We start from the raw sequence: 943,072 nt of genomic DNA on the forward strand, positions 1-943,072 counted from the left end.
CATGATTGGCATATTTGTTTTACTGTTAAGTCCCTAGTAAAGTGCACTAGAGGTGCCTAGGGCCTGTAAATCAAATGTTACTAGTGGGCCTGCAGCACTGGTTGTGCCACCCACCTAAGTAACCCTGTAATCATGTCTCAGACCTGCCACTGCAGTGTCTGTGTGTGTATTTTTACACTGTAAATTCGACTTGGCAAGTGTACCCACTTGCCAGGCCTAAACCTTCCCTTTTCTTACATGTAAGGCACCCCTAAGGTAGGCCCTAGGTAGCCCCAAGGGCAGGGTGCAGTGTGTGGATAAGGTAGGACATATAGTAATGTGGTTTATATGTTCTGATAGTGAAATACTGCCAACTTTGTTTTTCACTGTTGCAAGGCCTGTCTCTCTCATAGGATAACATGGGGGCTACCTTTAAATATGATTAAAGTGCAGATTCCCCTAGAGAGTAGATGGACATGTGGAGTTTGGGGTCCCTGAACTCACAATTTAAAAATACATCTTTTAGTAAAGTTGATTTTAAGATTGTGTGTTTGAAAATGCCACTTTTAGAAAGTGAGCATTTTCTTGCTTAAACCATTCTGTGACTCTGCCTGTTTGTGGATTCCCTGTCTGGGTCAGTTTGACAGTTGGGCTCTTTGCACCTCTTTCTAGACAGTGACACAAAGGGAGCTGGGGTGTAACCTGCATTTCCTGATTAGCCATCTCTGCTAGGAGGGAGAGGTGGAGTTGTCACTCTCATCTGAAAGGACTGTGCCTGCCTCTGACAATGCAGACTCCAACCCCCTGGTGTGTGTCTGAGGCCTTGCCTTGGCAGGGCAGGATTTCACAAGTAGGTGTGAGTCCCCTTTGAAGAAAGGTGACTACAAAGACTAAAATGGGTATAAGAAGGGCACCCAAATCTACAGACTTTAGAGAAACACTTCTGGAACCAAGAGGAACCTCTGCCTGGAGAAGAGCTGATAGCTGAGGAAGAAGTGCTGCCCTGCCTGTGACTGTGCTTTGTGGAGCTTTCCTGCAGTGCTGCTTCTGCCAGAGTAAGAGGGCAAAGACTGGACTTTGTGTGCCTTCCATCTTGTGAAGAAATCTCCAAGGGCTTGCGTTAGAGCTTGCCTCCTGTTGTTTGAAGTCTCAGGGACAGCAAAGACTTCTCTCTGCCAGCACCTGGAGTCTCTGGAGAGACTCCTGCTTTGACAAGTGGTGCGCTATCCAGTCCCTGGGCCCTTGAAAGGAAAGCTGGTTGAAATCCAAGGAAACGACTTCGGACGACTCCGGACCGCCGCCGCTGCTGAATCCGGTAACGCCGCCTGCACCCGACTGCGTGACCCTCACTGGAACGCGACGCTCTTCGCAGGCCCGACGCCGCTGCAGCCCCACTGAAGTCCGCAACTCCGTGGAAGTCGCTGCACCACGTCGTGACCGACGCCGCTCGAAGTGCACGGATTCAACGTTTCGCACAGACGCCGTGATCCCCGACTTCGCGCATCGGCGTGTTTTCACTCTTCACCAAAGGTACTGTACTTGGGGGTCTACACGACTCCGTGTCCGGCGCCACTGGTGTCGGCTTGTTGGGAACAACTCCGTCACGATGCCGTGTTAACATCTCATCAAAGCATGTTTGTTTCTAAGCGCTATTTTTTTAGTTTAATCTCTAAAAATTCATAACTTGACTTGTGTATGTCGGAGTTTTGTCATTTTGCTCTTGTTTTGTTTAGATAAACATTTCCTATTTTTCTAAACCGGTGTTGTGTCATTTTGTAGTGTTTTCATTAAGTTACTGTGTGTGTTGGTACAAATACTTTACACCTAGCACTGTGAAGTTAAGCCTACTGCTCTGCCAAGCTACCAAGGGGGTAAGCAGGGGTTAGCTGAGGGTGATTCTCTTTTACCCTGACTAGAGTGAGTGTCCTTTCTTGAACAGGGGGAAACCTGACTGTCAACCAAAGACCCCATTTCTAACATTGGTGATCAGCGGTTGGGATTTGGACTTGTAGTTGTACTTGACATACAGTAATTAAGTGTACACTACTGTTTGAGTTCAGACCACTACGTGACCACATACTACTAGTCTTGTGATTTTTTTTTTTCTATTTGGACTGCTTTTGCTCTGCATTCAGGTTCTTTTTTTTTTCGCTGATCCTGTGATTGACTTTTCTGGAACTTCATTTTGGAACTTGTTTTCTGCATTTGGAACTTTGCACCCTTTTTAACCTTTCATCATGTCTCTACTTTGAGATGCATCATTTGGAGCTGACTTTGACCTTGAGGAATTGGAGAGTTATACCAAAGTTCAGTTGAAGCAGTTCTGTAAAAGTTTTGACTGTCCCATTAAGAGCTCATCTAGGAAGGAGGAGCTGCAAAAGGTGCTGAGGGCCTGGGTGACAGCCAAGAGCACTGAAGGGCACACAGAGGATGAGGGAGATGAGGAGGATGAGGAAGAGCGTTCAGTACACAATGGTATTGTGGGTGGGCCTGTTATGTCCAGGGAGAAGGTCTCCAGGGCAGGTAGCAGCGTCTCATCCAAGGGTCTGACTCCTGAGGAGTTACAGGACAGACAGGCAGAAAGGGAGTACCAATTGGAGCAGAGGAGGCTAGCCCTTGAGGAGAGGAAGTTAGCAATGGCTCATGAGCTTAGCTTGAGAGAGATGGATCATAGAAGCCAGTCTAGTAGAGATGGTGGCAGCAATCCTACAGTACAGCCTGAGAGAAGGGTACATATCCCAAAATACCTTGTGAGGGATTATAAGAGAGAGGATGATATCTACTTGTGGTTCAAGGGTTATGAGTCAACGCTCCACATGAACCTGGTCCCTGAAGCTCATTGGGGGGCAGCCCTGTGGAAGCATTTTGAGGCAGAGGGGAGGGACACACTGCCAGCCTTAGGGGATGCTCAGGATCTCACCTACACTGTCATGAAGGAGGCCTTACTCACCAGGTATGGTCTCACCCCTGAGCAGTACAAGGAGAAGTTTAGATCCTACAAGAGAAAGGAATCCCAAACATGGTTGGAATGTGTTGATTCTTTTTGCAGGTCACTGGATGGTTGGGTGAAGGGCAGTAAGGTAAACACGTATGAGGGGCTTTACAATTTAATTGCTTGGGAGCACTTGTACAGTTTATGTTTTCCAGAGCTGCGCCAGCACCTCATTGACAGCAAGCTGACTGACCCCAGGAAGCTTGCGCAGGAAGCGGACCACTGGGAGAGCACCAGGGTCCAAAAGAGGTATGAAGGAGACCACGCCAAGGGTGGGCAGGGTCCCTCTCAGAAGAAAGGGGGGGTAATTGCAAACAGGGGGAGTTATCTAAAGGGCCCCAAACTGATTCCCAGGGTAAGGATTCCCAACCCCCCAGTGAAAAGAAGCCATTGTTGTCCAAAGGGAAGCCAGTGGCAGGTGGTCCCCCACGTAAGTGCTATGCATGTGACCAGGTGGGTCATGTGAGGGGGGACCCCAAATGCCCCAAAAGTACACCGGCACCCACTGGTGCACCGTCCCAGGGTTTGGCCAGTGTAGCGCTTGGGGAGGAGTTGGTTTAAGGTGGGTGGGAACCAGCAGAAATGACCCTTGTCTCACTAGGGGACAGTGAGATGGTCCAGAGAAACCTAGTGCCTGATAACACTAAGAAGTACAGGAAATGGGTGACCATCAATGGACAGAGGATGGAGGCTCTGAGAGACACAGGAGCCAGTGTGACTACAGTGAGGAGTCACCTGGTGTCTGAAGAGCAGATTGATCCCCGGGTACTTCACCAAGTAGTTGCGGTAGACAACTCTGAGCGCCTCTGTGCGGGAGGAGGCGGAACCTGAGGGTGACGCCCCGGAACCTACAGGGGAGCTGGTGGCTGAACTGGGGGAGGTCCCTGAGCTGTCACAGTGGCAGCAGGAAGGGGGACCCACCAGGGAAGCATTCTGCACAGTGCAGAAGGAGTGCCCTACTCTTGAGGGACTGCAGCAGCAGGCTGCAGCCCAAGCGGCTGGCGAGGCGCCAGGTACTCACCTGATATATTGGGAGGATGGCCTCCTGTATAGGTTCCTGAGCCTGGGTCAGCTCGTATTCTGGTGGTACCCCAGTGCTTCAGGGCCTTCCTACTGGGCTTGGCTCATGATGTGCCTTTGGCAGGACATCTAGGGCAGGACAAGACCTATAAGAGGCTTGTCTCCCACTTTTACTGGCCCTTGAAGCACAAGCAGTCAGCTGCTTATTGTAGGTCTTGTCAGACTTGTCAGGCAAGTGGCAAGAGTAGGGGGAAATGCAAAGCTCCCCTCCAACCTTTACCTGTAGTCAGTACTCCCTTTGAAAGGGTAGGAATTGACATTGTGGGGCCTCTGGATCTTAAGACAGCCATGGGCAACAGGTTCATCCTGGTCTTGGTGGACCATGCCACACGGTACCCAGAAGCCATTCCTCTAAGGATGGTCACTGCCCCCGTGGTGGGACATGCCTTGATGGGAGTTTTTACCCACATGGGGTTCCCCAAGGAAGTGGTATCTGACAGAGGTACAAACTTCATATCTACTTATATGAAGTCTCTGTGGAAGGTGTGTGGGGTAACCTACAAGTTCACCACCCCTTACCACCCCCAAAGTAATGGTCTGGTTGAGAGATTCAACCATACCTTGAAAAGCATGATTCAGGGCCTGTCAGAGCCCTTGAGGCGTAAGTGGGACGTCCTCTTGCCATGCCTTCTGTTCGCTTACAGGGAGGTGCCTCAAAAGGGACTTGGCTTTAGCCCCTTTGAGCTCATCTATGGCCACCCTGTGAGGGGACCGCTCAGTCTGGTGAAGGAGGCTTTGGAGAAAGCTCCTAGTAAACCACCCCAGGATGTATTTAGCTATATGCTGGCACTAAGAAACCAGACTGCCCGCTTTAGGAGTCTCGCTCAGGAGAACCTGGAAGCAAGCCAGGACGATATGAAACGGTGGTACGACCAGAATGCCACTCTGGTTGAGTTTCAGCCTGGACAAAAAGTGTAGGTCATGGCACCAGTGGAGCCTAGGGCTCTCCAAGATAAGTGGACTGGGCCTTTTGAGGTGGTGGAAAGAAAGAGTGAGGTCACCTATCTGGTAGACTTGCAATCCCCCAGGAACCCTTTGAGGGTCCTACATGTCAACCGCCTCAAACCACACTTTGAGCGAACTGAGCTATCCATGCTCCTAGCGACAGATGACGGGGTGAAGAAAGAGAGTGAGCCTCTTCCTGACCTCCTGTCTGCAGGAGAGAAAGATGGGTCTGTGGAGGGAGTGATCCTCTCCCCCTCCCTGACTGAGGAACAGCAGAGGGACTGTCGCCACGTGTTGGGACAGTTCGCCTCGCTGTTTTCCCTGATCCCAGGACTCACACACCTGTGCACACATGATGTGGACACTGGGGACAGTACACCTGTTAAACATAAGGTTTACAGGGTGACTGACAGGGTCACAGCTTGCATTAAGGAGGAAGTCTCCAAAATGTTAACACTAGGGGTTAATGAGCACTCCAGCAGTCCTTGGGCCAGCCCAGTGGTCTTGGTCCCAAAGGCTGCTGCTCCTGGTGCCACTCCAGAGCCTAGTTTCTGTGTGGACTACCGGGGTCTCAATGCGGTCAGCAAGACTGACGCACACCCCATCCCCCGAGCTGATGAGCTCATTGATCGGTTAGGAGCTACCAAGTACCTCAGTACATTTGATTTAACATCTGGGTACTAGCAGATTGCCTTAACTGAGGACGCAAAGGAGAGGTCCGCATTCTCTACCCCAGATGGGCACTTCCACTTCAACATTATGCCCTTTGGGATGAAGAATGCCCCGGCCACCTTTCAGAGGTTGGTCAACCAGGTGTTGGCAGGACTGGATGAGTTCAGTGCCGCCTACCTGGATGACATTGCTGTGTTTAGTTCCACATGGGAGGAAAACCTGCAACACCTCTGGAGAGTGTTAGAGGCCCTGCAGAAGGCAGGTCTCAATATTAAGGCGAGCAAGTGCCAAATAGGGCAGAGTTCTGTGGTGTACTTAGGACACCAGGTGGGGAGTGGCCAGGTGGCACCCCTACAGCCTAAGATTGACACGATTCTGGCTTGGGAGCCTCCCAAGACCCAGACTGAAGTGAGAGCCTTTTTAGGTCTCACAGGATATTACCGGAGGTTTGTTAAGGGATATGGTACCATTGTTACCCCCTTAACTGAGTTGACTTCTAAGAAGCAACCCAAGAAAGTGATCTGGACAGAGGCTTGCCAGAACGCTTTTGATGCCCTGAAGGCTGCCATGTGCACAGCACCTGTGCTGCAGGCACCTGACTACTCCAAGGAGTCTGTTGTGCAAACAGACACCTCAGAGCATGGTATTGGAGCAGTACTCTCACAGCTTAATGAAGAGGGCCTAGATGAACCCGTAGCCTTCATTAGCAGGAGGTTACTACCCAGGGAACGTAGGTGGAGTGCCATAGAACGTGAAGTGTTTGCTGTGGTCTGGGCACTGAAGAAGCTGAGACCCTACTTGTTTGGGACTCACTTCCGAGTTCAGACCGACCACAGGCCCCTCAGATGGTTAATGCAGATGAGGGGTGAGAATTCAAAACTGTTGAGGTGGTCCATTTCCCTACAGGGGATGGACTTTAAGGTGGAACACCGTCCTGGTACAGAGCACGCCAATGCTGATGGTCTGTCCAGGTTCTTCCGCCTTAGTGATGAGAACTCCCATGAGGTTGGGTAGTTGCTCCCCACTTTTAGCTGGGGGGGACACGTGTTAGACTTTTCATCCTTGGTGTGGTCTCCCTTAACTTTTTGCCTCTGTTCCCCAGGTTGTTGATGTGTGCTGGACTCTGATTTTGATGTTTTTTATTACTCTGGGCACTTTACCACTGCTAACCAGTGCTAAAGTGCAAGTGCTCCTGTTTAAAATGTGTACGTAATTGGTTCTCCATGATTGGCATATTTCTTTTACTGTTAAGTCCCTAGTAAAGTGCACTAGAGGTGCCTAGGGCCTGTAAATCAAATGTTACTAGTGGGCCTGCAGCACTGGTTGTGCCACCCACATAAGTAACCCTGTAATCATGTCTCAGACCTGCCACTGCAGTGTCTGTGTGTGTATTTTTACACTGTAAATTCGACTTGGCAAGTGTACCCACTTGCCAGGCCTAAACCTTCCATTTTCTTACATGTAAGGCACCCCTAAGGTAGGCCCTAGGTAGCCCCAAGGGCAGGGTGAAGTGTGTGGATAAGGTACGACATATAGTAATGTGGTTTATATGTCCTGACAGTAAAATACTGCCAGCTTTTTTTTCACTGTTGCAAGGCCTGTCTCTCTCATAAGATAACATGGGGGCTACCTTTAAATATGATTAAAGTGTAGATTCCCCTAGAGAGTAGATGCACATGTGGAGTTTGGGGTCCCTGAACTCACAATTTAAAAATACATCTTTTAGTAAAGTTGATTTTAAGATTGTGCGTTTGAAAATGCCACTTTTAGAAAGTGAGCATTTTCTTGCTTAAACCATTCTGTGACTCTGCCTTGTTTGTGGATTCCTTGTCTGGGTCGGTTTGACAGTTGGGTTGTTTTTCACCTCGCACTAGACAGTGACAAAAAGGGAGCTGGTGTGTAATCTGCATTTCCTGATTAGCCATCTCTGCTAGGAAGGAGGGGTGGAGTGGTCACTCTCATCTGAAAGGACTGTGCCTGCCTCTGACAATGCAGACTCCAACCCTCTGGTGTGTGTCTGAGGCCTTGCCTGGGCAAGGCAGGATTTCACAAGTAGGTGTGAGTTCCCTTTGAAGAAAGGTGACTTCAAAGACTAAAATGGGTATAAGAAGGGCACCCAAAACTACAGACTTTAGAGAAACACTTGTGGAACCAAGAGGAACCTCTGCCTGGAGAAGAGCTATTGGCTGAGGAAGAAGTGCTGCCCTGCCTGTGACTGTGCTTTGTGGAGCTTTCCTGCAGTGCTGCTTCTGCCAGAGTAAGAGGGCAAAGATTGGACTTTGTGTGCCTTCCATCTTGTGAAGAAATCTCCAAGGGCTTGCGTTAGAGCTTGCCTCCTGTTGTTTGAAGTCTCAGGGACAGCAAAGACTTCTCTCTGCCAGCACCTGGAGTCTCTGGAGAGACTCCTGCCCCGACAAATGTTGCCCTATCCAGTCCCTGGGCCCTTGAAAGGAAAGCTGGTGGAAATCCAAGGAAATCGACTTCGGACGACTCCGGACCGACACCGCTGCTGAATCCGGTAACGCCGCCTGCACCCGACGCCGTGACCCTCGCTGGAACGTGACGCTCTTCGCAGGCCCGATGCCGCTGAAGTCCGCGACTCCGTGGAAGTCGCCGCACCAAGTCGTGACCGACGCCGCTCGAAGTGCACAGATTCAACGTTTCGCACAGACGCCGTGATCCCCGACTTCGCGCATCGGCTTGTTTTCACTCTTCACCAAAGGTACTGTACTTGGGGGTCTACACGACTCTGTGTCCGGCGCCGCTGGTGTCGGCTTGTTGGGAATGACTCCGTCATGATGCCGTGTTAACATCTCATCGAAGCAGTTTTGTTTCTAAGCGCTATTTTTTTAGTTTAATCTCTAAAAATTCATAACTTGAATTATGTATGTCGGATTTTTGTCGTTTTGGTCTTGTTTTGTTTAGATAAATATTTCCTATTTTTCTAAACTGGTGTTGTGTCATTTTGTAGCGTTTTCATTAAGTTACTGTGTGTGTTGGTACAAATACTTTACACCTAGCACTCTGAAGTTAAGCCTACTGCTCTGCCAAGCTACCAAGGGGGTAAGCAGGGGTTAGCTGAGGGTGATTCTCTTCGACCCTGACTAGAGTGAGGGTCTTTGCTTGAACAGGTGGTAACCTAACTATCAACCAAAGACCCCATTTCTAACACCTACCCTAAAGGACACAAACGCAAGCACTCACACACCCAACAGCCATCCATCTCACATCAGCATACTGCCCATGCACCAGCACCCAAATCCAGCTGACATACACCTCCTACAACTACTCCCTCAACCTCCACTCCCATCACTCCTCCCACCCCACCATCCCTAAGAAGCTTTTCCTTGCCTAACCTGACCTCTTCCAACCCACTCCCCCCATCCTGCTCATCAGAGCAGGGTTCCAACAACCCAACCCAGAACCTCATCCAAACAGTCCACTGGGACAGTGGTGGCACCATCTAGTCTGGTGGGAAGGATACCACACCTCCAGCCAAGAAGGGGAAGGGGTCTGCACCTCCAGCCAAGAAGGGGGAGCAGCCTGCACCTCCTGCTTTGAAGGGGAATAACCCCTCGACTCCTGCTGGAAGGCTAAGAATCACGTACAACCTGCCATGAAGGGTACAAAGCCATCAACCCTTGTCAGGAAGAGTAAGGATTCCACACCCTATGCCATGGAGAGGATGAAGCCCTCTACTCCACCGGAGTCTGTCAGGGTGACACCTCCACCACCACCAGCAGTCACAGGGCCCACACCACCAGCTGAGGAAGTGCAACCATCACCACCTACAGAGGCTGACCAGGAGGCACCTCCATCTGCCACCACACTGCAGCCATCACCACCTGCAGAGGCTGCCCAGGAGGCACCTCCATCTGCCACCACACTGCAGCCAGCACCACCAGCGGAAGCAATGTAGGTCACCCTCCAGGGGCTACTGTACGAGGGGCCCTCTCCAGAACCTGTGGGAAAGTCACCAACTCCAGAGACTGTGGCCTTGCACTCCCAAGGACAGAGAATTGGGCATGGAGCCCCCTCCAGAATCAGTGGGAAAGTTATCCACTCCAGAGACGGTGGCCTTGCACTCCCCTGGACAGGGAACTGGGCATGGAGCCCATCTAGAACCAGTGGGCTTGTTCCCAACTTCGTCTGAGGTGCCCTCCCGATCCCCCTGAGGTGCCTACCCATTTGCAAACTGATGCCCCTGCAGAGTTCTATCCGGATGAAATTAGAATTTGAGTTGGGCCTTTGACTGTGCCCCGTGGCCGTGTGGGCCCTTTGAACATTGGACTGGGCAGTGTCCCTTTTTGTACTTGTGTGCATATCTGTTTCACAGACAATTTGATTATTTATTAGCTGTTGATATTAATACATTCACCTTGGTACATTCCTGTTGTCCTTGTTTCGGGTGCAAATTGTTTTTTGTGTGCAGCTTTACATATGTATGGTGTGTGTTTGTCGGGTGTGTGTTGTGCATGTGTGTGTCACTCTCGTTTTCCTCCCTCCCTCCCTTGTGTGCTAGGCGGCTGTACTCACCGTTGTCGTCTTCGTCGGTGTTGGTGTTCCAGGTGGAGCGTAACATAGAAGTTCATCGGAAAAACTTAGAGTTCGGGTTCCATGGCGGCGTTGTTCTTCCCTGTGTCTCCGATGGTGAGTCTTTTCTCTTCAGTGATGTGTTTCCACCAGGCTTTTGATGGCATTGGTACCGCCCCAGAAAACGTGATGGATTGTAGGGTCTTAATATGGTGGGCGGTACTTTGTCTCCTATCTGGCTGTTGATGGTGGCCGCCTGTGTGTTTGGTATTCCGCCCTGGCGGATGGTGTGCTGCATTGACTGTCTATGGGAGTTATCACCTCCATGGTCATTATTTGGCGGTAATTATTACCACCACTTTATCCCTCTTCCCCAGGGTCATACTGAGAGCCTTAGGGGCATATTTATACTCCGTTTGCGCTGAATTTGCGTCGTTTTTTTCGACGCAAATTCGACGCAAAACTAACTCCATATTTATACTTTGGCGTTAGACGCGTCTAGCGCCAAAGTTCATGGAGTTAGCGTCATTTTTTGGCGTGAACACCTCCCTTGCGTTAATGAGATGCAAGGGAGGCGTTCCCGTCTTAAAAAATGACTCTGAGGCATGTGCGTGGTATTTATACTCCCAGGCAAAAATGACGCCCGGGAGTGGGCGGGGCAAAAAACCCCGCATTTGCGCCTCTTTTTAACGCCTGGGTCAGGGCAGGCGTTAAGGGACCTGTGGGCTCAGAATGAGCCCAGAGGTGCCCTCCCCTGCCCCCAGGGACACCCCCTGCCACCCTTGCCCACCCCAGGAGGACACCCAAGGATGGAGGGACCCACCCCAGGGACATTAAGGTAAGTTGGGGTAAGTATTTTTTTTTATTTATTTTTTTGGCATAGGGGGGCTTGATTTGTGCCCCCCTACATGCCACTATGCCCAATGACCATGCCCAGGGGACATAAGTCCCCTGGGCATGGCCATTGGGCAAGGGGGCATGACTCCTGTCTTTGCTAAGACAGGAGTCATGTTGATGGGGGATGGGCGTCGAATAAAAATGGCGCAAATCGGGTTAAGACGATTTTTTTGCCTCGACCTGACTTGCCCCATTTTTAGACGCCCATACGCCATTTTCCCCTACGCCGGCGCTGCCTGGTGTACGTGTTTTTTTTTCACGCACACCAGGCAGCGCCGGTCGGCTAACGCCGGCTAACGCCATTCATTAAATACGGCGCCCGCATGGCGCTTCAGAATGGCGCTAGCCGGCGCTAATTGTTTTGACGCTAAACTGCGTTAGCGCAGATTAGCGTCAAAAAGTATAAATACGGGCCTTAGTCTTTCATCTTTCGTCTTTCATTGCAACATAGGAGGTATGATGGAAAGTCGCTAAATGTTTGATACAAAATAAACTGCATAGATTCCCAAAGGTACTTTTAAAGGTTCTCACTGTGTCTACTCAGTATACTGCGCCCTCTGCAGTAGGCATGGAGCCACAATGATGGATTAAAGTAGCCCTTATTGAAACCACAACCTGACATTGAAATGACATACTGTTTAAGTGTCATATGCCCCATGCAAAAAGCATGTACTGCAGAATCTTAGTGAATGGGCATCCTATACGTGTATGGGTGATTATCCTGTTCTATTAACATAGGTACTAATACAAATGCAGTTTGTTTAGCATACATCTGCCTCCAGCATTCACTGAGTGAAGCTGTGATGTTCCTACCTTAATACTCAAACCCCAACCTAGCTAACCATTCAGAGGTAGCTAAACCAATACCTAATGTTTTGATAAGTTATGTGCTTATTGGTACAACCTGAAAAGGAGGGACTCCCTTTGCCTGATTTCAAACTAATGGCCTTATTTTTACTTTTTGGTGCAAAACTGCACTAAGGCAGTTTTGCCCCAAAAAGTTTTGCACCGGCTTGCACCATTTTTTAGCACCAGCTGGGCACCATATTTATGGAATGGTGCAAGCCGGTGCAAAGGGTAGGCTAGCTTAAAAAAAAATGACGTTAGGCAGTTTTAACCTAAAATAAATGATTCTGACCAGATTAGCATCATTTTTTGACGCTAAGGGGCATATTTATACTCTGTTTGCACTGAATTAGCGTCATTTTTTTTACTCTAATTCAGTGCAAAACTAACTCCATATTTATACTTTGGTGCTAGACCGGTCTAGCACCAAATTTATGGAGTTAAAGTCATTTTTTGGAAGTGGAAACCTACCTTGCCTTAATGAGATGCAAGGTAGGCGTTCCCGTGCAAAAAAATGACTCTATGGCCTTAACACCATATTTATACTCCCATGTAAAAATGGTGCAAGGGAGGGAGGAGGGGTCAAAAAATGGGATGGGGCAAAGCTTGCTTTGCCCCATTTTTTAAGACCTGGGTCAGGGCAGGTGTTAGGGGACCTGTGGCCCTATTTCCATGGTGGAACACCATGGAATAAGCCCAGAGGTGCCCTCCCTAGGCCCTAGGGGCACCCCCACCCACACTAGAGGGACTGCGAGGATGGGGGACCCCATCCCAGGTAAGTACAGGTAAGTGCATTTTATTTTTGAAAGTGCCATAGGGGGCCCTGAAATGGGCCCCCATACATGGCACAGGGTGCAATGGCCATGCCCAGGGGACCCCTGTCCTCTGTGCTGGCCACTGGGGTGGTGGGCATGACTCCTGCCTCTTCTAAGGCAGGAGTCATGTGGCATGGTAGGTTTAGCACCATAAAACGACGCTAATCTGGTTAGAGTCATATTTTTTTACTCTTACCTGCCTAAAGCCATTTTTTGGTGCTAAACCCTCTCCTTCTATACTGCCAGCCCCACCCGACTAAAGTCATTTTTTAAAACTCTAGCCTACCCTTTGCACCGGCTTGCACCATTCCATAAATATGGTGCCCGGCTGGTGCACAGAAATGGTGCAAGCCGGTGCTAAACTTTTTGGTGCAAAACTGAGTTAGTGCAGTTTTGCAGCAAAAAGTATAAATAAGGGCCAATATTTTGTAAGTTTCTGCCACTTTTGTGTCATAAAATGACATTAATGCGGTGCAAAAAAAGTTTAAATCAGGGCCTTGGTGCTAGATGGGTCTAGCACCAAAGTATAAATATGGAGTTAGTTTTGCACCGAATTAGAGTAAAAAAAATGACACTAATTCGGTGCAAACAGAGTATAAATATGCCGCAGAGTATAAATATGCCCCTAAATATGGCGTTAAGGCCATAGAGTCATTTTTTGCACGGGAACGCCTACCTTGCATCTCATTAAGGCAAAGTAGGTCTCCACTTTCAAAAAATGACTTTAACTCCATAAATTTGGTGCTAGAGGGGTCTAGCACCAAAGTATAAATATGGAGTTAGTTTTGCACCGAATTAGAGTAAAAAAAAAATGACACTAATTCGGTGCAAACAGAGTATAAATATGCCCCTATATGTTGTCTAACAGAACAGTTTGGGTGGGCCATGGGACAAGCAGGTGGCACTGGAACACAGCCATGGATGTTATCGCCTTTTATCACCCTTGCCTCGGGGCTAGTTCTACTAAGCACAACAAACTGAACAGTTTAAACTAACAAAACTTGACCCTCCACAAATCAGTGCCATCAGACAAAAAAAACATCTCAGGAAGAAAGTGTGAGGGATACAGACTCAGAGCTCAACAGTTGTGAAATAGCATGCAATAATGATTATTCATTCCAGAGCTTATCTTTATTAAAGTGAAGCACTTTTTTATACCAAAACTAAATACTACACAAAAGAATATGCCTGCAGCCACCGTGTTCCCCAACATATATGACAGGGAAAATAGGCACAAATGTATGAAGCTCAGAATAATCACATTAGTGCAGCCTCACTATGATTAGAGTAAGCAAACATCTGTGTTGGACCTTTAATGCCCCCTTCACTGGCAACCGTCACCATAGCTTTTCCTAAAGCCAACAGAGCCCCAGAGTCTGAGGAACATAAGATCATGGGGGGAGAATAAACTGAGCTGAACATAGCCTGACACTGGAGTGAGGGTGTGATAGCCCCACCTTAAATCGATTTTTGTGCAGAAGCACTGTGCAGATCACTACTGATCAGCAGGTGAAGCTGCAGGCTCACCTGCTGAATAGGCCTAAAAGCAAAGGTCCCTCTCCCAAACACATGAAGAGCCCACCCTTTGGTACTGATGATTCTTCAGTCTTCGGTGATCCTCTACTCGCCGGCAGAGTCAGCAGAGGATGTTAGGTGTTGGGTGCTGTCTTTTAGGTAATGCTCTTTTGTTCTTTCCTTCTACCTTGATTGCAGTAGTACCCTGGCTGTTGTTTGGGTAATAAGTGGGAGGCATGGAGACATACTCCCGCACTTTAATCAGCTTCTGCATTGCTCTTTCTTAGGTACAGCATGCCAGTGGTTATTTTCCAGATGTTGCGGCTCTGCCTCGATGATTACATTTCCAAAACAAAGGAGACAACTATCTTCTCATACCCTCCATCAAGCCAAATAGGGGTGCTAAGAAAGAGACAATCAGTAAAATGATACTAATAATAGGTAACTGCTATATAATGAGCACTATCTCAATAATAAATAATAATAATAATAGAAATAATAATAATAATAGGACTTTTAAAACGCAATAGTTAAGTCAAAGAAATGTCCCAGCTCTGCATAGTAAGAAATTCCCAGGAGAGTTAACGAAAGACTAGACAGCAAACAGCCTAGCTTAAAAGCCATGTTTTCGGATGTTTCAGATGTTTCCATCTTCCCAAACCTTACAGTGAGATAATAAACTCAATGTTCCAGAATGCCAGCAGTACAATTGGGTAGGCTATCAATGAGTCTTCATGTTGTGCCATGTCAGTGGTGATCGAAAATTGATTCAATTGACATCACAGCCACAGAGTTAAATTTAATGTGGAATCGCACCACCAGTCACCATTTACAAACCCAGTGCACATAGCGGTCACTCTGGCATGTTAGTGCAAGGTCCAGACTCATCATGGTGATGAGGAGGGTAAATTACACTCTTCAAGGGCATAAAAATGGCCTATCCTGTACTACAGAGCTCAAAAACTGGTATGGTGCCAATATTTTGATGATTATGTCCTGATACATGGACCAATGTTTTAAGAAAGCCCATTTGCTCTATCCCTCCAGACCACAGAGGCATACTGTGCGTCTTTAGAAGCTTTCACACAGCCTACGCCACAGCAAGTGTGTATTATTGAGGTGTCAGTGGGCACCAAAAAAATCACGATACCTGTGAAAACTACAGTTGAGGTACTGACAGCAGAGTGTACTTCTGTAAAATGCTCCCCACCCAACACTATCTCAATTTCAACAGTAAGTAGGAGGGTTTGCAGATTGATGAACTAGGAAAACCTATCCAAGCAGGCGGCTTTGAAACATCATCTGATGCCTGAAAATGGGGGCCCTGTACAAAAAGGACCAGTTCTTCATAATTTTGGAAGCATAAATTCACTTTTGTGTCCAACCATCACAGATTTTACTGTTTTCAAGACTTACAATGGTGGCAAACAGACCTAGCCAGATTTCATTTTTAAACCAGTGCATTCCAACACAGAGAACAAAAACTTGCAGTTTGTAGAAGGATTTATTGCAATATTCATGCAATTTAGGGCAGAAAACGAATTTTCCATTAAAGATAAATGGAATGCTTTTTTTCCCCAAACTATGACTAAAGTGGAGTGGAAAAGCCCATATCAATGTTATTAAGATTTCTAGCAGTTCCAGATTGAAATGAGTATAATTGAATGTCTTACACAGGACTCATCTGTGCACCATAGTCTTAAAACCTCCAGCCTGGGAAGCTGACAGTAGCCCAAAATGTAATGGTGAAGCTATTGATTTTTTCTACTGGGTTGCCTGGTAATTGTGGAATGGTGGGAAGCGGTCAAGCATAAATTGAAAGGAGTGGAGAGCCAGATTACAATGGTGATCCCAATAAATATTTACTAGGCATGGTTCCTTTATCTAGGGTGATTAAAAATGGTTTGCACTTGGTATTTGCTAGAGATGTTCTCATGAGTCAATAATCAAATATGTAAAACAATGATTGGTAAATGCCACTTAAAACAGTTAGGGGCTGAGTTCAGTTATCCTCTCTGTGAGAATTACATGAACTCGCAAATTACAAGGGAATTCACTTAGAAGATAGAGAAGGCAAGACATCTGTCTGAACTGGAGGAACTTTCTGACAATAGAGAATCAGACGGCTCCACTGAATGACATGTTAGCCTCTCTTCTGTCTCAAGACCACTGACTTTTTCACCCAATTCAGGGCAGGCTTTCCAACACTATTTGTACCGCTAAATGACAGCCATGAAACCTCAAAACTCAACAAAGAAACATTAAGATTTCACCTTTCCAATAGGCCCACTCTGGCAATGTGGATAACTGTGGCATTTGGACATCTGGCTTTGATGCAAGCCAGGGAAACCTACCTAACCCAGATAGTCCTGCAAACTAGACACCAATAAGAGGCTGAGGCCATTTGACTTGGATAGAATCATCTAGCAATTCTTCACAGACAGAAAGCGTGAGTAACTTGGAATTTCTTTGGACATTGTTTTGGCATGTGGGCTGGCAGTGAGGAGGTACGCCCCCATTCCTTCTCACATGTATAGTAATATTGCCTGGTGCCTGGGGGTGAGGTCTGATGCTAAAACTGACCTGCACTCCAGCCCATTACTTTTCTCACTTTTTTCTGGTAGTCTGGTTTCCCCAGTGATGAGCAGATTAGGGTGTTTACCACCTAATGTTCATCTCAGGGTGATCACAAAGCCAACCAGACCATAAGGGAAGGTGAGAAACAGAATGTAGTGCAGTATATTCCTATCCTGGCACGGCACTGCATCACAAAACCCCAGGCACCAGCCAGTCTTTCAGCCACCCGAGAGAGGATTGCTGCGGAAATGGGGAAGCCTTAGGCCCAAATGGGTAGAATGACTAGGATTAGATTATGGGCTGATGCCAGGGCATGCAGCCCTAACCACAATTTATTGTTTTATGCCTAATCCATAGAGGTTAGTGAAGTTTTTTGCTCATATGGTTAAAGCAAATGGGGGATATCCTCCTAAACTGCCCTAGATAGTAAGGAAGGATGATGGGGCTTTCATGGTGGGCCTCTCCTACCCCATTCTTTTTCGTAAATCCTGGTGTCAAGTGTGTGTTATGTTGGGAGGGTAAATTGGGATTAAATCTGACAATCTGACCCCTTAGATGGGCAGAAAGAATGTTTGGGCAAATAGGAACGAGCACGGCCTGAGGCCTGTTTGTGGTGACATAATCCTAAATGTCTGGTGGATTTCTGCCCTCTGAGGAAGACATATTAGAGGTAAACCCCTAGTCTGCCACCCATGGGTGGCAGAAAGTCTGTTGGGGCCATTAAAAGGCACTGGCATGAAAGCAGATGCCAAAACAACTTGCTTGTTAAACACAATCCCTGTTGTCTAGTGGGCTTTCTGCCATTCTGAAAAAGGACTGATTAGGACCAAACCCCCGATCGTCCCATGGGAGGCAGAAAGACTGTAAGGACCAGGTAGTTGGGACATGGACCAAAGCATGGGATGCCTCCAGCACATTCTTTGTTTTTTTTATGATCCTTGGTGTCTTGTTGTTTTTCTGCTCACCGTGGATGGCAGTTAGTGCGTAAATCCCTTCAATCTGCCCTAAGGGCAGAAAGACTGCTGGCAATGTTAGAGGGTGAAGGCACAGCTTGATGACAAGGCAGCCCAATTCTATTTTGGTAAATTTAATCTTGGGTGTCTAGGAGATTTTCTGCCCATCAGGAGGGCAGGCTGGGGGAAACCTTCCCCCAGTCTGTCCTGAGGGGGCTATAAAGAATGTTGGGGTTGTGAGAGGTTATAGGCACTGCCTGATGCAGGCTGGGCTGCCTCTAAACCATTCTTTTTTATAATGAAAAATGTTAGTTCTTAGTGGGTTGTCTGACCCCCAATGGAGGCAGAAATACTGTGGGTGGGGATGAGGGCAAAACTAGGCCGATTGCAAGCCTCTAATATGCCTTCAGGGTGGGAAAAAAGACTGCTGGGCCCTTTAGGGGTGGTGATCATGTCCAATGCCAGTGTATTTGCCCCTCCCCCATTTTTTTAAAAAAATGACCTTCTGTCAACTCCTAGGGGCAGAAATATTTTTGAGTCTTTTGTGAGAGGGCTAAGGCCTGATGCCCGGGTGGGCGGTCCCTATTCCATTTTTTTTTTAAATCTGTTTTTTCTAATGGGCTTACTGTCCCCTCAGAGATGGAAGATTGAAGTAAATTCCCCAGTCTGACCCCTTGGTGGGTAGAAAGATTGTTGGGGCCTTTAGGTGTGGGGGCACAGCTTGTTGTCAGGATGGGTAGCCCACCTCGTTCTTATATAAAAAAAAAAACAATAATATCCCAAGGTTTAGTGGGCACTCTGCCCCCTCTCAGGGCAGATTGAAGGTGAACCCCCAACTGACTGCCAACACAGGCAGAAGCACTAGTTGCCTTATGGGGATGAGGGGAGCAACTGGTCATGCTTGAATGCCACTCACCCCACATTTTGCTGTCCGTAGTGTCTAGATGGTAGATTCCTCCATTCAAGTCCAAGATAGATTTATAGGGCACAAATTATTACCCCGGGGGGGGGGGTATCCAGGCACTGGGGGTCATGGCTACCAGCTGGTTAGGTTATTCCTCAAAGAGCCATGCCTTAGGTTTTCCCCTGAATTTGATGATGGTGGGAGTGGTCCGTAGGTGGGTGGGTAGGTAGTTCCAGTTCTTTGCGGTGATGTAGGAGGAAGTGCAGCCTCCACTTTGGGAGCAACAGATTTTCGGGATTTGGGTGACAGCGAGGTTAAATGATCTGAGCTCTCTTGTGGGCTGGTAGAAGGAGAGTCTGTGGTTTATGAGGTTGGGTCTAATGTTGTGGAGAACCTTGAAGGTAATGGGGAGGACCTTGAACTTGCATGTCTTGTGTACAGGCGACCACTGTAGGCACTTGAGGTTTGGGTGATGTGGGTTGTTCCGGGTAGATCCAGCACAAGTCTTGCTGCTGCCATCTGGATTGTCTGGAATTTGTGGAAAATCCCAGGCATGGGGTTTTTCCGTAGCTCAGTCTGCTGGTGACGGTGGCCTGGGTTACTGCTTTTCTGGTTTCGGTGGGGATCCATTCGGAAATATTACGAAGCATGCAGAGTTGATGGAAGTAGGATGACGCTGCACTGTTTACTTGTTTTCTGAAAGTGAGCTTGTTGTCCATGATGAAGCCAAGATTTCTGGATTGTTCTGTAGGATTGGGGGTTGTCTGAGAGCTGAGGGCCACCATTAGTCATTCCAGGGGGAGGAGTTGTTCCCAAAGATGATGAATTCTGTTTTATATGTGTTTAGTTTCAGACAGTTGTCTCTCATCCAGTCGGCTATGTGGCACATGACTTTACTGACATTTTCTCTGGGGGAGGTGAGGTCTCCAGCTGAGGTGTGTCCTTCGGCTAGGAAGAGGATGTGCTGCTTGTTGTCAGCGTATGAGATGATGTTGTGTCCGTGGGAGCGTAAGATCTCTCCCAGTAGTGTCACGTAGGTGTTGAACAAGGTGGAGCTGAGGGAGGAGCCCTGGGTGTCTCCAGATATGAAGTCCTTGGGTTCTGAAGGAAAAGGAGGGAGGCAGACTTTCTGGGTGTGTCCTGTGATGGAAGTGAGGATCCATTTGAGGATGTTGCTTCTTATCCCGATGTGGTGGGGACTGGAAATTAGGGTGTCGAGGCAGATGGTATCGAATGCAGCTGAGAGGTCAAGTAGGATCAGTGCCACCTTCTCTCCTCAGTCTAGGAGGGATCTGTTGTCGCGGTGATGAGGTGGTGTCTGTGCTGTAGTTGGTGCGGAAGCCATATTGTGAGGTATCAAGTAAGTTGTATGTTTTCAGGTTTTCAGAGAGTTGCTTGTTGATGGCTTTTTCCAGTATTTTAGCTAGGAAAGGGAGCAGCGAGATCAGTAAATATATTTTTTTTTATTGAATAGAGTTTGCCATCAATTTTTTTTTACTAGTTGCTTGAATTTAGCTTGTTTCCAAATTTGGAGATTGTGGCTGTTCTGCAGGATGTGTTGATGATGGGAGTGAGGTTGTGGCTGATTTCCTTCTGGCCCATGTTGAAGATGTGGTGGGGCAGGGGTTGTTGCATGAACCAGAGTGGGTTGATCTTATGAAGTACACTGTTTCCTGGGTGGATAGGGACATCCAATCCGTGATCAGGTTGCTGTGAGGTCGTCCTTCTGGGGTGAGTAGGTGTTAATGCTGGTGGGTTGGTGAGGAAAATTGCTGTGGATTGCTGTGATCTTGTTGTGGAAGTATTCGGCCAGTGAGTCGCAGAGGGTCTGTAACAGTTGAAAGAAGTTTTCAGGGGCTGCTGGGCAAGAGAACTTGAGCTGCTTTCCTCGATGCAGTTGAGGATGGCAATCTTCTTTGTTTCTTTGATGGGGAGATGGTATTTTTCTGAACTTTTTGGGAGGTTCAGCAGTCTGTTTGGTCTTGGCACCACCGTCTTTCTAGTTGCTTGCAGTTTCTTTTGAGTGTGCGGAGCTCAGGGGTGAACCATTTCACCGGTTTACTGGATCTTCTTGAGTTGGAGCTCCTGATGGGGTCAGCTTCGTTGGCGCAGTTGAGGAGCCAGTCAGATAGTTTGTTGGTGTCTTGCTCCACGTTGTCTGAAAGCATGGGTCTGTTAGAGTGAAGGGCGTTGCTCCATTGAGCTTCTACAATTTTCTTCCATCTGCAGAGAGGAGTGTTGGTGGGGTGGTTGGGGACTCAGGTCTGTAAGCTATAGTGAAATGTACCAGGTGGTGGTCAGTCCATGTGAGTTCAGAGCTGCATGGTAATTTTACTTTGTTGCTGGCTGAAAAGTTGGGGCCGAGGAGGTGTTCAGCTGTCTGGGTAGGACTGGTGACCAGTCGTCTGAGTCCTAACTTGCTGAGGCTGTCCAGGAGGTTGGTGGAGTTGTGGTTGAGTGGATCGTCCAGCTGAAAATTGAGATCTCCTAGGAATAGGTATTCTGTTGAGTCAATGGCCAGAAAGGCAATGAAGTTTGCGATGTCTATGCAGAAACTAGGGCAGGGTTCTTGGGATCTGTATGCAAAGGTCCTGTTGACAGTGGTACTGGTGTCTATTCTGATGAGAAAGTTGAGCTCTTCCATGAGGTGGGATGTTTTGTCTACGAAAGTGGTGCATGAGAGGCTGTCCTTGTGCATGATTTCAATGTCTTCTCTGTGCCTGTTTTGAAAGGTCTTTGTGAATCATTTTGTATTCTTCTAGGGTGGCACAGGTGATGCTTGGGGCTGATGAGGGTGTGAGCCATGTCTCAGTGATAAGCATTAGGTCTGGGTTGAGGGTGGGTAGGTTGTCCCATATCACTGCGGTGTGTTTGCAGAGGGATCTTTCATTGATCAGTATGCAGTGCAGATGTTTCACCAGATTGGCGGGTGTTGGTGATGGGCTGGTGGGGTCTTCGTGGAGCAGTTAAAGCAGCATCTGTGACAAGTGAAGGGTCCAGTCGTGTTACAGAGGGGTGGTGCAGCAGTTGTTGCCTTTTGTTTCTGAGATCCAGGTCCCGCCGTTGAGCAGCAGAGTAGCGGGTCGAAGGACAGCCAGGGTTCCTGGCACTGGGCACGGTCCAGGTGTGGATGGGCATGGACATGGACGGGATTGCCTTGGGTGCACCTTCGGCGTGTCAGCAGCATACCCGCTGCGTGCACCCGCTCCGCACTCTTGTGCAACTACCACCATTAAGTAGATATTGGGGAGGACGGGACGCAGTAGGGGGGTGGTCGACAGAAGTTGGAATCAAAACAGTGGGAAAAGTAGGCAGGGCCGGGGGCATGACGAGTGAGAGCACAAAACGACAGCAGCAGAACAAACAAAGGGCAATGCAGACAAGACAAGACAAACAGCATATTCACAGAAGGCAAAGCAGTCACGACAAAGAGCTGACAAAAAGAAGGCAATTCAGTTGAGACAGAAAAACAGAGGACAGTGCAGTCACAACAGAAAACTGAGGGCAGTACAAGATGAAACAGACTGTGGGGTTGAAAGAGGACAGTACGGGCAAGACAGGCAGCGGACCAACGGAGGGCAATGCAGGCAGTACAAAGAAGGAGAAAGTGCGGAGTGCAGAGTGCTTGGCAGGGGACAGCAGGGGAGCAAGTTTCAGGATCTACTCAGTGGTCCCCTTGCTACATCAGTCCCTGAACAAACATTCACTTGGGAGATGAACTGATAGAAAGTATTTTACTTTAATTTTGGAACTAATCATATCAGGGCTCAATGCACGCTGAACATCATTCAGAACCGAAAACGATAGCCTTGGGCAGCCGGGGAAGATCTTTTCCAGTAGCCAAGCTAAAATAATAAAAAGAGATTCCTTCTGCAAGCACTAAAGGTATTTCATTCTTGCAGTGGGAGTGGGAGATGTATATATCCCCCATTCTGGAGAGGTAGCATGGATGATGTAAAGTGCTCATCCTCCACACTGCGGATGTCAAGAAGCAATTAGAGACAGCCTTCAGCAACACCCACATCTTGATCTTCCTCTTCACAAACTTTTGATGAGCAGTAAGTGTGTGACTACACTGAAAAAGAGGTTGCTTTGTACACATTTTTGAGAGGTAAAACTTATGATCAATATAGTAGGCCTGACTTCTTTATTGTGATGAGCTAATGAGTAAAGTCTGATCTATTTGTTATGAAATGTTACTACAAAGGCAGTAGGCAAACATATTTATTGTGAAAAGCCTTTGTTAAATGCAATAGGCCTTTAAATGTAGACAAATGTTTCATTACATGGAATTTCACAGATTATCTGTTAGACAAGGGATGCGTATTAATTATCCTGTGGGAAAGTCATCTTTTTAGCCATGTTCTCCCCAATTGTTTGTGACTGATACCAGTGGTAACTGATGATGACTGTGCCCTGGGATCTGCTAAACAGGCCTGGGGCCAGTGCTCTTATTCAAAAAGTACATGTTAATTAGGTTTAATACAATTGGCAATGACAGACCCCTGTAAGTCCCTTGTATATAATAAGGCAAGGGGGATACAAACTACCTTTAAGTCCCTACTATATAATAGGGCAGGGAGGTTTAGAGGCCCATTAGATTTCCTGCACTGGAACATGCACTACTGTGCTGCCTACTGTCACTTTTAAAGGTAGCCCGGCTTTGTGGACTGTCTTTAAAAGTTAAATTTATGCAAATTGGACTTTGGAATAAAATACGTCACTCCTAAGGTCTCCTGTGGTGCCCTGTGGTAAAGTACCATGTAACTATAAGTAGGGACATTATAAAATATGTTTTATATGCCCTGGTGAGGGGCAATTTGCCCATTATGTTTTTCCCCAGTGCAGATATCTAGATCCATAGGCTAACATTGGAATGTTATTTAAGTATAAACATTTCTAGGAAGTCATTCAAGGACTCAAAAGTTTAGTAATGATAAATCCAACAATTTACCACTGTTGAATTTGCATAACTATTGCAGAAAATAAGTTATAAGACTTTTTTGTGAGCTAAACTTCAGCCTTCTAGCAGGTCCCTTCTGATTGGTCAGCCTTAACAGGATTCGCCTGGCTATTTTAATGAGGTGATAAGTGGCCTGCATTGAGCAGAGGTTTTCTGGTGGAGAGAGTTCTGCAGCTGCAGAGCACAGTCCAGGAATGGAGCTGGGCGAATGAAATTGGGCTTCAAAGAGAACAGGAAAGAAATGAATGCTAGGCAGGCCTACACCCTTCACCCTGTACCCACCAGACAGATGGCAGACCTAAGAATGGAATTTACAGACGGTCTGGAGGGAGAGTGTTAGTGGAAATGAGCCACACCAGTAGGTTGGATTATCCAGGTCCTACTCTGCTGTACAGAAATACAACATCTTGGATTGTTAAAGCGATGTGCTCTGTGGGACAAGAATTTGCCACACTTTGGTGGAAGCTGTCATGCTTTGGGGTGGCACCCTGCAATTCATTGGACAGGGGTACCCACCTGCTTATCCCCCAGACTATTGAATAAATATGTGAGAGCTGCATAGCAACTCAGATCTGGTTCCTGAAACCACAAGGAGAAGAACCACCCCTGCTGGAACCCTGGTCTGCACCCAAAGGACTGCTTCCTGAAGGACTACTCCTGCTGAATACAGGGAACTATAGCCCTGAGGTCTTTATCTTGCTTCTAAAAGATTAAGGAGTGGACTCCCTGAAAGCAGCAGGTTAGCAGAGCTTCCCTGAACCATATCCACAAACAGTGTCCAGTGTGGAGTGTGTCAAGTGGACTTTTAAGTATTTGGCCAGGTGCATTTTGGGAATTGCCGTCCAAACTTCCAAGTACCATCTTGGAACTTCTAGACCATTGTGTTTTGGACACTTGGAACCCTTAAGTGGAACTTCAGGAAGACGTTCAAGAAGTTTGGAGAAGTCTGGAGCAACGTTTGGAAAAGGCTCCATAAGGTGACTGACCCATCAATGAGAGTAAAGCCTCTGCCGCTGAACTGCGACCTGGCCTGAAATCAGGTTTGTCCCGCTGAAGCTCCGGATCTTTTCCTTGTCAACAAGACTTCCAGAACATCACCGGAGAGCCACGGAAAAGCAAGCCTATGACTTTGCTTTGGTGGATTCCGGCCTAATGAGGAGCCCCGCCCAACAACAAGAGAAAAAGTTCCAGAAAAGAAACTAAGTCAGAAGGTAAAATTTTGACAGAGGGCTCCCGCTTAATGTATCCTAGCAGGGCTCTGTCAATGTTGGCCTCAAATTGTGACTTGGTCCTTGTCTAGCGTGACCAAATGTCCTTGGTTGGTGCAATTGGCTTTTAAGCACTTGAAAGCACGTTTTGATTTAATCTTATAAAAATTCATATCTCTGGCTCACTATATTGCATTTCTGTTGTTTTGGTGTTATTTTAAAGATGAAAATATTTTCTTATTTTTGTAAATTTTTGTGCGATTTTTATTGTGTATTGTGTCTTGCTTATCTACTGTATTGTTATATTTAAATACTTTACATACCTTTCTCCTAAGTTAAGCCTTCCTACTCATTGCCAGCTACAAGCGGTTGAGCCAGGAGCTAAAGTATTGAGACCTTGACTGGACCTTATGTTGGGGTGGTGGCCTTATTGCTAGTGGTAGGTATATACTCATACCTATTAATAATCCAGACTCCAACATGTCCTTTCTAACATACCCCTGGAGTTGATGATTTGCACTATGATTATCCTTGTTACCATTGTATACCATTTTGCCAACTGGAATTGTACATACCCTTGTCATTTTATGACTTTATGCTTAATGGATACCCAGTGGCAAATGGTATAATAAGTTTAGCAGGTGTGAGTTGATTATGGTGTTAAATCCTGGAATGACCTTCCACACCACATCAGGACATCCCAGTCCTTTCTTGAATTCTGCAAGAAACAGAAGAACTGGCTACTCATCTTGGAGCCTAATCAGCCTACTCACCTACCCAATGCCTTGATACCCCTCGGTGATAAGCATGCTGTACAAATCTACATAACATAACCTAATGATACTTGTGTACATACTCGTAGATACCTTGTGGCAAAGAGTATGTTCGATACCATAGGTGTGAGTTGATTATGATATCAACCCAAAGGCCTTGTTGGGTAATTGGGACATTTTACTGTAATAAAGTGGTTTATTCATTGAGAGGAGTGAGAGCGACATTCAAATAATAAACACAGTCATTATCAGTATGAACCACAAAAGTTATGAAAATAAATCTGTGCTTAACTCTCTAGTAGCTTGGCACAAAAGCAGAGACAATGTGTAAAATATTTATTCAGTACTCTCACAGGTCACATTAGACCAGTCAAGGGTTTAGGGTGACCGCAATGGAGCATGGGTCAAATGCAGGGACCAGGTTTGTCCTGGTGGAAAGTTTACCTTCTCACTTGGTCCAGTTCCATGTGAGGAGCCTCAGTCCAAGTTTCACATTGATGAGGGGTCTAAAGGATTGTTTTTGTCATGAAGAGTTGGTCATGGGATAGAGCTTCATGCTGGTAGGAAACATAGGGCAGTTATCATTGCTGTGAAGAGCACTGTGTGGGTGAAGTTCGAAGCTCGTTGCCAGGAAAGTCACATTGGCAGTCAGATGCGGGTCCTGAGTTGGCCTCAACAAAACTTGCTCACATTTGTGAGGAGCCCAGCAACTGGCTTTTTTGACACAAAGAGCCTGAACCTTTGTATTTTTTCACCTGAAATCCATTTTTTGCTGTTTTTAGGCTGGGAGAGTACACTCTTTCACCTGCCGTGGGTCCAGAACTAGAATCCTGGAGGCACCTCTTTAGGGTAAGGACTCACTCCAGTAAAGGCAAACAGCAAAGACCAGGCAGATGTAGTTGGTGATGGTCAGCAGGGTAGCTGCAGGAAAGGCCTCTAAAAGCTTGTTGTGTCCCAGTAGCTCAAAAGGAGTTCAGTTAACTAACCCTTGGAGATACCTTTGGGGTCCTGGGTTCAAGGTAAGCAAGTCCTTCAACTCCAGACAACAGGGTAGTCCTTCTTCCGAGCCTCCGCAGGTTCAGGAGTGTCCTGATAAGGGGCTCTGAGGGTGTCACTTTCATACCCAGTGTCAGCCTACATGTGGGGGTCATTCCCTTTGTCTAACCCTAAGATGATCCTGACCAGGTCCTCTCGTTTCCCTGGTTTTGACTTAAATATGTCTAGGGGGACAAAGGTAGGCAGACCAAGGCCTGAGCTGCATTTGCCAGTGACAGAGTAGGCATCTTCAGAAGTCAGGAAGGGGGTAGGCACAGCCCTGAGGCTACCCTTTCAACTTCAGGAAGGGCTGAGTACAACCCCCCAGTCCATCCTGCTCAGATGAGGACCTTCCTTCCTCACACCCAAGTCCCTTTTGTCTCCTGTCTGGGAGGAATTAACATCACACCACAAGAAAGCCATTAACAGTCATGTGACCCTAAACATTGGCAGAAACGCACGTTTTGCTTAGGCATAAAAATTCCAACTTTCCAAATGCTGCATTTTCAGAATAATAACTTAAAATCCAACTTTACTTTTAACGAGGATTTTAAATTAAAATTCATATGAGTGGAAGAAGTATTTGTCTATCTGCTCCCAAACCAAAGTTCTCACTTATGAAGTGTAATAGGATAGTTCAATATTAGTCAATGAGAGCGCCAGCCTTGCCAAATTGAAACATAACTTTGGATTTTTTTTTACTGATAGATAGGACATGTAAACCTTTAGTACACATGCCCTACTTTTTAAGTACAAAGCTCACTGCCCTTTGACCCTTTAGGGACTACCTCAGGGATGACTCATAAGTATTAAAGATTAAGCTTTAGGCCTGGCAAAAGGTTTACTTTGCCAGATCAAAATGACACTTTAAAGATGAAAGCTGCAGTGGCAGAGACAGGTTTTACAGTGCCACTTTAGTGGGAGGCACAATCAATGAGTGCTACAGCCCAATTGTAGCATTTAAGCTACGGGCCATGAGCACATGTAGTACAATTTACTAGGGAGTCATGAGTAAATAAATTGTGCCTATTAGGTGTATGCATATGCTACCCTGTTTGGAAGATAGAACACAAGCACTTTATTAATGGTTAGCATGAATAAAGTGTGCAGAGTCATAATGCCAGAAAAATGAGATCAGCAAAAAACACATGGATAGTGAAGGCAAACATCTTGGAGAATACCATGCAAAAGATGGGCATTTCCAACAGTTATGTCATATGCCATGGATGTGATTTGCTTAGTATGAAGCATTACAATAAAAGCAGTAGCCTTGACATATTTGCTCTGGAAAGCCAAATGGCCTTCAAAAGTGGGTTGCCATTTAACTACGTAAAGCCTTTTGACTGGAATTTTGATATATGAAAGCTCACAGATTAACATGGTAGGCAACAGTTTGGGCATAGGTTACCCGCTCTGACAAATCCTGGGAGTAGAAACTTTGCACTGCCTGAATCCTTGTTAGGCCCCCCTCAGGGGTCTGTATGCTGTTTTAGCACATCTAATTGTGTCCATATTTGTACATAGTATGAATGTATGCCTGCTGGGTTCCTTATGGCAAAGCTATATTCTATACAGTAGGGTTGAGTTGGTTATAGATCAAAGGACATATTTATAAAAGTTTTGCATTTCCCTTGTGTCACTCAAGGTAGCGCAAAGGTGACAGAAAACATAGAATATATTTACCAAGCAATGTAAATTCACCTTGCTTGGCCCTGAATGCCTTTGTGAATCTGGAATAACGCAAGGCGGTGCAAGTCACTGTCTTTTGTTACTCTGCCATAGGGAGGCCTTCCATGGGTGGAGTGTGTGTATTATTCCTATGCATCCACCCATGGATTCTGCCACATTCCTTGATTTACCTAGACTGGTAAACATGGGATATGTCAAAATGCTATGCCTTCTTTACTTGTCCTCGTTTTTTCCTCTTACTACGTGTGCTGCATTCTACAATACACGTAGAAAGAGGAAAAAGCCTCAAAGTATTATTTCTGTGCAGGAAGGTATCTCTTCCTGCACAAAATCTATCCTGCCTACCATGGTGCAAGGGTGTCTGCATTAGCCCCAGGCAGTCAAAAGTGAACTAGTGCATGGAAAGAGTATGATTGTGGCATATCTTGATAGATATAGTGCAATCCTGCCCTCTCCCTTTCAAGCAGCCCAGCAAGTTGTCTTGGTACGTTATGTTGCTTGACCAAATAATAAATATATCTCCAAGTCTATAGTCTTTATTGGTTCATTTGGGAAAAGATATGTAAGATGTCATATATCCAGTTAGCTTAAAAGTTTGATACTAAGCACTTCTTGGAATTTTGTGGTCTGTAAAATGTTTAAGTTTATTTGAGTAAAATAGTGTCAGTGTAACATTTCTGTCAAATGTTTGAAGTTTGTCATAAATTAGCTTTGTGCTTTCCAAAATCTATGTGTAATTTCATGCTGGTATGGGTTCAAGAAGCCTCAGAGAGGCATTTGTTTGCAATACAATAGAAGCAAGCCCTCCTATTCACAGTTTACCCCACATTTTCGAACATGGTAAAAAACCCTACCTCTTGACGCAAAGCAGTATATCATTCATAGGTTTATAGGATCAAATACAGGATTTACTTCCTACCCATAATCAATGAGAAGCTATATAGAAGTGAGTGTGAGCTCCCAGAGCTATATTACTTATAAATTTACCTGGATGGTTCTGTGGCCACAAAAAGACAAGAGCCAAAGAACGGACTGATATACATTAAACACCAGAAAAAGGAAATAGCATTCAACTCTTAAATAATATATCACAATAGTATGTAATATGCAACACATGATACCATCCATCACTGAAGAAAACCAGGTGGAGTTCTCATGGCAGGCCTCACTGCCACCTCTAATTAGTCTTTAAAACCCATAGGTCTCTTGATAATGCTTAATGGAACTTTATCACCCCATTAATAACCAAGCCCGTTCTACCCATTGCCTTACATCAAAGAATGACTCATTGGCATTGACAATATTCACATAATACTGTGAAATGGGGTAAGTGTATTCTCTCTGCAGAGAGTGTCATTGACATCTCACGGCATGATGAATTATGCATAAAACCTTTAGTCAATGGTGATATTCTCCTCCAAATCTAGGACATGGTAGATACAGGCGATTCAAACTAGTCATAACCTTATTATCTTAATTTGCTTCCCTTTTGTTAACTGGATTCACAATTGCAATGCACTTTCCAATGTATGTGCTTCATTTATGAGCATGATTTTTCCCTGCTAAATATATTCGCCCTTTTCTCATGGGTTACACTTTCAGAGACAAGGTGGCCACCTCATACCAATTCATCACAGACATTTTTTCGAGTCCTGAACTTTTCACATTTAAATCATAGCTTTTGGATGTGTCAGTCTAACTAGTTCAATGGAAGTACACCAAGACTAATACATAAAGATTGCATTAGGCTGACACACAAAAGCCCAGGAATGACTATGGGGGTGATTCTAACCCCGGCGGTCTTAGACCGCCGGGGCCAAGGTCGGCGGGAGCACCGCCGACAGACCGGCGGTGCCCCGCAGGGCATTCTGACCGCGGCGCTTTGGCCGCGGTCAGTGCAGGAAAACCGGCGGTCTCCCGCCGGTTTTCCGCTGCCCGTTGGAATCCTCCAAGGCGGCGCAGCTTGCTGCGCCGCCGAGGGGATTCCGACCCCCCCTACCGCCATCCAGTTCCCGGCGGTCCGCCCGCCGGGAACCGGATGGCGGTAGGGGGGGTCGCGGGGCCCCTGGGGGCCCCTGCAGTGCCCATGCCACTGGCATGGGCACTGCAGGGGCCCCCGTAAGAGGGCCCCTAAATGTATTTCACTGTCTGCTGCGCAGACAGTGAAATACGCGACGGGTGCAACTGCACCCGTCGCACAGCTTCCACTCCGCCGGCTCGATTCCGAGCCGGCTTCATCGTGGAAGCCTCTTTCCCGCTGGGCTGGTGGGCGGCCTGAAGGCGGCCGCCCGCCAGCCCAGCGGGAATGTCAGAATTACCGCCGCGGTCTTTCGACCGCGGAACGGTAACCTGACGGCGGGACTTTGGCGGGCGGCCTCCGCCGCCCGCCAAGGTCAGGATGAGGGCCTATGTGTCCATGATGACACTGAGTTACGTGTTCAACCCATGAGTAGGCTCCATATTGTGAGGAGCCTGGAATTTGTTGTTGGTGATTTTCTGGAGGGTCATAACAGTTTCCATGATGGAGTGTAATCTGTGGACATTTTTACCAGGTTATTCATAGTTCCCAATCAGTTAGTGAATGACACAATGCAGTTTCAATCTTACTAACTGGAAAAATAGCATTTCTTCTCGTTTTCCTAGCTCACATTCCTCTAAATGGTACGTGAAGATACCTGTGCTATGAAAAATCCTGCGTCAATGCACGATTTATGCTTAATTCGGATTCTGAACAACCATCATTTTGAATTTACCACAGCTTGAAGAATGATGCAGTGGGGTGTTCTTTGAGATTTTAAAAAAAAGTTAAATTTGACCCCAGACTCCTTTTAAACATCTTTTCCAGATTATTCACCTTAGAGGGCAAGCAACCCAGATATTAATGACTGTGTACTAATATTTGACGGAAGAGGTATTTTTGCTCTAATAGAAATTGTTCAAACCATAGCCGCTGAAAACGTCGAGTCTACTGCTAGTTGAATTATTTTACAAACTAGCTTTAAATTTTCCTCACTTTTGTGGTCCTGTACCTCCACAGATTTTTTTGATTTCAACAACTCCTCTTTAATCATCCAAGGTTACCAGTGAAAAACACATTTCTAATGATGTACTATAAATGTTTTACTATTATCTTCGTATTGTTAGATTAGCAATCTAATGCATGTTTTGTCATCTGGTCTGCTATCTTTCTGTTTATAACTATTTGAGCTCTTTGTTTGTTTCCAGTCAGTGAAATTTGATTAAGGAATTCCAACAGAGTTGTCTCTCTGATCTGTTCTTTTTTTTTAAATTGTGTTCACTTTCCACCTCAAAATATTTCATGCTCCCATAGCTTGATAGAGGAGGGGAGCATGTCAAAGCGTGGGCCAAGCTCAAGCTTGAAGCAGGGCTCTGGCTCAGCTTGAGGGGTCATTGAAACTTTAGAGACCTATATTATCAAAATCCATTAGAGGGTTATGGAGATATAGAATTTTCAAGAAGTAAATAACTTTAGCATCAACCGCAAACCAGCACTGGTAAACAAAAAACGTCAGAAAAGTTTGGAAAAGTGAGTTTGGCAACTCTTGCTCAAGTTGGGTAATCAAGTTTGTCAGGACAGAGGTCCAGGGGGTCAGAGAGGTTACTATGGACAGTTACCTGGCCACCAGAGTATTTTGAGAGCAAGATCCAAACTTTACAGGATGAATACCATAGAGAATAATGGAGTGGACTTGATGCTGGGGGATGCTGGCTCAAAGATGCTTATGGATGCTCCGGATGTTGTGTGGTCCATAGTGGTGAAGTCGGGTTCAGTCCTTTGTCCAACGGTTAATGAGAGCGACTCTGTCCACAGATATCAGGGTCCCAAAAAGTCAATTTTGCTGTGTTCCAAGTGCTAGAGATGCAGACCTTGCACTTTTGCAACACAGCAGTCAAAGTGCAAATCTTTGGTGGAGGCTGGTTTCCCTATTGGGTGATGAATCCAGTCACAACCAACACTCACACATCCAGCAGACGTGGGTGCACCTTTTGCTATCTCTAAATTGTCCTTTGGGGTGCCCGGGGACCGGTAGAGGCAAAACATCTGCAGTGGGTACCATGAATGCAACTTGGGCTCCTTCAGCTTTAATGTCCCCAGTGCTGTTCTGGGGCACCAGCCAACTGACCTTGGAGTCTCTGCTTCAGACTGGGGATGGGGATCAGCGTTTCCCCAAGCTAGGCACACAGAACAGGGTCCAAATTCCCCTAGCCCATAGTTCAGCAGGTGCAGTCACTTCTGCATCACAGCCACTATTTGTGCGCTTCCAATGGGTGACAAGGGGTCTCATTCTTGTCCTCTTTCCAGATCCAGTGAGTACTGACTGTCAACATGCCAGGTGTGGCATATTTATGCCAGGAAAGTGCCATCAGTGGACCATGTGATCACTAGCCCATGGGCTAATGAGTCTCCTCCTACCTAGTGATGAATTACCTGTGATGTGTGGCATCTTGCTGTCCCAGAATGACACATTCCTACCCTTTTCAAGATGGCACGACTCTGCCTCGGTCATGAGGAGCAAGATATCCCACCCTAGAGCTGTAGCGACCTGAAGACAACACTCCCATAGTAAAACTAGTTGGGGATGAGTATCCCCTCTCTGGGCATGTCTACAGGGACAAAAGGCATCCTGCTCAGGGGTGTTGGGCCAGGTGGCCTATCAAAGTCAGCTTCCCATTTGAAGTATGTCTCCAGGCTAATCCCCCAAATGTTCATCCTGGCAGAGGAGGTGACAATTTCGAAGTGTTGCTGTCATGACATAGTTAAGTATATTTATCTCATCTAACAAAATACAGCTCCCTGCCGTAGGGCTCAAAAGGCCTTCCTTAGTGGTGCACGGATAACATGTTACGGGGCAGGGTGGTTGTGCCATTGGTTTAAATGGCAAAGTTAAACTGACAGTGTAAAAACTGACCTTCCTGTCTGCAGTGACAGGCTGGCAGCCATTGTGTGTCTTGTTATATGAAGGGTGGCACAAAAAGTGCTGCAGCCCTGAGTGGACACTCTGCCTTACATGTCCGGGGTACCCTGAACACCATATATTGAGGACTTACAAGTAAGTCAGGTGTTGCCAATTGGGTGCATCCAATTGGACATATACTTTGCATGGCAGCATAACACTGACACTGAGGTCTGGTTAGCAGCCCTCGATCCACTCTCCGAGTGGAAAAACCAGCAGCATCAGTCCACAAATGTGGGGACAAACATGAAAAAAGAGGTATTTTCTTACATGGTCTCCTCTAGAAGAAAGGTGAAGAGCAACTTACCCCATTTCCTCGTGGCCCTCATCATATAAGTGGAAGAACCTGGAAAGGCCATCTGCATTGGCATGGTCAGTCCCAGGTTTGTGTTCCACTGTAAATCCCATTTCCGGTAGGGAAATGGACTACCTCAACAGTTAGGAATTTGCTCCTTTCATCGGCATTAACCATCTGAGAGGTCTGTGGATAGTTTAAACTTTGAAGTGAGCCCCAATCATGGAGAGTCTTAGCTTTGGCAGGGACTAAACCACAGCAAAGGCATCCCTCTCAATGCTGCTCCAATGCTGCTGTCTGTGAAGAGGTTGCCTTTTATTAAAGGCAGTAGGTTGATTCTGACCCTGGCCATTTAACTGTGACAGAACTGCCCCAATCCTATGCTGTGAAGCAGCAATCTAGTCAATAAACTTTTTGGTGAAGTCAGGTGCCTTTAAGACAGGCGCTAAGCAGAGAGCTTCCTTTAGGTTATCAAACACCTTTTGACCGGAGTCAGTCCTTATGATCTTCCTTGGCCATTTCTTTGAGGTTAGTTCTGTTAATGGTGCCACTAAGGTACAATTGTCTTTCACAAAGCTCCTGTAGTATCCAGTCAGGCTTAAGAAGGGTCTGACTCTGGTCTGTGATTTTGAAGCTTCCCAAGCCATTATTGCCTGGATCCTGTGCTGGAGATGCTGTACCTCACCACCACAAACTTGGTGGCCCAGGTACCCTGTAGAGCCCTGCCCTATTTGTAACTTTCTCGCCTTGATAATCAGACCTGCCCATACAAGGGATTGGAGCACTTTCCCAAGGTAGGCCAGATGATCCTCCTAGGTGGAACTGAATACAGCAATATCATCAAGATATACTGCACTGAAATGTTCCAGGCCTGAAGGAACTCTGTTAAACAACCTCTAGAAGGTAGCACATGCATTTTCCATCCCAAAGGGCATCACTCTGAACTGGAAGTGGGCTAATGGGGTTGAAGAGGCAGACTTTTACTTAGCTCCTGGTGTGAGGGCTATCTGCCAATAACCTGAAGTCATATCAAAGGTACTTTAATATTTTGCTACCACCAACCTGTCTATTAACTCACCAGGCCTTGGTAAGGGGTTAGCATCAGTCTTAGTGACTGCATTTAGTCCTCAATAGTCCACACAAAACCTTAGCTTGGGTTTACCCCCTTTAGGATTAGATTTGGGCACCAGAATGACTTAGCTTACCCAAGGACTAATGGAGGGCTCAATCATCCCTAACTCTAACATTTTAACAACTGCTTTTATGCTAGCCTTGACATGGTCTGATGGTCTGTAAATTTTACTTCTGTCAGGTAAATTGTCACCTGTCACCAAATCATGGACTCACCATGTTGTCAGACCTGGTGTCAAAGAAAAAAACAATCCAAAGAACTGCCTAAGTAAACTAACACAATTCTGCTGTTGCTGATCTGTCAAAGTTGTAGAGAGGATCACTCCTTTCACTCACCCATCAATGGCAATGGTGGACACCAGGTCTGAGAGAGGGTCACTTTCCTCTTCTTCACCCTCATCTCTCATTATGACCATTGTCATGTCTGCTCTGTCATGATGCAGTTTCAGCCTGTTCACATGAATCACCCTATGAGGGTTCCTTGGGCTACCCAAATAGGCCAAGTATGTGACATCTCCCTTCTTTACCAAGATAGGATAAGGCCCAGTCCTTTTCTCTTGGAATGCTCTGGCTGCTACAGGCTCCAACACCCAAACCAATTGCCCACGGTGGTACTCAACCATGGCAGCCTAATGGTTATGCCAGTGCTTGACAAGCTCCTGTATGGCATCCAAGTTCTTGGTTGTTTTTGTTTGATGTACTCAGCCATCCTGTAGTGAAGGCCTAGTACACAATCTAGGATGTCCTGCCTGGGGTCCATGAGCGGACCTTCACGTACCAAACTTAAAGGACCCCCTGACACGGTGTCCAAACAGCAGTTTAAATGGGCTTTAACCTACTCCTTTCTGAGGAACCTCCACAAAGGCAAATAGTAGGCATGCAAGAAGAATATCCCATCTCCTCCTATATTTCTAAGCTAAACCCATAATTATGCCTTTCAAGGTCTTATTAAACCTTTCAACAAAACAATTTCCTAGTGGGTGGTATAGCAGGGTGAACTAGTGAGTCACCCCACAGCCATCCAACATTGCTTTCAGATAGGCAAAAATAAAATTGGTGCCTTTATCTTAGATGACCTCCTTAGAGAAGAGCAACCTGGTAAAACTCCAGCTACAGCAGGAGTAGTAGAAGTCCTAAGGTTTTAGACTTGACATCTTTAGGGTGGTCTTCTCCCAAGCTTATTGCTTGCTTTGCCTCATGTTTGATAATTGTTTTGGATTGGCATTAGGACTCCATGCACTTTACCACTGCTAACCAGTGCTAAAGTGCATGTGCTCACTCCATTAAAAACATGGTAGATTTGTGTATCTACAACTGGCATATTTAATTTACTTGTAAGTCCCTAGTACAGTGCACTATATGGGCCTAGGGCCTGTAAATTAAATGATACTAGTAGGCCTGCAGCACTCAATGTGCCACCCATTTACGTAGCCCTTTAAACATGTCTCAGGCTTGCCACTGCAGAGCCAGTGTGTGCATTTTGACTGCCATGCTGATTTGGTATTTAAAACCACTTGCCAAGCCTTAAACTTCCCTTTTATTACACATAAGACATCCATAAGGTAGGTGCTATGTAGCCCAAAGGGCAGGATGCTGTGTACTTAAAAGGCAGTTTATACTTTGTTTTACATGTTGCATAGTGAAAAACTCCAAAAATTGATTTTCACTTCTGTGAGGCCTACCCCTCTCATAGAACAGCATTGGGGATTTCTTAATACATTTATTGATTGCAATTTCTGTTCAAGAAGGAGTAGGACAGTCATATTTGGTACCTATGGACTTGTAATAATACATCCTCCTTAATGGTGAAGTTGGACTTATGATTACAACTTTAAAATGGCACTTTTAGAAAATGGGCATTTTTCTGCTCCTAAACCCTGTGCTCCTGCTGCCTAATTCCAATACACATCTGGGTTGATTGACAGTTGGGCCTTGTGCATTCCTTCTATGCAGTCACACACAAAGGGAGCTGAGGTGTATATGGTTGTGCCTGTCCCCACACAAAGAACTACATAACCCCTGGTACTGTGTCTAGAGCTAGGGCAGGAGGGGAGGACTTTTGTGTGCTTCAATGCCCCTCTTTGGCATCACCCCCACTTCAAAGGCAATACTGGGTATAAGAACTGGACTTCTGACGCTACCAAATCAGTACACTACTGGACCTGAGAATACTTTGCCAGAAAGAAGGACCGCTGTGCTACTGAAAGGACTTTCACTCTGCTGGTCTTTGCTGGACTTCTGTTTTGCTGTGCCTGCCCTGCAGCCTGCTGTCTTTCTTTCCTAGGAGTGAGAAGGACTAGACCTGCATTTTGTCTTCCCCAGAACCAAGTGATTTCAAGTGCTTGCCTCCTGTTCTGGAAGTCTTAGGGCCATCAAAGACTTCCTAAACTCTGCCTGAGCTGCTGGACTCTGCCCACTGTGAGTCCTGCTCTGCCAAGAGATGCCAATTCAGTCCTGGGCCTTGGGGGTAGACTCTGCAGCTGTTTTTTTTCAAAAATTGATGCATCAAGGCCGTTGTGCCACTCAGAACTGACTCAGCGACCTTCGATGCAGACGCAGTTCTGAATCAATGATGACACAGGACCCAACTGTGAGGTTTGATGACAATGCAACGCCAAGTAGAAGACATCGATGCGCAGTTCGACGATGACACATCTCTTGCATTGAAAGGGGGTTGATGCTGATGCAGAACCCCACTGCAAGGCTCAACGACAACACAACCACTCTGTTCAAAGAACTTTGTCAGCAGACCCTGCGTCGGTCATATACTCGGCCTCCCCTCAATCATGGCCGGCCTGAACTTTGGATTAACCTCAGTCTAGTCTGACCTCAAGTCACCCTTTAGTGCTATTGACTTTTAAGCACTACATTGCAGTTTATTCCTCAAAAATTCATACCTTGAGTTCTACTTATTCAATTTGTATTGCTTTGGTCATCTTTTACTCTGGTAAATATTCTCTATTTTTCTAAACTTGTGTGGAGTCTTTTTCTGGTGTCTTTCACTGTTTTAAGTGTTGCACAAATACTTTACACTTTGCCTCTTAACAGAGGCCTGACTGCTCTGTGTCAAGCTACAAGAAGGTAAGCACAGGTTAATCTAGAGAGTGTAGCTGACTAAATCCTTAGTAAGATTGCTGTACCTACTGGGACAGGGTGCATACCTCTAGATGCCAACTCGACACCCCATTTCTAAAAATAAAGGGGGATGACTTCTGGATTTCTAGTGGCATTGCCCACTATCACTAGAATAAACCTATGTCCTGAGGCAGAAGGTGGATTCAGGGGACCAACATAGTCAATCCCAACCCTCTCAAAGGGAACCCCCAACAAAGGTACTGGTATCAGGGTGGCCTTTGGCTGCACCTGCCTTCCCACTGGCCTAGCAGGTCACACAGGAGCGACAGAACTCCTCCACTTTCACTAACATCTGGGGCTGGTAGACTTGGCCTGTCCAGGTTTTAGTCTGTCCCAGATGTCATGCCAAGGGGATGTCATGGGCTAGGTTAAGGATGAATTCTCTGTACTATTTGAGGACCACATCTCTCCTGCTTGCCCCTTGTTTGGGTTTCCTTGCCTCACTGTACAGGAATCCCTCCTCTCACTACACCCTATGGGTCCAACTGACATCTCCATTCTCCTGTTTGACAGCTGTCTCAGGCCCTCAAGAGTGGGACAGGTATTTTGACCCTGGCTCAAATCCTCACTGGAGGGACCACCTGCTCATTAAGTACCTGCAAGTCAGGTAATACCTTCAAGGCAGCACCCTCCTCCTCAGATACCAGGCCATCCCCTCAGTGTTGGGCTCCTTCTGGCCGTGTGGACTTTTTGTAAAAACCTTCCTAGGCTTCCTGCCCTTCCTCTTGTTACTAGGAACTGGGTCTAATATTTCAGAATCCACAGTCCCTTCCTTAATGCTTTCTGTGGTGTAGTGGAAACAAAAACCTACTCAGGGAAACCCAGCATTGCTGCATGAAACTTTCTCTCCACCCCAACCAGGCAGAAGTTTCAAGGTCATTGCCCAGCAGACTCTCCACTGGAATGGCAAGAGACACAGCTTCATTCTTAGGGCCAGCAACCCCTCCTCACTTAAAGTCTACCACAGCTATGGGATGTGACTTTGTAACATTGTCAGAGTTAACTATTTCATGCACCTCATCTGTTAAGATATGGATTGGGGAAACCAACTTGGCCGTCACCATGGTTGTGCTGGAACCTGTATCCCTCAAGGCCTGAACTTCCATCTCAATGATTTTTGGCCACTGCCTGTACTTTACCGTGCTGACAGACCAGTGGGTCAAAGGTTCAATTACCTCACCACCCAGGGACACTAATTTGGCTTCAGCATACCGCAGCAATCCCCAGGGACAACTTCAACCCCATCCCTACACTGGCAATACGACTGGGAGGGTCATCAATGGGTGACTTTTTGGTGTGTTCTGTAACACTAAATTAAAGAAAAGGAGCGACCAGGAGATTAATGGTCCAGTGTACAGCCTCCCAATAATAGCAATCATAAGAGGTAAAGGGGTACACTGTTCCAAAATGAGGAAGAAATTCCAGGAGACCTAATCCTACAGGAGCAAGAACCCTCATGCATCACAGTAGATGACTAGCTTCATCATCGGAAACGCTCCTCGCCAGGCCGGCACTGCAAAGCCTGACGGGCTCCCCGAAGGGGGCTCTTGACCGTGTTGCTCCTATAGTAGCTAGTGAAATCAGGTCATATAGATGGGATACCCTATTCCAGGCACCTGAGCAATATGGAGAGAAGAAGGAAAGAATACAATTGGTTATCCATCTTGAAAACACATATTCTGTAGCACCCCTCTTGTGCCTTGGCAGTTTATAGTCAAAGCACACCCCAGCCTTTGAAGGGTCACAATCGTTTCCCTGATACTCCCTCCCCTTACTTAAAGTCACTCTGCCCCCCCCCCCCCCCAGTCTTCTGTTAAGGACTCTTTGGGCTTCTCTGACTTTTTAAACTTCCCCCCATCTTTCCCCTGGAGGGGGGCTATCTTCTCTGCTTATGCTCACCACCAGAGGACTTCTTGGATACCCTAGTGAATACTTACTCATCAGCTATCTTCTCCAGGTCTCTAGGGCTAGATAACTTAGAGTCTACCAGATGCTGGTGTAACTTCTCTGAGGAACAATTTATCATAAATGTGTTCTTTGTCCATGCTGCAGCGTCACGGAATCCTAGCTATTATCTTTACTCAATAGTGGATTCTGCGCTAGAGGTCAATGGATCGAAGCGACATAGGTTTGAGGGGATGTCATCAATGTGAAATGTAAGCATCAGCAATTATCGGCATAATCAAAGATATTAAACCGCAAACAATAACTGCACCAGTTTATTAAGAAGAATTATAGAATGTATTTCCAAGATTAACAACACTTGTTACAAAAATAACTCTCAAATACAAATGATAAACATATAGAATTAATAGTGGTTGATTAGAGCGTCTTATATAGCTAAGTTTTAATCAAAACAACCAGACAAATAATCTACAAAAGAAATACACTTATTAATAATACCAGAACTGGCAATAATGACAAAGTAAACATTAGTACAACACTCAAAAGATGTCAATGTAAATCATGAGCATTCTAAGTTAATACCCTCACTAACCACAAATTAGCATTAACATGTTGGGCTTTGTGTAAAAAGAATTTAGAAACACAAATTTAGGAAAACTCTTTAACTCAGGTTGTTATAAAAAAATATTATTAATATGCAGCAATCAAATTATCAGTTGCAGCTGGTACCTGGAAAGCAAAAGAGACACATATAACATTACAATGACATACGTTACCAAACTGATAGCAACAAGCAGTCTACTTCAGCAAGGAGACACCATCAGATATGTCCTCAGAAGAATTGAGCCCAACAACAGCTAAACCCACACTGCCAATATGACTCAAACCATCAGCAGGAAATCTAACGACTTCGATCTACAATCTACACTCTACCTCATGGAATATGAATCTGTATCTGCCTCTAGAAAATCCTACCCAGATTGTTATACTAATCTTTAAAAAACTTATGATTGGTCAGTTCATGGAGTGGTTACGTTTCAGCCAATAGAAATTTTAATCGATAACCTAAAATACGACAACATTACACTAACTAAAGTATTTTCTCAACAGTAACTTTCTCTTCCTTCTCATGGGTAGCTCCATTGTTCCATCTAATTTAAACTTCTCTTCTTAGGAAGAAACTTTTACTCTTGTAACATTCACTTCCATCCTCGAGGAAGAAACCACATATTAGTAACATTCTCAAACAGTAGAACATTCAACTTATGCATTGCTCAGTTAAAACATGGCATTGTAAGACATAATGCAGCAACCCACTAGGGGTAGCTGCGGACACATCTACTAAAGCATTGAATACACTTTTATGTAAGCATTGAATTATGGAAAACAACCACAATATTTAGTTCAAATTTTGCTCAATTAGGAACAGAAATAAACTGCGGAGACTATTATTTCTAATATCACCCGTTTTACAGGTTAATTGGTTATACATTTAGTATTCCAAAATCATTAATAAACATGTTAGAAAATTCACACTCTCACAATCCCTCCTCTGATGACTATTTATGTCATAACATCAATCCATAATAATTTATTTCTATTCTACAGGAGTTAGTAAACATGTCAAATTATTCCGGTGAGCGAATGCAGTACCAGATGTTAAAATAGGATCAATGAAATCTCTCATAATAACTATGTTATTATCTTTGGCTATTCTATTTAAATAACCTATGATAGGTACAAATGATAATACCATGTCATAATTTGAGTAAAAATACTGGATATATTTTTGATTATAGAAAAGAGTTAATAAAAGACTGCAGCTTATAGCGTACGTAACAGGTAAACTATGGGAAGTAGTTCCTTCTTCCACTGAAGTCGGAATCTGTGTACACACATAAAAATATTTTGCGTCCATCACCTCAACATACTCATGCAATAAGCAATAGAAAACATTACAAGAAAGCTCTTTCTTTTCATGTAAGTATTTAACATCTATTCTGAATGTATCTCTTGTTAGTGATCTATCAGTTATATCTAAAGAACTATCAATCTTCATAGTCTGGTTGGCTCCATTCATCTCATAAACAGTCACCCCTACAACTGGCAATCCAATACTCAAAACTTTACAACAACTACTTCTACTGTTTTGGTTATGTAAATTCCTCAGATTTTCCATAGTCTACCTTTTTTTTTTTAAAAACAAACATTTTCCAAAATCTTCAAAATTCAAAACAAACAAATAATCAAAATCCCTCCTAAATGTTTTTTTTTTCAAAAATGCATTTACTCAGGACAGTCTCCTTGACAATTTCAGTATAGCAGCATGTCAAATCCAGTTATTCATTTGCCAACTCCAGTAAGTAATAATGTCTCTCTTAAGCACCGTTTTCATATAATTTTCCAAAATCTTTTCCCAATGTCTTTTCCCGCAATCTTCATGTGCCAAAGTAAACATTTTCAATATCTCTGTCAAAACAATAGCTCAATAATTCTTCTTGCAGGTCATTCGTAATTTCAATACACCCATTCTGGCCCTGCATATCCCTTCCTTGCAACTCTTTTCCTTTTCAGTCTTCTGCTACTGTCACCTTCTTCTCCAATAGTATTTTCTCCTTCATGCAATTCATTTTCCTCTTGAATTGGTGGAACTACATTAATCCTTCCACTCTTTGAACTTTTCTCTTGTCAATTGTCTTCTTTCAATGTCTTTTTCATCAACAATTTTCTCAAGAATGAGTCTTCACTTGCCTTTGAACCGTTTTCTTCTAACATTCCCGCAAATGGTTCAGGAAGATTATAATCCACTCAGGCAGGACTACCCTCCATTCCTTTCCCAAAGGGGTCTGTCCATTCTTCAGTTTGGTATGTCAAACCACGTGCTTCTAAGGACACCCTCCTCTGAGCAGATCTTCTTTCAGTCTGTTTTTTCTGATCACTCTCATTTGAGGACACTCTCCTTCGGTCAGAATCAATCTTTTCACTTTCTTCATGGACTGACTCTTCTACTCCTTTTACAGATTGATCAACTTCTTCTGTATTTGTTTCATGTTATAGAAGTAGGCACATCTCTGTCACTTTCGATGATCAGTTCACTTTCGTTCTCTTTGCTCCCAATGTTGTCAACTGTTGGTAATCTCAACAGTCCTTCTTCTCTTTCTGTTGGATCATGCACTTTTCTCGTGTGGCTTGCATGCACCCAATTCGGCCAACTGGCACACTTTACAGCTGTCGTGAGCACGATTTGATAAGGATCCTTCTGCCGTGGTTTCAGGCAAGACTTTCTCACCTGCTTCCGTATGAGCACCTTGTCACCAGCTTTCAAGCTGTGGCCTTGACCTTGTGTTTGTTGTACTGTTGTTGCTTCCACCTGATGAGAAAAAGACTGAACCACATCAGCTAGGCTTTTGCAATAATCTAGCACCATATCATCTTTAATATTCACAAGTGCATTTGCAGGTATTGCTGGCGATCTCATTGCTCTCCCCATCAAAATCTTGTGTGGAGACAACCAAGTCTTCTTATCAGGAGTATTTCTCAATGACGTTAGCATTAATGGCAAAGCATCTGGCCATTTTCAATTTGTCGATACACATACTTTTGCCAATCGTCATTTTCATGTTCCATTCATTTGCTCTACCAGTCCTGAAGCTTCTGGGCGATAACTACAATGTAGTCTCTGTTGAATGTTTCATGCTGAAAAAAGTAATTTTATCACTTCATTATTGAAGTGAGTTCTCCTATCTGATTCTATAGAAAATGGGAAACCAAAACGTGGAATTAGTTCTCGCAAAAGTAACTTAGCTACTGAAAGACTGTCATTTCTCCTTGTTGAATATGCCTCAATCCATTGACTGAAAATGCACACAATCACCAATACGGATTTCAAACCAGCACACGCAGGCATCGCAATAAAATCCATTTGCATTCTACTGAATGGACCTCCCGCCATATCTATATGTCCCATGTTGACAAATATTCCTTTGCCAACATTCATCTCGGTCAAATTACGCACCTATGTCAAACCAGTTCAGCCACTTGCCTGAATTTCGGATTGTACCAAAATTGTTTAAAAATTCTGATCATCGTATCCCTCCCTATGTGTGTCTGACCATGATAGTATCAAGCCTTTTGTGTCAACAAACTGTTTGGTAAGACTACTTTTCCCTCTACTGTCATCCAAATTTTGTTTTCTCTTTGAATGCAATGATGTTTTATCCAATCCCTACGCTTTTCTTTTGGAAGATTTGTTCTGAATAGCCTTTACCTCCTCTAATGCCTCAACAATCTGCATTGTAAAATTTGCGAACACCTCATCATTTACAAACAATAACTCCCAATTTCCTCTGAATGAAATTCCATTCAGAGCACAAGCTTTTGCAACCTGGTCTGCATAAGCATTTCCCAATGTTACATAATCTTGTCCTCTCTGCATTTAGCCACTGCAATTTTCTTTGTTTTCTGTACATCTTGTAACAAATCATGTATCCTTTCTCCATTTCTCACAGGTGAACCTGATGAAGTTAGGAACCCCCTCTGTGACCAAATTTGCCCAAAATCATGTACGATACCAAATTCATACTGACTATCAGTGTAGATCATTACTTTCATCTGGTCTAATAATAGGCATGCTCTAGTAAGAGCCACCTATTCTGCAACTTGTGCAGAAATTACTCTTTAAGCCATGAAGTTGCTAGTATGCCATTAACTGTACACACTGCATATCCTGCTTTTAAGGCACCTTTGTTGTCTCTTAAACAAGAACCATGGACAAAGAGAATTTGATCATTGTCTTCCAAACAAGTGTCTTTAATGTAATCTCTTGGTTTGATGCATAGTTCTGTCACCTCCAAACAATCATGTTCAATGTCATCTATTTTATTTGGATCTTCTCCCTCATTTGACAACAATGTTACTGTGTTAAGCACTGTGCACCTTTTGATTGTTACATATGGTGCTCAAGAATCACTGTCTCATATCGTGTCATTCTTGTATTTGTCAGAAATTGTGTTTTTGACCTGGTCAATAGAGTTTCTATTGAATGAGGTACGGTCACTGTCAGAGGATAACTCATCACAATGTTTTCACTTTGAGTTGTACTCTGCTCAACTGCTGCAACAGCTCGTAAGCATCCTGGTAAGGCTGCTGCAACATTATCCAAAGTAGCTGAAAATATGCTACTGGACTATTGACACCACCATATGTTTGTGTCAAGACAGACAAAGAACATCCATCTTGCTCATGACAAAACAACAAGAAAAGTTTTGGGTACCCAGGCATACCTAAAGCTGGAGCTTGACACAAACTATCTCTCAGTTTAGTAAATGCTCTCATGCATTCCTCATCCATCATGATGGGATCTGAAACATCCTTATGTGTCAATCTTTGCAGTGGTTTAGAAATAGCTGGAAACTTTTGAATCTACTTGCGACAATATCCTACCATTCCCAGAAACATCCTCAAATCTTTATGCAAACTCGTTATTTTCATTATTGTCGCTACTCTTTGTCTCAAAATTCTCCTTGATCCATTCTCAATCAAATGTCCCAAATATTTCACCTCTTGTTGACAATACTGCAGCTTAGTAGGAGATAACTTATGACATTGTCTCCTAAAAAGTTCAACAATGCAATGTTATCCTCTCTACAACCTTCCTTTGTCTTTGATGCAATCAACAAAACATCAATGTACTGCACTAATGTCGGTTGCTAAGGCATCACCAATGGCTCCAGGATCTTTTTCAAAATCTGATTGAAAATTGATGGGTATTCTCAAAACCCTTGATGAATTCTATGCCAGCAATAGACTCTTGTCAGGAACTTGAAACAAAAGAGGTATCTATTGTCCTCATGCAGAGGCACTGAAAAGAAAGCTTGGCACAAATCAATTACTGTGAACCATTCAGCGTCACATGCAATCTGGAGCATTATCACTGGTATATTTGGCACAATTGGACAACATTTCAACACAATGTCATTTATTTTCCTCAAATCCTGGACAAGACGAATTTTCCCATTCAGCTTTTTCATACCCATTATTGGTGAATTACACAGGCTGCTCATCACTCCTTTCAAAACTCCCTGTTCCAAAAACTGTTCTATCAAATGTCTTATCCCTTCAATGTCCTCATTTGTCATGGGATATTGTGCAGTCTGCAGAAACACTACATTCTCTTTCACTGTTACTTTGACTCCTTCGAATCCTTTAATCAAACCAATGTCTCTTCCTGATAAGTCCCAAACTTTTGACTTAACTCTTTCCTGTAAATTGATCGGCAGATCTTTCTTTTCAAAAACTGGAAGATAAATTAATTAAATCTACCAAATTGTTATCCTCATTTGCCTGCTCATTTTCATCTGGCTGGTCATTGAGATCTATCAAAGCAAATTCTCGAGACACCGTCCTCCTTTCGACATCAACTGATAAATCTTCTTCTCCATCACTGTTTGTCTCAATTTCAATCCCTTTCGTTGAACACAAAATTGAACAATTTATTTTTCACAGTAAGTCTCTTCCCAATAATGATATTGGACTAGAGTCACAAACAACAAAGCTATGGTAATCTCTAAAATTTCCAATTTTCACAAGAACTGGTTCTGTAAGAGTATTGACCAAATCATTATTTGCAACTCCTACTATTTGCACTGTATTTTCTGAAATAGGTATGTGTGGAACTTCTACAGTTCTTGCTGTCGAACATGTTGTATCAACCAGAAAATTAACCTCATGACCATGTACTTCACCTTTCACATAAGGACCTCTCTGATCCACTTCTAATGATGCAGCCATCATACACTCCTCCTCATCTGAACTATCCAATGGCCATTCAGCTTTTATTTTATCCTCACTGTCTAAACGAAACTGTTCAGCTGTTCTTACACTTTTGTTCTTACTCTGATTTGTGACCACTGGCGAAAGCATTGCTGATCCATAGGGCTAAGTATCATTTGAAGCTGTCTCGGTATGTGCATTTGCTGTACAGGCACCATCTGCACCTGTGGGTGCAATTTATTGTGTTTGTGGCATTTGTACCTGATGTACCTGATGTTGTACATTCTGTAGCTTCTGTATTGGCTGCAAAGGCTGGAAACCTTGCATATTATTCACATTGCTCTGGAAATTTTCTTTTTGCCCCCCCATCCTAGGTCCTCTCATGCTCTGATATGAATTAACAGCATTTGTCTGTTGTACAATTCCACCTTTATTTAACATCAGGCACTGTCTCTTCCAATGTCCAATTACTCCGCAAATATGACAAGGTAAAACCTTTTGCCTTTGCTGCTCATCCTGCATCACCACTGAACTCAAATCCACATTTTTATTAACTACTGGAAGCATCAATGCACCTCAACCTCTACCTCAACCTTGACTCGAGAACAAACCATTTGCCTGTGGCAGCTGTTGAAAATGTCCCTGTAATCCTGCCTGTGCAGCCTTGATCTGCATCAACATCCCTTCTATTTCAGCTTTTTCTGCTTCATCTCAATTTCATCACTACAGTATTTGGCATACTGCAACACCTCATCAATCGTTTTTGCTTGCCAGCAAATTAAATGATTCTTAATCATCTGATTTATTTCTGGTTTTAACCCTTCAACAAACCTGAACACCAAATGATTCATGCTCTCTTTCTCAATTATTTCCACACCACTGAATTGTTTGAACACCTTCAACAACTTTTCATAGCATGCATGAACCAATTCCTTTCCTTCCTGTGATGTTCTATCTATGCGTTGTCAATCAACATTTTTCGGCGAAACTCTCACTATCAGAAACTCAATGACCTTATAGAAATATTTCATTACTTCAGGAGATGGCGCACCTGTTTTCAAATCTCTTTGTAGTTCACTCGTTGGCCAATTAACACTCCGTTTGCATTCAATCTACAAATCTGCTGGAACAACAATATCGAAAAGTGTATTCAGATCTTCCCATAGACACTTCGCAAGTTTCACAAACCTGTTTGTTTGCTGATATCACTCCATTGGCTTCTCTCTCAACGTCGGGTAATCATTTGTGCAACTTAAAATATCATTTCTATTCCAAGGTACATGTATAAAATTCCCTCCTGGTGTTTTTCTCATTGGCAGCATTTTCACTGACTCTCCTGCTTGCGTCACATCATCTTTCTTTGGTCCTTCTCTTTTCTTGACCCATCTGCCTTCCCATGTATCTAATGCTCTTCAAACCTGTACTTTCTCAAGTAATTCTCTGAGATGTGTTCTCACCCCTGCAGATCTCATGTGTATAAAATCTTCTTCCTTCATGTTTAATATGTAGCTTAAAAGCAATGACAAATCAATGTCATGATCGTCTGCTACTACTTGTAACTGCTGGAAAACTCTCTCTGCTCTTCTAGTAATTATTTTACATAGATATCTCAATTGAGCTTTAGTATAGGACTCAAGTCTGTTCACACCCACGGTCCCTTCCAAGAGTTCATTTCCTTCCATGTTCAATTCACTCTGTTTATTGTTTCTTCCTTTTCTCTCTTGCGTTTTGAATTACTTAAACCTTCCAGTCATTTTGTTATTACTTGTGCAGACAAACCTTTCAAAGAAACTCCATTGGCTTGTGCACCTAAATCTCACTCTTGTCCTGAACTCGCGCATTGTTATGGAACCATTATTCTCTGTCCCTGACTATTATAGAATATAGTCCCAGAATTCTCAACAGGAGACAAATCTATTAAAGAATTGGTCTCATTCAAGCTTTGTCCTTGTCTAGGAATTGATTTTTCAAAACTCCATTCTGAATATTAATCAATGAACTCACTCCACTATTTGTCTACACAAGCATATAATGGAGTTACCGGACCCATCGTAATAGGTACAGTAAATGCATCTGAATTAGCTAAAGATCCAACCCTCTGCATCTATCCTGAACCCATGTTCTGCATTTCTGGAATCTGTATTTGAACAGGCTCTCTTATGTTCATTCCTTGCTGACCATTAGACAACACTAAATTAGTAGCCATCCTTACAATCTGAGCCTGTGGCTGTATTTCAGGAATGTTTATTTCGAACTGCTGTCTGTTGTTCAACAAATCATTGAAACTACTCTGCATCTGAACTCTTTCATTGTTCAGTATACCCCTTGATAATTCTAATGTGGATGGTGCAGTAGGAATCATATTACTAATTCAACTCCCATTTGATCCATTATCACTTCTCTGATTCGCATTTGGTGGAGATTAAGGTGGTCATTACAACCCTGGCGGACGGTGTTAAAGCGGCGGTAAGACCGCCAACAGGCCGGCGGTAAAAAAATTGGAATTATGACCGTGGCGGAAACCGCCAACAAACACAGCCACTTTAACACTCCGACCGCCACAGCTGTACAGACAAACAGCTTGGTGGTCACCGCCAACAGACAGGCGGAAGACAAAGTACCGTCCACAGTATCACAACTTACCAATCCTCCACCTTTTCCGGGGCGGATTCACCGTGGATAAAAACACGGTGGAAACAGGATTCTGAATTGAAAACACTCACCTCTACACACCCCACGAGGAACGAGGACACCATTGACCCGGAACTCCAAATTCTCCCTGCGATTGTCTTCCTGCTCCTCTACCAGGAGCACGACTGCCGGTGGCGAAGACCACGGTAGGTACTGCACCTACGACACAGGGGAGGGGGGAGGGAAAAAACAGGGACACACACACGCAACACCCCCACCCCCACCCCCACCCACTACAACACACACACTAATACAGCATGATACATCACAGTTACACCCCCCAATCCTCCCCGGAAGAATGCAAAGACAATAGAAGATGAGTGTAACCAATGTAATATATTAAAATCAAGTAGGCAAAAATAAATATATACACCACGTACAAAATATACACCTAGCATAGTAGTGCAGGTAGTGCTCCAATTAAGTCTGTGGAACACTGGGCCCACACGGTATGGGCGAGGCCCACACAAGATCCCCGACCATGACGGAGAGAACACTGCAGGGGCATCAGAGAGCAAGAAAACAGGCACCTCAGGGGGAGGGAAAGGGGGGGCACCTCAGCCGGTTGAGTGCACAACGCCAAATCCACGGGAGGGCCACATGCCCACCGTTCCATCCTGGGGAGTGCAAAGCCACAGTCTCTCAAGTCTCTACAGTGGGTGGGTTGTCCACTGTTCCATCTTGGGGAGTGCAAAGCCACGGAGCCCAGAGTGCTTCATCCTGCTAAGGACAGAGGTAGTGGATGGATCTCTCCACTGGGTCTGGAGGGGGCATGGTGCCCAGAGTGCTTCATTATGCCCGTGACGGACTCAGTAGCGTCAGTGCCCTTGGCGCTCATGGTCCAGCGTTGCTTGAGACGGCGGTGCCCTGTTCAGCGGTGCTAGAGATGGCGGTGCCCTGTTCAGCGGTGCTTGAGTCGGTGGTGCCCTGTTCAGCGGTGCTTGAGGCAGCGGTGCCCTGTTCAGCGGTGCTTGAGACAGCGGTGCCCTGTTCAGCGGTGCTTGAGACGGCGGTGCCCTGTTCAGCGGTGCTTGAGACGGCGGTGCCCTGTTCAGCGGTGCTTGAGGCGGAGGTGCCCTGTTCATCGGTGCTTGGAGCGGCGGTCTCCTATGCAGTGACTCAGCTGCTGGTGGTCCTTCATGGCCCAGCAGGGCTTTTGCTGGCGGTCCTTCATGGCCCAGTGGGGCTTGTGCTGGCGGTCCTTCATGGCCCAGTGGGGCTTGTGCTGGCGGTGGCCTCCTGGGCAGCTGGGCTGGTGCTGGCCTACTGGGCAGCGGGGATAATAGCAGTGAACTCCTAGGCAGCGGGGATAATGGTGGTGGCCTCCTGGGCAGCAGGGATGATGGCGGTCTTCTCCTCCGTGCTGCTCTTCCCAGACTTGCTGAGTTTCTTGTGCCCCTTCCCCACCTTGGAAGGTGTCGCAGCTGACTCCACACTCCCACCGGGACCCCTGGGAGCGGCTTTGGTGGCGGAGTCTTCCCCCTCTCCCGCCGGGCACCGGCCAACTTCTGATGCTTCACAGGTGGGGGACTGTCTGTGCTGTGGCTCCGTGCCACACTGGCTGCCCTGGTGGCCGGTGCACTCCAGATTCCGGTGACTAGAGGCGCCACTGGTCCCGGAGATGTTGTGGCTGAGGTGCTAGTTCGGGCCCTAGGAGACGGACGGGGTGGGGGTGGTGTGGGAAAGAGGTCAAGGTTGGACAGGAAAAGTTTTTGGGAGACATTGGGACGGGCAGCTGGAGGGGGTTTGGGAGTAGAGGAAGAGGTTGTGGTTGTAGAAGGTGTCCGTTTGCTGACTTTGGGTGAAGGTGCATGCGCTGGAGGCTGTTGTGAGGTGGATGGCTGTTGGGTGGGTGTGTGCCTGCGTTTGTGTATCTTGGGAGGGGGTGTCACAGACACACTGGGAGAGGACACAGGGGATGTGTGAATGGTTGTGGGGGTGGTGACTACACGTGAGCGGGGTGTGGTGGTGGGTGTGCTGGTGATGGTAGTAGTGGCTGTAGAGGTAGTGCATGCAGGTGTGAGTGTAGACGAGACTGGGAGGGAGGAGGGAGACGAGGAGGAGGGGGACACAGTGGAGGCAGTGGATGTTGGTGTGTCTGCATGTGTCTGATGCTTGTGTGAGTGCCTGTGGCATGTGTGGTGCTTATGTTTGCCTGAGCTTCCCTTGTGTGTTGACGAGTGTCCATGCTGGTCTGTAGGTCTGCTTGGGATAGGCTGGGGGACAGGGGATTGGGTCTGGGTGGAGGAAGGTGGAGGGGGGAGGCTAGACACAGGGACAATGGCTGCCATCAGTGCTGAGGCCAGAGTCTGAAAAGCTCGCTGAAGGGCCATCTGACCAGAATTAATGCCCTCCAGGAATGCATTGGTTTGTTGGAACTGCATTTCTACACCCTGGATGGCATTCAAAATGGTAGACTGCCCAACAGTGAGGGACCTGAGGAGGTCAATGGCCTCCTCACTGAGGGCAGCAGGGGTGACTGGGGCAGGGCCTGATGTGCCTGGGGCGAAGGGGATGCCCACCCTCCCGGGTGAACGGGCACAGGGCGAAGGCTGAGGGGCTGCTGGGAGGGGGGTGCTGGAAGGGGGGGTGGCGGCTGTACCTGTAGATGGTGGGGCACAGATGGACCAGCCACCACAAGGGAGCTCCCATCAGAGGACGAGTCCGTGTCACTGGTGTTAGCTCCTGTCCCCCCGTGGAGCGCCCATCGCCCTCCGTCCCACTGATGAAGTCTGATTCCATAGTGTGGCCCTCAATGGCCATGTGGGATGTAGCCCCCTCGTGCTCCGGTGCCACTGCTCCTCTGCCTGATGATGCTAATGCACACAAGAACAGGGAGACCACAAAAAGGGGGGGGAACAGAAGAAAGAGATGTTGAGTGCATGCATTACTGCTACCGTTGGCAGACACGACAGACACAGAAGCCCCCTGCACTACGCCGCGCTCTTGGCCTCCACAGTTCAATTCCTGGGAAATGGCCTTCTAGGCTATGGACGACATCTGCACACATGGATGACACAGGGGCATGGCTAGGTGTACTTGGCACTCTACAGAGGTGCAGTGGGGTACCACATGGCCTGCCTTATGGAGAGACCTTGCCTATGGAACTCGCCCTGGCCTAGGGAAACCCACAGCCCACCTCCCCCACCCAGACACCTCCACTGCGTGCAAAATCAGCAGAATGCGAGTGTACTCACCCCATTGTGGCTGCTGTGATGCCCTCAAGTGCCCATCCAACTCCGGGAACGCCACCGCCAGGATCCTGAACATCAGGGGGGTCATGGTGCGACGGGCACCCCTCCCACGTTGGGAGGCCATCCCCAGCTGAGCCTCCGCTGTCTTCTTGCTCCAGCGGCGAATGTCCTCCCATCTTTTCCGGCAGTAGGTGGTCCGTCTGTGGTAGACCCCCAGGGTCCGGACGTCCTTGGCGATGGCATTTTTTCTGGTGGGCGCTGACCTACATGATTTGTACAGGGGGAAGAGAAAGTTATTACCAACTGCACCGTCAAAGTGATTGGCCCCCATCCCTACCCTTGCCATGTGGCACATGCACTCACCTTTGTTTCATGCACGCCGCACTCTCCCCCATTCCTTCTTACATCCACCACTCTCCACACAGGTATAGCCCATACAGCATGCTCCCAGTGTACTTACCTGCTTGTCTGGAGGACCGTAGAGTAGAGTGTACTGGGGGAGGACACCATCCACGAGTTTCTCCAACTCCTCCGATGTGAAAGCAGGGGCCCTTTCCCCAGACACTCGAGCCATTGTCTCTTCCAGACCGAGGTCACAGCAGCACTTGCAGTATAGGTCCTCTCCTGTCGAAGATCAGGTATCAAGTGATTGAAGAGATAGAAAATGGCGGTCACGTCCGCGATGGTGCGTACCGTCAGCGCCGGCGTACATCGTCATTGGCTCCTGGGACCCATAGGGTCCAATGTTAACCAATGCAGCATTGCGCTGTGGTCTTCGACCGCCTGCCGTGACCGTGTACAAAGCCAGCGCAGTTACCTCACATCCCATTGTCCCACTTTACAGGCCAGGCAGCCGCCATTTCAGGAGCCCACCTGGCTACATTTTCAACTGTGTCACACATACCTAGGCCTAGACTCAACACACATACAGGCCACTTTTTAGATTATGAATGGTGTTCTGTGTAAGCTGTGGGTACGTACCTCTGAGTTGTTTGACTCTGTGCTCGCTGTTGTCCTTCATAGGCACCATCCGCTGGGACATGTGAGGAGATGGCGGCATCCTCCGGTGTACTGACCGTTGGTGGACATGTCGACAATGGAGGAAAGACATGTGATAATCACATACAGGCTTGACCGTGCCACAATCCAGGAACTGTGTACCCAGTTGGAGCCAGACCTGATGTCAGCTATCCGTCATCCCACAGGAATCCCCCCACAAGGGCAGGTGCTGTCAGTGCTCCATTTACTTGCAAGTGGGTCATTTCAAACAACAGTGGCCATAGCATCAGGGATGTCCCAGCCTATGTTTTCCAACATGTTGTCCAGAGTGTTGTCTGCCCTGCTGAAACACATGCAGAGCTACATCGTTTTCCCTCAGGTGGAGGATTTGCCTACAGTGAAAGGTGACTTCTATGCCCTGGGACATATCCCCAACATCATAGGTGCCATTGATGTGACACATGTGGCTTTGGTACCCCCCCACAGGAGTGAACAGGTGTACAGAAACCGGAAGAGTTATCATTCGATGAATGTACAGATGGTATGTTTGGCAGACCAGTACATCTCCCATGTGAATGCCATGTTCCCTGGCTCTGTGCATGATGCCTACATCCTGCGGAGTAGCAGCATCCCTTATGTGATGGGTCAACTCCAGAGGCACTGTGTGTGGCTATTAGGTGAGCACCTGGAAGCTAGTCAATGGGAATGGTTGTGTAGGTCTGGGGATATCCCTATAGGTTAGTGTGTGTCTAACAGTTGTCCCTCGCCATTTGCAGGTGACTCTGGTTACCCCAACCTGTCATGGCTACTGACCCCAGTGAGGAATCCCAGGACAAGGGCAGAGGAACGCTACAATGAGGCCTATGGGCGAACTAGGAGGGTGATCGGCCTCCTGAAGGACAGGTTCCGGTGCCTCCATATGACAGGTGAATCCCTATTTACTCACAATAGAAGGTGTGCCAGATCATCGTGGCCTGCTGTATGATTCACAACTTGGCTTTGCAACGACAGGTGCCTTTTCGGCAGGAGGATGGTCCAGGTGGCGGTGTTGTTGCAGCTGTGGAGTCTATGGACAGTGAAGACGAGGAAGCAGAGGAAAAAGACATGGACAACAGGGATTCAGTGATACAGCAATATTTCCAGTGAAACACAGGTAAGAATACAGAGCTTCCTACTTCATGTACTTAAACACTACTGCCTCTCTACTGTCTGTCGTTTTCACCCAGTGTATAGTCACTGAGTTGTTACTTTCCCTTACGATTTCACAGATCTGGGTCCCACAGTGTGTCATCTGCTTTGATTCCTCATGGACTAGAGCTGTGTGACATAGGTATGTTGACATTACAAATGAAAGAGCTTTTTGCAACAGTTATTGCTAATACACTATTCCCAAATCACAGACTGACTCCAGATTGTTTTGTGCTTTAACGGTGTTTATTTAAGTGCTCAATATTGGAGGGGGTTGTAAAATGGTGAGGGGTGATGGCGGAGGAATGTCCATGGCAGAGTCCAGTCTATTAGTCTCACAGGTGCATTGCCCAAATGGGCATAGGAAGTGGAGCTGGGGCATTATAAGGATGGACAGGGTGACAAAGTGGGACAGTAGGATGACAATCAGGGTGGTCTCATTTCTTGGTGGGGGCCTTGGCATCATTCTCTGTCTTATTCCTGGATCTCAGGGACTGTTTGCGAAGTGGTTTTACCTCTGCAGGGGGTGGGGTGCTGGTGTGGTGGTCCTGTGGTGGTGCCTCCTGTCCACTAGTGCCGGCGGAGGTGGTGGGCAGTTCATCGTCCCTGCTAGTGTCAGGGGGCCCTTGTTGTGCCACAGTGTCCCCCCGGTGTTGAGTACTTTCTTCAGCACCCCTACGATGGTGCCCAGGGTGGAATTGATAGTTATGAGTTCCTCCCTCAAGCCCATATACTTTTCCTCCTGCATGCGCTGGGTCTCCTGAAACTTGGCCAGTACCGTTGCCATTGTCTCCTGGGAGTGGTGGTAGGCTCCCATGATGGAGGAGAGGGCCTCGTGGAGAGTTGGTTCCCTAGGCCTGTCCGCCCCCTGTCACTCAGCAGCCCTCCCAGTTCCCCTGTGTTCCTGGGCCTCCGTCCCCTGGACCGTGTGCCCACTGCCACTGCCCCCAGGTCCCTGTTGTTGGGGTGGTGGGTTAGCATGGGTTCCCTGTAGTGGTGGACACACTGCTGATTGACGTGTCCTGGGGACAGAGGTATGGGCCAGCTGGGTGGGTGCTGTGCTGGTGTTTCCAGAGGGGGGTAGCTCTGTGATGGCCTGTGACTGGGTGTGGGGAACTGACTGTCCAGAGGTCGCCGATGGGCCGGGCTGGTCATCTAGATCCAGTTGGACAGAGGTGCTGTCATCACTGTGGGCCTCTTCTGTTGGTGGTGTGGACATGTGTGGACCCTCCTGTCCGGTGACATTGGGTAGGGGTCCTGCAGGGGTATAAAAGGATGTTTATTACATCTGTTTGTGCCATGGTGTGCAATGGGTGGGTGACCGTATACCCCAGTGCTTGCATTCCTGTGTGGGACCTTGTGTGATGATGGTTTAGGGGGGTGTATGGGTATATGCAGTGGCCATGCTTTAGTGATGTGTGTCCATGCGTTGTTGTTGCATGCAGGGCTTGGTGTTGGGATGGGTGGGTTGTGATTGTGGGACAGTTGTGAGGAGTTAGAGTGATGGGGGTGAGGGTGAGGTTGGGCTATGTGCTGGCATGCAGGTAGGGTGGGGGATGTAATAGTTAAGATTTGACTTACCAGAGTCCATTCTTCCACCTACTCCTGCGAGGCCCTCAGGATGCAGAATCGCCAAGGCCTGCTCCTCCCATGTTGTTAGTTGTGGGGGGTCCGCCGCCAGTCCGCTGAACCGCCAGGTAGTGTCTTGAGACCACGGAACCCATCTTCCCCCGTAGGTCGTTCCACCTCTTCCTGATGTCCTCCCGATTTCTTGGGTGCTGTCCCACTGCGTTGACCCTGTCCACTATTCTTCGCCATAGCTCCATCTTCCTTGCAATTGAGGTGTGCTGCACCTGTGCTCCGAATAGTTGTGGTTCTACCCAGACGATTTTCTCCGCCATGACCCTGAGCTTCTCCTATGAGAACCTGGGGTGACTTTGCCGTGCCATGGGGTGGTGTAGGTGACGTGTGGGGTGGTGTGTGGGGTGATAAGTGTGCTGATATCTAGTGGTGTGTAGTATGAGGTGCGTGGAAGTTCTGTGGGTGATGGTGTTATGTGCCTGTGGATGCTAGTATTGTTGATGGTGGTGTCTCTCTCTGGCCTTCGTTCATGAAATTTGGTCATAGGGGTTTGTGGGTGATGTGGGTGTGTGTTTTATATTGTATTGGGTGTGTGGGAGTGGTGTGTGTATGTGTATCAGGTGTGTGTATTTCGAATTGTCCAATGTAGCTGTGTTTTGGAGATGTGTGTGTATTTTGAGCGCTGCGGTGTGTCCCGCCAATGGAATACCGCGGTTGAAAGACCGCCGCGTGGATTTGTGTGTCGTGATAGTGTGGGCGTATTTCTGTTGGCGTGACAGTGTTGGTTTTGTTTTCGTCAGTTTATAACTGACCTTTGGTGTGGCGGACTTGTGTGGGTGTCTGAATTTTGGCAGATTCCGTGCTGTGGGTCATAATAGCTGTGGCGGGTTTCCGCGGCCGCAGCTGTGTGTTGGCGGTCTTCTGCACGACGGTAAGCGGCTTTTACCGCCAATGTTGTAATGAGGGCCTAAGTCTCTAAAATCTGAGAAACTATCTCATCTTCACCCATCTCATCGTCATCATTAAACATGACTCGTTTCAAGTCTTCAGTTTTTGTTCTTTAGTTTCTGTTAAACCCTTTTTCTTTTTCTTCCCATCTTTTGTTTCATCCTCATCCTCTTTTGCTCTTGCATGAAATAATCTAATCCCCTGCAATGTTTCTACTCTCCACCTTTTCTGCTCTTCATCCCATCTAGCTTCCGCTAACGTATTTTCCAATGTTAATGCCTGTTGCCTTCTGTCTACCAGCTCCCAAATCGCTAAAGCTTCATATTGTGCTGGCCTAACGTTCCATTTTCCAGAAAAGCCAAACAACCTTCTTTTCTTGTAATTTTAATCCAATGTTTCAACCAAAGACATGCTCCTGCTCCCTTCTCAAATACAATACTCTGGCAGACACACCTCTCCTTCAAGTGCCAGAATATACTCATCACCTCTCAGTGCGCTTCTCAAAACCTTGAAAAACTTCTTTTCAACTGAAACTTATTCAAACCTGATGTACAAAACAAAAATTATTTACAAACTTAATTAAACTAAGCAAATACCAATATTAAATTGAATGAAAAAAGAACAACCAGTCAAGAAAAGTGACTACGATCCTACAATTCTGTTCGACCCTCTCACCTTCCAATAGCATTTCTCTATTGTCGGACTGACTGACGAATCCGTGTGCGACCCTTCTCACTGATCAACCAATCCCAGCATGGCACCACTTACATCACATTAACACATACACCCCTCCTCAGCGCACTTGCTGAAACACTTATAATGCCTATCGTACCGATTCCTTTCACAACCCACTCCCAAAATCAACACAATAATAATTTGCGCGCTAACTTAAACCAAAAATAAGAAAACAAATTTGCTCATTTACTACAGGTAGAGTAATACAATCGCTTCAGAACCTTCTAAAGTAACCTTCAGCTTTCACCTACTCTTTTTCACAGTTCCCACAATCGTGAGTAAAATTCGACCTGCAAACTTTACTTCTCAACTAATCCTTGGACTGTCGTCCTAGTGCACTTAGTACTCACCAAGTTTTCAGTATAGTTCCAATCACACCAATTATCTCTCAAACTTGATTTACCAATCACACCGGATCAGTCTATTAGATGAACGAATTACAACATATACCAAGTGTCTCACTACACTTGTCAATATACTCTTGAGTCCCAGACCTCTCTCCTTAGCTCTGTCATCAACAACCACGTGGATAATTTCCTGCATTAAGCGCCACACTCAAATGAAAAACACCGCTTCCCTACTCGCATGCCTATAGGAGTAAGTCCACTCCATCTAAAATCTACTTGAGTATCTCCACTCCTTTGAACTCATACTCACCTCAGTCATCTGCAAATTAGCTCAAGCGATGCAAGCACAAATCACTTCACTCAATTCAACCAAACACCGCTAAGAACATACTCTTCAACCTAGAGGGTCTCCAAGAACCGGGGAAAGTCACTTAAGGCAACTAGCAACTTATCTAGTTAAATCCGTATAACATTTTAGAAATAAGAAAATCCAACAAATTTTATTTTCACAAAGAGAACCTTACATTAACCACATTATGACATCATCAAACAATGACGTAACCGTAATCTGCTACCAAAAGCTGCTGCAGCGCCACAGAATCCTAGCTATTATCTACACTGAATAGTGGATTCTGTGCTGGAGGTCAATGGATCGAAGCAACATAGGTTTTAGGGGATGTCATCAATGTGAAATGTAAGCATCAGCAATTATCGGAATAATCAAAGATATTAAACTGCAAACAATAACCGCACAAGTTTATTAAGAAGAATCATAAAATTTATTTCCCTAGATTAACAACACTGATTTTACAAAAATAACTCTCAAATACAAATGATAAACATATAGAATTAATAGTGGTTGATTAGAACTTCTTATGTATCTAAGTTTAATCAAAACTACCAGACAAATAATATACAAAAGAAATACACTAATTAATAATACCAGAAATGGTAATAATGACAAAGTAAACATTAGTACAACACTCAAAAGATGTAAATGTCAATCATGAGCATTCTAAGCTAATACCCTCACTAACTACAAATTAGCATTAACATGTTGGGCTTCATGTAAAAAGAATTTAGAAACACAAATTTAGGAAAACTCTTTAACTCAGGTTATTATTAAAAAAAAAAAATTAATATGCAGCAATCAAATTTTAAGTTGCAGCTGGTCTCTGAAAAGCAAAAGAGACACATATAAACATTACAATGACATACATTACCAAACTGATAGCAACAAGCCGTCTACTTCAGCAAGGGGACACCATCAGATATGTCTTCAAAAGAATCGAGCCCAACAAAAGCTAAACCCACACTGCCAATATGACTCAAACCATCAGCAGGAAATCTAACGACTTCAATCAACAATCTGCAATCTGCCTCATGGAATATTATTCTGCATCTGCCTCTAGAAAATCCTACCCAGGTTGTTATACTAATCTTTAAAAAGCTTATGATTGGTCAGTTCATGGGATGGTTATGCTTCAGCCTACAGAAATTTTAATCGATAACCTAAAATATGACAATATTACATTAACTAAAATATTTCTCAACATTAACTTTCCCTCTTCCGTCTCATCTGTAGCTCCATTGTTCCATCTCGTCTAAACTTCTCTTCTCAGGAAGAAACTTTTATTCTTGTAACATTCACTTCCTTCCTCAAGGAAGAAACCATGTATTAGTAACATTCTCAAACAATAGAACATTCAACGTATGCATTGCTCAGTTAAAACATGGCCTTGTAAGACATAATGCAGCAACCCACTAGGGGTAGCTGTGGACCCTTCTATTAAAGCATCTAATACACTTTTATGTAAGCATTGAACTATGGAAAATAACCACAACATTTAGTTCACATTTTGCTCAGTTAGGAGCAGAAATAAACTGTGGTGACCACTTTTCAAAAGTCACCAGTTATACACGTTAATTTGTGATACATTTAGTATACCAAAATCATTAATAAACATGTAAGAAAATTCACACTCTCAAAACCAGTACATTGTACAAGCCCCAACCATCCAGTAACTTAACAGAGGCATCTACAAACTCAACCTATTATTGTGTTGCTCCCTTTTGTGTATTCCTAAACTTTTGTCTATACTCTTCAGGGTTGAGATCAAAGAGCTCAATTGGTGCACTTTTCATGTGAGTGTAAGATTCTTCCATCTCATCCTCTAGTCTCTAGTGTCAGCAAAATATCTCTCCTTACAGCTGGAATGAGCTCCCATAGTAAGGACCCCTAGTGTTGTGCACCCCCTTTCTCATCCTAAGAGCTCTCTCATAGGATGCCAGCCATTTGTCCATGTCATCCCCCTCAGTATACATGGGCAAAATCTGTTCTGGCAATCTTGGATCATAGGTACCCTCAGTAGTTACCTCTGTCACTCTGTTGCTGCCACCATTCTTGTGGGTCCCAACCCCAGCCTGGTCCTCCTTTCTTCCAGGGTCAGTCCCTTCTCCTCTAAGGCCTGATACCTGTCCTGTAGCTCCTAGAGGCTAAGCTGGACCTCTTTGTCCTTAGCCCCCCTCACTGATGTGAAGCTCCTTTCTCTTTCAGTCAGGGAGTTATATATTGAACAAATATTAGGGACTACACTCTTAAGGTCTCCTTCTGTGAATGGGTCATTGTTATCCTCCTCATCCCCACTCCAGTCGTAGCTCACTGCGCACTGATGGGGTGGGGTTGTGTGGGGAGGAGGGGGAGTTACTATTAAGTAAAATAAAAAAACTTACCTGCCTTGCTGTAACCCTGCCCCTCCTTCTTGCTGGTCACTGGAGGCAGGTACAGCCTCCCAGCCAGCTCTGTGGCCAATCCTGATGCTGCTCAGAGCATTGTTAGGATTGGCTGGGAATGCAGAGCAAGGGCGCTCCCAGGCAGACTTGGAAGTTGTGCCTACTCTCTCCAGCCCGACAATACAGTGCTGGGCTGGAGAGAGCTCTGTGTGCCTATGTGTTTAGCCGGCCATCGCTGTGCACTCCCCCTCGGTGCTCGTCACAACCCGGGGCCCCACCCCTTTACAAGAAAACGATAATAAACACAGTTTATCATTTTCTTGTAAAGGTTTTGCAGTTGCTGCTGCTGGTGGGGAGGTCTGGGCGACATTCCTCTGCCGTAGCAGAGGAGCCACTGCTGCCCCACTCTCAGGAGTAATCTCATCCACCAGAAGGGACTGTGCTTTCCTTGCCTCCTCCCAAGCTTTGAGGGCTTTCTCCAGATCCTCCTTCTTGGCGGAAACCCTGGCTGGATTTTCCTCTCTTTGCACAAAGCCTTCAGGTCATTGATTTCAAACTAGGCATGGTGGCCAAGTCAATACCTTTGCCCTCCATCCTTGAAAACCTTTTAGTAGCAGGAAAAGGTTTTGCAACTCTTTTTACTTTTTTTCCTCTGAAGAAGCTGTCTTGAGCGACACAGTGTGGTCAAATCTTTGCCTCTTGGCTTGACACAATAACGCTTTCAGTCAGTTACCAATGTATTAGTTGTCTGGTATAGCTACACACAAGTTCTAGATCCCACCTCTAAGCACCAATGTCAAGATTTGCAGTGTACTGCATCAGTGGTTCCCAACCTGTGGCCCGGAGACCCCTGGGGGTCTGTGAAGCCTCCACGGGAGGCCCACGACTGCATAGAAAATTAAATAAAATTAACAGATTAGGTCCCCAACTTTCAGTAATGACCCATTGAGGAGTCCCTGGATTCCACTATTGATTCCGTGAAGGTCCCCGGGTTCCAGTAACAATAAAGTGGGGTTCCACAAAAGTCAAAAAAGTTCGGATCCACTGTACTACAGGGTACGGCTGGTAGCCCTACCCTGCAGTACACTCACAAATATCATGTTGGGTCCAGTCAGGCACGTTTACTCAATCTTAAGCTCACCCCTGAGTAGCTGTGGCTTCAAGCAGTAAGGCTTAGTAAAGGAATAATGTGTAAAGCATTTAACAAAAACAAGCAACAGAATAAAAAAATCACACTGCATGAAAGAAACAAGACACCGGGTTAGAAAAAAGATTAGATTTGTATGAATCTTTAGAGACCTTAACCATCAAAATCAACTGGAGGTTCCAGAGATACAGAATTTTAAAGGAATAAAAGGAACTTCATCATCAACTGCAAACAAGCACTGGTCAAAAAAAACTTTACATTTTTTTGTAATGGTTGGGATAATTAGCTCAGCAACTCCAGCCCTAGTTGGCAGCACTGAGGTCCAGGGGGCCAAAGAGGTTACTTTGGACAGTTACCTGGCTACAAGAGTGTTCACTGATGACACTGTGGCCAGGGTGGGGGCACGGCAGGAATGGTTCTAAGTTCATGTTTAAAAACTATGGGCCTCATTTACAAATAACTGGTGTATTGGAATCAATGTGTCAGTTTTCTTGCACCAGCCCTGGACCCACTAACGATGCCCTAGTTGCACTGTATTTATGTTACAGTGCTCCATTGCTCATGTTTCTACAGATGCATCAGAAATTCAGATGCATCTGTGGCGCTAAAACGAAGCATTGCTGGACTAGCATCACAACATTATTCTACTCCATCAGTTCGAGGGTGGAGTCCAATGTTAATTAGTCTAGCATCACTTTAACACCTGCGCTGAGCAGGGGTTAAAACATTGACGCTGTGAAGGTACAGAATGGAGAAGTGAAATCTTGTGGATTTTACTGCATCAGTTCTGCGTGGCTTTGAACAGGGAAACGCCTACCTTGCATGCATTATACTTGGTTCAGGTATAATGTGGTGCAGGGTTTTACAAACTGGCGCAATGGTCCCACTGTGCCAGTTTGCAAATGTGGCGCTGTGTATGGAACTGCTTGTGCTTCCACAGCGTAAAATAAAAGGGATGCTAGGCTTGTAAATGAGCCCCTATCACTTTTAATAAGTACTTCTCCGTGTAGTGCTGTAATGTGACACATTGATGTCAAAGCTTCCACGTATTAAAGAAATACACTTTTTTGAATTTTGAAGAAACTTTGGGCCTAGTTTAGATCTCAGCATAGGGGTTACTCTATTCCAACAGTGATGGATATCCAGTTGCTGACATCTAAATACCATAGAAAACAATGGTATTTAGATTTCAGTGGAAGGGATATCTATTACAGTTGTGATGGAGTAACCCCTCTATGAGATGGAAATCAGGCCCTTTATCTTTTCATCATATTTTAAGTGCTGCATGTTGTATAATTTAAACAGCAAACATTTTCTGGACTCTGCTCGAACATGGGCTGAAAAAGCCAAGCCAGACCCTTGGTTTTGCTCTAACTCGGCTCACACCGTTAATTTGTTGACTCACCCATCTCTATAGCTTGTGGCTCTGTAGGTAGTATGATATCCCAATCCAGTGATTGTTTCAGAATGTACTCCCTTACCTTGTTTTAATGCCTTTCTGCAAAATCATATCAAGTACCTGATATTCATCCCAGATTCTACCCTAAACTCCCATTCCAATAGACAGTGCTTTCTATAGGAAACTCTTGAGCCACACGATTTCTGTTTTACTTGCTGGTGTGCATGTTTCTTTAAAGCACCCTAATACACATGTTGTGCAAGTGTGCTATAGAAAAACATTAGATAAAGTTAATATATTGCTGGAATTGTCAACAACTATGATTGGGATAGCCAAATCAAATAAGGGCTGAGTGTGGGCATTCACAACTGTTGTTTGCCTATATTCTTAGTTCAATAGAAGGCAGAGCAGTGATGCAAAACAGAGAGGGGGACAGTGGACATGTGGGTCTTCCTGTGAGGTGTGAACTTTAAGATATATCTGTTAATAGCCTCATTGACCACAAGTTGATGGACCTTTAAGGATATTCTTTGCCCTTGTTGCTTGTTATGAACCTCTTCATTCAGCTGAAACCTTTATTTAGTGGATGGTCAATTAACAGCTGTAATTCCTTCACTGAAGGGCAATAATGATTAATTTAAGAACATATCAGTTTGTAATACAGTGCCCAAATTTCTCTCAAGCTGTCACCTTGTCATCAATGTTCTCTCTTTTCCATCGACTGCTACCCACCTTTTGAAAGAGGAAGACCAAGGGGGCATTAGTGCACAACAACTTGTCTTGTCTTGCACCCCTCGGGTCCCCCAAGCTGCCAGCATGCCAGAAGAGCAAGTGGTGCCAGTGGGTAAGAAGCATCTGCTGTCAACATTGATGTGGGCAGGGCCAGATCATTCTTGACTTGAATGTGGCTCTCCTCAGGCATCAATAAGGCAACAAAAAGGCCAGAGGGGAAGCTTGCTGCATCCTCAAGCACCCCACTTGACCCGTTCTACAAATGTGAGTCATTGACAGATGAACTGGAAAGAGTAGCCTGAGATAAATCTGGGGCTACTTTGTGTGATATTTTTTCTCTCTCTTAACAGCAATGAGCTCTGAATTGCTTACAATTAGCGTAAGAAGGCTTGGGATACAGGAGCACACAGTCCTTGACTCAGGTGTCATTCAGAGGGAAACTGAGAAGGAAGGGGAGTGACTGCTTGTTGCATCGGATCTTTCTGCCACTTTGGTGAAGTCTCCCAGGAGAAACAGGTCCTTTCTCACTACAGTCTGACACCTGCCCACGCATGCTTCTTTAGCTTGTAGACAACCTTTCTCCCCCGTCATAACTGTCAGTACAATGCTTGCTGAATTAGCTATCAGCTCTCTGCTACCCAATGCCTGAGGTGGAGAACTGTAGACTTAGTTGTCTTCCATGCAACACTGGGAGTCTCATCGAGATATAGAGTAACATGCAATTGGATAACTCATCAGAGGACTCGGCTGCCTACCCTAGATCATTCTGAATATTTCTTTTATTGTCTTATTTAGCTTGTTGTTTACCCTCATTGACCCGTGTAGCAGATCAGAGACTATATTTTACAGTGACCATGCCTCTCGTCTGCAGCAATTGTGGATACTGACTACTGCCGCACAAGACTACGTGTAAAGTACATTTAAAGTTGTCTAAAATTGTTTTTCCCTTGTTTTACCCTTTCAATACAAACATATACATATGCTCTTTCATTACACTACTATTAGCAGGGGCTACAACTGCTAGTCATCTGTGTGATTTTATTGAGTTGTAGCCTCGGAGAAACAATCTGAAATCATCAAGTCCTTGCCATGTAATGCTGGTTACACTATTGAAAGGTTTAGCACAGGAGTTACAATTATATCCGGTGAAAGTCATAAACTAAAAAAAAATCTATTGTTTTGTATACAATTTTACTCATCTTGCTTCAACCAAATTGATCTGCTATTGTACAAATAAACGTTTAAGCATTATGGGGGTCATTCCAATATTGGCGGGCGGCGGGCACCGCCCACCAAGCGGAAACCGCCAATTGGCCGTTCCGCGGTCAGAAAACCGCGGAGGCCATTCAGACTTTCCCGCTGGGCCGGCGGGCGCCCGCCAAGGGAGCACCCGCCGGCCCAGCGGGAAAGGCCCTGCAACACAGAAGCCGGCCGTTGCACCCGTCGCGATTTTCACTGTCTGCTAGGCAGACAGTGAAAATCATGCAGGGGCCCTATTAGGGGGCCCCTGCACTGCCCATGCCAGTGGCATGGGCAGTGCAGGGGCCCCCAGGGGCCCCACAACACCCGTTCCCGCCATCCTGTTCCTGGCGGTAAAAACCGCCAGGAACAGGCTGGCGGGAAGGGGGTCGGAATCTCTCTTGCAGCGCCGCCATGGAGGTTCAGCCCAGCCAGGGGAAATCCGGCGGGAAACCGCCGGATCCCCTTTTCTGACCGCGGCTTTACCGCCACGGTCAGAATGGGCAGGAAAGCACCGTCAGCCTGTTGGCGGTGCTTTCCGTCGGTCACGGCCCTGGCGGTTTTTACCACCAGGGTCGGAATGACCCCCTATGTCACTTTTATTCTACAACTATAGAGGAAATTCATTGCTTTCATCTGAAAAATGCCTATGAGGTTTGTTTTTTTCCCTTTAAACGGTGAAATACAGTTCAGTAGTTTCATAAAATAACTTTGCATAATGTAAACAGGGTTGTTTTTTAGACCTTATATTTATAAAGTACAGATATACACTGAGAATGTTGAAATATTGAATGGCAGTAACAAAAACAACTAGTTTTATATAGTATGTCATTTCTAAAACGCTACTATTCCCTGACTTATGGGTGCTCATTCTGTCAACCTCAAAAGGTTTAAATGCTAATCTAGCCCCCTGCCTGGATTCAAATCTGTGGTTTGCAAATCATGCCAGATGTGACTGGAGAGTGTTTTACATTGCAGAGCCATCTATCTAGCTATAAAAAATATTGCAACTGGCTTGTGGTAAAGAAAATCACCTTTTCAAAAATTAACTAACAAAACTCCCATTGTACTTTGTTACTACATAATTCATATAATTAATGTCTTATTTTACTCAGTCATGTCTTAGGACAAACTGTATCACTGAAATAAGAGCTGTGGGCCAAGGACTTAATATGGACCATGAGCTTCACTTTTTTTCTAGATGATCCATGAACTTTGATACTTCTATTCATTGTTTATGCAGTCTTGATTTTACATTCTCTGTTCTTTTTGTGAAATTTTAATATGCAACCTTAGGATGCTGATGCGGGTATGACACTACACTGTTAGTCTTTGTTGTGAAAACCCACTATGTAATCATTCTTGTGCCCTATTGGCTTGTACTTGATAATCTGCTGACAAACCTTGGTCCTCATCCCCACATTACCCTTACTCTATTTCTGATACCTTACAGGACACATTATCTAATGTTATTTACACCTTTATTTCTTTGTTTCTTCTTTTCTATGTCTACACTTTTGTCAGACATTTCCTTACTTCTCTTTTTTGATAGATTCACACAGCGTTTTGGACATACTGTGCAGTCCTCTTTTTCTATGGCCTTTTCACATAATACATTGGCATCTTTGATATTTTGCTTTCTTCTTTTTTCACTTTTCACCATCCTTTAATTTATGTTTCATTATATTTGTTTTTGTCCTTCTTTTGGTTTACTCCATCCGTTTTCTCACGTTTTGTATTATACCATGGTTACTACCAACCTTATACTCGTCAAACAACGTGTGTGGTACAATACATTATTGCTACAATTCTTTATGGTCTTTTTCTCCTACACTCCATTCCTTGTTCCTTTTTACTTTAGGTATTTTTGATGACTTATATATGTGTTAAACTTTTCTGCTACAACATACTTAATCTGCATCAGGTGTCCCACTATTATCTTCACAACACATGCTGCCCAATACCACATCCTTTCCATATACATTCCAAGATGACATGTGCCTTGTTCCGTGCCTCACTTCTGTCTCGTCACACCATCTCCATCTCTTTCCCATCTCTTTATTTACTACCTACAACACTTTTATAGCATTCATAATGGCAGTACTGGTTAGACTCTGCCACCTATCGCACAGTACTCTGGACTCTTGGTAAGTCCATTCAATTGAATTCTTGTCACTGGTTCTTTTGCTAATTTGGTGGAGAAATTCCTAACTTATTCTTACTCCATTTCCAGTATGGAGTGGGGAACTCATCACGGCTTCCCAGAGAATTTGTTTACTTTGACTGTGCCAGTGAGCTTTACTCCTCACTCTTTTTCTGATACTCATTTTTCTTTCCCCTTTTTTTCTTACTGCTCAATCGTGCTGGACATACAGCACTATTGAGAGTCTGTGTCTCTACAAATCAGCAACCTCAACAATACCTTGATATTGTGAAATCAACAACACCCTATTCCTGGCCTTTTTTTTTTTTTACTACTCATAAGTACCTTCTCTTGTTTTTTCATGGGGCCTTGAGACACTCCTTTTTTTATTATGTGACTCACCGGGGTGTTTGTGAACTACTTTTCACACTATGATTCTTTCTAATTCACAAATAATTATTCTGTGTATTACTTATGGTTTGTCTCATTTTTGAATTACACCACACATGTTGATGCAGTTGTTTTCAACTCATTGTTGAATATATGTTTTACCCAATGATTGATTGTAATATTGTTCTTGTAACCTTTAAAATGTCGTCATAGACAAAGCATGTGTGGGCTACCATTCCTTGATGGAATAAACATATGCTGCTCCTGCTACTGAACTTTTCATTTCCATTTATAAATTGGTCTCTCTTTGTGGAATTTACTGTTTAAAATACTGTTCTGTGCTCTAGGTGATTTGTGTATACATCACAGATTACTCCAGGGCTAGGGAAAAGGATATTATGTACGATTTCTATTTAGTCATTAAGAGGTAAAACTATTTTTTAAATCTGACAGGTGGTGCAGTTACTCGAAATCTCTCTGATACTGAAACAAGTCTGCATCTGCCCTGAACATTTGAAATTCATGCAAAAAATGTATTTTTAATATATATATATATAGACGAGATTCTACTAAGTGGAAGTTAAATTGGGGCATAAACCAATTTCCTGGGTTTGAATAGGTTTTGATGAATGCAAGGTAGAAGAATAATTCTCATGTTCACGTTATTCTTTTTATTTGGAAATCCTACTGTTGGAAGGATTGAAAAAAAAAATCGCTGCTTTATAAACCCAGCAAGGAAAGAAAATACCAATGTCAAACATTCACTAACATGCTCCATGATTTGACCAGTTCATTCACATAAGTGTATTGCAGGACATTTTCTACAAAGGCATCTCATTTAACACAGAAATGAGCAGGAAGCTCATTCTATAGAGTTCGACAGGCGGGATACTGCATCAAAAATTTGGCAGATGAAGTACTCACTTTCATATGAGCACATAATAACCTGTGGCACTTGTAATATGTGGATGAGAGAGTGCCACATTTTGACAGAGGAGCACATCAATCGAATTCTAAGTCAGGTCCTTTGTCTCTGTTGCCCAAGGTGATTTCCAGGACTCAGTTGTCTAGAAAATATTTCATTTTAAAGCATATGCAAACTCGCACTACAGAACATCACATAACATACATACGCTTTATGTTTTCAAAGGATATTGATACAGTGGGGTGAGTGTTGGTATACAAACTCCATTCTTGATGACTGTCAGCCAAGAGTATTGACTGTTTGGAATGAACGCAACTTGCAACACAACAAACATGACATTTCACGGCCTGTCTTTTAAAGTGATGGAAAGAATATGTACCAGAGATTAGTAGGCAAAATATGGTGGCAATAAAATGTAGTTAAGGTTCAAAATGTGTGCAGTAATGCCACCAAATCTCTGGCACTAGATTTCCCTTTACTTTGTATAATGGCTGTGCCTCACACTAATGGGTCACATTGCTTGTGTCACACGAAGAAGCTTTGAGCCTGGGCGTTTTCTCATATAGAAATGTTTTATGAATTCCCTTTTTGTGTCCTACTGTTACAAAGTGTTACGGAAATCGAATCGAATCATCCAATGGTTGTTCGCTGTGCATTAATTTTAATTTTAAAGTATTTTATATATATTTACAACAATTTCTTTAAGCAAAATACTCTGAACAGTATGCATTTTAATTTTTCTTTTTTATTTTAGAGATATATACAGTGACACTTTTCTAATATAAAGCTATTAAATGCAATTAAAAAAATAAGTCATTTAGCCCATAACACAGTACTATAAGTGTGCACAGGTTCTTCCATAACAAAGCAAGCAAACATGTGTTTTGCGATAAATGCAAACGATCTTTTTAGGGACTTGTAGAGGGCCTGGATAAAGATCGTGGCAACGGGATGAACAGACGAATGAAAGATTTAAAAAACATCTTTGCATAGACTGATAAGTACATAATTTCCTTGGGAACACATGTTGCAGACCATCACGTGTTGACAGAGAATTTAATGGTTAGTTACATAAGCCATAACATTCAAGTCAGTTTCTGATTAAAAAACATGTTTACCCAGGCATTATCTCAAGCAAATAACGATTCAAACTGAAAGATAAATTAAACTGAATTAAAGCAATTAGAGAAAGAGTTCATTTTAATTAAAGGATTCCATCTAAACGTAAAGGCACCGGAAATATGTTAAGAACAGTTCGTTATTTATGAAATGAAAAGGAGAAAATAGGCCCAAGAAATGTTAGTAAATAAATTACAGTAATTATTGTAAACAAAACTAATTACCACGGAAGATGTTGCTTCAAGTTCAGGTCTTTTTCTCCATTATAATCATGCTAGTAAATTAGAGCTTTTTAAAACTAGAATTAATTGAACACTTTTCAATTATGTGTTTTAGTCTAGGTAATCAATATTTCAATTGCCAGGCAGATGTGCAATAGTTGTATAATAAGTACTGAATTATGGTAAACATAAATTGAAACCAACTTCAAAAAGAATACAGCTTGATACTAACAAACCCTTATTTGACACCTGCAATTCAGAGTATAGTAAAAGTTTAATTTATTTTTTAATATATTTCGTTACTGCATTGTTCTCTTTATCAACGAATTAAGGGAAGCTCTTCTAAGGGCTGTAATTTTCTGGAGGGATGATATATGTGTGTCAACGTTTCCTAATTCAAAGGTGTTACGTCACGTCAGTTAATTATGATTCTAATACATACGATTTACAAGACATAAGTGGTTTGAGTATTATGATTCAATAATAATTTCATATATTAACGAAAAGCTCAATCTGTTGTATGGCTCACTTTTGTTTTGCCAGAAGTCATCAACTCCATTTTTTGAACATGACTCGTGGATGCCTATTATATATGTGAAGTCCATATTATTTGGCATTGTCCATTCTGAGGAAATGACAGTCATGAATGGCGACCACTGGGCAGCACAGGAGAAGTCAACGGGAGAACGATTTGGCTGGAGACTAAACTGGAACCACAACATCGAGATGAAAACGATAAAGGTATGAAGAAACATCATTCCTGAGTGATTCAGTAAGGAAATTAAGTAGGCAGAGTTCAGAATCCAGGTGGAGATAAATGCGTTTCTAAATATGTAATTTGATTTCACTGTTAAGTTGGGGATCCTGTTATCTATTATTTGAGACTAATTGCATGAAACATCAGGGGCTATAGATGGAGTTTTCTTCAACACATCATTGGTGGGAAATGCTAAATCTGACTCGAAGACACTTTTGAATAGTTCACCTTATTTTGGGATCCAATTAAGTATCATTTGGAGGACTATTAACAGAATTTACTAAATGTGCTTAAGGACATATTTGTGATGTCCATAAAGAGCAAACAATTGTCCTATGTCTTTTTACCTGTTCGAGAGATATCTTTGGACTTTACGTGTTCCATTTTTCAGAAATTGATGGGCATAATAAGGGCAATTGTGAATCTTTTTAAGTAAAGCATTAGGGCATCATGGGTTATTCTAAAGGGTCATCGGCTCCAATCAGGGTACATTCAAAGACCACATTAAAAAACACAATTTGGCTTAAAAGAACTGCTTTACCAACACCTAATGTGAATTTAGATTTTTGGTTTCAAAATAGGACCAGTTTTAAGCACAATCTGACTACATTTTGGAGCATTAGCAATGCATAACGATAATTAATTGTCACTTTGCGTGGACATGGTGATTAGTAGGAAGACTAATAGCAGACCTGCTTTGAATACCTGAGGAAAAGAAAGATATGTTAAATTGAAGGCCTGCTGGGGGCACCTGGAAGATAGCAATGGCTTTAATTTGGGGAACATTTAGGTTAGCATTGGGAATGTGTTCATTTTCTAAGAATGGACATTTGAATGCCCATCTAAACGAGTTTCACCTGCTACTATGTGGAAAGGTGTAGTATCCCAAGTAGGTACATATTGAGCACAAATTAATGACTTGTTCAAATTTACAAGTTGAAGATCACAGGGTGCAGAGGAAGCGCTGACCAGTTGAAACATATATGTTTATCACAGTTAGTTTAGGGAAAAGGAAGGGTAACATTTCTAAATTAAGGACTTAGGACGTAAGTACCAAATGCCCTAAGGCTTATCAGTAGTCTGCTTAACAAGCAGGCATTGTGGGCAAGTAGTCGTCTTTAAGATACCTCTGCAACAAAACTAAACATAAAATATTTTGTTTAATGGTCGAGCTTACTTCTGTTCACAGTTTCTTTTTTAAGACCCACAAAGCCACACATAAGGACAGCCTAGTAAAGTCAGCAGAAATGCATAAGGAACTATTTTAGTGTGCCCAAAGCTCCTTCTTCACAATAGATTAAAACTGCTTGGATAATCTTTTGTTGACATCTGAATTGCATATTTAGCCCCTGGAACTGTATTGTGAGTGGTTTCAGTGTCTTCAATGTGGTAGTGAAAATGCGTAATTCTGAACTGCAACCACAAAGATTAAATGATCTGATTCCACAGATCATATGTCATTGTTTGCCCAGAACTATAAAAACAAGATTGTCTTTGTGGATTGGGAACCAGAATAACCAGAATAACAATGTTACAAAATGAGTTGATGCATTGCTGAACGTGAGTTTGACGCAATTTTTGAAAGGTGTTCAATTGCACTATCAACCTTGATCGGCTGAAATAACTTGTGAGGGACCACAGAATTCATGCATTAAGAACCTTCCAGTGTTGGAACTGGAAAATGTTTACTCTGGGATCCTAACACTTTGTGGCAAAAAGAGGCAGAGATATTAGGAGTGCCATCAAGAGGGGTAGAGTCAATGACAGACAAACTAAGCCTTATTTGTGAAATAGGCAATGAGGAAAAATGTGACAGTAAAGCTGATCTGCTTTACCTAATTTTTGAGATACACCTGAATTTTAAGATTGTTGCCGACGTTCAGCGACTGTCAAAGATAGAGGCCTCCAATGTTGTGGTGACATTGGAAACTCTGGTACTATTCCTAGTATATGTGTCCTTCTCCTGTGCCACCTCCTCCTGGTCCTTATGTTCTTGGTCCTTTTCCTCAATCTCCTCGTATTCCATGTGGTCCTCCTCCAATTTATGGTCCTCCTCCTGATTCTGTTCCTCAACATCCTGACCTGATGGCTTCCTATGAGACTGGACCTGATCTGGTCCTCATGTTACAGTTTCTCCTATTCCTCATCATCGTCTCTATTATTACCCTATTGCTCATTTTCCTTATTTTGCTTCAGGACCTCCTTCTCTTCCTCCTACTCCTGGTATTCCCATCCTGGTCCAACTCTTCAACCTCATTGTCTTCTCCTCTTGGACCTACTCCTTGTTCAGGACCCCTCCTCATCCTCCTGGTTTTGGTTTGTCTCGTCGTACTCCTCCACCTTTTCAACCTCCACCTGGTCCTAGCCATACCCCTCAGCTTCCTGATCTTCCTCATCCTGGTCCTAATTTGGGTCCTGATCCTGAACTGGCCCTAAAGGTGTTCATGGTCCGGGTAAATCTTTTCATGACATTCTGTTCTTCATCACCTCCAGTGTCTATTATGTTCCAGGTCCTTCTAATCCCACTCCTGGCTCTCCTGTTCCTAGACCATTCTGTTCCTGCTGTTTCTGTTCCCAATTCTTGTGGCTCTTCTTGTCCTGATTTTTCTGGTCCCTGTTTTTCTACCCCCTCCAGTTGTGGTTCTCCTTGCGCTGTTCCTCCTAATCCAAGTCCTCCAGATCTTGGCCCTGACACTGCTCCTAGCTCTCCTAAACATGGTCCTGTCTTGCCCCCCTTGTTCATCTGGTCCTCCCAGTCCTAATCCTCCTATTGATGGTTTTCATGGTGTAAGTTCTACTAGTTCTAGTCCTTCTGGCCCAGATTCCACTAGTCTTCCTGGTCATGATCCTGATCCTCTTCATCCTCCTGGAATGGGAGACAATGCTGTAGGTAATTCGGGTCCTCTTTCCCTGTTCCTAATCCTCCTGGTCTTACGGACTTTGTCCTCTTGATGCTCCTAGTCCTTTTCTTCATAGTCTTTGCTCTGCTTGTCTCCTTGATTCTGGTCCTGTTTGTCGAAATCTCCCTGATTCTCCTGGAACCTCCTGCTGGTAATCCTTCTCTCTTCCACCAGATCAGACAGGTACTACCTGCAAGCAGTCGACTCAGATTTTTGATTATGCTTTGACAGCTGGGCTATGGAGGATTGACAAAAAGATCCTAGTAGGACCCTTCTTCACAACGTTTTTTTTTCTTTGTTGGTGCTCGACTCTGTTAGAACTGTAGTTAAGACATTTACTGCAGAAATATATGTGTAGCAAAAAAGTTTCTGGGCATACTAATATTACGTTTACTCCGGGTTTTGATACACTTGCTGAAGAGAGATGTCTTTGGTCACAGAAAAATAGAACCACTAGTGGCCCCTCCAAACTCACCCCTCCTTTCCTTTGCTGGTGTGAGCACTGAAAGGATCTTCTCACTGAAAACACCTAGGTTAGGCCATCTGCTATGGAAATATCCATATGCAACATGTTTCAGGATGTAAGTTGTGGCACATTAACCCTCCTGGTTAATGCAGTTGATGGAGAGATAAGCACCATATCAGGTCACAGATTTGAAGCATAAAAAAAAACACTAAGGGTTAATGTGTCTTCTTCAGAGTACGTTTCATGTAGCTCACAGATTTCTGTTTTACATAAGGTTACTCAGTGGATTTGTGGTCTTGTTGAAGAGATTGCTTTGTTACCTTAAAGTCACAAATTGCAATCCATGTAAAAGAGCTGAATGAATAACCTGAGCCTTTTCATTTAATTCATAGGAACTGTGTACTCTTCATGATATGCTTCAACATATCACAATGTAAACTGCAAGACCATTGTTTGAAACATTGATGGATTTAAACAAATCTTGTTAATGGTTGATAAAATGGCTCTAATTAGGTGGATATTACCAAATCCTTGTTATTAAGTGCCAAAAATCAGTTTGTATTGTGGGCTATATCAATGAAAATTGAGCGTGCTAATTAAAAAAAAAAAAAGATATATCTGGCATTCATACAGAAAATGCACAGACCATCATATATTTTACACATGCTGAGAATGGGATAGCCTAAAAAAGATTCAAATCATAGTTTATTTCAGAAACTTGGAACTGACATGCTGACAGTATGCTGGCTTCTCCTCATTGGCCAGGCATGAGGCTCAAACTGTGCTTCATATGGGCTCCTGCTGCTTCCACCCAGGACTTTTAAAAAGAAGATGATTGTCTATTTGCGTTTGATTCCCTCCCTCCCTCCTTTGAAGGTCACAAGGGACACAGACAGTGAATGTGTCCTGCTTCTGCTGTGTCCTGGTGTCATCATACTGCACGGGAAATTGATATGAAGATTTGCTGCGACTGGCCTAGAATCTGGCTCCAGGTCAAGAATAGCTGTCAAATCCAGAATCTGGCTGGATTCCCCTCTATTTCAGCACTGATTCCACAATAACTCTCCTGATGAGCCCTCCACACTGCTGTGACATAGACAGTGGGTGTTCTAAAGTAACTACTTGAATGTGATATATGTTTTGAAGATATATTTATCTGTGGTGACTGCATCATCATAAAATAATTTCTGGCCAGTGTTTTCAGGGAAGGGAGATGCACCAGAACCTCTATGCCACTATCACTTGTTCTTTGGGTCTGTACTCTATGTGTTAATTCAGTGTGATTCTTCTGGTACTGAATACCAAACCAGCAATTTCTCCTTTCTGTATGAGGCACTTTCCTGCTGGACCTTTTTCTACCACCTATGCCTCAAAATGGAAGCTAACATAGAAAGGAGAATTGTGGTACTCTATCCAGCACCAGCAGGTGTGATCCCATCACTGTCCTAGGATGCCAGCTGCTGGAGGGTTTTTAAACATCATACATAAGAGGCTCCAGAAAATTACAAGTTTTGTATTTTATGTGCTTCTTTCCTTTATATTTTACATCATATTTTGTCATTCTGATATTCTTCGACCTGCCATTTCAGCACATTTGCTCTGGCTCTGCAATGTTTTAACATGTTCACCAGGGGTATAATTGTACTTGGTACTGTAGTACACATATACTCTAGCTTCAGTGCTTTAACACTGTGGGTCACCATCCCATCAGTGATGAGTGACCCACCAGTAACAGCCAGCTTAAGAGGATTGCACATTATGGTCCTGCCACTATGTTGCAACCTACATGCGGTTTCTTCTCAGGCAAAACTTTAAACAGAGGTTCCTTAGTGTTTCATTACTTCAAGAACAATGACACCTAGCCTCCCAAATCTCTCATCCTTATATTGGTGTAGCAAGTGGCCAAACACTGTCTAACATCTTCAATGTCGGACATCCTGGTACATAAACTTAGAGGTGTCACCTTTTGCAAGCTTCAAGAGCTCAGCCATGGGGTATTTACCAATACAGATATTGTCTGTTACTCAAATATTCCAGGAACAGTAACCAACAAAATGCAAAAGTTAGTGCCCTTTTATGCGTCCCGAGATTGTGACTGCCAGTGCTCAGATCAATAACAAAAGAAACGTCCTTCTTTAGTTGACAGATCACTTCTTGGCATGTGTTTTTTTGGCTGCTGGCTTGCCACTGCCTCCACCTTTTCCTTCCGTCTTTGTGCTGCTTCCTGACTTTTCTCCAGCAGTTTCCTTTCCTCCCTTCTTTCCAGCTCCTTCTTTGTCTGCATTTCCCTTCCCTCCATCTTTCTTTTTGGCGCCTTCTTTATCCTCTTTTGCATCTTTGACATCTTTGCCCTCCTTTCCCTCTTTCTTGCCTTCTTTTTCTCCTTCCTTCTTCTTGGCACCCTTGGCCCCTTCTTTCTTGCCATCTGCTCCATCCACTTTCCCAGAGACCGTGGACACTTCCGTTTTCTTAGGTTCCGCTTTCTGTGCTGCAGAAATAAATAAGGCAAAAGTTAATCCACGCGATCCTCCGTGTTCGACATCTCAACTATTTGCTTTGGATTTTGGGTTAAAAAAGGTAACTATCGTCCTTGGGTAAAACCGGATTCAGTTTGGTAGAACGCTTCTGTATAATCGCTGAATATAAACATTTGACAATTAAAGAAGGAAATTTGATCATATTAGACGCACGCTATGTTCTTTGTTTCATTGTGTTACTCATTTAAAATGTACCTGCAAATCTGACATCTCTGCCGCTTTCTGTCTCCTAATTGCATTCTCATTTCAATTTCAAAACACTGCATGTGGCTGATAAACTGTTTCTGGGGAAAATGACATTTTTCCACTGTGCAGAAGCTCGAAGAGAGGATTGCTATTTATCAGACCAAAAAAAGTTTAATTGGATTTGTAAAACTATATTCACCAAACTGGCCCTTGAACAAACACCCAGGCTAAACTATACATTTTTATCGCAGACATTTATTGGTATTACACGGAGGAAGACTACCGAAACACCGTGAAATCATTCAATATATATTAATACTCTAATGCAGTGGTTCCCAACCTGTGGTTCGGGAACCCACAGGGGTAGTGACATTCCCAGGGGGTCCGCAGGCTTGGGCCTGGAGGAAATCACTTCTCCAGCTGGGGCCTCTGACAAACACCTCTATGTTTTTATATTTATTACTTCCTTTGTTCAGCAGTTTTAAAAGCACTGCAATGATACTTGTACAGCAAAAAATAAAAGCCTCAAGAGAACCCCAGTGATTAATGTACCTGCTGGAGAGGAATGAGAGTTTTGGGCAGTGGCAGTTTTGACTCAAAGGTAGCACAGATGGTTAATATGCCTGCTGCAAAGAATGTGTATCATGCAAATAACAGTACTTTATGTGCATTGCACAGTGGGTTACTGCTTTTGTATCAGAGTTTCTTTTTTTGTGTTCAAATCATGTTTATTGGTATATTGAGCGAACCCATCAGTTAATTAACATTGGGACTAGAGGATACACACTGTTAGGAATGTCTTGGGTAACTCAAATTATCCATATACAGACAGTATACCAGTTATCCATAGAAGGAACAGGGCTGCATGCGGTTGATTCCTACACACATATTATTCTAGATTGGCCAACCATTGATGATACTTGTTTTTGTACAAGTTAATGAAAATTATACATGAGGGGCTGTGTATCCGTCAGAGAACAGGGAATGAAGCAAACCTGGGAAAGGAAATCAGGAAGGAAGTGGTGGGGCAGTGGTAAGTATGAGTAAATAGCTATGACTAGCATGGTTGTGCTCCTGGGGTGTGAATGTACAAAAACAGTAGTAGAACCACTAGGTTTGTTTTACTTCTTTTTCCATAAAGTGGTCTAATGTTCGCCATATATTGTTTGAGGTCTTGTGATGATGTGGGGATGACTCGATTAGCGTATTCGCTCCTCTTAGGTATGTTACCCATGCCCACCATGTATGAGGGGAAATATGATTTAGAGATTTCCAGTCTCCTAATATAACTTTGATTGCAATGGATACAAGGAGATCTAGCAACGCCATGTCGTTCTCATCAAGATTGGGTATATCCAAGATACTCCAAGGGCATAATATAATTAGTGGGGAATTTAGGATTATTGAAGTCTGAAACAAGGAGTTGATTAGGTTTGAGATATATGACCAAAAGAGGGATCAATGAGGACATTGGAAAAACATATGCTCGTAGGATCCAGGTGGTGTTTCACAGTTCCAACATTTGTCACTGTCTCTGAGACCCATCTTGTACAGCCTAGACGGAGTCCAGTGAAGGAAGTGTAAGGCAAAAAAAATAGATTGGGTCAGCAAGGGGGCAACTCTATTTCAAAGAGTGTTTTTCCCTATATTAATCCAGTTCTCATCAGAGATCTTTATTAGGTCAAATCTCCCTAAATGTTTAGACCATTTAGAACAAAGAGATGATTTGTTTCATGAAGTGGGTGCTACAAGAGCTGTGTATATTTTGGAGCAAATATGTCCAGAGTAATGCCATAGTTTTAGTCACTGGCAGATGGTTGCATTTGTAGCTCAATCTAGTTTGGAGAGTTTAGCTTTTCATTTCAGAAAGCTATAAAAGTCCACTGGGGGGAGGTTGAATTTCGCAGCTAAAAAAGCAAAGGGTATAGATTCTCCATTGTCATCATATAGGTCCCGAACAATGTGGATGTTTTTTGAGCTCCATGAATGGTGTAATTCTTGTGTAGTGTCAAGTTTTATTCTGGGCTTGTGCCACAGCAAAGCCATTAAGAATCTAGGTAGTGAAGATTATGACAGTTTATCTAACTTTTTGATGGTGGTAGCGGTGTCAATAAATATCTCTTGCGATAGAAGGGGTCTGAACTTTTTCTTAGACAGGTATGCTGCGGTGAGAAGGGTGAACAAAAGGAATTCTCAATTTGAAGCCATCTAGGGTGGTCAGGCAGATTTTTAAGTAACCAATTAGCACCCTGTGATGCCAGGAAAGCCATTTGATATAATTTCCAGTTTGGTAGTCTGCAACCCCCTTCGTGAGTGTTTTTTCTTAAGGCCTTAAAGAAGATTCTGGCCCTTTTTTCCCTTCCGTAGAAAAGAGGACGTTAGCTTATCTATATTGTGAAAGAAGGAGTGGGAGAGTTGCATTGGTAGCATGGAGGTAGTGAAATTAATAATTGGGGTGACCATCATTTTCAGTGTTTGAATTCTTCCCCACCAGGGTATATGTTTGGGCGACCATGCATCTAATACGTTTTTGACCTTGTTAATAGTTTTACATGAATGTCTAAGTTGTGTTGGTTGCCAATTGAGCCTGAACTTCCTAAGTGTGCAGCAACGCAGAGTGAATTGATGGGGAATACCACAGCCTTTTCAGTCAGAGAAGTCTGATATTATATTGAGTAGCACCGGAACTTCATTCTCTATATCCACTAAGTGTGTAAGTATGCCACCAGCATATGCTGAGGTATTGTAAATGTTACTGCTGAATTTAAAGCATGAGATCCAAGGGGGTGAGTCAATTAGTAAGGGCAAGAGATCTATTGCTAAGAGGACTAATACATGGGATAATGGCAACCCTGTTTCGTGACCTGATGAAGATCAAATGTGGCAGAGAGTTCACCTTTAATCCGAATATTTGCTTTAGGGTTAGCATATAGGGCTATTATCATGTTGATAAAGGATAGCCAAAGTCATGTGCTTCTAGGATAGCATGTAAGAATGGCCAATATACCTTGTCGAAAGCCTTCTCTGTGTCAAGTGCAAATGCAGCAGCCGGCAGAGATTCAAGTTTTGCCTTATCTATGATGTGGCAGAAGGTATGGATGTTATCTCTTGCCATTTTCCCCTTCACAAAGAATGTTTGGGAATTATGTATGAGTTTGAGGATAAGAGATTTAATCCGTTGTGCAGGATTTTTGCAAATATTTTTGCTTCCATATTAAATTAAGTAAGGAAATGGACAATGGGTTTTTGGATGTGTGTGATCCTTGTCTTCTTTTGGGTAACTACAATCATAACTTCCGCCGCGGTTCCTGAAACCTTACAAAACAGCCTATTATATTTTTAAGATGATCGATCAGTGAGGTCTGAAACGTTTTGTATAAGGATATAGGGAATTGTTAGAAATGGGGTCTTTGGTAGGCAGTCAGGTTACCCCCTGTCCAAGCAACGACCCTTGCTCTAGTCAGGGCAAAGGAGAAACATACCAGGTTAACCCCCACTCTCCCTCTTGTTAGCTTGGCACAAGGAGGAGGGCTTATCCCAGAAGCAATGTGTAAAGTATTTGTACCAACACACACAGTAATAAAGTGGAAACACTACAAAATGGACACCAACCCAGTTTAGAATAACAGGCAATATTTATCTAAATCAAACAAGACCAAAACAACAAACATCCAACATACAGAAGTCAAAATATGAATTTTGAAAAGAATAAGAGTCTTACTCCATAGAAAACAATGGAAAAGTTGATTTTGCACAAAGTTCCTGGTTTGTGTCAAATAAAACTGCACGGGAGAGCGTGCGTCGGAAAAGTCAGTGATGCATTGATTCCTTACTCACAATTGACGCTTTGTGTAGTTTTCTTCTCCAGTGGGGTCAGCGATGCATCGATTTTCTCTCTCGCATTAGAGCGATGCGTCAAATTCTGGATGGGGCACCTCGGATCCACGCAGATAACAATAACTTCCAGGAACGATGCATGAGAAATCCAGTCATACGGTGTTAGAAAACCGAGCTGCGTGGAGTTTGCATCGTTATCAGCAGCCACACGTGGGTATTGCGTCGTTACTCAAGTCACTATATGTCACTCTGCCAGCCTTAATTGAGGTGGAGCATTGATTTCAGCTGCGAAGCCGGTGGCACGTCATTTATCAGCCCGGTTGTAGATGGTGGGTCGAAAATTTCCCTGCATGGCGTTCTGTGCGTGGATTTCAGTCCTTATTCTGCCTACTTCACCATTCAAGGGCACCACTTGGCAGGGCAGGAGTCTCTGCAGAGAGTCCAGGTGCTTGCAGAGGAAGTCTTTGATGGCCCTGAGACTTCAAAACAGGAGGCAAGCTCACTTCAAGCCCTTGGAGATTCTTCGCAAGCAGTAATGCACAACAAAGTCCAGTCTTTGTCCCCTTTCACAGGCAGAAGCAGCAACTGCAGGATAGACCACCAAAGCACAGTCGCAGGCAGGGGCAGCACTTCTCTTCAGCTCTTCTCCTTGGCAGAGGTTCCTCTTGGATCAGAAGTGATCTAAAGCCTGGGGCTTTGGGTCCACTACTTAAACCCCTTTCTGCCTTTGAAGTAGGCAAACTTCAAAGGAAAGTCTGTGTTGTTCACAAGATCCTGCCTTGCCCAGTCCAGGCCCCAGACACACACCAGGGGGTTGGAGACTGCACTTTGTGAGGCCAGGCACAGTCCACTCAGGGGTAAGCGACCACTAATCCCTCCACTCTAGCCCAGTTGGCTCATCAGGATATGCAGGCTACACCCCAGCTCCCTTTAGAGATTCACAAACAGCCCAACTGTCAAACTGACCCAGACAGGGAATCAACAAACAGGCAGAGTCACAAAATGGCTTAAGTAACAAAATGCTCACTTTCTAAAAGTGGCATTTTCAAACTAACAATCTAAAAAACAAATTCATTAAGAGATGTATTTTTAAGTAGTGAGTTCAGAGACCCTAAGCTCCAAATTTGTATCTGCTCTCAAAGGGAAATTGCACTTTAAGGATATTTAAAAGCCACCCCAATGTTAACCTATGAGAGAGAAAGAGAGGTCTGGCAACAGTGAAAAACTAATTTGGCAGTGTTTCACTGTTAGGAAATGTAAAAAACATGTCCCACCTTTAAAATACACTGCACTCTGCCCATGGGGCTACCTAGGGCCTGCCTTTTGGGGTGTCTTACATGCATAAAAAGGGAAGGTTTAAGCCTGGCAAGTGGGTACACTTGCCAAATCGAATTGGCAGGTTAAAACTGCACACACAGTCACTGCAGTGGCAAGTCTGAGCCATGTTTACAGGTCTACTAATGTTGGTGGCACAACTAGTGCTGCAGGCCCACTAGTAGCATTTGATTTACAGGCCCTTGGCACCTCTAGTGCATTTTACTATGGACCTACTAGTAAATCAGATATACCAATCATGGACAAGCCAATTACAGCTATACATTACATAGGAGCACTTGCACTTTAGCACTGATCAGCTGTGGTAAAGTGCCCAGAGTACCAAAAACAGCAAAAAACTGAATCCAGCACAAAGTCAAAACAAAAGAAGAAGAGGCAAAAAAGACAGGGTAGACCATGTCAAGGATGGCATATGAGATTTCATTAGAGTCAATGAGATTATGAGGGTTTTCCCTGTCTCAGTTAGTTTTTTAATAGGGAGATCCCGAAGAAATGCTTTGCATTCAGATTTCAGACATTGGGTTTTGGGGGTATAGAGATCAGCATAGAAGTTTCTAAAAACATCAAAAATCTCACAAGTTTTGCACTTTAGCACTCGTTTTGGGTGCTTTGATATGAGAAATATTATTAGATGTGTGTCTAAATTTGAGCGTGGCAGCCAGTGTTTTCCCAGCCCTATTTAGAAATAGAAGTCATTTTGATTTTTGAGTTTGAACCCATAGATATGTCCATTTACTAGTGATGGAGTTATATTTGTATTTCAGTTGTTTGATCTCATTCACGTTCTCTATATTTCTTGTTTGCCTGAAAGTAGATTCTTTAGTTTTAATTTCTGAGGCAATCTCTTGGAGAGATGTTTTGTTTTGATCTGATAATTATTATTGGACATACGTTTGATTATTTGTCCTCTCATTGCAAATTTAAATGCATCCCATAGTACTACTGGAGAGGAGACCAAGTGCCTGTTTTCTCTGAAGAAAAAGTTGAACTCCTTTTTGAGGTCCTCTATATCTTCAGGTTTATCAAGAAGTTTTGTATTCATGCGCCAGATTTTATTATTCATCTTAGTTCAAGCTATTAGGATGGACATGGAAACTGCAGCATGATTGGATACTAACATAGGGTGAAGTTCAGAAGATATGGTGTACTGAAGAAGAGAGTCAGAAGCTAAAAGGTAATCAGTATGCGAAAAACTAGAGTGCGAATAGAAGAACGTAAAGTAATTGCTGGTCAGATTGTGGATTGTCCACATGTCCTTGAGTCTGTGTGTTTGGCAAAGCTTGGTCATGTGTTAGTGAGATTTACGGTTCTAAACTGGAAAGCAGAATTGTGATCCAGGATATGATCCATTGAGAGATTAAAATCTCCACCAACAATCAGCTTGGAATTGGGTGGTATATCGGCTAGTATCTTATTTAGCCGAACCCAGAATTCATGATCATCAGCATTCGGTGCATAAATGCTCAATATGTATAGTTCTTGGCGGCCATTGGTTACCCTAGTGAATAGCCATCTCCCTCTATCGTCATGTTCTGATGAAATGACTATCAAACCTTAGCTCTTCAAGATGAGCGTGAGTGTCCCGTTTTTCTTCCCTGCCACTTCAGAGCATAGCACCTCGGTCACCAATACAACAGCGAGTAAGGCCCTGGTGTAGATGTTAATATTTAGGCAACAGGAATCAAGAATCAACATTTAACATAATGGAGAACATATTTATTTAGCAGTTTCTAGTGCTCGACAACGTGATCTTTAGGTTACACAAGCCGGAAAACTATAACGGTGCCCCTCCTAAAGATGTTTAGGCATACAACATCAACCTTATTGTTTTGACAGCAAAAATCTGATATAGTGGTAAGGACAATTTCATATATATTTAGAAAAGGGCATAACTAACAAAGTACTGGAGGGTCCAGTCTTCTGTCTGTAAATCCTAGAAGAACTTTTACCCAGAGTTGATGAAGTAACAAGTAAATAACTTTGGCTTAAGTTTTTAAGACATATCATTGTAGGGCAATTGTAGTAAACATATAAACGAAAGATAGCAACAGCAAAAGGCTATATCAGTAATTGCATGGTGTAGCCTTTCGAGAGATGGGTGGAGTATAGTCCGACGATGCTCTGTTGAAGGATTCAGCTTCCAGTCACGATTTGTTGTACAAAAACCTGGTTAGCTCCGCAGGAACCCAAAAAAAAAATAGTCTGACCTTTTTAGGTAATACTGAGCATGGATGGTCTGGTGAAGGTGAAAGAGATTCCCATCATAAGTCTCTTCCTTGAGGCTAGGAATCCTTTCGGACAGATCACAGTTTCTTTTGCATAGTCTTGAGAGATAGCTATTTTCCGAGTTTGCACATTACCACTTTAATTTTCCTCATCTCTATTAGGATTTGTTCTGTGTATTGTCTGAGCAACTTGAAAATCATAGCTCTCCGTGACGTTAGATTACTTGTTCGCTGTAGTAAGGTGCACATAGGTGATAGTCATTGTCCTTCCGTACTCAGTAGTCAGTAAGGGGGGGCGCATATGGATATTATATGAGCCAGTGTCCGCCTAAGTTATTCCTGCCCTCGGATCAGCCACGTGAGTGTACAGGATCCAGGTATAATAATTCTCACCTCTCGCTCGCATTCGCTTTGCTATTTGTCAAGCTGACATACCTTGTGGGTATCGTGTGCCGGATGACCTTCACAGTAATCGTGGAAAGGTGTATTCATCTTATGTTCTCCAACCTCCTTCACTCCATATCAGCATAACGCAGTGCGCGATGTGGGTCTGCCATCTTGGTTGTGATACGGGAATGCCGAACATATGACATATGACTTATAACCCACAACAAAGGCCCAACACTGGATGCTATAATAACTCAGAAAGAAACACGTACGATTGACAACATTCTCCCTGTCGACTGGTCAGATCATCACATTATTTTATTCCATCTCAACAAAGCATCCCAACACCCAACTTAGACGCAAAAATCTTTCCAATGGAAAATAAACATAAGACAAATTCTAATAGTAATCCTAAAAGAAAGAATTAGCTCACTTCCCCATCCTATAACCTCTCAACAATCGAAATCACCACCCACTACAACAACAGTATCCTCCATACTGGACCAAGTAGTCCCTATGAAACTGAAAAGGGTGAGAAACACACCCTCAAGAGCCTAGTTCAATAAAAATCTAAACACCAAAAGAAGGCAACTGAGAGCAGCTGAAAGACTTTGGAGATTGACCCATCCACAGCACACCATGAGCAACTCAGAAGAGAACGCAGAAACTACAAAAAAACACGTAACGAATGAAAAAAACACATTCTTCCGCAATGTGCTAGATAGAGCCAAAAACCGCCCAAAGGAGCATTTCAACATCATCAAAAAAACTTCCAAACCGCCCTGAATAAACCCTCTGGCCCCCAAAGAATGATGCAACAACTTTGCTAACTTCTTCAACGACAAAATCACAAAGATTGAGCTCTCCCTAGAAACTGACAATCTGCCAGCCACAGAGATTCTTTCTCCCAGAAAGGATAATAACCATCATCACTCAGTTTCCACGGACTCCCTACCATCTATCTCTCCACCAATAAACAACGGATATCATCTTATCCAAGAGCCTACGGCAACTCCCAGAGGCTGGAAGGCCTTCACCTCACTCTCGGAGGTGGACATCTCTGCTCTATCTGCTACATCCAAACCATCCTCTCACCTGGCAGACTCCCTCCCAACCTCCCTGGCAAAAAAACTCAACCGGGCTCTTACCCCCATCTGGACCAAGATCATCAACAGCTCCCTGCAGACCAGCGTGATACCAGACTGCCTCAAGCTCGGTCAAGTCACGCCAATGCTAAAAAAAACGGGAGCAGACCTGAATGACTTCAACACCTTCAGACCAGTCTCTTCCTTGTCAAAATTCTAGAGAGGTGTGTCTCTCTCAGCTAAACCAACACATAAACAACAACGACCTTCTGAACCCACTTCAATCTGGATTTCAAAAAGGATGCAGCACAGAAACAGTGATTCTAAACATAGTAGAGGACCTTCCTAAATCTCTAGATACCAACCGATGCTGCTTGCTCATTCTCCCAGACCTATCGGTGGCCTTTGATACGATCAACCACAAGCTTCTACTGGACTCCCTCCAAAAAAGGATTGGCGTAGAAGGAGTGGTCCTATGCTTGTTCTCATCTTTTCTACAGAACCGCTCTCAACATGACCTCTGACACAACTGCAATCACCAGAAATGTTCCGCAAAGCTCTGTCCTCTCGCCCACACTTTTCAACTTCTACATGGATCCCCTTACGGTCATTCTCAACCGAGCCAACATCCCCTTCCATCTGTATGCGGATGACACCCAACTTTACATGGAAATATCCTCAATAGAGGACGTACACTGACTAAATGCCACCCTCAAAGAAGTACAACTTTGGCTATCCTACAACAACCTAATATTCAACCAGGACAAGACTGAAATTCTTCTCATACCAAAAGCAAAGCAGCTCCACCAGATACAAGAATGGATAAAATCCATAGACGCTCTTAAATGCAATCTTACTCCAACAGACACTGTCAAGTCCCTAAGAATCACTCTGGGCGCCAACTTGACTATGAAGGATCATATAAAGAATAACGCGAAGAATGCTTTTTCTAACCTGAAACTGCTGAACAAAAACAAACCATTCCTACCGCCAGATGAGCTAAAAAATGCCACTCAAGCACTGGTGCTTTCTAGATTAGACTATGGGAATGCCGTCCTCACTGGCACGGCAAAAGTCCAGCTTGCACCCATGAGATCCACTCTCCATGCAGCGGCCAGAATGGTAACAGGAATAAAAATATATGACCACATCTCCCCTGCCCTGAAAGGACTATAGTGGCTCCCAATCAAAACTCGCTGCAACTTTAGAACCGCCTGTCTAACTCACAAAGCCCTGCACACTGGGAAACCAGCATACCTCACTGCTAAACTCAATATGGCAGGACAGACAAGAAAACTAAGAAGCTCAAACACATTTCTCCTCATCCCACCCAAAGCCCAAAAAGAAAAATCTGGACATGCTCCTTTACATGCAACGCCCCTAAAATCTAATCTGGAACCCATCCCAGTACACATCAGGTCAAACCCCTCCCTCCAGATCTTCCAGAAGCAGCTGAAGGAACTCCTCCTCAACCAACATCTTAGCTAGCGAGTCACCCATCACCCCAAGACCCATCCCCCTCTGCCGCGATTTCTCCACCTCACTCCTGCTTACACTCCAACTTGTATGTTTACGAGAAGCTATACTTGTATATAATTGATGTGTCTAATAACATGTACTGTTGTAAAGCGCTCCTATACCCTTGGGTCATTCCAGCACTATAGAAGGCTCTATTAATAAAAAATAAAAAAATAAAAAAATAAGTATGCACCAGAGCGGATCAGATTAAATCCTTGCCATTAGCGGAGTTGAAACACTAGCTTTTGTGGATCGGCGAATGTCTACTCCACCATTATTTCACTTGAACATGTGGTGGGCTTGCCGGAGCTCAAAGGAGAGACGCCGTCTTGCCTTGTGCCAAACCACACCCTTGTAACAGAGATTCTTTTGTTACTATGCAGTTCATAATTGTAATCTAGCACAGTGAGCTATGAACTGGAATTGAAGAGCTGCATGCAAGCTAGATAGCACGGATTAGAAAGTTGTTTTTTCCCAGTCTTTAATTTTCCTTATTCTGCTAAAACCGGTTTGCTAGTGTAGAAATACATTCTTATTATTAAAGTCAATGCTTACCACTGTATTGTGTGTTGAATCCTGAGTTTGTGCTTCTCCAGACCAAGCACTTAAAAAAAATGCCTAACAGTGTGGATGACATGTGAATCCTACACCTTGTAGCCCCATGCAAAATGATCTGACACCATACAGTGGTATGAGAGGTGTTATAAAACAAATGAATTACATGTGATAGAGAGGCTAAAGAGAGATGAGAGCCCCTCATGGTTTCCACACCACATATTTATGTGAAAAAGCTTTCTCAGATCTTAGGTACCTGAAAAATAAAAACAGAAATCACTCTGGAAATGTAGAATCTGACCTAAGAATTCACCTTTCCTAAATAAAACCAGACATTGACAAGTTAGTTGCTGAGGTGACAAGCAAGCCTTCCCAGTAAAATGTTTTGATTTTTGCATATTGTTTTCAATATAAAAAAATCATATCTTCAGAAGTTTGAGTATTTGTTTGGTGTGTACTTGTTATATTTTTTGTGACATACTGTTTTAAGGTTTGAAATATAAATCATACAAATAGCTTGGGGGTACCTGGCTTCCAGTAATGATTCAGTGGGGGTCTTCAGGAGTCAAAATGTTGGGAACCGCTGCTCTAATGTAATGTCAAGTACAAATGTTAAGATGAAGTCAAACATCCAAAAATTAAAAACTAAGAATCATGCAGCTTTTTTAACATATTTGCATTTGATAACATTAGTAATCAAGTGTGTTTCCAGGAGCGATCGACTGTGAAATTACATTCCAGTAATGGAGTAATGATTGCACGCTAGCAACACAGGAAAACCAGTCTGTGTCAAACATTACTTCATTTCAGCAAGTTGTTGCGTAGTTAGTGACTGCACATTTGGGTTCACACTACAGATTGCTGTGTGTGCATATTTTGCAAGCTGTCATGGGTGATTAATGTTAACAAAATAAGGTAAATTAACTGTGGAATGCCACCAGTTCATCGTCTACATCATTGGGGTTTCCAACCAACAGTTGTTTAGATTTTTTCACTGCAAAATTACAGTTAACAGCTGAGGGATGGTTCTAGCTCAAACTTGTAAAACTAGTTATATTCACCAATTCACACTACACACAAAGACAGGATCAATTGTATCTCTCGCTTATATATACAGTACTTGAATTGTAAAACAAATAAGTGCCAGGGCCCTTGACAAGCAGCTACTGTAGCGTGCACCAACTCATTGCCCCCACTAAAACGGCCAATGATAGTACTGTAACAACTAACCATTATACTCATACAAGTGTGACAATTCAGACTTTACACATACATTAAAAATTACTAATGCATGCCACTCAAGCTATTATTATGCATTTGGGTGGAAGGTATTAGTGATTTTAATGTATATTTAATAATTAAGCAACTGTTGTGCTTTTCACAAAATTATACAAACATTGCCACCATGTGGCAGGCTGTCATAAGAGCCGGTGTTAACAATAAAGAGCCGGTGCCATGCACTGGAAACCACCAGCTCAAATTAAGCTCAAATTAATCTTAAATTAAGCAATGCCTACTAATTTATTTACACAGTTTTCCTTTGGTTTTGATAGCAGGTTAATGCTACATATGTCTGAATTATAACAGTCTTGGTAAGTTACTGCTGGGATCGATCAGACATCCTTCATCTCAGAATCTTTACACACGTACGCGGTTAGAATATTTACCATTAACATTAACAACAAATCAACATGCTCCTGTTCAATTTGGGATGAAATCAAATGCAAAATTAAGAATGATTTTAAATTGTTCTGAGAACCACTGAGTCGTAAGCAGGAACATTTCAGACTCTGTGAGCATAAATGAAAATCAACCTTATTCCCTAATAAATTTGTGCAACAAGACTGGGATTAGTTGTAGTCCCACAAGAGAACCTACAAACATGGATGTTTTTTTCAATGCTTTTAGACATGGGGTGGCACAGGTCCCTTCGAGAAAGTAATTCTAGAGTATTGCCATTAAGGAGTTAGGAATCTGCCATCTGAGTAATACAGCAGGCACTAGAACGCAGCTGATAACAGCCTCATGCATGTATTATTTGTGTACAGGATGTCTAACCATGCATACAAAATATTCTCAGAGCACTTCCTGCCTGACTCTCCTCTCACTGTTCTCACACCGGTGCCATGTGTGCTGGTTTTTGTATTTGTGGACTAGATGGCCTTGCAAACACACACAGGGGTGTTAAAACATGCTGGACCTCTTAGGAATCTGTGAAACAAATACCTACTCTGGGAACCTGACAAAAGATCCACAAGCCCTTGCCAGGGGATTCAAAACTCAAGAAAGAATTTGTGTTCCTCAGAGGCTGCACTGGGGGCTGCAAACATTCCTTGGGACTAAGGGTTGTCCAAAATCTGCATAAGTTTCTTTTACATAATTACACACATTTCAGCATGCATTATGCACATTTATATGAAATAGAAAAGCAGTACTTAGCACAGTATTTTAACACAAAATGTATCCTTGCATCCATGTCAGATGCAAGAATGCATTTTGCATTAAAAAACTGTGAAAAAACACAAGTGCCATGAGCAACAGCAACTCATGTTTGGGTTAATCAAGTTGTTCTACTAATTAGGAATTTCAGGTAAACAGCATAATTAGAAATTTGTGAAATTATACAAGATTAAACTGGTTTAACAGGTATTTTGCCCAGGGTCAACTTTGAGTCCAACAGTACTGCAGCAAAAGTTGCATTATTTTTTAGATTACAATCTTTTGGAACACCCATCTGAAGGAAGCGGTCAGGAAATGCTTTGCCTCTGTCGTTTATCTGGCTGTGGGGTCCAAATCCAAGAGCCCTGTAGTGACAGCCACAACAGTTTTCTGCAAGTGGCTGCCCACCAATTAGATAGTATCAGATCCATGGACTGGCTTTAGGTTCACAGATCAGAAAAAGACGACGGGAGAAGAAAGTTCTGACATTGCAGCCAGATGTTATATTTTGGAGCTGAAAATCGTCCACCAATCAAGGTTCATTTAGCATCCATGAAAAAACTGGTTTTGATATCTCTAACTAACTGGCAAGTCACATTAATTTCAAGCACTGACGAAACAAGTTTTTAATGCCAATTTATTAAAGAACAAAAACCTACTAAACCGATTTATACCAATCCAAGTAAAGGTACTTCCTTGAATAAATATTTACTTTCATGCTATTTCTGGTGTAAACATGTAAATCCATTTTTTTAGAGGAGAGCAAAGGTTCATATAAGAGTAAAAATGTGAAAAATTACTTTTTCAATACTCCCTTTTTTAGCCCCACTTGCAAGGTCTTCACAAAACTTGCAGTGCTGAAACCAAACAGGATGATATAATATTTTGAAAGGTTTCATGCCAATTTGTTGAACAGCTTCACAGTCCATAAGAAAACAAAACAATACTTTTCAGAGAAAGATCAGACCAACACTAACTGCATGGACACTACTGATGTTGATACCTATGTGTGTGTATATATATATATATATATATATATATATATATATATATATATATATATATATATTCGACCTGGTGTCCTTGGTGTGGTTTCCCCCATCTTGTTTGCCTCTGCTTCCCATGTTTTGACTGTGTGCTGGACTCTGTTTTTGCTGTTTTTGGTACTGTGGCACTTTACCACTGCTGACCAGTGTTAAAGTGCAAGTGCTCCTATGTAAAGTGTATGTGTAATTGACTTTTCCATTGGCATATTTGATTTACTAGCAATTCCCTAGTAAAGTGCACTAGAGATGCCCAGGGTCTGTAAAATGCTACTAGTGGGCCTTCAGCACTGGTTGTGCCACCCACAAGGGTAGCCCTGTAAACGTGTCTCAGACCTCCCATTGCAGTGTCTGTGTGTGCAGTTTTAAACTGCCAATTCGACCTGGCAAGTGTACCCACTTGCCAGGCCCAAACCTTCCCTTTTTATACATGTAAAGAACCCCTATAAGGTAGGCCCTAGGTTGCCCCAGGGGCAGAGTGCAGTGTAAGTTAAAGGTGGGACATGTACTGATGTGTTTTACATTTACTAACAGTGAAATGCTGCCAAATTCAGTTTTCACTGTTGCAAGGCCTATCTCTCTCATAGGTTAACATGGGGGCTGCTTTTAAATAGCCTTAAAATGTACTTTCCCTTTGAGAGCAGATAGAAATGTGGAGGTTGGGGTCTCTGAACTCACAATTTAAAAATACATCTTTTAGTGAAGTTGGTTTTTAGATTGTTAGTTTGAAAATGCCACTTTTAGATAGTAGGCTTTTTCTTGCTTAAACCATTATGTGACTCCACCTGTTTGTGGATTCCCTGTCTGGGTCAGACTAACAGTTGGGCTGTTTGTGAATTTCCTATCGACAGTGATACAAAGGGAGTTGGGATGTAGCCTGCATACCCTGATGAGCCAACTGGCTAGAGTGGAGGGAGGAGTGGTCACTTACACCTGAATGGGCGGTGCCTGCCATAATACAATGCATTCTCCAGCCCTCTGGTGTGTGTCAGGGGCCTAGCCTGGGCAAGGCTGGATCTTGTAAACAATGGAGACTTTCCTTTGAAGATTGCCTACTTCAAAAGCAGAAAGGGGTATAAGTAGTGAACCCAAAACCCCAGGCTTTAGATTTCTTCTGGAACCAAGAGGAACCTCTGCCAAGGAGAAGAGCTGAAGAGCTGAGAAGTGCTGCCCCTGCCTGTGACTGTGCTTTGTTGGGGTATCCTGCAGGTGCTCCTTCTGCCTTTGAAAGGGGACAAAGACTGGACTTTGTTGTGCATTCCTGCTTGAGAAGAATTTCCAAGGACTTGAACTGAGCTTGCCTCCTGTTTTGAAGTCTCAGGGCCATCAAAGACTTCATCTGCCAGCACCTGGACTTTCTGCTGAGACTCCTGCCAAGTGGTGCTCTATCCAGACTAACAGTTGGGCTGTTTGTGAATTTCCTCTCGACAGTGATACAAAGGTAGTTGGGATGTAGCCTGCATACCCTGATGAGCCAACTGGCTAGAGTGGAGGGAGGAGTGGTCACTTACACCTGAATGGGTGGTGCCTGCCATAATACAATGCATTCTCCAGCCCTCTGGTGTGTGTCAGGGGCCTAGCCTGGGCAAGGCTGGATCTTGTAAACAATGGAGACTTTCCTTTGAAGATTGCCTACTTCAAAAGCAGAAAGGGGTATAAGTAGTGAACCCAAAACCCCAGGCTTTAGATTTCTTCTGGAACCAAGAGGAACCTCTGCCAAGGAGAAGAGCTGAAGAGCTGAGAAGTGCTGCCCCTGCCTGTGACTGTGCTTTGTTGGGGTATCCTGCAGTTGCTCCTTCTGCCTTTGAAAGGGGACAAAGACTTGACTTTGTTGTGCATTCCTGCTTGAGAAGAATTTCCAAGGACTTGAACTGAGCTTGCCTCCTGTTTTGAAGTCTCAGGGCCATCAAAGACTTCATCTGCCAGCACCTGGACTTTCTGCTGAGACTCCTGCCAAGTGGTGCTCTATCCAGTCCCTGGGCCCTTGAAAGGGGAAGTTGGCAGAACCAGGACTGAAATCAATGCACAGATCACTGTGCGTGGAAATTTTTGAAGCACCATCAGCAACACAGCTGAAAAAAGACACAACACCCGCTTCGCAGCTGAAATCGACGCTCCACCTGTATCGCAGCTGGGAGATTGACGCATCACAGCTGGAGAAACAACGCAACACCCCTTGTGGCTGCTGATAACAACGCAAACATGGTTTTCTAACACTGTGTGACCGGATTTTTCATGCATCGTCGCTGGGTGTCAAAGTCATCGTGAACCTGGGCGGATCTGAGGTGCCCTGCCAGGGAATCAACGCATCGCTCTTGTGGGAGAGAAAAACAATCCATTGCCAACCAGAGAAGAAATGACGTACGGCCTCACTTGCGAGTAAGGAATCGACGTATTGTTGTCTTTTCTGATGCACGCTCACCTGTGCGGCTTTATCTTTGACACAAACCAGGTGCTTTGTGTAAAATCAATGTTTCCATTGTTTTCTATGGAGTAAGATTCTTATTCTTTGGAAAAATCATATCTTGACTTGTGTATGTTGTATTTTTGTAGTTTTGGTCTTGTTTGATTTAGATAAGTATTGCCTATTTTTCAAAACTGGTGTGGTGTCTGTTTTCTAGTGTTTTCACTGTATTACACTATGTGTTGGTACAAATACTTTACACATTGCCTGTGAGATAAGCCTGACAGCTTTTGCTAAGCTACCAAGGGGGTGAGCAGGGGTTATCTTGAGTGTGCACCTTCATTGCCCTGACAAGAGTGAGGGTCAATGCTTGGACAGAGTGCAAACTGACTGCCAACCAGAGACCCCATTTCTAACTATACATATATATATATATATTTATATATATATATATATATATATATATATATATATATATATATACACACATATATATCTACATATATTTATTTAGAGATATAGATATACACACATATATATATCTACATATATTTAGAGATATAGATATACACACACACACACATATATATATATATATATGTATCAAAAACGAAGTTGTCCTCATGTGAAAGCGCACTCCCAACAAGTTATATAAACTGTGTACCTGTGTACATCTGTTCGTGGCATGAGACGCTGCAGATTCACATGCTGTGCATTATCGTGCCATCTAGTGTTGGGCTCGGAGTGTTACAAGTTGTTTTTCTTCGAAGAAGTCTTTTCGAGTCACGGGACAGAGTGACTCCTCCCTTTCGGCTCCATTGCGCATGGGCGTCGACTCCATCGTAGATTGTTTTCCCCGCAGAGGGCGAGGTAGGAGTTGTGAGTATACTAGAGGTGCCCATGCAATGGATAGTAATGTATGTATCTAATGTCTATTAAAATAATATTTCTTTACATATTTACAATTGTCATGCAACTAAAAACGGCTACAGGCTACCTGGGAGGTGGGAGGGCGCATGTGAATCTGCAGCGTCTCAAGCCACGAACAGATGTACACTGGGTAAGTGACATTTTCCGTTCGGTGGCATGTGTAGCTGCAGATACACATGCTGTGCATAGACTACTAAGCAGTTATCTCCCCAAAAAGTGGTGGTTTAGCCTGTAGGAGTTGAAGTTGTCTGAAATAATCTTCCTAATACAGCCTGTTCTACTGTGGCTTGTTGTGTTGCTAACACGTCTACACAGTAATGCTTAGTAAACGTATGTGGAGTAGAACAGGTGGTTGCCTTACAAATTTCTGTCATTGGTATATTCCCAAGAAAAGCCATTGTGGTGCCTTTCTTTCTAGTGGAATGTGTTCTTGGTGTAATAGGTAATTCTCTTTTTGCTTTAATGTAGCAAGTTTGAATACATTTAACAATCCATCTGGCAATGCCTTGTTTGGATTTGGGTTACCTGCATGAGGTTTTTGGAAAGCTACAAACAATTGTTTTGTTTTACAAAATTGTTTTGTTCTGTCAATGTAATACATTAGTGCTCTTTTTATGTCTGATGTATGCAAGGCCTTTCAGCTACTGAGTCTGGTTGTGGAAAGAAGACTGGGAGTTCCACAGTTTGGTTTAGATGGAATGGTGATATGACCTTTGTTAAGAATTTTGGATTTGTACGGAGAACCACTTTATGTTTATGTATTTGTATAAAGGGTTCTTGAATAGTAAATGCTTGTATTTCACTCACTCTTCTAAGTGATGTGATACCTATTAGAAAGGCTACTTTCCAAGTCAGATATTGAATTTGACATGAATGCATGGGTTCGAATGGTGGGCCCATGAGTTGTGTTAATACAATATTAAGGTTCCACGAAGGTACTGGTGGTGACCTTGGGGGTATGATTCTTTTTAGTCCTCCATAAATGCTTTAATGACTGGGAAGCTAAAAAGTGATGTATGTGTAATCTGCAGATAGGCAGATATGGCAGTGAGATGGATCTTAATGGGAGAGAATGCTAGATTAGATTTTTGTAAGTGTAATAAATAGCTTACAATGTCCTTTGTGGAGGCATGTGGTGTTGAATTTGATTAGTGTGGCAGTAGCAAACGAATCTCTTCCATTTGTTTGAATAACAATTTCTTGTTGTAGGTCTTCTGGCTTGTTTAATGACCTCCATACACTCTTGTGTAAGATATAAATGTCCGAATTCTAAGACTTCAGGAGCCAGATTACTAGCTTGAGCGATGCTGGATTTGGGTGTCTGATCTGTTGTTTGTGTTGTGTTCACAGATCTGGTTTGTTTGGTAGTTTGATGTGAGGTACTACTGATAAGTCCAACAGTGTGGTGTACCACGGTTGGCGAGCCCAGGTTGGTGCTATGAGTACTAGGTTGAGTTTGTTTTGACTTAGTTTGTTGACCAGATAAGGAATGAGTGGGAGAGGGGGAAAAGCGTAAGCAAATATCCCTGACCAACTGATCCATAGTGCATTGCCCTTGGACTGAGGGTTTGGGTACCTGGACGTGAAGTTTTAGCATTTTGCGTTTTCTTTTGTTGCAAATAGGTCTATATTTGGTGTTCCCCAGCGGTGGAAGTGATCCTGTAGGATCTGGGGATGTATTTCCCATTCATGAGTTTGCTGGTGATCTCGACTGAGATTATCGGCTAACTGATCCTGAATGCCTGGTATGTATTGTGCTATTAGGCGAATGTAGTTGTGAAATGCCCAATGCCAAATCTTTTGTGCTAAGAGACACAGTTGTGACGAGTGTGCCCCCCCTTGTTTGTTGAGATAGTACATTGTTGTCATGTTGTCTGTCTTGACAAGAATGTGTTTGTGGGCTACTAGTGGTTGAAATGCTTTTAATGCTAGAAAAACTGCTAGCAGTTCCAAGTGATTTATGTGAAGTTGTTTTTGTTGATTGTCCCATTGACCCTGTATGCTGTGATTGTTGAGGTGTGCTCCCCACCCCACCATGGAAGCATCTGTTGTGATAACAGCTTGAGGCACTGGGTCTTGGAATGGCCGCCCTTTGTTTAAATTTATAGGGTTCCACCATTGAAGCGAGGAGTGTGTTTGACGGTCTATCAACACAAGATCTTGAAGTTGACCCTGTGCTTGTGTCCATTGTTTTGCTAGGCACTGTTGTAAGGGCCGCATGTGTAATCTTGCATTTGGGACAATGGCTATGCATGAGGACATCATGCCTAGTAGTTTGATTACAAACCTTACTGTGTAGTGTTGGTTCGGTTGTATGCTTGATCTTACATTTTGGAACGATTGGACTCTTTGAGGACTTGGAGTGGCAATTGCCCTTTGTGTGTTGAGTGTTGCTCCCAAGTATTGTTGTATTTGGGATGGTTGCAGATGTGATTTCTGGTAATTTATAGAGAACCCCAGTTTGTGTAGAGTTTCTATGACTTATTGCGTGTGAAGAAGAAACTGTTGTTGAGTGTTGGTTTTTATTAGCCAGTCGTCTAAATATGGGAAAGCGTGCATGTGGTGTCTCCTTATGTGAGCGGCTACTACTGCTGCCATTTTGTGAATACCCTTGGGGCTGTTGTTATTCCAAACGGTAGCACTTTAAATTGATAGTGTATGCCGTGCATTACAAACCTTAAGTATTTTCTGTGAGAAGGATGGATGGGTATGTGTAAATACGCATCCTTGAGATCCAATGTTGTCATGTATTCCTCCTTTTTTAATAAGGGAACACCGTCTTGAAGTGTTACCATGTGGAAGTGGTCTGATTTGATGAAGAGATTCAGTGTTCTGAGATCTAAGATAGGTCTTAACGTTTTGTCCCTTTTTGGAATCTGGAAATACTGTGAGTAGACACCTGTTCCTTTTTGATGATTGGGTACGAGCTCTATTGCTTGTTTTTGTAGTAGTGCTTGGACCTCTATTTGTAATAGGTCTAAGTGTTGTTCGGACCGTTTGTGCATTTTGGGTGGCACATCTGGAGGGAATCTTGTGAATTCTATGCAGTAACCATGTTGGATAATGGATAGGACCCATGCGTCTGTGGTAATATGTGTCCAGTTTTGGTAGCATGTGGTTAGCCTCCCCCCGACTGGTGACAAGTGTTGGGGTGTTGTGACATTGAAGTCACTGCTTGGTCTGGCTTGGTTTGGTTGTTTGGAATTTTCCCCTTCTTCTTGGGAATTGTCCTCTATAGGAACCAAGAAACCCTCCCCTTTGGTATTGTGCCTGATAGGTGGGTCTGGTTTGAGAGGAGGAAGGCTCAGATGTTTGTTGCCGAAACCCTCCTCTGAATTGTGGTTTTCTAAAGGTGCCTCTGACTTGTGGGGAATAGAGCGCGCCCATGGCTTTGGCCATTTCTGTGACTTTTTTCATTTTTTCAATGGCTTTATCTACTTCCTGCCCAAACAACTGTTGTTGATTAAAAGGCATATTCAACACCGCTTGTTAAATCTCTGGCTTGAATCCAGAACTTCTCAGCCATGCGTGTCTGCGAATGGTAACAGCCGTGTTGACAGTCCGTGCTGCCGTGTCTGCCGAATCTATTGCGGATCTTATCTGGGTATTAGATATGGCCTGTCCCGCTTCCACTCCTTGCTGGGTACGTTTTTGGTGTTCCTTGGGCAAGTGCTGTATGATGTCTTGCATCTCGTCCCAGTGTGCCCTGTCGTAGCGTGCAAGTAGGGCTTGTGAATTTGCTATTCGCCATTGATTGGCTGCTTGTGATGCCACTCGCTTGCCCTCAGCATCAAATTTTCTACTTTCTTTGTCAGGTGGTGGAGCGTCTCCTGACGATTAAGAGTTTGCTCTTTTCCTTGCCGCCCCTACAACCACTGAGTCCGGTGTGAGTTGCTGTGTTATGAACACAGGATCTGTTGGGGGAGGTTTGTACTTTTTCTCAACTCTAGGCATGATAGCTCTTCCCTTTACAGTCTCCTGGAAGACCTGTTGCGCGTGCTTGAGCATGCCCGGGAGCATTGGAAGACTCTGATAGGAAGCATGGATGGATGCCAGAGTATTAAAAAGGAAGTCATCCTCCACTGGCTCTGTGTGCATTGCTACGTTGTGGAACGTAGTTGCCCTGGATAGTACCTGTGTATATGCAGTACTGTCTTCTGGTGGTGACGGCTTTGTTGGATAACAGTCTGGACTGTTATCCGATACTGGTGGATCATGTAAGTCCCAGCATTAGCGTCATCCTGTGTCATCCCAGTATGTGTGGGTGACTGCATTATAGGCGTTCCCACTACAATTGTGGTGAGTGAGGTGGGGACGGTTGTGGTGAGAACATCGGTTGTGGAGATTTGTCTCTAACCACTTTTGCCTTAGGTTGCATTTCTGTCTCATGAAATGCAAGTTTCCTTTTTGATTTGAGTGGAGGTAAAGTTTGTATCTTGCCAGTCTCTTTTTGAATGTGTAACCTCCGTTGTGTATGGTCAGGTTCTTCCATACCTAACTCTTGCTCAGATCAATGTCTTTCCTTGAGCTGGCTGGAAAGTCCTTGCTCTTCTGTAAAAGATCTTCTTTTCGGCTCCGAGGCCGCTTTTTTCGGAACCGAGGTTTCTGTTGTGACAGTCTTTTTCGGTTCCGAGGAGATTTTCCGTGGTTTGGTTGATTCGAACTCTCGGTGTCGAAATCGTTCAGTGCCGGATTCTCGACCGGAGTCGGAAGTCTTCGGCAATTCTTGGCCTTTTTCGGTGCCGATGTTTGGTCACCTTCCTTTCAGTGGGTTGAGCCATGGCCTGCTGGCGGTGGCGTCCCCATGGCCTTAAATGTTTTGGTGTGACCCTGAGTTTTGGACGGGGCAGGTTTACTCACGGTTCATTGCACCGTCGAGGGTCGTTTACCTTCGGATTCATCTGAGTCCGTCTCTCGGATTGAGATGCTTTCCTCCTCTTCGACGTCGAGCTGTTCTTTCGGTTTTGATGCCATTTGTAGTCTTTTTGCGTGTCGATCCCTCAAGGTCTTTTTCGATCGGAACGCTCGGCAAGCTTCGCAAGTATCCTTTCTGTGTTCGGGTGACAAACACAGATTACAGACCCGGTGCTGATCTGTATAAGCATACTTTGCGTGACACTTAGGACAGAAACGGAAGGGGGTCCGGTCCATTAGTCTGGGACAAAGGGTGTGGTCGGGCCGACCAGGCTTCGTTGAAGAGTGGAAGCCCCGAAGGGCCGCCAAAGCGGTCTTGATGTCGGTGCTGATTCACTAACACTAACCCGGTACCGAGCGATAACAATACCATCGAATTTTCGATACTTTAGCTAACTTTCCCGATTCGAAATACGGAGCGAAGAGGAACACGTCCGAACCCGATGGTGGAAAGAAAACAATCTAAGATGGAGTTGACGCCCATGCGCAATGCAGCCGAAAGGGAGGAGTCACTCTGTCCTGTGTCTCGAAAAGACTTCTTCGAAGAAAAACAACTTGTAACACTCCGAGCCCAACACTAGATGGCAGGATAATGCACAGCATGTGTATCTGCAGCTACACGTGCCACCGAACATATATGTATATATATTGACTGAAGTAACTATAAGGAGTAGTATCTCCTTTAACAAGTGTGCAAACATTGTGTGTAGTAGGGGCATAGCCACTTAACAAGCCTTACGTGTCTACATGAAGTGCGCTCTCCGTGAACAGTTGTGTATGTGTCTATGATATATCTCGGCTACTGTTAGCATATGTGCATATATTTTTCTTCCAATTTTAAATTATTGTTCGTGTTAAAAAATGACTAGTATTTGTAAAGTGCTGTGTTTAACATTTATCATAATAAATAACCCTTGACTTCAGCTCAAAATTATTACTATTATGTATATGCTTAGGCTTATGTTCTAAGTGTCTCCACTCCCTGTGGTGTTAAGATGGCTTAACACCACTGTATTTGTTGTTCACACAAACAGACAAATTTATTCACCTGAGGGCTTTGCAATGGATAACATGCACACTTCAGTGCTTTGCATGTGACATGGCACTCCCACAGGCATATTGCTTGGTACACTGGTCCAAGCTCCCAAGGTACACAGAGATGTCACCTCCTCCTCTCATCACATCACACAGTGGCTGTCCCTTTTCACCACGGGCATGTCTGCTACCTTATACTTTCTTATTCTCATTGTGTATGCTTATGGGTCCATGTGTAATAAACCTTGTTAATAGTGATTTATTAATGTTGAAAATGCAAGTGATCCACAAAGCTATGCGGATATTGCTGGTAGCCCTCAATTGATTTTGTGATCTACCTTGTTCCTCTTCCCTTCTTTCTCTTCCCATGGCTCTGCAACAGTTATTGATGCCAACCCGCCAATGTCATAATGTGTTGGCAAGTACTGCCAGACTATTGGCTGTACTTACTGCCACATTATCGCCAACTGCCGGGGTTGTAATGACCCCCTGAGTCTCTCTACTCTAATATCCCCCAAGAGGAGACTCTCAGGGTAGTTGAGGATATCCTATGTCAGCAGGAGTGGGTTTACAATACAACTAGGTCTTTTATATTGGGGCTGGCATGAATAGTTATGACAAAAAACGTATTTGAATTCAAAGGAAAGATCTACTTACAACCCCATGCAACATCTATGGGAAGCACTTTTGCACTGAGCCTGGCATCCCTGTACCTATCCGAATTTAAGAGGATGTTTATCTTTGGACAGGATCAGCTATAAGGTAATAATATCAGACTCTAGCACCAATGAATAGATGATGTCCTTCTTGTCTGGAGAAGGGATCGACAATCACTGGACCATTTAATTGTGTGGCTGAATGAAAGAAATCCACTTCTTTACTTCACATCAACTATTACAAAAGAGTCATTACCATTTCTTGACCTAGGAATAAGAGCTGATAAGGGAAATTTGTCCACAAGAGTGTACTGCAAACCAACAGATAGGAATAATCTCTCCTTTAAAAGTTTTTATCCCAAATCATTAAAGGAGAATTTGCCAAATGGACAATTATGGGGACTCTGAAGGAACTGTTCAGAATTAAGTGATTTTAAGGCTGAGTCACTGAAACTGGAACGGAAGCTGAAAAATCGAGATTAACCACAGAGAGTACTGCAGAAGGCTAAAAAAAAGCTGGGCTAAAAAAAAGCTAGGTTTTGTGATGAGAGGTACATCTGGAACAGAGGGTGAGACTAAAGACTTACAGACTTATCTGTGTTACAACATTCTGTACAGCTTCAGACTTTGTGAAAAAGATAATAACAAAAAACTGGCATATCCTAGGTTTTGTGACGAGAGGTACATCTGGAACAGAGGGTGAGACCAAAGGCTGACTGACTGATCTGTGTTACAAAATTCTGTACAGCTTCAGACTTTGTGAAGAAGATAATAACAAAAAACGGGCATATTCTCAATTCCAATAATTTGAATCTAGTGACACCTATGTTCTCCTTTAGGAGGGGCACTAGTCTCCGTGATTTGTTAGTACATAAAAGGCCCCGTGAACAAAGGCCAATTAACAAACAGATTAACAAACAGATTGTGGAACCTACCACCGGTGAGGAGCCATACAGTATGTGGTTCATGTATTGTCTGTCCATCTACAGAAGACACAAAGGCAGTGGATGTGGGAATAACTTAACCATGGGTTTAAATGAAACACACCAACTGCAACTCAGAAAATGTGATTTATTTGATCTCGTGTCCATGTAATATAGTCTACATTGGGATAACAACATGGAAAATCAAGAACAGAATCATGGAACATAGGAGTAACATTAAATGCAAAAAAAGCTACAACTAAGTAAACCTCTCACTACATAGAATTAGGCCACGGGGTGGAGGATGTGAAATGGACACTACTGGACAAGCCAACGGTCCCTGGCAAAGTAAGAGATGTTAAGGGATTCCTCTTTAAATGAGAACAGAGATGGGTCTATCAAATTCGTAGCCACAGAAGGGGATTGAACAATGAGTTACCATGGCATCAATTGAATATCTTATAAAGAAGGCCAGAGGATGCATATCTTGGTATTTGAAAATCCATTTTTGTTATAAGACAATCCTACCCTTGCAACCAATATAGACAGCAACAGAGATTGCAGGGATGGACAGAACTACCTTTGGATGACTGACTGGTATTGTTCACAGTAGAGGTGATGAAGGAGTCCTGATTTGGGACTCTCTAGTCACATTTAATTGATCAACATATGTGTATACTTGGTAGATATGGTTGGAAACACACCAGTTATTGATGCTTGTATATTTATATGTTGGTTCACCAGTTTGTCTTTTCAGGTATTTTTTCAATGTGTGTGTACTGACAAAGGACCATTGAGTCAGAGAAAACAAACATATCACAACAACAGGTGGGGGGTGAAGGCCATCAGCTTAAAAGGGCAGAGTGGAATAGTTGAAACATGTTGACATACTAGCAGATGGCAGGGGTGACTGGGAGATAATTCCCCAAAACACCACAGCAACAGCAGGTTTTAATCCTATCCAGGGGACCCATGAATAAAATTAGAAGCGGGCACCCACAAGATAGTTTTAATGTATATATGTGTTCTGCGTAATAGAGCCCTACGTTTAAGTCGTGTAATGTCTCTACTCCCTCCCTTTTGCTCCATCTTTGATGTTGGCTATTGCGGGAATGTTGAAGCAATAACCTGATGATGAAGCATACCATAATTAGTGGGTGTGGGCAATTTTTAAGAACCTAGCATTGTTCCTCACTTAGGCAGGTTGATGACGACTTGTATCTCCTCCTTATCCTTTTTTGTGTGTATGTATATATATATATATATATATATATATATATATATGCCATTAATTCAGTGGATGGGTGAGGAGGATGTGCCTTTCTCTACTCTTTTTTATGTGTATATTGAACGCAAGTGCCACCAGAAGAAATTTTCTTTCATTCAAGCTCCAAGTTCAGATTCCTTAATCTGAGGACTGAATGGTAAAAATGTTTTCAATTGTACTAAAAAATCTCCAAAAATAGGTTTGTTTCAGAACCAATGTGATTAGTTTTAACTCAAAGCTGATGGAAAATCCAAGCTGGTATTTAGAGAGCGAAGAAAATTGTAATTTGCCTTGGTTTCTAATAAAAAGAATTGCGAATAAACAGGGGGCGTGGCCACGGGCGTCAAGATGGCGGTCGCACTCTGAGAGTGCTCTGGACCCCTCCGTCATCCGCCAGGAAAGCCGAGACCTACAATATTTTGAGGCGCAACACGATATAGCCCAAAAGACCTTCCTCCTGTAGCCGAAGAGCCGAAGGAATTCTGAGGCAGTAAGCGGTCGCGGACTGCGTTCCATGAGCGCGGCTCTGCGAGGAGGAGGGGCGAGCTGACGGGTGCTCTGGAGAGAGCCGGAGAAGAGAGAACGACCGGGGCATGGGGACCCGTTCCCCCAGACGGTGCTGGGGTGAGTGGACCATCTGTGGGGCGGCCACAGAAACCGGCGGCAAAAAGGCGTGGCCTCGGCCCGGGATAGCTGGGGACGCTGGAGACCTGTTGGGGCCGGCCCGACTGATTGCATCCCGACCGGGACAGAATCTCAGAGTCACTGAAACGGGGCGGAGGGGGTTTGGGACCGTGGAGTGAGCCTTGCCTTGGTACTCGATGCCCCGCCCCCGACCTGGGCCGCGGCGGAGCTGGAGGCTGCTGGAGAACCAGGGCCCTGAGTGAGAGGGGCCCTGCGGCGTCTGGGGTGGCGGCCCAGGGTGGAGCGGCCCTGGCGCTTGCTGGTCACGAGCAAGGAGGGGAGTGATGTCGGGGGGGGCAGAAAGCCCCACGGGTCGCCTGGAGCTGTGGGCCCCTGTGGGGGAGCTGAGGACTGAGGTGCTGACCCTGTGCCAGTGGCCGGCCCCCGGTGGCCTCTAGGAGATCGAGGAGGAGGTCACCTGGGCCTGGGGCCGCGCCCTGGCCCTCCTGGGGAGTGTGGACGACCCGGTGGGCCGCAGAGGAGACGACTGTGCACCCATCCCTGGGACCCTCTGCCACATGAGGGAGCCAGCTTGAGAGAGCCACTGCGCGACCACCACAACCTCAATGAAGAGGTGGGGGGTACCCTACCGCGCCTTCCCCCCTGGGGACCCGGGGGACCCTAACACCTGAAGACAATAAACTCGGCCGCCGGGCGGCCTCCCCGGGGCCGGGGGGGCCTGCCACTGGTCCTATTGAAGAGACCCACGAAATCACGCTCACCAGCCGTGCACAGTGTGTCCCTCGCTGGGAGCAGCCACAATGCTAGAGTCGAGGCGCGCCCAAAACGGTCCTCTTGGGTTCAAGAGTTGCAGAGAAGCGCGAAGACACCCGGACGCACAATGGGGAAAGATAGAGCAGCCAGACAACCCCCGGCCTCGCAGCAGAAAATCGAGCAGTACACCATCTCCGCGGCCACACTCGGAAATGTCACTGCATCTCCAGGGGCCTCTGCGCCAGATGGAGTAAATACAATCATCCTAGCTATTCAAACTTCACAATTGGCAGTAGAATCCAAAATAGGCGAAGTCAGTGTAGATATGGGCCTCATCAGACAGGACCTCAGAAACACAGTGGGCTGCATAACAGAGGTTGAGACTCGAGTCTCACAAACAGAGAATGATCTTGCCGAACTTAAAACCAGGGTGGCCAAGTTGCAAACTCAGACCAGTGAGCTGTATCGACGGGCAGAGGACGCCGAAAACCGCTCCAGGAAAAACAATCTGCAGTTTGTGGGCTTCCCTGAGGGAGTGGAAGAGAACAGAGCGTCCGAATTCCTTGGATTAAATTCTGGATGCCTGACCAGATGCTATCACCCTGGTTCTCGATCAAATAAGCACATAGAGCGCTGGCCCACCGGCCTCCCCCTGGCGGTCCGAGGAGGCCAATGATCGCTCGCTCTATCAACTTCAAAGACCGGGAAAGGGTCCTTGGTGAAGCCAGGCGCTCAACTAACCTCCTCTGGGACAACCATAAAATCCTGGTGTTCCCTGACTATACCCGAGAGGTGCAGACCAAACGCCGGTCCTACGAGCGTGTTAAACAGAAACTTAGGGCCATGCAGCTCTCCTACATGCTCCTGTTTCTGGCGCGCCTAAAGGTCATCATGACTGGAAAGACCTACTTCTTCGACACTCCAGAGGAGGCATGGACCTGGCTGACTGAGGAGGTCCGAGACCCTGCCGGGGATCTGGGGAACCGGCATACGTGTCTGCAGAGGGCCGATCCCTCCCGCGGAGCGAGCAACGGAGGAGCCGACGACGCGCTAGGTCTAGGCGTGGATACCGAGACCGACCTTGTGAACTTAGCGAGCGAGAGCCGGAGAGGCGATGCAGAGACCTACTCGGTGGGGGCACTGGAAACCGCTCCAAGCTATAAAGACCAGACACAAGAAACCAAAAATGACAGACTGAGTCAGACCCCGACACTGGGTTGACAAGAACCATTAGTCTTGCTCCACGACACTGATCACTGCCCGCATAGGTTTGACTCCGACACGGCAAGTACGAGCTGAACACGTGCCGTGCAATAAGGTCCCAGTAACTATGAGATGTATCTTCGTAGACTTTCCAAGTATGTATTTCATAAGATCCGTTCATCAGGAGGGGTCCACCACTCCACCTCAAAGCGGGTTCTACTAGTTGTATAGGTTACAATGGGCACAAGGGCGACAGATGCTTCTTGGGTGGAAGTATGGGGTGGGGGGGATTTGGGGGGCACTACATTCACACTTCAGTTTCAGGTTAATGTTTCAGTAAGTTTCCTTTATTACAATGATTTCTCTTTTCCCCCTTTGCTCCACCATTTGAGACGATTGACCCGACATACCCGGAGAGAGGCCCGACACCAATACTTAATCACCATTCCCACGCACTGCTCTCACTGACCAAAATTCTTTCATGGAACGTAAACGGTCTCATAGACAAAATTAAACGATCAGCAGTATACAGCACACTACGCAGATACTCACCCTCTGTAATCCTGTTGCAAGAGACACACCTCCTAGGGACCAGATGCCCTATGCTAGCTAGAGGAGGCTACGACAAAGTCTACCACTCGGGCTTCACCAGAGGCTCCAGAGGAGTGGCTATTTTGCTTCACCGCTCACTACCCATGACGATCACGACTACACACGCCGACCCACAGGGCAGGTATATTGTGGTATCTGGGCTATTACAGGGAAGACCTCTTAATCTTATAAGCATATACGCCCCACCAGCGGTACTAGAGGCCTTCTTGACCTCCCTTGGTCGAACCATAGCTGATCTCTCCCAGGGCATCACATTAATAGGGGGCGACTTCAAGGCAGTACTAGATCTCGAGTTAGACATATCAGGCAATAGTACGACCAACCACTCGTCCAGAGCATCAGCACTTAGAGACTGGGCTGACGGCCTCGGCCTATGCAAAATATGGAGAACCTGGCACCCTAGAACCAGGCAGTACACACACACATTAGCTGCACATGGGACACACACCAGGATTGACCTCGTATTCTCCCCAGCACTAGACATTATTAACATAACTGGAGTCGAGATCCTTCAACACGGGGTTTCCGACCACGCACCAGTGCAAATGCGCCTCGGCAGCACCGACCCCACAGAGCCCATATCTCCCAAATAGCTGAACTAAAATCACAAGCAATGCTCCTAAAACGCAGACACCTTACCCCTCCCTCGGCCCAGGACTTGCGACAGCTCCTGAGAGTGCGCGAGGAGATCAAAACCCTCACCCTAGAATTCACCAAACATCTCTGGAGGATGTCAACTGCCCGAATATACGGATGGGGGGACAAGAATGGGAAACTCTTGCACTGGTTGGCTACACGGCCAATGGCCGGCAGAGTTATATCCGAAATTTTAGATGAGTCCGGAACCCTCGCCAAGACCCCTAAGGAAATCGCACAAAGTTTTGCGGCCTACTATGAGGGGCTGTATGAAGAGCGGCCCGACCCCAGATAGAGAGAGAGTCTCCACTTCTGGCTGAAGTCACCGTCCCAGTGTATCCCCGATGATGAAGGATATCCTCGACGAGCCTTTAACACTAGAGGAAGTAACGGCCGCAATTGCCACAATGGACCCAGGTAAGACCCCAGTCCGGACGGCTTCCCGGCGGAGCTATACAGGGGATGCAGTGACATACTAGAACAGCATCTCCTCAGCATGTACGAGGAAGCCAAGAATAATTGACACTTCCCCCCAGACATTGACCGAGCCACAATTGTAGTAATCCTTAAAACCCAGCCCCCATCAAGACACTGCTCAGAATACCGGCCCATCTCCCTTTTAAACATTGAAGTTAAAATACTCTCCTCAATCCTAGCAAACAGACTAAAACCCACCCTCACTTCACTAATTCACCCAGACCAGTGCGGTTTCATGCCCTCCCGGAGTACTAGACACTGCATTAGACGCCTGCACTTGGCCCTGGTGCATCGTAATGCCCTAGCGGGCTCATCCAAGGCTTTGCTACTCCTTGACTTTGAAAAGGCTTTTGACACTGTGGGCTGGTCATATCTACACCAGGTCCTACAGGGCAATGGGATAGGCCCCAGATTCCAGAGACTAGTAGGATTACTATACTCCAAACCAACGGCCAGAGTGCAGGTAAATGGAGTGGTGTCTGACCCGTTTCACATCGGACGTGGTACGCGCCAGGGTTGCCCCTTGTCCCCACTCCTCTTGGCCCTTGTAATTGAACCGCTAGCGAAACTGCCCAGAGAGGATCCCCTGATCGAGGGATGGTCCTGGCCTACTGGCTCAGAGGACCGCATAGCACTGTATGCCGATGACATCCTCCTATACGTTGCAAACCCAGCTGCAAGCAGCCCACGTATCCTGCAGATCCTAGATCTATTCTCGGAGGCCTCCGGCCTCACACTAAACCACCGCAAATCCCTGCTGGTCCCGCTCCACTCCACAAGAGATTGTGTTGACTGCCAACAAACCATCCCCATTCGCTGAAACAGCTTTAAATATCTGGGAATCTCCATTGCCCTCATACCGGAGTTGGCGTGGGAGCTCAATGTCACGTCACTCATAACCAAAGCCAAAGCCGACCCCCAACGTTGGCAAACCCTCCCTCTTAATTTGCTCAGGAGAATCGAGCTCTTTAATAAGACGGTCCTCCTCAGACTCCTCTACCTGCTGCAGAACTCCCCCTACCCAATTCCGAAGAGATGGTTTAAAAACCTCAACTCATCGATCCGCCAATTCTCATGGAACGGCACCCGTCCCCGACTGGCACTCACCACGTGCCAGCGAGATGTTTACGATGGAGGGCTGGGAATGTCCAACCTATACTACTACCACCTCATGGCACAACTGATTGTCATCAACAACTGGGTTGGAGGCGGCTGGTCGGAACCGGCATATCAACTTGAGCTCCACATGCTGAACTACTCTGGAGTATTTGATGCCCTCTATGGATGCCCAATCCCCCGATCCACTCCCGAGGTGACTAGGGTGACACTACTGGGATGGAGAGAGGCCCAGAAAACCACAGGATGGTGGGGGCGAATTACCCAACAGACCCCGCTGTGGCACAGTGCTCTTCTCGCCGAGGTTGCGGGACTGCAGGGGTTCCAGAAGTGGAACGATATTGGGATCTATACGCTGGGAGATGTCTGGGAGGGATCCCACATGAGATCCTTTGAGGATCTCCAAAATCTCTTTCTTGATGAGTAAAGTACAGTTTTATAAATACCTACCAATACGCCAGGCCTTAGCGACACACATGCAAGCTGATGAGCACATCCCAGAGCACTCCACCATAGAAGCGAAAAATAATAATGGGTAACCTCGGCAAGGGAGGAGTCTCGCAGATATACTGCTCGTTGGTATCCAATACATCCGGCCCTCTAGATAAGCTCCACCGCAGATGGGAGGGATGGGTGGGGGAAATCGAAGAGGGTGAATGGGAGGAGGACCTAATGGCACCCAGAGCTCTAACAATATCCGCTAAACTCTGTCTTATACAGGCCTTCTACCTGCACACCGCATATATGACTCCTAAGAGGTTACATGGAGTGGGCCTCCGCTCTGCAGCTGACTGCCCGAGGTGTTCCCAGCTAGAGACTGACTTCTACCACATAACATGGTCCTGCCCAGTCATAGAGGCATACTGGGGAGCAATCACACACCAGATCTCCAGAGCCTTACAGACCGACTTAACGCCAGACCCCCGCCCGTACCTATTAGGGGTAATGGGAGACACAGACCTAAGAAGAGCAGAACGGACCTTTATGGGAATAGCTTGCCTGGTAGCCAAAAGAGACATCATGACTAAATGAAAAACAGAAGCGGCACCATCCTTAAACAACTGGAGACAGGGAATGGACTGGTGCGCACAGCAAGAGAGGTTGGTTTACGAGGCCAGAGGCAACCCGAGTAAATACGATAAGATCAGGGGGCAATGGGAGGCCCTGGCAAATGACTAGAGTAAAACAATGTTTAACTTGCAGCAGCTGAAACACCCGCCCTGCAGCCGGACCTGTATCTGAACCGGCTCCAGGCCCTCACTCTTACACTAACCCGTGATCCCGAAACAGCTACACTTCTGTCATTGAGAGCTATGGATGCCAAAGGCTACACCAACAGTTAAACCGGGCCGATCAAACTCAATATCGATACTAAAACAATTTCAACACTCATAACACATCACTCTGCTTTCTTTGATTAGGAGCTTACACCCTACATAATTTTATTTTGCCATATTTTATTGTATTGTACTGTACAATATTGAAGTTCAATTGGTTGGCACCTGTATATGATGTCATATTTACTTACTTAAAGCAATAAAAATCTCTTTATACATTTTTTTTTTAAAAGAATTGCAAAGAAGTGCAATGAGCTGCCATTTTAATTTGTGTCAAGGAGGTGTTCAATGGGTGATCTATGGCTATTCCCAGGCATTCACTAATGTTTTTTGATTGAAAGACATATCTAAAAAGACTCGTAAATATAGATTTGCACTAAAAACCTACACATCTATGAAGGTAGCATAACGAGGAGAAATGTTTTTATTTCTCTTTGTTTTTTTCCTCATTGAATATGTGCGGCATTCAACAGCACCCTAACCAATAGGAAACTGCCTTACAGCATAGCTTTTGTGCCAAACCTGTCCTGAGCACCACACAGACATGACTGCAGCAAGTCTGGTACTGGTAGGAGAAGCCTGGCCTCCAAATAGAGCTTGAGTGTTCAGAGGGAGAGGGCTCTCCTTGAATAGTGTTGTACAAAGTGAGACTGTGCAATGTAGGGGCATGTCCTCCTCTGTGGATTGTGGATGGACATGTGGATTGTGCAAAACAGGTGGCCTAAGTACAAATGGTCGGATACAGGGTGAAGGCTTTGCACATTAGGGTCTTGGCCACCTAATGGTACTTGAGTATCTGCAGGGGGTTGACTTTCCATTAAGACTTCTGCACAAAGAAAAGGCTGTGCGTAGTAGGGGCTTGGTCACTTAATGGGGCTTGGGATTTTGGAGGGACTGAATTCCCCATGAGGAAATTTGTACAAAGTGAAGGCTGTGTGCGGGATGGGCTTGGCTCCCTGAGTCTCATTGATTGCATCCGGGAATTAAGCTTGCTCCCACCCAACAGGAGCATTTTTAAATCCCCTGCACGGTTGAAGCAAATATGTATTCTCTGTCTGTTCTGCTGCAGGCAGGAAAGGCATGTTAGGTGACAACCTGCGGGAGATTTAAAAATTATGCCTGGCAGGAGGGCTCCAAGGACACAGTCTTTGATTCAGTCCCAGGAAATAGGATAATTGGGCCTTAACAGGCTCAAGGAGGTAGGGGTTGTGGCCACTCTCCCTTTAAAAATGTACTTTGGCCCATGGGGATGGGGACCCTGGGGACATGTAGGGCTTGGAGAGCAGGGGGTCTGAGTCACCCCATTCCCTACAATTAAGTGTTTGGCCCTCGGGAATGGGGTCCCCTGGGCCCATTTGAGCTGAGGTAGGAATGTTGTGACAATTAATAGTTTGGTCATGGAGGATGGGGTTCCCGGGGTCCTTTTGGGCTCGGGGAAATGCTCCCCATGCTCTTCAATAAAGTATTTGACCCCATGTCACAGGTGACTCGTCGCTTACCAAATTTGTCTGTAGGATGGTGTTGCCGCTTGTAGGTCCTGCCTTGGCCAAGATATGGGCGACCCTTTTTGGTTGCCACGGTGCTGCTGACAAGGAAACGTCAAGGCAGTCCGTGCCCTCCAAAAGGAGTCCCTAAGGAAAAAACCCGAAGGGAAAAACCTCAAAGGCTGGAACTCCCTGGAAAAACAAAGGCACAAGGCAAAGGTAAGTTTTCAAAAACAAAAATGTAACTGGAAAGCCAGAAAAAGCAGAAAAAAGGCTGGAAAAACCAGAGCGTGATCACCACCAAAAGAAAGTGTTGCAGCGCAAGGAGATCAAGTGTCTAAGTCCTTATACATCCAAAAACAGGAAGTGACATGCAAGAAGGGAAAAGACACCATGTTAGTTTGGGAAAAACTACAGTATGAAAATATAAACGAAGTCACCATGTTAGATAGGGATCCTGATGCATTCAGGGAAGAGAAAGGCATCCTGGGGAAAAAAGAAGCAAAAACATGGCTCTACCCAAAAAGAGACAGACCATAAAAAGAAGAAAACAGAAGAGAAAAGAACAGAGACAAACAAAAAAACAGGCATGTGCCATAGTGGGGGAATGGGGCCATAACTAATTCCTAGGCCATGCCGTATCCCGAGCTCGCCAAGGCCTGATGTGAAACCTAGGGCCTCGTGCGAGGAAACACTGGGAAAAGGGGAAGCGGCACGCTCGGTGGCCTAAAAGATGAACCGCGGCCGCTGGCGTGTTCCGATTTGGTGCCTCGGGACACGCCGCGGTAGGCCACGCCGCAACACCCCAGGGGATTGGACCCACAGGGCTGTTTCAGGCTAAGCGAATAGAAGCACTGGCCCCCTCCCCTGTTTTTATAAGTTGGCCCCAGGGGTTGTGGCCCGAGGGCCCAAAATGGGCTCAGGGGAAGTGTCCCCCTGCCTAATTATAGTTTAAAAAAATGGAAGGCTACCATTTTCTTATTTTCTTTGCCATGATTCTGCAAGAGTCTCAAGGGCCCACAAGGGCTAGGAGAGCAGGGTAACCCTTCCCGGTGGCCTTAAGTATATTTTTAAAAAACATTTCCAGGACAGTAGACCAGGTCCCTGAGTCCTGTAAAGGCAGCCAGCAACATTGTTCTACAAGTTGCACACCACAATCAGACCGAATTTCCTGTGGGAGCAAATTTTCCTGAGAGAAATATAGCCCTTGGGTCATTCAGAATGCTCTACTTTTTAAAACTGGGTTCAAAGGACTCTCTCTAGAGTCCCACAAACTCAACCATTCAGATATACAAAAATGTTGTGCCTTAATTTCTCAAAAATTACAGAGCAGATTTGCACCAAATCACAAAAGTGTGCTTTCTGTACCCAAATCTAGCTTCCTGGCAAAATTTGGTGTCATTTTGTTCAGCAGTTTTTGCAAAAACTCTTCAGAAAATAACTGATGGAAAATGAATGGCGATATTGCATCCTGTGACCCCCCCTTTTTCTCTGTTCTTCCTTGACAATTCACCCTCAAATCTTTCGATGCATAAACCTGATAAATATTAGCACTTTATTGGAAAGTTTTGTGAAGATTCCTCAAACGGCGCAAAAGTTATTAGCAAAACAAAAAAGGTACTTCCTAAGGAAATGCTGACTTGACTATAACTACCCAGTGGCTACCATCACTGGGTACTAGAGATAAAAATAAGTTTAGAAATTTACAATTTTGTGCACTTTAAATTTGGTTTGTGTATATAGAGTAAATAAAGTTGTAAAAATTTAAAGGAAATGTGTAAATTATAAATGTAAGATATAACCATAACTTTAGAATTTGTGAAGTTTGGTTTGCATAGAAAGACTAAGGGGGTCATTCTGACCCCAGCCGGCGGCGGTATCCGCCCGCCTGGCTGGGGCCGCCAGAATACCGCTGCGCGGTCAAAAGACCGCCGCGGGTATTCTGGGTTTCCCGCTGGGCTGGCGGGCGACCGCCAAAAGGCCGCCCGCCAGCCCAGCGGGAAACACCCTTCCATGAGGATGCCGGCTCCGAATGGAGCCGGCGGAGTGGAAGGGGTGCGACGGGTGCAGTAGCACCCGTCGCGAATTTCAGTGTCAGCTAAGCAGACACTGAAATTCTAAGTGGGCCCCCAGGGGCCCCACGACACCCCTCACCGCCATCCTGTTCCTGGCGGTCAAAACCGCCAGGAACAGGATGGCGGTGAGGGGGTCGGAATCCCCCATGGCAGTGCAGCAAGCTGCGCCGCCATGGGGAATTCCTCAGGGCAGCGGAAAACCGGCGGGAGACCGCCGGTTTTCCGTGTCTGACCGCGGCCAGACCGCCGCGGTCAGAATGCCCTTAGGAGCACCGCCAGCCTGTTGGCGGTGCTCCCGCCGACCCCGGCCCTGGCGGTCAAGGACCGCCAGGGTCGGAATCAGCCCCTAAGTAACATTTTCCTAAGTATAACATTGTTAAAATATATAATATATAACACGTTTTATAACTATATTATAGTTAGGACCAAGTTTCAATAGAAAGGGCTTTAAATACAATGCTCACATGAGCTGCTGTCTTAAAAGTTTAGGGGTGATCTGTTGAGGGGGGGCAAAAAAAGGGGGATTTGCAACCCCTCCCAATCTTCAACCAGTAAGGGTTGGCAGCCATCTTGGGACTCGGTTCAGTTGAGTCAGAAAAAAAAGTAAAAAGAAAAGGGGCCACGGTACAGGCACCGTGATGCTTTAGCTCTGGTGGTGGGGTTCCAGAGGTAGCTCTTCAGAGATAAAAAGCATTTTTGACAATTTTCTCCCATGATTTGCGTCGGATCTGGTGAAAATTAAAAAAATATATACAAAGTGCAGGATTCTGCCCTTCTTCTTGTTGGAGCCCCCGGGTGGGCCAAAACCTGGGGGCATTGATTCAATGAAATGGGGGTGGCTGGTCCTCCTAGCCCTGGGACTGTCCCTACCCCAGAATGATGCATAATATATGTGCAGGGGGGGCGCGCAGCCCCCAACATCCCGGGGACCACCACCTCCCCGGGACAAAATTATTTGTCTGTGTGGGGGAGGCCTGTTGGCCTCCCCATTACCCTGAGGACCACCACCTCCCCGGAACGTACGTTACCCAGGGGGCCATGACCTTCCTGAAGCAATAATCAAAATGTGAAGGGGGTTTGTTTGAGACCCCTGCAGCCCAGGGACCACCATCTCCCCACGGCTAAGCTTGTAGGAGGGGATCTGCACGGCCCCACTCAAGGAGCAATTGATGGCCCTGGGGACGAAACCCCCCGGGCCGGGTCCTGCTTTGTCCTGGAGTGCCCACCCTCAGGACATAGCTGTTTGCTTTTGCTTGGTAGGAGCTGACTGCTTCGCCAAGCAATAGCAAACAAATCCACTTTCTGACAGAGGGACCTGTCAATTGGGTTCCGTTGTCAGAAAGCATTGCTCCAGGAGACACTGAGTTGCTACTTAAAGCTGCTCCTTGGTTCCTGGAGCAATGCCGACTCTTGCAGGAGGTAGGAGCCAGCTGGGACTGCAGGGGCCGGCTTGTGGCTCCCCCGCGGTCCCAGATAGCATGTAAAGGGCTTTAATTGGAGATCTTTAATGACAGGTAAAACCTATCTGTTCTGTATTAGGATTTCTACCTATAATCTGCAAATAACAAAAGGAACTCTGCGCCAAAAGAAGTACGCTGCTGACCTATTGATATTAAATGCACTTAGTGATCTGCATGGTACATGTTCTTTGAAGCAGGCATATTAACCCTCTCTGCTACCTTATGATGAATGAAAAGTTCTGCAAGACATAACTTCAATCTTTCTCCAGACCGAACATTAATCTCCAGAGCTATCTTGAAAGCCATAATATACTTGCACCCTCGCAATGCACTGCTAATTACCCAGATGTTACGGCACTCATGACAACTTCTATAACATTGTTAAAAATATAAATTAGACATTACCACTCAAATTATTGAAGAACAAACTGTACATGGATTGGGTGCGAGTTATAGTTACCTTAGGACACAAGTTATAGCTACTTGCGATAACTCTCACTATAACTGGTGAATTTCTATGGTTTGGTACATTTAAAATGTAAGTCCCTGTTACCTTTAGTGTTTTAAGTGAATTTCTATGTTTTTTTTAATTCTATTCCCTCACTATAGCGTCACTGTAACCTTTGGTTTTTGGAGTATGCAAATTTGTCTTTAGAATTAAAGGTACTTCAAAAGTATTAATCTACATTATTTTTACGTATGTCACCCCAAGGTCTACACTAGATGACCCGGGGTGGATGCTATGTAACTATAAGCAGGGGCATTATAAAATATGTTATATATGCCCTAGTGAGGGAACAACACTTTTTTGTTTTCCCCATTGTAGAACGTCAGCACCTTAGGCTATAATGGAAATATATTTCATAATTCTAAGTGTGGCAATGAAAACCCATACAAATATTATAAGTGGATTCAAGCAAATGGTAACGATAAATGCAACAATTTTTCATTAGTGAATTTATCAGAACATATACATAAAATAAGTCATGTGACTTTCTGTTCTGTAAGCCAAATTCCAGCCTGCCTGGGATCTCTCCTGATTGGTCATCCCTCACAGGATTATGCAGGTTGTATTGATGAGGTAATAAGTGGCCTGTTCTAAGCAGAGATTATCTGATGGGGGTTAGAAGGCAGATGGTGAATCAGGCAAGGAAGGGGGCTGGGTTAAGCAAGCTGAGGCTTCAAAAGGATACCAATCAGAAAGTAATGTAACCAGGCCTGCCCTCTCACTCCTGTACTCCAAAGATAGATGGTAGGCTTAACATAGGAATTTTCAGATATCCAGAGGAGGAGTTGACAGTAATGAGCTCCACATGGGGGTTGGTTTAGCTAGATCTTACTCCTCTAGAAAGAAATCCACCATCATGGAATGTGAAAGTGCAGTGCTTTATGGGACAAGTAAATGCCACACTTTGCGGAAGTTTTCATTTCTGTGGGTGGCGTCCTGCAGCCTATTGGACAGGAGTGCGCACAGACTGTCCCCCAAGATGATGGAATAAAGGGGGTTGATCTTCACTGGATTTCTGTTCTGCTGCCTAAAACCACAAGAAGAAGAAGGACTGCCCTGCTGAAACCCTGTTTTGCAACCCAGAGGCCTGTGCACTGAAGGACTGGCTGATGCACGCTGGAACCACAGCACAAAGGACTTTGCCTTGCTTCAGAATGGATTGAGGTGTAGACTCCCTGAAGCAATAGGTTAAAAGAGCTTCCCTGCAGTAACTTCCAAAAAAGTCCCCAGACTTGAATGTGTCCAGTTGACTTGCAAGGATTTGGTCAGGTGCACTGTGGGAATTGTAGTCCCAAAGTCCCAACAAGCAACTCAGAGGTTCTGAAACATTTAATTGGGATTGTGGACCACTTCCCTTCATCAAACTTCCACAAATGCCTTCAGCCTGGAGTGCATCCGGTGGACCTGCAAGGATTTGGCCATGTGCATTGTGGGAATTGTAGTCCCAAAATCCCAAGAAGCTACTCAGAGATTCTGGAATTTTGGATTGGGATTGTACAACACTTTCCTGCATCAAGAAACACTTTTGGAAGTAAGTGTGAAGTCTTACATTGCAGACAGCTCGAACTCTTGACTGTGTCCCAGTCCAGTGCAACCTTCCCTCTAAGTTCTATTCCATTCTAAGCGCTAATTACCTTTATTCTTTCAAAATTAATAGATCTGATTCCCTATGTTTGATTTTTGTCATTCTGGTGTCATTTTAAAGATACAATTAATATTATAAATCGGTGTGGGATTTTTATTGTGTGTTGTGTCTTACCTATTTACTATTAGTGTATTGAAATGCTTTACATACCTGTCTCCTGAGTTAAGTCTGACTGCTCATTGGTAAGCTACCAGGGTTTGAGCCAGGCACTACTTTTTGGGACCTTGACTGGGCACAACCCTTTGCTGACTAGGTAGTTATAGTTAGGACCAAGTTTCTATGGAAAGAGCGCTTTTTGTTTTGCTAATAACTTTGATGTCGCTTGATGAATCTTCACAAACTTTTGAAAGAAAATACGATGCTCACTTGACCTGCTGTCTGGAAAGTTTTGGAGTGATCCATTTGGTGGGGGGCAAGAAAAAGGGGGGTCCCAAAACACTTTTTCCCCATTTATTTTTCTATAGGAAAAAATTAACTGCAATATTGCCAAAACTACTGGATGTAATTATACCAAATTTGGCAAAAAGGTAGGTCCTGGTCCAGAAAGCCACCTTGTTTTGTGTTGGTTTAAATCTGTTCAGTAGTTTTGTGAAAAATTAAGAGGAAAATAAATGTGTATATATAGGTATGCAATGAATTTGTGACCCCTCCTGATCTCATGCTGAGATCTCATTGGCTGTCAACACTTCAACTAGGAAGTGTTGGCAGCCATCTTGGGACTCAGCAGCTGAGTCTCAGAAAAAATGCAACAAAAAAAAGAAAAGGGGCCAGGGTACAGACACCCTGACCCCTTAGCTCTGGTAGTGGGGTCCCAGAGGAACCCCCAAAGGCTAAAAAGCATTCATTGCGAGTCATGGTGGATATGGCAATTTTTTTTTTTAAACTGAGAGTTGGTTCCCACACTTCACCTTTTTTAAGCCCCCGGGTGGGCCAAGTCCTGAGAGCATTCTTTTACTGTAGTGTGGAGGGCTTCCTGGCCCCCGCACCCTCAGGGACTGTCACCTCCTTGATGCCAAGCTGTAATTATGTGTAGAGGGACAGCATGGCCGCCTGTGTCCGTGGGACCACCACCTCCCTGGGGCTAGGACCGTAAGCCTTGCTCACAGCCCTGGGGGCTGCCACCTCCCTGGGGCTTTAATAATTTACCATGCAGGGGGCCAGCCTGCCCCCTGCTGCCCTGGGGACCACCTCTCCCTGGGGATTTATGAGTTAAATAATGGGGACTGCCCACTTCCCAGGGCTTGCTTAATATTCAGTGCAGGGGGCTGCGTGGCCCCTCCCCTGCTTCCCCAGGGACCATCTCCCCAGGGAAAACATAAAAAAAAGTGAAGGGGGTCCTTTTTGGGGTCCTGTAGCCCCAGGGACCACCACCTCCCCAGGGCTATACTTTTTGAAGGAGCCAATGATGGCCTGGGGGACCGCCACACCCTCGGGACGGCTCTTGCTATGAGGTCACAAAGAGTGGGCAAAGAATGAGCAGAAGGACATATAAAGAGGACAAAGAACGAGCTGAAAGGCACAAACAGAGGACAAGAAACAATGCACAAACCGGCAGAGAAGCAGAAAAAGAAGGCAAGAAACGGGCAGAGATGGACAAACAAGGACCAAGTAGGAAGGCAGAAACAGAGGTAAAACTGTGCAGAGTTGGGTGGTTATAGGGGGTTGGGTGCAGAGCCCGGCCACAGGCCAGGCTCTGTGGTCAACCCTTGCTGCCACAGCCAAACGCTGTGCAGGGTAGGTTGGTTATCGGGGGTTGGCCAAAGGGCCTGGACACACCGTCACCTGGTTTATGACTTCAATGAAAGCTTGTTGTCAGTAATGAATCCAAGAGACTTTGCAGTAGTAGTGTACAAGGGAAAGCCTCCATAATTGTTACATGATAATTAGGAAAGGGCTGACCTTATTGGTTGCTTTGCGGGCTAGAAATATCAAATCTCATCATCAAAGGAGTTCGTGGATATCAGGTTGAAGATTGAGTCAAAACTGCCTTTGAAGAATTTGATTAGCCTTCTTAATAATCATAGCAACTGTTGGCTGTTTTTATTTTATATATCCAAAATCATTCAAAGTGCTGGTATTAATGAAACCAGAGATCTGCCAATGCTAGCACTCAGAGCTTTCTAGTTTCTATATGACTTTAAATGTTGTTGTTTTGTGGGAGATTGTGAACTGTTCCCGAATGCACCTTATTTAGCAGGGCTTTTATTGAGGTGAGGAGGGTGGCTGGGCTAATAAGATTCCGTGGATTAAAGCTGTGGGACAATGTTTAAGCCAGATAGGGCTATGCGGCCTCTCTTTTGGCCCTGTCGATCCCACTCCATCTCTAAACTGCATCTAAAAAGAGCATATTGGTACTTTGTAGATCAGCGGGTCTTGAGCCTCTTCATTATGGGAACCTTAACAGCTTCCTTTCTGGAGTTCAAAATGGAGTATTCTCTGGAATCCTTTCTGGATAAGGAGGAGCCACCTTTCGCCAGAACGTTGTACATTGTGTCACCTTGGAATTCTACACCTCTGTCCTTTCCTACTATATGGGGATGCACTACTCTGGTTCCATCAGCTGCTTGTCCTTTCTGCCCAGATGAGGTGGGTGAGCATGTTCTATTGTTTTAAGTACAGAAGAAGTGGATACTCCAGTTGTGCCGTAATCTGGGGATTGCGCATTACAAAGTTGTTCTTCGAGTTTTTAGGAGCGACACCAGGAGGTGCATTGTGTTTGCAGTTTCTAGGTTTTTATTGTGTATGTAGAGGCTTAATGGGGAAAAGATGGTAACAGGCTAATTCGAACTTTCTTAATGTTTTAATTTCTTTTACTTGTTTTCAATTGAATTAATATTTTCATGTGAGATGTAATATTTGTAGCTTTCGTGTTTTTTATGCTCTTTTACGGCCCTGTGCTGAAATAAAGATATTCTTGTCTTGACTGTATATTATATTTGGTCATGGAATGGAATGCAGGGAGCTAGAGAATCAAATACAGTCCTTCATTTGCAGACAATTACCCCTGTTAGAGTCCTACTCATAAAGTATTCTTTGGCTTCCAGCGCAATGTTCCTGCATTGTAGCTGCTTCACATTCCATATTCTGTACGCCCACTTATTCTCTATCTCTTTTCGCTTCTTATTTTTTCTGTAGTTAATGGGTCTCTTTCTTTCACCTCTGCACCACTCTCTGTCATTGTTTTTGGGTGCATGGATGCTGGTGCATGTGCAATGAAGCAGGTCAGCATTCACTTTGTACAGCACCAGCTTTGTTTCTCCTTCCAGCTAAGTTGATCAAAATGTCCACAGCTGTGGAAGAGTAGTGGGCTAAGAATGTGCCTTCTCTGCCACATATAAAGTCTGGTGCAGGAAATGGCAAGTCGGTAGCTGGCAGGCAGTTCTGGACACTACCTGTTTAGGCTGATCCCAGACTTTTTCATGTAGAGGGAGAAGAGATCTTTTGGGAGCCAGGCAAGTCGTAATATGCATAAAGGCTTTACATGCAGGCTGAAGACAAATGAAATCCACTCACCCCCTCATTAGGTGCTGCCAGCTGTGACTATTTGCAGTATAGTGCAACCTATGACTTAATTAGCATTACATAGAGGTCGGGTTATAAATAGGTCACAGCATTAATTAAAGCTCTATTCTTGTTTACAGCCACAACGCTCAGAGTTCCTCTTTTTATAATACAGACTCACTCAAACTTTAGTCTTAATAATACCTAGAGTACCCTATGGTTCCATGTTTGACAATACATTCAATTATAAATGTGCTCCTAATAAACACACTTGCTCTTGATAATGGGCAGAGTAACTGTAGCATGGCTTGAGAGTGTGGTCAGCTACACATTCTTCACAAAAGGAGGCCTGTCCTAACATAGCAGAGTGGTGTATGTTGCCGCTGACTTAGGGAGCTGGACATCTTTTATTCTGTAGCTAACGAACTCTGGCATCACCTATGGGGTCAATAGCTGACCAAATTAAGGTCGAGTTTTAGATATCCCCAGGTATACTATACTGTAGTGACATGTACTTGATGTAATTGGGTTACTTTTGCTAATACCACATTAACTCTTCCCCAGTCATGAGTAGATTAGGTGTTTTGACCTCAGGAATTGCCCTGATCTATAATAACATTTGTGTCAAGAAACATGTCAACCTTTATACACATTACCATATGAGCTGCATTGGATCATTACCGCCACATTCAGCCACTCATTGCTTTTAACCATAACAAAATAATCCACTTATTAAAACTCATTAGGGCATCTCTTAGCTATTTTGTAATTTAACTCACACCAATCTACACTCAGAACCCCCCATCGCCCACACTTCACATTGGGATCCTATGCTATAAAGACCTAAGACATATAGCTCCCTCGAGGGTCCGGCTGGGCATTGCAGCACCGCCCAACAAGGAGCTGCCCACCCAATGATGAAGAATGATACCCACCTGGGTATCTAAGGGCCCTTGCTTCTGAGCAATCTGATCCCCGATCTGGTTTCTCAGTTTCCACTCCTACCTCTCCCTTGTTTTTCCTGCCTGAGGAACTGCATACCCTTCCATTACATGGTCTCTCAGGGAGCGTTTATGCTAGACGTGTAAGAGCTTGTTATCCCTCCTTGTGTTTAGTTTGTCCAAACTAAACATAAACATAAGCTCACGCATCTCCTAGTTGGGTCTATAGACCTTACAACAACTTAGTCGGACTAGTTGACAGTAGTGACAATCGATGCCGGCAAGGCCTTTGATAGAGTCTGCTGGGGATATCTTTGGGAGATCTTGAAGGTGTTGGAGTTGTGCTGTAAATTTATTGAGGACTTCAAAATCTGTATGGGTCCGCCTCTGCCTGAATTTTACTTAACATGTATCCAACAAAAAAGTGTACCGTATTTAGAGGCACCAGGCAAGGCTGTCCCTTATCACCACTCCTCTTTGATATGTATTTGAAACCGTTGGCACAGTATCCTAGGTTGGACCAGCAGATAATTCCTTTTGTCTCCCAGGGATTTAGGAACAAGATAGCCTTGTACAATGATGATCTCATAGTCTATATGGCAGGTCAGGTCAAGGCTATCCACACACTGGAAGAGCTAATCGGGGAGTTAGAAGACTTCTCAGGGTATAGAATAAATAAGGCCAAATCTAACATCTGTTCAATACAGATTGTTGTTAAGACTGAGCTTAAATACATGGATATCACAATCCTTCATAGCTTAGGCACAATCCCGCTATATGAACTGGGAACAGTTGCTAAGGGTATTGACCAGCTATTGGCTAAATGGAGGAATTTGCCAATAACAATCTACGGGAACAACAATTTATTAAAAATGTCTATCCTTCCTAAGTTGACTTATCTTGTTAATGGCATCCCTCTCTCTTTCCCAATAAAACATTCAAGGGAGGATAACATACTTTATTTGGGCTTCTAATGCTGCTAGGCTCTTGTGGAAAAAGTTAAGGAAGAGGGGGTTAACGCTGCCCGATTTGAAGGTATACGGTGATTCCTTCCAATTGAAGGACTGTAGGGTGCTACTGACTTCCCCTGACACTTCAACTTGGGGGAGTGCAGCTGATGGCAATGATTAATAACCTTGGGGCAACAAGATTGCTTTATAAGTGTGAGACATCCACATTTTTTTAAAAGATCAGCTGAAAGTTTCATGGGCACCCCTCAGCCATTGGCTTAGATACAGATGCACATAGGACATCAATTTTTTCTCAAATTTCCCCCCCGCCATTTGGGACTCCCCGGGTATCCCAGAGTTCCTATTAGACAACTTAAGTCACCCTTTGAAAGAGGCAGATATTACTTTCTGGGATCAGCTTCCGACAGTTCAAGGACTGATCATTCGAGATGTGGCATGTAATGACTGGTGGGAAACTTTCTAGATCTAAATATCCAACTGGCCTCTTGGTACAATTTGGAGTGGCGGGATGTCGGGGGCTTCCAGGACTTTGAGTTGAAAGTGCAGGATCCACAGCCTCTGAAAAAAGCGGTGTCTATCTGGTGCTGGGAATGCCTTAACACTGAGGGGGGGGGGAGTTGAAGCCTGAGCACCAGTCCTAGGAGGATTTGATGCGGAGTCAGAGTTACAGTATATATGGCAAGTATCTTTGAAACTTCTATATAATATAGAAAAATCTGCGTCCTAAAAAGAAACCACTTCTACACCCTCCACAAGATTTACTGCACCCCTCAGAAGACTGTGAAGTTTGTTAAGAACCAGGTACCCTGCTGCAAAAGGTGAGGATGCCCCAATGCCAGTGATAAGCATGTTAGCATCCTGCTCCACCCTTGCTACATTTTTGGTCACTGTGAGTACTATCAGATCCAAGATTCATTCAAACAGATTAGAGGTAAGCCCTGTTCTTATATTATTTGGCCTTGATATGACAACACATAGCATTCTTCAACCAACTTAAAGGAGCCTACTATTCCTTTTGATTCTGCTTGCCAGGAGGGAGATTTGGGAGAAAAGCTAAGTCCTAATCTACCTATTCCGTAGACATGGCTGGCAGCTGTAAAACGTATATGCAAATTGGATGTGCGTGGGTTGGATAGCAGACAGACGGATGCTGTATGGTCCTGCCACATTTCCTGGGTTAAGTCTTACACATGAAATCATTAGGTCAAAGTACTGTCCAATGATTACATCACAGTAGCAAAAGTGGCATGGACTGTAGTAGCTTGCCACAGTCTTTCCTGGAAAATCTTACACATGAAGCAAAGGGCTTTCTCTTTACTTCTCCTTCTCATGGGCCCCTTAGGGCACTCTCCTAGGTGGAATGAGGACAAAAAAGTAATTTCATTAAGATTTATCCTACCCTGCACGTCATGACATATTCGGCAGTTGGACCAGCTTCATGCACTGACCTATACTTTGTATCTCACACCTGACTGAACCTGGTGTACATAATTTAAAGTGTCAGAAAATGCACACAAATTCTACATATTACAAGGATATTTTGATAAAACAAAATTCAAAGGGAAGGAACAATTAATATGTTTTATGTTTTCAATTACAAAATTTAACACAGAGAATAAGAATAATAGAGAAATGTAAGTGTATTTTTGATCTATATTTCTTTTCAAGGAATATTCTTTTAATTAAAAGACTTCCTTACCTGAGCAACTTCTGACAAAGAGAAATGTTGATCCACATCCATATCACACATCTCTTACCCGAAGTATGTTACAGATAAGTGTGAAGAAGCCATGGAAGGTGCTTGTAGCTATCTATAAACCTGTGAGTTTGCAGGTGTTCATAATGTATGCAAGCACTTTTAGGAACACCCTGTCAGTATTCCTTATGACTATGGAATTCTTGCAGAAATAATTTGATTGTGATTGACATCTTTGCTAATCAAATATGCCTGGCCAGTATATATAGAGAACCTTGGGCAGAGTAGTGTCTAGTAACCACCTCCAAATTATTGGTAAGCTTAATGAGTTCATGTGCCCGCCACAATGCACACCCTATGTAATTGTGTTTAAAAAATGTTCCAGCACTGTCTCATAAAATTACTGGGCAGGACTAGCAATTGAAAAACTAAGTGGTCTTTTGGCTAAATAAAGCATTGGGGGAAGCTAATAGTGAGTGTCAGTGGAACAGTATTATTGGAGTAAGGAGGGTACAGTGGGTGGGTCACAGTAAAAGAAGTCTCCCTGGTGACTGTGTGGAGGTAAACTTCAGAAATCCCCTGCAGGTAGTATGGATATTGAATGAGTGTGGCACCATGTAGGATAGGGATGTCAATATCCAGGCTGTACCGCTGGGATATTTCTAGCAGCCCTCCCAAGCCGAGGGTAGTCAGCCAGGGAAAACCAGTACATTTTTCATCCCTACCAAGAACTGTTATGGACCGTTGGGCACCTGTCTAGACAAAGTAGACTGACAAGGGGAGAGAGGCGGGTTCCTGACTCCGACCCACTTGGCCATCCTGACACAAATGGCTAATGCCGATATTGACGGGCATAATTGCAATTCCCTACACAATGGTGATGTGAGGGATGGTGTGGAGGGTAAAAGATCTGGGGAGAAAAAGTCTATCCTGCTGCACCATAAAATAAAGTGTGGGAGATCTGATACACAGGGACTAAACTCTATTGCACAGACTGTAGGGGGAGGTGGGTCCTCCACGCAGCACTGGCAGATGTTATTCTGGCATGTGGCCGGTATTGGGGAGAAATACCTCAACAATGATTGGCTTGCCCTGATTAAAAATAAGCAGGTAGTTTGCCTTCAGGAAACGTGGGCTAACAGAGCTATCCACATTAACAGGTTTCAATCATTTACAACCCTGGCAAAGTGAACGCCTATTGGGCTAAGTAGTGGGGACCTATTGACCTTGATTAATATCACCTCAGGCGCTAAAGTGATTAAACATAGAACTGACTCCCCATACTATCAATTAGTGATGCTACTGGTGAAGGGTAGTCCAATACTGCTACTTCTTAATTCTTATCATAATAATTTTTTGAGATCCAATGTTGAGATTTTACATGCCCTAGACAAGGCCATTGAGGAAATGGTATGTTGTATTGTGAAGGATTACATAATCATGTGGGGTGGGGATTTTAATGTTTCACTTTGTTCTGTGGGGGATGATAAGATATGTGGAATATTTTATGAAGATGATTGCAATTATTCTCACTTTACTCATAACCCTGTGCAGACCAGTTAAATAATCTCATGAGGACTTATTATTTAGTATTGACAAGCAATATCTTATTGAATCATATTCCCCCAGAGATTACCTTCACTACCTTCACTGGGAGGGGCATGGATCTGTTATTGATCATATTATTATGTCAAGGTCATGGATGTAAACACTGGGTGTTTTCAGGTAATCCCCAGTGGCTTCAGTGATCATAACACACTGGCCATAACAATTGAATATGGTCTTAAGAAGATAAATGTATAGAAAATGGGAGACCCTATTGAATATCACAGGCATAAAGGTGTGCTATGCAAATGGAAAAAAGTGGATAAAGAGGCTCCTTTAACCTCTGTAGTGGGATTTTTGAAGCCTGTTTAAATGCTGAGCCATCCCCAGCTCAGCTCCTGGGAGCTTTTGCAGATGTCTGCACAACTGTAAGGGTTTACTTAACTCTTCCAACTCAGTCTGATAGAATTAAACCAGAAAAGTGATTTGACAAAAAAAGTACACATGCCCATTCCAATTTTATACAAGAGTTAAAGGCCACTCCTAGGAATCCGACAGAAGTTATAAGATGAAGAGCTAAGTATAAGAAGGCAGTCTCAGCAAGGAAGAAGATGATCAGAGAGGAGGCATGAGAGAAGTTAGTTCCTGACTCAGCTGCAAATGATGGGGCTCAATTTTGGAAAGCAGTCAAAACTCCCTTTTTTAGCCCTCATGCAAACAAAGGTGTTGAGGTCTACATTCCAGAACAGAGTTGGATCATTCATTTTACAAGGATGTATGTATGTTATGTATGTATGTAATGTGGAAAAGTGTGAAAACACTGTTGTTAAAGGCTCTGATAATCCTGTTAGTGCGGAGCTGTATATACATTTGAGTGAGGGGATACTGGCAAATAGGTCTCATCCCCTATTAAGGCCCCTGGACCAGATGGTGTGCCAGCTGACCTCTTTAAGAATAATGTAGAACTATGGGTGACAATTTTGGTTAATGTTTTCAGAGCTGCGTTAAGCTCTGCACCCCCCCCCCATAATGGTCTAATGCCATCATTGTTCCAATTTTTAAAAAGGGGGACTGGAACAATCCTCCTTGATTGATGCCACTGCGAAGATTTTTGAGAGAATCCTTTTGGACCGCCTGGAAGCATGGGCTGTTGATAATAACATCATTTCAGAGTCACAGTATGCCTTCAGGAAGGCAGTGGGGACAGTTGATCAATGTTTGAATCTCCATCTGATTAGAGAAAAGTATGTTGGGGCAAAGTAAGGGTGTTTATATCTGGCATTTATGGAACTAGCTGCGGCATTTGACAACGTGGTCCGAAGTAAATTATGGGCAATGTTGATTAATAAAGGAGCAAATCCAAAGGTTGTATCTCTGCTGATGGAACTTCACAGTAATGTGGAAGCTAAGGTCACATTTGGGTAAGTGGGGAATGCACTAGCTCCTTCCAGGTCGGAAAAGAGGTTAGGCAGGGATGCGTTCTAGCACTCTTTCTGTTTACATTGCATATAGCTGGTGTAGAGGAATCTTTGATTGCTCCTATCATTGTTGGCAAACCACAACCAGTTTTAATGTATGCCGATGATTGTGTTCTTATGGCCAGAACGGAAAGGGGCCTTCAAAAATTGCTAAAAAGATTTGTAGAGTTCATGACTGTGTTGGGTCTGTCCACTAACAAAGCAAAATCTTATACTATGGTTTGTGGCTGTCCAAGAAGTAGAGTGTCTCAGTTTTATATTGAAGGTATGAACTGTGTGAAAACTTTAATGTATGTGGGGATCCCCTTTGATAATGAGTCTAAATGAAATCACCTCAGAGAAATCAAGAATACACAATATAATCAGGCAGTGGCAGCTTTGCATAAATTTATTACAAAACTGGGCTGTGCACCATTAAAACCCATTACAACTATCTATAAGGCAAGGCCTACATCAACTGCTAGATATGGAGCTGGGCTGTGGGGATATATGGGTGCAAAATCTTTGCAAATAAGTGAAAGCAAATGTTTGAGAAGCCTACTTTCTCTCCCTCCAATCGTACCCGCCATAATTCCACATGAAGAATTGGGACTTGCTTTTATGGAGGACTTGATCAAGTTGGCCCCTTTAGTTCTCTGGATGTCTGTTTGGATTAGACCAGAAGCAGCCTTTACTCAGTCATTGTTCATGGATTGTAAGAGATTGGATGAAGTACAGAGGTGTACGTGGGTTATGTGAATTAAAGATTCTCTGGTCTGCCTCAATTGATTAGAGCTGTTTCCCAAGCCTGAAACTATTGCCAAGCAGGATGTTATAGAAGTAAAAAATTAATTTTATGGAAAAATGGTTGCCGATAGAGAGAGGCGCGATCTGGGGAAAGGCATGGAGCAGCTTATCTCCCTCATGTACTGAATCTAAAATCAAACCCTATCTTTTCACTGTCCCACGGCACCACAGATTTTATTTGACAAGGTTTCGTCTGGGGTTGGCTCTTTTTTTAGTGGCTTATCCTCCATAGGTGCATTCCCACAGGGATTTAATACCTTGTCCATGTGACATGCGTCCGGAGCAATCACAAATACACATGTTTTTATTTTGTAAGTTATACAGAGAAAGTTTTTTTTTAATTCCAACTCTTAGGCTATTAAATATTAGGATGTACAATGAAGCTATCTTCTACCTGCAATTACTACAGTCAGATACAGTGTGCATGGTTATTTACCGTTTTATTGCAGTGGCAATAAAAGAAAGGAAAAGACATGGACCTAACTGTTAAACCCTTGACACACTGGCCAGTAATTTTCACAATCTACCACACTATATTTCTTTAAATATATTTGATTCAGTGACTATTTTAACAGCTATAATAATCGTTTTTAATGATTCTTAATTATTTGTAATTCTCTGATAATGTACTTATTGCTTTTAATTCATTGATATAATGTGTATGTATGCACTTCTATGGATACTTTAAAAAGATCTGAATAAAGATTTTTTGACTGACTAACTGACTGAGTTCATGTGCCTTCCCAACAGGTCTAACAATACCATAAGCAGAACTATACAAGTGCTGTGAGCTCCACAGCAGTAAATCCTATATTTATAGTATTGTAAATTTGTGAATGTTCACAAACTCATGTGCTTGTGCACATTCGCAAACTGAAATCTGATCCTTGCGAGAAAAGGTTTACCGCCGGCTAGCGCCATTCCAAGTTGCCGGCCGGGCATCTTATTTATGGAATGGCGCAATAAAGGATGGGCTAACGTCAGGGAAAATTACGTTAGCCAGGTGGGGGATGACACTAACCAGCCTAGCATAATTTCTTGACGCAAAACCTACCATACCACATGAGTCTTGTCTTATAAAAGACAGAAGTAATGCCCACCACCCCAATTGCCAGCACAGGGGACAAGGGTCCCTTGGGCATGGCCATTGTACCCAGTGCCATGTAGGGGGGCCATTTCAGGGCCCCCAATGGGACTTTTAAAAAAAATTAAAAAATACTTACCTCTACCTGGCGGTCCTTCTGGTGTGGAAGGGGGGTCCCTGGGGCATGGGGAGGGCATCTGTGGACTTATTCAATGGTGCACCACCAGGGAAATGGGCACACAGGTCCCTTAACACCTGCCCTGACCCAGGCGTTAAATAATGGTACTAAGCAAGCTCAGCGCCATTAGTTAGGCTCGCCTCCCTCCCGTGCACCATTTTTGCACGGGAGGATAAATAAGAGGCTAGGGCCTTGGAGTAATTTTTTGGATGGGAATGCCCACCCTGCATCTCATTAACGCAAGGTGGGTTCACCCATCCAAAAAGGACTTTAACTCCAATATTATGGCGTTTAATTAGTCTAGTGTCAAAATATAAATATGGAGTTAAGTTTGCGCTGAATTAGCATAAAACATTATGCTAATCAGCGCAGAGTATAAATCTGGGCCTTAATATTTACAATATATATGGTGCACATGTCTAGACATACCCATCCCACTGGAACCAAGCTATACTTGACTTATGAACCCAAATCATGGCGAAACTTGACTTGCTTTGCTTGTGGGCCTGTTTGAGGAGGACTTGGTCTGGCAGTTTGGGCTGGATTCATCATATTAAACCAGAGTCAAGACTGATTTGCATATGGCAGGGTCCAAAGTGAGGTAGCATTGTGTGAAAAATAAATATAGACTGGGGTGCAACCCTGAGTTAATACCATTGGCTGAGATGAAGTCATGCATCCCACCCTTCGCTTTTTTGTATACTTCAGTGCGACACACTAAAAGAATGGTATGGTCAGACGTGGGTCCTGTACACACTGTACCACTAGAGCCAAGCTATACTCAACATATGAGACCGAATAAGGGTGAAACTGGTCCTGGGTTGCATGTGCTTTGGTTCAGGGAGGACCTGGCACAGTAGCTCATGCTGCACTCTTCCTACTAGAGTAGGATAAAGACTGATTAGCATATGTCTGGGAGGAAGCTGAGGTGGAATGGTGTGAAAAATAATGATGGGCTGGGATGATCTCTCTCGTCCTGCACTGCTTACATTAATGGTGAAGTGTAGCACTCCCTTGCAGCAGAAGCATGCCTCATAATGTTATCACAGAATGCACCTTCCTTTGCATAAAACCTGATGGCTGGGCCTTGTAAGAGAGATCTCAAGCAGCACTACATTTACCTGAAGTTTCGCCCATTCTACTCTGGCTTGGTGAAATACATGGTTGTGCCTATGGTCTGGCAAGGCTATAATATGGTGAATACTGGCCAAGTAATGCTGGGAGAGACCAACCCAATTGATTCCAAATCTGGGACCATCCATTGAGACTTCTGCACCCTGATTGGCAGGAACATATCCCATTACAGTGCCTCTATGCAAATGGCCAAAAAGGAGATCATCATGTTGTTCAAGCCAGAAGAGCTGATTTCTTTACACAAACTGCACCAATCAGTGAGGAGAAGTGAGGCACAAGGGCCCTTCATCACCGCTTCCATTTAAAGACTGTTCCCTAGAGGGAGAACCTTCTGTTTTATTGCCTTGTACTTCTCAGGTTGGAGCAATTTGTAATAAGCACTTTGGCTGAGATTGATTTAAGCATTCCACTCCTCACGTTTTTGTAAACTTCAGTGGTAATTAATACTACAGCATAAATAGTTTTTAAAAAGTGCCTAATGAGTGCTTCTTATGAAAGGCCATGCTTCTTATGCAATTTGAAATTTTTAAGTTGAGCACCGACTCTTCCCAGAATTATTGTCTGTTGAAATACCAAACCTTTGATGACTGGACACTAAAAGAGTTGTATCGCTCTTTCACCTCAAAACTTGTGCATGTGCAACGCAAGCCCAAAATGCAATTTATGAAGCCATGCAAGGCCATTTTGCGGGACCCTGAGTGGCTTCATAAATCTGGAGTAAACCAGCGCAAATTGCTGTATTGTGTTACTCTGCCCCAGAGAGGCGTTCCATAGCTGCTGCGTGGGTGTTTCCATGCAGCCCCCAAGGATTCTGACGCATTCCCAGATTTACCAGAATTGGTAGATATAGGAATATGCCAAAATGCTATGCCTTCCCAGGTGAGGGGTAACAAAGAGAAATATGTTTATTTCTCCTTGTTACTTCCTCTTTCTATGTGTGCTGCACTCTGCGACACACAAAGAAAGAGGTAATGCCGCCAGGGGATTGTTTTTGTGCAGGAAGGTGCCCCTTCCAACACTAAAATAAACCTCCATACAAAGCAAAAGTTTGTTCTAAGCAGCTAAAATGGCCCCAGCACAAGGACAAAGAGAGGGATGTGCTGTATTATTTTAAATATGGTGCATTTCTGCCTTTCCCTATGACACAGCACAGCAAGGTGACTTATTGTGCTGTACTGCCTCACAACCTCATAAATATGTCCGTTTTTATTTTTGACTATGAAACGTTGGTGCAAATGTGAAACAACTTAAGCCTCCTGAACAAATATAACAGTTAAAGAAAGATAAATTTTTTAAAAATTCAGAATAATAGCAAATTTCGGGGTTTCATACTAATTGGTTGATCCCTGGAGATTAGGTTTTGTGGTAAATTCCTAAAAGATTTAAATGATGATAATAATAATAATAATAATAATAATAATAATAATAATAATAATAATGATACTAATAATAATAACAGTAATAACAATAATAATAATGCAGTTTCCATAACTACAGGTTCTGTCTCCATTACTTTAGCAGCTGTTTACACACTCATTGGACCTAATATCTTCTACTCCTGTAGGATCCATTATCTATCCCTAGGTGAACTCTTTAAACATACACTGAAGCTGGTTGAGTAAAGATTGTGCCTGTGCCACTCCTGGGTAGGCCTCCTCCCATCCTATACTACATCTGGATATATAATGCCATTTCTGTGTGTTCCTTATTGCTGCACATGTGCGGACTCCACTGGCATATGCAATGGTTGATCTTATAATGACAAATCTTCTGCCCCTCCTTGGTTGAACACCTCTGAGCATATACATGGCAGGTTGTATAATGCTCTTCCAATCCAATGCTTCTCTGAAACTGATGGGGAATTTCTCAGAGCATTCACTGAGACTGATAATGCCTATTTCTATGATTTGCTCCGTGACACTCCTAATTGGTCCTCGGATGATTTGTCGGCCTGCCTTAGTGCTTCCTCATCTTAACCCCTCCGCCCAGAGTTTCCCACTTGAGTATGAAGGTAAATTGAGGAGAGATTAAGGTAATCTTCCTATGACATCATTTGTATTTGTGCCTGCTAAGGTAAGAACCTGTGCCCTGTTTCCCCATATCCCTTCCTTCAATGTCCTCCTTCTGACACTCCCTTTCCATCTTCCTAATCCTACTATATATTTTCACAGGATTGGCCCTAGTATTACCCACTCCTTAGGGCTGCACTGACTCAGCCTTGTGTGGACTCCTCAAGCATACACTATGGCTGGTTGCACAGTTGGTACCGCCAACACTCCTACTTGTACAATTGTTACCTCTAATACTCTTGAGGGAAACCATGAGCGCATATTATGAAATTAAGACAGTGTCCTTCCTAATAGTTACTCATCTGAGTAGTCTCATCATGGCAATACCTATACTTGGTTGTAAAGTTACCTGTGTATGGACTAGATTTACAATGCCCTTCCTAGAGGTTGCTACTTGCCAACCCAAGGTGTTGTCCTCAGGCATATACAGTGGCTAATTACATAAAGATTGCTCCTCTGTCATTTTGTGTGCTATTCAGAGCACATACCACAAAGGGTCATAAAATGCCCTTCCTATTTGTTGCTCTTCTGCCGCTCCTGTGCCAATTCGTTAGAGCATATAGCATCACAAATGTATTATTTGCATTGCATCTAATAATGTTAAGCTATTTGTGGTTGTTGAAGATGACCATCATTTGTATGGTATTCCTCTGGATATTTTGCCTTCCCTACTTTCTCTGCTGAACCTGTTTTTGCTGGCAGTAGGACTCTATGCTCTTTACTTCTGGTAATCAGTGATCAAATGTTTGTACTTTCTCTTTTAAGACTGGTAACATTGGCATACACTGTATTGGCACATTTAATTTACTTATAAGTCCATAGTACATGGTTGTATGTGTGCATATGACCTGTGCATTAAATGGTACTAGTGGCCTGGAGTACTCATTGTGCCATCCATTAAAGTGGCGCTATAGAACATATCTCGGGCCTGCCAGTGCAGCCTGTGTGTGCCTGTGTAAAACTGTGATTTCGACCTGGCAAAAAAAAAAAAAAACATTTTGCCAGGCCTAAACCTCCCTTTTTAATACTTACAAGTCAACCCTAGGGTAGGCTTCAAAGTTTCATGGGGTAGGGTGCATGGTATTTAAAAAGTATGACATGTGCACTTAGGTTTTACATGTCCTGGCAGTGAACACCTCCAAAGTATTTTTCCACTGTGGCAAGGCCGCCTTTCCCATATAAACAAATGGGTTACATTATAAAAGCTTATACTGCATAACTTCAGTTTGGAAGTAGCTACAAAAATGATTTAAGGACTCATTCTAATAGGATTTTAAAATCCAACCTAATGGTCAATTCAGATTTTAAATTACTACTTAGAAAATGCCACTTTTTACAAAGTTGTAATTTTCCTGCCTTAGCGAACTGTGCCTTTCTGCCAGTGTCCGGGTCACCTGATTGTTAATGGCTCTCCTTTAGTATGATCGGTATTGCTCCCATACAGTGGACAAGGACTTGGGTTTGGAGAGATGTAGGCCTTTCTGACAGGCTTGCTGTAGAGGAGCTGTGAACCAGCCATAGCCAGGCTGAAGTCACACCCTGGGGAAAGGGAAGAATGGACCAGAACCAGTTTTAGAGTTAGACAAATGGTTGTTCCCCACTCACAAACTGTTATGAGCCCTGAAAGTGGTATTCCCAGAAACTGAAATCAGAACACTCTTGGACCTGGTAAAATTCGGAAGAAGGACTGCCATGCTGTCCAAAAAAGGAAGACTGGTCCAGCTTACCTTAAAACCAGGACCCCAGAAATGACTCCAATGATCAGTTGGCTGACCTCCAGTTTGAACAACAGAGTTACAATAATCTTACAACAGCCTTTAATCCTTTCCAGCTGACCAGTACCAACCGGATATGACCTGGTTGCTTCTTTGAGCCTCTGTGGGAGTGAGTCCTGACCCCAAGTGCTTTCCTCAAGGTTCTAAACCGATGTCTCGAATCAGAGTACACTTCTCTTTGCTTCCTGGAAGGTTCCATCTGATCTGATGCAGAGTCCCGCAGAGCCAAGCAGCTTGACACAGATCCTTGTGAAACCACGCCATGCAGATCCTGAGCAAAAGCTTCATGGAGTCTGATGCTGAGGATGCAGAGCCTCATAGAGCCTTGCCCTACAGACCCCGAATGAAAGCTTCAACGGATCCAAAGCAGAACGATGCTGAGCTTAATAGAACAGCACAGCTCCTACCCAAAAGATTAATAAGATCCGACACCAAGTGAGGCAGAGCCCAGCCATGCCCTGTCTCACAGTTCCTGACTGAAAGTTTCACTAAAACCAATGCCGAGTGACACAGGGATCCACAAAGCAACACCAGCAGACCTGGCACCAAAGGCAGAAGTTAAAATCCACAGCAAGATAAGCATGGTCCTGTATCAGGCCCATGCTCCTTTGTGGTGGCCTGAACTTGTGACTTTGCTCCATTTCAGTGTGACAAGATATCTGCAGTTGGCACTTTGCACCTCAGTGTTATTTTTATCTAAATCCTTAAAAACTCAAAGCTCCTGTTCTATTGATTGTATTTTTATTGTTTTGCTGTCATGTTTATTAAAATATTCTTAATTTTTCTAAAATGATTTGAAATGCTTTTGTGTTGTTTTCATTTCATTACTGTTTGAGTACTGCATAAATACTTTGCATGTTGCCTCTAAGTTAAGGCTGACTGCCTCGTGCCAAGCTACAAGGTTTGTGATTATTATTCTAAGTGGATCCTCTTCAGTTAACAATTAAGGTGGTCATTACGACCCTGGCGGTCAGAGACCGCCAGGTGTACTGTGGCGTCCGTACCGCCAACAGGCTGGCGGTACGGAGGCCCTTATTACGACCGCGGCGGTAGCAACGCCAGGAAGAGGCTGGCGGTAAGGGGTGTCCTGGGGCCCACTGGCATGGGCAGTGCGGGGGCCCCCTAACAGGTCCCCGGCCAGCTTTTCACTGTCTGCATAGCAGACAGTGAAAAGCGCGACGGGTGCAACTGCACCCGTCGCAAGGCCGCAACACCGCCGGCTCCATTAGGAGCCGGCTCCTATGTTGCGGCCTCATCCCCGCCGGCCCAGCGGGAATGTCATAATGGGGGCCGCGTGAGTGCGGCCGCATTGGCGGCCGCACGGCGGTTACCGCCTGGCGGGCGGCTCGTAATGACCCCCTAAATTCCTTACAGTGTTCAGTTTGTTTCAACTAATGAAGGCCAGCCTGGACCATGTAAAATTGCATTTTCCTGGGTAGTCTTCTCCAGTTCTCTTAGCAAGACAGCCATCACTGTTCTTCAGACAGCTGCTCAATAATATTCCATACCAGCCTCCAGACTCAAGACAGGCTCAGTAGGTTCATATTGCTTATTCCAACAGCAGACAAACTTTTTATGAAACATGTGAGTGATCAGTCAGTCATAAAATCTTTATTGGACTGAGGATAAGCCATATAACCACAGCAGTTCATACACATAATGCATAATACATTCTGATAAGTAGTTACAAACATCAGTGGAATATAAAAAACACATTAATCAGAGACAGGTAAATAATTGTCAGTTTCATAAGGTTTTCACATTTTCAAGGCTGAGCGGATGAAACTAATTACTGTGCTACAAATACTTTCCAAGTGAAGCTGATAAATTAGAAGCCTTGCCAATTTACACTCCCTGATATTCAAATCATTAAACAGAGGGACTAAAAACCATCTCTGAGGAAAACTGTACAAAGTGCAAAAAAGATTTAGTAAGGCCTTCTTTAGCCATTACATAACACAGGGCAATGCAAGGGCTTCAGTGGTTTTTACAATGCCATGCAAGGCCACTTTGTGTGGCTGTGCGTGGCTTAGTAAATCCAGAGTAACGCAAGGTAGCGAAAATCACTGCCTTGCATTACTCTGTGTTAGGAAGGCATTCTTTGGGGTGTGTATGGGTGTTCCCATGCATCTACCCAAGAATTTTGGCACATTCCCAGATTTACTAAGGGCAGTGAAACTAGGAATGCATCAAAATGCTATGCCACCCTAACAAAGACATAATAAAGATAAATATGTTTATTTCACCTCTTTATTTCCTTTTTCTAAATGTGTTGCATTGTGCAAAACACATAGAAAGAGGAAAATGCCACTGAGGATTGTTTTTGTACAGGAAGCTATCCCTTCCTAGACAAAAACAATCCTGCTTGTACCTTAGGTACCCTTCCACCATGGCGTAAGGGTGCCTTCATTAGCACTAAATGCGAAAAGAACAGATGCTGGACTGAATCCTGAACAAATCAAACATTCACTCCAAGTCACAGATCTGAGTTAAATTCACAGTTTATTTTGCCTGTCATGCCGTTCTAGTTTGCACCCAGACATATGCAAATCAGTCTTGATCCTGCTTCCCATGGGAACAGTCAATTCCGAATTGCTGGCCCTCACTGGACTGGAAATAAGCATCCTGGGACAGGTTTTTGGGTATCATCCCTTATAAGCCAGGCTAACTTAAGTCTGGTAGTACGAATTGTATATACATGCGAGCTAGATCTATGAAGTGATATAAATCCTAAGCGAGGAAATTAATTAATCACTCGAAGACACTTATTGTCTATTTTATTTTCAACATTGGTGGTCTGTTCTTTAAGGCTTTTCTCTATCAACAGTCTCCCCGTGTTAGTGAGTTCTGACAAGAATTATAGGAAAAACGTTCTATACAACTGGGTCACACCATTATTATATTTACATAAACACATAACATTAACAAATGAAACTATACGAAATTATGGAAAAAAGTTATTTGCACTGGAGTCTTTCTTTGTATATGCTGCTGCTCTTTTGGGCTAGCAGTCTGTTATAATGGAGGGAATGTCTTTTGGTATCATTTAGTAGGTTCTTATTCATCCTATGTATTTATGGTACCATCTATTTCCTTTCTAGTCCATGATTGTAAATTCCAAGGGCATTCCTCCGAAGCCTGTGTAATGGACGCGTTTCGGCCTATGTGGTTTATCTGGCTACTTCAGGACGTAACACTCAGTGCCTGTATCACAAATTAATAATGGTATCATTTGTCTATGGACATCACAATTTGGTATTTAATGAACCGCCATTGTTTAACTGTTCACCTTTGCATCTACACCGTGATTGTGTGTTCTCTCAAAAAGGTGATCGTAGTTTGATATTTAAATCACTCGTATTTGAAACCAATATATACCCGTGTGTGTGCACCATAAGTGCATCATTGGGATTTATCACATTTCATTTTGTGGTTATTTCATTAAAACATCTTAAAACATGCGTTATATAGGTGTACTGTCATGTTTTTGCTTGATTATTTTACTCTATTTTTTATTTTGATAGTGCTCTGTTATTCATGCGTATTAATGCGTATTAGCAACTGACCGTATCTTTAGAATCTGGATTTTTTAGGGTCCGGCACTGTAATCATAAAGAGTGCTGTTTAGAAGCATGCTTGCACGTTAACACATTTAATTGTAGGTCTGCACATTATCCTACTTACAGTGATTATAAGCTTGCTACAGGTATTTTGGAGACATGTTCATTGTAGTGGGCCATCCATCTTAAAAGGACAATGTCAATCATAAGGGAATTTGTCAAAGCGCAATTTATATGTATCTGTTTAAAGTAGGCTTCCCCTAAAGTGTATTCTTACTTTTATGCGGGTAGCGTATAGTCCAGAGTTCACCGTTTCGCGTTCTTTTGGGGGCACTGTAAAAATATTGGTGAGAGCTCGTTTAGAGCAATGCTGGATCTGTATCTCAGTGACATACACAAAGCTTTTTGTGCATTTAATGCACGCTCTCATTCTTGGTACCATACCTTTTTAGTAAATGCTGTCTGTTTGTTCCCGCTTGCGTGCCATGTATTCTTCCAGCGTGTGTGGCAGCGCGAGCGATTGTGGCATATAAATACTTCCCAGCTTTCACCGGAGAAGGACAGGAGAGTAAAAAGTAAGGAAGGACTAGGGAGGAGTAGGCCTACATGTTGCCATGCCGTGCGTGGTGGCCATCTTAAAGTGTATGTCCCATGTAATTATCTTCCTGTAAATGGATTGTGTTCTAAGGGTGTTTTCACAATTTCAAGGTAATTGCAGAGTTCTATACACAAGCGCACTTCTGAGTCAATAGAATCCGCTTTATTTGTTCATAAAAAAGATGTAAGTGCTTGTGAGCACTGTGCTTGATGTGTGCTACGGCTTATATGAGATAGTGGACTGCAGTGTATTGCTGTTGGGAGCTGGTGGTTATCGGACTCATTGTTGTTATCCCCTGATATGGTGTTGTCAAAAATATTGAAAGGATGCAGAATGTGTTTAGGAACTATGTGGATCAGTGGCCTCCGATGTGTTGCTGATGTAGACTGGTGTTTCTCCTGTTTCCCTAATGGATTCTTTATGTTTTTATCAGGGACCATAATTTGTCTAGATCATTCAAGCCACCTCTCGCAGTGTTATATTTTTCGATCATTCGAGCCTCCACTTTGCGTAAGATGGTGGAATAGTCTTTTCCTGTCTGTGGTTTTTCTGCTACACATAGCACTGACCACCTTAGCTCATCATCTTGGTGAGCCTTCTCTATATAATGTTCAACGAGTGGGGCAGTGGTTATTTTGCATTGGATTCTAGACATGTGTTGTAAAATACGTGTTTTTACTGGCTGTGTAGTTTGTCCAATGTATATCAATTTGCAAGGGCAGGTGATACAGTATATCACATTTTTGTATTGCAGTTGGAAAACTTGCGTTGTTGATGATTCTTACCGGTCAGTTCTATACTTTTTGTATTTTCTGTGTATTTGCATGCTATACAGCTGTTACATTTAAAATGCCCTATTAATGGGGGAAACCCTAGCATACCTCTTAGATCTTTCTTTTGTTTATCTGTTGTAAAAGCGGCATGTACTAAGGTGTCACGAATATTTATGCCCCTTTTGAAAGAAAAGAGGGGTTTCTGTAGGCCTAGTGGATGTAGTATCTTCCAGTGTTTTTCAATGATAGATCGAACTCGATTGGCCTTCAGGTTGTAGGTCAGGACACATGTCAATGGGATTGTTTTGTCTTTTTCTTTGGGAGTTAGTAGATGTTCTCTGGGAGTATACCAGGCTCTTTTGCATGGTTGCCTCACTACTTTTTTTGGGTAGCCTCTCCCTATCAAACTTGATGTTAAAAGATCTGCATTTTCAAAGTAATCTTTTTTGGTACAATTTCTGCGTTTTCTCAAAAATTGACCGTAGGGCAGATTCTCTTTTTAAATTACGGGGATGGTTGCTTGTGAAATGTAATAAGGTGATTCTGTCTGTCTCCTTTTTGTACAGATTAACATTGATTGTTTCTTCTTCAGAACCAATACATAAGTCTAAGAAATGTATCTTTATTGAGTTTGAAGAGATGGTGAATTTCAAATCTGGTGTGCGATTGTTAATCCAACTGTGGAATGCCGTGAGTGATTCTCTAGTGCCTGCCCATATCATTAATTTATTGTCTATGTAGCATAGCCATTTCTTTATATGTTCTCTAAATGGATTGCTATCAGGATAGATCCACTTGTTTTCAAAAAAATCAATTACTAGGTTGGCAATCTCTGGAGCAAAGCTGCATCCCATGGCAACTCCCTTTGTCTGTAGATACATTTCTCCATCAAATGTGAAGAAATTGCTTTTCAGGCATAGTGAGGCCAGTGTGATGGTAAAATTGGTAGGAACTTTTTGTGGTGCAGGTCTTTTTTTCTAAGTATATCTACATGATTTCTAATGCTTCGTTTTGGGGAATGTTGGTGTACAGTGCCTCAATATCCAATATAACTAGTATATGTGATTCTATATCGTAGGCACTTCCTTCTAATATATTTATCATGTGCATCAAATCTCTTACATAAGATTGCATATCCGATATCACTGGTTTAAAAAATGTGCCTATGTATTGTGCTGGGGGCTCAAGCACAGAGCTGCAGGCTGAGATAATGGGTCTGCCTGGGGGGTTAGTTATGTCTTTATGAATTTTGGGGAGGATGTAATAGAGCAGAGTGCGAAAAGCATCTTGATTTAAAAACTTGTGTTCTTTTTTGCAAATCCACCCTTCTCTGAGTGCCTCTTCTGTGGCTATTTTTATGACATTTTATATGTATATGGTTGGATCATTGTCAACTTAAGTCTGGTGGCAAAGCAAGCACAGGACTCATGACTGGACATACCCTTCCCACTAAGGGTGACAAATGCAAAAAGAACAGATGATGGATAGAATGCTTCACAAATCAAACATTCAGCCTCAATCACTAATCAGGGTTTAATCCATAATTGTTTGGTCACCAAACCACCCCAGTTTGGACCGAGCTTTATGCAAATCAGTTTTGACCCTGCTCCCCATGGGAACAGTCCAGCCTGAACTGCCAGACCAGGTTCTCCCTGTACTGGAAACAAGCATCCTGAGACCAGTTTTGAAGTATCACAGATCGGGATAACTGTTCCGGGGGGGCAGGGTCAAGACTGATTTGCATATGACTGGGTCAAAACTGGGGTGACATAGTGAGCAAAAAAGCAGTGGATTAAACCCAGATCTGCGACTGTGGGTGAATGTTTGATTTGTTCAGCATTCCGTCCATCATCTCTTCTTTTTGCATTGGTGCTTGGCATTACTTAGTACACCAGCACAGAGAGAGAGAGAGCAGGAATGAGTAATATCTTAGTAAATATGGCACTTTCCTGCTCTTTCCATTAGATGCAGCGCAGGAATTTGTCTTGCTGCATTGCATTGGGTCAAATGTTAGCAAATCTGGTCCTTAGTATTTTCATGTAATCTTTGTTTGTCCTCCTGGTGTGCATGGAACATATCATTCACTTAAAAATTGGTAGTGCCATCAGCGCATTCTGGGGTGATAACAGGAGGCGAGGTTCTTGTCTCCCTTCTTGATAATAGGGACTACAGTGGTGCCCATGGTGATGGTGTGAATGACAATGATCAACAATGGAGGCCAGATGGTTGTATTACATTTACAAACATAGACCGATTCTCCATATGGACCCACAGCCTTTCCAGATAGCCTAAAAAGCAGTACACCGCTTACTTCCCATAGCTGGATTGAGTTAGTGAAATGAGACCCCTCGATGTCGGCCGCAGATACATATAAAACTGACAGAACTGAGCTGAGAGGTTAAACACTTTTGAGAAGTGGTCCACCCAATTATCAGCAGGAATTAGGGTTTCTGGAGTCGACAGAGTATAATGGCTGAAATGGGAGGTGTTAATAGTCCTTTAGAAATCCCCAGCATCTTTACATTTGGCACTTGTTTCCAGCTCTTCCCAGGCTCTTGTTCTAATTTTTTCCCTACTTTTTTAATCTTATTATAATAATTCGACCTGAAATCCTTAATTTCGTCCATAGACCGTGGCACTTTTTTAAAGGCTGCTAAAAGCTTTTTACGCTCATTTGAACAAGCCTGGTTGAACCAACTGCTTCTCCATGTGTGCTGTTATTCTTCGCCGTTCGACTATAACAAATGGTGTCAGAAAAAGACTGAAAAGCACAAACGATTTCTGAGTGATATTTCTAACAATCTAGGCATGTCTCAAAGCAGCTCCTTTATTATCCAAGGGGTCTGTCAAAAACCTGGAAGGTTTAATTCTATCCTATCTCAGTCTCACTCATTGATTTTAGAGTGTTTAATCTGCACCTTCATTTCTGCTTACTTTTCACACCGATATGAATGGAGAGTGTGAATGGATTATGCCTCACCCAAGCATTTAGGATTTACAGACCGAAGTGCTAAAGGATGAGGTAAAAAGGATAAAATCGATGGCACTCCCTGATCCTTTTCAAGTAATTATTGGGGCTCAGATGTCTTCATGGAGGGTGTTGCCTTGAAAATAAAAGATTAAATTATATTTTATGATTACATTATTTAAGGATACTCCATATGGTTCATGTCTAAAAGGAGGCAAACCTACCCCACCCAAGTCAGTAAAACCAAAAATCCAGTAGCGGCTTACTTCGCTCGGGCGGGGTGGTGTGGGGGTGGTGGTGGGAATAAAATGTAATTACATTTCTTTTAACAAATAAATATAAACTCACCTGATCTGCCACGCAGCGCCATTCTTCTTTCTCCCATTCGTGCAGGCAAGCAGCCGCAGCATTGGCTAGGAGCGCCTAACCAGCGCTCCCAGCGTGTGCATGCTCTCCCCAGCCCAGCAACGAGAGCCTACTGCGCATGTGTGTTTGGCTGGCCTGAGACGGCCGGACAAACATACATGTGTACTGAGGGGAGTGCACAGTGCACTCCTCTAACTGCTCGTCACCCCCATGGCCCACGTCCCTTAACAAACGAAATGGTAATGAAACAGAGTTTATTAACTTTGTTTTTTTTAAAGGTTTTGCAGCTCCTGCTGCTGGCGGGGTGGGGGCGATGCTCCACCGCCGTAACGGAGGGCCTACCGCTGCACATATCTTTTTAATACACAGCCTGCAGTCCATAACATTAAAGTCTCCCACCCACAAGGTTAACGGGAGAGTTTAGAATTTCTTCAACTGTTTATTTTAATCCATTTCTAAAATGCCAATTACCTGCATGCAAGAATGGGAAAAAATGTTATGATAAAAATTAATTCAAATCATTTTTACTTTTTCCCCTGAATTTAGCAAAAACGTGATAATACGGTGAAGCATGTAATGACCTCATAGAAATGTCTTTGCGATTTTCAAACATTAAAACAGCTACAGCCAGCCCCATTGAACTCTGCATACGTTGGAATGTACAGCATGATTGAACATAGTAAAACAAATATTGGCACAGCCAATAGGTTTTGCCTATGGGAGATCTATTGACTTTGTCATGGCGCTTTTTTTCCTCTTTACTTTAAGGCATATTGCACAGCAGCACATGTGCAACATGTAAAAACATTGAAAAATCTTTGCTAATGCTTGTTTTTACTCACTGTGGCATGGAGATGTTTTACTATTGTCTCCCTTCCTCTACAGCTATTCGCAGGAAATTACAAACACATCCCAAAGACAAAAAATGGATAGTGCGAAATCAGTCAGTCATCAATAAACATCTTTGAGAGATGTCTCATTTGGTTGACAAAGTCACATTTAAAGTAGCCCTGCATATAAATATAACATTGTTTAAATACCCTGAAGATTTTGTTAGAGGATATTAATGAAAGTGCCAGTGCTCAATATTTGTTTGATCCCTAATTTTCTAGGTAAAATGATATAAATTATGAAATATTGGAAGAATTAACAGCCACAGCTGTCGACTTTTGTACTGAAAATGAGGCACAAGTCCTGGCACTGGCTCAACATCTTGTGATTCTGGGCACATCATTTAATATTCCCATGCCTAAAAAATGAATCTGACCAGGGGCAGCTCCTTTACAATGGTGAAGGATAGTTGTCCCCCTGGCTAAACCAGCAGCTGAAAAACTCAAACAATATTTCACTATTGTTTTATTTTTTCAGCTGGTGGCTCAGCTGAGCCAGTGTGTGAAGGGAGGGGCAGGGCTGGGCAGTGAGAGGGGGAGAGTGGAGGAGGAGTGTAATCTGTGCACTTAAGTGCGCATGTATGTTTGGTCTGCCATTTTAGGCCGGCCAAACTCACAGGCGCACATAGGTTTCTTCAAACCGGCTGTTTACACAGCCTTGTTAGAAAAACTGCACAGACTCCCAGGCAGTGTCTGAGCGGCAGAACAAGCTGCTCAGATCAATCCTGGCACTGCTCTTCTGGTAGGTTTAGTATGACAGCAGCACCAGGAGTGCATGGGGAGCCTTTGCTAGTGTCCCAGGAACTTCTGGGACACCAGAGAGAAGAGGAGCAATGTGGCAGGCGTCATCATTGACAAGGTACGTTTTTAAAAATATAAATATTATTCACCCTGTCCCCACCCCCTCTTACACTCCTCTCCTTTAGACTTCGGCGGCCACCGCTGAATCTGACCATGTGTAAATGTAACTGGTGCTCATGTAAAGCATTCCAGTGCCTTAAGTATATAAAAACGGCAACAAAAAAAATCCCCATCCTAGGCTTTAGGCTGGCTGAAATCAAGTAGACTATTTTCGCGCACATTATGAACTAACACACTTCCACTTAACTTTAAAGCATGTAAAAGGTGTTCATGTACCAACTAAAAAAAACGTAAAAACAGCAAGCAGTTGCCGTCGGCGAGGGGAGGCTGTCAGCATTACTCACTTTTACTGCTGTTTACGGAGCAAAGTAAATCTATATTGTCTTGGGTCAATGAGTCTGAACCGTCCCCTACAATCATAACGAGAACACTTCGGAAAATTCTTTATGTGCAAGTGTTTTATTTATATTTTGTTTTTATTTGGTTGGCTCAGTCAAGTTAGCTATACTCTTCTTTACATATCCCTCTTTTAAGGAAACCATGCGTGAATATATTATCTGCTTTTGCCGGCAATTAGACAACGTGAGTTAAACGCTAGACACCGATATTGGCTGTGATGAGCACCTCCCCTCTTTCTTCATCTCACAGTAACACCATGATATATTTCGCAGTCTTCTGCCACGTGATGTGGCCTATAACGTATAATGAATGAATGGTATGTGTGTGTGTGTAAAAACATACAAATACTGAACATTGTTTGCAGTACATGTTCATCAGTGTTTTTTTTTATTTTTATTTTTTATAATTAAATATTACCTTGACAATGAACAACGCATTATTTGCTGGTGCGTTATATTTTATGTTGTCATTCTTATATGAGATGAACAAACACGGAACCATTATAACTAAAATATACTTAAGCACTTGGGTTGCCAAACATTTATATACAATTAGCCTTAGATTAAACTAACAGTAAGGTATGCACTTAGTGCAGGGCATCATATCGAGCGGAAAGCGAATTGCAGTCTTTCATGACTGAGCATGGCCTACGAAAGATGAGTGTCTATGCTGAGCGTAATCATTCCTGTAAGATGAGTGTTGGAGTGTGCCTTTTAAAAGCACTATTAATACGAAAAGCTTGCAATATATTGTGTGATGAAGCTGCATAGAAAATGTGTTAACATAGAAAATAATGCACACATTGAAATGTGCCCACGGGGAGTGGCTACCAATGCATACGAAGACTAATGAAAAGGCTTATTAATTCTGAATTATTATGCAATAATGTTTGAATTTGTATTAGTATATCATAATTAGAGTTATGTGTTAAGAGTTTTGCTTCATTAAACCAGAGGGCCTTAGCTTAGCGAGAGTTTGGGCCTAGCTGCCTGGCCTCATATTGAATTGTATTTCTAACGTGTAATGTGCTGTTTTCCTGAAGGACACAAAGCTGTATTTTTCCAAGAGTTATGTGTGTGTAGCTGTAGTAAATTCATTCTCATGAGAACCGGCTTGCTCAAGGCGACATTCTTGCTAGATGCAACAGTGTAATTTGTAACAGGTGCAAGGTTAACCGTACTAGGAGAAGACTATGAAGACACAGACTGGAGCGCAAAGTGTAACATTCTCTACCTGACATTCCAACCGTTGAAGACATCAATAACATGGACCATTCCGCAACATGAGATCTGCAAATTGTGGAAAATTCTAGTAAGGTGCTTACCGAATTATTGGATAGAGATAATAATGCACCAAACTTCATCCAATGAGTAATTAGGGAATAGTTCGACAGTTTTCATTTAATGGCGTGACCCAAGAAGAAACCAGCTCACTTCACTCCAATTCTCTCAATTTTGCCATCTCCATTAGTCATTCCTATTGCCTTAGCATTTTCCTGAGTTTATTCTGAGTACTTTAAAACCATCTTCTACCCCATTCTTGTCTGATGCTAACTTCGCCTCCATCAGAGGGAAGTAGTCCGTTCCGTAGCTATGCTATTTTGAGACTTTGCCCCATCCTATTTCTGCTGATGGTGAATCGACTGAGGACGAAAACTGACGCTGTTTGCTGATCTGTTGGATTGGTAACTATCCAATGCAAATTGTAATTGTCTGTTTGCCTTTCCTTTCTAGGTACCAACTGCTATTTTGATAGAGGCCTTAGTTCAGATGTTTTCTAAATTTGTGTTCATTAAAAGGTTTTGAATGAAGCCAACATACTAATGCTAATTTGAGGTTAGTTAAGGCGTTCACTAATATCTTGTGCAAATAGACAAATGACTGAGTTCTTGCTTTGTTGATTCATGTACTAATGAGACTTTGCTAAGTTGATTCATATAAATGATGTGCCTAAATGCTGAATGAATATAGCTGATGCATTGATTGAGTCGCGCTTTGATTACTGATTGGATTGTTTTGGCGTGGTTTATTGCTAATGAGATTAACAGACGTGATATTAGATTGTAACAATAGGGAAATAAATATCTTAACTTTTGACTAAACTGGTGTGGTTCTTATTAAATGTTTATTGACTATTGATTGTTGATATTGATTGTTTATTGATCTATTAATTGGTGATGCCAAGAAAATATGTTGTACTGGGAAGTTCCCAAATGTGGTCCAAAGGTTTGTTGACCTAAACGCATCTCCTTGTAAGTTTACTTATCAAGGCTCTGACGCAGGTTTTGGTAGCAGAGGTAATAGTTTGGCCCTTTGGGGCCCCAGTACGAAAGCTCACGGTTTGATGGAGTTGATAGTGTGATAATTAACAATTTTGGTAGAGATTGATGGGGTTGGTCCTTTGAGGTCCTTAGGGTTTGGTGGTAGGCGAGGTGTACCGAATAAATTGGGTTTCGTGGATTTATATTTTTTCAATTATGCAAATTGGAAGGATGATGTGTCCCTAAGTCCCAAATGACTTTCCCGGAATCTCAGAGCTTGCTGAAGGTAGTTTGAGTATGTTCTTGGCATTCTAGTGACAGTGTGAATGAAGTAGGGTTTTGTGCATGCACAGCTTATGCATATCGCAGGTGAATTATGATGTTTGTGAGGATTTTAGGCCAGATGATGTTGTTTTAGTAGGTGTGGGCGTACTCAGCAGTATGAGAGTAGGGAAGTTGGCGGACCTCATGTGAGTGTGGTGCTTTGTGCTCAACAATTGTCCACGTGGTTGTTGATGATGTACGGATCCTGCGTGGTCTAAGACTCCGGAGTATATTAATAAGTGTATGAGAAACTTGGTTTATGTTGTAACTTGTGCAGTTTAATAGGTCGATAGTGAAGTCGACGAGTCGAGTATGAGTCAAAGTGAGTGAATGAAAACTTCAATGGAGATTTGGTGAGTTCTAAAGTGCACTAGAACAATAATCCATTGACAAGTCGAGAGTAAAATATGCGGTTCAAATTTTGCTTTTGAGTATGGGATCTGAGAAGAAGAGAGTAGCGGCCGAGGCTAAGCGAAGTCTCTGTAACGGTCTGAAGCGATTGTGTTATCATTTAGTAAACCGGCAAATTTTAGTTTATTTGGTTGGTGCTTGCAATATATTGCATTCATTTGTGTGAATCGTAAGTGGGAAGACAATCCGCAAGACTTTGTCAGCCGCAGTGTGTGTGAGTGTGACGTCATTGGAGCCGCGCTGTGATAGGTTGATTAGTGAGTGGGGTCGCGCACGGATTGGCAGCCGTCCGTGAGAGGTAATTGGTTGAGAAGGTAGGCGAAGAGAGTTCTGGGAATTAAAGTCACTTCCTGATTTGATTGTGAACAAAATAAAAGACGTAAAGATGAAATTGTCAAGGCTTTAAAGAGCCCTTTGAGGGGAAACTTATATATTACCACGAGTGTAGGAGTGGTTACACTGCCAGAGGGTACACCGGCTTACATTGTAATGGAAGAAAAGGGTGTCACGCCATGTCTTTGGTTAAAGCAATGTTGCAAAGCCACGCAGAAAGAGGGGTGCTTAGCGTTTCCTGAAAATGGAACGTTCAATCTGAGGGTTTTAGAAAATTTGCGGAGGGTGCTAAATGATCTGAAGCCGCCTCCGAGACCAGCACAGTTTGAGGTGTTAGCAATTTGGGAACTAATGACAATACGGCAACGGAAGTTTGAGAGGTGAATGAGGAAAGCAGAAAAGACACTAGCGGAGGATAGGTGGGATAGTGCAGAGAGAGTTAGGAGGAGAGAAACAATAGATGGAGTTAGGCTGTTTCCAGCGATAGCTCAAGAGGGTGAAGACAAAGGGAGGAAAGCTACTTGTAAGACTGACAAAAGTCCTTCCCAAGACAAAGAGGTTAGGAAGCCCAGGTCAGAGGTAGATGACTCAGATGATGATGAATTCCTTAATCAGTTACTTAATGATCGACGCATATGCGGTAGATGAAAATAGACCGAGTACCAGTGCATGTCCTGCAGGTTTGACACAAGAGAAGGTGACAATAAATCCGACACAGGTCAGTCCTGTCTCGACACAAGTCCCGGTGCAGAGTAGTTTTGGTGTGTCCACTGCCCAGGTTATGCAACCTCAGTTGCAACCACCACAGGTTCAGAAGTTTTACCCTGATGTACCCATTTTAGAGACTACCACTAATCTGATGGTGCCGACAGAGCCAGTATATGGGAGACCAAAGTTGATACAGACTGAGCCAACTCCACCTTTACTGCCCCAGGTACAGCTGCTAATGATTCCGAGATATACTTCGGTTGCAGGACCACAGTCAGACATGACACCAGTGATGAACCAGAATATGGGAGTTAGTCTTCCACAGGTTTTGGGAAACAGACAGACACCAGATGCCATATCTTTGCCTTTTACGGTTGGTCCACCAGTGACATTGTATGCACAGGCAAAGCCTAGTGTATGCGATCAAGGGGTAATGACACAAAATATGAAAAGGGGAGGGTTCGTAGGATGCTCCCAAGGAACGACTCCAGTGGAACCGACATTTTAAGGATCTAGGTCCCTGTTAGATTTCAGTCCGATTGGGGCTCCTCCAGAGGCCATGAGACAGACAGGTTTGAGACTGCTGACACCACAGATCTCGAGTGCGAATGTACCACAGACACCTTTAGTGCAGGCTGGGAATATCTCATTGCAAGGTCTAACAGCACAACAGCTGACCGATTGGTTAGACAAGCTTAATACTCCACAGACTGCTCCTGTAGCAGCAGGGAGAGTGGAAGGAGAGGAGTACCTGAACCTTGTGAGGTTGGGTATGGAAGCCAATGAACTTGTTGAAGGAAGCATGGGCGTGAACAGGCTAGAGTCATACACAGAAGCTGAATTGAGGTACTTGTGTCCAAAGATAACTAGAGAAGTGAGCACGGTGCACCAGAGGTTGGCAAATTTGGCAGACAAATATGGCGTAGATTTAGAAAATACCAAACATTTGAAGAGGAGTTACAGGTTAGATTTTGAACCAAAGGATTTCAAACACATGAGGTCTACTGGAATGAAGGCGCACCTCAAGGAGATACTGCAGAGTGCACATGTTTGGGGAGCCTTAGTAAAATGGGAAGGCAGATAGGCAAAGAAAAGAGACAAGAGGAAGAGTGATTGCATAGAGCAGTCAGCTAAAACATTACCGGATACAGGTACGGTAAAGATGTTACCAATGAGAGAGGCTGCCGGAGGGGTTCTCGTCCCTGTACCTTGGACTAGAGGGGATATTCTGTCATTTAGAAATGATTTCCCCAGGCTGAGGGAGAAACCAATAGAGTGGTATCAGCAGACGGATAGGTTTGTGAAACTTGCGATGTGTCTTTTGGAAGATCTGAATACTCTCTTTGAGATCATAGTTCCAGCCGATTTGTGGAATGAGTGCAAAAGGAGCGTAGATTGGCCGACTGAGGAACCAGCAAAGGACAGAAACACAGGGGCGCCATCTCTTGATGTGATGAAGTATTATTATAAGGTGATTGAGTTTCTGAAAATGAGAGTTTCGCTGAAGAATATTAATTGGCAAAGGATTGATCGAACGGCTCAGGAAGTCAAGGAGTCAATACATGCCTATTATGAAAGGTTGTTGAAGGCGTTTAAGCATTACAGCGGAACAGAGGTTACTGAGGCGAAGGACATGAATCATCTTGTGTTCAGATTCGTGGAAGGGCTGAGACCTGAGATTGGCCAGAAGATTAAGAATCATTTGATTTGCTGCAAGGCAAAGCTGATTGACGAGGTGTTGCAGCATGCAAAGTACTGCAGTGACGAGATTGAGTTGAAGCAGAGAAAGTTGAAGGAGAAAGCGATGGTGATGCAAATCAAGGTAGCGCAGACAGGGATGCAGGGAGGTTTTCTACAGCAGATGGTGCAGCAGCCGCAGGGAAATGGGATGTTTCAGGCGCAAGTGAGAGGTAGAGGTCGAGGAGGTTTTGTGAACCGTAGTCCAGACTTGAACACTATAGTAGTTCAAAACGATGCACAGGGAATGAAGAAGATGTTACCTTGTCATGCTTGCGGGGTCGTTGGACACTGGAAGCGGGAGTGCCCAATGATGGTGCAGGATGGTGCTATTCAACAAAGCAATGATGTCAGTTCATTCCAAAACATGAGAGGGCCAAGATTGAAAGATCCAAATCCAAATTTTCAGAATAATGTGAATCAAATGCAGGGTTTTCAATCTATGCAGCAGGTGCAGATGCCACTAATACAGCCAATACAGTTACAACAAGCGCAACAGCAGGTCCCAATGGTACCTAGACAGCAAATGCAAGTGCCTCTAGCCCCAATGGAACAGCAACAGGTGAGGCTTCCTCAGCAGGTCACAGGTCAAGGAGTGAGTCGGAATCACACCGTGCAACAGTACCCATTGCGTGGTGAGAATGGAATAAACGATGAATGGTCTGATGAGATTTCAGACGGTGAAGAGTGTAGGCTTGCAGCGTCCTTAGAGGTAGATCAGAGAGGACCCTATGTTCAGGGGAAGGTAATGGGTCACAAGGTTTCATTCTTGGTTGAAACAGGAGCTACACGCTCCACAGTCAGAAGCGCAGAGGTTCTGAAACTGCCCCTTTTGGAATGGACACTTACGGTAGTGGGAGTAGCAAACCAACTCCTGACTAACCCGATCACAGATCCGGTTCAGGTTGAACTTAGCACTTTCCAAGGATTGCACAGATTCGTGGTTTGCAATTCAAGTCCTGTATCTTTACTGGGAAGGGACTTATTGTGTAAGACGAGGTGTTCAATCACCTGTTCCAATGTGGGAATTGAGGCCCAGACAAACAGTGATGATGAAGGGGAGGAAGAGGGCTCAGAGCCTGAAACTGAGACAACAGATGAGGAATATCTTCTGATTAACTTCTTTCCGATGTTCAACGTGGCTGATCTCCCGGCAGACTTACAGGGAACAGTTCAAGAAAAAGTGTGGGACTTGACAGGGAAAGAAGTAGGGTTGTTAAAAGGAGTAGAGCCATTCAAAGTCAATGTGAAGCCTAATGCTGCGTTCCCCCAGCTACCGCAGTATCATATGGCACAAGATGTCCTTATAAAGGTTGCGCAAATCATTGCAGATTTTGTGAAACAGTGAGTCATGAAAGAGGTGCTGAGTAGTCCGTGTAATTCACCTATAATGGGGCTGAGAAAGCCTTGTGGGAAGGCTCGGTTTGTTCAAGATTTTAGGAAGTTAAATAATATAGTGGTGAAATGTTGCCCAGTGGTGCCAAATCCAGCTGTGATTATGTTTCAGATTCCATGCGATGCAGAATGGTTCACAGTAATTGATCTGCCCCAGGTGTTCTTTTCTGTGCCTATTCATGAGGACAGCCAATTTCTCTTCAGTTTTAAATTCTTGGACAAAGTCTACAGTTGGTGTTGAATTCCTCAAGAGTTTTCAGAATCACATTCCATATTCAATCAGATACTGAAGAAGAATTTGGAGTCATTGGAACTGCCTTTCCAATTGACTCTAGTGCAGTACATTGATGATTTATTGATCGCATCTAAAACAAGGGACGAGTGTAAGTACGATTTGATCACCTGGGAAAGAATGGGCACAAGGTGTCCCCAAAGTAATTGCAATATTGTCAGAAAGAGGTGAAGTATTTGGGTCATCAGATAGAGAAAGGGTTGAGGAAATTATCCAGAGAAAGAATAACTGCAGTGTTACAGATGAATCCCCCAACTACACAGAGAGATGTCAGGATGTTTCTAGGAATGGTGGGTTACTGTCGCCAGTGGATCCCAAATTTCTCAGTCATTTCCAAGCCATTGCAGAGGCTGACGGTCAAGGAGAATCAGGATGCCATAGTTTTGGGAGAGAAGGAAATGAGAGCATTCACTGAGTTAAGAGAGAGCATGTGTAGGGCTCCAGCTTTGGGTATGCCTGATTCCACAAAGTCTTTTGTTCTGTTTTGTCATGAACGTGATGCATGTTCTTTGTCTGTCCTGACACAGGTCCATGGAGGTGTAAACCGACCAGCAGCATATTTTTCAGCTACTTTGGACCTAGTTGCAGCAGCCTTACCGGGTTGTCTGCGTGCAGTAGCAGCAGATGGGCAAAGCCTCACACAGTGTGAAGACATAGTGTTGGGACATCCTCTAACAGTCATGGTCCCTCACTCAGTTGAGATCCTCCTAACTCGAACAAAAACGCAGCACATGACAAATGCAAGGTTGACAAAATATTAAATGATTATACTGGGGTCACCAAATGTAACGTTAAAGAGATGTTCAGTGATGAACCCAGCATCTTTGCTTCCAAGTGAAAATACAGAGGTTGAAAATATGGAAGATGTAGTACATGATTGTCTTGAGGTAACAGAAATGTGCACCAAACCAAGACCTGATATTAAAGATATCCAAATGGAGGAAAATGACCAAATTATCTTTGTCGATGGCTCATGTCTGAGAGACTTAGTAGGCGTGCTGAGAGCTGGATATGCTGTATGTACGATTTCTGGTATCCTGGAAGTATCCTGGCTTCAAGGGGTGTATTCCGCTCAGGTGGCTGAACTGGTAGCTCTTACCAGAGCTTGCCACATCTCTGCTCAGATGAGAGTGACTATCTATACCAATAGTCTGTATGGATTTGAAATTGTTCACGATTTTGGCAAACTATGGTCACAGAGGGGTTATTTGACCTCTTCTGGCTCGCCAGTGAAAAATGGTGAAAGAATTAAGGAGTTGTTGCATGCGATTCATTTACCTCATGAAATAGCCGTGGTGAAATGAAGTGCACACCTGAAGTCACAAGACTTTGTTTCAATGGGAAATGGATATGCGGATCAAGTCGCAAGGTTTTGCGCATTGAACTGTATATCGTTTAAGGATCAATGGGAATTGTTGCCTGAAAAAGAAAATGAGACATGTACAGGTTATGCATCGAGGGTGATTGACACGTTAGAAGAGATGAAATTGTTGCAGGGTCGTGCCAGCAAAGATGAGAACCGTTCTTGGGTTAGGATGCAATGCGTACAAAGACCAGATGATTTGTGGGTTTCAGACGAAGGGAAAATGGTCTTGCTGAATAGTCTCTTGTCACAATTTGCAAGGTTTTATCATGGCCAAGTACACATTGGGAGGGATGCCATGATCAGGTTGTTCAAGATTGACTGGTTTAACCTGAAGTCTAGAGAAGCTGCAGAGGTGATTTGCCATTGTTGTATCATCTGCCAACAGATGAACGCTGGGAAAGGGACAGTGGTGAATTTGAGCCCCATTGGGAGAGCTGGAGGTCCATTAAGCAGAATGCAATTGGATTTCATTGAGATGCCTGTGTGTGGAGGTTTGAGATATGGTGATTGTGTGTATCTTTAGTCATTGAATTGAAGCTTACCCTACATGTTGAAATGACAGTCTCACATTAGCGAAGTTGTTGCTTAGGGAATTGATACCATGTTCCGGTTTTCCGATCTCTTTAGAATTTGATAGGGAAAGTCCCTTCAACAATGAGGTGGTTAGGTTGCTGTGTGCAGCATTGAACATTGAGCAGAAGTTCCATTGTAGCTACCGCCCTGAAGCATCAGGACTAGTGGAACAGATGAATGGTTCCCTGAAATTGAGAATGGCGAAAATGTGTGCAGCCAAGAATTTGAAATGGTCCGACGCATTACCTTTAGTGTTAATTTCAATGAGAAATACACCTAACTAGAAGACGGGACTGTCTCCGCATGAGATTCTCATGGGTCGAGCTATGTGACTGCTCGCAGTGCCTGCAAATGCTCTTGTGAATATTACGGATGATATGGTGTTGGACTACTGGAAGGGTCTGGCTGATGTGGTCTGCTCTTTTTCTCACCAGGAGGAAGCTACCACCCTGCTACCGATTCATAATCCAGGACACAACCTGAAAGCTGGTGACTGGGTTGTCATCAAGAAACACGTAAGGAAGACGTGCTTGGAGCCACATTGGAAGGGACCTTACCAAGTGATACTAACGACTACCACTGCGGTGAAGTGTGCAGGAGTTCCAAACTGGATCCATGCCAGTCATACGAAAAAAGATAACGTGTCCAACTGATGAGGAAGTTGAGTTGTTGAAAGTACCAACAACAGACAAGGAAGTCTCAGGGCCGGAGAATGATCGAAGGGGAACTGAGACAGAAGGAGAACCCGTTGAGGACAGCTTGGTCACTCCAGTAAGAGACGAGAGAGAAGAGATCCAGAGGGGTGACGGTGAGCCTATCTCAGCTGGGGCAACAGGGGAGCCTAGTCAAGTAGAGGTTCTCCCAGAAGTAGACGATTATGAGAATGAGCCAGAGACCTTGACAGACCCAGAAGGCGAAGGAGTTGAGGCGGAACAGAGTCAGAGGGTCCAGACTCCTCCTGAGCAGATTGCAAGTCCATCGAGCGAAAATACCCTAGAACAAAGAGAGGAAGAAGGGTTGCCACAGGAAAGATCAAAGACTAAAGAGATACAGAAAGGAGACAAGTGGCCAGAGTTACAAGTGAAGAGGGGAGAAGTGGTTGTCGAAGATGCAATAGAGGAAGAAGTAGACACAACAAGGAGAGAAGATCTAAGTGAAGAAGAGCTGCAAGGTGATCGCAAATTGAAAAGGAAGAGAGTAGCAAATAGAAGGTGTGCAGGTCCTGAATGGGTGTATGCAACAACAGCTGAATGGCAACAGGAATTCTTGGTGTTCTGTTTTGAGTGAAAAATCCCAGGTCAATACTTTGGCACTTGAGTCTGGTGAAAGGATCTGAAAAGGATGTAAAGATTTGAGCTAAGATCGAACTTGATAAAAGAGACTGAGAAATTACCGGATGAGACTTTGAGAACCTGAGTTGACTTTTGAAAATCGATTTTGACAAGCTGCTAATGTGAAATGACAAGGGATCCTGGGAGTGAAATAGAAAGCTGTAAATAATCGCTGAAAGAAGATTTTGCTTGATTTGACTTTTGCTGCAGGAGAGAATTACTAACCATCCTCTGTTGTCGCTGTAATGAATTAGCTATCCTTCACTTTCTGATTCTTTACAGATCATGGCTAACATTAGGCAGGAGAATGTAGAGAGTAGGCAATGTAAATACTTGGGTGTTAGTTTAGGTAATGTGTGCGTGATATTCATTGGGGTTGTGATTGTGAGTATGACACTAATGGATAAGAGTGAGACTAACAATGCTACAGTTCCTGAGACGGGAAACATCCTGAACAACTAGGTCTAAGCCACTACTTGCCTGAACCACTACTGCTAAACAACTAAAAAGTCTCTACAACTAAGTACTGAACAACTACTGTCTGAACAACTACTGTGTCTGAATAACAATTGCCTGAACTAATTTTAAGGTAAGGTTTTCCTTTTGGTTTTTATGGTTTATTAGTTGTTTAGAATATATATATATATTAGTTGTTCAGGCAATTGTTATTCAGACACAGTAGTTGTTCAGACAGTAGTTGTTTAGTACTTAGTTGTAGAGACTTTTTAGTTGTTTAGCAGTAGTGGTTTAGGCTATAGTTGTTTAGGACCTAGTCGTTCTGTCACATATTCCCTGAGACTACCACTGCACTAACAGCTTGGGAGAGGTTTGAACTGGATGAGAGATATTTGCATGAGGGAACTAATGCAAAAGGGGAACTTTCTACTAACGTTTTCTATCGCTTGCTGAGTGAGTATGTTGAGACAATGGAAGCGAAGGATTGCTTTGTGTGCACACAGATTCCTGTTTCAGTACATGAGGGGGTTACCTATCATAGCTTGCCGTTAACTTATGGGATAAGTTGTAGTCTGCTACTAACAAGATTTTATAACCAGGAGGAGATCCAATATTTCTATTCAAATCATGATTTAGTGTTTTTGTATATACCTATAATAGAGGATTTGAGTGGTGTAGCTAGATACTATAGTATAAAGTTAGATAAAGGATTCTTTGAGCCGACATTGACAATTAGTACATCTTATGCACATCGCAATAATTTGACATGGTTGCTTACACCTGTAGAGAAAAGCTTTTTAGATCACACGGAGGATAGAAGGAGGGCATTAAGGGGTAAGTTAGAAAAAGGATTACAGCAGCAAGCTTTTGCTAGTGGTGAAAGTTATGGTGCAATTAGGGAGCAATGGAAGCTAGCTTTAGATGCATTACACATAGGGAAGCTTTGATTATCTAGACCAAAATCATATTATGACAATGTGTTCATGGGAATGAGTGAATGTAAGCATGTGTTTTTGTTTCAGCGTAAATGGAGGTTCATGTTAAATGGGCAGGATCCAGCTATCCCAGGGATCTATTACATATGTGGGCTTAATGCTTATTACCGTCTTCCGAAGGGATGGTATGGGACATGTTACTTGGGGATAGTTTTCCCAAAGATATAGCAATGTGACGATTTGAAAAGGTTTCCGAAATTGTCTGAACAACATGGTACTAGACAGAAGAGAGAAACTGCTGCTGGCGTAGTGGGAGACATATTTGGGGCGATAATTAATTCAGTGGGAGTTATCTTGAATTCCATAAAGATTCGAAAGTTGTCTACTATTGTGGATAACATGCTGACAAATTTTTCAGGAGCTATACTCCTAATGGATACTGAACTTGCTGCGGAGAGGGCGATGACTCTTCAAAACAGGCTTGCTTTAGACATTCTTTTAGCGACAAATGGCGGAGTTTGTAGGATGCTTAATGAGCGTCATTGTTGTGCATATATACCAGATAATAGCAATGAGATTAGAAGTATGCTTACTAACTTGACTAGGAATAGTACAGATTTGAAAGACCTGAAAGAACTTGGTGTTTGGGAAAAGGTTGGAAGGGGTTTTGCTTCAGTGGGGAATTGGCTTAGCAACATTTGGCATGGGATATTGTCTAAAATAATACAGGGGATATTGATTGTTATAGCTTGCCTATTTGGATTATGGGTGGCATGTAAAATTAGCAAAAGGATACAATTGAGTAATGCGAAAAATAATAAGAGGAGTGAAGAAAAAGAAAGGGAAAAATTGTTTAGGGAAAAATTAAAGAGGAAGCCAATAAGTGAAGAGATTGAAACGAAAGAGTTTTGACTAATGTAAAATTAGTGGGGGAGGTTTGGTGTGATGACAAGTGTCCTCGGAATAGGGAATGTTGGAGTGTGCCGTTTAAAAGTAATATTAATACGAAAAGCTTGCATTATATTGTGTGATGAAGCTGCATAGAAAATGTGTTTACATAGAAAATAATGCACACTTTGAAATGTGCCCACAGAGAGTGGCTACCAATGTATTCGAAGACTAATGAAAAGGCTTATTAATTTTGAATTATTATGCAATAATGTTTGATTTTTTATTAGTATATCATAATTAGAGTTATGTGTTAAGAGTTTTGCTTTATTAAACCAGAGGGCCTTAGCTTAGCGAGGGTTTGGGCCTAGCTGCCTGGCCTCATATTGAATTGTATTTTCTAACGTGTAATGTGCTGTTTTCCTGAAGGACACAAAGCTGTATTTTTCCAAGAGTTTTGTGTGTGTAGCCGTAGTAAATTCTTTCTCAAGAGAACTGGCTTGCTTAAGGAGACATTCTTGCTGGATGCAACAGTGTAATTTGTAACAGGTGCAAGGTTAACCATACTAGGAGAAAACAATGAAGACACTGACTGGAGCGTAAAATGTAACATTCACTACCTGACATTCCAACCGTTGAAGACATCAATAACATGGACCAATCCGCGACATGAGAACTGCAAATTGTGGAAAGTTCTAGTAAGGTGCTTACCGAATTATTGGATAGAGATAATAATGCACCAAACTTCATCCAATGAGTAATTAGGGAATAGTTAGACAGTTTTCATTTAACGGTGTGACCCAAGAAGAAACCAGCTCACTTCACTCCAATTCACTCCATTTCGCCATCTCCATTAGTCATTCCTATTGCCCTAGCCTTTTCCTGAGTTTATTCTGAGTACTTTAAAACCATCTTCTACCCCATTCTTGTCTGATGCTAACTTCGCCTCCATCAGAGGGAAGTAGTCCGTTCCGTAGCCATGCTATTTTGAGACTTTGCCCCATCCTATTTCTGCTGATGGTGAATCGACTGATGTCCTGAGGACGAAGACTGACGCTGTTTGCTGATCTGTTGGATTGGTAACTATCTGATGCAAATTGTAATTGTCTGTTTGCCTTTCCTTTCTAGGTACCAACTGCTATTTTGATAGAGGCCTTAGTTCAGATGTTTTCTAAATTCGTGTTCATTAAAAGATTTTGCATGAAGCCAAAACAGGCTAATGCTAATTTGAGGTTAGTTAAGGCGTTCACTAATATCTTGGGCAAATAGACAAATGACTGAGTTATTGCTTTGTTGATTCATGTACTAATGAGACTTTGCTAAGTTGATTCATATAAATGATGTGCCTAAATGCTGAATGAATATAGCTGATGCATTGATTAAGTTGCGCTTTGATTACTGATTGGATTATTTTGGAGTGGTTTATTGCTAATGAGATTAACAGACATGAAATTAGATTGTAACCAATAGGGAAATAAATATCTTAACTTTTGACTAAACTGGTGTGGTTCTTACTAAATGTTTATTGACTAGTGATTGTTAATATTGATTGTTTATTGATCTATTGATTGGTGATGCCAAGAAAATATTTCGTGCTGGGAAGTTCCCAAACGTGGTCCAAAGGTTTGTCGACCGAAACGTGTCTCCTTGTAAGTTTACTTATCAAGGCTCTGACGCGCTAACATGAGTGCATAAACGTTGGAAGCAAAAACGTGTCACATTCTGTATTTAACCGATTAGCAATCTCGAGAATTTCCCATTGGGCACAAATGTTTTTTTATTTTTTTTATATTTATTTATTGATTATCACATATTGCACATACAACAGAACAACAGAAACAAGCCCACGGAACAGGAATACAGGCTGTGAGGAAGTTCATCCCCACCCTGACTCGGTGACTCAGCCTATAAGGAATGGCACCAATATTACTCCGTGCGGGTACATCACATGTAAATCCCATAATGACGTCAGTGTTCACCAGCCTCCACAAATAGTACATATCAAGCACATAGTCCAGCCTCCAAACAACTGTAGGGCTATAAACCAACTGGAGAAAAACATATAGAAAGCGAGGAAACAGAAGGCAGGCAGAGAAAGTGCACAGAGGCGCCCAACCACTATCATCATCACACATTGCACATAGTGAGAGAAGGGCTGTGGGAAATAGAGTCACCTAGCACATGAGCATGCATGCAACCCTTGCACAGCCTCTCTCGAGGCCTCCAAGAAAGATCGCAGCGGAGCCCAGATATCCTCCGGAGTCAATTCCCAAAAGATCATTAGCTGGTCCTGACAAAAGGAGGCATCACGTAGCCAGTCGGACCCACAGGGGAGCCCCCCCGGCCCCAGCACATAGGAACCCTGCGCTTAGCCAACAGTAGAAGAAGGCCCACCAGCCTTCTATGTGGCTAGCAAACCTCGTCCACGCACCCAAGCAGAGCCATTTTGGGGGATAGAGGCAGCTCCAATCCAGTCATCTCGGCAATCATGTGCATAACCTCCACCCAGAAAGCATAAACCTCAGCACATTCCCAAGCAAGATGCAAGAAACCAGCATCAGGGGTGCGGCACCGCTCGCAGCAAGCATTCGCACGCAGACCGATAGAAGAGAGTCCACTGGGCGTATAATATATGCGGTGCAAAAAACATGAAATGTATCAGACGCCCACATCCGCCTCCCATCGAACCCTGGCAGACTCTCCAAGGTCACCCCGCTGCTCCTGCATGCAATTATCTATTTTAGTAATTAATTTGCGTGGTGACTGCGCACGGCACAGCACCTCCAGAGCCCAACACTCTGGCAGAGTCCCGGGAAGCCCAGGGAACCGAGCACGCAGCATAGCACATACACGCAGCACATACATCTGCTGCAGAGCAGTGGCGCATCCATCCCCAAGCGTATCCCCAGGGGAAATCAAACGGCCATCCACAAACCAGTCGCCCAATTCAGTCAAGCTAGAGTCCCGAAGAAAGTCACGCAACCCCGCATCACGAAACATCCGAACATCAGCAGCAGCAAGAACCGGCAACGAAGGGACAAAGGGTATACTAACTTCAGAGCAGCGCAACAGCGCCGTCCAGGCTTTAGCAGTGCACGTCACAGTGTCAATGCCCCGCGAAAGAGGCCGGGATGGACTGCCAAGAACACGAGCCAAGCCATCCGGCCACACTGCATCACTCTCAGACACCAGATGGGGCAAGTACCGAATTGGACGCAGCTAATAATATGCAAAGTGCGCCTGGGCGCAATGATAATAAAGCTCCAGATCCGGTGCAGCTAGGCCCCCCAACTCGATAGGTAGCGTCAGCTTCTCCCGAGCAATACGAGGGTGTCCGCCCGCCCAAACTAATCGGATCAGAGCAGAACGAAGACGCCTCAGAAAGCTCTTTGGAAGTATGAGCAGAAGGTTCACAAACAGATACAAAAATGTAGGTAGCACCACCATCTTCACAATAGCAATACGCCCAATCAGTGGGAGCAGTTGTGAGGTCCATGCCTCAAGCTTCTCCTCCAACCACGATATCGCTGTACCATAATTGGCCAGCCAGAGAGCCCCCACATCACAACTCACCCAAATTCCCAAATAACGAACCAGGCTTGTCACCCACACAATGGGGTACCGGGAAGGAAACTCTGCCGCACCCGAAGGCAGAGGCAACACCACTGACTTAGACCAATTAATCACAATCCCAGAAAAAGTGCCAAAATGCACAATCTCATCCAGCAAGACGTCTAGATTCCTACACGGATCATGTATGTACAGTGCAATATCATCAGCATACATAGATATCAGAATAGGCCGCTGCCGAAACGGCAGACCCCTATCATTATGATGCTGTCTCAACCACGCTGCAAGAGGCTCCATCGCTACAGCAAAAAGTAACGGGGACAGAGGGCACCCCTGATGAGTCCCACGGGCGGAAAAGAGGCCGAAACACTCCAGTTCAAACGTAGTCTAGCAGTGTGGGATTTCATACAGAAATCTGATCAGTTTCACTAATCGAGCACTCCTTCCCACTCGAGCGAGTAAACCAAACATGTAGTCCCATGCCAGAGAATCGAAAGCCTTGGTATCATCTAAAAACACCGCCGGCGCATTCTCATCAGTCTCCATCGAGCCAGTGACAGCAAAAAACGTTCGCAAATTGTGGGATGTGGATCTGCCCGGCACAAATCCAGACTGATCTGGCAGTACCAGCTTAGGAAGCAACGGCTGCAACCGCGCCGCAATAATTTTAGCCAAAATTTTAATGTCAATGTTAATCATAGAAAGCGGGCGATACAAATCACAGCAACACAAATCCTTACTCGGCTTGAGGATCGTGACAAGCAGGGTCTCACAAAGTGAGACAGGAAAAACCCCAGCCTCCAAGGACTCTGCATATACCTCCAGAAGATGAGGAGCAAGAATATCCAAGTATTCCTTCTAGAACGCAGGAGTTAAGCCATCTATTTGAGACTTATCGCTAGGCAGACTGCGAATCGTCGCAGCGACCTCCTCCACAGAGAATGGGGCATCGAAATACAAGCGGTGGGCGTCATCAAACCACAACAATGCAATCTCAGAGAAGTAAGCCTGTGCCTGTGCCGCAACAGCGTCCAGTCTGGTCGGTTCCGCATATAAATTCGTAAAAAATCTAGTAAAAACCTGCATAACTCCACTCGTCCCAGCCACACGTTCACCCCCCAGGGCCATCAATCTCAGTGACATAATTGCCAGCCCATGGCTTACACAGCATGCCTGCAAGCGTGCATCCAGCCCCCTCACCATAGCAACGCAACCAAGCAGTCCTCCCCAAAAAACAAACCTCTCGAAGAGAGGCCTCCTCATACAGGGACACAGCACTCCACAACTCAGCCAGCGCCTCGCCCGACCATTCCACCATTAAGCGCTGCTCCAGCTCCACAATCCTTCCCTCAAGACCTGCCAGCTCCCGGCGAAGTGCCTTCAACACCCCCATGCTGCTTCGAGAGGCACACACCACGTATAACCACCTTAAATGCCTCCCAGAAAGTGCCGGCCGAACTCACAGAGTCACAATTTTCAGCAAAGGACTGCACTATGGCCTTGCGGACCTCCTCATGGAATGCCGCATCCCAGAGGGCCACGCGTGGGTGCCGCCACAAGAACATGCGCTCCAGCTCACAGGGCACCTCCAGCACCAACTGAACTGGATAATGATCCAACAAAGTGTGAGGCATATGGTCCACGGATCGCATCCATAGCTCCACATCTCTTGTACCCAACCAACGATCGATGCAGGACCAGCTGCTATGGGTATAGTTAACACACGTACCCTCTCTAGCGGCTCCGTGCTTCACCCTCCACAAATCCACCAGAGCTCCCTCCTCCATCACCGGCATCAGAGCCCGTGCCGCTGTAACGTGCTGCACCCTGGCCACACTTTTGCAATCCATCCTCAGATCCAGAATCACGTTAAAGTCACCACCCCAGATCACTGCGCCAGTTCCCAACGACTCCAGCAGACGCCACAACTCCCAAAAAAGCTAAGGGTCATCAGTGTTAGGACCATAGACGGAAACAAGCTGACAAGCTCTGTCCAACAGCGTACCACTCAGTATAACATATCTGCCATTCGGATCAGCAACAATCTTCTGAGTGCGCCACTGCAACCCTTTACGCAGCAAAATCGCCACACCGCGGGCATAACTTGAAAATACCGAGCAGTGATATTCATGACCCAGCCGGCTTTCAGCCTACCCAGCATAGAAATTACCAAATGAGTCTCCTGCAACATACAAATATCAATTTAATGGCGTTTAACATACGCAGACATAAGACGTGCCTTCAACATTTCATTCAGCCCCCGCACATTCCAAGTCAAACAACGCACAATTGTCATGCTCCTCGTTCCTATCTCAGCCTCCTCACAAGCACCAGACACCTCCACAGTGCCCCAACCTGCCAGCCAGAAACAAACAAACAGACAGAGAGAGAGGTATAGAAGAATATAGAAAAAATAAAGCAGAACTGTGACAATCCCAACCCCCTCCCATGCAGCCCCCCCAATTGGGCCACAGCAGAAGCCCACCCCCCCCAAAACAACAAACCACCCCTTCATAACAAGAGAACGGTAATCAGGACACATCCAGAGGGGGATAGTCAGGCCTTGCATCCCACCATTCAATCAGGAGTGGGGGGAAAGGGCAAAAGGGCCAAACAACAAATCTATACAACAGAGCGACCCCAGGCATAGAAGTAGATCATTTAAACCCCCAGCAACACCAGTAAGCCGCTCCAGTCCCAGTATCTCACCAATTAGTCATTATCACTCAAGGCGGCCTGCTCAGATCTGGAACCCCCGGGCCGGCAACCTCCAACGGCTTAGGTACCCTTTTAGCGAATTTTGCTGCTAGCTTTGGGTCAGTAAAAAAACAGCAACTTCCCCTCATGTCGCACCCTCAGCTTAGCGGAATACAGCAAAGCAAATCTTACTCCAGCCTGACTTAACATGCGCTTGATCGGCAAAAAAGCATGCCGTGCTGCTTGCACACCAGGACTATAGTCCGGGAAAAGTTAAGTTCAAGGTTCTTGTACATCACCGGTCTCCACACCCGAGCCAACCGAATGATAGTGTCACTGTCACGATAGTTCAGCAGGTGGGCAATTATGGGACGCAGTGGAGTGCCAGGTGGGGGCCGATGACCCAAGGATCTGTGGCCCTCTCAACCACCAGCATTCGGGAGAGCTCACCAGCAAACATATCAGACAGCATGCCCTCCACAAATTCCTCCATACGACCCATGTCCGTAGTCTCCGGCAACCCAATTATGCGAATATTGTTTTGGGGCGATCGCGCTTCCAAGTCCTCATTCTTATTCCGGATCCCCTCCAGAACTCGCTCCATTTGTAGAAGTTGTTCTCTATCGCAGCAGCGGTGATCCTCCAGCTCCGATGCCCGCGACTTCAATAACTCAAATCTGGAATTATGATCATCCACCCGGGCCCTGATTCGATCCAACTGCTTGCTCGACCACATGATCCAGCTTTGCATTAATGCCTGCCAGGCAGCTCTTTAGTTCCAGAAACATGGCCTTCACAGAAGTATCGGTACTCCCCTCCTCGGCCCTGTCACAACCAGATAGAGAGGCAGTAGATCCACCTCTCTTCTTTCCACCATTAAAGCTAAGCTTGGCCTGTCTCTGCTCCGCCCTTGCCCATGATTCACGAGACTGTGGCCAACCAGCGCGATAACAAGCAGGAAAAAGTATGAAGCAGCCAGCCCCAGGTATCTTCACTCCAAAGAGCCTCCCCCAAACTCCGGGGGGTCCTCACAGCACAGTTCCAGCAGGCCGATATGGTCCTCCACCTAGTCACTCAGCCACACCCTGCAGGCCAACGCAGAAATCTTCAGTTGCCACCAGCAGTCACCGCAGGGGCCAACTCCGATGTCCAGCACCAGACCGAAACCTGGGTGCCCCAGCTCAGGACCAAGCCCGGCAGTGCCAGTCCAATCTCCACAGGCGCACCGGCGTTAATTGAGGCGAGGCCAGACAGGGCCTCACCCCACCAGCAAGCAGGCAACCCTCTCCGGGCTGATCTAGCTGGCGATGTCCCTCAGGCAGCCAAGGCCGGGTACCGGCTCAACGAGTGCACCATGTGGCAATCAGCCCACGCAGGCCACCCCTGGCCGGCCCCCAGCACTAAGCCTCCAACAAGCAGCCTGCAGAAGGGCCTCCTCACCTCCACCGCATCTGGGGCAATCAAAGGGTCCAGGGCCGGATCCCAGCTGAAGGTGCCCGGCGCACCAGGAGACCGGCCTCAGCCCATCCCGGCCAGCCAGCCCCCAGCGACAGTGCCAGCCCGCACACTCGGCGCCGCGCACCCCCACACCGGGGGGCCCGTCCAGGCCACGGTCCGACCCGACTGCCGAAGGCCTCAGCAGCAGGGGCTAAAATGCCCCCAGCTAATCACTCTCGCCTCCCGGCAGCAGCAGCGCCGCCCAGAGAGGGTGAAGAGAAGGGTGCTCTCCAGGAGTGGAAGCGCTCGCGCCTCCACATGCAGCCCCAGGGGCCTGCCGCCAAAAGAGAAGCGGCACCAGGGGCCCCGAAGGTCCGCGGCGCCAGCCCAGCGCCCGTTCAGTCGCCCATCTGTATAAATAAACGATGAAAGACCCTAAGCCCGGCAGAACCTCACTCCGTGATGGCCATCTTGCCGGCAGGCCACGCCACGCCCCCCTCATTGGGCACAAATGTTGATAGCAATAAGAATACAAAAGATTTTGCAGGTGAAACCTAATCCAAAAGGGGAGGAAACCATCGCACACATACAGACGGCCGTCTGTATTTTAGAGAGCAACCTGCCATTACACTCACTCAGAGGACGCCAACACAAACATTGGCACACTGCTGCCTGTGAACCCTGACATCGACTCAACATCTGGTGATACTCGGCAAATCACTTAACGCCCCCCAAAAAACAAAGTAAAAGTGTTCTTGTGTAATGTTAGGAGAGGATATGCAAAGCACTCAAATACATTTGGGAAGAGTTAGTGCTTTATAAACCTTGGGAAAAAAGTAACAAGAGGGAGGAGGGTAGGAAACAGAGGCAGCAAGAGGATCAAAACCAATACAGGATGTGGGGGGGATAGATTAAAAATAACGGAAGGCAGGAGTGGGTTTGAGAAAAAAAACATGCAAGTCAGTACAGCAAGAGCGGAAGTGAAAGCGGACAACGTGCAGACAGCATGCTGCCCAATCAGAAGCAGGTAAATTAGAATGACATTCGAATCAACAGATTGTAATCTCAGGTAAGTAACGGGTGGGTTCTATGCCCCTTTTAAAATTTTCATTTTAATACAAGAGATTTTGCAAGCACAGTGCAAACCCTGTGCAACTGAAACCTAAAAATGATTAGACTCTTCATTTAGCATCCCCTCACTCCTGACTATGTTGATAACTTCACTAAAGTCACACGGTCTACTATAGTGCTTTTTGAATCAATATGCAGCCTTATTCCTTAGTTTCATCCAGTCCTCCTTTTGGCCTTCCAGTCAGAAAAGCAGACTCCAGAACTATAATAAATGGGATATACACTCAGGAGGAAGTTGTAAGTGGTCAACTTCTTCTACTATCTCCTTCTGCCCAATCATTTGAAACCCATCTCTCCTTTGAGTGTTAGCTTTAGTTCAATGTTTGCTCTGTCAGTAGTTTTTGAGTCTGTATTTAGAAAACTTTTTTTACCAGTTTTAAGGTGAAAGGATCTGTTAACAGAACCTCTAATTTCAACAATAGATTTGTGAAATGACATTCTAAATTGTTCTCCAGGGCATTTCGATCATTTAATTTAATAGTGGTTGAACAGGATATGGACAGGCTCAGGAAATTGGGAATGACCAGTCAATTGAAATCAAATTTGGAAGTCAATAATATTCTGGAAGACAACGAGCCATGTATCCACCCCACCAGGGTACTAAAGCTATTCCAGCACCTTGATTGCTCTCGATCTGTCAGAGGCATTTGACACTTTTAAACATGCCATCCTCTAGGGCAAGTTCAAAAGGTGAGTGATGGTGATCAGGAACTAAACTGGCTGTGATCATTTTCATATGGATGTTTTCTGAGGAATCTTTTAGCTTCCATTAAGCAGGATTCCAAGCTCTTACTTTGAGAGTGCATCTGGGCTTCTCATTCTCCCCTTTTCTGTTCAAAGATACATTGTACATTCAACCAGACTCACTTTCTCCCAAAGCCTCTTCTTCTCTATGTATTTTGATGATACCCAAATCATCGACTGACAGGATGATATGGATTTCCATGGTGATCAGATGATACGCAGCATTAAGGAGGTGATAGTGTCCTGAATGTGTCAGTCATAGACAAGATCTCCTTATTCAAACAATACTATAAAATGTATTGATAGAATGCACAATTCAATAAATAAAGAAAGATATGGCATGCAAATATCAAGAATAAAGCTATATATTTAGTTACATACAACAAATGATAAAACAGTGGATGAGGTAAAATTGACTGAAGGTTAACTGATACCAAACAGAGAACATGACAGGGTGGATGCAGTCCAACCTGTAGTCTGTTTCTTGCTAGCCCATCTTGCCCATACTCCCTTTAGTAAAAATGTGTGTTTCGTCTATTACTGGTTCACAATTGGACTACAGTAATGCACTGCAACTGGGACTTCCACAAACCCTGAAAAAACATTTAAATCTATACAAACCTCTTTTACAAGAATTATGCAAAGCACACCTAAGTTGCATGATACATCCCTGCTACAAACTCTCACCTGGCTGCATTCTGTGGCAAGAATTCAGTTTAATATGCTGCGCTAATGCTGTTGCTATGTTTCTTAATCAATACACTAAGAAAAATGTCTAATGTGTGACTCCTGGCCAGCTGACCTGAATATGCTTCTATTGGTATGTTACTGTCACCAGAGACCACATAAATGTGAATTTTTCTGCTCTCATGCATAACCAATGGACTTTTTTCCTGCCTTCTACCCATAAAATCTATAACTGTCTTCCAGAAAAAGAAATTGTGGCTCTTCTTAATTATTTAGTTGAATTGTCTAGTTCTGTTGTGTCAACCACCATCATTTTTCACAGTGCCAGGATGCATGTTGGGGTGAGCTAGTACTTTAAGAGTATTTGGTTAAGATAACATTTCTATGGCATAGTTGAACAGTCCCTATTCCAATGAGTTGCTCCTCTGTGGTATGACCCTAATTGCTCGCCCTTGTAGTTTCTCTACTTAATTCTTGACCCCACAGTCTCTAACTGACCACAAGAAAAGGGCGAACAGGTTGAGGATGTTTTCCTGTATTGTCTTCACGTGCCGGGCCTACTAACATCTTGAATCTTCCAGGGCCAGAACCCCTCTCCTGGGTTACTCTTATTCCTGTCAAATGTGATCCTTGTCCGAGTCTCTTTTATGTTTTAAATCTAACTATTCAATCCACAGTATTCTACACCATACAACCCTCTCTTTGAGGGCAGTTTCACCAACTCATGTTGGTTGCAGCAATCCAGTAATTGTATAATGTCCATTTGATAGGGTTGGTTCTTGTTGCTCCTGGAGGAAATTCCCAAAGCATATACCATGGCTGATCATACAAGGCACGCACTTAAGGGTTGTTCCCTGCCAGACATGAGTGGTTTCCTCAAGTGTATTAAGGTTGCTCTTATAACAGTTTCAACTCCTGTCACTCCAAATTCAGTTAATCAAAACATAGTCCATAGTTAGTTGTACAATGGCATTTATTATGAGTTGCTTGGTACTTCTGCATGGACTCCTTAGTATATATTCAAGTTGATGGAAAATCAAACCTCCCACTAGTACCACCCTTCACTGTTAGGCAGATTGCTATAAACCTTATGCAATATGGTTATAAACTTTATGATAAAAATGATTGCTGGTTGGCATCGGAATGTGTGACTATAGGACTTGGCCCTCCCTGCAGGGCCAGCCCAAAACATATTTCCATCACTCCTCCTGTTTTCTGAACCATTTTTCGTTGGCTTTCTAAGACTTTGTGCACTTTTCCACTGCTAACCAGTGCTAAATTGCTTGTGCTCCCCGGTTTGTACATACAATAATTGGCTTAAACCTAGTTGGCACATTTAATTTACTTATAAGTCCCTAATAAAGAGGTATTGTATATACTTGGGCCTGGAAATTGAATGTTACAAGTGGACCTGCAGCACTGATTGTGCAGCCCAATTATGTAGCCCTTTGAAAACATGCTGAATGTCTGCCATTGCAGCCTGTGTGTAGTTTTAAACTGCCATTTCGACTTGGCAAAATAAATATTTTACCAAGCCTAAAACTCAATTTTTAAATCATATAATTCACCCCTAGGGTAGGCCCTGAGCAGCCAATAGGGCAGAGTATAGTGTATTTAAAAAAGATAGACATGTACTTTTAGGTTTTACATATCCTGGTAGTGAAAAACACTTAAATGATTTTCTAATGCAAGGCCTACCTCCCCCATAGGAGAAGACTGGGTTACCTTATTACATATAATAAATGGTAACTTTTGATTAGGACCAGGTAGGAAAGTCATGTTTGGTCTCTGAGAAATTCTAATTTAAAAACCCTCGTTAATGATAAAGTTAACTTTTAAGTAACAATTATAAAAAGTCACTTAGAAAAGTGGGGTTTTCTAGTCCTAACCATTTGGCACCTGCAGCCTTTTCCTGTGTCACAAGACTAGGTGTAGTTGACAGTTCATCTTTGTTTATTCCTAATCATAATAAAATCACAAACGTTGCTTGAACCTATGGATTCAATTTCTAATATACTAGTTATAGTACTCACTATAAATTGGTTCTATTGAAAAGATATTGGAGAAGACGCCTCATCTACAACTTATCATGGCATTCTTCATCATAGATATTTTTAACCCGCCAGAGTAGGTTAATACCACTCTGGCGGACACAACCACTTTGGCAGGGCTTGGATAGTTCTTTACCTGGCCTTAAGCAGTATGATTAAAAATACCTAGGGTAAACCCAGGAGACTACTTTTATTAGTGGGTGCCCTTGATATGATAAAAAATAATCTTATTTAGGAATTTCAGATAAAATACAATGGTGTATTAATCGTGAGAAGAGAAACGGGCCCACAAGAGCGAGGTCCACTGCAGGACAAGGCTGGGAGCACTGTATCTTCTCACAACCTGACCCCTGAAGAACTGGAGGTCAGGCACATTGAGAGAGAGCAAGGGCTGCAACCGGCAACACTAGCCTTTGAGGAGAAAAAGCTGGCCATTGAGCAAGCAGCCAGAACAAGGGCACTGGAGGAAAGAAAGTTGGCCCTGGAAGAATGGAAAATGTAATTAGCTCATATGGTGAACCCGAAGAACTGGACCTGAAAGCCTGAAGGGTCACAAAGTCCAGTGAAGATGGTGGAAGTGACACAGAGATGCCTAGAGGAGGTAAAGGATCTACATTCCCAACAGCTTTGTGGTATGACATTTGCAAGTTATTTGAATATTATTGTCACAGAGGAGGATTGGGGGGAGGGTAGTCTCTGGATGCATAGTCCCGTCAAAACGTGGGATACCTTAGTGATGGTAGATAAAGCTAGCAGGATACGGTATGCCCCATTAAAGAAGCCATTGTTGTCAACTTTGATCTAACTTCAGAAAAATACCACTTGACATCTAGGGAGATCCAAAAATTATTTCATGTGTCCTGGGTGGATTTCCTGAATTACTCCATTAGAGCACTAGAAGGTTGGGTGAAGGGCAGTAAAATTGGTGACTATGAGGGGCAGATATTCAATAATTGCTTTTCAGAGCTGTGTCAACACCTAATTGAGTCAAAGCTCACTGTAACCAGAGAGCTTGCAAACAAGGCTGAGTTTTGGGTTAGTAAAAGAGTTTCAAAGAAAGTACTTGAGGGAGACCACAAGAAAAGATGACAGGGTACCCACTCACAAAAGGAGGGTGGTAACAAGAAAAGCCAAAAGGAATTATTTAAAGGCCCTGAAAAGAGTAACCAGGAGAAGGAATCCAGGTACTTACCTGAGACGAAGAAGTGTTGTTTTAATAGAAAGAAGTATAAAGCTACTTCTGCCCCAAGTGCCATGAATGTTACCAGTATAGGCACCTTAAGGGAGATTGCATCTGTCCCAGCAGGAAGCAGCCCCCAATGGTGGGTGTACCCCAGGAAGAATCAGTGTAGTGCTTCGAGAAGTGGTTGCTCCAATTAGTTTTAGGGGGAGTGCAGAGGTTACCCTTGTGTTCCTGGGTGACATGGAGATGGTGTTGAATGATAACATGCCTGACAACACTAAAAGGTATGGGCAGCGGATCACCATCAACGGGCAGAGAGTGGAGGCGCTGAGAGACAAAGGAGCCAGTATGAGTAGTGTTAGGTGTCAGCTGGTGTCCTTTGAGCAGGTTGTCCCTGATGTATTGCACAATATAGTGGCAACAGACAACCAGGTGAGTCATTATCCAATGGCTCTAGTTCTCTTTGAATAGGGTTTCAGGTTCCTTGGAGGTAGCTGTGAGTTTGCCCATGACTGCTGACCATTAGGAAATGACGTAGAGGACACCATCTAAAAAGAGGTGCCACTATGGTCCCACTTGTAGATGCTGGGATTGACTCAGCGGGTGTGCTTGACCATACAGTCCATGGCAGCCCTTCAGGAGATTAGGAAGGACATGGAACTTGTAAAAGTGGCCCAGGGGTCTGCCAAAAAGAGAAAGGGCAAGGGATGACTGAAACCCTAACCAGCGTTTCTCACAACCTGTGGGTGATGCCCCAAAACCAACTGGGGAAGACACTGCTGCCCTGGAAAATTTACCTGAGTTAGATGGCTGGCTAACTGAAGGATTACATTCTAGGTAGAGTTTTGCAAGGTGCAGGGGGAGTGCTCTACTCTTGATAGCCTATGGCAGAAGGCCTGAAAGCCATGATCATGGGCCTATCATAGCCCTGGAGGTGTAAGTGGGATGTCCTCTTGACATGTCTGTTAATTGTATACAGGGAAGTGCTTAAGAAGGTAGTAGGATTCAGTACTTTTCACCTTGTGTGTGACCACTCCTTCTATGTATTCTTGTGACAGAGGGGTGAGAAATCCCCTAAAGACGTAGAAAGCCACATGTTATCCCTCAGAATGGTGATAAAGTGCTTCTGGAAAGAGGACACAGGTATCCTACAGGCTATGCAGGAAGCCATAAAATTCAAGTATGACCGGAAGGCCACTCTGGTGGAGTATCAGCCTAGCCAGATGAAGTGGGTGATGGAGGCTGTGGAGTCCCGGGCTTTGAAGGGCAAATAGACTGGGCCCTTTAAGGTGAAGAATCAAAGCGGAGGTCACCTCCATAGTGGACCTCAGGACATCTAAGACCCACTTAAGTGTCCTACATGTGAACCAAATCAAGCCTCATTTGAGAGGTCTGAAGCCAATGAGCCCTTAGTAACAGATGATTGTGAAAAGGAGGAGGGTGAATACCTCTCAGACATCCAGTCTTCCAATAGGTAGGATGGATCAGAGGAAGACATTGTCATCTCCCCAACGCTGACCGCAGAGCAACACAGGGACTGCAGCCACATGTTGGAGCAGTTCATTTTTTTATTCTTACTTATCCCAGGGATCACTGATTGGTGTACCCCTGACATAGACACAGTGGCTACATGCCTGTCAAGAATAAAATCTACAGGCTGCTGGCCAAAGTGAGAGTCAGCATCAAGGATGAGGTATCAACAATTGGATTTGGAGAGCTTTCCTGTTGTCACTGGTCCATTCCAGATGTACTGTTATCCAAGGCTGCTCACTGAACTGAAGTTCTATGTAGATTACAAAGACCCCAATTCAGTCACTAAGGGTCAGATGTAGCAAAACTCCAAATTGTGACTTGCATTTTGCGAGTCCCAGCGACTTGCAAATTGCAACTCGCAATTTGGAATGCAGAAAGGTGTCTCAGACACCTTCTGCGACTCGCTATGGGGTCACAAAGACCCACCTCATAAATATTAATGAGGTGGGTCGCAATTTGCGACCCCATAGCGAGTCTGGGCACTCACGAGGATGGTGGCCTGCTGGAGACAGCAGACCACCATGTCCGTGACTGCGTTTAAATAAAGCAGTCTTTTTTTTTCAAAGTGTAGCCCGTTTCCCTTCCCGTTTGCGACTGGGTTACCATCCACTTCAAGTGGATGGTAACTGCGATTCCATTTGCGAACGCTTTCGCGGTCGCAAATGGAATTGCATAGCATTGCGAGTCGCAAATAGGAAGGGAACACCCCTTCCTATTTGCGAGTCGGAAATGCATTTTGCGAGTCGGATCCAACTCGCAAAATGCATTTCTACATTCCCGTAAGGCTTTTGCGACTCGCAAACGCTTTGCTACATCTGGCCCTAAGACTGATACTTACCCTATCCCTGGAGCTGATAAATTAATTGATCGGTTAGGGGCAGTCAAGTTCTTCAGTATCTTTCACTTGACATCAGGGTATAAGCAGATTGCCCTGACTGAGACGTCCGGGGGAGGCTGGCATTGTCCACCCCAAAGGGCTTCTTTCATTTCAAACTGATGCCCTTTGGACTAAAGAATGCCCTTGTCACCTTTCAAATGTTGGTCAGCCAGCTCCTGGGTGGGCTAGTAGACTTCAGTGCCACCTACTTCTTTGACAGTGCTTGTTTTCAGCTTCAGCTGGAATGACCACTTGCACCACCTCTAGGAGGTACATCAGACCTTGCACTAGGCAGACATGAATATCAAGGTCTTGAAATGTCATATAAGGCAGGGTTTAGTAGTGTACTTGGGCCACCAAGTTGGAGAAGGCAAGGTGCAGCCCATTAAGTCTTGGGAACATCCAGCGACCTAGAACAAGGTGAGAGTTTTCTTAGGTCTCACTGGGTACTACAGGAGATTTGTTAATTATTATGGCACCATTGTTGCCCCTTAACTAGCTGACTTCTACAAAGCAGCCCAGAAAGTTTAAATGGAGAGAGGTATGGCAGAAGAATTTTGATACCCTGAAAGAGGCATGTGTACAGCAACAGTGCTCAACTTTTCCAAGTGTTTCCTAGCTCAGATGAATGTTTCACAGATTGTAGTTGGGTCTGCCTAATCAAAGCTAAATTATGTGCATTTCTACCAACCTGTAGTTGTCAGCAAGAGTGCACTTCCCAGGCAACAGATGTAGAGTACAATTGAGAAGGAAACCTTTGCAGTTCTCTCGGCACTGAAGAAGTTGAGGTGATACGTGTTTGGCACTCACTTCCAGGTTAAGACAGACAATAGACTCCTCACATGACTGATGCAAAGAAGGAGTGAGAATCCCAAACTATTGAGGTAGCCCATCTCCCTAAAGGGAATGTATTTTACAGCAGAATATTGCCCTGGAACAGACCACACAGGTGCTGATGGTCTTTGAAGGTTTTCCACCTTAGTGATGAGAACTCCCATGAGGGGAAGTAAGTTCCCCAGCTTTCCTCTGGAGGTAGATACATGGTGCTTGTGCTCTGATAAGATTGGCATATGCCTGATTGAAATAGTTAATTTACTTATACGTCCCTAGCATAAGGTATTATATTTACCCATGGCCTGTAAATGCAGCTAGCAGACTGCAGCACTCATTGCAGCACCCCATAAAGCAGTACTGTAAAGCATGCCTCTAGGTAAGCAACGGAAGCCTGGGTGTTCAGGTTTAAACTGCCATTTTCATCTGGCAATAATTAACCTTTTGCAAGGCCTACAACATCCTTTTTATGCTTATAAGTCACCCCTAAGGTTGGATATAAATACCCATAGGGCAGGTGCACGGTATTTAAAAAGTGGGGCATGTAAATGTAATGTTTTACATGCCCTATCAGTGATAAACTTCCAAAGTAATTTTTCACTGTGACAAGTCTGGCTCTCTATAGGAAAACAACTGGTTACACTATTACAACATATAGGGGTACTGCCAACAGGCTGGCGCTAAATACCGCCACATTATGAGAATGGTGGCTGCAGCCACTTTTCCACTCATACCGCCATGGCGGTATCAGCTGCCGGGCCGGAGATGTCAATCTCCAGCCCAGCGGCCAGCATAGTACAGTCGGCAGCATTTTGAGCATACAGGTGACAGGGAACTCCTTCCCTGTCACCGGTAGGTGTCTCTCGCACCCCCCAACACACACCTGACACCCCCACCCCCCCTTCATCCAAACTCCCCCTCACCCCATCTGATCCTCTCACTCCTAACTCCCCCTCACCCTATCCGATCCTCTCACTCCTCCCCACCCCCCATACACACACACCTGCAGACACGCATACACCCATTCACTCACACTGGCATACACCCATACTTCCAGACATGCTCACACACAATCACACTGACATGCAGACATGCACTCACTTCACCATTCTTACATGCATTCCATCACAAGCATACCCCCACGCAAACAACACAACACACACAGACACATTGACACTCACTCACACATTCATGCACACAACCAGGCACACACACACGCAACAACCCCCTACCCCTCTCCCCTGTCGGAAGCCTGACTTACCTTGTTCTAGGAGGGCTTCTGGCAGGGAACGGGAAGGGGGGCTGCTACTGCCAGCAGCACCCGCCACCAGAACACCGACAGGCCGTATCATAGGTCATGAAACCTCTGGCGGCGTTCAACTGGCGTGGCAGTGCTGATGGTAGCAGCGCCAGCTTACAACCGTCCACCAGTATGATCACTGCCGGATTTCCTCCCTTCTTGTGGCAGAAATGCAGCAGTTATCATAATATGGTGGATGGGTGGTAGCCATAGTGACGGTATTTTTTGCGGCCGTCACCGCGGCGGTAGGAGATTTTTACCACCAATTACAAAATGAGGACCATAGTGCTTAGTTTCAGTTTGGAAACAGCTAGCACAATGGTTCAAGGACTCATTTTCACAGTAATTGAAAATCGAACTTAATGGACAAATCAGATTTTATATTAGTATTTTGTAAATTTCCCTTTTAGAAAGTTAGAATTATCCTGCCTTTTCCTAAAGGGGTCTTTCTGCCAATGTCCAGTGTCACCTGACTCCTAATGGCTTTGCTCTGGTGACCTGTGGATTTCTCTCAGACACTGGATAAGGGACTTGGGTGTGGGTGGTGTTTTGCTCCTTGAGCAGAATGGCCTGGGGGATACGACCAGTCCATTTCTGAGCTTCAAATGATATCTATCCTGTTACTGGCAGATGTAGCTCACACCTACGCCTGACTACCTCTTTATCTTTTAAGTCATTTTGTCTCCAAACTGAGTGGGAGGAGAAAGCTGCCTCGAAACAGGTGTGGAGTGACCACAAGTGAGGACTGCTCATTATACATAGATACACCTTTGGGTGGGCAGAGTGAACTCTGATCAGGGAAGAATGGTTCTGCCATATAGGATTTAGGTACAGAGAGGCATTATTGGATAGGTTACAGTAAAAAACACAGGAAGTGTTGTAAAAGTGGGTAGGGTCACCACAGGAGATTTCCACCCCACTAATTATGGAGTGCGTTAATGAGATGCAGGGTGGGCGTTCCCATCCAAAAAATTACTCCAAGGCCCTAGCCTCTTATTTATCCTCCCATGCAAAAATGGTGCACGGGAGGGAGGTGAACCTAAATAATGGCGCTGAGCCTGCTTAGAGCCATTATTTAACGCCTGGGTCAGGGCAGGTGTCAGGGGACCTCTGGGCCAATTCCCTGGTGGTACACCATTGAATAGGTACACAGGTGCCCTCCCCAGGCCCCAGGGACCCCCTACCCACACCAGAAGGACTGCCAGGTAGAGGTAAGTATTTTTTTTAAAAGTCTCATTGGAGGCCCTGAAATGGGCCACCCCACATGGCACTGGGTGCAATGGCCATGCCCAGGGGACCCTTGTCCTCTGTGCAGGCCATTTGGGTGGTAGGCATGACTCCTGTCCTTTCCAAGACAGGAGTCATGTGGTATGGATGGTTTTGCATCAGAAAAAAAAAAACACTAGGCTGATTAGAGTCATTTTTTTAAACTCTAACCTGTCTAACGTCATTTTTTGTTGCAAAACCAACTTCTTCCATACCGCCAGCCCCACCCGGCTAACGTCATTTTTTTTTTAATGCTAGCCTACCCTTTGCACTGGCTTGCACCATTCCATAAATATGGTGCCTGGCTGGTGCCCAGAAATGGTGCAAGCCGGTGCTAAACCTTTTGGTGCAAAACTATGTTAGTGCAGTTTAGCACCAAAAAGTATAAATCAGGGCCTGAGATCACTGTAAAAGTCGCAGCCATCGCTGTTGAATCACTGTTTGGCCTCAACCTGCTGGTTAGCACTACTGAAGGAAATGTGACTTCCAGAAAGGTTTCTAAGCCTCAACCTTGAGAGCTTCATTGGGAGTGATGCTGAGCAGCAACCAATCAATGTTGATGCCTTCCTGAGCACAGGGTTCAGACTTTACCTGCTCAGATCTTTCCCGTCTTCAATGATGACCAAACCAGGAACCCACGCTTAAGTAACCTGCCCTCTTTGAGCCCTCTTTCAGATCCACCTTGCAGTTTGTCCCGCTGCCAACTTGTCAATGACCACTTTTTCTCCATAAAAGGTAAACTTGCCAAGAGATGAACCTGGTATCTGTATGTTCCCTGTGCTGCATTGCGGTCAGTCCTAAATTGTGACTTTTATTTGGTTTAGCGTGACCAGACAACTCCAGTTGGTGGATTGTGCTTTTGGGCACTATTTTAAAGTAAAACTTTAAAAATTCATATCTCCAGTTGTAATTATTATATTTTCATTTTCATGTCATCTTCTTTATTAAAATATTGTCTATTTTTAAAATATTCTCTATTTTTCTAAATTTGTTTGGGATGTTTCTTGTGTTGTGTTTTCATTTGTTTTGGTTGAGTACTGCTTAAGTACTTTCTGACTGCTTTTGTGACAAACAGACTGTTAAGCACAGGTTTATTTAGTGACCTTTGTGGTTCACCCTGACAAGAACTGTGATTATTACCTGAGGTAGGTTTCACCCCACAACAAATGCTCCAATTTATTTATTACACTTCGAGTTTGAGACTTGCCTAGTGCTACAAATTAAAATGTTATATAAAAAAATCATAATTGCAAATAATAGATAGCAGATCTGATCTTTGGGAAGCTATAGGGGAATCTAAGAGTCCTTTGAATTTCTTTAGATAAATTCCAAGAGTTGATTTTTAGAATGCCTTTTTCAGTAGGTCTGTCAGGAAGTTGCAAGATTAGATCATTCTGCTTCTTCTTAAGTCTTTAGATTGTTCCTTTGTTGGTGATTCTCCATATAGTTAAGCTAGTCATAGATTATGTTCTAGATATTTGATGCCGGAGGCTTCTGTAGCACAATCAGATGAGATCACCTCTGTTTCAGTAATGAATCATCTAATTCTGTCGAGTGGAACATGACTTCTTGTTGAAATCATTCATGTGAAGCCTAAAGTGCTGGCTGAAAATATATGGTAAACTTTGTTTTTTTCACCTATCAATGAAGATTGACAAGCGTGATGATGGTCAAAACATCCGGTGCAGATGCCCTTTTGCAATCTGGATGGGATTGGGTTTTGCTTGGCAGTGTAGACAGTATAGGACTCGGATGTGATTTTGCATGGTTATTAAGAAAGATTGCCAGCTATGGGATTCCACACCAGAGAAGCAGCCACTGTCAATGAATGCAAGAGAAAATGGGATTAGACCTATTGTGGATCATCATCAGCGTTATCTTCGGTATCCTTTCTATTTAGTGTCTAAATTGATTTCAATTTACTTTTGTTTTTGGAAGTTTAATATATTGAGTAGAACCAATATTTTGAATTGTCAGTGTTGCCAGAGACGGCCTCTTTGTAGGAATGATGTGAGGATTAGGCAGCTGACATTGTCTGTAAATGTGATGGAGGGAGGGTCAATGCTGACAGCGTTGTGGTGCTGGTTACTTCTTCCACCCACTCTTTTCATCTAAACTCCCCTTCACCTGCTAACAAGGTAAGTAAGATTGGGTATTGACCCCCTCCCATGTGATAATTGATTGCAGGCCGGCATCACACATGTGGAGACAGGCATAAATGTTACTTGAGCTCATTTGAGTTGAGTTTAAATATTTATATTTTCATATTATTATGCTTATTTTAATATTCCACAGTACTGCAGTGGGATAAATATTTTTTTTCACACTTGCTATTGAACAATTTGCCTGGGAAGGATATTCATGAATATTCACAGTAAATCATTTAAATATCGCAGGCCAGATGAAACACTCATTTAAATACATTTTGATTTAATTTGCAATCTACTTTACATCTCCTTTCTTTTAAAACATACCTTCCCATTAAAGTAAGTGGGTGTGTTTAAGAATCGCAATTTCAACAGATGGCAGTTATAAAAGAAAAGTTGGGGTGCAGCTGTCTCATACAATACTGCCAATAGACGTATCAATCATGTTTCCTAATCATCAATGTAAATATTTGGCACATTAAGCCTTCTATCCTATTATGAATGTGGAAGAATGTTCTGTCTCTGTGAGACATGGTGCTATGTCTGAGGAGTCCCAACCGGGCTGAGTATCATGTTTCCCTCCTTTATGAACCTTTTGCTGGGAGAAAAAGGTGATTCTGAGGCACCCAAAGGTGCATTACCAGAACTTTTGAGCTATGCTAGAGTTCACTACCACCAGCAATATAATCAGCCATTGAACAACTTTATGTCATAACTATGGCAAGAGAAGTAAAAGTGATAGTGAAAGGCACCCATGGACCTCTGGTAATGAACATTGAAGATGTGTGTTGTTTGATTGTTGGTTCAATGCATGCTTTCTGCTGCTTGATGGAGAAATCATGCTCAAATTGGTGGCTGTTAATCATGGTAGAAACAGCTGTATGAGTACACAGGTTCCCTCTGGTGTGTGAGCAACTGATGTTGTAGAACACATATTTTAGGCAGAGTATCTTTTGCAATGGATCTCTGGCACCAACCACAATCGATTGGTGCCATGAGAAGGGAAACATACAAAAGTGATTGTCCAGGAGTCCCACTTCATGAGCCAGGCCATCTCTATTTGGAGACTCGCTTTGCAACCTGAGTACAATAAAATGAGTCACCAGTAAGGGACTTGCTACCAGGATAAGAGAGGCACTAATTTTATTAGTGCTTGAGATCTTTTGATAATCCACAGTTGAGCATTCAGAAGTGGCTTTTGACACATCTGGACAATATCATTTGACTGTGTTCATTCCAAGGTGTGTTCTTAGCACAGCCTGTGTGTACAGTGAGTGCTCAGCCGGCCTTAGCAGCAACAGTCCTCTGAGAGCCCTTCTGCAGGTCCAGGATTGAACTGAAGTTCTGGTGTCTGAGATCCTACTTCCATACCCGGGTGCCCTTCTTCTGGAAAGTGGGAGAAGCTGATACACAATGGCTTTGAAGTGCATGGAATTTCCAAACTCTCGTGGCTCCGAGGTGGCTGCAGTGACAATGTAGAGGTGATAGATTATTCGTGTGAAGGCAGAACACTCCCTATTCTTTTGCAAGTGGAGCTATACTCAGTCCCACCTCCCCCACATCCAGCCAGCAGATGGCCCATTCAGGCACAGCTAACCCCTCTATTGTGTGACTGTTTGGGAGGAGTTCACAAAGAAAGTCAGTTACACCCAATCGCATGACCTAAGACAGGCTGCAGGCAATAAAGGGCTAAGGGCAGAAAAATGACAACTTTCTAAAAGTGACACTTTCAAAATTGTAATCGAAAACCTGACTTTGCCAATTGGCAATTACGGCTTATTATATGTAATAAGAAATCATCAATGTGATCCTTTGGGAGGGGTGGATCTCACAGCTGTGAAAAATACATTTAGGAGTTTTTCTCTACCAGGACATGCAAAACTAAAAAGGACAGATCCAGCCTTTCAATTACAAGGCACCCTGCCCCATGGGCTACCTATGGCCTACCTTAAGGGTGACTTATATTTTATAAAAGGGTAGTTTAGGGCTTAGCAAGGAGGTTTTATTGCAAAGTTTAGAACTGGCAGTTCTGGGACATGTTTTAAGATGCTACCTAAGTAGATGGCAAAGTAAGTGATGTAGGCCCACTGATAGCATTCAATTTACAGGTCCTAGATATATGGTATATCACTCTACAAGGAATTAAAGTAATTTAAATATGTCAGTTTGGTAAAAGCTAATTTAACCAAGTGTTAGGGGAGTAAACACAAGTGCCTTGGCATTAGTTAGCAGTGGTTATGTGCACAGAGTGCCTAGCTCAACAAAAATAATATCAGCAAAATGGAGGAGAGGCAAAGAGTTTGGGTGAAGACCACCCGAAGGCTGACAGGTCTAATAGTGCTACTGCAGTCTTTAAAACCACCTAGGAAATTGGATTGGCATGCAAGTCTCCCTTTTAAAAGTGTGCATGTCTGATTTATACGTGAGACATTTTGGAAGAAGGAGAAAGTATTAGAAATCCTGGCAGATGGGAAGTTGAGAAGGTAGAGGAACCAGTGAATGATTTTGACTATAGCTTCACAGAATAGAGAAGAGCGGGTTCAAATAAACACAGTTCTGAAGACTTGTACCAGAATAGGAAATTGATAAAACTAAAACAACCCTTCCAGATCCTTGGACCAGGTCTGACAACAGCGTCAAGATGGGACCTATGTAAAACACCAAAATGCATTTTCAGGAACGCTCATTCACCAACTTGAAGTTTTCATACAAGAGAGCTTTATTGTGTGCCATCATAAGAGAGAGACCACAACAGTGCCATGTCTCGGAAGATATTTTGCTGTCCAGCTCACTTGCACACAACTCAGCTCAGTGACTTTTCTTGCTGTGCTGAACTGCATGGCTTTTAGTACACCTAGCCAGTGTTCAGTTGGCTCATTTATAGACTCAAACTCACCTTGATGCACATTGCACTATGGGTGAATTCACCAAACCTGTGACTTTTTGCACTGTTCCCAACCAGATACTGTGACTTCTTCAATGCGCGACATCTAAGAAACAGAGCTTCAACCATTTATGAACCTTGGTCATGAGAAATTTGAGCTGTCGAGTCCAGGATTCAACTACACATCCACAGGAATAATCTCTAGGGTGGTCTGCTAAATGTAGAATTCCATCTAAAACACAGTTCAAGCGAGTTGATAAAACAGACTTACAATGAGGTACTGTTCGTTCTCCAGGGCTTTTCTTATTTGCCTTATTGATAGGCATTAAAACATTTGGTCCATTTCTTTAAAGGAACTTCTTTCCATTTTTAATTATGTGTTTTGAGTCGCTTCCAAAATGTCTTCTATCTCTTGTTATTGCCATTTCTATCTTTGTACTAAAACTTGATAACTCTCTTTAAATTATTTTTGTATTATCTGTATTGCTTTGTGGCTGAGCTGTGACATATATAACCCTAAATGATTTTCTCAAAGGAGTGGATTAAAGCCAGTTTCTCATTTTAAAAACGCAGGCTGGGGACAGCTTCTTAGCTGCAAAGCTATGTCTAACTGCCTTGGATCCTTACTGTCAAAGGATTACAGGAATATTAGTGGAATTTGAAACATGAACCACATTATAACATAGTATTAAGGGGGGTAACATTAGAGGTACAGGGGAGTGGGGAGTTCACCTGCTAATGGTATGTCAGTTTCCCTTTTGAGAACTGCTTCTGATGCAAGGGGTAGATGGGGTATTGCTCAGCTTGCGATATTCGATCAGAGATTTCTATCCTGCACTGTTTATGGGCCAAACATAGACAACCCCAAGATGTTGAACATGCTCTATCTCAAAATATTAGATTGGCCTGGTGAGATATTACTAATGGGAGACCATTAACTGTGAGATTAACTACACTATAGACAAAACTATTAATTACTAATTCTGCCTCTCTCGGTATAGTAAAAAAAAGTACATTTATCCTGGAACTTGATCGGTTGCATGGGGTCTGTGGATGCGTGAAGAGCATTATATCTATTAATCTCCACATTAACACTATTCAATGATAGACATGATGTTCATTAATAGGGACTCTCTGCAAAATGTGGAAATTAAGTTCTGCCTTAAGATCATGTATGATCGTAATCCCATATTACTGCTACTAAATGTTTCAGGGGTGGGGGGCGGCATTAGTTTTAATTTCCTCGCCATCGTCTCACCAATTCTGACTATTGTAAGGTCATGTGAAATGATCTCGCAGATTTTTTTAGTGTTAATACAGGCACAGCTTCTCTACTAGTGGTGTGGGATACAATGAAAGCTAATATTTGGGGTATTGCAGTGCAGTTTATTTTCAGCCAAAACCAGGATATAGAAAATAATGCCAGACAGCTTGGCCAGGTAATTGTACTATTGAAAAAATCTCATGTTTTAGCTATAAGTTCCTGGAGTCCTGGGTGAGCCCTTCCTGTTCAACTTATTAATAAGCAGCACCAACTGGGGCTAAATTTGAGGGAGAAGGTGGCTGCTAGCTATCTTAAAATTAGGGCTTCACAATAGGAATATGGGGAGCAAATCGGTCAAGTTCTGGCCCATCAAATTTCAGATACAAAAGCTAGGGGTCTGATCCAGCGCATCAAAGGCTGTGATGGATTGACTTACACCCTTCCCCAAGCTATTGCCGAGCAGTTTTCTTTTTTTTTTTTACCAGGAATTGTATAGCCAAACCCAAACTATGTGCCTTGATTAGTGAAATCTCAGTTGAGAGTACTTCAGACACATATTGCCACCGGGGAATTAGAAGTTGCTCTCATAGATCTGCCCTCGGGTAAGGCTGCAGTAGAGGATACAATCCCTTTGGGGTTTTATAAAACATTTAGGGATATCATAGGTCCACTGCTATTATGGGTCATACAGTGTATTGATGCAGAAGGAAACATGCTTGACACCTGGAATATGACTAATATCATGGTATTTGTGAAGAAGGATAACCCACCAGATGAGATGGGCTAGTTCCGAACCATCTCTCAGACTAATGCTAATGCAAATATATTTGCCAAGGTTTTGGCCCTCTTTTACTAGATGTAATATCTAAACAGCAACATGGTTTTATTCCAGGTAGAGACACTACTACCCATATCAGTACGGCAATTGTAGTCATTGACGTTTTGGAGAGAATGGGGAACAAGCTTGCCATGATCTTATTAGATGCAGAGAAGGCTTTTGACCGTGTGGTCTGGGGCTCTTTGTGGACTATGATGGGGGCCTTTGGGATTGACCACCAATTCAGTAAATGGGTACAGCCTTTGTATAGGTCCCCCCTGCTAAATTGGGCTATCCTTGGATTTCTTCATTTCCTTTTTAAGATCCAGTGGGGCACTCGCAGTGGTGTCCACTTCCCCTTTTGATTTGCACTCTATTTGGAGCTGTATGTACGATCAGTGCAGATGATTGTTGGGATTTGGCCTACGATATCTGGTGACTCTGAACTTAAGGTTAGTGCATATGCTGATGAAGTTGCTATATACTTTTCTAAACCATCAGGAGCTATAAAATGCATAGTCGATGTGGCTGAGAGACTCATTACGGTCTCTGGTATAAACTGAATGTTGCCAAAACTCCACTGCTGCTGAACTTTAAGCCGGCTACTCCACTTTCTGGGGTAGTAACCACCGCTACCTATTTGGGTATCAAAATAAGTGCAGAGGTTGATAATATTCTTCATTTAAATTATGAGCGCTTGCTTCAGTCTGTTATCTCTAAATTACAGCTTTGGAATAGGCATCCGATAAGCATTAACGACTGTTGTAGCATCATAAAAATGAATGACTGTCCCAAACTTCTATATTTGTCCCAGGCAATCCCACTTAGGGTCCTAAATGTGTTCTTCAAAAGATTGGAAGAGGTCATAAGTGTTTTATTTGTGTTTAAAAGTGGGCTAGGCATGCTATATGTTTATGAAAACTACTGTTCCGGCAGGGGGGATTACAGCTGCCTGATTTTCAGTTATATTTTTGTGCTGCATTTGCTGGCCGTTTGTGCTATTTGCTTACCAAAGAAGGACTGGATTCATATGGGTTAGGCTATCATTTGGCACCAGGGTCTAAATGCAGGCTTTTCTTACAGAATAGTAGACCCCAACTACTATAAGCTGGTAAGATTTAAGTTTGTTGGGGATATGGTAAACATTCGATGGGATAAATCTGTGCCAAATATTCTTTGCAGCTTATACGTGAGAATATCCCATTATGGGACAACCTGGCATTTCTAGGGATCTTTTTTCTTTTTTTAGAAGGTATATGTGTATTGATTGTTTTGACTTAAATAACACGTTTTTTTTAAAAGGGCATCATTGCTGACTTTGAGGAGGCCAGGAACCATAGAATAGTGTGGACTATAGAAATCTATAAAACAGATGATTGGGATCAGTGCAATTGGACCAAATAATTGCACCAGAAGTGTCTTTTGATAAACTTGCTGTAACCCTTTCAAATCCTGGGACCAACTGTATGAAGATCACCAATTTAGGGACCTGTGTGAAGCTTCAGTAATTTAAGCACATTTATTTACATTCTCATGAAAGCATCTTCACCAAAATAGGATTTTCCAACCATAGTTTTACCTGCTGCTGTAATGACTTTCAGACAAGAGTGTGGCATCTTCAAGATGGACCTTGAAATGAAGTCATCTGCCTTCAACATCACCTTGATGGTAAGCGCACCATGGTTCATGGTTTATCCTCTTCTGCTCCAGCCAAACATATACCCGGGCTTCGTCGAGGTTTAACTTCTCACAAAAGGGTAAGCCTACTGCTATTCACAAACTGCACTTCTAAAGTTACTGTAGTAAAAAGGAAACCAAAACAGTAGCAAATATACTCTAGTGGAGATTTGGAGTAAATATAGCACTTCATATGGCCATTCATAGATAATGCAACACACTTCCATAGACAATAATGGATGACCAGTGTTATTTACCCTCTTTTTGCATTGTGACCCATTCCTGCATCCACATTTACAGAATGCAGACATTCTTTTAAAGCAGCCCAAGACCCTTTAAGGGACAAGGGCTGCTTTCAAATAAAATGTTGTAGTCCACCAAGATGGCAATACTGAGGAGTTATTGGAGGCGCTGTTCTGTTTTTCACGTATACTTGAAGTGTAGAAACAGCATCACATGAGACCCCCTTGAGGCGCGTAGACCAATCATAGCTTACCTATTTAACTAACACAATGATGCACAGCCATGCAATAGGCCAGCAAGAGAGACCACTGGCAAAATCAAGGAATGACTATAACTTTATAAATGTATTGCCAGATTTTATGGCAGCTTAGCATGATTCCTGCCAAACATTTATAGGAAATAAAAATATCATTTTTAGAAAGAAATCAAGAGGGCCAATGGTTCTAAGTCTCACTCCTCTACCTAGCAAAACTTTAAAAGAATTATACATGGAAAGTCCCACTTCTTCACTGATACAGTGGAACTTCCGAATAGATCAAAAATCACATTAGAGAAGAAAAATGGACTGAATCTGCTCAGCATAGAGAAGAGAAGTCACAGGCCTTGCAAAGAATAACTGTAAGAACCAATACTTTTGTTTGTTTATATAAGGTAGCTGGATGTGACTTTTGGACTGGAGAGTAGGTCATTCTAGTCTGCTGCTAAATATGCAGGGCCTAGCTTCTGCGGTTGTGCCCACAACTGTATATAGGAGGTATGATTATCCATCATATGCTGATACTTATGAAACTGAAGCGTTCCTACTGTGAGAAATAACTTAATTATGCATTATACACTCCTTCTTTTCATTTGATGGTGGGGTGGAGATCAATGTGCCAGTCTGTGTATTACTCTTTGATTGTTCTATGGTTAGTTATGAGAAATGGTTTGGGTAAAAACGAATTATCCCTTCCTACTTCATTCCTACTCATATGCCAAGGACATCTGCTTAGGCGACAGAAAATCGCAACAGCAAACAATGCTATTATCCTGAAACAAACAAGGACTGCATAATTCATGGAAAGCCATGCCGGAGTTGGCCTATATAGCCTGGCATTAGGCAGATGTGGTGTATGACCTAATATAGTTTCAGAAATAATGATTGACACACATATTATGTAAAACTATTGTGATATCAATAATATTGTGGTCAGAATATATTTTTTAAGTAGCATATTGCTTTTAAAATATAATGAATCTACTATAGCATTTTAAGTATTTTGTTGTGTTTTATTACATTTTAAGTAATATTTTCTAGTTGTTTAATGCTATGAATGTGTTATTTGGTATGAATGTGTTATTTTGTTTAGTTGAGCTTTTTTATTTGGTAATATATTTATAGGATTGTTTTATTTTGCAGTTTTATTTATTGACTGGTGGTTGTTGGATTTGTAAGTGAATAGGGTGAGAGTTTTTTGATATCTAGATTTTTAATTGTTTAGAAATTGTTAATTTCATTATTAGTTATCTAAAATATTTTATTTTAAAATTATTTAGTAGATAATTAGAAAAAGTAATTTCTCTAACTGTTAATTGGTAAATCAACATGCTTTTGTAAATTGTTTTGTTGTTTTTATTAATTATTATATTGTTTTAGTGTTTTGCACTATTATTGTTGTCTAAATTAGTGAGTATTGTTATTTTTTGCTGATGTTAGTTTTACTTTTTTGTGGGTGTTGGATTTTTAGGGTAATAAGGTGGGAAGTGTTTGAAATCTATCCATTTTTGTAATGTTTTATTTGGTAAATACAATTTAATGTAATTACTGTTGCTTATGCTGAATGGGAAGTAGTAAATCTGGCTCTTTCAAATACAACACTTTATTTTATATTGTTATGCTTGGAGTGGCAATGGTAAATATGACCCCTTCAAAGTCTAAAACCTTTCCTACTGTTGCTCAGCTTGGAGCGGGAATAGTAAATATGACCTATTCACAGTCCAACCCTTTCCCTTCTCTTGCTCAGATAAGAGTGAAATAGTATGCCTGACCCCTCGAGAGTCCATCTAGTTTCCTACGGTTGTTTCCTTTGAGAGGGAATTCTAAATATGATCCTTCCAAGTCCAACACTTTCCCTACTGTTGCTCAGGTTAGAGAAGGAATAGTAAATCTGACCCTTCCACAGTCTAACACTTTTCCTATTGTTGTTGAGGTTGAGGTAGGAATAGGAAATCTTACCCCTCCACAATCCAACACTTTCCCTACTCCTGTTTACATTGGAGTGAGAATAGTAAATCTGATCCTTCAAACACTTTCCCTACTGTTAGTACTGGTAGTAAATTTAACTCCTTCAATCTTCAGCACTTTCTCTACTGTGGCTCAGTTTGGTATGAAAAGTGAATTCAACCCCAATGTCTATTTTTATGTGATTTGTTTTAAAAAATACAGCATACATTTTTGCAATTGTATTTTAAAAGTAATTCTAACTTATATTATTATTTTTATTATCTATTTTTACTGTTTTCTGAGTAATATTATTGTTAATAATAATGTGGTACATGTAATAATTGTATTGTATATCATGAATAACCTTTAGCATATTGTTTTTATTATTCTTTACTGTTATTATATATATATATATATATATTTGGTGTACTTAATAATTAATAATTGCATCTATTTACATATTATGTTCATTTTATTTGCATTTATTTTAAAAACATACATTTATGCTTGTAAGCTATACTTTTGTATAATTGTTTTAAAATATTTTTTTTAGTATAATGTTTTTAGTGGTTCATATATTTTCAAATTTTAAAATAATACCTGTTTTATAACTATATTTAGGCCTTCTTTATTTTTGTGCCAATATTTTGTATTACAATATCTTTTTTGGTGATATTCTGTCATACAATCAATCTACAGACGAAATTATGCTACTAGAAATACACCTTGAGCCCTGATGGTAGATGTAATTTAACATCAGATGAGGAAACTACAGATTTTCTTATGTCACATGTTTCACACTTCAGAAAGGTTGTATAGTGATATGTAAAATGCTAATTTTTAAGCTTCATGTTGCAGATATAGACATAAAGACTGCGTACTTGCTGGCGCAGAGGGCACTTCTAGATACACCTATCACTCATATAAAAACAGACAGTCCTAGAACTGATTCGCCCACATTCTTAAACACAATACCCAACATTTGGCGAAAGATCAATGTACCTAATAAAAAAGAGGAGACCTCAACCTAACCCTTGATCCACTACATAAACAGATCTAGCCATGTGATAATTGCCATGAGTACTGCTGCAAATGTTTCATAATATGGTGTTATTGGAGTCGAAGATGTTTGTAGTATCAGACATTGTGATGATAACAGATTCTTATACTACTCTTTAGTCCATGACTTGTTGTCACATGTGTAGTACTGGCTTCTTTCTCATAGCAAAGTCTCACAGGCTTCAAATGCCCCACAATGTATTAGAACATTCTCTGGTGATACTTGAAAATGCTGTTCCACATCAGGATCACCAGACATGAAAAAATGTGGAATCAGTGACTATGTATGCCACTGCCTGGGAAGGGTTGAGAGTTTGTATTTAGGGTGTGACTATTTCTAAACAGCTTAGGGTCCTGAGGGTCTTGTGGACTCAGGTGCAATGTCTGCAGAAAGACCTAGTGTGACATAAAAATTCCTGTAAATTTAAAAGATGCCAAATGTTTAGCTGAGAGTAGCTCCTATTATTTGCCTACTGATAGATCACTTTTTTTGTTTATCTGCGCTGATTTTTTTCAAACATTAAATCTTTGCATTAATAAAACAATAACACATAGACATGTTAACACTGTTTGTAAAATAATATGTTCATTCACGTTTAGATTGATCATAGCTAACATAGGCCTGTATTCTAAAATGGCTAACTTAGGTTGCTGTCTTGCTGCTGATCTGTGAACATTGTATTCCTAGGTGAAGTTGGAGTCTTAATTATTGAATGCAATGTTCTGCTTTATTCACCTTCTGAAGAGATGTTTTCTTTTCTTTGTGGTAATCATGGAATATTTTAATGATTAGAGCATTCACAAGACACCAGCAGAGTACAGGTTTATCTCTGAAAATTCATTTTGTTACACAAACTGTACGTTTGAAGGGCGCTGAGAGAAGCTGTATTGTGAGAGTCCTGAGAATCTTGCGGGTACATAATTGTATCATCGTGCTTTAATCATATTGAACCATCTCATGAGAACTATTTATAGGTGTAGCAAATATTAGAATTGTGTGTTTTAAGTTAGTGAACAGTAGATTATAGTTCAGACTGATTTTAAATGCAACTTAAAGCAGAGCACAGTAGGAAATTTAGAGTGCTATCTTAATGAGGAAACTCCCTTTCTTTGTCGTTCTTTTTAAGGCGACTCCATGCTGGTTTGTAATTTAACTTATGACTTTGCTTTGAGTTGAACTTAATATTATTTGATACATTCATAGTATGATTATTTGCTACTAATCTGATTTTGACATATGTAATCATTAAACTTTTAATAATTCTTTATTGTTTGAACATGTAATTGTTCTCTGTCTTTCTTGTGGAAGCTTATGTGCTTCACATTTACTGAATTTTTTGTTGTTGAAGAAGCTCAATGTGAACTTTGATCCATCCAATAGCCCTTTAGGGTCCCTGAAATTTGTACAAAGAAAAGCAGTAGCGTGCACTGGTCTACCAAAATCAGAGAGTAGCAGTCAGGTAAGATGTTGGCTTATCTACTCCCTAATGATAGAGTCTAGGGGTCTGGCAGTAATCAGAGACACTTTGGAGAGAGAGAGAGAGAGGTTATATATAACTCTAATAACCTTTGCTGCATTTTATGCAAACATTGGGGGTCATTACAACATTGGCGGTAAAAGCCGCTTACCGCCGTGCAGAAAACCGCCAACACACCGCCGCGGCCGCAGAATTCTGCCACAGCTATTACGACCCATATCTCGAAATCGACAAAATTCAGACACCCACACAAGTCCGCCTCTCCAAAGGTCAGTGATAAACTGTCGAAAAGAAAACCTCCACCGTCACGCCAACAGAAATACACCCATGCTATCACGACACACTAATCCATGCGGTGGTCTTTCAACCGCGGTATTCCATTGGCCGTACAAACCGCCGCGCTCAAAATACACACACATCTCCAAAACACCACCACATTGGACAATTCGAAATACACACACTTGATACACATGCACACACCACTCCCACACACCCAAAACAATATAACACACACACCCACATCACCCACAAACCCCTACGACCACCATTACAGAGAGAAGGCCAGAGAGAGACACCAGCATCAACAAACTAGCAGCCACAGGCACACAACACCATCACCCACACAACTTCCACGCACAAAACACCACACACCACTACATATCACCACACTTATCACCACACACACCACCCCACACATCACCTACACCACCCCATGTCACGGCAAAGACACCGCAGGTTCTCGGAGGAGGAGCTCAGAGTCATGGTGGAGGAAATCGTCCGGGTAGAGCCATAGCTATTCGGATCACAGGTACAGCACACCTCCATAGCTAGGAAGATAGAGCTATGGCGAAGAATAGTCGACAGCGTCAACGCAGTGGGACAGCACCCAAGAAATCGGGACGACATCAGGAAGAGGTGGAACGACCTACGGGGTAAGGTGCGTTCCGTGGTCTCAAGACACCACATCGCGGTACAGCGGACTGGCGGCGGACCCCCACCTCCGCCCCCACAACTAACAACATGGGAGGAGCAGGTCTTGGCGATTATGTATCCTGAGGGCCTCGCAGGAGTCGGTGGAGGAATGGACTCTGGTAAGTCAAATCTTAACTATCATATCCCCCACCCTACCTGCATGCTATCACAGACCCCCACTCTCGCCCCCTCCCCTATCACTCCAACTCCTCACAAATGTACTAATGACACAAACCACCCATCCCAAAACCAAGCCCTGCATGACAAAACAAAGCATGGACACCCATCACTAAAGCATGCCCACTGCACATACCCATAACACCCCACTCAGCCATCATCACACAAGCCCCCACACAGAAATGCTAGCACTGGGGTACACGGTCACCCACCCATTGCACACCATGACACACACAGATGCAATAATCATGCTTTTACACCCCTGCAGGACCACTACCCAACGTCACCAGACAGGAGGGTTCAGACATCTCCACCCCACCCACAGAAGAGGCCCACAGTGATGACAGCAGCTCTGGCCAACTGGATCCAGATGACCAGCCCGGACCATCGTGGGCCTCGGGACAGTCGATTCCCCTCACACAGGCACAGCCCACCACAGACCTTCCACCCTCTGGTAACACCAGCACAGCACCCACCCAGCGGGCCCATACCTCCGTCCCCAGGACACGTCAATCAGCTGTGTGTCCACCACTACAGGGAACCCAGGATAACCCACCACCCCAACAACAACAGGGACCTGGGGGCAGTGGTCGTGGGCACACGGTTCAGGGGACGGAGGCACAGGAACACAGGGGAACTGGGAAGGCTGCTGTGAGACAGGGGGCGGACAGGCCAAGGGAACCCACTCTCCACGAGGCCCTCTCCTCCATCATGGGAGCATAGCACCACTCCCAGGAGACGATGGCAATGGTCGCGGCCAAGTTTCAGGAGACCCAGTGCATGCAGGAGGAACAATATTTGGGCTTCAGGGAGGAACTCAGAACCATCAGCTCTGCCCTGGGCACCATCGTAGGGGTGCTGAAGGAAATACTTAACACCAGGAGGGACACTGTGGCACTACAAGGGGCCCCTGACACGAGCATGGACGTTGAACTGCCCACCACCTCCGCCGGCGCTAGTGGACAGGAGGCACCACCACAGGACCACCACACCAGCACCCCACCTCCAACAGACGGAAAACCACCCCGCAAGCGGTCCCTGAGATCCAGGAACAAGACAGAGCACGATGCCAAGACCCCGCCAAGAAATGAGACCACCCTGATTGTCATCCAACTGTCCCACTTTGTAACCCTGTCCATATTGGAACTGCCCCAGCTCCACTTCCTATGCCCATATGGGCAATGCACCTGTGAGACTAATAGAATGGACTCTGCCATTGACATTCCTCCACCATCCCCCCTCACCATTTTACAACCCCCCTCCAATATTTAGCACTTCAATAAACACCCGTGAAGCACAAAACAATCTGGAGTCAGTCTGTGATTTAGAAAATGTGTATTAGCAATGACAGTGACAAAATGCGTTTTCAAATGTAATGTCAACATACCTATGTCACACATCTCAAGTCCATGAGGAATCTAAGCAGATGACACACTTTGGAAGCCACACCTGTGAAACCGTAAGGGAAATGTACAACTCAGTGACCATATACTGGTTGAAATCGACAGACAGGATAGAGGTAGAAGTGTGAAAGTACTTGTAGTAGGTAGGAATGTTTTCTCACCTGTGTGTCACTGGAAATATTGCTGGATAACTGAGTCCCTGTTGTCAATGTCTTCTTCCTCTACTTCCTCCTCATCACTGTCCACAGGCTCCACAGCTGCCACAACACCGTCATCTGGACCATCCTCCTGCAGAAAAGGCACCTGTTGTTGCAAAGCCAAGTTGTGAAGCATACAGCAGGCCACGATGATCTGGCACACCTTCTTTGGGGAGTAGAATAGGGAACCACCTGTCATATGGAGGCACCTGAACCTGGCCTTCAGGAGGCCGAAGGTGCGTTCGATCACCCTCGTAGTCCGCCCATGGGCCTCATTGTAACGTTCCTCTGCCCTGGTCCTGGGATTCCTCACTGGGGTCAGTAGCCATGACAGGTTGGGGTAAACAGAGTCCCCTAATAGCCACATACGGTGCCTCTGGAGTTGACCCATCACATAAGGGATGCTGCTATTCCGCAGGATATAGCATTTACCTGGGAGATGTACTGGTCTGCCAAACATACCATCTGTACATTCATAGAATGATAACTCTTCCGGTTCCTGTACACCTGTTCACTCCTGTGGGGGGGACCAGAGCTACATGGGTCCCATCAATGGCACCTATGATGTTGGGGATATGTCCGAGGGCATAGAAGTCACCTTTAACTGTAGGCAAATCCTCCACCTGAGGGAAAAAGATGTAGCTCCGCATGTGTTTCAGAAGGGCAGACAACACTCTGGACAACACGTTGAAAAACATAGGCTGGGACATCCCTGATTCCATGGCCACTGTTGTTTGAAATGACCCACTTGCAAGGAAATGGAGCATTGATAGCACCTGCACTTGAGGAGGGATTCCTGTGGGATGGCGGATTGCTGACATCAGGTCAGGCTCCAACTAGATACACAGTTCCTGGATTGTGGCACGGTCAAACCTGTAGGTGAGGATCAAATGTCTTTCCTCCATTGTCGACAGGTCCACCAGCGGTCGGTACACCGGAGGATTCCGCCATCTCCTCACATGTCCCAGCGGACGGTGCCTAGGAAGGACACCAGCGACCACAGAGTCAAACAACTCAGAGGTATGTACCCACAGTCTACACAGAAAACAATTCATACACAAAATGTGTCTTGTATTTGTGTTGTGAGACAAGGACTAGGTCTGTGTGACACACTTGGTAATGAGGCCATGTGGGCCCCTGAAATGGAGGCTGCCTGACCTCTAAAGTGGGACAATGGGATGTGAGGTAACTGCGCTGGCGTTGTACACCGTCGCGGTAGGCGGTCGAAGACCGCGGCGCAATGCGGCATTGCTTAACATTGGACCCTATGGGTCCCAGGAGCCAATGACGATGTATGCCGACGGTGATGGTACGCATCACTGCGGACGTGACCGCCGCGGACGTGACCGCCATTTACTATCTGTTCAATCACTCTATACCTGATCTTCGACAGGAGAGGACCTACACTGCAAGTGCTGCTGTGACCTCGGTCTGGAAGAGACAATGGCTCGTGCGTCTGGGGAAAGGGCCCCTGCCTTCACTGCAGAGGAGTTGGAGAAGCTCGTGGATGGGGTCCTCCCCCAGTACACACTAATCTATGGTCCTCCAGACCAACAGGTAAGTACACAGGGAACACGTTGTGTGGGCTATGCCTGTGTGGAGAGGGCTGGTTGTAAGAATGAAGGGGGCACAGTTCTGCGTGCATGAAGGACTGTGATTGCATGTGCCATATGGCTAGGGTAGGGATGTGGGCCACTCACTTAGACGGTGCAGTTGGTAATGACTTCTCTTCTTCCCCTGTACATGTCATGTAGGTCAGCGCCCACCAGAAGAAGGATTTTTGGCGTGCCATCGCCAAGGATGGCGGGACCCTGGGGGTCCACCACAGACGGAGCACCCACTGCCGGAAAAGATGGGAGGACATTTGCCGCTGGAGCAAGAAGACAGCGGAGGCTCAGCTGGGGATGGCCTCCCAACGTGGGAGGGATGCCTGTCGAACCATGACCCCCCTGATGTTCAGGATCCTGGCGGTGGCCTACCCTGAGTTGGATGGGCGCTTGAGGGCATTACAGCAGACACAAGGGGGTGAGTACAACATCATTCAGCAGACTTTGCGCGCAGTGAAGGTGGCTGGGTGGGGGAGGAGGGCTGTGGGTTTCCCTAGGCCAGGGCGAGTTCCATAGGCTAGGCCCCTCCGTAATGCAGGCCATGTGGCACCCCACCCCACTTCTGTAGAGTGCCAAGTACAGGTATTCATGCCCCTGTGTCATCTATGTGTGCAGATGTCGACCATTGCCATGTAGGTCATATCCCAGGAATTGCATCTGTAGAGCCCAACAGCGCGACGTAGTGCAGGGGGCTGCTGTGTCTGTCTTGTCCGCCAACGGTAGCGGCAAGCCATGCACTCAACCTGTCTTTCTTCTGTCGGAGGGCGAGGGGAGCACAATGGCGGTCAAATGATAAGCAACCAGCGACACGGACTCGTCCTCCGATGGGAGCACCCTTGTGGTGGCGGCAAAATCTGTGCCCCCCACTTCTACAGGTACAGCTGACACCCCCCTACCAGCACCACCCTCCCAGCAGCCCCTCAGCATGTGTCCCGTGCCCGCTCACCCAGGAGGTTGGGCATCACCTTCGCCCCAGGCACCTCAGCCCCTGCCCCTGTCACCTCTGCTGCCCTCAGTGAGGAGGCCATTGACCTCCTCAGGTCCCTCACTGTTGGGCAGTCTACCATTTTGAATGCCATCCGGGGTGTAGAAAGGGAATTGCAACACACAAATGCATTCCTGGAGGGCATTCATTCTGGTCAGGCTGCCCTTCATTGAACCCTGCAAACTCTGACCTCAGCACTGATGACTGCCATTGTCCCTGTCTCTAGGCTCCCCCTCCAACTTCCTCCACCCAGACTCAATCCCCTGTACCCCAGCCTATCCCAAGCACACCATCAGACCAGCCTGCACACACCTCACCACACAAAGGAAGCTCAGGCAAACATAAGCATCACACATCCCACAGGCACTCACGCAAGCATCACACACATACAGACACACCAACATCCACTGCCTCCACTGTGTCCTCCTCCTCCTCGTCTCCCTCCTCCCTACCAGTCTCGTCTACACTCACACCTGCATGCACTACCATTACAGCCACTACGTCCCGCACAAGCACACCCACCACCACACCCCGCTCATGTGCACTCACCACCCCCACTACCATCTACACGTCCCCTGTGTCCTCTCCCAGTGTGTCTGTGACGCCCCCTCCCAATATACACAAACGCAGGCACACACCCACCCAACACTCATCCACCTCACGACAGCCTCCAGCGCATGCACCTGCACCCAAATCCACAAACATTACACCTCCTACAACCACCACCTCTTCCTCCACTCCAAACCCCCTCCATCTACCCGTCCCAGTGTCTCCCAAAAACTTTTCCTGGCCCCCCCTTAACCTATTTCCCACCACCCCCCTTCCAACTCATAGGTCCCGTACTAGCAACTCATCCAAAAAATCTCCGGGACCAGTGGTGCCTGTTGTTACAGGTATGTGGAGTGCACCGCCCACCAGGACAGCCAGTGTGGCACGGAGCCACAGCACAGCCAGTCCCCCCCTGTGAAGCACCAGAAGTTGGACAGTGCCCGGCGGGAGAGGGGGAAGACTCCAGCCAGCAAAGCCGCTCACAAGGGTCCCGGGGGGAATTTCGACTCAGCTGTGACTCCTCCCAAGGTGGGGAAGGGGCAGAAGAAATCTCCAAAGTCTGGGAGGTGCAGCACGGCGGAGAAGACCGCCATCATCCCCTCTGCCCAGGAGGCCACCGCCAGCCCCATCGTCACTGGCCCGGAGGCCACCGCCAGAGTCACTGCCCAGGAGGCCAGCCTCATCGTCACTGGCCAGGAGGCCACCACCAGAGTCACTGCCCAGGAGGCCGGCCCCATCGTCACTGGCCAGGAGGCCACCGCCAGAGTCACTGCCCAGGAGGCCAGCCCCATCGTCATTGGCCAGGAGGCAAACGCCAGCCACAGCCCAGCTGGCCAGGAGGGCCCCGCAAGCCACAGCCCAGCTGAACCATGAAGGACTGCCAGCCACAGCCCTGCTGGGCAATGAAGGACCGCCTTGGCAAGCCCCGCTGAACAGGCCAGGGACCGCTGAACAGAGCAAAGACCTCCATGGAATGCACCGCTGAACAGGTCTGACACTGGCAACGCAAGCACCGCTGAACAGGCCAGGGACCGCTGAACAGGGCAAAGTCTGCCATGGAATGCACTGCTGAACAGGTCTGACACTGGCAACGCAAGCACCGCTGAACAGGCCAGGGACCGCTGAACAGGGCAAAGACCGCCATGAAATGCACCGCTGAACAGGTTTGACACTGGCATCTCAAGCAGCGCTGCACAGGCCAGGGACCGCTGAACAGGGCAAAGACCGCCATGGAATGCACCGCTAGCCCATTTACGGCAGGGGCAGTAACGCAACTGGGACCGTCACGGGGTGTGTGATGCACTCTGGGCACCATTCCCCCTCCAGAACCTGTGGAGACTTGCATCCACTCCGTCTGTCCTTGGCAGGATGAAGCACTCTGGGCACAAAGCCCCCTCCAGAACCATTGGAGACTTGCATCCACTTCCTCAGCCCTTGGCAGGATGAAGCACTCTGGGCACAAAGCCCCCTCCAGAACCAGTGAAGACTTGCATCCACTTCCTCAGTCCTTGGCAGGATGAAGCACTCTGGGCACAAAGCCCCCTCCAGAACCAGTGGAGACTTGCATCCACTTCCTCAGTCCTTGACAGGATGAAGCACTCTGGGCACAAAGCCCCGTCCAGAACCAGTGGAGACTTGCATCCACTTGAGAGACTGTGGCTCTGCACTCCCCAGGATGGTACAGTGGGCAACCCACCCACTGCAGAGACTTAAGAGACTGTGGCTTTGCACTCCCCAGGATGGTACAGTGGGCAACCCACCCACTGCAGAGACTTGAGAGACTGTGGCTTTGCACTCCCCAGGATGGTACAGTGGGCAACCCACCCACTGCAGAGACTTGAGAGACTGTGGGTTTGCACTCCCCAGGATACATCAATGGGCATGGAGCCCCCTTGTGGATCTGGCGTGGTGCATTAATCCGGCTGAGGTGCCCCCCCTTCCCTTCCCCCTGAGGTGCCTCTTGTATTTCGATCTGATGCCCCTGCAGTGTTCTCTCCATTTAGATCGGGTATCCATGCATTTTGGGCCCATTGGTCCACGGACTATGAATGGTGCAATACCTGCACTACTAATCGTGGTGTATATTTTGTTTAATGTGATATATATATATATGTATATATTTGCTTACTGTATTTTGATATATTACAATGGTTCAACTCATTTCCTTTTGTCTTTGCATTCTTCCGGGGGGGGGGGGTTGTTATTGTAATGTATAGATATGCATTGGTGTGTGTGTTGTAGTGGGTGAGGGTCGGGGTGGGGGTTGGGATGTTGGTTGTGTGTGACCCTGTGTTTTTGCCTCCCCCTCCCCTATGTCGTAGGTGCAGTACTCACCGTGGTCTTCGCCGCCGGCGTTGCTGATCTTCGTATAGGAGCAGGAAGACTATCGCGGGGGGAGAATATGGAGTTCTGGCTCCATGGTGCCCTCGTTCCTCGTGAAGTGTGTAGAGGTGAGCGTTTTCCCTTTAAAATGGCTGTTTCCGGCGTGTTTTTATCCGCGGTGAATCCACCCCGGAAAAGGTGGCGGATTGGTAGGTTGTGATACTGTGGGTGGTACATTGCCCTCCGCCTGTCTGTTGCCGGTGACCGCCGTGCTGTTTGTCTGTACCGCCGCGGCAGTCGGAGTGTTAATGTGGCTGTCTTTGTTGGCAGTTTCCGCCATGGTCATAATACCAAAATTTTTACCGCCGGCCTGTTGGCGGTCTCACCGCCGCTTTAACACTGTCCGCCAGGGTTGTAATGACCACCATTGTCTCTAGACTGAAGTAGAGTACTGCACTGATTATTGTGTGTGAAGTTACCACAAAAACAGGAATCAAGGCTGCCTTTGAAAATTTAACTGAAGGTAAAGCAATAGTGGCTGACTGCCTTACAGCAGAATCTTTTAAAGCTTACAATTAACTCCTTGCCACACACCTGCAGAAGGTGTACAGTGAGGTATTATCAAACAGTAAGCTATTGTCAGTAACCAGAGAAGGGCTTATCATGGCATTGCACAAACCCAGTAGAGATGTCATGATGTGCATTATTACAGATTAACTGAGTCATGTCCCTCTTCAATGTTGATTATAAGATCTTTACTCCAGTGAGGACAACCATCTGATTCCGCTGTTGGAAGAAATTGTTTTGCCAGATCAAACTGGATTTATTCCAGGCAGGGCCACATCAATTGATTTGTGGAGAGCATGTGAAGTACTGAAACCCAAGCTTGAATCAATTTCAGTTCTTCATGATGCCAAGAAAGCTTTTGTTTCACTAAAATGACCATGGTTATTACCTACACTGCTCAGACGAGGATTGGGCGCCTGCACGCTCAGATTTATTTAGCTATTATATGCTAACCCTACAGCCAAAGTACAGATCAATAGGTCAGTACAGAAATCTTTTGATATTCATACAGGGACTAGACAGGGATGCCCCATCTCCCCTCTTTGCTTTTGATTGCTGTGGAACCCTTAACATGTCGGCTACATGAATATCACCATACATATAGAGGACTAACATTCATGAGAGGTCAACTCTTTCCCATTCTATGTGTGCAGATTAATTTCTTCTTTTTATTAAATATCCACTGGAGAACAATTTGAGTAGGCAGCTGTTCCAGTATTTCTGTAAATTAAGAAAAGTCGGAAATTGTTACGCTCACACTGGCTAATGTTCGGGTTCAACTGGAGTACCCAATGTGGTGGTGTTTATACAGTACTGAAAACTTGGTGATTAACATTCAAAGAGTCTTTAAGTTAGTGATCAGAGATAATGATGACCCTGTGGTTAAGAGGTTCAAGTAGATCAGTGGTTCACGCTGCTATTATCCAAAGTAGGAAAACTGCCTTGTTAAAATGGTTGGTTTTTAAGGGCACACAGCAGCAGATACATTGGGTAATACTGATGCTTCCACATAACAAGGGACGAGTTACTATTCTGAATCTGGAGGCATACTTCTACGACACCCAAACCCACCGTTATACGCGATAATATCACCTGTCTTTTCACTTGCCCCAGCTGATTGTTTAGAAAGAGTATGTGCTAGAAATCACATTGAATACAATACTAACCGCTTGGTTACAGAGCCTGGCTACATGTATGGAAACGCTGGCGATCACAAACTGCACCCGGCAAGACACGGACTAGTAAGACACACTCTGGTATATTCCCTGAAAATCATTTTCTTTCTTTGACTATTGTTAGACCTGACAGCCTTAGGGTGGTCACCCCTAACTTTTTGCCTGCCTCCTTCTACTTTTTAGATACTCATTTTGCTGTTTTTTTAGACTCTGCGCACTTTACCACTGCTAACCAGTGCTAAAGTGAAGATGCTCTCTCCCTTTAAACATGGTAACATTGGATCATACCCAATTTGACTATTTATTTTACTTATAAGTCCCTACAAGAGTGCACTATATGTGCCTAGGGCCTGTAGATTAAATGCTACTAGTGGGCCTGATTGTGACACCCACTTAAGTAGCCCCTTAACCTTGTCTCATGCCTGCCATTGCAAGGCCTGTGTGTGCAGTTTTCCTGCTAATTCGATTTGGCATTTAAAAGTACTTGCCAAGCCCTTTTTCTACACATAAGACACCCCTAAGTTATGCCCTAGGTAACCCATAGGGCAGGGAGCTGTGTAGGCAAAAGGCAGGACATGTACCTGTGTAGTTTACATGTACTAGTAGTGTAAAACTCCTAAATTCGTTTTTACACTGCTGTGAGGCCTGCTCCCTTTATAGGCTAACATTGGGGCTGCCCTCATACATTGTTTGAGTGGTAGCTGCTGATTTGAAAGAAGTAGGAAGGTCATAGTTAGTATGGCCAGAATGGTGATGCAACATCCTGCTGAATGGTGAAGTTGGATTTAATATTACTATTTTAGAAATGCCACTTTTAGAAAGTGAGCAATTCTGTGCCTTACAATCCACGTCTGGCTGGGTTTAGTTGACAGCTCCCTTGTGCATTCACTCAAACACAACCCAAACACAGGATATTCAGCCTCACTTGCATGCATCTGCATTTTGAATGGGTCTTCCTGGGCAGGGAGGGTGGCGGGCCTGACACTTGCATGTCAAAGGACAGAAGCCTGCCCTCACACAAGGGACTGCCACACCCCCTACTGGGAGCCTGGCAGGCAGGATTGAACTGAAAGCGGACCTTGTGCACTTCTAAGAAACTCTTTGAAGCCTACCCCACTTCAAAGACACATTTGGGTATTTAAACAGGGCCTCTGCCCATACCAACTCAGACACTTCCTGGAGAAGAAACTGGAACCAGAACCTGTTTCCTGCCAAAAAGAACTGCCTGGCTGCCCAAAGGACTCACCTGTCTGCTTTCTGTGAAGGACTGCTGCCTTGCTGTTGCCGTGCTGCCTTGCTGCTCTCTGGCTGTGGTGAAGATGTGCTCTTCAAGGCTTGGATAGAGCTTACCTTCTGTTCCCTGAAGTCTCAGGACCAAAAAGACTTCATCTCTACAAGAAGGACTCTTTGTGTGGTGAGGTTTGACGCATAGCCTGCCAGAAATGACACACAGCCTGTACCGCAGTGAAAGATTCACTGCACGCCGAACCAGAACGACACAGCCTGACTTCGCAACAAGAAGATCGACGCAGCGCCAGTGTAGCAACTGGAAATTCGACGCACGGCCCACCGGATCGACACACAGCTGAGCTAGGGCGACACAGCCCGACTTCCAGAAAGGAATCAACGCAGCACCTGCTGTGCGGTAGAAAATTCAACGCAATGCCTACCAAATCAACGCAGCTCCTGTGATTTCAGGAAATCCACGCATCATCCCTGGGGCGTCTGAAAACCCCGCAACCCAAAGAGGATCCATGATTGAGCGCCGGAAATCGACGCACAGCGGTTCCTGCGTGAAAACTAAACTACGCATCGCTGTGTGTGGCCTGAGAAATCAATGCACACCCCTTTGTTTCCTCGCATCTCCTCCTCTGCGGTTCTTTGCGGAGATTTTGCACGCGAACCAGGTACTTTGTGCTTGAAAGAGACTTTTGATTGCTTTTAAAAGACTTAAGACACTTTATATCACTTTTACAGTGACATCTCAACATTTTAATCGTTTTGACCTGCATTTAACCAGATAAATATTATATATTTTTCTAAACCCTGTGTGGTGTATTTTTGTGGTGCTATATGGTATTAGTGTATGATTTATTGCACAAATACTTTACACATTGCCTTCTAAGTTAAGCCTGACTGCTCAGTGCCAAGCTATCAGAGGGTGGGCACAGGATAATTTGAATTGTGTGTGACTTACCCTGACTAGAGTGAAGGTCCTTGCTTGGACATTGGGTAACCCGACTGCCAACCAAAGACCTAATTTCTAACAACAATGAAAAACATTGCTAAAAAAACAGCACAGTAAGTCATTTTCTTTGTTTTGCCTAAATATGCACCAATTTTGTTCAGCCTCTTTGATTATCTTCAAGGCCTGTTATCTCGGTGTCAAAAGGACAGATAAACACTGAGCTAAATGCAGATGACACAGGAAAACTAAAACTAGCAATTACCGCTGCACTTCTTTATTTTTCCCTGTGGATCCTGTTCTAATTTAGATGAGTAATCACATGGCAACGCTTTTGCTAATTACGGAATAATGACCTGCCCATAATTAGCCTTCAGAGAACATAATTTCCCGACAAGAGTCCACCGACCATATAAAAATATTGGTTGTATCTTATGAATGGCAGTAGTACATTTTTGCAGCCTTTCTATTGTGTCCTATTAAGTATGCACCACAGAGAAGAGATATTCGCTACCCATTATGAACCAAACAGATGCAGCATCCTCTGAAATCGCATTCTTATATAAATAAATAAAAACAAGCATTATTTTTGGAATGGTGATGATGACTCACTTATTTAGAGAGGTGAGTTATGCTAATATGGATGTTAAGTATTTCTAATGAAAACTTCGGATGTGATTATAATCCCAAAATAGTTTGAGTCAATTACAGACTATCATTTTACCCCATACAAGGACGAAGACATTGTTTGTATTAGGTATCAAGTAAAAGTATTTCAATTTGCGTATAAGGGTCAAATCTAATTAATTCATACCAGTTTCAGACCTCCTTGCTGAGGCTCAAATGAGGTTTTATTGCTGAATTGCAGCATTAAGGGATGTAAGAAAAAACAAAAACAAATAAAAACGGGTACATGATTTGCTGACAGAACTTAAAACATGGTGAAAGGAGTATTACTGCAAATCAGTAAATACAGAGCACAAATATGCAGAAACACGATTTCCGTGCATTTTCACCCACTATCCCATTATTAGGCGCAATTGATCACCTTCTTAATAGTGAAAACACTGAAAGATTTGCTGAGTTTTGCTTTTTGCACAGTAGTGTTAATGAGTAGATTTATGATTTTTCTTTTTCTTTTTGTTCTGACGAGAAAAAAACATGTTGTCAATCACACAAAATGGTTGCAAAATCATAGAAATATTGTCAGTAGCCATAGTTATATTAATACTAGGCTTAATAGAGAGTCTGAACTCTTCTGTCGAGCATGAGGCAACCAAGATTAAAATTAACCAAGCCTATTCAGATGAGCAACATAGATTTAATATGAAATTATTGCACAAAGGTGGATGGTTTTATAGGAAATATTTCAGGCAATGTTTTTATAAATTGTTAAATGAGTATTTGAATGTCAAGCGTGCTATATTTGTAGGTATTCGCCTGTGTCTATGGCAGCCGGTGAAACCTACCACCACCTGCCTTTTTTCTGTCTCCTCATCTGTAGTATAACCATGCATCTGGTTACTGTCAAGATCATTTTGAGTATTATTATTCAAGCTCTGATATGTCTTTGGGTGAGGTGCCTATGTTTAAGACTGTGAATCCAAATGCAGAGGTGAAGTGCACAGCGAACGTAGTTCATTATATACTACCTGTCACACAAATTAATGTTACTAACCCCACTAACGTTAGGGCTTCATGTAAATCGAATAGGACTGTGAAAGACTTTGTAGAAGAGTTGAATAGAAGGAGGACAAAAACTGGGAAGGGGGGAAAGAAAGGAGTAAGTTTTATTAAGAAAAAGACGAAGAAACAAAAATTAACTCAGAAATACCTCTGAAATGCGTCTGGATTTACAAACAAAAAACATGTGTGTGTAGTAAGACAGAAATATTGTGTGCAAAGACGAGAAAGGGTGGGTTAGGGTGATAGTGTAAACAATTTAAAGGTATGCCTGATCACATTTTGTCAGGGAGAGAACCTGTTGTTAGATGTGTATAGTATGTGTGCTGGAAGAATACTCATTTTCACCTTCCGCAAAATTTAGTAGGTACTTGTTAATTAGCTTTAGTGTTTACAAAAGTATATCATGTAGAAAACATGAATGATAAGAGAGTAATGGCCAAGAGCATTTAAATTGGACCCTCCTGTCCCTGGTGCAGGGGGCCCTCACACTGTCTACTCCCAACCTTTCGAGGAGGGCCCCATTCAGCCCAAGCCCATTGAGTATCTGTGACACATGGGAGACTCGGACCCACTCGTCATATTCTGGGGGAGGGGGGGGGGGTAATTTTGCATTATGCCACTGGTAGTGGCTCCTTAGAAAGCTAAGAGTAGTGCTTCACAAATAATAGGCAGTATAATTGGAGCTGTAATGCCTTCTGTAGGGATAGCTTTAGGTGATTGGAAGAAAAGAAAGCTGTCTACTTTGGTAGATTGTTTGGCTACTAACACAGCTTGTGTGTTAACCACAATAAATATGGAGCTTACAGCTGTAAATACTATGGTTTTGAAGCATAGGCTTCCTTTAGATATCTTATTAGCAAAAGAGGGCAGATTTTGATCCATGCTTCATATCCAGTGATGCTACATCTATGTGGCTGATACAAGTAATACAATTAACAAGTTAATAACTAGGATGACAGAAATTTCTCTTGAGGCAGGTGCCTGGGAAGCAATAATAGGGAAAGGATTTTCCAAGATTGGCAAGTGGTTAAGTGGTATTGGTGGAAAAATTCTGAAAACTATGTTAAGCCTTATACTAATAATTTTGATTGTGTGATATGCATTTTTCTTTTCATAAGAGTAATACAAATGTTCTCAAGAAAGGGTGAGTTGAATTGCAACTGAAAGAAGCATCTGTCAGCAACAAGAGAAAACCTATTGAGTATGAACTGGGTGACATCCAAGACAGGGTGTATTGTGAGCTTAAAGGGTTAGAAGAGTCTAAACGCAAGCTGTGAAAATCAACAACGTCCTTGTAATGGGAGAATTCAATTATTGAAAGTGCGGTTTCTGGTGATTTTAAGAATAACGTTTTTTTATATAATAAATGGTTAGGTTAATAATAGATGGACATGTAGAAATGTTAACATGCTTTGTCGAAGGATATGCTCATTTATGTTTAGACCGATTATAGCTAATGTAGGCCTGCATTCTAAAATTGCTTAGATGGATGCTATCTTGTTTTGTGATGTGAACATTTTGGCCCTGATTTATACTTTTTGACGCAAACCTGCGTTAGTGCAGATTTGCGTCAAAAAGTTTACCGCCGGCTAGAGCCATTCCTGGATGCCAGCCAGTTATCATATTTAAGGAATGGCACTACCTGGCGGTAAGGCCTGATTAGCGTCAAAATAAATGATGCTAACCGGGTGGGGGAGGCGTAGGGGAAACAGGATGTTGCGCGTCAAAGTATGGCGCCAGCCAGGTTAGAGTAAAAAAAATGACTCTTACCTGACTAGCTTAATTTCTTTGACACACAACTCCCATGGACATGACTCCTGTCTTATTAAAGACAGGAGTCATGCCCCCCATCCCAATGGCCATGCCCAGATGACTTATGTCGCCTGGGCATGGCCATTGGGCACAGTGCCATGTAGGGGGGGGGGGCACAAGTTAGCCCCCCATGGCACTGTGAAAGAAAAATAAAAAATACCTACCTGGACTTACCTGTGATGGGTCCCCCCATCCTTAGGTGCCCTCCAAGTGTGGGTGAGGGAGTCCCTGGGGGCAGGGAAGGGCCCCTGTGGGCTACTTCCTTGGTCTCTGACCATGGAAATGAGCCCACAGCTCCTCTAATGCCTGCCCTGACCCAGGCGTTAAATAATGGGGCTAAGCAAGCTCAGTGTCATTATTTAAGGCCCTCCTCCTCCTGTGCGTGATTTTTGCAAAGGAGGATAAATAAGGCGCAAAGGTTTTAGAGTCATTTTTGCCCGGGAACGCCTACCTTGCATCTCATTGATGCAAGGTAGTTTTCTGCAGGCAAAAAATTACGTTAACTCCAATATTTTGACACTAGATGGGTCTAGCGTCAAAATCTAAATATGGAGTTAAGTTTGGGTTGGATTTGCGTCAAAATAAATGACGCAAATCTGGTGCAAACAGAGTACAAATATACCCCTTTATTTCTAGGTGAAGCTGGAGTCCTAATAATCAAATACGTTTGGGTGCTTTCGTTCCCAAGTGAAGAAACGTTTTCTCTGTGATAATCAGGGAAATTTTCAATGATTAGCACATTCAGAAAGACACCTATAAAATAGAGAATGATCCCTGTATCGCTTTGTGTTATAGATAATGAAAGTTCGAAGCACACTGAGATAAGCTGTATTGTAAGAGTCCTGTGAACCTAGCAATAATTGTATCATTCATAACCCTAATTATACATTAACTATATACTCATTTTTTTAAAACATTGGGGGTCATTACAACCCTGGCGGAAGGTGTTAAAGCGGCGGTAAGACCGCCAAAAGGCTGGCGGTCTTTTTTGGGGAATTATGACCATGGCGGTTACCGCCATGGTCATCGGCCGCTTCTTCGTTCCGCCCGCTGGGCTGGAGACCTGGGTCTCCAGCCCGGCGGCCGTGACAAACCGCCGCCGGTATTTTGACCCGGCTTACCGCAGTGGATTTCCAGCGGTAGGAACCGCCATGAAAACCATGGCGGTAAGCACTATCAGTGCCAGGGAATTCCTTCCCTGGCACTGATAGGGGTCTCCCCCACCCGGACTCCCTCCCCTACACCCCCCACCACCCCTGCCACCCCAAAGGTGACAGGACCCCCTCCCCACCCGGACCCCCAACATCACATCACTCATTCACACACGACACACACGCAGGCACCACCAACACACATACACGCACACACACCGACACCCATGCCAACATCCACACACACAGTCAGACACGCACACCCACATTCAAACATACACGCACACATCCATACAGACATACCTACAGACATACGCGCACTCATTCCCAAAAGACGCACCACCCCCGCAAGCATACACGCACTCACAAACCCCTTCTACATACACCCATGCACACCCCCATGCACCCACACAACACCCCTCCAACCCCCTCCCCTGACGGACGATCGACTTACCTGTTCCGTCGATCCTCCGGGAAGGGACGGGAGCCATGGGGGCAGCTCCGCCGACACCACACCGCCAACAGAACACTGCCGCGCATAATCACAGGACGTGATTCGCTGGGCGGTGTTCTGTTGGCGTGGCGGTGGAGGTGGAGCAACCTCCACTTCCCCGCCGCCTGTCACTATGGCTGTTGGCGGCTCTCCGTCGGAACAACGACGTAGAGTTCCCAACAGTCATAATATGCCGAGCGGAAAACCACCACCACTGGCGGTCTTCAGCACGGCGGGCCCTCAGCGGTCTTGTGAAAAGATCGCCAAGGTTGTAATGACCCCCATTGTCTATTATGTTTTCCACTCTGGAACAATATTACTTTTTAAACTGTACCCAAGGTTTTTTATTCTCTTGTGAATCCATTCTAAACATAGTGCAGCACTCAGGACTACATCATTCCCAGTTATTACCTTTACAGTTCTGCGTCCTGGAGTAACCATCAACTTTTTCAAAATATACTTATCACTAGCTGAGGTTTCAAATATGTATGATTTGGTATAGGTTAAAGTAAGAGAGTACAACAATCACATAGTACTTAACTGAGATGAAAAAAGTATTAGGAGCTATTTTTATGAGTAATAACATGTGGACACAGGGGAATACCTGAAACATTGAAGTGAATTAGGGAATGGAGTCAGGAGAACTATGACAATCATTTATTAGAAAATGAGAAAATGGCGAACTCTAGGAAACAAAGGAACAAAACCTATTTTGCCATGCTAGCAAAATTAGGCTTATTATCAGGCTTAATAAAGAAGATTCAAAATATGCAGAAAATGGTCATTTCCAGTGGCCCATAATTGTATCCCGGAAGAATACTGCACCAGGCCATTCTAAGAATTCCAGTGAATTTAGGTCTGGAAGTACAAGATCCACAAACTCTAGAACAGATATTTCTGGTCCCGAAGACACCAGGCCCATACCTTTAGGCAGCACTGCAGGAGCTGTGGGCAGTGTCTGCTTTGGGTCACCAGTCATCCTCAAACTGAATCATGGGAGGAGTAGCAAACGTTCATCCCATATTCCCAGTGAGCTGTACTGCATTGCTTCAACCAACTACCTGTTGCTCCCACAACAAGTCCTCAGAATAGGCACCACTCACAACTTGTTTCGGCTCTAAACATTGATATTGTCTTAATCCATTCAATCCACAGACAACAGAAATGTCCATTGATAGAGTTACTGCAAATTTTAGCCAAAAAGTCAATTTCAAATGATGAGCCAATTGTGTATTAATTGCCAGAGTTTGTGGGGATTGAATGATGGGGTGATGAAATGGGAATAGAATGCACAAAGACATGCACTTTTCTAAGTCTGCAGCTACTAACCTAAAAGTTGAAAGTTATGTTAGAATTATTGTTACTGCAGTCTCAGAGGTGTATTTTTCTAATGTTTTATTAGGTATAATTGAGGAGTCGCATCTGTAGCTTTTTAGGGGCTAAACTGTTTTTAAATTCTTTAGTGATTATTTGGTGGCATATTGTTTTATTGGGCATATTCCACCTGGCAGACACCACATGGTTATTCAGCCATTCAATGCATTGATTCAATCATTATTTGAAGACTTTATTAAAGTTGCTGTTTTAGGTGAGAAATTGAGTTATGGCTGTGGCCTCGAAATCTTGGTCATGTGCTTGCAGCAGATGCAAATATAGGGGTAGTCACGGTGGAGTTCCATAGTGGATGCTCGCAGCAGGCATTCTGAATACACATTATTTCTGTGCCTATTTTGAATGACAGCCACAGGTTTCATTTGGGTATCAAGAAAGACAATTATAATGACATGAAATGTATACGTTGCTCCAGTGTGGTGACAGCGCAGTGCAAAGTGACAAAGTCAAAAAGGTGCATTGGTGCTATATACATATATATATATATGTGACTGGAATAAATTATAGTGTTGTCCTAGAATATCTGTCCTTGCAGGGTCATCATCAGGATGAAGAATATCTATGTGGAGACACTCGCGAGCGGGCAATAATGTTTCAAAAACAATTCAATCAATGATAAGCCAGGCCAGTGCCAATATTTACACTGCTAAAAAGACCTGGGTGTCGCATAACTGTGCCAAGAATTAAACAGCTGAGCTGCGCAGTGTGATGACCGTGCACTGATTAATCCTACAATAGGGTCAAAATGTCGACAAAACATATAATTGTGGACTGGTTACTAACTTGACCAAATGTGGATATGGATATCCAAAAGGATAGATATCCAAAAAAAACACTATAATGTATTTGTTTATGATTATTTCCTTCCACTAAACTCTCTCTATATATATAGTAAAGTACTGTTGAAGTCAAGGGCTACACTTCCCCCTTGGGGACTATTTGTGCCTGATATTGTGTATATTCAGGTCCCTGGGTTATGACTCATTCCCCCATTTTCCAGATAGACCTTTAGAAAGTTGGCATTTTTCTATTTTGGGCACTTTTGTGCCTGTAGCCTGGCCTGGGTCACATGACTGGGTGTAATTGAAATTCAGACTTTGTGAAATCCTCCCAGAAAGTCACACAATAGAGGGATTAGGTGTGCTTGATTGGGCCAGCTGTTGTCAGGATGAGTGGAGGCAGAGCTAAGCACAGACTCACTTGCAACTGATTAGCCTGTGCTCTGCCTCCACACAAAGGGCTTAACGACCTCACATTGTCACTGCAACTAGCTTGGAGCCACGGCAGGGGAGGAAGGAAATTCCATGCACTTCAAAGCCACTGTCTTGAGAAGCTTCACCCATCTTCCAGAACCAGGGCACCAGGGTATAAAAAAGGGACACCGACTCTTCAGTTCAATTCTGGACGTTTGGATACTCTGCCAAGGAGAATGACTGCTATGCTGCTGGAAGGACTACCACTCTGCTGGATTGCTTTTCTAAATGTCTGCTGCCCTGTTGGATTACTGTCCTGTTGTCCTGCTACCTTCTGCAGGGCTACAAGAACTGGACCTTCAACTGTCCCAGGACCTCCAGAGTGACTCACATGGGCTAGGTTGCTGGCCTTATTTCCAGAGCCAGAGGGACGCTAGAGGCTTCCTTCATCTCAAACCAACACCTGGACCCAGCCCAAATGAGCCCTGGTCCTCTGTTAGAAATGGGGTCTCTATATGACAGTGATTTGCACCCTGTCCAAGTAGGGGCCCTCATTCTAGTCGGGGCAAGAGAGTCACTCAACCAAGATAACCCCAGCTCACACCCTTGGCAGCTTGGCTCAAGCAGTCAGGCTTATCTCAGAGGCAATGTGTAAAGTATCTATATTCACACACACACACACACACACAAAGTAACACAGAGAAAACACTACAAATAGACTCCACAACAGTTTAGTAAAATTGTCAAAATTTATCTGAGTAAAACAAGACCAAAATGCCAAAAATCCGAAAAACACAAGTCAAGAAATCTCTTTTTAAACATTTAAGCTCTTCTCAATCCATAGGAATCAATAGTTGCATCTCTTTAGCACAAAGTACCTATGATGTATCAAAAACAAAGCCTATGTGGGCCACAGGGGGGGGTGATGCACTGGAAATGTAATACATCAGTTCCAGTTCCAAACTGCTCACGGGAGGTGATGGGTCGATTCTCTCCTCATAGGAAATGTTGTGTGTCTATTTCCAGACAAACAGCCTTGGTTCCTTACTGCGGTGTGGGGTTGATGAAAAATTGGTGCCCAGGGATGATGCGTAGGAAATCAAGACGCACTGTGTTGATGGGAATGCATTGATTTTGCAGTTGCAAGACAGACGCTGCATCTATTCTCCAATTGTAGAGCAGGCGCTGCATCAATTCTTCAGCAGTGAGACAAGTGCGGCGTCGATGCTTTCGGAGCAGTGCGCTGATGCATAGATTTTCTCCCTTGCATCACCATCTTGCACTTCCAAGGGCCCAGGGAGTGGAGTTTGCACCGCTTACCATGTTAGGACTCTCAGTAAAAGAGCCCAGGCACTGACAGATTAAGGGGCATATTTATACTCTGTTTGCGCCAGATGTGCTTAAAATATTTTGACGCACAATCGGCGCAAACCCTGCCCCATATTTATACTTTGACGTCCGACCCTGCGGGCGTCAAAATTCCACCATGTGCGTCATTTTTTGAAGGGGGAACCAGCCTTGCGTTAATTATATGCAAGGTAGGCGTTCCCTTCCAAAAAATGACTTTAAGGCCTGTGCCCCATATTTATACTCTGACGCCATTTTGACGCACAGGAGGGGGTGGGCCTTAAAAAACGACGCACAGCCTGATGGGCGCCGTTTTTTAACGCCTGGGTCAGGGCAGGCGTTAAGGGACCTGTGGGCTCGGAAGGAGCCCAGAGGTGCACTCCCCTGCTCCCAGGGACACCCCCTGCCACCCTTGCCCACCCCAGGAGGACACCCAAGGATGGAGGGACCCATCCCAGGGAAGTAAAGGTAAGTCAGGGTAAGTATTTTTTTCAGATTTTTTTTGTGGCATAGGGGGGCCTGATTTGGGCCCCCCTACATGCCACTATGCCCAATGACCATGCCCAGGGGACAGAAGTCCCCTGGGCATGGGCATTGGGCAAGGGGGCATGACTCCTGTCTTTGCTAAGACAGGAGTCATGTCAATGGAGGTTGGGCGTCAAAAAAAATTGCGCAAATCCGGTTTGAGGCCTGAATTTTGCCTCAGACCTGACTTGCCCCATTTTTTGATGCACAACCCCCATTTTCCCATACGCCGGCGTTGCCTGGTGTGAGTCTTTTTTTTTTACGCACACCAGTCCGCAGCGCCGGCTAACGTCATTCCATAAATAAGGCGCCCGCATGGCGCGTTGGAATGGCGTTAGCCGGCGGTAAAATTTATAAATATGGGCCTAAGTCCTTCATGTCCCTGCAACTTCTTAGCAGGTTATAAGCTCAGCCCAAGCCCTCAGAGAACCTCTGGAAGCAGGATGTAGAAAGTCAAGTCCAGTCCTTTCAGGACAGAAGCAGCAAGCAGCAGGCCAGAACAACAAAGCAACACGCAGAGTGGCAGTGCCTCCTTCAGCATCCACCTCTTCTTCCTGGTAGTATCTTTGTGTGACTGTCTGGAGTGAAAGTACAAACAGCCCAACTATCATCCTGACCCAGACGTGTATTCAGCAGAGAGGCAGAGGCCAGAATGGTGAAGCAAGAAAATGCCCACTTTCTAACAGTGGCATTTTCAAACTCACAGTTCCAAAACCATCTTCACCAAAAAATATATTTTTAAACTGTTAGTTCAGAGACCCCAAAACTCCATACCTCTATCTTTTCCCAATGGGAAATTATAATTAAAAGATATTTCAAGGCAATCCCCATGTTACCCTGAAAGAGAGATAGTCTTTGCAACAGTGAAAAACAAATAAAGCAGTATTTCACTATAAGGACTTGTAAAACACACCTTTACATGCCCTACCTTTTTAAATACCCTGTACCCTGCCCATGGGTCTACCTTGAGCCTACCTTAGGGGTACATACAGATACAAAAAGAGAAGGTTTGGGCCTGGCATGTGGGTGCAGAGTTTTAAACTGCATACAGAGACACTGTGATGGCAAGCCTGAGACATGTTTGCAGGGCTACTCATGTGGGTGACACAATCAGTGATGCAGGTTCACTAGTAGCATTTGGTTTACATGCCCTGGACACACCTGGTGCACTGTACCAGGGACTTACTAGTAAATCAAATATGCCAATCGTTGATAGACCCATCACACCTCCAATTTAGACAGGGAGCGCTTGCACTTTAGCAGTGATCAGCAATGGTCCTAAAGCCAGCAAAACCAAAATGCAGCACAAAATCAGAAACAGGAAGTCAGAGGCAAAAAGTTTGGTGATAACCTTGCAAAAGGGCCATTTCCAGCAGCCTCCAGGTGGTGCCTTGCAGTCCTGGGCCCTTGGACATAGTGCTAAAGGTGCCCTGATGGTCAAAATCCCAAACTGAAGACAAACACATTTTGGCCTAAACGTGTTCTGAGAACCAGGAGGAGACCCACACCAACCTGCTTACCTATCGGTCCGAGGTGCATCATCGGTCAAATTCACTTCACTGTTTCTCCCCCTAGGTTCTTCTCCACAGCAGCAAATTCTATTCAGTGGTCCTTTGCCAAAGGGGCATCCCGCCTCATGAAACTGTCTCCTGCTACAGCCCTCGCACTCATTACGCCGGAATTTATGACTTTCATTTCAGAGACTAAGGGCCTGACTTAGATATTGGCGGAGGGGTTACTCCATCACAACAGTGACGGATATCCTGTTCATCAAAATATAAATCCCATAGAATATAATGGGATTTATATGTCGGGACAAGATATCCATCAGCATTGTGATGGAGTAACGCCTCCACCAAACTGTAAATCAGGCAGTAGGTCTGAAAATAGAAATCTTCACCACGGCTTCAATCCAAGGTTATCCAATGAGGACGCTCCATTCTTGTACACCTCTGTCTTCCTTGCCATGCTGAACTGTACCTTCTTAGACAATTTTTCTTAGAACTTCCGAAGGTAAGTGCTGACTGGGTCCAATCCTCTTTGTGTGTCCGAACCGTGTTCCATTGCTGTCAGCCATAGTTTTTTACTTTGACCCAGTCTTGCGTGACTAGTTGTCTGTGACTGGAGCTTTGATTTTCTAGGTTCTAGTTCTCACTGAAAAATATAAACATTTGTATCTTTCATTCTATTGATTAGATTTGTGTTGTTTTGGTGTCATATAATATATTAACGTTTCTTCTATTTTTCTAAATTGGTTTGGGATGTGTCTTGTGTTGTATTTTCACTTTATTACTGTTTATGTGCTGCATAAATACTTTATACATTATCTCTAAGTTAAGCTTGACTGCTGTTTGTGCCAAGCTATCCAGGGATAAGTGCAGGGGTAATTTAGTGACTTTTTGCAAAAGATTATAGCTGTTGCTTGACCAGGGCTCACACCCCAGTCAACCAAAAACCTAATTCCTCACATAAGGTATACCCATAAGTGCTTGCTGATGGATTTTCTTCCACCTATTATGTAACTAGGTATTAATCATCTCTCTGTGAGGCAATAGATTGGTAGTCTGTCTGCTCCCAAGAGTCCTTGGCTTCTGCTTCCATCACATTTCAAGTCTCTTCCGAGGTCTGCATCAAAAACACTGTTTCAAAACCATTCACAAACTTGGTGATGTGATGACCACAGCAGGCCACCATCCCTGTGATTGTATGAAGTTGAGTGGGTTGCATTGTTCATCCTAGCATATTAATATTCATGAGATGTGTAAAATTGTAAACCAATTTGATTCAATATTTTGTGAACCAACCAATAAATACATAGGTCAGTTCCCAAAAAAATAGAATTTGCAAAATGGCAGTGCACACATTGCAACCACTTTTTGCGAATCCAATCTTAGTACATCTGGCTAGAAAGTGAATAAACCTTAAGTGGTGTACCTCATATGTAGGCTTGCCCACATTTTCAATGATAGGATTCAGATTATTTATGACAGTATTCACACTGATGGAGGTCAAGGATGTCCACTGCTAGTGGATACCAAGAACTGGGGGTGGGGCTGTAGAAGGAAACTACACATAAGTTCCTGCTTCCTATTATTGGACAGGAGATGGCCTCTTCATTGTGATTGATGAAATCTGGTTAATCTAATGCTGAATGATTTACACCTGTTCAAAAAGTTTTTGCAACCGTGATGAAACGTGCCTTAACATCATTACTCAATGCCTCATTTCATCTGCAGTTGTGGTTCTGTGCTGAATGAAGAGTATTATTGGTATAAAGAAAAAAATCTAACTTTCTGACTATTCACCATTTTGAAAAGAAGGCTTCAGACCTAGATTGATATGCAGAATGTGTGAATTACAATGAAAGTTACAGTGCGGGATGAGCTCAGGTTGGGGTTAGATGGAGGGCACCCTACAGGACTTTTTCTTTCTGCCACCTTTGATACAATGGTTCATTGCATTCTCCTCTACTATCTGGTGGAGATAGGTTTGCAAATTGCAGCCCTTCTATCCTTTAGGCTCTTAATTTCTGGAAGATTTCTAACCCTTTTTCTTCCACCTTATAAGTTTAAGCCATTTGCACATCTGGTGTTCTATGGTATTCATCCTGTTTCATTATACAACCTAACATAATGCATCCTTTGGCCAGGAATAGTAGATCAGAAGAGGTGGAATCATTTTTTAAAGATGATGATACCCGCTTATCAATGCTTTGACAGGTCTCACTAACAGCTTTAGCGTATCCTTCAATTGTGCCTGTTTGCCATCCAGTGTTGGATGGCTGTAGGTTCCTGACATTAAATCCATTTAAGATAAGTTTGATGTTCCAAAGCAAGGTAAATCTGTTGGAAGCCCTCTCTCAGATGTACAAGGTGGGGATTTCTCTCTGTGTCGATCTTGAGAACTTAGAGCCTTGGTTTCTACCAGAAGACAATATGACGGTTGGTACATATTGGGTAACTGTGTAATTTGGTTCAATAGTGTCAATGAGGAGTCATAGTGACATCCTAAACCATGAGGCCAAAGGCCAAATGGGTCGCAATTGTCAAAAGAACCTATTGAATGCAAAATAGGGCCACATTCTATATGGTATCTTTTCATATTATATGATTATTTTAGGGCAGTTACCTTGTAAAAGTGTTTTCTTTCAAAGTGCAGCTAACAATGGGTACTGGTTGGAATTCAAATGTTTAGACTTTTTTCTTACGTTTTTTGTACAAATTGCTAATAAAGCAATGCCCAATGGTGAGTGTCAGTGGTTTGGGGATATTCTGTGGCTGCAGTATTTAGCACATAATTATGAACTATTACAGTTACCACATACATTACAATATTTGCACAATATTTGCAGATTTCACTAAAAATGTTTTTTTCAAATGGATACCAATAATACTAACAGAGAATGGGTTGCATAATTTACATTTTTGTCGCACAATTTAGATAGCCATTCCACATAATTGGTCTTCTATGCCTCATAACCCTAGTAGGCATGACAATTTTAAAACTCTGCAGCTTTTTAGGTGCTGTCACTGTTGATTTGTTTGAGCAATATGGATTTAACACCCCCGCATTTTGTGCGATAAAAGCATCCACACATGCAAAATATATACTTCTTTGTTCTCCACTGTGGCATGGCAATTTTTGATTTTATGAACACACTTAGGGGCAACACAGTATTTCCCTAGGAACTGGGTACAGACAGTATCTCACTTAAAAATGCTCCTAGAGGAATTATTTAGATATAGTATGCATACATATGATATACTCTTCAATTAATGAATAAGACAATTTCGTACTGTTAAAATTAAATATATTACTCAATAGGATTTAGGATGCTTAAAAAAATGTACAACAATTCCAACGAATGTCCATTTAAAAAACAACAACACTGTACATAACCCCTCTAGATCAGTGGTTCCCAACCTGTGGTCCGGGGACCCCCGGGGGTCCGCGAAGCCTTCTCAGGGCGTCCGCGAGAGCCTAGAAAATTAAAAAATATGAACTAATATTGACAAATTAGGTCCTCAGCTTCCAGTAATGACTCAGGTGGGGGTCCCCGGATTCCCATGATGATTCAGTGGAGGTCCCTGGGTTCCATTAAGGTTAAAGTGGGGGTCCACAAAAATCAAAATGTTGGGAACCACTGCTCTAGATCATAAGATGGAATACCAACTGCAGATCCAGGAAGGGGTTATAACCTTCCTCAAGACACAGTTCTGCACAGTAATTGCCCGGTTTTCAGTCCCAGTTCAAGCAATATCATGGACTTTCAATTCAGCTTGTCAAATGAGAAGGTAATGTCAATGTTTCAGCCTGTAGTGGCAGTCAGAGGTCCGTCAGACCACCATCAGGACTCAGTGTTGTTAAATAATACAACAGGTTGCAAACATAGGCTCTGCAGCAATACAGAGGTAGGCATTCTTTGTATGGAACCCACCAAGGTTTTTAACTCCTAACAAAGTAATTCACTGTAAAATATTAGAGGGTAAAAGGAGTGATCAAAGTGTTCAAAGGAGATCTACTCGAGGAACGGTAGATGGTCTGGAAATTGAGAGATCTAGTATTATTTCTTCTTTATTTGTTTTTGGTAAGTGGGGTTTAGTAAGAAGAGAGAGACTGGTGGGTACTTGCAGGCCTGTAGTTAATTCCTCCTTATTGGTGTCAGGAACCTCTACCGAAATCCTATACCTTAAATTGCATAGTACCTACAGCTAATTCATTGAGCAACTTCTGGTTTAGAAGATATGGAAGACAATATTGACTCAGTTGTGCCAGTATTGTGAAGAGCCATACCTGTGGGGAAACAATCATTACATTTGATGTAATTGTTTCATTTATTTCTGGAACAATAAACGTTTTGCTCTGGTTTGAAAAGTGTGTCTTGAATATACTTACAGTGGTGTTAGTAGAGGAATAATCTTGAATCCGTTTGTGCACTTGGAGACAACCACATCTCATCTACTACTCAGATAAGGCTAGAAATAAAAGGTCACACTTTCCTTATAAATGTTAACTTTTTATCCTGTCTCCTGGAGTTCATAGTATGAGAAACCATTATTATTATTTTGTAAACTGCTTCTTTTTCTGAGACCGATAACCAGCGGCAAGACTCGCCCTTTGCTAGTCAGACTTATTCACAGATGAATTCAAATACTGGAAAAATCCAGTCCTAACAGTGAAATGAAAAGTAGGCTTTTTAGTAGCATTTACCAAGAAAATCAAATGATAGATTTGAAGGCTGGTTAGGCATAACCAGGAGAAATATTTGTATTTCTCCTTGTTTTTTCCATTTTCCATGTGTGATGCATTCTGCAGCACATATAGAAAGAGGAAAGCACCTGTATGGATTGTTTCAGTGGGGGAAGGAGCCCCTTCCTGCACAAAAACAATCCAGGCGACAAATCAGGCACTCTTTTACCGTGGTGCAAGGTTGTCTTTGTTGGCGCTAAGTTGCTAAACCACCTAATTCTCTTCACCATACACAGTCTACCTCAAGCTTCTACAGGTTTCCTCCCACTTGAGTTAGTGTTTGGAAGACAACCCTGATCCATTTTTGATATGGCTTTAGAGTAGTGAGTAGAGAGTGAAGAAAGAGCCCTACGTGAAATTTGTCATAAACATTAATAGCAGACTTCAAACTATAAGGCGGATGGTGGCAGAGCACCTTAAAGAGGCTCAAAATACCCAGGAAGAGCAGTATAACAGAGGAATATGTCTTTGTACCACTGAGTAAGGCTACAAGGCTGCAGTCCGCTTATCCACATGTGAGAATAACATGGTTGTGAAGTATCATCAGCCATATAAAGTTATTGAGAAGTTGGTAATTCTTAGGTACACCCTAGACAAACCCAAGGAAAACAACCAATCCCTATCTCTACTGTTTTGTGAAAAGCAAGGATATACACTTAAAAAATTAGGATGTCTGGAGAAGTTTTCTCTTCTTTACCTGGCCACACAACTTTAGTAGAGGATAGGAAAGAAACCCCCATCTCAAACAAAAATCTGAATAAGGCCTAATAGAATCCAAGAAGCCCTTTGAGGTGTAGTAAGAAAAGTGAATGAGACTGGACTAGCCTTGTGAATGATGTAATTCATTCTGCAGAAGATTTGGACTCTCCTCAGTTTAGTTGCAGGGCCTCATAGTACAGAACTCACTCTTTTGTCTGTTTCTGAATCATTTTGTAAAACTCTCGAATTAGGTGGAAAGGCCATGCTCATCCTTTCAGACTTGCAAGCAGCATTTGGAACTGTATCTCATACTATTTTACTAAAGTGTTTGAGCCATGTTGGAATTCAAAGGCAGGCCCTAACATAGTTATCATCATTTTTTACTGATTGGCCTCAATTTGGATGCCTCTACACTACTGGTTCCTGCAGGACTAGGGCTAATCTTCTATACGATAATTATCAGCAAAAATGTAGATGTCATCTTTCACTCAGACCTAACTAGATCAGTCTCCCGTTGTTTGTTCTTTTTGTAGTAGATGTGCAAAGTTTTACCTTTGCTTTCTATGGAACATTGTAAATTGGTAATACTGGCCTTAATCAAATCACTGGTAGAATGTGGTATTGCACTATACCTTGGTTCTCCTAACAAGTTTTGAGATTGACTTTAGCTTATGCAGAATGGAGCAGCTAATCTTCTGATGGGGATTGAAGTGCATCGTTGTATTTCTCAGCACTTTTGTACATTATTCATTCATTCGTCATAATTGATCCATTTAGGAATGATTGAACATTTCTGATTGTTTTGGTACACATATTAGGAAGGTATGCGCACTGCAACCCTTGTGGTTCTGGGCAGATTTGGAATGGGAAGTACGTAATGGATGTGAGGTGTTAAGGTGTGGTTAACAGAAAATATGATGTGATGCACAGTAATTTATTGTATGTTGAGGAATAAAGTAACTTTTCAACACTGCACCCATGTGGACATATTTCATATGTATGCTCCAGGGCTGGGGAAGACACTACAATATCCAATAAGGACACATGGATGGTTTGGTACTGATTTTAAATAGGTCAATGATAACCCTTCATTTGCTAACTGTCCTAAGCCTTGACTTGACAATCTTACAGAGCAACATGGGTCAACCAAATTTGTAACAACAATGAACTTGACAAAAAGAGTACTGGCAGGTGTCTTTATGAGACTAAGATGAACATAAAACTGCCTTTTCCACACCCTTTAAATTGTTTCAGTTTCAGGTCTTACACAGTGACATAACACATAATTATGGGGCTCCCATGCAGAATGGGATGATGGGCCTGAGTCACTCATCTATCACAGTTGTTCATCGGTCTTGGGCTTGATGTTGGACACCTAAAGGGTAGGGCCCACTAAAGGGTTGAGGACACCCCTGCACTATATGATTTGCAGGGGACTACATTACACCCATGTCTCATTTATACTTGTCTCATTGCAGCAAGTCAGTTTAGTAGTTAATATAACCAAATGGATCCTGGAAACTACCCAAGGTAAGTATCCAAGTTACATCATGGGTAATGGAACAATTCAGCACTAGATCCAAAAAAACAGAATTCTCCATCTAATTCCCTGTCCAAAAAAACAAAACATAAAGGTGCTGTCTGATGTGGAGTTTGCAGGATACTACAGATAGTTTATTCCACATTTTTCCACATTATCTGAGTATCTTAGGGATGTACTTATGAAATCGTCTCCAAACAAAGGGCCAGATTTACAAGGCCCTAGCACCACCACAGCGTCACTTTTTGTGACGCTCTGGTGGCAGTGTGCCATGTTTACAAGGTGGCATTAAGTCACTTTTTGTAGATTAACACCACCTTGTAAATACGACCCTTTCACACTCAGCACTTTGCATAAAAGGGGTGTGCAATGGGTATTGCTGTGGGCGTTCCACAGCAATACCCATTGCATTTTGACACTGTCCCATATTTACGTGAAATCATAAATCTGAGGCAGCGCCTAAATGTAATGCCACCCCAGGGGTGATGTGAGAATGGCACAACAAGGAGAAATGCTTTCATTTCTCCTCGTGTTTTGCTCTATGCCTGCAGTTTTCTCTTTCTATGTGTGCTGCATTCTGCTGCAAGCATAGAAAGAGCAAATCACCATAGAAGATTGTTTATGTTCAGGAAGGCTCCTTCCGCCCCAAAAAACAATCCCCCCTCAATGCACTACGGCGCAAGGGGGGGGCTGCTTTGTCACTCAGAAGCAGCTTTAGCACTGGTGCAGGGGGAAACACAAGGTTAAACCATATTATTGTATATACAGTGCAAAGCCTGCATTTTAGAAGTGACGCATCGTGGAGCTGCCAATTATGCACAGCAGCCACACTGCTCCATTTCTTGTAAATCTGGCCCATAGTGTCTTGTGGTGATGCACAAGAAACTGCTTTTCATACAATCCCTGTTAGCCTCTGGTGCAGTGTTAAGAAGCCCTGGTTTTAGTAGAACTTTAATATTGCATATTGATGCATATTTAGAATGGTTCTTGGGGTTCTACTGTTCCCAGAATTCAAAGGTGGCCCACAACAATTCTTTATATTAACCAGAATTTGGTATCTCATGAGATGGCATAAGTCACTAAGGAAAAGAATGCCTGGCAATTCATTGAACGCTTGAATCTCTCAGCCATTTTCAGCTGGGTAGATATTGATTAGTGGTTAATGATCATTCCTTATTGAAATGCTCATCCCAAAATAAGGACGGTAATCAACAAGAAATGTGTTGGGTTTTATCATTACAGCCTTTTTCATTTGCATTGATTCATCAACCAGATAGATTTATGAGTTTGGCAGATTTCCTATCACAAATACACTGCATAAGGGAATGCCTCTTTTTGATTGATCAGTCCAAGGTTTTTGGAGTGATGCTGGTGGTTTTTCGACTCTGGGAATCTACTATTTCCAGCTAACTAGAACTCAGTGCCAGTGTACTGACCTTACAAAGTATATTTTTGATAGGATTACAGCCAATGTGTATAACTTTTATTATCCATAAATCCCTAGTACCTGGCACCACCTGTAAATTAAAGTGTCACATAAAAACTGCAGCACCTACTGTGCCACTGTGGATGAGACAAGGTGAAGACGTGTCTCCCAGCCTGCTACTGCTGATTGACAGGTCAGTTCCGCTAACTCAACGATGCCCATTTACATTAATGGCAAAGCCTTAACCTCCGTCTTTAATATATATCTATGTCTCCCCTACTGCAGGCATGTTGAGCCCTAAGACAGGGTGCTGTATATTAAGGAGCAGGACATATATCCTAACAATAAAAAACCCAAATTGTTGTTTTTACTGCAAAACCATCAGTAATGCCATTGGAGAGTAGAGGGTTACATGTTGACAATTCAGGATGCTAACTTTTGAATTGGACTAGTTGATACTTCAAGGTATCAAAATGATAATTGCATTGAACTCAACTTGATGCCGAAGTTGAATTTAATGTCATTTTTAAAGAAATTTGCCACTCTGTTCCCCCCCCTGATCTTCACCTAAGTGTGAACAACTTCCTGAAGTATGAACAACAGAGGCCTACTATTGGTAGAGGTGTCATCTCTTCCTGGCAGGATCAACACAGGTTGTGAGCCCAAAAGCGGTGCTTCAAAGGGGATGCCACCATCGTAGGGCACATGATGAACACACATAAGAGGGGCTGCACTTTTGTTGAGCTAGGCGGCAGGGACATCAATTCACGATCTGCCAGGGGTAACAAAAATGACAATTCACAGCCTTTTGTCCTCCACTTTCACTCACACACACATACTTATACATACACACGTTTACACTGACATACATTCTGTCACATGAACACACTCCCACCCGCAAGCATACACACAATATACATTTAAAAGTATTTTTACTTGCCTCAGCTGGGATGGAAGGGCATATTTGTTCTTACCTCAGCTGCCATTGAATGGCATATTCCAGCTAATTGTGCACCATTTTATTATGCTGATAGTGCATAATATAAGTGCAATAAAAAATGACAGAAAACAACGAGAGTTGAGGCCGCACTGACATCCTTATGTATGAACTGCCACTGTGTTCCTGGCACTGAATGTGCCACCTCAGAGGCCAGAGGTCACAAAGGCAGTGCCAGGTGTCGCCAATGGTAAGCCAGGGTGTCGCACCTATGAACCCTGGCAACCCCTAAATGACGTTCATGGTAGACAAGTTGGCATTGCGACAGAGAGAAGAGACCAGTTTTCAAACCCCTTTTTCAGTGGGCATGTAGCCCTCAGGTAGCCACACCTCTAGGGTGGGTAATCAAGCACCATACACCGAGCGAGGGATTCTGCCATTTTGGAAGTGGGCAGAATAGTGCACTCTGAGATAGTTGGATGCTGCACATTGCAGGCAGTCATTATCGGGTGGGGAGGGCCCTAGTAGCCAATGCTAGTAACAGCTCCATCCCATGAGGGCACTTTCTGGGCATACATTTGGCTCCTAGCACTCAGATCACATCTGGACCAAAGAAGGTCTACCCTGCTGACCCCTTGACCTGGCAAGAGAGGCTGCACCAAAGACTGGACTGCACCTGCTGATCCTTGGGCTAGCAAAGAGAGAACTTTGTCTGTGGTCCCCTGCTCATGTTACTTGTAAATGCTTTACACCGGTTCTTTTTTTAAGCTTAACTGATTGAAGACACAGCCACTGAGGGCTGAGCTGAGGTTTATTAAATGAGCATGACTTGACCCAAGTCAATAATATTTGTGTATTCCATGGTGAGGTCGCAAAACCATACCACATAATAGACAACAGTTGCTCACAAATCTATGTTCCGCTACGGAATGTTAGGTCTAGGCTGGGTGTATGTGAACAAGCAAACTGTGCAGGAAACCAGCATTGAGCCATATGGCTATAAAGGAGTTACCCAGTATACAATACGTGAAGGATGAATCAGGGACATGCGTGGTTGGGAGGTACGCTTCTTTTCAGTGGAAAGAAGGTCAGCAGTGCCTAGATGATGATAACCACACTATTACTGCTAGTAAGTATCCACTGAAATTCACTAAATCTCAATGCTCTTTCAATAGTCTTCATACATTAGAGACTCTGGGTAGCAGCTAAAATTGGGACAAGTGGGAAATGTCAGCGCTCAGGGAATCAAGATGCACAAACATCATGACCGGTACTGTGCCATGGATGGAGGCAGGAAGGGAACTTCTGAAGAGATGGGGTGAGTGGATACTTTCAACCAAAGAAAGGGAAGGGAAAGGATTAGGATGCGCAGGGTATAGTTCTCAGCCAATCACAGAGCTTAATGGGAGAGGGAAAGTAGTCTATAGAATATGAAGGGAATCTTTACTTGAGGAAGGTTACACAAGCTGGAACTTTTAGGACCTGATGTTAATTCATTCTTAATTGTTTTAGGAACCTCAAGCAAACTTGTTTCTCCCAATTTGGTAATATATACAAATAAAGATACCAAGGTCGACTTAAGTAACAGCCCATATATGGAATAAAAGTGAGATGGAAAGCATATTTCATTGAGGACCTTCAGGTTTAGATATAAAAGAGAGGCTGCACAGACTGCTTAGTGATGCCAGTGTTGTGAAGACACATACCTCAAGAACCAAGAACTGACAGAATATGATTTAATTGGTAGTTTAATTTCAGGAGCAATAAAAATGTTACTCTTATTAAACAAAATCTGCATTGTGAATATTTACAGAAATATACAGCTATTTCCAGGTACTAGAACTACTTCCTTTTCTTTAGGAGTCCCCCACCTACATTGAACTTCTTGCTTGCAGTTTTTGTTGCGTTGGAGACTCTATGAGATGGCTTTTAATATGCCTTTGTTGATGATTATAACTGAATGCATGCAGTATACTGCAATTTAACAACACAAGCTGCATGGCATTTCCAGTTCAGTTGGACATAACTAAATCAATTGCATTAAGCAGAAATTGAATGTGTGTGTCATCTAGTTTGTTGAATTTCTGAGTCACTTCTAGCAGGCCATTTACATAGAGACTGAATAATGCTGTGCAAGTAGGAATTGTTGTTTTACTCAAGTGTTCATCTGCCCTCTCCTAATCATTTTCTTTGTTTTGTCCTAAGAACGTATGCAGATAAGGAGCTATACAGGTTTTCAATAAGGTGGACAAGGTGCAATTTGTTTCCAGACTTTTTCATTTGTTCCCAAAGTTATTCTCTTTAAACCTATTCAAACCCTTGGGAGATGTCTCGGAAAGTTGCATACAGGGATACTTTATTCCTCATAGCAAATTTAATGATCAGAAACTGGAAGATCAATTCCTGGTCCACACTTGAAAAGACCTACAGTAAATTCTCCTTTTACAAACAAAAGTACTTTTTTTTCCTCCAACAAAAATGTACTTTTTCAGTATAATTTGTTTAGAATTTTTAGCTTCCATGTATACGGCACCTTGAGGTCTATACAAATGCAGATCATTAATGTTGACATCCTCATACTGGGCTATCATTATGCTAATAATTTTAAAAAATGGAAAGAAACTTCCCGAATATGTCTTCTAGAGCTGGGGTCCATAACAGATTACTTGATGAATTCAGTATTACACTTCATACAGGCGCCTTTTCAGTTTTCAGAGTATCAAAGGGTACAAGTATACATTGTTGTATAAAAAAAATGATCACCTTCACTTTGCCCAAGTTTTGTCCTCTAAGAAGGTGCTGAGGTCTGTGGACAGGGTGATACTAACTTCCCCTTGAAATTGTGATATCACCTTCCAGAATGTTACCAAACAATATACCACCCAGCTTTCACACTGGATTGGGGATTGGATGTATAATTGAATGTGTTCTAAAGGAATCAATATTCAAAATGTTCTTAGAGTCCCCTTCAGCAGCTTCTTTCTAGAACGTTGCCATTCTCCCCCAAAATGTGTCAGTGTTTACTTGTCTTTCAAGTGTTTACGCATTAATCTGCCCTTCTTACCTGGTCTTGATTTGACACATCAGGGAGGGCCTTCAGGAGCCTTTTCTTCTAGCAGGCATATGTCTGATAAAAACATGTACTGAATAGGTGACCCATCACCTTTTGGGTGGAGGAGGAGGTGTTGGTAGACTTAATGTCTGCAGTCTGCATTTCTTTGACAATTTTGCCAACTATTCTAGGGTATTGTTAATTTTTGTAATTTATGGTATATGTCTAAATTGAGCTGTCATTATTGTGTAACCCAGTCATTAATAACAGTGTTGGTGACATTCTTAATTGGTATATGCTGCTTTTGGAAGGCAAGTGGGAAAAGGTGGTGTGGTCATTAGAAAGTGCTGTGTTGGCATTGCGGTTAGGTTGCCTGATACAGAGTAGGTTTTGGGGGTCAGACATTTTAATGTTTGGTTGATTGATTCAGAGAGTTACATGGCTGTCATTAAAATGTAAATTATTTCTTAGGTGTAATTGAAATATTCTCAGGGAGCATTTAATGGGGCTTTGGGGTAGGTTACTCCCAGTGATCCCATGGCTTTGGAAGCAGGGTGGATTGGTGGATTTTGAAGTATGCTAATGATAGGGTCTGGCCTTATTTAGCATTGTGTTTCTATTCCTTTTTTACCTTTATGTGGCATGAATGAGGAGTCTGCTTTGCTCCTCACTTGTTTTAAAGTATTTGTGAGTATGTAATGCTGTGGTTGTTGGCTAACTGCAGCTATTGCTGATCCTCTAAGTTGGCTTTCCTAATTGGTGATACTGTTTTTCACATATTCATGCATTTAATGACATAGCTTTGACACGTTAGTTATGCTAAACCTGCATTTCGATTTAACCGGTTCTGTGCCCAGGACGTAATGGTTACGTCCTGAGGCACAGTGCTGCTGTGCCCAGGACGTAACCATTACGTCCTGAAGGGGAACCCCTTCCCCTTCCACCCCAGACCCCCCCGTGACGTCAGCGCGCGAGCGCGCGCGCGCTGACAATCACAAAGCCTCCCCCATCGAGAAATGCTTTGCGGGAGGCCCGGAGAGGATTCAAAGGGAAGGAAATGTATTTCCTTCCCTTTGAAGTCTCTCCAAGCGTTTCAAAAGCCGGATTGCTTACAATCCGGCTTTTGAAACACCCACTAGACACCAGGGATTTTTTCTTTTTTAAATTGTCATAAGGGAGCGACCCCTTGGGCAAGGGTCGCTCCCAGGGGGGGCATTTTTTGAGAAGGCTTTTTCTGCCCCACTGGGGGCAGAGATCTGCCCCCAGCGGGGGGGCAGAAAGGGGGGCCCCGAGAGGGGCACCAGGGATTTTTTTTTTTTTTTTGTTTTTTAGGTGTGGGGAGCGACCCCTTAGGCAAGGGTCACTCCACTAGGCGGCAAATTATATTTAGGCCATTTCTGCCCCCCTTGGTGGCAGATTGGCCTATTTTGATGAGGCCAATCTGCCCCCAAGGGGGACAGAAACCACTAGACACCAGGGAGTTTTTTTTTTATGTGAATTTCACGCAAGGGGAGCGACCCCTTAGGCAAGGGTTGCTCCCCTGGGGGGGGGGGAATTATTTTAGACCATTTCTACTCCCCTGGGGGGTAGATCAGCCTATTTTGATTAGGCCGACCTGCCGCCAAGGGGGGCAGAAACCACTAGGCACCAGGGATTTTTTTATATTTTTTTTTTTACAGATGGGGAGCGTCCCCTTGGACAAGGGTCGCTCCCCCTGGAGGGGAAAATTGTATTTAGGCCAGATCGGTTGATTTTTGCTGCGCCAATCTGCCCCCAAGGGGGGCAGAAACCACTAGGCACTGGGGATTTTTTTTTTGGCACCAATGTCACGCAGGGGGAGCAACCCCGTAGGCAAGGGTCGCTCCCGGGGTGGGGTTGGTGGGGTGGGGGGGCAAATTGTTTTGATGCCATTTCTGCCCCCAGAATTCAAAGGATTCTGGGTAACAGAACCTGGTCAAAGCCCCACAAGTCACCCCATCTTGGATTCCCCTGGGTCTCTAGTTTTCAAAAATGCACAGGTTTGGTAGGGTTCCCTAGGTGCCGGCTGAGCTATAGGCCAAAATCTACAGGTAGGCACTTTGCAAAAAACACCTGTTTTCTTTATAAAAATGTGATGTGTCCACGTTGCGTTTTGGGGCATTTCCTGTCGCGGGCACTAGGTCTACCCACACAAGTGAGGTATCATTTTTATCAGGAGACTTGGGGTAACATAGATTAGCAAAACAGGTGTTATTGCCCCTTGTCTTTCTCTACATTTTTTTCCTTCCAAATATAAGAAAGTGTGTAAAAAAGACATCTATTTGAGAAATGCCCTGTAATTCACATGCTAGTATGGTCACCCCGGAATTCAGAGATGTGCAAATAACCACTGCTCCTCAACACCTTATCTTGTGCCCATTTTGGAAATACAAAGGCTTTCTTGATACCTATTTTTCACTCTTTATATTTCAGCAAATGAATTGCTGTATACCCGGTATAGAATGAAGACCCACTGCAGGGTGCAGCTCATTTATTGGCTCTGGGTACCTAGAGTTCTTGATGAATCTACAAGCCCTATATATCCCCGCACCCAGAAGGGTCCAGCAGACGTAACAGTATATTGCTTTCAAAAATCTGACACTGCAGGAAAAAGTTACAGAGTAAAATGTAGAGAAAAATTGCAGTTTTTTTCACCTCAATTTCAATTAAAAAAAATTCAGTTGTTATTTTCTGTAGGAAACCCTTGTAGGATCTACTCAAATGACCCCTTGCTGAATTCAGAATTTTGTCTACTTTTCGGAAATGTTTCGGTTTCTGGGATCCAGCATTGGTTTCATGCCCATTTCTGTCACTGACTGGAAGGAGGCTGAAAGCACAAAAAATCGTAAAAATGTGGTATGTCCCAGTAAAATGCCAAAATTGTTTTGAAAAATTGGGTTTTCTGATTCAAGTCTGCCTGTTCCTGAAAGCTGGGAAGCTGGTGATTTTAGCTCTGCAAACCCTTTGTTGATGCCGTTTTCAGGGGGAAAACCACAGGCCTTCTTCTGCAGCCCCTTTTTCCAATATTTTGGAAAAAAACGAAATTTTCACTGTATTATGGCACATTTCTTGGCCTCCTTCTGGGGAACTCACAAAGTCGGGGTACCTTTAGAATCCCTAGGATGTTGGAAAAAAAGGGCGCAAGTTTGGCATGGGTAGCTTATGTGAACAAAACGTTGTGAGGGCCTAAGCGCGAACTGCCCCAAATAGCCAAAAAAAGGCTCGGCACAGGAGGGGGAAAAGGCCTGGCAGCGAAGGGGTTAATTTATTTGCAGCTGTCAGTTATCCTACCATTATCAAAAACATGACAGCAATGCCTTTACACAGAGATACATGCCTGCTATGTTTAGGAACACATAATCCTTTTACTTTATGTTTTTCCTACTGCTTCTGATTTTGTTCTTTGCTGTAGCTGTTTCCAAAAGGTAAGCATATTTTTCTTTCAAACACTATTCTCACCTATCCAAGTTTAAGAGTAGACATAGCTCGTGACTCATATGCATCTAACATGAATGTACACTGTCTTGGGATAGTACATAGAGAGCATTCCCCAGAAACAGTGCGTTGACAAAATTAGGCAACACAAGATGAACTCTGCACTGTGAGTTACTGTATTATAAATTCATGTGGTCACAAAGTATAAAAACATTAAAACTTAAAGGTGGTCAACTTTAATGAGCATACATTATGATAAAGAGGATCTATAATAAACCTGCGTAAGAAGGGTTTGATGCTGAAATGGTAGTCTCTTCTTCTCAAATTTTAGGTGGTAATAAAGAAATAAATACTGAGCTGGGTAATAATAGCACCATATTTTAAAGTTCCTTAAAAAAACGGTTTGAGATTTGCTTTATATAAAAGTCAATATTATTAATATGGAGCAACAGTAACAACAACATTATTATTATTATTAGTAGTAGTAGTAGCAGTAGTATCTGTAGGAGTAATAATAACAACAAAAAACAATACAATTACTACTAATAATGCTTCTACTACTATACTGCTACTACTACTACTACTACTAATATTATTAAGAACAATAATAGTTGCTTTTTGCATATAATGGAGTTATCCCTGTCTTTAGGAAGCCAATACCTCTGTATAGCCAGACCACATCTTCAAACCTCTGACTCTGTCTTCCAGAGTCCTGAAGACCTTTGCTTCTTGCTTACCTATCCGTGCTGTTTTAGAATCCGTTGTATTTATCCTACTATTGAAGATGCCCACACCTAATCCCTCTACTTCATCTCAAGTTATTAGTGTTCAATTGAATTATCCTGTATATCTCCACACATAGCCTAATGAATCCTCTTTAATCCTGATGTTGTGAACTTCACTCCACATGCATGGATCACCTCCCCTCATGTATCTGATTTCATCATTAGTGCCCATCATAAATATATCTTCACTTTAGAAGTCCTTTCTGACCTTGCTGCACAGGCAGCATTGTCTGCCATCCCACCGTGTCTAGGTATACATGCACAGTACAACACTAATTCTATTTTTGTCTTTCTAATCTCACCAGAGTCTCTTAGCATTTCACACTCTCCCTCCTCAAATCTTCTTCTGTAGGCGTCCCTTAAGGCTTTGTCCTAAGCCCCCTATTCCTCACTCCCTTTGCTGGCATTTGTCATCCTTTATGTTCTCTTTACACTTTTATGCAAATGACACAAAAAACATCATTATTCTTCCTTACCAGCTTCTTCAATATTTGGACAAATCTCATACTGCCTGTTGGCCAGTCTAACATTGAATGGCTCCTTATTAACTCGCATTAAGCTCCTTTTAATTTTAGTTTAAATATCCACTATTGTGCTTCCAACCAACTACCATACTGATGACCATGATGTTGCCACAAACACTCCAACCCCACTCCATTCTACTAAGGATCTCTATGTGCTCCTCGACTCCAGCTTGGGGTGGCATTATGTATCACTTCTCCACTGCCACAGCCTAGGTTACCATTTCCTGAGCCCAAGAAGCATATGCCTTATCTCCATTTCAAACAGCTATCCTACTAAACCCCTTCTCTGTTTCTTTACTCCTCCAATCCTAATCTCATAAAAGTTAGTTACCTCTTTTAGATATCCACATTTCAGCACTCAATCAATATTATTTTATTATTCTGTCTTTTCCCGTGCTCATCTGATCCCAAATTTGCAATATAACCTATAACATCATGAAGGCCAGGGCGATTTTAAGCAATAAAACTTGTTTATTTTACATACTGTCTTCAACAAAATAATGGTATAGACTAATACAGGGAAATCACTGGACATGTTACTTCTAAATACTCAACATTCAAATGCCTGCCATTAATTCTGACACATCACCTCGCTATTTTCTGACGTTGTGTTTTTTTATGCTATCTTCAATAAGAGGAAAATAGCATGAGTTTATTGACAACACTTACATTTTAGTTAACACACAGGTTTGCTGATTGGAGAGTTGGAATTAAAAATAGAAATTGAAACAAAAAAAGGCAGTTGACAGTCACAGATAAAAATAAATAAAATTAAGACAAACAAAACCAAAAGTCCAAAGAGCATAAAGATTTTCAGGAGAACTTGGGGAAGAGAGGTAAAAGGTAAAGCAAGGAAAGGAGAAGATCCCTAAGTTCCTTGGAGAGCCATTTCATCTTCTTCTTTGACAACTGGTAGAGAGCTGACAGGTCTGGCTTGGAGGTGGCCAGAAAGAGACTGCAGATTTTCAGCCGAGCCTACAGAGTAGGGCCAGGAAAAGGTGAGTGAAAGCCAGGACATGCAAGGAAACATAGAGAGAGTTAAGAAGCCATCAGGAATCAGATGGATATGCATGCACAGTAGGAAAAAGAAACAAAGTTCTGGAGAGTCCCATGCATCCATGTTTTTATTCAAATACATCAATTGTCAAGGTTTATTTTGCATTTGTTCAACTTAGATAGATTCTCCGCTCGACCACAACACATTATCTTCAGTAAATTTCATTACTGCTCAGTGGTCTACAGCTCTTTTCAATTTGTATTGTGTATAAATCTAACAGTTGGAACGCAGTTAAACAAAAATGCAATCAAACACTATAACAATTTTATAGATCATTGATGTCCATCTCTTAACTGCTCAGTGGCCTTTTGCTCTTTTCTGCCAAAGCTGAAACCACTTACGACCTGATTTAGAGTTTGGTGGATGGGTTATCCTGTCACAAATGTGATGGATATCTTGTCCGCCATATTATGAGTCGATTATGTCCTGTGGAAATCATAATATGGCGGATGGGATATCAGTTTGTGACTGAGTAACCCATCCACCAAACTCTAAATCAGGCCCTTGGACACTGTTTAATTTCTAACATTTTGGATGAATAAACAACATATTTGTAACGGGTTGGAAATCCAACAATTAGCACTCAGTCTTACAAAAATGTAGTCGAACACATGAAAACTATTTTAGGGATCCTTGAGGTCCGTCTTGTGGCATGCAAATATAGTGAGGGGAGTCCTGGCACCTCCTATGTTGTAGTGCTAAGCCCTAGTAGCAAGCTCTATGTGAAAAGCATGAACACAATCTTAAATGTAGTTATTAGACATGGATTTCTTAGCTTGGTAAGCTCCAAACATGTTGCTTCATCTCGCCTGTTTGGCAAATTGGCTCGTGTTGCTTTGGTGCGCTTTGCCACTGCTAACCAGTGCTAGGTGATTCCGCTCCCTGCCCCAAAAATGGTAAAATTGGCCTACACCTAATTGGCACATTTAATGTACTTATCAATGAATCCCTTGTAAATGTTACTACATGTACTCAGGTCCTGTACACGAATACCTACTACTGGGCCTGTAGCACTCATGCTATCCACTAAAGTAGCCCTTTAAAAACATGTCTCAGGCCTACCACTGCAGCCAGTAGTGCAGTTTTAGACTGCCATTTCAAATTGGCAAAAATAAACCTTTTGCCAGGCCTAAACCTTCCTTTTTAATACTTATATAAGCCACCCCAAGGTAGGCCGATAACAATGGGTATACACTTAAATGGACTGCACATTTTAAATATTCCTTAACAGTAAATGGTTAAGACAAAGTCAGATTTTAAGTCACATTTCTGAAAAGACCACTTTTTTTTTAAAGTTGGCATTTTCCTTGTCCCAACCAACCGTGCCTTTCTGCCAGGGTTCTGAGTCACATGGCTATGCATGTCTCGCTACTAGGTCTGTGTGTTGCTTCCATACTATGAGGCAAAAGGGGCATGGCTGTGGACAGGATAGGTCATCCTGGCAGGATGGCTGGGAGAAGAGCTGTACCCTTCACAGGGCTATGCCTAAAGCACAAAAAAGGGAACCTGACACCAAGTCTGTCCTGCCTTTTTTCCACCCCAGACTGTTTGACCAGATGAAGGAGAAGAACTTTCTAGTACTAGGGTTAGTAGTAGGTCAGGGAATTCACCACACAAAGGCAAAGAAGGAAAGGGAAAAATCCTGAAGTATGGGCTCCTCACAAAGGTAAATGGGCCTGTTTGCACACAAACTGTGTCGCCCACGATAACCAACAATGCGAAGCTCTGGTGAGACCTTCTCTTCACGCTGACAGTGACCATCAGAGATGACTATGAACTTAAGACCTGTACTTCACGCTACAGCAACAACAGCCTGCTGCAACAGCCAACGCAATGCTCCAGGAACAACCGGATGTTCGTGCTACAGCAACAACCATTTGCAATGCTTAACCTGCACCCTGCAATGAAAGCCTCCTCCTTGTGGCCTCCTCCAATGCAAAGCAAACTTTTCATCCAAGGTTAGAGAAAGTAACTTTTCAGTAGGATTAACCTTGCCCCAGCGTACGACCAATGCTCCATCGAGGTTGGTCCTTTCTTATCACTTTCTCCCCATTAAGCAACCAGATGATCGCACATGGTACTTTATGTTTTTAGGCACTATTTTCACAGAAAATATTTAAATTGAATATCTCTGGTTGTACAGATTTTGGTAATTTGGGTATCTTTTTATTTATTAAAATTGACTCTAGTTTTCTAAATTGGTTTGAGATTTTTCTTATGTTGCTTGGTTCACTTTATTAGTGTTTGTATGCTCAAGCTACCGGGGAGTTAAGCACAGGTTAATTTTGTGACTTTTGTGGTTCAGCCTTACGAAGACTATGGTTGTTGCTTGAGTAGGGTTTCCACTCCTCTTATCCAGTAACCCAATTTCTTACAGTAATGTTAAACTGTGATTTGTCTAGTACTGTTTGTCTTAACCATTGTTCTTATCTTCAGAAAGCTTTCTTCCAGAAATACATAAAGAGATGGAAGGGCTAAAGGAGCTAGATTTACCACCAATATGCATAAGTCACTTCTGTATGTCTGTCTTTAAAAGTAATAAAATATGATTTCCAGGCACAAAGAAAATAATATGGTGAAGTTGCCTCTTGCTTAAATATCAGTGGCCTCGATCATGTTGAACCAAAATCTAAGATCTGCTTATGGGTTCAAACCAAAAATAACAGATTACAGAGCTATATAGATTTCAACCTACATTGCTACAAATAAATCAAATAGTTGTGGGTGTATAGATATAGAGCTCAGTTAAATAGGCATTGCTCTCCTTTGATAAGAAATATCACAAAAAGCATTATGGGTTAATTAATTAAGTCTAAATTGGACTCTGCCAATTCCATTTTGATTACGTGCACAAGCAAGGAACGAAACAGCCTGACTAAAATATGTGTAAAAAAGACAGCCACAAGACTTGCTGGTAAATGAAAGAGACTCAATTCCATCCCTACCAGGTTAAACATATTGCACGGGTCACTAAAGCTTAAGTGCATCACCTTTAAATCTGCATGTCTGCTTTTCAGTGGATGTAGAGTGTGAGCTCAGGCAACCTAAGAGATGTGGGACCTGATTTATAGTTTGGTGAGATTCTTGTCCTTTAACAGCGTGGCACAGAACATTGCATCCACCAACCTGACAGACTATTGCCCACCATATTGTGAGATGACTGCCAGCCTACATCAGCTCCTGTGAAGGCACGGACACGTTTTTGAGCATCTATCATGTTTCTTGAGGCTGCACACCAAACTTATTTGTTTTTCAAAAACAGACTCCAAAAGTGGGATGTTGATTGAAAAAACACAAAAGGCTAATACACCCACAGCCTGGAAGTTTTTCCAAGGGTGTGAAGTTTATTAATAAATATTTTCTGCTCAGGACTGTCAAGTTTTCTCTGGTAGCCCTAAACAGAAATAAAACACATCAGACTGTCTTCTCTAAGTAGGGCAAGCAGTCTGATGTTCTTACACCGATGGCTCCTACACCACAAAGCTGTTGGTGTAAGGTTTCCGATGGTGAAATCAGCGGAAGCACTTCCATCAGAAACTTGAAGGTCTGTCGGACTCAAAATAGAGAGGGCAAAGCAATGGTTTGACAGAAAGGGTACAGCACCACACTGTCCACTGAACTATACATTAGGCCTTTGGTTAGAAGCCTGTTTACGTTTTAGAAGGCCAGGCAGCATACATTAAGGTATACAGGATTCATGTTACATAATTAGGCTGAGGAAACCAGAAAGAAGGATCCTAAAGAAAGAGATTAATGTTTATTTAGTCCCTTTTTTATATTTTCAATTAAGACTGATTTTCTGGATCTTAGATGGGAGTGTGCAGGGAGTGTGCAAATAACATTTTTCATGAAATGTCTTATGATATTGTTTCCGGATATGCAGCGTACAGCTGAGAAAGTCATAGTACAGGTTACCATAATAATTGAAGAACGCAGAATAGTTGGAACTAATTTGGTGCCAAATACTCAATATAGTAGCTAATTGAGGAATAATTAGCTTCTTTGTTGAGATCAATTAAAACAGAGGAAAATCCAAGTTTAACATTTACTGATGAGGATGTGAACCAGATATTGTCTGGTCCACCCCTGCTGACTGACCTCAGTGTTGCACAAACCATAGCTCAAACAAAAGATTGGGAAACACTTACTGAACAAAAACGTAACAGAATCTGGACAATACTCTATTGAGCCATAATAACTGAGTATTTAAGATCTAGCTCTGCCCTCAGGTGATTACTTGATACAAACATTCCCTAAATCTCCCTGGACGGTGCTTCCTTTAAGAAGAACCGAGGACAAATTGGCTGCCATTGTACTACAGACTGGTTCGTATTAATTATCAAAACAGCAAAACACCTATTAGAAGCTGTTAGAAATAGGGTCTTTGATTGGCAGTCAGGTTACCCCCTGTCCAAGAAAGGACCCTCACTCTAGTCAGGGTAAAGGAGAATAACCCTCAGTTACCCCCCCCCCCAGCTCACCCCCTTTGGTAGCTTGGCACAAGCAGACAGGATTAACTCCAGAGTTCAGGTGTAAAGTATTTGTACCAACACACACAATAATTCAGTGAAAACAATACAAAATGACATAAAACAGGTTTAGAAGAATAGGGAATATTTATCTAAACAAAACAAGGCCAAAACTACAAAAATTCAACATATACAAGTCAAGATATTAACTTTAAAAGCAAAAGAGTCTTAAATCCTTTTGTAAACAGGTGAAACACTGTTAGCATTGAAAAGTACCTATGTAGCATCAAAATAACGTGCACAGATGAGTGTGCATCGAAAAAGGTAAGCAGTGCGTTGTTTCTTCTTCTCCGGTCAGGCTGGCATGCATTGTTTTTGCTCTCTGCAGGAGAGCGAAGCGTCGATCCGGGCAGCAGTCGGGTCGAGGCAGGCGTTGTGTCGTTTTTGCACGCCCAACAAGGTTTGCATCGAAAATCCAGCCGCACAGCCTCCGAAAAAACACGCAGCGTGGGTTGCGACCTGTCAGCCTCCGTCAGCAGTGTTGTGCATCGTTTCTCCAGCCGCTTGCGTCAATCTTCCAGACGCGCTGTGAGCGGAGCTTCAATTTCAGCTGCAAAGCTGGTGGCGCATCTTTTCTCAGCCGCGCTCAGGAGGTTGCGCCAAAAATGTCCACGCACACTGGTCTGTGCGTGTATTTTCCAGCTTGGTCTGCCAGCTTCAGCTGTCAAAGCTCAAGGAACTGGATAGGTACCACTTGGCAGGGCAGGAGTCTCAGCAGAGAGTCCAGGTGCTGGCAGGGGAAGTCTTTGACGGCCCTGAGACTTCAACAAAAGGAGGCAAGCTCAGGGCAAGCCCTTGGAGATTTCTTCACAAGCAGGAATGCACAACAAAGTCCAGTCTTTATCCCCTTTCACCAGGCAGAAGCAGCAACTGCAGGATAGCTCCACAAAGCACAGTCACAGGCAGGGCAGCACTTCTCCTCAGCTCTTCAGCTCTTCTCCAGGCAGAGGTTCCTCTTGATGTCCAGAAGTGATCTAAAGTCTGTGGTTTTGGGTGACCATCTTATACCCATTTTGGCCTTTGGAGTAGGCTTACTTCAAAGGAAAGTCTCTCTTGCTTGTGAAATCCTCCCTTGCCCAGGCCAGGCCCCAGACACATACCAGGGGGTTGGAGACTGCATTGTGTGAGGGAAGGCACAGCCCTTTTAGGTGTGAGTGGCCACTCCCCCCCCCACCTAGCACAGATGGCTCATCAGGATATGCAGGCTACACCCCAGCTCCCTTTGTGTCACTGACTAGAAAGAGGTGCAAAGAGCCCAACTGTCAAACTGACCCAGACAGGGAATCCACAAACAGGCAGAGTCACAGAATGGTTTAAGCAAGAAAATGCTCACTTTCTAAAAGTGGCATTTTCAAACACACAATCTTAAAATCAACTTTACTAAAAGAAGTATTTTTGAATTGTGAGCTCAGAGACCCCAAACTCCACATGTCTATCCGCTACCAACGGAAATTTACGCTTTTATCTTATTTAAAGGCAGCCCCCATGTTAACCTATGCAAGGGATAGGCCTTGCAACAGTGAAAAACGAATATGGCAGTATTTCACTGTTAGGACATATAAAACACATTAGTATATGTCCTACCTTAAACATACACTGCACCCTGCCCATGAGGCTGCCTAGGGCCTACCTTAGGGGTGTCTTACATGTAAGAAAAGGGAATATTTAGGCCTGGCAAGTGGGTACACTTGCCAAGTTGAATTGGCAGTTTGAAACTGCACACACAGACACTACAGTGGCAGGTCTGAGACAAGATTACAGGGCTACTATTGTGGGTGGCACAACCAGTGCTGCAGGCCCACTAGTAGCATTTGATTTACAGGCCCTGGGCACCTCTAGTGCACTGTGAAAGGGACTTACCAGTAAATCAAATATGCCAATCATGGATAAACCAATTACATACACATTTTGTATAGGAGCACTTGCACGTTAGCACTGGATAGCAGTGGTAAAGCACCCAGAATAACAAAAACAGCAAAAACAGAGTCCAGTACACATCAACAACCTGGGAAACAGAGGCGAGCAGTTAGGGGAGACCATGCCAAGGATGCCAAGTCTAACAGAAGCTATCCTGATTGAGATCCAGAGCTCAGGGAACCAACTGAGGCCACAGTCACAGCATATAAGAGGCTAAGCTAAATAAATAAGGAGATGACGGAATGCAAAGATTTGCTAATACAATCTAAAATAAAAAAAAATCTGAAAACTTAAAACATTTCTCCTTTGTGAAAACGTATCCCTACTCAGCACCAACTGATGTACCTCCAGCTAGTGAAAAACGCAACAAATCAACAAATACCAAATCAACAGATGACAAATCACCAGATTCAGATGGATTAAGTAGTGTTGAGGAAAATAGGGGTAGACAGAGAGGCAGAAAGAGGAATAGACCCTGGGCACCTCAGTGGCAGAGTTTTAACCCTTACCAAAATCCAGTCCCCAATTTCCTCCCACCCCCAAAACCACCACAGTTTTATGGATGTAATCCATTCCACGAGGGACCATCACCATGCTTACTCTCTAACCAAAGCTTTCCATTTTAGATAGGGGAGGGTTATCTGGAGGAAAGAAAGAGATACTCAATCAAATGGGAAGACGGTCACATCGGGCTGTACACACAAGGAGCATGCCCAGGGAAGTGCAGCCAGGGACAAGCAGGAACACAACCTAATGACTATGGATCTGACAGACACACAACTATGTGTATTGTATAATGGAATGGGATTTTTTCCAACTGCTCGACTTGATAAACTCCATCTTCATTATGAAGTGGCAGAATTCTTTAGGAAATTTAACTAAAAAGCCTTTTTGGGAAAACAGGTGACACAGAAAAAATAGGAGATACAGGTCTAAAAAACAAATCCGCATTTTGTCTCTGTTAACGCAAATATATTGATTGAAACTATTAATCAATGTTAATTTATTCTGAATAATGAAAAATTTAGAAAATGATTAACGTAGAAAAATAATGTGCACATTTGAAAACATGCCCTCAGAGAGTGGCCACTAAGATACACAAATTATATTTAAAAAATCTGTGAATTATTGAAAATGTATTGAAATAATGTAGTAGTGTGTCATATTAAGAGGTATAACTTATGTTCTGCTTTATATTGTAGAGCTAAACTTAGCCCAAGTCGTGGCCTAGCTTTGCCAGGTCTCATGCAGAAGTTGAATATTAACGTTCAATGTAAAGACGCTGATGTGCTGAACTAACCATGAACTGCTCAATGTTTAATAAAATCTGCTTAGCTAGAATCCTTTGCGTGAACCAACGGACAGGAGATGATGGAATCAAAATTGTATCGAACACTGTGTAAAGCATTCAGAGTGTACTTTCCCAGGACTCGAACAATGAAGACATTAACTAGAGGAGGAAGGTGCAACATTTTCGATACCTGACGAACCGGATGATGAGGAAATTGTAAAGTGAACCAATCAACTGCATGGGAACTGTGTAATGCTAGAACTCATAGATTTGAATTATAAGGATCATTGGTTAAGGTAAAATCGTGTGATTAATTGACCAATTAGGAATTAGGGGATAGTCTGGGTGACATTAATATAATAACGTCACCAAGGGAGAAAAACTTCAGATGGATGGGGATAGACGTTATGTGAGAGACCTTGTTCCGAAACTGATAAGATATTGGGGAGAATAGATTGAGATTCTGTTATTGGGCTCATACTCTCTAAGAGGAGAGCCTGATGCCATGCTGATCAATTGATGACCTGAAGACGAAGACTGACTTTCTTGCTGATCCATACCGTAGATAGGTAGCTATGACAATGTGACTGTATTACTTTTTGTGCATTTTCTTTCTAGGTACCGACTGCACTGTCTAATAGTTTTTCTCCTAGCTAGATGTTTTTCCGAATTCATGATTTAAATTGTTTTTGCATTAAGTCCCACATGCTGATGCTAATCTGGGCTAGATGAGGTTTTCTATTCTAAGGCGTTGACATATACAGGGACAAGTCATTGATGGACTGATTTGCTGAACTGTGCTACTCATGTTGATGTATTCACCTTTGATTCATATTTTGACTTATGCAAATTCTTTAGAATGTATTCTATCTCAAGTTCTGACTAGATTGTGTTAATGGTTGTTACTAATGAAGTAATCTTCATTTGATTTGAATACATTTTGAAATAATCTTATGACTTTGTATCTAATAGGGAATAAATTTGCTAAAACGCATTATTGAGTTGTGGTTCTTCATGACTGAAAAGTCATGATGTGATGTCATTAACTGCTGATTGATAATTAGCTTAATTGTTATTGATTTTGTGAATTGATGATTGAACGAAGGTTGGTTACACCATAGCTAGGATACTCCATGCGAATCAAAAGGTTCATCGACTTATACGCATCCCCTTATAAGTTTACTTATTAAGGACGAGGCGCGCTAACAGTTTTGGTAGCAGCTTGATGGTTAGTTTCCTTGGAGAAGTAGTAATGTGGTGACCGATGGTTATGGTGGTAGTTTGAGTTAATTTAGTTGTTCATCATTATTATTGTGATTTGGATTTTATTTTTCGTAATGGCAATTGTAGCAAGAATAATGTCCCCTTATGCCCAGAAATGACTTTCCCTGATCCAGGATCCTGCTAGTAAAGTTGGGTATGTTCTTGGCATTTTTGTGATAGTATGAATGTGGTAGGTTGCGCTTGCAAAAGCTTATGCAAATCACAGGTGAATTGTGATGTATGTGAGGGAAGTAGGGAGTCTGTGTACTCCAGGTAAAGTTTAGCAGGAGTGTGCGTACTCCGCAGTATGAGAGTAGGGAAGTCATCGAACTTCACATGTGTGTGGTGCTTTGTGCCCAGAAATTGTCCACGTGGCTGTTGATGATGTACGGACCCTGTGTGGTCTATGTCTCCGGAGTATAATGACAAGTGTAGGAGACACTTGGTTATATGTTGTAATCTGTCTGGTTTAGTAGGTTGATCGGGTGTGGCCAACAAGTCAGTGCGTAAGTTAAGTGGGTAAGAGAAACTTTTGACCGAGATTTGGCGAGTCCTATTTGCACCAGGACAGACCCATTGATCAGCTGAGAGTAAAATTTGCGGGTGGAACTTTGCTTGCGTATGTGGGAGACTGAGAAAGATGAATAGCTGCATGAGCGAAAAGGGCAATCAGTGAAAATCCGTAAGCTCTCTGAAGCGATTGTGTACCTTCCTGTAGTAAACCAGCAGGTTTGTTTTGGTTATTGAGTTTTGATTAGTGCTCACAATAATTTGCATTAGTTTTATGTGAATCAGAGTTTTAGGAGGACGAGCCGCAAGACTTTGTCAGCCGCAGTGAGTTAGTGTGACGTCATTTGAGCCGTTGATGACTGAGAGGAGTCGTGGGTGGATTGGCAGCCATCCATGAGCGACAATTGGTTGAGAGAGCAGGTGAAGGGAATCCTGGGAGTAAAAGTAATTTCCTGATTTGATTCGACCACACAAATGATAGAAGAGAGGACGTTTTTCAAAGTGCCATGAAGGGAGATACATACATTAAGGCAACAGTGGGGGAGCCTACCCCACCGGAAAATTCTCCGGCATATATTGTGATCGAGGAGCTAGGTGTTGCGCCATGTCTTTGGTTAAAGCAGTGGTGCGTGACAGAGAAACAGGGAGCTTTGGCGTTTCCAGACCATGGAACGTTTAATTTGAGAATTTTGGATCAGTTACGGATTATGGCCCTCATTCTGACCTTGGCGGGCGGCGGAGGCCGCCCGCCAAAGTCCCGCCGTCAGGTTACCGTTCCGCGGTCGAAAGACCGCGGCGGTAATTCTGACTTTCCCGCTGGGCTGGCGGGCGGTCGCCTTCAGACCGCCAGCCAGCCCAGCGGGAAAGAGGCTTCCACGATGAAGCCGGCTCGGAATCGAGCCGGCGGAGTGGAAGCTGTGCGACGGGTGCAGTTGCACCCGTCGCGTATTTCACTGTCTGCGCAGCAGACAGTGAAATACATGTAGGGGCCCTCTTACGGGGGCCCCTGCAATGCCCATGCCAGTGGCATGGGCACTGCAGGGGCCCCCAGGGGCCCCGCGACCCCCCCTACCGCCATCCGGATCTCGGCGGTCCGACCGCCGGGATCTGGATGGCGGTAGGGGGGGTCGGAATCCCCGCGGCGGTGCAGCAAGCTGCGCCGCCACGGAGGATTCAATGGGGCCGCGGTACACTGGCGGGACCCCGCCAGTGGTGCCGGTCCGACCGCGGCTTTACCGCCGCGGTCGGAATCCCCATTGGAGCACCGCCGGCCTGTCGGCGGTGCTCCCGCGGTCCTCCGCCCTGGCGGTCAAAGACCACCAGGGTCAGAATGACCACCTATGTGTACGAGACAAAGCCTCTTCCGAGACCAGCACAGTTTGAGGCATTAGCAGTTTGGGAGCTCATAGCAAGACAGCAGCAATAAATAACATTTCAGAGGAAAATAAGGAAGGTAGAGAAGTCCCTAGAAGAAGCAAGATGGGATTGGGAACAGAGGAGGTGGAGAACAGTGACATTGCAGGATGTTAAGTTGTTTCCTGCTACTACAGAGGAAGATGAGGCAGAAGAGAAAGAGGAGAATAGCAAAGGTGACAAGAGTTCGTCAGGGAGTAAAAAGAAGAAAAAAGCTTACATAGAAGAAGAAGATTCAGATATTGAGGATCTTATTACTCATGTGCTGAGGGACCGACCTCCACCATATGCGGTACATGAAGGGAGTACGAGTACTAGATTTCCTCCAACTGCCCTAGCCCCAGTGTCGGGGACAGCGGGACCAGTGCAGACAGATAATGGACAGGTACGAGGGGTAGTGCCGAGTACTCTCAATGCAGTGAATACTTTGGTAGTCCAAGCGCAGATTCATCCACCACCAGCACAGAGAATTTATCTTGAGATACCAATCCTTGAGACAACTTCGAACTTAGTGGTTCCTACGGAGCAAGTGGTTCTGAGGCTGATGTTAGTTCAGACCAAGCCTACTCCAATGTTGATGCCTCAGGCACAGCCACTGGGTTTGCCGAAGTTCACACCAATGACAGGGACACAGTCAAATGTGACTCCAGTAATGAATCAGAGCATGGGAGTAGCCCTTCCGCAAAATGTGGGTGTCAGAGCGACACCAGATGCAATATCGCTAACGATTACTGTTGGTCCAGCGGCACCATTGTTTGCACAGAAGAAGCCAATTACAGGAGAGCAGGACGAAATGTCTCAGAGCCTCATGATGAGGGGGTGAGAGAGCATGTGCAGGTAGTTTCATCTATGGGGCAGACCTTTGATGGATCTAGGCCATTAATGGACCTTAGTCCACTTGTTCCATTTCCAGATGCCGCAAATGGCCTGAGTGTGAGTCAGAGCTTGGAACTTTTGACACCTCAAACTCCAGGTGTTGTGGTACAACAGGTGCCATTGCCGAACACAAGTAATGTCTCATTACAGGGATTGACAGCGCAGCAGTTAAATGAGTGGTTAGATAGTCTGAATACTCCACGGAATGCATCCAAAGGTGAAGAGCAGATTGATTGTGTGAGGCTGGCTACAGAAATAACTGAACTAGTCGAGGGATCAATGGGAGTGAATAGGTTAGAATCCTATACTGAAGAAGAGCTGAGATGATTATGCCCAAGAATCACGAAAGAAGTGGGTAAGATACATCAGAGGTTGGCAGATTTGGCAGAAAAACATGACATATAAATTGGGAAAACAAAGCATCTGAAAAGGAGCTATAGGTTAGATTATGAAGCAAATGATTTTGAACACATGATATCAGCTGGGATGAAAGGGCATCTTGAAGAACTATTGCAGAGTGCTCAGATTTGGGGAGCATTAGAAAAGTGGTAAGGCAGATGGGCAAAGAAGAAGGATAAACGGAAATGAAATTCACAAGAAGGATCCGAAAGTGTACAAAAAGAAAAGGATCCGGTGAAAATGTTGCCAATGAGGGAAATTCCAGGAGGGCAGTTTTTTCATGTTCCTTGGCACAGGAGTGATATTCTATCATTCACAAATGATTATCCGAAGCTGAGGGAAAAAATGGTTGAATGGTACCAGCAGACAGATAGATTTGTGAAACTTTCAAAATGTCTGTGGGAAACCTTGAATGCTCTGTTGGAAATAGTGGTTCCTGCTGATTTTTGGGTTGAATGCAAGAGGGCAGTAGATTGGCCAACAAGTGAGCCAGAAAGGGACAGAGTTACAGGTGCACCATCGCCCGAAGTAATGAAACATTATTATAAGGTTATTGAGTTCCTGAAGATGAAAATTTTTCTAAAAATATTGATTTGCAGAGAATTGACAGGACAGTACAGGAAATAAAAGAGTCAATACATACATACTATGATAGATTGTTGAAAGCATTCAAGGAGTACAGTGGTAAGGAAGCGATCAAGCCGAAAGACATGTTACACTTTGTGTTCAGGTTTGTGGAAGCATTGAGACCTGAGATAGGTCAGATGATTAAGAGTCATTTGATTTGTTGGCAAGCAAAGCCGATTGATGAGGTGTTGCAGTATGCAAATACTGTAGTGATGAAATTGAGTTGAAGCAAAAAGTTGAAGGAGAAGGCGTTGGTGATGCAGATTAAGGCAGCTCAAACAGGGGTGCAGGGAGTTTCTGTGCAGCAGATACCGCAGCAACAGGGAACTGTTATATTCCAACCTCATGTGAGAGGTAGAGGACGTGGAATCAATATGAATCACGGAGCATATTTGAGTACTATAGTGGTTCAGAATGATGTGCAAGGGATAAAGTGGATGTTACAGTGCCATCTTTGCGGAAACGTGGAATACTGGAAGCACGAGTGTCCAATAATAGTGCAGGATGGTGGAGTTCAGCAAAGTGGTGATGTCAAGACATTGCAAACTTTGAAAGTCCCAAGAATGAGAGGACTTAATCCGATTTTCAGAATAACATGAATCAAGTGCATAATTTTCAACCTATGCAGCAGGTGCAAATGCCATGTGCACAGATGACACAGTTGAAACCAGTGCAGCAGCAGGTTCCTATGGTACCTAGACAGCAAATGCAGATATCTCAAGCCATGATAGAACAGCAACAGATGATGCTTACTCAGCAGGTCACAGGTCAGAGACAAGACAGAAGTAGTGACACAGTGCACCAATTCCCATTACATAGCGAGAATGAAATAAGTGGTGAGTGGATGTACAATACTGTGGATGAGAAGCCATGTAAGCTTGCAGCTTCATTGGAAGTAGATCAGCGAGGACCTTTTGTGAGAGGGAAAGCGATGGGTCATAGAGTCTCATTCCTAGTGGACACAGGAGCTACACACTCTACAGTGAGAAGTGCAGAAGTTCCGAACCTACCTCTCTTAGGAAGAACAGTTCAGGTTGTAGGGTTAGCGAATAAGCAGTTAATAAATCCGATCACCGATCAAGTACAGGTTGAGATTGGCAACTTCCAGGGATTACATACGTTTGTAGTCTGTGACTCGAGTCCAGTTTCCCTACTAGGAAGGGACTTATTGTGCAAGACCAACTGTTCGATTAATTGTTCAGCTGCTGGAATAGAGATCCAGATGAATAGTGATGATGAGGAAGAACAAACTCCAGAAATTGAGAATGAAATTACTAATGAAGAATACCGATAATGGGCCTGAAGAAACCTTGTGGGAAAGTGCTAATTGTACAGGATTTGCGAAAAGTGAATGACACAGTGGTTAAGTGTTGTCCTGTGGTGCCAAACACAGCAGTAATAATGTTTCAGATTCCATGCAAAGCAGAATGGTTCACAGTGGTTGATTTGTCACAAGCTTTCTTTTCTGTGCCTCTTTATGAGGATAGTCAGTTTCTCAAATTCCTAGGCAGAGTCTAGGCTTTCTCAAGGGTTCACGGAGTTACCGTCTCTGTTTAATTAGATTTTTTAAAAGAATTTGGAGTCTTTGGAACTACCGTACCAATCGACTCTGGTGCAGTACATTGACGACTTACTGATTGCATCCAAAACAAGCAACGAGTGTAAGCATGACTCGATTGCCCGGTTGAATCATTTGGGAAAATTTGGACTTAAGGAGTTACCTTCAAAATTGCAGTGTTATCAAAAAGTAGTGAAATATTTGGGAAACCAAATTGTGAAAGGGACTAAGAGGATTTCCAGAGAAAGGATTACAATGATATTGCAGAGAAGTTCCCCGACTTCACAGAGAGATGTCAGAAGGTTCCTGGGAATGGTAGGTTATTGTCACCAGTGGGTTCCAAATTTGGCTGAGATTGCCAAACCATTACAGCAGCTGAAACATAAGGATTTTACAGGTCCCATTACACTAGACCATGATCAGATGAAAGAGTTTACTGAGTTGAGAGAGAGTTTGTGCAGAGCTCCAGCATTTGGAATGGCTGACTACACAAAGCAATTCACATTGTTTTGTCATGAATGTGATGCTTGTTCTTTGTCTGTCTTGACACAGCTCCATGGAGGTGCTTATCGCCCAGTGCAGCAGCCTTACCGGGTTGTCGGTGTGCAGTTGCCGCAGTTGGTCAAAGCCTTTCACAATGCGAGGGAGTAGTGATGGGATACCCTCTGAGGGTAATGGTACCTCACTCAGTTGAGATTTTATTGACAAGGACGAAAACGCGGTATTTGACTGGTGCCAGACTAACAAGGTATGAAATGAGCATTTTAGAAGCTCAAAATGTAACATTGAAAAGATGTACAGTGCTGAACCCGGAAACATTACTTCCAAGTGATACTGTTGAAATCGAAAAGGAAGAGGACACTGAGCATGATTGGCTTGAAGTAACAGAGCTGTGCACAAAACCAAGACCTGATATCAGAGATATACGATTGGAAGAAAATGACCAAATTGTCTTTGTCGATGGTTCATGTCTCAGAAACGGTACAGGAACATTTAGAGCAGGATATGCCATGTCTACATTTACAAGTACATTAGAAGCATCTTGGCTTAGAGGTGTATATTCTGCACAAGTAGCAGAATTGGTAGCTCTTACTAGAGCTTGCCATGTATCTGCTAGACTGAAAGTCACTATCTAGACAGATAGCCAATATGGATTTGGAATTGTTCATGATTTTGGTCAATTGTGGTCGCAAAGAGGTTTTCTGACCTCTACTGGTTCACCAGTAAGAAATGGTGACAGAATAAAGGAATTGCTGTATGCGACACAGTTGCCTGAAGAAATTGCCGTGGTGAAATACAGTGCACATTTAAAGTCACAGGATTATGTATCACTGGGAAATGGATATGCGGATCAAGTCACAAGGTTTTGAGCATTGAACTGTATATCATTCAAGGATAAGTGGGAATTGATGTCTGAGGAAAACACTATATGCACAGGGTTTGCATTGAGGGTGATTGACACAGTGGAAGAATTGAAAACATTGCAGAGTAATGTCGACAGGGAGGAAAAGAAGTCTTGGTTAATGATGAAGTGCGTCCAAAGGCAGGATGAGCTGTGGGTATCAGAAGAGGGTCACATGGTTTGCCAAATAGTTTGCTGTCACAAATGGCCAGGTATTCCATGGGAAGGATGCCATGGTTCATTTGTTCAAAATTGACTGGTTTAATCCTAAGTTTAGGCAGGCAGCAGAAGCAGTATGCCACCGTTAAATCATTTGTCAACAACTAAATGTGGGAAAAGGGACAGTGGTGAATTTGAGCCACATTGGAAGAGCAGAGGGTCCATTCAGAAAAATGTAACTGGATTTCATTGCGATGCCTGCGTGCAGAGGTTTGAAGTACGTGTCGGTGATTGTGTGCATTTTTAATCACCGGATTGAAGCATAGCACGGAAGAAGGAATGATAGTCTCACAGTAGCGAAGTTGTTGCTTAGAGAGTTGATACCACGTTTCAGATTTCCGATCTCTTTAGAATCAGATAGAGGAATTCACTTCAATAACGAGGTGATCAAACATTTATATGCAGCACTAAACATTGTAGCTATTGCCCTGAAGCATCAGGACTAGTAGAACAGATGAATGGTAACCTTGAAATCAAGAATTGCTAAGATGTGTGCAGCTACGAATCTGAAATGGCCAGATGCATTGCATTTGGTGTTGATGTCAATGAGAAATACACCTGACAGGAGGACAGGGCTGTCTCCCAAACAAGATCCTCATGGGCAGAGCAATGGGATTACCAGCAGTTCCAGCCAATGCACTTGTGAATATTACAGATGATATGGTGTTGGACTACTGCAAGGGTCTGGCTCATGTAGTTCTCTCTTTCTCTCAGCAGGTGGAGGTCACTACCCTGCCACCAATACATGATCCAGGGCACAATCTGAGAGCCGGCGAATGGGTCGATGTCCCAAAACATGTTTGCAAGAAGTGTTTGGAGCCACATTGGAAAGGACCTTACCAGGTGGTTCTAACAACTAGGACAGCTGTGAAGTGTGCAGGACTCCTGAACTGGATTCACACGAGTCACACGAAGAATGTCCCACTGGATCATGAAGAAGCGTTGTTGAGAGCACCAACAATGGTGAAACAGGTTGCTGCACCTGAACTAGAAAAAGAACAAAGAAAGCCTAAATTTGAACAAGAACTTGTGGAAGATGGTTCTATCACTCCTGTAAGAGACGAAACTGAAGAATTACAGGAGGGTGCGGAAGAATCAATCTCAACTGATACAGCAGGAGATCCTCGCTCAGCAGGGGTTCTCCCAGAAGCAGATGGTGCAGAGAAACAAACAGAGCAAGTGATAGACCAAGTAAGGGAAAGAGTTGAGATGGATCAAAGTCAAAGTGATCTGACTCCTCCTGAGCCTGTTGCAGGTCCATCAAGAGAAAACACCATAGAGAAAGAGAAGAGTCCAATCCCGAAAAGAATATTGACAGAAGGATAAAGTAAAGGAGATAATTGGCCTGAATTGCCAGTAGAGAAAAGAAAAGGAAGGAGGAAGAAGTACATACTACAAGAAAAGAAGAATTGAGTGAAGGAGAACTAATTGGTGATCGAAAGTTGAAATGAAAGAGAATAGCAAGTCGACAATACGCAGGTCCTGAATGGGTGTATGCAACTACTAACAAATTGCAACACAAGTTTATATCTTTTTGTATTGATAGAGAGGTTCCGAGTCAGTATTTTTATATAACCTGACGGCGAACAAGGAGAAGAACTGTTGAACCAATAATTTGTGAAAAAGAGACTGTTGAAAATAAACTGAATAAACTGAAAGGGACATTGATAGCCTGATTTAACATTAAATACTGGCTGGGACAAGCTGCTAATCGATTTTGACAAAGAAAAGGGGTTCCTGGATGCGAGACTGAAATTGCGAGAGAACAATGTTTCTATTTTTGATTTTTGCTGCACTTTATAAGAGTTAGTTCTGCTTTCTGATTCTTTACAGATCATGGCTGGGTTGAATAATCAAGTTAGGAGTGCTAGGCAATGTAAATAAATGAGCTTTGGATTGGTGATTATGTGTGGGATCTTGTTTATAGTGGTGATTGTGGGAATGTCTGTTCTTGATGTGAAAGGAGCCAATCATACTTCTGCTTCTGGGACTACTACACTAACGGCTCTAGAGAAGTTTAAGTTAGATAAGAAATATTTGCAGAACTATACTAACGCTCTAGGAGAGCTTTCTTCTAATGTCTTCTATCGCTTGTTGAGTGAGTATGTTGAGACAATGGATGCAAGGGATTGTCTTGTGTGTACACAAATTACTTCGTCAGTAGAGAAAGGAGTTACGTACCACAGTTTTCCACTAACCTACAGAATAAGCTGTAGTCTGCTACTAACAAGGTTCTATGACCAAGTGTATATTCAGTATTTTTACTCTAATTATGATGTAGTGTTTTCGTTTATTTTCATTATTAAGTATTTGAGTAGAGTAGCTAAGGATCATGATATAGTATTGCTTAGAGGATTCTTTGAGCCTACGTTAACATTTGGAACTGCATATGCGCACAGACATAACCTTACATGCTTGCTTACACCTTTAAAGAAGAGCTTCATAGGGCAGGCCTGAGATAGGTTTGAAAGGCTACTTTAGTGGGTGGCGCAAGCAGCGCTGCAGGCCCACCAGTAGCATTTAATTTACAGGCCCTGGGTATAGGGAAACCACTTTACAAGGGACTTATAGGTAAATTAAATATGCCAATTAGGTATAAGCCAATCATACAAATTTTACAAGGGAGAGCACATGCACTTTAGCACTGGTTAGCAGTGGAAAAGTGCTCAGAGTCATAACATCAGCCAACAAGGTCAGAAAAATAAGGAGGCTAAAGGCAAAAAGTCTGGGGAATGGCCCTGTAAAAGGTCCAGATCCAACAATGCATTATTGAGTTGTGGTGCTTCATGACTGAAAAGTCCTGGTGTGATGTCATTAACTGCTGATTGATAATTAGCTTAATATTTATTGATTTTGTGAATTGATGATTGAAAGAACGTTGGTTACACTGTAGCTAGGATACTCCATGCAAATCAAAAGGTTAATCGACCTTTACACGTCCCCTTATAATTTTACTTATTAAGGACCAGGCGTGCTAACATCTCCGAGGTACAGCATTCCAGTCAAGGTCTTGACCTATGAACAGGCTGTTTTTAATAAGATAAGGACCCTAGAAGTTAAAACCACAGATGCGTTTCACAACATGACTAAGCAGGTGACAAAAGCCTTAAATGAATTAAAAAACCAATACTGAAATTGGCATTAAGCCAGCGGACAAAGGGGGAGGCATAGTTTTATGGACTATGAAAATTAGTGTAGATGACTTCTCCAGGCCCAGAAAAACTATAAGACCCTAGAGCTAATAATACATCACAATTGAATTTGGAGATAGAACAACTGATAGAGGGAGCTGAAAGTGATAAGCTCATACCAAAAAAAGGAGGAAAAGTTCCTGACGGTTGTATTGCCACACTGTTAAAAAAATGCTACGAATAGGACCCCTCTCTCTGGGCACCAGATAGTCTTGGGTATTGTTCCACTGTTTGAAACTTTATCCTCCTTCTGAGACTTTTTTCTAAAACCTTGTATACAAATTACACTACATATTTGAAGGACACCAATAAGTGTGATAGGAACTTACAATTTACGCACATAATGGACAGAAAATCAATAACATTCTTTGATGTGACTATATTTGCGGATATAGCCTGAGACTGTTAATTGAGCCCTAGTTCATATAGGGAGAATATCAGCTGTTGTGTGACAGCAGGCCAGTTTTACGTTGTACCCTACCCTCCTGGGCTGGCTTTACCCTTCCAACATCCTTGGCATGGCAGCATACCCCCATGCAACAGTTGTTGGTGTAGTGTAGTACTGTGCCCCAGGTTTCCTATGAACAGCCCATGCCCCTGTGCATGACCCTTTACCCATGCCACTCCCCGAATATCATGACTTACATGCATTGTGTAGTAGGTATGTCCACCCCCCTGCTTACAGTTCACATTTGTGCATTTTAATTCCCCATGCGACTTACCCTGCATCTGTGTTGTCTCCTGGTAGTCTGTGCTGTCCTGTCCTTGAATCCCTGTGACGATCTCCTCAGGGATGATGGCTACAACCATATCCTCCATGTGGTCCAGGGCCTCCTGCGGTGCTGGACTCCCACCTCCAGCCTGCAGTGCTGCCTTCCTGTTCCTGGCCATCTTTTCCTTGGTCCTGCGCTTGCAGTAATGCCAGCGTTGCTTGCACTCGACTGTTCTCCGTACTTCTGCCACACTGTTTATCTTGCCAACAATGTGTTGCCATATTGCCTCTCTCCTACTAATTGGCAATTTAGAGGTGACAAAAAGTTGGTGCTGGTGTTCCGTCACTTCTATTACCAGAATTTCCTGCTCCTCTGCACTGAAGCGACACTTTCTTTTCTTCTTCTCCCTCTCCTGGGTCTTGTGTGGGTCCTCCTGGCTGGTTCCTGGTCTGTTGTCATATTCCTGGGGTCTGTCCAAGCATCTGGGATCCATTTTGGCTCTCCTTAGCACATTTTGCAGTACTTGCGCCGCTTTTTGATGCTATTGCATCCAAAAAAGGTGCGTATCCGGTTTGCGACGTCGTAAATTGGCTCACAGAAATTTTCGCCATGTTAACGTAGACGTGACGCATTGGTTTGAGTAAAAAAAAATGACTCACACCTGTGGTTTGCGCCGCCGTGCATCAAAGTATTAATTTGACGCCCGAGCGGTGCAAATAAATGGGGTTAGTCGGCGGTAAATTTTTTGCACAAAACTGCATTGGCTTAGTTTTGCGTCAAAAAGTATAATATGGCCCTATAATTGTATTTTGTAACTTTGCGCTGCTTTTGCGTCAAATAATGAGGCAAATGCGGCGCTAAAAAAGTATAAATATGGGCCTAAGTGTCTATGATGCTATAGATAATACCGCTTAAAGTAGGTCAACAGGTCCAGCTGTTTTGAGTGTGTTTGCATGAAATGCATGTACTACATCCTCAACGCTAAATGCCAAGGTCACAGGGAAACTACGGCCCATATTTATACTTTTTTAGCGCCGCATTAGTGTCATTTTTTGACGCAATAGCTACGCAAACTTACAAAATACAGGCCTATATTTATACTTTTTTAGCACCGCATTTGTGTCATTTTTTTACGCAAAAGCAGCGCAAAATTACAAAATACAATTGTATTTTGTAATTTTGCGCCGTTTTTGAATCAAAGAGCTGCGCAAATGCAGCACTAAAAAAGTATAAATATGGGCCACAATTTTTTTCGAAGTTTGCTCAGCTTTTGCTTCAAAAAGCGACGCAAATGCAGCGTTAAAAAAGCATAAATACGGGCCTATATTTTTCAAAGAAACACGTGGTAGTACACTGCATGAACTGAGTAGGGTTAACACCCATGAAACTACACCTTTTTTATATGGCTAACATTTAATAGTTTTACATATATATGTATAACTTTGTCCTTTTACCTTAATCATTACAGGTGAAATCATGGGGAAGACTACTGTGTTAAATGTAAAGAAGATTGTATGTTACAGCATATTCTCATGAGAGCACAATTAATAGTACACATGTGTACAAGTGCTTGATAAGCACAATATAATAGGAATCTGTTAGTCCGCAGAAAGGTATTTGACCCATAATGACATCTATCAACATGGTTGAAACATGTAGACCAAGATGTGAGAGATTATAATGATCTCAATTCATATCTACTATGTTTAACCTTACCCAGGGATCCCATTTTGAATACTCCTTTCAGCATGGTTTCCATAAAGAAATTTTAAGAATCTCTATCCCTGAAAAAAACCAACCTTCTCCACTGTAACACAGAGGTTGTAGCACACCCAGCTGCACTAGGTGTCTTGGTTTTGAAACTTTGCAGACATGGAAAATGGATTTACAGAAACAAGTGACCAAGGAGTAATTAGGTCCTAAAGATGCTGGTACCAGCACTCATATTTGTTGGCCAGGATTTATTTTGTCATCATCCGACTTAGAACCAGTGCGTCTGTGATAAAGAAAAAAATCAGAAAGAAAGAGGAAGAGAAATATAGGAGAATAATGACAACAGTAGAAAGCAGAGATAGAAAGCACACACGAGTGATACATCCTCCTTGACCTTTCTGCAGCCTTCGACACTGTCGGTCACCACACCCTTCGCACACGCCTCTACAACGCTGGAATCTGCCACAGAGCCCTGGATTGGCTCACATCCTTCCTCTCTGGAAGAACCTGGAGAGTCTGCCTCCCTCCATTCTTGTCGAAAGCCACTAGGACCATATACGAGTCCCCCAGGGATCCTCACTCAGCCCAGCCCTCTTCTTTTTTTTTTTAAACCAGATTTTATTGATTTTATAAACAATTCAAAACACCTTACACTGTACTTCCTTCTTCACATCTCTCTGTATAACACATTAAACTTATTTATTTATTTGCGCGCTTAAACTGGTAGAGATTCATTTTTAGTAAACATTATTTATTTGATATCATCAAAATCCAACTCCCCCTCCCTATTCCCACCCTAACCCCTCGGTCTGGGTACTTATTTAATGATATTACATCAGCAACAGGAAAGCTGGAGACTTTCAATTAACTTAACTGAGTCTCTGGGGGTTATTTGTATGCGTAGGGGTCAACTGACTCTGTCCAAGGGAAGGCCATATTCTGCTTTTAAATGCTGAATGCTTTTGTGTGTTTGTATATGCAACTTGGACTTGGCTATGGAGTGTTGAGGGTGTGCTGTGTGGTTAGTTCGGTTCTTAGTGAATCCATGATTAATTCCCAGTTTTCAGATACTTCAGGAGGTCTGATCCCAGTTCTGGCTTCTTTTTGCAGCAGAGTGCCTTCGGCCGTAGCCCACTTAAGTAGCTCATTTTTCCAGTTTATTAGTTTAGGGCCCACCGGATTTTTCCAGTTGCTGGCTATGTCTCTTTTCGCCAAAGTTAGGGCTAAGTCTAGGAATCTGTCTGAGGCTTTATGTTTATTAGAATGTGTAAATGCGTGCAAGAGGCAGGTGTCAACTGAGCATGGCACAGTTCTACTTAGTATCTGGGATAATTTTTGGCAAATCTCAGACCAGTAAGATGTCAGTGTTTGGCATTCACAAAACATGTGATTGAATTCTGCATCTATTAACCTACATCTTGGACAACACTCTGTGGTTTTGCTGAAGTATTTGTTAATACGGGCGGGCGTTAGGTAGGCTTGATGTAGGACATAAAAATTAATCAGTTTAAATCTGGCATTCCGCGAAGCTTTAGGTAAGTTCTGTAGTATACGTTCCCATTCTGTTTCAGAGATGTCTCTGTTGAAGGTTTTTTCCCATTGTTGTTTCAGGTATGGAAGGGGGACTGTACTATCTGCTCTAATCAAAGCATATAAAGTAGAAATAACCCTAGTCTTGGGAATTGAGGATGCCAGGTACGTGCACATTTCCTGCGCTGCTGGTTCGGTATTTTCTGCTCGCCAGTGATTGCCTATACTAGCTTTTGTGGTCCCGTAAGTTAAAAAATGTTTCACTGGGATGTCATATTGTGCTCTAAGGGTCTCAAAAGATTTAAACTTATTGTTCTCAAATAATATGCCTACTGTAGTAACTCCGGCATCCAGCCAGTCTCTAAGCTCAAGTTCAGCCCTTTTCTGAGTTATTGCTTGCAGTGCACTGAGAGGAAGTTCCGCTGAGTAGGGACTTTTAGTTTTAGTTTTGTGTAAGTATGAGTTCCAACATTTAGGGGGTTATTCTAACTTTGGAGGAGGTGTTAATCCGTCCCAAAAGTGACGGAAAAGTGACGGATTTACCACCAGCCGTATTACGAGTCCATTATATCCTATGGAACTCGTAATACGGCTGGTGGTATATCCGTCACTTTACCGTCACTTTTGGGACGGATTAACACTCCTCCAAAGTTAGAATAACCCCCTTAGTGATTACTTTCACTTCTGGGCTGTCTTGCTTTCCTTCTTTTGTGGAGCCTAGCAGTATTTCAAACAGTCTTGCCTTCTGCGGCAAGGCGGTCTCTGCATCAGGTTGTAACACCAAGCTGTTAGAGATCCAAAGTTCCAGCCATTGTATTTGAGCCGCAATGTAATATGACTCAAAGTCTGGTGTTGCCAGTCCCCCATTTGACATCTGTCTCTGGAGCTTTGTTAGAGCCACTCTCTTCCTGCCGTTACCCCATATAAATGAGCTTACTGTTGAATTCAGATCCCTGAAGAAGGACTTAGGAATCCATATCGGAAGGGCCGCGAAATGGTATAACAGTCTCGGTAGCACTACCATTTTAAGAATCGTGATGCGGCCTATCACCGATAGAGGGAGTGTTTGCCAGAATGTCATGCAGGATTTTATGGAGCGGAAGGCGCCGCCTAAGTTTCCATCCAGAATGTCTCTGGTCTCACAATATATTTTTACCCCGAGATACGGGAGCCCATCAGGTATCCATCTAACCATTCCTAAATTCAGTGGGGGTTGATGATGTTTCACAAGAGGGAATAAACCCGTTTTGTCCCAGTTTACCTTAAGGCCTGAGTGTTTTTCGAAGTTGGATAGCATTATTTGCGCCACAGGGAGGTCCCTCTGTATATCACCTAAAAAGATCAGGAGGTCGTCTGCGTATAAGGCTATGAAGTGTCTTACGTTTCTGACCAGTATCCCAGGTCCTCCCTGTCCCGCCCTGGCTGCCGCAGCCAGAGGTTCCATTGCTAGTGCAAACAATAGGGGGGAGAGGGGGCAATCCTGTCTCGTCCCGCATTCCACCATGTACCTGGATGATATAATACGTCCAGTATGGACTCTAGCTGCGGGGTTAGTGTAAAGTAGTTTCACCCATGCAATATATTCAGGGCCAACTCCCATTTGGGCCATAACCTTATAAAGGAAGTCCCAATCCAGGCTATCGAAGGCTTTTTCAATGTCTACTGCCAAGATGCCTGTAGACTCAGTTGAGGGAGTTATTCCACTCATAACTGCGATGAGCCTGCGTATGTTTCCTGCTGTGTTATGGCCTGGGATGAAGCCTGCTTGGTCTGGGTGGATGAAAGAGGGCATCAGAGGGAGGAGTCTAGTTGCCAAGATTTTGCTGAGTATCTTATAATCGAGGTTCAGAATGGAGAGGGGCCTGTATGCCCCCATCCCAGTTGGGTCCTTGCCAGGCTTGAGCAGCGGGACTATAATGGCTTCCCTAGTAGTTTCAGGTAATAGGCCCTGATCCTTGGCGCACGTAAACATTTTTTCTAGTCGGGGTGCCAGTATTTCAGCAAAGGTTTTGTAAAATTCGGCCGGCAGTCCGTCAGTGCCAGGTGTTTTTCCTCTTGCCAGGTCTTTCACAGCCCCTTTGATCTCATCCAGTGTGATATTTTCTTCTAGTGCGTCAGTGGGTGTTGGTTCCCAGGGTTTTAAGTTTATTGTTAATAAGTATTGCTCAGATAGGTCCCTGTTTAGGTTGGACCTTTTTTGGTATAGTGATTCATAGAAAGCCAAAAACTGGGCGTTAATTTGTTCAGGGTTATGTATCTGGGTCCCATCTCTTGTGGTCAGGTTCATTATAGGGGGGATTTTTTCTGACTGCGATATTACCCAGGCAAGTAGTTTACTCACTTTATCTCTTTCGCTATGCACTCTTGCGAGATATTGCTTATGGTCGAAACATCTGAGGCGTTCGACACAATGTGCTACTTTTGATCTGTTTTCTTGTATTTGGGGTTGTAAATGTGGGTTTCCAGGCCTATTTTTCTCTGTTTCTCTCAGTATAGCCTCGGCTTTCTCGGTCTCTTCTAATAAAGTCCTACGAATTCCTACTGTTTTGGCAATACATCTCCCTCTTATTACTGCCTTAAAGGCGTCGCATTCTACCAGCCCGCTAGTCGTGGTGTTGTCATTTTCTTTGAAATAATGTGCTATGGCTTGACGAATATCATCTCGGAATGGGGGATCTTCTAGTGATTTGGGTCTAAGTCTCCATGTGGGTATACATGGGATGGGGGACCCCCACCCTAAGGATAGCAACTGGGGGTTATGGTCAGATATTGTACGAGACAAGTATTCTGTGTTTGATATAAGTGAGTGTATGTCTGGTGAGCACAAGAAGGAGTCTAATCTAACATGGAGCTCATGGAGAGCAGAGAAAAAGGAGTAGTCATTGGTATTAGGATGTAATTTACGCCAGATATCGATGAGGCCCCAATTTGCCTGCCAAGTGGTGAACTGTTGAGCTATTTTCACCAATGGAGAATGTGGTAGAGGAGGATGTGATCTATCTGTGCCGAGGTCACTTACACAGTTAAAATCGCCTCCCACTATTACCGGTGCTTGCAGGAACGCCGCTAGTGAGTTGGATAGTCGAGTGAAGAGTGAAGAAGTCACCCTGTCCTGTGTTGGGGGCGTATACATTAATTAGAGCCAGGTCTTTCCCCTGCAGTCTGCCTTTGATTGCTACGAATCTCCCTTCCGGGTCTATGAGACTATCTGTCAACTAAAAAGGGACCCCTGCTCGGATCCAAATCAGAGTGCCCCTCGAGTATGCTGAATAAGTAGTATAGAATGCCTGACCTCTCCATCGTTTTTGTAAGGCTTTGCCCTCTTTTGATGTTAAGTGAGTTTCCTGTAGCATAGCTATTTGAATACCCCTTCTCTGCAAATAAGATGATATCTTATATCTCTTGACTAAAGAGTGCATACCCCTGATGTTCCAGGTGATGATTTTAGTGTAGCTATAGGGGTGTTTTTGTTGTTCTACTGAGGGGTGGTTTCTGGTAGCCTAGTGTTATGATGAATTCCCTGGTGATCTCCTGTTCCCTGCTCCATTTTGCAATTTCTGTAGTGATTCTCGGACCGATATTAAACCCTAGAAAATTCCCCAGCATAATAACTACCCAGCTCCCCATCCCTAGGACAAAAGTCGAACCTCTCTCGCCCAAACTTGTGTGGAAAATGTTAACTGTCCAACAACGTGGGGGGTGCCTCAGATAGAAAACCAAAGCTCAGCAGGGCGATCTCTCCTCAGCCCGTAGGTGGAAGAAAGACTGAAGTTCAGTGGCTCCAGGGTTTCGATTATCGGGCGTCAGTAGGCCAGTCTCTTCTTGCAGACGTTTAGTTCAGTTTTAGAAGCTGTAGGTGTAATCCTGATTGTCACTTAGGTTTACATATATCATATCTCCTAGGAACTCTGTTTGTAAGTCAAGAATGTACTTCAGATTATGGTGTCTGACGTCCCTGGGGTTACATCCGGGCCCTTCTGGTTAGGCGTGAGTGACAGATCTGATTCATGTTCCGAGTCTGATTGGTTTGCGTCACTGTGTGTTTGCTTAGGTGAACTCTGTTCAGAACAGCTGAGGGACGCAGCTGCCTCCACTGCTTTTTGACGGTCGTTTAGAATCTCCAGAGGAGATGGGCTAGAGCGTCTTGTAGTTTTACTGCTGTTAGATTTTCCTTTAAGGTTTAGTTGGTGTTTTCCAGGGTTAAGTCTCTTCTCGTTGAGATGTTGCTTATCCATCCAGCTCCAGACCTCCGCCGAGTTAAAAAACTGTGAGCCTGTTGTGGTTATTATTCGGAGTTTGGCCGGGAATAGCATCCCATATTGGATCCCCAGATTTCTAAGTCTTTGTTTGGCCTCACTGAAAGAGGCCCTCTGCTTTAATACCTCTCAAGAGAAATCAGGGAAAATTCGAATCACTTGGTTGTCCAACAAACAGTCTCCCTTTTTCCTGCTTTGGGTGAGTAAATGGAAAACATTTCTGTCTTTATAGTGCAATAGTTTAGCTATTATCGGTCTCGCAGGAGCGCCCGGCGGGGGAGGACGTGCCGGGACTCTGTGTGCTCTCTCCACTGCAAAAAATTGGGATAGGCCTTCCTTCGCTATATTTTCTTTCAACCATTTTTCAAGGAAGTCAGCCATGTTGGTTCCTTCGACTTTCTCAGGTAGCCCCATGATTCTGATGTTATTTCGCCTTGATCTGTTTTCAGCATCTTCCGCTCTCTGCTCCAAATCTTTTATTCTTTTCTCCATTTGTCGCGATGTTTTGGAAGCACCTTGAAGCTCGGGCTCTAGTTCCCTCAGCTGTTTTTCTGTCAAGGTCACTCTTTCTGCTAGGCGCCGGTGATCGTCTCTGAGCACTGAGAAGTCTGATGCGAGAGAATCTATTCTCACCTCAAGAGAGGTTCTGGAGGCAGCGATAGCCTGTATTACATCTTGCAGGGTAGGTTCTTTTGGGGCTCCCTCCTCCACAGCGGAAAATTTCCTCACAACCTCTTGTTCTGGGGGTGTATTGTCTGATAGTTCCCTAGTATTATCGGCTTCTCGCCTTCTGCTTGGTTTGCCCATCTCTGGCGATGTGCGGCACTTTTGCTGGTGATCGCTTATTTTTAAGAGGATGCAGTTCTCTTGATTGTGTAAGGGCAGTATAGAGCCGAAGATAGTGTTTATCTGTTTTCCAGATGTTGCTGGATGGGCTCACCGGGGTCCAGCACCTGGAGGGAGGTGGCCTGTCTTTTATTGAGCCAAATGGCCTATATACAGACTGTTAAACTGGTCCGGCGAGTAATCTGTTGGACTTTCAGATTTGAGCTGTTTTTCATTAACGTATCAGATCTTAGGGGTCAAACGTGGAGCCGGACCGTATTTTTTAGTTACTCTGTAGTTCCTTTCTTTATTCGATCGCTAGTTGGCTTATCTATTAGGAAGGTCTGATTCGGAGATTGTTAGGCCGGAATCTTCCCAGCGGCCGTCTTTCAGCGTTCTAGCTTGGGGGGGGGGAGTCCCTCTGCTCCGGTTCCCCGGGAACCCCACATGGCAGGCCCGGGCAATCTCCCACGCCTTCCCTAGCGGCCTCACTCGAGGTGGGTTTCAGCCTTGTTTCGTCGGGCCCCCTCTCACCTTTGGTTTCTTTCTCGCTATTCAGGTTTCTGTCTTACAGTGCCCTGGGGCAGCTCCTCCCGGTGGGTTTATCACAGTCTACTGTGTCAGATGGTCGCACCTCCGTTCCCGATTTGACGCCAGGCCTCCTCACCTCCTCTCGTAGCGTCTCCGCTGTGCTGGGCCATCTCCTCCGACATCGCCCGGACTGTCTGTCTCTTTCTTCTCTCTGCTCGACTTGGATCGGCAAGGCTCGATCTAGGCCGCCGTGTTTCCCTCTGTCAGCCGAGGCGGCGCCCAAGGGTGCTCTCTTGACCGCCTAGGCACCGGAGTGCCCGGCAGCCGCCATCTTGTCGCCTCGAGCCTTCTTCCACTTTGCATCTAGCCCATTCGTGTCGGAGCACGAACCAGTGGTTTATGGGGTCAGAAGTGGAGCATCGTTAGCCCGGGGGGGCACCACGCATTCCGCTCCCTCTGTGTGGAATCTGGAGCCGAATTGAGTATTATAGCCCCGGGGATGAGGAGAGAAAGACGGGAGCCTCAGGAAGAAGCTGCTACCGCCATGGCGCCAAGCCACGCCCCACTCAGCCCAGCCCTCTTCAATGTCTACATGGCTCCGCTCGCCAATATCGCCGGATCCCACGGCCTCAACATCATCTCCTACGCAGAAGACACTCAGCTCATCCTCTCCCTCACGAAGGACTCCGCAACTGCTAAGAAAAACGTCCACACCGGACTTCACAGCATCGCCAACTGAATGAAAGAAAGCCGCCTCAAGCTGAACTCGGAGAAGATTGAGATCATCATCTTTGGCCCCAACAGATCAGCATGGGACGACTCCTGGTGGCCTGCCACCCTGGGGTCGGCTCCAAAGCCCATCACCCACATATGCAACCTCGGCTTCATACTGGACTCTTCGCTCTCCATGACCCAGCAATCTCATCCTCATGCTACAATACCCTTCGCATGCTCCGCAAGACCTTCAGATGGATCCCAGTGGAAACCACAAGAACGGTCACCCACGCCCTCGTCAGTAGCAGACTGGACTATGGCAACACCCTCTACGCAGGAACAACAGCCAAGCTCCAGAAGAAACTCCAGAGCATCCAGAAAGCCTCAGCACAACTCATCCTCAACCTCCCTCGCCACTACCACATATCAGCCCACCTCAGAGATCTCCACTGTCTCCCCGTCAACAAAAGGATTGTTCTCAAGCTCCTGATCCACGCTCACAAAGCACTCCACAACACCGGACCAGCCTACCTCAACAAGCGTCTCAACTTCCACATCACTACACACCAGCTCCGCTCTGCCAACCTCACCCTTGCAACCGTCCCCTGCATTCACAGTACCACATCAGGCGGCAGGTCTTTCTCCCACCTGGCCGCCAAAACCTGGAACTCCCTTCCTGTCAACCTATGTCTGTCCCAGGACCTCCTAACCTTCACGAAGCACCTCAAGACCTGGCTCTTCGAGCAGTAGCACCCTACCCTTCCCCTCCAGTGCCTTAAGACCCTTCCAGGTGAGTAGCGCGCTTAAAAAATCACTGATTGATTGATTGATTGAAGGAGACAGGAAGTGTAGGGTGGTACAAGAAAAAGATATGATGTGGAATCAAATCTAGACTGCTTTGTTATTCAGCAATCACAGCAACTGGCAGCATATGGCAGCCTTTGACATCACCATCAATGGGCTCCTATCAAATGCTTTGGGTCTCTGTAATTATTTCCATTTTTCTAATACATGGGCTCAAAAGGTTAAAACAATGCAAAAGCTTCAAATTGGACTATCTTGTGTCCGCATAGCTTATCGAATGCTGTGTTTTCCTTTAAAATGTGGTACCTGAACTTTTACAATAGAAAGAAGGAAAACAACATGTACCAAAATGTACACAAATATAGAGACAGCATAAACAGCGTTGTAAAAAAAATTTGAGTCCCCTCTTGCAAGTTATGCTGAAGGGGCCCCACACACTCACATCAGTAAGGGCCGAGGGGCCCCTTCCAGTATGGGTAAATCTGGGGGCCCACCAGCACCACTAGGGCCTCTGTTACTCCCCTGAGCATATACTATACCTGCCTGCAATTGGGCAACCTTGTATTTCTGTATATGGAGCTCATTAGTGGGATATAAAGGACATTATACAAGTTGTTTTTTATTATTAATAACATTATCATTTACAGTGAAATAATTTTGCCCTCTCTCAATTCATCATAATTTCAAGCTAATATCTAGCTAATAAATATTCACATTAAATGAAATATTTCTAAGACTTGATACCTACTGAAGAGAAAATGAAGAAGTTAGAAACCACGTTGACGTGTAAAGAAGGGTAGAAATTGCATCTGGCTTCTTTGCCCATCCTTAATTATCGATTCTTACATACTTCGCTTAAGCCTTCAGTTTTTAATAAAGAATGTTACTTTGTTACAGATCATCTCTCGTCCTGCGTTAGTCAATATCTTCCAGATCACTGCTGTTCCAACAAGAAAGCAGTTGAAACTCAGACTCTGTTCAAGTTATGACACCAACGGGCAAGCACATCTGTTCCACCTTTTTCAAAGGATACAGCTATTTTCTAAGGCAACATTCTTACAATAGTCAGATACCAGAAGAGGTATATTTCCCGTGTTCACAGAGCCGAGAACAATGTAGCTTGTTATCTACAGGGTCGAAAAAGGAAATGATAAAGAAGCAACAAAAACAGAAGCTGCAGTATCAGAAGAAATCAAATGTTCGCAAAAAACAATCAAATTGCATGTTCAAATCATCTATCATTATACTGAGGTTCTTAAAAAACATCAGTTGGGATTGGAATGACCCCTGCATGGAAGAAGGGAATGTAGTCCTGGCCTGAGTGGTTGACTGCATGTCTAACCGGTATCCCACCTTTTTGTTTGACGCCAGCATCATGCTAATCTAACATGCATACAGAGGTCCAGGCCTATTCCTGGTAATGGGAACCTCAGAACTTGTTCTGTGACCTGGAGGGGTGCACAAATAGTGGCCTCAAAGTCGACATTGGACTACTGCCCTTACTCCATCACATACAATAGCAGTATGTATAAGGTGTTTTGAGAATCTGTAGTATGACTAAACCTTTTTTTCTCTGTCACAAAGAGTGTGATCTACTCACCCCTCTTGGGCAAAATCTGCAGTTAAGTAAACCCCAGAACCAACTTTTCTCTGACATTTTGCGTGAATTTCAACTGTCTGAATGTGTAGAAAGTGTATAGTACATGTATGGTAACAGGACTCTCTGTGTGGTATGATTTTGAGTACAGGGGCCATTAGGATCCATTTTGTATTCCCTGGTTTAGAACGGCACAAGGTAGAGGATGAGAACAGCTTCCCCTGACAGTGGAAGTGTATTGTCTTCTTTCCTGTGGCTGTTTTTGAAATTCAAAAAAGAACTTGTTAGCAAAGAGCTGCTGATTAGTCTCAACATTGCAGCAACTGAGCACCAGTCTGCATCTGGCCTGGTACGTCACCAGAGCCAAAGATTACTGCTGCTCTGCAGGTCTGCCACATTAATGCTATCCATCAGTGCCTATTACAACACAAAGTTGCTGTTGTGGCCCCAATAGAATTGAAGTCACCACTGCTACGTGAGCTGCACCCATTGCACCACTAGAGCTGCAGTGCTATTCAGAAGATTAACTGCAATGACAACAAGATGATGAATGGAATGCTTCAATCAATCTCAGCCACAGGCAGTCGCTGGGGGCTGGGTACAGGGTTGCCTGTATTCCAGTTCAGGAAAACCTGGCCTGGCAGTTCAGGCTGGACTGCACCCATGAGGGGCAGGATCAAGGCTGAGATGTCTATGACTGGGTCCAAACTGAGATGGCATGGAGGGTGAAAAACAATAGATTGGGATGCAACCCAAGTGATCGCCAGTGGTTGAGATTAATTCAAGCATTTCATCAACAGTTTCGTTTTTTGATGCCATTCAGGAGATTAAAGTAGGGTTTAGCCTGAGACGAGAATCAGATACAGAATAGTATGCCACATGGACTTAAGACTTTTTGCCTGAGTGAAATTAAAGGAGTGTAAGACATTAAACTCATCTGCACCTCTAATCTTTAGGGTTACCAGAAGTATTCTGCACCAATGCCTATTTAATGCTTTTGACAGCAGGAGACCAGATATTAAAACTTTTAGAAACATTCTAGAGTAGAGAGAAGTACCTCCATGGGAATCCTCTAACTACTTGCCCTCACTACACTGAGTCAAGTGTGGAAACGATGTACTGGACGCAGTTTGTAATGTCATTGTAGGACACCAGAGGCAAATATCTTTAACCACAATGGCTGGACCATAGTATCACCTGTTTGTCCTGTCGTCCTCTGACAATATAATTTGGCAATTACAATCATTCATGCCATAACATATCTCTATTAACTACTGTAGTGAAGATGTGAACATTATATTTTCAGGAGATACCGCTAATCTGCAATCTAGCAATTTATTTTAGAGGACTTCGAAGGCCTCCTTTAGAGTTTGACAATGAGAGCACCACCATAGTTCGGGGAATTCCCTGTCCCATCAAACCCTTGGTTCCCTGCTGTATTTAGGGTTGGGGAATACTCAGATTTCACTGGTAGAGTCTGCACTGCCTCTCCCACCATAAACATCTGACATGACAGCCCATCTATCTAATGGCTATCATGGAATTGAGTGTAACATAATGGCCTTAGTGCCTGACTCTGGAGCTGGGGGAACCAGGAGCCATATTTACAAGAAAGTGGTGCAACACCAGCTATAAGCAGGCATTAAAAATTATGCTAAAAATGGAATAATGAAATCCTGTAGATTCCATTGCACCATTTGTAGTGACCCTCTAACAAGGGAACAGCCCCTCTGCATTCATCATGCATATATTATGCATGATGTGGCTCAAAGGATTTACAGGGTGGCGCAAACGTAGTTTGTGCCACATTGTAAATATGGCGCTATTTTAGTGGCCCTTTAGAGTCACATTTGCGGCAAAACGTTTGCTGCAAATGTGGCGCTAAAGGGTGCAAGGGCCTTGCAAATCTGGCCCAGGTTCGAGTCTCATCATTGGCTGAACATCCTGTGATTTTGGGCAAATCACTTAATTTCCTTGTGCCTGCAATTCAGTGCCTTGAGACCATCACAGGTGCTTTGCCACGCTTTACAAATCTTGCATTGTCATGTGATGGTGTGTTTATGACCGTCATTTGTTTTCTCTATGTAATACCACAATGAAAGGTCTGGAGATCCCCATTGGTGAAAAGCACAATGCCCCCTGTTAGAAATAGGTTCTTTATTTGGCAGAGGTATGAACCCCGTCCAAGAAGGGACCACCACTGTTGTCAGGGTAAGTCATATACACAATAAAAGATAATGGCCCTCATTCTGACCTTGGCGGTCGGCGGAGAGACGGCGGTCGGACCGCGAACAGACCGGCGGTATTAAAAATGGCATTCTGACCGCGGCGGTCACCGCCGCGACCGACCGCCACTTCCCCACTCCGACAGCCACGGCGGTCATGACCGACGGGCTGGAGTCTGCGCACTCCGGTCCGGCGGTCGACCCAAGACCGCCAACGGTATCATGACCCTGCTTACCGCCGCGGTTTCTGGCGGTCGGGAACCGCCATGCGAACCATGGCGGTAGGCACTATCGGGGCCAGGGAATTCCTTCCCTGGCACTGATAGGGGTCTCCCCCACCCCCCACTGCCCCCCCGAGTCCTCCCCCCACACCCTCCACCCCCCTGCCACCCCCCAGAGGTGGTACGAACCCCCTCCCCACCCCCACCCCGACATGCACATACATGCACCCCGACATGCACACACCCCCAACATGCACATATACACACCCCCTACACACACACATACACAACGGGGACACATACCCGCACACATACATGCCGACATGCGCACCCGCCGAACTACACACATTGCCCATAGGCACAGCAGCACTCCCCGCCCGCATGCACGCACTCACACACCCCCTCTACACACTCCCACGCACACCCCCATGCACGCACACTTCACACAACACCCCCCCACCCCCTCCCCTCACGGACGATCAACTTACCTTGTGCGTTGGTCCTCCGGGAGGTGACAGGAGCCATGGGGAGGTGACCGCCAACAGAAGACCGCCAACAGAAGACCGCCACACAGAAATGTGGGTCGTAATTCTGTGGGCGGTGTTCTGCTGGCGTGGCGGTGGAGGTTGACCAGTCTCCACTTTCCCGCCGACCGCCAGTGTGGCTGCTGGCGGTTTTCCGGCGGAACGCTCCCAGCGGTCAGAATGCGCACAGCGGCATACCGCCGGGGTCGCGGTCTTCACCGCGGCGGTAACTCGGCGGTCTTGCGAAAAGACCGCCAAGGTCAGAATGAGGGCCAATGTGTGCTCACCCTCTGTTAGGTTGGCAGAGAGGAGTCAGGCTTATCTAAAGAGGCAATGTATAAAGTATTTGTGCAACACACACACAACAACACAATGAAAACACCACAAAAAGTCTCCACCCAGGTATAGAAAAACAGACAATACTTTTCTAAATAAATCAAGACAAAAAGGACAAAAATCCAATAAGTAGAAGTTAAGATATGAAATTTAGCTGAATGAAAGAGTTATAGTGCTTAGAAACAAATATCACTTTTAGGGGTTACTTGAGGTCATGCTAGTCTAGGACAAAAACAGGAGTTCATGCCACCCGGGATGGAGCGCATGCCGACTATAGGATATACGCAGAGCCCACTGAGCAAAGTACCTTAAACCTGGTTGCAGTCACAAGATGCGTTGATTTCCCTCATGCTGGGTGGAGATGTGTCGATTCTGAAGGCAAAGCGCAAGTACTGCAAAGCATCAGTTACGAGGCCAATGCACCTGGGGCCAGATGTACGAAAAAAGCAATTTGCGACTTGCAAATTGCGAGTCCCTGCGACTCGCAATTTGCAACTCGCAAATTGCTATGCAGTACGGTGTCTCAGACACCGACTGCAACTCGCAATGGGGTCGCAATGACCCACCTCATGAATATTCATGAGGTGGGTCGCAAATTGCGGCCCCATTGCGAGTATAGGCACTTGCTAACATGGAGGCCTGCTGACGTCAGCAGGCCTCCATGTTAGCGACCTGCTTGTCAATAAAGCAGGTTTTTTTTTTTTTAAGTGTAGCCCGTTTTCCCTAAGGGAAAACGAGCTGCACTTTAAAAAAATCCGAAACCTTTAGTTTCGGTTTTTCAGGGCAGGGAGTGGTCCCTTGGACCACTCCCTGCCCTGAAAAATTAATATCTGGTCCAGTCACAAAGGGGAAGGGGTCCCATGGGGACCCCTTCCCGTTTGCGACTGGGTTACCATCCACTTCAAGTGGATGGTAACTGCGAGTCCATTTGCGGCCGCTTTCGCGGCCGCAAATGGAATTGCATACCAGTGCGAGTCGCTAATAGGAAGGGAACACCCCTTCCTATTAGCGAGTCTGAAATGCATTTTGCGAGTCGGATCCGACTCGCAAAATGCATTTCTGCATAGCAAACCCACGTTTGCGAGTCGCAAACGGCGATTTTCGCCGTTTGCGACTCGCAAACGGGTTGCTACATCTGGCCCCAGGTTTCTTCACGCAGTGAAGGAATGCATTAATTTTCCTTAGGGATTGGCGGTGTTGCAGTGGTTCCGATGTGATGTCACTGCACTGATTCCGAAGCCGATGCTCCTGGTTTCTCCACACAGTGAAGGGATGCGCTGGTCTTCCTTCAACAGTGGCGACAGTGCTGTGGTTCTGATGCAGCAATAATGCAATGGTGAATGGCTGGTTCTGAATGCGATGCACATGTTCTACTCCAGCAGTAGGGTCAATGTGTCAGTTGCCACTTCCAGCAGGAAGAAAATGCATCAACTTTTCTGGACAAGTATCTGGGTCCACTTCCAGTGAATCAGGAGCAGTGGTTGAGACTTTGCTATGCCTGAGTCTCTAGCAACAGGAGGCAAGCCAACAAGCCCTTGGAGATCATTTTGGAGTGAAAGGCAGAGTCCAGCTCTCTCTAAACCAGGTCAGAGAGCAGCAGGGCAGCACAGCAGAAAAGCTGTCCCTCCAGGTCAGAAGTCCAGCAGGGTGACCGGCCTTAATGCAGCACAGCAGTTCTTTTACAGAGTCTAGTTGTAGGTCCAGATGTCTCTGATTTAGTGGGGTCAGGGTCCCAGTACATATACCCAAATGTGCCTTTGAAGTGGGGGTGAGTTCAAAGAAGAATCCTTGAAGTGCACAAATGCCCTTTCTTCCTCAGCCCTGGCTCCAGGCTATCAGTAGGGGGTAATCAGCCCTTTGTGTGAGGACAGGAACTCCCTTACTAAGTGTTGTCCCCTCCCACACTTCCTGCCCAGGACAAGCCATCAGAATGCAGATGAGCTCTCAGATACACATAACCTTCCTGTGTTTGTGGCTGTCTCGACACACACAGGCTCCACAGCGGCAGGCCTTAAGCTTGAAGGGGCTACTTCAGTGGGTGGCACAATCAGTACTACAGGCCCACTAGTAACTAGCATTTCATTTATGGGCCCTGGGTATATGGTATACCATTTTACAAGGGACTCACTAGTAAATTAAATATGCCAATTGTGTTTACACCATTGTTACCATGTTTAGGGGAGAAGCACTTACACTTTAGCACTGGTTAGCAGTGGTAAAGTGCTCAGAGTCCTAAGGCTAACAAATTGGTTCAGCAACAATAGGAGGCAAGCAGGCAAAAAGTTTGGGGGAAGACCACCCCAAGGCTGAGAGGTCTGACACCTTCACATGATGGGAGAAAACTCATGTCATGACAGGGCGACTGAATTTTTTTCTTTGTTTTATCGAAATAAGCATCTTCTTTGTAGTATATTTCTGTACAATGGAAAAACTGCTGACTGCCCCACTTGGTGGCTGGGGCAGGGAGGCAGGAGAGATGGCCTCTGCCTTCCTGTCATACTTCCTGAAATACTCTTAATAAATCCTTTATTGACAGACGTTTATGAAAAACACATAAAACTAAACAGTCACTAATATATACAATATATTGATGTTCATTGATTTTCAGCAAATTCAGGTACTTAGTAAATCAAATCCATGGTTGGAAATTCAAATATTTGTCTTTAATTTTCAAAAATTAACATGCTTAATTACAGGTTGGTGGTAGTGTGACAAGACATTGGAAGACCCTACAATCATCTGAGCATTCACCATTTCATTTCAAATTTTACAATATTAAAAAAGCATGTGAAATCTTGAAATCCCAGGTGCTCATTGGAGCAACAGTACATTGGATGGGTTAACTTAATAAGAACGTCCCCTGTGCAGTGTTGTAGTTTGATCAGTAAGATTGGGGGGGGGGGCTCCAGATTTCCCAACAATTAGATTGGCATATAATGTTAACCGATTCTGTGCCGCGGACGTAATGGTTCTGTCCCGAGGCACAGTGCTCCTGTGCCCAGGACGTGACCATTATGTCCTGGCACCGGAGCTCAGAGGGAGCGCTAGTGGGCTTTCCCCCACCCCCTCCAGGGCAGGGCTGGAAGGGGAATCGCTTCCCCTTCCACTCCCGAACCCCCCACACCCACCCAGTGACGTCTGATGATGTCAGATGACGTCAGATCACGTGCTGACCTCATCAGAGGTCACCTCCCATCATTCTGAAAGCATGCCCCCCACACCCACCCAGTGACGTCTGATGACGTCAGATGACATCAGATCGCGTGCTGACCTCATCAGAGGTCACTTCCCATAACGCTGAAAGCATGCCCTCACTGCGACCTGGAAGAGAAATGCTAGGCATTTCTCTTCCACTCGGGAGGAGGGGGCAGGCAGAGACTTAAAAAGAAAGGAGAGGCTTTTCCTTTCGTTTGATGTCACTCTGAGCATTTCTGCAGCCCAATCGTAAAGCGGCTTGGGCAAGGATCCCTCCACCGGGGGCATTTTTGATAAGGCCATTTCTGCACCCCCCTGGGGGGGAGTTTGGCCTATATTGATTAGGCTGATCTGACCCCGGGGGGGGCAGAAGCCACTAGACACCAAGGATTTTTTTTTCCTAATGAAATTGGCATAAGGGGAGCGTTCCCCAGTGGGCAATTTGTTTATTAGGCCTTTTCTGTCCCCCCGGGGGCAGATCAGGCTATATTGATTAGTCCAATCTCCCTCCGGGGGGGGGGGGGAAGCCACTAGACATCAGGGATTATTTTTTTTCATGTTTGTTTTATTTTATGAGGGGAGCGGCCCCTTAGGCAGGGGTTGCTCCCAGGGGTCCAACATTGTATTAAGCCTTTTATGACACTCCTGGGGGCAGAACGGCCTATATTGATTAGGCTGATCTGCCAACTGGGGGCAGAAGCCACTAGACACCAGGGATTTTTTTTCTTATGAAATTAGCATAAGGGGAGTGACCCCTTTGGCAAGGGTCGCTACCCAGGGGGCACATTTTTAGGCTTTTTCTGCCCCTCTGGGAGCAGAAGCCACTAGACACCAGGGATTTTTTGTTGTTGTTTACATTGATAAGGGGAGCGACCCCTTAAGCAAGGGCCACTCCCCTGGGGGGTCAAATTTATTTTGGCCCATTTCTGCCCTCCTTGGGGGGTAGATAGGTTATTTTAATTAGCCCGAAACCACTAGGCACCAGATATATATATATATATATTTTTGTACACATGGGAGCGACCCCTTAGGCAATCTATTTTAGGCCATTTCTGCCTACCTTGGGGCAGATCAGCCTATTTTTCTTAGGCCAACCCACTAGACACAAGAGGTTTTTTTTTGTTCACCAATTTCACGCAAGGGGAGTGACCCCTTAGGCAAGGGTCGCACCCTGGGGGGCAAATTTATTTGAGGCCATATCTGCCCCCCTTGGGAGCAGATCAGCTTATTTTTCTAAAGCTCATCTGCCCCACAGGGGGCAAAAAAAAACACCAGACACCAGGGAAGATTTTGTTTAAAAAAAAGAGGGTGGGGCTATTGCCATACCCCCTTCATGAATAAATGGGGACAAAGTTATTCTGCCCACCAGTGGGAAGATGGGGCAATTACCCCAAATGCACTCCCGGGGGGGGGGGGGGGAAGAAAGCCTACTAGATGCCAGGGAATAAAAAAAATAAAACAAATAATGGGGTGGTGTTAGACCTGACAGCCTTAGGGTGGTCACCCCTAACGTTTTGTCTGCCTCCCTCCACTTTTTGGACACTGTTTTTGCTGGCTTTTAGACTCTGTGCACTTTACCACTGCTAACCAGTGCTAAAGTGCATATGCTCTCTCCCTTTAAACATGGTAACCTTGGATCATACCTGATTGGACTATTTAATTTACTTATAAGTCCCTAGTAAGGTGCACTATAGGTGCCTAGGGCCTGTAGATTAAATGCTACTAGTGGGCCTGCAGCACTGGTTGTGCCATCTACTTAAGTAGCCCCTTTACCTTGTCTCAGGCCTGCCATTGCAAGGCCTGTGTGTGCAGTTTCACTGTCACCTCGACTTGGCATTTAAAATTACTTGCCAAGCCTAAACCTCCCCTTTCTCCACATATAAGTCACCTCTAATGTGTGCCCTAGGTAACCCCTAGAGCAGGGTGCTGTGTGGGTGAAGGGCAGGACATGTACCTGTGTGGTTTACAGGTCCTGGTAGTGTAAAACTCCTAAATTCGTTTTTACACTACTGTGAGGCATGCTCCCTTCATAGGCTAACATTGGGGCTGCCCTCATACAGTATTGAAGTGGTAGCTGCTGATCTGAAGGGAGTAGGAAGGTCATATTTAGTATGGCCAGAAGGGTAATACCAAATCCTGCTGACTGGTGAAGTTGGATTTATTATTATTATTCTAGAAATGCCACTTTTAGAAAGTGAGCATTTCTTTGCACTATAATCTTTCTGTGCCTTACAATCCACGGCTGGCTGGGCTTAGTTGACAGCTCCTTGTGCATTCACTCAGACACACCCCAAACACAGGGTACTCAGCCTCACTTGCATACATCTGCATTTTGAATGGGTCTTCCTGGGCTGGGAGGGTGGAGGGCCTGGTCTCACACAAAGGATTGCCACACCCCCTACTGGGACCCTGGCAGACAGGATTGAACTGAAAGGGGACCTGGTGCACTTCTTAGCCACTCTTTGAAGTCTCCCCCACTTCAAAGGCACATTTCGGTATAAAACAGGGCCTCTGCCCTACCTCATCAGACACTTGCTGTAGAAGAAACCTGAACCAGAACCTGCATCCTGCCAAGAAGAACTGCCTGGCTGCCTAAAGGACTAACCTGACTGCTTTCTACAAAGGACTGCTGCCTTGCTGTTGCCCTGCTGCCTTGCTGAACTCTTGTCTGGCTGTAAAAGTGCTCTCCAAGGGCTTGGATAGAGCTTGCCTCCTGTTCCCTGATGTCTCAGGACCAAAAAGACTTCTCTTTTTCATTTGGACTCTTTGTGCGCCGAAAATTTCAACACACAGCTTGCTCCACGGCGAGAAAATCGCTGCACACCGACGCTGATCAATGCGACACCTTCGGGCGACCGGAACTTCGACACACGGCCTCGCAAGGACAACACCGCCCGACTTCCAGAGGAGAAATCGATACAACGCCTGCCGTGAGACCGAGAATTCCACGCACAGCCTCCCGGAACGACGCGCAGCCGGAAAACAAGCCGAAGAATCCACGCACAGACCCCAGGACATCTGGTAATCCCGCGACCCATAGAAAGAGACTGTCCGCACGCTGGAAAATTACATTTTGTCTACTTTTCAGAAATGTTTAGCTTTCCAGGATCCAGCATTGGTTTCACACCCATTTCTGTCACTAACTGGAAGGAGGCGAAAAAAGCACAAAAATGGGGTAAGTCCCAATAAAATGTCACAATAGTGCTGAAAATTTTGGTTTTCTGATTCAAGTCTGCCTGTTCCTGAAAGCTGGGAAGATGGTGATTTTAACACCACAAACCTTTTGTTGATGCCATTTTCAGGGGAAAAAACGCAAGCCTTTTTCTGCTGCCCTTTTTTCCCATTTTGTTTTTTAAACAAAACTTTTGTTGTATTTTGGATAATTTCTTGGTCTCCTTCAGGGGAACCCACAAACTCTGGGCACCTCTAGAATCCCTAGGATGTAAATTTGGTGTAGGTAGCTTATGTGGGCAAAAGTTTTGAGAGTGTAAGCGCGAACTGCCTCAAATAGCCAAAAAAAGGCTTGGCACAGAAGGGGAAAAGGCCTGGCAGCGAAGGGGTTAAAATACATTATACAACAAGCAGGGAGCACAACAGGGGCTTTAGGAACAGTGGAAAGGAAGGGGAATGTGGATTCGTAGGGGTAATAAATAAGTGAGAGAAGGCACATTATATTTTGAAATAACCACCATTTTGAAGCATTTCCAAACAGGAAGAGGGAGAGAGTGTGTGTGCGTGTTTTTGTCTTTGTGTTCCGTCAGACACCTCACTATACCCGACTGAAGGCACCTGTCCCGAAATATGTATCTCTTAATGCATGTGTTAGAGGCATGTAACTGCCCAAACACCTCCCAGAGGCTACGCCCTGCCTCTGGGACCTCACTGCTGCCAGCATGCTTTCTGTCCGGGATCGCCATGTAAAGGGCTGTGGAAAAGCTCTTTAACTTCTCCTTGCACAGGAGACTGGGGGGCCCACGGAGAGAGAGACTCGCTCTGGTCTCTCCGCGGGTCTTTTCGGGACAGCAGGAAGTGGCGCGGGTGCGCCAGGATTGGTGGACAGGTAAGTAGGGGTGGGTTTTTAGGGTTAGGTTAAAAGGGGGTGGAGGGGTGGGGTCGGCCTCTTTCCAGGCCGACCATAGAGGGAGAAAGGTGTTTTGGAGGCGCTTAGGACAGGGAAGCAGCGAGGCAAGTGATTTCTGGCAGGGCCCAGGCCAGGTCAGGGCGACGCGGCAGCGCGCAGACGGGGACCGGGTTGAATTCCCCTGGTTGGGTTTTTGAGGGTGGGGGAGGTGAGTGCTCCCTAGGGTGGACGCGCGGGGGCCGGGCAGGTGTGAGAGTGGGCGGCGGCCCGGAAAAAATGTCCGACACACGCGGACTCGGCCGCGCCCCCGGGGTGCGCCCAGCAGGCCCGGGGAGCACAGAGGCGTCCCCGGCCCCGGCGCAGACTCCGAGGATGTAAGCGCGCGGAGGCCTGCTTGGTAGAGCCGCGTTTTTCCAGCGCAGCATGCCGGAGCCGACTCGGCAGGTGGCCGCGAGGCGGCAGAGAGCACAGGGGATTGTAGTGCCCCCCCCCAGATTACACAATTGCCGGCACAGGCGCCGGAGGAGCCACACGCTTTTAAGCGCATAGTGGCAGGGTATAATCGGGCTAGGCCCCAAGGGCCCTATAGACTGCAGCGCCTGGGCGGGCCCTGCATATATATTTGTGGGGAATCAGGAAGACACCGGGGAGGGGGTAGACGCACAGGCAAAGGGGGTGTGCGGGCCCAATTTAAGATTTTAAGGGCCACAGCAGCAGGGGCCCGCATATAAAAAAAAAAAAAAAAGGTTTCTCAAATAGGGAGGCATCAAGTGCGGTGTATTTGGGGACATGGCTAACAGTCATGATGCGGAGGCTGTCAGGGCAGTGCTCCGGGTCCTGGGCGAAGCCGGACGGGCGGACTTGCTCAGGCCCAGGGTATTAGACCAGGCCTGGGTGGGCATGACACGTCCAACACGGTCCGCATCAAGCGGTGTAGCGGCGGCAATCGCAGCATGCGAATCACAGGATTTGGAGGGGGACAAAGACGAAGTCCCAGTGAGACAAGAACAGGCCCCAGAGGTGCGGCCAGAGACCCCTATCATGTTTAGCCCGCTAATGTTTGGAGGGGAGACTCAGGGCACACAGGACCCGGGCACAGGTGATGCAGGAATGGGCTGCGCAGGCCCGACAAGCGGGGGGCTTTCAGGCAGGGACGGGGATAGCATGGCAGGGCAAGCCCTTGGGCAACAAGGAGACGGGATCGAGCAGCCAGTGCCGGGGCCCAGTGGGATACAGACCCCATTGGACTTGTCATGTCTAGGACGTACTCTGAGCTTTTGGATGCACGGGCCTTACGCTTCGTGCTGTTTTTGATTAAGGAAGGGCTATCCCCGGCCACGATAGGTGGGAAGTTAGCAGGTGTCTCATTTTATGGGAAGCTTTTCTTTGGTACGGATCCGGCGTGTAATGATTTATTAGGAAAAATGTTGAAAGGATGGGGCAGGGTTAGGGCCGGGGCGGGTAGTAAGGCAAGAGAGCCCATTACTTTTGGGATACTGAAAGAACTGTTGCATGTTTTGCCAGTATGTTGCACGGATGAGCACAAAGTAGGACTGTTCAGGTTGTGCATGGACTGGATGTTTTTCGGGGCATTTAGGGTATCTGAATTGTTGGGCATAGGCAGGGAGTGCGGTATGAAGGAGAGGGAGGTCTGCATGCATCAGGGGAGGTTCGGCATATGGCTCAGGAAGTCCAAGACGGACCAGTTAGGAAAAGGGAAGTGGGTATGGTTGGAAGAAGGAGGTGACACACTAGCATGCCTAGTGAAAGAATGGATGATTTGCAAACAGAAGTGGGGAAGGGCTGGGGAAACTGGGGTGTTCGTGCATGCTTCAGGCAAGAAACTCACTAGCTATCAGTTGTTGCAGGTTTTGAGGATGGCTTTGGGTCGGACTGGTCGGCAAGCAGGGGATTTTGGAACGCATTCCTTTAGGATCGGGGCAGCAACAGCAGCAGCTCATTTAGGTTGGGACAGGGCTATGATTAAAGCAATAGGTAGATGGAAATCCAGATGCTGCGAGCTTTATGTTAGACCCTAACGAAACCCAGGTTGGGGGAGGGGGGTTTTAGATGTGTATCACAGTTGTTATAGTGTTTTTTCTTTGCAGGATGCGTGGCCGGACCGCGGAACGATAAGACAGTGACTTGGCTGGTCAGCCATTCATTCGTACATTGGGTGGCAAAATTCGCTGAAAAACAAATCTACGGCAGATCAATGGGACTGCCCAGCAGACACCACGAAGTGCGTTGGTGGGGAAAGAGCGGAATGAGGTGGGGGAGTTTACTCCCATTTATCACAGGGAACTTGCCGCAGTGGGGATGCCCGGATTTGTTGCTGATACACTTGGGGGAAAATGATTTGGTGAGGCAATCAGGGCTCACATTGATACAATTTATGCAGAAGGATTTGGAACTATTGAAGCGGAAACTGTGCGGGACATGTCTGGTATGGATGGAGTTTGTACCCAGACGGGTATGGAGAGGGGCAATCAATCACGGAGCCATTGAACGGGCTCGGAAAAAGTTGAATAGGGCAATGAGGGTATTTTGCTGGGCCCAAGGGATTAAGGTGCTGAGGCACGAGGATATTAAGGAACAAGAGGGGACATTGTTCAGGGATGATGGAGTGCACTTATCGCAATTGGGAAATGCGTATTATTTGATAGGTTTTAGGTTGATGCTAGAGAACTTATGGGTGCAGAATCTGTGGATCAGGGAATAATAAGGAAAATCAGTGCGGCAAACAGGGGTTTGCCGGGTGGGGCAGCAAAACGCCACATGGGTTTTCCTGGGTGGCAGGAAATGGGGGAGGGGGAGAGCCAGATGCGGGCTTGTCCCCCCCTTCCAAGGGGAAAAATGAGGTGAAGGATCATAATGGGGGGGTGGATTGTTTACAAACAAGGAGAGCATGAAAGGAATAGGGGAGTGTCTAGGGGAGGGGATTTGAAGAGAGCTATTGGAAGAGAAGGAAGGGCATAAGGAAGCTTTTAAGTTAAAGTTGGGCAAGAGGGATTTCATACAGTTCAAAGTTGTTGATGTTTATGTTAAATCCTGTCCTAAATAAATGACCTTTTACACTAGACATGAGTGTCAATGTATGTGTGTCCCGATGGGGGGGGCCCGCGGAGAGAGAGACTCGCTCTTGTCTCTCCGCGGGTCTTTTCGGGACAGCAGGAAGAGGCGCGGGTGCGCCAGGATTGGTGGACAGGTAAGTAGGGGTGGGTTTTTAGGATTAGGTTAAAAGGGGGTGGAGGGGTGGGGACGGCCTCTTTCCAGGCCGATCATAGAGGGAGAAAGGTGTTTTGACCACCCACCCGCCCTGTAGAGAAGGAAGGCAGCAGTGAAAGGGTTGTTAGGGGAAGGGCATGATTAAGTAGGCAGGGAAAGGTTTTGACGTCAGTTAGGACAGGTGCGGTTCACAAGGGTTGGCAGGAAATGGGGGAGGAGGAGAGCCAGATGCGGGCTTGTCCCCCCCTTCCAAGGGGAAAAATGAGGTGAAGGATCAGAATGGGGGGGTGGATTGTTTACAAACAAGGAGGGCATGAAAGGAATAGGGGAGTGTCTAGGGGAGGGGATTTGAAGAGAGCTATTGGAAGAGAAGGAAGGGCATAAGGAAGCTTTTAAGTTAAAGATGGGCAAGAGGGATTTCATACAGTTCAAAGTTGTTGATGTTTATGTTAAATCCTGTCCTAAATAAATGACCTTTTACACTAGACATGAGTGTCAATGTATGTGTGTCCCGAAGACAGCTCCCGGTGCCTAGAGGACACTGTTTGTGTAATACCTGGAAATTGATCTTCGCCTAAAGGATCTGCTTTCGGGGCAGTGCTCAATTTGTGCTTGTTGTTTCCGGTGCTGAGCACAGGCACTTATTTTTGAGGGAAGGTGCTTATTCTTCTGCCTCAAGCATTTGCTGCGAGCAGAAGACACATACGTGAAAGTCGGAGGAATGGAAAAACGTAAAAGCATCACCATGTGAGAAAGCAGAAAGCTGCTAGAGTGAGATGAAAGGCAGGGAGAGGCTGTACATAGATTGAAAAGGCCTGAGATGACTTCAGGATTACGCTGCCTCAGTATTCCGTGCTCGCAAATTTAGTTGCAGCAGCTGCTTTTTCAAGAGGAGCGCTGTGAGCACCAGCACGTTTTTATTTACAAATTAAGCACTGTTTCGGGGATCATATAAACGATGGCGAGCCCTCTATGCTTGGTTGCCCTGTCGCCACATGTTATTTTTCCCTCAGAGTAGTTTCCCTGTGTGCCCAGTCAGAACCAGGACAGGCTTGTTTAAATTTTAGGGCATAGCCGCAAGTGGGCTGTGCTGCCTTCACCACAACAACGGATTGTCGGCACGGTCAAAAAATATAAACGGGGCCCAAAGACATGAGCAAATTAAAATGGGCAGGACCTCAACAGAAAATGTAATGATAAAGATGTTACAATAGTAAAGGCATGTGAAATTTATTTTTGAGCGCTGCAAAATTAGTGTTTGGACCGTGTCTGGCCTCAGCAGGATCTACTGGAGCGAACATAAGCCTTAGCTATTCAAAAGATTTTTTTTAACAAGCAATGTGATAAAGCTTATTATGCAGGCTATCAGTGCTTTTACCCAGCTGGATACTACTAATCAAAAATTACCCTCTCTGTTTAAATGTGCATACATTTTATCAGACGTTTCTGGAATGAACGTTTAGAAAAATATATTCTTCACATAAACAGATTTACAAAAATATCTCTACATCACCTCATGCACTTTATGTTGTCAAAATCTCAGAAAAATTATACCATTGAATGTGTCCATTCAATGTTTCTCTGGGCCCCAATAACAAAAAAAAATGTTTTGTAGAGGAACGTTAAGATTAGGTGCACATATAGGTTAATGTCACTTTTGGTTTCTATGTGCCAGGTTTTTCTGACAGAAAATAACAATGCCGAGGAAAATATACCAGTAAGTTAAGAGTTTGGGCGCTTCTGTTGCTAGGTAAGAAGACCCCTAGAGTGATGGAAAGCTCAATCTACTAAGGTAGCCAGAACGGACTTTGCATCAAATACGAATGCCTACATCAAACGGGTGCAAGCAAAAGGGAAATGCATTAATTTATCCTAAAAAGAGTTACACATTGCACGAGTAGTGGGTTCCATTAGAAAATCCCAATGAAGCAAGCTTGACTGTCGAGCAGTGCAGCCTCGTTTGACCACCTTTGTATAGGATGACAGCATCAGCAGTCCAGTCTTTATATATAGTGTTGTATCATGCTTTTCTATTTGCAAAAAGCAGCAAATTCGGATGCTGCATGGGGTGAAAAATTAGTTTTTCTTGCAGGTGATTTCTGTGAAATTATAAATTTTATGTGACATACTCCTTGCCAGTTAGCATTGCATAGAAATGTGCAAGTGAGGTATGCATTTGGTCGCCTTTTCACAGTGGCGCACTTTTAGTGTTGCAGAAAAGTATCATTTTTTCATGTGGATGAATGTTTTTTGTAAATTTCCTGCTGCACCATTTTTTGCCATACAAGGAAAGCATGCACAGGGACATTCAGTAAATCTGGGCTCGAGTCCATGGGAGTCTTGAAAAGCACTTATCACCAGACCATACTAATTGTAAAAAATTATGTCAGTGCTCAATTTGTGCCTGTTGTTGCATGTGGAACCCACTGGCACTCATTTTTAGGGAGCACTTATTTCTCCTTATCAGACTTTGACCCACAGCAAGGGATGTAAAAACACACAGGGCCTGATTAGGACCTAGGCGGAAGGGATACCCCCTCACAAACGTGACGGATATCCCGCCCACATATTACAAGCTCCATTATATCCTATGGAACTTGTAAAACGGCGGGATGGATATCCGTCACGTTTGTGAGGGAGAATCCCATCTGCCAAGGTCGTAATCAGGCCCTACAAAGTTTAAAAATGGCAGAAGAGAAGTACTGTAAAATCATGACAAAGTAAAAAGCAGAAACCTGAAAGAGCGGGATAAATGGACAAGGAGTGCCTTGTAGTAGATTGAGGAGGCATGCTTGGTATTTAGCACTCTGATATTCAAAAGCGTTGGCCACAGCTTAGAGCAAAACGTTTGGCCCCCACACTTATTTTTGTTTTACAAATTAAGCACTGGATTACACTCACAATCTTGCAATAGACTCAAAGGAATACAATACCTCCAGGAATTTCCGTGAGCTCATTAAGCGGTGGCACAGTTTCAAGCTTGTCAGCATACTCCTTCCCTGCCTGCCTTTGTGCGTAGCGTGCCTCGATCTCTTTTTTGGTTCGCGGAATTCGGCACTTGAAGATGCAACATAATGTGATAACTGAAAAAAAAACAATCAATCACTGAGGGCACTTTCACACTGAGAGAGAGATTTAGAATTGGAGACAAATATATGAATGAGAAGGCAAAATGTTTAATATTCAAAGATGGGAGGACCAATCACAAAGGCATTTTGGAGAATGTAAAGCAGTGCTTCTATATAGCTAATTTACGTACTCTTACATGTCTTTGTAAAGTGGCCACACAGCTTCTAAAATGGGAATTAGATGAGTATATTCAGGGTATATTCATTTTTTTGTGTTTTTTTAAAATATTTTTATTGCATTTTCACATTAGATCCATTACCAATATTTAACATTTACAGTTTCAGGATATGGTAGATCTATTACACTATTATCACACAGATTAACAATAAAACTTAACTAAGGTCTCGTCATTATGCTGAAAGGGTTTTCAAATACAGGGGGTCATTCTGACCCTGGCGGCCGGTGGCCGCCAGGGCCACCGACCACGGGAGCACCGCCAACAGGCTGGCGGTGCTCCCACGAGCATTCTGACCGCGGCGGTTCAGCCGAGGTCAGAAGCGGCAAGTCGGCGGGCTCCCGCCGACTTACCGCTGCTCGGGGGAATCCTTCATGGCGGCGGAGCGCGCTCCGCCGCCATGAGGATTCTGACCCCCCCTACCGCCATCCTGTTCATGGCGGGAAAGCCGCCATGAACAGGATGGCGGTATGGGGGGTCGCGGGGCCCCTGGGGGCCCCTGCCGTGCCCATGCCAATGGCATGGGCACGGCAGGGGCCCCCGTAAGAGGGCCCCGCAAAGTATTTCAGTGTCTGCCTTGCAGACACTGAAATACGCGACGGGTGCCACTGCACCCGTCGCACCTTCCCACTCCGCCGGCTTGATTACGAGCCGGCATCCTCGTGGGAAGGGAGTTTTTCCCTGGGCTGGCGGGCGGTCTTTTGGAGACCGCCCGCCAGCCCAGGGAAAAACTCATAATACCCTCTGCGGTCTTCTGACCGCGGAGCGGTATAATGGGGGCGGAATTCTGGCGGGCGGCCTCCGCCGCCCGCCAGAATCAGAATCACCCCCACAGTTTCTAGATGATCACTTTTACCATGTGTATTTAATAGACTTGTGTGCCCCGGGTTGGTTATGTTCATTTATTGGGTTTTGTGGTTATTTGCTATAGTGGGGGAGACCCAGTTTAGTGGCAATTTCTGGTATCTGGGTTCCATTAACTTGTGTTCCTGTGTGGGGCCCTAGATCCAATAATCACTGTAGGTTACTTGTAGTGGAGGAGGTTGGAGTGGGGGCGTCCTCTGGCTATAGAATTTTACTTGTCAGGCCTACTCGAAGTATGGGGATCTGTTAGGTAAAATAATGTTTGTCTTAGGGTCGCTACATGTTCCGGTTCATGGTGGTTTCTCATCGCTTTTAGCTTCTAGTCTGCTTATTAAAGTTTCCCAGACCACACTACCAGTATGCTGTTGGCCCTCCCCGGCTGATTTCCACAGTACCATTAATTCTGCGCTAGCCCATCTCAGTGTCATGCTGTGCCAGGTTTTTAGATCTGGAGCAGTAGCCGATTTCCAGTTCATCGCTATCAGTCTTTTGTACATCACGTATGCTAGGTCTGTGAAGTTGTGTAGATGCTTATGTTTCTTATCTCTCTGTCTCAGACCCAGCAAGCAGGACTTAGGGTCTGCTGTGAGCACCAACCCCGTCAACTCCGATACCCTCTCAACTATCCCGCTCCATTCCCTGTGCACCTGGGCACATTCCCAAACCATGTGGTAAAACTGTGCCAGCGGGGCCTGACATCTTGGGCAGGTTGTGTCCGAGCTGGGGAGCATTTGTTTAATCTTGGCTGGTGAGAGATACGTTTGACATGTATAATTAAATTGCATGTAGTGAAATCTGGGGTTCCTCTATACCCCCTGTGTGTGGTGTAGAACGTTCGGCCATTCCTCTTGTGAGATTTGGGTTGGAAGAACATCGTTCCACCGTACCCGTGCATTTTCCAGGTTGGGTGTGGGGTATTTATTCAGAGTTTTGTATAGATTCGACAGGACCTTCGATTGGCTGTCGTATTGCAGCATGTGGTGCAGTGCTGGGGAGATCACTGGTTCTTGGTTCTCCCGCCAACCACATCTTCTTGATGGAGTGGCATATGGCATAGTATGTCATGAACTGCCCAGGATTTACTGAGGTGAGGTCCCGTATCGATTCAAAAGACATTAATTTCCCTTCTTCGAAGCAGTCACCTACCGCCTCTATGCCCGCCTCTGTCCAGGCCACTAACAAGCATTTTCTTTCTCCTCTTTCCCAGCCAGGGCTCACACCCAACTGACAAGAGGCGAGTAGGGGAGCGTGCTGCGGCCGTTTTGGATATATCTCTTCCAGCATGCATGCTCCACTAGCATAAGTGGTTTGTCGGTCGCCCCCTTCGGAGACCTGGTTGCCAGCCAAGCGACCAAGGGTGCGCCACGCAAACTCGTCAGTGCCCATGCCGATTCCGCAAACATGGGCCTATGCATCCAGCTCAGTATCCACTGTAGCTGTGCAGCCGCATAGTAGCGTTCAAAATTAGGGGCACCCAGACCGCCCGCAGTCACTGGGCGCTGCAGTGTAGTGAGTGCGACGCGTGCTCTGCCCCCGCCCATATAAGTTGCAACAAAGCTCCGTTCAGGTCTCAGAAGAAGCTCCTGGGGATCAAAAGCGGCAGTGCCGCAAAGTAGTATAGAAGCCTAGGTAATATCAGCATGTTTGCTATCACCACTCTCCCCATCGGTGATAGCGGTAGTTTACTCCAGAAACGTAACAACCCTTTTATGGAGGCCAGTGCTCTCCCCAAATTTCCATCTCTAAGGTCCTCTGGTCTGTGATATATTTACATCCCCAGGTATTTGAATGAGTCAAAGCACCATTTCAGGTGCCCAATCGGGATGTTTCTCTACTTGACAGTGGCCGTACGGACAAGGGGAACACGCACAATTTTTCCCAATTCACTACCAGTCCGGATATCTCTCCGAATTCGGTCAGGAGTGAAATTACTAATGGAATCGTCTCACTTCCCTTCCGCAAGTATATTAAGGCGTCATCTGCATATAAAGATATTATATGATTCGCCCCATTCCTGAGTATACCCCAGCTGTCCTCCATTATCCGCAGGCGGGTCGCCAATGGTTCCATTGCTATTGCGAATAGCAAGGGGGACAGGGGGCACCCCTGTCTGGTGCCTCTAGCAATCGGGATGCTGTCAGATACAACTCTCCCCGTTTTCACGCGTGCTTGTGGATTGGAGTACAGTGTCTGCACCCATTGTATATATTTAAGGCCGATTCCCATTTTCCGCATAGTGGCAAATAAGAAGTCCCACCCCAGCGTGTCAAATGCCTTCTCAATGTCCAGTGAAAGCACCATTTCCTCATGCGCCCCCGGTGGAGTGTCCCCAGCACTCCCAGCAATCTACGGATATTTAGAAAGGTATTGCGTTTGGGGATGAAGCCATTTTGGTTGTCATGTATCAAAGTGTGGATGACGGGTGCTAACCTATTACCCAATACTTTGCCCAGGATTTTACAGTCAGTGTTTAAGAGTGAGAGTGGCCTGTAGGATTTAACGTCCGTAGGGTCCCGCCCCTGCTTGGACAGGACCACTTTCATGCCTTCTCTTTGCATGGGGGGCAATGCCTAGTGGTTCCAGGCCTCCTCATATACTTTCAGCCGATGAGGCTTTAAATGATTTGAGTATTTCGCGTAGTATTCTAGTGGAAGGCCATCTATTCCCGGCGCCTTATTCTTGGGCATCTGTGCTAATGCTACGTTTAATTCCGCTACACTCAGTGGGGCCTCCAATTTCTCACCATCTTCCTGAGATAATTGTGCTAATTGAGATCCTGCAAGAAAGGATGTGAGCTCTGTAGGTGTACAGGCCGCTCGTTTGGCATAGAGGTTCATATAGTACTCCCTGAACTCCCCATTTATCTCTGTTTGCGTGGAGACCATCTCGCGGTTGTCTAGTTTTATAGCCCCTATCGAAGACTGCTGTCGGTCCCCCTTCAGGAGCCACGCCAGCAGCCTGCCTGACCTGTCTCCCTCCGACTGCTGCCGCATCAAATGATATTTGTGGTCGTGCCTACAGAGGCGAGAATCTGTTGCTTTATATTTTATACGCGCCTCTTTTAATGCGGTGTAGTGTGCCTCCTTCCTTGCCACCGCTGTTTCAGGTGCTCTCAATTCCTTTTCTAAGTTGCTAATCTCCGAGTGTAGAGTACGTCTAACCCCCCAAGTGGATGACATGCAGTACCCTCTGAATACCACCTTATGCGCCTCCCACTCTGCCACCCTTGAGCTCGCAGAGTCTGTGTTAATTTCCCAGTTCTGCCTCAGCGCCGTGTCCAGTCCCTCTGCGTATGCCTGATCTTGGAGTGCTTCTGGCTGTAAACGCCATGTAGGGATCACTGATCGAGTTCCACCCCATTTTAATATCATTCTGAGCGGTGAGTGGTCCGATAGTGTCTTATCCAGGTATTCTGTCCCGCTCGACAATGTGCATATATCAGCAGTACCCCAGATTATATCTATTCTAGTGTGTACTTTGTGGGGTATTGAGTAGAATGAGTATTCTCTCTGTCGGGGGTGTTGCATGCGCCATAAGTCATAAAGTCTCATATCTTCCACCCATATCTGCAGGGGGCTCTTAGCACTTCTGTTTGTTATACCTTTCCTGGGGGGGGTTGATCTGTCCAGTGCTACATTTGATAAGCTATTGAAATCGCCCCACCATATGGCCGGGGCTGCAAGGTTTACTAGTAGTGCCGGGGAGAGTGTCTCCAGAAAACCCGCCAGTGCGTTGTTGGGGGCGTAAATCCCTATGAACGTTAGGTGTCTCCCATCTAGCTGTCCCTCTACTATTACATATCTGCCCCCTGTGTCTAATTTATACAAGGTTCGGACAAACGGGACGCCGCCTGCTATCCATATCAGTACCCCCCTAGCGAATGCTGAGTAAGCTGTGCCTATTATCTGCCCGCCCCATTTCCCACGGATCTCCTGTAGCTCAGGTTCCAGTAAGTGTGTTTCTTGTAGGATAGCTATGTGAACCCTCTGACGTCTGAGACGGGTGTGCACTTGCGCTCTCTTGCCCAGCGTGCCCATGCCCCTCACATTCCACGTAACTATTTCATATTGGTGTGCATGTGCATTCTTATGTTGAGACATGTGTTGCTGTGTGGTGCACCTCCACCATGGACTTTCCGGATTGCGACTTCCTTCCGGGCTCCCCCCCATTTCGCTGGGTGTGTGTTTAAGACTGACATCCGCGGTAGTGTACCCTGTTCACTGAGTTGACCTATACCAAACCCCTTAACTCCCCACTCCCCTCCACCATTCTAACTATTTCCCTTAACCAACTACTAACACGCATTGGAACACCCCACACTCTACTATTTGGTGAGGTCTGTACCCGTACGAATACCTGTGGGGGAGCCATTTTAGGTGCCAGATGTTCCCCTTGTGTGGAGCTCACATCTTTCCTCAGACCTAGTCTGCGAGTATGTACATATGTAGGTGTGGGCACTCCCGATATGTTACCCCCCCAATCCGTTTGCCCACAGTTATTAATCAGCTAACACAGCAGTTAGGGATTAATCGTTCAAAAGATACTCTTTATAGCCAACATGGCTGGCAGTTCGATTCGTGCTGTGGTCCCTTCTGTACCCCAGCCGCTTGTTGCCCTATCAGGACTGAGGTAGCCGACTTGTTATTGCCATTCAAAGTTCATCTGCAGTTCTAGGGGTAACCTCCGGGCCCCTGAGCGCATCTGTAATCGTGGAGTCCGAGCTGGCCGATTCCGAGTCCGATCCCGTCAGGGGGCCCGACCTGAATGTCTCGAAAGAATTCTGCATTAGTAACGGGGTTTCTTTCAACACTTTTGCTCTTTCCTCCGCTGCCTGTCTCTCCGTGGGTTGACCCCTGGGGTGTCTCTTATTGCGCTTTCTCGATGTGGAGGTCAGCCATTCCTGTTCTTCATTCACTCCTTCGTTAGTCTGTGCTATGCCTTTAGCGTGCATCCAGGTCCAGGCGTCTTCGGGGGAGGTGAACATATGAGTGCGTTCTTCTGAGATTACCCTCAGTTTGGCAGGGAAAAGGAGAGCATATTTGATATTGTGTTCCAGGAGTCGTTGTTTAATTTTCACGTAGGAGTTCCGTTGTTTCTGTACTTCTTGAGTGAAGTCTGGGTAAGCATGGACCACTGAGCCCTCGTGTCGAAATGGGCCTTTGCTGCGGACTTGCTGCAGTATCAGGTCTCGGTCCCTATAATTTCGGAGTCTCGCTATTAATGGTCTGCGTGGTTGACCCGGTAATGGCGGTCTTCCCGGGACTCTGTGCACCCGTTCAATAGAGAAGAACTTCGAGGGGGACCCGCCCAGTACCTCTTTAATTAGCAACTGCTCTATGGATAGTTCCGAGCTCTGTTCTGGTGGGTGCTCAGGGAACCCCACGAAGCAAATAATATTGTGCCGGGATCTGCTTTCTGCTTCTTCGGCACGCCTCCATAGGATCTTCACCTCTGCGTCCAGGCGCTGAATTTGTTTCTGGTTGTCCGAGACCATAGGGCTCGTCTTGCTCAGGGTATCCTCCGTTGTTTTCACTCTCTCTGTCAAGTTCCGATGATCCACTCTGAGTAGGTTTAGATCTTGTGATACTGTGTCTATTTTGAGTTCTAGTGAGGATTTTGTGTCCATGATTGCTTGAAGCACTTTTTCGAATTGCATAGAGTGGGATTGGAGTGTGCTCTCCAGTGATTGCAAGGTTAGGATTTGCTGTTGGTCATTGGGCGCCGGGCCGGGCACAGTTCGTCCTTGATTTTTAGCTGACTTGGATTTCCCAGCCATTGTTTTTCCTTTTGAGTAACTCCCACAGCCAGGGGGCAGCTTAATTATGCGTTTCTAGAGCGACTGGGCGAGCCAAGAGCACCAGTTCTGCTTCCGATGTGTAATGTCTTGTTGAGGCCCCTATGGCCTGCTTGTGGGCCCTCTTTATCAGTTCTATCTGTGGGGACTTGTGCTGGATCGATTAGAGCAATTGGGGGGGTCTTGTTGCTTCTGGTTGGGTGCTCCGGTCTCGGGGTGCGTGTAGGTGCCCCCTCAGGGTGCCCACCCTGTGTAGAGCCCCCGGGGGGCGTCCAGGTGCCCGCGATAGTCCTCCACCAACACCACCCCGTGCATGTCTGCAGGCCCCCACCGACGTAGTGCAGGAAGGCCTGCAGGGGAAGCCAGTATTAACAAGGGCCATGGCGCTGGGGGGGTGGGGGGGGAGCCTCCTGGTTGATCTGCCCCCTCAGCTGTTTTTCACCAGTCCACGTTATTGCCCCCTCTTCTTCTTTTCCCCCACTGCCCCCGCACTTCTGGGGGGGTGGGAGAGGCAGTTGTTTCCTTGCTTTAAGCGGTGGGGGGGCTATCCCCGCTATGTTTGGGCGATGCACCCTTGGATCGGGTGAGCGCCTATGAGGCCTTGCTTTTTGTCCCCTTCGCAATCACTTTATGTCTTCTTCGCGTCCGGGCCGGCTCCGGCGCCTGGGCGCAGTGCCACCATTCCGCCGTGCCCCCTCGTTTATAATTCGCGGGGGATCCGCCCCGCTAAAGAGAGGTCCGCCGGCTCGTATCCTCTCGGATTGACAGGAGGGGGGACGCAGCAGCGAGGGGAAAAGCCGCACCAGTGCTTGGGCATCACTCCCTGAGGCCTCCCCCTTGCCAAGGGCCCCCAGCTCCTTACCTCCGCCCCCGCCGCTCTGGGGCACTCTGCTTTTCTTTCTCCAGGGGCTCAAGCCTCCGGGGCGCCGCCATTGCGCAGCCTCATGGCCACGCACTCGTCCCGACTCTCGCGCGTCCCCCGCTCCTATGCGGGCCCACTCAGTCTCGCGGTTCCGTGGACGACCCCAGGACCAGGCGCACTCCTCAGGGATTCGATCTCCCGGTCGGGAGCGCCCTACAGGATCATTTCCCCGGGTCCGAGTCGGAGCTCTTCACTTAGGCGTCCGACTCGGTCGCCATCTCGGCTCCTCCCATTCAGGGTATAGTCATATACAATTAAAACAAATAGAAAGGAGAGTACCCTTTTTGCACTATTAATAGGAAATTGGGTGGTTTGGGGGCAATAACAAAGGCATATAAAATCATGTAAAACGTACTTGTGTAGTACTATTTACTGCTCCATAAATGCTCCTGTAAATCGGCCCCAATATGTCCTTCATGTGTTTCCCCAAAAGACAGATGAGAAATTAGATGGATGCACAGATAAGAAACAATCCTACAGATAAACATCTCAAATCATTTAAACTTCAAAGTATCCATTGTAAAACATGTGAATGTTTCTAAAATATGTGAATTGTGAAATCTGTAAGTGGCAACTTTTTCTACTATGAATTTGATAAACATATACGAATGGACTGCAACAATTACATGCAAAATGCAAAAAATGTTTTCTACTTGCAATGACCTATTTATTGTACCATTCACACCACTTTCTCATTACTTGATGTACAACTATTCGGCGTTCATATTCTTATATATACTTTGAATTATTACATGGGTGTTTGTGACTGCTCCACAGATCAGGCCAGTCTGTATCATAAGGAACAGTAGCTATATTCTACTCCTAAATGTAATCTCATGAAATTTTCAAGTAATCATGTGAAATTTCATGAAAAGAAATTATGCATTTTTGCACATACCTTGTTATTACAGGTCAGTCTTTTGTGGAACAGGTAACATTGATTCCACTAAGGTAATTCGCAATAATTAGGATGAGATATTGTATTCGAAAATTCTAAGGGGAGTCATCAGCAAAGACCCAAAGAGAGAACAAGACAAAAAGCATCAGAGAAGATGACTGTAAACCAGAGCCTCACCTCCATGATCAGATTCATGTCAGCACATGCAGGCCACGCACATACGACTAAGCCAGATGAAACGAGCAGGCCTCTAACCTGTTTGTCTTTAAGACATACTAATTGACTATAATGAAAGCTCAATCTAAATTGATTAAAATGAAATAGTTAATTTTGCCGATGTTTCCAAGAAAACTGAGAATGATGTAGCTGGCCTCACCAAAGAAAACAGTTATGGTGTCTCATACTTGTTTCGAAGAAGCTATTTAAGTCACTGCAGAATTTCTTCAACACTAAACTAGAAAATGCCCGAGCATCAATTAGTACCACATATGCTAAAGTCTTCAAGTCAAAGGGCATGTTTTCACCGCCCTCCACTTTCTAGAATATTTTATTCGTCTATCTGCCAAGTTCAAGCTCTCCATGTTTTGGTTATGTTGAATCTGGATTGCCGCTTAATTCCTCCCCATCAAAGTACTACCATTTGCTCAGAATATTTTTGCTTCTCTTATAACACAGCTTTGGGACTTCTCATTAAAGTTGCCTTCTTCGTAGAAATAACCTATCACTATCCCTCTTCTGTAAAGTCCAAATCCAGTGCTAAGGGTTACTTAAAATGCCAAACATTCTTTTTTATCAGTTTTATATAATCAGCTGTGCCACGAAGGCTTCTTGCATTTAAAAGAGTACGACTGCAGGCCTGTGTCCCGTCCAGGAACATTGTCTGTCTTGGACAACCTGCACATGACTTTAGACACTAGTTGTTCTACATCCCTTGCCTTTTTGACCACTCGGGAACTCTTGACCTTTCAACACTGTTTCACCCCATCCTGCTAATACATCTAGCTGACGTGAGTGAAAAGCAGAGGCCTAGGGCCAGATTTATTTAGGCTTTCACCGTACAAAGACTCAAAAGCTGAAAACTCGAAAGTAGCCCTAAAGCAACACAAAGAAGGCCTATGCAATGATTTGCATTACTTTGTGTCTAGGGAGCATCCCATGGGAACTACGTGGGCATTCCCATGCAGCAACCTATGGTTTTTGACTGAAAAGGTAGACAAGGCTTGTGCAAAAATGTAAGCCTCCTCAGGCCAGGTGTAACATTTGAGAAGTTTTCCTTCCTCAAAACGTTTCTAAATTGTTTAGAAAGCTTGCCTTTTCTGCTTGGTCACCCTAGACTTTTTTCCTTTTGCTGTGCCCTATTTTTGCTGAGTCTAGGGCTCTATGCAGTTTGCCCCTAGTAACCAGGAGTGAAGCACCTGTGCTCCCCCTTCAAATATGTATCAATTGACTTATTACTGATTCAAACATTTAGCTTGCCTATAAGTCCCTAGTACATGGTGTAGAAAGTGCACCCAGAGGCTGGAAGTTAAACACCACTTGTGCACTGCAGCACCTATTGTGCCATCCACTATAGTGGCAGTGCCAACATATCAACAGGCCTACCTGTGTAGCTTGACCGCTGTAGTGTATAAAGGACCTGTTTGCACCATTCTCCACTTTCAAGAATCTTTTATCCATTTCTTTACTAAGTTCAAGCTTCCCAAACATGGTTATGTTGGAAGCCCCCTAATTCCTGCAGATAAAGTAATCAGAGTTGCTCAGAATATTTTTGACCCTGTTAGAGCCCAACTTTGAAGCTACTCATTCAGCTCTGTTACAGTTCTTCTTCCTGGAAACAAGCTATAAACATCACTCTTCTGTAGAGTCCAAATCCATTCCTAAGGTTTTCTGAAATCACCAAACAAATTCTCTTTTGCTTGTGTGGCCTGACTACTGTATTGTAAGACTTGCGGTGCAACCCTTTTTGACAGGTATAATATCCGCTAGTATGTCATCTCCATGTCGGCCTTGGTGCCCACAAGGCAGGGTGCATGATTTTTAAAAGGGAACTTGTTGAAAATTGCCTTATCCCTAAAGTAATTAGACCCTAAAATGTATTTTCCCCATGGCTAGCCTAGCTATCCTTTGAGTAACACCAGAGTACAGATTACTGTATCTTCGGAATCCGATCAGCCAGAATAATAAGTAAACAACAATTTTTAATAGTTATCAAAAATTCAATTTAATGGTGGAGTCAGATTTTAATGAATATCAACGAGAAGTAACTTTTAAAAAGTTACCTTTAACCCCTTTAAAGTTCCGGAAGATAATTTGCATTAACCCTCCATATGCTACCAATCTGTGCTCAGCCAAGGAAGAGGTGTGAGAGACGTTTCTCCAAGGAGCACACCATAGGGTGACCTGAAAGGGCAGAAATTACTTCATGGGCTCCGTAGAATATGTAGGGTGGGGACTGATGGGCATTCTGTTGACAGCACAGTGTCAAATCCTGTCTGATAGGTCTGTTGGATAAATGTAACACTTTGGTACACTTGAATGGGAGAGAATAGGATGTCAAGACAATTGTTGGGTTTCCCCTGTCTAGTTGGTGACGGACCTTACCTTTGTGCTACCATACTTCTTTCTCTGAGTTTGTTTATGGTACAGTGCCTACTTTAAACTCGATTTTAGCTTTAGCTACAGGAGGACACTAGTGATTATGATAGTGCACTCACCTACACTCTCACATCACTCAAAGCCTAAGTTTAACGTAACCAAAGGCTTTTCCCAACCTAAAAATTCTCTGTCAAATGACATTTTAGGGCTATGTGCAGTAAAGCAAGATGAATATCAAATTTGCCACCCTGCAACACTCTAGCATCTCTGAAACAACGACAGAGTCCCTTTGGGTTTTAGGACTTTAAAACCTTTTCATCCAAAAACCTCAGAAGCATGTGATGCAGAACTTAGAAGAACAAACCCATGGCACGTATCTCACTGGCAGGTCCATAGTGGTAGCTATAATTTCGGATTGTCTTCAAAAAAATAATAAGAACATTTTTGGATTATGACTTTGAAACTTTATTGAACTCTTTGACTTCAGACTTTCACCAAGACCAATCCACTTGGAAAGTCAGACCAGGGCTACATTGCAGTTGGCCTCAAATCGTGCCTAGGTCCCTGTCTACCCAGACCATTGACTATCATTGGTGCTTTGTGTTTTTTAGTGCTATTTTCACTTAAATGTTTAAAATTCATAACTTAGCTTTCCCCTTATTGGAATTTTGTCATTTTGTTCATTACATTTTTCTCTATTTTTCCAATTCAGTTTGGGATTTTCATTACTTGTTTTTTTGGCTTTATTACTTTTTTGGTACAGCAAAAATAATGTACACATTATCCTAAAGAAAGCTTGTATGCTCTGTGCCTTAGTCACCAGAGAGTTGAGCTCAGGTTAATTCAGGGGCTTTAACAGTTCACCCTGACAAGACTTGTGATAATTCATTGAGGTGGGCAGTCAGCTCCCCCAAATAATAATCCCATTTCTTACCCTTGGCATATGTGCTGTAATGTAAACCACACATACTAAGTTAGAAAATCTTTTAAAACTATGTTTAGGCATATAATTTTGTACTGAAGAGTACACTACTAATGCCAAACCTAGGCTATACATCATGCACACATCCTTCTGCTGCGGTTCACACGGTGTGCAAGGAACAAGGCAGCATATTATGCACCAGAGCAGGGGAGAGAGTTACAGTGCCACAGTGCTGGACCCATCCCCCATGTAAGGACATGCCCAAACATTGTACTTTTATTCTCCACTTTTAGCTGACTTTGTTTTTTCTGGCCTTACAACTCTGTTCACTTTACCACTGCTAACCAGTGCTAAAGTGTGTGGGTTGTCCCTTAAAACGTGGTTTACACTCAATTAGCATATTTAATTTACTTGCAAGACCCTAGTAAAGTGGCACTATATGTACCTAGGGCCCGACAAAAAAAAATTCTACTAGAGGACCTGCAGCACTGACTGTGCCACACACTTGAATAGCCCCTTAAACATGTTTCAGGCTTTCCACTGCAGTCTGTGTTTGTGTAGTTTTAAGCTGCTCTTTCAACCTAGCAAAATAAATCTTTTGCCAGGCCCAAACATTTCTATTTGATACATACAAGTCAACCATAGGGTATGCCCTTGACAGTCCAGAGGGCAGGGTGCAATATATTTGAAAGGTAGGTCATGTACTTTTAAGTTTGACAAGTCTTGGATGTCAAAAACTCTTAACTTCGTTTTTCACTACAACAAGGCCCACCTCCACCATAGGATAATATTGAAGACACCTCAGTACTTTTTATGTGTAATTTCCAAATGGGAATATGTAGCTAGTTCTAGTTTGGTGTCTCTAGAATCCTAATTTAAAATCCTAACTTATGGTGAAGTTACATTTTAAATAACAGTTGTGGAAAATCCACTTTTAGAAAGTTGGCATTTTCCTGCCATAGCCACTTAGTGCCTGTAGCCTGTTTCTGGTCACATGGCAGGGTGTAGCTGATAGGCATTATGTATTCCTCCTAGAAAGTCACACACAATAGGGAGCTTAGGTGTGGCTGGATGGGCCATCAGTGGCAGGATAGGAGAGAGTTGCTGGGTACAACCCCAACAGTTCACTTACACCTGAATAGGTTGTGTTATGCCTTCACACAAGGGGCTTCATATCCCTCTGTAGTTAGTCTGAAGCCAAGACAGGAAAGGCAGGATTCCTGGGCACTTCATAGGGAAACCTCTAGAAGCGTTTCCCTGCACTTCAAAGGCATGACTGGCTAAAATATTGGACTTCAGACACCAGCTCTTCAGTATACTTCTGGACCTGTTGATACTCTTCCAGGAAGAAGGACTGCTGTACTGTTGAAATGATTGCCAATCTACTGGACTGCTGCTCTGAAGGAACTGCTGCACTACCTTGCTGACCTGCTGTCTGCCACCCTCATGCCTGGGAAGAAGAACTGGACCTGCACCTTTATCTTGAACCCAGGACCCCAGAGTGACTCCAAGAGATGGTCTGCTAGACTCCTGATCTCAGCCTCAGGGACATAAAAGGTTCTCAACATCTTGTACTAGCCCCCGGACCCAGCTGCAGTGAGTTCCTGACCCCAAAGTGATGCCCTCAGGTCCTGGACCCTTTGTGTGGCTCAAGGGCACTGAAATCAAGCTTTTGGACTCTTCGCAGCTGCAAATGGTGCAATGGTGCAACCAAGACACCATCGCTCACAATGCAAATTAGTGTTGAACCTCTGGCACACTGATACTTCGCACTGCAGCATCACCCACTTGCGTGGATCACCAATGTGAAGCCTCAGCATCTCTCGCCCGCAGCACCGTCTGGCTCCCACAACGCTCTCCCTGCTCCTTGTGACCCTCGACAACATGAATGTGACTCTTGGCATGAAAATAAGAAGTTAAACTTCAGCAGATCTAACCTGGTGACTATATCTGAACCACACTCCATCATGTTAATCCTGAAAGTGTGACTTTGACCCAGTCCAGAGCAACTAGATACCCTGAGTCAACGCTTTGTGCTTTTTGACACCATTTTCACTAAATTCTTTAAAACTTCACATCTTTGGTTCTATGGATTCCATTTTTGTGGTTTTGTTCTTGTTTTATTTATTACATTGTGCTCTATTTTTCTAACTTGGTGTGGGATCCTTTTTGGGCGGTGTTTTCATTTTGTTACTGTTTGAAGTGTTGCACAAATACTTTCCACATTTCCTCTAAGTTAAGCCTGACTGCTCTGTTCCAAGCTACCAGAAGGTTGAGGACAGGTTAATTTGGTAAATGCTTGTGACTTACCCTGACAAGGATAGTAGTTGCTGCTTGACCAGGGCTCACACCCCAATCAACCAACAACTCAATTTCTTACAAATAACTTAGTAAATATGTAGCTGTTTTGTTCTCTTTCTTTTACGCAACAAAGTGCAGTAACTTTGGTTGCTGCACTGCGTTTCTGAATGCTGTGTAAATTTGCCCTTTTGAGTGCATAAACGCTTTTATTTGGGTCTCTTCTACATCTCTTTATCCCTATCTATTCACCATTACCTGTCTTCTTTGTGGCATTCCGAGCAGAACTCATCCGTTCACCCCACTTTAATTTATAGTTATGCCAACCTACCTGTACGTCCTCCCAAGCTGCTAAGCTTATCCTGTCTTATAACTTTGATTTTCCTACTAAGCAAAGAACTTATCTGACTAAACAAGGACACAACCTCCACCCACTCGTCATTTTAACAGTCCCTAATTTCCCCTATTAAGTGAATTAAGAAAACTTCAGTTAATCTTGTCACTGACTGCATAGGGAAGCTTGCACCTCGTCATACACTTAATGGCTGACACTGATGGGCCCTATTTCCACATCTAAGATACTGTTAGAGATCCAGGCAAGAACAATGTTAGATGAGGCTCTAGCCTTTCAACCACTGGTTACTAATCTTGCTGCTTCAAATTCCCTGTTTCTGAAGACACTATCAAAGATTTTTCCACTTCTCTCAATCAGTTGTCAAAAACTGGTGTTCATGTGGTTATTCCTTTCTGACTGGATTGACGGATTAACCTGAATTTAATGTATATTGGGGCTTATTTACAAGCCCATTGCACCACCCTAGCATCATGTTATTTTTGACGCTGTGGTTGTGCAAGCAGTCCCCTCCACTGCGCCACATTTACAAACTGGTGCAATGGGACCACTGCAACAGTTTGTAAAGCTGTTCATCACAGTATACCTGCACCAGGTATAATGTATGCAAGGTAGGCGTTCCCCTCTTAAAAGCCATACAGAACTGGTGCAGTAAAATCTACAAGATTTTACTGCGCCATTCTGCACCTTCACAGCATACATTTTTTAACGCCTGCCCAGAGCAGGCATTAAAGTGACACTGGGCTTTTTTACATTGGACCCTCTCATATTGCTTGAGTAGGGTCATTTTTTTCAGCTAGTCCAGCAATGCATCAGTTTAGCGCCACAGGTGCATCAGAATTTCTGGTTATTGTTATTATTGGTGCCCAGTCAACAAATGCATAATCTTTAAATGCATTTTCTTATGCCACAGGTCAATCCTCAAGATTGCCCAAAACAACCAAATACTTTATAGCCAAAGTAGCTTTCTGTTTTTTCACTAATATTTCATGCAACACAGGGTACCAAGCACAGTTGTTGCTTTCTATTGCTTGAAATGGAGAGAGCAGAAATGCACCATGTCTCGTAAGATATGGCATAAATATTGCTCCCTTCTGCTGTGTGCACATTGCCTGCTGCTTAGCAGCAATGCATATATGCTTGTGACATGCTGCAAGACTACCTCCATTAAAGGCAGGATTATTTTTGTGCAGGAGGGGATTCCTTCCTGCACAAAAACAATCCAAAGGGAAAATTCCCTCTTTGTATGTGTGATGCAGAATGCATTGTGCATAGAAAGAGCAAATAGCAAGGAGAAAAAAAGATTTTTCTCCTTTTTACACTATCCTTTGGCAGGCATACTAATTTGATGCAATTCTAAGTTTACAGTCCTTTGCTAATCTGGAATTGTGTCAAATCAATGGGTGGATGCAAATGAACGCCTATTCTCCACCAATGGAACCCTAACAGCTCGAAATGTAAGTAACGCAGCACAAGCTGCTACATTGCATTACATTTCTTTACAAACCCACGCAAAGCAGTGAAATTTGCCCCTGCCGTAGCTTTGTAAATCTTCCTGAAGCCTTTACAGTATCCTTGAATTTCCTCGCGGTTATATTTAAAACAATGAATAGTCTTAACAAAGAGTGGAATGGGGTCAGGAACTGTGTTTAGAAGCAAGGCTGGTACCATCAGTGAAAAATGAAGTAGGACAAGGATAAAAAGAGAGCAAATAGGGGTTGAGACTTTGTTTTGAACTAATATTTTTCATATGGGGAGTGGGATGCAAAGCAACGGTGCATTGGTTATTATGGTGATGAAAAGTGAACTCAGAGTAAGAGATTGAGGAAACAGCTGCACTCTGAAGGAGTATTAAATGGAAACTAACAAAAGGGTTCCTTTAAGTATGCCGCAGAATGATACAACTCATTAAGGCCATAGGCATGGACGAGGGGCTGGATGGACCAGGCACACCCATAATAAAGCTTGTACCTACCCCCCAAATACAAGTGACAGTAAGCTCATAGGTCAAAGTCTGGAGACGGCTTTAAAAACAAAAGAATATTTCATATTAAGACATGACTTCCTTCTCCTCTGAATATGTTAAGAATTCAGTTTAAATTAAAGACCTGCACTGCAATGTGAAGCAAATTTCAAACAATTTTCTTAATTTTCAAATGATAAGTGAAAATGCTCCTCAATGGTTGTAGGAAATCTGCCTTTTTTGAGAGGTCGCCTCAGATTGTTTTTCCTTTTGTTAGATCCTATACTTTTGCTGACTTTAGAACTCTGTGCATTTTACCCCTGCTAACCAATAGTAATCTGTTTGTGCACCCCTCTAAACATATTACTAATTATATAGTTAACTTATCTATAAGTCCCTAGTATGCAGTAAAATGCATATTCAGGGACTGGAAGTTAAATGTCAATAGTGAACAGCAGCACCTAATGAGCCATCCATAAAAGTAGAAGTGCAAACATGGCATCAGGCCTTCCCTATGTAGCCTGACTGTGGCAGTTTAAAACTGCAAACCAGTCTGACAAAATAATCCCATTTGACAAGTCAATACCTCCCTTTTGAATGTTAATAAGTCACCCTATGAAGGCTTTGTTGTCCACAAGGCAGGGTGCATGGTATTTAAAGGTAGGACTTTTAGAAATGTAAAGTTAACATGTCTTTACTGTGACTAATACCCAAAAGCCATTTTTCACTGTAGCAGACCTAGCTGTCCTATGTAGAAAATCTTTAACACTGAATCTCGAGAATAGGACTAGGTAGAAACATAATTAAACTATTATGTTTAATACCTATTAAAAATCTAAGTCAATGATGAAGTCAGATGAAGTCAGATTTGAAGTTCTTGGAGGCTAAAATTGCATTTGCCCACCCTCTTCTGCAAGCTAATAATTAACATTTGAGTAGGTGTGAAAGAAAGTGTGAAATGTTTCCAAGGAGCAGCCTCCCAGAATATATGATGTTGGGTTTGTGAGCACCTTTTTTTCACATTTTAGTGTTCTATCCACAAGTGTCAAAGCCTGATTGACAGGCCTAGGGGTTTACGCCTAACACTTTGGGGCCCAACAGAAAGGCAGAAGACTGGATGCCAAAATAATTCTTGTGTATCCACTATCTGGTTATTGGAAAACCCTATCTTTGTTCTACTAGAAATCTGTACTGGGCTTACTGTGGGTTAAGTGGCTACCCCAAACTAGTTTTTAGTGTCAGATGTGGGAGGACACTGGGATAGCCACAGTACACTCTCCGCTGAAGATCTCCGCCATCTTGAAAATGCCTAAAGTGAATAGGCTGGCCCTGGGAACTTTTACCCCTTTGGTTAGAGGTATGTCCAGGAGTCATATCTACCTACTATATAGTGGCAAGTATAAATGTGGCATCTTCAGGAATTCACTTCAGAATACTCCTGGACCAGAGACAGGTCAGAAGAGGACTGAACCTACTGTCTGAGACCTGAGAAGAGCCCTAAAAACTGGGCTTTCTCTCTCTTGTACCCAAGAGAAAAAGTGTGCTCCAGGGGTCATAAGACTGACTACCTGTTTATGCTACAGGGACTCAAAATGCTGTCAGAGGCCTTTTCCTGCAACATGGTTGGTATTTTTGATCTGTACTCCATCCAGTCAGCTTTATATCACATCAAGGTCCCAGTCTACCCCAACTACTGAATATCATTGGCACTTTGTGCTTCCTGCTGCTATTCCTACATAAAACGTTCAAGTTCCATATATCTGATTCCTCTTATTGTTTTGTTTTGCATTTTTTGTGCCATTTTGTGTATTAAATATTACTCTATTTCTTTTAGTTTGGGATTTTTATTATTTCCTCATTTCAACTTTATTACTATTTAAAACTGCATCAATACTTTACACATTTCCACTTTGTTGGAGCCACTGCAGGTCTGCATGAGTTTACAATGTTCTGAGTTCCAGAACTGGAGACATGCCCTCTAAAACCAATAGACAGAGTGTTGCTGAAGTGAAGCTATGCCCCAGAATTCTCTGGTGCCCCTGAAGCCCTGTGGAAACCTCACACTGAGGAAAAGGACATGCAGTGGGCTACTGCTCTTGTCGCCACTGGCACCAGCTCACTTCCCATTGCCAATTGAGAAGAGGATGCACAGGGAGCTCATCCACACCAGGAGCTCCTGCCACCAGCAGTGGTCCACAGTCCATTGCCAGCACCTGCCCACTGCCTTCCTTGCCACTGTCATGTCAATGCCCAGCCAATACCCTGCAGCCTGGCACCACCTCCCCTCAGATTAGGCTCAGCTGGGTAGAAGCTAAAGAGGTAGGAGCAGAACAGAGGTAGAAGCAGCAAGCCAAACCAAGGAGGCACAGCTGCACAGTAGACCAGCCTGGCACCCAGCGCACACCAAGCCGCAGAGGAAGAGTGAACCTTGGGCGTACTTGACCACTGGGCTCTGGTCTCTAGTAAGAGGGGACTGCTCTCTGGTGCTTTCAGTACTGGTAGCATTGGGATCAAGCCCAAGAAGCACAAGAAGCGGCCGGTCTAAACCTTCTCTGTCTCCCTCCCAGCCTCCCACTCTTCTTATGGCAAAAGAAGAACATTGTGGTCTGTAACTCTCACCTGCTACTGCCAAAAATGTTTATACTGTACCTTCACTCCCCTGTCCCTCAGTTGAACTGGAGCATAGTGGTGGGGGGGAGGGGGGGAGGATTAAAGCCAGAGTCATAAGGATGAGGAAAAAACACACATAAAGGAAAGGAGCAGCATCAAAACAATTTGAGTATATAGGAGCAATAGGAGGACCTTTTTCTCAATCACTTCTCTAGGCATCAGAATCAGAGGTAGACTTTTTTGTCACCACCTAACAGCCTTTGATTGAGCGGAAGCGGAAGTGGTTGGGCTTGCTCGTACACTGGAACTCTAGTTAAACTTTTGTTTTTACCTGTGATTTTGGGGCCTATTGGGGCAGCTTAGTATCTGGTTGTGCTTGTGCCAGTGGGTGATGAGACCTAAAAGCTCAGAAAGGTCACCACACCAGTGATGGTAGCCATGTGACAGCCAGTGGTGACATTGGTGACAATGACAAAGACAACTAGAAGCATGAGACAACATGGTAAACAACAGGGTTTTAAAACAAGGATCATTTGATATCTGCTTGCCTACAGATGGTGTCCTTGAAGTGATCGCTGGTCCTATGTTGAATGGGAGATGAGCATCTAAGGCAATCAGTGGTTGATGCAGAGGAAGCTATTACATATGCTCATGTGGCAAAAAGGTCCTTAACGGTCTCTGATGTTGAAAAGGTGCTCCTAAGAGAAGCAAGTAAAGGAGCAGGTGCACTCTTGTTCCATCAAACTATCCTCTTGCTTACGGGATAGTGTAACCTGTGTTAAATGGGGAGTCAGACTCAAGAGGTAGCCATGCTAAAGAAATGTAAGCAGTAAGAGGCTGCTAGCAGCTGCAACTTGAACCATCCAATTAATGTGTACGAACAAGCATTATCCCACCATCTGACATCTAGCGAACCGGATCACTAATTACTTTGTAAATATAGCAGTTGTCAACCATCAGTTGCATAGGGAATGTGGACGGTGTCCCCTGAATTGCTCACAAGCAAAGCACCCTGAGACGCAATGAGCTACCCCTCAATCCCTGGCAAAAGATCGTACAAAGGGCAAGCATAGCTAGAATTGACAGCAAGACTAGGCAGAATGCCCCCAGCAGTTCTACCTACCTCTTAAGTAGGAGTCAAATACTTGTATTGATGTTTATAGTGGTGGAGGAGGTCACCCCTCACTTTTCATTGAAAGTGCACTTGTCAAGAATCAAATAACAGTTGTTGCAGCAGTCTACAAGGATTATGAGGAATGGCAGCCTTGTGTCAGCAGGTCTAGTGCTTGCTAACTCATTAGACATGACTGAACGGCGTAGCTAGTGCTTGCACAGTGACACTTCTTCAATTCATAGGCCGGCTGCTGAAGCTTCTAGAGAGGAGCCTGATATTTCTTTTGAGCTGGGCAACGAAGTCCTTGGTCTGGCAGACACCTACCACAGCTCATAGGAGTATGATAACACATGTCTAAACAGTACCTAGAAATCAGGGACTTCATTAAATACCCCATATTGGCATAAGGATGATAAAGATATAAGGCACCTACCAGTGGAATTTCCCTCAACACAACAGATCCTTGCCATCATGCGCATTATGTGCAGTAATTTGGATTTCATGATGAACAATCTAGCTGTATACAGTCTAAACCTGGAAGAAAAAACAAAAATCCTTTGCGAAATGTCATCAAATATCCCAACCATTGACTCGCAGATGTTTGCTACAGAGAGTGCAGTAAAGTAAGTTCTCAGTAGTAACACCTTCCCAAATAAGATAGGAAATTGCTCGAAAAGGTCCCGAAAGTCACTATTTCTATACTGGATGATTGCAAAAAAATCAATAAGTGGAGGGGTGTGTTTAGTAGAAAATTCAAAACTAAATAGCTCTATCACAATTATCCAATTGATGAATCAAGCATCAGAAGAACCCACATTTCAGCATTAGCATCCTATGGTACAATAGATAGATAAACAATCCAAAGAGACTTTTGCAAAGTGTAGAACATCCAAAACATCAACTTGTTCTTTAGAAACTTTGAAAAGGAGGTGATCCTACAAACAACACTGGTATAAGATCTTCAAAAAGCCTCATAGGAAGAATCATAGAAGACTCAATCAAAATTAAATAGATCTCTAATCGTAAGGGACCTGCCACCCGTGGAGGAAACAATATCAAAGTCAGAAGAGACCTCTAGTCCAAAAGTGTGAGACGAAAAAGGCCTGGAATCAACTGAGAAAAGCATAAGTATGGAAAAACTACCACCAGGAATCTAAACTTTGAAGTGTGATACTTACTGTCAGGAGCACATTCATACAGATATTGCCTACTAGTGTAGGGCAGGCACCCAAGATTGTTGATCAGTCCTTACACCTCTCCCAGTGTCCACATGAACAGAATAACAACAAAGCTGATGGAAGAGGGTGGAAGGGTCCATCAATGCCAAGTAGCAAGGCTAGGTTTAATCAGCCGCTTGAAATTATGCTACTCTCCCCAATTTGACTGCTCAAGAATTCCATATGGCCTTCTCAGGATCTATCGCCAAAATCCCTGACAATGATGTAGACTGCCTAAAAACCAGGAGTGGCCCTCACCTCAACGCTCGTCCTTGTCAAGGTCAGTGTTCCCTGATCTCTACAACTGATGCACCTCTGACTGAGGAGGTACTCCATGGAGCTAGTGAACCTTATGTTGCCATGTTTAGATCAGCCTATTTTGGGCAACCACATGGTTCACAGCTAAAATTGTATGGGGGCTGTCACTTCATCCACAGTAACATCAAGGTTGGAAGTCCTACTCTCTGCCAGTAATACACATGGCATCATGCCTAGACCAGTCTCTGCTGGGCAAGTGTATGTGTTGCAGGCCTAAGGACTGGATGCCGAAATTGCAAGCAAATCATGTTCCAGACTGACCGTTGATTGGTCTGGAAACTTACACCAGGTCCAGGAGGGGATGGTCATAGAGGATTTGAAACTACTGCACCTGGGACCTGTGAGGCGTCCATCATCAGTGTGCATGCAACCAGTTATCATTTAATGTATACCAACTTAGCTGTCCCGGGGGCACCATGACAATCTAAACACATGTAAACTATTGAGAATCCTAAATTCTTTGCCAGGATTAAAGAGTGTGTCCTCCTACAAGTTAATGTGAGTTGTTTTTTGTTTGCCAAAGCCTAGGGACAAACGGGAAACTACCATACCATGGTGGGAAAAACAGTCTATGGCTGACTTAATTTTGAGCAATAATGCTACTCCTGCAAAATTGGTGTATATTGGTATGTGAGTTTCCACTTGTACTGCATCCATCAGTTTTCAAAACTGGTTATTGCTCTCCCATAAGCAAAACAGCATGAAGTGAGCTGCATGTCCTCTGTCCTTGCATCACCCCAAGGTCCTTCTGATTTTAATTTCAAGAACAATGTGTGCAGCCTGGAAATAAATGTACAGCCAATAACAGCAAGAATTAATGTCCACATCCCAGTGATGTGCAGAGACTAGTCAGAAGGAATTTCATGCTGCATGAGACCATCCTAAGCAAATTGGCTAGGTCCTCTTATTCATCCTTCCCAGGATCATCAACTTTTGCAACCTACCACCCATAGGAGCTAGCCGTCCCATGGCATCTGAGGCCCAAATAAAAGTTCTAATCTGGAACATTGCAGGATTAAAGCTAAATATAGAGCACAAGGGCTGGGTCGTATTTGTGAAATCAAAAAATCTATTGCTTCCAGGAGACCTGGGCAATGGACAACATCACACTGCATGGCTTCTTCTCATACAGCACAAGAGCCAAGAAGACATTCTGGGCCTAATTCACAAAGATAAACTTAGACCTGAAATCTAAGTTTAGACCTGAAAAATAACTTTAGACCTGAGGTCTAAGTTTAGACTTCAGGTCTAAATTTGAACTTTAGGTTTAAACTTCAGGTCTAACTTATACTTTAGGTCTAAAGTTAGACTTCAGGTTTAAAGTTAGGATATAGGTCTAACTTAGACTTCAGGTCTAAAGTTAGACTTCATGTCTAAACTTAGACTTCCGGTATGAAGTTAGACGTCAGGGCTAAACTTAGACTTCAGATATAAATTTAACTTTGTGAAAAGGCCCCTAGGAATGTATATTTTCTGACTGGTTCTCACTGGGTTTCCACAAACATCTTGATAAGCTAGGCACTCTCCATTGCAACTAAGGGTCTGATTTAGAGTTTGGCATAGGGGGTTACTCCATCAGAAACATGACTGATATCCTGTCCACCATATTACAATTCCATTATGTCCTATGGACATCATGATGTGGTGGACGGGAGATCTGTCACATTTGTGACGGAGTAACCTATCTGCCAAACTCTAAATCAGGCCATAAATAGCTCTAGCACAACTCAGTCTGCCAGGGGCAAGGCACCCCATCATTTTGGTGTGAGGGATTTTAGCACCAAACTGGATGTCACAATGGTTAATTTAGATGTTTTCTATAATTCCTGTCTCTGTAGCCTGGTTTATCCAGTCACTTTGCCAAATCTCAGTTCAAGGAGACAGGCTGTTTTCTTTTCTTTTATGCTCAACAACAACCTACATGCCCTAAACAGACCCCTGTCTTCAAATTCATACGCACATTATGCATTCTAATCTGGAGAACATGTAACCCTAGTAGATTATGGAAGCTTGCCAGCTGGTTGATGACCTTGAAGTGGAGCAAACAATCAAAAGTGATCACAAACAGCTGATATTGCATTTAAGGCTCTCAATTAGGGCATCTGCTATCCATATGTAGTTAAGGAGAGACATGGGGCACTAAATCTAACAACAAATAGAATTCTCTTTCTTGGCAGCACAGTAACTGGGTTAACCCTGGATATGGTCTAACTTTCCTTCACTAGCAAATCAAGAGCGAAGAATACTTGTAGATCTGAAATCTCCATGACCCAAAGGCAATTTCAAAGTTCGAAATCTTAATCAAACTATCCCAATGGATAAGTGCCTCAAAATCCATTTCATCTTACAACTTTACTGACAGAACTAACTTAATTCACATTGATTGGTATGATATGCAGTGCAGCAAGTTAAAACAGTCCCTATACATTACTCAAAAAATAAAACACCGCACTTCAGATGGTGAATTACGTCTAATAACTCTAAAGTAGAAGTACATGTGTCTTGTAAAATTAAAAAAGTCACCTCCATGTAAAGCGTGGCAGACACTTATAGAAGCACTGAGAAGCAAGAACTTCAGGCGTTTTGGGGAATTAGTCAGAAGTCAAAATTAACTCAAAGGGAAGGGAAAGAAATCTGGAAACCAGTATCTCACCCAACTCTTGGTTCAATTGCTTATTATCATTGTACAGCACTGCCAGCCATAGAACATATATTACTACGACAAGTGTACTGGTGAGCCCATGCCTGACAGACAATGAATCTTGCCTGGCGGAGACCATAAGGGGACCCAAACATGTAAATAGGGAATGATGCATCACATAATGAATTCACTAGAGTGGAGGCTCGGGCAGCAATTCTTAGTCAGCAGCAATACAAGGCTCCGGCTCTGATGGGGTACCAGCTGATATATTTTGATCCAACCTCACATTTTGGGAACCTATATATGTATCTACCAACAATGCAATTTGGTTACAGTTGATAGTTCCAGCCTCTTTGAAAACAGCCATTATTGGACGACTCCAAATAAATGATCGTGGAATGATCCCGACAAGTATCGACCAATCTCTTTTCTTGATGCAATTTGGAAGGTCTGCACGAAACGTCTACATACCCACTTGGATAGTTGGATTAGTGACAATGGGATCATCAGTGTCTCTCAAGCAGGCTTTAAAAAAGGCCAAGGCACAATATACCATGTCATGTGGTTGTACAACATTGTCCGAAATACACTACATCAAAAAGTCAAGGCTCTAAACAACATTTATCATCTTTAAAACGACCTTTGACAATATCAACAATGAGTTGTTTTGCAGACTCTGTCATCATTGGGTTGCCCTGAAAAACTGGTATTAGCAATCAAACTCTTCTATAGTCCCACTATGTCTTCATATAGATATGACCCAGAGCAGAAGTAACTGCCTGCTTTGACATGAACTCCAGGGTCAGGCAGGGTTGTGTCTTGGCCCCAGCCTTGTTTAAATCCTTCATTAACAATGTTGTAAGTATTGGAAGGCCCTAAATGTTGATGTGACAATATATGGGGGTCAGAAAATTACAATATTGCTAATTGATGAAGACGTTGAGTGTTTGTCATGTTCTGAAATCGCTATGCATAAACTCCTTAAGTTATTTGAGGATTATTGTAACACCAAGAAACTTTGAATCAACACCTAAAAAACAAAATATATGATCCTAAAGAGCAGTGCTAAACCTAGGAGCACTTTCAAAATATATTGAAGTCCTCTAGAGAGTGTGGATCATTATGACTAACTTGGGGTGAGATTTGACGCAACTTTGTCATGGTCCGCCCACTTACTAAAAAGTGAGGCCATGCTGAGGCAGTATGCCAGTGGAGTTCTCATTTGCCAAAAGTCATGGCCACAGATTATTAGGCCCTGTCCTTGAGGCATATTGAGCACAAGCAGTGGCAGAGGGGTCCTATGGGGCAGAGTTGTGGGGCTATAAAAAAGCCAAGGGACTGGCAGGAGCAGAGAACTGTTTTTATGTCAACTCCTTCATCTTGGCCCAGGGACTCCAATGGATGCATTGAGGCTTGAGCTGGGTCCCAAATCTGCCGAGAAACATGTAGCAGTATGACCCCTCCTGTATTGGATAAGAAGTTGCACAAAACCTGAGCTGAGGAACTATTTGGATGTCATGCAGGAACTCCGGCCTTAAGCCAAGTCAGCAAAATTACCCTGGATCAATCAATTGACCATCACACTGAACGCCTTGGGCTGCGCAGAATTTTGGTTCAAACCTGAGAGCCTGACAGCAGCAAGTGGGCAAAAGGTGAGGTAAAAGATCTGTGATTACAGTGTCAGTCATCTAAAAGGGGATATGGCAGCCAATTGTCAAGTCTTCAAACATTTTCCTAGCTTTGAACCACATTTGGAAACACACTATACCGAACTGAAAATGGCTCTATATATCAGATTTAGAATAGACTACCACATGGATTAACGCTGGCAGAAGCCCACCCACTTGCATTTGTGAGCTGGAGGGGGGGGTCTGTCATGAATTTTATGTTGATTAACTCTTTTACATTGAAGGCAAATATATCTTATCTCTGCCCTCTTTACTACTCACATAATTAGAAGTTGCAAGGATGGCTTGGTTCTATGTTTGCTCACACACTCTGAACAAATCTTCAACCAGTTTTCTTCTTATATTTATGTAGAGGGCAACTAGACCTCTAGCCGCCGCCAAAAGTAATAATGAAACAAGTCTTATTTTTATTGGCTATGTTGTTGCCTCGTTCAAGTTCTATCATGCAGTTGCTATTATTTTTATGTTTACATCGATTCTATGCAGTGGGCTATTCCTATAATGAGGATCCAGTCAACTTCTTTTACATCTTGGTTTGACCACTCCATCTACTAGCACTTGCACTTTACCAGCACTGAATTTCCTAAGCCCTAGTTCAATACATCATGTATTAGGTGTTTTTAATTAGGGGTAGCAAGCCAGCTACTTGGCACATTGGCCAGGTAGCCTTTTATGCCCTTGTGATATAAAGTAGCACTTTGTTACACAGCTGTATTTATAGATACAAGCACTTTATTACCCGGCTATATTTTTAAGTATGAGTGGATTATATGGAGGGGCTCTTTTAAACCTTTGTGTATGGGGATGCAGTTATTGTTATATATTATTTTATCCTTATGTCTGATCTCTGCTTTGTATATTGTATGGCCTTTTCTTTCAGGCTGAAATGAAAAAAGCAGATTCTGACTTAGGCCTATCTGTACTATAGGTACTAGTGAGTTGAGCTCCAATTAATTTAGTTACTTAAGGGTTCATCCTGACATGGCTTGTGATTCCATGAGGCGGGTAGCCACCCACAACATTAAATAATCACATTTGTTACAATGATCATCTACAAAAATGAGTGTGGTATGAGGGATGATCATAATGTTGAATGAGTAGCTAATATGCATGCATTGGTGAAATAAATATGTTACTTGTCAAGCTTCACTTTTTGGAGTGTTGCTCTTTCTCTTTCTCTGTCTTTCTCTCACTCTCTCTCTCTTTCTCTATAGGAAAGACAGATTTATTAAAACTTTCTACAATGGCAGGGCAACACAAAGAGATGCAACCTATGAGAAGGGGACATTGAGCTGGAAAGGTACCCTTGTCATGGCGCACATTGTGCTTTACGCCACTTTGCATCAATGGACCGCTGCATGGGTAGTAATTGGGGTTTACAGCGCAGTCACTCATGTATTTTGATGCAAAGTCTGATCTATTAAGATTACCAGTCGTGACTTTGTTTCAACAAATAACACCTCTTTGAAGCAGTCATAAGAGAAATGTTTTTATTTCTCTTAGTATTTCACATATTGCATGTGTGCAGCACTGGAGAGCACACATGCAATGATTGAGATGTTATAAAACTACATAGGCATGGGATTGTGTCCCGGAAGGGTATATTTTCAATACAAAACCAATGCTAGACATCACTTTTACACCATAGTGCAAAGGGCGGTGATTGGCAGTTGCCAGCCTGTTTCTGCGCCAGTGCAAGAGAAGAAAGCAGCAGCAGATCATTTAAGTAAGCATGGCTCTGTGCTGCTTCCTCCCCCAGGAGAAGCGTAGCACAGTTCAACTACCCTGGTTGCTGAGTTGAGTTGCGCTTAAGTCTAATAAATATGTCCCATTATTTTACTACTTTTTCAAGCTTTCCTTCTAAAAATATTTATCACCAGAACTATTCATCTTTATCTTCACCCACTGCTCGTTGATTCCCTAGAGCTTTGAATATTACTTAGGATGGAAAAAACGGTTTTTAAGCAAACGAAGACAGCACGTGCGACTCTTAGAGTGATACGCTGACACGTGGGTGGAGGCCTCACCCTGATGCCAAATAACTGACGCATGGGTACTAATACTGCCACAGGAGCAGTGCCACAGGAGCAATAACATCGCCACAGGAGCAATAACATTGACACAGGACCGGGACATGAGTAGAACAAAAAACGTAACTTGACACTAGGACACTAACAAGGCCACAACACCATAGAAGCAATAAAAACAGTCCATGGCACTAGGATGATGACACTGGGAAATCAGCACAGGCCCTAGGTAACTGGCAAGAGGGACACCCAAACAAGAGCACCAATACAAATATTAGAACAGTGACACTGGAGCATTGACATGGATCTCAATCACTAATGATGGGATGCTGGCATGGGGTAGTTTCAGAGGAACACTGACACTGTGGTGCCAGAACACAAGGATACTGATACTAGGACACAACACAAGTACAGAACCATAAGATAGGGACAATGACTGGGGGACAAGACGTTAGTTTATGGATTTGTGGATACCGCAGTAGGGCACTAACTATGGGTGGGCATCACTCACTTGATTCAGGGTAGCATAATCACATGGAAGTACCCCACAATTCCACAAGATTATGCTTGAATTACCTCAGAATAGTAATTCTTCATTTAGCCCTGTCACTTTGCACAAAAATGCTTCCTTGCATCCAAAATGGATGCAGTGATGCATTTCGCGCTAAGAAATATTGCTAAACGCAAAGGAACACAAATAGAGTGTTTAGATAGCCACTTGTGCTCAGTAAATGTGCTCTCGCAGTAGGAGTTTCCCTCCAAATTACTCAGTGATTCTGAGAAAGAGTAACGCAGACTTACTGGATTAACTCCGGCATAATTTAAATTCTGTCCAGTCTAGAGTTACCACAAAGACACTAGCATGGAGACTCTGACGCCATGATTTTGCCACTGGGAAATGGACTCTAGAACACTGACATAGGGGCACTAAGACAGACATGGCGATTTGGCATGGGGACTGTGAAATTGGGAAAAATACATGGGTCACAAGCATTGACACTAGCATGCTGACACACAGGCTAACACGGCTTCTAGAACACAGATATAAGGGCAATGCTTACGTGGGGATATTGTCTTGGAAACAGTAACATGGAATGCTCAGGGTGGGCTAAAACTGCGATGCTTAGAAGATGGCAAGGACCAGTGGCATTGGGAGATTGAACAGAGACACTTGGTTACTCACACTAAAGTGCTGTTGCTTGGACACAACACCAGGACAATGAAATGGCACAGGAGCACCAATACTAGTGCGCTGATTGTATGGACACAAAGCTGGTGAACTGCCCTGTGTTTGCTGGCATTGGTCACTGACACTGGGATATTAATACAAGGACACCGACATGGAGACAGGAACACTAACACAAGGGAACTGATTGAAGGGACATTTTACTAGGGTATTGGCTTGCGGGTGGTTGCTGTCATGGGTTACTGAAACAAGGACACTGACATGGAGAAACTGACATAGGGACAGAGACATTGATACTGATACTTGGACACTATTGTGGACATTGGGCACTGCATCACTGCCGAGGGCCAATGCCACAGTTACACTGTCTGGGTAGACAGACACTGGGACAAGAGACACTGTCATTGGCTTGTTACAATTCTCACACGGACAATGACACAAAAGAAATAACATGGTGATAGTTATGCTGGGAATTCTGACACAAGGGCATTGACATTAAGTGGTTAGAGAAAGGGGTCAATGAGCTTGATCTTGGAACACTGCAAGGGGAAAACAGAGGGAGATTGGCACATATGCCCTAAAACTGACATAGAGAGACTGACCCAGGAATACTGACAAGTGCACAAATAATAATGCTAATACACTGACACAAAGGCATCAGTATTGAGACATTTATTCAGTATGTGACAACACATGGAGATTAACACTCGGAAGTGATACAGCACCAGGTCCCAGCATAAGGGCACTGACACTGAGTTGTTGGCACTGGGGCACCAAAACCTACACAGCAAAGCTATCAGGAAAGACATATATAGGGGCACCAACACTTCTGCATGAATATTGATCAGGACACCGACAAAGGGATTCTGACCCTGGGATACTGAAACAAGGGCACTGATATGGAAATATTAACACAGGAAAAGAGGTATGTGCATTTAGAAGTTCATTGCTGCCACTCACTGGCACACAGTCCAAGATAAAGTGAGAAACTGACAATGGGACAGGTAATGATACATGGGGCACTAACCTTGTAATGGTAACACCTGGACAATGACACCGACTTTGAGATGAGCATACTAGCACTGGGAAACTAACACAGTAATGCACACAGGCAAATGATAAGGTGAACATGGAGACCCTTGCACTGTTACAGGGACTTTGGAATATGGACAATAATGTAGGGACACTGAAACATGGACATTGTGATTGACACAGGCACCTTTGTGGCCAAGAGTGCCTGCACTGTGGTCAGGATAGATCGTGAACAAGAAATGATACGTTCCTGCACCAACATTTTCCTTAGAAGTGTACTCCTCTTTGCATGCATGCTGCGAAATGCAGAAAACTTGCAAAGATGGAGTGATGAAGAGAAGTCTGGATATTTCTCCTCATTATTCCAGCCTCAGATAGGTGCACAGTTTTAGCACAAGTAAAGGTTTATGGGCTTTAGTAAATCTGTGTTTGCATCAAAATATATGAGTGGATGAATAGGAACGCTAGTGCTCACCCCATGTTACCCCACCCCCAAGATGCTTGGTAATGCAATGCAATACAAGGCACTGCTTTGCATTACTTTTTGCATAAAATCCCATGCTAGGTCACAGAAATGTTGATTTATTTGGCTTAGTGAACCCCGAGATACACTTTGCTTTGTGGCTGCACCAATTGACACAACCAAGACACAAAGGGCCTCATTACAAGTTGGTGGAGGGGGATTACTGCATCCCAAATGTGAAGGCTATCCTGTCTACCGTATTACAAGTTCTGTAGGATATAATGGAACTTGTAATACGGCAGACGGGATATCCGTCACATTTGTGATGAAGTAATCCCCTCTGCCAAACTCGTAATGAGGCCCAAAATGTTAGTGAATCTGGGCCACAGTGTCACTGTCATAGGTAGTGAAAGTTACTCACGGTCACTGTTACTGGAGCAAGACAAAGGAACACTAATGCACGGACATAACGACTATACATGTGAGATGGACGAGAAGACCATGAACCCATGGACCTTGAACATGAGAGCAAACAAGCTAATGGTCCCAAATAAACATTTATCTTAACAGCCCTTAGTGCCAACAGGGTAAAATGTTGGCAAACGCTATTCAGTAGCAGTACTTCCTAGTCAAGAGACAATAAGACAGCCTAGCAGCTGCAACTTATAGCGACTCCTCAATCCTGCAGAAAATAACTAGGATCCTGCCTCAGCCAATGCAAGTTCCCCGAATGTACCTCTACAGTTTGAGGCACCGTGAGAAGACTTCACAGCTTCTACTAGTTACAGTAAAACATGTCATTTCTAGAGGCTATGCATGCTGCACTCGAAGGAGAAGAGGGGCTCTTCTTTCTAGTATTGTTTGAGTTTTTTTCATTATTTGAATGGGCCGTCTACTGCCTGCCCTGTCAATATTGAAGCAGTGTGCAGTCAGCCACAGAAAGAGACAGAGTCAAGGACAGGGTCAGGATCTGGACACAAAATGTATTACTGTTGCTTGCTGTCAGTGACTTGGAGTCAAAACAGTGTATAGTTTGTTAAAAACACATATCAATGCAGGAGCTGAAGGTGTTCCTTGGGAGTCCATCACAGTGTTTCTGAATGCCAGGCTGTTAAATACAAGGATACCTGGTTTTGATTCCACTTAATTTCAGTCTTGCACCAGCCTACACTTGCTTTCTCTTTTTCTTACTCTCATAGGTTTCTTTACATCCCTGCTATCGCCCCTTTTCACTGTTTCCCTATCTTTCTCTTCTGCTTTTGGTACACGTTCCTCTCTTTTGGTCTACGTGAAAGTCTGATCATGAAAATGAAGTCTGGGTCACTAAAAATGAGTGCTTGTACCCGCAACCTCCAATCACCTTCACATATTAAGAACTAGGCCCAAGGTTGTGGATTAATGGATGGGTAGCTTCGTGGCTAGTTCTAGCTCCTTCTGACCTCTGGAAGCAGGTTTGTTGCAGCACTCTTCCTGAGCTGCACCCATACTTCCCAAATAATGTATGCCTACCTTACAGTCCTGCTGACTACTCTATTGAGGTATTTCTCGTGGGAGCCAGGTACAGTCAGCATAGTGTTGGCTGACTGTGAGACAATATCTTTGAAGCTTTAGGTATGTGTACTCATAGCTATTCCAATGCGTTTAGAATTATCTTTGTACCCTGTTCAACTATTATGAATGTTTTTAATTAAAATGTGCTTAGACATGCAGCATGTGACACACATTTCACCAACAATGGCTTGAGGAAATACACATTGCTATTTAAAATTGTATTTATATTCCATTACGTTTTCATCAATTTTATTGTCCAGAAATGTTTTCAAAATTTGACAGACATTTCCTGAAAAATTCCCAATGTTCTATTCTCACTGTACTTTAATGGCCCATTTTCCTTCTACTCATCACAAGAACCTGTTAAGGTAGAATGCCCAAGCCCTTGGAGACAATTCACAAGCAGAAATATACCTCAAAGTCCAGTCTTTGCCCTCTTCCAGGTAGAAGCAGCAACTGCAGGCCAACCCAGCAAAGCACAGTCACAGGTAAAGAGGCAGTGCTCCTCCTCCATCTCTTCAGCTCTTCTCCTTGACAGAGGTTCCTCTTGGTTCCAGAAGCAATCTGAAACTCTGGGGTTTTGGGTCCACTACTACCCTTTTCTGCCTGTGAAGTAGGCAAACTTCCAAGGAAAGTCTCTGTTGTTCACAAGATCCTGCCTTGCCCAGGCTTGGCCTCAGACACACACCAGGGAGTTGGAGACTGCATTATGTGAGGGCAGGCACAGCCCACTTAAGTGTCAGCTCCTCCCTCCACTCTAGCCCAGAGCACCAATCAGGATATGCACGCTACACCCCAGCTCCATTTGTGTCACTGTCTAGTGGATATTCAAAAATAGCCCAACTGTCAGTCTGATCCAGACAGGGAATACACAAGCAGGCAGAGTCACAGAATGGTTTAAGAAAGAAGATGCCCACTTTCCAAAAGTGGCATTTTCAAACTGACAATCTAAAAACCAACTTTACCAAAAGATGTATTTTTAAATTGTGAGTTCAAAGATCCCAAACTCCACATCTCTTTCTGCTCCCAAAGGGAAACTGAACTTAAAATATATTTAAAGGCAGCCCCCATGCTAACCTATGAAAGAGATAGGCCTTGCAACATAAAAAAAAATGAATTTGGCAGTATTTCACTGTCAGGACATGTAAAACACATAAGTACATGTCCCACCTATCACATACACTGCACTCTGCCTATGGGGCTAACTAGGGCCTGCCTTACGGGTGCCTTACATGTATAAAAAGGGAAGGTTTGGGCCTGGCAAGTGGGTACACTTGCCAGGTCGAATTGGCAGGTTAAAACTGCGCACACAGACCCTGCAGTGGCTGGTCTGAGCCATGTTTACAGGACTACTCATGTGGGTGGCACAATCAGTGCTGCAGGCCTACTAATAGCATTTGATTTACAGGCCCCGGGCACTTCTAGTACACTTTACTAAGAACTTACTAGCCAATCATGGAAAAGCCAATTACGTATACAACTCACACAGGGAGCCCATGCACTTTAGCACTGGTCAGCAGTGGTAAAGTGCCCAGGGTACCAAAACCAGCAAAAACAGAGTCCAGCACACAGTCAAAACACAGGAAGCAGTGGCAAAAAAGACAGGGGAGACTATGCCAAGGATGCCAGATCTAACACGTGTCCCCCCATGTTGAAAGTGCAGCAAACTACCCAACCTCATGGAAGTTCTCATCACTCAAGTGGAAGAATCTGGACAGACAATCAGCATTGGTGTGTTCAATACCAGGGCAGTGGTCTACCATAAAGTCCATTCCCTGTAGGGAGATAGACCAACATTTTCGGGTTTTCACCCATTATCTGCATTAACCATCTTAGGAACCTGTGGTCTGTCTGAACCCGGAAGTGAGTCCCAAACAAGTAGAGTCTTAACTTCTTCAGTGCCCAGACCACAGCAAAAGCTTCACACTCAATTGCACTCCACCTACATTCCCAGGAAAGTAACCTCCTACTAATGAAGGCTACAGGCTGGTCTAGGCCCTGTTCATTTAGCTGTGCAAGCACTGCTCCCACACCATGCTCTGAAGCATCAGTCTGCACGACAAACTCCTTGGAGAAGTCAAGCGCCGTCAGCATGGGTGCCATGCACATGGCTGACTTCAGGGCATCAAAAGCTGTCTGGCAAGCCTCAGTCCAGATCACCTTTTTGGATTGTTTTTTGGCGGTCAGCTCAGTCAAGAGAGCAACAATAGTGCCATACCCCCTGACAAACCTCGTATAGTATCCTGTGAGACCTAAAAAAGCTCTCACCTCAGTCTTGGGGGCTCCAAAGCCAGAATGGTGTCAATCTTGGGCTGTAGGGGTGCCACCTGGCCACTCCCCACCTTGTGTCCCAAGTACACCACAACAACCCGCCCTATTTGGCTCACTTTAATAGTGAGACCTGTCTTCTGCAGAGCCTTAAACACTTTGCAGAGGTGCTGCAAGTGTTCCTCTCAGCTGGAGCTGAACACAGCAGTGTCATCCAGGCAGGCTGCATTGAGGTCCTACAACCCAGCCAAAAGTTGGTTGACCAACCTCTGAAAGATGGCAGGGGCAATTTTCATCCCAAAGGGCATCACCCTGAACTGGTAGTGCCCATATGGGGTAAAAAATGCAGACCTCTCCTTGACCCCCTCAGTTAGGGCAATATGCCAGTACCCAGACGTTAGATCAAACGTGCTGAGAAACTTGGCAGTTCCCAACTGATCAGTGAGCTCATCAGCTCCTGGCACGGGGTGCGCATAAGTCTTCGTGACGGTATTGAGTCCATGGTAGTCTGCACAGAACCTGAACGGCACCGAGGGCAGCAGTCTTTAGGACCAAGACCACTGGACTAGCCCAAGGGCTACTGAGAGCACAATAACCTCTAATGATAACATGTTGGACACCTGATCCTTAATGCTAGCCCTGACCGTGTCAGTCACCCTGTAAATCTTGCATTTTACAGGTGGACTGTCCCCAGTGTCCAAATCATGTGTACACAAATGAGTGACCCCTGGGACCAAGGAACACAATGAGGCAAACTGTCCCAACGCCCGACGACAGTCCCTCTGTTGTTCTGGGGTCAGTGATGGGGAGAGGTTCACACCCTCCACAAACCCATCTTCTCCTAGGTAGACAGGACGTCTGGAAGATGCTCACTCTCCTCTCCAGCCCATCCTCTGTTGCTAGGAGCATTGTCAATTCAGACCTCTCAAAGTGAGTTTTGAAGCGGTTCACATGCAGGACCCTTAAAGGGTTCCTTGGAGTCTGCAAGTTCACTAGATAAGTGACCTCACTTTTGCACTCCACCGCCTCAGAAAGCCCAGTCCACTTGTTTTGGCAAGCATGAGGCTCCACTGGGGCCATGACCCACACTTTCTGGCCAGGCTGAAACTCAACCGGAATGGTGTTCTAGTCATACCAGCGTTTCATGTCCTCCTGGCTTGCTTCCAGATTCTCTTGAGCGAGCTTCCTGAAGCAGGATGTCTGGTCCCTAAAAGCCAGGATGTAGCTGAATACATCCTGGGGGGGCTTACTGGAAGCTTTCTACAACCCCCCCGATCACCAGACTCAGAGGTCCACGACAGGGTGGCCATACAACAATTCAAAGGGGCTAAAACCAAGTCCCTTTTGTGGCACATCCCTGTAGGCAAACAGAGGGCATGGCAAGAGGTAATGTCATGCCCAAATACGTATATGATGAAACAACTTCACCAAACTTTATCAGCTTGTACCCAGGTGAAGGTCTTGGTCTTCTTCCCAAATAACAAAATATGGATTTTTTTTCATTCACATAACACTTGCTAAAAACGTCAAGTGTTCTTTGTATAGGCACTTGTGTCAAATCAACAATTACCAAGTCATCTGCATATAGAAGACACAATACATATCCTCCCCTTATTTTTAGAGAGGAGGCACATGCCTGCCTCAGAGTAGTTGGAAGATCAGCAAGATATAAGGAAAATAAGGTTGGTGCAAGCACCTACCCTTGTATAAAACTGTTTTCTATTGGTATTTTCCTTGATAGAGACCCATTTGTATCCAATTCTACCACTGCTCAATTTTGCCTGTGGAGTTTTTTTAGAATTAACTTGAGGCAATATGCAATCCCCATGTTCCTTAATTTCATCTACAAAATCTTCATTTAACTAAATCAAAATCCTGGTTGGCTTCACCTCAGCATTTCAGCCTTCCCAGGGCAATAAGATGAATACCATTGAGTTGGGTAAGACTAAACATCTGTTATTCAGCTCTTATATACTACCTGGCTAACAGGAAACTTTAGAAATGTTTTGGTATTTATGATGAATGCATATTTTTTTGTAGAGCTTTCGTTTACCTGCATATCAATGTCCTTTTTGATTAATGGGAAAAACGTTCTTTAGAATTCGAGTCAAGTTTTATGCAATAACAAATGGTATGGAACTACACAACTTTAAGCAGAGGTCTTTCACCTGGCGATAACTTGTGACTTTTAAATGTGTTGCTCCGGGAGAAATGCATCTGAGGCCTTCCACTTGTCCTGTCGTAAACCCTGGTCAACAATAAAGTTATTTTCTGATCCTGTATATGACAGATATCCTCAGAGACCCCATTATGAATGTGTGTGCTTGCACGGCCTCCCCACTGGTTAGCTGGTCTCCAACTTTCCTAGGTGTCTGGAGCAGGCACACATGGTGTTAAAGACACAATAACTATTCATTCCGCACTCTAGCTAACCTAAACAATCAACAGACTTGCACAAATAGCTTATAACAGCTACCGCCAAGCACTGAACTTTTCCTTACAGACTGTCCCTTATGGTCCTCGGACACTGTTGCTGAGCTTCCATTCTTTTTAGCGAGATGTGTCCACCAGTGCAAGCTGGGAACACTCAGCCTAGGCCTGGAGACACTCAGGGATCACCTCCTTGAAGACGGGGCTCTATCCCATTTGAAACCTTATCCAAATGGTTTGGCCTTCACCCGGGACAATTTCTACTTCACAAGCACCTTACTCGAACATGTGCCTCAACCCAGTGGTGTAACAAAGGCCCCCGTAGCCCCCACAGTATGGGAGGATCCGAGCTCCAGGGGGCCCCCTCAACCCAGTACACTGGCCTGAGACCGCTTGAGTGATTCTGGAGAGGGGTTCCTTCCTTATGCTGGGCAGGCGCCCCCCTAAAGTTTTGTTATGCCACTGCCTCCACCTGGACCATAACAGACCAGGAACCTCTCTCTCATCCACTGGTGCTGGCATTATTTATCATAGGCTCAGGACGTAAACTAATATCTTGAATAGTGAGATCCATTCTGGTTTGGACTGCAGACCCATTAGCATCATTACGGTTAAAAACGGGAAACAGATATAGGCTATGCATTCATGAAAAAAGAGTGGAAGAAAGTACTGGCACAACCACAAAAAAAAAAAAAAAAACCAAATTCCAATACATACAACACAACACTAGGCATCATGCCTACCTGACTCCCAACATGGTGAGTAAAATATCCACAAATGCCGGTTCTAACTGTGCTCGCTATGCGTTCCCTGGGTTGTACTTAAAGCATATGCTGTTGGAGTACTTGTGAGCTGTCCCCTACTGGAACGACATCTGCACCGTATTGTCGAACACCACTGGTCAGGAAAGTTGAATACTTGAACTTAACAAAAGGCCTAAGTCCACTGAAGTCGTAATCAAATTTCATGACAAAACATTCCTACTAACTAAGCGCTCTATTACTGTTAGAAATGGGGTTTCTGGTTAGCTATGGTATGCGCCTAAGCCAGGCAGAACCCACCCACTCTAGTCAGGGCAATGGAGTTACACGTCCAAGATAATCCCTGCTCACCCCCTTGGTAGCTTGGCACAAGCAGTCAGATCTCACCCAGAGGCAATGTGTAAAGCGTTTGCACAACACACATGATGCAATCAATACACCACAAAGGAACACAACACCAAGTTATGTAAAAATAAACTGTATTGCACAAAACATAATTAGACCAAACACAACAGATCAGTAAAACCCTGCTACCTTAGCAGTTGTCAAAACAGTATGCAATAGTTACCCTGCAGAACCAGCAGTAGTCACATACAATACACCCCACCTGCGTCCTCTTGAAATTACTTCTGTAAGGATGAGGCTTCCTTCCCCCCTGCTGTGATGCTATTAATTGTGTTTGACCAATGAATTTGTGTTTCACCACTGTGCATATTAGTTGCTCAATGTTCACCAGTAGCACATTACATGTTGTATTCAGTTTAGCTGCCTATTGGCTTTGACATGACATTAGCCATTACATTCTATATTCAGTTTAGCTGCCTATTGGCTTTGACATGGCATTAGACATTACATGCTGTATTCAGTTTAGATGCCTATTGGCTTTGACATGGCATTAGCCATTACATTCTGTATTCAGTCTAGCTGCCTATTGGCTTTGACATGACATTAGACATTACATTTGATATTTAGGTTAGCTGCCTATTGGCTTTAACGTGGGGTTAGACATTGCAGTTGAGACATTGCAGATGAGCTGTGTTTTTCCAAGCTGTGTTTTTCCATAAGATGGACCAAGCTGTTTTCTTCACACCAGACCTTAGCTGATAAGAGCACGTAGATTTTGTGTTTACCTCGCAATCCAGTTTAAGAGCGAGGGAGCTCTGGAGAATTGGCCACTCTCCAAGGTTCTTTGGCTCTCACACTGACTTTGCTTTTAAGGATGACTCTGGGCTACAGAGAGGTAGATTGAATCTGCTTGACTTCAGACAGGAGCTAGACGTCAGTTGCCTGTCTCCCGTTTGGGTAGAAAATCTCTTTCTCGCAGTTGACCGGAGTCATCAACTTGCAGACCCCAGAAAGATGAAGCTGAATATAGGCCCTACCACCTTGTCCATACAGTGATGAATTTTGACTTTTATGCTTTGCTTTGAAGATATGCTATAATATAATCATATATATTTGCTGTGTACATTGCAACTGAGAAGTACTTTGATATATTTTGCTTTCATTGCTAGGACTACTTTTGAACGTGTGCTTCCTATCTACTAATTTCGTGTCTCAGGAACCTCGTGGTGGGGAATTAATAACAATAAATGTCTTCTTTAAACTCAGAAGTGCACTCCAGAGAGGTTCTGTAAGCTCGGTTATGAGATAAGAGGGAAAGCAGAACATTTTGTCGTTAGTCGTCAGTCTGGGAGTCAAATTGGAAATTGGAAGTGCACTATTTAAAAGTGTAATCGTTTTTTGTAGTTTAGAAAATTACAGAAGCATGGCAGACCATGTTTGAAAATGCATGTGAAGTTAAACTGCCTTATGGTGCTGTGAGAAACATGTTTTCTTGCTGTGATAAAGCATATTTAGAAAACGTGCCTTTTGAAAGAAATAATGTTCCTTTTGTTCTTGACAGAAGGGTTTGGATACTTTTATCTGCTTACAGAAAAATGCAGGAGAGATGTAGGCAGTTAGAACATGAAAATAAGAATTTACGTGAGCAAATTAGCCAGAACACATTAATGCAAGATAATGCTGAAATCTATCAAACTGATGTTTTAGAAGAATCTGGCTTTTCCCATTCCAGTAATGAAGGGGTTAAGACAGCTGTGAGCCAGTCTGAGCCTCCGTGTGAGCAGAGCACAGAACAAAACACCCTGCATTCCTTAACTGATAACACTGAGAACAGAGCTCAGAATGTTATTTACAGACTGCTTCTGCAAAGAAAAATGAATTATATGGCAGAAGTACCGTCGCAAAATGTGCAGTTACTGGCACAAGTAAAGCAAAAGATTTTAGAGTTTATTTCTATTTGCACTAAGCAAGAGACACCGAGTTTCATTAGCTTGTTTGATTTTTGGAAACAGTATAGCCCTCATCTGAGTGAAATCATAACACTTTGGTATAAAGTATCTAGGAAAAAATATAAGCAGCTGCGTGCTTTTAATTTGGCAAATGAAATAATTCAGACTTTAGGTTTCTGCGCAGTGCAAGAGGGAAACACTGATTTACATGTAAATAAGGAACAGGGTAGGACAAGAGTGCCCCTGGAACTTTGGAGTAGGAAACTTGAAATATCAAGCATGCAGTGGGTTGATGAGTTCACCTAATTCTCACAGTTTAGGACAGGCACAGGAGGCTAGTATCATGCACTGGATCTGGTACATGCAAGACAGGGCTAGAGTCACTGCAGCCCTACATGAACAGGTGTCACAAGCCCCTTTTCAGGATGTGGAGAGGTTGCAGGGAGTACCAGAGGTAAAAGAGTCACCAATGAAATTGAGTGCACCATTTTAATTCGTGTCCCCTGAGGATAAAAAGCATGTTTGCTTGACTAATGATTCATTGACTCAAAAGTTGTTTTCTAGCACAGGAGAAGGGACAGCATTGTACAATGTGTGTCAGACTTTAAAGCAAGAGCTGCTTGAGATGTGTCATTTTTACACTGATTCTTGGTTCATTGCCAATGGTTTAGCCGTTTGGTTTTCCACATGGCTTGTACCTAACTGGTTCAACTCCCTTTCAGATGTTAAAGAGAATAATTCAGAGTCTGAAGTGTCCACCCAGAATTTTGACTTAGTGGGGATGGCTAAGTGGGTGCACGAGAAATGTGGACAGGTGGAAGAAAAAAGCCACTTTCAGGTGGGCAGAGATTAGAGAGATGCACATTCCCCTAGATTTGATCAAAACTGTGGGTGTGCCTATTTGTCAGCACGCACAACATCATTCTGTCCCACAAACAGTAAAAGATCAGTTGGGGAGAGGAAAGTTACCAGGACAGATATGGCAAATTGATCAGGTTTTAGGGGGAGTGATTACTGCAGATTACCAAGGAGAAATCAGAATTATGCTGATAACTAGAAAATAATCTGATTAATTCATACAAATTGGAGAAAGAGTGGCCCAACTTGTCAAAAGTGCAGTGAATGGAGGTTTGGTAAAGAAGGAGTCTGCCCCAGCCCTTCTGACAGTGCAAGGAAAGGGAAGCTGTGGTGCAGTAGATAAAAACCTCAGTGCTGAGGTGTGGGTTGAATCCCCAAATGACCCTCCAGAACCTGCAGAAATCATAATAAAGGGCGCCAAAAACGTCCTGCTGATTATAAAACAGGGAAAGGAAGAGGAAGGGCACATTTCAGATGACAAATGTTATTTGCAAGAAAAGTCATACTTTTTTCTTTTGCAGATCCTACCACGTTTCGCCACTGACCATGAGTATGCTGTGTGGTCTCCCTTCGGGTGTGTGCGTGTGGGGTCGGGGAAGGGACCCAACCTGAACCTGATTGAGTAAAGTACAGACCCCATGGATCCATTTTGCGCGACTGGCGCCTTCAGTTCAAGTTCAACTTGTTTGCTTCCACTGGAACTAAGCAACCTTAACAGTTAACTGTCTGTGTTTTGTCGTGTGGAACTCTGACTTTCGCCAGCAAACCTTTCAGGTGGACCGTGCACCTTTACATGAGTGGAACTCATGCTACATCCAATTGCTATTTTAGAGACACTATTATCTCATTCAGAGTATATAAGTTTCAGTCTTTTCTGTCTAGATGTATCTGATGTGAAAGGTTATGAGATCAATATGTTAATCCACTTCCATTGCTTTACAGTGATTGCTTTTATCATTCAAATCTGATTTGCTTACAATCTTTTTTGTTGATATTAGTTGTTTTTGTTTTTGGTTTGAAATAAGAGGTATGTGAAACAAAAATTCATTGGTCATAGGGTGGAATGTGATGCTATTAATTGTGTTTGACCAATGACTTTGTGTTTCACCACTGCGCATATTAGTTGCTCAATGTTCACCAGTAGCACATTACATGCTGTATTCAGTTTAGCTGCCTACTGGCTTTGACATGGCATTAGCCATTACATTCTGTATTCAGTTTAGCTGCCTATTGGCTTTGACATGGCATTAGCCATTACATTCTGTATTCAGTCTAGCTGCCTATTGGCTTTGACATGACATTACATTTGATATTTAGGTTAGCTGCCTATTGGCTTTAACGTGGGGTTAGACATTGCAGTTGAGACATTACAGATGAGCTGTGTTTTTCCAAGCTGTGTTTTTCCACAAGATGGACCAAGCTGTTTTCTTCACACCAGACCTTAGCTGATAAGAGCACGCAGATTTTGTGTTTACCTCGCAATCCAGTCTGAGAGCGAGTGGGCGAGGGAGAATTGGCCACTCTCCAAGGTTCTTTGGCTCTCACACTGAGTTTGCTTTTAAGGATAACTCTGGGCTACAGAGAGGTAGATTGAATCTGCTTGACTTCAGACAGGAGCTAGACGTCAGTTGCCTGTCTCCCGTTTGGGTAGAAAATCTCTTTCTCTCAGTTGACCGAAGTCATCAACTTGCAGACCCCAGAAAGATAAAGCTGAATATAGCCCCTACCGCCTTGCCCATACGGTGATGAATTTTGACTTTTATGCTTTGCTTTGAAGTTATGCTATAATATATTCACATATATTTACTGTGTACATTGCAACTGAGAAGTACTTTGATATATTTTGCTTTCATTGCTGCAACTACTTTTGAACGTGTGCTTCCAATCTACTAATTTCGTCTCTCAGGAACCTCGTGGTGGGGAATTAATAACAATAAATGTCTTCTTTAAACTCAGAAGTGCATCCCAGAGAGGTTCTGTAAGCTCGGTTATGAGATAAGAGAGAAAGCAGAACACCTGCCCATCATCAGGACGACAGCAAAGGGCTCCCGTGAGGCAGGGAGCCTCCGATGAGGCTTCCTTCCCCGCCCGGCATGAGAACAATAGAAGAGCCCGCCCGGACCTGCAGCGGTGAAGCAGCACCAAAGCAGGTGCGTGCTTGTGCCCCGAGGGTGCTCCTTAGAGCGTGCTCTGCCCCAAGGGCATGGTAGGAGCGCCCACGCTCCTTTCCTTACTTTTAGTGGTGCCCCGGGTCCACTGGGGACAGCATGACTCCGGTGCACTTGTCAATTAAGCCAGGTTGCAAGGTGAGATCGGCAGAAATAATGCGCTTCCCAGAGCGTGCAACACCCACAACGAAAGCGCTCTCAAGGCGCTTATGCTACTTGTTGCAGAGCGCTCTCCAGGCACCCCATATAAGCACTGCAAAGCGCTATCCAGCCGCTATGTGGTGTAATGAAGCACTCCTTGTGCTTTAGGCAGTTGCAGGAGTCAGGGACCATGGCACCATGCCACTGGAGGACAAAGTTCAAAAGAAGCACAGGGCAGCATGGCCCAGCAGGAGGCCAGCACAGGGTGAATGCAGGTAGTTGGCAGTTCCTCCACATGACCAAGCAGGCCACAGGTCAGCACAGCAGCAGCAGTCCATGGCGGTTCCTGATGATTCCCTACAGCAGCATTCTGTGTCCAGTTCCAAATTGTCACACACCAATTGTGGTGAAAACTTCCCTGTACTTATACTCAGTCTTACAGTGTGTTAACAAAGAAGGGGAGAGGAAGTTCCAATCAGTTACTGCTGGTTCTGGGATTGCCCCCTCTCTCCTCCGGCACAGGCTCCAAACATCAGTTGGGGGTAAACAATCCTTTTGTGTCAGGCCAGAGCACAGCCTTTACAAATGCATGTGTGCCCCGCCTCTCCCTTCTCTCAGCCCAGGAAGACTGTTCAGCATGCCGATGCACCTCTGCGACACCTCCACGCTCCCTGTGTACAGGCTGTCTGAAAAGTATGCACAAGGCCCAACTGTCACTCTGCCCAGGCGTGGATTGGAGTAAAGCTGCAAAACTCTAGAGTCATAAGCACAGAGAAATGCTCACTTTCTAGAAGTAGCATTTCTGTAATAGTAATGGGAAATCCACTTACATCCATAAGCAGCATTTCTCACTACCATTAGAACCATACCAAACATTCCTACGCTCCCCCTCATAAATCAGACAATACCTTAGACATAAGGCGGGGCATTTCCAATGCAATCCTAGGAGAAGGCAGCACTCACAGCAGTGAAAAACCAAATAGGCTGTTTGTCACTACCAGGACAGGCCACGCTACTAGGCACATTTCCTGCCTTCTACGTAAATAGCACCCTGCCCGTAGGGCTAGCTAGGGCCTACTTTAGGGGTGATTTACATGTAGTAAAAGGTGAGCTCTGGGCCTAGCACATACATTTAGCTGCCAGGTCCCTGTGGCAGGTTTGAAAGGCTACTTCAGTGGGTGGCGCCAACAGCGCTGCAGGTCCACTAGTAGCAATGAATTTACAGGCCCTGGGTATAGAGATAGCATTGTACAAGGGACTTACAGGTAAATTAAATATGCCAATCATGTGTAAAAAAACATAGCACGTTTACAAGGGAGAGCACATACACCTTAGCACTGATTAGCAGTGGTAAAGTGCTTAGGGTCAGAAAAATTAGGAGGAGAAGGCAAAAAGTTTGGGAAATGACCCTGTAAAAAGGGCCCGGTCCAACAATTACTATGAAATGGAAAGTCTCATCATGGCCACCAGTGCCCCAATGGCACGCTACTGCTTTACTCCGAGGTACAGCAGAATCTACTTCTCTGGGGTCAGATGAAGCTAGAGGCTTACGGAAATACTCTGCTGCAGGTTTATGGAATGACTTGCTCTTCGCCTCTACAGAAAGTTTAAAGGATAATACTGTTAATGCTGAGTTAATAATGAATCTTATTGCTTAATTTTCACTAATTTTGAGTGTTGGATTTCCATAGAAAATGTATTAACTTAGAGAAAAATAATGCACACATTTGAAGGAGCGCCCACCAGAGTGGCCATCAATGTTCACTAACAGTACTTATAAATGGCTTATTAATATGAAATGTTGAGCTTATGTTTGCCTAATGTAATAATATGTCATATTAAGGGTTATGGATTATGTGTTAGCGTTATTCTTTGTAGGCCTTAACTTAGAGAGGTCTTGGCCTAGTTGCACGGTCTCATGTCAAGCTTCATTTCGTAGGAGTTTAATGAAATGGATGCTTAGAGAATTAAACTGTGATTTTACATTGTACTGACCATGTGCTCGTAGCTGAAGTTAGTTCTCATGAGAAAGTGCTTGCTAGAAGATGCTATACTTGCTAGTGAAACAATGTTTAATGTAATGTGTGTAAGACTGACTTTCTCAGGAGAAGACAATGGATGCACTGACTGGAGTATAAGCTGCAACAATATTGATACCTGATGAGGAGAAAAGGAGAAAAGGAGCCAATCATTGACATGTGAACCATATGCTAGTAAAATTGTAGATTTGAAGGTTTTGTTTAATTGGAATAAAAGTAAACATGCGATCTCCTGACCGATTAGGATGTGGGAAGTGATTTTAGTAAATCTAACTTAGCCGGCCTGCACCAAGAGGAGAGAGACCATTAACTATTTTTTTCCTACCGGTCCTGAGAGGCCATTCTGCGATATTCTTCTTAACTGTTTCGAGAGTTTACCTATATTCTTTCGAACTGGTTAGAAAGACTTTGCTTTTTCTGAACTTTGATGCTGAATACTGATGTATTGCTGACTGAACTGATGTCCTATTGACAAAAACTGTCACAGCTTGCTGAACCATATTGAGGTCAGATATACTGACATCATTGTTGACTGTTATGTCTAGTTGCCTTTATTTCTAGGTACCAACTGCTATTTTAATACATCCATAGTTAGTTGTTTTTCCAAAGTTGTCTGACTAAATTGTTTTGCATGAAGTTCAAGCATGATAATTCTAATCTGATGTAAAGGTTTTCACTGTTGAAGTTCACTACATGTTACAACAGTTGATGTCTTTTCTTTGCTGAATCTAAATGTACGTAATATCGTTTGTGCAGTTATTCTTTCTATTAATTTGTACTTTAACTTTAGAATGTGTAGTAGCCCAAGCTCTGATTAGATTGCGATTCTTTCGCCACTTTGGACAGCAGGTTTTGTTCCTGTATGTTTATCATTTGATCTTGAGACTAAGTTACTTGACATTAGCATTGTTAACATAGGGAAATAAACATTTTAACTTTGCATAAAGGTGTGGTTATTCATGGCCAAGAGGTCATGGTGTGTGGAAATTACTGACTCTCATTGATTATTGATGTAATTGATTGGGGGCGAGCTACTTTAGGTCTAGAGCTCGCCCCCCACGTCCGCAGCACCACCCAGCTCTCCCGTGCCCCTGACCCCCGCCCACGCTGCTGCTAGCGTGTTCGAAGCCCTGGTAAGCCTCACTTGACCCGTGTGCCGCTTTCGCCATCTTGTAAGTGTTTTTTGCTATTTTTCAGCGCCTTGCCTCCTTGCGCTTCTGCCCCCGTTGTGCCCCCTGATTGCTGTACCCCGATTGTATTTTGTGCCATTAGTGTATTTCTGAGACTGTTGTTCAAATTGTGCCCGACTTTTTTGTGCCTTGTTTTGTAGTTTTTCGCCCCTTGGGCGCTCCCCCTTGCAGTTCTCTCCCTGCTGCTGCCTCCCTGCGGCCCCACACCCCTTGCGCCCCCATTTGCCGCTCCCTCCCGCCGCCCGCCTACCAGCTGCTCCTCCCTCCCTTCTTAATGGCTGGCGCTGCGCGTTGCGAGTGAGCGACCTCCGACCTTCTTTAGGTCTAGAGCTCGCCCCCCACGTCCGCAGCACCACCCAGCTGTCTCGTGCCCCTGACCCCCGCCCACGCTGCTGCTAGCGTGTTCGAGGCCCTGGTAAGCCTCACTTGACCCGTGTGCCGCTTTCGCCGTCTTGTAAGTGTTTTTTGCTATTTTTCAGCACCTTGCCTCCTTGCGCTTCTGCCCCCGTTGTGCCCCCTGATTGCTGTACCCGATTGTATTTTGTGCCATTAGTGTATTTCTGTGACTGTTGTTCAAATTGTGCCCGACTTTTTTGTGCCTTGTTTTGTAGTTTTTCGCCCCTTGGGTGCTCCCCCTTGCAGTTCTCTCCCTGCAGCTGCCTCCCTGCGGCCCCGCCCCCCTCGCGCCCCCATTCGCCGCTCCCTCCCGCCTCCCAGCTGCTCCTCCCTCCCCGCTCCCCCTCCCTTCTTAATGGCTGGCGCTGCGCGTCCGCGCCGCTGGCGCGCCGGAGGCGCACCAGAGGCAAGCCCATCTGCGCCCGTCTGCGCCTGGACCGCGCCCAGCGCCACCCCCCCTGGTCCTCGCGCCCCCCGCACCCCATGCCTTCGTTACTCGGCCAGCGGACTCCTCGCCCTCAAACCTGGCCCCTCCACAGAGTGCTTCTGGGCCAGCCCGAAGCACACCAAAGGACCTTTTTCCTGCCACACCTGCAACTTCTCCTGCAACAGAACATCGAAACCAGCAACAACCAACACCAACCACCTGCACTGCATCCTCCTCAACACACGCTCCGCACGAAAACACGCCATAGAGCTCTGGGACCTGCTCGACACCACCGCCCCAGACGTGGCCTTCCTAACCGAAACCTGGTGGAACGACTCCTCGGCCCCTGACATCGCCATCGCCATCCCTGACGGATACAAGATCACCAGAAGAGATCGCACCAACGGAATCGGCAGAGGAATAGCCATCGCCCACAAATCTACCCTCAAGATCCACACCCACACGGACGACACCCTCAAATCAGCCGAACACCTCCACTTCCAGATTCACACGGACCCCAACACTACCCTCAGAGGAACTCTCATATACCGTCCTCCAGGACCAAGAGCCCCCTTCAGCGACACCGTCTCCGACCTCGCAAGCACCCACGCCCTCGCCTCTCCAGACTACATCCTCCTGGGAGATCTAAACTTCCACCTGGAGAACAACAACGACGCCAACACCGCATCACTGACCTCCAACCTCTCCAATCTCGGACTCCGTCAACTGGTCAACACTCCCACCCACATCGCCGGACACACCCTTGACCCACTCTTCACTTCAAGCAACCACATCTCATTCAGCCACACCTCCGAACTCCACTGGACCGACCATCACTGCGTACATTTCACCTTCAAGAAAAACACCGAACACCACCGTACCCCTCTACCACCACACCGCCGCTGGGGAAAAGTCACCGAAGATCAACTAGCCAGCACCCTCGCCAAAAACCCACCACCCGACCCAACCGACCCGGACTCCGCCGCCATCAACCTTCATCAATGGATCCTCAACTGCTCCAACATCCTAGCTCCTCTCAAGAGACCCACCACCAACCAAGAAAAGAAAAAACCAGCTTGGTTCACAGACGAAATGACCACCTCCAAACGCACCTGCCAGAAACTCAAGAAAAAATGGATCCTCGAGCGCACACCCGACAACCTTGCCACCCTCAAGGAAGCCAACCGTAAACACCACCAGCTGATCCGACTCACCAAACGCTCCCACTTCACAGAACGCCTCAACAACAATGCTCACGACTGCAAAGAACTCTTCTGCATCGTGAAGGAACTCTCCAACCCCAACGCCAATGTCAACGACGTCCCTGCCTCCCAGGAACTCTGCGACGATCTCTCCACCTTCTTCTACCAGAAAATCGCAGCCATCCACGACAGCTTCAACACCTCACCTCTGCCGGACCCCACCCCCAACAACTCCTCCCACGCCTACCGCATCACCACCTGGACTCAAGTAGACGACGCCGAAACCCAAAAGACCATGAACTCCATTCACTCACGATCTCCCACCGACCCCTGCCCTCATCACGTATTCAACAAAGCCGATGCCACCATCGCCCCCAAACTCCGCAAGATCATCAACCTCTCCTTCCACACGGCTACCTTCCTGGACAGCTGGAAACACGCAGAAATCCAACCCCTCCTCAAGAAACCTAAGGCTGACCTCAACGATCTCAAAAATTTCCGACCGATCTCCCTCCTCCCTTTCCCAGCGAAAGTCATCGAGAAGATCGTCAACGCACAACTCGCCCACTTCCTAGAAGACAACTCCATCCTAGACCCCTCTCAATCTGGTTTCAGACGAAACCACAGCACTGAGACTGCACTCCTCGCCGCCACAGATGACATCAGACAACAAATGGACAACGGCGAAACCTCAGCCCTGATCCTCTTAGACCTATCAGCCGCTTTCGATACAGTTTGCCACCGCACCCTACTAAACCACCTCCACGAAGCCGGCATCCAAGACAAAGCCCTCAATTGGATCTCATCCTTTCTCTCCGGCAGAACTCAGAGAGTCCGACTCTCACCCTTCCGCTCCAATGCCACCAACCTCATCTGTGGCGTCCCCCAGGGCTCCTCACTCAGCCCAACGCTGTTCAACGTCTACATGGCCCCCCTCGCACAACTGGCCCGCCAACACAACCTCAGCATCATCTCCTACGCCGACGACACCCAGCTCGTCCTCTCCCTGACCAAAGATCCTCTCACCGCCAAAACCAACCTCCACGAGGGACTGAAATCCATCGCCGAGTGGATGAGCAACAGCCGCCTGAAACTCAACTCCGACAAGACGGAAGTCCTCATCCTCGGGCGCACCCCCTCGGCCTGGAACGACTCTTGGTGGCCCACCGCCCTAGGCCCCCCACCCACCCCAGCCAGCCATGCACGAAACCTAGGCTTCATCCTCGACTCCGCTCTCACCATGTCCAAATAGGTCAACGCTGTCTCCTCTTCCTGTTTCAACACCCTCCGCATGCTCCGCAGGATCTTCAAGTGGATTCCAACAGGAACTAGAAAGACGGTGACCCAAGCCCTCGTCAGTAGCAAACTCGACTACGGCAACGCACTCTACACAGGCATCCCAACGAAAGACATCAAACGACTCCAACACATCCAGAACGCATCCGCCCGCCTTATCCTCGACGTACCCCGCCGGTGCCACATCTCCCCCCACCTGAAGAACCTCCACTGGCTCCCCGTGGACAAGAGGATCACCTTTAAACTCCTCACCCACGCACACAAGGCACTGCACAACACCGGACCCACCTACCTGAACTCCAGACTCAACTTCTACATTCCCTCACGTCAACTACGCTCTGCCAACCTTGCCCTCGCCATCGTCCCCCGAATCCAGCGCAAGACCTCTGGCGGCAGATCCTTCTCCTACCTCGCCGCCAAGACCTGGAACTCTCTCCCCACCTCACTACGCCAGACCCAGGACTTCCTCACCTTCAGGAGACTCCTCAAGACATGGCTCTTCGAACGATAGCAGCACCCCCCCCCCCAGCGCCTCGAAACCCTAACGGGTACATAGCGCGCTTTATAAATCTTTGATTGATTGATCAGAGGTTATTGATCTGTATTGATACCGGATATATGGTAGGAAAAACTCAAAGCATAGTCAAAAGGTCCATCGGCCTATGTGCGTCTCCCTTGTAGGTTTACTTAAGAAGGTCTGACACACTAACAATACGAGACCCAACGCGGTTGAAAGTACAACTTCTACTCTCACTACTAACAAATACATCTCTCACATTGATTGTAACATATGGATTTGAATTAATGCACTGCTACTTATCATGTTGCTACTACTGCTCTCTCATTACTCTTTGATTCCCTCATGTTTGCAAGCATAATAACTTACGCTCTGTCACTACCAGGCCTGTCTTCACTTTTACAATGTTAAGTTTATTTCTTTACTTATATACTGGCATACTCTACCTAGTTTAAGATATGTGATATATACTCTACTTTACATTAGATACCTTAAATGATTACAGCCTGAACCATCATGCATATCATACTGCAAATGGTCTCACTGTCTTAAAGAGTTACCAATAATTCACACTGCATGTGTCTTATGTTTATTGGAAATAAATAAATAATTTTTTTTTTTTAAGTTTGTGCTTGCAAAAAGCACAACTTTGCAAACCTTTTTATTCAATTTACTGTCAAAAGTTTATACATTTAATTCGGAATTTCTCAGCTTTATATCATGACCATCAAGCAGCACAGTTCAAAAACAATGATACCCGCTACTCACTGTTTCCAAACTGTGAGTAACACCTGCACTGACTCAAATAAATTCTGAGTTAAACGTATGCTCTATGGACAATGCAATCACAAAAACACAGCACTAAACTATGCTCTGAGCCAGTGCACATTTTTATGATACAGTCTCTGGCCTCAAAGAAGCAGGTGGTTATGGTACATAAATACGGAGAATTGGCATGCTAGATTGTTCTGCAGGTAGCTCAGTTTTTGGATAAACAAAAGCCCTTATTAGGAGTGGCCTAAATATGAGAAAATATAAAACATAAAGTATACGAGTGGCCCAGCAGTCCACGCAAACCATTCTTGGAACTGAAGTACACCATTTTTCATGTGCTTGTGCATATGTGATCAGGCAATATGCTGCCTCTCACAGTGCAAGACAGCTAATGGATTGAATGGGCTGACACATATCTCGATGTTGTATGGTGTATTACAGTACAATGGTAATGACAAGTGAAAAGGTTAATGGATGAGGAGGGCTGTATGCCTTAATAAAAACATATATGTTCTAATCTGCCCAGCCTGGCACCATGCAAATGAACACGCCACCCGGGGAGGTCTATAACAGACATCTTTATTCCTCAACATATGATCACACAATTCCCTCTGATTACATCATACCTGTTAATAACCACACCTTAACACCTCCAGCAAGTTACGTAATTCCTCTGTTGAGTACGCTCAGAACCGCAAGGGTCCTAGATCAATTAGTCTCACAACACTACATCTCCCCTTATGTTAAATAAAAAGTATAAACAACAGTCACATTACGGGGAAGATTTATGAAAAGTGGTGCTAGCACCCCTTAGCGCCCCTCTAACTCCACCATGGGGGCACCGTAACTATGATACGGTGCACCATGGCGGTAGTTAGGGAACTATCGTCAGAATTTTTGATGCTATTTCAGAGCTTTGCAGGATTAGCGTAAAAAATATTAACTCTAATCCTGCAAAGCCCATTGAGGCCCATCGTAAACAATGGTGTGCCTCCTTTTAACCCCTGCTCTGAGCAGGAGTTAAAAGTGCCAAAAAAAATGACGTGAAAAAATCTCTTAGATTTCTTTGCGCCATTTTTTCAGCCCCTCCTAATGGGGGAACACCCTCTTTGCATACATTATGCCTGGCACAGGCATAATGTAGTGCAAAGGGTTACAAAGTGGCGCAATGCATGCATCCCGCCACTTTGTAAATTTGACGCAGTGTTTTTGACCTTGTTGGCCACATTAGCCGAAGAAAACATGATGCTAATGTGGCACAAGGAGGCCCTAGGGGCCCTTAAATCTGCCCCTATATTTCTTCACTAAGCTGTTTAGGCACTCTCATTAGCCAGCCAGTTCCAGTGGTTTGAGGTGGCTGAGATGCACTCAGGTTGTGCACCGATGTCACAGGATCTGATGCCTGATCTGGTCTGTTAGGACGGATTGCCTCATTCAGAATTGCAGGAGCTGATAAACGTTGAGGCAGGTGCTTAAAGTGTGACGAGTCCTGTGTGATGGACTTTTTGGGATGATGCGTCATTACCATGGCCTTCATTATGACATTAGTGGTAAATCCTGCTTACCGCCACGCTGACGGCCGCCAACATACCGTCGCGGTGGCGGATATCCGTTCACCATATTATGACAAACACACCAATCCGACAGAATACAGCCACATACACAAATCCGCCTGCCCAAAGGTCAGTGCTAAAGTGGCAGGCCCAAAACCCATACCGTTACACCAACAAAACAACGCCCACCATATTGTGACCCCCGAATCACCACAGCGGACATTCAACTGGGGTAAACCATTGGCGGTACATACTGCCGCACTCAGAATGGACACCCACAAACAAAACAACACTACATTGGCCAACACGAAAAACACACACCTGACATTCGTACACACACCACATCCACACCACTATAAAAAACACATCCACATTACCTGCAACCCCTTACAAACAACAATTGCTGCCAGGAGACTGAGAAGAAGAGCACAGAGACATCTAGACACACACCACTTACACCCATACACCCCTCACGCACTCCACATTACACACCCCACCACATTACCCAACACTACCTCACCAACACACATCACACAACAGCCATGGCACCACAAATGCACCCCCGTTTCACTGAGGAGGAGTCAAGGGTCATGGTGGAGGAAATGGTCAGGGTAGAGCCACAGCTCTTTGGAGCAAGGGTACAGCAGATTTCCTTTGCAAGGAAGATGGAACTATGACAGAGAATCGTGGAGAGCGTCAATGCCTTGGGACAGCACCCAAGAACAAAGGATGACATCAGGAAGAGGTGGAACGACCTGCGGGGGAAGGTACATTCCATTGCAGCAAGACACCAGCTCCCCATACAGAGGACTGGCGGTGGGCCCCCTCCTCCTCCCCCACAGCTCACTGCACGGGAGGAGCAGGTACTGACAATACTGCATCCTGAGGGACTTGCTGGAGTTGCCAGAGGAATGGTAACTGATAAGTCAATATTTACTACCTATCACCCCCCCAATACCTGCATGCCATCTCACAACCACAGCCTCGCTCTCATCACTCCACTCCATTCCACACACTGCACCCACACATCTCACTAATCCCAATGCCAAGCCCTGCATGCCATACCAATGCACGGACACCCCTCCCTGCCCTGCATGGACACCCATCACTAAAGAATGCAAAGCATAGGGAAACTAACACTCCCACAACACAGCACCATACACAACCAAAAGCTGGCAGGGTAACATCAAGCATAGAGGGGAAGCTACGGAAGTACAAATGTCATACACTTGAAGCATAGTACATCATTTACATCGCCACAGGTACCCCAGCCAGTGTCAGTGGAGAGGAGGTGCCACCACTATCCAGTTCCCCAACAGAAAAGGCCCCCAGTGATAACAGTAACTCTGGACTTCAGGATCAGGAGGACCTACCTGGCCCATCAGGGACCACTGGACAGTCGGTCACCCAAGCCCACTCACAGACCACCCCAGAGCCTCCCCCATCAGCAGCCAACACCACAGCACACACCCAGCGTACCCACACCTCTGTCCCCAGGACATATCAATCAGCAGTGTGCCCACCTTTACGGGGGCCCCAGACCAGACCTCGCCCCAAAGACAATTGGGAACCTGGGGTCAGTGGCAGTGGACACACCGTTCAGGGGACAGAGGCACAGGCCAACAGAGACACTGGGGGGACTGCTGTGCACCAGGGAGAGGACAGGACCAGGGAACCAACTCTCCAGGAGGCACTCTCCGAGATCCTGGGAGCCTATTAACATTCTCAGGACACTAGGGGCCAGATCCTTGACAACGTGCATTAGAACAGGCAGCTGCAAGTGGGACAGTATCAGGAGATCAGGGAGGACTTGCAGGCCATTAACAACACCCTAATCTCCATAGCAGGGGTGCTAGCAGACATGGCCAACATCATGAGGGAGGCAACAGCACACCAGCGGGCCCCTACTACTAGCCAGTCATCGACCAGCCCTCCACTTCCGCTGCCGCTAGTGGGCAGGAGGCCACGCTACAGGACCAGAGGCCACCAGCACCCCTCTCTCTGCAGAAGGGGAACCTACCCGCAAACGTCCCCTGCAACACAGACAGAAGCCAGAGACACATGCCAAGACCACCACCAGGAAATTAGACTGTTCCGTTTGTCCCCCTTGTGTCCCACTCTGTCACCTTGTCCACCTTGATCTGCCATAGCTCCCCTTCCTATGTCCCCCCTTGGACACTGCACCTGTGCTAGAAACAGACTGGACCAATACCCTGGACTTTCCTCCATCATCACCCCATTCCATAGCACTTACCCCTCAATACCTTAGAACCACAATAAAAACCCTTGGGCAAACTACGACTACTGGTATTTCATGTATTGCAAATTTCTATTCATTGAAACAGCTACATCCATTACAAATGAACTGTACATAGTGAGAGCATAGAATGAATGACCTGTTGACGGCTGTTGTGATCACATCAGTACATTGTTGTCACATCACCAACATCTGTAAAATGACAACCCATAAGTAACAGTAAGTAGAGGAAAGTGGGTAATGCTAGCATGCCTATGCCACACAGAATACAACAATAGTCATCGAAATGTGAAGTTTCACTTCCTCACCTGTGTGTCATTGGAAGACGGATCACTAATGTTCTGTTGTCCACATTCTCATCCTCTTCCTCCTCATCCTCACTGTCCTCAGGGTCCACTGCTGCCACAGGGGCATCTCCAGTGTCCTCCTCCTGCAGAAAAGGTACATGGCTTCTGTGGGCATGTGGGCAACATGCAGCATGCCACTACTACAAGACTCTTGCCAGAACAATTGAGAACATTGGCTGTGACATTCCGGCTGCCAAGCCCACTGTCACTTGGAAAGAACCAGTTGCCAGGAAATGGAGCACTGATAGAACTTGCACAAGAGGGGGGATCCAGTGGGATGACGGATAGCTGATATCAGATGAGTCCCCATCTGGGCACACAGCTCTGTGATTGTGGCCTTGTCCAGTCTATAGGTGAGTATTATGTGCCTGTCCCCCAGGGTAAGTCTCCATCTCCTATTCATTTGCAGCAGTAGGTATCTAAGGGACACAAGAGTGAGTAGGCTGTCACAATTTGAACAACTATACCACAACAGTCCACATCGTGCAATCATGTTTTGGGACAGTAGAAATGTGCTTTTTATCTATCCTGTGACGCAGCAATTATCAATAGGCCTGTTCCCTACCCCCCCCAAAATGGCGACCGCCTGTCCTGTGTGGAGGGACAGGTGGAAATTAGGTCATTACGACGACATTGTGCACCGTGGTGGTAGGAGGTTGTGAACCGCAGTGCAGTTCTTCATTTGATAATATTGGGCCCTATGGGGATGTACGACTGCAGTGATAGTACACACCGCCACGGACGTGACTGACATTTTATTTCTCAATCCTCACTTGTTTCCTGACCTTCCACAGGCGAAGACCTACACTGCATATCCTGCTGTGACCTGTGTCTGGAACCTACCATGGCCCGTGTGACCGGGGAAAGGGCCCATGCCTTCACTTCTGAGGAGTTGGAACGACTAGTGGATGGGGTCCTACCCCAATACGGACTGCTGTATGGGCCTCCAGACTAGCAGGTGAGTACACATTGGGCTTGATGCATGTGGCATGAATGCATAGAGTTGTGTGTGAAGGCATCATGTAAGGGTGGGTGGGGGATGGGGGTTTTAATTATGGCAGTGTACATGTTGTGAGCTGGCCTATGTGTTTTGCAATGTTGATGGGATCGGGTATGGTGGGCCATGTGTGTGACAGGCTGGACTGTTTTTTTAATGGAGTTCTCCTGTGTGTATTACCTCTGCAGGTCAGTGCCTATCAAAAGAAGGGATTATGGTGTGCCATCGCCAAGGAAGTGCGGACCCTTGGGGTCTATGCTAAGGGGAGCACCCACTGTTGCAAACGGTGGAAGGGCCTGAGACGCTGGGCACGGAAGACCACAGAGGCGCAGCTGGGGATGGCCTCCCAATGAGGAAGGGGTGCCCATCGGACCGTGACCCCATGATGGCCCGCATACTGGCGGTGGCCTACCCTGAGCTGGATGGGCACTTTGGTCATCACACCAGCCATAAGGGGGTGAGTACAGTGGGTGTAGTTACAAATTATGGCTGGTGGGGTGGTATCCGGGTGGTGGTTGTGTGTTAGTGGGTGCCCCTAAAGCCAGGCAAGATATAGCAGTGTAGGTCTGCTGAAGGGTAAGGGATGCATGGCAAATACAGGTAACCTAGCTTGTAAGTATTCACCTCTAGGCAGGGCTGCGTGGGTTCCAGGTGTGCTGCAGTTGGTGGGGTGTGCTCCTACTCATGCCTTGGTGACTAGCCATATCACTGGTAGTGCAATGCATTGTGTGTAGGCCTGTTTCCTGTGTGTGAGGGTGCTGTGTACACCAATGGTGGTGTTGGTGCAGTCACTGACCCAGTGTATCCTTTGTCTCTCTCCCCCCTTTCTTGTTTTGTCATCATGTCCTTATGTGCATTAGCATCATCTGGTGGAGGAGCAGAGGCACCGGTGACAGAGGGAGCTGCATCCCACAGGACCCTGGAGTCAGAGTCTACCAACGCTGAGGGAACCAGTGGGATGGAGGGCGAGGGGAGCACCACAGCGGAAACTGAAGGGGAGAACACAGACTCAGATACCCCCTCCGATGGGAGCTCCCCGTACCAGCACTGCCCTCCCAGTAGACCCTTAGCGAGCTGTCCGTGCCCGCTCACCCAAGAGGGTGAGCATCTCTTTCGCCCCAGGCACCTCAGGCCCTGACCCAGTGAGCCCTGCTGCCCTGAGTGAGGAGGCTATTGTCCTCCTGAGATCAATCTCTGTAGGGCAGTCAACCATTGTGAATGCCATCCATGGGCTGGCATCCCAGATGCAGCAATGCAATACATTCTTGGAGGGCATTCATGGTGGTTTGGTGGCCCAACAGAGATCGATTCAGGCTCTGGTCTCCTCTCCAATGGCAGCCATTGTCGCTGTTTCTACCATCCCCCCTCCAACTCCCACTTCCCAATCCCATTCTCTTCAACCCCAACCCATCCCAAGCACACAAACAGATGAGCATGCACACAAGGTAACACCCAAGAGTGGCACAGCCAAACACAAGCACCACACTTTTACCCACAGGCACTCACAAAAAACACCATACTGTTGCAGACACAACAACATCCACAGCCTCCACTGTCTCCCCCTCCTCCTACACCTCCCTCCCAGTTACGTCCACACTCATACCTGCATGCACTACATGAAAATCCCCTCCAGCATCACCACACCAAGCAGAACACACACCTCACTGGCAGACACCTCCCCAACATCCATGCACACGTCCCCCGTGTCCTCTCCCACTGTGTCTGTCCCCCCTCCTAAAGGACACAAAAGCAGCACTCAGACACCCAACAGCCTTCCACCTCACATCAGCATCCAGCCCATGCACCTGCACCCAAATCTAGCAGACATACACCTTCGATAACCACTCCCTCATCCACTCCCATTACTCCTTCCTCCGCCTGCCCCAATGTCCCTAAATGGCTTTTCCTTGCCCAACTTGACATCTTCCCTACCCACCGTCCTGCATATATAGGCAGGGTACCAAGGACACAGCCCAGCACCTCAATCAAAAAGTCCACGGGGACAGTGGTAGCACCACCTACTCGTGGTGGTAAGGATACAAGACCTACTACACTGAAGTGGAAGGAGCCAGCACCATCAGGGATGAATGGGAAGAGTCCTGCACCAACTGTGAGGAAGGGGCCTGCACCAGCTGTGAGGAAGGAGAAGGAGCCAGCACCAGCTGTGAAGAAGGGAAAGGAGCCTGCACCACCAGGCAGAGAGGGGAAGCATTCCCGATCCATGAACAGGAGGAGAAGAGGCACTCTACACCAGCGGAAGCTGTCAGGCTAACACCGCCACCACCACCAGCTGTCACAGGGCCCCCACCGCCAGCTGTGGTTGTGCAGCCATCAGTGAGTCCAGGGACTTCCCAGGAGCCTCCCCCAACCACCACCACAATGCAGCCATCACTGAGTGCAGGGGCTGCCCAGGAGCCTCCCCCAACCACCAACATCATGGATCCATCACCGCCGGTGGACGCCATGTAGACCACCCTCCAGGGGCTACTGTGCAGGCTGACCCCTCCAGAACCAGTGGGCGTCACCCACTTGAGACTGTGGCCTTGCACTCCCCAGGACAAAGCAATGGGCATGTTGCCCCCTCCAGAACCAGTGGGAAAGCCATCCACTCCAGAGACTGTGGCCTTGCACTCCCCAGGACCGAGCAATGGGCATGTTGCCCCTCCAGAACCAGTGGGCAAGTCACTCACTCCATAGACTGTGGCCTTGCACTCCCCAGGACAAAGCAATGGGCATGGAACCCTCTGCAGAACCAGTGGCAAAGACACCCACTCCAGAGACTGTGGCCTTGCACTCCCCAGGACAAAGCAATGGGCATGTTAACCCCTCCAGAACCAGTGGGAAAGACACCCACTCCAAAGACTGTGGCCTTGCACTCCCCAGGACAAAGCAATGGGCACAGAGCCCCCTCCAGAACCAGTGGGAAAAACACCCACTCCAGAGACTGGGGCCTTGCACTCCCCAGGACAAAGCAATGGGCATGTTGCCTCCTCCAGAACCAGTGGGCAAGTCCCCCACTCCAGAGACTGTGGCCTTGCACTCCCCAGGACAAAGCAATGGGCATGGAGCCCCCTCCAGAACCAGAGGGCTTGTTCCTGCATCCAGCTGAGGTGCCCCCCTCTGCCCCTGAGGTGCCTGCCTATTTGCAAACTGATGCCCCTGCAGCGTTCTATCCGGATGTGCTCAGGATTCGAGTTGGGCATTACACTGTGACCTGTGGCCCCTTTGAACTTTGGACTGGGCAGTGTCCCTTTTTTGTACATGTGTGCATATCGGTTTCATTGCCAAATCAAATTATTCATTTTGATGTTGATTTGATTACAATCACTTTAGTCAATTCCTGTTGTCCTTGCATTATTCTGCCGATTTTCAGGGACAAATTATTTTTGTAGTGCAGCTGTTTGTGCGTATGGGGTGTGTGTGTCTGGTATGTGATGTGTGTGTGTGTGTGTCACTTTTGTTGTCCTCCCTCCCTTGTGCGCTAGGGCGCTGTACTCACAGTCGTCGTCTTCATCGGTGTTCCAGGTGGAGCATAACGTAGAAAATCATCGGAAAAACTTGCAGTTCGGATTTCATGGCAGTGTGGTTGTTCCCTGTGCCTCCAATGGTGAGTCCTTTCACTTCTGAGCTCTGTTTCCGCCAGGGTTTTGTTGGCTTTGGTACCGCCCCAGAAGAAGTGCCGGTTTCCTGTGTCAAAATATGGTGGGCGGTACTTTGTCTTCCGCCTGGCTGTTGCCAGCTACCGCCGTGGTGGCTGTTATTTCCGCCCTGGCTGATTGTGTGGTACATTGGCTGTCTATGGGAGATATCACTCCCATCGTCATAATTTGGCAGTAATTAATGCCAGCCTGTTGGCGGTACTACTGCCACTTTATCACCCACCGCCAGAATAGTAATGAGGGTCCATGTGACCTCTGTATGTCACAACCCTCACTGGATCTACAGCAAACGGAGTGTCTGTTTTCTGCTTTTGTTTTTGCTTGACCAAGACCCTGTCACCTTCAATGAACATTATTTCCTGAGCTTGTTGACATGAAGTGTTTGTGAAATGAACCTTAACAGCATTTAAGGACCGGTCCACTGTGGTAGTTTGGTTGGGATGGCTCTCCCAGATAGCAAGGTATCAGGACTCTCACCAGCTGTGGAGTGAGGTGTTGAACAATCATTACAGAGAGCTTGACTCTGAGCCTAGTTTAGCTCGACTCCCTTCAGCGACACATGCTGAATTAACCTTTTGAGGGTACCCATGAATCATTCCACAATGCCATTTGCTTGGGGCCACAGAGGTGTACTCTTTTGATGCATACATTTAGTTTGACTAGAAAATCTTTAAATTCTTTGCTATTGACAGATTTAAAAATGGAGGGGATTCCCCATGTTGCAATAATGTTATCCAGCCACTCCATGACCTTGTCATTGGTTGTTGATGGTAACTCCTCTCCTAAATGGAAGCATTAATACTCATCATTACCTACCATTAAATTATGTCAGTTTCCTGAAGGTCCAAACAAATCAACAGCAATTCTTTCCCAAGCTTGTTCACTAAGTTCAGCCATTGTCAATAGATGTTGCATCATTTTGGGGGAAAGACAGTTGCAAAGATGGCACTCTTCTAGTTCTCTCGCAACTCGCTCATCTAGGCGCAGGAACCACGCTCAGTCTCTTATGGTCTCTTTTGGTGGCTACAATACCACATCCCTCATGGGCTAGTTCAATGACTTGCTCTCTAAGGCTCGGTTATAAAAATCTTCGAGCCTTTCAATATAACACCTTCTTTGGTCACTGACAGTTCATCCTGTAAATGTTTTAATTTTTGAAGCATCCTCAGTAAAAGGTCGAGCACTCCTCTTCCATGATTGAGATGAAATAATGTCTTCGAGGATAAGCATGTTCTTATCAGCATTAGTAGCAGCAATAATCTGTTTAATGGATAAGGCTGCTGGTGTGTGGGATTTCACAATGAATTTAATGTACTCCTCAACCGTTTAGGATGTCCAACGGTGATGATGTATTAGTACTCGTGGAAAGTAATCAGCAGGGCTCTGATCTTTACCCAGCTTGTGTACAATTGGATAGTTGTATTCTTGATATCACAAACCTCACCTCTCAATGTGAAGAGGCATCTGGGGTTTCCAGTTTCCAAAGATAGTGAGCAGTCCTTGGTGGTCTGTAATGATAGTGTCGAGCCTGCAGGCTTGCTGATGCTTGACTGGGCACACATCTGTATGCGTGAGTAGTGCCCCTACTGACTGTGAACCAGTATGTACTCTGCCAATGCTTGTTCCTGCATAGTGTGCATTGGCCAGTGCATACTATTTATGATGCCTACATTGCCCATGTAGTGTGCATTCTCTCATGCTTATTTGTGACCAATTGTTTGTATAATATAGAGTGCCCGGCTTGTGTTTACTGTTTGCCCTTGACTTTGCTTGTGCTTTATTGAAAAGGCTGGGGGCTGGCTGGTCTCAGAGGTCTTGAGGGGTGTGGTCATAAGCAGTGGCTATTTGAACCACGCTCGTTCTAAAATGCACTGCTTGCTGTCTGGACACCCACCCAAAAGTAGAGGCACATGTCCCAGCTCCCATGATCCTGAAGTGCTGTTTTCACCTCTTCGAACTGCGGTGTCTCTCATCTGCTTTCCTCTCAGCTTCAACAGCACTGCATCTGTGAAGAAAAAGGAAGAACAAAGTCAGCAGTTTTAGTAGTGGTAACGCACCGTGCACGCACAAGCAATGATTTAACACTTACTTATTCAGTTGATGATACAACGATTGTGCTGAGAACTTTTCCTGACTACAGCATGTTTGTGTTGCCCGCATTATTCTTCTGTGTGTTATAACACAATCATTGTTGCCTGCACCTTGTTTATGTTTATAGCCCTAAATTTGGGAACACTACTCCAGTGAATTCTGTGTTCATAACAGTAACTAGTAGCCCAGTGGGCATAGCGCATTGAGTTGATAGACATTCAGTTCATAACTCTTGATGTACAAAGTTTGAAATATGATGTATGCCATGAACAAACAGGGTGTGTGAACGGCCCTGCCATATATTTATGTTATTTTAATGACATAGCACTGATGTAATATGTGTGACATAACACTGATCAGAACAAAACAATCTTTTGTGTGCTATTTAATACTAAAGTTCCTTACATTGCTATTTGGAGATACTATTGCAGTATACTTATTATGTACTTGTAACATGTATTGTAGCATGAGCTCCATCCTTGTGAACTAAACATCCACAATTAGGACACCAAAAAGGTCACATCTCTACTTCAACATAAGTAGGTGTTTAGAGCATAAGGGGCAGATTGAGTTAAGTTCTAAGCAGACACACAGAGGGAACATCAAAAACATGAAGGAGGATTAAGGCAGGTACTTATAGCTGTAATCGCTTATTCCTAGATATGCACAAACAGCACTAGTTAAGTTTTACTCTTATTACAGGAAGTCCCCAGCCATCGTCACCCACCTCTACGAGCACCTCAGCGACCACCATTGGATAGCCAGTGCAGAACCATCATCACTCTCTCTCATCCAGTCCCCTTTCTCCAGTGTGTCCCTGTACTAGTCACATAGAGGTCGTCAATAGGACTCAGGCGCTCAGGTGGAGTTAGGAACCAGCAGCCTGGGTCAACATTGTGTCTCAGTGGGATAAACAGGTCAGAGTTTGACAGATAGTGAAACATTTTCTGTATAGAAACACATGAAAATGTTTGCAGGCCTACAATAGAGTCAGACTCTTCCTCTCCAGCTGAAAAAAGGCAGATTCTGTGCCAGATATGCTTTGAATGGCATAGACCACAATATGTCTCCGAGCATTTGAATGACCATTATGTTGAGCAAGGATTGCACCCAGCCCCACCTGGCTCACATATACTGTGATCTCAGTATGTAACTTAAGGTAAAAATAGGCCATCTTGGTTGCATTCTTAATCGGATGGTTTATTCTTTTGAAGCTTTGATCACATTTAGTAGACCACTTAAAAGGACAGTTTGTTATGTCAATTCTCTAAATGGGGCACTCACTGTAACAAAGCCATGATGTACCATGAGCAACAGCTGGCCATGCCTAAGAAGGATGATGGCATGGTGACATCTTGTGGGGGGCAAGTAGCTGTCAGGGCTTGCACTTTGTCTGGGTTAGGAGTCATTTATTCATCAGAAAATATGTTCCCAAAGAATTTAAGTTTGGTCTTGTGAAACTCTCACTTTGATGCTATCAGAGTGAGACCTGCATCAGCAAGTAACTGGCACACTTGTGTAAGAGCCTTGAGATGCTCTTTTGCATTGCTCCAAATACCAGTATTTCATCACTGTAATTAAAAGTATGTGTGGCAGGTTGAATTACGTTACTCAACGTATAACATCCTGAAGTATTTTTGCAGCTGATGACACTCCAAAACTCAACCTTTTTTATCTGAACAAACCAACATGAGTCGAAAAAGTAGTGACAACCTGCAGTTCTCTTCCAAATCAAGTTGATGATGTCCCTTGTTCAGGTCAAGATGGGAGAGGAATTTAGCACAGTTCAGTTTCATAATTAAGTCATCTATGTGTGGACCAGGATGTCTTTCTCTTTCAATCGCTTTGTTGGCCTGGTGCATATCAACACAGATGTGCACTGCACTTCCACTGTCCTTTTTTGGCACCACCACAATGGGCGAAACCCAGGGTGTAGGGCTGGTCGAGTACCCAATCATGTCATGCTTCAAAATCATTTTTAGCTCATTCTCAATGGCTTCTTGCTAGTGAAAAGCAACTCTGAGGTGCCACTGGGCAACAGGGTGAATGTCTTCATTAGTGTGAAGTCACATTGTGATTGCTTTAAGTCTTCCTAAGCCATGAAACAACAATGGGAACTGACTCACAATTTCATGTTGAGTGTAGAGTTTGTAATTGAGAGATATCAGTCCCATGTCAGCAGCAGCGGCAAAACTGAGTAGGCATGCACTGGGCGAAGTTCCTTGAAGAACGTGAATTGGCATTTGCATCGACCCTGGTTTGTGTTGCATTGCTGCTGTGAATGAGCCTTGACTCTCTAACAGTTTAGAAGAAGCCCATGTTTATACCTTCATGTTTGACTGCTTAAGGCATTGCACAGGGATAGGCTATTGAACTTCTTGACTGGCAGGATGTTAGATTTGTTTGATGCTTTACCTTGTCTTTTGTTCTTCCTTGCAGGCAGCCTAACCAATATGCGTCTGTTGTTCCTTGGCTGATACCATCATCGCACATCCATCTTCTTCACTGGCACTTGATAATGACATCAAAGAACCTTTGTAGGATGAGCTCGATGAAGATCGACTTTGTCTGGTTTCTACTTGTTGTAACTGATGTCGTTTTTTGGCCTAGTGGGCATGGCGAGATGGCTTCTAGAACTATCTGGCATCCGTTTTCTCTTTTTCCTGTGATGTATTTGGTTTCTCTTTCACGTTGCAAGATTTTCTTCAGCACTCCTTTTACTCGATCCTCAGCAAGGTTCTTTAAGTACTTAATGATTTTCTTATTATCTACTTCTTCTAGGGCATCTATGAAGTCATTGAATGCCTTGATCCATGCAGCCCACCTGGCGCCAATATTCTGCTTATTGGCAGTGTTGAATGGTGGTGGTGGTTTCAGAAACACAGCTGCTTCGTACTTTGTGTTCTTTCCTATTAACTTTGAGAGCATATGCTGTTCAGACAACTGCAGCTGTTTATCTGGACCTGAAGCTTGTACAAGCACTTGCTGTGTGCTCACACCTGAGTCATCACGCCCGATCTGAGGTTTTAGATCGTCATCTTCTTTTTTGACTGTAGGTAACAGTTCCATTTCTCGCACTTGATCATTGCTGCATTTGCCTTTTTGCATCGTACCTGGTTGTGACTGCCTTTAGCATTTTGCTGTGTATTGCTGATGGCTCTGTGTTATGATGTGGCACAGAATATCTTCTTTTGGCCTTACCAGTAGGTTTTTGGTGGGCTTTCGATGATGCTTCTTTGTGTGGGTTATTTCTTCAATGGCCGTGTTTGGTCTAGAGTGGGGCTTTGACTCTACACAGAACAACTTCAAACTACTTCTCATCGAGTTGGGTGAATGTGGCACACACGCGCAGTTGATGTATTGCTGCAAACTCTCAGGGAGAGCAGTATTGTTTATTTAGGGCACGTATCCCCTCCTCATCACCAGGGGAAGTGTCCTTCCCAGCGTGGAAGCATGAAAATAAACATGCCACTCACAGAGCTTTATAGCAGATGTCTTTATTCCTAAGCATACAATCACACACTGCCTTCTGATTACATCATAGCCATTATTAACCACCTCCCAGCAAGTTCTGTAATTCTTCTGTTGAGTCGGCTCAGACCCGCAATGGTCCTAGCACACAGTTTCACAACACTACTACATGTATTTTAAATTTGAATTTTCATATAACTCCAGGTTTGTGAGATTACAGCTGCCTCTTGGCCAGATCTTCAAAGTTTTGCAAAGTAAATAACTTGTATTGCACAGTAATGAAATAGTTCAATCATTAACAGAAGCTCAGCTCCAATGTTTGTAATTCAAGGTGCCACTTGTGTCTCTTATCATCTGAGATGTTAGTAAATTTGACAAAAGTAGCTCAGAAAGTTGCCCAATTGGGTATCATTTGCTGCTGACATCTGTTGTGATCTGTAGGTAATGAGGTTCAACTCCATCAAGGCCACTCGGCGCACCATTTTTCTGCGGTTGTGCACTTTACCTTTACAATGGTCCATAGCAAACCCTAATCTTTACAGTATTTAGAAACAGCAGGTGTGTGGTGCAAAGCACTATGTAGAGAGTAAGATACTACTCAATGAAGTGATATTGCAACCCGATTTAGGTTACAATTTCCGAACTGGAGAAATCAAATCTGCCATTTTGATGCGAAGCTTAAGTATGCAGTGTGTGTCAAACATTAATTCTGGCACAAAACTGGAAATAATGTATGTTTTTTTATAATTAACAATAACTGTAGTAATATTAATAAGGTTACAATATACCCAGCTCACGCCGCAAGCTCTTTCTTGCATTTAACAAAACAATTTTCTTAGCCAACTGAACAGTACTCGTTCTGACGACCTATGCGTGAGGAAGTGACAATATTGTCCTTTCGGCTATCACATAATTGTAAGCTCCACAATGATCACTGCAGCAAATATTGTCCTGCTATTTTATCCTTACAGCCTATGACTCCTTTTAAATGAGTCAAAAATATTATTAATATTGCTCTAAGGGACAATAAGAATTTAAAAAGTCAATCCAATTCAGTGTGCCTCAATAAACCGAGATGTTCATTTATTGTAAAAGTATCCGGAGATTGCTAAAATCTTTTTTAAGTTCTGTGGTGCTTTAGATCCATATGGACCTCATCATTCTCTCCTCGGTTCCCAAGTGTTCATTGAAAAATTGCACCCGGCAGCTGCTTCTTGCTTGCATTCGAGTCAAGATATTGTTTAGTGGGAAGCTCGTTAAGCTCAAATTCTTTGATAGGTTCATTCCAAGATTGCTGACAGTTTGACATACTACAGGATCAATTGTACGGCTCTTCGCTTAAATATTGTAAGCTAAGCTACAAGAGTGTGCACTTTACAAGAATAAACAGTATGTCAAACTTTGCATGTACCCTGTCAAATTACTTTGAAAGCTTTCGGTTTTCTTCCACATAACAAGGCTTGGAAGGATACATTCTAACAATTATTTTTAGGTCCAAAGAGCGTATTGACAAGCTTTATTTGATTGGTGACCGCCACATTTCACGCCAGGCAACTTTTCAGCGCACAGAATCGTCCTGAAAAGGTGAACAATTCATCTGACGTTTCAAATTTGGTGATGGATTTGAACGCTGCATTTTGTTAGTCAAATTAAAGCAAAATTGAGTTGACGTTTAGTTTAAAGCATGACAGTTTAAAGCCTGCTACTTCTCACTATTGTCCGCCACTTTATCCAACCACTCCACTCATCTCATTCACTCTCATGCAGAATTGTTGACTTCCCTCATTCTTCCATACACATTATTTTCTAGAGCAACTTCCCCCTGTCTTTTCTGACATTACTAATATCAAAATGTTATGGCATTTCACCCTTTGAACCCTTTTTATCCCACCATTTGCTTCCCAAACACACATCCAAATTGTCCTCTAATTTCTTGCTCATTGATTTCCCCGTTTAACCCCCCCCCCCAACATTCAACACTCAATGCAGCCTTGTGCACTTATGTGTGTTGTGCATGATGGGTATTTGACATGGCGAAGTCATGAATGAGTGAGTACTTTCGCCAATACATTTTCTTGTGAATTATATCCTTCGGACCGAAGATGGCGGCCGGAGCGGACGCTTGAGAAAAGAGCTCCGCTCGCGGCCCTCCTTCTTGCCGAATATCCTGGTCCCTGGTTCCCGGTCGGCCATAAAATGCTGAGGCTACCCCCCCAGTGCCGGGGGCAGCCCTCAAGGACACAAAAGTAGCTGCGGATGGCCCCGTGATCAACTGCTGGATTCGAGGAAGCAAGACGCGCCTGGTGCTGTGGATCGGGAGGTGAGGCGGCCCTCCCGCGGCCGGCGAGACGTGGGCACGGCGGTCGGGTCGCCCCGTTCGGCTTCCCCGTGGGATCGCCGGGGGGGTCGAGGGCTGTTGGGCCTGGACTGCGGTGGGCCCTGGGAGCGGGCCTGCTGGCTGGGGCGCGGCCTAGGGGACGCCGCGGCTTCCGGTTCGGCCGCGCTCCATCGGAGCAACAAGAAACACGGGGGGCGCGCGGCAGTGAGCGAGCCCCCCCTGATATGGCTTAGCATCCCTACAGCTCCACGTGGCCCCCCTACCAAGAACTGGTAGCAGCGTCGTGCGGTGACGCGGCGGCGAGAGCACTGGGCGGTGTTTCCTTGCGGGGTCGGGCCTTGGACGTGTCGGCGCCGGGAACGGGCGTCTGGCTCGCCCTGGCACTCCGCCCTTGATCTGTGGAGGCGGCCGGCGGACGCGTGCCCGGGTGGAGTGGGGGCCCCGGCGTGCCTTTGGTGGAGTGTACCGGACCGGCTGAGGGGACCTTCGGCCTCTCCTCCCGTGCAGGGCACTGGGCCAGCGACAACGACCCTCAAGCACCAGCACCCAGCACAGAAGATAAAAAAGTAGGAAGCAGAGGCGGAGGAGCGGGAAAGAAAGGAAGAAGGAAAAAATTTACAAAAAATAAAATAAAAATACATAAATAAAAAAGAGAGGAGGAGCCAATAAAATCAGAATAAAGGAAAAAAAGAAATAAAAAAGAGAAAAAAAAAAAAAGAATGAAAAAAACAAAAACAGGAAGAAGATAAAGAAATTGAAGCAAGTAGATTGTGAGCGCTGGCACAGAATAAATTAAACGCACATAAAACAACCACGTTGGGTCACCAAAGTATCAAGCCACAAGCAAGTAAGTGAAAAACCCAACGCACCTGTACCAGGCCAGTGGCATTCAGCTCTCTGCCTTGCAACGAGGAGGGCCTCAGTCAACAAATTAACATACTAACTCCTAATATCCCTGAAAATAAGCAACCACGCCTGGACCACTGATAACGCTAAAATCACCCACTTTGACGTGCGTGGCTCTGCTTCGCCCCACCAGTACACATAGCTGATTTCATACGGCCTAATTCTCCCCGGTCGCATAGTGGTCACAATGGTCAAGCCTAAGCATTCCAAAACAGGGACTTCTGCGGAGGGAGAAACCCCCCCCTCCATGGGCCAACTGGACATGCAAAAGGCAACGCAACTTCAACTGAGCGAGACGCTACGCGCACACTCCCAGCAATTTGATAAAATTATGCAGGCAATTATGGAAACCAAAACTTCGCTAGAAGGGAAAATTGATGCCGCAGTGCTGGAGGTCTCCCTACTCCGAGCTGACCACCGCAAACTGTCTGACAGAGTGCATAATGCTGAACTGTCGCTAGAAACGGTTCACCCGGAAATGAAAGACATGAAAAGCAAATTCAAACAGATGGAAACTGAGTTGGCACAGCTACAACGCCGAGCTGAAGAAGCAGAGGGGCGCTCAAGACGTAACAATATCAGATTCATTGGCATCCCAGAACGATTGGAACTACCCAAAGCCGAGGATTTCTTAGAAAACTGGCTGAAAGAAATAATGAAAACTCAGGATGCCACAAAATCACCAATGATAGAGAGAGCCCACAGAATACCGGGCAGACCCCCTCGGCCTGGAGCGCCACCCCGACCCATGATAGCTAGATTTCTTAACCACAGAGACAGAGATTCTGTTCTTCAACACTTTAGATCTTCCAGTCAAATCAGCTTGGAAAATAATAACATATCTGCATACCCGGACTATACGCTGGAAGTACAACGTAGAAGAGCAACCTTTGTAAAGATCAAACAAATCTTGCGACAAAATAATATAACTTATTCTCTCATGTTCCCAGCCCGCCTGCGTATCACCATAGATGAGAAAACGCTCATATTCCCTACCCCAGAGGATGCATGGACTTGGATTCACGCCAAAGGTTTGATCAGCCCGCCAACGGAAAAGACAACAACTGAGGACTGGATAACACCCAGCTCCAGGAGGAAAAAAAAACAAAGCAAGACCACATTGCGCCCAACGAAATCGCAAATGGAATCAGAGCAAGCTCAAATATTAAGGGAAACTAGCTCCTTCACTCGACCACAATCCAAAACCCGAAGTGACACAGATGCTACAGACAGCGGATCCCCAGGAGGGGAATCAAGTGCATCCTCCTCCTTCCTACTGGCCGGCCCTGACCTTACACCGCGCGTTGCGGATGATCTCTAGACCTCGTGAGGGAATATGAACTGCGCCACAGACATGAGTCCGGCATTGGGACACGCGACCTCCCGCCCTTATGCGGCCTAGAGCGGTGCTTGGTGGTTTCTTTGGGATGGGATCTGGCCGCTAGCTTCCTTGACTGGGACTAACAGGGTAACCAAAGCGGTTGTACTTACAATTTGGACCGAGCAGGGACAAAATTATCCTGGAGACGGGTCGGTTCCCGCCCGGCTATACCAAAACCACGCTCTCCGACAACCAAGTCACTCCCGAATGGAACTTAACTTCGCAGTTTGCAGTTTAGGCACCAGTTGTGCCATTATGTTTATCTCCGGGCTTTACCCGAAATATCCTTTTGCCTATTATTTTTTTTGCTCTCATTTTTATTATTCTCTTTTGATAATGTTGTTTTGTAGGACTGGGGGGGCTGGCGGGCGGGCGCTGGTGGCGGAGGGGAGACGTGGGTGGGCGGCGCGCACTAGACTAACAGCAGTCTCTGGACGCGGCACGGGATCGACCCAACTGTAAAAAAAAATAGGTGTGCAACAACCTAACTTAACATGACAAAAAAGGAACCAACATATAATATAATGACGTGGAATGTTAAGGGTATGGCGGGCATAAGAAAGCGCAATAGGATACACGCGCACCTAAAGCGTCACAATATTCATATAGCCATTCTCCAAGAAACGCACATTACCCCTGTAGATATTCCCTGGTTGGAAAGAAAGTGGGGCGGGCAGGTCCACGGATCGGGAAATTCATCATAGGCAAGAGGGGTTTTGATATGGATAGCCCCGGGGGTCCCGTACACTGTGCGGCGCGGCGTTTTTGACATAGAGGGCAGATACATACATTTAACAGGCCACTTAGATGGGGAACCAGTAACACTGAACGGACTGTACGTCCCGAACGTCGGACAAAGTGAATTCCTACACAAAACAATCTCACACTTCTCAAACGACCTACCCTCTACATGTATCTGGGGCGGGGATATGAACTGCGTTCCACATATAGATACGGATAGATCACACCCCCCCATAGCAGCCTCCCAAGCAATCAAAAATTCGCAGATGCTGCGTCAATGGATGGTAGACCACCGTCTCATAGATACCTGGAGGCATATACACCCCCATGATCGCAAATACTCATACTACTCCCCAGTACACCTCCTCCACACTCGCATAGATCTTATCCTCATCTCCCAAGACATCACCCACAAGATCACTAGCGCTGATTACACCGCTAGGGTAATCTCAGATCACTCCCCTCTCATCGCTCATTTCAGATGGGGCAGCCCGCGCGCATGCATCCCAACTTGGCGCCTCCAGACCCGATTGCTACAAGACCCCCCTTTCCGAGATGAATTAGCCATACACATATCCTCTTACTTCATCCAAAACAAGGAGACAACGGGCTCTAGATCAACAGAATGGGACGCACATAAGGCGGTCATACGAGGAACATGCATCTCAGCAACAGTCGGCGCGCGTCAAACACTAGCACGTGAGCTTAGTAACTTAGAAAAGGAAGTACATTCTTTTGAGAAAGACTTCGCCAGGGGCGAGATTACACACACAGAACTAGCTGGAAAGCGCGCACAATGGTACGAAGCTGATAGACGACTAGGTCTGTTTGACCATCGACACTACATAGCTCGTAACCACGCAGAGGGTGACAGATCGGGTAAATTACTGTCATGGCTCATACACAATGGTGGCCGGAAATCCCCCATAGGAGCCATCCGATTAGAAACAGGACTAATAGTAAATGCACAGGCCGATATTAACCTAGCCTTTAAGGAGTATTACAGCACACTATACAAAGCTCCCGTCCCCCCACCCGAAACATCACTGAGCGAGTTTTTTACTGATATCGAGCTGAAACAACTAACGACCGCTCAGGTTGCAGACCTGGAAAGACCAATTGATATCAATGAGATACAGCAGGCCCTAAAACAATTGCCGCATGGCAAAGCACCAGGCAACGATGGACTGCCTATTGAATACTATAGCATGTTCCCGACTCAAACACTAACCCCATATCTAGAGATGCTGACGGAGGCGTTAGAGCGTGGACAATTACCAGACACATGCCGTGAAGCGCTGATAGCAGTGCTACCTAAGCCGGGGAGAGACCCATTGGATGTACGTTCATATAGACCACTATCACTACTGAACACAGACTGTAAGCTACTCGGTAAACTGCTAGCCAACCGTTTGCTCCCATGTATGCCGGACCTGATACATCACGACCAGGCTGGATTTATACCTGGCCGGAGCACATTTAGCAATATCCGAAACTTATTGCGCCTTATGGCGAACTCACGAACGGATGACTATGCTCAAGTGGCAGTATCACTGGACATAGAAAAAGCATTCGACACGCTGGGTTGGCCCTTCTTGATGGAGACGTTGCGCCGTATGGGCTTCGGTCGAACATTCATCAGATGGATAGAGGTACTCTACACTAACCCTTCTGCAAGAGTCAAAACGGGCGACACGATTTCGCAACCGTTTAAAATAGAGAGAGGAACCAGGCAGGGCTGCCCATTATCCCCGCTTTTATTCGCCCTCGCAATCGAACCCTTAGCAGCTCACCTACGAGCGGTAGCCCCTGCATGGGGCATCCGAGACGACCACACACACCGTATAGTGTCGCTATATGCAGACGATGCACTTATTTTCTTACGAGATCACCAAAAATCCCTACCTGAAGTGCTGAAGTTACTGCACAGGTTTGGCACGTTGGCCGGACTCAAGGTAAATTGGTCTAAGTCGTGCATATTCCCTATGTGTCCTGTCCCTGAAGCACACAGATTATCCTCCAACCCTGGCGAACTGAAATGGTGTTACACCACTTTCAAATACTTGGGTGTAAACATATATCACGACGCACGAGATCTCAGGGACGGCAACTTGGGGCAGGCGATTCGATCCATTAGAGGCTCCCTGCCCTTCTGGTGCTCACTCCCTCTATCACCATTGGGCAGAGTAGCCATAGCGAAGATGGTGATCCTGCCCCGATTGTTGTACTTCTTCATGGCCCTCCCACTGACTCTCCCAGCCTCTTTCTTTAAACCTCTGAATAGCCTATTAATAAATCTCATATGGGGCAACGGCAGACGCCGAGTGGCACTAACAAAATTATACCACCCACTAACAATGGGTGGAATGGGAGCGCCTAGATTCGAAATGTACTACGCAGCTTCCCAGTTACAATGGATCTCATCCTGGCTAAGCCGTCCAGACGGAGCTGAATCACAGATGATCCACTCGTCTTTGGGGAACAGGGGCTTAATACAATACTTGATGAATCGTGAATCCCCCAAACACCCACGCAACATACTACTGAAAATTGCGCACTGGATATGGGGCCACCATGTGATCATGAACAATAAAACACCACAATATTCCCCCAGGCTTCCATTTTTGGCCATCTCGAAAATAGCCAACATAGCAGCTAGAGTTGGCCTGAACAGTTGGTCAGAAAAGGGAATACGCACCATCGGCGACATCTATAGTGAAGGACGCCTCCTAACTTTCAATACACTAATTGATAAATATGAACTGGGGCGCGGAAGCTTTATAGCATATGGAGCTGTACGCCAGACACTAAGGTTTTGCTGGGGCAATGAAAACTCAGAACCAAATATCTCCCCTAGATTGCATGAGTTGCTAGGTAGCATAGAAGATTCAATAAATGTGTCAAGAGCATACATAATCTTAACTTCTTGCGCTGAAGATAAACAAGTACAATCAAAGAACAAGTGGGATGCAGTGCTAGCAGAGCCTCTACCACAACCCGCTTGGAATCAGGCGTTGACAATGACAAAAGAAGTATCACGCAACCCGCGTTTTCGCTATACCCAGTTTAATTATTTACATCAAACATATTTATCACCTCATCGAATAACCCGTATTTTCCCCTACTCAAAGCAAACATGCCCTAGATGCGCCACCCCCGAAGCCACCTTTTACCACATGACCTGGGAATGCCCCCCAATCCGGAAAGTATGGGAAGACATAATAGTACTGCTTGTTGATTGGACAGCTGTTGAAATGTCCCCCACCCCGGAGCTGTGTTTGCTGGGTGTAGGTCCAAGCCTTAAAAGACGGAAACAAACCCTAAGATGCATAGCGCTGGCACTGGTGCTGTACAGACGCCTCATAGCCATGCACTGGAAGGCACCAGTCGCGCCGAGCATTGAACAATGGCGATCGGAGCTGCGGCGTTGGGCCAGGGCCGAAGCCGACACACTGCAGCTCCTATCAACAAAGGGTGTTCTGGTCAAAGGTCTTGACACCTGGAACTCTTTCGTAGCAATAATAGAAAGAAAAGATGACGAACGCCCGCCCTGAACGATCCCCCCAACGAACATTAAAATCTGCATTTTATAGTCCTAAATAGCTGTAACCCCCCAGTGATAGCGCGCAACCACCCTTCATCAGGCTCGAATCAGAATGTCAAATAGAGGAAGGCGGACAGGAGCTGGGAGAGACAACATGAAATTGTATAACCTAACAGGCGGTAACCAACTAGCAATAACACCAGCACACAAAGGGACGCATGACCCAATGCTCGCGCGCGTGTCTTCCTTTCCTCCTCTGCCCCCGCTTCCTCCGTCTCGGGGGCCCCCCCCGGCCTTTATCCCCCCCCCACAGTATTTCCCCTCTTTCTCTTTCTTTCTTTTCTCTTTTCTCTTTTCTGTTTTTTTTTTTTTTTTTTCTTTCTTTCCAATGCAACAGGATGCTTTAATATGATGCCCAGTCAGGACTATTCCCCCCCCTGCTCCAGCCCGTGGCAACACGTTCTCTCTGGCAGTGGCGCGGAAGTGGGCGAAGTACAGCATAGCCCAGTCATGGTATATAAGCCGTCTAGGGTGATGTGATGAACGAACCTGTTGCAAATGTTATTCTTATTGACAGCTTTCACTTGTGTAATTTTGTTGTGTGATAATAAATAATAAAAACACATTTAAAAAAAAAAAAATCCTTCGGACCAAATATTTGGCATGAAGGTTCGGTTTTATGAATGTGCAGTAAGACAGTGTAACTGCATGTATGTTTGGTGTATTACGTTCTGACAAGCAGTAGCAGTAAATAGAAAACATCATTATCAAAAGAATTAGGTCGTGCCCTGCAAGCTTTTGAATAGTTATTTATTTTGATGCATTTATATATTTTATTACAAGGATTGGTCAAAATTTCTGAGTGAAAAGGTACCTTTTTGCTGATGTGGATAGGTGCAGAGTTTGGGCCCGGCTCTGCCGCCACCCAGGGTAACCTACTAAATCCAGCCATTTCCCAACACTAGGCAGCCAGGGGGGTCCAGGTTGGTGTGGCTTCCCCTTTCTTTTGCCACTCATAATACCCTTTAAACCCTAGCTTTGGCTAAAAAAAATCACTTTATATGGTTTTCACATAATCCTAGGTTTGATGTTTTCCTCTTCTTGGCACTAGATCTAGCCACACAAGTGGGGCACTGTTTTTTCAAGTGAAGTGTAGCAATGCTGGGTTGTAGTTATCTGTTTGTGGATTTGCAACAACAACACCCAACCAGTGCTTTCCAAACTTTGCCAATTGCTGAGGTTACATGTGCTGTCCTCATTGATGTCTGCAATGATGTCAGATGATGTGATGTGTGACGTCATGAGAAGCATACGGAGGAATATTATGTTATGAATTTTACAACTTACATGACTACTGCATTGTTATCGGTTTTAAGATTTGCTTTGCAACCATAATGTTACTATGTCTGTAGTTTCCTTATGACAATTTCTGGTATTTTTTATTAAAAACAACTTGTTATAATGAAAGGTAATCATAACTTACCTCTGACAAACATTTATTATTGATTATTGCGATACACAGCACCACAATCCCATCCCAATTAGATGAGTTCTGCATGGCAATTAAGTTTGAACAGTGTCCTCTAAACAGGGACTTGTCTACAGCCAGGCCCTGTGCTATCTGACAAAAACCAGCAGTGCACCATGTTGACAAGGAGCAGTGGGTTATGAGTGAAGGGTCTACCTTTTAGCCAAGAACTTTGCCTATATCTGTTCCACCTAAGCCAGCTGTACACATTGATTTGCCTGAGCTCAGTGACTGGTGGGTGCAGGTCCTGCAGTAAGCTATTCTGCCAAACTTAGGAGCTGTATTTAGAAAATGCATAGTGACATGTCACTTTGTGTTAAAAGGGAAATTAGAGCATTACATATCTGTTATTGTAACTTACTCTTAAGCTCAAATTGTATAACACTTCAGGCAATTATATGAGAACACAGACACAAAGAATGTGCTAGCTTATATTGACCATTGTTAGAGATTAGGTATCTACTTGGCAGAGGTATGCACCCTGTCTAAGTAGAGACCACAATCCTAAACAGGGTAAGTCAGATACACACTTTAAATTAACCTGCCCTCACCGTCTGGTTGCTTTGCACAAAGCAGGAAGGCTTATCGTAAGGGACAATTTGTAAAGTATTTGTGTAACACACACAAACAGAGTAACACAATGATGAAAACACCACAAAAAACTCAATTCAGGTTTAGAAAAAATAAATAATATTTATTCGAACAAAACAAGACCAAAATGACAAAAATCTTATCAGTAAAAGTTGAGATATTAATTTTTAAGGCTTAAATGTGAAATAGTGCTTGGAAGTTACCAGCGATCAAAAGGTTACCTGATGTCGCGAGGGATCAGTACAAATCCAAAGTTCAGGCTGACTCGATGGAAAGTAGGCGGACTACAGGTCCCAGACAGGTCCATCTAACAAAGTGCCTTGGATGGAGCTTTTTTGGATGTCGAGAATCTACTGTGTTGCCGTTGAGCCTCGCAAAGGGGAGGTCCAGCATAGTCAGCAAGCTCCGCTGAAGTCAATGCAATGCATGGTTGTTGAGCCTCTCCTAGCGTCGTTGGCAAGCAGCACAGGCTGTGCATCCGATGTCATTGAGCAGGCACTGTGCCGGCGTCAAAGGGCGATGCAGCACAATTTTACATGCACTCAAGGCAATATGTCGGTTTTTGCAGGAGTCATTTGCAGAACCCAAAACCTGAGGCCAAGGACTGGTCGAGGGATGCCTCAAGCAAGGTTAGGACTCACAGATCCCAGGGTCCATCAGCACTAGGAGAGTTGTGGGCAGTCTTTGATGTTCCTGAGCAGAAGACCAAGGGGCAAGCCAGCAAGCCTTTGGAGTCATTCTGGGTCAGCAGGATGGGTCCAGACTTTGTCCTCAGCATGGCATAGATTTGCAGACAGCAGGGCAGCACAACAAAGCAGAGAAGCAGTGTTTTTAGAACAGGCAATCCAGTCAGAGTGGCAATCCTTACAGCACAGCCATTTTTATTCAAGCAGAGTTCTTCCGAAGTCCAGTAGTGATCTGATTTGCGAGGGTCAGGGCCCCAGTACTTATATCCAAATGTGCCTATGAAGTGGTGGTGACTTCGGAGTAGCTCCTTGAAGTGCACTAGTCCCCCTCTCATCCGGGACTTAGCTCCAGACTATCCAGTAGGGGGTTTCCAGACCTTTGTGTTGGGACAGGCACTTCCCTATTGCAGTGAAAGTGTTATCTCCCCTCCACCCTTCTAGCCTTGGAAGGTTCATCAGAATACTGATGAATGCAGGTGAGTTGTTTGTCACACCCACCCTTCCTGTATTTGTGGCTGTCTAGAGGGAATGCACAAAGTGTAACTGCCCCCTAAACCAGATGTGTATTGGAGATGGGCTGCAAGGCACACAGTGCAGTAAGAGCAGAGAAATAACCACTTTCGAAAAATTGCATTTCTAAAACAGTAATATCAAATCCGATTTCACAAGTAAGCAGGATTTTTCATTAACATTCCAATGATATAAAACATGATTCATCTACTCCTTTCTACACAGGAATTACAGCGTAAGTACATTAAGGAAATCCCAATGCTGGCCTTTGAGAGGAGTAGACGTCACAGTAATGAAAAACGCCTTTGGGAGATTTTCATTACCAAGACATGTAAAACTTAAAAGTACATGTCTGGCCTTTAATATACATAGTACCCTGACCTATAGGCTACCTAGAGCCTACTTTAGGGGTGACATATGTAGTAAAAAGGGAGTTTAAGGCTTGGAAAGAGGTTTTAAGTGCCAAGTCAAAGTGACAGTGAAACTGCACACACAGGCTCAGCAATGACAGGCCTGAAGCATGTACTACAGGGCTACTTGAGTGGTTGGCACAGTCACTGCTGCCGGCCCTCTAGTAGCATTTAATTTACAAGCCCTTGGTATATGGTATACCACTTTACAAGGGACTTGAAGGTAAATTAAATATGCCAATTGCGTATACACCAATGTTACCAAGTTTTCCGGAAGAAGCACATTCACTTTAGCACTGGTCAGCAGTGGTAAAATGCTCCGAGTCCAGTGGCCAACAAAAAGATACAGCAAAAAGTTGAGGGTAAAAGGCAAAACATTTGGGGGACCCAGCAGAGGGGGCCATTTCCAACAATCATCATTGAAACATGAGGTTGCACTGGGTTACCACTGTTACTAATGGCATTATTATGACCTCCTCTTTCATTCAATGGGGTCAGCAACTGGAATTACAAGCTCTATCGACATTAGGAGATCCATGGTAAGGTATGATAAGACATAGCCACTCAACTGTATTATTTATGGCAACATGTTTAGTTTTAGGTCCTCTCAGGGGAGATGGAATACCTTGGTGTGGTACTACACATTCTAGCTTTTAAATCTAACCTACATTAAAATGATGTTAATCTCTTTTTTGCAAAATATTTCTAATAGGCCATGGACTCCAAATTTAGGCCATTGGTACGCATGGGGGGTTGGGTTCTAACATGATTTTTTGCAAAGTATGAATGCCTACAGATGGAAAGTATGTAATAATAAGTCATCACTCTTTGCCTTTTGTCTTATATTATTGTTTCAGCAACCATAGCCTGAAAAAAATGATGGCTTTCATATTTTTTTTAATATGCACACAAATTCATCAAAATAGGTGGCAAAAATAAATCTAATTCTACCAGATTGGATTTAATGCAATATATTTTAAAAAATAATCATGATAATCAATTGTTATAAAAACAATATAGTCCTTAAAAAATAGTAATAAAACTTCATTATATTCCTTAAATATTGGCATAGATTATATGCTTAATTTTCATTTACAATTTCAAATAATAATAGTTGTCACACCTTACATGGGCAATGTATGTCATGAGGAAACATAAACATAATTTTATCATTCACATTCAACCTTATCATCTTTTTATTCTGAACAGGTGTCATCATTCTCTGCGTCTGTTTGATGTTCACAGGCAGGAAGTCTGCACGTCAGTGCACCTGAGTTAGACAGCATACACATATTGGCAGTTTGCAGTTCCTAATGCAGTTCCAAGCTAGTAGAAATAAGCATGAGGTGCCCTCCATCCAGTCCACTACCAGTTGCTCTGCTCTCTCATACTTTTCTAACTTCCACCCTCTCCCAATTGGACTGGGTGTCTGTGTATTATTCAAAAGACATCTCTTGCTTATAGCGGCTTGATAATTTGCATGTTCGGCATGTTTCTTCAGACAGTTCCTTCAAGGTGGAAGTTAATGACTGTCTATCTTACCATTCCTTGCACAGAATAGGTAATATATGAAGTTTTTCACATGATGAACTGAAGATTTTGGTGCATACACCAAGCACAAGAATTGCTCTAATTTGTCCATTAGTTCTTCAGAGATATCCCATTCATGTTTGAGTGGCAAAATGTTTCCTTTGTATATCTGTCAGCAGACAGGAATTTGAATGCTTTTACTTTTCCTTTTATCGCAAATGTGCTTACTGTGTCACAGCCAGAAAACGTATGGAGACCTACCACAGCTCGACAAACATTTTCACTAAGAGTTTAAGCTATTTTCCAAATATCAAGGACTCACATGTGTTTTTTAGTACCACATTTCAGAAACAGTTTAGCCCTGATTACGTCATGGAATCCCAAAAACATAATATATATATCAGTGTCATCTGAGTTTATCATTACTGCCTCATAACCCTCATTTGCAGCGCGTGCAGCATGCAGCAACATACGACTATCTGCTTCATCATGTGTACTATGGAGTTTGGGCACTTCATGGTTCCCTTCAGATGTGATTTTGTAGCATTTGTCTTCATACTGGGTGAACAGTGTTTCATTCTCAAGTTTTACAAAATACTTTGGTTTCCTCCATTCCTTAACAAGAAATGAGATGAGAGATGTTTTATTCCTTACATGGCTTAGGAATTTTCTCCAATATCTGACAATCTGAGAAGGTGAGATGCTCTGCAACTGGTGCCCAAGTTCTTCTCCTCTGATTTTCTTTTCACTGTTCTTAATAGATGTCTCATTGTATGTATCAAACACAACATCAAATCTTTGACTCCTATTTCCTACCCGCAAAGCCATTGACAAGACAGACATAGCCACCTCACCAAAGTTTGATTTCTTTACTCTCTGAACAAGAACCATACCATCAATCAACATCGCTGAATTTCCAGGTATTTCCTCAGCTGGGGTGACGTTTTTCTCCAAGTATATTGCTAAAACAGCTGTGTTTGTCCTTTGTAACAGACCTTCTGGAGTTGCTAAAGCCCATAAGGGATGAGAGTGTACATCCGCCATTTGAAGATTCTGATTCTGTGCTGTTGCAATGACTCAACCAAATAGTGCATTGTCTGGTTTCACTGCCTTCTTCTTGGAAATGTTAGTGAAGATTTTTAGTTTGCTCATTTTCATTGGGTGTTGAAACTTCTTAATAAGTGGATTATTCTCAAGTTTGAAGTGTGTAAAGCACCTATTCCATGCACCTTCATTATCTCAGATACCATGGCCCTCATTTTAACCCTGGTGGTCTTTTGACCGCCAGGGTAAATGTGGCAGTATCACCACCAACAGGCTGCCGGTATATACCGTCACATTATGAGTGTGGCGGGTTGGCTGGAGCCACCCTGCCACACCACCACTCATACTGATATGGCGGTATGAACTGCCGGGCCAGAGATGTGCATCTCTGACCAGGCGGTCTACACATGACTGCCAGCGATATAATGAGCCAGCTTAGCACCATGGTTTTCGCGGTGGTACCACTGCCATGAAAACCATGGCGGTAGGGATACCGGTGACAGTGAATTCCTTCCCTGTCACCGGTAGAAGGCTCCCCCACCCCCCAGCAATCACCTAACCACCCCACCCATGTACCACGACTTCCATACATGCATTCACTAACAGCATTCACTCACACATGTTCACACTCATACTCACTGACATGCAGACATGCACTCACTGTAACATTCATACACGCATTCACTCAAATGCATACAACCACGCATACGCCACAACACTCACAGACGCACACACACTTGCAAACACACATTCATACACACACGTAGACACCACACACTCACACACAATACCCTCCACCCCCCTCCCCGGATGGATGCCCAACTTACCTTCTTCGAGGAAGTCATCCGGCAGGGAACGGGAAGGGAAGCTGCTACCGCCAGCAGCACCCCACCAGCAGGACACCGCCAGGCTATATGAATGGCCATAATACGGCTGGCAGCGTCCTTCTGGCATGGCGATGCACGTGCTAGCACCACCTAGACGCCTCACCCGCTAGCATGGCTACTGCCGGATTTCCACCCTAATTGTGGTGGGAATCCAGCAGTGTCCATACTATGGTGGACAGAAGACCGTCAGCACTGGCGGTCTTCTGGCGCCCATGGTATCGGCGGTCTTAGCAAAAGACCACTGATATCATGATGAGAGCCTATGTCTCAAGATGCCTTTTTTTGCCATGGAGAGACTAATAAGATCATGTGGCCCAATAAATGGGTTTATTCAGCTTTAGACCTGGCTAACAGCTCTAGTAACAGTATCTTCAACTTTTTCAATTTGTGACTTATGTAGTTCTGCATGAGTAAGATCTGATCTGTTGTTACAAACCATTTTGCTTGTCTGACCCAAAAAGGCACTTCTGTGTTCAGCCGTCGTATAATATCTTCTCACAGCACTCGCTTTGAGGTTGAACCTTGTTATACCACCTGGAGTCTGTGTGTCTTTGTTGACTGTTACCTCTATCGCTTGATCGACCGGAATTCATCCAAATAGATTAACATCTGACAGTTGAACTGAAAAGCATCAGTTGATGAAGTTGTGGTGTATCACTGGATGTTTCACTGCAAATAATATAATTTTGGCATAGTATACAGGAAGTTATCTAGCGTAATTAATCCTGTCATACACAAAGCACCAAGGTATTATAAAGCATATGGCGGTGAGATGTAAATGCCGATTTCCTTCTCAAACAGCACGCAGCAGAGCCAGCAAGTCATTTTCAACAATTTCCACATACAACATCCAAAATGCATTGTCATGAACAAGATGTTGCAGGAATAAATCCCAAAGCTGTTTTACTTCGGCAAAGGCAACATTCTGCAAGAGGTCATTTAATCTCTGTTGGCATAGGTCTTTTACAAAGTCATTAACATCCTCAATGAAGGAGTAGACTACCTGAATGTTCTCTTCATAATTCTTCTCCACCCAGGGGATAAATTCCAACCAAGCCAGTCTCAACATAGCTTCATACAGGCACTTGTGTACTTGAACTGCACGATTGTACAAACAAACTTCTAGTACTGATGATATTGATCCTTCTCCTATCATGTATGCTTCAATGCAAAGGTTGCGAGGGTCAGCCTCTTGAAAGTGTTTTCCAAGAATGGACATTACATTGCAAATGATGTGAAAGGTGCCCATTCAAAGAGTGATTCTGTCGTACGTTGCTTTATGCTTCCACACAATCTCAGTTCTTTTGTGTAGAGAGCTTGATGATATGACTACTGCAATTTTTGACAAATGCAGTGATTCCATTATCAGCTATCACTCTTTCAAAATTTCAGAAACAGTAGTTAACTCGGTTGCAGGGGATTTATTGGTGGGCAAGTAGGCAATGGATTCCTGTGATCCACTAACTAGGTCTCTAGTACAGATGTTAAATCCTGTCCAACTTGATGTTATCTGTGTAAGACTTGCTTCTTGTCTCATAACAACCCAAATTATGTTCTTATTTTTCACAAGCTTCAATTGGGAGACACATTCCGGCATGACTTCTCTGTTTTTCTTCAATGGATGAGGCCCAAATCGTTCACCAGAAACATACATGAACAATTCTTCAGCATTTGTGGTGGTCATTGTTCTTTTTTTTGTTTCTCAGTGCTCAGGAGAGGAGCTTTAAAGCTTTAAAAAGTTGTGGTCCAAACAGCTTGGGATGTACAGCTATACTCTTGACTCAATGAGATGTCCCATTAGCAGTAAGAGTCTCTTCCAGTCTATCAATGTTATCCTATGCTAAGTTAGTGAATACATGAGGCTAAATGTCAGCTGGAAGAACAAGTGCTCATTTAAGGTAGCAGCAAGTTCCTGAAGACACAAGGTGGCATCATTTACTTCCAGTTGTAAGTATGAAATCCCATGACCAAGTCTGTTTAGAGTGTGACTGATTTAAACTTTGCCTGTCAGCATTTTTACAGCGCATGGGAGCAACAATTGATTGGGTGTTTCTGCCAGCTATTTGTGACTGCATATATAATCTCCTGACTGAATGACTGCATAAGTAAGGTGACCCTTTTGGATGGCTTTGTGTTTTCTAGATCTCTAGTTAGAAGTCCTAATTGGAACTGTTTAAGGTAATCAGGCACTGTAAATGAATATTTATTAATGTCTGATGGATGATCTGGCCATGGTGTTGATGCCAAGTTTGTTTTAATCATTTTTCTTATGTGTGATGACGTTTGATCAATGATTTTATGCATGTTTGTTGCCTTAGTCTTTAGAACTGATAATTCTCTTTTCAAACTCTGGTTTTCTCTTACAACCTCCTGTAGCATGACATTATCAGGTTGGGCCAATAATTTTCCTTGGTTGTCTGAGAAAATGTGGAGGCTGTCACTGAACTCAGAATCCAATTTTCTTCTAACATGCTTTTTGGTTGATTTGTCTATTCCCGGTATTCGTCTTCATGTCCGCTCCGCTGGCAGAGTTAATGGAGTTCTCCACAGTTTGGCAAAAAATCCACTACCCTAGGCAGTGGAGAGGAGTTCACAGGCCTGGACTGGCCCAGAGTGTCTCTTCTATGTGCAAACATGGAGCACTGAGTCAGGACATTATTAACATATGAGGGGGATGACTGTTTACTTGGAAAAAAGCAAACTTGCAGGCAGAGCTTCACGGAAAAGAACCTGTCTCCCCAGACTCCTGGAACTTTCTCAGAGAGTCTGGGAGACAAGTTCTTTTCCATGGAGCTCTGCCTGAAAGTTTCCTTTTTTTACCTAGACCCCCGCCACATATGCAATAACGTCCAGGCCCAGTGCCAAGGAGTATTCAGAAAAAAAAGAAAACTTGCAGGCAGAGCTCCACGGAAAATAACCTGTCTCCCCAGACTCCCATAATTTTCTCAGAGAGTCTGGATAGACAGGTTCTTTCCATGGACCTCTGACAGCAAGTTTCCTTTTTTTACCTAGACCCCCGCCACATATGCAATAATGTCCAGGCCCAGTGCCAAGGAGTATTCGAAAAAAAAGAAAACTTGCAGGCAGAGCTCCACGGAAATGAATCTGTCTCCCCAGACTCCCAAAACTTTCTCAGAGAGTCTGGGGAGAAAGGTTCTTTCCATGGAGCTCTGACAGCAAGTTTCCTTTTTTTTCTGAGCATAGATCCCCCCGCTACATATAAAATAATGCCAGGCCCAGTGGAAACTGGGCCTGGACATTATTTGCATATGTGACGGGCGGAGAGTGTTGGAAAAAAAGGAAACTTGTCATCAGAGCTCCACGGAAAAGAACCTGTCTCAGGAAGTAGTGGAATGGGGTACAGTGCGGAGGCCAGCAGGGAAAGCGGAGATCAGGTGAGCATCAGCTGCTGAGTGTTAGTCCCTGACAAATATGTGTGTGGCTTCAGGGAGTGCCTAGTCCAGTGGGAAGCAAGGCTACAAACTTTGTGAAAATGTCAGACTGCTGGCACTGAGATGGTTTGCTGTTTGTTGCAAGTTCTGCGCCCTAAGGAAAGGGTGGTGTGAGGCTGTGTACAAGAGCAAAAGTTGCAAGTGCAAGGCTACTGAAAGACTGGAGTGGTGCTTGACCCTCCATAGCAAGTTCGTGAAGGAGGGCAGGTGAAAGGAAGTGTGCATGTTCTAGTGCCCAATCTCGGAAGCACTAAGCAGGGTATGGGGGGGCCGACCCTACTTAGCGCTTCTGAGATTGGTCACATAAATTTAAATTATCAGGCCAGACTGGCAGGTGGCACTATGCCGCATGCGTAACTCTGTGGAATTTCACAGAGTTTTTAACCAACTCTGCAGAATTCCACAGAGTAGAAACCATGTAATGAAATAGTTTGTCATATGCTTCATCTCTCATGTTTTTGTAGTGATCATCAGTTTGAATGCTAGATGCATGATCTTCCTTCTTTGCTTTAACCCTTATATAGTACCTATAAGAAAATGCATGATAATGGGCTTCTGCAGCCACTATGTCCCTACTACAAACTGCTAAGATCTTTGAATCACTATTAATGGTTGCACACTCTTAAAGCTTTATGTCAACTCTAAGATCCATGGCCTTGATTAATTTCTCATGCGTTGATGTTCCCATCGTAGCATTTTATCTTTCAACAAAATATATATTCTTCAGCATACACCTTTTACTTTAATGATGTTCTTCCATTTAAGCGTTTACTTGTGCACTCACTTGTTCCAGCATCATCACTGACACATACATCAGCTTTTTGCTTAATAGTCTGTAAATCTCTCTTCATAGTAAACAAGCTCCTGCACTTCCTGTGGTAAAATACTTGGGGAACTGTGTTGCTTTCCACATTTCTTGCAATGTCTAACAGGGGAATGTGATTCCTTACTTGAGCTGCCTCTAACAAAGTTTTCCATGATGAGTAGTCCAGCGAGAGTGTCAGCGGACCTCCATGGTGCACATTTGACCATACATTAGTTATACACTGGAAATCAGAGGGATAGGATGTGCTTGTATCAGTCTTCTTCATGATGCTGCATGGTCATTCACTACCAACTCTGGAAAAATAAATTAATTAAACAAAGTATACATTTTACTTGGTGTACTTAATATAATCATAATTACTATTATAATGATTACCAGTTTATAAAATCACTTTTACTGTAATTGTAGTTTGTAATAATAAAATTCACAATGCTACAAATTATGAAATAAATTCCATTTACATTAAGGTATCTTGGGAGTGGAGTGGTAACTCACAAAAGGCAAAGAGTTATGACTTGCTATCATATATTTCCCATCTCTAGTCATCCATACCTTGCCAATAAATCCAACTATAACCCATCCCCCCAAGTGTTACCAATAACATGGATGGCTTAAGGCCTATAAAGGTTAATTTTGGTGTTTAATGTTTGCACTACAGAGGGGGCCGTTACTGTTTATTTCTGTAACTATACTATTTCTTTCATTCAAAAGAGCATTATACCCTTGCTTAAGTGCTTTGTGGGAAGGGTGATGGTGTGAAAAAGAAATAAAATAACCTCAGCCTTGCATTAAAAGGATATTGTAAAGTGCATTTTGGTTCTAACTCATAACTAACACAAGGAAAGTTACCACTTACTATATTTTATGTGATAGTGGAGATCAAAAAGAGATGTCGATGCCATTAAATAAATTAGATTTTTCTGTTATATTTTTGTAAGTTATATTTTTGTATTGTTTTATAAAAATCATAGCTACCCCAAGATGTTTCTTCTCCCTGTAGCTTTTGCAGGCAAATTGCTTATAACAAACATTCCTTTCCAGTGGTGGTTAGTATCATTTGAAAGTGGTGGGGCGAAGCAGCAGGTCTCGAGTCTCATGGTTAAGGGCAGTCTCACCTGTCTGCCACACAAAAGGATAAACGTACTTTGTTGAAATAAATTAAAACAAACAAGTACTTACCAAAGGCAGAGTTCAGGAAAGACCCAGAGACGCAGTACGCAGGACCACCATCCACTGTTCCCAGAAACCATGGAGCCTCCAAGCCTGACTCAGAAGTGAAGAGCCAGCAAACCTAAGCAATTATGGAGCTGTTCTCATGCATTTTTAGCATGAGAGTAGGCCCATGATTGGCCTGAGCAGGCTAACATAGCACTCCTTTTCTGACTAGGAGTCTGTGCCCGCAGTCTACCCGACTGTTACATAGCTAATGTTGGTGTGTCTGAAGTGTGCATGTCAGGCTGGCCATCGCAAGACAGCCGGACAACTCAACATGCGCACTTGATGTTTAGGCAAGTCATTCTTCCTGCCAATCAGCAGCAGGAATGGTCACACCCCTTGAGAGAGACAATGCACTTCTAATGGTCACACCCATTGACTATTTAAAAAAAATGTATGTTTTCCACCTTAAAGGAAAAACAACACTTTTCATTTCTATATCATTTCTATATTTCTAGGTCTTCGATAGCATAATTCAACATGTCCTACAGGTTCAATGTTTGCCAGTCTGGCTGCTAAAATTCCTCAAAACTTTGTGATCTGTTTGTCGTGTAAATTACAGTGCAGCCAATCAGTGAGTTGTTTTCAAAAGAAAATCCGATTTTTTTTTTTTTACCTTTTACCCTAAATAACTCAGTTTGTTTTGAGAATACTAACGTGAATAAACGCAATGAGCATCTATGAAGCCTCCTCTTCATGTTCTCCGACAACAAGCACCATCTTAGCTGGCAAGCCTGGCAGCTGTTCGCAGCCTTCTTCCACTTCAGTTTCTTTGATTAGATTTAAATTGCACATTTCAATCAGCAGTTCTCGTTCATTTTTTGAAGTGTCATGTCATATTGTGACATGGAAGTTTTCTTTTTGATGGTTAGTGTCTCTTGCGTGCTTGAGATCAAAACTGCAAAATAATTTTGCGCCTCCCCACCCAGGAGCTCCATTAACCAGTTTAGCAGGCAAATTGGTAACATTGTACACTTAACGGAGAGTAAACGCTTAACCACGAGCTCCTCAGAGATACTGGCCGAAAATTCTCACATTGCCTTTCCTGTTTATTGACTTGAGCTGTGGGACGATTTCACTACCGGAACTGTTAAGGTTGTTGGTCTGTAGTGGTTTATAAGCACAGAGGCGCAGTTTTCAATGATGCAGCAGGCACAGTGGCGCTGGGGACTTGAGGCCAGAGGGGCCACTGAACCATGATTATTGTATTCCCTGTTCAAAAAGTGGCTAGGGGACCCATTTCCTTCCTTGCACAAAGGTCTGTGGTACACTAGCTTTGCCACTGAGCGCAAATAGAAGACAATGTGCATACGCAGCTCATAAAGAAGAACATAACCATTTATCGATTCTACCTGTATTGCTTCAAATGATTGCTACATTAATGTCCAAGCATGATGTACTGGCTGTTGATTTAAGTGTCATGTAGTAAATTCTTTATTTAGGATGCAATGTTTCGTGTTATGAGCAGGAAAAAGTTGAGCTAGTTGACAGTAGCATAAGGCACTATGTTGTGGGTATGTAAGTCAGAAAATTACTTCATGGGTCACCATGCTAAGGTCAGGCAAAAGCTCATCAAGCTCAACAGTAGGACTGAAGCCACTAGGTCTGTGAATTTTATTTGTTTGTCCTTAAAATAACCTAATTCTTTGTGAGGCGTTGTCCCTTAGTATCTACTGGCAATTAAACAAAAGGAGCACAATTGCACATGAACATCTCACATAATTGTACATTTGAATGACGTATTCTACAGCTATTAGATGCCTGACCATCAGGGCTTGACTGCCAGTGCTTACAGCTAAAGGTGGTTGTGGCTGTAAAGTTCCAACAGCAGCATATGGCTCTGCGCAACATATCACAATCAAAGGAGAAGCACAGGGGAACTTAGGTGCGGAAGCCAACTCAGATTTCGCCAAGCTTGAACTTCCCGTCCTTGCTCCACTATAGGGAATCCCTAGATTCTGAGTGGTGATTCTATTACTGGTTCAGATAAGTGAGAGTAGTAACTGACATACTCGTATACATTCATACTCATCCACTTTCACTTAATTGCTCATTCACTTTTGTGTGAGGAGCTTGCACTGCTGGTTACTCAGCCGCAACTATCCTTTGTTTTACTTCGTAACCATAACTGCACCTTAACTCACTTTACTCTTTTTTTGCAATGAATGTTTTGTTTTTTTGGTCCTATACCACGTACAAGTGTATACTAACTCAATGATCCATGCAAATTCACATGAAATTTGGCAAACCGTTAGAAATGTTTCTGTTGGTGTGGGTGCATATTATTCAAAGGAAAGGTCAAGAAATCTTTGTTACGCAAATAACTTTGATGCTTTATGATTGATCTGCATGAAACTGGTAGACGCATATCTTATTTATTTTACGCTTGATATACTGAGTTTAGCTGACCCTTAGGATATGGAGTTTCATGCAAATCCTCTACAGTGGAACATACCTGAGGAGAATGGAAAAGAGTTCATTTGGTAAGTAATTGCTGATTTGCCACAGATGGTCAGCCCCCAATGTGCATGGCCTTCAAATATAGTAGCATAGGTAATCCTTATGGTTTGGTGTGTTGCCTAGCTAGATATTTTATAAAATATTTGTTGAGGATTTGTGGACGCTGTTATAAGTGGTTTATGAAGCAAAGTTTGGTACAGCTGATTCAAAATTCCCAATGGGGACAAAAAGCTTTCTTGTCTACTAAGGGGATTCTATTTTCAAATATAGGTCTGCAGACAGTCTGCAAATCTGAGTTAGAGGACTGTCCACAGACTAATGGTCCAGATCTTTTAGCCCTTTCAATCCCTGTGACACATTATGGAAATGCTAAGGGTCAGATTGCAAAGCCTCTAGCACCTCCTTGCGCCACATTAAGCTCATTCTTTTATGGTAATGTGGCCCAACAAGGCCAAAATCGCTGTGCCAATTTTACAAAGTGGTGCAATGCATGCATTTTGCAACCCTTTGTGCTATGTTATACTTGCACCAGGCATGATGTATGCAAAGGGGGGGGGGGAGGTGCGGGGGTACACCCATTAGGGAGGGTGCAAAAATGGTGCAAAGACATTTAAGAGACTCCTTTACGTCATTTTTTTCTGCACTTGTAATGCCTGCTCAGAGCAGGTGTTAAAAGGAGGCACACCATTAATTACAATGGGCCCCAATGGGCTTTGCAGGATTAGCGTCAAAAAATGTTATGCTAATCCTGCAAAGCTCCAAACTAGCTCCAAAATATGTAGAGTCAAAAGTGTTGATGCGAGTTCCCCTAACTACCGCAGAGGTGCACTGTATCTAATATATGGCGCACGCATAGTGGCATTAGCGGGGCACCAAGGGGTGCAAGAAAAGTGGCGCTGCACTGGGTGCAGCACACTTTTCTTAAATCATGCCCAAAGTTAAAAAAAAAAAAAAGTTTTAATGTAGCAGTGGTGCATCACTGGTCATAGTTATGCCAAGTTTGCTATAATTCCATTCAGGGTTTTTTTTGTAGGGAAGTTATAAGATGAAAGCACACCGTATTACTACCATGAGTATGTTAGCCTCCGCACCCCTTCCTTTAAAAATATAGAAGCTGTACCTAATTGCATTTCAAACAAGGCACCGTGCAGTAGTCATCTTTATTTGTAAAATGAAATTAACTGCAATAAGCATTTTTTTTTATTAGAAGTAACACCTCTGTCAGTCCTTTACAACTCCAACTGACCATCACTAACCCATCCTCTACCAGCCAACTTATAACCCAACCAAACCTTGACTACTTCATACACTAACTACTGTACCCTGACGCCTTATTCCAAACAATCTATGCCCATCCCAGCTCACTACTAACCTCACCAGACTCCACCTGACCCATTCCTTAACTACCCTATGCTTCCCCAAACAACCATAACACCCAGGGACAATATAACCCTGCGCTCACTGACAAGTGTATTTTTAGGTGCTTGAAAATGTGGCCAATCCCTAACATCCCAATGTGACCCCTAATTCTTTCCTGTAGTATTTTCATGCGGTTGTGCTAAATGCTGGCTGCCTATGTGTGCACTAATACTGATGCTATTACATCAAACAGAATACTCTAGTCTCTGGATTATTCCTGGCCTTCCTGGCAGCTGACAACAATCCACAAGACCTGTCCAACCATGTTGCTCATCTGGAAATGCATCATGTGGCAACACCATCGGTATGCTGGTTGACATACATGTATCATGTTATGCCTAAGGTTCAGAAATTCAATGGAAATTATATGGTCATATAAAACAATTTCCACACAGTATTACAGTATAAAAATGTTCCCCTATTTCCCTAGGTGATACACAACAACATTTGGTTATGAGAAGAAGCTGAACATGAGTACCTAGCGTATTACACCTTGATGGAGCATCATGCATGTCCATACTATTTGTACCACAGGGTGTATAATATTAAACAGTGATGTTATGGAGAATGGCCAACTTCACCTCACCCTTAGCTGACCCTGCACAACTCAGTTGTGAAGTACCATACACTGTATGGTAATATGGTTTATCATGCACTTAGCTGGTTTAGTGGTTCAACCAATTCACAATATACTCTCTCTATTCACTAGACTGTTGTGCCATGGTTGTGCTAACATTCTGCCAGTAGGCTCCTCACCCACCACTTTAGGTCCTCAATCCTCTACTTCATTTTTGCTACTTCGGGTCAGTGGGGAAGGCCTTTGTATTAGAATTGTCTCTGATTTGTGACCAGGACCTTGTACTCAGCATGGGGTTAGGTCAGTAAGTGTCCCAATGCTTAATTTATGAAAGAATGAGTGCCGTGCCCAAAGCTCTGACCAGAATCCCATGTCTGTAGGAGTGCTGAATATTAAGGTTGCATAATCTTGAATCCACCTCATGCCTCTTTTTCTCCTCCTCTTCCTTTCCATTTTGTGTTTTTCCCTCTCTTGCTATTGGTAAATATTGGATGTGGAAAAATAACAGCTGGTCCCCAAAATGAGTGGTGGTGGGACCCGCTGGCAGCCACCAGCTCATATTAAGCACTGAAGTGCACTTGTTGCTGGGCTGTTCCTTTACAACGTCTCTTGCAAAAACTTCCAGCTACCTCTCTGAAAATGTACTTTTTCTGAGGCTTCAGAAGCCATGATGTGAAATCTTGAAGGTAAGGATTGTCACTTAACAGCCATAGAGCGGGGCTAACAGGGTATAGTCTTTACTGGACAAAATAGCTGCCTCATTGAAGCTCAGGTCAGAGGTTCTCAGGAACAGTGTATTAGTATTGTTTGCTTGCCTAGAAATTCAGTTGTAACCTTCATGGCTCATGGAGTATGAAAAGGCACCTAGGCCAATATTTATACTTTTTTTGCGCCACATTTGCATAATTTTTTGACACACAAGTGGCGCTAACTTACAAAATACGATTGTATTTTGTAAGTTTGCACCGCTTTTGCATCAAAAAGTGATGCAAATGCGGCGCAAAAAACAGTATAAATATGGGCCCTAGTGAGCTTTCTGAGGGCACATTTCTTGTAAAATATTTCTATGGCCACACCTTATATTGCTTGTTGTGGTAATTCCCCATATCGGAATACTGTCTATCAAATTAAGCAATACCAATATCAAAGAATACAAATCTAATGTGTTATTACTTGTGGCAGATGTATAATTGACATGCAGTGTGGTGTTAGCTTGTGTGGTAATTCTGAATTCAGTAATAGACCCACTCATAATCTGGGCCTATTTGGAGATTGAAATATGTGGAACCGGAAAAGAGCCAAAACGAGTTGCTCAGACCTGTAGATGAAAATGGTACTTGATATGAATTTGATCGTGTTGGACCTGGCCCTTTTTGCAAAGTCACCCCGGATTTTTGTCTTCTGTTGCTGAACCCGTTTTGGTATTAGGACTCTGTGCACTTTACGACTGCAAACCAGTGCTAAACATTGTAAAATTGGCATACACCTAAGTTGTACATTTTATTTACTTGTAATTCCATTTTAAATGGCACTATATGTAACAAGGACCTGTAAATTAAGTGCTACTACTGGGATGGCAGCACTTATTATGTCACTGACTAAAGTAACACTTTAAAGACATACCTCAGGTCTTCCACTACAGCCTGTGGTGCAGTTTTAGCTGCAATTTCGACCTGTCAAAATAAACCTTTTTTTAGCCTTAAACATTCCTTTTCATTAGAAATAAGTCACCTTAAAATAGTCCCTAGCGGCCTAGAAGGCAGGGTGTCTTGTATGTAAAATGTAGGACAATTGGGGTTAAGTTTTACATATTCTGGCAGTGAAAAACTCCTCTTTGTTTTTCACTGTTGAAAGGCTTATCTCTCACATCGACTAATACTGGGTTACCTTATTACATTTATTAAGTACTAACTTTAGATGACAATTAAATTGGAGATATGCTGTTTACACTCAAATGAATCGGAATTTAAAATTCTCTTCAATGGTGAATTTAGATTTTAAGTTACAGTTTTGAAAATCTTACTTTTAGAAAGTTTGCATTTTCTTGTCCCAACCAACTGTACCTTCTATCATTGTCCTGGGTCACATGACAGGGAATGGCTATGTTGTTGGAGTTTGTGTTTTTCTTCCTGAAGTGATGCAAATTGGATTTAGGTGTGGACAAGAAGGACCATCCTGGCAAAGGTGAGTGGGGAGGACCTGCACCCAGCCAACTTATACACAAAGGAACCTGGCACCAGTCCTGCTCTGCCTTTTGTCACCCTAGACAGTTTAAAGTCTTGAGCAAGGAAAGGGGAAAAACTTTCCAGAACCAATGTTGGGAGTACGGCAGGGACTCAACCCACACAAAGGCTGGCTAAAAGTAATTACAATGAACCTCCAGAGCCACTCATCAGACCACTAAACGGTGATTTCTGTTGCCGCCCTCTCTCATTTTGTAGATCCTTTCTCCTCCCTACATATGATCAACCCCTTTTTAAAATGGTGGCCCTTCTTATTCAACAAAAAAGAAGAAGGACTGAATGGCAGTCCATCTCATGGAAAGCATTGAAGGACTTCCCCAACATAAAGACAGCACTGCACCTCCAAATGGGCAGCCTTCCTTGAATGGTATTAAATCCTCCCACAACCATTTAAGGCCTGACTAGCTATCTCGAACACCTCTTCACATTGAACTAATGAATGACCCCATGCTGATTTCAACTGATTATCTTTAGAGGGCAATCATATTGGAAGGTTTTGGTTCTTTTACACAATACCTCTCAGAATCTATTTGTAAGAAGTGGGATCCTAGCATCAGCCCCCAATCATGCGGTTGACACCCACTGCCACAAGCTCCACCTTAGTGCCCCTTTCCAAATTCGGTACAAATGCTTTTAAGATTAAAGGCACTCCAAATGTTTCCAAACATGCAATGGAAAACTTGAAACACAGGACCTTAAGAGACCGAAACCCTCTTTACAGACCAATTCCACTGGCAATGTGAAGGTTCCCTTGAAACCTACCGCTTCTTCTTCACACAAACACTGACCTATGGATCAGATCCTTACACAGTTTTCTCCCATCCTCCTCTCTCCCCAGCATCCCCTTTTGATGCAAACTCAAATGCTACTCCCCTTTGGCCTCTTGGGCAGCTTCTCTATATCTATTCTGATCAATTGGAAGATCATGTTCCAAGCCAATGACACAATCCTGGTTACCATCAACTTAATCTATCACACCGTCCGGCCCTCCTACAATCCTCTATGTTCTCCCTCTCTTCCCACCCATTATACCCTATACCCACTCTTACCTCAGTCCACCCAGACCACTGCTCTCACCCCACACTGTCCCACAATCTGTTATGCCCCCCACAACCCTCTGCACACCACCTATCCCAGAGTCTGAACATCCCTCCCACAAACCATCTCCACAACACTCTTCTCCTACCTTCCACAAACCATTATCTCCCACTCTTTTTGCTATCGCCACCCCTCTTTCCTCACCACAGTCGGCCCACAAGTCTACACCCCCCTCCCTTCCTTTTTCACCTCCTGCCCCAATATCTCCAATCACCAGACATCAACAACCTGCACCTTCCCCCACTTACACCTTAACCCCGAAGAGTCCATCCCTGACAGTTCACCCCAATCCTCCCACAATTACTGAACATAATGGTCCCCTTCCAACAAGCTCCTTTCCTCCGCCTCACACCTTTCATGAAGAATGGACCTATTCACCTCAGCTTTATTCCAGCTTAGTGACTCTCTGTTTTCCAGCTACTCCTATCCTCATCACCCCCTGCAGACCCTCCCCCACACATTTCTAGCATACGCAGAGACAGCTGCCTACCCAGACCCAAATGAACACATTCTCCCCTTGATAATTCAGGCCTACTCCATCTCCTAAAGAGTTATGCAGGTTCAGATTCTGCTTTCCCTTCCTCCAATAGACTGCTTCCCCTTCCTCCTAAGTTCCCTAAAGGGCTGCCAGATTTCCACTATCTCTGACCACATTAAAGCTCAAGCACACCATCTCAGCTCACACCTATCCCCTCATAACTGATACTAATCCCAACTACCCTCCCAGATCACCCAGTCGAGAAAGACAACATCTTCTCCCTGATCTGCATGCTACACAATTGTCGCTCTGAAGTCAAACATTGTCTTGAGCTTTCAGACTCAGTCCTGACCCATAACCTTGACATCCTGATCCTCACAGAAATGTGGCTCAATATCTCATCTAACCATGCTCTTGACCTTGTTCTCCCTCCCAACTACTCCATTTTGCGGCGCAACTGGGAAGATAGACACGGTGGAGGTCTCACACTCATTCACCCAAACTCTCTGAGATGCTGAGCCCTCCCAACAACTCACTTTCACTCCTTCGCAAGCTTGTCGGTGGAACTATCCACATTCACTTCGTCTAACCTCAGGTTGAATGTGATTTACCATCCACCGGGTCAAAACAACACCTTCATTGAGGAATGCATTGATTTCTTAGCCTCCCAAATCATCAGCTCTGATAATATCTTCCTTGGTGACTTAAACATCCACTGAATAGATGTGGGAAATAGTGATGTGGACACTTTTGGGTCCTTTTTTAATGCCAAAAATCTCCAACCGCACTGCCAGAAACCTACACACCACAAAGGCACCATTCTGGATCTGATAATCTCCAATTCCCTCTACCTAAAGACATGCAACCCCACTGCAGTCGACTGGTTTGATCCCATGCAGATCCCATTCTCTCTAATTGGCTCTTACACCAAAACTTATGGGCAACCCAAGAATGAGAAAATATGGTTTAGGGACACATCCATCCTTGACAAAGAAGCCATGGCCATCGCTGCCCTTCCCACCATAAGTACAATCACATCCCATCTTGACATTAACGATACCACCAACAGGTTCAACTCCTGCATGGAATCCCTTATTGACAAATCCACACTAATAAAGTGCAAAAATGACGCAAAGGCGGCGCTAACTTTTCATAAATCAGGCCCTCAATCCTCAGAGCTACATTCTCCCATATTACAGCCTTCCTAAATTCCACAAAGAATAGATCAAAATGCCCGTTCGAGGTTATTACCCAGTCTACTAACCCCGCTTTCACTTTGGCTCCCAAACCATCCATGTCCCGTTGCAATGACTCCATAAATTTCTTTGATAAAAAAGTTAGAAACAGACATATATTGCTTCCCATCAACGACTTCCTAAAAAGGGTTGAATCTCTACTCTGCAAATCAATACAACAATGGTAATCTTTATCTCCAATCTCTGAGCAGGACCTACTATGTACTATCTCCAAAGTAAAACTGTCCAACCACCATGGATGCTATTCCAGGATCTATCAGCAAATCTCTTGCCACACATCTACTTCCCATGGGGACCACCTTGATCAATTCCTCTCTTAATAAGAGCCTCTTCCCTGAAAGACTAAAAAAGGGTCAAAATCACTCCGCTCTTAAAAAAACAAACTATTGATCCAGAGAACGTAAACAACTACCGCCCAGTCTCCACACCTCTAATTTTAGGCAAAGTCATTGAAAGCTGTGTAGCGTCCCAACTAGCCTCACACATCTAAACAAACAACCTCCTAGACACTCTCTAATCAGGTTTCCACCATAGTCACAGTACAGAAACTGTGATCCTACAAATAGTTGATGACTGCCTTAGAATCCTCGACTCTGGCAACTCCTGCCTCCTGGTCCTCCTAGATTTATCAACCGCATTTAACACTGTCAATCATCATGGCCTCCTTCATATTCTTGAACAACGCATGGGATGTGGAGGAACGGTCCTCGACTGGTTTTCATCTTACCTATCCAACCGTTCCCAAATTGTGAAACTGGGCAACTCATTCTCGAGACCTGTAAGCTTTCAACAAGGTGCCCCCAAGATTTGATCCTCTCCCCAACCCTCTTCAACCTCTACCTAGAACCACTACCCTCCACCCCCACCCACACCAGAGGGACAGCAGAGGATGGCAGACCCCATCCCAGGTATGTAAAGGTAAGAATTTAATTTTTATTTTAGGTGCCATAGGGGGCCCTGAAATGGGCCCCCCTACATGGCACTTAGTTCAATGACCCTGGTCCCCTGTGCTGGCCATTGGGGTGGTGGGCATGACTTCTGTCTTTCATAAGACAGGAGTCATGCAGTAAGGATGGTTTTGCATCAGAAAATGACTCTAGGCAGGTTAGAGTCATTTTATTTTATTTTACTCTAACCTGGCTAACGTCATTTTTTTGGTGCAAAACCACCTTCTTCTATACCGCCAGCCCGACCCGACTAACATCATTTTTTTACGCGTTTTGCAACACCCCCCCAAAGAAGAGAACGATACATGAATCAGTCCTTCTCTGGCAGCCCCACTAGAATCTGGAACTCTCTGCCTCGCTCACTCCGTCTAGCCATCTGCTTAGCTGCCTTCAAAAAGGACCTCACGCTCCTCCTATTTGATAGACTTCTTGGTTAATTCACCATCAACCAGACTTATTTATTTTCTCTAATGCATCCTGATCTGCTTCGTTAAACTGTTCATGTTCCCCGCCCTATTGTTTTTTAACTGTCTCCTGTGATAATTCCTGTATACTTACATTAATGCAAACATTCGAGTTCACTTAATAATAATGTAACCCAATGTAACTCAGTATTCTGTGGGTTGGAAAGCGCTCTGATGCCCTCGGGCCGTGTCCGCCCTATATAAAATTACAATTAAATTAATAAATACTTCTGGAACTGTTGAAGATTCAGAAGGACTGCTTTGCTGCCAGAAGGATTGCCCTGCTGCTTGAAGGACTGACTGACTGAAGAAGAATGATTGGATCTGTTTGTCCTGATCCCAAGCTACCCAGAGGTGCACAAAGAGTCAGTTGACTGACCATCTATGAGAGCTGCTGGGAAACAACAAGCTTTCAGAGGCCTCCAAGGCAAATGGCCAGCTTATAATTTGCACCTAGATCTACATGGATCTGCCTAGGCACTGCTAAAGACTGGCCTTTGCTAGAGCAAGTCCTGATCCCAAAACGGTGGCCCCAGGTCCTGGACACCTGGCTGCATATCTGAGAGCTCCTCTGCAAGCCTAAAGATGAAAATCCTGAATTTTGGGCTCTTTGCAACCATAAACATGTAATTTGTGACAAAATGATGACCTCCAACATGAAGCTACAGTAAGATCTGCTCTTCGCGCCGAATGACCATCCACACTGACCAGCAAGGCGAGACCTGCACTTGACTCTGACAGTGACCATCTGCGATGATCAACCAATGCAAGGCTCCAGTGATGACCCTTTCTTTGTGCTACAGCAATGACCATCTGTGACGCTCAAGCTGATCTTCACAAAAAAACTCTCCAACCCATGGCCACCTCTGATGCAAATGGAACTCTTTGTGCCAGACATCAGAAGGAACTAACCTGGTCGCTTTACCTGACCCGTGCTCCACTCCATTGCGGTCGGTTTGAACTTCTGATTTTTTTCGCTGGTTTAGTGTGACCAGATACTCATCAGTAGCACTTTCTGCTTTTTGGTATTATTTTTTACTAAAAGCTTTAAAATTCAGTATCTATGGCTCTCCTGTTGAAATTTTTGTCATTCTGGTATCATTATATTTAATAAAATGTACTCTATATCTCTAAATTGGTTAGGGATATTTCTTTTGTTGTGTTTTCACTTTATTACTGTTTGCGTGCCACATACATGCTTTACACATTGCCTCTAAATGAAGCCTGACTGTTTTTGTGCCAAGCTACCAGAGGGCTAAACACAAGTTAATTTACTGAGTAGTATGATTCACCCTGACAACGACTGTGGTTATTGCCTGATTGGAACCAACAACCCAACTTCTTACAGGTCATTTCCATTAAGATAATACCATATATTTCTACAATCCAAATGTTGAAATTAATTTAAGTCCAACAAAAGTATATTTTATTTCCTATGACTTGCCATTTAGTTTTTCACTTATAATATAAAAGTACAAGGCCCAAGGGTTAGATTTACTATTCCCACTCCAGCCAAAGCAACAGAACGGAAAAGGTTGACTTTGAGGGGTTACATTTACTTCTCCCCACTCCAGTCTAAGGAACACTTGGGAAAGAGCGGGACCTTGTAGGGGTTACATTTACTATATCCACTCCAGTCTAAGCAACAGCAGGGAAAAGGTTGGACCTTGGAGGGTTAATCTATTATTTTCACTCCACTGTGAGGGTTTAGATTTAGTATTTTCACTCCAGTTTAAGCAACAGTAGGGAAAGCATTCAATTGAAGATGATTTATATTTACACTTCCCTTTCCATTCTATCTTCATTCCATTCTAAGCAACAATAAGGAAAGGGTCAGACTTCAGAGGGGTTAGATTTACTATTCCCACTCCAATCTAAACAGTAATGAAAGTGTTGAACTTTGAAGGGCTTACAATCCAGTTTAATCAACATTAGGAGAAAACACTGGACTTTGGAGAGGTTACATTTATTATTCTCACTTCAGTGTAAGCAACAGTAAGTAAAGCCTTGAACTAGGAGAGGTTATAGTTACTATTCCTATTCCAGTCTAAGCAACAGTATAGAAAGAGTTGAACTTCAGAGAGGATACATTTACTCTTCCCACTCCACTCTAAGTAACAGCAGAGATAGTGTTGTACTTAGGAAGAATTAAATCTAACAATACACATTCAAATCATGCAGTACAATTATTTTAATACAACATAAAGTATGAATAATTATATTACATAGAAAAAGTGAATACTACATTAAGAAAAATAAAAACGAATTTAAAATATGAATTAAAAATGTGAAGAAACAAAAAATGCTGAATATAACATTGACTTACCTAGGTACAAAGAAATTACAATATTTTTAAATAAATAGAAACATTGAAATTAATATTGAAAAAATAAAATATTCCAAGAAAAATAATTCACACACATACTTTCAAAATCCCTTACAACTTAAATTATGAATCAAAAACTGCGCAATAGCTAACAAAAAGACAGCAGTATTATTAAACAAAAATATGAGAATCTTAATTGAGACAGGACTGATTGTGATCGAAACAGTTACTTTACAGAAAGTTTCAGTGAGAGATGGTCATGGTCCCCTGCAACGTTGTCTGCTCCTCTAGAAACTTGTACTCTAATTCCCAAATGAAAAGAAGTTGAAAGGGGATTCTCCTTTCTTTTATGAATAAGTTACCATTCCAAATTGGAAGCCGGTAATGTATCAATAGAAATCTGGCCACAAACCATCTGTACATAAAGTACCAAACTGATATTTGAAAGGAACACTTACAACACACACCTGCCTCATAGCAATTTGTAAACCATTTAAAAAACCCATTCTAAGAGCCAGTAAAACTATACCCACTCTTAAAATGAGTGTAGTACATAGGTAAAACCCAAAATATTTAGCAAGTAGTAGTGTTTGGGATTGTTAAAAAGTTTCTGCTATCTCGTCCATTATCATTTTTTTAATTGCGTGAACCAGACCCATCAGAACAGAAAAGTGTTTTACAAGAAGAATAAATGTATGCAAAGAACGGGCATAATGAAAAGCTAAAGCAGGGCACATACAAACAGCACAAATTGAGCATCCCATTACTAAATTAGTGTCATTTTTAAGAAAAGTGGCACTGCACACAGTGCAGCGCCACTTTTCTTGCATCTCTTAGCACCCCATAAAGCTACTATTACCACATGCTACAATGCTAGATACCAATATTTAAAATACGGCGCACCATGACGGTAGTCAGAGGACTAGCGTCAACATTTTTTATTCTAGTTTCGAGCTTTGCAGGATTAGCGTTAAAATTTTTTGACTCTAATCCTCCAAAACACCCAGAGTCCCATTGTAAACAATGGAAGCCTCCTTATAACGCCTGCTCTGAGCAGGCAATAAAAGTGCTGAAAAAAAAGGTGCAAGGAAATCTCTTCGATTTCCTTGCGCCATTTTTTGGACCCCCTAACAGGGGAACGTCCCCTTTGCATACATTATGCCTGGTGCAGGAATAATGTAACACAAACAGATACAAAGTGGCACAATGCATGCATTGTGCCACTTTGTTAATATGGTGCAACTTTTTGGGCCTTCTAATACCAGATTAGTGTAAAAAAATGATGCTACTGTGGCATTGGAATGGCACTAAGGACTCTTAAATATGCCCCTTAGTCACTGTAAATTAGTCAACAAGACATCCATTGCTGGGGAGAGGATAAGAGTGAGTTTTTTGGTAGCCATTCCTATTTGGAAGTGGTGCTTGAACAGAAGCATTTTGAGTTCTGTCTTGAAAGCGCTGCATGATGGGATTGTCCTAAAAGTGGGAAGTAGAGTTCCATCACCACAGAAAGATTTCTTTAGAGCTTTAGACATCTGAATGATGGTGCTTTTAGGGGGAGAGTGTTTGGGCTTGTGGATGAATGTGAGACATCTGAGATGATCAGTTTCCTCTCTGAATCACTCTCTGAGTAGTAAAGATGTGGGGGCATATTTATACTTTTTGGTGCAAAATTGCATTAACGCAGTTTTGCATCAAAAAGTTTTGCACCAGTTTGCACCATTCTTGAGCGCTAGCCAGGCACCATATTTATGAAATTGTGCAAGCTGGCGCAAAGGGTAGGCTAGCGTAAAATAAAATTATATTAGCCGGGTGGGGGTGGCAGTATGGGAGAAGGGGGTTTTGCACCAAAAAATAATGCTATGCAGGTTAGAGTAAAAAAAAAGACTCTAACCAGCCTAGCGTCATTTTCTGATGCAAAACCATCCATACCACATGACTCCTGTCTTAGAACAGACAGGAGTCATGCCCACCACCCCAGTGGCCAGCACATGGAACCAGGGCCCCCTGGGCATGGCCACTGCACCCAGTGCCATGTAAGGGGACCCATTTCAGGGCCCCCAATGGCATTTAAAAAACAAAACTTACCTGTACTTACCTATACTTACCTGGGATGGGGTCCCCCATCCTCCATCGTCCCTCTGTTGTGAGTAGGGGTGTCCTTGGGGCCTGTGGAGGGCACCTGTGGGCTTATTCCATGGTGTTCCACCATGGAAATAGGCCCACAGGTCCCCTAACGCCTGCCCTGAACCAGACTTTAAATAATGGTGAAAAGCAAGCTTTGCACCATTATTTGACCCCTCTTCCCCCCATACGTGATTTTAGCACAGGGGATAAATATGGCACTAAGGCCATAGAGTCATTTTTTGCACGGGAATGCCTACCTTGCATCTCATTGACGCAAGGTAGGTTTCCATGCTCCAAAAAATGATTTTAACTCCATAACTTTAGGCTAGACTGGTCTAGTGCCAAAGTACACATATGGAGTTAGTTTGCACCGAATTTGCGTAAAAAAATGATGGAAATCCAGCGCAAAACAAGTATAAATAATGAACTAGTTTTCCAATGGCTAAGAAGCTACTCTGCGGAAAAGCACTGATAGTGATTTAGTTAATCACAATGGCTACAATTAATAGCAATGCTTCTGTTACGTGTGATACAATTTGAAGGTAGTTAGTTATTCTAATGCAAAGTTTTTGACAATTTTGTGGCAGTTCCATGTTCCGGTGTTACTTTCATATTTTTAATGCAATAATCTGCTTAAGTCTATTATTAACATTTTAATTGATACTTATACTAGTTGCTATGGTGTTTTGTGATTCAGTTGGCAAGCCCCTTGTGCACATTTTCTCATGCCAATTATTTGTGAGGATAGATTTTGTTACACAGGAACAGTGATTATAACGAATGTACTCTGGAACAGCAGAAAAGTAATTGAACATCAGCCCACTGGAGGCACTGATAATTCACAAAGACATGTTCCCAGAGTCAATCAGGGGGTTAAAGAGGAGCAGCAGAAAAGCACCCCTTTGGAGGCACTGTTAAACAACTAAGATGTTGTGTATGACATTTACCCAGGAGCAACTTTGGAGAAATTCATTGAAGGCACTGTTAAACCACCAAGGAATTTTATATGTAGTCTTTCCAAGAGCTACAGAGAAGCAACACTTACTGATTGATAAATAACCACTGAGCTTTATGATGATATCATGGTCATGTTGCCCTCACTCATCACATGCCAGGGACGCTGGGAAGAAGCTGCGAGGGAGGACAGCGGCTTTTTTAATTTCACCTCATTCACCATATATCCTGAGACTGTTTGGGTTTCCGCACTGCAGACAGGCCTGTTGAGCACACCACCCCCCATTTTGACTGTCGATTTTGCGGATTTTACTGCTACTGTCTCCAGCCGTCACCACCATTGTACCCAGCTCACCTTTGGAGATGGGCAGGTACCGGTGTACGGCACAGGGTAGTGCAGTTAGGCAGTGGGTGTTGTACTGCCATCTTGAGGCTGTAGTTCCAGTCACAAGGGGCTTCCTAGACCAGTCATTGTGGCACAGTGCTTACTGTTGGCAGCAGACATGGACCAACTGAGTCCTTGGGATGCCACAGCACTATCAGGGAGTGGACCCATAGAGTATTTTTACAGAGATGATCTCAGTAGACCTAGTTTAAGTTAGTTTGACTATACCTTTTAATGACTGGATATATGTGGTAATAACTGGGCAAAGGAGGCTGTCACCTGAATGCCTGCCTAAAATTCAGTTCTTACCTGCTCTTGGGCTAGAGTTTTCTTTTATCCTTGGGATTCGTATACCAAAACTTTGTAGCGTGTCACCCACGATAGTGAAAATATAGGGAAAAGGAAGACTGAACCAGGGGCTGCAGGAAGGGACACAATATCCACCATTGGCTCCTTCTTGGTGTGTGCAGCTGGTCTTCTCTCCAGGGAGATTGAACTCCCTGAGAGACGCCTTTCCATGGAGGAACTAAGGACCATATTAATGGATTTTGAGGCAAGACAGGGTTAGCGCAGTCTTGCGTCTAAATCCATTGCGCCTGCTAGCGCCATTCCATAGCACCAGCTGGGCACCATATTAATGGAATGGCGCACGATGGCACAAAGGACAGGTTAGCATCTACAGAAAAGACACTAACCAGGGGGGATGGAGGGAGGGGAAAAGGCGTTAGTGGGCCAGGAATAACTCTAGGCTGGTTAGTGGCAATAAATATGCCGCTAACTAGCCTAGCGTCATTTTCTGACGTACAGAAAAGACAAGAGTCATAGCCACCAGACCAATGGCCAGCACAGGGGACCAGTGTTCCCTGGGTATGGCCGTCATACCCAGTGCCAGGCAGGGGGCCCCATGTAAGGGGCCCCCAATGGCACTGAAATTAAAATAAAAAATATACTTACCAATACTTACCCAGGATGGGATAACCCATCCTATGGCATCCTTCTGGTATGGTTGGGGGTTTTCCTGGGGCTTGGCACCTGTGGGCCCATTCCATAGTGTTTAGCCATGGAAATAGGTCCACAGGTCCCCAAACGCCTGGTCAGACCAGGCGTTAAATAATGGTGCTACGTAGGCTTAGCACCATTATTTGGGTCCGCCAACTCCATGTGCGTCATTTGTGCGCTGGAGTATAAATCAGGCGTTAGGGGGTTAGTGTCATATTGTGGACGGGAATGCCTACCTTGCATCTAATTAGCGCAAGGTGGTTTGCCGCATCCACAATATGGCGCTAAGCCCTTTATTTTGATGCTAGATGGGTCTAGCATCAAAATATAAACATGGAGTTAACTTTGCACTGTTTTAGCGACAAAATAAATGACGGTAAAATGGCACAAACCAAGTATAAATATGCACCTAAGGTTCCATCCACTTGCTTCAGTTTGCTTCAGTTAGCTTGACTGACCCCCGGGGGCCTAACAGCTTTAACAGCTCTATAGATGCACCCCACTCCCTCATTTCCTTGCCAAGGCTTGACAGTGCTTGCACACCCCATGCTCATACTTCATCTTGTACTGAGCCTCCAGCAAGAAAAGAAGAAGGTAGACCCCTTGCTCAAGAAGTTGACACAAGCATGTAACTGGATAAATCTAAGCAGGATAGCTCCCTGGCACTATTAACCCCTTCTCACCTTGACAAAATAAGTTGCAAGCTAGAATGTATGGTTAAAGCAGATATCAGTCCTCTGCATGACCGCCTTGAGTCCATAGAGGAAAAGTTGTGTAAATTACTTAGCATGGCCAAGCCTAGTCCTGTCCGGTTTCTACTACCACCATTCAGAAGCCCTGTACTCTGAGAAGCCTGACTTCATGCTTACATCTGACACAACCAACACACTCAACACTCCCACCCTCCACCAACTGTGATTCACAGGGAGAAGGGAGTTACCCCAGGTGGATTTCAGACGAATTGTACTCCACCATCTCAGGCTCCACCTCAGAAGTACACAATCCCATTCAGTTCCCCCTTTGAACCCTGTCTGCAATGCCATTGGGTGAAGCAGCAGAAATGGCCCAGGAGGTCTATCACTAGTACGGGGGTGGAAGCCAAATTGAAGTGAAAGGGGAACCTAGGAGGGGATGCTGAAGTGTTATACCTCCCCCCAGCAGTATGCCCACGTGTGGTAATTTTGGCGAATGGCCCCAGACTCAAGCTGATACAGGCCGAGTCCTTAGGCCAGTTGATTTTAAAAGTCCTTCACTGACTAACAACATTTAGTGGGCTCAAGCATCCCCTATATGAGCACATCTTGATGGGAAGGAGGGTGGTGTGGGTTGGTCCTTCCACTAAAGCACTACCCGGCCACTGCATACTGGTAAACTTCAATGATTTAAAGCTGGTCTTGGATCTTTTAAGGTCACACTCCCCCCTTCTTCCTTGTTGAGAGGCTCCCAGATATCTGCCCTCCCTTGGGATACTTTTACAAACCATATAATCCCCCCACACACTTTGTTTGCAGGAGGAGCTTATTTGGGGGGTCATATTGACTAGGTTAGCTCACAGAGTTCCAGTGGGGTGACACTTAGTAATACATATGCCCCACTGGAAGGCCTTAGGGAGTGCAACTGACTGATTACTCCTTCAAATTTGGGGGCACTTTCTGGCAAGGAGGGTTTACCAAGCCGTTGTTTGACCAATATTGAGGAAACTGTCAATAGCTTTGAGCCTACTAAGTTCTTAATCTGGAACATTGCAGGGCTGAGAAAGAAGCTAGGGGACTCTGACTGGATTGCATCAGTGGTTGGGTACCAGGTGATTTGCTTGCATGAAATTTGGGAGATTGATCCTTGTTATCTGGATGGGTTTAGCACATTTCACTCTCCTGCTGTTCCTTCATCAGCCAACAGAGCAAAAGGGGGTCTCCTCACACTCGCCGCAAACACTTTTTCTGAAGTGGTCATCAAGTTTATTGATGACTCCCCATACTTTCACTGCTTAGTCTGTGAAATGGCCAGGGACTGGGATCTGTTAATTATTAACTGTTATGATAATTGTTTTGATGGTCACTTCTCATAGGTGGCGGCTGAACTCAAGGCCTCCATAAATTCCATTGGAAAGGATATGTCGCGATTCTCAATGGTCTTACCCTCGTAGCGGAGAGGTGTAGGGGAACGGTCCTTGTTCCGACGGGTTCTGCTCTGGCCGAGGTAGGGGCGACCCCTTCCGGTAGCCACGGTGCTGTTTGGTATGAGCGAACCACTACAGTCCGTGCCCTCCAGAAGGAGTCCCAGAGGAAAAACCCCAGTAGGGTAAAAAACCTCCACAGGAACTCCCTGAAACGAAATGGAGGACACCAGGGTATTAGGACCGCAGTTCAGGAAGGCAGGAAAACAAGGCAAATCAGGAACAGACAGGATTCGCAGAAAGATATCAAATAGGAGCGTGACTATCACCAAGGAGTGTTGCAACGCAATGAACAGGCAGTTGGAATCCCCTTATATACCCCTGGACAGGAAACAGGAAGTAGAACACCGCCATCTTGGATTGGGGAAGAGATAACAATAGTGAATTAGATATGTGCGTAAGACAATGCATGCTGGGTAGAGAGGAAGTGGTCAGCATGCTGAGAGGAAAAGAGACAGGTATAAAGTTCCCCAAGTGTAAGGGTTCGGTTTGTTCTGATAACATCGGTAAGTGATTTGGCAGGTATTAGTCATGCAGGAAAAAATAGATGTTATGCGCAAACTGCGCTAAATGCGGCCATGCCTGAAACCCCCTTCGGGGTCTCAGGCTCTGCCGCTTCTGCCCTTATGGCAGAACTTGAAATAGGGCCAGCGGCGAGCGCTGCGACCCCTAGACTGGCTGCCTGGAGCCTCCATTGCTCTTGTCTGGGCCGCGGCAACCCCGCGACCCGGATGTCGCCCGCGGCGCCCACAACGACCCGAACGCCGGCCGCGGCGTTCTCCGGCACTTGCCGTGGCGCGGCAACCCGAGCCCGCGGCGCTCGCCGCGACATAACAGTATGCCCCCCCCGAGGCCCCAGGTTTGTGAGGGAAGAGCCGAAAAAAGCGGCGGAGCAACAGAGGAGCATGGACTGACGAGGCATCCTCCCAGGAGCACTCACTCAAAGGGTATCCCTTCCAATGAATAAGGTATTGGAGGCGCCCATGAAAAAAACGTGAGTCACAGATCTCCTGAACTTCGTACTCAGGCACATTGTCAACCAACAGAGGAGGGGGACAGGGCAACTGCCTATGAAAAAGATCAGGACGGTAAGGTTTCAATTGCGAGACATAGAATACAGGGTGGATCTTCCATGTCCGAGGTAGGCGAAGACGCATAGATACTGGGTTGATTTTCTTGAGAATGAGAAAGGGACCGTAAAAACGGGGTTTGAATTTGTTTTGGGGGAGTCGGAGAGGTAGGAATCTAGAGGAGAGCCAAACCTTATCATGGACCTAATATAGAGGAGCTGCACAGCGTCTCCTATCTGCCATCTTCTTCATACGGGACTTGGTGGACACAAGGTTGGAATGGATAATTCGCTGTATACCCCGTAGCTGTCGAACGAAAGAGGAGATGGCGGGAAGATTGGAGTTGTCCCTTAGGGGAGTTGGGAAGGCCCTGGGATGGAAACCATAAGAGCCATAGAAAGGAGAGTGTTTAGAGGCACTGTGTAAAGAGTTATTATAGGAGAATTCAGCAAGCGGTAAGTAAGGAGCCCAATTACTTTGTGTAGCGTTACAGAAGCTACGTAAGTACTGTTCGAGACCCTGATTGAATCGTTCCGTCTGCCCATTGGTTTGAGGGTGGAACCCGGATGATAAGGCTACCTGGATCCCCAAGATCTTGCAGAACTGATTCCAGAAACGGGAGATATATTGAGGACCCCTGTCCGATATAATAACTTGGGGTAGCCCATGTAGCCTGAATATTTCTTGAGTAAAGACCTGACTTAATTCCTTTGCCGTAGGTAACTTTCTCAAGGCTGTGAAGTGGGCCATCTTGGTGAAGGAGTCCACAGTTACCATTATGACGTGGTTTCCCATTGAGGAAGGTAAAGCGCACATAAAATCGGTGGATATGGTATGCCATGGGCCTGGGGGAACAGGTAATGGGCGGAGTAACCCCACAGGTCTGGTTCGGGGTGTCTTGGCTTGAGCACATGTAGGACAGGATAACGTCGGGACAGGGCATCCGCCAGAATGTTCTGAGAACCAGGGATGTAGGTGATATAGAAATCATATTGGCTGAAGAAGAAGGCCCATCGAGCTTGCCGGCTGTTTTGGCACTGGAAATTTCTTAAACACTGTAGATTTCTGTGATCAGTCCGGGCTTCGAAGGGCTCCTTGGATCCCATCAAAAAGTGTCTCCATTCGGTGCACGCGACCTTTAAGGCGAGTAATTCACGTTCTAGCACGGAATAGTTTCGCTCGGAATCAGATAGAATGTGTGATAGATAAAATACAGGGTGTTCTAGGTCATCATCGTCTTGCTTTTGTAGCAAGGCAGCCCCAATGGCTCTTTCTGAGGCGTCTGTGACAACAATGAATTGTTTGCTGGTGTCTGGGTGTCGAAGAATAGGGGCTTGAATAAAGGCTTTCTTTAAGTCCTGAAAAGCTGACTCAGCGCCTGGTGTCCAATAAAAACCTTTCTTTAGGTGTTCTTTTTTGAGGGTTTGGGTAATGAAGCTGGTTCTCTGGGCAAAGTCTGCTATGAACTGTCGGTAGAAGTTGGCTAGTCCCAGAAAACATTGAGTCTCCTTAATGGAAGAAGGAGATGGCCAATCCAATATTGCCTGTACTTTGTCTGGGTCCATGGCAACTCCGGTTTGGTCTATACAGTACCCCAAGTATTTTACTTCTATCTGATCAAACTCGCATTTTTCAGGCTTACAGAACAAATGATGTTGTCGGAGTCTCTCTAAGACTTGGCGAACGTGCATTGAATGTTCCTCTGGATGAACCGAATAAATTAGGATATCGTCAAGATACACTACCACTGTTTGTTGTAAAAGATCAGAAAAGATAGAATCCATGAATCTTTGAAAGATGGACGGGGCATTAGTGAGTCCGAAGGGCATTACTCTATATTCGTAGTGACCAAAAGGTGTTCTAAAGGCGGTCTTCCACTCATCACCTTCTCTGACTCTTAGTAGATGATAGGCTCCTCGGAGATCCAGCTTAGTGAATCTCTTGGCTCCTCTGACTGCTTCTAAGATGTCTTTGATGAGGGGTAACGGATACCGGTCTTTGATAGTGATCCTGTTTAACCCTCTGAAATCGATACAGGGACGCAGATCTTTGGTTTTCTTTGGTACAAAGAAAAGAGGAGCCCCGGCGGGTGAAGAGGAGGGAGTTATTAACCCACTTTGTAGATTCTCATCTAGTTACTCCTTCAAAATTTTTTTCTCTGGTTCGGTGAGGGAGTACATCCGCCCAAAAGGAACTACAGTGTCTGGCTCTAAAGAAATGGCACAGTCGTATTCTCTGTGGGGTGGCAATTCAGGTCTTTCTGGCTTCTGGAATACATCGATATAGTCCTGATACTGTCTGGGAACTCCCTGTAGGACATTAATGGATCCTTCCACCTGAGAAGGTGTTGTTGAGAGACTTTTTGGGGACCAATAGTCCCCGGCCGGATAGCAGTGGTGTTGACAAAAATGGGAGGATAACGAAATGGTTTTTGTTTCCCAGTTGATGTAAGGATTGTGCCGTGTAAGCCATGGAATTCCCAGGATCATGACATGGTGTGGTGATGAGATTAAGTCAAACGAGAGAATTTCCTGATGTTTACCGAACTGTAAACAGAAGGTAGGGGTGGTGTATTGTACAGGCCCAGAGGCCAAGAGCGACCCATCAACGGTATGTACCTGTTCTGGTATTTCTTTGGGTATTTGTGTTATCTGTCGTTCTTTGGCCCAGGTTTCATCTAAATAGAGGCCACTGGCTCCGCAGTCCAATAAAGCCAAAGTTCTTGCTTCGCGGCCATCAGTTAAATGGAGGGTAACTGGTAAGAGAAAAAGAGCAGTTCCTTCCTCCCTGGAAGAGCAAATAGAAGGTATATCACGATATCCCGTCCTCACCCTTCTTACTGGGGACGGGAGTTGGCGTTTCCCAAGGGCTTGGTTGGACGAATGGGGCAGGCGCGAATTAGGTGACCAGCTGCACCACAATATAGGCAAAGCCCCTTCCTTCGTCTATGTTCCCTTTCACTGGCGGATAGAGGTCCGCGAGCTGTATCAATCTGCATGGGCTCTTCCTCGGTATTCCCTTTGGATTCAGGGTGGACTTCTTCGGAGCGATGGGCGAAGGAACGAGATGGTACTGAGTGAGAAGGCAACCGACTCTTCTTTTTCTCCATTCTTCGTTCACTCAACCGATACTCTATCGTTAGTGCCTGGTCCATCAACCCTTTGAGGTTTTCTATCCTGGCAGAATGTACTAGTTCATCTTTGATGTCCTCTCTTAGACCTCTACGGAAGAGTGTCACCAAGGTACGTTCCACCCAGGTTGTTTCTGCAGCTAATTGTCTGAAACGGGTGATGTATTGTAATACATCTTGACTCCCTTGTTGGACTTCGCAAAGAGCCTCTTCTGCTGACGCCTCGAGTCCAGGGCGTTCAAACATCTGTTTAAAAGTAGTGATAAAGGTGGAATAATTAGATAGACAGGGATCGTTTCTGGTTACTAAAGGTGTGGCCCAGGCCAAGGCTGGTCCTGATAAGGCACTAATCAAATACCCCACCTTGGTCTTATCTTGTACAAATTGCGAGGGGCGAAAGGCAAAGTACACCGTTAAGGCATCCAGGAATTCTTTTAATGTGGTAGGATCCCTGGAAAATCGAGGTGTAGAGGCGGCTACTGCAGGGACATCTGTGGTCCTGGAGGCAAAGGCTTGTCGATAAACAGTATTCTCAGTACGTAGTTGCTGGAGTTCTTGAGCCTGTTGTTGTATCGTCGCCAGTAGGTCCTGGTTAGTAGGTTCCGTGCTTGCCACTGGGTTATCCATAGTTCCGGACTGCAACTGGAATTTTGGGCGTTGCAATCTGTCGCGATTCTCAATGGTCTTACCCTCGCAGCGGAGAGGTGTAGGGGAACGGTCCTTGTTCCGACGGGTTCTGCTCTGGCCGAGGTAGGGGCGACCCCTTCCGGTAGCCACGGTGCTGTTTGGTATGAGCGAACCACTACAGTCCGTGCCCTCCAGAAGGAGTCCCAGAGGAAAAACCCCAGTAGGGTAAAAAACCTCCACAGGAACTCCCTGAAACGAAAAGGAGGACACCAGGGTATTAGGACCGCAGTTCAGGAAGGCAGGAAAACAAGGCAAATCAGGAACAGACAGGATTCGCAGAAAGATATCAAATAGGAGCGTGACTATCACCAAGGAGTGTTGCAACGCAATGAACAGTCAGTTGGAATCCCCTTATATACCCCTGGACAGGAAACAGGAAACAGGAAGTAGAACACCGCCATCTTGGATTGGGGAAGAGATAACAATAGTGAATTAGATATGTGCGTAAGACAATGCATGCTGGGTAGAGAGGAAGTGGTCAGCATGCTGAGAGGAAAAGAGACAGGTATAAAGTTCCCAAAGTGTAAGGGTTCGGTTTGTTCTGATAACATCGGTAAGTGATTTGGCAGGTATTAGTCATGCAGGAAAAAATAGATGTTATGCGCAAACTGCGCTAAATGCGGCCATGCCTGAAACCCCCTTCGGGGTCTCAGGCTCTGCCGCTTCTGCCCTTACGGCAGAACTTGAAATAGGGCCAGCGGCGAGCGCCGCGACCCCTAGACTGGCTGCTTGGAGCCTCCATGGCTCTTGTCTGGGCCGCGGCAACCCCCGTGACCCGGACGTCGGCCGCGGCGCCCACAGCGACCCGAGCTCCGGCCGCGGCGTTCTCCGCGGTCCGGGCGCCGGCCGCGGCAAAATGCACTTGCCGCGGCGCGGCAACCCGAGCCCGCGGCAGCGCGCTTGCCGCGACATAACAGGATAAGCAAAAGTCTCTGAAGCTGCTATGGGTGGGTGGTTTCAATGCCCACCACTGCCCAAAAGTTAATAAACCAGTTTGTTGGCTACTAGACCATGAGGGGGACATTCTTGTACACTTTGAGCATAATGAGCATGGCAGTGCCCTTAATTCTCTCCTGGGGAAACTTGAACTTGTCATAGTAAATAAGGAGCTTGATTCTCTAGGCGGTCTTACCCCAACATTCATGGGTGTAGATTGCTCCACCACAATAAATTATGTCCTAGCTTCTGAGGCACTAGGGGCCTTAATAGTTGACTTCAAGATTACCTTTCTGGATTTCAGTGACCATGCAAAACTGTCCTGTAGGTTTTTATTGGAGGGGGCAGGAAAGCGTCATTCCAGGGTGGGTTTTAAACCTGCCTAGTGAAGAGAAATGGCTTCTTCATAGGATGGGACAAGGTAGAAAAAGGGAAGATTCTTCCTGACGTCCTTAAGCACAAACAGGCAGAGCTCCACGCATGCTTAGACCTACTTTAGGGAACCTACAGACCCCTCAACAGTCAGGCACATACAAGAATCACGGTGGGCCAATTAGTTTTCCACTATCTACTCAAGTGATGCAGAGCCCTCCGAAACCACTGGTATAACAGAGCAAGGTGGGGATGTTTCCCTTTAGTTTTTTGTGTATCGAAGGTTGAGAAGGCTCTGGGTGAATATAATAGTGTCAAAGCATCAGATCCTGATGAGGTTTCTGTGTATGTTTTTATAGACTCCCAGGCTCTATGGGCTCCCCTGCTCATGAACGTTTTTAACACTATTGCAAGGGTGGGTCCTCCAGCTTTGTGGAAAAAGTAAACCAGTGTCCCAATGTACAAAAAGGGTGATAAGTCGCTCCCAAAGAATTAAAGATCAATATCCTTACTCCACTTACCTGCTAAAGTAATGGGTCATATTTTCCTACATAGATTAGAGGACTGGGCAGTTGCCAACATTATCCTAGCTGACACCAAATATGATTTCAGGAAGAGACTGGGGACCATTGACCAATGCCTTAATCTGAGAATGTTTATGGGAAAGTACACCATCATCAAAAATGGTCCCATCTACCTGGCATTTATGGACCTCTTGGTGGCGCTCAATTGCATCTCACACTCTAAGCTCTAGGCACTCATGCTAGAGATGGGTATTGAGGTTGCTATTGTTAATTTCATTAGAGAGTTGTACTCTGAGGCAAGCACTTGTGTCTGTTATGGTAGAGAGGGTGAGAGCGCTTCCCTATTTAGGAATAAATGGGGATTAGGCAAGTGTGAATTCTCGCTCCCTTTCTTTTTTCCCTGTACATAAACAGAGTTGAATCTGCACTGGTGGGGAGAGCTGTAGATATTCCATAAATTGGAACATGTCCTCTTCCAATACTCCTTTATGCTGATGATGCTGTGTTAGTGTCAAGAATGGGGTAGGCACTGCAAGCCCTAATAGAGGACTATATCACTTTTATGCAAGAGTTAGATCTGCATGTTAATGAGAGTAAGACCTATACAATGAATTGTGGTAGGAAAAAAAAGAAGAGCCCTGTTTTTTATGTTAACAAATATATGGTGGACGATAACCCCATCTATCTCCTATTTGGGTGTCCTCTTTGATGCCAAATATTTGTGGAAACCAATGGTGTCCAACAGAGCGGCCATGTTAGCAAAGACAATCTTGGCTGTGCAAAAATTTAGGAAAGCAAAACCAAGGTTTGAAACCAGTGCAGGAGCCTACTGGCCATTTACTCTGCAAAGTCTGTGGTGATAGCCACATAAGGTGCCGGTATCTTGAGTATGGCTGCCACCAACCAGAATCATGTAGCTGAGAACGCTTTTATTAAAAGACTTTTGGCAGTTCCATGTAGTTGGTCCAATTCTGTGTGCCATGACAAGCTGGATACTGCCTATTTTACAGAAAAAAATCAAGCTAGCCCCCCTCTTGGTGTGGCACTCCATTTGGATGAGGAGTCAGCAACCTTAAACCAAGAAATCCTTGAGGGCTGTTTGAAATTAGATGCAGCTCTGGACATACCATGGATCTCATATGTTAAGCAGTCCTTGGAGGAAATAGGGCTCCCGGATTTATTTTCCTCACGCCAGTCTTGTCTGGCATGTCGTAAGTCAAAGCTGAAGCTGATGTTTCAGGCAACTGATGCAGCAAAGAGATGGGTGATTAACAAAAACAAAGCTGTAGATATCTCCTATAACTCACTTTCCTCGTACATAGGTCTGCAACCCTATTTGTCTACCAATCAGAATCGACATCATTGCTTTGTCCTCACCAGGTTCCATTTCAACTGGTTGCCTTTTATGTTGGGCTATGCCCAAAAGTGTCACCCTCTGAAAGATTTAGAAATTTGCCCATGTGATGGTACATCTGCCCAAATCACCTTGCACATCATGTTCTTCTGTCTGTTTTACACTATCCCTAGGACAAACTTATTGGTACTACTACTTAAAAGGTACAATTTTAGACAATGTAGACTGGTGCTGCAGTATTTGTTACAACTTGACGGTCCCTTGCTCTGTCTAAATGTCTACAAATACGAAGAGGTGCGCCACCATGGCAGGACTCCGGAAGGATTTGTATTACTGATTGTTCTCTTAATTAATAGGATATTAGATTTGTTTAGCACTTTGTTCTGCAAGCATTGGTTTTTAAGTGCAGAGTTTTCTGGTGTATTAACTAAGCGCAATTGTTTTTTTGTTTTTTGTGTTTTTTGTGTTTTTTAAAAACGTGAACTGTTTTGCATGTTGCATACAGTATGCTTCCTCTACTAAAGTTTTGATGCATTTTGTTAGTACGTCAACTTTATACCAGGGCTTTATGGATAGATTTTGATGGTATTCTTTACCGTTATTGTATTGGAAACCTCATAGCATTAAGATCTTATCCCAATTGTTCCCCTAACCCACAGAATCACCCCGGTAATTCTATTACGTACATCCTTGTCTGCCTAAGGCTGAGTTTAACCACTTTGCTTTGCTGCATTTCTGAAGTACTTCAGAGAAGACATTTGTATATCACGGTATGTCTACTGCCTCTAAGAGGCTTGCCTCGCAGGACCACACAATTGCACGTTACAGCTCAAGGATGAGCAGGTGGTGGTTCTGTTAAACCGCTAAAGAGTATTATAAAGGGCTGTGCGCACAAGGTCAGCCTGGTTCAAGTCTGAACCACTCCTACAGCACAAGGGAGACTGGAACACTCCTCTTATGTTCCCTAAGCCTGTACTGCCCCGAGACGTACTCATCATACTTCTCATTCTACCCCTATGAAAGCAGGAATCCTCAGGTCGCATTTACCACCCCTGAGAGCAGGTGGTAAATGGGAGCGCAAAAGGGCCCATTACACTGCATTGAATAGGGCATTTGGTTTGGCCCGGTAAAACCAGTTCTGCATGCAATCATCATCGCTGATGGAATAACTTGTATTAGCTGGATAAAAGTGTGGGGATTCTGACTGAATGAATAACTCCAGCAACCTAGTATCCCTGCACCTAAATGCATCCATTTGTAATCAGACTCTGTATTGGAAAAGAGTCAGGACAACTAAATGAAAACATAGAAAGAGATCTTCATGCACACTGAGCAATATAGTTCAAGGGCTATTCGGAAAGATTTTAGTAAATATATCATGCAACAATGAACACCTGCCTGTTTGCAAGGGTGTTCTGTTTGACAAGGGTGAGAATGGACAGGGGAAAACATGGACATCATTTAGGGGTCGCCAGGAATCGCAGCTGCGACCTCACACTTGCCCCTTGCGACCCTAGCACTTCATTTACGAACACAGGCCCCAGAGGCTGCGAAGTCACTGCCAGTAACACAGGGGGTACCTCGTTCCTATGGACATCAGTTGGGGCTCAAATCTCAGTTTGTTTGTAATTTTTTTATTAAGTTCATAGTGAATAACAATATATTATTCACTACTAGTGTCATAAAATATGAAGGACATTTAGCTGGGATATATCCCTCCGTGGAATAAAACGTTTTTAGGATTAAGATCTCTTTTATTGAGTTTAGAAATATATATAGCAAGTACAACATCTCCCACCTACAACCAACGGCCGGTGGGGCATTAATGATATGTAGGGGAAAGGAAATGAGTAACAGGAGGGGGTAATGCAGGGTAAAGCAACTTGTGACGACTGCACATGGCTTCCTAGCAGGACCAATTGAAAAAATACAGATGCAATATTTAGACTAAGTTGTGTGGTATTCATTCAGAGTCATTTGTCTGCTTTGAATGTGTGTCATTTTTGATCGAGCGTAATATGTTTAAGTACAGGGGGCATGTCAATTCCCTAAAATCATCTGAAAGATAACGCGTGCAGAGTCCCCAAGTCCTGTCAAATGGTTGCAGCGAGCCTGTGACTACTAATTACATTTTTCCCACTCCCAATGCGTCCCATAAGGTATGGAGCCAGTCTGCATGTGTGGGAATTTTGTCTGAGCCCCAACGGGATAGCAACAGTTGTTTTGCGGTACCAAGTGCCAGTGTAATGGCAAAACCTTTAATGGACCTGAGAGTGTATGTTTGTGGATTCTGGAGCCCCAGTAGAACGTAGGTGGGGAATCGTAGAATATTTGAGTCATAAATTTCACTTATAGCTTGCAAAACAGTACGCCAGAAGGAGGCAATTTTGGGACAATGCCATAGTATATGGGTGTGAGTACCTATCTGTCCGCACTGGAGCCAGCACTTGTTATCATTACCTGTCTTCCAACCAGCGATCCTTTCTGGGGTATAATACCAGAAATTAACTATTTTTAGAAAAAGTTCTTTAGTAGTCATGTTAAGCACTGTCCCGTGCGTGGTGCAAAACATCTCTCCTCTCTCTGACTGTGAGAGGGTGTTCACATTCTGTTTCCCTCCTACTCTGGGTAGGAGTGAAGGTGTGACCAAAAAAGTGTATATGTCTGAAATGAGTTGTTTGTCGGTTATACGTGTAAGCATACATCTCTCAAACAGGGTAAATTGCCTACTCACACGGGGGGATAGTGGGCGAGGACATCCAGTGGGGAACAGCCAGATACTGCCAATATGCCATAGTGGGAAGGCCATAACCCACTTGGAGCTGAGGAAAGTCCATAACTCCACTTGTGTCAAAGAGGTCGCCAACTCTTGTGCAACTGGATTCTTGCCATGCCAAGAAGTAGGGCTCAGTAAGCACAGGTGGAAAGTCTGGGTTTTCAATAATAAGAGTTTGTGGAGATATGGGGATGGACAGACCTTTTCATGTTTTCACCTTGTCGCAGATGCCCAGATTGGTTCCCAAAATGGGGGAGATGTGCAACCCGGGTGGAGGACACACCCTTAGTAGCCACAGTATTTTCCACATGTGCACTCCTGCCACTGGTTGATCAATAAAACACCAGTGCTTCTTGATGCTTGGGCGGGACCACTCTTTCATATAGTGAAGTTGGGCAGCTTGGTAATAGCTTAACAAGTGTGGGACTCCCAACCCTCCCTAGGTCTGTGGCAGGTAGACTTGCACCTTTGCCATTCTTGCTTTCTTTCCATCCATATGAACTCCAGATGAGACTTTGTAGTTTGTCCAGTAACTTAGGGAGAGGTTGCAATGGCAAGGTCTGCATTACGTATAGCGCCTTTGGCAGAAGTGTTATCTTGACTGGTGCCAAACAGCCCAGCCAAGAGAGGCCATACCCCCTTCACCTGGTCAGGTCCAAGCGGGCCTCTCTCAGAAGTGCATTGAGTGGTATATCTCTAGGCCCAGATATTTCATCCCTTGTGTGACCCAGGTAAAGAGCAGAGTGGCCTCCAGAAGGGATCTATCCGCATCAGGTACCGTTATGTTCAGAATAGATGATTTGTGCAGATTAGTTTTAAATCCATCGACTGCCCCAAAAGCCTCCAACTCCTCCATGACAGTAGGGAGCAAAATCTGTGACCTGGATAAGCAAAGCAGTACGTCATCTGCAAAAAGCACCAATTTTTGTGACCTGCCTCCCATTGATATACCAAATATATATATATATATACGGATGTTGCCGTATGCTTTCAGCAAATGGATCCAGATATAAGGCAAACAGTAAAGGTGACAGGGGGCAGCCCTTTCGTGTGCCCCTGGAAATTGGAAATTGCTTGGATAGAGAGCCATTCACCCTCACCTTAGCTTGGGGGGAAGTGTAATTGCATTGGATCCACACACAGAACTGTGGGCCCAATCCATATCAAATTAAGACTGCATGCAGAAATCGCCAGTGCACTCACTTGAACGCCTTCTCTCTGTCAATATAGTGAAGAAGAGCAGGCAACTGGGAGCTTTGGGTCTTATCCAGGAGGTGGCAGAATCGCTTAGTGTTATCGCTGCAGGTTATTTCGAGGATGATGGCGGTCTAATCTAGGTCCACTTGCTCTTGCATACATGGACCCAGCCTATTAGACAGAATGCTCACAAAGATGTTAGTATCAACATTGAGCAGAGGAATATGTCAATAAGAGGAACAAAGTTGGGGAATCTTTCCTAGGTTTGGGAATAACCTTAATTGTACCTAGTCGCATCGTGGGAGTGAGGGAGCCTGAGGCACTGAAGTCATTATATAACTGTGCCAGCACAGGAACCAATATTGTCCCAAATGTTTCATGAAATTCCGCTCCATAACCACCATGTTCTGCCACTTTACCCACCGAAGGTGCTGTGTGGTCAAGAGTACCTCAGTAGGGGTGATATCTTTATCTAGCTGGTTCAGAGAGACTGATTCCAAGTCAGTCTCTATAGCACCTGAGTCAAGCTCTTCTGCAGTATAGAGGTTAGCTTAGAATGATTCAAATTCTCTGAGTATCAAGGTCAGGGTGCCATCAGGCAGTCGTATATAATCCACTCTCTGTCGCACTGCCTAGGAACGGAGACGGTGAGCCAGAAAGCGTCCCACCTTGTTTCCTCCATCATAACACTTTGTTTTGTCCACAAAAGGATGTATTCCAACATTTCCATTTCCAACACTCTCAATTGTTTACAGGTTGCTGTAAGGTGTCTCCTTGTCGCCAAGGACCCCGTGAGTCTTTGTAGGCCCTCGAGGACCCTCAATTTGTCCTACATGTATACAGTTATTATGTCTAGTTGTGTTAAGGCACGGGGCGATAACAATTAACTGGCCCCTCTACTTTGAGAGTTTCCCACAGCAGGTTAAGGAAAGGTCACCAGTGTGTTATTTGTGGCCAAAAATAACTCTATTATATCTCTAATTTCAGTAAGGATATTGCCATAGGTAAGAACTTTAGTTTTAAGATGCCAGGAATTTGGACGAGGCCTAGGAGTGGAGAAGGTGAGGCTCAAGGTAATGGGTGAGTGGTCAGAGGGAGCAGCTACTCCAATCTCTGTATGCATCACTGCACTGGTAACGCGTGTTGATGTCAGGAAGAGGTCTATGCTTTTGTATGTTTTGTGGGCAGCAGAGGAAAAAGTATAATTTCTGTCTGTGGGATAGGTCTACCTCCCTCAACCATTCCTGAAAAGTTTGAGAAAAGGCCCCGGTCTCTCCAGGGTGCTGTATTGATCTATCCAACTGAGAGTCCAGGGCAATGTTAAGGTCGCCACCTACAATTATGTCAGCATCTGGTGTAGTAGGAATTTGTCCAATTGCAACCCTTAAGGAACCTTTCCTGTTGTTCATTAGGGCCATAATTGCATGCAACTGTGATTGTGCGTCCATGTATGTCAACTGGTAATGAAAGAAGCCTCCCTGAAATCTCAACTTGTGTGCCTATCACCCTCCCTGGGAAATTTGTGGCCACTAGTATTGCCACTCCAGCCCATCCCCCAGGTCCTATGGAGTGGTACTGAGGGTCATACCAGCATGATCTCCAACCCACCCAGAGCAGTTGTGTTTCTTGAATAAGGCATATGTCACTCTTGGCTTCCCAGAAAAGGGAAAGAAGGGCCAACCTCTTTACTGGAGCATTGAGGCCTCCAATGTTAATATTAAGTACGTTCACCATCATGTAGACATAGTGGGTTAGCTAGTGTGTCCCCTCGCATCCTGTTCGGGGGATTGGGGTCATTTCTAATAGCCTCCTGCAGACAGTGTCAGTGTGAGGTATTTGTCTAAAAAATAACAGTCAACCAAAATAGTTCCCGACCTGGCAACACAGATATAAATGTCTGGGGGAGTCCATTGTTGTGTACCACATTGGTGTTAGATCGTTGGTCATCGATAGGGGTGGAGCTCCGCTGCCACACTGTAATCATCAGTGGCCAACCACCCATCAGTGGTCATGGACAAGTAGTGCGATATTCAGGATTGCCACACTGGGGAAGCTCCATTAATGACCCATGTGTAGTGTAAGCAAGCGTGCCAGAGTGCTAATGGTCTGTGTCTGCTTCCAGTGCACTGTCCGGGTTCCACAAACTGTTGATCAGTGCAGCTCTCTCCTTGCTGCTTTCAACTTCTAAGGGCTTGAGTGGTTTTGCCTTTCGTTCCCAGCTTTTGTGGCAACATTCCACAGTGAAGGATAGCAGATCCTGTGACGTTTCTTGCAAATTAGGTTCTCCCAGATGTAGCGACATCTCAGGCAGAGATTGGGCTTCCTCCATTGTATGAACACTGTGTGTTTCATTATTCCAGGTGAACTGCAGACGAAAAGGGTGGCCCTATTTATAATGAATCCCATTCTCCTGGAGGAAATCCATCACGGGACGGAGGGAACAGCGACATTGTAATGTTAACGAGGAACGATCCTGGTATAGGTCCACTTTGAGACCTTCAAACTCCACTGTATTCAGATTGCGTTCTGCAGACAAGTGGGCTTCTCACTGTTTATAATAGAGGAGGCATGTGAGAATGTCCTGTGCTTAACCTGGAGAGTGGGCAGGTCTTCCGGCGCTGTGGGTATGATCAAATTTATGTCCTGATTCTTGAGCGTCGGGGCCATATGGCGGGAGAGGTGGATCACAAAGTCCTCAAGGTTCTCAGTGATCACCGGTAGTGGTACTCCTTTAATGAAGATATTGGAGCACCGCAATCTATTGTCCTGGTCCTCCTGATGGTATTGTAGTTCCTGATTACATCCTGCAGAGCGAGGATTTTGCGTCGGTGCTAGTCCACTTCCTCCTCCTGGACGTTGTGTGTTCCCTCCATCTTATCAACTCATTGTCCCAGATCCACAATGTCTCTTTTTGAAGTCTTTGACTTCTGTGGCTATTTCCTGTTTGAGGGTGGTGAAGTCTTCTCTAAGGACCCCGAAAAGTTGTTCAAGGAAAGATCTCATTATCGGGATAGTGTCCCTGTCCAGGCTCTCTGCGTTTTCAGTCGCACCAGTGTCTGCAGCTTAACCTTTAGGAGGGTCCATCTTCTTTGCTGAGGTGTTGACAAAGAGATCTTTAAGGAAGCCTTACTTTTTGTTGTGGCATTGCAAGGACATACTGTCTGGTTGAAGGACTCACTGATATTGGGGGAGTCTCAGATCACAGGTTGGCATCGGGCTGTTGTGCCAACCAGGGCTCACAACTTCACCTGCAGGACCTTCTTAGTTGGTCTGCCATGCTGGACTGTCAGCAATTGCAGGGGAGGGTCACAAGCAGGTGAGGGACCAGCCACGCCCCACAGGGTATCTCCGTGTCCTGTCGTGTGCGGGGGGTCAGTCCCAGTCTACATGCCTTGTGACTATGGCTTAGGGCCCTACATCTTGTCAGGCATCCACTATGCAGTTTGTGGGTCCCACAACAGGCCCAGCCATGGGCCAGCAATATATACTGGAGAGGCACCAGCCTATCCTAGAGACCCCACACTGGCAAGGGCCTCTTATAGGCAGCTCTGCCTGGTCACTGGGATTCAGGTAGTATTGCAGTGTTAGTTCTAGTTTGTATTCCTGAGGAGCACCAAAACTGTATTGTCCCCCCCACCGACTTCAAACTCTGATGTCACAGATAACGGAGGGATCTGTGGAGCTACATTGCCTCCGGCACCACTAACATATCCGCCTGACCTGTTCTGATGCAATGGCTCTGTAGGCTGGCGGGAGCCCTCCATCAGGTATGATGCAGCTCAGGTGCGGGGGAAAGCTGCTGGGGCTATGGACAGGCTCTCACTGCATGACCACCCGGTTTGGCTGCTAACTGCTCCCCTCACCAGCTTTGGGTGTCGCAGCCTCTACAGCACTTGTCCTCAGGGCCGGAGCCCTCTGGCTTTACACAGCTGCCCTCTTGAGAGCAGCGCAAGTGGTTCAGGCTGCCCATGTCTTTTCGCATTCACACCTGCTACCGGAATGCTATGATGCTGGTCTGATCCGCTCCCAGTCAAATGCCAATAGCGAGGCTCTAGGAAAGCCCTCCTACTTGGGGGCCATCCTGGCCATGCCCCTGTAAAAATGTTTTTAAATGGATCTTGTGTGCATGCAAGCAGGCGAGACTGTGTCTATGCAAGAGAGTGTGTGTATGTGTAATTGTGTGTGTATATATGTAAGCATGTTTGTGAGAGGAGTAAAAGTCAAATGGCACGTGATGTCACATCCGCTCCCCCTGGCCTTTGGGTGAATTGACGTTTATAGGAGAAATGTGGTGTTCTAGTAATCATAGCTGCAGTGAAGCTGTTATAGACTTGTTTACAAAAATCATTTTTTTTAGCTCTTTATGAAAACATAAGTGATTTTTGATATCTTACTTCTATGATTCTGAGGCTCTCAGGTGTCAGATGAGTCTTCTCCTGAGTTTTTAACACTTGGTACTGGATTATATAGACACCGTAGCACAATACCCCACCTTTCACAGAAGTGAATAAAGTGCAGTTGACTATATATTCGTTCCATAGTAACTGATGGTGTAGAATTACATTTACAGGATCACTAGGGATTGATAGTGTGGCTAATATTCTCCTTTTGGTGTTTCTACAACTGCCATTTCCATTGATATCAGATTTTGAAGCACTTTCATTGCTTCACTTGTGAAGGATTTGTATTCATCTCCTTTGAGGGTCCAGGACTGTGGTGATGTCAAATTCTATTTGGTTACCTGGATCATAAATCATAGGATGTCACTTTCTGTGATGTCTCGAGAGGAGCTGGGGGCATTTGCAGACACTAATTCTAGCCCTCTCATTTTGTTGAAGCGATTCTTGTTCAAGACTTTCTGAAAATATGAGGAAAAGATTACCCTGGAAACTTGAGATTAGTGAGTAGCGGCAATAAAATGATTGTGGTTGGTGATTTGGGTAGTTAATGTTGCTACTGTTACATTTTTGCACCATACGTACTAAAGGTAAACAGTTTTTTTAAGTGATAATGACTCAAGAGAGCGTGATAGAATTTCTCATTCACTAGAGACCTTATGTGCAAAGGTAGGGTCGTAAAGCAGCTAATGTTTATGCACACTGACTGCTTTGTGAACCCACACATATTTTGTTTCCCAACTTGTGTAGCAATCAATTGTGTCACAAAAAGTCAATTTGCAGGAAATTGCAAAACATCATAAATGCTGTTTTTTAAAGAAGTCCTCGTCTTTCTATTTAGACAAGGGTAAGTTACAGAAATGAAAGTTGGATTTTAATGCATGTCGTTTGTGGATGCATGCAGCGATCCGCTCAACTACGATCTGCTCTCCATCAGTGAAAGCAGCCACCATTCTGGGACTAATCCACTTTGAGAATGCCTCACTAACCCATTTCGGAAATCGGTAACTGATCAATCGTTGTGACACAGTTTTGTTACAAATCCATTATATACCCACTTTACTTTGTTTTTTTATGATTCAAAAGGCGTACTATGTGAATCAGAAATACACAATTGACTAGGAATGTGCCTTTTGTGCACTGTGACATATTTTTTGGTCGTCACCAATCCTTTAATTTTGCAAAATCATAGCTTTGAGATAAATAAATGTTTTGCTCACAACAACCTTATACTTAAACCTTGAACCAGTCCAAGTCCGAAATATACTGACTGTATTTAGTCTCTGGCATGTACTTTCAGAACACGTCTTGACTGTCTGTTTTGAAAAATATGCAGCTATTTAATAGATTTTATCTACTATCCATTGTTTCCTAAATTGAGATAGGTCAACCTTAATTGCACCAATGTTCAGCTGAGTAGACGGTGACCTCATAAGTTTAGCAACGTGACAAAAGTTCTTTAGATGCACGCGTTTCATTTGGGTTGTTTAGTAACACAGTTCATTCGGATGCTGTAAAAAACACTTGTGCCTCAAACATAAAGCCGTTATATCTAACCACCGCAATCTAGAAGAGACCAATTGTCCTGGGAGTAAAATTATAGAAAACTAGAGGAAGAGAAGCAAAAACTGAGAAGCAGTGTTCGACCAACTGATGGCCAGATTTAGCAAAGGATTGCAATGCCTTTGCATAATGTAAGGCGAACCAAGGGCAAAATAATCCTTAAATCGTATTTAGCCATCCACACAAGGCAATCTTGCATGGTCCTGAGTGGCCTGGTAAAACTGAAGTAATGCAAGTCAACGCAAGTCGTTACCTTTCGTTACTCTGCACCGGAAAGGCATTACTGGGTGGAGCATAGGTGTTCCATCCATGCTTTTTGGCACATTCACAGATTTACCAAAAAATTGGAACACCTGGGAATCGTTCAAATTTCTATGCCTTCCCGACACACGCACAAGAAGAAATATTTTTATTTCTTTTTGTTGTTTCCTCTTTCTGAGTATGCTGCGTTCAGCCAGCACACTTAGAAAGAGGAAAACGCCTCTAAGCATTATTTTTGTGCAGGAAGGCATCGCTTGATGCACAATAACAATCCTGCCTGCAATGCAGGCTCCCTTGCACTATAGTGGCGCTAGGCAACACACAGTGCTCCAACACAGGGATGTGACATATCTTGACAGATATGTTGCATTCCTGCCCTCTTCATTTCATGCAGCACAGCAAACCAACTTGCTTCTGTGTGCCGCGTCGAGGGGCTGGTGGTCTAATAATATTTGTGAATTTATGCAGCTCTATCAACAGCGTTGATCATCGATATATTTAGACTTCGCTTCACTCAGTCTCTCCTAGGCAAGAGAATGGAGAATGCAATAGGCTGACTACAAAGCAGAAGCAATAATCAGGTGTACTGACGACTAATGTGTTAATCAGGGATTTAAAGTTAGAAACCGAAGATATGCACAAATTCCAGGTATTTAAAAGTTAGAACAGTGCACGCGGTGGTGAGTTCCTTTATGAATGTGATAGGCACAGGATAGGCATAGATTACTTACTGATGGTGGAAGATGCTTAATTTTCAGAAAACCAAAACAACAAACAAGAAAATAATTATGACTTACTGACTCCCAGGACAAAGATGGAGAATACCCCAATCACCTGCCAGAGTCGCAGCCCCCAAAACACAACAGTTTCTGACGTAACAGGATCTGGTTTCTTTTTTGGAGTCTCCGTTGTTGCCTGTGAGACGGGAAAGACGGAAAAATAGTGTACACTAAGTGATACTGCTTGTTTTCACATCAGCATACAAAAGATTATCCATCTGAACTGATACTTGTGATACCTGCGATTTTCTTCGCATGCACTGGCACAGCATGACCTGTAAATGGCTTACTTTGATCATGTTTTCCTCTTTGTAGATTAAAACACCATGAAATAGATTCTGTGATACAACCCCAGAAAGCAAGGAGGGAAGCAAGCAATTAAGGAGACTAGCAAGTAAACAAGGCAGGGGTTGAAGGAAGGCTAATGAACCTTATTTACTAAGAGAGGTGCAGGTCTCTGTTACCCACAGCAAAAAGAAATCTCGTTTAGCACACATTTTACAGAGAAAATAAATCACAATTTATTCATGATTAAATAAATGCCAGAAAGCATCAATTAAGTTGTCTTAAATCATCTTTAATTATCAACAATCAATTCATTAAACTCATATAATCACCAATTTTTGCATGGGAACAATGAGTACAAATGTAAAGGTTGTACAAATCAAAGTGCTTTACGCACCTTAGCATACTGACCCTACGTTAAACTTTAGCCAATTGTGCACATAGTTGTATATTTACTAAGAATTCACACAAAGCAGGGCAGCTAAGAAAGATGCCTCACTGTGTTCAGTGAATGAGAGAGAGCTAATCAGTGCCATTTCTACTAAGATATGGTCCTCTTCAGTTTTCTACTTGTGTTAGTGCACGTGAGGAGGACTAGAGCCGACGCAGGTATCCTTGCACTGTGGTTCAAGGGTGCCTGCATTGAATTATTTTTGTGCAGGAATGAGAACTTTCCTGCACAGAAAACATCGTAAGAGGCAATTTCCTCTTGCTACGAATGATGTTTAAGGCATCACGCATGGAAAAAGGAAGCAACTGGGAGAAATAAATGTATTTCTCTGTGTCACACTGTGGTCGGGCAGACCATTTGGGCACAATCCAAGGTTAATGGATTTTAGTAAATCTGAAACAATATTAAATTCCATGTCAGATGTACTGGAAAGCCCGTACTTCACCCATGCTTCACTATTAAAAGTAAGTTGGCCCAACACAAAATGCATTGTGTTACATTTCCTTCACAGGCAGTGCAAATTACTTGCATGGCTTTGTAAATATTACTAAAGCTTTTGTTTTGCCTTTCACCTTGTGCGATGCAAGGGCAGCACAAAGGTTTAGCAAACCTGGGCCTCGCATTTTATCACTCACTTTTAAGGTTATTTAGGTATTTAATCATTTGCAAGAGCAGCATAACAAATCTGTCAGTATTGTCTCATATGAGGACTATATCAGTACATAGCATGATAATCAGTTATGGTAGACAACGCAAACTAGTGTTGTGATTGAGATGCTGAACAAAGACATCGTTTTGTGATGACTAGACAGTTGAACATAGAAACATTTAGATCAGTAAAAGAAAATAGTTGCACAATAGACTTATTTGCGGATTTGACACACTGTGTTTTTTTTGTTGTTCTTTTGCTCCAAAGACAGGAGATGGCATTTTGGGATAGTCCTGAACCAAGTGAGTGAGGGGCAGCGCTGGTCTCAGTGGCAGTTTGTTCCAGTGATGGAGGTCTCAAAGATAGGAATCTGATAGGTACCTGAAGGGTGCTCAAGGTGGCCTGGTGCTATCCGCAAGCTCTGACTGGTGCTCAATAAAGGTCTGGAGCTTGTGTAGCAGGTCAGCACCTTGGCCAGGAAGTCTGGGGGAATGCCGTTGTTAGAAATTTGGTCTCTAGTTGACAGAGGTATGCACCTTGTCCAAGAAAGGAGCACAATCCTAGTCAGGTTAAGTCAGAAACACAACCTAATTTAACCTGTGCTCACCCTCTGGTTGCTTGGCACAGAGCATACAGGCTTAATTTAAGAGGCAATGTGTAAAGTATTTGTCGAGCACTTAAATTACAGTACCACAGTAAAATACACCACCAAAAGGACTCCACAGAGACTATTTATCTGAGTAAAATAAGCCCAAAATGCCAAAATTCCTATCAGTAGATCCTGAGATACACAATTTTAAAGGTTTAGGTGAAAAAGGAGCATCAAAGCACAAAGCAACAACTGTGTGGATCTCGTTGCGCCTGACTGGAACAAAGTCTAGAGTTCAGGCTGACTGCTATAAAGTGCAGGCCAGATACAGGGACCCACTTAGGCCCGCTGAACACAGTACCTAAAATCCGGGTGCGCGGCCTGCGTGGAGTTGCTTTGCGAGGCTTTACAGTGGTTCCGGTGAGGAGCATGGAGGGCAGATAACCTTAGGCCCACTGGGGTGGTACCACTTGGCAGGGCAGACTCACAGATGACAGAGTCTAGGTGCAGGTGTAGGTTGGCTGGAAGTCTTGTGTGTCCCTAGAACTTCAGATAACAGGAGGCCAGTTAGCTGGCCATTGGAGTCATTCTACATTTTGGGTTGCAGAGATGCTGATCCATTCCTTCTCACTCCCCGGCAAGAACGTAGCAGGCACAGGTCAGCACAGCAAAGCAGTATTCCAGTAAAGTAGCAGTCCAGCAGAGTGGCAGTCCTTTCAGGAGCACAGCAATCCTTCCTGGAAGAGTATCCGCAGGCGCAGAAGTGTACTGAAATGGTGGTATCTGAGGTCTAGTATTTATATGTTGGTGCCCTGGTTCTAGAAGGTGGGAGAAGTTTCTAGAGGCATACCTTTGAAGTGCACAGATGCCCTGCCTCCCCGGTCCTGGCTCCAAGCTGGCTGGAGTGACAATGCAAGCTCATTAAGCCCTGTTGAGGGTGGACAGTACAAGCCTATTCAGGTATAAGTGAGGCAGTGTTAAGCTCCACCCCACCAACAATTCAGTTAATGCGCATTAAGGCCCATCAAGTCACACCTAGTCTCTCATTGTGTATGGCTGTCTAGAGGAAATTCACAAGGCCCAGCTGCCACCCACTCCAGAAATGTATTGGAGACAGGCAGCAGGCCCACAGGGCTAAGAGCAGAAAATGCCAACTTTTTAAAAGGGGCATTTTTTTTAAATTTTAATGATAAATTCAACTTTACCCTTTGAGAGGACTTACATTACAATTTCGTAGGTACTAATCGTGACAGATCCACCTCCTTCCAATCAGGAATTACACTTAATAAATGTACTAAGTAATCCCCAATATTATCCAATAAGATGGGTTGGCATCAGAGTAGTAAAAAAATAATTTGAGAGTTTTTCACTACTAGGACATGTAAAACTAAAAAGAATATGTCCTGCCTTTTGCTTACACATTATGGGCTACCTAGGTCCTAGCTTTGGGGTGTCTTATATGTAATAAAAGTTGAGCTTATGGCTTGGCAATGGGTTTCAAATGCCATGTCAACATGGCAGTAAAACCGCACATACAGGCTCTGCAGTGGCATGCCTGCAACATGTTTAAAGGGCTACTTAAGTGGTGGAACAATCAGTGCTACAGACCAAGTAGTGGCATTTAATTTACAGGACCTGGGCACTCATTGTGCACTTTACTGGAGACTTATATGTAAATTTAATATGCCAATTGAGGGTACACCAATGTTATCATTTTTAGGGGAATGGGCACATGCACTTTAACACTGGTTGGTAGTGGTAAAGTGCCCAGAGTCCTGAAGCCAACAAAAAACTATTTCAGCAAAAAGGGGAGGAGGAAGGCAAAATGTTTGGGGGTGACCCTGCAGAAAGGTAATTTCCAACAGCCATTGACCACTTTGAGTCTAATTGTCAACAATTTGTGTAAACGGTCCTATTTTTAACTCATCGCCGTCCAGCTTTGAGGCAAAACACAAGTAATGTGGACACTCCTCAGCAGGATGAATAAGGTTCAGAACCATTTCCAATGGGGAAAAGGAATACAGGTAGTACTGCATGAGCAGACTGTTTTCATAGTCCAATTGAGTAAGTAGTAGTAAATTAGTAGTGCCTTAGCAGAATGGAATGAGAGACATGTAAATATTTCTCTAATGTTTAGTACTTGATGCTATGATGTCATGGCAGTGGTGGTAGTAAACAGTTCCATGAGGTTTGAAAGGATGAAAAGTACAGTGAGATTCCTAGCCAAGAATGAGAAGCCTATCTGGGGGAAATAAAACAGAACTGAGGGGAGAGATGAGTACTGGTGAGTAAGGAATGTAAAGACCCCCAGTTTTGGAGGTGTTGAATATAAGAGGCATGAGAGACTTCCAGTGTCAAATATTAGTGAAGCAGTCAGATAAGTGTGATTTGAGGCAGAGAATCGGGGTGAGAAAAGGGCGTAGCCATCAATAGTGTAGCAGTTGTCCCAGAGCTCAGTGACCTGAAGGGCACAATGAACCCTAGTTATTGCAGTATATTGCTATATATTCTGCAGTTTGCAGGTTTATTTTACATGTCTGCAGTACAAATTTTGGAACCCCTTCTATGCCATTGAGCAGGATTAGGGAAGATATGTGTATTATCAAAGTAAAAGTTGAAAGAAAGCAGAAACAAGAGATGATGTCTCCAAGTGATTTGAACATACAGAATAACAGTGGTTCTTCTAGGACTCACCCTTGAGTGTCCTCAACTGGCAGAGCATAGGGGGGGTAGGAATATGGGATGATGTAGGATGTTGAGTGCTGCAAACAGGTCAAGAGAATTTAAAATAGAATATAAATGGCTGTTATTGGCAGAGAAAATGAAATCAGCAACATAGGAAAGATAATGGGTTCAGCTGAGGGAAGGGCACAAAAGCCTAAATATTAGAGGTTGAGCGGTGATGAGAATTAAGTAGGAGGCTGAATGGGCAGTGAATAAAGTAGGTGAAGTGTTCATAATACTAGTTATTTTAGAGGAATATGATGAGAAATCATTTATTTAGACAGACCAATTATGTGGTGGGATATTGAGTTATTGATTGTACATACAGGACGTTGTGGCTGAAGTCGTAGCGACAAGATGTCATTTTAAAAGTAGATATACTTGACTTTATATAAAGCTAGCAATAGCAGGTTGGATTAGTTGAAACATTTGTGAAGAAGTAGTTTCATCCTGAATGGTAGTGAGAGAAGGTTGGTGTGACCCTTGGTTTTGGATGAGGAAAAGCTTTGTGGGAGAGGAGGGAGGAAGGGGTAGATGTATAATTGGAGACAAAATCCCCATAGTAGAATGAGGGGGATGGATGATTTAGGTAGGTCAATGATGGTGCTGATGGTTGAAAAAAAGGCATGAGAGGCTCAGACCCTTGCAGCTCGAACCAACACTAAAGCAATCTTTGAGTAGACTTTTATGATTCTGCAGTGGTGCAGTACTCCTCCGCCGAAATAACTTTCTTCATCAGGCAGGCTGCAGAGACCCAAGTGCTGCTGGATTCAAATATGGCCAGCGCACTGAACAATGACTATCTTCTATAAGGAATGCTGTAAATAGCCTGGGATTTCGGGGTTTAGAAGTATGCAGCAGTCAGTGAAGCCTCACACTCAGCCCTTGTCAAAACCTTCCAGTAATATATAAATATTGCATTGTGCATGAAAATATTTTGGGTGTTTAATCACAAAAAGTGTGTAAGTTCTAGTAAATAAAAAACAAACAACAGATCATTTGATTTGTTGAGAGGATAATTTAACTGACTCACAATGTTAAAAGACTGAGTGAAAAAAGAAGAGTGTACTATGGCTTCAGACTCAGGTGCTTTAACTTGCTTATCTAATTGATGATATAACCAGCCCCATCATGCTGTATCAAGTCTTCAGGTTGGACATAAAGATGTAGGTGGTGGGTATGCACTATTAAGAGAAATCGTAAGAAGGGAATGAAGCGAGAATATGACTGTATCCTTGCCCTTATCCAGGAGGTAGACATACAGGCCCATATTTAGGAAAGGTTTGCGCCAACTTTGCATCATTTTTTTACGCAGAGGTGGCGCTAACTTAACTCTATATTTATATTTTGACGCTAGACTGGTCGAGCGTCAAAATATCAGAGTTAGCGTCCGTTTCTGGGAGCACAAATCCACCTTGCAGCGTATGCGACAATGATATGCAAGGTAGACGTTTCCTTCTAAAAAATGACTCTAGTCCTCCAGCGCCACATTTACCTCCCAATGCAAAAACGACACACACTAAGTAGGTGGACTCAAAAAATGATGCTAAGGTTGATTAGCGTCAAAAGTTAACGCATGTTCAGACCAGGCATTAAAGTGATGTTGGGCACAGTTCCATAGGGAAACACAGTGCAAACACCTTGGAGTCCACCATGGTGTCACTACTTTGGGCACATAGAGGCCCTCCTCAACCCCTAGCATCACCACCACCCACACCACAGGGACACTACAAATGGAGGGAGCCCATCCTCTGTAAGTATGCGTGCTTTTCTGTTGTGTGCCACAGGGGGCCTCTTACATGGGTCCCCCTTGCTGGCACTGGTTCTGTTGGGGGTGTCCTGGGGGCACCTGTCCCCAGTGTTGGACATTGTTGTTTTGGTACTGTCTCCTATCTATTCTTAGACAGGTGTCGTTATTTGGCTGCTTGTGTGACAAAAAAAATTATGCTAGACTGACTAGTGAAATAATTTTTGCAACTTATCAGTCTAGTGTCATTTTTGGCCCACTAGCGCCATTTTCTAGAACACCATCCATCACTGGCTAGCGTCATTTTCTATGACGCTAACTATTTCTTCGTGCCATCATGCATCATTTTTTAAATATGGCACATGGATGGTGCTAGGGAATGATGGTAGCTTGCGTTAAAAATATTGACCCACAATGGCAGCTGTGCATCGTTTTACATAAATATAGTCCATAGAATATGCCATACAAAGCAAATGTCCTTCTTTTATTAAATCTTGACCAAAGCCTGGGAAGGCATTATTTGCATTGAAAACTTGTCAATCCTATCTTGTATTGTGACAGCTACAAATGATTATGAACAGTGAAAGGATTTTCAGCAATCAAGGAAGGCTGAATTTTGCTAGATGGAGCATTCTCAGTACATTGGTAAAAGGTCATTTTCTGGAATCTTTTTGCTGTAATGTGCCCCCAATAACAGGGCCGGCACTGCGGAACCAAAAGCAGCCCAAGCAGAAATGCTTAAACCAGACCTTCTCCCTTGGTCTCCTCAAGCAAGCTCTCTCTTTCTATTCTCTCTTTCACTCCCTTCTCTCATCTCCCTCACTTATTGCTGTCTTTCTACCTTCGACCTCCCTCCCTCTTTTCTTGAAGCTTTGTCGTTGTGCTGCAATTAATCTTGGGGAGCTGGGGAGAGTGACAGAGGCACGAGGGGCGGTCCCTGGGCTTTCAAAACCACCCTCCAAGGGCTCAAGCTCACTGGGGAAATGCCTAGTGGAATAGAAGGCCTGCCTGGCCCTGCACAACAGGATATGGGGCCAGATGTATCAATAAAGTGCTTTGCAATATCCTAATAGCGACTCTTAGCCATTCACTATTAGGAAATCGCAAACTGCTATGTATGACAGTGTGTTTGACACTGTTAGCAATTCACAGTGGGTGGCAAATGGACCTGCTTCCTCAATATTCATGAGGCACGTCGCAATTTGTCATCCATTGTGAATGGCTACTATCACAGGGATAGTGGCGTGCTGGGGACAGCAGACCACCATGTCTGTGATTGCTTTTACATAAAGCAATCTTTTTTTGAATAATTAACAAATTATATTTGTAAAAATAGAAAAAACACTCAATGGGAGTCTAAAAAGAAGTCATGCATCTTAATATACTTTTGATTGATCATTGGGAATGTACAGTAGTCTAAAGAGAAAACATCAAACATGAGAATTGAGTTGAGAGAATGAAGCTTCCAGGAGTGGACCATTTGAACTGAAACTAATGCTCAAAGTACATTTTTCTATATACATGGTTTTTGCTGTATATTGATTGGTTCATTGGTGTGTAAAACTCATCCTGACTCAATGACAATGCAAGAACGCTTTTTTGCTTAGAGTGCCTTCCAGGAATTGTATCCATTCGATAATTTCTGGAAATGTCTTCACCCCAACAAAACCACATAGAATGGTTTAATTGACTCCATGGATCTTTTACTGCTTCAAAAACATATCCCTAGTTTGTACTTTCAGGAATTTGATAAAAATTATAAATAACTTGCCACAACCTCTACTGCTGCAATTTTGATGTGTGCACCGGTATCCCATGCAATGTATATGTACCTTAATTTTGTCACTTTTAATATCAGTGATATCACTGCTTTTAGGAATCTGGCCCACTTCCTAAGAGGAGAATGCAACTTTGATGCTCAACATGTGCGACAGAGTTTCAAGCTCTATGCCAGTGATGACGTCCAGTACTATGGAAGACTCAAAGATAGCGGTGCGAGGCTGAGCGTCAACAGATCTGCAGAGGAAGAGCTCTAACAGCCACATGAGTGAACACAGTATGAGGGATAGAGAGTGCTGAAAATCCTGAGATCCGTGCATCAGGCCGAAGGAAAATATGTGTGATCAAGGCTGACTTCATTGATTTTACTGGCTTACCTCGGGGACTCTGGAGACTTCTGTCTCTGCTGGAGTAGACGTGCTGCCACACCCTGTGGAGACTGTGTTGTAATAAAGGTGAGGCATGTAGATAGCTTTCACATATTTATTTAGTCCAAGCAAACATAGACCGCAGCTGTCGCGTCCTCCGGCACCTCCGCAGCCGCTCAACCGTCTTGCTGCGCTCGAGAGCCCCAGAGAACACGACCGCCAGCAGCACGCGATAACAAATCGGCCCGCCTTGTTGTGCCGTCGTGTGCACTCAGCATAAAGAACACAACATATTATCTCCCTCTTTTTTTTTTTTTTAAACAAAACTTCCACAACAGAGAAAAATTACATAACATTGAACCACCAAACAATCATGGCCATAAATTGACCACAACAAGTAGATTTTCTGCTAACAGCCATGAGTTTCCCTAAGTTTGAGCGGTAACCGTTTCACACTAACAGATCTTCTAAGTGTTTGGGGCACCACCAACTTTGTGTTTGACGCCAACCGTTCCTGATCCATTCTCTCTGACACAGACCTACTAAACCGTTTCATTCCACGCCCACTGTCGTCACTCACCTTCACTGCTTTACCCACATTCCACCATTGACCACCCTCAACCATGATGGCATTTCCACACACTCTCCTCACCGTCACAGGACTTCAAATAACAGGCTTCCCCTTTCCTCACAAAGGTCTGTAACTTGATGCACACCACATCACCTGGTTGATATGAGCGTTCTTTCGTAGAATTTTTCTGGTCATACCTAGCTTTCACCTTATCCTGATATTTTCCAGATATTTACCAGATACAATATTGGCTAACCAGGCCGGGAAAACTCTTGACGTACTACGCCTACCTTTCTAAAGTTCAAATGGAGAAATTTTTGTCGGAGAATGTGGAGTGGTACGGTAAAACCACAATATCAAATTCACAGCTTCTACCACATCCAATTTGCTCGCTTTAGCCCATTTGATGCATTCCACAACCACTCTGTTCATTCTCTCAACTAAACCATTCGTTTGGGGATGGTACAGAGAACTCTTCAAATGTTTCATGCCAGACTCTCCTAGAAAGAATTTCATCTCATTGCTCACAAACTGTACACCATTATCCGTGACTAAGAACTCCGGATATCCTTCCCTCCAAAAGATTTCTTTGGGGAACTGTATGGCAGAATAAGCCGTAGGCCTAGCGAAAAACCGCACTTCTGGCCACTTACTGAAATAATCCATCAGTACAAAGGCGTAGTGCATGTGACTAGGGAGTAAATTGAAGGGCCCAACCATATCGACCCCCACTTTAACCCAAGCCTTGTCCGGTAAAGGTATGGGTTGTAATGGTGGCTTTACAATCTTCAACCCTTTTTCGGCACCGTTACACACCACACATCCATCAACAGCTCTTTCCACATCTCTATCCATAGAAGGCCACCAATAGAGTGCCCTGATACATCTTTTTGTCATAGTGGCACCAAGATGCCCCTCATGCGCATGTTCCACCAATTTTGGTCTAACCTCAACAGGGGGTACGCACTTATCATTCCTCAACACGATACCATCCTCAATTGACAACTCATCAACCACCTTGGCATACGGTTGGACCTCGGTATTCAAATTCCTTTCCCTAGGCCAGCCGTTGACTATATACTGCTTAACCATGGACAGCACCTCGTCATTGCTTTCAGCCATCCTCCACACAGTCTCCGTGCACACCTTGGATTCATCAGCATCCACAGCCGCTATAAAACAATCCTCCACATCATCCTCCAAATCAACAGTGCTTTCATCATCAATAGGTAAACGAGATAGAAAATCAGCTGTGAAATTATCCTTTCCCGGAATGTATCTGACTTGAAAATCATACTGTACAATTTCGTGGTGAGACGTGCTATGCGGGGGGGTCGTATAGTTTATCTTGTCTCCATTCAAAATGTACGCCAATGGTTTATGATCAGTTTGAATAACATAGTTCCTTTCCCATATATAGCTTCTAAATTTCTCACTAGTCCAATAGCATGCTAGCAGCTCTTTTTCAATCACTGAGTAATTGAGTTCTGATTCACGTAATACTCTTGAGGCATAACTAATAACCTTCTCGTCCTTTCCCATACCTTGAGACAGTACTGCTCCCAACCCATACCTACTAGCATCAACTGTGATGGTGCACAATTGCCTGGGGTCATACGGACACAATGGTCTAGCATCCACCAACTCATGCTTGACATTTTCGAATGTAGCTTGACACTCACGGTCCCATATGAACAGTACTTTGTTCTTGAGCAAGTTTGACAAAACTTTCATTTTGCTAGCATAGTTGGAAATGAACCTAGAATAATATTCACACATGCCTACAAATGATCGCAACTCGTCTTTGTCCTTGGGATTAGGCAATTCCACAATGACCGTTACCAGGCCGGACCGAAGTGCAACCCCTTTCCCAGACACACAGTGACTCAAAAATTCTATCTCTTCCTTGTAGAACTCACATTTTTCTTTCTTTACACAGACGCCATAGAACTGAAAGATTTTAAAGACAGATCTGATTTTCTCATGATGATCTTCCAAACCCCTAGTATGGATCAAGACATCATCTTGGAAAACAAGAATGCCCTGTATTTCCCCCAACATTTTATGCATGATGCGTTGAAAAGCTGATGCCACGGAGGCCAACCCAAATGGCATCCTGCAAAACTGGAAAGTGCCAAAGGGGGAATTAAAGGCTGTATAATGGCACAAATCCTCATCCAACACCACCTGGTGATATGCCGATGCCAAATCTATTTTGGAAAACCACACAGAGCCTCCGAGCTCATCGAGCAGGTCGCTAATCTTACGTAAGGGATATGAGGAGGTCCCCGTTTCGTTTTCGGGCAACCACCAACGGAGAAAGCCACAAACTGGACTCAATAGGCTCAATTACACCATTATGTTGAAGCTTGTTCAATTCAGCTTTAAGATCATCCCTAAGACTAAACGGCACTGACCTGACCTTATGTCTCACCGGGATGGCCCTATCTTTCACCTTAATTTTGTGTTTAAATCCAGCAATCTTTCCCAAACCCTGTGCAAAAATACTAGGGATCTCCTCCTCAAATGGTGCCTTTGAATCTGAGTTCCCCACAACAAGGACTTGTTCTTTAGCACCGGGTTTTAACACCATCCCAAACAGCCCTTGGTGGTACCATCCTAAAATGTTCAGACCTGTATATGCCACGTAAATTTTACCAAAGATCTTGCGAACCTTGAACTCCAGACTGTCTTCTATGTAGCCTTCCAAGTCAATTTTCCTGCCCCCATAAGATACCGGTGATCTGTCGGGAGGCAATAACTTCCTCTCACCCTAAGTGTTATGGAAGAGATCCGATGTGATCATAGTAATACGTGCCCCAGAGTCCACTAATAACCTAAGCCACTTATCACCAACCCGAATATCTACCAGGGGACCTATGCACTGGTTATGCTCTTTGACCACCACAATCATATCCTGAAAGGCTTTTACAAAAGATTCCTCTTCATTCTCTTCTTCTTCCTCCACTACACTAGACACCTTAGCTTGCTTCTTAAACATGGATTGACAGACTTTAGCAAAGTGACCCACTTTACCACACTTCCTGCATACAGCGTTCTTTGCAGGACAGCTTTTGCCATCCTTAAAGTGAGGCATGTTCCCACATCTGAAACATATGTTAGAAGACCTAAAAAATGGGTTGTCATGTTTCTTCAGCTCGCCTTTCTTTACCGCACCGACTTTTGTAATGACAATAGCTCCCAAGTTGGTCTCAAAACCATCAAACCATTGCCTCCATGTGATGGGAGGGGCACCTGGAGTTTCCAAAAAAGGTGGTGGAGGATTAACAGACTACATTGTCTTGGCAAGCCAAGAGGCGGCAATAAAACCCAGAACTGTCCTCAGCGTCGTGCCGTCGCGTGCACTCAGCATAAAGAAGACAACAGACTGGCATTTGCTTTACTGTGCAGATAGGTTACAGACTCAGACCACCCCCTCTGACCTTTAGAGGGAGGGGTGCTGGCATGGCATAGAAAGGTCCTGCAGTGTGGGTAGCTCAGTTGACAACCAGGGCCCGTGCAGGGCTGTCGCGGGGGTCAACTTAATCATAGCTCTCTTACCAGATTCTTTTGCAGACTGTCTCAGAGACTCCTGCAGTAGTTGAATTTGACTCTCACATGCCTGCAGTAGCACAAAAGGCAATGGCTGATTGTCTTAAAGAGAGCAGTTGAGAATTGTGTTTATCCGGAGAGCCTCCCACTGATGAACTCATAAAGTATAAGGAGCCCCCACAAACAGCTGGATCAAGAGAAAGGAGGTGATAAGAGGTTTAAAAATGATAAATTACAGGGGAACTACAATGGGACTGAATTTACTCAACCAACTTAATATCTGATCTTGTCAAGTCGACGATCATTAAAAGGGTATGTGTGAAACAGATGTCTACTCTCAGCTCCCTTCAATCATGAGGCCCAGAACATTTAAGTGAGGTGGCCTGGCATGCTCGCCCTCCTCTATATGCGACCTGGACCCTCTTCAAAGGGAGGAGTACAAAAAAGACTGCTTTGCACCTAAAAGGTTTCATTTACAGTCATGTGGTGCTTCTAAAGATGTCAAAAAATGGACACAATGAGCCACCTTATTGAAATAGAATCATCTATATCAAGCCTCTCAGAGTCGGCGACACACAACATGAGGTTCGGCAACAGGAGAGTAAAATGAAGAACTTTCCTTTCAAGACAGGAGGCTTACAGAACGAGGTGTCCCGCAACAACCTCTGAGTTCTTGGGATCCCAGGGTGATATGAAGGGGAGGACCTTGGAGTTTATATTGGGAAACTTTAAACAGGCCCTTTCCCAATTTAATGATAGGAATGACTTAAAAGTGCAAATAGCATACTGATTTCCTTTTCGGAAGGTCCGCAATGAAAGAGAAAGTCAACAAGCATTGAATGATATGATTATACAGAGGGAATTACATCTTTCGGCAGCTCATATATCAGCAAGCATGCCCCTCGAAACTTTGAAATCTAGAGGTGTGGAGTTTTATATGAGGTCTAACATTAGCCACAAGACAGTTGACAGAAAATGGCAGCTTTGGCAGCTCATGCGATCTATTGAGAACGCTGGTGCTACCGTTTCTTGTTAGAACCTGCCAATTTCAAGATATATTGTCCAAGTCAATTATTTACTGCTAGGAGGCTGACAAAGACCAATAGTTACTACAGCAGTGGAATACAAGAAATATTTCAGATGATGACTAAACTTTGTTTTCAGTTTATATCAATAAGGATGTGAAATGGTTGGATAGCTGCGATGCTCCTAGGGTGGGGAGCCCTTCACGGATGACAATCTCCTGATCTCTAAATCAATAAAAGGTCTCCAGCAGCTTTTGGCTTATTTTAACACTTGTTGAAATGAGCAAGGGCTAGAACTCAATAGCTCAAACACAAAATGTATTATGTTTACTCCTGCAAAAAGTACAACAGAAAGTTGTATGTAAACGCAGACCTAATAGAGCAGTTTGCCAATAGTTTAGATTGGTCTTTGCAGGTTCATTAATCAAACTGACACTTTATTCCTCAAGATTGCTGAAGACCTTTAATAAAACCTGCTCTAAGAAAGCTGCCCTAGTATAGAGACTTTGCCAATTGCAATATCATAGAGTCTACAGAAAATAGATTTATTTGGCTCCTATTTCCCTCCCAAAGAGCATGCCATTGATTCTGCATTATTGTGATCTGCCATTCAGGAAAATATCCTGTGAAGGTGAGTGCAGGTCTTTACTTTATTGGCTTAGGATATGGATCGCAACTGTTTTAGGACCATACAGACAATCCCAAAGGATCTCTTGGCTCTGTCTGGTGCCCAGGATATGCCATGGTTTACGCTTGTGAGGTCTATGCTCAGGAAGCTGGGGATGAAAAAATTCTGGGCAGTACCAGAGGATTTTACTTCCATTTCTAAAATGGACATCAAATCAGCCTACTGGCAGACTGTTCATGAAGAAACTATGTGCAGTAGTAGGGGCACCCTGACTTTGGAGTTTGCAAATTTCAAAATGTCACCTTGCTATGACAGGTTGATTAATAGATTACCCCCTGAAAGATCTGACATCCTTCTGGTGGTCATTCCCCAACTTTTTGCCTGCCTGCCTTCCACCCTCCATTTTTGTGACCCTGTGTTTACTGGTTTTAGGACTCTGCACACTTTACCACTGCTGACCCGTGCTTAAACATGGTAACAATGGTTCCTACCCAATTGGCATATTTAATATACCTGTAAGTCCATAGTAAAGTGCACTACATGTGCCCAGGGCCTGTAAATGAAATGCTACTATTAGGCCTGCAGCAATGATTGTGCCACCTACATGAGTAGCCCCTGAACCATGTCTCAGGCTTGCCATTTCAAGGCCTGTGTGTGCAGTTTCACTGCCACTTCAACTTCGCATTTAAAAGCTTTAAACTCCCCTTTTTCTACATATAAGTCACCCCTAAGGTAGACCTTAGGAAACCCATAGGGCAGGGTGATATGTAAGTACAAGGCAGGACTTGTACTTATGTGTTTTACATGTCCTGACAGCAGAAAACTCACAAATCCATGTTCCACTACTGTGAGGCCTGCTCCTCTCATAGACTAGCATTAGAACTGCCCTCGTATATTTTTAAGTGGTAGATTCGGATCTGGAAGGAGCAGTCCTGTCACGTTTAGTATAGCCAAAATGGTAATTGAAACACCTGCATACTTGCAAACTTGGATTTAATATGGCTATTCCAGAAATGTCACTTTTAGAAAATGGGCATTTCTCTGCACTTCCTGCCATCTGTGCCTTACAGCCCTTTCTTCAATCCAGATCTGGTCTGTGCTGGTTGACAGTTCCCCTTGTGTATTCCACCCAGACAACCATAAACACAGGACACTCGGTCACATCTGCATTCATCTGCATACTGAATGGGTCTCCCTGGGCAGGAAGAGTGGAGGGGCTCTCTCTGACCCTTTAAAATCCAGTGGCCTGCCCTCACGCAATGGACTAATAACCCCACAGAGGGATCCTGGCAGACAGGACTGGGCTGAAAGGGGAACTTGTGCACTTCAAAACCACTCCTTGAAGTTTCCCCTACTTCAAAGGCATTTTTGTGTATATAATCTGGGTCTCTGGCCCCACCGAATCAAACACTCCTAGACATGCAATTCGACTCTGTCAGAAGCTCTGCTGTGCTGCCCAAAAAGCTCATCTGGACTGCTTTCCTGAAGGACTGCTTTACTGGTTGTAGCCCTGCTGCCAGCTTCTCCTGACTCTGCTGGAAGGACTCTGCCATCCTCCTAAAGTGCTCTCCAAGGGCTTGGATTAAGCTTTCATCCTTTTACTGAAGTCTCAAGGCCAACAAAGGCTCCACCTCATCAAAGAGATCCTGTGCATTGGAAAATAGACACAACGCTTGCAAAGTTCGATGCATCCCCTGCCCGATGGAGGCCGCGCCTGCCTCGTTTACCTAGAGCATCTGGATTTCTGCAGCATCGTCCCTTGGCATCAAAATAACCCCGCATCACAGTGAGGACCAAGGCTGCGCAATGGAAAATAGATGCATCATCTTGTAGCGTGAAAATAATCAACGCATCTCCTGGCAGCGTGCAAAGAAACGATGCATCAATCCTCCCATGCCTGAAAAATGCATGAATCACTTTATTTTTCAATGCTGCTCTTCCTCTGCGTCGTTATCTTTGAAGCACACCAGGTACTTTCTGATAAATTCAACACATTCACAGGTTTCTGTGAATTAAGACTATTTGCAACCTTTTAAAAGTGATAACTTTACTTATGTACATTGTATCTGGATCATTTTGATCTTATTTTATTCAGACAAATAATATCTATTTTTCGAAACCTGTGTGGTGTATTTTTGTGGTGTTTTCACCTTGTTACTGTATGAGTTATTGCATAAATACCTTACATATTGCCTTCTATGTTAAGCCTGCCGGTTCTGTGCCAAGCTACCAGAGGGTGAGCACAGGATAATTTGGGCTGTGTTGTGATTTACCCTGACTAGGATAGTGGTCCCTACTTGGACAAGGGTGTATACCTCTGCCAACTAGAGACCCAATTTCTAACACCCCCCCTTAAGCTTGAAAATTGTTTTTAAAATTTAGATATCAGGCTCTCCCTATTAGGGTTTTGTGTGCTAAGTGGGCCAATGTGAAATGTAAGAGCACTGAGTGTCTGGCGTGAAGAAGGCCACCTGAATCCATTTTGCATGTTTTATTTTTCTATCCAGTGTATGGTCCCCAAAGAAGAAAAGGGTTATTGCCCCTTTGTAGGGCTCTGGGTACAAGAAGCCACCTGGATGCCTTTATGATTTTAAGGACATACACTTCCAGGCTTGTGGTGTTCACTGTTGCGAGATAACTCCTGGCAGCCTGGATTTGGTGCTCTAAGTGTATCCATTCTTACAATGATATGGACCCCCAGTACAAGTAATAAGAGGGAGTATGGATATTTCTTTTCCTTCTTGATGCAACAAATACATATTGGAGATTCTGCATTTTTAACTGGGCTTTGACTCTTGTGTAATTTTAATTGATTGGTCTATGACTATTTTATTGTATTTGTCTTTTAACTTCTTTATGAATTGTGTACTTCTCACCATCCTATCCAAATGCCCTATCACTTTATATGACCATGGGTAAATATTGCAAGCCCTAAGGGGGGGCGCTTGAAGAAATATGGTAGTACTGGTACTTTTATTTTGGCCTGCGCCCATCAGCTATAGGACCTAACACAACACCTTGAATGTATTAAAACTATGTTATCACTATGTTAAAGTGTTTTTTATGAGCTCTTGAGGATTTTATGGAATAATATGGAATGGTGTTTGGTGCGAGTGAGATGGATACTGCAATATGTACGGAGTTGTGGGGTTTAAATGTGCAATATTTGATTTTAAGCTAACGCTTTTTGTATTTATACTTTTAGGATCAGTGTAAATGGAAATAAAGTTATGACTGAATAGATTATGACTAAAGAGAAAGGGAAATAAAGGATTGAGAAATCAGTAGTAGACTTTCTTTAGAGGTGTTGAGTTTGGGTAATATGATACTTCTTTTTTCCCTACCTTTTCTTCTCTTACTCTTTTTTTCTCTTCTTATTTGCCTTTACTGTTTTGATCTTCCACTCGGCATACTCATGGGAGGAGTCAATCTTACCCTTCTTATTATCAAGGGTAAATCAATAAGGTCTATACCCTAGGGATTATAATACAGGGTTGTGGTTTTAGGGAATGCAGCAATACAGTTTGGCCAGGTCTTGTGGTGTAAACTAAACGTAAACAAAACACAGGTTTTGAGTAATATAGTCTCAGAGAGTGTGAATACACACTTTGTGTCATCAGCTACCTACTTAGGGGCCCAAATTTCCACTTGTATGGAGGAGATTATCAAGTTAAGTTGTGGCACACTGTTCAAGAAATGCCTTGAGGTTATGAAAGAATGGGACAGACTCTGGGCATGATAGACCGATGTAATCATATTAAAATTATCATCCACCCTTGATATCTATAGTTTTAGGGCAAAACCACTCTTTCTCTATAAGACACATTTCAAGAGGGCTAAGGACAGCTGGCATGCCTTTTCCTATCTTCATCTCCTTCTTAATAACTGGGGACTGGAGCTTCAGTCCCCTGGCTGTATTTTCTATGCTGCTTTTACATCTTGTCTGTCCCTGGCTGTAGCTGGAAGGCAAGCAAACAGGAAGAATGGAACGTCGCCCCACTGGCTAAGCCAGCTGATGAAAAATAAAATGATAGTTTACTATTGTTAGACTTTTCATCCTTGGCGTGGTCTCCCTTAACTTTTTGCCTCTGTTTCCCAGGTTGTTGATGTGTGCTGGACTCTGATTTTGCTGTTTTTGTTACTCTGGGCACTTTATCACCGCTAACCAGTGCTAAAGTGCAAGTGCTCCTTTACAAAATGTGTATGTAATTGGCTTATCCATGATTGGATTATTTGATTTATTAGTAAGTCCCTGGTATAGTGCACTAGAGGTGCCCATGGACTGTAAATCGAATGCTACTAGTGGGCCTGCAGCACTGGTTGTGCCACCCACATAAGTAGCTCTGTAATCATGCCTCAGACCTGCCTTACAGTGTCTGTGTGTGCAGTTTTAACTGTAAATTCGACTTGGCAAGTGTACCCACTTGCCAGGCCTAAACCTTCCCTTTTCTTACATGTAAAGCAACCCTATGGTAGGCCCTAGGTAGCCCCAAGGGCAGGGTGCAGTGTATGGTTAAGGTAGGACATATAGTAATGTGTTTTATATGTCCTGACAGAGAAATATTGCCTAATTCGTTTTTCAAGGCCTTTCTTCTCATAGGTTAACCTGGAGGCTACCTTGAAATATGATTAAAGTGTAGATTCCCTTTGGGAGCGGATGGACATATGGAGTTTGGGGTCTCTGAGCTCAGAATTTAAAAATACATATTTTAGTAAAGTTGATTTTAAGATTGTGTGTTTGAAAATGCCACTTTTAGAAAGACAGTGACACAAAGGGATCTGAGGTGCAGTCTGAATTTTCTGCTGAGCCAAGTGTGCTAGGAGGGAGAAGTGGTCACTTACACCTGAAAAGGCTGTGCCTGTCCTCACACAATGCAGTCTCCAACCCCCTGGAGTGTGTCTGGGGACTTGCCTGGGGAAGGCAGGATTTCACATTCAAGAGAGACTTTGCTTTGAAGTAGGCCTACTTCAAAGGAGAAATTGGGTATAAGAAGGGCACCCAAAACCACAGACTTTAGAACACTTCTGGAAACCAAGAGGAACCTCTGCCTGGAGAAAAGCTGAAGAGCTGAGGAGGAAGAGCTGTCCTGTCTGTGACTGTGCTTTGTGGAGCTATGCTGAAGTTTCTGCTTCTGCCAGAGTAAGAGTGCCTTTCATCTTGTGGAGATCTCCAAGGGCTTGTTTTAGAGCTTGCCTCCTGTTGTTTGAAGTCTCAGGGACAGCAAAGACTTCTCTTTCCCAGCCCCTGGAATCTCTGGAGAGACTCCTACTCTGCCCTGTGGTGCCCATCCAGTTCCTGGGACCCTGAAAGAAGAAGCTGGCAGCGTAAAAGGAAGAAATCCACGCACAGAATGCCTTGCGGGGAAAGATCGATGCGACTCTGATCTGCGGCTGGGAAATTGACATGCTGCCGGCTTTGCGGCTGAAAAACGCTGCTCGCCTGCAACGCGACCAAAGAATCGACACACGGAGCTGGAGAAACAACGTGCAGCATCGCTGACGGAGGCTGGAAGATTGCAACCCGCGCTGCGTGGTTTTCGGATCATCGTGCAGCTGGATTTCTGACGCAAGTACAGCTGGGTGTGTAAAAACGATGCAAGGCCTGCCCGGACCCGAGAGTGCTGACCGGATCGACACATCGCTCTCCTGGGGAGAGAAGAAATGACGTGCCCCGACCCGAAGAAAGAAGAAACGACGCAAGGTCTCGTGAATGAAATCGACGCATCACAAGCCCTTTTTGATGCACACTCACCCGTGTGGGGTTATTTTTGATGCACCCAAGGTAAATTTTCACGCTAACAGTGTTAGTGTGTGTTTTAAACTACGTGAAGACTCTTTTTGCTTTTTAATTGATAACTTGACTTGTGTATTGTGGATTTTTGAAGTTCTGGTCTTGTTTTGTTTAGATAAATATTTCCTATTTTTCTAAACTGTGTTGTGTCATTCTGTAGGGTTTTCATTAAGTTACTGTGTGTATTGGTACAAATACTTTATACATAGCACTCTGAAGTTAAGCCTACTGCTCGTACCAAGCTACCAAGGGGGTAAGCAGGGGTGAGCTGAGGGTGATTCTCTTTTACCCTGACTAGAGTGAGGGTCCTTGCTTGGACAGGGGATAACCTGACTGCCAACCAAAGACCCCATTTCTAACAACTATTGTTTTATTTTTCAGCTGCTGGCTCAGCCAGCATGGTCAGGGAGGGGAAGGCTGGGCCGTGGGAGAGAGGAGAGGGGAGGGTGAGTGGAGTACACTTAAGTGCTCATGTGTGTTTGGCTGGCTGTCTTAGGCCGGGCAAACCCACATGCACACTTAGGTTTCTCCAACACGGCTGTATCTCCAACCCGGCTGTGTTGCACAGCCGGGTTGGAGAAACTGAACAGACTTCCATGCAGTATCTGAGTGGCAGACCAAGCCACTCAGCCCAATCTTGGCACTGCTCTCATGATAGGTTTAGCATGAAAGCAGCGCCAGGATTGCATGGGGAGCCTGTGCTGGTGTCCAAGGGACTGCTGGAACACCAGAGGAGCAGAGGAGTGAAGCGGCAGGCAGAGGAGTCAGGAACAATTATTATTATTTTTTTAATTATTATTATTATTTTCTATTTCACGCTACCCTGCCCCCTTCCCCCTCACCTCGCCCCGCCCCTTGATATTTGCAGCGGCCGCCGCAGCAAGCAAATAGTCTCTGGGTGATTTATACTTAGATAATCAGCATTACCAGTATGAAAATAATACCCTGTAAGGATTGATTGACTCTGCATACTTTAAACATACAATACCTTGGCAGTACATTATTAGACATGGCAGGCGATTAAAACGTGTTTTTACATTCTTCGAGTCAACACACACAATGGTATGATTTAATTCTAACTTACCGACATTTTCACATGATACATACGCACATAGTTGGTGTAATTCATCTTTAATGACTGTTGGTCAGTTATTTGGGACAGGGCCTTTCTAAGTTTCGAACTGATACATGGGAGCACATAGGGTTTGTACAGGTATGTCGTAGTGAGGTATTGCTTTCTTCGACTCTATATTCATGAATTTTATTTGGTTCATAGTGAGTTAATGGAATTTTTCATTATTATTCCGGGTTGAGGGAATTATACATATTTCAGGGTCATAATTCTGACCACTTAGCCAATCAGTCTACAAGAAATACGGGTTATAATATATGGGCTGATGACATGTTCCTTAGTTATCAATGGAGCTAATGGTCAATGGGTGCCATACCTATACCTATCTGGACATTATCCTGCCTACATCTCCCCAAGCCTGCATTCATGCCACACTGCTTTCAACCCATACCTATCCCTAACCATAACTTTCTCTGTGCTTCTCCAGGCATATTTCTCTTTGTCCGTATGTCTTCCACTGCCTAAATTCTTATTATATATGGTATAAAGGACAACCTGCGATACATTAAAATAGCGTTGCAATTCACTTAGGAGTTCTGTGACCAGATAAGGTCACAGAACTTCAAAGTAGGTCACAGAACTTCAAAGTGATTGATGTATCTTTTTAACGTGCAGCAGATCACATGTTATTCCTTATAATGCATTGTCACAATATCACCTTTCCCAAAACTTGAGCAGCTGTTTGGTGCCTTGGTCTATCACACAGAACAGTTGTGTTTGCAGACATAAAGAATTGAAGTTGAATATGCACTGTGAAATTAAAGATACCAAAAAGTAACTAGTGTTTTGTTAAACAATATTAGAGTCTGTTCATATCAAAAAAATACTGTAGCTCAGAATGTTTAGTTACATGCGTAGATTCTATCTTTTCTACAATGACTTAAAGCATGGAAGAAAGCATGTTGCCTTAAGTAGATCATTTCTTCTGACCACTGCTCATCATTTTCCAAAACAGATCAGAAAGAAGTCATTTCTACTTTTCTTTGTTTAAGCTGCAGCTCTAAGCTTTATGACCAGCATTTCACATTGGCTACTGGATTTAGCAAAATTACATTTCAAATCAACTATATTAAACGATTAGAGTATAGAAGAGAAGTCATGGACTGAAATAAGGAAATCCGAGATAGGCTCTAGTACATGGATTACATACAGGTTCCTATACGTTATCATCTAAAACAAGCATTTGCAATGCAATGGGTCTCGCATTTGCTCGACTTAGAGCTATTAGCATTGTAAATTCCTAACTAGACTTTTCTTGCCACATAAATTGAAAATGAAAAGCAAAACAGTTGACATAAGCAAGTCAAGTCAAAGCGCCACAGCTGCCATGAGCATGAGCGAGAGAGTTTTTGGCTCCCTGCGTGAATCATGGCTGGGATGAAAGACAAATCGCAACGGAGGAGGGGCCACCAAACACTGTAACAGGAGGAAGCGTGAGCTAGTGTGATGTCCAACAAAAATGTTCACTTACTGAAATCACCTGGGAGAGAACTCAGCACACAAACGAGGGACATTTCATAAAATACACCAATAAAAATGAAGCATTTGAAACAAGCACAGCAAAGAATGAATAGAAAGAGTGGTCGTGGTTAAAACCCCACAGAGAGATTACACAGGCCAGCGCTTGAGCGCTCGACCCTAAAAATGAGCTGGTTCCTTCAGAGTTTCATTTTTGGAAAGGGCTTTAAAAACGTGTTACTTTATTTGGACGGCCTATGGACAGGCGCATGCATGTTTAATGCCGCCAGTCCTAAATAGACCAGACGCACAGTCTTATTAGGTCAATTTGGCAGTGACATGAGTTATAGCAAGATTTTATTTTACTTAAAATGCGTAATAACTCAAGTACACTCGACATTAGGGTACATTGAACAAAACAAGGCAGAGGGATCAAACGTAACAATTAATATTCTTGTCTGCACATATCCAGAGACTATCGAATTAGTGGCTAAAACTTTGATAACACCGTCCTTCATCTGTTCCTCATAACTCCTTTATTTAAGACCTTGGTTCTAATTCCTTCTTGAATTCGTTTGACAGTTATACATTTATGCTTCTAAAATATCATTAAACCTAAATAAATGTTATGAACACTGACAGCTGTTGCAAGGCCTGTTGAATATGTATTTCATAGGAACGACATCTCTTTCAGTTTTTCAAATTCAGCGTTATGGGATGCTATTGCTCAATATCTTAGAGCACAGCGCCCCCGTGCGTACGCAGAAAATAGCACCACTCAGAGGGCGCGAATGAAAGTAGCCAGGTTCTCTACTGGACCGTGTATGCGGAAAATACACTCCTGGCGGGAAATTCAGTCTACCCTAGGCCCAAAAGTAATTTGATGTACTGAAAACAGAAAATAGCAAGGGTTAAGCTTTAGACTATTACTCCACAGCCAGGTGCATGAATAGGTAATCATAATATTATTTAAAGGCTAAGCAACATATTCTGTCAGAATAACATGACTCTTGCGCAATATGTATTAATTATTTAAAGAGATTCTGTGGTAGGTGTTGTATTTTATTGTGCAGTCACGTTTTTGCTTACCAGCCAAATTTAGGCTTTATAAGTACAACCATCTACGGACATACATTTCAAAACCACTGCGCATCGTGACGATTTACATTTAAAGAAACATGTAGTTAAAAATTACGTTATTAAAAAGTCTGAATAAATAAAGTTTAAGATAAGAAATGAGAGAAAATGGGAGAACGAACTGATGTTATCGCCCTAGTTAATTCATAACTCTCATGAAAAAACAGAGTTGTTTTTTATTAAACTAGAGGTTTAAAAGCCTTCCCAAACAGAGCAATATAAATTTCTATTGGAGGAACTCTGGAAAATTTTCCATCAAATCAGACGTGGGGCATCCTTTGAAAATTATTGTTTAAAGATCTGTTAGAAATGGAGTCTGTAGATGGCAGTGGGTTTGCACCCTGTCCAAGTAGGGATCCTCACTCTAGTCAAGATAAGGGAGATACCTGCTCAGATAACCCCTGCTAACCCCCTTAGTAGCTTGGCACGAGCAGCCAGGGTTATATCAGAAGCGATGTGTAGAGCATTTGAACATAACACACAGTAACACAGTGAAAACACTTCACAAGGACGCCACATCACTTATAGAAAAATTTCTATATTAGACGAGACCAATAAAAATCCACCATACAGTAATAGATATATGAATTCTGCAAGATGTACTCAAAAATACAGTTCCTTAAAGTCGATAGCTCCACCTGTGGCTATCACGGCGTCGTGATAACAAAACCAACAGTTCAGGCCGGCTGCGGCATTGCGGGCAAGCTATGGTGTCGGGAAGACCCGCAAACAGTACCCTGGATTTGCAGGGCATCGTGATCCTCGTAGTGAGCTCCGGAGAGTGGCATCGCTGGTGTTGCGGTGTCGGTTCCGGAGTTGGTGCAGGAGTCGTCAGACCCTTGAAGTCACACTCGTTGCAGATTGAACTCCGGGCTGATGAACTCAGGAGCGCTGACGTGAATGGCATCGGGGCATGCGGTGCGAAGTGGGACGGTGCGACATGAGGTGCTCACAGGTCACCGTGCAGGCAGCGACGTTGTTGTTGCTGAAGCGCTGTTGTCATTAGGCCCAAGCCAGCAGTGCGAGACGGGATCGTCCTTAGTGACCCTCATGAGCAGTGTCCACAGGCCACGGTGCAGGCAGGTATGCCTGGTGACGACACTGGAGTCGGTGGACCAGGGCTGCAGTGCGGGACAGGACGGTGCTTCGTGCACCTCACGAGAGGTGACCACAGGCCACGGTGCAGGCAGCGGCGCAGGTGTCAGCAGGAGCGACGTCTGGGATGCCCAGGCTGCGGTGTGAGCACGCGATGCCAGAGTGCGGGCCCACAATTCGAGGTGCGAGCAGCGGCTCAGTGAAGTTGTCCGATTATGGCGTAGGTGAGACCAGGGTCACAGTGCAAAGCGGGACAATGCTACTCAGCAGGTCACGGTGCAGGCCAGCGGCGTTGTTGATGGAGTCACAGTGGTTTTTCTCCATGAACAAATTTCAAAGCAAAGTTTCAAGTGTTTGCAAGATCCTTCCTTGTCCAGGCCAGGCCCCAGACATGCACGAGGGGGTCAGAGACTGCATTGTGTGAGGGCAGGCACAGTCCTTTCAAGTGTGAGTGACCACTTCTCCCCTCCCATCCAGCACAGATGGCTCATCGGGACATGCAGGTTACACCCCAGCCCCTTTTATGTCACTGTCTACAGGAGAGGTGTGAACATACCGACTGTCAAACTGACCCAGACGGGGAATCCACAAACAAGCAGAGTCAGAGAATGGATTAAGCAAGAAAATGCCTACTTTCTAAAAGTGGCATTTTCAAACTAATAATCTAAAAACCACTTTCACTAAAAGATGTATTTTTGAATTGCGAGTTAAGAGACCCCATATTTCAATCTGCTCCCAAAGGGAATCTGCGCTTTAAAGTTATTTAAAGGCAGCCCCCTTGTTAACCTATGAGAGAGATAGTCATTGCAACAGTGAAAACCGAATTTGGCAGTATTTCATTGTTAGGACATGTAAAACACACCAGTACATGTCCTACCTTAAACATAAACTGCACCCGGCCCATGGGGCTACCTATGGCCTACCTTAGGAATGCCTTACATGTATACAAAGGGAAGGTTTAGGCCTGACAAGCGGGTTCACTTGCCAAGTCAAATTGGCAGTTCAAAACTGCACACACAGACTCTGCAGTGGCAGGTCTGAGCCATGGTTACAGGGCTACTAATGTGGGTGGTACAACCAGTGCTGCAGGCCCATTAGTAGCATTTGATTTACAGGCCCTGGGCACCTCTAGTGCACTTTACTATGGACTTATCAGTAAATCAAATATGCCAATCATGGATAAACTAATCAACAGTACAATTTCTGTAGAAAGCACTTGAACTTTTGCACTGATTAGCAGAGGTAAAGTGCACAGAGACAATAAACTTGCAAAAACAGACCTGACAAAATAGGAGGAAGAAGGTAAAAAGTTTGGGGATCACCCTGCAAAAAGGGCTATTTCCAACAAGATCTAATTATCTTAACTGATAAACTGTCAGGCAAGGAATATATATGTGTCATATAAATGAAGCGCTACCGGATGTAAAGGTAAATCGTTCTGCTTCCTTGATTTGGAGATGACGAGCTGTGGGTGGTAGGAGGCTAAGCTAGACCACTGTGTAGGACATGCACGTGACAGTTATCTGAGTTATTGCTTTTAGGGGAAATCAATGTAGTTCCTTATGGACAGAGGTGACATGGCTGTTTTTGCTGTCGCAGTCACCTCCTAGGCTGCAGCAAGCAATATTTCCTTCAACAGTACCATAGAAGAGAAGGAGTTTCAGCAAGAGCACTGCACCCATGCCATCACTAGCCAAGGCTGGGAAGCAAAAGCAGCCCTGGCAAAATATTCAAACCATCCCCCCCTCACTCCTGTCACACTCATTCTCTCATTCCATCCATCTATTTTCTCTTTGCTTCTCTTCGATCTCTCTTGATATCTCTTGTCCTCTCTCGCTTTGCTTATTCCTCTCACTGTGTGTCTGCTACAATAAAGTGACAGAGGCCACAGCAACAGCCTTGGAGCCTAAAAACTGGCCCCCAAAAGCTCCAGCCCACTGGGGAAATGTAAGATGACATAAAAGGCCTGCCTGACAGTGGCCAAGGCCAGAAGCTGACCTAAAGTGTAAACAATGGCATGTGGTCAGAGCTGTGTGATGTAGCATAGAATAAATAACTGGGAGTTAGCTGATTATATAAATGGAGGTTCTGACAGTAACACTGCAAAGCAAAGTGACATGGATTGCACAGCACGATAACCTGTGTCAGATATAAACAGGGACAAACAATGAGCATGTGTCATGGTGAGCAAAACTGAATCTTTTTAGACGCACAACATATGTAACCTTCACAAAAGATTGCATATTATGCAAGTCAGCCTTGGACAATCATATGAGTGATGATTCTAACTGAGGAATTTACACACCTACAAAAGGCACTCAGGATAATGCTTAATCAGAAAATATGCCCCCTGCTATTAGTTTTGTGCAAGCGCTATGCTACTCGCTTCACTAATGACATCACTGGCATGTGTCTTTTTGTGATTGTAAGCATTGATTGTGCGACCCACTTAGGTAGCCCTTTAAACGTGTCTCAGGCCTGTCATTGAAGAGCCTGTGTGTGCAGTTTTAAATTGCAGTTTTGATCTGGCAAAATAAAACTGTTGGCAAGTCCAAACCTTCCTTTTTAATACATATGTCACCCCTAAGGTAGGCCCAGGACAGCCCAAAATGGAAGTTGAAATGTATTTGAAACGTTGGACATGTACTTTTAAGGTTTTCATGCCCTGGTAGTGAAAAACTCTTAGATTTATTTTTCATTACTGCAAGGCCTATCTTTCCCATAAGATAACATTGGTGTTGCCTTAGTACATAGTGTAATTTCCAAATGGGAAAAGATGATCAGTTCATGTTTGGTGTCTCTGGAATCCTATTTTACAATCCTAACTTATGATGAAGTCAGATTTTAAATTACATTTCTGAAAATGCCACTTTTAGAAAGTTGGCATTTTCTTGCCTTAGTCATTCGGTGCCTGCAACCTGTCTCTGGTCACGTGAATGGGTGTCGTTGGGCTTTGTGTAATCATCCTAGACAGCCACACACAATGGGAGCTTAGATGTGCCTGGATGGGCCATTACTGGCAGGATGGGAGGGAGAAGTCAGGTCCAGCCTCACACCTGAAAAGGTTCCTGTCTCCACATAAAGGGCTGCATACCCCCTGTAGTTAGTCTGGAGCCAGGTCATTTGTCCACTTCAGAGACATGCCTCTCAATGATTCTCCTCACTTCAAAGGCACAATTGTGTACTAAAGGAGGACCTCAGACACCACCACTTCAGTACATTTGTGGATACTCTGCCAGGAGCATGATTGCTGTGGTGCTTCAAGGACTACCACTCTGCTGAACTACTGCTCAAGGACTGCTGCCCTGTTTTTCTGACCTGCTGTCTGCTGTCCTCTTGCATGTATGGGAAGGACTGGACCTGCCCCTCTTGAGCACAGAAGCCAAAGTGACTCCAATATTTGGTTGGCTGACCTCATGATCAGGAAATGAGTGCACACTTTGTAATATCCGAAAAATCCCCGGATGATATACATTGTGTTGTTTTGGAAACCTTGACCAACACAATGTTCAGAAAAAACTTTTTGAAAAAGAACAATGTTGAATCTTCTTTTTGAAGGCATATATAATAACCTAAATGATGATAAACCCTGGGGCGACTTATACAGATGAGGTGTGTTTCCCAAGACAACTAGAATGGGAAGTTACAATGAGAAGGGTAGCCCCACACAGATAAATCTGGAGCAATACCAAAGGACGTTCTTCATATTCATGTGACTCAATCTACAGAAAATATTTTCTCTCCGCTGAGTATCTCTGTTCAGAGCTCAGAAATATGAATGATTACTGATTACTTAGACTACGCATGAGTTAATAATTGTTTCCTCTAGAGTAGTACCTTGAGTAATTTTGTTAGACAGAAAATCTTTTAAACATACTTGCACAAAGAGTGGACTGATAAGAGGATATCCCTTCAAACTTGGATTTTTGTCATCTCAGTCCATCCCTTGTATACGTATTACTCCGAGAGGAGACATATTCAGCTAACCCAGCTGGTCACTGGGAAATAATGCAATGTGATCATATAGGACAAAAATCAAAATCTGCTTCAAGAGTATCGATATAAACAGTACTATCCTTCACAGAAACATTACAATGATTTTCATAAATTATGAACACTGTCTTTTTTGTTAGCAATCATATCGCTAAATTCATTAGTTTTTAACATAAAGCAAAAATCTCATCTTAATCATACACTAAACATAAACCTTTCAAGATAGCAGCTCCAGGACCTTTCCTCTCGGGGTGGAAGTGCGACATCTGACAGACATCATAACGCTTCTGCATGTGCATCACACACTGTCTCCAGCCCACAGGAGACACAAATTAAAAGGAGAAAGTCTTCAAGCATTCCCTACATTTCGGAAGGTGGAAGATGGGTAGGCGCAGCAGTCTGGACTTCACCTCGGGCAGTCATTTCCGGCTCTAGGGAGGATTGATATACAACAAGGTAGGATGATGATATCCTGACAGCCTATTCAATTGCTCCCCCTGACACATATGACCTGGCAGTGGTCCTGTATCCACGAATACTAAAGTGCCTTCGGTTCCGAAAATTAGGGTGAGATAACCATAAAGAAAATTATTGGTGCATGTACAATTTCATCACTGAACACAAACAAGGTGTGAAAAATACAGTATCTTATTTACTTTCTGCATGATGCGCATGATTCCAAGTAATGCCTCCAAGCGCAATTTTGGCTATTTTCAAGAAAGACTTTCTGACTTAACATTCCAGCATATGTTGTCTGTCTTACACTTACATTTGTCTATATTTGTTTCCTTATTATTATTTTACTTGTTCATTAGTGATACATATTGAGTACACTTCTAAGCACGGGAAGAAAAACTTTGGAACAACAACTATTATTTTTTCTCTATTTATTCTTTCACTAGAGTGGGGTTTCACTTATTCTCAGAAGAGTGTAGGAATACCCACACTAGAGAAGATTAGGTAGCTTGTGCAAGGTCCTGATGAATGCCATAGATCCTTAGGGACTAGGAAGGCAAGATACATATTGACCAACTGTCAACAGCCACCAAGTGAAAATACAAGGAACAATATTATCCTATATATTCTCTGCTCTTTTTTAATCTTTAACATAGACTCGAGGAACAAATAAGCTAGCGCAGTAGGGTTCTATAGTTCATTTTAATCTGTGCCACTCCGCATCATTCTTCAAAGACAGTCTTCAGTGTCCATTACGCTATGGAGGCCTTCAAGTTGCACACCTTTAATCCGAGAGGGTAAAAAAAAATCTCCAGCAAAGATCCCCAGTGGGCATTGCAGGACCAGCCTAACGAGCAGCTGGGACCGATGATGGAGATGCCACCTTGGTTGGATGAGGTCTTGTGCTCCACATAGCTAAGACTTCCAGTTACCCACTTGGGTTTAGATGCCTAATATAGGGCCATATTTATACTTTTCAACGCAAAACTACGCCAACGCAGTTGTGCGTCGAAAAAGTTAACGCCGGCTAACGCCATTCTGAAGCGCCATGCGGGCCATGGGCCCTATGGGCATATTTGTACTCCGTTTGCGCCAGATTTGCGTCGTTTTTTTTAACGCAAATTAGACGCAAAACTAACTCCATATTTATACTCTGGCGTTAGACGCGTCTAGCGCCAAAGTCCATGGAGTTTGCGTCACTTTTTAGCGTGGACGCCTACTTTGCGTTAATGATATGCAAGGTAGGCGTTCCCGTCTAAAAAATTGACTCCGAGGCATGTGCGCCGTATTTACACTCCCGGGCAAAAATCACGCCCGGGAGTGGGCGGGTCAAAAAAAATGACGTCCAGCCGCTTTTGCGTCGTTTTTTAGCGCCTGGTCAGGGCAGGCGTTAAGGGACCTGTGGGCTCGGAAGGAGCCCAGAGGTGCCCTCCCATGCCCCAGGGACCCCCCCTGTCACCCTTGCCCACCCCAGGAGGACGCCTAAGGATGGAGGGACCCATCCCAGGGAACATAAGGTAAGTTCAGGTAAGTATATATATTTTTTTTTTGTGGCATAGGGGGGCCTGATTTGTGCCCCCCTACATGCCACTATGCCCAATGACCATGCCCAGGGGACAGAAGTCCCCTGGGCATGGCCATTGGGCAAGGGGGCATGACTCCTGTCTTTGCTAAGACAGGAGTCATTTCAATGGGGGTTGGGAGTCGATAAAAATGGCGCAAATCGGGTTGAGGCGATAATTTTGCCTCAGCCTGACTTGCCCCATTTTTTGGCGCTCAAGCTCCATATTCCCCTACGCCGGCGCTGCCTGGTGTACGTCATTTTTTTTCACGCACACCAGGCAGCGCCGCCGGCTAACGTCATTGTATAAATACGGCGCCCGCATGGCGCTTCAGAATGGTGTTAGCCGGCGTTAACTTTTTCGACGCACAACTGCGTTGGCGCAGTTGTGCGTCGAAAAGTATAAATATGGCCCATAGTATCTAGAATCTTTAGCGGAACAGTATACTTTTTTCAACATTGATATTACTTGGGAAATTATTTACTGGACTGGAATTTCCTAAGTCCTGTATATACTAACCCTGAATTTCCCTTTGTCCTTTCCGATTGAAGATATACCAGAGAATAACCAAGCCTTAAAAATTGACAGCCCACAATCATATATTTAGTAATGCAACATCTGTGTATATCAGATGCATAATAGAAATTGGAGAGGCAACAGTGATACTTAGAATAACACACTTCAATGCACTTAGTAAAGCTGAACAAAAAATTCCTTCGCAACTGAGAAAATTCTGTAAATGATAATGTCTGATAAATGAATGGCCTGAAGAGCAGGTCTTAGCTCTGCATATCTCATGCAAAGGTACACAACATATTTCTGCCCAAGAAGCAGAAACCCCCGAGTTGTTCTTCCCTGTACATGACCTAGTTCAGTCTTGTCCAGCTCTGTATATGCAAACAGTATAATTTCTTTTACCTATCTGGGCAAAGACAACTTTGATGCCCTATTACCAATGAATGAAAGGCCAAATATCACAAACAAACTCTTAGAATTCTTGTAACCTCTGAATTTGTTGAGATAAATGGACAAAGCATGTTTAAAATCGATATAATGCAAACACCTCTTTTCTTTAGATTTAGAATAAGAAAAGTAAATTGGTATGATATTTCCCTGAGAAACATGAAGTTTAGAATTCACTTTAAGTCAAAAAAGAAGAATCAGATTTCAAAACTATCACATCCTTGACCCCTTAGCTGCTGGGCCTCCCTCCCTGCCCCCTCCAAAGTGCAGAGCCCTTTTTATGGCTATTTGGGATAGTTTGTGCTTAGGACTTCATAACTTTATTTCCACGTAAGCTATCCATGCCAAATTTGTGTCCTTTTTTCCACATTCAAGGGATTCTAAAGGTACCCAGAGTTTGTGGGTTCCCTTGGAGGAGACTTAGAAATTAGCCAAAATAGAGATACAATTTCATTTTTTTCAGGAAAATTGGAAAAAGGGCTTCAGAAGAAAGCATGTGATTTTTCACCAGAAAATGGCAGTAGCAAAGGGTTTGCAGTGCTAGAATCACCATCTTCCCCGCTTTGAGAAACAGGCAGACTTGAATCAGAAAACCACATTTTTCAACACAATTTTGGCATTTTATTGGGACATGCCCCCTTTTTACTATTTTTTTGTGCTTTCAGCCTCCTTCCAGTTAGTGACAGAAATGGGTGTGAAACCAATTCTAGATCCCGGTCAGCTAAACATTTCTGTAAAGTAGCTAAAATTCTGAATTCAGCAAGGGGTCATTTGTGTAGATCCTTGAAGGTTTTTCTACAGAAAGTAACAGCTGAAATAAAATAAAAGACGTCTTTTTCACATACTGTTTTACTGTCTCCGACAGGAAATGCCCCAAAACAAAACTTGGACACATCACATTTTCCTAAAGAAAACTGACCTGTTTTTTACAAAGTACCTAGCTGTGGATTTTGGCCTCTAGCTCAGCCGGCACCTAGTGAAACCTTCCAAACCTGAGCATTTTTTAAAGCTAGACACCTAGGAGAATCCAGGATGGGGTGACTTGTGGGGCTCTCACCTGGTTTTGTTACCCAGAATCCTTTGCAAACCTCAAAATTTGGCAAAAAAATACTTTGCCCTCACATTTTGGTGCTGCAAAGTTCTGGAATCTGAGTGGAGCCACAAACGTCCTTCCACCCAGTCTTCCCACAATTCTCCCAATAAAAATGGTACCTCACTTGGGTGGGTAGGCCTAGTGCCCATGTCAGGAATGGATCACACAACGGTCAATGTAAGTCCTTGCATGAGGGCAACTGTTGACCCTGGGGTGGTCCATTCCTGACACAGGTACTAGGTATAGGCACTCAAGTGGGGTAGCGTTTTTATGAGGACAGGTGGGGAAACACTTGGTGGTAGGAATTTTGTGGATCCCAGCATATTCTTGTAGTTTGTGTGACAGAAATGCAAGAAAAAATGAGTTTTTATTCAACATTTCACCTTTGCAGGGTATCCTGGGCAAGAAGACTTTGGGGAATCCACACAAGCCACACCTTTGTATACTCAGCTGGGTGTCTAGTTTCCAGAAATGTCTGGTTTTGGTAGGTTTCCCTTTATGGCCGCCAAGCCTAGGACCAAAAACACAGGTGCCTGCCTTACATAACCAAGTTGTTTCGTGATAGGTAAATTTGATGTCTCCACAATACTATTTGTGTGGTGGAATTTGGGGCTGCACTAAATTGGGGAGCTCCCAAGAGAGTACTCTCTCTGTGCTTGCGGCCACATGCACCTGCTCTCTGGGTTGGGCTAACCCACTATTGTCCCGCTGCACAGACTGTGCTTGCAAAGGGACAGCAGGACGGTCCTCATCACCATCCTCAGAATCTCTGGAAGAGTAGTTGTCGGATTTGACTACTTCGACTGAGAAATCACTCCCAGAGTCTGTGCCATTGTCCTATACATCAGATGTTGTCTCAGTATCTGCTATCTCAGTCTCTGATGCTACATCAGAGCTGTCCTCTATAATCGGAGTTAGGGCTTGAGCAGCAGTCATCCAACGAGACACCATCTCTGCTACTGGCAACACTGTAGCTCTAAACCACTAACCTATGTAGACAGTCACAAAATTGCTGGTGGGTGTGTGTGTGTGTGATGTGTGCAACAATAAAGGCCACCTTACCTTTGCTACTTCCCTCAATCAGCACAGTCTCTCAAGACACCCATATAAACAAAAAAGACACACTATTACTTCACCTTCTCACATACCAATCGTCACAGTCAGGGGGTCAGCCCTGCTCACGAGCGACCCCCTATCAGTTTCGTTTTTAAAAAATATATATTTTTATTTTTTATTAATTTTAACCTCTGGGGCGCCCGATAGCACCTCCCCAGGGGTACACTGATATATTGTTTTGAAAATATGCCCCTAGGGTGTTGGGCTTACTGTTTTCAGAGAGAGATGACCCCCCCAAATGTAATCCCTGGTGTCTAATGGGGTTTGCTGGCCACTGGCGTCGACCACTGGTCGGCTCCCGCACCAGGGAGAGCGTGCACCCACATCTATGGGGTAAATGAACCTATTGAAAGGAGGACAACACAAAAATACAGAAAGCTCTCCTGTTTTTCTGTCTCAAGTAATGGCCACCAAAAATGCCACCTTATATTAAAAGTATTTCAAATCCAAAAAGACAGATCTTCAAAGGGAAATGATTGTAAACTCTTTAGAACCAAAGGAAGATTTCAAGGAGGCCAAGATGAACTAAGAGAAAACATCTGCTTCTTTAGATGAACAAGGAAATCACAAAAAAAGGTTTGACAGAGAACCAGTGAGATTTTGGAAACTGACAATTCTTTATGAAACCCATCAATTAGAAACTGAGGAATATCGGTAAGGAATCCAAGAAAGGTGAAAATTCATACAAAGAGCATGATCTGTGAAATATTTCCCAATGTATTTTGCAAGATTTTAAATTAGATGTGCTTTAGACCCCTGGATAGCGAAGCCTATCTTTAAAGAGAGACCCGTCTTCTGGAGGCTCACCCTCTCAACTGCAAAGCTGAGAGAGTGAGTTGGAGAGGAAAAAGGTATACAAATGAACAAGTCTGAGAAGTGGTGTGTAACTGAAATGTATGAGGTGGTGACTGGGAAACAATCTCTGCGAGGTAAGAATGGAACTACTACCAGAACGCCCACCCTCTCCCCCTGAAACTGGAATAACATTTTTGGAATTCCAGAAAATGGTGGAAAGGAGGACAACAAACCATTTCACCACTTTACTAGTGAGGTATCCACACTTCAGCCCCTGCTCCAGGAAACAAGAACAGAACCTTAGAAGATGAGTTGATTGTTATGAGATGCATTGAGATCCAAAACCAGAATTCTTAACCGCTTGCACATCTCCACAAAAACCCTCCATGAGAAACAGAATTTCTGGGATGGTGTGAACACCCTACTCAGATGACCCACTTTGGCATTGTCCAATCCATTAATGTGGGTTGCAGAAAATGACATAAGCTGAGACTCCACCCATCTGCTTATCATCACTGAAATCTTCTTCAATGACTTCTAGAGTGTGCTGCCCTGGTGATCCAGATACATCACTGTATTTTTTTATCTTGACAGTACATAGTGCTGATGGATTTGCTGATGGAAGTGGGGAAGAGCTTGATACATCACCATTCGTTTCCTCCAGTTTGATGATCTGGCCAACTCTCTGGGTAGCCACTTTGATTGCAACCTGAAAGTACCCAAAGTTGCTCCCCATCCCAAAGAACTGACATCCTTTGTCAACATTATTGTTGAATGCTGGTGCATGATCATTCCTGTGCTTAGGCAGTCCACAACTAAACATCAATGCAGTTGAGACCTGATCTGCAAAATCACTGGAACTAGTTCATTCAGATATTGACAACTCAGAGACCATGTCCATCATGAATCTTGCCTGGATGAATACAAGATCACTCAACAGGATCAACTGGCTCTTTGGGAGACTTATCTGAAAGCTATGATGACTCAGGGTCATCTTTGTGATTTTCACTCATCATACTCAGAAGGAGCATGCGACTACCAGTTATTGAGATACGGAGAGACCACCACTTTTGTAAACACCCTGAGTGCTGATTTTATACCGAATGGCAAAACCTTGAATTGCCAATAGTGCCCTTGAGAACAGAATCTGAAAAACGTTTAAAGTTCTTCTACCATTGATGTAAGGAAGTAAGCATCCATTAAGTCCAGGGTAACCATGAAATGATGTTATACCACCAATGATATTACCCTCTGGAGCGTCTCCATTTGTATTGAAATCCTCTTAATGAATCCATTCACCCACTTCAAATCAATCAAAATCCAGTCCCCTCATTAACCTTGGGCACCAGGAACCAAATGGAAAACACACCTTATCTTTTTTTCCTGCTGCCATCTGTAGGGTTAGGAAAAAGAAGAAATTTGTCTAGACATACTACCATCCTTGTTATGTTGTTTTCTAAATGAGAAGGTATGATTTATTTCCTTGAAAATTCTTTGTAGCTTGTCTTTCAGCTCTGGTTCAAAAGACAAACAACCCCAAAAGGCATTTGATAGCTGTGGAACTCTGGGCAGCATCTGTGTTTCATTATTTGAGGTATAAATTTCTATGACCTGCAATAGGAGCAGTACCTGTCATTGCATAAGCCTAGACTGAGTCAAAAGAAATGTCGGAGAAAAATTCTGCATGTTTCTCCAAATTTCCAGGAAATCCAAATATTCTTGACCGTCCTCAACTTTTTTGAGAAAATATTTAAAGTCTGATATAAAAGACTTCAAATTGTATGCTCTATAAACTCTTGCACAGAGGAATAGTTGTGCCCCAGTACAAAACTGCTTAAGGACAGCTTTTCCAGTGGGGTCTTTTAAAATATCCTCTTCTGCTTTTGAGGATATTTCCACCCAGAATCCATCCTGATAGTGTCAGGTAACTTGCCCTTCATTTTCTCCAAAGGATAGAGTCTGGCCTGAACTTTTGGAAGATTGATCTTCTCCGGGGCTTTCCAGTCATTCAAAATCAGTTTCATAATAAACTAACGCATTGGTAAGCGGCTTTCTTGAAATGGTCCAACACAGTTGCTTGGATATATCCAGGAGCGTCCAGTATGCCAACCCCCATATTTTGTTTAATATGGGTCAGCAATTGTAGCAACACTTCCTTAGAAATTTATTTCCCCCCTTGGACAAACGAGGGAGCTAAGTCATCACTGAACTGTTCATCAAAAACACCAGAGTATAATTTCTCTTGCAACCCACAGCCTTGGGCATCAGAATGTTGTTTCATCATTGCAGCTATAATATCTAGTACTATCCTTCTGATTGTCCCTTCATCAAAATCCTCTTCCCAATGTCTGGATCTTTTGGCAGGAGGAAAATGGAGAAATAGGACGTCAGGAAAGGGAAGATGGAGACATTAGAAATGTATCCCCTCTTGCTGGAGCGTTTCCCCATCAGGATGGGTGAACTTGAAACTCCAAATCCAATAAAACGTTTATTTTCCATACTTGCCAATAGAACCGAATCAGCTGGGAGACTCCCGATTTTTTAAGCCAGAAATGATTTTTTTGGGCTCTCTCCCACCTGACACTTCCTCTGCCTCAATAGAACTCAATAAAGGAACTACATTCTCCAAATTATGTTTTTTAATCTCCCACTTTTTTCTTCAAAAATTTTGGCATGTATGCTTTTCTTCCAATAAACAGCACAGAATTCATCCCAAGGAAATCACCTTGCTTTACATGCCCGAGATTCGGCACTAGCTGCAATGTGATATCAATAAATGTTCTCATATGTGCAGATCTGTCCTTAGTTTGTAAATAAAAACGTGCCGGTATGCAAAACTCTTTTCTGAAACACGCGTCTGCTGCAATTAAATGTGAGAGCACGGGATACTGAGGCAGCGTAATCCTGAAATCATCTCAGCCTCTTTAATCCTTTGACAGCCGCCTCCTGCCCCTTAAACTCATTGTTGCAGCTTTCTGCTTTCTCCCTTTGTGAAACTTTCGGTTTTTCTCTACCTCCGTCTTTCTCAAGACCCGGCCCCTCAAAAATAAGTTCCGGTGCCCCGCACCGGAAACAGCAAGCACAAATTAAGCACTGGCGCAGATGACTCTACAATCATGCCTACAGCAGTTCTCACATTTGTAGTCCAATTCTCTGCCAACAAAGAACCAGCTCTTTTTTGTCGATTGTGCAACAGACAGGGAGCACCTTCCACAATTCATTGCCAATTCGGTAAAACCTAAATTGTCATACGTATTTTCTTGGGCTCTTGACACTCCCAGAATGTTTCCGAGCTTTCCCCGCAGGGAGAAACATTCTGAGACAATGCAACAGGAGGGCGCGCTTCATCATTCCTCACACTTGTCCCAAGATAAGTATAAAACGGGAAGTGATTTAGGAATTCTGCCACTGTATAGAGCTTAGCTGAGGATGGGTGGGGTTCCTTAAGCATTACAGTTCTGTTTCTGCCTTTGAGGTGGGATTTACCTCATGTATTATGACTGAGACGAGGACAAGGGGTGGAAGCAATGGCTATTCAAAAATAAAAACTATATCAACATGATATAGAGAGGTACAGTTAACTAAACAACCAAACTAAACACCTTAAAAATACAATAGACAACATTAAAATGCATGAATGCAATTCATAATGTAAAACGTAAAAATGTATTAAAATGAAAAGTCTTAAAACGTATATTGGCGCGTCTATATTTAGCCTTTTTTTTAAAAACCAACTCTTCCTACAATTATCAGATACAGATACATGATAATGAACACTGGAATGGGGTTAGTAATTGAGAATATCAAGGCAGAGTGATCTAAATGCATAGAAAACGCTTATTACATCCTGACTGACCCGTGGCACCTTTAGAGACATCCCTTTCTCATGGACCGCCTACAAATACCAGTAGTTACTGTTCATAACTGTCGGAGGCACAAGTATAGTTTCGCCAGAAACATCTTTGCATTGCCTTGACTCGACTAACACAGTGCACCATGAACTGCAGTCATTCGCCATTATAGTCAGACCCGTTTGTCCAAAACGTAAATTATTATCTACCCCGCATATTGAGTCATCACATGGCAGTTGGTACATATTAGGAAAGAAAATGTCTACACTTTCTAAGAATGGGGCCTAGAAGCAGGCACAGCACGTATTTGGGGCCTGATGTACTTACCTATTTTGAGGTCGCTGTGATTTACAATATAGGTACATTTTCGACCTTAAAGTAGGTTTTTACTATGTACTAATCCCATTTACTGACTCATAAATCGGAATTGTACATGGATACCAAATTGAAATTTGTAGGCAATCAGTCATACAAATGTTCAATAGTTCACTACGATACGACGTTAGTTAGCTTAACTGAACAACACTTAGCCAGTCTCTCTAAGCACTTGCTGAAACCCCCAGCAACCCTTCTCCTAGGGCTAGACAAGCTGAGCTAGGGGGCCAGCACGGGCTAGAAGATAGGGCCTCAGGCTGCACCGGCCACTACCTTCCTCCCTCTATGTCACCTGTCGTTATCTGATTTCCGAGCACCAGACCTTTGGACCCCTAGCACCCATCCATCAACTGTGTCCAATTGCCATTTCTCATGCCCCCCTGGGATTAGTCACAAGATAGCCAACAGTAGCGGCAAACCAGCAGGGTGATTCGGGGCAGGAGAGGCAAGGCCAATATGGCAACTGATGAAAAGGCCACAACTGTGCTCAACCGCTTCCATTGCATATGATAAAAGTAAAGGGGAGGACTAGCCTCAATGTTCGTCAGTCCTTTTCTTTCAATTTGACCTTTTTCTGTGTTCTGCTGGACTGACACAGCTAAGAAAGGCATAAATTCATTACAAAGCCAAATCAGCAACAGGGAACTCAGAGATTGAAGAAATCCTTGTAATCTTGAGAAGAGGTGGACACTGGGGGACGGATTTACAAAGTTCAGTTTGCATTATTATCAACGCAGACCTGATGCAATGTCTAGGTTGGCATTTACAAACCAATGAAAACATGATTTTGTTTGTTTTGTAACCAAAAGTAAGGCAAGGCAGCACAATACACTACGTTGCATTACTTTATATTAAGGTTCCTTTGCAACCACCAACGGATGTTTACTCAAATTCTTGTTGTTGGGCTTGCCCCTCTCTGTAGGGTCACCCCCAAAGATTTGGTCTTCATCCCTCCTGTTTTCTGAACCACCTGAATTTGTTGGCCTGTAGGACGTTGTGCATTTTACTACTGCTAACCAGTGCTTAAGTGGTTGTGCTCACTTCCTAAAACATGGTACAATTGGCTCACACCTGATTAGCACATTTAGACCCAGATGTACAAGACTCTAGCGCATCAGTACTGATGCACCAGACTTCCTGCACCCCCCCCACCACCTAACGACACCATGGGTGCATATGGCGAACGTTAGGCCAGTATCGTCAACATTTTTTACACTATTGTGGCGCTTTGCTGCCCTATTGTAAAAAATGTTGACAATAGTGCAGCAAAGTGCAAGGAGGCCCATTGACTTCAATGGGTGCATCCTTTTAACGCCTGCTTTGAGCAGGCGTTAAAAATGAAACCAAAAATGTCAGAATGAAATCTTGTAGATTTCCTTGTGCCATTTGTGCAGGCCTCCTAAAACTAGAATGCCCCCCTTTGCATGCATTATGCCTGGCACAGGTATAATGTGGCACAAGGGGTAAAAAAATTGCACAATGCATGCATTGCACCACTTTGTAAATATAGCACAGCGATTTTTACGTCTTTGAGTCACATTAGCATAAAAAAAATAATGTGGTGCAAGAAGGCACTAGGCCCTAATAAATCTGTCCCCTTAATTTCCTTTCAGCTCTCTAACAAAGTAGTATATCATATGCCCAGGGCTGGCAAATAAGATGCTACTAATGGGCCCACAGCACTTATTGTGTCACCCACTCCAGTAGCCACTTAAGACATGCCTCAGGCCTGCCATTGCGGTCTGTATGTAGTTTTAAACAGCCAGTTGGACTTGGCACAATAAACTCCCTGCCAGGCCTAAAACTCCCTTAATACATATGTTACACCTTAGGTAGGCCCTTAACAGCAAATAGGGCAGTTAGGAAGTTTTGCATGTCCTGATAGTGAAAAACTCACAAATTCATTTGTCACTACTGTGAGGCCCACCTCTCTCATAGGATAAAATTGGGTTACCTTATTACATTTAATAAATGATAATGTTTGTTTGGGAGCAGGTAACAATATCATGTTTGGTGTTAAAGGGATTGTAATTTAAAATCCTCTTTAATGGTAAAGTCAGGTTTTAACCCACATTTTCTGAAAATGCCACTTTTAGGCGGTTGGAATGTTTTTGTCTTAAACATTTGATGCTACAGCCTGCTTCCTGGGTGACATGACTATGTGTAGTGACATTTGGCCTCTCTTTAGTCCTCCCGAAAAGTATCACAATAGAGGGACTATGTTAGCAGGATTGGCAATCCAAGCAGGGTGGAGCAATGCAAAGCCCCATTGCACTTCAAAGACACAGCCTCTGCTCACACACAAACAACTTCACACTCGCTCATTGTGACCGCAGACAGCCTGGGAAATTCAAGACACTCCTGTGGGGAAAATTCTAGAAGTTTCTTCAACTTCAAAGCTGGCATCAGGTATAAAACCAGGACTTTCAGACCAATTTTTCAGTTTACTTCTGGGTCTGCGAAGGGCCCCTCAAAGAATACCCTACTCTCTGAAGCCTGCTGTGTACTTTAAAGGATTGCCCTGCTGCACCAAGAGGGCTTTCCTGCTGCATGAAGCTTGTTGTGTGCTCTCAGTGGACTGCCCTGCAGCTTGACACCTGCTTTACAGCTTGAAACCAATACAGCTGGACTGATTCCAAGGGGTAGTTGGTGCTGGCCTCCTGATCAGAGTCTCAGAGACAGAAAAGGCTTCAACCATCTTGAACCCACCCTTGAACCCAGCCTTAGTGAGTCCTAATCCTCAAAGTGGTACACCTCCAGTTCTGATATCTTAAAAGTGGTGCTAAGAAGGCCCAGATAGCTCAAATCCAAAACCTGTTACTTAAAAACCTTTATGCCAAAAAGTGCTTTGAGAACTGAGAGATGACCACAAACTATCTGCTCGTCAATCTGCCCAAGGTGTATTACTGGTCAGCCTGACTTCACTGCAGTTCCTGCTATGTTCTTCTCCGCAGGATAAAATCCTCTTCAGCAGTTCCTCGCAGAGTGGGTATACGGCCTCATAGGGTCCTCATTGGCCACAGCCTACCGCTTTGTCCCGCTGGAGATTTTCCACTTCCATAAAGGAGACTAAGGGCCTGATTTAGATATTGGTGGAGGGGGTTACTCTGTCACAACGCCAAAATCTAAATCTCAAAGGATACAATGGGATTTAGATTTTGGCAGATGGGTTATTTATCACCGTTGTAACTTCTCTGCCAATGTCTAAATCAGGCCCTAAGTCAGAAAGTAGACATTTTCACTATACCTTCATACAGCCACTTTCCGACATTGAGTCTACTCCTTGGACTCTGCCAGCTGCCTTGCCTTGCTGAACTTTACCTTCTCAGACAAGTTTCTTACAAAATTCTTCTAAGTCTGAAGCTAAATGGAAACTGGACCCAATCCATTTTGTTTATCTGAACCGCATTCCATCATGCTCAGCTATCACTTTCAACTTTGTTATGGTCTCACATGACTAGATGTCTGTGGTTGGCACTTTGATCTTAGAGGTGTTATTTTTCACTTAAAACTTTTACAAATTCATAACTCCCATTCTACGGACTCAATTTTTGTAGATTAGGTGTCAAATGATGTATTACATGTTACACTATATTTCTAGATAATTTTAGATTTTTCTTGTGTTGTGTTTTTACTTTATTACTGTTTAGGTGCTGCCCAAAATACTTTACACATTGTCTCTAAGTGAAAACTGACTTATTTTGTGGCAAGCTGCCAGATGGTTAAGCACAGATTAATTTGGTGACTTTCGTGGTTCATCCTGACAAGGATTGTGGATGTTGCTTGAGTAGGCCCCCCCTCAACTATTAACCCAATTTCTCAAAACTATCTAGAAAGAGTTGTAGACAGGGATTTGTGCCAAAATCTATGCCTCCCCAAGGCAGACATAACAAGGAAAGATATTTTTGTTTTTCCTCTTTACACTTGTACTGCATTATGCAGGACACATGTAAAGAGGAAATTGCAGTAAAGCATAGTTTTGTGGAGGAGGAGTTCCTTCCTGCAGGAAAAACTATGCTAATCACAAAGCAGAGACCCTTGTACTATTTCACAAGTGTCCCTGCATTGGTGTATTTCTCCCAAAAAAGGCACCAGCACAGGGAAAGAGGATAGCTGCTCCACTTCTTAGTAGATATGGTACAGTTCTGTTCTCTTCCGTTTGCACAACTGAGAGCAGCAACTTTACTTGCTGCCCTATGTTTTCCATGAATTCTTTGTAAATCTGGCACTATGCCCACTCTAAGTTTGTGTGGTGTACAGTAGCTCTGTTATTAACATGCAGCTATATCTCTCTGTAGATGAGACCAAAAAATTTGCTCGATACTGGCTTTTGCCAACTGTTTCATTTTCCATCCAATCTGAAATGAAGTCCGTAGAAAGAATTTACAACTAATCCAAAAGCCATTATGAAACCTAATACAAATACAGTTGTTAAAAAAGCATACTTATGAAAAGGCCAACATGTACTACCATCTTTGCATCCTGACTAATAATCTTTACAAACAACCATCATGTAAAAAACAGAGACCCTAGTTTAGTGTCCAGCAGAAGTACTTGAAGTTTTCCAAGGGCAATTTTACCTCTCTTCCACTCCACTCCCCACTGACGCACTGTAGAGTTATAACTCTGGTTGTCATCAGTACTTAACTTGTGAAAGAATAGGTGTGTGGGTCTAAAGGTTTGCTTAGAAGCCTGTGGCCACTGCTATCAAAGGTCGATGTAGCAAATACAGTTGCTCCATAGTTTTGAATTTAACTCATACCTCTTTACATTTACCACAAGGCACTACCCTGCCTCTTTGTCTTATTCTTGAGGTTCCTTTTTATCCCTGCTTTCTCCTTTTATAATTTGTTTATGTCTTTCTCTTCTTCTTTCTTTACCACATTTGTATTTTCTTGTCTCTTACTCTGAATCAATTTTGGAAGAGATAAAGTAAGTTCCGGTACCCACATATGAGTGCCGGCAGGCTCTATGTGGAGCCACTGGCTCAAATTAAGCTCTGTTTATCATCAGATCAATGAGTCTCCATGTGTTAGAGTAAGATAATGTAACACTCCTTCCTGGATGTATCTGCTACAACAAAAACGGACAGAAGAACTAAAATACTAAAGTGTTGGAATGCTAACATGTCAAAGTACAGAAGTGCCAGTACCCTGTTCAAGTCAAAGGGCACTGTGAGCTTCTTTGGATACAATTATAGGAGATTAGATGAGTTTGAATAGAACTCTGAAATCATCTACAGGCTGACCAGTAATGCTCCAGTTCAGTATCTCAGTAGCAATGATGCTAGTTATTTTAACTCACCAACACGTAGCCAGTCTTTCACAGCACTTGTTGAACCCATGGCAACTTTCCTCTTAGGATTGGACCATTAGAGATGTGAGGCCAGCCTGGTTCATAAGATGAGGCCATACGCAAATCCATATGCCATCTGCTCCACTCCTTTTCTGCTCCTCAACTGATTTTCAAGCAACTGACTTTTTTCAGACACCCTCATAACTGTCCACCACCCATGCCAAATTTTCATCACTCTTGGCAACATGGACCAGCAACCTCTTCATGCAGCACCCCATGGCTTGGGTGTGGTCATCTTGTCCAATCTTCAAGGTTGTATAGCACTTCACTCACTTGTGCTGGTAAGTTTCTGTTTTTGTACCTCGTCGTCACTGCCTTTAGCGTTTGCCTGATGATGGGTCTGTGTTATGGTGCAGCGCAGTATCTCTTCTTTCAGTCTTACCAGTGGGTTTTGACAGGCTTTTCGAATATGTGATTCTCTGTAGGGCCTTCAACTTCTTTGATTGCTGTGTATGGGCTGGAGTAAGTCTACATTTGCCAAATGCAGACCACTTTGCATCAATTTGGGGTGCATGTGGCATGCACAATCGGTTTGCTGCACCTGTGCAAACTCTCAGGGAGAGCAGCTTTGTTTCTTCAGGGCACATATCCCCTACCCGTCACCAATCGTAGAGTCTGAATACACCACACATGGAGGTCTATAACAGACATCTTTATTCTTCAACATACCATCATGCTCTGCACGTGTTGTGTTATTATTTTTATAACCACTTCTTAACACCACATTACATGATTCCTGTCTAGAGAACACCCAGAACCGCAAGGGTCCTAGCCTGCATGATATCAAAGACACTACATATGGTTTTGTATTTCAAAAAATTGATAAATGCTTACCTCATGGTTCTCTGCTTCTAGTAATGGCTCAGTAAGGGTCCCCGGATTCTAATAATGATTCAGTGGAGATCCCCTGGTTCAACTAATGATTAAATGGGAGTCCACGGAAATCCGAAGGTTAAGATCCATTGGTTTAGACTGTTTTGTTTTGTTGGGTTCTGTTATGTTTTAGTTGTGTTATATTACATTCTGTATGGTATTATGCTGTGCTTGGTTGTTTACTTTAGATATGGCAACAAATGATGCAACACTTCCAGCCAAAAGCAGCACATGGTGTGGAAGTTCCTTTGAAAAGCAATCATTCACCACTCTCTATGATAGTAACATAGTGATCCAGCCCTTCAACTATTTAAAACATCAGACAGCCCAACACTGTGTCAAAGACTGTCTTAACTTAGCACTCCCAGTGTTCATTTTATGTGATACAGCCAATAATTTTACCCAAAAAAACAAGAAGCATGGCATTAATAGTTTCTCAACAAATTCAGTTCAGCATCTATTATGAGCAGAAAACAAAAATACTCACACTGGACCTATTAAGGCAAAGATGAGAACAGACAATGGTGTGTCTGAAGTGTGAAATTAAATGCCACAAGGAGACAAATTAATAGAAACTAGTATTGCAAGATTTCTAAGGTGAGGGCAGACACAAACAATGGAACCAGCAGAACCTATAGACCACAATATGAATGTCTTTTTAGAATCTGTCGAATAATACAATAGTAGTCATTCAAGAGCCCCTGATGTTTTCTCCAAAGTTTATCTATGTAGTGTTATCTTGCCTGGACCAGGCCTCATAGGCATCAGAGCACTGTGCAGTGTGTTGGATAGAATGTTGGAGAAAAATGATAATATTGAAAAATATATAAAGGGGAAGATATGAATACAGTGAATAACAAGACATTGACACACCCAGAGGCAAAACAAACTCCTCGTGCAAGATGGTGGTTAGTCTGCAATGGAGTAAAGCCAATTTTGAATTGAGACGTCAGAACAAAGATTTGTCATCCAGGGAATTAGAAAAGCATGAATCACAGGACGGCTGGTTCACTGGGTAAAGCTTGGTATAATGGATGACATGCAGGACAGTGTCGCATGAGCAGAATTCATGCAGTTGTCATTATAGCCTTTTAGTCCGCTTCTGAGGGCTATACCAGTTGTTAAAGTCCCTGACCCCGAGTTATAGGCAGGAGCAGCAGTCAGAAGTGCTATAAGGCTTCTAGAATAGTCTGCACACTACAGGTAGAATGTTCTAAATTAAAAAGGTAGAATCATAAGGACAAACATTGGAATTTTGGAGTAGAAGGCTTATACCAGCCATTGTATGCCTAAAGCTACTTCATTGTCTTTAATGGAGCTCTCAAGATACAGTGTTCTAATACACTGTATTGCTCTCATGTTTAGGAATGATTTCAGTTCAGAAGTAAAGATAATGAGAGTCAGAGTTTTCCAAATAAAAAGTGGTAGGAAATTGCAAAGTTTTGGGGAGGCTCTGGAGAAAGCCTGTATTTAGGGTCCTTTGTTTCTACGGCACAAACCAGAGAGGATCAAATTAAAAAAAATATGTGTACAGCTCTAAGGCCCTGCTTTATACTTTTTGGTGCAAAATTGCACTAACACAATTTTGCACCAAAAAGTTTAGCACCGGCTTGCACCATTTCTTTGCACCAGCCGGGCACCATATTTATGGAATGGTGCAAGCCAGTGCAAAGGGTAGGCTAGTGTAAAAAAAAATGACGTGAGTTGGGTGGGGCTGGCGGTATGGAAGAAGGGGGTTTTGCACCAGAAAATGATGTTAGGCAGGTTAGAGTAAAATAAATGACTTTAACCTGCCTAGAGTCATTTTCTGACGCAAAACCATCCATACCACATGACTCCTGTCTTAGGAAAGGCAGGAGTCATGCCAACCACCCCCAACGGCCAGCACAGGGGACCAGGGCCCCATAGGCATGGCCACTGCGCCCAGTGCCATGTAGGGGGACCCATTTCAGGGCACCCAATGGCACTTAAAAAAAATACTTACCTTTACTTACCTATACTTACCTGGGATGGGGTCCCCATACTCTGCTGTCCCTCTGGTGGGGGTGTGGGTGGGGCTGTCCACGGGGCCTGGGGAGGGCACCTGTGGGCTTATTCCATGGTGTTCCACCATGGAAATAGGCCCACAGGTCCCCTAACACCTGCCCTGACCCAGGCGTTAAAAAATGTTTTTTGATCCCTCCTCCATCCCATGCGTGATTTTAGCACGGGGGATAAATATGGTGCTAAGGCCATAAAGTCATTTTGTGCACAGGAACGCCTTCTTTGCATCTAATTGACGCAAAGTAGGTTTCCACATCCAAAAAATGACTTTAACTCCATAAATTTGGCACTAGACGGATCTAGCGCCAAAGTATAAATATGGAGTTAGTTTTGCACCGAAATTGTCTAAAAACTAAAATGATGCAAATTTGGTGCAAAATAAGTATAAAAATGCCCCTAAGTTTTAAAACAGGTAAAAAGTCAAGAGATAAGTAAAGCGAAAATGATAGTCTTTGCTCGTGGTTGACTTGGACCTAGGTGCAATTTGGGGCCAACCCTGACAGAGGGCAAATTGGATCCACCCAGTAGGTTTGTCCCAGCTGGAGATTTTACCTCAGGAATTAGTCTCTGAAATGGAAGTTGAAATCCTGCCGTGAGGCAAGATTGAAGGCTGTTTGTAAAAGATCCATAAGGTTGGTCAGCCCTTAGAGGACGTCTCACTGAAGCAGTTGGTTTGGTGGGGGAAGGCTCCGAGCAGGGAAATTAAAATTTCCTACCCAAAGAAGACTTCTCATTAAACAATCAAGATTTCTGGAAATAAGATTTAGGGTTTGATTTAGAGTTTGGCCGATGCATTATTCCATTATAAATGGGAAGGATATCCCATCTATTGTTTTACAAGTGCTTTATATCCAATGACACTTGTAATATGACATATGGGATCTCTATCACGTTTGTGATGATGTAATCCATCTGCCAAACTATAAATCTAGCCCTCAGTCTTCTTTACATAGCTCAGAATCCTTCAGTGAGACAAGGTTTCAGGCTGTCTCGAATGAGAGTTTTGACGAAGCCGGATACCTTCTTGTGGAAGGAGCAGAGAAATTGATTTCCTGCAGCAAAGAAGCTCTGAGTTACAGAAACCTGTTTCTTCAGCCCAGAGAATCTGTGCCTTGGGTAGACTGGCTTGGGTGGTTGTTCCCAGTCCTGCAGAGAGCTAGTGCCCCTTCGGTCACCTCACAAGTATCAAACAGCAGGGGCAGTCCCCCTTCTCTACTTCCACAAGTGCAGAAAGTGTTCTGGTGCCGTGGGGTGTCAAATTTATGCTTGGCACTAGCTAGTGGGTGGGGTGACTCCTGGCTCCTTCCTGACCAATGGGGTGAATAAAGCTCCGAAGGGCAACCCAACCCATGTTTGCAGCATTTTCTGTTTGTCATACTGTAAGCAATCCCATAGTAGACCTTACTCCAAAGATCAAAGCTGGGGAAACCCTTCTCCTCTTGTGCAGAGCCCATGTGCCTAGGTTAATATACAGTCCCTCCTCGGTGGTCACAAAAAAACGGTCTGGGAGTAGCTCTCCTCCCACTGGATGAGATGCCGGCCTGACTAGGAAGACAAAGGCTGATCCTCTCCAAGTGTCACCAGATATTTATTTGTGACCATGCAGGCCCAAGAAAGTTATTGACATCCCTGGTCTTCCTGCCAAGGGATGAAAAACACCTCCAAATGCTTTGGCCATTGTCCCTATTCTGGGAGCAGTTTTCAAACTTCATTATGGTTAAGCACCTGTTGGGCAGCTGCTGGGGAGCTAATATAAATTAGCCTCCAGCAGCTTGGGAGAGGGAAAAAACACTTTTTAAAAGTTATGCTTCCTAAATATTTATTACAAATTTGACTAGACCACAGAATCAAAATGGACAGGTACACAAACCCTAGCAATACCCTTCCCTAAAGAAGGACTCAGAAGTTTATAGGGAGGCTGGGCATGGTACTGAGCAGCACAGCAGGTTCACTGATTCCACTTCTGCCAGCCAGGCCCCAGTCAACTGATAGGGGTTATCATGGTGCAGTGACTTGCCAGTCCAGCAGTAAGGTGAGGGCACTACAGCTGGGGTGACTGGTATGAAATCAGGAGTGATGTGAAAATTGCTAATCATTGACCCTAATTATTTTATTGTATACTTTAAAAGTTGCCCCATATAGTGCTACATACTGCAATGAGGTGTCGAAGCACATTTGTGTACGTGTAGCACATTATTTGTGGAAGTGCATGGATTGAAGAGAATATGTCTGTCATGCAACCCATATTGGCAGTGTTCTGAGGTTATGCGTAAGAACCAGAGTTGTGCTCTTCTCGTGTTTTGTGGTTTCACCATGGCGTAAATTGAATTGAAAAGGACAGAGGCAAGGAATGCTTAAGGCATTAGATCTAGTGAATGGCTATACAAATCAAATCATAAATATTTATAAAGCGCGCTACTCACCCGTGCGGGTCTCAAGGCGCTAGGGGGAAGGGGTTACTGCTGCTCGAAGAGCCAGGTCTTGAGTAGTCTCCGGAAAGCGGAGTTGTCCTGGGTGGTCCTGAGGATGGTGGGGAGGGAGTTCCATGTCTTGGCCGCCAGGTAGGAGAAGGACCTCCCACCCGCCCAGGTGCGGCGGATGCGAGGGACGGCGGCGAGAGCGAGGTTGGCAGAGCGAAGAGGACGGGTGGGAGTGTAGAAGCTGAGGCGGCGGTTGAGGAGTTCGGGTCCCTTGTTGTGGAGGGCTCTGTGTGCGTGGGTGAGGAGTCGGAAGGTGATCCTTTGGTTGACGGGAAGCCAGTGCAGGTGTCTCAGGTGGGCGGAGATGTGGCTGTTGCGGGGTATGTTGAGGATGAGGCGGGCGGAGGCGGGCTATACAGCACTGAGTGAATTTAGTATAGTCTATGTGGGAAGTGTTTTGTTGTCGTGCATGTGTGGCTGAAACTCCTCAATGTCAGAAGTACTGAGATGCCCACATAGGAGCTGCAAAGAAGCAATGCACAGGAATAGATATTACACACCCAGACCAATGGAAGAAGATGTATAGCCAGATATAGTATATGCTATAAGGAGTCCAACCAGGAGCATACGAGAGCTGTGCATTTTCTGTAACCATCCAAACTAAGGCCCATATTTATACTTTTTTAGTGCCGCATTTGCGCCGCTTTTTGACGCAAAAATGGCGCAAACTTACAAAATACAATTGTATTTTGTAAATTTGCGCCGTTTTTGCATAAAAAAACAGCGCTAATGCAGCGCTAAAAAAGTATAAATATGGGCCTAAATGCCTAAAGGAGTCCATCCAGAAGGGGCAGAGAAGCAAACATTACACAACCAGGATAAAATGTGCTTAACAAGTCCAATGCAGAGCTGCAGAGAAGCAACTCATAGAGATGTACAATATGCACCCACCATCATGAAATTCTGAGGTATTCACTCTGGAACGGAAAGGGAGCAATCTACTGCAATGTGCATTATTAAACCGAGCATTGTTTGTTGTCTCAGGAGTCCAAAATGAAGCGGCAAAAGTGTAACATTGTGCTACCAAACACAGTGAATATCTGACCGGTCCACCCAGGAGAATTGTAACAACCCATAGGAATGGGTAAAATAAAGCTAGCCATAGTATATTCCTGAGACGTCCACCCAGGAGTGACAGAGGAGTAACCCATAGAAATGGTCATTTATCTAGCTGTACAGAAGTGGATGAGTACCAGCCTGCAGGAATGGGTATTATACAGCCAGGTACGCTAAATATAAGAGCATCCTCCTCAATTCCTGAATTCTGAAATAAGCTGAAGACCTAACTTTTTTAATAGTCCCACGAGGCCCTAGATTTGGCCAGACTCACACCTGCTCAGCGTCATGACACCCTCCTGGTTTCAGAGTGTGCTCTACTGTATGACATAATATAACTTTTGTTATACAGTCGACATGGCTCAGCAGAGGAGTATGTGACTTTGAGATTCACTGGGTGAAATATTTGAGTTTCCTCCCAGGGTGACAAGGTGCAAGCCCTAAGGAGTATCTGCTGCGACAAGTAGTATATGCTTTGAAAAAAGGAAACGTTTGTGGAGAAAACAATTTGGTTCAGATGAGAGATGGTAGTTTTGGCATGGAGGGACTGAACAGGATGCAGCATGCATTTGTTTGTCCACCCAGAAGCAGATGGCACAGCCCACTGGAGCAGGTGGTACTAAGAATGAAGAAGGGTGGGATGGTGACTATTCAATCAATCAGGATTTCAAAAGCGCACCAAATCAACTGATAGGGTATCCAGGCGCATGCCGGGGGCTGATTTGAACACCCAGGTCTTGCAGGCACTTTGAAATTCCAGAAGTGTGGTGATGGTCTAAAGCTGTGAGTGGAGGATGTTTCAATGATTTTGCTGCATTGTAGTAGAAACAGCATCCTCCACTTGTGCTTTAGTAGATGTGGGGAGTGTGGGTCACTGATAGGGAGTCAGAGCGTAAGTTCCTCGAAAGTTGATGGATGTTCAAGCAGTGGTTGATGTAGGTGGGTTCTTGATTGAGTAGGGCCTTGTGCGCATGGGTCAGCAGCTTGAATTGGCATTTTGTCTGTACGGGGAGCCAGTGAAGTTGCCTGAGGTAGTATGTGATGTGGGCTTGTTGGGGGAGGTTGAGGACGATTCTGGCTGTGGTGTTCTGTATGGTTTGGAGTCTCTGTAGGAGCTGTGCGGAGATTGTTATGAAGAGAGCATTGCCGTAATACAGTCGGCTGGTGATGAGGGCCTGTGTCATGGTGTCTTGTGTGCCAGGGAAGCCATTTGAAGATCTTACGTAGCAGGTGCAGAGTGAAGAAGCAGGCAAAGGAGATAGGATTGATCTGTGATTCCATGGTGAGTTTATTGTCAATTATGATTCAGAGGTTTTTGGCATGGTCTGAGGGTGTGAGTACGGGTCCTAGGTCTAATGACCTCCAGGAGTTGTTCCGTGGGATGCTGTTGTTTCAGAAGATCAGTACTTCCATCTTGTCCATGTTCAGTTTCAGGCAGTTCTTCATCCAGTTGGAAAAAACTTGTCATGCATTTGTGGGAGCTGGCCCTGGCGGTGGTAGGGTCATTGGTCAGTGAGAGGATGAGTTGATTGTCATCTGCAAAGGATATAATGTTGAGACCTTGAGATCTGATGATGTTGACCAGCGGGGTCATGTATGCTTTGAAGAGAGTGAGGCTGAGGGGTGAGCCCTGGAGGACACCTCAGATGATATCTTTGGGTTCAGAGGTGGAAGATGGTACGCTGATCTTCTGTGTTCTTCCTGTGAGGAAGAAGGTGATCCTTGTGAGCATCTCCCCTTGGATGCCGATGTGATGGAGATTTTTATCAGCGCATGGTGGGATACAGTGTCATAGGCTGCCAAGAGGTCGGGGAGAATCAGGGCTGTTGTTTCTCCTCTGTCGAGCAGGGTTCAGATATTGTCGGTGGCTACGATCAGGGTAGTCTTAGTGCTGTGATTGCTGCGGAAGCCGGATTAGTAGGCATTGAGTAGTTGATTCTGCTCCAGGTGTGCCATGAGTTGCATGTCGATAATCTTTTCTAGTGTCTTGGCTGGGAATGGGAGCAGGGAGATTAGCCCACAGTTTTGAGTATGCTGGATTCAGCAGAGGATCTTTTGAGAAGTGGTCTTTCTTCAGCATGTTTCCAAGCATCTGGAAATGTTGAAGAGGTGATTGAGTGAGTTCCTAGCCGATCCTTTGGTTTCCGAGGTTGAAAATGTGGTGCTGGCACGGGTCTGTTGGAGCTTCTGAGTGGATGGATTTCATGATGAAGGAGGTGTCATGGGTGAAGAGGAGGTTCCAGGTTGTCAGTCTGTGGTTTGTGTTGGTTGCAGTGAAGGCATGTTTGTCAAGGAAGTCCATGAATGTAGGTTGGGGTACAAAGTTTCTGTATATAGTTCTGCTCTTGTCATGAAAGGAGTCAGCAAGGTTGCCACACAGCTATTGTGAAGGTGTGATGTTGTTTTCGCTGACAGCTGAGTTGGAGAATTCCTTAACAAGGTTGAAAATGTCCTTCCTGTTGTTGACGCTGGATTCTATGCATACGGCTAGGGCTGTCTTCTTTGTTGTCCTCCGCAGGTGGTGGTAGAAGTTGAGGGAGGTCTTGAAGGCTGCCCAGTTGGAGGTGTCCTTGCTGGTGTGCCATCTCATCTCCAGCTGTTTGCTGTTACATTTCGCTGTCCTATGTTCTTGGGTGTACCAGCTGGACCGTTATCTTGTTCTATGGTAAAACGCTCTGACAACTCGGGGTAATGTCGGCGCTATATAAAAATGCATAAATAAATAAATAAATAAGAAACCTGAACAGGTTACAAACATGAAAGGGAGTGACAATAGAATGGAGTAAAAGAAAGGTATAAATTATACCAGGCCAAGGTTTCAGGCCCCAGACTATGCCTATGCCAGTCTGCCTGCACTAGAATGGGTACAGGACCAGGAGTGATAGTGAGGAGGGAAGCTGGTGAAATAAAAGTTCCTGCAGCCAAGCCAGGAGGGCTGAGGCAAGTAGTGGGTTTAAACAGTATTGCCCCCAAAAAAATCAGCCAACCGGTTTGGTTCCTCAAGAACTAGAGGGGTCACAGAAGCAGGTGTTTAAACAATACAACCATACACTGTGAGTAAGTGAATGTATGCACAGAAAGTCAAAGGAGACAGGGGCGAAGCTTCAGGTGGGTGTTTGGGGGTGTTATAGCCCCCCCTAATAAATGAATTTTCTTTTGAATAGTTGGGTACAGGTGCTTTCAGTCGGGTATTGTGAGATAACAGTTGGATCACAGCAGGTATTTTTACATAGACACAGAAAAAAACACGCAAACATTCTCTGTGAAAAGTCATCTGAAATATTGGTTATTTTACAGAATATTGTGTTTTCTCTCTTAGTACTCCTACCAAACTGCATTCCTCTCCCTATCCACTACCCCTTAGGCCCCATTCATGCACTCTGCTTGTGCAAGCGCAGGTGTTTTAATAAAAACATTTTTTTAATGAGAGTTCATGTACTATTAGTAACAAATTAGTGTAGAAAATGTAATAATGTAGAAAATGAACGCACACATTTGAAAATGTGATCAGGATGAGTGGCCGACAATGTTTGCGAAGTATACCTATTAATGGTTTATTAATTTGAAATGTTGATTATATGTTAGATTAATGTAGTAATATGTCATATTAAGAGTTATGCATCATGTATTAGCTTTATTATTTGTAGGCCTTAACTTAGCGGAGGTCTTGGCCTAGTTGCCCGGCCTCATATCAAGCTGTATTTTTTAACGTTTAATGAAATGGCTGTCTTAGAAAATTAAACTGTGATTTTCCATTGTACTGTTTAAAGGTGCTCGTAGCTAAAAGTCTTTCTCATGAGAACCGATTGCTAGAAGATGCTGTTCTTGCTAAATGTAACAATATGAGTGTAATGTGTGTGAAACTGACTTTCTCAGGAGGAGAACAATGGAGACATTGACTGGAGTATAAGCTGCAACAATAGTGTTACTTGACAAGCCGGATGATGAGAACATTACAAGAGAAGCCAATCAGCGACATGTGAACAGAGTACTGGTAGAATTCATAGATTTGAAGTTTTCGTTTTTTTTGGACATAGTATGAGCATGCAATCCCTTGACCAATAGGGATTTGGGAAGTAGTTTTAGGAAATCTAACTTAGCCGGACTCCACCGAGGGAAGACAGCCCATTTGCTCAATTTCTTAAAGGCCGAAGGATTGTTACTATCTTGATCGGCTTGACAAGAGGCGTGCTTAACTTTATTGATTAAAGACTTTGCATTTTCTGAACTTTGATGCTGAATCTTGATGCCTTGCTGACTGAACTGATGTCCTGCTGACAAAGACTATCTTAGCTTGCTGATCCAAATTAAGGAGAAGTGTATGAATTCTAAATGTGACTTGCAATGTATGTTTGTTTTTCTTTCTAGGTACCAACCGCACTGTTTTGATAGAGCCATAGCTAGATGTTTTCCAAATTTGAGTTTGATAAATTGTTTTGCATGAAGCCCAACATGCTGATGCTAATATGGTATTAGGTAAGGATTACTACTCTGCTAATAAGGAATAACCCCTAGTGCTTTTCTTTGCTGAATCCAAATGTATGTGATATCATTTGCGCAGCTGCTCCTATTATTAATTTGTACTGTAACCTTAGAATGTGTAGTAATTGAAGCTTTGATTAGATTGTGTTTCTTTCGCAGGTTTGGACAGCCAGTGTTGTTTCTGTATGCGTATCACTTGATTTTGAAATTATCTTACTGACATTAGCATTGTTAATATAGGGGAATAAATATTCTAACTGTTACTAAAGGTGTGGTTATTCATGACTGAAAGGTTATGGTGTGTGACAATTACTGACTCTATTGATTATTAATGTCATTCATTATTTATTGATTATTGATCTGCATGTACTGGAGTTATGGTGGGAACATTTTAACTGCAAGTCAAAAGATTCTTCGACCTATTTGCGTCTCCTTGTAAGTTTACTTATTAAGATCTGACACACTAACACTTGTCATATAATGTATTTAAGTCTTATATGTCAGCCTGATTGCCGGACAATCTGAAGCTCATACCCCTGCAATCTGCTGGGCAAGCTACGCTCCTGAGAAGGGGACAAGGGCTCACTTTCCGGCCCAACTAGAAAGTATCTCAGGCAAAGGGCGTGGAGCTGTCCAGGGATGCCCAGGGTAATATCCAAATAATGGCGTAACGTGACAATCCGGTGAGATAAGGCGCTTAACTGTTTGCGTGTTAATGTGTTTTAGTAAAAATTGGCCAACGGTATGCTGTTTCACCAGCTTACAGTTTTAATGAAGCACAAAGAACAAATCCGCGAGACCAATTCCTTTCTTCAAAGCGAAGTTAAACAAGAGTCGGTCTGCCACAAAAGGGCAGATTTGCACCTAAATAGACGTGACTCCATTGAATTTCGTTCGAGGATTTCTGTAGAGCTTGGACAGCCGTACACAATATCTTTGAGATTTTACAATGTTGAAAAATGTCACATTTAGACAGTGGCACTGTATTAAGAGAGCGCCAATATTCTGAACATTTGGGTGACACTGATGAAAGTTCGGAGCAGGAGCTGTTCAGTGGCAATTTGCATGCTCACAAGATGTAACGTTTCTATGGTGAAAATCGTAGATAAAATGGTTGCAAGGCCTGTGTGATATGCTGAAGACCGTGCAAAATGTTTCTTTGTGAAATTTAATGGTACGTTTGCTTAACTGACACGTCAAGAGCATAAGTAAGTGTGCATACAGATCTTTCCCAGCCTCCTTCCATCTGGCAGGAGGTGTTCTTGTTATTCCCTGTGTATTTGACACTCAGTGCCGTCTGGAATATCACTGAATTTAGTGTTTTTCTTCGATTGAGTCCAGGAACATATCACATTTTTCACATTTTAACAGGTTCTTATATTTCTAATAAATAAGCGGCAGAATATGCTGATTCCTAATGCTTTACACAGGATAATGTTATAACACTGCTGCGAGGTGCAGTTGGCGAATGTTATGTTACATTGTGAACCGTGTCAGACTCCTGGATTATTTGTTTCAAGATTAAAAAGTCAGTAGCTTTGACTGATGTATGATTAAAAAAAAATGTTTTGTTTTATGGAATACAGGGAAAGCTTTGCGCCATTCTTGGGGTCTATTACAAGTCGGCCCGGGTGGTATTCCCAGGGTAATACAGCCCAGATGATTCCGTGTGACCTGGTGCGGTAACACCGGGCATACCAGCTGGAAATGTTGATCACATCCACAGTAACTCCACGCGAATTTGCGTCAAATCGTGACCTGAAGCCATGCATAAGAGAGAGGAACATGCTTAGCCATGTGCACATAGCATGTTATTACTGTGAAAAAGAGGCTTGCCTAACAGGCCCATTCTTTGATAACAACGGACCCTGTGGAGTGCATTGGAGAAACTACCACCAAGCAAAGGAGTCATCCTCAAGCGTGCACCATGGGCTTTGCTGCTTATCCATGGACCACTCATCAGTCCACACAAAATATGAATCAGTGTGATGTAGGGGGTACTACATAGATCCCTTAACATACACACGATTAAAGGGCAATCCACGGGATACACAGAAGTTCATGCTTTAAAAAAGGAATTAAGGACAAGATCAGGTCCCTCCATTTGCCATGTGCATGATCAATGCTATCCAGGGACCGATTTCAGCTGGCTTTATGCCTGCTTCCAAGTTCCTACTTGGAGGCTGTGTACCATCTTCCACAAGTGCACACTGGAAAGTTTACTGGTTGCTATTAACCTCCTGTAGAAAAGGACCTACAGGGGCCAGGGCCTATCCTGTGGGCTCTAACGCAAGATGCCCCTATACTTGAGCCAGATGTTTGGCAATGTGCTGTGGGAGAGGGGCTTGTAGAACAGCCACAAAGAAGTAGAGCAAGGACATAACCATGGCAGAGCTGGAAGCATGATTGACAGTAAGGTGAAGGCACAAAGCTACAAAGAACACAAGGACCACTGGCAAAGTCAACAGGCCTCACATTTTGGCTTGCCAAAGCTTTTTCAAAATGCCAACATCAGCAAAACGTAAAAATATGTTTATTGCTGATGCTGAACAATAATAACATTTAAAAAAGTCCTTGAATCAAAATGTATACGTGTAAGCGTTGTCCCACATGCTCATATATGCATCATAATGATAAGGCAGCCCCAGCGTGATGACGTGTCCATGAGCATGCGTCACAACAGATGTACTTGCAAAAATCATGAATTGCATTCCTTTTTGTTTTTCAAATTTACCATTCCAAGAATTCAAACAGCCAACTTGGAGCAGTAAATTAAATAAATATGTGTAAAACTGCATTTAGGGAAAGGCTCAAAAGACAGGTAACATCAACCGGGCCCTCCAAAAAAGTAAATAAATAAATAAATACAACACTATGGGGGGGGAGGGAGCAATGGAGGTGTAGCAAGAAGGGGTGGGTGATGAATTCTGCTCCGTCGGCGGAGTTTGTGGAGTTTTGCCCACTTCGCGCTCTGCCCGTAGCACGAAGTTCTGAAAAACTCTGCAAAGTGACACAGAGCAGAGTTTTTTCTCCGTCCGGCTCGCCAACGTTGAGTTGGCAAGCATGAGAAATCGGTATGTTGGTGAGCGCAAGCGAGATTTCCAAATGTAGGTAGTTGCAGCAGCTCGCACCCGCCTGCATGGAGAAAGCTGCTGCTCATGTTGAGGAAGTTGCCTCTGAGTAGAAGATCTACTCGAGCGGCAGATAGAAGTTAGCACCCTCTGGCGCTCTGCGTGATGCCATTCACTCAGAATTTACATCGTGGGAGAAGCCCTTGCCACTGAAATTCAGCGTGAATAGCTGTTCCGTTGCTTGCAGAACTCCGTGCAGCACAGCAGAGTTTTGCAGAAGTCCACAAACTCTGCACAGGCCTAGTAGCAAGGTAGGGGGAAGCAAGTCAATGCCACTGGTAGGTGGAGTTGAACAGGGAGGTGTGGAGGAGCAATAGTGGAGATAACATTCTCGGAGTGGGACAGCAACTTTGAGTTCATGGCATGTAGATTATGTGAAAGGGAAAGCAGCACACATGGTAAAGAAGAAGAGAGCAATCACCATGCACTCTCATAAAATGCTATATCAAAAGAAAAAGTAGCTCCCTTAATAAAAGCAATAGAAGGATAAAAGTCAATTAGATAAAAGGATTGTAAAGAATCTGTGCTCCAAGTGAGGGACAAGAGCAAGAAGTGAAAGGAAAGCTAAGAAAGCAAAATAAATTGCCAAATAAACTGGCCAGTGATAAGCACCCTGCTGACCCAAAGCCCACTTCAAATATTGGGATTGTACACAAAAGGTCGGTCGTCAAGAGGCAGCTGAAGGGAGGTATAAAGTAGACGTGACGAAGCTCACCACTGCCCTCTGAAATGATCAGTCATGCTACGAATGCTTCAACTTTTAAAATTGAAAATGAGAGGACATTAATACACCCCAAAGCTGTCTTTACTGAGAATTTCCCCTATGTAAAAAATGGAAACTCTATATTTTAGACCAAATTGTTCAGACATTCAGAAGCTTTAAATACCGCTTTGCGTGCATAGTAGGGTATCACAAATGACATGTTTCAAATTATCCCTTTTAAGGAAATTCTGCCAATAACATGGGTCAGAGATCAACACAAATTAATATTTTCTGTAGATGGGAGTTGGGGTTCTTGTGTTCTTTGGTGGTGCATTTCAAAGCACACTGTGCTGGTAACGTTTGTCCCAATTTGATAGATAAATCATTCAAGGGATATGTGAGAAATTCAGTTATGTGAGAAATTCAGTGACCAGGGGCATAGCTATATAGGGAGTGGGAAGTGTGTGGGATATGACACCCCCAAATAAATGCATTCTTGGCTTGTTAGTTAGGTCCATAAGTCCTGAGTCAGGTCTGCTATGTCTGTTTTGTGTTTTTTCTTCCCATCCTGATTTCGGATTGGGAACTTAAATATATAGTGACCAGTTTACCCAAAAATATTTTCACGTATAGAAGTATTTCATCTATGGATGCCAAAAAACTACTTTTTAGAATTCTAAAACACTGGCAATAGTAGGCTTAGAAACCTGTAAATGTCTTATGTTTGCAGGCATACTACTGGCAAACAAACACCTAATAGGTGATGGGATGAATGCTTGCAGTCTAATCAATGGCAATCAATCAGGATACCATTTAAAAACATTGTTTTTCTGCCTGTGTTACTCTGGATAGAGGGCCTGATTACGAGTTTGGCAGTCCTCATATTGCCAAACTCATGGTAGCCATCCTACTGCCACAATCCTGGCGGTCCAACTGCCAGATTATGATCCTGGCAGTCGGATTGCCAGGAGGCTGCCACCACCGCAGGGATCAGGGATCTCGATGGGTTTGGGGCGGTGAAAGTCGTGGTCAGCCTCAGCAGTGCCAAATTTGGCACCGTCATGCTGATCTAGGCTTCCCTCCCTGGGGTCCCCGCAATGAAAAGGCTGGTGCAAAGGCAGAATTGGGGCCAGATGGGGGCCCCTGCACTGCCCACAACATGATCATGGGCAGTGCACGGGCCCCCCTTTCAGCACCCTCAGAATGCACACTGTCTGCTATGAGCGTGCTGTGTGTGACGGCATTGGCCTCGGCTCTCTGAGGAAACTGAGGCCAATGCCGTCACACTGTTTCCACCGGTCAGCCCAGTGGAAATATCATAATATGGCGTTTCCATCAGTCAGCCCTGTGGAAACATCATAATACGACGGTGGTGAGACTGTAGGCTTGATGGCCATTTCCCCACTGCTGAATTGGAGTTTGAGTGTTTCAACTGCCAAACTCATAAACAGCTCCTTTGTTTTTGGCAGAAACAGTAAAGGCAGTAAAGGAACTTTAAATACGCCACCCTGCCTTTACTCTGCCCACCAAATTTAGAGATGTTTGCCTTCCCTGTGGGCATCTCCATACTTTGGCAGGAACTGGTGTCTTGGCAGATCCTGATGATGTAGGGAATGGTTAAAGGATATCTCAATCAACCAGGAAGGCTGTCATTGAACATTTTCAAAGTTTCTTTATTTCAAAAACAATCTCCCTAATCAGGAGTTTGCTTTTGAAAAATAAACAAACTAATGACCCCACACCATGGGAGAGGTCTTCCATGGCTCCAATGGTGTGGGTCATTTGCCTTTATTTTTTACTGCCCCACACCACCTGGCAATAAAGGACAGTTTTAAAAAAGTCATATGACCATCCTTTCCAAACAGGGGGAAGGTTGTATTGTTGTGTAGCCATTTTAGCTATAGTTCCATGCACTTTATTTTACCACACTACGCCAGGCCCCTGTGTACTCTAACCTAGATATATTTTATTTGGCTTTATTTTGTTGTTACAATAACCACTTTTATGTTCTTGTTTTATTTTATGTTTATCTAACTGTTTTTGCCTAGGCCAGCAGTCTCTTCTCAAATAAGACATTCTTGCTCACTCTGTGCTTCTTCCAAGGCTAGAGCTCGGTACATTGCCTCTGAACGTGGTAGAAGTTTAGTCTCCAACTTTCGCAGACAAAGCACATCCTTACGTAGGGACATTTTCTCAGAACATCAGCTGTGTTGTTATAAAAACACTTCCTTGTCCCTTACACGTTAGAGGGAAATTTCAGCCAGAGAACCACGTTTGTATGCTGATTGTCGAATGCTTCGCTGCAGCTGTCTTGCAGACCACAGGCCTTTGCTCAGGTATGGGGGATGATGTCTTCCCAGAGTAACCTGAAGGGCAGAATTAGAGCTTAACATACTGTGCTCTATTCAAGCTTAGGTAACAGTTAGTCTACAGACTATAGTGACAATATGGTAGCGTTATTCTTATGCTTCACTCTCCTTGTCACAATTTTAATATTGTCATGTTGTGTCGTCCTGGTTATTGCAGCTCACGCTTTGCTATCTAAGATGCAGTTGTTTTATTAAAATCATTATTGAAACATATACTGCCTGTGTTTTTCATTGTATATATGAGACTAAATGTAACTGAGAGAAACGGATGAGACCTGAGTGACCACGGCTTCCCTGAGAAACCAATTATGTCATGCGTTCAGCTGCCCAGTCATCCCTGCCCTTGGGTGGAGATGAGGCACTGCTAGTTGGCCGGAGCAAAACCCGGACTGGAGCGACAGGCATCACCTGCAGTGGGTCAGACTCAGTCTCCCACACCGAGGGCGATTCTGCAGCTCAAAATCCAGTAGTCTCATTAGAATAATGAGAGCCTACGCGACATGGCGCCACCAACGTTTGGTCAGGGTCTAATTTTCGGGTCCTTCTGAGTATCTCTGTCTCATTATATACAACGATACCTCAATACTGTATATGGAGACGTCCATGGTACTGAGGATTTCCGCCCCAACTATGTAGGTTATTCTATCTAGGTGCTGGAGGTTGTTCAAGCTTTAACTCTAAAAGGAAGAACCCTATTTGTTGTGCCTTCCCATAACATATTTTCTATCTCGCATGGTGAATCCGCAGCAGGTAGCAATAGCAGTCAATATGAGACAACTTCTGACTACACATTTACTAGCAAATGGCCTAACGGCCCAGGGGGGTCCAGTCACATTTGTGGTGGATGCCCATCCAGCTTATAGAACAGAACTTTCCTATTCTTGGGTCACATTTCCAGCAGTTGATGGGAACACAAACACATTTCATCATTATACATTTGCAAACGTACCTGGACAATAAAGGGCATATGCATATTTAGAAATACCATTATCTTATCAAGAACATAATAATTGGCTTGATGGCGCCCTACCCCACACAATACTACCGGTAAGGTTAGGTCCTCTAAGTAATGATGGTCCTACCTGGTCTTTATTGGCCACCTATACACCACACCCTGCAGTAGCTGCTGTAGCAGTAGCTGAGGTTCGTCGCTTATGTACTGAATTAACAGCGACATATAGAAGATTAGTACAGTTTGTGATGCAAACATTAAATACAAACCCAGCACGTGCTGCGCGAGCACAACCACATGCAGTGACGCCAGGTATAAACCCAGCGACTGTACATTCGATCATGGGTAAAGTACCCGCCATGCGAGAGGAAACTCCGTTTTGGTTAGCACAAAAAATAAATGTGCTGAAAGCAGTATTTCCCCATACGGGACCTCAGGATAAACATAGAATTCTAACAAAGTGCTTGCCATTTGGGATGGTCCCTACAGTGGATAACTGTAATACCTGGGGCATGGTATTTGCCGCGCTCTATACAACTGCACACGGTACACCGACACTTGCCAATTTGCCGGAAGTGTTGAAGCAAATTCAAGATGAACACGGGCTGCCCCTGCCCCGGACTTGGGGATGCAACTAATGGGCAATTTTGCCACAGTATCCTCAATTATTTTAAGTAATCTTAAAGGGGAAGCAGTCGCACTAGCAGTGCGCATGCGGCTCCGTGACGTTCCTCAACAGGATCAGGAACGCGAGTTGCCCAAGATTATCGCAGGGACCTATTCTAGCATTGGTCGAGATAGTCTAGGGGCCAGAACAACTAAGCCAAAATTTCAGGGCAGATCTAGTAAAGATTTTTCAAGCAAGCTCCTGAGGGTAATAAGAAGCGCTGGGATAAAAAAACACAAACTCCTAAAAAAGAGAGGGGAGAATCACCGCGTACAGAGACCCCACAAAATAAATATAACCTCAGAAATAGAGATAATATAAAAACGCCTGATAGATATCAATATACTGATACACCCCAATCTTGTTCCTTTCAGGACTCATCGGAAAAACAAAATGAGAGAGGTGGGCGATCAGAGCGAAGAACAGAGTATGTGAAACCGAGACAGGAATCAAAACGCTCATCGGAGGTTTCTGTTAAAAAGGAAGAGAAACCTGACCAACGAAAATCCCAATTCAAAAAGAAAAAAGTGACAGTAGTCACAGTTCGACATGCCACTCAAGAAGAGGGTCCTCTTGAAGAACAGGAAGTGGGCACTAGCACTGCTAGACAGCGCAGCAGAGGTCACAATAGTTCGCCACAGTCTTCTAGAGCATCTGGAGGTGAAAGCAACTGATGACTTTCTACAAGTAGAAACTGCAGACATGCGTGTCTCCACGCCTGAATGGGTGTATAAAGTAACGCTACAGTTAGAAGGAGACATTGAGCACAAAATAGATAGAATCTTTTGTGATCGCGTAGTAAACATGTATGATGTTTTGTTGGTCGAACAGGATTGGCCACCTGAATTTGTCCGTACCTGCCCATATGGAGAAGATGTTATTAAACCTTCTTTCTCGCCCCTTGTTCCGGAGGAACTTGCTGAACCCTATGCCTTTGATTGGGCTTTGGCACAGGCACCTGCGCTATATCACAATCACGTAGGATGGGATAAGGAATCCCCCTACCATGTAATTCCTATTAAAAATCAACCCCACCCACAACCTCAGTATCCAATAAAACATGATGCTAAAGCACCTGTGAGGGAAATACTCGCACAACTAGAGTACCAGGGTATAATTGAACCCTGCGTCTCCCCAATGAATAATTCTTTATTCCCAGTGGCTAAACCAGACCATTCATACATAAAAGTCTTAGACTACAGACACTTAAACAGTCAGACATGCACATATGCTATACAAAACTCACATAGCACAGCACTGATGAACAATATAGTGTGTAAAAAATACAAAACAACACTGGACATTTCCAATGGTTTCTGCTGGCAGAATATAGCGCCTGAGAGTTGAGACTTCACAAGTTTCAGTGCACTAGGCTCCCAGAAACAATTCTGTAGTTTACCTTAGGGGTATTAGAACAGCCCAGGACTGTTCACAGCTCATGTCACTGCAATTTTGCCCGAGATCGACCCTGAAGCATTGTCTTATGTACATTATATTTATCTTACGGATGATGAATTATTACAACATTTAAGACTGGTAGCCCGCATTGTTGTTGGATTTGCTGAAGTTGGCTACAAATTAAACTATAAAAAAACAATAATTGCCTTGCTCAGCATCCTGTTCCTGGGATATGAGCTATCAAGTCAAGGAAAGAGCCTAGCGCCACACTTCTTAGAAAAATTTGCACAACTACAAACTCCAAACACGATAAAAAAACTCCAATCTCTATTGGGTTTTCTAAATCATGGCAGAACTTACATTCCAGATTATGCTTCATGCATAAAACCTTTATATGACTTGATACATCCTGATTTTTCAAGTAATTTTTGGACAATTGAACATGCACGCATTCTCAGAGATCTGCAGACAGACATGCTTGCAGCACAACATCTACAAACAAGGGACAACAAAACACATTTGGTCATCAGAGTAATTGCTGGTGCCATCGGTTTCACCTATGTGACATATAATGAGGGTGAGACAGTCCCGATTGCATACAAATCACACTTATACTCAGGAGCAGAACAATGCTTTTCTCCCACAGAGAAAATTCTCACTGCTGTACAGATGGCTGTCATTAAAAAAAGACCTCTTGCCCAGGGAAAACGCATAATTGTTGTTTCCCCAATACCAGCCCTACAGGCTGTCAGAAAAGCCAGCGTTCCAAACGTAAAAGCATTACATCCACGTTGGATACAATGGGCCATGTCTTTGACAGCCACTGATGTAGACTACATTTTTGACCCAAAATTACAAACTCAAGAATTTTTGCAGTATGAGCTAGAATACCCAGTTCCAGCAAACACACTACCTATCGAACAATATCATAGAGTCATGTACACCTATGGCTCTGCACAACCTGCAATTGGTACAAAGCAACAATATTCTGCTGCTTGCGCAGTCGTAAGTGGCTATATGGAGGACAATACATTTTGTCCCCTACATACATTCATGCAAACCCTAGGGGATTGCACAGCACAATTGGCAGAGCTAAAAGCTCTGTTGTTGGCACAGGAACATATACGGATCCTGCACAGCCATCGCTGATTGTTTGTGATTCGTACTATTGTGTCCAGTCCTTCAATGAATGCCTGCATTACTGGCGCCAGAATGGGTTCAGAGATTCTAAAGGCTACACCGTTAAACACAGGCTTCTGTGGGAGAAAGTAGCAGATCTAAAAGAAACGCTACCAAATGTCCATGTTGTACACACACTTGGACACAAGCGCGTTGGAATACACATTGCTGGGAATACACCGGCTGATGAAGCTGCAAAGTCAGCAGTAGCTGTGGCTGCTGTTGCCGCAGTAACTCATTTGAGTTCAAAACCGGACGCAGACATATGGGCTGCCATGAAAGCTAGGGTTGATGGTATGCCCTATCCAAAGGCATTTCCTGACAAATATTCCTACCGAATGGGAGGTATCCTGAACGCTGAAGTTAAGATACTAGGCGTAGGGTTGCTAGATATTCCCAACAGAGGTATAAGACCACAATTGATTAAAGCAGCGCATGAAGGGTGGCATCTGCCCATGCTGGTGTGGCGGCTACAATCTCAATCTTATAAGCCCGCTATTGGTGGCCAGGCCTCTACAAAGAGACCAAGCAGTATGTTCTTTGTTGTGACATCTGCCAACAAATTAAAGTTTCCACTGCCAAACGCCCGCCGCAGACACCCCTCTTGATTTCAAATAAACATTTACAATGTGTGTACTTGGACCATTGTGGTCCCCTAACACCAGACATTGCATACAAGTATGTTTTAGTCCTTGTTGATTCTTGCTCCAGATTTTTATGGGTGTGGCCACAATGCTCGGCTGGCGCTCGGACTGTTATTAAAGATTTGCGTGTCTTTATCGGTACAAATGCAGTTGCGGCTTTCCACTCGGACCAGGGCCCTGCTTTCACCTCAAGGGCATTCAGGGACGCCATGGCTTCGTTTGGGGTCCAGCTCCAGTACTTGTCTCCATTTCATCCTGAGGGAAATAGTGTTGTGGAGCGATTAAACCGTGATTTAAAGCAATCCTTAACAGCCAGAGTCTTAGGTACGGGTCGTAGTTGGCTTAATCACCTGTATGGAGTTCTGAGAGCACTTAACAATCTGCCTAGAAGGTCCCAGGGGGGTCGTACTTCATATGAGTGCCTTTTTGGAACTTTAATGTATGTTCCAGATCTTGATGGTCCTCACGTGGAAGTGTCAGAAACACTTTTTGACATGAATGACCATGTCACAGTCTTACAGGAATTACAACAGTTCCGTGATGACAGTTCTTCTGCCAGTACTGCCTCTGTAGGAATTAAGGATGTACCTGTAACATCTACCGGCTGGATTCCTAGAGTTGGGGATCTAGTACGTGAAAAGGTTGCTGTGAAAAAGGAATTTGGTCCTTCTTATCAGGCACCAGTCCCAGTCTTGGGGATACATGGTACCAGAACTGTAATTGTACCGCCGTTGGCAGGTGCCAAAGAAAATCGTTTTGTCCCCATCGACAATGTCAAACTACACCATGTGGCTGATCCTGCACAGCAGACCAAGAGGAACAACCAGTAGTTCCTGAATCCCTCTCACTACTGGTCAAGAAGTCCTTCTACAAGTTGTAAGCAGAAACACTGACACCTCTCCGAGCTTGGGGAGGGTGGAAAATGATCTTGCATTGGTTCCACTAACATCAAATAATACAGAAATAGTTGATCGATTCGATACAGCTTCAACACAAATGGATGGTGCTATTTATTATGTGCCACGGCGAGAAACACCAACTCCACCAACTAACACAGCTCCAGTTTTTGCACAAACTGCTTCTGGATATTTTGCTGACATCAATGACAACGTCTCAGACTCATTCGCTTCTTCAACACCTGAACTGTCAAAAATATGTAAGCTAATGAACTGCCTTAAAATAACATACGTTATTTTTCCATGGAACGATCTATGGCTTTCCTTGACTGTATTAGCTTTCCTACTTTGGATTGGTTTTGTCATCACTTTCTTTTTATTAATACATGGTCATTTTCTTCCTGAAAAATCAACAGTTGTATTGGTGGATGAGGTCCTGAAACCACATTTTTCATCACACAAGGTCCGGAGAGACTCGTCTGTTTTTTAACATTTCCGTGATAACAATTCCTGATGGGATTCTTTGGGATAAAGTAAAATTTGATATATATGGTCCCACGGAGGTTATTCAAATACCATATGTGTTCAAACTTTCCATGAATGATATAATAATACCAGGCATTGTTTCTGATGTTTGGGATGTGAAAACAGTTGATTCTATGATGACTGAACTGCAGTATTATACTGTATTTGAAAACGAAGATGTTTATCAATCTAAAGAAAATTACGGTGACATGTTTTGCTACAATTATTATGGGCACCATTTCATACATAGAGCAAGCAGCCCCAAAACTGTTTTTAATTGTACACAATGGGAACAAGGGAGTTCCAAAACGTATTCTGAAAAGTTTACATATTTTTCTGGGCAGGATGTTAAAAATGCTTAGTCGTTTTATTTTAAATTGCCACAACAAACAAGTTGTCTAGGCTTAGCAAAGATTAAAGAATTAAATACGGCGAGTATTCCTTCCCCTGAAAATTGTTATAAATGGCAAAAATATACAAATGCAACTGAAGATCAGCTCGATGATTGGGTCCAGAATGGTACAATTAATGTTTCACTGACACGTCCTGGCGGGTGGTTGTTGTGCCCATTACATACCAATGGGTGTCACTAACATTTTATCAACTCCTCAGGGGGCTTTAGAACAAATAGGCCAGACCATCGCTATATATCATCTTAACATGCAGGTATAGTTGCAACATGCAGTGTAGGGAAACTATGCCAGCAATGGCTAAGAACTTCCTCACTAGATACGGTTAGAGAACACCTCACTCTCCTGTCTAATAATACTGACTTACAGGATTTCCTGTTAGGCCCCATAAAACACAGCAGAAAGCGTTTCTTATATGAAGTATATAATGAAATTTGGAAGCTTTCCCAACAAGAAGCAGCTGCCTGGTTAAGGCAAATAGACCAGGAAAATCTAAAAAAGGCATTAGCTGTTGTGGTTAATGGGATTAATACCCTGTCCAACCGGATATACATCTTAAATAACATAGTCTCTGCTATAGACATTAGACAAACAGATATGTCTTCCTTACACCATGGACAGAGTCATCTACGGTCCATTATGCAGTTGGGTTGGACACTTCAAACACTGAAGGCGGGTCGTGTTCCCTGGCAACATGTCAGCACGAGGGAAATATTTTCTTCCTTTAATTTAACACGACAATAACAACTAATGGCTAAGAAAGAAGCGACCTATGTCATGCTAAACATTGAGAAATAAGAAAAGTTGCCTTTTACTGTGGCTGAAATACCATCTGCTGAGTGGCTAATACTCGGGGTCATTAATCTGCCTATTTCTACACTTCAATTCACCTCCTGTTTAAAACACATTCCGGTAGGCAGATAGGAAAGGCTGGGAGATAGTTACATTCATGAGGTGTGGGAGCTACCCTTCTTGTTCAAATGACTTAGTGGCATGAAAGAAGTCTTTCTTAGCGGTAGTGAATGCGAGACTTCAATCAGCTATTCAATGGTTTGTACACAGCTGTCCTTGCATGGGGTGTGTAACACGTCTGAAGCAAATTTAGATTTTTATCTGAAGGGAGTTCCGGTCCCTTTGATTAGACCTACGTTCCAGGTGCTTACAAATGGCAGCCATGTCCTCCTCAATGGTGAAGACTGTTGTGGGATGCGGGCCGGAATAGTTTATGTTGTTTCGGTCTCTAAGATCGTTACATGCTGCGGGAACGTACTTTTTCCCCCCACTAAGATAAAAGAGGTGGCTGACATTTGGCCTCATATTGCTAATTCGAATGTGAAATTTGACAAGTTGAGCAGACTCAAGGGTTTATTATTTCAAAAGCATGAGGCCCTTAAATCTAAACGCGAGAACTACGCACTTCAGGTGGCAAGGTCGTCAGCAGAGATACAGTCCCTTTGAAGTACAAACTTTCCGAGACACTTTAGTGAACTCGTGGGACGGATATTTAATGCGTCCAGTACAACTGGAATCGCAAACATTTTTAAGGCTGTTGGTTCTGGTTTCGTTCACACCTTCTCCTCCATATTCGGTTTAATACCTTCAGCCATTCATTCAATTTTCTCCAGTATTTTCGGGGGATTTCCAATAACGTTGGCTATAATTGTTGGCATTTTGCTGTTGCTATTTTTTGTGCACAATGGCTGTCCCGCCACAACAAGGAGGAATGAAAGCACTCCCATCAGTGCAGCTGTGTCGTGATCGCATTATGCAGTATTTTGGAGCAACACTCTCTGTCATTCAGACCAGTTTTGCATTGTGTGCAGCCTGTGTTTCGGTGCCTCTGGTGCTCTTTCGAATACGCACTGGAAGTTTGTCTTTCTACGTGGCGCTTGCTTTCATTGGACGCTGATCTGTTAATGTTCTCGCTGAGGGCTCATTACCAGACATGCGCGTTGAGGTTGCGTTTTCTACGGAAGCCACTTATGAGTTGCCCTTCCTGGAGGATGTGGCTCTTGACTCATCTTTAGGTACACTAGTCAGTCAGTCATAAATTCTTTATTGGGTCTCTGTGGACCATAAAAGAAATAAAACATACATTTCCATTACAGTCAGTATAAGATCATCTCATGGTCATCTATACATTAAAAGCAATATTAAGGACCCAAAGTGAGTCCTCATCTATCAAAAACTTATTTAAAATAAGGTTTATACTTCATAGTTAAAAATCCATTTAAAATGTACTTACATATGAGACATAATATTTCATAATTGCTTTGAAAAATTCCTCACCATTTCTACACCGAGACAAAACTATTTATCGATTAGTTATGCACAGATATAGATTATATATTACTAACATATTAATCAATTACGAAAACTCTAGCAACCTAAGTTTTCATATTGCTATCCTATCCAGACACTTTCTCTCAAAGATTATGGGGCATATTTATACTCTGTTTGCGCCGAATTTGCGTCGTTTTTTTAGACGCAAATTCGACGCAAAACCAACGCCAACTAACGCCATATTTATACTATGGCGTTAGACGCTTCGGGCGCCAAAGTGCCCGGAGTGTGCGTCATTTTTTAGCGTGAACCCCTTCCTTGCGTTAATGATATGCAAGGGAGGCGTTCCCGTCTTAAAAAATGACTCCCAGGCCTTTACGTGGTATTTATACTCCCGGGCAAAAGAGACGCCCAGGAGTGGGCGTGGCCAAAAACGGCGCATTTGCGCCGCTTTTTAACGCCTGGGTCAGGGATGGCGTTAAGGGACAAGTGGGCTCAAAATGAGCCCAGAGTGCCCTCCCCTGCCCCCAGGGACCCCCCCTGCCACCCTTGCCCACCCCAGGAGGACACCCAAGGACGGAGGGACCCATCCCATGGACATTAAGGTAAGTTCAGGTAAGTATTTTTTTATTTATTTTTTGTGGCATAGGGGAGGCTGATTTGTGCCCCCCTACATGCCACTATGCCCAATGACCATGCCCAGGGGACAGAAGTCCCCTGGGCATGGCCATTGGGCAAGGGGGCATGACTCCTATCTTTACAATGATAGGAGTCATGTTGATGGGGGATGGGCGTCGAAAAAATATGGCGCAAATCGGGTTTAGACGATTTTTTAGCGTCAACCCGACTTGCACCATTTTAAGACGCCCTAGCGCCATTTTCCCCCTACGCCGGCGCTGCCTGGTCTACGTGGTTTTTTGCCACGCACACCAGGCAGCGCCGGTCTGCTTGCGCCGGCTAACGCCATTCCATAAATACGGCGCCCGCATGGCGCTTCGGAATGGCGTTAGACGGCGCTAAATTTTTTGACGCTAAACTGCGTTAGCGCAGTTTAGCGTCAAAAAGTATAAATATGGGCCTATGGAACTTAAAAAGTTAACTAAAATACCACATATTTCAATAGAGGGTAACATCTGAAGATATAAATACGTGGGATGACATTGTCATATGTGAGAGGATCTTAAGAGAGGAATTAAAAAACTCTTTCTCTGTTTGTTATAAAGTTTACAAAAGAGAATCACATGTATTGTACTTTGTGTTGACGTTGAGTCACAGGGGCAGGCCCCTAATATTAGGCTCCAATCGTTCATAGTAGGAAAAGTTACCAAACGGTGAAACATGTCCAGCCTTAACCGAGTGAGAAGAAAGCGGTGTCTGAGTTTTACTACATGCATCAAATATGGTTGCATTCGATCTGTGGTCAAAATCAGTTGATTGGTCAGAACACTGCATTTTTTGGCCTCTACTAGCCACCTCACATCTTCTAAGTATTTCAAGGACAGGAACCTCAGCTCTTTTCTACCTAGGTCTCCAATAATTCTGGCTTAACATATTATTCTTTGTGTCCTATATTTTCAAAAATAATCCTGATATAGTTCAGCCATGGCAATTTTGAAGAATATGTTGAAGCAATTGAATCCCGTAAAACTGACCTGTTTAGGCCAGCGTGTTCTGAGGTTCAGATTTTCTGCCATAGCAGTATGGGCTGTATCTTTATTAAATCCACCAGATAAGAGGCCCCTAATTCTACGTGACTGACATATGATGAAGTGCCCTTTGGTGCCATTAATACATATCTCAAAAAGTCATTTTCCACAGTTTGAATCAAATTACAATTAGTATAACCCCATACTCCTGCACAATAGGTGACAGAAGGGATACATTTAGCTCTATATACTTTTAGCATGTTCTGTGGTGTAATTGTCCCTAAACGCTTAGAAAAATTCTTCAGGTCCATAGTTGTCTTAATAAACTGTAATTTCTTAATCTTTCCACAATTAACCCATGACTCTTCTTTATCAAACATTATTCCCAGATAGGAAAATGTTGCTGTACTATCAATCTTTCCACCTTGCATGGTAATATCACAAAACTTAATAGGTTTCCTGCCACATTTCATTATAAAGTTTTAGAACGATTAACCTTTAGGCCCAATTCTGTCATGTATGATACACAAGTTGTTAAAAGTCTTTGTAGGGCTATCGGGGTCCGAGTCATGAGAACAGCATCATCTGCATAGAGTAAAGACGGAATCGGGCGATGACCTATTTGCGGGAAATCTTTACATTTACTTGTTAGTTCTAATTCTAATTTATTTATATCTATTGAGAATAGAAAAGGTGCTAGTACGCAACCTTGGCGCACACCTCTATATATACCAAAAGGTCTAGTACATTCCCCTCCTATCACGTATCTCTACCTCGCCCTACTTCCTGAGTACAGTTCCTATATAAACTGGATTATGGTTGTTTTTTCCCCCAAATCGTTTAGGATTTTCCGTAGTTTATCATGGACTATACAGTTGAATGCTGAGGACAAATCTATGAAGGCCAAATACAGATTACCTTCTCTAATCTTTGTATACTTCCCAATTATAATACTTAGATTCAGTCCCTGTTCGACAGTGCCTATTCCTGAACGAAATCCATACTGTAATTCAGATAGGACGTTATTGTTTTCAGCCTACTCTTGTAATCTATTTAAAATGATTCTCCCAGCAATTTTAGCTAGTGAATCAAGTAATGAAATGGGTCTGTAACAGGCTGGGTTGAGACGGTCACCTTTTTTAAATATGGGGACAATAATAGAATCAAGCCATGATGGTAAAGGACCTAAATTACAACAGGCCCTCAACACCTGGGTCAATAGAGGGCCCCAAATTGTATGTTGGCCTTATATAGGTCTACCGGGACACCATCAGGGCCTGGAGCTTTTCCAGCTTTACTTGCATTAATGGCTTGTACTACTTCCTCTAATCCAAACTGAGGTGTTACAATCGTAAGTGAATTATTTTGAGTGGGGTCGCTAGCTAAAAGATCGGATAACTCTAGCTCAGAAGCCGGGCCGTACATCTCGGAAAAGTGGCGAAACCAATCCTCTTCTGCTATTGCAATCTCCATTCTGGGGTCTTGTCTGACCCCTGGAATAGGAGAATTAACTATTTTAGAGAACAGGATATTATCTTTCATAAGGCTAGCATAATATAGGGATTCCCAGGTTTCCTCCTTCAAACAAATTTTCCTTCCCCTAATGGCCTCCTTATATTCATGTCTTTGGATGCGTACCTCATTTGGGCATCTTGGTGTAGTACTTAACGCCTGTTTTAATTTTTTATGTGCTTTAGTACAATCCGAATCAAACCAGCTCGTTTTCTCCCATTGTCTCAACTTTCCTCTTTTATTAGTCAGAGCTTTTTTCGCACCTCTCAATATCGAAGAAAAGGCAGTAATACATTTAACTGGGTCTATGTCTTCAGTAAGACAGTCCAGGAAACTGGTATATGTTCACAGATTAACTGTTTCAGTAAAGCCTGTGGCTCTATTTGGGACCATCGCAATGAATACCCATTAAGCGAAGCCAATTCAATATCATTTACCAACACGTTATTTGCTTTCTGAGGCTGTGGGGTAGATGTTAATGAAATCTGTAGACTGTGGGGAAAATGATCACTTCTTGCTATATCATGAAGTGAGTATTCAGAAAGATAGTGTGCAAAATGAGTAGACATTAGCACATAGTCAATCACTGTATCTGCTCCCCTACCATTACATGTTGGACTAAACTGTGGATCGTCGAAGTAAATTTCATTTATAAAAGATAGATTAAATTTATACGCAAATAAGTTCATAGCATAACCTTGGGATTTATAAATAAAATGAGCCCTGGGGCCCATATCTTCCTCATCCGCATATCTTGGTAGAGGGTTCCTTACAGATGTGGATATTAAAATCACCACCCCATATAATAAAGCTTTCTCTCCTAGATTCTGTGCATACCTTTTCTAAATCCTCTCCCAACTGTGTTAAGATAGTGGTAACCTCTCCTGTAGGTATATTGTTATAAAAATTAATGACCACTAGTTGAATCACCTGGTCAAGGTCTCTTACGATCTCTTGATAATATACGTTGGAGATTTGCATCTTTAAATTTGTTAGGGTGAGCTTGTTTGAAATGTATGTGCATAAGCCCCTTTTAGGACGTCCATGTCCTGCAGATACTGCTGGAGTATGATATGTTTTATACCCGTTTATATGAATAGGATTCAGGAGCCAAGTTTCCTGTAGACATAAAAAAGGGAAATCTTCAATAAAGCCCATCCATTCCTTATTATTTAGCTTATTACTTAAGCCTGCCATGTTCCAGAAAAGTAAGGGGGTCATTCCAACCCTGGCGGTCAATGACCGCCGGGTTGGAGGACCGCGGGAGCACCGCCGACAGGCCGGCGGTGCTCCCAAGGGCATTCCGACCGCGGCGGTAAAGCCGCGGTCGGACCGGCAACACTGGCGGTCTCCCGCCAGTGTACCGCCGCCCTTTGGAATCCTCCAAGGCGGCGCCGAGGGGATTCCGACCCCCCCTACCGCCATCCAGTTCCCGGCGGTCCGCCCGCCGGGAACCAGATGGCGGTAGGGGGGGTCGCGGGGCCCCTGGGGGCCCCTGCAGTGCCCATGCCACTGGCATGGGCACTGCAGGGGCCCCCGTAAGAGGGCCCCTACAAGTATTTCACTGTCTGCTTGGCAGACAGTGAAATACGCGACGGGTGCAACAGCACCCGTCGCACCTTCCCACTCCGCCGGCTCGATTACGAGCCGGCATCCTCGTGGGAAGGGAGTTTTTCCCTGGGCTGGCGGGCGGTCTTTTGGCGACCGCCCGCCAGCCCAGGGAAAAACTTAGAATACCCTCCGCGGTCTTTCGACCGCGGAGCGGTATTTCGGAGGGGGGAAGTCTGGCGGGCGGCCTCTGCCGCCCGCCAGACTTGGAATGACCCCCTAAGACTATTTCTAATTTCTGTTGACTCTGATCCTGAGCATTATTCATGAACAGAGGGCATGGACCACTATGGGTAATAGGGGTTAGTATCCTCAATGAATCATCCTGCCTTATCTGACCCCCTTCCATGTTTGTTACTAATATCGTCTTGTTAGAAATTCCTGTCTTAGCCCTGCTGAGTCAGTCCAAGTCTTCAGGGGTCGACAGAACCTGGTCCCTGTTACGGGTGGAGATGGAATCTGAATTAGTTACATCTATAGAGTAGCTTAATCAGCCTGTGTTAAGGTTTTGCCCCACAGAACTTTGATAAAAATAACCAAAAGGTAATAATAAAATGCCCTGATGAGTAACATGCCTTGCCCCGAGTTCATGAATAACTCTCAATACTAATTCTGGGGATTTGAACGTAAGAACTACACAATCTCCGTCCAGCAATTTCTGGCTGGTGCCTATCCATTTAATTCTCCTCAACATTTTTATAATATCAAAGGGGAGCCCACCATACCAGGATCCAGATGAGTTCCATTCCAGTTGAGGGACTTATTTCTCAAACTTATCCATGTTCCCAATACTGGTTACCCAGGATAGGAACATTGGCCAGAATCACTACGTATGGTGTCACTTCTGGGAGGAGATGTAAAAATTCACTTGGTGCATAAAAAGATTCCAATATTGGCCATCGTGTATTCTCCTCCTCATTAGAATTTACAGCAGGCCAGGTCACCTTATCTGAGGACAGCTTTCTATTTAATATCTTTACCTGTGGTTGACTAGTGGTTACCACTTGTATTGGGGGTTGTGTGTTACACGTAGATTGATGTGAAACAGTAGAAGCTTTCCTAATATGAGTTTGGGCTTGTAGGTTACTCGTAGTATTTCGAATTGAGTGTGATGCAGTAGGCGCTTTTCTAGGAGGTTGTAATTCCCCAGGCTGTATGGATTTCATAAGGACTAAGTCTGCTTGAAGATTATTCTCTACCACTCTTAATCATTCTGAAAAAGAGTCCAGTGAGGTCTGGACCAATGATTTCAATTCATTTATTGCTTCATAAATATTAACAAGGAAATTTGACGTTGCTTCGGCTGTTTTTTTTGGAGTTTTCCTCTGGGTTACTTTTTTAGACGGCTGCTTTCCAGGCATATTTACTGGCTCATCCTTCTTTAAGTTGATAACAGAGGGATTTTCCACCCTTCCCATCATAGGTGAGGGTGGGGACACATCTTGAAATTATATTATGTCCGAATTCTTTTGAACGCAGCCATTTTTGACATTCTTCCTTTCCTGGTTTTCGCCCGCCTCTATACTAATGCCCCTTCCAGGATCACTAGGGTCAGCCCGTTTTTCTGAATTCCTTGACAAAAGTGGAATACAGTCACCAGATGTCAGCAGTTTCTCTTCAACGCTAAACATTTGCTTTTGTGCTAATCGGTAAGATTTATACGATACAGTTCCCCGTCTCACACGTCCCCTGTAAAGATGTTTATACTCGAGTCTTCCCCAAAATACTAACTGATTACTCCAGCTCTGAGTAAACAGTTTTCAATAAGAGCCCGTCACTGATGCTCACAGTGACCAATTTAGGAAGTATAAAACACTCTCATATCAAGGTCACATACCTTCCTTCAAAGTCCCATTAACCCATATAGTTGTTGTTAGGGAGGTGGCCCTGCCCAGACTCCTTCGGGCTACGACGGTCATGGACGTACCTGCCCCTGGCCTCCATGTTGATTCCTGGGACTTGAGGTCCCTTCCAGCAGCAGCACAAGCGTCCCGCGATGCGGGTGACTGGCGGCGCTTTTGAAGCACTCAAGCAAGTGTCTGGTCCCGCCCCCTGGCCTCCACGTTGATTCGTGGGATTTGCAGTCCCTTCCAGCGGCAGCGCAAGCATCCTGCGATGTGGGGGACCGGCGGCGCTTTTGAAGCGCTCAGGCAAGTGTCTGGTCCCGCCCCCTGGCCTCCACCTTCATTCCTGGGACTTGCAGTCCCTTCCAGCGGCAACACAAGTGTTTCGTACACTACAGAATGCCGCCTTGGCTGAGGCTATGGAACACGACTGCTCCTTGATCCTTCTTGGCGCTGCCTTTCCAACTTTAACATCTGCCGAAGTGGAAGATTTCCTGTCCTCTAGGGTCTCAGAATCGATTGGAACTTTTAAAAAATAACTTTGCCTTTTGAAATTCGGTCCTTTTATGCCACATGTTCACGTTTTAAATTGTCCCTTTATATGCCCACGTGTCCCTTTGACTTGTCATAATTGACGTTAATTTTTAAATGTATATCTTAGGTTGAGCTTTTAGTAGCAATGTTATATGTTATTAGGCTTTGAACCACCTTCAACCGACAAGGGGAGGGTGTTGTGTAGCCATTGTAGCTATAGCTCCATGCACGTTATTTTACCACACTTGGCCAGGCCGCTGTGCACTCTAACCTAGATATATTTATTTAGCTTTATTTTAATGTTACAATAGCCACTTTTACGGTCTTGTTTTATTTTCTGTTTATCTAACTGTTTTTGTCTAGGCCAGCACTCTGTTCTCAAACAAGACATTGTTGCTCACAGTGTTCTTCTTCCAAGGCTACAGCACGGTACATTGCCGGGGAACGTGGTAGAAGCTTAGTCTCCAACATTCGTAGAAAACACACATCCTTACGTAGAGACATTTTCTCAGAACATCAGCTGTGTTGTTATAAAACCACTTCCTTGTCCCTTGCACTTTAGAGTGAGATTCCAGCTAGAGAACCACGTCTGTATGCTGATTGTCGAATGCTTCGCTGCAGCTGTCTTGCAGACCACAGGCCTTTGCTCAGGTATGGGGGATGATATCTTCCCAGGGGAACCTGAAGGGCAGAATTAGAGCTTAACACGCTGTGCTCTATTATAGCTTAGGTAGGAGTTAGTCTACAGACTGCAGTGACAATATGGTAGCTTTATTCTTATGATTCACTCTCCTTGTCACAATTTTAATATTGTCATGTTGTGTCATCCTGGTTATGGCAGCTCACGCTTTGCTATCTAAGATCCAGTTGTTTTATTAAAATCATTATTGAAACATATACTGCCTCTGTTTGTCATTGTATATATGAGACTAAATGTAACAGAGAGAAACAGATGAGACCTGAGTGACCACGGCTTCCCTGAGGAACCAATTATGTCATGTGTTCGGCTGCCCAGTCATCCCTGCCCTTGGGTGGAGATGAGGCACTGCTAGTTGGCCGGAGCAAAACCCGGATTGGAGTGACAGGCGTCACCTGCAGTGGGTCAGACTCAGTCTCCCACACCATGCGCGATTCTGCCGCTCAAAATCCAGTAGTCTCATTAGAATAATGAGAACCTACGTGACAGTATGGCTTACCCCCAAAAGCGCCAAAGCCATCCAATCATCTTCTCCAAGCAGGGCAGGAGGTTTGATGGCTTTCCTCCAACAGCTCATACTCCGTTGGTCGTTGCAGGAAGTTTTACAATAACCAAGTAAATTTTACTCTGTCAACATAAACTTTGAAGGCCAGTCAACTCAGAATTTGGTGGGTGGACCGTAAGTTTGGTGAACAGGGGGTTCAGCCACTGTTGCAACAGAGTACGTGTCTGTGAAACTTACAATCAGCTCCTAAGACCCACCTACTGCAAATCAGTGCTGAACCTGCTTCTTATGGGAACAGGCCATAGCAAACCCTGGTCATTTCACCCTCCATCCCACTGCTTTTTTAGTTGTAAAATTTGAGATTCACATTCCTGAAGTGCACTGACTTGCCTTCGCTCTTGTCAGTGACAAGTTTTTCTAAAATCAATGCAAATTCCCTTTTTGCCCACAAAGTACCACCCTTTGCCAGTTGTCTTTATGACAAGAAGACCTACTATTCTGACCTCTGGTGGTTTCTTGTCTGTCCTGCTGAGCATTGTATACAAGATGCTTTTAGGAATGGGTGATTTATTAATGCATAAGCCTAACAGTTATATTAGATACCTGAAATAGGAGTGAGCCATAATTCCTGCTCCACAGACAGAGTTGGTGGAATTTTAGCCACTGTGCATTATGCTGGCAACGCAGAGTTCCAGCAAAATTCCACCAACCACTGCATGGTGGAATTTTTTCTTTCATGCAACTGGCCAACAGTAAGTTGGGAATTGCGAGTGAGAATGTGCATCCCGTAGTGTGATTTCCAGGTACTAGAGGTGGCAACCAATAAGATTTTCACACATCAAATGGTCACAGGTGGGCACGACTGTTCCTGGTGAGAAAGCTGCTGCTCGTGTTGAAAAGGTACTCAAGCAGCAGCAAAAGCAACTTGAGCAGCAGCACCCTCTGGCATGCCGTGTCGTGCCATTGACGCTGATTTTTCAATGCAAAAGGAGATCCTGTCACTAAAAATCAGCATGGGCTGGATGACAGTCCGATTTCTACCCATTTGAGGAACTCTAAGGAATCTCTCACACTTTTCATGTAACTCAGCAGAATTCCATGGAGGGAAACTGTGAGTTCTGCTCACCCCTAATGCAAAAGTGTCTGGAATAGTGGTTGTGCAGCTATTGATTTGGAATCTATGCATATGGAATCTCAACATCAAAGAGTGTATTTTCTACCAGACTGGGTAGAGTCTGCTTCATCATGGGGACTGTCTTTGAAATTCAACACTGGTTGAGAGGATGAGGCAGGGCAACAATGCAGCAGGGAGGCAAAATGTACTTATCCAACAACATCCTTAAACCTAACCACATTCCACATCATGGTCAGTTTCCAGAGTATCAAATGTACAGCTCATGGGTACTTTCCATTATGCCAAGATAACATATCATGTGCACATTTTTCCAGTTTTCTTTACCCCAGCGAGCACTGCATAGAGAATGTTTGTTTCTAATTAGTACACCATAGCCGATATCAGTTATACCAATATAGTCGATCACAGCCAGTTTCCATTCTGCCAATTTAGCACATTTTTGCCCCCATGATAACTTGGCCACAGCATGTAATATTTTGTGCTCTATGGGAGATGGCTGAGGGGAGGTCATGTGACTGTTTTTTACCAGTGGGTGTCAAGTGAGGTGAAGTAGCATGGCTGGGGAGTATAACCACCTGGGGCCATATACATTGTGCCCCGGAGACACAAAAGGGGTGGGTGCCCGCTTTGTACGCCCCACAGGGCAGAATGGTATTACAGAAGGGTCCGCAGATGTTTGTGCATCCCCTTCTGTAATACAGACATTGCTTGGGCACATGTTGCACCAGCGCTATCATCAGAGGGTGTTGCCTCATTTACAGGGGAGTGCGGCCACCATGTAAAGGAGGGAATTAGTTTGCCTCTGCTCCCATGCCATATTATGGATACAGGCACAGAGCCAAACATGCCTTCAGGAGGTGCACTAAAAGCGTGCCACAAAAAGGTGGTGTACTTTCAGTGTGCCTCCCAAAGGCAGTCCTCTGGAGGAGGAAAAGGTGGTCCCATAGACCCCCCCAGACATCTCCTTGCAGGCGGGTGCAGTCATTCACTGTACCCACCTCCAAGGGGCACTCCCTCTCCCATTGAAAGTGCAGCCAGGTTGCCACCTGCACTGTAAAATATGGAGCAGTTTTTAAACAGCTGCTCCATATTTCACTTGAATGCGCTGCCCCGACGGCAGTGTGAGTTTACACAGGTGGCAGTGCATTGTTTCTAATACAACACACTGTCCTTGTTTACACCTCACTCTTCTTTTGAAAGGTGGGCCATGGCGCAAACAGGGAAAGTGCACCCTTTTCACAATAAGGCCCCTGTTTGCTTCTGAGAAGCCAGCTTCATCTCAGAAGCTGACACAACTCAGTGTAGTGGGCTGATCATACAACTCACTACATCCTGGAAACAAATATGAGGAAAAGGTCTGGTGAGTTATGTGGTTGGCCTTTGCTAGCTACTGCTTAATAACACATATAAAACAGCAGCTGAACTTATCTACTCTGCCCCAAAATACCTTCCTATGTCCAAGTGCACTTGGGCAGCATGGGAGCTGTATTGCAGGAGAGTACTCAGAATACACGCAGAATCAAGAATCCCTAACAGAATCTGGACTGCAAAAGCCATGCAAGGAGATGTGAGAGGTAAGGACATATAAGAATGACAATCATGACTACTGCAATGAGAAATAAAACATCAAAAGCAATGAATTGCTTCCATTACAGACATGTGCAGATAGCATCAATAGGCAGCCATCATACAGTATATATAGCTCCTGTGGCCATCTTACAATGTTGTTCTCTTTGTCCCACAAAGGAAATTAACATAGCTGTGAATATAAATTAATCTCTTCAACTTTGCAAAACACATTCAGATGCTATTAATAATTGAGGCATGAACTGGTTTGCACAGCTCTGAGAATCTGTTTCTCTAAAAAAAGCTAAAACATCCCCACTCCAAGATGGCTACCGAAACCTGGAAATGAAGCATCCAATTACCATCTTAGTGAATACTTAGAACATTCAGCCAATCACAGGGGCTGGATAAGATGAATGTATATCATAAATATCAAAAAGATACAGGCCCTCATTCTGACCCTGGCGGTTTGTAACCGCCAGGGCAGAGGGCAGAGGAAGCACCGCCAACAGGCTGGCGGTGCTTCCGGGGCAATTCTGACCGCGGCGGTAAAGCCGTGGTCAGAAAAGGGGAACCGGTGGTTTCCCGCCGGTTTTCCCCTGCCCCAGGGAATCCTCCATGGCGGTGCTGCATGCAGCGCCGCCATGGGGATTCCGACCCCCTTCCCGCCAGCCTGTTCCTGGCGGTTTACACCGCCAGGAAGAGGCTGACAAGAACGGGTGTTGTGGGGCCCCTGGGGGCCCCTGCAGTGCCCATGCCACTGGCATGGGCACTGCAGGGGCCCCCTAACAGGGTCCCATTAAGATTTTCAGTGTCTGCAAAGCAGACACTGAAAATCGCAACGGGTGCCACTGCACCTGTCGCACCCTAGCATTCGGAGCCGGCTTCATCTTTGCTGGGGCTTTCCCGCTGGGCCGGCGGGCGATCTGCTTGAGATCGCCCGCCGGCCCAGCGGGAAAGTTATGATCACCGCTGCGGTCATTTGACCGCAGTGCGGTGTTTGGGCGGTTTCCGCCCACCGGGTGGCGCCCGCCGGGGTCGGAATGACTCCCACAGTCTCTGAATCTGAAGGGAGAATATTGTGGACACGTGCCTCTCTCCTCACTTCTGTAAGATTCATTTAATATTATATCCCCCAGTGAAACAAACAAAAAATTAAATATGGGAATGGAGAATGGTAGAATAAAATGGCAGCATTATATCTTACATTCTAGACAAAACTAACAATAGGACATTCATTCAAATATAAATAATTTCACAAAATCTATGAAATTATGTAGAATGCTGATATCAAAGTACCAGATTCAATAAAACACTTTGCGCTTATAGTAAGCAAGGGGATGCAATCATTAAGCCAATATATGGAGCTCATTTGGACTATGAAAATGTGCTATTCATGGGATTACCAAACAAATTATTGTCAGACTTTAAAAGAAATCTAGACGCTGTAGCAAGGGAAAATGTTAATGTCATGAGTAGAGCCCTTATCATTACAATCATAACATTCTTGCAACATCTATGTTTAAATTTTGAATGTATATTTTTGGACCCAACCCTCTCTGCAGGGTCAAACTGTTAACATTGTGTATCCTTGTGCGTAGCTGTGACCTTTTTTTTAGTCTTTTTGAACATTTTTTTCTGATGTATTGTCTTTTTTTCTGATTTATTGGCATAGTTGTCTCAGTAATTCGCATTGTGCCACTCGTTTGTGTTTTGTTTTAGCCTCTTAATCGTGCTTGTGTGCCCAGCGTCACACCTGCTGTTTCTTGTCATTTTATCCCGCTTTGTTACCAAGGCTGCCACTGCCACCCAGCGTCCCTCCTTCCCCAGGGCCTACTTAATGGAGGCTGCAGCACGCAGCGGGCACGTGCAGCAGGTAAGCTGCCAGTGCGCCAAAGGCATGGTCGTCTGCACCTGAACCGCGCCCAGCACCAGGAACCCTGGCTCTCCTACTACCCACAGATACAGATACTATGCCGCCGAACTACAGGACCTGGCTCCCAGGAAGCGAGACAACAACTGCTGCAGCATGTCTCCCTGGACCACGGTAGGACCTTTCACCTCCCACCAGTGCCACTTCACCTGCAACACCGAATTTTCACCACTGACCACTCATAGTGAGAAACAACTCCATTGCCTCCTACTCAGCGTAAGATCACTCTGCAAACAGGCAACAGAAGTCTGGGACACCATAACCACTCTCTAACCAAACTTGATTCTCATCACAAAAACCTGGCTCACCCCACATCAGCTCCCAACATCACCTGTGCAATCCAACAAGGCTACAAACTGATCCACAGAGACTGCCACAACAAACATGGAGGAGTAATCGCCATCATCCACAAGGACAGCCTCCTATTCAAACACCACTGAGAATGACTTGTCCCCCTCATGGAACTCCTTAACTTCCAAATCTGAACCAACGCCAAAACCACCATCAGAGGAACCATCATGTACAGACCCCCTGGGTCCCCATCCCATCTTCTACAAGACGATCGCCAAGTTCATCTCCCCCCTGGCCATTGACTCCAGACAGTACATCCTTCTGGGGAACCTCAATTTCCATCTCAAGGACCCCAAATACTGCAACTCCACCAACCTCTGGAACAACCTAAACAATATCAGTCTCAAACAACTGGCCATCAGCCCCACTCACAATGCAGGACACACCCTGGACCACATTTTCACTGCCAGGGACAGGATTACATTCTCCCACACAACAGAGTTAACCTGGAGCAACCACCACATTGTACACTTCCCCATAACAAGCACTCAGGAACCCTCCTCCACAACACCCATCCACCCTCACTGCAGGTAGGGAAAAATCATCAAGACCCAGTGGACCGCTGCCCTCAACACCAACAGACTCAACCCCACCGGCAGCATCGAGCAAGATGCCCGCAATTTCTCTGAATGGATCCTGAACTACGCCGAGGAACTCACCCCGACAAGAAATTCCAACACCAACAGACACAGCAAGCCCGCCGGCTGGTTAACACCCGAACTCCGCCTTCTGAAGAGAGAATACAAATGACTAGAAAGGCGTTGGCGCACTAGCAAAAATCAGATCGCGCCCCCTTCAAAGCTGCCCTCAACAAATATCATCACCACCTCAGGGAATTAAAAAAGGACACCCTGATCAATCACATCAAGAAGAGCACCAACTGCTCCAACGAGCTTTTCAGCATCATGAGAGAGTTCTCCTTTGCTGCAGCCACCGAGAACACAATCAAACCCTCCCAGGCCCTCTGCGACTCTCTGGCAGACTACTTCCATGACAAAATAGTAGCCCTCTACAGCAACTTTGACCCCCAAACCACCAGCAGTAACAACCTTCTAACTCTGACCAACGAAACTCACTGCCTCCTGATCACCAACCGGAAGCTGCTAATGACTCAAGAAACATCAGTCATCATGAGTGCAACCCACTCCGGATCCGCCAGTGACCCGTGCCCCCACTAGATCTTCAACCTGGAAAAGAAAGAGATCAGCAACGCCCTCACTCCCATCTTCAATGCCTCCATCATGATGGCTACCATTCCTGACACCTAGTGGCACGCAATAGTAAAACCACTCCTGAAAAAAATGTCCGACAACCCCAGTAAACTAAAGAACTACCTTTCCTTGTCAAAGTCCTAGAAAGAACCATCAACCAGCAGCTCTCCGAACACCTTGAGGAACATAATCTACTGATGCAATCGATGACATCAGAGTCCTCCTCGACCCCAGAAAAAAAGTAGTCCAAATCCTCCTTTACTTCTCAGCGGCCTTCAACACCGTATCCCACCAAACCCTCATAACCAGACTCCATCACCTTGGAATTTGGAGCAATGCCCTCAAATGGATCCACGCCTTCCTCATAGGACATACACAAAGAACCCACCTACCTCCTTTCACCTCAGAACCCAAGAACATCACCTGGAGCATTCCCCAGGGATCCTCTCTCACACCCACCCTTTTAAAAACCTACATAACACCACTGGCAGACATCGTCCATACCCATGGACTCAACATCATCTCATATGCAGATAACATGCAACTTATCCCCTCGCTCTCCGATGACCATGCCACCCCGAGATTCAACCTCTGCAATGCCATGAGCAACGTGGCTGAGTGAAGGAGAACCAACTGCTTGAAACTGACGAGACAGAAATGCTCATTTTTGGACACAGTGCATCCCCCCGGAATGACAACTGATGGCTCGATGCTCTAAGGAAAGCCCTGACCCCAATGGAACCATGCCCGGAACCTCGACATCATCATCAACAGCAAACTCATCTTCAAGCGACAGATAAATGAGGTTGCTGTCTCCTGCTTCCTCCGCAAGCTACAAAAGATTTTCAGATGGATCCCCGTCCACGCACGAAGAACGGTATCCCAAGCCCATTTTACCAGCAGACTTGATAACAGAAATGCACTCTACATCGGAGTCACCACCCAACTCCTCTACGGCCTCTAAACTATACAGAACTCTGCACCAAGACTCATCCTAGATCTTCCTAAATGCACCAGTATCCCCCCTCACCTCAGAAGCCTACACTGGTTGTCTGTGCATAAGAGATGCAAATTCAAGGTCCTGACTCTTGTCTTTAAAGTCCTCCACAACATCATACCCAAACACATTAACCACCCTCTGACCTTCCACCAACCCTCCAGAGAACTCCCTCACCCTCGCACACATCTCACGCATCCACCAGTGCTGCTGCAGAGGCCGTTCCTTATCCTACCTCACTGCCAAGGCTTGGAATGACCTCCCCATCCACCTTCAAACCACACACTCTCTCCCTGACTTCAGGAAGAATCTCAGAACCTGGCTATTCAACGAGAGGCCTCCAGTACACAGCGTCACCCCTTATCTCCTCAACAAATGCGGATTGATTGATTGATAAGTCACTAGTAAAGTGGCACTGTATATGCTCAGGATCTGCAATTAAATCTACTACTGGGACTGCAGCACTGATGGTCCCACTCACTTAAGTAGTCCTTTAAAACATGTATCAGGTCTGTCATTGCAGGGCCTGTCTGTGCAGTGTTAAACTGCCATTTTGACCAGGTAAAATAAACCTTTAGCCCACATTTATGCTAGGCCCTGGACAGCCAAGAGGGCAGGGTGCAATGTATTTAAAAAGTTGGACATGTACGTTTAAGTTTAACATTTCTTGGTAATGACAAACCCTTAAATTAGTTTTTCACAACTGTAAGGTCTATCTCTCCCATAGGATAACATTGAAGTTGCCTTATTACTTTTTGTAAGTGGAATTTCCAAATGGGAAGAGATAACCAGATCAGGTTTGGTGTCATTGAAAATGAGATGCAAATCCCTATTTAGTGTTGAAGTCGGGTTTTTAAACACAATTATAAAAATGCTACACTTAGAAACTTGGAATGTATTCACCTTTAGCCCTTTTGTGCATACAGCCTGGCTTGGGTCACATAAATGGGTATAACTGACACTTAGACATTGTGAATTCCTCCCAGACAGTCACACAATAGAGGGATTAGGTGAACCTGAGTGGGCCATCTGCTGGCGGTTGGTGGGGTGGAGCTGAGCACAGTCCTACTTACATCTAAGGAGTATGTGCTCTGTCTTCACACAAAGGGTGTAACGACCCTACATTGTCACTTCAGCCAGCTTGAGCCAGGGTAGGGGAGGAAAGAAATACAATGCATTTCTAAGCCACTGTCTAGAAGCTTTTCCCACCTTCCAGAACCAGCGCACCAGTGTATAAAAAAAGGACCTCAAGCACCAACTCTTCAGCACATTTCTGAACCTATGAATACTTCTGTACACTTCGGGACCTGAGCACATTCAGCCAGGAAGAAGGACTGCTGTGCTGCTACAAGGACAGTTACTCTGCTGAATGCTGCTCTAAAGCAACTATTGTCATGCTATGATGACCTGCTGCCCTCTTGCTTAGGAAAGAGGAACTGGACCTGCAACTTCATCTTGAACCCAGAACCACAGAGTGACTCAAAAGGGCTAGTCTGCTGGCCTTCTGATCTGAGCCTCAAGGAACTAAAAGGCTCCCCAACAGTTCCTGGATCCATATTCAACAAGTTCCTGAACCCCCAGGTGGTGCCTCTCAGGTCTTGGATCCTTGTTTGGCTCTCAAGCTCTTGCAATCAAGTTTTTGGGTTTCTCACGACCGCGAACAGGCCTGTTTGTACCAAAACTGTACAGCTCACTCCAAGAATCAGTGCGAGCCACCACTAGCCCATCTCTTTGTACAGGAAGCACTGATCACCCATGGAGTATGGCCACAGTGAAGCTTCAACCCTTCTGTCTGCCACACCTGGCCTGCTCTTCATATCATTCCAACCACCCCCCCAAGACACTCTCCTTGATCAAGGCAACCCTCTTCTATGAGAACTAGACTCTTGACACAAAACTTGAGAAGATAAAACTTCAGCAGGAATATTCAGGGACTGTAACCGACCCGCACTCCAACGGAATCAGCCTGAAATTTTGACTTTGACATGGTCAAACTAGAACTAGATAGTTGTAGTTAGTGTTTTATGGTTTTTACGTGCTATAATGAAGTTTATTCTTTAAAAATTCGTAACTCTGGTTTTACTGATTGAAGTTGTGCCATTTTGGTCTTGTTTTTAGTTATTGCAAAGAGCTCTATTTTTTTTAAGCTGGTGTGTGATTTTTTGTGTGGGGTTTTCATTGTTTTACTGTTTGAAATGTTGCAAAAATACTTTACACATTGCCTGTATTTTAAGCCTGACAGCTCTGTGGCAAGCTACTAAGGGGTTGAGCACATGTTAACTTTAGGTTTGATTGTACCTTACCTGGATAAGGATTGTGGTTGCTGCTTGACCAGGGCACACCCCACTCAACCAGTAACTCAATTTCTAACACTGGTGATCAACTGTGAGGACAGGACTTGTGTTTGTGCAGTGCCATACAGTGATTTGGTGTACACTACCATCCAATTCCTAAGACCAATTTGAGTTTTAAATGCTCCAAGATTGACCTTTTTTTTCTAAATGTATTCCTACTCTACCTCACTTTCTATGTCTGTGGCCCCACCCACAAGAATGGAGCTTGAGTTTGGCAAACTGGAGAGATACACTGTGGGTTAGCTGAACGAGCTTTGCAAGGAGAGGTGGTTCCCCGCCAAAAGGAGAACCAGGAAGGTAGAGCTCCAAAAGGGTTTGAAGGCATGAGTAGAGGCCCACCAGTCACCAATAGAGGGAGAGGATGGTGAAGAAGTATCAGAGCATGACCAGCAGGAGGATCTTGCAATGCAGCTTGTTGAGGAAGGGCGTAACCTACTCCCAGATTTGGAAAAGCCCTTCTTGTACAGGGAGCAGCATGTCTTCCAAGGGCCTGACCCCAGAGGAGTTGGAGGACACGAGGGAGGACAGAAAGCTCAAGTTAGAACTGGCCAGCTGGAGAGAGGGTAAAAGAAACTGGTCTAGGCTTAGAGGACCTTAGCCGACAAAAAGCTACAGCTGGAGCATGAAAAAAGCATGAGAGAGCTGGTGCAAACACCAAGAGCTGTGTAGTGGGAGATCACATAGACAAGTGGTTTGCTGCTCATAAAGTTGCACTCAGGGTATATAAGGTTCCAGAGGAGTGTTGGGGGATACCCTATGGGAACACATGCCCACAGTGGCATAGGACACACTCCTGACTCCAGAGGCAGAGGGTCAGAACAGATATGCCCCAAAAAGGCAAACCTTGTTGCTATGTTTTGGCTGACCCCTGAGAAGTATCATCAGAGATTCGGGACAAGCTGGATTTCTTAGATTATGCCTGCAAGGTACTGAAGGGCTGGGCAGGGGCAGGAAAGAGGATGATTTTACACAGCTGTACAACTTAATTTGAGGACGTACATGCTTAATGTCTGTGTTGGAAACTGGCACTCTCTGAAGGGTTAAACTAAAATTGTTGCCTTCCTCTTTTTCGGACCTTGTTTTTTTGGCTTTAGGACACAAAGGGACGTATTTATGGGCTGCTAGCACCAGAGGAGCATCACTTTTCGTGATGCTCCTGTGGCGCTAAGCACTGCTCCATATTTACAAGGTGCCATTAAGCCACTTTTTGTGGCTTAACGTCACCTTGTAAATATGGCCCCTTCCCAAGCAGCGCAGTGCGTGGAAGGGGCGTGCAATGGGTGTTGCTGTGGGCGTGCCACAGCAACACCTATTGCATTTTGACGCTGCCTCAGATTTATGAAATTTCGTAAACCTGAGGCAGCGCTAAAACCTAACACCACCCCCAAGGGTGACATCAGCAGGACGCAATGAGGAGCAGCACGCATAGAAAGAGAAAAATGCCAGAAATGATTGTTATGTGCGGGAAGGTGTCCCTTCCTGCACATAATCAATCATTTGAAAATGACGCTTTGGCACTTCTGTGGGTGCTGCACTGTGCAGCACACACAGAAGTGGCAAAGTGCCATTAGTGATTGTTTATGTGCGGGAAGGGACACCTTCCCGCACATAAACAATCACATCCCTCAATGCAGACATCCTTGCACGATGGTGCAAGGATGCCTGCGTTGGCGCTGGCAGCTAAATTTAGTGCCAGAGCAGGGGACAACACAGGGGTGCGCCGTATTCACTTAAATACGGTGCATCCCTGCATTTCTAAAGTGATGCAGTGCGGCGCTGCCAATTTTGGTGCAGCACAGCGGTGCGCCACTTTTCCATAAATCTGTCCCCGAGGGGCATATTTACATTTCTATGACACTAAGGTGGCATTAAGATGCCCATTTCCCCACGCCATATTTACAAAGTGGAGCATCGCATGCATTGTGCCACTGTGCAACCCCTTGTGCCACATTATGCCTGAACCAGACATAATGTATGCAAGTGGGGTTGTTCCCATACAGGGAGGCCTGAAAAAAAGGTGCAGTGAAATCTACAAGATTTCACTGTGACATTTTTTCAATCATTTTTAATGTCTGCTCAGGGCAGCGTTAAAGTGAGGCACCCATAATAATCTATGGCCCTGCCTGTCCTTTGCTGCACTAGCGCCAACATTCTTGCTGCTAGTGCAGCAAAAGGCCACAACAGTGTCAAACATGTTGAGGTCACGACCACCATGGTGTGCCTGATTGTACATACGGCGCAACCATGGTGTCATGGGGGGCAAAGGGGATGCGAGAAAAGTGCTGCATTGGGACCAATGCGCCACTTTCTCGTAAATATGCCCCTAACCTCTAAGCTGATCAGTGTTGAAGTGCATGTGCCTCTCCCCTAAACATGGTAACATTGGTGTATACACAATTGGCATATTTATTTTACTTGTAGGTCCTTTGTAAACTGGTATACCACATACCAAGGCCTGAAAATTAAATGCTACTGGTGGTCCTGAAGCACTGATTGTGCCATCCTCTTAAGTAGCCCTCTAAACGCGTCTCAGGCCTGAAACTGCAAAGCCTCTGTGTGCAGTTTGAATGGCCCTTCGACTTGGCATTTATAACCCCTTGCCAAGCCTTAAACCCCCCTCTTATTACATATAAGTCAGTCCTAAGGTAGGAACTATGTAGCCCATAGCACAGGGTGCTATGTAACTAAAAGGTAGGACATATACCATCAAGTTTGACATGTTGTGGATGTGAAGCACTCCCAAAGTTGTTTTTCACTACTATGAGGCATACCCCTTACATAGGTTAACATTTGGAATTCCTTAATACATTTTCAAACTGTAATTCCTGATTGAGAAGGAGTTGCTATGTCATGTGTCATATCATTCGAATGGTAATGATTAATCCTCTTTACTGGCAAAGTCGTATTTAATATTACTATTTTAGAAATGCCACTTTTAGAAAGTGGGCATTTATCTGCTCTTACAGCTCTGTGTGCCTACAGCCTGTTTCCAATATACGTCTGGGGTGGGTGGCAGCTACACTTTGTGCATTCCCTCTAGACAGCCACAAACACGGGAAAGTTAGGTGTGTCTGAGTGCTCATCTGCATTCATATGCATTCTGATGGCTCTTCCTGGGAGGGAAAGGCAGGAGGTTTTGACACTTACACCTGTATAGGCAGTGCCGGTCCCCACATAAAGGGCTGATTACCCCCTAATGATAGTCTGGAATCGGGGCTGAGGAACAAACGATACTTGTGCACTTCAAAACCCTTCTTTAAAGTCACTCCCCACTTCAACAGCACTTTTGGGTATAAGTACTGGATCTCCGACCCCACCATTTCAGACACTTCTGAACCTACAACTGGACTCTGTCAGTAGAACTGCTGTGGTGCTTAAAGGGCTCATCTGTGGGACTGCTGGACCTGGAAGACCTGCTTTTCTCATGTGTTGCCATGATGCCCGTTGGACTCTGATTGTGCTGATGGAAAGCTGAACTCTGCCTTCTACCTGAAGTGAGCTCCAATGGCTTTTTGACTTGCTTCCTGTTGCTTAAGACTCAGGGATATCAAAGTCTCTACCCCCTGCTCCTATGCCTGGTTCACTGGAAATGGAACCAGATAGCTGAATCACTGAAATCTATGCATCTCTTGTCTGGGTGCAGCAGAACTGGTGCATCCACCTGGTTATGGGAGTAGAATTGGCACATCACTGTAGGAGGCTGGCCTGGCTTATAGTGGGTACCTTGTGGTACTTACACCTTGTGCTAGGTCCAGTTATCCCTTATTAGTAGATTAGTAGGGTTCTAACAGCTTAGGTTGATAGAGGTATCTATAGCAGAGCAGCTTAGGCTGAACTAGGAGACGTGCAAAGCTCCTACTATACCACTTATATCACTTAGCACTATATCAACACAATGAACACAATACTCAGAGTTACTAAAAATAAAGGTACTTTATTTTAGTGACAAAATGCTAAAAGTATCTCAGAGGATATACTCCCTTAGGAGGTAAGTAATATACACAAAATATACTCACAAACCAAAATCAGGTAAGTAAAACACTTAGAAAAGTATTGCAAACACTGTAGAACACAATAGAATGCAATAGGAGACAATAGGCCTAGGGGAAACACAAACCATATACTCCAAAAGTGGAATGCGAACCACGAATGGACCCCAGGCCTAGTGTAGTGTGTAGAGGTTCACTGGGAGTGTAAGAAAACACTAAGGGTGTCCAAGATACCCCACCCCAAGACCCTGAAAAGTAGGAGTAAAGTTACCCTACTACCCCAGAAAAACAGTAAAGTCGAGATAGGGGATTCTGCAAAGACAACAACTGACTGAAAAACACTGAAGACTGATTCCTGGACCTGAGGACCTGCAAAGGAAGGGGACCAAGTCCAAGAGTCACGCAAATGTCCAGGGGGGGCAGGAGCCCACTAAACCCCAGATGAAGGTGCAAAAGGGCTGCCTCAGGGTGGAAGAAGCCAAGGATTCTGCAACAACGGAAGGTGCCAGGAACTTCTCCTTTGGTCAGAAGATATGCCACGGCATGCTGGAGGATGCAGAGTTATTTTCATGCAGAAAGACCACAAGCAAGCCTTGCTAGCTGCAAGATTCACGGTTGAGGATTTTGGGTGCTGCCGGGGCCCAGGAAGGACCAGGAGGTTGCCCTTTGGAGGAGGGGGCGCTCAGCAACAGAAAGAGCCCATGCAGAAGCAGGCAGCACCCGCAGAAGTAACTAAACAGGCATTCAGAAGATCTGAGCATGGCAGTCATCTCAGCACAACAACAGAGGGTCCCACGAAGTTGGAGTCCAACTCAGCGAGTTGGGAAATGCAGGACGGAGTGCTGGGTACCTGGGCTAGGCTGTGCACAAAGGAAGTCTTGCAAAAGTGCACAGCAGCCCTAGCAGCTGCAGTTCATGCAGTACACAGGATTACTGTCTGGCGTGGGGAGGCAAGGACTTACCTCCAACAAATTTGGACAGAAGGGCCACTGGACTGTCGGAGACACTTAGACCTAGCTCCTGTGTTCCAGGGACCACGCTCGTCAGGATGAGAGGGGACCCAGAGGACCGGTGATGCAGAAGTTTGGTGCTTGTATTGGCAGGGGGAAGATTCCGTCGACCCACAGGAGATTTCTGCTTGGCTTCCAGTGCAGGGTGAAGGCAGACAGCCCTCAGAGCATGCATACCCAGCAAACAGTCGAGAAAGCCAGCAGGATGAGGCACTACAATGCTGCTGGTAGTCTTCTTGCTACTTTGTTGCGGTTTTGCAGGCGTCCTGGAGCAGTCAGTGGTCGATTCTTGGCAGAAGTCAAAGAGGGAAGTGCAGAGGAACTCTGGTGAGCTCTTGCATTCGTTATCTGATGAGAAACCCACAGGAGAGACCCTAAATAGCCTTCAGAGGAGGATTGGCTACAGAGAGAGGTAAGCACCTATCAGGAGGGGTCTCTGACGTCACCTGCTGACACTGGCCACTCAGAGGTCTCCATTGTGCCCTCACACCTCTGCATCCAAGATGGTAGAGGTCTGGGACACACTGGGGGAGCTCTGGGAACCCCCCCTTGGGAGTTACTGGTCAGGGGAGTGGTCACTCCCCTTTCCTTTGTCCAGTTTCACGCCAGAGCAGGGCTGGGGGGATTCCTGAACCGATGTAGACTGGCTTATGCAAGGAGGGCACCATCTGTGCCCTTCAAAGCATTTCCAGAGGCAAGGAGAGGCTACTCCTCTCAGGCCCTTAACACCTATTTCCAAAGGCAGAGGGTGTAACACATCTCTCAGATGAAATCCTTTGTTCTGCCTTCCTGGGGCTGGGCTGCCCAGGCCACAGGCGGGCAGAAACTTGTCTGAGGATTGGCAGCAGTGGTAGCTGCAGAGAAAACCCCGGAGAGTTTGTTTGGCAGTACCCGGGCTCTGTGCTGGAGCCCCAGGGATGCATAGAATTGTCCGACCAATACCAGAATGGTATTGGGGTGACAATTCCATGATCCCAGACATGTTACATGGCCATGTTCGGAGTTCACACGTGTAGTGGTGTCCCCGCGCTCACAAAATCCTGGGAAATTGCCCTGAACAATGTGAGGGCACCTTGGCTAGTGCCAGGGTGCCCTCACACTAAGTAACTTTGCACCTAACCTTCACTAAGTGAGGGTTAGACATATAGGTGACTAATAAGTTACTTAAGTGCAGTGTAAAATGGCCATGAAATAACGTGGACGTTATTTCACTCAGGCTGCAGTGGCAGTCCTGTGTAAGAATTGTCTGAGCTCCCTATGGGTGGCAAGAGAAATGCTGCAGCTCATAGGGATCTCCTTGAGCCCCAATACCCTGGGTACCTAGGTACCATATACTAGGGAATTATTAGGGTGTTCCAGTGTGGCAATCAGAATTGGTAAAATTAGTCACTAGCCTGTAGTGACAATTTCAAAAGCAGAGAGAGCATAAACACTGGGGTTCTGGTTAGCAGAGCCTCAGTGATACAGTTAGGCACCACACAGGGAACACATACAGGGCACACTTTATGAGCAATGGGGTCCTGGCTAGCAGGATCCCAGTGACACAGGCAAAAACAAACATACATACAAGTAAAAATGGGGGTAACATGCCAGGCAAGATGGTACTTTCCTACAATCGCTCTCGGTACAACTGCATCGCATAGAGAGCCTCAGAACTGTGTATCGCCGGAGCAGCAGTCTACCAAAATCGACGTCTCCCTTAACTGCGAGGAGAAACCCAGTGCATCCCACTTGGGAACTGTTGGGAATGGCCTTTCTGCAGGGTCACCCCCAAACATTTTGCCTTCTTCCTTCTCTTTTTCTGACCTCATTTTTGCTGGCTTTAGGACTCTGCGCACTTTATCACTACTAAACAGTGCTAACGTGCATATGCTCTCTCCTTAAAACATGGTGACATTGGCTCATACCCATTTGGCTCACTTAATTTACTTGTAAGTCCCTAGTCAAGTGCACTACATGTACCCAGGGCCTTTAAATTAAATGCTACTAGTGGGCTGCAGCACTGGTTGTGCCACCCACATAATTAGCCCCCTAACCATGTCTCAGGCCTGCCTCTGCAGTGCCTGTGTGTGCAGTTTCACTGGCACTTCAACTTGGCATTTAAAAGTACTTTCCAAGCCTAAAACTCCCCTTTTTCTACATATGTCACCCCTAGGGTGTGCCCTGGGTAACCACTAGGGCAGGGTGCTGTGTAGGCAAAAAGCAGGACATGTACCTATGTAGTTTACATGTCCTGGTAGTGTAAAACTCCTAAATTCCTTTTTACACTGCTGTGAGGCCTGCTCCCTTTATAGGCTAACATTGGGGCTACCCTCATATACTGTTTGAGTGGTAGCTGCTGAACTGAAAGGACTAGGAAGGTCATATTTAGTATGGCCAGAATGGTGATACAAAATCCTGCTGACTGGTGAAGTTGGATTTAATATTACTATTTTAGAAATGCCACTTTAGAAAGTGAGCATTTCTCTGCACTTAAATCCTTCTGTGCCTTACAATACACTTCTAGCTGGGTTTAGTTGACAGCTCCCTTGTGCATTCACTCAGACACACCCCAAACACAGGATACTCAGCCTCACTTGCATACATCTGCATTTTGAATGAGTCTTCCTGGGCTGGGAGGGCGGAGGTCCTGACACTTGCATGTCATAGGACAGTAGCCTGCCCTCACACAAAGGACTGCCACACACCCTACTGGGACCCTGGCAGACAGGATTGAACGGAAAGGGGACCTTGTGCACTTCTAATCCACTCTTTGAGTTCTCCCCCACTTCAAAGGCACATTTGGGTATTTAAACAGGGCCTCTGCCCCTACCAACTTCTTGGGGTAGACACTCTACCTCACAGACACTTCCTGGAGAAGAGAACCTGAACCAGAACCTTCATCCTGCCAAGAAGAGCTGCTTGGCTGCCCAAAGGACTCACCTGTCTGCCTTCTGTGAAGGACTGCTGCCTTGCTGTTGCCCTGCTGCCTTGCTGCTCTCTGGCTGTGGTGAGAAGTGCTCTCCAAGGGCTTGGATAGAGCTTGCCTCCTGTTCCCTAAAGTCTCAGGACCAAAAAGACTTCATCTCTACAAGAAGGACTCCTTGTGTGACAGAAATCGGCACACAGCCTGCCAGAAATGCCGCACAGCCTGAACCACAGTGAAAAATTCACTGCACGCCGAGCCGGAACGACGCAGCCCGACTTCGCAACAAGAAGATCGATGCAGCGCCAGCCTAGTGACTGGAAATTCGACGCACGGCACACTGGATTGACTCACAGCTGAGCTGGAACGATGCAGTCCGACTTTCAGAGAGGAATCGATGCAGCGCCCGCTGTGCGGTAGAAATTTCCACGCAACGCCCACCGGATCGATGCAGCCCGTGTTACATCGTCCTGTCAGCGCCAGAAATCCACACATCATCCCCGGCCGGCCGAAAACCACGGAACCTGAAGAGGATCCACGACTGAGCGACGGAAATCGACACACAGCTGTCCCTGCATGAAAACTAAATGATGCATCGCCGTGGGCGGCCTGTGAAATCGACACACACCCCCTTTGTTTCCACTGTCACTTCCTCTGCGGTTCTTTGTGGAGATTTTGGATGCGAACCAGGTACTTTGTTCTTGAAAGAGACATTTATTGCTTTTTAAAGACTAAAGACACTTTATATCACTTTTACAGTGATATCTCAACATATACTTATTGCATTTTACTCATTTTGACCTGCATCTTATCAGACAAATATTATATATTTTTCTAAACACTGTGTGGTGTAATTTGTGGTGCTATATTGTGTTATTGCATGATTTATTGCACAAATACTTTTCATATTGCCTTCTAAGTTAAGCCTGACTGCTCAGTGTCAAGCTACCAGAGGGTGGACACAGGATCATTTGGATTGTGTGTGACTTACCCCATTTCTAACAGGAACCAAGAGATCTCAGCTCCAGCGCTTGTCTCTGGATCCAACGCAAAACCTTCACTGCATGGGACAGATCAACGCATCACCATCCCTGCGAGTGCCCGATCGACGCATCTCATCACACATCTCACTGTTGCCACCAGGAAAGGAACTTTGTTCACTGTGGCCTGCGTGGTTCCTGTGCACTATCATGTTCAGCCCAAACTTTGACTTTTTCTCGGTCCAGCGTGACATAAAGTAACCCCTGAACCGCTATTTGCTTCCAAGCACCATTTTTACACGTATTGTTTTTAAATTAATATCTCAACATCTACCAATTGGATATTTGTCATTTTGGTCTTGTTTTTTTTCTGAATATAATAATCTATTTTTCTAAACTGGTGTGGAGTCTCTTTGTTTTGTTTTCATGGTGTTACTGTGTGTCTGTGTGCGTGTGGGTGTGTGTTGCACAAACACTTTACACACTGCTGTGTGCAAAGCCTGAATGCTCAGGTTATCTTTTAGTGTGTATCTGACTTACCCTGACTAGGATTGTGGTTCCTGCTTGTACAGTGGGCAAACTCTCACAAACAGAAACCCAGTTTCTAACAATCTGTTTTACAGAGCTTTGCTAGCACCTTTTAGATAGCAAGCTGACTGACCCCAGGAAGCTTACTAAAGAGGTGGATCTCTAGGTCAGTAGCAGAGTGTCCAAAAAGGTACCTGGGACTGACCTCAAAAATGGTGGTTCAGGTTCCTCACAGCAGAGTGAGGGGGGTGGGATCAATAAAGACAGAGAAAAGTCTTACACTACTGGGACACAAAGGGTTCCCATGCCCCTTCTGAGAAAGAGGGAGGTTCTAGTGGGTGGTGGCCCAGGGTGCTCCACTTTGAGCCCCGCTGCTTTGATTGTTCTCAACTAGGACCCAAGCAGGGACAACAAACCGAGCTGATCTCTGCCAGCTGTAAGCCTGACCTGCCAAGTGGTGTCACTTCAGTCCTGGACCCCTGGAGGTAGATCTTCAGGTGCTGTTCCAGCAGTACCACTGCATCTCTGCCGTGGTGTGCATGCATAAAACTGGTGCATCACTTTCGGAACCAACACTGCAGCGTTTCCTTTGGCACAAGGCTCCTGCTTCCCCGTTGATGACCACCTCAATGATCATACTGAATGTTGCATCTCAGCCACTGCACAGGAATCAGTGCATTACCTTGACTTCCCTGCAGTCGGCTCCTGCACCCAAACTCCATTGTATCCCAGCTCGGACGTATCGCCACCGCTGGGTGGAGACGTACATTGCATCTACTCAACTGCATGGTTTGAGACCAGCACAACACTCCCTCACTAGGATTTAGGGTACTTTGGTTCAGCCAGCCCGGGCTCCATGGTGGTCGGTCTAAACTTGTGACTTTGTCCAGGTCTGGCTCAAACAGTTGCCACTTTTTGCTTCTAAATGCTTTTCTACAGTTTATTCTTTGAAAGTTCATACCTCAAGTTCTTCTTATTGGATGTTTGTCATTTTAGTCTTGTTTTGTTTATAAAATTAAGTTATATTTTGTCTAACCAGGTGTGGTATCTTTTTTTGTGGTGTTATCACTATTTTACTGTTTGAAGAGTAGCATAAATACTTTACACATTGCTTCTTAAGTTAAGCCTGACTGCTCTGTGCTTGGTGCCTCTGGGTCACCACCCCACCCCACTACAGGAACACCAGGGCCATGGGCGGCAAAAGTCCTGCTCATGGGCTGGAGTCACCCACACACCTGTACAGTGTACTGCTCTGGGGAGACTAGCCTTTCTACCATCATGGTATGACTAGGCCCAGTGGGCCTCAGAGCAGTGACTGGGTCTCCCACCCTCGGGGATCACCAGCTCACTCTCTGAGCCTATCCCCAAGGGAGATCATGTCATGGACTATGACTTGCCCAAGGGATTACTTGCCCCTAAGGCCACATGTGCCACCCCTGTAGATATCCCACCAGTGGGTGGTTTCTTTGAACAGACAGAGTCTGGCTACTTGTGTTCTAAGTGGGAGCACTCAAAGCAGCAGGGATAGAAATGGGGCACCGTGGCCCACTGCCCACCAAAACAACCAGCCAGTTTCTCAGAAGAAGATTAGGAACCCTTTTCTCGCCCCTTAGTCTGGGACTTGTCTTTAATTTTGCCATCTGCAGCCTGAATTCTCTCTCCTCTTTCCTCTCTGCCAGTTCCTCTGGGGAGAAGCTGCAGGAAGAGACACTGCTACCTGCCTTTGCAGGAATCTCCAAAACTTGGGTCATTTCTTCACCCTGTGCTACAGGTGGTTTCCCTGAAGGAGCACCTCAGGGCCATCCATATCCTCATCCCCTCCTGGGGTCACATCCAAAGCAGCACAAGCTTCTGCTCAGGCCTTCTGCGCCTTTTGCAGCTCCAACTTTGTGGTGGCTCTCTTTGCTGGAAGCTCTGCACCCTTGCAGAAGTACTTGAGCTGGGGCACAGTATAACCCTCCAGGTTGGCCAGCTCAAATATCATTTTTGCAGGTGAAGCTGTAGATCATCAAGTTAGAGGTATGATTTTAGGAAAAATAAAAAATGCCAATCAGGAAGAATTTAAAATTCGATATGGTCTTGGATGTGGATGGAAAGTGTACACCAAGTTACTGTATGGCACTGCACAATCACAAGTCCTATCCTCACCGCTGATCACCAGTGTTAGAAATTGGGTTTCTGATTGGCAGAGGTTTGCACCCTGCCCAAGCAAGAACCGCAATTCTGTGCTCACCCTCTAGTAGCTTGGCACAGAGCAGTCAGGCTTAATGTAAGAGGCAATGTGTAACACTTCAAACAGTAAACCAGTGAAAACTCCACACAAACATAATCAACATCAGGCTAGTAAAACAGAGTTTAATTTAATGAACAAAAGAAGACCAAAAACAACAAAAATCCAATAAATAAAATTTGAGATATGAGTTTTTAAAAGATTAAGGGGCTGATTTATAGTTTGGCAGATGGGTTATTCCATCACAGATGTGACTAATTTCCCTTACATCATATTACGATTCCCGTGGGATATAATGGGATGATAATAGGGCAGGCAGGATATTCATCATGTTTGTGAAGGAGTACCCCCATCTGCCAAACTCTAAATCAGGCCCTACATGTGCATGTAGCGCTTAGAAGCAAGAAGCACCTAATGGGATATCTGGTCGCACTGGACTAGGACAAAGTCAAGAGTTCAGGCCACCCACAATGGGGCACAGACTGCCTACCGGACCCACACAGGGCCCACTGAGCAACATTACCTTAATCCTTGTTGCAGCATGACATACATTGATGATCTCTACTCAGTTGTGGTATTGCACCCTAATTCTCCAAGCAGCTGCAGCAATGCATTGGTTCTAAGTGTGATGCACCAGTTCCGAGTGCAGGGCTTCCAAATGCAATGACCTGGGTCAGTCCATGCTGGAGGAGCAATGTGTTCATCTTCTTCAAGCAGTGGCAGCAATGCATTGGTTCCAAAGTGGTGGTTCTGGAGGCGCTGCAGCGGTTCTGTGTGCAATGTGCTGTTCTGGTCCCTACAGCAGCAGTGATGCATTGAACCTTATCTTGCAGCAGGCTATGAGTCAGTTCCAATCGGCTCAACAGCAGGTTCTGGCAGAAGCAACACTTTATACTCACTTAAGACGTCCCTGGACTGGGTTGGCACCACTTTGCAGAGCAAGACTTGCAGAAAAGTCCAGGTGCCGTTTGTAGATGGAAGGGAAGTCTTTGATGTCCTGGGACTTCAGAGCAGAAGGCAAGCAAGCAAGCCCTTGGCTCTGGGATGGTTTGATGCAGTTCTTGTCCTTCTCACTCCCAGGCAAGAAGGCAGCAGAGAGCGGGTTAGCACAGCAGAGTAGGAGCCAAGCAGAGTGACAGTCCTTTTACCAGCACAGCAGTCATTCTTCCTGGCAGAATGTCTTCAGTTCCAGAAGTGTACTGAAGTGGTGGTGTCTTAGATCCAGTACTTATACCCAGTTGTATCTTTTAGACTTCAAAGAGAGACCTTTGAAGTACACAAAGTCCCTGCTCTTCCTGCCCTGGACCCAGACTCACTACAGGGGTGTATGCAGCTCTTTATGTGTGGCAGGGCACGGCCCTTTTAGGTGTAAGTGTCAGCCCGTCATACCCACCCGGCCCGGAATGGTCTATCAGGATGATGCCGTATCAGTCACACCTATGCTTCCTTTGTGTGTGGCTGTCTAGAGGAAATGCACAAGCCCAGTTGTTATCCAGTCTAGACATGTATTGGAGAGAGGCAGTAGACACCAAATGGCTAAAGTAAGAAAATGCCAAGTTTCTAAAAGTGGCATTTTCAGGACCAAAATTTAAAATCCGATTTTACCATAAATTGTTATTTTAAATTGTGATTTCAGAGACACCAAACATGATAGACCAATCACTCCCAGATTGGGAATTACACTGATAAGACGTAATAAGTTCATCCCAATAATATCCTAAGGGAGAGATAGGCCTTTCAGTAGTGAAAAACACATTTTGGCCTACCACTACCAGGGCATGTAAAACTTAAAAGAACATGTCCTGTCATTTGAATACATTGCACCCTGCCCTGTAGGTCACATAGGGCGTAACTTAGGCGTGATTTATAAGTATAAAAAGGAAAGGTTTAGGCCTGGCAAGTGGTTTAACTTGAAAACAACTGGTGTGTCATCACAAATCGTCCCTAAGCCGTACAGCCATGCAGACATAAGTCATGAAAATCAACCAACAGGACTCCAGTTTTCATCCTAATAATCCAAAGTAATCCATATTTATTATATCATTCTTAAATTCACACAGACAACATGATTGCAAACTTTTGATGCTGAAGAAATGCCCATCCAGGCTTTTATCTCCTGCGTGTTGGAATTCACATTTCATCTCAGGTAACCATATAAACATTCACCCAATGCATTTCAGGCAGAAAGGCCTTTATCGGCGGTAACTGTAAAATATAAAAAGGAACCATCAACAACATTCAGCAATCTATTGAAACGTAAAAAACACATTCACCAAAGTGTGACATACAATCCATGCTTAACAATCACTACCAAATAATGCTACCTCTAATTACACCACAGAGTTCATGCTCAATATGAAAAAATACGTTTTAAAATAAAGAATGTTCATGCTCCGTGTATGTGCTGTTACTCCATAAATAACATATGCCCCGTACAAAACTAAACCACGTATAAATAATTTGTTAAAAAATCAAGTGTAAAGCAGACAATGAACTCACAGTGCTCCACTATATGAACTTTATCTCCAATCTCTCAGCGCTGAAGATGGCAGCGTGATTTTTCCGTGTAACCTTTGTAAAGCCAGCACATTTGTGCGCGAACTCAGCTAGGTATTGATAAGCTCATTTTGCGCACCCCAGTTGTGAAACATCTAACGGAGCATGTGATGCAGTTTAAAAAAAAACTTGTAACCATGAAAAACAAACCGTTGAATAAATATCAAAGAAATACATCAACCATAAAATTAAACCACGTCGTGTGCCCCATACTAAAACTTCAAAATACTGAAAAGTATACTGTGCAAAATAAAAATAAAAACTCCTCAACTGCACAATCCAAAACTAATTGTAACATTAATAAACATAACGAGTCAAACATAAAAATATAGTTATAATATTCACATAAATGTAGAAGAACACAAACAATGCTGTATGAGAAATAATTCAATACTATTTAATGATATAATGACGGCTCCCACTGATATATTAGATGCCGCACGGTATTTCTAAGTAGCCTCTGGAGTGTTATTTGATGCTTTTATTCGATCTTCAATGTAGGGTGCAAAGAATCTAAGGGACCGAAATGTATAATGTCAAAAAGTGATAGCAGGCCCACCTAGTTTAACACATAGACAACAATTAGCGAAATGATCAAGGCCAGAATTTTGTGGTGCAGGATCATTCGTGCTCTGCCCCAGTAGCACTGATAATGAATTTGAAATCAACTAGTACGTCCTCATCTGCCCTAAGCCGCAGAGCCATTCAGACACAACTTGTAAAAATCAACCAACAGGACTCCAGTTTTCATCCAAATAATCCAAAGTAATCCATCTTCATTCTATCATTCTAAAGTTCACACAAAGGCAACATGATTCAGAATTTTTAATGCGTCCATCCAAGCTTTTATCTCCTGCACATTGGAATTCACATTTCATCTCAGGTAACCATATAAACATTCAACCAATGTATTTCGGGCAGAAAGCCCTTCCCCAGGAATGCATTGAGTGAACGTTTATATGGTTATATGGACGTTCATGGTTGGTGTCTGAAAAACTGTAATTAAAAATCCTCTTGTGAAGTCGGGTTTTAAGCCACAATTGTGAAAATGCCACTTTTAGAAAGTTGGCATTTTCCTGCTCTAATGATTTGGTGCCTGCAGCCTGTTCATGGGTCCCATGACTGGGTGTAGTTGGTCATTTGACTTTGTTTACTCCTCCCAGATTGCCACACAATAGAGGGGTCGGCTCTGCCTTGATGGGCCATTACTGTCAGCTCCACTTGCAAAACAATGGGCTGTGCCCTGTTTTCACACAAAGGACTTTACTCTACTGCCTTGTTCATGTGGCCAGGCTGGAGCCAGGACAGGGGACACAAGAAACTGCAAGCACCTCAAAGGGAATTCTGTCGAAACTTCCCCTACTTCAAAGTAAGCATCCCATATAAAAGTAGAATTTTCAAACCCACTCTTCAGTTTACTTTCAGGATCTGCAGGAGGACTCTTAGGGGCCTGCCTGCTGCAGTTGTCTGCTGTGTACTTCACAAGACTGCTTTGTTGCACCAGGAGAGATTGCTTTGCAACCTGAGCCTGCCTCAAACCCTCAAAGTCCTGCCCATGCTGATTGAGCTTTGTTCCACGACGTGAACGTAGGACTACCAGAATGACTCTAAGGGCTAGTTGGATGGCCTCTTGATCAGACCCTCAGGGACAGAAAATATTCCCACCATCTTGATCCTGCACCTGGACCCAACCTGAGTGAGTCCCAACCCTCCAAGTTGTGCCTTCCAAGTCCTGGACCCTTGGAAGCGGTGCTAAAGGTACCACAATAGCCAAAATCAAAACATGGGACTATTCTGATAACCAAGAGGAGCCCAGAACCAACCTGCTTGTCTGTCTTCCCAAGGTGCACCGCTGATCAGCCTGACTTTGCTGCGGCTCCCACTACGTTCCTCTATGCAGCAGAAAATTCTGTATAGCTGTCCTTCTCAGAAGGGGTATCCGGACATATGAAGCCCTTTTCAAATACAGTGTTAGACCTGACAGCCTTAGGGTGGTCATCACCCAACTTTTTGCCTCTCTCCCTCCACGTTTCTGACACTGTTTTTGCTGGTTTTAGGACTCTGCGTACTTTATAACTGCTAACCAGTGCCAAAGTGCATATGCTCTCTCCCTTAAACATGGTAACATTGGTTCATCCCCAATTGGCAAAGTAAAGTGCACTACATGTGCTCAGGGCCTGTAAATTAAATATTACTAGTGGGCCTGCAGCACTGATTGTGCCACCCACATAAGTAGCCCCTTAACCATGACTCAGGCCTGCCATTGCAATGCCTGTGTGTGCAGTTTCACTACCACATCGACCTGGCATTTAAAAGTACTTGCCAAGACTTAAACTCCCCCTTTTCTACATATAGGTCACCCCTAAGGTAGGCCCTAGGAAACCCATAGGGCAGGGTGCTGTGTAGGTAAAAGGCATGACATGTATGTGTTTTATATCTTCTGGTAGTGAAAAACCCCTAAATTCGTTTTCCACTACTGTGAGGCCTGCTCCTTTCATAGACTAACATTGGGACTGCCCTCATATATTTTTTGAGGGGTACATTCTGATCTGAAAGGGGTAATCAGGTCATGTTTAGTATCACCAAAACGGAAATAGAAAATTCTGATTATTGGTGAGGTTTGATTTTATATTACTATTTTAGAAATGCCACTTTTAGAAAATGAGCTTTTCTCTGCACTTAAAACCATCTATGCCTTACAGCCTGTCTCCAATCAACATCTGGTCTGTGCTGGTTGATAGCCCCCTTGTGCATTTCACCCAGACAACCACAAACACCGGACACTCAGTCACACCTGCATTCATCTGCATATTAAATGGGTATTCCTGGGCTGGAAGGGTGGAGGGCCTGACACTTACATTTCAAAGGCCAGTGGCCTGCCCTCACACAATGTACTGCCAAACCCCCTACTGGGATCCTGGCAGCAGGACTTGGCTGAAAGGGGAACTTGTGCACTTCAAAACCACTCTTTGAAGTCTCCCCCACTTCAAATATATTTTTGGGTATATAAACTGGGTCCCTGACCCCACCAAATCAGACACTTTTGGACCTACACCTGCACCCAGTCAAGAGGACCTGCCTGGCTGCCCAAAGGACTCATCTGGACTGCTTTGCTGAGACGGACTGCTGCCCTGCTACCCTGCTGGCCTCTGACTATGCTGCAAATGACTCTGCCTTCCCCAAAAGTGTTCTCCAAGGGCTTGAATTGAGCTTGCCTCTTGTTTTCTGAAGTCTCAGGGCCAAAAAGACTTCATTCCTTCAGGAAACTCCTTGTGCGTCGAAAATCGACGCACCGCCTTCCAGAATCGACATGAAGCCTGCATTGTGACTGAGAAATTACCGCACAGCAGACCGGAACGACGCTGCCCAACTACTCGACCAGAAATTTGATGCAGTGCCTGCCTTGCAATGTAAAATTCAACGCATCGCATACCGGATCGATGCCAAGCCTGTGTCTTCTTCCAGCACATCAAGGACTTTCCCTGCATATTCCCTGGGCATCAAAAGATCCCTGCATCACAGTGAGAAACCAAGACTGCGTGCTGAAAAATGGAGCAAACCCCTTGCAGTGTAGAAAGAAACAAAGCATTGTTTGTGCCACGTCGGAAAATCCAATGCAACACCCTATTTTTCCACGCATCTCCTCCTGTGTGGCCCCCGTGCGTAATATTTTTTATCCTTACCATGTACTGTGTGTAACAAAGAGACAACTGTTCATTTCTAAGGATTAGGACTCTTTCAAACCTTTCAAAAAAATAATATTTCAACTTTTGCTTATAGGATCTTTGTAGTTTTTACTTTATTTTATTCAGATAAATATTATCTATTTTTCTAAACCTGTGTGGTGTATTTTTGTGATGTTTTCACTGTGTTACTGTATGATTTATTGCACAAACACCTTACACATTTCCTTCTAAGTTAAGCCTGACTCCTCAATGCCAAGCTACTAGAGGGTGGGCACAGGGTAGTTTGGACTGCGTGTGACTTACCCTGACTAGGATTTTGGTCCCTACTTGGATAAGGGTGTATACCTCTGCCAACTAGAGGCCCCATTTCTAACATACAGCCTCTTGTCTCATCCCGCTGCAGATTTTCAACTTCCAAAAATGTGGATATCTTCATTGTGACTTCATCCAGCAGCTTCCCAATGATGACACCTGCTTCTCAGATGCTGCCTGCAGCTTTGCCCCGCTGAACTTCTACCTTCTCAAGAGACATTTTGCTGACATTTCTTCCACATCTGAAGGTAGGCGTTGATAGGGCCCAATCTACTTTTTGTATTCGAATCATGCTCCATCTCAGTCCGCCATACTGTTTAACACGAACCAGATCTCACGTAACTATATATCTGTGGTTGGTGCTTTGATCTTTTTACCTTCAATTTAAAAAAATCATAATTTCAGTTCAACTGTTTGGATTTGTGTCATTTTGGGGGTCAAAAACGTTATCAAAATGTACTCTGTTTTTTTAAGTTGGTGTGGTATTTATCTTACGTTGTGCTCTCTCTTTATTACTATTTGTCTGCTGCATAAATACTTTACATCGCCTCAAAGGTAAGCCTGACTGCATTGTGCCAAGCTGCCAGATGGTTAAGCACAGGTTAATTTAGTGACCTTTATGGTTCACACTGACAAGGATTGTGGTTGACACCACAATCAATCAACAACCCAGTTACTCACAGTTTACAAATATATCTGCTGAAATGCCTTGGATTTAGCCAATGGCACAATTTATTATATTTTTTTCCATGTGTGAAACTGTGTAGGCTACAAAACTACCCAGTTTTGTGGTATTCTGCTCCACTGCCCACCATCCAGAAAGATTTACTCCTGCCATTGGCAGAAGTACATCTCCAATCAATTCCAGGGTGGAAATGAGTAAGAGAACAGTTTGAGAATACCATCATACTGTGGGGTTTGTGTGTATTCTCAAATTTGTCCGGACAACCAAGGCCCAGAATACGCATTCTCCACAACTTTATTGCAACATACTGACAGCATGGCATTGTAATATTATGCCTGGTAAAAATGACTTTTAAATGCAAAGTATCCTCTTGTGATTACTTTGAGCTTATCAATCCTGCAATTGAATTTGCCTGTGCAAGCCAGATTTACAGGCATAAATTGCTTTGCAAATTAGTCCAAAAGTGTTTCATATTCAGATTAACCTATATGGAATCCATTTAATAGTTGATTCCCCCAAAAAATGGCAAAATCCTGGAACATACAATTATTGTATTTTAAAAGATAAATAAAATATCACTGGCCAAGTTTGCTTCTAGTACCATGCATTATTTACATGAGGCTAGCTCAAGTTCTGGACATTGACATTTGGTGAAACATGTCTGGCTTTTGATGGACTTGTGTGCACTCATCCAATAACCTTACATTGAGAGTTTTTAAATGGCTAGGGACCTTGAGCTCTCCAAGAGCTCTCCTAGAACAATGTAGAAGTTTTGCACAACAGGTCCTTGAAAAAACTGCATTGACTACTCCTTAGATCTCATTCATAGATCTGTATTGAATGTATGGATTAAGACTTTAACTCTCTATAATCTTTTTCTGAGTTTATGTTTAAAAGATGGAGTTGGCTAGAAGTGACCACAAAGGTGGCTTGAGGAGTTTATTGACATAATGTAGAAGTGGGTAGCACTGGGATAGCTGTCAAAGACAGATAAATGCATAGTTCGCCACCTTCTGCATTCACCCTGCTTCAATTAGATAGAGAGAAAAATGGTGTTCCCAAATGTAGGAAAGTGGGTACACCAATGTGGTGTAGCCATTTGTCCTGCAATCAAGAAGATCATCTCCCTGCTCCTCATAGGAAAAGCACCAATTGAGCAATCAAATAAGTATGTCCTCATGACGTCATTCCCGTTAATGAACCTTTGGCCAGGGACCACAATTACAACCACAGCAGACTCTGTCAGAAATTTATGAATGTGAGTTTCTGAAGATGCGCCTCCAATTTGGGGGTTCATTTTCAGGAAAGTGGGGACCATCTCCAGGACAAACATCATAATTGAAAGAAGTTCTTCCATGTTGCCTGGCATTGCAGAACTTTCACCATGAATCCCATCTTCTCCCTCCCACACGCACACAGAAAACAGTGAATCCATTTTCGACACAGAAATATTGCAATGTTCCATGATTTTTAAGGTGTTCATGCCCTTCAAAACAAGCACAGACTTGTGGCTGTAAATATTCTTGTATAATAACAAGCTGATAAAACAGCATCTTCAGGGCTGATTCTTCAGATACAAATCAAAAGGTAAACAGTTCTAGGAACTTGTCCCAAGTTTGGCTGCACAGAAGATTATAGTTAATCAAAGGGGAGTGGGGCCACTATAACGTCTTTCCTATCCTGAAAAATCTTAATAGTTTTTAAAAGAATTCTCACCCACTGGAGGTTCCTCTCATGGCATGATTTATCTTCGAGTCCACATCTTAAGTACCTGCATGAATGTGGCCATCTCTTTTCACACCTTTAATTAGGCAATAACTATGAAAATTAGGTATTACATTCCAGTGGACAGTTGGTTTACTGGATCTGCTAACTTCCATGGTCCTGATGAAAGCCATAGGACCCATCAGGGGCTGAGATGGCTGAAACATGTTGACCATGATTTGTCAAAAGCCTGGGGTATCCTAGTTTTCCCCACTGAGCAACACATATGCTTTTAACCTTACCCTGGTACCAGTTGCCAATTAAAGAATCCTTTTCTGAGAGTACTGCTCCTTTTATTTTTTGGAGGTTGAGTCCATCCGGGCGCACTAGGTACTTTAAATGTGCACTCTATGATGAAGCAAGCCACGGAAACTCAAGTGCGTGAGAGTCTTTTTAAAATCTCTTAAGGTTTTTCTGAATAGGAAGGGCGTTGTAGTGGCACCACTCCCTTCTGATTAACTCTGTTATTTGGAAGTTGAGTGGTCTCACTCCTCTTACCTCGCACTTACCTTTATGGTTATTGTGTACAGAAGAATGAACAGTTGCAACTGGTGTCTGGGTTTCCTTTGCAGCAACACCTCACCACTCCACCCATAATGAATAGTCTAGCTGGTTTACTAGAGCCTGCTGGTTTACTAGACGGCGAGGGAGAGGAAGATATAGTTTCCCTTGGCTTGGATCTTCAGTACACTCCTTTTTGGGAAAGAACATCAAGCAGGTAACCAGGGACATTCTGCACATAACCTTGACCCCTTTGTCCTTGTGGTTCAGTAAGAGAATACTTTTTAGTCACGGTAAAAGCCTATCAGGTCTAATGGTTGGAGATAGTCTTTTAATGTTCCTTTATGTGGCATATTGGAATCCTTAAAAGCTAACAAGCATTCTTTACTGTTCAGATCAGGTCTCCCATTTTTAACAGGATAATTCATCTCAAAATGGAAATTACACTTCAGCAAAACAAGCCAAAGTTCTTACAGGATCCAATCTAAGTCTTAGTATAGTGTGACCTAGTGTGAAAGCAGTTCCCTAGTACCTTGCTGTAAAGTTCCCCAAAAAGAGGAAAACAAAAAGGTGATGGGTGAAATGCTTGATTTATTTTCAGCCACAGGTAAATACTTGGATTTGCATTACAATCCATTCATTGTTTGCCCACTGTGCCACTCTAGACTTGGTCCAGTCAAATGCATGTTAGCCTGGTCATGCTACAGTAGGAACAGTCAAGTCACAACTACCAGACCATGTTGCCTCCTCATGGGAACACAAGCAACCCCTGACTAGTTTCAGCCTATTTTGGCACACCAGGTGAGGGACAGCTTGACTAGAATGGTGCAGTGAGAATGGAATCCACACATGGGCATACCCACTGCACTTAGGGCAGCACACTGACTAAAACAAAATGGTCAATCCAGTCTTGGGTTGCTTGCATACCCATCTCAAGAACACTTGTGGCCATATTACAAATACAGCACCTTTTCCTTGTTTGTGCCGGGGGCACCGTTATGAATGTGCACCCTGCGCACACAAGGAGAGTGTGCCAGGTTAAACTGAATGCACTACCCCCAGGGCAGCCACGAACTTGTGAACTCATGTGCTGTGTTAAACTGAATGCACTACCCCCAGGGCAGCCACGAACTTGTGAACTCATGTGCTGTGTTAAACTGAATGCACTACCCCCAGGGCAGCCACGAACTTGTGAACTCATGTGCTGTGTTAAACTGAATGCACTACCCCCAGGGCAGCCGCAAACTCGTGCTGCTCTGGGGGCAGCACATGCAAGTGAAACACGGAGCGACTGTAAAGCTGTTTTTCATTGTGCTGGTGGCAACTTGCCTGCACTTTTAAGAGGGGTGCGATCCCCTTGCACACAGGTGCAGTGAGTGACTGCATGCCACCTTCATGGGCATGTCGGGGGTCCTTCAGACTCCCTTTGCCCCCTCCAGGAGACTGCCATCAGGGGGATCACTGACAGTGCACCACCTCTCTGTGGCCCACTGTCAGTGTGCCTCCTGAGAGTTTCTTTGCCTTTGGGCCCACGTCTATAATATGGTGCAGGTGCAGAGACAATGAGATTCCCTCATTTAAAATGGTGCCATGCCCCCATGTAAATGAGGGAATGCCCTGTGATAGCTCTGAAGCTATATATGCATCAGCACTATCTGTATTACAGAAGGGGCCACACAAGAGTCTGTGGCCCCTTCTGCAATAGCAAAGTACCCAGGGGCACGTAAAGTGGGCGCAAACACCTGTTGCGCCTTGGGGCACTTTGTGAAATACAGCCCTAGGAATCTTTCTACGTAAGGAAGACAAAGACTAAAGTGTGTATGGCATGATAGGCAAAAAGGATGGACTGGATTATGCACTGAATAATTACCAGGGGCTGAGATTAAAACAAGCATTCCACCCATCACCTCTTTGTTTTCCAAAGTTCTCCAAAACGGCAGCATTTAATTTTCTCCTCATTTTTGTCCAAAATCTGCCAAAAGGAATCTCATAACTGACTCTGTGGGATAAATGAAAAATCTCATCTTCCTGAGCATGCATGTTTCTAGTCCACGGGCAGCATACTAGGCCACTTTCCAATAAGGAAAGAAGAGTCATTAACCTACTGTAACACTCTCTAGTAAAAATAGATTGTAAATGTTAATTTAGAACTGTTACTTGCAAATATATGCATTCTTTGTACTTGCATGTAGAACAATCATTTTGTACTTACGATTAATACAGTGGTAGCTCGTCATAACCCTTTTATAAACATTTATAGCTGATTTATAGGTTGGCAAATCTAACATTTAATATATAAAAATGCTTTTAAATTCTTTATACGTACCACATCTAGCATGTGCTATTAAATGAATGTATTAAGCTCATGTTTTAGTTTTTACTCTGACTTGAGTTTAACTTTTGTGCAACTTGCTGAATCTGTGCACCCTTTACCGCTGACTTATTAAAGTTTCACACATGTCCTTTTAATTGCAAAATCATTCTTCAATTTTAGGAAAGTGCATGTGCTACTTAACACTCTCACCTGTGTCACAATACAAGTTGTCTAGAATCCAAAAATGGAAAAACAAAATCACAGAAAACAGTAAAGGATGGATACATCAAAGAGATGAGCATGATATACGTTGGAAATTGGATTACTGGTTGACTGGTGTGTGAGCCCTGGTCAAGCAGCAACCGCAATCATTTCAGGGTAAGGCACAAGCAAACACCAAATTAACTTGTACTCAACTTCTTGGTAGCTTGACCCAGAGCAATCAGGCTTAACTTAGAGGCAATATCTAAATTATGTGTGCAACACTTCAAGCAGTAGAACAGTGAAAACAACACACAAAAACATTTCACACCAGGTTAGAAAAATAGCGCTAGATATTACAGATAAAAAAGACCAAAACAACAAAAATCAAATCAGTAGAGCAGGAGTTATGAACTTTTAAAAAATAAACTGCAATATAGGGCATAAAAGCATAAAGTGCATTCTGGACCAAGTCAAAGCATGGGTTGGATACATTACCAAATTAGTCCTCTGAAGTTTTATCTTCGCAAGTAGAGTATTGAGGTTGGTCGGTGTGGCGTGAAGAGCAGGCCGGGCATCGTGGATGGGCAGGATGGAGCTTCATGGCGGTGGTCCTCCACGGGCAATCAATGCTAATTTAGGGTGTGTTGTGACTTACTCTGACTAGGATTGTGGTTTGTGCTTGATCAGGGTGCATACCTCTATCACCTAGAAACCTCATTTCTAACATTGGTGGCAGCTGTGGCATAGGGCTTGTGTTTGTGCAGTAGCATACAGTACCTTGATGTACATTACCATTCCACATCTAAGACAACACAAAAGGTGAACAGGCCCAGATGGACGGGTAGGGGAGGAAGGATTCACCCCTGACTCCTGTTCAGCCTCAGGATACAGATCCTGAGCTGAGTGACCAGTCTCAGGCTACCACCCCTGATTTGGTGTGAAGGAGAGTGGAGAAAAGGTGCCTAGAATCTGAGGCAATTGCCCCCCACAAGGCAAGGAGAAACCGCAGTGAGCAAAGGTCCTTTGATGGCCTGTGGCCTGAATGTTGACATTGACAGCTGCCAGTGGCCTCTGTTGGGTGTTGCCCTTATGGGAAGAGTTTTTCTTTGGGGTGGGGATAGAAGTCAGATCCAAGGGGAGGAACGGGCCACATCACCTTGATGGCCATGGTGGTATTGTTTGCATACCATGATGCATCTGTGAGCAAATTAGCGGTAGGTGCTGCACAGATGGGGCCCACAGGGAGGAGAATGGTATCCCATGGGTCAGTTAATTGGCCCAAGCGTGTGTAGACAGACAGATCCAAATGAATTCAGAGGGGCATATAACTGGCACAGGCAGTCAATGTTCTATCCCCTAAACAGGGAAGCTCATCAAAGTAATGATTAGCCCATGCTCCCCCTTGCTTTAGGCTGGATCTGGGTCATGTTGGACCTGTTCCTCACTGCAGAGTCACCCTCAAATGTTTTGACTTTTACCCTCCACTTTTTGCTGAATTTATCATTGTTGACCTTAGGACTCTGGGCAATTTATCACTGCTAACCAGTGTTCAAGTGCTTGTGTTCTCCAACTAAAACATGGTAATATTGGCTTACACCAAATTGGTATATTTAGTTTACTTATAACTCCCTAGTACAGTGGCACTACATGTGCCTAGGGCATGTAAATCAAATGCCACTAGTGGGCATGCAGCACTGATTGTGCCTCCCTCCTAAGTAGCACCTTAGTTAAACCTCTTGCCAGGCCTGAACCTTTCTTTCAGTTTGATATGTCACCCCTTTGGTAGGCCCTATGTGATCCACAGGGTAGGGTGCAATGTACTTAAGGCAGGACATGTACTTTTACGTTTTACATGCCCTGGTAGTGAAAAACTACCAAGGTCTTTTTCACTATTTCAAGGCCTATCTCTCCCATGGGATAGCATTGGGATTACCTTAAAACATTTTATAAGTGTAATTCCCAATCTGGGAAGGATCGGTTTGAAAAGTTTGGTGTCTCTGAACTCACAATTTAAAATCACAACTTATGGTGAAGTCAGATTTTATATTGCAGTTCTGAAAATGCCATTTTTTGGAATTGGCATTTGTCCATTTGGTGCTTACTGCCTATCTCCAATACACTTCTGGGGGTGGGGAGCAGCTCGGCTTGAGCATTTCCTGTAGACTACCACACACAAAGGAAACTTAGGTGTGACAAATAAGCAATCAACATTATGATGGGCCATTCTGGGCAGGGTCGGTGGGGGACTGACACACCTGAAAGGTCAGTGTCCTGCCACACACAAAGATGCAGATTCCCCTGTAGTGAGTCTGGAGACAAGGCATGAAGGGAAATGACTTTGTACAGTTTGAAGTCCTTTCTTTAAATTCTCCTGGGTATAAGTACTGGCTCACAGACACCACCGACTCAGTACACTTCTGGACCTTAGAACTTTCTGCCAGGAAAAGGGACTGTTGTGTTTCAAAAAGGACTGTCACTCTGCTGGACAACCTGCTGTGATGACCTGCTGCCTGCTGCCTCTTTGCCTGGGAGTGAAAAGGTCTAGACCTTCATTTCTCCATCCCAAACCAAAAAGACTCCAAGGGCTTGCTGGCATGCCTCCTCTTCTGAAGTCTACGGGACATCAAAGACTTCCCTTACATCTATAAACAGCACCTGGACTTTGCATGCAGCATGTCTTGCTCTGCAAGTGATTCCAACCCAGTCCAGGGCCCTTGGAAGTGAGTATAAAATGCTGCATCATCCAGAACGTGCACATTGTCGCTGTTGCGCCAATCGGAATCAATGCATCGCCTGCTGTGAGATTGGTTTCAACACCTCACTGCCGTTGCAGGGTCTGAATCCGCACATCCCAGTCGGAACCTCTGGATTGCCTCCAAAACCACTGCTTCGGAACCAATGCATCGACTCCACAGCGATGCAGAAGATAAACGCGTTTGCCCTCCAGCAGCGGAATGGCCCAACACATGACATTAGGAACTGCCACACTCTGAACCAGCGAACCACACTCGGAACTGACACATCTCCGATGTTATGTGGAGAATTCCAGTGCAACACCCCAATTGCGTGAGGATCATCAATGTCTCTCGTGCTGTGACAAGGATTACTCAGCCGGTCCTGCGTGGGTCCTGTAGCCAGCCTGTGCTCCGTCACGGCGGCCTGAACTCTTGACTTTGTCCTTGTCCAGTGAGACCAGATTTCTCATTAAGGTGCTTCTAGCTCCTAAGTGCTACTTGCACATTTAATCTTTGAAAATTCATATCTCAACTTCTATTTATTGGATTTTTGTTGTTTGGGTCTTGTTTTGTTAATGAAATTAAGCAATTTTTCTAATCTGGTGTGGATTACCTTTGTGTGGTGTTTTCACTGGTTTACTGATGAAAGTGTTGCACAAATACTTTACACATTGCCGCTTTAGTTAAGCCTTACTGCTTTGTGCCAAGCTACCAGAGGATTAACACAGGCTAACTTTGAGTGCGTATCTGACTTACCCTGATCAGGATAGTGGTTTCTGCTTGGACAGGGTGCATAACTCTGCCAATCAGAAACCTAGTTTCTAAAATGCATCCATAGCTCTGCTACCTTTCACAGAACGAGATATATATATATGTTAGGATTCCACAAATCGTTTGTGCAAATGTCTGGAAAAGTGTGCCAGTTCCAGATTTCCAGGCATACGTTTAGTGATGTTTCCCCCATGTATCCAGATATTTTTAAGTGAGAAAAAAACAGCAAGTGCAAATGTTTTTGCTTTTCCTTTTCCACTGGGAAAATGTTTTCCTTTTGGAAAACTTATTTTCCATGGATCCCCATCAATTTGGGAGGGGGGAGGGGGGGGGTTCTTTCCCTTCCTACTATGGAAAGCTATTTACTACGACCCTTGATAGGAGCAAACCTATTATTTATAGGAAAGAAAGGGCTTAAATAGGACTTTATGAAAACCCACAAACATACACGTTTGGGTCACCATCATCCAGTGTATACCCACCAAGAAATGTATATTCTTCCTCCAGCAGGGGAGATTTACTCAGAGGGAACTCTCGGGATGATAATAAGCATATACAAGTGCAAAACAAACCTTTGAGAATCGTATAGTTGATTTACATTCGTTAATAAAATTGTTTGGTGCCTCAAAACTACATGCACAAATTGCTTTATGAATTAGATGTAACATCTTAGGTGTTTACATATTTAAACAGAATTTCTACATTAGGTTGACGCGAATAAACAAAACAAGAAAAAAAAAATCAGAGGAGTGCACAAATATAGACCATGTCTTCCATCTAGTGGCCAAGTAAAAAATTAAAACGATGACAACGTAATAATTTCGATAGCATTATGATTTATGGTACCCGTGTATAAAATACATCTACCAAGGTTTGTTATTTACAGTTTGAAAAGGAAGTGCGTAATATCCCTTTATTTTAGCCACCGGCACTGAAAATTAACCGTGATCGGGAATGTAATGACCAGGAGTGTAACAACTTGACAATGTGTGCAGACTGACAAGAAACTCTAAGCGGTAGCACTCACTTCCCACTTTCCGCTTGGAGAACTTTAGGATTGTCAACAGACACTGAGATATATCAAGAGCATATTTTCTTCCTACAACTAGGTTTCCTCCTTATGCGTCGGCCGGAGCACAGGGTCGGACTGGGACAGAAAAGAGAACAGGCTATCAAAATAACGGTGGTCCCCATCAGAGAATCAAAAAGGTAAAAAGTGGTCCACATTTCCAAATCAGGCAGTTTAGAGTGACTATGAGTTGAGGAGTTATTCATAGCTCCTGATAAATAACGGCACCACGGGGTACATTATTTATCGTGTCCGAAAAGTAACACCTATTACGAGTTCCTGGGAAATAACACGTGGATGTTGGGGTTTAATCACCATATCCAAATGATATGATAAATACCGTATGTTTTCTGTAGAGTCCAGCTTGACTCATTCTAGTCTTTCTGCCAGCCACTCTGCTGAGGGCTGGTCTTACTTGTGTAACCTACACCCACCCAACACAGGCGTCACCAATCAGGTGACCCTGCCAATAAAAGGGGCCGGGCGCACGTGCCTGAGGCCAGTTCAGTACCACCCTACCACCGTGTCTGCGTCACATCATTAACCAGCATGAGGGCCTAGGGCCCCACTTTACATTGGCGACGAGTGGGATCTGCAACCCCACGTGGTTGCAGACATGAACCTAATCGGTGGAAGAAAGAGGAGAAGTGAGGCCGTGCAGTTCCAGCCCCATCGGTAGGAAAAAGGGGGTGAGTGCTGCTGATCAGCGCGTCCCGCAGCACTGCCAAAACAGCTGCGGGCGCCGAAAATAAAGCGCTACGAAGCGCGCTGGGCTGTTTTCCCCAGCCCAAGAAAACAAAATGCCCTGAGGCCGCCCCCGCCCCCAAGAAAATAAACGCGGTCCGCAGCGTGTCCCGTGCTGCTGCGGCCGCGCCCGCAGAAAAGAAAGAAAAGCATGGTGCGATCGAGCATCAAGACCGGGGTCTGTTTCCCCCCTTTTACTTTAAAAGTGGCGCTGTCGCGCGCCGTGAGAAGTTGCCAAAGTGGCCGGGCCGGTCGCCCCTTTTCATTTTAATAATGGTGCACGCGCGCACTGAAGAAAACGTGCCCAGGGCCGCCCCCACCTCGAAAATCCCGGCAAAACGGCCGCAGCCCGGAGAACTGCTGCGGCCACAACAAGTGACCCGCGATGGTGCTACCAGGCACCAGGAAAAAGAAATGAAAATGCCCAGGGGCTCCCCCCTCGTCCTGGCAGTAATTCAAGCATGAGGTGCAGACACGCACCAAAATAATTTAAAATAAGATGGTGCAGACACGCACCAGGTGCCCAGGGCCGCGCCCCCACCTCCCAGAAATGAATAAATAAGAGAGGTGCTCACACGCACCTACAGGAAAGAAAAAAACAATGCCCGGAGCCTCCCACCCCCCCTCACTGAAATGTGTGCCCTCTGCATGCCTCCTCAAACAAGGCTGTGCAGTTTTAGAAGAAGAAAGTGGACAGAAGAAAAAAAAAGAGGAAGAGAAAAGGGTGAGAAGAGAAAAGATAAATAAAAATTGAACTTACCTGCAGCCCCCACCAGCATGACGAAGTCCTCCCAGCAGCATGCCCTCCTCACCGGCATCTGTTGAAATAAACGAGGCCGGTAACAGGAAAGACTGTCTTGAAGCTAGAAAAAAAAAAGTGCACTACTGGCATCCAGTGGCCAGAGTTGGTATTGCACCCTATTTCTGTTTTAAAGGGAAAACAAGCTTGGATGAAGGCAAGTTTACAGCAGCACCTTCAGAAAGTGACTGCTACACACCAAAAATGCGCCCGTGGACAGAAACGGCGCATAAGATGGAAACAGCGAGGAAGAAGAAAGCGACGCGGGCGACGCTGGAAAAGGGAAGAAGAAGACTGCAGCTGTCCCAGTCAAGCTGCAACAGTGAGAAACGGACGCAAGTGCCACGTGAGGTACGAAGAGAGCGCGCATGGTCTGCGCAGCCCCTGGCGGCCGTCCACCGCCACCGCCGAAAGAACGCCACATGCCCGAGCAATGATGGACATCACCGCAGGACAAGAAAGGGACATGCCAGGCGTTGCCACAGGACGCCCAGAAAAAAAAAGAGACTGACATGTGCGCAGCGTGCACAGAGAGCTGTGCCAGAGAATGTGACGACATGGGTAAAGTCCGTGAAGATGGAGAGAGTACCCGAGAGCGTGACGTAACGCACGGGACAAGAGGCCATGTCAGCTGGCCGCACAGCGACGGAAGATGGCCACTGTTGGCCCATCAGTGAGCAGGTCATCTGAACTGACCGACCCTGCCAGAGCAGATGGCAGGAGTGAGCGCCGAAACAGCGCAGCCTCGAGGAGCAAGAGTGGCACCCTCGAGTGAAGAGAAGGAGGCAGAGAGCGGGGACCCTCCTGCCAGAGAGAGGTCCACCAAGAGGATCCGGGAACCGACCAGACCGGGAGAGGTCTGCCTGAAGAGCAGATCATGTCCTACCCACAGGACTCAGCCTGTGAGAGGCTGCGACTGAGCAAGATGCACCAGAGGAGGTGCAGTGATAGGTCCATGTGACGCAGCATGCGACCTGTGGCACAACGCCACATCGAGGACGAAGAGGAAGATGCACCAGCGAAGGTGCAGTGATAGGTCCGTGTGAAGCAGCATGCGACCCGTGGCACCACGCCATGTCGAGGACAAAGAGGAAGATGTACCAGCAGAGGTGCAGTGCAAGGTCCATGTGCCACAACATGTGACCTGTGGCACGACGCCACACCAAGGAGAAGAGAGAGTGGCACGATGCCAATAAGAAATGAGGAGAGGAGTGTGACAGACCGGTCACACCACAGATCAACTCCATCGCAGGTGTGAAAGTGGAAGGAAGTAGAGTGACACAACTGAGGACTCGTGCGAGCAGATGAGGAGGCACCCATCAATACAAGACAGTCACCGGAGTGAGCAGATGTCACTGAAGACAGCGATGCGGGTGGTCCCCCACGCTTCCCAGTACGACCGTCCTGTCACCGGCTGCTTGGCTGTGATGGCATCCCTGATGCCAACTGCACAGGCCACACAAGAACCGTCGTGGCCATTATGTCGATCAAGTGGTCCTTCCGCTGACGAAGCCGCCGCCACCTGTTTGATCTGCAAAAGGATGAAAAAAACATCATCATCATGATGAGGTGCATCACCCAATCATCGAAGGAGGAGCACAGCACCACCTGAGTGGAGACAGTCAGCAACAAGAACCGACACTGACAAGGCATGTCTGGCAACGTAGAAATTTATCATCTGAACACCTGCCATGAGCTCCGTGAACCAGACGCCTACCGGTGAGAGCAGACCAGATCATTTGGACCATCCACCCTTGGGGTTGCACAAGACTAGGACGTGGCCCTGTTGGGAGTTCAGAGAGACTCCTTTGGCGTGGCCGATGTTGGCCCGCACAGCCCACGCAGTCCCGCCGCAATCCAGGGACAAGGGCCTCCAACAAATTCCTGTGAGAGCCGAATATCACTGAGAGAGAATGCATCTGAGACAGCTCCACGTCAGGCATCCGGAAGCACGGAGGTCTCATATCGAGAGACTGGTCACCTGAAGACTTTGCACTATGGCCAGAGCACCTGAATCCGGATGGCTCGAGCAAGCGGACCCTGCATCAACAACCCTTGTGGCTCCATGCGAGACTAGGATGTGGTCCTGTAGGCTGTTCCTCTGAGACATCTTTGCTGGGCCTGAGATAGGCAAGCACAGCCACACAGTCCTGTGGAAGCCCGCGGAAGGGCCTCGAGGAGACTCCTGCTTGATGGAGGTCTGGCACGAGAGGGAAGACTGGTTGCTCTGCCGCTGGACTCCCAGGCGCCCCAGGCCATCACGTCATCTGCAGTCTCAGGAGGTAGACAATCTCCAGAGTCCGAATGCCGTCCAGAACTGTGTACAGTGGACTCCCCACTGCTCCAGATGCACCCGCATCAGAAACTGTAAATAGACTTTGACCACATGAGCCCAGGCAGGACCGGATTGACAATATCCAGCGAACTGTGAGGTCGTGAACAAGCGACTGAAGTATCCACACTGTGTTCGTGCCCAGCTGTACCTGGTTAAATTATGGACTCGTGCGGAGGTGTCCGGGTGCTCCCAGCTACACCATGTCCACTGCAATTCTACAGTCTGCCTTTTCGAGGCCGAGAGACTGATTGTGGTGCTTTGTTATTGTTTCTTTTACAGGTTGGACTTTTGTTTGGTTCCTCAATAAAGTTTGGGAGGGATGTAGAGTCCAGCTGGACTCATTCTAGTCTTTCTGCCAGCCACTCTGCTGAGGGCTGGTCTTACTTGTGTAACCTACGCCCACCCAACACAGGCGTCACCAGTCAGGTGACCCTGCCAATAAAAGGGGCCGGGCGCACGTGCCTGAGGCCAGTTCAGTACCACCCTACCACTGTGACTGCGTCCCATCATTAACCAGCATGAGGGCCTAGGGCCCCACTTTACATTTTCCTCTGCCTAATTTCGGCAAGTTTGCCCTGACAAAAATTAATGAAGGTTTAATTATTTAACGCATTTGATAAATATCGGTTGAGTTAAATAACTTTAAACGTGTAATTGCAACCCATGCGTACACAGGAGTTACGCATGGGTCAGAATATAGCGACGAACTCTTAATCAGGCCCTAGGTGTGTAAGTTTGTTGCAGTGTAAGGGAGACTACAAGATTTGTGCTCATGTTTGTGGGAATATCAGGGAAATAAATAGTGAAAAAAATGGCCCACAAGGCTATAAAACAGTCTCATAAACAGAAAAAAAATCGATCTGTCAGAACAGACATTCTGGCACTTTCCAGAGCAGGGTCTCACAGGGCTATACTGCCCGAACTATTTGGAGTGCTTTAGGTTCCTGCACCTAATACTTCTGGTAGCACACATACCAGACTTGATTTTACTGGGTGTGAAAACACACCAACTACAATCACCAGGCATGAGTGCAAAGAAGAGACCTGGAGAACAGAGAGTACTACCACCTCCATCCTCCCACACCAACAGGGGAGTATGCACCCCCACTGCTGCAACCCTGAAATGTACAGTGACCCTTTGTAGCCCCAAAAAGTCACATTTAACACATTCTCAAAGCAGGTGGTAAATGTGAGTGGGGGCTATATCAGTTTACCACCTGCTCAGAGTAGGTGACAAATGAAGCAAAACACTTCCGGCCAAGAGCGGCTTTAGCTCTGGTGGCGCCCGGTCCAACAGTCTTTTTTGGTGCCCCCATGTCCTCCTACTCCATGAACCCCCTCACTATCACTCTACCAACAGTTAACCTCATCTCTCCATAGCCTCTCTCTGACATACATTTCATTTTTTATATTGCTACTCATAGTTCACTCACTCTCAGTTCGTGAACTGGATGGTACACTTCTTTGCAGCAGGCACTTTAACCCTCCGTGCTACTTCATGATGTGTCAAAATTGCGACTACACAAAAATCTGATCTCTAACCAGTAGTTACATTAACAACCAGAGTTATCTTGACATTTTTATTGTTGCCTGAAAACTATTGGATACACAAAGAATTTCACATGTCTTTGAACCAATAGTAGGTTTTAAACTCAGCGCCCTCTCACCAAAGTTAGCACCAGGTGTGGCTCCAGAGGTCACACTACCCTAAAGGTCCTCTAGTACCCAGAATTGTGAAAATCCTGCGGAAAAGTGTCTAGAGATATGGCTGTTATTTCCTATTCAGGAGACTTTAACTCATAATACATGAACTTAGTGGTGGACATGCTGGCCAGAATTGGTACCTCTGACCCCAGTATCTCTATCCTTTAGTTCTGGTCATAATGAGGATTCTAATAATTGATAACGTAGGCCATGATTCTTCAGGTCAGAATTATCAAGAATTTGTGCACTGCAGACTCGCACAAAGTGATACAGAGTAATGCAAAGCCTTGTTAAAAAAATTCACTTTTCAGTGCAAAACGTTTTTTACCAGGAAAGATGACTTTAAAGTAGAGCAAATAGCACTTTGTGCTTCTTTGCACTACTTTGTGTCAACAGGGTATTGTTAGACAGCACAAGCACACCCCTTTGCACAATGTTGAACTGAAAGTGGTGGCTGCTACGGAACGGGGGTGGCGGGGTGGGGGGGTGAACAAAAAAAGAACATTCAATTGTCCTCTATCCTCTTCTCTTTCTGACTCCAGGCATCACTGAAAGAAAAATGAAACCCATATATGGTGCATGTCTGTCCTTTCGCCCTGCGCTGGCCCACAAATTGCTGCCTTGCAGGCACCCTTGCACCATGATGAAATGATGTCTGCACTGTTGGTAGGATTGTTTATGTGCAGGGAGAGACACCTTCCTACACAAAAACAATTCAGAGAGGCATTTTCCCTTTCTATCTGTACTGAAGAATGCAGCACAGATAGAAAGAGGAAACAACAAGGAGAAATAAATATATTTTACCTCATTGCACCTGTCCTGGGGAGGCGTACAGTTTTGACACATTCCCAGGTTTTAAGAATCTTGTAAATCTGAGAATGCATCAAGCCCATAGGTGTTGCTTGGGAACACCTCCTGCAACACTCATTGTACGCCTCCCTGATGCAGTGTAAGGCAACAGAGCAACTTGCGCTGTGTTGCCTTATATCATATCTACAAAGCCATGAAAAACCATGCAAAGTGGCTTTGCAGGCCTTATAGATATGGGTTTCCATTATGCGGTGCTGGTGCATTACAAAAAGTGGTATGCCGGTGGTGCACAGGGCTTGTAAATATGCCCCTTAGAATTTTTCAGAAGCAGGATGTCAGCAGTAATCATCTCATGCGTCAGGGTAGAGGTAATAATAATATGTGATCTCCTGATCCACAAGTCAAAGTTCCACTATTTCTTACAAGTCCCAAGACCGAAGGAGTTGAATTTAATAATTAATTTTTATATTTATTAATGTATTTATTTATTTATCATTGAGGTGCTCATGTTACGACTCTGCCGTCCCATCTCTAGGGGGTGCTGTAAATGGACTATCTGTAGCCTGGGAATCATCATTAACACTCATCCAGAGTCCCTTTCTAACTCCTGTTTGCTTCCCTTTTTGATGTGGCATACTATCAAAGAACTACATTTGCTCCCATGGACCACAGGTCCCATAATGCACTGCCTGGTAGTCAGTAAGACATGTAATCTTCTGTCCATTGCTTCCTATGGGAAAAGTCCAGTTGTTCCTTTATATTGGATTCTCTCCTCCAGGACTTTTGAGAGACTGAAACTGCACACACCTGTGACCTCTCTTGTGCAGCCTGGCCACGTTACTCAGCCCTGGACTTGCTGCTGCCTGGAACTGCTTATAAGCTGCCATTACTGAAGCTCCTTATCGTGCATTGGAGTTTGATTCCTTTGTGTACCACACCCCTTGTGGGATTGTGTTCCAGTCCTGTTCCTGTTCTGCTTCAGCCTGAACCTGCTCTCTGTTTCTCAGCCCTGTTCCTGCTTGTTTCAGCCAGAGTCTGCTCCCTGTTTCTCAACCCTGCTCCTGCTTGTCTCAGCCAGTGCCTTCTCCCTGTTTTCCAGTCTTGTTCCTGCCTTGTTTCAGCCTGAACCTGCTCTCTGTTTCCCAGTCCTGTTCCTAGCTGTTCAATCTCCCTGTATTCCAGTCCTGTTCTTGCTTGTTCCAGCCAGAGCCTGCTCTCTGTTTCCCAGTCCTGTTCCTGCTTGTTCCAGCCAGAGCCTGCTCCCTGTCTTTCCAGTCCTGTTCCTGCCTTTGCTTCAGCCTGAGCCTGTTCCCTGTTCCTGCCTTTGCCTCCTACTTTGTTCCTTCTGTTTCCGTTTCCTCTTGGGTTATCGTGCCTGGTTAGTGTACCATTAGTCCTCACCTGTGTATTAGTGTTTTCCTTTGTACTGAGGTCGGCTCCTTTGTCTAGTGTTGTACATAGTCTTTAGTGCCTAACAGCGACTGTGTGCTTTTACTTTTTTCCAGGAATTGCCACTTTGTTTCCAGCTGAACCCACAAGGGCGAGTCTTGTGTATGTAAGTACAATCCTTGTTTGTGCCCTAAGGGTCCAGAGACAGAATCACTTCTTCTGCCTCCTTTCTATGGGGCTTGCGGGGTGACTATCTTTAAGAGTAATCTGCATAGAGGCATTGACCTTCCCTGTTGCTGTGGGAAGTTCTGAGCCCTACCCTGTGTACAACGGAGGTGGGAACCCAGTGTGTTTGTCCATTAGTGATCTGTTCCCTGTTTGTTCACACTAAGGTTGGTCACCCTTCACTTTCGTGTCTTCTGTGCCTTACCATAGTTGTCCTTTCCCTGTGTATGCCTTTAGCTGCTCTTCTGCTCTGGTACACTACCTCCTTGGGAGGTATTCTGTGACCTTTAGGGATGTCCCTACCAGAGTCCTGTCTAGACCCACCCGAAACCATGACAGCTCATGGTTCTGAGTAACCACTTATAACCACTGTGAGGATGAGAATATTGACAGGCTTCTTTATGAGGAAAGAGAGGCTGAAAAGGAAAGATAAGTCATGGGGGAAGAGACACAAAAGAAAGAAGATACACAACAAACAGCTTTCATGGGTGCACTGCGTTCTCATCTCATTTCTTCATCACAGAAATCACAACCTATTTGTGGAGATACCTTCTGTAACTCAATAAAATAAAAGAATCTCATTTTGTCTCTTCTCTCCTCTTATGTACGAGGATGCCACTTGGCTGTTGAAGGCATCCCAAAAGATCAGTGTAGCTTACCTCACAATCATGTTTTTCATTGTAAGCTTTAGGAAGTCAATTGGGGGTCATTATGTGTCCTAGCCTTGTCCATCCCTGTGATGTGGTGCAGTCCCCGTCTTCCTCTGTGCTTTGACAGTGTACAGGCTGTGGAAAGCTTTCCTTTTCCTCAGTCAACAGTGAAGGTATGGTAGGCGTTGGGCTGGCCTGGAATGCTGCCACCACCATGGATCCCACATGGCTGTCCTCAGCAGGCATTTCTGATGTTCTATGTATAACTGCTCTGCTCTGTATGCTTATAACGGTATTTCTAGCCCTAATTGGAAATAACTCAGAATTTAGGAGCCAGCAATGGAGTTACTTACCATGCCACCATTTCTTCTAGGATTGGCTGGTATGGTTACCTTGCTCTCTGGGAAAGTCTCTGTGTTAGATGCTTTGGTTTTCAAAAGCATCTGGGATGTTTATGTAAATAAATTTAAAGGTTTGTCTCCTTGTTCTCGAGTAGGAGAGGCCCATAATCCTTGGATTCACACAAAGAACATTCCCAGAGGAAGGGTATCTATGACTTGGTAGGGAAGAACCTAATTGTTCCAGTGCCTCCTCAGATGAAGAGGCAAGGGAGTACATAGCTGTATTCCTTTTCAGAAGCACATGACTCCAGTGACATTGGTCTGATAATTGATCTAAAACTGATACACCTGTTTAAATGCAATCTACTTTAAGGTGTAGACTCTGCAACAGATCTTGCTTAGGAACTCACTGAGGGTATTTGTCTGGGCAACACTCATACAATGTCTGTCTACACAATGTGATTAAGTAGTCAACTAAATTCCCATTTCTTTGGCTTCCACTGGATACTCTAGTAGTTACTTGGATTATCTGTCCAATTTTGGCTTTTGTTGCAGTCCCATGGTTCCTTAAAGTTCAGCCCAGCATCTTTTCAAGTCCTGTGGTTCTGCCACTCAGGATTTTGAGACTTTAGTTCCAGTCTTGAATCTTTGGCTTCTCTTACATTGGTGGACTGTACTAGAGAATCTCTCAAGACAGGTTCCTCTCAGCCTCCCACGCCCTTTGTTTGCTTGCGTATATGCTAGTAATTGGGAATGTGGGGGAATCCTCGAGAAGACAGATCTGTTCAGGCTTAGTGGCCTCTCTCAGAGATTCATCATTGGCAGGTTCTTGCTGCAGTCCTTCTTGCCCCTAGATCTTTCATCGAGTTGAATTGGTGAAAGGTGGTCTTGAAGTGTCAGAACAATATGGTCAAGTCTTTAGTCATCAGGCACTCGGCATAGGTCACAGGTCTCTGGCACATCTAGCTTTTTAAATAGGGTGTCTGTTATTAATTGACACTATGGTGGTCATTCTGACCCTGGCGGTCTTTGACCGCCAGGGCGGAGGACCGCGGGAGCACCGCCGACAGGCCGGCGGTGCTCCAATGGGGATTCCGACCGCGGCGGTAAAGCCGCGGTCGGACCGGCACCACTGGCGGGCTCCCGCCAGTGTACCGCCGCCCCATTGAATCCTCCACGGCGGCGCAGCTTGCTGCACCGCCGCGGGGATTCCGACCCCCCCTACCGCCATCCAGATCCCGGCGGTCGGACCGCCGGGATCCGGATGGCGGTAGGGGGGGTCGCGGGGCCCCTGGGGGCCCCTGCAGTGCCCATGCCACTGGCATGGGCATTGCAGGGGCCCCCGTAAGAGGGCCCCTACATGTATTTCACTGTCTGCTGCGCAGACAGTGAAATACGCGACGGGTGCAACTGCACCCGTCGCACAGCTTCCACTCCGCCGGCTCGATTCCGAGCCGGCTTCATCGTGGAAGCCTCTTTCCCGCTGGGCTGGCGGGCGGTCTGAAGGCGACCGCCCGCCAGCCCAGCGGGAAAGTCAGAATTACCGCCGCGGTCTTTCGACCGCGGAACGGTAATCTGACGGCGGGACTTTGGCGGGCGGCCTCCGCCGCCCGCCAAGGTCAGAATGAGGGCCTCTGCATGGGATTCGGTCCCCTACTTAAGGTGGATCTCTTTGTAGACCCTTGTGTTCTTGTACCTGTCATACTTAATAGAGCACATGGCTGAAGGAATAAATGTCAGGGTCCCAATGACATCTCCTGCTCTGCAAGTATTCCACCCCTTCATATTCATTCCCAAGCGTCTGGCTTCCCTATGGGTGGTTCCTGTTTCTTAGATTGCCAGAAGCAGATCTAGAATGAGTGATTTCATTCCACTCATTTACATTGAGATGACTGATGATGTTCATTCTCTCAAAGTTGTGACTATGGGCCTGATTACAAGTTTCCCAGTTGGTCCACCAGACTGCTATGTTGGCGGTCCCAGAAAGACCACTGCACTGGCGGTCCCCATACAGACAGGACCACCATCTGCCATGCATAAAAAGCAGACTGCCATCATCGCAGCGGCGTGGATTTAGGTGGTCTGAAGTCCAGTGCCATCAACACTGTGGCCAGCCACCTATCCTATTACAAACACACAGTCACCGTGGCGGTCTCCTCACAGTGGTCAGCCAATGGCAGAGTATCAGCTCCCTAGATGTTTCCAAAACACTCAACTTCACACATACTCACGATTACAGTACATTGTACAGTCACAGTCATGACATCACAAGACATACTTACACAGTAGCTGTGGATGGGATCTTCTTGCAAGTCAGCTTTTTCCTCTTTACCACTGTCATCCTCACTTGGCATTTGATATATGGGATAGTCCTCTTGGATGTTGTGGAGTATGCACCATGCCATAGTGATCTGACACACTTTTCCGGGTGAGTAGATGAGGTCTCCACCAGTCCTGTCCAGACAGTGGAATCTGGCATGCAGGAGCCCAAAAGCCCACTCCTCAGCAACGTCAATAACCAAAGACAGTTCAGATATGCTGAGTCTCCTGTTAAGGAATTGGACAAAAATGCAACAATGAGTCACTGACTTCATGATTGTAGCACCTGACATTGCTCACACACAATCAGGACAGATGTGACCTACCAACCACCCAGGTCCTGTCTGGGGGCAGTTGTGACATCAGCTGGGGTATGGTGCTGTATGCATTATGAAGAAATCAAACAGACAACTTGCATGTTGATGGAATGGAAGTTCTTTCTGCTGCAATAGACCTGTTCAGTGGCCTACGGTGGCACCAAGCCAACATGTGTGCCAGCAATGTCCCCCTGCATGTGAGAGGTAGGGAAAACTATAGAAGTTAGCCTTCACATTGGCTAAATCCTCACATCGGGGAAACACTGGGCTGGTGTTTGGAGCTAGAGAAACAGGGCCTCCTGGTAGTTGCAGTCAGATAACTCTCTCTACTCCCCAACACTTACCAAATGTTTGGTATTACATATCCTAATGCAAGCGGCATTTAAGTTTGAGCATTAGGTTACATTTTGGGACATAGCATGAATCCTGGAAAGTGTATTTGGTATTGTGAGATGTACAGGCATCATTTGGACATATGACATGTGATAGGCTTTGTTAGCTGTGATGTTGGATACAATTCTACATATTGACATTGTTAAATCTCAGATACTCCGTGTATTGCATGTTGATGAGGTACATGAGCAAGACAGTGGCAAAAGCTGAGCTGTGAGCATGCATGACATTGCATTTTTGTGACAGTTTTTTGTGTTGGAACTTACCAGACTCCACTACCCCAGGTATTCCTGTCAAGCCCTCAGGATGCAGGATGGCAACACCTTCTCCTCCCAGGGAAAGAGTCTTAATGGGGCAGTAGGAGGGTCACCACCAGTCCAGTCTTCTTGGTCTCCAATTGTTGCCTGGAGACCAGGGAACAGACCTTGCCCCTGAGGTTGTTCCACCTCTTCATGATGTCCTCCGTTGTGCGTAGGGTTGAGCCTACAGCATTCACTCTGTTGACTATCCTGTCCCACATTTCCATTTTCCTACTGAGCGGAGTGTGCTGGACCTGGGCTCCAAACAAATGAAGCTTTACTCTAATGATTTCTTCCACCATGACTTTCAACTCCTCCTCTGAAAAACGTGGGTTTTTGAACCGTGACATCCCTAACAAATAAAGGGTTAACAGTGTCTAACTAAACAAGATAAGTAAATATGGGGAAAAATAGATGATGTGTGTGAAGGGTGTAAAGTGTGATGGTGGAAAAAAGGGCTGCCTTATAAAGAAAAACAAATGATAAGATGAGTGGTCTGTCTTGCAGTGGAAATGCAAAGGATTTTGGTCTGCGGAAAGGTGTGTTTTATAGTGTGCTTTGCAGGTGTGTTCACTTGGCCAACATGTGTCAGCTGTGTCGTTTTTTAACTCAGCCAATGTGCACTTGTCTGTTACTTAGGTGGACACGGACGTGGTGTTCGACTGCCATTGTCTGAGTACTGTGGGGAGACCCCCATGGCGACGGTGTGTCTCTAATAGGTTTGGTGGTTGTTTGCAGCACTGACATCACTGGAAATCAGACCACCTCGAAGCAAGCAGTTGCACCGCTGGAGGGCTGCCTATTTTGCTTGGCCGTCCTGTCTGTATAACTTGTAATACGGTGGTCTTGGGACCGCCGGCATTGGGGTATTTTTCGGTCTGGCGAGCTGACTGCCAAACTCGTAATCAGGCCTTTAGTCTGGTTCATATTATTTGGGATCTCCAACCAATGGAATCACATGTTTTGTTCTTTAAAAGACAAGCCTTTCACTGAAAACACTGACATTGACAAAGGCTCAAAGACATAGGGCCATATTTATACTCCGTTTGCGCCGAAATTGCGTAGTTTTTTTTTACGCAATTTCGACGCAAAACTAACGCCAACTAACGCCATATTTATACTATGGCGTTAGAGGCGAATAGCGCCAAAGTTCCCGGAATGTGCGTCATTTTTTAGCGTGAACCCCTTCCTTGCGTTAATGATATGCAAGGGAGGCGTTCCCGTCTAAAAAATGACTCCCAGGCCTTTACGTGGTATTTATACTCCCGGGCAAAAGAGACGCCCGGGAGTTGGCGTGGCTAAAAACGGCGCATTTGCGCCACTTTTTAACGCCTGCTCAGGGCAGGCGTTAAGGGGCCTGTGGGCTCAAAATGAGCCCACAGGTGCCCCCCCATGCCCCCAGGGACCCCCCCTGCCACCCTTGCCCACCCCAGGAGGACCCCCAAGGATGGAGGGACCCACCCCAGGGACATTCAGGTAAGTTCAGGTAAGTTTTATTTTTTATTTTTTATATTTTATTTTGGTGGCATAGGGGGGCCTTATTTGTGCCCCCCTACATGCCACTATGCCCAATGACCATGCCCAGGGGACAGAAGTCCCCTGGGCATGGCCATTGGGCAAGGGGGCATGACTCCTATCTTTACAATGATAGGAGTCATGTTGATGGGGGATGGGCGTCGTTAAAAAATGGCGCAAGTCGGGTTAAGACGATTTTTTCGACGTAACCTGACTTGCCCCATTTTAAGACGCCCATGCGCCATTTTCCCCCTACGCCGGCGCTGTCTGGTCTACGTGGTTTCTTCCCACGCAAACCAGGCAGCGCCGGTCTGATTGCGCCGTCTAACGCCATTCCATAAATACGGCGCCCGCATGGCGCTTCAGAATGGCGTTAGACGGCGCAAAACTTTTTGACGCTAAACTGCGTTAGCGCAGTTTAGCGTCAAAAAGTATAAATATGGGCCATAATGTTTCTGTTGTTTTGGTTAGGTTTAGTTCTTTAAATAAAGAACCTCCTGTACTCCATGAATGCCAGTCCATTTTGTGCTTTGAAGGGATCAAAAATAAATAAATATACACACACATATTTATACAGATAGATACACACACACACACACATATATATATGTATATATATGTATATATACATATATATATGTGTGTATGTCTCCTCCTTCTCCTTCCCGACTAGAGACCAGCGCCACCACCATGAAACCATCCAATGGCATAAATTGGGCTTTCGGCAACAATATATCATTTATTATTATTTTTAGCACAGCAAACTTGAAATCATTAACTGTGTCAATCAATGTGTCAATAAATATATATATGTGAGTAAAAATATATATATATTTTTATGTGCACACTTCCAGTTCCCTCATTCTACTGAAGGAATAACTGCACTCTAAGGTAGCTACAATCTTCTTTACTTTATTGAAACGCACAGCCATCTGGCAGTAAAACTGCCAGATGCGTTTCGGTCATCTGGACCTATTCCACGAGCATAGATTGTTTAGTTCCTCATTAGTGTTTATATAAAGTTTTCCATGCAATACCCACCAAAACAACACAGCCAACAATAAAATACACTTCTCATGTGAGGTTACATCACCTACTACATACATGATTATGATCCTTCTTTTTGAAACAGTAATATTTTAAATTGTTGGTTAAGATGTTACATCCTATCTGTTCGTTCCTGCCGTATCACTCAGCAAAACTATTACAATGCATTGTGGTACCTATAGTTGCAAACGTATTTCTTCTGTGTATATTGTCCATTCATGCAATCAATCTGTTATATGACCTCTCCATAATTGCCCATAAACAATATACGCCAGTATTTCAGAGAAGGCCATTGATATTCATGCCAGTTTGTATGCACTGATATCAGTTATACCATGATAACAAATCCTTGGCTCCAGTGGCCAAATAGTTGCATATAGTGTCTGTGTCACTACATATGATTGCCATCAAATAATTAGCTACATGCACTGGTCCCTAGTCCAATTAGTACTAAATGACATCATCAAATTCCGGGCCCTAGTGCCCATGTAGTTGAATATGATAAACCTCCCCGTACATGAGATTAATACTCCACTATAATTCAGTATCTTCATTTGCCAACTTTTGCTCCATTCATGACCGTACAAACTCTCACATATGAAACCAGGGCATAATGCTTACTGGTACCTCAAATACTGCTATCACTCAGAACATTCAAATGCCGAGTATATTAATTGACATGTTTGGATACCTATGAAACTCACAATATCCATTCTCCAAACTTAAATTGTGATCACCCCACACAAAGTAAGCAATGAAACCTCATAAAACATTCAATATAACAAGAAAGACACACATTCACGTGAAAGCAGAAGGTGATGTAACTTCCCTTAATTTACCTATACTAGATACATACAAATCTACCCCATAAAAAAATACAAATTTCATATCAGCTATTGGCTAAAGCAAACATGTAACAAAACAAATCCAACTTTATTTCAAATCAATGTCCTACAGGAAATGTACATATAATTCTTGGTCAGAGTTCAAACCAAGAAGGGTAAGTGTTCACATTTCCATTATATATCTGGACTTTCTCTATCAAAGTATTTCTTCCCTGTGCCCCCCGTTCCATTTTTGGTTCAAGGTCTATGGTATAGTACTTTAGTTGTTGCCACTGACTCGCATGTGCCACCTCCACATGTTTAGATACTTTACTGTTTATCTACAGTGACACTCCATTATACACCTAGGGAGGGAATTGACTTATAGTGTAGTTTCCCTTCTCCTTGACCTAGAGAGACCATTGACTCCTTGAACTAAAGTATAACCTGTGCATAAAAATCTAATTTGCCACTTCCAAAATGATAATTGTACATCTTGTGAGTCATTCAAAGTTTTTATGTTTTTTTCTGCCTAAACTCAGAATCAGAGCTCAGGCCTGTTGTCACCTTGCTGAGTCCAGTAAGTACATTGTCTCCAGCATCAGGAAGAACGGCCGCCCCCACACAAAGAGAACAATTAGTACTACTTCTCCTTGTTCCTGAGGAGGAAAACCGAGGATTAAATGCTCTATATCAATCACCCAGCTGTCACACTGCACCAGGGATGGGCCTGCCCAAGCCTACTGAACAAAGGAGAGTCCACAGACAACAGGAGCCAAGCCACTGGGGGCCACCTTTGAAATTCTACTGTGCATCTCCCTGGCAGTGATGTCAGTGATGGGTGGAGCTGAGACCCCAGGAGCTGATGTGACCAGTGGCTCCTTGATGACGTCATTTTAGAATGTCCCAACATGCTGTGCTGGAGGGTTGGGACGGGGGGGTGATATGGCACCGCAGGATTGGTCAGGGGTGCCTGTCTTCTGTAACCTTCCTCACCCTTTTATAAACTCTTGCACAAGGGGAAGACTCTCTGTGACCTGCGAACGTTTTACCAGCTTCACTACTGGATACTGGGCTGCCATGGAGAACTGGAAGGAGGAAACCTCTGACCCCCACTAAGGACCCAGGACTCTAGTTGACCGAGGACCAGTGGGTCTTCTTAAGGGCCAGTGAAGCTGGCCCCCCTTAATCCCCATGAGGACAAGTTAGGGGAAGCCCTGGACTTTTCTGGACCCACCAACAAAGCCCAAAGGAAAACTGTGCAGGGAAACCAGAGGACTACACCACCTTTGGAGGGGAGGAGGGTTGTTACAACTGCACCTGGTGGAAACAGCTTAAAAAAACAAAGGGTACTCACATTTTAAATGTACAAAATCATAGAAATTCAGCTATTATAGTTAGAGTTATTTCAAGTAACTATATCTCATGCCCTAAAGTAACTATAACTTTTGCCCTTGCAATGCACTGCTAATTACCCCGGTTATTACAGCACTCGTGACATCTTGACACTCAGCACTCATGACATCTTTTAGAACACCATTGATGTTACTCTAACATCTGCAGTAAAATTATTGATGAGATAACTGTTCATGGCAGGGACACAAGTTATACTTACCTTAGGGCATGACTTATAGTTAACAACTGTGGTCACTTCATTTGCTGTCTGGAAAGTTTCAGGGTGATCCGTCAAACAGGGGCCACGGAAAAGGGGGGTCCCAAAACGTGTTTTCTCCATTAATTTTTCCATGGGGATTTTGAACAGCGATAGACCCAAACCACTGGACGGATTTACACCACATTTAGCAGAAAGGTAGTGCCTGGTCCAGAAAGAGGCCTTTTTGTTATTTGGTGTAATTCCATTCAGTAGTTTTTGAGAAATAAAAAAAAAAAAAAATTGTATATATAGGGACGTGAAGGAATCTGGACCCCTCCTGATCCCGTGCTGAAACCTGACTGGCTGCCAACACTTCAACATGGAAGTGTTGGCATGTTGGCAGCCATATTTGGACTGCGCTTCAGCCGAGTCACAGAAAAAAGTTTAAAACTAAAGAAAAGGGGCCACAGTACGGACACCCTGACACTTTAGGTCTGGTGCTGGGGTCCCAAATGGACACTCCAGGGCTAAAATCATTTTTTATTTAAAATGTTGCCACCATTCACTGCAGATCTGCAGATCCAGTGAAAAAAAAAAAAAACAAGGCACGGTCTCCTGCGCTTCGTAATTCTGAAGCCCCCAAGTGGGCCAAGTCCAAGGGTTAATTTTCATTATTTTAATCGGGGGGGGTGGCACCCGGCCACCCCAGAGCCCTGAGAACCACCACCTCCCGGGGGGTTTTATTAATTGCAAGGGGGAGGGCACCTGGACCCCTGTTCTGCTTTCCCTCTTATCTCATATCCGAGCTTACAGAACCTCTCTGGAATGCACTTCTGAGTTTAAAGAAGACATTTAGGGCCTGATTCTAACTTTGGAGGACGGTGTTAAACCGTCCCAAAAGTGGCCGATTTACCACCTACCGTATTACGAGTCCATTATATCCTATGGAACTCGTAATACGGTAGGTGGTATATCCGCCACTTTTGGGACGGTTTAACACCGTCCTCCAAAGTTAGAATCAGGCCCTTATTGTTGTTAATTCTCCACCCACAAGTTCCTGAGAGACGAAATTAGTAGATTGGAAGCACACATTCAAAAGTAGTCGCAGCAATGAAAGTAAAATATATCAAAGTACTTCTCAGTTGCAATGTACACAGCAAATATAGGTGAAGACACTTATAGCATAACTTCAAAGCAAAGCATAAAAGTCAAAATTCATCACTGTATGGGCAAGGCGATAGGGCCTATACTCAGCTTCATCTTTCTGGGGTCTGCAAGTTGATGACTCCGGTCAACTGCGAGAAAGAGATTCTCTACCCAAACGGGATTGCTTCTAATCTACTAATTTCGTCTCTCAAGAACTTGTGGGTGGGGAATTAACAACAATAAGGGGGTCATTCCTAAGCCGCGGTCAGAAAAGGGAAACCAGCGGTTTCCCGCCGGTTTTCCCCTGCCCCAAAGAATCCTCCATGGCGGCGCTGCTCGCAGCACCGCCATGGGGATTCCGACCCCCTTCCCACCATCCTGGTCCTGGCGGTAAAAACCACCAGGAACAGGATGGCGGGAACGGGTGTCGTGGGGCCCCCTAACAGGGCCCCATAATGATTTTCAGTGTCTGCTTTGCAGACACAGAAAATCACGACGGGTGCCACTGCACCCGTCGCACCCCTTCGACTCCGCCGGCTCCATTCGGAGCCGGCTTCATCGTAGAAGGGGGTTTCCCGCTGGGCCGGCGGGCGGCCTTCTGCCGGTCGCCCGCCGGCCCAGCGGGAAAGCCAGAATGGCCACCGCAGTATTTTTACCGTGGTGCGGTCATTCGGCGGTTCCCGCTTGGCGGGCGGCGACCGCCGCCCGCCGAAGTAGGAATTACCCCCTAAATGTCTTCGTTAAACTCAGAAGTGCATTCCAGAGAGGTTCTGTAAGCTCGGTTATGAGATAAGAGGGAAGGCAGAACAACCCCCCAAACAGCCCTGGTGACTGCCTCCACCCTGGGGCTTTAAGGTAAATATATGCTGGGCGCATGACCTCCCTGCAGCCCCAGGGACTGCTACCTCCTAGGGGCTTTAAAATATATATAAAGGGTGCACAGCCCCCCTGCAGCCCCAGGGACCACGACCTCCCCAGGGCTTTGATTTAATTCTGTGTGGGGGCCCGCGGCCCCACTGCAAACCTGGGGACAACCACCACCTCCCCTGGATTCCAATCTAATTCTGTGGGGGGGGCACAAGACCCCCCCAGAGCCCCGGGGACCACCACCTCCCAAGGGCTTCAATTTAATTCTGTGTGGGGGGACCGTCCAGCCCCCCCTCGTAGCCCAGGGGACCACCACCTCTTCCCCGGGGCACCGATCTAATTCTTTGCAGGGAGCCCGCAGGTCCAGGGACCACCACCTCCCCAGGGCAAACAGTAAAATATAGAAGGGGAGTCCTCTGTCTCCTTACCTGCAAAGATGCAGGAAACTGCCCTCACAAAGAGGGAACAGATAGGGCGCTGCTTTAGCAGCTCTCTCTCTGTGACTGCTATGCTGCCAAATGCTGGCAGTGCTGGGGGGCACCCAGGTCACATGGCCGTGCCCTAGGGGATGGGCTCCCCGGGGCTGAGGTCATCCCTAGAGAGGGGGGGGGCACACAGCCTCCTCCCAAAAATAAAATAATTAGGCTGGCCCCCAGGGGATGGGTTCCCGGGTCAGAGATTGGCCTTAGGAGGGGGGTCATGTTGCCCCCCCTAAAAAATATATATATATTTAGGCTGGGCCCAGTGGAATGGTGGCCCTTGGGCCAAGATCAGCCTTGGGAATGGCCTCTCCCCAAACAAATACATTTTAGAAGGCTGGGCCCCGGGGGCCTGGGTTGGTCTAGGGAGTTGGGGGGCATGGAACCCTTCCTTAAAAAAATAAAGTAATGTTTAGGCAGGGGGATGGGGTCCCTGGGGCTGAGATCGCCCCCCCTCCTAAAAAAAATAATGTGTAGGCTGGGCCCTGGCTAATGGGGTCTCTGAGGCTGAAATTGGCCCTGGGGAGGGTGGTTACGAGGACTCCCTCCCCAAAAGAAATAAATAATATTAATAAGGCTGGGCGCCGGTGGATGTGGTTCCCTGGGGTGAAGATCGGCCTAGGGAGGGTGGCTGTGCAGCCCCCCACCCTCAAATAAATTAAATGTTTGGACCAGGCCCTGGGGGATTGGGTCCCCGGGGTCCAGATCATCCTGGGGAGCCTTACAGGGTTTGGTGGTATAAGGATCGAGCGCACGGACTGGCCCTGCACTCCTAATTACCCTGGAAATTATGGCACTCAAGACATCTTTGATAACATCATTGATTATATCAATGTAATATTTGCAGGAAAATTTCATAAATTTCAATTTACTTTTACTCACGTCCAAAAATTGTAAACTGATTTCTTTCAAATCATCTGTAGCTTCTTTTCGTGGATTGTGATGAAAATGAAGACTGTACCATATGAACTGATGTCTATCAGGAATTAGAAGAGATTTACTGTATCTGTGGTAAGGAGAGGTTTAGGTAGATCAGGTCAATGGCCTCATTAAACCAATCAAGATTTACCGAAGTAAAAATGACAAAAGAATGTTTTCAATCTCACACTGAGCAGGATGTTTCCTCAACTGATTATTTTCCTGTTTTCTAATGCGTCTTCCTTGATATATTAATAAATGAACGCGCTAAGCAGAACACATTCTTATTCCACCTATTTCACTATGTAGTTGACCTTGCTGTAAAAAATGCTGTCATATACTAAAATCATGAGTTCACAACGTGCATTACTCAATGTTTTCTTCTTTAAGAAGGAGAGAGAAGGCCTTCCAGTCATACTTATTTAGAATGCTAGCCCTTGATCAATGTTTTTTCGTATTTATGCGATGAACAAAACCAATCTCGTATCACACTAAATAAATTAATCAAAATAATTTTATCTTCATCACCTTCATTTTCGATTAATGTCCATATGGGGCAGCCTGCTGTCAGGTCTCAGGCTTACTGTGAGGCAAGGGACATGAAGTTATATACGTGGCCACAGCTGTTGAAGCAGCACAAGATTTGGTACACTCCCTATGCAAGTCACTTAATAGTGTAATACACCCGTATTGACTGTAAGAGAAACAGATCAGAAGTCTGGAGATTGTAGAGGATGAGCCTGTGGCACCCATGAATGTCAATTCGCCAAAATGCCAAGGGGCAGTGGAACTGAAATTACACACCATTTAACCTTTACTTTTACTCACACACATGCTTACACACACACACACACACTTCCATACATACACACACCCTCACATAAACAGAACCTCAACTGCAAGCACGTACACACCATACATTTAAAAGTATTTTTACTTATGTTAGATGCCCGTGAGGGTCGTATTCCAGCTAATTGTACTCCATTCTTAATTACACTAATAGTGAACTATATATAGTATAATAAAGCATTGACAGAAAACAAGGAAAATGGAGCTCCAACTGGCCTATGCTAGGACGAGCTGCCCCTGTGCTCCTGGTACTGATTTTAAGGATTGACTTATTTAAAGATAGACGTTAGCCGGCGCTGCGGGCTGGTCAGAGTAAAAAAAATTACTCAAACCAGGCAACGCCAGCGTGGGGTAAAATGAGGGATGTGCATCAAAAAATGGTGCAAGTCATGTTTGAGTCCAAAATCATGGCTCAAACCGGACTTGTTCCATTTTTTGACACACAACCCCCATTGAAATGACTCCTGTCTTAGCAAAGACAGGGGTCATGCCCCCTTGCCCAATGGCCATACCCAGGGGACTTCTGTCACAGCCCAATTTAGGCCCCCCTATGCCACTTTTAAAAAAATATAAAAAATTTACTTACCCCAACTTACCTGTACTTACCTGGGATCCATGGGTGTCCTCCGGGGGTGGGCGAGGGTGGCAGGGGGTGTCCCTGTGGGCAGGGAAGGGCACCTCTGGACTGCTTCCATGGTCTGAGACCATGGAAGTGGGCCCACATGTCCCTTAACGCCTGCCCTCACCCAGGCGTCAAAAAACATCGCACATCAGGCTGTGTGCCGTTTTTAAGGCCTGTCGCCTTCTGTGCATCAAAATGACGCGGGAGTATAAATAAGGCACACAAGCCTTAAAGTCATTTTTTGGATGGGAACGCCTACCTTGCCTGTCACTAATGCAAGGCGATTTCACGCATCCAGAAAATGACGCACACAAAGGGATTTTGACGTTCGCGGGGTCGGGCGTCATTGTATAAATATGGGGCAAGGTTTGCACTGGATGTGCATCAAAATTTTTGACGCACATTCGGCGCAATCAGAGTATAAATATGGGCCTTAGTATTTTGCTTCCCTACAGTGTGTAGCTCATCTTTACATTCTCACACCTTTGGTTTTTTCCACCACTTTCCGTTCCCTGTGTTCATAGTTAGTTACTGTGTCTGTGCTGTTGTGCCTTCCTTTGCTGTTTTCCTGCTTGCCTCTTAATTTACAGATCTCCAGTCTCTTGGATATTCTGGGTTGCATGTCTGGATCACTGTGGAATGTGGAGCTTGTTACAGCATACCTTTGCCTAGAGGGTGGTGAGTCAAATACCAATGTAAAATACTTTGTGTGCTTAAACTCTAAAGCTATTGTTCTGTTTGGGTAAAGTACCGTGGAGGCTGTATCCTGTAATCTATTTATCAGACTAGCGGAGCATTTAATGAGTGCCGAGACGGACTCCTGTGTTGTAAATCTGACACATGCAGTAACAATGCAGGTTTAACAGTGATGTTCTGGTCATAAAAGTTTAGACAATAGTGCGTGCAGAGTGAATATTCCAGTTGTTTCACTATCTCTCATGCAGATACCAGAGGTGCATATCTGTGCTGACAGAATACGTTTGTATGAGGTACTCCCTATGCAGATGAGATCAGTCTATCCTATGGTACAAGCAAACGCCAAAAAGAGAAGAAACAACTCATCGTGTCTGTCCATAAGCACCAGAAATAGGACTAGACTAAACTGGTCCTACTTTCTGGTGAGGCATTTGGTCATATAAAACGTTCCTATGTGTCCTTGCTGGGGCCTTGCGACTGATGGAGAGGCAAAACAACATGAGTAATGTAAAAGTCAGAGCTTTTGTGCTACTTATAAAATAGACACTGTGGACCTTCTGACAAGTGTGCCTGTAATCCTGATTTGGATTTCCTTTAACTGGAGTTACCGGCTCAATTAGAATTACAAGATACACACTAATTCAATAAATCTGGATCATTTCACACAAAGACTTTGGCAAAAATATATCAGAATCAGTTCGGAGGCAATTCTTTCAACATGTTATTCTCCAAATCCTCATGGTCTTAAGTATATTACCCCAACCTTATGCACACCCCTTCCACTAGAGTCGCAGTCGCCCTGTTTATTGATAAACCTGAGAAATGCTGTGTGGAAAACTCCCCGACCTGTGGTGGACCCTAGAGATGGAGTTAACTATAAAATCAAGCTCCACGTTAGCCAATAGGTTTGACGTTTGATGGTTCCTGTAAATAAATACACCACATATACGCACAAAATTGACATAAATAATTATAACGTAGCACTTCATAAACACTTCGCTGTTTTTAAGTTCTATAAAAAAAATAGCTGTTACTCTTACTTGTTTAACAGTACTCAATTTACCAACCTTGAAAGAATGGAAGGCAACGTGGGGCTTGTCAAGCTTCATCATTATTATATCTTTATTTGGGCAATACTTGCTATAAGAGCACACAAATAAATATACACATATACAGTAAAACATTTTCAAATCATCAGATCAATTTAAATCATACACAGGTTAAAATAAGGAAGAAGAGATCATTCCGATAGCAGTGTAGTTACTAAAGTGCAATCACAGTCAGTAATGGAAACCCAAACACATATAATCCATTATGAAATCACAATAGCCAGTAATTCATACAGAGCTTAGAGAAACAGGTAAGGCCAAGACTCCATTCTGGGGACTAGAATGTTTTGCCGAATCCGCCACATATTTAATAAAAAGAACGGGAGACATAAAAAACAAAACGTTGAGATGTATTGGTTCTTAACAATTTAATCGCTGCTTTATACTCCCTAATCCCCATATTGCTACAAATCAACAAAATCCACTTCCTCCTAGATACATGATAAATTGGGCAAAAGATAAAAACATTCTCAATAGATTCTATTGCCTCAGGACTGAAAAGGCAGAGCAAATCTGGCACTGAAGCGGAGTGCTGCCATTTAGCTGTAACTGTGCACAATGGCAGGGTCCCAAATCGAAATTTCATATACAGTGTCCTTGCCAACGGAAGCTCAGTCTCATCCAGATAGCCTTCCAGTGAAGAAACATCTTTAAACTCAAGGCAGGCTACAGTCAGAGAGACCGCCCTCACATTCCAACAGATCCCTGCACCCACATATCTCCGGTATATTCCCTTCAGCATGGTTTGGGGAATACGCGATCATGGTGAGGGACAGACCAGAGATTCTCACACCCAATTTCAATGGGATCCTAGCAACGCCAGGTAATTTCAGAATTTCCTCCAGGCCCATCCGATATGACAGCAATTCAGAAGATTCCCATATCCTCCTCCAATACATCAGTGGTCTGAGGCCAAGTTGTTGAATAGGGGATGTGTGACCGATCTCAGGCTGCAATGGAATGAGCGGGGTACTAGCTGGAGAACGAAGGAACCGGTTCTCTAATAATTCTAGCTCACCAACATTTTCCTTTCCCCAGAGTTCCCCACCATATAATGATATGCAAATTGTAGATTTGTAGCACCGTGAAAAATTCGGCAAAGTGTAGAGCCTCGTATAACCCCCGTTATACCCCCTGTGTATTGTTCCAGCCTGAGTCTACTCTTATGTATCTGCAGCGTCCAACTAAATTGTTCTGTAAGCATGAATCTATAGTATTCAAATGTGTGGAATCTCTCCAGGGTAATGGCATCAAGCACTGGATGGGGGCGAGCCGTCGGACAAGGATTAAAAACTGCATACTTGGTTTTAGAAAGGGTAATTTCTAGGCCTCTCTGCTTGCAGTAAACTCCAAATCGGTTTAAAAGATTTTGGATACCCATAGTTTCATAATTATTGATCTGCAATTCATTGTAATATTCAGTAGTGAGCACTTTAAACATTGAGACATCCTGAGAATAAACATATATAGAAACATATAGAAACAAAGCAACATATCTAGAGACAGCCACATGTTCATACAGACCAACACATCGAACAACTATGTACGGACACACAAAGACTAGTTGACAAACAGGCCTTCCCGAGCACAGACTTATTAAAGCCAGATTCGTAGACCTCCTGATATACAGTCACCCACAAACACAGGAGACACTCCCATAAGGAGATGAATGGCAACAGCTTGTTATGGTGCTAAATTGCAACAATATAACAGATAAAGACCTGATTAAATGCTTTATTGATCGATTAATACAGCAGGCAAAATCCTATTTTGCTTGAACCTCTCAAAATACTTCATACATTCTTGCAAACATACATACTAAGTTACATTTTTTTAATGATGGTTGCTTGACAAGCACTTTATGGTGCTTTACGTTGCTCAAAGAACTTGTCAAAGTACTAAGTGTTACATGGGAGAGGAAAGGAGGGCACAATAGAGAGGGACGGTGGAAGGAGTCCTACAAATGAATGATCTTTCAAAAATGAGACTGTAGTAAATAGTTAACTGTGTATGTCTGGTTGGCCAGGAGGAATGACAGGAAAATAGGCTCCAAAATGGAGACAGGTATTAATCAAGGCAGGAGTATAGCTATCAGTATTGTGGCAAGTGCAGTATGATAAGAGCCTATGGGAGTGCGGTGCCCAATGCACTCCAAATATAGCTTTTATACTACCAATCCTGGGAATTGGGGCCTATTCTTGCTTTCAATGGGGCTCAAGCCACCCATGATAAGTTGCTGAATCAAGGTAAGCAAACACTTCAGAAAATCTACATCTGACACAGAGCTAAAAAACTTGCCAAATTGTTAGGCATTATGACAAGCCCAGGAGAACCAGGCGCCTATGTCCACACTCTAACACAGAGGCTGGCACACACTACATCAAACACACCTACAATCCCCCACACAACATTTGTTTTGGCTCAGTGGAGATCATTATCTCTGATTGGCCATGCTGTCTAATGAGCTAACCCACTTAATGCTGCTGTCAAGAGCCTCATCAGACTACACCGGTGGTCATTTTAGGAGTGGACTGATGGAGCGAAAAACACAGCTCCATGTGTAGTTTAACTTGTTTTTTATTACAGCCTTGGAACCCTATGGTGCATGATGATTGGACACCTTGACTTGCAAGTTTGCCAAATTTGCACAGGAGTCTTTCTAACATTTTTAAACATTCTTAACAATTTATTTAAAAAAAAAAAATAATGAACAGAGTTAATCCCCTAGAACATCATTGTAGGGAAACATTGAGTAAATCATTCTGAGCACCTGACACTTTATCTAAACCTATTTGTATTATATGACGTAAAAATTATTGTCAAAGTTCACACATTCTATCATACTCAAGGGAATTAGTTTTATATATTACCACTCGAATATCAATAAAAAAAATGAAATGCACATGCAGCCTTCAACCAAAGCATTTTCCTAGGGGGTATTTCGTTTTAAAAGTATTTTCTGGTAATTTCGTTATACTGGCCTATTTGTATATCACACCTCACCCAGTAGTACTGCTGTGTTCATAATCTGCATCATTAGGAACCATGGATTTTGGGTAGCCATTACAGAAATATGATTTTACACTTTCACCACCTCTTGCCAACTACACCTGTAACCCATATGCTGAATATTAATGTCCCAACCCAGGACAAGGCTCTTTTTATAACCTCTCTATTTGGGCCCATCTGAGAATTAGTAATCTACCGCAAACGTAGCCTTCTTCGTAACTATCATTTTCCCGAGTTATCCCCCCCAAACAAAGCTCTATTAGGTTTGTCTGGTATCATGTCTGTGAAAAAGTGGGTTGTTGATTGAGTTGGGTGTTAACCCTGCTCAAGAAAAAGCCACAATCTTTTTCAAGGTGAACCACAAAATTCACTAAATTATCCTGTGCTTAACCCTCTCATTGCTTGGCACAGAAGCAGTCTGGCATAATTTATAGGAAATGTGTACACTATTCAAGCAGCACACAAATAGCAACAAAGGGAAAACAAAACACATGAAAAAATCAACACCAATTTAGAAAAATATAATACGTTTTAATACATTCGTGACACCAAAATGGCAAGTATTCAATCAGTAGAATAAAATTGAAGACAAAACCATTCGCCTAAAAGATCAAAGCACCAATCGCGGACTTTTAGTCTTGCAAAGTCATAAAAATATAGCCAACAATGATGGGTCAAGGGCCGGATGCAAGAAGTGGATTGGGCCCAGTGGGTGCTTACCTTTAAGCTTAGAAGAAATTTGGTGGAAAAATATTTGAGAAGGTAAAGTTCAGCAGGGCTGGCTGCAGGTGGTTTCTGAGGAGTAGGCACAGTCATCAGTGAGATTTTAGACAAAGTCAAAGTGAAGATTTCTATGTTTGGACTTAGTCTCTTTTTTGGATGTTGAAAGTTTTCAGTGGGATGAAGCTGGAAGCTTTAGCTGGCAAGGGCTTCAGAAGGCAGAATACCCCTTCTGCGAAGGACCTCGGCTGTGGAGAAGAATGCATCATGAGCTGCCACAAAGTCAGGCGAATAGAAATGCACCTTGGGTGGATCAACAAACAGATAGGTCCTGGTCTTCTCTTGGTTCTTACAGCACTTTTTAGCCACAAATCCTGAGTTTTGGATGTTGGCTATATGGGCACCGTTGGAGCCACTTTCAATGGTCCAGGACTGGGGGGGCTCCACTTGGAGGGCCAGGACTCCCTCATACTGGGTCCAGGGGCAGGTTCAAGATGGTTGGTGCCTTTTCTGTCCCTGAAGCTCTGATCAGGAGGCCAGCCAACTAGCCCTTGGAGTTACTCTGGTAGTCTGGGTTCAAGAAGCAACACAGAGGTCAAGAAGTAGGACAGGTCTCTGAGGGCTCAAGGCAGGCTTCAGGCAAAAGAGCAGACCTTCCAGATTAATCAAAACAAGCTTCTGAACTACATAGCAGGCCACTGCATCAGGCAGTCCTCTGAAAGTCCTTCCACAGGTCCAGAAAAGCAACTGAAGAATCACGCCCAGAGTCCTATTTTTATACCTGGTGCCTTCTTTGAAGTATGAGACATTTCTGGAGATTTTTGGAAGTGCTTGGAATTTCCTGCCTCCTCCAGGAACAATGAGGTAGTGTGAAGTCCTTTGTGTGAAGGTGGGACACAGACTATTGATTTGCAAGTGGGGCTGTGCCCAGGTCCATCCTCCCCCCCATTCTGGCAGTGATGGCCCATCCAGGCACACATAATCCCTCTATGGTGTGGCTATCTGGGAGGAAATCAAAGTCCAATTGCCAAATAAACCTAGTCATGTGACCCAGGAACAGGCTGCAGGTACAAAACAGCTAGGACAGGAAAATGCCAACTTCCTAACCATGGCATTTTCAAAATTGCCACTTAAAATCTGACTTTACCATTAAAGAGGATTTTAAATCACAATTTATCAGATACTAAACATGAATTTCCTACCTGCCTTCAATCTGCTTTCAATCAGACCTTAGCACTTTTTAAATGTAATAAAGCAATCTAATGTTATTCTATGGGAGAAGTAGGCCTAACAGTATTGAAAGACTAATTTCTGAGTTTTTCGCCATTAGGACATGAAAAAACCTATTAGTACATGCCCAACTAATTTATTACAATGCACGTTGCCCTATGGGCTATCCAGGGCCTACCTTGGAGGGTGTTTATAGGCAATAAAAGGGAAATTTAAGGCTTGGAAAAGGGTTAATTTGCCAAGTCGGATTTGCAGTTTAAAAAACTGCATTCAGACTGCAATGGCAAACTAGGTACATGTTTTAAGGGGCTACTTAAGTATTGGCATATGAGATGCAGAGGCAGTACTGATTTGCATAAGGCAGACCGTTGTTTGGAATGGCACAGTGGGTGAAAAATGATAGGTTGGAATACTAACCAAGCGATAGACAGTGGTCAGGCATTCCTCCCATCACCTTTTGTGTGACTGATGCACACCCTACATGATCAAGTGAATGCCCAGACATGGGTCTATTATTCACTAAGCCTTTTGTTTGTGTTTGCTATTGCACCCTACTCTTGGCCTTCTGTAAACAGTGCAGACTGGGCGACATCAGTGCCCAAATTGCTCAGGAATCACCCCAACTGAACTCTACCATGGCAGACTGTAAACAGCGCAAGCTGCTTACCAACTATATCTTCCTGATGGTCCTGTTATAGCACCCTTTGCCCCACAGGTTATTAACACACCATCTAGAAACCGTCACAGGACACCATTTTACCATTATAAAGTCTCTATCAATTACCTAAGCAAAAAAATCTCAATGCTGCAGAAGATAGGTAGTCAAAGCATGAAGAGTTCTGCTACATATAGCTGGCACCATGGAGGACTTTAATATGATCTTTACTGCTGATCACAACCATTTTAAATAACTATATACAAAAGTAGACATCTTGTAGCAATAATCACAAAGAGGATGAGGGAAATGCAGACTATCCAAGTTGATTTTATCCCTCTCCTAGTCATCTCTCCAGTTATATACCTTCTTCTCAGATCCACTAAACTTATCAAGTGGGTGTCCTAACTGTTCTGCACAGCACAGGAATAATGTGAAAATAGCAAGACTGTAAAGACTGTTTTCTGTAATTACCATAAACTCGGTACAGAATCTGCAAATTAAACTATAGCTGCCAGCTAATTACATTTTAAGTGTGCATATTTCTCACATATCCTCTTCCACTTCAATGTTAAGTACTGAGTCCGAAGACAATAGTAGACTACTATTGTAGATCTCAGACATGACACTAAAATGAGTCCCATATAGATTCAGAGGAAGTATAACATTTTTGTAACCAAGCACTCCCCCATGGTAAGGTGTGCTAATCATCAATTCAGTTCTGCCTAACCAAGCTGCCATCTGCAGATCTACCACAGCTACACTTACCTCTCACTCTTCCTCACTTGATCTATACTTAACTACCAACTTCCACCTCATTGACTCTCCAATAACCAGCCACTTGCTGCATTCAGTCTTACTTGCAACTGAGACCTAAACATTTCCTATTATGTTTCTCTATCATTTCTCCTATGCCTCATAACCTCCTACTCCTACTTCAGAGATCAAAACTAACTCCCTTCTCTGACCACTGGAGCCTCACCACATGCGCCAAGAGATATCTTCTTCTACCAAATTGAGACAAGATTGACAAATACAGCAAGATACACGTCAGAGACATTTCAAGACATGGGCAAATTGGGCTCTGGCCCTCAGCCCAATCCTTTCAGGAGGTCCCCTGATAAGGCCAGCTCTGTTTTGCAGACAGGCTTGCCCTGATTACCTTGAATAATTCTTAAACAGATTGTTTTAAATACTGTTTTCATTTAATTTGTTTTTAATATGGGTTTGTGTGAGTCTAATATACATTTTGCAGAGAAATTTTGTGTTTATATTTCATGCAACCTTAATTAAAAAAGGTTCATTTGAGATCAGAACAGGACCTCACACTTGAGAAATGGGAGAGTGCCACAGAGATTACTTGCACTAGTATTAGTGAGCTGCTACTGTGTTACAATATCAAAAACACATGCCACTATCCCTGAATATTAGATGTAAACACATTTAGAACTAAGACAAGTGGGTCTGTGCACTGTCAGTTACCTGTCCAAAGAGGGCATGAAAGAGATGAAAACGGATCATAAAATCAAAGCTGTTCCAAAGAGGGGGCCCACAAATCCTTAAGATGCCCCTGATACACCTTGGATGAAATCATTGCTATATTAGGAGACATCACATCAGGAAACTCAATGAAAATGTGATGCAACCTCCATGTCAAATCATTCCATACCAACCTTTTGAGCAATAGACCTCCAACAGATATGATCCGAAACAAAGGTGCTTAACAAATACTAGAAGAAACAACACTTTTTTGCACTTGACTCACCCCTTCCCAAACCTCAAACAACAAAAGAATGAAAAAAATTGGTTGAGTTCCACAACGAACTCGCCAAAGGCTTTGGCAAATAAATACCAGAGTTGTCACGGTTTCGGGCAGGTCTGATCAGGTCTTCAGTTGGGAGGCCCCTTGAGGTCACTGAATATCCTAAGGAGGCTACATATTCTACTGGGGCAGAAGAGCAGCTAAAGGCATACACGGAAAGGACAGCTATGGACAGGCACAGGAAAGTAAAAGCAGAGCAACCCTTGTGTGAACAAACAGGAAACAGATTACTAATGGACAAACACACTGGGGTTGTACACAGAGTAAGGGGCAGAACCTCCCACAGTGACAGGGAATGTCAATGCCTCTGTGCAGTTTGCTCTTACAGATAGTCACCCTGCCAGCCACCTAGAAAGGAGGCAGCAGAAGTGATTCTGTCTTTGGACCCTAGAGCACAAACAAGGATAGTACTTACATACATACTACAAGCTCTTGTGGGTCCAGCTGGAAACACAGTGGCAATTCCTGGAACAACAGCAATAGCACACTGTCACTGTTAGGCACGAAAGACAACGTATAACACTAGACAAGGATGGGGGCTGGAATTGCCTCCTGGAAACCAGGAGCCAACCCCAGTACAAAGGAGGACACTTATACACTGGTGAAGACTGATAGAACACTTACCCGACACAAATAACCAAGAAGAAACAGAAACAGAAGGGAACAAACTAAGAGGCAGGGGCAAGAACTGGGAACAGGCTCAGGCTGAAGTAAAGGCAGGACTAGGACTTGAAAACAGGGCACAAACTTCTGGGTGGAACAAACAGAGATAGGACTGGGAAACTGAGAGCAGGCTCTGGCTGGAACAGGCAAGGACAGGGCTGGAATACAGGGAGTAGGATTAAGCAGTAAACATGACTGGGAAACAGAGAGCAGGTTCAGGCTGAAACAAGGCAGGAGCGGAACAGAGAAACAGGGAGCAGGCTCTGGAAAAAAACAAATAAGTACAAGCCTAAGAGATAGGTAGCAGACTTTGGCTGGAACAATCAGGAGCAGGGCAGAGAAACAGGAAACAGGAAAAAGCTGGAACAGATCAGGAACAGTAGCAAAACTGGAACACCATCCGATAAGGGGTCTGTAACACAAAGGAATCGAACTCCCATGCACAACAGGGATCTTGAGGAAATGGCTGCTTATAAGCAGTTCCAAGTTGGGCTGCACAGGCGAGGTCTCAGGTGTGTGTAGTTTCAGACACTTGCAAGTCCTGGGGGAGGGGATTCGGTGAAAAGGAGCAACTGGACTTCTCCCATAGACAACAATGGGAAACAGAATCCAGGCTTTCCTGACTACCAGGCTGTGCATTATGGGATTTGCAGTCCCAAGAAGCAAATGTAGTACTACACAAGTGTACCATGGTGAAAAGAGAAACAAACAGGAGTCAGCAAGGGGCTCTAGATAAGTGTTTAAGGTGATTCCCAGGCTTCCGACAGTCCCCTTACAGCACCCCCTAGAGATGAGACGACAGAGTCGTAACAAGAGAGGGCATTCAATCGTCCTAAACGCATAAAAATTAACATCAAATGCGTAGTGCTAAATGTATATCTCCCCCTCTTCTTTCGATAACTATACTGCTTGCTATGTGTTGCGACCCAAAAAGAGCTAAGAACTTAACTGTGACCACTCATGCATAACATCAAAATACTTCATGAATAGATCCCACTTCAATACAATGTCCTTCCAACCAAATACTCCCTCACACCACTGTAGCATGCTAGGCATCCAAAACATATGAGTTTCGCCTCCTCGTCAGAGGTATGGAGAACTATAGAAATGCAATTGCAGTACAAATATAATATAGTACGAAATCTGACAAAGCTGCCTCTGTTTCTTGAAGGTATTCTGTCGCCATTGTAACAGTGCTAAGGCACCATATATTTGTATTTCTGATGTGACCATGTGAATTTTCTCTTTGGAAAAGTGTTTAACTGAAGAGTTTATACTTTTTAATGTTCCTCTTTAGCCTCTAGAGTCTAGACTAAGACCTTATTCTGCAGAAATTAAGTCATTAATTAAAATAGAATGAAAAGACTAATCGTTCACATGCTATAACTGGTCGTTGGCTATTCATAGACACGGATTCAATATTTCTCAGTACTAATGAAGGCTGAGAGTTATTCCACTTAACCTTAAACTCCTGTAGATGTGCTGCAACAATCCACAGGATACTAATTAGCTGTTTCCCTTTAAGCTTCCTGATTCCATTTTCTAAATGGGTCACATGTTCCTGTGGTTTGTTGTATCCTGAGACTACTGAGTGTGTAGTATATTACGTGCAATATACTTTTACACATCTCGTACAAACGTAAATTATTTTTGGCTATCAACCTCTTCCTTGTTGGGATGAAGTCTCAAGGACAAGGGTCTCACAGGAAATAGTGATAAGTACACATTCTCAGATTTCTGCTTGAGCGACTGTATTCAGCAGACACCTATCTCGCTTTTCATTTGTTGAGCCGTTCGTAAAAAGAAAGGAACGCCTAATGAATATTTATTTATATGATGGAATTACATTTCGAAATGCAGGTCGGGATTTTACCTTAATAAATAAGCATACAAGTTGGACTTTTGAAAGTCAGTTATCCTTTATAATTCATATAAGTATTTAATGCATCCAGAAATGAATGACATTTGTAAGCATGCCTTTTAAACTTCTAGATAGAATCTTAACTAATTGAGGTACTGATTCTCAAAAACAGGAAATGTACTTCTGAAGACTTACATCTGCCTAGCGTTTGGAATTATTACAGGAGAACGCTTAGGAAGCTAAAGAGTTCACCTTGCGACCCATAGCAAATCGCAAAAGGAAGGGGGCATGTGTGGGGCGTGTCCCCATAGTGATTTTCAACACAATGTATCAATGTTTTATGACCACAATTGCATTTCCAACCATTAATCCGATACTGACTAAAAACGAAGCAGAACATGTGTTGACTCCCAGCAAATGTTCATTTGATTAACAGTCACAGCAGAAAATGATGAGATTGTGAAGCAGTCAGTGTGTAGGAAACATTGAATGCTGTACGGACACACCTTAATACAGCATCCTGTAGATTTCTGTATCTAATTGTAAATCAGACAGTTGTGCACCACCAAAAGGCTGCATTTTGATTTGCTCCTAGCCAGTCGATATCCATTTAGGAGATTGTTGTCTACATCTTCAAATAACTCCAACGTTGATCTATTTCAGCAAGAAAACCACCTCAGCCACACAAGACCTTCCTTCAACAGCCACTCACGTGCTTGAATCCAAACCTTACTAAGATTTTGCATTAGGATTGCTGCACTTTTGTGGCACACCCCCAACGTAAAGTCTATCTTGGGATTTAGAAACTAGCCTGATTTACATGACGTTGTAAAAACAAGTGGCACTAGGCTGCACAAAGGCTTGTACAATACACCTTGCTTCAGGTAGGGGTTACATGGGTGGAGCATGGGTGTTCTTATGGATACTCCCATAGATTTTGTTGCAAACCCATTTTTACCAAATTATGTGCCTACCTGAAGCTGGTGTAATATCTTTATTTATCCTTGTTACTTCTTCTTTCCATATGTGCTGCGATTCCGCAGAACACATACAAAGAGGAATAAGCCACAAAGGATATTTTTTTTCAGGTAGTTACTGCTTCCTTCACAAAACTATCCTGACTACACTGTAGGCACCCTTGCGATATGACACAAGGGAGCCTTCGCTGACATTTGGAAGCCACATGGGAGCCAGCACTAGCAGAGAGCAAAACTGTGGCATATGTTTGAAATTATGGAGCATTTCTGTTCACTCTCTTTCACACAATTCAGGCAGTAACTTTCCTGGCTGCTCTGCGTTGTGTGAAATTTGCTGCTAGGTGTAGGGAATGTGCTTAAAACTGGAGACCAACATATCACATTTCTCCGGCTATTCATTTTATATATATTAAACATGAGCTCGGCTGACGAGGGAAACTTGTCACATAGAAATCAAATCTAAATGATACATTGTAATAGTTCTTTCCTAAAATGCAGATCATTGCATGAATGTAAGGAGAGAAACAAGCAACACATCATAACTGACATAAAAATTGAAAGCAAAACAAAAAAATAAATAGTCCCGTAAGGCATGGAAATTTCACAGATTAATGTAGTCTCTCAAATAACTTAGTTGTCTACGCTATCACCTACACTTCAGGCTCTTTTCTATCTTCACACTGAGTAGACACACTGTCACATCTACAAACAACATAACCACATTTTTCCTGATAAGAACCTGAACCTGGAGGATATACAACTACAACACAAAACTTGACTTGTATTCTCCCATAATTAGTTTCCACAGCGTTTTTAAACCCTTCAATCACCTTCAATCCACTTGCAAATGTCAATCACTTGTTACAACCAATAAGACCTTTCACTTTCTCTCAATCACCTAATCTGACTACGTTTTCCACCCTTCTCTTGTCAAATGATCTTTCTTCTGGCCTGCTTATTCTGTTTCTTTCATCCTCCAGTTACTTACACCATTGAATTTAACTACTTTGTCCCACCCACATCATCCACCACAGTGCAAGGAGCTCACGCTTTGAATACCTCAATCAGTTAGTTTCCTGTGGTTGAGTGAGGAGTCGTGCAAAATACTGTAATACACACCTGTAATATTTTCCAACAGTTTCAAATTTCTAGCTATAGCCAACTAGATGCTTTCCTTCAGTTTCCTATTCATTCTCTCCATGACCCTATTGGTTTCAGGATAGCAAATTGAGTTTTTCATTTGTTGGATCCCACGACTACTAATACTCCCCCAAAACACACCAACACAGTTAAGTGCCATTGTCAAATAACATGCTTTTGGGATAACCTTCCATTTTTAACACAACATAAAAACACTTAAGCCCATATTTATACTTTTTTACCGCCGCATTTGCGCCACTTTTTGACGCAAAAGCGGCGCAAACTTCCAAAATACAATTGTATTTTGGAAGTTTGCGCCGCTTTTGCGTCAAAACATGATGCAAATGCGGCGCTAAAGAAGTATAAATATGGGCCTTAATAACACTAGTAGAAGGAATATGCCATACACATGAGACATCCACCCATCCTGAATAAAGATAAATTAACAAAATTAGATGAGGCATCAAATCTTCTCTCCTCAAAGATCCCACTAAACTTATTGCCACTTCTAACCTGTGAATCTACATCTTTGTAGAGGTTTGCACACCGTGGGCAATTGTTCACCTTCAAAGTCCTGTCACAGTTATTACATTTTATGCAATATCTTGCTAGACGCTCAACATCCAAATCATGACCAGAACACCAAAAATGTTGACTTAATTTTTTCCTTTGTCTTAACTCATCCTCTATCCCCTTCATGAGTCAGGAGTAACAGCTTTTCATGGACTTCCTCAGGTGGAAATGGTCTTGTCCCTCCTAACAAAGTTCTTTTATTCCACTGGCAACTCAACTCTGAAAATCCTCCATGTTCTGTTTAAATTTGATGGATTTTCAGACTGATCTAATTCCAATACTTTGAAAATTACAGAATCTTTTTCCAATTCCAATATCTATTCCTCCTCAGCCACCACTCTCAAAATTACTTTGCAAGCATTAATTTGGTCTTCCACAAACTCTTCTGCTACAATTTGCTGAGACATTTTTCAAACCAGGTATATATTATACTGCATTGTACTTCAGACGAGCCTCATTACATCAACCCACTGTTCACCACGCATTCTTCCCTTAGCAGCTCAGAGCTTTAACCCCTCGTGTGCCCTGGACGCAACGGTTACATCCTGGGCAGCAGCCCTCAGGTGCCCAGGGCATAACTGTTACGTCCAAGTAGGGGCCCTCAGGGGAAGCTCTAGGGCTCCCCACGGGGCCTTGGACCCCCTCCCCTGGCTAGGGATGGAAGGGGAATCGTTTGCCCTTCCACCCCCACACCCCTCTGACCTACCTGTGGCATCTGATGACATCAGCGTGCAATCGCGCGCTAACCTCATCAGAGCCCTACCCCTCGGAGGAGAAATGCAAAAGCATTTTTCCTCTGATCATGTGGAGGAGGCGAGAGAGGCATGAAAGAAGAGGAAAGGCCTTTCCTCTCCTTTCATGTCTCACTCAGCATTTCGATCGGACAGCAGAAATACCACTAGACACCAGGGAATTTTTTTATTTTTATATTTACTAATAAGGGGAGCGGCCCCTTGGGCAATGGCCACTCCCCAAGGGGGCTAAATATGTGTAGGCCTTTTAATTATAATATGTTGATTTGCCCCCAGAGGGGGCAGAAACCCTGAAACACATGGGATCTTTTTTTTTTTGTGTCTGTTTCACGTGACGGGAGCGACCCTTTAGGCAAGGGTCGCTCCCCTGGTGGGGCAAATTTTTTTAGGCCATTTCCACCCTCCTCGGGGGCAGATCAGCCTATTTTTATTATGCCAATCTGCCCCCAAGGGGCCTGAGGATTTTTTTGTGCCACTTTCACCCAAGAGGAGCGACCAGTTAGGCAAGGGTCGATCCCCTGGGCTGGCACATTTATTTTAGGCCATTTCTGCTCTCCTTGGGGGCAGACACCTATTTCTATTAGGCCAATATGCCCATGGGGGCAGAAACCACTTAGGCACCAGGGGTGTGTGTTTTGTTTGGGGGGGAGCCCCATGGGCAAGGGTCGTTCCCCATGGGGGCACATTACTGTTGGCCATATCTGCCCCCCTTGGGGGCAGATCGGCCTATTTTTGGAAAACCCATCTGCCCCCAAGGGGGGCAGAAAGCCCACCAGAGACCAGGGAAGATTTTATTTTCAAAATAAGAGGGTGAGGGTATGTCCATACCACCCCCCAAATAAATGGGGCCAAAGTTGTTCTGCCCACCAGTGGGAAGATGGGGCAATTACACCAATCCACACCGAGGGGGGGGGGGGCAGAGAGTATACTAGATACCAGGGAAAAAAAATAGTGGGATGGAGGCTACCAACCAGTGTGGGCCTCGTTATGCCCCCACCCCAACTGAAGGTGGTAACAGTCTTTCATCTCTCCCCCGCACACTAAAACATCTTATCCCATGGCAAGCAAGAGGACATCTGATTATTTGGGGTATTGGTTTTACATTTGTGCCATGAGAGCTTGGCTAGCTCTCAAAATCATCCCATTTGGAATGGTGAGGGATGCACTTTTTGGACTTTGGGACGCTGCCATGTAGAAAAATTCACAAGACCTAGACACATCTGAAAACTAAACATCTGCATGATTCCAGGGTGGTGTCCTTCACATGCACCCTGCACCATTTTCTTACCCACAATGCCCTGCAAACCTCCAACTTTGCTGGGAATCACACATTTTTCCTAAATTTTTGTGATGGCACCTTCCGGAATCTGCAGGAATCCACAAAATTCCTACCACCCAGCATTGTCTCTTCTATACCGATGAAAATTCTGCCCCACTTGTCGGCCTAAAAATGTTTTTTTTTCAAACTGCCCTTTTGGACCCGCTTTGGTTCTCCCTCAATTTCGACATGTTTTTGGCTCTTCCCTGTCACTGGCACTTGGCCCACCTACAAAAGAGAGGTATAATTTTTACTGGGAGACTGAGGGGATCCTTGGGTGGTAGGACATTTGTCCCAGTGTAGTGATCCCACACAGAAATGTGTTTTTTTTTTTTTTTTTAAGCTAAATTTGAGGTTTGCTGAACATTCTGGGTAACAAAACACTGGGGGATCCAAGCAAGACTCCCTCAGGTGTCTAGTTTTCAGAAATGTCTGGATTTGGTAGGTTTCCCTGTATGGCTGCTGAGCCCAAGACCAAAAACACAGGTGCCCCCGCAAAAACAGGTAGTTTTGTATTTGATAATTTTGATGTGTCCAGATAGTGTTTTGGGAAATTTCCTTTCGCAGGCACTCGGCCTACCCACACAAATGAGGTACCTTTTTTATTGGGAGCCTTGGGATAATGCTGGGTGGAAGGAAATTTGTGGTTCCTCTCAGATTCCAGAACTTTCTGTCACTGAAATGAGAGGAAAAAGTGTTTTTGGGGCCAAATTTTGAGGTTTGCAAAGGATTCTGGGTAACAGAACCTGGCGAGAGTCCCACAAGTCACCCTATCTTGGATTTCCCCAGGTGTCTAGTTTTCACAAATGCACAGGTTTGGTATGTTTCCATGTGTGCCAGCTGAGCTAGAGGCCAACATCCACAGCTAGGCACTTTGCAAAAAACAGCTTTGTATTCTTTGGGAAAATGTGATGTGTCCACGTTGTGTTTTAGGACATTTCCTGTCGTGGGCACTAGGCCTACCCACACAATTGAGGTACCATTTTTATCAGGAGACTTGGGGGAATACTGGGTGAAATTAAATTTGTGGTTCCTCTTAGATTCCAGAACTTTCTTTCACTGAAATGTGAGGAAAAAGTGCTTTTTTGGCCAACTTTTGAGGTTTGCAAAGGATTCTGGGCAACAGAACATGGTGAGAGTCCCACAAGTCACCACATCCTGGATTCCCCTAGGTGTCTAGTTTTAGAAAATGCACAGGTTTGGTAGGTTTTCCTAGATGCCAGCTGAGCTAGAGATCAAAATCCACAGCTAGGCACTTTCCAAAAAACACATCCGTTTTCAATGTAAAAATGTGATGTGCCATGTTGTGTTTCCTTCTTTGGGCGTTAGGCCTACCCACACAAGTGAGGTACCATTTTTATCGGGAGACTTAGGGGAACACAGAATAGCAGAACAAGTGTTATTGTCCCTTGCCTTTCTCTACATTTTTTCCTTCCAAATGTAAGACAGTGTGTTAAAAAGACGTCTATTTGAGAAATTCTGTGTAATTCACATGCTAGTATGGGGTCCCCAGAATTCAGAGATGTGCAAATAACCACTGCTTCTCAACACCTTATTGTGTGCCTATTTTGGAAATAAAAAGGTTTGCTTGATACCTATTTTTCACTCTTTATATTTCACCAAATAAATTGCTGTTTACCCGGTCTAGAATGAAAACCCATTGCAAGGTGCAGCTCATTTATTGGCTCTGGATACCCAGAGTTGTTGATGAACCTACAAGCCCTATATATCCCCACAACCAGAAGAGTCCAGCAGACATAACGGTATATTGTTTTAAAAAATCTGACATCGCAGGAAAAAGTTACAGAGTAAAACCTGGAGAGAAAAGGCTGGTTTTTTTTTTTACCTCAATTTAAATATTAAATGTTTTAGCTGTTATTTTCTGTAGGAAACCCTTGTAGGATCTACACAAATGACCCCTTGCTGAATTCAGAATGTTGTCTACTTTTCAGAAATGTTTAGCTGTCTGAGATCCATCATTGTTTTCACACCCATTTCTGTCACTAACTGGAAGGAGGTTAAAAGCACAAAAATAATATAAATGGGGTATGTCCCAGTAAAATAACAAAATTGTGTTGAAAAGTGTGGCTTTCTGATTCAAGTCTGCTTGTCCCTGAAAGCTTGGAAGCTGGTGATTTTAGCACTGCAAACCATTTGTTAATGCCATTTTCAGGGAAAAAACCACAAGACTTCTTCTGCAGCCCCTTTTTTCCCATAAAAAATGTTTTTGGGTGTATTTTGGCTAATTTCTTGGTCTCCTTCAGGGAATCCCACAAACTCTGGGTACCTCTAGAATCTCGAGGATGTTGGGAAAAAATGACGCAAATTTGGCGTGGATAGCGTATGTGGACAGAAAGTTATCAGGGCCTAAGCGTGAACTGCTCCAAATAGCCAACAAAAAGGCCTGGCACCTGAGGGTGGAAAGGCCTAGCAGTGAAGGGGTTAAAAGAGAGCCAGGGTGTTCATTTTATCACATAAGGTGCTTGCGCTTAGAGATATGGAGCTGAAAAATACAACTTTAGGTTAGGGTGTTCAGATGTAATGGATTTGTCAGAACAGACCCCGGTTTTTGGACACATGTCAGAGTCCTAACAGTTTTCTCCAAATTATATACATGCCACAGTTTTAATAGGGGACTTAGGTGAGCCACAGCTCTGCCCTTGAAATGCTGCTCATACATCAGACCCTCTCTTGTGATGATGCTTGTTATAGTGCGTTCTAAACGCAGTATCCCCTTACCTAAAATAACTGCTCTGTTATCTCAGTTTCACCCGAAATAAGAGTTAACTCTTTGACTTGTTGACCATGCCCAATCAACCTACTAAATCAGACAGAATACAACATAAAACCAAGTGTCTCATACACTTTTCAATATACTCCAGAGTCTTAGACCACAAAGGGTCCGTACATCAACAACCACATGGACATTTTTCTTTTTAGTATAAAGCACCACACACATATGAATTTCGACGACTTCTCTACTCTCACACTGCGGAGTACACACACTCCTTCTACAACTTCATTTGAAGTACCCAAACTCCCTAAAACTGTCACAAACCCCACAATTCACCTGCGATTTGCATAAGCTGTGCAAGCGCAACCTACTTTATTCACACTGTCACTAGAACGCTGAGAACACCCTCAAACAACCATTAGCAGGATCCAGGATTCTGGGAAATTTATTTCTGGACTTAAGGGAACATTTTCTCTCCAATTAACATCATTGAAAAATAAAATCCAAATCTCAATAATAATTAACTCTCAAAAGACCCACTCCTCAAGCTACTACCATCTCTGGGAACACCTGTTACCCTGTACCGGATGTCTATGATAAGCTCTTAAGGAGAAAAACCATTGGCCTCTCTTACCGTCTCTGTTTGCCTATTATTCTATACTGGACGTCTATGGTAAGCTCTTAAGGAGACAAACCATCAGTCTGCTACCATCTCTGTTAGTGCGTCTGACCTTAATAAGTAAGCTTCCAAGGGGATGCGAATAGGTCGATGAACTTTTTGACTTGCAATTAAGATGTTCTTACCATAGTTCCAGTACATAGTCAATAACCAATACACAATGATCAATAGTAATTAGCAGTCAATAACAGCAATAATCAATGGAGTCAATAATTGTCAGGAACCATGGCCTTTCAGTCATGAATAACCACACCTTTTAATAAAGGTTAGAATATTTATTTCCCTATATTAACAATACTAAGGTCATGTAGATTAATCTCAAAATCAAATGAAACACTTACAGAAACAATACTGGCTGTCCAAAGTGGTGGAAGAAACGTAATCTAATCAAAGCTTGAACTACAACACATTCTAAGGTCATGGTGCAAATCAGTAACACAATCAACTGTGTCAAAGTAATTACATACATTAAGTTTAGCAGAGAAATTAATCAAGCATTAATCTCTATTAGCATGACTTCATAAGTGGGGATCCTTAACTAACACCAGATTAGCATCAGCATGTTGGGCTTCATGCAAACAGATTTAGTAACACAATTTGAAAAAAATATATAACTAAGGCTCTACCAAAACAATGCACTTGGTACCTAGAAAAAAACCCAAATATTCATAATATTCAACAGTCTTTTGCATTATACCTATCCTCAATGTGGATCAGCAAGCAGAGTCAGTCTTCATCCTCAGGACATCAGTCGATCAACAAGGCATCAGGATTCAGCATCAAAGTTCAGAAAACACAAAGGTGGTTATTCCAACTTTGGAGGAAGTGGTAATCCGTCCCAAAAGTGACGGTAAAGTGACGGATATACCACCAGCCGTATTACGAGTCCATTATATCCTATGGAACTCATAATACGGCTGGTGGTAAATCCATCACATTTGGGACGGATTACCACCTCCCCCAAAGTCTCTAAGCATTAAAGATTAGCACGTCTCTTGTCAATATGCACAAGAAAATAATAACCTTTCGGTGAGGAAGAAAATTAGCAATGGGTCTGTCTTCTCTCTGGCAATGTCGTTATATTAAAACTACTAAAACTACTTCCCAAATCCCTACTGGTCAGTTGATCGCATGTTCACACGTTGTCCAATAAAACTAAAACTCCAAATCTATGAATTCTACTATTACTCCATTCACATGTCATTGATTGGTTTGTCTTGCAATGTCCTCTACATCCGGTTTGTCAGGTAACAATATTGTTGCAGCTTCCGCTCCGGTCAGTATCTCCATTGTTCTCCTCCAGAGGAAGTCAGTCTCACATACATTACACATAAAATGTTACATTGATAAGAACAGCATCTTCTAGCAGTCGATTCTCGTGAGAAACAAGCCTTAGCTACGAGCACAGAATGCAAAATGGAAAATCACAATTTAACTCTCTAGGGCAGCCATTTTAGTAAAAGTTAAGAAATACAGTTTTAATATGAGGCCTGGCAAGTAGGCCAAGACACTCCCTAAGTTAGGACCCACAATTAATAAAGCTAAAGCAAATTGCATAACCCTTAATATGATGCACTACTACATTAATCTAACAAATGCTCAATATGTGGGATTATTAATTCATTGATTAGTACATTTCGTTAACATTGGTGGCCATTCTTCGTGATCATATTTTCAAATGCGTGCATTATTTTTCTACGTTATTTTATTTTCTACACAAATCGCTTATTCAGAATACAGAAACACTCATTAATACTTTTTATTAAAACACCTGCACTAGCAATTGTCCTCTTTGATTGCTACCAAAATGCTGTCTAATGTTATGAAATGGGTAGCACTATTAGTATAAATGTTGCAGTAATGTAAACTTGCCTCTAACTTTTGTGTTATTGCGGAGTTGTTCAAAGAGGGCTAGAAGTATAGTCCTACTTCAATGTTGGTGGGATGTCCAGGTTTTGTAAATCTGGTCACCCTTCTTTAGAATCATTAACTTTCTTCTGCAGATGTTTAAATATGTACATAAAAATGATTCTTATCCCTGTAAATTCCTGAAATAAATGAAAATCTAAGAACATTGCAATTCATTTATTAGTAATATATATTTAAAGTGTACTAAGTCTAGTGTAGCACAAGTCAGTTTTGTCTATATTTAAAACAGCAGCTTCATTGTTTTTTCGGATTTACAATGCCGCTTATTTTAAAAAAGGTATTAATTAAGTAATTTGAATGTAGTCATTTGTAACTGATAAAATGCAACACTTTTAACAGATAATGAATATACACATTAAAAGTGTTTCATCATTTCTTTATAATTAACTCAAAATTGACATGGTATTGAAGCCAGTAAATAAATATACAGGGAGATGCAACTGTTAACAAAATAGATAAGGGAAAACTACAAATAAAAATGAAATCCACAAACAGGAACTCTTATGAATGATCTTACTACCCGTAGAAAAGATAAATTAATTTTAAAGACATGATTAGTCTGCAACTAGTTTTCTGTAGCTCTATAGTTTTGCGAGAAGGTGGATTTTTACTTGGAGTGGACAGTAGTCTACCACAAGTAATAATATTCCTGTTAGGTCCAGTTAAATCCTATTAGGTCCAGTAAAGGCGATCCTGTTAGGTAATGTTAGGTCCTGTACAGATCATGTAAGGTTCAGTAAAGTTTTCAGTAATTTAACCGTGAGCTCAACACCTGGTAGCTATGGCTGAGAGTAGACACAGCTTAACTTAAAGAAAATGAGTAAATCATTTAGAAGTATTGTCGCGTGGCTCTCATTATCCTAATGAGACTACTGGATTTTGAGCAACAAGACCGTCCACAATGTGGGGGACTGCGTCTAATCCACGGTGAATGACACTTGTCACTCTAAATCCGGGTTTTGCTCCAGCTAACTAGCAGTGCCTTATCTCTCCCAAATGGAAGAGACAGTTGGGCAGCCGAGCGCATGACATCTTAGTACTTCTCAGGGAAGTCGTGGTCACTCAGGTCACAACCGGTTCTCTCATACACAGTACGGTCTCATATACAAATGACGAAGGCAGTTTAAGTTTTAAAGATTGGTTTAATGAAACAACTGCATTTTAGATAGCAAAGCATGAGCTGCAATAACCAGAACTATACAACATAGTAAGATTAAAATAGTAACGATGAGAGTGAAGCACAAGAATAAGGCTATCATAGTGCCGCTAGATTATTTTCTCTCTAAGTTACATTTCGAGCACAGCATGTAAAGCTCTGAGCCTGCCTTTCAGGTTCCCCCGGGAGGACATCAACCCTCATACCTGAGCAAAGGCCTGTAATCTGCATCAGCATCTGCAACGGGGCATTCAGCATCTAGTTGTAGGCCCCTGGCTGGAATCTCCCTCTTGACGTGTACTAGGACTAGGAAGTGTTTTATAACTAACACGCAGATGTTCTAAGAAAATGTCCCTATGTAAGGATGTGTATTTTCTACAAATACTGGAGACTAAACTTCTACCACGTTTACCGGCAATGTACCAGACTGTACCCTTGACTGAAGCACAGGGCGATCAAGAATGCATTATTTGAGAACACAGTGTGAACTAAGCTAAACAGTGTGATAGAAGTAATTAAAACAAGACCGTAAAAACTGGTTATTGTAAAATAACAGTGCGAAGCTGAATAAAATATATCTAGGGCAAAGTGCACAGCGGCCTAGTATGTTAAACTAACGTGCATGAAGCTATATTAAAAATGGCTACACTACAGTATCAAAACAGTTAAAAACTCAAAAAGACAATACAATAGAAAAATAGAAAATACTTTAATGAACAAAATGACACTAAACTGATGCAAATCCACGAAGTAGAATCGTTCTAAATGAAAATTGTACTAAAAGCATTACTTGCCAACAATGGTCATCTGGTTGCACTTGAATGAAAACAGGAAAGGTTTGGTGCCTACCACGATGGAGGGCAGGTCTGATATGAGGACCAGGTTGTTCAAGATCAAAGAGTTAATGTCAGGATTAAATGTTTTTGGGAGAAAATATGGTCATCAATGAGTCGCCAGCAAGGCAACCTGCCTGTTGGATTCAAGTTGGGGTTCAGAGATGATGCATGCTCCCAGTGCAAACATCGATGAAGGCAGGAAAGCTCCAAGTGAGTGAAGTCCAGCGTCCATGACCAGGAACCTGTCAACACCAATTGGCTTCAGCTCCACACCGCTCTCGGTAAAGACCTCAATGTTCAGTTTAGACACTTTTCTGGAAGTCTGATCTCCTTCAGCAACCCAGCAAGATGAACCCAGCTTGCAATTCACCGTTGACAGCTTTGGCTTGATGGTGTTCCCAGTCTTCAATCGGTTCCTCAGAGAAAAAGTTGGCAAAACGTTTCTGAGTCTTAGCCTTTTCAGTTTGAACAGGAGGAATACACTCTTACATGTATGTAAGTGTTCCAGAGCCTAAGGGAAACCATTTAGGGGTCAGGACTCATTCCAACAGAAGCCACCAAAAGCACCAGGGAAGGTGCAATTGAAATGGGTCAGCTGTGCTCTTCAAGAAAGTAGGCTCCTTGCGCCTTTTTATTCCCATGTAGTTTAACAGGAGATCAGCCAACTGCAGTTCACTTCTCAGGTTTTGGGTATAAGTGGAGCAGGTCCAACCCTTAGGGTTCTCCTCACAGGTTACAACATCAGGTGCAGTCTTTCTTCTGTCTTCCACAAGTCCAGCAGTGTTCTGAAGATGGCACTGGTGGTGAAACAGTTATACCCAGTGCCTGCCAGTGTGTGAGTGACTTTGATGGACTAAGCTGACTAAAAGCCTTACTGTTTCAAAAAGGTGGGGCACTGACATCTGCTTGTGAAACTTTTGATCTCCAAGTAGTCCACGCCTCGTCTGAAGTACAATTGCTTCTACGCACTCAATTGGCACAGCATTTTGGTGAGCTAGGACACTGTATTTTTTATGTTTTTAGTACCACCAAGTGTTTTTGGAGGCATTCAAATTTGGTGTTGCTCCTGGGTGCTGTATTGGTCTTATTTCAGATACTCAGCAATTGGTGCCCCACAACGACACCAAATGGAAATGGAACTTTCACACATCCTTCTGTGCCGTGAGCGCATGATATAGCATTTTGGAGTGTCCTTGTTATCTGAACTGAACGAGAATTGGTCTCTCTCCTTCCGGCCGATGTAGTTTCAGAGAGTACAGCATGTGTTTCGCGGTCTGTGATGCTCCTTTGAGTGTGCACTAGACGTATGTCTTGCCTTTGCCGTCTCATTGGCTGTGTTGTCCTGTGAGGATGCTCCCATTGCTGCAAGATGCCTGTTATAAGCAAGTATTACCAATGCTGGATAATACTTCAGTCCAGGCTTCCTAGAATCTGGAACCTCTTTGGAGGTTGCACTCCTGGCACTGTTGCTTTTGGTGTCTGCTAAAAGGACTGGTAATGACCATATTCATTCATTGGATCTTGCTGTTCTGGCCTCTGTTGATCTATTGCCTTCAGATGCAGTTCCTTTCTTGGTCCCCATGACACTCTGGAGATGAAAGTTGTGGACATTTCCAGGATGTTGTCCTTCAATTTGGATGCCTCTTAGACTCTTTAGTTGGCCTATTGGTTTTTTAAACGATATTTCTTTACTTTTTAATAGATTGTGAGATTTTAATTTGACTTTTCTTTATGACTTTATGCATTTGCTTATGCTGTTAGGTTGCTTATGTAAGATGCATTGTGTGTGTGTGTGTGTGTGTGTATACATTCATTGTCATTGCTTATTGTTTTATTTTGTAATATAGTCATCTCATCCAACCAAGGTGAGGGTGTTGGAGGGCTCACAGCTAGCCTCCATTTTGGATTTCTTTTTGACTGAGCATTTTCTTCTAAATGGTGGTTTGCACATGTTTTGCCTTGACATGAGAATGTGCTACACTTCACCTATGCCCTTAGCAATCAATGAACTTCTTAAACCTAAAGGTGTTTACACTGCCTGAGTGTCTACGACCCTTGCCTATTTAGTTTGTTTTACTATATTTAGCATCTAAAAGTATGTGGTGGAGTGATAGTCTGATGTCAAGAGAAGTGACCAAGGGTGGTCATCAGATATGGTGTTCCACCACTTGTCAAACTGAGATTCATTATTAGGTCTTTTATAAATATTGCCCCCCGGCGACCCTTTTATGGAGAGTGTTGAGAGAGTAGTAGGTATAAAGAGTGCTTAATGTTGCTAAGGAAGTTGTCTAAATCAATCAAAACGATGGTGTTATTTGGGCCATGTATGAGGCTACTTCCAGTATCTGTCTTCGTTTTGCTACTCAAATCTGATATTTTAAGGTTGAAGCTTGTTCTCTGCCTCTGGCTATAAGACTTGTTCTCTGTGGTCTTCGGGTTATGCCCCCTCAATGCCCCTTGGTGGAGTCTGTGGGGCAATAGGACTGAGAGCTTCAGTTTATTGCTCGATTTTGTCCATTATGAGGCTAGTATTTTTGTGTACTTCACATTGCTCACTTCGAACAGTTGGTTTGGCCACCGTTGTGTTCCCCATCTCAACTTCTATGCACGTGTTGGCAGGTGGGTTGGCCACTGTCTGCCTGTAAAATATTGAGTACATATTTATGGAAGGTCACTGTTTATAAAGATGTCTCTGAAGGTGTTGAATCTAAGTGCTTTAGAGGATGTATGAAGTTTCTTCTTTTAGTTTTTGGGTTAGCGATTTACTTACATCAGACGATGACATACCTGAACCCCAAGATGCAAGCAATAGTTGTTATGATCCATTGTCTACGATGTTTCCTTCATCTGTTGTGAGGCCACTCTGCTGACTACTTGTTTCTTGTACAGGCTCTGCATGTTTGGAATGCTCTCGGCAGCAGCAAAGGACATAACTTAATGAGTGGTAACCACTGTGTTTTCCTGCTCAGAGCTAGAAGCCTGGAGTGTTAGTGTTGAAATTGATTTCCTGCAGCCTGGTATCCCAGAATGTACAAAACGGGGTGATATGAAACTTCAATTTGGGCTAAGGTGGACCAATTTGGCCTTCTTTATAAAGGGTGAAATAGTCAAACATCACTCATATAAGCCAGCAAAATATAAAACTTTCAGAACCCTAATTTTATTTTCTTTGAGTATTTCAATGGAGCTTCATGTTGCCTCATGTGCCACTGCTCTCTATGAGCTCGATCAGAGTTGTGAGGAGTTCTATGCTGAGATTCTTGGCATCTGAAATTACTGATAACGGACAGAATCTTTGCATAAAATTCCTGTAAATATGAGTTATACCTACAGAAATGGGAAACAACTGTAAGCACCCACATTTATATAGTGGAATGTAGGCACAATGTATTCGTGATTCCTGGATTTTAATGCAGATGTTTACTATTTGCTCCAAGCAGGTAGTAAGTGACTGTAAAGACTCCTGTCTGGGGCTGGGAGGCCAGAGGGTTGAGAGGATGATGGGGGTAGGGGACAATGTTGCCTGACAGTAAGGAGCATTACATTCATCGTCCATGCCTCAAATGAAAGCAAGGCAGGGGGCAGGGAACGACTCAAGGCTGTAATGCAGCCTTTTCCCAAAGTGACTTCGTCAGTCAAACTTTTTGCCATTTAATATCGAGTTTGGGGTTACCATATCCAGATCACTCATAACTGTACAGGAACACTGGACAACTGATAATTATGTGTTGCAGGATTCCACACCGAAATCCCATTCTGCCCACCTTGTAAATGTGACAAAACATGCCATCGGTTGTTTGTTCATGAGGAACATAGACTTAAGGTTGGGTATGGTCAGGGGTCTGATAATTAATGCTTAGACTTGGGGATGGATATGTTGAAGAGTGATGTCCAAAGATGATCCTTAGGAGATGCATTCATGCTAGATTTTCAGGATACTGACATGAGTTAAAATTACATACATTTAATCTAAATGTTCAGGAGTCATCATAAAAGTTAGGTTTCGATCCATGCCACAGCCACTACTGTTTGACACACCCACACTTGACTGATAAAAGAAGGAGGCCAGTACCCTTATGGAGAGTGGCATTTTTTGATTTGTGGTGTTGTTATAGTTTAGGAAGTATTTTATGAACATATAATTTAATTTTGTTCTGTAGGTAGACAGGATAGATAGAATAGGTTTTCATCCTTATGATCCCTTTTGTATACCTTATGTATCTTCATGAAAAGTTGTCCAACAAGCTTGAGATGGGAAGATTTTCATCAAAATAGGCAAGAATTTCAGTATTAAGAACCTTGACAATCATGAAGTATACTTTAAATTTGGCCCTGCCTTTAAATAGTAGTTGGTGAAGTTTATTTTCTTTACGATGATTAAGCAAGAAGAACATTACCACTGTTGATGTAAAAGAGTAGGTAAGTGTTCGTGAATGTGGATATTGGTTCACGTTGAGGGGAAAATGCATATGATAATATACTAGGCAGCGTGATGCAGGAATTCAAGCTCAAAATCACCCTGGTAATTAAGAAAATACATGAGTTATGAAAAATAATATTTACACTTCCCATGAAAGACTCTTCCTGTACCAGCACCAATAACTGTCCACTCTTTATTGGGTACTATATAAAAGACTAATAACTTTTTCACAAACTAGAATGCACTTTTCATCAATTTTGTCTGTGACAGTGGATAGTATCCATGGTTTGTCCTTATTAGTATATGTAAATATATCTATTTTATGATGTTTCATAATAAATACATAGTTATAGTCATAGATTGCACTTAGCCCTATAAAATAATATCCTCACTTTCGGAGCCATGTTATTGCATAATGAATTTTCCTTTGCTAATTTTGCAAACTTAACACTAAATGTGGCATTTCAATGTAAATAATAGTGATTAGATCAGTAATTATGTATCTTGTGTCTATGTAGTGTGAATCTACCGGGAAGGGAGCAGAGCGCTGTACAAGGTCAAGGATAAAGGTGCAGAAAATTTGTGATTTTACTCTTAGCTGACTTCTGCAAGAAATGATAGGCTGTTATTGCATCCCAGTGTAGTGCTTTTTAAAGAGGTGTGCCTTAAGCTCTTTTCTAAATTGGGGCAGGACTGGGCCAGTCGTGATTGATATGGGGGTGGGTCTGTTCTTGTGTTTCTTTTTGTAGCACTTCTTTTTCTTCAGTCTGATGGTGTCCTGGGAACAGGGGTGCAGTCATCAATGAGAATGCAAGCTTGTCAGCCAGACCAGAGGTCCAAGGATGGCAGCTGTGATGACTCTGTAGGTGATGAATCTGATTGTGATAATGGTGAGGGGCTACAAGGGGGTGGGCACTGATGTTGCCATATTTGTTTAGGCTCCTGGTGAGGGATATAATGGCATGTAAGATAAACTTAAAAGGGAATACCATGCAGTAGTTATTGCCACCATCCAGATGTGGATGTGAGGGCTTGAACACAGTTCTGAAGTTTGTTTCTTGAAGGAAGGCTTTGACTTTCTTTAGCGGAGAGAACTGCTACCATACCTTGGTTTCCATGGAGGTATGTTTCTTGAGATTGGGGATGTAAAATCTGAGTAGCTCGTCATTTGGTGAGAATTGGTGTTCAAATCTGTCCAAATGTATGGTCTTGAGCCAGGTTAGGATTAGCTTTTGTCTGTTGTTTTTGACAAATAGGAGGAATGTTTGAGGCATTGGAAGTCTGGTGTAGAGGTGACTTTCAAACGTAATTGTGTGTCATCAATGTATTGAGGTTTTATGCTGTTGTGAGTAGGGAGCCAATGTCTCCATGCGAGGTTGAAGATGATGGGAGATAAGATTGAATCCTGGGGGACTCAACAGCTGCTAGGGCTCTTCTGAAGCCTTTAAGTGTCCCAATGAATTAACTGTGGTTGGTTGAAAAGGTATGAGAATAGCTAGCGAAGGTCTTTTCCAGTGAACCCTATTCACTTCAGACTACAGAGTGTAGATGAGTTTGAGGTGGTTGAGACATCCTTTAACATCAGGTGCCAAGAATCACATTTACTTGTGGACAGGGTCTGGGTATGTCCACTGAATACAAAAAAACAGTCAGATTTCTCATTTTCTACAACGAATATGTAAGAGACAAAATTACATGTAACAAATTTCAGAACTGATTTTTTGTGTATTTCTTTGTTACTCTGAAAACCACTACCTTGTGGGTTATCAAGTCCAGTTTAAGTAATGCTGAGTAATTTTGAAGCATGACAACACATTCTACAAAGACTATTTTTAATATGACAGGATGGGCATTTCCCTTGTGCCTTACCTACAGCACTTCGAACTCCAAAATAAAGATAAATAATACATTTAGAAAGGTAGAATGTATAGGCCTGAAATGCCACCCGCCAAAGCGAGTGTACACATTCAAATACACATCTTTTTGTTCAGCCAAACAGAAAATCTAGCAACCAGTCTTTACTTATAAAATCATCGTTGACTTCTCATCTCAGAGATTCATGTGTGCAATCATGCCATCCTACATTAAAATCTTAGCATAAAACATGTCAGTACATATTAGATACATTATGATTCACTCTTGCTAGGTAGAAAAGCTGCATTTCTTCCAGAGAGGTAAACAATACAGGGAGAGAGCTTTCTAAAAACATACACAGTACAGTATTATTTCCTAGCCTAACTCTACTCACCCCTTACTGATCACCTTTAGGTATATAGGAACCCTAATGTTAAGTTGTAATGACCTCTGCATAGGATACTAACTGTGGATAATGCTTCTGCACATGGCGATAGTTGTTGTTAACCAAACATCCCACAATTAATCAAGGATGTGAACGTATAATGGAATGAAGGGTAATTGTTGGACCTAGCCCTTTTTGCAGGGTTATCCCCAAACGTTTTGCCATCTTCCTCATATTTTTTCCAAACTGTTTTTGTTGGCTTTAGGAATCTGGGCACTTCACCACTACTAACCAGTACGAAAGTGGGGATACAGATGTGGAGTGTGGGATATCTGAACTCATAATTTAAAATACATCTGTTGGTGAAGTTGGTTTTAGCATTGTAAGTTTGAAAATACTACTTTTAGAAAGTAGGCATGTTTGTGCTTAAGATTCTATGCCTCTACCTGCCTGCTGAATACAAATCTGGGTCAGGATGACAGTTGGGCTGTTTGTGCATTCACTCTAGACAGTCACGCAAATGTAGCTGAGGTGTGCCTTGCATATCCTGATGGTCCATCACTAGGCTGATGGGTCTTCTCAATCTAGAGTGGTAGGAGGAGCTGACACTCAGCAGTCTTCAGTCCCCTGGATTGTTCCTGGGGCCAAGGCATTGAAAGGCAGGGTATGTGCACTATAAAGACTTCTCTTTAAAGTTTGCCTACTTCAAAGACAGAAATGGGTGTAAGTAGTGGAACCCTGACACCACGGAGTTAGAACACTTCTGGACAGAGGGCATTGTGCCACGAGGAAGAAGAGCTGAAAGCTGTAGGGTAGGAGGGACTGCAACTCTGCCTGTTGCTTTGTTGTGCTGGCCTGCTGTTCGCTGCTACTGTCCTGGGTATGAAAGGACTGGACTTTGCTTTCTACATCCTGCTTTCCAAAGTTCTCCAAGCACTTGAACTGAGCTTGCATCCTGTTAAGACACCTCAGGGCCATCAAAGACTTCAACTACCAGTATCTAGGCTCTGTTGCTGAGGGTCCTGACTTACCAAGTGGTTCCAAATCCAGTTTCTGGGCCCATGGAAGTGAGTTCTGGGGCAACCAAGAAAAAACTAAGCACATCGACTCCAGAGCGACTTTAGAACTGGCGCTGCTCTCTGACACTGTGCTGTTGCCTGCACCAGAGCCATGGTCCTCGCTGAGTGCAATTAACACGACCTGCAAAACTGGACCGACACCCCCGCAGTGGCTCCAAAGTCCTGCCACCATGTCAATCCCGAGTGTTGTGTCACCGACGTCTGTGACTCCTGACTCCAACTACAGCGCAACACTTGTAGAGCTGTGATGTGATTACGACACCTCAAAATCAACGCCTCACGGCTTGACCTGCTGAATTCATCGATACTGCCTTGTTGTACGGAACCAGTGCTTTGCCACCAACGACGCATCACCTCTCCTGTAATTGCAAGGAACCAATGCCTCACCTCCCCTGCCTAGCAGTAAGGAACCAACACCTCACCTCCCCTGTTGCAGTAAGGAACCAAAGCTGCACTGGCGCCAGTGACTCCTTACCTCCTCAACTCCATTCAATGTCTTTGTTTCCTCATCATTTTCCAAGGTACTGCACCTGGGGTCCATGTGTCTACTTGACTGGCCCTCACTCCCTCGCGAGTGACATCAAACTGTTGGGAATGACTCTGTCAAGCTGCTGTGATAGCTTCTATTGTGTTTCTAAGCACTGAACTAAGATTTAATCTTTGAAAATTTGCATCTTTACTTGTGTATGTTGGAGATTTGTCATTTTGGTCATGTTTTATTCAGATAGATATTGGATATTTCTCTAAACTGGTGTGGATTACTTTTGTGGTCTTTTCACTGTGTTTCTGTGTGTGTGTACAAATACTTTACACATTGCCTGAGATAAGCCTGACTGCTTGTGCCTAGCTACAAAGGGGGTGAGCAGCGGTTATCTTAGCTGTGAGGATCCCTCACCCTGAGAGTCCCTACTTGGACAGGGTGCAAGCCACTGCCAACTAGAATCCCCATTTCTAACATTGGTGATCAGTGGTGAGGATAGGACTTGGATTTCTACTTGACATACAGTGATTGGTGTACACCAGTGATTCTCAACCTTTTGACTTCTGTGGACCCCCACTTAATAATTATTGGAACCCGGGAACCACCACTGAATCATTATTAGAATCTGGGGACCCCCCCTACTGAGTCATTACTGAAAGCTGGGGAGCTAATCTGAAATATTATTTAATTTTCTTACCAGTTGCAGACTCCCTGAGGAGGCTTCGCGGACCCCCAGGGGTCCCCGGACCACAGGTTGGGAACCACTGGTGTACACTATTTCCATATCGCATACCATTACGAGACCACATACTGTTTTTCCTTTTGGATTTTTCTTTGCCTTCATGAAACTTTGCAACTCTTGAGTTTCTACCACAATCATGTCACAGTCTAGTGAACCATCAACTGTAGCTGCATATTTGGTGTTTGAGCAGGAGAGGTTGGGAATCTATGTGGTGCCTCAGCTCAATAAGTTATGCAGGAAGTTCAAGTGTTCTTTTAAAGGCCTCACTAGGAAGGAAGAGCTACAAAAAGGACTGAGAGCCTTGTTGGCAGCTAGGAAAGCTGGTGATCACACAGAGGATGAGAATGATGTTGTGGAGGAGGAGGAACAAAGTCTGCACCTGGGACAGCTGGAGGAACCAGCATTACCTGAGGGGTAGGGGCACTCTAAATAGAGAAAGAGCTCGCTCCAGAGCTAGCAGCAGTGTTTCCTCTCCAGGTCTGTCTCCAGAGGAGCTGGAGAACAAGAAGATAGCTAGGAAGGTCCAGTCAGAACTAGCCAAGCTCCAAAGTGAGGCATGGATAGAAAAACTTGCCATTGAGGAAAAAGAAATTATGTTAGCTCATGAGCTGAAATTGAGAGAGCTGAAGCGGAAAGCCAGGAGGGCTGAGCTCAGCTCAAATGGAGGCAGTAAAAGTATAATGTCCAGTAATGATGAAAAGGTCCACATACCCAGAGACTTGGTTTCTAAGGAGTGTGTGACATACATCAGTGGGCTCAGACATATGAGTTAGCTCCAGAGGTGAGCAGGGTCCCTGATGTGGCTTGGGGGACTGGCACTGGGATTCATATTCCTGGTAGTGGGAGGGACACTCTGCTGGCTCCAGAAGGGAGTGACAGAGATAGGTGTATCCCAAAGGAGGAAGCCTTGGTAGGGGAGTATGGAGTCACCCCGGAGGAGGGTAGGTTGAGTTTCAGGTACAGTCAGATAGTGTCTCACCAGATGGGGGATGATGGGGGTACTTTTTTAAGGCCCTGGATGGTTGGGTGAAGGGTATTATGGTTAACACATGTGAAGGGCTATACAATTTGATTGCGCGAGAGCATATGTTCAGTCACAGGTTTCCAGAGCTATGCCAACATCTGGTGTAGTGTGAGTTCTCTGACCCCAGGGAGCCTGCACTGGAGGCAGGCCTCTGAAGGATGGTTCAGGTGTTCTCCATCAGAGTGAGGGGAAAGGCTGCAGTACCACAGACAGGTCCCAGTGTAGTAGGGGGAGAAGGGTCCCACATCCTTTCCAAGAATAAGAGAAGGGATGGGAGTGGGCATAGGCCCTGGGGTGCCCTACCTCCGGCCCCAGTGCTTGGATTGCTCTCATAGAAGACCCAGGCAGGGGAACTTGGTCTGTACTAGGAGACCATCCACTGATGGGAGTCCCATAGTGTCAGGAGAACTTTGGAGCAGCTGTCACAAGCATTCCAAAAGTTCTGCTGCCTGGCAGTACCGTTCCACAGAGGGGGGGTGCAGAAGTCCAGATTGAGGGTGAGAGGGGAAGACAGTCCCCAGTGGCGATAACCATTGGGTCAGGGGTTGCCAGCTCTGAGGTCAAAACACCCCAGGAATGACCCTGGTAATGCCACTTTTGGCCTGGGAGGTCTTGGGGCCAGATGTTAAAAACTTTTTGCACGTCTCAAACAGCGAATTTCGCTGTTTGCGATGTGCAAAAAGCACATCACAATGGCCAATCCCCGTTTTGCGAGTCGGTAACCTGGTTACCGATTTGCAAAATGGGACTGCGAGTCGCAATTAGGAAGGGGTGTTCCCCTTCCTAATTGCGAGTCGCTGCGCAATGCTGTATTATTTTGTGACCGCGAACACGGTCGCAAAGCAATCGCAGTTACCACTAGTGTCACACTGGTGGTAACCCATTCACAAAAGGGAAGGGGTCCCCATGGGACCCCTTCCCCTTTATGAATGGCATGAAAAACATTTTTGCAGAGCAGGCAGTGGCCCTATGGACCACTGCCTGCTCTGAAAAAATGAAACAAAAACGTTTCATTTTTTAGTTTTGTAATGCATCTCGTTTTCCTTTAAGGAAAATGGGCTGCATTACAACAACAACAAAAACTGCTTTATTTAAAAGCAGTCACAGACATGGTGGTCTGCTGTCTCCAGCAGGCCACCATCCCTGTGAGTGCCGCCACTCGCAAAGGGGTCGCAAATTGCAACCCACCTCATTAATATTAATGAGGTGGGCCTTTGCGACCCCCTTGAGAGTCGCAGATGGTGTCAGGGACACCATCCTACTTTCTGAATTGCGACTTGCAAATTGCGAGTCGGTCTGACTCGCGATTTGCGAGTCGCAATTCAGAATTTTACTACATCTGGCCCTTGATGCTATCAGGTGGACAGGGATCTGGGAGACCTGCACCAGGCAGACTCTCACACAACACATGAGGAATGTGTTTCCCTTGAGAGGGTTGTACTCTTCTGGAAGTCCTGGCTTGCCAGGCACATGGTCTGCATAAAGATACAGCCCCCAGGTTGGGGGACCAGTTGCCTTATAGCACTCTTACACTGGAGGGAGAATTGTGTAGGATGATTGCCACAAGTGCCCTGACAGTTCGTGTTTCTGGGGATACCACTCCCAAAAAAACGTAATTCATAACAACTAAAACCCAACAACATGTGGGAATGAAGGCTATTAAGTGAAGTAAGTAAATAATAGACACATATTTGAAAGTAAACTTTCACCTGGACAGGTATCTTGGCACTATAAAACCTTGCCAGTTACTTATAGTGCAGTACCTGCCACTTCTGCCTCCCTGCACAAGGGGGATAAAGTAAATTAAAGGCCTACCTCCTATTTCGGACGAAAGAGGTTGTTAGGCTTCTCCAGAAATTCAAAAGACTCAGACTGGCTCAAAGGGAGACAGGAAGTGAGTTCCACAACTGCACTGCCATTGCTCGGAATGCTCTCCCTCCAGATCTTACTTTCTTGAATTTTGGAATGTCGACCAAGTTTGCAGAGGCAGATCATAGTTGTCTGTGTAGTCGTATCGTTCAAATACGTATATTTATTAGCACCCATCTCCCTAATCTCTTTGTACAATGGTACATATATATGCCCACTGTTTATGTCAACTTCTGGTCTCTGCTACTGACCTAGAGTGCAGGCAAATAACAGTAGTATGAGCTTCAAATCAGAATGACTGAATGAGTGAAGTTGATCATTCCATACAGGGCAACGAACTAAAGGCATAATTCACAATATAACAACTCAAATTCATAATGTAAATCTTTTGTACAAAGGGGGCAGTTTTGGAAATATTAAAACAAAAATCAAATTAAGAATTATAGTAGTAGCTTTAATTAATATTTTAAGCTTCATCCATTTTCTCTCATATCAGCCACATGGCAACTTGATTAAATACACAGGGCCTGATTCACAAATTGTACTTTGTAGTACTTTTGTAGTAATACAGCTATGCTGTAATAAAGTTTACTACAAAGAGCTATGCACAAATTGCACTTTTGTAACTTTACTACTTTTTGGTATTAACAAAACTGCATTTTTGTATTAACTCACACTTTGTAGTAAGTCCCTACCCCACTATTTGCTAAGGGAGAGTGTTGCAGTACCAGTGGTTGGCCATGTGTAGTGCTGAGCTTACTACAAAATTGTAAGTTACTACAAAAGTGTAAATTACTACAAAAGTGCAGTTTGTGAATACTGAAAAGTAGTTAACTTAGTCAAAATTGTAAAGTTGCTAAAAAATGTGTTACATTTGTGAATCAGGTCTATAACGTTTGTAGTTGAGAATTGCAGATGCTAGAGCTGCAGAAATGCCCACTAGACACCAGGGACTCTTTTTACTTTATTTTCTTTTATGTGCAGGGAGCAGCCCCTTAGGTAAAGGTCGCTCCCTGGGGGGCCAAATTGTGCTTAGGCCATTTCTGCCCCCCCTGGGTCAGATCAGCCTAATAAAATTAGGCCGATATGCTCCCGGGGGGGGGTAGAAGTGCCCACTAGACACCAGGGAATTTCGTTTTTTAAAAATTTACATGGGGGAGTGGCCCCTTGGGCAAGGGTCGCTCCCTAGGGGGCAAATAATTGTTAGGTCATTTCTGCCCCCCCGGGGGCAGATCAGCCTAAAATAATTAGGCCAATCTGCCCCCAGGGGGGAGCAGAAATGCCCATTAGACACCAGGGAATTTCTTTTTTCTTTTATGTGCAGGGAGCGACCCATTAGGCAAGGGTCGCTCCCTGGGGGCCAAATTGTGCTTAGGCCATTTCTGCCCCCCGAGGGCAGATCGGCCTAATATAATTAGGCCAATCTGCCCCCAGGGGTGGCCGAAATGCCCGCTAGACACCAGGGAATTTTGTTTTTTTTTAAATTTACATGAGGGGAGCGGCCCCTTGGGCTAGGGTCGCTCCCTAGGGGGGGCTAATAATTTTTAGGTCATTTCTGCCCCCCTGGGGGCAGAAGTGCCCACTAGACTCAAGGGATTTTTTTCTTTGTGTTTTCTAATACAGGGAGCGGCTCCTTGGGCAAGGGTCGATCCCTAGGAGGCCATATTATTTTTAGGCCATTTCTGCCCACCCCCCCGGAGGCAGATTGGCCTAATGTAATTAGGCCGATCTGCCTCCAGGGGGGGAACCTCTAGTCCCCAGGGATATATTTATATTTGTATTTACTTTATGTTTTTATGTATGGGGAGCGACCCCTTAGGCAAGGGTAGCTCCCCTGGGGGGGCAAATGGTATTTAGGCCATTTCTGCCCCCCTTGGGGGCAGATCAACCTATTTTTGTTAGGCCAATCTGCCCCCAAGGGGGGCAGAAACCACTAGACACCAGGGATTTGTGTGTGTGTATGTGTGTGTTTTGTCTGGGGGGGCAGGCCCTTGGCAAGGGTCGCTCCCCATGGGGACACATTACTGCTGGCCATATCTGCCCCTGTTGGGGGCAGATTGGCCTATTTTTGGAAGGCCGGGGCAGAAAGCTCACCAGAGACCAGGGAAGATTTTTTTTTCAAAATGAGAGGGTGGGGTTATGGCCATACCCCCACCCTAAATAAATGGGGCCAAAGTTGTTCTGTCCACCAATGGGCAGATGGGACAATTACCCCGATCCACACCCCGAGGGGGCAGAAAGTCTACTAGATGCCATGAAATAAAAAATAAAAAATTGTGGGGTGGTGACTACCAACCAGTATGTGCATGGTTATGCCCTCACCTGCACTGAAAGGGCTAACAGTTATTCAGGTCTCCCCCGCACACTAAAACATCTTATCTCATGGCAAGCAAGAGGACGTTTGATTTTTTTGGTTTTTGGTTTACATTTGGGCCATGAAAGCTTGGTAACTCTCAAAATCATCCCACTTGGAATGGTGAGAGCTGCACTCTTTTTTACTTTGGGACGCTGCCATGTAGAAAAATCCGCAAGACCTAGACACATCTGAAAACTAAACATCTACTTGATTCCAGGGTGGTGTGCTTCACATGGACCCCGCACCATTTCCTTACCCACAATGCCCTGTAAACCTGCAACTTTGCTGGAAAGCACACATTTTTCCCACATTTTTGTGATGGAACCTTCCGGAATCTGCAGGAATCCACAAAATTCCTACCACCCAGCATTGTCTCATCTATACCGATAAAATTTCTGCTGCACTTGTCAGCCTAAAAATGTTTTGTTTCAAATTGCCCTTTTGAACCCACTGTGGTTCCCCCTCAATTTCAACGTGTTTTTTGCTCTTCCCTGTCACAAACACTTGGCCCACCTACACAAGTGAGGTATAATTTTTACCGGGAGACTAAGGGGAACGTTGGGTGGTAGGAAATTTGTCCCGGTGTGGTGATCCCACACAGAAATGTGGCAAAAATTTGTTTTTTTAGCTAAACTTGAGGTTTGCTGAGGATTCTGGGTAACGGAACCAGGTGAGAGCCCCACAATTCACCCCATCTTGGATTCCCCTATGTCTCTAGTTTTCACAAATGCACAGGTTTGGTAGGTTTCCCTAGGTGGCGGCTGAGCTAGAGGCCAAAATCCACAGGTAGGCACTTTGCAAAAAACACCTCTGTTTTCTTTGAGAAAATGTGATGTGTCCACTTTGTGTTTTGGGGCATTTCCTGTCGCGGGCACTAGGCCTACCCACACAAGTGAGGTACCATTTTTATTGGGAGATTTGGGAGAACGCTGGGTGGAAGGAAATGTGTGGCTCCTCTCAGATTCCAGAACTTTCTGTCACTGAAATGTGAGGAAAAAGTGTTTTTTTAGCCACATTTTGAGGTTTGGAAAGGATTCTGGATAACAGAACCTGGTGAGAGCCCCTCGCGTCACCCCATCTTGGATTCCCCTAGGTCTCTAGTTTAAAAAAATGCACAGGTTTAGTAGGTTTCCCCAGGTGGCGGCTGTGCTAGAGGCCAAAATCCACAGGTAGGCACTTTGCAAAAAACACCTCTGTTTTCTTTGAGAAAATGTGATGTGTCCACTTTGTGTTTTGGGGCATTTCCTGTCGCGGCACTAGGCCTACCCACACAAGTGGGGTACCATTTGTATAGGGAGACTTGGAGGAATATAGAATAGCAAAACAAGTGTTATTGCCCCTTGTCTTTCTCTACATTTTTTCCTTCCAAATATAAGACAGTGTGTAAAAAAGACTTCTATTTGAGAAATGCCCTGTAATTCACATGCTAGTTTGGGCACCCCAGAATTCAGAGATGTGCAAATAACCACTGCTCGTCAACACCTTATCTTGTGCCCATTTTGGAAATACAAAGGTTTTCTTGGTACCTATTTTTGACTTTTTATATTTCAGCAAACTAATTGCTGTATACCCGGTATAGAATGAAAACCCACTGCAAGGTGCAGCTCATTTATTTGCTCTGGGTACCTAGGGTTCTTGATGAACCTACAAGCCCTATATATCCCCACAGCCAGAAGAGTCTATCAGACGTAACGGTATATTGCTTTAAAAAATCTGACATTGCAGGAAAACGTTACAGAGTAAAACATAGAGAAAATGACAGTTTTTTTACCTCAATTGCAATATTGTTTTAATTCAGTTGTTATTTTCTGTAGGAAACCCTTGTAGGATCTACAAAAATTACCCATTACTGAATTCAGGATTTTGTCTACTTTTCAGAAATGTTTAGGTTTCTGGGATCCAGCATTGGTTTCACACCCATTTCTGTCACTGACTGGAAGGAGGCTGAAAGCACAAAAAATCTTAAAAATGGGGTATGTCCCAGTAAAATGCCAAAATTGTGTTGAAAAAATGGGTTTTCTGATTCAAGTCTGCCTGTTCCTGAAAGCTTGGAAGCTAGTGATTTTAGCACTGTAAACCCTTTGTTGATGCCAATTTCAGAGAAAAAACCACAAGCCTTCTTCTGCAGCCCTTTTTTCCAATTTGTTTTAAAAAAACGAAATTTTACTGTATTTTGGCTAATTTCTTGGTCTCCTTCAGGGAAACACACAAAGTCTGGGTACCTCTAGAATCCCAAGGATGTTGGAAAAAAAAGAGGCAAATTTGACGTGGGTAGCTTATGTGGACAAAGAGTTATGAGGGCCTAAGCGCGCCCTGCCCCAAATAGCCAAAAAAAGGCCTGGCACCTGAGGGGGAAAAGGCCTGGCAGCGAAGGGGATAAGGAAAATGGGCTGCATTTTTTTTAAAAAAATGCTTTTTTTGGCAAAGCAATCACTGAAGCGTTGGCATGCTGACCTCAGCAGGCCACAATCCCTGTGATTTTTACCATTCACAAAGGGGTCGCAAATTGAGACTTTCCTCATGAATAATGATGAGGCAGTTCCTTTGCGGCCCATTTGCAATTGCAAACAGTGTGGTTGACACTATTGTACATTTTGTTTTGCAACTCGCAAAAAATGCAAATGGCAACTCCCAAAACAAAATGGTTGCACATCTAGCCCAAAGTGTGTACTAGAAGTGCTAATTTAAGAAACCATGTCCTGCATGAAGAAGATAAAGAGCCAATATGTGTGGAGGTGCATTCCGTTATAATCATACAGTAATTACGTTAGAATTATTACTTTACAATTTTTAAAATGCCTCATCAAAAGTAAATAATAGTGTGTTAATTACATGGTTCTTCATACAACAGTTTTGTCATTTTTTAGCAACTATTTCTACTCAATGTACTGCTTCTCATTTAAGAGCAGCCTTGTTCCCTCAATTACTCTCTCGTTTTCCCACACGGTGAAGCCCACAATGATTTTAGCCCACTTGACTACTGCCACGTCCGTCATAGATATTTCCCTCATCATTATGCGTATTTTTCCCACCTATTTCTAGCAGATTTGTATACCTGAAATGTGACTGATTTATTTTTCATTAAAAATTATTGTAATTATTCAAACAAAATGAACCATGTGATTGTGGGATCAGTCCCTCTCCAGCTCCATCTCTCTCCCTCTCTCACAAACACACATTTTCTCTCTCACACTCTCTGGTATCCTCCTTGGTTGTGTTTCATTAGTTGTTCTAAGTACAACAGTTTGCTATCTCTTGTTCAAGTCACACTTAAGAAAAGGATTATTAATGTATTATTAAATAACTAAAATTATAAAACCAATACCTCCTCTTTGACAGACACACCATCTGAAATTACCCAACCACTGAACACTTATCTACTAAATTAACTACAGGTGGATGTAACAACTCTTACATGCACAAGCCTCTCATATTGTTTATCAGACTCCATACCTTGTAAAATTAGGGCATCACTATTGAAACTCTCACGAGTCCCAAAAAACATCAAAATGCCTTTCTACAACAAACTCACTATGGATGTGCACATCAAGTGGCATTACTAGAGGGGGCCAGGTGGGGCTGGTGCCCACCTTCCCATGCCCGGCCACTGGGCGACAGGCGCAGTCGACACATTGCCTGTCAGTCTGAGAACAGTGATGTTGTTTCTGTTTACATTTCACATTTTACTTACACTTGCAGTGCTAGTGTGAAAAGGTGTTCGGTGTGTATTCTGATTTACTCTCCTGTGCTCCTAACTACTCTGCTTGGCACTCATTATGAGCAGTCACTGCAGTTGCTGGTCCCAGTGAAATTCTGAGATCAGTGGGTATGGTTTGTTTTACTCTGAGATTTTGGCTGCCTTTAGCAGCTATAATCTATGTATAAACCTCTCAAGCACTCACCTGTTTCCTCCACCTGCTGCCAGAGTCTAGCATTCAACTGTTTGTGTTCTGTTTCATTCCTTCATCGCCTAAGGGAAGTGTGTGGTGACTGATTTGTGATGTCACTGCATCACTGAGCACTCAATAGGGGGATGTTTATATGGTTCAATAGCTGGCAGGCCTGAATATTCACTGTCCTTGCTGTATTCCAATAAATCCTCATATGTATCAACGAGTCTGATGTGATATTTCTGCTTCAGCGTTATTGAGGGAGAGACAAACAGCATGACTTATTTGAGGTTTTTCTCTCAAGAATCACGGCCCCTCACTCCACACAAGGGTGAAGTACACTGCTTCATTTAAGCTGTTACCAAAGTCTTTAGTAGAAAAGTGTATGATTGTTACTTTTAGAGACACTCAACGGTAAAAATAATGTGTCACTTATGCATGTACTGTAGTTATTTCAGGATCTCAAAATTCAGTGGTCCTAATAGTGTTTGTGGTTGAGGTGGCAGATCATTTTCTCATAGTTCTAGTTGTCATGACTGCACTTAGCTATATCCGTCTCAGGTTTCCTCTTTTTGATTTGATGCATATTTTATATGAATGTGTGCGGAATGTAATTTGCTATTTATTACTATTGTTGTGTCGTGTAGGCTCTCATTATTCTAATGAAACTACTGGATTTGGGTGCCAGAATCACTTGTGCTGTGGGGGACTGAGTCTGAATCCACTACAGGTGACCTGCTCTTTGGTGGAGATGAGGCACTGCTAGTTAGCCAGAGCAAAACCCGGATTAGGCCGACAGGTGTCAGCCAGGCCTCAACCTTCCTTTTTAATATATATGACACCCCTTGGGTAGACCCCAAACAGCCCATAGGGCAGGGTGAAGTATATTTAAAAAGATGTACTTGTACTTTTCACTTTTACATGTCCTGGTAGTGAAAAACTCTTAATGAGTTTTTCACTACTGCAATGTCTGCCTCTCCCATAGGATAACATTGGGTTAACTGGTTATATTTAATACATGATAACTTTCAATAGAGAGTACATAGGAATATCAAGTTTAGTGTCTAAAGAATTGTAATTGTGAACCTATTTTAATGGAAAAAACTGAAGTCATATTTTAAATCACAATTCTGAAAATGCAACTTTTAGAAAGTTGGCATTTTCTTATTCCAACCATTTGGTGCCTGCAGCCTGTATCCTGGGTCACAGTACTAGGTATAGCTGGCATTTGGTCTTTCTGTATTCCTCCCAGACAATAAGACGAAGAGGGATAGGTGTTGGTAGGATGGGCCATCTCTGACTGGCACATCACAAAGGTTCTGCCTCAGCACACTCACAAGGGGTTTGACATTAGTATTTTGTGGCCCCAGGCAAGCTGGGGCCAGGACAGAGAGGCAGGAAATTTCAAATAATTCTGGAGTGGAAACCTCCAGAACCGTCTCCTACTTCAAAGTGGGCATCAGGTATAAATAATAAACTCAATCCTCAGTACGTCTCTGAACCTACGGAAGACTCCGAAGGACTGATGTGCTGCTCTGCAAGAAGGACTACCACTCTGTGGCCTTGTTGCTCTGCTGCCAAGTGAAAAGGACTAAACCTGCATCTTGATCTTAGGACCGCCTAAGTGATTCCAAGGACTGATTGGCTGGTTTCCTGATCAGAGCCTCAGTGAGAGAAAAGTCTTCAACCACCTTGAACAAAGCACGTGGACTCCACTTGTTGTGAGTCTCTCTCTCTAGGTGATGCCACACCAGTCCTGGACCCTTGGAAGCTCTACAAGCCTAGCTGTGGTCCTGGGAGCAGACCCAACACAGCACAATGCATCTCCACATAGCTGCTTTGGCACTTCTGTAGCTCCAGTCTTCCCCTACACAGGACTTTGCATCCCAGCCCACAGATTCCTTGGAACTGCTGCTGAGCGATGTGTCCCCAACACAGCACCTTGCACAGCAGCTAGCAGCCTCCTCTTTACCCGCTCTGCACAACACATCCTCAATGAAGGCCTTCATATCACAAACCCCTCGTCAATAGCATCCCAGGGCCCAATACAGGACTTCACATTGCAGCCCAGTAGCTTCTTTGGGACCACTGTTGCATGAGGCATCCTCTAACTCTGGACTTCACATCACAACCTCTCTTAGATGACATCATCGTCAATGATGCAGGACTCCACAGTGCAGTCCCACGGCTCCTCCTGAACTTCCACTGCATGACTCATCCTCGACGTGGGATCTTGCAACACTTTGCAAACAATTATTGAAGGCACTTTGTTCAGAGGGCCTAACTTGGTCCAAGTAGCGACCCGCACTCCATCGTGGTCGGCCTGAACTTGTGACTTTGTCCCAGTTCACTGCAACCAGATAACCACAGTTGGCGGTTTGCGCTTCTAGGCACTATTTTTACTTAAAATGTTTCAATTGCATATCTCTGGTTCTACTGATTGGATTTCTATTGTTTTGGTCTCAACTACTCTATTAAAAATTACGTGATATTTCTTCTTGGAATTTTTCATGTGTTGTGTTTTCAACTGCTGTATGAAGTGATGTACAAATGCTTTACATATTGTCTCTCAGTGAGGCCTGACTGCTTTGTGCAAAGGTTCCAGAGGGTTGAGTACAGGTTAATTTCATTACAGGTTTGTTTTTGACTTCACCCTGACAGGAACTGTGGTTTGTACTTCAATAGTACTTCACCCTTCTGAAATCATCTCCCAAATTCCAACAAAGATGAATGTTAAGATGTAATTAAATTTGCTGTTGCAAGCATAATTAGAACCAATTGAAGCATAGTTTCCTGTGTCAAACCTTTTTTCAAATATGCTAAAACAAAGGCATTTCACTTTTGGAAAGATGCCATTAGCATTTGGACTATGGCAAAAAGCAGCGCTGCAAATTAGATTTTAATATATATAGGTTTAAAATCTATATTCAGATTTTCAAATGGAAAAAGAGAGTGGCAACACACGTTTAGTGACATCTCAGGGCAAGGTATGTTAGGGATACTTCTGGTTTCCGTATTGACTAACCTATCTTTGGTCCCACCTATAAAAAGTGAAGCACATAGTCAAGGAAAAAGAATGTTGCCATTTGAGGGCTAAATAAATCCATGCGAGATTTTAATCCAATGGACATGAGCTACATTGACAAAAATACTGTGAGGAATTGATTATTAGTGCCTTAGTCTTTTAAGGTCCCTGTGTAAATACGTGTTTGCGCAGAGCTAGGAATTACAAGTGTTGCAGAGCTTACCACACCAGGGAATTACCAGGGTGATATAAAGTCCAGCTCTCATTTTGAATGACAACGCTGCAAAAATATAAGGTGGTTGGGGAAATACCAGGACTATCTAATTATGGTGCAGGAAGCACTAAAAAATGCAAATTATGTCTCACGTTTAGGGTATAATAAGTAACAGGTGCTAGACATCCCACCTGGTGAATTTCGAACTGCAGTATCAGATTTTCTCAGGTGCAATATGAGGTTCCTCTTTTGGGCGCTCATAATCAGGGCCTTACGGGGAACTATTTACATAGCCAGCGGTTTTCCTGGAAATTTGAGATGGATTCAGCTCTCAGGGACTCATGATGAACGAACCAGTTTTTCATGCTACAGAAGATGCAGTTGAATTCTGTTTCTTTACTAGGTGACTTTGATTAGTATGTGTCCTTTAGAATTGATTCTTGAAATATGAGAAGTTTTGGACCAAGAAACTTATTTAAACATGATGTAAGATAGATTTTAAAAAGTTCATACAGGGGCCCATTCCGTGTCAAGCAGTGTGATAATCTGGGGCACCGCTCTCCGTGATTTAAAGTTTACTTTGTGTGTTCCTGCTCCAGGCAAGACCAAGTAAGTTTCTGTGCACATATTTATGCTGTTGAAATAAAACAAAATGATATGCGTAAACAGACTAGGAAATGGGACAAACATGAAGTCTTAGACCCACTAATCCAGGTCCATCGTGATGCTCCTCTTTTAAGAAACGTTTCAGGGGATGGACAGAGAAGCCGCTGGCCCAGGGCTCCAGCCTTTCAGGGGGGGCCTCTTAGGCTTTGTTCTGCAGACAGCCTGGTCCTGATGACCTTGAATGATTCTGAAACAGATTGTCTAAAATACCGTTTTCCTTAATTATATGTTCTGTCTCAGGTAATATGTGGGAGTTTATTACAAACATTTTGCTGAAAAATATTGTGTTATGTTTTTCAACATCCATAAAAAAAAAAAAATTCAGAAAGAAACAGAGTCTCACTTATGAGAATTGGGAGGGCGTCACAAATATTATTACAATAATACTGATGAGCTGCTGCTGTATTACACTATTGAAAACATGTAGTACAACCCCTGAATCTTTGATGGAAACACATTTAGAATTTGGACCAGTGTGCTTCTGCACTGTCAGTGACCTTACCAAAGAGGGCATCACAGAGCCATAAATTAATCATAAATTAAAAGCTGTGCTGCCTTAGGTCTAGAGCTCACCCCCCACGTCCGCAGCACCAACCTGCTGTCTCCTGCCTCTGACCCCCACCCACGCTGCTGCTAGCGTGTTCGAGGCCCTCCTCCACCCGCAGGCATCCTCCTGCACCTCATCCCTGGTGTCTAGTGGGCTCTCGTAAGCTTCACTTGACCCGTGTGCCGCTTTTCGCCGTCCTGTAAGTTGTTTTTCTAATTTCAGCGCCTTGCCCCCTTGCGCTTCTGCCCCCGTTGTGCCCCTTCTGATTGTGCCGCTTTTCGCCGTCCTATAAGTGTTTTTTCCAACTTTCAGCACCTTGCCTCCTTGCGCTTCTGCCCCCCGTTGTGCCCCTCTGATTGCTGTACCCCGAGTGTAACTTGTGCCATTATTGTATTTTGGGCCTGTTTTTAATCTTGTTCCTTACTGTTTTGTGCCTTTTTCCCTGTTTTTTTCGCCCCTTGGGCGCTCCCCCTTGCTGATCTCCCCTTGCCGCTGCCTCCCTGCGGCCCCGCCCCCCCTCGCGCCCCCATTCGCCACTCCCTCCCGCCTCCCGCCTCCCAGCTGCTCCTCCCATCCCCCTCCCTTCTTAATGGCTGGCGCTGCGCTGCGCGTCACGAGTGAGCGACCTCTGACCTGCCTTAGGTCTAGAGCTCGCCCCCCACGTCCGCAACACCAACCTGCTGTCTCCTGCCTCTGACCCCCGCCCACGCTGCTGCTAGCGTGTTCGAGGCCCTCCTCCACCCGCAGGCATCCTCCTGCGCCTCATCCCTGGTGTCTAGTGGGCTCTCGTAAGCTTCACTTGACCCGTGTGCCGCTTTTCGCCGCCCTGTAAGTTGTTTTTCGGATTTTAGCGCCTTGCCCCCTTGCGCGTCTGCCCCTGTTGTGCCCCTTCTGATTGTGCCGCTTTTCGCCGTCCTATAAGTGTTTTTTCCAACTTTCAGCACCTTGCCTCCTTGCGCTTCTGCCCCCGTTGTGCCCCTGTGATTGCTGTACCCCGAGTGTAACTTGTGCAATTATTGTATTTTGTGCCTGTTTTTAATCTTGTTCCTTACTGTTTTGTGCCTTTTTCCCTGTTTTTTTCGCCCCTTGGGCGCTCCCCCTTGCTGATCTCCCCTTGCCGCTGCCTCCCTGCGGCCCCGCTCCCCTCGCGCCCCCATTCGCCGCTCCCACCCGCCTCCCGCCTCCCAGCTGCTCCTCCCTCCCCCCTCCCTTCTTAATGGCTGGCGCTGCACGTCGCAAGTGAGCAACCTCTGACCTGCCTTAGGTCTAGAGCTCCCCCCCCACGTCCGAAGCACGAACCTGCTGTCTCCTGCCTCTGACCCCCGCCCACGCTGCTGCTAGCGTGTTCGAGGCCCTCCTCCACCCGCAGGCATCCTCCTGCGCCTCATCCCTGGTGTCTAGTGGGCTCTTGTAAGCTTCACTTGACCCGTGTGCCGCTTTTCGCTGTCCTGTAAGTTGTTTTTCTAATTTCAGCGCCTTGCCCCCTTGCGCGTCTGCCCCCGTTGTGCCCCTTCTGATTGTGCCGCTTTTCGCCGTCCTATAAGTGTTTTTTCCAACTTTCAGCGCCTTGCCTCCTTGCGCTTCTGCCCCCATTGTGCCCCTCTGATTGCTGTACCCCGAGTGTAACTTGTGCCATTATTGTATTTTGTGCCTGTTTTTAATCTTGTTCCTTACTGTTTTGTGCCTTTTTCCCTGTTTTTTTCGCCCCTTGGGCGCTCCCCCTTGCTGATGTCCTCTTGCCGCTGCCTCCCTGCGGCCCGCCCCCCCTCGTGCCCCCATTCGCCCCTCCCTCCCGCCTCCCAGCTGCTCCTCCCTCCCCCCTCCCTTCTTAATGGCTGACGCTGTGCGTCGGGAGTGAGCGACCTCTGACCTGTCTTAGGTCTAGAGCTCCCCCCCCTCGTCCACAGCACCAACCTGCTGTCTCCTGCCTCTGACCCCCGCCCACGCTGCTGCTAGCGTGTTCGAGGCCCTCCTCCACCCGCAGGCATCCTCCTGCGCCTCATCCCTGGTGTCTAGTGGGCTCTTGTAAGCTTCACTTGACCCGTGTGCCGCTTTTCGCTGTCCTGTAAGTTGTTTTTCTAATTTCAGTGCCTTGCCCCCTTGCGCGTCTGCCCCCGTTGTGCCCCTTCTGATTGTGCCGCTTTTCGCCGTCCTATAAGTGTTTTTTCCAACTTTCAGCACCTTGCCTCCTTGCGCTTCTGCCCCCGTTGTGCCCCTCTGATTGCTGTACCCCGAGTGTAACTTGTGCCATTATTGTATTTTGTGCCTGTTTTTAATCTTGTTCCTTACTGTTTTGTGCCTTTTTCCCTGTTTTTTTCGCCCCTTGGGCGCTCCCCCTTGCTGATCTCCCCTTGCCGCTGCCTCCCTGCGGCCCCGCCCCCCTCGTGCCCCCTTTTGCCGCTCCCTCCCACCTCCCGCCTCCCAGCTGCTCCTCCCTCCCCCCTCCCTTCTTAATGGCTGGCGCTGCGCGGCCGCGCCGCTGGCACGATAGCGCGCCAGAGGCAAGCCTGTCTGCGCCCGTCGGCGCCTGGACCACACCCAGCGCTACCCCCCCTGGTCCCCACACCCTCCGCACCCCCTGCCTACGTTACTCGGCCAGCGAACTCCGCACCCTCAACCCTGGCCCCTCCACAGAGTGCTTCCTGGCCACCCCGAAGCACACCAAAGGACCTTTCTCCTGTTGCACCTGCAACTTCTCCTGCAACAGAACAACGAAGCCAGCAACAACCAACACCAACCACCTGCACTGCATCCTCCTCAACACACGCTCCGCACGAAAACACGCCATCGAGCTCTGGGACCTGCTCGACACCACTGCCCCAGACGTGGCCTTCCTGACCGAAACCTGGTGGAACGACTCCTCAGCCCCTGACATCGCCATCCCTGGCGGATACAAGATCACCAGAAGAGATCGCACCAACGGAATCGGCGGAGGAATAGGCATCGCCCACAAATCTTCCCTCAAGATCCTCACCCACACAGACGACACCTTCAAGTCAGCCGAACACCTCCACTTCCAGATTCACACGGACCCCAACACCACCCTCAGAGGAACCCTCATATACCGCATCACTGACCACCAACCTCTCCAACCTCGGACTCCGTCAACTGGTCAACACCCCCACCCACATCGCAGGACACACCCTTGACCCACTCTTCACTTCAAGCAACCACATCTCTTTCAGCCACACCTCCGAACTCCACTGGACCGACCATCACTGCGTACACTTCACCTTCAAGAAAAACACCGAACACCACTGCACACCTCTACCGCCTCACCGCCGCTGGAGAAAAGTCACCGAAGAACAACTAGCCAGCACCCTCGCTAAAAACCCACCACCCGACCCCACCGACCCGGACTCCGCCGCCATCAACCTCCATCAAAGGATCCTCAACTGCTCCAACATCCTAGCTCCACTCAAGAGACCCACCGCCAACCAAGATAAGAAAAAAACAGCCTGGTTCACAGACGAACTCACCACCTCCAAACGCACCTGCCAGAAACTCAAGAAAAAATGGATCCTCGAGCGTACACCCGACAACCTTGCCACCCTCGAGAAAGCCAACCGCAGACACCACCAACTGATCCGACTCGCCAAGCGCTCCCACTTCACAGAACGCCTCAACAACAACGCTAACGACTGCAAAGAACTCTTCTGCATCGTGAAGGAACTTTCCAACCCCAACACCAACGACGTCCCTCCTTCTCAGGAACTCTGCGACGAGCTCTCCACCTTCTTCTACCAGAAAATCGCAACCATCCACGACAGCTTCAACACCTCACCTCCGCCGGACCCCACCCCCAGCAACTCCTCCCACGCCTACCGCATCACCACCTGGACTCAAGTAGATGACGCCGAAACACGAAAAAACATGAACTCCATGTACTCAGGATCCCCCGCCGACCCCTGCCCACATCACGTGTTCAACAAAGCCGACGCCGCCATCGCCCCCAAACTCCGCAAGATCATCAACCTCTCCTTCGACACCGATACTTTCCCGGACAGCTGGAAGCACGCAGAAATCCAACCCCTCCTCAAGAAACCTAAGGCTGACCTCAACGATCTCAAAAACTTCCGTCCGATCTCCCTCCTCCCTTTCCCAGCGAAAGTCATCGAGAAGATCGTCAACGCACAACTCGCCCACTTCCTAGAAGACAACGCCATCCTAGACCCCTCTCAATCTGGTTTCAGACGAAACCACAGCACTGAGACCGCACTCCTCGCCGCCACAGATGACATCAGACAGCAAATGGACAACGGCAAAACCTCAGCCCTGATCCTCTTAGACCTATCAGCCGCTTTCGATACAGTCTGCCACCGCACCCTACTAAACCGCTTACACGAAGCCGGCATCCAGGACAAGGCCCTCAACTGGATCTCCTCCTTTCTCGCCGGCAGAACCCAGAGGGTCCGACTCTCACCTTTCCGCTCCAAAGCCACCAACCTCATCTGCGGCGTCCCCCAAGGCTCCTCACTCAGCCCAACGCTGTTCAACGTCTACATGGCCCCCCTCGCACAACTGGCCCGCCAACACAACCTCAGCATCATCTCCTACGCCGACGACACCCAACTCGTCCTCTTCCTGACCAAAGATCCTTTCACCACCAAAACCAACCTCCACGAGGGACTGAAATCCATCGCCAAGTGTATGAGCAACAGCCGCCTGAAACTCAACTCCGACAAAACGGAAGTCCTCATCCTCGGACGCACCCCCTCAGCCTGGAACGACTCCTGGTGGCCTACTGCCCTCGGCCCGCCACCCACTTCTGCCAGCCACGCCCGAAACCTGGGCTTCATCCTCGACTCCACTCTCACCATGTCTAAACAGGTCAACGCTGTCTCCTCTTCCTGTTTCAACACCCTCCGCATGCTTCGCAGGATTTTTAAGTGGATTCCAACAGGAACCAGAAAGACGGTGACCCAAGCCCTCGTCAGTAGCAGACTCGACTACGGCAACGCACTCTACACAGGCATCCCAACGAAAGACATCAAACGACTCCAAAGCATCCAGAACGCAGCCGCCCACCTGATCCTCGACGTACTCCACCGATGTCACATCTCCCCCCACCTGAAGAACCTCCACTGGCTCCCCGTGGAAAAGAGGATCACCTTCAAACTCCTCACCCACGCACACAAGGCACTCCACAACACCGGACCCATCTACCTGAACTCCAGACTCAACTTCTACGTTCCCTCACGTCAACTACGCTCTGCCAACCTCGCCCTCGCCCCCTGAATCCAGCGCAAGACCTCTGGCGGCAGATCCTTCTCCTACCTCGCCGGCAAGACCTGGAACTCTCTCCCCACCTCTCTTCGCCAGACCCAGGACCTCCTCACCTTCAGGAGACTCCTCAAGACATGGCTCTTCGAACGTTAGCAGCACCCCCCCCAGCGCCTCGAAACCCTATCGGGTACATAGTGCGCTTTATAAATCTTTTGATTGATTGATTGATTGAACAGGGGGACTCCAAAATAGGTTTGGTCCAGGGTCCCTGTTAGAAATGGGGTATTTGGTTGACAGTCAGGTTACCCCCTGTTCAAGCAACGACCCTTACTCTAGTCAGGGTAAAAGAGAATCACCCTCAGCTAACCCCTGCTTACCCCCTTGGTAGCTTGGCAGAGCAGTGGGTTTAACTTCAGAGTGCTAGGTATAAAGTATTTGTACCCACACACACAGTAACTTAATGAAAACACTACAAATGACACAACAACAGTTTAGAAAAATAGGAAATATTTATCTAAACAAAACAAGACCCAAACCACAAAAATCTGACATACACAAGTTAAGTTATGAATTTATAAAGATGAAACTCAAAAATAGCGCTTAGAAACACAAAATGCTTCCATGAGGTGTTAACACGGCGTCGTGACGGAGTCGTTCCCAACAACCAGACACCAGCGTCGCCGAACATGGAGTTGCGTAGACCCCCAAGTACAGTACCTTTGGTGAAGAGTGACAACAAGTCGATGCGCGAAGTCAGGGATTGCGAAGTCGTCCAAAGTCGATCTCCTTGGATTTCCACCAGCTTTCTTTTCAAGGGCCCAGGGACTGCATAGGGCACCATTTGTCAGAGCAGGAGTCTCTCCAGAGACTCCAGGTGCTGGCAGAGAGAAGTCTTTGCTGTCCCTGAGACTTCAAACAACAGGAGGCAATCTCTAAATCAAGCCCTTGGAGATTTCTTCAAAAGATCAAAGGCACACAAAGTCCATTCTTTGCCTTCTTACTCTGGCAGAAGCAGCAACTGCAGGATAGCTCCACAAAGCACAGTCACAGGCAGGGCAGCACTTCTCCTCAGCTCTTCAGCTCTTCTCCAGGCAGAGGTTCCTCTTGATGTCCAGAAGCGATATAAAGTCTGTGGTTTTGGGTGCCCTTCTGTGGAGAAGTGTGGCTCAATGGTTAGAGCGGCAGACCCTGAAGCAGAGATCTGGCTCAAGACCAGGGTTCAAGTCCCGCTTCGGCAGGTCTTGGGCTCAATTCTCCTTGACCAGATCATTCTCGCCTCGGTGCCTAATCTAATTCATGGGTCCCACTCTGCAACTCTGGGCAATAGCTTGCTTAATCCCCACAACGGCCCCAACAGTGCTTGGATGCCCGGCTTCACCCTGGGGGTGCTCAGGAGTGGGTGCCTCACAGGGAAAAGCCAGGAGGGGTTCCAGAGCAGTATGAGTACAGCGCCTTGAGACCCTAACGGGTGAGTAGTGAGCTATACAAGTGCTAATTTACATTTTTTTACATTTTTCTTATACCCAATTTCTCCTTTGAAGTAGGCCTACTTCAAAGTAAAGTCTCTTTTGAGTGTGAAATCCTGCCTCAGAGACTGCATTGTGTGAGGACAGGTGCAGCCGTTTAAGGTGTAAGTGACCACTCCTCCCCTCCCTCCTAGCACAGATGGCTCATCAGGAAATGCCGACTACACCCCAGCCCCTTTTGTGTCACTGTATAGTGTGAGGTGCAACCAGCCCAACTGTCAAACTGACCCAGACAGGGAATCCACAAACAGGCAGAGTCACAGAAATGGTATAAGCAAGAACATGCTCACTTTCTAAAAGTGGCATTTTCAAACGCACAATCTCAAAATCAACTTTACTGAAAGATGTATTTTTAAATTGTGAGCTTAGAGACCCCAAACTCCACATGTCCATCCGCTCCCAAAGCGAATCTACACTTTAATAAGATTTAAAGGTAGCCCTCATGTTAACCTATGAGAGGGACAGGCCTTGCAATAGTGAAAAACGAATTTAGCAATATTTCACTGTCAGGACATATAAAACACACTACTATATGTCCTACCTTAACCATGCACTGCACCCTGCCCTTGGGGCTACCTAGAGCCTACCTTAGGGGTGCCTTACATGTAAGAAAATTGAAGGTTTGTGCCTGGCAAGTGGGTACACTTGCCAAGTCGAATTTACAGTTAAAACTGCACACACAGACCCTGCAGTGGCAGGTCTGGGACTTGATTACAGAGCTACTTATGTGGGTGGCACAACCAGCGCTGCAGGCCCACTAGTAGCATTTGATTTACAGGCCCTGGCACCTCTAGTGCACTTTACTAGGGACTTGATAGTAAACCAAATATGCCAATCATGGATAAGCCAATTACATACACATTATGTAAAGGAGCACTTTCACTTTAGCACTAGTTAATTAACAGTGGTGAAGTGCCCAGAGTAACAAAAAACGCAAAATCAGAATCCAGCACACATCAACAACCTGGAATACAGAGGCAAAAAGTTAAGGGAGACCACGCCAAGGATGAACAGTCTAACACTCCCCCAAAATCCTTAAGATCTCTCTGCCCCTTTTTGTACTCCGTTAAATGGGAATGACAGGTAATAATGTTGATGCGATCCTGAATTTGTTTCTCTGGCCGTGAAATTTCCACATTTAATTACTGGCTGAGACTTGGACCCATACAATGGGAACATTTATAGATGCTGCTTTAAACAATATCTATATAAGCAGATGCGGACTGGCCTATAGGACAATCAGGCAATGCCCAAAGGGCTAGTATGACAGATCAATGTTCTTTAGTAGGTTTGGTTCGGTTTTATGTTCAGGTGGGCAGGTTTCTACTGTTATTAACACTTTTTGTATATAGGCCTCGCTAATGTGGACCACTATTATTTTGGTTCCTGGGCCTATTTTCGGTCTCAGTCTGACCCTCCATATAAGTGATCCATGAAAATTAGCAGCTTCTGACATTATGTGACTAAGTGCAAAATGTTCAAAGTATTAGCCCAATGACCATAAAATAAACGTCTCAGGAGATAGCCATGGGAACACAAGAGTAAATGAATTACAAATTACATTTTGCAGCAAGAGGAACACTAAAAGCAAAATGCACATTGTTTTGATGCAAGCAAATTAATTTAGAAAAGATTGAACTATGCATTAACTGTGTGGCTTAGATGAAAAACAGAAATCCCAGTAGAGTAATGTCATTGTGACCCTCTCAAATAGCGGCACCTGCTTCAGCTATTTGAAACTAAATGGATAAAATAAGATTTAGGAAAAAAACATTATTTGCAGCCTCTGATTTTCTTGTCCAGGATAGTATAAATACATGGTACGAAATGCTACTTTCTGAGAAACAGAATGCGCTTCTCTGAAGAAAATCGACTAATGTCAGTCTGCCAGGCATCCTAGAAATAATACACTCAGGAAATGTTGAAAATTGATTGCTAAATAACAATGTGAGATTTGTGGTAGTAACAATGCGAGTAAAACCACCTCGCCTCTCTATAACATACTTTGGACATTTAGGGGCTGATTTTGAGTAGCTCAGAGTTTTCCCACCCCAGAGAAAAATCCTGTTTACACAGATTTCAGGAAATTCTAAGTTATGTGGTATTTACCAGATGCAAAAAATACCTCACACATCACTACCTCCTCAACCCCTTTTCTCATCCCAATACTTACAAACATGAGGTGTCCCACCCCTACCCTGGCACCACGTGACATAGCCAGAGTAAATCACAATGCTCAGTGCAAAAAGTCCCCCCTCCCTGACATCCAAGGACCTCCTATTAAACTGGTGATAAAGAGGCATGGAGCCCACAAAATATCCTGGATGCCCCCTAGCAGAAAGAAAAACACAGGAAGTCAGGTTGTGATCTGGGAAGTAAACGGGGAGGGCGGGACGTAAGTATTGGTAGAGAAAAAGGGTATTTGGAGTATTGAAGATTACTGGTAAGCAATTGAATCAATAAATATCAGCAGATCAACCCTTCCAGAATTTAAAAGGGGAAAAGTGTGCAGTATTTACCGTAACATGCATATTTTTCAGTAAGTGACAAAATTCACAGGTTACCCAAAAATACAAGATATTCAATAATTATTGAATCTGATAAATTTTGAACTCTTCAGTGTCAGATTTTAATCAGATGCGATAATTGTAGAATCTGACTCCACCAATCCGAATTAGGTACTAAGGGCCTGCATACAAGTTCCTCCTAATTTTACGACACATGCATAAACTCCTGTTTACGCGTGGGTCGCAATTATAAATGTGAACGTATTTAACACATTTTATAATTATCAGATGCATTAAATAACTTGATCTTCAATGAATTTCAGAAGGTCAAACCCGCCATATCGTGCGGATTTTGTTTTGTTAAACACAGAATTCTGCATGTTATTCCCCATAAACTCATAATAGGTGTTATTTATTGCCCCTGATAAATAACATACCTTTGGTATCGTTATTTATCAGGGGCAATAAATAACCCCTTAGCTCATAATCAGGGCCTTAGGTTTTTATTTAGACTCATGTTATGATATAAAGCCAGCTGCAAATATGTTTTTTTGCTGTTATGAACCATAGCGCGCATTAGGAGCTGAGCACACCACTGGGGCGATAATGAATTGTTCTATAACAAAGTGAGGTATTACTAAACTCAGAATTACTGATACTAGGTGGAGTTGCAGTGAAGAATGCCTGAGTTGGAGTGGGTACTAACATGAAGAAAGTGTTCTTCCTGCACCATTTCCCAGTTTTTCTAATAACGACAACCTACTTTCTAGGGATATTTTCATCAGATTCTTGCAGATATGTGCTCCCTACTGTGTTTGTAAGCTCAGCACTACAATGTTTTACATAGTGACACTCATCAATGTTAACTCTGGAGTTAGGGGTAATAACCCATGCAAAATTTGCATACACAATCAGACTCAATAGTACAACACAACTGACAATACGACAATCCATATATTGCATATTTCTATCACAGTATACCCTCCTGAAAAGTTCCAATCACTAAATAAACGAAATCACATTGACCTATCTCAGGTAGCATACTATAACTAACCTTAAGAACCATACACTTGACTGCACAATACACACTACAAAATGACAGTACCTAATATCAGGTAAGTACAACATAACGTGATTCAAGGACCAGAGGCTAAATCACAGCAGTAGAACACTGAGAACTCAAGACCATCCACACACACTTATGCATGTGCACACGCATACTCATACTTACCAGCAGTCCTTGAGACTTCAGCTTGGACACACAGAGTATAAACTATTACATTGACAGCTTAATCTTGCAGGTAGTAACTATTCCTTTTGTTTTAAACTTCAAGTGTAGTCCCAAAGTATATGTGCATAACCTTGCAAGTCACTGGAGCAGGAATGCCTCTTTGCTAAGTATGTACCATGTGCTATGCAATGATTCCTGCTGGAAATGGCCCTTTATTGCAGGGTTATGCCCAAACTTTTTGCCTTTTTCCTCCTATATTTTCTGATTTGTTTTTGCTGGTTTACTCTCTCTGCGGACTTTACCACTGCTGATTAGTGCTAAAGTGCAAGTGCTCCCTGTGTAAATTGTATTGGTGATTGGTTTATCCATCATTAGCACATTTGATTTACAGCTAGGTCCCTAGTAAAGTGCAACAGAGGTGCCAGGGCCTGTAAATCAAATGCTACTAGTGGGCTTGCAGCACTGGTTGTGCCACCCACATAAGTAGCCGTGTAAACATGGCTCAGACCTGACACTGCAGTGTCTGTGTGTGCAGTTTTAAACTGCCAATTCGACTTGGCAAGTGTACCCAATTGCCAGGCCTAAACCTTCCCTTTTCTTAAATCTAAGGCACCCATAAGGCAGGTCCTAGGTAACCCAATGGGCAGGGTGCAGTGTATGTTTAAGGGAGGACATATACTAATGTGTTTTATATGCCCTAACAGTGAAATACTGCCAAATTCGGTTTTCACTGTGCAAGACCTCTCTCTCTCATAGGCTAACATGGGGGCTGCCTTTCAGTATTATTAACGTGCAGATTCCCTTTGGGAGCAGATAGAAATTTGGAGTTTAGGGTCTCTGAACTCACAATTTTAAAATACATCTTTTAGTAAATCTTATTTTTAGATTGTGTTTTTGAAAATGCCACTTTTAGAAAGTAGGAATTTTCTTGCTAAAACCATTCTGTGATTCTCCTTTCTGTGACCATTCTGTGACTCTGAATGTTTATGGATTCCTTGTCTGGGCCAGTTTGACAGTTGGGCTGTTTGCACGTCTCCTCTGGACAGTGACACAAAGGGAGCTAGAGTGTAGCCTGCGTATCCTGATGAGTCATCTGTGCTGGGAAGGAGGGGCGGAGTGGTCACTTACACCTGAATTGGTTTTGCCTGCCCTCACACAATGCAGTCTCCAACCCCCTGATGTGTGTCTGGGGCCTGGCCTGGGCAAGGCAGGATCTTACAAACAAGAGAAACTTTCCTTTTGAAGTTTGCCTACTTCAAAGGCAGAAAGGGGTATAAGTAGTGGATGCAAAACCCCTAAAAATTAGATTACTTCAAGAATACCTCTGGAACCAGGAGAAACCTCTGCCAAGGAGAAGAGATGGAGGAGGAGTATTTCCCCTTTGGCTATTACAGTGGGTTGGCCTGCAGAAGCTGCTTCTGCGTGAGAGAGGACAAAGATTGACTTATGTGTAACTTCCCACTGGTGAAGAATCACTAAGGGCTTGAACTGAGCTTGCCTATTGTTGTTGAAGTTTCAGGGACATTAAAGACTTCTCTCTGCCAGCACCTGGACGTTCTGCTGAGAGTCCTGCCCTGCCAAGTGGTGCCCTAACCTGTCTCTCGGCCATTGAAAGGTGGAGCTGGTGGAAAAGTACAGAAATCCATGCAAAGACCGTCGGGCGGGCAAACGTTTGACGCATCACCCGCAACGTGGCTGATAAATGACACACCTCTGGCCTTGCAGGTAAAATCGATACTCCACCTGCATCACAACTGGGAGATCAACGCAACACGGCTGGAGAAACGGTGAGCAACACTCACATCAGCTGCTGTTAACGATGCAAGACCCCACGCAGCGCGGTTTCTTGACACAGGGGGGGCCGGATTTCTACGCAACATCACCGGGTGCGGAACATCAATGCAATGCCTGCCCGGACCCGAGGTGCCCATCCGGGATCAACGCATTGCTCTCTTGCGAGAGAGAAAAAACAATGCACACCAACCCGACCAGAGAAAGAACTGCGCACGGTCTCGCTTGTGAGTGAGAAATCCAAGCATTGCTGGCGTTTTTTGATGCACGCTCACCCGTGCGGCCTTATTTTGCTGCTACCCAATTACTTTTGTGCAATAACAGCATTCTCACTGTTTTCTAAGGACTAAGGCCCTCATTCTGACCTTGGCGGGCGGCGGAGGCCGCCCGCCAAAGTCCCGCCGTCAGATTACCGTTCCGCGGTCGAAAGACCGCGGCGGTAATTCTGACTTTCCCGCTGGGCTGGCGGGCGGTCGCCTTCAGACCGCCCGCCAGCCCAGCGGGAAAGAGGCTTCCACGATGAAGCCGGCTCGGAATCGAGCCGGCGGAGTGGAAGCTGTGCGACGGGTGCAGTTGCACCCGTCGCGTATTTCACTGTCTGCGCAGCAGACAGTGAAATACATGTAGGGGCCCTCTTACGGGGGCCCCTGCAATGCCCATGCCAGTGGCATGGGCACTGCAGGGGCCCCCAGGGGCCCCGCGACCCCCCCTACCGCCATCCGGATCCCGGCGGTCGGACCGCCGGGATCTGGATGGCGGTAGGGGGGGTCGGAATCCCCGCGGCGGTGCAGCAAGCTGCGCCGCCGTGGAGGATTCAATGGGGCGGCGGTACACTGGCGGGAGCCCGCCAGTGGTGCCGGTCCGACCGCGGCTTTACCGCCGCGGTCGGAATCCCCATTGGAGCACCGCCGGCCTGTCGGCGGTGCTCCCGCGGTCCTCCGCCCTGGCGGTCAAAGACCGCCAGGGTCAGAATGACCACCTAAGACTCTTATTCCTTTTCAAAATTCATATCTTGACTTGTGTGTGTTGGATTTTTGTTGTTTTGGTATTGTTTGATTCAGATAAATATTACATATTTTTCTAAACTGCTGTGGTGTCCATTTTGTAGTGCTTTCACTGTATTACTGTGTGTGTTGGTACAAATACTTTACACATTGCTTCTGAAGTTAAGCCTGTCTGCTCGTGCCAAGCTACACAGGGGGTGAGAAGTTTTTAGCTGAGGGTGATTCTCCTTTACCCAGACTAGAGTGAGGGTCCTTGCTTGGTCAGGGGGGAACCTGACTGCCAACCAAAGATCCAATTTCTAACATATATGTATAGCCCCACCAGTATTCCATAACTCCCAATTGCTTCTACCCAGAGGGGGTGAGAAACGGCGACGGGCTATATAGCTGAAAAGGTGTTTGGTAACCGATCCTCATTACCAAAGGAAAACCCGCACTCCCAGATGCATCTTTAACAGGAAAGCTTTATTTTGCAACTTGCTTCACCCAGCAGGTCTTCCTCATGGCCATCACGCAAATCAGTAGTGCCCACCCTCCTTTGAAAACATTCCATAAACAATAGAAATTGTAGCAATACCTAACATTTCATATTTACATTGAGGTTTTTGTGTTCCATTTTCTTTATGAAACATTGTGCAACAAAAAACAATATATGTATGTATTCATAAATATTTAAATATTACCATATTGTCACAATTCATTTTTGTAAAGGAATATATGTTTTTAGTATATTCCAAAATGTCAGGACTAACTAGTAATTACATTATTTTTAGAAAATATGTAATTGAAGACAAGTGGTTAATTAATGTGAAATACTGTGCAAATGTATAATCGGCCTTATGTTACACAAAACAGCATTTAAGAAATGTCATGTTTATTTGTCTCACAAAGCCAAGTGGCTCCTCTTGCATCCATAACTATCAAATTCCTTTGAATGAGGTACAAAAACGATTTCAATGCCATAAGTGCCACTCCTGATACTGAATTGCCAAGATGAAAAACTACATGCAAATATTAAGAAATATCCTCAAAAAAATTAATTCTCATGATTTTATACAATTTCCTAGATATGAATGCCAAATATTCTATAAAACATATATATATATATATATATACATATACATACACTGAAAAAAACAAAGGTTACAGTGATGTTATAGTTAGGAAACAGAATTTTGAAAAACCTTAGAAATTCACTGAAAAACAGGGATGTTATAGTTAGCTTCTGAATTTACTCGTACAAAACCATAGAAATTCAGCAGTTATAGGTACCTCAGCTAACTATAACTGGAGCTCCCGTAATGCACTGCTTATGACCTCACACATTACATTTCTAAGGTTTTGTAGGAGTAAATTCAGAACCTAACTATAATGTCCATGTAACCCTCGGTTTTCTCAGTGAATATCTGAGTTTTTTTTTATTCTATATCCTAACTATAACATCCCTGTAACCTTTGTTTTTTTTTAGTGAATTTCGATGGTATTTTTAATGAATAGTAATTTGAATTACTATATGTTAGTTCAACCACCGCAGGCAACGGCCTCTGGCCGTGCGTGGCGGCGATTGGCCACAGGGGTCTGGCCAGAGGCCAACCACCTATAAGCACCCAGCCGTGCACTTCCTTCATCCATGTGTAGAGGAGGTTGCCCGCAAGACCTGGGCTTCAGCTAGAACCTGCTGCCAACACTCCCCAACCACTCAAACCCACTCCGTGCACAGCCCTTTCACTGTATTCTGCCGGAGTTAGCCACAGCTTCTCTGGGTGTGAGAACAGATGTGAGAGTGTGTATCTGGGGGTGAGAGCGGCTGTCAGATTGTCTTGGTGTGAGAGTGCGTACATCAGGGTTTTAGTGGGTGCGTCAGTCTGTGCGCGGGTCTCTGAGTGGCTGCATGAGGGTGTCAATTTGTCTGTGAGTGGGTGCGTGAGTGTCTGAGTGGGTCTGTGAGTGGGTGCATACGTTTCTAAGTGGGTGTGTGAGAAATTGATTGACAGAGAGAAAGAAAGTGAAAGAGAAAGAGTTTTTTTTAGGCTTTAATATCTCATATACTTAGAATGAGATATTTTTGTTAGATTTAGCAAAATAAATGTATCAAATATATTTTAAAATGTACATTTTGTTTAACTAAACAAAAAAAACGGAAAATGAGTCCAGCTAGACTTGAACCCCATAGCTCAGTGTGAAGGTTGCAGACCTTTACACTGAGTTATGGGGGGTTTCTATATTTTTTTAGCCCTTTGTGGGCTTTGCAGTGACAAAAATATATATTAAAAAAGTAGGGACCATGAATGGAGCCCTTAGGGGCTCTCCCATAGCCCTCCTTTTAAAAACTTTTTTTAGCATATTTAATTTTTATTATAAAGCCATTTATGGCCTATGTGGGACCGCAAGGGAGCCCTCAAGGCCTCCTTCTGTAGTCCCTACTTTTTTATTTTTTTATTATTTTTTAAACAATGCCCTTACGGGCTACCTGGCCCTGTGGGGGAAGCCTTAAGGCTTACCCGCAGTGCCAATGCTTCAGCAATCTCAGAGCTGCTTTGACAGCAGCTCCCTGCTTGCTGAAGCATTTCATCTCTGTCCTCTGCACATGTGCAGGGGACAGAGATTAAACTTTGGATTTTGACAGTGGGACCTGCTTTAAAGGTCCAGTGGCAAAACCCAAAGTGTTTGCTGTAGTTTGGCTGCAGCTGCAGCACTGCAGGCAAGACACAGCAAACAGCTATGTCCCGGGGATTGGCACCCCTGGGACATATCAGGAGCCAGCCCTGGGGATGGCGGTCCACAGGGCCATCAGAGGATCCTCATGGGGGGAGGGGGCCGCACGGCCCTCCCTTCAACTAGAGCTTAGCTCTTGGGGTGGTGGACCCCCTTTATTTCTTAAAGCATTTGCCCCAGGTGGTGGAGGTCCCTGGGGCAGTGGGAGGGCCACATGGCCCCCTGCTTTAGTTACAGGATCACGCTGGGGAGGTGGTGGTTCTTGAGGAAGCGGGAGGGGATCAGGAGGCCACCCACCACTTGTTTTTTTTTTTAAAAAAGCCCTCAGGACTTGGCCCATCACGGGGTATTATACTAACGAAGCATGGGAGCCCGCGCTTCGTTTTCTTTGTGATTTTACAAGTGGATTCACTGCATCAGAGCTAAGGGGTCACGGTGTTTGTACCCTAGACCTTTTGGTTTATTTTTTAATCTTTTTTGGTACTCGTCTAAAGCCGAGCCCCAAGATGGCTGACGACACTTCAACAGCTTCTCCTGTTGAAGTGTTATCGGCCAATCAGATCTCAGCACAAGATCTTTTGCGAATCCCTTGCATCCCTTGAAATACAAGTTTGTTTTCCCCTTAATTTATCAAAAACTACTGATCAGGTTTACACCAAAACAAAGAAATCACTCTTTCTGGACCAAGACCTCCCTTCCTGCCAAATTTGGTGTAGTTCTGTTCAGTAGTTTTTGCGCTATGGCTGTTCAAAATCCCTATGGAAAAATGAATGGGGAAAATTTATTTTGGGACCCCGGACGGATCACCCGAAACTTTCCAGACAGCAGCTGACTGAACTGGCAAATTTTTGGGAAGAGATTTGTGACGATTCGTCAAGCGGTGCCAAAGATATAGGCAAGTAAAAAACACTTTTTGTCTAGAAACGTAATCTTACCTATAACTACCTACCGGCGATTGCCACTAGGTAATACATATATATCCTAAAGATCCCCAAAAACGTCAGAATAACAAAGTCCATATTGACATATGAAAAAAAATATATATAAAGAAAAAGAAGAAGAAAGACGAAAAAGAAACATAAGCCCAGATCATTTTGTGGGAAACAGCAGCACTGTAAAGGATACAACAAGAAATGTAGCATTCTCAAGAACTATATTGAAAGAAGGGGGACCTATTGCCCAATGTGGACATGTAGTTCCTCATCGCAGTTCAAACTGCCAGTTTACAGGTCCAAAGTTTTTGCTCAGGGTTACCTGGCTAGTGCTATTGAAGGTAGATGTGCCAAATGCCAAGATACAGTAGTGGTGATTTTGCCTGATTCCTCTGTAACCCTAACCAGACAGACATATCTTTACCTACCTCTTACAGGTATTTTTGCATCACTGCCTTCTCTCTTACTTACTGTTGTTCCATCTGCCTCCTGCCTCATATACCTCCTCCTGCTTTCCTTTTTTTGGGGTCTTTCTCTCTTTTTCTCTGGTTCAAGGTTTGTTAAAAAAAAATTGTGGGAATCCAAATATGAGTGCTGGTGGGCATAGGTGCTAGAAGTAGGGGTGCTGGGGATGCTGCAGCACCACTAGAAAGCATCATGCTGGTGTTCAGAAGGTTAATAAGTGGTAAAGATGCCTTAAAATATAGTGTTTATCTTGTCTCTCATTTCCTAGGCATTCAAAGATAAATATCAGGCTACTTCTTCCGACAAGTTGCTGCTAATTCGGATATTGGAGAGTACTTTTATGTCTATGATTGCAAAGTGAGAGGATTTCATAAAAGTCGTGTAGCTGACAATCTGTGCTGGGGTACAGGCCATGAAATGAAAGTTTGTAGCATGTCAGTTTTTTCTAACACACAGAAACATTTAAATATAGGGAAATTAATTATACACATGGTTAAAATTATATCAGCAATTAGGAAAGCAAAAATTAAACACTTTTTGTAATTCTAAAGTGGGATGGAAACAAAGACTTTAATAGGATCAAAACAAATCAAGACACTACTTGGAGATGAGCAAATGATAAATATTCACTGAAACACTATTTTCACACATTATCTTTTTTGTTTTATAAAGTTTTACCAGTAAAACTGTATGTCTATGCAACTTTAGTGGACATTTCAACAGAAAATATGTCTGTAAATGACAGTGTGCTACGATACCAGTGTCCCAATATGCACCACCAACAACAAACCATAAACATAACACCCTCCTGCTGAATGGGCAAGGCATATTTGCTACACGTGGTTTTTGCATGATGCTTGGAAGGACTCTTCATATTCCCTATGGCTTCAGGAATATAACATTAATGGCAGCACCTCAACTCTAAAAATCATTCCAGCACCACTGCTGGTGCAGTTTTCCCGGTGGACATCACTGGCAATCACCGGCTCAAAGCTTTTCACAGGCCCTTATTACAAATTTGTTAGAACTGGTTGGCATATTTACCCTACATTGTAAATACTATTACCCCAAGGTGAGGTATTTACTACATGTGATCCATGAAAAAACTGATAGGGAACGTGGAGAAGATCAGAAAAGTTATTTACATTGGAATAGGAGCTGGAATGAGCAGATGAATAACAGATATATTGCAAGCATCATAAATCAAAAGCCGCCTGGTAGCTCCTCTACAATGAGAAAGAACAGGGGCCTCGTGTACAACGCAAAGGCTCTGAATTGCAAAATCTGACCCTATGTGACTGCAAAATAGCTTTTGAACATGTGCAAAGCCCAAAAATGTTTTTTAGTAAAACATTACTGAATCGCAGAATTGTTTTCTGAGTATGGAATGAATGGCATTTTGGAAGGCCCATTTTATAAAATCTCGAAAAGATTTCTCAAATGAAAGAGAAAAGCAGAAAGGCATTACCAATAGGGATGTGCAAATTCTTTTTATGCAAAGGAAGTCTAAACTAGGGCAAAATTGTTGGTCCACCAATAGGAGTTTCCTGAGATTACCACATTGACTCACTTTCATTTGACCTAGCAAACTGGCAAAAGTTTCTTGCTAATGTCAATATTTCCTCACAATTTCTAGTTGGCTATTGAAAATGTGTTTGTTTTTCGTGAGCTAGCTTAAAATCACTCAAGTATTTTTATATTGACAATGGCCATATTTCTTCCCAAAATAAGGGTGCAAAATTCCAATTTGTGTAAAAAGACGTACAAAAAACTTTGCAAATTACATGTGTTAATCCTATTATTAAGAGAAATTTCCGGAAGTTCAAAAAAGGAAACATATTTCAAATGTTAACACTGCTAATTATCTTTATGGTCACAGCAAACGTCTAGCAATATCAAGAAAAACAAATGTAACATGTAAATGGATAGGAGCCGAACACACTATCCTAATTAGCGACAAATTCCAGAACTACAGATCCAGAAATAGTGACAAACCACGACAATCCAAAAAAGAGGCAAAAAGTAGAACCTGTAAAATCTTTGAATAATTGTGCTTGTGCACATGACTCATTCTTAGTATAATCAAAACGCATAAAAACAAGATCCAGATAAAGAAGCACTGGTTTGATGACTGCAAATAAAAGAAAAATGTAATGTTGAGAATGAGGGCACGTATTGACTGTACTTCTATGCTACTCATCAGTTTCCTGGGGAATACTTATTTGTTAAAGTTAAAAAAAATGGAAGGTTTCACCTGGGAATTGGGAAGATGCAAAAAAGGCAAATGAGGCAAACACTGAAAAAGTTCTGAAGGTTAGGGGCCTTTGGTAAGAATGCAGCTGGAAGCTACATTATTCCAAAGGTGCCAGGTTGTATCTGGATTAACCACATCAGTGTCATCTTCTACAATGAATCAATAAAAAAGAAAAACCAAGACATAAGGCTACTATTGATATTGAATAAACAGTCTGGCAGTAAGATGCTGCACTGAGCCCAGTTATGCCGCTAACCATTACTCATGTGGAGGCAGAGACATTTTGAGGCTTGGGCAAAGTAGACTCTGGCCGAGTCCCTGAGCTTTTTAAGGGACCCCTTGATAGAAACAGCTCTGTTCTCCACACAGTCCTGCCCTGAGGACCTTGAATGATTCTTCGATATAGATTGTTTAAAATACCACTTTCTTTTAGTTAATTTATCACATAAGTGGTGTTTTACAGCCACCATGCGGAGAAATGTTGTGTTTATACTGTTCAGTACCATGCAACATCCATAATAAAAGTTCCTTTTAGACCGAAACAGGTCCTCACACATGAGAAATGGCAGTGGTTCACAGAGATTATTTGGGTATATTAGTGGGCTACACTATTGAAAACACACATCACTAAACCTGAATATTAAAAGGGAACACATTTAGAATTTGGGGCCTGATTTGAAATTCGTGAACGGGTTACTCCGTCACAGAGTTCACGGATATCCCATCTCTCATAATCTAAATCCCATGCAATATAATGGTATTTTGAAGGAGGGGATATCTGTCACCCTTGTGACGGAGACACCTGTCTGCCGAGTTTTAAGTCAGGCCCTTGGACAAGTTCATCTGTGCAGTGCCAGTGACCTAGCCAAGGAGGACATGAATAAACTAAAATAGGATCATAAATTAAAAGCAGTGCCAAACAGAAGCCCCCAAAATACGCAAGATGTCCTTCTGTGGAGGAGGAGGAGGCAATGATGGAGAGTTTCACAGAAATGACCATGATTGAAGGAATTGCATCTTTAAAATCAGAGGAAATCTGGAAGTGTCTTTGAAGAAAGACATAAACTGGTGGTTGTAAGCACTGTGTAGGACCATAACTGAAGAGGTAAATCAACTGGAATCCCAAGCATCATGAAAAAACAATCCTCGTGTTCAATTTTACAAGAGAAGCTCACTAAACTCATCCTACAGTCACAGTGCCATCAGTTGTATTGATACGGCTTTATGACCGCACAATTGAATAGAGTCTATAATTTGTCTACTAAATTGTTAATTTCAGTATTAGGAATACGTAAAGACTACTAGGATTAAGGTGGGTAGCTTGGCGGACTGTTCCCTGTGGCAGGTTTGTCTTAACATAGCATTTTATAGATACACCTTCTCCGCCCACTTCCCTAAATATAATGTAGCTAGCAAATTTAAAGTTTGCACAGCGCACCTTTTCTACTTCCTTGTGTGCAAAGGTGGTTGTTGACCTATTGTGAATCATACTATTCCAGAACCCGTGGTGAGTGGTTAGTCCAATGCTTTTGCTTATTGTTGGCCGCTGTCGGCGTGTTCACGCGGCCTTTGAATGAATGCTTTCCTTTGATTGGCATGACGGCTTCGAATGTACTTTTATTTCTTGTGATTTTATTTCATCGGCCGCTTTCTCTCTTCTCCCACTGTGATGAAAAAAAATATTACAGCAGATAGCTGAACGGATTAAACCACGTATCAAAAGTACTGTTGAAAATAGATAACATCCCTAGATCAAAAAAACAATTCCGAGAAGCAGGCGTAGCAGGGAAATGCGCACCGACACATTAAAAGCGGTCAGTCGAAAGAACACGAAAGCAACTCAGAGAGGAATGCTCAGATCTGCAATGGATTGGGAAAATAATTTCGAGCCACACAAATCCCAGTGTCAAACGGCAGCAGCCGCTTCATTAGGACTCTCTGGATGAGCAAAAAAAACCTGCGAATCACAGGTTGCAGGAGCCCAGCAGCAATAATGCAGACAGACGGAAGACCGAAAATAGGCCCTGCAATTAGGACCGATTATCCCCGCTGCCTCTCCTGCTGAGCAGATGTCTTTGAAAAATAAACAAGTTCCATTATTAATAGTTTCGAATTGGGAACACAAAGACCACAAGCTGTCATAGGAAACAGCTTTTAAAATATGCACAGCACCATGACAAAGGTGCCGAACACTCTAATAAGGCATACTATACAAAGACAAATAAATGTCAGCACAATCCACTTTAGACTTTTCATTTAATAAAACGTATGCCTTTCATTTAATAAATATACGTGCAAAATGGGATCGTTTCAAAATGGCATTCGCTTAGAGTGGGGGGGGGGGGGGGTGGTGCTGGGTGGGCGGCTGTTTTGGACTCCAATAATAAATCGGGTTGGAGTAACATCTCTGTTTGGCCGGCATCGATTTTTTACAGGCGACTCTCCCTAATTACAATTTAAACCTTCATTGGTGGTCATGAAGGATGTTATGCTTTTCTCTGAAGACCTGGAGATAAATTAACTATATTTCCAAGACTGGCAGGTTGGATATGGAAATGTAGCTAGACAACTCTTTGGGAGAGTCCAAGACAGTTTCATGCCGGGGAGGTGAGGGGGATTGTGTCAGTCTACAACTTGCTTGCCGGGTTGGGGGCAGTCGGCTGCTCCGTGATATCTAAGTATACGGTGTTCAGTGCCTTCTTCGCTACACTTTGTAGCGAATGCCCTCCTTGCAAGTTAGATGCTAGGGTTGTGATTGCTTCTAGGCTATCACCGGAACTTTCTGAATGACCAATGACCCGAGGTTTTCCTAACATCAGCAAAAATATCAAAACAACTTGTCTCGCATCAGCAAACACAATGGAGAGAGACTTACAATTGTGATGCCTGGCAAGGCCATCCTGATACAATTACATGTAGGGCTGGTTAAAAAAAAATAATTTGCAATGCAATAGGTCTCTCATTAGTTGAAGTTGGAGCTATTGGCGTTGTAAATTGATAACTGTACTTTTCTTGTCACATAAATTGGTCAAATTTGCCTGATAATTTGGTCTTTTTCTGCCACATAATTCCAGTGGCCCTGCAAAATAAAAGGTCCAGCTATGAGAAAGTGCAAAAGGACACGGAATGGTGAGAGGGATTAATATTTTGGGGTCCCCACTAACTTAGTGTGGGGGCCCAGAGATGATTTAGACAGAAAGAGCACGTTGTGCAAAGTAAAACTGCACCTGCTTAATGCTGCACCCTTCTGTACCAGTATTTACTGGCAATGGTAGTAACACCAAAAAGTTTTAAAAAAATACACAAATGGTGCTCAGTCCTGTTTTTTTGAATGTGCATTTTCCTTCATGTACAACCAGGAAACTACCTTGCCACAGAAACAGAAAATAAAAAGTAAAACAGTTGACATATGTGAGCTAATTCAAAGCTATGGGAAGCCGTTCATGTCAAAATGACAGCTCCCCATATTGGACACCTTCTAAAATGCATAGCGTGCTGCAAAATGAATATGACACACTCCAGAATGAATGTACTATGTGTCAGAATAATTATGAAACCTGGCAGATTGAATCTGAATTGAACCAAAACAAATATAAAACCTGGCAGAATGAATATGCTACTTATTGATTAACATGAATAACACACACACCTAATTGAATAAGAAATATACTGAAATATATATAAATCATACTGAAATTAATATGGACCTCACTGTAAACAATAAAGCAATCACTGAAACGAATACAATAGTCACCAAAAAGAATGGGGCATTTCTTGAAATGATTGACTTATGCCAAGAGAAATATGACATACATTGAAATTAATATAGCAGATTGAAAATAATATAAAGTATTGAAATGAATATATTATATTCTGAAAAGAAAACAATGCACATTGAATCTAATACAATGTACATTGAAATGAACATTAAACATGTTGCAATGAATCTGAATTGTTTTGAAATTAATATTACTGAAATGGCAATGAATATGAGACACACAGAAATGCCCATGATATAACTGAAAGTTAATATGGCTTGTGTTAAAATTATTGCAACCCCATTGAATTGAAGTTGACATGTCTTCAAATGAGTATGACCACAGCTGAAATTCACATGAGATTTGTTAAAATGAATATGGCACGCCTTGAAATTAATATGACACTTATTCAAACTAATGAGATACATATTCAAATTAATATGATATATGTTAAAATTGATAAGTTGCATCTTAAAATTAATATGACAAGTGTTAGGATGAATATGACATCCATTGAAATAAACTTAACATTGATTGAAAAGAATATAACACATGTTAAAATGAATATGACCTACGTTGAAATGAATATGACCTTCATTGAAATGAATTTGACATGTTTTAAAATGAATACGTGTCACGTTAAAATGTTCATGACATTTATCACAATGAATATGGCTTGCATTGAAAGTGATATGATATACATTGACATGATTACAATATATGTTGCAATGGATATGATTCATGTTAAAATTAAAATTGGGTTAATATGAATGAAGCATCCATTGAAAGAAATATGGCACATGCTAAGATGAATATGACATGCATTGAAACAAATATGAGCTCCACCGAAATGAATTAAACATGTCTTATACTGAATAAGACCAATGCTGAAATGAAAATGAAACTTGTCAAAATGAATATGTTGTGCTTTGAAATTGATATGATACACAGCAAAATAAATACTGCATATATTGAAGTTAATATGACCTATGTTGAAATGGATATGACCCTTGTTAAAATTATTATGACACGTGTTAAGGTGAATATGACATCCATTGAAATGAATGACATTCATAGAAAGGAATATGAACCACTTTGAAATTAATATGACACCTGATGAAATTAATATGGCCCACATTAAAAGTTATATGACATTCTGTAACATGAATATCACACTTTCTGAAATGAAAATGAAACTGTGAGATAAATGTAACATGCTTTGAAATGAATTAGGCAACTATTGAAATGAACACAAGCCATGTTTAAATGAATATGACTGCTGTTTAAATGAATATGGCTTGCTCTGAACTTATGTGGATTTGCTTTAAAATTAATATTACATATTGAAATTAATGTTACATATTCTCAAAGGGTCGCATTACGAGTTTGGCGGTTTGTGCACCACCACGGCGGCGGTGTGACCGCCATCTGCTTGGCAGTCATACCACAGTATTACGATGCTGGCAGTCCCTTAGGGAAAGACTGCCGGAGTCCCGCCAGCTCCACCAGGCAGTGCAGACCACCGCGGTGGCGAGGCAGGCCAAAAAAGGGTGACAGGGCCGGTGTTTCAGATGGAAATATGATGATGTTGCCTACCGCTAGAGTGACCGTGGCAGTCCAACCACCACATCCCAGCAGGTGGAAACGGAAAGCATAAAGGAGGCAACTCACCTGCAGGCAGTTTTACATGACCTGTGCCACCATGGAGCCCATCACACAAACGTCCTGCCGCAAGTGCTGCTCATCGATGGACCCACACAGCACCCACATTGCAACACAATGGAAGGTCAATGGGATGCACAATAGGTTGTAAAACGAATATCCAAAGCTCACAATGCAAACAATACTTGCATAATAGTGATGGCGACATCAGTAGCATTCATGGACACATTTCACTTTGCACATGCCCCTAAAATAGCATTTGCATGGGAACTGTCCCTCAATGTATCTCAGGGACAAGCAATATTTGAGCCAAGTGATATGCCTAGCTGCTGAATGTGTAAGTGCAAGTCAAGAAAGCACATACAACGGCAACAGCATGGTCCAGACATCTAGATGATGTACCTGTAAGGTACACACATCAAAGTGGACACATGGTCAGTCAAATCCAAAGGAAGCTACCACAATTTAACACCCTCCATGTGTGGACAAACAAAACTCTAGCTCCCGCACATGAGACAAAAGTACAATCTATATCAGGGGACAAATCTACACCATATATGCTGACATTGGCCAATACAAGATGAAATATTTACCTTAGCAAGCATAACACAATGCAATGACACCCCAATTGGATCAACACCCACAAATCCATACAGTGAACATCTACCCTTGTCTTGGGTGACCAACACTTCCCACAAATGCAGATATTAAAAACAACAGCAAATGTGGTGGGTGTGTCTGTGGGTGTTGTGGTGGTGTCTGGGGGTATGGTGACTGAGGTGTGTGGGGCTGTGGGTTGTGAGCTGTTGTAGGAGGCTGGCCTGGCTTGTAGTGGGTACCTTAGGTACTTACACCTTATACCAGGTCCAGTTATCCCTTATTAGTGAGATGTAGTAGTGTTCTAGCAGCTTAGGCTGATAGAAGTAGCTGTAGCAGAGCAGCTTAGGCTGAACTAGGAGACATGCAAAGCTCCTGCAATACCACTTATAGTTACACAGTAAGTATACACAATAAAAGACAACACTCAGTGTTACCAAAAATAAAAGTACTTTATTTTAGTGACACAAGACCAAAATTATCTTAGAGGCAATACTCCTTCTGGAGGTAAGTATTATACACAATATATACACTATACACCAACATCAGTTAAGTAAATAGTCATAGGATAGTGCAAACAAAAGAAAATACCATAGAATGCAATAGGAAGAAATAGGCCTTGGGGCAACACAAACCATATACATATATATAAGAAAGCGGAATGCGAATCACAAATTTCCCCCTAGGCAAGTGTAGTGTGTAGAGGGGCACTGGGAGTGTAAGATAACCATGAATGTTGGTAAAATACCCCACCCCAGAGCCCAGGAAAGTAGGAGTAAAGTACTGCAGGTTTCCATAGGACACACTAAAAGTAGTGAATAGAGTAATTGCAAGAACCAAGCAAGACTGCAAGCATCAAATGGTGGATTCCTGGACCTGAAGACCTGTAAAAAGAGGAGACCAAGTCCAGAAGTCGCAGAAGATTCCAGGAAGGACAGGAGCCCCTGCCAACCTAGAAGATGGTGCAAAAGAGGATTCTCTGGTTGGAAGAAGTCTGCAGAAGAGCACCAAAGAAGATGGCTGTGGGTTCCTGCATGATGCAAAGGATGTCCCACATGGAGATGTTGGATGCAGGTGAGTTGTAGCTCTGGATTAGTCCAACAAGCCTTGGTTCAAGCAATGTCGTTGATTGTGTCAAATTGGCACTGCCTGGACTCAGGAGGGACCTGGGGGGCTTAACTCAGACTGAGGAGGCAGAGGGGGCTCCCAGCACTGGAGGGAACCCATAGATGACCAGGCAGCACCCACAGAGGTCCCAAGACACGGGGACAAAGAAGGTGCAAATTCCGGTTGCTGAAGCACTACAAAAGAAGATCCCATGCCGCTGGAGAACAACTCAGCGAGTTCAGTGTCACAGGATAGAGTGCTGGGGACCTGGGGCAGGTTATGCATGAATGATTCTTGCACATAGTGCACAGAGGCCTCTGGACGTGAAGATGACGTGCTGCACAGGAGTACTGCCACAAATGGGGAAGGCAAGCTCTTACCTCCTCCAAATTTGGACGGCTGGACCTTAGGACAGTCTGTGTCAAAGGGGTCCACCACCTGTGTTCCAAGGAGCACACTCATCATCAAGAGAGGAGTCCCAGAGAACCTGTTGTCATCTTAGAAGGTGCCTGCTGGAGCTGAGAAGTGACTCTGTCACTCCACTGGAGATTTCTTTGGTCCTTCTGGTGCAGGGTGAAGACAGGGAGTCCCCAGAGTGTGCACACCATGGAAACTTTTGCAGTTGCTGGCTGGAACTGAAGTTGTAGAGTCGCAGTAGCCTTTCTGAATACTTTGTTGCAGTTACAGCGGTTCCTGGAGCAGTCTGCGGTTGGTCCGAGGGCAGAGAATGAAGCAGGAGTTGCAGAGGATTCCTGGTGGAAACTTTCAAGCCCAATCTGAAAAGGAACCCACAGGAGAGACCCTAAGTAGCCCTGAGAGGGGGATTGGCTACCTATTCAGGTATGCACCTATCAGGAGGGGTCTCTGACGTCACCTGTTGGCACTGGCCACTCAGAGATCTCCAGAGTGTCCCCACACCTTGGAAAACAAGATGACTAATGCAAGAGACACAATGCAGGACCTCTGGGCACCACCCCTGGAGTGGTGATTGTTAGGGGAGTGGTTACTCCCCTTCCCATTGTCCAGTTTTGCGCCAGAGCAGGGACATGGGGTCCCTGAACCGGTGTGGACTGGCTTATGCAAGGGTGGCTTATGCAAGGAGGGCACCATCTACCCCTCCAAAGCCTGTAACACCTATTTCCAAAGGAAGAGGGCGTAACACTCTCCTCCCAAAAGAAATGCTCTGTTCTGCCTTCCTGAGACTGGGCTTCTCAGACCCCAGGAGGGCAGAACCCTGTCTGTGAGGTGGCAGCAGGTGTAGCTGCAGTGCAAGCCTCAGAGAGCTGGTTTGGCAGTACTGGGGGTCCATGGTGGAGCCCACAGGATGCATGGGGTTGGCCCCCCAACACCAGATTTGGAATGGGGGGACAATTCCATGATCCTAGACACCTTACATGGCCATATTCGGAGTTACCGTTGTGAAGCTACATATAGGTATTGACCTATATGTAGTACACGTGTGTAATGGTGGCCCGCACTCACGAAGTCTGGGGATTTGACCCTGGACTGTGTGGGGGCACCATTGCTAGTGCAAGGGTGCACTCACACTTAGTAACTTTGCACCTAGCCTTCAGTAAATGAAGGTTAGACATATAGGTGACTTAGAAGTTACTAAAGTGCAGTGAAAATGGCTGTGAAATAGTGTGTGCACTATTTCATTCAGGCTGCAGTGGCAGTCCTGTGAAATGGTTTGTCTGAGCTCCTTATGGGTGGCAAAAGAAATGCTGCTGCCCATAAGGATCTCCTGGAACCCCAATGCCCTGGGTACCATATACTAGGGGCTTATAAGGGGGGGGGTCCAGTGTGCCAATTGGAATTGGCGTATGAAGTCACCAGCCTGCAGTGACAAATTTAAAAGCAGAGAGAGCATAAGCACTGAGGTTCTGGTTAGCAGAACTTCAGTGACACAGTTAAGCACTATACAGACACACACATTAGGCCATAAACTATGAGCACTGGGATCCTGACCAGCAGGATCCCAGTGAGACAGGCAAAAACATACTGACATACAGGTAAAAATGGGGGTAACATGCCAAAGAAGATTGTGTAGGAAAGTACAACCGCCCCCCCCCAAACGAGGGACAATAAGGCTAACCTTGCCCAGATAAGTACTCATTGTCTAAGTGGAAATATCTGGAGAGCCCATCTGCATTGGAGTGGGTACTCCCAGGTCTATGTTCCACTGTATAGTCCATCCCCTGCAGGGAAATGGACCACCTCAACAATTTAGGGTTTTCACCTTTCATTTGTTTAAGCCATAATAGAGGTTTGTGGTCTGTCTGAACAATGAAGTGAGTCCCAAACAAGTAGGGTCTCAGCTTCTTCAGTGCCCAGACCACAGCAAAGGCCTCCCTCTCTATGGCAGGCCAATGCTTGTCTCTAGGGATCAACCTTCTACTAATGAAAGCAACAGGTTGATCATGGGCCTCTGAGTTCAGTTGTGATAGTACATCCCCTACCCCTAATTCTGAAGCATCTGTTTAAACAACAAATGTTTGGGAGTAGTTTGGGCTCTTCAAGACAGGTGCAGGGCACATTGCCCGCTTAAGCTCCTCAAAAGCTTTCTGACAGCTAGCTTTCCACAATACCTTTTTAGGCATCTTTTTGCTGGTGAGGTCATTAAGAGGGGTTGCAATGGAGCCATAGTTCTTAATGAACCTCTTGTAATACCCAGTGAGACCTAAGAAGGCTCTGACCTGGGTCTGAGTAGTAGGGGGATCCAGTCCATAATGGTCTGACTCTTCCCCTGTAGTGGTGCAATCTGTTCTCCACCTACCAGGTGGCCCAGAAAAACCACTTTCACCTGCCCTGTCTGTCACTTTGAAACCTTGATAGTTAGGTCTGCCTTTTGCAGGGCCTCCAAACCTTTCCAGAGGTGGACCAGGTGATCATCCTAGGTGGAGCTAAAGACAGCAATATCATCCAAATATGCTGCACTAAAGCTTCCAAACCTTGGAGGACTGTATCCACCAGCCTCTGAAAAGTGGCAGGTGCATTTTTCAAACCAAAGGGCATAACTGTGAATTGATAATGACCTCCTATGGTAGAAAATGCAGTTTTTCCTTTATCATCTTCTGACATTTTGATCTGCCAATACCCTGCAGTCAAATCAAAAGAGCTTAGGTACTTGGCAGATGCCAGTGTATCTATTAGCTCATTTGGCCTGGGAATAGGGTGAGCATCTGTTTTGGTTCCTGTATTGAGACCCCTATAGTCCACACAAAATCGCATTTCTCTCTTTACGTCTTTGCTATGCGGTTTGGGGACAAGAACCACTGGGCTCGCCCAGGGCTATCAGAGGGCTCAATGACTCCCAGGTCTAACATTTTCTGAACTTCAGCTTTTATGCAATCTCTGACATGGTCAGGTTGCCTGTAAATTTTACTTTTGACAGATAAACTGTCTCATTGTCAATTGTATGTTCACAACAAGTAGTTGTACCAGGTGTGAGTGAGAAGAGTTCAGAAAACTGATCAAGGAGATTTTTACAGTCTTCCTTCTGCTTCAGTGTTGGAGAAGAGATCAGGGAGAGGGTCACTCTCTTCTTCCTGTACCTCATCTGTAGCCATGAGTAGGGTTAAGTCAGCCCTGTCATAGTAAGGCTTTAGGCGATTGACATAAAGCACTCTAAGGGGGCTTCTGGCAGTGCCCAGGTCCACCAGGTAGGTGACCTCACCCTTCTTTTCTACAATTAGATGGGGTCCACTCCATTTGTCCTGGAGTGCTCTTGGGGCCACAGGCTCCAATACCCACACCTTCTGTCCTGGGTGGTACTCTGTCAGGACAGCCTTCTGGTCAAACCATTGCTTTTGGAGCTCTTGGCTGGCCTGAAGGTGTTTGCTGCCCTTTTTCATGTACTCAACCATTCTACTTCTTAGGCCAAGTATGTAGTCCACAATGTCTTGTTTTGGAGTTTTTAAAGGTTGTTCCCAACCCTCTTTAACAAGAGCAAGGGGACCTTTAACAGGGTGACCAAAAAGGAGTTCAAAGGGGCTGTAGCCCACTCCTTTTTGAGGTACCTCCCTGTAGGCAAAAAGGAGGCATGGTAATAGGACATCTCATCTCCTTCTGAGTTTTTCAGAGAGTCCCATAATCATACCTTTGAGAGTTTTATTAAACCTCTCAACCAGTCCATTAGTTTGCGGATGATAAGGGTGGTGACCTTGTAGGTAACACCACACTGCTTCCACATTGCTTTTAGGTATACAGACATGAAGTTACTACCTCTGTCTGACACCACTTCCTTAGGGAAGCCCAACCTGGAAAATATTCCCAGGAGGGCCTTTGCCACTGCAGGAGCTGTATTGGTCATTAAGGGGATAACTTCTGGGTACCTTGTGGCATGGTCCACCACCAGAAGGATAAATCTATTGCCAGAAGCTGTTGGAGGGTCAAGGGGACAAACAATATCAACCCCTACCCTTTCAAAGGGTACCACAACCACTGGCAGTGGGATCAAGGGGACCTTTGGGGTGCCACCAGTCTTGCCACTGGCTTGGCAGGTGACACAGAAGCGACAAAACCCCTTTGTGTCTTCTGACATATGGGGCCAGTGAAAATGTGGAACAAATCTGTCCTATGTTTTACTCTGGCCTAAATGCTCAGCTAAAGGGATGTCATGAGCCCGAGATAGGAGGAATACCCTCTGAAGGGGGATTACCATTCTCCTGGTGGCACCAGGTTTAGGGTCCCTTGCTTCAGTATAAAGGAGATTATTCTCCCAATAAACTCTGTGTGTGTCAGTGACAAACCCATTTTGCTGCTTGAGAGCTTGCTGTCTTAGGCCCTCCAATGTGGGACAGGATTGCTGTGACAAACTCAGCTCTTCCCTGGTAGGCCCCCCTGCACCCAAAAGCTCAGCTGTATCAGCTTCCAGCTCCTCTGGTGTAGGTTCTGCACAGGGAGAGAATTCCTCTTCCTCAAAAGGGGAATCATCTGTGGAGGGAGGGGTAGTGGACAAGGGTTTGCCCTGCTTACCCCTAGTTTTTGGGAGCACGTGGTCCATTATTCCAGGATCCAAGTTTCCCTGTCCACTTTGCTTCTTGGCATGAGCCCTGGTAAGATCAAATATATGCCCAGGAATGCCCTGCATTGCTGCATGGGCCACCAAATCCACTTCAGCCCAAGCTGAAGTCTCCAAATCATTGCCTAGCAGACATTCTACAGGTAAATCAGTGGCTACAACAACTTTCTTTGGACCAGTAACCCCCCGAGTTGAGATTCACAACAGCCATGGGGTGGCTTACAGTGTTGCTATGGGAGGCTGTCACTTGGTACTGGTGACCAAGTAGGTGCTGCTCAGGGGCAACCAGTTTTTCCATCACCATGGTGACACTGGCACCTGTGTCCCTGTAGGCCTCAACCTGAACACCATTAATCAGGGGTAGCTGCTTGTACTTAACCAAATTAAGGGGACAAGCAACTAAAGTGGCTAGGTAAATGCCACCTTCAGAGAGTAAAACAGCCTCAGTGATCTCCCTAACTAGAACAACCCCAACTAAATTACCAATGGTGAGCCAGCTACACCCTTTGATTGGCTATTAGTAGTGTTTTTCCCAACACCACTGCTATTACTAGGGGCACTAGTGGTTGCAGTTGGGGTTGTGGTGGTGGGAGGTTTGGTGTTTCGTTTTGGACAATGACTGTCTGTTGCCCAATGGCCTTTGGCTTTACACATATAACACCAAGGATTCTTATCTTTGTGAGAAGAGGATTTGGATCTCCCCCCCACAGATGATTTTTGTGGGCCTGATGAAGAGAAGATTTTTTATCTTTGTCCCCCCCCTTGTCATGTGACTTACCATCCTTCTTCTTGCCATCCTTGTCACCGCCTGTACGAGGTTTTATGCTCACCCTTTCTCTGGCCCATTTGTCTGCCTTCTTTCCCAATTCTTAGGGAAAGGTCAGATCTGAGTCCACAAGATACTGATGTAACAAGTCAGACACCCAATTATTCAAAAATATGCTCTCTCAGAATCAAGTTATACAGGCTTTCATAGTCTGTCACCTTACTGCCATTTAACCAACCTTCTAGGGCCTTCACAGAACAGTCTACAAAGTCTGTCCAGTCGTATGATGACTCCTTTCTGGTTTTTCTGAACGTAAGTCTGTACTGATCAGTAGTTAAGCCCAGACCATCCAAGAGTGCATTTTTTCAGAATTTTATAGTTATCTGCATCATCCTCTCTGACAATAATAAGTCTGTCTCTCCCGTTGCCAGAGAAGGATAACCAGTCTACATGATGGACCCTCTGAACTTTACAAGCCCTCTCAAGTGCAGCAAACCACTTGTAGATGTCATCACCATCCTTGTAAGGAGGGACAACTTTGTGCAGATTTCTAGAGTCAAATGAAGGTTCCCTAACATTTTATTTTCTAAAACTGCTTCTGCCACCATGGGGAACTAACCCCAAATCCTGCCTCTCTTTCTCCATAGCCAGGGATTCCCTGTCTGAGGCCAACTGTTGCTGCATTAGCCTCAGTCTGGCCTCCTCTAACATCAGCTTTCTGAGTTCTCTATCTAGGTACTGGTTCTCAGGGTTAGAATTGTGGGATGCCTCTGAGACAGAGGTAACGTGAGAGTGTGCAGAGGTAGATCTATCTCCAACAGGGGCCACCCTAGTGACCTGGCCTCTAGGGGTGAAGGGAACACTACTTGTGTGTAAACCCTTCCCACTACCAGTTGTACTAAGTGACTTATTGACAGATAGGTCTGTGGAAGTACGGTCCCCAGGATTGCCAGTTTGCTCCTTCGAACCTTCCTGGTTGGAATCATCCTCTACCTCTTCCCCCGTCTGATCTGGACCAGTGCGGAGTCCCTGGTCATCTTGGAGGAGAAGATTTAAGAGGAATTCCTTATTGGGGTTCTTCCCAATCCCCAAACTTCTTTCAATACAGAGACCCCTCAAACTTTTAAAGTTAAGATTTTCATATGTTGTTTTCACAACTCTAGGGGTAGCATCTATAGAAGACATATTGAAAGAAAACAGTTTAGGAAAGGTGAGTACAAAAGTTATTAGAATAACAGAGCTGACTTTTTAGAGAAAAGAAGAACACTTTTCAGAACTTTGTAAAACCTTTTTCAAAGTTAAACAGAACTTTTAGAAAGTTAGAAAATTACTTCTAGGTACATATTAAATATGCTCTAAGTATTGGAGCAAGCTTTTCTTGTGAAAAGCACAGGTAACAAAGTGGTAAAGCAATTGAAAGTACTTATCCCACTGCTGTACTACCAATGTTGGAGGCTGGCCTGGTTTATAGTGGGTACATTGGGTACTTGCACCTTATACCAGGTCAATTATCCCTTATTAGTGAAGTAGTAGTGTTCTACCAGCTTAGGCTTATAGAGGTAGCTATAGCAGAGCAGCTTAGGCTGAACTAGGAGACATGCAAAGCTCATGCAATACCACTTATAGTTACACAGTACTTATACACAAGTAAAGACAATACTCAGTGTTACCAAAAATATCTTAGGGGCAATACTCCTTCTGGAGGTAAGTATTATACACAGTATATACACTAGACACCAAAATAAGGTAAGATATTAGACATAGGATAGTGCAAACAATAGGAAATGCTATAGAATGCAATAGGAGAAAATAGGTCTAGGGGCAACACAAACCATATACTAAGAAAGTGGAATGCGAATCACAAATTCCCCTCTAGAAAAGTGTAGTGTGTGCAGAATTGCTGGGGGACTAAGAATACAGTAAAGGTAAGTAAATTACCCCACCCCAGAGCCCAGAAAAGCAGAAGTAAAGTACTGCAAGTTTCCTTAGGACACACTGCACCTTGTGATATGGATTATTGCAGTAACCAACCAAGTCTGCAAACAACAACTGCTGGATTCCTCGACCTGAAGACCTGCAAGAGGCTAGGACCAAGTCCAGAAGTCGAAAGAAGTTCCAGGAAGGACAGGAGCCCCTGCCAACCCAGAAGAGGGTGCAAAAGAACAGTCCCCGGTTGGATGAAGACTGCAGGAATGCACCCTAGGAAGATGCCAGCGGGTTCCTGCATGATGCAAAGGATGTCCCACGACGTGAAGATGGATGCAGACGTGATTTCATGTCGAAAGTCACCAACAAGCCTTGGTTACGACAAATATGCATTTTGCTTCAAAATGGCGCTGGCTGGACCCAGGAGGGACCTAGGGGCTTCTCAGCACTTTAAAGAGCCCTTAGGATACCAGGCAGCACCGACGGAAGTCCGAGGACATGGGGACAAAGGAGGTGGAAAACGCAGTTGGTGCAGCACAAATCAGTGAGTTGAGCGTCGCAGGATGGAGTGCTGGAGACCTGGGCCAGGCTGTCTGTGCACAAAGGAAGTTTGCAAATAGTGCACAGAGGCCTCAGGAGGTGAAGAAGACTCAGTACACAAGGGTACCACCGATCTCAAGGAAGGCAAGGTCTTGTCTCCTCCAAATTGCATCAGCAGAACCTCAGGACAGCCTATGTCGATGGGGTCCGCCCTATGTGTCCTTAGGAGCACATTTGTCGTTGTGAAAGGAGTCCAAGGGTACCAGCCGTCGTCTTGGAAGGTGCCTGCAGGGGAGTGACTCCATCACCCCACTGGAGATTTCTTCGGTCCTTCTAGTGCAGGATGAAGAAAAGAAGTCCCCAGAGCGTGCACACCGTGGAAACTGTTGCAGTTGCTGGCTGGAGCTGAAGTTGCAGAAGAAAAGTATCCCTTGTGGATAGTTTGTTGCTTTTACAGTGGTTCCTGGAGAAGGCTGCGGTTGATCCGAGGTCAGAGGATGAAGTAGTAGTTTTAGAGGATTCCTGAAGGAAACTCTCAAGCAGAATCTGAAGAGAATCCACAGGAGAGACACTAAATAGCCCTGAGAGGGAGATTGCCTACCTTTTCAGGTAATGACCTATCAGGAGGGGTCTCTGACTTCACCTGCTGGCACTGGCTACTCAGAGTCCTCCAGAGTGCCCCCACACCTTACAAAGCAAGATGGCTGAAGTCTGGGACACACTGGAGGAGCTCTGGGCACCAACCCTGGGGTGATGATGGACAGGGGAGTGGTCAATCCCCTTTGTCCAGTTTCGTGCCAGAGCAGGGGACAAGGGGTCCCTGAGCTGGTGTGGACTGGCTTATGCAAAGAGGGCACCATCTGTGCCCTTCAAAGCATTTCCAGAGGCTGGGGAGGCTACTCCTCCCCAGCCTGTAACATCTTTTTCTAAAGGGAGGGGGTGTAACACCCTGCTCTCAGAGGAAATGCTTTGTTCTGCCTTCCTGGGACTGAGCTGCTCAGTCCCAAGGAGGGCAGAACCCTGTCTGTGAGGTGGCAGCAGCTGTAGCTGTAGTGCAAGCCTCAGATAGCTGGTTTGGCAGAACTGGGGGTCCATGCTGGAGCCCCCAGGATGCATGGAATTGGCTCCCCAATACCAAATTTGGAATGGGGGGACAATTCCATGATCTTAGACATGTTACATGGCCTTATTCGGAGTTACCATTGTGATGCTACATATAGGTATTGACCTATATGTAGTGCACGCGTGTAATGGCGTCCCCGCACTCACAAAGTCCCAGGAAATGTCCCTGAACTATGTGGGGGCACCTTTGCTAGTGCAAGGGTGCCCTCACACTTAGTAACATTGCACCTAACCTTCAGCAAGTGAAGGTTAGACATATAGGTGATTTATAAGTTACTTAAGTGCAGTGAAAATGGCTGTGAAATAGTGTGTGCACTATTTCACTCAGGCTGCAATGGCAGGCCTGTGCAAGGTGTTGTCTGAGCTACCTATGGGTGGTAAAAGAAATGCTGCTGCCCATATGGATCTCTGGGAACCCCAATGCCCTGGGTACCTAGGTTCCATATACTAGGGACTTATAAGGGGGCTCCAGTGTGCCAATTGAAATTGGTAAATGAAGTCACTAGCCTACAGTGAAAAAGTTAAAAGCAGAGAGAGCATAAGCACTGAGGTTCTGATTAGCAGAGCCTCAGTGACACAGTTAAGCACTATACAGACATACACATTAGGCCATAAGCTATGAGCACTGGTGTCCTGACCAGCAGGATCCCAGTGAGACAAGCAAAAACATACTGACATACAGGTAAAAATGGGGGTAACATGCCAAGGAAGATGGTACTTTCCTACAGCAGAATTTCATTATCAGGACATGTAAAATACCCTGGTATATGTCCTACCTTTAAAATACACTGCACCCTGCCCATGGGGCTGCCTTGTGCCTACCTTAGGGGTACCTTACATGTAGTAAAAGGGAAGGTATGGGCCTGGCAAGTGGGTGCACTTGCCAGGTTGAAATGGCAGTTTAAAACTGGACACCCAGACACTGCAGTAGCAGGTCTGAAACATGTTTACATGGCAACTCATGTGGGTGGCACAATCAGTGCTGTAGGCCCAATAGTTGCATTTGATTTACAGGTCCTGGGCACACATGTTGCACTATACTAGGGACTTACGGGTAAAACAACTATGCCAATCATGGATACACCAATCATCAGGTCAATTTAGACAGAGAGCACTTGCTCTTTAGCACTGGTCAGCAGTGGTAAAGTGCTCAGAATCCAAAAGCCGGTAAAAACTAAATGTAGCACATAGTCGAAAACATATATTTATTGTAGTTAATTAATTTGTGTTCATATCATATCCTTTCAGGATATCTAATATTAATTTCAATATGTATTGATAATTTTAAAGCAAATCAACATCGATTCAAGACAAGCCATATTTCAACAGTGAGGATTTTAATTTACACATGGCTTGTGTTCATTTCGATATGTGCTTTATTCATTTCAAAGCATGCTATATTTATCTCATATAGTTTCATATCCATTTCAATAAGTGTCATATTAATTTTAATGAATGTCATATTCATTTTGATATGGGTCATATCTACTTCATCAGATATCGTATTCATTTGAAAATGGTTCATAGAAATCTTAACATTTGTCATATTGCTTTAAATGAATGGCATATTCATGTCAGTGGATGTCATATTCATCTTAACACCTGTCATTATAATTTTAATATGGGTCATATCCATTTCAACATAGGTCAAATTAATTTCAATATATGCAATATTCATGTCGCTGTGTATCATATTGATTTCAAAGAATAACATTCATTTTGACAAGTTTCATTTTAATGTCAGCATGTGTCATATTCAGTTTAAGGCATGTTCAATTAATTTCACAAGGGCTCATATTCATTTCATGGCATATTCATCTTAGCATGTGTCATATTCCTTTCAATAGATGTCTCATTCATATTAACGCATGATATTGATTTTAACATGACTCATACCAATTGCAACACATATTATAATCATGTCAATGTGTATCATATTACTTTCAATGCAAACCATATTCATTTTTTTTATAAATGTAATGTTCATTGCACATTATATTCCTTTCTGAATAATGCATTTTAATTTCAGTACCTTATATTCATTTCAAGCTGTCATATTAATTCCAATGTGTGTCATATTCCTCTTGCCATATGTTAGTCATTTCAAGAAATGTCTCATTCTTTTTGACAAATATTGTATGTGTTTTAGTGATTGCTTCATTATTTACAGTGAGGGCCATATTTATTTCAGTAAGATTGATATATATTTCAGTATATCTCTTATTCAACTCCGAGTGTGCGTTATTCATAATAATCACTAAGTAGCATATTCACTTTGCCTGGTTTCATATTTGTTTTGGTTCAAGTCAGATTCACTCTGCCAGGTATCATATTTATTTTGACACATAGTACATTCATTCTGGTGTATGTCATATTCATTTTGCAACACGCTATGCATTCCATGAGGTGTCCTATATAGGGAGCTGTAATTTTGACATGAACGGCTTCCCATACAAAGCCCCACAGCCGCTATGAGCATTAAACACAAAAGAAAAAGGAAGTTTGCTCGCAGTCAAAGTTATCGACAAAAGTGCATTATCCATGTAACAGGGTCAGTCCGCAAGGCGGTAACAAAACTGTCCCAAGTAGTGACAAACGTAAAGCATTTACCAATGATAATAAAGAATTTTGGAAAGGCAAGCCCATGAACGAGAGATAGTGATGGGCGGGCGGTTGGCGTGGTTAAAAGCCCAGATACATAGCATCACATCGGAAAAGCAGAGCTTGCTCGCTGCTATGCCCGACCTAAAGAGTCAGGTTGAAAAACAGTGAAATTTGGCTATTTTCCGATTGACATGCAGAGAGACCTTGGGCTACAAAAAGTACAAATTCACACCTCTGGGAAAACAAGAGTGTCTGGGCGATTTCTGCCACTTCATATAGTTCACTACATCCAGCAAAACGTGATCCAGGTAGATCCGTGAACTACACAACCCAAATAAACTAAGCAGTTTGCAAAGGGATTACAGGTCCTTTTCTGTCTTTTTTTCATTTGTGAAAGACAGAAAGGATCAGGCAAATTGGATGAATCAACCCTGCAATCCGCTTCCAATTTCTACAGGATGGAAAAAAAATACACTGAGGTTTAATGACAAGGAATGCTTGCTTTGGGGAAATTCCCATTAATTAATCCTTATGTGTATTAATTTCACTAGCACTGTTGGAGATTCTAAGTATGTCATGGTCCCAGGGCTAAAAAAAGCCCCCTTTGGACCCAGATCACCTGATAAGTTTTATTTCACCTATACAACAGTCCATGGAGTCAAATTGGCACAAGTTTTGGCATCTAACTAGGTGAGTCAACATTTTCAATCTACTAGCTAGTCAGAATCATGTAGGACTAAAGTACCAAATATCATCTTCTGGCAGCAATAGTTGATCAATCCACAATACTTGATGGTGGAACAGGTGGAAAAGATGACATCCCTCGGCTCCTGCAGATGTCTGGGTGGTCTATGGCACACTCATTCTACCCTTTCAAGGGGTAAGCTTGGGGCGCGTGCCACCTCTTTCTGGAGCATAGTTAGTGCCTGTACTCCTTTCTGTAATAGGGCACAGTTAAAGAGTTAAAGTGTTTCCTCATTTGCATAGGGCATGTCCTACTTGAAGTCACACCTGTGCACATGTAGGCTCTATCTGCATCACAGAAAGAGTAGTGCAAGTGTCTCAGGACCCTTCCGTTATTCCAAAGTGTCCCAGGAACACAGATGTGGGTGCACACAGCAATCGTGCCCCAGAGGCACTTACTGTAATAAGTGCCTAGGTTGATTTCTTCACTCTCCCTACATTGACCTATAAAGAAAATCCTAGCACATATGAGTCCTTCATGGATGCTTGCAGTCTTCTGTGATGTTCAGCTGCTAGCATCACTAATCCACTCAATTGACATAAGGTTCTAAATGTATGCTGATGACACAAAAAGATTCCATGGTGGTCATTCCAACCTTGGCGGTAAAATCGGCTTACCGCTGTCAGAAGACCGCCAACATACCGCTGCGGCCGCGGTAAACCGCCACGGTCATTTTGACCCACAACAGGCAAACTGCCAATATACAGACATCCACAAAAGTCTGCCACACCAAAGGGAAGTGAGAAACTGGCGATGACCAAACCTCCACCGTCACGCCAACAGAAATACGCCCACACTATCACGACACACGAATCCACGCGGCGGTCTTTCAACCGCGGTATTCTATTGGCGGTACACACCGCTGAGCTCAAAATATACACACTCTTACAAAACACAGCCACATTGGACAATTCAAAATACACACACCTGATACACATACAAACAACACTCCCACACACCCATTACAATATAAAACACACACCCACATCACCCTCAAACCCCCACTCCTACAGAATCGGGACCACGCACAGAGAAATAGAGATCCGAGCACCCAGACGCGCATTTTACTTTCACCCAGCAATATTACCACGCACTTCACACAACACACCAATACACATCGCCACACTTAGTACCACACAATCCACCCCACACATCACCCACACCACCCCATGGCACCGCAAAGACACCCCAGGTTTTCCGAGAATTAACTCAGGGTCATGGTGGAGGAAATTGTACGGGTAGAGCCACAGCTCTTCGGGGCACAGGTGCAGCACACCACCATTGCCAGGAAGATGGAGCTATGGAGCAGAATAGTCGATAGGGTCAATGCTGTGGGACAGCACCCAAGAAATAGGGACGACATCAGGAAGTGGTGGAACGACCTACGGGGGAAGGTGCGTTCAATGGTATCCAGGCACAACATCGCGGTGCAGCGGACTGGCGGCGGACCCCCACCTCCTCCCCCAGAATTTACAACATGGGAGGAGCAGGTCTTGGCGATCCTGCATCCTGAGGGCCTTCCAGGAGTATCTGGAGGATTGGACTCTGGTAAGTCTCATCTTCACTACTTCATCCCCCCCACCCCACCAGCATGCCAACTAATACCCCCACCCTCCCCCTCACCCCCATCACACCTACTCCTTGCAAATGTCTCACTATCACAACCCACCCATCCCAACCCCAAGCCCTGCTTGCGACCACAAAGTATGGACACCCATCACCAAAGCATGCCCACTGCACATACCCATCCCCCGCAAACCACTGTTACAAAAGCCTCCACACAGGAATGCCAGCACTGGGGTACACGGGCACCCACCCATTGCACGCTATGGCACACACAGATGCAATAACTATACTTTTATACCCCTGCAGGACCCGAATGCCACGTCACCGCGCAGGAGGGTCCACAAATGTCCACTCCACCCCCAGAAGAGGCCCACAGTGAGGACAGCACCTCTGTCGACCTGGATCTAGATGACCAGCCCGGCCCATCGGGGACCTCGTGACAGTCGGTTCCCCTCAGACAGCCACAGGCCACAGCAGACCTTCCCCCCTCTGGGAACACCAGCACAGCACCCACCCAGCGGGCCCATCCCTCTGTCCCCAGGACACGTCAATCAGCGGTGTGTCCACCACTACAGGGCACCCAGGTTTACCCACCACCCCAACAACAACAGTGACCTGGGGGCAGTGGTAGTGGGCACACGGTCCAGGGGACAGATGCCCAGGAACACAGGGGAATTGGGAGGGCTGCTGTGCGACAGGGGGCGGACAGGCCAAGGGAACCCACTCTCCACAAGGCCCTCTCCTCCATCATGGGAGCCTACCATCATTCCCAGGACGATGGTGACGGTCCTGGCCAGGTTTCAGGAGATCCAGCTTCTGCAGGAGGAACAGTATTTGGGATTCAGGGAGGAACTACGAAACATCAGTTCAGCCCTGGGCACCATTGTAGGGGCTCTGAATCAGGTAGTCACCACATTGCGGGACACTGTGGCACAACAAAGGGCCCCTGACACTAGCATGGACCAAGAACTGCCTACCAGCTCTGCCGGCGCTAGTGGACAGGAGGCCCCGCCACAGGACCAACAGGCCACCAGCACCCCACCCCCAGCAGAAGGAGAAACACCCCGCAAGTGGGCCCTGAGATCCAGGAAGAAGACACAGTAAGATGCCAAGACCCCCGCCAGGAAAGGATACCTCCCTGATTGTCATCCCACTGTCCCACATTGTCACCCTGTCCATCCTTAAACTGCCCATGCTCCACTTTCCACAGGCATTTGGACAATGCACCTGTGATAATAATAGTCTGGACTCTGCCATGGACTATCCTCCACCATCACCCCTCACCGATTTGCAACCACCCACCAATATAGAGCACTGAAATAAACACAGTTATTGCACAAAACATTCAGGAGTCTGGCTGTGATTTTGTACAAATGTATTAGACATTACCGTGCCAAAATGCATATTTACATTGTGATGCCAACATACCACTGTCACACAGCTGTAGTCCATGGGGAAACAAAGCAGATGTCACGCAGTGGGGCCCACATCTCTGAAATCGGAAGGGAAAGTCACAACTCTGTTACCATACACTGGGGGAAAAGGACAGAAAGTAGAGACGTAGTAGTGGTTAAGTATATGTAATATGCCGGTGGTGATTCTTACCTGTGTGTCATTGAAAATACTGCTGTATTACTGTGTTCCTGTTGTCTATGTCGTCCTCTTCGGCTTCCTCGTCTTCACTCTCCACAGGCTCCACTGCTGCTACAATACCACCATCTGGACCATCCTCCTGCAGAAAAGGCACCTGGCGTCGCAAAGCCAGGTTGTGAAGCATACAGCAGGCCACGATGATCTGGCACACCTTCTTTGGTGAGTACAATAGGGATCCACCTGTCATATGGAGGCAGCGGAACCTGGCCTTCAGGAGGCCGAAGGTCCGCTCGATCACCCTCCTAGTTCGCCCATGGGCCTCATTGTACCGTTCCTCTGCCCTTGTCCTGGGATTCCTCACTGGGGTCAGTAGCCATGACAGGTTGGAGTAACCAGAGTCACCAATTAGCCACACACGGTGCCTCTGGAGTTGATCCATCACGTAAGGGATGCTGCTATTCCGCATGATGTACGCGTCATGCACTGAGCCAGGGAACTTGGCATTAACATGGGAGATGTACTGGTCTGCCAAACACACCATCTGTACATTCATCGAATGATAACTCTTCCGGTTTCTGTACACCTGTTCACTCCTGCTGGGGGGTACCAAAGCCACATGTGTCCCATCAATGGCACCTATGATGTTGGGGATATGTCCAAGGGCATAGAAATCACCCTTCACTGTAGGCAAATCCCCCACCTCAGGAAAAACGATGTAGCTCCGCATGTGTTTCAGCAGGGCAGACAACACTCTGGACAACACCTTGGAAAACATAGGCTAAGACATCCCTGATGATATGGCCACTGTTGTTTGAAAGGACCCACTTGCAAAGAAATGGAGTACTGACAGCACCTGCACTATAGAGGGGATCCCTGTGGGTTGGCGGATAGCTGACATCAGGTCTGGCTCCAACTGGGCACACAGTTCATGAAAAGTGGCTCGGTCAAGCCTGTATGTCAGTATGACATGTCTTTCCTCCATTGTCGACAGGTCCACCAGCGGCCTGTACACGGGAAGATTCCTCCATCTCCTCGCATGTCACAGCGGACGGTGCCTATGAAGGGCAACAGCGAGCACAGAGTCAATCAACCCACAGGTACGTAACCACAGCTTGCACATAACACGATTCCCAATGCATTGAATGGCTTGAATAAGTGTTGATGCAAGGCCTAGGTATGTGTGACGCAGTAGAAAGAAAGCCATGTGGGCCCCTGAAATGGCGGCTGCCTGACCTGTGAAGTGCGACAATGGGATGTGAGGTAAATGTGCTGGCGAGGCACACCGTGGCGGTAGGCGGTCGAAGACCGCGGCGCAAAGCAGCATTGGTTAACATTGAACCCTCTGGGTCTCAGGAGCCAATGACGATGTGCGCCGGCAGTCGCGGTACGCACCGCCGCGGTACGCACCGCCGCGGGCGTGACCGCCATTTTCTATCTGCTTAATCACTCGATACCTGATCTTCGACAGGAGAGGACCTACACAGCAAGTGCTGCTGTGACCTCGGTCTGGAAGAGACAATGGCTCATGCGACTGGGGAAAGGGCCCCTGCCTTCACTGCTCAGGAATTGGAGAAACTTGTGGATGGGGTCCTCCCCCAGTATGCACTACTCTACGGTCCTCCAGACCAACAGGTAAGTACACTGGGACCATGCTTTGTGGGCAATGCCTGTGTTGAGTGGGATGGATGAAAGATGGTGGGGAGGGGAGCGATTGAGGCATGCATCAAACGACGGATGAGAGCATGTGCCACATGGCAAGGGTAGGGATGGGGGGCCACTCACATTGAGCATGCAGAAGGTGATGACTATTTTTCTCCCCCTGTACATTTCACATAGGTCAGCGCCCACCAGAAGATCGATATTTGGCGTGCCATCGCCAAGGACATCCGGACCCTGGGAGTCCACCACAGACGGGGCACCCACTGCCGGAAGAGATGGGAGGACATCCGACGCTGGAGCAGGAAGATGGCGGAGGCTCAGCTGGGGATGGCCTCCCAACGTGGGAAGGGTGCCAGTCGGACTTTGACCCCCTGGATGTCCCGGATCCTGATGGTGGCCTACCCCGATTTGGATGGACGCATGAGGACATCACAGCAGACACAAGGGAGTGAGTACACTCTCATCCTGGTTACTTTGCACGCAGTGGAGGTGTCTGGGTGGGGGAGGAGGGCTGTGGGTATCCCTAGGCCAGGGCGATTTCTGTAGGCTAAGCCCCTCCATAAGGCATGGCCCTGTGCCCCCCCGCCCCCCACCTCTGTAGGGTGCCAAGTACAGCTAATCATGGCCCTGTGTCAAGCACCGCTGAACTGGCCCCTTCATCTCAAGCACCGCTGCACTGGGCACCGCCGTCTCAAACACCGCTGAACTGGGCACCGCCGTCTCAAGCACCGCAGAACTGGGCACCACCGTCTCAAGCACCGCTGAACTGGGCCCTTCATCTCAAGCACCGCTGAACTGGGCCCTTCATCTCAAGCACCGCTGCATTGGGCACCGCCGTCTCAAGCACCGCTGAACTGGGCACCGCCGTCTCAAGCACCGCTGAACTGGGCACCGCCGTCTCAAGCACCGCTGAACTGGGCCCTTCATCTCAAGCACCGCTGCACTGGGCACCGGCGTCTCAAGCACCGCTGCACTGGGCCCTTCATCTCAAGCACCGCTGCACTGGGCCCTTAATCTCAAGCACCGCTGCACTGGGCACTGCCGTCTCAAGCACCGCTGAACTGGGCACCACCGTCTCAAGCAACGCTGAACTGGGCCCTTCATCTCAAGCACCACTGCACTGGGCACCGCCGTCTTAAGCACCGCTGAATTGGGCACCGCCGTCTCAAGCACCGCTGCACTTGGCCCTTCATCTCAAGCACCGCTGAACTGGGCCCTTCATCTCAAGCACCGCTGCACTGGGCACCGCCGTCTCAAGCACCGCTGCCCCATGAGCGCCAGGGGTGGGCCGCATCTGTGTCGGGCAGGGCTGCACGAAGCACTCTGGGCATCAGGCCCCCTCCAGAACCAGTGGAGACTGTTATCCACTTGTGAGACTGTGGCTTTGCACTCTCCAGGATGGTCCAGTGGGCAAACCACCCACTGTAGAGACTTGTGAGACTGTGGCTTTGCACTCCCCCGGATGGTCCAGTGGGCAAACCACCCACTGCAGAGACTTGTGAGACTGTGGCTTTGCACTCCCCAGGATGGTCCAGTGGGCAAACCACCCACTGTAGAGACTTGTGAGACTGTGGCTTTGCACTCCCCAGGATGGTCCAGTGGGCAACCCACCCACTGTCTGGACTTGAGAGACTGTGGCTTTGCACTCCCCAGGATTGAACAGTGGCCATGGAGGCCCCTCGTGGACCTGGCGTCGTTCACTCATCTGGCTGAGGTGCCCCCCCTTCCCTTACACCTGAGGTGCCTGTAGTTTTGCTATCTGATGCCCCTGCAGTGTTCTCTCCGTTGGAGTCAGGTATCTTGTGTGGGCTTTGCCCATGTGATTTGGGCCCAGTGGTCCACGGACAATGCCTGCTACAATGCTCGGACTTGTACATTTATGTATATAAGAGTTTTTGATGTGTAGATATATTTTTAAGCCAGTAATACAATATATTCCAATGTTTAGAATCATTTCCTTTTGTATTTGCATTCTTCCGGGGGGTTTGGGAGGTGTCACTCTGATGTGTTGCTACGCATTGATGTGTGTGTTGTAGTGGGTGAGGGTGAGGGTGGGTGTGTCGCGTATGTGTGTACCCGTAATATTTTCCCCTCCCCCCTCCCCTGTGTCGTAGGTGCAGTACTCACCGTTGTCTTCTGCGCCGGCGTTCGTGCTCCTGGTAGAGGAGTAGGAACACTATCGCTGGGAGTATGTGGAGTTCGGGTTCCATGCTGACCTGATTCCTCGTGGGCTGTATGGAGGTGAGCGTTTTCCCTTCGAAATGGCTGTTTCCGCCGTGTTTTTATCGGCGGGGCTACCGCCCCGGAAAAGGTGGCGGATTGGTAGGTTGTGATACAGTGGGCGGTACATTGTCTCCCGCCTGTCTGTTGGCGGTGACCGCCGCGCTGTTTGTTTGTGCCGCCGTGGCGGGCGGTGTGGTAATGTGGCGGTCTCTGTTTGCGGTTTCCGCCAGGGTCGGAATTCAATTTATTTTCCCGCCAGCCTGTTTGCGGTTTGGCCGCAGGTTTAACACCGACTGCCAGGGTTGGAATGACCCCCAATGTCTAGAAAAAAACATATTGCTAGTTAAGGACTCCCCATACCAAATCTGATTATTGCCAGTTGGTGATACATAAAAAATAACGTCTTAAAATTAATGATAGGAAAAGCAGATTTTCATGTGTGAACGTGTTAGCATTTTTTAGGAGTCAATCAACTAGCCTGCATCACTTATAACTATACCACCACCACTAGACTCCTTATAAACGATTTGCTACAAAACTGACAACAAGCTTTCTAATACAAGTCAAACACATGCAACTGTTTCAACTCACTTATAAAACTAAAGCAAGTGAGGAAAGCATTTAATTTTACCCTTATTTCTGAAAAAGTGTTTATGCTTTCACTTGAGCAGAACTGGAATTATGCCATTTCTAGATTTTTCTAAAAACACAAAGGTCAATTTTCGAGACTCTCTGACATCAAAGAGGAATCACTCTGATGTTGTTGGGATGATAGGTTTATAGCATCTGTACACTTATACTACTAATTCTAAGAGCTAATCTAATTCTATCTAATTCTACCACATCAGAAAATAAAACCTATTTTGGATTCAGATATGGTACCTTCATACCAATATCTCTTATGTTCAGTACAGTCGAAGATCTGCTAATCTTGTTTTATTATGCCAGCTGCACTGGTAAGTCAGTGAGTGAACACTAAATGCTTACCTTCCTGGCAGCCTTCGATTGCGATAAGCAACTTAGGGCCAGATGTAGCAAAGGTTTTTACACATTCTGGGTCTATGGGAAAAAGTGTTCGTACATATGGCCCTTAATTCTATGTGGACTATAACAGTGTTGGTCGGCATGCAGACTGTGCGCTACCGTTCAATCTCTGTCCATGACTTTTATATATTAATTGCATTGTTAATAGAAACTCTTAGCACAAACCATTAATTAACCACTTGAAGGCTATGCTATCTGTTCTGGATAAATTCTTGAAAATGAGTGTGTGAGCTTTTGGCTACCAGTTATCATGACTAAACATGATAAGGAAGCAATCTGTTATTTTCCAATGGTTCCTGATTGACCAGTTTCTTGATAGAGTGTCTTTATGTCTTTACTCCCACTCTCGTCGATAACATTTCGACCCTAAGGGTAATTTATGGGTCATCATCAGGATGGAAATCATTTTTCTGAGTACTATTGATCCCAAATCATTTGTAGAGGATTGTCCAAGGAGATAAACCAGCACAGTCCTGGATTCAGGGAGTGCAGAAAAACAGTATTTGGTATTTCCAAGTTATGAAGACTTCAGGAAATCAGAGCTGCGTACACATAAATTCTAAACCAAACAGTGGTAATTAATCAATGATGTGGCTTAAGAGGTAGCGAATCCCCTTGGAAGAACACGAGAGATTGAATCTCTGTGGTGCAGACACCCTGAAAGAGAGATTCTGGCCCTTGTTACGGCTTTGACGGTCTTTTTGTAAGATCGCCGAAGCCGCTGCAGCCAAAAGAACGGGCATTCCCCATGGACAACATGTGACACTACTACCTGTGCTGTTGGGGATGGTCATATAGACAATGGAAGTCAGGTGGTCATAGGACTGCCGGACTTGTAATGAGGGTTCATGTATGCACCAGTATGACTACCTGCAAAATCACCATCAAAATAGCTTGAGGCCCTGACCTAAGGTCAACTTTAGTTAACTGGCTAAGTCCATTAATTATTTTACCATCAGGCACTGTCATGTAGCAAATGATGTACATAGCAACAAATGATACACATGCTGGCCATCCCTGGGTCCACCCCTGTGCCTGTGTCAATTTAGCTGCACTGCCACAATGCTGCATCTCTTGCATCATAGTGCAAGGATGGCTCTATTGAGGGGGAGATCATAGTTGTGTAGGAGGGAGCACCTTCGAGCACAGGCAGAAACTGAAATGGAAATCCGATAGGTCCATGTGTGCTGTGCAATGTAGCATACATACACATACATCAACACGAGGAGCAATCAAACCAAACAACAGCATAGTATCTTGGCAATGCCCTCCCCTGGGTGGTGTAAGGTTTCAGTACCACCCAGTGTATGTGAAACATGCAAGAAGGAGACAGGGGCATATTGCAATGTGTGTTGCTGTGGCTTGACCACTGCAACACCCATTGCAAGGCCCTACCATGCAAATGGATGCATAGGAAGGGTCCACAAGAACAAGATGGCGTCAAGCCACCAAAAGGATTTACATCAAACCTAGTAGGTTTCACGCAGCCAATTGCGACACCTGAGCTTCCCCTCATGTGGCACTCAGTTGGGGCAAAGGGCTGATAGACTGCAACCATGATGAACAGGAACAATGTTTGGGAAGTAAGATGACAATGAGCCTCCAATAGCAGGTCAGTGATGTGACATGTCAACTGCCACAACATTGAAAGTTTGATTTTACACCATCTCATTGCAGAGGATGATGGCTCTCCTGCTGATCTGCCTGTCCCAGAGTACCCCGATGAACTGGATGACTAGCTAACAACCATCAGCCAAGAGACCCTCCAAGAGGTCCTAGTATCTCTCCAGACACCACCTCCAGTCGCAAGGAGGACAAATGATGTAGCAGCCATCCCAGATGCCCCATCCAATACCCCAATAGTACAACCTGCCAGCACCGACACAGTTGAGACTCCGAACACCCAAGGACCAGCTTTGAGAGGACAGTGGTAGGAGTCCAGCGCAAACTGGCCAGGCAGGTGCAGGTGGGGATGGAGACTGTGACAGCCAGCCTAGAGGGAATGCGCACGTGCCTCATTACGGCCAATGAAAATACTGCAGCCACATGATGGAGTCCAGCAGTGTCTGAGGTGCATAGCTGCTGCCATGAGGGAGACGCCACAACAACTGCCCTCCCAAACTGGCAGCTGCGTGATTGAGATCAAGCTGCACTCCATGCACCGGGAAGTGGCCTCCCTCAGGGCAGACATGGCTGCCTACCACGGGGATGTTGCTGCTATCCTGAAAAATCAGCAGCTCCTCCTTGCTGCAGTGATGCCAAATGTTGTTCCACAAATGGCAGCTGCACATCGGAGGATGAAGATGTGGAACAGATCAGCTTCACTCCTAAGAGTTCCTGGTAGCACCAGCCCATGTCACATAGGCAGTGTTCTCCTTTGTCCTGTGCTTGAGATCATGCCAGTGTTAGTACAGTTGGGTATGTGCACTCTTCTCCCACACACTGTTGACCTGTCTGCTATGGACTGTCATTGTCTCTCACTTACCAATTGGTAATTGTTGTTCCTCTACACTTAATGACACTTCACCCAAGCATGTCCCATGACATGTCCCTCAACCCCGGACTTGTGTTTTGCCACAATTGTATGGATTTCACAAATTGGATCACTGACCTGGACATTGTAAATATCGCACTACAACGCTTGTAAACAAACACCTCCCACACAATCAGCTTGTCTTTGTGTATTGTGATCCATCTATTACACTTAGTAATTGTGATGTGTGTATCCATGTCATTGGTCACAGAATATCAGTACAAGAGTGCAGGACTCTGGTGGCACAAAGCTACACACAGGGTCCCTAACATGACAAATGTTTATGTAGGTGTCATCCCCTACAAGCAATTCACTGAGTATGTCACAAATGAAGAACACATGTATGCTTCACTCACTATATAAGGCAGGAATGGCTATAAAACAGTTCTAGGGCAGTATCGCGAGCTGGGAGTACCAGTAGAACACACTGATGTGATATAGAGGTACCTAACCTCATTAGTGATTGCTACCGGACAGTTTTGCAGGATAGACTTCCAATTTAGGCTGTTGTCGTATGTGCCACAGTTCCCGGGATTCCTAAAGAGGACCTCAGTACTGACAGCTGAAGTACCACACCTACCTGTCCAATACAAAGTAAACATAGTCATCTTGAGTGGTGGGTACACTCAATGGCAGGTGCATGGACAAGTAGATATGTTGTTGTTGCCAATGTGATAGCTCAGTAGTCAATAGTTGATGCACATGTCAAGAGACGTATTCAGAGGTAGGATGAAATCCCTAGGCCAACACACAATTGGGAAGACCCTGAGACACAAGCATATAACACAAAATGTATACTGTAGCAGTATGCACAAATGTTTATTAAAATTAAAACGAACCTAAAAACAAAAAAAACTACCCTATCCCAAACTAGCATATTCTAACTATACTTATCCAACAACTAAAGCTATCTACCCTATGCTAAACTTAACTTACACATTTAACACCACACTCTAAGCATTGGACCCCCACCCCCCTTAAGTTGAAGGACACATGCAGGACTACATATACTAATACTACACTTATACTAACTAAACCTAAACAAATATGTATTTGTTTGTATTTTTTTTGTTTATAATTGTTTTCTTTTTTCCATTTTTTATTAAAGAAAACACATAGATACCCCAACATGACCCCCACCCACCCACTAATTAACACATATTAACACATAATAAGTAAAACAAAATCTCCTGAATACACCTATCCTATATAACCTACATACATGCACTAACCTAACACTAACCCCCTAAATCCCACAATAAAATATATTAGAACATCAGAAAAGGAGGGGACAGAACTTGGAGGTGGCAGATCACATCAGAGTAAACGTTTTGCTGTCTTTCGTTTTTTTAATGTATTTCAACATCTTAGTATTAGCAGCTACCTCTTCCTCCAAGCTGTCCAAACGTTTTAGTACTAGGGATACGTCCCTCTGCAGATCCTGCAGCAAATGTGTTGCAATGGCAGCAGGTGGATTGGGCTGTTGCGCTGTTGCGCTGATGTGGTTACAGTTGCAGCCGATGTCATGGGTGTGGTGCCAGCGCTACCCCCTGCCCCGCTGATGAGCTAGGAGTCTGCTGAGCCTTCTTAGGCAGCGTGGGGGCCACTTATGGGAGTACCCGCCATTCCCCTATTGCCTTCTCTGCACGGAAGCAGCAAGCATTTATCTGAACCCAGACTCCACTGCCAGGATGTGGTGGTACCTCACTGTCCTCTTCTTAAAAGCACGCCGCTCATCATTGGTCATGTTGGCAGCTTTAAAATGAAGACAAGCAATTATCAGTGTATACATTGTGTGGAGTCTATACAGAATTAGTAGCTTACATTGCTACATCTAATGATACATGCACTCCAACTCACATACCAGAAAAGAAAATGGCCTTGATAAATGTAACGTCAATGCTGCCTTTGCATCATATTTTTTACACTAAAGTGACGCAAACCTACAAATTGAGCCAAAATTTAGGAAGTGTGCACCACTTTTGTATTAAAAAAAATAATGCACTAACTTTATATAGATCAGACTGAAACCTCCTCATCATCTGTGTCTATTTCCAACCATACATCACCAGTAACTTGGAGACGTCATTGGGATGATGAGATGCTGTTGGTAACCATAAGGGGTCAGAGTTGATAGGTACACATGCAAGCCTGATCAATATGACTGTCACCTACACTGTGAACATCACCTCTATTTACAAATTTGGTAATCCTCTTCCCCTGAGCCTAGTGGGGGATGGCTATGCTATCCATCATCTCAACTGTCCTGGTCATCCACCAAGGCCTGCCCACTCATACATGGAGTCAAGGAGTGTAACGTGTTAGGAGGGCTGCCAACTAGGAAGCTGGTATTCATAGGTGTGTCACATCTACATAATGTGTCCAGGTGTAGACACCCATCAATACCGGATCTGCCACTACTATTCCTTTCACACTCACTTCCATGCCAGCACACATTTGGCCTTGACCTGCATGCAAGCCAATTACATTCCACAAAAGTGAAACATACATGGAGTGCAAAAGACAGAGCACCCTGCTGAGGGTCAATTGCCAGCCCTGCCCTCCATCTTCATGACAATACAGGGTTGCACCAAATTAGGTTCAATATGGTGAATCCTTGTGTTATGAGAATCATGGAGTGCGCCACTGCCAATTTTCTCACAGCATTGCACTTTGTCATTTGTAGTCGCATATGGCCATAGATGTGGCTTGTCACCACCTTGTGTACACGATGCTGGCCATTGTGCACCACGAGTCTCACAAGACATGACCCTCTTGTGGTGCTTGGGGATCCTTAAAAGGGGCCATAATATCACCATCCAGCCTACTTTGATATCTGATCATTGGACATCTTATCACATCTGGCAATGAATTCAACACACATGACTCACTCACACTCAGACTACTTCATAAGACACACATTATCACACTAACTGGATACATCTAGGTCTTGAAAACGCACCACTTCACCAATTGTGTAGGGGGCTGGTCCACTTGTAAGACATGAATGGTAAACCATGCTTAGTGTCAAATAATAGTCACTGCGAGTGGACAACAAATTTCAGTGTGAAAAAGTTGAGAGGAGTGAGCTAGTCAAACTAGTGGAAATTAGTGCAACAGAAACATCACAACCACTCAAGTGAGTTTGAGCCTCACATCTGAACACCAGCACTGGGCCAGAGACTCCTGTAGTGCTACACCTGCAACATTCATATGTGGCATTGTCATGCAGCTGTCTGTGGGCACAACACCTCCATTGCCAAATGAGACTGTTTGATCATGTATTTTTCATTTGAGGGCCATGCTATGGTTGTAGCAGTGGCAGGACCATTGTCACACCCAAGGCATTTCTGCCTGCAAAAGATGTAAGTAACAACTATGTCATCATCATAGCTCATAGACACGCTACTACCATGGGGTTGTGTGGGTATTGCAAGGTGTTGGGGATTTGCATTACACACCATGCAATGAACAGAGTTAAATGTGTGTGCCATCACAAGACAGACACACTTAAGGATTTGCCAAGGCTATGGACTCATGAGCAGTTGCTTTGTCTATCTGCACATTGACTGCATAATGAAATGTATGTTTTGCAAATACTGGTTGGCCTGCCATTGTACACTATTGTAAATCCAGTGAGGGAGAAGTACATCCGCATAGACATAGCGTTCAACACAGACAACATTGCTCTGTGGTCAGAGGATGCATCTGGAGTTGTAGGTTAATGAGTGATGTGTAAGAGATGGAGCTGATGCAGTGCAGCCTCATACTGTCAGTGAGGAGCTGCAGGCCAGTGGAACAGACTCTGCACATGTGTGTGGCATGGGGGCGGTAGAGGCATTCTGTGACAGAACATGAACTGGTACATGGAACTTCCAGTAGTCTCTTCCCAATTCATGTTCAATCTCCCTTACCTGGCCATGCCCAGTGACACAAAGGTGCCAATAGGACAACCTTGGTGCAGCACCTGGGATTTGAGTAATGAAAAGTGAGCACTGCCTTTGCGTCATTTTCCAAGGCATATGAAACGCTAATTTACAAATAATGTGTTTGGGATTAATTATGTGCTGCTAATGCGCCACACAATGATGCACAGATGGTGCTACCCTCTCATAATACCGGCCCTATTGCTGCCCCACATGATGTGCGCCCCTTAGCACGCCCCTGACAACACCATGTTTGGGCCATCTATACAAAACGGCACAACATGGTATAAGGGGGAGTTGTGTAATAAAAATACGACACTACCCTGGTGCTTTGCAAGACTTATAACTCAGGTACTCAAGCTTGTCCTGCAAGGCACTCAGAGGTGCTTTGTGATAGAAATGCAGCTCAATTGAAAGTCATCAATGATCATGCATTGATTAATTCATGACTGATGTGGCTAAGATGTCTATTGGTATCAAATGCCCCATATTCATTGCCTCCTAAGGCGGGTAAACCCCCTTTGCTTACATATTGGCTGGGGCAGGGGTCATGTGCGTGAAAGTTGATAAAGTTGCGCTATGCATGCATTGCGCCTCTTTGTTGAAACAATCGAAGGAAAATATGGTAGGGCGGCGGTGCCCCGTCATTTCATACATGACACTGTGCCAGGGCACAGGTGACGCTATGGGCCCAGAAATGTGTGCCTTCATGATGGTTGTGCAAGACTCATGGGGCATCTGACCTGCATTGGTATCATAGTTGTACATGTGATCTCCAGGCCTGAACTGGCGCAGATACTCTTCATACTGGTTGCATACAACCTGTCCACAAGTATTGCATGCAGCACTCCAACTCATCTGCTACTGTCATTCAAGAGCAGTTAACAGCCAATAGTATACCAATGGGAGACTTACCAATACTTCCGCTGAGATCCTGCTCCCTGGCCACCATATCTGCCCAGCGATGCTTCAGCTGGTGCTCATTCCTGCCGGTCTTGTAAATGCACTTCAGGTGGTGGAGCACCTTGCCCCACCCCACCCGCCTGGCCTCAGTCCAGTAGCCAAGGATCACCCGGCCACCCATCTCAAGCATCATTGGCAGGTAGTGTGATGCCAGCCATACAAAAGCACCAAGTTCATCTGGTGACATTCTGGTCATCCTCCCCTATCCAAACATATTGACTGATGGTCAGAGTTGACCCCAAAAAGTAAGAATAAAAAACAAACGGAAATTTAACCCCACTAACTTATCCCATCTATCCCAAATAATTAACAATCTCGGCAGACACCCCATAGTACAAATACAAAACTGGACAAAAACTATACAAAACCACAACTACTGGGACAAAATGCACACAAAATTCAAAAGGACACAACACAAGGACACCACAAACTTCCAAACACAACCAAGACTCAACCACCAGCGCCAATACACAACCACACAGTCACAAAGACACAGACTGTAAAGAGAAAGTGAAACTACAACCACCTTACCATGCTTGTAGGCAGGATTTCCTATTACATCACTTCGTGTCCCCGTATATCACGTTTCAGTTATCAGTTATGCATGTTTCAATTTGACGCATTTGACATTTGCGCAGTTTTTTTAGACGCATAATGCACATGTATCGTTTACATTGACGCATGACGGTTATGCGTTGATTTCACAGATGGCTGCATTAAGAGGAGTGTGAACGTAGAATTCACGCTAAGGGACTATGTGTGTTTTCTCTGTGTTTGCAGACGTCTTAGACACATTTGTGTTATATTTTTTTACTCATTTCCTGATTGTGTGTTTTTTTGCATTGTTCTTAGCTGCACCCTGAGTCACCATACATATGACATGGGCGTGCTGCAATGTGACATATAGGGTATGGTCACATGCGGTAGTCCATGCAGCAATGTGGTAATGGTATGATTGGCCTGTTCCACCAATGTGTGTGTTACGGAATCAACAGCATGCACATTTTTGCACGTCATGCATATATCTGCATGTGTGACAACAGTGTATCCACATATGTTTGGCATTCAGTACAGTGCAATAGTTCTGAAATTTGATTGTGTATTGGTATGTGATGTGTGATATCATCCAGACCATACTATTTAAAACTGCCTACGCAAGTCAGGCATTGTTGATGATGGCCAAACTACTGCTACATAGGAAATGTGGCCCGACATCTGTCTCCGTATTTAGATTTGGAGTTTATGGAGAGCTGTGTGAAGACAGCATATTTGCCTGACATATGTACATCTTTGGTACATAATGTGTATGACACACTCTGCCTACATTCCACCCAGAATATGGTCAGATCACATAAATTGGATTTCACTCATTGCATTTACCAATGGTTGTTGTTTTTGTATGGTGGACCTGCAGCCCTAGCTGCATATGTTCTCATCCATACTAATGTGCATACCACAGACGTGTCTGTGCAATGAGTGAGGTCATGTTTACCCTGTGTCAAGGTTGTGCCCCATGGCAGAGGCAGGACAGATTACCATGGGTGGACTGCACAGGCTCAACTTCTTCCATTGGTTCATATCCCTCGGCAAATCATGATGACCATAGTTACCAATGATGTCCCTCCTTGTCACACATGTTCCATGCAGCCATTGCAACTCTGACACTGAGTTGTGACAGTGTTCAGTTTCAACATGACTTAATGTTTATTTTTCAACAGCCCCAACCTCAGGTGTGGGCCCCTTACATACATCCTATTGGGACATGATGTAGTTGGGTGTGATGAGCTATTGATTCACAAGTTGGCAATGTGAATGTACAAATATATTGTTTTCCTTGGACTGTGTCCTTCAGTTGTCACATACCAGTGGGAAGGCTGTAAGTGATGTGTGTGATGGTGGCAGTACAATGTAGCACATCACATATGATGTCACGACATCACTTATCAGATTAGTAACTGTTACATACTCCCTGAGGTTAGACTGACATTCCTATGGTATATGTAGTGGAGGCTGAATAGACCAAAACAGGATTGGTTGTATATGTGAAGTGTTTATATACAAGTTTCACATGGTGATTTCCGTGGCTCTTGTGTGTAAAAGTTGTCAACAATATGCTGTCTCCGACGTACCCTGTGTAATGCTGTTCCCCCTCCATATCGTCAGCACCATCCTCCTCCCCCTCCTCAGGCAGGTCAGCAACCTGGTCGTCCATTAGCACATTAATTTGCACACATACGTTGTGCAGGATGGCACATGTGAGGATAATTTTACACCCAATGGGTGGGGCATTAATGAGGCTGTCTCCTGTCAGGTCCAGGCATCTGAAGCTGGATTTCAGGATGCCAAATGTCCTTTCCACCACATTGCGTGTCTGACGGTGTCCCAGAGCACGCTCTTCTGCTGCATTTGTGTTTGTAAATGAGGTCATTATCCACAGCTGTATGATGTAACTCTGATCCGCTGCAAAGGTTAAAAGATGTTAGTTGTTGTTAAAGCTTGCAACAGGTTTAGTATGTAGCATGGCAGTTGTCAGTTGGAGTTGGTTGTGACTAAGATGTGTTTGTGGTATTGTGTGAGTTCCTGGCCTGGTGCTAAGTTTTACTAGCACTGTGTTGTTGGACATGGCAATCTTGGGAATTGGCTCAAGGACCTGGGACATATAATTTGGATTACTAACTGATGCTCAGTATGTATGTACCATGTGCTGTGTAGTGCATCTTTGTAGCAGTGTGCTATCACTAGAGGGGACATGACACATCCTTGCAACACAATGGAGTCAGATGTAATGACAACGTGGTAGCGCCCTACAAAGCCTGTACATTCCAGCCATTTTGACATGTGTCAGTACAAATGAAGTGCAACACCTAGGCCCATTTTATTGAGTGATAGTGCACAACATAGCTCCAAAATTGGCAGCGCTGTGCTGCATCATTTGCACTATGCAGGAATGCACCATGTGTAATATGTTACAAGGCAACCCTTTGTTGTCCCCTGCATTGGCGCATAATATGCAACATCGCACCAACACTGCAAACCTTGCACAAGGGTGCTTGGCTAGCTGCCCTGTGGAGGTAGATATATGTGCAAGAAGGCACATCTTTCTATAAATATACTATTTTCATGGGCAATTAGCTCTTTCTGTGTGTGCAGCAGTATGCAGCATGCATGGGTGGCACATTCATACGAGGTCAAATTACAGTCAATTTCCTTACTGCAACCTGCAAACACCACTCTTGGGGTGGTGTTTGATCTTGGCAATGCCTCATGTTTTAAGTGACACCTACATCAGAGTCAGCGTTATCATGCTATGTATCTTGTGGTGATACACCTACAGCAACACACATTGCTCGCCCCTTCCACGCAAAGTGCTGCGTGGGAGTGGCCCTATTTATTATGTGGCTTCAAATCACAAAAGAGTGGTCATCCGTCAACTTGTACATACATTGCAGGACATGACAATGGCACTAGGGGCTCTTACATATGTCCTTTAGTGATCTTGAGTGGCAGCTGATGTTTGTGCCAGCCATCAGATGTGCACAGGTGTGTTTCCCATTGTTTCTGGATGATCAACATTACTACCAGTGTCTCCCCTATCTTCCAATACATGAATCAGCATTTGTACTGTCAACACATGCACAGTGCAGGCTATGGTATGGGGCTCAGCTACTTTGTAAATGTGTCCCTTAGCACGGTGCATGTAAGGTCAGTGATGCCCTAAATACTCCTACAGGGTCCCACTATAGCATCCATGATCTGCACAATCTAACAGTGACTCTGCCCCATGGTGGGCCTTTTATTGTTTACGGTACAGACATGATGGTGTTGTGGGTCAGTAAGTGGTACATGTGAGGTGGCACTATAGTAGGTGTGGTGCCACTCCTCACAAATCTGGCATATGGCATTTGATGGCTGTTATATTGTATTCTTATGTGTGTGACCCAATGCATCAGGCAGGTTGCAAACTACAGGTAAGTCAGGTATGTGTTGATGAGATGTAGTTGGTATTGGCACCAGTTGTCTGGCATTGGATGTTTGTTCTTGCAGAGACTTGCACTGCATGATTTAAGGGGTCTGTGCCTATGAGGGACTTTCATTACATGAGCATGGTGTATGCCATTGACATTGCTGTGCTATTCTTTGGTTGGTGTGATGTGTGTGTGAAGTGTATGTAGTAGCCAACTATTGGGCAATTGTAGTGGTTTGCGGACATCTTCTGTTAGGAAAGGGTACATATCTCCACCTATCATTCACGTGGTGTGACTGTCAAGTTGTGGGTGTGTTACATACATGTGGATGTATGTGTTTGCGCTGTGCACTGATTGTGCTGTACTGCAGCATGCTGCATATGTATTGTTACCTGTACATCTGTGTACCACTGGCCATATGTTCCTGGAGTGGTGTATGCCTTGTGTGTCCTACAGGGTTGGTGAGCTGTGTGTATATTGCCAGGTTTGTTGAATTACCCACAAGTAGGCCATTGCCACATTGGCCATCCTGGAAGTGTTCATTGATCTGGCTGTGCCTGAATATGTAGGTGTAATGGACGCTACCAGGATACTTGGCTAAAATGTTTGTAAATAGTCCACAATGGTCCACTGTGGCCTGCACATATATGGAATGCATAGGCTTCTGGTTTCTGTATAAATGTTCTGTTGCTGCAGGTGGGACAAGTCGGACATGGGTACAGTGCATTGAACCCAGCACAAATGAGAAGCCAGCAAATTGGTAAAATGCCTGTTTTATCTCCTGCTCCATTTGCTGGGTGTTGAGGAAGCATATGTGGTGGGGAGTCAGAGAGATGATTGCATCTAACACTTTCGGCAGGAAGACCGAGAAAGACGGCTGTGCCACACCAGAAACCGGTGCACCCGTTATCTGGAATGATCCACTTGCCATCATATGCAGGACAGCAAGCATCTTTGTGACAAGTGGTATATTATGTAGTGTCTGCAGGCTGGCTGTGATCTGTGGCTCAATGTGGTGCAGCAGGCGTAGTATGGCTTGCCGGTTGAGTCGGTATGTCCTAATGAGGTCTTGTTCCCTGAGGCCAAGGAGGGTTGTCCTGTTCCTGAATATCCTCTCCTGCCTTCTGCATTGCCTTTGTGGGTGGCGTAGTGGTCGTTGTGGTTGCTTCAGTAGTAGTGGTGGTTGCTGTTGTGGTTGTTGTCCTCTGCTTTGTCTCCCGTGATGGAGCAGTAACACTTCCATCTTGTCCTGTGGGTTGCCAATGTTGCTTCTGTGTGTTTTCCTTAAGTAGTAGTGTGTGGGCCTCATTTTAACGCTTGGTCTGACCCAGGCATTAAAATTCAACGCAAATCAGTGTTAACGTAATTTTTGGGTCCGCCTCCCACATGTGTGTCATTTTTGCCCAGGGGATAAATATGGCGCTAGGGCTTAGAGTAATTGTTTGGACGGGGACTCCTACCTTGCATCTCATTGACGCAAGTTGGTTTCACGCATCCAGAAAATGAAGTTAACTCCAATATTTTGATGCTTGATGCTAGATGGGTCTAGAGTCAAAATATAAATATGGAGTTAAGTTTGCGCTGAATTAGCGTACAAAATGATGCTATTTCAGCGCAAACTCAGTATAAGTATGGGCCTAGATGTCTTAACTTAGCACCAGGACACCTTCAGGTAATCACATGCTATAAACTTCGAAATTATATTTATATGTGAGTTTTTGTTTGGATGACTTGAAAAAAAAAATCATTGTTATTGATTGTTTTTTGATGAATGAAGCAGAACATGAACTTTGTTGCTCTGTATTATGAATAAAAGACTGCACAAAGTAATAATGGGGCATGCACAAGAATGTAGAGGAACAGAAAATCTATGCTTACTTCAGGGAAATAAATCAGGAAAATTAGGGACTGGATTGGGTTACCTAAAAAGTGAGAAATATTAGCGGTAGGTAATGGGTAGGCTGCTTGTGAGGATGTAAAGACATGCAGCAACAGCAGTAATAGTTGACACACTGAAACAATAAAGCAGTGGGAGACAACAAAGGGGTGAGGGCATGAACTGATACACCCCAAGGCTGGAGGAGTTATCTCTACTACATACCTCAAATCTCAATATAAAATCAGATTCTGCTTCCCTAACTCACATCCACTTTTTACTCCACTCCATAGCAACACCAAGTTAAGACAGATGACAAGTGAGGCCGCAACACAGCTCTCAGAAGCTCCCGATCGAGGAGCAAGCCCAAAGCAAAGCACAGAGACACAGAAACAAATAATGGAAAAGAACAATCTACTACCGATAACCTTCTAGTCCATTAACCACACCTAAAAATCTAAATTGGGGTGACAGAGCTGGGATGGATGTAGGCAGAATGAATTAGAGACACACAAGGTTAGGCAACCGGGGACTTAGAGCACCAATCAACACGGGCAGTCTTGTAACCTGACTTCACAGCTCTATCAGTCAATGATGTGAGTCAATGTACTTCAGATGTGTTCATTACATTGAGACAGAATACAAATTGCCTACTTTCTGTTTATTACTTCCCTTGCCCCTCTTCAATTGGTCATTGTTTCAATAAACTTATTTCAAAATCAATACTGAATTGTGAGGAAACTGTGGTGGAGTTAGCTTTGAGAATAAGTGAAATTCGAACTAAAGGCCTAACACACAAACACTTTTACATTTTCCAGGGCCTGCATTGCATCCACTCCGCAGTGTGAGCTAATGCCACAATGCAACAATGCATATCACTGATAAACATTTGTCCTCTCATTATGATTAGGGAGCTAGATAACTCCATGTCACCGGGACACAATATTGTGTATCCTTTACCTCTCAGGTGAGTTAGTAACCCAGTGGAGCCAAACGAATCACCTCCCATCGAGAATGCACCAATGTGTTAGATTACATTGCAGGACTGAAACAATATACTACCACAGAGACACCAACCTCTGCTAATGGATGTCTGAAAGATGCAGCCAATTTGCTCTCTTCCCAGATGGATCACTTTTTCTGATGCACAGTGAAGCTACAGCTGGACAAGAACCTAGCCCCATGGCTTGTGTTTAAGCATGATTAAACTGAAAGCTGTTTTTCATGTCTGCCTCTGACAGCTGTAAATTTGTACTTCAAAAATGGTTACAGAGAGGGAGAGTGCACATTGCACGACTAATATTTAGCCTTCGTGTGTTTTTCATGGCTTTCAATTGGACAGTTAGGCTATACATCAAGGCCTTGGCGTTTTGTAGATGATTGCATTGTCCCACCAATGTGCTCATTAGGTTCGATGATTGAGCATCCAGTAGCCCTTTTGTTACTCTGCAGGAGAAGCTTGAAGCGTGGATTGTATTTAAGAACTAGTGTGTGATCTTGTAAGTATGTAATTGACTGACACAATGACATGTTTAAGTACGTATTCATGTTGTGTGTTTAGGTATTGCATGAGGTTTGGGTGCTTTAAAGTTATTAGAGCGATAGTGCTATTCACTAGTTGTTCTTGGTGTTTATTTGCTGTTAAGACAACTTGTTGCATTTACATATTTTTGTTGTTCAGAAAGGAAAGCCATTGGTGTGTGTAATTTTTCTTAAAGATGCAACTAAAATACTGTCATTTTGTGAAAATTACCTGCTTTGCAAAATCTTGCTATGTTTTTCTAGTATTTAGACAAAATATCGATTTGTAAGTATTAAGTTACAGAAATATCATAAAAAAATATATTGTGATACAAAAATATTGTGAAGCAGAAACATCGCTGTCAAGAATATCGATTTTTTAGGTAAGTAATATCGCTTTCAATAATATCTTTGCTGTTGGCATATCGTAGTGAAAAATATAGTTTTAGTCCATATAATAATTTTATGTGTTATTAGTGTTTGTATTCTTGTTAAAAATATTTTTAATTGTAGTTTGTATTTTTAAGTGATTTATTATTTTTAATTTAACTGCTAATAGTAATTTATAGTGTTGCAGTATATTGCTAGGATTGTAGGCATCTAGGGTGGAAAGTTAATTAAATTTAATTAATTAATAAGCATTTTTTTTAATTATTTTTATTTAAATGATTATTAATAATATAAATTATGTAATAATTATATTTTTAGTTATATATCCGGTGTGGGTCGCTGGGTTTATAAGGCAATAGGGTGTGAAGTTAATTATGTAATTACCAATTAGTTATTTTATTAATTTTTTAATTGATTATTAAATATGTTAATTGTGTTATACTTTATTTTAGTTATATTTTAAGAGTGGGCTGCTGGGTTTGTGGGGGTATAGTGTGGGAAGGTAATTAAGTATTTTATTGATAATTAGTAAATTTTTCAATACTCATGTAAATTGATTATTTATTTTTTACTTCTATATATAATTTTGTGTTAATTAATAATTAAAGAGTTTTACATTTCTTGTAAATTAATAGGCTTATTAAAATTTGTTATGTTTGAAGTTAAGTACTTTCCCTACTGCTGCACAGACTGGAGCGGGAACAGTAAATATTACCCTTTGAAGTGCAATGCTTTCCCTACTGTCTCACAGACAGGGGAGGCAATACTAAATTGAACCCCTGGGAGGTCCAACACTTTCCCTACTGCTGCACAGACTGGAGTTGGAATAGTAAATTGAATTTCTCCGAAGTCCAATGCTTTTCCTACTGTTGTACAACTGGAGTGATGATAGTACATTGTACCTCCCCACGGTCCACTGCTTTACCTACTGTTGTACAGACTGGAGTGGGAAGAGTAAATATAACCCATCCAAAGTCCAACGCTTTCCCTACTGTTGCACAGAGTGAAGTGGGGAATAGTAAATCTTGCCCCTCAGAAATCCAACACTTTTCCTACTGTTGCTCAGACTGGAGAGGGAATAGTATATTTTAGGAAAAATACAAAAAGATGATGGATGCAGTGCTGAAACGTTTCAAACACTCACACCATGTCACAGATCTGGGTTAAATCCATTGTTCTTTTGCTCACCATGCCACCCCAGTTTGGACCCATATGCAAATCAGTCTTGACCCTGCTGATGAGGGGTGATACCCTGAAACCAGTCCCAGGATTACAAATTAGAGCTACAAGAGTGCCTTTTGTAACTGTGCATTTCAACCTATCATGATCATATACTTTTTTTGGGGATGCATACACAATCGGAAAATGTATATTTACATGGTATAACAGGATTGACACTCGTAGCCCTAAATGGATGATATGTAATTATGAGGTGTGAAACAAGCATAATTGGCTGTGTCAAAGATTACTGTCTAACCCATATTTTACTATTTGGCATTATGGTTTTCTTTTATTTATCTTGTGACCTCATGAACATGTGATTAAATATGCTGCTCGCAATATGGAGAACATGATAATGACAAAGGCAGGTTTACTGCTGAAATGTGTCTTTCGTTTTGTCACCAATGCTGAAATTCAATGTAATGAAGTGCCACAAGTGCCTGCAATCCTTTCAAGATTGCGGAAGGAGTTTGTATATATATATATATATATATATATATATATATTAACAAAAAAGTGCTGCAACTGAATCAGACACCAAAAGGCTGCACAATATCCAAAGCTCGTGGAATGTAGAGAGTGAAGTTGAGGATAAAGATCACTCATATGTACATCGTCGGCTTCATTTTATTGAATAAGTTCATATAAAGGCAAAAAATAATGAAAAACATAGTGAATGAGTAAATAATGAGAACTTTCAAAAATAGTTCCTCAAAACAAAAATCTTAAAGGTGCCTACAACGAACAAGACAAACACACGCTGTCCCAGCCAAATGTCGACGCGTTTCGGCAACAACCTTCAACTGGACATTGGGAGACATTTTTACACCAGATTATATATATCCTATAGTCCTTCTTTGCTTTTCACATCATAGATAAGAAGAAGTGTGCAAAAGGGGACGGCCATTTTGTAACGTAACAGTCTTAGATTTAAAATCTCAATTTTTGTGCCCACTTACTTGGATAAAAGTCAAAGTTCCAAACATAGCAAGATTATATATTATATGGTTCCCTAAGATCTAATTAAAACATTTTCACCAGTAAATGATAAATGCATTTACAATTATTAATTGAAAATTCTATAGAAGAAAATATATATGTACATGTATACGCTACCCAGTAGCAGACACCACTAGATAGTTATAGTTATAACTTAGTTTCTATAGGAAAAGCAGTTTTTTACTTGGCTATATCTTTGGCGCTGCTTGACGAATTTCCAAAACAAATTGACAGTCATGTCAGCCCCGTCTGAAAAGTTTCTGGGTGATCTGTCAGCTGAGAAAAAGTGGTGGGGGTCCAAAATGGATTGTTCTCCATGTTAATTCCCACAGTAATTTTGAACAGCGATAGCGCCGAACCACTGGACAGAATTACACCAAATTTGGCAGAAAGGTAGTTCTTGTCCAGAAAGTGCCCTTTTTGTTATTTGGTCTAAATCTGTTAGGTAGCTTTCGAGAAATTAAAGAAAAACTAAATTTGTATATAGGGACATGAAGGCTCCTTGAACCCTCCCAATCTGGTAATGAGATCTGATTGGAGGCCAACACTTCAACAAGGAAGTGCTGGTAGCTATGTTGGGACTCAGCTTCAACTGAGTCCCAGAAACAAAAGTGAAAAAAAAGAAAAGGGGCGAGGGTATGGACACCCTTACCCCTTAACTCTTGCTCTGGGGTCCCAGAGGGACCCCCACTCCCCATACCCAGGCAAAAAAGTATTTTTTGAAAAATATCGGCACAAGTCGTGGTTCATCCACTGAAATTATTTTTTTAAAAGCCAAAAAAAAACAAGCACAGGCTCCTGTGCTTGACAATGTTGAGGCCCCTGGGTGGGCCAAGTCCCAGGGGCATTGACTTTTTAATGTGGGGGGTTGTCCATCCCCCCGCTGCCTCAGGGACAGCCTCCACTCTGAGGCACTAACGAAAAGTAATGCAGAGGGCAACCAGGCCCCCCTGCAGCCCCTGGGGACCACCACCTCCCTGAGGCACTGAAGTAAAACGAATGCAGGTAGGCCGCTCCCACACGCAACACCAGGCACTAATCTAAACTAATGTAGGGGGGCCCCTGCTCCCCCACCACGGCCCCTGGAGCTGCCACCTCCCCAGGGCACAAAACTAAAGCTAATGCAGGGGTGCCGCCTGCCACCTGCAGCCCCAAGAACCGCCACTTCTGTGGAGCACTAATAAAAAGTAATTTGAGGGGCTGCCCAGGTCCACCTGCAGCCCCAGGGACCGCTGCCTCCCTGAGGTTTATGTAAAAAGAAATAGGGGGTCTATCTCGGACCCCCAGGCCATGGGGATCATCACCTCCCAAGTGCTATTTTAGTTGGAAGGGAGCCATGCACACACCCAGAGCCGGCTTCTGCTGTGTCCCGGGGTGCCAACCCCAGGACATAGCTGTTTGCTGTGACTGTCAAACAGCTCTCACTTCATGCAAGCAGAGGAATTCTCTGTTTCCCTGACTACAGAGATGTAGGCAGGGAAACAGAGGAAACAATGCTCTCACAGAGAGGGAGCCAGCACCCAAAGGAGGTGCGGAGTTGGCTGGGACCACAGTGGTATTTAGGCTCCCCTGTGGTTCCCAACATTGTCACTGGGTGCCCCCAGGGGATGGGGCCCCCGGGGCCGAGATCACCCCTGGGGAGGGCCAGGCAACATTTACTGCAAAGTAACATTTGCAGTAAAATTATTTAGCAGAAAGCTGTGCATGGCAGGGACGCGAGATATAGTTATCTTAGGGCATGAGTAATAGCTACTTGAGATAACTCTAACTATAACTGATGAATTTCTATGGTTTGCTACATTTAAAATGTGAGCCTAAATATAACGTCCCTGTAACCTTTGTTTTTTTAAGTGAATATATATATATATATATGCATTTTCTAGTGCGAACTTAAAAACAGCTTAAGAAATGTAATAGGATGTACAATATATATTTTTAATAATGCTGTAATATTATCTATATGCATACATAAATATACACACATATATGTGTGTTTGTGTTCATATAAATATGTATCTATATATTGTTTTAAATATTATTTATATTAATGTTGTGTATCAACATATTTATTGTTTACTGTTTTAAAATACATATATATACATTAGTAACAATATTTTTGTATGTTTTGAATGATATTAGTGTAAAATGAAATTTTGCTTTCAATATTTTCTACTTACCAGTATAGGAAAACAATGATTTTGTAATTGATATTTTTGACACAACATTTTGGTTCTCAATAGTGTTGGTTCTGACATGTCAGACATTTGTATTTCTTTTATGTTTGTCACTTACAACACAAACTTTAACTTATGACTCTTTTTTTATAACACTTTTCTTTGGGGGACTTTAGCAGAAGACAGCTTTTGCAAAGTGTCAAAATCTCAAGTCACCACTACACACTACAACACACAGCCGACACAACATACAGTAATCATAAAGGGATTTTGCAACATCTCTCTTTAGAAAGTGTATTGTTTGATATTCCGTACCAACCATACCTGTGCTACCTATCTACCTCCATGGGCTTTTATCCATACATAGGCTTACTTCCCTATCAGCTTAACTCATCTGGTTAAGCTTTTGCCCCATGCTAATTTACTAATTCACTATCAACCAACTGCTCTCTCTCTCACACACATTTATGATGCAAAACCACAAAGTATTCTCCACTAGACCTTAAGCAAATGCCTTCTACTGATACTCAATAATATTGAGAATAACCATAATGATCTCACATGCGCCAACTATATGAAATTAATTGATGTTTTCACCAGGAATATAGCCCCAGCAAAATAAAAGACCCCAAAATGCACACTCAACAAACTAAGACACAATGAGTCCTTACACACATGCAAAAAGGAAACAGAAAGTTAGAAATACTATGGCAAAAAGATAAATTGGCGAGATTGAAATTCAAGATAAAGAAGGCTTGGAAGTTGTTCTAACTGGAAATCCAAAACACAAAAGATAGCCTGCTTTCAGGACCTATTCCATTATTCACTGAACCCATCATGCATCTTCTTGAACTATACTACAGAAAAATCTAAAGTCACTAATTGCACAATTCCCTCTCCTTCCATTCTGAAAGGCAAACATGTTCTTGCTTTAAAAAAATAAAAACTGTAGAAGTTAAAGTGGAAGCTCTGTTAAAGCTTTCCTTTCCCCACTCCTTATCACAAACACCCAACATATGGGAGTCATTCCAGAACTTCAATTCCAGTTAAAGACCTATTAAAAATAATTTGTGAAATACAACATACCAATTTTCAGAAATCTAAGCTCAGCCAAGACAATCAAGGAGACCTTAGTATATTTGCACCAATGTAGCTCACAATAATTAATTATTTGTTGACCCAAGGCTTTTTCCTCTGCGTTCTGAAATAGGGCTAGATTTCACCGAAATGTAAAAAACAAGCACCAAACCTGAAGTTTTAGACTTCAGACTCTTCAACAAACTCTCCTGGCCAGGAAACGTTATTGAGAAATGTGTTGAACTTCAACTAAAAAAACACTTCAGCAGTAATGACCTTCTCACCAAATCCAATTGGGATTCAGTGAAGGATACATCAGTGAAACAGCAACTTTGAAGAAACTACATGACATTTATCATATCCTTGATGAAGGTGAAGTCTGTCTTCAGGTCCTTTTTGATTTAGCAGCATCATTTGACTCAGTGGTCCTTAATCCTCCAGTGAAGACCCAATAACTTAGAATGTGTCTAAGGGGAGTGGTTCTAAGCTGGTTCCCCTCCTTCCTGAATGCCAGTCACAGCTTGCAAAACTGAGACACTTCACATCGGCAAAAGAAAGAATGACATGCAGAGTCCCACAAGTTTCCACACTGCACCCAATCCTATTTAATCTTTTTGTGGAACCACTTGAATTGCTCCTGAACTACACAGCAATTTAGCTTCACTTGTATGCAGACAACACCCAGCTTTACCTAAAACAATCCTCGCTTTACACATCATACAGAAACATTCCAATGCCACCCTACTACTGCGTATATAAACATATTTCAGCATAGGTTCTTGTCAGGGGCTTACGCAACCTGAAACTAAACCATCTAAAAACAGAACTCCTCCTTATTTCCTGCAAATCATCGCACATAATAGACTCAACTCTGCTCCTAGAGCTTTGTTTGAGGGGGCTCAATCTATCACACTAACTCAGTCAAACCTCTAGATTTCACGCTGGAATCTTCTCTCTCATTATCGGCACAAGTGAAGAAAATGGCCCAATCTGTCACACGCCATCTCCACCAACTTATCATTTCAAGAAATGAGACAGGCAATTTCATTCTATTACGTAGTCCATCATCAACACTGGCTCCACACAAAGCCATCTTCCACTGCAGAGAAAAACTCAATTTGGAGAAGAAAAGATTTCTCCATATTTGCACCTTCAAAGCTTTACAGTACCACATACCCTCCTATTTATCCAATCTCCTTACACTGTCAGGAGGTGTATGACAAAATTCAAATTCTCCTTAAACCTAGAAGCTCCCAAATTCAAATCCTAGTTAGCCCTGAAGCACACCTTCTCAGGTGGATTATCCAACTTCTGGAACTCAGTGCCACTAGACCTAAGAAGCAGTCATGAAATGTTGTCATTCTGGAAAGTATTCCTTTTCAAATCATACCTCAATGGAAAGTAATGTCTCTCTTGGGTATCCCTCATAGACATTCTCCCTCTTGGTCACCAACATATTCTGACTGGATATCCTCAACCACATTTTTTTTATTACCATTCTTCAGCTCTTCCACTTTGTTGTCAACCTGTTGCACTCTTTTCCTCCTCTCCTGGTCCCCCTAAACTCTCCTTGCACATGCCTGTGCTCATGGAAAACTGTTATGTTCTCTGTCCTGATGAAAACATACTATATAAAACTTCTAATAAATAAATATATAAATAATAAATGTACCATACCTGTCATTTCTAACATAAAGTATCTAGCTTATCATGCCTAGCTGCCAAACCTATGGCCATGGCATACTTAACTTGCCATAATGATCTATCTATCAATCCCACAATACCTACCTACCAGTCAAACCTACTATCATAATAATCTACTGTACCTAAATACCTACCTGTCTGCCTTTGATATTAAGGCAAGCTCTGAGGTGTTTGTTGATGGACAATGAGACAAATCGGTGTTTAACAGTAGCACTGATTACGGTTCTTGTCCTGAGGTTGCTGGGATTGTGAGGATTCTATTTAGACAAAATGATGTCTGTGAAAGGGGGAACTAGCCACATTTGATATCACCCATTACATATTGAGATCCAATATTGCATCATTGTGTAGTGTTATTGTTAGAAATGGGGTCTGTGGTTGGCAGTCAGTTTGCACTCTGTCAAAGCAGGGACCCTCACGCTAATCATGGTAAGGAAGTTACACTCCTCAGACAACCCCTGCTCACCTACTCAGTAGCTTGGCACAAGCAGTCAGGGTTATCTCAGAGGCAATGTGTAAAGTATTTGTACCAACACACACAGTAACACAGTGAAAGCACCACAAAGAAACTCAACACTAGTTTAGAAAAATAGCCAATATTTATCTGAGTAAAACAAGACCAAATCAACAAAGATCCAGCATACTCAAGCAAAGTTATGATTTTTTAAAGTAAAAAGAGTCTTAGTTCATAGAAATCAATGGATGTGTTGTTTTTGCACACAGTTCCTGGTTTGTGTAAAAAATAAAGCCAAACGGGAGAGTGTGCATCAGAATAGTAAGCGATGCGTCGATTCCTGACTCATAAGTGAGGCCGTGCGTTAATTCTGCTCCGGTCAGGTAGGTGATGCCTCATTTTTCTGTCCTGCAGAAGAGCAATGCGTGAATTTCTGGACTGGCAGCCTCAGGTCTATGCAGTTTCACTGTGGTTTTGACACCCAGGGATGATGCGTGTGAAATCCTGATGCACGGTGGTAAAGAGCTGCGTTGCATGGGTGATGCGTCAGTTTTGACAGCTGCCAGTGGGTGATGCGTCAGTTTTCCAGTCGCAATACAGGTGATGCATTTATTTTTCAGCTGTGAATCAAGTGCTGAATCAGTTTTCTCCCTTTTGGCGACGGTGCATGGATTTCAGCTTTGGTTCCACCAGCTTCTCCCTTCAAGAGCCCAGGGACTGGATTGGGTACCACTTGGCAGGGTAGGAGTCTCAGCAAGAGAGTCCAGGTGCTGGCAGAGGAAGTCTTCGATGGCCCTGAGACTTCATATTAGAGGGCAATCAAAGTCCAAGCCCTTGGAGGCACTTCACAAGCAGGAAAACACAGAAAAGTCCAGTCTTTGTCCTCTCTCATGTAGAAGCAGCAACTGCAGGCCAACCCAGCAAAGCACACTCATAGGCAAAGGGGCAGTACTCCTCCTTCAGCCCTTCTTCTTGGCAGAGGTTCCTCTTGATTCAGAAGTAATCTGAAAGTCTGGGGGTTTGGGTCTACTATGCATACCCATCTCTGCCTTTGAAGTAGGCAAACTTCAAACAAAAGTTTCTGTTGTTCACAAGATCCTGCCCTTCCCAGGCCTGGTCCCAGACACACTCCAGGGGGATGGAAACTGCATTGTATGAGGACAGGCACAGCCCTTTCAGGCGTGTCAGCTCCTCTCTCCCACTCTAGCCCAGGAGACTCATCAGGATATGCAGGACACTCCTCAGCTCCCTTTGGGTCACTGTCTAGAGGGAATTCACAAACAGCGCAACTGTTTGTCTGACCCAAACGTGGATTCCACAAGCAGGCAAAGGCACAGAATGGTTAAGCAAGAAAATGCCCACTTGCTAAAAGTGGCATTTTCAAACTGACAAACTAAAAACTAACTTTACCAAGAGGTGCATTTTTAAATTGTTAGTTCAGAGACCCCAAACTCCAGATCTCTATCTGCTCCCAATGAGAAACTGTACCTAAAATATATTTAAAGGCAATCCCCATGTTACCATGTGAGAGTGATGCACATTGCAACAGTGAAAACCGAATTTGGTAGTATTTCACTGTCAGGACATGTAAAAACACATCAGTATGTGTCCTATCTTTTATATACACTGCACCTTGCACATGGGACTACCTAGGGCCTACCTTAGGTGTAACTAACATGTAGTAAATGTTTGGGCCTGGAAAATGGGTACACTTGCCAGGTCGAATTGGCAGTGCAAGATTGCACACACAGTCACTGCAGTGGCAGGTCTTAACCATGTTTACAGGACTAATCATGTGGGTTGCACAATCAGTGCTGCAGGCCTACTAGTAACATTTGACTTACAGGCCATGTGCACCTCTAGTGCACTTTACTAGGGACTTACTAGTAAATCAAGTATGCCAAAAATGGAAAATCCAATTATACATACAGAGGCATATTTATACTTTTTGGTGCAAAGTGGCACTAATGAAGTTTTGCACCAAAATGTTTAGCACCAGCTTGCGCCATTCCTGAGCACCAACTGGGCGCCATGTTTATGGAATGGTGTAAGCCGGTGCAAAGAGGGGGCTAGCGTTAAAAAAATGGTGTTAACCGGGTGGGGGTGGCGGAATGGGAGAAGGGAGTTTTGCACCAAAAAATGACATTCGGCTGATTAGAGTAAAAAAAAATTACTCTAACCAGCCAAACATCATTTTCTGATGCAAAACCATCCATACTACATGACTTCTGCCTTAGAAAAGACAGGAGTCATACCCACCACACCAATGGCCAGCACAGGGGACTAGTGTCCTCTGGGCATGGCCAATGCACCCGGTGCCATGGAGGGGCCCACAAGTTGGGCCCCTGATGGCACTTTATTTTTAAAAACATTACTTACCTATACTTACCCTACTTACCTGGGATGGGGTCCCCCATCCTCAGGGGTCCCTCTGGTGTGGGTGGGGGTGTTCTCAGGGCTTGAGGAGGGCACCTCTGGACCCATTCCATGGTGTTTAACCATGGAAATGGGTCCACAGGTCCCTTAATGCCTAGTCTGAGCCAGGCGTTAAATAATGGTGCAATGCAGCTTTGCACTATTATTTAGCCCCTCCTCTCACCTGTGCGTCATTTTAGCATGCGGGGATAATTTTGGGGCTATGGGGTTAGCACTGTTTTTTAGATGGGAATGCCTACCTTGCATCTCATTGACGCAAGGTAGGTTCACACATCTAAAAAATGGTGCAAACTACAATATTTTGACATTAGACATGTCTAACGTCAAAATCTAAATATGGAGTTAGTTTTGCGCTGATTTTGCATTGAACAAAATGACGCAAATTCAGAGCAAATGGAGTATAAATAGTTTACACAGAGAGCACATGCACTTTAGCACTGGTCAGCAATGGTGAAGTGCCCAGAGTACCAAGACCAGCGAAAATGAAGTCCAGCACACAATTAAAAACACAGGAAGCAGAGGCAAAAAGAGAGGGGATCCCACACCAAGGATGCCGGGTCTAACAGTTATGTAGATAGAGGAAGTAAACGTGTAATATCTCCTTGCAGGAGCTGAATGAGAACCTTTGTGAAAATATGTTGACTATTCTTCACAAAGTGTGAACACTCAGAGAAAATCCTGAAATAAGGTTATCCACAACATTCAAAGTGAAAAATAGTAAATCTGCAAAAAGATGAGTGATTCCTAAGATCACCTTGCACTGTGCTACTGGAACCGTGCTATACCCAGCCGATAAGTCTTAATGAGAGCAAAACCAGTCCTGGGTTGCTTGTGTTCCGGTTCAGGGATGGGACCTGGCCTGGCATTTCATGCTGGGATGTTCCCACTGGAACAGTCTCAAGACTGATTTTCATATAGGTGGGCCCAAGATGAAGTGGCATGGTGTGCAAAATAATGATGAACTGGGATGTGGTCTGAGTAATTACCAGAGGCTGAGAATAATCCAATCATTCCATTCATCCCATTTTTGTATACTTGACTTAAGCACATAGACAGGAAAATCTACAACCGAGGTTTAGGAAAAAAGGTCCTTCTTTGATTTCTGTCAGTGACCAGCTGTCACTTAAAAAACTGTTAAAAAACTTTTGCTTAAAGAAAATGTGTATGTGACAAACAAACTTTACCAAGTGTATGATAAAATCCACACCCATACCTCAACCTCCAAACTACCAAACACTAACCATGCAGTGATCGGTTGTACAACTGGGTGCCTGATTCCATGAAGCCCAGTAGTGGAGACAGAATGAGGTGAGCTAATTGTGGCACAGGCAGCCTCTGAGCAGATTGAAGCTCCAGTTCCCCTTTCTCCCAAGCTGAAGTGATCCTTGACAGAAGAGGGAATGGGCCTTGTCACCTTCACACCCTTGGAATCTTCCAGAATCCTTATGATTACATTTCAGAATTTTCCAAGCACCTTATTGGGAAAGTATAGTCCCACGTATTCCTTTGCAGGTATTTTGCACAATCCCTGTCTATGGTATTACTCCTTTTCCGGGGTTGTCCGAAACACCCTTTCAGAAGGTTTTTAAAAAGGGATTGGTAACATTTCGATACTGGGAATTCCAGGGAAGGAGGGCAAGGAAAGGCAGCTATTAGTATCATCCAGCCATCATGTATTTCCTTGAATGGCTGCTAGGAGGGGCATGTGCATTATCATGTTGATGATTGTACCATCAGGATGATGCCTGCCATTGCCCCATCACTCTGCGATTATGGGCTGACCACCCCTATAATTAAGGAAAATCCCACCGCATCCAAGGTATGTATTACCCCCCACCCAGATACACACTGAAGTGTGATATCAAACCTGATATCAGCTAAGATACCATATAGTGTTCTATATGTACTATCAAACAAAATTGCTTCTTATCTATTAATAGAAGACTGTTGCAATGTGCAGCCTGTACACATGTACAGCTTGTTAAGCCTCTACTCTCTCCTACTTCTATCAAAAGGAGGACTTCCTCACAAATGAAAGCGGGTCTGTGACCTCAACTCACTTAATGTCAGTAACTAATAATATTAGTAGACATTAATGAATTAACTATCACACTAAGTCAGATACTGTTGGAAAACTGAGAGAAAAGCAGCAGTGTAACCCAAATCACGGTCACCTCAAATAGAAATCTAAATGAATACAATGAAGTTCAGCTTTGCCAGATCAGACAAAACACTGATATAAACGTATATAAAGGTGATTGAATCATTATCATAATTGGTACTTCCTGTACACAGTTGTGGAAAGCCATCTGTTTTTGGTGATAATTCAATTAACATATTTATTTTTACACCCTCGTAAATGCTACAATTTGTGTTCAACTTTAATTGCTTTTGGGGGGTCATAGGCTGATTTTCACTCACTGTTCTTTCTGCCAACAGAAGCCCCGCCCACTCCAGGACCTGCTTAATGCATGCTGCAGCGCAACCTTGCAGTGGATGCATGGAGCAGGTATGCTGCTGGGTCGCCACTGGCACACCAAAGGCAAGCCTGTCTGTGCCTGCCCTGTGTGGACCGTGCCCAGCATCACAACCCCTGGCCCTCCCTCCCCCTGAAGATACACCATCGCCAAGCTATACACTCAACCCCAGTTGCCGCAACAAACAGTGCCATTGTGCCAACCCACGCTCCACATTAGGACCTTTCACCTGCACCCACTGCCACTTCAACTGCCACATCACACACACCAGCCCACCATCAAGCCCCACCCCAAACACACTAGAGACACCACCTGATGAAAACACCAGCTTGCATGCACCCTTCTCAACATGCTCACTATGCAAGCATTCCACTGAATTATGGGACCTCATTGCCACCCTCGCACCAGCATCGTCTTCCTCACCGAGACCGCACTCAACCCCACATCCTCCCCAGACATTACCAGAGCGAATCGAGACAGATATGAAATCACTCACCAGGACCGCAACAGCAAGCCAGGAGGAGGAACAGCCATCATCCACAAAGAAACTATACAGTGCATCACCACCACCGACAACACCACCACACCTATGGAACATCTCAACTTCAAGCTCAGCACAGACGATGACAAAACAACCATCAGAGGCACCCTCGCATATCGACCCCCAAGTCCACACTCCAGCTTCTGTAATACCATCCCAGACTTCATTGCGCCCCTAGCCTTAGACTCTAAGGAGTACATCTTCCTCAGTGACCTAAATTTCTACATCCACGACCCCAACAACAACAACATTGCACGCCTCCTTGACTTTAAGAGCAGCCTCAGATTGACCCAGATCATCCGCGACCCTACACACAATGCAGGACACATGCTGGACCCCATTTTCACCTCCAGGAACTGCATCAAATACAGTCATGTTACAGAACTCACATGGACCGATCACTCTATCATCCACTTCAGCATCTCCAGCCCCGCACCACCACCCCCAAGGTGATCAGCACTCCCCACCGGAGGCCAGCAAATACAACATCACACCATCACAGGAGCCGTGTGACATCCTCAGCCACTTCTTCCACAACAGCATCACAATCGTATTCAGAAACTTAAAACCCCAACCAACTCCTACGGACTTCCTCAACAGATACACCACCACTGTAACTATCACAAACCAAACACTGACCACCTGGAACATCCTTTTCACCCAGGACTATGAAATCCATCCACTCAGGGGCTCCCACAGACTCATGGACGCACCACATCTTCAACCTTGGAAACCAAAGGATCAGACAGGAACTCACTACCCTGTTCAACACCTCCATCAGCACTGCAACATTTCCCAATGCATAGAAACATGCAAAAGTCAAAACACCACTCAAAAAACCCTCCCCTGACCCCAGTGAACCCAAAAACTACTGCCCAACCTCTCTGCTCCCATTCCCAGTGAAGGTACTGGAAAAGATAATCAACAAGCAACTCATGACATACCTGGAGCAGAACCAGCTACTCAACACCTTTCAATCTGGCTTGTGCAGCGATCACAGCAGTGAAACTGCCCTGATCGCAGCCACTGATGACATCTGAACCGTTCTCGACTGAGGAGAAACGGCAGGTTTGATCCTCCTCGACATCTCAGCAGCCTTCGACATCATATCCCACCACATGCTGATCGAAAGACTGTACCACATGGGCATCTAAGGGGACACACTCAGATGAGTTACAACCTTCCCCACTGGAAGAACCCAGGAGATCCATCTCCCAACTTTCACCTACAAACCCAGGGAGATCACATGTGGTGTCTCCGGGGGTTCTTGCCTCAGACCACACTGGCCAACATCATCAAACCCCACGGTCTCAACATAATTTCCTATCCACACAACACCCAACTCAACCTTTCACTCACCGACAACCTCTCTACCACCAGAACCAACTTCCCCAGATGCATGACAAGCTTCGATGACTGGATTAAGAACAACTGCCTGCAGCTGAACACAGACAAGACAAAGGTATTTATGTTTGGCAACAGCAGAAACACATGGAATGCCTCCTGTTAGCTATCAGACATAGGACTTGCCAGATACCTCAGAATCATCGACAACAAGCTCACCATGAAATCACAGATCAAATGCTGTCTCCTCCACCTGCTTCCTCACTTTGCGCATGCTATGTAATATCTTCAAGTGACTGCCCCTACACAAATGATGCACCGTGACACAGGCCTTCATCACTGCACATCTCCTACAGAGACTTCAGACCGGAGAGAACGCTGCATCCAGACTCATCCTCGGCCTTCCCAGAGGAACTGACTTAACATCCCACCTCAGGCAACTCTATTGCCTTCCTGTTCAGAAGAGATGCCAATTCAAGGCTCTACACAACCGAGGACCCAGGTACATAACCACTGCCTGAACTTCCAACAACAATCGAGAAGACTACATTCTGCCTCTCTTTCACTTGCTCATACTCCATGCATCTACAGAAGCAGGAGTGAAGGATCATCCTTTTCTCACATCGCAGCAAAAACCTGGAACAGCCTCCCCATGCATGGCCGAATCATCACCTCAGTTATGGAATTCTGAATGGTCCTCAAGACCTGGCTGCTCTAATAAGCCTAGGGGACCTGCAAGCAACTGGATACCCTATTGGATGATTAGACGTGCTTTAAAAATCATACTTGATTGATTGATTACCAATTTGGTGGATCATTCCCCCTCAGTGACAGACCCCTAGTAATGACTACTTCTTTAAGACTATATCGAAAATATTGAATTGGTACATAATGAGGTGAAGTCCCAGCCTCTTTGATGAAAAAAAAAAAAAAAAAAGGACCAATCATCATAATCTACAGGACCTCTAGCTGGCATAATTTTGCAGTGGCTTTAATTCCTAATAAAGGTGCCTATTTATTTATATGGTGGAACTCAAAAACTGCCTCCTACTATGGACGTTTATGATTTTAGACTATATTAGGATTTTTTTGTGACATTTCCTGATGATGTCATGAAACATTCTGATTTCCATCCGTTTCTAGGCAGTTTTTTAAATCTGTGTTTGAAAAGAGTGTTGGTTGTTGTTTGGTACTTTCTATAAACATGCAGTGGTGTTGTTTCTCCTCATAGGCATGAAGTGTTACAGAGAGGGTCGGAATAGACACCATTAGGCAAGAAGATAATTGCCACATTTAGAAGTGGTATCAAAAAGCAGAAACCATCATTGATAAGTATCAGTGGAGCCCATCAGTAAATATACTACATATGTCTACCTAAGAGGTTACTTGTCAAACTCCAGTGATGGGGTTAAGTGTTTCAGAAGTAAAAAATGGAAACCACCTAGGAGGAATATAAGCCCAATTCCTGAAGGGACCATGGCAAGTAAAGACCAAACCTGAGAAGACACACATGTACATACCTTTAAGCCTGGAGGGTTACAATTCCACAAGCATAATTATACCGAAAGTATGAGAGCTGTCCTCTCTTGATATGCACTAATGCCCTTTTGACATGCATGTTGTTGTAAAGCTTTGCAGATGGCATGTTTCCTCCATGTCCTATCTTAAGGAAGAACAATTGTGGTGGAGCTATGCATGAATTTCCATAGAATTTTGCGGATGGCGTTGCACAAAATCACAATGAGTTTTTCTATGTTATTTGTGTATGGTGCCACAATATGCAATTCTGGGCATTATAAAATAAAGCAAATAATAATGTTACACAAAAGAGACCAGGCTAAATTGACACTCAAGGCCTTAAATGAGCAACCCTTTAAGCCAGAAGTAATATTTAAATGGTGTGGCTGACACATAAAGGCTTCTACGGTACAGGTCCCTTCTATATTAAAAAAAGAATCTAACACTGGGCATGAAATTTGAACTTCCCAGTGAAAAAAGTATTCCATATCACTACAGGACTCTAGAAAAGTACAAGCATCAGCAATAAGACTCTTAACAGTCAAAGGTCCAGAATCGTAGAAAACTCTAAATTAGCAGTTCTTAGCCTTTTGACTTCTTTGGCCCTGGAATTCTGTGGACCCTCACTGAGCCACTACTGATGCAGGTGATCATAATCTAAGAAACTTCTATAATTTGAACCTCAAAACAATGTACAAAAATAAAGAAAGAAGTATACATCAAACAAATACACAACTTATAAAATATCGTATTTAATTTACAAACGAAAAACATAGAACAGAAAAAAAAATATTTAATACCGTACACTTGATATAGAGTGGGTGGAGTGAGGGCTTCATTTTGACGGACCAATAGAGATTTTCATTGGGGGAGCAATTTGAGCTCCATTGACGGAGAGCTGACAGCCCTCCTTACCCTACATACTGAGGGCAGACCGACAGTTAAGCGGACAGGTTACTGCAAAATGTATGCAATGAAGGACACTGTCTGCCAAACTTTAAGCTACCCCTCCCCCCCTTGATCATATTTCCACCTCCTGAGGACCAGGACAAGGTTGTGAGACTTTCCTAGGGGGGCCGCATCCATGGATCTTCTGGACTCCTGTCTGGCTGTGACTTTAAGTCATGTCCCCTGAAGGACTTTAGCTCCCAAAAAAGTGATTAAATCTGAACATAAAAACTTTGCATCGGGTGAGTCAGCCAATCTATCTATCCATAAAGACACCTCAACAGCTATGAAATCCAGCTTTGTCCCGCTTGGAGGCTTTGGCTCCAAAATTAACAGTTTCAGCTGGAACAAGACAATAAGATATCCACCTTCAAGGAAGCCTCATCGAACACAGCCATCAAACTTGCCCACTTAAATATTCCATGTCAGAGATGTCATTGTAAACTTTAAGTGAGATTTCTGAAGCCATGCAAGGCCACCTGGAGGGCTTCAGAAATCTGAAGTAATGTAATGCAGCACAAATCACTGTTACATTACTCTGTGCTAGGGAGGCATTTCCATGGGTTTTGTGTGGGTGTTCCCATGCAACATCCATGAATGTTGATGCATTCTCAGATTTAAAAGACATTCCAAACCTGGGAATGTGCCACAAAGATATGCCTCCCCAGGAGAGGTGTAATGAGGAGAAATATGTGTATTTCCCCTCGATTTTTCCTCTCTCTATGTGTGAGGCAGAAAGAGGAAAAAAGGGCCAAAAAGGCACCAGAACAGGGGGAAAAAGACACGAATGTGCTGCGTTGGATGAATACATACAGTGCATTCCTGCCCTTTCCCTGTGAAGCAGGGTAGGCCAGCAAGGTGACTTGATGTGCTGCCCTGCACCACCAAGCCCATAAATATGGGCCTAAGTTCCAAGGTAAACACTGTAACAAACTGACGTGCTTGGTATACTTGACTTTTTCTCCATCTCAGTCAACCTGAAGTTAGGCCTAGGTTTTGGTCAAACAGTAACTCTGGAGTTTTGGTTTACTTTTCTTGATACTTTTTCCCTTAACATATTCAAAATGCACATCTCTGGATACCTGTGACCGTTTTATTTTCTTGATGTTTTTAACTCATTATTTTTTTTTCTCTATTTTTCTAAGTATATTTGAGATTATAACTGTGCTGTGTCCTTTACTTTGAAGTTGATTATACTACCTGAAGTTAACATGCACTTATTTGGTGATTGCCTGCTGCCTATGGCATACCTTACAAGGGATGAGTGCAGAATCTCTCAGAATTGTGCGGATCAGAGATTCTCTCACATTTGTGTTTTGAACTAACATGAGTAGGTTATGAAGCTGATAATAACCACATTCCTGAAAATGGTTGCTTATATAGCCTTATAACTGTTGCTGAGGGCTATATCAGTTTTCAAAGGACCTGAACCCGATATGTAATGGGGAAAGTGTCTTTAACAACTGGTATAGTTTGAGGGAGAAGGGCTAAATGACATTCCAACCACTGAGGACAGGATGTTCTAAATTAAAGGCCCTCTCCTCGTCGCAGGCCATCGCCTTCGGCTCTGACCTTTAACTCAGGTTCAGGGCCTCTAACAACTGGTGTAGCCCCCAGCAGTGGGCTATAATTCTATGATATGTATTTCATATACAAGCAGAATGAGCATAAAATTGCCAGTAAGTTATATCATTCCTTTCTCAAACCAAACAATTGTGGTGCTGTAGTGCAAAATGTTTGTTATCAACTGAAGCTACTCAAAACCATTAAATATTTCATCTAAGCTACATAGATAAAATCAGTTGTTCATCCTTTAGTATGCAAAAGGATTGACTATATGAAATCCATACTTATAAGCATTTTCAAGTTGATATCCATCCACTTAAAGGATTTCTTGCATACAAATTCACATCTCGCTTCCCGCACTTTAAAAATATGATCATATTACACCATTGTTACAATTCAGAAATTGGCTTTTTTTAATTACAGATTTGCTTACAAATTGGCCCGAATAAAAAAACTCCCTGCCTACCTGGGTCTCTAGTGTCCCTTTAAATTTAAAATGTCCCCCTGGTGTTTTTGCTGTCGTTTTAAGTTTGCAACACTTTGAAATGCCTCTAATCATTTGGGACCTCCCAGCTGCAAATGTTTGCCCTCAGTGTCTCCACTTGTGTGAGGACTGAGAAGGAAAACTCGTGAGAAGGAAAGCTCTGGTCTGTCCGCCTGCAGTACCTTGGATGTAGCCGCACTCCCCTAAAACCACAGCTAGTGGTAGCTGATTGACAGTTTTTAGGGTGCCTGGATGCATACAAGGGAGTTGCCTGTTAGCCTCAACATTTATACAAAAGTTCAAAAGACTTGAGCAAATGAGGTCTCCAATATGTGTTTCTAATATTTTTCACATTTAATGCTGTGTACACAACATGCATCTACCACTGGTATAACCCTTTACAGACATGAGCATGTTGGAATTATGATAAAGAGCTTCGCAAATATTACCATTATGCCAGAGTAATGTTAGCCATAAGTGTTTACTAGTGTTTATCATAGTGTAAAAATTGTGACTGCAAGATGGAGAATGAATGCTGTCGAACAGCGATATACCACTTTCTCTTCTCGAGGTATCTTTTTTAGATAATCTGAGGGAATACATAGCATCCTGACAGAGAAACCATAATAGTGTTTCTTTGGAGCCACTTTGATAGAGTATCTTTGTATCTACTTCTCTTTGAGAAGGGAAACCTGAACCCATCCCAATTGGTCTGATGTTTGAAGTTACGGCGCACACTGGAAAGTGATTGGGCACTACTAAAGCGTCTACTATCAACCAAACATTGTGTAGGAAATGCTCCTAAGCCCACTTAATGTGTTCATGAATTTGGGCCTGCATGGGTCTGTGTTGCTGGGGGTGTATCCAAAGTGTGCAGTAGGTGCTCTGCCACTTCTTCTTAGACAAGACTAAGCAAGGGCCAATCTGAAGTACTCCTTCCTGGCTCTGCTTCATAATTTGCCAAGTCTGAAAGCCCTAGCTACTCTAATGAGCCCTGCTCTGATGTACCCTTCACATTGGATGGTTGCACAAAGCTGAAGAGTCAATCTCCATAGAACCAATGAGTCCCTTAAATCTCACACCAGCAGTAGAGATGAGGTGTACAACACACCCCTGCATGAACAGTGGTGACTTAGTAGTAAAGCACACCCCTCTTTCTATGAAGCTTTACTATATTACTATTTTAGCCTATTTTTTAGTGTTTGTCGTGCTGCCTTCAACTTGCTGTTTGAGTGGGTACCCAGTGAGCAAACCAACTAGCAGTACCCTGTGGCCTATGTGCTCCTGGGCTCGCTGTCTGCCTCATGCCTCCAAAGTTGTCATATGTGCACAAACTCAAAGACACAAACAGCTTTGCTTGGCAGGTATCACAGGCAATATTGACACCATTGAATGTTTTCTGGTGTGTTTAATAAATGCTGTTTAGGTGTTTCCATAAAATTAGATGACTGAAAATTCTTTAATATCGGAAAGATAAAAAGTGACCCATTTTGACAGAAAAGTTAAGATCCTTCTTTCTGAACAGCAATGCCCATATTTGTAAAATTTTGCGAGAATTTAATACCACATTCATACTACATTATAATGGTGCCTTGCCTTCTCGATTATAGGTGCATTCTGAGCATCATTCCCGATAGGTTTCCAAACAGAATTGTTCATGAAGATTAAAATCTACTTAGCCAGGAACCTGAATTACAGAACTGTATTGTGGTTTTACATTTGCACTGTTTGTGTCCAGAGCAATTCAAATTGAGATTTCCATTCTCATTATGGGATCACTGGCTCATTGTACCATGTTATATCCGATACTCTGTTCAGCATTGTGCTCCTACTTTCTACTCATTAAATCATGTCAATACTGTAAATATGTTGTATAAGAGTTGTTAGTAAATGTTTTCTGAAGATACAACTGTTTGCTGTACATTTATACTGTATAGTGGTAGTGCTGGGCAATGCCAAATTTTGGTTGCATCAGTATGTGTTACAGAAGTGATATAATAATGTAGTAGACAATGCATATATCATGTGCTTTAATAATACTGATGTAAAGTGGAGAATTTATATTGTATTACTAAAGGTGCATTCATAGTTGAGGATTATAAATTCATATATATAAGTGTTATAATGTTTGATTCTAACATGCTGAAATGTAGTACTCATGCACATTTATAAACGTGTACTCTGGTTATAGTATCATCTTGAAACTGCACACCATCATGTTTCATTTATAATTCTTGTTTCCATTAGTAATTGCAAGATGCACTTATAATCATGTATTTCGAATGTGCATTAAATGCCACTTTAAGTTAGTATTACCAAAGGTTGGAAATATTTGATTTCTTGTATTTAACCTTCAACGTTGAGTTTTGTTCATGTTGCAATATTCTTTCTTTGCAGATATGTCCATGTGACTCTACAGTTAATGAAATGTGTGTGTATTGAGGACAGTGGGGTAAGGGATTATACTTTGGCGAGGACAAAGGAGCGCTAACGAACTGAGAAGAAAGGACTCTTTTTTGGGCACCAAACATCAAGAAACATTCAAGGCTGTGCTGATGTTTTATTCGTGGGATGAGGATTTGAAGGGAGTAACCAATTACAACTGTGCAAGGAAGGTGAAAAGCTATAGGTGTGGATGAGGTAGCTTTGTCAAAGGTTCTATAGGTTGAATTGGTATGCACCTAGTTAGAGCAGGGCTGATTCCCTGGAGACTTGGAGAGGTACGGACTTCTCTACTCTTTATTCCTTTTTGTGGTTTTAGCCTATGCATTACCTCTCCATCAGAACTTCTACTGAGGTTTCTGTTATGCTAACACTTTCCTATATTTCCAGAGACTTAATTAGGATTTACCTATAGCTTAAATAAGGGTATTTAGGTTAACCTAGATTCACCAATGATTAGGCAAGAGTTCTGTGACATTTATATAGCTCGTCAGATTCTGTTACTTATCTTTAATATTGCCTCAACTGAAAATCTTGTAGGACGGAAAGGGAAAGAAGGCATATGATATGAGTGCGATCAGTCACAGTGATTCTAGTGATAGCCTTGTAGATGTATTATTATCAGAATGTCCACCTCTGCATTCAATGAGACCCAACTGGAGGACAGAGATAGCACTAAAGGTGGTAGGAATTTTGGATCAGCTACTGCCCCAATAAAGATTGATTCTGGTTCAGTGGGGGTTACTCCACCGAATGTCCCACATGAACCAATGGCAGAAGGTTCAGGAATGTGTGTTCCTTTTAACCCTACTATCTCAAAGACTGCTGATGCTTTTACTGTTCCAGTTACTATTGATGCTGTGGTCCTCATGTATAACTATTATGAAAAAAGGCAACAATGGTCTATAGTAATGCACATCCTGTTGTCTTCCAAACGTTTCAAAATGTAGGTGCTAATACGCTACAACACATCTGTTGCTCCAATGTGAGAAATCTAACCAGAAAAGAAATTCCTGCTCAGACTAATAACACAAAAAAAAAGTAGAGGAGCACTCTAGGTAAGGTCTATTAGTAATCAAAGGTCAGGAGCATATAGAATATACATAATTTACTGTCAATTTAATAGACATAAACACTATATAAAAAATACACTATTTGCAGGTAAATAGAGTCGCATCAATCCACACGAGATCAAGTTTTTTCACATTATTTTAGCATGATACATAGTCCTTGAAATAAATGTTAATTCATATCCATCAAGCTGTGGAAGTTGTGATCTGTATTGACGTTCTCAATCAAGTCAAAAGTTCAGTCGACACTTCGCCCATCCCTAATGAGAGACTTCTTCAAGGCAAAAGAAGTACCATGTACAAATTCTTCAAGGAAACCAATAATGGGTGAGGATCCTGACAACATCCTCCTCTAAGGTAAGTATTTTGTGGCAACTCCAAGTTACGAGGTGTATGAGTCTGAAAGCCTCCATATGAATGGTGAAAAAATATTTTTTAAATCAAAGAACAGGCGAAGAGTTGTATCTCAAATCAATAACAGTCAATAAGGTTAGACGTCCAAAATCCTATGTGGAAAAACGTGCTACCTGACAGATGTATTTTAGTGTAAAATTAAGAACCTTGATAAGCCTTCTGCTTATAACCTAAGCAAAGCGTGAATGTCCCTCGGCTTAGATGGTTCCTAGCAAATGTTCCTAGTTTTGCCACATAGGAGTTTGGAGACTTTCCAACTCATACACCTCATTTGCCTTGGAGCAGAAGTGTTCAGGCATCATTCACTAATGACTTTCCGAAGCTGAGGGGAAAGCCAGTAGAGTGGTACAGCAGGTTGAGCGATTTGTGAATATTTCACGAGTATTGTGGGTCGATTTGAATGATATGGTTGACATAGCGGTTCAGAGTGACTTATAGGCAGATTGTAAAATAGCCTCTAAATGGCCTGAGTCAGAACCACTGAGGAGCCTAGTGGTGAAAGGCCATTTGCCATAGGTGATGAAAAAGCATCAGCAGGTGAGGAAACACTTGAAGTAAAAGGTGTCGCCCAAAGATATTGATTGGACAAAAATTGACAGAGCAACTCAAGAACCTAAAGAGTCGATTCATGTTTATTATAACAGATTGTTGCAGGCATTCAAACAGTATAGTTGAATGGAGACACTTAAACCGAAGGATATGAGACATTTTGTGTCAATATTTGTGACAGGATTGAGACCTGAAATTAGCATGATGATTCTGCAATATTTGATTTGTTGGCATAACAAATCGGTTGATGAGACTTTGAAATTTGTGAAGTACTGCAGTGATGAAATAGAGATGAAATAGAAGCAATTGAAGAAGTTAATGGTTGTACAGATGAAGGTTGCTCAGGCAATTGGCCAGATCCTGCCTTTTGAGGGTAATGTTGGTACTATGCAAGGAGTGTATCAGCAGGGAACTACTACAAAGCAGCTTAGAGGTCAAGGTGTCCCAAGTGATCCCGGTACAGGGATGGATGTGGGTAGTCTGAAGAAGACAAAATATTGTCATTTTTGCAACATGTTGGGCATTAGATGAGGGAACGCTGCCTTAATCCAGGTAATCAACTCCAGAAGTCAGAGTTTGTCCCGCTCCAGAATAACAACCCTATACAGATGCAAGATGTGCAATGGCAGAGGGCCACATTTATAAGGTTTTGGCTCAGGGTTGCACTGCAAGGATTCTTACTACACTACCCTGCATCAAAAGAAAAGGGCAGGAATGCACCATATCTATGAAATATGGCACATTCCTGTCCATTCCCCCTGCCCTGGTATACAATAGCCTACCATGGCCCACACAGGCACCCTTTCACCATGATGCAAGGGTGTCTGCATTGTAGGGATGATTGTTTTTGTGCAAGAAGGGGAACCGTCCTGCACAAAACAATCAATGAAGGTTTTTTTCCTTTTTCTATGTGTGCACCAGAATGCAGCACACATAGAAAGAGGAAAAAAATGAGGAGAAATAAAGTTATTTCTCCATGTTGCACCTTCCTTACACCTCCCCGGGAGAGCTATAGGCTTTTGACTTATTCCCAGGTTTACAAAATCTTATAAATCTGGGGATGTGTCAAATTCCAAGGATGTTACACAGGAACACCCACCATAACACCGATTGCATGACTCCCTATCGCACTGTGAGGCAAAGGCAGCAAGTTGCTCTGCGTTGCCTCACTCCATAGCTACAAGGCCATGAAAAGCCATGCATGGTGTCTTTATGTGGCTTTGTAGATATGGCTCTGCAGTGTACGCCACCGGAGCATCAAAAAAGTGATGCTCCGGTGGAGCACGGGGACTTGTAAATAAGCCCCAGGGAGTGCAGAATTTTGATGTACTACAAGCTCCACTGATGAAGGTTCCACAACCCCGATGCCATAGCGAAATGCGAAGGGTCCCAGATTGAAATCTAATAAAGTTCAAAATGTGAATTTGAATGCATTCCTAGATAATAATCCCTTCCAACAGTATCCCATGTTTGAGACATCTGACAGCTATGGCTTCAATCAGTCAGCCTGACGGTGTCTGAGGGGGGAGAAAGATTACATACTTGGTGCAGGCTTGGAGGTGGACCAGAATGGTTCATTCATAGATGGTGAATGGTCACCCTGTTTCATTTTTGGTTGACACAGGTATTACCCATTCTACTCTGAGAACAGTGGAAGTCCCAAACCTACCCCTTCTTGGGAAAAATGATCCAAGTTCTAGGAGTTGCACATAAACAAATGACAACCCCATAAACAACAGAAGTGCCTGTGAAAATAGGGTCCTTTGAAAAGAATCAACTAATTTGTGGTGTGTGATTCTAGACCAATGAGTCTTTGGGAGAGAGATCTCAGTTGCAAGCTAAACTGAGTCATGTGTGCGCCGAAAGGTGTAGAAATGCAAACTCATGATGAGGACATCTCCTTTAAACTGGTAAATGATGGTTCTTACATTGCATTGTTTACCATATTGACCATGGATGACTTGACGCCAGACCTTAAAGATGCAGTCAGGTCTAAGGTTTGGGATTTTACAGGAAAAGATTTTGGATTGATCAAAGGTACTGAACCCATTTGAATCACAGTGAAGCCAACTGCTTAACATCTAAGAACACCCCAATATAATTTGATACCTGAAATGAATTCTGGGATTACTCCGGTACGTGACTCTATGATTCAACAAGGTAGTTTGAAAGAGATTATTGGAAGTCCATGCAACTCACCCATTATGGGCTTACAGAAGCCAACTGGGAAAGATCGCATCATTCAAGATTTGAGAAAAGTGAACGGCATTGTTTTTCCAGTTGTCCCATGGTACCAAAAACAGCTGTGATTTTGTTTCAGATTCCATGTGAGGCTGACTGGCTCACGGTTATTTATTTTGTGCCAGGCTCTCTTTTCTATACCCTTGCCTGAGGACAGTCAGTTCCTCTTCACATCTTGGTTTGGCAGTCATATTTTCACATGGTGCCAAGTCCCACAAGGATATACAGAGTCCCTCCATCTTCAACCAGATTCTAAGGAAGAATATGGAGTCCTTGGTCATGTCTTGCAATTCAGTATGGGTGCAATATTTCGGCGACCTACTGGTGGCTTTGAATACTAAAGAAGCCTATAAGCAAGATACTATTATGTTGTTGAACCACCTGGCTGAGAATGAACCTAAAGTGTCCCCAAATAAGTTGCAATACTGTCAGAAAGAGGTCAAATATATTGGACATCACATTAAACAGGAGCAAGGAAAGTGCCAGAAGAGAGGATTTAGGCAATTCTGAAAATAAATCTGCCAACTACCCAGAGAGACGTCAGCATCTTTTTGGGAATGGTGGGCTACTGTTGCCAGTGGATACTCGATTTTTATCTAGTGGCCAAGTCTTTGCAGAGGCTGACACACGAGGATGTGTCTGATCCAGTACCCTGGGATAATGATTGCTTGATTGTCTTCCTAGAGCTCAGAGAAAATTTCTGTTGTGGCCCAGCACTGGGAATCCCTGATTACAATAAGTCATTTGAACTTTTCTGCAGCAGAGGAAGGGCTGCACTCTCTCAGTACTTACAGAGATACATGGAAACAACAGAAGGCCGTTTGTCTATTTTTCTGCTACTCTTGATCCTGTAGCTTCTGCGGTGTCAGGTTACCTCAAAGTGGTGGTGGCTGTAAGTGTCAGCATGGAGAGATGTCAAAACATAGTGAATGGTCTTCCATTAACTGTTTATGTTCTGCATTCTGTGGTGTTACTGTTGACAAGGACTAGAACCCAACATTTGACAAGTAGCTGCCTTACTAAGTATGAACAAACCATAATAGCAGCTGAAAATATGATTGTCAAGCACTGTGCTGTTCTAAATCTTGCTACACTGTTGCCTATACCATACAATGAAAATTATGGTTTTGAAGTGGAGCATGACTGTCTTTATGTCACTGAACTATGCACCAAGTCAAGACCATATATACTAGATGAGCCACTACCTTAATCTGTTTCTGTGAAATTTGTGGATGGCTCGTGTTTACCAGACAATGGAAGAAGATTGAGAGCTGCCTATGCAGTCTGCACATCTTCAGGAGTTGTTGAAGCCTCCTGGTTTCAAGGAAAATGTACTGCACAAGTGGCTGAATTGATTGCTCTTACTAGAGTCTGCTGTTTTTTCAGATCAGCTGAAAGTTACGATTTTTACCCACAGTCAGTATGACATTGGTGCTGTGCATGACTTCAGGGGGATTTATGACATCTTCCAGCTTCCCCCATCCAGAATTGTGAAAAGTGAGGAATCTTCTTGAGGTATTATAGTTGCCTGAACAGGTTGCAGTGGTTGAGTGCCTTGCACACCATAGTCCAGATGATCATGTAGCTTTGGGAAATAGATAAGCTGACGAGATCGCAAAGTACTACTCATATCGTCTGTACCTTTAACATGACTATACAAGCAAGGGAATCGATGAGACTAATTACAACCTTTTGTTAATAACTGGAGACACATGGAAAGAGGTAAAGAGGATTCAGGAAGAGATATTAGAGGAAGAACAGTAGAGTTGGGTCAGAGCAGGTTGTGCAAAAAAGAGAATGATGGCATTTGGGTTTCAATGGATGGAAAATAGTTTACTCCCCCCAATTGCTAGGCATTTCCATAGTCCGGCTTATGTTGGTAGAGATGCCATGGTGCGATTGCTTAGGCAAACATGGTTTAACCCCAAGTTCAGAATGAGGCTGAAGTGTTGTATCAAAGATGTGTTGTGTGCCAGTAGAACAATATTGAATGAGAACTGCAGTAACACTAAGGCCCACATTTATACTTTTTAGTGCTGCATTTGCTCTGCTTTTTTATGCGAAAGCGGCGAAAATGAACAAAACACAAGTGTATTTTATAAGTTTGCGCTGCTTTAGCGTAAATAAATTACTCATATGTGGTGCTAAAAAAGTATAAATATGGGCCTAAGTCACATAGGAAGATCAGGGGGTGCTTTTACAGGATGCAGTTGGACTTTATCGAGACGCCTGGGTGGAACGGACTGAGATATGTCTTGGTGGTCATGTCCATCTTCCCGCGTTAGGTTGAAGCTTACCCGACCAGAAGAAAAGAAAGTCTCACTGTAGCGAAATTATTGTCAAGAGAACTGATTCCCAGGTTTGGGTTCCAGAATTCTCTAGATTGAGACCGAAGGACTCATTTTGATAATGTGGTCCTGAGATTGTTGTGCAAAGCATTGCAAGTGGAACAGAGACTACATTGCAGCTATAGACCTGAGACTTTGGGTCTTGTCAAACAAGTTAATGAGAAACTGAAATCCAGATTGTTGAAAATTTGTGGTTTAACATCTTTGAAATGGCCTGATGCGTTGCCCTTTGTCTTAATGAGACTTCACAGTGTACCTGGTCGGAAGGCAGGGCTGTCTCCTCATAAGATTATCATGACAGAGATATGAGATTGCATGCTACTATGCCTGTGAATGTACTTGTGAACATTACCAATGATATGATCCTTGATTACATCAGTTCAGAGCAGCCACATACCCTCCGCATCAGGAACAGAGCCATGACCTCAGTCCCGGTGACTGGGTCCTGGTGAAGAAACATGTAAGCTAAAAGGTATTTGGAGCCTTGTTGCCATGGACCATATCCAGTCATGTTGGTGACAACGACAGCTGTTAAATGTGAAAGTCTCCCTAACTGGATGTATGCTTCTGTATTCACAGAGTAGTGTGTTCCCTTGATGTGACAGCACCTGTCCCAGAAGTACCAGTGGTGACTGAGAGAGAGCGGGAGCAGGTTAATCAAGCTGTCAGGGATCATAGAGAGCCTGAAACAGCACATGCTTGGTCTAAGGGGGGGTCTGGAGAGATCCACAGTTGAATCTGAGTTGGAAGAGTCTTGTCCTGCAGTGGCAAATGAGTCAACTTCAGATTCAGACCCTGACAAAGGACCTAGTACTGTGAGAAAGCGAGAGCAAGCTGGAGACCATTGGCCCAGAAGGCAAGAAGGAGAAACAAAATGTACCCAAGGAGCGTATGCCTCAAACTGTTCCAGAGGCCCCCTTAAACTCACATTTTAGTGAAAGCGAAAATGAAGAATTGGCACTTGGGGGATCTAAAAGGACTACAGTGACCTGTGGAAGGTACTCTTCACCTGAATGGACATAATTTGTTGTAAATGATGGAGAGAAAAAGCTGTGGAAGTTTTGGGATAACACTGCAGATCCAACTGAACATCAGTGAACTGAACACAGTGCTTGAATCTACTTTGAGTTTTCTGTGCTGTTGGGTAGACTGCGAAATTTCACAATGGACGTGATTATTAGTGAATTTCAACTGTGCCTTATCTAGAGACTTTGCATTGACTTTGTTAGGGAATTAAGAAGGGTTCTACCTCCTGAGCCTGCAGAAGAAGAAGGGTTTGTTCTTTACAAGGACATGGAGTAGGACTAAGGAAGTCTCATAATGACCTTGCAAATGATTTCTTGGTACAGCACTTAGACTTTGTGTTGCTGCTTTGCACAAGTGAAACTTCAGTGAACCATTACTGCTCATGTCATTAAGAAAGGTCTGAATTTAGAGAAATTATGCAACTTGGAAACAATAACACTAGTAGACATGGGTGCATACTTACAGGAGTGTTTGTTGTAGCATTTACAGGAATAATTGCTTTGCTTATAGGATTGAGTTCACCTACACATACTAGTACAAAGGACATTAGTTTCATGAATGTTCCTAAGATCCGATTTCCTACTGATGATAGAATGCACTCACTAAATGAGAAACATTTGCTCGTAGACACTTCTTTACTTTCTGAGTATATTAACACTATGGATACAAGGGATTGCTACATTTCTACATCATTACCTGCAACAGTTTCACAAGGCATCACCTATCAACACATTCTTTTGACCTATGGAGTTTCTTCTGGTCTTTTATTGAGTATATTTTATAGGACAGCTTTCAGTATTATTTTTCAAAATGTGATTTAATTCTTTCAGAAGCTCCTTTGTTTAAACATTTGATTAAAAATACTTATTTCAAAGGTGCAGAAAAAGCAATTAAATATTTTGCATCTCTCTTGAAACTAGACAGTGCATATGCACACAGACATCATTTGACTTGGGACATGACAGAAGTAGATAAGACATATTTTAATCTAGTTGGAAGACAGAAGGAGGGATCTAGAGTCTAAGGGGGTCATTCCAACCTTGGCGGGCGGCTACCGCCATGCGGCCGCCAATGCGGCCCCCATTCTGACATTCCCGCTGGGCCGGCGGGAATGAGGCCGCAACACAGGAGCCGGCTCCGAATGGAGCCGGCGGTGTTGCGGCCGTGCGACGGGTGCAGTTGCACCCGTCTCGCTTTTCACTGTCTGCTAGGCAGACAGTGAAAAGCTGGCCGGGGCCCTGTTAGGGGGCCCCTGCACTGCCCATGCCAGTGGCATGGGCAGTGCAGGGGCCCCCAGGGGCCCCAGGACACCCCTTACCGCCAGCCTCTTCCTGGCGGTGAAAACGGCCAGAAAAAGGCTGGCGGTAAGGGGTCATAATCCCCAGGGCAGCGCTGCCCTGGCAGATTATGCCGCCGGGGCAGAAATGGTGGAAAACCGCCGGCCCCGGCGGTCCGACCGCGGCTTTACCGCCGCGGTCAGAATGGGTAAGAAAGCACCGCCAGCCTGTTGGCGGTGCTTTCAGTCATTATGGCCCTGGCAGTCTCGGACCGCCAGGGTCAGAATGACCCCCTAAGTCTGAAATGGATAAAGGTCTGAGGAGACAGCACAGGTGGAATAAAGAAGAAATTGAACCTCAAGTGAAGGAAAAACAGCAAGCATTCACTTTATATTTGCAGCATAAGGGAACGCTGTGCATACAAATTGACCAAAGTTATTTGGGTCCATTATTTATAGGAAAGAGTGAAAGTGAACACACTTTTGAGGTTAGGGGAAAGAGTGAATTATTTTTAGATGGAAAGGATCCTGTGAATACTGGAGTATGAATTATTTCTGGAAGGAAAGCTTATTTCAAATTGTCCAAGGGATGGTATGGTACATGTTTTTTAGGTATTATATTTATAAAGATTTAACATGTAGAACATTTTAATGATTCTGTATGGGAAATGAAACCTAGATAAAGGAGAGGTGTTAGTGCTGGAGAAGTGTTAGAAGATATTTTGTGTGCATTGATTCTGTCTATAGATGTGATTCTGAATGTTTTGAAAATGAGGAAGTTGTCTATAATAGCGGATAAACTGGTAACGAGTACGGCAAATTCCTTATTACTAGTGAATGCTGAGATAGCAGCAATAAGATTTTTGGTTTTCCAGAACAGAGTTGCTTTAGATCTTCTCCTCGTAAAGGAGGATGGAGTCTGCCAGATGCTAAAAGTTCAACAATGCTGTACTTACATCCCAGACAAAAGTAAGCATTTAGAGAAATGCATTTGGGACATTACTGTCTTTAAGACGTAATTGGAAGGGTTGGAAGCAACAGGTGCATGGGAAGCTACTGGAGATGGATTTGCTGCAGTAAGCAGATGGTTTGGAAACTTAGGAAACATAATTTTGGGGTTTGTTCTAAAACCGTTATTTTTTATTGCCATTTGTGCAATAGTTGTAGGTTTTAGAATTTTTCAGAGGATGAAAGCTAAACAGGCAGTGAAAAGAACGAGAGTGGGTTTGGAGCTGGAGAAGAATCAGTGTACTTATTATGATGACATGAACCATCTGGAGGAGTCTTGATAGAAATTGATGAAAACTACAAACTTTTGGTCAGTCTTATTATAGGATCTTATCATGATTGTGATGACTAAATTCATCATCAGAGGGAGATCGGAAATGATCTAATTTTGGTTAACCATTGTGTATTACAGAAATGACATAATAATGTAATGGACAATGCATATATTTTGGGCTTTAACATCACTAATGTAAAGTGGAGCACCTAAATCATATTACTGAGGGTGCATTCATAGTAGAGGATTACAAATACATTTTATGCATATTCTAATGTTTGAATTTAACATGCTGAAATGTAGTACTCATAGACATTTATATATGTGTACTCTGACTAAGGTAACATGATGAAACTGCATATAATCATATTTTCTTTATATTTCTTTTTTCCATTTATAATTGCAAGATGCACTTATAACCATGTATTTGGAATGCACATTAAATGCCCTATTAGGCTAGCATAATCAAAGTCCTGAAACATTTGGTTTCTTATGTTTAACCTTCAACGTGGAGTTTTACTCACATTGCAGGTGCATCCGTGCAAGTCTACAGTTAAACAAAGGCATGTGTGTGTATTGAAGATATTAGGGTAGGATAGTATATTTTGGTAAGGACAAAGGACTGCTAACAAACTGAGAAGAAAAGGCTCCTGTTTGCGTACCAAACATCAAGAAACATTCAAGGCTGTGCTGATGTTCGATTCGTGGGATGAGGATTTGAGAGGAGTTGCCAATTTCAACCGTGCAAGGAAGGTGGTACATGACTGGCAGGTATAGCATAGCTTTCTCAAAGGTCCTGTAGGTTTAATTGGTATTCTCCTAGTTAGAGGAGGGCAGATTTCCTGGAGACTAGAATGGGTACAGACCTCTCTACTCTTTACACCGTTGTGAGGCTTTATGCTATGGATCACCGTTCCTATCAGATCTTCTACTGTGATTTCTGTTATGCTGACACTTTCCATTAATTCCTGAGACTTAATTAGAAGTTTCCTATAACTTAATTTAGGACATTCAGATTAACTTAGATTCTTCAATGATTAGGCAAGAGGACTGCAACTTATATACAGATCATCAGATTCTATTTCAAATCGTTTGTATCGCCTCAACTGAAATTCTTGTATGCCTTATGCTTATGAGACAGGGTAGTTTATATAACCTATATTAACATGAAATGTGTATAAATTAATGTGTAATAATGCCGCATAGAAACTGTATTAATGTAATTTTACTAAAAAGTGCATTTGAAATGTGCCCAAGGGGAGTGGCCGCCAATGTATACGGGGAGTAATGAAACTGACTAATACTGTTGAAATTGATATGTTATGATATGGTTTTACACTAATAATAATAGGTATACGTAAAGGTTTTGCTAATAAATCATTAGGCCTTAGTTAGCATGAGTCGAGGCCTAGCTGCCTGACTCTCATATTAAATGTATTTTCTAACGTGCAGTGTGCTGACTTGCTAAAGGACATGAATTCTTGTTTTTTCCAAAAACTAGAAGCTGAATGTAACTGTAGTGTATCCGTTGTCATGAAATTCATCCTGCTTGTAGTAACATTTTATCTGAATGCAACAGTGTAGATTAATGCTATGTACAAGGTCGCCTAAACTGGTACGGACAATGGAGCCACTGACCGAAGATGTCCAAAGGACCTCAAGACGATGAAATCATACCAGACATTCCACGCACTAAAGACGTCAATCTTAAGCACCAATAGAATACGGGAGAACTGTTATGGGGTAACAAATTCGATGATCTAATTTGATTTTAATTGGTTAAAGATAGTGGGGTGCAACCCCTTGTCCAATCAGATTTTAGGGGAATGTACAACGAAAAGGGGATAAAAACCCTTGACACCAGGAAGTAAATCAGAACAGGAGGGGTAGGAGAGAGACTAGGGGAGATGCTGATTTGCTATGATCCAGACACTTTGTCACTTTGCTTAGTGACTTGATAGTTTTAGATTAGAACCATCCTTGTCCTTAGATTGCCCATTTACATTTTACCTCCTTATGAGGGAAGTGCCCCTTTTACCTGAGCCGAGTTCCTGACTGATGGCGAACCAACTGATGTCCTGAAGACGAAGACAGAACCTGAGTGCTGACCAAACTTGGAGGGTAGCTATATGACAATGAACTTGTGATTGTCTGTTTGCTTTTCCTTTCTAGGTACCAACTGCTTTTCTTTTGACAGGAACCATAGTTAGATGTTTTCCAAATTGGTGTAACTAAATTGTTTTGCATGAAGCCCAACATTCCAATGCTAATTCGAGGTTAGGTGAGGGGTTCACTGAACTGACGCAAATATACAAATGACTGAATCGATGCTTTGTTGAACAATGCGCTAATATACTCTGCTTAGAATAACCTATGCTGACGTTGTGTTATATTCTAATGTTTGTGATTCTTGCTTTGATGAATCTTATCAGAGTTGTCATATTGTGACTATGCTATTGTGCTTCTTGATTTTGAGATTAATAAACTTGCTAGTAGTATTGTAACCAATAGGGAATAAATATCACTAAAATTCATTCTAAATTGGTGTGGTTATTCATGACTGCAAGGTCATGGTGTTTCCGGAGTTTATTAAATGTCATTGACTAAAGTAAAGTGCAATGTTATAATAAATATTGATGACATTATTGACATATTGTTTGATATGTTAATTAGCTATCTCGCCTTAAGGTGTCTTCAAACAGGGTCAAAAGATTCATTGGGCTAAAACGGGTCCCAAAGTGAGTAAATTAATCATAAAGGGACGCGTTAACACTTATACAATTTAACCTCATTCAACAGTTTACTTCACCTTTGGTGGTAATGTATTTATACAACATGTTCTTGAGATTCCTTTACATCAGTTTGGCTCTAAATTTGTAATAAAGGTTAGAACTTTACCCTCGGCCTCCTGGATTTAATGTGTGACCAAATAGGTTACACTGTTAATAGGTTCAAAAAGTTGATTTTAAATCTCCTGTTCCTCCTAGCATCCTAAAAAGTTCAGTCAGAAGCAGAGAAATATATTTATGGGCCAGAGCATCATCATGCTGTACCTAACGTCACTCAAGCCTTGCGCATCTACCAATAACATCTGGGACCCTGAACTTTAACTTTTTGGACAGCATTTAGGCCCCTTCCAATTACCCTCTCCATGGGAATCGCAGCAGGACACCTTCTACATTGTACACTCAAACTACTTAAATATTCCAACACTAAAGATTCAAAAACTGAAAACATTCTCTCATTATTCTCTACCTCTGCTCTTTGAATCTGGATAATCTTTCTTACTCCCTAAACTCAAAATGCTGAGGATTTACATGCACTTTTCTTTGAAGTAAGTAACCTTCTGCATTCCCTAAGTCAAATCTCTTGCTATATATCCTCACCTATTGCCAGTTAATGAGCCACATATCTGAACGTACATCTTCATCCAATATCCAACCCATTTTTACATCTCCCACAATCATCCCTATATGTTTTAATTATATATGCTTTGTACGTAACTCCTTGCTTCATAACCTTGACTGTTATTGATTTCTCAAGCTGATATAAGTTAAAACGTACGACAGCGCTCCATTTCACTCAAGGGCCTAGTAGACACTTTATAAAACAACTAATAAACAAAACATAACATTGCTATGCAAAAGGAAACTATTTTGCCTAGGTTAAATCTTTCCAAACTTATTCACAGGCCCTGTGCAGTCTCTAAAATGTGATCCGCTCTGTGGTTTGGCTGGTCTTTCATAAGTTTTGAACTTCCAACACAGTCAAATTTGCTTTGAGATCTACTATGATTTTCCAACCCCCACTTTTTCCAATGGCCTCCAAGACAAACTGTACTTTCTTAGGCCAGTGTCCTTGGCAAAATGCACTGGCTAAATGAATAGCTCAGCCCTTCATATGCAATATCAATTGGCTTTACCAATACTTTTTATGTCTGTATACATACTGTCCTCAAAAGAATCGTGTAAGAAGCATTTGTTGGTGGTTATGGTCTATTTCTTAAAACTATAGCAAATCAATGTATTTCAAAACTCAGTATTTTGAGATACAGACACTCCATAAATGGGCAGACGGTCTGCCTAGTTCCGCTAAATAGCTCTCTGTGTTCTATAAGACTCTTAACTTATGAATTAGAAAAACATTACCAGGCTGAAGAGACGACCAGACTTTCAATTTTAATTGTGGCCCTAGCCAGCTCTTGATACTTGATAGTCTTATGCGTATGCGTGAAAAAAAGTGAATTTCTATTTTGCTTCTGCCCACCACAGCATACAGCATGGACCAATGGATCAGCCCAATTCATCCATTTGGCAATCTTGCAACGAAAGAAAACAGCATTTGCGCAGCAACCCGAGGAGTACACTTCGGCTCTGGTTCGTGTGTGAATGGGCTTGTAGACTTCTCCTTCATTTTTATGTTTTTTTATGTTTTCCAAATCGTTTGTACTGATTTTTATTATGTCTACAATAACATTTCAAAAACATAACCCTACATGCTCATCCAATGCACATATGTTGCCTTTCCCAATGCTTGATTCAAGTTAAGTGGAATCATTTGCCTCGGTTAATTAAGTGACTGAGACTGGTGTTTGAATAGGTATTCAAATTAAAACACCTTGTCTGGTTATTTGTTTAACTCCTAAATCTTTACATTTGTTTTAATGGCAGGATTCTTCTAAAGAACTTATAAAACTATTTTCCTTCTGTTTCCACAGAACACATCTTCGGAAGATTTGTACCATGGCTATCTTGTATGACCAAATTTTGGAGAAGTGACCATTGTTTGTTTTGAAAATAGTGGGTGTTTTCAGTTGTCTGATAATATTTAAGAAGATCTGAGCACGTAAACCCTCCATCCTTCACTGTCCTCCATAAAACTATCTGAAACATACTGGGGTAGTGTTATAGAAAGCCCTAAAGGAGTGCAGCAGGTGTGTCCACCCGTTTTCACTCCCCAGGGCACTTTTGTGTTACAGAGAAGCTGGAGATGCTTCCATAGCCTCTTGTGTAATACATAAAGTGCCAACACTAAATAAGTGCCAGTAGATTTCAAGGAGGTGTTCCTGCATTAGCACAGGGGTATGGATCAATGCAAATGAGGCAATAATTTCCCTTTTCATCTACTCCATATTACAGACGAAGATAGAAAGGCAAAGAGGTCATTAGGAGGAAGAGTGGATGTGTGCCACAGAGAGGTGCTGCACAGTCAGTGACACCCTTGAAAGGAGGAAGCAACGTTTTCAGGGACTCCATAAGCATCCTCCTTCAAGTGGATAAAGTGACTCACTGCACCTATATACAGGGGGTCTAGGTCACCGTTTGAAATGCAACATGCACAGTGAAAGTAGTACCAGTGACTTTTCAAGCAGTCGGTCCCATTGGTGTTGATATGGTGCACTATCCCAGTCTGCACACTGAGCAGGGTGGGCAGTGCACTATAATCATAATATAGCAGCAGGTTTCAATTATGTAGATAAAATGCAAAATCTCCCTCTATAATTCAGCAAATTTCTTCCGGCAGTTATGATGGGTAATGACTCAAAAAATAACATTACATTCGAAGTGAGTGATTAATCTAGGCAAATTGTAACTCAAATTGACCATTTTTGTAGCTCATCTCTGTATTGTAGAAGAGCCCATAATCACATCTGCTTTAAAGAGAACCAAATGACTTGCACCTTGATAGACCTGCCAGCCTTAGGGTGGTCATCCTCCGACTTTTTGCCTTCCACTTTTCTGACACTGTTTTTGCTGGTTTTAGGACTCTGCGCACTTTACCACTGCTAACCAGTGCTAAAGTGCATATGCTCTCTCCCTTCAAACATGGTAACCTTGGCTCATACCCAATTGGCATATTTAATTTACTTGTAAGTCCCTAGTAAAGTGCACTACATATGCCCAGGGCCTGTACATTAAATGCTACTACTGGGCCTGCAGCACGGATTGTGCCACCTACATAAGTTGCTCGATAACTATGTCTCAGGCCTGCCAATGCAAGGCCTATATGTGCGGTTTCACTGCCTCTTCGACTTGGCATTTAAAAGTACTTGCCAAGCATTAGACTCCCCCTTTTTCTACATATAAGTCAACCTTAAGGTAGGCCCTATGTAACCCATAGGGCAGGGTGCTATGTAGGTGAAAGGCAGGACATATACATGGGAATTTTATATGTTGTGGTAGTAGAAAACTCCTAAATTCGTTTTCCACTACTGTGAGGCCTTCTCCTTTCATAGGCTAGCATTAGGTCTGCCCTCATATACTGTATGAATGGTGGATGCTGATCAGAATGGGGTAAACAGGTCATGTTTAGTGTGGTCAGAATGATAATAGAAAATCCTACTTATTGGTGAGGTTGGACTTTATTTTACAATTTCTGAAATGCCCCATTTAGAAAGTGAGCATTTCTCTGCACTTAAAATCCATCTGTACCTTACAGCCTCTCTCCAATCAACGTCTGGGCTGGGCTGGCTGACGGCTCCCTTGTGCATTTGACCCAGACAACCACAAACACAGGATCCTCAGTAACACCTGCACTCATCTGCATACTGAATGGGTCTTTCTCTGCTGGAAGGGTGGAGGGCCTGACACTTACATTTCAAAGGCTAGTGGCCTGCCCTCACACAATGGACTGCCAACCCCCTACTGCAGTGGTTCCCAAACATTTTCGACCCACGGCTCCCTTGATCTATTGGCCACTGGCTGCGGCTCCCCATTATGTTACTTTTTGTTGGCGGGTGGGGGATGTAAGCCTGGCCTAGGGAGTACATCCATTTTTCTCCCTGAAAAGAATTGGGATGACGCCAATGAAGGTATTGTAATTCTATATATAACTGTAAAAAATAAAAATGTAACAGTAGTTTAATTACAGCATGCATAGGGTTTTTTAGTAAGGGGAAAATATTGGTTGACGGTAACCCTAGTAAAATGGGCAGGTCTCATTTTTATGTAGTTATAACATAACTGTTTAAATATTGTGAAATGTAGAATCCCTTTAGTTGTGTTTAACCACCAGAGGGCGCTCAAGGACAAAATTAAAAAAGAGCTGCTACAACTGAGTAGTTTTATTTTGTACGAACTGGCCCAAGGGCTATAAATAGCTCAGTAGTTCCCAAACTGTGTGCGGCGCCCCTGGCTAGTTTTGATGGCGCACCAGCGAGCCGCGGCGCACAGATTGGGAACCACTGCCCTACTGGGATGCTGGCAGACAGAACTGTACTGAAAGTGCACTGTACACTTCAAAACCACTCTTTGAAGTCTCTCCCACTTCAAAGGCATTTGGGGGTATATAAACTGAGTCTCTGACTCCATCAAGTCAGACACTTCTGGACCAGAACCTACAACCTGTCAAGAGGAGCTGCCTGGCTGCCCAAAGGACTCACCTGGAGTGCTTTGCTGTGAAGGACTGCTGCCTTGCTGTTGCTCTGTTGCCTTGCTGACCTCTCACTTGGTTCTTCAAGGGCTTGCATTGAGCTTGCCTCCTGTTTTCTGAAGTCTCAGGGCCAAAAAGACTTCATCTCTTCAAGGAAACTCCTTGTGCCCTGAAAATCGATGCACAGCCTGCCCTGCAACAAGTAAATTGACGCACAACCAGGCTGGAACAACGCAGCCCGACTTCCTGAGTGAAGTGCCTGCCGTGCGACAGAAAATTCAATGCACAGCCTATCAGATTGAAGCAATGCCTGTGACTTCGTCCCGCATGCCCAGGATTTCCACACATCGTCCCTGGGTGTCAAAAGGATCCCCCATTGCAGTGAGGACCCAAGACTGCCTGCCGAAAATCGATGCAAAGCCCCTTGCAGCATCTAAAGAAACAACACATTGTCTGTGCCGAGTTGGAAAATCCGATACACACCTTATTTTTCCACGCATCTCTTTCTCTACGGACTCCGTGCATTTAATTTTGACACAAATCAGGCCCTTTGTGCTAACAAGAGACAACTGTTGATTTTTAAGGTCTAAGACTCTTTCTAATCTTACAAAAATGATATTTCAACTTGTGCTTATTTAATCTTTCTTGTTTTGCCCTACATTTAACTGGATAAATATCATATATTTTTCTAAACCTGTGTGGTGTATTGTTGTGGTATTTCACTGTGTTATTGCATGACTTATTGCACAAAGACTTTACACATTGCCTTCTAAGTTAAGCCTTACTGCACAGTGCCAAGTTACCAGAGGGCAGGCACAGATAATTTGGAGTGTGTGTAACTTACCCTGACTAGGATTGTGGTCCCTATGTGGACAAAGGTGAATACCTCTGTCAACTAGAGACCCCATTTCTAGCACATCGCAAGTAATTAATATATTGTTCAATTCATTTGGCAATAAATGCCTGAATCAGGTTTACTGCATTAGCATGGACTGTTTTTTTTTTAATCTCCTTTTCGCCCTAATTATTTTTTTTAACAGTTACTGCTTGGATTTCTTGGTGTACTTTGGATAATTCTATAATTGCCATTACTGATTATTGTGTGAGAACAAGGTCACCATAAACGAAAAGATATCAATTTGTGATGTTGTCTCTCAAAAGTGATTTCCACAATCACTTCATTCTTTGTATTATGTTAAATTATTAGTTCAATTTCTTAGGCGAGGTGCACGGATAATAATGGGCATCATTGTATCTGTTCCTTTCCAAAGCAAGAGAGGTAAGACATTCAATAACTCAAATCCTGGATCTATAAAAATTATATTTAAGAAATAGCTATGATAAAGGTATTCTCCTAGCAAACCTCTTCCAATCACTTCAAAAAGCAACTCAACTATCCATGTTGAGTTCAAACAAATACCTACTCAGCATCGAGAGACATGTCGTTTGCTGGTGTTTTTATTTTCTTCACCCTATTTATTAGGTCGAGGACTTTCCTAGTACTGCTTCCATTTTCGGAGTGAAGCCTGTTCGATCAGGGTGAAATGAGATAGAGAGCAATGTGTCCTGTCTTATGGGGATTATCAGTATTAATACATATTATTCAGTGCAATGAGCTTTGTAGGAGGCATGCAAAATTGGCTCTTTGTTAGGCTTGTGATAACCAAAGGGGTCATTTAGACCAAATCGGGCAGTAGGCCATTCCTCCAGAGCAGAGGAGGGATGTACATTGTGTAGTGGTGTAAGGAACCTTAAGCCCCCCCACCCTACAAAGTACAAACGGATGGGGCCCTCCTGGACCGAGTCAGGAGCTTTCAGGCCAAGGGCCCCCAGAGTGTACTGTCCTATGAGGGGCCCTGGAGCTCGAGGTCCCCCGCTCTACATAGACTGTGGGGGCTAATATTATGCCGCTGCTCCAGTGCCCTGCTGGACATGCAGCCCACCATTTTTAGGACTACACCTACCTGCCAGAGATCTTTATGCTACTAGAGGAACCACTGCCATGGCGGCTCCTCTGAAGGCACTTAGGGCCTGATTACAACTTTGGAGGAAGGTGTTAATCCGTCCCAAATGTGACGGATATACCACCAGCCGTATTACGAGTCCATTATATCCTATGGAACTCGTAATACAGCTGGTGGTATATCCGTCACATTTGGGACGGATTAACACCTCCTCCAAAGTTGTAATCAGGCCCTTAATGTTTGCTGACAGGCTGCCATGTTCCATGCAGACACTCAGCAATCTTTTTTGTTTTACAAACATAAGCTCCCAAAGTGAGAGTCTGTGTTTGTCAAACAAATAAATAATGACCGTGACATCCTGGGAGTTTTCTCCAAGGGTGTGTGGGGCATTTTTTCTATTTGAGACCGCAAGGTGGAGCCAAACAAGAAAAAAGTAAATAAGAATGTATGCATTAAGGCGGATGGTCTGAGGTACTTATTTTGACAAACCAGAGTTCATTGAACCGTCAGTGTAAGGTTTCGACTGGTAGATCCCGTGGGGCTCCACTGGCGGAATCATGATGGGCCACCTGACTATAATTGAATTAAAAAAATGTTTTGTGAGTAACAGTAATAATTGTCTGACTAAAATGATCTTGAGGAAAGACATGAGTGAATCTTGCCCTTCAGGTAACTTGGCCACACCTTTGAAAACACCCACATAGGTGGCAGAGATATTTAGCTTGAATTTTGCTCTCAACCAGTTACCAGTACTGGCTCTGACTGGTTGCGGAAGTATGGTCCATGTAGTGCCCGGCCTTGCTGAGTAGCCAGCCATAAGAAAGCCCTAGATAGAGTGTGTTTCAGACGTGTAAGAGACAATCGCCAGGGTCTCAATCAAAACAGGCCTCCGCCCTATAGGGACATACTTGATGAGGCAAGAAATATAAAGCACGATGTTGTCTGTTGTGTGAGTGAGTTTGGAACCACGCTGAGTGTATTTATTCAGAAACACACTTCTTTTTTGCCTGTTTTTGATGGTTACACGCGTCTAAAAAAAAGACATCTGATTGATCATTAATGATTTCTGGGGTCAAAATATAGAACTTTCAACTTTTGTCCTTTGAGAGAAAATCCCATTCCGAGAACATTATGTTAGGTTACATTATGCTATGCTTTGATATGTTATGCTTTTCTACCGTATAAAATATGTATCATTTTATAGTACTGTATTTTTTTCTCTGTTTTGTGCAATGTGTTGATACATTAAGGTGTTACGCTTTCTGTCACCGGTGATGCCGCGTCTCACCCAGGCATCTCTCATTCCTAGAGCTCCCATTTCGCAACTCATTTTAGATGAACTCTTTATACCTGAACTGTACTCAAAAACAGCCTATTGGGGATACGTGGAATTTTTTACTTAAAAGAACATTCAGAATGCATAATGTCAAGTTATGGTTCCGAATGCAGACACAGAAAATGTTTTTACAATCCGATTAAAATGCAAACGTAAAACAATGACAGAAAGTGAACTCAATGTAACAAAGGACACATGAAAGAAAGAACTGTGGAAAATATATAAATTGCATACTCTCATCTGTTCCTGTGCGCTGCGAAGCGCACTCTGCTGCATGTCGCGCTTTACAAACATATTAAATTCAGTACCAAAAGGGTAAAGCAAATAAGCGGTTCGTCAGTTACACAATTATCATTAAGGGGCCTTGTGGTAGAAATTGTAAATTGGAAATCAATTTTCCTTTAGCTCCACAGAACGCTGAATCAAAGACCTAATAAATGCAAATACAGCCCAGATCGTTTGAACCTGAAACCATCAATGTCGGTAAAAAATGGGCTACATTTCTGAAAAAAAACTAGCACCTATCACCCCAAATATGTTCTCATAACGTCCGTGTGAATGCGGTATATCTTGCAAATACAAACTCACCCAACATCCCTTCAACAGGCTTTCCATATCTATTTCCATAGACTTAGATAAGAAATAAAATGTAATTGTTAGTCTGATAAATTCACATCATTCCCTCGCGTTCTTATGAATTAACTATGTACGAATCTTTTAAATGTGGGTATTTATTTTATACTTGTATTTTGCTAAAGTGCAATACGTTTCGACTAAGGGTCATTTCACGACCTTTCTTGTCAAACGAAAAGGAGTACGTGCCGCTGTATAAAGGGGCTACAACACATGGCCACTATCGTACTACAACTACCCGGAGCCGCTAAAGTAGGGGTGGAGGTCTCCCAACAGGAAGCTGAACTCTGTCTCCTCCACTTGGTGTCAATGTTAATAACAACACATTGGTTATACGTAGGGAAAAAGAGGGTGCTCTGTCCTGTCATCTACTGATGTCGAGTTTACTGAATAATCGTCTGTACCGGAAGTAACGGCGGCGGCAGGATGGGGTTTCTTACCTCTATGAGCTGAGCTAGCCCTGCCCTCAGGGAGAGGGAGAGCAGGACGATGGAACTCCTCGAAAGAGTACAGCGGTGGCGGGAGCTGGGGGGCCACGCCATCTTATTTCCTGTTGTCTCGCCTCCTCTACCTCTCCTGAGCGCGTGGACCAGGCTGGCCAGGTGATAAATGGCCAGCTAGCCGCTGACAGCTCCCTCGGACTCCTCCAGCATCCCTTCCCTCTCCGCTGCAGCCTGCCGCTCACAGCCCGGCAGTCACAGAGTCGGTGGCGAGCACAGGGGAATCATTAATTAATGACACTGGTGTCATTTACACTCGGTGCCGGGGAGCTGGTGGGTGGGATCATTAAGAGGGCTGCACAGAGATCTGTGACCAGGCGCGTCCCTCAGGAAGAGAAACCTATCGCAGTGTACCGTGGAAATGTTTTATTTCACCAGACAGGAGCAGCCTCTTCTGAGATGCCAGATGGGGTTGTTTCTGCAGCACCTGTGCAGGAATTTTTCCAAAATCTATCATCGCTTTAGAATCAATTTTTGTTACATCGTGCGTGTGGAACCCTCAATGCAATCAACAAACTGGTAAGATAGCTTGGGGCGGAAGGTTGTTACATCTGCTGTAAAGCTATGTCATATACTGAGCATCGTAAAGCGTTTCAAAAACGCTATATCCAGAGGTGCATGAAGGGAAGTTAAAAAGTTGGCAAATAATGGCGCAAATAGGTGTCAGACCTCAGTAATGTTAAAGTTTGGTCAGCCTTTGAATTGGGCTGAGGGTGGAAAAGTATGCAGACATAAAGGTAATACTATCAGAAAGTGAACCTCCTCATGTCATGTGCCTTCAGCACGTCTACGCCATGTTTCATGTACGGAGATTTAACGTGAGAGTGAGAGATTGAACAACAAAGTGGTTTCTTTCATAATAAACATCAGATGAATTGCTTTAAAAAAAGATTTTTCATGTTTTTTAACTAGTTTTTACACTTCAAAGCCACGTTTATTCTTTGTAGCATTGTACATTCAAGCCCATACGTATAAGAGGCTGCGCTGCCCTTTCGCCACCTGAGTGACACAGCAGCAGCGCAAACCTTTCAAGCATATATATGAGGGCACGCAAAGCCACTTTGCATGGCTTTGAATAGCCTCATATATATGGAGTGAGGCAAAGCAGCGCAAGTCGATGCGTTGCCTTACTCTGTGCTAGGGAGGTGTTCCATGAGCATTACAGTGAGTGTTCTCACACAGCACCTATGGATTTTGATGCTTCCCCAGAAATACAAGACCTTGTAAACCTGGGAATGTGCCAAAATCTTATGCCTACCCAGGGGAGGCGCTACGAGGAGAAATATCTTTATTTCTCCTCGTTTTGTCCACTTTCTATGTGTGCTGCATCCTCCACCGCACATAGAAAGAGTAAAAAGCCTCCCCAAATTGTTTTTGTGCAGGAAAGTGCCCCTTCCTGCACAAAAACAATCCTGCCTACAAGGGTGCCTGTGTTGGCATTTGCAAGCCCATTGTGCAGCAGCGCAGTGAAAAAGGACAGGAATGGCCCTTATGCTAAAGATATGGTGCATTTCTGCCCTTTCCTTTTGACACAGTGCAGTGCAGCAAGATGACTTGCTGTATTGCCCTGAACTAAATTCCCATAAATACGCCCCACTGAGCCAGTGGAGTTGATGCTTTCGTTCACATTTAGACCCACATTTATAGGCTTTTGGCACAAGGCAGCGCTGTAGTTTACCTTGCTGTACTGCTCTGGATCAAAGGGAAAGGGGAAGGAAAGCACCATATTTATGCAAAACAGTACATTCCTGTTCCTTCTAACTGCACTGGCACTGTTGTTGCAGCCTAGCACCAACATAGGCACCCTTGCACCATGGTGTAAGGGTGTCTGCATTGTTAGCAGGTTTGTTTTTGTTCAGGTAGGTGGCACCTTCCTGCACCCAAACAATCATGTGATGCTTTTAGCTCTTTCTATATGCACTTCAAAATGCAGCCCAAATCAAATCAAATCATTAGCATTTGTAAAGCGCGCTACTCACCCGTGCGGGTCTCAAGGCGCTAGGGGGGAAAGGGGGGGTTATCGCTGCTCGAACAGCCAAGTCTTTAGGAGTCTCCGGAAAGCGGAGTGGTCCTGGGTGGTCCTGAGGCTGGTGGGGAGGGAGTTCCAGGTCTTGGCCGCCAGGAAGGAGAAAGATCTCCCACCCGCCGTGGAGCGGCGGGTGCGAGGGACGGCAGCAAGTGCGAGGCCAGCGGAGCGGAGGGGGCGGGTGGGGACGTAGAAGCTGAGGCGTCTGTTGAGGTATTCCGGTCCCTTGTTGTGGAGGGCTTTGTGTGCGTGGGTGAGAAGACGGAAGGTGATCCTTTTGCTGACTGGGAGCCAATGCAGGTGTCTCAGGTGTGCGGAGATGTGGCTGTTGCGGGGTACGTCGAGGATGAGGCGGGCCGAGGCGTTTTGGATGCGTTGCAGGCGGTTTTGGAGTTTGGCGGTGGTCCCGGCATAGAGGGTGTTGCCGTAGTCCAGGCGACTCGTGACAAGGGCGTGGGTCACGGTTTTTCTGGTGTCGGCGGGGATCCAGCGGAAGATCTTGCGGAGCATGCGGAGAGTGAGGAAGCAGGCGGAGGACACGGCGTTGACTTGCTTGGTCATGGTGAGAAGAGGGTCCAAGATGAAGCCGAGGTTGCGGGCGTGGTCTGCGGGGGTCGGTGCGGTGCCGAGGGCCGTGGGCCACCAGGAGTCGTCCCAGGCGGACGGGGTGTTGCCGAGGATGAGGACTTCCGTTTTTTCAGAGTTCAGCTTTAGGCGGCTGAGCCTCATCCAATCTGCGACGTCCTTCATACCCTCTTGTAGGTTGGTCTTGGCGCTGGCGGGGTCCTTGGTGAGGGAGAGTACAAGTTGGGTGTCGTCGGCGTAGGAGGTGATGATGATGTCGTGCTTGCGTACGATGTCGGCGAGGGGGCTCATGTAGACATTGAAGAGTGTCGGGCTGAGCGATGAGCCTTGAGGTACGCCGCAGATGATCTTGGTGGGTTCTGAGCGAAACGGAGGGAGGTAAACTCTTTGGGAGCGGTTAGCGAGGAAGGAGGCGATCCAGTCCAGGGCCTGGCCTTGGATCCCGGTGGAGCGTAGGCGGGTGATTAGGGTGCGGTGACAGACGGTGTCAAAGGCAGCCGAGAGGTCGAGGAGAATGAGGGCGACTGTTTCACCGTTGTCCATCAGGGTTCTGATGTCGTCTGTGACTGAGATGAGGGCGGTTTCCGTGCTGTGGTTGGTTCGGAATCCGGTTTGTGAAGGGTCGAGCAGGTTGTTGTCTTCCAGGAAGGTGGTCAGCTGTTTGTTGACGGTCTTTTCTATTACCTTGGCTGGGAAAGGTAGAAGAGAGATGGGGCGGAAGTTTTTCAGGTCGCTTGGGTCAGCCGTAGGTTTCTTTAGTAGGGCGTTGACTTCAGCGTGCTTCCAGCATTCGGGGAAGGTAGCAGAAGAAAAAGAAGAGTTGATGACGGTCTGGAGGTGCGGGGCGATGATGTCGTCGGCTTTGTTAAAGATGAAGTGCGGGCAGGGGTCCGAAGGGGCGCCGGAGTGGATAGAGTTCATGATGGATTTGGTTTCTTCCGTGTTGATGTGGGTCCAGTTGTTGAGGGTGATGTCCGGGGAAGCGGGTTCAGTGGTGTATGGTTGGGTCTGGTGTCCGAAGCTGTCGTGGAGGTCGCTGATCTTGCGATGGAAGAAAGTGGCGAGGGATTCGCACAAATCCTGTGAGGGCGTGACGGCGTTGGCGCTGGCGCTGGGGTTGGAGAACTCTTTGACGATGCTGAAGAGTTCTCTGCTGTTGTGGCTGTTTTTGTCTAGTCTGTCGGTGAAAAAGTTCCTTTTGGCAGTGCGGATCAGGTGGTGGTGTTCGCGTGTAGCGTTCTTGAGGGCGGTCATGTTGTCAGCGGTGTGGTCCTTGCGCCAGGCCTTCTCAAGGGCACGACAAGTTTTCTTTGATTCTTTGAGGGTGTCAGAGAACCAGAGAGGTTTTTTGGTGTTGGTCTGTCGATGCGTGCGTTTGAGGGGAGCAAGGTTGTCAGCGCAGTTGGAGATCCAGTTTGTGAGGTTGAGAGCTGCGTCGTTGGGGTCGGTGGTGAGGGTGGGTTGGTTGGCGGCGAGAGCGGAGAAGAGTTGCTCTTCAGGGATCTTGTTCCACTGTCGACGAGGGATGGGTTGAGTGCGGAGGTGGGAGGTCTCGCGTCGGAATGTGAAGTGGACGCAGCTGTGGTCGGTCCAGTGCAGGGCAGAGGTGTGGCTGAAGAAGACGTGTTTGCTGGCGGAGAAGATAGGGTCGAGCGTGTGTCCGGCGATGTGGGTGGCGGTGTTCACCAGTTGTTTGAGGCCGAGGTTGGCGAGGTTGTCGAGCAGGGTGGTGGTGTTGGGGTCGTTGTTTTGTTCCAGATGGAAGTTGAGGTCGCCTAGGAGGATGTAGTCCGGTGAGGCGAGGGCGTGCGGGGAGATGAAGTCGGCGATGGCGTCGCTGAAAGAGGCGCGAGGTCCGGGAGGACGGTAGACGAGGGATCCTCTGAGGGTGGTCCTTGGGTCGGTGCGAATCTGAAAATGCAGGTGTTCAGCGGCGAGGGGGGGGTCTTCGGTGGAGGTGGTGACGCTGATGGAGTCTTTGAAGATGATGGCGACACCTCCTCCTACTTGGTTGGTGCGGTCTTTTCTGGAGATCTTGTAGCCTTCGGGGATGGCGGGTAGCGATGTCTGGAGCAGAGGAGGCGTTCATCCATGTCTCCGTGATGAAGGCGACGTCCGGGGCTGTGGAGTCCAGGAGGTCCCAAAGTTCAACGGCGTGCTTGTGGACGGAACGAGCGTTGACCAGGATGCACTTGAGGTGGTTGATGGCGCGTGGGCTTGTGCTCGTGGTAGTTGCGTGGTGGAAGATGCGTTTGCAGGAGTTGCAGGCGAAGGGTCCATGGGTGCGTTTGGGGTGAGCTAGGAAGCAGGTTTTGGAGCGCCCTGGGTTGAGGGCGTGGAGGGTGGTGGGGTCGTAGCGGATCAGCGGGGCTTGGGGGAGCTGGGGACCAGGGGTCGTGGCGCTGGGCGCGGGCCAGGCGCGGACGGGCGCAGACGGGCTTGCCTCTGGCGCGCCTCCGGCACGCCAGCGGCGTGCCCGCTGCGCGCGCCCGCTGCGCAGTCGCGCAGCGGCCGCCATAAGAGGTAGGAGGGGGGGGAGGGGTCAGCTGGGGGCGAATGGGAGCTGGGGGGCGGGAGCGTGCAGGAGGTCGCGGCGGGAAAGCGCGAGGGAGGGGGGGGGACAGGTAGAGTGAGAGGAGCTGGGGGAGGGGGTTTAGGGTGGAGGAGGGTGAGTGTTAGGAGGTTTGGAGATTAGGGAGAGAGATAGGAGTAGGGTTGTGAAGATAGGGGAGGGGGGGTTGTAGAGGTGGGTGAGGGAGAGAGGTAGAGTGAGAGGATAGGGAGATAGGTAGTAGAGGGGGTGGCGGGAGGGGGGGAGAGATAGAGAAATAGATAGAGAAAATAGATAGAGAAGTCGATAGATAGGGAAATAGATAGATAGACAGATAGGTAGGTAGGAGGAGGTGGAGAGTGGGGGAGTTAGATAGTGAGATAGGGAGCTAGAGAGATAGGAAGATAGGAGGAGTGAGGGAGGTAGATAGCGAACGGGTTAGCTAGGGGTGAGAGAGGGGGAGGCGAGTGAGGGAGGGGGATGAGGAAGGAGCAGGAGGGCAGGCTCGGGGGAAGAAGACGGAGGAGGTAGAAGAGCCGAAGACAGGAGAACAGAAGACAGGAGAACAGAAGACAGAAGAACAGAAGACAGAAGAGCAGAAGAGCAGAAGACAGAAGAACAGAAGACAGAAGCACAGAAGATCGGAAGAGCAGAAGAACAGAGAAGAACAGAGAAGAACAGAGAAGAACACAGAAGAACAGAGAAGAACAGAGAAGAACACAGAAGAACACAGAAGAACACAGAAGAACCGAGAAGAAGAACACAGAAGCACAGAGAAGAACAGAGAAGAAGAACACAGAAGACCGGAAGAACACAGAAGAACAGAAGGGAAGAACAGAAGAACAGAAGAACACAGAAGAAGATTGCAGAGGGGGAGCGAGGAGGAAGAGACAGAGAGGAGGAAAAGAAGCAGGAGCAGAAGAGAAGGTGAGTGGCGCGGGGCAGGGCGAGGGGCTGGGAGGAGGGGGGTACTTACAGTTAGGTGGGTCTCAGGAACACAGGAACTCGGGAACTTGGAGGAGCTGCAGCGGCAGGGGGAGCGACCTACCCTTGGGTCAAGGGTCGCTACCACTGTCGCGCAGCGGCCGCCATAAGAGGTAGGAGGGGGGGGGAGGGGTCAGCTGGGGGCGAATGGGAGCTGGGGGGCGGGGGCGTGCAGGAGGTCGCGGCGGGAAAGCGCGAGGGAGGGGGGGGGACAGGTAGAGTGAGAGGAGCTGGGGGAGGGGGTTTAGGGTGGAGGAGGGTGAGTGTTAGGAGGTTTGGAGATTAGGGAGAGAGATAGGAGTAGGGTTGTGAAGATAGGGGAGGGGGGGTTGTAGAGGTGGGTGAGGGAGAGAGGTAGAGTGAGAGGATAGGGAGATAGGTAGTAGAGGGGGTGGCGGGAGGGGGGGAGAGATAGAGAAATAGATAGAGAAAATAGATAGAGAAGTCGATAGATAGGGAAATAGATAGATAGACAGATAGGTAGGTAGGAGGAGGTGGAGAGTGGGGGAGTTAGATAGTGAGATAGGGAGCTAGAGAGATAGGAAGATAGGAGGAGTGAGGGAGGTAGATAGCGAACGGGTTAGCTAGGGGTGAGAGAGGGGGAGGCGAGTGAGGGAGGGGGATGAGGAAGGAGCAGGAGGGCAGGCTCGGGGGAAGAAGACGGAGGAGGTAGAAGAGCCGAAGACAGGAGAACAGAAGACAGGAGAACAGAAGACAGGAGAACAGAAGACAGAAGAACAGAAGACAGAAGAGCAGAAGACAGAAGAACAGAAGACAGAAGCACAGAAGATCGGAAGAGCAGAAGAACAGAGAAGAACACAGAAGAACAGAGAAGAACAGAGAAGAACAGAGAAGAACACAGAAGAACACAGAAGAACCGAGAAGAAGAACACAGAAGCACAGAGAAGAACAGAGAAGAAGAACACAGAAGACCGGAAGAACACAGAAGAACAGAAGGGAAGAACAGAAGAACAGAAGGGAAGAACAGAAGAACACAGAAGAAGATTGCAGAGGGGGAGCGAGGAGGAAGAGACAGAGAGGAGGAAAAGAAGCAGGAGCAGAAGAGAAGGTGAGTGGCGCGGGGCAGGGCGAGGGGCTGGGAGGAGGGGGGTACTTACAGTTAGGTGGGTCTCAGGAACACAGGAACTCGGGAACTTGGAGGAGCTGCAGCGGCAGGGGGAGCGACCTACCCTTGGGTCAAGGGTCGCTACCACTGTCGCGCAGCGGCCGCCATAAGAGGTAGGAGGGGGGGGGAGGGGTCAGCTGGGGGCGAATGGGAGCTGGGGGGCGGGGGCGTGCAGGAGGTCGCGGCGGGAAAGCGCGAGGGAGGGGGGGGACAGGTAGAGTGAGAGGAGCTGGGGGAGGGGGTTTAGGGTGGAGGAGGGTGAGTGTTAGGAGGTTTGGAGATTAGGGAGAGAGATAGGAGTAGGGTTGTGAAGATAGGGGAGGGGGGGTTGTAGAGGTGGGTGAGGGAGAGAGGTAGAGTGAGAGGATAGGGAGATAGGTAGTAGAGGGGGTGGCGGGAGGGGGGGAGAGATAGAGAAATAGATAGAGAAAATAGATAGAGAAGTCGATAGATAGGGAAATAGATAGATAGACAGATAGGTAGGTAGGAGGAGGTGGAGAGTGGGGGAGTTAGATAGTGAGATAGGGAGCTAGAGAGATAGGAAGATAGGAGGAGTGAGGGAGGTAGATAGCGAACGGGTTAGCTAGGGGTGAGAGAGGGGGAGGCGAGTGAGGGAGGGGGATGAGGAAGGAGCAGGAGGGCAGGCTCGGGGGAAGAAGACGGAGGAGGTAGAAGAGCCGAAGACAGGAGAACAGAAGACAGGAGAACAGAAGACAGAAGAACAGAAGACAGAAGAGCAGAAGACAGAAGAACAGAAGACAGAAGCACAGAAGATCGGAAGAGCAGAAGAACAGAGAAGAACAGAGAAGAACAGAGAAGAACACAGAAGAACAGAGAAGAACAGAGAAGAACACAGAAGAACACAGAAGAACACAGAAGAACCGAGAAGAAGAACACAGAAGCACAGAGAAGAACAGAGAAGAAGAACACAGAAGACCGGAAGAACACAGAAGAACAGAAGGGAAGAACAGAAGAACAGAAGGGAAGAACAGAAGAACACAGAAGAAGATTGCAGAGGGGGAGCGAGGAGGAAGAGACAGAGAGGAGGAAAAGAAGCAGGAGCAGAAGAGAAGGTGAGTGGCGCGGGGCAGGGCGAGGGGCTGGGAGGAGGGGGGTACTTACAGTTAGGTGGGTCTCAGGAACACAGGAACTCGGGAACTTGGAGGAGCTGCAGCGGCAGGGGGAGCGACCTACCCTTGGGTCAAGGGTCGCTACCACTGTCGCGCAGCGGCCGCCATAAGAGGTAGGAGGGGGGGGGAGGGGTCAGCTGGGGGCGAATGGGAGCTGGGGGGCGGGGGCGTGCAGGAGGTCGCGGCGGGAAAGCGCGAGGGAGGGGGGGGGACAGGTAGAGTGAGAGGAGCTGGGGGAGGGGGTTTAGGGTGGAGGAGGGTGAGTGTTAGGAGGTTTGGAGATTAGGGAGAGAGATAGGAGTAGGGTTGTGAAGATAGGGGAGGGGGGGTTGTAGAGGTGGGTGAGGGAGAGAGGTAGAGTGAGAGGATAGGGAGATAGGTAGTAGAGGGGGTGGCGGGAGGGGGGGAGAGATAGAGAAATAGATAGAGAAAATAGATAGAGAAGTCGATAGATAGGGAAATAGATAGATAGACAGATAGGTAGGTAGGAGGAGGTGGAGAGTGGGGGAGTTAGATAGTGAGATAGGGAGCTAGAGAGATAGGAAGATAGGAGGAGTGAGGGAGGTAGATAGCGAACGGGTTAGCTAGGGGTGAGAGAGGGGGAGGCGAGTGAGGGAGGGGGATGAGGAAGGAGCAGGAGGGCAGGCTCGGGGGAAGAAGACGGAGGAGGTAGAAGAGCCGAAGACAGGAGAACAGAAGACAGGAGAACAGAAGACAGAAGAACAGAAGACAGAAGAGCAGAAGACAGAAGCACAGAAGATCGGAAGAGCAGAAGAACAGAGAAGAACAGAGAAGAACACAGAAGAACAGAGAAGAACAGAGAAGAACACAGAAGAACACAGAAGAACACAGAAGAACACAGAAGAACACAGAAGAACCGAGAAGAAGAACACAGAAGCACAGAGAAGAACAGAGAAGAAGAACACAGAAGACCGGAAGAACACAGAAGAACAGAAGGGAAGAACAGAAGAACAGAAGGGAAGAACAGAAGAACACAGAAGAAGATTGCAGAGGGGGAGCGAGGAGGAAGAGACAGAGAGGAGGAAAAGAAGCAGGAGCAGAAGAGAAGGTGAGTGGCGCGGGGCAGGGCGAGGGGCTGGGAGGAGGGGGGTACTTACAGTTAGGTGGGTCTCAGGAACACAGGAACTCGGGAACTTGGAGGAGCTGCAGCGGCAGGGGGAGCGACCTACCCTTGGGTCAAGGGTCGCTACCACTGTCGCGCAGCGGCCGCCATAAGAGGTAGGAGGGGGGGGGAGGGGTCAGCTGGGGGCGAATGGGAGCTGGGGGGCGGGGGCGTGCAGGAGGTCGCGGCGGGAAAGCGCGAGGGAGGGGGGGGGACAGGTAGAGTGAGAGGAGCTGGGGGAGGGGGTTTAGGGTGGAGGAGGGTGAGTGTTAGGAGGTTTGGAGATTAGGGAGAGAGATAGGAGTAGGGTTGTGAAGATAGGGGAGGGGGGGTTGTAGAGGTGGGTGAGGGAGAGAGGTAGAGTGAGAGGATAGGGAGATAGGTAGTAGAGGGGGTGGCGGGAGGGGGGGAGAGATAGAGAAATAGATAGAGAAAATAGATAGAGAAGTCGATAGATAGGGAAATAGATAGATAGACAGATAGGTAGGTAGGAGGAGGTGGAGAGTGGGGGAGTTAGATAGTGAGATAGGGAGCTAGAGAGATAGGAAGATAGGAGGAGTGAGGGAGGTAGATAGCGAACGGGTTAGCTAGGGGTGAGAGAGGGGGAGGCGAGTGAGGGAGGGGGATGAGGAAGGAGCAGGAGGGCAGGCTCGGGGGAAGAAGACGGAGGAGGTAGAAGAGCCGAAGACAGGAGAACAGAAGACAGGAGAACAGAAGACAGAAGAACAGAAGACAGAAGAGCAGAAGACAGAAGAACAGAAGACAGAAGCACAGAAGATCGGAAGAGCAGAAGAACAGAGAAGAACAGAGAAGAACAGAGAAGAACACAGAAGAACAGAGAAGAACAGAGAAGAACAGAGAAGAACACAGAAGAACACAGAAGAACACAGAAGAACCGAGAAGAAGAACACAGAAGCACAGAGAAGAACAGAGAAGAAGAACACAGAAGACCGGAAGAACACAGAAGAACAGAAGGGAAGAACAGAAGAACAGAAGGGAAGAACAGAAGAACACAGAAGAAGATTGCAGAGGGGGAGCGAGGAGGAAGAGACAGAGAGGAGGAAAAGAAGCAGGAGCAGAAGAGAAGGTGAGTGGCGCGGGGCAGGGCGAGGGGCTGGGAGGAGGGGGGTACTTACAGTTAGGTGGGTCTCAGGAACACAGGAACTCGGGAACTTGGAGGAGCTGCAGCGGCAGGGGGAGCGACCTACCCTTGGGTCAAGGGTCGCTCATAGAAAGAGGAAAAATTTGCCCTGGGGAGGCATAAGGTTTGGCACAGCCCATGTTTACAAGCTCTTGTATATCTGGGGAAGTGTCAAAATCTATGGGTGTTGTGTGGGAACACCCATAGCAACAACCATGGAATGCCTTCCTTGGACAGAGTAAGGCAATGCAATGATTTGCACCACCCTGCTTTTATTCCATCTCTATGAGGCCATTCAAAGCCATGCAAAGTGGCTTTGAATGACCCCATAGATATAAGTTCAAAGTTTGTGCCACACTCACATCAGAAAAAGTGTCACAGCGGCATCATAAGGGGCTCAGAAATATGCCCTTAGTTCACATTTTTTGACTTAGGAGATCATATATACAAACGTGTCTGATATAAACTTAACGAGGTAAGTATGAATGTGCTTTTCTATTGATAAGTCGAGGAGCACTGAAGCAGACAGCCAGATTCATCAGAGCAGAACAGATAACCACTGTTATTCTCACCTGGAAAAGCCAAACCAACACGATCCAAAGTGGAATTAATCAAGCGTGGGACACAAGGGAAGTACAAAATGTGTCCGGAAAGAAAAGAGAAAATGATATAACACTGGCCCTTCATGCACCACTTTTTTTGTGTGACAAGATAGTAACATTTGTCCATGAGAAATCGATTCTCAGGTCTCCATCTTCATCAACGTTTGAGGTCCTTTTCTAGCCAAATTGTCCTGTTGGAGTGTGTATAGACACCACCTCCACATTAGAACTGATTTATCCCAGATATGTAGTGAAACCTGCCAGCTCCAGTATTTGGCAGGTACCCGAGACTCCTACCTTGTTTATGGTTCTGTTCTTACAGCATGTTTTCTAGATGTACATTTCTGATCATGTTCTTTTCTACTCAACAAGATGCTGCATGTAATGTTTTCAAAGAGTTTCTTTGTGAGTGAAAACATTAACGCCCCCCCCCCACATATGGTCCTTTTCACAGGTATCAATTTTTACGAATGCTGACACACATAACTAATCCCTGATATGACCATACTCGCTCTTCTCTTCCCGCTCTCTCCCTCAACCCCCCTTTCCAAAACCCATTGCTTCTTTTTGGGGTGTTACCTACCTGACTGCTGTTTCTAGATTTCATGTCATATGTACCTAGAACATTTTGATTTTACTAGATTGGTAAATTCTAATAGTAACATGTTCCAAAAAGAATATTGTGGATTGGGGGTCTTGTAATTGGTCATTATGCCATATACAGTGCTAAATTTGCAAAAACAAAATAAGTGCCAACGGATAAAGTTTTGCCTCTGCATTGTTTGCTATAAACCCAACTTCCATTCTCCACTTTCACATTTCCCTTTTTGTCTTTTTCTTCTCACACTCCCTTTTTCTATCAAACGTGACTCGCCTTCTTTTACCTCATTCTCCTACTGTAACTCTTCAGGTTTCCTTTCTCTTCTTTTGCGCTCTTTCCCAAATTTATCCCTATGCCCTTCTGTCTCACTCCCATATATCTCACATTTACAGTCTGGGGGACAAGCAGTGAAAACCACTTACCACCAGACCCAGACAATTTACAGTGGAGGAATTGTAAAAAGAAAGGGGGACTCAGATTGAAGAGGTAGAGAGGGAGCCAGTCAAAACAATCTGTCAGACATAAATGTGAGCCTGTGTTAAGAGTTATGAGTTAAGCACATGACAGGCCTTCAAATTAATCCTCTGCTCCATAGGCAGTCACCGAAGAGACCTCTGGAGATATGACCAGAGATATGCAGGTTCAGAAATGTAATTATATCATTATGAGGAGAGATGACTGTGTTAGTACTCTTCTATATATCCAGCGCGCTCAATGCCGTGGATTACCCCAGCTTTCATGCTTAGACTAGCCTCAATAGGAGAGGACCTGACTTTTAGCTGGTTCTGCTTCTTTCTCTCTGGTCAGAAGACCTTGGTAATGTTAGGCCCTGTTTCAACTGCACCCACCGTTAAGAAATGTGTGTTCTTATTTACATTTTTTCCAACCCTATTTTTTCATCATCCAGTGGTGGTAGGATGACCACCCATCTGTAATTTAGCCCTATAGTCCATTGTCCGTGATGAAAGGCTTAAGGGACAGCATTTGGCTGTAATTTTAGCCTTTCACTTAAAGGACAAAATGTAATTAGGAAAGATCAGTTTCCCCAGCTGGATTCAAAGGCATGGAGTCTCCTGTGCTCTGAGGGAGGGAGGGGCAGACAGATTAGAAACAGGCCTTCTTGCTAGGGTATCTCATTCCCTAATGAAATGCAAATGTGCCCAACTGGTAAATCTGCAAATGCAAAGGGTCTTGGAACCCTGTATTGACTTAAATCAAAGGAGTCATGTTAGACCTGACAGCCTTAGGGTGGTCACCCCTAACTTTTTGCTTGCATCCCTCCACTTTTTGGACACTGTTTTTGCTCGTTTTTAGACTCTGCACCCTTTACCACTGCTAACCAGTGCTAAAGTGCATATGCTCTCTCCCTTTAAACATGGTAACATTGGATCACACCAAATTGGACTATTTAATTTACTTATAAGTCCCTAGTAGAGTGCACTATATGTGCCCAGGGCCTGTAGATTAAATGCTACTAGTGGGCCTGCAGCACTTGTTGTGCCACCCACTTAAGTAGCCCCTCAACCTTGTCTCAGGCCTGCCATTACAAGGCCTGTGTGTGCAGTTTCACTTTCACTTCGACTTGGCATTTAAAAGTACTTGCCAAGCCTAAAACTCCCCATTTTCTACATATAAGTCACCCCTAAGGTAGGTGTGCCCTAGGTAACCCATAGAGCAGGGTGCTGTGTGGGTGAAAGGCAGGACATGTACATGTGTAGTTTACATGTCCTGGTAGTGTAAAACTCCTAAATTCGTTTTTACACTACTGTGAGGCCTGCTCCCTTCATAGGCTAACATTGAGGCTGCCCTCATGCATTGTTGAAGTGGCAGCTACTGATCTGAAAGGAGTAGGAAGGTCATATTTAGTACGGCCAGAATGGTATTACAAAATCCTGCTGACTGGTGAAGTTGGGTTTAATATTACTATTTTAGAAATGCCACTTTTAGAAAGTGAGCATTTCTCTGCACTTAAATCTTTCTGTACCTTACAAACCACGTCTGGCTGGGATTAGTTGACAGCTCCTTGTGCATTCACTCAGACACACCCCAAACACAGGGTACTCAGTCTCACTTGCATACATCTGCATTTTGAATGGGTCTTCCTGGGCTGGGAGGGTGGAGGCCCTGCACTCACACAAAGGACTGCCACACCCCCTACTGGGACCCTGGCAGACAGGATTGAACTGAAAGGGGACCTGGTGCACTTCTAAGCCACTCTTTGAAGTCTCCCCCACTTCAAAGGCATATTTGGGTATAAAAATAGGGCCTCTGCCCTACCACCTCAGACACTTCCTGGAGAAGAAACCTGAACCAGAACCTGCACCCTGACAAGAAGAACTACCTGGCTGCCTAGAGGACTCACCTGACTGCTTTCTACAGAGGACTGGTGCCTTGCTGTTGCCCTGCAGTCTGGCTGCTCCCTTGCTTTGCTGCAGAAGTGCTCTCCAAGGGCTTGGATAGAGCTTGACTCCTGTTCCCTGAAGTCTCAGGACCAAAAAGACTTCTCTCTTGCAACTGGACTCCTTGTGCGGTGAAATATTTGACGCACAGCTTGTTCCACGGTGAAAAACTCACCGCACGCCGACCCGGGATGACGATGCTCGACTTTGCCAGGAAAAGATCGAAGCGGCGCCTGCGGTGTGACCGGAACTTCGACGCTTGGCCCACCAGATCGACGCACAGCTGACCTGGAACCATGCCGCCCGACTCCCAAAGGGGACATCGACGCAGCGCCTGCTGTGAGGGAGAAATTTCCCTGCATCACGCACCGGAACGATGCAGAGCTTGCCAACAAGCCCAGGATTTCACGCACAGACCCCGGGGCGTCTGGAAACCCCACAACCTGAAGAGGAGGCCCGTCCGCACGCCGGAAATCGACGCAACGTCTTCCCAGCGTGGAAAGAACAACGCAAGTCCGTGTGCGAAGGGGCGAAACTGACGCACACTCCCCGTTTTCCACGCCTCTCCTCCTCTGTGGCCCTTTGCGGAGATTTTTCAATCAAACCAGGTACTTTGTGCTTGAAAGAGACTTTGTTTGCTTTTAAAAAGAATTAAGACACTTTATATCACTTTCCAGTGATATCTTTACATTTTCTTATTGCATCTTTTATCGTTTTGACCTGCAAATATCCAGAAAAATATTATATATTTTTCTAACACTGTATGGTGTATTTTTGTGGTGCTATATTGTGTTATTGTATGATTTATTGCACAAATACTTTACACATTGCCTTCTAAGTTAAGCCTGACTGCTCAGTGCAAAGCTACCAGAGGGTGGGCACAGGATAATTTGGATTGTGTGTGACTTACACTGACTAAAGTGAGGGTCCTTGCTTGGACAGGGGTAACCTGACTGCCAACCAAAGGCCCCATTTCTAACAAGTCACTTGAAGCTTTCTGATGGCAAAAATATTTTCTTTTAAAGAGGTACTGTAAGGGTGTTCCAAGGTGTTCAGTGGAGTTAGTGGTTTCAATAGACTGTTATAAAAAATGTTTGCACTAGGTATAATCTGTATATTATTGAAATTTGTATTTTAAAAGGACTTTTTTATTCAATCTAAATGTATTTGCGCATTTTGTAGCAGCCTACATTATTATGATGTGTGTAATGCATGTTTAAAATAAGGACTTACACATTCCCAGTTCTTTCAGGGACCTCAGTACCTCATAGAACTAACAAACATTGGCAAAGCCAATAGGTCTTGTCTACACAAGGGTTATTGGCTTTGCCAATGTGTTCTAGCTATGTTATACACCAGAGTAGCTGCTGTTCAGCATGGCTAAAAGTTAGTGGCATAGAGGAGAGTGTCGCAAAGTGTTGTAGAGTGGAATGGCAAAGAGTGTTGTAGAGTGGAGTGGCAGAGAGTGTCGTGTTTAGGAGTGCTATACTGTGGAGTCGCGTATAGTGGGCATATTTTGAAGTGGTATGCAGTGGAGTTGACTGCTGTAGAGTGCATTGGTGTAGAGTGTTTCAGAATATAGTGGTGTAGAGTGACGTGGAATTGAATGCAGCGGCATAGCATTCAGCAGCGTACAATGCAGTGTCATAGAATGCAGAACCATCGATAAGCATGGTGCACAGCAGAGTGTAGGGGTGCAGAGTGGAGTGGTGGAGAGTACAGTGGCATAGAGTAGGGTGGAGTACAATAGAGTGCCAGAGTGTGCTGTAGTGCAGAATGGTATATAGTGCAGTAGCATAGAGTGCAGCATAGACTCAAGTTGCATATGGTGCAGTGATGTACAATGGTGCAGAGTAGAATAGCATAGAGTGGTGCAGTGTGGAGTAGAGTGTAATTCTGTAGAGTGCAGTGGTGCTGAGTAGATGCAGTAGGGTACGATGCAGTTGTTTAGAGTGCATTGGCGTAGAGTGCAGTGGCTTAAGGTGCAGTGGCATAGAGTGGCATGGGGCAGAGTAGAGTGGTAAAGAGTGGAGTAGAGTGGCATATAATAGAGTGGCAGAGTGTACAGTAGTATAGAGTGGTGTAATGGCATAGAGTGCAGAGTAGACCCAAGTGGCATAGAGTGCAGTCAAGTAGAGTGGTGCAGAGTGGAGTAGTGTAGAGTGGTGCAGAGCAGAGTATAGTGCAGTAGAGTGCAGTGGCATAGAGTGGAGTGATGCAGAGTAAAGTAGCATAGAGTGCAGTGACATAGAGTGCAGTGTTGTATAGTGTATTGGCATAGAATGCAGTAATAAAGAATAGAGTGGTGTAGTGTACAGTGGCGGAGAGTGCAATGTTGCAGAGTAGAGTGTCAGTGCAGTCGTGTAGAGTACAGTAGAGTGGCATAGAGTACAGTGGTGCAAAGTAGAGTGCAGTGGCATATAGTGCAGTTGTTTAGAGTGCACTGACATGTAGTGCATTGAAGTAGAGTGCAGTGGTTTAGAGTGCAGTGAGGCAGAGTGGCGTGGAGTCCAGTGACATAGAGTAGATTGTTTCAGAGTAGAGTGCAGTGACATAGAGTGGAGAGGTGCAGGGTAGAGTGCAATGGCATAGAATGCATTGGCACAGAGTGCAGTGGCGTAAAGTAGATTGTTTCACAGTAGAGTGAAGTGACGTAGAGTGGAGAGGGGCAGGGTAGAGTGAAGTTGCATAGAGTGTCATAGAGTGTGATAGCATAGAGTAAAGTGATGTAGAGTGCCATGGCATAAAGTGCAGTGGTTCAAAGTAGATGAGAGTGACGTACAGTGTATTGATGTAGAGTGCAGGGGCATAGAGTTGAGTGTTACAGAGTAAAGTGCACTAACATAGAGTGCATTGGATTAGATGCGGAATAGAGTACCGTGTTGCAGAGTGGCGCAGAGTGGAGTTGTGCGTAGTAAATTGGTGTTGCCTAGACTGGTATAGCGTGCAGAGGCGCAGAGCGCAGTGGTGTAGAGAGGCGTAAAGTGCATTGGCATAGAGTAGAGTGGTACAGAGTAGAGTAGAGAGATGTAGTGTGAAGTAGCATAGAGTGCAGTGGCATAAAGTGAAGTGGTTCAGAGCAGAGAAGAGTGCAGTGTTCCACAATGCAGTGGCATGGAGTGGTGTAAAGTGGAGTGGTTCAGAGTAGGGTGCAGTTGTGTATGCATGGTGTGGTGACAACACACTTTTGTTTGAAATGACCATTGCACTTGCACAGACATACATCTTTTCAAATAAAATTATAAAGTGCTCATACAATGATGTGTGGAAGTTGCATCACCTAATGTAATGATTTGTTTTAATCATATAAAGGTATTTGTTTCCAGCGCAGTTCAGAATTAACAAAAATGTGCTTCATTTGAACTCCTAATTCTGATATATTCTGAAATCTTTGCACATTTCATTTAAATGTTGTCACGTGGTAGGAAAAAAAACTCTTTCTAGCCTCAGCAACCAGTAAGATTGCCACATAAATCCTCTCACTTTAAAGTCAGCATAAGAAAAGTAAACACTAAGGGGCATATTTATACTCCGTTTGCGCCGAATTTGCGTCGTTTTTTTAGACGCAAATTCGACGCAAAACTAACTCCATATTTATACTTTGGCGTTAGACGCGTCTAGCGCCAAAGTTCCTGGAATTAGCGTCATTTTTTTGCGTGAACACCTTCCTTGCGTTAATGATACGCAAGGTAGGCGTTCCCGTCTTAAAAAATGACTGCGATGCTATTGCGTCGTATTTATACTCCCGGGCAAAAATGACGCCCGGGAGTGGGCGGGTCTAAAAAACCCGCATTTGTGCCGGATTTTAGCACCTGGGTCAGGGCAGGCGTTAAGGGACCTGTGGGCTCAGAATGAGCCCAGAGGTGCCCTCCCCTGCCCCCAGGGACACCCCCTACCACCCTTGCCCACCCCAGGAGGACACCCAAGGATGGAGGGACCCACCCCAGGGAAATTAAGGTAAGTCCAGGTAAGTATTTTTTTTTTTTTTTTTTTGTGGCATAGGGGGGCCTGATTTGTGCCCCCCTACATGCCACTATGCCCAATGACCATGCCCAGGGGACAGAAGTCCCCTGGGCATGGCCATTGGGCAAGGGGGCATGACTCCTGTCTTTGCTAAGACAGGAGTCATTTCAATGGGGGATGGGCGTCGTTAAAAAATGGCGCAAATCGGGTTAAGACGTTTTGTTTGCCTCAGCCTGACTTGCCCCATTTTTAGACGCCCAAACGCCATTTTTCCCTACGCCGGCGCTGCCTGGTGTACGTGTTTTTTTTTCACGCACACCAGGCAGCGCCGGTCGGCTAACGCCATTCAATAAATACGGCGCCCGCATGGCGCTTCAGAATGGCGTTAGCCGGCGCTAATTTTTTTGGCGCAAAACTGCATTAGCGCAGTTTTGCGTCAAAAAGTATAAATATGGGCCTAAGTTCCCACCAAAGACAGAGCCTGACATTTGACCTTGTTCTCTGAATGCACAGAAAATGTGATGAGATAAGAACAAGGTTTACAGGCTTGTTTACAGAAAGGGAGCACTGAGAAAGATACTGTAAATAAGGTTTGGGCCAGGGAAGGGACAAACTCAAGCTGGATAGCCTAAAACAAATAAAGCCAGCAAATTGAAAGCAACAAAATGTGAGTTACAAACCACAAAGCCAATGGCAAGAAACGGGCAGAATAAATTGGCAAGGAAGCTGTATAAATGTACTTACAGTGACAGCCGTGGGATACTTTGTGTTAAAGTCCAGTATTTTAGTCCAGTCCATGTTGCAGAGGTTTGGCCATATCAGTCACCCAGGTAGTATGACGAGGAGACCTAGAGTGGCCTCCATGTTGCAAGAAATGTCTGTACACCCATCCTATCAGTTTGCCACCAGTCCCTATGGTGTAGAGCTTCTGGTACACTTCATGTAGGGTTAGTGCTAGGTGGCAGAAATGAAATAGGGAATTTAATGATTGTTTAAGGTGGTTGTAAGTAAGGAGTTGACCGGGGTGTAGATGGTAGTCTGCCACAAATGTTTGGAAATTTAGTAGCTCGCTGTCCAGAAACGAATCCCCCATTTTTACCTGCAGCATGCCACTGACGGAGTTGTTCTGAGCAGAGCCATCCTGTGCGAGTGGGACAGGCTAGCAAAGGTAGTGCAGGAGCATAGGATTTCTTTGTGTCAGTGAGTTTACATGTTCTAGCAAGGCAAGAGAAAGCTGTGCATGATAACCCCGGATGGTGTTCCGTAGAAGGGTCAGTAGGAAACAATGAGCAGTACAGTAAGCTCTCCTTAAGAGTCTTTACATTTAAATCCCATCTCATGCAGTGGGGAGGGCAGACAGCCAGCGAGCCACCAATTGGACCTGTGCAGCTAAATAATAGTGTTCTTAGTCCAGAAGGCCTAATCCACCTGCAGTTATGGGTAGCTTTAGAGTGGAAAGAGCTACCCGATGGTGCCCTAGCGACTAAATCAGATGTGTCACCTGTCTGAAGAAGGAATGAAGGGCGAGCAGGGGAAGGTTTGCAAAATAATAATATAATCGGGATAGCACACCATCTTCAGTAGTCTTATGTGGCCCACTACAGAGAGCAGAAAGCAAACTGGGCTCGGAGGAACCATGACGCTCTGCTGAGATTTCCATCCTGAAAATCAGTGGGGAAATGGAAGATATTAATCACTAGGTATCGAAAGGTAACTGGTTCCCAGTTCAAACTGAGGTCTAGTTGTATATAAAGGGGAAAACAGTAACATATGTTAAAGAAATACCAGTTACATTTTAAAATATGTTTTATGTTCTTACATGCTGTTTGTGCAATTTACATCCCAAATATTTTGAAGATTCTATGTGTATGTGACACTTAGGGATAGACCAGATAACTGGCTTGACTTTTGCTCAATTGTAAAACCATTTTAATACATGAACAGAGGGGGAATTGCCTTGCACAACCTTGCAAGGGGTCTGGCCCCTGCTCACCCATCACAAGCATGAACAGTGGACCATTGCACCAGAAGAGTTTGCCAGGGTGGGTTGGTTCTGTTGTTCAACTACCTGACAGTGCCTCTTCTGTTTCTCTGCTGTCTGCAGAGACAACTCCCCAGGTAAGCGATACCTTCCGAGAGTCTTAGTGAACCCATCTTGTCTGATTTTAGGAATTGTCCCACCTTGTTCTTCTCTTCTTTATTTCTCCAGTTCTTAGCAACAACCCTTTGAATCAGTTGCTGTGGATCTCCCATTTGATCTCGATTTCATCCTCCTCTTTTATTATCTTTGATTGGTAGTCTGGGCTTCCAGTTCTGAGATTAATGTAGAGTCCAGGAAATACACTCTAGTGCTGTGAGACTACAGACAAGTTGTGGGTATCTCACATCCTGACATTAGGTGTGAGATTGTCGCCCACACCATCTGCTCTGCCTCTTCAAATTCTTTTTAGGTTGAAAGTCCACTGTAGGTTGAGGTGAGCCAGATGTTTTTATTCAACCTGTTTAAACTAGCATAAGATTACTTACCTTAATGTTTCCCAAACTGTTGCCATGGGTTTTAAAATGATTAGAAACATAATCAAAATTTTGCTGTTGCTTTCTCTCCAAGAAACATTGGGTGGATTTGGATAGGGGTGATGCCCTTGATACAGCGTTGAAGGGCATTAATTTACTACCGAACAAGAAAGTAATGTGACACCTGAATGTAGCATAACAGGAGGCAATAACAAAAAGACCACAGTGAATAAATAGTGCTATGTTAAAAAGGAGTAAATAAATGCTCTGATAACGTAATGGGGTATGGCCTCTCTTGGATGTGTCTGTAAAACTGTCATTTGTTCTTGAGTTTTTGTCCTGAATTTTAACCCTTCATCCTGAATTTTGACCCTTTGTCCTCAATTTGTTACAGTCCTGTCCAGAATTTGCCTCAATGCCAAGTGGTCACCGAATGAGTGGGTATATCAGCCTTGTACAGATGAATTCCAGATAACAACCGATAATAATTAATCATGTACCCATTTTATCCTTGTACAATGATCAAATGACATTAGCAATTAGATGCAGTTAGGATGCTTCTGATGAAGATAGGAAAGTTGGAGATTGCATTATCCAGCACACAGGATAAACTATACAGCTCTTCCCTGAAATCGACTTTAGCATGGATTTTGAATCAATTTATCGCTCTAGCTTGTAAACGAAATTTTCCGGAGATCATCATAAACTCTTCCTATCTTCTGACCCATAAGTGTGATACCTAATAAGCAATATTTACAATTCAATTTCATGCATAAAGGAGATTATCTACTTCATTTTATGCTCATTAAGTACAGTTGATAACAGCTGCAGTAAAAGCCCTGTTAGATACTGCTAACACACTCTAACTAGGTGTCAACAAGAAATATTCACAAACATTTTAGGTAACCCTTAATGTTGGTGTGAAGTAGCATTGGAAAAAATGTTAATAGCACTAGTGAAATTCATAATATTCACAGTTATCATGCCATACAAAATTGCTTAAAACTTCGCATAACGTAATTTTGTGGAACTGCACATGAGAAGCTTTTATGTCACAGAAAATGTCTCCCCAAGCAGTATTCTTTACTAATGGTAGGCAGAGCTTGCAAAGTTTCACTCTCCAGAATTCTGTGGAGTTACATGAAAACACTGTGAGATTGTGTAGCATTCAGTAAACAGTTGGAAATTGGCACATTGCACTGCTTTGTTTGGATTTTTAACACTGGGATTTTGTTCCACACTGAAAAATCAGTGCGAATGGCACCACACGGCGTGCCAAAAGATGCTGCTGCTTGTGTTTATTTTGCTGCAGCTCAGGTAGATTTTCTACTCAAGTGGTAGCATTCTCATTGGGGACTGTCGTGACCTCCCACATTGGAAAAATTTCACCAGATGCCTTCCTAGTGCCCGCAACTCATGCAAGGGAAATCCATTTCTCTCAAGCACTTGTCAACTTAGCATTGGCGAGTGCAAGAGAGGAAAAACTCTGCACCGCAGCAATTAGCGGAATTTGACCAGAACTCCTCATTACAAGTGTAGCATGGAATGGCCACAATTCCTCTAGCTCCACCGGCACAGCGGAATTTATTGCCCACTCATATTTTTTACTTGAATCAGTCTCCAGCCTGGATCTCTCAAGACTTTTTTAGCCAAAGTGCGCACTTGTGTAAAATAAATCACACGAGTTACCAGTAAATCACATTTCACCTTAAAAGCATAATTTTCCAAAATCTTATGGCATTTAATGATATTTTGCAGGAAAAAAATATACAGTGTTGCCCACCCTTGGTATGAAGCTTGTCCAAGGGCTCTGAAGATGAGAAAGGATCTTGAATTCTGAAGAACAATTGGCACTGGCTTCTTCAAAGAACTCTTGTTCCCTGAAAACACAGGAGAATTGCAACCATGTAGCTGGCAAAAATGTGGTAAGTCAATGCTGTTAAGTTGCACAAGTCCTCCTTTGCCCTGAGATGGGCATTCATTTTTTTTTTTCAAAACTAGAAATAGCTACACATTTTGCATCACTTCCCACAGAATAAAAAATTGATGGTCGGGTATGACCTGACTTTGCATACCCCTTGTTCTGTGATGTTCAGATAAGGTCTATCTGACCCAGTGCTTTATTGTTACAACCCCATGAGAAGCAAGAGCTGTTTAACCTTCTTTTAAAGCTCTAGAACGCAGTACCTGAGACACCAGGGCCCAGATTTACACCTTTCATGGGTTTGCATCACACAAGTAACACAAGTCTGCTGAAAATGTTGTGGTGGAATTTACTTACCATAGCAAACCACGATAAGCTTTGAAAAGTTGCCTAAAGCAACAGAAAACAGAGCTATGCTCTATTTTGAAATACTTTGCATCAAGGGGGCTTATCATGGGTGGTACATGGGCATTCTTATGCAATTATGGGTTTAGGTGCAAACCCCTTTCTACTAACATTGGTAGACAGGGATTTGCACAAAAAATGCCTATGTGAGGCAGGCATCATAGTAAAGCAACTTTCAAAAGTCTCCCCATTTACTAACTTTGCATCTGTATTGCACCGTATAGATACACATACATATGCATACAGGGAAGGTAACTGTATAGTTTTTGTACTGGAAAGTTCCCCCTTACAGTATAACACAGATGCTTACAGAGCACACACATCCTTGCACTACATTGCAAGGGTGTCTACATTGGTGCATGACTTTCGGAAGTGCTCCAGCGCAGGGAGGAAGGAAAACATATCTTAGATGATTAGATGTTGTGCTGCTCTCCCTTTGATGCAACTCAGCACTGCAACTTTGGCTGCTCTGCTTTATTGCTTGAAAACCTATTAAATCTGCCATTAGATTTGAGTCCTCATTTGCAAAATTCAGTTTATGAAAATCATCAGCCTTATTCTGTTAAAGTTTTATTGCTGTTGGGAGCACCTGCTTGTACAATGTCTACAGCAAGGGCATTGAAAATGGAGGTTCTGGATGTTTTGCAGCCCCCCCTAAATAACATTGTAAGTTAACAGAAGGTGAATGATTAATAAAGAGGCCTTTACATTTGTTTTTATTGTGTGGCATTTATGGTGATGAGTTCTGATATAGAGATCACATGTCAAGAAATGGCTGCAGACCAACTGCTTCATATTTATTTAACATATACATATGTCAAATTTCCTTGATTGCAAAGTGAGTGAATTTGGTAATGTGAGCCAAGTGACATTCTTGCTGGGGTCCATGCAGTGTTAAAGAAAAGCCATTAGGATGTGAAATGTTTTTCAAACTAACAATACAATTGAAATTGATAAAATTATTTGTAACATATGTAAAGCAAACAAACATTTAGGAGCGTAAAAACGAATCAAGACACTTGTGTGATGTGCAAATGATAAATAAGCACGGTAATCCAGTTTACACATGTTATTGTTTGTGCATCAGAAAATACACATTTGGGCCCTCATTGCATCTTTGGCGGTATCCATGCAAGACTGCTGTGCAGAATACTGCCACCATACTGTCAGTGCTGGTGTTACAGTATTACGAGTCACAAAGTGAAAACTGCCCAAAAACACCCAGAAATGCAACACCACCAGGCTGACCGTCAGCGAAAGATTGACTGTACGACCACCAGCTGACACCATTCCGTCCACTCTATCACATGTCAGTTCCCTGCCCAGCGGTCCATGCGCGGCGGAACACGATTGGAGTTGCTCACCGCCGCAGTTCCAAAAGGTACCGCAAACAGTAGGCAACACCACATTGGACAATTTGAATGCCCCACACCTGAGACATATACACAAACCACACACACCTGCTCACGGCACTCTAAAACAGCCTCCCCCACACACCCACAGTCACTTGCGAATCCTAAGAACAGCAAACATAGCAATGACCCATTAACACAGATCCCATACACCACAAACATATTCACACTGCACACTGAGCACACACCACACAACTGCACGTTTTTCACTAGGCACAGACCACAATCACATATTAACACCACAACCCACATGCATCCCCAACCAAACACCTTCACCCCACCAAAATAGCACATCAAAAGCACCCACATTTCATTGACAATGAGTCGAGGACCATGGTAGCTGAAATCATCAGGGTAGAGCCACACCTTTTCGGAGCCCAGGTCCAGCAAACATCGATGGCAATGAAAACAGAGTTATGGCAGAGGATCGCTGACAGGGTCAACTCAATGGGCACACATCCACGCACAAGGGAGGACATCAGGAAGAGGTGGAATGACTTACGGGGGAATGTGCGTTCCATGGCGTCCAGGCACCAGATTGCCCTGAACAAGATGGCAGTGGGGCCCCACCTCTTCCCCTTGAACTAATGTCCTGGGAGGAGAAGGTCTTGGATATCATGCACCCTGAGGGCATGACTGGAATTATCGGAGGGATTGACAGTGGTAAGTCAACAACACCGCTCAGGCATCAGCCACTCCTGCCCAGCATGTGTCTCCACCAGCCATCACTCCCCAATCCACCCCATCCCACACCTCTGCAGCAGCCCCAAACACCTCACTCCCCTCCCCTGCATCCCACACACACCCCACTGCCACCGTCCCCACACAGTCACCCCCCAATGCATGGATACCAACCACGATGCCAAGCACCACAACTCCCACAATGCAACACTCCCTCCCACGTCAGAGGAACACAGTCCCACTTCACAGAGGAACACCTGCATGAAAAACCAAACCACATGCCACACCAACTGGCAGCCTTGACTGCGCTCCAACACAAGGCAGTGATAGCAATGTTATCCACTATCCCCAACCCCCAATGGCACATGGAAACAATGGCACAATCTGCATCCCCAAACAATGTCTGCATCACTGCAGCTGTTATTGCCATCACTGGGAAGCAAGTCAGGCTACATCATGCATCACATTATGTGGCCAACAAAGACGTATACAAAATTGAACTCACTCCATTTCCATCCACAGGTCCCGCTGCCACTGCTACCCACTAGCAGATGCCAGGGTCAGACAGCCCTCCCCAGGATGAAGGTCCAAGTGGATGTCCAGTCAGTGACGACTTGCCTGGTACATCAGGGACAACTGGTCAGTCCAAACCCAGCAGGCCCACACTGGACACACCGGACTCCCCCTCCCATGTGGCAGCCACACCTCAGCCAGCCTTTCCTCCCCAAAACAGTGACACAGTGATGGGTCGTCAATCAGAAATGTGCCCCACAATACAGGGGCCAGAGTCAAGGGCACACACTCAAGACAACAAAGGTCCAGGTGCTAATGGGAGTGGTCACACTGTGCCAGGGGCACAGGCATAGGGGGCCAGGGGTAGTGGGAGGGGACTTGTGCTCCAAGAGAAGATGCAGGCAACACAACAGACTGCCCAGGCTGCAGTCTCCCAAAGCCTGGGTGTATACCACCAAACCCAGGACATGATGGGCCAGACACACACAACCATGCAGGAGAACCAGAGGCTGCAGGGGGAATACCATCAGGAAACCATGCAGCAGTGGCAGGCCCTTAATGCCACCATGGCCACCATTGCAGGGGTGCTCAAGGAACTGACCAGCATCCTGCCTGAGTCCTCCACCCACCAGCAAACCCCTTCCGCTAGCCACATCCCAACAGAGCCCTCCACTACAGTGGCAGCTAGTGGAATAGAGGCCCTGCTTGAGGACCTGCAGACCACTAGCACCCCTCCCCCTGTAGCTGAAGGATCCCCATGCAAGTGAGGACGTCCAACCAGACATCCTGCAAGTTCAGACGCCAAGACCAACACCACCCCCAGGAAGTGACTCTCTCCTGAATATTCTCCCTTGTGTGCCACAGAGACACCTTGTTGACTGTTCACTGTCACCTCTTCGTTCTCCCATGGCCCTCTACACTGGACCCGGACTACACGAAGCTGGCCAGACTACTCTGAAGAGTTCATCCACCATAACCCCACCAATTCCCCTTGCATGTGTCAGTCACAAATAAACACTATTGAGCACAGCTACTGTCTGCATGCTTTATGCAAGATGTACCATTTACTGTAGCATTACATGTTTAACTGTCAACCCATTGCCCTGCCAAAGTTTGTGTTAGTGACAGAATGGGGAGTAATGTGCAGTATGGATGATAGAGCAGGCAGAGGCTGGCACGGGTCAAGGGAGGCAACAGGTGATGCAGGAACCAGAGTGCACCACACAAATGCCCTGCAAGTAGAACAAAACAGGAACAACATTTACTATAGGATTGAAAATGCCCACACAACACTCATGCACCACAATTACAAAGGCCCAAGGGTGAGTTGGCAAGTGTCAGCTTTGGCCATATGCCCATGTGAGACCCCCATTTCCGAGACAACCATCCCCAATGGTCCCTCCATCACAGCAGACAAACCTAAACATAAGGCATGTTCCAGAGCCTATGCAGTACTGTTGCACTGCCTCCCATTGCGTACTCTTAGGAGAGGTAGCAATATCGTTAACTCCACAATGTGTAGCACACATATGGCAGTTGAAGTTGCAGTAGAGGGTACAATGGAAAAGTACAAACATGTCACATGAGAAGCAACACAAAAGCAGGGAGACGATTGAACTGAAACCTGCACAGTAACAACACCACTGATGGTGAAATGTGACCTTCCCCCAAACTCATCCAGAGGCAGAGCTGAACCTAATTCCACCAGTGCTAACAGACATCAGGAGGTTCAATGCCACAAGGCAGTCAGGAGTACAGACGCAAAACATCCATCTGACACATACCTGTATCTCAGAGGAAGTATTGACATATCAACTCTGCTCTGGAGTCAGCTGCATCCGCATCATCTCCATTCTCTTCTCTCCCCATGTCCTCTTCATCAGCCACTGGTCCAGTTGCTACCTCCTCTGCATCCAGCAATTGGATGTGACGTATCAGGGCCAGATTGTGCAGCATGCAGGAGGCAACCACGATCTGGTACACTTTCTGTGGTTTGTAGAGTAGGGTACCTCCGGAGATGTGTAGACACTGGAATCTGGCCTTCAGTAGGCCAAATGCTCTTTCAGTCACACACCTTGTCCTACCGTGGGCCTCATTGAAACAGTTTTCAGCATCTGTAGTCGGATGCTTCAGAGGTGTCAGTAGCCAGGGAAGGTTGGGATAGCCAGAGTCACCTGTGTGCACAGAGGTAGGAACCATGACAAGACTGGGAGGGAGATAGGGCAGGGTGTGAAGAGAGTTGAGTGTACATGGGTCCCATACTATTGGCTACATACCGATAAGCCAGGACCAGTCCCTCTGTAGTGGTGCCATCATGTGTGGGACGTTGCTGTTCCGCAGAATGTAGTAATCATGCACAGAACCAGGGAACTTGACAGTCACTTGTGAGATACTTTGGTCAGCGAGACACTTAATCTGCACATTGATAGAACAGAAAGTTTTATGGTTCCTGAACAATTGTTCATTTCTCCTGGGTGGCACCAAGGCAATGAGTATGCTACCTATGCCCCCTAACACATGAGGGACATGTGCAAAATCATAGAAGGCACCTTTGACTAGTTAAATCAGCACGTTGGGGGAACCTGATGTAGCAGGGCAGACAATACATCCCTCAAAACGTTAGTGAACATCGGCTGTGACATCTCTGTTGCCAAGCCCACTGTCATCTGGAATGACCCTGTGGCAAGAAAGTGGAGGGACTGACAACACCTGTGCTGTAGGAGGGATGGCATTGGGATGACGGATGGCAGGCAACAGATCAGGCTCCAACTGGTTCACCAACTCCATGATGGTCTGACAGTTCAGGTGATACGTCTGAATGACGTATCGCTCTTCCAGGGAGGCAAGGTTGACTAGGGGCTGGTACACAGGAGCATATCTCATCCTCAACATTGCACCATATCTGGAAATAGGAGGAGGAGAAGTCAGAAAAAGCTGCATTGACTGTGAGGACACAGTAAAGTTGTGCAAAAAAACAATTTTCACCCATGACGCAGCTAACATTCATCCCCTATTCACAACTTACACGAAAATGGCATCCACCTTTTCTGCATGCACAGGACAGATGGACGTGACCTCATACCATCGGCATTAGACATCATGGAGGTAGGTAGTCGCAACCGCCGTTCAACTCCTCATCGGATAACATGGTCATCTATGGGATACTGGAGCCAATGGTGATTGCCGCCAGCGGTGACGGTGATGTCTGTGGCGTACATGGCTGCCATTTCATGTGGCAATGCTCACTTGACTCCTGACACTCCTGCACACAAAACCTCCACTCTGTGTGCTGCTGTGTTCTGACTCTGGTAGCCAAGATGCCACGTTCTGCATGTGATAGGGCCCCAGCCTTCTCCCAGGAGAAACTTGAGAAGCATGTAGATAGGGTCCTACCCCTGTAAGGACAGTTGTATGAGGCACCAGAGCAGCAGGTTAGTCTAATGTCACCGTCCTGTCTGATAGGGATGTGTATGTGGATGTGTGGCATTGGGATGTGGCAGATAGAGTGGATGCATGGAGATGGGTGAGGAGTCTGACCGTTAGTGATGTGTAGACATGTTAGTGTGCCCGTGAGATGTGTGAGATGTGTGCTGTTCACTGCTGCCCCATGACTCCACTGTACATGACTTTCTCCATCTGTGTCACCCATGCAGGTCAGCGCCCATCAGAAGAAGGGGATTTGGAGGGCCATCATCAAGCAAGTGCGGACCCTAGGGGTCAATGCCCGGTGGAGCACCCACTGCAGAAAGAGGTGGGAGTACCTTCGAAGCTGGGCCCGGAAGACCATGGCGGCCCAGCTGGGGGTGTTCTCCCAACGAGGGAGGGCTGCCCATCGGACCCTGACCCCTCTCATGGCCTGCATTTTGGCGGTGACCTACCTTGAGGTGGATGGGCGCTTGAGGGCAGCACAGCAGCTACAAGAGGGTAAGTACACACTCTCACCTTGTTAATGTGTTGCTTAGGTGCTTTTGGGTTGTGGACATGTGGGAAGCTGTAGCATAGGTACTAGGTAGATGCCTGTCTACTATGGGTCTCAGTCACCATGCCAGGATTGGTATCAGATGTGTGCCCATACCATGCAGTCAATGACTTATGAGGCAAGTACTTTCAATGTGTAATTTGTGAGGTCACTCTCAAATAAGTTTTGGTACCCAACTCCTGCCAACGTCATCAGTACACCTGAGGTGTCAGGGCATTGTCATCTGTGTTTTCCAACCACTGTGCCAGGCGAGATGAGTGAGTCCTCATTCTGCTGCCTTGTACTGTATGTGTAGTGAGGCAGAATGGGGCAAGATGTCAGTGTTATGGATGTCACTGGCTTAGTAGGCATGCTACCTACCCATGGAGGATTCAGTTGATTCCAGAGTGCAGGATTTGTTTCCCTAAACGGCCACGTGGAGTTGGCATGTACTTGGCATGTGTGACTCACATCAAGTATTTGGATACAATTGTACCACCATCAGCAGTACAGATCAGCATAGCTGTAGTTTCCCCATGGTGTCCCACTGGACAATGTATAGGTGAGGGCATGGCGTGGCATGGCAGCAGATGATGAGGTTGTTACCCTGTGTGACTGTTGTGCTGGCATTGACCCATTGCACCCTGTCTCTCTCTCCCACCCGTCTTCCCTCCCTCTCCTCTTCTGTCTTCCTGTGCATCAGCATCATCTAACTAAGAAGAAGGGGCACAGGTGAGTGGGGAAGCTGCAGCCCACCGGACCCAGGCGGCTGAATCCAGCGGAGCCGAGGGGACCAGTGGGTGGAGGGCAAGGGGAGTGCACGGATGAGACCGGATCGACCACACCATCTTCAGATTCCTTCTCTGATAGCAGCTCTCTGGCAGTGGTGGACCCATCTGGGACCACTCCAGTTACATCCTTGTCTGCCTACCCCTTTCCAGCACTGCCCTCCCTGTAGCTCCCCACCCAGTTGCCCGTGCCTGCTCACCCAGAAGGGTGGGCATCTCCTTCACAGCAGCACCACTGCCCCCACCCCAGTCAGCTATGCTGCCCTCAATGAGGAGGCCATTGACCTCCTGAGGTCCATTTCTGTGGGACAGTCAACCATTGTGAATGCCATCCAGGGACTGGCATAGCAGATGCAGCAGTCCAATGCATTCCTGGAAGGCATTCACGGTGCCTTGGCTGACATGTAGAGATTGTTTCAGGTTCTGGCCTGCTCATTGACAGCAGCCAGTGTCCCTGCTTCTCCCGTCCCCTCCAGGTACCTGTTCCCAATCCCACATCCTTCCCCCCTCACCCATTCAAGGCACATTTTCTGGCCCACAAGCATCCACATCAACAGACACAGTACACAAGGACAGACATAAGCACCACAAACACCACCACCAAAATGCACACACACAACATTCAGATGCAGACGTGACAACATCCCTACAATGACTTCCCTACCACCACCCCCTCACAGGCACTACACCACTCACACCTGCAGTCACCACCTTATCAGTCCCAGAACCTGCCACATTTGCACTCACTGCCACCGTCACCACAATATCAGACCTGCATACATGTACCTCATACACCACATGCGCACTCAGCATGACTGCAGCACACCCACAATGCCTGCAGACACCGCCACAACGTTCACTCACACATCCCCGCCTTCTCACTGCATCTCCTCCCCCAACTCCCACTACATTTAAATGCTCACAGTCACCCACCCAATAGTCAGGCAGTACACACATGGCGTCCAAGCACACACCTGGACCCAAATCACCTCCACGTACCGACCTTTCAACCACTCCCTCTACCTCCACTCCCACACTTGTCTGCTATGACCGTCCCCGTGCCCCTAAGAAACGTTTCCTATGTGAATTTTCCCTGTTTCCCAACAGTGAACTTGTCCCTGCCTCCCCAAGTGCCCTGTTACCCTTCCCACGCCTTTGCCTTCCAACTCCCAGTCCTCCCCTGGTCGTCGCCCTGCCCCTCCCCCACATAAGACTTCCACCCCCACCAAATCCACTGTAACCCCTCCCGAGCCTAGACCCAAACCCACTCCACCAAAATCAAAGTCTAAGCCCAAACCCCCCTTTCCAAGCCTAAGGACCCCCCCTCCAAATCCAAACTACAACCCCGCCCCCCGCCCCTAAGGTGCCTGAATAACTCATTGATGCCCCTTCCCAGTGGAGGCAAGCAGTTTGCAGTCATGAGTCAAGTTGGGCCCTCATTTTGTGCCCAGTGTGCAAGTGGCAAAATTGATTTAATGGACTGGGCCTTGGGCCACATTGTACATTGTTTCTTAAGTTGCTTTTTATGTTTTATATATATATATATATCTATAAACATATATATATAAATATATATACATATACACACACATATACATCAATGAACCGTTGGTGTAGATGGTTACAACCTTGTCCTGGCTTTCCTTCCCCATGTATGTGTGGTGTATATGCGATTGGGCATGTGAGTTTGTGTATGTGTGTGTGTGTTGGTATGGGTGTTTGTTTGCGTGTGTGTGTAGGCGTGGCTTGCCGTGCCATATGTGTGTGTTGTGTGTGTACTAATATGCTTCCCTCCAGTGTGTGCTACGTGGGTGTACTTTCGGTTGGTGTCTTCGTTGCCATTGCTCGTCCTGGAGTTCAATAGCCAGCAAGACTCTGGAAGACTTGCAATTAACGTGTCATGGTGCCTGCGCATGTGTGCCTGAAGGTGAGTGTTCCCTTTTGAGTGATTAGTTTCCGCCAGGCTTTTCGTGGCAGTGTGACCTCCCCGGAAATCCTGGAGGTGAGTAGCCACTTAATAGAGTAGTGGGAAACAGCCAACAGCCTCATCGCCGACCTGGATATGCCTGCCGCTGGTCGCGCTGTCTATCTGCCGTGGTGGTTCAGGCAGCGACTTGGCTGTGTTTTGTTTGTTCTATTCCCATGCTCATAATATAGCGGCCCCTTCCGACCAGGCCACGGGGGTGCGACCGCCACCTCCACTGTGATAGTCCACGGACCACCAGACTCGTAATGACCACCTTGGTTTGGTCATATATTTAGGACAATGTGAGCCAAAATTCACCACAAGACTGATACTACCATCTTACCATTCTCTGGCTGAGTGGGTGTAGCTCATTTGCAGTACGTGATGGATGCACTCCCACTCTGAAAAATTGTGACAGCACCACTGGTCTAAAGGGAATAATCAGTACTGTACGCTATATAAATGTTGTCCTAACATACACTTGGTTATTAGCAAAGGCTGGAATAGGTTGCCCGCCTCACTTCTTGGCGCTTGTTCAATGTAAAGATCATAGAGTTGTCTCAGTGTTGTCAAATTTCTAACTGCAATGCTCAAAACTGCGATCAGACAAACGTAATTAGAGTGTAATTAATTAGCGTGCAGCTGCATTGTGGTTTATTGGAATATTGTGCAGTAAACCGTAAAATTCTACTTTTTTGCCCTTTAATACATGCGTAAAGATAATTTTCAAACATTCAACATTTTCGTTGACAAACAATGTCACACCTTTTCCCACAAATCTGTACAGCAAGAGGTATTGTCTAGTTGCAATGTAACAACCTCTTTAGAGTATTACTAAGGATTTTGCAATCTAGTCTAAATAAGACCAAAAGTAGGCAAAACTGCATTCAAACTTTTACAAAGTTATGCATGAAATTGTGAGTAATAACACCCCATCAGGGATACGAGGATGATTTTATTGCAAGCCCCCCCTCCCATATTAAGCCATGTGATTTTACTGCATGTTCTAACTTTGTATTGGGTAAAATTGAATATGAAATAAATGGATGACCAACGTTCACATGGTGGCACAGTATGCATTTATTTAGAATGTGCTAGAACCTACCAATACCAAACGTTAAGGTCAACAATTGAATTGATGGAATTACCCCGGTTAACTGAAAGCGTAAATGAGTGTAATCAAGAAAGAGTGTTAGCAAAGACAAGAGACCTGACTTTAACAGACATGTAAGCATAAGCATTCAGAAATGCTGGTTACAACCGTTGAGAGTGCATCAAAGCAGTTTATCATATTAAAGTCTGCCCTAGGAAAGGATTGTTTTCTGTATAGAATGCATATGGGAGATTAAGAATGGCAGCAACAAACATGCAGATTATTGAGTGCACTTTCTAGATGTAAATTAGTCCCTCATGCATTCCAATGGAGGGGTTTCATGATGCACCAGATAGAAACTCGCATGAGGTAAGAGATCAATACTCATCAGGGTGGAGCCAATGGCAACTCTATATACATTTTAAGGAATAGGTAACAATACTTCTTGAAGGTATCTGCACTGTCAGGCATAAAGAACGCCTTATAATAATGTTCCAAGGTAAAAGTACCACAAGCAGCACTTTACAAAACTACACTTGATAGACCCATCAATGAACAACATAGACACAATAAATGTAATACGTAACACCTAAAGACAAATCACACATAGGTTAGTCCAACAAACTGCTGGGGCCCGTAAAATAGGATTCCACAAACCTTCACAAACCTTCACAGGTAACACAATAGACTAGTCAATCACTGGACAGGCCCTTGCTGTCACCTTTGTGAGGCGTGTCTCATCAGATAGTTAAAAAGTTGAAAAACCTCACCTCATCTTTGACTGCCTTCTCTACCAGGAACTTTGATATGTGGTGCTGGGGGGGGAGGTTGGGTTTTGGGGGGGGGGGTGAAAACATATTTAGGTAACATTTGCAATCCTTGTTAACCACAAACATTCACTGATTTCACCTGTGCTTTACCCTCTGGGAGCTTGGCACAAGTTGTCTTTGACTTAACTTGGAGTTAATGTGTAAAGTATTTATGCAGCACACAAACAGTCATAAGGTGAAAACACAGCACAATAAAAATGTCACACCAGCTTAGAAAAATAGAGGAGAATGTATTAAATTATTTGACACCAAAAAGACAAAAAATCCAATCAGTAGAACTAAAGATATGCAATTTAAAAAAAACTTTAGGTATATATAGCGGCTTACAGAACAAAGCGTCACTTGCAGTTGTCTGGTTGTGCGAGACCAAGTGAAAGTCACACGTTCAGGACAATTGTGGTAGAGCACAGACTGGGTACAATGACTAATTTAATACTGATGAAAAATGTAACTTCTAAAGTCCAGAGCATAGAGTCCAGTCTGCTGTGGAGGAGGCTGTGAGGAGCAAGGAGAGTATCCCAGATACATCGCTGTACCACGAAGAGCAGGCTGGGTGTCACAGACAATCGTCAGTGTAGAGCAAAGATCATGTCTGGCATCATGGACGTCATTGCTGGAGCTTTGCGTTGACGGTCACAGCCGGCTGGTGATGATGTAGCCCGAAGTGCAGATCTTGCATTGCCTGTCATCGCTGGCACTCGCTGTAATTCCAAGAATCAGGTTTACTGGAGGATCGCAGCAGCAGTCACGTGCAGACTAGCAAGGGATGGATGGATTTATGGATGGATGGATAAATGAATAAATAATCCTGCATATACAGAGCACGTTATCCATTTGCATCAAGCTACATTCAGAAAAGATCCATAGATGGCTATGTATGTAGTGATATAAAACCAATTATTTTATGAAATCTCTGAAGACTTTTCTGGTGCCGGATTAATCATTGCCAGTCACCTGAACAGGGATGGCACCAGGTGGAGGCAGCGTGGACAACTGCCCAGGGCCCTTCGCTCAACAAACAATTATGGGGACTCACACCAGTGTCTCCTCCAACCTGGGCATTGCACATATGCTGCAGCACTGCAAGACTCAGGGGAGGGGCACCGCTCTTCTGGGACTCAGGCAGAATAGGGGAAGTATCCTTTTCGAAGAACAAACAATGCTCAGTCTTCCAGCCCTTGATAAGCTGTGAAAGAGATGCTTGTCAGTATCTGGGAAGAGGTCGTTGCAGCACAGTAGGGGTCCTGCACCATGCAGGTTCAAGATCACCTTCAAATATTGAGATGCAAATATGGTTGGCACCTTTCCAAGAGAAACATACAGGCCATGTGTTGCTGTTTTAAGAGTCTACTAAGGCCGCGACATAAAGACATTTGTAAATATTCTATTCAAGCATGACTTTTCTGCCTTTGTGTACATTAATTATTAGTCAGAGATTGTTAACACACCTTTAGAACACATTTAAATGCATTTTATGTTTTTATTTCCTATTTGAAGTATATATAGATAAGGGCTACAAATAACAGATTTAGGTGCTTTTTTTTTTTTTTTTGTACTAGCCTGAACATTAAAATACCGGTGGTGCCAGTATTAAAATAGCCAGCTGGCAACCCTACATGCAAACAGCCTTGAATGGGTGAATGAAACACAATTGTTTCACTTTTACATAGCGCAAATTCAACCCAAAGGTATTGGAGCGCTTTACATGAGCAACGGTTACATTAAACAAGTTTGCATTCTTTTTTTAAGTAAAAGGAGATTAAGGTCCTAATTACAGGTTTGGTAGACAGGAACACTCATCCGCCAAATTCTCTACAGAGCCGGACCTATTATGACTTTCCCGCCGGGCTGATGGGTGGAAACCGAAACCCATCAGCTCTGCGGGAAAGTGGCAGCAGCATTGTCGCCGGCTTGTGTGCCTGCAGGGGGCACCAGCACCATCGTAATGCACACTGTCTGCACAGCAGACAGTCCACATTATAAGAGTGCTGTGCTCGGGGACCCCTGCACTGGCCATGTCACAGGCATTGGCAATGCAGGGACCCCTGTGTGGCCCCCTGTTTTTCGCCAGCCTTTTCATTGTAGTGAAACCACAATAAAAAGGCTAATGGAGAACCAGGTTGTAATCAGCAAGGCAGTCCGTGTGCACTGCTGCCATGGCTGATTGCAACCTGCACCCGGCGTCAGCCTGTCGGGATCACCGATCCCGGCGGAGATGGCGGTACCCTGGCAGCCAGATCACCAGGGTCGTAGTGTAGAGGTCGGACGGCCACAGCAGCGGCCGTCCACATCGTCACTGAGTCTGGTGGACTAGTGACCGCGGGACTCGTAATTAGACCCTAAGTGATTTTCCCAGAATCATAGGATGTAGAGATGATGCCTGGGCTGGAACTTGGTTCCCCAGTTTCGAAGTTGTCAGCTCTAGCTGTCATGCCACATCCTGGCCGGACAGATCAGAGCAGGCAGAAGCCTCTATAGGCTGAGCTTGTAATAAGCTCAAGGTTCCAATAGGACCTTCGAACTGAACCAGCGCTAGGAAATACGCCCTTGGTGTTTATTCCTAACATTAAGCCTGTTTCATAGTGCTGCCATGTTATCAGATCAATGAAGGAGGCACAAGGAGAGTATTATTTGCCCAGGGCTTGTTGAATGAGTAGACCCAGGACTGCAGTACAGTGCTAAATGGTGTAAAGGCTATATATTTACCACTGTACTCCATTTAGGTGACTATACCATGTGACTGGGCTCATCTCTCCTCCCAAGTAATATACAGTCCATTTTTAAAACCATGATGACTAGAAGTTTCCACATTGACTCAAAATACTCCCAATCTTGCAAAAAAAAACAGCAGCAGATCAGTAAGCATTGTTACTGGAATTGTGAGGCAAGGAAGGTCCAAATAATGCGCCAAAATTGAGAAAATTATACAGCAAGAAAAGGTAAATTATCCAGCGTAATGCCACCCGTTTTATGATAGTATTACTTCACTGTATTGTCATTTTAAGCTTGTTAACACTGCCTGGGTACTGGTGGCACCTCATTAGAACCAGTTTATCATCCAAATGTAGCAATAAGCAACAGAAAGGTGACCAGTAAAGCTTTGCAAAGGGTATTCAATTGCACATTTTGAATTTTTAGTACATTTTCAACTGCTTGAGCTAGAAACAACATATTTGTTGTTAAAATCTGCAGATTATGCAGAACATGATGGTTAATGAGGTAAATACGGTAAATCGATAACTATACGAAAACTGCTGTGGCCACTCAATCGCATTATTCCAGTGGCCCTGGCAAAAAGTTCAGAAAAGCGGTTGCTCAAGAGCACACAATTAGGTCAAATAGGCCAGGATTAACAAGCATTTGCAAATCCAAATAACTCTAGGCAGTGTGATAGCTATCAGCTTTGTCAGTGTCTTTTAGCAATGTTGTATAGCAGCATCATAGGCATGCCTTCACACACCGGAACAAAGGAAATGAGTGCAATCGTGAAACAAACCAATGAGAAAGCTATAGGCGGGTTGTAAGCTCCCTGGGTGTAAATAAAATGTCTCGAAAAGAGAGCATATGTGCTGTCTAGCAGAGACTAAAGTTGATGGACTTAAAAATGAATATATCCTTGTGTAATGCAGTGGTGCTCATGTTAAGAGCTCAGTTACCTTTGGGCCGAGTTTTTACTATGTAAAACAGCAAAAATCAAACAAGCCCAGTGGCACCAAAGGCCAGAAGCCCGAGGGATACATTCCATCTCAATTATAGGTGTTTTCACTGCTAAAGCAGGGGATAGGTGCACATGTTGTTGCTACTTGTATTGGGATCCTGCCCCTGTCCTTGTTACAATGCAGTGCTAAGAAGAGCAGATGGAACATGGCAAAGGGGACTCAGTGAAGTCCCAAAGTATCCACCTCCTATAGAAAAGAAAACTGCTAAATTGGTGGCAATGTACAGCTTTAATGATTGTGAAGTGAAAAGAATCAGACACTGGAGAGTACAAAAGGAGAAGGAGCCTAAATGCTTTTTTTTTACTTCACAATAAAAGGATCTGCCCCTCTCCCCTAGTGGAGAAGAGACCACTCTGCAGAAGTGGAGCATCCGCGATGACGATACACTAACATAAGCGCAGACAATTATTTTCCAATTAGCAGCCTGGTCCCTCTTGTGCGTCCCACCCATAGATGCTCTGCTGCAGTTAGAAGTCTTGTCCCGGTGAGCTTCTGAGAGATGTAGTTTCAGCTGGATGGTGTGCAGGGTTTGGAGCTGTTCAGCTTCCGGGCTCTGCATGGCTACATTTCCCAGACTACAGCGGACTGACAAGGAGGAGAGCAACACCTGCGGAGTGTGGTGTTAGAAGTGGGTGGCAGGTCCATGTGTAAAGCACTAACACTCTACAGTGAAAAGGGGAAACAGAGCAGGTTTCAATTGGGACAAACCTGTGCTTCTGAGGAAAGTAAGGGAAATGGTCTAGGTGTTGTAGAGCTGGAATGCTTGTGAAGGAGGGTGTAGCTTGGAAAGCTGGTGAGCTAGGATGACTGTGGAAATTATTCTTGATCTGCAAAGGGAACAGCTTGAGGCTAAGGGCCAGATGTATCAAGCTCCCGGTTTGCATTTCTTAATTAGCGAATTTTAAGAAATCACTATTTAAGAAATGCAAAAAGGGATGTGTGAAATTTGCGATTCGGTAATAGCGATTTCTTAAAATTCGCAATCGCTATTACCGAATCGCAATCAGAGAATGGGACTCCATTTATCCCTATGGGCCTGCAGGCCCATAGATGCGAATGGTTTTGCATTTCCCAATTTGCGAATTCCAGTTAGGAATTTGCAAATTAGGTAATGCAAACCCCAGGGTACTGATGCACCCCAAAAAAATATTTGCGGACATGTGAAGCACACATGTCCTAGGGGCATGTGTGCGCTACATTTCATTTTTCAAAATGCATCTATAATGCACATGCTTACCACCAAATTAGATTTGGTGGTAATTGCATTTCCTAAATGCCCAAATCGCATTTAGGAAATGCTTGATACATGTGCTTTGGAAATCGCAAATAGGAATTCCCTATTTGCGATTTCCTATTTAGAGAATCACAATTTGCGATACTCTATTTGGGGTTGCAATTTGAAGGAATCGCTATTTTTGCGATTCCTTAAAATTGCACAGCGAATGCCGTTCATACATCTGGAAAGGCATTTTTACATTCCCAAACGGCCGAATTTTGAAATTCGCAACGTTTGCAAAAGCAAAATTGCTTGATACATCTAGCCCTACATCTATAAAATTGGGTCTGCAGCGTTGGCATTGGTGTATGTGAGACAGACTGAAAACACAAACACTCACATAGAATGGTTTTACACAAATAAAAATGTAGCTACAAAAATGGGAGCAATGGATGGACACAAGTACTAGGTCCATGATCCAGGGAAAAGCCAAAGACAACGAGAAGACATGACACAGGCATGCCCTCACAAACCGGACCAAATGAAATGAGAATGCCTTGAGAACGAGGTATAAGACAGACCTGCCAGAGTTCTATCATGCGGTTTCCCCTTATATTTGAGCCACCTGGATTATGTCTGGTAAATTTAATAACATCTAAAAATACCATGTGATATTTCATGTTCTCTCTGCTTTGCGTAGTATATTAAGTACATCATGGAAAAGTGTAAAATGCATAGTTTTAGAGTTTTATGATCTTTTACATATACAGTAGTTATATGTTAGTTAAGAGATCTGGGGCCAGATGTATGAAGCATTTATCCGGATGCAAATGTCCTATCGGCCTCCAGCGACCTGCCTCATGAATATTACTAAGGCAGGTCTATTGTGACCAATTTTGGAATCGCAAACAGTGTTAAACACACTGTTTTACATCTCCGTTTAGAATTGCCTAATAGCGCATCACAAGAATTAGCTATTAGGAAATCGCATATCACTTTTTTGATACATCTGGCCCATAATTTCTTCTACTAAATACTTTAATGGATGAAATGTAAATCCCTGAGGTAACACTGACTGGCTTCCAGACCCTAAGAGGCCTGGGGTGGATTGTGGCATGGTAAAACCACCATACGGAAAGATTCCAGTGTTCTGGGAAATATATGGCAGTGTTTCCAGAACTAAATTGCCTCTAATGATATGGTAGAATGGAACATGGTTGTGATGTGGGAGGTGCTGAAAGTGGTATGAGAGCAATTTATAGTTGAAGCAGCTCACCTTAAGAAAATGAGAGAAGCGATGTTAGAGAAACTAAACTGTGAATTGTTTGAGCATGAGAAGCAGCATAAAAACATACTGTAACAAATATATTGCCAAGGGTGGTGATACTGAAGGGACAGATATGAGCCAGAGACAGACAGATAAGTACCTACTAGCACAAATATACATGTCATATGATGCTGATAATGAAGTGGCTAAGTTCCTTGCTAATGTACTTAGAAGGAAACAGGTGCACAACGTAATTACTAAACTAAAGTATGTAGATAGGATGGTTCATGGCAGGGAAAAGGTGAAAACTGATAGATTCAGGGTTTTCTACACTAAACTCTTCAAGAGGGACCATAATGATAACAAAAAATACCTACATGCCATTATAGTTCGTCTCTCCTATGACATACAGGAAATATGTAAGCGAACATGAATACACCTATAACTAAAGAGGAAATATTGAGGGTAAATGAGGGTCTGAAACAGGCCAGAACCTTTGATCCACAATTTCTTCTGATTGTACTGAAGGTGTTAAATAGGTGCACCAAGTCAAAATTGTACTTCAGCTATGAAGGAGGCTGCCATCTCCCTCATCCCGAAGATGGGTAGACCCGCAACCCACTGAGCATTGTGTGGGTAGATATCCTTATTATTTGCACCAAGATATTGACTACAATATTAATTACTAGACTGTAAAAGTTAATTCCCTATTAATACACCCAGACCAGGCAGACTTCAAAACTGACAAATAACCCAGCAATAACATGAAAAGAGCCTTCGGCCCCTTGGATGTGGGACGTTGGACTGTGTGAAGAATGTTGTTCTTTTCCCTTGATACCAAGAAAGTCCTCAGTCAAGTGGACTGAGCCTTCTTGAGAGTAGCTATTTCGTCAATGGTGTTTGGTAACCAGTGGATGAATTGTGATTTGGCCAAGTATCAAGCTCCTAACTCCCAGGTCAGAGTAAATAGCATCTTCTCAGATTGGTCAAGATCAGTAGGCGGGCTGTCAGAAATTGGCTTGCTGATAGAGGAGGTTGAATACCCTTCTCAAACAACAACCACAATCCTTGTCAGAGTGAACCACGTGAGTCACCGATTCCTGTGCCTAACCCTCTGGTAGATTGGCACAAAAGCATTCAGGCTTATCCTAGAGGCAATATGTAAAATATTTATGCAACTCACAAACAAGAGTAAAGTGAAAACACAACACAAGAAAAATCCCACACTTTTTTTTTTTTTATGAGTCAAATTTAATAAATTACTTGACACCAAAACAACACAAATCCAATCAGTAGAACCAAAGTATGCAGTTTTAAAGATTTGGGTGAAAATAGTGCCTAAAAACAGAAAGTGCCAACTGTGGTTATCTGATTACCCCTGACCGAGACAAAGTCACAAGTTCACGCTGACTACAATGGAGTGCAGGACGGATACAGGAACCAGGTTAGCCCTCCTGAAAAGGTTGCCTTATGAAAGTCCAGCATGAGTGGTCCAGTTTGTCTATGAGTAGCAGCAAGATCATTGCAGATGGTTGTTGCAGTAGCAAGAAGAGTATGTTGAGTGCCACAGACAGTTGTCACTGAAGCACAAAGATCCTGTCGGAGGTTGCAAAGATCCTGTCAGCTGTTGCTGGAGCTTCGTATTGGCAGTTACTGCAGGTTGTCGATACTGTGGTGTGAAGTGCAGATCTTGCTTTGTCAGTCGTCGCTGGCAGTCACTGTAGTGCTAAGAGGCAGGCCTACCAGACCAAGTACTAGCTATTGGCGAAGAAGTCAAAACTACAAGCTTCATCCTTTTCTCCCCAAGAGGAGAGCAGCTGATGTCAGCCAAGGGCCCTGGACCTGTGGAGGCACCTCTTGGAAGTCAAGAAATCACTTCAGAAGAGCCCAGGAGGGCTCCGAATTTCCCACCTACCAGAGGTGTTTGGCTTTAAAGTCAACTTGAGCTAGTTGGTCAGCCTTAATATCACACTGGGTAATGCAGCAGTAATTCCTCTCGGGGCCCACCTCGTTCCAGTGGTCTGCAGATTGCATTACATTTTTAGCCACGATCTTGGTACCTATTTGGGAGAGCACTGAAGTGGCTAACTCAAGGCTTCTCCAGAATGTGGTCAGGGAATGCCTATTTAATACTGGTTCTTCAAATGTTTGTGCTGTTCAAGAACCTCTCCATTTTTGTCCCTTGGAGAATGTGATAATTCCCTAGGCCTGAGGAGATGGGTCTTGTAGAGTTTAAAAGAAGGCGGGCACATAGTCCTGAGATATATCTTCCAATAAGGTCAGGTTAAAATCTTTGATCAAGTGAAGGAGGGTGTTAGTCTAGATAATGAGGAACATTTTCACTGCATTACAGATGTTCCACTAGGTAACGACTGTTTGTTAGGATGGATGGGAAAAGAAGAACTATGGTTTGGGAGAAGCCACTGGCCAGTCTGTTGTATTAGTCTTTTTTGGAAAATGGGGCTGGAGGCAAAAAGAGAAGCCACCAACTCAGATCTGGGAGTGTCCTGACTTAATCTTACTTGTCTGACTCTCTGAGGCAGAATACCATATGTACTATAAGAAAGGGAATATACAATCAGTAAAACAGTTGGTTCTGAGAAAATGGGGTTTAGTTGTCATACAATCAAGGCAAAGGGAAAGAAAGAATAAGAAGCTTGGTACATGTTTCACTTTTGTGAACAGGTCTATTAAAACCATATTGATTAGTGGTAGTGCTATTGAACTGGGATGAGAATAGGAGTGGCAAAGGAGAAGGAAAGGACTGCAGGTGTGATAATATTTATGTTTTTTTGTGTGTTTTTAATCTTCTTGGCGTATTGTTCTGAACGTGTAAATCACACCCTGGTTTATTTTTAGCAACCATTATTCTTCAAAGTACCTTGAAACCTGAGTTAAAATGCCCTGCTCTTCAAATGCTTCCTCATTTTTTCCCATTCTGGTTAAGAGATATAACTTGGTATTACTTTCCTCAATGTAATCTGCTGGGTTATCTTATGTTGTTGCATCTTTCTATTTTTGGGAGATTTTGAATCTGTTTTTACTCACAGTGAGTTATCAAACTCCCACATTATTATACACTGCTGTGTTAGCTCTATATACTGTATAGAGTCATGCTATATTTTTTATCTAGTTCATCATCAGTGATCTAGAGTGTTTAGCATACACCTTGCAGTGATAGGTCCTCTTACTCACTGGCCTCTGCATTCTCCATTCCCATACTGAGCATGACAGCAATGCCTCAGAACATTGGGTGCAGGAACACTGTGTTAGATATGACAAGGCAGGGTGGAGTCCAACCCCAGGACGCAACTCTGTCTGACTCGTAAAAAGGCCCACAGGGCCCAGAAAGAAACCTATAAACACACTTCACGCAATCAATTTGCTCTCACTAACTTCCAATATACTGTAAATGCAGGACCTATTCAGATATATTACTTTGGTAACGTCATCTGAATCATTCTATGTGCCCCTATGAACATATGGGTGTGTGTGCGTGGCAGGCCTTCAAGGGTCAGGGCACCAGAGTGCAGCCAGAGGCTGTCCGTTTTCTAGCACAGTTTCTCACCATCCATTGTATGTACAACCAGGCTACCATATGACAGCTTTTTGGGCAAACAGTGTGATGTGTAGAGGTGAGCATGTGGATCAATGCTTAATTTGAGCCCATGGTTGAAGCAGGGGCCCACCAGCACTAATTTGTGGGGACCAGCACTTATTTTCCCTCCACAGACTTTGATCCAGAGTAAGTGAGAGGAAAACAGAAAAAGAACGATGGAAAAACAGTGACAAAGGGATGAAAATTGACCTATAAAGGCAAGATAAAGAGCCATCGATTGTTTGGTGTTAGATTAAAGGGTCATGAGGTGGAGTCAAGAATGAATAGAATTTGGTATTCAGCACCACAACCTTCGATGGCAGTGGCTGCAACTTTCTAAGTAAAACTTTGGCACTTATTCTTTTACAAACCAAGCACTGGTGTGGAGTAGGGTGTTATGTCTTGTTGTCTTTTTAGTTGGTATGGCCCAGTGGGAGGGTAGGTATCAATTCTGAGTTTCTTGGTATAGATTCAGTAGTTGATTGCTACCTTCAAATTCAATATTTTTGAAGACTGATGAATATCTAGTCACTTGGCGTTCCCTTTTGAATGCTCCTAACAGGTACATTGTCCAGACTAGCACTGTCTTAGGAATCATAAACCAGAAAAGAGGATCAATTTGCTTGTTGGGGGGCGAGTGGGGGGTTGGTTGTTTTCCAATACACTGTCACGCTTACATCAGAATATATGTCAGGTCCCTCTTCTATTGCTTACGTCTTCATTTCCTACCTTCCATTAGGTATCAACTCTAGAGTAATAATTTCCTCGTGTTATCCAAGTCTTATGTGTTCATTGTCTTTTTGAGATTCGCAGATTCTGAGATAAAGTTGACATCCTATATATATCCCTAAAGCCTAATATAGGTAATAAATTAATATCTTTGCTGTTGCTTTATTATCTCTAGGACTTTAGCCAGTGTAAACATAACCATATCCTCTTCACAATTAGCTTGCAATGGTCACTAATTGATTTTGCGCGAAAGGATTTCAAGATTCATGACAAAGTCTTGAGATTCTCTGCCCTGAAATTAGAGTATTTATTAGGCCAGTGAAGATTTTATGTAGTTTTCTTTGTGGAAATTATGCAAAGCTCCCATAAAATGATGGAAAATTACATGAAATGACAATTCAGGAGGTTGCGCTATTTTTTTGCTAAATATATCCTCCTGTTCATTTTGGATGGGAGGGCACGTTTTGCGGTTAAAAAAATAGCACAAAATTACACACTGCATGAACAACAGCCACTTGTGGTCTGTGTGGTTTATTCCAATGCTCCTGCAATTAATATTTTTTGTACCCGAACGATATCTCAATTGTGCGACCTTGCATAATGACGTAATATTAGGTATTTCATGGAGCAAGCATAAAGCATACTATGGAAATTACCAGATCACACTGGCATAAATTAAATTTTGACAAACCTAGTAATTATGAGACTTACTCCTTGGAGCTCCTCTGTGTGGCTGATATTTTACCCAATATGGAAATAACCACTACTGAGCTGTTCATACAGCTGGATATTTAGATCGCTCATTTGCTACTGCCCATTTGTAAGCAACACCAGGAAAAGTATAGAAAGTGATACAGTCCTTCAACTAGGGTGATATTTTGTTTTTAATGAATTTATTAGTACATTTCTGCCATGTTGTCCTCTTGCTTTTCACATGATGCACAGGTTAATATGTTTTTGTCTATTTCATCAATACCATTGGGGCCAAACATTTCCTGGGAGCTAGGATTTAGTGTCCCAGATCCGGCACACGTGTTGCTCTGAAGTTATCAGTCCATAATCTAGTAATAGCTTCATACCTTAGAAGAAATCCTTTTCAATGACGCATTATGACAGCAGTCATAGAATTCATAATGTGCTGTGGTATAATGTCCCTAGAACAAATGTAGGGGCATATTTATGAGCCCCTTGCACCACAACGATGGTACAAACCTTGAAATCATATCTATGAGGCCACGCAAAGCCACTTTGCATGGTTTTGAATGGACTCATAGATATGGAGTAAGGCAAGGCAGCGCAAATCGCTGCGTTGCCTTACCCTACGCAAGGGAGGTGTTCCATGGGCGTTACAGTGGGTATTCCCATGTAATCCCATTTATTTTGATGCATTCCCAGATTTACAATACCTTGTAAACCTCAGGATGAGCCAAAACCTTACACCCTTCAAGGGGAGGCATAACAAGAAGAAATATCTTTATTTTGCAGCAGTCATAGAAAGAGGAAAAGGCCTCTCAGGATTGTTTTTGTGCAGTGAGGTGACCCTTTCTGCATTAAGCAATCCTGCATTCAACACAGACACCCTTGCACCATGGTGCAAAGGTTCCTGCATTGGTGCTAGTTTGCCCAAATGGTGCCAGCACAGTGGGAAAGGACAGGGATGCAATATATGCTGTAGATACAGCGCATTCCTGCCCTTTCCTTTTGACGCACAGCAAGGTGACTTGCTGCACTGCCCCTCGTCAAAAGCCCATAAATATGGGCCATAATTTGGTGAGTTAGTGTTGCTATAATGCAGTGTAGTGCAGTGGATTAGGGTCCTTAAGATACTACGGGGCTGATTTAATAAAAGTGGTGCTGCACCCACTGTGGCGTCACTTTTCTTGCACGCCTTATTGCCCCCCTACCACCAACATGTGTGTGCCGTATTTAAAATAAGGCGCACCATGGCACAGGGTAGAGGGCAGTAGCATCAGAATACCTGACGATACTGATGTACTGTGCAGGAGTAGCATAAAAATGTTGGCGCTACTCCTGCAGAGTACATAGTGGCCCACTGTATTCAATGGCCTGCTCTGAGCAAGTGTTCAAAGTGCCGAAAAAAACGGCACAAGGAAAACCAAAAGATTTCCTTCCACCATTTTTTAGCCCTCCCCCCCGAAAAAAACAGGGAATCGCCACACCTGCATACATCATGTCTGGTGCAGGCATAATGCAGCGCAAGGGTTTACAAAGTGCTGCGGCTTAATTTAGGCCCTATTTGTTTTTATCTCTCTGTATTGCAATTGGATAGTGTCACAATTATTCACTGCATAGGGGAAGGTTAGTGTCATTAGGATGCACTGTAGTGAAGTTGATTAGTGCATCTACGGTACATTGTTACATTCTGAACGAGCATCCCTACAATGGTGAGTTGGGCTACAGTTAGTAGTAAGTGCAATGTGCTGGGTTCGAGTTCATAGGATGCAGTGCAGGCTGATGCAGTGGTGTTCCTAGGATGCAGCGTAATGAGCCAGTGTCCCCAAGGTGCAATGCACTGCAACATCCAGTGATTTTAATTGCTTACAGTCACATGGGTTCAGTGCTGCGCGTTGGGTTACATCTCCTTGGATGCAGTGGCTCGTGAAGGGAACGTTTCTCCCAAGATGCAGACAGTGGTCACTAGTTTGCCCCACAGGGCAATATTACAGATGACACTCAAAGTAAATTCTGTGCGTGACTAAAATATTGAGAAGGTATATTCTAAAAGTTCAACATTTAGTCATACTACAGGTTCACGTCCCTAATGACGACTTATTCAAACCTTTTCCAGTCATTTGAATAAGACCCTTTTTACCACACGTCTTAATAAGGAAGAAAGAGAGAGTGCTTAAGTTCTCTTTAGCCGGGCCAAAAAAAATAGGCTAAAAATGGCAAGGATTTTAGGCACCTAAAAATCTCTTGTGTAGTTTGATTTCTTTCTTTACGTTCAAGCTCAGAGCTCAGACTTGGAGTTCACGTTTTATGCAGTGAGGATAATTTTACTGAGCGTTGTAGCAGAATTGAGGCTCACCGCAGATGGCTTAAGACTGCAGCATGGATCAGAAAATGCCTCCAGTGCCACCTTCATGCAAGACTGCCTGTGCCTAATGGCCGTCTTATTGATGTACTGTCTGCAACCTGTTTCAGTAGCACGACTTTGGACAATGTACCAAAATGCTAAACACCCGACCTGTTCGAAAAACTGATTATATTTCCCCAGAATACTGGATCTTTCTGCATATTTGTATCTCGTAAGAGCTTCAACCAAATGAATCCGAACACCCACCCTGAAAATAAATATTCTTTATTATAGATTTAAAGGCTCTGTTTATATGTTTTGTGTATTCGGATTGAGAAAAGAACATGGATAGACCAAGGGGGGCGCTTACTGCAACTTTTTTTTTACAAGAAATGAACCGAGTAAATGAAACACTTAATGTTATCATGTGATGAAATAAGATACATTTATTTTCACTTTCATATTATATAGTTAAATTATCTCATTTTCAGTACTGCAATATCAGGTCTGCTAAGACCATTCAAAATGGATTGATTGATTCTGACCCCTGCAAATTGCAGGCACCAGAAGAATTGATGAACAGCTTTGTTGGTTGCAGGTCCCACAGTCCTTATCTCCGCGACCACATTGGTAGCTAAAATCTTACGTCTTGAAGCCATTTCATTCTGGTTATTTTTTTCTGAAAATTATTTAATGAATCTGTCGAACAAACGATGAGATTGTCTTTGCTTTTAACAATCCACGCACATTTCAAATGTGTGGTACTATTTTTTAAAGTAATTTTCCTATTCTAACAACCAGCCTCTGAATTATTCGACATCAACAACATTTCATCTTCGGTACTGTTTGTCATGCATCACAACACTCAGTCAGCTTCTCTTTTTTGTTTTATTTCAAACCTACTTAATCAGTAATCCCGAGCCGCAGTCAACTCCTCCTTGTGGCATCTTGCACACATGAATCATTTTTCAAGACTGCAGACTATTATTTTAGGTGCAGAGAAGTTGTTATTGTCCGCATTTGTGAGAAAGACTATGTTAAAAACGCTTGCCTGAAGTATTTACAGTCTTCTCAGCGGAAACTTAGGCATTTAAACAGGAGTTGATAAACATCTCTTCACTACAATCATAAAATCGCCTTGGTAGTGGCTGGTGGCCTGAGTCTGGCAAGCATGTAGGACATTAACATAGGATGTGTGTACAGAGCTGCCCAAACCTCAACGCAACAAGAGCAAAACGGGTGTAGTGTTAGGGGCCCTAGGCTCTCATGCTACTAGAAGAAGTGACACAGACACATGGTTACTGTTCTGGTAACGGGCCTCGTGCGCCCGACCCTTTTTATTGGCAGGGTCACCTGATCAGTGACGCCTGTGTTGGATGGGTGTGGGGTGAGTGTGTAAAAGCAGCCCTCAGCCGGGTGTCTGGTGGAACACTAGAACCTGTCGAACAGGACACTACGGGGGTCATTCTGACCCTGGCGGTAATTACCGCCATGGCGGAGGTCGGCGGTAGCACCGCCAACAGGCTGGCGGTGCACCGCTGGGCATTCTGACCGCGGCGGTTCAGCCGCGGCCAGAAACGGAAAGTCGGCGGTGTACCGCCGACTTCCCGCTGCCCTTGAGAATCCTCCATGGCGGCGGAGCGCGCTCCGCCGCCATGGGGATTCTGACACCCCCTACCGCCATCCGGTTCCTGGCGGTTCTCCCGCCAGGAACAGGATGGCGGTAGGGGGTGCCGCGGGGCCCCTGGGGGCCCCTGCAGTGCCCATGCCAATGGCATGGGAACTGCAGGGGCCCCCGTAAGAGGGCCCCACGGAGAATTTCAGTGTCTGCTTTGCAGACACTGAAATTCGCGACGGGTGCAACTGCACCTGTCGCACCTTCCCACTCCGCCGGCTCCATTCTGAGCCGGCGTCCTCATGGGAAGGGTGTTTCCCGCTGGGCTGGCGGGCGGACTTTCGGCGGTCGCCCGCCGGCCCAGTGGGACAGCCAGAATGACCGCCGCGGTCTTTTGACCGCGGAGCGGTCTTTCGGCGGGAACCGTATGGCGGGCGGCGACCGCCGTCCGCCGCGGTCAGAATCACCCCCTACGTTTCTACCAAACTTTATTGAGGAACAAAACAAAGTCCAACCTGTAAAAGAAAACACAATAACTAAACACCACCATCAGTCTCTTGGTCTCGAAAAGGCAGGCCTCAGTATTGGAGTGGACAGGTGCAGCTGGGAGCACCCGGACACCTCCGCCCGAGTCCATGATTTAACCAGGTACAGCTGGGCATGAACACTGTGTGGAAGAAATCTGAACTCTGTGATAGTCACATGGTTGGTTCAGTGTCCACTCATGCACTGTGAGTCAGTCCTTTGGCATTCATGGCAAGGCCGTTGGTGTATACAGTTCACTTTATTCGAATTGGGTGCATCAGGAGCGTTGGTGGAGTTTGCTGCAAATATACTTCTTGAGACATCCTGGCTTCATGACAGCCAATCCCTCAAAGACTGACAACATCTGTGATGGTGTGAAGTCCTCCTCCGAAGCCTTGGCACATCCTGATACCTTGTCGGCAGAGGAGCTTCCAGACCGCCTCTCATTTGTGGATTCTTCACTCTGGAACTTCCTAGAGGCCATTGCCCCTGGATTGCAACGGGACTGCGTGGGCAGTGCGGACCAACGTAGGCCGTGTCAAAGGAGTCTCACTGAACTCCCAACAGGGCCAAGTCTCGTGCAACCCCAAGGGTGGATGTTTTGTAGTCGATGCACTTGCCAACATGGACCAGGTGCAGGTGGGCTCTCAGACGGTCTCAGTGCCATTGTCTCTCACGTTACCAGTAGGGTGTCTAGTTGTTGTCGTATTAATTCACTGAAGACAGTTGGAGTCTCTGTTGCACAGCCTTGCTCTCTCCTCAACTTCATCAGTAGGGCAATGTCAAGTCCCTCTCTAGCTCTTGGGGAGGCCCCTTGATTAGGCTGCCACAGAACTGCTTGTGGTCTACACTGGGGCTGCATGTGTGCCACGTCAGGGCAGCTGCAAGACCTCGGAGGAGCCACTTGTGCAATCACAGGGGTAGATGTGTCCAGGACACAACTCACTTTTGCCACTGAGAGCAGGATACAGGCAGGGTGAGCAGGTGGTCATTGGTTGACTGGTTCCTCAGAGCATCATAGCAACGGTGTAGGACTCCAGTCTGGTTGTTTAATTGCTCCTTTGATGGATACCGTGATGCACATGGCAATGATGGTGCTTGCCATTCGGAGACCTGGACGACAAGTGATTGATGCAAGAGTGAGGGTGACTTGAGGGACTTTGCCACAGCTAGTGCAGTCTTTCTTTTCCTCATGTGCACATGCTAGCAGTGATGCCCTCTGCTTCAAGCAGCCGGTGACAGGTGTCTTGGGCGGTCGCACTGTGCAGCGTGGGGCAAGTATGCAGTTCAAGCACGTGGGCACCTTACATTTGGTACTCCCGCTGAGTTGTCTCCAGTGGTGTCACTGTACCCCGGTGGCTGTCTTGTCTGTGGGTGCACTCTTCCCTTGTGGCATGAGTCCTCCATCTCTCCACCCTGTTGATCTTCCGCTCTTGTACTTCTGTGGTCGTCAGGTGTTGCAGTGACAGGTGTTGTCAAACAATCTCCTTTCTTCTCTTCCTTCTTCACGGCCTGGTGTCGTGCCATGCTCTCTTCTCCTTTGCTGTGGCATCTGGCCACTTATCTTCCTTTTGTGTGGACCTTTCTAAGGTCCTGTCCTGTCCAAGGGTCTTTTCAGTGTTGCAGTGGTGGCATTGTGCCACTCAGGGTGTGCGACTCTCCTCTTGCCTGTTATGAGTCACTGCCGACTCCGTCTTGAGGCAGTGTGTGGGTGGACACTCCTTGATCAGTCTCTGGCCCATTGAAGGGCAGTGATGGCGAGTCACTTCCTTTCGCGCCTTCTCTTCACTTGAGGGTGCAGTGCTTGCGCCTCAAGGCAGAGCCGTCTTGGCACTTGGTCCTGCTTGAGCCTGGGCGTGCTTTGCAGGGTTGTTTGTTTCTCTCGACCTGCTGTATGATGAGCCAACGGTGGCCATCTTGTGTTGCGGAAAGGCCAGCTGGCACGGCCTCATCTCCCAGGTGTTTGGTCACGCTCACGGGGGCTCTGTCCATCTTCTCGTGCTCCTGCCAGTGTTGTCAGATGTGGTGGTGCAATCCTCTGTGCATCTCTGACACTGCCTCTTTTCTTTCTGGGCATCCTTTGTTGACACCTGGCATGTCCCTCTCCTATGTTGCAGTGATGTCCATCACTGCTGCGGCATGTGGCGCTCTTTCCGTGTTGGCAGTGGCAGACGCCCACTAGAGGCTGCACAGGCTATGTACGCTCTCCTAGTACCTCACGTTACACTTGCGTCCATTTACTACTTTTGCAGCTTGGCTGGGGCAGCTGCAGTCTTCTCCGCTGTGCAGTGGTTGCACATGTTGCTTCCTCTTCTGCACCTTTTTTGTCTGTGGGCGCACTGCTTGTCTTGCACAGTCATTCTCTAGGGGTGCTGCTGTTAACTTGTCTTTGCAAATGCTTGTTTCCCCTTTTTAAAATAGGAAAAGGGTGCAGTACCTTTCTTTGAGGAAAAAGTATTTCCTCTTACAGGACCTCAATTGTCAAAAGAGATGCCAGTGAGGAGCCATGCTGCCTGGGAGCAGTTCGTCAGGCTGGTGGGGGCCTTTAAGTGCCGGTGTCTGGCGCTGCAGGTAATTGCAGTTTTCTTCTCTTTTTTTTTCAAGATATAGGCTTGTTGTGAAGAGGCACACTCAGTGTAGGCCGTTGGAGGCCTGCTTGGCATCTCTTGTGGCCTTTGGTGAGGGGGGCAGCCCTGGGCACTTTGCCTTTACTTCTGGTGCGTGGCAGCACCATTGCAGCTCCCTCATTGCGGACGCAGCAGCCTTCCCTTGCGCTGTGGGCCGTGTCACATCCTTCCGAGGCTGTTCCAGGAGTATTGCTTTGAGGCGGGGGCGGCCCTGGGTACTTCGCTTGTTCCTCTGTGTTTGGCAGCACAGTTGCACCACCTTACATGCGCCCGAAGCCATCCTGGCAGTGCTGCGGACGGTGCTAGCCTTCACTGGCGGTCGTCTACTTGTTGTGAGGGGGTCAGGGTACACATTATTAAAGGGGATGCTGGACCTTTTTACTTAAGCCCTGGTTGGGACCGCCACGCTTTTCTCTCATTCGCTCCCTTTTACATCCAAACCTTGCGATGCTCATGCTGCCTGTAAGCTCACCTCATCCCTGGTGGGGTGTTGGGCAGTGTTTTCAGCTGCGTCCTGCCTTTCAGGGGTAACGGCAGGCAGGGGCTGCCATTTTTCTTTTTGCTTGGATGGCAGGGCTTGCAACCCGGGCACCACACCGTCCTCTAGCGAGCAGGCACGGCACGGGCTCCACCTCAGATCCGCTGCAAATGGTATAGGTCGTTTCTGTTGGCTATGCCTCATCATCCCTTTTTCTGTCTGTGGACAGGCTCATGGCAGGCAGCTGCTGCAGGGGCAATGTACAGGGGGCTGACAGGCGTGGGCGCTGTGGTCATTTTCTCCATGAGGCATGACCGAGATGAAGCCTGCATATCCTTTGGATAGACCTCCTCATCGCCATTGTAGGGTTGGCAGCCCTAGGCCCTCATGCTACTAAATGAAGTGGCACAGACATATTTTTATTGTTCTGGTAACTGGCCTGGGGCACGTGCGCCCGGCCCTTTTTATTGGCAGGGTCACCTGACCGGTGATGCCTGTTTTGGATGGATGTGGGGTGTGTGTGTAAAGCTAGCCCTCAGCTGAGTGGCTGGTGGACCACTAGAACGTGTCCAGCAGGACACTACAACTGGCAAGCAGCGGAATAACATACTATGCTGCAATGGGGTGTGGCACATACTGACAGCATGGTGGTTCCCTATTCCACACTCTTAAATCAAGGGACCTATGTGACTGTTTATCCATTATCCACCAACTTTTGACTAAAGCAAAAGCCTATCCCCCTAGGCTCCTTGAATGAATGCATTCCTCAAATACACCGACTTCATGCTTGTGAGCAAACTAAAACACGTGACCAGTCTAGGGGCTCATGCCACACCATTGTCAACCATGTAACACTATAGGATGCACAACTGAACATCCATGTTTCTTCCAAATTATTCGGTTTTGTCCCGATTATGCTTTCTATGGCAAGTAGTTTATTGAAAATGCGTTCGATTAAGCTTCTAGGCAGTAATTGGTGAAAATTACACAAATGAGTCTAAAACATGTACCTCCAACACTGAAACATAACAATATTTATTTTTACTTTTTTAATGTACAACAGATTTCATTTGGAAAGCCAAGTGTAGCAAATTTCATGTTTTGTCAGTGGCAACAAAAAATGTTCTGCACCCAGAGGTTCCTGTTCAAGACTTGGGGACGGTTAGAAAACAGTGCTGGAGAAAATGTATGGGGCAATTTGAGAGGAGTCTTGAACACTTCTTGGCCATAAGTTTGGGAATCTTTTGATACATTGTTATATTCAGCATCCCCATAGCAATAACAAGCACAGGCAAAGTCAGAAGATCTCTACGATAAAACCTATTGGCCTTGGTAATGCCTAAAAGCAATACATTTATTCCCTTCATGTAAGGATAACTGTTAGAAATTGGGTCTCTAGTTGGCAGTGGTATGCATCCTGTCCAAGTAGGGACCACAATCCCAGTCAGAGTAAATCACAACATTATCCTGTGCTCACCCTCTCGTAGCTTGGCACAGAGCAGGCAGGCTTAACTTAGAAGGCAATGTGTAAAGTATTTCTGCAATAACGCATACAGTAACACAGTGAAAACACCACAAAAATACCCCACACAGGTTTAGACAAATAGATAATATTTATCTGAAAAAAGATAAGATAAAAACAACAAAAATTAAATATGCACAAGTTGAGATATCACTTTTTAAAAGTTTAAAAGATTTCCAATCCTTAAGAATCAGTGGTTGTATCCTTGTAACACAAAGTACCTGAGATGCATAAAAAAACAACACATGGGGGCCACAGAGGAGGAGATGTGTTGAAAAATAAGGCGATGTGTCAGATTTCTGGCGTGGCACGGACAGTGTGTCGTTTCTTTCCACGCTGCAAGGTGATGCATCGTTTTCTGGGAGCGCAGCCTTGGCTCCTCACTGAGATGCGGGGATATTTTGACACCCAGGGATGATGCGTTGAAAATCCTTGAAGCGCTGGTAGGAAGGAGCAGGTGCTGCATCGATCCTTTAAGCGATGCAGCAAATTTTCAGCCATGAGCCGGGCTCTGCGTCTATTTCTGCGGGCACTTCGTCGATTTTCTGACATTTGGGGATTTTCTTTTTCTTGGGTGAAGTCTTTGTGGTCCTGAGACTTCAAAACAGGAGGCAAGCTCAATCCAAGTCCTTGGAGAACACTTGTGGGGAATGCAGAGTCCTTTCAGCAAAGTCAGAGGCCAGCAGGCAGCAGGACAACAAGCAGGGCAGCAGTTCTTCTCAGCAAAGCAGTCCAGCTGAGTCCTTTGGGTAGCCAGTCAGTCCAGGTGTAGATCCAGAAGTGTCTGATTTGGTGGTATCAGAGACCCAGTATATATACACCAAAAAATGCTTTGAAGGGAGGGAAACTTCAAAGAGTGGTTTTGAAGTGCACAAGGTCAGCCTAGTCCTGTCTGCCAGGATTTCTGTGGGGGTGTTATCAGTCCTTTGTGTGAGGGCAGACCACTGGCCTTTGAAGTGTAAGAGAGAGCCCCTCCACCCTTTCTGCCCAATGAGACCCATTCGGTATGCAGATGAATGCATATGTGACTAAGTATCCTGTGTTTATGGCTGTCTGGGTGGAATGCACAAGGGGTGCTGTCTACCAGACGTGGATTGGAGTCAGGCTGTAAGTCACAGTGGCAGTAAGTGCAGAGAAATGCCCACTTTCTAAAAGTTATATTTCTAAAATAGTAATATTAAATTCAACTTCACCGGTAAGCATGATTTTATATTGTCATTCTGGCCATCCTAAACATGACATGGCTACTCCTTTCAGATCAGAATCTATCACTTAAAAGTATATGAGGGCAGTTCTAATGCCAGTCTATGAGAGGAGTAGGCCTAACAGTAGTGGAACACAAATTGTTGAGTTTTTCACTACCAGGACACGTAAGAAAGATAAGTACACGTCCTGCCTTTTACTTACATAGCACCCTGCCCTATGGATTACCTAGGGCCTACCATAGGGGAGACTTATACGTAGGAAAAGGGAAGAATACGGGTTGGCAAGTAGTTTTAAATGCCACGTGTCAGTGAAATCGCACATACAGGCATTGCAATTGCAGGCCTGAGACGTGGTTAAGGGGCTACTTATGTGGGAGGCACAATCAGTGCTGCAGACCCACTAGTAGCGTTTAATTTACAGTCCCCTGGCACATGTAGTGCAATTTACTAGGGACTTATAGGTAAATTAAATATGCCAATTGGGTAGGAACCAATGTTGTAGTGTTTAGAGGAGAGAGCACATGTACTTTAGCACTGGTCAGCAGTGGTAAAGTGCGTAGAGTCCTAAATCCAGCAAAACACGGTCAGAAAAATGGAGGGAGGGAGGCAGGCAAAAAGTTGGTGAATGACCACCCTAAGGCTGTCAGGTCTGACAATAACTGTGGGAGTAAATGTGATCCTTTTCGAAGAGGGATCTGTGACTCAGATCTAAACGTGTAATAAAAAGATGACTGGAGAAAGATCCTCTCCTCTTACCAATTTTTAGATCATTATTACATAAAACATCATGAAAGATTTTTAGCTTCTAAACGTAAATCTCAAAGCACAAATACAATCATGAGACAGTAGACTAGAAAAAACAACAGTTGAGCGTTCCATTCGATTTTCAACAAGGTTGTTTCTGCCTGACGTTGTAGTGGAGCTTCACACAAAAATAGTTATAATCAGATCATCAAAGTCTAGGCACTTTCAGATATCAGAGCTAGTGGTGCACATGATTGGATCCTATTTACTTGGAGCAGTAACCTATGCAAACCAGCCTAATTTGCAGTGCACAAGTTGTGAAAGGTGGTGTGGTCTGACAGTGTGGAGTTTAATCAGCTGGTCATTGCCACCTGTCTCGGACAGTGCCTGGTCAAGGCTCCTGTTTTTGCTTAGCCGGCTGCCAGCCTATAGTCCTGCTTAAGTGAGTGGCCATTCCAAAACCACAGAACACATTGCTTTCTGTACTTTCAGGATGGCTGCCACATTGCCTCATGGCATAGTGTCTTCATGTTGACAACCAACTAAAAGGTCTATTCTTTTAGAATGGCTGGTCTTTGATATGGGATTTATAAATGAAGGCATATTTCGAATGAATCCAGTATTGACAAAGCCAGAATGGAGTTGGATATAGGTGGCAGGGAAGGGAAAGATGAAGGCAAGTGTGCTGCAATGGTAAGGGGTGGGAGCAGAAAAGCAGCAGAGTGGCAGGCAAAAATGTAAAAAATTTAGCAAGACAGGAAAGTGTGAGGGAGCAATGGATGAGATGGTGGAAGCAATAAAGAGAGTGAGAGAGTGGCAGGGGAAATGAAGGGGAAGCACCACTCAGGAAAGAACGCAAGAAAACATATGAACCTCCATGTGGTGCTGAAAGAAGAAAAGGGTAGTTTCCTGAATACAAGCAACTTCAGCAGTAAATAGGCTACAAGTCAACACATCAGAACACTGTGAGACTAAACTGGCCCTGGGCAGGACAAACACATGAATAGTGAAGAAAACCATGGAAGCAAACAGAGACAACTGGAAAATAAAATAAAAAACATCCAATAAGGAGCAAGGGGCCAAATCTCATACCACTATCCTTGTATTTTATATACTAAAAACAATACAACTGTGTTGGAAATGTGCCCTTTATGCAAGGTCACCCCAAACCTTTTTTGCATTATGCCAAACCCTAACTTTGCTGGCTATAGAACTCTGTGTACTTTATCTTTGCTTAACAGTGGTAACGTTCTTGTCATCCTCGTTTCAGCATGGTTTAATTGGTATACTTCTGATTGGCACATTTAGTTAACTCATATGTCCCTAGCATATGGTACCAGTTGTACTCTGAGTCTGTAAATTAAATGTCACAAGTGTTTTCAGCACTCATTATGCCGCCCACTAAGGTGACAATGTAAACATGACTGCAGACCTGCAACTAGTAGACTGGCTGTTCAGGTTCAGAAATAACTCATTTTGACAGGTCCACGCCTCCCTTTTAAATATTTATAAGTCACTTCTAAGTAGGCGTTGTTACCCTAAGACAGGGTGCTTGGTATTTAATGGCAGAACATGTTAAAGTTTAATATGAGACATATCTTTACAGTTAAACATCCCTAAAAGGTATATCTATTTTCACTATAGCAGGGTTGTCTGTTCAACAAGAAAGCATTGAGATACATTTAAGTTTCATAATTGTAATCTCCACCTAGGAAACAACTATAAATTTAATATTTGGACTTTTTCAAGTATGTATTACAAGCCCAGTGCACCAGTGAAGTCAGATTTATAATAAACATTTTAGAAAGTTGTTTTTAAAAAGTTACCTTTCCGCTGCCTGAGGTCCCTGAGGATAAATCTACATTTTATTCTCCTACTTCTGACAGCCAGAAATTAGCATTTGAATAGGTGTGACTAAGGTATAAACTTTCTCCTAGAACAAAGTCAAAAGACTTGAGTGTGAGGAAGTGTTGTTGTTTCCTTTATAGGACAGATTCTGAGCTGGGCCTAAGGACTTGATACGCTCCTACGAGCCCTAACATGTCATAAGCAGACGTAGCTAACACACTGCCTACATCCTTCTTTTGTACACTCAGTCAGACTGGGCTCCATCACAGTCAGTGTCTTGTTGATTGTTGACTTCCGTGTTAGATCCTGCTGGAGTGTCAAGAACTGTTTGACAGGTCTGCTGGGTAAATATATAACATTTGAGGTGCATTTTGATGGAGGAAAACAGAATGCCAAAAAGTGTGTGTGTGTGTGTTTGTGTGTGTGTGTGTATATGTGTCTGTGTGTGTGTGTGTGTGTGTGCACTGCCTGGTTGTTGAAAGTTCAGCTTTGTTTTATCAGATGTCTGTCTCTGAGTTTGCTGGAGAAGAGGGACCGCTGAAAACTGGATTTTAGTTTTAGATGTCAGAGAACACTAGGATTAACATAGTACACTCCCCACAAAACCTGTCTGAGACCTCAAAGGAGCCTACGAGACAGAATCCAGTCTCCCTCTTGTACCCAGAACAAAGAAATGGACTCCAAAGAGTCCAAAGACTGACTGACATCCCATAATAAGCATTAGAGAAGCATGGACACAGTTAATATTTATAGTATGTTATGCATATTTTAAATGTGTATTAATATTATTATATGGCATTTAGAGCTCCTGAAATAACCCAATCCCTGGCATGAGTGTATTTATCTCTGCTGGTAGAGTGTGAGCATATAATTGTGGTTTAAAAAACTGATTCAGTGCATATTTTGAACTGTATTACTAATAGCTGTAATCCAAGAAATCTGACTGGGAGTTTATTCTGTACTTCATTGTAATATATTTGTTAAAATACCAATAAACAAAAGTGTTAAATAAAGCTACAGGCTCACAACAAGGTTTAAGAGGTATTTTCTTGCATCTGCCCAGCTCACTGGTGGCAGCTGGATCAGAGCTAGACCATCGTGTTGGCCTTTGGCTGCCACCCTGTGACTCTTTTGGGATTGGGACTTAGAGATCTAAAGTCGGAAGGTAGAATCTTTGATTTGGCCAAATCTGGTCATTGTGTCTGACCCACATTCAACAATGGTCAATATCAAATTGTGTCTACGTCCTGTTCTAATGCAACCGTTGACTATTATTGACCCTTTGTGCTTCTTGTCACTATTTCTACTTACAATTTTAAAATTTCATATCTCTGGTTCACTTTATTGGATTACTTCATTTTTATATGATTTTGTGTATTAAATTTTACTAAATTTTTCTAATTTATTTTGCAATTTTTATTGTTTTGCATTTCAACTTTATTACTGTTTTGTACTGCATAAATACTTGCCTGTAAGTTAAGCCTGTCTATTCTGTTGCATAGGTACCAGGGTAATTGAGCTCAGGTTAATTTAGAGACTTTGGGCCTCATTATGAGTTTTGCAGAGGGGATTACTCCATCACAAACGTGACAAATATCCTCTGTATTACAAGTTCCATAGGATATAATGGAACTTGTCAAATGGCGGACCGTACATCCATCACGTTTGTGATGGAGCAGTCCCCTCCGCCAAACTCGTAATGAGGCCCTTTACCTTGGCAAGGATTGTGATTATTACTTGAGGTGTGTACTTATGCTCCTCAGCTAATAAAACAATTTCTTACATTGGTGGCAGCAGTACTATCCAGGACTTGTGTTTTTAAGTACCACTCAGTGAATTAGGTTAAAATCAAGAATCTGTTTTGTAACCAAACAATAAAATAAATGTTTTATTTTTAAATTGACTTCAGATTTTTAATTGAACATTTTTTTTTTTTTTTTAGCATGTTATACGTACCTATCTATTTTGCATCTGTGATTTTTGAAAGAATGGAAGTGGATCTGAGCAGCATTGAGCGCATCAGCATGGGAGATCTGAGGAATCTGTGTAAGGAGAGAGGTCTGAAACTGGCAAAGAGGTCTAAGAAGTTGGAGTGCCAGATAGCCCTTAGAGCATGGGAAGAAGCCCTCCTGCTAGAGTCAACCACAGAGGAGCAACAGAATGAAAAGAGAATGATAGAGGAAGAGGGTGAAATCCCTACAGGGATACAGGATAGACAAACAGAGAGGGCTCTGAAGTTGCAACTGGCGATCCTTGACCAGGAGAAAAATAAGTTGCCTGCAGAGGGTAAACGTATACACTAAGTGATGGATGGAATGCTTTTATATAATATTTTTAATATGCATCTGAGTTCAGGCAGTAGTTGGACTCATTTAGTTTGTCTGGGACTGGTAGAAATACATGTCTTTTATATGTGATATTAAGTTAAGTACAATGTTAGGCATTTAGGGCCAGATGTACGAAAGGATTTTACCCAGTCTGTGTCTATGGGAAAAAGCTTTTGTACATATGGCCCTGAATTAGATCTGTTGCACGTAATATTTATTTGGTTTGTTTTGAAGTTGAGTTACTTAGAGTGTGGTGTCTTGATGTCTTTGGGTTTGTGTTTTACAGTGTTCACGGCCCACTCTGAGAGGAATGAATTTTCTGGTGGTATTCACTCCTGTCCTTCTTGCTTCCATGCTCCAGTAACAAAGGAGAACAGTTTTCTGCATGTGATAATCCCATATGCAGAATTTAACCTAAATATTTCATGCAGTAAATCTGCACGTCTGAAAACATTTATAATATTACATGAGAAAAAATGAATATGTACAAATTTTTAACTGAATTGAGCAGAATCGACACATAAAACCATGTAGTAATTTTGCCCCTCGAAACTCCTAATGGAGGTCTAATAGGTGATGAAGAGTGTACTGTCAAGTGGCGGTGGAGTGAGGCATGGCAGGTTGATGTAGGGTTAGGGCAGGCAGGCAGGTACAGGGATTTAGGGCAGTGTAGACATTACAGGGGCAAGTACTGGTGTTAGTGGGGTGGGGCTCTGAGTCAGACAGGGACAGTTTTTGGCAGTGGGAGCGACCCATGGCATGAGCCGGGAGATGATTGCCCTGCTGTGACAGTCCCTCGGTTGCCTTGAGTAAGTCCTCATTACCCACTTATGCAAATGACCACTGGGCATCTATTTTCTTCACACAGAACTATGTAAACTTCCCCACCACTGTCTTCAGAGGGCATTAACCATTGCTATGGTCCTGAGCATTAGACAATAATGCTTAAATAATGTCATTAAAATTGGTTGAATTTCCTGGAGGAAACTTGTCTGTACTGTTGTTTAATGTTAAACCCCATATGTCTTCAGCCTTTAAAGGAATACATTATTAGTGGTCCATGTATATTAACCAGGGGCGGCTCCTTCGCTATGGCTGAACATTTCTAATTGAAAGGGTAAGTCTGTCTGCTCTTTGAATATAGAAGAGTGTGTCTTACCATTCAAATGAATATTATCTGTTATGTAGATACTAATCAAATAAAGAATATATCAGCACCTGAATGGCAAATGACGCAGCTCTCGAGTTACAATAACAGAATGTGGAATGGATATTTTTAAACTTGATAGTTCCTCTTCCATGGTTAATATGGCATTATATGATATCTGTGCTTAAGCAAACAATTTGTTTCACGTCATGTAGCTGCACTGCTATAACTGTACATGTCGAAAATATAATTTAGGTCAAAGAAAGTTAGTGATGATTAAAGCTGCAGTGCTATATGGAAGTGTAAAATATCACAATTGTATATTTTCTCCACGTACTTGATCCGAGCATTCTTTGTTTTGAATCAATTCAATTTACACCAGGAATTTGCCACACTTGATAATGTACATCTCCAGATTTACCCATAGTATAAAACATTTGTCTTAGTGATCACTTTCATTTCTTTATTTATGGCAACATGAAAAGGCAACCCACATAGGTGAAGCATGAAACTGAAACTTAACAGAAGATATATTTTGATACTCTACGAAAGCAAAAGCAACCATATGGTGGAAGAAAATACATAAGAAGTGATTATTAATTCGACTACGGTATATTTACAAACTTGTTGCACTGATGATGTAGGGGACTGCAACACTTGGAAAAACTTTGAGAAGTAAGAATTCTCCAAAACCAGATGTTCGATCCATTGTTGAAAAATTTAAAGATTTTGAGATGGATGGGGTTACTGGTTCTTCACATAGAATGTTACAGAAACCTGCAGATCTTTGGAAGTCTTTGGGGTATTCATATACAGATTCCAAAATCTCAAAAGACCTAGGACCAGATACTCTAACGGGCATATTTAAGAGCCCCTAGTGCCACTGGAGCGTCATTTTACATGACACTCCAGTGGTGCTAAACTCTGGTCCATATTTGCAAGGAGGAGTAACACCACTTTTTGTGGCATTACGCTTCATTCTCAATATGAGCCACTCCAACGAAGTTTTCTGTGTCAGAAGGGTGTTGCTGTAAGCGTGCCACAGCAACACCTATTGCATTTTGACGCTGATTTCGTAAACCTGAGGCAGCACCAAAATCTAACGCCATCCCAGGCATGGCGTTGGCAAGGCACAACAAGGAGAAATACTTTTATTCCTCCTTGTTTTTTGCTTTTTTTATGCATGCTGCATTCTGCAGCATGCATAGAAAGAGCAAAATGCCAGAAATGATTATTCATGTGCGGGAAGGTGTCCCTTCCTGCACATAAACAATCCTTTCAATATGGCACTTTGGCACTTCTGTGTGTGCTGCATTCTGCAGCACACACAGAAGTGCCACATTGCAGCACACACAGAAGTGCCAAATCGTCATTAGCGATTCTTTACGTGCAGGAAGGAACACCTTCCCGCACATAAACAATCACACCCGTCAACGCAGACATCTTTGCACGATGGTGCAAGCATGCCTGTGTTGGTGCTGACAGCTAAATTTAGTGTCAGCGCAGGGGACAACACAGGGGTGTGCCATATTCAATTAAATATGGTGCATCCTGGCATTGTGAAAATGACTTGAGCACTGCGCTGGCACTATTGGCGCAGCGTCTGACTCCGTCAATTTCTTATATATACGGGCCTAAGAGTCTGAATAGTTGCAAGAGCTTCAATTTGGTGGTTTCATAATTTGAAGTGCCTTTTCTTATGTACAAATCGCATTTTTAGAAATGTGCGACTCCTAAGAAGGGATTCTGAATGGATATTAATTCATTATCTGGAAGGTGCCTGTAGTAGACATCCCTTCCAAATACCACATATGTATCTCATGTACCAATTGCTTCTGAGTGAAATCCGTTTGCAAAAAAATATTTTACTGATGCCTCAAATGAGGAGGTAAAGCATTCACAGATAGGGCATCCTCATTCCTCACTCCTCATCCTTACTTCTCATTACTACTTCTCATCTGTGCTTCTCATTCATCATCCCTACTTCTCATCCATCATACATCATCCTTACTTCTCATCTATTGTCCCTACTTCTCATCCATCACCCCTACTTCTCATCCATCATACCTCATCCCTACTTCTCATCTATCATCCCTACTTCTATTTCATCATCCCTACTTCTCATCCCTGCATCTCATCCCTGCTACTCATCCATCATCCCTACTTCTCATCCATCACACATCACCCCTTACGTCTCCTCCATCATCCCTGCTTCTCATCCATTTTACATCAGCCCTACTTCTCATCCATCATCCCTGCTTCTCTTCCATCATCCCTACTTCTCATCCATCATCCCTACTTCTCATCCATAATACAGCATCCGTACTTCTCATCCGTCATCCCTGCTTCTCGTCCATCATACATCATCCCTTCTTCTCATCCATCATCCCTTCTTCTCATCCATCATCCCTTCTTCTCTTCCATTATCCCTATTCCTCATCCATCATCCCTGCATCTCATCCTGCATCCCTGCTACCCATCCATCATACATCATCCCTTCTTCTCATCCATCATCCTTGCTTCTCTTCCATCCCTACTTCTCATCCCTCATCCCTGATTCTCATCTCTACTTCTCATCCATCATTCCTACTTCTCATGCCTCAGCCATCATCCCTACTACTCATCCATCATCCCTACTCCTCATTCCTCATCCCTCAGTCCTACCAACACATTTTCAGTTTTGTGAAACACAACTTCACGCTGACTGGCTAGCAACAGCCAATCAGAATTATGAGAGAGGCCTGCATTCTATTTCACTGAACAACATCCCTCTCATTGCATGTGCTGGGTGAAGACAGAGGAGTGGAAATGCAACTGTGGGTTTGTTTCCAGTGAATTCAATGCTGTACAACATTTCTTTTTATTTAACTAAGTAGTTTTCTGTTTACACAGGCCTCTGCAAAAAGCTCTGCTGGTTTGGGAAATACAAGGAGTCCATAGCTTGGGCCATAAATCAGCTCTTGGAGAAAGGGTTATAAAGTTAATCTACAGTTTATTGAAACTCTTTCTGGTTTCAGAAAAGAAACAAAATCCCAACTGTCAGAGATAAAAGAGCCTTAGATTTCAACATTTTATTAGTTACAAATACAAATGAAACCAGAAAAGGTTTGGATGAATTGGATTGCACTGTCACCAGAGTTGATTTTAAACATTTTATTTCTACATAGGGAACTGAAACCAGAAAGGTTTCTGGTTGAACTGTAGATGACCTGTATAACCCTTTCTCCAAGAGCTGATTTATGGCCCAAGCTGTGGGCTCCTTGTATTTCCCAAACAAGCACAGCTTTCTGCAGAGGCCTGAGGAAACAAAAAATACTTAGTTAAATAAAATAAAATATTGTGCAGCCTTGAATTCACTGGAAACAAACACACAGATGCATTTCCTCTCCTCCCTCTTCACCCACCAAGTGTAATGAGAATGCTGTTTTTCAATGAAATAGAATGCAGCTCTTTGGCATAACTCTGATTTGATGTTCCCAACCAATCAGTGTGAAGGTGTGTTTCCCAAAACTGAAAATGTGTTTGTATGACTGAGGGATGAGGAGTAGGAATGATGGATGAGGAGTGGGGATGATGGCTGAGGCATGAGAAGTAGGAATGAGGGAAGATGGATGAGAAGTAGGAATGATGGAAGAGAAGAGGGGATGATGGAAGAGAAGTAGGGATGATAATCAGGGATGAAGGATGAGGAGTAGGGATGATGGAAGGGATGATAGATGAGAAGTAGGGATGATGTATGATGGTTGAGAAATAGGGATGATGGAAGAGAAGCAGGGATGAAGGATGAGAAGTAGGGATGATGTATGATGGATGAAAAGCAGGGATGATGGATGAGAAGTAGGGATGGTGAAAGAGAAGTAGGGAAGATGGATGAGGAGTAGGGATGATGAATGAGAAGTAGGGACGATGTATGATGATGAGAAGCAGGGATGATGGAGAAGAAGTAGGGATGATGGATGAGAAGCAGGGATGGTGGGTGAGAAGTAGGGATGATGGAAGAGAAGCAGGGATGATGGATGAGAAGTAGCGATGATGTATGATGGATGAGAAGCAGGGATGACGAAGGAGAAGTAGGGATGATGTATGATGGATGAGAAGTAGGGTTGAGGAGGAGAAGCAGGGATGAGACGAAGGGATGAGAAGTAGGGATGATGAAAGAGAAGTAGGGATGATGGATGAGAAGTATGGATGATGTATGAGAATTAGGGAAGATGGAATAGAAGCAGGGATGATGGATGAGAAGTAGGGATGATGTTTGATGGATGAGAAGTAGGGATGAGGTGTGAGGAATGAGGATGTCCTAAAATGGATGCTGTACACATTCCCCTTGGGACCCCTTCCTCTCAGTAATAAAAAAATTGTTGAAGAATAGGTAGTGGTCTAGTGGGGATGGAAGTTAAAAAATGGTCCTTAGCAGGGAGATGCTCACCCCTGCTGGAACAATGCAGGGTTGGGACATAGGCTTGTCAGTGTAGCAGTCAAAATCTGGTCTAGTGTTCCTGCACCCAGGAAATCCAGGTGTGTGAGCGCTGGCTCACTTGTAATCAGGTCAAACAGAATTTCATATGGGAAATCCACTCCACATGACTAGTTATCAGTTCCCATATAAAGCTGGATCCCCTACATGGCATGATATAAAGTCCTACAATATACACCTCTATGAGCAACTATTACATTTAGATGTAGCAGCACCTTTAGGCACAAATTCACCTTGATACAACATCAGTAGCAGCAGAGAAATATTTAGGTGGACAAAAACATGTACCTAGCTGTGAAAACACATTTAGGTGCTGAATTACCCTTGGTAAAATACCAACAAGAGCTTAAAGACAATTTTGGTTGGAAAAATAACTTTTAGGTGCACAAACAGATTTAGGTGCAAATCAGCCTTAGTGTAAAGTCAGCAGAAACGGTGTAACACATTTAGGTTCCAAAGAAAAACAAACCCAATCACTGCTCCGAAAATGCTCAAACCATGCTAAAAGAAGGCCAAAGTAAAACAATCTTCCAGGAATATAAGGATAAAACAAGCCCATGTGTGACCAAAAGAAGTCCGAATCATTTGCACCCTCCATGAAAAGTTCAAAACAAGCTTGGGCCCTACCAAAAAGCACTATACCGACATTTTCTGATACTTTTCTTTCCAAACTGCTCCAACTGCTATGTAAGAGAATATTGTCTGCACAGTTCCTAACAAATAGCATAATTTCAATACAGAGACATGAAGGAGTAGTACAGCCAACTCGATCTTGCTTCCGCTGGGAGTATCTGTATAGGGAATCCATGAGCTTAGACATAAAATGTAAAGAGGGATTAAACACTTGAACACACATCAACATATAAAGCAGACAAGAAATGTTTTGGGCATTCAACACAAATGAAGTTTTTCATAGGCATGACTGAAGTCCCTGAGTCAAAGATTTGTTTTCGTAGCTCTGGATTGTTGAATGTGCTATTTTTCAGAAATCCACAGGAAGGAGAATTTGTTTGGGTGGGTTTTGTTTCAATTGCCGCTTGTGTGTTCTGTAGACACATCCTTTGTGTGGGGTGATGCTCCTCACAGCGAGGTAGTTTCCAGCCTGGAGCATCCACAACTGAGACACAAAGAGGTGTGAACTACTTACACGGACCTGGCTAACAACTGCCACAAACACAGCGATTAGGAAAGAAACAAAAGTCTGGTTTTACCTAAAATACCCTTCTCAGTCCAAACAACAGAGACAACAGCCCCAGAGACCTCCACCATTAACCAAGAGGCACACAGGAACACTAATCAGGACCCACTCTTAACACAAAGACCTCATATATTTACTCTAGGAGCCTTGTCTCCTATGCTCTAACCCCACAGTCTAGGTCTATTACATCTTGAATGATGATACACTTTCATTGTCTAGGAAAACAGCATTACTGCCATCTTGTGCATGGGAACTGGCAAGAGGCTTTCAAAAAGGAACCCACTAACGTACATCACTCTGCTTCGCTTAAATGTACAATGCTTATACTACAGTGGCCAAATACACAAACACACACAGTATACACTTGGGTGGGATTAGATGACAGGGTATAAAACTGACTGCACATTGGCGAGACAATCTCAGCAAGAGCCAAATTACTAATTTTTATGAGCAAGTGAAAAACCTTTAAATACAGCATAGAGAGGGAAGATCTTTAAATGAGACCTCTTCGTTTTCAGCTCCAACTCCTTTGTTTGGCATACAGGCCCTGTACAAAAGTTGAGATACTTCATGCTGTGTTTAAAAGGGCTACCCTAGCCTTTTGGTACAATGGGACTGGGCTTTCAATTTGAAATGATGAGTATACTCAGAATCACATTTAAGCTGTCTGCCCAAGATATGGAGCACTATGTATAATGTTGTTTCTTTCTACAGCTTACATCCTGAATTGCTTGCAATTTCAGAAAGCCTTCTCCCACTATACTCCTAAAATACTGCATGAAAAATTGACCGTGCCTTACTCCCTCTTGATTCCTCTGTTTATTTGTTTCAGAGTGACTATCTTCTTACAATCTATCCTCTGCATGCCTTCTATTTCTGACTATATTATCCTCTTAGTTTCATGCCTGTGTGCCTTAAGCTCTCTTATTGTAATTCTGTAATTGGCTGATACCTCATTTCATAGATCACATCGTCTCTTCTTTAAAATTCTATACCTCTACCCTAACATTACCTAATCTCGATCAGACTATTTCACTAGTCATTCATCTGAAGTCACCTGAAACCACATAGCTCCCACTAATGATCACACCTAACTGATATTAATATAATCTATCACAAAGTAACTGGAATAGATCCATGCAATCTTTTCAGGAGTACACATAACTAATTGCAATAATTACTTGGTTCCAGAGTAGCTTTCGGCTCATTGGTAAAGCACTTCAACACTTCATCAGGGGTAGTAAGTGCTATATAAATACAAAACAATATGTAAGAAAGAACTACATACTCAAATTATGATAGGGATGTATATGTAAATGCACTATAATGCTGTTATTTTACAATAAGTTTGTGTGCTTTGTTTTTTTGATTTAGCAGACTTTTGTGCATGATTAAATTCATGGAAAAAGAGCACTTGATGAATATTATAGGTCACTTGCATAATTTTTACATCAAATCTTAAGTAACCATTTAATACCCAAAATTTGCACTTTTAGGGCTGGTTGTATCAAGCTGACCGGGATGCATTTCTAAAATGGCGAATTTTAAGAAATCACCATTTTAGTAATGCATAATGGGATGTATGAAAACTGCAAGTCGGTAATAGCGATTTCTTAAAATTCACAAACGTAATTTGGAAGTTGCAAATACTGAATTGCAAAGAATAGCAAATCAGTATTTGCAAATCGCAAATTGCGAAAACGGCAAACCGGAACAGCCTGATGACATTACAACCAGGAAGTGAGTCAGGCCATGTTGTTACCTGAAGCCACACCCACAGGAACAGGCAGAGAGACACAGCTCAGCACCAGGGAGGCAGCCTTGTGAGCAGGGCAGGACCAAACAGGAACATGGCCACTGATGAGAATGTGAAGGAGAAAGGTGACAGGAAGCGTAAGCTCAAATTCAGTGAGCAGGAATTGGAGGTGCTCACTGAAGAGGTGGTCCAGAACCACAACAAACTTTTTTGGTAAGAACTCACTCCAGGTACCTGAAAGTGAGAAGAGGAAACTGTGGTCAGGCTTCTGGCCCAAAATATGCGCAGTGGCTGTTGCGCAGCGCTCCGTTGAGGAAATACGCAAGCGATGGTATGACTTGCATTCTCATGCCAAAGAGAGGATAGCGCTAATGGAGGCAAGGAGCACTGGAGGAGGACTACCCACCCACACACCATCCACACCAATGGAAGACATGGTGGAGTTGACACTGCTTCCTGAACTGTCAGTGGAGTCACTGACATTGACACCTCAGACACACCCAGCACCAGGAAAGGTAAGGGCAGTAATGATGTGTCTCCCCATATGTGCATGTACAAATGCCCCTTAGAAAATAGCTATTGGCACTATACAGTGTGATAAGTAGTCCATGCCACATCTTACATACAACACAACAATGACTTATGGAAGTGGTAGTCCACACCCCTAAAGTGCAAATACCACATAAATAGCAAGATAGTGGTAAGCAAAATACAGAAACAACACAAAAGACTCTTAGTGATACTATGCCAGTGTACATATAATACTATTGTTCAACTATTTTTGTAATAATCAAAAATGACATGCAGCACATTGTCGTTGTATGTGTTCCGGGCCGTGACGCAGCAGAAGGTGGAAATGTGGAGGATAGCGAAACACAGCCACAGTTCGACTCAAACACCAGTGAGTCCTTCATTAATCAATCAATCAGGAATTTGTAAAATGCACTTCTCACCTGTGAGGGTCTCAAAGAGGGGGGAAATGGAGGGGTGATGCTACTGCTCGAACAGCCAGGTCTTGAGAAGTTTCCTGAAGGTAAGGAGGTCTCTGGTCTGGAGCAGGTGGCTGGGAAGAGTGTTCCACGTTTTGGCGACGAGAATGATCTACCACCGGTTTTAATGCACCAACTAGATGCAATGCAAAGGTGCTCCCTCTCCCAGAGTATAACCTGGACTCTGATGAAATGCCGGATGAAGAAGCCACACTACACCCAGAGGCTAGAATCGCAGTAAGACTGCAGTCCCTTCTCCAGTGTCAGTCCACTCCCCTCAGGAGGTGTCACGAAGCAGGCTGACAGTGCACTGAGGAAGGTGAGGGCCCATCACTCTTTGGTGGCCTTGAAGCTTCCATGCTGAAAGTGCAGCGCCTGCAATGTAAACACATGAGGTCAATGCACAGGCAGTTGGTGTCAATCAATCATAACATGGGCGCAATGAACAGGCAGTTTGAGTCTCACAATGACAACATGGGAGTAATGCACAAGCAGTTAGAGTCTCTTAATGAAAACATGTGCAAGCTGCATGAGGGACAGCAAACAGCAGCAGAAAACACAAAGGAGATGACAAATGCCATTAGGGAACTCTGCACTGTGATTCCGCAGGAGCCTGTCAGCCATCGTAGGTGCCATCACCAATTGGTGGCAGGTTGGATGGGTTCTGCAGATCTGTCAAACGGCTCTCTACCTCAACTGCCCTTGATATCACGACGTGCTGTGGGCATACATGTGTAGATGGCACATTGTATTCGGGACGTTGCACAAGGATTGGAGCAAATAACCAATGCTTTGGAGACAATGCGGACAGCAAGGAGTGCTACAAACAGCGAACTGGCTGGTGGGGATAGTGAGGAGCTCTCTAGCCTCAGCAGTCTCACAGCCCCTGTGATGGATCCTAGGCATCACAGTACCAGACACAGTACTGTCTTTGAACCTGCTACAAGAGGTGCCACCCAGGCCACTGAGCACACAAGTGGAGTGTGTGGACGTAGGAAGTAATGATGAGGGGTACAGGGGACTAGCTTAACATGTAGCAAAACAGTTATACTATGATGCTAATAGTGTGACACTGTTACTCGCACCTTTTTGTGTATGGTGCATAGCTATGTCCTAATCACACATATATTAACTGAAGTCAAGGCAATAAATATGCTACCTACAGCAATATATATAATAGACGTGGTATTGTCATTACTTACATCAGAAATGGTTGTGCGTGATGTCAGCACGTCTTTGTCTGCCCTCTGCTGCATTGCTTCTGTCTACTGGGTGAAAGGGTGGCAAGGGATCACATCCTCATCTGAATCCAGCTCGGTTGGTTCCACAGGTATGCCCCTCGTTGTAGCAATGTTGTGCAACATAGCACATGTAGCCACGATTTTGCATGTTGTTTCAGGGATGTATTGTGGTGCACCACCACTCTTGTGTATGCATCTGAAGCGGCTCTTCAGCAGGCCAAAGGTCCTCTCTACAGCGCTGCGGGTTGTCCTGTGAGCAGCATTATACCTCCTTTCGGCTTGCTCAGATAGGGCGTCAGTATGAATGACCGCACTGCGTAGGCACTGTCTCCTGGAATGACAGGAGAGTTGTTATATGTGATGTCACATTTACATCAATGCGACATTGTCAACTATTACACTACCCTGTAGATATCCTTCGCCAAACTCCCCAGCTAGTAGTCTCGTGTAAATTCCACTGTGCCAAAAGATGTAGGAGTCATGTTTGCTACCTGGATATCTGGCCACAAGATCGGTTATAATGTTGGAGGCATTGCTAATTACTTAAATGTTCATGGAATGTGAATTTTTACGGTTCCGATAAACATATTCTGTGGGCGATGGCGGACTGATGGCATCTCTCCCATCGATGGTGCCTATTACATGTGGTAATCGGGCAATCTGGTAGAAATCGAATTTTGTCTGTAGTAATTCCTGTGGGGTGTTGGGGAATCTAATGTGCTGCTGAATTTTGCTCAGCATGGCATTGAGAAATGCATTGAAAAATCTTGAGAGAACACTGTGTGAGACCCCTCCAGCTGCTGCTATAACCCTTTGATAGCTTCCTGAGGGTAATAGGTGCAGGGAGCATAATACCTGCACATGGGTGGGTATACTATTGGTCCTGTGTGTGGTGCGGTGCAGTATGGGTTGTAGATCAGCTATCAGGTCAAGTATCATGGCTGAGCTTAACCTGTACTTCTCATATATTTCCTCCTCTGTCTGGTCAAAAAGGGAATGAGCCCTCTAAAAATGCGCTCCTGTCTCAAAGGAATGGCAGAAGCAGACAGACCTAAAGCAACCTAAACCAGAATCAGGCTAACTCAAAGCATACTCTTTGTGAATTTTTCCAAAAGAAAAATTATTTGGCTGTGCCAGACCAAAAGAACACCAACCACATCATACGCTCATAGATCATAGACAAAGGGAACCAAGAGCATGCAAATAGACCTAGGAAAAGGAACACAAATCACAAGATATAACATGTTGCTTTCTGAGAGATTCAAGCATGTTCATTGCTATCCTCTACCAAATGTAAGCTTTGACAGGACATCTCCATATCTCTTCTGCTCTACAGAGGCTATAGATGATAACTGGCTGATGTAAGAAAGCATGTCAAATGTACAAAGATGATATTCAGCTAATTGGTGGCTCGGGCAAGTCAGATCAGAACCAGACAGCTGAAATGGAATGTCCTGACAGGACAATTTAGCCTTTCCCAACCAATCTAACAAACACTCTTCCCATTCCCCAGTACAATGATCTAATACACTACACCAATTTCTGCAAATTCAATAACAACCTGTCCTTCAGAATTAGACTAATAAGCTCAACAAATCTAAGGCCATGATTTGGCCATGACAATTGACATGACGCTTTTTCGCTCTACTGAATATGGGAACCTCCTTGAACGAAAGCATAATTTGGGTAGGGCACAATATGCCAGCTCTGTGCTCAGCCTTCAATCTCCAGAGCATCCAAAACAAATCCTCTAAACTCTTTTTGAGCATACGACCCTCACAATTATGCTTACAATAATGCCAAACCTTCCCCTGGAGAAATACCTGGGCTTCCTTTAAAGTTATATCACTGAGCATTGCCCTAAATGTGCTCCTTGGCAAAGGCCATAACTACCTTCAGACAAGGATGAACAATTGCTGACATATCCAGTCTCCTACATGAGGGAACCAACAAGCACATCCTAATCATAAGGCATGTCACATTCTGCACTCCGCTGTATGTATTGGCCTGTGACCAGGATATCCTCAATTATCCAAATTCCAATTGTTGTTTATATGTGAATAATCATCTTAATCCAATTCTGTAGAAAAGAACAAGTTTCTTCAAAAGGTTTCTTGTTTCATGTAAAACAAACATATGATGTACGGAATGCTGAACAAATCAAACATTCACCCCCAGTCACAGATCTGGGTTTAATACATCATTTTCATTCTCACCACACCACCCCAGTTTGGACCCATCCATATGCAAATCATTCTTGATGCTGCTCCCCTTGGAACAGTCCAGCCCGAATTGTCAAACCAGGTCCTTCTTGGACCAGAATCAAGAATTCTGGCACAAGTTTCAGGGTTTCACCCCTCATCATCTAGGCTAGCTTAAATCCAGTGGCACAGTGAGCACAGGACCCACGTCTGTGCATACTCTTCGCACTTACAATGAAAAAAGCAAAAAGAACAGATAATGGATGGAATGCTGAACAAATCAAACATTCATCCCCAGTCGCAGATCTGGGTTTAATCTCATTTTGTTTTCTTTTTTGCTCACCACACTAGCCCAGTTTGGACCTAGCGGTATGAAAATCAGTCTTGACCTTGTTCCCCATGGGAACAGTCCAGCCCGATTTGCCAGGCTGGATCCTCTCTGGACCAGAAACAAGTACCCTGGGACTAGTTTCAGGATATCACCCCTCATCCGCCAGGCTAGCTTGAATCCAGTGGCCTATTGCCACTGGGCCCAAGTCTGGGCATACCCTTCCCACTTATGGCGATAATCCCCAGTCACAGATCTGGGTTTAATCCACCATTTTTGTTGCTTGCCATGCTATTCCAGTTTGGATCCAGCCATATGCAAATCATTCTTGACCCTGCTCCCAATAGGAACAGTCCAGCCCGAATTGCCAGGCCAGGTCCTCCCTGGATAGGAACCAAGCATCCTGGGACCAGTTTCGGGGTATCACCCCTCATCAACCAGACTAGCTTGAATCCTATGGCATAGTGAGCACAGGACCTATATCTGGGCACACCCTTCCAACTTACGGCGACAAATGCAAAAAGACAGATGATGGACGGAATGCAGAACAAATCAAACATTTACCTCCAGTCAGATCTGGGTTTAATCCATCATTTTTTTTTTGCTTGCCATGCCATTTTAGTTTGGACCCAGCCATTAGCAAATCAGACTTGATCCTGCTCCCCATGGCAACAGTTCAGCCTGAACTGCTAGGCCAGGTCCTCTTTGGACCACAAACAAGCATCCTGGTACCGGTTTCAGGGTGTCACCCCTCATCAGCCAGGCTAGCTTGAATCCAGTGGCATAGAAAGAATGAGACCCATGTCTGCACAACCCCCTTCCCACTTCAGGGACAAATGCAAAAAGAACAGATGATGGACAGATTCAAGCTAGCCTGGATGATGAAGAGTGATATTTCTGTATTTTTTGCTGGAAAATAACAGAGCCTGTGGTAAAAATCTTCACCTTCTGTAGTAGGTAATGTGAAAATATAAATCATTTTTCACAATTTGATGGTGAAAAATAATGAAACAAATCAGTTAAATCTCTCTTTGGCAATTATGCCTTACCCTCAGTAGTCATGCCTTTCCCTTCCTCATCTCACTGCCTCTTTGGCTTCCTCAACTTATGTTTCTCGAACTCCGCACTGGCCGTTCAAGTAAGTATTTCTTTGCCCTTGTCTCCTCCCTACATCCTAAAGATTAAACTATGGGATTTCAGGGCTTTCTCAACTCTTAATGCGGTTTTCAGGCTCCACCAACGTCCCAGTAGTCCCCTCTGCCTTTCATTAATTACTCTCTGATCTACGTCTGTAACCACTCCAATGCTTGCATTGTTTTTACTTGTCTCAGTGATCCCACGGGACTGTCCAAGACTAAAAATGGGGTTAGGTGAAACACTGAACACACATATGAGATATCCCAGCTATACCAGAAAATAGGATATAAATGTGTTCACAACAGGGCCCATCTCTAATTACGTGCCACATTCACAATATTCAACGTTTCACTTCGGAGAGAATATCTCACGCACATCCAAATCTGGCTTTACCACTCGTGGTTCCTGGTAGCTCAAACAAAAGGTGCATTTCCTCTCAGACTAGTCCCTGTTCTTCTGAACTAGCGATGCTATGATTGAATGTCAGTGCCGTGAATCCTTAAGTTGAGGCACATAAGTGTAAGCAAGAATTCACAAGACAGAAAGAGGAGCTTGAGAAATAACTGACTTAGTAGATAACAGATAAACTTGAAAAACTCTTTCTTTCCTGTACTTGAGATGGAATAATCTATCCTTGGAACAATCTCCAGGGACTTCCTAACTAAGGGATCACAGAGTTTTAAAGTCTGACACAATCTCTGCAGTAAGGCTAAAACAGAATTATAATGAAAGAGGAATGTCAAATGCCATTACTGAGTCCACTTCAACTGCTGCTGTTGCCTTTGTCCTTACAACTGTTTCAAAGCCAGCCCAGCATTATCAGAAAGAAAGTATTTTAGTCAGTTCTGCCTTACAGCATAAAGATTTGCGGCTGATCTGCAAACGGAAAGAAGCCGCAGCGTCAACTCCACTTGTTTCTCTACCTGTGCTTCTTGCTAACCCTGATGACACAGACTTTGCACCCACTTGTGAACCAGACAATAGTTTCAAGATCAGCCCATTTATCACTCCTCACGATACTAAAGCATTTCACTCAATAATCTGTTTTACATCTTCCTGAAATAAAGAACTCTGAGGCTGATATGATTTATATGTCTGACAGTGAGAAATATTTTCTTTCTAACCCTATACTCCATGACCTGCTGATAAGTACTGTGCTCGGTGTCGTCCATGCTGCTTGACATTGTGAGTCAGTGTAAGGGTTTCAGGAAAAGGCAATTAAAGAGATGCCAAAGATATCAACTGACATTGTTAGTTTATCTACAGATTCCCGAGACTTCAAATATGGCACTAGTAGGTTTCTTTAACAAGTCTATTTCTGCGATAGAAGTCTCCCAGTGCAGATTAAAGGAAGTACTCCGCACAGAGATGTTACTTTCAGGGGGTGACCTTGCGTTCTAGTTGCACATGCTAAAGAGCATACTTTGTTATGCTTTTACCAGCCAAGATTAATTCATGATAATTAACCCCTCTGGACTGGAAATATTTTCATTAGAACTATATATGTTCTTCTTGCATTTGCACCTGCAATTTCTGTTAAAAAAACAACTAATTAACTTTCGTAATCAAGAATCTAATAAACCAGGGAGGTGTGGCCAATCGCCAAACAAGATAGCCGCTTGTTATTGCAGCTCTCGACTCCCATCCACCTAATGCTCTATCATCCGTCTATTTATCCGTTCCCCGTGTCCCTCTGGCAACTCCATCTCATGTCGAAGACAGCAGAGATGCCGCAGGTGCCTTTGTAAGACCCAGGAGCCACCTTTAAGAAGTGGCCTGCTGCAACATACTGAGCGGTAGCCTTTTGTGAGCTGGTCATACGGTAAAGAGTGCATGGACGGGAAAACATCCTGAACAACTGGGTCTAAACCACTGCATGCCTGAACCTCTACTGCTAAACAACTAAACAGTCTCTACAACTAAGTACTGAACAACTACTGTCTAAACAACAATTGTGCCTGAATAACAATTGCCTGAACAACTAATTTTAAGGTAAGGTTTTCCTTTTGGTTTTTATGGTCTATTAGTTGTTTAGAATATATATATATATATATATATATATATATATATATATATATTAGTTGTTCAGGCAATTGTTATTCAGGCACAATAGTTGTTTAGACAGTAGTTGTTCAGTACTTAGTTGTAGAGACTTTTTAGTTGTTTAGAAGTAGTGGTTTAGGCTATAGTTGTTTAGGACCTAGTTGTTCTGTCACATATTCCACAAAAGGGAGTCCCATGACGCCAGAGGACAACTCAGAAGGTTGTGCACTGCAGGACGGAGTGCTGGGGACCCAGGCTTGGCTGCACACAAAGGAAATCCTAGAAGAGTGCACAGGAGCCGGAGCAGCTGCAAATCACGAGGTACACAGCTTTGCAGTGTAGCGTGGGGAGGCAAGGACTTACCTCCACCAAACTTAGACTGAAAAGTAACTGGACTGCGGGAGTCACTTGGACAGAGTTGCTGTGTTCCAGGGACCACACTCATCAGGATGAGAGGGGACCCAGAGGACCAGTGTTGCAGTCTGTTGGTGCCTGCGTTAGCAGGGGGAAGATTCCGTCGACCCACAGGAGATTTCTTAAGGAGCTTCTGATGCAAGGTGAAGGCAGGCTACCCCCAGAGCATGCACCACCTGGAAACTGTTGAGAAAGCCGGCAGGATTAGGCGCTACAATGTTGCTGGTAGTCATCTTGCTACTTTGTTGTGGTTTTGCAGGCGTCCTGGAGCAGTCAGCGGTCGATCCTTTGGTAGATGGAGATGCAGAGGAACTCTGGTGAGCTCTTGCATTCGTTATCTGAAGAATTCCCCAACACAAAGACCCTAAATAGCCAGAAAAGAAGGTTTGGCTACCAAGTTAGGAGGATTGGCTACCAAGAGAGGTAAGAGCCTATCAGAAGGAGCCTCTGACGTCACCTGCTGGCACTGGCCACTCAGAGCATTCCAGTGTGCCCCCAACACCTCTGGTTCCAAGATGGCAGAGGTCTGGGACACACTGGAGGAGCTCTGGGCACCTCCCCTGGGAGGTACTGGTCAGGGGAGTGGTCACTCCCCTTTCCTTAGTCCAGTTTCGCGCCAGAGCAGGGCTGGGGGATCCCTGAACCGGTGTAGACTGGCTTATGCAGAGATGGGCACCATCTCTTCCCTAGACCTTCACACCTATTTCCAAAGGGAGAGGGTGTAACACCCTCTCTCAGAGGAAATCCTTTGTTCTGCCTTCCTGGGCCAGCGCTGCCTGGACCCCAGGAGGGCAGAAACCTGTCTGAGGGGTTGGCAGCAGCAGCTGCAGTGGAGACCCCGGAAAAGCAGTTTGGCAGTACCCGGGTTCTGTGCTAGAGACCTGGGGGATCATGGAATTGTCCCCCAGGATACCAGAATGGTATTTGGGTGACAATTCCATGATCTTAGACATGTTACATGGCCATGTCCGGAGTTACCATTGTGGCGCTATACATAGGTAGTGACCTATGTATAGTGCACATGCGTAATGGTGTCCCCACACTCACAAAGTCTGGGGAATTTGCCCTGAACGATGTGGGGGCACCTTGGCTAGTGCCAGGGTGCCCACACCCTAAGTAACTTTGCACCCAACCTTCACCAGGTGGAGGTTAGACATATATGTGACTTATGAGTTACTTATGTGCAGTGGTAAATGGCTGTGAAATAACGTGGACTTTATTTCACTCAGGCTGCAATGGCAGGCCTGTGTAAGAATTGTCAGAACTCACTATGGGTGGCAAAAAGAAATGCTGCAGCCCATAGTGATCTCCTGGAACCCCAATACCCTGGGTACCTCAGTACCATATACTAGGGGATTATATGGGTGTACCAGTATGCCATACGAATTGGTAAATTTAGTCACTAGCCTGTTAGTGACAAATTTGGAAAGCAGAGAGGGCATAACCACTGAGGTTCTGGTTAGCAGAGCCTCAGTGAGACAGTTAGGCATCACACAGGGAATACTTACAGGGCACATTCTTATGAGCACTGGGGCCCTGCTGGCAGGGTCCAAGTGACACATAGACTAAAACAACATATATACAGTGAAATATGGGGGTAACATGCCAGGCAAGATGGTACTTTCCTACAAGACCAGCTGGGGGACAAGACCACACAATCAGTCCCATCTCCAAAGGTGTGAGCACAAACCCTCAGAATGCAGCAAAGACTCCGCCAGAGGGAGACAGGTGCAGGGATCACTGCTCCCACAGACCTCGCAAAGGAGAACACATCTGGCTCAAAGTGGGGACTGGCTCGATGGAACTGGGTGAACTTGAAGACCCAGACTTTTACAAAAACTCATCAACCACTCCAGCTAAACTCTGCAGTTTCGCCCTTGGAGATCTACCTTTTGGAAAGGCTCAAAAGGCTACGGACACCATTCTTTATTGATGGCATGAAGCAACACATAAGCTTTGTAATGGGGGTGGGTGGGTGGTTAGAGGGATTTTTCTTGGTCATCACAGTCTCCTATTGTTTAAACTATTAATTTGGGGTAACAGGCATTCGGCAATGTTCAAGGGTAAGGCAGTTCTGAGACCGCTGTGCAGGGAGGAGGGAAGGGGGGATTTAAGGGCACAGTTTGCCTTTTTCCATGTTGTGTTTTGTTGTTTTTGTTCACTTTAACCATACAGGCACTGTGTGCAACATTGACATTGAAACTATTTTACGTACACACCAAGGGGGTCATTACAACCTCAGCGGTCTTTTCGCAAGACCGCCGAGGTACCGCCGTGCTGAAGACCGCCAGTGGTGGCGGTCTTCCGCTCAGCGTATTATGACCGTTGGCAGCCTGCCGTCCTTGTTCCGACAGAGAGCCGCCAACAGCCATACTGGCGGGAGGCGGGGAAGCTGAGGTTTTACTCCACCTCCACCGCCACGCCAACAGAACACCGCCCAGCGAATCATGTCCTGTGCTTCACTGTGGCGGTGTTCTGTTGGCGGTGTGGTGTCGGTGGAGCTCCCCCCATGGCTCCCGTCCCCTCCCGGATGATCGTCGGACCAGGTAAGTCGATCGTCCGTGAGGGGAGGGAGTTGGGGGGGCATTGTGTGTTGTGTGCGTGCATGGGTGTGTGTGTGTGTGTATGTAGCGGGGGTGTGTGAGTGCGTGTATGTCTGTGGGTATGTCTGTATGGATGTGTGCGTGTATGTTTGAATGTGGGTGTGCGTGTATGACTGTGTGTGTGGATGCAGGCATGCATGTCGGTGTGTGTGCATGTAAGTATGTAGGTGGTGCCTGCGTGCATGCGTGTCGTGTGTGAGTGATGTGATGTTGGGGGTCGGGGTGGGGAGGGGGGCCCTGCCACCTTTGAGGAGTGGCAGGGGTAGTGGGGGGTGTAGGGGAGGGAGTAGGGGTGGGGGTGAGGGGTGGAGGAGACCCCTATCAGTGCCAGGGAAGGAATTCCCTGGCACTGATAGTGCTTACCGCCATGGTTTTCATGGCGGTTCAGACCGCTGGAAAACCACGGCGATAAGCCGGGTCAAAATACCACCGGCGGTATAGTGATGGGTGCCGGGCTGGAGATACAGGTCTCCAGCCTGGCGGGCGGAACGGAGAACCGGCGGATGACCATGGCGGTAACCGCCATGGTCATAATACGCTGGGGTAAGACCGCCAGCCTGTTGGCGGTCTTACCGCCGGTTCTCCGCCTTCCGCCAGGGTTGTAATGACCCCCCAAATCTCCTGGTACTTGACCAGGGGGAGAGAGAGAAGGGGATCCGAAGATTGAGAATACTTCAAGCCGATTCTTACTGATGAAAGACACACCTGACATATTGTCTATAAAAAATACTCTCCTGGAATGTGAATGGCCTTGGGGACAAAATTAAAACAGAGGTTGTTCTGCAACATATTAAGTGCCTGACTACTGACATAGTCCTCCTGCAGGAGATTGACATGAGGAGCACCACTTATTTCACCCTACATAGAATGGGTTATAAAATGGTTGCTCATGCTGGGTACACTACAGTCTCAACAGGGGTGGGTATCCTGATGCGAAAGGTGCTCCCACATATCATCCAGCATGTTTGAACATATACACATGGGAGATATGTGGGCCTCACTGGAAGTTGGGAGGATGTGACAATTATTAAAGCGACATCAAGGAACATGGAAACTAGAGGAGTACTCTGGGGGAGGTGAGTGGAGCATATCGCTCGGTTAAGGCCTCTTCTTTATTGGGTGAAGATTTGGACCACAGTGGAGTTTATGCCTTTTAGAAATGCTGTAGAAGAATTGCTGACAATAGATAGGAACATCACCTTTCCATGGTTTAGACATGTCCATACCTGGTTTCTGAGGCTGGGTCTTGGGAGGTTTTTGGTCCGATCCGAGATCCTGAAACCCATAAACTAAACAGTAACTGAAATCTTTATACTGGGAGTACATTCTAGCTAATCTTCATTAAAGCTGTACCCTAGGGAGAAGGTCAGCTCATTTCCTGTTTATCAAAGACAGGCCTTATTATGAGACTTTCCTAGATATCCCCCAACCACAGCTAGCTAAATCCTTGTACTTAAAGTTTCGATATGGCACCCTTGAGATCAAGGCTTTGACATCTTGGTGGAATACCGATACAGGTCCGACATGCGCTAAAAGTTGTACTGTCAAAGGGTGACAAAGATCCTGGAATCCACATCCCTGGAAGGCATACTGCTGTATGAATATATGCCCAGAAAAGCTACATCCCTAACATATGAAAAGCTGAGCAACAACATATTCAATGCCATCCTGGCTTTAAGGGAATGATGGGACTGGGACTTGGATGACCTTGAGGATGAAGAAGGGACTGAGGCCCTGGCATCCCCCAGAGAAATAGCAATCAGAACAGGGTTTCAATTGGTAAAACTTAAAATATTGCACAGTATCTCTTATGCTCAAAGCACAATTCTTAAGATGAGTAGAGCAGGTGACGAGAGATACAGATGGGGTTGTGGGCTTGTCCGCACATTTTGCCATATAATTTAGGACTGCCCGATACTAAAAACATTTTGGTTTTTGGTCAGAGGTGGTTAGATGCATGGATACCCTCTGCAGTAACACTACTGTTACCTCTGCAAAATGGCGTCTTCTGAATATATCAGTGGAAACTGATCTCAGCCATCTGGAACTCACATGGATAACAGTGGTACTGGGAGGTGCCAAGAAAAAAATTACAAGGAGGAGCGGAAAAGGTGCGGAAACTGGAAATATGGAAGAAAGATATGGACTGGTGCATGTTGTCTGAGAAGGTGGTATATGAGGGCCTCAGCTGTCCCCAGAACTGGACAAAAGTTTGGGGAAACTGGAATGAACCGAGGGGTACTATCTGTGATCAGCCCAACCCCACCAGAATCAAGGACTAGGAAACAGACCATTCAGTGCGGTATACATGATAGAATGTACTGGGGGCAAGAGCAGGGGAGAATTGGATGTTAGTGTGCATTGAAGAACGGTTGTATCTACTAAAATTGTCAATGTTTAATATGATCTTGTTTCTACACATTGTGCCGGACATGTCAATAAAAAGATTAATTAAAAAAATAATAACAATCTAATTATCCGGTTAATAGTTAAAACGATGATTTACTAATTTGATCTATTTATTATTTATTAAAAAACATAATAAATAATGAAGTTAGCAAATTTAAAAAATCTATGATTTACAAAAAATATATAAAATATATATTTAAAAAAAAAACACCATACTTCCCTACAAACCTGATAATAAACATATCATTTATATAGCAGAAAAATATCTTGAATTATAATATCACAGAAACAAATAGTAAACTAAAAGTAGCACAAATAGTAACGACACATAACTAAAAACGCTAATAGCTTATACCATTAAAAGAAATAAAACATAAATACATTAAAAACAATATTATATACAGCTATTTAAAATAATGTAAACATTATAGACGTATCTGCGTTATTCTGACCCACTATATTTTTGACATCATAATATGTTTGACACAGGAGTTGTGTCTAATTATATTTTTCTGACAGTATTTACATTGTACATTAGGACGGCATCTTCAGCCCCTCAACCCTACCAACCGACATTCCTTGTGGTGGGCCGCTTAAACGTCACACTTGTTTATGTTTTGAAAAAATGTCAGATATGTGCTATGATGTTGAGGCTGTTTCTTCCCTTTGAACCAGGGAGCGGTGCCGTGACGGTTGTGGGTGAGGAGTTAAAACCCTTTTCTAGCAATATGTTGGGGTGTGTTATTATGGGGGTGCACAGAACTTTTTATCCAGTGTTGATGTCACCTTATAGTGCACTTCTGTTATTGGAAATAATTTAAATACATCAGGCTCTTTGGCTTTTTTTGAGTTTACACATTAGATCAAGTCAATTTACCATATAATGAGAACACGCTTATGCTTTTTGATCCAACAACAATATAAAATATGAATTTTTGGAGACGTGCTTAAATAATAAGGTATTTAAGGAGACTCTTTAGGGGTTCTAAAGAAAAGAGTTGACACTAGGGTGTTGGAGCATTTAAATTGCAGATGCATGATGTCACTGGTTTGATTATTTTGATGAAAGTTAGCATGAGATTAGTTTGGTATTTTGTGTGGGGAGCACTTTGGTAGAACTTTATCTGGATTTTGCATGTTGTGTTTGCACCAATACTAAAGGAATCAGCACATTGGTCTCCTTCATGAGACCTTCACTTTTGTTTTAAATTGGGTTCCTTTGCTACATATATTTTTATATAAATTGGAGCATTTTGGTTCCTAATTTTTGTTATTTGTTTATAATCTGTAGCCCTGAAGAAGTCGTTCGGGAATGTTAAAAAAGGAAATTTCCCATGACGAAACACTTTTTGGCTGAAATTGTATCATCAGACCACAATTGTATGGCTGAAATTGTATCATCAGACCACAATTGTATTACTACGGGCTGAAATTGTTTCATCAGATCACAATTTTATTACTACGGATGGATTTCTAAGTGCTGTAAAACTTGAATTGTATATTTGGTTTAGTTTGGACAATTTAAACTTATATTAAAATTGATTGTGTGTTTTTCTAACAACTACTCTGAAGTTTTTCATTTGATAAGAGAGGTGCCACACATTGCTTTTCCTGTCTGTTTGTTTTTTTCAAACCTTAAGGGGTTGGGTGTTTCCCCTGTGCAGGCACCTTTCATTTCTTATTCTAATTTGCTCGATATAGGATCCTGAGCGCCCATCCAACCCTAACAATACACCCCAAATATTTAGGTACACTTCTGTGTATGTGTCTGAAACCACATATGTTTAATGTGTGGAATAGCTGGTGGCCTATTTCCATCACTATTGTTCACCATACTGCGTTCACCTTTGTTTAAATAACCCTGTGCAATTATTATGCCATTGACCACTAACACAGCGGACATTCTGGTAGTGGTATGGTCTCTTAGTGCTTTCCAAATACGGCTTTCATCCCATATGGTTCCATATTTAAATTCGGAGTATATAATCTGATTTAAAAGTGCGATGCGATGTTGTACGGAGTGTTTTGTGCTTTCCCTACCATGTACTGGTAAGCATGGAAGAAATGTCGAGGGAAGGCAAAGCACAAAATCAATATTGAATATTACATGATAAATCTGATGCTGATCTACAATGATAAATGTGGAACCATATGGAAAGTCAACATGCTTCAAATAGCACTCACGTGGTACAATTTCAAGAGTAAGTCCTGCTTATTTTGCATTGACTGTGGTATATGTAGTCCTAATTTTTTAACACATGAATTGCATGTCGGATCGCGCGGCTGCAAATAAAGACACCAAGAGCCGCTGCATCCGTGTCAAGTACTTTATTACTCCGTTCATTTACAACTCCCCGTTCGTGCCTTTTCACCTCCCTTTTATACCCTACCCCCTCCTGTCTTGGTGCGATCCATCTCGCACCGACAGCGGGGGTATTCGTCTGTCCACCACTTCCACCATTGCGTAGTGGTGCCGTCCAGTTCCTGTGACGACACTACATTGCACTCTGGAAAGTTTTTACAAATTAGATCTAGGGACTTGATCGCTCCGGTGGTTAATTTGTAAATAAAAACGTGCTGGTGCCCAAAGCCCTCTCCTTAAACACGTGGCTGCTGTTTTTAAATGTGCGACCACGGAATACCGAGGCAGCGTAGTTCTGAAGCCATCTCGGGCCTCTTTAATCCATTTACAGCCACTTCCTTCCCCTTCAGCTCACTCTGACAGTTTTCTGCTTTCTCCCTTTGTGATGCTTTTCAGTTTTTCTTTTCCTTCGCCCGCAGTAAATGCTTCAGGCAGAAGGATAAGTGCCAGTGGTCCGCAGGAGAGCCCTCAAAGTGTGCAGCATGTGGTTGTGAGGTTGTGTTCAGAGTAGGGGCCATTGTTTTGGACTTTTGGTTGGGCTTCCGATGAGCAGCACTAAATGGGGGTTAGGGGTTGGTTTGTTGTGCAATTGGAAATCAAAAATCGATGTTGCACAGCTCTCATGTTGCTCTATTATTACATTTATGGATAACTCATCCGGTCCATTTTTTTGTTCTTTTTTTTGTTTCTGATTGCTGTTTCGCGCAGTACTAAATATACAGTGGATTAAATGGATTAAGGTATAAACAGAATAAAAACTACCAGATTTCACAGAATAGTCTAGGCATGCATGAAACTGGAAAACTAGAATTCTCTGTGATGAGGTGTTCTCTACAGAGTACGTGCACTTTTACTCTTCTTCCCTCCCTCCTCTTAGGGTGTTTGATTGCCATTTTCTCATTGTCTTGAACTAGTTGCATTTAAATCTGCAAGCTTCGTGGCCCACGGTAACATATCTTATATCTATTAAAACACCCAACAGAACATGTAAAAAAATATTACCCAAAGCTTCTTAGACCGCCCACAACGAACTAAATCAACCTGCAAGTCACTCAAAGTAAGTCTATGGCCTTGCTAACATAGGATAGCATTTCTAAAAATAAATGTATACAACAAAAATACTTTGCTATCAATGTTTTCCCTTGTGCCATTTCACCATGAATTAACTAGATGGTGGGCATTCACCACTTCCTGTGAAAAAATGGGCCTGATTCAGAAAGGTAAATATGCATGTGCTGATTTACTTGTGTGTAGATCTACTTCTGCGCCTAGGTGTGAATTCACATTTTTATTTATTTTGTGGGGATTCACCCAGGTAAGAGTTTACACTCTATACAATTTGTCTCAGTGTGAGGATTTATTTTATTTTATGTCAGGAGAGTGAAAGGGAGTTTTTTCATATAATTATTACACTGGAAATCAGGCATTTTAGAACATTTTCTGGGTGTTGTCTTTACAATATACCAATTGGAATTCAATGATTAATACCAAGACATATCTTTAGTTCACATGAATATTTGAGTCTGATTTATTTATAAGCTGTTAATTCATTATTTAGATATGGCACATGACTTTAATGAGTAAAAGGATGACATGTCTTGATTTCACATAAATATATCAACATAAGTCTCATGCACCCTGAGGATTATGATCTATAAATGACATATTACCCAGTTATCAGTATTCAGCCTATTTGCATCTAAACATAGTTTCTGGGAATTACTTTGGATTGATCACATATTGCCTAAGTGGAAGTCAACTGGAATTCGATTTTGGTTTATGACATGAACATATTTGTTCCCAGTAGAAGGAGCATGTAATTATTATCAGTGATCTAATAATAAGGAGCTTAGTGTAATTAAAGAACATGAGTACTTTTTAATTGTATTTTGCCCAAATCCTGGGTATTTATTATATTTTGTTATCCATTGTTTAGCCCTAATTTGAAAGTTAATTGGAGTTGGGGGGGGTGATCTGGCCGCTCCTCAAGATGGCCGCTTGAAACTGGAGCTCTGCGGGACGGCTGGCCCGAAAGGCAGAGAGTGTCACTTGAGAGTGACGGGGGGCTGCGCACTAGCAACTGGAGCCGTTCAGGACCTCCAGACCGGAGGATGACATCACAGGGAAAGCCCTAAAGCAGCGGATCCTGCCCTACTGACGCTCGCAAGGGAGCGAGGCCTAGAGGGCTGGGTACAGTGACACCACTCCCTACGGGCCACACTTGCCCGCCCTTACTCAGCCTACGGGGCTCAAATGGCTCATAGCCGGCGAGGTTGACCTCGGACCTGGGGAAGAGCTGCCACAACATTGATGCTTTGCGCCCCCCCCTCAGCGATTGTAGCCCTTCACTGACACCTGTCTGAATGCCCAAAACACAGGACGATCATGTGATGGGCCTGGCAACGGACTTTAGCCTCACCCAAGGTCCTAAGCCCCTACCACTGCCACTTCCCCTGCCATTGGAAGAAACCTGAGGTTTAGATGAGAGCCAGGAAGCAAAGTGATTAGAAGTCAGGAGCACGTTCCACCAAGGCACCACCACAGCTCCAGGTTCCTGAAATCAGGCATCTTCGTTGCTGAAAGCCACAGACGTGGGGGGTTGATTGTGACACCATAGAATGGCAGCAACAAGCCCCTGCGAGACATGGACCACATTCTGGTAGGTGGGGGACGACGAAACCTACCCCAGGCCTCACAACCACCTACAGACGTTTCAACAGCAATTACAAAAATGTGGGAGGTGCGGTTGGGTTATTGGTGACCAGTTGAGAGATGCCCTCAGAAAAACCTCACAGCAAATCTGCCTGTAGACCCACGCTGTGGGAGACTGGCCTGGCTTATAGTGGGTACCTGATGGTACTTACTCCTTGTGCCAGGTCCAGTTATCCCTTATTAGTAGATTAGTAGTGTTCTAGCAGCTTAGGCTGATAGAGGTAGCTATAGAAGAGCAGCTTAGACTGAACTAGAAGACATACAAAGCTCCCACTATACCACTTATACCATATAGCACCATATCACAAGAAACACAATACTCAGAGTTACTAAAAATAAAGGTACTTTATTTTAGTGACAATATGCCAAAAATATCTCAGAGGATATACTCCCTTAGGAGGTAGGTAAAATTCACAAAATATACACACAAACCAAAATCAGGTAAGTAAAACACTTAGAAAAGTAGTGCAAACACTGTAGAACACAATAGAATGCAATAGGAGAAAATAGGTCTAGGGGCAACACAAACCATATACACAAAAGTGGAATGCGAACCACGAATGGACCCCAGGCCTAGTGTAGTGTGTAGAGGGTCGGGGAGTGTAAGAAGACACTAAGGGGGTCATTCCGACCCCGGCGGGCGGCGGGCGGAAACCTCCAAAAGACCGCACTGCGGTCAAATGACCGCGGGGGTCATTACAACCTTCCCGCTGGGCCGGCGGGCGATCTCCAAAAGATCGCCCGCCGGCCCAGCGGGAAAGCCCCTGCAAAGAGGAAGCCGGCTCCGAATGGAGCCGGCGGATTTGCAGGGGTGCGACGGGTGCAGTGGCACCTGTCGCGATTTTCAGTGTCTGCAAAGCAGACACTGAAAATCTTTGTGGGGCCCTGTTAGGGGGCCCCTGTACTGCCCATGCCAGTGGCATGGGCAGTGCAGGGGCCCCCAGGGGCCCCACGACACCCGTTCCCGCCAGCCTCTTCCTGGCGTTGTAAACCGCCAGGAACAGGCTGGCGGGAAGGGGGTCGGAATCCCCAAGCGGCGCTGCAAGCAGCGCCGCCATGGAGGATTCCCTGGGCCAGGGGAAAACCGGCGGGAAACCGCCGGTTCCCCTTTTCTGACCGCGGCTTTACCGCTGCGGTCAGAATGGCCCGGGATGCACCGCCAGCCTGTTGGCGGTGCTTCCTCTGCCCTCCACCCTGGCGGTTTGAAACCGCCAGGGTCGGAATGAGGGCCTAAGGGTTTCCAAGATACCCCAACCCAAGACCCTAAAAAGTAGGAGTAAAGTTACCCCACTACGCCAGAAAGACAGTAAAGTCGAGATAGGGGATTCTGCAAAGACTACAACTGACTGCAAAGCACTGAGCACGGATTCCTGGACCTGAGGACCTGCAAAGGAAGGGGACCAAGTCCAAGAGTCACGCAAGTGTCCAGGGGGGCAGGAGCCCACTAAACCCCAGATTTTAGGTGCAAAAGGGCTGCCTCTGGGTGGAAGAAGCCAAAGATTCTTCAACAATGGAAGGTGCCAGGAACTTCTCCTTTGGTCAGAAGATGTCCCACAGCGTGCTGGAGGATGCAGAGTTCTTTCAACACAGAAAGACCGCAAACAAGCCTTGCTAGCTGCAAGAGTTGCAATTGAAGGTTTTGGGTGCTGCCAGGGCCCAGGAAGGACCAGGAGGCTGCACCTTAGAGGAGGAGACAGAGGGGGCACTCAGCAATAGAGAGAGCCCACGCAGAAGCAGGCAGCACCCGCAGAAGTACCTGAACAGGCATTCAAGGAATCTGAGCACGGCGGTCATCTCAGCACAACAAAAGAGGGTCCCACGACGTCGGAGCTAGGCAGTGCACCAAGGAAGTCTTGCAAAAGTGTACAGAAGCCCGAGCAGCTGCAGTTCATGCAGTACACAGGATTACTGTCTGGCGTGGGGAGGCAAGGACTTACCTCCACCAAATTTGGACAGAAGGACCACTGGACTGTCGAGGTCACTTGCATCCAGCTCCTGTTTTCCAGGGACCACGCTCGTCAAGATGAGAGGGGACCCAGAGGACCGGTGATGCAGAAGTTTGGTGCCTGCATTATCAGGGGGAACGTCGACCCACAGGAGATTTCTTCTTGGCTTCCAGTGCAAGGTGAAGGCAGACAGCCCTCAGAACATGCACGACCAGGAAACAGTTGAGAAAGCCGGCAGGATTAGGCGCTACATTGTTGCTGGTAGTCTTCTTGCTACTTTGTTGTGGTTTTGCAGGCATCCTGGAGCAGTCAGCGGTCGATCCTTGGCAGAAGTCAAAGAGAGAAGTGCAGAGGAACTCTGCTGAGCTCTTACATTCGTTATCTGAAGAGGGACCCACAGGAGAGACCCTAAATAGCCCTCAGAGGAGGATTGACTATCTAACCAGGTAAGAGCCTATCAGGCGGGGTCTCTGACGTCACCTGCTGGCACTGGCCACTCAGAGGTCTCCATTGTGCCCTCACACCTCTGCATTAAAGATGGCAGAGGTCTGGGACACACTGGTGGAGCTCTGGGCACCACCCCTGGGGTGGTGATGGACAGGGGAGTGGTCACTCCCCTTTCCTTTGTCCAGTTTCATGCCAGAGCAGGGGCTGGGGGCTCCCTGAACCGGTGTAGACTGGTTTATGCAAGGAGGGCACCATCTGTGCCCTTGAAAGCATTCCCAGAGGCCAGGAGAGGCTACTCCTCTCAGGCCCTTAACACCTATTTCCAAAGGGAGAGGGTGTAATACCCTCTCTCAGAGGAAATCCTTTGTTCTGCCTTCCTGGGACTGGGCTGCCCAGGCCCCAGGGGGGCATAAACCTGTCTCAAGGTTGGCAGCAGCGGTAGCGGCAGAGAAAACCCCAGAGAGTTAGTTTGGCAGTATCAGGGTCCATGCTGGAGCCCCGTGGATGCATGGGATTGGCACCCCAATACCAGATTTGGCTTGGGGGGCCAATTCCATGATCTTAGACATGTTACATGGCCATGTTCGGAGTTACCATTGTGAAGCTACACATAGGTATTGACCTATATGTAGTTCATGCATGTAATGGTGACCCCGCACTCACAAAGTTCGGGGAAATTGCCCTGAACAATGTGGGGGCACCTTGGCTAGTGCAAGGGTGCCCTCACACTTAGTAACTTTGCACCTAACCTTCACTAAGTGATGGTTAGACATATAGGTGACTTATAAGTTACTTAAGTGCAGTGTAAAATGGCTGTGAAATAACGTGGACGTTATTTCACTCAGACTGCAGTGGCAGTCCTGTGTAAGAATTGTCTGAGCTCCCTATGGGTGGCAACAGAAATGCTGCAGCCCATTGGGACCTCCTGGAACCCCAATATCCTGGGTACCTAGGTACCATATACTAGTGAATTCTAAGGGTTTTCCAGTGTGCCAATCAGAATTGGTGAAAATGGTCACTAGCCTGCAGTGACAATTTTAAAAGCAGAGAGAGCATAAACACTGAGGTTCTGGTTAGCAGAGCCTCAGTGATACAGTTAGGAACCACACAGGGAACACATACAGTATAGGCCACACACTATGAGCACTGGGGTCCTGGCTAGCAGGGTCCCAGTGACACATATCAAACACACTGACAAAATAGGGTTTCCACTATGAGCACTGGGGTCCTGGCTAGCAGGATCCCAGTGAGACAGTAAAAACACCCTACATATACTCACAAACAGGCCAAAAGTGGGGGTAACAAGGCTAGAAAGAGGCTACCTTCCTACACACGCAACAACTTCTATTTTCTGAAGCGCTACAGCAGCCTTGTGCCATGGCTGCGGCAGGAGGACTGCCACTACCAGGCCACACCGTAGCCTCCTCTGGCACGACACAGGATCAAACTAGGGAGTGAATCCTGCAGGAAATAGCTGTGGGCCGCAGACTAAAGGGACTGGACACTAACATGTCTGCCCTAGAGGCTGAGACCAAATCCATACACCAGGACATTGCGGGATTCCAGAACAGAGTTCAGGGGCTAGAACAGCGAGTCACATGAGTGGAAGACTGCCTCAAAGTGTTGCCAGATAGCGGGCAGAAACTTCTCTTCTTGTGTAGTAAAGTGACAGACTTAGGGGATAGAAGTCGAAGAAACAATGCCCATTTTTTTCAGATTTCCGGAGCAATTGTGGGACACGAGTGTCGCAACATTTCTTCACCAGGCCCTTACCCAGATTACAGGACTCCCAATTGAAGTTACAACGAGCACACCGCATGGGCCCAAAGCGTCCCGAATCAGCGACAAGGCCCCATCCTATCATTGCCTGGTTCTTGCGACACAAACAGTTGCATCAGCTCCTTACTACAGCCCGCTCCCAAGGTCCATACCATTATGAAAGGCATGAGATACACATTATGGCAGACTTCTTCAAAGAGACTAATGATCGGTGCTAAGCATTCCTTTCTCTTTGTCCTCAGCTCTGCCAGCTAGACATAAAATACGACCTATTTGAACCCGCACGGAAGTGGATTAGCAGTCAGGGCAAATCAAGAGACTTTTTTGACCAGGAAGACCTACATCTTTTTTTGGACAATCTACTGACTCAACATATGGACACAGAATCGTTGGCAAGCCCAACACCTCCTACTGCAACTTCCCCGGGAGATCCACAGACACAACACACATGACTCTTATCACAAGGGAAGTGATCATGGAAAATCCTCACAACCTAAAGACGACAAGGATCAGGCTCTATTGGCAGTGGGTAATGTCACCCAGTCCCTAGATAGTGACAAATCCCATTTGCCACTGAAACCTGGCCCCCCCCTCCGACTGAGGCAGAAACTCTCCACTACAGACTTCCCCCCTGAATTTCCCCTCCACATCAAGGAAGTCGGCCTGTACCCTGGTACAACATCCCAGAAAACGGATAAGTACTAAGATGCATCTTCTAAGGGCCATAGACACCGCTTTCTATATTTTATATATTTTACATTTGATGTCTGACATTCCGAATCTGCAGAGATGCTTGAAACCTGTACTGCTTTTTCGCTGCTGGCATGCTAAGTTCATCCATATAGACATTTTGCTTGGGGGTGTGTAAATATAAGCATGGCCATAAAACACCTATATGCATACAAGACGTTCTCAGTACCTAAGCTGCTGTGGCCAAAGTATTTATCTACTAGATAGGCCCACCTAATCAAGACCTCTGTGGGTACTGCTCTAGAATCAGAGGGCACCCATATCTATCACTGTAGGTAATCTCTTTAAGAGCTATAGCTAAACATTTGAGGCAAACTCAACATTACATACCCCACTTGGAATTATAGACGTTTGCGAGGAAATGGCACACATGGTTGATATTTAGAGGTACCCTGCTGCGGGCAGCTTGCTTGTTGATCAAACCAGTGTTTGCCACTGCGATGAATAAAGTTTTATAAGGTTTTACAATGTTTACTGTTGTGCTTACTCCTATGTTACTCTTAACTCGTTCTCCCCTCCCTATCCTTATCAATTGGGCTCACATCACTCCCTCACCATCCACCTCTCCTGAAACACCAAATCCAGCCAACGTATACTTTTGGGGTGCCTCTCTTGCTGGGCTGAGCCAGCAGGGGGTGATGACTCCCCAAAGTTTGGACCCGCGTACTGCCGTTTTGAGCCCTAGGGGCTTGACTTTGACTAGTGTTGAACTCCCTACCCTTGCTTCCATCCCATTTTAGTAGCAAACCCCCCTTTTGTCCAGCTCTGTCCTCTTATACTCCCAGCCGCCTTTCAAAGCCGACATCCATTCAACTCTTCTGTGCTTCTACAGCCATCGGTCTTACAGTTACTACCTCGACCGAGGTCTGTAGGAATTCTCCCTAACACCCCTACCCCACCATAAACCCCCATCCATGCTCTTCGCTTCCTCTTCATATGCCTAACACTTCCCTACTTTTGAAAATTATGGGCCTCCACCACCCGCCATCCTCCGGCCGCAGCCCAGATGTGACTGTCCTCTCTACACCCCACACTACCCACCCACTCAAAGTTATGACATGGAATGTACATGGGCTCACCCATTACGTGGAGCGTAAAAAAGTGCTCTCCTATCTTCAGTTGAAATGTTTTGATGTAGTGCTTCTACAGAAGACACTCCTGGATGACTTTGAATCCCAAAACTTGTGGCATGACTGGGTGGGGAAGGTTATCCACAGTAGCTATCCGAACCCCTCACTATCGAAATCCAAGACTGTCAGAAAGTGTGGAGTGGTGCTTCTGATACGCAAAACTCTGCCAATTACTGTAGCCAGGACATAGTCAAACCCTGAGGGACGGTACACCTTTGCAAAGCTGAAAATAGGGGATAACTTGCTGTGCCTGGGGTCTGACTATGCCCCAACAGGCCTCAAACGTCTGTTCCTACTCCACCTTATCCGGCTTCTTATAGAGATCGGAGCATTATGCTATGTCATTGGGGTGACTGAAACCTAGCCCATGATGTTATTCTAGACAAGACAGGGCCCATTGACACTAGCATTAACTCAGACAGAGAACTGTTGAAGAACATAATCTCGGACCATGGCCTTGTTGACCACTGGAGGCTTACCCACCCTGCAGACAAGGAATACACCTTCTTCTCCCCTGTCCATGGTACCCAGTCGCACCTGGATTACTTCCTGGCCTCGCAGACTTTAGTATCCTCAGTATTAGAATTGCGGATACTGGAGACAGTGCTCTCGGACCATGCCCCAGTCCTGCTGACATTGAACCTTGGTCTCACCTCTCTGGGCCGAAAACCCTGGCATCCAGCTATACATAGCTACCAAACTCCGCAGGGTAAGACGCATCTCCAATCACGTCTCCTCCTATTTGCAAGATAACAAAGGCTCCATGTCCTCCCAGAGAGTTCTCTGGGCAGCAGCAAAGGCCACTATAAGGGAGTGAATGATGCAGGACTCAGCCCAGGTGAACAAACAAGCAGTGAGACACCAATGTGAACTTGAGGATCAGATCTCGTCTCTCATCCATCTCTACACAACGAGCCCCTCATTGCCCCCATGCCTACGACTAGAACAAGCACTTAATGACTTATATAAGACAATGTCAGAATATGCGCTACAACGGTTCAAGACCCGTCACTATGAACAGGGTGAAAAAGCTGGATCCCTACTGGCGGCCCAGCTCTGACAGATGGAGGAAGCACACACAATACCTGCCATTACCTCCTCTCACAGTGAGATTCTCACGAAACCTCAAGAAATAGTTAATTAATTCGCTGAATACAAACTATTATACACCCCAGAGTCAGTGGTCAGTATACAACAAATAGCAACTTTTTTGGAAGGAGTGCAGCTACAGAAGCTATCAGCTGACAGGGGGTGTTCTACTGGAAGTGGAGATTAGCAACGATGAGATAATAAAGCCAATGCCCACCCTCCCCTACCACAAATCCCCTGGGGAAGATGGATTCCTGTCAGAATTCTACAAGTGGGTGGGGGAGGGGGCAATCGACTCCCTCTACAGGGCTCTTCTAGAGGCTTGCTGTGAGGGATCCCTGGGATCAATCTCTAATAGAGCCGTGATAGTGGTGATACCCAAACCTGGGAGAGATCCTCTCCACTGTGGTAGCTACAGGCCGATATCTCTCTTGAATAGTGATGGTAAAATTTTAGGCAGTGTTCTAGTGACCCGCCTCCTCAAAGTTATACCCTTCCTGAGACACCATACACAAGTGGGGTTCGTTCTGGGGCGAACCTCCAGGAAACATCTATAGAATCCGACCCATGTGATTTGGGAAGCCAAGGACATGCCAGAGGAAGGCATTGCCCTCTCCTTCGATGCAGAAAAAGCATTAGATCACATTGAATGGAATTACTGGTTTACCACCCTGCAGACATTTGGGCTGGGTGACAATTCATAGCCAAGGTCCATCTTTTGTATGAGAAGCTGACTGCGCAAGTAAACTGTGGTGGCTACCTATCTGATCCCTTTTTGATATGCCAGGGAACAAGGCAAGGTTGCTGTCTTTCTCCCCTTCTATTTCTATTGGCTCTAGAACCACTTGCAGCCATGCTCCGACAGTCACACCTCCTTATGGGAATCCATGTCTCGGGGGGAGTCTAGAATCTACCTATATGCAGGTGATATTCTGCTAACAATAACAGACCTGAATCACTCCCTCCGAACCCTGCTGGAGATCATAGATGGATTTGCGCTCCTCCCAGGTTATCGGGTGAACTAGGACAATAATGAGGCACTAGCCCTCCCCAATATCACCACAAGGGTGGTCCACAGGTACGCCTTTCAATCGACAACCTTGCACCTGAAATACGTAGGTGTTCTTATTAACAGAGGACTCAACAGGATGGTAGTGGACAACCTGGATCCACTTCTCACAAGTATGTAACTAGAGTTTGCCAAATGGGCGCAATTACACCTTTCCCTCTGAGGCAGAGTGCTGGCAGTGCGTATGGTGACACTCCCACGCTATACCTATGTTCTGGGCATGCTACCAATACTGGTGCCTTTATCGACACTCCGCCTTGTAGATAAAGAGATCCGCAACTTTGTGTGGGGCACTTCCCGTCCTCAATTGGCCCCCGCTAAGCTTATGGCCCGTTGGGCCAATGGAGGCCGAGGACTCCCGTCAGTGGAACACTGTGCTCTAGCCTTAGATTTATCTCAACTGGCATTTCTGCTCCCTGCAATACCAGACCCACCACAGTGGGTCACTACCAAAAAATATCTGATGTCCCATCCAATGGGTATAGGCCTTACCCTGTTGTACAAGGAACAACCACCCCACACTCGACCAGCCAAACTCATGATTCAAGCCATGCAGACAGCCTGGCACAGGGCACACAAACTACTGGAGACACATTCTCACCTACACAAGTGCAACGTCTGTCTCCGCATCAGTGGTTCTGCCCGCAAATGGCCACTGTGGGATGTGGTTGGTATATCGACCCTTGACCAATTAATTACAGACGACGGATTCATAACCTTTGAGCCTCTTCTGGAGGAAGATGGTGTACCTCTCCATCAACAATGAGATACATGCAGCTAATGCACTGCCTCTGGCGGCTCCCGGGTCTCTGACATCCTCACCAGTGGCGTCCTATCTCACAACTTGGGGACAATTCAAATGGGTGATGTTGGGTCTTTATGGAGTCCTTCCTAACCATGCTTTGCCGAAACCCCTCCTAGACAGCCTACATACTAAGTGGCTTACCCACCAGCACATAGACACAGAGGAAGAGTAATGGATGGACCTCCTAGAGTCACTGGACAGAGAAGTAAGAGAAGCAAGGCTGAAATGTTGCCTATTTAAGACTACACGATCGGAACTGGACGCCAGTGAAGTTGCACAGGGAAGGACTGCTGCTGCATGTGAATTGGTGGAGATGTGCAGCTAACAGCTGTGATATAAAGCACATCATCTGTGAATGTCCCTCTGTTCAGTCCTTCTGGGTGGAAGTTGGAACCATACTGAGTACAACCCTGCACGTCCAGACAACCTTGGCACCCGCTCATTCTACACCATGACTCCGGAGACACTCCAGAGCTGCCACAGTCCCAATGCTGCATTCTACATACATCCCTTGGGACAGCCAAAACTTGCATTCTAAGACACTGAAGGTCTCCCACTCCTCTGACCCCAGAGGAATGGACTGTAGCAATGATACACACTGCAGCCCACAAGAGGGTCCTATATGCTCTTCAGGATCAGGTGACACTTTTCACACAGACCTGGTCGCCTTTCATCAGACAGCTCTTAAAGCAGGGACGGCCAGTTACCCTACTCCCTGCTACCTGTTAGATGATGGAGGCAGCGGTTATCCAGATTCAACTCTGGCCTCTACCTCTATCATTATCCTATCTACCCCACCTTACCCCTACCCGCTACAGACCACTGACTGCTATAGAGTTAGCCGCCCTTGAATGTACACAGGACCTGCTGCAGTTACAAGTTTCCCTTGGAAACAGTGGTCCCCATGTACTCACTGACTAACAAGGCATTCTTCTCACCTCTTGCCTCAGCAGGCTTCATCATCGCTTACACACCTAGGGCCAGATGTAGCAAAGAGTTTTTCCCATTCTGTGTCAATGGGAATCTGTGTTCGTACATATGGCCCCTAGTGCCTGTCCATGGGTCCCATTAGATATGATCCCAGTATAACGATTCTATGTCTCAATAGCAAATTACCCAAACCTAGGTTACATCCTATGATTAGAACACTCACTTTCCCTCCTCCTCATGCCCTATCAAGAGCTGCCTGTTGTCTACGGAGGGGGATTTGTGTTCTGAGTCTGAAGCCACGGACTCAGCTGCAGACACCCTGTAACCACAAATTTGGGTCTCGAGGTCTGTCTCACACTTCCCACTGCTGACTTCCCTTACCCAACCCCCACCACTCATTTTCTTCCTTTTTCTAAATCTCCTTTTGTGCAACGTAATATTTGTATTCCTATTGTCATTGTCTTCTACTGGGTGCCACTATGTAACTGTATTGTGATATAATGCTCACTCAATAAAAAATTACAACACAAAAATAAATTTAATTGGAGTTGTTATATTTTTTTTTCAGACGCAATGTCTCAGGACATGTAGCCCATGGACTTTATATATAAGCTATGATGATTTGTATAACATTGTTAATTATGACAATGTTTTTTCTACCCTCTTATGGAACAGTGAATATTTTCCTTTGTCATCTTATATTTTACTTATAAATGTGAAGTATCCTTGATGCAATATTTTTTACAATCTGCGTTGTGGCATGCACAGTCGATTTCTGATGTGTTAATCTTTGCTTTAGACTCCCTTCCAATGTGGCGCTTCTGATCACGGGGGGTGCTCACGGGGATAGAGTCTGCTGTTTATGTTGTTTTCAACACCACACTGATATACACCACTCTGTTGATACTTCCTGTGTGTGAGCAAGGCTGTTTTCCAGCAGAAACGCATAATGAGGAATAAACCTTGTTTACTTGGTCGTTTAGTGAGCACTTTCTTCAAGATCGCTTTTACAAAGACATCGATAACTGGGCTGAATAGCTCAGCCGGCAAATCGCTCCAACCCCCTCAGGTGCAGGCTCCTTTCTTGAGTGTGGTTCTGTGTGATATATATATACACATATATATATATATATATATATATGTATACATACATACACTTAGTGGCGGTCGCTACAAGGTAGTTATGGTTAGGGCCTAATTTCTATAGAAAAAGCATTTCTTTACTTGCCTATATGATTGGCACCAGTTGGTGAATCTTAAAAAAAAATTCCCAAAAATGTTGCCGCCCATGTGAACTGCTGTCTGGGAATTTTCGCGGTGATCCGTCAAACAGGGCTGAGAAAAAGGGGGGTTTCCCCATTCATTTTTTCACAGGGATTTGCACAGCGTTAGTGCCTGAACCACTGGACAGAATTACACCAAATTTGGCAGAAAAGTAGTTCTTGCTCCAGAAAGCGACCTTTTTGTTATTTATTATTTGGTGTAAATCCGTTCAGTAGTTTTTTAGTAATCAAAGAGAATTTTTTTTTTTTTTATAAATAGGGATTTGAAGGCTCTACAAACCCTTCCAATCTCATTCTGAGATGTGATTGGCTGGCAACACTTCAACAAGGAAGTTGTTGGCAGTCATGTTTGGACTCGGCTTCAGTCCCAGAAAAAAAGTTAAAAAAAATATGGCCAGAGTAAGGACACCTTGACCCATTAGCTCTGGTGATGGGGTCCCAGAGGGATCCCCCAGAGCAAAAAGCATTTAATTTCTTTTCATTTTTGGCGGACGTCGATGCAGATCCGTGGATACACCTGCGCTTGTTTCTCTGAAGCCATCAGGTGAGTCAGGTTCCAGGGGCATTGAACGTATCGCCTCCCCTCCCCAGGGCACAATATGTAAATTGATGCAGGGGGGATTGCCTGGCCCCCGCAGCCCCAGGGACTGCCATCTCCCCAGGGCATAATATGTAAACTGATGCGGTGTCAGGAATCTCCAAGGTGCCTCCTGCGTTATCTGTCAGCATCCCCAGGGATTAGGGTTAAATCATATCTCTGTTCTTGGTTAAACCTTCATGTTTCTAAGTAAACATAATGTGCTGTGTTACACAATTGGTTTTTATCAATGCTTGTTTTACCAATGCTTGTTTGCTAATGTGAGCAGGTGTGAACATGTGCTTCCAATTGGGTGTGGTGTAGACATGTACTTCTAATTGGGTGTGGTGACTCATCCACATGTGGAAACTCAACTGCTTTCCTGATTGGCTATAAATAGCAGAGAGAGTGAAGCATGCCTCCCTGTTTGGCTTTGTTTTGCTTCCTGATCTCAATATCTGATTTGGCAGTCCAGCCCCTGCTGTCATCCTCATATTCAGGACTTTTGAGGCAATTCTCTTGTTCGGTCCTGTACCAGCTGACACCAGGCATTCCTCCAGCACTCTGGAAAAGACTGCAGCTAACTGACTAGTATTCTCCAGGGAGTTTGTTCTTTGAGTGCAGTGCTTTCCTAGAACAGGTGGTGTATTTCAGACCTTGTGTTTTGGCAGAGTGCTTATCTTGAATAGACAAATGCATTTCAGAACATTCTACATTATTATTGTAGTTACTTGCCTAAATGTGCTTCAGGAAATCTGCTTGAGCTCAAGTACTACAAAAAGTGACAGTGCAATTTTAACCCCTACGATGCCTTGGACGAGGTCACCTCGTCCTGCACCCGGGAATGGGGGGAGCACTAGCGCTCCCCCCATGGGCTCATGGTCGTGGATGGAAGGGGAAGCCCTTCCCCTTCCACCCCGACACCCCGTGACGTCATCACGCGCTGACAATCACAGAGGGCCTCCTCCATCGCGCTGGAAGATAGAAAGTTTCGATCACGTGGAGGAGGCCAGAGAGGCTTCAAAGGGAAGGAAAGGAATTTCCTTCCCTTTGAAGTCTCTCTGAGCATTTCAAAAGCCGGATTGCAAGCAACCCGGCTTTTGAAACGCCCACTAGACAACAGGGATTTTTTATTTTTTTTTAGAAATTGGCATTAGGAAGCGACCCCTTGGGCAAGGGTCGCTCCCGGGGGGGGCATTTTTTTGGAAGGCCTTTTCTGCCCCCCCTTGGGGCAGATCGGCCTATTATTAGGCCTTTTCTGACCCCAGGAGGGCAGAAACCTCTAGGCACCAGGGATCATTATATTTCTCTTTTTTTTCTTTCTTTTTACAGGTGGGGAGCGACCCCTAAGGCAAGGGTCGCTCCCCTAGGGGGCAAATTATATTTAGGCCATTGGCCTATTTTTATGAGGCCAATCTGCCCCTAAGGGGGACAGAAACCACTAGACACCAGGGAGTTTTTTTTTTTTTACATGTATTACACGCAAGGGGAGCGACCCCTTAGGCAAGTGTCGCTTCCCTGGGGGGAACATTTATTTTAGGCCATTTCTGCCCCCCCGGGGGCAGATCAGCCTATTGTTATTAGGCCGATCTGCCCCCGGGGGGGCAGAAACCTCCAGGCGCCAGAGCGAATTATTTTGTGGGTTTTTTTGTTTGTTTTTTTTAGAGATGGGGAGCGACCCATTAGGCAAGGGTTGCTCCCCTGGGGGGCAAATTGTATTTAGACCATTTCTACCCCCCTTGGGGGCAGATCTGCCGATTTTAGGTCAATCTGCCCCCAAGGGGTGCAGAAACCACTAGGCACCGGAGATTTTTTTTTTGCGCCAATGTCACGCAAGGGGAGCGACCCCATAGGCAAGGGTCGCTCCCGGTGGGTGGGGGCACATTTATTTTAGGTCATTGGGGGCAGATCGGCCTATTGTTATTAGGCCGATCAGCCCCCAGGGGGGGCCGAAACCTCTAGGCGCTAGGGAACATTTATTTTTTGTTTGTTTGTTTTTTTAGAGATGGGGAGCGACCCATTAGGCAAGGGTCGCTCCCCTGGGGGGCAAATTGTATTTAGACCATTTCTGCCCCCCTTGGTGGCAGATCGGCCGATTTTAGGTCAATCTGCCCCAAGGGGGCAGAAACCACTAGGCACCGGGTACTTTTTTTTTGCACCAATGTCACGCAAGGGGAGCGACCCCGTAGGCAAGGGTCGCTCCCGGGGGAGGTAGGGGGGGAAATTCATTTTAGGCCATTTCTGCCCGCCGTATTGTTATTAGGCCGATCTGCCCCCGGGGGGCAGAAACCTCTAGGCGCCAGGAGTAATTTTTTTGGGTGTTTTTTATTTGTTTGTTTGTTTTTTTAGAGACGGGGAGCGACCCATTAGGCAAGGGTCGCTCCCCGCGGGGGCAAATTGTATTTAGACCATTTCTGCCCCCCTAGGGGGCAGATCGGCCAAAGGCACCGGAGATTTTTTTTTTTGAGCCAATGTCACGCAAGGGGAGCGACCCCGTAGGCAAGGGTCGCTCCCGGGGGAGTTGGGGGGTGGGGGGGCACATTTATTTTAGGCCATTGGGGCAGATCGGTCTATTGTTATTAGGCCGATCTGCCCCCGGGGGGGCTGAAACCTCTAGGCGCCAGTGCTAAATTTTTTGGGGAGTTTTTTTTTTGTTTGTTTGTTTTTTTAGAGGTGGGGAGCGACCCATTAGGCAAGGGTCGCTCCCCTGGGGGGCAAATTGTATTTAGACCATTTCTGCCCCCCTTGGTGGCAAATCGGCCGATTTTAGGTCAATCTGCCCCCAAGGTAGCAGAAACCACTAGGCACCGGGGAGTTTTTTTTGCGCCAATGTCACGCAGGGGGAGCGACCCCGTAAGCAAGAGTTGCTCGTGGGGGTTGGCGAGTGGGGGGGGCAAATTTATTTTAGGCCATTTCTGCCCCCCTTGGGGGCAGATTGGCCTATTTTTATTAGGCTGATCTGCCCCCGGGGGGGGCAGAAACCTCTAGGCGCCAGGGCTAAATTTTTGGGGGAGTTTTTTTTTTTTTTGTTTTGTTTTTTTTAGAGATGGGGAGCGATCCATTAGGCAAGGGTCGCTCCCCTGGGGGGCAAATTGTATTTAGACCATTTCTGCCCCCCTTGGTGGCAAATCGGCCGATTTTAGGTCAATCTGCCCCCAAGGGGGGGCAGAAACCACTAGGCACCGTGGATTTTTTTTTGCGCCAATGTCACGCAGGGGGAGCGACACCGTAGGCAGGGGGAGCGACACCGTAGGCAGGGGGAGCGACACCGTAGGCAGGGGGAGCGACACCGTAGGCAGGGGTCGCTCCTGGGGGGCTTTGAGGGGTGGGGGGGCAAATTTATTTTAGGCTATTTCTGCCCGGCCTATTGATATTAGGCCGATATGCCCTCGGGGGGCAGAAACCTCTACGCGCCAGGAGTAATTTTTTTTGGGTGTTTTTTATTTGTTTGTTTGCTTTTTTAGAGACGGGGAACGACCCATTAGGCAAGGGTTGCCCCCGGGGGGGGAGGGGTAATTGTATTTAGACCATTTCTGCCCCCCTTGGGGGCAGATCGGCCAATTTTAGGTCAATCTGCCCCCAATGGTGCAGAAACCACTAGACACCGGAGATAAAAAAAAATTGCGCCAATGGCACGCAAGGGGAGCGATCCCGTAGGCAAGGGTCGCTCCCGGGGGGGTTGGGGGACATATTTATTTTAGGACATTTCTGCCCCCTGTGTTTTTTTAGCCAAATGTTGAGGTTTGCAAAGGATTCTGGGCAACAGAAACTGGTCAGAGCCCCACAAGTCACCCCATCTTGGATTCCCCTAGGTCTCTAGTTTTAAAAAATGAACAGGTTTGGTAGGTTTCCCTAGTGCCGGCTGAGCTAGAGGCCAAAATCCACAGGTAGGCACTTTGTAAAAAACACCTCTGTTTTCTGTGAAAAAATGTGATGTGTCCACGTTTTGTTTTGGGCCATTTCATTTTGTGGGCGCTAGGCCCACCCACACAAGTGAGGTATAATTTTTATCAGGAGACCCTGGGGAAACGCTGGGTGGAAGGAAATTTGTGGCTCCTCTCAGATTCCAGAACTTTCTGTCACCGAACTGTGAGGAAAACGTGTTTTTTTACCCAAATTTTGAGGTTTGCAAAGGATTCTGGGTAACAGAACCTGGTGAGAGCCACACAAGTCACCCCATCTTGGATTCCCCTAGGTCTCTAGTTTTAAAAAATGCAAAGGTTTGGTAGGTTTCACTAGGTGCCGGCTGAGATAGAGGCAAAATCTACAGGTAGGCACTTTGCAAAAAACACCTCTGTTTTCTGTCAAAAAATGTGATGTGTCCACGTTGTGTTTTGGGGCATTTCCTGTTGCGGGCGCTAGGCCTACCCACACAAGTGATGTATGATTTTTATCGAGAGACTTGAGGGAACGCTGGGTGGAAGGAAATTTGTGGCTCCTCACAGATTCAAGAACTTTCTGTCACCGAAATATGAGGAAAACGTATTTTTTTAGCCAAATGTTGAGGTTTGCAAAGGATTCTGGGTAACAGAACCTGGTCAGAGCCCCACAAGTCACCCCATCTTGGATTCCCCTAGGTCTCTAGTTTTCAAAAATGCACAGGTTTGGTAGGTTTCCCTAGGTGCTGGCTGAGCTAGAGGCCAAAATCTACAGGTAGGCACATTGCAAAAAACACCTCTGTTTTCTGTCAAAAAATGTGATGTGTCCATGTTGTGTTTTGGGGCATTTCCTGTCGCGGGCGCTAGGCCCACCCACACAAGTGAGGTATCATTTTTATCGAGAGACTTGGGGGAACGCTGGGTGGAAGGAAATTTGTGGCTCCTCTCAGATTCCAGAACTTTCTGTCACCGAAATGTGAGGAAAAAGTGTTTCTTTTGCCAAATTTTGAGGTTTGCAAAGGATTCTGGGTAACAGAACCTGGTCAGAGCCCCACAAGCCACCCGATCTTGGATTCCCCTAGGTCTCTAGTTTAAAAAAATGCACAGGTTTGGTAGGTTTCCCTAGGTGCCGGCTGAGCTAGAGGCCAAAATCTACAGGTAGGCACTTTGCAAAAAACACCTCTGTTTTCTGTCAAAAAATGTGATGTGTCCATGTTGTGTTTTGGGGCATTTCCTGTCGCGGGCGCTAGGCCCACCCACACAAGTGAGGTATCATTTTTATCGAGAGACTTGGGGGAACGCTGGGTGGAAGGAAATTTGTGGCTCCTCTCAGATTCCAGAACTTTCTGTCACCGAAATGTGAGGAAAAAGTGTTTCTTTTGCCAAATTTTGAGGTTTGCAAAGGATTCTGGGTAACAGAACCTGGTCAGAGCCCCACAAGCCACCCGATCTTGGATTCCCCTAGGTCTCTAGTTTAAAAAAATGCACAGGTTTGGTAGGTTTCCCTAGGTGCCGGCTGAGCTAGAGGCCAAAATCTACAGGTAGGCACTTTGCAAAAAAACCTCTGTTTTCTGTAAAAAAATGTGATGTGTCCACGTTGTGTTTTGGGGCATTTCCTGTCACGGGCGCTAGGCCTACCCACACAATTGAGGTATCATTTTTATCGGGAGACTTGAGGGAATATAGAATAGCAAAACAAGTGTTATTGTCCCTTGTCTTTCTCTACATTTTTTGCTTCCAAATATAAGAGAGTGTATAAAAAAGGCGTCTATTTGAGAAATGCCCTGTAATTCACATGCTAGTATGGGCACCCCGGAATTCAGAGATGTGCAAATAACCACTGCTCCTCAACACCTTATCTTGTGCCCATTTTGGAAATACAAAGGTTTTCTTGATAGCTATTTTTCACTCTTTATATTTCAGCAAATGAATTGCTGTATACCCAGTATAGAATGAAAACCCACTGCGGGGTGCAGCTCATTTATTGGCTCTGGGTACCTTGGGTTCCTGATGAACCTACAAGCCCTATATATCCCCGCAACCAGAAGGGTCCAGCAGACGTAACAGTATATTATTTTCAAAAATCTGACATTGCAGGAAAAAGTTACAGAGTAAAACGTAGAGAAAAATTGCTGTTTTTTTACCTCAATTTCAATATTATTTTTTTTTTCAGTTTTTATTTTCTGTAGGAAACCCTTGTAGGATCTACACAAATTACCCCTTGCTGAATTCAGGATTTTGTCTACTTTTCAGAAATGTTTAGGTTACTGGGATCCAGCATTGGTTTCATACCCATTTCTGTCAATGACTGGAAGGAGGCTGAAAGCACAAAGAATCATACTAATGGGGTATGTCCCAGTAAAATGCCAACTTTGTGTTGAAAAATTGGGTTTTCTGATTCAAGTATGCCCATTCCTGAAAGCTGGAAAGCTGGTGATTTTAGCACCGCAAACCGTTTGTTGATGCCATTTTCAGGGAAAAACCACAAGCCTTCTTATGCAGCCCCTTTTTCCAATTTTTTTGAAAAAAATGAAATTTTCACTGTATTTTGGCTAATTTCTTGGCCTCCTTCAGGGGAACCCGCAAAGTCTGGGTACCTATAGAATCCCTAGGATGTTGGAAAAAAAGGACCCAAATTTGGCTTGGCTAGCTTATGTGGACAAAAAGTTATGAGGGCCTAAGCGCGAACTGCCCCAAATAGCCCAAAAAAAGGCCTGCCACAGGAGGGGGAAAAGGCCTGGCAGCGAAGGGGTTAGAAGAGCATTTACGTGACCTTTCTTTCTCTAATAGCATAACTCTTGGATTGAAATTGTGTCATTCATGCCTGTGTTTCAGATTTGAGGAATTTGCTTTTAAGGGGTTTTTCACACACACAGTGAAACCAAACCAAACAGTGCCATCCTAACTGTTTAAACCCAGAGTGGACATTTGTATTTCTTGGATTGTTTTTGTTCCTTTTAGTTTAACCCTATCCATGCAGTAAAGTTATACGTGATATAATTAATACCCTTGATTGTCTTTCGTGTGCATGATAAGTGCAACCACAGTTCTTAATTGTAGTGTGCAGTAGTGAATCCCTGTGAAGCCAGCCCTAGTGTCGCAGTTCTTATTGTTATGGTACTCAGTTTGGTTTTTTGGTAATGCAGTGTTAGTAATTGTGCCAACAGTTATTATTATCCAAGGAAAGTGTTGGAGCATCCTAGTGTTCTTCTACCGCTCCCGTGCCCATATCAGAAAGAGAGATCCAGTTTCAGGGAAGTTGAGTGCACTAACTCTACTATCACTCTGTCAACAACGATCTGCCCCCCGACGATGCAGGGTACCTGGCTGGACCGGCAAGACATGGCAGTGTTTTGTCTCTTTCTCTTCCACTCCCCCATTCCTTTTGGGACACCTGCTGGGGTTTCTGTGTCCACCAGGAAGGGCCGAGAGGTGATCCAGGAGGTCGGAGCATACCATTGACCCTGCAGACATCCTGCTTTTCAGGTGAGTGGTCCAGATTCGACATGCGGGGGCCGTCCAGCTCCCCGCAGCCCCAGAGACCACCACCACCCCAGGGCACAATATGTAAATGTATGCAGGAGGGCCGCTCTCTGTGACAGCAATGCTGACTCCCACAGGACGTGGGGAGCCAGCTGGGACTGCGGGGGCCATCAGGCTCCCACAATGGTCCCCAACAGTGTGACTAGGTGCCCTGGGGGGCACCCACGTCACATGGCAGGGCCATGTAGCTCCCCTCCCACCAAAAAAATTAATATTTTGGCCAAGCCCCGGGGTGGGGTCCCTGTGGCTGATAGCCTGGGGAGGGGGTAAAATCGTAATTCCCCAAAAAAACAAATATTTAGACTGTGTCCCAGGAGGATGGGGTCCTTGGGGAGAGATCAGCCTGGGGAGGGGGGCATGTAGCCCCTCTTGCCCCAAAAAATAAATTTCAGAAGGCCAGGCCCAGGGGGATGTGGTCCCAGGGGCTGGAATCAGCTGGAGGAGGGGGGCATGTGGATCTGGGGCCAACTACTGCTACACATGGCCAATGGCTGTGCGCAGTGTGGGGTTGAGTGGTTAGGGCTGTTCACCCCAGATACTGGCTGCACCAGGCCGTGTGACCAACCCTGTTGTGCACAGTCAAAGGCCATGGGCGGTACAGGGTTGGGTGGATATAAGGGTTGGTTGCAGAGTCCATCCACAGGCCAGGCAATGCAGCCAACTGGCACCTTGCACGGCCGAAAGGCTATGCGCAGTTGTTGTTGGATTAATATAAAGTAATGAAAGTGACTTTACATTTAAAAAACGTAGAAATTCACTGAAAAAAAACAAAGGTTACAGGGACATTATAGTTAGGAAATAGAATTTTAAAAAGCATAGAAATTCACTTGTTTTAGTTACAGTTATCTCAGGGAACTATAATTCGTACCCTATACGAATATAGGTAGCTATAACTTGTGCCCTCTCCATGCACTGTTAATTACCCCACAAATTACGACACTCATGACATCTTTGATAATATCAATGTAATATTTGAAGTGACATTTTGGAAAACTGTGCAATAACTTTGGCACCACTTGACAAATGTTCACGAAATTGTCAAAACCTATACTTTGATTGGTTCAGCTGCTGTGTTGAAAGTTTCAGGGTTATCTGTTTAATGGGGTCTAAGAACAACGGGGGGGTCCTAAAACACTTTCCCCCCATTTTATGTCAACAGGATTTTTCTATTTTTTTAACACAACTACTGCCGAACTGCTGAGCCGAATTATACCAAATTTGGCAGAAAGCTAGGTCTTGGTCCAGAGAGTTTGCTTTTGTGGTTTGATGTAAATTTCTTCAATAGTTTTGGGGAAATTAGAGTTTATAAAATGTAGATATATTATCAGGAAAACTAGCCAGTGATGTTAAGTTTTTCCCTTAGCAAAAACGATTCTCCTTTTCCTTGTACCCACCTTGGTTGCAGCGGCGTCCTCACTCCCGGTGGCTCTTGCAGAGGCTGTTCTTAGAACTAGCTTCTTCAGGTTTAACTGCCACTCAAGATGGTGGCCACAAATCCTTGTGAGGACAGCGCTCTAGTGTTTTTACCTTAGTCTTGTGCTGAAGCTTCCCTCCAGCTGTTTCTCTATGGGAGCCCTGCACTTCAATTGTCATCCTGAGGAGAATGAGCAGTGTTCCTGAGGTGCTTCGTTTCATAGAGAATTCTTCCAGTTTTGGATAATTAATTCTTTTTCTTGTTACGGTGTGCACACCAGCTACTTTTTCCCTTTTGAAGAAGCTGAATTTTTTCCTTCCAACAACTGGTTATCGGCTTTCTGAGGAGAATTTGTTTTGGCTTAACAGAACTTCAAGCAACTGCTGTAAGGAATCTTTTTTTAAGATTTCCAGACTTGCCAATATATATATGTACATATATATTAAAGAACTCTGCTTTGCAGACTTGTCAGTCTTAGAGACAAACTTCAGTGCTCAGACTAATTACTAGAGACTGTTATTGAGAAAACTGAACCTTGAGAAGGAGTTTCAATTTCCTGTAAAAGACATTAGTAGTTTGTATTTTTTGTGAGCTTTTGAACTGTTCTTCAGAAAACCTTGGAAACCTCTGTCTCCTGGAGATAAGAAGATATTAAGTTAACATTGTTCTCTTAGAGAGAGCCTAGTCTCTCAAAAGATCCAGGTTAGTAGAATGATAAAATTGGGTGAATGTTAATGGCTGAAGAGTTGAATGCACAGTAGGAATGTACTTATCTATGCTCTTATCACCCAAATGCAGGGCCTTCCTTTAAATAAATTCCCAATAAGAAGAAAGGTGCAGCTTTTCAGAGACACACACTGAATATCCTATCTTCGATTGGAAATCGCAGGCTGGAACTGGATCTGGAGGTGGTCTCTCTTTTTCTATTCCCATTCCCCTTTTCCCCTAGCAGATGCAGGGTTCAGATAATAATTTAAAGTGTGGGCATGCATTTGTTGGAGAGAGTTGGGTAAAAGGCATCTGCTCCTGTGGAAGTTTGATTTAATGGGTAATTTTCTGACATATATAGGGACGCTGATCCTCCACAGACCCACCTGTCTCCATGCTGATATCTGATTGGCTGCAGACACTTCAAGCAGGAAGTGTTTGCAGGCATCTTGGGACTTGGCTTCAGCAGAATTCAAAGAAAAGAGTTAAAAAAGGGGTCAGTGTTATGACACCTTGACCAGGTCTAAAAAGCATTTTTTTTTAAATGTCAGAAATATTCTGGATCTGGATCCATAGATTTTTCTGACCTTTTAAAAAAGGGGTTTCTTTTAATTAGCTCCAGGAAGGGCCAGGACCTGGGGGCGTTGGGGGCTTTCATAAAGGAGGGGGTGCACAGGCCCCCCTCCTAGGGCTTCCACTAGCCCCAGCCCCCCCAACCACCCCTGGGCGAACAGAATGAAAAATGCGGGGAGTAAGGCCCTCCGCAGGCCAGGAACTGTCACCGCCCCAGTGTTTTAGTCTAATACAATGTGGGGGGGCATGTGACCCCCCACGCAGCCCAGCAGCCCACCACCTCCCCAGGGCTTTAATCTAATACAGTGCAGGGGGGCTGGCCATCCCCCCCAGCAGTACCGGGGTCCACCACACCCCTGGGGCTTTAATTTAATACAGTGTGGAGTGCCATGTGTACCCCCCCACAGCCACCACCACCTCCCGGGGGCTTCAATCAAATACAATGCAGGGGGGCCATTAGGCACCTTCCTGAGGCTATTTTACATTGGAAGAGGGCCGCGTGCCTCCACTCGTGGAGCCAATTTGACAGCTTTTGCCAGGCCAGAACACACACTTCACTTTCTGCAAGTGAGAACTGTCAAACAGCTCTCAGTTGCAGAAAATGACGTTTTCTTCTGTTTCTTTGCACTCAAACATGCATGCAGGGAAACAGATGAAAACATTGCCCCTACAAGCAGGGAGCTGCAATTTAAAGCTGCTCCCTGCTTTTGGGAGTAATGCCAGATCCCACAGGATGCAGAGAGTTGGTTAGGTCCGCTGGGGCCATCAGGCTCCCCTGCAGTCATGCTAATCTCTCTCTCTCTGAGAGAGAGAGAGAGAGAGAGAGAGATTGTTATTGCAATGGTCTATCCGTACAATGACTTCAAAGAGTCAGACTAGCAAGATGTTTGGTAAGAATGTCATAGTTACATTTGGAGCAGAACAGAGTCCTTTCTGGCCTAATGGTCAAGGTCTTGCGCTACCACTCAGTAGGCTGAAGGTTAAAATCCTGGTATCGATTGGCAGTTTCTCTGTTTATTTTCTAGTGTTTTCACTGTTAAACATTCCTAGTGATGGAACATTGCAGTCTTTTCCCCTCAAAATATGTGGGTTGAATGTCATAGCTAAGTCTGGACACTACACAGTAATGAGTCACCTCTGGCCTAGTGGTTAAGGTCTCAGACTTGGTGAGTCTGTGGTCATTTCCTGCTTTAGTTTCTTTTCAACTATAAACGTTTAAGTTACATACTGAAAGTTGATCTCACTCTTTTAATTGACAAAAACATTTTTCTTTTCAATTTGTCTGGAAATATCTCATTCTAAGTATATTATTCATCAAAGCATAAATCGCTCTCTCTCTCTCTCAATCTCTCACTTTCTCTCTCTCGCTCTCCCAGGGTTGGGTGGTTATAGGAGGTTGGCCACAGGGCCAGGGTTTTGGACGAGTAAATTCAGAACCTAACTATAACGTCCCTGTAACCTTTAATTTTTCAATGAATATATATATATATATATATATATATATATATACTATTTTTTACATTATTTCTTATTCATTGTTATTTTAAGCCCCTATTTTAAATCCCAGTTTCTGCCCATTTTAATAAGGTTATTATTAAGTGTTATTTACATATTTTGTGAATTGCTATAGACCTCACTATATCAAGTGATAACCTTGTGTGTTTAAATTGTACCATGAGTAAGTCGATACACTCGAAGTTGGATGAAAAAATTACAGCCATCAAGCGGTGACGACAATAGTCTTCCATCTAAATTTGTAGGTGTTAGCAAATACCGATCACTTCTGCTGCCATACTTGTGTTCCATAAAAATTAACTATTGTGCCACAAGACACATATTTAAGGCCCTAGAACATAAAAAAGTTTATTTTACTAACCGAAGTACGTATGTTCATGCAGCTACACTACAATCTTTCGGAAAGGGCTCTAACACAGGTTGTGCTAAACCCCAGTAACAAATGGTGAATTCTTGTGGATTTATAGCTTGGGATATTACAGAAGACAGGATATTTCTTCACACTACCACAAATTTTGAAATTCGTGAATAGAGCGTTTCTGTTAATGCTAAACTTCGTCTATTTTATAAACGAGGAGTCAAACTTATATTTAACATTATTACGATCCAGAAGAAACCTGCTAATTGGAAGAATCGTAGATTCATTCATTTTCAGTTTCTCTTATGTTCAGCCACATGCCTTTCAACTTTCATGTTCAACCGCCCACATCTAACCCACACTGGGTGACACTTCAAAGCCATGCCTCCAATTAAGAGGAACTAGCATAGACCCTTAATAGCAACTACTCTAGGAGGGGGACATATCGCCAAGTTTATTATCAGAAATAAAAGGCAAAGAATTGCATTACGGGCCAGCTCTGCTCTAAATACTCTCTGTGGAATTACAATTAAAAACCAGCTCTGACATATAATATAATAACCCAGCGTTCTGCTTAAGGTAGACAACATGGCATATCCTTGTAAATGTGAAATATTTGGGGCCATATTTATACTTTTTGATGCAAAACTGCGCTAACGCAGTTTTGCGTCAAAAAAATTAGCGCCGGCTAACGCCATTTCGATGCGCCGTGCGGGCGTCAAATTTATACTTTGACGTACGGCGGCGCAACCAACAGATGGGAGTCATTATTTTGTGACGCACACAGCGGCGTTACGTCGTAAAGGAAACCAACGTTAACGCGACGCAAATCACTGTGGGTCGATTTACGACAGCGCAAACCGGAAAGCGTTGTTTTTCTTGACGCTATTGCGTCAAATTTTAGCGCGAAAACTGCCCTTTCAGCAGAGGAGAGCCAAAATGGATCCCAGATGCCAGTACAGACCCCAGGAGGATGACAGCAGACCAGGAACCAGCCAGGAGGATCCATACCGAAACCAGGACATTTTTAGAAAAAAAATAAAGTGTTGCTTCAGTGCAGAGGAGCAGGAAATCCTGGTGAAAGAGGTGACGGAACACCAGCACCAATTGTTCATCACCTCTAAATTGCCACTCAGTAGGAGAGAGGCCATATGGAAACAAATTGTGGACAAGATCAACAGTGTGGCTGAAGAACGCCGCACAGTCACCGAGTGTAAGAAACGCTGGCATGACTGCAAACGTAGGACAAAAGAAAAAATGGCCAGGAACAGGAAGGCAGCAATGCAGACTGGAGGGGGGAGTCCAGCACAACAGGAGGCCCTGGACCACATGGAGGAGATGGTCACAGCCGTCATCCCGGAGGAGATCGTCACAGGGATTCAAGGACAGGACAGCGCAGACTACCACGACACAACGCACATGCAGGGGAAGTCGCATGGGGAATTAAAATGCAATAATGGGGACTGTAAGCGGGGGGGGGATACCTACTACACAATGCATGTAAGTCAGCACATATATGAAGTGGCATGGGTAAAGGGGCACGGCAGGGGGGCATGGCCAGCACAGACTGAATCTTGGGCACGACAAAATACAGCACCAACAACAGTCCCATGGGGCCATCCTGTAAGTACAACAATAGAGCCAAGGGAGAGCAGCGACAGGTGGGAAGGCCACTACGTCAAACTCACATCCAGGCACTTGTCTTGCAAAATCTATCCTACATCAACTAGGTCCCTATCAGTAATGCAGTAGCCAAAACAACAACTGCAATGTAACTGCCACAACAGTTGACAATAACACCTCTCATCTCTGTGCAGCTATAGTACCAAATGGCAGGAACCTCCCCATGGAACATACATACCTAAATTAGGGGGTGAGGATGACATCTGCAACTATTCATAGAAATAAGACAAAGGCACCAGTACACTCAAATGCCGAATGTCCATACTTGACACATACATAAGCCAAAGTAAACAGCAATAGGAGCCACACAGCACTAAGGACACACACATGCTGCATACGTCAGGGTCTCTCACGTGCCTGGCTAACAAGGCTACATCACTAATGTCATACTGCTCAGACAACAACATTGAGGAGGGGACACAGGCAACTGGTCACTGAAACACACCTGCACAGTCTGACAACCAAATCGAACCTTCATACGATAAACAGGCCAATCCAATTAAACACGCATGACCCAACATCATCTTCAAACATCAACAATGTTTACATCCATACCACATCCTAACATTGACATGCATAGGATATGCCACGTCACATGTACATTTCGGGCAATGTGAATAAAAAGTGTTTGGGGCAGGTCCTGAGAGGCAAGTGTGCTGCCAGGGGATTCACAACACCCACAGTCAGTCAAAGTGTAGTGTTGTAAGTGTAACGTATACTTTGCGCATTAGCTTCAGGCTTTAGGCCTTTGTGCACCTTGCCCTGAATGTACTTTTACTCATTTGCTCACATCTAAGAGCCTCAGAGCACTTTGCACTAAATGCTTTTTATTGGCCTTCCTATCAGTTAATTTAGCAAATAGCCAGTCCTACGGTGTTGTTAATTAGTCAAATCACACTGTTTTGCCTACTTCTGCACTGGAGTTTGCCAGAACATATTCACTCTGTGCCCCAGTCAAGGATACAGTCTGGTACATTGCCGATAGACGTGGTAGGGGTTAAGATTTGGCATTCCTGCGTAGGGACACTTTGTCATCACAATGACATATGACTTATAAAATCACTTCCTTGTCCCAAGACACGCAAGAGGGAGTTTCCAAACAGAGAACCACAACTAGACGCTGCCTGCCTTGCTGCAGATGCAGAACCAGATCACAGGCCATTGCTCTGATATGAGGGATGATGTCTCCCCAGTGATTCAGACAGGCAAGCTCCAAGCTTAACATGCTGTGCTATAATAGAACAAGCAGAGGGATAGTAGAAACAGTTAGGCTGCATGATAGCTTTGTACAAATGTTTTACTCTCCTGCTGACTATTTCAATTCTAACAGTTTGTATTGTTTGGGTTATTGTGGCTCACACCTAAATATGTACAAGTCAGTTGTACAATGAAATCATCATATTAAACAAATACTGTCTTTGTCATTTGTGTATGAGAACATACTGGAAAAGAGAGAATTGTGTAGGATCTGAGTGACCACGACTTCCCTGAGAAGTTCCAAAGATGTCATGCGCTCGGATGTCTAAACATTCCTTTGCTGTGGGAGACCAGAGGCACTGCTAGTTAGCCAGAGCAAAAATAATTAATCAGGGTGACAGAGTTAATTACAAGTGTGTCAGACTTAGTCCCCCACACCATTAGCTATCCTGCTGCCTAGAAAGCCAGTAATCTCCTGTAGGATAATGAGAGCCCACCCAACAAAATGTCCCTCCATAAGAATAGTTAAACACGGAGGGAGGAGTAGGACAAAAACATGCCTATTCCTAAATTTTGACAAAGCAACACCTAGAGGCGATCAGGCAGACAAGTCTGATAGCTCCATATCATACATGTGACACACAGGTGGGCCATAGGCCTGCAACAATGCCCATATGAAGGACAGCAGATACCAAGACAAAAACAGAGCACAAAGTTAAGGCATCCAAAGGCTTGTATCTTAGTGCAAAATTGTCACAACACAGACACACTAATTGTACCCTGTTTCATTGCAGAGGAACATGGATCTCCTGCCGATATTCCTGTCCCTGATTTCCCTGATGACATGGATGACGAGCCCATAAACATTCCACAGGAGACCATCCAAATGGTCCTTGAAAGCCTCCAAACCCCACCTTCAGTCACAAGGAGGAGCACAGAAGAAGCCGCCACCACAGGAGAACCACCCGCCACCCCAATTGTAAGACCTGCCAGCTCCAACACAGCTGAGGACTCTGACGACACTGGCACTAGCTTCGAAAGAACCGTCGTTGGGGTACAGCGGGAGCTGGCCAAGGAGGTGCGGGTGGGGATGCAAACTATGGCAGCCAGCCTTGAGGGGGTGCGTTCGTGCATGATGTCTTCTGCTGATCAGGCAGCTGCTATGCAAGGCCGAACATCTCTCTTGCAGGAACTTGTCAAAACACAGAAGGAAATCTGCACAGCTGTCATCCAGTTGACACAACAACTACAACTGCAATCCAGTCAACGTGTGCACGAATGCAACATAGAACCCCTCAGGGCCGACCTGGCTGCCTACCATCGTAATGTGGCTGCCATTCTCAAAAACCAGCAGGCCCTCCTTGCTGCAGTACTGCCCTTCATAACTCCACAGGGAGCAGCCCCCGGGATGTCTGCCTCCATGTCTTCTAACACTGAGGTGTGTGTTGCCCCTTCACAACCAACAACAACAAGGACAAACCAGGCAACACACACATCAGAAGAAGAAGACATGGAACAGATAACATTCTCACGGAAGAGTACCCGGAAGCACTAGTCCCTGCACCATGGCCTACTTTGACCAAGGTCCTACGTTTTGTCAAATGCCAGTCTCACTACAACTACACTCAATGACTGTTCGGCAATCCACTGTATGACTTGTCCCCATTGCCAGTGAATGTCTCTCTCCTACTATTTGCCAATTCCTGTCCCTCTGCACTGTCTGTGACATCACCCCAGCATGTCAGGAGCATCATCCACACCCCTTCTGTAGGATCACCATGTAAGAATGCACCAGAACGGACTCAGCAAACATGGTGAATGGACATTTTGCACTACAGCACCTATAAATAAATAGCACTTGCACAACTATTATGTCTCTGTGTTATTTCACACTTCAACTGTGCAGTACCTAACTCCAAAGTGCCTGTGTGGCAACCATGTAGATTCTCAATACTACTGTCCTGATTTCATGTATTCTGAAACATCTGTGCAGTGGCCAGGATTGCATCATAGCCTTACCATTCTTAGGAAAATAACTGATGAAGGGACTAACCCCACACAATCATGCTGTGTTGGACAGAATGATGCACCATCTATAGCTATTCTAGACAACAAATGGTGGCTGAGAAATGTAGGCACCATGCAATACTAAAATAAGAAATAATGCCGCAAAATGTAAGGAAACATTAACAAATTACACTGCATCATTCACCCTTACGGAGTATACTTCCATGAAGGAAAGTCATGCAGAATCAGTACACACATGATGTAGGTCAGCAATGAAAGCAACAAGACAAGAGTGTGAACAACTCCTCATCTACAAAGATCTCCTTGAACTTCACACTGCTGTCCGACCTATCAATTTACCCACAATAACAAGTCTGGAAGCACTCTTTGTGAAGTAGGATACATACCAACACAAAACCTTGGTGATCAATGCACACTACCAATGGTGGGTCTCCCAAATGGTGGATACTTACCAAGTTAGCACAAGGGTAGCTGGCATGTTAAACCTCAATTTCCTGGGGATGGCGAGCATAGGACACAAATATCATACTAAAACATTCAGCTACACTGATGTCAAGGCCATGATAAAGTAGCACCTAACGCATCATGTAAAGGGTTAACTATATATTTATTTCTATTGAGTAACACAAGAGGCAACTAAGGGAAAGGTAAACCTACACTAATCTAACCTGACTACTACTAACCCACAACTGTCCCTAACTAACCTAAGCTAAACTTACTCTACACATGTAACGAAACGATCTAAACATCAACCCCCCACCCACCATTATGAGACAGGACACATGCAGGACAACACTTACTAACCTACACACATACTATGCTATCCTAAACAAACATATATATTTTTTTTTTTTTTTTTTTTTTTTTTAATTTTTTAACAGGAATCCCAACATTGCCCCCCACCCACCCACCCACCCACACAAAAAATACAGATAGAAAGAATAAGGACCCCCCACCCTCTTCCCTAACACTAACTAAGCTAATTACCTATACTTACCTAATACTAATCCCCAAAACCCAACTAACAGTAGAAAATAGGTAAGAGGAGAGAGGGGAGGGGTAAAAGTTCTACAGGGCAAAAGTCCTACAGGTTCGCCCTCCGTAGTGTCCGCCTGATGGAGCGGACCCTTTTTTAAATATAGCCCATATCCTGGCTCAGGTTGTCCACCTTCTTGACAAGCTTGTCCATTTTTCTACTTAATGCCAGGAAGGCAGCTGGGTCCACAGGAGGGGCTGAGGTTGTTTGTGTGCCGGTGGAGGTTGAGGTTGTGGCAGGAGTTGGTTGCCCACTGGACTGTCCTGGTATCACAACACGGCTGGGTCCAGGTCTGGAGGAAGAGCCAGGGTCTATTGTTCCCGACGTTGCTGGGGCCACTTGGGGAGACCTGGTGGATTGGGTGTTGGTGGCTGTTGGTGGCAATGTAGGGGGAGCCTGTGGTGTGGCCCACCACGCCCCGGAGGCCCGATCCGAATGATATTTGCGGGCCATCCTCCGGTACCCACACTGCACCTGCAGGATGTGCCTGTATCTCATGGCACGCCTCTCAAAATAGTTGCGATCTGCGGCACTCATGTTTGCAGCTGTGAAGAGAAAAGGCAAATATTTACCTTTGGAATTGCATTGGGTGGAATAGCACAATGGGTTATTTGTACATTACTAGAAATGTATTGGTTGCAGCAATTGTCACAACATAGTTCACTGAAAGGCTCAGAGGAAGTACATGTGAAGCATGCATACATAAGGCCATATCACACCTAGCATATCCATGTCTCTACGTGATGGATGACATCACCCTAAACTACTCATCCAAATTATACCTAAGGCATCTGACGTTATGGCTGCACCTCTTCTGCATGCTGACTTCACTAGATATGTCACTCTATGTGATAACTATCACAATCCTCACTCAATGCCATTTGTAATTAGTTGTGTGCTAATATTGAACCCATGGGCCATAACCGAATGTGTACACTAGGGGCCAGATGTAGGAAGATGGAAAATTGCGACTAGCAATTTGCAATGCAGAACGGTGTCTCCGACACCGTCTGCGAGTCGCTATGGGGTCGCTAAGACCCACCTCATTAACATCAATGAGGTGGGTTCCAAGTTGCGCCCCCTTAGCGACTATGGGCACTCACGGGGATGGAGGCCTGCTGGGAACAGCAGACCTCCATGGCCGTGACTGCTTTTAAATAAAGCAGGTTATTTTTTCCCAAGTGTAGGCCGTTTACCTGAAAGGAAAACGAGCTGCACTTAGAAAAAAATACAAAATCTTCAATCTTGGATTATTTCAGGGCAGTTAGTGGTCCCTTGGACCACTGGCTGTTTTGTACATGATTATTTAGGTCCACTCACAAAGGGGAAGGATTCCTATGGGGACCCCTTCCAGTTAGCAAGTGGGTTACCATCCACTTCAAGTGGATGATAACTGCGACTCCCTTTGCGACCACGTACTCCGTTGCAAATGGAATTGCATACCACTGCGAGTCGCAAATAGGAGGGGAAAACACCTTCCTATTTGCGATTTGGAAAAGCATTTTGCAAGTATGTTCAGAATCACAAAATACATTTCTGAATAGCAAACAGACGTTTGCAAATCACAAAGAGCAATTTATGACATTTGCAACTTGTAAACAGTTTGCTACATCTGGCCCTAGGTTCTAAATCAAGTCGCAAAAGGTCGCAAGTACGTGTAACATACTGGTTGCTACAGTCCTAGGTACCCTGTTTCACATTAACATGGCAGTCTTTGAGGGTGGTGTGGGAATAACAACCAATAATCCCATGTTCAATGCACACCCAGGAGTGTATAGAAAGTTCAACAAGTATGTGCCTTCACACACAACACCTATGAAGGGCTAGCAACACGTTGGAGTCAGCCAAACATTGTCACATCCAAGGTCCACACATGTCAAAATGCCATGACTTAGGCCAACATCACATACTATCAGTGAGGCATGTTTTACAACACACACAGAGGAGCAAGAACACCCATTATCATGAGTCGACAGAACACCTAGGCCATTGCACTCAAGTCACACACACTTCTAGTTCACCTTGTGGCAGTACATGCCCCCGGAAGATCCAACCTACAGTGTACACAGTCCATCCTCAACTAGGAAGATGCACTTTTCATCAAAGCCATTTGCCAAAGCTATATGGGAGAATGTCAGTCTGATATGCAGACTCAGTTCATGCCAAGTCCCCGACCAAGTCTTACATTGACCAGTGTATTCCAAATGACTCATCCCATTCCCCATTGCGGCCCAACTGGAATGACCTACAGCCCCTAAATCTGAAAGATGGCTAGGTATTGGTTTACAGAAACAGAAGTGCTATTTGATATCCCACTAAAGCAATAATGCCAATGAACGGCCAGCACATCAAATCATGAATTCTGTTGAACACACAGTAGTCCATCATGCATCACTAGCAAACAATAAAAATAGCACTCAGGCCACACTCACTGTAGGTATCGGGGTCCTCAAAATGTGCCACCTCTCCCACGGTGGACGGGGCTGGTCCACCTGTAAAGCATGAAAGGAAGAATATACTCAGACTGGGTGCACTGACAAATAATTGCAGTTACAGTGACACTGTGTGAATATGACATGGTAATGATACACTTTCCCACATGCTCATACTGCATGGATGAACTTGTATTCAACATTAACATTGGATGAGTCTCCTGCTACAGTTACACACCCTACTACACACATGCAGTGGCCAGGACAGTCAGGTGTTGTCAAAGATACCCCTCCATTAGTATGCCCCAACAATAATGTCTTCCATACATCTCAGCATGTGCATCCCAGAGAGACATCCAAAAGCTGGTTACTTGAGGACTGCATGACCCCTCACAATCAAACAGGCTAGGTGGACATGTTCAACACACAGCAACCAGACACACATGTGACATATGTGTGGCCAACATATCTAACTTCATGTGACGTGAAGGCAACACACATTTATAGCATCATCATGGGTTACAAATTCTCTGTCTAGCTATGGCGTCAACATATGTAGGTATGTTGTTTCTACATGACTTACTCACTGGCCAATATGACCTGTAGAGTACAAATAGAGGCATTAACGTGTTGCTTGTCTGACACAAATGCAACACTACATTACATACAGCTACTGGCATCTGGTATGTGTTGAAAACATGAGCCATCTGACTGCTAGCATTGGTCTTCCTACACATTGTGCAACAAATACACATTAGGGCACATATTTATACTTTTGTAGCGCAGCATTTGCATCATTTTTTGACGCAGAGATGGGGCAAACTAGCAAAATACAAATATATTTTGTAAGATGGCGCAGTTTTTGCGTGAAAATGTGGCGCAAAATCGGAGATAGAAATGTATAAACATGGGCCTAGGTTTCCCTAGCATTACACACAGTCAGCTACTTATCTAGCAGATTGGGTAACCATCATCACATGTCCCCACACAGATTTCTATTATTCCCATGTAATTGATTTGTACTCACCAACATGGCCACCAATCCTGATTCCAAGGTGGTCCAGCAGGTCCTGTTCCCTGGATATCAGATCTGCCCAGTGGTGCTTTAATTGATGGTCATTCCGCATGCTCCCATACACCCGGACCAGGTGATGGCGCACCTTCCCCCACCGGACTTTCCGTGACTCCGTGTGATACCCCTGTATCACACGGCCCCCAGCCTCCAGCATCAGTGGGAGGAAATGGCAAACTAGCCAAATGAATCCCCCCAATTCATCCTCACCCATCCTGGAAAGGCGAGGCCTACCTGACATATTTACAGAAAAAAATTGACAAATGAAATAATAAAGTAAAAGTGGGAAATGGGGAAAGGTAGAGTTGTGAAGGAAAAAGAAAAATGAGAAAAATAGCCCAACTAACCCCAAAATTATGCTACCCAGAACAGACTCCCACAGACAATACAAACAAAAACAGGATTAGACAAAACTAGACTAAACAGACTGAGACAATATTATGCAACAAGACTAGGATCACAAAAAGACAAAATACAAGGTACACAGGACACAAAAGCAGTTAAACACAGGACAACACCTTTCACACAACCACACAGTCTAGATAAATCTGAGACTGCAAAGTGAAAGTGAAAGTTAACTCCCAGTACAGATTTAGTAAACAGGATATCCTATTACATCACTTCCTGCATAAAATGGCCGCCGTTTTTATTTTCCCGTTATGTGTCATATTTTCACGCATACACAATATGCGTCATTTTTTTTTACGCATAACATTGCACATGATGCAGAGTCAAAAAATATGATATGAAAATTAATAACTTAATAAGGTACATGAGATGTCCAACATATTGTCCATGTTGCGTCATATTTACCACGCATACATCATGGGCGTCATATTTTTTCCACGTACAGGAGTGCACATAATGCAGAGTCAAAAAATATGATATGAAAATTAATAATTTAATAAGGTACATGAGATGTCCAACATATTGTCCATGTTGCGTCAAATTTACCACGCATACATCATGGGCGTCATATTTTTTCCACGTACAGGAGTGCACATAATGCAGAGTCAAAAAATATGATATGAAAATTAATAATTTAATAAGGTACATGAGATGTCCAACATATTGTCCATGTTGCGTCAAATTTACCACGCATACATCATGGGCGTCATATTTTTTCCACGTACAGGAGTGCACATAATGCAGAGTCAAAAACTATGATATGAAAATTAATAACTTAATAAGGTACATGAGATGTCCAACATATTGTCCATGTTATGTCGCCCATGCTGTATGCGTAGATATTTGAGCAATTTTTAAATTATGTCTTCATTTTTTAAACTTGGGGAAGGTGATTTGTCATGGCCAAACGGTGCTATGTGATACACATTTGTGGTTAGCTATGACACATGTCCGTTGTTGTATGTATAGAAGGCATTCACACTGTAATATTTATGATACGTTAAATAATGTATTAACCATATTTGTCCACATATTTTGGGTAATTGCTGATGGCTATTTTGGAATGATGGATGGGATACCATGATGTATTCCTTCTCCAAAATGTGTCCCCAATTATGATGGTGATGCTTTTATCTATAGTCCGAACAGGGAGTGCAATAGTCACTTACAGTTTTTATGGGGCTAACCATGTCCCATTATGAATTTGTGTTTCTGATTTTTGTTTTACTTTTGACATGTAGCCCACACATGTGCCTTATGCATGTGTTTAGTTCACAAGCACAAGATTCTTGTATATTTGTGGGGCGGTAGAGGTGGACTTAGGCCCCCAGCACCCTAGGATTTGCCCATCCAGATTAGCTAATGTATCCATGGCTTTTATTTGTTCTGTTATGCAAAACCTGCAGCAGCAGGCTAATGTAAGGCCATATGGTATGAATCACTGTTAACCATTCATTCATCTCATTAGCCCATTTGACGTTTGCACTATTGATGAGTTGGAGCAATCTGGCATACCATTTTCCAATGACTATGTTTGCAAAATCTCAGCGTTCCTCATGTGCTGATGACAAATATTTAGTTGATGTCTGTGGCCCTTTCGGCATTACCTGGTTTAGTGGCATGTTACATTCTTCCTGCTAGGTTCAAACTGGGACACTACGGTGATGGGCTGCTTTCAAATATTTGGTTGATTGGATGACATGTGTGTACATGTGTGTGGGAATGTGGATCCACTATCACCTGTCTGGGTGTATGTTGTCACTGTAACTTCAAGCTCTCCTCATGAGCTAGTGGCAGCTAATGTTGTTCCAATTGGGTATTGCTCATATCACACACTTGAGAGAAGCTATTGATGACATGGTCACGTACACATGGATGGTCCCACCATGTCTCTGCACACGTGTGATGAGACTTTCAAATGATCTACATTTTTGGCCTGGGTGAGAGACTGTCTCAGGTGTCTGGATCAGGCATGTGTAATTGCCACATTTGTACTCCTGTTGGCCTCTGTGTATGGTAATGTATCATGTCACATCCTACCCTCTGTGCATACATTTGTGATGTTTATTTTTGGTGTGATGATTGGTATAGCATTCTTGCTCAATGAGACGACATTCTTCTTCAGCAATTTCAAACTAAAGGTGGTCAGAAATGCATAGGCCAAAGCATGATGTGGTGTTTGTTATCTATGTTTATTTACAATTGTGCAATACGAGTTGTTATAAGAAATTATGAAAAAAATTTATTGACAAGCTGTTGGCGCCTACGCACTCCTGCTGCCATGTTAGGTTGTTCCCCCTCCTGTTGCAGGGCAGCATCCTCCTCTTCGTCATCCTCAGGCATGTCTGGGTCCGGTTCAAGGAGGGGAATGTTCCTTTTTACATAAATATTGTGCAATATGGCACAACTGAGTATGATCTTACAGACCATCTCTGGGGAATAGAGTAGGCTACCGCCAGTTATGTCAAGGCAGCGGAACCTTGACTTTAGGATCCCAAAGGTCCGCTCCACAATGCTGCGTGTCCTCTTGTGGGCGTCATTGTATGCCTGCTCTGCAGCAGTATTTGGGTTCCCAAATGGTGTCATTATCCAAGGCTGGATGCCATACCCCTGATCAGCTGATAGAAAATCACAGAATGGGATCAATTAGATGTAGGAGGCACTGTTGTACAGATCTTTGATGGCAGTAGTTGTCTTGTGTTGTCTGTGACTCTTTTGTGTACTAATGTGACAACCTATAGTTGTTGGTGAAAACTTTGGCATTGAGTTTTTTGCCTTGGCTGAGCAAGTGTTTGTTGGCTAACCGTTTGTCAGCAGTATGTATTTGTTTTTTCAGTACAGTGTGCCCTCCCTAGCATTGTGACTTGTCATACAGGTGTCCGTGTGTCTTCACTGGGGGTGAGATGATATTTCCATGCAGAGTTGAAACATGAAAGTGTAGTTAACACGTTCATGTGAAAGTACCCAGGCCATCCCATACCTTAAAACTTATGCAATGTATTAGTGTACAGGTCATTGTGAGACTTCCAATTTGCAAGGTGACATTTAGGCAACCACACTCATTAATGTCTTCACATTAAGCTGTAGAGTAAAATCAAATGTGTGACAGGTTCAATGGTGACTTCTGAAACATGGCTAGTGATGTGAGTACCTCAGTGTGTTCCTGTCTAGGTGTTGCTATTGTGGTGTATGTGTTGTTTGTCCTAGAGGTTTGCTGTGCAGTGTGTATATAAGTAGGATTTTTGTCCTTACCAACAAGTAGTCCATTGCCATACCGTCCATCCTGGAAGTGTTGGTTGATGGTGCTGTGACGGAAGATGAATGCATCATGTACACTCCCAGGATATTTAGCCACAATGTTGCTGATCAATCCTTGGTGATCGACTATGGCCTGCACGTTGATGGAATGTGTGTGCTTCCTGTTGCGGTAGAGGTGTTCAGTCGCAGCAGGTGGCACAAGGCGTACGTGTGTGCAGTCGATTGCACCAAGGACGTGCGGGAAGCCACTGATGGCGTAGAACCCCTGTTTAGTTTCCTGCTGCTTCTGCAGTGTGTTAGGGAAGCAGATGTGGAGGGGTGTCAGTCGAATGATGGCATCCAGTACTTTTGGCAGGAATGCAGAGAATGATGGTTGGGATATTCCACCAACCAGGGCACCAGTTGTCTGAAACGAGCCACTTGCCAGCAGGTGAAGTACGGCAAGCAGCTTTGTTTCTGTTGGGATAGTGTGAGGAGTCACTAAAGTTGGGGCCAACTGCTGTTCAATATTTCTCAGCAGCTGCTTACTGGCCTGCCAGTTCAACCGGTACCTCTGGATGATGTCCCGTTCCCTGAGGCCATGCAGGGTTGTTCTTGGGCGGAATATCCTCTCCTGCCTTCTGCGCTGCCTTTGGGGTCCCTGCTGTTGTTGTTGTAGCTGCTGTTGTTGCTGCAGGGCTCTGCGTCTACGTGCACGCTGAATCAAAATCACCTCCATGTCTCCCTGTTGCTGCTCTGCTGCTCTGCTGCTCTGTTGTTTGTTCTGTGTGTTCTGATTAAATACAGATGTGTTTGCCCCATTTTAACGCCTGCCCTGACCCAGGCGTTAAATTTTGACGCTATTCGTGCTTTGCGTCATTTTTTAGCTCCACCTACCGGCCGGGAGTCATTTTTGCCCGGAAGCATAAATACGACGCACGGCTGTGTGCGTCGGTTTTTGGACGGGAACACCTGCCCTGCATGTCATTAACGCAGGGCGGGGTGCCGCTTCCAGAAACTGACGCACATAGCAGAATTTTCCTTTGCACCAGCTCGGGCGTCAGTGTTTAAATATGGGGCAACGTTTGTGCTGAATGTGCGTCAAAATTTTTGACGCACATTCGGCGCAAACGGAGTATAAATATGCCCCTTGATCTTTAACAAGGCTGCACATTGAGCCTCACTATAAAATATTGTGTAGTTATACTATATATTTCGTAAAAAATCCTTTGTGAAATGTGAATGGAAAAGTTTTTAGTAAATATTGTAAAAAGTGCAATGTGCACCGTGCACAGTACATCAGATTCACAGGGAAATAGACTCCATTCGACTTCAAATCTTGTGAAGCAAAATTTCATCTGGTATGATACACAGTGCCCTAGGTATGTGCACAGAGATGAGGCCATGGATAGGTTATTGATATGGCTACAAGGTGCTCTAGTCATGCAGCAAGGCCTTACAGGGGCCATACAGTGTAGAGAAGTATAACAATTATCTCTGCCCAGACCTGTCTCGCTAACAATAACCAACAATAGACAATGGGGGTGCTTGGGTTTGCGATCTCTTGTGTCCTCGCTCACTGGAGAGCCCCTTTAAGAGACAAACACACAAAAGTACTACGTAAGGTGACAAAATAGTTCTGCAGTCGCCTACAGGATCAATCCTCAACAGACAACCCAAGAAGAGTTAGATCCAGGGTGAAGGTCTGCCCATGCGAAATCAAACACAGTTCAGTTTCTGTATTGTTCCTGATTCACTGAGTGCAATGCTTCCATTTTCTTGCGATAATGGCATTACTCCTAGTCCTACTCCCTCGCCTTCCTTTTAAACCAATGAGGCCTCCTGCCTCCCCCCTAGACCCTCCCTTCCCCTTTTAAACCACCCCCACCCTTACCCCCTCCTGTACAAAAACCAAGCCCAAGCAGCAACTCGGACAGTCCGTACCGGGAGGGCGGGAGGGAACGGAAAGGAAGGCGAGGGAGTAGGACTAGGAGTAATGCCATTATCACAAGAAAATGGAAGCATTACCTCCCGTCCCTCCCTCGCCTTCCTTTTAAACCAATGAGACATAGCAAGAAAAACACAGGAGACGGACACTGAGTTGCAAGAACTTTATTAATATCCTGCACCAAGACCACCAAAAACCCTACCCCTATTACCTCATAGAGGATAAGACTCGGTGACCTAATACCGACTCCAAACTACCCAAGTCCGACAGCCTATAATGTCGCACAAACGTCGAAGGAGAAGCCCAAGTGGCGGCCCTGCAAATTTCCTCCACGGAAGTCCCCTGAAGCTCCGCCACCGTAGCCGCCATACCCCTGGTAGATCGACCCTGAATCCCTTGAGGAGGAACCACCCCTTTCAAGGAATAGGCCAACAGAATCAATGATCTCACCCACCGACTCAAGGAAGCCATGGAAGGCTTCTCACCTTTACGTGCCAGACCGAAATTAACAAAAAGCGAATCACCCTTACGAAAAGGAACCACCACCCGCAGGTACTCCAACAAAGCCCTGCGTACATCCAACGAATGCAAATGGACCTCCTCCCCTGAGGAGGGATTCGGACAAAATGAAGGAAGGATGACCTCCTGGCGAGCATGGAACGAAGAATTGACTTTCGGAACAAATGAAGGGACCGGAACCAGAACCACCCGATCTTGAAAAACCTTACAAAAAGGAAAAGAACAGGCCAAGGCCCCCAATTCCCCTAAACGACGAGCCGAAGTAATGGCTACCAAAAAGAACGTCTTCAAGGACAGATGGCGCAAATCACAGTCCCCCAATGGTTCAAAAGGGGCATCCGTCAAAACATCCAAAACCAAAGAAAGATCCCATGAAGGAAAAGAACGTACAGGGCGAGGAAACAAATTAATAAGCCCTTGAAAAAATCTAGGCATCAAGCGCCCTTCATCCGGAAGATTACGCCACGAACCTCTAAAGGCCTGAATAGCCACCCACTGTACCCGCAGAGATGCCACCGACAACCCCAACTGCGCACCGTCCTGCAGGAACTGCATCACCTCAAAGATAGACGCGCAGGTAGGTCCAATTCATGACTCAAGCACCAAGAAGAAAAAACCTTCCACTGTCTACCATAGGAAAGTAAAGTGGAACGCCGCCTGGAAGCCAGTAAGGTAGAACTCAAAGCCACAGGTACCCCCAGACCCGTCAAGCCCCGTCGTTCAACTTCCAGGCCGTCAAGTGTAACCTTCTCAACGACCCCAATGGGAGGCAGGGAAACTCCAGGGGAGACGGACAAAGAGGCAGAGGCCACATCCTCCCGGCTGCCATCAGCCGCAACAACGGGAACCAATTCGCCCGCGGCCAAAGTGGCGCAATCAGGATATCCCTGGACCCCAGATCCCTCACCCGCAACAGAAAAGACCTGAGTAGCTGAAATGGTGGAACGCATACAAAAGGCCCCTCGGCCAAGGACATGACATCCCGTCCACCTCCCAGGCTGGAGGACACCGAAACCGGGAGCAGAAGCGATCCAACTTCGCGTTTTCTGCGGACGCAAACACATCCAGCACTGGAAGCCCCCAAAGCCGAATCAGATGCAGAAACAGAGACTTCCGGAGGGAGAAAAGTTGAGAGGAAGGAATTACAGATCCGCCCGAACATTGACCACCCCCCGAATATACGTAGCTCTGAGAGAAGGAACCCACTCCTGAGCCCACACAAAAATCTTCCTGGCTAGACCGAACAGAGCCCTTGACCTGGACCCCCCTGCCGGTTGACATAAGCCTTGGCCACTAAGTTGTCTGTCCGAACAAGAACCGCTGCACCCCTCAGGGACACCTGGAAATGGACCAGAGCCAATAAGACAGCCCTCAACTCGCGCCAATTCGATGACCGACTCGCCTCCAGAGGGGACCAGAACCCCTGAATCTGAGCTGACCCCATCCATGCACCCCAACCGGAGAGGCTGGTATCCGTAGTCACCACCACGGGTCTCAGAGGTGACAAAGAAACCCCTACCCGAAGATGATCTGCATCCAACCACCATTTCAACTCCCTGCGAATCAATCCGGACCCCGGAACCCTGGCCCTCATAGAACCGGACCCTGGCGTCCACCTTCTCAAGAACCATGTCATCAAGCACAGGAGATGGAAACGTGCCCAAGGGACCAGAAATACCACAGACGTCAAATGACTCTGTAGACGTAACCATAGAAGAGCTCGGGGGCAGTCTGTAACACTACCTTTCTTACCAAGGACTGGAGTACACCTAACCTCTTTTCTGACACTGTCACCAAGCCTAGAAGAGTCCGAAACCGAGCCCCTAGAAAAACCAGATCCTGGGACGGAACTAAATCTGATTTCTCCCAGTTGATTAAAAACCTGTGGTTTTGCAGGACCACCAGAACTTGGGCCACCTGCCTCTGTAACAGGACCTGCAGATCCAGCTACACCAGAAAGTCCCCTTGCCTGACCAATGGAAAGATAGTCTGATTAGACAGCATGTGGAAATGCACCGTCCTGATCCAAGCATTCACCTCCTTCAGATTGAGCACCGGTCGAAATCCCCCTGAAACTTTCTGAACAAGAAACAAGACCGAATAAGTGCCCTGACCCCTTTCGTCCAGCAGAACGCGGGAAATGGCCCCTTTGACCAGCAAGTCCCGGACTCCGTCCAATAAGGCCCTTCTCCGTGACCCTTTTAAAGGCAGAGGGGTGGGACGTACCCCTGAATCTGGAGGCACCACCACAAAAATCAATGACATAACCATTGGCCACAATGTCTAGCACCCAACGATCGTTGACACTCTCCTCCCAAGTTGAAAGAAAGTGACTCAGCCTTCCCACAACCGGCCCTATGCCATGCCCACAGTGATTGTCAGGACCCCTTTTTGAACCCACCCCGGTTCGCAGGAGCAGACTTCTTAGGAGAAAAACGCGGCTGAAAACGCCATTTCCTAAAAGAAAAGGATTTGGCATCCATTTTAGGAGAAGAGCGGGAATGTTTCTTCCACCCTTTACCCAAAGTAGATCCCCCTTTATAAGGCAAGGCATGCTTCCGCTCCTTAAATGCTTTGGAAAGCATGGATGGCAATTGATCCCCAAACAAGCTACGACCCTCAAAAGGCAGTCTCAGCAAGGCCGCCTTTTCCCCCGGGTCGGCTTGCCAAGAACGTAACCAGAGGGACCTACAAGCCCCATTCAAAGCACCAGAGGCCAGAGCCGAAGTACGGACCACATCAGAAGACACATCTGCCAACAATCTGGCCTGCTGCTCCATACCAGCTAGGAGCTCCGAACATTCCGCCCCTTCCTGAACAGCCACCGCCAGTTTATCAAAGTCCTGCACCAACGACTGGGCCGCATAAGCAGAATATATACCTGCCCTTAGCGCCAGATTCTCAGCTGCAAAAGCTCTTTTAAGACCTGAATCCACTTTACGGTCCATGGCATCCGTAGGCACACAATCCTCAGGATTGACTGCCGTTTTGCCAATCAGGGTAGCTAAAATTGAATCCAGGCGGACCGAAGGAGGCAATACCTCCTCACCCTCAAGTAAATACAGTTTCTGCAGGAATCGTGGAACTTGAGCCTTATCCACATCCTTCCATTCGCGAAACACCATATCCTTCACAGGTCCCTGAAAAGGCATGGCAAACTAAGAAGGCGTCTGATATTGTGGAAATAAGTGAGATTCTGAGTTTGAAGGTTGAAACACTGGAAAACCCAAATTGTCCCGAACATGTGCCATCACCTCCCAAATTTCTTCTCTGGAGACATATTTACCCCCAGAGGACGTAGATGGGGCCTCTCCACCCTCACTATCTGAGGAGGACTTCCTTGCAGATGCCGAAGTATGGGTAATTTTAGACTGACCAGGCCTGGCCATCCCTGCTTGAAGAGCCCTGGTAACAGCCACCTCGATCATCTCCTGCACCTCCTCCCTGGACATGAGGGGAGTATCCCTACCCTCCTGTAACTGGGAGCCCCCAGGGGCGGAAACGCCAGCAGCACCCTCCTCAGAGGAGGAGGAAGAAGAGACAATCCTACGTCTCTTAGCCGGAACCTTAGGCATGATAATAATCCAAAACACACTGCCCTCCACTTAAAAGCACTCCCAATATATAGCGACCTGGACCTCCCACAACAGGTATCCACCAATCCCTAAAAAGGTCAAAACTAAATGCAATATCCATAAAACTGCGAGCAGAACGCCCGTCCTACCTTCCAGAAACCAAAAGCAGCACTCCGGCATCTCCCCGCGGCTCCGCGGCGCGGAAAACCGGAAGCCGACGCCCCAGCCACAGAGGGCCGGATGACCCCGTCAGCCGCCCCCCAGTACGCGCCTCCTGAGCAGCCCGGCTGCTCGGCAAAGCCGCGTCCTGGCCGTAGCACTCCTCGCGGAGCTCCGCGTCCCGAGGAGTGCCTCCATCGATGACCCCAGGCCCTGCCGTGCAGGTAAGGAGAAAGAAAAACGTCTAGCGTGGGCTAGACAAAAGAACAGGAGGGGGTAAGGTGGGGGGGTTTTAAAAGGGGAAGGGAGGGTCTAGGGGGGAGGCGGGAGGCCTCATTGGTTTAAAAGGAAGGCGAGGGAGGGACGGGAGGTAATGGGCTGCAATTGGGCTTGCCTGAATATCAGAACGCACTTAGGTTCATACTAGGGCGTATTCAACACTAGTATAATAAAGTAAAGTAGATCTGTGTTGGACCAATTGAATGGGTTCTTTATGGAACAACAATCAAATTTTCAGGCACAGTTACACAGTTCCCTCAGAATTAATTGGTATAGGCGTTTTTGATCTGGCTCCTTTTTCCCTGATCGCAACAAAGATCACTTACTGGGGTTGCATTGGATCCAGAGTGTTTAAATTGGCGGTAGGGCTTTTTATTCTAGTTCTCAATTACTTGATCTATCTTCTGTATCAGCTAAGGGAAATCAAGGCTATATTTTACTCAGCCCCTTACATCGGGTGTCATCTGTTGAATTTCTTTGTATCAGTCTAACCTTCAAATATGAACATCCACAGAGTTTATTGGTAAGCTTCAACAAAGGGAATAGGTTGCTATCTAGAAGAGCTAGGCCGTGGGAGGGGTGGGGGAGGGGGGAGGGGGGAGACATGTTTGAGAAAGGACATGAACCGCAGTCACAAACTGATACCATAGAGGCATGCTGACGAAGTAAAACATCTCATAAGTGTCAGGGATTTAACCAAAAGGGGCTTTGGTCACAAAAGTCCCGTCACCTTCTGCTTATCTAAACATTAGCCTAGTCAGGTCATTAAACATCTATTGTGAAAATACAGAAAATGTTCCTAACAGGTGAATGTTTGCCTAAACGCATATTGTCCATTTGTGACACACTCAGCTACGAGCCTTTTGCAGTTGGAACGTTTAGGCCAATACCTTACATATAACAGGAAAGACGAAACTACTGGTTTGGGAATCAAAGAGTTGTTGTTTAAAAGCCCATATTAGGTGTATAAGCAATTTAAACAAAATACAATAAACATACAAACGTGTTACTTTGTGGTGTTTCATTAATATTTTTAGGCTGTAGACCTCCAACTCCCCCTATGAAGCACACATAAAACTACTGTTAAAACGGAAGTGCCTTTAAGGTGTTGGAAGGAAATGGAATGGACACTTCTATATATGTGGGTATAAGATAAGGTGTTTCTTCACAGACAAAACTATTTTTCATGTGGAGTAATAAAAGTGAAATGTGCGCACACACATACATTTCCCCATTTTTAGAGGCGAGCGCAAAGCGCTCCGTCCCGTGTTGTAATCTCTCTTTGGGCTTCAAACCACGTCCATGTCACGTCACTTTCTTCCATTGGTTCGTGAGCTTGCCTTTTGAAATCTGCTTGCTTTCATTAGTGAAAGGCATGCATAAGTCATGCCTTTTCCAGTGTTTAGCCCTCCTCGAGCCCAGCGACCAAGTACTGAAAACATACGAGGGTCCACGTTTTCTGTCCGGTTTCTGGACTACTTTTTCTCTTTTTTTAGCAGCGTGATCTCGCTTGGCAGAAGTCGAGGGCTTTGCATGACATAGACCCTGTTACATAGTTGATTGCACTTTTGCCAGTTACGTAGATAGTTGCACTTTTGCGGGCTACATGGATAATTGCACTTTTGCCGATAGGTTTCACTATCCGCCCCCCTCGCACCACATTGGCCGCCCCGCTCCCACCTCCCAGCTGCTCCTCCCTCCTTCTCCCACTCATATGGAGGCCGCGCAGCGGTAGAGAGAGCGACCTCTGACCCTGTTTACCAGGCAGGTCGCTCCCCTCACCACCACGCAGCCCCTGTGAGACCGCTGACCGCTGCTTTATTCCTGTGTCCTTTTGTTGCCTTTTACTGCTCCCCTCACCTTTTTCTGCCCAGTTTGTGGTCCTAAATCTGTGTTTCCCTGCGCACCGCGTCTCCCCCTCGCCGCCCGTTTCCCGCCGCCGTGTCCCGTAGCTCCGCCCCCCTCACCCCCCATTGGCCGCCCCGCTCCCACCTCCCAGCTGCTCCTCCCTCCCTCTCCCACTCATATGGCCCGCGCCTAGCGCCAGACCCCCTGGCCCCCGCAGAGGCCAGCCCACCCGCAAGACCTACAACGCCGCCACTCTCATCGCAATCAACACCGGCCGGATCCCCGGCTGCTGCAGAGCCACCCCTAGACGCACCCACAGGCCCTTCACCTGCCAATCCTGCAAGTTCTCCTGCATTCAGACACGGACCGCACCCGCCAAGCCAAGCACCAGCAGCAACCACCTGAAGTGCATCCTGCTCAACACCCGCTCTATCCACAGACACGCCGTGGAACTCTGGAACCTGCTCGACACCACATCTCCAGACGTCGCCTTCCTCACAGAAACCTGGATGAACGCCTCCTCAGCGCCCGACATCGCCATCGCCATCCCGGACGTATACAAGATCACCCGGAGGGACCGCGTCAACCAGACAGGAGGAGGCATCGCCATCGTCCACAAGAACACCATCCGCATCACGACCAACTCCGACGACACCCTCACAGCCGCCGAACATCTCCACTTCCAGATACACACCAACCCCAAGACCACACTCAAAGGCACCCTCATCTACAGACCCCCAGGACCCCGCACACAATTCAGCGAAGACATCGCAGACTTCATCAGCCCACACGCCCTCCCCTCCGCTGACTACATCCTCCTAGGGGACCTCAACTTCCACCTGGAGAACAACAACGACAACAACACCACCACCCTGCTGGACAACCTCGCCAACCTCGGACTCAAGCAACTGGTGAACACCCCCACCCACTACGCCGGACACACGCTTGACCCAGTCTTCTCCTCCAGCAAGTACATCTCCTTCAGCCACTCCACCGGACTCCACTGGACAGACCACAGTTGCGTCCACTTCAGCTTCAGAAGAACCACGACTCGCCACCACCCACAACAGGCTCCCCGCAGGAGCTGGAACAAGATCACCACCGACCAGCTCTCCACATCACTGAGCCAGAACCCTCCCGCCAGCTCAGCGGACCCCAACCAAGCAACCAACAACCTCACACAGTGGATTACCAACTGCGTTGACAACTTTGCACCTCTGAAAACTCATCCCACCAGGCCCAACAGCAAGAAAGCCTCCTGGTTCAACAACGACCTCAAGAACTCCAAGAAGAACTGCCGCACCCTCGAGAAAGCCTGGCGAAAAAACCCGACCACAGACAACATGCCCGCCCTCAAGCACACCTCCCGCAAACACCGCCAGCTGATCCACACCACCAAGAAGACAGCATTCAAAGAACGACTAGACAACAACGCACACAACAGCAAGGAACTCTTCAGCATCGCCAAAGAGCTCTCCAACCCCAGCGCCGGAAACAACGACATCACTCCCTCACAAGACCTCTGCGACTCACTCGCCTCGTTCTTTCACCGCAAGATCACCGACATACACAACAGCTTCGGCGCACAGACCACGCACCCAACCACCAAACCGACGCCCCCCAACACCACCCTCCGCGCCTGGACCACGGTCAGCACCGAAGACACCATCCAGATGATGAACACCATCCATTTCGGTTCTCCAACCGACCCATGCCCCCACCACGTCTTCAACAAAGCCGACTCAGTCATCGCACCCCATCTCCGGGACATCATCAACTGCTCCTTCAACACCGCCACCTTCCCGGAGAGCTGGAAACATGCCGAACTCAGCGCCCTCCAGAAGAAACCATCAGCAGACCCCACCGACCTCAAGAACTACCGCCCCATCTCGCTCCTCCCGTTTCCTGCCAAAGTCATCGAGAAGACCGTCAACAGACAGCTAGCCGCCTTCCTCGAGACTAATGGATCCCTCGACCACTCGCAGTCCGGCTTCCGAGCCAACCACAGCACCGAGACCGCCCTCATCGCAGCCACCAACGACATCCGAGCCCTGCTCGACAATGGGGAGACAGCGGCCCTCATCCTCCTGGACCTCTCCGCAGCGTTCAACACTGTCTGCCACCGCACCCTAGTGCAGCGCCTAGCAACATCGGAATCCAAGAGAAGGCACTAGAGTGGATCATCTTGTTCCTCGCCGGAAGAACCCACAGAGTCCGCCTCCCCCCGTTCAGATCCGAGGCCACCGAAGTCAGCTGCGGCGTACCACAAGGATCATCACTCAGCCCCACCCTCTTCAACGTCTACATGAGCCCCCTCGCAGCCATCGCATGCCAACACAACCTCAACATCATCTCCTACGCCGACGACACCCAGCTGATCCTCTCCCTCACCAACGACCCAGCCACCGCCAGAACCAACCTGCACGAAGGGATGAAAGACGTAGCCGAGTGGATGATGAACAGCCGCCTGAAACTGAACTCAGACAAGACGGAAGTCCTCATCCTTGGATCATCACCCTCTGCCTGGTACGACTCCTGGTGGCCCCCTGCCCTGGGCAGCGCACCCAAACCAACGGACCACGCACGCAACCTGGGCTTCATCCTGGACTCCTCCCTCTCGATGACCAGACAAGTCAACGCCGTCTCATCATCATGCTTCAACATCCTACGCATGCTCCGAAAGATCTTCCGATGGATCCCCACCGAAACCAGGAAGACGGTTACCCAGGCACTCGTCACCAGCCGACTGGACTACGGTAACACCCTCTACACCGGAACCACGGCCAAACTACAGAAAAGACTCCAACGCATCCAGAACGCCTCCGCACGCCTCATCCTTGACATCCCCCGTCACAGCCACATCTCCGGACACCTGAGAGACTTGCTCCCCGTCAGCAAGAGAATCACGTTCTGTCTCCTCAGCCACGCACACAAGGCCCTCCACGACCTGGGCCCCAGGTACCTCAACAACCGCCTGACCTTCTACACTCCCACCCGCCAGCTACGATCGACCAGCCACGCCCTCGCCGCCGTGCCACGCATTAGAAAAGCCACCATGGGAGGAAGATCCTTTTCCTACCTGGCAGCCAAGACTTGGAACTCCCTCCCCATCCACCTCCGCCTGACCCCAGACCACCTTTCCTTCAGGAAGCAACTCAAGACCCGGCTGTTCGAGCAGTAGCGGTCCCCCCTCCCCAGCGCCTTGAGACCCTCCGGGTGAGTAGCGCGCTATACAAATTTCTTGATTGATTGATATGAGTGAACTTTAATTTCCATTTGTGTGTTTGCTTTGCACTGATGCGGCCGTTATCTCTCTTACATGAAACTTTTACTTTTCAGTTTATATGGCAAGAAAAGTCCAGTTAGTTATGTAAAACTGTTTTATTTTAGTTTTCAATTTATGTGGCAAGAAAAGTCTAGTTAGGAGTTTACAATGCTAATTGCTCTAGCTCAAGCAAATGCGAGACCTGTTGCATTGCAAATTCTTGTTTGAACTGTTTTTATTACATTTTGCATTAAATGAGAAGGTGCAGAAAGAAATGAAAAAGACATTACACATAGGTACATAAGTTGTCAACATGATACATGGCACAGAATACATGATAATAGGTAGAAAGTAAAGTAATACTAGATGCTTGTAAGCACAAGAACATAAAATAATCCTGATGGCATGTGGCAATAGTAGGAAAATACGTAGGAACCAGGATTCATGATGATATGTATATATTGGACATAACTGAAGCATGTTTGTCAATCTGAATCATACAACTCCAAGGTAAGCAGGTAGTCTCGCAAAGACTGTCAGATTTCTTTAGGCCTAGAGGTGTGAAGCTGTAATTGAGCATAGTCTTTGCTGACCCTAATATACTGAGCCATGTGTTTGAGCCAGGCAGACTCCGTGGGCAAGTGTCTGCTATCTCAACACAGTAGCAGCTCCCGTTTAACCAAGAGGAGCACCACAGTGACAAATCTACAAACTGCTTTTGGAATGTCATGGGTGTATCCCAGCAATGCCACCAGGGGATCTGGTGTGATCGTGACATCCATCATAGTGGAGAGTATGGAAAAGATATTTGTCCACTATTGCCCTTTAACAGGGCACATCCGGGTTAAGTGCGCAGAGTTGATGCCCATGGCATGATACTTGAGGCATTGGAATGAGCTTGATGGGGCAAAGCGTGTGATGTCCAAGGGATCAAGGTATGCACGATGCAAACATTTTAAATGTGAAAGTTTGTGTTTGTGATTGACTAATAGAAGTTTTGTTTGAGAACCATAATAATTCCACACTATGTCAGTTGATGGATAGCCTGCATCTGTCCCCCAGGCTGTCAAAGCATGCATGGTGGAGTCGGGTTTCATGGTCAGGCAGGCGTGATATCGTCTGAAAACACACAAATTGCCATCTGTATCAGATATGATAAGCGTTAAAGGTGGGAAGTCATCTGGTGGTAGAGGGTACGTGGGGGTACAGTAACAGACGATGCTGTGAAGGCGCTGTAGGACAAAGTGGTCCATGTAGGAGGTATTTTGAAAGATGTGTGTCGTCTATGTGTGTCAGGACATGTCTGCCAGGGAATACATCTCATATGGTATGTAGGTCGTGGTGTTGTAGAGTACATCGGACGAGTTTCTTGCATGCGAGGGGACGCCAGGGGCTATTGGTCAAGGTTAGGGCAGATGAGCAAAGGACGTCCCATCCCAATAAATTGCGGAGTTTCGGCCAGGCCCAGAAAGTAGTGGATATAGCCCATATATCAGTAGAGTCCATGGGGATACCCTTTAGTAGCAAAGACATGAAAGGCAGTTCTACAAGTTGGTCCCTCTTCAGTTTGAGATAAGGGACCCTGGTGTCTGGATGATACTAATGGTATGCATATTGGCCTTGTACTGCAAGATAATAGAGGTGGAAGTCCGGGACTCCCAAGCCACAGTGCTCATAAGGGAGGGTCAAAGTGTTCCAGCGGATAAGAGGTTTACTCCTTGCCCATATGAGTAAAAATAGGTGACTACAGAGAGTTGTAAAGAATTGTGTCAGTGGGATGGGAATATTAAGAAAAAGCTATAGCAACCAGGAAAGGTCAACTATTTGATTATTACCACTCAACTGGCCATGGAAAGTGGGAGTTTAATCCAGTGCTCCACTTGTGTTGAGAGGTTATCAATGGCAGGGCCATATTGAAGCCGAAGTATCAGGTCTTTGTCTCTATGCAGATATATGCCTAAGTATTTGGTGGAGTCCAAGTTCCAGAATAAGCAGTAGTCAATATTCATGGGCTGCATATTTGCAGTAAGGGAGGAAGAGCTCAAATTTGGCCCAGTTTATGTGCAGTCCCGAGAGCCCTCAAAAGCATAGAATTTTACAAATTAAGGGGAGCAAATTGTCTGAGGGGTGGCGGACGAATATCAATATGTCGTTCGCATACATGGAGTGTAGAAGAGGGTCACCCGTGAGTTGGAGGCCACGGTGCATGTGTTGTTCCTAGAAGTGACAATGTAGCAAATGTATTATGCCTCAGGTGTTCACATTCATAGCATGTGTGCTACACAATTATCAATCAGTATTCATAATATATGGTGAAATGTTCATTAATTACGTGAGGTTGGGGTACTGACAAAAATATCATGCACAAAAATATAACCCAATTGGAGATAATAAAACAAACCTATGCCCAATTGGGACAATATTTTTGTAAACAATTTTTACCATACTTATGTCAGACGATATTTCTGTATATAATAATGTAATATTCTGACCTACAAATGTATATAGTGGTTTGTTAAATATTTGCTGCCTGCAATACTATACTCATCTCTCAGGAGTAGATGTATACATTTCGGGAGTTCACAGTTTCAGAAGCACTCCGCGACTACAAGTCTCATATTTCCAAGAATGTTCACTTGTGTAAGCAGTTACACATGCATAAGTGAATATTATGTACATCTAGGCCTAGATTTACACAGAATTTGATTTGGGTTTGTGTTACTTTTGAAATGCAAACCAGACACAAAGTCTAAGTAGGTTTGTAATGAAAAGCAATTCAGTGCAATGAGCTGCCTTGCAGTACGTTGTACCAAGGGTGTGCCATGTGTGGTGCATGGACATTTCTGTGCAGCTACCCATGGAATCTGCAGCACACATGCAAAGAGGAATTTAAGTTAAAACATAGTTTCCATGTAGGAAGGGGGCCCTTACTTCACAAAGCCTAGGCTGACTACAGTACAAACACCAAAGGTGCCAGGTTGCCTGCATTGAAAGACGCAGAACTGTGCCACTTCTTAGGTCTGCCCTCTGCTGATCATGCAACAGAGTGCACCAACTTTGCTTGCTACCCTGTTTTGTGTGAACCCTTTGTAAATGTGGGCTGAAGTCTACAGTAAGTGCCTGGCCAACATGAATATGCATATTTCATATTATGTTCAAATTTCTTTATGGGGAGAATATTTTTCTCCTTAGCTTGCACACTCATCAGTGCACACCCATCCGTTTTGGAGGTCTTTCCTCCACATTCCCACTAAGGATGGCTATTTATTCCTGTTCTTGACAAGACTAAGGGGGTCATTCCGACTCCCTCCGTCGGCGGTAACCGCCCGCCCGGCGGGAGCCGCCGAATGACCGCACTGCGGTCAAATGACCGCGGCGGCCATTCTGGCTTTCCTGCTGGGCTGGCGGGCGACCGCCAGAAGGCCGCCCGCCAGCCCAGCAGGAAAGCGCCTTCAACGAGGAAGCCGGCTCCGAATGGAGCCGGCGGAGTTGAAGGCGTGCGACGGGTGCAGTGGCACCCGTCGCGATTTTCAGTGTCTGCTTGGCAGACACTGAAAATCAATGTGGGGCCCTGTTAGGGGGCCCCTGCAGTGCCCATGCCATTGGCCCCCAGGGGCCCCACGACACCCGTTACCGCCATCCTGTTCCTGGCGGTGAAAACCGCCAGGAACAGGATGGCGGTAAGGGGGGCGGAATCCCCATGGCGGCGCTGCAAGCAGCGCCGCTGTGGAGGATTCCCTGGGGCAGCGGGAAACCGGCGGGACACCGCCGGTTTCCCGTTTCTGACCGCGGCTGTACCGCCGCAGTCAGAATGCCCATGGAAGCACCGCCAGCCTGATGGCGGTGCTTCCGCGGTCCCCGGCCCTGGCGGTCATGGACCGCCAGGGTCGGAATGACCCCCTAAATCTTCAACTGTATCCAAGATGGCATTAGGCTATGACAAGTTTGTTAGTATTCACAAATGCATTAGTTTATGAGTGGTCACAATATTTGCATTACATTCCTGCCATTGAAAGCCCACTCTCCACACCTAGAAACACAGTTACTTCTGAAAACTAATAAACTGCCAGGGTGTACGTTTACATGTGAAATCATTGTTTTAAGTGCAAATTCACATTTTGTGAATACAGGATCAGAATTTCACTCCCAGTCCTAGATTAATGAATTCTTTAAAACAAATAATCAGAAAACTATTTCGTAGGCGCATGAAGTAAATGTATTTTTCTTTGCAAAGGGTTCCAAGAGTGATCCTTAGAAACTGTAACAATCACAGGTACCAAGAACTGCTCCTGGAACACATTTGAGATTTCCTTTTTTACAGCATTTGCTAGTACATATTTGTACCTTGAATACAGCTACTTATTTAAAACTTTTTTGCATCTGTGCAGTTGCACTTCAGCATTTTTCTCCCTGGACAAAAATGTTTCTTTAGGGAGACCCCAGCCACCTTTATCTGGATTTTCTTTCCATTCCCACCCTGGATACAGATTTTAGAGCAGAAATGGGACAAAACTATTGTGGATAACCACCAATGTTCTTGGTTATGTGCGTCCCGACATTTTGAGCAAAAAACAATAGATTGGGATACAATCCCGAGTGATTGTCAGTGGCTGAGATTACTTCAAGCATTCCATCTTTGTTGTTTTTGCATTTGACTCCCTAAGTGCACCGGGTATACCCAGACATGGGTCCTGGCCTCACTGTGCCACTGGGCTCAATCTATACTGGGTTGAAGACCCTACAACAAGGGTAAAGCTGGTCCTGGATTGCTTATGTTCTAGTTCAAGGAGGGCCTGGCCTGGCAGTTTGCCCTGGACTATTCCCACGATACTGGGTGAAGATTGATTTGTATATGGCTGGGTCCAAACTGAGGTGGCTTGGTGGGTGAAAAATGATGGACTGGGATGTGGCTCTAGGCAACTGTTAGTGACTTTGGTCAATTCAAGCACTCCATCCGTCATCTTCTTATTTTTGCCTTTGACACCGTAATTGCGATGGGTATGCCCAAGCGTGGGTCCCAAGCTCACTGTGCCACTGGAACCAAGCTATACCCAGCTGAAGAGCACAAAACAAGGGTGAAATCATTCCTGGGTTGCTTGTGTTCTAGCTCAGGGAGAACCTGGCATGGCAGTTCGGGCTGGACTATTTGCATGAGGAAAGTGTCAGGAGTGATTTGCATATGGCTGGGTCCAAACTGAGGTGGCATGGTTGGTGAAAATTGATGGATTGAGATGTGGCCTGAGCGATTGCCAGTGGATGAGGTTAATTCAAGCATTCCAGCCATCATTTTGTTTTTGACTCAAACTTTCAGGGCATATGTGCTTTTGGATACCCACTACCTATTCTGAGTAGAGGATTTACTCACACACAAAAATATATAAGAGTACATTTGTTTGCAAAATTATTTTGAGAATGGCAAAAGGATCTTCATCGTGTAACTTACACTTGCACGGGATAAATATTTCTAATTCGATCTCATAATTGTTAAAATGCACCAGTTTTCTTAAACCAAAATTATGTGCAACAAAAAATGTCCATGAAGAATTAACACTTTATAACATTTAAATAGTTCATGACAAAACAGATGAGGGCTGTTGCAACAAGGCTGAAAAACTCTCCAGTATTGCAAAGGAGTGTGTTGCCACAGGCTGGCATGGGTGAAGAGCAATGATTCTCTCTCGTCAGCTCAGCTGGGCGTGTCTGACTCGACAGCCCTGTCTGACTTGTAGCTCAGGGTGCTACAGTCTGAGTCACGCTCTTTTACTCTCCACTTAATTGGGAGTCAGCACTTTTTAGTTGCAACTTCCTGTAGAGGGTGGAGAGCAGATGATGGGCGAATAAGATCATGCTCCATCCCGCAACATGCCTGGCAAAGATCTTCCAAAGTTTCACAGTTGGCAGGGGTTTAGGCGAGTCCTTGTCATACTAGCTATTTTGCTAAAGTTTAGGCGTTCGGCTTGTTGCGTTTATATTGGCCTACTTTTGTGTATTATAAGATGTATGTATCGTTTGAAACAGCTGACGAGGCAGCGAAGCCCTGCACCTAAAGGTGTGCACTTTTTCCCATACAAAAAGTGACACACCGTCGGCGAAAGGATCCAGCTCGAACGGCAGAATCATTTTTATCTAAAAAAAAAAAAAAATTGAATTCTACAAATACAAACCAAGCTGTTGTTTCATCATATGGTTGGTTCGTTTCTTATATTAATGTTTTATTCCACGCTGTGTGCTGGCGAAAATAAGATAAACATAGAAAAGGCGTGAACTAAAGATTATGAAGGTAATTGCTTTTGGGTAGTGCCTTTCAAATTTAAATGTTTGGGTTTAGAATAATCCTCGCTACCAACTTCGACCAATCACGTTACTAACTCATCAATAAGTAGGTGGTGCAGTAGCAGCATAATGCTTTTAAAACACCTGTGTATATTTCAAGGCAGAAGTCGTCCTGTCCCCTCGTGCTTCTGACTTGTGTTGATTCCACAGATGTGTCAAACTCTCCAGCCGCACCCTTGTAGGCTGGCTCTCAGGTGTCGCTTCTTCCGTCCCTCATACAATCTGTTTAGGTCTCTGTCGCCTTCGTTCATCAGTTTTATGTATCTATTGCCGTTTTACGAACTTCTCAGCTGCAATGCAGCCTCTGGTACAAGTGAATGATTGGTGCTGCAATTCAAATATATGACGTTAATGAATTTCTTTTTCTTTTATTTACAACATGATTCTCGAGATTGTAATTTTCTTTTAGTAAATTCTAAACTACCGAAAATATAATACACTTAAGGCCTCATTACGAGTTGCACAGTACCTGCGGGATAGTAAATACACACACAATAATGTTATCCCGTCGTAATACCACACCAGTGACATGCAATTGCAAGTTAAACTCTATGAATTGGGGAATTAATGTGTGGGACCAGATTTAATGTCGTAAAATTACAGAAGTCACAATTCCTTAGCATTTAACACATTCTTTACCACCTTGTTTTAAACAGTTGGTCAATGCATACACTGTGTGGTTGGGGTGAAGGAGGGAGCTGTGGGGAGGAAGGAAGGAAAATATACTTTTCTATCATAAAAAACGGGGAAACAAGCTTCGTTGCTGCTTCAGCCGAAGCCTCATGTAAATTTTACAGTAGAATTACCGCCCAGTAAAATTGAGTCTGGTGTTCCAACACCCAGAAACACTGGGTGCAGAAATACCAGCCCACTCAGAATCAGGCAGAGTGGAATCCTACAAGGCAATTCGTCTCTGGCTGACTCATAATCAACATTTTGGCTTTTGTGTATTGAAAAGATTATACCATGTCCCACTCACAAATATAGCACACGTGCTGCAGGGGCAGTAGCGGCTCATGCTTCACTAACATACAGAACAGGTGCAGTGCACGTGGCCGCAGTAAAGCAAGCAAACTTCCCAGACACATATAAACAAATAGTTACAGTTTACTCAATGGATGTTCAACCATCCCTCAAAACACAAGGACACATCTGGTGGCACGCACACCAGTTAGACAACGTCAGCTAGAGTACAAGATTCCCTTGTTACTGAGCATCTTCGAATGAGAACGGCATGACCTCAAAGTGAGTAAGCATTAGGAAAGGCTGTATGGTGGCACGAAAGAAAACTTAAGGTGCACGGGGAGTTAAGTCCAGCAGAGAACCGAGGGGGGTGTTACAATAATACGTCTATAGCAGGCTCTCATCTGTATTACCATATGCAGGTTATCAGGGCACATGTGGAATAGTGTTTAGTTCTCAGTGCCTCAGCTTCATGGTTGCTACAACTCTAGATCTCACATCTGATGCATTGAGTCCAGTTCCAGGGTGCTTGAAGGGCTTACATGTGACATTGTGTCTAGTGATTGAAGCCTTAACCCCTTCGCTGCCAGGCCTTTTCCCCCTCCTGTGCCGAGCCTTTTTTTGGCTATTTGGAGCAGTTCGCGCTTAGGCCCTCATAACTTTTTGTTCACATAAGCTACCCATGCCAAATTTGCGTCCTTTTTTTCCAACATCCTAGGGATTCTAGAGGTACCCAGACTTTGTGGGTTCCCCAGAAGGAGGCCAAGAAATTAGCCAAAAAACAGTGAAAATTTCATTTTTTTTAAAAAATTTGGAAAAATGGGCTGCAGAAGAAGGCTTGTGGTTTTTTCCCTGAAAAGGGCATCAACAAAGGGTTTGCGGTGATAAAATCACCAGCTTCCCAGCTTTCAGGAACAGGCACACTTGAATCAGAAAACCCAATTTTTCAACCCAATTTTGGCATTTTACTGGGACATACCCCATTTTTACGATTTTTTGTGCTTTCAGCCTCCTTCCAGTCAGTGACAGAAATGGGCATGAAACCAACGCTGGATCCCATAAACCGCAACATTTCTGAAAAGTAGACAAAATTCTGAATTCAGCAAGGGGTAATTTGTGTAGATCCTACAAGGGTTTCCTACAGAAAATAGCAACTGAAAAAGAAAAATATTGAAATTGAGGTGAAAAAAACATCAATTTTTCTCTAAGTTTTACTCTGTAACTTTTTCCTACAATGTCAGATTTTCGAAAGCAATATACCGTTACGTCTGCTGGACTCTTCTGGTTGCGGGGATATATAGGGCTTGTAGGTTCATCAAGAACTCTAGGTACCCAGAGCCAATAAATGACCTGCACCCTGCAGTGGGTTTTCATTCTATGCCGGGTATACAGCAATTCATTTGCTGAAATATAAAGAGTAAAAAATAGCTATCAAGAAAACCTTTGTATTTCCAAAATGGGCACAAGATAAGGTGTTGAGAAGCAGTGGTTATTTGCACATCTCTGAATTCCGGGGTGCCCATACTAGCATGTGAATTACAGGGCATTTCTCAAATAGACGTCTTTTTTACACACTGTCTTACATTTGGAAGGGAAAAATGTAGAGAAAGACAAGGGGCAATAACACTTGTTTTGCTATTCTATGTTCCCCCAAGTCTCCCGATAAAAATGATACCTCACTTGTGTGGGTAGGCCTAGCGCCCGCGACAGGAAACGCCCCAAAGCGCAACGTGGACACATCACAGAAAACAGACCTGTTTTTAGCAAGGTGCCTACCTGTAGATTTTGGCCTCTAGCTCAGCCGCCACCTAGGGAAACCTACCAAACCTGTGCATTTCTGAAAACTAGAGACCTAGGGGAATCCAAGATGGGGTGATTTGTGTGGCTCGGACCAGGTTCTGTTACCCAGAATCCTTTGCACACCTCAAAATTTGGCTAAAAAAACACATGTTCCTCACATTTCTGTGGCAGAAAGTGCTGGAATCTGAGAGGAGCCACAAATGTCCTTCCACCCAGCGTTCCCCCACGTCTCCCGATAAAAATGATACCTCACTTGTGTGGGTAGGCCTAGCGCCCGCGACAGGAAACGCCCCAAAGCGCAACGTGGACACATCACAGAAAACAGACCTGTTTTTAGCAAAGTGCCTACCTGTAGATTTTGGCCTCTAGCTCAGCCGCCACCTAGGGAAACCTACCAAACCTGTGCATTTCTGAAAACTAGAGACCTAGGGGAATCCAAGGAGGGGTGACTGGCGGGGCTCGGACCAGGTTCTGTTACCCAGAATCCTTTGCAAAGCTCAAAAATTGGCTAAAAAAACACATGTTTCTCACATTTCTGTGGCAGAAAGTTCTGGAATCTGGGAGGAGCCACAAATTTCCTTCCACCCAGCGTTCCCCAAAGTCTCCCGATAAAAATGATACCTCACTTGCGTGGGTAGGCCTAGCGCCCGCGACAGGAAACGCCCCAAAGCGCAACGTGGACACCACCAAAATTTTGGAAGAAAACAGAGGTGTTTTTTGCGAAGTGACTACCTGTAGATTTTGGCCTCTAGCTCAGCTGGCACCTAGGGAAACCTACCAAACCTGTACATTTCTGAAAACTAGAGACCTAGGGGAATCCAAGGAGGGGTGACTGGCGGGGCTCGGACCAGGTTCTGTTACCCAGAATCCTTTGCAAAGCTCAAAAATTGGCTAAAAAAACACATGTTCCTCACATTTCTGTGGCAGAAAGTTCTGGAATCCGAGAGGAGCCACAAATTTCCTTCCACCCAGCGTTCCCCCACGTCTCCCGATAAAAATGATACCTCACTTGTGTGGGTAGGCCTAGCGCCCGCGACAGGAAACGCCCCAAAGCGCAACGTGGACACATCACAGAAAACAGACCTGTTTTTAGCAAAGTGCCTACCTGTAGATTTTGGCCTCTAGCTCAGCCGCCACCTAGGGAAACCTACCAAACCTGTGCATTTCTGAAAACTAGAGACCTAGGGGAATCCAAGGAGGGGTGACTGGCGGGGCTCGGACCAGGTTCTGTTACCCAGAATCCTTTGCAAAGCTCAAAAATTGGCTAAAAAAACACATGTTCCTCACATTTCTGTGGCAGAAAGTTCTGGAATCCGAGAGGAGCCAAAAATTTCCTTCCACCCAGCGTTCCCCCACGTCTCCCGATAAAAATGATACCTCACTTGTGTGGGTAGGCCTAGCGCCCGCGACAGGAAACGCCCCAAAGCGCAACGTGGACACATCACAGAAAACAGACCTGTTTTTAGCAAAGTGCCTACCTGTAGATTTTGGCCTCTAGCTCAGCCGCCACCTAGGGAAACCTACCAAACCTGTGCATTTCTGAAAACTAGAGACCTAGGGGAATCCAAGGAGGGGTGACTGGCGGGGCTCGGACCAGGTTCTGTTACCCAGAATCCTTTGCAAAGCTCAAAAATTGGCTAAAAAAACACATGTTCCTCACATTTCTGTGGCAGAAAGTTCTGGAATCTGGGAGGAGCCACAAATTTCCTTCCACCCAGCGTTCCCCCAAGTCTCCCGATAAAAATGATACCTCACTTGCGTGGGTAGGCCTAGCGCCCGCGACAGGAAACGCCCCAAAGCGCAACGTGGACACCACCAAAATTTTGGAAGAAAACAGAGGTGTTTTTTGCGAAGTGACTACCTGTAGATTTTGGCCTCTAGCTCAGCCGGCACCTAGGGAAACCTACCAAACCTGTACATTTCTGAAAACTAGAGACCTAGGGGAATCCAAGGAGGGGTGACTGGCGGGGCTCGGACCAGGTTCTGTTACCCAGAATCCTTTGCAAAGCTCAAAAATTGGCTAAAAAAACACATGTTCCTCACATTTCTGTGGCAGAAAGTTCTGGAATCCGAGAGGAGCCACAAATTTCCTTCCACCCAGCGTTCCCCCACGTCTCCCGATAAAAATGATACCTCACTTGTGTGGGTAGGCCTAGCGCCCGCGACAGGAAACGCCCCAAAGCGCAACGTGGACACATCACAGAAAACAGACCTGTTTTTAGCAAAGTGCCTACCTGTAGATTTTGGCCTCTAGCTCAGCCGCCACCTAGGGAAACCTACCAAACCTGTGCATTTCTGAAAACTAGAGACCTAGGGGAATCCAAGGAGGGGTGACTGGCGGGGCTCGGACCAGGTTCTGTTACCCAGAATCCTTTGCAAAGCTCAAAAATTGGCTAAAAAAACACATGTTCCTCACATTTCTGTGGCAGAAAGTTCTGGAATCTGGGAGGAGCCACAAATTTCCTTCCACCCAGCGTTCCCCCAAGTCTCCCAATAAAAATGATACCTCACTTGCGTGGGTAGGCCTAGCGCCTGCGACAGGAAACGCCCCAAAGCGCAACGTGGACACCACCAAAATTTTGGAAGAAAACAGAGGTGTTTTTTGCGAAGTGACTACCTGTAGATTTTGGCCTCTAGCTCAGCCGGCACCTAGGGAAACCTACCAAACCTGTACATTTCTGAAAACTAGAGACCTAGGGGAATCCAAGGAGGGGTGACTGGCGGGGCTCGGACCAGGTTCTGTTACCCAGAATCCTTTGCAAAGCTCAAAAATTGGCTAAAAAAACACATGTTCCTCACATTTCTGTGGCAGAAAGTTCTGGAATCCGAGAGGAGCCACAAATTTCCTTCCACCCAGCGTTCCCCCATGTCTCCCGATAAAAATGATACCTCACTTGTGTGGGTAGGCCTAGCGCCCGCGACAGGAAACGCCCCAAAGCGCAACATGGACACATCACAGAAAAAAGACCTGTTTTTAGCAAAGTGCCTACCTGTAGATTTTGGCCTCTAGCTCAGCCGCCACCTAGGGAAACCTACCAAACCTGTGCATTTCTGAAAACTAGAGACCTAGGGGAATCCAAGGAGGGGTGACTGGCGGGGCTCGGACCAGGTTCTGTTACCCAGAATCCTTTGCAAAGCTCAAAAATTGGCTAAAAAAACACATGTTCCTCACATTTCTGTGGCAGAAAGTTCTGGGAGGAGCCACAAATTTCCTTCCACCCAGCGTTCCCCCAAGTCTCCCGATAAAAATGATACCTCACTTGCGTGGGTAGGCCTAGCGCCCGCGACAGGAAACGCCCCAAAGCGCAACGTGGACACCACCAAAATTTTGGAAGAAAACAGAGGTGTTTTTTGCAAAGTGACTACCTGTAGATTTTGGCCTCTAGCTCAGCCGGCACCTAGGGAAACCTACCAAACCTGTACATTTCTGAAAACTAGAGACCTAGGGGAATCCAAGGAGGGGTGACTGGCGGGGCTCGGACCAGGTTCTGTTACCCAGAATCCTTTGCAAAGCTCAAAAATTGGCTAAAAAAACACATGTTCCTCACATTTCTGTGGCAGAAAGTTCTGGAATCTGAGAGGAGCCACAAATTTCCTTCCACCCAGCGTTCCCCCACGTCTCCCGATAAAAATGATACCTCACTTGTGTGGGTAGGCCTAGCGCCCGCGACAGGAAACGCCCCAAAGCGCAACGTGGACACATCACAGAAAACAGACCTGTTTTTAGCAAAGTGCCTACCTGTAGATTTTGGCCTCTAGCTCAGCCGCCACCTAGGGAAATGTGACCGGGCCGCCCCGGGCAACAGCGGGGAACCGGCAGAAACGGAACCGCTACGGCCGCGTTCCCAGGTTCCCCTGGAAACGCGTACGCAACGAGGCCAGCGTCCTGAGGTTGCCTCGGCAACCTCCGGTGACGAGGAGGCTCCGGATTGGCCACCAGGCGGCCAAAAGACGGAAGCTCCGGTCGAGAGGGGAGGAGCCGGGAAGGAAGAGAGGAAGGAGAACGACGGCGGCGGCGGCGAACCGAAGGAGGAAGAGAGAGACGGCGACAAGGACATCGGAGGAGGACCCCAGTGGCCTGGAAGCGGCGGAACCCGAACCCAGAGGAACAGCGCCCGACCGGAAGCAGGGGAGACCAGCCCAGACCGACGAGAGGACCTCCACAGAGCCAGCCACGACCCTGGAGGGTCGTGGCTCTACAAGGTACGGTCCTTCTGGACAAACCGAGGGGCACAATAAAAGGGGAGAAACGCTGGGGAAGGGAGGAAGGCAGGGTGAGGGGAGGGAGGAGAGAAGGGCACTTTAGAGAGCACCGGGAGAGCACAAAAGGGTAAAGTACGGAATATACACAAGCCCTGAAGTCCTCACTGGCACCTATATCACACATAAACCCCCCCCCCTCCTTAAACCTTTTCCCAGTAAAACATATAAGTAGAAGACGTGGTATAAGGCGTCCGTTCCACTCACCAGCGGTATGTGTTCCCTTTTTCTTATATGTCACATCCGGGACCTGACGAGGACGATCCGGTACGCCACCTAGAAAAAAGGAAGAAAAGGGACACAGATTAGAAGGAAGATATTCACCACTCCAGAGAAGAAACTGGCGCTAAACGTCGAACTGACTTTTCATCAGTTCTTATTTCAAATTACTAATAAATACTTACCTCAAAAACCCAAACTTACCTCTCCTGAGTGTCTATACTGTGGGGACTGTCTACAGTGGTGTCAGAAGTGGGATTTTGTTTCTAATCCCTCTCCATAAAACAGTCCAGACAGTATACACAATGAGTGAGAGTCCATCGTTAGAGACCGTGATTAAGCAACTAGCGGAAGGGCAAAGACACTTACAACTAGTATGGGAGGCCCAACAGAGAGAGGCCAAAGAAGACCGAGAAACCTTACAATCTGCGCTGAAGAGCCAGGCGACCATACTGGCGAACAACCAGTTAGTCCATGAAAGTGCGATGAAAAAACTAACGGAGACTATCGCCGCTAGTAAGGTACATCCGAATGTACCTAGTTCCGTATTACAGAAGTATCAGGAGGGAGAGGATCCGGAATCCTTTTTCACCAACTTTGAACGGGTAGCCTCCTCCGCCCTATGGCCAGAAGATAAATGGGGACAATATGTGGCCCCCCTGCTCACCGGGCTCTTACAATCAGCATATCAAGCCGCTAACCCAGGTGGTGTCAACCCCTATCAAGACATAAAAACAAGTATACTAGAAAGGGTGGGTCACGACACAGAATATTACAGGATGAGATTTCGTAAAGTCAAATGGGGCACCAACGAAGACCCTAGAACCTTTTATTTTCGTGTGAAGGATCTAGCATTAAAATGGTTAGGCCATATTGGAGATAGTCGGGAGGAAGTCATCAAAACCATTATACTGGAACAATATCTAGATGGTCTACCTCTATCCACAAAACACTGGATAAGACAACACCCAAAAGTGGATACTGAGACGGCCATCGATCTGGCCTGTGCTTTTCATCGATCCACCGATGTCAGAAACTGTCCCACGCGAAGTATCATTAAACCAGTTCTACCGTCCCCAAAGACATTTGTAAAAAGTCCACCCGACTATCTAGTACCACGTAGGATTCCTGAAGGCCCGCCTACCATGGGACCCCAATGTTATAGTTGTGGTGAATGGGGACACATCGCACGTATGTGTCCCCAGAAACAAGAAATGGGAGAACCCATGGAGATAGGGATGACAAGGCGAAGGGTGTTATGTACTGGGAAGGGCGCCCTAAAATTTAAAATGATGATACAAGTGGACGGGAAAAGTGTATATGCCCTGGTTGACTCCGGCTGCAGCCAATCAGTAATTAGGAAAGACTTGATAAATAATGATATAGAAGAGAAACAATGGGTATCTATATGTTGCATACACGGGGACAAGGCCCAGTATCCTATACAGGTACTCCAGATCAGCTGGGGACCCTATCAGGACTTCCTCCCAGTGGGGATAATGCCCCGGTTAATCGAGGAATGCATCATTGGGACAGACTACATCCACTTCCAAGAACTATTAGACTACGTCAGAGATAGCAAACAAACTAAGGATTGGTGGGGAGAGGCACCTTTTTCAGAGAGTGATATTGAGTGTCCGCTATATCGTAGAAAGTTGTCACGAAGAGAGAAACGACAGGGAAAAGGGGACTATCGGAAGACGAAAGGTGACAACACCTATGGAGAGATAGTGGCAGAAATTCATGAAGTTCCTAGTACTTTTGTCCAACAACAGAGAGAGGACCCCTCCCTTAACAATGCCTGGAGGTCGGCAGTAACAGAGGAGACAGAAGAGGTGGGTCCCTACTTTATAGTGCAAAAAAACTTATTATATCGGGTTACTACCACACGACGGGGAGAACGTAAACGCCAACTTCTGGTACCTACCCACTATCGGGAACATGTTCTTACACTAGCTCATAATCACCCAGGGGGAGGACACTTTGGGAGAGAAAACACCGAGGAATATTTGCTCAGAAGGTTTTATTGGCCTGGAGTGTACGCCCACATACGTAGGTATTGCGCCCAATGTCCCCGTTGTCAGTTAACCGAACCTAGTCGGCCTAGGAAGGCGCCTCTCCTACCCCTTCCCATCATCGATATCCCGTTCAAAAGAATAGGGATGGATCTAGTGGGACCTTTGATTCCTTCGTCAAAAGGACACACCTACATCTTAGTCATTGTAGATTATGCTACACGATACCCAGAGGCCATTCCCCTGACTAGTATGACAACCAAGACAGTGGCCCAAGCTATGATTAACGTATTTTCTCGTCTTGGGTTTCCACATGAAATCCTCACGGACCAGGGGACCCCTTTTATGTCCACCTTAATGAAACAAGTGTGTAAAACATTGGGGATAGCTCAGATCAGAACCTCCGTTTACCATCCTCAAACAGACGGATTAGTCGAAAGATATAATCGAACCATTAAAACCCTGCTGAGAAAGACTATCAATGAGACAGGGAAGGATTGGGATCAAAAGTTACCCCTAGTGTTGTACGCCATACGGACACATGAGCAAGCATCCACGGGGCATAGCCCCTTTGAGTTGGTCTTCGGACGCCAACCTCGGTCCCTTTTAGACATGGCGGTAGAATCCTGGGAGGCCGAGGCTGAGGAAGCAGGGACTCCTTTGTTAGAATATGCGGAAAAATTGAGGAACCACCTACACAGCTTATGGACCGACGTACACGCAAACCTGGAACAGGCCCAACAAACACAAAAGTCCTATTATGACAAAGGAAGTAAACTACGGGTTTTCCAACCCGAGGACCAGGTCCTAATAATGAGACCCACCTCCGACCATAAACTCCTGGCCAAATGGCAGGGCCCATATCGAGTAATCAAAGCAGTTTCCCCTGTCACCTACCTTATCGAAATATCCTCCCGTCCAATAAAAACACAAATATATCATGTAAACCTGCTAAAAAAAAATGGGAGACCCCCGCACAACCTGAACGTTCCGTAGAAATGGGTCAGTTTGTGTGTCCCGACAAGACCCTAGATATCGAGTTCTACCCTACCAACCCCGATACTGAAAGTACCCTACCCATAGTAGACGATATTTTACCTGAAGGGCAAAAGCAACAAGCCCTTAAGGTTTTAAAACAATGGCAACCACTCTTTTCAGAGAAACCAGGAAAGACGTTTTTAATTCACCATAAAATACGCACAAGCTCCGGGCAGATCACCAGAGAACGCCCGTATCGTATTCCAGAAGCTAGAAAACACATAATCGAAGAAGAAATCAAAACAATGTTATCCCTAGGGGTCATCGAACCGTCCACTAGTCCCTGGTGTTCACCAGTTGTCCTAGTACCGAAGCCTGATGGTAGCGTCAGGTTTTGCATAGATTTCCGCAAACTGAACTCAAACTCCCTATTCGACACCTATCCCATCCCTAGGGTGGACGATGTTCTCGAAAAACTAGGGAAAGCAAAATACATGTCTACTATCGACCTAACTAAAGGGTATTGGCAGATTCCCTTAGCTCCTCCAGATAGAGAAAAAACAGCTTTTTCTACCCAGTCCGGGTTATATCAATTCACAGTACTGCCTTTTGGGCTTCATGGAGCCCCTGCAACCTTTCAGAGGTTGATGGATAGGATTCTAAAACCCTATCCTGCATTCTCCGCTGCGTATCTAGATGATGTAGTCGTATTTAGTGAAACATGGGAGGACCACTTAATACACCTACAGAGAATATTCCAAGCCCTTCAAACTGCTGGTTTGACGGCCAATCCCAAGAAATGTGTGATAGGTAAAACCGACATCTCCTATTTGGGATATCGGATTAATCAGGGTACACTACAACCTCAAAATGGGAAGGTGGATGCCATTTTACATGCCCCTCTTCCGCACACGAAAAAGGAATTACGCTCCTTTTTAGGATTAGTGGGCTATTATCGGCGCTTCATTCCACATTACTCCACCTTAGCAGCACCTCTTACGGACCTACTCACTAAACAATATCCCAATCGACTTTTGCCTTTTTCGGAGACGCAAAACGCGAGTTTTGAACAGTTGAGAGTTTCCTTAACCTCCGATCCCATCCTGCACTGCCCAGATTTTACGAAGCCGTTTCACCTCTACACTGACGCATCGGATGTTGGGCTTGGAGGGGTTCTGACTCAGCCAGATAGCGAGGGGCTTGACCATCCGGTGGTCTACATCAGTAGAAAACTGTTTTCCCGGGAACGTAACTATCCAATTATAGAGAGAGAGTGCTTGGCTATCAAGTGGGCCATTGACTGTTTGCAGTACTATCTCCTAGGGCGGCCGTTTATACTATTCACGGATCACGCTCCTCTTACGTGGCTGGCTGCGCATAAAGATTCTAACTCCAGGATACTGCGATGGTTCCTTGAACTGCAACCATTCTCCTTTCAGGTTCGGCACGTCCCTGGATCTCACCAGGCCCCCGCTGATTATCTGTCCCGATTTCCTCTGTCTTCGCCTGTCCTGGAACAGGACAGTTCTTGGGGAAGGGTGTGTGACCGGGCCGCCCCGGGCAACAGCGGGGAACCGGCAGAAACGGAACCGCTACGGCCGCGTTCCCAGGTTCCCCTGGAAACGCGTACGCAACGAGGCCAGCGTCCTGAGGTTGCCTCGGCAACCTCCGGTGACGAGGAGGCTCCGGATTGGCCACCAGGCGGCCAAAAGACGGAAGCTCCGGTCGAGAGGGGAGGAGCCGGGAAGGAAGAGAGGAAGGAGAACGACGGCGGCGGCGGCGAACCGAAGGAGGAAGAGAGAGACGGCGACAAGGACATCGGAGGAGGACCCCAGTGGCCTGGAAGCGGCGGAACCCGAACCCAGAGGAACAGCGCCCGACCGGAAGCAGGGGAGACCAGCCCAGACCGACGAGAGGACCTCCACAGAGCCAGCCACGACCCTGGAGGGTCGTGGCTCTACAAGGTACGGTCCTTCTGGACAAACCGAGGGGCACAATAAAAGGGGAGAAACGCTGGGGAAGGGAGGAAGGCAGGGTGAGGGGAGGGAGGAGAGAAGGGCACTTTAGAGAGCACCGGGAGAGCACAAAAGGGTAAAGTACGGAATATACACAAGCCCTGAAGTCCTCACTGGCACCTATATCACACATAAACCCCCCCCCCTCCTTAAACCTTTTCCCAGTAAAACATATAAGTAGAAGACGTGGTATAAGGCGTCCGTTCCACTCACCAGCGGTATGTGTTCCCTTTTTCTTATATGTCACATCCGGGACCTGACGAGGACGATCCGGTACGCCACCTAGAAAAAAGGAAGAAAAGGGACACAGATTAGAAGGAAGATATTCACCACTCCAGAGAAGAAACTGGCGCTAAACGTCGAACTGACTTTTCATCAGTTCTTATTTCAAATTACTAATAAATACTTACCTCAAAAACCCAAACTTACCTCTCCTGAGTGTCTATACTGTGGGGACTGTCTACAGGAAACCTACCAAACCTGTGCATTTCTGAAAACTAGAGACCTAGGGGAATCCAAGATGGGGTGATTTGTGTGGCTCGGACCAGGTTCTGTTACCCAGAATCCTTTGCAAACCTCAAAATTTGGCTAAAAAAACACATGTTCCTCACATTTCTGTGGCAGAAAGTTCTGGAATCTGAGAGGGGCCACAAATTTCCTTCCACCCAGCGTTCCCCCACATCTCCCGATAAAAATGATACCTCACTTGTGTGGGTAGGCCTAGCGCCCGCGACAGGAAACGCCCCAAAGCGCAGCGTGGACACATCACATTTTTTCATTGAAAACAGTGCCTACCTGTAGTTTTTGGCCTGTAGCTCAGCCAGCACCTAGGGAAACCTACCAAACCTGTGCATTTCTGAAAACTAGAGACCTAGGGGAATCCAAGATGGGGTGACTTGAGGGGCTCTGACCAGGTTCTGTTACCCAGAATCCTTTCCAAACCTCAAATATTGGCTAAAAAAACGCATTTTTCACAAATTTCGGTGACAGAAAGTTCTGGAATCTGAGTGGAGCCACAAATTTCCTTCCACCCAGCGTTCCCCCAAGTCTCCCGATAAAAATGATACCTCAGTTGTGTGGGTGGGCCAGGTGCCTCCAACAGAATAAGGCCCAAAACTTGTAGAGATACAGGGGATAGTACTGCGAGTTTATAAGGACATATTCTTTTATACATCTTTAGACTGACTCTGCTTTGGGGACCCACATACGTGAGGTGTCATTTTATTTGGGAGACTGAGGGGAACACTGGGGAGTAGGAATTTTGTGCTGGAGTGGTGATCGTACGAAGAAAAGTCAGGAAAATATGCTTTTTTTAAGCACATTTTGAGGTTTACAGAGGAGTCTGGGTAAGAAAATGTTGGGGGATCCACGCAAGCCACTCCTCCCTAGACTCCTTGGGGTGTCTAGTTTTAAAAAATGTCTGGGTTTGGTAGGTTTCCCTAGATGAAGGCCGCACACAGGACCAAAAACATAGGTGCCCTCTCCCCCCCCAAACACAGGTAGTTTTGTAATATATCGTTTTGATGTGCCCACATACGTCCATGATGTGCCAAACACTAAAATTTTGAAAAGAAACACACTTAGGTTATGTGAAAAAGACCCCTCACCCACCAACCAAGTTGGTGGCATGCTTCATCATCGGGGTCCCACCTGAGGCACCTAGCGTGTCATAGGTGTGCTGTGACGCCTGATTACAGCGGAGCAGGTTTGGTCATTTTTACCACACATACTGGTTGGATTTGGCACGAGGGTGAGTGATGGTTCAGTGGATCAAATTTTACTAACAAGAGCTTTCACAAAAATGAAAAGCACTGTTAGTAACTGAAAGGCAAAAAACTGAACCAATGACTCACAGCTCGTGAGCTGTAAAGCCGCGACAAGGCACCAACCGCTTTACAGTCCATTCACACAACTTTCATACATGACACAAACAAGGCCATTCACACCGCCAGCCACGGGCCCAGCACATTACAACACTCACATCGACAGACAGCGCCACTCAAGGGCCCATCACTTACATACGCCCACATGCCTGATACAACAATCACACCAGCTGATGGGAGTGTGTGGACTGGTGTTTGGCTGGCAGTGTGTTGCAGTAGCCAACATCAAGTCAATATGTACAGTCTCAGCCAAGCCCCACTCCACACACAATGGCATCATATTATTATTTTTTTTTTTAAACAGAGGAACCCCTAACTAAGTAGAAAGAATTACAAAACAACAAACACAAAAGCTCTAACTAACAACATGACAGAAATGCTAACCATGAAACTAAACACATGAAAATACAAAACAGACATGAGTTTACACTCATGGTTGTTCCCAGAAATTCTTCTGGGTGTGGTAATTCTTAAAACAAGCACCGACACACAGCCCAGGCTTTGAAGGACAATCTGGGCAGTACATTCGAGACTCCCTCCGGATACCTCTTCGAAAACACACTCTACATTTCTTAGCTGGAAAGTCTTTTTTGGGTGTGGGAGGAATGTGCTCAGCAAAGTGGCGATCTTTCAATCTAGCCACATCCTCCACCACTGCTTCTCTAGGAACTCTGGCCTGTTCCACCACAATAAGGCTCTCTATCACTGACTCCTGAAATTTCACAAATGTCATCTTTGAGTCTGGAGACCTATCCCTAAACACAATAAAAGCATTGAAGGTTGCTAAGTGGAAGAGGTGAAGTGCTAACTTCTTATACCAAACATAAGACTTACGAATAGCAGTATAAGGTTCCAACCTCTGGTCAACTCTATCTACACCTCCCATGTGCTTATTATAATCTAAAATGCACACAGGTTTGCGCACTTCAGCAACCTGGCCCCAAACAGTCACAGGGGAAGTACTCTCATCATGGATGGTACTTAGCATGTAGACATCCCTCTTGTCTGAAAATTTCAAAGCTAGCAGCTCCTCGTTCCGCAAGGCACAGCACTGTCCCCTCTCAAGTTTTTTACAGACAAGCTCCCTTGGATAGCCTTTCCGGTTAGAACGGATTGTGCCACAAGCAACTGTGTCCAATCTAAACAATTCCTTGAACAACTGCACACCAGTGTAGAAGTTATCTACATACAAATGGTGACCTTTGTTGAACAGTCGTCTACCAAGATCCCACACTATTTTCTCAGTAACTCCAAAAGTGGGAGGACAACCAGGGGGGTCAATATTGGAATCCCTACCAGTGTACACACGGAAACTATACACATATCCTGTCCTACTTTCAGACAGCATATACAATTTAATTCCATATCGTGCCCTTTTGCTAGGAATGTACTGCCTAAAAACCAAACGACCCTTGAAGAGGACCAAAGACTCGTCCACACTTATCTCTTTGCCTGGAACATAGACCTCCGAAAACCGATCTACAAAATGATCAAGGACAGGCCTAATCTTAAAAAGACGGTCAGAATCTGGGTGATCTCGTGGCAAGGCTAATGCATTGTCAACAAAATGCAGCATCCTAAGAAGAAGCAAATACCGATTACGACTCATGGTAGCTGGAAATATAGCTGTTGCCATCAAGGGACTAGTAGACCAATAAGAAGCCAGTGACGGCTTCCTTATCAACCCCATCAAAAAAGTCAAACCCAAAAACTTTTTTAGCTCCTCCAAATTTGTGGGAATCCACTGGGCAGCTCTAGAGTGTGGCCTAAGTCTAGCAGCGTTGTCCCTCAAATGCTGCTCCGCATACAAATTAGTCTGCTCAACAATCTCTTCCAAAAACACATCATCCATGAATAACTCAAAGAAATTGATAGGCATAAAGTTCTCTGTATTGGCGTTACACCCCGGGAGACCAGTAAAGGCAGGCAACTCTGGCTGCTCCATGTTTGGGGCAACCCAGACATCAGGTCTTCTAACGGGAAACCTTTCAGCCCCAGGTTGCTGCACTATTGGCACATCAATGTCCTCCTCTAAAACAGAACCTTCATCTGCACTGAGTGTGGCTTCATCATCAGAAGATTCCCCTCCAACAGAAACATCACTGCCAGAATCTCTGACTTCCTCCTCTGCCTCAGATGCAGAGTCCGTCTCATAGTCATGATCAGACTGTGACTCAAAAAGCATACCAACCACCTGCTGAGCGGTCATCCTGCGGCTAGCCATGATCTCTCCTGCTAAAATTAACTGGACAAATTCACCACCAACAACCAGCACTGTGTAAGACAAGTAACAAAGTGTAGCTTTGTTAGTAAGAGTTACAAACTCAAAAACTATACCGCTCACTTGCCTGAAAAAGCTTGATTCACCAGCAACTACACAGCAATCACCAATGATATCCCACTAAAAAGAAAGAAAGAAAGGCAAATTAGAAATAAGACAAAACAAATATCATTGTGCACAAACCTAAGGACAATTTCACACACAATCCTGCATTTAGTACACCCCCTACAAACATGTCATTCATGCATGGCAACAATACTCCTTTGGAGTAAATTGTTTTTACTTACCTAAAACATGCAACTGTGCAAACTGCAGGTCAACCACCGCCAAAACCGCAAGGAGCCACAGCAAATAAAGCAAAAGCTTTGAACTAGAACAAAAAGGAGGAAAACATTTTTTATCACAAATGCAAAGACTTCTTCAGTTGACAAACACCCCACCATCAAACATTTTAGAAATTGGTGCCTAAGTGGATTCTGCCATAGGGGCAGATGGGCCTACTAAAAAAATAGGCCTGTCTGCCCCAAGGAAGCCAAAAAATACCTTTAGTACTGTGTCCCCATGGAGAGCGACCCTTGCCAAAGGGGACAGCCCTCAAACAAAAAAAACACACACAACACTATCCCTGGTGCCTAAGTGGCTTCTGCCCCCTTGGGGGCAGGTGGTTCTAGAAAAATAGGCCCATCTGCCCCCAGGGGGGGCAGAAATGGCCAACAGGTCAATGCCCCCCTTGGGGGGGCGCCGGTGCCCAAGGGGACGCCCCCACACAAAAATAAACACATAAAAAAAAATCCCTGGCGTTCTAGTGGTTTCTGCCCCCCTTGGGGGCAGATCAACCTAAAAATAATAGGCTGATCTGTCTCCAAGGGGTGCAGAAATGGCCTGGGTACATGTGCCCCCAAAGTGGGGGGCGACCCTTGCCCAAGCCCCCCCCCATCCACTAACACACACACACACACACACTATCCCTGGTGTCTACGTGGCTTCTGCCCCCCTTGGGGGCAGGTGGGTCTAGAAAAATAGGCCCATCTGCCCCCAGGGGGGGGCAGAAATGGCCAACAGGTCAATGCCCCCCTTGGGGGGGCGCCCGTGCACAAGGGGACGCCCCCACACAAAAATAAACACATAAAAAAAAATCCCTGGCGTTCTAGTGGTTTCCTAAAAATAATAGGCTGATCTGTCTCCAAGGGGTGCAGAAATGGCCTGGGTACATGTGCCCCCAAAGTGGGGGGCGACCCTTGCCCAAGCCCCCCTCCATCCACTAACACACACACACACACACACACACACTATCCCTGGTGTCTACGTGGCTTCTGCCCCCCTTGGGGGCAGGTGGGTCTAGAAAAATAGGCCAATCTGCCCCCAGGGGGGGCAGAAATGGCCAACAGGTCAATGCCCCCCTTGGGGGGGCGCCCCGTGCCCAAGGGGACGCCCCCCCACAAAAATAAACACATAAAAAAACATCCCTGGCGTTCTAGTGGTTTCTGCCCCCCTTGGGGGCAGATCAGCCTAAAAATAATAGGCTGATCTGTCTCCAAGGGGTGCAGAAATGGCCTGGGTACATGTGCCCCCAAAGTGGGGGGCGACCCTTGCCCAAGCCCCCCCCCCATCCACTAACACACACACACACACACACTATCCCTGGTGTCTACGTGGCTTCTGCCCCCCTTGGGGGCAGGTGGGTCTAGAAAAATAGGCCCATCTGCCCCCAGGGGGGGCATAAATGGCCAACAGGTCAATGCCCCCCTTGGGGGGGCGCCCCGTGCCCAAGGGGACGCCCCCCCACAAAAATAAACACATAAAAAAACATCCCTGGCGTTCTAGTGGTTTCTGCCCCCCTTGGGGGCAGATCAGCCTAAAAATAATAGGCTGATCTGTCTCCAAGGGGTGCAGAAATGGCCTGGGTACATGTGCCCCCAAAGTGGGGGGCGACCCTTGCCCAAGCCCCCCCCCATCCACTAACACACACACACACACACACTATCCCTGGTGTCTACGTGGCTTCTGCCCCCCTTGGGGGCAGGTGGGTCTAGAAAAATAGGCCCATCTGCCCCCAGGGGGGGCAGAAATGGCCAACAGGTCAATGCCCCCCTTGGGGGGGCGCCCCGTGCCCAAGGGGACGCCCCCCCACAAAAATAAACACATAAAAAAACATCCCTGGCGTTCTAGTGGTTTCTGCCCCCCTTGGGGGCAGATCAGCCTAAAAATAATAGGCTGATCTGTCTCCAAGGGGTGCAGAAATGGCCTGGGTACATGTGCCCCCAAAGTGGGGGGCGACCCTTGCCCAAACCCCCCCCCCATCCACTAACACACACACACACACACACTATCCCTGGTGTCTACGTGGCTTCTGCCCCCCTTGGGGGCAGGTGGGTCTAGAAAAATAGGCCCATCTGCCCCCAGGGGGGGCAGAAATGGCCAACAGGTCAATGCCCCCCTTGGGGGGGCGCCCCGTGCCCAAGGGGACGCCCCCCCACAGAAATAAACACATAAAAAAACATCCCTGGCGTTCTAGTGGTTTCTGCCCCCCTTGGGGGCAGATCAGCCTAAAAATAATAGGCTGATCTGCCCTCAAGGGGGGCAGAAATGGCCCTAAAAGACATGCCCCCCAAAGGGGAGCGACCCTTGCCCAAGGGGGCGCCCCCCCATCCACTACACACACAATCCCTGGTGCCTAAGTGGCTTCTGCCCCCCTTGGGGGCAGATGGACCTAAAAAAAATAGGCTGATTTGCCCCCAAGGGGGGTAGAAAAGGCCAACAGTTCTCTGTCCCCTTGGGGGGGGCGCCCCTTGCCCAAGGGGGCACCCCCCCCCACATAAATACACATAAAAATAAAAAACCCTGGTGATCTAGTGTTTTCTGCCCCCCTTGGGGGCAGATCTGGCTAAAAAGTAGCCAATCTGCCCTCAAGGGGGGCAGAAATGGCCCTAAAGGACATGCCCCCCACAGGGGAGCGACCCTTGCCCAAGGGGGCGCCCCCCCATTCACTACACACACAATCCCTGGTGCCTAAGTGGCTTCTGCCCCCTTGGGGGCAGATGGACCTAAAAAAAATAGGCCGATCTGCCCCCAAGGGGGGCAGAAAAGGCCAACACTTCTCTGCCCCCTTGGGGGGGGCGCCCCTTGCCCAAGGGGGCACCCCCCCCAACATAAATGCACAGAAAATAAAAATCCCTGGTGATCCAGTGGTTTCTGCCCCCCTTGGGGGCAGATACGCCTAAAAAGTAGGCCAATCTGCCCCCAAGGGGGGCAGAAATGTCCGTAACAAATTGCCCCCACAAGGGGAGCGACCCTTGCCCATGGGGCCGCTCCCCGCCAACAAGAAACAGAAAGTACAAAAAAAAAAAAAAATCCCTGGTGTCTAGTGGGCATTCCTGCTGCCCGATCGCAATGCGATCGGGCAGCAGGAATGCTCAAAGAGACACCGGGGGAAAGGAAAAGCCTTTCCTTTCCCCCGGTGCCTCTTTAGCCCAAACCCCCCACCCACCGGGAAGAGGAACTCACCTCTTCTCCGTTCGCCGCACAGGAAGCAAATGGCTTCCTGTGCGGCGAAATCCCCATAATGAAGTCAGCGCGCGATCGCGCGCTGACGTCATTATGGGGGGGTGGGGGGGTCGGGGGTGGAAGGGGAAGGGCTTCCCCTTCCATCCCTGACTTTGGGGGGGTGGGGGGAAGCACACAGAGGGAGCGAGAGCGCTCCCTCTGGGCTGTGTGCCGAGGACGTAGTGGTTACGTCCTCGGCACAGCAGCACTGTGCCGCGGGACGTAACCACTACGTCCGCGGCACAGAAGGGGTTAACTTCAGTACTGTTATTAGATATCGATGCCAAAACTGGCCTACTGCTAATACATTTGGAGTTCGCTTAAGATCTTTGGCACCAAAATAAAAAAATAGGAAGGAAAGTCATGAGTTGGCCCCCATTGGGCTATTCATATGCTTGCATCATATTTCAAACTTTTTGAAGTTGGCTAATTCCAGAAGTACACAAGGAAATCACGGACAGTCATAGAGTTCCTTGATTAGTCAAATGTGTATGCATTTTCATAAGCCGTATTGCATCATTTGCATCATTCTGTATGTGAAAATTAAACACAAATGTTCATTTACCAATTTAAAGTTGTACTTTTGTTTTCAATGGGGAAAATATTTCCTCCCTCTGGAGAAATACCTTATCCTATGACTACCTTTATTTTTAGGGTCGAGCCTGCGTTGCATGCGCTCGCGCATGCGTATCGCAGCAAGATGCTTTTGTATTTAGAAAAGGGCTCGGAGCCCTGTCAACTTCACGTCAGTGTTTTTCATTGGTTCGTGGGCTTGCCTAATAAAATCTGCTTGCTTTCATTAGTCAAAGGCAAGCATACGTCATGCCTTTTCCTGTGGCTAGCCCTCCTCGAGCGCAGCGACCAAGTACAGAAAACATGCGAGGCTCGCTGTTTTCCATCGGTCTCGTGGACTTCTTTTTCTCTAATTTACGAGCGCGATCTCGCTTGGCAGAAGTCGAGCGCTTTACATAGTTAATTTCACTTTTTCGGGTTGTGTACACAAATGCACTTTTGCCCGATAGGTGAAAAGTCGGGTTAGGAGTTTACAACGCGATCAGCTCTAAAATGAGCAAACGCGAGACCCATTGCATTGTAAATGCTTGAGGATGTTTCTTGCCCCATCCCCATTCTTGAACACACTTACTCGTTCACTTGTCAGAAGTTACCCTGCGTTGGCGTATAAGGATAGGGAAGAAACTGAAAACCAAAATAGAATACTCACACAATAATATTTTTTGGTAGTCCACTTTTTACAGGTGGACCCACCAAAACTAACTACAAATCCTCCCCTCGCTCTGGTTCTGTTTGGGGAAATGCCTCTACTGTCAGCATTCCATACTAGCAGATACCTTTTGCATAGGTGAAGATCTATCATTCCTAGTTTAGTGAATCAGTAATGTTACTTCACCTTTTGTTCTTCTCTATCTATGTTGAACTTAGGCGCACAAAAACCTTAAATATCAGGCGCTATGGAGCCCAAATCAGGGGTGCTTTATGCTGTTCTAACAGTCTCATCTGTCCACTTCTTAAGGCCACTTGTGAATTGTCACATTCAATGATGGCGAAATTTCTTCTTAATCATTTCTAACAAGAACTTTACCACACCGTATGTTGTATTGGGTGCTGTGTTTTCCATTTTTTACTGGGACACTTTGGTATGAGGTAGTAATGTGCTTTATAAAAGATTAATTCATTCATCCATTATCTTACTGTTCAAACACTTTTTTGCATTGCACCTCTATGAACCCTCAATTTGCAGACTTCCTGCAGTTCGCTCTCTGTTTTCTACGTTTTTGATTGTGTCTTTCTGTAATGTAATTTATTAAAGTAATATAATGTAACACACGTGTAATGACATCACCATTTGGTCATCCGTTCCTCATCTTCAGATGAAAGCCTATTAAACTTTAAGCACTGAGAATAGGGCATTGAATCCACTATGCCTTTATCAACCTCTAAAAGTGTGTTACCCAATATTCTAGCATCTCAGCACATTTTCCATCAAGAAGCTCAACAACTATGGATCTTTTATAATTAATTTGTTTAAAATAAAAACCATTGAATCGTTGTTCATGTAGAAGAACTCTTCTCTATTTTTGTTCCAGGCAAGCATAGAGTGACCAAAACTGGTAAGAATTCTAAAAATGCAACACATTGTTTCCCTAAAATTAACTTCTTCTGAACTATTTCATAGAACATATCAATTTCCTCAAATTGAAAAATATGCTTATCAAGCAGTACAAGGGAAAATGTTCACCCAGCACTAGATAGGATTGTCTGTGAGAGAAAATAATATTCTATTGAGGTCAGACAAGAAATACTGCTATGCTCCCAAATGGCAAATACCCAAAAAGTAACAACTTTTTTGGATCCCGATGCTTTATTACGTTTTATTGTCCCTTTTTTCCTAGTATAGGAAATTGTTATCCCTGCTATTTCAATATTCCTATGGAAAGCATTTGAATGTTTTACAACTTTACACGCAAATTTCAAGTGCCCCAGCAACTGCCATAATTGTTTTAGCTCACATGCCTTTATTTTTGCCCTCTAATACCAATGCTGGTAATCTATCAACGGTCTCCAAAGGCAATCCGACCACTTTGCCACGGAGTTTAATCAACTCCAAATGACTGGCAGTTTTACCTCTGGTCTTTCACATTTCGAGTGCTCTCTTTGACCCTGGTAGCCTGCCAAGCCTAGAAGAGAAACTGCCCTTGAAATGTATACCAACAGGTCACAATTATATTTACTCTCCTCATGAAAATATACACAAATGCCGTGGGAAAATGTCTTAAAGCACAAGTCATGCCTAGTCTGCAACATCAACTTGGTGAATCTTAAGTAAGTTTGCAATTTTCTAGATTTTCATTTTCTGGCACTGTCTATGCTAATGATCTCACCTTCCAGCTTTCAATTATGTTTGTTCTCCTCAATGGCTTTAGAGGTAATATATACACAACTGTGCTAATTGACTCGTGTGGATATTTTCCAAGTTTATATAGACAAATTAGCTTAGATACATTGGCATGTTTAGGGACAATGATTGTCACATCCAGTTGGTCATGTCCACAAAAGAGTATTTGTACTACAAGAATGCCAAATAAATTATTTTGTTGTTTAGCACTCAGTTTCACTAAATTGCATAAACCAGGATGATTGTACCTTACTACAACTGATGTGCCATGTGGCAGGAGGCACAATTGAATTGCTCGTTTGCAGAGGCATAATATTTGATGTTGTTTGCTCTTCCTGCTATGGGTCTTTTTCTTGAATGAATGAATGAAGTTTTTATAAAGCTTACAATACCCAAAGGTGTCACAACGCTAAAAGCTCAAGAATAATGAAATCGAATCCGGAGAAGCAAAAGAACAAACAAAAAGTCCTACACAGGAGCAGAGGAGAATAACCATGTCTTTAAATGCGTACTGAAAAGGTAGTGATCTTTATTACGTGAAATATGACAGGGCAACATATTCCATAGCCTACCTGTGGCAGAAGAGAAAGATCTGCCCTCTTATCTAGCTTTATGGATTTTGGGTACAACAACAGGTCTGTCATTGCAAACTAGGCACATAACACTTGAATTTAGCTATAAGAAAGCGGGGACCAAGTTTGTAAAGTGCCCCATGAGCTATGCAAGTGGCTTTGAACCTAATTCTCTTCTGAATGGGAAGCCAGTGCAGGTCCCTGAGCTCCATCGCTACACAGACTAAAATTAAGGGTATCCAAAATTAGACAGGCTGCCACTGTCTGGATCACCTGTAGCCTAAAAAGTGAAACCTGATTCATGTTAAGGTATGTGTTGCAATAGTCCAGGTGTGAGTATGCCAAAGCAACAAAACAACAACCACTTTCTACTTTGGTAATAACAATAAAAACAATTTTGCCTGGTGGTGCGCTAAAGCACTCAATGGCAAAATTAAAAACCTATATGGACAAGCTACGCCGATTTGACAATTGTTGATCTAAAACAGGAGAAAACAAAAAAGTGGAAAACAAAACTGTGATTGGTGGAAGTTAACATTGGACACACATCTGAGCATACCCATTATACTTAGGGCATGACACTGAAGAAAACAAAAAAAGTATGGGTGGAATGCTTGAATTAATCTCAGCCACTGGTAATCTGGTAATTTACCTTGCCACATTTCAGGTGATTAATCATAGGTTAGAATGCTACAGAGAGAGAAGTTGGCAAAGGTTTAGACTATTTGCAGGAATTCCTCCAATCACCTTTTCTGTACTTGATGTGATGCCCATGGTGGGCAATAGTATGTCTAGGCATGGGTCCCTTGTTCGTTGAGCCTCAAGATCCACTATCCATTGATGAAGTCTAACAAGTCTAAAAGTAGTCTTTGGTTTTTTCGTTTTCCCTTCTGGAGGGTCCTTGTCTGGCAGTTTGGGATAGTCTCTTCCAGTGAGAAGGAGCAGTATTGGTTTGCGTAAGGTAAACCTATGTCTTAAGTGACACAGTGGGCAAATAATGATGGGTTGGATGTTTTACTCAGAGGGATTGGCATTGATTTGGACTATTTGTAAGCATTCCTCTTATCACCTTTTGTATGTCTGCTGTAATACCCCAAGTGGCCAAGGATATGCCTGGATGTGGGACCCTTACTCGCTGTGCCACAAGATCCATGTTATACCTCGCTGAGGAATCTGAACAAGGCTGAAACCAATCAAAGGGCTCTTGTGTTCCCTTCTGGAGGGGGGTTTGCCTGGCAGTTCAGGGTAGACGGTTCCCATGGGGGGCAGGAGCAGTACTTATTTGCATATGGGGGGCCTCTGTCTAGAGTGGTACTTTGCGCAAATAATGACGGATTGGAATGCTACTCAGAGTTAATGGCAGTGGTTTAGACTATTAAAATGTATTTCTCCCATTTCCTTTTTTTTGTTTAGCAATGATATGATCCAGAAAACTGGGGGGGAAGGGGTAGTACTGAGCTAGTGTGCCCACCAGACACAGTCACCATAATAGGAAAGAATCAGAAGAATGGGAGAGTCAAAATTGTGATTGTGTAGGTGTATTGGAGTTCCTTAGTAAAGATAATGTGTGAGGGACAATTATACATTGATAACACCAAGTTCATAGTGGGAAACTGAAAACAAATTGGTTGGCATGCATCAGGGCAGCTGGAGTCACAGCTGAAAATTGGGGCAACAGAATAAGCGGTGGTGCAGGGCAAGTCAGAAGAAAGTGAAAGGCGATAATCAGAGAGGGCATCTCTACAACTCACTCATAAAAAGAGGCAATGGCAGGATACAAGCCAGCTCTTCGTGTCTGTGGCAGAAGGAATTTATAGAATGGTGGTTTAACAGTACCCATAGACTGAAGAACAGTTTGGGGGAACAGCATGGCAATCATAGCTTAATTGAGCAGGCAGGAGGTAGAAAATATGCTATCCTGGTTCCAAATGTCCGGCTTCTTGCTTCCCACCCCAGAAGAATTTCTGAGGGTAGGACGCTAGATGCTTCCAAGCAGAGCACTGAAGGCAAGCAATAGAGAGCTATGATCCAACCTCCTCTCAAGGCAGTTGGGGTCAGCATGGTATGTTCCAATAAAGCTACAGAGAGACAAGGAATCATAAAAGGGGGCTGGGTGTACAACACCGAAGGAGCTTGTTTGAGCCTGTGTTAGGGATGTCCACAGTATGGATGTAAAATGTGACAAATGTTAAAGCACAGAGCCACTGGTAACCCTACATGGGAGGAACCATAATAAGGTGAGATTTTAAAACTGTGCTTCTAAGGGAGGTACTTCTATGGTTACAACTGACTGGGTGAGTGAAGGGACAACAAGATTGATGACCTGAAGAATTTGTGATCAGGGGAAACAAATTTAGGGAGGCTGTTAGAAATGGGATCTTTGGTTGGCAGTCAGGTTACCCCCTGTCCAAGCAAGGACCCTCACTCTAGTCAGGGTAAGTCACACACAATCCAAATTATCCTGTGCCCACCCTCTGGTAGCTTGGCACTGAGCAGTCAGGCTTAACTTAGAAGGCAATGTGTAAAGTATTTGTGCAATAAATCATACAATAACACAATATAGCACCACAAAAATACACCACACAGTGTTTGGAAAAATATATAATATTTATCTGGATATTTGCAGGTCAAAACGATAAAAGATGCAATATGAGAATGTAAAGATATCACTAGAAAGTGATATAAAGTGTCTTAAGTCTTTAAAAAGCAAACAAAGTATCTTTCAAGCACAAAGTACCTGGTTTGGAGTGAAAAATCTCCACAAAGGGCCCCAGAGGAGGAGATGCATGGAAAAATGGTGTGTGCGTCGGTTTCGCCCCTTCACACACGGACTTGCGTCGTTATTTTTCACACGGGGAAGACGTGCGTCGATTTCCAGCACGCGGACAGATCTCCTCTGTGGGTCGCGGGCTTCAGACTCCCCGGGGTCTGTGCGTGGAATCCTGGGCTTGTTGTCCGGCTGCGCGTCGTTTTGGTGGGCTGTGCGTGGAATTTTCTTCCTCACGGCAGGCGCTGCGTCGATTTCCTCTCTGGAAGTCAGGCGGCGTTGTCCAGGCGGGCCATGCGATGAAGTTCCGGTCGCACAGCAGGCGTCGCTTCGATCTTTTCCTTGCGGGGTCGAGCGGCGTCTTTCTGGATCGGCGTGCAGTGAATTTTTCGCCGCGCAGCAAGCTGTGCGTCGAATTTTGCGGCGCACAAGGAGTCCAGTTGAAAGATAGAAGCCTTTTTGGTCCTGAGACTTCAGGGAACAGGAGGCAAACTCTATCCAAGCCCTAGGAGAGCACTTTTGCAGCAGGGCAAGAGTTCAGCAAGGCAGCAGGGCAACAGCAAGGCAGCAGTCCTCTGTAGAAAGCAGTCAGGTGAGTCCTTTGAGCAGCCAGGCAGTTCCTCTTGGCAGGATGCAGGTTCTGGTTCAGGTTTCTTCTCCAGCAAGTGTCTGTGGTGGTAGGGCAGAGGCCCTGTTTTATACCCAAATGTGCCTTTGAAGTGGGGGAGACTTCAAAGAGTGGCTTAGAAGGCACCAGGTCCCCTTTCAGTTCAATCCTGTCTGCCAGGGTCCCAGTAGAGGGTGTGGCAGTCCTTTGTGTCAGAGCAGGCCCTCCACCCTCCCAGCCCAGGAAGACCCATTCAAAATGCAGATGTATGCAAGTGAGGCTGAGTACCCTGTGTTTGGGGTGTGTCTGAGTGAATGCACAAGGAGCTGTCAACTAAACCTAGCCAGATGTGGATTGTAAGGCACAGAAAGATTTAAGTGCAGAGAAATGCTCACTTTCTAAAAGTGGCATTTCTAAAATAGTAATATTAAATCCAATTCCACCAGTCAGCAGGATTTTGTATTACCATTCTGGCCATACTAAATATGACCTTCCAACTCCTTTCAGATCAGCAGCTACCACTTCAACAATGTATGAGAGCAGCCCCAATGTTAGCCTATGAAGGAAGCAGGCCTCACAGTAGTGTAAAAACGAATTTAGGAGTTTTACACTACCAGGACATGTAAACTACACAGTTACATGTCCTGCCTTTTACCCACACAGCACCATGCCCTAGGGCACACATTAGGGGTGACTTATATGTAGAGAAAGGGGAGGTTTAGGCTTGGCAAGTACTTTTAAATGCCAAGTCGAAGTGACAGTGAAACTGCACACACAGGCCTTGGAATGGCAGGCCTGAGACAAGGTAAAAGTGGCTATTTGAGTGGGTGGCACAACCAGTGCTGCTGGCCCACTAGTAGCATTTAATCTACAGGCCCTAGGCACATATAGTGCACATTACTAGGGACTTATAAGAAAATTAAATAGTCCAATTGGGTATGATCCAAGGTTACCATGTTTAAATAGAGAGAGCATATGCACTTTAGCACTGGTAAGCAGTGGTAAAGTGCGCAGAGTCTAAAAGCCAGCAAAAACAGAGTCCAAAAAGTGGAGGGAGGCAGGCAAAAAGTTAAGGGTGACCACCCTAAGGCTGTCAGGTCTAACAGAGGCTATTTGGCCTTTAGAGACAAAGGAGAAATGTTTGAGAGATAGGACAAAACATACCTGGTGTTGCGATAGCAGACAGATCCCACATGTGCCGCTGCTGAGCTGATTGCTGCCACCACCCCCCGGATATGCCATTTCTCTTTTGGGGCACGAGCAGCAGGTGCAGGTAGATGTGGAGGAATTGCATCTGGAATTTTCTGATGACGCCTGTATTGAAAGGAGAAATGCCACAAGGTTTGAGGCGGGTGACACAGAGGTAGAATCTGGCCATACTATTGCTGGCGGAGCTGGAGGAGCGGCGTTTCATTTTTTTGGATGCTCCCGACGTCAGCTTGGACTTACGGGCAGCCACGAAAAGGGAGGCTCCCCTGGACCCTTGGCAATTCCAGGCCTGTCTGTCCACGGGTGAAACAAGGACAGTGAGGAAGGAGGGCCCAGCTAGCCGGTAGGCTTACATCTACTGTAAATACAATTTTAGGATCATGACCACAAACTGGGTTGCTGCATCCTGTCTCACAGGGAGTTAAAATAATGTGTCTACAGACTCTGACACCTAACGTAGATTGCTCCTTGCTGGTGTGGACATGAAGTCTGTGATAGTTCATAGAGATTGCCTCAGTCCTAGATCTGATTATCAGTTGTGAATTTGTCCGTTGATCCTGTGAGGCACATTGACTGGCCAGCTTCTAGGGCCCTCTTTACTGGTATAAGAGAATAAAACTTACACTTACAACTTACACTTATTGCCATTGGGGTCAAAGCGTGAGCACTAGGGAGCACCTGGAAAAGACCTGCTGCTTAAAAAAATGATGAGAAGACATTTCAGGTCCAGGGGTACTGCAGGAAACCTCAACTCCTCTGCTGCAATGCAAAAAGTTAAGAAACGAGCAGGGCAGTCTGTGGCAAGAGCAAATCGCGGCCCACATTCTTGTAAGGAAAGCAGGATGTCCTCTAAGCCTTCCATTCCTGAGGACACCCTTTTGTTCTCGGGTCATCAGGGTGGGGACAGGAGTTGGTGCTGCAGAGCAGGGGTTGGTGGGGCCTCTCTGGTAGGCTACTAGAGGTTTCTTCAGCTGTAGAGGCAGCGGCTGACACTATTTCCACTGTCGACTCTTTTAAACTCCTAGGGAATCTGACATGTAGTCTGCTGCCTCTACTTCTATTTCAAACTCTGGGTCATCATCCTCTGATGAGGCTAGACAGGTCTCCAAGGTAAAGCCTGGAAAAGCCAAGGCCTATCCCCTCTTGGCTAAGGCTAAATCAGGGTCTGGTGCCTTGGAACCTACACAGCCTTCTAGTTTCCAGATAGCCCCATCTGAACTGGCTTCTATGTTAAGCCCTGATGCATCGCAAATGCAGCCTGTCAACCCCCAGACTATTATCTCGCAGGAATGCTTGCTTCCTGCAACGGAATGTGACCTACAGGAGGTGTAGTTGCAAGCCCCGGCGGACAAGTTAGTAACCATGCCAATGGACACTAAATTGATGCTTAATATGATACTCAACGAGATCAGCGCTCTCAAGGCATCACAGGTTTTTGAAGTGGCAGCTCTGCATGCAAGGCTGTAGAAAATTGAGAAGACAATGGTCCAGCTTCCAGAAAGGCTCAAAAGGCAGAGCCAGAGTGTCACAAATGGAAGACTAAGGGGGTCATTACAAACCTGGCGGACGGTGTTAAAGCGGCGGTAAGACTGCCAACAGGCCGGCGGTAAAAAAAATTGGAATTACGACCGTGGCGTAAACCGCCAACAAAGACAGCCACTTTAACACTCCGACCGCCATGGCGGTACAGACAAACAGCTTGGCGGTCACCGCCAACGGACAGGCGGAAGACAAAGTACCGCCCACAGTATCACAACCTACCAATCCACCACCTTTTCCAGGGCGGATTCACCACGGACAAAAACACGGCAGAAACCGGACTTCGAAGGGAAAACGCTCACCTCTACACACCCCACGAGGAATCCGGACGCCATGGAACCCGAGCTGCACATCCTGCCAGCCCTCATCTTCTTGCTCCTCTACCAGGAGCACGAACGCCGGCGGTGAAAACAACGGTGATTAATGCACCTACGACACAGGGGAGGGGGGTGGGACAAAACAGGGACAGACACACGCATAACCCTCACCACCACCCTCACCCACTACAACACATACACTAATACATATTTATACATTATAGTTACACCCCCCTACCCCACCGGAAGAATGCAAAGACAAAAGGAAATGAGTGTAACCATTGTAATATATTAAAATCAAGTACGCAAAAATATATATATATATATACACCATAAACAAAATATACACCAAGCTTAGTAGTCCAGGTAGTGCTCCAATGAAGTCCGTGGAACACTGGGCCCACACGGTATGGGCGAGGCCCACGCAAGATCCCCGACCATGACGGAGAGAACACTGAAGGGGCATCAGAGAGCAAGAAAACAGGCACCTCAGGGGGAGGGAAAGAGGGGGCACCTCAGCCGGTTGAGTGCATGACGCCAAATCCACGAGGGGGCCACATGCCCACTGTTCAATCCTGGGGAGTGCAAAGCCACAGTCTCTCAAGCCTATACAGTGGGTGGGTTGCCCACTGTTCAATCCTGGGGAGTGCAAAGCCACAGTCTCTCAAGTCTATACAGTGTGTGGTTTGCCCACTGTTCAATCCTGGGGAGTGCAAAGCCACAGTCTCTCAAGTCTATACAGCGGGTGGTTTGCCCACTGTGCAATCCTTGGGAGTGCAAAGCCACAATCTCTCAAGTCTCTACAGTGGGTGGGTTGCCCGCTGTTCAATCCTGGGGAGTGCAAAGCCACAGTCTCTCAAGTTTATACAGTGGGTGGGTTGCCCACTGTGCCATCCTGGGGAGTGCAAAGCCACAGTCTCTCAAGTGGATGACAGTCTCCACTGGTTCTGGAGGGGGCATGGTGCCTAGAGTGCTTCATCCTGCTAAGGACAGAGGTAGTGGATGATAGGCTCCACTGGTTCTGGAGGGGGAATGGTGCCTAGAGTGCTTCATCCTGCTAAGGACAGAGGTAGTGGATGTATCTCTCCACTGGTTCTGGAGGGGGCATGGTGCCTAGAGTGCTTCATCCTGCTAAGGACAGAGGTAGTGGATGAGAGTCTCCACTGGTTCTGGAGGGGGCATGGTGCGCAGAGAGCTTCATCCTAATAAGGACAGAGGTAGTGGATAACAGTCTCCACTGGTTCTGGAGGGGGCATGGTGCCTAGAGTGCTTCATCCTGCTAAGGACAGAGGTAGTGGATGGCAATATCCACTGGTTCTGGAGGGGGCTCTGTGCCCAGAGTGCTTCATCCTGCTCGTGAATGACTCAGTAGCGTCAGTGCTTGTAGCGGCGGTGCCCTGTTCAGCGGTGCTTGAGGCGGTGGGCTCCTTTGCAGTGACTCAGCTGCGCCGGTCCTCTCTGTCCCAGCAAGGCTTGTGCTGGCAGTCCTCTCTGTCCCAGCGGGGCTTGTGCTGGCGGTCCTCTCCAGCCCAGCGGGGCTTGTGCTGGTGGTCCTCTCTAGCCCAGCGGGGCTTGTGCTGGTGGTCCTCTCTGTCCCAGCGGGGCTTGTGCTGGCGGTCCTCTCTAGCCCAGCGGGGTTTGTGCTGGCAGTCCTCTCTAGCCCAGTGGGGCTTGTGTTGGCGGTACTCTCTAGCCCAGCGGGGCTTGTGCTGGCGGTGGCCTCCTGGGCAGCAGGGCCGGTGCTGGCGGTGGCCTCCTGGGCTGCAGGTTGATGGCGGTCTCCTCTGCCATGCTGCTCTTTCCAGACTTTCCGGGTTTCTTGTGGCCCTTCCCCACCTTAGAAGGTGTTGCAGCTGACTCCACAATCCCACCGGGACCCCTGTGAGCGGCTTTGGTGGCTGGACTCTTCCCCCTCTCACGCCGGGCACTGGCCAACTTTTGATGCTTGACAGGTGGGGGACTGTCCGTGCTGTGGCTCCGTGCCACACTGGCTGCCCTGGTGGCTAGTGCACTCCAGATTCCGGTGACTACAGGCACCACTGGTCCCGGAGATGTTGTGGCTGAGGTGCTAGATTGGGACCTGGAGAGTCTGGCCCTAGGAGACGGACGGGTGGGGGAGGTGTGGGAAAGAGGTCAAAGTTGGACAGGAAAAGTTTTTGGGAGACACTAGGACGGGTAGCTGGAGGGGGGTTGGGAGTGGAGGAAGAGGTTGTGGTTGTAGGAGGTGTTTGTTTGGTTACTTTGAGTGAAGGTGCATGCGCTGGAGGCTGTCGTGAGGTGAATGGCTGTTGGGTGGGTGTGTGCCTGCGTTTGGGGAGGTGGCATCACAAACACACTGGGAGAGGACACAGGGGACGTGTGAATGGTAGTGGGGGTGGTGACTGCACGTCAGCGGGGTGTGGTGGTGGGTGTGCTGGTGATGGCAGTAGTGGCTGTAGATGTAGTGCATGCAGGTGGGAGTGGAGGCGAGACTGGGAGGGAGGAGGGAGACAAGTAGGAGGGGGACACAGTGGAGGCAGTGGATGTTGGTGTGTCTGCATGTGTGTGATGCTTGTGTGAGTGTCTGTGGGATGTGTGTGCTTATGTTTGCCTGAGCTTCCCTTGTGTGTTGACGTGTGTGCATGCTGCTCTGAAGGTGTGCTTGGGATAGGCTGGGGTAAAGGGGATTGGGTCTGGGTGGAGGAAGATGGAGGGGGGAGGCTAGAGACAGGGACAATGGATGCCATCAGTGCTGAGGCCAGAGTCTGAAAAGCACGCTGAAGAGCCGCCTGACCAGAATGACTGCCCTCCAGGAATGCATTGGTTTGTTGCAACTGCCTTTCTACACCCTGGGTGGCATTCAAATTGTAGACTGCCCAACAGTGAGGGACCTGAGGAGGTCAATGGCCTCCTCACTGAGGGCAGCAGGGGTGACTGGGGCAGGGGCTGAGGTGCCTGGGGCAAAGGTGATGCCCACCCTCCTGGGTGAGCGGGCACGGGCAAAGGCTGAGGGGCTGCTGGGAGGGCGGTGCTGGTAGGGGGGGTGGCGGCTGTACATGTAAATGCGGGGAGCACAGATGTTGCCGCTACCACAAGGGAGCTCCCATCAGAGGACGAGTCTGTGTCGCTGGTGTCAGCTCCTGTCCCCGCCGTAGAGCTCCCCTCGCCCTCCGTCCCACTGGTGAACTCCGAGTCCGTAGTGTCGCCCTCCAGGTCCATGTGGGATGCAGCTCCCACATGCTCCGGTACCACTGCTCCTCCACCTGATGATGCTAATGCACACAAGAACAGGGAGACCACAAAAAGGGGGGGGGATGACAGAAGAAAGACATGTTGAGTGCATGCATTACCGCCACCGTTGGCGGGCAGGACTGACACAGAAGCCCCCTGCATTACGCCGCGCTCTTGGGCTCCACTGTTCAATCCCTGGGAAATGGCCTACTAGGCCATGGACGACATCTGCACACACGGATGACACAGGGGCATAACTAGGTGTACTTTGCACTCTACAGAGGTGGGGTGGAGTGCCACATGGCCTGCCTTACGGAGGGACCTTGCCTACTAAACTCACCCTGGCCTAGGGAAACCCACAGCCCACCTCCCCCACCCAGACACCTCCAATTCGCGCAAAATCAGCAGGATGAGAGTGTACTCACCCCCTTGTGGCTGCTGTGATGCCCTCAAACGCCCATCCAACTCCGGGTACGCCACCGCCAGGGTCCTGAACATCAGGGGGGTCATGGTGCGACGGGCACCCCTCCCACGTTGGGAGGCCATCCCCAGCTGAGCCTCCGCCGTCTTCTTGCTCCAGCGGCGAATGTCCTCCCATCTTTTCTGGCAGTGGTAGACCCCCAGGGTCCGGACTTCCTTGGCGATGGCACACCAAATATCCTTTTTCTGCTGGGCGCTGACCTACATGAATTGTACAGGGGGAAGAGAAACTTATTACCAACTGCACCGTCACAGTCATTGGCCCCTATCCCTACCCTTGCCATGTGGCACATGCACTCACCGCCGTTTCATGCACACCGCAATCTCCCCCCCCTTCTTACATCCACCCCACTCCACACAGGCATAGCCCATATAGCATGCTCCCAGTGTACTTACCTGTTTGTCTGGAGGATCGTAGAGTAGCGTGTACTGGGGGAGGACCCCGTCCACGAGTTTCTCCAACTCCTCCGATGTGAAGGCAGGGGCCCTTTCCCCAGACACTCGACCCATTGTCTCTTCCAGACCGAGGTCACAGCAGCACTTGCAGTGTAGGTCCTCTCCTGTCGAAGATCAAGTATCGAGTGATTGAACAGATAGAAAATGGCGGTCACGTCCGCTGCGGTGCGTAGCGCCAGCGCCGGCGTACATCGTCATTGGCTCCTGGGACCCATAGGGTCCAATGTTAACCAATGCAGCATTGCGCCGCAGTCTTCGACCGCCTACCGCGACGATGTACAGCGCCAGCGCAGTTACCTCACATCCCATTGTCCCACTTTAGAGGTCAGGCAGCCGCCATTTAAGGGGCCCACATGGCTTCATTTTTAACTGCATCACAGATACCTAGGCCTAGACTCAACACACATATAGGCCACTTTTCTGATTAGGATTCGTGTTCTGTGTAAGCTGTGGGTACGTACCTCTGAGTTGGTTGACTCTGTGCTCACTGTTGTCCTTCATAGGCACCGTCCGCTGGGACATGTGAGGAGATGGTGGCATCCTCCGGTGTACAGAGCGCTGGTGGACCTGTCGACAATGGAGGAAAGACATGTGATCATCACATACAGGCTTGACCGTGCCACAACCCAGGAACTGTGTACCCAGCTGGAGCCAGACCTGATGTCAGCTGTAGGAGGCTGGACTGGCTTGTAGTGGGTACCAAGAGGTACTTACACCTTGCACCAGGCCCAGGTATCCCTTATTAGTGTAGAGGGGTGTCTAGCAGCTTAGGCTGATAGAAAAGGTAGCTTAGCAGAGCAGCTTAGGCTGAACTAGGAGACGATTGAAGCTCCTACAGTACCACAAGTGTCATATGCACAATATCATAAGAAAACACAATACACAAATATACTAAAAATAAAGGTACTTTATTTTTATGACAATATGCCAAAGTATCTCAGTGAGTACCCTCAGTATGAGGATAGCAAATATACACAAGATATATGTACACAATACCAAAATATGCAGTAATAGCAATAGAAAACAGTGCAAACAATGTATAGTCAAAATAGAATGCAATGGGGGCACATAGGGATAGGGGCAACACAAACCATATACTCTAGGAGTGGAATGCGAACCACAAATGGACCCCAAACCTATGTGACCTTGTAGAGGGTCGCTGGGACTGTAAGAAAACAGTGAGGGTTAGAAAAATAGCCCACCCCAAGACCTTGAAAAGTGGGTGCAAAGTGCACCTAAGTTCCCCAAAGAGCACAGAAGTCGTGATAGGGGAATTCTGCAAGGAAGACCAACACCAGCAATGCAACAATGATGGATTTCCTGACGAGAGTACCTGTGGAACAAGGGGACCAAGTCCAAGAGTCACGATCAAGTCGGGAGTGGGCAGATGCCCAGGAAATGCCAGCGGTGGGTGCAAAGAAGCTGCCACTGGATGGTAGAAGCTGTGGATTCTGCAAGAACGACAAGGGCTAGAAACTTCCCCTTTGGAGGATGGATGTCCCACGTTGTGAAGAGTCGTGCAGAGGTGTTTCCGTGTAGAAAGACCACAAACAAGCCTTGCTAGCTGCAAGGGTCACGGTTAGGGTTTTTGGATGCTGCTGTGGCCCAGGAGGGACCAGGATGTCGCCAATTGCGTGAGGACACAGAGGGGGTGCCCGGCAAGACAAAGAGCCCTCTCAGAAGCAAGCAGCACCCGCAGAAGTGCCGGAACTGGCACTACAAATTGGAGTGAACTGGAGCTCACCCAAAGTCACAAAAGAGGGTCCCACGACGCCGGAGGACAACTCAGGAGGTCGTGCACTGTAGGTTAGAGTGCCGGGGACCCAGGCTTGGCTGTGCACAAAGGAAATCCTGGAAGAGTGCACAGGAGCCGGAGTAGCTGCAAAACACGCGGTTCCCAGCAATGCAGTCTAGCATGAGGAGGCAAGGACTTACCTCCACCAAACTTGGACTGAAGAGTCACTGGACTGTGGGAGTCACTTGGACAGAGTTGCTGAGTTCAAGGGACCTCGCTCATCGTGCTGAGAGGAGACCCAGAGGACCGGTGATGCAGTTCTTTGGTGCCTGCGGTTGCAGGGGGAAGATTCCGTCGACCCACGGGAGATTTCTTCAGAGCTTCTAGTGCAGAGAGGAGGCAGACTACCCCCACAGCATGCACCACCAGGAAAACAGTCGAGAAGGTGGCAGGATCAGCGTTACAAGGTCGCAGTAGTTGTCTTTGCTACTTTGTTGCAGTTTTGCAGGCTTCCAGCGTGATCAGCAGTCGATTCCTTGGCAGAAGGTGAAGAGAGAGATGCAGAGGAACTCTGATGAGCTCTTGCATTCGTTATCTAAGGAATTTCCCAAAGCAGAGACCCTAAATAGCCAGAAAAGGAGGTTTGGCTACCTAGGAGAGAGGATAGGCTAGCAACACCTGAAGGAGCCTATCAGAAGGAGTCTCTGATGTCACCTGCTGGCACTGGCCACTCAGAGCAGTCCAGTGTGCCAGCAGCACCTCTGTTTCCAAGATGGCAGAGGTCTGGAGCACACTGGAGGAGCTCTGGGCACCTCCCAGGGGAGGTGCAGGTCAGGGGAGTGGTCACTCCCCTTTCCTTTGTCCAGTTTCGTGCCAGAGCAGGGCTGAGGGATCCCTGAACCGGTGCAGACTGGCTTATGCAGAGATGGGCACCATCTGTGCCCATCAAAGCATTTCCAGAGGCTGGGGGAGGCTACTCCTCCCCAGCCCTGACACCTTTTTCCAAAGGGAGAGGGTGTAACACCCTGTCTCTGAGGAAGTCCTTTGTTCTGCCTTCCTGGGCCAAGCCTGGCTGGACCCCAGGAGGGCAGAAACCTGTCTGAGGGGTTGGCAGCAGCAGCAGCTGCAGTGAAACCCCGGGAAAGGTAGTTTGGCAGTACCCGGGTCTGAGCTAGAGACTCGGGGGATCATGGAATTGTCTCCCCAATGCCAGAATGGCATTGGGGTCACAATTCCATGATCCTAGACATGTTACATGGTCATGTTCAGAGTTACCATTGTGACGCTATACATATGTCGGGACATATGTATAGTGCACGCGTGTAATGGTGTCCCCGCACTCACAAAGTCCGGGGAATTTGCCCTGAACAATGTGGGAGCACCTTGGCTAGTGCCAGGGTGCCCACACACTAAGTAACTTAGCACCCAAACTTTACCAGGTAAAGGTTAGACATATAGTTGACTTATAAGTTACTTAAGTGCAGTGGTATTATGTCTGTGAAATAACGTGGACGTTATTGCACTCAGGCTGCACTGGCAGGCCTGTGTAAGAATTGTCAGATCTCCCTATGGGTGGCACAAGAAATGCTGCAGCCCATAGGGATCTCCTGGAACCCCAATACCCTGGGTACCTCAGTACCATATACTAGGGAATTATAAGGGTGTTCCAGTATGCCAATGTAAATTGGTGAAATTGGTCACTAGCCTGTTAGTGACAATTTGGAAAGAAATGAGAGAGCATAACCACTGAGGTTCTGGATAGCAGAGCCTCAGTGAGACAGTTAGTCATAACACAGGTAACACATACAGGGCACACTTATGAGCACTGGGGCCCTGGCTGGCAGGGTCCCAGTGACACATACAACTAAAACAACATATATACAGTGAAATATGGGGGTAACATGCCAGGCAAGATGGTACTTTCCTACACAACCCCCCCCCAAAACAAAGGACAATAAGACTAGCCATGACCTGATGATTCTTGATTGTCTAAGTGGAAATATCTGGAGAGTCCATCTGCATTGGAATGAGTACTCCCAGGTCTATGTTCCACTGTATAGTCCATTCCCTGTAGGGATATGGACCACCTCAACAATTTAGGATTTTCACCTTTCATTTGTTTTAGCCAAAGTAGAGGTTTGTGGTCTGTCTGAACAATGAAGTGAGTGCCAAACAGGTATGGCCTCAACTTCTTCAGTGCCCAGACCACAGCAAAGGCCTCCCTCTCTATGGCAGTCCAACGCTTTTCTCTAGGGGTCAACATCCTGTTGATAAAAGCAACAGGTTGATCCTGGCCTTCAGAATTAAGTTGTGATAAGACTGCCCCTACCCCTAATTCAGATGCATCAGTTTGGACAATGAATTTTTTGGAGTAACAGGGGCTTTTCAGGACAGGTGCAGAGCACATGGCCTGCTTCAGCTCCTCGAAAGCTTTCTGACAGTTTGCTGTCCATAATACCTTTTTAGGCATTTTCTTAGATGTGAGGTCATTAAGAGGGGCTGCTATGGAGCCATACTTCTTTATGAACCTCCTATAGTACCCAGTGAGGCCTAAGAAGGCTCTCACCTGAGTCTGAGTTGTAGGGGGAACCCAATCTATAATAGTTCGGATTTTCCCCTGAAGTGGTGCAATCTGTTCTCCACCTACCAGGTGTCCCAGATAAACCACTTTCCCCTGCCCTATCTGGCACTTTGAAGCCTTGATAGTGAGGCCTGCCTTTTGCAGGGCCTCCAAAACTTTCCATAGGTGGACCAGGTGATCATCCCAGCTGGAGCTAAAGACAGCTATATCATCTAGATATGCTGCACTAAAAGCTTCCAGCCCTTGCAGGACTGTGTTCACCAACCTTTGAAAAGTGGCAGGTGCATTTTTCAATCCAAAAGGCATTACTGTGAATTGGTAATGGCCTCCAATGGTTGAAAATGCAGTTTTTGCTTTTGCATCCTCTGATAACTTGATCTGCCAATACCCTGCAGTCAAATCAAAGGTGCTTAGATACTTGGCAGATGCCAGTGTATCTATTAGCTCATCTGCCCTGGGTATAGGGTGAGCATCAGTTTTGGTTACCAGGTTGAGACCTCTATAGTCAACACAAAATCACATTTCCTTCTTTCCATCCTTGGAATGAGGTTTTGATACAAGTACCACAGGAGAGGCCCATGGACTTTCAGAGTGCTCAACCACTCCTAGTTCAAGCATTTTCTGCACCTCTTGTTTTATGCAGTCTCTGACGTGGTCAGGCTGCCTAAAGATCTTACTTTTGACAGGCAAGCTGTCTCCAGTATCTATAGTGTGCTCACACCAAGAAGTGGTGCCTGGCACAGTAGAAAAGAGTTCAGAAAACTGACCCAGGAGATTTATGCAGTGGTCTTTCTGCTCAGCAGTAAGACAATCTGCCAAAACTACACCTTCCACTAGAGCATCTTGTTCTGTGGAAGAGAAGAGATCAGGGAGAGGGTCACTCTCTTCTTCCTGTCCCTCATCTGTTGCCATGAGCAGGGTGAGATCAGCCCTGTCATAGTAGGGTTTCAGGCGATTGTCAACTAAGTAGGTGACTTCACCCTTCTTCTCAACAATAATGTGGGGTCCACTCCATTTGTCTTGGAGTGCTCTTGGTGCCACAGGCTCCAAGACCCACACTTTCTGCCCTGGTTGGTACTGAACCAAAACAGCCTTCTGGTCATGCCATTGCTTTTGGAGCTCTTGGCTGGCCTGAAGGTTTTTACTGGCCTTTTTCATGTACTCAGCCATCCTAGATCTTAGGCCAAGTACATAGTCCACTATGTCTTGCTTAGGAGCTTTTAAAGGTTGTTCCCAACCCTCCTTCACAAGTGTTAGAGGACCTCTCACAGGGTGTCCAAATAGGAGTTCAAAGGGGCTGAAGCCCACTCCTTTTTGGGGTACCTCCCTGTAAGCAAAAAGGAGGCAAGGTAACAGGATATCCCATCTCCTGCGGAGTTTTTCAGGGAGTCCCATTATCATTCCTTTGAGAGTTTTATTAAACCTTTCAACCAGTCCATTTGTTTGTGGATGATAGGGTGTGGTGAATTTGTATGTCACACCACATTCCTTCCACATGGCCTTTAAGTAAGCAGACAAGAAATTGCTTCCCCTGTCTGATACCACCTCTTTTGGGAAGCCCACCCAGGAAAAGATTCCCAGGTGGGCTTTTGCTACTGCAGGAGCTGTAGTGGTCCTTAGAGGAATTGCTTCAGGATATCTGGTGGCATGGTCCACTACCACCAAGATAAACCTATTGCCTGAAGCAGTAGGAGGGTCAAGGGGGCCAACTATGTCAACCCCTACCCTTTCAAAGGGAACCCCAACCACAGGCAGTGGAATAAGGGGTGCCTTTGGGGTGCCACCTGTCTTGCCACTGGCTTGACAGGTTTCACAGGACTTACAAAATTCCTTTGTGTCCTCTGACATTCTAGGCCAATGAAACAAGGGGACAAGCCTGTCCCAAGTTTTCATTTGCCCCAAATGTCCAGCTAAGGGAGTGTCATGGGCTAGAGTTAGGAGGAACTTTCTGTATTCCTGAGGAATCACCAATCTCCTGGTAGCTCCAGGTTTTGGATCCCTTGCTTCAGTATACAAAAGGTTATCCTCCCAGTAAACTCTGTGAGAGTCACTGACATCCCCATTTGCTTGTTTGACAGCTTGCTGCCTTAGACCCTCTAGTGTGGGACAGGTATGCTGTGCCACACTCAGCTCCTCCCTGGCAGGCCCCCTTCACCCAAAAGCTCAGCAGTGTCTGCTTCCAGCTCCTCTGGTGTAGGTTCTGCACAGGGTGGAAATTCTTCTTCCTCAGAAGTTGAATCCACTGTAGAGGGAGGGATAGTAGGTAGTGTTTTACCTTTACTAACCCTAGCTTTAGGGAGCACTTGGTCCATTCTTCCAGGATCCAAGTCAACCTGTCCTTTTTGCTTTTTGGCCTGAGCCCTTTTCAAAGCAAAAATATGCCCTGGAATGCCCAGCATTGCTGCATGAGCCTCCAACTCCACTTCTGCCCAAGCTGATGTCTCTAAATCGTTCCCTAGTAGACAGTCTACAGGTAAATCTGAGGCAACCACAACTTTCTTTGGACCAGTAACCACCCCCCAGTTGAGATTCACAACAGCCATGGGGTGGCTAAGAGTGTTGTTATGAGCATCGGTTACTTGGTACTGGGGACCAAGTAGGTGTTGTTCAGGGTGGACCAGTTTCTCTATTACCATTGTAACACTGGCACCTGTGTCCCTGTAGGCCTGAACCTCAACACCATTTATTAGGGGAAGTTGCTTGTACTTATCCATATTAAGGGGACAAGCAACCAAGGTGGCCAAATCAATGGCCCCCTCAGAGACTAACACAGCCTCTGTGGTCTCCCTAACAAGACCAACCCCAACTAAATTACCAAAAGTGAGCCCAGCTACTCCCTTGGATTGGCTATTAGTAGGTTTGCTCCCACCACCACTGCTATTACTAGGGGCACTAGGTGTAGCAGCAGGGGTTGTAGTGGTAGGAGGCGTGGTGCTTTTCTTTGGACAACTGGGATCTGTTGTCCAATGGCCTTTTATTTTACATAAATAGCACCATGGTTTCTTTTCTTTGTTTTGATTTGAAGAGGATTTGGGCCCACCACCCCCACCAGAGTGTTTTTGTGGGCCTGATGAAGACTCATTTTTAGATTTGTTCCCACCCTTGTCAGAAGACTTACCATCCTTCTTCTTGCCATCCTTGTCACCCCTGTATGAACTTTTCTGTTCACCCTTGTTCTGACCCATTTATCTGCCTTCTTTCCCAATTCTTGGGGAGAGGTCAGATCAGAGTCTACCAGGTACTGGTGTAACAAATCAGACAAACAATTATTAAGAATATGCTCTCTCAGGACTAAGTTATACAGGCTTTCATAGTCAGAAACTTTACTGCCATGTAACCACCCCTCCAAGGCCTTCACTGAATGGTCAACAAAGTCTACCCAGTCTTGTGAAGACTCCTTTTTGGTTTCTCTGAACTTTATCCTGTACTGTTCAGTAGTTAAGCCATAACCATCTAGGAGTGCATTCTTAAGAACTGTAAAATTATTGGCATCACTTTCCTTTACAGTAAGGAGCCTATCCCTACCCTTTCCACTGAATGATAGCCATAGGATAGCAGCCCACTGCCTTTGAGGGACCTCCTGTACAACACAGGCCCTCTCAAGTGCAGCAAACCACTTGTTAATGTCATCCCCCTCCTTGTAAGGGGGAACTATCTTGTACAGATTCCTAGAATCATGCTCTTTTACAGGATGACTATTTGGAATACTGCTGCTGCCACCATGGGGTCCTAACCCCAACCTCGGTCTTTCTTTTTCTAAATCAAAGGACTGCCTATCTAAATACAGCTGTTGCTTCTTGAGCTTCAGTCTGGATTCTTCCACTCTCAATCTATTGAGCTCCCTTTCTAACACTCTGTCATCAGGGTGGGTGGGTGGGGCATGCCTTGACACAGAAGTATGGTGAGAATGAACAGAGGGAGACCTGTCCCTAACAGATGGCACTCTAACATTCTGGCCTACAGAAGTAACACTCCTACTATGATGAGAAGTAACACTCTTACTGTGATGTGAATTCACATCAGTACCAGCTATGCTAGGTGGCCTGCTAATGGGCAGGTTGGGAAGGTTCCCTTCTAAATCTTTTGCTAGGGGTGCCCCAGGGTCAGATTGGGAACCATCAGCTAATTGCTCAACAGAAGTGCCAACTAAGGTCGTATCTTGTTCAATGAGCATATTAACCAATAGTTCTCTAGAGGGATTCTTCCCTACCCCTAAACCTCTTTTAATGCAGAGACTCCTTGCTCCTTTCCAGCTAAGGTGATCATAAGCAAGTTTCGACAGATCAACACTTTGGCCTGTACCAGACATTATAGAAAGTGTTTAAGGGACAGAAAAAGAAAGAAAAAGTTTTTCAGAACTTTTTAAACGACAGAAAAAAAACTTTTAAAACTTTTAAAGAACTTTTTGAAAGTTTAGAGGTACTTTTCAGCACTTAGCAAGAAGAGTAAGAGAAGAAAAGCAAAACTTTTTGGTTAGGTGTACATACACTGAACTTGTTTTGTATATTTTTCTCTTATGAAAAGTACAATATGACAAAGTGGTAAGTAGTTGCAAGTACTTATCCCACCGCTGCACAACCAATGTAGGAGGCTGGACTGGCTTGTAGTGGGTACCAAGGGGTACTTACACCTTGCACCAGGCCCAGGTATCCCTTATTAGTGTAGAGGGGTGTCTAGCAGCTTAGGCTGATAGAAAAGGTAGCTTAGCAGAGCAGCTTAGGCTGAACTAGGAGACGAGTGAAGCTCCTACAGTACCACAAGTGTCATATGCACAATATCATAAGAAAACAATACACAGAGATACTAAAAATAAAGGTACTTTATTTTTATGACAATATGCCAAAGTATCTCAGTGAGTACCCTCAGTATGAGGATAGCAAATATACACAAGATATATGTACACAATACCAAAATATGCAGTAATAGCAATAGAAAACAGTGCAAACAATGTATAGTCACAATAGAATGCAATGGGGGCACATAGGGATAGGGGCAACACAAACCATATACTCTAGAAGTGGAATGCGAACCACGAATGGACCCCAAACCTATGTGACCTTGTAGAGGGTCGCTGGGACTGTAAGAAAACAGTGAGGGTTAGAAAAATAGCCCACCCCAAGACCCTGAAAAGTGGGTGCAAAGTGCACCTAAGTTCCCCAAAGAGCACAGAAGTCGTGATAGGGGAATTCTGCAAGGAAGACCAACACCAGCAATGCAACAATGATTGATTTCCTGACGAGAGTACCTGTGGAACAAGGGGACCAAGTCCAAGAGTCACGATCAAGTCGGGAGAGGGCAGATGCCCAGGAAATGCCAGCTGTGGGTGCAAAGAAACTGCCACTGGATGGTAGAAGCTGAGGATTCTGCAAGAACGACAAGGGCTAGAAACTTCCCCTTTAAAGGATAGATGTCCCACGTCGTGAAGAGTCGTGCAGAGGTGTTTCTGTGCAGAAAGACCACAAACAAGCCTTGCTAGCTGCAATGGTTGCGGTTAAGGTTTTTGGATGCTGCTGTGGCCCAGGAGGGACCAGGATGTCGCCAATTGCGTGAGGGGAAAGAGGGGGTGCCCAGCAAGACAAAGAGCCCTCTCAGAAGCAAGCAGCATCCGCAGAAGTGCCAGAACAGGCACTACAAAGTAGAGTGAACCAGAGCTCACCCGAAGTCACAAAAGAGGGTCCCACAACGCCAGAGGACAACTCAGGAGGTCGTGCACTGCAGGTTAGAGTGCCGGGGACCCAGGCTTGGCTGTGCACAAAGGAAATCCTGGAAGAGTGCACAGGAGCCGGAGTAGCTGCAAAAAAGGCGGTTCCCAGCAATGTAGTTTAGCGTGGGGAGGCAAGGACTTACCTCCACCAAACTTGGACTGAAGAGTCACTGGACTGTGGGAGTCACTTGGACAGAGTTGCTGAGTTCAAGGGACCTCGCTCGTTGTGCTGAGAGGAGACCCAGGGGACCGGTGATGCAGTTCTTTGGTGCCTGCGGTTGCAGGGGGAAGATTCCGTCGACCCACGGGAGATTTCTTCGGAGCTTCTAGTGCATAGAGGAGGCAGACTACCCCCGCAGCATGCACCACCAGGAAAACAGTTGAGAGGGCGGCAGGATCAGCGTTACAAGGTCGCAGTAGTCGTCTTTGCTACTTTGTTGCAGTTTTGCAGGCTTCCAGCGCGGTCAGCAGTCGATTCCTTGGCAGAAGGTGAAGAGAGAGATGCAGAGGATCTCTGATGAGCTCTTGCATTCGTTATCTAAGGAATTCCCCAAAGCAGAGACCCTAAATAGCCAGAAAAGGAGGTTTGGCTACCTAGGAGAGAGGATAGGCTAGCAACACCTGAAGGAGCCTATCAGAAGGAGTCTCTGACGTCACCTGCTGGCACTGGCCACTCAGAGCAGTCCAGTGTGCCAGCAGCACCTCTGTTTCCAAGATGGCAGAGGTCTGGAGCACACTGGAGGAGCTCTGGGCACCTCCCAGGGGAGGTGCAGGTCAGGGGAGTGGTCACTCCCCTTTCCTTTGTCCAGTTACGCGCCAGAGCAGGGCTGAGGGATCCCTGAACCGGTGCAGACTGGCTTATGCAGAGATGGGCACAATCTGTGCCCATCAAAGCATTTCCAGAGGCTGGGGGAGGCTACTCCTCCCCAGCCCTGACACCTTTTTCCAAAGGGAGAGGGTGTAACACCCTCTCTCTGAGGAAGTCCTTTGTTCTGCCTTCCTGGGCCAAGCCTGGCTGGACCCCAGGAGGGCAGAAACCTGTCTGAGGGGTTGGCAGCAGCTGCAGTGAAACCCCGGGAAAGGTAGTTTGGCAGTACCCGGGTCTGAGCTAGAGACTCGGGGGATCATGGAATTGTCTCCCCAATGCCAGAATGGCATTGGGGTCACAATTCCATGATCCTAGACATGTTACATGGCCATGTTCGGAGTTACCATTGTGACGCTATACATATGTCGTGACATATGTATAGTGCACGCGTGTAATGGTGTCCCCGCACTCACAAAGTCCGGGGAATTTGCCCTGAACAATGTGGGAGCACCTTGGCTAGTGCCAGGGTGCCCACAAACTAAGTAACTTAGCACCCAACCTTTACCAGGTAAAGGTTAGACATATAGGTGACTTATAAGTTACTTAAGTGCAGTGGTAATATGGCTGTGAAATAACGTGGACGTTATTTCACTCAGGCTGCACTGGCAGGCCTGTGTAAGAATTGTCAGATCTCCCTATGGGTGGCACAAGAAATGCTGCAGCCCATAGGGATCTCCTGGAACCCCAATGCCCTGGGTACCTCAGTACCATCTACTAGGGAATTATAAGGGTGTTCCAGTATGCCAATGTAAATTGGTGAAATTGGTCACTAGCCTGTTAGTGACAATTTGGAAAGAAATGAGAGATCATAACCACTGAGGTTCTGGATAGCAGAGCCTCAGTGAGACAGTTAGTCATAACACAGGTAACACATACAGGGCACACTTATGAGCACTGGGGCCCTGGCTGGCAGGGTCCCAGTGACACATACAACTAAAGCAACATATATACAGTGAAATATGGGGGTAACATGCCAGGCAAGATGGTACTTTCCTACATCAGCTATCCGCCATCCCACAGGAATCCCCCCTCAAGTGCAGGGGCTGTCAGTGCTCCATTTCCTTGCAAGTGGGTCATTTCAAACAACAGTGGCCTTAGCATCAGGGATGTCCCAGCCTATGTTTTCCAACATGTTGTCAAGAGTGTTGTCTGCCCTGCTGAAACACATGCGGAGCTACATCGTTTTCCCTCAGGTTGAGTATTTGCCTACAGTGAAAGGTGATTTCTATGCCCTGGAACATATCCCCAACATCATAGGTGCCATTGATGTGACACATGTGGCTTTGGTACCCCACCACAGGAGTGAACAGGTGTTCAGGAACCGGAAGAGTTATCATTCGATGAATGTGCAGATGGTATGTTTGTCAGACCAGTACATCTCCCATGTGAATGCCAAGTTCTCTGGCTCAGTGCATGACGCCTACATCCTGCGGAATAGCAGCATCCCTTATGTGATTGGTCAACTCCAGAGGCACTGTGTGTGGCTATTAGGTGAGCACCTGGAAGCAAGACAGTGGGGATGGTTGTCTGGGTCTGGGGTTATCCCTACAGGTTAGGTTGTGTCTAACAGTTGTCCCTCGCCATCTGCAGGTGACTCTGGTTACCCCAACCTGTCATGGCTACTGACCCCAGTGAGGAATTCCAGGACAAGGGCAGAGATACGCTACAATGAGGCCCATGGGCAAACACGGCGGATAATCGAGTGGACCTTCGGGCTCCTAAAGGCCAGGTTCAGGTGCCTCCATATGACAGGTGGATCCCTATTCTACTCACCAAAGAAGGTGTGCCAGATCATTGTGGCCTGCTGTATGCTTCACAACTTAGCTTTGCGATGACAGGTGCCTTTTCTGCAAGAGGATGGTCCAGATGGCGGTGTTGTTGCAGCTGTGGAGCCTGTGGACAGTGAAGACGAGGAAGCAGAAGAAGAGGACATGAACAACAGGGACTCGGTGATCCTGCAATATTTCCAGTGAGACACAGGTAAGAATACAAACCTGCCTACTACATGTACTTTAACACTACTACCTCTCTACTGTCTGTCGTTTTCACCCAGTGTATGGTCACTGGGTTGTCACTTTCCCTTACGATTTCACAGATGTGGGTCCCACTGTGTGACATCTGCTTTGATTCCTCATGGACTAGAGCTGTGTGACATAGGTTTGTTGACATTACAATTGAAAGAGCTTTTTGCCACAGTACTTGCTAATACCCTATTCCGAAATCACAGACTGACTCCAGATTGTTTTGTGATTCAAGGGTGTTTAGTTAAGTGCAAAATATTGGAGGGGGTTGTAAAATGGTGAGGGGTGATGGCGGAGGAATGTCCATGGCAGAGTGCAGTCAATTAGTCTCACAGGTGCATTGCCCAAATGGGCATAGGAAGTGGAGCTGGGGCAGTTTAAGGATGGACAGGGTGACCGAGTGGGACAGAAGGATGACATTCAGGGTGGTCTCATTTCTTGGCGGGGGTCTTGGCATCGTTCTCTGTCTTTGTCCTGGATCTCAGGAACCGTTTGCGGGGTGGTTCTCCCTCTGCAGGTGGTGGGGTGCTGGTGTGGTGGTCCTGTGGCGGTGCCTCCTGTCCACTAGCGCTGGCAGAGGTGGTGGGCAGTTCATCGTTCATGCTAGTGTCAGGGCCCCTTGTTGTGCCACAGTGTCCCTCCTGGTGTTGAGTACTTCCTTAAGCACCCCTACGATGGTGCCCAGGGTGGAATTTATGGATCTGAGTTCCTACCTGAAGCCCAAATACTATTCCTCCTGCAGGCGCTGGGTCTCCTGAAACTTGGGCAGTCCCGTTGCCATCGTCTCCTGGGAGTGGTGGTAGGCTCCCATGATGGAGGAGAGGGCCTTGTGGAGAGTGTATTCCCTTGGCCTGTCCTCCCCCTGTCGCACAGCAGCCGTCCCAGTTCCCCTGTGTTCCTGGGCCTCCGGCCCTTGGGCCGTGTGCCCACTGCCACTGTCCCCAGGTCCCTGTTGTTGTTGGGGTGGTGGGTTAGCCTGGGTTCCCTATAGTGGTGGACACACTGCTGATTGACGTGTCCTGGGGACACAGGTATGGGCCCGCTGGGTGGGTGCTGTGCTGGTTTTTCCAGAGGGGGGGAAGGTCTGTAGTGGCCTGTGACTGTGTGATGGGAACCGACTGTCCCGGGGTCCCCAATGGGCCGGGCTGGTCATCTAGATCCAGTTGGACAGAGCTGCTGTCATCACTGTGGGCCTCTTCTGTTGGTGGTGTGGACATGTGTGGACCCTCCTATCCGGTGAGGTTGGGTAGGGGTCCTGCAGGGGTATAAAAGGATGTTTATTACATCTATGTGTGCCATGGTGTGCAATGGGTGGGTGACCGTGTACCCCAGTGCTGTGCTGGACCTTGTGTGATGATGGTTTGGGGGTGTATGGGTTTGTGCAGTGGGCATGCTTTGGTGATGGGTGTCCATGCTTTGGTGTTGCATGCAGGGCTTGGTGTTGGGATGTGTGGTTTGTGCTGTTGGGGCATTTGTGAGGAGTTGGAGTGATGGGGTGAGGGTGAAGGTGGGGGTATGTGTTGGCATGCAGGTAGGGTGGGGGATGTAATAGTTAAGATTTGTCTTACCAGAGTCCATTCCGCCATCTACTCCTGCGAGTCCCTCAGGATGCAGAATCGACAAGACCTGCTCCTCCCATGTTGTTAGTTGTGGGGGAGGAGGTGGGGGTTCACCGCCAGTCCTCTGAACCGCAAGGTGGTGTCTTGAGACCACGGAACGCACCTTCCCCCGTAGGTTGTTCCACCTCTTCCTGATGTCATCCCGATTTCTTGGGTGCTGTCCCACTGCGTTGACCCTGTCCACCATTCTTCGCCAGAGCTCCATCTTCCTTGCAATGGAGGTGTGCTGCACCTATGATCCGAATAGCTGTGGCTCTACCCGGACGATTTCCTCCACCATGACCCTGAGCTCCTCCTCCGAGAACCTGGGGTGTCTTTGCCGTGCCATGGAGTGGTGTGGGTGACGTGTGGGATGGTGTGTGTGGTGATAAGTGTGCTGATATGTAGTGGTGTGTTGTGTGAGGTGTGTGGAAGTTATGTGGGTGATGGTGTTGTGTGCCTGTGGATGCTAGTATTGTTGATGGTGGTATCTCTCTCTCTGCTTCTTTCTCAATTGTTGTCGCAGGGGTTTGTGGGTGATGTGGTTGGTTGTTTTATATTGTATTGGATGTGTGGGAGTGGTGTGTGTATATGTATCAGGTGTGTGTATTTTGAATTACCCAATGTGGCTGTGTTTTGTATGTGTGTGTGTAGTTTGTGCGCGGCAGTGTGTACCGCCAATGGAATACTGTGGTTGAGAGACCGCCGCGTGGATTTGTGTGTCATGATAGTGTGGGCGTATTTCTGTTGGCGTGACAGTGGAGGTTTTGTTTCCCCAGTTTATCACTGACCTTTGGTGTGGCGGACTTGTGTGGGTGTCTGAATTTTGCCGGATTCCGTGCTGTGGGTCATAATTGCTGTGGCGGATTTCCGCAGACGCGGCGGGGTGTTGGCGGTCTTCTGCATGGCGGTAAGCGGCTTTTACCGCCAATGTTGCAATGAGGGCCTAAGTCTCATTGATCCAGAAGCACGCCACTCAGCTCAAGAAACAGAATTTAGCTCTTGAGGCCAAGCTTGAGGAGCTTGAAAACCACTCTTGCCATCCCAATTTGCATATTTTGGGGGTCTGGAAGGTTGCGAAGGTCAGCATGCTCTTCAATGGGTGGATTCCTTCATTAGATCCCAGGTCCTTCCAGATTACTCAGGAGATCTATTGATAACAAGAGCCTATTGCGTAGCGGCCCAACGTCCTCCTAACGTGAAGTTTCCGCGCACTATCTTGGTGAACTTTATGGATTATTGGATTAAAGAAAAGCTGCTGTCAGAGGATATTAAGCACAAGCAATTTTCCACACCTGAGATCCCCCAATGCCATATTTTTGTCCTACTTGATGTCTTCAGCTGCTCGTAGGAGGAAAGACATTTGTGAAACTGATGCACTCATTAAAGGCCCAGGGCATCCAAGCAACAATCGCGCAACAATCTAAACTGAAGGTTTTGGCTGGAGGGCATCTTTTTGCACATGTTACGGAAGCTCAGCAGCTTCTTCATGAGCTTCTTCATGAGTTTTCCAAGGAGTCCAGGGTGTAAGTTCAGGTGTCATTTCAAGGACTGAGTGCTGGCTAGTCCCCTCATTCATTTAGCTTTTTTCAGGCTGCACAATTTAGGGCTGCGGGAACTATGATTACATACTAAGATCATGTTTTAATTTGTCTTGTTTGGTTATCAATTATGCACAGCTTAAATTGTAGATTCTGGCTAAGGGTAACCTCAGCTTTTCATCAGCATTGCAGAGCCACAATAGCTTTTTCACGAGTTTTCCAATTTGCCCAGTATTTAAACTTAAGGTGTTAATCAGAGGTTTTGGTGCTGGCTAGTACCCTAGGTTACCACAGGCTAGTTAATCTAGGGTCCCAAGCATTATGATACTCCAATAAATTGTGTTTCAATTGGTCTAGCTCTGCTCAGTGATTTCGCTTGGCTATCATGCTTGAAGTTCATTGGTTTGACTGTCCACAAAATGTATTTCTAATTTTATTATGGCATGTAGGGGAGGGGGATCACGGTCGCCACAGGGTGCAAATTCATGGCACCAAGTTTAAGGTGCTACATTGCAGGAGGAGTAATGTGAGCAATTTTCCTCTTGCGAGGGGATTTTGTTTCTTTTTATTTATTTCTTTTGGTTGTTTCACTTTTGGGGGGTCTCTGGGAGGATGGGTGGGTTCATGGGGAGGTGAGGTTCACGTAAAATAAAAAGAGCAGATTTTAGTACAGGTCCGAATTAGTGGGGGTAGGTAATGTAAGGGGATTCAGGTACATAGCTGTACACTATATGAGCAAATATCAGTGCAAGGTCGCTTTTAAAAGGCAGGATATTGTCTGTGATGGGATGTGAAGTCAGATGTAAAGCTTATAATTAAATGGTATGTCAAATAGACAGAAATATGTGGTAGTGTTTAGCTGGTTAGGGGCTTTCCGTCCAGATGTTATATTCCTGCAGGAAACTCATCTAAAGACCAACTACCCAAAAAATTAAAATTCTCCAAAAATATGCACAAACCTTTTTTGTCTCTGCGGGTCTGGCAGTAAGGGAGTGTCAATCCTTTTGGGGAAGGTGCTCGGCTGGCAGGTCTGTGATGTGATTAGAGACCCTCAGGGCAGGTGGCCATTGTTGAAAGTGGAAACTAATGGTGCTCCACTAAACCTGTTTAATTATTATGCTCCAGTGTGCAATGATCCAGAAACATTGTCACAGATTTACAGGATTGCAATGGGAGCCGTTGGGCCCCTGGTTTTGAGGGCAGACTTTAATTTTATTCAGGATTTAGCCTTGGACACCTGGAACAAATAGAAAAAAAAACAATTTAAACCAAATACTAAAAAGGTCCTAGATTTAATCAAGTCTGATCCGTGGAGGTATGATCATCCTGGTATCACTCAATTTACTTGCTTTTCACAGTGATACCATACTGCTTCCTGCATCAACTTTTTTTTGGTCTCCCGCTTTATTGAGAGGCTCGATTTTGACATCTGGGCCAATTCTTTTTCAGTCCTCTCTGTGGTCTCAATTATGATAAAAGTAGAGGTATCCAAGAACAAGAGGCCTATGTGGCAGCTGGATTGGTCACTACTATCTGATGAGGCATGGCTTGCTGACATGCAGCAGTTTATTCAGGACTTTTTTCTGTCAAATAGCAGCACAGCCTCAATCTTTTCTGTGTGTGAGGTTTTTTAAGCTGTGACAAGGAGCCATATAATTGCTCATCAGGCTTGGCAATATAAGAATCGTAAAAAATAAATTGCCCTGCTCCAAGCAGCTGTAGGCTTGGTTTCACGGGTCAACTCCGGGATTTGCGGATCTCTCTCTACAGACAAGAATCTTGCAAAAACTAAGTATAAGTTATGAGAATATTTTACCTTAGAGGAAATTGAGATCTTAAGGGCATACCAGCAGAGATTGTATGAAAAAAGTCAGCAAATTGACAGATTCTTGGCTTGGTCCTCCCAAGTCAGGCAGGAAGCCTCATTGGCTAGCGAACCAGTAATTTGACTATGGGTGAAATAGTTTCTGGCAAAGCTAAGTTGTGAAGTTTTTCTGCAGCCCTTCAAAGCATTGTATGAGTCCAGCTATCAGACTACATAGCTTCAGGTATCTGATTATTTTCAATCAATTAGCCTCCCATAAATGACCAGCTCTCAGGCTGAAAAACATATTGCCACTATATCCCTGAGGGAAGTGCAGGAAGCTCTCACTGCTATGCCAAATCGGGAAGGCGGTTGCAAACAATGGCTTTCTAGCTGAATTTTATAAAATCTTTTCTAAGGATCTATTACCTTTTCTGACTGACTTGTTCACTCCGATTAAAGAAGGGGGTGAGATAGCCCGTACATTTTAGGAATCCACAGTAGTCAGCTTCTTAAAGAAAGGGAAAAAATCCTTTTGACATAAATTCATACCGCCTCATTAGTCTGCTTAATGCGGATTACAAGTTATTAATGAAGATATGGGCTAACCGCACTACCCCCCTTGCTCAAACTCTAACCTATAGGGGCCAGACAGGCTTTGTGGCAGGTCAGTTAATGGCTGCCAAAACTGTTTTTAGTACAAGCATTAGACAATTTCTCAGCCAATTACACTAGAGCGAGAGTAATAATAGTTGGTGCTGAGAAAGCTTTCAACTTAGTCAACTGACATGCCCTCTTTTTTCTCTCTTGAGAAATTTGTTTTTCATCTTCATTTTCTTACCATGGTTGCAAAGCTATATCAAGTCACCCAAGCTAAAGTAGTCGACATTAACAGGGGCAGGGGACTCGGCAGGGATGTCCCTTCTCTGCTATTGTTTTCACTTTTTTCTAGAGCCCCTTGCCAGAGCGCCAAAATTAAAGATGTTTGCTGACTATGTCATTCTGTACTTGAACCTGACAGTGAGAATATCCAGAAAGTGTTAGGGGAATTCGCACAGTTTCAAGATACTGGGGGTTAAAAAATCAACCAAAAGAGAACTGAACTGCTTGTCTCCAATACTCCCGCTAGCAGCCTTCCTCCCTCTCTACAACAACAAATTCTATCTCAAGTCCCTGTTCAATATCTTGGGATCTACATGACCAATAACTTTTCTCAGTTGTTTCAAATAAATTATGTACCAATGTTTCATAAAATAAAGGGTCTTTGGGATAGATGGACACTCTTCCCACTAACTTTGATAGGCAGGGTGGCCCTCATCAAAATGTCTATGATCCCACTATTACTGTTTTTATACTCTAATATTCCCATTAAAATAAGTAAGAGATATTTTAGCGACCTCAACACTATGTTTAGACAGTTTGCAAGGAACAGTAAAACACCTACAGCAAATAATTCAGTATTTCAGCTTCAGATTACACAGTGAGGGCTGGTCCTCACCCACATACAGACCTACTACGAGGCAGACCTTCTAAATATTCTGGTCAGAATACAGGCTGGGGAGGCAACGCTTGACACATTATTTCTAGGAGCAATATTGCGGGAAGCTGGTACATGGCTTCCGGTCTTTATTAAGATCCTGAAATTACCAATAAAAAACAGATATCAGTTAATACAGGGCTGGTGTGCCCATTTAGTCTTACTTTATTGTTCTAATCAAATTCTATCAGGTTTTACACTTCTGAATCTCTTTTAGGCCAGACATATGGGCCTGCAACTCTCTCTGACGCACATTAGGTTTTGGTACCACTCTGGGCTAAAGTAATAGGGACAGTTTTTGCTCTGTGGTAAATGTATGACCTGGTAGAAGATTTCTGCCCGATGTGGTGATTCATGTAAGCGATTCTTTTTTAATTATCAGCAGATTGTTCATTTTTTAAGATCCTACTATTTGGATTCCTATTTAGAAACAGATCCTGTGTTGCAGGTGCTTTTCAGGTCCAGCCTTCTGGCTATAGGGGATTGGTATAGGCTGCTACGTAAACAAGGAGCACTGACATGCCTGACGGCTGTCCTAGAGACGATTGGAGAAGCCACACAATGTCGTTTCTCTGGGGATGATTGGCAAGTGTGTCCCTTTTTAAGCCATAAAGCTTTAAGGGTGATGACGCAGAAATGAAGGTTTTACATTTATTAGCGCTTAAACGTAGTACTGCAATAATCAAGTGTGACTTTAACCGAACGAATAAAGATTGTACGGGGACAAATGTGCCCTCAGAGTAGTTTGCCAACATTTATATGCGTGCTTTATATAACGTGATGTATTAGAATTGTACGAATCTGACATAATCGTAAACGTGTGCCATGATTTGCTTGTTAGAAATGTTTTAGCTTAGCATAACTTTAGTGGAGGCTTCGGCCTAGTTGCCATGTCTCACGGTTTAGATGCTCGTATTTTTCCAATGTGCTAATAAAACGTGTATTCTTGCTTGAAGCTGTACTTTTCCAGTGAGATCGGTTCACATGCTTATCTTTAAGGTTTCGTGCCAGCCTGGCATCTTCTTCTTTGCTCCAAGGTCAATCTGCAGGTGCAGACAATGGACGCTCTGAAAGTGAGTTAATTGGTAAAATATGTTGCAACTTACGTTCCCGACTCCAAGGATAATGTATGCCTAGGTAGAAGCTTGTGAACTGTAGTTTTTGATTGGACAATTTGAAGCCAACCTATGAACTCTCCAATGGAAGACCCTACTGGATTTGAACTGTTGTCTATTTAAACCAGGTGCACAAGAAGAAAGCAGCCATTATTCGCCATTTTTGCCTTTACCAGCCCATTACCCGCCATTTGCAGGACATTGCAGCTATTATGGCCCATCTTGCTGCGACGCCATTTTGAATGAGACTTTGATGCTTTCTCTAATCGAGAGAAAGAGACTTTAAGAAATTCTCGCCCTAGAGACTTTAACTTTGATTCGTCCCTTTGCATGAAGTAATAGTTTTGTCTTTTTTTGCCGCTGTGAGGCAATTGCCCCGTCCACCCTACCCCTTTGCCCCAGTCCCATGCTGATCGAAACTGGTACCTTTGAGACGAAGACTTCCTTGAATGCTGATTGAACTTGGTAAATATGAAAGAAAATGTACAATTGCATTGTGTTTCTTTTTAGGTAACCAACTGCTGATTTTTGATAAGAGCCCTAGTTAGGAGTTTTCCAAATTAATGTTGCTAAATTGTTTTTGCATGAAATCCCACATGCAGATGCTAATTTGAGGTTAGATGAGGATTCATTTGTTGCACGATGCAATTTGAGACCTTGTTATGCTGACCAATGTATGCAATTAGCTCATTACAGATTATAGTTTTAGTGGTTTGCATTGCTATTATCGAATGCATTATTATTCAAATGCTGCATAGATTGCATCTGTTTCGTCGTTATGGACAGCTATTAATGTTCATTTACATATATCATTTGGTGTTGAGACACGTTTATATCGTGCTAGCTTTGTTAATATAGGGAAATAAATTCATTAACTTTGAATAAACTGGTGTGGTTATTCATGACCGAAAGGTCATGGTTCGCCGAAATGTTTTCTGGATTAATTGTGAAGTGTTATGTTGATCAGGGCATTGCTTATGTTCGCTATTGATTATTGATTTGATTAAATTGATTACTCTCGGGTGAAGAGAGCCCCACTTGGTCAAAAGATTCATCGACCTAAGAGCGTCCAGATACAGGTAATTTATTAGGTCGGAACGCTCTATCAGTAGATGGTAGCAGAGGACGGTTTGGCATTTTGGGACCCCGCTCGAGAGGTATATGGTGTTGAATTAGATTTTTCTTGGGTAAAACAGATTGAGAGAATGATGATGCCCTAAGTCCCCGCGACTTTCCCAGGATCTCGGAGCTTGCGAATGGAGAGAATGGAGGTGTGAGATCGGCGTTGGCGGTACTAGTGACGGTATGAGTGAAGTTAGGATTTTGCGCTTGCACAGCTTATTGCCGCAGATTGTTTGAAAAGGTTGCAAGGATTTTAGAGAATAGCGGAGGTGCGACTCCGAGTGTGAGAGTAGGGAAGTCGTCGAACGTCATGTGCATGTGGTGCTTTGTGCAGAAAAAAGGTCCACGTGGTTGTTGTTGTTGAGACGGGCCCTGCGAGGTCAAGAGACTCCGGAGTATGTTGAAAAGTGTATGAGACACTTGTTTTATGTTGTGGTCTGGTCGGTTTAATAGGTTGACCGGGCGTGGTCAACGAGTCGGTACGTGTGTTAAGGGAGTGAAAGAAAACTTCGACTTCGGGCTTTGACAAATTCTAAGTGCACTAGAATAGATCACTGACAAGTTGAGAGCAGAATCTGCGGGTCAGATTTGCTTGCGAAAGTGGGGACCGAGAAAGATGGAATAACTGCCGAGGCTAGTGAAAAATCCCAAAGGTCCTGAAGCGATTGTGTTACCCTTCCTGTAGTAAACCGACAGATCTGTTTTATTATTATTTGGTTGCTCGCGATACATGCTAGAAGTTGTTACGAGAGGAGCTGAGTGAAGGAGGACTAGCCGCGAGGCTTTGTCAGCCGCAGAGTGTGTGAGTGTGACGTCACTAGGAGCCGCGCTGGGATAGGTTGGCTGCAGAGAAGGGTCGCGCACGGATTGGACGCAGTCCGTGGGGCTCGATTGGAAGGGGAAAGGCAAGCGAAGAGTATTCCGGGAATTAAAGTCACTTATTGATTACAAATTTTGTGAAATAAAAGACGAGAAAATGAAATTTTTTAAAGCGTTAAAGAGTGCGATGAAGGGGGAGTCTTACATTAAAGCGAGCGTAGGAGAGGAGACGCCACCCGAAGGTACACCAGCTCACATTGTAATGGAGGAAAAGGGGGTAGCTCCGTGCCTTTGGCTAAAGCAATGGCACAAGTTGACAGAGAAACATGGGAGCGTAGCGTTCCCGATCCATGGGACATTCAATATAAGGATCCTAGAGAATTTGAGATTTGCGATGTACGACATGAAGGTACCTCCAAGGCCAGCACAGTTTGAGGCTCTAGCGATTTGGGAACTAATGGCTAGACAGCAACAGCAAAAGAAGTTCGAGACCAGGATAAGAAAGGTAGAAAAGACACTAGCGGACGCTAGGTGGGATAATGCACAGAAGGTGTGGAGGTCAGATATATTGCAGGGGATAAAATTGTTTCCCGCAATTGCTAAGGAAGAAGAAGAGGCGACAGGCAAGAAAGCTACCTGTAAGACAAACAGGAGGTGTTCCAAAGATAGAGAGGAAGACGAGTTAGAGGATGAGGAGTTCATCATACAATTGCTGAACGACCGTCCACCACCTTATGCAGAGAGAGAACAAGGTCCGAGTACCAGTTCTGCCCCTCCGGCACCGGTACAGAATAATGAAACTCCGAATTCAGAAACGCCATCGGGATCTAAGGACCCGAGTTTACTGTTCACCCCGCAGATACCGCAGGTTAGGAGAATATATCCAGATGTGCCTATATTGAAAACAGCAGAAAATTATCAGCCGCAGGTCCCAAGGTACTACAGCAATGACCACAGTACAGGAATGATTCTAGACCCAACCGTAATGGGAGTACAGAATGGTCGCAACCCAACATTGGCACAAGCTGAATCAACCCAGTTTTTGATGCCTCAAAAGCAGATGCAGGGGGGAACCGCACATGCTCAGATGACGGGGAGTCAGACGGGCATGCCGGCAATGATGACCCATAGTGTGGGAATGAACATGCCTCAGAACCTGGGGAATAGACAGAACCCAGATGCGATATCCCTACCCATTACTGTAGGTCCACCGGTACCTTTGTACAGTCAGCCTTACTCAGGTATGAGCGGTCAAGGTTTAGTGGTGCAGAGTGGAACGGAAAGGAGGTGCATAGAAAACACTCCAGAGACAACTCCGATAGCGGCTCAGCCAACTGGATCTGGGTCCTTGATGGAGTTTAGTCCCATATGTGCTCAGTCAACAGTGGTGAGGTCGAGTCCCCCACTGATGATACCGCTATCATCGAACACTGAAAAGTTGCCGCAACCATCAATGGCAGTCGATGTGAATGCTACACTGATGGGGTTGAATGCGCAACAGCTAACACAGTGGTTCAACAGTCTGAATTCCACACTAAGCTCAGCCAGTGGGAAGGGAGAAGACTATCTGAATAGGGTCAGGTTGAACATGGAAGCAGAAGAATTGGTGGAAGGGACTATGGGTTTGAATAGGTTAGAGTCCTACTCGGAAGAAGAGCTGAGGTATCTATGTCCTAGGATTACGAGAGAAGTGAACAAGGTACATAGAAGGTTGCAAGAAATAGCTGACAAAAACGGGGTTGAGATAGACAAGACAAAACACTTGAGCAGGAGCTATAGATTGGATTTCGGGACCACAGACTTTGAACACATGAGGTCAGCAGGCATGAAGACGCACCTTAGAGAATTGCTGCAGAGTGCACAAGTGTGGAGGTGCTTAGACAAATGGGAAAGCAGATGGGCAAAGAAAAAGGAGAAGAAGAAAGACAGTGTCCCAGAGCACAACGAGAAAAGACCACAGAGTAGTGATGCAGTAACCATGTTACCAATGAGGGAGACAGCAGGGGGAAAATTAATACATGTACCGTGGCACAGAAGCGACATTCAGTCTTTTACGGATGATTTTCCCAAACTAAGAGAGAAACCGATTGAATGGTATCAACAGACTGATAGGTTTGTGAAGCTTGCAAAATGTCTTTGGGAAGACCTGAACACCCTCTTTGAGATTGTGGTTCCGGCAGATTTGTGGGAAGACTGCAAAAGGGCTGTAGGTTGGCCGACAAGTGAACCAGAGAGAGACAGGGATACGGGTGCACCATCACCCATGGTAATGAGCTTGTACTATAAGGTGATTGAGCATTTGAAGACGAAGGTTGCCGCGAAAAATGTGGATTGGCAGAAGATTGATCGAACTGCCCAAGAGGCTAAAGAGTCGATTCATGGTTACTATGAGAGGTTGTTGAAGGCGTTCAAGAACTACAGTGGCACGGAAACAATAGAGGCGAAGGACATGCTTCATTTTGTGTTTAGATTTGTGGAAGGGCTGAGACCAGAGATAAGTCAGATGATAAAGACGCATTTGATTTGTTGGCAGTCGAAACCGATTGATGAGGTGTTGAACTATGCGAAATACTGTAGTGACGAAATTGAAGTGAAACAGAAAAGGTTGAAAGAGAAAGTGATGGTGATGCAACTTACAGCAGCTCAGACAGGTTTGCAAGGGTTGCAAGGGTTCCAACAGCAGATACCGCAGCCGCAGCCGCAGCCGCAGGGAAACATGATGTTTCAGCCACAGGCGAGAGGTAGAGGCAGAGGAGGCTTTGGGAGTAATGGTCCGGATTTGAACACTGTTGCGATTCCGAATGGTGTGCAGGCAATGAAAAGGGTGATGCCGTGTCACGTGTGCGGAATCGTCGGACATTGGAAACGCGAGTGCCCGATGATGGTGCAGGAAGGTGCAGGTGTTGCTCAGCAAAACAATGATGTCAATGCATTCCAGACAATGAGGGGACCAAAAATGAGAGGTCCAAACCCAAATTTTCAGACCATAAATCAGCTGCAGGGATTACAGCCCATGCAGCCGCAGCAGATGCAGATGCCCCGTATGCAGATGACGCAAATGCAGCCAATGCAACAGCAGTTTCCCATGGTACCTAATCAGCAAATGCAAATACCCTTGGCACCAGTGAGTCAGCAGCAAGTGATGGTTCCTCCACAGGTCTCGGGTCAGGTGATGAGTACAAATGGCACAGTACAACAGTTCCCACTACACAGTGAGAATGGAATAAACAATGTATGGGAGAGTGAAAGTTCAGATGAGGAGGGAAATTGTGTGCTTGCAGCATCCTTGGAAGTTGATCAAAAGGGTCCATATGTGGAGGGAAGAGTTATGGGTCATCGTGTTTCATTCTTGGTTGACACAGGAGCCACACGTTCAACTGTTAGGAGCATTGAAGTACCAAATTTGCCACTCTCAGGGAGGACAGTTCAAGTAGTGGGAGTAGCGAACAGGCACCTGACGAACCCAATCACAGATCCAGTACCAGTCAGCATTGGTAACTATCAAGGGTTGCATAATTTTGTGGTATGTGACTCAAGCCCGATAGCACTGTTAGGGAGAGACCTATTGTGCAAATTGGGATGTTCGATTATGTGTTCGAACGATGGAATTAGGATTCAGACGAGCAGTGATGGGGAAGAAGAGGACAGTGTAGAAGGGGATGAGATGGAAACTGTCGATGAAGACTATCCTCTGATTAACCTTTTTCCGATGATAACTGAAGCAGATATTCCAGCTGAATTACGCGAAACAGTCGGAAAGGAAGTGTGGGATATGACAGGAAAAGAGGTGGGATTGGTGAAAGGAGTGGAACCAGTGAAAGTGACCGTAAAACCCAATGTAACCTTTCCCCAGACCCCACAATACCACATGGCACAAGACAACCTCATGAAAGTCGCCCAACTCATTGACGAGTTTGTAAAACAGGGAGTATTGAAAGAAGTGTTAAGCAGTCCATGTAATTCACCAATCATGGGACTAATAAAGCCGAGTGGAAAGGTCCGAATAGTGCAGGACTTGAGGAAAATAAATGACATCATAGTTAAATGCTGCCCTGTAGTACCGAATCCAGCTGTGATAATGTTTCAAGTCCCTTGCGATGCTGAGTGGTTCTCAGTCATCGACTTGTCACAAGCATTCTTTTCGGTGCCTCTTCATGAGGACAGCCAATTTCTCTTTTGTTTCAAATTCTTAGACAGAGTTTACAGTTGGTGTCGAATTCCACAAGGGTTTTCTGAGTCACCGTCAATTTTCAATCAGATTCTAAAGAAAGACTTGGAAGCGTTAGAATTGCCATTCGAGTCAACCCTAGTACAGTACATTGATGACTTACTGATTGCATCTAAGACAGAAAGTGGCTGCACAGCCGACACCATTGCTCTACTGAACCATTTGGGAAGGAATGGACACAAGGTGTCTCCTTCAAAGTTGCAGTTCTGTCAGAAGAAAGTGAAATACTTGGGTCATCAAATAGAGAAAGGGTCACGGAGAATAATGAAGGAAAGAATAACAAGTGTACTTCAAATGAGTCCACCAAAGACGAGGAGGGAGGTGAGGAAGTTTTTGGGGATGGTGAGCTACTGTCGCCAGTGGATTCCCAACTTCTCAACTCTAGCAAAGCCTTTACTGAAACTGACCCAGAAGGATTCCTTGGATGAAATAGAGCTGAAAGGAGATGAGATGGATGCTTTTATTGAATTGAAAGAATGCATGTGTAGGGCTCCAGCTTTAGGTATGCCTGATTACACAAAGCCTTTCACATTGTTTTGTCATGAACGTGATGCATGTTCTTTGTCTGTCTTGACCCAAGCCCATGGTGGCATAAACAGACCAGTAGCGTATTTTTCAGCTACTTTGGATCCGGTCGCAGCAGCACTGCCAGGGTGTTTGCGCGCCGTAGCAGCAGTTGGTATCAGCCTCACTCAGAGTGAAGGAATAGTGATGGGACACCCATTAACAGTCATGGACCCTCACTCAGTTGAGATACTTTTGACCCGCTCCCGAACGCAACACATGACTCGAGCAAGACTCACAAGGTATGAGACAATAATTCTGGGCTCACCGAATGTGCAGCTGAAAAGGTGCACTACGTTGAATCCAGCAACCTTGCTTCCTGGTGAAAATGCTGAAATTGAGAACGCTGAAGACATCGAGCACGACTGCCTTCAGGTGACTGAATTTTGCACAAAACCCCGACCTGACATCAAGGATACTAAGCTTGATGAAAATGACCAAATTGTTTTTGTTGATGGGTCATGTTTAAGAGATGCATTGGGAATTTTGAAAGCAGGATATGCTGTATGTACTGTAACAGGTGTCTTGGAAGCGTCCTGGCTTCAAGGAGTCTATTCCGCACAAGTAGCAGAGCTTGTAGCCCTTACAAGAGCATGCCAACTGTCTACATTGATGAAGGTTACCATTTACACTGATAGTCGGTACGGGTTTGGAATTGTGCACGACTTTGGGCAACTATGGTCACAGAGAGGTTTCCTGACCTCTTCAGGGTCCCCAGTGAAAAACGGGGAGAGAATAAGGGAATTGTTACACGCCATTCAGATGCCAGCCGAAATTGCAGTGGTAAAGTGTAGTGCTCATACAAAAGGACAGGACTATGTTTCCCTGGGAAATGCATATGCGGATCAGGTCGCAAGATTTTGTGCCTTGAACTGTATATTGCTCAGGGATGAATGGAATTCGATAAATGAGCCAGAGCTCGAACCAGCTGAAGCATTTGCCTTGAAGGTCGTGGATACAATGGATGAACTAAAAGCATTACAGAATAGCGTCAGGGAGGATGGAAGAGTTTCTTGGATTAAGGCACAATGTACAAAGAGACCAGATGAGTTATGGGTTTCAAATGAGGGAAAATTTGTCTTACCAAATTGTCTCTTATCGCAGCTAGCGCGGTTCTATCATGGGCAGGCTCACCTAGGGAGAGATGCCATGATAAGATTGTTCAAAACTGATTGGTTTAACCCCAGATTCCGTCAAGTTGCAGAAGCAGTTTGCCATCGTTGTGTCACTTGTCAACAGATGAACCCAGGAAAGGGAACAGTTGTGAACGTGAGCCACATCGGTAGGGCAGGTGGCCCGTTCAGCCGAATGCAGATGGACTTTATTGAGATGCCTGTGCATGGAGGTCTAAAGTATGTGTTGGTGATTGTGTGCATTTTTAGTCACTGGATTGAAGCATACCCCACACGTAGAAATGACAGCCTTACAGTTGCAAAACTATTGTTGAGGGAGTTGATACCACGTTTCGGATTCCCGATCTCTTTAGAATCAGATAGGGGAAATCACTTCAATAACGAGGTGATAAAGTTACTTTGCGCAGCGCTGAACATTGAGCAAAAACTGCATTGTAGCTATCGCCCAGAGGCCTCAGGACTGGTGGAACAAATGAATGGTACACTGAAATCAAGAATGGCGAAAATATGTGCATCGACAAATTTTAAATGGCCTGACGCATTGCCTTTGGTGTTAATGTCAATGAGAAACACCCCTGACAGAAAGACTGGATTGTCCCCGCACGAAATTCTCATGGGCAGGGCCATGAGACTTCCTGCAGTTCCCGCAAACGCGCTTTTGAATATTACAGATGATATGGTGTTAGACTTCTGCAAAGGTCTGGCTGACGTGGTTCGCTCTTTCTCTCACCAGGTGGAAGCAACCACCTTGCCACCGATCCAAGGTCCAGGACACACACTGAAAGCAGGTGACTGGGTCGTGATAAAGAAGCACGTGAGGAAGTCGTGTCTGGAACCCCGTTGGAAAGGCCCTTTCCAAGTGATCCTGACGACCACTACCGCTGTGAAGTGTGCGGGAGTTCCCAACTGGATTCACGCCAGTCATACAAAGAAAGTGTTGTGTCCCACAGATGAGGAAGTTGAAGCGCTGAAACTGCCAGTACCTGATAACAAAGTGCCGAGCGCTGAGACAGAGCAAAACAGAACTAGAAGCGAACAGGCAGAAATAGAGGAGAGAGAAATATTCTCTGAGGACGAAGCAACCGATTCACTTGGGGAAGACCAAGGAGAAACCTCAGACAGCGACGAAGCAGCTGAAGGTAACAAAGAGCCTGAAGCAGCTGAAAGTGACAAAGAGCCTGAAGAAAGTAACGGTGACAAAGGGCTCGAAAGAGGTGAAGAAGCAGGAGAGCCTGATCAGAGGAGGGCTTTCCCAGAAGCAGACGGTACAGAAAAAGAAAGGGAAAACCTGATTGACTCCCCAGAAGGAGGGGACAAGGCAAAACAGAACGAAACTGTTCAAACTTCTTCAGAAGAGATCGCAGGTCCATCAGGTGGACACAGTGCAAAGAGAAGACAAAGTATATCACCAGTAAAACTAAGAACGAGAGAAACGTTGAACGACGGTGAAGGGCCAAGAGTGAAAGAGAAAAGAAAGGAAGTGTCTGTCGCGGTACCAACATCAAGTGAAGAAAAAGACTTGGCCAAAGAGGAAAGTACCAGTGAGGCAGAATCAAAGAGAGATGCAAAATTGAAAAGGAAAAGGATACCAAACAGGAGATATTCCGGTCCAGAATGGGCATATGCAGTCAATGACGATTGGACCGACGAATTTGTATCTCTTAGCCTCGAGAACGAAGAAGAAGAGATACCAATAGAAAAGAAAAGTTTTATGGACACTATTGACTGAAAAAGAAAACTGATAAATGACATTGCTTGCTATAATCTAATGCGATACAACCAGCTGAGACATTGCTAAACCGGATTTGACATTTGCTAACTTGATAAGACTTTGATAACCTGATTGACTCTTAAACCTGATCTGAGACAACGTTGCTAACTGAAAAAAAAAAAAAAAAAAAAAAAGACTGAATTATTGCCGAATTGAGACAAATGCATTGCCGAATTGAGACAAATGCTGCTAACCGATAAGTGACTGGGCTCCCGAAGAAAACTGTGTGAACATTGCGCTCGTTCAAGCTTTGTAACTAATTGCTAAATCGTTTTTTTTTATAAGTGCTTCTAGCTCTCTGATTCTATACAGATCATGACACAAAACAGTAGAGTGAAATATTGTAAATATGCGTGTATAGGCTTGATAACTGCATGTGTACTAATAATAATGGCAATAGTGCTTGCAACGCGTGGTAAGGGTGAGAATGAGAAAATTGATGCTTCTACTTCTGCTCCTGTTACTGTCACTGAACTAACCGCACTGAAAAGACTAGAATTAGATGAGAGACACTTGCATGAAAAGAAGGAGCTTTCGTATAATGTTTTCTATCGCTTACTGACAGAATATGTTGAGACTATGGATGCGAAAGATTGTTATGTGTGTACACAGATACCGACATCGGTAAAGGAAGGGGTGACTTATCACCACATGCCTCTTACATATGGGATTACATGTAGTATAGTAACTTCTAGATTTTATGGTCAAACCAACATACAGTATTTTTACTCAAATTATGGTGTTACCTTTGCATATGTTCCTATAATCACGCAGCTAAGCCAGATTGCTAAGGATTGGGATGCTAAAATAATGAGAGAATTTTTCGAGCCAATGCAACCTTTTGAAACAGCTCACGCTCATAGGGAAAATCTTACCTGCTCGCTCTCTGCAGTAGAAATAAGCTTTTTAGATCGCACAGATGATAGAAGGGCACAAATGAATGCAAAATTAGAAAAAGAGCTAAGTAAGAGGACTTCAGTAGATAATTATGCTTTTGCCGCAATAAAAACACAAGGGAAAATAGCTTTAGATGCTTGGCATGTAGGGAAATTTTGTATATATCGTGGTGAATCTTATTATGATAACATTTTCGTGGGAGCGAGTGAATGCAAACATACGTTTATCTTTAAGGCCAAATGGACATTCATGCTGAACGGACTTGACCCTGTCATACCGGGTGTATATTACATTTGCGGGCATAATGCCTATTATCGTCTTCCAAAGGGATGGTGGGGGAGATGTTATTTGGGTATAGTGTTCCCAAAGGTTTATCAACTGGATGACCTATCGGTGATTCCAAAGACGTCTGGATCTCATCGTATCCAGAAAAGAGAGACCGCAGCTGCTGTGGTAGGAGATATATTTGGAGCCATGATTCCTTCATTTGGAGTTGTGTTGAATTCCATCAAAATAAGAAAGTTGTCTACTATAGTGGATAACATGTTGACAAAGTTTTCAGGTGCTATAATCCTGATGGATGCTGAACTTGCAGCAGAAAGAGCTATGACTCTTCAAAACAGGCTTGCCTTAGACATTCTTTTAGCAAAGGATGGCGGCGTTTGCAAAATGCTTGGTGCGCGTCACTGTTGCACGTATATTCCAGACAACAGTGTGAAGATTAAAACAATGCTTGCAAATTTAACGAAAGAGAGTGCAGACTTGAAGGAATTGAAAGAATCAGGAGTTTGGGAGAAGGTTGGAAAGGGAATTGCTTCAGTAGGAAATTGGCTTGGTGGCATTTGGAATGGAATATTATTAAAAATAATACAGGGAATATTAATAGTACTGATTTGCATCTTTGGGATTTGGGGAATAAAGAGGGGAATACTAATGATCATGGCAAGAATTAAGAGAAGGAAGGAAGAGAAAATGATGAAAAGAATGGCAGAAGAATATAAGACAAGAAGAAGGGGAACTAAAAGGCAGAGAGAACTGACAGAATTTTAATGGAATAAAATTTGTGGGAATGGTTTTGTGTGATGACAAGTAGTCATCAGAGGAGGGATTGATGACGCAGAAATGAAGGTTTTACATTTATTAGCGCTTAAACGTAGTACTGCAATAATCAAGTGTGACTTTAACCGAACGAATAAAGATTGTACGGGGACAAATGTGCCCTCAGAGTAGTTTGCCAACATTTATAAGCGTGCTTTATATAACGTGATGTATTAGAATTGTACGAATCTGACATAATCGTAAACGTGTGCCATGATTTGCTTGTTAGAAATGTTTTAGCTTAGCATAACTTTAGTGGAGGCTTCGGCCTAGTTGCCATGTCTCACGGTTTAGATGCTCGTATTTTTCCAATGTGCTAATAAAACGTGTATTCTTGCTTGAAGCTGTACTTTTCCAGTGAGATCGGTTCACATGCTTATCTTTAAGGTTTCGTGCCAGCCTGGCATCTTCTTCTTTGCTCCAAGGTCAATCTGCAGGTGCAGACAATGGACGCTCTGAAAGTGAGTTAATTGGTAAAATATGTTGCAACTTACGTTCCCGACTCCAAGGATAATGTATGCCTAGGTAGAAGCTTGTGAACTGTAGTTTTTGATTGGACAATTTGAAGCCAACCTATGAACTCTCCAATGGAAGACCCTACTGGATTTGAACTGTTGTCTATTTAAACCAGGTGCACAAGAAGAAAGCAGCCATTATTCGCCATTTTTGCCTTTACCAGCCCATTACCCGCCATTTGCAGGACATTGCAGCTATTATGGCCCATCTTGCTGCGACGCCATTTTGAATGAGACTTTGATGCTTTCTCTAATCGAGAGAAAGAGACTTTAAGAAATTCTCGCCCTAGAGACTTTAACTTTGATTCGTCCCTTTGCATGAAGTAATAGTTTTGTCTTTTTTTGCCGCTGTGAGGCAATTGCCCAGTCCACCCTACCCCTTTGCCCCAGTCCCATGCTGATCGAAACCGGTACCTGTGAGACGAAGACTTCCTTGAATGCTGATTGAACTTGGTAAATATGAAAGAAAATTTACAATTGCATTGTGTTTCTTTTTAGGTAACCAACTGCTGATTTTTTATAAGAGCCCTAGTTAGGAGTTTTCCAAATTAATGTTGCTAAATTGTTTTTGCATGAAATCCCACATGCAGATGCTAATTTGAGGTTAGATGAGGATTCATTTGTTTCACGATGCAATTTGAGACCTTGTTATGCTGACCAATGTATGCAATTAGCTCATTACAGATTATAGTTTTAGTGGTTTGCATTGCTATTATCGAATGCATTATTATTCAAATGCTGCATAGATTGCATCTGTTTCGTCGTTATGGACAGCTATTAATGTTCATTTACATATATCATTTGGTGTTGAGACACGTTTATATCGTGCTAGCTTTGTTAATATAGGGAAATAAATTCATTAACTTTGAATAAACTGGTGTGGTTATTCATGACCGAAAGGTCATGGTTCGCCGAAATGTTTTCTGGATTAATTGTGAAGTATTATGTTGATCAGGGCATTGCTTATGTTCGCTATTGATTATTGATTTGATTAAATTGATTACTCTCGGGTGAAGAGAGCCCCACTTGGTCAAAAGATTCATCGACCTAAGAGCGTCCAGATACAGGTAATTTATTAGGTCGGAACGCTCTATCAAGGGCAGCTAACCTTAAGCGAATGTTGTTCCTATCTCGGTAGATGGCACATTATACCCCTGCTGCCCTCTACAGAATATTTCCCTCTTTAGAGAATCCGTGTTTTTGGTGCAAGCGGTAGGTCTCTGGTGCATGGCTCCATATTTTTTACCCCTGCCCAAGACTGGCACCCTTTTGCATTATCTTTCTTCAGCCTTGAACCGGTTATTGGGAGTAGGCACAGAGTGGGAACCATCGCTGGTTCTTTTTGGTTGAACTGGACAAACACAGGGCTATCGAGTGAGTAAACTGGCACAAATATATTTGTCAATTGCACTTTCTGTGGCCTGTTCGCTGATACTACAACTTTGGCGTACAGAAGGAGTCCCATTATATAACGATTGCTTAGAAAAAATGTCCAGAACAAGAAGGTTTGAGGATGCATTTGCTAAAAGGGTGAGGGGCCTAAAGAGATTTCAGTCATCATGACGCTACTTCAACCTCTTATAAATTGTGGGAACGGTGCTGTATTAATTATCCTGGCTACTGGAGTGGTAGGGGAATAGTGTTACCCTTGACAACATGGTGTTATTCTTTCTTTTCTTGTTGAAACTTTTGTACAGTTCACTTTAGTATATAGCCACAGACACTATCAAATCCTGCAGGAGATCTTCTTTTTCTGGTACACAGAATTATTCATCAACTCAATATGTTCGGAATAGCATGGGGAGCCTATGTTACACTTCGGCGTGGAATTTCGCCATGTTTTCTACTGTTCTCTGAAGTTCCTTCCACTAGGGCTCTGGTACTTCAGGTCAAAAAGCGGATATTAACTTCCTATTTCGCCTGCCTTTGTCTTTTAGGTGGTATTAGGCCTTTGCCTTTGCAGTACATTAGCACTTCAGTATTGGCTCATCTAACATTCATACTTATTTACGTAAGCACTAGCTCACTTTAGCACATGTTCACTTTCATTCAATTTTGGGATTTTAGGATCTGGGGTTTTTGGCACATTATCTGCACGTTTGCTGTTATTGTATTCTAGGAATCTGGTAAAAAAAATTGCTGCAGAATGTATTTTTTTATGTTGTTAAAAATATGCTGTCAATGGAAAAGTCTGACTCGAGTTCCGAGATGTTTTATGCTATTATTATTATGTGTTTTGTATAATGTATATCATCTCTGCTCAATAAAAATACTTAAAAGACGATACCCAACAGCCCAGTGAGGGGGCAAGTCAGGCTAGGAATATTAGAGAAGTAGGTGATGCACATCAACAAGGAGATATGAGATGTGCAATGGGAGAAAGATTATGCGAAAAGTAGAAAACAATAGTCTTCATGGTGGATGGCTTTCTGGTTTTCTTTCAAGTTAAAAAGAGAGAGGGAAGTAACACCTACCTATTGAAGACACTAAGACTAACAAGAGCTGATGGATGAAGGAATACTTGCATACCTGCCTGAGTAACAGAAAACGGTGTGGGACATATTTGAAAAACCAGAGACAATATGGATAATAAGCAAGAAGGGAGATTACTGCACTAATGCAAAGAGGTTGACATGGGAGCAGGCACACCATGCTCGGAACTACGAGACTGTGAGAACGTTTGGTGGGAGACTTAGAAACAAATTTATAATGATACATTATATTTAGGAGTAAAAAGAAATCACCCAAGTCTCTGATGAGGTGGAGAGGAAATTGTAGTTCACAATAACAGAATAACTGCTTGTGGGACATTATAGGAAGGGCACAACTGTAGACTGGGATATGGAAAGAAGAGAATGGTGTCTCATCGGATATACAGATGAAGACAGTTACCCACAGTGGAAATAAATATGGGAACAATAGGATGGCCAAAAAAGGCACTAAGGTCAGAGAGAGAAAACCTTTGCAAACATTGCCAATGTAATGTGTACTTGTGTCATCCACAAAATAAATATGAGCAGAAGAATTAATGAGTTTTGTAGATTGTTAGATAAAGAAATGAGGTGCCAGAAAGGGTCAAATGAGAGAGAACCGCCAAGGGCACCAGTAAAGATATATATAAGTGGATTTCAGCATTCTTAATTTATGCACCTAATGGGATAAGTTCCTTGAAGGGGGTAAAGCATTATTCAAATATTGTAATGTGATCAAGAAAGTTAATTAGCTTCAATGGAATTGCACAGCTTAGTTATGTAGATGAGTTTATTTTCTATATATTTAGGGGAAGTCAGCTATGGACCAGTACCTCCAATGTATGGATTACACTTTATTACCTATTAGGCCATTGCCTTTTTTTCGCATCGAAATGCTAGGGATGAGCCAGTAAAAAAGTGCAATATGAGTAAGGGAAACCTAGAGTCGAACTGGTAAAAAAAGATAACTACAATCTAGTATTCAATAACTACAAACATAGCTTCGATATAGAAGCATATTGACAACATTTAAAAGCTAATTGAGGGGTTAGGATTTTTGTAACTTTGCACAAGTAGATTCAACACCAAAGATTGGGTGACATGAAGCATTCCTATCCTAATGTCTCTTTACTCTCTTTTGTGTATTGCTTTCTGTGCTTGATCCTCTTCTTCTCATTTGTATGTTGGAACCTAAGACAAACTTGGCAGTGGGCGACATCTGCAGCATGCACTTATCAGATACAAATGTGGCAAGGTGGGAGTACCTCCAAAAAATGCTTATGAGCTGGTAACATTTATTTACCAAAAACAAACACAGACCTGATTATACCTTTGGAGAGTAAATGTTACTTTAAAAATCCAAGATCAAAGGTTCACTGTCCAAATAAATCACCAGTGTAAACCATATCCTGTGGTTTCCTTACATTATTACTAATTTTATAACCTTTGATTTCCATAGCCTGGGCTCAAGCATATCATGTGTTGGATTGCTGAGAAAATAACTAGGTTTTATTTTCTTCCAAAATATCATGCATTTGCCCTGCAGCCTCAGATATTGTAGATGTTCTTCTATAAGATAACTGCCTTAACCAAACAGGCAAGACCACTAATATATTATTGGTGAAAGAAGGGGGAGACAAGAAACACTTCTGGAGCTGATCAGAGGATAAATATGAACATAATGTTGAAAGTGGTGAGTAAGAAAAGAGGGGACAACTGAGAGAACAGTTAGCTGCGTAAAACAAAATTAAGGCAATTTATTGTTACAAAGGAAGTCAATGTACAATAGCTATACTATGAAAACATTCTGGTGATAACTAGAGACAGCAATAGAGAGAGTCATGACATTATAATATTACACGTTCAGAAGGTGAGTTAAACTAACACACTACTGAAGGTATGATATGACGCAGTAGTCACCGTACAGTATGGCAATTTAGGAAGTAAAGGAATCACCCTGCTCAAATGCTAAAGATGAGGGTGGTGTTGTTTGGCTTTAATGTATTTCTGTAAATGTAGATTATTGTCAGGATCAATCCCAGAATTCCTTACCAGTTTTACTGCACAGAGTCCAGCAAGTCTACTGACAGCCATCCATAGGTGCAACTTCCTGCTACATTTCAATACGTAAGCTTAACTGCCAATCGGTTCAATATAATGAGCCAGAATCAAAATGTTGATAATTGCCAACCAGCACTGTACTGTGGTGAGTTGTTGGGTGTCATTAGCATCGATTTTAAACATCTTTGTCATGCGAGTATGAAAAGAATTGTGATCAAAATTAACTATCAATTTTACTACATGCCTTAAATACGCAATGTATGGAGGAGGATTCTCAGGAATACTTCAAACTGAGATCAATTAAGAAGAGGTGGAAGTTCTAAATTCTTCACACTGTGTGTGTCTGTGTGCTTTGGCTGGGTTTGGGAAGAGGTGTTTGGGATTGGGAAGAGGGAGGTGGAGGGGGGACGGTAGACAAAGAGTGACTGGCTGCGATCAGTGTGGAGGCTAGAGCCTGAAAGGATCTCTGTATGCCAGCCAGTGCACTGTGAATGCCCTCAAGGAATGCATTGCTCTGCTGGACTTGAACTGCCAGTCCCTGGATGGCATTCACGATGGTCAACTGACCCACAGTGATCAGCCTCAGGTGGTCAGTAGCCTCCTCACTGAGGGCAACAGGGCTTACTGGGGCAGGGGCAGAGGTGCCTGCGGTGAAGGAGACACCCACCCTCTTGGGTGAGCGGGCACAGGCAACTCTGTGGAGATCTTCAGGAAGGGTGTGGTAGTAAGGGGGAGGTGGACAATGATGGTGGTGGGGTGGTCTCAGAAGGGTCCGCCACCACCAGGGAGTGTCCACTGGAGGAGGATTCTGAAGATGGCGTGGAAGACCCGGTCTCCCCCATAGCACTCCCCTCGGCCTCCATGCCAGTGGTCCCTCACTGTCGCTGGTAGCAGCACTCCGGCTCTGTGGCCTGCAGCAGCCTTACTTTCCTGTGCCACTTCTCCTTTGCCTGATGATGCTGATGCACACAAAGAGAGAGAGAGAGAGAGAGAGGGAGAGAGAGAGAGAGATATGAACAGAGAGGTTTAACATATACCCCACATACACCCATGTAAAACATGCACATCTTTGACAATACATATCCTGCCGTGGCAATCTCAGGTGCAATACACATTTCCTACATCATGTCACAACATGCCACCATTACCCACCCCTGTATGCCAACCTCACACCTACATCTAAATCCAAGTAGGTCAGCACGACTGGAGTCATCCTCATGATCACCACCATAGCCATGTCTGCGTGGACATCATGCCCTAGATGAAGTACAAATGTCTCCCTGATTTCACATCATACCTCTCCATACTCCTATCACCCATTGGAAGTGCAGCTGATTGAACCAAACATGTTATACTTGCAACTGCTGATCAGTCCATGTCCTTTGTTCAATATCCATGACAGTGAAGACTACTCCACTCACACACCGCACAGCATCTGCCTGTCACATTACATGGCTGACCTAACACTCTGTAGAGTAATGTCAATACAGATCTAATAACTGATTAAGCCACTACAAGTTAGACACATATAGGTGGCATCTGATGTGTACAAAAGAAATCTGTGGTACAGACATGTGATTAATCTGACCCAATCACAGAGGAAGATCTGTAGACACCAAACACATATACATCACAACTAATCATACATCTAAGTGCATCTACAATGGCCCATATTGCAAATATTACACATCCATACTCAATCACTGAGTGCAGTGTCACAATTGATGAGCTTTAGGAACACACATATGACAGCATGGTCCACATACAATACCACCACACAATCAGTTTTACCAGTAGGACTTCACAACATGATAGCACCACCCTCACTCACACCATTCCAGAATTGTGATCACCTGTACTTAAGTCCAGACAACACACATCTCAGACGGTAAATACATGTAAGCATTATGCATGCATGGACCGACACCACTGACAACATATCCAACTAATACATAGAGCAGCTTCGAGAGAAAATACAGCATTGATTTCACATCAACATCTCATAAGTCATACAAAACCCAATCCTGTCCTAACCACCCACTTCAGCTAGGCCAAGGGTAGCAGACATTGTCCCACTCCATTAGATGTGCCCCAGGTAATCACTGAGACGTGATGTAGGCTGCAGCTAAGCTATGTTGCACTGTAATTGCTAGGGCATTGGAATACATGGCCTTTACATTACATATTGACAATGAAGAGGTCTGCCTAGGCACTTACCATCTCTAGTACTATTCCATTGGGTTCAAGGTTTCATCCCCACAAGACTAGCACTTAGAAATGAATGATGATTGCAAAGAGAGCAAATCAAAGGTACACTTCAAATTATCCTACTTTTGCAACCTTCACATGTCCTATAGATAGCAGATGACCAATGTATGGGGATACAACTATCAATCCATTAGTCCAGTCCTATACAGGCCATATCTGTGGTGAAAATATAATGGCTGCCTCACATGGAGTCAATACCATTACCAGTACTTGATGTATATAGTCCATGTGATAAAACTGGAGTCACATAGGGCCAGATGTAGCAAGCAGTTTTGCCCATTCTGTGTCTATGGGAAAATGTGTTCGTACATATGGCCCATAGTTCTTTATACTGGTGTGCTATACAGATGTGAGTGGACTGAAACCTCAGATCCACAAATGCCCAAATGCAGATGGATAGAGCAGGTCATACTCCATGGGTAGAGTGATACACAAGTTCACATCCATAATAAAAGCTGGATGGAGTCACACATGTGCCAATGTCATTAGACCATTTCCACAATGCAGACATGGAGATGTCTTGATATGGGAGATTTACATCCACTGACAGCAAGCCATCAAAACACATCTACAACTTATACTCAAGCTGGGTGGTTACTACTACACGCATTCCCACTGCATGCATCATTGACTACATTGTCACATAAGCTACAGTGACGCAGCTAATCACATACAACCCGAGCCAAGTCAAAGGATACAGTCAGTACTCATCCCCTTGTGGCTGCTGTGCTGCCCTCAAATGCCCATCCACCTCAGGGTAGGCTGCTGCAAAAATGCAGGCCATTAGAGTGGTCACGCTTCGGAGTGCACCCCTCTCTCGTTGGGAGGACATCTCCAGCTGGGCCTCCATGGTCCTCCGGGCCCAGCGTCTCAGATCCTTCTACTGCTTGCAACAATGGGTGCTCCGTCATCTTTGGATCCCCAGGGTCCATAATTGCTTGGCAATGGCATGCAGATCCCTTTCTTCTGATGGGCATTCACCTGCATGGATGATACAGACAAAAGAAGAAAGTCATGTACACTGGCACCATACTAACAGGAGTGGCCTACACACATCTAACTCACCAAGTGCCCACACATACCCATCATCTCTGCCCACACGCCTTCACTTCGTGCCCTCTCCATGCATATACTCCCTCACTGGTACATTTACCCCATTCACCATCACACGCACCCCTATCACACATAACTATGGCATTAGGCTCACCTGCTCCACTGGTGTCCCATATAGCTGTTCATGAAGGAGTAGGACCACTTCCACAACCTTCTCCAGCTATTTTGGGGTGAAGGCTGGGGACCTATCACCTGCAGGACGTGGCATGATGGCTCCCAGAGACAGTACACAGCATCTCAGTCGTGGAGGTCTTGCCTACAACAGTGTCAGGAGTCAAGTGAGCAAAGCTGGAGAAAATGGTGGTCACGTCCACCACATACAAGACTGCCACCACTAGCAGTCATTGCCATTGTCCCCAGCCCACCATAAGCAGCAATGTTAACTAATGACAAGTTGCACGGTGGTTTCGACAGGACAGGTGGCTGCCATTTTGTGCCCCTATTATGCATTGATGTGCCAAAATAAGGACGCCGTAAGCATGTTTGGCCAAATGGCAGGGTAGGCCTATGTTGTTCCATCATGATAGTGCAAAGACATGTGACATGCGTGACACAGTGACGTGATATAGCAGTATATCTGTTGATGGGCACGCTTATATACTCGGAGGCACATAGGTGGTGGCACTATATTGATATCTCCCATTACAATCCTAATGAACATTGCAAGACAGCTCAGTCAGCCATATATGGTACATAACACGTGATATGTGTCTTATATGACTTACAGGTTCAGTATTGTGCTGCAAGGATGGTGTCCAAAGCACTTAGGCATGCCCATTATAGTATATGTCAGCAGTGCTATGCATGTCCTACAGTGTTAGGTGTATGCTATTTTTACATGTTCTGCTTACATGTGTAAAGTGCATTCCCCAATGTACATTCTCTCCTCTCTACCCAGATATCCTGCCATGAGACGAGTGAGACAACCACCAGCGTACTGTCCACTACTTGACCTTGCATCCATGAAGGACATGCATATCATCCAGACCTATCGCCTGAATCATCAGCCTGAATCATCAGACCATCATGGATTTATGTATACAGTTTGGAGCCTGATCTCATACCTGTCAAACGCAATCCCTATTGTATCCCTCCCCTAGTACAAGTCTTGTCAGTGCTACACTTTCTTGCCACAGGCTCCTTTCAGAATGCAGCAGGCTTGACAGCAGGGATGTCACAGCCCATGGTTAGTCTTGTGCTGAAGGAATATATAATGTGTGCATTGTGGAAACATTTGGACAGCTACAACAGCTTCCTCCGATGTGCGGATTTGGCCTATCTGAAGGCAGACGTTTATGACATGGGACACATCCCTCATGTTATAGGGGCCATTGATGGCATCCATATAGCCCTGGTCCTTCCCAGTGCAAGTGAACAGGTCTATAGGAACAGGAAGAACTACCACTCCATAATTGTTCAGGTTGTGTGTCTGGCAGACCAGTACATCTCACAGGTCACAGCCAAGTTTCCTGGGTCAGTGCATGACTCCTTCATTTTGAGGAACAGCAATGTCCCACACATGATGGCACAACTACACACAGATAGGGCCTGGCTCCTTGATATGCATGCATTTGAAGTTGTTTCACTGTTATGGCACCTGGCTGTTGATACCAGTGAGGTGCCATGGATGGGAAACTCTGTTTTAGTGAGGCCCAGAAGAGGACGAGGCGTGTAATTGAAAAAACATTTGGCCTCCTGAAGGCCAGATTCAGGAGCCTGGGCCTATCTGGGGGTGCCCTCCTCTACTTGCCCCAAAATGTATGCCAGATTATGTTAGCCTTCTGCATGCTCCACAGTCTAACTCTGAGACATCAGATACCATTGCTAGTTGATGAGGGTGAGGCAGTTAGACCAGTGGCTGGTAATGCTGACATGGCAAGTGATGAGGAGGCAGAGGAGGAATGTGTAGCTTACTCTAGGACTGAGCTCATCAATCAGTACCTCCAGTGAAATACAGGTATGATGAGTGTGGGTTACCAATTGTTGTATATCCACATGGGTTGCTGACAATAGTCCTCCTGAGTTGACTCATCAGTGGGGGTATAATGTAGTACATTCCCTATGTGTGTGTTGGGGGAGCTGACTGATAGAATGTAAGGTGCGCAGCAAACGTGTCTCAACTTTAACAAGTGCACTCACTGAAGTTTCCTAGATTCCCATTACAATGCACAGACCAGTATTGAGCTTTGTTTGCTGCATTCTCCTGTTCTCGTGTCATTCCACCCACTGACTGTGGTATTGATATATGTACCTTTGCTACATTTAGCTGGAGGCATTCATAGTCACTAGCCATTGCTAAATAATTTGAGAATTGAGGGTTGTACATGACAGATGGTAGCTGCAGTGATTTATGATGAATATTCTGTGACTGCTGATGTGTAAGTATGTATAAGGGCCTCCCCCTGCTTAGGAGATATTCTACACTGGGCACGACATCTATGTGCTGCATATGTGCTTTGTGTGGCTCCATGCCTTCCATCCTGATGGCACTCTCAGTCATTGTCATTTTGCTGGTTGGAATACTGACTATACTCTTGTGTGGCCCTAGATGTTGGACCGTCTGACATCCGTCCTGGGACATACCTGTTGTACTGTGTCTCCTGCTGAGTATGGCTCCCTCTGCTGTACATTACACTGCCTGTTGGATGTAGAGGAGGCATAACCACATCACATTTAGCAATCATGACAATAGTTGATGTTGTAATGAAGACATATATACGGTAGCTGTGTTCCATTGGTGTTTATTGTGTATATAATGATTTGTGACAAAAAAAAATGGTGCACACACTGTGCAACAGGCGATGAGGGAGGCCAGGGTAGATGGAATTATCAGAGTAGGTGGTACAGCTGTTGGTTGCACACATCCAGTGTTCATGTGCCAATGGCTAGGTGGAGTTGTGTCATTGAACAGTCAACAGGGTGTTTCAGTGGCACAAAAAGGAGACAAATCAGGTGAGGGTTACTTCCTGGCAGTGGGTTGGGTCTTGGCATCTGCTCCACCTGGATGTCTGGATGTGTTACGGCTCTCCCGTCCCATCTCTAGGGGGCGCTGTAAACAGACTATCTGTAGCCTGGGACTCATCATTAACACTCACCCAGAGTCCCTTTCTGACTCCTGTTTGCCTCCCTTTTCCATATGGCATCCTATGGAAGAACTACATTTGCTCCCATGGACTTCAGGCCCCATAATGCACTGCCTGGTAGTCGGTAAGACCTGTAATCTGCTGTCCATTGATTCCTATGGGAAAAGTCTGGTTGCTCCTTTGTACTGGATTCTCTCCTCAGGACTTGTAAGATACTGAATCTGTACACACCTGTGACCTCTCTTGTGCAGCCCAGCCATGTGACTCCACCCTGGGTTTGCTGCTGCCTGGAACTGCTTATAAGCTGCCGTTCCCTGAAGCTCTTCATCATGCATTGGAGTTTGATTCCTTTTTGTACCAGACCCCGTATTGGATTGTTTTCCAGTACTGTTCCTGTTCTGCTTCAGCCTGAACCTGTTCTCCATTTCACAGTCCTGTTCCTGCTTGTTTCAACCAGAGTCTGCTCCCTGTTTCTTAGCCTTGTTCCTGTGTGTTTCAGCCAGAGCCTTCTTCCTGTTTTCCAGTCCTGTTTCTGTCTTGTTTCAGCCTGAACCTGCTCTGTTTTCCAGTCCGGTTCCTGCCTTTGCTTCAGCTTGACCCTGTTCCCTGTTCCTGCCTTTGCCTCTTAGTTTGTTCCTTCTGTTTCTGTTTCCTCTTGGGTTATCAAGTCTGTAAGTGAACTATCAGTCCTCACCTGTGTATAAGTGTTTTCTTTTCTACTGGGGTTGGCTCCTGGTTTTCCAGGAGGCATTTCCAGCCCCATTATTTGTCTAGTGTTGTATGTAGTCTCTAGTGCCTAACAGTGATAGTGTGCTATTGCTGTTTACCTCGAATTGCCACTGTGTTCCCAGCTGGACCCACAAGGGCTTGTCTCGTGTATGTAAGTACAATCCTTGTTTGTGCCCTAAGGGTCCAGAGACAGAATCACTTCTGCTGCCTCCTTTCTATGGGGTCAGTGGGGTGACTATCTGTAAGAGCAATCTGCACAGAGGCATTGACGAACCATGTTGCTGTGGGAAGTTCTGAGCTCTACCCTGTGTACAACCTTAGAGGTAACCCCAGTGTGTTTGTCCATTTCTGATCCGTTCCCTGTTTGTTCACACTAATTTTGATCTGCCTTCACTTTTCTTGTTTTCTGTGCCTTACTATAGCTGTCCTTTCCCCGTGTATGCCTTTAGCTGCTCTTCTGCTTCAGTACACTACCTCCTTGGGAGATATTCTGTGACCTCAAGGGATGCCCCAACCACAGTCCAGACAAGACCCGCCTGAAACCGTGCCAGGATGGACATCCATGTATGCGGGAGGTTCTTCAGTTACGGGGGGGCTGTCTGTGGACTGTGGTTCCCCTGGCAGGGCCTCCATTCCACTCGCAGCCGCTGATGTGGATTGCTTAGATGTTAGGTTGCTAGGGGAAGGGGCCTGCTGGTGGTTGGAGGAAGCACGCAGCGTAGTGTTGATATCCCTCAACACCCCTGCAATGGAGGCCATGGTGGCATTTAGGGTCTGCCACTGCTGCATGACCTCCTAGTGGTATTCTCTCTGCAACCTTAGTTTTTCCCCCAACATGGTGATGATCTGGCCCATCTTGTCTTGAGATTGTTAGTATGGTCCCATGACTTGGAAGATGGGTTCCTGGTCAGTAGAGTCCCTTGGACCCCCCTTCCTCTGGCCCACAGCTTCCCTCCCACGCCCCCTGCCCCCATGTGCCTGTGCCCCTGTCGCAGTGTGCCCACTCCCAGTGTCTGCGGACCTTCATTGTCTGGAGTGTGAGGGGTTGACTCAGGTCCCTGTACTGTGGGGCACACAATAGTTTGAACAGTCCTTAGGACACATGTTTGGGGACGAATTGTTGGCTGTGAAGTAGAAACCACAGGGTTAGGGGGATTGATGTGGGAAGGGTGACACAGGGAGTTGTAGACTGACCAGGTGTCCCAGATGGGCCAGATAGGTTGTCATGTCCAGATATCCAGGTGTGTTGTCCTCACTGGGCCTTCATCCTGAGGAGGGCTGCAGTCTCTGGTATCTTCTCCATGATGGCACTGGCAGGGGTACTTTTCAATGGATTGAGAGAGGGAGTTAAATATTGTAGCTGTGTCTGGTTATCTCTTTCTCATATGCCTACAGTGGCTTGACATGATTCCCAGCAATGACAATGACATATGCTGCACAGTATACCATTGGTGGTAGTTAGTGGTATGTGACATGTGTATCATACTCCATTTAGATTGGTGTCACTCAGGTTCAGTAACTCTGGCTGTGTGGATGGGTACTAGTACTGTGTGATAGTTCACATGACTGTTCTGCACTGTTAGCTAGTGACTATTCAGGCTTGCTAGTTTTGAGAGAAAATGGCTGGACATTGAAGCATGGTGACCCAGTGGGAGGCGGGTATGTGAGTATGCAAGGTTAATTGTCCTGTCTGCTTGTGCATGTGCATAAAGTCTGCCATCTTACATTCCATACTATGGTGAGTTAATGTCTTGGTTGTGGATCCTGATTAGTGGCCAATTGGATTAGCCACAGTGTTTTAGCTGTATTTAGGCCTGTTTGGCATTGTGTTGTGCCATTGCTTTGCTGTCATTGTCATGTGGTGGTCCTCAGTCATACCATCTAGTTGGTATAGCTAGTCCAATAGTCATACATGCAAGAGATGTGATGTGCACATTCCAGGTATTCACGTAGATGGACTAGTACATTTTGGGAGTTGTAGTGATAGTATTAACCAATGCTATCCATGCCTCTGTCAAGGGCCGTGTGGGCAGTTGGGCTGGGTGGAGGTGTGGCATGGCATGGCATTAGGTGGATAGGTTGGATGTGTAGTGAGACATGCAGTACATTGGGGAGTATCTGGGTAGTGAAGAAGCATGCAGGACATGACAATTGTGTGACATGGACGTTGTAGGTACTTACCAGAGTCCAGTCCCTCGGGTATTCCAATCAAGCCTTCGGGATGGAGAATGTCCAAGACCTTCTCCTACCAAGATGTAAAGTGTGGGGGTCTACCGACAGTCTTGTGCAGGGCGATCTGGTGTCCTGATGACATGGAACGCACCTTCCTCCTAAGGTCATTCCACCTCTTCCTGATGTACTCCCTTGTGTGTGGATGGTTGCCTACTGAGTTGACCCTGTCGACTATTCACTGCCACTACTCTATTTTTCTGGCTATCGAGGTTTGCTGGACCTGTGTACCAAACAGTTGTGGCTCTACCCTAAAGATTTAATCCACCATGACCCTCAATTCCTCGGCTGTGAACTGTGGGTGCTTTTGTAGGGACCTGGGACATACCTGTTGTACTGTGTCTCCTGCTGAGTATGGCTCCCTCTGCTGTACATTACACTGCCTGTTGGATGTAGAGGAGGCATAAACACATCACATTTAGCAATCATGACAATAGTTGATGTTGTAATGAAGACATATATACGGTAGCTGTGTTCCATTGGTGTTTATTGTGTATATAATGATTTGTGACAAAAAAAAATGGTGCACACACTGTGCAACAGGCGATGAGGGAGGCCAGGGTAGATGGAATTATCAGAGTAGGTGGTACAGCTGTTGGTTGCACACATCCAGTGTTCATGTGCCAATGGCTAGGTGGAGTTGTGTCATTGAACAGTCAACAGGGTGTTTCAGTGGCACAAAAAGGAGACAAATCAGGTGAGGGTTACTTCCTGGCAGTGGGTTGGGTCTTGGCATCTGCTCCACCTGGATGTCTGGATGTGTTACGGCTCTCCCGTCCCATCTCTAGGGGGCGCTGTAAACAGACTATCTGTAGCCTGGGACTCATCATTAACACTCACCCAGAGTCCCTTTCTGACTCCTGTTTGCCTCCCTTTTCCATATGGCATCCTATGGAAGAACTACATTTGCTCCCATGGACTTCAGGCCCCATAATGCACTGCCTGGTAGTCGGTAAGACCTGTAATCTGCTGTCCATTGATTCCTATGGGAAAAGTCTGGTTGCTCCTTTGTACTGGATTCTCTCCTCAGGACTTGTAAGATACTGAATCTGTACACACCTGTGACCTCTCTTGTGCAGCCCAGCCATGTGACTCCACCCTGGGTTTGCTGCTGCCTGGAACTGCTTATAAGCTGCCGTTCCCTGAAGCTCTTCATCATGCATTGGAGTTTGATTCCTTTTTGTACCAGACCCCGTATTGGATTGTTTTCCAGTACTGTTCCTGTTCTGCTTCAGCCTGAACCTGTTCTCCATTTCACAGTCCTGTTCCTGCTTGTTTCAACCAGAGTCTGCTCCCTGTTTCTTAGCCTTGTTCCTGTGTGTTTCAGCCAGAGCCTTCTTCCTGTTTTCCAGTCCTGTTTCTGTCTTGTTTCAGCCTGAACCTGCTCTGTTTTCCAGTCCGGTTCCTGCCTTTGCTTCAGCTTGACCCTGTTCCCTGTTCCTGCCTTTGCCTCTTAGTTTGTTCCTTCTGTTTCTGTTTCCTCTTGGGTTATCAAGTCTGTAAGTGTACTATCAGTCCTCACCTGTGTATAAGTGTTTTCTTTTCTACTGGGGTTGGCTCCTGGTTTTCCAGGAGGCATTTCCAGCCCCTTTATTTGTCTAGTGTTGTATGTAGTCTCTAGTGCCTAACAGTGATAGTGTGCTATTGCTGTTTACCTCGAATTGCCACTGTGTTCCCAGCTGGACCCACAAGGGCTTGTCTCGTGTATGTAAGTACAATCCTTGTTTGTGCCCTAAGGGTCCAGAGACAGAATCACTTCTGCTGCCTCCTTTCTATGGGGTCAGTGGGGTGACTATCTGTAAGAGCAATCTGCACAGAGGCATTGACGAACCATGTTGCTGTGGGAAGTTCTGAGCTCTACCCTGTGTACAACCTTAGAGGTAACCCCAGTGTGTTTGTCCATTTCTGATCCGTTCCCTGTTTGTTCACACTAATTTTGATCTGCCTTCACTTTTCTTGTTTTCTGTGCCTTACTATAGCTGTCCTTTCCCCGTGTATGCCTTTAGCTGCTCTTCTGCTTCAGTACACTACCTCCTTGGGAGATATTCTGTGACCTCAAGGGGTGCCCCAACCACAGTCCAGACAAGACCCGCCTGAAACCGTGCCAGGATGGACATCCATGTATGCGGGAGGTTCTTCAGTTACGGGGGGGCTGTCTGTGGACTGTGGTTCCCCTGGCAGGGCCTCCATTCCACTCGCAGCCGCTGATGTGGATTGCTTAGATGTTAGGTTGCTAGGGGAAGGGGCCTGCTGGTGGTTGGAGGAAGCACGCAGCGTAGTGTTGATATCCCTCAACACCCCTGCAATGGAGGCCATGGTGGCATTTAGGGTCTGCCACTGCTGCATGACCTCCTAGTGGTATTCTCTCTGCAACCTTAGTTTTTCCCCCAACATGGTGATGATCTGGCCCATCTTGTCTTGAGATTGTTAGTATGGTCCCATGACTTGGAAGATGGGTTCCTGGTCAGTAGAGTCCCTTGGACCCCCCTTCCTCTGGCCCACAGCTTCCCTCCCACGCCCCCTGCCCCCATGTGCCTGTGCCCCTGTCGCAGTGTGCCCACTCCCAGTGTCTGCGGACCTTCATTGTCTGGAGTGTGAGGGGTTGACTCAGGTCCCTGTACTGTGGGGCACACAATAGTTTGAACAGTCCTTAGGACACATGTTTGGGGACGAATTGTTGGCTGTGAAGTAGAAACCACAGGGTTAGGGGGATTGATGTGGGAAGGGTGACACAGGGAGTTGTAGACTGACCAGGTGTCCCAGATGGGCCAGATAGGTTGTCATGTCCAGATATCCAGGTGTGTTGTCCTCACTGGGCCTTCATCCTGAGGAGGGCTGCAGTCTCTGGTATCTTCTCCATGATGGCACTGGCAGGGGTACTTTTCAATGGATTGAGAGAGGGAGTTAAATATTGTAGCTGTGTCTGGTTATCTCTTTCTCATATGCCTACAGTGGCTTGACATGATTCCCAGCAATGACAATGACATATGCTGCACAGTATACCATTGGTGGTAGTTAGTGGTATGTGACATGTGTATCATACTCCATTTAGATTGGTGTCACTCAGGTTCAGTAACTCTGGCTGTGTGGATGGGTACTAGTACTGTGTGATAGTTCACATGACTGTTCTGCACTGTTAGCTAGTGACTATTCAGGCTTGCTAGTTTTGAGAGAAAATGGCTGGACATTGAAGCATGGTGACCCAGTGGGAGGCGGGTATGTGAGTATGCAAGGTTAATTGTCCTGTCTGCTTGTGCATGTGCATAAAGTCTGCCATCTTACATTCCATACTATGGTGAGTTAATGTCTTGGTTGTGGATCCTGATTAGTGGCCAATTGGATTAGCCACAGTGTTTTAGCTGTATTTAGGCCTGTTTGGCATTGTGTTGTGCCATTGCTTTGCTGTCATTGTCATGTGGTGGTCCTCAGTCATACCATCTAGTTGGTATAGCTAGTCCAATAGTCATACATGCAAGAGATGTGATGTGCACATTCCAGGTATTCACGTAGATGGACTAGTACATTTTGGGAGTTGTAGTGATAGTATTAACCAATGCTATCCATGCCTCTGTCAAGGGCCGTGTGGGCAGTTGGGCTGGGTGGAGGTGTGGCATGGCATGGCATTAGGTGGATAGGTTGGATGTGTAGTGAGACATGCAGTACATTGGGGAGTATCTGGGTAGTGAAGAAGCATGCAGGACATGACAATTGTGTGACATGGACGTTGTAGGTACTTACCAGAGTCCAGTCCCTCGGGTATTCCAATCAAGCCTTCGGGATGGAGAATGTCCAAGACCTTCTCCTACCAAGATGTAAAGTGTGGGGGTCTACCGACAGTCTTGTGCAGGGCGATCTGGTGTCCTGATGACATGGAACGCACCTTCCTCCTAAGGTCATTCCACCTCTTCCTGATGTACTCCCTTGTGTGTGGATGGTTGCCTACTGAGTTGACCCTGTCGACTATTCACTGCCACTACTCTATTTTTCTGGCTATCGAGGTTTGCTGGACCTGTGTACCAAACAGTTGTGGCTCTACCCTAAAGATTTAATCCACCATGACCCTCAATTCCTCGGCTGTGAACTGTGGGTGCTTTTGTAGGGACATGGTAGTAGTTGTGTTGAAGGGGGGTGGGGGTGCTGTGTGTCTAAAGGTGCAGTGCAGGGTGATTGATGGGGTGTGGGTGGTGCGTAGTGGGTGATGGACGCTTGTCGTGTGTGCTTGTTATGTATGTTTTGTGTTGGTAGTGTAGTTGTTTTGTGTGTGCCAGGTGAGATGCGTATCTGTGCCTATGGTGTAATGATGCTATTTGAGTGTATTTGTCTGCTCTGTGTGTTTGTGAAAATATATTTTTTAGCAAAGATTGTGTGGGGGTCTATTATATAGTGCTATGAGTGGGTGTGTCTGGTGTGTGTATGTGTCAGGTGAGGGATATTCAAACTGTCCAATGTAGTGGTATGTTCTGACAGTAGTGGGTTCTGAGCACGGTAGTTCGCACCGCCAATTGTTTTCTGCTGTGAAAGAATCACTGGGGTGATTTGTGGCTCGCAATCTGGTGGGTGGAATTGTGTCAGGCGGGTGGTGAAACTGCCTCTTTCTCGCTCTTCTGTCTCCTGGCGGTGTCGGATTTGTGGCTGTTTTTTTGGTGGTTTTCGTGGTGTGAGTCATAATACAGCGATCGGATAACCACCTACATGGCAGTCTTTTGGCGCCTGCCACTGCAGCAGTCTTCCGAAAATACAGGCAAAGTTGTAATATGGGCCTGAGTGCTTTACCAGGAGTGTCAGTGCTTTTGCAGAATGTTTGCGGTGATGGGCATGCCATTTTTAAGTTGAACTCTACAGGTAAAGCAGGAATTAAGCTACCCTACCCCTGGTAGAATTCTGTCATTCTGCCTTATTCCGTCATGGAAGGTTTTGCGGCGCCTGCAGTTTTTCTCAATGCTCCAGGTGAACCACATACAGCCTCGGAGGACTGGAAAGAGGGATTTGAGGCTTATATTCTGGCTGTGGGTGGTGACATTTTCACAGCATCTAGGAAACTCGTGATGCTGAAACATTGTTTGGGAGCCAAGGCAAGACGCATTTTAAAATACCTCCTGGACTCAGAGGATGAAAATGTAGAAGACAGAGATGAGTATGATTTAGCAAAGAAGCAATCAGATGCAAATTCTGGAGAAAAAATAAAGAATGTGGTGGTGGAGCGGTTTAAATTTTTGAAAAGGTGCCAACTACCTGGAGAGTCTGTGGTGATCTGTGTAGCTGGGTAAAGACCTTTAGCATTGACATGCAATTACAAGAATCTCCAGGACAAGATGCTAAGGAACCAGTTAGTTTTGAAGTTACATAACAAAAAGGTACAGGAAAAATTGTGGAACACAGAAGAATTAACCCTACAAATGGCAATAGACATAAAGAAAAGAGCAGAAACAACAGATGAGGGTTTAAAAGAGTTGTCATCTTCAACAGGGACAGCATGTTCTATCCAACGTGAAGGCGTCAAATAAAATAAATCGAAGCAATCCAACACTCCTGTGACGTTAGATGACAAAAATGACTTGTTTCAAGTGTGGCTTAAAGGGGCATATAGCTACGGATTTACGCTGTCCTGCAACTGGTCAAACTTGCAGGAAGTCTAAGTCTAGAGGTCATTTTGCTGAGAATGTGCACTGGGAAACAAGGTGTTGTATGGAAAACCAAGAATATGATCAATTCTGGGGGGTGTGACAATTAAGAAGAGAAGTGTGAGTTTATTTTGCAGATACTGGATATATGAGTATCAATTTAGATGGTCCTCATTGTGCCATTAGTATTGATGGTGTTTATGTGAGAGTGATGGCTTATTTGTGGGGTGTGATACACTTTGATTGATAAAGAGTACATGACTAGATTTCCTGAACGTGAAATTGAACACCCTGATGTGTGTCTGGTGGCGTATGGCAATAAACTGATAGATTTGGTGGGTTACATGGAAGCCAAGCTGGAGTTTCAGAGTGTGAGTGTTACATCCAAGGTGTATTTTGTTTAAGAAGGAGCTAGTCATTTAAGATGGCCACAGCAAAGAGCTCTAGGCATAAGTTTGGATCCTAATCATCCAGAACAATTCTTCGGGGCATGCACGGATGTGAGAGTTGTGCAGTGATCCAATTTCGTGGAAGAGTATCCACTAGTATTTAGAAAGTATTTGGGAAAATTTAGGGATTTATTCACAAGATCATTGTTAAACAAGGCGCTGTTCATAAAGCTCACAGGCCTTGTCCTGTTTTTATTGTGATGAAAGAACAGCTGTGAAAGGAATTACCAAAGTTGTGTGAACAGGGCGTAATTGAGGACAATGAGGCATCTGAGTGGCTAGCCTCAGTGGTGATTGGGAAAAAGAGAAATGAGGAGCTGCGCTGGTGTGTGGATCTCCGGTATCTCAATGTAGCCATCTCGGTAGATAGGCATCCTTTGTCTAATATTGATAAAATGTTGTCTACCTTGAAGGGGGCTAAAGTATTTTCCATCTTGGATTTATCATCCTCCTATCATCAGGTAGTGCTGCATCCAGAGTCCCGAGCACTTACATCTTTCATCGCTCCAAAAGGTGCTTACAGATTTGGACACATGCCTTTCGGCCTTCCTGTACTGTTGGCTGTTTTTCAAAGGGCCATTCATCACTTTTTTTAAGATATTCCGCAAGGGACTTATTTCCAAGACGATATTTTGGTGTTTGGAAAAAATCAGAGTAACCACAATCAAACCATGAGAGCTGTTCTTGACTGTAGGAAGTTGGCTCTGTATATACTATTTCAAAGTCAGAAATAGTGTGCACAGAGTTCAAGGGTTCTCCTTAGAGGTAAGATAGTGGCAAAAGTAGATAATTCTAATGCTCTATTTTGTGGTAGTGTGGTCGAGCAGTAGGCTTATCAGAGGGTAGTGTTAAGCATTTGTTGTACACACACAGGTAATAAATGAGGAACACACACTCAAAGACTTACTCCAGGCCAATAGGTTTTTATATTGAAAAATATCTTTACTTAGTTTATATTGAAAAATATCTTTACTTAGTTTATTTTAAGAACCACAGGTTCAAGATTTACATTAAACACTTTAAATGTAAGGTACTTCACTTAGATACTTTAGGAACTTTGAATGAAAACAATATCATGTACAGTCTTTGTAAAAATGACAATAAGCTATTTTCAAAGTGGACACAGTACAAAAATCAACAGTTCCTGGGGGAGGTAAGTAAAGGTTAGATTAGGAGGTAAGTAAAATACTTACAAGTCTCAGTTTTGGGGCATAGGCAGCCCACCGTTGGGGATTCAAGGCAACCCCAAAGTTACCACACCAGCAGCTCAGGGCCGGTCAGGTGCAGAGGTCAAAGAGGTGCCCAAAACACATAGGCACCTATGGGGAACAGGGGTGCTCCGGTTCCAGTCTGCCAGCAGGTAAGTACCTGCGCCCTCGGGGGGCAGACCAGGGGGGTTTTGTAGAGCACTGGGGGGGACACAAGTATGCACACAAAACACACCCTCAGCAGCACAGGGGCAGCCTGTGCAGTGTGCAAAGCAGGCATCGGGTTTCAGGTAGGAAACAATGGAGGGACCCGGGGGTCCCTCTAGCAGTGCAGGCAGGCACAGGGGGGACTTCTCGGGACAGCCACCACCTGGGCTAGGCAGAGGGTCACCTGGGGGTCACTCCTCCGTTGAAGTTCGGTTCCTTCAGGTCCTGGGGGCTGCGGGTGCAGTGTTGGTTCCAGGCGTCGGGTCCCTTGTTACAGGCAGTCGCGGTCAGGGGGAGCCTCTGGATTCTCTCTGCAGGCGTCACTGTGGGGGCTCAGGGGGGTCATGTCTGGTTACTCACCGGCTCGCAGTCGCCGGGGAGTCCTCCCTGAGGTGTTGGTTCTCTGGAATTCGAGCCGGGGGTGTCGGGTGCAGAGTGGGAAGCCTCACGCTTCCGGCGGGAAACGTGAAGTCTTTGGAAGTTGCGTCTTTGTTGCAAAGAAGTAGCTGGTTTTGAACAGGGCCACTGTTCACTGAAGTTTCTTGGTCCTTTAGTCCAGGGCAGTCATCTGAGGCTTCACAAGTCGCCGGGTCCTGTCGGATGCGCCGCTGGAGCAGGTTTTCGAAGTTGGAGACAGGCCTGTAGGGCCTGGGCCAAAGCAGTTGTCGTCTTCCTCCTTCTCTGCAGGTTTGTAGGTCAGCAGTCCTTCTTGTTTCTTCAGGTTGCAGGAATCTGATTTTCTGGGATCTGGGGAGCCCCTAAATACTGAATTTAAGGGTGTGTTTATGTCTGGGAGGGCAGTAACCAATGGCTACTGTCCTTGAGGGTGGCCACACCCTCTTTGTGCCTCCTCCTTGTGCGGAGGGGGGCACATCCCTAATCCTATTGGGGGAATCCTCCAAACTCAAGATGGAGGATTTCTCAAGGCAGGGGTCACCTCAGCTCAGGACACCTTAGGGGCTGTCCTGACTGGTGGGTGACTCCTCCTTGTTTTTCTCATTATCTCCTCCAGCCTTGCCACCACAAATTGGGGCAGTTGCCAGAGGGGCTGGCATCGCCACTAGCTGGGATGCCCTGGGACGCTGTAACAAAAGGGGTGAGCCTTTGAGGCTCACCGCCAGGTGTTACAGTTCCTGCAGGGGGGGGTGAGAAGTACCTCCACCCAGTACAGGCTTTGTTCATGGCCACAGAGTGACAAAGGCGCTCTCCCCATGTGGCCAGCAACATGTCTGGTGTCTGGCAGGCTGGCAGGAACTGGTCAGTCTACACTAGAAGTCAGGTAGGTATTCAGGGGGCATCTCTAAGATGCCCTCTGGGTGTATGTTACAATAAATTGCACATTGGCATCAGTGTGCATTTATTGTGCTGAGAAGTTTGATACCAAACTTCCCAGTTTTCAGTGTAGCCATTATGGAACTGTGGAGTTCGTGTTTGACAAACTCCCAGACCATATACTCTTATGGCTACCCTGCACTTACAATGTCTGAGGTTTTGCTTAGACACTGTACGGGCACAGTGCTCATGCACATATGCCCTCACCTGTGGTATAGTGCATCCTGCCTTAGGGCTGTAAGGCCTGCTAGAGGGGAGACTTACCTATGCTACAGGCAGTGTGAGGTTGGCATGGCACTCTGAGGGGAGTGTCATGTCAACTTAGTCATTTTCTCCCCACCAGCACACACAAGCTGTGAGGCAGTGTGCATGTGCTGAGTGAGGGGTCCCCAGGGTGGCATAAGACATGCTGCAGCCTTAGAGACCTTCCCTGGCTTCAGGGCCCTTGGTACCAGGGGTACCAGTTACAAGGGACGTACCTGAGTGCCAGGGTTGTGCCAATTGTGGAGACAAAGGTACAGTTTAGGGAAAGAACACTGGTGCTGGGGCCTTGTTAGCAGGGTCCCAGCACACTTTCAAATGATAACTTAGCATCAGCAAAGGCAAAAAGCTAGGGGGTAACCATGCCAAGGAGGCATTTCCTTACATTGACATTTTGTAGAAGAGCGGGTTGACCATTGAACAAGAGAAGTGTAATATTGGAGTGCCTAGGGTGGAATACTTGGGGCATTGGATAGACCAAAATTGAAATTGGTGTCTGCAATTGAAAATGCACCTTCTCATGTAAACAAGGATCAGCTCATACCTTTCTTGGTATTAGCTGATTGCTATTCCAAATGTATCCCTATGTTTGTGGACAAAACTAAATGTATGAGAAAACTGATGTGTAAAAAGGAGCGATTTGTCTGGTGTGATGGGTGTGAATCAGAATTCAACGAACTGAAAAGATTGATAGTTTCCACATCTGCACTAAAACCATTTGACACTAAGGATCGGACCATCATTAACACAGATGCAAGTACCGTTGGTCTGGGTGCAAGTTTTGTTGCAAGTGAGGGAGGGCAAAGAGATATCCATTGTATATGCATCCAGACCCCTAAAAGAAGCAGAGAAAAAATACTCCACCATAGAAAGAGAAGCCCTTGCTTGTTGGTGGGGTATCAGCTACTTTAAGAATTAAGTGTGGGGAACAAATTTTGCCATAAGGACGAATCATTAACCTTTGATTGATGTTTTCTCTACCGAAGGTGGAGGACGGTCCACTCATAGAATAGGCCGCTGGGTAATGATGATGTGGAGTATGTGCCTTGAAAAATATATATATTAGCGCATTGTGTATCTAGGCTGCCAGTAAGGATGGAGTGGAGGAAAATGATGAACATGAGGAGTTGGTAGTTGCTGTGGACTTGGATATGGATAGTGTTACTGAGGGAAGGATTTCACATGATGAGCGGGTAGTAGAAACGCAGGGTGATTTTATTCAGCAAGAGGTTTTGAAATATATGCAAGAGGGTTAGCCATCAAATGGTGTTGCTTATACGAAGGGGAATGTTTCCATCAAGTTAGTGTGGAATTATCTAAGGAAGGTAGTGTGGTGATGAGAGAGGAACAATTGGAGGTTCCTGCCACATTGCGTGAACATGAGATGAATCTTGTTCATAAGGGCCATTTGGGCATGAGCCCGACCAAGAGACGTATCAGGTCTGGGTTTTAGTGGCCTGGCTTAGACAGAGTTGGAGAGCACCATATCAGAGAGTGTGTTTTGTGTGTGTGGAGTGACAAATCTCAGAAGGTGGTGAAAAAACCTGTAATTGAGTCAAACAAGTCTGATGGAATTGATGTCATGGGACTGTTGTATGTTTTGGGAAAGATACCTAAGTATGCTTTGGTGGTAGTAGAATATTTTTCATGATGGCAGGTGGTAAGATTTGTTGATAATGTCACTACTGAAGCTGTGGTAGACTTTTTAGTTGATTTATTTGTACCCAAAGGCATACCTGAAGCTGTTGTGTCTGACGATGTGGTACAATTTGTTTCTAATGTCATGACTGATTTTTTTAAATCGTATGATATTGAACATGTAAGGTCGTCAGTATACTACCCCCAAAGTAACACACTAGTTGAGAGGAGGAACACAACTTTGAAGGATGGTCTGCAATTGGCAATAAGCAATGAAGTGGCTTGGCGTAACGCAGTTGAGGAACTCATATGGTCATACCACACAGCTCCTCACAGAGTGATGGGTAAATCTCCACTTGAAGTGAGGAGGGAATGGAAGCATAGAGCTTTACTTTTAAAGAGGGTTGAAAGGAAGAGAGTGGAGAAAGAAAATGTGGAAGGGGAGTATGAGGTTGGGGAATGGGTATGTGTTTTGAAGCGGGTTCGGGTCAACAAGTGTGAGTCTAAATTTTCGGAACCTTTGAAAGATGTGAAAGTGTACAAATATTCTTTGTTGTTAACTGATGCCAAAATTTGGAATCGTAGTAAGATTGTGAAAATTCCAGAGTGCATTGATCAACAGGCGACTACTAGGAATCTTTCAGAGTCAATCGTACAGAATGGTTGTGGGCGTACCCCACATCTCCAAGACAATGCAATGTTAAGGTTGCCCAAGAGATTTAAAGGTTTTGAAATGTAAAACATTTCTGTTACCTCATGTCTTGATAGGGCTTTGATGTAACTTTATATTTTGTAATGTGATAACTTATTAAGTCTATGCTAATGTAGTAATGTTCCATTTGATCTTTACATGTTCATAAACTGTTTTGTGTAACTTAATGAGGGAAGGGGATGTGTAATGTTCTGTATGCCTGGTACCATGCTTGAGCAGCCTCACAATGCAGATTTTTTTAAATATTATTAGTTCTACCTTGGAACTCTGTGGGTGACATTTGCTGGAAAGTCTCCCTCCCGGTTGCATGCATCTAATAAACTTTCTCAACCTTACCTGCATGTGGTTTCCTTCTGGACATTACAACACTATCCATCAAGGCAAGTTTTTCACATTCCGCATCAGTTCTGCCTTCTTGTGTTGTCCAGAATTTCTGCTCCACACAATATTCATCAGTACGTAGCATCACAATGCTATCAGTGTCCACAGCTCAAAAGATCCATCTGTGTTATCTCCTTAGGTACGTAACATCTCAGAGCAGACTTCAGACAAAATGACAGCACTATCTTTCTTTGGGACTGTGTTATCCAAGGCAAAGACATTGCATCTCTGTTGCATACACTTGGTGTGTGGTCAGAGGTGGGCCATCGCTCTGGGTTGCTAGTCTCAGTGTTTCCTTTTTTCTATTGTGCAATTCTTTATTGAGAAATCAGGGAAACACACTGTATAGCTTTACGCCAAGATATTCATTCCCAACAGGATATGAACAGGAAAGAACATCCTCAAGATCACACAGTCGCACAATAATAATATCATATAGTGCTGAATAAGACCATAGTTACAATCTTGGTATCATGTATGACGGCAAGGACCATCTGAAGTACATATTTGTAGACCAAACCACATCCCTAACAGATAATTATAAGAAGAGTCTAGGGGAGGAGGGAGCCTATTGATGTAGCGGTATAAAAGCTACGTCCGCTGCATTATCTACGTACTGAGACCTGCGGTAATAATGCAGAAAAGGTTAGGTATAGGGCCCAGTCAAAGATGGGACTCCAGTCCTCGAGGCACGGAGTGAGAAGGGCCTTATGGGGGGCACGAATACAGGTAGATGGACACTGTTAGTGTGGTAACTGGATGGGAGAGAAGCAATAATGGGTAAGGTGCAACAGAGTAGGCTAAAAGGACATGAAGACATTGATAGGAAGAGAGAGAAGGTAGCATGTGAGAAAAGGGTGGGGAAAAACAAAAGCAGAGAGTGGATGAAGGAAAAAGAAAAGGGATACCTAAGAAGGACAGAGAGAGAATAGAGGGGGGAGATCAAGAGATGGGTCCTTAAGAGTGTGAAAGAGGTAGATGATAACCAGTATAGCAAGACCAACCATAACAATAAGACAGACACTACAAATAACATTAACACCAGCACCGACCAAGGGGGGAGGGAGGAAAGTGAATGGAAGGGGAGGGGAATGAGTGGTATGATCCGGGTGTAAGGACAGTGTGAAGGCAGGAGGGGGGAAGGTTAGGGAGTGCCTTTATGGTTAGAGGAAAGGGAGGGAGGCGGCGGAGATGGAACCATCGCTTTCTGTGTTGGAGGTTGTGGCCACACCCCCAGGTGGAGGGTCACACTGGCAATTCGCCGTCTAGGGCATTCAGGAAGGGGGCCCGGGTCTGGAGGAATACCTCTGCCTTGTCTTGTAGACTGTAGATGAATGGCTCGTAGGAGGCGGCTTGATATATGGCTGCCAGCCATTCCCCATGGGAGGGGGTGTTGTAGCGGGCCAGTGTCTAAAGATGCATAGTTTGACTGTTGCTAGCGAAATAAGCAGGAGTCGTGATTGCGGGCGAGAAAGACCTGGGTGCTCACCCGTGTCAGTGTAAAAGGAGGAGGGGGCGGGTATGAGATGGTGGTAATGGCATAACATCCCTTAATGTGGTCCCCATTGCCTCCCAGTAAGGTTGGATAGTTGGGCAGTCAGTGACAGGTTGCATGGGATAAGAGCCCCGTGGCTCTACGTTTCTGGGGTGTCCAGTACCATTCATGCAATGTTTTGAAGAAACAGAACTTCAGGCGAGCCTCACGAGCGCCTCGCTTTCTTGCCTCTAGTATGTCAACCCAATCATCTAGCTCATAGTCTTGTTGTAAATATGCCTGCCACTTGGTTTTGAGCATTTCTAGTAGGGGCAATGAGAATAGATGATGGTTTAAAATGTTATGTAAGCCCGATACCACTCCTGGAAAGGAGCCCCAGGTTTCAAGTAGTGAATTACTGGAGAGTGGAGTAGCACCCACAGGCACACTCTCATGCGGTGGCAGAGACAGTGTTGGGGCTGAAGAAATCGCCCCGCGTGATGTGCGGGTAGTGCAAATTCTTCCCAGAGGGTTGTAACTGTTTTCAGATTCCCATTGGCCATAAGTTGATTAATATGTAAGAGGTCTTTGCACCGCCAAGTCTCCCAGTTGATTGTTTTCCCCCCTACTAGCAGGCCCGATGGGGGCCTGGTCATAGATCCATGAATCCACTCCTAACAAGCACTGTGCTGTCCTCAAGGAGTTTAGCATGGCGTAGAGCATGGGGTTAGTGGATCTGGGCAGGGCAGCACCCGCACTGTGGAGCATAGTGAGGCCAGGTAGGGAGTGTGAAATAGTACGTTCTGCTGTGACCCACAACGGTGGGTCGGGGACTTCTGGGAGCAGGAAGACAAGCTGTGATAGCTGTAACGCTAGGGCGTAATGTTCTATCGAGGGTAGACCCATCCCTCCGCATTCACAGTGCATTAAGAGTGTAGCCCTGGATAACCTGGGGCGCACTGAACCCCACACAAAGGCCTGTATTCGTCTATCCACCTCTCAAAGTAGAGGCAGAGGAACGTGTAAGGGTAACATTCCAAGAGCATAAAGAAACCGTGGTAGGGTCACCATGCCGACTGCCTGCATCCTTTCCCACAGGGAGAGGCCTAAGTGGGACCATTTGTCAAAGTCTCTCTTCATGTTGGTAAGTAGTGGATCAAGGTTGTCTACCACCTTTTTTTCCAGGCCCTTATTGATGATTGTACTGAGGTACTTAAGACGGGACTGTTTCCATTGAACTGGGAAGTCCTGTACCACCAAGCAGGCTGTCACGTGAGACATAGGAAGCACTTGACTTTTGTCCCAGTTAATTTTGTATCCTGATAGCGTTTCAAATTTGACTAGGATCGACCGAAGTGCCGTCAGCGAGCAGGTGAAGTCCGTAAGCATTAGCAATATGTCATTGGTATATAGGTAAATAGTGGAGCAACTGCCAGGGATGGGTATGCCAGAGATGAGGTTAGAGCTGAGGACGAGAGAAGCTAATGGTTCCACAGGTAGTAGAAAGAGTAATGGGGACAATGGGTAGCCCTGTCAGGTTCCTCTCCTAACTGGGAAAACGTCAGAAATCAATCTTTCACAATTTTCTTGCACTGTTAGTGCGTCATATAACAAGTGGACCTTGTTGATGAATCCAGTCCCTAACACAAACTTTCAGGGTTTCAAAGAGATACCACCATTCTATCCTATCGAATGCCTTTTCAGCGTCAAGGGATAGGGCGAGGGTCTCCTCCCGAGAATCACGGACGGTCCATAGAGCATGCAAGAGAGTGCAAAGATGGTTCCTGGAGGAGCGGCCTGGCACAAACCCCACTTGTGTATGGTGAATAAAGGATGGCAGCACTTTCTTGAGCCAGGCCGCCAGAATACCTGCCAGTATCTTTATATCCCCATTTAGGAGGGAGATGGGGCGGTAGCTGTCACATAAAAGAGGGTCTTTCCCAGGTTTGGGTAGGACAGCTATAGAAGCCCTATTGGAAATAGGGTTCAGCGAACCTGTGCTGTCTGCGCCGTGATAGGCATCGTACAAGGAGTCCACCGTCTCTGCTCCCGTCCATTTGTAGAATTCTGCCAGGAACCCGTTATCGCCTGGGGATCTATGATAGGGGAGTTTAGCCATGGCCTGCTTAATCTGCTGTTTACTTATCTCTCCTTCAAGGAGTGCCCTGCCTTCCTCTGTAAGGGTGGGAATCCACGTCTCATCGAAAGAACGCAGATAATTTCTCGTGGGCCTCTACTGCATAGGGAGTATATAAGGTCTAGTCAAATCTACCGAACGCATTAACGATATCCTTTGGGTGAGTAAGGATCGTATCATCAAGATCCTGGATAGCTGGTATAGCCAGCGCTGCATCTCGTTGACGAAGTTGGGCAGCTAGTAATCGTCCTGCCTTCTCCCCGTGTTCATTGTGGCGCCCTTTTATCCGCTGCAAAGAGTATTCCACCTGGGAGGTATATAGGGTATTAAATTCCATTTTGGCCTGTTCGAGACTCTGGTGGACAGGGGAGGAGGAAGTTGCGGTGTATTCACAGGTACGTGGCGCTATTTGGTCCTCCAAGGCTCGTTGATGGGAACGTCTCTGAGCGTTGGCAATGGCAGCGTCCCTCATGAGTTGTCCCCTTATCGTTTCTTTCGCGGCTGCCCATAAGGTCTGTGGCGAGGGGACTGAACCTTTATTGTCGGCTAGATAATTAGCAACATGAGATCTGAGTTGCTTTTTCCCCTGTGGTGTACGCAATGGTTTGCGTCAAGGAGTAACTAAGCCCAGGTCTAGTGCCAATAGCACTGGGGAATGGGCCGATAGTGCCGCCTCCAGGATCTGGGAGTCCCTTATCCGTGGGACCAGGTTGGGAGTGACAAGGAAGTAATCTAATCTAGATTGTGTACCATGGACCGGTGTCATATTGGTGTATTCGCGATCATGCGGCTGGGAGAGATGCCAATGACCCACCAAACCCTGGTCCGAGATTATGTCCCCGAAGAGGGCTCTGTTTGCATTGTTACCCACTTCGAGACTGCCCTACAGTCGAGCACTGCATCGCATACCAGGTTCCAGTCACCGCCCAGGAGATATTGCGAGGCCCCAATCTCTGTTAAGAGATGATTGAGAGAGAGGAAGAAGAGACGTTTGTTGCCCGTATTAGCATATATGGATCCTACAGAAATTGTGTGTGTACCTATTCCAAGTTTGGTAATCACATATTGGCCTTCCAGATCGGTCCATGTCTTAAGTACCTTGAATTGCACGGATCGGCTAAGAGGGATCGCCACTCCACATTTTTTGCCAGTGCCGAGTTTCCCAGTTTGTGCCGCCGTGATCACGCTATAGAGTACTCGACCCACCCAGTCCCTGCAGAGTTTCTCTGATTCCAGTGGGGAAAGTTGTGTTTCTTGAAACAGTGCAATTTCTGAAAGTTTGGACTGCAGATATGATAGAACCTTCTTTCTCTTGAAGAAGTGTGTGAGACCTTGAACATTCCAGGAGAGAGCTGTTAGCGGAAGGGGAGATCCCATTCTAGTGGCAGGCGAGGTATTTCGCTGTGCACAGAGATCCCTTGCTATGCCGATGCGGCCTGTAGCGACGCGTACTAAAGGGGAGGCAGGGGATAGGTCAAAGTACAGGGGAGCGCTGGTGGGGTGTATGGGAACCCCTGGTTGATGTAAGGGAGAAAGCGGACCCGATCAAGTGTGGAAAGAGAGGGGGAGAGGCAGGAAGGGTGGGACGTGAGAGAGATGAGAAGGATAAAGGTGAATAGGGTAACGAGCGGGAAGGAAAGCTGATTGAGGTATAGAGAAGAAGAACAAAGAAAAGGGAAGAATTGCAACTATTATATAAGGGAATGGATCTGTGATATTTCGAGAACCGAGGTATAAGTGCTGTAGAACTGCGGGTCAAAACCTGAGTGATCCTCAAGCCAGGCTCGCACCCGGTGGAGAGAGAAGGGGAACCGCCAACGTAGATAGGATGGAACAGTGCGGGCCTCCACAGCCTGGGTGAGTCCGAGGGGGGAGTGGAAGGAGTGTGCACAGAGGTGGGGAAAGGGGACGGTGTTGGAGGGAGTGGACCGGCACCGCGGAGGACAACGGGGAAAAAAGAAGAAAAAAGAAGAGGGAGCAGCATATCTCTAATAGGGGGGCCAAAGAGACCGGGGCAGAAAGTGAGTACTTCCTCGAGGAGCTCCCCAAACCAGGCCTAGCATGGGAATAAGGGGGCCATCCAGTGAGATAGCTCTGGGACAGCGGTATATTTTTAATGAAGGAATGTTCCTGACATCCGTGTCCCGCTTTTGAGGACTGTGAGCACCAGTATTGTCAGACATGCCCACTGTGTCACCATGGATTCAATAACCCATCAAGATTGTCAGGTACACCATTGGTCAGTACCTCTACACCCCTGTCTCGGTCCCCGTTGAAGGAAGGTATGGGCCCCCGGGAGCAACACTCTGGAGAGTTATAGGAACACTAACTGGGAAGAGGAAGAGGGCTGCAAGGGGCCGTACCGTGTGGGAGCAGCCATGTTTACTGAAGCGGCAGGTCGACATATATACCTGGAAAAGTTGGGAGGGATACAGGGGTCTGGAGTCTTCCGATAGTGAATGCCCATGGAGGAAAATTACCCTCTGTGCCCTCAGGTCATGCGGGTCTCCAGGAAGGCAACAGAGCATAGCATTGAGTGGAGAGCCCCTAATCAGCTGTAGTGATGGACCCCACGGGTCCTACCCTCCCACCAATCATGCAGTATCCTCATGGGCATTATACATCCTATGAAAAATACAAGCCGATCAGCAACCGAATAGGCAGTGAGAGTCCCGCTTTGTGTCTATCATATAAACAAGAATAAGAACAACAACAACATGTATGACATTAGCAAACATGACAGCAGCCTATAAAGAGGTGTAGGGTACTTAGCCGTCCGACGAGTGCACATTCTTAGCGCCCTTGCAGGGAATCTCTGCTGTTGCGACTATCTCCCAGTGTAGGTGACAGTCAAGTAGCAGAGGGTGGAGGTTTCAAGGGAGACTGGGATTTGTCTCTGTTAAGGTCTTGAGTAAAAGCAATCACAGCTTGAAGAGCATGTTCTCTGCCTTCCTGGGATTTCTGTGGGCAATCATAAGTCCTACCCTTTTCTGCTTCACCAAATTTACATCATGCTTATCGGGGTCTGAGTGCATAGAAGGTCCTTCCAGAGAGGGGGGGAGTTTGGCTGCAAAGACTTGGAGGTATGGTCCATGGGTTGCGTTGCAAGGGCAGCCAAAAAGGAACTGAGGGCTGCCGGTTCAAAGAAGTCTCTAGATCTGCCATCTTGCATAATCCTCATGTGAGCCGGTTCGAAGAGGCCAAATTTGATATTCATGTCTCGTAGCTGTGGGCAGAGGGCCAGGAACCCTCTCTTCTTCTCTTTGGTTTCTCAGGAGAAGTCTGCGGCCATTTGAATATCAGACCCCTCCATCCTATATGGGCCAAGGGACCTCACCGCCGTGATAACCTGACATGCCTGCTCGTGGCAGAGGAAACAAGCACTGATGGGGTGGGGCTTTCCTGAGTCTGCGTTATGAATGATCCTTGAGAAACACTCTTACATCAGTGCCCTCCTTGCGTTCCGGAATGCCGAAAAAACAAACATTGTCCCTTCGGCTCCTGTCCTCCAGGTCGGTAAGTTTAGAATGAAGGTCCTGCAACTCTGAATCGCACTCCGGCAGCACTGCAAGGTGGCTTTAAACTTCTGTAAGACGGTGGTCAAGATTTGCGACCTTATCATGAAAGCTGGCAATGTCCGACCGGCTCGAGTGAGAGGCCGTGGAGAGGTTTGTGATTGTTGAGTCCATGGCTTCTAGGTGGCCGGTTGCAATGTGATGTAGGCATCCAATGGCCTCAGATTGGGGATCCAATCAACGTTACCTCCTACCTCTCTCCTTTTGCTGTCTGCCAGTCCTCGGTCAGGAAGAGGTGGGAGGGTTGGAGGGGAGAGGCATCAGAAGTGACTGTGACCCAGGGGGGCCTGCAAAGTTTAACGATGGGCGCACGTGGGGCTGATCCTCAGGCCTAGAACACGTGCAGCCATGCCCAGCCGTCTATTAAATTGAGCTCACGGATTGCTGCGGGGCTACAGGCCCGAAAACACGCTGGGGCTCTAGGACCGCTTCCAATGCCAGAGGGGGTGCCAGTTTGGCCCAGCCAGTCTGCGGAGTGTGGAGTGTGCTGAGGGCAGGGAAACCCTCTCAACGGGTCTCCGCCCCCTCTATCACCCCCCGGCACGGCCTGCCTCACAGAGCATCAGCTTCAGGCAGCCATTCTCTCGGCTGCCTGACCACGCCCCCAGTCTCAGTGTTTCTATGCTCAGTGTATGTTGCTTCCGCCTCATGGGCAATGAGATGCAGTGGGAGCAGGAGGTGTAAGGCAAGGTGAGGAGTTATGAGAATGTCAAGCATGGGGTTCTTCTGCCTCTGCATGGAGTTATTAGAAAACACCATTTTCCCTCTTCAATGCGTGATCCCTGAAGTTGCCAATCCAAAATGGCATGAATCTCTTTTCCTGTGATAACATCTCCTGTTCAAATCATATGAAACAAGCTTCTTTCCCTGATTTTGTGTCACATTTATCGCTCACTTGCTATAATTTTTGTCTCTGATTTTTGTGCTTTTTCTACAGACCTTTGTCTTGAATCTCCCCTTTAAAAAGACTCAATATGGGATATTTTTATCCTGTCTCTGGATGGTTAGTGTCTTGCTTATTAGCATCTGTTCGATGCACCAGTATCAATCAACTACTAAAAAAAATTGCAATGGATGTGTTTTGCAACATGTGGCTTTCTTCTCCTGTTTGGGACCATATCAAAAGATTCTTTTTGACCTTCATGTGTGTACTGAAGTGTAGATTTACGCAGTGGCTTCTGAGAGGAGTCACGCTTTTCTTGGGCATTCAAAAAGAAAACTAGAGATACCTTTATTGTGTCCAGGATTTGACACACTACCCAGCAGGACCTAGTCTTCACCGGCCTCACCAGTACCTGTTTTTCATACGTTGTCTGTTTTTACCATCAGGGTACATATCAATTTTAGCTCATCATTCTGCCTGCTAGCTGGAGTCTCTTGTACAACATAACACCAACTGCCAAGCAAAC

The 943,072-nt window shown here is 44.9% G+C and overlaps 1 protein-coding gene across 1 annotated transcript; it reads right to left on the reverse strand.

Moving 5' to 3' along the window:
* Nucleotides 1-69,732: 69,732 nt before the first annotated feature.
* On the reverse strand, nt 69,733-699,785 carry TMIE (transmembrane inner ear). The gene is made up of 4 exons (XM_069210961.1): nt 699,374-699,785; nt 407,937-408,054; nt 281,413-281,562; nt 69,733-76,931 (listed from the first exon to the last, which is right to left on the reverse strand). The coding sequence occupies exons 1-4, from the start codon at nt 699,473-699,475 to the stop codon at nt 76,591-76,593; spliced, it is 711 nt and encodes a 236-aa protein (XP_069067062.1). The 5' UTR covers nt 699,476-699,785; the 3' UTR covers nt 69,733-76,590.
* Between the last annotated feature and the right edge of the window lie 243,287 nt (nt 699,786-943,072).

This window comes from Pleurodeles waltl, chromosome 10 (assembly GCF_031143425.1).
Source record: "Pleurodeles waltl isolate 20211129_DDA chromosome 10, aPleWal1.hap1.20221129, whole genome shotgun sequence".
NCBI lineage: Eukaryota > Metazoa > Chordata > Amphibia > Caudata > Salamandridae > Pleurodeles > Pleurodeles waltl.

What these genes read in the sequence shown, in the direction of transcription:
- TMIE (XM_069210961.1), bottom strand. Translation starts at nt 699,475, where the DNA reads ATGGCGTGGCCCCCCAGCTCCCGCCACCGCTGTACTCTTTCGAGGAGT. An exon ending in GGCTAGCTCAGCTCATAGAG is followed by an intron (nt 408,055 to 699,373) that starts GTAAGAAACCCC and finishes CCCGTCTCACAG; the next exon opens with GCAACAACGGAGACTCCAAA. An exon ending in GCTCACGGAAATTCCTGGAG is followed by an intron (nt 76,932 to 281,412) that starts GTATTGTATTCC and finishes TTATTTCTGCAG; the next exon opens with CACAGAAAGCGGAACCTAAG.